Raw genomic sequence first — 976,479 nt, 5'->3', positions numbered from 1 at the left:
GGTGATGATGTAAACAATATTATATTAATTCTAAACGTAACGAAGAGCTTCCGGTTAAACAAATGTTGCTCTGTATCGTGAGTACTGATCAATTATGTGCGAAACATGTCGTGACTTAAAAATGCTTTTTTTAACTTCAGAATCTTTTTTTTTTAATTTGGACCAGTCCTCCACACATGGCAGACACAAGCCAGGATCTACAATGAAACCAACGAAAACCATCGAAACACTCAAGTTCGGTGTGTCTCATCATATAAGTTTTTCTTCTAGGTGGCGTTGTGTGAAAGTCTTCTCTCTCGCTCTTTCAGCCTCCTTTGCCAGTAGGACTGCTTCGCAGAAGAAAGACCGCTACCAACTCCCTCGCGCCCAGGAACATGGATAAACACACATCGAAACTACCGTATGGGCAAACAAAGCAGCGGGTTACAACTAGTTAATATATTACTAAATCCACATATAGTTTTATGTGCTGTTAGTCACGTTTATATTGAAGTATACATAGGTTTTTTTTTCATGACTAATAATTTTACCACCTCATTTTTTTATTGTTACCAAGAATGAGTATAAGATAAGAACGGATTACTAAGAAGTGTTAATTAGAATTAGATTTAGAATTTTTACTAAACTCTTTATCTGTAAGGATCAAAAGGGGTTTGATATTATTGTCCTAAGCGGGGATTGAACCTACGACGTGTGGTGACATATGAAACTTGGTTATCCGTGCATAATGAGTTACTCATGTAGAACAATTTAGTTGTTTTTTTTTTGTGGTGTAGTTTTATCCTTGTGACCACAAGGTGCAGGTTCGATCACAACGCAAGCAAAGTACCAGCTTTTGAAACTTTTGAAATGTATGTGTACTTTGTTCATTAATCAAGATACCACATACTAACGGTAATGAAAAACATCGTGAGGAAACCTAGACTCTAAATATTGCAGTCTGCAATAACTCAAAATCACTACTACTAGCAGTGAAGTAACTCAAAATCTTCTTTATAAGGGAAGAGGCCTGTGCCAAGCGGTGGATCGTATAACGGCTGTAAAAAAAAAATAATATTATCCCAAATTCCACAGACAGACACACATTTTTATACATATATATCTAATAATGTATGCAGGTTGTAAGCTAATACTAATACGACTGATTTATAGTATAATTAAGTGGCGAGGTACATGTTATCTGTTTGGCACGTCTCACCGCCCGCGGTACCTTATTTAGTATGTAGAAAGTGTCGTATTAGTCACTAAATTTGCACTAAAAATTGACTACTTAGGTGACAGAGTTTAACGTTTTTTTTCTGCTTGTGGTGTTATAGATTACGGGAGTCATTGAGTGTCTCATTATTGTAGGTAAGAAATGTCTAATTACTTCTAAATTTTTATTTAAACAATAATTTTTAATAGCCTCCTTAATCGATATTAACAAACATAGCGATTTAAAAACACGTATAATAGAGATATTTTTAAATAATGCAATGGTTTAATCACGCGTATTTATCGGGATTGCCCGACTAGTTTCGGACCCAACCAGGGCCCCGATTCTGCTATTTTACAATGGCAATTGGATTAAAGAAATTATTCCTATTCTCTTAAGCATTTTGCCAATACAATCATGGAAGTTAATTGTATTGACCTTGAGTATACCGTCCCGCACTGAATTTAGAAATTATTGTGTGGAAAAATGGTTTAGAGAATACGAAAATTGTCATTTTAAGGCAAATTTCATTCGTTCATCGACTATTGTAATATATATAGCAGAATTGGGGCTCAAAGTCCTGCCGCGTCAGCTCATGACTTCTGTAGCATCCGTTGCATTATTTAATATCTAATGGATCATTATATCATATAAAAACATAGATATGTTTAATCAATACCGATTCACAATAAAATTAATTGTTGAAAATAAACCGGAAATCTTACGATACCGATTGTTTGAAAAAAAAACTCAGAGCGACTGTTTGCGATACAATATATAGTTTACTATTACCGCATTCAACAATCGTAAAATATAGTACGATCACAGATAATTGTTTACACTATAATCTAAAAATAATTAACAAACATATGTGGTCATTCTTACGACATTTGGTGATGAAGGTCTCACGTTAGTTAACGTTAACTAATTCGCCTTGTAACGTGTGATGAGTTAACAAATAAATAATTAGCTAGCAAGAAGGTGGTTTTCCAAGCATTTTTAAAACGTTATAGTATTGACTCTAGGTGCACGGTTACAAAATGTCATTCCTATAGAGAAGAACCAGCAAGAAAATGTCTGAAGTGTACCATTTTTATCATGAAACGCAGCTAAGAACTTGCAGACATTCGTTTATCGTTCCCCATTTCAACCCCCAAACTTTGAAATGGTTTTTTATCAAACATGTCTATAGATATGGCGCAAATGTGTTGCTGTTATGTGAAGACTGTTTTGGATTGTGTATACCTTCATTTTGTATATTATATCTATTCTCGAAAAATAAATAAACTCTTGCCCGTAACTTTAGCAAAACAACCTAAACTGAAATCTCTCAAGCGATGCGGAGCTATGATGCTCACAGATAGACAGTGACTCATTATGCGTCGGGATATAAAAATACTTATTTATTTTTCTGAGACGATCAAATATAATTTATCTTCTTATAATCTTGCTTGAGCCCAAAATTTTCTTACCCCAGAAATCCTCGAGTATAATCTAGCTACATTTTTTGTTACTTGAAATTGCACTTCCTTAAAAAAAATATGCAAATATATTTTGATATATTATATGAAATCCAAGAAAAGAGCTTTACAATAATTTGCAGTAGCTATAGTTAAATAATACCGTTAGGGGGGCGGTATAAGTATTCGTTCAAATAAACATTACACATGAATAATCATTTCATTCATGGTTTTCCTGTACAGAAGCAAATAAAGCTTTGCTCATATTTATGAACGGTAATTCAATATGTGTCTATGCTACAAAGCTAGTGTTTTGAAAAGGTTTGTTTTAAAAAAAAAATCCCGTACGAAGGAGTTTTGCGACTATGTTGCAAAACTCCTTACGAGTGATGTACGAGTCCTTGCTATTCTGACAATATCTAATACTATAACTAAAAAGGGCGTAATTTTAAGTACACCTTACGTTGCTATCGTGTTGAGAAACTTTAATTATTTTTCAGTAGATGTGTTTTAGCTCTGGAATAGAAAATTATATGGTCAAAGGGAGAGAGGAGAGAGGAAGTTCAACAAAACTTCCTTTGATCTTCTTCCATATCTGACACCGGGCTTAGATTGTTTCACTTTTCACTGGACTATAATATGTTTAGAATTTATTTTGGCCAGGGCCGGATTTAGGGGTGCATCCGGGGCGAAAGCCCGGGGACTCCACAAGCAGGGGCCTCCACAATAAAAATATATATAAATAGCTTTCAACTAGTAAACATCTTTTTCATTGGCATCATGAAAAAAAGCTCGATGAGTTTTTCAGGAATGTAAATAGTTCCCCCAGTTCCAGTGCCCCCAGGCCTCTGGGCCCCTAAATCCGGCCCTGATTGTGGCATCCGAAAAATCAATGGTTCATCAAAACGAGCTAAATAAAAATCGTTCCATCCTTTCGAGAGAAATGACTTCACAGAGGCAGACAGTCACGAAAAACTTTTTACACCGGCCTTTTTGCGTCATTTAAAAACCACATGCATTGTTCTATTTACTGTGTTGTATCAAACTAGATAGGGTAAGGTCGTGATGTCAATGTTAATTTAAGCGCAGTTGCGTCACTCTCCTGCTTGTGATAAGAACTGCATAAATACTGCAAACGGCATTTAACATTTTATCAGAAGCGGTTCCTGTCTGTCTATACAGACAAACGAACGTAAGTCACTTGTTTACAGGGTTGCCAGGTTCGCCGATTCTGCTATTAACAATGGCCGATGAATGACTGGCAATTGGATTAAATTTGAAATTATTCCTTGTCTCTTAAGCATTATGCCAACTCAATAAGAGAATACAAAAATTGTCGTTTTAAGCCAATTTCATTCATGCATCGGCCATTGTAAATATCAGAATTGGGCCCTGGTTATACCAGCCAATAGTGTAAAAGAGAAATGGTATAATCTTTTATTAAGAGAATAGGAATAATTTCAAATTTAATCCAATTGCCAGTAATTCATCTTCCGTTGTAAATAGCAGAATTTGGGCCCTAATCTCTTTAGACTCAAAATGATCAACATTCAACGAATCAGTTAATCTTTATCATTTGAAAATATGTAACTGAGTATGTATGCGGAAGGCGAAGTACTGAGTGTCGACGGTATAACGTTACTTGCTAATTAAAAAGGTCACTTTTATTAATTACCACACCATAAAAATGATGCTCGGATCAATTTCAAAGGTTATTCATGCCGACAGTAATGAGTGTTGGTTACTTATCTGTCTATGTCTGTAGTATGAGCTTCATATGGAATAGTTTCTGTTTGAGAAGAGAGATGGCGTTAGCGTCGTGTAGAACATCGTCGGGCAAGTCTTTCGTTAATGTAGCTGGACAATGTAAAAGTATTAATGATACAAAAATATCAAGAGTTTACAAACTGCTTAAGTTAGAAAAGCGGGTGCTGCAGTGAAAAATTAATTCCTTGTGTCGCAGGGGATTTGATAAACATAGTCTCATGCACAAAGGCACTCAGACTCAGAAGTATTCGCGGATCCCACAAATGCCAGTATTACGCCCGCGACACGTTCCGCTCTGCCATTTTGGTTTGGTGACGAAAGCTTTGAAATGTAGTTTTCTAAAAAAATGTTAGCTCAATTACATTTACTTTATGCAGAATGACATAATTTCCCTTAGACTCACCATCTTTTTAATCGAAATCAAAAACTATTACTTAGGTGTTCAAATCAGTTGTAGATTTGGTATCTTATAAACGAAATAAACCTCCATATATCCTTTAACACGACTCGCTAAATAAATTCCCATTCACATTTAAATGCACACTATGATTCATAAAACTTAAAATAATGAATGACTTTATTACAATACAATAATTATTAGTTATTATAACACAAGTGTTGCATTGATACTTGCTGATAACTCTAAGATGATTCTAGGAATCTTTACTCATTGTTTACTGTTGTCTATGATAATTATGCAAAAACAAATGCATAATCATTATCTTTATTTTAAAGAAAAACGTTATGGCTGTATGATACATGCCTTGACGTAAAAAGAAAAAAAATGTTAGCTGTCAATTCTCCCGCGCGTTTTTCGTTTTACAAATGATTTTTAAAATCTTTATTTACTTGTATCGTTTAATATTTACAGTATGCCGCCTTGTCTTAAATAATTAAAGTTATTTATTCAAATGTCCTACTTATTAGATCGGTTCGTTACGTTTTTATCGGTAAAAGGTTTTAGCAATTTGAACAAAACTTACTATTTACATCATACCAAGTGCGCTGATGCCTAAAACATATTCTAGTCTCGATTTTACCACTTTTAAACTGATGACATCTTTTACTTTTTAGCTGAAATTACACGCGCGAAAAGACTACTTGACAGTATATTTTTAAACAACAATAGAAACAATTACAAAAACATTAAAAATAGGTCAGTAAGTACAAAATGATTCAACCTTGCGTTTCTTAATTCGTAACAAAGGCTTTAAAAACAGTTATGTCATAAGTACTGTGCTAGTATGTCACCCGTTATAATTGTCTATGGTCTAAAGACCACAGGTCTGCGGTTGAAATGGACACGTGAATGGAGTTTGCACGTTTCTCTATGGTATTGGAGGAAATCCACCCTATTTTATTTGCTTATGTAAAATTGGCAGGAAATGATTGTAAATGGTGATATGGAGGACGTAAATTAACGCGGCGCAAATGGCTTGTATTACAAGTATTACAAAGACTTTAAAAGTTTAGAGGTTTCGGAAATATTATTTAAGAGATTTATTTACTCACTAGCTGTTGCCCGCGACTTCGTCCCCGTGGTTAGAAGATATAGGGTTTTTTTTTTAACATTTTCCATTGTATCTTCGCCCCTATTGGTCGCAGCATGACGGTTTATACTGTGCCTAAAGACGTCTATTCAACACAAAAATATTTTTTCAATTTTCATCGTTCAAACAAACTATTCAGCTTTATATTATATTAGTATAGATTATCCAAAAAATAAGTGTGCACAGATAGCCGAGTGGAGGTCTTATGTTAAAACTCACTAAGCGCGACGTATCGCGATTTCGATCCCAGGACAAGCTTTCATGAACACAAACGCTTACCCGTTTGTGTGATCCACGAAAGCTTGTCCTGAGTCAAGGTCTCAGTGGTAACTTCAATCTTTTTGAAACCTCTTACGACATAACGATCCAATTCCTTAACATTATTTTTAAGGTTAGAAAGTTGAAGATCACACAATTCTTATTTTATTCATTTACTTATTAAGACAAACAAATAGTTTTCCGTTGAAAAAGAAACAGTATTACTAAATCATACTCTGCCACACCAGTATAAATAAATATTATCTATTGGTATTCCAGTAGTTACAAGTCAATCGGTGTATTAAGTCATCCTAATTTCAGCACTAAAATAAAACCTGCGGTTGGCTACGTGACCTAGATCTCGTGACTAAGTCTTACTCTTTAATTCAAAAGAAAACCTATTTTTTTTGTCTTCTAAGTATATATAAATAATGTGTCACGTCGTTTGTCTGTCACGGGCTCCTAAATTACTTGAACGATTTCAAGCAATTTGCACACCAAGGACAGTTGGATACAACGTGAAAGATAGGATAGCCTAAACCTAAATTTGTTGTCAATATAGACGATTTTTTATTTAGTACACTTCTACATTTCTTTTCCTATAAATACTAATACTAAACTATAGTCCAATATTATCACTAGCTGTTGATGTCGGCTCCGATAGCTACAAATGATGATCCCACAGGAACATACAATCGGGGTAAAAACTATCCCATATGTTAATCCAGGGCCCCAATTCTGCTATTTACAATGGCTGATGAATGAATGGAAATTGGATTAAATTAGCACTTTTTGTATTATTCTAGGTATTTCTCCAACACATCAATTGGAAATTCAGTACGGGGCGGAACACTCACGATCCATTCAATGTTGGCAAAATGCAGAGAATAGGAAAAGTTTAAAATTTAACGGCCATTCTAAATAACAGAATCGGGGCCCAGATTATAAACTATTTGTGTACCAAATTTCTTTCAAATCCGTAAAGTATTTTTTGCGTGGAAGAGCAACAAGCGTCCATCCATACTTACAAACTTTCGCGTTTAGTTACACTGCAGTTACATTAGAATCGAACAAAAAAATAAGGAAAAAACCGTAAAACAAAAGAAGTGTTAATTCTACTACAAGTAACATTCTCATTGATGAACTAAGAGAATAAACATTATGTCACCCGCGTATTTAATTTGAATACTAATAAGTCAATATTCAAATGTATGGAGACACATTGTCAAGAAATGTGTTGTTTAATATATTCCGGTCATGAGTAAGGAAAGGGAGGGTTAATATCAACACCTGCGGGTGTTGTCTTGAAGCAATATTATTGTAGGTGTGGAAGCGAGACAACGCCAGTAGCGGATTTAAAAGCAGGCTGAGTAGGTTTGAGCCTAGGGCGGCAAATATGAGGACAGATTTTTTTTTATTTTTACCAGTTATCGAAAAGATTTCTGGATGACGGTCTTCTGATGTTTTACAGATAGAAGTCTACAAGAAATTTTGCCAACGACATTTTCTTCTCACTTATCATGTGTCGTTGTACGTTCCGTGAATCCGTTTAGCAATCTTCTACATTGAGTGGGACAAGACAGTTTGACAGTTGTGGAGGCAAGGGCGGCAAACGCTTTACAGCCTACACCAGTACACCTTGAAAATTTGTATGTCCGCCACTGGTGACAGAGCTATACAAGACGTACAGCGCGATCTCTCTTCCGCAGCTAAGGCTGGTTGAAAGTGGTTGATATTTCTAAAAGAGGATGACTACAATTTCTTTTTCAGGGTCCGTCTTGTAGTTTAATGGTAGGCATAGTATAATAATGGATATGTTTTCATTAAATTGATCAAATACAATTTTTTTTTTTTTTTTTTTAATAAACGACTCCCGCACTAAGGAACTTAATCCTTGTATCGGGGGGGGTTTTACAAACATACAAATCACATGCACAAAGACACCCAGACTCAGAACAAGCATTTGTGGATCACACAAATACTTGTCCTACGTGGGGATCGAACCCGCGACACGACGCGTACAGTGGTCTTGGCGTGGTGACCTCAACCACTCGGCTATCCGTGCAGTCGACAATAAATGAAACTTACGCGTGACGTCACAATTGAGTATAAATTTTACCATATCGTTACGCCACAAGCTCCCTCTCCTAAACTAAACTTTAAAGCAATTAATCTTTGAAAATTTTATTTTTCTGTGAAAAGGGAAAAAATACTTTTCAATTATCTAACTGAGGGACTAATTAGATTTTTTTTTATTTTTATCATATTTTTTTTTTGACATCTTCAATATTGTAGTTCTCACTTTAAACATGGCGGTAGGCCTTCTGACCTTTTATCTAGATCTATCCTTATCTAGCTGAGTCTGTTGTTTGGTGTTATTGTGAAACGCTAATGACTTCTTAGTATTAAAGATAAAACATAGTGTTATATGACCCATTAATTGTCTTAAAAGAGGTTGGATTATATTGTGCTACTAGCTGTTGCTCGCGACTTCCTCCGCGTGGTTACAAGATATAAGTTATGATTTATATCTGCCCTGTTTTTTCCACATTTTCCATTGTATCTTCGCTCCTATTAGTCGCAGTTTGATGGTTTACAGCCATAAAACTTCCTCGATGAATGGTCTATTGAATACAAAAATATTTTTTCAATTTGAACCAGTAGTTCCTGAGATTAGCGCGTTCAAACAAACAAACAAACTCTTCAGCTTTATATATTAGTATAGAGTATAGATTAAACATAATGATCATTTATTGTACTATTAAATGATGTAGGTAATAATGAATCAGTCTGACGATAGTTATTATAAAAATTTATTGTACTGTCTACAGGCAGGAAAAAGGCTACAAAATGGACTTTGGCTTTATTCTTCAGACAGTAGAAGTCTGACACTCGCGCTCAACCCAGAGCGGGAGGTATCATTTGATGATTTCTCAACCGGAAAATGGCTACAAAAATATTGGACATGCTTTATTCTGGGTAGATCCAAGACCAAAACAATGTTCTTTTAAATTCATCGTTACAAGTTGATGTTCTATTGTTTTCGAATCGTTTTAACTTTAATGCGGGCCTATAAAACTGCTTACTTGACTTGCAAGTATAACTCTGTTACTAATTATAAGATGACTGGCTGTTCGTCGTGGTTTCGCCCGGCAAAATGTAAATTTTAGCGGCAGGAACCTTTAACGCAGTAGGATAAAAGTAGCTATCTGTTAATCCTAACTGTCAGCTACTTCTATACTAAATTTCATCGAAATGGATCCAGCCGTTAAGGCGTGAGTAGTCACATACTTTCGCAATTGTAATATCAATGTGATGTATTTTCGCCCTTAGATTTTTTTAGTCAAAATACATTTAAAGGTGAGGAAACGGGAATTTTTTTTCATTATTATTTATTTAAAAAGGAGATCTTAATTCCTCTTTTTTTAAATCTTTGTGAGTTATCTCAGAACTTTGGACTGAGAAAACCGATTTCGATGATTTTTCGTATCATATAGTTTTTTTTTCTTGCTTAAATAATGATCAAGAAAAGTTGTTGTGTTATAATATATGTAAGTACATGTGTATTTGCATACTTTACAAACAAACTGACTCATATCTCTCTTACGGCCAGTCAGACAAATCATTTCATAATTTCTTTACAAGATATGAAAATAAAATAACTAAAACAAAACTTTAGTTTTCATTTATTTCGGTCTTTCAAATCTGTTGTGCATCACTAACTGTGGACCTGTTAGTTAAATATCAACTCTTTCCATGTATAAATAAGGTTTATTTTCTAATGTCCAAAAGTTGTTAAAGCTCAAAGCTTGGTTGTCTCTGTGTGGGTAAGTTACAGAGTTTGTTGTTGTGTGAGTGTGTACGTGTATATGGGATACGGTTACGGAGTAGTGAGGGGTGTTGATGTGATATCGACTGTTTGTGTATTTATATAATAAATTTTCAATCCTTTGGAAAATTAAATTGTTTTATTTTAAAAGAAAAATCAAAGTGAATCTTTGCTATTCGATGTAGTTGTTTTTTTTTAAGTTAACCTTTTTTATCGGTGCTGGAGGTTTTTTCTGTAATTAAAAAATATTAGTTTTGACTGGAATTTAAGTGTGAAATCATAGTTTAATTGGCACATTTTTTTTTCACGTGTACAAATTACTACCAATTTTATTTTAGATAGAATAGAACGCTTGTTTGCAAAACTTAAGACCCTAAACTACACGCTAAGAAGTTTTAAGTAACTTCTTAGCGTGTAGTAACTTATTTATTTGGTACAAGTCGCCAGAAATTTTAAAAGAGACGAGTTTAAAATAATGAACGGAAACGGCCTTTGCCCAAATTGGGATGTTATAAAGACTAGCTAAATGATTATAAATGGTATTTTTACACCCGGTTTCTAGAGACAGTAATTACATTTTTATCAGGGAATAAATATAATACATTTTCTTATCGTCGTTTGTTTGAGGTAACCTATTGCGAGAGTTTAATTCTACTCTTCTGCTTCAAACATTATCAGAGAAATTCTCAAGTGTGCTAGATACTTCAGAATATGTTGCTTCAAAGTTATAAGTGGCAGTGAGCACATGGTCATTGTTTTATAATATGGAATTCGATTTGAGAGACATAGGTGCGTATTTCCAATGCAACCAAACATATTTTATTAAAAGAGATATTATATTATACTAGCTGTTGCCCGCGACTTCGTCCCCGTGGGTAGTAGATATAAGTTATGATTTATACCTGCCCTGTTTTTTTTTTTTACATTTTCCATTGTATCTCCGCTCCTATTAGTCGCAGCGTGATGGTTTATAGCCTAAAGCCTTCCCCGATGAATGGTCTATTCAACACAAAAAGATTTCTTCAATTTGGACCAGTAGTTCCTGAGATTAGCGCGTTCAAACAAACAAACAAACTCTTCAGCTTTATATATTAGTATAGAGTATAGATAAGTTAAGAACAGACTTGAGACCAGCTCATCAACAAATATAATAAGCATACTGAACAGTAATTGGAAATTGGACATATTATTAGAACTGAATAAAACTGTCCGCATAAAGAAAGTGAAAATAGTTAGCATAGTGATAAAAGTACACTGTACAGCAAAGGAGGGCATTGACTTTAATGACGTCATTCCATGCATACTGTAATGCAATTATCAGATAACCTAAATATCTTATCTTGTTATAAAAATATCTGTCAAAGATAATTTGGTTTATCAGTGACTACACTTAAGTATTCATTTGATAGTTTTCAAGTCTTCAACTGGCACTTTATTTAGGAGGAAAAATAATGTTAATCTTATGGAACTATCGATAGAAAACTATCGACGCTATTCCATGACTAGTCACGCACACATAGACATCTCTCGCAGAGGATTCAACGCGCGTCCACAGCGCTCGTTCGGAAAGCGACGCGTTGGAAAAATAAAAGTTTGAAAGTCTCCTCAGTCCTAGCAGCGAGCGCAGCTGTGTAGTCGCGTCGAACGATACGCACGGTACGTGGATAAATAACGAATTTAATTCACAACTTTTCTAACTTAAACTCTTTCAAAACCGTAACAAAAAAATCGATATCAAATACGTTCCGAAAACTCCTGTGCTTATTTTTTTTTAATTTAAACTGTGTTCCAGACTTTCAAGTGGGATATTCAAATTTCAAAGTGACGTGACAAGTGAAAAAAAAGAAAATTACGGTGGATTCTTTTTGCGGTGCATTTTGTTTCGGCGCGGATTTATTTATAAAATATAACCTAACCTATGTTGCGTTTTGTGTCTGAGTTATTTATTTAGCGAATGCGAAAATAACTGTGGAGCGGTAAGGGATTATTTTAGACTTAGCTGTTGGCTGCGTACCTAATATTTAAAACTATATCTAGGTACTTTCTCAAGTGATATATTTTTGTCGTTCATTGAGTACGGCCTTGAAATTAGTACTCGTGACGTGAATGTTTATTCTTAAAAATTGTAAAACGATAAGAGGCAATCGACATAATAATTATTTAATCTCTCATACAAGTAGTTTGATGAAAATATTTTTGTACTATCTCAATTAAGTTATCTTGGCAGAATGTGATTATCATTTGCCAGTCAGCCTTGTTTTAAAAAGTAGTAAAAAAAGGACTACATTTTTACTCTATGTTGATCACACGCTTTAATTTAAGAACTCTGAAAATGATATCCCTTGGTTGATTCTGACTTAAAATTGTTGAATATAAACGATTTTTTTAACAATAAAGGAGCAAACAGTAGATGAATATATATCATGTTTAAGTTTTGAGGTAAATGTTACGACGATATTATGTAGAAATAGGTATTTACATGAAGCAACAGTTAGTTTTAGTACTCAGCGTGAAGGTCTTTTAGTGTATGTTCATAAATTTATTTTATGTTGGTATTACAGACAGCCATTATTGTCATTTTCGGATGGAATTTCAAATGAAGTTTTTCTATTATATGCAGATCTTTTTAAAGAATAATGTCACTGTTTTTGCGCTGTGCTATGCCGAAAGATTTTTAACCTAAATCTAGGCTAGACGATAAAGTTATTATATTGCATTGGCTATTGATTGTTATTACAGACCAATTTCCAGACTTTAAAGTATAGGTTTCTAGTTTCTACTCTATGATTTCCAATTTCATTGCTATACCCAATATACGTAATTTCTTTATCAGATAACGCCACTTGGTCAACGCAGTTCCGTAGTTTGTTTAAAGGGTACCTTCGTAGATTTACGCAATCTTTTAGTAAAAGATAAAATTGAAATAGATAAATTCTGGAAAAATCCGCTGTTTATCATGGAGTCATAGAGAGAGCCAATTACTATTTTTTTGCTGAAAAACAAAACAAGTCGTATCATTATTTTAGGTACATTACTAATATAAACTATAATGATTCTTACGAACAAACTGTGTTGGCAATCCAAAAATCATAGACACTCCTCCTCTAAACTTTTATAAATAGGAAAAAGATGTCTTCTTTTTTGTATTCTTATCTCCATAAGTTCAAACCGGCTTCCAGTCTGAACCGATTCAGCTGAAAACCAAATTTCTGACCTTCATAATTTATACTACTTGGTAACACGGTATCCCATAGTAAGAATGGACTGCTATCCAAGTCAAATATTAAAAAAAAAAAAATTGCCGCCACATTAATTTCTTTTTTACGAATTGTCAAAGCGGTTGAGTTTATATTTTCCTCGTGTGACTAAATACATGAAAACATCAAAGCTATTTAACGTAATATATTGTGATACGTGCGCCAAGTCTTAGTTTCAAGATGTCAATGACCCATCTAGAGGCGAGGAACGCGGCTAACAATCTTACTATAATGTTCTGAAAGCGGTTTTATTCACGTAAATTCTTACTTATTGATGTAAAAACTAGCCTATATCGTTCTTAGAAGTCTAAGCTATTTTTTTATGAAGTTTCATCTAAATTGGACGAGTAGTTTAGGAGTAGCGGGACGAATGTTTCAAATTATTTATTGCAAACTCAATTTCAAGGTTAGTGTTGATTAAGACTGTGTCTTATACACAGTCTGAATCACCTGCTAGAGTTATAATTACAAGACATTTGTTTTGGTCTGAAACAGTGAAAAAGTCTTATGACCTATATCTCTAATATAGACATTGAATGTCTTCATTAGCTGTTTCGTTGTCTTTGTCATAATCAAGTAGGATGTAGACAAGAAAGAAAAGTTCTTAATACTGCTGAGTAAAGTCGATTTTCAATTCGAAGTCTTTTAGTGCTAAAAAATTCTTAGTTTGTAAAAAAAAAAAAAAAACAGATAGTCCAGACAAAAAAGGTCTCTTTTCCTACAAAGATCAATCAGTGTCTCAAGTTTATTTCAATTATTGTCTATTTTCTAAGTCTTCTCAAACAGAAGGGCTATAATAATGTTCGTAGGATACAAATTCAAATCGGGTCTTTGCCCTACAGAGTACATTAACACTGTTTTCTACGCTATTTATAGAATTTCGTACGTAACAAGTATTTATGTAGATATCAAAAAGGTAGGCAGCCATGACAGTTTGAGAGTGTAATGTCAAATTTTAGAAATGTCAGATGATGTGCCAAAATTAATGACAGTTGGTATTTTATCGGTCTCAAGCTGTTTTTAGATTGGACTATTTATATAAATGAAAAGAAATACGGATGTAAAATCAGAAAGTCGATGTTTAGACGGCTAAGATAATTAATGAGTATTTTTTTTATTAGTACTTCATTAATAGCTTTTTCTAGTTTAAATACTTGAAACAAATTCCTCTAAGTAAGAAAACCTCCTCTCGTCCTAACTTTTTCGTGCCCGACAGAGTCCATATTGTATCTTTAACTTTTATACCATCCTTGCAACATATGGAATGCAATAAATTATTGAGTATTGAGTAATAAAATTTTGATAATTGCCCTTATTCTGACGCAATTGGCAAAAACTAGCGAAAGCGGGCACATGTTACTATGCGGCACCTGAAATTAATTCTGATAATTATGTTAAACTTTACTTTGTCGAATTTTAATGAGTATTATCGTAGGTACTGGTTTTGCCCTTCAGAGTTCATTTTCGTTACTTTTGCTTCTAGAGGTTTTATCATAATACAAATAATATTCCTTTTCTACAACAGGAAAAGCAAAATAACGAAAATCTTTTAACATCTACAATAATTGCCGAGTGGTTGAGCTCACACGTGCCAAGCTTGCTGTGCGCGATGTGTCGCGGGTACGATTCCCCAGTCGACTTTTTAAAGAAAAAAATTTAAAGTTACAAAAATCACAGGAAATTGCAAAATTCTATCTACAATAATTATAATTTGCAATACTAACTTCTGTAGTACACTTAAGCTAGGAATTATTTGAACTAAGGCATTTGAAGGACAAATACCTTCAAATTCGATTGCGCAAATCTTAAACCGTTAAAGTAAGACATTCGCAGTTATCGAAGAGGGACGCCGCTCTACACCGTATGTATCTGTCTCGCTTAACATCACCAAGTTTACTCTAAGCGACAGTGGTAGGTAGGAAATGAATTGTATTCTATCGGAATTGAATTATACTTGTTGCTATGCTATTATTTAGATTATTGAGTCAGATAATGTCGGATTTGTAGGATATTGTCAGTTATACTTTAAGATTTGGAATTGCGGTTGATGTGTATTAGGTTACAATCTAGTCTTGGTATAAGAACTACTTTCAAACTGACAATTTGAAGTCGCCTTCAAGTGTCATTCTGACTTTGTCACTGTTAAGCGGTATGTAGAGACGTTTTTGTATGTCACTGAGTAAGGTAAAGAATACGGATTTTATTGAACTGGGGAATATTAAACTTCATGATTTGTAATGAAAATTATTCTGAAAACGGCCGTGTTGGTTTCGAGATCATTTTCTATGTTGAACCTTTTTTTTTGTGTGTAGAGCAAGAGAATCTAAAATTGGCATATTTATGATCGATCGTTATGGAGAGGAAACAAAATAAGTATTGACTGTTAAATATAGATTTACAAAATTACATAATTTCTTCATTTTAGATTCAATTGACAAAAAAAAAAACGACCCAAAAAATGACATGTAACAAAAGTAATTTGCATAACCTCAAATCTCGAACCATCTGAAATCGATCGATTTAATATCTCAGTCCCACACTAGCTGTGTGTTAGTGGGTATTGTATCGATATTTATCTGTTGCTTATCAGATAACTTATATCGTAACTGATTATGTTTGAGGTCGTCGCGTGGAGTTTAAGCACCTCTTATATTGTCTATACTATATTTTAGACTATATATACTTAAATATATATAGTCTGTACTTAAAATGCTTTGGGGCTGAGTCAGTGTTTTTTTTTTTTTATTTATATTTATTTATTAAAAAATAGAAAATAGGAAATTACATAAAAAATCGCCAAACTGCAAAGCAGTTTGTTGAGTGTGACTAGAAACGGTTTAATAATAAGTGTAAGAAGGTGTAATAAAATCGGTATAGGTTCTGTTCCGTTACTAAAGGGTAAAAACAGAACCCTATTTCTGTCTGTCACCCGGCTGTGTCTCATGAACCATGAAATTGACAGTTGAAATTAACACAGATGATGTATTTCTGTTCCTGCTATAACAACAATTACTAAAAATAAAGATCGCGTTAAGCAATGGTTGTTCATCCTGAAATTAATTTGTTTCAAACTTTTTAATAGCAAATGTTTTTGCGTAAATCATAGTCACTTAGAAATCTATATATACTAATGTATAAAGCTGAAGAGTTTGTTTGTTTGTTTGTTTGAACGCGCTAATCTCAGGAACTACTGGGTCGAATTGAAAAAATCTTTTTGTGTTGAATAGACCTTTTATCAAGGAAGGCTATAGGCTATATAACATCCCGCTGCGACTTATAGGAGCAAAGATACAATGGAAAATGTGGAAAAAAAACGGGGAAATTTTAACCACGTGGACGAAGTCGCGGGCAACAGCTAGTTATGGATAAATACTAAAACTAATACATAATTTATAAAACCTGTTTCTATCTAGAATATAATAAAAAACAATTCTAGATTTGTTGTGTAATCATAATTATAGTAAAAAGTAGAACAAATAAAATGATGCCATTGTTTTAGAATTATTTTTGTAAACAATTTTATACTTCCCTATGTTTACAAATAAAATTGTTTACGACGACAAATATCAAATAATGATCAAAGTCTAACAATTATGAAGCTATTATTTTGCCTACTTCGTTGGAAAGTACTAGTATTTAATTGGGTTAGCAAATAGTCTATGACAGTCATAAATAATGTTGTTTTGCATTGGTCTTTCCGATTATGAGAAAGATTTTTTTTTAAATCGAATTTAAATTTCTAAACGCGGGAGTCATTAAAAAAAAACAAAGAAATTATAAGTTGTGCCAGTTGCCTGTCAAAAGATTTAAATGAATACCAGCTCTGTCAATTTACTGATCAAATTTGCTTCGAGAATATAATCTTTAAAACGACTAACTTACATGTCTAATTTTAAAACACATATAAAAAAGAAAATCGATTGCTTATCAGTACACGAAAAAATTCAGAATACTCGACAAACACGATCGATTTTTACAAAGTACTAACGAACGTTTATCGTGAAAACAAAATGGCGAAAGTCAAGGCCACAGATAAAACAATAATACTACATTCTAGTGCATACTTTACGTCACATAGTACGCATTAAATTACCATTAAATAATATGTTATGTAAAATAATACCTGTTTTTGTTGTTCAAAGAATGATATTACAAATTCAAGTTTTATGTTACGAATTTTATTTTTAAACGGAGACATTTAATTTTTTTGTGGTCTTTGGCTGGTAGATAACTATTGTATAATATTGGAATTATTTTAAAATTTGGCAATATGTTACCGTTTTACCATGCCCCATAATTGGTCAGACCTTTCGCCAGTAGACGAAAAACGTTGCGGTTTATAAGTAATGCTAAACAATCTGGAATAGTGTGCTCTGGATAAATAAAGACAATGCTTATATAAACATAAAACGGTAATATTTTCCTTTGTCGACTAACTAAATGAGCAAGAAAGTATTCAACTCTACCAGACTTAAATTCCACAATAAAACATTTGAAATAAATGCTGGCCGGTTGTATTAAAGAAAAAAATGCAATTCATGTTTCGAATGCCACATGGCGTTGAGAATATGATTTGTATTTTTTAAATAACAATGTCTTATGTAAAAAGGTTTTAAATTCAACATGGACACCTTTGCACGTTGAAATATAAAAAAGAACCCTCATAATACACCATTATACGCCAAATTACGTGACGTAAATATGATTAATTATTTATTAATCCCCTTATAAACGATTCTTGGCATTGAAATTTAAATTCATGACCCATAGTGACAGTAGAACCGGTTTTTTCAAGGTCTCTGTCACCCCTTTAGAGTAACTTCACACCTTTTAACTTTTTTTATCATCTCAAGTTACTTTATTGTGTCCTCCCCTTATATTTGCTAAATGATTTTTTTTCAAGGTTGTCTATTTTAAATCCCACGGGTAGTCAGCTGGTATTAAATTATAATAATAAATATTTCAGGTTAGTTTAATACCGGTAAGGATAAAAAAAAACTAGTCTGTCAGTGACTTTGTAATGTGTCATCGTTCTTTAAATATCGAATCATTTCGAGAATGTGTGTTAAATGTTTTTTTTTATTACGTGAAGACCGGATACAGTGAACGAATGAAATGCCGAAAATAAAAGTCGCTTGTTATATCTTCACAGAATTTTCTTTACTTCACGTGATTATTTTATGTAATTAATGGATTTTATTTGGTTAATTTACCTCCATTCTTTTATTATTTTTCGATGCCAATTTTCGCGATGTTGGCTGTCAAAGTAGAGGTTAAGTTAGTTATATTCCCATCCAATTTCTTTTTACTAAATTGGGTGAACGTTACTGACAGTTACATAAACAGTTTCTTCCTATATTATAATATCTGAATAAGTTTCATTTTTAACCGATTCTACAAAATTTCTAGTCAGGTATTACTACAAATTGCCGGGTCCATAAATGGCACTCAAGCGAATGCTATAGTTTGTTTACATTACAGATTAAATCCCTTTTAGCACGTAAACACGACTGGTATTATTATCTCTGTAATATAGTATTTACATTAAACATGCGTCCAGTCTGTGTTTATCTGCACCCATTGATATTAAACATGTCTATTTTTTATCATTGTAACTCCATCCCTATGTTGTTTATGATACATTCATGTAGGTACCTAACTAGGAACTCTATTCAACTCTTCACATTAAAGTACTGGCTGCTAACCTAATGCTTTAAAAAAATATATCAGTGATTTTATTTAAAAAAAGAACGTACAATTCACATGAATTTATTTTTAAATAAATCGTTTGCAAAATTCGAATAAAAACAGAGTCATTCTTAACCTGCCAGTGTTTTCACATCCGACAAAAGAGTAATTAAAAACAATTAATTAGTATTTACGACACCAATTTTCATAAAAAGAAGACACACTGACATATTGGCATAATTGCAATGACATTGCAGTGTCCTAGTTTCACCGTTGAAAAAGTTTTAAATTGTGTTCGGAAATGGCGGAGAATTTTCGTTGATGACAAAAAAATTCGAGTGCACGTTACATTTAAATAACAAGATTTGCAAGTTTCATGTTTCTTATAATATAAAAGTCGAGAAATGTATTTGAAGATTTAAAAGGTTCTGTTACTTGCGGCTTTCCACTTTAAAGTGACAGTAAAACTAAGTAATATTTCTTAATCAGCCATTTTAATTACAATTTTATCTAAACTTATTCTTAATTAGTCACGTTTACCCAATTACATGATATTAAAACCTAAAAATGATTATCAAGTAGTTAATTTCACGCTTTTTTTATATGTGAATAAAAACAGGATTTTATCAAAATGTCTTTCCGTGTATCCATTAAGGAGAACCGGCTTTTAAATATGCGAATGTCGGCTCGACTTAACCGAGCGCTGTTTTTTTACTTTTTACTCACAATTTTACACCAAATTACAGTTGTGTTACAAAGGGATACGGTTATAAGGGGTTATTACACTATTTTTTCTCTTCTTACGGTACGTATAATGATACCGACGTATTATATCCCACTGTTGGGCAAAAATTGCCCATAAAGTGGCGGAAGGAGAGTCGAGCTTGATTCCAATATTTAGAATTTAGTTTTTACTCATTAGTATCGCTTTTAGACTGATTATTTCTTGATATAATAGGGTAATACCTTGCTGATTAAGTAACCAATTTAGCAGAGAATTAAAATCGTTAATCTATTATTCAGTGTTTTCTATTGATGGTTCTCCAGTTTACTAACCTTATGTTATTTAACATACACACAACCCTATAAAATGAACTACAAGTCCAAACCGAGTCGAGTCTTAAAGAACGAAACCAGTTATGTTAATCCATTCCGTTCACTCAATATTCAATACCGGTCAATGAATGAGTTGAACCGTCGGAATTTCGGGTTCGACGTTCGAAATTCAAAATACAAATAGCGTTTCCATACGTAACACATGTTTGTTCCAATTTTAAATTAGAATACAGATTATGTAACTGTGTAACTGTCAGATTCGTTTTGATTTAGTGTTTTTTTTTCTGTCGTTCCAACCGGTTTTAGAGTTAACAGTTATGCCAAAGATGAGTTTTAAATAAATTATGACTGCATACGAACTCGTTTGATTCAACATTCCTTCTAAAATAGATAAGTTGCATAAATCGTGTGCATTGAGTCCCTTTATCAAGAAAGTCGCTCTACTGACCTCTGGCACTCACAATATTTCATAATAACGATATAATAACCATTCAGAAATTAATTCGAACAAACAAACGGTGTTTTGTAATGTTTTTATGTCTGGCATGATAAGTAGTTGCCTGTGCCTTTAAGAGCATTGTACTAAAGAAGAAAACAATCAGCTGTCAGACGATTATGGAAAAGCTTCGATACTTGAAAACAGTATTTTTTTTAAAGTTGGTAGGAATGGGAATAATAAGCAAACGGGTTGTGACAAGACTTACTATTTTTGTAAATTAAGTTATGAATTTTAATAATTTATTGAAATGATTCCGACCTTCTCTGAATTTGAATGTCAATTAAAATAATTTGTAATAAATAAACATTACTGAAGGTCATTCTTGATTTAATCGATTTATTTTTGTTGAAAACTAATATTCGTCCATCTTTATTTGACGTCGCGACGAAATAATTTTAAAGTAAAATACTCTTCAGGCGTTCTACCTACTTTCTACAAATGTGTTTTAGATATTAATATTATTGTTAATTACCAATATGTAGTAAACATATTCTAGGCTTTTGCTAAGCTAATAATTTATTTACAAAATGGCACTTCAGTTTAAAGTTTAGTAGACTAACAATGATAGATTACTCAGTTATCTCATAGTAACTCTGTTAACTTGTCTCATATTAATTATACGGAAGATAACAAACGGTAATAAATCGTTAAAATACTTATATATTTGGTCCTAGGTCAGGCAACATTACCTATCTTCACATTCTAGTAAAAACAAGTCGCATAGGAAACATTTATAAAACCTGTCAAGTATCAGAATATAAGCTAAAGACAAAATATTGGTTAGGTGAAAAATCATGACCGTAACAAGCGTTGCTTAACTTCGATCTTTATTTTTAGTATGTGTTGTTATAGCGACAACAAAAATACATCATCAGTGAAAACTTTAAGTGTTTAGCCATCAGGGTTCATGAGAAACAGCCTAGTGTCAGATGGACTGACAGCTGTTTGTCAGAAATTACGATTTTTAAACATTCTTTCTACATTTATCTGACTCCTTTAAATTACGCTATTCACAACTATATCTTTATTAGCTTACGTAAACTCCAACTAAGTTTCAACGACTAATTTAAATTATATAATTCCTGGCATATGATAATAGATTGGTAGCCATTTATTCACAACATTAGCGAAGAATAAAACTAGTATTGATAAGCTATCTGTTTTGCGTTAAACATGTTTGTCTATTCTTTACGTAAATTGATAAGAGACCTTATTAGAAGTTTTAAAATTACAATTGGTATTTTATTTGATAATATTTTACTAAGTTCCGCTTGTGTAGCAATTGCCCGCGGGCCCAGCCACTATTAATCGAAAATGACCTTTGAAAAACCATCCTTTGTGATAAACCTGGTTGTAAACTATCAATCAACCAAGGTATACTAAGTCAAATTTAAAAATCCGTTCATTGGTTTTTGTGTGAAAGAGGAACATACATCCATCTAACTAATAAAATTGTACTCTTAGTAGGGAGTTGAGTATTACGTACATGTGTCAAATGGTATTATCATTCATAGATTATACTGTAACCGGGTATTACGGTTTATCTTTATTTTTTTAAACACAGCTGTAGGCAGTTAAAAGAATGTATGAAGGATTGCAACGCATTGCCATACACCGACACAAAAACGCGGATGACGTAGCACGACGGTTCAGGTTTAGTCAGTAAAAGTCTGACACTACCCATTTCCTCCCCCGAGGGAGTTGGTGTCCATGAGGATTCCCCCGCCTAAACAAAAAAAAAAGAAAAAAAAGGCAGTTAAAAGAACGATACAACGCCCCTGCATTCTTTTCTTCTGAATGGCGAATCATCAAATCATTCCTCCCGCTAAACGTTAAGCAGAAAGGAGTGTCCGACTCCTACTGACAAATAAACACGTATGTCCTTTGCATGTACCGGGGCCACGGTAACCTTTCATGGCGGTAAATTGAAAAAACTCAAGAAAAATTGCGAAAATATAAACCGATGCCTCTGTTACAACTCTAATTAACTATAAGTAGTTTCATTCTAAAAGAATACTGACTAATAAACACAAGAACAGTCTCAGTAAGACTAAAAACCTTTAAAATGACCCGAATAACACAAATCCAGTTTCAAATCTTATCTTATTACTTGAGCACATAGCGTGTGGTCAAGCTAAAGCAAACAGACAGACAAACAGAGAATACGTTCACTTTCAATACATGTACAGTGGGACTGTGAAATCGTGACCGAAGATAGTCACTTTCTTTTATTTGTTTGAATGTTGATCTGTTTTCAATTGTGATGAAAGTTTTGGACGTATTTTAAGAGTTTTCACTGAGGCTCCGCTGTCCGTCAGTCCATTTCCGATATTTAAAAAATGCTCTGGAGAATTCGAATAGTTTCAAACAGAAACCATTTGCCGTTTTTTCAACGGCCATAGTAAATAGCGGAATAGGGATGACGACAATTCTTCTAAACTTTACAGCAGTATATTTTTTTGAATTTAGGTTTTTCAGAAAAGTAAAAAAATATGTTTTGATAGTAACTGTCGTGAGAATGATTCATTATTAAATGATGTAACGGTTTACTCACGCGTATTTATCGGGGTAGCCCGACTAGTTTCGGACCCAACCGGAGTCCTTAATCATGAGCAGACGCGGCGGGAACGGATAAATACGCGTGATTAAACCGTTACATCATTTAATAATGAAAAAATACATGTCTAATACTGCATTATCTATTCTTATCTTGGATCTCAGAAACCGTTGAGGATAGACAGTCTAAGTTTTGACTGATGTCTCTCTGTTGCCACGTTAACAACAGATACTTGAAGTAAAATCAGGGTTAAGCAACATATTTACAGACATCGATTAGTTCCCTGTGATTGGACTTACAAGTTTATTTGTCATCTCACCAAATTACTTTTCTTTAATATCCTTTGCGAAATCCTGAATGTCTTAAATAATATATAATATATCCTATAACATAATATATATCCTAATAATATATCCTGGGACAACTCACACACGGTTATCTGATCCCAAGCTAAGCAGAGCTTGTGTTATGGTAACCAGACAACTGATAAACTTACTTATATATTTCTAAATACATACATATTATAGATAAATTACACCCAGATACCAGAACAAATGATCATGCTCATGACACAATATTTGTCCTGGGCGGGAATCGAACCCACGACCTCCGGTATAGCAGTCAGGGTCACTAACCACTAGACCAACAGGCCTGTCAAATACAAGTACACACTCGTTTCTCTAACTCACAAAAATGAGTTCAAACTGCTAAATCTCACAATAAACGCCATGATAGGTTATAAGTCTTGTAGTCAACCTCAGTCCTTATTTCTCAATATTAATTAAACAATCTTCTAAAATTTTAAGGTCGAACCTATATTTATTATGTTTTCAGTCCAGTTACAAATTTAATGATGCCATTGTCTTGATGCTCTTCATCTTCCAAGGTCACGGCCTAGTTCATTGGAACGTGAAATACTGAAGCTCAAGGCCTGATAATCTATAAACGGCGTATTACGTATCTCAAGCTAGCAAAATTAATAGCGATAATTGTACAATTATTGTAAATCAGTCTTTATAGCTGAACAATTGCTAAACCATAGCTATTGCTAGTTACATAATGACGTCGGTTATATTGTTGAATTAATGAATTCAAATATTTTATTATTATTTATTTTATGGTTGGTTATAACTAAAAATTATAAAAATAAAGATCAAAGTTAAGCAACGTTGCTGTTAGAAATTGTGGTGGGTGGCAAATAAATTTTACACCCAAGCTTTTTCTTCATCTTTAGCCTATTTATACGGAACCCACTGTGTCGAGAGTCCGGCTCGCACTTGGTCTGTTTTTTAATATATACAATATAATGCTTACGATAGTGGGTACGTTAGCTAATATTTTAAGTAACTCTATCTATAACCAAATGACAATCAATATTGTTATCAAGAATCCGTGTTAGCGTCACAAATAGTCACGCCAGAAACAAATGATTTAGATTTGACGAATATCAACTTTATTGTATTAGAATAACTGGGAAAACCTATCGGGAACTGCTAACCATTGTTGTAGTTGTAGATTGCATTGAAGCAGTGAAATTTTCAGCATACTAGTTTATCGGGAAAAGTCTGAAAATTGCAGATGCAAAAAACCAACCGGAACGACAAAGAAACAAGAAAAGTAAGTGTATAAAAGTGGCAATAATGGGTTAAAGCCAGGACAAAGAATCGTGGACGGGTTTGGGGAAGGCCTTTGCCCAGCCGTGAAAAAAAAAGAGGAAAAAAATACAAAATTTGTAAGAAGGTAATTTTAATTCTACCAAAGTACTTACCATGGCTTCGGACCTACATACATACATGGATGAGAAACCATTCATACTTCTTTTTTGTACAAAAATATATTTGTACAATGCTTTTGAAGTTTCTTGGCGGTTCTTCTCAATAAGAATGACAGTTTGGCGACCGCAACTAGAGTCATTATTATAACATTTTGAAAGTGCCTGGAAAACGGCCTACGGAAAATAGAAAAATGATTTTTATTTTGAAATACTTTAATATGCTATATTGCCATACAGATAGTTTCTTTACCATATCTTTGTCTTAATATATCCATCATCACCGCTTATAACGATTGTTCATACCCAAGTAATGTATTTTTTTTTCTGCTGTTATTTACGAAGGTAACCACAATTAGTCATTATTTTTTTTCTATTCAACTAAGGGAATTACGTATTAGTCATTAAGATAAATGATCTCAAGTATATAGAATGTTTATTGACCACAATCTGAGAATAATAAATATTAATTATATGCCTAACTTGATTAGTCATTGAAAACGATGGATGGAAAACACTGTTGAGGTTTCCCAAGAATTCTAGACAAATTGAGGTCTCCTAGGAACGTTGGTAATATATGTAAAAATACCTGAATGTCAACTAACAATATCACAATGTTTTAAGTGGGAACACTAGCACGATCAAAACCATGAAAATTTGTGTTGAAATTTATTAATAATAAATGACAAGTGTTTATTGGCAAATATAATCTAAGTTTTCTCAAAGCTTTCATAATCTAGTGGTGGCTTTTCAAATTACTTTATTTCTTTAGTCCTCAATATTATTTTTTCTACAAATTGTTATCTACTATGTAAGATTATTTTGAAACAAAAATGTTCTAATTGAACATTTGACAATGACTGTATCATTTTTAAGTGAGAACTTTTAATTTTTATTAAAAGTATAAGAATTTTTATTATGTCTAAAAAAAAACTCGCTGGTTTCTTCCACATTAGACCAAATCATCAATATTTATTAGAAGATACGCAATAATCAAGTTATAATTATGGTACCATGGGAACCTGACGCAAAGACCGGTTGATTTGACCTCAAAGTTACAACATCAACTACCACTATAGGTGCAAGCTTTTAGCCCTTCCATACTTAAAGTTTTATAAGACTTTTTGTAAACAACTTACGCCTTCAGCGGTTGAAAGTGTAAAAAATAATAAAAAATTATAAGTACGATGTGAGTCAAAGATTTATCGATTAAAATTGTGTTGCATTTCACCAGCTTACTGCGTACTTTTAAACAGCATGGATAGCCGAGGGAGCCGAGTGTTTCGCAGGTTCATCCCCGCGTAGGACAAGTGTTTGTGACACCACCACACAAACCACGTTGTTTGACACCCAGACTCAGAACAATCTGAATCTGGGTGTGTTTGTGATAGTGAATAAATTCGTAGTGCGCGAAAACGTTAAAAAGAGACTTAAAAAAAGATTTCAAATTTGTTCTAATGCGTGCAACATTAAACTATTATGTTTAGTTTCGTTATATTTTATAGAAGTTTAAGTATAATGAGTCTGAGCAAAGACTTGGCCAGCGTAACTTGAAGTATTGCGTGCATTTCAGACGTTTTCGAGCTATTTCTTTTTGAGAAGTATTAAAATAATATCATACATAATTTCCTTTTTAAAAGTGTCAAACGATGAAGTAAGATGGCGGACCCGTCAAATAAATTAAATGACAGTTGAAGTTGCCACTAAGAAGAAATCAATCATAGAGCTTTCTGGTTTTAATAACATATTATGTTAGACAAAGATTGCTCAGTTTTTACACATTTTTTTTACGTATTTTTACACCGAGATTTAGAAGCTAAGACTTACGGTATAAACCATAATGGGTGGCACCAGTCAAATATTTTGTTATCCCATTAATTAAAACATATTTTAATACTTTGATAAGTCAAGACATCCACTTGAAAACTTCTCAATAACTATTAATAGACGATTAAGCTTCAGGAAGAAAGTACTTATGTCAGTTAAAAATAACTAAAGATTTATTGGTATAGGCTTAAACCTTCCGGTTCGCCCTTTGATCTTAATGTAACTGATCGAGATTCAAAATGTATGTTTGTCTTGTATTAAGGATTGTTTGAAATTTCAAACTATTTGTTTTTAATTTGGGATTTTGTCGTTCGTTCACATTCAAGAAGTTTCGGAAGGCACAGTAAATTGTGGGTCCCAGCTGTTATTTACACATCTTTGACGGTCGTTATCTGTAGTCAGAAGCTAGAAAGTCTGCCAACCAGTTTGCATTAGGGATTGTGTTGCCCAGGGTAACTGGGCTGAGGAGGTCGGCTAAACTGTCTCTTCTTGTATAACACTGGTACTTAGCTGCATCTGTTTAGATTAGAAGCCGTTTTATTGATCGGGATTTAACCCTCGATCTCCGTTATAGCAGTTAGGGCTACAAACAAGACTAAAAATATGACAGAGTCCTTTTATTATAAAAATATATATTTTTTAATGATTTTAAATCATAATTACGTCTCATGTGGTCCCTCACACTTTATAGTGATAAAACTTCTTAAAACGACACTTTATACTACTTTCCAAATCCAGAAAACACAACAAAATATCTTGTACTCTTGCTCCAGAATGCCCAATACAACAACAACAGTTATCAACAACCCTCGGAAACCCGTATAATATCAGTCGGTGGGCATTCAATATTTGTTTTCTACTTGTGTTTAGACAGCACGCTGTTTGCTTGTCTGCTTGTCTGTCAATGTTAACAGAAGAATAACATTGAAAGTACACAATGGATATTCAATAAGAAAGATTATGAAGTGAAAGACTGCGTCAGTTTGAGTATTCTTGGCTTGGAGGTATATGAAAGAGGAAAGAAAGGGTTTTGAACCTATTTAAAGCAGTACATTTTTAAATAGGACTTAATTTTCTTCTATTTTTTTTAATAAAAACAATATAGGGAATTCAAAACGGAATAGCCTTATTCATCGTGATATATTCTTAAATAAATAAGTAAAGATGAATTGCGTTTGTTTTGGATATAAGATAACAGAAAATCTTTCACTATACATAAGTAAATTTCACACAATGCTTTCACAAGTATTCGTATATCGTAAACTGCTTTGGCACGGTGACCTCAAGCACTCGGTCTCGAATAACACATCGGGTACTTTAATTCAACCTAAAATCTAAATTAAGCTTCATGACACCAGGGAAAAGCCACGGGGCAACAGTTAGCTATGCAGTTTACTATTACGCGTCTGTCGTAACGATATATCCCGACGCCGCAATCATAGCGAGCCACGAAACTTAACGACCGATTAAGACATTTTCATGTTTCAACCCAATTCCGCCAAAAATAAACCTTTAAGATCAAATACAGAATACTTAAAGTATATCGCCCGCGAATAATGTATATTATAGAAATAAAACAGCTTTTATAGCTCGTATAACGATGCTGAAATGTGAAAGAGTTTTGAGAGAGGCGTTATTGTTTCAATATTTGCATAATTCGTGTTTTTGGGTGTTCTTTCGACGTTTTGAATGTCTTAATGGGCTTAATATTGACTGACCTGTTGGTCTAGAGCAACTTTTCAACTGCAATTATAAATTTTATGTCAAAGTCGAGAGTGTCAGAGTCTTTTTATGGCAAGCAATGCACAGTTAATTAAAATAAGAAGTACATTGTTTTAAATATGATGGATTTTTTGATACAGTTACAAATTAAACTAATAAATCTTCTATCATGAATGATTATACAAAATTAGCATTGAACTTAGGCAGTCTATTATTGCCGTTTATATTATAATGACGTAAAGTTGTTTTATGTTGGCAATCAAATTTAGATACAGATTATGTATAGTAGGTGTTCGCTAATGGTTAGTTTTATGGATCTGCCTGTTTTAACATATGTTTTAAGAATATTAATGATCTATGTGACCTATTTTGTTAGGCATTTATGACGATTTCATTTTAATTTTTACAACTGGTAATATAAATATTTTTGTTGTCATATAGAAAATAACGGTAAACTACAAAAGAAACAAAATGCACCGCCGCTTGTTCATAAAAAGAACGTCGTATTTGTATTTGGAACGTATTCGATAATCTAAATAAAAACGGTTTCTTGTAAAAGTTTTCTAATTTTGAATATGAATTCTAATTTAAGTAATTTTATTTTTACAGATAATCGAATAAGTGCCTGAAACGAAGAAAGGAGTGCCTTGTGTTGGTGTTACCAGTGTTTTTGGTAGTTTTTGACGCGGTTTTAGTAGTTTATTACTACTGTTAGTGTACTGTATAGTGTTTTATATTTCTAAGTGATTTAGAAGACCGGCACTATGGAAATCAGGAGATCTATGTTTTGTTTGGCGCTGGTGCTGTTAGCTGTCCTCCAATGTTCAGGTGAGGCATTTTATAAATATCTACATAATTATAATGTATTCTCCAAAGACACAGGGATGAATAAGTGACGAACATAAAAAAAAACGGCTCCCGTACTAAGGAATGTAATCTTCATGTCGCGGGGGTTTCACAAACATTAAAGTCACATGCCTAAAGACAACCAGACTCAGGACAAGCATTCTTGGATAACACTAATGCTTGTCCTACGCGGGGATTACAGTACGGTTTGGCGTGGTGACCTCAAACCTGACGACTCGGCTGTCCGTGCACTCATATAAAAATCTCAACTCAAACAAAAGGCTCTTTTTTCTACCATCTCATAAACTTTACAGTAAGTAACAAATTGTATCAGATCGCGTCTAAAACCTTTTTTTTGTGTGTACGAGTCATTCTCATTGTGTATATCTGTTATTTGTTTTATGTACACAGTTGGCTGGTCACGGCGACCTAGAATTTAGTCTAAATTCGTAGGCTAGGCAAGATTTCCTCGTATTGTTTTGTTTTTAGATGATCTAGCTAAAGATTTTAGGTTGACAATGAGCTCATAGTAAATAAATAGCAGGATAGGCGATATGTTTTTAGAACGACTTAATTGTTATTAATTTTATATTTTTTCATTGTTTTTGTGAACTATCATTTTGTAACTTTCATATTTGAGTGATATATCGGCTTACTTACGCGTAATTATCGGGACCGCCCGACTAGTTTCGGACCCAACCGGAGATCTTAATCATGAGCTGATTTGGCGATGTAACGATGGACATAATAAAGGTGACGCGGCTTCGATCCCCGTGTAGGACAAGAGTTCGTGTAACCCACGAATGCTTGTCCTGAGTACTTGTGTATGTGAGTTAAATGTTTGTGAAAACCGCCGCGACACAAGGATTAAACACCTTATCCCAGTCGTTTTCTTTAAAAAAAACTTATTTCTATAGAGTCAAGAAGGTATTTTAATCACGTTGTATGTTTGTATTATGTCCTATTTATCCCAACTCTTATGACATTGATTTCGCAATAACTTTTATTGGTTCTTTAATATTTGCTGAAGGAAATTTTTATAGCTTTATATTCTTGAGTCATATTCCTTCAGTTCGTTGCTCTGTTTGTATAATGCATCATGAGACACTTATGTCGCTGTTAGTAATAAGTTGACCGATTATATACGATTTCTGTGTCATCATAATACGTAACATTTTGCCTCGAAATTAGTTTAAAAGAAATCAGAATGGAAATGTTTGTTCTTCTAGTTGGCCTAAAACAGGCGCTTAAGAAACATTAAATTAATTATAAGGACTAAGTGCGTTTCTAAAATGGCATTCTCATGTAGAAGAACCGGCAAGAAACTTCATTACTTAAAGTTTGACATGACTGAAGAGAGTTCACACCTTGAACAAAAATTGGTTTTTGAATATTAAATTGATTGAAAACTAAGAATGAACCCAACTTGCAAGGCCATCGTAAGAGTCAAACGCGATATCGCTCATCAGAATCGATTCGTCTCTTTAAGCTTATTTCACTTTGACAACAATCCTCAAATTATCGCTAAAACTTGCTATTGTAAAATGGATAATATTACTGCCAACCTTTTCATCCACAAAACAATGCAAATCCCATAGATATGTTACATAACATTACGTAAAAAAAAACTTCATAAACAAGACCACAAGACTAGGCTAAAGTTTGAAAAGGTCAAGATGAAAAGAAGTTTTATTTATCGTCAGAAAAAGTTACGAAACGCCAAAGTCTATTATTAGTTAATGTGAACAACACTTTGAAGGTTAAACGAGAAAATAATTCATTGGCCATTCAGTTTTTGAATGAATAAGAATTATGTATGAAGTTTGTATGGCTGTTACATGTAGGTATGTTTTACGATCAAGCTGATTTTTTTGTCTTTGTTATACTTTTAGATGTGTTATAATGTCTGTTGGATTTGTGTTATTTATTTCAGTGGAGATTTAATTATTATTTAAGTTAAAGAATCCTTTTTATAGCATGTTAATTGTAGCGATCTCTTTAATCTTTGAATACTGCGTGAATACTTGCTTATACACGATTTATCTAAAATGAAAACGACAGATGGTTTAAAATATTACATGGCCTTTGATAATCAATAATTAACTTAAGAACAGATTTGGATGAACAACTGGGAATAAAAATCAACCACTTTGTTCTAAATAACTATAGAGCTATTGTATTAAAAGCTCAGCAATCTCTTTTATATAAACTATATCATTAGCTCTACATTCTAAAACAATTTAAATAAATCTGCTACTCAATTCAACAAATAATTAATATTTACATCGTTCGTTCATTGATCTTGTATTAACACAGATATCTCTAACGGTGCCTAATTACCGGTTTTATTGACAGCAGCTGTCAAAACGAACGTTGACCTGTCAAGTTGACAGCTGTCAAGAGGGTTCTTTATAATGTGCACACTGGGATGTAAGAGAGGTTGCCATGTGACGTATTTTTTTTGTAATATTGAAGTGGATTTTTTGAAGTCGTTTGTTTATGGTTTTTAACCCTAAAAAGGGAAAATGGGAAGGAGAAAGGAAGGCCTGGCTGTCTTACGAAAAAGCTTAACATTTTAGCACGACGAAACCTTAAAATTATTATGTTCTAAAGTTGGGACTTAAATTATCTATTATTTTATACCATTTTCCTTAGACCTAATTACAGTAAAAAATACAATAACTTTTTTATAACTCGGAAGTCGGCACAAGGCGTAACGACTTAAATTATTATTTTGACAATCATAATTCTAATAGACAATTCTAGACGTTTTTTTTGCCTATTGCGGTTTGATCGATGACTAATAATTATATTGATCTAGGGAGGCCAGTCAGTGACTTCAATTGAGATGCTATTTTGACTAGCCTTGATTTTTGACCACTGGTTTTTGAATCAGTAATTTGATATTGATTTTGTGTTTAGTACTGTCATATATTATGTCGTTTCAATGATTTAAAGTCAATTTCAAGATTGTTTAAGTCAAACTAAATTCTAAAATGATAGAGATACTTTTCAGGTACTTCATTAGCGTCAAACGTCCCATAATAGCAAAGATATCCCGTTTATTTCTTCAAAATATTATTAACATGTCGACCCAAGAACCACTTCGTTAGGCATATTTCAGGCTTTATTAAACAACACAGTCAGAAATTACGTTGGTTCCTAAAAAAAAAAAACTAAATCGGTTCAGTACCCCCACAACGTCACAATCTTACAAATTTTACCTCTTCAGAATATTAGTATAAATAAATAGGCCACAACAAAAAAATATCAATCAATAATACTGTACCCAATTATTGGCAAGCACTGTAATTGATGTAACATCATTTTACTTGCTCGCCAGTGTAATGGCAGTAATAAAACCGCGAATGATGATTACGCGCTATTTTTTTGACCAATTACATTTGCTATGTATGTTTTACGAGTACTTATGTTAAGAGGCTAAAGGCCTCTGTTACAAGTTAATTATTTTAATAATACTTGTTTTAATATTGGCGTTTTTAGCCGCTTTTTCATCGGCCAATTGTAAGGAATAAGTTCCTGATAATGTTTCATGGTTGGTTACTTACGTTGTTGAGAAGCTCTTGGCTAAGCTACTACTGCACAAGATAATCGATCCATCAGATGGGTGACCATCTATGCCATAAAGTGCTTTGTAAATAAGGAGTATCGTGTTGCAAAGGTAACTGGGTTGAGGAGATCAGATAGGCAGTCGCTCCTTGTAAAACACTGGTGCTAAGCTGCATCCGGTTAGACTGGTAGCCGACCCAAACATAGTTGGAAAAGTCTAGATTAATGATGATGACGTTTCCCCACGTTTTAACCATATTACCTTCTAACCTTTGCTGAAAGTCTTAAAAAAGAAACATAATTTAAAATATGTCCTTCAATCTCAATGTTCAGGTTTTCAAACTCCATTCGTTTTTTAAATACTTATAAAGAAACGAAACGAAACAAACGATAAAACGAAAAAGAATTTGTAAAGAAGTTTTAACACCAAAACCTATGTAACCTCGTTGGACATTCCTTCACAGATCTTCTCAACAGTATTTATTAATATCTATGTATTTAGACTGTAGAATCTTCAGCCATAATGTCTGTCCATCAAAAGCCCAGGTAGTCACGCCCTGCAGTTCCAAAAGTTCAAGAAACCCATTCAATTAATTAGCGCTGTATTATCGTAGCTACATTTGTAAGTGTCGCTGCGTTAGGCAGGTTTTAAAAATTTTGGATGCGGTATAATAAAAATGAAATAATGTATTTTTTTCTGAGCCTTGCTGTTTAAAATTTGTGAAGATTTTCAGAGCTGTAGAATAGTAGTATTTTAGAATTGTTGACAGAATTGCGATATTTTAAAAAGTATTAGTGGAAAAGATGGCTGTTTTCTTAAAATAAGTGAATGATTATAATAATCACTTTATCAGTTAAAACACTGAGTTAGAGAGAGTAACACTGAGTAAGAGTAATGCCTGATAGGGTGCTTTTACCAAACATTCGTTAATGATTTAGTCTCTAAACACACCAGCACAGCAACACGTCCAAAGTTAATTAAAACTATAACGACAACACATCAATTAAAAAACGGCACAAAAATTAATACCGCATCCAAAACCTACTATTCTATGATCACCAAAACGGGCTTGGCAATGTAAATGCTTATCGGTCACGCATATTTCGTGTTTATTTCAAATCCTTAAGAACCATAATAACTTCAGACTCGTAATGTTCTGCTTCGATTATGAAATTGGTTAAAATATCTGTTTTTTTTAGGAAATATTTTATGTTTTTTAGTATTATACCTAGACCATACAGCCATATTTGGAAATCTTTGCGATTATATTTTTAAATCTAATATTTTTATTTATAAAAGGCATAAATGGTAAGGTATTACTAGGGCGCCGCTATTGGTCCATCCGTCAGTGTCCAGGTGTCATCTGATGAAATAAATAGCTAGAAAATAGTTTTTTTTTTCAGATGATATATTTGTGTTGCTAGATTCTCCGGATTCCAGATTAACCGACGATCAGTGAAGACATAAATTTGATGAATCATTTTCTTTTCAAAATTAGTTTTTCTCGCAACGTACAACTCGCTAAATAAAAATCTCGAAAACAGATGCCGATTTGAAAAAAAAATTGACATAAAATCAACTCAAAATACCCATTCATCTTCGACCACCGATATAGGACTAGCCTGTAAACATGAATAATCTAAATATAACCCAGAGGCCATTACTTGGACAGAGCACACGGAGCAGTAAATCCTCTTGAGAATCGAAGCAAGCGGCTATAACGAAGATACGTGCGTACAGACCAATAATAACTTGAATAGGTAGGATCAGGAATAAGGCTCATGCGTGAATCTATACTGATATTATAATGGGAAAGTATCTCTGCTTGTTTGTCTCGCTTTGACGCCAAAACTACTGAACTGATTATAATGGAATTTGGTACAAAGATAGTCTGAAGCGTGAGAAAGGACATAGGATAGGACATTATATCTGTTCTAAGTTTATTTGAAACTTTTTTTGGAATTGCAGCTTTTGGGTCCTTTGATTTTAAGGGGATTATGAAGAGGGGGGTGAAAGCTACATGCAACTGAAGTCCTCTTGAACTGGTAATTCATCTGTCTTATTTGAAATTCAGCGTTTATATACTACACAGGTACACGAAACACTGCTAAACCATACTGGGAAAATTAATTCTAAAATTCAAAATTTGTATATCAAAATCGATTTGGTCATTTAGGAGGTTTTGAGCGGTTGCACAAAAGATTAAAGCAGACTATTATTCAAAGTGCTTAATCCGTTTCCCTTAATTTCTTTATCAATTCTATCTACATTATTCCATACAAAATCAATCAGAATTACCTCACCATAACGGTAAATACCTCACACAATGATATGACAGTAAACAATACTCCATACAAATTGAATGGGTTCATCAATCAATCATACAATTTACGTTGTTGAATCATTCATAAATGATTGCGATTCCGATATGATTGGTGCATTATCTTAGATTACATTAATGCGGATATGTAATGTCATAATTGTATTTTGAACAATCAATTGATTAGAATTTTTTGTGGGCTATGATTATTGTACGTCGTTTGTAACTTTATTATTTTTAATAGATATATATTTTATGACTGACTTTGACTTTTGCAAAGTCATAGTCAAAAGATTTGTCGTCTTATGTCTTATGGTACTTTGGAATTAATTACCAGAAAATCAAAAATGTATCAAAAGTTAATGATTCGCTAACCTGTTGCAAGTTTCAATTTTAACCGTCCCTAGGTCCCTAGGCCTCTGACATTTTTTAAAAGTTCCTTGAAAGATTTTCAGTTGCCCTGTGTTCTCTTCTACCATTTTTAGCCAGTGATAATTACTTTTACATAGATACATGAATTGGAAAATATATTTTGAACCTACGACCTTTAACTTTTTAGTCCAACCATTCAAACCACTGGTAAGGAACCAACAAACATACCATGAAAATCTAAACAATTTTGAACTAAACTACAAGATACACAAACCAAACATCATAACTTGCTTATACCATGTCAAGGACAAACAGACAAACACAAATACATCATACATATTTATCTCAAACGACCATTAAACTTGAAGCAAACCAACAAACTATCAAATTATAAATCATTCTCTCTCTATCATTTACCTACAAAATGAAAGGGACGGAGATACTTCACAGTAATTATTCTTATCCATCTCTGCATATTCTAAGTTGGGTAACCATTAAAGTGATTTCATAAGTTTTGATAAGTTGGTACTAGGGAATGTCGTTAGTTTGTTGCTAAATATAGTTTATAACTCATATCGAAGGTATAAACATGAATTTTAATTTAATGTCATCATTTTAGATGTATCTAATTCGTAGTTAATATAAGACGTATATTTGCTCGATGTTGGCAGAAATATAAGGAAACTCAAAATGTTGGTAACAGAATTATTATGGTCTCAGAATTTTGAAATTTAAGCTCTCGGAGCTCGTGGCTGTGCTATAACCGCATAAGTGATTCGATCACAGGTTTAGCTATGCTTGACGCGGTTGGTCCGTAGATGGGTGACCATCTTCGTCATAGCGAGTTCCTCCGTGTTTCGGAAGACACGTTAAATTGTGGGTCCCGGCTGTTATTCCTACATCTTTGACAGTTGTTACAGGTAGTCAGAAGCTTGAAAAGTCTGACAACCAGTCTAACCTAGGAGTATCGTGTTGCCCAAGTAACTGGGTTGAGAAGGTTAGATAGGGAGTCGCTCCTTGCAAAACACTGATACTCAGCTGAAACCGGTTGGACTGGTAGCCGACCCCAACATAGTCAGGAAAAGGCTAGGCCAATGATGAAGCTCTCGATTTTTAGATGAAGTATTTGTTTTTACTAATATTTTTTTTATTTATGTTATTTACTGGCAGTAGCTAATGGCTTCTCTTGCGTGTTTGTCGGTAGTCGCTGTAAAGCATATTCCTGTTTATAACTCGAATAAATACTCTTATGTGTATGGTAAACTATAATTTATCTCTATAAAATTCAGAATACGTGATATATCCATACAAACTTTCGCTTTTTGTATATTAGTGGGATTGATTTAACTGATTAATCTATATCTATACTAATATATAAAGCTGAAGAGTTTGTTTGTTTGTTTGAACGCGCTAATCTCAGGAACTACTGGTCCAATTTGAAAAATTATTTTTGTGTTGAATAGACCATTCATCGAGGAAGGCTTTAGGGTATAAACCATCACGCTGCGACTAATAGGAGCGAAGATACAAAGGAAAATGTGAAAAAAATAGGGCAGCTATAAATCATAACTTATATTTTCTACCCACGGGGACGTAGTCGCGGGCAACAGCTAGTAATGAATACGTTTCATTATTAATCAGTTAAAAAAATACTCTTCAGCGTTTTTCAACCAAACTTTCTGTGTTATTTTCTTGCTTACCACGTATGTTTGATGTAACAGTGTATGAGATAAAGATAGTTTATCAGTCACGTCTTATCAAATCACGGTGTTACGTAATCAAAATCCGGTATGACGACATTTAGGGGCCTATATAGCATCACCTTTTTAAGTTAGTTTGCTGCCGTTGTGGAAGCAAGGTAGCAATATAAGGTGTATAAAGGCGTCTCGTTTACACAATAGCAAATGTCTTCAAGAGCTGGTTGTAGACCCATCATCATCATCATCAGCCCATATTGGTCCCTTGCTGGACATAGGCCTCCCCAATGGCACGCCATCGAGATCTATCTTCGGCTGCTCGCATCCAGCACCAGCCATCTTGCGCAGATCAGATCAACTCCACCGTGCCTAAGGACATTGTAGACTCATACTCTATCTATGGTAGATTGATTTATATTTGGTCAATAAAGAAACCAATATTTGAAATCCACGTTTCTTCACGATAATTTCCTTCAGCGTGTGCTAGAGGTGTCTTTGAATTATTAGGACTTTTTTTTTGTATTATGTCAATATATTATTTCAAATTCAGTATAAAATGTGTCGGATAAAACGGAGACCGCCTGTGGACGGGTTGCAACAAGAAAGAAGTAATCAATAAAATACTAAATACTACATAAACATTTATAATTAGAAAAGAGTTTTAATAACTCAACTGGTCACAACTTGATAGTAATTAAGAATAAATTAAACACTATTAAAGATGCACATATTCTGAGAAAACTGTCATTATAAAAGGACCATAAAGTTCAAGTTTATGAGCCATAGACAATGTTTTAATTACTTCTCACTTATTAAACTGTAGTTGTTGTTGGGTGAAAAAAAGAGAAATTTTTGTTCAGCACTGGGGTGTAAAATAATAGAATTGTAGATTAAAAAGGGTATTTTATCGAAATAATTGTGCTTTAGTTTCATAATATAAATCACACCGAGTCTAGACACTATGACTATAAACTAAAAATACGTACACTCACATAAAAAAATCCAAAATAGTACTTCAAAATGTCTAACTAAATAGATTGGGCATAGATTCCCTCTTTTTTCTTCATAGATTATAAGAAAGAGCCAGTGTCCTAATTAATTCTGTGTGGCGTCTATAAACGCGGAAGACGATTACGTTGTTATCAAATATTTTGTAATATTAAAACGATAAGGTGTGAGGGCCCTACTAATAGATGCGTCAAGTGAAGTGATATTGAGTCGAGTATTGGGTGGGCTTTTTCTGTAGCACACGCGATTTTGTTAATAATATCTTATAAAAGGAAGATAATATTTTTAGATTAATTAAAGAGCGATTAATTTTTCTGTTCACATTTTGATGGAATATTTATCGTTTTAGATATTAAAATCATTACAATTCAAAGAGTAACGTGACTATGACTTGTTAGCGTTTTTTAAGATTAAAAACAACAATAAAGAAAACATGATTCCTACTTTTAGACTGATATCTCTAAATCAATATATATATACTCGATAGTCCAAAAACATTGTTAGCGTTTTCGGACTTTCGGACTATCACACATACTTAAATTCCCACAAAAATATCACTCGAAAAGTTTTCACGCAACTTCGAGTTCCAGTAGTAGCTGCCCTTGCGACATTACCCTATCTTGTAGTCATAAATATTGCTCAAACAGGTTGCCATGAAGAAAATGTTTATTTGGGTACCAATTCAATAGCACCATATATTTTTAGGGGCTTCAGATAGTAAAGTATATCTCAACTTTTTCATCTAGAACAAACGCGATTCAAATTTGAAGTTTCATTTCGAGGCAATCTTGACTATTGAAAAGTTTTCATTGGAACATTAAATTTCGGGTCCCTTCTATTTACACATCTTTGACAGCCGTTAGGGATAGTGAGATGCTATAAAGTCTGAAAACGTGGTATCGCGTTGCCCAGTTAACTGGGTTGAGGAGGTCAGATAGGCAGTCGCTCCTTGTAAAACACTGGTACTTAGCTCCATCCGATTAGACTGCACTGAGCCCAACATATGTAGTTGGGAAAAGATGGATAATGATGAAGTCATCTGAAATAAACGCAATTCAATGTTTTCAAAGACAACGGGTGTTACTCTTAACTGTCAATTAACACGTTTCAAGAATACAATAATAATTCACACCACACCCTACCAACATTTCTTAAGGCGTTCTCGCATGTGTTGGAAAGAGACGGTGCTACTCCATGTAGAGCGCTATCTCTCTCCCACATCCACTCCAGACTTACTTTAAGTCGTAATTGTATGTACCTAAGAACTTAATTCTTTAAACCGATAAATAAACCAAATGTTGTTTCTCAAAATCACTTTTACGTGAGCTAAATATAAACTAAAGTTCACATGAAATAAATCTTTATTTCAATAGCGATAAATGTCAGAATCGCTTGCAGATATTGTGTTGGTTGTTTTGCAAAAACAATTTACACCCTTTGTTTTTTCGAGTACCATTCTTAATATAAATGGCTGCGTTTACACCGTTGTTCTTGTTCTTACATCAAGTGTGGTCATTTTGTCAAGAGCTTTATTGAAACTCAAAATTTACGTTAAAACTTTTAAATATACGCATCCTATTAAGCGATGAATTTAGAATTTATTTATCATATCAACAAATGCATGCATGGCTTAAAAAATCTGAAACCCTACGTTTTTAAATATCCATTAAAATGTTCTCGAAATCGGTGCAGCCATTTTATAGTTGTAAATTGCATTGTCATCAGTTTTGAAGTTACCTTAAAATTTCAGCCTGCCAGCTTATCGGGAAAAAAACTTTAACCGGATCGACAAACAAACATGAAAAGTGAGTGTTTTATAAACGTGGGAATAACAAGATTTCTATCTTGTTCTGTAATTTTAACAGAAACACGCGTATTTACATTCTTAACATTCCCAAGACCCAATTAACATCTTAATCATTCAACAGTTAATTTATAAAACTACAAAAATTACATGTCGGTGTAAATGCGCCCTCTCGTCTCACGAATGTGCCGCAGTCAACAAAGGGATAATATTTTTAGTGGTGACTCACTTCAGCTTAACAAGGATAAATCTTGTAAACGCTAATACTTGAAATATTCGATCGAAAGTGAAATATGACGGCCATTTTGTATAGAAAACAATGGTTTTGTTTATAAGTGTTATTGGAGCTTAAGAGGTTAATGATGTTTGGCAAACTGGTATTTTAGGTGGCAGTATTAAATTGGAAATACATTTTTATATGGCATAAGTTTGTATTTTGCACCCAGCGTCTCAAAACATACTTATAAAAGATGGTTTTTATACGAGCAAAATTTGTGCCTAATTGAAATTTTGAAAAGGTAGTTCTAATATTCCAAAATCAATAAAAGTAAAAAATGTATGAATGATCAAAAAGGAGATGTCTTTTTAGCCTTATTTCAATAAACAAACCTAGTGTTGAATGAACAAAAATGTCTCTTTTGTCGAATAAAATGTACAGAAATACTTAGTATGCAAACCGTGTAAATCTGTTCATATTAGAATACAAAACCCCTAAAAACTGTCAAACAAAAAATACAAACGTTAAAAAAACGGGTTTCAAAAAATACCGTTACAATCTGTGAAACTGACTATAATTCATAAAACAGCTGACTAACCATAACTAAAGAATATTTATTTAAATATCCGAAACGTCATTAGAAAATTACGAAAAAACGTTCCCCTAGGGATGCAGTGTAAACAAAAATATCGTTAAAATGAAAAATGTCTGGGAATTCATAAATTATGGTTGTAACGTAAACATTAATAAATAAACCAGTATAAGTTGATCTATAGGTGGTTGATGCTAAAAATATTTTGACGACTAGTTTTAATCTTAGTTTGTCTGCGTCTTTCATCCCTACTAATATCATAAATGCGAAAGTAACTCTGTCTGTCTGTCTGTCTGTTACGCTTTCAAGTCTAAACCACTGAACTGATTTTCATGAAATTTGGTACAGAGATAGAGTTGACCTTGAGAAAGAACATAGGATAGTTTTATCCCGGAGTTTTGAAGAGTTCTCTTGGAAACGCGATGTAACCGACCTCGACGTATTCAAGTAATTTCTTAAAACAACTGTACTTGGTTATATTATAAGTCCCCTTTAAAAACTAACTTAAAATCCACCATTATAATATAAATTAGTTTTTGTTATAATTAACTAAACTGTTAAACCCATGTTTAACGGTTAAGTATTTCGTTGTAACACGCATTTTACACCTTCAAATTATAATATCAGCTGTTAGTTAATTACAAAAAGCTTTTACAAGATTAACTTGTTAGTTAAATGTTTACGGTAACCGTTACTTTAATCGTCGTGTATTTAACCTGGATTTTGTTAATCTGAAATTACTCCCTTTTAGTTGAAACTTTAAAAATGTCGGTGGATATTGCTTGATACCTTTTCTGTATGAGGAAACGCTTTGGATAAGGATTGTACTGAAGGATATTTTAATTAATTTATATGTCATTTACCTATGTTAAAATACAAGTAAAGAAAGAATATTATATCTTCTATCTCATCTTCAATGTGAATGCTACTTTTGTTATAAGCTTTGCCATAACTAGCTGTTGCCCGCGACTTCGTCCCCGTGGGTAGAAGATATAAGTTATGATTTATACCTGCCCTGTTTTTTTTTCACATTTTCCATTGTATCTTCGCTCCTATTAGTTGCAGCGTGATGGTTTATAGCCTAAAGCCTTCCTCGATGACTGGTCTATTCAACACAAAAATATTTTTTTAATTTGAACCAGTAGTTCCTGAGATTAGCGCGTTCAAACAAACAAACTCTTCAGCTTTATATATTAGTATAGATATAGATTATACCAATAGCTAGGATTAGTTTAAAGTCCACAATTTACAATAGCATTGGTGGATAGTCCCAGGTAGATGCCGATGGATGACATTTTAGGTAAGTTCTCAATAAGGCGTCTGCCTGTTGGACCTGTGTCTCCGTGTGTTCAAAAAGACCGGATCTCCTCCTCATGAATTGAAGGAGATTCGTAAATATTACAACGGTGCAGCACAGCGTTTGTTGTGTGACAAATGGCGTCATTTTACTTTTTTATTTTCAAATCGATGGCTTACCCTTAGACCTGACTGTTACAGACAGTATTAGGTATTAAAACCTGTATTAGTAGTCATATGTATGACTATAATAATTGTCAAAAATAAAACGTAACCGTTAATGACATTAGAATTTATTTAATTATCACACTAATCTACCATTACAGGTTACTTAACCTAATGCGGTAGCTAGGACTAAACAAAGGTCTGTATTTATGTGAACTAGGGTTTCAAAGATTGAATTATTATGCACATAGTTGCAGGTCTAAATTGCAGCAACTGTTTTATTATGTAATTTTCTAATAATTCTGATATGCATATTAAAAGAACTTATTGTTCTTTTAATTAAAGTATCTACTCGTGGTAAGTTTTATTTGTACCTATTTTATTTATTTAATACTTCTTATGCAAATATGTACAATGGCAGACTTAATGCCAGAGGCATTCTTTACCAGTCAACCAAGAGGTGGTGCAGAGAAACAAGAAGTAGGTGTACTAGCAAATAGAAAACACAAATAATGAGATAATAATAAAAGCAAACGGTACAATAAATGTAAATATATTTATATATAATGGATAATAGATAGATAATATATAAATACCTACCTAATTTATATAAACGGGAGATACTATTACACAGGAATATGTACATAAACATACACATATAAGCTATTAGGCAAGGTGAGTTCGTTGCGATGACTCTGCCAGTTCCTTAAGAAATAGGTTGCGAACCTTTGCTTTAAAAACGTTGCGATTAGTGGACGTCCTGATTTCGAAAGGAAGAGCATTCGATAGTAGGACGGATTGAATTAAAAAGGAGTTAGTTGTTGTCAATTGTTACAAGAATTTAGTACGTTGCTCTAGTATCTTAATTTCTCATTCTTCATTTTTGAGAAATATCGATCGATTGACGTGAAATGTCACGTGCACTTGATAAAGTTTGTTTTGCATGTTTAATGTGAAACAATGGTGTTTTGGGATAAAACAGTTTGCTTCGTTATAGCTCGCTTATCAGAATCGTAACATCCCGTTAGGTTTCAGTCGTAAAACCGTTTTTCTTTCACTCATTTCCGCTTGAGTTTATTTTTTCAGCAATATTTTCAGCTATTAACTGTGTTAGGAATGTTTTATTTTATACTTTTCAAATATTTATAATAAGTATTCTTAATCACAATAGAATAGAATCACATTAAAAAATGATTGTGTAGTCAAATGAGTAAATCTCTGAAACTACAAGTCTGATTTGAAAAATATTTTCTGTATTGGATACTTTATTTATAATACAATATTATAGGCTTCATATTATAACGCTACAACCAATGGTAGCAAGCAGAAAGCTTCTAAAGCTTCAAAGATCATCTTGTACTTCAATAAAAACAAAAGTTACCCCCTAAAAGTACAGGGGTCATCTTATACTGGTCATTGTACTTTGTCTTTGCGGGGGTGAACCCCACCTTGACATTCGTTTAACCAACACCCCTCATTATGAAAAACAAGCTTTATTCTAATAATTGCCTTCTAACATGCGAAAAGTCAGACTTATCCAAATTGTTCGTTAATTATAAAGTGTTGTTTTATGTTTAGCTAATGTTGTAATTATTTAGTAAGATAGGTATCCAACAAATTTTTGATCATGTATGTTTTTGCGTGGGTAGCAGTTATAATATAGAAATACTAGCTTACTAGAGGTCGGTTATATCGCGTTTCCAAGAGAACTCTTCAAAATTCCAGGATAATAACTATCCTAAGTTCTTTTTCAAGGTCCACTCTATCTCTGTACCAAATTTCATTAAAATCGGTTCAGAGGTTAAGACGTGAAAGCGTATCAGACAGACAAACAGAGTTACTTTCGCATTTATAATATTAGTAGGGATTCATTCATTTTTAGCTGCTTAACTTATTTTGTGTAAAATAACACACAAAGAGTCTTTGTAACAGCATTAAGTACCCTTTATTTTTGCCCAGTGGCATGGCTAAACCATGAATTCTCGTCTTATAATCCACAAAAACAAAATAAAATACACATAAAACTGTGGCATTGAATTCTTAAATTCGTATCTTTTCTTGAATAATCAAAGAGAAATACTACTGAAATATTCAGTAAGAAGGCTTGTAGAGGTCAAAAAGCAAAACGATAGTCACACAATCAATAAAATATTCAATGCAAGTCTTGCTTTTACTGCGGAAATACTTACTGCTCACAGTAGGTCCAGTGTCTCGAAAACTAAACCTACCTACGCGACTTTTAATCCACAAAACCTTGACATCAAATTAGGGTGATCACACCAATTATAGTAAGGTGCAAGGCCCTATTAGACCCTACTGTCTAACAAACGACATGTGACAGAGTTTGATACACCATGTCAATTAAATATGTTGTACAGTCAGAAGCAGAAATCGTTTCACATAATCCCATTTACAGATTACTTGTTTATACTTGTTTTACATAAATTATATACGAATTTTCAACCACATTTTGTTATAATCTACCCTAATATCACAAAAGGAACTAATTTCATTTGATTACGTTCAGTTATTTTGAACATGTGATTGTGTATTAATTAACTTCTGTTGCTAACTGTACGTGTTAGCGTGACCAAAAGGCGCGAAAATTGTCCGCTACTGGTTAAATACTGGGTAATTATGAAAAGTTATTGTCTCGTTGACAATTATATAAATATTTTTAACCGATTCACCGATAAAATGTTTGTTGAAGTTGACAAATGAGCTTTTCTGTATTTTTTATGGCTCATTATTCCACTGCTGGGAAAAATACTCCCCTTTTTACTCCCAACATCTTTATTTCTGGGGATATTGGGCTCTGTGCAATGTAATCTTCAACTCAAGAACAGAGTCCCAAGGTTAGCCAAGGGTCAGGCCCATTTGACTCCTGACCTAATTCTCACCATAATTACTTGAAAGTTTTGAGCATTATTTTTTTGGGTTTAAGAAGAAATATGTAAGTAGGTATACGCTGCTTTTTTCCCATGCAGGGAAGGTTTAGAAATAACTAGCTGTTGCCCGCGACTTCGTCCCCGTGGTTAGAAGATATAAGTTATGATTTATACCTGCCCTGTTTTTTTTCACATTTTCTATTGTATCTTCGCTCCTATTAGTCGCAGCGTGATGGTTTATAGCCTAAAGCCTTCCTCGATGACTGGTCTTTTCAACACAAAAATATTTTTTCAATTTGGAAAAGTAGTTTCTGAGATAAGCGCGTTCAAACAAACAAACAAACAAACTCTTCAGCTTTATATATAAAGTATAGATTAAGAAAGAACATTTTTTTAAGGTTGATTGCTTTTTTAATATAAGTAATATTTTATACTAAATTTATTTTGCACTCAACAAAAGGATGCAACTCTCGGCTGATCAAATCAATTACTTATGACACATATCTTCTAGAGCTTCACATCGCTAAGTAAGTACATTTAAGATCAAACAAACATTTAACATAATAAAACAATACTAAAAATAATCATAAAATAAATTAGTCAATACACAAACCGTCTGATTGTTGCAACTGCATGCAACTAAAGTCATTGCTCGGTATAATTAGAGATGTTATGTTAGCAATTCGGATATTTCAATATTATTAATTCGGTTTCGGGTATGTGAATAAAATGGTTTCGGATTATTTTATTATTATTCGTATGAGTCGTTTAGTTTGTAGTAGTTTTTATATCTACTTTATGGGAATTATACATTATGACGCTAGACACGTCATATCAAAAATGATACCACAGGAACATAAAATCGTGATAAAATCTATCCTATGATCTTGGTTATAAACTATGTGAGTACTAAGTTTCTTTGACAAAACATTCACACATACAAACTTTCGCGTGTATAATATTAGTAGGATTTGTAAACATTTATTTATCTCTTTAACTAGTGGTAAATAAAAAATAAACTCTTCAACATTATCCGAAACTTTTTATCGGTTACGGATTTTTCAGATATCCGAAAGTTACGTTTACGGAGCACTGAACATCACTAGTTATGAATCAGGATAATTAAAGGTGCATCGTTTATCGCGTTTTATTGATACTTATTACTCGAGGGGGTCATTGCCAATTTAGAAGATTGTTTTGGTTCAGTTTAGCATGCTAAAAATAAATCAGAAGTCTAAGTTTACCTATTCATAAATAATTGAAGAATAAATGGAAACTGAAGTGTGTGTCTGTGTGATGACGTTTGAGAAAACTGTATTTTCGTTCTGAATTTCCTTTTTTAGAACGTTCTTTTAATTTTCCGAAAAATATATATTTTATAAAAGATATTTTTTTAATTGAGAGAAAAGGTACCTAATTTAGTACTTGAAAAACTCAAACCAGACCAACACATAATTAATAACAGCTCGCAATTAATAGGAAAGGATTTTTATAATAAACCTTCTGAATTTTGTTTTCCAATTGTTCTCTTAAATCTATTTTAATTAATAAATTCGCACAATTCAAGGTCACTTCCTCATTCGAGGCAAGGTCAAAAAAGACTAGATATTAATTAAGACAAAACAATATGACACCACACCACAAAACTCATTTCAGTCTAGATTTATTGAATGTGTCACTAATGTATTTAAATAGATATCAAAAATAATTGGTATCGCTTCCTAGATCTAAGATTTCATTATGTCAAGTTAGGCAATCGATATCAAGGTTGGTTTTTGGATGGGATGTCAATTGATGCAGATTTTGCTACCGTGTTTTTTTTTTACATTTTCATTTAAAATAATATTATAAGTATGTTTGAAAGCCTTTGTCTATTGACATTTAGTTCAACTGCAAGTAATAAGGGTTCCTAAACGCCACATAATTTAAATATAATTAACAAACCATAAAATAACCGTATCGTTCATCAGTTAACTGGTTAACTAAATTGTCAGCGCGAGGGTTACAACTTATAACCCTTTCGTCACTCGGGGTATAAAATACCGGCGCGTGCGCAACAAGATGAAGATAACACTCGCACGCAAAGTGTTGAATTATAATTTGAACGGTTTGTCAATTTCATTCGTTCCAATCATTCGATTTGTATATCTTACGTTCATTGTTCAATCATTTCGTTCCGTTGTATTTCTCATGGAGAATTTTTTTTTTTATATTTAATTTTAAAGTGAATTTGAAGAACAAGGTTTAAGACCTTAAAATTAATTATAAAATGATTCATGTGATTATTGTTTTTCTTTATAACCACGCGAAAGAAGTCGTGAGCAACAGCTTGTAGTTCAAAGTTATATACGTTCCTTTTAACAATGCTTACTTAAAGTATAATACCCTCGTACAAGTTATTTTTAACTGGACCACACAAAACAATGGCTTCAACACCCCATTTGAACCGACGGTTATTTTTAAACTCGACTTATTTATACTTTTAAGAAGGTAAAGAAATCAATTTGTAAGCTATTTTTTGGGGTTCCACACTTCAAGGTAAGACAGAACCGTAGTACTGAGGCATAGCTGTCTGTTCGTCTATCACCAGGCTGTACCTCATAAACAATGATAGCTAGACAGTTATAATGTTCACGGATGATGTATTTTTATTGCAGTTATAACAATTTATACTAAAAATAAAGATCAAGTTTAAGCAGTGGTTAACTCGGTTTTAAAGTTTTCTCTCAACCGATTGGTTTTTCCGTAGCCTATTTGTACGGAACCCACAGTATCCCGATTCCGACTCGCACTTGACCGGTTTTTTGTTTGTTAGTGTTGTGTCGTATTTACGGTTTAGTGGTTCGTAATTAGATGACAAAGGGTTAAGATTGATGGTTAAAATAATCCGATGGTTAATCTAAGATAACTTTTTAAACATATTTTTTTAACGGCTACACGCAGATAAATGGTTTAGTAAGATACGTTTACTATTTTGTAAAACAGTTTTTTAAAAGAAAAATTAAAACATTTTTACGGAGTTTAATAAGGATAAAATTATATTTATTGCAATAAAAAAAATATTATGGATATTTTGTCAAAATAAATATAGTCATCTAGATATGACACAGACATATTGTTAATAAAAACAACTATTAATAATATGGATATAAATGTATGAAACATAAATCAAATCCAAAAATAAGACATCACTAGATTGGAGTAACATACACTACAGTCAAGCGATATTAAACCTTATTGACGGACGTCAAAGAAATATACACAGACTATTACATTCTTCCCCTAAAATGTACTTTGAAAATGCAACGTGTAAGCGATTTTGAACCTTATCGACGGGAATAGAAATACTTGTATGCTTGAGATAAAAATATACTCTAGTTATTATTCCCCTAGGAGTCTGTAAAAAGTTCTGCGTTATTTTATTGGTATGGTAATAGAAGAAAATAAAATATATTTTGCCACCCCATCAGATGTTTACCCCAAAAATATCTTAGAAAGATATGCTGGGTTAGGTTGTTGGTACAGTACATCGGTAGCTATAGAGGGCTATGGTACGCTATTTTTGTTATAATTCATGTATTTTTACATTGCCTGTGGAAGTTTGTAATTGTCTGTAATTTTTGTCTTATAAAAAAATAGAGATATATTTTTAAAGATTGTGATTTTTAATTATAAGCCAAGATAAGACTTATTACGCGATTCATCCATAGTCAAACCACTAAAGTGGTTTTTACATTAATATAAGATTTTTGTTTTTAATTTTTAAATAAATAAAAAAACATATCAAAGAATACAATGGGTTGATTTGGACCTGAAGGAAAGAGACCCCAAAAAATCAATTTTTAAATTTATAGATTTCAAAATATTAACAATTCGAGTATCCAAAACCTTATCTTCGCTGAATTGAATTCCCATTAAAGACTGAAACAGCATTTTTTCGCTACTCATATACACCTACTTATTCAAATCTATTAGTAAAGCTATAAATATTAATAGCATCGCATTACCTACTCTACCAGTGTAAGTTTCTGAATCAGCAAACAAGAATGCATGTCGGATTGAACCCGTGACTGTGGTGGGGAGCTACCATGCAAACATTGAGCCATGGGCATGACGAATTTCATGAGGTTTTGTAAGACTTTCGCATTGATTGTTCAATTTGAATTGATTTTGGGAGCAAGAGAGAGTTCAGAGACTTGGGTAATGGATGTTTTTTGTTTTTTTTTTTGTTTTGAGTTGGACTCAAAGTAAGTTTTTGTATGCAGTCAAAATAAAAATTGCCAGTATGGATAGCCGAGTGGTTGTGGTCACTACACCAAACCCGATAAACGTGACGTGTTGCGGGTTCGATCATCATTTGGGGCAACCATTTGTGTGATCCACGAATGCTTGTCCTGAGTCTAGATATCTTTGTGGATGTGACTTGAATATTTTTCAAACACCCCGCGACACAAGGATTCAAATCTTTACAGCAAGAAGACATCCTAAAAAAATATATTATTTATAACCCTTAATATGGTAAGTCAAACGATTTATGGTATTCAAGATAAACTAAAGCTTTTAATACGCTGACCCGATCTGACCTGACCTAGCTGTCCCTTAAAAGGCTATAGATCATGACTTTCTCCTTTAAAAGGCACTATAAAGCAAGCTTAACAGTTTCTTGTCTTACTATTTCATTTACTATACCTTATAGCAACAGTTTTACGCAGACTTACAATCATGGAAGAAACACATACTCCCATTCGTGAGCAGTTTTCGTATTTTAAATAGTTTTAACACTTAAACTACAAAATCGAAACTTTGTGTGCATTTTTGGTACCTTTTGACTCTCAAATGACATATTGAGGTTAATTAGATCTCTTTTTTAATAATTTATTTAGAAGATATTTTTTTGATTGGGTACACAATTAGGTTAACATAATTTGCAGTTTGCGGTTCGCAAATTTGGTTTTAACAAAACCAAGAAGATTAGTCAAAGTGCCAGCCTCATTAGTTAAATAAGAATGCAGTACAATCAGTAGAAAATTCTTAATACACATACCATTTCCCATTGATATCTTTTACAAACAACATAGCTAACTACCAATAAAATTTAATTGTTACCCTCTAAACATCCGGTTAAAATCAGTTCGCTGTTTGTCAAGTGCGATTTTTCTCAGAAACTGCTGTGCCAAGATAAGAATGTTTGTAGTTTCACGTAGCTGTGCTAAAAGGATACTGTTACGTTATTAGTTTAGTGAGTCATTGCGATTTGCTTGGATGAAAGTAGTAAGAATAAATTGTAGTGATGAATTCGGGTAATATTTATTTTATTTTCTTTAACCAATATAAATGAATTTGAAATAATTAATAAAGAGTCCCAGTTATAATCTATACGTTATCAAGCTGAAAAGTTTGTTTCTTTGATCATTCACCATCACTCTACGATTATTAGAAGCAGAGTAGTAATTAAATATGTGATAAAAAGGGAAGGACTCGCGTGAACCAACCTTATCATCCGATTTTTAAATTCCTAACTACGCGGGCTAAGCGCTCAACAGCTAGTGAATATAAAAAACTTTAATTCCCAATTATTTCCAAGTCTTCATACAAATATTCGTGACATTTCCTACCAATTTTGTCACCCAAAACATCAACAATTAAACTCACAGCAGGCCTCAAGCTAGCCCCTCTAAAACCATCTTTACACCCGCATAACCGAAAAACGAGTTAAACATGCTTAATTATAACAAATGGTAATACTCATTGGTCTATCTCTTTCTAATGGCTAATGTGTGATAAGGACGATGATATCGTGGGAAAGAATTTTAAACTAATTTATTGCACTTTGTTTATATTACGGAGCTTTGTTAAGTAGGAATTGGATTCAATTGGGCTGTTTGGAATATGTAGTGTTAAGTGTTAAAGAACTACTTAAAGACGTTGGTACTTAGAAGGTACCATAAGGTGACCGTCGACAAAGTCGAACTTTCACACAACGCCATCTAGTCTCAAACTAAGCAAAACTTGTATTATGAGTACTAGACTACTGATGAACATACTTATATATTTCTAAACACATACATTGTAGATAAATTACACTCAGACACAGAACAAATGATCGCACTCATGACATAAAATCAAAGGTTAGTTGATGCAGTTTCGTTAATTTTTTAACAAAAGATAATCAAGAAAGATAATCAAAATTACGGTTATACGTAACTACATACATATATACTTTACGTTTAATAATGTTATTCCAATAATAATAAATTAGGAATTTCATTCAATGTTATTGAAAGTCAACAAAACGCATTTGTTTTTCTTAAATTCCTTGTATGACAACTTCTTAATGAGGTACTTCACAGTTCACACCGATGTCAAATATTTGTGTAACCTCCTTATATTTGTGTTGAGTTTGTGTTGAAGGCCGGAATGTGAGTAATCATGAGTGTACTTACAGTTTCATAGAAATATTTTTGATGGCAGAATACTGCTTTAGCAATAGAATAAAAGGTGGTGTAAAGGAAGAAATCAGGAAATAAATGTTTTTTTTTGGTCGTAATAGAGAAAGCGCCTGCAACTTGTGCGTTTCGTAAAATTTTCTGTACAAGCATACAAACTTTGTTTTTCAGCAGATTTTCTTTCTCTACCCTCTATTATTCCTTTGAGGATGATGCAAGTTAATTGATTAATATGTCATAATTAATTAAATACAAAAACAGAAAAATCTTACCTTATTTATTATTATATTAAGAACATAACTGAAGCAAATGACTTAAAGCATCACAAAACGTCAACTTTTCATCCCGCCATTTTGGTCCGCCATCTTGTGAAAGCTGTCACTTTTCCTATCAATATTCGTATCTAATCAATAGTTTGGAAGTGGCGCTCAATCGATTGCTAATAAAAATAAAGATATCGGTCCCCGCGGAACGCGAATGGCCAATTAGTTTGATCCGAGGGGCCAGTAGGGTACTGAATTAGGGGGCTGAGTTACCAGAAACAATTTTGTATGACTGGTTGTCGTCCGAGAATTTTAGGCTTGGCGTTGTTCGACGAAGTGGTGTTTAATTTCCTGGCCTGATTGTAGTGTAAAGAGTGCAGGAGTTAATATTGAGAGTGTTAATAGAGCTTTATTTTAAAGTTTTGGACGTGTCACGGATTCGATCCTCGCTTAGCTCAAGCATTTGTGTGCGAACCGCGAATGCTTGTTCTTAGTCTGAGTGTCTTTGTGCATGTGACTTGAATTATTGTGAAACCCTTCAGTGCGGGAGCCGTTTTGTAAACAAGGAAAGTCTTATTGAAACTTAGCTACTTCTTTTTTATCATATTTAGTCTAATTTGGGAAATTTTCAACATGACAAAGTGACACTTCGACAATTTTCATAGCAAAAAAAAAATCTTTTCAAATTTTGAAATAAATACTTATCTAGACATATTTGACATCTTGGTAAACTCAACACTTGTATCACAGCTTGTATCTTTCAAAATTGTCTAAGAATCACAAGAGGCTAACTCAAGGTTATGTAGACCCATTTGTGGTTAATAAAAACATGATTTATTATTGTATAAGTCAGTGTCAACGGTTAGTTAAGGTTTAAGATAACTATTGACTGAGTGTCAAGGCCTCGATAATCACAAGTGGTTTATAAGGAGTTGGGGAGCTACTTAAATTATAGATTACAGTTTTGGGCCTTTGTTACTAAAATGTTTAATATTAGAATAACAAACAATATTAAACATAAATGATAATGTTTTAAAGTTAGATTGCTTTTGAGAATTTATTTTTCGAGTATTTCGATTAGGTTTTTTTAATAATTTTAAGTCAGAATGTCCAGAATCCCTTGTATTTGTTAAGCGGATTTTGTCCAGCAGTGGGACATTTATGGGCTGTAAATTGAGTACCTACTATGTTTAATTCCTAACCAAGTTGTTACACTAAGTTCATAATAGCACGTCTAGTATCACATACCCAATAAGCTTTTAATACACCCAGTTAAAGTACCTGCGAAGGTTAAACTTAACCTCCGACCTGCAGTTACCGCTTACTAACGGTTAACTATAGATATTTACACGACAACAAGTATTGTAAGGGTATTTGGGTTAACACGAATCGAACATACTCGTAGCTAAAGCTGTGTCAAAGCAACCTTTAAAGGACGACTTCACGAGTTATTTCAAAACTACGTTTATGAAACTAAGTTCTAAGTGATCGAGATTAAAGTAGCTGTGAAGTATTTTGTGTGTGGATTAGAAATTTAAGAGAGAATCTACATCATCTTCTATCTATTCATCGATGTATGTTAATGTAATTGGTGTCTCTATCGTTTTAACATAAATAAATAAACAAATCTACATAATTTTGGAGGTTCTCGTGCCAAGATAACCTCCTAAATGATGCAACGGTTTACTCACGCGTATTTATCGGGATTGCCTGACTAGTTTCGGATCCAACCGGAGTCCTTAATCATGAGCTGACGGCGCGTTGTGACGAGTTCGACTCCCACGTTTTGATAATTAATCATCTTCACGTTCTACAAAAATCCTTCCTGAAGTAATATTCTTAAGATATTGCTATTGTGGATATCTGATACCCGGCTGATATTCCTACATCTTTGACAGTCGTTACAGGTAGTCAGAAGCTTGAAAAAGTCTGACAACCAGTCTAACCAAGGGGTATCGTGTTGCCCAGGTAACTGGGTTGAGGAGGTCAGATAGGCAGTCGCTCCTTGTAAAACACTGGTACTTAGCTGAAACCGGTTATACTGGTAGCCGACCCCAACATAGTTGGGAAAAAGGCTAGGCCAATGATGATTGCTATTGTCGATGGTACTACTCTTTCGTAGAGTTTCGTCTCTCTTTTACAATGGCAATAATCTTACTTAAAGAGATGTTATAATATATTTTTCTCAGGATGGGAAAATCATCAAATGACTACCGCTTTGGGTTGAGCAGAAGGAAAACTTCTACTGACTAAACCCACGAATGTTCCTTCCTTTGCCGTTTGCGTACCGTTGCCATGGTAACCCTTGGGGACAATCCCGCTGGTATCAGAAAACTTTCGTGAAATCCGTCCAAGTATTAACCATATTGACACTTATTCCTAACATAATTGACAGTAATACAACTATTATTATTGATTAAGCAAATTTAATACCTATTAAACTGTTATAAAGTACATATTTAGTGATTCAGGTAATTAAACACTAACTTGCAATAAAATATACATTTCATGATGATCACTCGTTTTAATTAAGATTTCTTGATTAGATTTTTATCATTAACATTAATTGTTAGTATCAGATAGTAATAACAACTGTTACAGACATGTTTTAATCTATACTAATTTATAAAGCTGAAGAGTTTGTTTGTTTGTTTGTTTGTTTGTTTGAACGCGCTTATCTCAGGAACTACTGGTTCAAATTGAAAAAATCTTTTTGTGTTCAGTAGACCATTCATCGAGGAAGGTTATAGGCTATATAACATCACGCTGCAACTAATAGGAACGAAGATACAATGGAAAAGGTGGCAAAGACGGGGAAAAATATTCATCTTAGAGGGTTTCCGTTCCAAAAATTCTTAACTTATTCTAACCACGCGGACGAAGTCGGGGGCATCAGCTAGTTACTTATACAACTTATTTAGTGAAAACTGACCTATGGATACTTCGCTGGGCGATATTTTTCGATTTAAAATTGTGATATTACAGCAAATAACGGGGTTTTCTATTGATTAAAGTATTTTCAAAATCGGTTCAGTTGATTCAGAGATAACATCGTCATGAACTTACAAACTTTGCCTCTTTATAATATTACTTCAGCTCGCTACACATGCCCATCATTGCAACTCCCGTAAAACAAGATCGACAATGATGGAAGGATAATATTATCAAAGACTAGCTGTTGCCCGCGACTTCGTTCCCGTGGGTAGTAGTTATAGCCATCTTCGCTCCTATTAGTCGCAGCGTGATGGTTTATAGCCTAAAGCCTTCCTCGATAAATGGTCTATTCGACACAAAAAAAAATTTCAATTTGGACCAGTAGTTCTTGAGATTAGCGCGTTCGAACAAACAAACAAATAAACAAACTCTTCAGCTTTATATATTAGTATAGATAACTAGTATTTTCCTCTGTACAGATGTAAGTAGTAGTATGCACTATAAATAAAAGCTAAAGCAAATGGTGTAAACACCCCAACTTCTACCCATTAACTAAATGAATTGCCAAATACGGGTTTACCAATTTAAATCTAAACACGGGGGTTAAACCGATACATCTAAATAAAAGCAATCAAACGATACAATCACTGTACTATGAACTCTTCAAATAAAACTGCTGTCGTTGTGGAAGCGAGATGCCGTTATACAATGCATAGCGCTGTCTTTCTTGCACAACGATACTCGTTTTTCGTAACAGTCTCATAGTACAGGCAAAGACCCCTATTTATCTGACAGTTCAATTTACTCAATATACCCGCCATTTTGGTATTGCGAAAAGCTGCGCGTGCGCTATTAGTGTTCGATATTTGAACAGATGGATATTTAAATGATACTGGCACGTAAATTGCGTGGTATTGAAAATGGAATGGTCTTATTTTGTTGTGGTTTGTGTTGCGAGACAAGTTTTTTTTTATTTTGTTGTTGTTTTTTTAAACTAGTGATGTAAATTTTAGTTAGTTTTAGTGTTGTGTTAATTATAATAAGATATAGAGCTATTCTCTTTTTAAATTTTGTTTGTCTATATCTATCATGTATCTAATCTTCAATTTTTTTTTGTTACAGGTAAATAATACATCTTAACAAAGAAAAGCATATAATCGGCAAATCGGCGCAGATATTCCCACACATTGTAAGCTTTGCCATTGTTTTTATTAAACATCTCTTAAAACCATAAAATTTAATTGCATCTGACACCTAAAAGAACTACCTCCTTTCCAAGTCGGTTAAATGAAACCTTGACAGCGAAGTAAAGCTAAAGTGTAACAAATCAACTGCAATGAAGCTTATTGAATGATTTGTTCCGCGTTCTTCATGCAACAGTCATACACTCATACAAACACATACATACAAACATGTATGTGGTCATACACCCATGTATGGGATGTTAGTTGCATTTGTTTTGTTTCAGTACATGTTTTATTGATTGTGCGTGTCTCTTAGTTCTTGTGACTAAGTCTATTACTACACGTTTTGCTTAAAAAGGGTAGGTAGAGTTAAATGTATTATTGCGTTGCATATTGAATAGGTGATGTTAAATGTAATCTTGAAATTTAGATGTAATTTTTTTATGAATTTGCGATGCCTGAAATTGGTTTTTTCGTACATTAAAAAAGTATACATTTTTTTTAACGACTCCCGCACTAAGGAATTTAGTCCATCGCGGGGGGTTTTACAAACATACAAATCACATGCACAAAGACACCCAGACTCAGAACAAGCATTCGTGGATCACAAAAATACTTGTCCTACGCTTTGATCGAACCCGCGACAACTCGCGCTTTTTGGGTTTGGCGTGGTGACCTCAACTATCGACTATCCATGCCGTCGATTCTAATCTCTCATGCGTAGATATTAACCAGAGAGCTAGCTAGGCCAGAGAGTAGCTTCACTTATTATGCCTCTAAATTCACTAATTACGAATCGTACACGTTTCCACACCTACGTAATCCTAATACTAACTTAATTATCGTTTTCAAACCGTTTTCATATCGTTTACAAATCGTTTTGCTTGCGTAAGTGAAAGTCCTATCTTTTATCTTAGCTAATCGGTATGTTTTCACTTTCGGTATTGTTGCCATGGTGATAAGTGGGATGTGGGTGGTATTAATTGGGATTATTTATGGCTTTATTAATTAAAAGCTTTGATTCTTTTAACTTTTGGCATTCTGTTTGAGATATAAAGATGTTTTTTGGAACATTATTTGGCACTAAGCTTCGACGTCACTTAACCAAAGATTTTGCTTGTGGCTTCTTAAATATCGGCAAAATTAAAAATAGTTAATGAGAATTGATTTAAGAATTTTGGTGGATATCATACTAGGGATTTCCATGTAAAAAAAACTATTTCAATAGTTCTACAAATCTAAATGTATTACAGATTATAAATCAAAGAGTCTTATAAACATATGATAACATTTTTTTTTAAAGAATAGTTGATGTTAACCAAAAACCATTTTAACAAGCCAAAAATCTCTAAATGATTGTCATAATATATGGTTTCTCCATTCTATTGTGGATCTTACGAGTACCTACAAGTACCAACCTACAAAATTTGAATAGGCTTCAAATATATTAAAAGAAAAGAGAGTCGGGGCGTGGTAGAGGCGGGATGTAGGCGGCTTTTATTAAGAGCATTCAATCTTAAATATTATTCTGAATATAGAATTCTTCTAACTAGATACTGATCAATGGGCGAAGTTTCTCGAAGTAGTACAAAACTAGCTTCACTATATATTCGTCGCGTAATTTTGGGTAAAAGGAAGGCTAATTAATATTTAAAGTATTTACAACCTGTGCTGCAAGAATTATGTTTCAGTCACCTAACTATACACTAGTTTATCTTTGTTATTATATATTTCGTTTTGTAAAGGCAAAACTTAAGATAAAGTGAATATTGATCTCAAAAGCCAATCTTTTAGCACTATTCTGCCCATTCCTCCTATTTAAATTCGTCTCGGTAAGAGAACACATGATTGTTTTCAAAAACCATTCACCAAGTCAAGAGTGGGTACTAAAACCACTTACAACTAACAGTTAAGTATTGTAATTTATGAATGAACATTACAACAAAAGTGTAACGAAAACAATGCAGTACTTCACAAAATACTATAACACAGCCTTTTATTTACATTTCGGGAGTAAAAACAATAAATTAACTTCAAAAATACAGGAAAACTACACTAAATTACACAATAAAATAATTAAAAGTGAGCTTTTGTCACGCGGTTTGAATACATTCGGCCGCCATTGTAGCAGCCATCTTTAATTTCGATGCGCGCGCTTATTTTTCAAACGTCAAAGATTTATTACCAACTTCCGATGCGTTTAGTTTTTACTATTTTTTTAATTCATTATGAATTGGATAAGCTTAGTTTTGGTTTGAGTGATTTATTTCTGACATTTTATTTGATTTTATTTGCTTGATGAGTATATATCATTTCTAACTAACTGTGAATGCAATTTAAGTGTAGATTTTCTGATGAAAACATTTGAATTTGAATTTTTGATAGTTTCGTCTATTTATCTGTGATTAATATTTTTATTTGCGTGAGAACTTTTCATGGTTAGTTGAGTTCTTTGATATAATGAGGAGATATTTACCCAAAACATTAAAACAGACTGTGCGCAACGTGTAGCAGGTTTGATGCCCGCATAGGACATGCTTTTGTGTGATCCACGAATGCTTGTACCTAATCTGGGTCTCTGTGCGCATGTGACTTGAATGTTTGTAAAACCCTCGCGACACAAGGATTAATTTCTCTATTGCGGGAGTTATTAAAAAAAAGAAAATACTTTTCTATTACATAAATACATAGGTTTTGAATAACCTATGAGTACCGAGCATCCCGGATAACTGGGTTGAGGAGGTTGGATAAACAGTCATGTCATATAAATCACTGGTACTTAGTTGGATCCGGTTAGAATAGAAGCCGACCCCAAAACAGTTGGAAAAATGCTAAGCATATGATGAAAGATTTAAGAGTTGATACTACTTTCAATAGAAAATTCTGTTTTTTTTTCGCGTTCTTAACAGAAATAGAAAAATCTGAAAAGTGTAAGCCGGTGTAAAATTTTCGTTATTTATTTAGTTTTCTCTGCTAAAACTACTTAAATAAATACTAAAATCAATTTACTTAATATGATAGAAACTTGAATTATATAAATAATACCCCTACTTAGTTGCTTAAGGCGCCATTACGGTAATAACCTTATCTATAACTGCTTTAACTGCTAATTATCATAATTAAACTTTAACTTGTAGTTAAGATAAAGTCTTAATGGCTAACTCCGCCCATTAGTTTAGTTTTCACCTTGTCCTGACCTAGGTTAAACTGACCCCTTTATAACATATCTAGTACTTCTAGATACAATGTTAGTCATTAATCGTACCACGTTCAATATCTTAAAGGTTAAGCAACTTTTGTCAAGGTCAGTTTTTTGATGGGTGACCGAAATAAAAACTCATTTTTGTAAGAATCCATATTGACATTGGTTCGGGTGAAAGGTCGACCCCAAAGAAAGTATGGACTGTCATGGGTTCATCTTTGACAGTTCTTAAGTCATTAGAATTTTGACAACCAGTCTTATTATGGGATACTGTGCTACCCAGTCAAGTTGTGAATGTCAAATAGGTCGTGTTATAATAATACTGGTATCTGCTTATGTATCAAATTCTCGTGGCACAAAGTTTGTGAACAGTTTCCTCCGGAACGGCTGGACCGATTTTTATGTAATTTTGCGTGCGTAACTGGGTCTGAGAATCAGCTACTAGGTATTTACTTTTCATATCCTGAAGTGATAATGATCGTTCATAGGTTGATATTTCTTTAAATAATTTAAATGGCAAAAATACGTTTGCTGTTTCAACAAATAATACACAAAATATTAAAAACAAAAATGACAAATTATTTTCTTTAAAGTTTGGTTTTTTTTAATTTCAACAAAACCCCTCCTCTGCAGTCGGCTAATAAAATAGCCATTAATTTATCCAACACATTTTATTTCAAAGGTTTTTATTTTTCTATTATAATCCTATTTAGTAATAAAACCATTCACATCGTATAGAAGTTAAATAAAACCAGGATGACGCGTCAGTTTCATCGATTTAACAATCGATTCCGTCTCGCATCATAGAATCGATATACAATGATCGATTGATATGCTAAATAGCGTTCAGTGGCCATTAACATAACTAATATGTTTTTATTTGTATTTATAAAAGGCCATTTATATTGTTTTTATATGGTATTATCGATAGATTTTGTTGCATCCAATTTTAATATTTGTAAGGAATTTTTTTCCCTAAAATTATTAAATGATGCAACGGTTTACTCATACGAATTTTCGGGATAAAAGCCGTATCAGCTCATGATTAAAGACTCCGGTTGGGCCCGAAGCTAGTCGGGCGATTCCGATAATACGCGAGAGTGAACCGATGCAGTATTTATTAATTAATCATTTGAACAAAGGATACCTTTTAAAAGTAAAAGTGGGTGCCAAAAATGTTTTATTATATTTTAAGTTTTTTGGTTATGTAAATACCTAAACTTTTTTCATCTCAGAAAATCGTCAGAATATAACAGTATCGCCGAAAAAGTCAACTAGATTAGCACAGGCAACTTTTAATCACGATATAACCGTCATAAATCCAGGCAAAACCGTGGAAAAGAACTAGTTAGTGAATACATTAAAACATTCCCAACTATGTAGTGTCGTCAAAACCGTTTGTCTGTTTGTCATTCAAGTCGGATAACCAATAACGTTATCTATGCTATATAATCACATAAGTCAGTCAAATCACGGTTCCTTTAAGCTAATGCCGGTTACTCAGAAATTTTGAGAACTTTGACTACTTTGAATATGTTGATAGGTTTGGTGTGTAGTGCGAGCTATGCTGAAGATATAATATGCAAGATAGGGACTAGATATTTTTATCTTAAGTTGTAGAATTTTGGTATTTGCGTCGTGGATTAGAATCAACCATTTTTTGTGAACTACGAATGCTTGTGCTGAGTCTGGGTGTCTTGTGCATGTGTTTTGAATGTTAGTAAAACTCCCGCGACACAAGGATCCAATTCCTTGACTTCAATTCCAAAGTCTTAAATATGCTTAACAATAGCAAAATATATAAGTCCTAGACAGGTCTTGTCCCGTACAGGGAAGGTATGAGCATTGATCACCACGCTAGCTCTTTACGGGTTGATGTAATTTCGGAATCACAGATTTGTAAACCCACGTTCCCTTCACGATGTTTTCCTTCACCGTTTGTCAGTTGTGTCTTAGAATATTAAAATTGCTTAAATTAAATCAATTACTTCCTTTTCAATAATTTTCTATTTATCCTTCTTAGTCATGACCTTATCTTTTGTATATATATTATAGCTTCCACTATACTCAATCCTAATCAAACATTGATCATAGTTCGAATCAATGTAAAACGCGACGTGAAACTATTCCGAACTTGGTACTTTAGTGCCGAGAACAATAGTGCCATTTCGTTTTATTTATAGAATTTGGGACTATGAGTTCGTTCCGAAACGTGTTTCGGGTTTTACGTTTATTTTCGGTTTGTTGACCGATTTTTTTTTTAGAAAAAGATCTGCAATAGTTACTATATACTGATTATAATTTAACTAGCTGTTGCCCGCGACTTCGTCCCCGCGGGTAGAAGATATAAGTTATGATTTATACCTGCCCTGTTTATTTCACATTTTCCATTGTATCTTCGCTCCTGTTAGCCACAGCGTGATGGTTTATAGCCTAAAACCTTCTTCCATGAATGATCTATTCAACACAAAAAGATTTTTTCAATTTGGACCAGTAGTTCCTGAGATTAGCGCGTTCAAACAAACAAACAAACTTTTCAGCTTTATATATTAGTAAGTATAGAGTATAGATTTAAATTAAAATGTTAATAGTCAGGCATTTAGATAACGCTTAATATATATCAATACCTTCGTAATATGATTTATAAATTAGTCTGTACATAATATGTACCTACATGTTATATTGATTAAAATCTTTTTTTTCGCACTGTGGTTTGGATGCTTTCCTAAACGTCATGACATCTTTCCGCCTTAGCACAGAAGACCTGAAAGAGTTTAGTAGAGTACTTTCTATATTTAGATTTATTTTTGCAACCTAACAATTTAATACCCTGTGAATGAGACAATAAAGTATTTGAATATAGAGAACCCTATGCCGCTGGTTCCTACCGTCATATATTTCTTAAATTATCCGTGTATACCTACATATTAATTAATTTCGCTCATATTTTATATCAATAAGTGTTACAACTGTTTTCGCTTACTCTCCTTACTTACCCGGCCCGGGTTATATTAACTTTCTACTTACATTTTTGTACAAATCGTCATGTCGTATATTTGTATCGAATCATTTAATTATTTATTGAACAGGAAAACAAAAATGATTATTCTATTATTAATTGTTTGAATAATAATTTAAGAAACAAGTAATTTGAATTTCAAATATTTAAGAACACAAACTCTATTTTTTTTAATAAATCACAGATTCCTTTATTCATACACAAATAATCGCGTATTAGTCATTGTTAATCCGCCGTATCTATACTTCTATATACTAATATATAAAGCTGAAGAGTTTGTTTGTTTGTTGGTTTGAACGCGCTAATCTCGCGCTTTTGTGTTGAATAGGCCATTCATCGAGGAAGGCTTTAGGCTACAAACCATCACGCTGCGACTAATAGGAGCGAAGATACAACGGAAAATGTGGAAAAAACGGGGAAATTCTAACCACGTGGACAAAGTCGCGGGCAAGAGCTAGTTCAAAATAAACACCAAACACACCAAAAATCTTACAAGCTAAATACAAAAATACATTGTATTGTAAGGCACCTAGTATAATTACGTATGCTAAAACGAACCCAAGCTACACAGGGTGATGCAAAACAGTGTAAGAAAGCAATGAACGTTAACATAGTAAGTGACGCATCCTGTACAATTTGCTGAACACACACAACTGCCCTACTTTCACTGGGCAGCCGAAATTTGATCTATGTAGGGTGTCCATGGTTTCTGTATGGGATATTCAACGTATATTCAAAACACATACACATTTTCTATTGATAGGATAGTCCTGTGAGGTGTTAGTCATTTTGCATTCAATACATGTTATATAGTATTTACTAAGCTGTTTTTGATGAAGTTAAGTTACAAATAGGTTTTTTTTTTGGAATAAAGTGTAGAGACTGAAAATACAAGTTTATATAAACACATTATGTTTTGTATTTTAGATTCGATTCTAGCTAGCCCAGTTTTTTGGTTTCACTCGAAACATCGAACTACACATCGAAATCATTGAAATAATCTCTTAATTATCATTGGTGCTCTCTTAATAACAAAATCATTTAATCAAAAAATCAAAGCAAAGAACTCATTAATCAAAATGATGGATGTCCCAAAAAGCTTGTATTTCATAGTCAATACGTAAACACGCGTTACCATGACAACGCGTCGCGTCGCGCTGGCGCCCCTAGTAACCACCCCTGAAAAATGTAGGGGAATGTAATACATGAATGTTCATACAAAACAGTCGAGTGGCGTACGCACCGGTTTCAAGGTGTCGCTAGCTCTGAGGTCCCGGGTTTGATCCCCGGTCGGGTCAATGTAAAAATTCTCATTTCTACATTGTCTCGGGTCTGGGTGTTTGTGGTACCTTCGTTGTGTCTGAATTCCATAACACAAGTGCTTAAGCATTTATTTAAATAGTATTAATGTTTGTTTTAGGATTCTACGTACAGCATTTTATTATATTTTAGATGATTTGAAAAGATTTTATGGGAGAAACTGAGAAGTTAAATAGATTTTTAGCAATTTTGCACGTTTTTATACACTCACTTTCTTGTTTGTTTGTTTGTCGTTCCGGTTGGAGTTTTGCAACTGAATTTTTCGGTACTTCCCGATAAGCTAGCAATCTGAAAACAGCTTAATCAGGGGGGCAAATTAGAACAATTATAAAAACGGCTGGACTGATTTTGATAAAATGTTAATGGACATTTAAAAACGATTATTCTTAGATTTTTTTTTATCTATTAGTTTTGTTTTCAAACCTAAGTTAAATTAAGTAAGTTAAGCTACAACTGCACAAGTTGATTGACTGATGATTTTCTCACTTATATTGATAGAAGTCAATTATACCTGTCTAATGATAAAACCAGGTGATTGAAATTTCGTAAGAAACCTTTGGAACCAGTTTGTATTCGGGAAGTTTAATCTATCTACTACGATTTTAATATGAAGCTTGTATTCCAAAAAACATTTCAATAGGGATGATGACAATTTTTTTTGCAGTGTCCGTCTTGTAGTTTTTTTGTATAATAATGGATACGTATTTTTTAATTTGTCCCGCAAACATAAATTGACCAAATTACAGTGAATGAAACTTACGTGACATAAATAGACTATTGAATATAAATTTTACTCTATCGTTACGTCACAGGCCCCCTCTTCTAAACTTTGTCAATTCTAGTTTTTCTGAAAAAGGAAAAAATACGTGTCTCATACTTTTCAATTATCTAACTGAGGGACTAATGAGATTTTTTCTTTTTATACCCAGTCATCATCCCTATTGATAAATATTCCCTTTATAATCCAAACTTGGATTAAAATATAGAGTTTCATATTGATTTGCTTGTTATAACAGCCCGTTATATGTATGTGTTGCGTTTTAAGTACTGGTCACCCCTATTCAGGGGTCGCTTGTTTTTTCACTGGAATTTGGGAGTGACTTAATGCAATATGCTTTTGGGGGAGTAGCCTTATGTTAATAAAATAAACAGTCGATTATAAAAGTGTAAAAAATCATGGTGACTGTTTGTATGTTGGACATAATATCCCAAACTTTAGTATACAATTTGGTTAGTAGCATCAACCTATATTTTATAGAAATCAGTAGGTACCACTAATTTTAACAAGAAATCCTAAATTGAGGAATTATTATTCATCCGTATTATTAGATTCCTGTATGTTTGATTGTTTTTACTAAACCACTGACTTATTATGGTCAACTCGTATTAATATTGTAAAAAAACAATTCAATCTTTTTATTTTATTATTATTGCAATTCCCAGTGCCGGCGTAAGGGCCACTGACACCCAGGGCGAAAATATTGTGGCGCCCACTTGAGGGAAGCAATATCAAGTGTTCGGTTTATCTATAATTTCATCTTTCCTTTAGCGTTACGTTTGGCGGTGGAAGTATTCCACCTCTAGCGTAGAGCACAGTTCTGAGGTTTTGCGCCAGTAGAGGCAAGAGACTCCAACTTCAGACCTTGGCGCCCCCCAGAATTTGTCGCACTGGGCCATCACCCCATCACGCCCCCCCTAACGCCGGCACTGGGAATTCCAATACTAGACTCCATTTAAAAAAAAATACATTTTTGTGTAATTTTGTCAGAAATGAAAACGTCAGTTTAAAATGAAGTAACTAATAAGGTACTATTTTCTACGTCAAAAAAATTCCTCTAAACCCATTTCTATCTAACCAAACGCGAGCCAAATCCAACATACTTTTTATGTGTACCAAGTAAACTCCACGTATAATCTCATAGTAAATTCACTCCATACGGCATGCGCGTGGGCAGGTCTGACTCATGCGCATTGTAACTTGTATTTATGACGTCATAAACCCATGCTAGGGCCAGCAGTATTGTTGTGGAGATGGATGGGCTAGATTCTATCTAGATAACTTGGGTTAAGTTGTTTAAACGTAATGGGAAATGGAGAAAACATTGAAAATGATTTGTTTAACGCGTAGGTATATTTTTCAGAGAGCAATCTATTTAGATTTGCTGTTGTATTTTTGTGAATTACAAATTCATATTGCTAGGAGATGAAAATAACGAGCTCTTTTTATAATTCCGATCCCAATGGGTGGGACACCGCTCTGTCTGTCCATCTGTCGATAGGTTGTATCTCATGAGCTACATGATAACAAAACTGTAAACAGTAGTTTGTAGTTTTTTTTAATCATCGATCATCAGTCACCATTTTTTTATCGACGTCCAAACGCAAAAAAACACTAACTCACTTACGGTTAAGTGAACATTAATCAACAACCACCTCCGGTTTTCAAAATCGGTTTAACCTCAAAACTTATCAATGAAATAATACAGGATAAACATAAAAAATAACTGTCAAAGTTTCACTGTCATACTTACTACGATTGAAACCATGAACGGAACTCCCAAATTCAATTGACTCATTGTAATTCGTTCCTAAGTTTTGCATACAACATTTTCGTGCCGACCCACTTATGTTTACGACTTATTGTTTTATAAATTATCATTCATAACCGATCGTTGAATTGTAGGAACAGAATTATAGTTGTAATGTTGAAAACACAATATTTCTTGGAGTTAAGGCACAATGTATTAGTTTTAATAATGTTATGGTAAAAAGAAAATGAATTTGGACGAAACCAATATAATTTTATCCGTAGTTCAGTGTGCTATTGCGTCCTATATAACCCTGGTTACAACCCATAGCCAGGGTAGAGAGGGAGTAGAAAGCGGCCGCCTCATTCTGCAAGGAAGTCGTGCTGATAAAGGAAAAGGCTGCAAAGCAAAGCGAGGCAAAGAGTGACGCGTTATATTCGATGAGTTAGTCGCTCCGAGCGTCGGGGCCCACATGATGACTCCCGGTCTGGGAGGCCTTGGCACGTTCCTACCGATGGTGAGTGATGGCTCACAGCCTGATCAGGACCGGGCCCGTGCCGGACGGTGCGTTTGGGTTCCACGCGCGACGAGAAGAGATGGTAGCAAGCTCTGGTGAGCCTAGTAGGTCTCGCGCCTGCTGGGCCAGTTGGACTGTCCAAAAAGGTACATTGGTATAGCCTTGTACCGTTTTCTCTATTCTCAAGTAGGTACTATATTCAGATAGATTGACAGACATTTCAGAATTTCACTTTCCTAAGTATTGTTCTTGCATATCGCAGTTAGTCTTCTCAGCATAAAGATCAATGGTACCATTGACTGGATTCACTCAAGATTTGTCGAGTAGTTTTTGCGTGAAAAGCGAACAAACGGATTTAAAAACTTAAGTAGAATTGGGTCGATGCATTGTTTGTAAACTACCTGACAGAATTAGATAAGGCAATTTAGGGCAGGTTTTGAGACGTTTTTTATATTTGCACCTCTGGAACCCCTCAGGAATACGAACGTAGAGCTTAAAAGTTATTTTTAATTTCTTATCTGTCTCTCTTAAATTGAAATTATTAAAAATTAAGGAGACCATATATTATATTCTACGAAAAAAATGATGTTTTATTTTGTAATTCTTCCTTAATATCAACTTTTGCCTAAATTACAAGTAGTTAAATATTTTAAAATAAAAAACAAGAATAGAAACTAACAAAATCTCAATAATAATTTAATATCATTTCCAGAAACCGTACACAGAATTCCTTTGCCCAATCACAATCCCCAAAAAAAAAGTTACAAACGTCATGACGTCAGCAACATGGCGCCAACATCTGCTTCACGTTAGATTATTATCGTAATCAAAATATCTCCATTAAAGAGGGGACGAATTGTTAATAACAATGTAATTGTTTAATATTTCATCTGTTTTATGTGACGGTTTCATATTAACCTAGTTTAACAAAACGGTTCAATTTAAACTTGTAGTTAGATGTTATTATTTAACTAAAAATCGTTTATCGTTCCGTGGGTTATGAGCTTATATTAAGAAAAAGTGCAATTTGGGAGGCTTATGTCCAGCAGTGGACGAATATGGGCTGATGAAGATGATGACAATGATATGAACACTGCCTGTCTAATGAGGTTTTTCTAGATTGAGTATTAATTCACATAATGAGAAGCCGAACATCGATCTCATTGGAGTGCACTTGGAGAGGCCTATGTCCAGCAGTGGACTGTGATAGGCTGATGATGATGATGATGATGAATGACTCTCTGACAACTTATCCGACTGCACTAGAAAGACGTTAATTGTGTTCGGTATTAGTTGGAATATGCACACTGCAGTTAGCGTCTGAGTACAGAATTTAATTACTTCACTTCATTAGAAAACAACTTAATTTTAAAGCATTCCGTTACAAGTGTTCCTATTAACACCTTTAGGTTAACTGTACGAAAAATACAGGATAAATATTAACGGTTACTTAAAACTGATTCACGGTTTTGTATCTGGCAAAACCCACTTAGTCACATTAAAATTATGCCTATGTTTACTCAAAACCAGCTTACTAAAAAGCACTGGTCAAGTGCGAATCGAACTCGCGACAATGAGGGTTCTGTACACATAGAGTTAAGAAAAACGAATTTGCCAAAGAATTTGGTCAACCATCAAATTTATGACTGTCACAATCGTTTCTAATCATCATTATTATCATTGTTTATTTCAAAATCCATCAATGAAAATTTCAACTGTCCAGGTAGCACAGTTCATAAGATACAGCCTGGTAGCAGAAGACATACAAACAAAAACGAAAACTTGTAACAGTTTTATGAAACCCTAAAAACAAAAAAAGAACTCAAAAGCAAATTAGTCATTTCGTAAATTTCCCGAATCGTGCGCAATAACGGTAGCATTACCGTTATTTGCAGCTGCCATGCGATCGGCAATCAATGCGGATCGATGTTCATTCAATATTGTGTTACATATTCAAAGACTTATTGTAGTTTCAAAGGAATAAGACATTAAAAAAGGTTAAAGATACAGCTTGATTATGAAACCCTATCAAATTACATTGGTAAAGAAAATATCATGATCATTCCGATGCCATTATCTATACTCTATACTTTACTAATATATAAAGCTGAAGAGTTTGTTTGTTTGTTTGTTTGTTTATTTGAAGGCGCTAATCTCAGGAATTACTGGTTCAAATTGAAAAATTATTTTTGTATTCAATAGATCATTCATCGAGGAAGGTTTTAGGCTATAAAACATCACGCTGCGATTAATAGGAGCTAAGATACAAGGGAAAATGTGGAAAAACCAGGGTAGATATAAATCATAACTTATATTTTCTAACAACGCGGACGTAGTCGCGGGCAACAGCTAGTCCCTTATATTTTTGTTTAGGGTGGAGGCAATATGTCATCTTCTTCCATACCTTTCTATCTGACGTCATCTCACAAGATACACTGTTTGCAGCCATATCGTCTTTCACACAGTCCATCCATCGTTTCTTTGGTCGTCTTCTTCCCTATATCCATCCACATCCATGCTCAACGCCTTCCTCATATGATTCTCATTCCCCCGCATGACCATACCATGACAGACGGTTGCCGAGTAGTATCTCTCTAGGTTTTCAGCTAAAAGGAAATTATTTTAAATAAATTGATGAGTAAATAGAATTGAAGTTGGGAAGAATAATTTTGGGAAGCTAAACGTAACATTGGGAGATTTACCTAAAATATCATTCAATGCAAGTTTAATAAAATACTTTAAAAAAGAAAATACGTTTTAAAATGAAGGCATTTGAGGTCAAATGAACGAAATATAGAAACATTCGTGAACCGTGAGTTACCTTCATCATTTTGACGGACTTTTAAAATAGATTGACAGTACAAGCCCCAAGGGAGTCTGGCCTTTACGAAGGGCCACTTTCATTAAATTTTTGATTACCATTGACCCAATTATGAATGCAATTATGATAATTAAAAGGCCTGGGTTATTGAACGTAATTATCTATTCATATATTTTAATTGTGTACGTTTTGGTATTTGTAACTGTTTTTCGAGTTTTAATGTTTCTGTTAAGTTAAATTGGTTGATAAGAGTAGAAAGTATTAAAGTATTTTGTAATTAATTCTTAAAACAAATTTGAGTTTGATGGAGAAATTAATAGTATAATTATTGATACTCTGCGTTTTTCCCAATACGATTTACGAGTATAATAGGGATGATGACAATTTTTCCAGTGTCCGTCTTGTAGTTTTTCGTATAATAATGGATACGTATTTTTTAATTTCTCCCGCAAACATAAATTGACCAAATTACAGTGATTGAAACTTACGCGTGACGTCACGATTGAGTATATTTTTTACTCTATCGTTACTAAACTTTAAAGCAGTTAATCTTTGTCAATTCTAGTTTATCTGACAAAGGAAAAAATACGTGTCTCATACTTTTCAATTATCTAACTGAGGGACTAATGAGATTTTTTCTTTTTATATCCAGTCATCATCCCTGTATTGAAATATCAAATGCAAATAGATAAGTGTCCTTGAAAACGTAAAACCTTTGTCCTCCTACTGCTGGACATAGGCCTCTCCTTTCTCGTGCCAAATTCTCCTGTCCTATGCCAGCCTCATCCAGACTCGACCTGAGACCATAACTATATCGACCCATCTTCCTTCAGGGCGACGACTCTATTTTAGCCTTACTACCTAGATAATATCTAGACATAATAATAAGTAAAAAAAACATTTAAGGATACTTACAAAAAACCAATAACATTGATTGTTTTCAAAAAGGTATAGTTTTTGTGCTTCATGCTCCCTGCAGCGTTTGAATTAGGGGATACCGTAAAATGTCTAGGTTTTTTTTTGTTTGTTGTTGAATATATAAATTCCTTTGTTTTTCTATTAAATTCATTGTATTCCTGTCAACCCCTTATCTTATTTGATTTAGAATTTAAAATTTGATACCTGATATTATTTTTGATGAATAAATAATAAGATGAGATTGTATTTTTATTTATTTAACCGACACCAAAAAGTTTTCTGTTCGTTCAGTATTTATGACAGTGGTGTTTTTTAAAACTGAATCTTGAATTTTAAGACTTACCAGATTAAGTAAAATATCGTATTTTATAGATCGACCTATCCGACCTTTTATACCTATGTTATTATGTAATAACGTATATATTCCAATCTACACTAGGTACACATTAGCACAGTAAGCATCCAGTAAAAAGCTAGCCTATAAATGGCAAACTCCAGAGCTACTAATAAAAACATTTAGATATATATTTTATGAGAATACAATTAATTATTGAAAAATAACAAGTTAGTATCTATCTTTTTTACCTACTTTATAATCCCTACTAATTCACTACTATCCCTACTAATATTATAAATGCGAAAGTAACTCTGTCTGTCTGTCTGTCTGTTACGCTTTCACGTCTAAACCACTGAACTGATTTTAATGAAATTTGGTACAGAGATAGAGTTGACCTTGAGAAAGAAAATTGGATAGTTTTTATCCCGGACTTTTGAAAAGTTCTCTTGGAGACGCGATATATCCGACCTCGACGCGGGCGAAGCCGCGGGCGAAAAGCTATTTTTCATAAATGTTAATTAAATTTTGATGTTTGCGCATATTTCGAACTATTTTTCGTTTCCAACATTTTTCTTTAATTAACATTACATTGTTAATTCCGTGCTTTCTTTAGCAAGGTGACATAAATTGTCGTCAATAGATAACGCAAACTGTGTAAGTGACGTTTTCAGGTCACGTGACATACCGATAGCTTATGTCACTCTGTTAATAGACGTTTTGTACAATCAATTTATCTGGTGAATGACGTAGCAAGTGATTGGCCTTTTGTTGCGCGATGGGAGTTCCCTTCCTGTTTGTGACAAATTTATGTACGTTTGATCCGAGTTTAGAATCGTTGATTTTTTACAGTAAAAATTGCGATTTCTTTCTCAAATTGCGCTATGTGTAGGTATAATTAAGAGTTTTATTGGTATTGATTTATTCATTCACAGCAAGCACGCAGAAGCAAGCCGTATAACGAGACAAGTGAATTAAAAAGCGCTGAACAATTAACCTGATACTGATACCCAACTAAAATGATTTACATTGTATTTCAACTGTCAAAAAATGCAACTTAATAGCCTGTATTTTTTAAATTTGAATGTTTCTAAGAGACATGACGCTATAATTGTAGTAAGTATGAATACACAGATAATAAACTAGAAAAAAAAAACTGCACTTCATATCATTTAATAATTATCATCCACTAACAAGATTTTCCTTACATTCTTAAGTATATAATTACACCTATTGTTGTTTTATTTATTACTTTAGTAAAACAAAGGATCAGTAGCCAAGTAATGGACTAAAAACAGTAAAAAAAACTGTCACCACTAAAGAAATAAAAAGCAGTAAAAACTCGAAAGAGCCATCAAACTTAAACGGGCATTTAGCAAGAGCAATTCACAAACTACTTTCAGATAAAACCGAAGTACTGTAAAATAAATCTTTAACCCATAAAAAAGCGAAAAAGAACTCTATCTCATAAGAAATTCGATTTAAAATCGTGTGTCACAAAAATAGTCGATTTTGTCAAGTCCAATTCATATTTCTTTTTTTAAAACGTCGATAAAATCTGTACGAAACTTCGAAGTTTGGTCATTTCATTATAATCTTTAACTTTTGGGCCACAAAAGAAACCGCGACTTTTTGTTGCATTGTTTTTTTTTTCACGAATTCCAAAGACGCGATACCTGATCGGAAAGCAAATAATCAATTGTTTTTTACAAAAGTGACTTTATTCTTCAAGTGGTTAAGTTTAAAATTGTCTGATTTTTAATTCTGACTGTTGCATAGATTTGCCGCCTTGTAATTCGGTTGGCGCCATTTTGGGTGTTTTTTTTTGCTTTCAAAAGGGTTTTAAAGGTGTATCTTTGTGAATTAGTGAGGTTTTAGGTTATTACAACATTATTACGTCTTTTGGAACGGATAAAGGATATATTTTGTGTGTTAGTAGGTTTGATACATTTGAGGCAAATTATTTATAATTTTTAATACTCAATTGTTTGTTGTTCATGATTTTTCTCCACGATTTGGGATTTCTTAAAATTTCCATGAATACAATGAATATTCTTTTTTTTATTCATTAATTAGAGTCGGCTTAGTATGTAGGGCTAATCTAATTATAAGGTTTAAATAGATTATTGCAGAGCCTTTAACTTATTACTTACTTTTTATCTATCATTGAGTTACGAAAGAAGTCAGACAGAAGGCATCATCAGTCTCTAAGCAATATTATTGCTGTTGCGAAAGCGAGACAGCGCATTACACAACATATAGCTTCATCTCTCTTACGCAGTCTTACTTTAAAATACACCAATAAAGCATTGTAACAAGTGAAATTCTAGAAATACTCAAAAGGAATACGCTAAATGATTTAAGAGGTTCAACATTCGAGTACCGCCTACGGTAACGTGTGCTGCGTGGGCGCATATCAAACAACTAATGATTAGGTGTTTGATGTTTGCGTAACCTCCCGTCAGGTATTCATTGCCTCCTTTGATTCAAAGCGTCTTTTCATCTAGCCCACGGTATCCCACTGCTAAGCAAAGGCCTCCTTCAAATCCTTCCATGATTCTCTGGAACCGTCGACTGGTTAATCGTCTCTTAAACTTTTAGATATTAAAAATATTAATCAAGGTCGCCACTGTGGAGGCCTTTCAGTTCTATGCAGGGATTTGTAAGCAGGAGATGCAGGTTCGATCCCAACTCAGGCAACCAACTTTTTAAACATATGTGTACTTTATTAATTATTCTAAGACACTACTGACAAACGGTAAAGGAAAACATCGTTAGGAAACCTGGATTCCAAATATTGGAATCTAAACCCTATATGGGAAAAGGCCTGTGCCCAACAGTGGGCTTTATTTAATGCCCGCAGCATTGTATTATTCTTTACATTTCTTTAAACACTATCCACTCATATAAAACTTCACAATATTCAAAGTTTATCAACTTCAACACAATATAAAAGAGATTGTTAATACCCGAACACCCGGCTTCAAAGTCGGATCGACTAGAAACTTCCAAAAACACGATGTTTCCGTGAATCGTGAAGAAATACAATACTTTGGCTTATAATAGACTGCAATTGGGCTATTCATGTACATTATAATGACTGTGTAAAGGTGTAGTGTGGATATGCGTTCTGTGATTTGTGAGACATTCCTGTAAATAGCTTTTGTTGATGTTGTAGGATATGGAAATTTTAAAGAGAAAGAAAAATTGAATGTATATGAGATAGTCTAGTAAAAAGATGTAGGGAGAGGCAAGGGTACTGTCTAAGTAGAAAGGCTTTATGTAATTAAGAACAGAAATATAGTAAAATAATATAAAAGTAAAAGTAGAAATATATAATAAAGTTAAATTTAAACTAAAAATCAAGTTTAATTCATTAAGTAAAAAGTCAGCAAAAATTAAAACTAAAAGAAAAGAAAATAAGTTGTAATTAAGATAATCTATTGAAACCCCACGCCATCATAAACATCAACATTTTTGACAATTTTATACTAACAAAAAAAGAAATTCATAAAAAATGTATGCAAATAGCGTGCAATTTCTAGGTGTACCTAATATTAAGCTCCCATGGCATATTATTAAAATAAAAATTAATTCAATGAACCCATTAGTTATCTACTCAGGTTTCAGGTGAAATCAGACACTGTTTTGCATGTGAAAACAAAATAAATAATGCAGTCAGACTAATAAAAGTCAACAGCGTAAATTACAATGAAATCCAATTAATTAAACAATGCTAAACACTAATTACCTTTGTGTTTATTGACATGACCTAACGTGATAAGGTTATTTTTTGCTAGAATTAATTAGTTTATTGGTAGTATTCTAGATTTAATTAGAATTTTAAGGTTATTTGAGCAAATCAAGTAGTTAGTAGAAGTAGTGTTTCAGGTACCTACATAATAAATAAGACAATTAAAAGGAAAAAAAAATGTTCTATAAGATCGGTGAAACATATTTTTTTATAATTTAGTATCGTTTTTTTTATTCATAAATTGCTATAAAAAAGAATATCAAACAAAAGCCCAGGAATTAACTTTTTGGTTACACAGACACTGCAACTGCACAACTAAAACCTACTTAAAACTTAATTTTCCATACAAAATATAACAGGAACATCCTACAACCTCCAAAATCATACTCACATTACTATGGCACGTTCCGGGCATAGATTTATGTGATCTTTTGTCCGAATACCCGACGGCAGGTGATAGACCAAGCACCGTACGGCGCACGATGTACGCTGGGCACGACGCCTTGGTCAGTAAGCCCACCTTTAATAAAAAAAAAAATAATTGTAAGAGCAAGACGGCATTAGACCGTGTAATACTCTATCTCGCTTCCACACCTTAGTTTGAAAGGTGGTAGGCTCCCATGGATATGGACAATGGATATGGGTGGCCCGTGAGTCGAATGTTTCGTTTTAAATTGTGTTTCGGTAACGGCTGATTGTATGTGTTGGTTTGTATTGCGCATTGATTGGTTACATGAGCTGTTTAAGATTATTTATTTAACAACGGTTTACTGGTCATATTTATCGGGATAGCTCCTAATATTAAGGAATCATTAGCTTACGCGGCAACAAGAATAGATTAAGCTGCACTATGAAGTAAGGTTTTGGCCTATGTGAGAAAGAGTCAGGGTTATAATGGATAGTGTGTTGTCTCGCTTTTACCATGGTGTTTTGAATTCATAGTAACTATGATGCGTGTATCCCATAATGAAAATCAGATTGCGTTTAATATATTACAAAGTATTTTCATGCTTCCGTGCATACATTTAAAATAGGGACAAGGTCTCCTTTCTGTAGATATTAAGAGATTAATAGATGTAATCCAAGCGTTTTAACGACCTATTGTGCTCAATCGATGACAAATACATTCGAGGATGATAACAAAATAACGACAATCCCCCTTAATCCGGTTCCATATTCAAAACCGTGATCAATTTTTTCGGATATATTTTTTATTTTATTGAAACAAAAGAAAGCGTTGGTTTATTTTGAATTTCGAACACTATAACCGTTTGTTTTGTTCCGAATTTAAAATATGAATACTGTTATTCATATTTTCATTCTTTTTCGGTTTGAAAGTTTTAAAAGAACGTTGTTTCAACGACCGTTTACAACTGAATCACAATGGCGGGTATTTGTCCGATCTTTTTGTGATTTCGAGAAGTTTCCGTTTTAAATAAATGCCTTTTACTTGGTAAAGTCACGGAGATGTTATCCTTTGTCACGAAGCTGCATGATTAGGAATTTTAAACACGACTGTCTTTTATGAAGTATTTGCCGTCCTAAGTTGCATTCTGGAGGCGAGTATTGTTATTGTGATTTTCTATTTGAATAAATTGTTTAGATTTTGAATTGTGCTAGAAATCTTAATCAAACTACTTTGAATGATTAAAATCGAGCTTTGAAAATGAAAGTCGCCTTGTATACTTAAGTTACGTAAAAAGCCTCATTGGATTCGAACTCATAATGGCATGGATAAAAATTCTTTATATTTTGACGACCCTCGTGGTCGAGTGGCGTACGCACCGGTTTCAAGTTCTGAGGTTCCGGGTTCGAACCCTGGTCGGGTCAATGTAAAAATTCACATTTCTACATTGTCTCGGATCTGGGTGTTTGTGGTACCTTCGCGCTTCGTTGTATCTGAATTCCATAACACAAGTGCTTTAGCAACTTACTTCAGGATTCAGAACAATGTATGTGATGCTGTCCGCATTTATTTATTTTTTATACCTGGGACATTTAGGAAATCTATAGCTGGGACTCATTAGGGAAATTTTATAGCTGGGACACCATCTTTTAGTATCCATTTTTCGATAATCTCTAAGATATTAAACTTTTCTTTCAAAATATACCATAAAGTATTATTGAAAGATCTAAGCAGTTCGTCTTGAACGGAATTTCATTTGACTGATTTCTTCTCCTAAATCCTATATTTAAATGTAAGATGTAAAGTTATAATTTTTGACCGTGACCAATGGTTTTTGAACAATCCTCTATACTCTATACTAATGATTGCATGTTAGAAATTACTGGGACCACCTATGTTGTACAGTTAGCAACAAAAGTGTGAACATTTAAAATTAAAACAATTGTGGTATTAGACTTGTATATTATAATGACGATTAATAGGTATGTTATGTGATACCAATGCTTGTTGTATTTGTTAATAATAATATTTCACAAATTGTACACAACGCCATCTAGTCTTAAACCGAGCTAAACTTTTATTATGATTGCTGAACTGAAAAACATACTTACATATTTTCAAATACATATATAATATAGTCAAATTACTCCAAGACACTGACTAGACATTTTTCACGGGTGGGAATCGAACCCACGACCTCCGGCATACCAGTCAAGGCCACTAACCACTAAACTCTATCTTAAAAGATGGAGTGAAAAGTCTAGCTTTGTTTTTTAAATGCTATTCTTTACTATTTATTAACTTGTGTTTTGCTGACTGTACCGTATACAAATTTGAACTTGAAGGATTATGGTAAAATATAGCAATTAACGTAAGGAATTAGAATTTTAAATTATCCTTCAAAAGTATTGTTGAATAGCGATATAATGACGGTTCGAAGATGTTAATGTTTTGTACAGATAGAAAAACAAATATTCCTTCTTTTTCTCAGACGTGTTGTTTTCATTTTTTTTGTGTTTAATTTACCATTCGTATATTTTTTTATAATATATTGTAAAATCCAGTTTTTTACTGTGTCTTAATTTCAATTTTATTTCGATGTCATAATGTAATTGTAAATTAGTGGATATAAATTATAATCATATTTCTAGTCTTAAAGTGAGCTTAAAACCGAGAACTACTTAGAATACTTTTCAGCGTATTTATTATAAAAAGAGTAGTTTTTTTCGCTTTATCTATATCTATACTAATATATAAAGCTGAAGAGTTTACCAGGAACTACTGGTCCAAATTGAAAAATTCTTTTTGTGTTGAATAGACCATTCATCGAGGAAGGCTTTAGGTTATAAACCATCACGCTGCGACTAATAGGAGCGAAGATACAATGGAAAATGTGAAAAAAAACAGGGCGGGTATAAATCATAACTTATATTTTCTACCCACGGGGACGAAGTCGCGGGCAACAGCTAGTTTAAAATATTCCTGAGCAATATCGATTGTTATAAGAATATTTGTGTAATATTATAATTTGACATTAAACTAAAGCTTTTGTTTCTGACTATACCAAGTATGAGCAAGACTTCCAAAAAGCCGAGGATTGTTTTTTTAATTTTTTAATGACACGTCACACATGAGTTATTTTAAACATAACCCTTTATCTTGAACTTGGTTTTAAAGTTATAGTTTAAATCCTTTATGCCTCCGGGTTTGAGTTAAAAGATAACTTTTTGAGTTCAAATTATTGGTTTGTAGTTTATTTGGTGGGATTATTGTGACTTTACATGTGTAAAGTTAAGATGAGTAATAAAAAGGTTTTCGGGTTTCTAGTTATCTTTAACTGTCGGTTAAACATGAAAATAAACCATTTTTTTGTGTTTACTGACAGACATACAGTACTGTACAGAAGAATGATTTTTTTTATCCTGATTCTTAAATATCGTATTCGTGGATCACAAAAATGCTTTTTCCACGCGCGAATCGACCCCGTGACTCTTAGCAGAATTACTCATTTCAGCATGTCTATTCAAAGTATAACCACTTCCTTTTCGCATCCGAAAAGCTGTCAAAGACAAAATACTTTATCAAAAACCATCATCACTCAATGCCCACTGGGTAACAAGAAACTTGTAAGTAGATACAAAGCGCTAGAACTGATAACAGTCCCTTTCCGAGAATCGAACAGGTAAACAGGCGGTCACGCTGACCGTTTGCAACTTTTTTGCATGTGAGGCATCTATTGTAGTTTAAGTTTTAAAGATTATTTGAGCAAACGGGCCCCTGTTTCCAATCCTTATGGTTACTTATGTTAGTGAGCAGTTCTTGGTGAACCATTATGGGTATAATTATTAAGTTCATACAAATGACTAATGACTAACGACTTTAAGACTTCAATATTGAAGATATTTAACTAATTCATGTTAGTGAACCCTTTATCTGCTAGATTGAATCACTATTCGTTTTTTATATGGTTCGGTACTCCAAGGGTAAAAACGGAACCCTATTCCTGTCACTGTTTAACCGTCCTTTTGTTTGTTTGTCTGTCCGTCAGACACCAAGCCAAGCTGATCTGTGATAGCTAGGTAGTTAAAATTTTAATAGATTAGAGAAAAATTAAGATTGTGATGCAGCAACGTTTGTTACGTTCATATATTGATAGATGACTATGTTTGCAAAATCTTTGTCAAATTTGTTTGAGATCCACAGTCCAATGAGTCTGACTCTCGCTTGACCGTTTTCTTTAACGCTTACTTAGAAGAAGGAATATCATATTTAACTGACTTAAGAGAAACATATCTTTACGGTCTTCCTTTATATGTGAATCTAATGTTTCCTGTTTTTGTTTACAGGTAATACAAACTACATTTTTTTTCTACGGGCAACTTTCGGCAATGTGAGTAATTTATAGAGGCGTTTCTTTTCGTATTAAAAATAATTTGAGACTCGAAACTGTACCAATATTAAGGTGACTGCTCACTACACCGTACGTAAAATAAATATTCTCTGTATTAAAAAGTACGCGACCATGCCCACTAGCCCGTGCCGTTACCGACCAGCATCGCCGCCTTTTAATATAGATAGAGAATATTTTTTTGCCTAACACGTTCATAGCACGGTCATGGTATGGAACGGTGTAGTGGGCAGACTCCTTTAACATCAATAGCGTGTTCACGAAAAGCCGAGTGGTATATTTTAACAGCAACTGGATTTGACTGCACGGATAGCCGAGTGGTACTTTACCAAACCGAACCGTCGCGCGAGCTGTCGCGGGTTCAATCCGCGAATGCTTGTTCTTAGTCTGAGTGTCTTTTTGCCTATTGAGAGAGCCGTGTTTTTTAAATGAAAGGAATATTCGTTTGAACATCTGATTGAAGTTAATATGAATAACATTTTTTTATACTTTCAGACCTATTCTTGCCTTTCTTAGCCTCTCTTTTACCACGTTATCTATTAAAGTTCATTGCCCTCAAAAGATAATAAACAGTGGCCATTTCTCTTTTACGATAGCAGTTATCTTGATCTAAAGAGTCATTCATTCATTAGTTCTTTCGTTCATTCATATTTCATTATGATGTTAAGATAAAATATTAGTATTAAGTTCAGTGGTTATAAGTCAGGCATGATGTGGGTTCAATCTGTGTTACAGTTTGTCTGTTTGTCTGTATGGTATGTTTTAACAGCTATATTGCTGAATATATTTTAATTCACCTTTTAATAAAATAAAATAAAAAAGACGATTATATGGGCTAGTCTTCTAGTCTTGGCACATGACCGACATCTACGTGAGCGTGGTCAGATAGTTTATCTGTGTGTTATTAATATATGACTTTTTGTACCATTTTTTTTTATAATTTTCGGTTTTTGATTAAAGTAATTAAACACTCATACTTAAACGTGAGATAATTATTGATGAAAGCTATGTAGAGCAGTAATTAAGCATGCTACTAAAATGGAAGAAGATTTGTTCACTCTACAATCATATTTAATAAAAAATCCTTACTTATATCTTCATACCATGCGGACGAAGTCGCGCGCAACAGCTAGTCTTAAGCTAAAGACAAAAAGCTTTTCAACTTTTCACTTTCCATAGTACAAATATAACACTTTCTCAGTATAACCGGTTTGTAGTCAGACCAAGCATCAGCATGCGTGGGTTTCATTGCATATGTTTAGATAATATGCTCATGTTCATGGATTAGAGATTAAATATTATGATGTTTATAATGACTTTTAACTTTTTAACCTCCGACGCAAAAAGAAGGGTGTTGTAAGTTTGATTTGTTTGCTTGTCTGCCTGTATTGTAATTTGGGTACCAAATAAAAAAACATATATGGAGTTTCTAATGTCGTTTCATAATGACTTTTTGGAACCGCGTAATTAGAGTTATTCCATAACTGTTCCGTTTTAAAAGTGCCTGGGAAACGGCCTATATAAAATAAAATGTTTTTGATTTTGATAAATCATGTAACGCAATAAGTCCCAAAGTCAAGCTTTAATATTTTTTTTTGAGAATATCATATAGTATTTGCCACTACAGCAAAAAAATAATTCGGAATTACGATAAATAAACTTAAAAGTACTTTTGAATACATACCAAAGTTACCAGTTAATTTTAACGGTAATATGGGCTCAGCAAATTACCGAACAACTAATTACAAATACCACAACAAAATGATTGTTCCAAATTCTTGGCAATTTGAGCGTGCGAGTCACAGAGTATTGAGTAAATGGAATACTCGTGGTTTATTTGTTGTATGCTCTCGTATGAAAGAAGATCTTAATTTAAAAGTGTTTTTTGAAAGTTTTGTTGGGTTATTAAAAAGAAATTCAGTTATAAAAATGTAAATATTAAGTTTGGTTTTGTTGTATTTGTTTAATAAAAATTATAATATACAAAAAAAAATACTCTATGCTTAATACTTGATAATTGTGTTTTTGGTGGGTTTCTGTTTGAATAGTATTGGATCAAAATGGAGGGAGGGTTTTCTTTAATATGGAGAAGTAAGGTTTTAGATAACATTGTATTTATTTATTTGGTAGTTTATATACACAGAAAATAGTAGAAAAAAAGGGGAGGAAAAAATGATTAACATTTTATTTAAAGGATTTACTATCGTGACATTTTTTCTTTGTATTTACGATGCGATCATTGAATTTAAATCCTTAGAATCCTAGAACTAGATTTTCTTTCAAGATACAGCTATAAGCATAATATACTGTTTTATTATTATCTTACAAACAGGATGTTGCCCACACTTTACGCAACAAGTTTAAACCAAAGATTAGCATAAAATAATCTAAAGAAAATCATGTATTAAGTCCTTCCAAATAATTCTTATACTAATCACTCCACGTGCTATCTAATCTGTGGCAGCTAATTAATCCGTTTACACTTACTGCCTCTCAAAACATGTGTGATAGAGACGGCGCTACGTTGCATATAGCGCTGTCCCGCTTCCACACTGCAGTATTACGTTCAGACATGTAACGCCCGCTGTACGCGGTTGTCAAAGATAATCTTTGATTAATGAAGGTATGTAACGAGGCATCAAATTAAAAATGCCGGTAACTTATTCATGTAGCTGTCGAAGTAGATGATGCAAGTTTGATGTTGAATTAAAAATAGATGATGTTGTTACGTTTGTTTGTTGTCGTGTTTTTTTGACCAGCTGTGTCCGCGACTTTGTCTATGAGGAATGAAACAAATGTTATTTTTCCCATCGTAAGTAAGTATCTTAGTTAATGTTGAATCAAGCTCATAAACCTGACACCAGGAAATAAATAACTGCATTAACAGTATTTTTATTACTAACCTAATCCTTCTTAGGCCATTTCAATATCCTATATAATAAATTAAATGACAAATGTAAATGAAGCAGCATCATACAACCTTTAAATGTACCACCATAGCATAGTGCGGATTGCCAGATTTTAAAAATTACAAACCAAGGAACAACTCCTTAAACCTGTCGGAGCAGTTTGATTGTCCGAAAGGGTTACCGTGGCTCTGGTATGAGAATGGCAAAGGAAGGAACTTTCTTCTAAGTCACTGTTTTCATTGCTGAAGGTCTTGACCATTAGAAGTAGTGTCTTTCATCACCCGTTGTATCAGACTTTTCTCTTTATTTCTGTCCTCGGACACAGTAATAATAAAGGAGGTCTTAATAGCTTCAGGTAGGTCTTAATAGGTGCAGACCTGTCAGTGGTGTCATAGAAGTATTAGGAAAGAGCATATAAAATATACTTTTGAAAAATCACATGTATTCTTTTACATTTTAATTAAACCTGAATCTAATGTATATTAATCTATGCGGAGAACTTCTAGGTAAAGATGTATAATACATAATTAATTCTTTAGTCAATCCCTCAATTACTTTAATTTAATAACAAACGCATTTCCTCTTTCATCATACGAAATCTATGATTATCTATTAGGGTTCCGTATATAAAGGGTTAAAATAGACCTTTATTTCTTTTTAAACCAGTCCCAGTTTTCTTTTTTCCAGGTCCCTTGTGTCTTGGGTTTCATAAACATTCGAGTCACATGCACAAAGACACCCAGACTCAGGACAAGCATTATTGATAACACAAATGCTTGTACTACGCAGGGATCGAACCCGCGAGACGTCGCGCATAGTGTGTTTGGCATGGTGAACTCAACCACTCGGCTAATCGTGCTGTATCATTAAGGCCCTGCCATTGGCCCTGGCCCTGGCATGAGCCTTGCAGATGAGATGGTTTTGTTGCTATTAGAACATAATAAAATTAAACAAAAAAAATGCGTTTGAAAACATTTGATCTATTATCTTCAGAATGTCAGTACGGAACCCGCTTTGTCCGATTAGCTCTTGTTGGTTCATATTTACTATTTAAATATTAGTCACGGCATTAAAAAGCAGTATTACAAGACTTATATCAAAACCTCATTGAGACCTTTTTTTTTTAATTAAAAAACTGGGACGGACAATCAAAGTGCAATCAACTGCATACATTCCGTCCTTGTCTACCTAATGTAGTTTATATTGCTATCTCTTTCTCTCGTCGCTTCCTGGTGTCGTATCTTTAATCTTTATTAACTTGTGACAGTCGCATGCGCATTTCGCTTTTGATTTCTTTTAGTTTAAGATTGTTGAGTTATCATTTAATTTTTATTCGTTGTTTTGGATTTTCTTAGTGTTTCAGTAAACTAAACTATACTCAACATTCAGATAGGCAGTCTTTATATGTATAAAATAACGTGCCAAGCTGATTCGAATAAAACTTCTGAGGGTCGTTACATACATATCTGGCGAAAAGGCGTTGTGTATATTTTGTCACGTATTTCATTCATTTATTAATGGTGGCGTTTTTTGTGGTTATTCATTAATGTAATATTGATATGCATTAAGCTTTTACGAGATCAATGTTTTTTACCCAGACTTAGGATAAGAATTTGTAGATTACACACATTTTTATAATTCGCGGGGATCGAACCCATGTCACCTCGCGAACAGGAGGGATCTGTCTTAACAGTGATGTTTTCTTGCTAAACTTTTTGAAATTAACTGTAATAAGTAAATATTATCTTCCTTGTTATTAATTTAGTTAGTAAATGAAAAATGTTTTCATTCCTAACCTAGTTCAGTAAATGATAAAAATACAAGTACTCATCAAATTGCACCAGATAATCATCACTCCGATCAAATCACAAGGAAACCGCCTAAAATTATAGTTCGTGACTCCAATACAAAGTCGAAACCCTTCGTACTTAAAAAACCCATAAAAATTACAGCCCAGTCGCTTCCCTTGAATAAGATAGCATCTTCCATCAAAGAACAGCCGACATGTTTTATCTCTTTCACTCGTATGGAGAATATCTTCTGTCCCTTTCGTTGGTAGACAATGATGTGATGAGACATCATGACGGAGTAATCTTCAAGCTGTTGGTTGTCGGGGATGGACTGAATTCCAAGTGTGTTGTAAGCTTTTGTAATGCAGCTGTCTTTTCCTTAATTTTTAGGTTCCAGTTTAAGTTACAGTCATTTTATATGCCTGGGTTTTGGTTAGTTATTCCATTTTGTGTCGTAATGTTTTATTTATAAGTTTCAAAATTCCAATCAGTAGATAGCTTTGTCTTCTAGGCCTCTACGGAATATAATTATTATAAACTTGTAGCTACCGTACAGACTGGACTGTTAGTCTCGTGATTAGTTGCTCTGACTGCTTTAGCAGAGGTCGTTGGTTCGATATATATATTTTGTTTAAAAAAACGGTTCCCTCATTAAAGAATAGCATAACTTCATTACAGGGTCTCTTAGATGTGTCTCTGTCTCTATTCTGCAAAATAACATACACTTCTGCCTACCCAAAAAAATAATAGAGCCGTAAAGACACAAAAACACTTTCACATTCCTCCAATCTAAAATTAACCTTAACTATGATGTATAAGATACATTTTTATTTGTATTCACAACCTAAATTCCTTTTAAGATTAATAGAACATCGTGAAAAGCTTCCGTATACATTAATATAACCAATAACATGGATGTCTGTCTGTTTATAAATAGATTAGAACTTGCATAACGCTGGAAGAAATCCAGCGACATTGGTATTTGTACTATAGAGTAGTATTCTTGTTGTATGGAGTCTAAAGGCATACCCATTGTTTGTTTGCACTCGTTTACCTCAGAAAGTACTGCTCCGATTTCGATGTTTTTTAATTTATTTTCTCACGTTCTTGTACACTCACTGCAGCTAGCAGGCTGAAATTTTAAGGGTAGCTTCAAACCCGATGACAATGTAATTAACAACTGTAAAAAAACGGCTGGACCGATTTTGGTAAAATCGTAAATAAAGGTATAAACCCTCATTTTTTAATGTCACTACTTCAAGTAGTGACATTAAAAAATGTGGGTTTATAGATTTATTAAATTATTTTTTATATCAAAGTAACTTACCTATCATTCATTTATCACTAATCTTAATTTACTTGAAAAGTAAATGTGAGACAAAAGATAACAATCATTTATTCAAATTAGCCCATTAAAACCTTTTTTCACTTCGACACCGCAAAGGCGAGTCCCAATTACTGACTTAAATGACTTGACTGACTCGATTGACTTGACTCGGAGTCATGTAACAACGCCATCTAGTGGTTAAGTACGCAACACTATAATTTTCCCTTCAAGACGTTTATCACGGCAGTAATTGTAAGTGCTCTTGTTGCTGTTAATATTTTCTAGGATAAATCCTGTTTAGCGGCATAGGATATTTATTAGGGTTCTGTACTTAAAGGGTAAAAATGGAAGCTTATCACCGAGGCTTCGCTGTCTGTCTTTGTGGCACCATGTGTATCTCATGAACTTTGAAAGATAGACAGCTGAAATTTTATCGGTGATGTATTACTATTCCTGCTTTAACAATAAATAGTAAAAAGGAAAATCAAGATGACGCAAAGATGGGTCACCAATTTTTGTTTCTGTTTAGCCTAATTGTACCGATTCATTTGACTCCATTTTTTTGAGCGTTGTACATTTTATTGGACATCCATTTATTGGAGGGTTAAGTAGTAATCAGGTTAAAAAACTATCCTATGTGTTTATCCTGGTTATAAACTATCTGTGTACTAAGCTTCATCTAAATCCGTTCACCGGTTTTGCGTGAAAGAGGAACGAACATCCATACATGCAATTTTAGCGACTATAATATTAGTAGAATCGTTCGCCTATAGGAATTATAATTACACCATCTGATAACCTAATTAATGAGACCGCATAACCCTTTTAAATATAACCTATAATTTACCTCTCCTTAACAAATATATTATGCAAAATAGATGATTTACAAAGGGTGTTAGCCCACGTGTTAGTATCAAGTAATAATATACAGCGTGTTGTTAATTAATGTAATTATAATTCCGTACTTAATGATTATAAAGGACGTTGGGGTAAGGGTTAGCGTTTCCGGTTCGTGGTTCATTTATGAGCGGATAGCGATTTGATAAAAAGGCTCAAAATTGGCGTTTTACAAGCTGAGTTTTGTCTTTAAATGATGATTTATTTAATTTTCAATTACTGATATATTGATAGTAACTGTCGTGAGAATGATTCATTATTAAATGATGTAACGGTTTACTCACGCGTATTTATCGGGGTAGCCCGACTAGTTTCGGAGTGCGAGTTCGACTCGCGATCCCTCCGCGTCTGCTCATGATTAAGGACTCCGGTTGGGTCCGAAACTAGTCGGGCTACCCCGATAAATACGCGTGAGTAAACCGTTACATCATTTAATACTGATATATTTTTGCCGTTAAGGTGATTCCGTATTCAATCATAGCGATTTACTAACACTAGATCCTCTTTTGAGTTTCAAAGTTTTTTTTTTACACCAAGTTTTACGGATAACTAAATAAAATAGTAGAAAACAGACTAACAGAATGACTTAGCTAAAATATTTTTGCACTTATACCAGCATGGATTTAAAGTCCAACGCTTGGTATCAAATGGATTTTCGATAATCATCTGAACGCTATATTCAATGACTCGTACCAATACCCATTTGCTCCCATGTCATACAATTGTAGCTTACATCATAACTGCCAAAGTTTGATATCTTAAAATAACAATAGTAGCACTGATAAACTTTGCGAACTTGAAAAATAACAATGTGTGCCCTTTAGTCATAATAAAAAAATAGATTGCGCAATTATTCTTAGATAAAAATGACGGTTAAGAACTTTGTAATAGAGTTCATAATCAATTAACGGACAATTCTGGAAGCTATTCTGGGCAGAAACATAAAAAATATTCTAGTATCTTCGTATTAATCGGAATTTCTTCGAACTTTACAAAGACATACCGTTTCAAAGCTAAGGATAGCTGACTTGTGACGTAACGACTTCGCAAAAATGTATACACAGAAATGACGTCACGGGTAATTTCATCAATTCATGTTTACCTTTGCTTCCCCTATTATCCTTCTATCCGTCTGAAAGACAGGTACCACATATAATGAAAAAAGAAGATTAAAATTCCTCCAATATCACTAAATACAACTCATCACACTTAACATTAAAATAATGGAATTCTCCGACTCGTGTGATAATGATCGGCATTTAAACAATACATCGCAAGCCTCCCACAACGAACTTTTAAAGTAAAATTATTAAATTTGTAGAAGTGTGACAGAGCTATACTCTTGATAGATCGCCATCTCTCTCTTCTACACATGCAATAATTACTATAAGATCTGTTAGGCCCGCAGGTCACCTCGCATTTATTTTCCGCATATTTTCTTGATTGCATTTTAATGGTTTATAAGTATTTATGATATCCAAGGTTGTCATTTCTGGAGTATCTGTGTATCAGTGTAATCTACATTCCTTGTTACCTCTTGATTTACGACTATGTTATTTAAGTCAAGGGTATTAAGGTTCTTAAAGGAAATAGCAACGTGCTTCCTATAGCTGTGTAAAGACGATAGTCTGTGGCCACCATAAAAAATAAGTCTTGCTCTTGTGGAAGACGAATTCTGCTTCATGATATGCGGTGTGTATTGCTATGTCTAGCTTCTACAACGTTCCTGCAAAAAGGAATTTAGTTCTAGTGTCGTGTAGGATATCACAAACATTAAAGTGCAACTATCTGTGCAGTCGAATAGATTCAGTTGAATATCGTATTTGTGTGTAGCGTAGTACATGTGTTACCTCACATTTCGCTAAATACTGCATCCAATAGAAAGAGTGATACTCAAAATTGTAACCAAATACTAACTGTCAAAGACCAATCAAATTAAAAAAAAAAACAGAATTTATAAACTCCATAATACCCATTACAAAATTTAAACAAACGTCAAAAATAACAAAAGGAACTCATTTAACAATTTACCTAATGCATTTATAACTCTGGCCACAATTTTACGTTATTTAAACAACATTTTATTACAAAGTGCAGGAAATGCCGGGCGATAGTAGCTGTATAGAACATTAGGCACAACTCTGATGTGTTACGTCAATTGTCACAAGTTACGGGAAATGGAGGAGAAGGGGGTAGTGTGGATATCTATTTTAATGAAGGTGAGACTGGAAATGATGATAGAGAAATGAATGAAGTTAAAGTAATAGGTCTAAAGAGTCAGAGTGGAGAGTATTCCCCAGTAGTGGGAAACGAAATAGAAGCTTTTAAAAAGAGAGAAAGCTTTTAGGGAATTTAGAGTTTACATTGCAAAAGGCAAACGCTAGATAGAGTCTAGATAAAGTAAAAATAAGCAAGCATAGAATTTGTAGACGCTAAAAATAAATTTAAGGAGAAAGAGAAATAGAAAATTAAGACAATGGATACAAAAGAAACTTAGATGTATAACAACTAAGCTTGTGCTTATTCATGAAGAGCCGTTTTAAAATGTGATGTTGGCCAATTGACCAACATCATCATCATCATCATTGGCCTAGCCTTTTCCCAACTATGTTGGGGTCGGCTACCAGTCCAACCGGTGTCAGCTAAGTACCAGTGTTTTACAAGGAGCGACTGCCTATCTGACCTCCTTAACCCAGTTACCTGGGCAACACCATACCCCTTGGTTAGACTGGCTTGGCTGTCAGACTTTTTCAAGCTTCTGACTACCTGTAACGACTGTCAAAGATGTAGGAATAACAGCCGGGACCCACAATTCCTCCTAATAAGACCCTCCGGGAAACACGGAGGAACTCATTATGACAAAGATGGTCACCCATCTACGGACCAACCGCGTCAAGCATAGCTTAACCTGTGATCGAATCACTTATGCTATTATAGCTTAGCCACAAGCTCCTCACCTCATGACCAACATCACATTTTAAATTACAGGAAAATATCACATTTTAATTATCCTCTAATAATCATGAAACGGAAATTAAACGAAAGTTATTTATTAATTAGAATTCACCTTTACCAGTTATACGATTAACATTTTGTAATTCATTATGAGATTCATATTTATTAATATTAAAAGTGATAAAGTACTTTTACTATAGGTTTCCTCTTTAGCATAAATTACGCGAGAGAATCGCAATTTCCTTGTTCATTTCTTAGAATTGCTGCATTCAATCTTTGGCTGTTGCCATCATTTAGCAATTGGCATACTTCGCTGATGTAGGTATGACGTTCTATCTTAGCTATATTTGTACCTATATTATCAAGTTTTAGAGGTTTTGTAACCTCTTTTTCAATTTCCTCTTTAGGTACTTGTTTCCAATAAGTTTTATGAAGTTTTTGATTGGATTTGATTTGAATTTCATTGGTGTAATAATAAACGTTCACTCTAATCAAATGGATATTAATTTGTGCTTATTTTCGCTTAGTTTTTTACAAAATAAATATTATCCACGACACATACACAGCAAGATTAAAATAAAATAATAATTAAGGGCCCTTATTAGAACGAAAATAAAAATAAGTACGGAACGCAAATCATACCCATATGATTTACATTTAAAATTAGGATTATTTAAATTCTTTCCACCATATGGTCACCCTAGCAGGCTGCAATAATGTGTCCACATTTGCTGGGCTATTAACTTCGGACAACGGCAAAGGTAATAGAGCGAAAATAGTTTATATAAAAACGAAAAACTTTTATTTGAACACATTGGGCTTGTTAAATATCAATTTGTGGCGATTGTAAGGATATATTTTTTGGTTATTGAATAATTGGTTTAAATAGTTTTGTAATTCTGGCTTCCTTGTTTAATACCTCCCGAAGGTCTAAAAACTTTGTTCTGTTATTTGGTGTTTTAAAATGGGCAGGAAAACTTAAATTACCGTCAGGACAAATTGCAGTTAAAAAGCTCGGTACAGGAAAACCACATATCTGTAATTACCCTTATCTCTTGTGGTCACGTAGTAAATACGATTTCCTCCTATTTTCTTAATGTATTTTAAATAATTGACTTATTTTGTTCAGGATAAATTCGACATTCATTCATTAATACAATGTGAATAGTATCGAAGGCTTTTGTTAAATTTAAATTTTACCCTGGAGGATACCTTATTTATTTATTGTAATTGATTTTGAACATCACTGTTTATGTAGATTCTAGTTTTAGATGTAGACGTAAAGATTAAATTGAGGATCTAAAATTATACATCTTATCACAGAAAATACTTTAAATTAATAATTTTCGTTTAACTAATAGGCTCCTATCACCACAGTCCAGTCTATCTCGAATCTTGCGGTTCTTAATCTCATCTCTACGGATGTAAGCACTCACTCACATGTATTCTACAAAATCGTCCATAAAATGCCATCATAAACATTCCAGACATAAGAATTCAAGAATCCAAAATCGTATCTCAGCTGCGGCAAAATCATCAAACAAAAAAATCGGGTCATTGGTTCAACGAACGAAGTTTTCTGAAAAAAATTCGCTCGCTTATGTAAATATTTATATTAGATAATTTGTATATTGATGTATGGATTAAAGTGGGTTAGTCTGTTCATGCTAAATTTATTCACGACGATACGGTTCAGGGATTCGAGTGAGCGGTTTCGGCTGATTAAGGTTTGTGGTCTAAATTATGAGCTGTAGAGTTGGATTGCGTAACAGTTTATTATGAAATTATCATTTTTCTACCTCTTACAAAACAATAGAAATACTTGAATTCGTTCGAAAAAGAACGAAATAACGTTAATTTTTGACAAGTGACGTTAAAATACGTGTATGTCTTGTTAGATCAATAATAATATTCACGCAATTTAATTACGTTAGCCGTATATCTTCTGTACTATTTTCCCAATTTATAACAACCTAGATCATTCAATATATCAATCAAATCTAACTAGATAAGGTAAATAGGATAAATGTCTAATATAAGCGGAGTATCTATCTGAGAGATTCCAAACGTCGGAACAAAATTTGCAAATCTGATAAAATATCTTTGGACATTGATTTATGGGTTTCGTATTAAATTTACAAGCGATTGCAGGCGTATCAGGCATTGTAATCATAATCCTAGGTACGGTTAACACCGAAATTGAAAAACTAACATTTACATAGGACTAAAATTAAAATATTATAATTTCAACGGTTTACGCGTATCTACCTTAATTGCCTGACTAGTTTCCAATGTCGACAGTTTGAAGGAAGCCGGTTGGGTCTAAAACTAGTCAGGCCACTGCGATAAATGCGAGTGGGTAAAGCGTTGCATTATTAAAAAACGGATCATCCTTTCGAAAGGTACTTTAATAATAACTGTCAAAATGTTTATGATCATCTGCGTATTGATATTCAAAAAGTTTTCAATGATAGTTTGTGATGTAAGTTTAGTTATAATATTCCTTACAATATATTTTTGTTAATATTTGATTTTGTTAATTTAAGTCTGTGGGCTTTTGATGCTGGCTGTACCGTAGGGTTTATTATAGCAGCTGACTCGATTAGCATTTTCAATCTTGTTGAATGGGCTTTCAATCTCTTCATGAATACCTATTATTTTGGAATTAGGTCCGTGTTTCTTAATACTTTTAGACTTAAAAAGATTATTGTTTGGATCTTCTAATCCTTAATTGATTTTTAATCATAATCTAAAAAAGCAACCATCTAGCTTACTTGGCAATTAACACACCTTATCCAGAGGTGATTTTCGAAAATGTAGTTCAGATTAATCAAAATCTCTTTCTTATCTATTTCTTAATTTGTAATTGTAATTGTGTGCCTAAGGCTTGTCAAATAAACTTCTTTCTTCCTTTCATTGAAATTTCGGATTCAAGAATATCAAAACTGAATCTCATAACTTGTACTTCGTAAATCCTGAGTCAATGGCCTCATTTATCGGAGGCCAGGTAAATAGGTCTTGCAGATTTATAGCTAGGTCCGACCTAATTCTGTTGAGTGTCGATACTGATATAATCAATTGGTTTTAACACTCACTACTATTGGAAACAAGCTGATTTATTTGACTAAACTCATTAACTTAATTGTGGTTTATTGTAGCTTCTTTTTGTGATAATTTATGTTCAGTTTTTCTTGTTACTTAATTGTTTCTGCCCAATAGTTTGTTTGGTTTTCTTGGAACTCGGAAAGTAGCCTTCAGAAAATAATGAATTTGAAAATAGCTGCGATGGATGTACGGAGCTTATTGTCAATTGAGGCAGTTTGCTATTCACGTGATGACTCGATACAAATAGGATTAATTCCTTTGCTTTTTGTGTACGTGGGTGCGTTTTAGTGAGTAAAAGTCTGACATTCTCTTTCAGTCCATAAAAGCTTTCCCACCACATTTTTTTTTCCAAAACTTTATTAAAATATGTCATTGAAATTGAACTTGATTATTAATAGTTTTAAACTTGGTATTGAACCTCTTTTGTACCTACTAGGGGTAATGCCCTGCAGTTGAACACAGTCATGAATGTTAAAACGTTTAATTCAGACATAATTACATCTGTAATTAATAAAAACGTAGACAATGCCCAATAAAAATCCATTTCGAACGTCAATAAAAATGTAATTGATTATAGAGGTAGGTAATAATTTCCAATTTGGAGGTCCAATTTCATCAAACTTGACCCCATAAAGAGGTCAAGCTGGGCCCAGTGGTCCGAAACGACATGTGTTTGGACAAAAAAATGTTCCGTTACCCCATGGTGGATGACCATAATTTTGGAGAAAAATTCGTATAATATTGAGTTGATATGTTGGAATTACAGACGACAGTGTTGTGAAGATCTTTAAAGATTTCGCCTTCTTTGGTTTGATGTATGTCATGAATATAAAGTATTTATTAAGTCGATTTATATCATTAGACTAGTGATGTGTTTATTGCTCTTTCTTATTGTTTATTGCCGCTTTATCCGCTACAAACCGAAAATGATCCCCCGGTCACACACAATCGGGATAAAACCTATCCTATGTGTTATTCCAGGTTATAAACTTTGTGTTCCAAATTTCGTCTGAATCCGTTCATTGTATTTTGCGGAAAAGAGTGACAAGCATCCATTGATCCAAACCTTCCCAACTTTCTCATTAGTTGCAAACTCGCAATCCAATTAAACTCAGGCACATAGTTTTAATAAAAAAGAGATCTGAATTCAAACTCAAAAAAAATATTTTGTTTTTACCAAGTATAATACTAATGATAATTGTCTCCATTGTTCCAGGTATGTCCCGTGCCGTTCTAAAACATGCTCACTCCCGTATATCTTCATTTGTCCGTCACGGTACACAAGTAGGTGCGGTCACAATCAAAATCAAAATCAAAATCAAAATTCATTTATTCAAATTAGGCTACTAAGTAGCACTTTTTGAAGGTCATTTACATTGGACAGCACCCAGTTTCGCCCACCCTTCACCGCTTCCTAAGTGCTTTTGCTGTGAGAGAAGAAACGGCGCAACAAACTCCCCAGCAGCACGCTGTCATTCCGTTTACAAAAAATATTATAATTGTACAGAACAATAACAAAAATAAGTGTGCAGGTGCCATGCCAAACAAACAAAAGTTTGAGGTCGCTGTATATAAACCTATACGAAATTAAACTTTAAGTACTAAGGCCAAGGTCAGCAGACCGACCAGCCACCGCAAGCAGCACCCGTTCACGAGTATGACGCAAGGGTCAGCCATCACCTCCCTCGCCATATTAGAGGGAAGGAGGTGACCCGACCCAAGACGCCACCGCAGGCAGTGACGACTTAGGGAGCATGACGTATCTGCTGCCGGCTAATAAAATAAAATAAGACTGAAAGAAATACCCCAAACGTTGATTTACCTGGCATAGCCCTAAACACGGAGGCGGCATAAATTGCTACGTCATTCAATTTTATAATTAATAAATTATACATGTCAAAATTTATAATAAATAATATATACGTGCATGCGTATAATTATACTAAAAATAAAACAAAATAGGTAACACAATGTTACACACATAGAGTATGTCTATCAAATTACACAAATACACGTCAAACATTAATCCACACTAAACCGTCCTGTGCAAATCACGGCGACCAACTATTTTTATCATTTAAATAATCATTGATTGTATAGTAAGCCTTCTTGCACAGTTTATCTTTAACCGTTGTTTTAAATGAGTTAAAAGGCAATTCCAATAAAGTGAGAGGCAGTTTATTGTAGAGGCGAACACCAAGTCCCACAAATGAATTGTGTACTCTGTGTAACCGGTGCGATGTACCAATTAACTTATGTTTATTCCGTGTATTTATACTATGAATATCACTATTTTTGGAGTATAAGTGAAGGTTTTTTCGTATCAGTAGTATATTATCTAAAATAAATTGGGATGCTACCGTTAAAATGCCTATCTCTTTAAACCGCTCCCTAAGAGAAACTCTAGAGCCTAGTTGGTAAATGGATCTGACAGCTCGCTTTTGTAAGACGAATATCGATTCGATATCTGCTGCCCTACCCCACAAAAGTATGCCATAGGACATAACGCTGTGGAAATAGCTAAAATAAACAAGACGAGCTGTGTCCACGTCAGTAATCTGCCTAACTTTTCTAACCGCATAAGCCGCAGAGCTGAGTTTATTTGCTAGGTATGCAATATGCGCCGTCCATTTTAATTTTGCATCAACTGTAACGCCGAGGAAAACCGTTGACTCTACAGTCTCTAGTACTTCATTATTTATAACAATATTTGGCCCAAGATTCTTAACATTAGGCATCGCAAATTTAATACATTTGGTTTTTTTGGCATTCAAAACTAAATTATTAACTGAAAACCAATGTGTGACCCGAGTAAGTGCACTATTTACTTCGTTAAAGTCATTTCTGTTTCTGTTAACTTTAAATATTAAGGAAGTATCGTCTGCAAAGAGCACAACGTCACATATGCCTTTTAAAAAGAATGGTAAGTCATTAATATATACTAAAAATAAAAATGGGCCGAGTATTGAACCCTGGGGTACCCCTAGTTTCACAGGTAGTCCGGTGGACTTACTACCATTTACATCTACACATTGGACCCTATCACTCAAATAGGAATTAATTAAATCCAGTGATCTATTTTTGATACCGTAATATCCGAGTTTGCATAATAATGTGTCATGCCGGACGCAATCAAATGCCTTTGAAAGGTCACAGAAAACGCCAATGGCGTTCTGAGAGTTCTCCCAAGCATCGTAGATGTGTTTCAGTAAAGCTACACCCGCGTCGGTAGTTGAACGTCCCTTTGTAAAACCGTATTGCTCGCTATGCAAGAGGGTCTTGTGATTAAAATAATGTAGTAGTTGTTTTAATATCAATTTTTCAAAAATCTTACTGAATGCAGGTAAAATTGAAATCGGTCTAAAATTACCAACGTCACATTTACTGCCTGCCTTAAATAACGGTATGACTTTACTGTGTTTCATCAAGTCCGGGAAGACACCTACGTCTACGCATTTATTAAAGATAACAGCTAAGGAGGGTGCTACAATGTTTATTATATTACCTAGGAGTTTTACAGAAAAACCCCAAAGATCTTCGGTTTTCTTTTGACTGAGTGATTTAAAAACATTGGTTATATCTAATGGAGTCACATATTCGAAACTAAAAGTAGAATCACAACTGGGCACGCAATTACGTAATAGTTTTTCCGCGTCAAGTGATGATGATTTTAAAGATCTCGTTGTTGTTAATGGTATATCTGCGAAAAAGTTATTGAATATAGAGGCGATTTCTTTAGCTTCAGTAACTAGTTCATTATTGGATAAAATCTCGAAGTTATTATCGCGTTTCGTAGCCTTACCAGTTTCTTGATTGATAATATTCCACGTGGCTTTTACTTTATTTACAGAGTTTTTAATTTTTTCGCTGATATAGTTAGATTTAGCAGAGTTACAAACCTTTTTAAAAATTTTAGAATAATTTCTAACATAACTTATAAAATCTGCGTCAAATTTATATTTTTTCATGCCATATAACTCATACAACCTACTTCGACTTTTGTATATACCAGTAGTGGCCCATTGATTAAACGAGGCAGCAGAACTGCACTTGACTTGCCTAGTTTTACACTTAAAAATTGTTTCAAACTCGCTTTTAACTACATTAAAAACTGATTCATAAGCCTCATTTGGGTTAATCGAGTCCAAAAGTGATGGCCGTAATTTTGACTTGATGTTGTTTTTGAAGCGCGAACAACGATGCGCTGTGTAAGGCCTACTGACCACCTTAACAGTTTTATTATGAAGTAACTGGGAAAAACTAGCAAGTTGGCCGCAATGGTCAGAAGTAATATCAGTTAATAGTAATGTTTTATTTGCTTTACAACTACTAAATATATTATCTATGCAAGTTGCGGAAGAGGCCGTAAACCTGGTTGGTTCGCAAAAAAGGTTATCTAAATTAAACGACTTGAACAAATTCAGAAGTCGGATAGTAAATGGAGCTAATTCTAAAATATTAACATTGAAATCCCCACAAACTATAACTTGTTTATTATTACATTTAACTTTCGATAGTGAATCTTCCATAACAGATTCAAATAAATTAAAATCACTTGAAGGGGGTCTGTACACACAAATAATAATGTATTGCTCTAGTTCTACACAGGACAGTTCAATAGAGCGTTCGACAGAAAGGTTGACAATGTCAGGACGTTCTTTACATTTAATTTCGTTTGAAACAATAATCAGTGACCCTCCGCGAATAGCACTCTTTCTTACAAACGCACTCTGTATGGAATAATGGACGCTATTAAATACCGCCACCTCAAAGTCTCTTAACCAGTGTTCAGTTAAACATAACACCTGAACATCGTGATTTTCAATAAATAAACTTAATTCTAATTCTTTGCCGGAGAGGCCTTGCATGTTTTGATGAATAACATTCAATCCATGCAGCCTCTCCGTTGTCCCGCCTTGCTGTTTAAACAGCTAGATGTATATAAATTGTTAGTACTATTACTAACATTATCAAAAACCTTCGGTACATAAGTACCTGAATCTGGTATATTATATGCTAATAATTTAGCAATTCGTCGCTTACATGCACTTGACAAATACATACTGTACTGGGTCATTTTAAATGACCTACAAAATTTATTCATATCAAAGTACATAATTGAATTTTGGTTATAACAAGTAATATTATAGATTAATAAATTTAAATTGTATATATGCATATTCTGCTCATAAGTTAATGAATTAGAGTAGGGCAGAGCACAGAAAATAAATTTACATTTATTCTTTTCACAAATTTGTAACATTGAATCAATACAATCAATAATATTTGCTCTACTGACAGCCAGGCCATCCCCAAATAATAAAATACCAGTGGAACCTGCATTAAACTTAGACAAAGCAATTTGTCTTGAAATTTTGCAAAAACTGGCACCGGGTAAACAGGTATTCAGTACACTCTGCTGGGAACAGGAACAAATGATACTACCTAATCCTTGACCTAATTTATCTGAAAAGATATGTGTCCTTATAATTTTATCTTTTTTTATTCTTTGCAAGCTAACCTTTTTTAAAGCTGGTTTAGTGAGCACCGGTACAGGTTCTGCACTTTGAGGTTTGACAGAGGCCGTGGGGGGTGAGCAGGAGCAAGCACAACACAGATTATTGGTCAGGGACTCATATCTTTCCGCATTGTACCTGACCAAGTCAACCAACTCACCGGCCTCCACCATGCGTTCACTCAGTTCTTTTTGTGACGCTTCATATTTATGGAATATATCTTGCAGAGTGCATTCCCTAGACTCAAGCTGTTCCTGGAGGATAGCTGTCTCTTGATCATACATAATCCTACTTTGATCTAGTTGCCTATTTAAGGCCTGTATCTGTGAATTTAAAATTACATGCTTTTTCCTAAGATTAATATTATTGTTTTTACTAATACTTAAATGATGCAGTGATTTCCTGTGTTTCTTTATAATTTTATTTAGTTTGATATACTTTTTAATCTTATTATGGCTCTTAAATGTAGGATATTCAATTAAGGACACATCTCCTGTCAAGTCAATAGTTACAGTGTTTACAGGGTTCTCATTACAAATAAGCGTGGAGCCACTATCAACTAACTCATCAAAAAGACTACAGGTGGTAGTGGACTGTTCCTGAAACTTGGCCAGCTCCATTGAGGCGAGGGACTTATGGGCCACACTCAACTCAAGTTCTAGTTCGGCAATACGTTTCAAGGCTTGCTCGTGTGTGTCCATACACCGCTGAAACTCTGCAACCAATTGACGCAGGTTCTGATGTTCTTCAAGGACTTCAGAATGGGATATGTGCAGATCTGATAATTCGTTTTTTAGACTAGTGTTTTTATCTATAATTTTCTTCACTTCTACTTCACTGTCGTCCCGTTCCCTCAGCAGTTCGCTGCATAGGTTTTTGGCTGACTCTAGCTCTTTCAATGTAACCCTCAATTTCTCCTCCATGGATGCAGCTCTGCGGGTCTGCATGTTTATACGCTGGCCTCAAAAATCCCTGAAAGGTGTTTAAAAGGAGTTAAGTGTATTGAAGTAACTAGATTTAACGGTGGGTGACACTTAAGGAAGTAATAGGAAAGTTAGAAGTATTACTGAGATGAAAAAGTTAGTTAGAACAGAAAATTAACTAAAGAGTAACAGTAATTATGATAGTGGGAGTAAAAACAATGCGATTACACTTAACAATATTATTTAGTTACAAGTGGGTAGATATTTTGCAAACAATTTATAAAATATATTGGAGTTTCTCTCTAGACTTTAAAGGAGTATTTATATAAGACTAACGTAAAGTTTAATAATAAAGCGAGGAATATGAGTGGATAATTAGTATATCTAAGTGATTTAAGAATAAATTATTTTCTTCTTGTAATTTTAAAGTTTTGTACTTTGACCTCTTGATCTGTCAAGTGGTATGAAAATTAATAAATAATAATTATTAACGAGTCGTACATGAAATGTTATATCATTAATGTAGTTAAAGCAGCTTAGTTATTTAATTAAAACAGTATACTCATCTGGTTTAAACGACGAATTCAAATCCGATCCGTTGCGATGACAGCCGGTATACTTTCGTCAATTTTTGGCAGTGATTTGTTTACAAATCATTCACTGATACAATCACACATAAGATGGATACACAACACATTAATTTAAATGTTATTTACTCAAGATAAACATTAATTATTAATTTAAATTCACAAAAAAATTATCGGGAGGAACGATTTGTCGCCTAAATACGAAGAGTTTGTAGGGTTGGTATGAGTTTATAACTGGCTTTGTTATAAACGTTAAGATTATATTTATAGTATTTAATGTATCTATTAGAAAAAGTAGTTTTTTGGGGTAACTTAGAAGTTAAAAATATCCTTGCTCTAAGAAATTGAATCCTTGTTTCGCGGGGAGTTTGACAAACATTCAAGTCACATGCTCAAAGATACCCAGACTCAGGACAAGCATTCATGGATCACACAACCGCCTGTCTTGTTATGAGTCTTGTGTGATTACTCTTATTTTTACTTAGATAGGTATTTTAGACTCTATAGGAGACACCCTTTGTTCGTCCGAAAACATGTCCAAAGATGACCATATCATACGGGAAACACGAATGAAGCTTTTACCACATTTCTGCATAAAATACACCGTTTTTTATAAACTTGACATCCCTACACCCCCAAAATGGTTACAGAATATTTTTGGAAGCAACTGTTCAGCTTTTTGTACACTTTTCATTTTATTTTTCGGTCATCAAGGAAACGTGTTGGAACGAATATATCTTACTTTTAAGGCGATAGTAACCTACTACTACATTTCAAAGTAATGTTAATGCGAGAGTGCGAAAGAGATGGCGCTCTACGCCGTGTATAGCTCTGTCTCGCTTCCACAGCTACAACAAACTTTGAAAAGATTGGTTGAAGGCACCCACTAACCATATAAAGTTAAATTATTTTAAACTTAATTGTATTAACGTAGCTTAATTTGGAAAATAATTATCTTGATCGTGTAATAAATGTGGGTAATTTTGGCTTTCGTGTGTGGGTAGGTACTTTATTTCACCAGATAAAGTAAAAATGAAACTTGTGTGTTTTATTTACTTTTTTTGAGATACTTTGCTGTGAGGTTTTGTATACAGAAAAGGACTTTAGTGATTAGGCTACTTTGAGCTCAAATTAACTAGATTTTAGGTCAAACTTATAACTTAGCATTTTGAGTAATATAAGGGTATTTATATCTATATGTATGTATGTATGTATAAGCTTAAACAATTGATAATTATTTAAAAGATAGACAGTAATTTTCCAGCATCGATTAGTATAGTTTCTCTTAAAAATGTTTTCGACATTACAAATAATTGTTCTTTTAATTGAATCTTAGCATCTACTCCAAAACTGCCATCAATGTTTTCTATATCACAAAGTACGCAAACATTCTAAATACTTTAGGACGAAACAACTGACACACAAAGTACCATTTCGTCACTACAGCCCGACACAGGATCACAACACTTAGTGTCCCATAAAAGAGAGAAAAGCAACGGCTACGCAGAAAGCGAGCGACCTAAATACTGTGTGAAGCTTATCTTGTGATGCGCGGTTCCATTGAATGACGTCACGTACGAAAATGATTCGTAAAATGAAATATGGAAGGCTTAAATTTGAAAACCCAAAATTATAGGAGTTTTGATTCAAGTGTAACGTGTTGGTTGAAATCGCTTGATTTCGGATTATAGGTCTTATGAATGGAGTTGCACTATATGCCGACCCTAACATAGTTGGGAAAAGGCTAGGCCAATGATGATGATGAATGGAATTGCACTAAATGAATTCACTAATGAAAAACAAGAACCGTTAACAATTAAAAGATGTAGAAGTATGTTGAGGCAATTTAAGTCTTGTAAAAGATATGAAATGTAAAAGAATTGATAGTTTGAGGACATAAAATGTCAAATGAAAAAAAGACGAGATTTTTTAAATCATACGTTTTTGAAATGACGCTCTGATCACAGTACAAATAACAGAACGAAACAAGAGCAAAACACAACATTTTATTCCAAATTCTGAAATATCAAAGAAAGTTAATATACCATTTACCACATTCACCTATTTTTTTTATAAAATCCCGTATCGCACCCGTTGATGCGCACGCGCAACGTTTACGCAACCCGTCTAACGTTACAGCACATGTGCGCTTGCGACTATAATATAAATTATTTCAGGATCGCCGTCCGTTTCAGATGGTATGAATCGACTATATATTTGTGTAACGTTCAAAATTATTTGAAGATTGGCCATTTGGACATGGTAATTTGGATATTATAGGGACTTTCTAGAATATTCTAGCAGAGAATTCTCCGTTTTTGAGTACATTCCTTTCAGGAGTAGTCTAGGTTCATGGGCAATCATTATACAGTTATTTCGATGGCTTATTTACTTAGATTTTGATTAGTACCTTTTATTGACTAAGTAACAAAAAAACTCGCATATTGTTTCAAAAATATGAAGTGTGTCTGGCAAAATTCCTTATTTAAAAACAACCAAAACTTAAACATAATATTTAACTCCTAACAATAGATTCCTTAAAACTATTATTTGATTATTTTGAACTAGTTGAGTTGAAATATAAACAAAAGGCAAGCATAGTAACGAAAGCATTTTAAATACTAATTAACATGGCAACTGCTATTCCGAGATAGCTTACTCAAGGCATCCTGATTTAAAATAAACCATCACCAATCCAAGGTTACGAAAACAACTGCTTTCATCCTGTTTTGATTACGATTTACTTCCAAATGCCAAAGGAATTAACGTACTGAGACATTATTTGAATGATGCAATTCAAATTTAATCGGATGTATGTAGAAAATGAATAGGGAACTTCAAATGTATAGAAATGATAATTATTTTTGACTAGAGACGTGACTTTGATTTGTCATTTCAATATATTGAAGAAATAGAAACATGTTTGAAGACTCGTAATGATGGCTGGAAAGCGAAATTAGGGAATTTTTAGGCAACAGTGGGAGTTTGAAAATACTAAAGAATAGGTAAAATGCGCTGGCAAGGGAGAGAAATCTTTCTCTATCTATATTTAACAATGGGCTATATGAGGCCTGCAGATAAGTTTCACTGAAGGAATGTATTGAACTGTCAAGTCTAATGACGTCAATTGTCGAAAAGGTATTTAATTGCATTTGAAGTTTTCTATTTGTTTTCCATTCAAATGCGATAAATCATTCACCAAGACTCATTTGCTTAAAAACGATGATGATGTATCTATAATCATCATTCATTTGTTTAATTTCTATGATTTCTTAAAATACATCAATTTCAAAAGCTGTAAGGACCTTTGATACGATATCATTCACTCGTTCAATAATTATCCCATTCGATTGTTCACTAGCTGTCAATAAATGCATTATGACGTTTGAACTGACAGTAATGGCTGAAGCGAACAATGCCTTTGCCAAATATCATCTGGAATACACAGATTCGTTGCCAACGCGCGCTTAAATTCTAAATTGATTTATACGTTGCCAACACATTATTGGTTTTCATTTGAACAATTAAAATGTAGTTTATGGATGTGTATACTTATTTACACGAATTATTAAAACGAATAATTTTATGTAATATTGATGTATTCACGTTGATATTTAATCATAACTTTCATTTCAAGTTGTTCCAGCAAATCCTGTCTTTACAGTTTTTATCTTTCAAAAACATTTTTGTCATACATGACTTGGCGTCATGCAGTTTTTGAAAGAAGACATTCAATAAATAAAATAATATTTACATTATTAGTCGCATTTTTAGAACAACAATACTTTCAGTTGAAGGAGTCCGGTTTATTTTTGGTCAATGAGAGTCCGACATATCTTCTCTGTGTGCCCTGTAGCTCTTCTCTGTAGCTTAACCCCAAAAAAGGGTATTAGACCTTATCTTTGAGTCATTTCGTTTTAAAATGCGCGCATTTTTCTTTAATTTGTGAAACTGTCTTGACTTAAATACGCACCTCAATCCTACGACCCTAAAACTGTTTTTTACCAGCGCAAAATTATTGAAAACTAATTCCTTTCAACAATAAAAACAGCTATGACTGCACACATTCCTATAAAATCTATTTTACGTGTAATAAAAGTCGATAATCATTTGTTATGTTAACGTAATGTTTATTGGTTTGCACGCTGATGTAACCGCTATTTCGTGGTCGGCATCCCGCCAAATTGTCTGGGGAATGATTAATCCAATGTAAATTCCGCGTAGATGAAAATTTTGGTATTTTTTTTAATTTGTGGAAATTTTCGAAAAAAAAAACTGCAATGTATTCCGCAGATGGTAAATGCATTTCTTAGTCGTTTACTCCCGCAGTTATTTTGACTAGTTTCGGTTTCTATCCGGAGACCATAATCATGATACTTAAAATGAAGAGTTCATTATGAATCCGCCTCACGAAAGTTATTATATCTAATAACATTTCAAAAACGTTTTAGGGATGTGATATTTGCCCTTTAAGTACTTATTCTAACAAAATATTTGGAGTTACAGAGAATTTTTATGTAAACCGTCCTAAATTTTGATATTTTTTTAGTCTTTAAGAAAAAAAATGAAATATTCGAAGAGCTAGTTTATGTTTTTTATATTCTAGTAACTCTTTGTATGATAAAAGAGCGCCTTACATTAAATGATTCTTAAAAATTTAAGTCCAAAATAACTAAAACAAATTCCCACATTAAATCCAATACCCGTTACAAAAACGTTAACGTCCGTCCGTCTGTCCAAATTAACCGAAATAACAGTTATACGTAACAAAAGTTAAACTTCAAATCCCTTTCGGTTGTCACACCATGGGAAAACGAACTGTTAATGCAAAATACAAGTAAACAATGGTCACAGCTCAAGTAAATTGTGTTATAAAAATAGTATAAAAATTTAAACGCATCGTGATCTGAGTGTAATGAGACCACAGAGTACTTTACGTACAGAGAGTTGACTTGACAGCTATTTTGATTTTTCTTTTCTTTAGTATTAAGCTTAGTTAACAGTAATATTTAACTTGAACATTTATTCTGATTCGGTTATTTGTTCATCTTTGACAGTCGTAAGGTTTTAGAAGCTAGGAAGTCTGGTACCCAGTCTTACCAAGGGGTATTGTGTTGCCCCCGTAACTGGGTTGAGGAGGTCAGATAGGCAGTCGCTCCTTGTAAACCTCTAATCCCACCAAAAACATTAAATGTAAAAAAATGCCAAGTCTCTCGATGCAGTCTTTCCATCGTAAAAAGTTTTGAGATCTCATAGATGCCAAGTCCTATTCAAAATATTTTGTAGTTATAAATCAACATTTAGTAATTGTATCAATAGTTTTCTTTATATTATAATTATAGTGACTTGGCAATGAGCACAAGAAGAAACAAATAAAACGGCATATTTGTAGGAGTTGAAAGTTACACACACCGCATGCGTAAACATTAATATCACAAAATTAATTTTCTTTTGGTTTATCCGTGTCGTCCCAACCGAATTTCGGCAACGGCAGTCAGTCTTAGTGTACTCTCGATTCATTTACTTTCATAAAGCGATGGCCCGTAAGGTATTCTTAATTATTGTATTGGAGCATGTAGTCGGTAGTGACCATCATGATTCACACATAACAAATAATCTGATCACTGGTCTCGTCAGTAACATTTGCACATAATTCCAGGCATCAAGCAGCTTTTAATTTGTGCTCATTGCCAAGTCACTATAATTATAATATAAAGAAAACTATTGATACAATTACTAAATGTTGATTTATAACTACAAAATATTTTGAATAGGACTTGGCTTCTATGAGATCTCAAAACTTTTTACGATGGAAAGACTGCATCGAGAGACTTGGCATTTTTTTACATTTAATGTTTTTGGTGGGATCTCATTTATTTTTTGTAAGTGTATTTCTTTCTTTTTTTTTAGGTGTCATAATTTCTAGGACTTCAGCTACTGCTTTGCTTAGAACCCATTCTCTATCTCTATCTCTTTTGTTTCTTCTCTGAGACTTCGTTACTTCTAATGTAAACAAGCTTAAACTTATATATATATGCATATATATATCTACTAACTTACAAACTATAGCTAAACTAAATAACACGTAAAGTTCTCCGAATATCAATTATCACTACAATATTTTTTAGTTTCGAAATGGTTTTTCATAGACAGGTGGCGCTATCAAATGAAAATTATCGAATTATTCTGAAGTACTACTTAGGCTGCGCTTTGTAACGAAACCATAGCGCGATTCAGACACGTACAACGCCATCTATCGAGCGCGCATACAATATTTATCGCAATACAATGGAGTTTTAGCTTTATTAATTTAATGAATTATGAATTTTATGTATTAATTTGTATTAATGATAGTCTGTGTATTACATTTATATTATTCTTTTCTATTCTATGTATGTATTCATCCAATTGAATAGGTACTTAAACAACGAACAAAGTTAACAATGCAGTCAAAATCCATACATAATGTTCTTGCCAAACCGCAAATATAAAATTGTTTTCTATGGCATATTATTTTTTAATGTTTTTGTAATTTTTCCTTTATATGTGGCTAAGGACCTATCTTGGTGCAAAATTTGAAGTTTCTAAGTCTGCTAGAAGTACCTTAGATTTTTGATGATCTGTCAGTGAGTCAGTGAGTCAGTGAGTCAGTGAGTGACAAAATGGTGTAACTTTGATCGACCGTAACTCCTAAACCATTAATTCAATTGGCATGTAATTTCGAACTTAAGCTTGTTCTAATGCCTACTATTATTCCCCGAAAAGCTAAACTCCTAGCTTTGTCCACGTCGAAGATACAGGGGGGGCGAAACACCCGCGAATCGCTTCGAGAAAAGATGGTACGGCCGTGCCCGTTTTGCTCGAGACTTGGCAGGGGCACTGCCGTGCCCTCAGATTCTTGTAAAACGCTGCAGATATCGGGATAGCCCGAATAGTTTCTGACCTAACCGGGGTCCATTACCATGAGCATCTTAATCGTGACACTCGACCCAGAATTTAGTCGAGCAATCCTAAAAAACGGCGTGATTAAACCTTTGCAGCTTATCACCCACTAAAAATTTTACTACACTGCAAGAATAAATATAAATACAAATACCAAACACAACCAACATTATAATTTAAAACAGCTCTACGTTAAGCGCATAGAGCCTTACTCCACCTTATCTCAATCAAAATTCACCGCTCATTCAACAAATTCTCTGAATCATAACAACTCTGTACATCGCCATATGCGCGCAGGAATGTATTACTACGCGACCGGCCTAGCACTTGTGTTAACACGAAATAAAGCCATATTTGAATAAGACAAATATGCCTATGCCATGATAATTATGTTCAGACATACTTTACTTGTTATTCTTTCATATTTTCTTTGTGAACTTGCTGCTATTTAAACTTGCCTTGGTTTTCATAAGTTTGTGATAATCTAGATAAACGCAATTTTACAATTGCTAGCGGTGATTGAATAGCGCAAATGCACTGTATTATCAAGTCAAGCACATTTGACAACTAAAAAAAACTAATAGAAAACCAAATAACCGATGAAGCTTTCTGGATTCTAAAGACTAAAGGTTAAAGAAAAAACATTTTAGAGCGGCAACAAAAATAAATAATCCGAAAAAAATCAACTATCTCGCTATCACAATTCATGAGGTTAGGTTAGGTTAGGTTGTCAGGCCAAGGTATATTTTCTAAGGACGCTTTATGTATACCCAAATCCATCTACTTCTGTAGTACCTTTTATAGACTAAATAATGACTAGAAATCCATGTCTAGAAACCTAGATATAACCATAATTGTTTCAAGCATTATTTAATTGATAGACATCAACAACATCCAATACAGTTTAAGAATTAATATTAATCACATTAATATTATGAGAGCAAAAACTTGCGAGTGTGTTTGTATGTTTGTCTCTTCTTAACACTTAAACGACACGTCCAATTTTGATTCAAATTGGTTTGTAGATAGCTTACATCTTGCATAAACAAAACTAAACTAAAAGTGTTCTAAAAAAAAAAAATACGTAAAATATTTTGTGTGTTAAAACTGTATCTATTTTGTTATGACGTAGCTTAAGTCTGGCACTCTTCCTCCTCACATTATCCTCAATACTGAGAGTCTTGACTCTCTGATCGCTACAAGAGTTTCTTGCGTATCACCTGACGACATCTTTTCATGTCCTGTCTTATGCCGAGAGGAGTATTATGGAAGATGGTATCGAGAAAGGTTCGACCTTGCGGTCTTCTTCCCTCGACTTTGCCACTAACCATTACCTTTTCAAATCTTTAATTGTCTTTTCTGGCTATGCGGCCGAAAAAATCCAAAATTTTTGAACGTGAAAAAAGTTAGGTTTAACTGATTAAATAAGTTATTTTTCAGTGTTTTCCATGAACAACGGGTATAACCACAAGGCATAACCAGTCTTCCATAATAGTTCTTGTATTAATATCAATAGTAAATACATCTGACTGACCTACTTGTGCCGCAGTGTAAGTGTGACAATCTCTTTATGGGAACACCTGGTCTTTGATTTCTGTTCTTACCATTTAGGGGTTAATAGTGATGGGACAACGTTTTATCGATAGTCTCTCCTGTATTCAATTTCGGCCGTGATATGTAGTAAATCGGTATTTTATGATAGCAAAGTGTAAAAGTCACGGTCCTGTTAAAATATGACTACAGAATATACTCTTTCTTTCTTTCCTTGATGATGCAGCTTTGAATTTGTGAACGTACTCTCAAAAATAATTTAGTTGATTCAATGTGAAAGCATAGGTTATAAAGTCTTATTGTATTAGAAAAGAGCTAAACAGTATACGCCAATGAGATTAATTATCTCTTAGTACAATAATGAGTCACTGTAAGATAAACGTAAGAGACAAATAGTGACATAAACAGAAAAGATAGAAGATATAATATGTGGTTTCCGAATTTCACTCAAAACAATAGAAGTTTTTATGTAACCAACGCAAATGGAAACAGAACACAAAATTCAAGATACAAACATTCGAAATATCTCAATAAACAATTTGCTAAGACCGATGATGAATTGATTTAAACTGCAGTTACATTAAAACAGTTTTAACCTTGCAACAGCGTCTGTTATGAAACATATTGGAGTTATTTCAGACCGTGTGCAACATTGATGCGAGTTAAATATACTCGCAAACCAAACGTTACAACAACAAAATCATTTATTATGTTTCTTTGAATCATGGTTAGTCTTGTAAGTTTATTTTATACACTTAAAGCGATTATAGCTTCCCATACGACACTTTAAGTAAAGATTCAATATTTAGAATACATGTTTGCCTTCACCTTTTGTCAATGGTATCTGAGAATAAATAAGAAAGTAAATATAATTACATAATTATATAACTTTGAAAAAGACACATTGCATGCCTGCGTTAGGATCGAACCAAGCATCAACATAGCACCGCAAGGCCATCACGAATATATCGCTCCGTGAATACAAAAGGGCCACAATAAAAAAAAAAGTAAAAATCGTTTTATTGCAAAAATGACACCTGAACCGACTATATATTATAGTGAAAAAAAAACTAATACGCATCTAATGATATATTAACATCTTATATTTAATTAAAAAATATATAAAATATTAAAAAAAAACAGTTTCAAAAATTTGTTTTGGCTGTCCTGTAAAATTTATGGATTTCGATTTGTGTCCTATTTGTATTCAAGGAGCGATATGTATATTTATGTAGTTGCCTGAGATACAGAAGCAAAAAGGATGCTGACTCTAGCAAAAGTTTAATCTAGCTAGAATAGACTAATGTCACGTTATATTAGGTAAGTACATGCCCAGTAGTGGGCATGGGCCCTACAAGGGCTATTGAAAATAGCTATGATCTGGCTAAAATAGTATCTAGTATTTTATTATCCTTTTCTATATGATTTTGAAGTTCTGGACGAGTCAGACGGGTAGTTAAAGACTTTGGTTTACCCATAAATATTCGTTGGCAGCAAACCAAGTGAAACTGTAGTAAATCATGAAACTTTAATACATTCTCCAAGAAATAGTAATTTACATGAAATTGAAACCTCATGAAATATATGATTATAGTAAAAAGGGTAATAAAAATAGATTAAGTTCATCGCTAATACGATTAAATTATATACTTTCGCGTTGGTATCGCCATTTTGTGGCGACTTCGTGGTGCTAGAAAACCTCTTTAGTTCTAGGCTTTTCTGATATGCTATTAATATAAATAGGTATTGCAATATTTTTTATCGATGACATAATTATGATTTTATATTTTTATCGAAAGATGCTTTCATAAATTTAGTTATATTGAGTCTTTTTTACATAAGGAGGTTAGAAAAAAAAATGCTTTATCACGACTAAGCTAATTGCTTTAACACGCCATTGTTTTGAAAGAAGATTTAATCAGAAAAATGAAAAAAAGTATTTAGGTAGTCAAAAAAAATCTGCACTACAATAATACATTTTATGACTCCTTGAGATAAGCCAAGAAATAATTAATAACTTTATAAAATAAAATTGAATATAAGTTGAAAATATATCGATATCCAACGCACATCACTAGTAACCTTGTCATTGCGACCCATATAAATAATGCAGTAGTATTTATTGGATACACTCGTATATGGGAAAGTCGGTATTTTTATATCAATTGATCAATGAAAGCTGTATCACCATTTATCGATACTTTTTCTAATTGATGTGACATATTTAAAATTTTATTTTCATGTTCTCTGTATATGGAGTGAGAATGAGTAAACGTTGTATTTAATAAGTGATCAGTATTTGGATGAAAGCGAGACTTGAATGTTTTTGTAATTGTTGGTGTAAATTATCTTGGTTTAAGTTGTTAAGTTTATAATTTAAGCACAGGATAGAGACTTGTTTAAGGATTTGGGGAATAGCCCAGAGGACAGCAGACTAAATAAAAAAGGGTCGTAGTAAAAATACACACCACGAAATTTAGGAACAATCATAAAAATGTTGATTATTTCATTAAAAAATAAGTTTTGTTGTACTGTTTTTAAGATATCGAATGTAAAGGAAAGTGTATTTCTTCTAACGTCCTTACAACTAGTGACGGTTAGCGGTTCAGAAATAGAAAAATACTCAGAATTTAAACCTCCTTGTAGCTCATAACTTTAATGATGATAAAAAGACTCCTGACTTACCTAAATATCAGAAAAAGGAAAACACCAAGTCTGTATACCTCCCTTTAGCCTTAAACCTTAATGAAGACAAAATCAAAAAGATGTCAACATACCTCAATACAATCAGTATTCCACACCCTGTAGAATCAACTCCAGACATTTCAATTCCCTTTTCACACCTTAACAAGACATTAAATTGACACTCAAGCCCATGAGGGGTACATGAAGGGCACATGCATGTATGAGCCATATGTTTGGGCACGTGTCTGTAATGGGAGACGCCCACCATGCGCGCATAGATAACGGCATTGATTAGAGAATCGGTATGTGGTCTGGAGTTGTGTTGAGGTATTTGCTAGAAGGATAACGTGAGATGTGGAGTTTTGGTAGTGATGTTTTACGGGAGTTATTTAGATTAGATTATTTGGAGTGTTCTGTTGACGAAATTGGGAGTTGATGGTAAAATAATAGGTTAGGGTATTAGGGTTTTTAGTTATCACCGACTCTAAGATTTTAAATAGATACAGTATTTTTGAATTTAATTTTATATGGTGCGTGCTTTTGGCGTCTATAGTCCATTTTTTGGGTAAAATAAAACATCAATAATTTCATGCTCAAACTAAGTATTGCAATACAAACATTTATCTTTATTGAAGTATTTAAATGAAGAAAATATAGTGAGTTTTGTTAGTAACAATTGAGTTTTAAGAAGAATTAGTTCTTTATCATTAAATACACGTTACTTGAGAACTAGTTGCTTAAAACGTTGTAACTGACTGTAAAAACCGAAAATCTATTTCTGTAGATTGCATAAAACAATAAAAACCAAACATATTTGTAGCAAAATTGTGTTGTTTTTGTATGCAATTGGCCTAAATAGAGAATCACATTGCACACGTAATCTTATTTGCCTCTGAATCACAAGACCAAGTAAACGTATCATTCACAAACACCAATATATCAGCGCAAACTAAACAAACGGCGACTTTTGGCATACATACATACACACATTTTATTACATACAGTCATGACACACTGACAAATATAATGTATGACTCAACTTTTATAGTAACCAACATTTTATCTCACGTTGAAACTAATTTAGGATTTGCCAAAGGTATGTATAGGTACGTCAGAGGTCTAAGGACGGTTTAGACTCTAACACCATGGCCCCAATTCTGCTATTTACAATGGTCGATGAATGAATGACAATTGGATTCAATTTGAAAGTATTTCTATTCTCTTAAGCATTTTGCCAACACAATAATATGGAAATTCATTGTATTGACCGGGAGTGTTCCACCCCGTACTGAATTTGAAATTACCGTGTTGGAAAAATGCTTTCATTAATTCGAAAAATGCCAATTTCATTGAATTCATCGGCCATGAATAGCAGAATCGCGGTTCTGGAGATGCAATTTTGGATTGATAGCCGTAGCTGGCGATATTAACCTAATTTCAAAAGCTGTGTCTTGTTTTTGGCATTCGTGAGGCAGTCTAAATGAATGATTCAAATATTTCACGCCGTACAATGGATGCATACACTATTTAATTTTACACATACTGTTCACGAACGAAAATACTTGACACAGTTTAAAAAAAACACTGAAACAGACTGCATTCGTTTCGGGGAATATTATATTTATTACAATAAGTATTTCAAGGTTTCGTAAAGTGAGCAAAATAAATATTAGCACTTAGTTGTTTTTAGTCAAGGTTAAGCAACACTTGTTTAGGTCTAGAATTAGATGGGTGACCATTTGGTGAATGGATTGTCTGCGCATTGCATATTTTGGTACACTATATTTAATATCTGTAAGATAATTGTCGAAATATCAGAGTGCTTACTTAAGTTACAATCTGATTGTTAGTTTAAAATATCATAGGAAAGAAATAGCTATACAAAGGACTATTTTATAATGTAGGTAAAAAAAACCATCAATTTACAAAAATCTCGTAACGGGGAATCAAACGGAGACTCGGATTTCCAATCACAGTCAAACGTATCGAAACACATCAAAGTCTATGGTATTTTTAGAATGCATCACTTTCCGGCCATAGACTAGATAGAATGTTGGAGGAGTGCCAACGCGGACATCGCTTGTCTATGGAAATAGATTCGGCTTGTATTACTTGATTGTCAATGGTTTCTGTCAACCTGCAGCTTTGAAGATAGACGTTTCTACCCGTCTGTGACTTTAAAACACTTTTAAACATATAGGTACTGATTAAAAGTTTCTTAAAACCTGTTATTACTTGATTATTAGTTTCCGGTTGTGGATCATTTCTTCACTTAGAGAAGATTTGTTGAACGTCAATTTGAGCTTTTCCCATGGAAAATTTCGATTGGAAAATTTATTTGTGAACTTTCTCTACCATTTAAAGTAATAATATTGATAGTGTGGGAGAGAGAGATCCCTCTACGCCTTGTTGTTCTCTGCCTCGGTTCCACAACTCCTATAATATCACTTTATAACTATACAATAGGTCACCTAGACTATATAACGAATAGCTCTATATGAGTACAATTTTTAGCTAACCCTTTTAAGACTGGAAGCATTTGTTATTTTCGCTTTATCTAACCCACTCTGTATCTCTGCTGAGCAAAGGCCTCCCCCAAATACATTCAAGATTCTCTTTCCTGGGTCACTTGAAACCAGCCCACGCAGTAAGCGTTTAGATTGTCCCGACAGAGCTTTCTAAATCGATAATATAGCTTGAAAGAAAATCTAGAATTAAGAAAAGAGTTTTTACTTCATCATTTAAAACCACTTGCTTTTTTACATTGCATATACTAAGACCATAAGTAAACAATGAAATAAAAAAATGGTAAGGTAATTTAAAAAATCCAATATTTATTCATCTGTCTAAAATTGAATAGATTATAATTGACATTAACAATAAATTTATAAATGGCTACGTGCGAAAATCCTTGAATAGTACAATAAAGTATGGTAACCCTAAATTTGCTGAGTAATTTATGTGTTTTCGCACCTGGATTATAAAAACTGATGGGGTGGAAAGCGGAGGGCTGTGGTTTGATAATAATCTATAATTTGTATGTAAGCGAATTATTAGGTAACGAATTTTGCAATCGTAATTGGAATCGCGATTAGCCAAAATTGTTACCACGCTGTACTACATTGTACTGGTCAAATAAACCATTTGCATACAAGAAGAATTACCAGAACTCTGGCCTTGGAACTCTTTTGTTTGATTTTGAATTTTAGTGTTTAATAGCAAATACTAAAAATAAAGATTGAGGTTATAAATTTGTCACCTAACTGATTTGCTGTTCCTATTTTGCCTATCCTTTGTATGAAATTCTCAATTTTCCTCTCTATTTGTTTGTCTGTATCATTATAGCTCCCAAAATTTAGCGAGTTTCGTTTAATTTGTTTTGTAAAAAAATTTGTTAAAAATCAGTTGAGCCATTTCATGGTTGTGAGTGAAAGATTTAACTGACGAGGGCTTTTTAAATTTTGTCCAGTTAAATTTCATTAAAAAAGTGTTCAATTTATTCAAAACGTTCATGCCTACCTCCTGATCTTAAAGTTGTCAAACCGTTATATCATTTTTATACTTGAATCCTAATCTTTAACTTGTCAAACCATGACGATATTATGACATAATCTACAAATTTATACATCATTATATGTTTTTCTCAATCCATTGCGGCCGCCATGACACAATTTCTTGTTTGTTTTTTCATAATATTTACTCGATTACGTAGTAAGTTGCTATTCGACGTTTAAGGCCTCACTAATGTCCCTAATCATGTAATCGTTTGTGTAACACTAGTGTTATACTTCGGATTTGCTTGTGATAATCTTTTTTGTATTGATGATTTTTTTGGGAAGAACTAGTAGTTGGCATTCTTTGACTGTTGTACTTATATTTTATTCTTATACTTTTTTGCTTGTGATTTAGGGATTTAGTATAATTCTTATCAAATAAATGATATTAATTTAGTTATGAGACGTCAACATTTCATGTTCAAATTAGAAAACAATGATTAAGAATGCGTATTGCTGAACTATTTCTACACTCCAAAAAAATTGACAGTCAACTACATATGAGTTCTGAAAAAATAAATGTAAAAAAACGTACAACGTTCAACTTTTTAGGTATCATGCTTTATAAGGATAAAACACTGGCTACAAACCGACGGATAGACAGATAGACAGCACACTTTTACAAATAGTAATTCCCTGTCATCCATTGAATACTAAACCTTATAGACGGCAAAAAATAATCATCTTTCATGGCAAGAAAGCAAGAAAGATATAATAAATAGAATAAAGAATAAATAAATTATAGGTAGAAATGAATAAATGAAGAAGCACGATAATAATAAATTAGTCCAAGCCACAAACATACTTATAGGTACTTTAATATAAGAGCATTTAACCCTTAAGAGCTTTAGCATAAGTAGAACTGACAGACAGATGACATCACCAAGTGGAAAGGTGACGCAAGTGTGAGAAGTATTGTGAGAATTACGCATATGCGAAAATATACTAGAAGTACTGCCATGCGTGGGTGTCGGGCATGTCCATTGGATTGAGGTATTGGCTTGTTAGTTGTGTATAAGTAAAGTTAGTGTAATGTCTGTTTGTCTGTTACGCTTTTGTGGTTCTATCACATGACAGATTTAAAAAAGTTTACCGTCTAATTTTGGAGTTGCATATGTAATTAGTGTCTGTAAACGAAACTCTTAACGTACCTAGAGTATTGCCAACCCTTACTCATCTTAAAAATAATTATCTGTTTAAAAATTGTCCCTTTAATGTCATGCCGTCCCTATTATTTGAAAGGAAAAGTTGAGACAGAATTCTGTATATCAAATTAGTTCTCAGACTATCGTTTCAGCTAAGACTTCTGAAATTTTTGTTTAATATAAGGATCATGTGTATCATATAAATGTGATTTACGCAGTTGCAAAATAAACGATCTGTTTGAGAAACTTCTTGTAATACACGTTTTATGTGCAAACATGTTTTATTCTTGTTTGATGTTTTGAGATCATCATCATCATTGATATCGTAAACTAACATTGTCACCTATAATTTCAAAGTGATAATTTTCGTAACTTTTGAAAATTCCTAGTTTTTTGAGACTTTTTTTTTTGTGTAAATTGTCTTCCGAAAAAACTGAATTGATAATTGGATTTGTATTTAAAAGAAGTGGCACAAACAATTCTCGGGAGTAATTTAATATGTAATCTTGACCTAATAAATAGTTTCTTTAATAATCTACTTAGAATTTCATATCTTGCAAAGATAGATTGTCATTAACAAAATGCTTAATCAAATTTATCTTCTTCACCGTCAATTGTCAATAATTACACCCAGACACAAAAAAAAATGGCTGTGCTCACACAAACACAAACTGAGTGGGAATCGAACGCACGACCTCAGGTATAACAGTAAGAGCCACTAACCACTAGTCCAATAGGCCAGTTAAATCATTATTACTATTATAAATAAACTATTACAAACCTCACATACGTATGAGAAACATGTATCAAATTCTGCCAAGTCTTGTTAAACAAACATTCCTAACAGATTTCAAGGTGAAGTATAATCTCCCTGGTCGTATTACTGTAGTATCATCATAAATAATAGTGATATATAGACATAAACCGATAGAACTCTTAGCTTTAGTAATGCAGACATTTTGTTTCACGCTGTGTAGATAGCCGATTGTAAGTCAGGAAACAATTGTCTTGAGATATAATGTATATTTTTTGAAATATATAAATATTGTGTAGAATTGCAGTAAATATTGTTATATTTAAATAAAATTTCAATAAAAACAAAAAAGGGTGAAATTTGTTCTTAGTTACCTACATTGTTGAATTGTTTCACCAAAAATTACAATTAAAGTTAAGCTGAGATACAAAAAAAAACAGTATTTATAAAGGTTTAAATTCTAATCTCAATAGTCATCAGTTAAACTGTGTTATGAACAATGTGTTGGCAATTTTCACTTTATCTGCTCTAATTTTTTCCAAAAAAAAATACCAAATTTCTAAACTATCGCATCTCATATTTATCAAATTAATACCGCTCTATTATTTTACTGCTACTTAGTAAAAAACTCTCAACATGTACAGATGGCACAAGTATTAATAACCAGGAGCTCGAGGCTAAGCTATAACCGCATAAGTGAAACGCTCACAGGTTAAGCTATGCTTGACGCGGTTGGTCCGTAGATGGGTGACCATCTGTGTCATAGCGAGTTCCTCCGTGTTTCGGAAGGCACGTTAAATTGTGGGTCCCGGCTGTTATTCCTACATCTTTGATAGTCGTTACAGGTAGTCAGAAGCTTGAAAAGTTTGACAACCAGTCTAACCAAGGGGTACCGTGTTGCCCAGGTAACTGTTGAGGAGGTCAGATAGGCAGTCGCTCCTTGTAAAACACTGGTACTCAGCTGAAACCGGTTAGACTGGTAGCCGACCCCAACATAGTTGGGAAAAGGCTAGGCTGATAATGAATGACAAGTATTAATAACCACGCTTACACACTTTCAAATATCTCCATCCAAGTTATCTCCCAAAATACAACCTACCAATGCACAGCAACATCTCTTGAATGAAAGCCACAGAGTATAATCGAGCACAGACAACGAAACTTGTGTTCATTCATGAAACTGAAATAGGTTAACGGAAGCTGTATGTATAATTACAAGAAGTACTAAACGTCTTTGGTATGTTTTAGAAGAAGTATGTGTTTGTAGGTTGTTTATAGAGATATATATATAGATATAGAAGTTTTTTTTTGTTTGAGGGTCTGTTTTGAATACGAAGAGGTGTAGGGAACTAAATATCAATTCTTCAAAATTATGAGTTTAAAAGTATGAAAGGATGTTTGTTACTGTTTTACGCAATAACTCATGAACGGATTTAGACGAAATTTGGTACATAGACAGTTTATAATCCCGCGGGCGGAGCTGCTAGTTAGCAACAGTTAGTTAAACTTTAAAAGAAAAATAATTAATTAAGCGAGAGTATGAATTTGAAATAGACTTTTCCATAGTACGATGGGCTAAAGAAATTCTTAGTATCTGAGGGCACGGCAGTGCCCCTGCCAAGTCTCGAGCAAAACGGGCACGGCCGTACCATCTTTTCTCGAAGCGATTCGCGGCTGTTTCGCCCCCCCTGTATCTTCGACGTGGACAAAGCTAGGAGTTTAGCTTTTCGGGGAATAATAGTAGGCATTAGAACAAGCTTAAGTTCGAAATTACATGCCAATTGAATTAATGGTTTAGGAGTTACGGTCGATCAAAGTTACACCATTTTGTCACTCACTGACTCACTGACTCACTGACAGATCATCAAAAATCTAAGGTACTTCTAGCAGACTTAGAAACTTCAAATTTTGCACCAAGATAGGTCCTTAGCCACATATAAAGGAAAAATTATAAAAACATTAAAAAATAATATGCCATAGAAAACAATTTTATATTTGCGGTTTGGCAAGAACATTATGTATGGATTTTGACTGCATTGTTAACTTTGTTCGTTGTTTAAGTACCTATTCAATTGGATGAATACATACATAGAATAGAAAAGAATAATATAAATGTAATACACAGACTATCATTAATACAAATTAATACATAAAATTCATAATTCATTAAATTAATAAAGCTAAAACTCCATTGTATTGCGATAAATATTGTATGCGCGCTCGATAGATGGCGTTGTACGTGTCTGAATCGCGCTATGGTTTCGTTACAAAGCGCAGTCTAAGTAGTACTTCAGAATAATTCGATAATTTTCATTTGATAGCGCCACCTGTCTATGAAAAACCATTTCGAAACTAAAAAATATTGTAGTGATAATTGATATTCGGAGAACTTTACGTGTTATTTAGTTTAGTTTAGCTATAGTTTGTAAGTTAGTAGATATATATATGCATATATATATAAGTTTAAGCTTGTTTACATTAGAAGTAACGAAGTCTCAGAGAAGAAACAAAAGAGATAGAGATAGAGAATGGGTTCTAAGCAAAGCAGTAGCTGAAGTCCTAGAAATTATGACACCTAAAAAAAAAGAAAGAAATACACTTACAAAAAATAAATGAGATCCCACCAAAAACATTAAATGTAAAAAAATGCCAAGTCTCTCGATGCAGTATTTCCGTCGTAAAAAGTTTTGAGATCTCATAGAAGCCAAGTCCTATTCAAAATATTTTGTAGTTATAAATCAACATTTAGTAATTGTATCAATAGTTTTCTTTATATTATAAATTATAGTGACTTGGCAATGAGCACAAGAAGAAACAAATAAAACGGCATATTTGGAGGAGTTGAATGTTACACACACCGCATGCGTAAACATTAATATGATAAAATTAATGTTCTTTTGGTTTATCCGTGTCGTCCCAACCGAATTTCGGCAACGGCAGTCAGTCTTAGTGTACTCTCGATTCATTTACTTTCATAAAGCGATGGCCCGTAAGGTATTCTTAATTATTGTATTGGAGCATGTAGTCGGTAGTGACCATCATGATTCACACATAACAAATAATCTGATCACTGGTCTCGTCAGTAACATTTGCACATAATTCCAGGCAGCAAGTAGCTTTTAATTTGTGCTCATTGCCAAGTCACTATAATTTATAATATAAAGAAAACTATTGATACAATTACTAAATGTTGATTTATAACTACAAAATATTTTGAATAGGACTTGGCTTCTATGAGATCTCAAAACTTTTTACGACGGAAAGACTGCATCGAGAGACTTGGCATTTTTTTACATTTAATGTTTTTGGTGGTATCTTAACTTACAAAAAGCACCTAACAGGAAAATAAAGTGACTGAAATTATTGGAAGAATTAAATGAGGGGTTTTACCCAGAGATGGTACAGTTTAAGATAATTATAGGCGACACATCACAATCCGAGCAAAACATCCAATGACTAACAAATAGCGATCCCCAAGCAAACGATCATCACCAAAAATACATCAAAATTCCACGAAATTTATTTCGAACCCTAATTCGCTAGACATTACATGATTACACACACGTTTCAACCCAAAAACCTAATTCGGATACTATGAAAATATGCCAAGTATAAACACCAGAAACTTGGCCAACATCCACATATTAAATGTAGTGATCCACGGTTCAAGTTATATTGGTCCGTCTGGATATAAGAGGCATCTGTGCTTGCGATGTGTCTTAGGTTGTAAGTTTATTTTTTTATAGGTTTGTTTAACTAGGGTATTGGGTTAATGTTTTGCTGATTTTTATTTGCTTACTATATTGTACCTGTTGGCAAATAATTGTGGTGTGTAGATTGATTTGTTAGCATGTTTCTTTCTTGTGATTATTTTGATTTTCTTTCTGTTTGGTATTTTATTTTTCTTGCTGTTCATCCGTTTCCGGTTGTGTTGGCTTGCTATTTTAGTTCGCTATTTATCTGTATGTGCTTGTGTTATAAGTTTTGGCTACTAGGGCAATGACTTGGTAATCACTTTAGTTTTTACCCAAATTTGCTCCACGTGTTTCAGTCAGACTTTATTATATTCTATTGACTTTCTAGAGATCTCCACTATGGCCGTGTTGTAATCATTGGTCCTTGCAAGAACGCTGGTTGAAATTGATTAAGTCGTTTTAATCAACTATCCCAGCTCAGTTCACTAAGCAATTTGCGCTAAGACGTCACAAACTGACTAAGTCTGCCAGTTACCGAGCCCTGCTATATCTCTTTTCGGTCGAACTAAAAGTCTAAAGAAAATTTAAACAAGCATGATACGTCTCTATCCCTAGTTAAGTCCCTATATTATGTCTTCAATTTTGGCTTTTCCATCTGGTCTTCGCAATAGACAGTACAGGATCGAGAAAGACAGAAAAAGCTATATGGACAAGTGTCATGCACTTAAATTTGTTGACAAAAAAGAAGATGATATTCATCATCATCAACCACAGCCTTTGACCACTTACCACTGGGCATAGGCCTCCCCCTTTTTCGTGAAAATTTCTACGGTCCTGTGCCAGCCTTATCCAGATTCAACCCGCGAGAATAACTATGTCGTTGACCCATTTTGCTCCCGAACGACTGACCCTTCTTTTGCCTTACCTTTTCCGTCATACTGATATTCCTATAATTCAAAACAGTACATTTTCTCAGCTTCCGCAGTTTATTTAGCGCATAATTACAAACCGCTACAGTAATTAAATTAGTAACTTGATGCGGTGTTGCGTCACTGAGCAAACGTAATTTGAGAACACAACACCCATCGCAAACGTTCGCCAAATATTGTCTCGTGTGAACTGCAAATAGGCAAATAGGCAAACAGAGGCTAATCCTAAGAAGTAGTTGCGTAATATAATTAAACTCAGAAGTTTCACCTTTTATGATAGACAGTTATCAGCCTCTTCCATGTTAGTGTCAACTTTCAGCTTCAGATTCAGCTGAGTTTTTAATGATGACTTGGCTTAAATCCTTTTTAGATGACAAGTCAAATACAAATTTTGCTTAGGAAACTGGCGTGACTGATGTGTCTATTAAAATTGTTGATATTAGTTACAAAAATAAATAGTTATAAAAAATTCGCATTAGAATTACTTATTTCAATAAAGACAGATTTTCGAAATGAAAAAACATAATAAAAAATAGTCCGGTAAGAATATGTAAACAATTTTTTTTTTGACTAGATTGACATTTTTTATTCGAATACCCTATTGTTTTACTGCAAGTATTTGGCGCTAGTCAAATTACGCTCTTTAGGAAATTAACAATTCAAGGCTGTTTTAATCATTTTTTTTTCATCGATTTTTAATGATTATTCAATTATGTATCTCTTTTGTCTTTTAGTTGTGATGTACTAAATTCTGTTTTTTTTTTATTTGCAGGTAACAACACTTTTTAAAATTGCGTGCTTATTCGTAAGTAAACCTTCATTTAAATGGAGAATACGTAACAAGAATTATTTGGTCTGGAGTTTGATTCCCGAGACCGATAAAAATATTCGTTTGATTCTCATAACATACATTTTCATCATTTCGAAAAAAAAATAGATTATAAAATAATGAAATTCCATACAAGCGAACTCTAATACCAAGATTATATCATCACGCTATCCATTTAAGGGACCAGGAAACATATAGATCCGACATAACTTGGCGTCTACATAACCCATTCATCAAAGCAACCACATTTCCCCACGAACAACCCTTTGAAGAATACCAAACAGCATATCAATGGTAAACCTTTTAATATTCAATGGACAAACAACATCTGCATAACCAATTAATACGACCCTTCTCTTAAAACTATTCGCAAGAAGCTAAAGACCAATTTATAATGGTCGATACGTCTAAGTCACCATTAAATATTGATCTCAAAGTCAAAACTATTTGCTTCTAGACAAAGATCAATTTACACTGGTCCTTTTCGATTCATATTTATTAATTACTGGCCAGACTTATAAGACCTCTATTTATTTGATTTATACTTTACATCACAGCTCAAGAAATAATATACGTCCAGTATAAAGAAGGTCTAGTTTTTAGTACTGATATAACCTAAGCATGGGTCAATGTTTTCTGGTTTTTCATCATAGATGCTAATAATGCTAAATGCTAATCGGGTGTAAATACATAGGTTACTAAATGATACTAGAGGCGTATTATAATGCTTAATTAATATTCTAGAGTAATATCGGAAAAAACTATCGCGTTGTATGACTAAGATATTAATTAAAGGGACTTATAATTGTCCCTTTGTTCTGCGAAAAAGTACCACCACAATAATGTATCGAACGCAAAAGTTTATGAGTTTGTTTTGTTACTTCTTTACTCTTAAATGGCTGGACAAGTTTTGATGAAATTTGGTAAGGAGGTGCAGGAAAGAGAGTGGCCTGATTTGATCGATGCTCTTTCATAAAATGTTAAAGTCACATGCACAAAGACACCAAGACTCTGAACATGCATTCTGGATCAGAGAAATTCTTGTCCTACGCGGTAATCGAACCCACAACACATCGCGTACTGTAGGTTTATACCACTCGGCTGTCCGTGCAGTCTTTACTTTTATTACTTCACAAGACAATTACAACAAAACAAATAAAAGTTTTTTGGTCATTCCATTAACTTGTACCAAAAAGCATCACTTAAGTCCTCCCAACACTAAATTGGATGAAAATCATTAAAATTTCGACCAATTTCGACAAAATATCTGAATGACTCATCAGAATCCCTGAGAAAGTTCAGAAGCATCTGTTGAAACAATTAAAATAATTGTATCGTCTAAAAATAACAGGGCTTCCGTAACTGTCGATTGACAAATTAATTTTGGCGCCTCACTACCTAAAAATACCTCTTGAAGACTTTTGTAGTTGTGCAAACGGGACAGCGCATTACAAAGCGTATATTGCCATCTCTTTCTCATGTCTGCAACGATTTTACTTAAAGAGTTGCTAGTCCCCCCATTTTATACTACATAAACTTTAAGACTGTTTATAGATTTTCGACTCTATGACCCAACCATAGAGTTTTAAAGACTTTTTACCATAGATAATGTACGTTTTTGTAGTGATGTGCCTAAATATAGATGAATGGTATATCGATAGAATCTATCGGTGTTTCGGAGTTTGTTTCTTATTACTTTCTTTTTATAGTTGTATCCGGTTGTTTTCAAAGGGTGATTTTAGTTATAAAAATACGTGTTTCAGTCGAATTTTAACTTGATACGAGGAACCGTTTTGGTGTTAATGGATTTCTTTAAAGGAAAAATAAAAGTAAGTTAAAAGATCAATTGGAACGGAGAAAATAAAAGTTAGTTAAGCTTGGTTAGGCTTAATAGTAATTATATTGACTGATCAAAAAGTATATCAAATAACATTATTTAGTTAAGATTTAGTGCATTATACACCGTGATTTTTTTGTCGTCTTACAAAAGCAGCCCAGTTCATGTATCCAATGACTAGAACACATTCATGATAAAAAAAATGGTATTTATGAGATTTGAATAAATTTAGAATGCAATTTTTATTCAATATTATATTGCAATTCGTAGTTTTTAGAAACGCAGCTCAGTTGCGAGCGCGGTCCGAGCCGTGGTAACAATGGTGAGGGGCGCGGGCGGCGGCGTTTTTATCATTTTTAAGAGTACATTTCAGATTTGTCTTGTTTAATTTTTCATCGTCGTATTTTAGTTGATGATAAAAAAATAATAATTGCGCCTAGGGGTATTTTACGTCGGGTACATGAACTGGGCTCCTTTTGTAAGACGACTAAAAAATCACGGTATATATCAAGAATAGTATTAAAAGGGTTTTATTTTCTTAAAAATAGCTTCAAATAAATCATACAATTATCTGCTACGGATGTTCAGCTAATTATACTTCATCCAAAAATACTCCATCCTGTATATTAATATAGTTTTTCATTGGAATTTTTAATGCCTATGTAGTTTAGGTATTGTGCCAACAAATGAACAAAGTATTTTTATTATGTCATTTTTGTTTGTACGTGTGATTATATCAAACTAATTGTTGCACGCGACTTTGCCCGCGGAATAATGAAGATACGTATAATATTTAAAATCTGATCAATAGTTTTAGATTGCAAACATTTGCTCCCCTTTTTGTAACATATTTAATGACTGATCTGTTCCTATTAGTCATAGCGTGATGGTATTATATTCTAAAAGAAAAGTCAGATCGGATTGTTAAGTCCTGAGATTAGGGCGTTTAAAGAAACAATTAAAAAAGGTGCTTTATTTTTTTCACACATTTTACGTTTACTCATTTACATGGTTATTAAAAAAAAACGAATTAAACCAAAATATAGTCGTTAAAACAAAACAAAATCAAACCGAGGCTCCCACTTTTTAAAATACGAACAAAACGGTGTTACCATAAACAAGTGAAGAAATTAAATAGTATCGATTACGTGTCTATGGCCGGCGCGCCCCGCGTTGGGTTAATAACCCTCTAACTAAAACAATATGGGCTCTGGAATTCGTTACAATGCCACCGTTTACTGACGCAAAGAAAGAAACACCTTTTTTCGATTTTGATTTGAAAATTAAGGATTTTTGATTGTGATGTAGTAGAGTATAACTTTGATTTTATTTTGAGGTTTGTAAGTAAACTTTAGGATATAGTTAAATAAGTACAAGTCGGTTAATTTATATTTATAAGTTAAAGCAAAGTAAGGTTTTTAGAAACTTTATAGTTGACATCCGAATTATTTGACTTAAAAAATATTTAGAATTTCTGTCTCTTCATGTGTTAACAGACAATTTTTATTTTTGTCTTAAATAACAAAACGTAGATATACTAATACAATTGGACAGCATCGGATGTTTTAAATCTCACTCCTTTACAAAACTAATAAATCAATTCCCATTGTATTACTTTTTTCTCTTATTGGTTTCCCACCTAATTCAAAATAGGAACGCGGCCATTACGACTCCAAACTTTTTTTACCGTCATAGACGAATTATGGCTTTTAATAAATTGGATACTTGTTAATTAAGCCTTTTAATTAATGTAATTGAGAATCGTTTTATTTCTTAGATGCAATAGATTAGATGTTAATTGGACATCCTCTATTAAACAGGTATTCATTAATTATTTGATGATTTGATTACACTGTGTCTTGAATTGAATGGAAGGGTTTGATTTGTTCTTGTAGTGTCATTACTTTTTATTTATAAGTAATGAGATATTATTCTGTCAGACATGTCCGTCAAAGAAAAAAATAAGATAAATGAACATATTTCGTTGATTTCATTGAATTCTCAAAGAAAATAGTATTTTTTTTATGTGATTCCATATACTCATTAACGTTATCCATTGAAAATAACAAAATCAATTAATTCATGTTTCTAAATATTTTTCATTTAATCAAATATTTGTCTTACAATTAAATACAGTAATAACAAAGAAGGCATGTCTAAATTGTCCAATATTTGGACAATTTAACTTTTATCAATCTAAGATATTTTTTCAATTTATAAATTCTTTACGAAAAGGTATGGAAAAGAAAGTGTAACCCAAGCTCTATGGTTTATCATTTGATCTCGTGTGGGTGTAGTCATAGAGCATAGAGAAATAGAGGGAAGTGGCATTCAGAGGATATTTGTGTGTCGCTATTAGGAGATACCGATTAAAATGAGCATGTTTTCGTACAAAATATTTTCAGTATCACAGATTTTTTTTGATTTTCAAAATTGATTTTCTTTCTACGTCGTAGAAAGAAAATCAATTTTTAAATAAATTTTTAATTTAATATCTCAGATTGATAAAAGTTAAATTGTTTGACGATTTTTGTATTTTTCTAGTGGTTAATTTGTATTTCAAGATATTGAAAATTTCTTGATTGAACCTAATAATTTTTAATAATTTACGTACTTGACAGTCGGCGAAGAGCGACAAGAATCTGACAGCGAATAAATTAGTGCGCTATCTCGCTTGCATAACTACAAAACTATTATTTAAAGGCGTGGTCCAAGAAACACGCCAGTATTGGGCACTTCCCCCTACTCACCTATGTTCCATGGTTTATTCCTTTTCGTTTTGTGTGCCTAGACCAGTTTTATTAGCGATCTCGAGGTACAATTGTCAGAAGATGGTTCGCCCACCATTTTTGGATGAAATTGAGTTTGTTTTGTGGTTTACTATTTTTGATAGAAAGTAATGGAGTTGAGATTAGAATTAAATTAGATATGGCCTTATGTGGCACAATTTAATAACTACTTGAATTATATCAAAACCGTAAAAGTATAGAAATGATTCTTTTTAATCTCATTTCTTTTCGTTATTAATAGCTTACTATCGTACCTAATAGTAATTCTATTTACGTCATAATAGATTTTAATTTTCTGTCAAATTCCTAACAATCTTTTTGTATACCTATATCTTTCATCTAGCAACTACAAATAGCTCTATAACATTGCCAATCATCAAATTCTCTTTAAAAACATTAAGTAGGTACACCAAAATTCATTTGAACCCAAAATCAAAAATAAAACGCACATCAACATTTAAAAATCTAATTCAATTTGAACGTATCTAATTTCCCGTTCCAGTTCCATTTTCAAATACCCTATTTACCCGCCAAAACGGCCCATGTCTCCATTTCTGGGTCAATTCCACAATTAATATGCCACGTCAGTGCTGTTAATGTGTTAAACAATTCTAATTTTAAACTAAATGAACGAACGAGGCGTGAAAAAACAATTGTTTACTGTTAACCTAAAAACTAATTTGGGGTTACTTGCACCATAGAGCATAGAGTAGTAGAGGTTGGGTAACCTGCCAGTGATAAAAATGTGTGTTCTTTGAATTTCGAAACCGTCTACGTTTTTGTCTGGCGTATTTTTGTGCGGTTGTAATGAATTAGAACTTTTTCCATATTATTAAATACTTAATATTCAATACTTTATTGCATTCCATTGGTAATATAATTTACAAATTACTTTCTTCAAGAAATAAACTTTCTTGTAATTCAAATACTTCAAGCTATTTTTTTGAAATTCAAAACTGCTAGTGATTTTAATTATAAAGAATTTAATTTTAATTATGATTGTCAGATGGATGTATAGTTACAGTAACTAAATAAACACATACCTACTGAAAGTTGTCGAAAAATTAACTTATTCCTAACTCAAAAAAACAGTACCTTCCTTTTGTTATACATAGCAAGCGAAGCTCAGTTAAGTATTTCACCAACAAGACAATTATGCAGGAATGTTTTTGGCATAGCTTAGCACCAGAATCGTTGGAATTGAGTCGTAAAACAGTTGAACACCGTCTCTTATAATGAAACAGTAAAATAAGACATGAATAAAGTCCCTGGCATTTGTGCGAATACAGACTCAACACCTACCACATCTTTATTGCAGTTGTAAAAGAGAGAAAACGCTGTACACAGATGAGACTATCTCTTTTCCACATCAGCTATAATTCAACAATCAGATGACACTGAAAAAAACCTTATTAAAATACTCTTAAGTCGCGCCTGTCAATACATTAGCCATAATTAGTGAAGAAATAAATAAAGTTTCAAACCGACTCTTCAGGTACAATGAGCTACTGAAAGATATATGGTTTACGAAAATAGAAATACGTTACATAATCTATATTAATTGATGACAGACGTTTGTTTACTCTTTATTATTAAATTATTATACACACACAGTTATAAATATGCCCATGTTGAAAGATCTTCAAAGGGAGGAAATTAGTATGATCGTTGACTGTGTATTAATCATTTTCGGTGTTACCTATGCTGTATTTTTGTATTTATGTCATGTTGAAAGAGTACTTTTAACGTTTTAATTTAAAAAAAGGTTTTATAAGGACAATATTAGTATCTGGGTTTAAAAAAATCGTTTTAGTTAAGTAGAGTACTTGAAGTACGGATAGACGAGAAGTTGCGATTGTGTGTATTACGAATGTCTTGAGTCTGGATGTATTGGTGTGGCACAAGGATTAACTAAATACCCTCGTCCGGGAGCAAAACAAGAAATAAGATTCAATCAATCAATCAAAAAGTTTTTATTTCAAATAGGCAGTTTCTCAGGCACTTTTAAAACGTTACATTACTGACTCTAGTTGCACGGTTCCAAAGTGTCATTCTTATGGAGAAGAACCGGCAATAAACTCCATTATTAATACAGAGATAAATAAAAAGATTAAATTTAAATCAATGTTTTTACGTTAACATCTTGTTACCGCACCCTCTTTTCTCAAGATTAAAGAGAAACTTTTTCCTATAACACACCTCTTAAAAAGTAGACTTGCTTAAACTCCCTATAGTAAACTAAATCGTTAGCATTAAAGTACTTTTCTGTACAAAAATGTTGTCAAAATGTACCACAAATCAACACCTACAGGCCTTTACTGTCTATAGTATTTATAACCTCAACAGCGTTATAGAAACTATGGTTCAAGAATGCGTGACATTTCCAAAATAGCCCTTAATACTAACACAGACAGTCAGACTTTGTACACGAGGAAAACAAGAGAAACTCTCGAATTAATTAAAGCTTTGATCCTTATATTAAAGTCAGAAACCATAAACAAAGTAATTTATGTGTTTGCAACTCTTGTTACTTAATTGGTTATAATTAAAACCGTTTTGTTATCATTATTAATGGCAATCCTTGCAAAATGGACTTAATCTTAACGCGAGAAGAAAGTACAAGTTTAAATTATCAAAATTTCCGGAACTTACTTTTTGACAGTTAAGTGACGTAAGACGTCATCGTCTAACTAAATGCTGCTTAAAATTCAAGATGTCCGCACCCTCTCATTGTCTATGACATCTTGTAACACGTAATCTCAAGATTCAAATCAATTTTAGTTCATTAAAATTTGACTTCAACTGAGCAAGCCCGCATGCGACACCAAATACTTTTATTACGCCAATTGAATGAGTTTTTTGACCTCGTTACACAAAAGGGATGAAGTTTTAATCGTGTCAATCGAGATCAAACATCGATTACGATTTATCGATTTTTATTGGACGAATGGAAAGTTGTCATTGCCTGAAAATAAGATGATTGATTTTCAAATTAGGGTCGAAAATATAAATATATTTTAAGTACTGAAGTATATTTTATAATGTGAAAGCAAATATGTGATTTCATTTAAAATCTGAAAAACATTGATTTGGCCATTTTTAAAACATGACTTGCATTCCAGAAACATTTCAACACGTTTCTAAAAAGAACAATAGATGTTCTATTTATTTTTCCACTTCGTAATTCCCACATTCAAAGGCGGCCATGTTTCAATAGGTTGCACTATCTTGAATGATTACAAAATCAAGTGTTGAACGCGAGTAGCTAAAGCATTAAAACTTCTTTCCTTCAAATCGATCAACACTTTAACAAAGTACTCTGTAACAAAATTATGACGTCATAATTCACATTCCCAATTTTTATTTTCGAGGTTAGAAATGCAATGGCGGGCATACTTTGGTTCTATTTTACGCCATGTTGGGGTCATTGAACTGGGTTCGCGCGTTCACGGAGAGCGCTACAAACGAGTTAGTTGCGTTTTGCATTCTATTTAGCGTTTGAAATTGGAACAATTGGAACGAACCCTTAAATCCTCTTTGTTTGTGACTTTTTTGTGGTTTTGTGACCTAATTATTGTTTTTGTCTAGTTTAGACTAGTTTGAGTATATAAGAAAGGCTTCCTAGAAATTTCTTAAAACCATTTTAGAAAAAGAAGGAAGAGCTCTGTTTTTCTACACCATGCGTTTATTTGCTTCCATACAACAACGGTTTAGGTAATCATTTGTTCATTGTTCTTCAAATCTAATTAGAAATCATGCTACGTTTTTCTTTTACCGCCCTTACGTTTCTTATTTTGCAAGATCCAACATTTTGTGACGTCGTGTTTTATTCTAATACTAGCTGTTGCCCGCGACTTCGTCCCCGTGGGTAGAAGATATAAGTTATGATTTATACCTGCCCTGTTTTTTTCACATTTTCCATTGTCGGGCCCAGGACAAATGTTGTGTGATGAGCATGATCATCTGTTCTGGTGTCTGGGTGTAATTTATCTATAATATGTATGCATTTAGAAATATTTAAGTAAGTTTATCAGTAATCTGGTAACCATAACACAAGCTCTGCTTAGCTTGGGATCAGATAACCGTGTGTGAGTTGTCCCAGGATATATTATATTATATTATTATATCAAACTTGTAACACTCCTCTGGTGTGCGTCGGGGTTGCAAGAGGTGAAAAAATTTATGAGTTGACGTGTTTGACGTGTATCTTCGCTCCTATTAGTCGCAGCGTGATGATTTATAGCCTAAAGCCTTCCTCGATGAATGGTTTATTCAACATAAAAATATTTTTTAAATTTGGACCAGTAGTTCCTGAGATTAGCGCGTTCTAACAAACAAACTCTTCAGCTTTATATATTAGTATAGATTAATTACCAACGAATATTCTGCCCTATAACTTATAGTTCTCAAAAATTGTAACCTCTTCCACTCAATTCCCGAGTACATTAATGCAAGAGGCAAAAGAGGTCATGGGTTTAACTCCTTACTTAAGTGTTGCCGGCTACACTATCAGAGTTACTAGGTTTTTATCAGGAAACCAGCGCCAATCCGGTTTGGTATTATACTCGATAATGGGAGTAGTTTCTCTGAGTTCCATAGACTCGTAGACCAGATTAAAAAGTTGATAGAATCATAAACAATAGTGTTGAATGAAACAGACTTGTTGTGATAGTTTTTGTATTACTGTTGTACAGAACAGTTTATTTTTTGGTCTTTTGTCTTCTTTTTTGACACATTCCAGCCATGTTTCTGTCTCAATCTATACTTCCCCATTTTTTCAAAATTAATTTCTTAAAAAAGTTTCTTTTGAAAATTCAGTTCAAATTTTTAATTTAGGTGCCCAATATTTTGGTTTTGATATCAAAATCTTCATACCATTTTAAGGATAAACTTAAATTTATATTTCTTTCAAATCAATAATCGATAAATAATTAGTCTTAGATTTCTATTTTCGTCATTACAATACTAGCATAACATCAAAACCCTTATTCCCACTTGTCCTAACTTCCATCGTATTTCATCCAAAACCTATTTTAAATCTAGACTTAAATTGCTAGCCAACTAAAACAACTTAACTAGCTTTGCCCGAGTTAATTAAAGCGAGAGAAAAAAGCACACATCTACACCAGACAGTCTGGCAGGTTGTGCGTCCCACACGAGTCGTAAAATTAAATCGACTGATGGATGAGGACCGAAAGTATTTGCGTGATACATGTACTGGACTTGCTTAATTTATCTAGTATTTGTTTTTTCCTTTGTTCTAAATCTTCTAATATATAAAATTCTCGTCTCAGTCACGGTGTACGTAGTTAAACTCCGAAATTGCTCGACCGATTGTTATGAAATTTTGTGTACAACATTCGGTAGGTCTGAGAATTGGAAAACATACTTTTTTCATTCCCTAGGAGCATTTTTTTTCATTTGTATATATTATATTATCTGCGCCATGGAAAAACAGCTTTTGCTGGGTCAGCTAGTAACTGATAAAAGATGGCTTTTTACTAACGAAACGCTAATTACTTAAACCCACGTCGAGGGCACGGCGTGAGAATATGTCGGACTTACACCGACTAAAAACATTTCAGGAAGCCTTCTTCTCCTTACTCCAGAGTCACAGGAATGTTGTGAACGCCTAGTGGTAAGATTATTTTGAAGATTGAAGCTAAGTAATAAATAATCTCTTGCTAAAAAACTGCGAATGTAGAGGTTGAAATTTAGCAAGAAATGCTTGCTTCGTTGTGGTAATCGAAAGAGGTTATTAAGAAAAAAAGTTATCCCATGGGATAGAGTTTCCTGGTTTGAAGATGATTGTTTGAAGCTAAGTGTCTTTCAGGTTGGAGACAATAGAACAAAAGATCACCTCATTGGTACAAACGACTATGAATTTAAGGAAAGATTTTATTTTAGTTTTAATCTAAATCCATTTTCTAAGGAACAAGCTTCGCAAATGAGATCTTATTTCATTCTTTTACATCCCTCTTAACAACTCCACAATTATCCTCCTTTGGAACTCCAGTACTTAAATTTACATCCCACTTTCCATTACCATAAAATATCGATATTTCTCGATCATAAAATTATATTCACAGTCTTAGACACAATAAAATTGAAACAACTAACCTTGACTTCACATGAACTTTATAGCGAAATTTTATGGGTGAGGGAGCAAAAAATACACACATACTTACATACAGACCATCAGGAAACTGAATATTAAACATGTGGACAACACTTGTTAAATAGCAAAAGTAGTAATATTAGCAACTATTACTTGATACATGTGGTTTCAGTCGAGTAGGTCTCGTCACGAATATCTAATATATAAAATTCTCGTGTCACGGTGTACGTAATTGAATACCTCTAAAACGACTCGACCGATTCGTATAAACTTTGTTTGTATTTGATAGGTCTGAGAATTGGACAACATCGATGTATCATACCCCCATTTTTTTCTATAACTCATTAGTATGGCAAAAAATGTTTGCTTGGACAGGTAGTAATTGTTCTTAATATATTTATCTGATTATTAAATGATGGAACATTGAATCGCGCGTATTTATTGGAATATCCCGACTAGTTTCGGATCCAAACGGAGTCCTTTATCATGAGGTTGGTAGTCGGAAACTGTTCATAAGCCATAAACATTACAGAAGTTACTACAAAAATATGGAAATCTGAGTAAGATAGAATTAGTCTTTTTTCTTCTTCAAGACGATGACCATCTAAATCCTAAAGGTTAATGTGTGCCTCAACAATCTCGCTTCAGCCCTATATATTCATAGTCTATCTATTATTATAACCATTCCCGTTTATCTAATAAGCAAGATAAAATTAAGTACTCATCCCTGGTATGTATAAATTGACTCCTTCATTTCAAATTTAAATTAAGCTACTTAGTAGCACTTTGTAAACCTCAAGATTATTCCAGACGATATCCTGATTCGCCCACGTTTCATGGCTTCCTGAATACTTTGGTTAATAGAGAGAAAGACCGTTCCTTTAATATTCCCGTCCAAGGAAAGATAACTGGCCTGTTGGTCTAGTGGTAAGTGAGCCTGACTGCTATACCGGAGGTCGTGGGTTCGATCCCCGTCTAGGACAAATGTTTTATGAGCACGATCATTTTTTCTGTGTCTGGGTGTAATTAGTCCAAATATATAAATATATTTATCAGCTGTCTAGTCTACTCATAATATAAGCTTTGTTTCGTTTGAAACTAGATGGCGTTGTCTTTAAGATGCGAAAGTTTAGAATATTATTAAAATATCCTTTCAGTAACCATCTGCCTAAAAAGACAGATTCCGCTTTAACAAGTTTCTGAACTTCAACTTCACCATTCAATTTACTATTTCATCCATGAAAATACAACACGAACGGACAGAACAAGTTTCTGCAATATTACGTATAGTTTATACAATAGAAGTTGCTATGTATAAATTTACCAACATCGCTGTGGTCCCTCGCGAATAGAACCTATTTATAAATCATGTTTACGCATCGACATATGTTGTCGATTGTCGATGTCACATTATTTGTAAGATAATATTGAATGTGGTTATTTTAAGTGCTTCAATATAATGTATCGATATTCAAAATTTGATATAAAATTTTGAGACTTTGGAAAAGTTATGTTTTTCGACGTTAACGCTGACAAATGTATTACATGTACTAGCTGTTGCCCACGACTTCGTCCGCGTGGTTAGAAGATATAAGTTTTAATTTATACCTGCCTTCTATCTGCCAGATCTGCCTACTATCTATCTTGTAGGATTCAGTCAGCGTTTGCAATGTAAGCGCAAAAAATGTGTTTTTTTACGACCCCACATTAGAAACCTCAAAAATTGTAGCCTATGTGTTATTCTGATGTATAAGCTATATTGTGGTAAAGTTTCATTCAAATCCATTCAGTAGTTTTTACGTGAAAGAGTAACAAACATCCATACATCCATACCTGTAATGGTAGATTAGTGTGATAATTAAATAAATAAATAAATAAATACTTACAAACTTTCGCCTTTATAATAGTAGTAGGATTAAACTGATAAGTCGAAGTCATAACACTGGTCGAAAAACATCCCAAAACAGGCAAAGGAGGAAGAGAGAAGAAAGAGGCCTGTGCCCAACAGTAGGACGTATATAGGTTAGTATTTTTATTGTCGATTCTTAATTTAATGCTATTTTAAATCGCAGTCTCTGATAAACTTTCAAAAGCTTTCATAGAGACTTTAATGTTTATTGCTGCAATTGAATCTCTAAAACTACCGGGCTTACTGTGGGAGTCTGTGGTTACCCAGTGAAATGAATTGCGGTCAGGTAGGTTGTCGCTAGTCACTCTGAGTGAAATATTCAAGTAAGCGACGAAACTGGAAACAAACTAAAGGATATTCAGAAGGTTTTCAATAAAGACTACAACTTTTAGCTCTTTATTTCAATTTTAGGAAATGACGCTACCTAATACAAAAATGATTAAAAAGTAGAAACATATTTAACAAGGAAATCCATTAAAAAACCCGTAATACAAAATAATAGTCTCCCAAGATGAGGCTTTACGAAAGTATTGAAAAACAGACGTTAACAACGTGTAAATGAAACAAAGAACTCAGCTAAACTGACAAACAATTTAAACAAAGAGATCCCTACAACATTCACATTTAGTGATTTTCAATAATAACATTATTAAAACCACTACATTGGAGATGACATTTCCAGTCTTATAAAAAAAAAACACTATATTTCCATCAAATGTCACCGTACATCATGTCACAAGATCCCAGAATTAAAACCTCCTTGTAATGTTATATTCAAAAGGTACATTTCCATCTCACCACCAAAATTTTGAAATATAACCCCAGCTACCGTTTCTTACAGATGATTTAAAAACAAGAAGAAAACAAAAACAAAACAAAGAATCATTGTTTTTTGTAATCCGAAAAGCTAGTACCTCGTTCAAACTACAACTTTATAATCCTTACGTGACTATCCTCTCTCTTTCACACTTTAAGGAGGCGTTTAAGATGGAGAGGGATGGAAGATTTGTATTATAAGCCGCAGCAGACTGTAGTGTTCATTCACATAGAGTCACTGCACCGCATTCTGCAATAGTGTTGTGCCTTATCGATAGTCTGTTGTGATTTGTTGTGTCAAACATCGATTGTTTTGGGTTTGGATGTTGAATCGATTCGTTTTGATCTTGGGGTTTAATGTGGTCTTTCATTTTATGGTCAAATTACAAGGTAGATTGAACAGTCTTGACTTAGTAGTCGATTGTGCATTAAAGACATTCAATGGTATAGGTTACATAATAAAATATATTCGTCCGTTGAAAAAATACAATATCCATCAATATTTAACGCCAAGTAAAATCCGACTTCAAATAAAAAACTGCTGAGCAAAACTGAATGAAATTTTGGGATCAAATGACAGGTATTATACGGTGAATGAAAATAAATTTCCGAAGTTTCAACATGTAAAAAGCAGATGAATTGTGAAGCTTATTTTTGTACTTAATACTATTATGTAAAATGGCAATTCTAAACATTTTCCCGGACAAAATTATTAAAACGAAGAAGAAGAGATTCACAATTACACGTATAATGTTAAGAATATATCTTAAAACAAGACAATATTTTTCCATCTCTATATTGAAATGGTCAGGAACAAACCCGTTAGTCACAGATTGAATATTTATACGTTTAATCTGTGTTTGTTGCGTGAGTTGTGACTGTCACGATCTGAAGTATTGCTACTTTCTTTTGGACTAAGACTAAAACAATTGATGGTTGGAATTGATGTGGTTCTATTATTTCATTTTTTTTTTATTCGAATTTTATCGGCGAAAGGGTGGTTTTTAGGGAATTTTAATAAGATGTTATTCCGTACAATATTATAAATGATTGTAAAGATTTTGAATAATGAAATAATTGTAAATATCAATATCAGTTATTTCAGAGATGATATTATTATAATGAAACTGAAACTTCAAATCCTATTTTTAAAACCTTACTTTTTTGTGTTCATTCCACTTAAGTTTCTTGTAGACCGTTATTTATTTGTTTGGAAACAGCAGAATATTATAGAACTTATTTTATATAACGCCTATTATACTCTATTCAATCAAATAAATAAATATTATATTCGATTCTACAACAAACAAACAAAAATATCTCCAGAAAAAGTCCATCTATGTAACACTTTCGAATCCCGGCAGTCTTGTACATCGTTTAACTCTATCGATACACATTAATCTTTCCCAACCCTATTCCCAGGATAGTGAACCGGTTACCCGGATGAATTGGCACACGATCTTCGTTTTTGCCAGTCCTGACACCAACCACCTTTCAAACTAAAACAGCTGTACACGTATGAGCGAGATAAAGATACGAAGTCTAGCGCGCTGTCTTGCTCGCACAATTACATGTTTTATTTTTTATATAGTGATCGTATTGAACGATGTTTGTGTTACATATAAGGCGAATATATTTCATTCATAGCTCGTTAGATGAATGAGTATAGTAACCTTATTTTTAAAATACTTTATTCTAGATGAAACGTCATTGAATGTTTGTGACGTGTTTCAAGCAAAGAGGGTTTGACGTATCATGTTTTGCGATGTTTAGCCTTTATTGTGAAGTGTTTTAAGTATAAAATTCTGTACTCAGACTAAAACGTTTTTGTCTGATATTTCTAGCAACAATTATCCTAAGTCACAGTCTGTCCCGTTTGTATCCAATTTTGTCAAAATTTTCACCGATCATTTGTCACATACGTACATTATGAACTTCTTGTTTTTATACTAGCCTTTCCCAACTATGTTGGAGTCGGCTTCTAGTATTAGAAATCTGTGTGACATTGGAGAAGAAATATGCATCAATAAATTAATTAAATAAATCCATTTTATTAAATACACCTACCTGCATTCAAAACAGAACCAGATAACACACACAACTTCGTATTCAATTGGATTTATCTAAAACAAGTTTAAAAAAAACGACCGTCATCTCGAAATTTAAAGAAAAAGCAAAAAAAATAATGCCTCTAAAATATAACCATACATTGACGGCTGTTAACGAAGTCATCTAAAGCGTCACCTTTACAAAAACGCAATGTATGTAAAACATTAAGAAAGAGTTGTTAAATCTCTTTATCACGAAGCAACAGGTGGTACCATGGTGTGTTTACTATAAGATTATGGTGTTTCATGATCGTGAGGACTTTACGGCCTATTTATCAAGATAAGGCCTCTTAGAAGATAACCAGGTTTTGGGAATTTAACTGCCTTTTATGATGGTACACGGAATTTTATCGTTTTTACATCATTCAAGGTAATTTGTCGAAAGTTTTAATATGAATTGTTATTAAGGGAAAGTGGTTTGTATGCATATGAAATAACTTATTTATATTAAAAATAAATATGTAATATACCATAATTATAAATCCAGACAAACAAACAGTTATTAATACATCTACATGAACTCTACTCCTGTCAAAATGACAAGCTAAGCCACAGTTATCGCTACAAGTTTTTATTTCACATATGTATATTCTAACCTACAGCAGTAGGTTAGAATATATGTGAAATATATGCCCAACAGGGCAAACTTCTATAATCTGTTCTGCATCACTTCAAATGATAGCGTTATTAAAAAAAAACCGCAACAATATTTTGAATCGCTGCATTTCGACTTTTAAAGTACGGAATCCCAAGCTTTCTTTTATACGATAGAAAATCATCAAATTTTTAATGACTCCTATCGCTTTAGGTTGAGCGCAAGAGGGATTCAAACTTTTACTGACTCAAACCCATCCTTAGTAATCCTTTCAGACAAACCCACTGGTTATTCACACTTTAGCTCTGATCAAAACGACTCATTCCCATCTGAAAGAACATTACTTCAAAAGATGGTGATAGTTCTACTTTAAACCCCATTGGAAACCCAACGCAACCTTTGATATTATATCAAGAAAACTGTGAAACAGAAACGGGGACCATTAAAAGGCACCTCTCGTTCGACGGTTAACCTCCTTTCCAGAAATACCTTATTGAATTTTCATTGGCCATTCATTTTTATATCCGTACGCGAATACCGTTCGAATTTAAATTTTTCGTGCGAAAAAATTTGTTGTCTCAAGATGAAAGGCTGATTTATATTCTGAATTTGTTCCGAAGATTACAATTTAAATAAGGAACAGATTATTAAGGGCCGATTTTTCAATCATCAGTTAACTTCTATCTGAGGAATAAATATGGCCGTTTGACATATTTTCTATACAAAAGCTGTCAAAACGTCAAACATATTCGTCAGATAAAAGTTATCCGGCGATTGAAAAATTGGCCCTATAATATACAACGGTTTACTCACGCGTATTTATCGGGAGTGCCCGACTAGTTTCGGACCTAACCGGAGTCCTTAATCATGAGCTGAAGCGGCGGGAACAAATTATTCGGTATCTGATGGCATTTCGTCTCCAAGCGGGTGATGTAAATCTCTTTGAGTTTTTATGACGTTAGTTGAATCGTTTGGTATTAGGGATTTGGGATTCCATGGAATTCGTAATATCCTAATACGAAACCATTTAACCCTCGTAAAAACTCTTTCTACTTCTTTATCTTCCACTAGATGTCATTTTGAGGTATTGTAGGGTCAACCTATGATAATCACAAATAAATTGTCTTGCTATTAGTAAAATCAAAAAACCCAAAAAAAACAAAATTGGTTTAGTAGTTCCGGAGATTATCACCTACATGGACACTTTACAAACCTTTTCTCGTCTCTCTCTTTTTTTTCTATATGTTGTCTGACAACAGTCTGTCTGTCTGTCTGGCATCACAATGAATTGTCAGCGTCGCCTTATGTTTTAGTACCAATAAATGTTTATGATTCCTATTCATAGCTGATGATTAACCTAGATAGTCTTAATAGACGCGGGAAAGCACTAAACTTGATGTTTTAGCCAATAATATAATGGTCTAGTATTCTTTAGTGTTTCTTCGTTTAAAATAATGCTCTGAAATTGGGTGTTTAGCAGAACAGCAATGTGGTAAAGTTTAAAAAAAACAATTGCTTTTTTTGTAAATGGGTAGTATCACATCAGACATCAGTTTGGTAGTTCCTCAATTGAATATAGTTTTTTTGCTATTTTGCTTCCAAAAGTTAAGTTTGGCATACACAAACTACTTTAGTTATTTAAATAGTTTAAGCTCTAAAGAATTTAATGCAAATAGAAGTCCTTAGAATACGTCATGTTTTATTAGAACAGCCAACTCAAATAAAGCATCCTAAGATCCAATATAATTCTAGGAAAAACTCAACCGTCTAAAAAAATTACAAACCTACAAAAATACTCATTTTTCTGTCCCACTACTTTAGACAAAAAAAAACACCACTTTTGATCAAATGATTTATGGACCTCAAATTTTCCCAGTTGTATATATAATATATGCATGGCATCAAATACGTTTGATACAGTTTGATAACCCGTGGGTGTATTAAATGCATGTCAGTTCTCATCTTAACAGATTTGATGGCATGACAATGTATTGTTACGGGATGGTGTGTTCTACTTACAACCCCCTTTTAAAAGATAGGGACAGCGTGTCTTAAGTGATATACACGTTTTTTTCTTCATATATTAGAGATTTTCCGATTAACGTTAAAAAATGACATTTGGTTAGATGCGCTGAACTCTGTAGTTTTAATATGTGCATATTAAAACTACAGAGTTCAATGTCACCACGCTAAACCCACAAGGTGGCGTGTGGCGGGTTCGATCCCAGCGTAGGAAATACATATGACCCCCCAAAGTTGTATGTGAAACCCCCAAAATACAACGCTTACTTAGAGCGGGAGTCGTTTCTTTTTCACTCTAATTTAAAAATTAAGGGATTTAAAAAAATTACTCGTTATTATTGTAAAAAAAAACAGTCGATCACTTACAACATAAATTCTAACCTATTTGACTTTAACTCGTCTAATAAATTAAAATGCCAATCTGATTTGTCATCACCATGATTCAGTATTAATTTAATACTCTCATCTGAGTATACATGACACTCATTTTCCTCATAATAAGACCGTGTACATTCAAAGTCACAAGTGGAACGTACCATCCTGTGACGCATACAGTTGACTCATAAGATGATGGCGCTCAATTGAAAAGCTGAACCTCACTTGATACGAGTCGATGATGACTTTGTGTGGGTCTAAGTTATAAACTTCAAACGGTTGTCATAATTGGATGAAAATGAAAATATTAAAGTAGTGTAAAGTAATAGCTAAGTAGGTTGTTAAATTCACTTATAATTATTACCTAAACGCACTCCCAATGATACTTTTTTAGGAGATATAGCAACGGAACTTGCCTTTCAAATTCTCTAATACGGAATAGGTTGTGGTTAAAAAATATCTCTGAGTTTACTCAATCATTTATTGCGTTCTCTAATGTACATCAAGGTCTCAAAATCTTATTTCGGAATATAGAGATAAAAGCAAACATGGCATGCATACACATGATCTTTATTGTTTACAATCTTTAATTAATGGCTGTTTACGCCTAAAACTTTTTTATTAGCAAAGCGACTATAAACATGTTGATTCTCTTACTTTTTTACTTTTGATAAATGTTTCTATCTGTGTGGGTAGATTTTTTCTTCTAAAAAATATACGATTCCAACTAAGACAGCTCTGCTGCTTGTAATTTGTTAAAGTTTCCTAATTATACAAAATACGAAGATATTCAGAGTTTTACTTAAGAAGCTCCAAGTCTTGTGCCTAAACAAGATTTTGGCGACCGTGACAGGACGATTTCAAGAATCTGCAGAGTTGGAAATATCATCACGGGTGTCGTCATACTCGGTGATACAAAATTCAACAGAAATCGAAGATTTTGGTGTTGGAGGCTATCCTTGCCTTCCTGGTCAACGAATCAGCCAAAGATCGTGCCGGAAAGCCGATATTCTTCAGCTTCAGCGTCAAGTTAAGTGCCATCCTTTGTTCCGTTATTTCATCCAAATTCCACAATTTCCAAATTCCATACCCATAAATCCATTCTTAATTACCTATATTCCAGTGAATAACCTCTATTTGTGCTATTTTCTTTAGTTTATACAAGTTTTGGTGCAAAAGTAAACTTCGGTAAACGTGCTACCGTATACCATGCACAACAAAAATATATTTTATTTTCGTTATTTCCCAAAGTTTCGAGCATTTATATGCTAATCTACGTATTCATAGGTTAACAGCCAACAGTGGACAATAATTTAATTGGTTTTTCCGTCATATTTAGATCGATTTGCCGAAAGTTTCAGAAATCACTCTGTGAGAACAAGTGGGGTCCAAAGTCCATCACTGCCAGTTCGTGTGTTGGGAGAAGTGTTTCCAGCCGAGACCGGCTTCCCAGTGGTTTTCGCCGAGAGGAGGAACGTGAGAATACATAAGCTTTATTCCTTTTCTTAACTAGTTGAACTTTGTCGATACCGAAACATTTCATAAGATTGCAGTGTTCCATATTTTAAAGTTATATACACAGATTTATTGTTCAAAATGGCAAGCGAAGGTAGTGATAAGCCTGCTTCAAAGTCATCCTTAAGAGAATTGCTTGCAAAACGCAGTTCTATCAAAGGACAAATCACCAAATTCAAAAATTACTTGGACAAAGTTTGTAGTTTGAAAGAGATATCCACAATAGAACTTGCGGAATTAGATTTAAAATTAAATAAATTTCAAGGATTATCGGCAAGGTTTGACAATATACAGAGCGAGATTGAGGTTATTAATTCTTCAAGTATTGACTCAGAACTTGATGAGAGGGAACGCATCGAGCATGATTTTGTTCAATACATTGCTATAGCTAAGACTGAGCTACAAAAATACACAATAGATGATGATAGTAAGCGTCGTCAATCTATCATGATCCACGCGGACTCTGATCATCAAAACATTAGTTTCCGTTTACCAAAAATTCAAATTTCGAAATTTGACGGTTCTTATTTCCGTTGGTTGGAGTTTAGAGACACATACGTCAGTCTGGTTCACAAAAATGATCGCATTCAAGACATACACAAGTTTCATTACCTAGTGTCATATCTAGAGGGTGATGCTGCTCGTATTATATGTAACCTTGAGATTTCTTCGGCTAATTATAAAGAGGCTTGGAATCTGGTTTGCGAGCGATATGATAATGAAAGAATTCTTATCGATTATCATCTAGATTCCTTATTTAATGTGCATCAGCTGACGCGTGAGTCAGACAAGTCACTGCGTTACTTAGTAGATAATATCACTAAAAATCTAAGAGCTTTAAATAGTTTAGGCCTAAGCACAGACAATCCTGCCTGTGATTATATGGTCATTTTCCTGTTATCAGCTAAATTGGATAATCGTACCACGCAAAAGTGGCAAGAATTCCGCAATACTTTAGGTAAAATACCAAACTTAGACCAATTCAAAAAATTTCTTATTGACCGAGCTAATGTCCTTGAATCTCTTATCCGTAACAAATCATTAAATAATTATAATAATAGCACTAAACAAACACAATCATCAAAACCATCTACTTCCAACAATAAATCTATTAATAAATCAAATCGTTTTCAAAATACTAATTCATTTGCCTCTCCAAGTACTTCACAAGCAAGTAACAATATTTCTAAAGTTTATCTTTGTGTCGTATGCAATGGAAATCACAGAATTTACAATTGTCCAGATTTTCAATCTAAATCTATTGCAGAAAGAATTTCATGTGTGTCTAAATATAAATTGTGCAAGAACTGTTTGCGACAAGGTCATCCTGCTTCTGAGTGCTCCATGGGATCGTGTAGGCAATGTAACCAAAGGCATAATTCTCTTCTCCATGATCCTAGTGTGTCTGCTCACTGTACAAGTGGCACCACCGATGATAGTAACATTGAGACTGTCGCAGCGTTCTCACGACAAAAGAATCATCATGTACTCTTATCTACTGCAATAGTAGAAGTTTATAATTCAATAAATAACAAATCAGAAAAGGTCCGGGCTTTGCTGGATAGCGGCAGCCAATCTTCTTTCATCACCAAAGCTCTGCAACAAAAATTGGGCTTAAAATGTAATACAATAAATCCATTAAATGTTATTGGAATAGGTAATAATAAGTGTGATAAAATAATAGAAAGTTGTAATACTTACCTTAAATCAATCCAAGGTACTTACCAAATGAATTTGTCTTGCTACATTCTTCATCAACTCACCGGTGACATTCCAAAGGTCCCAGTTGATATTCATGACCTGAAAATTCCAAAAGGTCTCGTATTAGCCGATCCTAAGTTCAATGAACCTGCTCCCGTTGATATGCTCATCGGAGCAGATGTGTTCTGGGATATCTTAGTTGGCGAGCAGCGCTCTTTAGGTCCCAACAATCCAAAATTACAAAATTCAAAATTGGGCTGGATTGTAGCTGGTCCAATTAATTCTGAAAAATTCATACATAATACTCAATGCAATCATGCAACTATTTCAAACAACGAGCTACACGATATGCTCACTAGATTCTGGGAAATCGAGAGTCTTCCCCAAAGAAGAATTCTCAGCCCCAATGAAATTGCTTGTGAAAACCATTTTCTAAAAAACACATTCCGTTTGAGCAATGGCAGGTTTTGCGTCAGGTTACCACTAAAGGAATCACCAAACTGTCTCGGTGACTCATACAATCAGGCAAAAAAACGTCTTCTTAATCTTGAAAAAAGATTTAGGAAAAATCCTACATTAAAGTCACAATACGTAGAATTCATTCGTGAATATTCAGAATTAGGTCATCTTTCAGAATCACCTATTTCAATTCCAAATCCTTCATATTTTCTAGGTCACCATGCTGTCTTCAAGGAAGACAGCGAGTCCACTAAAATCAGAGTGGTCTTCGACGGCTCCGCTCCCACTGCCTCTGGATACTCTCTGAATGATATTCTCATGATAGGACCTAATTTACAAAATTCTCTTTTTTCCATTTTGGTTAGAGCGCGTCAATACAAGTACATTCTTACTGGGGACATAGCCAAAATGTACAGACAAATTGCTGTGGCCCAGGAGGATTGTAACCTTCAATTAATATTATGGAGAGAAGACGAGTCTCATCCTATCCAAACTCTGAGACTAGGTACTGTTACTTACGGTACTGCAAGTGCCAGTTACCTTAGCACAAAATGTCTTTGGCAGGTGGGAGAAGAGTGCGATGATGAATTAATAAAAACAATAATTCAAAATGACTTTCTAGTCGATGACGTGATCACCGGCTCAGATAGCGAAAGTCAACTAAAATATATTCAAAAGGCCTTAACTACTACTCTAAATTCAGCTTGTTTCCCATTGCGAAAATTCAAAACTAACTTACCTGAATTATTTCATAATATCGTCGAAATTAATACAAAAGATAAACTTACCTTAAGTGAGTCTTCCAGTACTCTCGGCCTCGGCTGGGATCCTGAAAATGACACATTCCATATACCTGTAAAAATAAATTCTATAAATTCAAATGATTTAATTACTAAGAGATTCATAACTTCACAATCTTTTAAAATTTTTGATCCACTTGGCTTGATAAGTCCGTGCATAATTCAAGCAAAAATACTCATACAAAGGTTGTGGCGCAAGGACATTGACTGGGATCAGCCTGTGCCTGATGATTTAAAGGAAAATTGGTATGAAATTTCTAAAAACTTACCTTTGCTGGCAGAACTTCATATTTCACGTAAGGTTATCTGTGATTCACCAAAATTCATTGAGCTTCACTCATTCTGTGACGCTTCACAAGTCGCGTACGGGGCTTGTATCTACATGAGATCGCTGAATGAAAATAACGAGGTAACAGTAAGGCTTCTATGCTCAAAATCTAAGGTGGCTCCAGTGAAACCAACCACAATACCTCGCCTCGAGCTGTGTGCAGCGTTATTGGCAGCAAACTTATGTAAATCCGTTACCGATAGCTTAAGACTAACTCCTTCAAAAATTACACATTGGTGCGATTCTAATGTCGTTCTTTGCTGGATCAACAACGATCCAAGCAAACTAAAAACTTTTGTTGCAAATAGAACTTCTGAAATTCTAGATCTTACTGATCGAAAGTCATGGCGTTATGTTCCTACTGACGCAAATCCTGCGGATTTAATTTCACGTGGTGTAAATGCTTGCCAGCTCCACGATAATACCATGTGGTGGCAAGGTCCATCTTATTTGTATAGTGATGAGTCGCAATGGCCTATATTAAACCCAAACAAATCTAGTGATTTACTTGAAATGAAAGCTCATTATATTAATTTACCTGAGTCTTCTTTCGATTTTAAAGACTTTTCAAATTTTACTAAATTACAGCGAGTATTTGCATATGTTTTAAGATTTTTACATAATTCTAAACAATCAAATAAGCACAATAAATTATCTGGATTTTTAACAGCAAATGAATTAAATAATGCCTTTAACTTTATTTGTCGAGTCGTGCAAAAACAATCTTTTTCTTCTGAATATAAAATATTGCTTGCCAATAAAATATTGTCCTCAAAATCTAAATTATTAAGTTTATCTCCATTTTTTGACTCCACTGCTCAATTGATTAGGGTTGGTGGGAGATTAGATAATTCTAATTATTCGTTCAATAAAAAACACCCAGTACTGTTAGATTCTTCTCACTATGTGACAAAACTTTATTTTATACGCGAACATCTTAAACATTTGCATGCTGGTCCACAGCTACTGCTAGCAACTGTTAGAGATTCTGTTTGGCCTATTAATGGCAGGAAACTTGCTAGGCGCGTTGTCAATCAATGCTTTACCTGTGTGCGTGTTCGGGGTCAAACCTTAAATCCTAAAATGGGTAATTTACCTGCTCATCGAATTTCAATTGACTATCCATTTAAATCAGTTGGTGTTGATTATGCCGGTCCATTTTTCATCCTAAATAGAAAAGGACGTGGTGCTAAATTATCAAAATGTTATTTGTGTTTGTTTATTTGTTTGCGGTTTAAATGCGTTCACTTAGAACCAGTCAGTGACTTGACCAAAGAATCTTTTATAATGACACTCCGTCGCTTTGTTGCACGTCGCGGTCTACCAGCGGAGATTTGTTCCGACAATGGACGAAATTTCGTTGCCGCTGCGAAAGAAATTAGTCATTTCCTAAAAAACAACTCTCAATCTCTCTCTGAGTTCGCGACTGGGGAAGGGATAAAGTTTTCGTTTATACCAGCTTACAGTCCTCATTTTGGTGGAATCTGGGAGGCTGGTGTCAAGGCTGCTAAATACCATATTAAAAGAGTAATGGGAAATACTCATCTCACATTCGAGGAACTTTGTACTTTGTTCGCACAAGTAGAGGCAGTGTTAAATAGCCGTCCCTTGTGCCCAATGTCGTCATCCCCTGACGATTTCCTTTCCTTATCCCCAGGGCATTTCTTGATTGGCAGACCACTCAATGCTCTGCCAACTCCAGCACTCGACGACTGCAAGGCTACCCACCTACAACGTTACGCCCGCCTTGAGCAAATAAGACGGGATTTCTGGAACCGATGGAGGCGAGAATATATATCCGAACTTCAACTACGCACTAAATGGAAGTCCAACACCACAAGGCTAAACATTGGGGATCTTGTTCTTCTGCATGAAGAAAACGTGCCACCCCTAAGCTGGCGTCTCGGGCGTGTGGTACAACTGTTCCCTGGACCAGACGGCATTCCGCGTGTGGCAGACGTCCGCACTTCAAGAGGCCAGTTGCGACGCTCTCTCATTCGACTGTGTCCTCTGCCTACTTCAGATTGTCTATCTTCTGATTTCAAGGTTGAAGCCTAGACCTTCAACGGGGGAGGATATGTTTACGCCTAAAACTTTTTTATTAGCAAAGCGACTATAAACATGTTGATTCTCTTACTTTTTTACTTTTGATAAATGTTTCTATCTGTGTGGGTAGATTTTTTCTTCTAAAAAATATACGATTCCAACTAAGACAGCTCTGCTGCTTGTAATTTGTTAAAGTTTCCTAATTATACAAAATACGAAGATATTCAGAGTTTTACTTAAGAAGCTCCAAGTCTTGTGCCTAAACAATGGCTAAATATTGACTGCACATATAGCAGGACAGCAGATTGGTTGGAGTTACCACACCAAACCTACCCTGCCCAAAGTGTCGCGGTTTTTTCTTATTTATACAAATAATAGTAATGTCTATAAACCTAAATACATTAAAAAAACCTAACACAACAAAAATATCCGACTTTTAAAGCCTTGCACTTACACCAAACCCCAACCAAGTCACGCGTCACCATATAACTTAAATTGCTCGAATAAAAATGCATCGACACTTTGAATTACTGTTACTACCGTCCACGAGTTATGCCCACTGCTGGGCAAAGGTCTGCCCACAATAAGATAATTGATTTTAATTACAATGGATGGGTCCAGTGACATGTAAATCGCGTTAACAATTCCTTGTAATTGTTAATTTGCAATTTAAATTACTTTGTATAATGTGTATGAGTATTTTCTTGTTAATTAATTACTAAATGAGTTTGAGTAAAAGTAGGCGGCATATATTTTATTTTGAAATGACCTTTCAAATTTCTTAAATGAGTCAAAAAAAGCCAAAAATAAGACTTATTCATAGAATAAAATATTAAGTTAAACAGTCTTTCTCTTGTCTATGAAACATATCTTTTTAGACTTCAATAAAATTGTGTGATTGTTACAACCCTTTGAATTTGTCCCGAAAATGGAATCAAAAGCTATCCGCAGGAAACTGCATAACCTAACAAAATGCCATTTTATTTACGCTTCTTTGATTTTCTTTTTAATAATAATGTGATTCATTAGAGTCGGTTGTGATCGGTTTCAAGGTGTCGCTTGCTCTGAGGTCCCGGGTTCGATCCCCGGTCGGGTCAATGTAAAAAAAAATCACGTTTCTCCATTGTGTCGGCTCTGGGTGATTGTGGTACCTTCGTTGTATCTGAATTCCATAACACAAGTGATTTAGCAACTTTCTTTGGGTTCAGAACAATGTATGTGATGTTGTCTGCATTTATTTATTATTATTATTAATTTTACATCCTTTTTAAACATCTCAAATCAATAATCACTTTAACTTAATAAAACATTATTACAAACTTATACATACCAACATTCTTGCCTGTCTTCCGGTATACTTGCAAATAAGAATTACGTAAACATGTGTAAATAAATTGTTTGTCTGTCCGTGACTAACATAATTTGTCTTCATTAAGTTATTTATTTACACAAAGGTTGGTATTCAGAATGTATTAAAAAACCTTCTTAACTAGAGGAGTTTGTAGTGTAACTTAAAATGATTAAGGAATCGTGTTTTTTTTAATCAGAGAGTTTGCTATGACGAGCATGTGTGACGGGCTAGTCCCAATTTGATTGGAGGAGCTCGTGGCTAAGCTATAATCTATACCTCTATATACTAATATATAAAGCTGAAGAGTTTGTTTGTTTGTTTGAACGCGCTAATCTCGGAAACTACTGGTCCGAATTGAAAAATTCTTTTTGTGTTGAATAGACCATTCATCGAGGAAGGCTTTAGGCTATAAACCATCACGCTGCGACTAATAGGAGCGAAGATACAATGGAAAATGTGAAAAAAACAGGGCAGGTATAAATCATAACTTATATATTCTACCCACGGGGACGAAGTCGCTGGCAACAGCTAGTATAATATAATAAGCAATAAGAACCGCATAAGTGAAACGATCACAGGTTAATCTTTGCTTGACGCGGTTGGTCCGTAGATGGGTGGCCATCTTTGTCATAACGAGTTCCTCCGTGTTTCGGAAGGCACGTTAAATTGTGGGTCCCGGCTGTTATTCTTACTTCTTAGACAGTCGTTACAGGTAGTCAGAAGCTTGAACAGTCTGACAACCAGTCTAACCAAGGGGTATCGGGTTGCCCAGGTAACTGGGTTGAGGAGGTCAGATAGGCAGTATCTCCTTGTAAACCACTGGTACTTAGCTGAAACCGGGTAGACTGGTAGCCGACCCCAACATAGTTGGGATAAGGCTAGGCCGATGATGAAAAAATGATGTAATACATACAAATTAATAGTTAAACTCATGACAAAATCCAATTCAATACTTGTTATCAATTTGTGACAAACCTTTACTTACCATATTTAGTTAAACAAACCATAAATTTATGTCTATCTCGTCACGATTCGTGACTAAGTCTAAATATCTAGGCTATTAGGGTATGCTTAATATCTAGACACGTTTGAGAATTAGCGAAATATTCAACAGCAAAATATTGTCAGATAGATAAACTAGTTTGGTATAATTTTCCATGAGACCCAGACACCGCCACGGGCTGTGGGCTCGATCCCCGCGCAAGGACAGGGATGTGTGTGATCCAGAAATGCTTGTCTGAGTCAAATCTGAGTGTGTCTTTTGCATGTGACTTGAATGTTTGTGAAACCCCCGCGACCCAAGGATTAATTATTTGTTAAGGAAAAACATTTCCACTAATTCCGTTGTAAGTAAACCTGTTTTTTTTGTTAGAAATAAACTAAATTAAAATCGAATCTAGAACTATTAGAAACTCAGTCTTACTGTGTTATAGTGACCAAATAACATGGGTTGTGGAGATTAGTATAACATAATGACACATTTATTTTCGTTTCAGGACCTTAAAAATAATTTAAACATACATACTTACTTTACATTATTCTCTTTACTTAATGTTTTCTTTTCATTGTTACAGGTATGTAAAACCAACAGCCGTTTTAAAATCAAGATGTCAACAAACAGGTATCATATTACCAAAACCAAAAACTATCAAAATATTCCAACCGAAGTACCATGAATAAAATAACATTTATACAAGGCGAGAATATCGTGCGAGTTGCTATACATTGCCGGCTATAACATATAACTATTGATACCAGAGCGGCGCCGACCCGCAATGTATTGCAAACGGTACAGTATTACCCGGTTCATCTAAATAAGTTTTTATTAATGCAAAACAATCTACAAGTTACAAAATTCGATTATTAGTCTATTAAGATATACGATCTATACAACCCCCTGTGGTCATCGCGTGATAATTTACAACTGCGACAGAAATTATATAAAACCTTTTTGGAACTTGGGGCCTATCACCGTCTTTTAAAGTTACGGTATTATAGCTGTCGAAGAGAGATGGCACTATAAGCCGCGTATAGCGCTGTCACGCTTTCACAATTATATTAGTTTGAGAGGTGATGAAGCGATCACAGGTCCAATACAAGTTTAACACAAATTATTCATAATTTTATTGAACTTTGTCACGTTTTATTGACATTAGTTATATTTTATCATATTTTTATTAATTCTGATATTATTCGCGTAAACAAAATATTTTTAGATTTAAATGTCGCCATGAATAAAAAATATAACAAAATGTCTAAGGTTTTCTGCCAGTGGCTTAGCTTAGTTACTCATAATAACTGCCTATTGAAACCCTTTAATTAATGTAATACTCGGATCTGGATATTATTCCACACTCAAGAAGTTACGTCACTTGTCGCAAAGGGATATCATTTATATACATTTGAAGATCATCTTTTTTTTATCTTAAGTTGTAACATCGTCCTGATTCTCTGGAATCGTTAAACATCCAATCATCATGATCATCGTCATCGTCATCATCATCATTATCATCATCACCATCAGCCCATATGAGTACACGGCTGGATATAGGCCTCCCCAATGGCATGCTATCGAGACCTATCCCTAACATCCAAACCTATCTTTAAATAACATCTAAAACAATATCGACTTCGAAAGAAACTGAACGCCAACAAAATCATAATCGATCTCCTTCATCAATTCGTAACTTGATACAATATTGTCCAAAAGCAACAAGGGTCAGTTAATCATGACTTGTTGGTTCAGCACTAAACAAATTTGTGCATGACCATTAACCCCATTGTATTTTTGGAAACATGTTCGCTTGACCTCATGGTCTACTTCGAGAGCAAATAATTGTCCGTCTTGTAGTTTATTGGGGAGAAACCCATCTGCCTGATACGACCTCTTCAATTTTAAGGGATGGAAGTGGAATGGATGTCTAGTAAACTTGGCTGACGTTCCTTCTCAGGGTAGTCAGGAAATGTTGGCTTTAGCAAGCTTAGAATGTATTTGACATGTTTAGGTGATGATATTTATCCTGTTTGTTCAATAAGACCATCTTATTTCGATGCGTCTCTTCGTTCGCCATTTACGACATATTTTTTAGTCTTGTTTGAAAAGTTGAAGTTAAAACGGTGAAAAGCTAGACTTCTTTGTAAGCCGAAGCTTGATTCAAAGCATCTAATTGACTTCTTCTTTCTAAGGGAATGGTTGCCTTGAGTTTTTTAGCCCAAAAAGACATCAAGTTAACGGTGCCGTCATTAGCTTGCATTAGGTCATCTTGTGTAGGTATAAGAGCAATTATGGTACTTCAGTAAGTGGGTTATAGTTTGGTCTGAAGTACCACACTCATGATGGAAAATTTCACGCACTAAAATTTATTTGATAGGAGATATAAGGGTTTCAGATTCTCCATTTTGCAGCATTATTTCTGCCCATACCGCAATTTACATTTACTGATATTCAACTAGGTTTTTATACTTTCATTCGACGTTATATATATACTTAAGAACGTTAGTGACACAAATATATAAATGTTGACGTGTCTTCCCATATATTATAATAGACAGTCTGCGTGTGGTCTAGCCTAGGACACCCAAGTATGGACCTATATGAAACTCTAACCCCGATGCTTTTTATTACTAAGTCGTAAAATGGCGGTACCATAATATTTTGCTGTGGACTGCATATGAAATGTCCAGTGACATCATGCCCTACAGACCTATCTAGGACATCAATGGATGACCTAAGTCTCAGGATTAATTGATAATGACTAATGGAAATCTATCAAATGTTTAACCATTAAGGGATAACCTGGGATGTATTTGTTCAGGCTAGTCTGATAGGCTTAGTATTTTTCGCTTAGATATAACCTGCATTGATTTAGGGTCCGGTGTCTATTCAATTAATATTTTCACGAGCTGTCTTTGATTTTCTGGATGACTATTTTTTTAATTTTTTGCTGGATTAGTATTCCTTGGAGGGTTATTTACTTCTTCTTCATCTATCTTTTTTTCTTTATGTAGTCCTTTTCTTTATTGACTAAAAATATTATTTCGTCATTCTACCACATGACTATTACTTAAAGGATCAACTTACAACTAAGACACAGCTAGTGTTGAAAGCTTTCTTGTGTATTTTTTCAAGATCCAGTTACTGACTGACTTTTTTGGTAAGCACAGTTTAAGCATTAGTGAACTATAGGCAACTTGTCATGCCCTAAAAACTTAAACACATAATTCATTTAAAAACCAAGCACATGTTACCATTAAGGCATTTGTCTACCTAATATTTACATAAACTTAAGGATATCCATGTGCTAAAAATCCCTGCAAAAATCCTCCCAAGTGCCACCCACATGTGGAAACCAGGTCACGGTTAAATAAATAGGTTTCTCGTGCAAAAGATCTTCAATAACATCATGAGGATGACGTCATGAGTGACGTAATGACCCCTGCAGTTTAATGGGATAGAATTATTGTCGCCATGTTTCCTAGAAAGTAATATGGGTTAATGTTGGGTTATGGGGGGGAATATGGAGATTTTATGGGAAAGTGCCCTTAATTACTGAAGTTGCTTGTTGTATTGCGTATTAGTCTGTAACCAGTTCTCGTTTGGATGCAAATAATATTTTCGCGTTTGGTACTAATGAATACGGATATTTCTTTTTGTCGTTTTCAAGAGTCACATTTTTTTTCACAACGGCTCCTGCAATAAGGGTAAGACAACCTGCAACCCTGGTTGCACATTTTTGTCTTTAAAAACCTACTTCAGGCACCAGTCTTCACAAAGATAGTATTATGTTAACATCCATATTTTTATTACACCAAAGGATTTTTTGTGGATGATCATTTTTGTGGTGTAAGAGAAAATACACGATTTATTTTTAATTCTATAAGCTTTGTGTCATTTAAGTGACACGAGGACACCCAGACTCAGGACAAGCATTCGTGGATAATATTTCAACGTAGTCTTGAAATCAGAAATAACGAGAATTCTGATCTCAGCAATAGATCATACAAAAAACCCAATAACTCAAAGCCAATATCTGTAACATAATATAATATAATGCTATCTATACATTACTGAGCTATAAATATCAGCTGTCAATAAAAAACGTATAAAACAGGCAATGTATCACAAAGCGGCTATAAAATTACACTTCAAACACATCACGATATAAAACGCCATCTGTTCTTTATTTAAGGAGTTGTTTGTTTGACGATGACCCTGAAAATACTATTTTTAATATGGATTAAAATCCGATAAGCAATTTTATAATTTAAGACTTCTGTTCTTTGCAAATACAGTACCTTCAAATGGGAACAAAAACCTTTTGTTTTTGGTGAAGGTGGTCACTGTTAAAAAAAAAGTTATCCTAAAGTTTTTTTTCTATTGATGAATAATTGTATAGGATATCCAGAATTTTATGAGTGACCATTAGTCCTCTCGGCTTAATTTTTGCTGTCAGACAAGTTTAAGTTTTCTTACTATATCTGCAACAACAACAAAAAAAGTTATTTCTGGGAAAATTTAATTCTAATTATGTAATTTAAACCCGATCTAACAATTCGCATATCTTGGCACTCTTCTCAATTCTTAATTAACTCGTATATCATGATGCAAAATCGATAGCAATTGGGAATACCAGTCTAACAGAAGCAGAACAGAGGCCTTACTAAAAGCACTTACAATAGAACTATTTCTTTAGTGGAAGCGAGACAGCACACTACACTGTATAGCTGCATCCTGCTCGCACACGTTCAGAAAACCAGGGATCAGAGCAGTCGTAAGTGATGTACTGAGAAAAGTATTTGTCACTGGGTGTAATGGGTTATCAAGGTTAGCTCAATAGAATCTCATGGCCAGTCATGAATTGTGACGTCATACAGCTGATTCTGTGTGAATATGATAGAAGGAAAATGTGTTAGATGAAATGGGACGAATTAATTGTGAATGTCATGGTCTGGAGAACATTTCTAGAGTAATTGGTTACCGTGACCCCGGTACTCGAAGGACTCTTAGTCAGTAGAAGTCGGACACCCCTCCTCCAAAACAGAAGTCAACAGAACGGAGACATTAGATGATTTCCCACCCGAAAAATCTTTTTTACGTCTTAAAGAAGTTAATACTATTTATGATGAATAGAAGCATCGGTCGTTCGGGAGCAAGATGGGTTGACGATATACTTAAGGTCTTAAGTCGAGTCTGGATGAGGCTAGCACAGGACCGTAGAAATTATACCCTATATAAATTATAGGAATTAGCATGCGAAACTGTCAGTAGGACTATGCCCAACACTGGAATGACAAAGGCTGTGGATAATGATGATGATGAAAATGTAAAGATAGACAAAGATACACAGATTTTTTTGAAGAAAGAGTTTAACATATGACTTTGAAATATATATACAGTTTTTCGAGTATTACCTTGAATTCCTCAACATAATTACGACGCTTTTCCATTCGTTTGATGGGTTTATATATTTAATGATAATTGTCAAGTACACAATGGTTAGCGCTGATAATATTTTCAAGGGCCGAGATTAAGTAGGTACTTTGATGTATAGATATTACGAGGAGGAAAAATGGGAAAAAATGACATCAATGTTATGTTATAATACCAGCTAATATACGACCCACTGCTGGGCACAGGCCTCTTCCCTTAAAGAGGCTTCGATCACCACACTAGCTTACTGCACTCGTTTTCAGATTCTAATTTTGAGTCGAATATCTTTGGTAAAAATGAAGTAACGACTGTTTTTACTGCAAAAAAAGACTTTAAAAGTTTACGTATTTTTATGAACTTTCACTTCATCAACTTTCAAAAAGTAGGTAGGCATCATGAAAAGTTTATTTAACCTTTAAAATTGCATATATCCTTTAATATACTTAATAATTAATGAAAAATTTATATTAATTAACAAATGACCTAATTTCTTATTATCTCACTAATTAACTGAACTACAGTTAATTATGCAAAACTTTCAGCTAAATTAGTTTGGTGCAGCACTAATCCCAGGCGAGTGATTTATTATTGCATATTTGGGTCGAGGACGAAAAATTATGTCAATGGTCACAGCACTAGCAACTTCGCGATAGCATTTATTCCTTAAGCAATAGGATTCATTTTCGCTATGTCTCTTGACTGTTGTTCATGTGACAATGCCATATTGAATATCGACTTTATTGCGTCCAGCATAAGGTATATCTTTTAATGTTTGCTTGTAGTTTCTCCTTTATTTGACTGTACCGAAGTTTATGGGATATTTATTTTATAGAAGCAATTATTATGGATGAAAGTATGATTGGATGTTATTTATGATATTGATGGGAGTGGAATGTTTTCTATTGTTTTGTGTTTTGCAGATAAATTAAGAAGACTGACAGATATTTTTTTGATGAATATTTTGACTGATATTAATTAAAACCTGATCAATCAACAATCGTACAGTCAAGGTGTAGTTTAGATTCAAATCGTTGAGTGACATATTACGTAAACAGGCCCTTATATGAGGCTTTACGAACCAACAACCTTAATATTTCCATTAGCTATTGCAATGAGCTTGATGAAGTAATATTACAGCAATAATTGTGAAAATTTTGCTATCACTATCAATATATGATAGGTACCGGCTTGCACAGTCATTTGTAACTATCTTTCTTTATCCTTTCATTAAGAGCCTATGTCATATATTAAAGAATTACTCATAACCAGAGATGAATCTATACTAATATATAAAATGACGGGCCTGTTGGTCTAGTGGTTAGTGACCCTGACTGCTATACCGGAGGTCGTGGGTTCGATTCCCGCCCAGGACAAATGTTGTGTGATGAGCATGATCATTTGTTCTGGTGTCTGGGTGTAATTTATCTATAATATGTATGTATTTAGAAATATATAAGTAAATTTAACAGTTGTCTGGTTACCATAACACAAGCTCTGCTTAGCTTGGGATCAGATAACCGTGTGTGAGTTGTCCCAGGATATTATTATTATTTTTATAAAGCTGAAGAGTTTGTTTGTTATTTTGAACGCGCTAATCTCAGGAACTACTGGTTCAAATTGAAAAAATATTTTTGTGTCGAATAGACCATTCATCGAGAAAGGTTTTAGGCTACATACCATCACGCTGCGACTTATAGGAGCGAAGATACAATGGAAAATGTGGAAAAAAAACAGGGAAAAATCATTTATCTTCGATAGCTATCTTCTCACCACGCGGACGAAGTCGCGGGCAACAGCTAGTTAAATTAATATTAAAGCAGTACTCATAACCAAAGATAAATTATTTATAGTATAGTCAGTAGTAAAATTCAGTCGAAAGTTCAACTTATCGGAAGTTAAACTCGTAAAAAGCTCGAGTTACCGACTAAATAGTATGACTATTTATAATTAGCGGTGGGCTACGTCATAGGAAGTGACGTCATGATTTTGTTTAGACTGCGCAAGTGTGGGAATGGTATTCTTGTTTGTATTAACTGTGAATATGATGTCATTAAGCTCTTTGCAAGTAATTAGGTAGCTACTGAAAAAGGTATACAATTTTGGGGTATCATTTCGTCTAAAAGCAGAGATTAAAAATAAAATGCGACTTAAAACCAAGTGAAAACAGAAATGGGGATTTTTATTTGCCCACTGTGTCCCAACGCTGGGCAAAAGCTTTTCCCAAATCATTTCATATCTTATCGTATCTTTTTCAATTTCTTTTTTTTTCGAAAAACCTTTTTGTAAAAAATTCTTTATTTTTGTTATATCTAATTGAATTAACAACAAACGTTCAATTATAAGTAGCTCAAGAAATTGACAGCATAATTTTATCTCTCAGAATAATAAAAAGTTTTCTTAAAACAATAGCCTATTTAACCATGAGATAATTACGTCACCATAAGCTTCTAACAAATCCGGCCTAAATCTATACTAGAGTAAGTCACTTCCTTACCGCCGACATATTTCAGTCTAACATAAAACTTTACGATTTAAATGAAGTTTCTTTTCTCAGAAATATAGTTAGGTTATAATTACGGGATGTTGTAACATGCTTAATTTATATTTAGACATGAAATAGGCGGAGTTTCTTTGTCTACAAAATTATAGGACTATATCAAAGGTAAATGAGGCCTATGAATGTATAAGTCAATTGGAGTTGTTCCCGTAGATTTGAGTGGACAGACTTGTAGGTCAAAGATTTACAAATGGTCCATAATTACCTACCTATTTTTAATTTGTCCAGGAAGGGTAAATACGGCACCCTATTACGTACAGCCGTCTGTTCTTCTGTCCGTTTTTCCTTTTGCTTTTCACCAGACTATATCCCAAGAACCTTGATAGCTAGGTAGTTTTCACAGGCAGTAAAAGAAATAGAATTTTGTCATAAATTTGGTATGTGATTAATCTTTAAATTTGTTTCGCTATCAGTTTATTTGTACGAATTCCCACATACAACTGAAGTCGTGAGACCTATTCACACTTAACCGGTTGATTTAGTTTTAAGCTTTAGATAAATCTGTTTTCCTTAGAAAAAGCATTTAAATCACATGCATAAAGACACCCAGACTCAGGACAAGCATTCGTGTAATACAAATGCTTTTAATGATGTACTGATATCAATTATGAGATAAAATTATCTATATTAATCTATATCTATACTAATATATAAAGCTGAATAGTTTGTTTGTTTGTTTGAACGCGCTAATCTCAGAAACTACTGGTCCAAATTGAAAAATTATTTTTGTGAGGAATAGACCATTCATCGAGGAAGGCTTTTAGGCTATAAACCATCACGCTGCGACTAATAGGAGCGAAGATACAATGGAAAATGTGACAATAACAGGGCAGGTATAAATCATAACTTACATCTTCTACCCACGGGGACGAAGTCGCGGGCAACAGCTAGTTGATCGATATAAATAATACACATCTACTTATATTAAGTGGCTACTTGAATTAAGTTGAAGTATTTTATAAATAAACCCATCCGTTCATGGTTCTAGGAACTTTTCAAAGCATTAAAGTAATCATTATAAAATGGAAGCTATCAAAGTTTTAACAAAGTTTGATTCGAAAAAAGAAAAATTGTGTCCATACGAATCTATTCATAATTGTACCTATTTTTGTCTGTCTGTTATTTGATTGTAGCTAAAACACTGAATAAATTCCGTGATATTTCTTGAAGGTATAAGCATATACATAAGTACTGTTACTTATTAAAGTTATTATCAACTCCCTTAACCAAATATGTGAAACGATTATAAATTGACCCCTAAATGAAAAAAATGTATTAAATATTTCTGAAACTGATTTTTTTTCCTTTTCAAATCATTGTGCAAGGATAATTGCTGTGCCCCAGAAGCTTAATATTTAATTAAACAATTCCTCTTAATTTAACTATAAAACTATCGTTACCGTCATAAATAAAACACATTTCTGAACGAACCCATAACTAACGCATCCAAAACCACGGCTTCTTTTAGACCCGATTTATTATTCTGTCAGAGATCCCGCTTCGGAAACGACCAGTATAAGTAGACCTCTGTGCTATACTAGCTGTGTCGCGCGGTTTTATTCGATTATTTTATGTCATTGCAGTTAGATAAGGACTAGTAAGCTGATCGCTAACATTTACAAATTGACAGGTACTGCTTGAAAAAGAAAATATATTACAAAAGAAAGTGTGATGTGAATAATAGCACAACAGTTATTTGATAAGGAATGATCAAATCGAATCACAAGATTATGTTATATTGTAACGATGCATATGACCACATTTTGGCTCAATTTTTGACCACTTAAAATTTTCCTCTATAAAATTTTCCTGCTCCTTTAATTTACGAAATTCAATTGAATGAGCACAGTTTAATAAAAGTTAAAAGTGGTTTAAATTTAGCTTGCACGGTTTGACTAAAACGGGATACACGATACGTAGATTTCAGTAGATTGAATCTGTAGAAATCTTGATTTTTATTTACAGATCTTTAACTAGACAACCTCTTTAAAAGTATCACATTCATGTTTTTTGAGTATTGAGTATTGCGTATAATATTTTTATCCAGGTTATAAACAGTATACGAAAAAGAAATAGCAGTTTTTACATTATTCCAAACCAAAATCCATTCAATTCATAATGAATCAGTAATATTTCAGTTAAGTAACTCCTATGCCTATATATATTCTTTTGTAGCAAGTTCGGGAATGAGAGGTCAAGTTACACTGGTCCCTTTATCCTAAGTTAAAGGAGATTTATATGACTAAGCGTGAACTAATGTGTTGAAACGTGTCTGTATTCGAGAAGTATTTTTATTTGGACATGTTTAGCCGCTCGGATTCGTCTGGGAAGCCTGTTGACTGTTATCAATAATATATGGAGTTTTCGTGATAATATTATTTTTGTAATTTTTTTCGAATAGTTCCCGGACTAAGGAATTACTTGTGTTCTCGCGACACAAGGACTTTCAAGGATAACAGAAATGCTTTTATCACGCAGGGATTGAACCTGCGACACGGATGGCACAGTTTTTGGCGAATTATTCAATAGAACTCGGATATACATAAGTACAGTCAGTTGCAAAAATGTTCATAATTTAAATAGTGTATTTATTCAATGTTGACAATAATTAATGAAAGGTATGTAATTCTGTATTAATTGATTTTGTGGCAAGCAGTCATTTTAAATCCACTTTTCCCACATGAGAATCAATTCAAAAGTAATCTCTCAGGCAGGAGTTGAACTTGCGACCTCCAGTACTAAATACCAGTTTCAACACAATTAATTTCAACTTCAAAATATACCAACCGTAGAGTTACCAAACTTTAAAAAATACCATTGCTACCCCTTACACGCCTATCCATATAACATGATTCATAAATGCAGCTGTTTAAATAATTTCTCTATTATTAGACGTTGGTACAGACGGACAGACATACAGTAACGCCCACTTTCACTGCCCGCTCTGGTTAAGTATATTTAGAATTATTTTGATGTACAGTACAAGGCAGAGATGAATGAATACTGTTAAGGGCTATGCTTAAGTCTAACAATCCCTTACAGGTAAACACATCATGCTCAAATTATTTTTATTTTATACTAATATATAAAGGTGAAGAGTGTGTTTGAACGCGCTTATCTCAGGAACTACTGGTTCAAATAATTTCTGTGTTGAATAGACCATTCATCGAGGAAGGTTTTAGGCTATACACCATCACGCTGCAACTAATAGGAGCGACGATACACTAGAAAATGTGGAAAAAATAGGGAAAATTATTCATCTTCCAGGGATTCCATTCAAAAATTCCTAACTTATATCTTCTAACCACGCGGACGAAGTCGCGGGCAACAGCTAGTTATAAATAATAAGAAACTAGCGTTAGTTTGTACTTGAGCTACATGAATCTATCTTTTTATCAAACAATTTACCTCTGACTGTATTTTGGGGTAAATACGGTTAACTGTTTCTTACCCCAACCTATACCATTTGAACTTAAATTGTCCTTCATTAAACTGCTTTAATGATAAACCATCAAATTTGTCACAAATTAATTTAAGTGCATTCGAACCTATGTCCATTGCTTAACAGATACCAGAATAAAATTTGATGTAGTTTAAAACTTTAAGAATTGGAAAGAATTCAACAAACCATATATATATATACATAAGCCATTTATTAATCTTTACGTTAGTAACTATCAAATAAACCGCTTAATTATTACCAAATAATTACATGTCAACATCAAGCTAACATTTATTTAAACTTACAACCTAGAGTCAAGTCATAACCTACAAACCATCAATATGTTAAAATCTAATAAAAGCCTGCCATCGTCTTTTAACGTAATATTATTTCAAGTGAGGAAGAGAGATGACGCTATCCCGTGTAATTTTCTGTCTCGCTTCTATAACTGCAATTACTGTTTTAAGTAATGGTGGTACTTCCCCTGACCCCAAAAAGACACGTGTCCACGCAAAACAGACTCGCATAATATTCTATACATTCCTAATAATTAAGAATTTATAAGCCATTCGTTTATGATGCAATTTACATTATTGTTTGTAGGTAGGATTTTGAAACAAAAGGCTGAATTTATCGGCAGAAAGCATTGAGTCTTTGATTCCGACCGTTGTGTTTCGATCTTTGGCAGTTGTTGAGATATTTTGACATCTAGGATGGTACTGTGTTTCACAGTGAATGGGTTTGAAGGTCAGTTAGTCGGTGCCTTGTACAAATACGCTATTTAGCTGTTTTTAGTTAGATTGGAAGCCGATGGCAACAAGATGAGCATAACAGATGGAATTTCCTTCCAATTTTTTTGTAATTACAAATCCCACAACATTCACAACTTTCACATAACGCCATCTAGTTGAAAACTAAGAAAAGCTTCTATTCTGAATGATAGACAGGTAAGCTTACCTATGTATTTCTAAACACATACATACCATAGATAAATTACACTCAGACGCATAACAAATGATTATGCTCATCGCAAAAACATTTGCCCTGGTTGGGAATAGAACCCACGACTTCCAGTAGAGTCTGCTGATTTGTTAGATTGGTTTTCGTCCTAAATAGCAGCAACAAAATATAGGTAAATGTCCGACGTATATTCATGAATTTACGAGAGAAACCGAGTGACACAGCTAGTTGTAAGTTGAACATAAAAATCCAGATAATTCCACCATCATGAAACGCACCCAAAGCTCATAAAATACCTAGTCCTTGCAAGCCAATCAGCCATAGAGAAACGCTCTATATTTTTCCGACGTCCCATAAATCAGGTATTGTCCAATAAAATCGAGGTTGCCGTGATAATCTTCCATAAACCATAGACTAGCATATTTATGGACGGCGTTGTTCTAATTTGTCTATGGACCTATGGTTATTGGGTCATGGACGCACAAATTCGTTGAAGCGACCTTTTTAATTGGTGCAATTAATTTGCAACTGCGGCCACGCTTTTTTTATTACTAGAGGCTAATCTTGTCTATGATCCAGTTTGTTCTGTAGGTTTTAAGCCATTTTCTCTTATCCTAATAACATTATGATGAAAGGTAAACGACTCAACAAGTGAACTAATTTGATTTCAATTAATCACCAATGTGACCTTTTGAAAGCTTGTCCTTTCTTAATAAATACAAATAATCCTCCAAGGCAAAAAAGATTTTGATCATTGGTCACCATGCTAGATCGTGAGTTGCTGGAAAGTTACCTCACGATATTTTCCTTCACCATATTTTTACTAGTATGTAATAATAATAAAAAGCCCGCAATTTAACATTAAATCAAATCAAAATTCATTTATTCAAATTAGGCTACTAAGTAGCACTTTTTGAAGGTCATTTACATTGGACAGCACCCAGTTTCGCCCACCCTTCACCGCTTCCTAAGTGCTTTTGCTGTGAGAGAAGAAACGGCGCAACAAACTCCCCAGCAGCACGCTGTCATTCCGTTTACAGGTACATTATTATACCAATAGACCTTATTACTTATACACAATACAATTTGCAATAGTTTTGTAGCTTCCTTGGGCTGTCAATGTTTGTTCTTTTATAGAGCAAGGGGGATGGTCCCTGGTAGATACCCCATCATATTTTAGATTAAAGTTCTCAACAAGGCCTCTGCATGTTGGACCTGTGTCCCCGTGCACGCCTTTAAAAAGGACCGGGTTATGAAGAAGTTATCCCGTGATAGAAAAGCGATCAAAAGTTAGCGTATAGCTTTCAAAGATACATCGATACCTGTATTAACATCAAACCTGCAACCTCGTTCACACAAATCAATACGACAACCGCAAAACCATCACAAGAGTCCCTTACTATACCCAAACATACTCCCTGAAGCTGGTATCTACAGTTCTCAATACAATAACTCCATTCTCAAGCTACTTAACATTCAGCCAACCGACAGAAAAGCCGACCCGTCAAACATTATACAGTGTGTTTACTTTTGTCGTGCCTACAGAACCCGACGTGCATAGCAATGGGGTTCCTTATGGGTATAGCAAGACTGTATGTCGACCACTGCATATTGATAGCGTGAACTTTGAAAATTAATTAAGGTGTTTTTAGTGCGTGCAGTTTTTGCAGTTTTTAATTGAGTGGAGTAGGTATGCAAAGATTATTTATATTCTAAAAAAGTGTTATCGTTTGGGTCCCGATTATAAGGAATAGAGAGGCATTCTGGGGGTTTTTGCCTCTATAAGTCTGACACGCTTTCTCCTTTTCCAGGCGATGTAATTTGGAAGCAAAAATGGCTAACAATCATATTTATGGACGTACCAAACGTTGCTTAGCTTCGATTCTCATCAGCGGAAACAGAACTACATCTTCTGTGAAAATGTCAACTGTCTAGCTATCACGGTTCATGAGATATAGCCCGGTGACAGACGGATGGACAAGGACAGACAGCGCTACCTAGCAATAGGGGTTGTCTTCAAACCTCTTAATATGGAAAATTAAAATAATGTATAATAATAATCCTTAACATTATTTTTATTATTAAATGATGTAACGGTTTACTCTCGCGTATTTATCGGAGTAGCCCGACTAGTTTCGGACCCAACCGGAGTCCTTAATAATGAGCAGACGCGGCGGGATTCGACTCGCGATCCCGCAAATAATGAATCAGTCTCACGATAGTTATTATAAAAAATATTTTTATTTAATTTTTTCCCTTAAAACTATAATATAAGATATCTGCACTTCGATACAGTATTACCATACATCAAAATAATTTACTGTTACACATAAAACACACGAAGAAAACTAATTTGTTTTATTATAATTACCTATTGAATACAATTTCCTTGTTCCGGTCATATGTAAGCGAGTCACGAACGCATTGCCATCTGCACGACGTTACGTTCACGCATCGTAATATATGTATGAAATGTATGCATGATATACATATATGTTCGAAGAAACAATTCTAATTCAATTATATTGAGAACTGAGCGTTTGATCCTGGTTGTTAATACTAGCTGTGAGAAGCGGTTTCCGATAGTTCTTGTTGAAATACAGAATTACAAGTATAAAAAAACGGTATAGTTTAAGACGTTAAAATAGATCAATTAACACATTAAAAACGACTCTCACGCTAAGGAAGGCTCAAAACAAGCATTCGTGGATTGAACCCGCAACATGACGCGCACATCCTACGTAGGAATGGCATTTGTGTGATCTACCAATGCTTGTTTTAAACCTGAGTGTCTTTGTGCGCGTGATTTGTATGTTTCCGATGTGTTTTGCATGGTGAACAATATATTTTTTTCTGAATAAGGGTTGGTACTTTCTAAACATCAGGATAAAATGATAGCTACAAAAGGCAACATTTAATAAACATAACTAGTCACATTATTTACCTAGCTAGCCACATAATGTTAGGAAGCGGGCCTAATATAATTACGGACAAAACCGGGGCATATCAATTAGTCCAATTAACGGACGGACGAACAGTTTGCTAGATTATAGGTCAGTTCAAATTGTCATCTGGTATCATGCTTAGCCTGTTTAACCGACTGTCAAAAAGTTGCTATGTTATTTTGGATAGTTTTCCCCAATGAGTTAATAAAAAATTATTCATCAATATTTTAGGATGGGCTTCTAGGTTTACCGGATCCAACTGAAAAACATATTTTATACCTAGTAACAAGATGTTTGACCATCAGAGTAGGCGAGACAAGCTTGACTTCAATATAGAGACTTACTTACTAACTTATTTTTGAATTCGTATCAAACTTTGTGACGAGAGTTCAACCTAACCTTAACTGATTTTTACTTAGATAAACTTTACGACTGCTAAAAAGTCTGAATACTAAAACTAAACTCAATTTTGAACGACCAAAAGCAGATTACCATTTAAAAACACCTCAATCTTACTCAACGTTCAATAATTTTCATCTCCATAATTAATTCACAGACAAACTAAGAAACATGTTACAAGGAAATCTAAATAAAGCTATTTCATATTCAATACACACAAGTACAGTTTATTCGACGATACTTCTGTAAATCCGAAGATACATTTACCGGAAAATGTCATGTGTAGCCGTCTTGTCTAACGCATTGAAACATGTGCCTAAAAAGGGCAACGAAACATTCAAATGGCGTTTACTATTGCCGGGGATAGAAGGCAAGATGGCGTGTGGTACAAGTGATGAGAGACCACGATAGCTGACAGTTCAAAATTATCCCTTACAGATCTCGAAGCTCTCGATAATATTGAAGACGAAATAGTTTTCTCTCTGTAAAAGTAGACTCTATAATTTTTGTCATACAGATCTCTTTGGTCTCAGAAAGGTGTCTGACATAAAACTGTCTAGTCTCAAATAATCGTTGGCCACTTTTTTCCGGTTATGAAATAATCAAATGAGTCCTCTCGCTTTGGTAGAGTGGAGGAGAGTGTTAGACTTTTACTGACTAAAAATCTATCCAAGTTCTTTACTTCGAACTTTGTGCACCGAAACCGCAGTTTCGATTCGGACAATTCCGCTAAAACTTTCCTCTCTAGGGTGACGTCTTCAGTACGTGGTGATTTGATGGATTTCCGCTAGATGGCACTAATAATCTTTTAACTTGCACCATACCCGCCCTTTCACCATTAGCCTCATATAACTACTGAATGTTAACTTAAATGTGTTTTACTTAACACAACATCTATTTATTGGGATCCCGCATTGTGTTAAATAGTTTATGTATTACACAGAGACAGTTAATTTGTCTAGTTAAATAGTTTAACCGCTGCGTTCAGACGAAACGACAGTTAAACGTTGCTTTGAATTGTCGATCGTATTTTACTTTGGCAATACAACGGTTAGTGATATTTCAGCGAAAATATTCTCACAAAAAATTAAACCACATACATGCTAAACCTACAAAGGGATCGAAACCGCGATACGTCAGGTGCCATGCATAATCTTCACTAGGAACTTTTGTTCTACTACTAAATTCACAATAGGAATATATTTTTTAATTTGTTACAGAATCCCACTCAATGCGCCGTCGGCAAGCGGTGGATGACGTCAACTACGATGACCCACTCCTCGGAGACGAAGCGACGGATGACGAGACCCTGAACGATACTGACAATGCAGGTAAGAATGAAAAACAGGATTCTAGACAAATTATACTTAATTTACTAGAAAAAAACGACTCCGCACTCTGGATTTCATTCTTTTGTAGCGAATGGTTTCACAAACATTCATTTCACATGCACAAAGACACCCAGACTCAGAACATTCGTGGATCACACAAACGCTTGTTCTACGCGGGGTTCGAACCCGCGACACGTCGCCTACTGTGGGTTTGTCGTGGTGACGCATGTTTACGAAAAAAAGAAAGATCTATTAAAGGATATTTGCCAGGACTTTTGAGTCTACTCCTAGTACAAGGTTATGCAACTTTTATTTATTTTTCCGCAGAAGTTCAACCTGAAAAGGCTCCAGCGGTGATAGAGACAAAGCCGACTCACTACGAAGTGGAAGCCGACGGCGAAATACGTTTGGAGTGCAAAGTGTCGCCTGAAAGTAAGTACTCTCCCAATTGTGGGCAAAAATATTCAGAAAGTCCACCTTACTCCTTTTACGATTACACTGGGGAAATTTTATGACAGACAGGACTCGATCCTGTGACTTCTTGTTTAAAGAACCAGTCCTTTTAGCAACTAAGGTATCGTCACTGGTCAAGAGTTCAAATGAGTGAGTTTACTAAATTAAGGGTGTAATCTTTCAAAAAATATCATCAAAATCTGATCAGCAATTTAGCTCTTAACGTACCAAATAGACGAACATACTTTCCCCTTCTACGAAACCAACCTATTTATACATTACACTGACATCATACATTTCCTTTTGGAACAAAAAAACATGATTCATTGATCAATAAAATGTGTTTATAACAAAATGGCCGCGCTTCCGGCGTGGCGCCAAAACGCGTGCTTCTTCCGGCTAACTGTCAGACGGATGGTCAACTATATTTGGTTATCCTATAATTAAGTGCAATCGTATTTAGACACGTCGGTATGTCTAACAGTGTGTTTTTTAAACGTTTGTTTGTTAAACCAGCTTAACATGAGCTCTTCAATGAAGACTCGCTACTGTTGAAGCGAGATAGCAAACTATAAAGCGTATAGCGCTGTCTTACTTCCACAATTGAAAAAACCTTAATTCAAAAGCTCATAATACAGGCATAGGATGTGAAGCTAAATTTTAATTATTCATTGCAAGCATCTCCGATTATTTGGGTTATGAATATGCATTAACTCAACCACAACGGTAAAGCAGTTGCGTATCCTCTTTAGCCTATTTTTGTCTATAAATTTGTATTTTTCTTTCCAGACACGGTGGTCCAATGGTACAAAGGAAACCAGCTGTATTTCATAGGAAACATTAACTTGCATCCCGAGGAAGTCAGATATTCCATGTAAGTTACAACCATTAACACTTTTATATAAGTACTAGCTGTTGCCCGCGACTTCGTCCCCGTGGGTAGAAGATATAAGTTATGATTTATACCTGCCCTGTTTTTTTTCACATTTTCCATTGTATCTTCGCTCCTATTAGTCGCAGCGTGATGGTTTAACGCCCGATGGCCTCAAGCCTTCCTCGATGAATGGTCTATTCAACACAAAAAGAATTTTTCGATTTGGATCTGTGATCATCAGACCTGAGATTAGCGCGTTCAAACAAACAAACTCTTCAGCTTTATATATTAGTATAGATTTCTAGTAATTTATAAAAGGTAAATTAATGACACCAATTAACTAATTAATACTCAATGCATCTACTATTTTGATATAGGATTATTTTTTACTTGTACGTAGTAAAAGTTTTAGATATATTTTCGAGCAAGCTTGTATCACATTTTCATTTTGATTTCGATCAAGATAACCAAACCTTTATTCTCTTCTTTACAATAGAAAGTAATCTCTTCATGCATGCATGTCGAAGCGACGACGTAAGTTTACGCTATCCGATGATTTAGTCTCTAAAAGTGCCTAAAGACGGGCGTTCATATTTCTATAACTTTGATCTGCGGTACACGTTTGGACTGGATAACTGTCGGATATCAGACATCAACCATTAATTCTCCTCAATCGAAAAGCATTGAAGCTTTTAAACATGCCTTTTCCAATATTTGGTTTGAAAACCTTAACTTCCTTTCTTCTAATTATTATTCTCTCCCATTTCCAGTGCTGAAGACTCCAAAGACCTGCTCATCAAGAACGCTAAGCTTTCAGACAGTGATGTCTTCAAGTGCGAGACAGTTCAGAAGTCACTCCTGGCCATCAACCACACGTTGCTGGTCACCCAGAAACCAGAGATCATCAGTAAGTTGATGTTCTTCTACGTAAATATTTATTTTTATATTCTTAATGTCAGTGGGGCCAAAACCAATGGGTGAAAAGTACAACTGAATGGTCCATAACACAAAACCGATGTCAGCGTGGTAGACCCACGTGGAGATGGTGGGTAGACTTGGATTCGACCTTCTCACCAATAAGGTAGTGCAAAAAGCGGGGAACCCTTTGCTCAGTAGTGTGACTTCCCTGGGGTAGTAGTAATAGTTCTTAATGATCCCTTTTCAGTTGCTCTAATGACAGAAAAAGATTGGAAATGAGAATCGAAATTTCGTTTATTATTCAAAACGCAATCATTTGTCCCATGAAAGAAAATGTTTTTATTCTATTCTTTTGTTCCTTTATGACTTAATTAGACGACAAACGTTAGGGCTATTAAAATATATGAAAGGCAATCGTGACTAAAAGTTGCTCTCCACGCGTTTCACTCAAGTAAATATTTAAGTATTGCGGTTAGACCGAAATATTTACAGTACTACTTACTTCTAAGCAGGGTAGCAAATTTTGCTTAAGTGTTAACAAGTCTTAAACAAAGATTGTTATGCCACTGCCATCTATCTGCCACCGGCGGAATCATTTCGTTACCTACTCGTTCTGGTAGTAGTTCCGGTAATCAAATCTAGATGGCGCTGTACTGACTTTTAATTAAACTTTTTCACAGATATGTCGGCGTCCCACGGTGGTAATTTGGCTGTTGGAGCAGACCTTAAGCTGACCTGCCTGGTGACTGCCTCCCCCGTACCCACTGTGATTTGGTCTGTCACCAGGAGGGACAACAACCAGGTAATAAACCTTATTTTGAGATGGATTTGCATGATTGAAAAATGAAGAAAATGTGATCTTGAATATTTTTTATCATATAGTATGTCCTTCTGGTTATTATACTTAATAATATTTAACTTTTTTGGTCTTAAGATATCTATGGTCACTGTAGGTCATTCGAATCTCACTAGAGCCAAATTAGTCCGTAACTCAAAACTTGAAAATGACATCCCAAAAATAAACCCAGAATGCAATTCTTTATACTTAACGTAAACACCCCTCTCTTTCTAACCCACAGAACGACCGCCTGACAGAAAAGGACGGCGAATTCTCAGTCGAAGGCAACGTTTACTCCATGTACATCAAGAACGTCAGGAAGTCTGATGCCGGCCAGTATTACTGCTACGCTCTGAACAAACTCGGAAGCCATCAGGCTGAAATTACAGTTGTCGTTAATGGTAAGTAATATTCTGCACGGTTATAAAATTGTTCGGGAAATAAGGGGTTTTTAATTTTATTGACAAGAAGTATAGAGGCCAAGATAATGTTACTCCTTTTATTTATTTATTTATTTATTTATTTATTAGGTATACCAACAGCATAACATACATATTTAACAAATTAGAAATTAAGTAACATAGTGTCTCGTATGCATGCCTATTATAGGTACACACAGCATTTATATTATAGGTGTACTAAGGCTTTTCTTACATGAATTTATATTAAATTAAAATTTACTTATACAAATAAAAAAATATACTAAAACTAGGGGTAATAATTGAATACATCCAAAGTGGTTAATTTTTAATTCCAAAAAGAATTTCAGAAACATGTCTAATACGTTCAACTAAAACTGTTCTCACGGGTTGTGTTACACTTGTGTACAACTTCTCTTTTATAAAAAAGTTACAAGTTCTGTAAATTATTCTCAGATACTTTTATTTGTTTGTGAGAGTAAAATGACAGTTTCTCAACCACTCTCTTCACAACACCTGATTTCATAAAAACATGACTACTTGGAATAATAATTATTTTTTTCCAGTGTACAGGGAACTGATTTCATGAAGACATGACTACTTTTAATAATAATTCTTTTTTACGTTACTCTCCAGGAAAACCTCAAGTCCACGTACCCAGGACAATCGTGAACTCTGGACTTAATACTGAAGCTATTCTGCAGTGCTCTGCCCACGAGGAAGCCAGGTAAAAAGACAGCTATAAAAATGTAATATCTATAAACTATGGTAGGCAATCATGGTCTTCAGAGTTTCTTACCCCATCATACATCTTACAACAATACTGCAGTGGTTGTAAAAGTGTGAAATAGTATTAAAATTTGTAGAGCACCGTCTCTTTTCCACAAGAGCATTTATATTAATTTAAGACGTGGTAAAAGGCTCTCAGACCATTTAAATTGTGGTAAAGTGGTGAAAACTCAATTCTGACAGAAGTAGGATTTTTGTTTAGATGTCTAATATGCTTTATGTCCAAACCCAGATTAATATTTTTTTTAATTTCATTCGCCACTTTTGCTTCCATTTATAATACTTTTAATAGTCTTATTGGATGTCACATCATTTCAATTATTCTCTTGCATTTCAGGCCACACATCCGCTGGTACAAGGACGGTAGCCTCATTGAGAACTCCTCATCCAAGTTCATGATCAGCACCAGAGGATCCCACTCCAACCTGACTGTGTTCCCCAGCGCTGATGAAGACTTTGGTACTTACACTTGTGAGGTAAGTTACATATGATTAAAATGGACTTCAAGTAGTTTGGACAACTAGTTTTTGATTTGACTCAATATGTTTGTCATGTAGATTCCCTTTAATTCTACTTTTAAATTGTCTAAAACTAATCCCGGACTAAGGAATTTAGTTCTTGTATCTGGGAAATATATGTTTTTTTTTTTCAATTAATCAATTAATCAATCAATTTTTTCAATAAACTAATTAACTACTTGTAAAAGTAGTTAATTAGTTTATAGTATGCTATACACACTGTATAGGACTTCGCAAATCTGTCCATCATTTTTTCAAGTTGTTTTCGTTAAGACAAACATTACACTAATTTAGTCAGTGATTTCAAAGTCGGCAATTTATTTTTCAGGCCGCCAACTCCTTCGGCAGACACAACAAGTCGATCGATTTAGTTCAGAGCCCGGTAGTGGAGGACTTGGAAGTCGATGGGTCTGCCATGACCTGGGTCGTCCACTCGCATCAGCCTCTTGAAGCTATGGAAGTACAACTGAGGCCTTTGAGCGATGTAAGTTTGTAAAAGCTGATATTATCGTGTAAGGTGCGATGCATTGCTGGCGATGATGGATGACTTTTAATACCAGAGCTGTGCTGCTCTGCAATGTAATGCAATTTATTATATATTTCTCTTAACATCTTAATGAGCCAGTTAAGTCAAAAAGAGACAAGTAAAAAGGATGAACAGTCCAACCTCCACTGAGGTACTGCGTGTTGCTGTGTTGGAAGACCTATTTTTTTACAATTGTCAAAATCCATGGTTACGACATTTTCCATCACCATTTGTCAACTGACAAAAAAACCGTTCAGTTCGTTAGACTTAAATATTGGATAAGATTTTTTTTGTTTCGTCTCGTCAACAAAAAAAATGAAGGATATACAGTGAAATAAAATCTAGCGTGACGTCACTTACCAGTAAGATCCTTACAAGCGAGTGATATTACTAGCCCCCATTTCAGCACCTTAAGAGCGTTTAATCTTCCTTACTATTTAAAGAAGAGATAAAATGACTTAAGACTACTTAGATTTTTTAGTCAAATATTTTTTGCCGGAATTTATTTAGATCCTATAGTCTTCCTCATACTTACCTTTTTCTCATACTTTATTTCTATTTCCAGGATGGTGAATGGACGTCCCTGGATGTCCCACTTCCTCCATCCAACGGTCACAAATACGAGGTGTCTTACCATCTTGAAGACAAGCAGTTGGACAGTGGAGAATATCACGCCGTCGTTAAAGTCAAGAACTCAAAGAGTTGGGGAGGTTCCGATGAGCCCGCTGTTGTCAAAATCGGTATGTATGTTTAGAGTTTGGCAAGCGCTTATTGCAGACAAAACGTTTTGTTTGAGACGACTGTTTTGCCTATCTTACTTGGCTTGTCAACCTTTCCTCGTAAGGCCCAACCTAAATTTAGGTCGATATATGTTATGACCCTATCCACTAAAAAAAGTGCAAGTAGTTGCGGCCGAGAACTTTAATTTAGTAAAAAAGTGTTCAAATGTAATGCTTTTGACTAAACTACTGTTTTATATATTTCTATATGTTATACCTAAAATATTTTGAACATAAATCAATTTTCCTAAATAATATTTTTTTTCTATATCCGGGATTATTTAAACAAAGAAATACGTTAAAATATCATGTCATAACTTTAGGTCGTTGGGCTATAGTTTTTCAGTAATTGTTTTTTTTTTCTTCATAAACTTCTTAAAAGCAGATCTCTGAGAAGGAATGGTTTGTTTTAAATGGGCGCTCGCCCTTGTATTTTTGAAACGTAATTAACTAAATTGTTTACATAATAAGATATAAATCAGCTTTTTGTGAATTTAATTAATCTTCAAGTTATTTTTTGTTTGAATTTCTTTGAGTGATTCTAAATTTAATTTTATTAAGAAATAAAGTTAAAATTCTGTGTCTTTTTATTATAAAATGCTTATTTCTTTTACTTTAATTTTATGTTTTTTCTTTTGTTATTAACATTTTTTTTTTGATTTTCTTTTCTTTTATTTAGAAGCACAAGCACAGTACATCCAGCACGCATCAGGTAATTTGTTGCTTACTTTTATTTTATTTTTTGAGTCAATAAAATATTTTGTAGAGTTTATGCAAAACATTATCACAGCTACATTCAATTGAAAGTAAAAATACTTCATACGTTTATCATTTAGCAATTTTTACTCGTTATTTTTATATTAGAATTATCTTAAATGCTATTAATATGTGTTACCCATGTTCATCCATGACACATGAAACTTTTTATTTTTAATTCAAAAGAACTTAGATTTTCCCACGTTTTTATACACTCACTTCCTTTATGTTTGTTTGTTTGTCATTCCGGTTGGATTATTGCAACTCAATTTTGAGGCACTTCCTCATAAGCTAGCCGGTTAAAATTTTCAAGGTAGCTTCAAAACCGATGACAATTCAATTAACAATTATAAAAACGACTGGACCGATTTCGATAGAATTTAAAGTGAGTGTCATTCAAAAACATGGGTATTTATATTTTTTAAAACTATTATTTACAAAGTGTTTTGTTTCTTTTTTTGCAGTGTTCCGTGAGAACAACGCCGCGCATTCCATTCGGCCAGTATACACCGCCATCACCACAGTACTCATGTACCTCCTTGTCCGAATGGTTTAAATTAACTAGAATAACTTATTTATTGTTAATATCACAAGTATTCAATGTTAATCTGAGACAAAACGATATAGCAACAATGTTAAAATTTAAACTCTAAAACAACGCTTCGAAATTTTTGCCTTTGATTAAAAATAATAAAAAAAATCTTTTCCGATTTTTTAATTTTGGAATTGGACTTTTTCTACTTTTTTTTTTGTTAGTTTTGTCTCCGTTCCATGATTTTTCATATATATTATTGTACAGAATAAATCTTAAGAAATTTAATTTTTATGTTAGTATAAGTTAACATTTTTCGAAACTTATGCAAAGCGAAGATACTTAAATTTTTGATAATTATTGGCATCTATTAAGTAGCTTTTTCAGTTGAAAAGACTTGAATATTTTCTTTATAAAAATCTTCGAATATGTAAGTTTTACGTTCCAAATTGCCAAATGCAGCATTTTTACTATTTACCGCTTTTTATAGAAGAATACTATTATTATTATTGACAGCTCCTCAAATCAGTTTTAAATGTAAATATTTTTAAATTAAATTCATTTAATTATAACTTACCGATGAATTTAGTTAAGTTACTTTATTTTAACTTTCTTAACTTTTATTCCCAAAAATGGAAAAGAAATCTGCACTAATCAAGAATGAATTATTTTACCTTTTAATCTGCTATTCTTTTACTTTATTTCGTATTTTTTTCGTCAAATTAATATAGTTTTTTAATAGGTAAATATTACCAAAGTGTAATTAAGATCACATTAGTTATATATTAGCTTACGTTATATATTACAATTAATTAAATGCTTATTAATTATTAAACGAAATATTTAAACTGTAGAATGTAAAAACAAATCGCTTTGAATAATAAAGACGGTCACACTTAGATATTTTCTATTTGGTATAGCTAACGCTTTTTATGTTAATGACTATAAAGTACAAAAATAATAAATTAAATATTTGTTCATATATAAACTGTATTAGATTAAAATATTTACAAAAAAAACTTTTCTTTTGATTGACAACTTTATGTCGAAACCGCATTTGACTACATAAAACTATATAAAAATTGATCTTTTTCAGACTTGACTTTAGTTATAATAACAATAAATAAATAACTAATACATACAAGTCATGTTAGCTGCCATAATGCCTTTGAACGCTAAGAGCAATAAAGTCAAATGAAAATTCGACAAAAATTGCTTAATTTGACTTTTTTAACTTCAAAGACTCTTCCAACTTCAGAGACTTAATTGTAAGCAAATGTATTTTCCATTATATGCCTTAAAATCGCGTTCAAAGTGTACTTGAAAATAATAATAAGACTAATATTACCAGTTATTAATAATAATATAGTTGATATAACAATGTGCCTGTAATTTATTATAAACAATAGTTCCATACGAGGTGCTTAGTTCTTTACAAATAGAATATCGTAAACTTCCATTTTAACTTCTAACAAGCTTAAAATATATAAAATATTACTTACTAGTCCTACCAGGTATTACAGATTTTTAAATATACCAGTAGTAATATTTTTAAAATAATTTACGGAGGTCCAAAAATATCAGCGACATTTTAGCAGTTAAATTTAGTTTGAATTGCAACTAAATTAATCAGAATAATAAGTGTAGTTTGTAAATGAACTATTTTCATTTAAGACAATTGTACCAGTGAATGTTTAAGTTAAAAATCACATAGTAATTGAATGATTAACGAAATATGTTTAAGATTTGGTACTGATGTTCGATAAACATTAAACTGCTTATTCTAATTTTATTATTTTTTATACTTTGAAATATCAAATTACAATTCTTGAATAAATTTTATGTATTTTTTTAAAAAAGGTGGCAGCAATTTCGATTTCTCAAGTTTGACTTTTGACTTTCTTACTTTCAATTGACTTTATTATTTAAAAATCGAGCATCAGTGTCATTATGTTGTAACATATGTGATTGACAAGTACATGTCTTGATAAAATAATCGGTAAAAATACATTATTATCGATATGTTACGATATATTGTAAAATATGTTTACATGTTTGTGCCTTCTATACAATTAAGAGGGTGATATATTTTTTCTTTAACGAATAAACAATTAATGTTTGTAAATATAATTAATATGTTCGTTTTATTTTTTCCCTAATTCATTTTATATCCATCACAACTATTTATTTGAGAGCTAGTACTTAATACTTCAACGCTTATTTTCGCTTCCAGACTGAACAAATGATCGTGCTCTTCACACAAACATAATATGTCCTGGGTGGGAATCGAACTCACGAGTCCAGTACAGAAGTCAGAGCCACAAACCACTTGACCAACAGGACAGTCAAAAGATAGACAGACCATGTAAAATTAAAATTTAGCATGGAATTGATTTCCGTTTAACTGATGCCCAACATTTTTTTTTAATGATTGTATAAAGAATACTTTAAAAGTTCTATTCCTTTTCGCAGAGCTGAAAAATTAGACAGGGAAGGCAGTCCTTTGCCCTGTCATGGGACGCTAATGGTTTAAATTAGGTAATATACACATATTGTCGGACTCTCTTCAAAAATAGGGTACATTAGCCATCTTCGGGCGCATGAACACCATAATATCAAATAAGAGTTGAAGCCGTCGCCATGGCCGAAATCGGTCGGATGACGATGACGATGATTTACATATGGTTAACCGACTCCAGTACAGTCTGGACTCATATCAGACATGTAACACGTTGGACCAACTAAAAAAGTCTATCCGCTACAAAGTATCATAATATGACCCTCATAGGAACGTGTCGGGGTCGGAAATCAATTAACACTCAACACGTTATGTCACTAGACCGTATCAATTACGTATTAAAGTCATATCGGCTCAAATAGCGAAAGCGTCAGCATATTATCCGCGTGTCGTGCTTAACGGTTTATTAACCCGAGAAGATACCACCGCGTATTATCTCTGTATTATCCGAGTGCTAAATAGGAGCGGTCTTCTTGTCGCCTTTGTAGTAATTCTCCTGATTCATTTATAACGGCTATCGTATTTGGTTATAACCCCTTTTTATATATAACGAGTCTAGAAAAAATAAGGTTTTTTTCTAGACTCGTTATAGTGGGTAGACTTCTTTTAAATTTCTGTACGTTTTCGCTCATATTTAATATTTATTTGTAGTTCTACGACAAATAGTTGCTGAACCAAAATTGTAGATTTCATTTGCCACAAAAAATGGCAACAATTCCTTGGATGAGATAAATAGTTTAAGAGATATGTCGTAAAACCATTGGCACTATTTTCAAGATGGCAGCCGTGGGACAAGGGTTGTAACCCCACCAACACTGAACCCACACATCAAAAAACAAAAATTCTGAAAAACGCAACGAAAGACCTAAAAAAATGTACTAACAATTCATTGGACTATTAGCCGTGGCATCGTTAGCCCATGACTTGAGAATCTCCAATGAATCAAAATCAAAATAAAATAAAGCAATTAAATTGGACTTTGAACCTGTTTTCTAAAGTCCAAATATAATTATCTCTTGATACAATGAATACATATAATTTATTACAGTCACAACATATCAACTAATTATAAACAATGATTTGAGTTCAAATAGTTCATCGAATATTGTTAAATTTGAAGGGTTGTCGCGAGTATATAGTATATTGATAGTAAAGACAGAAACTCCTTGTTATTTTAGTTTTGTTTTATTCGTCATAATTAGAATTGGTATCTTAACTTAATAGTAATATAATAAATAAATAAATATAAATGCGGACAACATCACACACATTGTTCTGAACCCAAAGTAAGTTGCTGAAGCACTTGTGTTATGGAATTCAGATACAACCAAGGTACCACAAACACCCAGACCCGAGACAATGTAGAAAATGTGATTTTTTACATTGACCCGACCGGGGATCGAACCCGGGACCTCGGAGCTAGCGACACCTTGAAACCGGTGCGTACGCCACTCGACCACGGAGGTCGTCAAATGATAATAAAATGATGAAGGCCAAAAAATAGCTATAGGTACCCATATTGGTTAAAAAGTAAAGGCAAAATTATTATCTAAGTCAAAAGACATTTATTCAAATTAGGCTAGTAAGTAGCATTTTTTGTAGGTCAAATTACATTTGACAGCACTCAGTTTCGCTCACCCTACACCGCGTCCTAAGTGCTTTTGTTGTGAGAGAAGAAACGACGCAACAAAGTCAAAAGAGCACGCTGTCTTTCCTTTTACAATCTATACTTCTATATACTAATATATAAAGCTGAAGAGTTTGTTTGTTTGAACGCGATAATCTCAGGAACTATTGGTTCAAATTGAAAAATTCTCAGTTTGTTTTCAATAGACCATTCATCGAGGAAGGCTTTAGGCTATATAACATCACGCTGCAACTAATAGGAGCGAAGATACAATGGAAAATGTGGAAAAAACGGGGATAAATATTCATCTTCGAGGGCTTCCGTTCAAAAAAAAAATAACTTATATTTTCTAACCACGCGGACGAAGTCGGGGGCAACAGGTAGTATTAATATAAGTGTGTAGGTGCCGTAGCCATTTGTCAGCATCCATTGAATGGCGTTTTTTAGTGAAAAACTGAAGCATCGGCAAATTACACTAATTATCTACGTTATAGTACACACATGACATGCGGACATTAAAATTTACAATTTAAATAATTAACAACCCTATAATTATTGTAAGAATGCTTGATAAGTGTTTTACAATTACATACAATAATATTAGATAGGTTGTGATAGTAATCACGCTTTGATCTCATGAACTTATGAAGTAAGGGAAAGTCGCCATAAATCAGGATATCTCTATCATTTGTCTTAATTTATATTTTTATTTTATTTCCAATTTTTATATATCCAATATTTTTTGTAAATCCATCGGACGAACTTGTTATTTTTGACTCACTCAATTAACATTCATGAGGACCATGTATTACCTATATGGACGGTATTCAGCTGAATTGGGTGTTTGACTAAACCCCTTTAGCCCGACAGACATGTTTCCAAAAAATATTGATATTTTTATATGTAATATTACAGTAAGGAAGATAAAAAGCACTTAAGTATGGTAGTGGGGCCTAAAAACGTCACTTACTAGTAAAAAGCATGCTGGTAAGTGACGTCACACGAGGTTTCACTGTATCCCCTTTATTTATTGTTTAAGAGATATAAGAAAAAATACGTGTCCAATACTTACTGAAAATCGTTCACGATGAGAAGTATTTTATTACTAGCTGTTGCCCGCGACTTCGTCCGCGTGGTTAGAAGATATAAGTTATAATTTATACCTGCTTTCTATCTATCTATCTGCCTTCTATCTATCTTGTAGGATTCAGTCAGCGTTTGCAATGTAAGCGCAAAAAATGTGTTTTTTTACGACCTCACATTAGAAACCTCAAAAATTGTAGCCTATGTGTTATTCTGATGTATAAGCTATATTGTGGTAAAGTTTCATTCAAATCCATTCAGTAGTTTTTACGTGAAAGAGTAACAAACATCCATACATCCATACTTACAAACTTTCGCCTTTATAATAGTTTTTATGAAAGACCAGGTTTGTTTCAATCTGTACGAAAAAAAATGATTCTGTAAAAAGTAAATAGATCTTTGACACTGACAATATTTTATGGAAGGAACTCAGTATTATAAATAAGATTTTTTATGAAGTTTTATTTATACATTGTTTAAGTAATCATAATATTAATTTAAGTTTTTGCTTTATATGCAGAGTTCAATAGTTTTTATTGAAAACATATTTATTCGAAGAAGAAAAGATGTAAGATATTTTTTAATCGTAGTATTAGATCACGCTATCAACCAATAATAACTTAATATTATAAATGTGAATGTAAGTTTGTTTGTTACGCTTTCACGAGAAATTTATTAACCGACCATCATGAAACTTTGTACATATGGTTCTGTTCCCTACAAGAAGTAAAATAACTCGACTTAAAAATCAAAACAGAATTTTGCTTTAAAGCCATACCCCACACGAGCGGAGCCGAGGGCGAGCACTAGTCAAAAAAGTCTCTCTTAGACAAAATATTTTATCTATAAGCACTTGAGCATTGAAATAAATACGTATAAGTTAATTAAGAACTTTTAACAGAAAGACAAAAACCTTAATTATCTAGTGCAATCAAATTGCGAAATACATTGCCTTCGCTTTGTGCGATGGAAAACTAACTTGTACACGTTCGTTTGATACAGATATAAGACTGGTCACCGTTCTATACGTAGTATAGGAGCCTTGCGACTCGCGTTTTGACACGAAGAGAAAGAAAACCAATCTTTCAAAATGGCTATGGTAAGAATTATAATAATTTTTTATTTTGGCGGACTGTAAAATCAGTAAACAAAAATGCCCTTTTCTGGGTTATTTGTTCCTAACCTGACATTTCCTCTTCCTCTCTCCTTTTAATTTTGGGTATGTGGCATGTTTTCTGAACGGGTTTGACATGGAAAAGATACGTAGTGAGTACACTCAAAATGAAAATTTGTATTGGGTTTGAAATGCAGTACCTCTCTAGGTATTTTAGCCTTCCAGAAGGTTGTATTCAGACAGCAGTATTTTAAGCTGTATAATGGCTCGAAGACTACGCGGCCTAAGAGATGACAGCAAGCTCTGTTGAGTCCATTAGGGTTGATGCCTTTGCCAGCGGGATTGTCCGAAAGGGTTACCGTGACCCCGTTACTTATACAAGCAACATTAATGGGTTTTAGACAGTAGAAGTCTGACACTCCCTTCCGCTGAACCCCAAGCGGAAGAAGCAATTTGATGATGATAATGATGATAAGCAAAAAAAAAAGGCATTACAACATGAAACGTGTTAGTAGTAAGCGAATCCGAATCGTACTTTGCCATGTTTTCATTTATCACTCTTGTCATTTCAGACAGTACCATTTTTCGGTGGTTTCGGACCACCGGCGAGATTTAGGATGAGATCAAGTCCTGTTGATGCTAAAAGCTATGACTATCGAGCTGCTCGCACCCATCTCGTTAATCCAAACAGGTATTTATTAACAATAGGATCCATACTTATTTATTTAGACATGACTGCACGGATAGCCGAGTGTCTGTGGTCACCACGCAAAAACCACTGTGCGTATCGTGTAGCGAGTTTGATCCGCGCGTATGAACAAGCATTTGTGTGATTCACGAATGCTGGTGAGCTGACGCGGATTCAAGTCAAATACGAATTCTTCTACTGACTTAATAAACTGAGCCATTGCATAAATAATTGTAGAACTTAAGACGATGGCATTAAAGTCAGGTTTCCTTTATCCTCTCAGCTTGGGTGAGTCTATAATCCATATGCTAATGTTTGGACTCGGAGCTGCCGTGGTGGCGGCGCATGAAGCATACTACTTCGTCGGTGTCTGGACAGCGATAGGCCTTAATGTGTTCATCGCGACGATAAACGGCTACTGTGTCTGTGTAAGTGGCAAGTTCATTAAAATTGATACGGTAGCCCTGTGCTTTGGAAATGGATTTGAATGTATGAGGTGGAGGTTCGATCAGTGGCTTTATTGAAGTTATGTTATTTTTTTTAAATCTTTTAGAAAAGTATTGTCAACGGTGAAAGAAAACATCGTAAGGAAACTTAGATTCCATATATTGGAATCTGTAATCGGCTAACTACAGTGAGCCAGCGTAAACCTACTCTATATGGGAGATCTGTTACTAGCTGTAGGTTATTAATTGGTTGGTTATCTTTAAACAAAGAAGCTCGTCGCTAAACAACAATAATAATTAATAATTGCACGTGTTGATCCATCACAGGTTAAACTATACTAGTATGACCATCTATGCCATAAAGAGTTCCTCTCTCGGAAGGCAAGTTAAATAGTGGGTCCCGTCTGTTTTTTTGCACATATTTTGACAGCCGTTACGGGTAGTCAGGAGCCTAAAAGTCTGACAACCAGCCCGATTAAAAGGTATCGCTTTGCCCAAGTAACTGGGTTGAGGAGGTCAGATAGGGAGTCGCTATTTGTAAAACACTGGTACTTAGCACTTAACAACATAGTACAAAACAGGCTCGGATGATAATGATCTTTAAGCAAATTTTAGAACAATTAGAACTTAGAAGCTTTATTTTCCCACGTTTTATACACTTATTTTTCTTGTGTGCTGTCGTTCCGGTTGGATTTTTGTAACTCAATTTTGAGGCACTTCCCCGGTGACAATGCAATTAACAACTATAAAAACAGCTGGACCGATTTTGATAAAATTTGAATTTAGTGACGTTGAAAAACGTGAGTTTATTTTATTTTATTAAATCTATTAATTATAAGAAAAACTCACTTCTTTGTTGTTTTCAGACACTGGTATGGTCAGCACAGAAGCTGTACGGCAGGGTGCACATGCCTACATTGACTTACCCTGACATAGCCGAAGCTAGTGTTTACTTATCAAAGTGGCCAAGATGTAAAAAAGCTGCCAGATGTTTCAGGTAACCTTGAATCGGGGTGAATGGGACTTGTGTGGTTAATAGGATAAAGCGATAATCTTTAGAAAGGTTTCGTCTTTAATCGACTTTAAAAAAGAGGAGTATCTCAAGTCGTTGTTTTTTTATGAATCTCAGCGATTTTGTTTTTTTTTTTTTAATTTAATGTGACAGCTGTCCTTTTTGGTCCCTTAAAAAACCTCTATAAAGCTATAAAAGTCAGATGAGCAGGTTTTTTTGCAATCTCATTACAGTGCATAAAAAAATTATGGTGCTCATAACACAAACAATTGTCCTGGGTGGGAATTGAAACCACGACGTCCGTTAAAGCTGTCAGGTCTACTAACCCCTAGATCAACAGGCTGAGGATACATCATCATTTTAATAATTAGTTAAACTTTTCATTCACCAGATACACAATTGAAGGGACTTTAATGTTGCATCTCTATGGGAACTGTAGCGTGATTGTGGTGATGATATCGCGAAATTTAAAGCAACTAGTCGAAGGTGAAGATGAAATAACCGATGACGCAACTGAGGAGAGTCCCCCATTAAGAGTCTACATACTGTCGCTGATGCTACCTTGCGCCATAATTGTCATGATAACAAACCTCAAGAATCTAGCGCCATTTGCTTTGATCGCTGATTTGTATGCTGGTATGTATGAGCCAGATGGACCGACGATCTGGTAAAAGCCGCTGGGTCTCGTTGGATGCAGGTGGCAATGAACCGGTCGCGTCAGAGAACGTATGGAGAGGCCTATGTCCAGAAGTAGACAGCTATTATATAGGCTGAGACGATGATGGTGAGCTTTCGAAACAAGAACTGACACTTCGTTCATTGAGAAGAAGTCAAAATCAAAATAGTTTTTTTCAAGATAGGCTACAAAGTAGCATTTATTGAACGACAAAGATACATAGACACCTCCTCGTATCGCCCACCCTTCACCACTTCCTAAGTGCTCTAGCTGTGAAGAAGAACGGCGCAACAAACGCCGGTAAGCGGTAGCGGTTGACTCTGATGTTTAGTAAAACTCATTTTTTTTTCAGTCGGTTTGTCGCTTTTAACTACATATTATGCATTCGTGACTGAAAGGAAACCACTGGAATCCCTACCAGGCTGGAAATCTATAATGGGTGCCTTCCAGTTTACAGGGGTCTGTGTTTTTACTATGGAAAGTGCATCTATAGCTCTACCTATAGAAAACAACATGATGGTTCCCACAAAGTTTCACTATGTTGTACTTGGATGTAAGTGGCACTTTTTTTACCTTTTGAGTTGATAAGTCGTATTACAAAGTTCGCGAGTAGGTGTTTAATCCCCCCCCCCCCTACGACCTACGGCCACCGTTAAGTCGAGCCAGCGGGTGGCGGGGAGGGCATCCTGTCCCTCGATCAGCTAGCAGGCCAAGAAGGAGACGGGCGCGTCGCCCTGCACACCCGTTCTTATGAGGAGTGAGGTCTGGGCTTTTTACAGCTACCCTTGAGAAGGATTCCAAAGGACTAGAGCCAGCCAGAGTCGCGCAGAGCGATCCCGTGACTCTGGCTAAAGCAGTTTGGGGCCCCGGGTGTTTTTAGTCGGTGGAAGTCCGACATATCCCCACGCCGTGCACTCGACGTGGGTTAGTCCTTAGCATTTCAATGCGGAAAACAAAAAAAAGTTGTTTAATCCCCTACTTGCAGAAAGCCAGCGTCGTGATCAATACTCAATCTTTCTCTATAATGCAAACTTTACCATTATACAGAAAGTCGTGATCTAGGCTGATTTGATATGTGTTTTTAAATAACCTGCTTTTTGTTTCAGCTGCCCCTACGGTGACTATAAGCATGATGATGATCGGTTTCTTCGGGTACTGGTTATGTGGGCATACGGCTATTGCTCCTATCACAGTACATTTCCCTTTTGGCCCGTAAGTTCATAAGCGGGTGGTCCATCCAAGGACAGATTTATACAGTGTCGCTTAACATCACTATATTCGCTACGAATGTCATGTGCAACTTGTAAGACAACAATGTAAGATTAACTTTGTTAGGTAGTCTTATTACTGCGAACGCCAATGAAGAATGAACAGCGTAAAATGTTATTTTCAGCCTTTAGCTATAACTATTCACAGCCCCTTCCCCTTCTAACCCTATATCGCATTTATGGAACAATTAAATTTAAATCGGTTAATTAGTTTTGGCGTGAATGCGGGAAAAACTTACATAAGTTACTTTCGCATTTTGGTTGGTATGTGACTAAGGGCCGATTTTTCAATCATCGATTCATTGGAAACTCGATCCTAAGTCGTCAAAGTGATTTCTGTACGTTTTTTGATTTTATTATATCGAAAATTCCGAAAGTTAGAAAACACTGAAGTATAGTAGCAGGGTCTAAAAATATGCGATTTTTAGGTGACGACATAAAATAAAAAATACATATCCAATATGTTTTAAAAACCTATTTGACGAACTCAACAGATTTATTTGTGTCAAATGAGAGTATTTAAGTAATGAATTTTGGGGTTCATTATAACTACCGTTCCTTACAGATTCCCGACCACCATGAAAGTGTTCCTCTGTTTGGTTCTGTACGTCATTTACGCTGTTTCCTTCTACGTCGCCTTCGACATAGAATGGTTCTATCTCAAGAGGAATCACGTCATGGCCAACTATTGGTTCTGGGAGAGGCTTTATAGATGCATACATGTCATTGTCATCACCTTCATCGCTTATTCTTTCCCATTTGTGACCAGACTCATGGGATTGGTAAGTTACATTTTGACTCCAGCTTTTTTTAGCAAATTTAGTAATATTTATTCTCCTGTTTTGTATTATGAAGATATATTTATAGACCCATATAGAGTTGTCAGCTAACTGATGATCTAATGTTGATATTTGCAGCATTTTATGGTACTTATAGATCAATACATTTATGGATTTAATAGCATCTATCAAAAACATCTATCATAACTTAGTAATGTGTGAAGATTTTTAATGACTAAACCTAAAATGCCGTGCATTTTAAACGTCATCTGCATTTTTCTGTCGGTGTATGGTCTTTATACTCATAAAAAACAGTACCGAATGGAAATTTATGAATTCCGTTCAGTAATGTTGTGTTTCAACGTTGACCTTTGCTAACCGCGTTAAAACCAAGACTCCTTTTTTAACTTGCAAACACTGTCTTTTTTCCAGATCGGTTGCTTAGCAACATCCCCTGCAACCTTCATCTATCCTGCTATAATTGGACTCCTAGTGGACTGGGAATACCCTGGCTTAGGCTTCCTCAAATGGCGACTGATCAAATCCATATTTACTATTTTATTTGGATTGACAGTAACAATTGGTGGTTCTTACTTCAATTTCCTAGAGTTGAAATCATTCATGAGCGGAATGACATTTAGTTTGGACCATACAACAGTCAATCAAACTGAAATAGCAACAAACCAAACGTTGCGTAAATTGTAGATTTATACTTATATCTATATTAAGACAGGCCTGTTGGTCTAGTGGCTAGTAGCCCTGACTGCTATACCGGAGGTCGTGGGTTCGATTCTCACTCATCATTTAGTCTAGAACTCATAATACAAGCTTTGCTTAGTTTGAGACCAGATGGTGTTCAATATTTATGGTGAAATGACTCGATTTTAAATAATGACAATGACTTTTAATAATTAGCTTTATTCCGTGCCTTGTGAAACTAGATGGCTCCAACGTTGATGGCTAGATCTCGTATATTGGCTTTATGAAAGGAATCGTTCTGCCAAGGTAGGTACAATCGTTGGTAGTATTGGCACATGGTGTGGGAGTGCAGTCATCAGTTTATTAAATGATATATTCTAAATGTTTTATATAAGGTTTATTTTTGCTTGATATGATATGGTCGAAGCTTTCAGATGTTCTTGCTTTCTGATTTCAGCATTTTTTTCAAATCTTGGTTGTTTTATAACTGATTTAATAAATAGCGCAATTGCCGTTCAAGCTAAATTTGTAGAAGTAATTTGTCGGTAGATTTATTGCATCTTTTATTATCTTTAACTCTTAATAAAATACTAATTATAAACCATGGCTTTAATTTTAAATTAAATATGCGGTTTTGCTGAATTAGAAATTCCAGTACCTGAATAACTGAGCATTCAACACATAGGACTTTAGAAATACAAGATTAATTAAAAAAGAAAGTAATAAAGTCAAATGATGCAACGGTTTTCTCACGCGTGTTTATCGGGATAGTTCGACTAGTTTCGGACCCAACCGGAGTCCTTAATCATGAGCTGACGCGGGGGGTTGACTCACGAAACGGGCAATCCCGATAAATAAGCGTGAATAAACAGTTGCATCTTTTGATTATTAATCATTCTCAAGATAGTTACTATAGAAATAAGGTCTCCATAAACCTGATCCTAATTGGATCTCAGTATTTATAATGATTTGGGAAAGCGATACATTATCACAATGAAACTCCAATTCAGACGTAAACCATATTATTTTTGCTTATGCCGCAGCTGTTCCAAACATACCCCAGGGCTGAAGCTGCAGAACAATGGCCAGATGGGCTGCACCTGAACTGACTTCATCACCATTCTCCATCTAAAGAAATTTATAGTTTAATTAGTGTTATATATATAATTATGTATTTGCATACTTGATGGCGCTAATATCCTGGACGTTTTCGACCGTGACGCTAGTATCTAGGCACCAGTCAATTGCAGGGCATATGAGTGTCTTTGTGCACATGATTTGTATGTTTGTAATACCACCGCGACACGAAGATTACAATTCTTACTGCGGCAGTCGTTTAAAAACGAAGTATATTATTTTGGTAAACGCAGGCACATCTTTCGTTCCCAGATAGGACGGCAAACTGACACGATCAGAATGAGATAAGGCGCTGAATTTGCATTTTGAAATGCTTAAGGGTCGAACTCGAAACTTATGATTTGACAGTGTAGCGATCTTGCTACCAGGCTATTTCAGCTTGTCTCTGAATAATTTTAAAATATCGAGCATAAAAAATAGATCACTTGATCACTCTCATTATCTTGCTTTCGGCGACACTATCAACGAAATATTCCACCCAAATGAGCTTTTACCTGTAAGTTTTTAGTTTGTCTAAATAATTACCTGTGGCTATCCAGTCTGACGTATACAGCTCCTGTCACAGATCCGTTGAGGGCTACGTCCGACCAGAGACGCTCCGCCACCGCCGCCGCTCTCGGCCACAAATGGTAGTCCAGGTTACCTCAAATATCAGTAACTATATTTTTGTCTCGGTTTAAGAGGATAAGAGAGAAACATACGAAAAACCATGCCCGTTTTCACCAGTAGCCCCTAAACAGTCGCCTAAGTAAGCCTTATCTTGGGGGAACCTTCAAACGGTCCCCCTATCTAAATTCTGTTTCACCATCCTAATGTAATAATAAATTTGATGATTGGATTTCATTTTAATTTTGTGCCATTTTAGTTTTTTTACGCTGTTCTTGCATACATTTTAATAAATATATATAAGAATATGTACTGTATATTTATATTAAAAAGAGTAAGTTATGGAATTTCTTGCCGATTCTCCATAGAAATGCCATTTTGGAACCGTACATCTATGTAGAGTCTAAAGCAAATCAAATTATAGAAACTGTAACGTTTTAAAAGAGACTGGAAACGGCGTTCTTGATATAAAATATTTTCCATTTTGATTTAGATCGTGCTATAGATTCTAGACCGTATCCAGACTGGGATCTATCCGTTGGAATTGTCCAACTATGTAGTACTAACTGTTAACGTATGCATCTAAGTTAAAAAGTAAATAAATCTGTACGTAGCTGAGCTTTCAACGAACCTCTGTCGACCAGATCAGTCCAGAGCAAGGCCTCTCCACCTTCAATGGTGAATACTTCGATGTTCCTCCAGGACTTCCAGGAGTACATGTCTTGCCATGTTCTGGAAACGTTCATATTATGCTTAAGATTATATTATTCAATTTTATTTATTTATTTATTGGGTTGTAGGGCTTAGACGAAATCATTCGTTTATTGTTTGACAAAAACTATTGAAACTTTTAGACTGCACGAATAGCCGAGTGGTTGATGACCTTGCCTAACGCACTGAGCGCGACGTGTCGTGGGTTCGATCCCCGCATAGGAAAAATATTTGTGTGATCTATTAATGCTTTTCCTGAATTAGGGTGTCTTTGCGCATGTGACTTAAATGTTTGTGAAACCCATGCGACACAAGGCTTAAATTGAATAATGCGGGAGTTTTTAAAAAAACGGCTTCTTTTTAAGATCAAACGATGCAAGGGAAGTTCCCATTTTGTGAACATATTTATTTATACCCAGCAATGTCACAAACATAACCACAAGATCAATTTCTAACCCGATCAACTAAGTTTGCTGAGAGGCTTTGGCCATACCAAAGCATGCACCCCGCAATAACAACTTCATTATTTCTGTAAGTCCATTCCATCCCTAACAAGAAGGAAATTCACGAAACAAAAATCAAATAAAAATTTGGTATAGGGTACTTTACAAAAAAAAGGTCTAAATAAATTGGACACGAATTATTTTCTTCTTTTATCACGTAAACAAAAAAAACCGAAGAAGGTACATAGATCGATACGCTTTGTTCTAGCCCCGACTATTATCTTAAGTGCTTTTAATCTTCCAAATGTTTTAATGGCGCGATCAAATGAAAAATACGTATTCATTATTTTCTGGAAATCTTTCTGACGTAATAAACAGATTTATATTATAAGATTCACTCAAATACTGTAATTGGGGATAACGAAACAAAGCTTTAAGCACTCGCTCTAAAAAAACCAGTCGAACAAGCAGTAGGTAATCGGAAGTCGAAAATGTGACGTGACATGACAAGGATTAGTAGACAAGGCCAAGGTCAAATTGTACCACTAATCTAAAAAGGAAATTTAAAAAATATGGGTCAAAATTATAATAATATAAACCTGTTTTCAATGAGACAATTTGTTCTGATAATTTATTATGTAATATTTTTTAAGATATGAAGGGAATAGATAACGTATACGTAAAGGTTAAGTTTCTGTTGCTACGATAGATAAATGGATGGGTGATCAAACCGAAATTTCCACCATTTACAGGGAAGTTAAGATTTTGGATTTTAACGGCAGATATTAGATACACATAGCTAAATAAGCTAAATATAAGGCTATTTAATAACTGCTTCATCTCTCCTAAAGTATTGCTGTGCCCAACAGGGTCTATAACGGTTCTGTATTATTATATTTTGAAGACCTTCACGTACATTATGAAACGCAATAAATTTTTGAGTATTGAGTATTGTTGGCCCAACTAAAAGAAGAAAAAATGAGACTTTGTTAAACCTAGATTAAAAATATCCTGCAAAATATAGTCGATTTATTTACCGAATTATTCAATTTATCTAGTTGCATTTTAAGGCAAAAGCAACAAGTCAAATGGCCGACTAGAAAAAGTAGAGTGAGCCATTTCATTTTTAATGAAAGTACCTTGAGATACATTTGAGTCGGCTCTCGTTCTGTGTCTAGGTGAAGAGCTCCAGAAAGCAGAACATCTCGATATAGTGTTAACCGTGAGGTGTCATCTACCTATAGACCTATGGAACCATCGGCAGATTGGATGCTGTTCCTAATATTGGTAAACGGCATTTTTAGTTTTTTTTTATATAATATGGCATTTTTGGGATAACTTGGTATATTTCGGACTAAATCTGAGTCGTCAATCATGATTTGACGCAGCGACGGGCAAACAAAACAAATATGCGCGAGTTTCAATCATACGTCAACTACGAATTCAACACAACAAAGTTATTATTAGGCTATTTTAAAATTTTAATCATATAATTCAATTCTAGTATTCATTCAAAATAAATATTAATTTTAATGTTAAATAAACCCATCACGAAATCATTACATATTTCATTACCGGTCACAACAAAGATATGAGTGCAAACTGATAAAAGTCTGAAATAAGATACAATGTGTCGAAGTTTATCATTACCAATGAACCGGAATTAGTTAAACAATACAACATCTTAATTATTACCACCTACTGATTTGCGTGATTCAAACTAAATTTAAACTGTTGCTATTGTGAAAGGGACAATTTTATTACAAGGTATAGATAGATCACTTTTCTTTGATTTTGATTTAAAAATAAAAGCGACTCCCACAGTAAAGAATTTAATCCTTTTGTAGCGTTTCACGAACATACAAATCACGTGCACAAAGACACCTAGGCTCGGGACATACATTCGTGGTTCACACAAATGCTTGTACTACGCGGGGATCGAAGCCGCGACACGACGCGCACAGTGGGTTTGGCGTGGTGACCTCAACCACTCGGCTATCCGTGCAGTCAAATAATGAAGTACCTGTATTTCCTACATCTCTGCTTCTTAACTTCGCAGGACAGATCCCATCTGCTAGAATGTATTACTTTGTATCTGCTCAGAAACTGGTCCGAAGGGTTTGGCTGCCATTCTGTGAGCTGAACTCCATACCTAGAAAAAAACATTTATTTCAAATGTGTGGAAACTGCTCTCTTAATAAAGGTAGTGGTAGGAATACGTTGATTTTGACATGAAGGATCAGGACGCATTTTCTTCCAAAAGTGTAATAAAAAAATAAACGATACAATCGAATTTATACTTAATATGAACACAGCAATCACAAAATAAATAACGATGTCACATAAATCACTATGAGGCCGGACAAATCGCCTAACTAAGGGGTATCACTAAGGGGTATCGTGTTGCCCGAATAACTGGGATGAGAAGGTTAGATAAGAGATGCTCCACATAAATTACAGCATTTTATTGCATCCGGTTAGGCTGGACGCCGGCCGCAACATTATTGGGAAATGCTGACCGATTTGATAGTGATGATCATAAGAATGACAAACCTGTCCCAAGTTCTGGCCTCAAAATCCCTTGTCAGATGCGTCGTGTACCAAATGATAGGTAATTTTGGTAAGAACCCTTTGTTAGCCAACTTCAACCTTTCCAAGGCTTTATCGAGAAACCCCTCTCTCTCTTCAATCAAATAATAACAACTGGACAAGGAGAAAACACTATCACTTAAATGGAACACATCTTCAATTTTAGTCATGTCCAAAATTTCGGAGTAGATTATTTGTAGGATGTCAAAAATTGAGTCTTGGATGGCTAATCTGAGGCACAGGACGTTGTTGCAAGTGAAGTTCTTGTTCTTCGTTGGACAAGAGGCTTCTGGTACCCATGACCATGCTCTGCCTACAGGTCCAGGCGCTGCGACCTCTAAAAGAACCCTTATCCCTCGAATACCAGCTCTCTTGACCACAGCCTTGACATCCTCCTTCGTATATATTAGAGATCTATCATAAGCACCATATTCAAAGAGTTGAGGAACAGCTGGAAGGTGCAGAGGAAAGCTGGTCACATCAGAAATTCTCCAATGAAAGGTATTGAGCTTGCACGTCGCCATAGCATCGATCGTCCTCATAATATCTGGGACAGGGATGTAATTTCTCCCAGTATCTATCATTAAACCTCTGTACTTGTAACTAGGAGCATCCTTGATGATAATATTTGATAGCGTTATAAGATATCCAGTGGTTTGATCGAGTAGTATCAACTGGCTTAAAGTTTCTAAAGCATGTCGCATGCCACAGAAGGACGCTGCAAGCAGTTTCATTGTAACTTGATTGTTAATTGTTTCAACTTTGATTGTATAAGACTCTTCAGTGTCTAACCTAATTCTGGGATCTGGGTCTGTCTCGATGTCCATTTCTATATACATCTTTTTAATCAGCATGTCTCGTGTGAGGTTTTCTTTCCTGGGTACTATGTTGTACCGTTCTAATTTTGCTAGATCGCCTAAAAAGAGTTTGAATGCTTCAGCCAGATACAAGTGCACAGCTTCTGAAGGTACCGATTGGAATTTATATTCGAGTCTGTTTGTAGCCAAAGTGACAATCTTTTTGCTAAAGTAGGTGTAACCAATCGGGAATGGCCATAACTGTGGTCCCATACATTGCAGGGTGCATCGACTAAGGGACAAAAATATTGGATCCGATGTTGGTTCAAACACTTTTTGACAAAGACCCTTTAAGCAAATGTAAGAGTTATGCTGGAAAGTCCTGGAAAAATAACAAAAAAATGTAGATATCAATACGTCATTACTAAGTACTACTATATAAAGGACAAATTGCGGGCAGTTAAAAAATAAAGGCATTTAAGAAGTTAAGCAACATTACACATATAAAGTACAACTTTTTATAGGACAGTTTCGTTGGTAAACTGTGTTACAACAAGCGTATTAATCTAAAATATCTATCTTATTTGCACTGTTCTTGTACTCTTTTCTGCAGCTGTGGCTGAATAAAGCCTTGCTGTTGTAATTCAGCCAGATTTGTGCAGAGCAAACATGAGCGATCACGTGGCTCTGGCTCTTAAATTTGAAAGGGCCCGGGACTGTTCCTAATCGGTAAGAGTCCGGCATAACAGCACGCCGTGCCGTGCCCTTAGCGTGAGTTGAAGTCTTTCGCGTATTACCCCGAGAAAATGGGCTGTTCTTATTATGGGAGCGAGACAAACTTTAAATACAATGCGTATAGCAGCATCTTGCTTCCACAACGCTTTACCTGGCTCTTGGTTCATTAACTTCACTCATCCGAAATTCTTCTATATGAGCATAAGTCGTTTTCCTCGGCTTCTTCTTTTCAGGTCTCCATGGAATGAACATGGATAATAACACAGCTGCGATTAGAATCAAGAGCAGTATCACGATGACAAGATAGAATTTTTTAAACCTCAGGATATTTTTAAATTTCCGTCTTCTTTTTCTGAAAGTTTTGATAGTTAAATAGTTTTTAGGAGAGATTGAAATTAAAGGCGATTTATATAATTCAGTATAATATCAGAGGAGCTCGTGGCTAAGCTATAACCACATAAAGTGAAACGATCACAGGTTAAGCTATGCTTGACGCGGTTGGTCCGTAGATGGGTGACCATCTTTGTCATAACGAGTTCCTCCGTGTTTCGGAAGACACGTTAAATTGTGGGGCCCAGCTGTTATTCCTATATCTTTGACAGTCGTTACAGGCAGTCAGAAGCTTGAAAAGTCTGACAACTAGTCTAACCCAGGGGTATCGTGTTGCCCAGGTAACTGTGTTGAAGAAGTCAGATAGGCAGGCCTTGTAAAACACTTAGTTGAGACCGGTTAGACTGGTAGCCGATCCCAACATAGTTGGGAAAAGGCTAGGCCAATGAAATGAAATGAAATATCATATCAATTGTCTTTATTTTTTCTTCTAAATCGATTTTAAATAAGGCATTATTCCTCTTCATGATCCGCAATATACATTTATAGAAAAGCACACTGAGCAAAAAGTCACCAATAAGTATCACGTGTTTTTTATCATTGTCAAGTGAAAACGCAGGAAAAGCAAGATCGTAATGTGACTTTTACCGCACACTATTGTAAGCACCAATAGGCCTTAGTAGGCTAAAGCTGGACTTAATCCACTGTGCAAGACCGCACTTGGACTTGCACTGGGCGTGTATACGTGGGGGCGCGATCACGAGTGCTAGTTCCGAGTCTGGGTGTATTTGTACATTGGACTTGAATTTTTATAACCCCACGCAACGCAAGCACTAAAGACCTTTATTCAGAGGTCCATTTAAAAAAATGCGAACAAAAGGACAAGATTAATTCTACTTACGGCAGAGGTATGTAATCATCATTATCATCGTCATATTTATCGTTGAGGTAATCATCCTGAGCACATTTGGTGTTAGAGGTGCCAGGGTCCCCGCAGCAGGGACCTGTTGGGCTGCATCTGCTGCACGCGCATAGAGGGAGACAGCGGCGATCTGGAGAAAACGATAGTATTAACATTAGAAAGCAAGAAGAAGACATAACAAGTAAATTTTTAAATAAATAAAAGAAGACTAACTTCTTGCAAAAAACTCTACTCTCAGTATGAAAACTGCGTCACATGACGTCACGTCATGTTGGTGTGACATGCCACGTACGATAAAATCTGTTTATAATTTAGATGGCGTTGTGTGGAATTTTACGATAAATGATAAGAGAACAAAATCGGTTCATAAAAAAAAATACAGACGAATTGAGAACCTCTTCATTTTTGAAGTCGGTTGGAAACATCGTTACAATTATTTAATTAAATATTGTTGAATATATGAATCGTCGTTACAAAAGTTGTTATTAAAATACCATCAAACTTACTCTGATCAGAATCATATTCAGCGGCAACAATTTTGATATCCTTTTTATTCTTCTTCTGTTCCTCAACGTTCAGTTGTATTTGAGGTGTAGGTACAATTACTTTTTCGTGAACATTATCATAGTTCACTACAGAGTCAACTTCTGAATACGACGATGCTTCCGTTACGGCTGATGGTAACACAGTTACCGAAGATTTAAACTTCAGTGCGTTGAATTTTTTCAGCATACTTTCTTTTAGAGTCACTCCAGAAACATTGGGCGTTGTAGATGGAACGGTTGCCTCAGATGATTTACTGGTTTCCTGACTTGCTTTCCTTGTTGCTTGGCTGGTTGCTTGGCTTGTTGTTTGGTTGCTGGTTTGGTTGCTCGTCTGGTTGTTGCTTGATTTAACTTTTGTCGTTCTGTGGTCCAGTTCTGGTTTTTTAATTGTTTTCGGTCCGTATTTTACTGCTTCACATGCATCTGTTGGTAAGTATAGTAATTATCATAAACGTAGACATTGTCGTTAGTCGTTAATATGGGGGAATTTCAGTATTGTGTTTTGGAAAAAGCAATATATTTTACAGTCACTGATCGTCTTTCTAAACCCAATTTATAAAACATATTTATCCCCGCAAGAAAACACTAAAGTAATTCGTGTCCAATAAATCGGTTTTTTAAATCCAAGAAAATCCATATAATTTCAAACTAGTGTCCAATTGACGGTAATGTTAAAGATTTAGGCACGCGGACAGAGGTTTTGAAAATTTGGTGGTTAGAACCAGTAGTCCCAGGTTAGGGCCCTGTATGATATCTGGCCCATGCATATTTGATCTATACCGGTAGAATTAGCTAAGCTACAACTGCAAAATTTGGCAAAGGAGGTCCATTGCTTGTAGAACACTGGTACTGCTTCATCCAGTTAGACTGGAAAGCCGACTCTAACATAGTCGGGAAAAGGCCAGGATGATGATGGTCTATAGAATTAGACTTAATTTATGTAAGTAATACATAAAATAACCTCTGATAGCACTCTCTATATTATTAACAGTGACTTCCATATCAGTGAGTCGTTCACAGAATTTTAATATCATCTCTTGCTCGTGTTTCTCCAGATTAATACAGATGTCGCTGTCCACGTGACCGTCGATGGAACTGACGCAGCAATGGAACAGCATGATCGTGTTCAGGATGTAAATCTTCTTTGGCATGTCTTTTATCTCCCAGAAGAATCTGTGTAAGGAGAGTTTCTCTTTTAAATCACGACGCTTGAAGAGATCTGATGTGTCTGTTTGTGGCGTTATAGCTCTGGAGCAGATCAAGTGATTTTAATTTAAGTTTAGTTGGTTTTGTTTAAAAGGTGGATTATGTGCAAGTGTTTTTAGACTTGATTGATAAAAATCGGTTGAGACGATCAAAAGTTGTGGGGGTTGAAAGTGGGGAGGAATGTCTGCAAATATGCTCGAGTGGGGACTCAAATGCAAGTGCACTGAAATAGAATATTGATGACTTAAACTAAAGAGTTCTTAGTTTCGTTTTATTATGAAATTGGTGGTAGGAAAATGGTATATGGAGAGACAAGTGAGAGCAACAATTACTATATCACAATCATCGCAATTCTGCTAAAAAATGACATTTCATGAGGGTACATGGTAGGGGTTTTTCATCATCATTTTTATCTTGTTACAATGGTACGAGTTGGTCAAAGTAAACTTGAAGATGAATTAAGAAGGGCGTTGTAATTCTTATCTTTTTATTTTTTTTAATTTTAATTATCCATAGAGTAGAGAACGAATTTAAGTTTTCATTTAAATGGCGCATGTTACCTTTAATTTATAAACCAATTACCCAATCTTAATACTTTAAGAAAACGACATCCAATCTACTAATTCGTTATTAATAGTGTCGTTTATGCAATCAAAAGTCAAATTTATTGTTACTAATTATTTTGTTAATTACTGTTATTATCAACCCCCCGGGGGTATTCTTTATTAAACTCAAAATTATGAAATAGGTCAAAGATTACACAAGCAAAGAGAACAATATATTTACTTGTTGACAAAATACGAAAAGCGATTGTCTAATCCAATAGAAGAAGTGGTATTGTCACCACACCAAACCCACAGATAAGACCCTCGCGTAGGACAAAAATTTGTGCGATCCACGAAAGCTGAGTCAGCTTTTCTGAGTCTGGGGATCTTCTGCATGTGATATGAATGCTCATGAAACTCAGCGATCCAAAAATAAATATTCATGTGTCATTTAAAATGCCATTCCATCAATTTGATAATAACTTACCAAGAATATATAGTGCAATAACATATTGATTAGACTGGCCTGTAGTTCTAATATGTAGTGGTTTGTCGGCTCCACCAAAAGGCGTGGTGTGTTTAGATTTGTTTCTTCTATAATAACGTAGAGATTACTGTGTACCTATATGTATGTTTATCAGTGTTCTAGCTCTCTCCATACAAGATGGCGTTGTTGACACGAGAATTTCATACAGATAATTGTCATTCTTTTCTCTGTACCTAAAATTCTACTGTTCTCTTAATCTAGACACTGTAGCGTGTCAAGCTAAGTTCAAATATTATACTATTAAATGATGTAACTGTTTACTCACGCGTATTTATCGGGGTAGCTCTCGCACTGCCGCCGCGTCTACTCATGATTAAGGACTCCGGTTGGGTCCGAAACTAGTCGGGCTACCCCGATAAATACGCGTGAGTAAACCGTTACATCATTTAATAATGAATCATTCTCACGATAGTATTATACTGTACCTCAACCTTAATATCGGGTACTTGTACTTGATGAAGGGCTCTATATCGTCAGAGCTGAGGATCGCCTTGTCGATGTCATCGCAGCAGATGTCTTGTTTGTACTTGTTCACCACTTCCACAAGACTCCTCATGTTCAGCCGAGAGACTGGCGACTTTGGGCGGACGCATTTGTTTATCTGTACGAGAAATTAAAACGTGCAACTAGAGACACTACTGTAACGTCTTAAGAGTACCCGGAAAATGGCCTATTTGAAATGGAAACTTTTGATTTTGAAACCTTGTAGGCGTTTGAGAAATGTTCGAAAAGAGAATTAGTCACTCTATTTACGCGTTTTCAAATTGTCATTCAATGGAATCCGAAACAGAAAAAAAAAGAAAGTATACACGTCTTTATAAAATTTATTGTTTAAATCTACGCTGTCGATGCATTCATATAAATATAAAATATAATAATTAATTAAAATGAAGGCAATAAGTGCTTTAATTGTGCCCAGGACTCCGTTTTTACAATGCTAACACAACCTTTTCTAACGATCCTCAAAGGGAGCCAGTTTCAGTTGTGTAAAGCGAGACGCCTCATAGTTTAGGCACAGTTCCCACAACTGCAGACCTCGGAAGCGATGAGAAGATTTTCTAAGCGAAGGTTTTGTACATGCAATGCTCTGTTTGCGGGATTATTTTGCTGTAAGGTTCTAGGCTCTACAATTTTACGGACATTAGGATCTTGACAGGCAGACAAACGGTCAACAAAGTCACCTATCTTATAAGGATTAATATTTTCTTTAAGATATATTTCTACCTCTAAAGGAGGACTTAAAGCAATGCCCTTTGCAAGTAAAAGCCCTTGCACTTAAGGGAAAGAAACCAGATCGTTGCTACCTACCCAATTTAAAAGTAACTGGGTCCATCTCTGTTCAACGATTTCCAATTTGCAATCTGAACACGAGGTCTCATCTGAATTCATTATAATAACAATTGTACAACTTTTGAAGTATAAAATAAATAAATTTACAAATAAATAAATGTAAACAACTTTCACAATCACTCAAAAAATTGACATTGTCATAATGATAATATAGAATCTGTTTTTTATAATAGTAATTACTCTGTGTATTTTCACAAAGAAGAATGTTTGTTGCAGAGGTTTTATTGCATTTTTAACATTCCTACTAGACCAAGCGAAAATTGAACCCAAGGGAACTTAAAATCGAAATAAATACTTTCATATTGGTTATAAACTATAGGTGTACCTGGTTTCGGCTAGAGAAGTTCAGTAGTTTTTTGCCTGAAAGACGGATTCCCAACGTCATCCTAGCCTTTTCCCAACTATGTTGGGGTCGGCTTCCAGTCTAACCGGAAGCAGTTAAGTACCAGTGTTTTACAACGGACTGCCTATCTGACATCTTCATCCCAGGTACCTGAGCAGCACGATACCCCTATTCAGACTTTATACTAACAGCCGGGAAATAAACTGGTTCAGTGTGTTTGGGTAGATACAAATTTATTTATCACCCAACAAATCGATGACCTTGCAACTGTTACTTAATTTCATTTTTTTTTTTGTGATTGGAGCAACCAAAATACGTCATCTGGGAATAATTTAAATGTTCTATCAAAGTGATATATATGAGTGAAGATATGGCCGGGTGGTGACAGACAGATTAACAGTAAAGAAAAGTATTTTTTTGCAAGAGGCAGACAACAGACCGTTAGTAACATTGTTCCGTTTTAAGCTTTTGGTACGTAACTCCATAAATCAAATTCGGTCAAGCCGTTTCGGAGGTATATGATAACAAACACTGCCGGTACAAGTTGCTTAGTAAGTTAACTTCAACTTCTCTATTACAAAAACATTACATAACAATTTATAATTTGTACCAAAAAACACTGCGTTGTTAAAATAAAAACGTATTAAAAACTGGATCACTCCAGACGTAAATATAAACAATATAAAATATCAATTTTTCAAAAAAATTACTTATCTTGTTATCAACGCAGTTCACTCAACTCAATGGATTGTTTCACAATAATTTCAACTAAGAAACATTTGATATAATCACGTTGCGTATTAATGATTGTAAATTATAGTTAAGTAATAAAAGAAATCGGTTAAGTTTGAGTCGTAATTACGACTACGAGGGTTCAGAACACACAGGCAAAAATACAGATTTGCAACAAAATGTTCTCCATCAAATTCATGTTTATACCTCATCATCATCATCGTAGCTTTTTCCCAACTATGTTAAGGTCTGCTTCCAGTCTAACCAGATGCAGCTAAGTAGCAGTGTCTTACAAGGAGCGACTGCCTATCTGTCCTCCTCAACCCAGCTACCTGGGCAACACGATACCCCTTGGTTAGACTGGTTGTCAGACTTTCAAGATTCTGACTAACCGTAACGACTGTCAAAGATGTATGGATAAGAGCCGGGACCCACAATTTAACTTGACTTCCGAAACACGGAGAACCTCGTTATGACAAAAATGGTCACCCATCCACGGAACAACAGTGGCCTGACCTGTGATCGATCAATTTGTGCAGTATTGTTGCTCAAACTCGACTCATCGTTTATTTTTATTATTTGTTGCTATAGCAAGCCACACAATTAAAAGTATATTAAAAAAAAACAACTAGCTATCACGGTTCATGCGACTGGTCATGAGAAACGAGACAGAGTGGTGCCAGATAGACAAACAGATAGCAGAGCTTCAGTAATAGGATGCCGTTTTAAACATAAACATATTTAGCCCTAAATAAAATTAAGGAATTGAATCCTTCTGCCGCGGGACGTTTATAATCATTTTAATCATAGGCACAAAAACACTCAGACTCAGAACAAGTATACTTGGATCGCAAACAATAATTATTGACTTTGCGGCACGCTTGCTCTCTTAAATCGAGTAATAAGCACACGGCTCTTTATAGGTTTTGATTCCCGAAGAACTATTTTTTTTCTATAGATTTTTTGCATTAATTTCAAAGCAGAAATGAAACTAAAAAACCGACAAGAACACGTGCACTTAAACGTCCGTAAAAATATGTACGATATTCATCATCTATACTAATATATAAAGCTGAAGAGTTTGTTTGTTTGTTTTTTTGAACGCGCTAATCTCGCGAATTTTTTTTTTTGTGTTGAAGAGGAATTCATTCTTCGAGGAAGGCTTTAGGCTATAAACCATCACGCTGCGACTAATAGCAGAGAAGATACAATGGAAAATGTGAAAAAAGCAGGGCAGGTGTAAATCATAACTTATATCTTCTACCCACGGGGACGAAATCGCGGGCAACAGCTAGTGTTTTATAAATTTTCCCTAATCTGTTGTATAAGACTTGGTTTCGTATCAAGTTTGAGCGGGCCATATTTGCCGCAGAAACAGAGTAAAGACCGCGTCTCGACAAACGTAGTGTAGGACGTCCTCAGGCACGGTGGAGTGATGATCACATGAGCGTAAGATGGCTGGCAGGAGCTGGATGCGAGCAGCCGAAAATAGATCTCGATGGCGTGCTATTTAGGAGGCGAGATGGTGATGATGATGAAATTTCAAGATGTTGATGTCACGGGAAGTTTGGTACGGAAGGAAGGAAGGTTTTAATTTTTTTGCGAGTGTCAAAAATTTGCAGCTCCAATAGACAGTTGTATCTTTTGATTGTGTTGGCTCAGAAGATTTATTTATCATATGTTGATTGGAGAGGCAGTAGATTCGATTATTGGATGATTTTAGTTAGATAACATCACGCGTTCCAGAGAAAAACGATCTTGACAAATAAACAAATGAACGGATGGACATCAAAGTGATCCTATAAGGGTTAAATTGTTTCAAGAACAAACTAATTAATTAATTTCATAACATTTCAAAATATAACACCAATATTTACTAATCATTATGTTAATTGCTTAGTTCGATGTATCTTTAATTACCAACAATTTACCCCAAGTGGTGATATTTATAATTAAAAAGCTATTAGCGTTTTTTAAATATTTGATCGAATTTAAATATGAATTAAGTTAAAATTAATGAATCCAATTAGTACAGTATTTGTTATGTAATATTTAGATTTTTATAACGTGGTGCAATTTAAGAGAAAATAAAATAAAAATAGGGTTCCGTATGCAAAGAGTAAGAACGGAAACTCATGACGAAGGCACCGCTGTCTGTCCGACTGTCCGTTCATCTGTCACTAGACTGTATCTCATGCTATAGCCATATTGCCACTTGCTTGTTCAAAATTCATTTAATTTTGATTTCTATCATTATTCTATTAGTAACTAACTTAGTATCTTTATGAGTTCTTGAAGTTCTCAACTGGAAACCCTGAGAAGAAATGTAAAAAAAAACTTAGATGAGGAATATGTAAGTTTTTGAAGTCTAGGTAACTTTGTAAAACCAAGCTATTTTTTTTCGAGAATTATTAAAGTATTATTTAAAATCTTGCGCAGAACATTGAGTTTCATCTTTACGAATATCATATAAAGATAAAGTTGCTCAGTTTGTGACGTTATACGATGAAGAGGTACAATTGGATCTACTGAACCGATTCAAAAAAATATATTACCCATAGGAAACCACTTTATTGTTGAGTGTCACAGAGTGTTTATTAATCTAGACCCCCACCCAACAAAGGCTTTACTCAGCTAGTTTCAAATAAAAAGGGTAATTTCACGAATGTATTTTAATACTTATTATCTTAACAACATAAGCAAGGCCGCGGGCATTATCTAGTATGTAATACACATTGATATTTAATTCACGCCGAGGCTGAGTTCGCTAATTTAGTTTTAATTGTGACACCAGCTATGTCAATCGAGTTTGGAGGTTATAATGTGCGTACGCGTCTGTCAAAGCATGTATTTCCTTAGGCAAGTAATTAATTTAGCGCCTAATCAATTCATGATAAAATAACATTAGATCAAAAGTGACGAAAAAATATTAACCAAGAAGGATAAATAAATGCGTCAATGAATATTTGCATTTTTCGCTTTTGTATAATATGATATTTAGGAGTTATTTTGAAAGTAAGGTTAGAAATTTTAAGACAATAAATTTTGAATAAGAAACTCATATTTGACATATTTAAATATCAACAAAATGAAATAAAATATAGGTTATCGCTACTTTTAAACTGAGGCTAACCCTGGCAAGGGAAAATTTAGGACTTAACATTGCTTTATACAAACTCATGTATGTCTTATAACTTCAAAACCGTATTTTTCAATCCATGATTTTGCTGATGGTTTTAAAAAATAAATATTATGTAAGTACATCAGGCTCTAATTATTTCTCTCTATTAATTAACTCTTTCGTGAATTAAAAAATAATAATATTTGGACTTTTTCATGAAGGTTTTGGGAGTAATTCTTCTATTCAATTAAGTATAAATAAAAAACCAGCCTATATACGTCTCACTGCTAGGCACGTTCCTCTAGCCGTATAGCAAAATGTTGGATCATTTAATAACAACACAAACTCACTTCAGATTGAAATATTTGTCTATAATTAATCAAAAAGTACATAAATCTTTCAAAAAGTCTCATTGAAACTTTGCTTGCGTCAGGATCGAACCTGCACCTCGTTTATCCAAATCCATGTATACAACCGCAAGGCCACCACGACTTTATAAAATAAATAAAAAAGAAAATAGTACCGAATGCAGATAGCCTAAACTTATAATTTTTAAAGTTGTTTCTTACAATGTGATTTTAATAGAAGATTAAATGTAGGATGTGCTATCGCGGTCGAGGCTGTTATAACAATTATGTCGCAATCGTTTTAATATTTTCTGAAGTCTTAGCTTTGTTTCTATTGACGAGCAGAAATACTGCACTCTCATTGACAATTTTCTCTAATGATGACTGGCCTGTTGTTGGCCTAGTGGTTAGGGGCCTTGACTGATAGACCACAAGTCACGGCTTCGATTGTTACCCAGGACATTTTTTTGTGTGATGAGCACGATCATTTGTTGTGTGTTTAGGTGTAATTCATCTATATTTAGGTATATTTAGGTAAATATCCCATATTTAGGCTGCTGGTAATTATTATCATCAGCCTATATTCGTGCACTGTGAATAAAATTTAATAAAAAGTATTACACAATGTTAAAGCCCTATTATTAAAAACGGTATTAACGATTTAAGCAATTTGCCAATAAAAAAAACATACAGCGAACGTCCAACAAAAACTAAACTACTTGATGAAATTTTTATGGTTCTAAATAACACCTATTATACGTCAAACAAAAAAGGAAATCAACAAAATCGTTTTATCCAGTCCAAAGTTCTTAAATAATAAACATAAAAATTAGACACCAATAGGGATGATGACATTTTTTTTTGCAGTGTCCGTCTTGTAGTTTTTTGTTAATAATGGATATGTACTTTTGAGTTTGTCCTGCAAACATAAATTGACCAAATTACAGTGAATGAAACTTACGCGTGATGTCACGATTGAGTATATATTTTACTCTATCGTTACGTCACAAGCCCCCTCTCCTAAACTTTAAAGCAGTTAATCTTTGTCAATTCTAGTTTTTCTGTAAAAGGAAAAAATACGTGTCTCATACTTTTCAATTAGCTAACCGAGGAACTAATGAGATTTTTTCTTTTTATACCCAGTCATCATCCCTATTGAAAACCTCCTTTTTCAAGTCGGTTGGAAAAGAGAGAAAATCATTTTTGGAACAATTCCTTACGAAAATACATACCTATTATATTTCGTCAAAGATCATCTCAATCAAAAATCGACTAGAAAACAGTAAAAAGCGAAAAATATCAAAGAAAAATTATTTCAATATTCCAAGAAACAAGAACAATAGTTAAAACGACCTCAAATCGCATGCTTCAATGGTTCAACAGACAGACAATCCTATTATATAATCGGCCGTGAAAAAAACCCGCAAAAAGTGATTGTTAAAAAACGTATTGCAATGAATATCGGTCAAGCTCAATGTTGACTTGTAGAGTTCGTTGGAGCGACGGAAAAACCATTGTACAATGCTTTATTTTATTAGAAAAACAAACAGATATTATACATAAACAATTACAATCACAATAAACAACACATAATCCAAAACAGTTTCCACACTTAAACGATACATTCGCGCCAAGAACAATGTTAAACAGGTATGAAAAAGAAGAGAAAAACAATATTTCAGTATCAAAAAAAAAATTATATAAAACTAAAAAAATCTCAAATGTTCAGAGAACCCAAACAATGGTGAATGAGTTTGTTAAAAACATCTATAAGGGTTTCACTATTACCGTTATTCATAAGATCATTATACAGACGGCATGCTCTTAAAATAATGTTATTTGGTAGATGTAAAGTGACTTGGCTTGTACTTAAAGTACCAGAATTGTTGGATTTGGAACCTTTTGTAAAGTATACCAAGAACGCTATTGGAAATCATGTACAAATGCTTTAATCTACAACCATCTGTGTTGCTAGGTAGACATACTTATTTCTTTTATTCAAATTTTGAATGCAGTTCAGAAATAAATGATTTCAAACTGATCGGATAGGCATGTGGACTAAATAACCAAGCCAATTCTACTGTAGCTTGTAAAACAAGTATAATATATGTACATATGTGTCATCCACGAATGCTTGTCCTGAGTCTGGGTGTCTTTGTGCATGTGACTCGAATGTTTGTGAAACCCCCGTATGATGTAGTATGAGTCGTTTGATTTAAATAAATCACAGCAATTACTGCAACATTGATACAGCTCAATCATTATTAATCAACCATACTTAATTACCGTTTTTAACTAATGAATAGATTGAAAAAGTCTCTCTAATACTTACGTTCCATTGAATACGATATTTGAGCATAAACTGACAGACCGCAGACGTGTCCCAAAGAGGTGTCAAGATATCGATTTTTTGGAATTTAGGAAACTATTAAATGTGAAAAATTGCAGTAAGTCCGTAGGAAGTTTTGCATAAAGAAGGGATATATTAGATTTCACCTTGAAATATGTGAGAAACTGCTGTCTTTTACGGCGTCTTCGTGTTCAACGCGTGCCTCAGCGCGAGCAGACTCTGTGGACCCGATGCCTGCCAGACCAGTGGGACTATCCGAAAGGGTAACTTGGAAGCCAAGCCAAGGAATGCACGTGGGCTTACGGCTGTAAAGGTTTGACCTCTAAAGGTTTGACACTCCCTTCGACTCAACGCTAACTCCTGGAAAATTGCATTGAGAATCAAATTACTTCCAGCATGCATTCTCCTTGATGGTAACGACTTGCTTCGATCGATCTGGCTCTTTCTTCCAAGGCCAGTCCAGGAAAAAAACTCCAAGAATTTACTCTATATGAAAACGCTATTGTCTGGACTTAAAAAGAGGCTATAAGCAGTTAAGTAATCTCACCTGCAAATAGCTAAAAAAAGTGGAGACTTGACATCTAAAAGTGATTACCCTATTAGTGTTACCCTGTTTTATATTAAGAACGTAATCGGGTGAATTTCCCGGTCCCAAAAATTGCGTGGCATCGATGAAATCGGTACTAAAAAGCATTGTTATAATGTTCTAACATTTTTTTTTTAGGTAGATGACATAAAAATCTATCTGTAGCACTAAATATTTTATTAATATAATTAATAGGTTTTCCAAAAAAAAAAGTTAAACCACATAATCTTTCATCGCCGTGTTTGTCCACGACTCACCTTGATGTATTAAAGTCACCATTGATCAAAAATGTATCGTTATCTATATTAAAACTTAGTTTTATTTGGTTCGTGAATAGTTAGAGTATTGACTCGGAATACATTTATTCAAATATTTACACAATACAACGTATGGTTAATAAAAAACCATTTGTCCCAGAACTACCTTTCATCGCCATGTCCTAAACATATTTGAGAATATTGCATATTCTAACGTTTTGCGTCGCTCCCGTTTTGCGTTAAACGTTGCATATAAGTAACGTCGAAAGGCTAGACAAGGAACGACGTGTGTACGTGCCTGCGTTTTCGAGCTATAATTAAAAGTATTCAATTTTTTTGGTACTGGACATTTTTTCTTTCATCGCCGTGGATAGGTCTAACTTCTATTTCAATAAGTTTTTAATCTCGATTGAGCATTCAATACAATGCCATTTATATTTAGCTTATTTGTAAAGTGTTCATTACTGTGAATTATTACCAGTTTTTTAGTAAATTGAATTATACCCCTTGATTTTCATCGCCGTGCTCTCATTTCCGTGGTTTCCGGACAAAATTTGCTATGGCAATGAAAAAAAATACACGGGAATGAAAAAAATATCATCGCCGTGCCTTGTAAAACAGTTTCCTTTCATTGCCGTGGCCACGTGTTTCATTTCCGTGACTTATGTTTGTTTCGCCACTAGACAGGAATGTATCTATTTATAGTTATATTATAAAAATAATATCATGTGTGACTGGATTTTTACACATTATATTCTATTATTATTGCGTATAAATTAATAGTATTTATTTTTGTTTCAATGATTAACTTTATCATTTAAATATTCTTGTACACTATAATAACATTTCATTGCCAAGGACGCCTGTTTCATTGCCGTGCATGCATGTTTCATCGCCGTGGCACGGAATTTTCAATCTTGTATATCTCATTAGTTTTTTAAGCTATCTGCTAGATATTAAGCAAAACTGCATATCTGATCGAAAACTTGAGAAAACACTATTTTTTATTGTTCTAAAGTTGAAGAATAAAAAATCCACGGAAATGAAGATTTTTTTGGACCTGTTGAAATTCACCCAATCGTACTAATATTACAAACGCAACAGAAACTTGTTACAAAGATAGTTTATAACCAGGATTAACACATAAAATAGATTTTTATCCCGATTTTATGTTTCGATCATTTTCGCTTTGTAGCAAGCGAGCTCGCGGGCTACAGCTAGCTATAAACATTTTACCCAATTCCTATCAAATAAATATTGAACTATCCTGTTCGACTACGATCCGTGTCTGAATACATTTTATGTGTGTATGTAACATAATATTTCGCCTGACCAAATCCAGGACAGTATATACTTGGTTGCCAAAGCTGTATCGTATCAGTAACAAAATATCTTGGAATGGTACACCTGCGGCAATGCCCATTTATTCAATCATGCGTGAGTCTGCATGTAATTTTTACCTAAATCCTCATACAACTTTTGCACGGTAAGTTACTGATGTAAGTAATAGAAATTATTTATAATTTGGCTTACGACAACAAAATATTTTTATAATTTTATTTGAAATAAATTTGATTTAGGTTATTATGATTGTGTTATTTCAGGATATCTATCATATAGTTATGTCAAATTTCATCAATCTTAGTTAATTAGTTTTTGAGATGAGAGTAACAGAAATTTGTTAGTTTTTATAATATAGAAGACTTTCTCTCCAGCTTACATTAAAAACATATTTTGTCTACTAATTTTGTGTAATTAAATGTGCTTTTTTGCGTCGGATTTTTCTCTTGATAAAAAGATTCTCTTAAAAAAAAACCCTTTTGAGAAAAGGAGAAAAAACAAATAAATAATTCCCAAGGATCAATTTATTACTTTCTCCTTATCAACTTAACGGAAGATGATTATTATGTTAATAATTTAAGTGAACAATACCATCATTTTCCAGTTATTATGGTAATTAAGAGGAAATTTAAAATTTTATTAGTACCATTGTTTTCCTGGTTATTTACTATGAAAGTGGACTTGGGTTATGGAATATCTTTTTCTTCGTTTAAATGGTAGAAAAGGGAATGTTTGTTTTAAATGAAAAATGTTTGTGGTTCGTCAGTTAATCTTCAGTCCCGAACTACACCGTTTTCGGCAATGTAACCAGTCCCAACCAAATTACATTTCTCATTTTTAGCTCGCTCCATCCTACTACTATTATAAAGGCGAAAGTTTGTAAGTATGGATGTATGGATGTTTTTTACTCTTTCACGTAAAAACTACTGAATGGATTTGAATGAAACTTTACCACAATATAGCTTATACATCAGAATAACACATAGGCTACAATTTTTGAGATTTCTAATGTGAGGTCGTAAAAAAACTCATTTTTTGCGCTTACATTGCAAACGCTGAAAGAATCCTACAAGATAGATAGAAGGCAGATAGATAGATAGAAGGCAGGTATAAATTATAACTTATATCTTCTAACCACGCGGACGAAGACGCGGGCAACAGCTAGTTCATTATATTTTCAACAGTCGTAATCAATAGAAAGGATAAGAGCTGACTCAAAAGCTCAAAACCTTTACAATTTTAAAAAATGTTGTCAATAACATTTTTTGAAGCTGTTTAGGTTTTTCATTTATGCTAGAGCCTTTAAAAATGTACGAGGATCTGTAGGTATGTAGGCAGATTTAGCTGCGAGCGTCAGTTAGAAAGCAAAAAACTGTTACAGAATTTTCCTTCCTTGCTTAGGTCAATTTTCCTTTTTTTCTTATAAAGGAAAACAATATAACACTTCATTTTTCCTTCCCAACAATGGGATAATTTTCCTTTTATTTAAACAATTTGCCTTGTTGACAAATTACAACGTAATTATTACGTGATCTTCTTTTCGGAAGGTCGATGTACACCTGGTTTCATGGCTTACGAAGCACATTCTCTAAAAGCTTTCCCACGATACCGCAACAGATAAAATGATCAACCGCAGGAGAATATTTGACGGAACCCGCTCTAACTATTGTCTCACACCAACCAAAACAAATTATTTTTTTGTCAGCTATTATATCACGAATATCCATGAGTCAGCCTTTTTTTTTGTTCCAAATACGTTGGTCAGTAGCAAGCGTGGTGATCAATGGTAAGTTATGATGACAGTTCCAGACGAATATTGTCAGGTGGGTCACTCATGAGTTTCTTTGAAAATGTTAGAGTTACTGAAATTGAGAACTTGTATGAGTCCGTGTATGTGTGACGCTGAACGAATATTGTGAAGAGGTTTTTTTCGGTGGAGTGGGCTATCTTAAGAAGTAGTGAGATTTTGAAAAATATTTTGTCAACTGAAAAAGTTAATCTATACTAATATATAAAGCTGAAGAGTTTGTTTGTTTGTTTGTTTGTTTGTTTGAACGCGCTAATCTCAGGAACTACTGGTTCGATTTGAAAAATTCTTTTTGTGTTGAATAGACCATTCATCGAGAGAGGTTTTAGGCTATATATCATCACGCTGCGACCAATAGGAGCGAAGAAAAAGTCATAACTTATATCTTCTAACCACGCAGACGAAGTCGCGGGCAACAGCTAGTATGTAATATGACTTTATAGATAAATGATATAAAAAAAATTGATTGCTTTTTTTAAATAAATATTTACCCAAGGAACTCGGGATAAATGTTTCATCGAAAAGCCACAGAAAATAACTGCTGAAATCGATCTATCGATTTAGCCCCTTAGTAATTGCACGAAGCCTAGCAAGCTTTCGATACCTTACGCGAGCGTTATAAAACTCAAGTTGCATAATGGTAATTGCTTGGTGCAGGATAGAGTTGGATATTAAAAACTTCAAGAAGAAAAATCTTAAAGACTGACAAACCCAGAACATTAATCTTTGTGCAATCTATATTATACTAATATATAAAGCTGAAGAGTTTGTTTGTTTGTTTGTTTGAACGCGCTAATCTCAGGAACTATTGGTCCAAATTGAAAAAATCTTTTTGTGTTGAATAGACCATTCATCGAGGAAGGCTTTAGGCTATAAATCATCACGCTGCGACTAATAGGAGCGAAGATACAATGGAAAATGTGAAAAGAAACAGGGCAGGTATAAATCATAACTTATATCTTCTACCCACGGGGACGAAGTCGCGAGCAACAGCTAGTATTTTATAACTACCAATTCAGTTGCCTTACGTCTGATTACAATTAATAGTAATATAATACAGTAGTCAACTGAATTGACATTGAAAGTCAATTATGTAGCAAAAAAGAAGTTAAGGCTACCTTATACGCGTGTATAACAATATTTTATTTACTTTTGAATTGGAAAATTTAGGAAAGGAAATCATGATGAAAACTAAGTTAATAACAATATATCAAATCATGGTGTGGTATTTCTTAATGACAGTCTTGACTACACGGAAGTCGAGTGGTTGAGGTTACCCCGCCAAGCCATACGTGCGCGGCTCGTCGTGGTTTCGATCCCCGCGTAGAACAAGCATTTGAGTGAGTCTAGTTTTATTATATGCTAAATCATGGCAAGGTTTATTAACTTTGGGAAAGCCATGAATACTATACCAACGAGGGAGTTAGTTAGTTACTACTAAACCCTAAACCACACAGATGATGCGCAAGCGGTTCCGAGTGTCCTATAAAATCAAAGGCATATAAAAAAAACATAAAACGGGTCTCCTTTTCCTTTCATTAATCTTTTACATTTCTATCCTTCTTTGATAACAAAGTAGTCAATAAGACTAGACAAACGAATCCATATATTGGGGTTGTTAATTTTTTTACCAAAGCTGCTTTGTGCATTTTGCTACTTCAGCATCAGATCAACTCAATGTCATCATAAAATCATCTAATGTAAACATGTAAATAAAATTTCAGCTCATTGGAAACCAGGTACTTAATGTGTCAAATGTAATTTGCAAGATTTGTTTGATTTGAAAATAAAACCTTATTAGAAGTTGCACAATACAACATAATACGCCCAAAAAAGATTGACGAAAATAACATTATTATCAGAACAAAAAACTCATTATTCAGAACTCACGTTTCTGTCCATATCAAATATTATCGAGAGGTCAATAAAAACAGTAGTTTTGGTGTGTTTTTAATAAAATATTGATAACTCTCTTATAATTCTGTTAGGACAGTGTTTGTTGTTTATGTATGCATTTAATTTATATCAATGAGGAAATTATTTCGATTTGAGACTAAAACGTCGTTATTTGCCGACGTTTTGGGTTATAGGTTGAGGTTGACTGGCCTTGGTTCTGTATTGATGAAGTGTGTCCATTCAACTCCGTATCTAAGTCCGTATAACAATATAAAAGACATAAAATTATACACAACTTTTACACAACGCCATCTAGTCGCAAATCTTGATAAATACATGTATTGCATACTATAGATAGATTACGCCCAAACACAGAACAAATGATCGTGCTCATCACACAAACATTTGTCCTGGGTGGGTATTGAACCTACGGCCTCCAGTATAGCATTCTGGGCCACTAGACACTACACCAAGAGCCAGTTCTTAACAATTCCAGTTCTTGAAAATCTTCTAAAATTAAACCTACCAGGAGTTATAACATCTTCAATTCTGTCTTTTGAGCAACTACGACATCAAGTTATTCACATAAGTCATTGGAATTTTCTATGCTGCTATTATGACTTAATTTCTTCTTTTTCGTACTAAATAAATATCCCGCACTATTTAATCCATATCGACTGTTCGATTTGTTCCGTCGCGAAGGGTTCGAAGAAGAATCAAGTCACATGCACAAAACACCTCAAAACAAACATTCATCGATCACACAAACGCTTGTTCTGCTCTTGAGATTAGCGTGGTGACCTCAACCAAAGTCTTGTGGTGGAGTCAACACCTTTGCATGGAACTTGACAAAAACTGCAAAGTCATCGCACTAGAATATTCGAAGTTCCAATGATATTTGGATGTCACGGTAAGCTACACATAAACTATTTGACAACGAACCGTAGCATAGCAAACGCAAAAAAAACTTTATTCAATATTGAAGTTTTGCTTATAAACGTTATAGATCAAACGTGGATGGAATACACTTATAATATGCGCACAAAAAGATTGAAAGAAACAAAGATATAACAACCAGAAATGAAAAGAGAAACATCGATTACTGAAGAGAGGAAGAGGAGAAAAAGACCAGCCATTGTTTCTTATTACCAATCGCCCGCTAGCATCTAATTACATCTCCATAATTGATCATTGTACCTAAAATTACCACCTGTAACTAACTACATTATGGAAGCAATAAAGTATTGAGTATTGAGTACATCTCTATTTGAGACACAAAATTCTAATGTAACGATGTCTTCAACCTCACAATGAATTCATTAAAAGTGATTTAAGGTGGTGATCAAGATGTGTCCAACATACAACTACTTTTATTCAAAAAGTCTTACAACAAGTGCCGACTTTGATAAACCAACATTAACTTTAAAAAATAAGTTACTTAAGATTATGAATCCTTTTCTTTTGTCCCAAAAAAGAAACCTTTACATGAAATAATACTTCAAAATTCTTCCTTAATTCTCCATGAGATATCCATAATGTTTTCTGAAGACGTCATTGTCAATACCCTGTACTTCTGCGTTCTTTCCCGTTACCATGTCATAACGAACTTAATCATTTTCCTCTTCGCAATGATTAATTAATACAAGTCTATTATGACCAACACCTAGGAACTAACCCAGGACATATCATTCAAGTTTGTCGGATGTATAAATAATAACATGTTTTAATGACAGCTCATAAGTAAATAATAAATTGTTCAATTTTATTCCGATTTCTCGGAAATACTAAATGGGGTTTTACCCTTTATTCATTCATCAAGTTATAGAAATTATTAGTTTAGGTAAACATGTGCTTGTGGCTAAGCTATAACTGCACAAATTAATTGATCACAGTAAAGATACGCTTGATACGATCGGTCCGTAGATGGCTGACCATCTTTGTCATAACGAGTTCCTCTATCTTTCGGAAGGCACCTTAGATTGTGGGTTGTTTTTGAGAGTCGTTACGGGCAGAAAGTCTGGCAAAATAAATCAACATGGTGATTTTTGTCCAGCAGTGAACATCTTCCAGGCCAATGATGACGAGAAACCCGAGACTGCAAATTTAAATTAAAGCATTCAATATCCTCATAGAAATCATCTGCCATAATTTATATTTTATTTATCTTTATTACGACAAGTTATTAATTTAACACAAACAGAGCCACGGGGTTAACATTGTTGCTTTATTATTTACAAACAATATTTTAAAGTGCGATAATATTCGAGGTAAATGATTGATAATGGCAATCTTTTTGTGTCGTGACTTGTTAACATGGGGTATAGTTGCCAGCTGGCAATGGCGTGATCTTATCTCGAATCAGCTAAATTAATTTAAATTTGTAACCATCTCAGTACGGGAGAACTTACCGGTGCCTTGTTGAAGTCGTCCAGGGTATGCTACTCCGGTCAAGAAATGGACTCAGAATTTTCAGTCCATGCTAGCACTAAATCCCTATTCTGTGCCTTTGATTATAGTCCCTTGTCTAATCAGCCCGGTATCCAATAAAAAGGCTTGCCTCAGGCATATGCATGATCTGAATACTCGTAACGTGCAGGCATACAGCTATTACCTAAAAGACTGCATGTATAGCCGAGTGGTTGAGGTCACAACTCCAAACCCACTGTACGCAACGTTTCTAGCGTTTATGGGCTCCATGAATGATTGTTTTAAGTCTGGGTGTCTTTAAGCATGAGAATTGAATTTTTGTGAAACTCCCGAGTTACAAGGATTAAATTCCTTAGTGTGGAAGTCCTTCCAAGAAGCTAGTTTATGAAGTGCTATTATTATTACGCTGAAAAATAGTTCTAATGATTGAAATGTCAAGTTTAAGACACGATACTTATTGTAAAGATCGGTTTCTATGCAATTGTCTACTAGATTGTGTTTGTTGGGATTTAAAATATTGGTATCTGCTGTAATTAAATTCATGTTACAAGGTTTTCCTTCACAGCTAATGATAATTTGATATCTACTAAAAGACGATAGTTTTTGTGAAATTTTTATGAATGAAATTTTTATCGACTTATTTTTTTATGAAATTGATGCAGCATTTATGAATATCTTTTTTCAAGTCGAGTTATAAACCAGTTCTTGAACTCACAAAGTAGTCTGGCTAACGACAGCATAATTAAAATTTGTAATTTTTATTATTTTAATTACCAAACCAACAACTGTTTATGACTACATCGTTGTCAAATAGTAATATTATTGGAAGTAATATGAAAATTAATTATTTTCACACTCAGTTTGGTATACCACAAGGCAGTTACCAGTAAAATAAAGCATTTTTTTTCAGGCGAAAGTCTGTACGAATTTCGATGAGGGTTTTCTTTCATGATAAAGATTATATAAAATAATTAGTTACTCAATAGCAAAGCCCAAGGCTCCAGAAAAGGTAAGAATACGACCAGGATATTACCTAGTCTTTGAAAACTAACATATCCCAATGCTATTGTGGGTTAGTCGTGACCAGAAGTTAAGTTAATTATTTTAAGACACCAAAAATAAAGTGTAGCAACTAATTTGTTATTAGTCAATACAAGCAAAAGGTTTATGGAAATACCCTCGTTACCCAGTAACTGGAATTAATATAGGAAGAAATACCAAAGCAATAAAAACTCCTTGCTTACTTCTTGTTTTATTTAGTGGCCATTTTGTGGTCAACGTGTCATAGCTGTCACTTGGGTCTGTGTGGTGACCTGGTGACGTCACAGGAGATCCCTTAGCGGAATTAAACCAAATTACTTTAAGTTTGAATCATGGTGAGTTTAGAGCTTTGGGGATTTTTCCTAATTGTCTGCAGATTCAAAGGAAAGAGGTTGATTAAAATTAAATGCTTTTTTTTGTAACAACACAATATTTCGAGTGATTTTAAGGACTTTTGCCAAAAATTTAATGAAGTTTTGGCCAATTGCAATGGTGTATGTTAAATTTTCAGATATTAGAGATTTCTCCTTGTTTCTTTGCACCTTCTCTTGGTTGACTGGGAGATAATGCCTCTGGAATGATTTTGCCATTGTATATATTCTTCATTTCAATGTCAATTCAGTCTATCGACTTCCACTCCTGGGCATAGGCTAATCCAAGTCACGCATCAACATTCCTCCACCTTCCTCACCGATATTTTTATACAAAGGATTTATTAAATAACGTGGGGATGATCACTTCTTTATCAGTCATTTTTGTTCCAAGTATCTAGAGTTATGGTAAGCCAACTTAAGTATTTGATATTTTTACACCAAATAAAGAAGTCTCCTTACCATAGATCTTCATTAGATAACTTAAAAATGTATTACTCGTAATAACAACATCTCGAAAGGCATGCACTAATTATTTGAACGTATGATAATGCTAAAAATTATCTGCATATAGCGACGACGCATAGGTATATAAACAATTATAATCTAACCAAAACAAAACAAACATTACTAAAACGAAATGTGAATCAAATTTAGTGTATTCCCATATTCAAGCAAATATGGTGTTTCTCTCGGAATTAATGAAAACAAAAAAAATAGATGATTTTTTTTTCGTCTCTGCCTGTGATCTTTCATTGATAGGACATGGAGTTAGATTGGATGTTTGGGATTTCCAAAGACACTGAGTGAGAGAGGTATGGAATTATGTTTATGTACCTAATTTGTGTTAAACTATGCCAGAAATAATAAAAATAATATGAAAACTTTTCGCTTCAAGTCTATTTTCAAAACTATTTTTTTTAAGTGAAATGCCAGAATTTTTTAATAACTTATTTTTATTTAAGTTAGTGTCAGATTTTACTCCTAAATGTTAATGAAAATATTTCCAATAGTTAATGAAATCACGAGAAAAACATGTCTAAGCAGGTTGATTTTTCTGCGTAATCTGTTCCTTTATATAAACGCATAAAGTGTTTTAAAATAAACCGAACTTTTTCGGAATAATACCGCTTTTGAAGCCACTAAACAAACTAGAGTTTAATTCTCATACCACAGAAAATTGCTAATATAATTCACGTATCTTCTACTAAGGACAAATATGAGGCACTAAAATTCTTAATCTTGATATACTTAGACTGCTTTACATAGCTTCTTCTCGTATAGAGAAGGTTTTGAGCATTGATCACCACGCTAGCTCACCGTGGGTTTCAGATTTCAGATTCCAATATTTGGCATAAACCTGGTTTCATCACGATGCTTTCCTTCAATTCATTAAGAAAGTATATTCACACAAAAATGTCCCATTTCAACTCTGCCTGCGTTAAGATCGAATCTGCACAGGTACATATCTCATGCATAGAATAGCAAACTTTGACTTTATCAAGAACTAGCTGTAGCCTGCGACTTCGTCCCCGTGGGTAGAAGATATAAGTTATGACTTATAATTGCCCTATTTTTTTCACATTTTTAATTGTATCTTCGCTCCTATTGGTCGCAGCGTGATGGTTTATAGCCTAAAGTCTTCCTCGATGAATGGTCTATTCAACACAAAAAGATTTTTTCAATTTGGACCAGTAGTTCCTGAGATTTGCGCGTTCAACCAAACAAACTCTTCAGCTTTATACATTAGTATAGATATATTAAGTCTATAAAATCAACGGGGGTTAGTACGTCAAGAGATATTGATAAAATGATGAAACAAGGAGCCATTGCCTAAAAACGTGTTCACGATTCGACCACGCGTGGTCAATGCTCGCCTCGTAAGATATGCAGGGCTGATACACATTACATTCAGTTATAAAAATAAATATTTCATAATTGATTATCATATCAGAAAATGTTCAGCCTTCAAAATTCAAAATATTTTGAATTGGTCGTTGCTCTTAATGATAAGACAGGAATTTGGAATCGGAAACAAAATATTTAAAATGTAATAGTTTACATATTTATAAGTAAATAAAAACTTTACTGATATAACGGAAAGCAAAATTTGATAATCATTTGATTTTCCTTTTATTTATTTTTTACTTGGGTTTTACATTTGACCTAAAGCATTCTATTCATTCAAAAAGGTTCTAAATAGTACCTGTAACTGTGTACTATCTATTGTTCTTCCTTTTTTTAATACTCAATTTTAGTACGCACATATCCTATAGCATTTTATCCAGCCAATAATATCATAAATCAAAATAAAATCCTTAGCAAAAAGTTTCTATGCGATTATTATCCAGGAAAAACCTTCCCGGAAATCCGTTTACGTAACAATGGCCGTATATTCAGTACAGTATAGTTACTTACCTATATCAATACACATATCCGTCGTATTTCATAATAATAAGGACGTACTTGGGACCCCAACGTGTCAAGTCACGTTTAGGAGTCACACATCGGCACAATTCTGACTTTATCTCGCATCCAGTAACAAAGGCCAAGATAAAAAAATAAATTACTTACAACATTATAACATCTAGCGCTTCTCTATTAATTATCCAAAGATAAACATGTCGCAATAAAAAAAAAATATTGTGTAACAAACAAAAAATGTATCAACAAAACCGCCGAGTTAATAGCAATATTCTTACACAATGTTAACATCAACTGAAGCACAAAACGTTTTTTTTGTATAAATATAAGAAACTTTAGAGTCATACCGATCATTCCTGCATGCGTCGTGCACGAATCCACACCTCTAGTTGTTTTTAAAATCACAACCTAGTCCTTTTAGCTGGCATAAAACAATTATAAACCATTCTCCTTTTTTTGTCGATCGCGATTACCTTGGCTGTATAATCGTTGCCGTTGCACCAGTTGGCGCCAAACCGAAGTGTCAAAGTGACGTTTGAAAACGCGCGAAAGAGTCAATCCTTTTTTTAATTAATTTAAATCTTAATTCGTGAAAATGAGGGAGCTTAATGGTGTTGCATCTACTTTGGAGAAGAACGGAGTTATTGTGGCCAAGAAGAAGACCGAAAACGGCAATGGTGAGTGAAACATTTTTTATATTATCTTACCTATTTACTTTCGTATCCAAGAATTTGTACTTGAATTGTTAGATCTGACATTGCAATGATATAATGACAATGGCGTGTTTATAAAGTTATTATGCGATGGGTTAGACTTAAAAGGTGCCATGAGGTAGCTTATTATAGACATTAATCGATAATTTTTACATGAAAATTTGACGAGGTACAATACTTTACTTTTCTTTATATAATTAAATTACAAGTAACACTGAAAAAATAATTCCGTTGTTGTATTTAATTCTATAAGAATGTATTCCCTTAATATATGCTAAAATACGGGTTTTACAAAGAAGTCAATTCATATTACAATAGTTTTTATATTTATAATTAAGTAGTAGAGCTTTGTTTAGAAACTAATTAATTGCAACTTAATATTACTCAATACATAAAGTTAATTTATTTTACCAATTACTTATTGAATAATAAATTAAAAAAGATATTAAATCAAAACATATAAAAATATTGGAGCGAAAGACAACGAATAAAATAACAATTCAGTAAAATATTTGCTTCAAATATAATTCTAACTATTTTTTAGTATAGCACAGGTTTTACATATACCTACTAGAAATATAAAAAAGCCTTGATTGCGCAATCATATTTTTATGGCTATAAGCAACATAAATGTTAACTCTAAGCAATTTAGAGTTAGTAAATACCGTGTTTCAATTACTTAATATTTTTTAACATTTAAAACAGCTGTATTCTCAAAGTTTTATTTTTTCCATCAAGTATTTTTTTCAAAGAAAATTTACAAAATAATTAAAAAAGTACACCAATAACTCCATAGACAATTCTTCATTTCTTTGTTGTATCTATCAATTATATATTTCCGCATCGAAAATTTTAATTACCCTATTAGTTTTATTATTATTTGATAAGCAATTTCTATCAATGTTGCAATAGGCCCCACAGATCGCGCGCAACTCACTGCGCATGCGTGGACAAAATGTCGTCGATCACACGTGCGTGACTTTACTACGTTACAATATGATGTTGGCGGGAAAACCATACGACACTATGTGATTTTTTTCATTCATAAATTGTATTAAATGCATTCACAGCTATAGGCTGAGATGATGACTTAATGCATGCAGTATCAACATAAAACAGTAACAACAATCGATATTCAGTCATTAAATAACAAAAATGTGTTTTTTGACTATTGACTTCAACAAAATTAAAAAATAATAAATTAATTCTTAGAAAACTAGATCTCATGACAAAGAAGGATAATCTCGCAATTTCTTTCGACATCTACGCATAAAAAAAATATTTATACCTAAATAATCAGATACACATTCCTAACAGATGTTAATATACAAAGTAGCTTTTAATTACATTTAACCATAATAATAATTATCGTGCCTTTGATCGAGAATACCTTAATTTGAATTTTAAATCCAATAGGCTGTATACATAACGCCTTGTCCACTTATTAATTAGAATATATTTATTGACACCTGTCAAAGTCATTCTTGTAGAATTTCGTTTTTTTAATAGAATCATAGTTATTTCGATACCGCCCTAGTTCTCATTTTTTGGAGCTTTTCCATACATTTTAGCTCTGATTTACAACTATACCACAGTAAAACATTCATTAGGTCTTAGGCCTAATGTAAAAAAGAACGATATTATTTATCGTTATCAAATGTGAAAGAAACGTAAAAGTTAACGCGCAAACTATGTTTTTTTTTAATATTAGACAGGGCCCCGATTCTGCTATTTTACAATGGCCGATGAATGAATGGCAATTGGATTAAATTTGTAATTATTCCTATCATCTTAAACATTTCACCAATACCTACAATAAATGGAAGTTAATTGTATTTACCTTGACTGCATCATCCCATACTGAATTTGCAATCATTGTGTAGAAAAATGATTAAAAATGGAAATTGTAATTTTAAGCCAAATTTCATTAATTCATCGGCCGTTGTAAATAGCAGAATTGGGTCCCTGAACGAACTCAAAATGACATAAATACTCCAATCAAAAACCTATAAAGAAATAAAGGGAACTAATTGATTCCCTTAGTCAAAACAAAAAACATTTAATTATTAAGCTTACATATTATCTATTTTAAAATGTTGTGCAATACAATATATTGGGACCAATGTATTTTTTATTGTACTAGGCATATCTCTATAAGTTATCTTATGAAAACAAAAACTATCGAATTATTAGATAAAACTTTAGGCAGTAAGTCGTCGTAAGATGTTTCCGTGAACGCATGGGGTCAAGAAGTTATTATAAATATACTATTATTATATCTAAATAATGGGATTTGAATTTTCAATTAGAAATATTTAATAGTTGATGAGACATAATTTTAAAACTTGATTTTTTTTTCCGTCGGTCAAAACGAACGATTGTGTAAACATTTTAAGGAGATCATCAATTAAATCATTATTATCTTAAATCTTTTATTACTAAATCAATACTAAAATTAACATTTAACTAGAAAAATAACCTAAGGAATCTCTTATAAGCCAACAAAATAGTAAAACTTGATCTCTTACACTATCGCAAACAATTCAAAATGACGTCACATAACCGAAAAATAAACAATTAATTAAAAATCATTACCCTAGGTCGAGAATAGAAAAAAAATTGATATAGATAAAAAAAAAATCACGCAATACGTGTCGTACGACCACAATTCTTATATTTCATAATACATACAAATTATTACTATTTTATACAATTAAGTAGGCATTATTATAATTGATATTTTTTTTATTTTAAAAGTTTATCAACTGTAAGTAGTTAGGGTTATCAATGTTTGGTTGTTTTTTTTTCTATTTTTTTTTATTACTAGCTAGTCTTATTTGTACTATTTTAGTTTGATTTGTCATTTTGTTTATTTTTTCAACTATTACATAAATAAACATTCATATTAGTAAGTTAGTTAAGAAACTGAATTAAACAGGCTAACAGGAAAAGTTATGAAACAAAACTTTTGATAATATACTACTGATAACCTCCTGATAATAATGTAAGAAATGTGTTTCTTTTTTCTTAGAATACTAAAGATTTAAAATTATTTACATTTACTTAACATACTATACCTACTTAACATCCCACTAATATTATAAAAGCGAAAGTTTGTGAGTGTGTATGTGTGTTACTTCTTCACGTCAAAATTGCTGAACCGATTTTAATGAAATTTGGTATGGAATTACCTGACACCCTGGATTAACACATAGGTTACGATTTATTACGTGAAAATGTATTGTTTCTAAACCACGCGGACGAAGTCGCGGGTAACGGCTAGTATAACATAAATTAATTAGTTATATTTCTGTTTCTAAGATTTAAAAAGGAGATCTTGTTCTTCCTCCGTTAAACTTCCGAAAAACCGACAAGAATCTTCATAAGTTAACAAACTTAGTTAAATTTTAACTAAATCTAGATATATCCGTGAACAGACAATGTTCCGGCTAGTTAGTAAGACACGGTCTACTTAGTGAAGGCCGTACGATGATTAATCTGAGCAATTAAATAGTTAACTAAGTACTGTGACCACAAGTTATGTTTAACTAACTTATTTAACAGTTAACAGTTGTTTTTTTTCGCACTAAGTTAAATTGATACTAAGAAATCCATTTAGTAATAGTTCAAAGCATTAATTAAGAAAAAATCGATTTCATAAAGTTTCTTGCTGTGAAAGCCACATCAAAATCGGTCTTTTATTTCGGGAGTAAAGATGCCAAAGATTAAAATTAACCCGTGAAATACAAGGAAATCTAATTATACGTCAAAGGTGACGCTAACGTATTAAATAAAAATACATATTATTAAAAAAAATATCCTATACTATACAATAGTATGGATACCGTGTACATATCTAATAAATGTATGAATAATATTTTATAGTTTTTGTTTTAATAATAAAGTATGCCTGTTATATTAAATTACGAAGGATCAATAAAAACTATAATAAAGTTAAGGTCAAATAGTTAATAAGTAGTTTAATGATATAAAAAAAGAATAAATATATCTCATATACACATGCTTAATACGCGATACACGAAATGTTCCTTAGATGTAATTCTAAATGGTTTAAATGGTTTCAAATTATTATTAGGTTATAAACGAATTAAGGTGACGAATCCCTATCACCACTCACTGCACATACCAACAATAAATAAAGCAACGGAACACTAATATGTTTTATGATTTTCCATTTCTTAAATACATAGAACACATATTAAGTTATATATTCACAAGTTAAAATAGGTCAAGAGAACAATAAACCTGTGGTTTTCGGTTAACCAAACGGTTAAAGTTACTTTTGATAGAAATATAACACCTATTGGTTATTTGTCAGAAGCTTGAATTACGATTACAACTTTATTAAAACTATGAATGAGCAACAATTACCAGAGTCGCTAATTTGCTGAAATTTCGGAAAAGATCTCGTAATAGGGATGATGACTGGGTATAAAAAGAAAAAATCTCATTAGTCCCTCAGTTAGATAATTGAAAAATATGAGACACGTATTTTTTCCTTTTTCAGAAAAACTAGAATTGACAAAGATTAACTGCTTTAAAGTTTAGGACAGGGGGCTTGTGACGTAACGATAGAGTAAAATTTATACTCAATCGTGTCGTCACGCGTAAGTTTCATTCACTGTAATTTGGTCAATTTATGATTGCGGGACAAATTAAAAAATACATATCCATTATTATACAAAAAACTAGAAGACGGACACTGCAAAAAAAATTGTCATCATCCCTATTATTTCACATTACTGATTATGAAAATACATATGCCCAGAAGATTCTTTATATCATCATATTATAGTTTATAGATAGATTTATAACTGCAAATATACATAAAAAGTACTTAAGTCGGCATTTATCTCTTGAAAGCCGTAGCTGTAGGTCCGTCCACAGTAGCCACTTATGCTTGCCTGCACGAGGCAAGGGTGACCATTTAAAACTCTTTCGAGGGATTAAATTTACAAAAAAAAATGTTTCGCTGCGGTAATAGATTTTAGAAGATAAATTTTGTATTATGAGATAACATTTTTTTATTCTAGCCTTTTTTTCTATTTCACTTTTACTTTTACTTTCACTTTTATGTGCTTAAATTAAAAACAAACATAGATACAGCTATTATCACCTAGAATAGAATTAACCAGCAAAAATAGTTTCTCTCGTAAATTTTACAGGAAATAATTCGATAATTGCTTACCATATTAAGCATAATCAAGTTTACAACTCTGCCTATCTTTTCAAGGTTTACAGGTATTATATTAACAGAGAAAGGTCTCTAAGTAACCTATTTTGAGGTCAACACACCGCAAAGCACGTCACGAATTTCAGACCAAAACGAGTTATAAAACTTGATGTTAAGATTTGACTACACTGCAAAAGTATTTATAAATAAAAATACCGTCTTATCAGGAACCTCCGCTGTTCGAAAATAAGATTTATCAATATTTTCAAGTAATTTTATTAAGTACTAAATTTTAATCATCAATATTTTTCATGTACACTAAAACACAAGTATGAAATTAAAAATTACCCGACTCGCCTCATATCTTCTTCAGGTAACCTTTTATAATTACATCTTACTGTGTATTTTCTTATCACAGATATAATATCTTTTATACACAGTTATTCAAAAACATATTTACTTGATAAAAACTACACAGAATAACTGCGTTTTCCTCACTACAAAATCACCCTTAAAAGAAACACTAAAGTTATAAAATTACCAATAAAATGTATTTTCTGCACCTGTACTCAATTATCACGGAGAGAGTTTCTCTTAACTAGAATCTAATGTCTTTCATCGCGTCCTACTTGCAGTACTAATTGATGTCACGAACTTACAACGCCATATTTAATTACTTTGACATTGGAAGGCCTTATTTCAATAGAATAAGATACATTATTCATCTTTTTTCGTGTACCTACTCCTAAAACGATGATTTTACTGACACTAGATTCGACAGTGTTTATAGCGAAAAAGTAATTGTTTCGCTGTAATTTCACTGTTATTGTTTTTAGATTTTATCTGTTCGGTATGTTGGTGGAATAAGCGCATTTCTTATTTGTACAAAATAAAATGTAAACACAAGAAAACATCATATATTGTAATAACCCTCACCCCCTCGTTTGTCATGCTATTTATTGACAATCTATACTATTTTTTGACATTTTTATAATTTGTACTGAAAGCAAAATATTTCATTTCGTTCCATTTTGCCCGCAGCCTAACCGAACAGTCGCTTTTAACACAATGTCTTTGCCAAGGTCCCTCGTATAAAAACTTTAGCAATCCAATGCCTACAATAGCAAGGTGACAAATGATAAATATTACAACACTTTATTACGTGTCTTTGAAGTTCAAATCGTAGGTCAAACCTAACATTAGATTTTTAAATATTAAGGTATTAAAAATACATATCCTAAGAAAAAAATACATAAACGGCTTTTAAAAAATAAAATTTCTACAGGACACACGATTTATCGAAATCAAATGATATCTTTATACATCATAGTATTTCTTTTGTCCTTAATCTTTCCAAATATACTGGTCACCCTACACTAATCCCTTTTCGTATAGAATTACATAGAGGAAAACTTAATTCAAGCCTTTGAGCAAAGCTACGTCAAAGGGTATACGTTACTGACCTATATACATACATTGTACATTTCTATATGTATGTATGTATAAGTATTTGACCTAGTTCTGCTATTAAAGAGGTCAAATAGAACTAGAATCAAAATTCATGGTTCCTGTTTTTTATTTATGTATTTGGTATTGTCCAAAACTTAAACACTAGAGACAAGGACAAGACTTCAGCCCTTGTAGGGAAGCTTTGAGTATTGATCAACTCGCTGGCTCACTGCAGGTTCTCGATTTTAGACTGTCAGAAATCTGAACTCCAAGAGTCCTCCAGCATGTTTTAAGGAAGGCAACAAGAAGAGAAAAATATAGGGACAAACATCATTCTTCCTTAGACATACAAAATTACTCATATACCAGCATTCAAAAAAATTTATGCATAATATATCCATGTATCATACGATTCAAAATAACCTGAGGCAAAATACAACATAACACACACATCACCTATAGGGAAAACTTATGGCAAATATTAGGTAGGAATCCCCGTAGCTTGGAAAGTAAATGAAGTCACCTGTACCATGGGTTTCACGTCAAAACTGCACTTACAAAAGTGAACCTTAAAACTCATGAGTTAGGGTACAAAATCTGTGTCTACTGAAGTGTATTTAAGACTCTTTTTATTTATTAAAGTTTCTCCTCTCTGGGAAGAACGGTGAAGTTTTGGACTCAATGGATAAAACCTTACAAATGCTTCTCCTTTTTCCTTTACTGGACCAAAGAGGAAATTATAGCATTTTGCTCGTGTTCCTCGTGTCACATCTATGGAAAATTTTATAATTCAGGAGTTCAAAGGAAATTATTAAATTATTAAATGAACCAATTTTCACCTCTTTAAGGCTTGAAAATAAAAATAGATTTGCGAAACAAAATGACATTTACACTTACTGTAGAATTAATTACATGGATAATAACAATAAGTACATAATAAATGCCACTAAACGCTTTGCAAACGATCAATAATACCGACAGCTAACTATTTCCATACAAGGAAAAATACACGTTGAACCACATCCTAATTTTGTTTAAATACTTCAAAGAATTTACTAAGGAAGTAACATATATAATTACGTATCTAAGTATATAAACTGTACACAAATAAAAATGGCCGCTGTGTTTACAAAACTAAATTCACAGATGTCCTACCACCATGTCTCAAAAGTAAAATTATTTACGATTGTGGAAGCGTGACGGAGCACTACATCGCATATATTGTCGTCTCTTTTCCACAACGATAAAAGTATATCTTTAAATTGTGGTAGTATTTGTCGTTTTCTCATACTCAGAATTCAAATCTAGAAATATAAAACCGTTACCAAACGCCATGTCACGATGACGTTTAGGTGACGCATTTTGGCAGCTGTCATTATTGACATAAGAATCTAGTTTTTTTTTTCATGTCACTGGTGTTAATGAATGAGTGTTGATTGTTTTTACCCGACTGCGTCAGAGGGCTATGTTTTTCTATGAGTCGATTGAGAATTATATTGGAAAAGGGTATTTGGAAAATCTTGACATCTTAAATATTTACTTACTTCGGTCAAATATTCAGAGATCTGTCTTATGAATCCGATAAGTTTTTTTATTGTCTCAATATTGAAAGTAGCAAGGCTATTTATTACTTAATTATTATTATTATTATTTATTACTTATTACTTTTAAGGATGCTTAATAATAACTTATTAGGTATTTCCTAATAAGTTATTATTAAGGCTCCTTAAAAGTATTTATTAAAAAAAATACATCCATTCTTCTACAAAAAAAATCGGCTCTGTATCATAGCCCAAGATTCGTTAACGATTAATACGAAGTTTAATAAACGATTGCGAAATCACGGAAAGTTTTTCTCGCAGAATCAAGTAATTAGAGGCACAAAGGTCGCATAGATACGGTTCAAACAAAAAAGGCACAATAATCACTATATTTCATAACGATCTATAAAAACTAAATTTGTTTCTAGGATATACATACTTTTTGTACGTACCGGTCTATTAAAATGGTTTAAGAATGATTCTAGACGATGGTTTTCCTCCTTTCGGACTAAAAAAAGATGATAAATAGAGCCGTGATCGATAAAAAAAAGGATTCTTTCTTGTCAAGGCTGTGGAAGAGCTCAATTAAAAAAAAACTTCAATTGTAAGAAGGATCGCAATACTAAGGATACCATGTAAAGAGAGTTAATAAAATACAACTTTGCGAAGAAGTTGACCCATAAAATATATAACTATACAAATAGTTGCTTATTCTTGATTTAGTATTTTTTTGTTATTATAGCGCATATAGAAATACAATCTGTGAAACTTTCAATTGCTTAGCTGTAACGTTCGCCTGGTGACCGACGGACGGACAGACTATAAGCCTTAGTAACAGGGTTTCGATTTTAAGCCTTGGTTACGGTACCCTAAAAACTGCAATAAAACTGTTGTATTTTAAATTTTTGTAAACAAAATAACGACCAGATGCATTATTAATTTGAGGATATATCCCATTCTAAACCTAGAGACCTTTTAAACCATATTATTTGCACTAAAATGATAAAATAACCCTCATTATCCAACAAATAAAAAATCTTTTCGACCAATTAACACAATCTCACATAGCAACCAATTACTAATTGATAATTAAAATATCAATTACGATCGTTAACTAATGCTGCTTGAAAGACAATATTGCATAAGTTTTTTTTTATTTGCTTTATTTAATATTGCGTAATGTTAACGTAATAAATATTAAAAAAATATATAAAAAATCTAAATGTTGGTAAAGTTCGTAAAAAATATTGATTGATTATTATTAAATAATTAACTTGTCTCAATTAACTGACCTATTGTTTATTTGCCGACACTTCTTTGAATCATTTATTTAAAAAATAAATTGACTCTACTATTCGGTTTTACCGACTATCCACAAATCACTTTCAAAGATTAAAAGTCCAATGCAAAACAGTAAGTTAATCTAAATATCTGGCTACCTGTATTGATGAATTTATGCAAATGTGTTCATTAATTTATGCACCAAGATAACTAATCTGAACCAGTTTTGAGATACAACGGAACTTTCGTGTTGTTAAGGAAATTTACTCGCCAATTAAATCAAGAGCATTCTATATGTTTTTGGTATTTTTAACCTGCACCATTTTAAATATGAAAAAGCATAGATTTTCAATTTAAGAAGTAATCATTTGTTGTAAAGTAAGTACCTAGATGGTTTCTGCAACGGCATTTTAAGATGAATTATAAGACATTTTAAATATTGAAGAGGTATTTTTTGCATAAATCAATAATTCCTAATTTAATGGGAATCCTTCTTTTTTTGGCTATTTTTACGGAACTCTCTTAGTCCCGAGTCCAACTCGCACTTGACCCAGTTATTAAAACAATTCTTAAAATACATAAATTAAGGTTCAAGAGACTCTAGTGCTGAAAAAAAAACCATATTTTTACTCAAGGAAAACATCAAGAATTAATGTTTTCAAAAAAGTCATCTATTTCCACATTTTGTAACGTGATCCATCGACCAAAACTTTTAATTTCCTAAAAAGCCAAACAAAACCCAATTGCGAAACAGTTTGAAATCAAACAAGTGCCCAAATTAAAAGACCCATTAGGAACAATAAAGTAATCGATTAAAACCATATGATATCGATACATAGTCATTCACAACAATTTATCGATTCTCAACTTTTGACGCATGCGTAGTTAGCGCAGGTGAGGTACAAATATCATCTGTTGAATGTGCCGCGATACATTCGGTTCAGTCAGCCATTACAGACGGACAAGACACCTCGTCCACATAAATTTTATTTAATTTTCTGTGTTCTGTTTATAAAAAAACCCGCGAACCGTGAGTAAAATGACAGAATTTGATCGATTCCATTTTTGAAATACGTCCGCTGTGTTTATTGTGACAGTTTTGTTTTCTTTTTTTGCTTTCTTGACGCAGTAAGTATTGTTGACATTATGCCGTTTTAATAAAAAGGTGATTGCCTTCGTTAAGCGATTGATCACGAGTTATCAATGTGATTTACTTTTTATGCAGTTCCGTTTCCGGTATTGTGTCTAGGTCAAACGTTGACCTAGGCTTGTATTATGTTAGTTACTTGCGTAAGTACTTCAGTAATCAGATCGTTTTGAGAAAGTCTCAGATTTTTGCTTTCGTATTTTTTTACGAGAATTAAGGTGTTTTCTTAGAATGTACCAACTCAGCTAAGTAAATTATTTAAATGGGTGCGAGAACCAATTACCTCCAAAGTGTTTTTTTTTTGTACAAATCGGCCGGTACATTATTACGAAATATTTGTAGGTTTCCTTTAATAAACAAAACATAATTATTTAAATAATAATTAAAGTTAATCTTCATCAAAATGTATTTACTAAAGCATTGTCCTATCAAAATTTCAAAGTATCTAATAAGACATTTATCTATTAAGGCAAATCATATTGAATAGCTTTAAAACGACATTAAAATTATTTACTTGTATTCGCGTAACCATTTATTTATCAAGTTAATTATATGTGTCCAGTTACTATTAACGAAAATCCCAGTTTAAGTTATTTGGTAGAGTCAGCAAATATACGTAAATTTAATATTGTATTATTTTTAAAGCAATCTTGTTTAATATCTAAACTCAATTTTTGTCCGACCCTATATAGTAAATCATGAATAATCCTTATTTAAATGCTTATAAAAAATAATTTTATTCAAAATACTAGCAACTTGCTACAATGCCTAACAAATCCGAAAAAAATAAACAGTAAACTAATCTTATTTCCATACCTAAATCACATAAAACCTTGATTATAATCACAGTTAATTATACCGTCATTATAACAAACAATTTAATTTCTTATTGTTTGCGATTTCATTCACAAAAACAAATAAATATTTTGTGCTCTTATCGTTTTAAAAATCTTCTGCTGAAATTATATGTTGCTTAAAATCATCCTTGTATTCAACAAAGCATAATATTTAATTTAAAGAAAACCTTTTCGTAAATGCATTTAGAATTCATACATTTTAAACTTAAATCTAATATTACGAATTCGATTATTCTTATAGCAAATCACTAAACGAATAACGTTTAAGTTATGGTCCAGTGAAACAGGAACACAGTTAAAAAAATTGTTTTCATTCCCCTTAAGTTTTCTTTTCAAAACTCTAGGGTTTCCCGGCCACAAGATTTCGAAACTCATAACCAAAGACCCCAACATTTGAACGACGAAACCTCAAAATATTTCAACACAAAATTTTCCTATCGCGGCCCTTTGCTGGCCATTCAAAATTCCCCTTACAACATCCAATAAAGAAAAAAATATTAGGTACAATTAAAACTCTGAAATTACAAAATGAGGTCAAAGTATTTATTCAAAATATTCGATACCTACGCAAATATTCAGTTTCATTAATTAGCGTATTATTTTTCAACTAAAAGGTTATTGAAACAAATGCTAAAGCCTCCAGGGGTTCAGAAACGTGGGCGGATACAAAGAAATCTAAACCCACGTTTTTATACATTCGTTAGAAATATTGAAGTTATAATTGGTACAGGAAAGAATCAACTCTTTTTTTTTCTTTGATCTTATTGCTATATTAAAACCAATTAGATCCTCTAAGATATACTATTTCGGTTAATGTTCTTGGTTATATAATTTGGATCGTATTTTCGGGAATCGCGAATTAATAAAGCTTTTTCATTTAAAAGTCATAAAAAAAATATATTCTGCTTAACGAAAATGATTATTTATTTTCTACACTATTTCGTTTATTATCTTATTACAGAATTAAATAAAGGCCATAATAAAATCAGCTACGGCAATAAAATACGATGACACAATTATTACATTATACCTTCATAACTTAAAATAAAATCCCCAAATTAATCGGTCATAATAATTTCATGTAAAAACCAAATAAGAACTAAGCTAAAATTAATTATTGCCTTTTTTGCTGACTCTACCAAGTGCCCGCAAAGGACACGCGTTCACTTTTGAGACAAGGACATTAGGTACCAGTGTTAGAACTATAACTATTTAATTATTATTATTCTGCTAACCGTACGTACACGTACTTCAGTGAAAGGTGTTTGTCAAAATCGATAAAATTTTAGGTTATGTCTCTTGGCCTATTTTTTTTAACTTATTCAATGTATTTCAAGTCTCCTTGCCTATATGACAAAATGTAATACTTCTTGTAATTTTTATGTCTGAAATTTAATCTAGTCTAGCCATATTTTTAGTTATAAAATGAGGTTAACTTGTAATGCATATACGGCAATATAATAGCTACGAAACTAGATCCCAAAAACTGGTTAGTTAGTCTAGATATCTAGGTATCGTGTGTCCGTAAAGTCTACAGTTCTATTCCTAGGTCAGGTTATTTCTCTACCATGTTTTGACATTTCCACAATTCACCAAGCTGTAGACAATAGAAAAGTTTATATACCACAAATCGATTAAGGTAGATTAAAAATGTTATTATCTAATAAAAAGCTCATTATTTATTATTTATAACCTATAAAAACAACTTATGATTAAAGCTAATTCCGTATGGTTTATCCAAATCCTATTACGATTCGAAAAAAATAATATCTGTCACGTTTGACATAAATTTACGCGGGAATTCACGACATGTCAATGTGTAGGCAAAGGAACTACACCACACATCCTATAACATATCCTGAAATAAATTAATATTAATTAATTTATGTGAGAAAATACCAATGAATATACTTATGCAGGTTTTAAGTTTATAATTAGCATAATTTTATTTTGATTTAAATCTTTGTAATTTTATTGTCTGGTATCATGCTATGAAAAATTACAGGGCTGCCTTAACTACAGACTATTAATAAAATACTTTTTTAGACTCAAAACTCAGTAGCTTTTTATTTATCTAAATTGATTTATCATCTTTAGTAACATTGCGTAATAATGATTAAATACTTTATATGACTCGGCATTGAAACGACTATTAATGTTTTTCTGTAATTTAATAGTTCTTCGTAAATGATTACCCATACAAAAAGCACATTCAAAAACAACCTCCTCCCTACAATGTCGGTTAAAAAATTTCTTAACTTGTTTACAAATTAAACATCTGTTCGTCATTTAAGTTTCTAGATCATATCGCGATCTTTTCAACTCACGCGCAGGTATTTGATACGTGATAAGAATTTTAATTATTTTAATGTCGTTTTACATACATTTTTAGGTTAATCACTTTGACAACCACTTTCGTTCTTTTTTGTTCGAGATTTCTCTTTTTTAATGTTATTTATATATTGGGGTTCGGTTTACAAAGACCCCTTTAAGATCAATTAGTATTAGGTCTATTTCTTTAGCTTTGTAAGGAACTTTGAGATAGTGAGACAGACTCGATTATTTCTCTTTTTCTAACTTCATAGCAAGATTAAATTTCAAAGACTTAAAAAAAATACTTCAATTCCCAGTCAAAAATTGAAAACTCTTGATTTTTTATTAGTTTTACGCAACATTTGTAAGTTATTTAGATCAAAGTAATTTTAATAGATCAATAACAAAGATCAAAAATATAAAAAAAATAAAGGTCACTAATCAAGTTCACAACAAACAAAATAAACTAGATCAATTACCGTAATTACAAAAAACCGGAAACTAAAAACCGTACACCTTACCGCACATCACTAGTTTTAAACCCAACCTTATGATAACGGGATAAGGTTCACTTCGAATATGATTTCGACAAGTAATGTGTGGTTTATTCTACTGAGGCCTCGCAATTGACCTCAACTTTCATTTGTAGGCAAACGAACCGATAATCTGAACAAGGTTAAAATTCAAAATATTAACAGCTACCAGTTTTATTAAACTGTATCAAATTTTATAGTTCCTTTACTAAATACTTGTACAGAAAAGAGAGGAATGTCGTACGGTTTGTTATACATTGCTGGTTATGTTATAACAGTTTTGGTGTCAAAGCTGCGCTGCCCCGCAATGTATTGCAACAGGGCGATATTCTCGCTTTGACCAAATAGGCCTTATTCGATTGCATAAGTTCTTATTAATGTAATAAGTATTATTTCCGCCATAGATTGATATTGAAAGGAGATTAGATTTTTCTTTTAAAGTTACATGAATAATTACTCCGGAATGGAGTAAGACCCCATAACTAGGATAGACTTTAAATATAAAATTCATCAAAATAAGTCGGAACCTAATACTTTTTAACATCGGTTAAACAGCTAGATAATGATAGCACTATCAAACAATACTGGAAACGAACTGCGCAAAAATGTAATCACAAAAAACCAAAAAATGTAACATTAATTATAATTAATTCAAATCCGGAAACTAATTAAGCAATTACTTCAAAAAAGCAATTAAAATCAATAAAGAAAAGATACGATTGTATTTCATAACTCAAGCGTGGGGTTATCAATCAATATTGTGGTATTAAAATTATGTGATAACCTAAGAGGTCTTACAAATCAGTCGCTCTCCACAATCCACGCAACACGGACGTATTTCAAAAACAAAAATTCGACAAATTCGAATTTATTTAAAAACAAACGACATTTGTAGAAAACAAAATGGCCGCCGTTAACGGAAAGGATTCGGACCCTGTCGTACCACCTTCGTCTTTAATCCGTCGCGTCAGCTCCCGTTCAGTTCGCAATTCAATTTCGGAAGAAAAAGAAAATTGTGAAGGGCAGGTCAAGGGATCCTTTGTCAGTAAATACAAAAAGGCACCTGAGAACTTAAAGAGTTTCCATTTGACTGATGCGGAGAGCGAGTTGGAAGTCCCTGGTACTCCAATGACTCCCAGAACTTCGACAACACCTGGTTTGTATATTTTTAAGTCCAGCGATGTATTTTATTCGAAATTTCGTAGCTATATAATTTTTAATATCTTCTTTATTTTTATAACATAACAGTTTATTGTTGTATAAATCGTAATATAAACTACTGTAACATTATCAACAAAAGTATGCTCCGAAAACATTTTATCGTTTTTCAATTCTATGCTTTTTACTCTCAAATACCGTACTTTAAAACCACATACATTGCAATATAAAGCGTATAATTAAATCCTGAAAGAAACTATTTTTTATTGTCTGTTCATCTGTAAGTACATATATCCGCAGTTAACTCAAAAACCACTCGATCGTTTTTCATAAAATTTTACAAGAACGATAACAAGACATCTACTTCAAATATCATGACTTATATGTACATTATGTATGTAAATATTGTTTCTTAAACCTTCAAAGTCTCAAGGATTTCTCGATACTTTCAAAATAATAATTCCTTTGTGATACGGATTCGTACACACGGTCGGATTGTTTATTGTTATAGTTAACGCACATATGTTAGGCCTGAAGGTCTTGGACCAATTAACTGAGATCGCCTGTCTTGATAGCGTGATAAAAAATCTAGATTTTTAGATTTTGCTGAAACAATGAACTAGGAATAGTTTTATTGATAAATGAAAATTGGTATATGTAGATAACTCTTTATTTACAAAGTTTAAATAACTATAATTTAAATAAAAAAAAACACATTTAAATTGGTCACAAATTACTCTTGATAACCATTGCTTTTTGTCTATTCTTCATCGTAATTGTCACATTATTACCTGAGTAATGAAACATGAAACATCTGTTATCTTATTTTTTCGCCTAAACGCTTATTCGTAATACCAAAATGATAAGACAAACGCTATCATTCCATATATCTGCATCTCTGTCTAACACAAAAATCTAAAACGTGATACAGGCTTCAATGCGTAATTACAATAATTATTTGAACTTTATAAACACGCAACTTTACGGATATATTGCAACATCTAATAAATAAATAAAAAACTTGAAATTAGTCGACAAACATTGTTGCAACAAAACTTATGCATTGCGTAAGATTTTAGGCGTTTGGCGCTGCTTAGAAAAAAATAACATAGGAACTTGGACCTTGGTTATTTTTTTTAAGGTATTCTGTTTTAATAATTCTAAGGCACCTCTGACAAGCGGTGACTGTAAACATAGTTACGAAACCTATCTTTCAACAATCGTTAACTTCAATTAAAGAGCCAGGAAAAAAAAAAACTTCAATTACTAACGCAAATATCTATGAAAATGATATTTCAATAAATCACGCTTTTCCTGTCATCTCCAAAAATTTAAGCATTTTAAAGACGTTGCCGATTGTAGATCTGACTAAAGAAAGAGACAAAACCAGCATAGAACTGACAGTTGACTTGACGGATTCCAATCCCAATCCCCGCTTAGGACAACCGTATGTGTGATCCACAAATGCTTGTCCTGACTGTAATGCTTTGTGCATGTGACTTAAATGCTTGCGAAACTCACGTGTCCGGAAGACATATTCCTTCTTCTAGACAGAGTTGTTTGTTGCGTGGAGTTGAATCAGCATTTAAATAGATCAATGAACCAGAAATTTTCCGATATAACTTATATACTTTGCCCTACATGAGCACAATCAATTTTGCAACAAAGTAACGCGATGCTACTATACTTCCAACAATATTATGTAGACAGATATAAAATTACATACCACAATCTCAAATGAGTTATATTTATGGGTCATTGTATTTCAGTGTGTCTCAAATAACTATTGCTTAGCAACCACAATGGTAATTTAATAGTTAATAGAAAATTATTATAAAGACTTAAAGAAATGTATTGATGGATGAGCTTGACTCCTTCAACAGTAATCCTGGATAGAGAAAGAGAGAGGAGCATTTGCCCTCCAGTAGGTTAGAAGAGGATAGAAGAAACGTTCAATCTTACCTTTGATCGCTGGACCCGTGATCCCAGTTTCAGTAAAGATATCTTGATAACTTAAACGAATTTTCCTGGAAGGAACCCTACAGATTTTGGATCTTGATTTTTTCCAAACACCACAAATCTTCAACAACATATTCTTTTGATTCCAGGTCACGAGAACTGCACCTTCCACCATGATCTGGAGCTGGACCACAGGCCACCCACCAGGGAGGCACTCTTACCCGACATGGCCAACTCATACAGACTTCTGTTGACCGGTAAATACCTTTTACCTAATGATGTAGATACAAAAGGAACTGTCTCGCTTTCTGTTTCTGAGATATGCCATCGATGCCACTGAAAAGGCATATCAACCAAACACAAATTAGGAAACCTAACATTAACAAAATTCTGTCTAACAAAAAAAATAAAATATGTATACCATAAAAATGTATACCAATACCGTAACCGTAAATAAAAATGGATACCAATAAAACAAAAGACAGTGTTAAAAATGAAACGTTCTCGTCTTCAGGTCTTGGAGAGGACCCAGAGAGGGAAGGTCTTCTGAAGACTCCCGAGAGAGCTGCCAAAGCCATGCTGTTCTTCACCAAAGGCTACGACCAGAGCCTTGAAGGTATGTCTACGTTTTGCGACATTAAGGAGTATTGAGTATTGAGGTAGAATGTCAAACTTATGAACTCAATAAGGCTGCTTTAAGCAAAACGTCGCTCTCTTACAACCCCCCTTAGATACGGAGAAAAAAATCTTATATCTGATTAGAATAATATGAAACGAAACTATTGATTTCAATGCGTCATAATAGTAATGCCTGTTGTATTGAATTATCGTCAGACCGATATTAACTATGCCTAATTAGTAGCTTATCCAATTTAATTTCTCCATTATTAGCCGGTCATGATCAACATTTTTGTCATGATTCATTTATGACCTATACAATTCGTCGTATCGTATGCTACATCACATAAGAATGGAAAAAATCAAAGTATAAGAATGATAATTCCTTTTCATCTTTTTCAATAAAAACATTGAAGCAATTCGTCAGGGTAAGCGTTCGGAAAAATGTAACTTATCAACAGACTCTGATCCACACAACACTCTAAGATAAGATGATACTGCCATTCTTGAGTAAGATCCTAATGATATTCTTCTTGCAGAGGTCCTAAACAACGCCATATTCGATGAAGACACGGATGAGATGGTCGTCGTCAAGGACATTGAAATGTTCTCGATGTGCGAGCACCACTTGGTGCCTTTCTACGGAAAGGTCTCCATCGGATACCTGCCTCAAGGCAAGATCTTGGGATTGAGCAAGCTGGCTAGGTAAGAAGAATTTCTTACCTCCATCATCATCATTAATATCATTATCAGCCCATATTTTTCCACTGCTGGATATAGGCTTCTCCAATTGCACGCCATCAAGATCTATCTTCGATATATCTTTCGTAGTTTTTTTTTAATTAAAAAAAAAACTGGGAAAAATACTTACAAAAAAAAGGGCTAAATAATGAAACTTTATTATCTTAACCATTTCTTAAATCAGTCAAATTATACCTACCTTAGAACCCATCAAACGATATCGCAAAGATATCTCACCTTATGCCTTAAGCCAGACACAGGCTTTGAAATGGGTAGAAGTAAACTATTACTTGACTCTTCTTCTCCATTCGCATACCATTTTGGAACCATAAACCTAGATACATTAGATCACAAATTTTACGCTTCCAAAGCACCATTTTAAGGTCCTCTTAAATTCAAACTATTTCAACTTTGAAATTGTCGTTCCAATATCTCCAAGCCATCACCTATAATTGAACTGCCTTTTTTCGGGGAAATCAAAATCATTTCAATTCTGAAATCTTCAAGCTCCAAGCCATCAACTCCAATATACTTGTATTCCAGGATCGTGGAGATCTTCTCCCGCCGCCTGCAGGTGCAGGAGCGGCTCACGAAGCAGATCGCCATCGCCGTCACTCAGGCAGTGCGTCCTGCTGGAGTCGCCGTCGTCATCGAAGGAGTGTAAGTGTCTTTATATTGTACAGGATATCTGATCTCAACCCTAGTAGCAAAAGCATCTATTGGAGGACTACAAGTATAAACAGCTTCCCTAGTCCCAAAAAGCATTTATTGTAGAACTACAGGGATTTTAAACAGGTCCAAGGTATTGCCAAATGTTCTTTTGGACATAATAATGACGATTTGCTAACGACGGTAGAGCCCTGCCAATGGGTTGACCTTATTTTATACCACTCTTATCGACGTAGGATTTTAAAAATAGAAAACTTAACTTATTAGCTGTGCCCGTGAGGGTTATGATGGTCAATTTTATGGTCTAATCAGGAGTTCTTCGATTTTCATTCAAGTTTCCCTACGAGGCAATTAAAAATTATTGAATTAAAATCCAAAAATGTCTATGTCCCACGAAATCTATGTTATCCCGATTTAGAATCAGAAATTTGTCCATCTAAATCACAAATGATACAGACACTTAAATAAATAGAGCAAAAACTATCATCACTTTACGAAGGTTAAATTCAAGAACACTGGCCTCACTAAGTAATACTCAGAACAAATTGTTTTTACAATCGCTTACGTAGAAATGTAAGAAATGACGGCATCGCAAAACCGAATTATTTATTTTCCATTGATTTGACGTACAATACAATGCACTGAGCGATTATCTTAACGACTCCGCATTGCATTCGATCAGATGTTTAGCTTAACAGTACTTGTTAGTTCGAGTTGAATGTACTAGATGGCGCTGTCTCGAACTAACCAAGTAGTTTCTCGTCAAGCCAGTAGATGGCGTTATTTTAAGATCAATAAATGATTGCCTACTAAGAGTTTGTTACCTTATGTGATGTAAGTAAAGAATAGAAAAACAGTTAGGTATATGTAATTATGGTATTCCATTAAATTGAGCCTCATCTAATTTGGAAAAAGTTCTATAGTATGTACAACAAAATTTCTACTTTCTAATCTTATGTCCCGTAGGGCTACCTCCAAAGTGTTTAAAGAGACTATCTGTTAATATACTTTGTCTCCTAACTAGCTCAGGGTTCAATTATCAACTTTGACTTTCAAAATCATATAACCCGGACTTAAAATAACTTGTACTGCCTTACTGAAAACACCTTCCTTCTTTCCAGCCACATGTGCATGGTGATGCGTGGGGTCCAGAAGATTAACAGCAAGACGGTGACCTCCACCATGCTGGGAGTCTTCCGCGATGACCCCAAGACGAGAGAGGAGTTCCTAAACCTTGTACACTCCAAGTGAGAAACAAAAACAACTGACTTTCCCTTGAAACGTTCGTAATATTATTTTTTCCCAATTTTCTATCTATTTTTCGGATATTCTACTTTTTCCTTTCTCTATCTATCACTGGGTCTATTTTTCAATTTAGTTTTTCGAAAAAATAATGTTTCGAGCGTTCACGTCGCGTGGATTATTTAATTTTTAAGTTAGCACTAAGTTATTGCTTTTTATTGCTCATATTTGGTGATTTATTATACTTAGAACAATTTCTACTGAACAATAACTAATATGTTGCAATTTGTTCTTTGTTATTCATTCAAAAACTCGAAAAAATAGACACAATTCAGCAAAACAGTATTTATCGATATGGAAATAGGTATTAATTTCTCAAAGAGACAAATAAATACTGCCTTACTTAGTATTCTGTATTTATATTATTTGCTATTGTGCTAAGTTACATTTTTTTTCTTTGTTATAATTTGTATCAAGCACCATTTTCACTGTAAACAAAAAATATCTGCTTTGCATGACAATAAAAAATAATAAATTAATATTTATATTAATTTATATTTCATTCTAATGGGGAATGTGATAAATATATATATTGCCCAACTTATCACATTTTCCAAAAAATAAATTATATTTTATTAAGAGATTTTAGTACAAAAATAATAATTATAAAAAATATTTTATGAAATTGTATCGAGATTTTTTGGACCAATTAGTTTTTATTTTTACAAAAATCTCAAGCACAAAATGGCTGATGTTTGACATTTTTGTATATTTTATTTTATTTTTATTAGAGTTTTAATATAAAAAAGATGCCAACAGCCGAAATCGTTGCCTTAAATGTAAAATGTACGAATTTTTGATATGTTTTAACTATATCATGATTTTATAAATAAATGTTTTTTATTTTAAGTTAATTACGCTTTTTATTGCACACCTACTCTTTACTTACCCACACAGATCAAATCCAAACATTATTTTTTCATTTTGACTGCGAATGTTAAAAGACGCATAGGAAAATCATGAATCTGAACCAAACCCAGAACAAATCTACGCAAAAAGACTACTACGAAAATGAACCATATTTAATTTGACAACGCCTTTGCAAATACAAATTATGCTAGAAAACGAATTTATTCCATTCTTATTAAAAACCAAGTAGTGGTGATATTACTCTGACAAACCAAGAACATTGATGTATACTCTTGAAGTGATTACAATAATTCGAATATGATCCCGCGGTAACAAAAAACCGCGATAAAACCCAATCTAAATCCTGGTTATAAACTATCTGTTCACCAATTTTCGTCTAAATCCGTCTAGTAGTTTTTGCACGAAAAAGGAACAAACATGTCATCCATACATACAGACTTTCGCTTTTATAATATAAGCAGGATTACCTGTCAAATGTTTCGTCTTACAACGGACAGAGTATCGAGTGGATTTAAGTACGTTACATTTTCCAGAAAGCTACTACGATACGCTACGGTAACTCAATCAATACGTAATACATTACTTACTCACATAATTCGTCTAACTGTCAGCTGATTACGAAATTAATTGGAATTACATGCGGGTTCGTGTACGTTTGAATAGAAACGTAGATTTATAACTTTTCAATTAATTACAGCCTATATGTCCCAATATTGGGCGAAATCATCCCTTATAGGGAAGGTTTTCGGATTGGTAACCATATCTGGTTATGCGTGCATTTCGGGAACCTATGTCCAGAAGTGGACGAATATCATGATGACGAATCATGGTCTTGATCACTTCCAACTTTCAGTGAGCAATTAAGGTTCCAACAATTGGAATCCAGAATTCCTCACCTTTTCTGTCAACTTTTATGGATGCCATCTTAAAATAAATGAGAAGGAATATATCAATTTCAAACAGTTTCATGGGTAGTTTCAGCTTTAGGATCGAATCTGCATCTCAAGCAAAAATACCATACATAGAACAAGGCCACCATGACATTAAATTGGACAATTGGATGTTAGATCAATGCAAAATCATTATTGGGACAAATATACGTGACTTATCCAGAATACTCAAAATTTCTTAATTCTCTACTTTTCTATACAGAGCAAAACGTGTATGGAGAAATAATGATGGACCCTTATATGCACAGCATATAACTTAACAATACTTGATACTGATGGCATGCTCCCAGTTCTAGACGTGGATTGAAGTTGAGCTAACATATACGTAGGATGGTTTTGGGAACCGAAGATTCCATAGATTCCAACTGCCTCCAGAAGCGCAGATATCTCTTGGGAGGTTTGCAAGCCTTTGGAAAGAAACTCAGTGTACCGAGAATTTCTGCCCAATATAAAGTAGTATAATAATATACAGTTCATTTAAGTAAAATCAACTGTTAGATTACAGCGCAAATGGAGTCATTTCGCACCTTTTCGAAAGTACCCTAAAAACTTAATTAGAATTCCTAATGTCCTAATTCAAATAAGTGCAAAACCCCAAGAAATTTGCCAGTCCACCCCAAAAGCAGTTTGTTTCTTTTGCTAGTCTGATAATTTTGCTTCAGGGAATATTTTTAGTTTTTTACAAAAGTCAATGTGGTTATTATCTGCTAACCGAAACATACGCTACATAAGATAATTTTATAAATAAGATAATGTTTTGATAAAGTCAAAAACGCGAATTTATCATCAAACTTTTCCCATTTAGGATAGTCAGAATGCCAAGTGGAGACAACGCATCGGTTTCCGAGGGTAAACACGATGAAATAAAACCGGAAAATTTGGAAATATCTGATGTGCAATAAACTATATCAATAATTAAGAAAAGTAGTTTAATTTTGTTAACTAGTCCAGAGAGCTTATTACCTAAATTTAATATTATTGCAAATGAGGAAAAGAGAAATCGCTCTATGCCATGAATGCGCTATCACACTTACACTATCTGGTGATATTCCCCCAGTAGTCTATATTAACCCTTGAACAAATGAAAGAGCTTAGATATTGATTGCTACAATAATATAGTCGACAAAGTTCTAGGCATCTTTTTTTTAATACTGACAGCTGTTAATTCATGCTTCTTTTCGTTAAGTCGCACACTTCGTCCATAATTTAATATATCAAAATCATATGTGTGTGTGACTTATTAATAAGAACATAATTTCGAAAATACTGGTGGCTGAGATTACCAGTCTAACCAAGGGGTATCGTGTTGCCCAGGTATCTGGGTTGAGGAGGACAGATAGGCAGTCGCTCCTTGTAAAACACTGGTATTCAGCTGAAACCGGTTAGACTGGAAGCCGACCCCAACATAGTTGGGAAAAGGCTAGGCCGATGATGACTGCTGGCTGAGATTGATCCGACTGGAAGCCGACCTGACCGTTGATTTGGCATTAGAACGCTCATACCCCTTAAGCCTGTCCCTGCTATATAAATATTACTTCTACTTCTACACGAAGTTGCAGAAGGACTTCCGAGGTGCTTCTGCGTGCCTCTCAATTATCGAAACAATAGGATCTTCATTCATATTGAAGCTACCTAGAAACTTCTCTGACTTGGATTTAGGTAGTTTCCCGTTCCCGTGATCTTAGGTGCAAGGAAAGGGTGAAGCACTCCGGTGGTTTTACTTAGCCTGGCCCATGTTCCCCGAGAAAAAGGACAGTTTTCCGACTTGTGATCTACAATAAAACCTCTGAATTTGATCGTTGTATTAAGCCTAGTGTCGTATCTTAAAAAAATCCTAAAACAGAGTCTAGTTATTACAGATTAGAGATATTAGCAAGCTCAACCCAGCGGGATTGTTCGAAGGGTAACCGTGACCCTGAGGCACAAAGAGCAAAGAAAGGAACTTGGGTGGGTTCTAGACAGTAACAGTCAAAATTCCCCTAAGCGCAATCATAAGATTTGTTTGACCTGGTGGGGCAATTGATGGGCCCGTCGCTTGAAACAGCAGCATTGCAGTTGTGGAAGAGAGAGGTCATTCTATAGTTTTACTCAATTCAGTACGCCATTTTCCTTTTACTACAAACACCAAACCAAATATAAACAGATTGATTCAAAAGTTTATCAAAACGAGGTTGGTGAATACAGAACAAATTAACTGATAAACTGCTAATTAAAGCTAACAGCTATTTATCTGTTATTCCAAGTATTTGTACTAGTTAAATGTGAACACTTACTTGGGAAGCACGTATTGGTATGTCTTTGTATCTTTTAACCAAGTTTTTGATACTTAAGATTCTAACTTAAATATAATTATATCAAGAGTAGAAGATATAGACTAACACTTTGTGCTCTTTTAAAATTATTTTTGTAAACATATCCATAAAATCATTAAAATTAATAAAAGAATCTTAATTTAATAAGTATAGATAGTGAAACTGCTTAATGTATGGGGTACTATTCCCGATAATAAATTCTCTTTAGTATGCTTAATATGCTCCAAATTGATTCAGCATTTGAACAACAACAATTATTAATTAAATACTCCTACGTATACTAGACTAATGTCATTGACTTCGCCCCTATGGTTTTTCGAAAGTTGCTAAAACAATATAATTCAAATTTTTAGAAATACTAAATATCAGACACACCATAGCACTTGGGTGATTCTCCGGAAAAAAGTAACACAAATTAAGAACATCATTATCCTCACCACACTTTTCATACTGCAGATTGCTTGTTTTAATATTATTTTTACCTAAGCTTGTAAAGTACTACGGCTATTAAAAGATGACGTAAGAATTAAAACATTTTAGCATCACAGTGACGTGAACCAGTTGGTGAGGATAATGACGACTTTGAATAGGTGTAATTTTTTCCGAAGAATCACCCACTTACTAGTACAGAATCAAAAGGAACGTAAACGTTGATTTGTTTCCATCAAGAAGTAAATTATTGTACGTATATATCGATAACCTATTAATCTTCAGACTGTTTTTATCTATTAACTTCAACTGATAGCTATATTTCTTGAATTTCCTGAGAATTAAAACAATAACAAACAACTTCACGGATAATCGGGTGGTACTGGTCACACAGTACTACAGTACGCGAGATATCACAGGTTCGATCCCCGCATAGAGAACCATGAATGCCTGACTTGAGTCTGAGTATCTTTGTGCATGTGACTTGAATGTTTGTGAAAGGATTTCTTTATGACGCAGGACACGTTATTTAAAATAAATAATTCTTAACAAAAATGACTTGACTTAAAATACACCTTTTCTGTTTCAATAAAGTTTTCAAACACTTCATATTCAAAAACTTTCACATATCAGTTCAACATAATTAAAAATTTAATTCACCGAAAACACCTTCTGTCAGAACACCTGAAAATTATAAAATATTTTTATCAAGAATGTCAGCATTGGCTGCCACTGATTTTAGATTGTCTTACTCTCCGTAAGGAATTTCCAGACGCAGCGGTTTCCAAAACATGACCATACATTTCCATTATACCTATTATATCACAGTCTTAATTAAACCAATTTTGGATTTACAATACCATGATACGCCTAAAATTTTGTACAAAATATATCTCGAATTTCTACAAAGCGAAAATAATATAAATAATTATGTCTTTTCAGAAACCAGCATGAAGCTTCCAACATTCTTCACGATATGTCTCCTAGCGGGGTTAGCGTCTACCGCTCCAACCTCTAACGACGACCGACTTGTGATTGACAACAACTACTACCCAGAATCACTGATCGTCTACAGAGGTGATCACGACATCGTCAGTATAGTACTCCCTTTAAACGCCCTTAACTTTGGAGAAGACTCGGATGACGAAGAAGATGAGAGCTCGGACACAACAGTATTTTTCGTTCAAGCAGACACAAATGATAAAGGTGAAAGAATCGATCAAGGACTCTACGTTTTAATAAACGGTAATGCAACTAAATTGTTGGACCATGGTAGAGACGCAGCCGCTGCCAACGATGATACAAAAACAGCTTACTTTGCTGCTAAAGATGGAATATATTCCTACAATGCCGCGACTAAGAAAGCTGAGAAATACGGTACTGTGACTGACAGCCTCATCGGTATTGCTAAAGTAAACGGTAGCGATACTTTATACGTGCTTACTGAAGACCGCGTACTATACAAAGTCACTGAAGAAGGAACGAAAAAAGAGAAAATTGACTCGGTTGTTAATGCCAAACAAATTGTTTTAGATTTCGATAGTAATCTGTTTTATTCCACAACAAACAATGAGGTCTACATTCTACTTGCAGATGGTGTAAAGAAAGTTGAAGGTTTGCCGTCAAACCCAGCTTATTTAAGTGTTATTAAACCTCCTTTTATATTTGAGAATGGTGTACCTGTAATTGCTAATGACGAAACGTACACTGTTTACGCGAATGGCACCAGTGAAGTGGTCGATATCGTTGTTCAGGCTAAGCCAACGGCTGCTGCTATTGAAGGCACTCTAATCCATTACCTTGCCTACAAGAAAAACATTTATGAATATAATATACTTGAAATTGTTATGTCGGAAGCTGTCAATGAAGTAAAACAGTTTTTGTCAAAGAACAGCGATGAGATCCAGGCTATTGCTACGCGATCTAGAAACGATTTGCGTGCGTAGACATACTGCAAAGACAGAAATACCTTATAACTACTTAGTTTTACTACTAATAAACCAAAAATAAAACATGAATCAGAAAACAAAATTAAAGATAATATGTATTCCCTTGGCGACAACAAAACGTAAGATACTGTATAACATTTTTGATGTATCATCATAAGAAACATGCAAACATTGTGAATTAAAACTGTACCAATATTAAATTAAATGATTTGTTAAATTAAATTGATAAACTTTTTGTATGCATCCTTCATACCTTGCATAAGTTTTTGTTCGATTCCTTACGTCAACTTTACTTCCGAATTCAATGAAATGATCAAAGCATATTTTAAAACGTTATTCGTTAATAATATTATTACATGAAGTTGCTTAACCTGTCTGGTTTTAGGATTACGAAAAAGTGATAAGTTATGATGAGTGGCATAGGCAAACGCATTAGTGGCGTATCACGCCGAACAAACGTAGTTTGATCCCCGCGTAGAACCATTTGAGTGATCTGTGATTGAGTCTGGCGTCCTTGTGTATGTGATTCGGAAATCTTTGAAATCCCCACGACACAAGGATTTAATTTAATAGAATGCAATGCAGGAGTCATGTTAAAAAATACAATTAAAATAAATTAAGGTACCTCAGATTGAATGCGGAAGGCTTGTTGCGCAACTTGGGGATTCCTATGTTCAACAGTGGACCTCGATAGACTAAATTGATTGATTGAAATTAACTACATTAATTTTCAAAAAATAATACTGTTTATTATGCATTCATATTATTTCACAAAAAACACTTCGTTGATTGAGTATTACATTTTTATTACAATTAACTACGAGTCCAATATGGATGACAAATAATCAATCTTTGGTAAAACCAAATATATTATCCTTCGCAGTCTCAATGATGGACATAATAATTTTCGTGACGTCCTTCGGCCATTCCGTAGCTACTCCAAACATAGACCTTATAAGTACTTCCATAACATTGAATTCATATATCTTCCCATTTAAAGCAGCTACTAGATATAAGGCAGCATCTACACTATACGCTGTTGGTCTTTCCTTGATTATCAAGTCTTTTTTTTCATATGTCCCATTTGAGTACAAAATATACAAAATCCCATCTCCAAAAAACGGTATACAATTCTCCATTATGAATGCTGGTCGTAGCAGTTTTATATCACGGAAATCTTCTATGACACTCGCTGTTAAGCTAAGTACATTCCCGTTAGATTTAACTATATGAGGCATTCGGTCTCCACAAGATACGTAGTATATGTTATTCGAAGTATCAAGAACAAATTCTAGAGCACACCCAACGTTTTGCAGTCTCGTTTTAACCGTCCCATTCTTTTCAACTTTATACAGTTTGTGTTCAGCATTTAGTATATAGATTACATCACTACCATTTGCTTTTTGTAGTTGTATGATATCATCTCTGAAAGGCCCGAATTTCTTAGCTGATAGACTGTCAGGATGGTACTTGTAGAGTCCGTCCCTCGCACCGAAGTATATTGATTTGTCGAAACTGTAGTCTGCTGTTGAGTCCCTTCCTCCTTCTAAGATTTCATAAGCTGCGAATCCTTCTAGAACATAAATACAGCTGCCGCCTTCTGATTTAGGGTCAGCAACGGTGAAGAAGATGGATGGAATGTCAGAAGACTCTGCTTGGAGGTACTTCTGGCCGTCAGCTGGGACCAGCAGCTTGGTGATGTTGAAAGCAGAAGAGAAGATGATTTGCTCGTCTCTGAACATCGTGGCATTCTTCTTACTCCGTGCTTCTCTTAGGAATTGGGTGTGAGTGCAGGTGGCGATGAAGAATGCTGTGATGACTCTTGACCACATCTTTGGATTCTGAAACAAAATTTAAATAACATCAGGTTGGTATTAATTAATTGCCTGTTTGGCGCAGTGCATGCGATTCAGTGACTCTGGCTTAAGTAGTATAAGGGGCTCGTTGATTTATAATTCCTGCATTTCCCAACGCCGTGCCCTCGACATGGGATGAAGTCATTAAGCTTTCTCCAAGTATACTCTGTGAATAGGTATTAATTACTGTCATAATTGGTTAGGTTTAGTCTCGCACAAAGAAGATGGTATTTATTATAATAAGTGTATTGTTTGCACTAAAAGCTTACAAGCGGTGTTATATATCTATTATAAAGATTGGGTTTTTGATAAGATTTAGGAAAGATGTATATTATATCTTCTTAAGGAATTTGTTCAGGAGATACAGCTTGATGACAGACGGAGGGACAGACAACAGAGCCTTCGTAATATAAAATAATAGCTTTCATTTTTAACCCTTTGGTTACCAAACTCTATTTCTTATGATTACATTACCTACAAGACCTAAAACTCATATTTATCGTATAACCATTTCCAAATTTCGGTTATCTTGGCCTATTTACCAGCCATACCTCACATAGTCCAGGCTTCTGGTATTCTGTGGCCGACAATGCCACTTGTTACGTATTCACCTTGCATGAGGCCGGTTATACAACGGACGCACGCGATTGGTCGACGGACCGTGGAAGAAAATCGTGCGCGTACACATTGTATGAGCGCGTCAGAGTTTTTTGACTATTTGAAATGAGAGTGGAGACATTTGTGTGATGTTTAGTTATTGATATAAAGTTGCTAGGATTTGGGACGATAAAATTATTTTCGTCTGTAAAATATTATTTATATTAATTCGAAATCACTGGTTTTGCTCTATATCATAATGATATTCTACAGTCGTTGAGTAATTGTGTGACACAAAACTATTTTTAAGATATTCCTTATTTAAGCAGCAATCTACTAATAAAATTGATCAAAATCAGTTTAGCCTATTCATACTCCGAATATAAAACAGAAATAAGCAGTCTTCCACAACAACTATTTAACAACAATTGTAAGTCTGAAAACCGCCGTTTATTCAGAATTTTTTAGCAAAGAAATTACATCGGATAGGTACTGAAAGCAAAAAAAAACATCCAACCAAATCAATTAAACCGTTTAAGCTGTCAATCAATCAATGAAGCAATTAACACTCAACATCAATTGTCGGGTTACATAAAAAACACATACTGTACAATGCGAACCGCTTGTTAACTTTTTAAGCAATGGAAACGAACATTCTGACTTCCTTCCGACGTACATATATAGCAGTTAACACAAAACTAATCTACATTCACAAATAAAACACAAACACATAAACAAATAAGAAAATAAAACAAAACAAAAAAAGTTAAAACAAATTTCATTTTCATTTTTTTGCTCAAAATTGTTTTTGAGTTGTGTTACAATTAATAAAGTGACAGATTTTTGTTGTGATTTTGAATTTGGAATTTTTGTTTTTTTAGTGAAGCATAGCAGGATAATTTTACGGTAATTTGTTTATTTTGTTAGTCTTACATTATAAAAATACATTAGCACAGTGACAATTCAAAGTACAGGACAGCAATTTCCCTATGTGGTACGGGTTCGACTCCGAAAACTTATGGCCAAATGCGGAAACGTTGGTTACATTATAAGTTCATGTGTAAATTTTAATGGTTTAAAGTTCATGTGTCATTTTGACGAGCAAAGTAGTGACAAAGATAATTAGTCTAAGGGTTATGTATTTTTTTTGTGAAAAAGCTATTCTTCCTCGATCCTTTCTGTTCCATTCATTCTTTCTGTTCATCCAAACCTCTAAATTCATTTTAATTTTTAAACAAATATTATTTCTTTACTGACCCATTTTGATACAAGTGCATTCAACCCCAAGTATACTCTGTGAATAGATAAACACATTGTCATATATTTGTTGTTATACAACGGCCAGTAACTGATTGTGTTTGCGAGAGAACAGTTGTGACGTTATAAATAAATAGGTAAGTGACAATGTGAATTAACGAGCACAATAGAACAACAAAAAATCGTGTCTCGCCATTTTGACTGAGATCAAAGTGTAGAACAATAAAAGTTAAAATTATTAAAAACAATTTTAAAATAAATCGAATAAATAAAAATTCTTTAAATAAATATGAATTTTGTTTTTACAAAATTAATTGAACAATTTTGTTTTTCGGTGTTTTTAATTTGAGTTTTGTTATATTTTATTTCTTAATATGTGTGAGTTAATTTATATCCTGTATAAACATTCGTTTTATTTTATAAATATTAAAATATTAATAAACTATGTTTTAACGAACATCAACAAAATATATTACGGCTTTATATTTTTCAAAAGATAATAGCTTTATCTCATAGGTCATCTCGAAATAGCAGCCTTTTTCATATCTTGACAAAACAACTTTTATTTGTGTATATTATTCAAACAATAGACTCGTTACAATATACCAGACAAAAACAAATGAAATACTCTACAACTAGTTATAATTCTCCAATCCTGACAACCAGTTTTAATTAGGAATACAAAACTACTGTGGGATTTACAACACTGAGAGTTTTGCACCAAAACGATAAAGTTTATTAGATTAACAGATCAGTCAACCACCACCGAACCTCTGACCGTAACAAACGTCGCTTAACCTCGATGTTTATTTTTATTATAAAATTTTGCCTAACTATCATGAGAAACAGCCTGGTGACTTACAAACGGACAGACAGCAGAGCCTTACAAATCCGAATAAACATGATAATTTCAAAATCTTTTAACAAAATAACATTTCATTTTCAGATCACAATGCTGCCCCTACTCATCCTAATGCTGTTAGGATCAGTCTACTCGGAGAACTGTTCATACGTCTTCGATGGAACAGCCTACGAAAGATCAGCTATCCTCACGATCAAGGGTCTGCCAACGAACCTAGAATTCAACCCAATCAACAAAGACCTTCACTTCACATTAATCGATCTAGAAAGTCTACAAAACGACAATGTTCAAACTAAAATGGAACAGTATATTTTAAGAGAAAATATGCCGATTAAAATTGATAACGTGAATGGTCAGGCTGCAGCCGTAGATGTAAAAAACCAAAGAGTTTACATAGCTACTGATGATGGACTTCATTATTTAAATGCCAGTGATAAAGCTCAGTTCATTAGTCTCAAAGACGAGGACATAGTACAGCTTTTCAAGCCACATCACAAAGATGAACTGTATGCAGTTCTATTTCCAGAAAATGAAGTCTACATAATCGATGTTAAGAGAAATGAGAAAAGGAAAGTGGAAAATGTACCCTGTGCCTTCATACTAGCTGTGGATGATAAGGACAATGTATATTACGAATGCGATTCCAAATACGTTAAAGTTATGTTGAAAGGTTTTCAAGAGCCGATCGAATTTGTTGGGATTCAGAAGAATTCTGCTAGAGCGGTGACTATTGATTTCTATAATAGGGTCGTTTTGGCTTCGAATGATGGACTGTACTTGTTGAGACCAGATAATGTGATCCCAATTAAGGTTATGGACCTAGATTACGTGCCTTCCGGTATTTCGTTTGATGAAGATGATTTCTTTGTGGCAACGAACGGTATTATTTATAAATACAGCTCAAGTGATTGTGCGTAATTTTAATAAATGTTTGTGGTTGGTTTCTCTTGTTTTGGTTTTACCCCTATTTGTTTACTCGATATAGAGATATTATTTGGATTCTCGGAGTTCCGCAATTAATTTGGAATTTAGAGAAAGATTCTTATTTGAAAATTTGGAAAACCTTTCTAACCATGACTCGGAACGAAACAAGTTACTTTTTTAATTTTCCTTAGCAAGAAAGATAAAGTTTTAGATATAATGAATAATGTTCTTAATGTTAATGATCATAAAGTTTATAATTCAACTTTTAACGAATAATTAAATCTTATACGATGATTCGAATGAATAGCTACTCATTAACTATCCAGTGATAAACATAACAGTGTCCGTCTGTTTTCAAACGAAGTCTGAATGTTTCATATTGTTTATAATCTATAATAATTGACTTCTATTGTATGGTGTTAGATTAGCGTTATTTAAAACATTAGACCTAACAAAGGGAGCTATGAATTAAATATTTAGGCTATGGAGTGATGCTAATATGCCTATGTCTCTACAGTATTTATTTGACTATAGTTTCAAAACCCTATTGTAAAAACAATTATCTTTCTTTCACAGCTAAACCAATCTTGATCAATTTTAAAAAGGACTATCTAGAACTCCCAAAAATGATGCGCCATTAGCTGTACCTGGATCGTCGCAAGCAAAAGGTACCGAATAATGTAGGTGATATGGCATATAGCAACAATAGCAATAACACGCCGACAAAGAATGGGAAAAACAAAGGAGTATATAATAAAGATAACATGAGTTTAACAATTTACTAAATGGGATTGAACACCAGGGTTTAGGTGGTTCAAGCCTCTGAAGTCCAAGATTTGAATCGTATGATAGCTGTCAAAAGGTATCACTGTGAATCATTAGAAATCTTAGATAATCTGAATTCGAAATATTAGAACTTGAAATTAATGAAGCCATTCCATCAACTTTAACAATGATAGAGATGTTTCTGATGTGTCTAGAATTAAGATAAGATATAATGTTAGGTACACAAATATGCATAAAATTGCAAGTGCGCATCATTCAGAGATTACTTGACTTGATAAGAAAAAGCGAAGGGGTGAGAACGATGATTAGAATTGAGGTAGGTAGGACTTAGCTCAGCTGTGTATGACTAATAAACTGTTAGTTCATAAATTGTTAATTCCGCCAGTTTTTCCTTATTCTAACAAACACAATATAGAAAACACATACCTTGTATCAACAGGTTTTCCTAAAATCACAAGACTTCCACCTTCAAAGGGCCCAAGTATAATGCTATTATTCTAACTGAGTATTAGTTTATTTTTCTCAATCAATGATGAGATCCCAGGCAATGATAACATCAATTACATCACTATTAGACAACTGTTTTTATTCTTTTATACAGCGTGGTTTTATTCTCTTTGGATATCTACTCTGAGTTTTTATCGGTCAAATTTTACATATCTTGTCAAGTTACCAGAATATTTTATACGGTGTATGGTGACTTAATGAAGATACATTAATTACTAGCTGTTGCCCGCGACTTCGTCCCCGTGGGTAGAAGATGTAAGCTATGATTTATACCTGCCCTGTTTTTTCACAATTTCCATTGTATCTTCGCTTCTTTTAGTCGCAGCGTGATGGTTTATAGCCTAAAGCCTTCCTCGATTAATGGTCTATTCAACACAAAAAGAATTTATCAATTTGGACCAGTAGTTCCTGAGATTAGCGCATTCAAACAAACAAACAAACTCTTCAGCTTTATATATTAGTATAGAGTATAGATGAAATAAGGTGACAATTATAGAATGCTAGCCTAGGTAGAGTATATTTGACAGAAGAAAAGGAAAATAATTATATGTGCTTTCTCCAAATTTATTTGTCTCTCAGTATTTAACTTTATCATCTTGCTAAAGTCGTCTAGTACTAACCCAAAGTGATGCCGAAATGATCTTGAATGACAACGCACCAACCTAGTAAAACTTGCGTAAGTACCTTATAAGATATACAACACTAGTTCTTTTACCATAGAAGCTCGTTCTTTTACCATTAAACTTGGAGTATGGAACCTTATAAAATCGATGGCCTTAGCATATGCTGGAATCTAATGTGTTAGACTTCACAAAGAAGGTAACCAACTACCTACATTTGATGGACTCGAGATAGTTCATAGCTTTTAAGATACTTAACGTTTAAACGACAGTGATGATTATAGATCCTAGATCCCAGCTAGACAATCATCTATGCCACAAATCCAACATCCTATACCAACATAACATAATATCAACATGGATTATATTTACAAGCATGCGAGCGACGATGATACAATGGCAGATGTTTTATAAAGAGTTGTGAGTCGGCCGTTGTACCGACATTTCATAACAATCAAGGGAAACAGACGGACAGGTAATTATGATCATTTTTATTATATTAGAATCTAGTTGTGACCTGCGGATTTGCCTGTGTAATTCCCATTCATAAATTTGATTCCTTTTCTATTCGGTCAGAAGAATTAACAAACGTTGACGATAAAATTGCTCGGATTTGATTTGTGAATGGTGTCACTAATCCAATTTTGGTTTTGGAAATATTTAGTGTTGTTCTAAATTGAAAATGTATCGTGCTTGGCTCAGCGAATGATAAATTTATTTTTAAAGAAGTTGTTCAATAGACAATAAGTGATGGCTGATTTAAGTTTTAATTTAATGTGACTTGAAAGAAGACTTAATATATGATTCTAAACGAATGCAAGAAGGTGGAAAACGGCAAATGAAAAGATTAGCTTGGCTTGCAAGTACTTAATGTTCTTACTGATGGTGTATCAGGATCAAAATTTCGTGTATTGAAAAAGTGTTAATGAAATGAGTTCTTGTCATGTAATGAAATCTAAAAATATAAGACAGTAATACGTATTAATGGTGTATCAAGTGAATTGAACAAGTTTGAATTAAATTACGCTACGAAGTGATATCTACCAAATAATAAAGAATTGACAGTGAAAAAAACAGCTTCGATTAAAAAAATATATCTGAAGATATAAGATATGTTTATTACATGTAATACTAAAATAATCAGATTGACAGAAGATGTAATCAATTTAAGAGTAATGTACAGAAATAGACTTAAAATAATCGCTGAACAAACTATGGAGAACTAGCTAGGAAAAGCAGTCGCAAATGTAGAAGATAACAAGCTAAATCAGGATAAAGAACGAAAAGTGATGCTTAAAAGTCTAATTTAGACAATATGACAACTGGTTTATACTTGAACGCGGGCGTGTCATTTTATTTAACTCGTTCAAGGTGGTACCTTTATATCGAGAAGTCCAGTTTTTTTTTATTTTTAAGAAAGCTGTAAGTTAAAGTTAAAACTTGTATGAACTTTTTTTTAAAAGTCTACGACATCACTGACAAAAACGGTGAAGGATAACATCGTGAGGAAAGCTGGGCTCTGCTGGCTCTAAAAGCCAGCCCGCTGCGAGCTAGCGTGTTGATCGATGCTCAAGCAGATTCTTTATTATTTTGTAAAAAAGAAGGAGTGTAAACATTTGCAAGAATTTCCTCTAGTGCAAGCGAGACACAAAAATTAAAACCTAGATGTATCAAAGAAGTTTGGATTGGATTCATGATTGGAGCCTAAATATAGACCTAGCTGTGCGTTACCCTTGATAAACATTACTGATAAGTCAGAACAAGCACTAAATGATAACCTACAGTTCAATAGCAAACTGGGAATTCATGTTTGATGTGTGAATCATAAAGTTATAAGGAAAGACGGCAACGCAAGGTGATTAAAATCAGGCTTATCAAATTTTAAAAATGTTTAAATACATTCTTAATATTGTTGTTTGTCCACTTTTTTTGAAGATTTTTTACGATATATTGGTTGCTAGAGCCAAAAATAAATAATTGTAATTTAATTTGAATTGATAAGCTTAAGTGCCCTTGATGTAAACAGCATTCCTGGCAGATTGTAAAATATCGTAGTAGAAATTAGGTAATTTTAAGAGATACTGCAACCGTTCTCTGACAGACGTTTCACCTTTGTATGGTTCGCGGACAGGATGTTATGTTTATGAGAAATCCTTGGTAATAGTTACATATTTTGTTCGTTTCAACGACAGGACTTTTCAACTATGAAATATACTTAGTCAGGTCATTTTTTCTACGACTGTTTCTACATGGTTTTTTATCTACAAAGTCAACCAAGCCTAGACACAAAGTACGAAACTCGCTATAAACAAGTAAAGAAAGAATAAAATCGAATGAAGAAATGTAATTTATCATTACACCCTCGTAGGCAGTTTGTAGCCTCATAAAATTTCTGTAAAATATGACTGTTGTGGGATGTTTCTAATGGCTAATGATATGACATACCATTCCGTTACGCTGTTTATAAATAATTCTACAAATGTAATGCACCGGTATGTTGTTATAATCTACTTTTCTTCCCCGTCATTGCTTTGAATAGAACAGCAATAATTGAATATTTACAACCTCTATCAGTTTTAATCCAAGCATTGAAAATACATAAATCTAGATATAGAAAATAACTGACTAGTTAGAGTAGACATAAATCGTTTTACAGATGACAGAAGGCATTTTTCAGACTCCTTACCTACCTAAAAGCTGTACGCTATTACCACGGTATAAAAATCATAATTACTGAGGCCCGTTCTCTGTCCCAGCTGCAGTTTCCATTGTTACAGATGATGAATTTCGGTTTTAAAATATTTTTTTCTCTTGTCCACAGATACCACAAACGTTTGTCATGATCCTAAGCTTACAATGAGGAGCCTCACAAAAATCCTACCGATCTTCGCCATACTGTTTCATGGTCACAACGCGGAAAAATGTGAGAGGATTAAAATAGGCAACGATTTCTACAAGCGCCAGCTCATAGCTACCATCGATGGCTATCCTACGGGCATGGTCATAGACCCCAGAACCGACCACATATTCTTCATTCTCCATAAACGAAATTACACTAAAGGCATACACTTGTTGAAGCATGGGTCTCTAGGTATCAAAGAGCTGCCAGTATCTGATGAGCTCATTGGACAATGCGTTGCCATAGATACGGCTAACAACATGATCTACATAGGCACCAACCAAGGACTCGTTACCTACGATTATTCCAGAACAGAAATAACAGCTGAACGTCCCATAGGAGACGATGATGTAAGAAGTATTTTCATTGATAAAGTAGACAATCAGATGTACATAGCCACAGGATCGAATCACGAGATATTTAGATTTATGAACGGTTCAGCTGCTGTCAAAAGATATGAGAAAATCCCGAAAGCTTACAGCTTCATTCTGGACAGTAAAGGCAACGCATTTTACGAGTATATCGATGGAAGATTGTACTTCTTTTCTGTGGACTTGTATGAACCGATTCAATATAAAGGATTCACAAGGGAACTCAAATATATTTTGCAGTTGAATAATAACGATGAGGCGATCGTAGCAGTGAAGGGGTCGTTGTTCAGATTGTTCACAAAGAGTATCTTGCCGGTGAAAATTGGGCAGTTAGGTTTCAAAATCACAGGGTTGGCGTTTGACCAGAAGAATAACATTATTATTGGTACTAAAGGAAAGATTTATAGATACAAACCTATTGATACAAACGATCCTTGCCCTGCTGACGACTATTTCATGTCAAGCATTTAGTAGTTTGTTTTTATTATCAGACATTTTTAGTTGCTCGAAGATAGTTTGTTAAATTGGAGAGATGTCATTTTTATTCAAAATTGGCCTTTTTTTGTTTTAGTTAGTGATTTTTTTTTGTTATTTTTTATATCGTCCTAGAGTTTGAGCAACTAAATTTGTTCGTCGAGAACGTCATGATTTAAAAAGTAGACTGGATCTTTTAGTTTCGGAACTTAAAGCGTCATTAAGTAATAATATTTTTTTATTTATTAAGAATACAATAGAAAAGAAATGCAAAAAGAAGTCCAGTTTACAAAAAACTAATTTATTAGCATATTGGCTGGAGATTGAAACCAAAAAATATTGGCAGAGAATAAATTAAGTCTAAAACCTAAGTTTTTTACTATAGTACCAAAATAAAAACTGGATTACAATTCTGTAAACTTTTTGAATGATGACGTCGCTGCCAATAGTAGTTACCAATCAGAGACCATGCATTTTACCCGACTATAAAGTTTTTATTATTTAATTTTTATCCTCTTTAGATATAAGGTTTTTGTCTCATACTTTTATACATTTGGCTTGTTAGACCATTTTTTATTGTTTTCTACAAAAACCTTGAATTAAAAAGCAAAAATGAAAAAAATATCTTGTAATGTAAAAACGTTAATTTCTTTACTTGAAATGTGATTTTATTTTAATTTCACTTATTCCTGTAAATTAATAAATCTTTTTTATTTAAATTCGATGCGTTTTTCTTACAAATAAAACAAATGTGAAAATCTGCTACACATTGCTATATACCAAGTCAAAGGCAATCCTGAGATTAACCAAAAGTAAAAAATATTACTGATAAGGCCCCCTTAGAATCCATTATTCTATTAAAGCCTACGTATTCTATACGAAAATAGGTAAATGTATTTTAACAAAGTGAGGAATCTATCAATAAATAACTGAGTATCACAAAACCTCTGTGGGTTTTAGGTAGCGACATCTATCGAGTATGTCAAGAACTAATCTGGATAAGTTGCTCATCGGTAAAAAGAGATGGCGCTGTGTGTTCGGCTTTGTTGAATACTTTAAATGTGTAACAGGCGGAAGTAGCACAGATTTTTTATGTTTCACAATGAATTGATTTAATACAAATATTACAAAATATAAAAAAAATATTAAAAGAAAAAGGTAGAATATATTACAAATGAATGCAGAATGACTGTTATTACCAATTAAAAACGTGTCCCTTTAATTGAATGACCTTTATTAACACTACTGAATGCTGATTGCTCTAAGGTCTTTTAAATAATTATTCCAATAATTCAATTGCGATACTAAAAATGTTAAAATGTTAACGAAAAAATTTCAAAGAAAACTATTATAAAAAGATTTGGGCTCGTCCGGGATTTGAACCCGGGACCTCTCGCACCCTAAGCGAAAATCATACCCCTAGACCAACGAGCCGGTGAGAGAGAAGACGAAATCACTATTCTAATTCTAATAAAATACAAATCTACATAAAGATCATTGAACTTTATATTGCTATTTAAAATGACGGAACAATTTGTCTAATTTATGGTTTCGTCTTTAGCCGTAAAATGAATTTGTTTCAACACAAATACATCAATAAAAAGTCTATCACAGTTCATGAGATGGAAACTTTGTAACAGATAGACGATCATACTGATAGGCGGAAAGAGCGCGAGCGGGGAATTAAAAATTAATATTGTACCGCTTTCAACCAAAAACCCGAAAAAACTATTCAAAACAATATATTATTAAATATGTAATTAATAAGTTTTCATCTGTAAATAGACAAATCTTCATAAATATTCGATAGGCGGTGTTGACTCCATAGATTAACTGATAGGAAAAATAATACGTTATCAATATCTACTTTATATAACTTTAATAACATTGATTATCTAATAAAATAAATTGCTATCGTACAAGATAATACAACTAGTTAATATTAAACTAGTTCATCTCATAAATCATTACTGAGAACGAATGTGTACTTATAAGATTAACCAAAGGTCTTTTTGTTGTTTACAAGGAAATCACCGCAAGTGCCGGATCGATTTTAGTAGGACTCTCACTGATAAATAGGGTGCGCAACGTGTGAGAGAATTGATTTATCTGTAAACTCTACTGTTAAGATAATTTATAACAATGTTTTGATGTGACCAAGTTATAAGGTAGGTACATCAGTTATCTTATAAAGTTATTTAACATTTTAATTTTGAATATAACTGGCTTACTTTCAGAATATTTTAATATAGGCATCTAATAAAACAAATTAGGGACCCTGTGTCTTTCCTTCAATCTATACTAATATATAAAGCTGAAGAATTTGTTTGTTTGTTTGAACGCGCTAATCTCAGGAACTACTGGTCCAAATTGAAAAATTATTTTTGTGTTGAATAGACCATTAATCGAGGAAGGCTTTAGGCTATAAATCATCACGCTGCGACTAATAGGAGCGAAGGTACAAAGGAAAATGTGAAAAAAACAGGGCAGGTATAAATCGTAACTTATATCTTCTACCCACGGGGACGAAGTCTCGGGCAACAGCTAGTTCTTCATAAAACAAGAAACAAAAAATGGTTTTGCAAACTTCAGTCGCAATAAAATAATTACAAATCCTTAGCGAAGTAAAAGATGTTATCCTTCAACGGAATTTACTGTTTTAATAACTTAAAAACACGCAAAGTTATAAAGTAAAGGTTACGCCTGATATTTACAGATTACAAATACTTTTTACCCAATAGAAATAATAACAATAAGATTCAAATGTTAAAGGAAATGTTTCGAAAATTTATACAAAAATGTTCAATTGCGTATTGGATTAGCAATAATTTAGTTTAGACTTAACAGGAACAAATTTTGCGCATCAATATGTTCACTGATCAAATTATGACTGTACTTTAAATAATATGTAGTAAAGGTTGCTAAACTTCTAATCCTTATTATTTGTTGTTGTAGCCGCAATAGAGTACATCATCTGTGAATATTTAAATACCCTAGCTGTAAGGTTGGTTTATGAGGTACGTACACGGTACGGTCACGGACAGACCACAGATTCAGCATTCGTTTTACTCTCTGGGAACGCATGCCCAAAAAAATTCAAACGAAATGCCAATCATCTAATTTATTATTACTTATTTAACTACCTTCTGGCTTCATCCCTCGCTTTTGCTCGAACTGTGCAAAACCTCAGCCTCAATCCTCCAGCTTGACTGGGATCGAGTTAACATTTGAGCTATCGAGACAAGGCTTGTAAGATAAACTGATATTCACCATGAGAAACATCGCGTGATACAAAATAACATGATATACACAAAAACATAATCTTAGTTAAATATCAAAACAAAACTAAAAATAATTAAATACTGAACTCACGAACTCGGTTTTTTAATTAATTCACACGGTGCGACTCACACTTGACTGATAAGGCTGTGATCTATCCTCACTTATGAAAGACCTTATAAAGTTTGAAACGTCATAGGTCGCCTACAGCGTGGTGTTGTACTCAACGTCAAAATATCGACTATAAAAATTTAAGCTGAATCACGGTTTAGTTTTAGATAACCAAGTTTCCTGTGAAAAAAAGTCCTAAGTCCTTAAACTAGACGGAAAATCCAGATAAATTACACTTGACTAAATCTTTATAAAAACAATTAACAATTATAGAACTAAAACGTTTACAGTCTTCAAAAAAAATGCTTGCCCGACAGTGTCGATATTAATCTTTAATTTGTTGTTTTTTACCATGTCTGAAACATAATGAAATGCGATAAAAAAATGAGTGTTGAGTTAGCAACGCAAAGTCTATTGGTGACCGCAGAGGTGCCCTAAGTATACACACACAATACAATTATCTAGATTTTAACCAAAAGCTTATTAACTTTGATAGTAACTATCGTGAGAATGATTCATTATTAAATGATGCAGCGGTTAAGCTTATAAATTTTAACCAAGTAGTTTATTGTAGCAGTTATAGAGTGCGCTTAGTGCCTTATTTTATAAAATGTGTTTTTTTTTTATCTAGCCTACTATGTCCCACTGCTGGGAAAAGGCCTCCCCCAAATCCTTCCACGATTCTCTATTCTGGGCCACATGGAACCAGCCCATGCGGTAAGCCTTAAGATCGTCTCGCCACCGCTTCCTAGGCCTCCCACGGCCGAGACGCTGAAATTACATAATTTTATATCAATAAATAGTTACGTAGTAGGCGACCTATGGCGTCTTCAGATGAACACAGCCTAATATAATAAAAACAATAGCTTTACGTCGATCACAATCTAGTTTTTAACCCATGAGAGTTTAATTTCACTTTTAAAAGACAAAGAAACCAAAGTGTAGTTAAAATTGTGCTGGGAACACGATTTGTTGAGGTATTAGGGTTTATAGCCATTGGACCCATCACACTGTATTATAACAAGTAAATTAATAGAATAAAAAAATCTAAAAACACACTTTTTTAAATATTAAAATTTTCAGCCGTTTTTATAGTTGTAAATTGCATTGTCATCGGTTTTAAAGCTACCCTGAAAATTTCGGCCTGTTTGCTTAACGGAAAGTGTCTCAAAATTGAGTTACAAAAATCCAACCGAAACGACAAACAAACAAAAAAGACGTGGGAAAATGAAGACAAACAGAGGACTTCCCTTTTTTAACTTTCTAGGTTAATAACAGTATGTATGGCAGTTAGGTGGCACAAGGTATCGGGTTCGACTCTCAACTATATTACTAATCTGGATTGAAGTTAAAGATTTGTAAGAAAATCGATTATATTGACGAATACAATGTTTAAGTCACAACAAAATCCAATTGGATACCTCAAAAAAGTTTAAAAATGATAAGCCAAACTTTATGGAAGTAAATAACAGCTATTTCACGTTAAATAATATTGCAATCTGAAATTGTCACCCACAGTGGACAACCTCACATACATTGTTCTGAACCCAAAATAAGTTGCTAAAGCACTTGTGTTATGGAATTCAGATACAACGAAGGTACCACAAACACCCAGACCCGAGACGATGTAGAAATGTGAATTTTTACATTGACCCCACCGGGGATCGAACCCGGGCCCTCAGAGCTACCGACACCTTGAAACTGGTGCGTATGCCACTCGACCACGGAGGTCGTCAAAAATGAAAAAAGAATCAACATAACAATTTCATCCAGTCCGAAGTACTGTTTCATAGACGAATAGAGAGCTTCCTTCCTTTGAAGTCGGTTAAAAAGATAATATTCAATTAAAATAACCTTAATCTTCACATTATGTACACTTAAACCACAAATACTCCATTACTTGCCAAAATCACACACTTAAGCAGAGATCACAAACATTCGGCGAATTTCTCTAGAATAAATTATCGCTGTTACGCCATAATGGTTAAGTACCTTCAGTATTGACGTTGCGTAATTATTTACACACGTTGAAAACGACAAAACACCGTTTATGACCGTGGCTTTAATTAACTCTGTCAGAACAATATTTGGGTGATTTTGAATTTGTTTTGTAGTAAAGTATTGTTTTAATGACAGACGTCGTATGTACGTTAGTTTTTGTTCTGTGATATTGTTTTTATTTTCTATAATTAAAATTGATTAATTTTATATATAAATTAAAACAAAATTATATATAAATAAGCCAAAAAATTATATTGTACCCAAAATTTAACGATTTACTAACTTCTTTAACATGTAAGTAAAAAAAATGATCGTAAATGCACATATTTTTAGCCTCTAGTTAATTTATAATCTGTATAATAATTAAGCAAAAGTGTAAAATAACGCTTAATATCCACGTATGCAAACATAGTAATTATCTAATAAAAACTATGTAATTGCTACAATTTTAACAAAAAAATAATACATTGTTGTCCATTCTCCGAGTAAACATTCCCACATAATCCATTACCGCTTTAATAAGAAACTACAAATTTTAATAACGATCTAAAACATCGTTGTATAAGAAACATTAAGGACCGAACATTTAATCTGACTACCAAGCAATACTTAGCTATCGCAAACGATTCGACCGTAACAAATTATTCGAAACCATTGCTGTTTTTATTAAATCCTTACATCACTAACAACATAATAAGCACGCAATGTAACAAAAATGAAATGGAACAAGCGATTCGACGTTTGAATTTTGCCATGTCCACCTCCACACACGAGGTCGACGGTTTAAAACGAAAAACATAGAATCAAGCGGCCAGTACGTATTTTAAACTGCATCGAGGCTGAATACGACTGCACCAGTGCCTTTAAAAAGTTATCGATCGTAAATTAAAAATAGAACGGTTTTGTGTATCTGTGACTTTTTAAATCAAGTTCGTTTTCTCATGCGCTGGATTTTATATTTTATGTAAGTGTTTTAATTAATTATTGATAATGGTATTATGACTCATTTATTTTCATTCATATATTTTATTATTAAGTATATGTTATAATATTGGACTTAATTGATTATTTGCAATACTTTCATTACGTAATAATTTAATTAATTTTTAAAATAAAATATCTTAAACTTTCAACAACGAAAAAGTTTAATTGATATTTTTTTTAAATATCCTTTCTTTATGACTCGAATTGTTTATTTTGGTGTTATTTAATTAAAACAATAAAAATGATATCCGCCATTAAAAGTCTCATTTCATTCATTTTATTTGCATAAAAGTAATTAGGCGGGAAATTACATAACAGCAGTAAAATGAATGGCATGCAATAAAAAAACAAATAAATGTTTATAGTTCTTTAAAATGAAGAATATTTCTTGTTAATTCTGACAATAAGTCTTACTATGTATGACACTGTGATAATTAAAATGAACTATGGGAGTCAGAAAGGCATTCTCTCCTTGCATGTAAGGCTTGGCAGATACGAGTCTTAGGATTCTTTGTTAACCTGGGCTCAATTCCGCTAGTTGCAATTCCTATACAATAATTGAAATCGGCTGTTATTCATACATCTTTGACAGTCGTTACAGGTAGTCAGAAGGTTGAAAAGTCTGACAACCAGTCTAACCAACAGGTATCGTGTTGCCCAGGTAGCTGGGTTGAGGAGGTCAGATAGGCAGTCGCTCCTTGTAAAACACTGGTACTTAGCTGAAACCGGTTGGACTGGTAGCCGACCCCAACATAGTTGGGAAAAGGCTAGGCCAGTGATGATACAATAATTGAAAATTCATTTTATTGAGCGTGAGTGTTCCGCCCCGTACTGAATTTCCAATTACTATGTTGAAAAAATGCTTTGGAGACTTTAAAGAATAGTCTTATTTTAATCCATTTTCTTTAGCGGAAATGGGGCCTCGGCCACTTTTAAGTCTCATCTTAGAAACATTATTGTGCCGTCGACAAAAAAAAAGATAAATTTAAATCGGCTTCAAAAGTCTTTTAAACTTAAGACGTAGTAATGATATCAAAGTGATTTAACATTCATCTTTTTTAATACATATCTGAATTGCACCTTTCTAATCTTTAGATGGATTAGAATATCAATTTGATAGTTTCTTTTAATTAAATACTTTTTGTGACTAAATTGAAAACGATTATCGTTTACAGTATTAATTATTAGTCTTAAGATTTTGTCCGTTTTTATAATCCATTCTAATGTCAAAACTGAGGTAGATATGAAAAGACAAAAATTGTCTATCTGTTACATGATTTAGATAAAATTATGTATGAACATATAGTTCAACTCCGAAAAAGTATATAGGCACAAATCAGGTAAAGCCGCTTGCAAAAAAATAGTTTAAAATAAATCACGTTTATGATGTCTCCCGCACTTAGGAAATTAATCCGGGAAATTAATGGAAATGGTGTGTCGATTGACTTCACAAACATTCCAGTCACATGCACAAAGACTTTTAGAGTCTTTGTGCATGTGACTGCACAAAGACTTTTAGAGTCTTTGTGCATGTGACTGGAATGTTTCATGAAATATAAGAAACTTAAAAACAGTGACCTTGATATTAGATAAAACAGTTATAACATCACGGCGTATAATTTTACGGATACAATATAACATTACATGTCACTGTATATTAAGTTATCAACGAGATTAGGGACCCAATTCTGCTATTTATAACGGCCGATGAATGAATGAAATTCGGCTTAAAATTACAATTTTCGTATTCTCTTAAGCATTTTTCTAAACAATAATTGTAAATTCAGTACGGGACGGTACATTAAAGGTCAATACAATTAATTTCCTATTATTGTGTTGGCAAAATGCTTAAGAGAATAGGAATAATTTCAAATTTAATCCAATTGCCATTCATTCATCGGCCATTGTAAAGTAGAAGAATCGGGGCCCAGATTTTTATCACATTAATCACACTGGCATTATGAATGCGAAAGTATATGAGTGCGTTAGTATGTGTGCATGTTTGTAACCTCTTCGCGCCTAAATGGCTGGACCGATTACGATGAAATTTGGTATAGAGGTAGCTGACAGCTTGGATTATCACTTTGGATACTTTTATCCGACTTCGCTAAAGAAGGGTAATGATTTTGCATCAATAACAGATAGAGGTATATATGTGAATCCGTAGGCAATAGCAATTATTAGTCGTCGTCGGCACCGAAAAAACCTCTTTTATGTCACCGATCACATAAACTATATACACCTAGGAAATAGTTATTATGTTTAACAATTCCATTCATATCACATACTCCTATGTCACGGTAGCGCACACGTCTAGCCTGCCAGTCAACTGTACAGGTTCACTTCCCGGGTCGCGTAAAAGTACAAAAGGCTGATTTCTAAAGGAAAACATTAAGTAACTTAGGCTGACTTTAGAAATACTAGCTAATTTTGCATGATTGTAAATATACAGTACCCATATATATGATGTAGCGTAAATAAGCATATGGGCTTTCTCTATACATAAATGTAATATGCTAAAAAAGGTAATTATTAAGTCGACTAGTTTTTGAGATTAGTGCTTTCAAACAAACATACACTTCACATATACATCATGTCTTTTAACCGACTGTAAAAAGAAAGAGGTTCCCAATTCGTTTATTGGTATTTTTCGTTCATTACCTTACAACTTCGTGTCAAATAAACCGATTTTGTTAATTCCTTTATTTAACCTAAAATAGCTGTCATTTGGTTCCAAAAGAATTATCAAATTTGTCTCAGTACTTTACATTTGAAGTCCGTTATACATTTTTGTTGTTAAACCAAATCTGAATATTATACATATTTATTACAATAAATAAAACTAAACTAATATATACATTTTTAAAACTATATCAATATAAAAAGATAAATATATATTATTTACAAAGCGTCAAAAAAGACATATTATAATCTATTTAATAATTAATTAATCTGTTATTATTTATTGGGACCTATGTACCTATATTCGCAAAATAAATAAATTGAATTGAATCTTTATCACACATGTACAGAATCCAATTCGCACTTGTACCAACTTTAATGACAACTGTCAGGGCTTAAAAAGTGTTGCAAGTATGAAGATATGAAGTAATCGACAGTTTATACGTATGTTGAATATTATATTATATGTGTTTAATACGTAGAGGAGATTTGTCCAAGGCGCGCAACTTTCGCTTGAAATATGTTGAAGTCTCATCCTTGCTTTCGGCGTTGGTGCTAGTGTACGCTTAGCGATTCTTTATTATTATTTAAAGTAAACCCAATTTTTGGCAGAGATGAAGATGTCTTTTTTGACGCTTTGTAAATTATGTGTATTGTTGATTTTGTATTGATATTAAGTTTAATAGGTGATTCTCCAGAAAAAAATAACACAAGTTAACATCGTCATTATCCTCACCAACTGGTCTAAGTAACTGTAGTACTAAACTGTTTAAATTTTTAAGTCATCTTTTAATAGCCTGAGTACTTTACGAACTTGGATAAAAATAATATAGAATACATCAAGCTGCAGTATCAAAAGTGTGGTGAGGATATTTTGATAGTAACTGTCGTGAGAATGATTCATTATTAAATGATGTAACGGTTTACTCACGCGTATTTATCGGGGTAGCCCGACTAGTTTCGGACCCAACCGGAGTCCTTAATCATGAGCAGACTCCAGTTGGGTCCGAAACTAGTCGGGCTACGTGTGGTGAGGATAATGACGTTTTAACTTGTTTTACTTTTTTCCGGAGAATCACCCTAATACAGTTTTAAAAATGTCTCTATTGCATGTTCGGAGTAATAGTGCTTTTTTTTAATTGGTTTTATAACTTGAGTTGACAATTCTATTTGGCTCGTGAAGATACGCAGCTTGTTGCAATTTGTTCTACGTATACGTATTTTTTAATAAAAAATTTTCATGGAATTTTTAAATTGTCATGTAATCAAAATCAACAGTTTTTATTTCGAGTAGGCCGTTTTCCAAGCACTTATAAAACGTAACAATATTGACTCTACGAGCACATCAAAATTTTCGACAACAAAAAAATGACATACTTTAAAACCTAATTCTTTCACATCTTGGTATTTATCCATTCATCAAAACTTCATAAAAATTACAATTAAAGTAGATGTCAAAATCGCTTGCATTGATACCTCGGCTTATTCGTTACAAGGCTTTACGCGAAATGTCAACGGTAATTATAAAAGGGTTTTCATGTATTTTGAAGTATAATTTAAGATGAGAATTTATGACTAGATGCGATAATCGATGCGATCTAGATTGTTGAGAATTTATCTAACTATCAATGTTGTCATCTGGTTAGGTATGATTTAAGTGATATTAACTCATGGTGTATCCGGGTATAAATATATTTAGTTAAATGAATAATATTTAGCAAAACTACTAAATGTTAAAGAGCATTTATTTCGATACACATTTATTTATAATCTATGGACACTTTGTCTGGAAATGAAATAAGAGAACTGCATTGTATTTCAATAATGATCACTAAAAATAATACTTAAGATATAGCTTTTTTTAAAGTATAATAATACACCACGTTTTGATGCCACAACTGACCAGCAGAAATGGTGAATATGCGGGGTAAACACAGTATCACACCAACTTTAAAGAACTCGACCGAAATTTATCAAAAACTGGCACATAATTCTCCTTTAATACAAAACCAAGTAAATTAAAATCGCTCAATCCCTTCAGGAGCTATGATGCCATAGACGGACTGATAGACCCGTCAAACTTATAGCAACCTTCTCTTTGTTTTTCTGTTTAAATCCCTTAATCTAAGGTTATTTATTATAATAGTCTATTATATCTTTACCCAGGTTTAACTTTAACCACAAATCCTATTCAGTTATTTCAACAGTAACTCAACAGGCGTGAAGTAATCAATTAAACCAGTTTTAACTAACGCCTACTCATTCGATTGAACGCCCGTTATGCATAAACAGTTAAATAAGGCTCTTTGTACACGAGGCTGCAATCTCCGATACACGAAGGCTTTAGAGTCGCGTCTAGTCTAAATACTGAATAGTTACGTAACTATAAAATGTGTTTTCATCGCTACTTGTAACGTTACCGTAACATATTTTTTCTTTTTTTCCATGTTTTTATTAACTCACATTCTTGTTTGTTTGTTTACATTTAAAATCCCCATTTTTAAATGTAAACAAACAAACATGTTTTTTTAATACATTCAATACATAAAAAATAATCTTCGGTCGCGGGATTTTTCACAAACATACAAGTCACATGCACAAAGACACCCAGACTCAGGACAAGCATTCGTGGATCACACAAACGCTTGTCCTCCGCGGGGATTACTTTGCATTTGTCGTGGTGACCTTATCCACTCGGCTATCCTTGCTGTCGAAATTCAAATTCTCCAAGTAAGTTAAGGGTGACCTAAATATAATTAAAAATAGGGTTTTGTGGTTACTTTAATTAAAAAGATTTGTATGTTAGAGTTTGTATAGTTGTAGTCATTTGCAGATTAAAGTCGGTTCAATTTGGGTTTGGAGACTTGAGTTACATCGGGTAAAAATAGCCTTAAATTTGATATCACTGTGATTAGACTGTAAGTAGTGGGTAGATTAAAAAGTGATTAGAATCCTAGATTAGTCTATGTTAGATACTATTTATTTTTTAATTCATCTGTAAGTAATGACCTTGGTTTAAAGCGTTCTTATAGACAGTGAAAAGCTAATTAGGAAAATCTAGTTTTAATTGAATATTAATGATTCCAAGTCTTTAATGTGTAAGATGTACTGTAAATATGTTTACTTTTAGAAGAGTACCTTGGAATTATGGTGTTTCTTGCCGGTTCTTCTCAGTTCGGTTCTCGGTAGAAATTTTCGCAAATTATGTATCTACTTATTTCTGTTGCAAATATAACAACAAATAATATAATTTAAAATCAAGGTAATCCATCGATTACCACGGTGGTAAATCACATAGGTAACTTTTCTGTTGTAAACCTTTTCTTAACTAAAATAATAAATAAATAAATGCGGACAACATCACATACATTGTTCTGAACCCAAAGTAAGTTGCTAAAGCACTTGTGTTATGGAATTCAGATACAACGAAGGTACCACTAACACCTAGACCCGAGACAATGTAGAAATTTTAATTTTTACATTATCCCGACCAGGGATCGAACCCGGGACCTCAGAGATAGCGACACCTTGAAACCGGTGCGTACGCCACTCGGCCACGGAGGTCGTCATCTTATTTGTATGTAACCCTCAATTTGACGAGCCTAACTTACATTTCACGATAGTGATGATATTCCAACAGCAATTTACAAAACGAGTATAAACTCTATAGTGCCTAAACCAGTACTTTATGATATAATAAATTCATGTAGAATTGCAAGCCCTAATACTAAGACCTTTAGTCATCTCTGGCTCACGATTTGTTCGACTATTATTCACAATCGTGGGTTTACATTCACTACAAAGGACAAAACACATAAATATACAGCCAAGGAATAGATTAAACTTTGCTATTTCTAAATATGCACTTACATTAAGGTAAATATGGGTATGAAGTTAGTGGTACCATCGTTAGACCAATGTAACCCAGATAATTATTGTACGGCAGTGAAAAAGAGGAACCATGGAATTTCTTACTCGTTCTTCAATAGGAGACTGACACTTTAGATTTTAATATTGTATAAATAAATTGTTTGACGTTCAAAAGTGCCATATACTGGTTTAATTGAAATAAAGAATTTGACTTTGATTTTAAACTAGATTCGACGCTTATTAAAGTGATAGGACGTTTGAATGCAATGTCCTTTTCATCATTATTAGCGCCGATGTTCCTGAAATGAATTCCATTTTGTCTTTTTTATGGGATGGAAAATTCAAATTGAAGCGAGAACAATGAGCTAGAGCTAGCAAGAAGATATGATAAAAAAGGGTTTGCCACATCGATATGACCTGTTCTCTTTATTATTTCTTAATAACAACTAATATACGATTTAATTAAGAGTTTTAAACAATTTTTACTTATGCAATATGTTACAAAAACGGGGAGAAATTGCGTGAACTCCATATTATTTATCCGATTTCGAAAAATCCTAACTATTCGAGATATCAAGGAGCAAAATACTGCAAAAGTATCTCAAAAGTTTAATGGGGAGTCTAATTGTAGAGTTTTAAGATTAGCCGTAAATAAAGGGTTCAACTTTTGTTTTTTTTTGCCCGACTGTGTTTGAAGAAGAGTAATGTTGAACGTGACTTTATTGATACCATAAACTAACAGATAAAACTTAACAATGGTTCAAATTTTAATTAAGGAAATATTTAATCCAACATCAATAATATAATGTTAATAATATATCTCTGCATCACCCTATGTTGACTGGTAGAGAATGCCTCAGCCATGAAGTCCGCCGTTGTACATGTATTGTATAAGAAGAATAAATAAATGCACGAAACTTATAAAGACTTTACTTTCATAACAAAAAAACACAATTAATTACATACCCTGTATTAAATTCCATTCTAAAAGATCTAATCAACTAAAAAGTCCGGCTAGTAGACATGACACTATATTTTTTACATCCTATCAATGATCATGCAAAAACATTGTTGTATTGTGTTAAATGACAATTCCGGATACGTCGCCATTTTGATTCCTTGATATAATCTGTGTAATGTTTAAAACAATGCAGTTTGTGTCTGCGAATGTTATAGGCTGTATAATTTAAAACAATATGTTAGGAAGTTCGTGTCTTGGCGTATTTTGTTGTTATTCACTTGTTAAAATTTATTCTGAAACTACCACAATGTGTTTTAGTAATACATCTTCTATATATGAATGTACCTATATAAAAGAATTCGTTTTAGATACACCATTTATAATGGAACAAAACGGCTGAACTGTTTTGGCTCAATATTGGTTGGGAGGTAGCTTAGAACCAGGAAAAGGTATATTCCGAAATCTAAACTAGTAGTAAGGCTGACTTTTTTAAACTTAAAAAGCATAACTGATAACTAGTGAGAAAAAGCCTGGCTTCCAAATACTAGAATCTGGCCAGCTGTGTAACCGCTTCCCCGGTGCACCAAGGCCTAAGGAATCAACATGGGTCGGTGTTAGTCCTTAAAAGTCTGACATTCCCTTCCGCTCAACCCAAAACGAGAGGAATCATTTGACTTGACGATTTCCCATCATAAATTAAAATGTCCGTCACCTTGAAAAAGTGAGTAATCACAGTTTAGTATTAAATTCTTCTCCACACTAATAGGGGACTTTTAACCAGCAGTGAAGCATAAAGACATCTATTTCTACGTCCTGTAACCGTAAAAATACTATAAAGACAGTCTCGTAACTAATAATAAAAGAATTCAATGTCAAATCAAATTTAAACCTACCTCTTTCCCATGGTTATTACACAATTGTAATTTCAGCATTGTGTTTTGTTACGTTTTACTATTCTGTTATGTTATGCATTCTAACATACTTACTGGGAGAGTTATGGAATCTGTTCAGTTAGATTAGTATTCTCCTTAGAACAATGATGATAGACTTCCTCCTCCCTACCTTTTTCCACAGCGCAGTCAAGCGTATGTAATGAAACAATAGGGTTTTTAATTTAACGGTTTGGTAAAACGTTTCGTTTTTGAGTAAGAACGTCACTTGTCAATAAAAGTTTACAGATAAGTGACGTCACTTGTCATTTTGACTTACTGTATCATTTTATTTTATTATTTACTAGCTGTTGCCTGCGACTTCGTCCGCGTGGATAGAAGATATAAGTTATAATTTATACCTGCCTTCTATCTATCTTGTAGGATTCAGTCAGCGTTTGCAATGTAAGCGCACAAAATGAGTTTTTTTACGACCTCACATTAGAAACCTCAAAAATTGTAGCCTATGTGTTATTCTGATGTATAAACTATATTGTGGTAAAGTTTCATTCAAATCCATTCAGTAGTTTTTACGTGAAAGAGTAACAAACATCCATACATCCATACATCCATACTTACAAACTTTCGCCTTTATAATAGTAGTAGGATTTACGCGATAAAAGTAAATACCGTTTTTTTTAAATACCCTTTAATAATTCAGTATGCCTCCATCTCTTTCTTATAGTAATTTTACTGCCGTTGTTGAAGAGAGATACCGTTCTACGCAGTGTATTGCGTTGTCCCGTTTCCACAAAGTATTATTTCTTCTTACATTTCCATCCTGAAATAAAGATTGGTCATAAAATGATTTTTATGAAGTTGGCACCAACGGTTTTATTCGCTTTCCTAGACATGGCAATGACTTTAACCTTAGGCTATTAAATTTATGTAATACAGAGAGTTGTCAGACTACGCATAACGCAAACAAAACAAGGTATTAACGTGTTAAGCAAATATTTGAACTAAGTATCCAAACTTGAGAAAAACATGTGATTCTGTTTTGTTTTTTTTTTTTTGTAACGGGTCCCGATATAAGGAATTTATGGGTTTCGATGAGTTTCACAAACATTCAAATCACATGCACAAAGACACCCAGACTCAGAATAAACATGCGTAGATCACACAAATGCTTGTCCTACGCGGGGATCGAACCCTCGACACGTCGCGCACAGTAGGCTTAGCGTGAAGAACTTTACCACTCGACTATCTATTAATTTAATTTGTTTAATTAACCTAAATCTTACTTTCCTTTGACCATATAATAGGAATGTATTTTTATGCATAATACTGTTTTTTATGTAACATAACCGATTTCTAGGATATTAATATGTTTTTTTAATGGCCATGTCATGAGCTACATAACCATAGACCCGCTGAGATGGTTTACATATGGTTATTTAATGGCCATTTTTATTCGGATGTATAGGGCTGCTACTGTTTTATTTCTTTTATTTTTTTCACATTCTCTTAAAATGTTGATTGTTGGATGAATTAAAGACAACAGTATGCTGAAGTAAAAATAATTGTTTGGGTGTTGATTCTCTTAAAATTAAATTAAATATTTTTTTATAAATACACTTAAATAAAGCATTTCCATCTTACCCATGTTAGCCGGTAGTTATATAATTAAATTAAATTGTAAACTTTTCATAATAAAATTAACATATTTTATCCAAATTGATCTATTTACAACAATAATAAAATAAGTATTCAGAAGTAGATAAAATAATTACTACCCAAGTTAGTCAAAGTGCCAACCCTAAGAAATTAAAAAGCAAGAGTGCGACGCTAGTGACGCAACACGAGCGGAAGTGACGTAACCAATGGCCGCTCTTCACTTCCGCTGTCGCGACCTCAGATCTCACTTCATTTTGTATTACGACAAGGTCTTTGGACAATAGCTAGAACTTTACGTGGTTTCCATTTACATTGGGGTTATCTCGTAATGGTTACCATGATTATTCTATATTATAAACTTAAAGTTAATCAAATCACAATATAACAGTAATGTTATTAAAACAAAAAGTTTTGCTGTGTGAATGTGTTTGTTAAGTCTTCACTCTGAAATGGCGGTGTCAATTTTGATAAATTTTGTCATCCAGATAGCTGATATCCTTTTTGCAGCTATAACTGACGGACAAGGTGAAGTAAAGTTATATCATCTGAGTATTTGGAAGTGATATTACAATAAAAGGAATCAAGATCAATAAATAACCCGAAATAGAACAGACAGACAGACACTACAAACAGAACAGCTCTCTTTATGCGTCGAGGCTTAAAATTACAGAAAAATGTCTCCGCATACAAACCTCGTAAATCGAATCCAATATGGCGTCACAATTACGTCACATGACATCACAAGACACCGCTTCGTGTCAACAACCCATCGCGTTTCTATACAGTCGCGTAGAAAAGTTCAAAGTTACAAAACATTCGATATTTTATAACGTATCAGAAAAAGTGTAACAATGATGATCTGTATTCGCTTCACAAGACGATACTTTCAATAAAGTTTTTGTTGCGACTGTACTGTGTGACTTTGTATGAGATAACGTTGTGAGGTTTTTAGAAATGGAATTAAGTAATTTTATCTAGATCTGTGAAGTAATTTATTGAATATATTAATTAATATTAAAAAAAGAACATATATAATCACACAAAAATTGTAAATGCAAAGGTGTATAAGTGTGTTTGGGTGTGTACTTAATTACTTCTACAAGCCCTAACGGCTGGACCGATTTCGATGTAGTTTGGTATGGAGGTATCTGACACTTTAAATTAACACATAATTAAATACTTTTAACCAAATTCGTTAAAGGATAACGAAGCCACGAGAATTAGTTAATATCTAAACTATGATTTTACTGTACTATGATTATAATGTAAAATAAAGGGAAAAATAAAAGAAGGTAACCTCAAAAACTACTGAACCGATCTTGTGTTCACAGGAGAGCCCAAACATTTTTAAATTATATTCTATAACAATTTAATTGTCTATTTAAGCCTATTAATTTAATAAGTCGAAAAATATTGCCAGGTAATCACAAACTATAATATTGAAATAGGTGTTTAATAGGCTACTTTACGATTATAACATCTCTACGATACTTTAAAGTCAGTTTTATGTTTTCGAAATCCTACATTTAGACAAGATTACTGTACTAGATGATAACCTAGATTTAACATAAGTCGCTGTTTAGATGAACACCATCTTAGCTAGGCAGTAGTCATTACCTTTCTATTTCAACATTGTAGATTATTCTTGTTTTTAAATGTTTTTTATTTAGTACATTATTGTGGTTGATATCGAAAGACTAAGTTTTTTCAAAATCAAAAAATATATATTTCAGGTAGGATGTTTTCCACTTTCAAAACGTTACAATATTGTAGACTCTAGGTGCACGGTTCCAAAATATAGTTCTTATGGAGAAGAACTGGCAAGAAACCCTTTCAGTTAGTCTTTTAAAAATAAATAGTTATAGTTACAGTTAAGTTCATCTTATACATTATTATTTTGTCTGCAAAAGCGGCACAAAGTAGCAAAAATATTTTTTTTCTTTTAGGAGCTATTGAGTCCTTGTAAATCTAATCTAAAATATAAACAAATTAGAGTTCTTTTTAAGCAGCGTCTTACTGCCTTACACTTTGGCAATAATATCTATCTATACACTGTAGATATTTCTAACCTTATGCCACTGAACAACAAAGTGTCAAAAAGAGTTTTTCCCCCTATTTTTTCGACTCTATTCTTAAATTATACGCAAATTTTTACATTGCATTTGACATGATAATGTCAAAATTATTACTTTAATGCATAATCTAGCATTAAAAACTTTCTCATATAACTATTCCATCTCATAATATAAACCGAAACAAAAATAAATACATACTAATTTAAAACCATTTAGCACATTATCTAAGATCAAAAATAACTATTAGAATTTAATCGTCGTGTTAAATAATGATTGACAAAAGATTAAAGTTTAAAATAAAACATCTTATGCGCGTGCGCACGCCGGACGTGAGGAAACATACGGGAAGTTGAGATGCGCGCGCACGTGTCGCACTTTCATTTACTTTGTAATGTTAGATACAGAATATTTTATATACAACTAGCTGTTGCGCGCGACTCCGTCCGTGTGGTATATTAGTAACTTCGTGTTTTTCAAATGGGATAAATAGTTTTAGATTGCACGTAACTTTTCGTCCTTTATGTAACAAACTTAATAACTGCTCTGCACCTAATCTCAATCTTAGGATGGTTAATATGACCTTCCTGAATAAGTGGACTTCTATTATTGAAATATTTTTCCGTATCTGACCAGTAGTTCCTGAGATTAGCGCTATCTTACAAAGAATGATACAAATAAACGAAATGTTGAGCTTTTTTAAATGTATTTATAGATTTGAAGCTATGATTGTATTTTACATGTGGATATCGATTCAATCTAGCAATTAATCTGGCCCAAGTTTACGTATGTCTTTGTTACAACAATATAGTTTCTGATAGTGTCGTTTTCGGTTTTTGTACCCAAGGGGCAAAAAGAGAATGAGTGTTGTCTGTTCATCCGTCTATCAAGTAACTGAGGGACGGAAGGACGGAAGGACAGACACACTTTGGGTTCGGTTAAGTGCCTCTTTTTACTTAACTGTAGGTACTTAATATGTATAAACTTATTTATAACGAACCGACCTTCACATTTCTTTATCAGTTTATTAAACGCTTGCTAAATACTTGAACTTAAACTTGCTACTTAATAAGCAAGACCACACAAGGCTGAAGGAAATCAAACTAGAAATACTTCCAATATTCGCAGGACGCGGCCGCTCCTAACATTCGTCCGTGTGTAAAACCAGGGCCGCACTTAGGGCCCGGAAAAAATTACAGTTAAAGTTGCTAAGTTACAATTTTACAGAGTTAAATATTTACAGTACAATCATTGGCTAATACAAAATTCAAAATAATACAATAATTCATCGGCATCGCTAGTTACTTAATTATTCATTAAAAAATGAATAGAAAACTTGGCAAGTGACTTGTTTTTTTTTTTTGTTTATTGAACTTTTTGTCAGCATTAGGAGGGATTAGAAGGCTTGCTTAATTGTAATTTGTCTGCAATCCCTGCAGCCCTGGTACGGCGACTGTGAGTTAGTGAAAATTTTCCTGAATAAAATATAGGTACTTAGGTCACAATACTACATACATGACAAGCCTTATAGACTGAGGAAATTTTTACAGAGTTTTTTTCAGTAGCCTCTATCTAAGACTCCCCCTATCTGCCCGTTCGTCACCACGCTGTATTTCATGCGCCGGAGCATTTAGACGGTTAAAGTTTTTCAGATGATGTTTTTCTGCGAATTCTAGTAGGAAATACAAAAACCACCAGATCGCCAAAATGATCTTCAAAATACGATGCAAAAGTCTTGCCTTTTGTTTAGATAATGGTATAAGACCCTTCATGCGCGAGTCACACTCGCCTTTTGCCGGATCTTTGTTTCCTCGACCAGTACGGCCCTGGCCTTACAAACGGACATACAAACCGGTTTGATATATGACTATGGTCAGTGAAAGTCACATGGTCATTGCGCTTAAGTATTGTCGGGAAAAGCTGGACTGAGGGTACTTTTGTTTTCGTTTGAGGAAGCTATGGCTAATATTAGATAGTCTGAGATTGTAAATGTTTGGGTTTTGTTAAAAGAAACAGCTATAACTATGGTTTAAGTACCGCTATTTTGGATTTAATGATAGAGTTTAGGGATACAGAGCTGGAGCATTTAAGGTTTAAAGGAAATTAACCTATTATATAATCTAAGGTCTAGTGGTTAGCGATCCTGACTGCTATACCGGAGGTCGTGGGTTCGATTCCCGCCCAGGACAAATGTTTGTGTGATGAGCATGATCATTTGTTCTGGTGTCTGGGTGTAATTTATATATAATATGTATGTATTTAGAAATATATAAGTAAGTTTATCAGTTGTCTGGTTACCATAACACAAGCTCTGCTTAGCTTGGGATCAGATATCCGTGTGTGAGTTGTCCCAGGATATTTATATATATATTCTATTTCTGTCAGAATTTACACGTCTCTTTTAACAAAACAAAGTTTTTTGTAAGCAATAATTCGAAAATTAAGTACCTCAGTTATTAAACAATAGAAATACTATTTGTAGCGCCTGTGCATCAAACAAATTTATTTAATTCGTTTTATTATAATTCTGTTACTAGTAGCAATTAATTAAAAACATACATAGTTATTCCATTTATTATGGATATGCGGAAATTAAAACTAGAATGTGCACTTGCAGGTATTAGTAAGCAATTAATCATTATTTATATCTAAACATGCATGAAGTAGTTGTGAAAGTAGATCCGTAATCTTATAAATAGTTTGTTTAATAACGTCTAATTACTTGTGAATAGTCATAAATAATATAAGGACATTGAAAATTATGTCTCTTAAAAAGCTAAACCAAATAACGCGAAACTCTTTCGTTTACATAAAAAGTTTCGTGTAAGTTGTCATTGTTGATTCTTATCATTATATGTTAACATAACTGACCAAGCCCCTCCAGCCATATCGGCAATAATTAAAAAAAGAATAAACGTTTTTCTTAAGGAAGCGGGTGGCCAAATAGAAAATACATCAAGAATGATAAGTATATAATAATGATAAGTGATGTAATGATAAGTATTGTAAGAATGATAAATGATAATGATAAGTGTACCATATTGTATTGTTGTTTATACGGCTATGATTTTGGAGACGTAATAAAATATGTATGTCACAAAATCGTGGAAAAAAGCGTGCACTGTAAAACTATAATAAAATTATCTAATTCCTAGCTTATAATGAGGTTAACACGACCGAAGTCGCGCGCAAAAGCTAATACTAATCTAGTGCATTTCTTTGTATACCATAAACTTGCAAATACGCGACGCAAGGTCAATATTTACAACAATTTGAACTGTTACGACACTGATATTGTTTCATTGACCTCCTATTGAAGCCAGTTTATTATATCATTGTAATAATATGCTAATTATGCAAATTACAATCGAAAGTAGTTTTGTATAAATAGCAGACTGAATTTGTTATACACGCACTTGTTAAAGGTCATTTTAACAAATATGTTATATACACAATTTATTCTACTGTAGGTACGTGTGTATGTCACTGACTTCATTTAAAGATATAATTACGACAAAATTTATGGTGAAATCATAATACAGTTTTAATTTAAGGTGATTACGTACTTTTAAAGCTATTCTTGGTAAACCCGGCGCATCTTGTAAGATATAATTGACCAATAATGAGATATAATTTATTTAATATTCGTCTTTCCTTTAGTCAGTTGATGTACAACATAACGTCAGCGTTTTAAACAACTTGCAGACCTCTAAAGTAACGTAACACACCCTTGAAAAATTCTCAGGTGTTCTGTCTACCTCACGATATTTTCCTTCACCGTTTGAGCAAATAATAGTTACTTTTTTATAAGCACATTAATTCGAAAAAATTGGCGTTGCTAGGATTCGAATCTGCGACCTTTGATCTGGCAGTCTAACAGTCCCCACAGTCCTAACAGTCACACATGACTACCTTAAATAAGCTCGGTTCAGCTAGTCTGTGCTAACCTCATTTTACTTGGTAACACAGAATCTTAGGCCAATCTTAACTCATTAAAAGTGTGTTATTCAGAAGCAACCGGATATATAAATATTTATATTTTAATAAATACGAAATATTTCATAAGACCTGAGCTAATCGCAAACGCATGCATAATTAGATAATAAATTACGTTGGGAAACCAGAGCAAAAAGGATATGAATAATGTCATCTAGGCATTTAAATGTAAAGTTAATATCTTTGACCCCATAACACTATTTCAGTATTTACATAAAGAATAATATAGTAACTTATTCAAATGTGAAGTGAATACCTGAATGAAAAGATATGAAACAGCAAGTAGACAGAAGTAAACCATATTATTAGAAGAAAAACTAACTCATTAACTCATTCAAAAATAGCAATTTAACGCAGATCCTAAGATATTTAAAGGACCCTATTCTATTCCAACATCATAGTTTTTTGCTATGCTGCAAAACAAACATCGAATATATTCATATACATAACTAAGACTAATAAACATTTTATGCATCCTGTTCAAATTAATATTTATGCCGATACAGCATAATTATATATAATTCTGCATATTACTTGAATAACATGTTTCATTACGTCATCAAGTAATTAAGAGAATACAAGAATAATATCAATGCTAATTACTATAAACTTTTTTCGAAACATTCGTATTCACTGTACAATTGAACTTAGACTTAAATTACATCTAAAAATTACACAACAGATTTCCAACTATTAAAAATAATAAAACTTTTTGTTGCAGACAAAATGCGGAACGCGGGTCAGTTGAAAGCGGCAGCTGTACTTTTAATACTACACGTAACAGCAACAAGAACTGCCAAAAGTAATGCACCATCAGTACATGAAGTTATAAATGAACAAGCAAGGGTAGATGATAAGAGACCACTGCCTTATGGCAATCCACTCGCTGGGAACTCACTCCAAAATGCGAAGCTTCATGCTCAACACCAACAAGCGATGTTCAACGCCGAAAGAGTGAGACAGCATAGAGCACAACTCCAGAGGTGGAACAAGGCACCTCTACAAGTCGACAGCTACATGAAAGCATACAGAGAATCACAAGAGAGTCACCATCTGGCCTTAGAACAAATGCAAACTAATCAAAATCAGAAGAAACCGAAAAGACCAGAAAGACCGAATTTAAAAAGCAGACCGCAATTAGAACCAGTTAAAATTACAAGAGCAGATGCTGTAGATAAAAGTAGGAATCACAGATCCTATGGATCAGTACATTATGCTGTTCAGAAGAAACGCAAAATTAACACTGCACCAGGACCTACGTATGATCAAGGAGTCACTATTAGACCAAACGGTAACATAGGGTTAAATAATCTAGAAAAAGAACCTCAAGGTTTATACACATCAGTCTTACCAAGCAAAACGCAATATGTATATCCTAAATTATACAGCCAAATGCATTCCTACCAATCAGCTGATGATATTCATGCATTAAATACTCTATTAGCAAAACAACCCCAAGAACAACTATCATCATTAAACTCTCTGCTCCACGATAACAAAGAGAAAGAAAATAATCTAGAAACGCCAATCGATTTATTCTTTTATCTAAACGATCCTAACTCTGGCAACAAATATACGACACAGAACAATTTCAATGGACCGTATGCTACAGAATTCGTGAATTACGAAGATCATAAACCTATTACAGAAGAGGTTGATGATATTGAAGATGATAGAAAAGACGCTTTAAGAGTTTTCCCACCATCAACTCCATCAACCATGGCACCAGTTTACGAAGACCCGACTACGACGAAAAGTAATTATTACAAAATTGAAGTAGAGCAAACTATAAGCGGAAATAAACCTAAGAATGTCGATTTTACATCGCAAGAAAAGCCTCACTATTCAGCTTTGACTTATGAGAAGCCTTTGTCGTATTATTCTCATGAGCCAACTGCAGAAGGAGTCAAATATCTCCATCCTCAGCAATCAGGAGTACAGCATTTATCCCAGGATGGGACTGGAGTATCAGCCTACGGTGATGATGATGTAAGTATGAAACTTAGAAAAAAGCGCCAACTAGATACAGAATTATTCCTTTTAGGTAACGATACTGTACCTTCAAATGAGCGCGCAGTACTCAATAAAAATAAATTAACTGCACTTAATAAGACTGTAGGTAGCCAATTAGATGTAGATTCGTTAGAATATAATGTTACTGGTAATAATCAGACTACAGATAGGAATGAAACTTTGCCAAAACCAGATGAGTGGAAACGTTATAGAACTCTTTATGATGACCACCCAGCTGGTGAAGCGAAAGACTACGATTACTATGAAGATGATAGTAATAATGATTACTCTTACGATAGTGATTATGACCCAGATGACGAATTTAAAGCACCAGATTTTGATTACGAAACTCCAAGTATCAAACGACCAATCCCTTCTACTCCCACATTTACCAGACCCAATAGACAAAGAGTTAAAAATCGTAATCCTAAAGGTAGCTTCTCTAACCGTTACGCAAACTTTAAACATCCATCTGTTAGTGATATACATTCTACAGCTGGCTATGATTATTTACCACCAACCAGTTATGGGTCACAACAGGAATATGGTCCGCCTAGCCCAAGTTATAGTTCACACATTACCAGTTATGATCCGCCCGCTACAAACTACGGGCCGCCCAGCCCTAGTTACGGACCACCCAGCCCGACTTATGGGCCACCCATACCAACTTACGGGCCACCCAGCGCTGATTACGGACCACCCAAAGTCCAGATTCGTGCACAGAAAGAAGTTTCCAATATCCTACATTCTTTGGAACCGGTGTATATGTTAACGGAATCCCAATTGAAAAATATCGTAGGGCATAGTAATGTGAATGTACAACATTTAGATGTTTTCCAGTATCCTACGATTACTAAATCCAGGAAACGGAATCCTAGAAAAGTTAAAAAACATAGGAGAAGGCCTAGGAAGTTTGGCAAGTTGCATAAATTCAACAAAGTCGTTCATTATTAACTTTTGTCTGTGTATTTCTTTCTTATAAGAAAATAAGTATTCTTGCCTCAAAATAGTTTTAATTGTTTTAGTAAGAGCATTTTTTTATTAAAATAGTGAATTTTGTTGGTACCGTGTACTCATTAAACCATTAAGTTTATTTAATAATTTATTTTATAGATTGAAGGATGCTGACTTGTAATTAAATTTATTATCTACAATTACAATAAATTGTATAGTGTGTAAACAGTTATTTATTTTCAATACCTTGGTAACAATTCTTTGCATCTCTAATGCCATAGTTCACATAGTTTCTCTTTTATAAAGTACATTGTCAAAATGCCGAGTCATTCAAGAAATTTCTATTTGTCTTCGTGTACAGAAGGTACGTGTTGATGAAATCATGATAGCTTTAACTTCATACTATTATTGGAATATTACTTGGTATTTTGTAATAGTTAATGCAAAAACACCAAAAGAATACATTTTGCCTCTGCTATGTACCAGAGTGACTAAGTAGTATAAAAAACTCCTAAAGTAACTTATATATGGGGTTTTTATCAAAGGATGGGATCCTTTAACAATTTAAACCAAGAGTAAGGAAATACTTAAATACTACACTATAAATTTATGAGCGGTTGCAACGGTTTACTCTTGTGTATTTATCGAGATTGCCCGACTAGTTTCGAACCAACTCATGTCAAGGACTCCGATTGGGTCCGTAACTAGTCTGTGAATTCTGATAAATACGCGTGAGTAACCGTTGCAACCGTTCATTAATTTTTAGTATAAGAAGTATTTTCCTTACTCTTGGTGTAAATTGTTAAATAAAATGCACATAAGCGAGTTTAATGGTTTCACTCAAAGAAGAAAAATCAATCGATCGAAAATCGAAATCAATCGAATCATATAAAATTTGAAACCCACCACTTTATTCAATAAAGTCGTATTAAAGTGGTATATTTAAAAAAAAATGTACAGGATACTAAGTGTCGAGTCTGACAAGTATTTTAATATACAGATAGAGAGAGTAGGTGAAGAATAAGTTATATTATCACAATGAAAGACAACTTCATAGGGAAGTAATAAAGAATTGCTAAATAACAATAAAGCAACATATTTCCTGCAATTGAGCTTATAACATTAACACTCATTGGTATAACACCGTGTCTTTGTTTTCTTTGTATCCGTGTGTATGAGGAAGTTTTCACGTGTTGCAGACACTTTTATAAATAAACTGCTTTATTTCAATTACAATTACGCAAGGCGTTAATTATTTTATGGTTTGTGTTAATCGCTTACATATCTAATTTATTTAGAAAGAGGGAAATAGTTATAATTGTTACGTAGGTACCCATAACGAACTTTGGTTTAATGGAAGATGGATAAGATCTATTAAAATTTATGGTTATCGTAGATAGAGAATGCCCTTAAAAGATGAATCTATATCTATACTAATATATAAAGCTGAAGAGTTTGTTTGTTTGTTTGTTTGAACGCGCTAACCTCAGGAACTACTGGTCCAAATTGAAAAATTATTTTTGTGTTGAATAGACCATTAATCGAGGAAGGCTTTAGGCTATAAACCATCACGCTGCGACTAATAGGAGCGAAGATACAATGGAAAATGTGAAAAAAACAGGACGGGTATAAATAAATATCTTCTTCTACCCACGGGAACAAAGTCGCGGGCAACAGCTAGTATTGGATATTTTTATGTCGCCTTCAAAATAGGAATAAGTTCGAATAAGCTATTTAAATACTACGTAGTAAAATATGAAGTAAATACCAAGTTTTTCCTTTAAAGTTATCAATACTACATTTTATATTAACATGGCATTAGTATAACTTATCCACATACTAAAACTCAATTTGAATAGGTACTGGAAATAAAGATAATAATCTTGATGTATCTATTTGTAAAAATATAAAGCATATCTATCTACTTATTTCTGTAAAAAGACCCCCAGATTGGTTACCTTTAATTACCTTAATAATAGGTTACTTACGTGATTCCTCGTTTTTCTAACATCATAGACAATCATAGTTTCTACCTCCATAATTCCATACTTTAATACTTACCTACATTTCCCAGATTCACTACGCCGCCAACTACGAATTCGGTTACCGAGTCCGAGACCACGAGACTGGGAACGACTTTGGCCATCAAGAGGCCAAGTCAGGCGACTCAACACGAGGACAATACCACGTGTTATTACCTGACGGGAGACTCCAGCAAGTCAGGTATTCTGCAGGACCTGAAGGCTTCCACGCAGACATCTCCTACGATCATTTGCAGGCCAGCATTTAACAGCACAAATGGCGTAAACTTTTTGGTGATGTAAAAACTTTTTAGAGTATAGGTACTAGGTTTGTAAAATGTTGTTTAACTAACAAGTCAACGAAAATAATATAAACTAAGTGCAATGTTGTAAATATGAATTAATTATTTAATAAGTTATTTTTATCTGTAAATATGTTAAGTCAGTCAATTTAGGTTAGTTTTAGATTAAATTAAACGCAAAACGGTAATAAAATATTTATTTCAATTTACACAATCACAGTAAAATACAAAAATCAACTTAAATTCCTAAATGCTAAATTTACAAAACAAATTTAAATTTTTTTAGATGAAAAGTAAAAAAAAACTTTTTTTACCAAGGCTGTATGTTGGCGCTCCAATGCCGCAGCGTGTATGGCGCTAAGAAAAATATCTCACATCATTTATACAATATGGCGGGTCGAGAAAACGCTCGAACAAATGTTGCAAACGATATAATGATAGTGAAAATAGAAAGTTGTCAAATGTCATTACGCGTGAGTAACATTACTGGTATTATATAACAAACGCTTATCTCTAAGAATATGTGCATTATTTTTGTTTAATTAGAATTATTTCCGAGTTTTTCTAGTTTTAGTACCTACCCATTGTTCGGGTTAAAATTTAAAAACAGAAGTTTTCCTACACGTTTTTGACAAAAGCAAAGAAAAGTTAATCACCTGCGCCCCAATTCCACTTTTTACAATGATCGATAAATTAATGGAAATTGGATCAAAATTACATTACATAATTCGTATTGTAGTAAGCGCTTTATGAACGCAATAATTGGCACATTTTTGTCACCACACTGTCACTCGCAGGCCGTGCAGCTTTGATTAGCTTTTGTCTAATTACATAAATTAAAAGTACATTCACAGAGCCAAAAGTACTCTGCCATTAATTAGGATCCCATTTTTCCTCATCTAGACGAATATTCAAACGACTGTATCCTACTGACCTTAAAAACTAATTTTAAATCACACAATTATGTAAATATGCCTAAGGATCTATCTAACTATAAATATTTAAAGAATATCTTACTTAATGATGCATCGGTTAGAACATCATAGCTGTGAATAATCGTAAATTGCTGTTTGTGCAATCAAAATGGTGATTTTCAAAAAATACTTTTATAAACTATTTGCCAGAATGGGTGATTAGATTTTGTGATACCTATTGCTAATCGTGTAAAACATGTTTTTAGACAGTCATCAATTATAGATCTTGTTTTATAGTATAAAAAAGTATAATTCAAACATAAGCTTGAAATTGAAACTGGCAACACCACATTGCGGCCCGTTCCAATTAAAAAATAGGACGAAAATTGTAAAAAATATTTCTATCTAACTTGTAGAGTATCGAATTCAGAACGAAACCAGAAATTTATAACATCCGATATTATCCGGCAATTAACGTCCATTTAAACGTAGTTAGTGTTATAAAAGATTGAACAAAAAACGCAATAAAGTAATAATAATACCTGTTATGGAGGTACTTGTGACAAATTAAATGACAGACAAATCTAAAGCCTTGTTGACCTAAGGTCTTTCAAGACTAGGTCAAGAGTTTTGTCTAAGTACAGTTATAACCATAGAAATCTACATTTTGTTTGGTTGTCTGAACGCGCTAATTTCAAGAACTGCTGGTCTGATTTGAAATAGTATTTCATTGTAAGATAGACCATATAAACCATAGAAATAAAATATAAAATTTTTTCCAGAACGAATGGAGCGTGCTTTCTGAAACATCTAAACCAATTTAAGAAAATCACAAAAATCCTAACTTAGGTATATCTTTATAACCACGCGTAAGAAGTCGCGCGCAACAACTACTTTATCTAAACGTACAATTATTAGTATCTAAATAATTTTCAAGGTCTAATACCAATTATCAAGTAGTCAATTATTTCAATACGGCCAATAAAGTAGATACAATTGGTTTTACGCATGATTGCTCTGAAACCCTTGTTACACATGCCAAGTTACAATTTACTGAATTTACCAACAAATTGCAATTTCCCTTGATTTTACCGCTGATAGCTAACTTCAACACGATATTGATTCATATCTGGGCCCCGATTCTGCTATTTAAAACGGCCGATGAATGAATGGCAGTTGGATTAAATTTGAAATTATTCCGATTTTCTTAAGCATTTTGTCAATACTATATAATATTATAATTGGAAATTCATTGCATTGACCTTGAGTGTGCCGTCCCGTACTGAATTTCCAATCATTTTGTAGAAAAGATTAAAAAAATGTCATTTTAAGCCGATTTTCATTCATTCATTGGCCATTATAAATAGCAGAATTGGGGCCCTGGTGTTTTTGTGTCAAATTGGATTGAGCAGTTGAAAAGTATAAAATTTAATTACCTCTTTCAAGCTAAAATTATTGTTTACCTACAAAATTGTGTGTTTAATTTTGAAGCAATTTCTAAACAAAGTGTTTTTAACAACTAAAGACATATAATTTAGTATGTATGTACTACGTAATTGCACGGCTTGCCGAACGGTATAGATCCCCATACCAATCATACTGTGCGAAAAGTCTTACGGCTTCGATCCCCGCGTAGGACAAGTTGTGTTGAGTATTCCGCAAATGCTTGTTCTGTGTTTAGGTGTCTCGAATGCATGTGAATTGAATGAAAGTCCTCGCGACACAAGGATTAAATTAATGACAGACATTTTTTATCTATACATTTATACTAATATATAAAGCTGAAGAGTTTGTTTGTTTGAATGCGCTAATCTCAGGAACGACTGGTCCAAATTGAAAAAATATTTTTGTGTTGAATAGACCATTCATCGAGGAAGGCTTTAGGCTATAAACCATCACGCTGCGCTTAATAGGAGCGAAGCTACAAGGGAAAATGTGAAAAAACGGGCAGGTATAAATCATAACTTATATATTCTACCCACGGGGACGAAGTCGCGGGCAACAGCTAGTAATTTTATATAGTGTTGTAATTTGTTATAAATGGTATCACTTTGTAGTGAACAGAAAAGAGGGCGTTGGAGCTGTTACTCATTAAATTAAATAATTAACAACAATAAGGCAAAATGTTCCATCCACTTAACTAACTTTTAAGAAAACTTGTAATATGACATTGTTCAGTTGTGATCGTATTCTAAATTCAGTCAAATATTTTGTGCAATAGAAAAACCTAGTTTGTAAGTTATCTAGTTTTAACTAGAATTGTCTTTTGAGTGCAATATTTTATTTCAAAATTGTGGATCAAAGTGTTACGATCTAATTCGTACGTCAGTTAATTTTTGAAATATATTATGTACGTATTTTTTAATTTATTGAATCAATAAAAAATACAATGATGAAACACATCAAAGGTGCTCAATGAAACGTCACTTGTCAGAAATAAATGTACCTACCGATAAGTGACGTCACTTGATCGACAAACGAGATTTTAACTTACTATGTCATTTTCTTTTTTTATTTATGAGATGAATTAAAAATACATATCCGATTTGTTTTTGAGAGTCGGAATAATTCGATTAAATAGTCAAATGACCTTATTTTAATAACTTTTATTAACAAAGTCAAAGTACTCAGAGTATCCATAAGTGGAACTCATACAAACAAAAATATTTCCTATCTGTAACGTTACAAAACTAATAATAAAATGAAACATAAATACATAATTTATGTCGACTTCTTTGTTTTATTTTATTCCCTAAATTGTCTTATCAAAGCGTGAATGTATGTTCAGTAGGTACCAAGCCCTATTGTATGTTCAATTCAATGCGTAGTAAGGCGTAATAGATTCCATCCCTTCTTGTAACTTTACATTATTGCAGCTAGTTTAAACTTCTTCAAATAGTTGTTTAATTCCTGTGTCATTGAATTCAATTGCATCTGACAGAGTATTAACTTAAAAAATAAACTCTTTCACAACATACCTTTCACGAAGCTTTTATTTGTCCTTACTTCGAGGGCAGAGATTGCAATGTAAGTAATTATTTATTTTAATACATTAAGCCAAATAGCCGACGTAGGACAAACAACAGCCCAACGTAAGTAAAACGTTGGTTGCGTCTGCCGTATGAATAATGCCACAGATAGATACAAATGGTAACCATAATATAAAGGCTGTTCCTAACCAGACTGCCCGATGCACGAGTTCTAATCGCTCCCCCGCCGCGTCAGCTCATGATTCAGGACTCCGGTGGGGTCCAAAACTAGTTGGACGATACCGATAAATACGCGTGAATAAACCGTTGCACCATTAAATAAAGAATCATACTCACGATTGTTACTGTCAAAGGGGTTCGATTCCCGCCCAGGACAAATGTTTGTGTGATGAGCATGATCATTTGTTCTGGTGTCTGGGTTTAATTTATCTATAATATGTAGATACGTATTTAGAAATATATAAGTAAGTTTATAAGTTGTCTGGTTACCATAACACAAGCTCTGCTTAGCTTGGGATCAGATAACCGTGTGTGAGTTGTCCCAGGATATAAAAAAAAGGGATAAAAGTGGTATGGCGTAGGTAAGTAAGCTCTTCAATAATTCCTAATAGGCCACTTAGTCAAACATAATACATATATACATCCACAACTGGGAACGATCAAATAGGTCTTCTGGTGTCTTAGCTTGTAACAGTTCAGCACACCCCTTCGCCTTCCGCAACTTCCACGAAAAAAAAGGTAATAAAACAACAATAAAGACATAACTATATTTATTATAATATTCAAGAGTATTGATATAATACTTTTCGAACAATTTCCATATGTTAAATACAACTTAGAACATACATAGAATTACGATAACCTTGCTAAACGTTAATAACACTTATGTGAACTGCGCAAGGTCTGTTTTCCTGTTAAGAGAATCTTTTTTGGTCTACATAACTATATGTATTTAAGTGTAAGTGACCTTTTGCTATCGTAAATGATGATAAACAAAATGACACTTATTTTCCGATAAGTCCATACATTTTACCGGTTGTAGAAAGCAAGCTTACTCCCAAAACTAGCTTAGGTCTGATTTTATTATCGATTCCATTCGGTCCCTAAAATGGTACTATTGTAACCAATACCGAGTTATCTAGTATTATCTGTCGATCGAAGGTAGTTCCAAGTTCCACCACTGCTCGGTTTGGCGCTAGTGTAGTCCAGAGAATCAACTCTATCTCGATACCATTGAAACAGAACTCTTTATCTCGGAGTAAGAATATCTAAAACTAAGTTTTCACCGAGGACGCGTAAGGAATCAATAGAGTAGGCTTAGTATAAGTTTGTATGAGCCGTACTGATTTTTGGGGACCGTACCCAAAGAGTAAAAATATACCCTCTAACTAATATTCGCTGTCAGCCCGTCTGTCCGTCCTAGGTTTATTCCATAAAATGTGACACCTGGCCTGCTAAAATTTCCACTGCCGATGCTATAAAAAAATCCAGGCTAGCCGACGTTGGAGACGGTCATAAGTTTGATGGGTGACCATATTTATTGAAAAAAAATCCCACCTTTTTTTAGCCTATTTTGCAAAATCCTTGGTGTCGCAATTAACGAGTGTGCGCCTGAAGACATTTTTGTAACGTTTTGAAAGTGCTTGGAAAACGGCCTATTTGAAATAAAAACTTTTGATTTTGATGATAACCGGTTTTTTGGGAATTCATCCCTAGCTACGTATTCCTGGCGAAAACACATCCTGAGGGATGAACAGTATGAGAAATACGCAGAACAAGTAAATATTGATTAATATAATCCCACAACAATATCAAACGTATAATATAAGCCGTATTATTATTTAATAATATTATAAATAGTAGCTACTACAAATTAAATGTAATAAGACCGACAAATGTATTGCTATTTGAACTTTCATAAACACGCAATCATAACACACTGTACAGCTATCTCTTTCTCTCTTATAACTATTATTTAAGGGGGAAAGAGAACACTGCATATCTAAAGTACTTTAGTGTCTCAAAATTAATACGGACAGCAACGAGAGTTCTACATTATTCCATAAATGTTTTAAAGTACTCTACAATATTGGAGTTTAATAAGTTTAGGTTCAGTAAATTGAAAGTATTTTAATTAAGCTGTTAAAGTCATTTTGTTCGATCGTAAGTGTGTTAGAGTTATTGTAAATCTGACAGTGTGCAGACTTTAGTTGCTGACTGCACAAAGCTATTTTAGTAAATTCTAAAAGAAGAAAGGACATTAATCAACCAGGTAAGCTACCCTATTATTATGCCAAAAGCGACAACTATCGAATAACACTTTACTTAATCGATAAAAATCGATTGAAATAAAAAAGAAGTATCAGTGATCTTTTGTCTGACTGTCTGACTCGGTTAGTTAAAGTTACGACAACTTGAGGTCTTAAAAAGACTATCAAATGTTTAATCATTTGCCACTAGTACTGCTAAGTGACTTAATGTAGATACTACCTCTGCCTGTATAATTTTATCATGTAGATATAGAATTTGGCACTATCGGTTTTTCAACAAAATACGTATGGTATGGGTTTTTTTTCGTAATGGCAGCATTTAACCCTTTCAGTCAGACCTATCATAATGTCAAAAACATGTCAAAAAAGCTGCATGTGTTTATTTAACCCAAGGGTAAACTTTTTACTTACTTGTTCGAGTCGTGGGCATAGTGAAAGGACTATCATTTTTTTCTACAAGTTAAGGCAATTGGAATACTGTAGACTATTGAAACATAACTGTGTTAATAACTACAGCATTATTCAGCCTTACCTATAAAGCTTAAGCGTTAATGTTCATTTTAACAAGTTTTAGCAACAGTTTAATATAAGGTCATCTTACAATAGGTCAGCTAAATAAACAAAGATAATGAAGACATGTTTATTAAGACAGAAGCAGTCTTTATAACGAAATATAAATACTACATTTACATACTATATAAGATTACTACAAAGTAATCTTGATTTAAGGCTAAATTGCACAATTATTCAAAGGAACAAAGATTTCGGGATGACTTTCCAGAAAAAAAATGAGCTAGGGAAATATTTCCCTTCAACAAATTATTAATGCACTATTAGCTACTTCTTCTTCTTAAAATAATATGTATATTCAATTAAATTGCTGTTCGTTAGTCTCGCTGAAACTCGAGAACGGCTGAACCGATTTGGCTTATTTTAGTCTTGAAATATTCTTGAGTCTAGAGAAGGTTAAAACAGCGATAAAATATGGAAAAGTTGCAAAAAAAAGTGTTATACGTAGTTCGCCGGGACAGCTAGTATTTATATAATAGGGATCATCATCCCTATTATATAAAGTGGTAACAAAAATATAATCTTTTAGCGTCATTAGCTGTCGAGAGTAGTTCCAAATAGCGCCACTGCACGAATTGGCGCTAGTGTCTGATTCTCGAGTACAAACTCAATACATTGAAATAGAATTGCGATCTCGATTCTGCCTTGAGTAAGCCCACAATCGGCCCTTTAAACATAGCACAACTATTATACACTGTAACTACTGTAGGCTACCAATGTAAAAATCTTACATTAACATAGGAAATGTATGCTTTGGCTGTTTTTCATGAAATATTATGTATCATGATAGAACCAACACATTAATTAGTCAAGTCTTATAATTGTGCAAAAGAGCCTTTCTTTAAACTCAAATAATTTCTTCCAAAGCGACATATCTAAAGGTTCACTACAATTAGCATATATTATAGGCGGAAATTGACATAATTTTTTTATAAGATTTTTCTACAAGTGTTAGTTACACATATCTTTTCTTTGAATTAAGATAGATAGATATTTATAATCGATTAATATTGCTTTTTATTGCGATTACGACACTACAAATAATTATGTTTTAAATATATTTAGTTAACCGAAATTTCAGAATATAACAACTTACAAACATTTTTAAATTAATAAACTTAATTAATATAATGATTAATCTCTTCGTTAGTTGAAAGACAAGCTATATGAGTGTTACATCAAAATCGGTATAATGCAAACATGATATATTTTCATATAATTATGTTTTGTATAATAGATTATTATATCTTAATATTATTATAATAGTACTAAAAATACGATTTTGTATATGACATATAGATGCTATGCAAATAACTTTTAAGACTATATTTTGTCGAAGAAAAAACTGTTAAATGTTAAATATGTTTTTAATGTAGATATAAATAAACTGTGGTACATAAGTTTCTACACTTATTTGTTTTCTTTTGTCACGTGACATTCAAATGTCAACATTTTAATCTGACAGTCTACCGCCACGTTTTGCAGTAATAGTATAGCGAGTGTGTGAGAGAGATGGCGCTCTACGCCTTGTATAGCGCTGTCACGCTTCCACAACTGCTATAATATTACTTTGAGACGAGGTAGTTGACTCTCCATGCGGATGTATCAACAAATCCGTTTTAAAAATCTCATATATGCATTCACTTTCGTAAATTTTAACCACTCAACTTTCACATACTTCTTTAAAAATACTAAAATAATTTTGAGAATAATCTTGAGTAACCTATATAAATTCTAATCGTCATCAAATCAGCGTTCAAAATCTTATAACTAAAAATCTTAAACAATCGAAACCATTCGCTCACTATAAACGTTTTACAACCAAATGCTATACAATTTAAAGCGCAACGAAATACCGTTAACACTAAATAAAAAACTAGTTTAAGTTCAGTTAACAGAACTAGTTAATCAACTAGTTTATCTTCACAAATATCAGAACTAGTTGACAAATTAGTTTACACTTATTCCGGGAACTAGTTAATCAACTAGTTCGCATACACTCATACCAGAACTAGTTGACAAATTAGTTTACAATTATTCCGGGAACTAGCTAATCAACTAGTTCACTTTTCAATTTGAGTCTTAATCTAATTTCTGCTTCTTATCTGGTACGGGGTTATCGTTATTTAAATAGGGGCGTTTTAGTTTGCTCTCGTACGCTTTTGAGAGACTAGTTAATTGTCTTATTTCGTTGGTTATGCCTCGGATTTTGGCTATGGTGTCTATGGATTTTGTCTTCGGGCTCTGTCTGTCTACTGATGTAGACGGTGAGTTCAACCGGTTCTCGTCTAGTTTTTGTATTTTTTGCGGCGGTTCTGTGTCGTCTTCGGATAGACTTGGGAGCTTGATCAACGGTTTTCGTGGTTTCATGTTTGGTAACACTGTAAAATTAAACAAAGGAAGGAATTTATTATTGTTACTAAATCGCCTTACTTTAGCCTTTAGAAAAAGGCCGTTAAAAAGTTACGCTGAACTTCAATTATATGTATTTAACAACTGTACAACCTTGGACTATTTAATATGATTTTGTTAGCTGTAAGTGACCCAGGTACTTATAAATGAATAAACACAATAGCTATGACTCACTCTTGTTGGTCCTCTTGTTGGTCCCGATGGGCAACACGGACAGGTCCAGCTTGATCTGGCTCGAGAAATGCCGCAGCGGCTGCGCGGGAGGACGCGCGTCTGGACCGCCGCTCGCTGCGAGGGAAGAGGACATATCATATAATAAAGTCAAAGTCAAATTATTTATTTTAATTAGACCAGTATACGGCACTTCTGAACGTCAAACAATTCATTTATACCATATTAAAATCGAAAGTGTCAGTCTATCGGTCAGTCTCCTATTGAAGCTACAGGTCGTTGGGAAGGTAGATTCTCATAAAAAAGAACGAGCAAAAAACTCCATGGTTACTCTTTTTCACTTATTTAATTAATATATAATAATATACGATACTACTATATAATGACCACGATATAATGTCTATCTATGTGTTCAGAAACAAATATAAACAGGGGTACAGAAAAAGTAGTGCTAGATCCGTTAAGGGCGTGGAGTACCCATCATTTCTGACCTATTTCACTATGACTGGCCTAAAAATTGGCAATTTTGAATAAAAAAATTCAATGTCAAATATCTCGAAAAGGGTTAAGTTTTCATTCAGATTTTATGTACCTGTGGGATCATTTCTGATTTTTAGCGGGCGGGCCCGCGGGTAACAGCTAGTATAAGACAAAAATCTAACCTCCAATAGCTTTCCCGCCGACTGCCTGGTTCGTGTGTGTGAGCTCGCTGTACTTTATATCACATTCCTCAATACGCTTCTTGAGATCAGCTGAAACATGCATGCAAAAATATCTTTTAAATAAATGGAAATAGTGTTCACATTGCAATGACAAGACAACACTGTCCTTGAAATCAACTTATATCCACTCAAAACTTTGACATAAATGTTATGGAAGTTTCAGTGCATTATTCTAGCTCTTTTGGAAGTACATAGCTGTATATCGAAATTGAACTTTAACAACAAGTAAATGGAGTTCATATCGGAATGTCACTAGAATTACACTCAGTATAATGTTTTGCAAAGCTTACCGATGGATGCGTCTTGATCCTTCTGTCTTTTAGTTAATTCTCTGATAGTCTTTTGCTGTCGCCAGGCTACTTTCTTATAGTCCATCATCTGGAAAAATAATCATCATCATCATCATCACCATCAGCCCATATTCTTCCACTGCCGGATATAGGCCTCTCCAATTGCACGTCAGCGATACATAATTTCTCGTTTGGAATCAGAGTATCCTTTGTCCGTCGTGAAACAAGGAGTTTTACAAGCTATCAATTATTTAACAGTCACACTTATATTAACATAAAAGAATACGGGGAATAAAACAGAGTCACAAGAAAAAGGTTTTTTACGTTTTTTACACAATAAGTGTTTACTAATTGATGATACTACTAGCACCATTTACAATGTTTGACTAATATAATTATTGATACTACTAACGCCATCTACACTTAACATATAGTAGTTACCCGTTTGTAGAAGATCTTGTACTGCGACGCGAGGAACAGTGACAGCTTGGCATTGAGTACTGTTCGCCGGCGCAGCAGTGACAACTCTTGACGCATGGCCAACGGGGCTAGCACGGACGCTGGGAAAAAATATATTGATAATATAAAATAAAACATTTACTTAACATAGGATACTAAAGTGGCACTTTTTAGCCATATTATAAATGCTAAGATAGATTGTTTTACTGGCGAAAAAATAATAATAATACCACTTCATCACTACATATTTCATATTTGCTACCATTCTGAAATCTAGTTTCCATAGAGAACAGTTTTTTATTACGCTTTTTAATTATAAATATTCCACAACTTTCACACAAAGCCATCAAATCTCTCTAATGGAGTAGTGCCAGACTCTTACTGACTAAACCTGAACCGCCGTGCTACGTCATCCGCGTTTTTGTGTCGATGTATAGAAATGCATTGCAATCCTTCATACACACAAAGGTTTGACCTGGCTGGAATGGAACCTACGACCTCCGGTATAGCAGCTTTCTTCCAAAGGCCACCCCAGAAAAGACACTGTATTTATTTACGCATTGTGAAAAACTACTTTTTCTGGACTTTAAAAGAGGCGATGACCCCTGAGTTTGTTTCGACGCTTCTTCTCAGGGTAGCCAGCTAGGAAATGTCGATTCCAGCTAGCTTAAAAAATGACATGTAAAGTGATAACGTCTATCCTATCCATACTTATATATATACTCTATACTAATATATAAAGCTGAAGAGTTCGTTTGTTTGAACGCGCTAATCTCAGGGACTACTGGTTCAAATTGAAAAAATACTTTTGTATTGAATAGACCATTCATCGAGGAAGGTTTTAGGCTATATACCATCACGCTGCGACTAATAGGAGCGAAGATACAGTGGAAAATGTGAAAAACAGGTCAGGTATAAATCATAACTTATATCTTCTAACTAGGCGGACGAAGTTGCGGGTAACAGCTAGTTTAATATATAAATTACTAGCTTTTCGCCCGCGTCGATGTCGGTTATATCGCGATTCTAAGAGTACTCTTGAAAAGTCTGGGATAAAAACTATCCTATGTTCTTTCTGAATGTAAACTCTATCTCTCTACCAAATTTCATTAAAATCGGTTCAGTGGTTTAGACGTGAAAGCGTAACAGACAGACAGAGTTACTTTCGCATTTATAATATTAGTAGGGATTTCATTGTATTTAATTTGAGGGTGAGGGTGGCTCACAATGCGCGGGCCTGGGCGGCGGCGGCTGCGCGGCCTGCTGCAGGCGCTTGCGGAAGGCGGGCGAGATCTTGTCGTCGAAGTGCTCGATGGCCATGCTGGAGATGTCGCGCAGCTCCTGCAGCACCTCGTGCGCGCGCGGCGGACTGCTGCACGACTCCACCACCGACAGCACGCGGCGGATCTCGTCTATCACCTGCCAGGCACCCTCGTACGTCATTATTGTGATAAAGGGAATGGAGGGACAAGTTTCCATGTTTTTATAATGTATGTGGGTTGCTGGATGCCTAAAGTGATCATAATTTTGAAGAATCATTGCTTTTCTTCTTCTTTTTGTGTTGCTGGTAAAGTTAAAGTCTTGAGCACACCTCGGAATCTTCGAAATGATTACATTACTCCGAGTACATAGACTCTATTTGCATTAAACCTTATTCCAAGCAGAAATTTCGATACAATCAATAACTTGCCCCAAAAATATAATTAAAACACAAAAGCATGTTGAAAATGTTGTCAATAACCTACCTTGCCAGGTATAAAGCAGCATAGACCGTTGTCTATGAACTTGGAGTACGTCATGTTGAGCATAGATATGCGCGTCTCTATGGACGTCAGGATGTCGCAGTGGCGGGACAAATGGTGGTATCTGAAAACAAAAAGAACTTTTAAAGTCCTAGCTGTTGTCCTATTATGCGAATTATGGATAAAAATTGTACAGGGTGTCATAAGCAGTACCTTTGTACCAACTATATTTTCATTCTTATATTTGTTTTATGCCTTGTATGTTGTGTGTACATAAATAAATGCAAAGGATAATGAGACAGGTCTTCTTTCTCGATTGGATTTTTGTGACAAAATTTTTGGTACTTCCCGATAAGCTAGCAGGCTGAAATTTTCAGGGTAGAGAGAGATTTTTTCGTCTGTTTCATTTTAGTCTGATTTTACCTCCGTTCTGATTCCCTTCTTGGAAGCTGTGCCTTGACACTCTTGAGGGCCATGGCATGGCGACGCTCGATCATGATAAAGCCTCTGTTTAGCATGCGACGGCAAATCTCGTCGAAGGCTCTCGATACCTGAAAATTTTCGGATGTTTTATTCTTCTTTATAAATGCGAATTACTGTATATTGTGAAGGTGTGAACTGTAGGATGTAATATTCCTGGATTAATAAAGAGGAATATAGTAATAAGGAAGAAAGAGTCAACAGTTTGTAGTTCCATTTTCTGGATAACTATAGATTTGATTAACAGTAACTTTCAATTTTCCACCGAAGTCAGCCTAAACTCCTTGTAGAAATTTTTAGGCATTTTTTTTAAATTTAGGTTTCTTTTTATATTTTCCTCTAAATAAGTTCCACTTGGAAAGATATAACTAAATTCATAATGAATGCTTTATGCTATTACTTTCACTGATTTAATTCTTTGGTGTATGATAAAAAAAAATCTATTCTATTCTACCCCTCTTTTCCTATGTAACTTATATTGGTAATTGCTCCCAGAAAATCTTGCTTCAGATTTTACCAATCAAGGTATCTGGGATTGGTAGAATTCCTCAAAAAACGCCTGCATAAAATTCTTTGTGGTAACAACAACAAAAAAATATTTTAACAGAAAAAAAATATAGTTTCTCATGATAAAACTACTATCTAATAAATGCACTAGTAAGATAAAATATTAAAAGTGTGTTAAGGCCAAGTAAGACACAGAAAAATTTCCTTGTTTAATACTACTAACCTCAGAAACAACTAGATCAATTTGGAAAATTCTTTCAGTGTTAGATATCCTACTTATTAAAGAAGGCTATAAGATATGTACTATGACGCTACGATAAATAGGAGCAGAGTGGCAATGAAAATGTTACAAAATTAGGAAAAATATCCTAAAACAATTAATCCAATGTAATATATCCTAGTTATTGTATAAAAAAACAGGTTATTTTTATACAATATCTTTGTATATTATAAATGTAAGATTTAAGTCATTTGTTTTGATAACAAGTTATATACAGTTATGTATATACTCGTTAATGATTGTAGAATTTATTACTAGATTATTCTAGAACACTCTAGAATAATAAATAATGCAAGATTATCTGTTGTTACTCATATGAAAGTCTTTGTGATATTTATTCAGGCGTACCAAAGTAGTTGAATGAACTTCATCTAATTATAATTATCTAAATAAGTATGAAATATAAGCAATAAATAGATGTAATTGGTTTTCATTTATAAATAAATTATATGACTTGGGTGGGTTGGGCTGTAATGAGTCATTGTTTTGTATTTCAACATTATTTTGTTATGAACTGGAAAGACTGGTTAAGGGTTTGTGTATACAGCCAAAGTTGATTCCATCTTTTTACAAATTATAGTTATGTTCCATGTTGAATAGATGACTCATGTCATGTCATTTCTAGTAATTACTCTGTAGATTATGAGTAAAAATACTAGTAAAATGTGGTATTTTTGCCTCTAGAAAAGTTTATATAACATTGTTTTAATACACTTGTATACAGTGGATCGTACTACCGAGTACCTACTAACACAAACAAATAAAGAGCACAGGTACATAAAAATAAAAACTCAGAACCATTATCAAGGAAGTAGCTATGACGATATTATCTATGAGAATATGTGCCAAACACGAGTATAGAACATTTATATTACTAACCAGTTATAAATAGACGTATATAAATAAGTACATAGGTGATATGTTATAGAACATGACGAACAGAACATTACGTGTTACGTGAGGCTAACGTACCCAAATTCTTAGCTATCACATTCGAAACACTATTTTCTCATCCCACAAACCCATTTCTATAAATAAAATGTATTGAAAAATACTCACCAATCTATTCTTCGCAATTTCATCGAAAGATAAATACGAGAAAATGTTTTCTATCATAACAATTGGAAGACCCAGCAAATCAATCGACGCTTCCCCCATATTTATACAGTTCGATAGGAAAACTACAATTTATCTTAAACACACGTGAAAACGAATTTAATTGCAATGTTTACACATTTAAATTAAAACAAAGTGGTTATAATTCGCGACGTTTCTTTAGATTCCATCATGATGCAGCGCGTCTATCACTATCGCACGTATTCGTAATTAGTATGCGTGAGCGAGATAAAAAATCTGTAAACTAATTTGACGTTTGCCATAAACGCGATCGCGCTTCACGCCGAAACGAAGACAAATGACGCCATCTATTATGTTTTAGGTGGATTAAAAACACAAAGGAGGAAAGGAATGTTGTTGCTGTCCTTTTCAAAATACGTCCTTTACACTTTTCTATGAAACATGAGGGTGGAATAATTTATTCTATCTCTATAAAAAATTAATAGTAATGCAATATAACAGAAACTGTTAAATACGTTCTTCAAAAATCACAATCACTACAAGACTTGTTACAAAGAAAGGTTCAGGTCAAATGAAGTAGATATTTTTCATAATTAGTGTAAACATAATTAAATAACTGGTAATTCTAGCATAATTTAAACGCCATCATTAAGTAAGTACTGATAAAAACTGATATGAGGTGAGTCGTATCAAGACATGTCTGGAAAGTATCGACAATCGGAGTTGTAAAAGATAAAGACGGATGTAGGTCATATTTCAGAGTCGTATTTTAAGATTGTTGCATCATAAGAACATCTTAATAGATTTGGGCATAAATCTTATGGACTAATAGGTATTTTTGGACGTAATAGAGATTAACTGTATAGAGAAATAAATAAAATATAGTCGGGAAATCGAACCCGGGACCAAACAGGAAGTAGAAATAATCTTGTAAAAACATTTAGTGATTTTTATAAGAGTCGGAATTTTATAACATTTTTTATACAGGGAAAATAATACTACACAAATCTCGTAACACCAAATATTTTAATAAAAAACATAAACATTAACTGAATGTGGGGAGATCACAGTGTTTCTTCCTAACATGGAATCGTAGTGAAGTATTATACTTCGTTGCAAATGGGCACACTTCACATTTGAACCGTTTCTCCGTAGAATGCTTATATTTGTGTTGGACTAAGTTCGCTGGCAGTATTGTTGCATAATCACATTGATCACACATGTACCTCTTCTTGCCAGTTTCGTGAGCTTCCTCATGGTACTTTAAAATGTACTTATTCATCGTCTGGAATGGACACTGGCTGCATTGGAGTTTGACTCCCTGGTCTGCATGTTTCCGTCTATGCTTGTCCATTGCACCATCGTAAAATGTTTTGTATTTACATCCAGCATAGTCACAGTGTATCGTCTCAGCATTCTTATGCCTCAACATATGCTGTGTTAAGCTAACCCTAATATTCGTTTTAAACTCACAGTATTTACACTGCATTTCTGTATCTGTGTGCAAAGTTTTTATGTGCTTCTGTAGCTCATTGCCTGGGAGAATTTCCCCGCATATTTGACACTGTGTCTCTTCAACGTTGTGATGATTTTGCTCGTAGTGCAACTTTAAATGCTCCCATGTCAAATATGTTTCCGGACACTTGGTGCATTGGAAACAGTCTTTAATATCTAAATCTTCATTTTTAATCGACACTTCTTTTTCTTCTTTCAGTTCATCTTCTGGCCGACCGTGAACACCATTTATATGCCTACATAATTCAAATTCATCTTTGAATGTCTCGTTACATTGATCACATTTCTGTGTCTGAGTATTAAAATGATTGGCATTGGGATGCTTAAATACTATATGTCGTCGATAACTCTCTTTCGCTTTGAACACTTTTTTACAAAATTGGCAAGTGTAGGAGACTTTTAAATGCACTTTCATGAAATGCGGTTTCAATTGCCGTTTATCATGGAAACCCTCATTGCATATATTGCAGAACACGGTTTTTGCCGCATCTATTTTGTGTGTACATCTTAAATGCTTTGCTAAGCCTCCTTGGGATGCAAAAATGAAGCCGCAGATATGACACTCCTTGATAACTTTTATATGAGAATGGTTTAAGTACATTTCTCGTGTGTCAAACTGTTTATTACACACGACGCAGTGGGATCCCTTATCATGTTTTCTCCTAACATGTCTCTTGAGGCTCTCAATCTTGTCATAAGACAAGTTACAAATTCTACACTTCAACCGAAAGTCTTCTTTCAACGCGTTATGTTTTCTCCTCATATGCAGTTTAAGGAAGTTTACAGAAGAGAAGACTAGAGGGCATTCCTTACACGTGATCTCACCAGTTTGCTCATTCTTACAGCTTTCCAAATAAGCATCAGTTACGTTATCTTGTTTCATGCTCTCATCCGACACATGATGCTTCCTCTGGACGTGTCTCGCATAGGTTTCCCGTTTCGTGAATATTTTTGGACAGAATGGGCAGTTGAACCATTGACTGATTTCTGGCTTCTTATTATTGGAGTGTTTACGTTGTATATGGACTATGAGACTTCTATACTTATCGTAGGTTAGTCCGCAGTCTTCGCAGACGTGTTTGAATGATTCCTGGAAGGAGCCATGTTTCCTTCTCATATGCATTCGTAGCCGAGGCATGCCTTTGAAGACGAGCGCACAAATTTCGCAAGTCCGTTCCTCCCGATCATCGGGCATGGAGTTAGGTCCGTGTTTCCTCTTAATATGAGCAACTAAACTGTTCTTCATTTCGTAGGACATGTTACAGTAATCACAGACATGTTTGAATGACTTCCTGAATGCTTTGTGTTTTCGTTTCTGATGCATGCGTAACGTTTTCTGTGATTGAAAGACTAAGTGGCAAACTTTGCAGACGTGTGTTGGTGCCTTTTGAGGTAGACTCCCAAATTCAGGGTAGCTGACGTCTTGAGTAGCCGAGTTGTTGATGACACTCTCGAATGTTAGAAGGACGGCCTCATGGTTGTGAGGTTCGATTTTTACTGCTGGTTCCTGACTGTCTTCACTGTGAGGACCTTCTACCATCAAGCCGCTGTTGTCTGCAAACTGAAAAGAAATAAATACTTCGGATTAATAAATGAATTGTCAAACATTGCACAACGCACAGCAGTAAATTTATAATAAAAACTGGATGTTGTGTGTCGTATATTTTTTATGACGGCAATATGAACAAATACATAGTAGGAGACCCTGAATTACCGAAGTTCTTGAAATTAGAGGAGGTACTGGTCTTTCGCGGGGCAATTGATGTTTGTGTATGTTTTATAATATGACCTTTACGGTCCAACCCAGGCAGAAATAGCGTAATCTTTCAAACAATCTGTAATAAAATGAGCTCTCGAAGCTACCAGATCATAATTTTCGTAATATTTTCAAAATTTCTTTTGTATAAAAATTTGAAAATGCATAATTTTATTTAAAAAAATAGTTCGGCGCATAAAGAAACTAAATGTTGTCGGTATTATTGTTTTCGCAAATAAAACACCAGTGAGAAACATACAGACACAACATACAATACAAACATTATAAATTGTCTCAACTGCCTGGCTGAGAAAAAAATACAATAATAAGTTGTCCCGCGCGGTGTCGAACGACATTAGTAGCGGTAGATGAATGTTGCCATTGGCTGTTAACTGGGACGGTAATGAAAATTTGAGCAAACTAGTGAAATATAAAAAAACAATAAAATTCTTTGATTGAGCGATACTAAATGCACAGCCAAATTCACAAGAAAACATGCTGTCTTTACATTTAAAATAAATCAAAACAATACTATATTGCTGTACCATGACAATTAATCAAATGTTCGTCCTAAATAGTACATCGTTGTAATATCTCCGAAATAATAGTTGAGTTTTTATAAGGCTGGTTTGTTAGAGATTATGACACGAGGCAACAGAGAACCATATATGCCATCAAGAATAAAAAATAATTATATAAACATTTTTTGTATGCTGCACATATTTCTTTAATTTTTCGTGTAATCACATGTGTTCATAGAAAAGCCAACAAATACTACAAAAATTGACTATTTATGTTAAGCCAGGTAAATCTACCATTGACTCGTGCACAAACTGATTTAGATACTTACATCATTGAAATCTAATTCCACCTCTATATTCTCAACCTTTATGTTAACCTCTGGGTCTATAATGATTGTTGGCTCAAGTTTGACATCCATTGTATTATCAATATCCTTAAACGGGTCTTCCTGAACTTTCTTCTTCTTCTTTTTCTTCTTCTTGATTTCATAGGACATTGGTTCCTCAGGTAAAAATGAGGTAGGATCTTTTCTTGCATCTACATTATCTTCTATCTTAATTTTTATGTCTAAATCTGCCATTTTGTCTAATATTTATTACAACCTGAAATTAGGGAAACGGTTTTGTTATTATATATTTTTTTGGAGTAGGCTGTGTGTGGAAGGATTTGGGGGAGGCCTTTGCCCAGCAGTGGGACACAGTAGGCTAGAGAGAGAAGGAGAAGGCTGTGCCCAGCAATTTACTGTGATAGGTTGAGTGGGTTATACATTGATAATCAACAAACATTGATTCTCGTTTGTGTTTCCAAGTTTGTGTAAAATTGTCATTTATCCTAAATGATACTCCACTTGGCAATGAAATAAATGTGACCAGAGAAGATACTCTTTTAAAGAGACTATGACAAATGGGTTGTATGGTAAAATTTTTGATTTTCATTTCTTTAAGTAGTCATAAGTTGTTTTGTTTTGCAAGACCTCTTCTGGATGGTATGTAGGTGGACCACTACATGTTCCAAATAAATTCAATTAGATTTTCTTTATTTATTCCATAAAATTCTTATTGTATGGTATCATAGGTATTATTTTCAAAACATGATTCCAATAAGAATTTTTTGGAATAAATAAAGAAAATTTACGTTACATTGTGATAAAGTATAAAAAAAAAACAAAATAATAAAACTGTAACTCTTTGGTTTACTTCAATTTTAATAGATAGTCAAAAACATTATTACACATAAATAATTTCACATATTTTATGCGAGCATAAAATTAAAGCCTGCTATTCATTCAAGGCCAATGGCACAAATAATATTACAATTTTAGCTTTAAAGAAAAAAATCTGTTAACTTACTAACAACAGTAGGGTAATATTTACTAGAAGACCCATTTTTGAGACTTCCATTTAATAATTGCAATAAAATGTAAAGGTTACATGTAAAAGACCATGATATAGCATAAAACACGTCATTTACTCATAAAACTCACCTAGTTTATCTTTAACAAAATTCTATCACCTAAAATTCACAACTTAAGTTACTATACCGCAACTTTAAACTAACATTTAAAATAGTAATTATTCATCATATTGTAACCAACCACTATATATACATAGCCGACACCTTTGTGTGAAAAATCAATAATTTTTAATATTATAAATCATTATGAAAAATGGCCAAAATGGCCTTTTTAGCGATTATGACGTTTTCAAGAATATTTGACATCTATCTCGGTGTTGTCATATTTATTTCCAACATGATAGTATTCCGAGCGTTGACCTCAAGACAAGAACTAGTTGAAAAAAAATTAACCATCATTCAATTCGAATAGCTTAATATCCTTATTTTGTCATGTTATCAAAATATTATGAGAAGAAATTTTAACACGGTAATAAATATACAATTTGTTTGGTTACATTGTATGCTAAGCATTCGTGTAGAATACTTTCTTCGCAAATCTCGAATACAGAATCTCATCCACACACCTTATCCGCGCTAAGTAGTGCTTTTCGACAATTAATGTCTTAAAATGTTCTTTTAAATGCGTGATTAAAATACATAAGTGTGAAATCCTTTTTAAATTACGTCTTGCTACCGTCCGGAATAGCCGGTTTCTGAAGTTTGAGTTAATTCTATTCAATAAAGTTAAGCAGCAGATAAACGTTTGCTAACTGTTAATGTGTTTTTGAGTAGCTATACTGTTAAATATGCTGTAGCAACCTATTATGTGAGGCAACACTTATGTTTGATATATAGATGTTTTTTTGTTTTGTTACACTGGCAACTCTCTCTCTGCAATCGGTCATGGTGGACGTCGGGCGTTTGTAAAACTTCATCTAAATAAAAATCCATTGTGTGTTAACTCTGCATCTGCATTTTATTCCAAAAGTCCTAACAGGTTATGGGCCCAGGCCCGTAAACGTATTTAGGTGAAGATTGGCTTTGGATTAATCGTCTGGAAGGAGCTTGGTCGGGTGTCGACAAGCAAGAAGGAACGCGGTGGCGGCCGGCATTTTTGGCGTCACTCGGTTTGCTTTGTTATTGCGAGACGAAATATCAAGATGGAAAAGCTCGGCGTAATACGACTGGATGGAGCAAAGAACTGGAGCGTCTGGAGATTCCAGATGGCGGTGATTTTGAGAGAACAAGGATTATACCAGGTTGTAACGAATCCGAATCTCAAACCCAGTAATGGCAGTGCAGCGGCAGCGACAAAACCAGATGAAGTGTCGGCGAAGCCCGGTCAGGCGTCAGCGGAGCCCGAGCAGGCGTCGGCAGACAAGGATTTGAAGGCGATGAGTGCAATTGTGACAAGATTGGCGGAACCAGTTCTACATCAAGTAATTACTTGTCAAACAGCGCATGAAGTATGGAACCGGCTGCACAGTATATATGAAAAAAGTGGAGAAACGTCACTGATGCTGCAACAGCAGCGATTCTTTGCCCTAAAATTTGAAAATGACATGAGTGTCGCGGACTTTATTTCCAAGGTGCAGGAACAGCAGCAGATCTTGAGGCGACTGGGAGAAGCGGTAACCGACAGGATGGCTATGTCGAAAATCATCATGTCACTTCCATCGAAGTATTCTCACTTTGTTAGTGCGTGGGAATCATGTGCAGAAGAAAAACAGACTGTTGATAATTTAACGGCACGGCTCTTAGTTGAAGAGGAACGGCTAAATAATAAGAGTAGCAGTAAGGTAGACGAAAGTGTAGCATTGTTTTCTAAAGGTCAAAAAGGTAAAAACAAAGGTAATTATAAATGTTTTTTATGTAACAAGTCAGGTCATTTGAAGAAAGATTGTAAGCTTAAAGATGTGTGTTTTAACTGTCAAAAGCCAGGTCATTTTAAGGACAAATGTAAAGCTACTAAAAATAATAAGAAAACTGAAAATGCTTTTGTGTCTAAAGTGCCAGTTAGCACAAGTGATCGTTTAATAGATGAAAAATGGTTGGTAGACAGCGGTGCCAGTCACCATATGACATATCAGAAGGAATTATTTTGTGAATATGAAAGGTTATCCACTCCTAAGGTTGTGATGATAGGTGATGGACGACACCTAAATGCTCTAGGTATAGGCAAAATAAAATTAATGGCATTTGATGGTGAAGAATATGTCAGTTGCTCGATAAACAATGTTTTGCATGTTCCTAAATTAAAGATTAATTTATTTTCTGTAGGTAGTGTGGTATGCAATGGTTTTCAAGTGAGTATGACTAATGATCAGTGTGTATTTTCCAAGGATAATAGAGTGTGTGCTATTGCTAATAAGGAATCATGTTCGAAGCTGTATGTAATGGACTTTAAGTCAGAATCTTTGGCGGCTAATGTAGCTAAACTTGAGTTAAGTGAATGGCATGAGAGGTTAGTACATCAAAATTATAAGGAAGTGAAACAAATTTTAAAGAAAAATAATATTGATTTTAGTGAGTCACCAGTTGACACATGTACAGCTTGTGTACAAGGCAAACAGCATAGATTACCATTTGATAATAGTAGAAGATCTACAAGTAAGACAGGTGAGTTGGTGCATGCTGATTTGTGTGGGCCAATAGAAGAAAAGTCAATAGGAGGGTCAAGGTACTTTCTTTTATTAAAGGATGATTTCTCAAACTATAGGACAATTTATTTCTTAACTTACAAGTCGGAAACTGTTGAAAAGATTAAAGAATTTATTATGAGGGCAAAAACATTAAATAATCCAGTTTGTACACTTCGCAGTGATAATGGGACAGAATTTGTAAATGCAGAAATGAAAACCTTATTGGCAGAGCATGGAGTGACACATGAGACAACAGTACCTTATTGTCCAGAGCAAAATGGGAAAGCTGAAAGAGATATGAGGACTCTAGTTGAAGGAGCAAGAACTCTGTTGCATGCAAAAAGAATGGACAAAGTATTCTGGGCTGAAGCGATTAACACAGTTGTGTACACTCTAAATAGAACTTACCATAGCAAAGAAGAAGGAAAAACACCATACGAGTCATGGTCAGGGAATAAGTTTGATGTAAATGGTTTACATACATTTGGCAGTGAAGTCTTTGTGCACATACCAAAAGAAAAAAGGAGGAAATTTGATGCAAAAGGAGAAAAAGGTATTTTTGTAGGTTACGGAGAGTACACAAAAGGGTTTAGGATCTATTTTCCAAGGAAAAATGCAGTGGAAGTAGTGAGAGATGTTACATTTGTGAAGAAACATGATAAACCTGAAAAAGCAGAGCAGGAAGAAGAGTGTATATATTTAGATATAGAAGAAAACTTGAACAATGAAGAATACCAGTCTGTGTCGAACACTGAAGAAAATGAAGAATTTGAGGATTGTGAGGAAAGTGACAATATCATGCAAGAAGTGGAATTTCTAGAAGAGGAAATTATAGAGGATGAAGAAATTCAAGAAGTAAATGATAGTAGAAGAACACGCTCTAGAAAAGCACCCAATTGGTTTGATGATTATGAGGTTGGTTTTATAAGCATGCATAATGAACCTAGTACCCTTAAAGAAGCCATGGAGTGTGAAGACAAAGAAAATTGGATAGAAGCTATGAACAGAGAAATTACCACATTGAAAGAAAATAATACATGGAGTGAAGTAGCAATGGTGCCAAAGGGAATAAAGGTAATAAACAGTAAATGGGTGTACAGGATAAAAGAAAATCCAAGCCAAGAAATTCAATACAAGGCCCGATTAGTTGCTAGGGGTTTTGAGCAGACTGATATGGATGGTGCAGAAGTTTATGCCCCCGTTGCAAGTTTGACTTCTTTCCGTACTTTGTTAGCTGTAGCAGTAAAAAAGAAACTTCCAGTATACCAGATGGATGTAACAGGAGCCTTTCTTTACGGTGACATTGATGAACCTGTGTACATGAAACTACCTAATGGAGGAATAGGTAAATTAAATAAGTCTATATACGGATTGAAGAAAAGTCCTAAGTACTGGAATAGAAAGTTTAATGATTTTATGTGTAGTGATGGTTTCATAAAATCCAAAAATGATCCATGTTTGTATTTTAAATGTTGTAAGGAGTATTCCATTTATGTGCTAATTTTTGTAGATGATTTGCTATATTTTAGTGATAGTGACATACAGATCAGAAAGTTCAAGGAGAAATTGTGTAAGAACTTTGCTATGAAAGATTTAGGTATGGCTTGTAACTATTTAGGTATTAGCATTGAACAGGATGTAGAAAATGGAAAGACTGTTATAAATCAGAAGGATTATTTGTTAAAAGTATTAAGAAAGTATGGGATGTCTGATTGCAAAGCTTGTAACATACCTATTGATCAGAATTTTAAGTTTGAATTGTTAAGAAGGGAAAAATCTGAAAGTAAAGAAATCGAATTGAAATGTAGGCAGATAATTGGAAATTTGCTGTACGCTTCTAATGCTACAAGGCCTGATTTGTGTGTAGCGATTGGTTTCTTAAGTAGATATCAGCACTGTGCTAGTATGTTGCTATTAAAATGTTTACAGCGTGTATTGAGATATGTGAAAGGTACAGTAGATTTGTCATTGGTGTATGGTTGTAATGGTAATGATAAATTGGAGGGTTATGTTGATGCTGATTGGGCTGGTGACACAAAAGACAGAAAATCTACTTCAGGATATATATTTAAAGTATTTGATTGTGTAATATCTTGGTGTACTAAAAAGCAATTATGTGTATCTTTGTCATCAACTGAGGCAGAATATGTAGCACTGTGTTTAGGTATAGTTGAGTCATGCTTGTTAAAAAACTTATTATTAGATTTTGGATTTAAATTGGAAGTAAAGATTAATGAGGATAACCAGAGTGTAATCAAAATAGCAGAAAACAATTTCAGTAATAAGAGGCTTAAGCATATTGATGTAAAATATCATTTTATCATAGAGAAAATTAATGACGGTTGTGTAAGTCTATCCTATGTTAGTAGTTCTGATAATCTTGGAGATATGTTTACTAAAGCATTAGGTGGACAGTTGTATGTAAAACTTAGAAGTAAGATTTTAAAATAAGTTTTCCATTAAGGGGGTGATATTTTATTAGTGTTGCTTCTGAATTTGTTTTAATTTTTACTGATTTTGTTAAGGGGCTGGATGTGTATTATGTTGTTAAGGCAAGTGTGTCCACTGTGTTATAAAGGGGTAGTTATCTTTGATGTTGTTATGCTAGAGTTGCTAGACATAAAGGTAAAGTTAGATATATTAGTTTAAGCAGGTTAATCAATCAAAAATTAAGTGTTGAGGGGGTGTGTTAAATATGCTGTAGCAACCTATTATGTGAGGCAACACTTATGTTTGATATATAGATGTTTTTTTGTTTTGTTACACTGGCAACTCTCTCTCTGCAATCGGTCATGGTGGACGTCGGGCGTTTGTAAAACTTCATCTAAATAAAAATCCATTGTGTGTTAACTCTGCATCTGCATTTTATTCCAAAAGTCCTAACATATACGTTAAATAACTATCAAACCGATAGCTAGATTAAAGCACTTTTATCATTGGTTTAATGTGTTGATAATGTATGATTTTAGAAAGTGCGTTTATAATTCTAACCATTTATTATTAACTTATCGGCATATCGACTGGAAGTGTGGCAAAGTGAGTACACAAAAGAGTTAGGTCAGGAGTATGTGCGTCCGTCTATCATACATTTCGCCATTTAGACATTTGAGATGGACATGGCCTTCAATGTATCCAATACAGTATAATATTTTATTCTTCACTGTATAGTAGTAGTTTTGTTAGTCAAGTACTGATAACTATCCGAACGTAGATAAACTCAAATAACCGCCAATGTCAATTCCGTAAGTCAATGTCAAATCGATTTCCTATTTGTTCGCTCAAATTTTATAACCAAATAGAATTATTTATTTCACGAATAGTACATGTAATTACATAATGTTTCAATCAGTGTTAAAAAGTTATCGTATTGTGCAAAAACTTAGACCTTTGACTACGACTTTTCCTTCAAAATGTAGAGGAATTCACGTGACTCCAAGTAAATACTTTTTTGATGTTTATCTAAGGAAATTTGTTGTAACTGTTTATTTAAATTAACATATAAATACAGTTTTCAGGCATGGTGAATATGAATGGCAAGATCCGAGGTCGGAAGACGAGGTGTAGGTATTATAAGATAGTTTTTTTATAGTTGTTTTATATTGTTATCAGCTACAGTACAGATAAACTTTCTAGCCTTTTTATTGTGTTTCAAGTGTTTTACAAATTATGCAACTAATTACATGTTTTTGCATGTTACACAAGTCATAAAACAAATCTTAATTTGCTTTTAATAACAGTCTTTATCTACAAATAAGACATTTTTGATTTTGAGCACAATAACTATTTTTTTGCAGTGTGAATATAGTGTATATAGACAAAGATGGAAATAAAACGAAAGTAAGGGGCAAAGTCGGGGACAATGTTCTATATTTGGCACACAGATATGAGATTCCTATGGAAGGTATGTTCCTTAAATAAAGTTTATGAGGTTAACCCAAGATGTTGCAGCTAAATTGCTTGTTTTATGTTTATCATCATCATCATATGGCAATCAAAAAATATGTTCCTATTTGAAGTGAGTCCTTTATCATTACACTAGAATAATACTAGACCTAAAGCCATAGTTATTTGATGGAATTACCAGCTTATAAAATTTCCCACACCTAGAAGTCAACCTTGGCAATTCCCTTATAAAAAACATATGAGCATTGATCACCATCAAAAATTGATGCTCAATTACCACAAGTCTTTCAAGTTAAAATCATTTTCACTATTTAAATTTTGTGAGTAATCCGTAGAAAATAATACCCTAAAAAAACAATTTTATTCACAGGTGCTTGTGAAGCGTCCTTAGCATGTACAACATGTCATGTGTACGTACCACCAGAATATTTTGACAAACTACCCCCGTCTGAAGAAAAAGAAGATGATCTGTTAGATATGGCACCATTTCTCAAAGAAAACTCTAGATTAGGTATGTATTGATTTGTTCTGTCTGATTTTGGCTAGTGTCGGAATATAAGTGTGTCTGTGTGTGTGCTGCTTGTGTCCCTCCTTATGCCTGTGACTCGAATTTAATGTGACAGCAATAGAGACAGATAGAGATCAGGACCAGGACCCACTTTTTTACTTACCTTCTGAAACACAAGCCTGCAATATTTATTCTAGAATGTTCTTAAAGTTGGTTCTATCCTTGGGATCGGACCTTTTATATTTAACATATTAATACTATTTACCGTTTATCTTTGCAGGCTGTCAAATTACTCTCACAAAAGACATGGAAGGTTTAGAAGTTCAGTTACCGCAAGCAACAAGAAACTTTTACGTAGACGGACACAAACCTAAACCGCACTGATGAGGATTACGTAACCCGTAGGCTTTTTACAAGTACTAGACAGAGCTTAGATGAAGTGACAGTGACAGTGTTTGTTTTAGATCTGTTGTTGAGTGCATTGATAAAGTTGCCTTAAATTTGGCAGTTTGATAAGTTACATACTGAAATACTGTTTAGTAATACCATATAAATGAGTACTAATACCGTCACTACCAATGTTAAATCCACAGTTTCTTTGAATTATGTTGCTTCATTCTAAAAGTAAAACTACTCACTACCCAACTTATAATTTTTTTTGTTATTGTTAAAAAAAAAGATATTGATATTGTGACTTCATTTGAGCTCTGCAACATTGACAAGTTTGTACAACACAGATACGTAGGTATCAATATATTTTAGTTATACATTACAATATAAGAAACGAACAATGCAAAATTCGCGAAAGCAAATCACAAGTTCGTGAGTTATCAGTCATCACATAAGTTGTTATCGTCCTGATTTTATTATCTAAAGTATCAATATGTTGAATAAGTTGGAGTTATGTAACCTCGAATATGAACAAGTTTATTTTATTTGTTGATGTTTAAATTATTGTTTTAGATGTACCTTAGGTAATAAATACACGAGGCAACGAAAACTTCTATTACTCGACGACTTTTAGTTGCACCCTGTATAGTGTATATGATGACCTTAGAGTTGGAATTGTGGTCGCATAGACAATTTAATAGTCTGGTACAGTAGATTTTCGTTGCCACGTGTATAATGGCCTAATTTTTGATACCAGTCTGAATTCGAATCCTTTATATTACAGTAAGTAATAATTTGATAACTGGTTTTCAGATTTTTGAGTACAATAAATCGAATGCTTGAAGCATAATGTATATAGTTTAATTAAGAATTTGTTATTAGATACGAAAATGTTGTACAAAAGTTGTAAAAAAATTAAATGATTTTATCAATAAGTTTCGTTTTACTTTATTCACATTGTTAATACAATTTGAAGTTAAAACACCTTTCTACCTTGACCCATAAGGTTTAATGTTACATTATCTTGTTTCGATGGAAATCAGTATCATCCATTGTGTTCATCTAAAAAATCTTATCCATATTTGACAGATTTTCCTCATTGATAAGAAACATTAAAATGTCACTTGTCTTCAACCCTATACTAATTTTTCACGTGTAAGAGGTTTATGCAGTTTACCTAATCGCTGGCTGTGACCACCTCACAGGACTTATTGACAAGACTTTACAAAGAGACCAAAGATAAAAACTAACTATGCTTCAAGATTCACTATAGACTCTTAGAGTGTTGCTAGTCCAGTCTTAGTCCATGTGACTTGAATGTTTGTGAAATCCATGTGACAAGAATAATAATATAATCTATACTAATATATAAAGCTGAAGAGTTTGTTTGAACGCGCTAATCTCAGTAACTACTGGTCCAAATTGAAAAAATATTTTTGTGTTGAATAGACCATCCATCGAGGAAGGCTTTAGGCTATAAACCATCACGCTGCGACTAATAGGAACGAAGATACAATGGAAAATGTGAAAAAAACAGGGCAGGTATAACTTATATCTTCTACCCACGGGGACGAAGTCGCGGGCAACAGCTAGTATAATATATCCTAGGACAACTCACACGGTTATCTGATCCCAAGCTAAGCAGAGCTTGGGATCGGGACTGATAAACCTACTTATATATTCCTAAATACATACATAATATAGATAAATTACACCCAGACACCAGAACAAATGATCATGCTTATCACACAACATTTGTCCTGGGCGGGAATCGAATCCACGACCTCCGGTATAGCAGTCAGGGTCACTAACCACTAGACCAACAGGCCCGTCAAAAGAATAACAATACATAGCGCGGGAATTAAAAAAAAATGATTTCACTCAAATGATTTCGTTTTACTTTCTTCCAAACTTCGTCCTCACATTATTCCTTCTATGACTATCAAAATGTTTTTTCAAACTTTGCTTATACACTGTCTTATAACTACACTGCTCGCAATACAACATATTATTATCTCTGTCATGTTTCAATTCATGACTACGCAAAGCAGACTTAGAGGCACAACGGTAACCGCATCCATTGAAGCTACAGGTATACGGTTTATCATTAGTATGTATGCGTTCATGTATCTTCAAGTTGCGTGGATGACTAGTTTTATAATCACAGTATGAGCACTTCTGCTGGTTTGTGAATGTATGTGTGTACGTATGTTGTTTGTAATGCGAAGTTTTTGATGTGCTATAACCGCATAGTACGCAGAGGTATCTTTTGTCACTTGTTTTATGTTTCTCTGATATATGGGTCTGCATTTCGGTGTCTGTTGTAAAAGTTGCGTGGCATACGAAACAGGAATTTTGTATGTTGGTAACACCATGTGATTGAATGTGTTCTTGCATTGTTATCTTGTTTTTAAACCTCTTTTTACATACATGGCATTTTAATTTCGATCTTCTTAGGGTTTTGATAGTTGTATTTTTTATGTTATTGAAGTGATCTGAATGTTTCATTTTCACATGATGACGGACAGTTTGGACGGTTGAATATGAGAGATCACAGAATTTACATTGATATCTTCCGTCATTATTTATTGAGTCAAACCATGTTTCTTCGTTTTCTTCCTGGAAACAATATAAAACAATTTTTTTATACTATTTTGTCAGAACTCATACCTCAATGCCAACTAGGGTCTGAGGAATTCATATAAAAAAGTTACATTACACAATCTAGTGTCCTTATCTTGAACAGTTTGAACTTGTACAGTAAGTAAATATTAAATGAATCTCGTTACTACTGGACAGTATCTCTTGGAGACAATATCTCAAACAAACTATGAAGTAAAAGAACATAAAAGACTTACAATAGGATCATTATTTTCATCAATGGTCTTATTTGTTGTACCGTGGCTCACTTTCGATGGTGACACCTGAAATTGATTCAATATTATTTCATACTGTTTAGATACCTGTACATTTTAAATCTACTAAGTATCTGGCTAGATGCCAATATAACTACAAACGAGAGTAAAGTTTATTGTATGTTTGGTAATAAGGACGAGTCTAAAAGATTTTAGGCAAGCTAAACTTAAATAAATTTTAATGTTAATCAAATTGATTGATGACGAATATGGCGTTACGTATAAATCTTCGGACAGACTTGTTCCGTATGTATTATTATACATAGAAAGTACATTCGCAAGCTTATAGCACTGAAATACGATAATATATATAAATTTAAAATATTCGTATCGTAACTTACATCCAGGAGTCCATTTTTATTAAGAACATTTGATTCATTACAAATGTTTGAAAGGCAGTCTCCAGACGAAAGTTTTAAACAATTCTCACTCAAAGGATCTTCTTCAACTGACTCAAAATACTCTATTTTTATTTCCTCTTCTTCTAACATGCTATTCATGATTTGTTTTTGTATATTTCAAACAATAAATAATAATAAACGGTTCGTTATGAACTTCACACGATAACATTATTATGACGTTTCCAAAGTTCGTCGACCTTTTGATAGAAGTCAATTCGGCGTTATGTAATTAAAAATTCTACTACAATTAAGCTCTAATCCCTTTGCGTCGCTTAATTTCTTTACTTGTGGTTTTTGAAAAATTAACATATATAATTTAGAAATAAACACATTATGGGATCTTAAAAGTTTCCAGAAATTAGTAAAGAATTTTTCCACAATTGTACCCCTGTAGTAGTAATTTCGAGTTATGGCAATCCGCTATCTGCGCGTCCCGCTTCTCATTCGTTCATGACTCAATAGATTCCATTCGTTCAACCAGTCTGCTCGTGACCGCCGTCGGAGGAGGTATTGTCGTTTTCGTTTTATCAAAACGCGTTTCGGTGTGATTTGTGTTTTGTTTTGTGGTGCACGATGGCTTACAACGGTAGTGGTGGCAAGAGACTGTGTACAGGGACCGACCTGGACGTCGAAAGGGTAAGTCACAATATTTACGTGCCCAATTGTCAAACCAATATCTACGTAGACCCCGACGAAAATGGCCGTGTTTTGTTCATTTTCCATTCTATGTCCGTGTTTCAGTCACGAAACACTGTGGTAATAGTTCCTGTAATCACTCGATTAATGATAATGATCGTTTGTTGACTGATACAACGTTTGGTTTACGCGTCTTGTCATGATCACGTTACGTTGTTGATTTCTCGTTTTGAGGTTACGTTTTGTTGACACATGATTAAATCATAAAAAAGGCACCGTTGTGCATGTATAGGTATTTAAATAATTTCCTGTCTTTTAATATGTCGCTGTATTTTTTTTCACGTTGTGACATTCAAGAATTATACGAAAATAACTTCGTAGCCAGACACTGTCAATTAATGTGATTGACATCGCTCGGTCATTAGGCCTTTTGGTGTTCTTGTACGCGGGAAACGGAGGCATTTCCCGTTTTCTAGGTCGATAACAATACCACAATATCAGGTTTAGAAGTCGAACTCCTGAGGGTCTAAAAATAGTTAACTAATTATCTATGCTATATCTGTCTGGGACAATTCTTTTTCGCCGGTAGTAGCGGTGTCGTTTATTGATTTTCGAATTTTAAACATTCCAATTCGACTTGTTGTTGCTAAGCATTTTTTTTATACATATCCGTAATAATAGTTTAAATCTTATATTCGCATGATCCGTATAGATACTCTTTCTGAAAACACTGAAAGTGCTAAATAAATTCAGCTTCAGCGGGTAGGAAGTAACAACGTGACAGGGAGTCCGAAAAAGTAACTTAAATAAAATTCCCTCCAGGATATAATTAACAAGTTTTATGGCGCCATTGTTATATTTGTTGTTTAATTAAATTATAGCACCTACTCTGTAATCGTATACTTTTGCGGTTCTCTTTTATTCGCGATGAATGTTCATTAATAAGAAATAAAGTTCGAAGTTTTCCGGCATTTTGGGTGAGGAACCGAATGATCCAGCTAGCTTTAATAATAATTTTACTTCGTCAATAAATTACGATTCTTTGATCGCAGTATGTTGGGAGATCAAAGAAAACTCGGTTCCTTAATGAATTTACCATCGTAAATCGTTTATTACCCCATTATTTTAGTAATAGTTCAATATTAAACAAATCGAGAAGAAAACGACTTATTCTCTTTGGCCAAAGACAATAACGACCAAATCTTTTTTAATAAGATCGCTATCACAGATAAATTGATGACATTTTAATGTTAGTCCGACCGGAGTACGTTTCGTTAAAAACTACAATTCATATTTCTTACAAAGTATTCACGATACAATTCATTTTATTGCAAGCAAATAATAATTTCACTTCATCAAAATATATTCATTTAAACATCAAAGGTTCTCTGTTTGGCTTTTCTTTGATGATTTCAGCGAATTTAATTGAAAGGTTAATAATTGAATATTTACGTGACGCCTTTCTACCTATTAGGCACATCGCAATATTCACGTATGTATGTTATAAATCATAACCATAAATATGCCTAATCATAAATGTAACAACGAAGTTTTTATTGATTTATAATACGGTTGAGAAAACACAATTTAATTTACTATGGCACTGATTGAGCGTATGGGTGATTACACTATTATATTCGGTAGTATCCACGGATTATATATTTTTTTTTGTTTCGTAACGCTATGCGAAACGTTTATTCACTTTTATCGCGCAGTATTAAATTTTAAATATACTTTTTTCACGGTTTTATTAATTGGAATCCGACGCTTTTTTTTTTCGATTCCCACGCAAAAATTATATTTGTGCTTAGTATGAATTCCATGTCCTTTTGTGCTCCTCTTATTACTGGTGTGAGAAAAAAAATCGTCTCATATACTTTTTTGTCTAATATTATTTCAATACAACGGCAGAATATGTAATTTGTCATAGCAATAGAAAGCTTCAAAAATTTTCGGCGATAGAAAATTAATCTTTGACCTTTAAATGATTTTTACGACACTTACAGAATCGGAAAAATGTTTACTTCCAATCAAAAGAAATTCTTAAGTGTGTTTAGTCTAGGGAATTGTTGTTTTGACCAAAGCCACTGAAAATTATAAGCTTAATTATGGTTAAAGATGGAAGCCATTTTCCGTCAAGTTAGCGTTTGTGCCTTGTTTATGTACCTACAATTTGATGCGTAATTTTAATTGCAATGGATATTAAAATCCAACCGCATTAATTTAAATCGGTATATAAAAAGTGAATTATTATTGGAGATAGAATTTTGGCATTACAATCATTTCCTCAAAACGCAGAATTTAGCAGGAAGAAAAACTAAGTATCTAATAAAGTCAACAATTTAAAACTCATTTTCCCTTACGGAGAAGTACGCTAAAAGCAATAATCTAATAATGCAATCCTGTGCCCATTACTCAAGTAATGTGAATTTCGCAGATATTTCTATCCTCCCCTCGTTCAAATAAGGTAAAAAGGTTCACAAATACATGTATAAGATACTCAAACGGATATAATTACAAGGGGCGATGTTAGCATCGACCCAATAAAAACAGAACTTAACGCGTGCAAACGAATGCATGCACACAAGCTAAATAAAACAATTAAAAGAGTTTTATTTACGATTTCAATGTCTATGACCGACCGCCGCGGTCAGAAGGTTAAAAAATAAAAGAGTTTAAAAATAAAACGCGCGTAGATTTAAAAAAAGAATGTCATCTTGAATCTATTTGGCAAATGAGGTTATTGGATGAATGAGTTTTTATTTAATATTATGATTAGGTTTTTCGTATTCGCTCGGGATTTCAGAAAATATTCATATTTTCATTTCTTTACGAAATAAAAACAACTGGATAAATCTGTAGTCTGATATTTTTACGCCAAGTTTTTATAAGACGCGAACGCGAAACTTTGAATATTAAACTTAATGTAAGCCCTTAGACCCCACACATATTCCCTTAATTAATGCTAATAGACAATATATATTTCAAATAACTCTCGGCTCGTTTTAAAATATACCCCATTAGCATGTCTCCAATACTTTAATGTTAGTAATAATCCTCACTCAAGACTGCACCTGTTACGTGTTGAACTCCAGACAAATAATAATGTTCTTAATAAATAGCGTTCAAGTAATTACACTATATCTTATGGACATAATTGAAACGGCAGCAGATATTACGTGTGAAACAAAAGCAAAGCAATTGAATAACGTCAACTACTATTACTGACAATATGATAATTCGTGCGATATATTGTAACAACTTCATATTAATTAGAAATTTGACAGTAATCAATATGCGAGTTTCGCTGCCAACTGCTTTTGCCTAATAGCTCTGTAAATTGGCTTTTAATACCCACGAAGAAAGCTAGTTAACTAAAGATAGATAGTTTTCTTACTGCGTTCCTAACCATATTGACAAAAAAGTGCGCAAAAACAAAGTGTTTTCTAAAACCATCCGAAACATAATCATTGTAAGCGTAATCTAACAAAGTATTTTAAATCTAAATTAATTAAGGTTATACCAATGATAATGTTAGTGAAAAAAAAACTCAAATTGATTAAAATAATTGGCACTGTGTACGTTACTCTAGGCAAATATTAAAACTAAAAACATTTAAAACTGGATTGTAGCTTCACTATCCGTTCGGAATTTAAAATTTGAAATCGGTTAGGTGTGATGTTGACATACGCCGACGGGTCTATGATTTTTTGCTTTTCCCAGTTTTATATTTACTTCATAGATTAACAAATAAATTTACAGTTGTATATTTTTTTTATTAGTTTAAGTATAGTATTAGGTATAGTTATTATGAGTAACTAAAAATAAATGTCTATGAGTAATATAAGTGACTTATTTATGTACGAGATTCTAGCGTGTAGTGACAAAGCGCGGCCATATGTGCAATTGATATGCGCACGCGACTGAAGAATGTCGTAGGTTAGTGTCGTATCTAATCTGATATATTTATATAATTATTTTATTAGATGATTATTTTAAATCGACTTGTATTGTTTTATAAATCGACTATAGTCTTAACATGAACGAATTGAAATTTGAGGTTGTATTCTATAATCAAAGATTTTCAAAAATGTGAAATTAATAGGTTAAAATTTACTACTATCGTCCAGTTATTCGATTCGCTTTTTGTAAATTACATATCAAACGCAACCCTTATTACTACCGCTCGCTTCAAATAAACTACAATAATTAAAAACCTATGTAAATGCTACTAATTAAAATAATAACTGCCTTATCAACTTAGTTCAAAGCTTGCGCGATAAGTCAGGGTTCAATTCCAAAGTTATTTGTTCCGTATGTAAGTGTTACCGATAGTGAATTCATTAAATTACTGATAAGAGATATTTCTTGAAAAATATTGCTGTATTTGTGTTAAAAATTCAAGCTAAAAAGTGAGAAATTGTAGTCTCGGACTATGTTACTAACGAAACAAATTAATTATTCAACTAACAATATTTATTGGAGCAAAAAACAATGAACTAGTCAATGAAATATAATTTATTGGTAACACATGTTTATCCTTATAAGGTATGTTCATAAACAATAAAGTATGTCACTATCGCAAATTATTAAATTAAATCTATCGGAAGTTTTAAATTAATTTCAATCGTAATTGCTAAAAACTTGATGCAAATTGATATCTCATCAAAAAACACTTAAAACAATTTAATTTGAGTCGTACCCGCACAGATGTGGTGGCATCGATTAATTGTTACAGCCGTCATCTGTTACATCTCCCATAGTTCTACAACTTGTGCAACAGATTACAGATTCGTGTAATTATACTTAAGATTGTCAATCCTAGATGATATATTTGTTCATTGCATGTTACATTTTTTTTGTCGCGATCTTGACTTCTGTTTATGGTATCGTATTTATTATCTTGCAACACTGCGGATAAAAAATGGCGGGCGAAATGACGTTTAGATCGTTCTATCGTTTGAAATTTTGAATGTAGAAAGTATTTTATAGTTTTAGCGCCTCAGTCTCGTGATGAATACAGCGGTTACTAGTTATGCTAATTTGCCGATTTATTAATAATAAAAAGTGGCGCCAATGCTTTGAATTGATCTTGTTTCGAGTCCATACGGTACTTTCTAGACTCGTTTATTTTTTATGGCGTTTTATTATAAACGCGCTAATTGGGTTATTGTTATAACGACGCTTTTATACGACGCACCCACTTTTATTGGGTTGTTACACTAAAATTGCGTGCAAAATTTACGATTTATTTTGATTCTGTTCTTAGTCGATCTCTTGTACTGAATCAAAATAAAAGAAACACGTGGCTGCAGTATAATAACTCATTGCTGAGCCCCGTCGCGTCGCTACGATGTTTTATTCTTTATTTTGAACGAGAAACATGCGCTCGCGTCTCAAGCACTTACACTCAGAATACGAAAAAATGAAGCACAACTATAAATCGTAAAGATAAATTTAAATCTAATTGTCATTAACCAAGAATAACGTTAAACGAACAAGTTTACATCACAAACATTAAACACACGAGCGCAGACAGATGAAAATTATCACAAATCTTTTTGTGCAATAGAGATTTGTATTTAGAATTTCACCCGCAAAAAATTAAACGGATTAGTCGGGAATAAATCAGCGTGCACGCGTTTGGCGTTCGAGCACGTCTCCAATGAAATGTTACGGTAAAATAGGAACACAATGTCTAGTTCATGCGATATGTTGATAGTTGAGTCAAGATCACGCACACATTGACACAATAACGAAAAAAAAAAACAAAAAGTGTATTGGTGTGATTAGAAGTATAGAACATTATTTTAAACGATTGCACTGTGATATTTTTCATGTGAGAGTAATTCCGTTGTTGTCAGGTGTTGAACTTTGTTAATTTATTTGGTGTTGAAGTTGTGTTTTGTCAAGTCCGCGACCGCCGGCTGTCTGTGACTTTCGTCCGGCTAACGTTTGACATTTCCGAATGAATCACGCGCACGCTATGCCAAGGGGGCGTGTCAAGACGTCTACGAGCCAGATAGTGTCTATGACGTGATTGGCTGTTTAACGTTTTAAATGCGCTACGCCCTTTTTCGATGTGTGCGTTTTTTTTTTTGAGGTTTAAATAGTTTAGTGTGTCACCGAGTGACCCATATTTTTTTGTCACTAAAAACTTGGTTCCTACTTCAAAGATGGGACGCACGAACAATATTACATAAAAAAAAACTACAAAGCACTTAGGTACTAATTTTAAAAAGATGGTAGAAAAGGGGTCGAAATATTAAATACAAATCTGCTACCAACAAAGACTATAAAAAAAATTCTTAAAAAAATTTAATCTATATTCGACAACTAGATAGTTGGCGCCAAAAACTAAATATTTCCCTTTGTCTTGCCGCCGTTGACAATCGTTGGAATCTGTTGCCAATATTTTAAATTCATAACGTTGGAATGCATCCTAAAAACCTAGAAAACAAATTATCGTCTTTACTCGCGAGAGAACGATGACTCGCTTCGGTTTTTCGTAAATCGAAGGTGAGTCGGTTATTTAACGTAATTGGCCAGTATTTTTGTCAATAGATAAAGTCTGATGACGGTTTTAAATTAAGAATCAGACTTCTTTTTTTAATATTTATTTTATTTTATTGCTTACCTTTAGTTACCAACTTTGACTTAGTTTAAGTTAGTAAATTCGTAAGTATAAAATGATTAGGCTGTACCCTCATGTTAATATCAAATTAAATTATTTAATTAATACTAAATACCCGCGCCCCTAGGCGTGGACTGTCTCCCGCAAATATAATACGTTAATAGGTATCGCAAATCACCCATGCCCTACATCGCTCCGAACTAGAACATTTGATCAATACGGCGACCTTGAAACCGAGTTATACTACAAATCAAATTTTCTTTCGTTTATTGATTTTATTTACAAACACTCAGTAGGGTTGTCACTGATGTCATATGTCAGTGTACTATTATTATCTATATTAATATTATAAAGGGGTAAATTTTCGAGGATGCTGTGAAATGAAATTATTTATTCAGCAAATAGGATATTATATCACTTTACATGTCTTCTTGAGAACGATGGAGCCGACATTTCCTAGCTGACTACCCTAAGAAGAAATGTCTGTAGGGGGTAATAAGAGATTCTTCTGAAAAGAAATTATTTTACCAATGAAAATTCACGTTATTTATGGCTTTAAAGCCCAGGACATTTTGAAAAGTAATTGTGTTAATCTGGTACGTACATTGGCTTGTTTCTACACTTATATTGAATATCCAATAATTCCACTTTATCTAAAAATAGTTGATACCACGTTTGTAATAATGTCACATTCATTCACATACTTAATTGCCATTATTCAGACGTATCTGTTCCAAATACGACATATATCTTAATAAATAAATAAATGCGGACCACATCACAGACATTGTTTAACCGATTATAATAAAATTCGCACACCATGTGCAATTCGATCCAACTTGAGAGATAGGATAGTTTAAATCTCAAGTTATAGTCGCAATTTCTTCTAACCACGCGGACGAAGCCGCGGGTAACAGCTAGCATGTATGTATATATGTTTTTGTAATATTAATAAAGACTCTAAAATTAAATAGTGTAGGTGGCTATTTCATTATAACACTTAATCTTTTAGTTATAACGTTTAATTAAATGCCTGAAAAAGATCAAACGTTTTTTAGTATCTATCCGTAAAAAAAGTTTTTTATCCAAGAATAGTATCAGAAAACAAGTAACAATACCGTCTAATTAATTAAACTACAAGAAGAGCCCTCTATAACTGTATTACGTATACCTAATTTAATATTATCAGAAGATTTGTTACTCAATTGTAAGATGAATGTAATAATATATTTCTGAGAAGATATCAAGGCGTGTACCATGATATCTTAAAGTATAACTGTTGTTGTTATCTGAGCGAGATGGCGCGATACACGCCATATAGCGCTCTCTCGCTTCCACACCAACAGCCCTGTATGTATGTTAAGCGGTACTGTTAATCTTATGTGGCAAGTGGGATGATTACAAAAAGGACATGTCTATCCCTTATTTGCCCTTTTGCTCCCATAGAAATCTCAACCATCGGTTATATTAATTTTGTAACATTGAATACTTTTTTTTATCAAATATAACAATATGTAGCTGTATGTTATTATGTTCATGCTTTTTAATTTATTTATTTCATGGAAAATTATTGCTAAGTTGTTCTATTTATTAACAGTGAAGTGAAATAGTTAGTAATTGAGTTCCAGGAAAATGAGTTTTATCTTTAATTGGGTTTTAGCTTGAAATAACCACAGATTCATTTAAAACTGATATTATACTAAGCTTCCTTGATATCAAAACTATTACTGGTCGTCTATGTCCTTAATTTTATTATAGTTTCGACACAAAACAAAGATTTATTGGCGTTAATTTATTGCGTTGACATTTACAGGAAAAGGCGTGAGCTAAAGTTGTGTCTAGCTATTTTTAAAATATTAAATTATCATCCTACTGAGTTACTCCGTAAAATTGGTTGTAGACTTCTGATAGGCAGTTGTGAAGTCAAAAACTGTATTTTCTGAACCTGTTAAGAATGGAAGCCGACCTGTATAGCGTATAAAAAAACCGGACTCGCAGCATTGAAAATTCCTTTTTAGGATAGAGCAAAAACACTTATAGAATACTTTTTGACAAAAGCTACTCTCATACAGTTCTTTTATTCCAAACTCAACAGAAAACTATTTTCCATGTCCCAAAAAACAGAAATAACCAACAGTCAAAACTTCCTACCGTGTATGATAGCAATAACGCAACGAATTGAAATTATTCATACAATGTACTATCTAAGTGAGGCACGGACATTCCGTCCTATAAACGTGGTAGAGGGAGACAGGTAGGAAAATACAAGCTCATTTTGGGTATACATACATATGAAACTTGATAATACAATACCAGTGTCCAGAGAATTTACCAGATACCACGTTCTGATGTTAAACGATTGCAGTTATTTTTTTTTGCTTTTTTATAAAACGACTCCCAATAGAAGCAATTTAATCCTTGTGTCGCGGGGGTTACATAAACATACAAATCACATGCACAAATACTCAGACTCAGAACAAGCATAAGTGCATCACACAAATTCTTGTCCTACGCGAGGATCGAGCCCGCGACACATCGTGCACTGTGGGTTTGGTCTGGTGACCTCAACAACTCGGCTATCCGTGCAGTCAAAGGTTGTGGAAGAGAGATGCAGCTCCACGCCTTGTATTGTACTGTCACGCGTGCACATCTGCTATAATATTATTTCTGTACTTATAGGTAGGTCTCCTTCATCGGTAATAGAAGCACATACAATTGTAACGAAGTCAAAATTTTGTACTTAAAGTCATAAAAAAATCTCCGTCGTGTAGATTAAAAGAAAATATACAAAATATACTGAGTCTCTCCAGTTATATATTAACGTACAGTTATCAAAACAAGTTTGATCACACAATAAAAGTTTCAATAAATTGTTTATAGTCAACCAATATTTCACTGATCACTGAACATCAATTTTCTAAATATCACTGAACTTATTTCACAGTTTCAAAATCTGTTTTGTTCATTGACTTCACTGTCGGTACAATCGTGTGTAGTCAGCATAGAAGTTATTAAAACTAACATTTCCTAAGCTTGTTGTTGGTAACAAAATAGTCTTGACGCGTAGTATAGTTAAAACCTTCTAAACGTTGATACTCAGATTCCTCTGTAAAGTGCTAATAGACTTCTGTTGCTAACTGTACAATGTACATACGATTCTGTTGATATTGGGCTTTTGTGTCGGTCTTGCGTTCACCAGTTCTGCATTTGAAGTTCTCGACGTTAGGTCAGATCCTAGGGAACATGTGTATTATATTGCTTTTAGTATCAAGAATGATTTTGCATTTTGTTTAAATACCACGAAATATGGCAATGTATCTTGTGGGTGGTGATACAAAAACTTTTTGAGGTATATTGCTGTTTACATAAATTGGAACACAGTATATCTTTTATATTAGAACAAAAACCATAAGAGAACTAGCTGTTGCCCGCGACTTCGTCCCCGTGGGTAGAAGATATAAGTTATGATTTATATCTGCCCTGTTTTTTTCACAATTTCCATTGTATCTTCGCTCCTATTAGTCGCAGCGTGATAGTTTATAGCCTAAAGCCTTCCTCGTTGAATGGTCTATTGAACACAAAAAGATTTTTTCAGTTTGGACCAGTAGTTCCTGAGATTAGCGCGTTCAAACAAAGAAACAAACAAACAAACTCTTCAGCTTTATATATTAGTATAGAAGTATAGATATGTCCCAGTGTCCATTTTAAAACTTCTTATGAATTTAAAATAAATGTCGGTCGTAATTGGCGTTGGATTTTGGCAATCTTGGCTTGAATCCATTTTCAGGGTGTAAGAAATATGTAACATTTTTATCGTACCATGCTATGGGTAATTATCATACAGTAATATATTATGCCAGTCCTAAGTGCTAGTTATATTTAATTAAGTTAGACGTCATCAATTAGGTCCTTATATTTTACTTACAAAATTTAATACAGGGCTTCTAGCAATCGTAAAACGGGAATCGTAAAGTATCATACTTCATATTTTTGCGAGAAACGAAATTTGTTCCTACAAAAATTACGTGTAGAGATAAAAGTATGAAACCCTTGCAAAATGATATTAAAGAATTTAATAAACAGTTTTGATTCGCAGAATATTGTGTATATTTTACTGTATTATGTAAAACCGTTCAGTTTCGAAGGCTCATTTGAATGCGAATCTTCCGTTTGAAGGCCTCTCGACATGCCATCGGGTATAAAACAAAAAGGTTTTCCCAAACTACCCTCTGTACCAACAACATAAAGTTGAAATCCCATTGGCACGCTCAATTCGTTCAGGGAAGAAATATTGTGTCTTCGAAAATATATGTTTGAGCAAACGAATATTTTCAAATCCTGACAAAGTAGGAGAAACTGATGGTTTATGTGAATATGTAAAGTTTAAAGTACTAAGTTTTGATGGAAGTAAATTTACAGCGAGGTATGAATCAAAGTTGTTGTTACTCAAATTGTTTTGTTGTTTTAAGGGTTATTGTTCGAAACGTATAGCTCAGTGGAATGTATAAATAGGTGAGACTTTGACTCAGACGATCGATACGCCAGTTTCCTTGATATCAAGAGGGGTCCTTATATTACGGCAACCAGCGCGCGTGCTATCTAACTACAGCAGGAGTGCTCATTCGAGAAATTGAGATGCAGCTGCAAATGTATAGTGCGTTGTTTAGTTAACTAAAATCCTGATGAAAGAAGTTTAAACTACATGAATGGGTCTGGCACCATTTGACGTCATACAATTTTACACTATTAAAAGGTATAAAATCAATAAAAACAGTCTTTCATTGCCTCTTTGAGGCATTACAATTCTTGCCACGAAAAGAATGAACTTTTAAAACGAAGTTCGCTCGTTCCTTTTTTTGACGACCTCCGTGGTCGAGTGGCGTACGCACCGGTTTCAAGGTGTCGCTAGCTCTGAGGTCCCGGGTTCGATCCCCGGTCGGGTCAATGTAAAAATTCTTATTTCTACATTGTCTCGGGTCTGGGTGTTTGTGGTACCTTCGTTGTATCTGAATTCCATAACACAAGTGCTTTAGGAACTTACTTTGGGTTCAGATCAATGTATGTGATGTTGTCCGCATTTATTTATTTATTATTATTTATCCTTTAAAGAATTTAAAATGAATGGCTTCAAAAAGGTTTTAATGAAGTGGAAACAATACAGGCAACAACGAAACTTACTTCAGCTATAATAACAGCCGTGTTCGAAGACGACGCACAGCATACCTATAGCAATCTTTGTCATTGTCGTGAGGTATGTAAAACAAATAGATATTTTTAAGAACTTCACTTACCCATGACTGTTCTTGCAAAAAATCTAATATTAACAAAAATTTACTGTATCTTATTTTGAAATACCCTCACAATTGATAAAAGTTACCTAGGTACTAAACATGTTTTTACAAGTCTCAATCCACGTAAATGATGAACGTAATGAATCATTCCAATCAATCAATCCGTCGATGGAATGATTAATCTTTACTCAACGCGTAGTAGTTACTGAGAGACACGACGGGATTGTAAATAAATCGAAGGTAGTCGGAAATTTTGATTCTCCAAGTTTTCAATTGAAATGTTGTAATGGAAAACTGCGAATTGGAAGAAGGATGCTTGGAATAATACGTTTCGGGCGAAAAATATAATTGATTAGTTAAATTTTTAAAACATTTTAAATAAAGATACTAGAATATAATATACTATTATGAAAATACATTACTGTAATATATATAATCAAGTAAGGACTGTACCACATAGGAACTTGTACAAAAATGCTCAAATATAGCTGTTGAGATCGTTTTAATCGTTTGAGATGCACTTGGGTAACAATTTAATTGACCTAATTTCTTGTCAACTACTGTCTAATCTTACTATGTACCTTGATAGGTACATTATTTGTTATTATAATAAGATAACTAGTTGACCCAGCAAACGTTGTTTTGCCGAATAAATTATATCTAGTTGGATGTATTTTTTAATGCTACATTATAAAAAAGTAAAAACAAAAAATTTCGTCAAAAAATAAAAAAATAAATTTTAGTGTGGGCGACCCTTGTCACTTAGGGGTATGAAAAATAGATGTTGTTCTATTCTCAGCCCTACCCAATATGTATACAAAATTTCACAAAAATCGGCCGAACCGTTTCGGAGGAGTACGGTAACTAACATCGTGACACGGGAATTTTATATATTAGACTAGCTGTTGCCCGCGACTTCGTCCCCGTGGGTAGAAGATATAAGTTTAATTTATACCTGCCCTGTGTTTTTCACATTTTCCATTGTATCTTCGCTCCTATTAGTCGCAGCGTGATGGTTTATAGCCTAAAGCCTTCTTCGATGAATGGTCTATTCAACACAAAAATAATTTTTCAATTTGGACCAGTATTTCCTGAGATTAGCGCGTTCAAACAAACAAACAAACTCTTCAGCTTTATATATTAGTATAGATTTAATACGTATATTCGTATAGGAAAGTAAACTTCCGTTACTGTTTACATGATAATATATTGATGGATAACGATCTCGGAATAATGGGGTATTATCACGCTTCTCAAATGGATTAGGGATGGTAATGTGATGATACCAGTTTATAGTTGTATTATCGACAGATGTTACCACCTGAACCGAATTGGTTACTTTGTTTATATGATAAATTTTGTAGTAAGTCTGTAGTTTTCACTTGTAAGACTGCGTTTCTTAGAAGGACCTGTTTATTTCATGTGTTTAAGGCTAGTTTGATTATCACATGATTGCTGCACATCCCTCGTACAAACTAAAGTTATCATCCGTTGTATTTTGGCCTTTCTTTTATATACATATATATTAGAATTACTCAAGTCTTTCCATACCGGACGATATAAGTCTCCATGTCTGTTTGTTCGAACGAACTGACGAAAGAACGAACTTATATGATTTTATGTGGTGGTAGTAACTAGGATATTTCAATCTTTAGACATCTGAGATTTCTAGTGTTTGGTGTATGCCACGTTTAACTAAGTGAGACATTGTATAGACGTCTCTTGATTAACAATTAAACTGGACTCTTAAGAGAGGATACAATTTGTTCGGCAGCAAAAATTTGGTTAGTCACATTTTGTTTTGACTAAAAGTACTGTCAAAACGAATTACTTCGAAATGACAACCCACTCGCATTTCATCCGCAAGCTCCTAAAAAAGCAATTCAAATGATATACAGACACTCAAACATCAAGAGTGACACATAACCCTTAATATCCCACAATTTAATGCAAATAAACATTATAAAATGGCAAATAAACATAAACATGATGAAGTAATGACTCATAAAAGGTATGCAGGATAATTTTAGTTGGCATGACACGCCGTGCCATAGTATCTGGCACAGATCGGTAGTATTAGACGGGAGCATGTTGAGCTTTGATGTTTCTTAAACAGACGATTGTTTCGGCTTTACGAATTAATATAGTTACGGATTTGTAGGATATTTCTGTTTGTTCAACACGTGAATTTGTGTGTTTGTGTGGTCTTAGCGTCAGAATTACTGTTCTGTTATATTTTGTTCGAGAGATTGAGTTCTTGTAGCCCTTTGAGATAAATTACAACATCATACCGCAGGAAAGTTTATATTAATTAATAAGTTTTAGCTTTAACCGCATTATCAGCATTGCCAGTAACTGATGAAGTAACTTCCCCATTTATATTGTTAGTAACCGCTGTGTAGTTTATTCAATCACCATAATATCGGAAATGTTGTAAATTGATACAAAAGTTAACAATACCTCGTTTATATTATACATATCTACAAATGAAGTTACAAATGGATAGATGGACGAACAGTTTATAATTTAATTTCACGCTTGAAACGGTTCTGTTTTTTCATCAGAAAATATAAAATTGAGACCGAAACGTTTTAAAATACCAATTCATATAGCTCCAATTTATACGTACAACGGAGTTGGTTACTGCATTTGTGTTTAAATAATGTTAAGTAAATATTAACAGCTGGGATATTGAAGTAACAGACAGTTACGCCTTTATAAGTTACAATCGATGTTGATGAGTCAGTTAGTTTGGATTCCAAGAAAGGGTTTAAGATTTTTTCGCCGACATCAAATGATATATGGTTTAAAGACATTTTGCCACCAACATTCCGATTAATAATAAAAGCGCTGTTTCCAACAGATAACGAAAATTAATTCTTCGTATAACGTAAAACATCGAACGTCAAGGATTCAACATTGTTGTGTATTACATATTAAAAGATCATAAAGCTCCCATCATGAGCGAACTAGTAATAAATAATGTTTTGTTTACGACGCATCGGTTTTGCGAGGTTTATTGAATACTAGGAGTAATCCTCTCTGTGCAAGCGAGATGCAGCTATACAACGTGATAACTGTCTCCCTCCCAGAGTATCAGCAGTCTTGTTTAAAAGTTTCATGGTACAGGTTTCGGAGTGCAGTCGAATTGTTTGCATATTTAGGTCAATATCTCCATTATTGGTGTACAATATGGTTTCTGATTGTACGTTACGAATCGTTACGGTACCGTCCTTGCCGTACCAGACATCATGTGGATGAAGGTGAATTGATTCTGCGAAATCGCGCTGTATTGAATTTTGATTATTGTACCGACATTGTATTACTATGTCGTCTATGTGAAATTAAGATGCGTTATGAAATGGAACTCAACATGGAACGGCGTATAAGACTCTCAGTACTGGTCACCAAGGATGCGGTTTAAAAATAAAAATAAATTAAAAAATAAAACTAAATAGTTCATAGTCGATTCAGTAGTGCCCGAGAAAACGCCCTACATCACAACCTTCACTAATATTAGTGTAGATTATTATTTGTAGTACTAGTTGTAGTAGATAAGTCCGCCATGTAAGACAGTCCAGGCGGCATGGCTCCCAGAACGGAGGCATACGTAAGGAGCTCAGTTTGGGTTGACGTTACAAGCGGTATCCATCTAAAATAATCTAAATCATGTAAAATGTAAAACAAAATAACCGTTCATCGTAAATCTTATCATCGCTTCAAAACTGGTGATTGCTGCATATACTATCCCTTTTGCCAAGTGACTTGACAATCTTGTAAATCATCTTGATTCGAATAATGACTTATATCATTATTACGCATCACGTGATTAAACGAAGCGAATTGTTATTTCCTAACCTTTGAGCGTTTTATACTAACGATAGCGAATGGAAAGTTAACATAGATACATGGGATGGTCTCCCGGTCTTTCTTTGTGTATTTATTATCTTAAAATAACTATTTGGATCATAAGATTTGAAGGCGAATGTATTAAGCATTCGGTCCTAAAATCCTAAACGAGCAATTTGCAGTTAAAACACTAAAACTTACGACGAGTCGTAAAATATATTAGAAATCAAATAAATGATGACTAATGAGTCTCATTTCTATGTATACTATTTGCATATATCAATAAATTATTGTATAATTTACAATGGATGTTCGGTCAATTACCTTTGTCGGTACAGGTACGTTCGCTGTGAATTCTCCGCGTGCCATGTCTTGTCTCACCTTTTGGTATTCCGTTCTTTGCCTGTACCACGAGCTCTTCGCGGCGTAGTCAGTCGCAGAGCATCGTATTTCAGACTTTTTTAATTATAATCGACAATACTTTATAAGCTCTTTGCCCTGGACGCCAACGAAAAATACTATCTAGTTTGATTTGAGCTTACAGTGCTTTCATTGGACGGTTGACTAGGTAAGCAGGTATTGGCTGGCGGTAGCCCGCATTTGATGCATGAAATACTGCAACACATTGCCGCGTGACATCAAATGTGGTTTAGGTTTAGTCAGTAACAGTCTGTCACTACCTGCTTCCTCCGTACCAAAAGCCTGAAAGTAGAACCGTTGCTGTTGTAAAAGAGAGAGAGCGCGCTAAACAGTTATAGCGGCGTCTCGTTTCTACAATGGTAATAATACAAAGAGCTCATAGTAACATCACCAGTTATGTGTACAATTTGTGATATGTGTAGTATCGGTGAATAGTCGCGTTAATTACAGGAAGGAAATGATTAAGGAAGACGATTGCTAATTAAGCGTTGGTGGTGCCACGTGTGTGCCACTAAGTAGTAATGCGTTGCATTAAATTGATGATACCAGTAATTGCTTGCTTTCAGGTAGGTAATTACTACACGTTTTAAGTATTTATTGAAACTGCAAACTGCAAAATTTCACTCGTATTAATATTGCCGAGTTAAAGCATAGAATCAAGCGGCAAGCATTTTTTATTGACCTATCATCGCTCTACAAAAAAAAATCAATTTGACAATATCCATTTACAGCAATCTCTTTAAAAACGCTATCATTATACATCAGAACCCTCAGCGTCATCTGTCATGACGTCAGCGCCACGCCGACCTCCCCTCCACCTTTCCCATGATCTTTGATGACGTCACATAAATCATTTGACGGCTCATTATCGAACGAGGCGGATGCCAATTTTGTTGTTATAGATAGGTGTATGATATACAGTGTATATTGATAAATGTTGGGATTTATACGAGTATTGTTTATCAGAATATTTATAGACATACCTATAAGTATTAAATTATTATATTATTGTGCTAGACGAAACGTTGTAAGTATATATAGTTGTTTGCTCGCCCTCTAAATAATTCTACGATTTAGGATGTACATATTTTTTGTTGCAAACTATCTTTCTGCGTATCTTTTACGATTTCGATCAAAATACGTTTTTAATGTTCAGAAGTCGTAATGGATATTGTCATGTTTACAGGTTCTTCGGTAAGGTATTCGTGTAATAAAAAGAATATCGTCACAAAATCTCCAAACCATTTATAAGTAATCTAAAAATACTGATGATATCCTAGTTCCTCAACTCTCCCAGAATTCCCTGGCATCAGCTGATAGATATTCATCATAATCTCATATGTGATGATAAATCCGTTTCACTGTTTACTTTGGACTTGCATCCACTCGCTTCTAGACGTATTCAGGGCTGCCGGAGATTGTCGATTTATTTAAACTGTATACCAACATATAGAATGCAATAATGTACATTATTGCTTTGGAATAAAGGTCATCAAAGTTACGTGTTGCTTCTGATGTAAGGATTATCTTATAAAGAGTCTGATTGCATAGGGTGTTGTTGTTAAGTGTATGTTTTAAGAAGTCTGTCTCAATGAGTCAATACCATTGAAACCCTTTAATACAACTGAAAATTCTCAAATAGCATTTTTTACGTTTTTGTCCTTTAGAATTTACATTGTACGTCTACCTAAATGCGAGTCTTATGATTTGGCTTGCGTGTATGTTCTGTGATCTCTTGGCCTCTCTCAATTACGCTTAATACGAAGTGGGATCGTGTCGGTATATTTGTACTAAATGTATTATAGACATCAAGATTTACTCTCGTTATGAACAAGACTGCTGTGTATTGCTAATGCCAAAACCATCTTGAACAAGTACAAGATTCTAACGAAACATTTGTGAATAATAATTAAAGGACCATCCATTATTTACTCAAGAGTTTCTACTTCGATTGATAAAGAGAAAAAAACCGTGTTTAAACAGAGCTTTTGATGCTCAACATCACGGAGGAAGGAAACATGCCGATTTGGAAGTAAAAGAACAAATTAGGACGTCCTCGATGTGCCTCGGGCTATTCTTTTGTCAATTTCTAAGATTTACGAGACGTATTGTGTATCATAGTCTATATAATAAGTTTCTTTTTACCTTTCCTGTTTCATTTTTTTGGCTGTAACTTTATGTTTCATTTTATATAGATATGACATTATTCTTGTTGCTGAAATTAATTTGAGACAAGATATGCTTATTCAAAATGTTCTCGTTAAAATTAAAAAAAAATACATTATATTAGTTTAGTACGAAAATCTTCTCCTAAGCAATTAATCAAATTTAGTCTCCAACGTTCAAAACTGGTATCAGTCATTTCCAAGGTACAATCCTCAGTGGTTTAAATATTCTCAAATCAAGAGAAAACGAGATAACACAAGCCTTAATAATGTTCGTTTGTTCTCTAGCTTCTGCAAATGAAAATTGCCATTTGCAAACACTGAACATTGTACTCCGCGATTAAGATCGAAACATGCTATATCCTAGCTAGTATAATTTAGTTCCTCAAGTAAATTAAGTATGCTCCAAGCTTCTAGCTCTTGCTTATTTGCCTGTAGAGGTTACCACGATTACAAGGTCAGGTTTCAAGAAGTTGGGCTTCAAATTTAGTGAATAAGTAGGTGGAGGGTATGATTTTCTAAGGAATAGTGTTTCTCTTGGAAGCAGGTTTGTACCTCTATTCATGTGTTTCTATTGATTTTTTGTCGGTGTGTCATATTTCTTGTCTCCTTGGCAAAATAAAGAGATGCAAAAAATTATCCTGAACCACTTAAAATCCAGCAAACTGAAATTTTCATTTGCTGGCGAGGTAACTAAAATTCTCCATTTGTAATTACTAAATACACAACAACACAATAGTATTTAATAACTAAAACATAGTCTAGACTTCGACAACCCTGCATCAGGTTAATAGTTTTACATTATCACATGCTAACAACAGATGTTTTCTTTCTACGATGACACACTAAAATCATCTGACATTAAGAATGCTAAATTTTTAATAGTCTCATACAATTTATGAGCTTATGATTCTCTCAAAATGATTTACGAGCATAAATTTACGATTTTTTTTTTATGCGCCTCTGATGTGACAGATGGTGGATTTGACTCTGCTTTTAGATGTCGTAATTTAGACAAATCGTATCTTGTCCTTTTGTTAGTCATGTCCTAGGAAGTTGTGATACGTGTTTTGAATGTCAGGTTTCGTAAAATACGGACTTGAATAATATTGTCTTTTGTCCTGATTATAAACAGATCTGTCGTCGTGTCGTCATTACTTGTTTAAAAACTTTATGCTGATCGTAAGGGCGATTTTTCTTGTTTAAATTACGTTTACATATTTCAGTATTATCCGCCTTTAAAATTTTAACTTTAATGCCTATTATTGATTTTTAAAATACTACTTCTTTATTTAAAGCGTCATCATGTGTTAAAATAGTTTATTCTGTTCTATCGCTTTTCAATCCGACGTTACAAAATAGCCCGTGCTCACTTTACGGTACCCCAAAAAGGTCCTCTTTGTTTCGTATTTCACGGCTTACTCGTATTATCCGGGATTATGTGTCAAATATACTTTCTTCGTATTGCTTATGATTTATGACAGACATTTCTTTCTTCGTTTCTTGCTAAGAGTTGACTGTAAATGATCATGTAGGTAAAATGACTATTTCTGTTTGTTTTTACTCTCTTTTTGCCAATTTATTTATGTAACTACATCAAGGAAGGCGTGGATCATAATAATTATTAAGAATGTTTGTTTTAGGAGAAAACTAATAATTTATTACTTCAGATTCCAAACGGTCTGTTTTAATTTAAGTTGAAAAACCGTTCTGGACGTTCCAAACATTATGTTTGAAAGACTATAAAATTTTCAATGTTATTGTGATACTTAATGCAGCTCTTATAATTGTTCATATCTTGCTGGACGTAATATCGTTTCATATGATAGTATACAGACCATTATCCTAAATAGCGTTCTTCTTATATACTAAGTTAATAACTTACTCCTATTAATTTGACATGTATGTTATTATGTTTCATAACAATATGAATTTCTCTATTTCTATTTTGCCTAAACCCCTATTAACCATAGACGACATACCTGGCTAATTGCTAGAAGTTAGCACATTCATTGCCTGTGCCAATTTCGTATAGTTTCTTGGTAACAATAACGTCTGCCAGTCTGGCCGGCCGTTTGTCTGTCATCGGTCATTATAGATGATTGAACTTTCACGTTTTGTAACTACAACTAATGACTAAAGACTATTAGTTATTTCTGATACGACTGTAGGTCGGTCGCTGTTGAAATATGAATGAATTAGTTTCGTATGTTAATGTTTCAACGGTAATAAATTGAGTTTAAAAATATTTTACTGAAGGTATTATAAGGGCAACTCTCTTCATCAAATCTGGTCGAACTATCCGTTAAGTCAAATCAGCTGCATCCTGCGAAAGAGGTGTGACTTAAGCTTGTTGAAATGCTTACTTTAGATCATTCATACTGTTAGATAAAGTTTTTCACTTTTAGTAATACCGGGGAAAAAATAAACGACAGTAAAAATATGTGCTCCGATTTGGAAAGGATGGTATGGTAATAATTCAAAGAGCTCTTTACCCCATGACGATTAAGTGTGCGTGAAGCATTTATCCTATTGAAAACATGAGTAGGGTTTTATACTACTGTAAGTGGCACGAAATGAATTGGAACTAGACTAATATATATAAGTTACAAAGTTTGTGTAGACGTGTTGTTTAATTGCTAATACGGATGAAACATTTGATAGTCTCATTATCAAAAAAAAAAACTTCATTTCTTTCCTAGGATATACAAGAGTATACCTAAGGTAGCTAGGCTAGGTAAGTATCGGATCATAATCCGTGCAAAACTGAGACCATTGGATCATGACCCATCACTGTGAACGACAACGTGAAGAAAGGGAGAGGATATAAAAAAATAAGACCTTCCGAGAACTACGGAATTACCAACGAAGACTAAAATAAGCCAGAACCTAGTACATAATTAGCAAAGTAACATTTTCGCGTTGACATTTAATTAACTTTGTACAAACAGATAATATCCAGACAGGACCCAAATTACCTTCGTCACATCGCGTGCGAATAGGACTTGAAAGAAATGAATTATACTATTGGGCGTCTCGTATTGTAAATAACGTTTGTCGCTGGAAGTAAACCATTATTTAACAATGCGCACCCGACATGGTGTTCCGTCACGAAGGGTGTTTGAGGACCCCTTAAATATTGTACAAGTGTTTCTATGGGTTTTCGTTGTGGGGAAGATAAAGTATTAGGGATAAAGGGTTTCTGTTTGAGCCAGTTTGTTGATTTTGTCATTTATTGAATGAGGTATCTCCAAAATATATCTTTTCTACAGTTTTTAAGTTTACAGCTATCGGTATAGTACCGTATTCAGTTAAATCTAGTATCTCTGGTTTTAACCCAAGTCTTTGAAAAACTCGTTAACGTGTAATGAACCAAATATTTTTTGTGTTTTTGACGATATAATCAAAAGATCATGCTTTCAGAAACCGGGGTTTAGCCGCAAATCCCATTCCAGAGTATGAAAAACTAATATTAATTTATAGAAATTCTTCTCACTTCTCACTACCATCCGCAAAGATTTGCAGACAATCAGCTTAGATTTAAGCCGCTCCAGTATTGATAGTAATACGGATTTAAAGATCGAGGTGACGCTGCGACTTATTTGAGGGTTTATCTTCCGATGTTTACATTGTTTTAGTTCGTTCACTTTTATTAGTCGTAACAAAATCTTTTCTTTAGCTATTGGCAACGGAAAAGGTAGTCTTCCGCTTTCATTATTTTTTGCCCTTCTGTTTATGCAAAGGATTTCCTGCGGTTTGGGCAGTTTCTCATTTTAAGATGCAAAATGAAGACCTCATCGCACCGATTTTATGGCACAACATTTCGGAAATCTAGTTAAAATACTAAAGGAATCACAAATTTTCATAAATAAATTGAAGTATTTTCAATTATAAAAGGAAGTGCTTCAGCAATGTTAACGAAAATGTTGCTACTTGCCAAATTGTCAGTAAGAATTGTCTTCGTTAGTACTAATAGCATACTTCATTGGACCTAGATCTGACGTCATATTTCATAGCCGTTTAACCCAAAGTCAGCACACAGAATCTGAATTTATGCTAACTACTTGCGATCCGTTTTGAATCTGAATGCATTCTGCCCTCATTCAACTTGCTATCGTTTCTCGATGCGGGCGGATCGTTGGTTGGTGCATTGTCTCAAGTAACTGATCGTATTGAAGCTTCGTTCATTGAAGGTCTGTATCTATTACTGTTGCTAATATGAAGAATCGGAATATTTTAATTTTGTTAGGTTAGTCATTTTATTAGTGACACAGACGGTCTACCATCTATCTCCTTTAAAAGTAATATTGCAGATGTGGAAGCGAAAAGTCGCTCTAGTGTCGTTTATCGTGTTCTACGCTGTAACGCGTATATATTATTTTAACTCATGGACACCATGGAACCCGGATATATGCCCAAAAAAAAGGCAAAGCTAAATCTTCTTCCCTTAAGAACTTAATAAATTTTCACCTGTCAAGTACGTACCGTAAGAAGTGCTGAATTATGTAGTTAGTGGCTGAAGAGTATCAGCCACAATAGTGAGTTAGAATTAGACAAAATTGATCAGAAATCGGGCAAGTACTTATCCATGAATTTGTTTTTCTTGGATAAACAGTTCGGTTTTAATATTGTCTATGAAGATATCTAATTTTAGACAACGTAAGTTTTGGACTGCGAAGGAAATTGTACAAGTAACAGATGGTAGCTAAGTAGTATCTTTTATTACGCAGTTTGCCCTTAAAAATATTCCCATGAATCGCTTTGGCCAACTTAATTACGTCTTTGCTTTCACAAATACAGCCGAAGAAAACGAAAGCGCCTTTTTCCTTTTACTGTCACATTTAATAACCTTCGTTTCTGTAACAACGGTATTGATTATACAATTTAGGAAACGACTTATTACGTTATTTAGCTGATTATTTGATTAATACAATTTTACCGTTTCCATTAGTTTATTTATGTTGTTCGACTTGCCTCCAGAATTGGTATGTTGCCGGTATAATTTTAGGGGCCTTGTGATTGATTAATGAACTGTTTTCAGTTAGACGTTAAGTATGCTTTTTTCCTGTGTTTATGAATATTTATTTCGTATTCATTTAATGGTTGTTTGTTTTTGCTCTGTAGCCTTATTCAGTGTACTTTGCCCTTGATGCCGTCTTCTTCTAACAGTTTGTTCTAGTAGTATTCTTGTGCTATAGGGGAAGTGTAATGTCAAGAGACATGATGTCTTTCCGCGTTTGAGCATCTTCCTCATGTTCTATTAATATACTGTATGGCACTTCGTCGAAATTCTTCTCTATAATAAGATTTAAGGTCCATATAACTAATTAAATATAAGAAAGTTATTAGATCTATAAATATATATCCATATTTCAGTCTAAAAAGGATCCAACTTCCTTCATCTTTTTGTTAAACCCTTAAAGGTGAACTTGCGTTCGAAATATGTCATTGTCATTTTACACCGACTCTCGATCTTTAAATTCATAAGGTGTCTACAGTTAGTGTTCAGTTCAATGAAGGTATAAACATTTCTTCTTCAAAATTGAGAAACTAATGAGTGACAATATGGTGCGCGTCAGCGCTTGTACTGTGAGTTCTCAAGACAGAACTGTTGCCATTGTAGAAGCAGGACAGCTCAATACACTCCTCGTCGCTCTTTCATAACTACAAGACCTGCCTAAAGAGCTTATAGCAAGTGCGTTTTACGACTAACGCTGACAAAGCCCCTATTACAAGGCAACAAGGTTTATTTTAGCTTTCAATACCAAACTCTAATATCAGGTCTTCGTCCTAATGCTTTCCAAGTGACGTCATTCACAAATGTCCCGAGTTCTCTATTGTGAGGTGTCATTAGGGCTTTCGACATGCCCTAACGACAGAGATAGCATCTGGTACTATCTAGTGGATTAATGCTGTTGTAATGTAAAAGGGTATTGTGTTTATCGTGTTGTTTTGTTAGGAAATATTTTCAAAGTCATAAGTTTATTTATTATAAGTACATTTATAATGAATACTATAATTAGATACGTTGTCACAAATACGGACAATATGGGAAAAAATGTGCCAACCAAAAATGATTTTGATTTTTTCTGCTTTTAAACTCCAGACCGTCTGGTACATGTTTCATCACATTTCCCCGATGGCACAATTTATTTTCCATTACGGAAACACACCTGCATTTTTTCCATCTGATATTTTTTCTTCATCGACTCTTTCCTACCTTGCTTCGATACAAGTGATATATCACCTCATCTGTCCTTCTTGTACTATATCTTTCGCTAATTGAGCTAAGTCACGCGATTTCTACGCCCTAAATATATATTCGTTACATGTCGTAACACGTCTCGTTAATAATTATCAGCTTAGCCATGCTTCGTACATGTGCCAGTAGAACACGATGTATCGGATGAAAATTTCTTGTAACATGCTTAGTCTATACTCAGCTATGTGGTATGAATCAAAATAATTTTCTCATCATAAAATTTTAGATATCCTTTGTGCGATTTTGATTTATCGTTTTGTGGACAGACATTGATGGCTAATGTTTTAGGTAGGATCGTATAAATGTCAGGATCATAAACAATCAAAATCTCGGTTGCTTCATGTAAAATATTGAAAATCATTTCTTTGCAAAACAGACTCGTTTCATTCTGCATCATATACGTCAAAACAGACGTTGATAGTTCACAAATTGTATCATTAATGACAATTTATATTTCATACGGTGCATCAGCTGAATGCATCTTGAGAGATGCAAGTATGCGAGTATATTTATCATTATAAAACGTACAACACAACTTTCTATTTATACGAAGATTCGCGGCCCACTCGGTACACTTATAGAATTGATACGAGACGTCGTAATTGCTGTGTTATGGCCGGTAGATGTCACTGAGCAGCTATTAATGTTTTGTGGGGAAATGTGGAGACGCTAATCTTCAGTGAATGGTTCTGCTACTTGAGGATGTGACAATTTGATGACTCATTTTTAGTATACTATTTCTACTTGTCTTTGCCATTAGATGTATGATCTTTTGGGATATAAAGTCATGCCTGGTTAAGATTGTGGCCTATTAAGGTACTCTTTAGAGCCGGATAATATATAGAAAATCCATTGTTGTGGTTTATTTTGATAGTGTCTGATCTAAAAGCCTTAACAAAACATATTAACTCAATCTGTGTATCAAGCAGATACTGTAGAAGTTTGAAATCATCAATCATGCTTTTGTCGAAAGCATTTTCAACAACACTCTAAACCACATTCTAAACCCATTGTTCATTAATCAGTTCGCTTTAAAACGGGCAACTAGTCTCCATTCCCAAGCAGAAATTAATTAAGAATCCAATTATAGATCAAGTAAAGGTCACAAAGAAATAAACATCCAGAAATAAAGCCGTCTATCCAGATGGAAGTCTCGATGCTAATACTCCATAAATATGTTCCTTAAAAAGACTATCTGTGACTAATACCAGTACAGGACTGGAGATGAAAGGGCGGGCATTTTGTGGCGAACTTACTCACTCTGTGACAGTTAACGGCACTAAAGATGTACGTGTATTTCTTAACTGTTATTTGTACATTTGTGTCTGGATTTAGTGGATGGTGTTTTAGAATTTTATTGGGACTGTTATGTTGATTACTAGGTATATGAAGAGCGTTTAATTATTTTCTTTTGGATCTGAAATTGAGTAGATAATAGATTTTCCGATATTTGTCGTATGTGAGACTTGAAATTGTCGGTTGCAATTGCAGTTTTAATCATTTACGTACTTACTGGTTTTGGATATCGAAGGAGTTTTGTCGATCAATTAAGATATTTTGACAAGCATTTCTTTTATCGGACACTATTGAAATTTTAAAAGTTCAACATCTGCCGTGTTTTTTACTTAAATGTATACTAAGGAATGAAGAGAATGTTTCGGTAACAAAGTGCTTCATAAACAGCGTTAAAATATTGAAACTGAAATTATTCAAGTGGCGCTAATATATGCAAATGGTTAGGTAAGTGGGTGCGAAATGCATTCGCAATCAAAGAGCATTCTCGAATAGATTAAACGATGAATAATGGGCACGAACAACAATGTCGTAACGTGATGTAGTTACTAATAACTTGTTGGTGTAATGTATTACTTTCGTTAGTTTCCTTAGGTATTTTGGTTCAGGATTTGAAAAATTTTGTGCTTTGGGTAAAATGTTGAAGTCACACTTGTTCCAGTCTTCTCAATCGCCTACAGCTGGCCCGGCCAAAGTCTTCAGCAATTTTGGGACCCTATCCATCGTAACTTTTAGAAGCAAAGATTTTTTAATCTGAGCTTCTTCAATTTTGTCCATATTCTGGTTAAATGTCACTATGTATGGGAAGGATTATGTCAATATAAGTTAGTTTCTTGATGATATCCAGTGCGGGAAGTACATGTATTTTCATATTACAATAGGGTACCTTTACTTTAAAGATTACGGTAAACTCAGTTTGTAAAATCATTATTCCTTAAGTCGAGTGAGTTATCTCGCTTGTTTTAGAAAGGCCGATAGACTTTATTACATCTAATGATACAATGTAATATGTCGCTTTGTTTTGTTTTTCTACTAACTATCAACCGACAATAAATTCAACTTAGGCGTTAGTTTTGTTTCTGAACTGATGTCTGGTTCGACCTCTGCTTATGTATGCATGGAAGCCTGATAGTCTAAAAATAAAACACAATACTGATTAAGTTTCCCACGAACTTTAAATACTAATTAAACCAATTAATTTACTCAAATCATGATAAGGGTTTTATTAACGTGAGATTCTGTTGTATAATGCATTCCTTGAATACATAACAACTCATGTTTTGCCAAAGAAAACAAGTTGTGTTTTTAAGGCTTTTTCATTCATTAACTATTTGTATTGTAAATTCTATTTTTGCATTGTTTGTGTTATAAACTTTAACAGTAAAAATGGTTATTTCTATTTTAAGATGATGCAATAAGGTTTTTTGAAATCATTTTTTTTACTTTCCAGTTATTTCATTTAATTAGGTAGGTTTCACTAAAGTCTCATTACATGTAGATATAAACAAATAGGTGTTTTTAGTTTAGATTAAAAAAAAAGCTTCCCTAAAATATTACCAATCAAATTAAGAACCACATCTATTAAGTCGATTTATTAATATTTCTAACCCCAATGCCCGATAGCAACTAAACAGAAACAAATTCATCCACATTAGAACCATAACGACCGCCGTAAACTCCCATGGCATAGCTGACCTGCACCATGACAGAATTAGGATGTCGTATTATTGCCACGCGACCTGTCTCTTCACCTAATGGGTTGTTTTAATTTATATCTTTGTTACAGGTATGTTTCTATTTGCTGTTTTGAGTGAGTTCGTGGTGAGGTGAAGAATTGACTGAAGATGGTTAATTTTTTGTGAGTAAAGTGTTGCATAGACTAGATAAATAAGTGTTTAAAACTGAACCTTGCCATGGCCCTAAAAAAAATAAGTTTTAACTAAAAACAATACTAATTACCTAGAAATTAACTGTATGCAGTTCCTGGTATTTTCGCACTTATGTTTAAAGATCGAGATAAAGATCTTTTTACCAAGCCGTAGAAAATAAAATAGTTCTAAATCAACATAGTAACTGTTAACATCGTGTAACAGATATAATATAGAGCTTAACAATTTAACCACGACGTAATCTAACTTACGACAATTCTAATGGAATAATTAGGCACTTCACGCCTACGACATCATTAACTTTTAGGTTAGAAGAGGAAAAAGGTTTAATGAGAAAAGCCCCCGAAAGGTCTGAAACTCTGAAGGTACAGTCAGATACATAAGTGTTGAATCTTATTTATCCTATCCTAGAAATTTCATTTCTAAAACATTTATGTACTAGCACTACCTATGTTTATAAAACATGGATTGGTAAAGACTTCTAGAACCTGGATATGGGGATTAACAAAGAAAAAAAAGGCGTCGCTGCGAAAAAAAAAATTTAAAGAATTTTTTCTTTATTGCTGTTAAAGTACGAAATCAGTGTTTTAAATATGATCAGAACCTTTCAGACTACGTTACGAGCTATTGATAACATATTTGTGATAAGGATTTATTCCCTAATCTCAGCAACCATTTTCAAAAACAAACCTTTTTGTCATACGATTTTGTTTGACTGTACTCACGAAATTCGACTTTTTGTAAGTTTTGTTAAGTACGGTTCAGTTGCGAAGTAAAATAAAAACTTGTGAACTTTATTTTTTATATGCATATCTCATTATACCACGCTTCGTATAATAAACAAAAAAATCATGTCATCTCTTAATGAGCAAGCTTGTGCTGCATTTGTTGTGTTTGTTTTTATAGAGTGAACTTGCATGAGGTTCAGGTAAAAAGTATGTTACAGTTTGCTCTATGTTTCAATTAAGTTAAGTAGGACTAATGATAATTGTGAGGACTTCCCTATTTGGTATCTGTATTATGGGATCTAAATGGTTTGATTGCATTTAGGACCACCAAAAGTGAAGTAGTGATTTGAGTTCAGTTTTTCGTGTTCAGTTGTTTTTTATTACAATAATTTGACAAAACATAATTGACCAATCCTTAAATTTCTAAAAAAAATATAAAAGTTCAAAAAACCTCAAAAGTAAAATACCGATGTAGTATGACTTTGAAACACGATTAAACCAAGATCAATAAACGGAGCAAATAAAAAACTGTAAATACCAAGAAAATGTTGAAATGAATGAGAGATAAAACTTGATTAAACGGATCCAGTTCAAACGGGACCATCAGTACAGAAAGATTGATTGTGCCCTAAAATAAATAATGGGCTTATTTATTTTGACGTGGTGTCAGCTTGCCCTACCGTCCTCGCACCCCCCCTTAGAGGGAGGGGGTTGTGGTGACGTCCGTTCCATTAACTATAATTGTTAACTTTTCTTACCGTAACTTTATTTTTATTGTATTTTTTTTTATGAAATTTAAAGTGTAAAGCAAGCTATGAGTAATTAATATTTTTTTATTTAAAAACAAAGTTCATTACGACATAGGCATTTAAAAAATATGGAAACAATTAATGTTGTGCTACTCAAAGAGACTTGGTCCTCTGGGTTAAAATATATGTGAGTGGGCAATTAGTTCTTCCCACGTTTTTATACACTCACTTTTCTTGTTTGTTTTTCTGACGTTTGGTTTGGGTTTTAGCAACTCAACTTTGAGACACTTTCCGATAGGCTAGCAGGCTGTAATGTTCAGGGTCGCTTCAAAATTGATGACAATGCAATTTACAACTATAAAACCGCTGAACCGACATAATTTGAATGAAAAAAAAATATCCAAAAAACGTGGGTTTTAAGATTTTTTTAATCTACTAATTTTATTAGATTGTAATCCATTAAACAACAAGTCTGAACAGTTTTAGCTCAAGGATATTTCGTTCAACATAACAACGTTCTACTTAAAACTATATATCAAATACACTTAAATAACTAAGTTATTCTTGCAATATGCATCTTATCGTGAAGTATTGATATCTTAACGTGTTATCAGATACTCGTCGGTATTGTAAACGTCTTTCTAGTGTTGTTTAATCTCCCTGTTTATAATGGAAAGTGGCTGAAAACTCTACAAATGTAGATCAGAATCTGGAATGCAATCATGTATTCGAAAATCTATATTAAAGTGAAACAGGTTGTGACTTTGTAGGTTGTAGGTGTAATATCGGGAACGAGTGAACCGATTATGAAAATTATTTAATCATTGCCAATCGATGGTATATTTTCCCAGGCACAGTGTTTGGAAATATTACTCGAATATGATAATACATATTTATTTAATATATTTACGAAGTTAGTTTTTGTCATCTAGTAGGTAAAAAAGATCTTCGGCACAGTAATAGTATAATTTTAGTGACATCACTTAGGGTGATATAACTTATATTCTGACCAACTCATTTTTTTTCCTTGTCCGCCTGGTAGGTTAAGGAAAAATATTAGGAACCTATTTTTATAGTTTCGTAGAATCAAAAAATCCACTCTAATATTAAGCGAAGTTAGGTTTAAGAGTAAGCATTTGCATAAAACACAGTCTAAAGTCCGAACATGGCTGGCGAAATAGCACTATGTACCCCTTATCGTGTATTCACAAATAAACAAATCTTATCTCGACTTATCGTTGAACTAATAATCAAACAGATCACGCGTTTCATTCACTAAAAAATCTCATTTATTTATTACCTACTTTTCTTGAAAAAAATAGTCATTAAAGATTTTTCACCATCTTTTAAAGCAAGACTGTTTGCCGTTGTGGAAGCGAGACAGCGCACTACACGGGATAGAGTGTCGTCTCTTTCCCACAAGTGTTATAATATTACTTTAAAAGATGTAGGAGATTAGCTCTCTGAACGGAAATTATACGTCTTTGTGTAATGTTTGCTCTCCAAGTGGTGACGATGAAGTGATAATATTGAAGTTAATGCCTCTATGTTATGATTTATAAACACATTATTTGAATAAGAGATATGTCTGTGTGAGATTTCTTTGCTATTCAAGAGTTGTGATTGTGGATAGTCTAGAAATTATGGAGACTCAGTTAATATTTATATTTTGTGATTAGGTTTGCCTTATTTCACTCGCTTAGTTTACGATTATAGTAGGATGATGGTGATACACATTATGAACTGCCTTCTTATTAAAAATTTAACCAATTCATGTGTCCAATAACAACAAACAACTCGTTCAAGTAGCAGGTGTGAATAACCAATATGTGCTAATAGTTGTGTTAGTAATATTAAAATAGCTCATAACAAAAGATGTCAACAAAGAAACTGGTTGTTAAAAAACAAGTTTTAATGACCTACTTGTAGAATGATCTTGTAGAGTCAGCTATAAATTGAAGATATATATTTATTTCTTAAATGAGACAATAGAAATCGTCCATATCATTATAATATATGAATATATTACGTCATTTATTAAAAGGATGGTGTGTGTCGCAATTTTAACTGGTTTAAGGTTAATAAGATTGATCTTATAAAGTTAATAACGGTTTCTAGCCTCGAAAGATGATTGAATATTGGTAATAATTAACTAGGTTTACGTTAGTTGAGTAATATTGCAGTAATCTTATAAGTATAGGACATTGTTTTTTCGATAATTTTTTATCTCTTTTTAGGATTTTTTTCGAGTCATTTGTGAATTTTTATAGTTTCTGTAGGACTACCGCAACGTTTGAAGAAGCGTGACAGCGCTATAGACGGCTTACAATGACGTCTCTCTTTCACAACAGCCATAATATCACTTAAAGCAGGGGCGGAAATGATATAGTAAAACTGAAAGCTGTTGATTAAAAAAAAATAGACAGGTCTGCGGCAGCGTCATTGACCATTGCATAAAAAGGCATTAACCCATTGCGAATTTCAGTATTATGTTTATATATAAATCATATGCTATTTGACAACAAAAACAGGCAAGAATTCTTAGTTAACAATTATCCAATTAACTTTCCACATAACGTGTTCCAGTCATCATTAAATCAAACAAAATAGCAACCACCTCTATGATCTAACTTTTAACTAGTTATTTTCGTAATTATTTTTTTTTCATCTCACATACTGTCAACGGTAAATTTGAACGGTAATAAATCAGTCGACGTCATCGGTTGACAGGTTTGACTGATGCTTGAGCTATTTGCAGCAAAATAAATGCGTGCGTTACATCTGTATTTGTTAATGGAGTGGTTCAGATCGCGAAGATATTGTAGGGGAAACTTGACCGGGTGATAATAATTCTCAAAAAATACGAGGTAGATAAGAGGATAATTAGGTAATAATTTAGGGCCGGTTTGTAAAGTTGCCTTGATAAATAATGTTGGAACTAGCCCTCCGCATATGCCCGTCATTGCAACTCATGTAAGCCAAGATCTACAATGTAACCAGCGAAACCACCCAAGCTCGGTGTGTCCCAGGGGAAACAAAGAAGATGATCGGTGATCAACTGTTTACATACATGTATGTAATAATCTGTAGATTGCGATGCGTTGGCAACTTGAAGTAGTCGATAGCGGGTTGTCTAGCGCCAATTGTTAAATTATTCTAATGTAAAGACAAAACATTTAAAATATAACTATTTTTTGTTGACTAGACTATGTCAAAGTAACATAAAACGCCATCAATCTACTCGCCTATCGAGTCAAACTTTAGGCTAGTCTGTATTTAGATAAGCTATACAAACACAGAAAAATTAAAGCTATCGCAAACCAAGTAAATACCTAATTCCGACTAGAACTTTACTTGTATTTGCTTGACAAATATCTTTAATCTGTTTTCGGGCAAAGCGACCTAATTTGGAAATTCTTGCTCGCTTTTAGATCTAGACATTTTGGACGTCTTATTGCTTTGTTGGTATGTTATTTGCTAATTAAATATCTACAGATTCTGTTTGTATATTTTAAGCTAGAATTGGCTGAATTGGTTCGCAGATATGTTAACTATTTTTGAGTAAAGGTTTGACGCTTTATTGGGTTTTGTAATGTGAAAAGTAGATGATTATCCTTAACCTAAACCTGCTGCTCCTATGATAAGTTATAGTTCTTAATTGTCCTTAAAACTTAAAAAATAAACGTCTATACATGCTTCGACCTCCCAATAGTTACTTGTCACAAGTTTCTTACGTAATTATCTGTCTCGATAACGATGCCTTTAAATGATATGTACATAACAAGAACTAAAACTGATTGACTAAATAAACATTTAAGTATCCCATACATTATTTCACCAAGAAACTCACAACATTTAATCAAGCGTTTACCTTTTACAGACCTCTTGTGTTCATCACAAAATGTTCTTAATCTTAGCTCGGTACCAGGGGTCGTAAATCTTAGAATTAATTCTGCACCTAGTGTGTGAATATGTTCTTAAACTGAAGGTGAGCATATTTAATGTTACACAGACGTAAGTACGTTGTAAATCCTTAGATTTCAGTTAGGATGGCTTAGGAAGATTTTAGATCTTCTTTATATATTGTAATACTATGGCTAATTTTATTTGGGGCAGATCTGGTTTTCAGAACTTTGGTAAGCACGTCCGTTTATAGTATCGATCATCATTTTGTACACATGCTTGCGTCTTGCAAAAAGACTTTGTTTGCGTCATTTTGCTTCCATTTTCAATATCCAGATAGTTTTTTTTTTTGTAATAAATTACGCCTCTAACATTATTTATATTCATTTAAAATACATGATACTTGCATTGTAAATGAATGCAAAAATAGATGCGTTTGTTCTCTGGAGAAGTATTAAGTATTTGAAAAAAGAAATAAATCGATATCAAAACCCTCAATTATTCCTTCCAAACACTAATTCCTATCTCGACAACAATCATCGTTCCTGTCGCTCCGCCATTCCAACATACGTATTACCGGCACATGCCGCTTAGTTGTCCAGTTAACCGGAGCGTGGTGACCGGACGCGTGCGACTCGATCGACCGGAGCGCCTGCGAACGATTGTGAAATTGTTTTACAAGTGTTTCTAATATCTAATAGCTTGTAGTTGGAGTGTGGACTGTGGGCGTTGGATGCTTTTGTCGGGTGATTCAGTTATGCAGGGGTTGCTTGTGAAAAGCTGTGTGTGTTGGCGTGATTGGACTGAGGCGGGAGTATAGGGTTAGTGTTGATGTATTTTAAAGTGTGTGACGATATGAATATCTTTAAAGAACGCTAAATTATTATGTGAGACGTGAGTTGGCTATAGCACTTCAAAGACTCCAAAAAAAAAAAGGTTGCCCCATATTGCAACTTCTGTGTGCCAGGGTCTACAATGAAAGCAACGAAATCCACCGTAGACTTAAGCTCAGTGTGTTCTAGGGAAATCCATTATAAATAACCATAACATTTCTTATTCATAATTAACTTCTTGACATTCCCTTGTCACGAAACGCACCAAGACAAACATCTCACAATCTCCCAATTAACAAGAATGCCTCAAAACTATCATATCGCATTTATCACCAACAAAGAATTGGCACCGCTCAATGTAAGAAATGTCTATTGTTATTTCAGTTAACACTTTGACGTAATCAACTTGACCTAATACTTGTTGTAATTAATCAGTCGGCTTGACAAGCGAGCCGGCAGTTTTCATAATTAGTGACGCGGCTAGGTGTCGGGTTTTTGACAAATGTCCACCCTAAGCCCGGGACTAATTCAGTTTAGTATTTGCTCAGAGAATATCTAGAGTATTGTTCGTTGAATTAAAGATGTAGATAAGGATACTTTTTGATGGTGAATTTCTCTTAATTAATAAGCTAAATATGAGGTACAAGTACAAGACTTAGGTAGCCCAGGATTTTCGGACTTAACTAAACGGATAGCCTAGTGGTTAAGGTTACATTGCCGAACCCAATGTGCGCGACGCGGGTTTGATTCCTGCGTAGGACAAGCTTTTGTTTGTATTGCCACGAATGCCGAGTTTTAGTGTGCTTGGAAAACTCCAGCAACTCTAGGATTTAATTACTTATTGCGGAAGACATTTTTTTTATAAGTAAAATTTCCATAGGTAACATTGGAGTTTTAAGATTCGGAGATTATAATATTCCGTACATGCACTTAGAAAATACAGCTGACGAAAAATCAAAAATATTTACAGTAGAACAATAGTACTATATCACTCGATAAGTGAAATGCATCTCCACTTTTAAACTTATAATCAGCCTTAAGAGACAGCAATAGAGTTTTATACAAACACAAATGATAATATACATCTACTTAGTTTACAGCTGATTAGTGTATAAATAATTCCATTATAACTTTATATATAGACCGCCGTATATTGTTTACCGGATGCCTATCGTATCGAGATCGTTACTCGCTTGTCGGCAATTAATTGATCCAATTCCCCGCCATCCTGTACACTTCATATTTGTTGCACAATATCCTGGAGATATTGTTTTTTTTTGTCTAGACATGTTTGGATTTAGAAATGATTTCTTGCCTTAAATACTACTAAGACTTGATTCGTTCAAAGATATTTTCCTACCTATTCTCTGTCCCGTAATAGATGAACATTGGTATTGTTTATATGTATATAGTGTCCATTGGTGCTATAGAGAAGCTGTTAAAATAAAACAAGTGAGAGGCAGACTCGCACTGAGGATTCCGTACTATTGGTTCAATTTCAATATTTATTCAATTGGTTTCCGTTTTAGCCTAGTGATACGGAACCATAAAAAATCTGCAATACTTTTTTTTGTCAACTCTAAACTGAATTATATTATTAAGTTTTATAACCCACCTGCATCAAACACAAATTGAGTCATTAATGCGGGCAAACGAAACAAAACATGAAAACCATCTTTTGTTTTATTTCCAAAGCCTTTATACCGTCTTTTGACTATAGAACCTCATTTGTATACCAACTCGTTGTTTAAGCTTTTAAAGGCATATACTAAGTTCTTTATACATTTTATGAGCGACAACACACATTATGATCTGTGCAAGTGTAAAAAGTTTTAATATTTTTAATGAATGTGTCAAACTTGTTAAGAGAATTTGATCGTTTCTGGAAGCGATGTTTAATTAAGTCTTCAGTTTAAGCAAATGTAAAAAAATTATGAACAAATCCTTCTTGAAGTCATGAAAAATGAAATGAATAAATTAAGTTATCTTATTTCTCAACTGATTACGATTATCCAGCAAATAATAAGGTTTTACTTTGTCTATTCAGACTTTCGAAATTCACTACACCAAGCTTAAAAATGTTCGTAAATAATAAACAATTTTCGATTGTGTATTTTTCCGGAAAAAATGCTTGTCATGATGAAGGGATGTTTCACGCCCCATCAGACGATATTTTTCATCGGTTTTTTGTGTTTCAAGCTCCAATTGATTTTGGATAAGCAGAATAACAGGCTTCAGATGCTTCAGTTGAAAGTAAAACAAACTGAATTTTTCACAATGAGTCAGTGTTTGGTAACTTAAACCACATTATCTAACTTATTTTGTTTTAAGATCAAAAAACCTTCTTTGTAGTTTACCACTTATCCGTTTGTTCGTCTGGTTACTGACTTATTGTAAATATATGAACTGATATTACTTGAAAAAATATTAAAATACCTTAAGTAAAAAGAAGGCTTTATAAGTTTACATTTAATTTTGAAGTATTGGGTTGTCCTCATAATGGTAACTTTTTTAATGTACGAGTAATATACAACTACAAATGAGATCTAAATAACTTAACAAAACCCCGGTATTTTTAACATGCAACAAATGTATAAAATACCGTAAAATAATACACAGTATGACACAGTTTCTTAGTCACAGCTAAATACTACTCGACATTAATCTTAAGAATATATGTTAGGACGGCAGTAATAAAACATTACGAAGGTAAGTTTGTTATAAATTGTACTGACTTATGTCTTTAAATGCTTCACATTTAATGAAGATGTGACGTTTGACACAGTGTTATTGTTTTACAAGTATCTGGTGTATGTTTTATTTGGAGGAACCCTTTGCCCAGCTCTGGGACAGTGGATAGACTACATAAAAATAGACAGTAGGTCATATGTTTCAGATATTAATTTTACAAACTTATAATTTGTTAAAGTAATTGTGAAAAATTAGACCAGTAAAAATTAAAATATCGCTTCAGTGCTTGCATATGTCAAAAGTCTTGACTATTTCGAAAAGAAATGTTGTTCCGCTCCAAAAAAAAAAATGGAGTCAGCTGAGGCTAATTTTGTATTCAGGCCCATTTTTAAGGAGTCTGCTCTTCTGCCTTTCGCCTTCATCAAACAGTTTTCTAATTTGTATTCATTAATTTTCAATTAATCGTTTGTTCTGACAGCCAAAAAGGTTTCAGTTACTAAAGTAGTACAAACACACACTAGAATATATGACTAGGTATACCAAAAACATGTTAGTTTAAAATCCATTACAGACACAGGCAGTAGCCAGTAAATAAAATAATAATTAATGAGATACACAAAATACCAAAAAAACTTAACCTACTTTTATTAATGAGAGTGCCTAAGACAACATTAGTCGTCTGAAGGTTTTAGCGGAATTAATTTTTGGTCAGTAGGTAAGGTGACTAAATAACTTTGTGTTACTTAAGCTTCTAACTAATTAAGGCTTAGCATTATACCGGGATTATACCCACAATTTTGTAGTCTTAATAGAATATATAGATACTCTTACCGTGACTTTTAATGGTAACCGAAATTGGTCAAAATGTAAGGTAAGAATTTTCTCCTGGAATGTAGGAAATTATTGTATTTTAGTTAAGCCAACTTGAGTAGGTATTATGGAATTTCTTGTCGGACTTTTCAATGATAATAATATCTTGAAACCCCTTAATTAAAGTCATTATTATTGGCGTTGAAGTGTCTGAAAAAGGCCTATTGGATATGAATATCTTTTCATTTTGATTATGTATGCTCATACCTTTCCTTACATGGTAAAATTTCTCTCCATTGGTATATTGATAGTACGGTTTTTAGCGTGTTTTGTTTTGATAATTTTTAAATTAGATCTGAATAGCCCAAAGTATCAAATAGCGGTTGGATTTGAATATTGCAAGAACAACATCAACATTTAAATTACATTTCAGTCATATTAGTCTCATAACGAGATACAGTTTCCATCATAAAATGTATTACAAAATGTCACTGCTATATAAAGCCCAAAACAACCTCATCAACAAAACAAATAACGTTACACCGTATTAACAAGTTTCACATAATCTCAATTTTGCTTAATACTAAAATACCATCGGGATTTCGCTAAGAATTAATAGCTTTACCATGAACGGTATAGGGTGCGTAATACTGGTTCGTTTCAACGTTTGAAGAACAAAAGGTTGCCCTGAGGGTGTGCTGAGATTGACTTGTCAGTGTGAAACGTGCGGTTGTGTGCTTTTGTGCTTGTTTGTGTGTTTTTGTGTACGTCATTGTGATGTGCTCCTGGACTATCGTAAAGCCTTTCGCTGGAAGTGGAAAGAGGGGGCTTGTGTTTTCTTTTGTGATCGTTTCGGAATTTTCTATTCGATTGTAATATTTAATGCGATAAGATAACCCAAAAATTTGCTGGTGTCAGTTGTGCAATCAAATTTTAAATTATTGACTTATGAAAAGTGTTGATAGGAGTAATATGTGGATCATTAGAGGTGAAATTAAAAGGAGAGCTTAATGTCAAATACCGACTTCCCTTTGGTGGTCTCCTCTTGAAAGTATTCGTGTGTTTATTGATGGAAGCTTCATATGTGTATAATCTATTCAATCTACTAGACTTTTATATTCAAGACCACTTAAATCCATTAAAGTTTTGTTCGGGAAATCTCGAATTCTGCCAGTAATTGTTTCGATCCGACCCGCATCTCATAAAACGGGAAGTTTGCCAATCAAGACGTTTAATTTGTAATATTTGTATGTTATCCTGCCGCGTCACTTTAAGATAAGCCGTATCTTTCAGCGTGCAGTTTATTGTCGAAAACATATGTCATAATATTGACTCTTCCCTTACCTCATCATCAGTAACCCACTACTGGGCATAGGTCTCACATAATTTGCGTCGTTCTCCTTAATCTTCTCATCCTCTCTTCTATTTTATTCTTGTTATCTTTTTTATGTCTTCTGCCAATCAAGCACACTTGAAGAAAATTGCAAAAACAGTTGAAATAAGTTACAGGTTCCCCGGACTTAAGAGATTCCCAGTAGTTGAAACTTACATTTTTACCTGACCCTAATCATTTGAGTACCTAACACAGGGAGACCGTATCATTTCTCATACAAAACTTTCGAGGAAATACTTCGCTCCCGTATTTTCTTGCTACACCAAGTTTCTGTCATCGTAATTCAGTCGGGTCACAGATTAAAAGTAATCAGAATGTCCACTTAATATTACGTAAAAAAATAAAAGTAACCTTTGGACTATTACATGTTTACAAATTACGAAAGATAAGCGCCATTAAATATAAATACCTGATATTTGAATATCAGCACTTTATTGATAATAACAATGATTATATATATGAACCCGCATTATTTTAAATCGAACTCCATTGGTTCATTAATCTGTGACCTTTCTACATATTCGTATATTGAGCGGCAGGCAAATGGCTTCCGAAAAAGTCAATACAGCTAAAGTAATTTAAGGATAACACGCTTGAAGAACCCTGAATGTATCACCGGTGGATTACGAGGGTTCCGTAGTGTGAAAGTAAGTTTTAATGAGGTTTTATTTGGGGTCAAGCTAGGGGCCAAGTTGTCTTCGTCGCCCGAATCGTGGGCGTATTGAATAATTATGTTTTTGGTCTGTTATTAATGTACTTTGATGAGATATGCATATGTTTCAAGAAAGGTGAAGGTATAAAGGAAGATTTGTACAGATTGAAAATGTGTGTAGTTGCTTATACCTGAGAAACTTATAGAAATGCTTTCGATACATATCTTTGTTTCTCTTACTTACAAAATCATGTACCACTTTTACTCAGCAAGAGTACTACTATTATTAAACATTAAAAATATTGAAGTCGCTCGCGGTGTGGCCCCCGTGGATGTCTCTTACCGCTGAAAAGCATAAGCCTTTTCTTTAAGTTGATGCGTTATTCCAAACTTTGCAAATAATATATCTCTGTTCCAAATTGTATCAAAACCTCTTCAGTGGTGTTTCGTAAAATAGAAACAAACATCAATACATTCTCATTCATAAAATTTATATGCTAAGTGTGTAATAAAAGAAAATGAAGTCAATTCTGAAAAGTAAAAAGCACTTGCCATAACATCTTATGCATGTATAATATAATTTTCTATTTATTTTAATATAACTTAAAATACGTAGAGACTTAAACGAGTTGACGATATTCAATCTGTATTTCACATTATCCTGGGAATGTATATGACAATTTCTATTCTGTTATATTGAGAGCAAATACAAATTCAAGGATTACTAAATGGACCAGTTCATAAAACGTCTGATGTTCGTGGGTCCGTATACCTATATCGATAGTAAACTTTCATAAAGCCTTTTTCGAGGTCGGCTTTTAGTAAAACAAGATGGGACAACCCTTGGATCCCGACATAATGAACTTAATACACTTGTTATAAGTCACTACGAATTGTCGTCTAAAAGTTGAAAACCTAAATAAAAAAATAGTTAAATGCGAGTCGCACTCGCGTCACTGAGGAAAAGGTGACTTATCGCCGAAGAAAAACAATTTTGCAAAAAATTGTGTATTTGATATATACTATCCATAGATATAAAAATTAATTGCTGTTTGTTAGTGTGTGCAGTCTTGCTAAAACTCGAGTACAGCTGAACCGGTTTGGTTTATTTTGACGGTGATAAGTATGGAACAATTGCAAAAAAAATTGTCTGCATTGTTATCATCGCCTATTAAGCGGGACAGCTATTATAATATAAATATAGAATTATTGTATTAACGGAAACATAAATACAACATCAGTGATAAATTCTACCTATCACAGCTCTTGAGATACAGTCTGTTGATGGATGGACAGACAGATAGCGGAGACTTATATGTAGTGGGATTCCGTTGTTGTCCTTTGGGTACGGGACCCAGAATAATACAGTTAAAAAAGTCGTTACTCGTCTATTTCAACAAAGTTTTGTAACTTTGGAATTGAAAAGTTGATGTAATTTGTTTTGAACTATTCGTAACTTTTGATCCTGGTTGTCTTAGCAATTTGTACGTTGATACTGTTGTTAGATGAAACAAGTAATGGTAGATTTTGTTAAATACTTGAAATGGATCTTGAAGTAAGTTATATTTATTTGTCTACTGAGGTATAACTTTATGAAGGCTCAAGGCTTGCGAAAAACATATTTTTTTCCAAAAGATAACGCTGTTACACCAGTTAAAGTCACAGTCGCCTTTTTAAATACTTGTAATTCCCATACACTTGAAGCCCACTGTAGACTAATACTAGTTAATATTGTTTTTGGAAATATAAAATTACTGATACAAAGTCTAGGTATATATTACTTTTTAACCTTTGGAATCAAGTTTTTTGAAAGATACTCTTATCGCTGTTGTTGATAAGATTTTCATTCCATGTACCTACGTTGTTAATTTTGAATTCTAAGTACCTACTTAATGTTTTATTTACATTGGTGTTTACTCGACATACTTTTAAATTAAACTAAACTAATATTTACATTTTTGAAACTATATGAATATAAAAAGAAAAATATACATTATTTACAAAGCGTCAAAAAATACATCCTCATCCTTGCCAAAGTCGGGAAACGTGCCCAGAAAGCTGGCGGCATTGCCACGTTGTATAGCAATGCTAATTCTTTGGGCAAAATATAGACCAGCCTTCTGATCACGTGTAGAGTCGACCAAACGCTTTGCGAGTTCTTTATAAAGAACTCGTGCACCTGGTCCCCATGTCCCGAACGTTTCGACCCCAAACGGCTCAAAAATATAATTACCAACAAGGTTATTATATTTCCGCCGTTTTAGGGCTTCCGCGGCTCCAGCAGCAGCGCCCGGCGAGACCGCTGAACTTAGAACATGGGATGGCGCGAGGGTGTCGACGCATGTCGCGTCCCACACCAAAGGCCGACCCAATTTCCGAGGCAGCAATGACATTCCGTCAGGTCTCTTACCATCGCGTCGTTGCGTACCAAACCATTGGGTTCTAAAACGGCAGGTACACCAGCAGTGACAAGAGCACGACGAATGATTACATTAATATTTGCATGACGCGGTATACGCCCCGCGCTCCTGCTGCAGGACAGGCCATGATGACCAAGGCAATCGACTTTTTCACCGCATTGGCAAAGATGAGATGCGACACATTGACAAATATACAGCTAGATAGAGGATATTTATTGTTTTTTCGTAATGTTTGTTTACATGAAGTATAATAAATCTGCAAAAAGTCTAGGTATCGTATAAATAAATTCTTACTTATATACGTTACGTTACGTTACTATCTAATATTAATTTGATAACGTTATAAATACACAATACACACATAGTGAAATATACGAAACCATTATTAAAAACTAATAAAATAACCAGTATTTGAAAGGTTTATCACACGGTAGCTGGTTTTAGTAAAAACAAAAGGGGAGTAACATCAGATACTGTTCTGACTCCATCAATCAGATTGAATTTGTTCACACCGGCTCTAGTGTTTTTGTTTCGAAAGAGAGTGTATTTTTTAAAGGATTTGATATACAACGTGTTGTTTTTTAGTATGCTTTAGTCACACGCAACGATATTTGATGTTGTAACGGTAATAGAAATACCTACATCTGTGAAAATTTTAACAAACTGTCAAGGCCTCTTAAAGATAAATAGATAGAATATTCTATATTGCACAACACATAAGTTTTTAGCCTAGCCTTCTTCCGAACTATGTTGGGATCGGCTTCCTGTCTAACCGGATTCAGCTAAGTACCAGTGTTTTACAAGGAGCGACTGTCTATCTGACCGCGGCCAATGCCCCAGGAATTGGCTGTCCAGGTGTCGTTGCAACCCCTTCCTCGCAACCAGTGTGGCTGTTATATGTATACAATAGTTATACATGTGGTTATGTCAGCAAGATAATAAGGCTAGGCGGTCCTAGGGATCCGTCTAATCCGAGTGTAAGCTGGATAATGAGACGCGTCTGGGGATGTTTGATTGAATCAATCCGGTTATGTAATCTGGTTCCGACATGTCTGTGCATGTTGTGTCCTTGTATGTCTTGTTCAAATATGTACGGAACGTAAAACATAGATTTTTGGGTCATGATGTGTGCCAGATCCACGGGGTCTTGATTTTGTATTTTGGCAATATTAGCTTGAAGCTATACCTTTTGAATTCAGATGCATTTGTTACTAAACTTAAGATATTTATGGGAATAAGTAAAATATTACCTGAAGTTTACCATATTTCTCTCAATTTGACACAGTTTTTCCGCATATACGCTACGGTTTGTTTGCTCAGATAAAGCTGTGAGATACAACTAGCGAGTATAAACATTTAGGTTTGTAAAGAAAACTAAGATTTTTTAAACATACTTGTAACAAACCCGCATCCATTTTCTCCAAAAAACACCACCTCATAACTATTCACCAAAGTACAGTGTGCCGCACTTAATCATCCCAATCCGCAGTTACGAGTACATAAAACTGGCGAAACTTGGTATCGCGTTAGTACACTCCCGGTTCAGTAGTTTTTGGTAATTTTTACAGTATTTCTCCTAAGATAGTGCAGACAAGGGTTGGTTAAAAATGGCAGTTAAGAAAGTTTGGGTTGGGTTTTATCTTTATCCCTTTTTGCATAGTTTCGGTTAAAGAAAATCTGTGCTGTTCGTGCAGTTGGTAGATTTCTTTTTTTAAAAGGCTCCGAATCAAAATTTTTATCAAGAAAAGAAAATTGTCTGGGCTTTCAAAATTTTATAGGTAGCAATTATTTTAGACTCTTTAGCTGACGTGTTTTTGGTAGCTAAAAATCTATAAAATTTTTTTAGGTGTCTACATTCTTATGTTTTTTCTTCGAATCTTAATTATTATTGAATACTCATCTGGTAAAGTGAATCGTTTTTATACCGACAACTGTTAACGATTATTTTATTATTCATTTCCGTTGCTTAATTATGTTTCGTCATTAAAAATAATTCATGAATTAAAGGCTTACACGTGTCACGATCTTTCAGTTTTTTTGTCTGTCATTTGTTTTGTACGTGTGCCCATTATCCTGGGGGCATGAGTCAGCAAACATCTGAAAATAGTAGGTACAATGTAAATTACTCTAGTCATAATTTTTTATCAAAAGGTGTCCTGGGGTGAACAAAAAACTATTTCGTTAATAAAAGACCTTTCCAAACTATAAGTCATATTATTTTGTTCGTAACCATGTATTGTAACTATAACGAATGGCTAACTTTATTGAAGTAAATGCGCATCGATGTCAAATATGATAAAGAAGATGTAAAATTTTCAGTAAGTAGTTTTTACTTTTCATTTTGTTGCTCTATGAAACGACCTCGAACTAGTTACACCGATAAACACGCACTCTCACCAAACAAAAACATACCCTCCTTGTCTTACCCGGAGTTGCGGGATCGCCTGCGCATGCGCATGCTCCGCGTGACAGCGACGGGGTCTGTAAACTGTGGATTACCTACAACGAAAATAAGACACCATTATCTCATTAGCCGGCCTATAAAAATCTCATCCATGTGAGAATGTGCACCATAAATCTTCATAACGCTGATTTTTACAACTATTAAACTACGTCAAATTATTGTTTTCTGTCTAAATTAGTAGACAAATTTATTTTGAAATTCCCTGGACATTTGCCTAACGGAATTGTGTCACGCTAATTTCTTTTTTCGATCATCTAATATGTTACATGTGGTCGCCATTGCTTGCTTTATAAACGGCTGTAGTATTGGGTCCAAAATATTTTTCACAACCATAGATAAAAACATAATGATTGTATGTTTGACCTTCGTGTTGCCTTTAACCCCTTCTCTAATGGTCATGAAACTTCAGTAGGGCTCTTTGACGATGCCCAATAAGGTTTCTACCTCAAAAATATACAGTGCAATTAAACACTTGTATGTTCATGTTAAGGCTAAATCGTAAATTATGTGAAAGGTAAAATTAAATTATTTATCTCGCGTAATCCAATATTCTCGCGCCAGAAACTGCGAGCGAAAGCTAGTATATAATAAAATACTAATGAAGCAATAAAAATACCAATAAACAAAATAATATAAAAATAAAAATCTGAAACGACGGGGATAATCTAAAATTAAAGCATTTTATCGAAATATAAACTTTTTGTGGATCGGTTCAAGTTCATACGCCGGACATTTGAGAAACGTTTATTTTTATTGATGGCCAGTTATTACATTTCATCGCTTCTTTTAAATTTCGAATGACCCGGAATGTTTGCCTTATATTTTCTTATGGTGATTATTTTTATTAAAATATATTTCTCTATTTTGATTGTTCCTGTAGTTTTTTTGTTTTATTTTGGCACGCGATAATGATAACATTTATTTTGATAAACTTGGCTTCCAAAATAGTGACTTATTTTTAGCCTTGGTTATTTAGTTATGTTAAAATCAACATGAAGATATAATGAATTTATTTTATATTACATATAAATAAATGGTTTTAGTTACTCTCTATGTTTAGACACATTTTAAATGGTGCGATTACGGCAAAATATTTGTTTTCTCGTCACTTGCCCCTTTTCGGTTAGATCGCTGATCTGATTTGTCTGACTCATATCTGATCGACGCGTATGTGTAAACATTGTATGTAAGTGTCGGATCTGAGATCAGATCCCACTTCTGAGCAAAGACCTCTCTTTCCAGACTTATTGGCGTATTTGACTATAACAATATACTTTTCTAAAATATACATACCGATTACCTAAAAAATCGATAAAACAGACTTATAAAACTCAGAACAGATTTGTGTTCAAAACCAAGCCGCTTACTTCAATCAGGTCATCAAACGAATAAGAATCACTGAAATATTTTCTATTCCGCCTTTCATATTACAACTACACTACCATTCGCGCTCGTTTGTCTTATTAACGATCGTTTATGTGATGACTGTCTGTCCGTCGTGTTATTTTTGGAGCTACGGGCCTTGATAAGGGCCGGTGTCACGAATCGAAATATATTTTTAATTTCTCAAGAATTTTGTTTGAATTGTCGCTTTATTTAATTGTTATTTGACGTTTATTTTTGTGCGTAATTTATGTTGGGTTTTAAAAGTTTGTGCTTGTGTGTGTGTGTGTGTTTGTTGGTTGGTTCTTGACTTTTTGTGAATATGTGTATCTTTAAGTTTTATGAAAAAGGTTTTTCTTCACTCGGGTTGATGTCAGTTATTTTTATTTCTTTATGGGACCTGAAATTCTTATCAAAACTTTTTTGTTCTTGCTATGTTGTTTATGACACTTGCCTATGCTGCCAACAACTGACAACCAACTGACTCTAGAAGCTTGGGTTCGGTAGAAACCAACAAAATATTACAAAAACCACATCAAACATTTATCGTAAAAAAAAAATCAACACAAGTAACACTGAAATACCAACAATCCAACGATACGTATCGAATTAAAACAAAACAAACCAATTTATCAGTTCCCTAATAAATCAGTCGTATGCAACAGCCGCAACAGGTGCAAAAAAACGTACCGCATTACATATTTATACTTGTTTTGACGTCCGCGAGATTCATGGGGATATAGGCCGATAGCTTGATTGTGGTTTGTTGCTGTTATTATGGTTAAGTTTGGTTATATGTGGATTTTTGATTAGCGATTCAAGCTTTAGAAAAATACAGACGACTTCGAATAAAAAACTAAGGAGCTAAACTTGATGAAGTTTTATGGGACCAGCTATTTCACTTTACACTAAAAACAAACCACAAAATCGGTTCATGCAGTCCGAAGACAAGGTAATAAACAAGACAACTATGGACGAACTGAAAACCTCCTTTTTCAAGTTTTTTGAAAACTGGACCTACCGCCTAGTCTTACTAAAACAAATGATGATAAGAACTGACCGTCTACATATACGATTTAAAGTGCTATTATTGTAATTGTGCAAGCGTGACAGCATACTACAAGCAGAGCGTCATCTCTTTTCTACAACAGCAATTATATTTGTCTAAACGGTGGTACGGTAGCTGTATTCCTTGTGTGGTGGTGATTTACACAATAAGATTGGTTGCAAAGGTCAGATTGACAATCTATGTCATCATTGGCCTAGCCTTTTCCCAACTATGTTGGGGTCGGCTACCAGTCCAACCGGTTTCAGCTAAGTACCAGTGTTCTACAAGGAGCGACTGCCTATCTGACCTCCTCAACCCAGTTACCTGGGCAACACGATACCCCTTGGTTAGACTGGCTGTCAGACTTTTTCAAGCTTCTGACTACCTGTAACGACTGTCAAAGATGTAGGAATAACAGCCGGGACCCACAATTTAACGTGCCTTCCGAAACACCGAGGAACTCGTTATGACAAAGATGGTCACCCATCTACGGACCAACCGCATCAAGCATAGCTTAACCTGTGATCGAATCACTTATACGGTTATAGCTTAGCCACGAGCTCCTCATTGTTTTACATAGATTGACAATCTATGTAAAACATGAAATACGTTGAATTTTTCGAGACTGAAAAATGAATGACATAACTTCTGTTTGCAAACAAATAGTCAAGTGCGACGCGGATTCGCAACATTCAAGGTTTCATACACGGAAAGTATGAAACATTTTCGTAATAGAATTAAAAACCGATGGTTACCTTATTTTTTGTTTTAATTTGTTGCATTGACAATAGAGAGCATAATTTGTAAAAAAATCGATCGATATACAGTCTGTCGACAGACTTGCTTTTTGTTTTAAATACTATTCTTTACGTTGAAAAACTCCTCTAGCAGTATATAAATGTCAGTTTCTACATTTCATGTAACGTGTATGACTAATTCGTCGGATATTCTCACCGTTCGTTCGCACAGTGATTACGTACGACCATTGCTTAGGACATGCATTTCCTATTTCCTTCCTTATACCGACTTCACGAAAGTAGTTAGTTGAATTATAATAGTGTTTTTACAGCTAGTTGGAGTAATTGTTTTAGTATTTATTGTGTGATTTGTCTGGAAAGTCAGGTTGTATAATGGTAATAAATAATTTGGTTTTGTTTAGATTCAAATGGGATTGGAAATGATTGGAAACAAGGAATTGGTAATATAATTATAATTAACTACGTTACAAATTAAATAATGTAAGCAGCTAAAGAGACAACATACACTCAAAACTAAAACCTAGTCTGTTATTTAATGTTTACCATGTTTTGACTGCACGAATAGCAGTGTGGTAAACGTCGCCACTGGAAATTCACTGTGTGCGACGTATCACTGGTTCGATCTCCGCGTTGGACAAGCCCTTATAAGATCCACAAACGCTTGTTCTGGTGTCTTCGAGTATTTGCACGACAAAAAAAAATCAACAAAACAGTAAAATGGGTAAATTTTACCATCCGTATAAACTTGAAATAGAGCAATAACAAACACCACTGACCTAAAACACTGGTATTTTTACTTAGATATTTTCTATATATTTATAAACGTAGCCATTTCAGCAATTAGTTTTTCAACATACCTGGTATTAAATCACAGTCTATGTTACAGACAGTGTGTAGAATCGAGTTCTGTACAATATCTAGGCAAAGTATAGTGTGCCAAAAACGTTCAGGGAATGTATGAAATATTGTTCAAAATCAACTTTAAGTGAACCAGTGTTCACTTTATGATATGTTTATGTATAAATTAAGCACGATATATTCGCAATTATCTTGCATTTGGATGATCTGATTTTTATATGGTTTTCAGAAATGTTTCAAACTCAAAAACTTTTTTGTCAAAATTTCGGTATATAATGAAATTATTTAGTTATTTCTCACATTGCACAGACGCTATCGATAACTAGCTATTATATCAAATACCGGGATTATACATATTGCCGGTAACGCACACGTATAGATAGTGTACAGTATAGGCGAATGTTTATGGCTCTATAAAATTTAACAGCCGTGACGAATCGTGCGAGTCTTGTCGCTGTATACCCGAAATAACGGTGACTCTAAGTTTTGCTAATTGAAATTGTTTCGGTAACCTTGTATTGATGAAAGTTCGTGTTTATTTGTGTAAACAATGGTGTAACATGTTTATTGTAGCATAAAGGTTGTATGTTCCTGTATCAATTAATATTGTTACTGTGTCTTGTTGTTTGGATGTAGGCAGTATAGGTGATACTCGTGACTTACTCGTTCTTAATACAGTTGGTTAAAAGTGAAAAAAATCCTAGGTGTCACCTATCTACATACCAAATTTCATCGAAATCAGTTAAGCCGTTTGGGCGTTGAGATGTAACAAACATACACTTCAATTACACTGTATTTTACAGTTTTCTATACATAATTATACTAAATACATTACACATAGAAAAAGTAAAATTTTACAGTGTATAAAATAATACAATACTACTAAATTTGAATTAAACTCACTTTACCTAAATCGCACAAAGTCACACCGACAATCCGTACATCTTTTAAAATTGATGTACACGAAGTTGCATGTCCCGCAACAATAACATATGCCCTCGATTTGAATTTGAAAGGCATCAACCGGGTTTCGAACTGCAATTCACCCGCATTCAAGATGCCCGTCAGTCACTGAACACGCGATAACGGATATGTGTCGTGTTATTGCTTTGAACTTTGGAATATTAAAGCCAGGTTTTACTTCAATTGAGGTGTATGATGACTGTGTATCCATAGTAAACGAGGCATAGCAAGTCTCTGATATGAGTGTTTTGCATGACTTATATCTTTAGTCACCATTGCATGGGGCGTTTGGGTTATATTATCGCTACATTAAAAATCATGCGGCTATAGTCCATCCAGTAGGTAATTGAAGTGACTGTACGGCCTGCCGCGTGACGTGTTGCGGGTTCGGTCCCCGCGTAGGACAAGTGTTTGTGTGATCCACGAACGCTTGTTCTGAGTCTGGTTGTCTTGGTATGTGCCTGTCACTTGAGTTTTAGGGAAACCTCGCGTCACAAGAATTGAACTTCGAAATGTGGAAGACGATTTTGAAAAAAAAAACACTCGATGACGATTTTAACCTTCAAGTAACTAAGGCCACACTAAATTAAAAAGATTTGTATAAAGGCACGCGTCGATGGGATCGGAAATCATCGGAAAGGGACATGCCTTGGCAATAGCGATGAGGGTTGATAAAAAAAATATTTAATATCGAAATATGTCTCCACAATCATTTATACTCTACCAATCGCTTCATTTTTATGTACTTCTGAAGTTTTCCTTACTGTGGAATTTTGGACGAAAACAAGTTAGTAAGCCCGCATATGCCAATATGCCATGCAAGCGATCATGAGTACGACCGATATCAATGTTGCCAAATGTAATAATGGACCAAAATATGCCAGTAAAAGGCAGAATGAGTATACCGACGAAATACCATTCGTATATAGAAAGGGGAAAACGGAATTATATTATATTTTAATATATCCACTGTTGTGATATCAAGGGTGTGCAGAAGTGTGGATATTGGATATGCCATAGACGTAACAAATTCTTGTCAAAGGGTGTGTCGAAAACCCAAGATGGAAATCCAAAAAAACTTTGGCGTAGGTCTAAAGTTATTTTTGTATATTAAACCCATAACTTGTGAGCAAGACTCCTTTTTAGGGTACCGTGTCTCAAAGTGTCAAATCGGAATCTTCAAATAATTAAGGCCCCTCTGTCGCTCACTCCATACTTTCGTCACCGAACCGTGATGGCTAATATGATGGTTTTTGGCTCAAAATATTGTTCTATTGTAGCTTCGGTCATAAATTTGTCGGTGGGTGACAAATCAGTTTGAGAGTGGGTCCCACAAATTTATTCGTACCCTGCCGATTTTTTTTCATTAGCCTTTTTGTTGCGGAACCGTTAGTGTTGCGACCCCGAATCGTGCTTAACTGGTTCTTATTCGAACCCTAATTCTTATTGCCTTCACAGTAGTCAATACCTCACAGATATATTTAGAAACAATCTTATAACAAGTGCTTATACCTACAACATGTAAAATAACATCTCTTTCCATACCCAGGAGTTTTCTCATGCGTGTATTAATACACTTCATACATATTATCATTTGTAAGCTTCACTCTGATCTAATCTCGCTTCAATCTTGAAACCATGTTGTTTTACATATTCAGTAGCTGAAGTACGTTTAGAATGTAATCATAATCTCTGATAGGATAGATTTTTTATCTTACAAATGGATATTGTTAAAGTTTTTTGGTCGAAACGTTTTGATGCTTTTTGAGTTTGTGACGGAATTTTGATGACTTAATTTGTCCTCTTGATGATTTTTTTTGGTTTCACCAGTCTATATAAGGGTAATTAATAATGAGTACTGTACTCGTAAGTTGTTAATTTATTTCTTTTTACTCACGGGATGACTTGGGGAACGACCCGGTCCTTTTTAAAGGCGTGCACGAAGACACTGGTCCTGTACCTGTCAGGTATCTTTTAAAATGTAGAGGACTTAAAAATAAATAATAGAATGTAGATGCAGAACTATTGCAACCTACTAGTTTACTGTAAAATGCTTTGTTGACCACTTCTTATGGTTTTTGAAAAACTATGGCACCTGCCTTTCTGGTCTGGTACGGTCAATCATCAATTTATTATTGTCATAATCATCAGGTCCAGCAAAACGAGAAAGAAGTTAAGAAAAAGTTTTTCAGTTGGCACTTTTTAATGACGCGGAAAATCTCCAATGTTTTATTTGATTGTTGAAATTCTACGTTGAAAAGTCCACGTCACGTTAAGTATCTTTCCGCCCATCTTGCCTGTGCAGCATATACCAACAGATAATAATAAATCTCTGTTGTGTTTTAGGGTTGTCACTCAATTCGCAAATAATTTATTTGCATAAAATCTTTGCCAAAAGTTATTTCCGCTTTGTCAATGATACTTAGGTGTATGGAGATGTTGACAAGGTAAGAAAATCAAATATCTATTTAGTTCACCAGAATTTGAGTTTGAGGAAATTGTTTAAGGTTTTAGAGGAGGTATTATTGCTGCCTAAGATAGCATAACCTATAAAGAAAAACAAAAATGTTTGTACCAATCCTTAGTGTAGCTATTCATAGATAATGGAACCGATGATTATTATAATTTCTTCCATGAAATAAATTCTTTTTTCTTTTTATGTTGAACTATGTTCAAAATGGAATTTACGTTTGTAATATATTTGGCTTCTTTATTGGCTTCATAAAACTGTAAGAAAAATTGTATGTTTGTGAAGTTTTATATATTTTGTGATCCTTTCTGTGTAGGTTATCACTAGACTGAATATCGTATGATGATATCGTAGTGCGCTGTCTCGCTTACATTGCTCGTTGAGAGCAGTTTGGGAGTTCATGGTATATAGGCATTGGTATATTATGTTCATAATACAGGTATTTTGAAACTACGCAAAGTTTTCATAAACCTGCCAAAATCCATATCTTTATTGCCAACATTAGTACTTCTGTTCACCCCTCCAATGCGGCGGATCGGCGCCGGCGCAGATAAATACATCTAAATCGAATCGCGTAGGCGACTTAAAAGCTTTTAACTTTTAATGTGTTTTAGAGAATTTGATATCGAATGAATGGCTTTATTGAAATATTATTGTCTGAATAAAGTATTTGTAGTGTACAAGTTGTGGGTAAAATACATTATTTTGTCTGTCAAGGATGGCATTGGAATACAGTCACGTTTTCGCCTTTTCTGATCTCTCGAATAATGTTATCGTTTTAGTAAAATACGTCTAAGTAAAAATATTTTTTAAGCTCTAACTGACACGCAATATTTGACAAAAATAATAGTATGTAAATATGAAATACAAAAATGTGCCGTTAACGTCTAAAAATGTTTGCTAATCAACTAAATTAGCATGAAAATACCATAAACATACGAAACTAGATCACTAAGGTTAAATTCCCCTTATATGGTAAAAAATACATAAAAAAAAAAGATTTCGACAACCCTATTCTTTAAGAAAGCGAACGACCTTTGCTTTAGCGATTCTCAGGTATTTGATCCGTACAGTATTTTTAGCTCTTAAAAATTACGCCATACGGACAGACATAGCGTTCTTCTATTAGTTATTGACTGAATTATGGGCTAGACTAAACTATAGGTGTGAAGTGATGGTATAATAATATCTAGAGCTTAATATTGGGTTCATGGGAGTTTGGGCTTTAAAGAATTTATGTGTGATAACAGGGTAGGGAAAGTTATAGACGAATAAGTTTTTAGGGAATCGAAATAAATACATAGAAGTTGTGTGACGTATTGATTTGATGAATGATTGTATCTGCTTATGAGTTTTCTGTTTCTATGAGGTTGCTAATAAAATAAATAATACAGTGACAAAAAAATCAAGGACTTGATCCTGTAAATCTTGCCAAATAGGCTACCAAGAGTTGATAGTATCGTGGGACGTCTTATAGCGGATGTAAACGATTATTAATGCTCTTCAAGCCGTACCGGGTTCAAAAGTATTTGTTTGTCTGATGCTTTTTTACTCATACTAAAACTTGATACTATTGTAACAATAGTAATACTAAAGAAAGCTTCTGATTGGTATTTAAAAAGTGGAAAATAAATGCATATAATATTAAAATCCATAAGACGTCATTGCTTACGTAACATCCTTTATATAATATTCAATAGATACGTTCAAAGAGAATTTAGTTGCCTTATAAATTTGGAAGACAGAAACTACCACGTTTAAGTACCAGCATAAATTGGCAATAGTTAATTAAAACGTCCGAAACTTCTTATTGGGTTCTCAATAAGGATAGTTTCTGTAGTACAGAAGTTGTTTGGAGAAGGTATCAACTAGTGAAATCGTCGATTTGATGTTCCTGTAATGTGTAATGTTTGAGGATAATTATTTTAAAAGATTTCTTTGTGTGATTGTAATGTGATTAAGGACGAAGTTTCTTTTTATTATTTATTTTTCATATCATTGCACTGCGCCACACTTAACTTGTATTCGATTATAGGGGTGATGATAACTTTTTAATGTTTGTCAAGTAGTTTAATGAATATTATTGGATACGTTTTTTTTTTGTTTTGATCTGTAAATTAAAATTGATGTTATTAAAGTTATAAAAAAGTCATGGTTGATGCTACTTCTTTTCATAAATTTTTATTTGTCGTTACGCCACAAGTCTCTCACTGAAACTTAAAAAATATCTATATTTATATTTTTATTCATATGCAGGTAAAAATGCGTCTTGACAATTTTTAATCTAACATGTGCAAAAGTAGATAGAGAAGAGCACATATTTATGATTTTAAAGCGTGTACGATTCCTGAAGTAATATAGAAGATTTCATGTAATAGTAATAGTCAACTTTACTCCCATAAAATAAGATACCAAAAATGTATCTAATGGACAAATCAGTCTCCGCCAAATTACATCCCCAACGTAATTCTATTAGATGAAGGGCATAATCATATAATCTAAAAGATCTATGATCTTGAACATGATAACTTAATACCAGGCATTAGGTTGTATCCTCATACACATAAGACTCCATTAGTGGTAGATTGATATGGACGGACTTGTGATCTATTATGTCAGTTCGGATGGTATACCCCTTTTAGTAGGATTATGGTTATATGTTATCAATTGCCCGTATTCGGATGCCTTAGGCTGGTTTCACAGCTGTACGGGAGATCCGAAAGGGTAGTCGGAATAGAAAAAAAGGTTGAATACGAGTCGGACCCGCGACGTTGAGTATTCCGTGGATTCAGGCTAGAGCCAAAATAATAAAAAGAGCCGGCGTGTAACCCTTAAATTTATTTATTCATTGTTGTTATTGCGGCAACAGGAACACGTCATCTGGAAATTAAAACCGTCTATCTTCTACTGTTATATGTGTATAGAAGAATAAAATAAAGAGACGTCGCTCTACGCCTTGTATGCGCTGTCACGGTTCTACAACCGCAGAATACTCCCGTACACTGTCGGCCTGTACATTCCCCCGAACAACTGTGGAACCAGCCTTATAATATCAAAGGCTCATATTTACAGGAAAATTGAGAGCTTTATCGTTTACTTCATATTGCGTATTGGAAGTCAGAAATGAAATGTTTATTTTTCTTTAAACACTGCATCGTTTTGAAATACTTCAAAGAAAAAGGCTACATGCTTCACGACTGTTCATTTTCATATCGTTTCGTTTTTTATTATGCGTAACTGAGTGGAATGTTAATTATTTTTATAATGTTTCTGATGTTAACCTCTCGTGGTTTTTTTGGGATATAAATTCTAATGGTTTATTTTTCTTTTCAGGTATGTAGAGTTTCAAACCTAATTGGGAAGGAAGATGGGTGTCATGGATTGAAAGAATCAGTGGTAAGAATTTAATTTAAAAGGAAGCATCTGCATCGCAGTATCCGTCTCTATAAGGGATTTCGCCTTTAGTCAATTGTATCACATTGCTCTGCTTCTATTAATTATAGCGTGATGGATAACCCATAGCCTTTCTCAACATGGGTTATCATACACTGAAATATATTTTTTTAATCGGACCAGTAGTTTCTAGGCGTTCAAACAACCTCTTCAGTTCTTCATTTTTATGGATAACTTAAAACGTTTAAGTCAAGAGTTTAACAGCTGACTACAAGAACGTCTATTTCTAAATCTTCTTAGCTGTCATGCTGTCTTTCGTGAAGTAAAGTATAGAGACAAGTAAACACTTTAGAACGTGACTTTTGTAAGTATTGAAAACGGCTGTGAACCCAATATAAAGTAATTACATTTATGTCCCACAACGTATCCTGTGATACAAACTGAACTATAAGGACGTACCTACTGTTTATCCAATATTATAGATGCTAGTTGCTATCGGAGCACTAGATAGCCAATGAATCGAATCGTTTGTCGTTCAGCGTTCCGAAGCTCTGACGATGCAACCGTTTTGTTTACATAGTAATGTTGTGTCGAGTCTTGTCCGTTGAGTATTGTAGCATAAGTGTTATTAATACTATGATTAATTTTTAAATGAATCGTCCAATGCTTTTTTTTCGTTTCTTGATATTTTATTGCTTTTTTTATTTAGCAATATCAGTGACGCATTTAACAAAATAGTTAGTAATTTTCCCATTGGTTTAAATAGTAGAAAAAAAGTTTAAGTGAGTGAATTTCCTTAAAACTATTGGAGATGTTGAGCTCGTAAACATTTATTTAGCACATTCGTAATTATCAACTTTGACGGAACTTTAATCTTAAAATGGTATATTTTCGATATGTATGATACATATTCGTGTCTAAGGTCTTCATATAATGCTGATTGCATCAATACTCGCACCACATAATCACAATATTCAGAAATAAATAAATCTGCAAGAATGAAATCTAGTTTAAATTCGATAAACCAGGTGTATCCACAAAAGGCGATACATTATAAATTCTAAACGAATTCGTACCGACCACGGTCGACTTGTTACCTTAAAAGGAAATATAATGGTTTTTGAATACTGATGTCACTGAAGTAAAAATATAAATTGCAACACGAAAGGGACCCCATTTGGTTGAATATTTACTGCGTCATGACAATTTAAATGGTCGTAATTTATTTATTATGCGAGCAGTTTTTCAAAGTTATAGGAAATTATATATGTATGCCTTCGGTTTCTGGAAGGTTGTGAGGTGTCCTCAAATCGACTGATCAAAACTGTGATTGCTTGACCACAAGACAGTGCCTAAAATGTGTTTTGTTGTGACGGTAAAGTGACTGCGAATCAATAAACGCATGTATTTTATATTGGCCACCCGTGGCTTTTGGAAGCTTCAATAAATACTGTTTGTTTTGATTAGTTGATCTTGTAAGTACCTGTTTGACTTTATGAGTGTTGAAACCTAGGTTTTATAAAACTACTTAATAAATATTCTCGTGTATAAAAGTTTGAGCATATTACATTAGGAAAATAACCCGCGACCTCCTGCTATCATTATTCTTATACACTGCAGTTTCTCTCAATGGCAACCAATATAACTCGCCTCATGTATGTCAAGCAACAAGTCCAAATGCGGCCTGTACCATAAATCTTAAAAACAACACTGTTGTCATTGTACAAGCGAGAGGGAGCGCTACTTGTAACTAGCGGCGTCTCGCTTACACGAAGGAAAAAGTTCTGGTTGCAGAGTACGGGTGTACGTGTACGAAATGGCAACTGAATTCTGAATTCAAGATAAATGAATGTTCCAACTGATTGATTTAAACGAAAACGCCCGAGCGCACCCGATGATAAACGAAGTTGAGATATCGTGTTTTTATTTAAATGATTTTTTTTATGAATGGAGAATCAATTTTGCTATGTTGTTCGAAGAGGTTGTAATAGATTCGTCGAAAGATTTGTTCTTAGAGTGAAAGATGAGAAACGTAACCACAAATACGTCTGGAATATTTTGTACACTAGGCAATTACTAGGTTTTGCTGAGCTATGTATCTCGGTTGCCGCGAAAAAACTAGGTTATGATGAGCCGATGTCAAGTTTTGTCAAAGTCTCTTTCGTGACATATGGACAGATTAAGTTCTTTTCACATTTGTCTTTACTACTGAAGATGTATATATTTTTGTTGTTTTCGGTGAATATATTGCCATTGCGAATCCAAGTAACTTCAATATTCCGTTTGAGTCACTCCGAGGGATTATTAACTGGATGTGTAACGAATATTGGCGTAAGAAGTTTTCGTTATAATTCGTGTTGCTTTTCGAATTTACATGGATATTTTTTATATAAAACAGGATAAAAATAAGTGTTTATTATGTCACAACTAAAGATAGCCAAGCTAAAAATAGCTTTCCTCAGCCCTAACTATAGATCAAAACAGCCGGTCATCGATCCGTCTAAACTGTCCGAACACCGGCCCACGCAAGTTCATCCCTCACTCATTTCTTTATAAGACAAAATTCCTGAACATCTGTTACCATGACTGTACATCTTATCTCTTGTTTTCAGTTTTATACGTTTTTTAGCTACGATAAAGTTTATTGTGTGTTGTTCGCACTTACACATTTAAATTGAACTAGAATACTGGTTTATTTTTGAACGAGATCATTGGTTTGTCTGTTCGTTTATAACTCTGTAAGATAGGATTTTTATTTTTATCTCGTATTAAAATAAAATTGGTTTTTTTTTGCATTGTAAACTTGTTTGGTTTTATTGTTTGATTTTGGTTTATGTGTGAGAGACTGTCTTTTACTAATAAAATGTTTGATTAGATAGAGGTATGAGTTAGTAGCTCTAAAATTGAAAACGCAGAAAACTCTTTCTTATATTGTTTGTTTATATGTTAACTATAAAGTTTTAGCGATCAGCTTTAGCATGCTGATCGTCTTTATTTGTAATAATGCGTATGTAATACGCTTTTTTTTTATTATTTTAAATGTTTTCCTACGATAGCCTTAAACTGTTTAGACTTAAAAGGAAAGTGATGTGGAAAAGAAACTTGCCAATGGGTTTTATGTCATATTTGTTCACATTATTATAGAAAAAATATTGAAATACAATTGCCTTAAGTAACACTGAAAAACCATCTTTTTAATTTCAAAATAACCGCCGAGATAACAAAAAAAAAATCGTGACGGATGTTTTATATAACCGCAAACACATAAGGTGTCGACTTTCCATTATATTTCCACAAAGTCTAATTAGGTTTTCCCTTCGTTTGTAAACAAGCAAGTGATTCGGGGAACCGCCTGTGTGCCTAGATCCTGGCTTTTAGGTAACGTCACGCAAACACATTAGCTGAAATCACGCTCTATTTTGTTTCGACGTACAGTCGCTGGCGAAAAGGGTTTAGGTTACAAATTATTATGTCTGTCCATTTTCTGTTTGTTGGAAAGGCAAGGTGATGAAAATGTCTCAAAATTAGTAGAGTAATTTTTGTATTATTGCTTATACTCAGACCTTGTAATATCTATACATATAATAAAATTGTAGAAAAGTGAAAACTGTACATTGAATATTTAAAAAAAAGAATAATTTCAGGGTGGTCTACGAACGAATCCGATGCCGAAAATATAATTTTTAGAATTTTTGTCTGTTTGTCTGTTTGTCTGTATGTATGTCCGGAAAGATCTCGGAAAGTACTGAATAGATTTGATTCATATTTTCAGAGAATATCAACAAGAGGTCCGGTCAACATACTTTTTACTTATTATCTCGCTTTTCGTTACAGGGGGTGAGCAGGAGCCTTTTATATCTATACACAAATATCAAATTATCTTATAAACTACTGAATATATTTCGTTCAAATTTTGCATGAACCTTATCGTAGACGTGATAAAACAAATATACAAAAACCATAACGCTACTATGCAGGGGGCATGAGCAGTAAAGTTTTAAATATTTGGACTCATCCGTAACATCGTTTAATACAATTATGAGGTGTACTTTCACGCCATTCAGTAGTAGGCAGCACGGTCATCAATTTACACAAAAAAAAACATCACGCTATATATCTTAAGACTTTCGGCAGAGCAATAATAGGATTTTTCGAAAATAAATCATATTCACAAAATTAGTGATTTCATTCTCTTTCAAGTCTGATATAGGCCTACCGCGACTATTTCACAAGTAAAATATAAGAAACATAAACTATTACGTTTTTTTTTATGCAATTGTTAACGTAATCGGTACATTCTTGAAAGAAAGGAACTTAAATTATTTATATTTTTATTGATGTACTAAAATGACTCAAGTTCAAATGTGGAATGCCGTGATAGATTTTGTATTTGTTTACGATAGGTGTATATACCTATGTCTTCAAGAACAAAAAATTCGTAGTGACACTCAACCCAAAGTTGCATGTAGTTCACATTGATCTCATCTATAAATATGCAACAATAAATTACTGAACGACACAGTTAATTATTACCTTGGTTTATCTGTAACAACTAGCAACAAAAATATAAACTTTCAAACAAACAAAAAAGCCTTTCAAACAACGAAATAATGTTTTCTTAAATTTGCAACATTACATAGGCCAAAAGTATTTCGGATAAAAAAGCCCAGAAAACTTGCATAAAACTGCATAATAGGTATGCATTGTGAAAGATCTGTACGACCAAAGCTATCAATGAATAAGAGCGTACGCTAGACGGTTTTTGACATTATGTATCTATTGATAGAACAATGTCTACTGATACCTGGGATTTTTCAACATTTTAACGATTTGATCGGTCTACATCCGCCACTACAGAGACCGCACACGTGGTCATCATCATTCCCCTGCCCTTATCCCAATTATTTTATTTGGGGTCGGCGCAACATGTCATCTTCTTCCACACCTTCCTATCGGCCGTCATCTCACAAGAAACACTCTTTACAGCCATATCGTCCTTCACACAATCAATTCATCGTTTCTTTGGTCGTCCTCTTCCCCTATATCTATCCACATCCAAGCTTAACGCCTTCCTTACCACATGATTTTCATTCCTCCGCATAACATGCCCATACCATGACAGCCGGTCACCACGTAGTTTCTCTGTAATCGGTGCCACTTTCAAACTTCCCCTTATATACTCATTTATCCGCTCTCGTAACACCACACGTGGTCCTTCCAAAAAATCTTTTAACAATTTGTTGTAATCTCTACTTATTTAAAATTTTCTTCTTTCGTAGCCTGACAAAAACAGGGGAAGGAACGAGACTGAATGAGTTTCTGAGATCCCAAAGCTAAGCCGACGAGGATTAGGAACATATTTTCGGAAATTTCCCCAATAAGGCTGATAATAGCGTGTAGCTATAACCACTTACATCCGTCATACAATGTCTGGAAAATTCATTTTGGTTGTCGGTATCGACAGCCAACAACCAACCTCATGTAGTCTTTATTTAAGTTCCATTTATGCAGTAGGGATGACGGTATTTTACTTCAGTGATCGTCAGGTAGGTTAACGAATAAAATACGTAATTTTTCTTTGTAAATTGGTACAGCAAATAGAACTCATGCGCATGAAGTCACTTTTATGTTCATATTTTGCTTTGTTGTACATATATCCTATACTTTAGATTTTTGTCATTGTCAATTTAAAAAAAAGGGTTGTCTGATAGTTTTTTTTATTATCACGCTATTTATTTATCAGCAGTTTAAAGGCAAATCATGATCAAAACACCAGGGGATCAAGATAACACGTTTCTCACCTTTTTTATTTTAGAAATAGTCCAAATGTTTGTGAGGAAGATCAGTTTTAATATTAAGAGGGCAATCAAACGTGTTTCAGGAAACCGTTTATCTGGGCGCAATTTTGCAAAATCTTATATCTTATGACACTATGTAAAATCCACAGTTACCGAGCCTGACTCTTACTTCACCAGCTCCGTCCACAAAAATAATTTGACATCTTCTTTATATCATCAGAAAACATCGTGTGTGAAAATAACAACTGTCTGGCTATCACTGTTCCTGAGAAACAGCCAGGTGACAGACAGACGAACGGACACCGGGGCCTCAGTAATATGGTTCTGATTTACCTCTTTGGTTACAGTACAATAATAATTTTATGATAGCTACCTCATAATCACTGTCATAATCCGTCTAGCAATTTCAGGTGTAGGCCGTCCGGTCCCAAGAACAGACGTGCTCGAAAATCATAACCCACCCAATTAGAAAATGGAAAACCCTCGAAAGTAAAACATTTTTTGACTGAAGTGCTAAGACTGAGTTATACCTTCTGTTATTTTTTCTTACTTGCATCCCCCCCATTTTTAAACGGCTCGATTTGTCAAACATGTCTAAACGAACACTTGCACATAATTCACGTTTAAATTAAAATAGTTCAATTTGTTCGGAAGCTATGATGTCACAGACAGAGAGGCAGGCAGATATGTCAAAGTTATAAACCCCTCTTTTTGGGATTAAATAAGAAAAAGTCATTAAAACAGCTGTGTAAATAAATAAAAAATATAAATATATAATTAATAATATTGACACCAGGATTGTATCGTAAACGATGTGTGTTTGATTTAAACATTTGATAGTCTTTGGGCCGCTCAAGATTACTTATAATTTAGAAATAAAAAATGTTTCATTTTCAATATTGCATTACATTTTTGCGATGATCGTTATTATTAAACTTCATAGCTTTTCACATCTTGAAAATCACGCAGACAAAGTCGCGGGCAACAGCTAGTGCTTAATATTTTAGTTGCGTTCCAAAATGTACATTTGGTGGTTTGTAGTACAGACACTGTTTTGGACCTTAATAACATTTTGGGTTTGGAAACAACGCTCGTAACACTTTAAACACACTTGTAACACTTTTCGCTATGGAAAAGTCCGAGATGAAATTTTCTCAGCTAAAAAAGTATTTATCTTTATGTAACAGGACAACTTCTCTCCAACATATAAAAGCTCGTGATATAGTGTCTGATATCAGATTCCATGGAAAAGGATCGACGGACGTTAGGTCTCAGAAAAGGTTGTAGGCTTTTTATCTAGGTGACGACGGCGACTCAAGAAAAAAATGCTAAAAATCATTTTATCTAAGAACGTTCGCCGGACACCTCATATGACATGAATGTTTCCATTTCCAAATATAGTATACAAATAGCTCTGTGCACACAACTGTACTATCAGATGACTGGCGGCGAAGCGACTAATTAAAATGGCATGCTAACGACTAAGACACTAATGCTTTGCTTATGTTGTCTTGGGTTACATTCTCACACTTCTATGAAAGAACAATTTTAAATACTATTTACAACATCCTTAAGTCAATTTAACTTAACTCACAATTCAACCTCCGTGTGTAAAACTATGTAAGAGGCTTTCGTACGGTTTTAACTCTGACACCAGGTTGTACATCAACCATACGATAGAAAAAACACAGACACACGCGTTGTTGAACAGGATTTTGTTATAAACATATTGTGTAGTAAACTAGTACAATAGCACAAGGCTAATTGTTCTAGTCCCCAGTGAATAAAACGTTAATTAGACTATCAGTTTCGTTCGACGGTTTACTAGTTGTGCGGTTTCCTGTCGGTTTTAAACTGTTCTCGATTTATAGCTGAACGTTTGTTGCACATGTAATGTATTGCCAACGACTTTTACTAAATTTTGTTAGTATTAGTAACATTCTTACATCTGCAAATATTCTTTCAATATTAATTTTGAAGGTGAGTGTGTTTTTTAAAGTAATAAGCAAATTTTATTATGATATAGCTATATTTGTGGCGAAATGCATGTGCCTCACTGTTTTCATAGTTATAGGTTGTAAAAATCAATAAACCTCAATAAGTTTTTATCGTAGATGCTTGGAGTATAAAACCATTAGAAAATTAAAACTTGCTTTGTGTAGGCACAAACGATAAGACCGTTAGTAAATGTAGTATTCTTAATAGTTTCTTTTAAAGACGTATTTTAATTCCTCTCTTCCTGTCTTCCTGAAGAATAATTCAACAATAAAACGTTAATCTGATATGATAAAAGTAGCTACAACTCAACACATTCTTCATAATATTATTCAACGCTGCCGCCCTGGAGATCATTTAAAACGCCGGCAGCTACAAATGTTTTCATACAAAACTCGCGATGCATCGAACGAAACATAAGTCATAGTTAAAATACAAGCTGTGATAAAGGAAAGTGAGGAATTGTGAACTTTCTATTGGCATTGTGCCAGTCTTGTAAGTAACGCCGACTATTGTATGACGAATTGTTTCAAAATAATGTGTTGATATGGGCGATTATTTGGTTTGAAAAAGTAATATCGATTATAAAAAAAATCAGGATTCCAGGAATAGTGGAAAGTGATTTTCTTCCGAGCAGTTTCTTTTTATTTAACCACAACACCCGAGATTATTAAAAGTATCGAGCAGAATTCTTGCGTAAATGTTTTTGACACGGTCTAAAGAGATTTTTCAATTTTCCAGAGGGTAGTGTTATTACTATTCTTAAATTTAGCATTATATTTGATTGTTACCCTATTGGATATGATGTTTTGTTTTGATACAGGTTTAAGTAACAAATTTATATAAAAGTATACCCTTAAAAGGGTCAGTAGCATAAATGCATCTTTTGGTAAAGATAATAATAAGATTAATGCCATAGTTCTCCGAATAATTTTAAGGAACTGGTCCACTTAACATGTCTCATTTATATAATAGCCTATTTAGTTTTACATACATATTGCAATAGTTTTGCATCTACTTTGGATTTTTCATCTCTGTTCTCCCATAGAGCGGAGGTGAATTATCCCTAGTAGATGCCCCATCACATTGTATATTAAAGTTCTCAAGAAGGCCTCTGTGCGTTGGACCTGTGTCCCCGTTCACGCCTTTAAAAAGGACCGGGTCTCTTCTCTTGAAGTTAACCCGTGAATGAAAAGAGATTAATAAAAAACTAAGAGAACAAGCCTAAGATTGTTTATCTTTTTAAGAAACAACATTATAATATAATAATTAATATAATATATCCTGGGACAACTCACACACGGTTATCTGATCCCAAGCTAAGCAGAGCTTATGTTATGGTAACCAGACAACTGATAAACTTACTTAAATATTTCGAAATATATACATATTATAGATAAATTACACCCAGACACCAGAACAAATGATCATGCTCATCACACAACATTTGTCCTGGGCGGGAATCGAACCCACGACCTCCGGTATAGCAGTCAGGGTCACTAACCACTAGACCAACAGGCCCGTTAGAGGAGTATAACTCTAATCCCTATATCCTATTCCCTCTTAATTGTAGCACATGACTATTTCTGATTCAATTTCACAAAGCACATTACTTGTTGCAGCGCACGAATTTCACCTACAAATAAAACTTATTCTCGTCTTCTGCGAAACCTTTAAATAAATCACAAATGCAATTTTTCGAAGTGACTTCCCCGTCACAGTTTTAACAACGAGAATAGTTCAGTTTCTGCTGTCTAGACTGGATCTAAACCGAGTGGCGTCTATTTCAGTTTGGGCTAGAATATGTTATCAATCTTTTGTCTGAAATGAAATTTAGGGCAGCTGTTACTGATACGCTGCGCAAGGAAATAGGTTGGATATCTCTCTAGTCTAGCCATTTTGGTTAAGACTGTTTTCGTATCTGAGATATTACAGACTACTTCGTCGTTGGATAGACTTTTTGACAGACAGCGTTGGAATAAGACATAATTTCTAGCTTCCAAAATTGTATATTGTGATGTTCGCAGAGCTTTGCTTACTTTTTCTCGAAGAAATCTGCGTCCACTACAATGGAAATGAGTTACAAAATATTTCATATGAGGGCTACTTATCAGAATTGTAATGACTATAAAAACTCCAATATAAATTATATTACGAGTAGTTATAATTAAATTATGTATCGGTCTATCGCTTTTTCTATTACTCAGATCGTAAAATGACCGTTTCTTTTCTATTTAACTGATAAATTATAATAATAAAAGTAACGCGTAAATCAATTAGATTCACGAACTTAATAAAAACTACATTTCATAAATATTGTATTTTTTTAAGAAAATCTAACTTTGATTGCACGGATAACCGAGTTGTTTTGAGGTCACCACGCCAAACCCACTGAGTGCATCGTAGCGTGGGTTTTGATCCCCGCGTACAAAAAGGGTTTGTGTGACCCACGAATGCTTGTCCTGAGTCTGGATGTGCTTGTACATGTGACTTAAAAGTTTTTAAAACCCCGCGATACAACGGTTAAATTCGTTAGTACAGAAGACGTTTTTAAAGAAAAAATTAAAGTTATCACTACCTAAGTACTTGCAAAGTACCTGCAAGCACTTAATTTTTAATTGCAATCAATTTTAATCTCTCCTATGTATTGTAAAAGTTAACGACAAAACAGCACTTTCAATTTAACAGTAATTTCCTACAATCTCACATTTATCAAGAAACTAAATTCATGTACAATTTCTGCGAATGCGAAAATTTGTCATCGTTTATAAAGAAAACCAAGAAATATATTATCTGACTCGTGACTACATTGTAGTTGGCATCCTATGGCATATATTCAATCTTGCACTAGTATAATTAATACTTATGTGTCACCGGGTTTCACAAACATTCAAATCACACGTAAAGAAAACGCCAAGGTTTGAACAAACATTTGTAGATGGCACAAATGTTTGTCACGCGTTTAAAATACCTGCATCGCATCGTATAGTTGTATTAATTTATTTATTTAATCCTTTCCTTTTTTAAACTATAAGGTAACCGGTTAAATATGTGAGTGGTTGATATCAATCACAGCCATGATTAGTATTTTTGACAGCAGACTAAAATCAGCCCCTCAGAAGCAGGTCAGTGATCTATAACGCTCTAGCCAACATCAATAAATATTTATATAATCTTAATACATGCATTCAATGATGGATATTACACAGTTTTGTGAATGGGAGCGCTATGCGTCCGGCAAGGTCGACTGCTCGAGCAAAAATAAACACTCTCATTGATGAATTAAATTTTTAAAAATTCGATTGCTTACGCGCATTCTTTACATTTCTTTTTTGATTCATTGCGTTCGCATTTTAAATAGTATTCGTGCATTACATCAGTTTGTAAACATAGTTATTTTAGATGTGATTGAGTATGTTTTATTTTGTGTTCTCGTTTATTTGTTTAGTCTACTATTACTATGTAAATTGATATTTGAATAATGGTTTGTTGTGATTGTTTTCCTTCCTAGTCGTAGTAAAATTCATGATCTATTTCTTTATTTAATATAACAGTTATAGTCTTGTAAATTAAATGTGGTTACAAATTTTTGGTACAGTAATTTTAGTTTAGGTATTTCATTGACGATAAAGTTAACAGTTTACTGATACGTTGTTTAAATTGTTAGCCGTAGGTCTGCTTACCTATCGAGACCTAGTGTAAACACAATCAGTTCCTGTCGAAACAAGGTGTGTTGTGTTGCGATAGCGCTCAAATATTCTATTTACGGTGCATACCTGACTATTACTAAGGAAAACTTATATTTATTCTTGACTATAGCTTTAAAATACATAGGTAGAATATTCTTAATTGCACTTCACACTTATAGGGGACTCGACATACATAAACAAGCTACATGGTGATACAATGGGCGGTCTTATCTTTAAAAGCGACCTTTTACAGACAAACTTTGGATCGTCTTCATAATAAAGGAGCAACATTTTTGTAGGTAGTCCGCGGTGCATAACAAAATAGCTTTGGATTGAATCATTGCGCTTGATTATTCAAGCGTAATTCGCGTTTATTTAAACTTGTCATTAGGAATGTAGTATTTATCCATTGTAGAAATGACAAATGCATTTGCATAGTTCAAATTCTAAGTCGATAGGAGCGACAAATTCTCAATGCTAATTTTCATGGGAGTTTTATTAGCCGTGAAAACAACGAGCGGAGTCATGCTACAAGCTCGTGGCTCGACCTGGTCGAAAATAAGCCAATAGAAAATGCACGTGATCTCTATAATTCTCTATTTTAATACCTGTTATAAACGCTAAGAAAAATTTGGCAATGAAATAGTTGTTGTCATACTGTAAAGCATAATCCAAATTCAAAAATACTTAATTCGAATTAGGCTACTAAACAGGACTTCGAACGTCAAATTCGACTTCACTATTTAAAAAGCTTGGAGAAGAATGGCCCTAACAACCTCCGTAATCTATTTCTCTGCTACAATTTTAGTAAAATCTTTTCAGTACCTAGTTTTTGCATAAAATAGTAATAAACATCCATACATCCTTTCAAACTTTTGCGCTCAAAATATTCGTTCGATACCATAAGCCCAGTGTGGAAGGAGAAACCAGACGTTAAAACAATTGAATCTAACGAAGTACCTTTGTCTGTTTCGACGTTTATTTATTTGCGTTTATTCGCAAATCTGCACCATGTTTATCTTGTTTCTATACAGTTTGGTTTAGGAATTCCATCGCTATTCGTGCATGTGTAGAATGTACGGTGCCAGCATGAATTGCGTTTTCTATTAAACTTTCGCGATGTGGAAAACCCTTAATGACGATAAAAATAATTTATAGATCATGAAAAGTATTCGTTACAATTACACTGACGGAGCCATGTTAGTGAATAGGCTAGCTAGACAGTGTACGACCATGTTCGATTTTAGTGTTTCTAAGACCATGCTATACAATGTTTATTTTTCCTAGTAAGGGAGTCGTTGCTTTTGAAATGAAAAATTAATACATTAACACATGCTCATTTTCTAGTAAAAAATTCAAAAGCTATGAAGTTAATGAACGCAATATCAAAGGTGAACGATTTTTACGACATTCCCTAATGAAAAATATATCGATTTTCTAATTAGAGCGCGTCGATGAAATGTGTTCTACCCAGTGACCACAATACGATTTATAATGTATTCATTTGATATGGAATGTTTACTAGTTTATAGAATTTTTACAAGTAATTGTATTGGTTACTTTCTATCAGTGAATAATAACTAGGAGATCTTCAAGCTTGAGCAGAGGTTACGTGAAAAAAGTTTGATTCCGATATGCGCTGATACAAGCAAATTACGTTTGGACAAAGCCATAGCCTAACTTAAGGGATACTAATGTTCAGCGATTCCCGAAATTCTAATAAAAAAACTCATTAAACACGATAAATCCAAAAAGGATTTGCTCCGAAGCTCTCAAAAAACTCCCAGATTTATTTAATTTACTCAAGAAGTCCAGATATATTCCCGTTAGTGTCACTTATACAGGCGCCACCAGGAATCCAGCTAGCCATAAAGATAAGAATAGTCTAACGGCCGACATCAATGGAATGGGCCAAGGTTCCAAGTCAACAGGTGGATGCCTATGTACCGTAGGTATTGTTCTTACGTAAATCTGTTTTTGAACTGATCTTGTTTAGATGGTAGATGGATTAGAATGTAATGGAGAGATAAAAGAGACACTATGGGTCGGAATCGGCAGATTTCAGTTGGATTGCGATGATGTAATAGATTTTTTTATAAGATATTCCTAGTTCTTCTTTTTATGTTATGTTTGATTGAAGCGATTGGCAAAGGAGTGCCGAACATAGACCTCAATGACGTGCCATGGGAGAGGCCTATCAATAAGAGGCCGATATTTTTTAAGTAGTAGTTAATTTAGGTGATTTTAATACAGAGAAAAGAGACTTGGAAACATTTTTTTTTTACTAGCCCGTCTTAATTGTTATATATTTCGATTATATCTTTAGGGACATAAACGTTGACGACACAACAATTAATAGGATTAGATTAGATTGAAAAACACTCAATTACGATGTTCTATGAAAAACAACCTACCAGCAAAAATATCTATTCAGACAAGAGAATATTATAGAAACAATACGACAGTCTTTATCCATAATTTATGACCATAGCAAAACAATTTAAAGATTCAAATATGAATGAGTGATTGTTTAGATGCCAATGTTCATAGGTAGTAACTAACATCTGGTTTAAAAGCAATATCTTTAAAGACGAGTCTAGACCGATTACATCAAATCTATTTTCTCGCAATCGGTCGGCAGAATCTCTATTTAAGCGCTCTAAAGTGATCAGAATTATGCCTAATGGAACAACTAATATTTTCTGATTGAATTTCTCAACTGCTTTCAAAGTTAAACCGTAATCTTGTAACGTCTTTGCCTTGGTCTACAAATTTTTATTTCAGCAATTAGATTTTGAAGTAGATCTGATATTCAACCGACCTGGTCTAAATTCTATATGATCTACATTAAATTATTCCTTATTGATCTACTCTTTACAGATCAAAGCTTTTTTATACATTAAAACCCCAATCGGCCCACCCGTCACAAAACCATTCTTTGAGAACGCCGATCAATCATAATGTTTATTTACAAAATTCTACTAGTAGCAGCTAATCCGAGTGACGTACGTATGGGTAACAACACGAACCAAAAACATCATCTCACGTGGCATACCGTAACATGTTTAAAAACACCAAATAATCCCACCTTATGAATCAACAGTACTTGAGCGTATGCACAATATCAGCCGTTTGGACTCGGGCCAACAACCATTTTTCAGCTTTAGATCTGGGACGGACTGGACGAATTTCCGACAGTTTTCTTTTCCACTGTGCTTGATGGAATTTTGACAGAGTCCCGTGATTCCTGTCAAAATGTCGAGGTTACTGAACTGTTTAATGATGGACCGTTCGGAATAGGCCAGGTATTTTCGTTTGTCCGCGAAATTGGTTTGCGCAAACGATCGTCATTTTTTATTGTTTACGTCTTTACTGGCGTTAGCGATTTCTAAAGTAATTTTTGGTTGCCAATTTGAAATTGTATTGTGCCAGTTTTTTTTGGTGTGCGTTAGATTTTACTTTTTCTAGTCTTTTTGTAAGATATTTAGGCGTTGAGTCATACTTAATGGCTTAGCCTTCACTTGTAATTGAACTGGAAAATCAGCAGGGGTTAAATTCTATTTTATTCTTCTAGCTTCCAAAGCCTATATCTTTTAAGTGAAATCAATAGCTTTTCTTTACAAAACACTTTGCCGTTTTGTTTTATCTTTGCATCACAGCTATCGAAATCGTCTCACCTTGTGCTCTCACCCTTACGTTGCATACGATCAGATGCGTTTAGTAAAACATCTTCATTGGCGCCCACACGCCGCGTATAATCATCATGTTTATTACATTTAAATGTTTATTTTGTCGTTTGTTGGTCATGCCCTCGTGTCCTTCGCTACACAAGATCAACAGATCGACGCACATTACTGTGCAATTCATTTGATGATACAATTTATATGGGGATTCTTCAAACATATGACTTCTAATTTGATATTTTAAATGCGTTTTCGTGTTTTGGTCAGTGAACTTTGTCATTGCGAACGTTTCCTTGAGAACGTCATTTGTTGAATTAACGATTTAATGGGTGCTTATTATGGATGTTTCTTGCACCATTTTTTGTTTATGATATTTTTCTTAGTTATTTCGCGTGGGATCTGTTATTGCTAACAAATAACTAATCTTGGATGTTTAAGTCAGAAATGCAATATAAACATTGGTCTTGTTTGTAATATTTGTGTCTTATGTGACAGTTTTATTTTAGTTGTGAAAATATTTGCAAAAGAGACACCTTAAGCCCACAGTAGTAATTATATAAATATGTGTTTGGAAATGAAAATAAATAAAATGCCATGAATATCTAATTTTTTACCGACTGTTTTATGTTCAGTCCTCAATTGATATCATTGATATCATATGATAGTAGAATTATTTCTAATACGGCCAAAGTACTTAAATTTTGACATGCTCCTCTAGTTATGTAGTAGTAACTATAACTTTACCACACACAACTGTAACTGCAATGGAACTGAAATTTAGCAGCAGCGTAGTTGCGGCGAGCATTCCGTCTGCCGTAGTCCTTTAGCGCGTATTCAGGATACATTCTGCTAGACATACCATTTAATTTAATGTAAATGTAATTTGTAATTATGTTGAGCTGTTTATCGTCAGACATAATGTTACTGCATCATTCCTTTTAAGGATAATGCCAATAGAAGAATCCAAGGCCTTTTTAAAGGAGTACACGAGGATAAAAGCCTATCATGCAGAGGCCTTGTTTGTTAACTTAAATTTTAAATATGAAGGAGCATCTATCAAGGATCGTTCATCTCCGCTCTACGAGAAAACAGACGTAAGGCCAAAAGATGCAGGCTATTGTATAATGAGATGCTATGTGGCCCATTACCTAAGATTTGCCGGAAAACTGTTCGGCTAGCCGAGTGGTAAAGCTTCGATTTCCGCGTTGGAAAAGTATTCGTGTAATGTACAAATGCTTGTTCTCTGTCTGAATGTCTTGGGCGACTTGAATGTTTGTCAAACCCCGGCGACACAAGGATTCGATTTCTTAGAGCGGGAGTTGTTTTTATACAAGAGAAATGCAAGAGGTTTTTATACAATAATTATGATCAGAAATAGAATTCGGAAAAGTTCATTCATTTCCTAAAATAAGGAATTTCTATAGAAAACAGTGAGTGACGTGTCTCACTAATTATTTTTATTCTGACTGCAGCTGTAATGTCTCTTCACCCACGTTCAAAATCTAAAGAATGTCGAGTGTCACTCATTACTTGGTACTATTCGTCAGTGGCAGGTGGCCTAGGTCTTAACGAGAACTATAACGACATATAATATAAGTATAATTAGTTGTATATGATACCTAAATATTTTATGTCCCGCTGACTAACACATTCTGACAATTCATAGCTTAGAATAGAATTGATTCTTGACAGAAACGTTTTGCGAAAATTTAACGATTTCACGACTGTATTATTATAATTTGTTAGCTGTTTATTAGATATTGATATGTGGTGTTTATTGCTTTGAAAATATTCTGAAAGGTAAGAATTCATTTGTACTTAAATAATAAACGGTTTTTTTCTTTGAAAGCAGTGATAGTTCATTTACTTACGCAGGAAGGTGTTTAAAAACACGTAATTGTGTTTAGTAAACATCAAGCCAATCTATGAATTATAGATTGGCATTTATTATTTATATTTATAGGCAATTTAACAATTCCTCATCAACCGGATATTTTTTTGACCCAGTGTAAATCCTCGTGTACGTTTTTCCCCTTTCCACTAAGTCATAATGATAAAATTCACTTTAAGTACTAGCTACGTCTTTATATGTCTGTTTGTCCTGTAAATTCAATTTAAAATTGTCGGAGAAAGCATTACATTCATGGACATTTAGCCGTCTTTTGTGAATCGACTACCCTATAAATCTTCAGAATCTGACTAACAATGCTTATACTGGTTAACAATAATCTCACAATCACGTTATTCCGTTTAATATTCACGTTTTCCTAGCCATATATTATGCTATCTTCATACCACTTAATAGCTTCAATAAACGTCCATAAAATGACATTTACTGCGCGAAACTAACCGTCATGGTACTCCAACCATTTATTATTCTCTGAACATTTAATTAAATAACTTATATGCATGTAAACTTTTCGAATTAAAGGATATTAAACCTTAACTTAAATGTTATATGATCGATATTAGTCTGCGTTTGGTTTGAAGAATTATTTTATCGAATTATGCGTTTCATTGGTTTTCTTGAAATGTTTTTGATGTGTTTCTTGATGCTTTGAGTGCATGCCGAAACGTTTTGAATGTTTATGTGATATTTGTGGTTGAAGTTACAGACTTAAAATCGAATGCAAAAATAATTATAAGGTCTAGAAGTAAGTAAACATTACAAAACTTACATTTCAAAATGTGAAGTTTTCTGTTGAAGATATGAATATTTTTAAAATTTTAAATATGAAACAGTGAATGTATATTTTTTTTAAATTAAATTTAATTATTATTTCCAAAAAAAAAATCAACAACAATCTTTTTTAAGGCTTAACAAAGCCTACAAATTTTTTACGACTATTTAAACAAGCTTTTTAGTCAAAACACGGAACCCTATTTTCAGGGCGATAAAAAGTACTCTATTATTAAAGAATATGTTCTCGATTTTAATGTTACCCAATAACCTGGTTCTTAGAATGGGAGATGAATCTATAATACATAAGAATCGTGTTTCTCTGAGTATTTTATTGAACAATAAAACTTTGGAATTTATATATTGGCATTAAATCGTTTTCTTTCCCCTTACTGTGTATCATATCATGAATATTAAAGGTAATGTTCTTATCTCAAGATTTGTGAACCTGCTTATACGTATTTATTTATACTTGTATAAAATTTATGAGTTTTGTTCGTCTCCTACTTGATTTTTTAAACTTACGACGCAAAAACAACATGGTACCGATGAATTGACGTGTTTGTGTCTGTCAGTGTTAGTCTGTTTGGCATCGTAACCTAAAAGGAAGAACCAATTTTGAACGTGCCTTTCAAATATACTAGAATTTAGTAAATCTGTTATTTTCATCGTCAGAAAAGCTTTACATTTTATGCCCTGTGTTAAAGTATCTTAGTAACATACCTGTATGATAAATTCAATAACTGTCGTTGCTTATGGTACTTTATATTGAAAATCCAATCAACGATACCAAGAACCAATTCGAATTCATCCTAAATATAAACCTAGAAACCGACAATCCCAAGAACATTGCCCACATACAAGTTAGAACTAGACGAAAATGACATACGAATATTAACATTAGTGAGTCAAAGGTTTAAAAATAAAACAAACTCGGTTAAAACATGAACCGTGAGCACTGAGCTTATCCACTCCTGTTAGTCTTTATTCAGGGATTAAACTAATTATGTAGAGTTTTAATATGTATTTAAAAGTGAGGTATGAATGTGAATGTGAATTTAAAGTCAGGTAACGAAGTGAATGACAAATGGGATTACGGATGAATTGAACTTTGTTGGATATTTTTAGTTAGTTATAGGCTGAACATATTTTGAAACAACTATCACCAAAAACTAAAGATGTTCGCTGTGTTTCTGTTGCTTCTGTTGGTGAATTATTTTTTTAAAGAGTAACATCGTCAACTTGGCCAATTTTAACTTTATAATTTGCTGGTGGACATGATTCGTGTTTAATTTTATGTATGTACCCAAAAAGAGGTTAAGTCAAACCAAAACCTAGTAAAATAATATAAATACAATGGTACTCATTGTTTCAAACGAATCTCTTAAGTCTAAATGAAAGATATTCCAATATCTCCACATCATCCCACTTTAACTAAAAGCTATTCGTGTATCAAAATCTAAAATAAAAACATTCATCGTTACAATAACCCATATCTGTCAATAATTATGCAACGTTCTGAATGAAAAATATTATAATTGTTCAGATAATGCGGCGTGCACGGCCCAGTTTCGTTTATAAACCCTTTAATCTGCCTCTGGTATACGTCTGTGCTTATCCCGTAATATATGTGAGCGATTAACATTATTATAATATTAAGTCTTGTGTTACATGGATGGAGTACGGTATAGTTGTATGGACTTGAAAAGAGACGATGCCCCTTGAGTTTATTTCGAAGTTTCTTCTCAGAGAAGCTAGTTGGGTTATAGAGATTGCTTGATCGGTTAACTGCAAATACATAAGTTTAAGATAATATTTTTTATTACACGACTTTCACACAACACCATCTAGACTCAAACAAAACAAAACTTGTGACGTAACGATATCGTAAAGTTTATACCATATTGTGACTTCACACGTCATTTCCATTCACCAGAACTTGATCAGTTTATGTTTGCGGGTCAAAATAAAGAATACATATCCATTATTATGCATTAAACTACAAGACGGAAACCGAAAAAGAAAATTCGATGGACATCGTCGTCCCTACAATGAAACTCAAATCAATATTTAGATGACTGGCTTTTAAGAGTATTTAAGGGTTAACCATATTAATATCGAATTTGTTTGTAATTACGTAATAGTGTTCTCTAAAATGTATTTAGTTCAAAAACACATACCATGACAGTGAACGGTTAGCGTGAATCAGGGAATTTAATTATAATTATTAATTAACGAGTGCGGGTGGGTTACAGAGTGCGGTGCAATTAAAATGTAATACGAACGCATTGTGTAGAATGGCGGTTTGTTTGACAACTATAGTGGCGGAAAAAGCTAAATTATTATGGTTGAAATAGAAAACTGGGGATAATTATAGATGCATCGGTATATCAATAGATTACATTTGTTTGAGTTTTTTAGGAACAAATTTACTGCTTTAAAAAGGATAATATTTCTTTTGAAATCAAAATTTCGCTAGTATAATTGCACGGTCCCAATGTTGTTCCTATAACCGGCTAGAAACTCGAGTTTCTTTTTGCCTAGACCAAGTAAGTAAAAAAAAGTATCGGTAACCAATTCAATTCAGTTTATAAAAGCACTTTTTCATTCATTCCGTTAACAATATTAAACGGTAAATTGTAGCTTCAAATTGTATTTAAGTCCAGCGATGCTAACGAATTCATTCACAATACAATTCGCCGTACAAAATGGTTGAATCAATCATATTTATTCCATTGCTTTTATCGTTTGAAACCGTCTTATCGTTTCTGTTCACTGGAATTAATTAAACGTAGTTCGTTTATAGTAAAGTACGCTTTGTTTCGTTTCCAACTTGGTCATTTACGATATTCTTCATAAATTGTGACGTAATTTTGAGGAGGAAGCGATTTAAAACTGTTTTGTCGGCTACGTTTGGTTGAGTGTGTTACTTATCCACTAATACTTTAAGTGCGTATCTATAAGTTGTGAGTGAGTACATAATTAGTAAATAAACAAAAAAAGCCTAACTTCTAACTTCAGCTATTTCTGGAATTTAAATTAGATATTAGATTTTGAGACTTTTGATATCCATAATTAATTATATTTATCAACAGCTTTTGGATACCACCAATTTACTTTTAAACTAAATAATTTCAAACTTAATTAAGGCCCTAAAACTTTGATGAAGTAGTTTTCCAGGCACTACATCGTTTTGAATTAACGTTCAACTGCTACAGTTTCTATATATAGCAACATTTTCAAGTTTAGACGATTATATTTTGAACATAATAGTCACGAATTCACTAATAAAGCCCAACTCAACTCAACCCTTAAACCGCCCACCACACTATTAAAACCGCTTTAAGTCTAACCACAAACAACCCTTGAACACTGAACACTAGTTTTAATTAAATCAGCGTCTTTTCCTCATAAATCTAAGCTGAAAGCCGAGACTCCCAATCAGGTCCATTCCAAGATCTCCGACATTTCCCCCCCAACAATACAAATTCCTACCGTAATTGTCAAAACTCCTAACGCTTGCGCCCAGATGAAAACTTTCGAATCTTATTGTTCGAGAAACTTCCAGCTTATTGGTATTCGTTTCTTCGTCCGAGTTTCTTAGATATTACTCGTACTATTTAATTATAGGACCTATATTAAAGAGGGCCTTTCTTCGCCAAAGGGCTGATGAAGGATATTTATTGAAAGTTTTCTCGATGGAGTTTTATTTGAGGAGTTTGATTCGCTTTTGTAGATGCGGCTCGTGTGTCGTGTGGATACCAGAAATGCTTGTGTCTCTTATGGAGTTTAAGATAACTACATTCTAGATTTGTTCCAAATATGTTTGGTTGTTTATTTGTAACAGTTTTAAGAGAAATAATTACTTTTTATGCGTTTTTGATTACCGAACCTATCCTGTCTTTACTTAAGTTACAATTTATTATACCGCTACACATATAAAAAGAAAGAAAATATAATGTTTATATGCGTTTTACGTCCTAACCTTGTAAACAATTGATGCTTGAAATATCTATATTGTATTTGGTTTTTTTTACAAGTAATGAACATTTTGTTCTGCATACTGCTCTGTAATACTATGTCTTAAAGAATGGATGGAATGTAAATAGCAGTTGTATTATCCTGGCGGAAAATCCTTTACAATATTGTATGTTCTAAGTTTTGTGGATAGTCTATTTCCAATTTTACGAGACTCAAGTTTCCTTGCGTGACAAAGCAAGCCATACGAGAATAAATTTTCGATATTTGATAGTTTTATATTCTTCGAACTTCGTCTATAATATACAAGGAACACATAAACGCCTATTTCTCCGATATAACCCTGTCTTATAGTTCCCAAGTGGCACTTGTAAAATTTTGTCGGAACTCGTAACTTGTAACATCGACTCCACATCATTGCCAACATAAGGACAATATTTTCACCCCTAATGTTGTAGCACCAAGGTCGATTTTTGTGGATTTATTTTCGCTTGTGTTATTTGGTTTACTGTACATTGTAAATCAGCGCCCCCTGGCGGCGTAACTGTCGTTATTTAAGAGTGTTTTGTGTGTCAGGAGCCTTAAATGTATTCGATTACTGTTTTGGAAAATTATTGCTTTTGAGTTTTCCGTCCTATGCGACTGTCTTAAGCATGGAGTAGGCATACTAGGCATGTCGACTATTTATTGTAGTTTTTATGACCTTATCTATGAACCTGTAGGCAATAAATTTGTATGTGAAAGTAGATAAGGGCTGAAAAGAGTTGAAACATGTTGAAAGATATTTCTGACGTTTAATTTGTTACCGCCGATTTTTGGATTAGCGCAGTCAATTCGTTTGCTTTCATTCAATTTATAATGATGCGCTATCCTCGATACAACAATAATAATGTATAACAAATATTGTTGACATATTTATTTTGTAAAGAATAACTGCGTTTTCACCCTTCTGAATGACATTGGCTACTTGTAATTTGATTTTGAAGTACTTTCCCATGTAGTAAAGGAACAAGCATTGATCTCCACGCATGCCAATATATTACTTCTTTCACATAAATACTTTATTTTTAGCTAATTCTTAAATAGGTCTTAAAAATCCTAGTTGCTTGCTTTCAATTCAAAATGTACGTATCTACATCGAATGCTGACTAAGCTTCGCATGGAATACAAAAGAAGGGCTGTTAAAACTAGATAAAATCGACTTTTCTGTCGTAAAATCGTAACTTTTGTCGCAAAAGGGTACTCTTTTACTTTCTTACGTCAGTAAAAAGGTTGTTATTAGTAGCCATCCTTTCTGGCCAATCGGGTTCCAAATATCGAAGGTTTTCGTAATTTCCAAAGAAGCTTTTTCCTGTGTTTGTATAGGTTTTTAATAGATTGGAAAGATATAATAATGTGTTCAGATACTCTCTTAAAGGTTTCGATTTTCCTTTGTTCGATTCTGGATGTTTAGCTTTCATGTTCTTGAGTACCTAATGTAATTTTGATTTACAAAGAATGAAGTAGTTTTTATAGTGGTAAAATACCATTATGTGTACCAAGTAATCAGTGAAATGGTGAAGATTATTTTCGGACATATCACTTTGTCAACTAAGGAAAAGAAGGTCGTTTTGGTCTTGCGGTTTTGAATGTGTTTGTTATTTGTTTGTATTTTGTCAATGCTCGAACCTTCTCTATACGGGAAGAGGCCTGTGCCCAACAGTGGGACTTATATAGGCTGTTATTAATGAAAATGAGTAATAAAATTTTATCTCGACCTTAGAACACCCTTACCTTCCAAAGGTCATAGAAACATTCGTTCCTTTCAAATCGCTCTCTCAGCTACATCATTCCACAAATCGGGTTGACTAATAGCATTACTTACTTTACACACAGAACGAACTCTTCTCTCTTTATAGCACTACAGTGCTTTACAAAACTTTGACACTAAAACGTCTGCACGAAACACGGCTATTTTGATTGTGTTTAGTTTTTATTAACGTTTGGAAGTTGATCTTTATTTTTTGTTTGTTGCACGCGATATTTTAGCTGTACTCCTAATATAAAGCTCTTAAAGATAAACTGTTTTCGTGAAAGCGAGACACAACATGTGTTATCTAGAGCGATGTCCCGCTTCCACAATTGAGAAATGCCTTCTTTAATTTATTATGGTTAGCTTTGATTTTATGTGTCATGATAAGGTAAGCTTGATTTGTAAAGCATATTAAAATTGGATTGTAAATCTTTACTGAGTCACACGGACCGTGACTTTATTTACTAGTACTTATCAGGATTTTACTACTGCTAACCGTTGTAGTCCAAAGACTATGTTTTTGTGTTTCATTAAATTTTGACTTTCCTCACAATTTTGAAGATAAATTATTGATTTTTTAGAAATTCTTATATATTTTTCCTTCTTTTTAAAAAGACTCATCAATGAAGACAGTAGGTTGTCTCATAGAAAGTCCAAACAGACAGTACTTACTCATTTATCTGTATTTAATCACGGCGCTCTGGTTTTGTCGTCTCATAAAAACTCGAGACTCTATAAAATCCTTTTTACACTGACAAACGAGCCGGCCATTTTATTTTGATGGCGCTTTGCATTTTTATGAAGAGTTGACTAAGTATTTGAGTTAGTTGTTAAATAGATGTAAATGTGTGTGAGGTCATTGGCTTTGTTTTGCTCTATGCTAATATTCAAATATTATCTTCTTTGGTTTTTTTCGTATGGGTGATATGTACGCGTTCGGGGTAGTGCCGCCCGTAGGTATATGGCGTGACTTGACACAACCTTAAAAAGGAATATCAGCTGTGCTGTTGGTTTCCTCATGACGTTTTTCTTTAATCAAAAAAATTTGTTACGCCTATTAGATTTGCGGTTATTTCGCCTACGATTGTCCCAAGTCTGGGTTTCTTTGGGCATGTGAATTGAATGTTTGAGAAACCCCGCAAAAAGCAATTATATTCCTGAGTGTTAAAATTATATAAAAAATAAATTGCTCACTCAGACCACATGGACTTAAAACACTAAAAGCTATCATTAAACTATATTTTACAAACTTTCCATTCAATATTTTGTTTACAATTATAGCGGCATGAAATGTAATATGATATAATGCAGTTACTAAACCTGCGTAGGTAGCTCATTACTGTATCCTAGGAACGTGTGTATACCCTGAGTGCCCTTTACAGGGCCGCATCGAGAGCTGTGTAGGATGTAGGTAATTATTAACAGATGAGTGACGTCAGTTTCATGTGTAAGGGTATTTATGGATCAATGCATCTATTGTTAGTTTAGAAATTATTTGATAAATCCGTATTGCAGATTTTTTATGAATTAGGATTTGATTAGTTTTACTATTTCTAGTACTATTGTAATATAATTTGATCGGTTTTGAACATACTAGTGGTAACTCTTGTCTCAAATATTTCACGTCTAAACAACTGAACCGATTTTAATGAAATTTGGTACAGAGATGGAGTTGACCTTGAGAAAGAACATAGGATAGTTTTTATCCCGGACTTTTGAAGAGTTCTCTTGGAAACGCGATATAACCGACCTCGACGCGGGCGAAGCCGCGGGCGAAAAGCTAGCTACAGAAAAAAATATATTTTATCGTCTGTTTAGTCATATTTATTTGCTCCGAATCCAGAAACAAAATCATCCATATGCCTTTTTGACATAAGTAAACTGTTAACAAAACAATCTGCACTCGTGTAAAAGACTCATCACAAACTCAAGACTCAAATAATAATCTCTTCACAGAAAATTGTGTGCCACAAAAATAACTAAAAATAACCTTTTTGTTTCAGGTAAGAATACAATCTAAAAAAAAGCTGATTAATCTTCAAAAACAGTAGAACAATACCTTAACGACCAATGTAAGTAATCAAACATAAATTGTACGAGAGAAATCCTTCAACACGACAACGTATCGTGTGTACTTCGCATTATTTTATATAAAATGGCTATACGTAAAGGGATTCCCTTTATGCGACAGATAAGATGGTCCTAGCCCAAATAAAATGTATTTTTATTTATGTCTACAGCGTGTTGTTTTTACAACAAATAGAAGAAACAAAAAATTGACTGTGATACTGGATATTGTCTATCTTCTTGAATATTTCGGAAGAAAAACACTATATTTCAAATGGTTTAGTTAAATATGGTCGTATATTTTTCCTGCATTGTTGGTCGATTTATACTGTATTTCTTGCTTCTTTTTTAATATTAGACAAACGTACATAAACAATTGTAGTTTCAGAATCAAACATAACCATAAAAGGTTTTATTATTCTCTAAAAGTTATGTAAATCAAAACTTATAATGGACTTAAAAATAATTTACTTAAATTATTAAATGATGTAACGGTTACATGACTTAATAATGAATCAGTCCCACGATAGTTATTATAAAAATTTACTTAAATGTTTCTACGGTTTTCTTGCGCTTGTTTGTTGGGATCGTCCGACTAGTTTCGCGTGAGTGAACGGTTCTTAAATTATTACATAGCAAGTTACTTAAACATATCTTGACCTTTGTACTTCCGGGCAGGTAGACATAAAAAAGATATAAAATATATCAAGTTTAGAAAACTAAATAAATAAATAGAACACGCTATATATTGGTGTCACAAAACTCTGGTTTACGAGTTATAAAACTTTTAGTTTAGTTCCTTATTTCCTTTGTGACTTCTATCCACCTTCTGTTTCCGATTTCTATAATAAAAGTCAACATGTGGTAAGGTCAAATACCGGCTTTTATTAGTTACAGATAAATAAGGTATGTTTTAAAGTAATTAAACTTGGAAGAATATTATATATTGTTGAAATGGTCCATAGGTATAGCCCATAGGTATAGGCCATAGTATAGCCTAAAGAATAAAAACCCTTTTATTTACATCTATACTTATAATAAATCTGTAGAGAGGTCAATTCTGTACATAAAATATATTTAAAAAATAACTATCAAGGGGTGGTTAGGGATCGCTACTGATGCCAAAAATGCAATCAGTAAAATTTTTGTCTGTCTGTCTGTCTGTCTGTCTGTCTGTCTGTCTGTCTGTATATTCGTTATAGAAACAAAAACTACTCGACGGATTTTAACGAAATTTGGCACAATTATTCTTCATACTCTTGGGCAGGTTATAGTATACTTTTCATTACGCTACGACCAATAGGAGCAGAGCAGTGAAGGGAAATATTGGGAAAACGGGGTAAGTTACTCCATTTTTTAAGCTTCCGTCACGTGTGCAGGCTTATAGGTTAAAGCTACATAGAAATCATGTATTACGGAAATATTCTCCCTAAAATTATATAAAAAATATTCCTCGACAGCATATGTCTAACTTTTATGGTTGACTCACAATAACACGTGAAACTCCCGATAGCTTAGCAATTCGGAGATTTCTGATTGTATTCGTCTACTCTAACGTTTACAACACTATCACTCATCCCCAATTAAAAAAGTTAACATTATTACCTATTCAATAAAAAAAGAATCATGTAAATCGGTGTAGAAACACCAAAGTTATACATGAAATAATAAGAAATCGCGCGTGAATACAGAGTCATGCTATAAGGATTATTTTTGTGTATCGGTTGCCGCGCTCGACGCGCGTCGTGGCGGGAGGTATAAAAAGGCGGGGGGTCCGCGCTCGAGCGTCATACAATATTTGGCTGTTGATGCGAATAGACGTTCAGACTGTTCGACCTTATTGACAATCAATAATTGTTATTTGCAAACCGTGCTTATCAGCACGACTTTTAGTCTTTGAATAGTTTATTTTTAGAATTGTTTTGTTGTTAGTTTATATAATAGGTATTAGATTAATAGTATTAGTAGTAGGTACACCTATTAGTTATTTTGGTAGTGTTTAATTGTATTAATAGTTTATTTTCGTAATTGGTAGTGTTTAATTATATTAATAGTTTATTTTCGTAATTTTTATATTATTTATTTTGGTAGTGTTTAATTGTATTAATAGTTTATTTTCGTAATTTGGTAGTGTTTAATTAAATTATTAGTTTATTTTCGTAATTGGTAGTGTTTAATTAAATTAATAGTTTATTTTCGTAATTGGTAGTGTTTAATTATATTAATAGTTTATTTTCGTTATTATTATATTAGTTATTTTGGTAGTGTTTAATTGTATTAATAGTTTATTTTCGTAATTGGTAGTGTTTTATTATATTAATAGTTTATTTTCGTAATTATTACATAATAACTATATATAATTGTAAGTGTAAGGTAGCTTCAGTTACCGTCGATTAAAAATACACAATGCCACCTAAAAAACGACCATCTTTATCTCGAAATTCGAGAGATGCTAAAAGGATGAGAAATGCGCGTTCTCAAGAATCGGCAGAGGAAAGAGCACATCGGTTAAACTCTATGAGAGTTAGTGCCTCAACCTCTCGAGCCAATGAAAGCTCTCCAGAGAGAGAGATGCGATTAGCAGCTGACAGAGCGAGACGAGCTACATCACGGGCGTCTCAAAGCTCTTCTCAACGAGAGCTGAGGCTTACCATTGACCGAGAACAACATGTGTTATCCCGAGATGCTGAAACTGCGTCACAACGAGAATTGCGTCTCACTGCTGACCGCGAACGGCATACATTGTCTCGCGAGTCAGAAACCTACACTGAGAGGGAATTGCGTCTCACAGCTGACCGCGAACGTCATATATTGTCTCGCGAGTCAGAAACCTTCACTGACAGAGAATTGCGTCTCACAGCTGACCGCGAACGTCATATATTGTCTCGCGAGTCAGAAACCTACACTGAGAGGGAATTGCGTCTCACAGCTGACCGCGAACGTCATATATTGTCTCGCGAGTCAGAAACCTACACTGAGAGGGAATTGCGTCTCACAGCTGACCGCGAACGTCATATATTGTCTCGCGAGTCAGAAACCTACACTGAGAGGGAATTGCGTCTCACAGCTGACCGCGAACGTCATATATTGTCTCGCGAGTCAGAAAACTACACTGAGAGGGAATTGCGTCTCACAGCTGACAGCGAACGTCATATTTTATCTCGAGAATCTGAAACTTTAACTCAATATGAAGACCGTTTGACAAATGATAGGGTGCACCATAATGTTATTCGATCTCTCGAAGACGCACATGAGCATGAACAACGACTAGAGTCGGTACGCGAATATTATAATTCTTTGAGACAAGAACGATCAGTAAGTTTGTCTAATGAAAGATTAAGAATCGAAAATATTCGGTCTCTTGAAACGGACGAACAGCGAGAGGCCCGTCTTACTGCAGACAGATTTCGACATAGCCTTAATAACTTAGATGTACACATAGAAGATCAATCTAGAAATTCGGTGGCTTGGTCCGACAAATATAAAAGTGGGTTTGCTTATAACCTCACAATTGATTATGGATCATCTTCTGTAATAGGCGATATGAACGTGGTATGTCGTTTTTGTAATGCTTCAAAGTGGAGTAAGGAGTCAGCTGGTTTCTGTTGTTCTACAGGTAAAATAAATTTGCCTTCATTCGAAGACCCACCGGAACCTTTGAAATCACTACTTTTAGGGGAACATATACAATCTAAACAGTTTTTAGATAATATTCGCACTTATAATAGTGCATTTCAAATGACATCCTTTGGCGCTCAACAAATCTCAGAAGGTCATTTCATGCCTACTTTTAAGATACAAGGTCAGGTTTACCATTTGATAGGATCCCTTTTGCCTGAAAACCAACCTAAGTTTCTTCAAATATATTTTGTATCCGACTACAACGAACAGTCGAATATAAGAAATCAATATTTCCCGAATTTAAATACTGAACTCATATCACAACTTCAGAACATGTTGCATCAGGTTAATTCGTATGTATGCAGTTTTAAATCGGCATTAGAAGCTCTTCCTCGAGATGATGATAACAATTATAAAATTGTTATAAATGCCGATAGGCGTCCAACTCAGGAACACCCTGGGCGTTATAATGCTCCATCCACGAATGAAGTTGCTGTGGTATTGGTCGACCAGGAATGTGATAGGCGTGATATCGTTATCCGTTCCAGAGATAATCGTTTGCAACGTATTTATGAAACCCACAGGGCTTACGACAGTTTGCAATATCCTTTGATATACTGTCGAGGGGAAGATGGTTATAATTTTGCTTTATACCAAACTGATCCGCGTACAGGCGCACCTAATTATAATAAAAAGATTTCATGCCTTCAATTTTACTGTTACCACTTGCAAGTAAGACGGAATAGGTTTGTATACTTTCAACGTTTTCGTGGCTTATTCAATCAGTTTATTGTAGACATGTACGCAAAAATTGAAACCGAAAGATTAGTTTATATACGATCTAATCAAAGGCAGCTGCGCGCTGAAGAATACGTGCACCTTCGCGACGCCATGCAGCAAGATAACGATACGGTGAATATGGGTCGTTTAGTTATTTTGCCCTCTTCTTTTACTGGTGGTCCACGATACATGCACGAACGTACTCAAGATGCTTTTTGTTACGTAAGAAAATATGGACGTCCCGACTTATTTATTACTGTAACTACCAATCCTAAGTGGGATGAAATTACTCGGGAGCTTCTTGAGGGTCAAGCACCGCATGACCGCCATGATATCATAGCAAGAGTTTTTCATTTAAAATTAAAATCAATGATAGATCTACTTACCAAAGATAAAATTTTTGGAGAAGTATTGTGTTATATGTATAGTATTGAATGGCAAAAACGCGGCTTACCTCACGCACATATCCTGCTTTGGTTAAAAGATAAGGTTCGACCTAATGATGTAGACAGTTTAATCAGTGCTGAAATTCCAAGTCCGATTGCAGATCCCGTGTTATACGACATTGTTAAAACTCATATGATACATGGTCCATGTGGTTCGTTTAACGGGAATTCTCCTTGCATGCAAGACGGTCGTTGCACTAAAAGATATCCAAAAGCCTTAGTGGATGGCACTGTAACAGGACATGATGGATACCCATTATATCGTCGCCGTTCAAGAGATAATGATGGTTTTACTGTTGAAAAGCGAGTGTCTGGACAACAAGTTACTTTAGATAATAGGTGGGTCGTTCCGTATTCTCCTGTGTTGTCCAGAGCATTTCAAGCTCACATAAATGTTGAAATGTGTAATAGTGTAGAGTCAATAAAATATATTTGTAAGTATATTAATAAGGGCAGTGACCAAGCTACATTTGCTTTGAGAAATGAACATGATGAAGTTACAAGATTTCAGTCAGGCAGATATATAAGTTCTTCAGAAGCTGTGTGGCGGATCTTAAGTTTCAACATTCACGAAAGATATCCACCTGTGACTCATCTGGATGTTCATCTTGAAGGCGGCCAACGTATATATTTCAACGCCGAAAATGTCACAGAACGGTTAGAGAACCCTAGACAAACAAGTTTATTAGCATTCTTTCGACTTTGCCAAACTGATGATTTTGCAAAATCTCTTTTGTATGAGGAAGTTCCATCGTATTATACCTACGATAAGCAACGGGGTGTCTTTAATCGAAGACGCCGTGGCAGGCCTGTAGATGGCGAGTCAGGTATTTTTAAAGAACATGTTCTTGGTAGAGTGTACACCGTTCATCCTAACAACGCTGAGTGTTTCTATTTGCGATTATTATTACATACCGTGCGAGGACCAACCTCATTTATAGATTTGAGAAAAGTAGACGATGTTGTTTATCCCACTTATCAAGCAGCTTGCCAAGCGCGTCATTTGCTTGAAAATGATCAGCATTGGGATGACGCTTTAGCAGAATCCTGTGTTAGTGATAATCCACGACGGTTACGCCATTTATTTGTAACATTACTCACATTTTGTAATTTGTCAGATGCTGTAACATTATGGGAAAAATATAAAGAAAAATTTTCAGAAGACTTTCTTAGAAATATACCTAACAATGATAAAGGCACAACTAATGATAATTTCCGTGATCTTGCCATAAATCAGTGCTTATTAGCTCTTCAGGATGACTTAACAGCAGTAGGCGGTAAATCACTCTGTGAATATGGTTTGCCAACACCAACCTCAGTCGGAGAGGTAACTAATAGGGAATATTCCGCAGAGATTGGTTACAATTTAACGGAACTGCTGACAACATTAGAAAACGGTGTCCCAATGATGACTGCAGAACAACGTTCAGTTTATGACCGCGTGTGCAATAGTGTTCAAAATAATTTGGGAACAATATGGTTTTTAGATGCACCTGGAGGAACTGGAAAAACCTTTTTGACTAAATTAATATTGGCTTATGTTCGAAATCAGCGTAAAATTGCTCTTGCCGTAGCTTCATCAGAGATAGCTGCAACATTGCTACCAGGAGGTAAAACTGCTCACAGTATGTTTAAAATACCAATTGATTTAGATCGCACGGAAAATCCAACCTGTAGTATTTCAAGAAATAGCGACAAAGCTAAGGTATTACGCGAGTGTAGTTTAATCATATGGGATGAATGTACGATGGCCCATCGAAAAGGAGTAGAAGCGGTAGACAGAACTTTAAGGGATATAAGACAAAATGATCGACCAATGGGCGGTATCACGGTTTTATTTTGTGGTGATTTCCGACAAACCTTACCGGTAATACCACGGGGAACCCGAGCTGATGAGGTTAGGGCTTGCCTGAAAAGCTCTTATTTATGGCGAGATATACAATCGGTGCATTTGACTATAAATATGCGAGTGAGAACTGGAGATAACCCGGATGATAGTCAATTTTCTGACACATTATTAAAGATTGGTGAAGGTACCTATCCACAACTACACCAAGGAAAACTTATACTGACGCCTGAATTATGTTGTATGGTGCAATCTCAACCACATCTTATATCGTCGGTTTACGGTGACGTAACAAATATATTAAATAGGGACAATTCTTGGCTATGCGAAAGATCTATTTTAACTCCTCGCAATGACCAGGCATCTGAGATCAATAACAAAATACTGTCGAATATACAGGGGGAAAGCAAAGTTTATAGATCAATAAATAGAATGGTCGATGAACAAGAAGCCACTAATTACCCGATAGAATTTTTAAATTATTTAAATATGCCCGGACTTCCCTCTCATGAAATTTGTTTAAAAATTGGGATACCGATTATTATGCTCCGAAATTTAAAACCACCACAACTTTGCAATGGAACTCGACTAAAAGTAACCCAGTTGCAACAAAATATAATCGAGGCTCAAATTTTAACAGGGTGCGGTGCAGGAGAAACCGTCTTTATTCCCAGAATACCCTTAATACCAAATAATTTTCCATTCCAATTTAAAAGGACGCAATTCCCAGTATCAGTGTGTTATGCAATGACAATTAACAAGGCTCAAGGGCAGACTTTTCGTGTTGCTGGAGTAGATCTCAGTGTCAGTTGTTTCTCACATGGTCAGTTGTATGTTGCTCTTTCCCGTGTTAGCAGTTCTAAAAGTCTTTATGTTCACGTGCCGGACGGGTCAACTTTCAATATAGTTTACCCGGAAGCTTTGCACTAAAGTATTTTCGTTTTATAGGTACCTTTACCTTACCTTTATAAGGCAGTGGTACTTATATTGCCACCAGAATTTGAACCTTAACACATTATTATAAAGTTTAAAAGCTATAAATATTTTTAAGTTCTGTGTCTTATAAAGGGTTAAGCCTTATGTGAACGTGATCTAAACAATATTACCAATATAAATAATAATAATAAATATTACCAATACATTAACTTAATACACAAGGAGTTACACGCTGACGGAGTCGCGGACACAGCTATCTATACTTTTCTGCCGGAAGTCACTATTCCACGCGGACGAAGTCGCGGGCACAAGCTAGTACTACATAAGTTTCATCAACGTGATTATCTGTGATCATGAGATAGCTGAGTGGCTGTGACTTCAAGTCACCACAACAAAGCACTGTGCGGGACGTGTCGCGGGTTCGATCCCCGTGTAGTATCCTGAGTCTGGTTGTCTTAGTGCATGAGACTTGAATGTTTGAAAGAACCTCTCGCGACACACGGATTATATTTTTTTAATGTGGGAGTCGTTTTTCAAAAGAAAAAGAAAAATATGGTATTCATAAATTTGCAATTCGACGTGGTGCATCGAATCGTGGTGGTCGAATTGCGCATATGATTATTTTGCTATTGTTCTTATAGACACCTAATTACACCTACTTTCTCTTTTAAAAACAGATGCAGTTTCAGTCTGAATAGCTGTATCATTGTGTTTGTATTGTTAGACGAGCTCACACGCTTTTTATTATTATTACAATAATGTAACAATATTGTTTGTGCGATGCGTGGGAAAAGTTGTATCAATACAATGTTTTTGTGACAGGCAATTGTATTTGTAATGCTTAGCTAGTTAGGAATCTCACTCTTGTCTCTCGGATGGCACTTAACTCATTGATCGACCTGTGAGTTTTTTTTCAGTTGAAATCATTAAAAATATTCACCATACTATAGTATTTTCTTTTTGCAAAAATAAAACTAAAATGATTTTCCAATAGAAAAAATCATAGCGAAATCTACCTTAAGCGATGGATTACATTTATAAACATTTAAACACTGCTTTAATTAACTAGAAAAGTAACTAGAAAGAAAAGTATTAACCGCCGACAGAAAAAACTTAAATGGCACCAATTTTTATCAAACATGTCTATGTCAAACACAAAATAAAAACGCTCAATCCGCCGCGGAGCTATGATGTCACAGACAAACAGAAACTTCAAACTAATACCACCTCTCTTTTGCGTCGTAGTTTTAAAACCTTAAAAACATATGTATTTGACGCTCAAACGAAATCTGTAACTACAAATATGATATCGCCACAGATACACGAGTATGTTTAGCGACACGTGTAAAATGTTGAGACACGTGCCACACCAGTGCAGAGAGCGTCTCTTATTGTAACTCTACAGATACGGATACAATTCTAGACGGGATGGACGTGCTTTATTAACCTTAGCGACAGTATTAGATACCTTAATATTGTGAGTTTAACTAGAACTAAGATACTGTCATATGGTCGACTAAACTCACGTGTACAATGGACAGGTATTCGCAAAATGGTTATTAGTCATTGAAAAAGACGATTAACACTTTTGATTTTATCCAAATGGGTTAGGGTGATTAACAGTCGATATCCTTAAAAAGTCTTCGTCTTTAGTCTCCTTGCCCTAAGTCTGTTGATTATATCTAAGAAAATTACATATTTTGACAGTTATTAAGCAAATGCTCTATGAGGAGCTCGTGGATGAGATATAACTGCACAAGTTGATCGACCACAGGTTAAGCACCGCTGACCAGCCGGTCTGTAGATGGGTGACCATCTTTGTCGTAACGAGTTCCTCCGTGTTTCCAAAGGCATGTTACATTGTGGGTCCGGGCATATTCATACATCCTTGACAGTTGTTAGGCATTGTCAGAAGCTAGAAAGTCTGACAACCACTCTTACTATTATAGGGGGTATCGTATTGCTGAGGTAACTGGGTTGAGGAAGTCAGCTAGCTTAAGGAAGTCAGTTGTTGTCGTTCCTCGTAAAATACTGGTAGACAACTAGAAGCCAACATAGTTGGGAAAAGGCTAGGGCGGTGATGATGATGTTATAATGCCAATGTCAGTTTAGTGTGATTTTTTTTCTTAACGCGCAACCATTTAACTTCAATTATTCAATAAATAATAAACTCCTTTTTAATATTGTTAACGTGTCCTTGATTGGATGGCATTGAAGAGTTCATTGAATATTCTCTGCGTCATTCATTCGTGCACGTGAAAATTACTTAAACATTCCTTTTTATTTTATTTGTGTTCTACGTGCAACATATTATTCAATAATTTCAGTTAATATTTTCAAACATTTATAGGGCAAAATGGTAAGTTATTTTATTTCGCAATTGCGTGATATAGTTAGACTGCAAATATATTAAATATATTAAATAAATTTCTAACGAATTCTTTTAGAATAAGAATGTTAATTTAGAGTCTAACGAGGTTTGATCATCTAGCAAGTTTAGGCTGCTTAATGTTGATTTTTATTGTTGTTTTGCCTGCACTTCCTCTGTCTACCTATCATGGTTTATAAGATACAGCCGTGACAGACGGACAGCTGAGCCTAGGTTTCCTCTATTACCCTTTGTATACGAAACCGTATTAAAAAATGACTTTATTTGAAACCTTTACTTGTTGTATATAGGACATATTATCACTATCTTTTTAATACATTAACGTACATGTATTAAAACGTAACTCATACCCTACACTTGTTTCGTGAACGTCAGAAATAGATCACGCTGTACCCACAATCTCAGTTTAACGACACATAAAACTCGTTTTAATCATTCTTTACAGTTTTTTTAAACATCGTAACTATGATGGGTGATGTGGTTACTAAAAGTTTATGACTTATTTATTTTATTAATTTAATTAGTTTGGTTATTAATTAGTGCAAGGTCGTTTGGGAGTTTATTGATCGATTATATTGACTTTGTGTGTATTTTTATTTGTCTTAGATTGTGGATTTTCAATCGACATTTTGTGTTTTACATTAATGTAGACATAATGTTCGTGTCACATATCCGTGTACCTTGCTATAGGTTTTGAATTAACAGCAACTAAAACAGTGTTATATTAATCTGATTTATGACCACTTACGCTTACTTAGGGCTAATTATATACTACGGGGAGAGAAAGCGACTACGCGTAGTAATTACGGCGTACCTAGTAATCTGGGGTAAGCATAGTCTTAAAGTGGTATCAATACCAGTGTGTAAGAGAGATACCGCTCTACCCCGTGCATTGATCTGTCACGTTTCTACAACCATAATAATATAACTTCTGAGAGTAGAGAAACCTTTCTCTACCTGTGCGAATCCGGCCCGGAAAACTACCGCGATCCTATGCAGAGACGCTTCTTTCTAGGAGCCGCAACCTTAAATGGGAGTTGGTTTTCCCTCTGCTAATAGAGAGGCACACAGAAGTACTGCGCATGCCGCCTTTGATCTTCAAGTTAAGGCAGCAGACTTCCCCGCTTCTACCGCCGAAGGCTATTTATAGTGGCTGATGGAGGGCATTCTCAGTCAATCTTCCAGCTCTGATACATAGAGCATAGATTAGGAGAGTGGTCGTAAGGTCCCGCTTCGTTACCGCATCTTCTTTGAGTGTCATCACGTCTTCGCTGAATTCAGCTACAGCGCTCGATGATCCCTCACTTCCAACCAATGAGGCTTCTATAGGATTAATAGATCCCCGCAACGAGAGTCTGGCGTTATCCTGCCCAAGCTGAACGAAGTTCCACAGTATGCTGCGCATTAAGAGTAAAGTCTAAAGAAACCTAGGAATTATTAAAACCAAACTAAACCATCCTCAACAAAACGCAACATAAAATGAGATTAAAACCTAAACTCTCCACTTATATTTACAGTGAACATAAAGTGAACTCGTAAACAGTTGAGTGCAACGATAATTTTCACTTATGGCCGCTAGTCGTTTATGATATAGCTTACTACATGTTGTATGTTTATTTATTCCTATTTTACTGGTGCACAGTATTGATGAAGACGGATTGACCGACTTGTTTTTTTTATGTTATTGTTTTTCAAGCTGTTTACTATGTACGAGTTTATTGAATCTTTGTCGTATTGTATTATTTATTACATATAGAAATTTACAAAAAAAAAAGAATATAGGTCTCAATTAACGATTACTTTTCACTGTTCCAGTTCTATACTTGATTTTGATTTGGTACTCGATTGTAACCTGAAAAGTCGCTATCTAATTTAACCAAGATCGACTGTTATCAGCGTCCTTAGCTATCGGTCGAGCGTAGATTCAATGTGATTAAAAAAATATTCACTCCTGACGGGATTAAGTCTTCAGTATATCATGAAAATTTACAGTTCTAGGAAAAAAAGCCATTACGAATCAAGATACCTAATAGTTAGCTAGCAGGCCTAAAGAACCTTATTAGTATTTAGAAAATAATAGATAACATGATGGGAACTAAAAAGATCAATGCAGTCAACATACTCATATTTTCCTATACGTCTGCTACAAACAATTAATATGAAGCCATATATTTTCACAGCCACCTCTTATAAATCTTCAAAAGCAACTTCGAATCCCGAATCTCATCTCTATCAATATAGGAGGTGAGATCTGTTGAACTGCTTTATTTGTATTTTATTTTCACGGGGCTTTATCAATGCCCTATACAGGAGGGTGCGATAAAACCAGTATTTTTAACAGTTATTTTCGTTTGCGACAGTGAATTATGTTTACTGGAAGTGGTATTTAATACAAGTCCCTTTTTCTGGCAATCTGCAAGCGTATTTTTTTGTATTTGATAGGTAATATAACAATAATTTCTAGAAGGTTTAAAATTAAAAACTGCTGAATTTTTGAAGTTAGTTCTGCATTTCTATCTACCCAATCAACTTTATCTTCGTATTTTTTTGTGTCACGGGGTTGTCCAACAACATTGAAATAACACAAAGACATACTCAGTGATTAATTTGTTTCTGGTGGTTCATTAATCCATTCGCACATACGTTCGTAGGTTAATCGCAAACAAAATCACAATTAATTTATGGCTTTAAAACACTACAATGGTCCATGATTTTTCATTTCAAAACCCATTTCTAGCACATTGAATTCTGTGATTTCAACTGTATAATGTTTGCGCAGTGTGCGTGGCACTGATAAGGGAAACTGGCGTAGAGGGATTCTGTTTATTTTTTTTTATTGACAGTAGTGCGATGAGATTGAAAGCGAGCGAGAATGTTATTCGATTCCGTGTCGAGCTAATATTGTTTTATCACTTAAAATAGTCTGTAGTGGTTTATGAAAAGAAAAAATAGTCAAGGAGATTATAGGTTAAGAAAACAATAAGAACCATATATATTTATCTATTGTTATATTTGTGTCTTTTTAAGTTATAGATCTGGGTAATATGTCGAATTAGGTGTAATTTTTATTTTCTTTCAGAACGTCTGTCTCTGTTATCTTAAGTATGAGTATTGACCATGTTTAATGACAACGTTGTGTTCGTTTAAAACAATTTGGATTGTATTTTTACTCATCTCCAAAACATATTTTCTTTAACAAAGCTCCAACGTATCTAAACGCTTTATTCGGTTGTATTTCTAACCAATCGCTTGACAATACGAATCCATACAATCCTCCATGTTCACCAAATAAATAACGTTACAAAAGACAACAGTACAACAATAATATTGGTCTGAATTGCACTGAACACGTAGTTCTCTCGATGTGTCATCTGATACGCGACAAAACGTTCTAAATCAACGCGGTGAACACGAAAAACATGTACTGATATTAAATTCCTAGCTGTGAAATATTGCCCGCTGCAGCGGTTTTAAAATTGCCCACAACGGCGCTGGTGACAACCCTAAGCTATTCCTGTTATGCCTGTGCAAATACCCAAAAAGTTCCCATGTGGAGGTTTGAAGGTTGTTAGTATTTTGGCAATAAAAAAAGGGAAGAGGTTATTGGTAAATCTATTACATACTAACATTATAGGTAAAAGTGTAGAGGTAATCTCTACAGTCAGCTGATCTTTGTAATACAAGAGGCCGCACACAAATTTGTTTTTTGACTATACGGATAGCCGAGTGGTTGAGGTCACCTCGCCAAAACCACTGCACAAGTATTTGTGTGATCCACGAATGCTTGTCCTGAGTCTGGGTGTCTTTGTGCATGTGATTTGTAAGTTTGTAAAATCCCCTGCGACACAAGGATTAAATTCCTTAGTGCGGGAGTCGTTTAAAAAAAAGTCAAAGAAAATATCTCACGATTTATGTTTTCAACAATAATGTCTATCAGTCATTGTATTATGATCTAGATGTCTGTTATGAATATAATGCTTGTATTTATCAAAACAATAGCCGGATCTAGGAAACTTGTGCATTCATATTGTATTATGTGTGTATGTAGACCAAGCTGAGCGTGAACTTTATTTCAATTATTTGTTCTCTTACCATATAGGGAATTTTCGTTCGAGAAGAAGACAGAATGATGAAATCATGATTTTAATTTCTGAAAGAATCAAGGTTTCTTAAAAAAAAATGAAAAATCTCTTTTAACGAAAAATCATATGCAGTCCTTAGAAAATATCCGACCATCTATGATGTCCTACGGAGTACGCAAGCGTTTACAAAATTGAGTTGTTTACAAATAATTCGTTCATTCAGTTACAAGGCTTCCCCCTTCGCTAACACAACAAAAAACCCAATAACTCCAACAAATACACGAAAGAACATTTTCTTTAAAATTCAATTTAGTTTCCTCAAAGTTGTCGATAATGGCAAGAAGTCGGATATCCGGTCACGTTTATCGGTCGGACATCATTTATTACCGGTCCGGTTTAAAAGTCGAACATTTCCATCTAACGGTTACACCCGGGTGGGACGTGCAGATGTTTGGAAGTAAAGCATAGATATGTCCGGATATATCCGGATTTGTTGTTGTAAAGTTACTGTTTGCTGTGCTGTTGTTTTCTATATGTTTTCGAAGGAGTTTGTTGTTTTAACTTACTGTTTTTTTGTAGCAATGTTTTAATGTCGTGTTTTATAATTGTATTTATGATACATATTTAGTAGGTACATTTTTTTTAAATCGTGGATTGACATCAATATTAACATCGATCGGAATTAGGAGTAAAGTTTAAGCTATTTTAATTCCGTTAGTATATTTTTTTATATATGTTTGTATTTAGGTTTTTATATACTAAACGTTTCAATTTCACAAAAATCTCGAATGTTCCGATCATTTTCATAGTCTTTACAAGTAGGCAAACAAATCATTAGTTTCCTATATTCGTTCATCCTTCGTTATGATATACATTTTTGATTATTTCTTCACGGATATCCGTATACGTGTCCCGACTCTACATGTAAGCATTCCTTTAATAATACCCTCATTTTCCTTCTCGGTAAAGTTTTTAGTAGAGAATATTCTTTGGCTTATGTATAATGTGTACAGACAAAGTAAGGCAAAGGATATTCGTTTACGTGCGAATCGCCGGCGTTTTCCTGATATTTTTGACCTGGTTTCTTTTATTGTCATTTTTCGTAAACATTAACGTTTTGTTTGTTTTTTGAAGGCTGATAAAGCACGTTTAATCAGTAGTGTTTTGTTAAAATATATTTTTAATCGATAATTGTTTACAGAATCTTTACTTGGATGCATATCGAAAGGCAATTAATTATTTTCTTGTAGTTTTAAAAGGTCACGTGCTCCGAAACTAAACGTCTTTCCAATAATTGTACTACCTCTTTTCTTTTTGCCTTCACATAATATTTGATTAAATGTATTATATTAGAGATGTATTCACTTTGTAATGCCCAAATCCTTAAAAAATCAGAAGAAGGGTGGCGTGACATAGAGCCTTGACAAAAATTTATGGAGTGAGGAGGCATCTTGAAAATTTCTTGCCAACAAAAGAAGTTAATGCCATATTCAATTATTTTTCTACCTACCTACCTCATTGCTCATCCAAAATCATAAATTACTTATGGCTTAACAAATAAAACATCACATCCTACCATAGTCCACGTCCATCGTCTATACCCAACACACACTATTAGATTAGTACAAGCCTCGTAAATTACGTTACCTGTGTTAGCATGCAGCATTTAGCCATTATATCCTGATTGAAGCCTTTGACACATCAATATAACCACCTAATTGGTCTTCAGAGGTCGGTCAACTGTTAATTACCGTTTAATGTTGATTTCAACCGTGCATACGTATTTAAATATTCAATAGCATGTATTCGTGGTGAAGCTATTTAAATTTTGACGTGATTTTGTTGTTTGTAAATGTTTCTGTATATTATAGAAGTGATTTTTATGTGAAAAGTCGATTTTAAATGATAGTCTCTGTAATGTTGACTTGACAAAGCAGGATTAGGTTTTGCATGTGACATTTAAAATTTCAGTGAAAAAGTCCCTTAACTAAATAATACTTTACTTTGAAAATAGCTGTTACGTTATTGTATATCGAAATATCCTTAAAATCAGTTTTAAATTTACTACTTACAAATACTAATGATAACCTTTATTTGAAGAAGCAATAAGTTGATATTTTGATCTTTTCATTTTAACTTATTCTTCAATCATGTTTTTCACGCTATTGCAATTTATATAAAGCTAACTTAACATTGTCCACTCTTGGTGTCAATTCTATATCCACCTTCTCCTCAAATATCTGTATTCCACAGAACACTCCCGTGGAAAGGAAGCTGTTTATCAATTGGTTATCTTTAGAGTTGATTCGTGCGGAAGAATTCACTTTGTTCATAAGCGGTGAGATGAGAATGCTCGTTTTTCTTGTATATTGCAGTTTTATTTGTATCTTTGTAGTCCTTCTAAAGACTTGAACTTTTTCATAGTTCTTCTAATTTATGTATCAGTAAAAACTACATTCTTTCTTGGTGTTTAGAAATGTTTATAACACCGGCTATATCATTTGTGTAAGTGGCAGGAGAGAATATGGCTTGCAAAATTTTAGGAAAAAAAAAAACAATACAATTTTCTATCACACCAGTGTCCAGTACCTCTACCATGAGTTGCCATCGAAAACGTCAATGACGTTACTACAGTCGATAGCGTATAAACGCGGTTCGAATAGTTTACAATCGGACTCATACCATGAGTTTAAAAAACCTTGACGCGCTCGCTATCGAGAGCTCGATTGTTATTGTAGTATTCGTGTTGTCATACTTGTCATGTTGTCGAACGTGCCTAACTTCACGCCTAATGTAGTTGTTTCTTTCTAACGTTGCTTAAAAGACAGAGTAAGATATATATTCCCGAAAAAGCTTCAAATCTACATTATTAATTTCATGCAGGACTACGGTAAACTCGATCGAAACCTTATATGAATAACAAAACATAAAAAAATATTGATTTTGAGTCGACAACATATATCCGCAGATTTCGGATTATGGAGAATTTCGTTAAATTTCGATGGCAAAAAACAAACCGCTCAAGTCGCCATCTTTGCCGTTGAAGTTTCGCAAAGTGTTTTTTTTTTAATTATGCGGTTGATGTAGATATACGAACTCTTTTGATATCACAAATAGATAGACACTTTTCTTCTTGCTCTTTTGGGTTTTAGTAATTTTTCATTATTAAATTGAAAGCGGTGTCGTGGGTACCTAGGAATGGTTATGTGGCGCAACTTTGGGGTGTACCTATGTCTTGCGATGGATAGCGATAGTTTTGTTGAATTGTTTCATATACCGATAAACTGTGCATCTATTGAAATTAATATTATAAATGCGAAAATTTCTCTGTCTGTCTGTCTCGCTTTCACGCCAATCCTACTGAACCGATTGTATTGAATTTGACAGATAGCCTGATGGAAACGGGAACCACCGAACGCTATAAACTGAAGTCCACGTGGACGGAGTCCTGGGCTACAGCTAGTGTTTGAATAATCCTAATAATTTTAAACTTCTTAGAGCATAAAATATTCAGTATATTTTAATATAATGTAATATTATGAACTATTGGTTGGGGTGGGGCCCACTGTGAAGGCTACTTATTTCCAGCGTTTCCTTAATAAAGAATTTATGTATGTTTCATTGTAAAAAAGTGACAGCGTGTATTCAATGTAAATTGACTTTTAACTAGTGCTACTTGATTTTAAATACTTTCTTGCCGACATGATTCTCACAAGAAATACTCAAAACTAAACAATTACTATAAACCGAATACCGTTTCACACCTTGTTTAGCAAGTGAGTTACTTAACTACAATCGTAATGGTATTTGTCGATACCATCTGTCGTATTTGTGACTCATGGTACCGTTTTCTTAGAGAAACCACCGCAAAACGTTACGCGCTCGCTACTCGCTGTCGAAGACGTTTTGAATGTTTCGATAGGTTTTATTTGTCAACTCATACTACCGATTTTAGTTTGTCAAGTGACCACTAGGGGCGCTGCACATTTTGTCATAGATATTTTTTACGCAGACGCTAGCGAGCCCGGTCGCTCAAAACTCATGGTAGAGGTACAGATGAACCTTGCCTCCGCAACCGTAAATATTTTCGTCAGAACAATTTAAACGTAGCGTTTCACGTCGCTGTTTTCCACACATCCTTTTTCGAACAACGTTTTTGTCACAATAGCCTGTTGTCCAACAAAAATGTATTGTAAATATTTGTTCCAATCCCCTGTACGGCACTCTTACTATCGACGCTTCAACCAGAACTGCTGCTGTTGTAGAAAAGAGGCGTCGCTATACTCAGTATTATGTGCTGTCTCGCTCCCACACTCGATAGTTCTTGTTTAGATCTCATAGTACAAGTATGAAACGTGATGTGGTCGCTATATCCACCACAAGCCGCGACGCGTTCGACCGTCCGTCAAAACAAATTCAGTGATCGCTATATAAAATTTTAACGAATTTTGTTGGCACTGGAAGTTGGTCGTAGTTTGATATGAAAATATTTGCCTTTCCATGTTGAGAGCTTAGATTTTGTAGTGCAAAAGAAAATGTAACTTACCAACCTTATGAACAATGCACAGAAAACTCGCCAGTAGCTTCAAATGTCAAGTGACTTGAGAGGCGAAAAACACATTTACGTATGTCGCTTTTTTGTATCCTTCTTGCATGAGTGTTTGATTCCCAAAGACATACGAGTTGTAACTCAGTTCCACTGTCGGGAAATGGAATAGATAGTTAACAATCGCTGCCAATCAACCGCTATTCCAAGTCAGGAGAAACCGTCCAAAATATTTCGAAAGCTAATCCTATAATTGTCACACTGCTTGGCAAGCCTCTTTTTATATTGGGTTTAAGAATTTATCTCTACGTAGCTCATTGCGGGTTACTGATTCGTCACAATGTTTTCTTTTACTTTTGCCAATAACATGTATTATTACTAGCCTGTAATGTCCCATTGCTGGGCAAAGGCCTTCCCACTCTTCCTCTACTTGTCTCTCTCATGAGCCGCGAGTGACCAGTTCGGTAAGAAATATTATAATATTTAAGAAAGTCATATATCTTAAAATTGCATTGGTACTTGCCTCCGTTCGGATCTGATACAAATCCGAACATCTTTTGATAGTAACTGTCGTGAGAATGATTCATTATTAAATGATGTAACGGTTTACTCACGCGTATTTATCGGGGTAGCCCGACTAGTTTCGGACCCAACCGGAGTCCTCAATCATGAGCAGACGCGGCGGGATCGCGAGTCGAACAGTTCGACTACCCTAGTCGAGCTACCCCGATAAATACGCGTGAGTAAACCGTTACATCATTTAATAATCCGAACATCGTCCCACAAAGCTATCACAACGTTCGACAGTGAAAAACTGTTTCAGTTTTAGCAGTAATTTACACCTAACTATTAAAGACTTATATATAATCCACAAATCTACATAAACTCAGACAGAATAATCCGATCAAAAATACAACGGTACCATTGTTTGTTTTGTTAAAAGTTTAACTAATTTAATTAGTGACGGCAGGCGTCTCCCGGGGGCAGACTTTACTTAATTTATGGCCCAAGTAATTACGAGTTTATCCTTTATTTAAACTCTAGTCTTCATGTTTCGTGTCTACGGCTTTGGCATGAAATTGTTTTGATGTTTCCCCTGAATTGAGAATGACTGAATTCCTATGTATTTATTTTGTTTGAATGTTTTATGACGTAATTTGTTTCTTTTTTGTAGTATATTTGATATTACTATTGGTCACAACCAAACGTTAGCATATGTTAGCGGTTACAGTGGCAAATGTGTATGGGTGTTGTGGGGCAACTTTGGAAAGGCCTTTGTCAGACAAATAACCGCAATAGGCTACGTTGATTTATTGGTTGATGTTAGTCTGGCAGTCCTGTTTGTACATGTTTACGACTTAAAATATCTTTAAGCAAGTTCAGCTAAAATATATAATTTAATTTATTTCGATCAGTGTTTAGGTACCTATGTATCATTAGATCACACTCGTGTTTTACAAGTTTGCGTCCCTAAAGCAATACTTACAACGCATTTCGAATCTCAACGAAATATATTGAATCCACAAACGATTGCTTGAAAATACTCTTAATTGGAGCTGAACGAATGAACTGTATGAATGAATGAATGCCAAGTGAACTGCTTTGGATTAAAGTTTTGAAAGTGGCGCCTTAATTGGTGTCAGTCAATCAGTCTTTACTGACGGGTTTTGCGTACACGAGGCAACGCTAGTCTACAATGTCTGATGGTTTTAATTTACTTTGAATATTAGGTAAATAGGTACCTTAATATTTTTAAAGGTAATTTTTCGACATTTTTGTAGACGTCAGAGATGACTTTATGGACTTCTTGTCTATGTTCTAAGTCTAGATTGAATGAGAAATGAGATTCCTCTTCGTTTTTATAGAAACTTTTTACCACAACTGTTGAGAAATTCGTTCCTAGGAATATCAACAAAATGTTCACAGTACATTATTGCATTAACTAAATTATCCGACGAAATGCAAAAAAGAAAAATCTCTTGGAGTCCTCTCAGTTGAAACTAGAACAGCAATAAACATAGTTTCATTGTACGACCGGATAAAAGTATTTCAAAACAAATAAAATAAATAATTAGAAAGATTTGTCATTTCATTTTTATTGATGTACTAGATACTTAATGTATATATATCATGTTTTACAAATTGCATTTAATAAAAAAGACGTTCCGCGACCTTGTCTTGTAAAAACGTTTTATTGCATTCGGAGATACACCCACGAGTGAGTAAGAGGGAAGATGACTCATAAGCTCCGTCATACTATCTATAAAACACAAACACTTGGACAACAATGTTTTTATTATTAGATTGGCGAATGACGAGCTTACTACGAGCTCTTAAAGTTTTATATTCGTTGTGGAAACGAGATGACGCTACGCTTGTTGTATTGCCGTCTCGCTTTTGCGATAACAAGTGGCTTGCTTCTCGGAAGCATGGTACAGGCACTGCAAAGATTTATCATTATATAAATGCGGACGATTTACTCACGCGCATTTTTCGGGGACGCCCGAATAGTTCAGTATTCGAATTGGGTTTTTAATCATGAGCTTACTCTGCGGTTTACACAGATATTTGTCTCGACTTATTTGTATTTAATTTGTGTTAGGTGAAGTATATTCCTTTGTGTGGCCTTTCCTTTGTCTAACAAGCCTCTTGTCGAGCGCTTATTAGTGAGTTTTATACGTATAATGTGGGATACCTATTTCACATTATTGAAAATATATTTCATCATTCTCGTGTTTTATTTCAAGGTTATTTCGTCGCGCTTTATTAAACATAACTGTTTAAAGATAATTATATAATTTCGCACTTTGATATCATGATTTTATTGTCAAGCGGAATTCAAAGAAATATAGAAACTTTAACAAGTCACTTAGCCTAACTCCAATCCTGGCTGACTGTCACTTGTTAAAACTAACCTAGCTAAGCCCCTTGATTTGCCATTAGGCCCATTTGTTTCTATTTATATAACAACCTCTTTCGAAGAATTGTCTTAGTAAGCTCCTGAATTTAGTTTAAAAATAAACAGATATCTGTTTTAGACTGACTACTGTGGCTTATTAATATTATTGCTGTTTTACTGGTTCTTAATCTTGAACTTTTTGATATTTTTTTTGAATGGATAATAAATTATTGGCCTAAGATTTTTGTGGATAGAGTATTGTTTTGTTTTTATTTGGATAAAAATCTTTAATTCGTGGTTTGACATTGCGCGTATAACTGTTGAATGATGATAACAGAACATGCGTGACTATTAAAATAAGTACTCATGAGAATATTTTCCTCCGTTCTAAGTATTATAACATAAATCCTTCCAGAAATACTCAAATCTAAATACCCGAGTTCAAAAGACAAACTGTTTAGTTAACATACACTCAGTCTTAATTACCTACTTAACTCCTCAACCCCTATTTAAAACCTCCGCAGACCGAAATAAAATCCCAGAGGCCTGTTTTGAGCACCGCTTAACTTTCACAGCCGTCGAAACGGTCCACGGGCGGAATACTAAGTTCGATTTGTAACGAGATTTTATAGTTTTATCGATGGGAATAAATAAATCTGTAGTCGATGATTAATGCATATTTTTTTATAGTTTTATTGTATAGTTTTATTGTGAAATTGTTTTGAACTGATTTAATTTTCAAAATTAGACTTCTGCTTAGATATCGGTTACTGAAGACAGACACTTTCCTCTAAAGTGACAAAATCAGGGTATCGGCTAAGTCTATACTAATAGTCGTCAATTTTGGTCTAACCATTTGAGAATGAAGAAGTAACAAACGATGTTAGTTACCGTACTCCTCCAAAACGGCTTGACCGATTTTTACCAAATTTGATATGCGTATTCGTATGAGAATCAACTAACATCTATTTTTCAAACCCAAGTGTTAAGGGTTGCTCACACTAACAAAACATATTTTATGTTTTGGACGAAATTTTTTGTTTTTATTTTTTTATAATTTGGCGTTAAAGATACAGACAACTAGAAATAATTTATTTGGGCAAAACAACGTTTGCTGGGTCAGCTAGTTTATTTTCTAAAGTAATTTTAGTGATAATGATTAACACCTACTTGCGTCAGATAAATAAAAATTATCAAGAGTTAGCCAAACAAAAATGTATATTGCGTCAAAGTAATGAAATAAAAATGAGTGATCGATTAATAGTTTGTCGTAGTAAACAATGACACAAAAATTAAATGTCATGTTTGATGCAGTATCATGAAATTTCTTAATAAATAAATGACGTGCTCTTGTCTCGTCATTGAGTGTCATTTGTTTTAATACTACCATAATATTGGTACAAAAGTTGAAATTGTTTAAAATGAATAAGAAAAACAGCTTGTTATAATATTTATCTTATTGCTAAACCTAGGCTTGAATCACGCAATTATAAAAGAAATATACTCTACATTTTTATTTATAAAGCTTATAATAATAATTTGACCGCGTATATAAAATTCGCATTCGCAATCTTTCGCATTTTCCCTTGATTTTGTTACTAATCACGTCATATGAAACCATACGTGTCAACTAGTGTAGAATAATTTGGCAAAACTACGCAATAAACTTTGAGAAAATTACGAGAATATTTTTTTATGTCTTACTCTTCGTGCCAAGGCAGTTTGCATTCATCAGTTTTGAGGGTTCCGTACGAAAACAGTAAAACGGGACGCGACTACCAAATCTCCGTGATCTCTATTTGTTCATCAGTATTTGATCAGGCTGTTTCTCATTAACTGTGGGAGCTTGATATGGAATTTGCAATGGTGATTTATTTTTGTTGCTGCTATAAAAAAACGCGGTAATACAAACATTCGTTGTCATCAAGTGTTTATTTCTAACTTCATTTTTCTTTAGTCTATTTCTACGGAACCCTCAGAGACGCGAGTCGAACTCGCACTTGACCAGTCTTTTATGACTCTCTCTTTATTTGTATTCTTTTTAATTTATTACAGAGAGTGTCTGTTGTTTCGTATTGACGTGAAGGGATTATGTTGAATTGTTTATGTATGAAAGAATTTATTTATAAACGCTTTATTGTAATTTTACGTACTTTAATGTTTCTGTAGTTCACCTATCTGATATTCATAGAGAATCTTAATTAAATATGCCAGAGAGGCAAAATAGGGTTTGGCAAGAACTGTATCCATTTTAATTAAACATATGTAGTATATTTAATATAACATATGTACCTGAAGAACAATTATATTTTGAATAAAAATAAATCTTCTATCCTTATACATAACTAGCCGTTGTTAGAAGCCGCTCTAACGTGGTTAGAAGGTCTTACCGTTTTCGGAGCGCTCGCAACGGCAGCCCTCAAAGATGAATAATTTTCCACGTTTTTGCCACATTTTCCCTTGTATATTCGCTCCTATTAGTCGCAGCGTGATGGTTTATAGCCTAAAGCCTTCCTCAATAAATGGTCTATTCAACACAAAAATAATTTTTCAATTTGGACCAGTAGTTCCTGAGATTAGCGCGTTCAAACAAACAAACAAACTCTCCAGCTTTTTATATTAGTATAGAGTATAGATTATATCCAAACTAATTTGTATCAATTGACAACTTTTCAGTAACAAATAGAGTTACTAAGTAGGAAACACATTGTATCTCGTGTCATGAAAGTAATTAGAAATAAAAATAAAAGTTATGTTCCATTTTACAATATTTCCCCTCAGTCGTAAACCGTCCAATATGGCTGCCTTAAAAAACACAATTTACATTTTAAAGCAAATGACATTTCATCGTAAAACCTTGTAGAAAATTAAAACTTGACTACGGAGATGTTAGTTAAATGTGGATTCGCAATAAATATGGTAAAATGTTATTATCATTGTAGTTTTATACTGAAGAAGTTTTATTTTAGTTGCTTGGTTGTAACTTTATAAATTATTTATTTCGTACAGAATTCTTTAAAATTTTTTGTTTGTATTTTATACAAATACTTAATGTGAGTTTGGTCTTTCATTACCTGGTGTTACCTCGGTCTTCGTATGAACCTTTGAAGACCCGTGTCCATTCTCTAACGACGCTTGCCTGTAAACGAGCCTTTATGAATCTGACAGCTGTAGTTACTTTGCTATTAAAGTCGAAACGTATAGGTAACTTGTGTCCTCGTGTATAAAGAACCTAAGAAATAAACTGTGATCGGCGTTTCGGCTATCGCTGAAAATCAGCGCGGTGACTTTTTCTCGCATTAGGTCGCAGCATTATGCCGGGCAAGGGCCGTATTGCGAGATTGTTACGCATACTACCCCCTCATGTTTGATTTTTATATACATAAATATATTTTTCTTTTTTGTTATATCTTTTTCTTTATGTTATATTAGTGTGTTGTGTTGTATGTTTGCGTTCAAGTTCGCAATAAACCACTTTTTCTTTTTTATTTCTTTCTGATCGTTATCCCAGTGAAACTCGAACATAAACATTAATTCCTAATTTCCTATTTTAGGAATTACATACGAAAATATAAGCAATCATTTTGTACTGAATATAATACACGAATAACTAATATTATGATATATTCCTTTACTTTCGTATTTTTTGCTAATTGGCCTTTACATCATACATTCGATCCAAGTAACACAGATTCTATTATATAGTAGTACTAGAAATACACTTAATATAAAACCTCAGTATATTCAGGTCTTTATTAATATTTCTCCAAATCTAAATATATTATTTATGTGAGACCCTTTTGCAGCCACATTATAATAAATACTTTTTAATAAGGCTGTGTGTTTGTCTATATTTGAATTACTAGTTTTAATGTAATTTACATCACCATGCGCTCAATTCGTCTATCAGTCTTTCTGAATGGGGAAAAGATGTTATAAACTGTAGTTTCTGAATAACAATAATTAGATAGGTATGATAACCTTAATTAACAGTTGTACTAGCTGTTGCCCGCGACTCTGTCCAACAAAAAAGACAGATACAGATACTTTCGCAATTATAATATTACTAGCTGACCCAGCAAACGTTGTTTTGCCGAATTCTTTTTTCTAGTTGTTTGTATTTTTAATGCCACATTATAAAAAAATAAGAACAAACAATTTCGTCCAAAAAATAAAATATTTTTATTTAGTGTGAGCAACCCTTATCACTTAGGGGTATGAAAAATAGATGTTGTTCTATTCTCAGTCCTACCCAATATGTATACAAAATTTCATAAGAATCGGTCGAACCGCTTCGGAGGAGTACGGTAACTAACATCGTGACACGGGAATTTAATATATTAGAAGAAGAAGAAGATTATGGAAGAATGGATACGAAATCTGATTCTGTTTGACTTATGAAAGAAATGTGTTATCAAACGGGCACCACTCTTGAAAAACGAATGTGTTTTTTCTTAATATACCCGTCTCTCTCTGTCTTTACCCATAGCGTGGCTAAGTAATAATTATTCTCTCTCAGATAACATCTTATCTTGCTAAATATTTCAGTGGTTTCAGAACCCCAGTCACGCCTTGATTTTATTCGGCAACGTATCATTGAATCTCTGTGACATGCATGGTACTAATATCAGAGGACTAATAAATCGAGGCGTTTTAGCTAGGGTTGTCGCTCGTTGCTTTTATTTACTTTACTATTAGTTTCCATATAGATCATGCTTTTAATTCTCTAGAATTCCTTTAGTATAAAAGGGGAGTATGTGTTTTTTGGGTAATTTGAAATCGCCAACCCGAAGTGGCAAGCGTGGTGATCAATGTTCGAATTTTCCGTGTGTTGGAAGAGACCTGCCCAGCTGTGGGACGTATTTATAGGCTGGTCATGTTCTTGTTATTTTTTTTTTATTATTCAAAACAATGTAACAAGACTTTTATATCGTCTGCCACTGCAAATAGTGATCCTCCCCTTTGGTTATAATATATAGAATGCTTTTATAAATATTAACTCATTCCGTAATATTGTAAATGTAATAAAAAAAACCACTAAAAACAAACATTTTACACAAGAAGCAACATCAGTGTTTATTTATACTATGTCGACAACCCTACATCGACAACCCTACAGTCTTGCATAAATAAAGGAACCTTTCCACTCCCGCGGGATTGATTGTAATTCTTCTGGACGGATGTGTATGGGATGATTATGTGTTTGTTTATGTTACGACTCAGTTTACTGACTGCATACAAACATACATAAGTATGTGAGCAGTAAAAAATAATAATTAAAGAAATACTTCATCCCTAACTTCCTCTTTTAAATATAAAACAAAAAATCGAAGGCAAGGTAGGCTATTAAACTTGTTTTTATTTAGACTATTATGTTCAATAAGATAAAATTCAAGTATTTTTCGCATGTTCGCAACAAACAAACTTATATTCACACGTATAATATTAGTAGAGATGGAAAAAAAAAACAAATTAGAATCGCACAAATTAAACTCATAACAAACCTTTCTGCGTACTTGGTTAAGAAGAAAATGTGATTTTAGACTTAACATAATACTAGATAGTGGTTTCATAGGTTTACGCGAATGTTAGACATTGAAATGAAACTACTTTTACGGATTTTATCGCGGTTTAATTTTAGATTTATATAATACTAGATAGTCTGGATACGATGTAATAATTGATTTTCGAAATGTCTTTTTGTTGTAAAATTTATTTCCTGACCATTGTACAGTTTTATGATAATCACCCAAATATTTAAATGTAAGTCGTATCCACTTCATAAATATTTATTAACATTACAATTAAAAGTCTACTCTGAAAAACCACTTCGTCCATTTTCGGGTCTTTGTCCAGGTTTTATTGTCTAGATAATTCGGTCCCAAAATAGCTTTTCAGAAATTCAAGTATTGCTAATGAGCTGGAGAAGCGCTTTTTATAAATGCTTTGATTATGTTATGTAGAGTCTTATTTCTAGGTATTTTTGGAATATATCTGCGTCTAGTTGTTTCATTGATAAAAAGATACGAAATATATAATTAATGTTTAAACAAATGTTTACCCAATGAAGATCTTATTGGTGTAAAAGGTCACCATGAAAACTGCAACGCTACAACGTAGTCTGGATTTGAATCCAGTATGTAAGAAAAACATAGTTTGTTTGGTACCTACATAAAATCTTTCTCTAGTAGGTTTTACGTTACGTTACGCTGTTCAATGTTGTCTTTTATTTTCGAGAAGAGCTACTTTGTAAATTTGGTTAAAATGATCGTAAGCCAATCAAGTAATAATTTTGTCATACTTACTCTATACTCAAAGAACAAGGTACTTTCACTTCTCTTTTAACTTGTGTATCTCTAGAGGTCTACATCCACCCAGACCGAACGACCAAGTTAATAATACCACCAACTACAAATGTTATGAAGCGTCTCTTTATATTTTCCAATAGGTTTATTGCGATACAACGTCGATCCGAGCCGCGGCAAACCGTGTTTGAACTGTGTCAATCATGTGTTTGTCAATATTGTGTAACTGTGATATTGTAATATTTAGAGTTTGTTCGTGAAATGCATGAATTGATTGCGGTTTGAATAAATGTTCATGAGTATCATATTTTTTTATGTTACAGCGTTCGTTTGTATTTCTGAAACTGAAGGTTTAAGTTGAGCAACGCCCTTACAAAATCAAAGTTATTTTGAATAATCAAGGAAATTATTGTAATTTGTCTGGTTCTCCTATGTCGCTATGGTCCTAGTTTTACATTTAATTTTTTCAGTAAGCAGCAATTTTATTATAAATTGGTATTGTGAATTATAATGTTATGGCGTGCCAATCGCTAAACAGCAATTCACCATCTTCACAACATTGATCCATATCATCCGCCAATCGTACCTCATAAAGATCACAAAAATTTGAATAAAAATAGCACCGAGTTTTCCATTCGTGAAATCAAGAACGCTTACTGCCGCAGGGGGACTATCAAACAATCTCGCCCTTTCGAACCAAAGCTGCAAACGGGCTACAGGTCGCTTTATAAGAATGTTTCAGCTATTGTGTCTATATTGACTCAGGATACAGGAAAATGAGACACGACCTTGTTGTCACGAGCTCACGACACAACATCAAAGAGTGCTAAATTCTCATTTTTCTGACCACCCGCGGTCAACTTTCGGGCAAAACGGTTTCGTTATCCCCAAGCAACATATTAGTCGAAATTTTCCTTGTTTTCAATTTGGGACCATATTGGTATGTAGTTGACGTTATAAGGCCCGCGAAAGCTTTGTTGGAACGCTTCCAAAGCACGTTTAACAATTATTATTTTCGCTCTTATATTTTTGTTGTTTTTTTGGACAAGATTGTTGGAGGAATACTAACGGGTGGATTATCGTGGAATACCAACAATGCTTGTAAATAATGGACCTTTAAAAATCAATTATCATCTCTTCTTGTATGCGATCTTATACTCAGGGTTGCTGAAACACTGGAAATTAACTAATCACCAGTTACGTAATGTTCATCGTTGTGTAGTGTTAGTCGTTTAGTGATCCAATCAAGACACTTGATAAGTAAATGAAAGTGCAAGGATGATGACTTTGGTTTTTGCGTGTTTTAATTTGAACGTCTCAAAAACTTCAGATTCAATCTGCTTTCATATAGTAAACCTATGTTCAAACAGTTGAATGCGCCATTTGCCCGACATACAGATTCTATTCTATAACTGTTTGACGGGTTTCCGATTAGTAAAAAGAAAGGAAATACATGCCATCTAAATTCCGGGCTGTGTTATTCTTGGATGGTATTCTTCCTTTATGTTAGTCTAGTGTTCATCTCGCTGTTTCTAATTGTTTGGGATATGTCAATCGTTTGCTAGCTCGCTTTTTTTTTTTTGAAAGACGAAAGTAAAAGTCTCTTTTTTAATTTTGATTTGTGATTTAACGATACAACTTAGTGCCGTTTTTAATAGGAAGGTTCTTCATCTCGTAAAGCTTTTTTTTATATCCACGTCGTTATTATCCCTACTAATATTATAAATGCGAAATTAACTCTGTCTGTCTGTCTCGCTTTCACCTCTAAATCACTGAACTGATTTTAATGAAATTTGGTACAGAGATAGAGTTGTCCTTGAGAAAGAACATAGGATAGTTTTTATCCCGGACTTTTGAAAAGTTCTCTTGGAAACGCGATATAACCGACATCGACGCGGGCGAAAAGCTAGTTATTCATATTTATTAATTTAAGGTTTGCCATTAAGCTTTCCTACGCAAAGATCAAATAAATCTAAGGAATAAAATAAAAATTATATGTTATCAACTGGCATATAAATAGTTAGCTGTAGAACTAAAGCTACGGCATCATGGGCTAGGATAACATCTTAACTAAACCAAGGCATTTTGATTTTCAATATGCTTCCCACAGAAATTGAGTTAGTGCTTCCATAAATCCTCAAACTGTCTTGTAAGCAAAATGTCAGATTCTTACAGAATTCTATTCTTCGATAAATGTTGCCATGTTACTTGCTTCACCGTTGAGTTATTAGAATAATGAAGGAATCAATATTTGCTTAAGTGATTGAAGTTAAATTATAAAAAAAACTTTGATGCTATCTTATGATAGATTTAGTCATTCGTCTCTATTAAAATAATTATATAATCTTGATAGAATAGAATAGAATAGAATAAATTTATTTGTTTAAACATAGGTAACACATATAAAAGACATATAATTGATCTGATTATAAGCTAAGTCTGCTATAAAATAAAACTTGTTACCGAATTAGTCTTATGTTATCCTACTTCATAAGCATTCCAAAAAAACATTTCTCATATTTAACCTCATTACATGTGCCTACTAAGTTATGCAATAGACAAAATTACACAACATACCCAACACTCCTACCTACCCCCATATTAAATACAAGCGTAATTATCCTCTAACAAATCCCTACCCACCTAATTCCCTACAAACATGGTAATACCGACACGTGTTGCAATTTCTCTGATGACGTCATCCAGTGACGTCACCCGCGTCGCCGAGAAAAGCGTTTACGACCTTGCGAGGGAAACGCTTGAAACTGAATCTGTTCTTATAATGTTCAGTTTATAATGTGATCAGGCAGGTTCTGTATTGTCTGATATTGAGGGTCTGATACAAAGATTGAGTTTTGGGTAAAGCTAAATAAATTGGTAGATATGTGGATATGGTCATTGGAAACCATATTTAAGAGACCGAGAATGGAAAAAGAAAGAGATTTTCAATGTCTCAATTTCTTGAAAAAAATCATATTTGGTAGAAAATGGAAAATGTGATTTCGGGTTTCCCTTGCTGTACCAGTACCAGTTTATTAATATGAGGCTCCTCCTATAGAGAAAAGCTTTATCTTAATCTCCACACCTCACTACGGGTTGGCGATTTCATATTTCAATATTTGGAATCTAGTCATCCTTCTGATTTTCTTCTTCACCGTTTAACATTGGTATCGTAGAATAATAAAGAAAGTGCATTCGTTGGAATTAAACCTGCAGCTGTATATATGAGTAAATATGCAATTTAGGCAGTTAATCTTACGTATATCAAGTTACACAAGCACTTAACGAAGATTATCTTTAATATTAAAACATAATTTTGCTTATAATTAGGCCACCGGGTCGTAATAACTTATTATTTATTTCACGTATCACTCTAATGCTCTTCCTGGAACATTATACATTCCCCTCACGCACTTTCATAAAAATACCTCAATATATATGCTGACGTCATTTTGTAAACAGACAGTTATTGAATGAACGAAAAAACAGTATAAGGGGCCCTAAAATTGCGCTTTTGCTGAATAATATAATTACTTATAAAGAAATGTATTATATTTATTTTTAATTTAAGATTTGATTGCAATATTTACTTATCGCTAATATGGCATAGTTTCGTTTTAATGAAAACGTTACACTAAAATTATTATCTATAGTTGGCCTCGTCTCGACGCGGATCAATAACTCAAATATACTGAAGTGATGAGTCAAATTTACGTCAAAAAGAAACGTCATTCCTATAATTAAAATGAGTTTTATTCGTGACTACGCTAATGTAAAGAACATTATCTAATCCTTCTAAATATGCTTAAAATTCAAGCAATGATTTCACAATATGATTCAGCGATACCTCCAGTTTAGGCCCGCGTTATAACAAAAGGGGTGATTTGTCGACATCAGCCCATCGTTCATGAAACCATTACATTGTATTGATTCAACAAACCGATTCAAATCGAGGTGAGGCCAGCTGTGTTTAGTCTGTTTTATGTCGTGTGTATTGAGTATCATCACGCCTGAAGTTAAGGGTAAGCAGAGTGATAGTTTCTATCATAGAAATATACTGTCATATTATTATTATTTATATGAATAAATATAGCAGTGGGTGTGATAGTAAAATGGTAGGATTTAATTTACAAACATGCTCTCGTTTGATTGAGATTTGAATTCTTCATAGGATAATTTTGTACATTCAGAGTCAACAAAAAAAGAAACAAACGACGCTGTAATGCTGGTCGAGAAATCGTTAAGTAATCAGAAGTCCAATATCCTTGTATAAAAGCTTCAATAGGAAACCTAAATCAATCTCTCAGGTCTATCTGCACATAATACCCGCTATGATTAATCCCTCGATCACCGATACAGAATAGTAATTCTACCTACCCCAAATTATTTCCCAACGATAGTCATTATGATGTTATCAATTCCACCTCCCGCCTACCAACACCACCAAAGGCAATAATCATACTAATATTATAATGCGAAAGTTTGTATTTCCGGATGTTTGTTCCTCTTTCACGCAAAAACCACTGAACGGATTTAGACGAAATTTGTGTCACTCATAGTTTATATAACCAGGATAGTTTTTATCGCGATTTTAAGTTTCCGTGGATTCAAATTCGATTTGGAGCAGGCGGGCCCACGGGTAATAGCTAGTTATACCTACATTTATTAAAGTGTGATAGCACACTACACTCCGTAAGGCGTTGTCTCTTTTACACAAAAGCAATAATATTACCTTAAAAGGTATTATTAGTCTCAGGTATTGTAAGCAATCGACCTCAATTCAGGCTTATTGGAAAAATGATTTATTGTGACCTTGAGTTTCTTATACTTATTGATTTGAAACGATTGTAGTTGTTAGCGTCTGTTTTATTGATGGTATCGGTAAGATTTATAAGGGATCGCTTGTGATTGAACGTTATTAATTATTTGTAGTTTTGTGTTTGTTGAGGAACCGCGTTATCATCTTGGTATGTAACATATTATGAGGCGAAAGAGGCGAAAATCAAAGAAACAATCTTAGTAATATTATAAACGCGAAAATTTATATGTATGGATGTTTGTTCCTCTTTCACGCAAAAACCACTAAACGGATTTCGATGAAACGTAGTACACACGGATAGAGTATGACCAGGATTAGCACGTAGGATAGTTTTTATCCTGGCTTTTTCCCATTCCATTTTATACTAGCTTTCGCCTGCTCAGTGGTTTTAATAACTTGATTCACTACTTCAAAAATCGATAAGAATTAAAAGTAGATCTCAAAAGAAATACCCCAAAACTCGTGTTTTGATTGCTCACGCGGAACTAATTGGCGTTTCACTAATTTCGGGTATTTTAAACACAACCAAACATCAAAAGAAAATGTGTAGGCTCTCAGTAATCTTATTAACCCAGGTACAATGCGGACAAAAGGTTTGTTACTGTAATCAAATTGTAACGCTAGTATTCCGAGTAATTTAATAATTATATCGCGAAATGTCCCCGTTGAATCTGTTAGTTAGAACTGTCTTTGTGTGTTACTACTGTATGTTTTGAGACTGTTAATTTAAGGTAATTAATGTGACATAATGTTTTGTGGAAAGTTGTGGGTTAGTTTTTTGGTGTTTTGACCTTGCAGGAGATTTCAAATGAGATTGAGTTATTAAATAAAATGAGTTGTATAAGTAATATATGCAGTTTGTTTCTTGAAAAACAAAAGATAGTAAATATCTGACATTGGTTGGACTGAAAACTTAGCTTGTTAAGTTAACGCAATCGGTATTAGTTTCTTATTGGAGCAGAGCAATAATAATAAGATCATTTACGAATACATCAATGTCTTCTTTTTAACGAATCAGCAATAACTACCTGTCAAATTTATATTTAAAAGTCAAACCTCAAACATTGAATATTTATAATACTTTTACGAAATCGTGAAATACCAACTCCCTCATCACTTATTCTGTAACTCACATCTGTAACGTAACTTTAAGTATTATTTATATCCCTACCTTTACACAAACATTGCAATACAAATGTTTATCTTGAACTAATATCAATCTGATGAGATACGCTCACAGCTTCAAAGGTATCTTGAATGATGTGTAACACGTTATAAATCGAATGGTGAGAGATATTGTGTTTAAGGATCGATTGCATCTTAATTTATTATTAAAGGGAATTGAATTATCAATGTACAGTTTTATTTAAAAGTTAGGTGGCGTTTGATATGGATGGAAAGTGTATAGGTGACCATTTATTTCATAACGAGTTCCTCCGCGTTTTGAATATTTTTGGGTCTGGGCTGTTTTTAGACATCTTTTGACTATTATTAGTAAGGGGTGTTGTGTTATCTAGTTAAAAACGAAAGGAGGATAGATAAGCAGTCGCTCCTTTTAAAAACACTTGAGACCATAGCACTGTAGCTGATGATCTATCTGAGATAACTCTCTAAATCTCAAAATTATTTCAAGTTGCTGAAATAAACGATTCACTACCAATCAAGTCAAATACCAACACATAAATAAAAGTGATTAAAACAACAATAACAACATTTAACTGTGAAACAAGTTAACAAGTTATCGTAATTGCAGTTAAACGTGTTATCACACGAATTACTGCGAGTTAATAAGCCAGATAAGCTTTTGTTTTCGATTAATGAGTTGTGATGTCGATCTGTAACGAGGAAGTTTTATTATATATTAATTACATGAATATATTATTAGCATATAAGACGGGAAAGTATAATGTCTGGGGAACAGTTTTTCCAACCTAAATGAATAGGAATGTAGGAATCCTAGGACTGATTTCCTTTAGGATCATATACTCCACTTACTTACTAGTAGGCCTATAGAATAAACAATTGGTGATCTTTTAGAACCTGCAAGAGATTTATTTTTCATTCGTTTGCATTCTCAAACTTAAATAAATCTCCACATACACACACACGTATTTCCCTTGAGTGTACTTAAACAACCTTTTTAATACAAGGTCGCGAGCCAACGATACACCAACCCTCGACAATGTCAATAAATTCATTACCTATTTAAGCTTCACTAGGTCTCTTAGGTCTCTATTGTCAAGTCACAAATTGCAAAGGCTCACCAGTCACCACTCATAAACCTCTGGTTTAGATCAACACCAATATACTAAAAAACTACTATACTACTGTAATATGTTTTGTTTACGCATGATTAAACAAAACCAGACCTAATTAACCAGCTTCAAGCGAAGAAGATTTATTTTTAGAAATCTACTTTTCATCCAACCCTTCTAATTCTCAACGAAATCGTGTTGCCATTCACCAGCCTCATGCAATTTGTATGGAAATATCAATTGTTTACGGAACAAGAACTTAGTTATGGGGACCTCTTAAAGTAATATAATTCGACATTTAGGAACGTGACAGAGACTACGTACTACGAGTATGGTGTATATCAGCGCCTCCTTTTCACAACTCTAATAAGATTAATTCAAGGATTGTTTCCTATCAAAGAATTCCACGTAATAAACCCTACAGCTAACTCAACAATACCTTTCACCATGAAGTACCCTCGAATGCCGAGTCCTAAACAAGTGGACTTCCCCCCACAAGTGCCACCAATTGATTCCGTAACGACTGAAAGATGTAAACAAATATTGAGTTATTGAAATTCAGCGTTTCAAGTGTTTCGGGAATATGATTAGTTAATTTTTGAGATTTCTATATTTTCAATGGTTTCTTTGACTAATGCGTTGATGAGACTGTTAAAAACATACAAATGAATATTACAAAAGGCGTTTTTACTTGGTTGATCGAATCGGTTACTTTAGCAGGCGGTAGGTCACAGTGCGGCTACGGACGGAAAAGTTAATCACATCGATTTCAAGTTTTAAAAACGTATAATATAAACTTAAGTTTCTTACTGAAGTAATTTCGAGTTTAGGATTACTTCGGGTTTGCCAATGACGAAAGTCTCCTGAAAATAAAACATCGATTGTAAGCCGAAAAAATGTAGCCAGTTTCAATCGACCTGAATATATTTAAGCATAATAATAGACGAGAACTTACGAGTCCGGGATTCTACAGTTATATAAATTCAGTATAGAAGCATGACGGTGCACTACAGGGCGTAGAGCACTGTCCCTTCCACTCAGTCCAGTTTCAGAAGATACCTCATTAACTACAAAAAAAAGTAGAGTAGAAACTAAAAGCAGAGCCTGTATAATAAATTTACGTTCACGAACACTAACTTCACGTAGATTTAAAGTTAAAAGCTAAGAGCTGGTAGCCTTCAAACTTCTATACGGAGGTTTGTAAGTTAGGCGAGTAACGGCCAAGTTATAATTGAAGTTTTTAGACGATGTGTGAAGTGTTAAATATGTTACGGGTGCTTAGAATTTAGTGGAACCATATGATTATTTAAATGTTCCTTCTGTTAGTTCATTATTTTAAGTATTACTTATAGCTAAAGGAAAATAGAATTCAAATATGGGAATAGTGAAATTCTGTTCGAGAAGAGGCTTTTACAAAATGTATGGGATGTTATTATTATATACATATTACAATGTCCGAGCCCAAACAGCGGTATATTTATATGGCTTTTTTTTATTCTAACATAGCTTTTTAATGCTTGCACAAATTTTGATGTATGTATGTGCTTATGATGGATTTTGATGTATGGCTATGATTTATTTGCAAAAAAAATATGACTAGACTTTTCATTTTGTAAATAGCTACATAGTTCTTTTTTAAATTTCACTGGATAATCAGTATCATCTCCATGAAGCCTACAGCGACAGTTAAAAGCATCTTATATTTGTCTTCAAAACTGGGTCAGAGTGTTCAGCGTCCGTCGTATTCTTAAAGGCATACAAGTCCTCATATCTCCAATCCTTTTGTAATATGCCGTCATATGCACTCATAACGGGGGATAATGCCGAGGAATTTAATATAACATGCGTCGAATATTCACGACTTGTCCGGAATGGGGTAGAGGCTTTTAGTGTTGGCGATTTGTTGTTCATATGGTTTGTTGTTTTTCTGTTTGCCTATTATTATTGTGTGTAGAAATTGACTGACCCGATTTCTAGGACGCATTCTTGATTGACCCTTGTTTTTAATAATATCGTAACGGTTTGCTTACGAGTTTTTGTCGGGATCCTCCGCCTAGTTTCGGACCTAACCGGTGTTGTTAATCATGAGTTGACCCGAAGATTGCAAGTATTAATGCATGCGACTTGAATTTTTGTGAGATCTCCCACGACACATGATTTTAATTGCTGCGGCAGAGTTTTAAGAAAAAAAAAGGTTAATCTTATCCGGTTTTTACTATGTTTACTAAGTTTGTCCCTCTGTAGCATTTTTCATACTCTTAAAAACTTTTTTCCAAGGCATAACAAAACGTAAAGTACGTACGCATCTCGACTTGCCCTCAATCGAGCGTGGTGATGAAAGCCCGTTCTAATTAGTGACCCGCTCACTGCCGTAGCAATTAGTGACGGCCGAACTGAAAATATAAGCCTCCGCTATCAATGGGATCGGATCTTAGATAAAAAATATGGAAAATAATACGTGGATTGTTGTAGGAAACGGTGTGCAGGGATGTGGATCATGGTTGTCAGAACCACACTCCATTTATATGTACCTAAAGTACTTAAAATTAGTATATGTATTTGAAAAATCCAAAAAGGCGTAGGGTCTTAAAATTGTATGAATATCGGTCCAGCCGTTTTTATAGTTGTCAATTGCATTGTCATCTGGTTTGAAGCTACACTGAAAATTTTCTGCCTGCTAGCTTATCGGGAAGTGCCTCAAAATTGAGTTGCAAAAATTCAACCGGAACGACAAACATTAAAAGTGAGTGTATAAAGCCATGGGAAAACAATCAGAGTAAACAATCTTGGTGAGCCCTTTTAGTTAAAAAAAACTACAATAAAAGCAATAAAGTTTTCCTAATAAGTTATACAACTAAAATATATCAATCGTTCATTTATAATATCAACTAGGCTAAAAATAAAAGGCTTCGATACAAAAATGTTTTGTTAATAAACAATATGTAATAGAATGCTCTTGGAATAGCTCTAGGCATTTTATTTATATTTTTATTGTAATTGTTATTTTAATGCCACATACCATAATATCTATTCAATAGAAATGTTTATTTTAATTATCATTCAAACATGCCGAAGAAATAATAGGATTCTTTTTTATTCTGTGGATTTGTAAGGCAAACTCTTTTTAGTGAAAAAATATTTCACTACAATTTACTGTATCTACCGGTTTACCTATAATTGATAACTATATCATCCTATAGTTATCGGTTACGTTTAGCTGGTGGAGCACTTTTATTAAAAAATAAAATCGTTTAAGTGCGACACTGAGGGTTGCGATCAAATAGACTAAAGAGAAATAAAAAATAAATCGGTTGAGAGACAGAACATAATTGTGACCCAATAAATATGACCACAGCAACCGTTGTTTAACCTCGATCTTTGATATTCATTGCTATAGTGGCATCACCTGTCCAGTTGTTATGGTTCTTGACATACCGCCAGGTAACGGGCAGACGGATAGCGGGCTTCAGTACTAGGGTTCCAATTTTACCCCTTGCCTACGGCACTCATAAAAAAGTATTCCTCACAAAAACAAAATCACTTAACCAGCCATTACTGACGCACATAATTACAATATATGATTATAGCACAAACATTTTTAAAACGATAACAGCACCTCACCTAGAGCGTCCAAATACTCAACTAAAGAAATAAATACAAAGGTCTAACAGCTTTAGTATAGAAAAACACATTAGAGACCACTAGACCCTGATCGTTCAGCTTTAATAAATGGAAAATTGCTTCGATATTTATTTTTCTGACCGCGTTCGAACCAAACGCACGGTCAGCTGTAGTGTGTGAGCATGCGTAATACAGTTTATTGTATTTCCATATATGTATGTATATTCATTTTTTGGGGTTTCGTATCTAAAATGTAAAAACGGAATCCTTTTACTGAGCTTTCGCCATCTGCCTGCCCGTCCCCACCAGGCTGTCATGAACCTGGATAAATTTGTTATTAGGTCACAAAGAAATTGAAGGGAAGCTCATTTTTATAAGTCTTTTGGTACTAAGCCTGTCACGTGTCCTATAGACCGGTTTTTTGATAGCTAGGTATTTTTTTATACATCTAGCTATCAAGAAGCTTCTCATAGTCATTATGAATGTAATAACAGTCTATTGTCGTAAACAGTGACCGCGTAATTGTTAGCGAAAATTACGGTGAAGATCCACCACACTGGGGTTTGAAAGGAGCGTGTTCGGATTCTCAGGCTGTACGTTTGGTCTGGACAGGACCTTAGATCATGAATACTCGTGGTTGAATAGTTTTGGTTTTCGCAAATATTGGTTCTGAATTTCGTTTTACACGTATTGGATAAAATTATTGTCTATAGTTTTAAAGTAGTCTTGATGGTTTTGTGCGCTTAATTTGAATGTTTGTAAAACCCCCCGAGATTCCAGAATTACCCAGAAATTCTACCCATGCTACCCCTCAATTGATCGGTTAGTTTTTAATATATACTGTATAATCACTTATTCCAATATTAATAAAGCTTCTTTAGCTTAATTGATATCTTCAAAAGCAACAACCTATTCAAGTTTACTAATAGCGATTCTAAATGTATCCAAAGTGTTTGATTGATATAATTTCTCGTGTATTAAGAACGAGCGTTACACGATCAAGTTTAACAAATGGGAGCTATTTTTGACTCGTTTGTAAGTGAATTAAGATTAATGAATGTTTTTTGTGCGTTTCTATTAGTAATTGAGTTAGTTGGTTGTATTAATAGTTTAAATGGTGGAAGCGTTTGTGTATTTTTAAGTTGTGTTGGGGTGTGTGTAAAGTTTGTTTTATTGTTGTTCGATTCGGAATTGATTATCGTCGATGGTAACGAGTTGATTTATGGCTGCTTACGGTTACTTAATATACTTAAATATTGATGTGTTTGTTTTAAGGGATGAATCTTTCTTGTTCCGATTAATATGACATAAAATTTGGCTTTTTGATTACATTTATGATTTTAGAAATTTCATTATCATCCATTTTGAACCAAACCATGATTGAGACCATAATTAGTTTTGAAAAATGTGCAATAATATAATCCTTGATAATAATTTCAAGTCTTTATTTATTTAGAATAAATGGATTCTATTCATAAGCCTGCCCACACCAACCTAACTCTTGTCTTCAGAACTCCTCCATCCACAAACATTCAATCTTATCTAATACTTGTCGGGAAGTGAACCGTGAACATAACTTACGAAGTCCATAATTACAGGAACCCTTGAGCTACCAAATTGACTCAGTCCCGCGTCACACGAGACCCTTTTGTTCCGACGATGCAAATTGCAATCGTAGATGATGCGTAGGTACTGGATGTGGCTATGGAGAAAATACTTTATATACCTAAGTACTATGTGTTGTTTTTTTATGAGTAACAATTTAAATATAAGTTAGGTTTAACATTCAACGTGGCAATGCTGCCAGCCTTTTGGGCACACTCCCAGCCGGCAGCGACGCCGATGAATTTTTTGATGCTTTAATTTAATATTTTTTTGTTTTTTAACTTCTAAATATTTAACTCTGTAAAATTGTAAATAATAATTCATTTAGATGTCATTCAGTTTGAATAATTTATTACTTATAGGTATGTTTAAAAACTAAAATTGATAAGGGCTTATAAGACAACGAGATTTTCAATTAAAAATTAGACTATAACTGATAAAGTATGTACAATATGTAAAATGTCACTTCTAGTAAACCCTATGCGTGTAGGAGGTCCGTTTAATTAAGCGTGGGCCCCAAACCTCGGTGTCGCTGTTTGAACAATGTAACAGTTTTGTTGGTTATTAACTTCGGGGGATATGTGCCCGTGCCCACATGTGGCTGCTTTCTATATTTGTACTCGTATCTACATATGATTGATTGACTTGAATTATATGTATGTAATTGTTGTAATGGCTTCTGTAATTAATATTCAGTAATTTGTTAAGTATGAAAATGAATCTATACTTCTATACTAATATCTATAATCTATAATAATATATAAAGCTGAAGAGTTTGTTTGTTTGTTTGTTTGAACGCGCTAATCTCAGGAACTACTGGTCCAAATTGAAAAATTCTTTTTGTGTTGAATAGACCATTCATCGAGGAAGGCTTTATGCTATAGACCATCACGCTGCGACTAATAGGAGCGAAGATACATTGGAAAATGTGAAAAAAACAGGGCAGGTATAAATCATAACTTATATCTTCTACCCACGGGGACGAAGTCGCGGGCAACAGCTAGTATGAAATAAAGATATACTCGTACGTACTAGTTTTATTTTTTGGTTAAATGCGCTTTCTTTAGTTTACCTTTGAATAGGCCAACGTCCATCTGTGTGCCACGGATTGATGATGATAAAGATCATCATCGAAATCAAAAAGTTTCATTTCATTTTGGCCAATTTCTGGCTTGGAATGAGACCACCCTCCCAAGTTATTATTTCGTGTGTAAAGTTTATTTATTTCACAAAGAAAACGAGTATATGCTTGGATTCTTCAGTGAACTTTAAATCTAAAACGTCTCTCACTTAATGAATTAACCTATAGAACTAGAAAATAACGAAAATATGAGTTTTTAAGAAAAACTCTAATAATTATTTTTCTTTTTTTTCAGGTAAGCTCTCTTATAAATATTCTACGGTTGTTTCGAGCCAAGTAAGTGGGGTCAAAAGAAAATACTTAATAAAAGGTTACATTGTTTTTTGTTATAACTAAAAGCTTTTTAGTTCAATGCCCACGTTGTTCTATTAATGTTTTCAACGAAATACTCTTTTTTTCTTTCACAATTCTGGTTTTTTTTTTTGCCGAGTTCTCAAGTGGGTTATCTTTAACCTTGATTTATGTTAAAACCGTTTTGCTCTTATTTTGTAGTTTAATTTTGTCAAGCGACCTCATTATTTGCAAGTAGATATAACCTATATCTGAGCAAAAAAATACCTACATTTTGGTCGAAGCACAGCCTCTTTTTGATTCTTCTTTTATACTCTATTCAAGGCCCGTAAAGAAAAATAAACTCTTACATAAGCACTCGTGATAATGAGCTCACGTTTCTTTAAGTAAAACAACCTTCCTGAAACGTTTACTGAAAGGAGGCCTAAACACACAAACTTCCACCGAATATTACCACTATCTACCAAATAGTAAATAAAACTTATACGTATTTAGTAGAATGTTTAGGCCAAACCTCACGTGCACCGAATCAATATAAATTAATAATATGTAAATAACAGTTTCTTTAATAATCTATATCTATCTATACTTCTATACTAATATATAAAGCTGAAGAGTTTGTTTGTTTAAACGCGCTAATCTCAGGGACTACGGATCCAAATTAAAAAAAATATTTTAGTGTTGAATAGACCATTCATCGAGGAAGGCTTTAGGCTATAAACCATCACGCTGCGACTAATAGGAGCGAAGATACAAAGGAAAATGTGAAAAAAAATAGGGCAGGTATAAATCATAACTTATATCTTCTACCCACGGGGACGAAGTCGCGGGCAACAGCTAGTGTTTCATAATCGTTGACGTTTGGCAGTGTAACCATCAAGAACCTCTATACCGATTTAGATTTTTTTTATCAGCTGATAGATCGCTGTATTTCAAAGGCTATGGAGGTATATGTCTTCTGTAGGACACTGCGCTCTTTTCGTCGTTGTCACTGTACCCAGGCCTCCACCAATGAGAAAAGTTATAAAAGAATAGTTGTTGATTAAATAGAAAACACGTAAGACGAGGACGCGAATAATGAAATAATACTAGGCATAGTATGCGTCTCGTATTTCGGTTAATTTTGTGTCGCGATGCGTCTACGTAGTGTTCGAAACTTTCTCAAGAAGGTTCCGCGTCTTCGTCTCGTCCTCGTCTTACGTCTTTTCTGTCTATCTCCCTAATTAATCACCACAATTGTTTGAAATTAAGCTTCAGATAATCTGTAACTGTAGTTTGGCCATTGTCGTATTATTTACAGCGTCGTAACATCAGTTATTTTGATAATTTAACTGTCAAGTTAATTGCTTTACTGAGATATTTGTTAACTGTTCTGGTTACCTTTAAGATAGTTTTGTGGCGGGATTATTTATGATTAGCCTGTTTGTGTAGGCTGTTGAAGGTGTTACGAAATTTCGTATTGTTATAATATAATTCGAAATATTTTACTGTAATGTTGAAAGTTTGGAAGTGATTTAGTTGTTATTGTTGTGTTTAACAGTAGTACCTAGTACCTAATATTTACTCGAATATACCTTCTGAACATTATCATATACCTATGTACTTATCTTGAGTAGATATAATAAGGATAACTAAGTTTGCTTAGTTCAATAAAATCTTTTGGATAGAACTAACCTCGGAATTGTAATTTCAAATAGCTTTTTACGGAAAATTTATTACTATTCTTACTAATAATGATGTTAAAGTTTCAAAACTGAAACTGTTTAAGCCTAACAAATAGATTTATTACTAGTTACTCCATTGTAAAACGGATTAAAATATCAACCTCGAATTAAAATAAAAAATCCCACCGCAAAACAGAAGGTCTGATTACTTTTGATCGCTAACATAAAAACCGTTGTACACAAAGAACGAAAACCGGACTATTGGATAATCTTATTTTTTTTTTGTTAGCAGAATGAAATCCGTTCAGGCTGCATCAGCATCGTGTCAATGTTAAACTGTGGCTCAGAAGGCTCACGAATTAATATTTTCACTGAGATTGAAAGTACTACAAAAGGGTTTTAAATTTGATTTGGGTGATACCTTTGTAATTTCAATGCTTAGTGTAACCATGGTATGGAGTGGAAAAGATCGCATATGGTGGTAGGATAACCGAAAAAACTTTACAACCTAAAATAAAAGTACTTTGTCTATATTCATTTAGTTGCTTACTTGCTTAGTTTCCCGTTTTGGATCTAAAAGATTTTTCGTTAAGCTATACCCTTATTGGATAAATGAGCAATACAAAGCAAAAAACAAATTTGTAATTGAACCAACCATTTCTGTCAGTAAACAAATTATTAAGCGTGATAATATTAGATGCGACACTATCTTTTGAAATTGAGCAGAATCCAAAATTGTTTAAGTGAACCTTTTGATCTGCCTCTTCAACGTCGGGATTATGTTACGCCTCCCGTGGACCAAATAGATCCGTTTTGTGCAACTCTACTTGTTACACGCCGGACGAATTCTTTGGACATCGATAAAAAACATAAATTACCTATCGAGTGTGTAGGCTACTAGTAAGAAGGGTTTTCACGAGTGAGTGAGATTGTGTTGGAGGTATTTTGAAGGGTAGTGAAATAAGTTTTGTAACAGTCAATGTTTGTTACTACATATAAGATGCTTATTTCCACTTTTTAAATTGTTTATTCAGTTTTTTTTTATTTCTATTAATAGATTTTCAAATATTCTCGGTGCATTCGTTTTGAAAAATATTTTTCGTGAGTCCGATACCTTGGTAATTTTTGTCACGATTCCACCGATGCTGAGCTGAATGATTAGTCTTATCGGGTAAGAAAACGTTTTGGGAAATCACAAGAAAAGCGTAGCAGTAAGCCGGCGAAAAAATTATACCTAGGTTAAGTTAATTTGTGAATAGAATATTATACCAGTTAATTACATCTTTTGCTGACTGTGTCAAAATAATAATCATTCTACTACCACTTAATTTCTTCAACAACACTTGCCAGCTACTGTTAATATTTATAGTGTTTATAGTGCAATTATATCATCAAAATCGACTACTAACGACGTTGTTTTAAGATAATCTTATATAACAAGACAAAATTCATTAAATTAGCTCTTACTGAATAAACTCATACAGCAAAATTAATTTTACAATGTCTAAACATAATTATAATAAAGGACGTTACATCTTATCCCATACAAACAATATTTCTAATAACAATATTCTAAGATGGTACCTCTAAAAGCAATAATACTGCTGTTGTTGTATAGAGAGAGAGAGAGCTCTACGCCATGTATAGCGCTGTCACGCTCACACAACTGCAATAATATTACTTTAAGACGTGTCGGTAGGTATTATCTGAGTATTGCAAGGATCTTAAGAACCATTATAATTACTATAAACGTTTCAGTATATTGCTCGTTTAAGATATTATAATGTTAGTGATAATGACTGTTAAGTGTTTGCATTAGAACAAAATTCATTGATACGGTTTGTTTTGAGAATATGCAACGTTTTGATTGTTACTTTAATGGGTGAATGTTGTCATGACAGTCGGTTTAAGATAGCCCTTAGGAAATAAGTAATAACAGATACTTCTAAGATTTTATCCTCCAGTATTCGGAGTTAGACTGCGTTTCCGCACTTGGAACACAGGGATCCTTACCTTATTAATAGGATAAAGAAATACAAAATTTAAAAAAACACTACCGTGTCTTAATGTTTGTTGTTATAACATCAAAAGATATGCATCTTCTGTGAACATGCTTCGTTTGAGTTTTTTGCAGAACTCGCAATTTTATGATTAAATATTATTTTTCTAAGGTTTCAAGTTACGAATTTCAAGAAATAAGTTTATTCTGGTGTAATATAAAATATCAGGCAAATAAAGAAACAAATAAACGTTGTTATAATTTCAAGAATAAACGTATTTCGTATCTATATGGGTATGCAAATAAATAATCTGAAATAGCGCCACAATATAAACACTTTAAGTACCACACATTTTATCACAGCAACTAATATGATTCTCTTAACATAAAGCTTGAAGATATAGTTACCATAAAAATTGACAGTAAACTTTGAGATGAAAATCTTCAGTAAACGGTTTAGTGGTGATCATCAACCCTTGCGTTTGAACGATAACACTGTATTTACTTTACATGTCACGTTACGACTGCGATACGACATTTAGCATACTAATATTATAAAGAGAAAAGATTTTTTTGTTTGACACGAATAGGCTTCGAAACTACTGGTCCGATTAGAAAATTTATTTCACTCTTCAGAAGCTACATTATCCCCGCTGAACATAGGCTATAACTTATTTCAAAAATATTAGGGTTCCGTAAGAAAATGCGATATTGTACCCTAAGGTGTCATACTTCTAACCACTCGGACGAAGTCGCGGGCAACTGCTAGTCTTATATATTTGTCATTACAATGACTAATAAAAAGGTCTTGTTCGCAAGGTGACTGTAATGCTTAGCTTTTATGCACACATTTTTAGCCATAGAATATTCAGAAATATGTGAGTGCCGAGATATATTCATCAATGTTGAATTACTAATGGATATGAAATAAATCATCCTCTAAGTAAAATATTTTATGTAATCTTTCATGTCTTTTATTTAGCCTAAAACGTATGTTACTCGTTTCAAATGAAAATTAATAAATTCAAATCTTCAAGTTAGTGGTATAAATTTGCACAATATACACGAATAATGGTGTCTCTGGTTTTATAATAAAGAATTTATATTTTATTTATTGCACTATAAATAGATTTTTCCAGTAAACCACTTGCATGCTCGTTACAATTTACGATTCTGTTTTAAGTACTATCAATGATGATGTGATTTTTACAGCTTACGTAACGACGGCGATACGATTAGATGGCTTGTTATAATTGAATTGCTTTTTATGTGTTATATTACACTGTATGTTATTTCTTAGAGAATCGGTGGTTTCTTCCTTCACCGTTTTTAGGAAGTGATAAATTCTTTGTATTATGCATATTAATTCTTTAAGATATGAGTGCGTGCTGGGATTTGAATCTACAATCTGGCAGTCGACTACGGTCCGGAGGTGATTTCGAAAAATAGTCACACGCGTTGGTCCAAAAATACGACTTTTATTATGTTGTTTTGTGTTTTTTTTTCGTTCTAAATGTACACATTATTAAACAATACTATATTTAACACACTAACTTCAACAAGGCTTCCCGACAGGGTTTCAGTGCTCTTAAACAATCTTCCTGATATCGTAATTTCGAGTCAGCTCAATTAAAATAAATATAGTACCTGAGTCGTCGTACTGTATAAGAGACACGATATAACCCCTCTATTGTCTTATCTATAAGCATGAGTCTAAACCTACACGCGATCCATTCTGCTAGGGTCGTAGGGTCCATAGGGTTGCCACCCTGTGAATACATTAAATTCTAACTTTTCCTTATATTGCATGTACTTGCTTTATCTTCCTGTCCCTTGAGCCTACAAAAAGGTTGGTTTATTTAACTGAAGTATGCCTCCACTTGTTTTTGAAAATAGTTCGTATAAAGCTGAAATAGTTAAGCTGTTGACGGTAAGTTTGAATGATTTTTTTATTTATATTTTTTTGTTGTTGAAGTGGTTCTTTGTTTTGTTCATGTTTACAATTCGTCATATGAATATTTAAAAGTGTATCCTTGTGGAAAAGGCCTTTTGTTCTTGCAAAAAGATCAATTATTGATTGAAATATTCTTGAAAAATGTCAGTAAGGTGTCGAAGAACATTGGCAATTGAAAAAGATGAAATTATTACTTTCAATTAGATATAGATACGCATGAGTAATTTATATTACCCATTTTATTTCTAACAAATTAAACGCATATAAATTAGGAACACGTAACCAATTAATTCAATTACTTCCACGAAGCATTCACTTTCAATCGGCCAATTAACATAAAACAATAGCCACCTGATACCAATAACATTCGCACAAAATAACTACACAATTAAAACAAATAGCGACACAAATTCACAATCACATTCAAATAACTGAGAAAAGCTGGCATAATTAAGCTTAATAAAGTCATAACACACGGCCACCGCGTATAAAACCGCCACAGTTAATGGAACAATCTAGCTTTTGGTCGTACGCAAATTTTAAATCAAATTATAGCGAACGGCGAACGATGCCGCGGTATGTGTGTAGTACGCCACAATACGGACATAATGTCATTTTGTTCGCGGAAAAAGTGGTCCGCGGCGGACTTAATCGGTTTAAACCGGTTTTATTTTGGTTTTAGAACAATATATGCTGGTGTAGGGCTGTCGCTCGACTGTCATTTGTCATTTTTTGAAATAACAAACGATTTTGATTGATGGTAGTGTATTATTAAATTGTACACACGCCTGCGTTTTGGTTAGACTTATGCACTTGTGGCTGTACTCACTCGTTTCGTACTCGTCACATTTTATCGTGCTAAAAAAAAAAACGTCTTTAGGTGTCATATTCGGCCCTGCTATATAGCAGTGATAGCCTATTGGTATGATAGTAAGGCTGTTACATCAAATCCCGGCACACATCAATGTCTTTTCGAGTTAATGTTCTACTAAGTAATTATAATTTGCCAAAACGGCGGAGTTGAACACCGTGAGGAGAGAAGAAAATGTTAATTGTACAAACTGGTGTTTCCTTTACAAATAGGGAACAGACATACCATGTTGACTGGTCAAACAACAAAACTGCACTTGTTTATCTTCCAAAAGTATAAAACCTTACAGCAAACACGAAATACTCGAGACTCAGTACACGTCACAAATATCAACAAAGAACAAAAATAGACCTTAGACCGTTGCAATACGGACGTTATTAATTTTTAAGTGTATGGCAAGCACCCACTCCCATACATTTCAGTTGTATTCAACCAAACAATAGAGCCTCCGGTAACCGAACACATAAGGTCACGTTAATATATCCTCCTGTAGATATGAATGAAGGAATTAACAAAAGATTTGTGAAGCGTTAAATGGCCGAGAGATGGCGCTGTCTAAATATGGCCGTGACCTTGAGTATGTCCTTTAGGAACTTACTTGTAACTCGTAACATGGGTTTTTGTCTGCCTACCAAGAAATGCGGAAGTTATTTATTATGTGTCTGGATTATGAGATATGGTTTACTAGAGTAGGTAGGTAAGTATATGAGAGATGATTAATAAGGATCGGAGGAAATAAAACTTATTTTGTAGGTTTCCGTTTATTGTGATGATTGTGACGTTGAGTATCTTTATGCGCTTGTCTTAAAACCATTCAAGTATGTTATTAATTTGCCTTCCATTTTGTATACCCTAAAAGTACTGCAGTAACTTAGATTATCTTTGTGACTACTTCAGAGTGTTCCCTGTTCATTTTATGAATATTTCATGTCCCAACATTCCTTATTCTCAGTAAGTACTATTCCCGTAACCAAAACTTTCCTATTTCATTCACTTTCACAACGTATAACAAAACGCTGAAAAATAAATGTGTACAGTTGTATTATCAACCGGATTACGTCACACCATATTTCCACACACGTACTCACTGTATTAATTAAAACGATATAATAAAATTGCGTCGCCATTTTGACGATGGCAATAATCGTTGTCAGGGTTAACACACCTGTGACATATTGGGTACAATATAATTTAATTCAACCAAAGGTGTTTAATATGGCTATGAAAAGAAAAACACACAAAAGAGAAAATGTGACACATTTCTTTTGTCGTCAAAAAGGTTATGAATATAAAGTTTACGGGCAAAGTGCACTTACGTAGGCAGATATAAGTAATACGACACTTTTTTCGTCACTCAAAACATTTGTTTTCATTTCACAGAGAACTCCAATATTTTAACCCATACAAATTACAGATATTAATCCACACCTCTCTCACAAATGTACAACGCATTCCGTGCCGTACCTAAAGTAAAAAGAATACGTAAACAAAATAAATAAATAAACGTTACAAAAGCGCGTGACAGCCCTAATGGCCTCACTTTTTACAAAGCGACGCGCAGGTGTGTGCCGCACTCTGATTGGTCCATTTTTATTCGTACAATTGTTTTTAAATACGCGTATGTGCATTTCGTTGATATATTTGTTCAAATGATATTTCACCTGTGCCTATAAAGTAGGTATTCAGCTTACACTTTTATCTTTCGACTATTGTGACTACTATTGGTTCTGAAATAACGCAACGTTATAGTACATTCTATGTAACATATTTCTATTCTTTGAATACTGAAGCGGTTATTATGGTAATATTGTTACTAGCCTGAAATGTTCCACTTCATTGCAAAGGGCTTCATACACTTCTTCTTCTCTACTCATCTATCTCATGAGTCATGAGAAGCTGTTTGGTAAGAACGAATCCATCATGGGCATAACGCCATCTCTAAGCCTGCCCCGATATTCTCTTCCATTAAAACATAGAACAGTGATATACCGTAGCTCTCATTTGATACTTATTTTCGCCCATTGATTACTTGACAATCTACAAACGAGCCAAGTCCCAACTGCAATTCAAAGTGCCAGCTGTTTGAGTAACATTTGAGAGTATAAACATAACATAAGAAGTCGACCCTAACAAAGCTCGGAAAGACTCTTCGCAAGTCTTAAATATCGATGTTTTCTTGTAATTGAGTTGGTTGTTGTAGGTCCCGAGGTCCGAGGGTATCCTATTATCGTGAAATACAATTAACTGAACTCAATTAGGCTTGATACCAAACTCTTTTTAACGAAAAGTTATCTTCGATAATTCGATGTTAAGTATGTATCACGACTTATTTTTTGTAAAAAGGTGACTTCCACTGTAAGGAATTTAATCCTTGTGGCTCGGGGCTTTTGCGAATATTCACATGCAGAAAGACAGCCATATTTTCGCGGTATCGAACTCGCTACACGTTGCGACACAACCACTCGGCTATCCGTGCAATCGAGTTGTACTTGTAGTCTGATTTATATTACCGAAATGTCTTAAAACACAAATTGCTTCATAATTTGGATTGCTATCATTACTACCATATTATCAAGCCATGAACTATCCCGCAATGGCCTATGTGGAAAACCTTGCTCGCTGACTTCCAGGTTGCTGATTCAATACAAATATCAAATTCCTTGCAATACCACCGACTTTGACACCAAATATTTACCAACTTGAGTTTCTATATACCTACCAAATGAAAAGCACATTGTTCATATTTCTCGTACATAAAATCCGCTGCTATTCACATCCTTAACTACTACTACTAGCTCCAGGCAAATAACAAAAAAATATAAAACGTCAATAATGTTCAGTATTATCGATATTGATAAATCGCCCGAGGACCGAAAACGAGAATCTGTAACACCCTGTATACCCCTTGCGGTATACAGGGTGTATTATATTTATGTACACGCATAACCCTCTTTTGCCTTGGTCCTTTTATCCCGTGCAATCAGAGGGGGACATTGTCAATACAGGGTTAATACGGATTGCAACAAAATGTATGCCGTTTATATCTTTACGCTCGCTTGCGTTTTATGGGTAGTCTGAAAGTAATAATGTTTTATCAGTAAGAAACGTGTGCGATTTCTCGATGAAGTATGGTTTTCTGAATTTTTAGTTTTAATCGTTTTTGTTTTCCTGTTTTAAGATGGAAGACTAGAAATAAAATGAAGTGAAATTGTTTATTCTGCAAATAGAATAAAAAAAATTATTTTTACATGTCAAATGATTTATCGAATAAATGTACAGTTACGCAGTGAAACCGATAAATTCACTCATATTGACAATAATTGGTATAACATCAATCAACAAAATGGTCCATTCAGGTACCTACAGTTGAAGTACCCCAAAAAAGCACCTTCCATTTCTTAAATACAATCCCCCAAACAAGGCTTCACGATGACCTAAATAACATCATTCCCACTATACAAACCCGACTCCAAAGCTAGGAAAAGAGAATGATTCTTGATTTTCTTCCATTTTCCCGCCCTTCGCAATTCTTGTGACGTCACTACAGTGTAGCCTCGTTACCTCTTATTATGAGGGCCATTAAATTCTCGGTCAAATTATTTGGGATCGTGAAACGTGCGGGTTGTTTTGTAAAGTCTTGATGAGATGGTTAAAAAGATTTTTGTTTTGGTCGTTTCTGTTTACGTTTTTGTGAAGGTGAGTTACGCTGAAGACAGTGTTACATACATACAGTGTTAACCGGCCGGTAGTTGAGTCTTTTCTAGTTATTTACCGCGCTTAAACCTCAACGTAACCATTAATTTATCCGTAGAAGAAAAAATTGTCGTTTTCTTCTTAAAATATAAAATTTTCCTTTGTAAAATGGTTTTTCATTTTTGCCTTTATAAATAGTAACGTCTCTTACAAAATAACCCGTATCTTTCTAATAACAACCTAAAAGTTTTTTAGCTCTGTGACTGTTGCAATAAAAAAGATGTACTTGCAACGAGCAATTGAGGTCGATTTATTGAGCCATACATTATTACGTGTATTACATTCATGAATGTATAGAGAAAGGACTTCATCTGCGTGTATAGCAAAAAGTTTTCCCATCAAAAAGGAAAGTTTCTAGAGCCTTGCTGTTGCCAATTAGTAGTTTACAGCTTGTGTATGCTCGACTTGTTAAGTATTTATGAGTGCATACTTCAAGTTTCTGTACATCGATGTATGATAATAGCAATAGAACTAAATTAAGATGAGTTTGCTTAAAACAATTCTATGAATAACTGTTGCTGCTGCAAAGTATGTGTCGCCTTTGCACTGTATTTCTTTGTGTATTGGTATCCTTGGCCAAGGTTTGCTATCGCTGGATTTCAAGCTCACACTATACCTTATGTTACTTAAATCGGTTTAGTAATTTACTGCTATGGAGAAACGTACATAAGCTGACACAAGAGTTACAATTAGAAACTGTTTGAGCCTAATGAATCATATTTTACTACACACCGAATATTGTTTCACAAGTGTTTAGGTGGCATATAAATCTTCATTGCACCGACACTCATTGTCTTCAACAGACTTAAGAATATAATGTTTTGAAAACCGAAAACTAACCAGCCACAAACATTTATACACGTAGTAAATGATTAACTGGACATGTTCACAAATAAGTTGTGAGGCACAAATAAGTATGAATGTTTCATAAGTATTGCATTAACAGATGTTGTCTTAACCAGGGAAGGTATGAAGCTCCTTTATCGTAACCGAAATAGAGCATTGTAAAAGGTTCGAATCAATTTGTAAGGGTTGTTAATTAATTAGAACACGTACGTATGACTCACTCACAAAACTTTGGAAAATAATGAAAGTGAGCCAATACTCCGAAATTATTTCATATCCGTCACCAAACTGTTACCAAATCCGATGAAGTAAAATTGAGTGCGCCGATAGGCAAGTGGTGTATCAACCCCACCGAAACCCCTCTACGCGACGAGCTATGAGGCGGGTTCGATCCCCGTGTAATGTAGCACAGGCACTTGAGTGATCTACGAATATTTGTCCTGATTCTAAGTAAGTTACTGATTGTGGTATTCCCTGCGATACAAGGCTTAAATTCCTCAGTGGAGGATCCATTTTAAACAAAACATATTCCTATATCCGGATTGCATGTTCATATTGTCCATAACATTCCTGCTCAAGATGTCTTCTAAACTACATTCTATACGACGTTATCCGTTCAAGTATCAAGTATATCTCTCAAAGCAAACATTACTGTATGTTTTATTCGGACAGATATCGGCGGCGGCGACAATTTCCCGCCTTTTGACATCGATATAAACTGTAATGAACGTATTGAATGTGTACAGTGTACAGACCGCCTAAGAAGCAGGGTTGGCAAAGAGTGTGTCGTTTTTTGACTTATTTATTGATGACGATGATTACCTATAATTGTCAGAAGTTGGACACAAAATAGTGCTGGCTGTTTGTTAAGTTTGTTTGATTGTATTGTTAATTCGTTTATTAGTTCATATTACACCCGAGCAAAAGAATGATGTGCTTAAATTGTAAGACAATTATAAGTAAATGTTGACTCGCCTATTACCGTTTTTATAACTGGGTTTTAGGTATGTCTTGACAACATGAAATTATGATAAACGTTTAACTTTTATTCTAATTTCTTCTAAGTACAGTGTAGTATTCGGTCTTGCTACCACAATATCAGTAGAGTTTAAAAATCTTGACAATACAGGCTGCCTTTGAAAACGTAATCTCCTTTTAGCACACCTAGTGTTTCGTACTTAAAGAAAAAATACAAAACAAGTAACCCTTTGCTGAAAAGACGAGTGATGTAGTTCAATTATTACCAAGAAAAGAGCTGTATAAGAGGTCTTCTCCATTATATTGCTAAAGTGCCTCGGAGGGAACCTCGTGCCAATTTATTGTGGATTTACAATTATAAAGAAATGCGTTGCACTTGGTTAAAATTGATTGTCTTAATACTGTTCCTGGCTTGTGACCCCCCAACTACAAGCCTGTTCTATTCTGCTGGAAAATATTAAGAATACAGCAATAATAATATACTTTAAGTTAAAATATCTCCAAAGAATCCGTTCTGGCAACAAATGGATAGTTACGGACCGACAAGGCATCAACAGGCAGAAGAGAATGGGTCTACCAATAGATGCATACTTGTGGTCGTGCTAAAAATAACTCAAGAAGTTTATGCTATCAATCCTTCCTGATAATTGTGGTAAAGCTGTAGATGAAACAACAACACTTCATTATAACACGCCATTACAGATTTATCAAATATTCAAATATAAACAAAATTTTATATTCATCTCTAATATCTAGTCGTCGACCTCACATTGTAAGGCTGTCGATACATCTGAACTGACAGGCATTGTTTCGTTCACGCCGAAATGTGAATCTAACTCTGCAATATTACCAGTTTTACTCTGGCTGGGCTGCTAGGCTAGATACGAGAGGTTAGCCTGAATGACGTTGTAATGCATGCTGCTGATATTTAGGTTGTCATTCACTTGTGTGTGTTTGTTTGTTTTAAGGTGAAGTTGCTGGAAAATAGCGAGTATTAATTTTTATTTTAAAGTATTAGATGTAAAATAACTTACGGGTTATTAAGTTGCAAAACATCGATGCAATTAAAACAATTATTATTTTCTTAGTAGTTTTTCTTCGAAAATCCTTAAAAGTATAATTTTTTTAATTAGAGCGGCGCTACCTGCGTACAAATGCGTTTATAGTCTTTAAACTGAAAACCCGTCTCTTTTTATCAAAATGCTACTTGAGATTACAAGTTGCTTGTTAACATATTAAAAAACTCACAAAAAATCACTGCTACCGCGAATCTTAAGAATTTAATAAAAACTAACCCTCAGAAAGTCTAAACCAAATTGAACCAATGAAAGGGTCAAAAATACAATAAGGATACGAAATAGGAGGGCAAGGGTCATGTCGACGCGAGTTTCCAAGTGACCATTCCTTGGGGGATACATACGAAATACTAAATGAACTGAAGTAGTTTCACCATTCGTTTTGTTAGTAGTGGGATAATTTTATGTAATTTTTTTTAACATTTATATTTCGCCGAATTGATAGGTCGTGAAGTGGGTAAATTTATATAGTACCTGTTTGCATAGTAATATAATGGAACTATCAAGGTATATTTAACACTTTTGGTTAAACTTAGGTCTTCCACCAAACCTAATTCGCTCGCTAAGGGTTTGGTAAATAACCAAAAAGCGTGAAACTTATTGGTTATTTAATCATTATATTGTGTGTGTTCAGAAAGTGGATTAATTTAGTAATTTATGAATGGATTTATGTGTCGAAAATTATATTTATTGTCTGTCCTTGCTAATAAACCCTATTTACCCTATTCAGAAGTATTTTGAGAAATTTCTGTTTACATTTTTCAAACGTGTCTAGACCAGAATTCTAGGTTAGCTATCCGGGCGTGTGTACCACAAATTCGTGTTATCGTGCTAATCCGACCGCTAAGATTAGAACTAACCGCAATGCCATGTGACAACTATGTTAGTAACAAGTAAAATCTTTTAGAGGTTAATTATCTGGTTTAAATTTTCTTCTCTTTTGTCCCTATAGGATATATTACAATATTTTTTAACGTTTCATTTACATTCTTGTTTAGATGGCTAAATATGTAGATATAATACTCTTGAATTGAACACACCTAAAGCTAATCAGCAATTTTTTTGAAATATTTTTAACCGAAAAAGTTTAGTTCATCAAAAAACTCAAAAATGACTTCCTGTTATTCTGAACTTAATAATTCCAAACCCAATAATAACCCATTTTAAAAACGAAAACAACAGAAGAGAGGCACGTAAAACCTCAGGGATTTACCTTCATCGCAGGTGCGATTCGACCGGACGTAATGCCCGGTACAAAAGTATATCCGGTGAAATCCCCGGAAAATGTTAAGATGCCTTTAAAAATAACGGTGTCCGTTCCTACCCGGTCCTGTTGTCGTACGTACTGCATGGTGACCCTACTCGAGACGTCGTAATCCGTCTTGACTCTAACATTTTTATGTTATTATGGACACACTAACTCAATTTCTCATTCACCGTCGAACGTGCTTTTTTTTGTACAACTTTCGACGTTTTTAGTTTGTGTTTAGTTTTAGTAAAAATTGCTTTTCTATATACTAGTTTGCAGTTATGTCTATTTAACTGGAAATGTGGTTTAAATGCATGAAATTTATTCATCTGAGAATTATTTAAGGTGATATAGTGGAATTTATTACAGCGATAAATAAAATTAATTTGTCTTGCCTAATGATTACAATGTTGCAAACTATTTACATAGAACTATATATTTAGAATCATATATTAGTAGTCCTTGCTCATAAATATCTTTATTAATACTGGAATGTACGATTTAATCAAGGTTTCACGTCATATACGAATCTATTAAATAGAAATAATGATTTATCAGACAAGTAAAACTGTCTGCTAATACCAGGGACCGGACAACCCCACTTTAGAGTTAAGCCGTTTGACAGGGTAACCCGTACACGGGGTAACTCATATCGCAGTGTTACCTTTTGTTCGAGTTACATCCTCGAAACCCAGCGAAATGGTTAACACTTTCATTATGGTAACCACGTGAAGGGGTTAACCCCTTCAATAACTTAACCCTTTGAAGTGGTTACCTTCACGAAAGGCTTTTATTCGTGTTACCCTGAATTACCCACTAAACTTGAGCTGCATTCTTGCACCCTAGCGGCCCCTCATTGCTTTACTAAGACTACAACTGATTTTCTTCTATCGCCGAGGCAGGCGTCGCGCCGCGACTCGTGCCTCTCGGACAAACTACCTACGCGCGAAACGTCACGTCATGTCAGCATGATAAGAAAACCAGCCATATAGGTAACTAGCTGTTGCCCGCGACTTCGTTCGCGAGGTTAGAAGATATAAGTTAGGAATATTTGAACGAATGCCCTCGAAGATTAATATTTTTCCCCGTATTTGCCACATTTTCCATTAAATCTCCGCTTCTATTAGTTGCAGCGTAATTTTATATACCTAGCCTTAAACCTTCCTCGATTATTGGTCTATTGAACACAAAATGAGATCAAATTTTTAGATGAAATTATTTATAATAATATAAAAAAAAATCGAAAACAAGTTTTTTTTCATTTTCTGAGAAGATTTGACGGGTGAATTTTCGATTGAAAATTAGAGTGTTTTTTTATATTAATTCAAAATAAAGTGAAAAAAAAATATTTTTAATCAAAATTACAGCGTATTTGGGACACAAAAAAGTAAGTTTTCACCAAATATCGTTACAAAAATAAATTTTTGTAAAAGATAAAAAAAAACCACAATCTTGTTTTTTTGGATTTTTCACAAAAAAAATGAGGTTATGTGAAAAAAATGTAAACACAAAAGTTTTAGATCTTTTTATTTCCTACAACTTTGCCATTTGACTTTTTTCGATACGAATTTTAGTTTTGCCGGAAATCGAGAAAATCCGTTTTTTACTCTTCAAACGTCACTCCCACCCCCTTCCCGACCTCAGATCGCCCGTAAATTATTTTTCCTTTCATTTTTATAATATTCCCCTCCTTTTCTAATAGGTTTCATCCTACTATTATTTTTTTGGTTTTAAAAATTATCGACCCTGGTCTACAAGTATAGACACGAAAAATATATATCACAACGTTTGAAATGTGCGACAAGCAAAATTAAACTGTAAGATCATATCCACAATGATTTTTATTCCATGTTTACAAGTTGTTCGGTAAATGCAACAATGGCGCCGCTGGGCGGTAAGATGTCACGTGCGCTCGTGGTTATACTATTTTCAAACTAATGTCTATGATAAAGAGTGCATAATACATTGTCTTAGGTTGGAGTGGGTTACCCTGTTACAGTGTTACAGGGTAGTGAAAGGGTAACCTGTTCGGAACAGGGTTCCAGTAATCCGTTCGAAGGTGTAACATATTGCATAGGGTTTTTTCTTGAAGCGCTTAAAAAAACCCCTTCAAAAACCCTTTCAATGAGTATCCGGCCGGTCCCTGGCTAATACATGCTAATAAAAGAGCACGCCCACTTCACACAGTAATTCACAAAATGTCTACATCAGGAAATCTCAAAATTATTTCATCATTTACAAGTATAATAGCTGAATATTAATGGATTAAAAAATGTAACTATCCACGTATTTAAATGACATTAAAATTTTATCAAAATCGGTTCAGTTACTTATATAGTTGCAAATTGCATTGTCATCGGATTTGAAGCTGTCCTGAAAATATCACCCTGCTAGCTCATCGGGAAGAGTCTCTAAACTGAATAACAAAAATCCAACCGCAGCGACGAACAAACAAGCAAGAAAGTGAAACTTTATAAAAACGTGGGAAACTTACAGAATATCATAGTTCTCGGAACGGATCAAACAATTTTAAAACGTATTCGCGATTGTCGGCGTAGTAGCGTTGGCATCGTGAATGCGTATTTACAATAACTAACCGATCGTTTCGCCGGCGATGTTGTACGTTTTGCCGTTAATTTGTCGACGCTTATATTGTCGTTTGTCGACGGCGATATAATGGCACGTGTTCTGAAGATGCTGAAATAAATATGCAAATAACAGGCGAATTGTTCATCGTTTATAACAACGGTACAACTTTATAAGTGGACTATTTGTGTCTTTGACGGGTTAATTTATAAGTTCGTTGTAATTTTTCATGGTAATAGTTTTGTTGTAGTAGTTGTATCTGAATTTCAGTCTGTATTTGTATTGACATATATTGACGAATAGATATACCATGCACCCGATTTCGATGGAATATTCTTGATTTTTTTTAAGACTAATTAGAATTTAAATTGTCGTACATTCACATTATTCACGTTATTCTTTAATCCAATGCAGCTACGTCATCTCGTACATCTAAATGAAAATATTATTATGTATTGACAATACCTCGGAGCTTTACAATATTATGGAGCGGACACTTAAGTTTATTGCTATTATTATTAGCAGTACTCTCATTTATTAAAGCGAGAAACGTTCGACACGTGTCACTGAATTAGTTCGAGCACGTGTAAACAAATTCACACATACATACTTTCGTATTTTAATATTTTATCTTCGTTTATTTGTGTTTAAAAGTGAAATAATGCGATATTAGAACCATTTGTGGTTAGCCTTACAGATTATCTACCTTTATTTAAAATACTATTTTTCGCTTATAGCTAACGCATTATCCTTCTTCTGCAGCTATACGTTATTTACTTCAAGATTTCAGCTAAATTCAGACAAAATTTCATCAAAGTTGTTCAAGCTGTTTGAGGGTGAAGCCGTAACAAACACATACTTTTCGCATATAAAGTATTTATTTTCCAATATTATTTTCTGATCAAAATAATATCTATATTATTAAAACGTCAACATAGACTTATATTTTAAAATAATAAACCGTACATACGTATGTGCATGTAAACTCGTGAAGTAATTTGTCGTTTATGAGACAAGTGTTAACATTCCATGTACCATTAAATATATTTGCCCTGAATAAGTATTTTAGTTACGTAAGTTCAAAGTTGTTGCAATTGCTATTAATTTGGTTATCGTTAACGAATAACGATATAGATTGCAATTTTTACAAACAGTTGTTGGGGTTATCACAGAAACCATGTTACCTGATGATAGGTTCTAGTTATTTGTGAACTGCAGAGAGTCAAAAGCTATATGTAAGCCAAAGCAGAGAGTCTAAGCCAAAGTGTTTTCCGTTCAGATAGTTTTTTGATACAACGGTTTTGTAAAGACGGCAACGAAACTAGTCGTGTGATCACGTGTGTCATGTCAGTAGGTATAAATACGAAGTGTATTTATCAGAGTCCCATCAATAGCGCACGGCTTCTTAAGCTCATGTTTTAAGACCCCGGTTATGAAACGGCTAAACATAGTAGACGCGATACGGCTGTTCAGATCTTGTCTGTAAAATTCTGACGTTACCCGCTTCCTTACTCGAAGAGATGTATATCCAAATGATTTTCCCACTGTTCCAAATAAAGCCATATATCCTAATGGATTATTTTTGCCGCACATCTTAAATAAACTCGTTAAATTCAAACTTAATATAATAATATTAAATTTGCAATCCACAATATCTGCTTTAATAAACCATCGCTTATATCGCACAAATTAATGTGTAATGATGAATATGAATGGTCAGCGTAATGATTTATTTATGCCGTCCACAGTCCACATGTTTAATAAAATAAATACATACCGTAATTAATTCTTAATTGCCTCGATTGGTAATCATTCGGAATTTTATAAAGAGTAAATTGATTTAATTTTAATTGTACATTTTGATCACTTTTGTGGGACAAAACATAGGGACATTAATGTTTCAGTGACTGTCATTTTGTCAACTAATTATAATTGTTTTTGCTTACTTTTATATTTTAGCCTTTGTGCTGTTTTATGTGTAATCAAATGAATTGAACTACAATAACTGTATTGCGTTAATAGCTTTATTACTAGATTAAATAGTGATTATTTGTTATGATAATTTATATTTTTTAGTTTTAGTTCTGGAGGTGGTTACCTAGTATTATAATAGGTTACAGAGTAAGGTTACCTACTTGCCTTTCCCATAACAGCAGACTTTTGATGTCTCTCTCTTGGGTACAGACGTCTTTCCAAGGAGAGAATGCTAAAGCCATCCATTTGTAGTCTGATGAAAATCCATGAACATTTTTGGAGTTGGAAGAAATATCAATAACTGAAATTGATTTTCCTAACGATGTTTTTTGATGGTTTTTATATTTTTAGAGGAACCTAAGAATGCGTTTTAAGTTAGCTTTATTGTATTTTAAACGAAAGAAACAGTTTAACATAACACCGTTTACAATTTCATTCGCCTTGAGAGTATTTGTTAAAAATAATCTGACATCGTTTGTATCCTAAATAAATTTATTTTTGTCCCGAATGTCGGCCGAGCTTCTAAAAGGATTATAGGATCATAATTACGCCGACATTTTTAGAAAATTCGCTTTTTTAATCTCCGAGATTATATTATGATGAAATTTTTGTCAAAAACACAAAAATTTGCTATTTATCGGGTTGGGGTTTCTTGTCCCGTAATGTTTCATTTTGTATTATATTGTACGATAGTGGTAAGACGGCACAAAATTGTAGCTAAGGTATGAATTTTAGCTGGTATTCTTCTAGAAAAAAAATATGATGCCTGATTTGCTCATGCCTGATTTGATCCTTCAAAGCGCTACCTGAAAGCGTTGCTCAACAGTTTCCTTATCCAAGGACATTTTGAGATTACATTTTTAATTATAATATACTAGCTTTTCGCCCGCGGCTTCGCCCGCGTCGAGGTCGGTTATATCGCGTTTCCAAGAAAACTCTTCCAAAGTCCGAGATAAAAACTATCTAATGTTCTTTCTCAATGTCAACTCTACCTCTGTACCAAATTTCATTTAAATCAGTTCAGTAGTTTAGACGTGAAAGCGTAACAGACAGACAGACAGACAGAGTTACTTTCGCATTTATAATATTAGTAGGGATCTACATAAACGTATTTTTTTTCTACATAATCCATGTTATTTCACTTCTTAACCCCAAAATTCCCTACTCTTCCATTTTCTTTTTAATTTAGTCACTTTAAAGTACGTCCTAAACCAAGGTCCATAACTCTCAACCATTAAGAAGCCCCTTTAATTTAAAACCCGGTGTATTATACAACCTCCATCAAAACCTCTTTCCTATGCCATTCTTAACTAATGACTTTTTGCGGGGTAGGTCTAAAGTAATTTCTTGTGTACTTAGGTCGCGTTCAAATCAAACGTATTCAAAGCTGACTGTATTAACATAATATTTAAAATACGCCGAGAGCAATACTTGAAAAAAATAACCATTTAGTATTGTTTTTTTTTTGCCTGGCCTGTTGGTGTAGTGGTTCGTAGCCCTGACTGCTACACTAGATTTCGTGGGCACGGTTCCCGCCCAAAACGAATGTCTGTGTGATGGACACAATTATTAGTTTTCTATTAGTGTTATTCAATTCATAAATAAAGTAATGATCCCGCGAACATTGTACAACCAAGCTTACTTGTGATCTTAAACCATCGTCACCCACAAAATATGCAAAAATTAGGAACATTCCAATTGGTCCATCTGTTTAGGAGGAATTTAGAGACATACACACGTACGGGAAAATTATACAAGCTTCATGTTAACCGCTTGTCTAGTACTTAGAATACCTAGTGGCTTTGCCTAGTGTGATATAAGACGGCGTTGGTAAAGGTAGTGCAATATTAATATCCAGTTATTTTTTGTAAAATTTGTGTTTTTGGGTAATTTTGGGTAAAATATACACCAAGGGTACAGACAACCCTAATATGTATGTAGTTACTTTCAGAGGCTCACAGTCGGCAGTTGTCTGTACGTTTGGTATGAACAAAGCAACGCTCTCGGTTAATTCATATTTGTCAAATGTAGGCTTCTGTATATTGTTAAGAGTAATTTAAAATGTTTCGGGAGACTGCGTAGGTGGTAGACAGTGTTCGCGTGTTGTTCAAGATTTTGATTGGATTTTGGTAGAGATGAATTTCTTGTGAAGCAGTGTTTTAATCATATGTTACATCGGCCTGTAATTTTATGAGTGAGTGATTTCAGAATACAATTGAATATTATGTGGTCCTTTTTAAAAAAAAAGCGGCTCTTGTAACTTGCTTGCACAATGACCCAAAAAACTCAGATCAAGCATTCGTGGATCACTCAACATTAGTCCTACGTGGGGATCGAACCCGCGACTCGTCGCGTTTAGCTGGTTTGCCGTGGTGACCTCAATCATTAGTAAAGTATTTGTTTCAAAATATGGTCCCCACGCATGATTTATCACAAAGATTTGTTAAAGGCCAATTGCGTGTTTTGTGGTAAGACGGAGCATAAAATGAAATACTGGTCATCAGTCCCTCATTTTTAAAAATTGACGAATTGCGTAACACACCCACGAGCAACGTGTTCTGTTACTTCATTAAAATATATTCAACGAATTTTACATTTTCACCTTTCACAAATATCTCAATTAAACAGCTAACCACGAAACATTCCACTACCCACAATTCATCACTCGCTGTGTGCCTGTCATATGATTTCAACCCCACCGCGCTGAATTAACGCTACGTTTGTAATCATTTCAACGAGTGTATGAAATGAAAGCCTTTTTTACGAAGCCATTTTGTTTTTTCCGTTTATTAGAGTTCCGTACTTATAGAGTAAAAACAGAACCCAGTCAATGCACTCACAGCAAACAACAAAAAAATATGTTTTAGGTTACTTAAAATTTATTTGTCACTCGACTTATTTGTTTTACTATAGCGTGATTAACGTGTCTATTGTAACCGGTTATTTGGAGTTTCTTACTTAAAAGGCTAGAATTTTGATTTTGATTTTTGATTTTGTCAGTATTACTGAAACACCGCTTACTACTCGTCTGTGATTAGACAGACTATATCTCAACCGTGACAGCTGACAATTTAAATTTTAACAGATGATGTATTGCTGAAAATATAATAAAATAAATGTAAAACCTCTCGGCTTTCCATACAACAAACCGATTTTTTTGTTCCTTTTTTACAAAGGTACGGGGTTCTCCATACAAGTCCGATTCGCACTTGACCGTTTATTTTAACCTGTCACAATTGTAATTAATGTGGGTTGCTTTTTTTTTTCATGTTGGGTTAATGGGCCGATCGAATTTAAGATTACTATTGTCTGTTTTATTAATGGTTAGCAAAGTGTTTGTATTTGTTTACGAGCGTTACTGATTCGAGTCGGGTGGGGATTGTGTAGCATTTTTAATATACAATTTGATACCTTAACAGTATTAGGTAAACAAATATGTGCTTTTTATGAACAACGCTTGTATTAAGGAAATTAATTATTGTGTCGCGGAGAATTTTACAAACATTTAAGACAAATGCTCAAGGCAGCCTTATAGTCATGGATGCTTGTCCTACGCGGGGTTGGAACCCGCGACACGTCACGTTTTAGTGTGGTGACCACAACCACTCGGTTACCCGCGCAGTCAGTCTTTAATATCAGGATATAGGCTGACCACTCCTCATCTCGTTTAGGGCCAATTTACAGCAATCGCTGCATTGGATCATGCGATTCAATGTCACAAACTCACAACCTCTATATTCATATTGTATTAGATAGATTGTATCAATTTATGACATAATTTGTATAGTAAGTACATTCGTCAATGAAAAATACGATATTCCAATGAGATTATGAGATGTCATAAATTAATATGTAGTGGTCTACACAATATTAAAGCATTATCCCAGCCATATTTCTGTCGTGTTTATATATTCTGACTCATTCGCGAATCCTTGCAATAAAGTCTTCTCACTGCATTTTGCTTAAACCGGCGATAAATTTACGGCTACACAAGATTAAATCTAAATTTTAATTCAAATAAAACTCAAAACACCCATCCTGTGGTCTAAATATCACGTTTTATTGGAATTTAGACTTTATTTGGCTATTCATGAGGTGTGAATTAGAATATCCTTAAAATTTTGCATGCTAATACGTTTATGCATTGGCATTCATACTATATTTCAATTGGAATTAAGTAGATTATTGATTGCTTAAATATAAAGAGTATTGACTTAAACAAACATGTGCCATTTAACAAAAAGTAATCTTAGTTTGCAAAGCATAAGATCGAAATTATCTTGTCACGATTAACGTAGACAAGCACAACTGAACCAGGAAATTCAAATAAGGAACTAGAGTGGCTCTCGTTAAGGTAAAGTTTCGTATAACTTGGATAGTTTCAAACCAATTTTATGTTATATCGCGTGGGCGCTTTAAACGTCTGTGCAGCTTTCTGTCCGCGATTTGTTGACTCTGATAACGATCCAACCGTCTATTGGTATTGGTTTTCGTTTATTTGCAATCCATTTTGATTTTCCTATTTATTGAGGCTTAATGTTTTCTTTATTTTAACGAATGTTTTAATGTATAAATAGAAAGCTTACATCAAACGATCTCGTGTGTTTACTTTGCTTATGTAAATATTGGGCCAATAACGTAACGTGGGTTTTAATTATGGTTTTAGCTTAGCTTGAAAAGTCTGACAACCAGTCTAACCAAGGAGTGTCTTGTTGCCCAGGTAACTGGGTTGAGGAGGACAGATAGGCAGTCGCTCCTTGTTAAACACTGGTACTTAACTGAAACCGGTTGGACTGGTAGCCGACCCCAACATAGTTGGGAAAAGACTAGGCCAATGATGATGGTTTTATATTTTTTTGCGGCCTTTTATTGGGTTTTATTTTTTCTATTTTTAAGAACAGTAATTATTCCAGTAAGCAACCAAAAACCGTTTGTTTCAATATCTTTAATATCTTAATTCTTCGACGACTGATGGGTATTCAATTAAAGATGATATAAATCCAAAAATAAATGTATTAATCAGAGGCAAAGCGGCTTCCATCGTTTATCATAACGTTTTAATTCCATTTATACGGGAACTGTTCACTCATAACATTGTTTTAAGTAAGAACATGGAGTACAGAGTCAAAGGAAGTGGCACAGAGACTGCGCGTGTTCCACTATTAGGAGATGATCTTAGCATAAAACAGATATAACTGATTTGATACAAGTTATATTTTGAACCGAATTTCATGATACACTATTCTGCTAGTAGTCGTTTTGGCATGTCAAATACAGAGTTACTTTTTATTTGTTAAAGTATTGAGCGGACGAAAAAGAGCCATAAAAATTGAACAGCGAATAACAAATAAATTAGGTTCCCGCCAGGGCAAATCTTAGTAAAAAGAAACTGAGAGTAAATGACTGTTTACCCATGTTTTAAAACTGAGCTCAGGTTTTGATTACTTCTCTGCCTTAAAGGCGTTACCGGGTCCAGTCATATTGTAGAATACAGGCACTTCCCCTTACTTGCCTATGTTCTGTGCGTAGAATAATCGCTTGCATTATTCATAGAGCCAAAATTGTACTACTTTGTTACTTTTCGTTAAACACCGTTTAACTGGTCGGCCCTTTATACCTTTATAGAGCTCATGTTGTGAACTTTCTGGTGTTTTGTTAGTTTAGATTAAATATTTTGTTTAGACGCTATTGATATGGAGTTTTGGATTTTAAGAAAGCCGGGAACAAATAAAGTATTGATTGGTATTTATTCAATCACTTGTAAAAATAGTGTTTATTTGGAAATTATTATTGGTATTACTGCTATTAAAAACTTATGAAAGGAAATGCAGTTAAATAAAGTAGGTAATTGTGTCTCTTTTAATGTCTGTAAAAAAAGCAACGTTGATTATCTAATATATAAAACCTTATTATACTTTTGAAAAGGGTACTTCACATAAAGGACTTAATAACGTTTAATTAAAAATAAATACCAGTAGGAATAGACATATTTTCCAACTCTCTGACAATGTTATAACATTTACTAATTTCAACCAAAAACTACGTCCTGCGTCGTTTCTATTCCGCTCCTACAATTAACATTTATAGTTTACAGGGTGGATGTAAAATCAGGGCTAAATGAGATTATAGTCTTTACCGGGATAGTATGATAGTGAGTCTGCGGTGCCCTAAGATAAGATAATGGCGGGATTGTGTACGTGCCGTCGTGGTTATGGTGTAGCAGGAAATAGGTTGGTGTCCTTGTTGTTTTTTTTATTATAGGCTGGGGTAGTAGATGTTTGAGTGGCCTGTTGGTCGAGTGGTTATGGCCCTGACTGCTATACCGGGGGTCATGGGATTGATTCCCAACCAAGACAAATGCTTGTGTTATAAGCGTGGTTGTAATTTTATTTTTCTGGTTGTATTTTATCTATGTCATGTAGCAATATTTTTCGTAAATATGTTTATATTTATGTTTCAGTTGTCTAGTATACATAGTACGAGCTTTGTTTAGTTTGAGACTAGGTGGCGTTGTTGAATATTGATATTTATGCCGATTGTTCTTGTAAGACTGTGAAAACGTTTTGATGTCATTAGTTCTTTGAAAGTTCAGTTTTTTTTTATAACTCACCACTATCTTCTGCCTTCACAAATTGCCAATTACCTCCTTACCTTAAACACCCTAAGGTGTATAGAAGCTTAGTTGAAAGTCAACTACTGTTGAAACTGTGGTGTAGGTTAGCATAATAAGATTACTCCTAACTGCTCCACTCTTAGCTGCTAAACGTAACGGCTATGAGGTCAGTAGGATCCGTCTGTCTGAGATAAAAACATTTCTAGTGTGTTTAGTAATACTGTGAGCTACTCGCAGTTGATACCGTAATGATAAAATCATTTTATCTTCTAAAGGAGTATATGAATGACTAGGTACCTAGACTAAACAGAGAAAGAAGTAATCGTTATGTAAATTGCAAGAAATGAAACTTACAATAATAGTATTGATGGAAATGGAAATAAAAATGGGTAAAACTATGTATTTCGAATTGTCTCAAGGAACCCCTTCAAACTGCTCTCAGGATATAAACGATTCTGAAGTTTAAAATAGTTTCATGTTTACCTCACAAAAATAAAAACCATCTCTTATTAGTATCCGCTTAATTTTACAACTTAAACCACTCTTAACCCTCAACGGATTCGCGATGATGAATATTCATATACCGCGTTATTACGTTTGTTTAGCGTAACTGTAAGTTGTTTGAGGCATTAATAACGTCAACGACAACAGTCGCCATTTTGAATTAACGAGAAAGAAGGGTTGGGATTTTGATTTTTGACGTTTTGGTTTTAAAAGTGAATGTGCTATGATTTCGATTTCGATTGTATGTTTGTGGTAAAAGATGACACACTGTGTTTCATTTAATGAATGGTGTTAGTCGCTCAACTATTATATCTCAACAATGTTTAAATCTTCATTAATCAACTAAATGTATAAAATACCTGTATGATGATACCTATGACACTGAATAAATAAAATAATCAGTCTTCAATGATATATCTTATATCTTTGAATTCAACACTTATCATAAGTTCGAATTTTTAGTATGTGGTAAAACCAGTTGAAAATTGGATTCTTAATGTATGCAAAGAAAGGTTCACGTTACCGTTAAAACGTTATCAACTACACCAAAAAGACCTAAATTTTAAACTAACAAAAGCCGTTGACACTGCCACTCAAACCTCACAACTTGACAAGCGATCTTAGAATTTGACAGTAATGCAAATCGCGACTTACAACCATCTCGTATCTATTTCTGCCCTGTAATGAGTACACAAGCGCGTCAGACATCAACTATCGTCGGGCGATACATCACGGGGCGGACGTTGGACGCAATTAAACGGACGACTTGTGATTATAAATCATTAGGCGGGCTGAGCAAGCAGATCGGTGACGCTGAGGTGACGGCCTGTCTCTGTGACGGTTTGGCAAATTACTGTCGTTGGACTTGCATTTGTGTAATTATGTGCTCTTGACTGGAGCGGTCATGAATGCTACTTTGAACTCAAGTTCGTTGCAAGACGTATTATAGATGATATCACGCAGTTGCGCTTTTGGTATGCTTTATAACGTAGGTAGAGGGTCTGCCACCACATTTTGAAGTAAAATTTAGGAAACTTTTCAGCGCAATACTTAGCTTTCAGTGGTCTCTCTCTTCAACCCTCTCCTACTTTAAGACGTTACGGTAGCCCCCCCCCCCAGGTTTATCTTTTAAGCAGAAGAGGCTTCACATAATTTAAAGGCACCGATGGGATTATTTAACTTTGATACACAATAAATCATAAACAGATATATTTTTTTCCTTATATTGATTGTAATTATAGAAGGTTAAGGTTTACTTATATTTTTCGTTTAACCTTATCTATTGCCTCAGCAAGTATCCTAATATTCAAAAGATAAGCTTGCTATACAATGCTTTAGTAACTTTCGTTCTCAACTATAAGCAAGAAAATACTTAATAGAGTGTCTACTTCAATAAGTTCTGCTAGTCATATGAAATTCGCGATGTGTGTCAATATTGTCGGCGTGCGCTCGGGCACAGGTGTGATCGCTGCGCCGACAAATATTTATGAGTTTCAGATTTCCTATGGGGAATGATTTTATGCGCAACATGAGTATTATAAATATAGCTGTGTGGGAACTTGTTTTAGTTAACAAAGAGGTTCTTGTATAAGTTCACTGTTTAAAATACCTATATCCAACTACGTTTGGTTCGGTACCTACTTTTAGAAATAACAAAGTTGTTTATCGCTATTTAAGTAGCCGACCAAATGGGGATAGGTTTTTTTGAGTTATTTTGTGAGTTACTTCAAAATAGGTATGTGTTGTGATAGAAAAAAACTTAAAGGTTTTGCATTAAATATTGACAATTAAAAATTTAAACTAGAATATGTCAAAAGCGACACCATATTCTTGCTACCGGTGAAAAACAATTACTTACCTACAGCTAAATATTGAAAAACAATGCCTCTTCTGAAATTTTGACCATAAAATAGCCGAAAATCTCAGCCTAGGTTAACTTTTCCTTCACACAAGTTCCTAACATAAGTTATTTCATATGTACGAGTATTCCTCAACATTTATTACCCACCTGACATCGCGTCCTATTTGATCTGTACCACCGGCACTTTGACAGTCGGACGTACAAGTTACAAAGTCAACAGAGAGTAACGGGAACCCGTATACACCTTAGATTTATGGCAACAGGTATTATGATTTATGATCTAATGGCCGTACTAGGTAGCTAGCTTACCGTTTGTTTTAAACGATGAATGACGATCTTGTAAAACGAAATGTCCAAATATTGATAGTAGTATTTTTTTCTGTAACCTTTGTGATAATGATTCATACTTATAAGGTACAATGTTTTACTCACGTTTATTTATTGCGATTGCCCGACTAGTATCGGATCCAAACGCGAGTCCTTAATCATGGGGCGACATACCTATAGGAAAATAGGCAATTTTACCTTTTAAAATTGTTGTAATAATCCCATGTCATATTACAACATGTTGATCGTCTAATAGAATATGAGACTATTGCACACTATAAAGGATTATAAATTCACGTGGAGAGCATGCATGTCTTTATGAGTTGACTTTTGTACAAATTTAAAAAAGAATGTTTATTTGTCTAGAAGTTGTATTTTAAATAAAACTGGAGTCAGTTTAGACACGTTGCATAATTTGATGTTCTAGTAATGAAGTTTTATCTTTCATACTCCATCTTTATTTCTAAAACTTAATTTGAATTTTGTGGTATTCAAAGTTAAAAGAAACTTTTGAATTAAATTCATTTTCTACATTTCTACTTGAGGGATTTCTTCTAGAGAGAAAATTTTCTTTGTATAAAGTAAAGCGTTAATTAGAAGATAATGTTACGATGAACGGTTTACTCAAGCTTAGTAATTTTATAGTAACTTTTGTGATAACGATTCATACTTAAATTGGGGATCGTCCGACTAGTTTCGGACAACCGGGCAACTAAACGGCGGGGTTGCGTGTTGATGTTGAACTCTTGATGCAATGAAATGATTATTCTACCTACTCGTATTATACACACTGTCCGAAATTTAAATTATTTTTATAATGTTTCCATGGGCTTAAAATATAAATAGAGGGTTAAGGCAACGATTGGAACAGTCATGAATTTATTGTCACCCAATCGATTAAGGTTTCGAGTCCGATTGACATTTAACCAGTTTTATTTCTTACTTCACTTTAAGAATTATTATACTAATTTGTATCTCATTTATTTACAGAGTAATGGCAACAACTACATGGCGGGCGAGCCGCGGCGAAAGCGCGAGCCGCCGGCGCGGCCCAACCATATACTGCTGTACACCATCATCAATCCGGCCTATCCTATCACTGTGGTGAGTAGACAACATTATAAACACTATTGTTATATGGCTTAGAATACTTAATCTGCTTAAAGAAAGTAACAAGTCACGATACATGTTCAAAGAAGAAAAGAAAAGTTAATTTTAGTTGACACTCTTTTGTATGTCTCGCTACTATAGTTGCTGTCATACTGTTTTATAAGCACGTAGTATGTACATAGAAGAACGTTAAAGAAATATGTATAAGTTATTAGTTTGCAGTCACAAAACAGTTATCTGTTGCTGGAAATCGTCCCTCAGGTTCATTGTTAATTAAATAATGAACAATATAAAAATATTAAATAACATTAACGAAACGCAGGACGTAGATAGGTACTTCAAGTACCTACACATTCATCGAAAATAAATTTAGGTAAATAACTTGTCGTTTCTCCAATAAAAGTAATCGTTTACCTCAAAGATCGATATTCAATTTCACATCAATCTGAAAGCAATTAAAACATCTCGTGATATTTTATAAGAAGAAAAACATTAGGTAAGATATAACTTGGAAGCAAGAAACGAAAATTAATCGTCTTCGAATCGGCCGTTATCGAGAAAACTTCTTATCGTAAACTTGCATTATGTTTCTCATTGAAAAATAAAGAATGATGTGATTTCAAGGTATGTGATTCTTACCATAATTATTAAAGTAACTTATGTTAGGCGAACTTATAATTATTTATTTAATAACTGTTACACGTATTCTTCGGAACATCCTCTTCGATTAGCGGCCATCGCGTCAGTTCACGATTAAGTTCAAATTGGTCCGAAACTGGTCGGGCTATCCCATAAATACTCGTGACAAAATCGTTGTTCAATAATTAATTAATTATTAATGAGACAAATATCTGTTGAGGAAGGTCTATTTGGTTTAAATAAAATGATACCCTTTTCATCTCTTAACCTTACATCATTCCTTTGTTTGAAGGTTGGTTTTCTTTGAAATCAATTAATTCATTATAATACACATCATAAATATCATTAGTTACTTTTTTTCTTGTTACTTTTCCTTTATAATACTCTACTCAATATTGTTAACAACATATATTCCAATAATGTAATTTTCTGTTAGAAACACCAAGTGATGGCCTCATATGGTAACTCAAGGTCGAATGCATAGAAACGCATTTACTTGAAGGCAGCCCTGTGATTGAATCTAGGTCTAGTATAAATACATTTACTTGTATCCTTGTTAGTGCTCTGATCAGTGAAGTGGAAGTTTTATATGAGTTCATGTCTGTTTTCCTTCTACCTTGATGTTATAAATCAATTGGGATAAAAAGTGACAATAAAAACTCTAGATTCATTGAATCGTAATAATTCTGGTTACGGAAATATGGTTTAAACTAGCTGTTGCCCGCGACTTCGTCCACGTGGTTAGAATTTTCCCCATTTTCCATTGTATCTTCGCTCCTATTAGTCGCAGCGTGATGTTATATAGCCTATAGCCTTCCTCGATAAATGGTCTATTCAACACAAAAATATTTTTTCAAATCGAACCAGTGGTTCCCGAGATTAGCGCGTTCAAACAAACAAACAAACAAACTCTTCAGCTTTATATATTAGTATAGATTACTTTTTGGGCTGGTTTCCCGCTTTATTGAATTCGTAAAAACCCTAAATTAAACAAACTAAAGGTTCTATACGTGCTATTCTTAAAACTGTGGTGGAAATGCATACATATTATGACGCGATAATAAGGAAAATTCCTCACAAAGTTGCAACATCATAAAAAATACAACAAACATAATAATTTCCTGAATTCTAAACTCGTAAACGTACACAATGAACTAACATCTTCTAATTCCCGCACATGAGGCCAAGCCGCAAAGTTTTATCGCAACTTAAGTTTCCTAGACCATGAAATTGTGAAATACGGAGCCAAGTTCAAATTGTTTTACACATCTCTGCGACCCTTTGTGTGGCCATAGCGTGAAGATGGAGTTTTGACTTATAGATAGGGGCATCTTTTGTTTGTGATTTGAGAGTTTTGAGAAGGCTGTTTTATGAGGTCTTGTGTACAGGCAAGTCGAATCTGTTCTGTAAATAGATCCTTTACATAATTTGTGTTCTTCTTGCGTATTTATCAAATCAGTTTTATTTCATTGATGGCGTTTCTAATTGCCTCAACGATTTGTTGATTATTCATGACACAGTATAAATTAATGGTCAGTATATTTAAAAACCTATCCGATAATACGGACCAGCAAAACGGAGAGTCAACGATGCATACTTATGTTGGGAACATATGGACAACTTATGGAGTTAAATAGTAGTTTGAAAACTAAAATCGTTGGTTATCACCGTTTTGCTAGACTAAAAGTGATCCTGCTTTAAATTTTCATAATACAAGCAAAGGTGTAAACATATCCAAGATATACAACTCATTTTCCATAACTTTACCTAACAATGAGTCAGCATGAACCTTCAAACTGATATGAAGCGAGTGTTCTTCACAAAGCACCTTATCTGAACACTCCGTTTTGAGTGGAGCCATAAAACTGAGAGTACAGCTATACATCAACGGCCCTTCGTACACTGGTCCATTCAACCAGGATTCGCAAGTTCGAGTCTTGTCTGAGGTTAACTTTTACATAAGACTTGTGTTTAGTAAGCCTTTACTGTGTAGTAAATTTTTATTGTTTAAATGTTCTCGTTTTTTTTTTGTAGTTAAACTACTCCCAAACGGCTTGACCGATTCTCATTATACTTTGTGTGTCTATTGGATAGGTCTGAGAAAAGGACACCATCTATTCTCATCCCCCTAAGTCGTCACAATATTTGTGCCTCAGTTTTATTTTGAAAAGTTTATAAATGTAATTGTTACGGACACCATAGCATTAGCCATTCCAGTTTTATCGACCATGATAAGCTCTTAGATGTGAAGAGCAAACTTCAAGCAGTAAAAGTTCTATAGTATGTTAGTGGATCTGTTGGTTTTAGACGTAGGAGGAAACGATTCGGAAAATTCACTCGAGTCTTTTGCAGAAACTGGTTTAATGTTACAATATAAATTCATTGCGACACTGACGAAAATTATCATAGAAATGGAAATAAAGATGTTAAATAATCACTTTCAATTATGATTTTTGTTTCGCGCACATTTTCTACATTATTGTTTCGCGTTATAATGCTTTTACTCTATTTTAAAACAGTTAAGTAGTAGTTATTGCGTATATAGTTTTGTTTCGGCTTGTTGTTAAATTTTAGGACCCATAACAACCAAAAATATACTGTCATTTTTAAAACATTGAACTACCAACAAACAACTTATTTATCTACAATCTCAACAACAACAAACCCATTCAAAAAACAACCCTTAACAAACAAATACTTTCGCAATATCCCATACAGAACCATAACCCTTACAGCGTCCACGAACACAGCACACTAATTTGTACCAGCTCAATTGTACGGAACGAACCTGTTGCGTCCAGTGCGCGCCATTACATCGTACAACCGTATACCGTATAGTTTTTGAAGTTCGGTACTTTAGGCCCCGGTGCCGGTGGGCGCGGGGTTACGTAGAGATTTTGTTGCGTGTTACGTTTTAAATATGGACGTTATTGTGATTAGAGTTGTGTGTATGAATGTTGTTCTGTTAGGAACTTTTTCGTAAAATATGCATTTAGTTGGATTTTTTTTAACCATATTTATTTTAACATCAAAAACTATATATGTTGCTCCCTTGGAGTCCCTTGCTAAGATCACTTTCCCAGCTGTGGAATAATTACAGGCTGATATTTAAATATATTTTTAATATATGATTATAAGTCATATGTTGTCACAACTTTTAATTCTGAAAACTGGAACCGTAAACATTACTTTAAGAACTTCTTGGAAACTTAAAATAAATCATTAACTACACCCGCATTCGCATACACTAAGACATACATTTTAATTACAAGTCCTAGGAAACTTCGCTGTATTATTATTAAAGTTCTGAACGTTCTCTGTCAAGGACTGCCTGTAATCTCGAAAGTGTGACCTACTTTCAGTAAGTATACACCATACACTTAATGTTGAGTGTATGTTTGTGTCTAAGAACGGACATATTAGTTGTTGTGACTAAGATATTACCCAAATGTAAAAGATATCATAGTCTTTCTCAGTTCGACTCCGGTTGGGTCTGAAACTAGTCGGGCACTCCCGATAAATACACGGGAGTAAGCCGTTACATCATTTAATAATGAATCAGGGTCACTAGTTACTATAAAAAAAAATCTGTTCATATCATTGACGCTTAAGGGGTTAGGCGGGTGGCGTAGCTTTTACCAGGTGTGCCTTACGTTGTTTTCCTTCAACGTTTTTACTGATGACTGCCTTGTTATTTGTGCATGAAGTCTAAAAGGCATTTTTGTGTGCCAGGATGTGAATCTGCAACATTTGACCTGGTAGTGGGTTATATCTTACTAATAGGTTATATCTGCTTGAAGTTTTAGGTATCGTGTTGGATTTTTGATCTATCTTGGAGTGTCATTTTTAATAATTGAAAAATTGAATGAAAAGATATTTAAACTATAAAATATTAATTTCTCGACAAGATATTTTTACCCTAAAATCAAAAGAGGTTTTATGATAAGTAGATGAATATGAAATGGATGGAAATACATAAGAGGTTTGAATTGTTTATATTAAAACAAAATATATCTCTTGGTATTTAGTTTTGATATGCATTTTGCAACCATGTCGTTGTTTTGATAAGATTCTTACTACAACAACTCTCAAAATATGTACCAACCTCATACCCATAATTCACCATATACCAAAAACACCCAACATCCCCCGATCCTTAAGTCTATCAATCTCCCATCTTTACCCCATAATCGTAATATTATGGGAGACATAACCCCTCGTATATAACGTTTGAGGACAATTTGTCACTTCAAGATACGGAACAACCAAGTTATGATGACGTGGGACTTTGATGTCTTTGATGTAATCGATCACGTACTAAGCTTCGATGTGCATTTGTTGTGTTGATTCATAATTATGGTTTATAGCATGAAATATACGGATAGCCGAGTGGTTGAGGTCACCTTGCCAAACCCACTGAGCGGTGTGTCGCGGGTTTCATCCCCACGTAGGAAGCATTTGTGTGATCCACGAATGCTTCTTCTGAGTTTCAGTGTCTTTGTGCATGTGACTTGAATGTTTATAAAATCCCCCGCAATACAAGGATTAAATACCTTATTAGGCTGGTTTTGAATGAATTAAGCTTTTTCAAACCTTCGGTCAACGATTACCTACGTTTTATACTTAAATGTATGTATCGAGACATCACACATCAGAAAACTAAGCGTCGCTAAAATCATTTTAGCTTTTATGACAGTTTAACATTTATTCCGTATCAATAACATTCAAATCCTTAACGACCAAAAAATCTTAAATCTTGATTTATGTACCATAACATCCAGCAATTGAATATCTTTCAACAACAAAAGATTTTCAGAGAGACTTTTGGTCAAAAGAAAAGTGAATGAAATGAAAAGAACAATATTATTTCCACGAACACAATTATTTAATTTCATCCTAATTACTGCAGTCTTGGTAACAATGAAGTATTTTAAGGACTCAAACATAAGTACTTTTAGAAAAGAGAATTTCCTTTTAATTATTTTTAAAATAAAACTTCTTGCTACAAAAGAAAACTTAACATTTCTACACAAAATGTACAAGGATGTTCTTGTTATCTACAATTGTGGTATTCCTAGAAATATTCACTGAATGATTTCAAAAATGGAAATATGATTTTATTCACGAATGCATTGCGAGAACTTTCCTTGTAATATTTGATGGTGAGGAATTGTATGCGTTTTAAATGCATTGTGAAATCTTTTGAGGTTTCCACTTGTTCAGGATTCCAGGAATCCTTTGAGATATAACAAAATGACGATAAAAATAAACCATGTTGTACGATCTGCTTTTTATATTATTGTGAACGTAGTTTGTATTGACTCCTTTAGTAAGCGGTGCCTATGAATACATCTTAAGGAAATACTGTTGATTGTATGCATGAATCGGTGCATCATATTGTGTGTAGAGAAGTGTTGCGGTTTTTCTTTCATGGGCATATAAATTGTTCCAAGGTATTCCCAAGCTAATGTTATTGTGACCTTTTCGAGGTTACTATTGTTTAATTTCTAAGTTGTTCAGGTATTTATAAGTTACTTCTAGGACAATATATTGCTAGAAACCTTACTTATAAAGAAGCTTTTTTATGGTAAACTTTGTGAAGATAATAAATAATAATATATAATAAATGCGGACAACATCACATACATTGTTCTGAACCCAAAGTAAGTTGCAAAAGCACTTGTGTTATGGAATTCAGATACAACGAAGGTACCACAAACACCCAGACCCGAGACATTGACCCGACCGGGGATCGAACCCGGGACCTCGGAGCTAGCGACACCTTGAAACCGGTGCGTACGCCACTCGACCACGGAGGTCGAGATGATTTACCGTCGCTTTTTGTCGGGAATGCCCGGCTAGTTTAGGACTCAACCGAAGTTCTCATCGTGAGTTGACGCATGTGCAGGGTAGTGAATCTGCCATTCCGTCAGTATACCGATGCATCTTTTACAAACTCCTAAAACATCCACTAAAAAAGAAAACCACCCAAAATTTAAATACGAAACACAATAACCCCACATCAAACTGGAAATACCAAAGGGAGGTCCTACAAACAACAATAAGGTTGGTCGTCAAATACTAACAATTGTCGCCGTAGCAATCGATGTCGGACACATTAGTCCATTAGTAGTTATTATTTGTGCCACGCGACGCGGCGACAACTGCTCCTATTATGACTTTACTACCAATATACTCCTGTGTGTATGTTTGTTGGACCTGATTAGGGATGTAATTTGTAGATATGAGTTTGTGTGTGCTATTAGTGATAAATTATTTTGTTATTGTGCCAGTAGATGGAAAGTATAGTTGAAAGTAACTGTGTAGTTTTATTCATGACTTGTATTTCTAGTAGGCCTTGAAAAAGGCTTATGACTATAGTTACGAGGGTCTTTAAATATGCGTAGGTATATATATTAATTAGGTTCTGTTTGAATCACTTCATCTGTTAAATTGATTTTGGGATATGTGTATGATATATTTGTGTTTTAAAAATGTTACACATGAAGAAAATGTTTGCTACGTTTTTGTGATACTTAATTTAAATATAAAGATATGTCACAAAATACTCGGATGCAACAATTCGCCAAAAACCGAAAAACATGCTTACAGAAACAAACTTCACAAACAGATCATTTATTTTATAGAGAAAATCGAGTTTCACTGTTCTGTAATATTACTAGTCGTATAAATCTGCGAAACTTTTGCACCGCAACATAATACAATCTGCGAAGCGATTCATTTCACAAAGTAAATAATACGTTACGTCCATTCGCAGATTCTTTGGTCGGCGTCCATCAAAGTTTCCAAGAGCCATCAAACTATCACGAGCCCACAATACTATCCCTGTACCCTGAAATCTAAAAACGAACCTATCGTCGTTGTGCATGCCAGATGCTGCTACGTGTATGTACATCGCTGTCAAGCTTTCACAAAGTCTCCGTCCTTGTTTAAAGTGTTCGTGGTACGAGGGCTGAAGTCCAATAAAACTTGGCGACAGTCGGTGAAGGGGAAACTTGTATGAAATGTTGCTGAACATTTTATTAGCTTGTGCAATCTGTTGCTAGTTTGTTTTTACTGCTGATGTTTCAATTATTGTGTTGCGAAGTCAACATACGGATGTGAATCGATTCATTGATAGGATTTCAGTTTTGTGAGGGCTAATCAGCTATGAAAATAATCAAAAAGTTTAACACTGGGTAGACAACAATTCATAACTCTTGAGTGGGTATTAATCGATTTCTTGAATAATTTATAACGTACTCAATAATATATTGACTATGTTCAAGTACAGAACTTTCAACGTTGATCTATCCTTCTTATTCATTATCAAAACGATATGCTTGTGAAACGTCTAATTCGTTCCTTTGTGAAACCCAAAAAAATCATAATAGGTATTTAACTCTCGAAACACAACATTGTTAAAACCAGTTTTATCAAAAGCTTCCTACGTCACGTCGCGAGTGACACAAAGTATATTTAATATATTTTACGTTCTTAGCAAAGCGTAGCAAGTGTTATTAATTAACAAGCGGTGCCACGGAAGTTGCTATACGCAATCCTTTGAAAGATTATACGATTCTGCTTCGCTCATTTTCATAAATAATATTAAAGCTGGATGCTTATGTGTGTATTCATTATTCAAGGCATTCTATAAAGGTATGAAAGTATGGTAAAAGAGCCACACTTTGTGATGAAAACAAAAGCGGAATCGTTGAACATTATTTTGTCTTTGAACTTTTGTATACTGCAAACGAATTGACTACAAATTTCATCAAGATTATATTTTATATCGATTTAATTATTCAATTTATTATTTTACAAGACCATATTTTACGTTAATGTCACAATTATTCTTGAACAAGTACAACAGTATTGCAACAACTGTTAATTTCTCCGTTTTAATAAACTACTTGTCGTACGTGGCCCTGCCCGTGTTACATAGGTTAAAATCTCTAAAAAAAATAATGTATGAAGTTTCAAGATGATCGGCTAAGTAGATTTAGCGAGAAAGCGTAAACAAACTTATGCTTGTACATTCAATTTATAATTATTAGTAAAATTGCCCAGCCCAAACGTATTCTTCTGCTATTGTGCTGCATAAGGGGGGGATTTGCCGTAGTCACCACGCTTGGCATGCGGGTTGGTGACCGCAGTTCTGTGGTATAGTTATTCTCCGTGGGGCGCTGCTGCCCGCCCCCGGTGTTGTTTTGTCCCTTAGTCGCCTCCTACGACACCCACGAGAAGAAATGGGGTGGTGCAATTCTAGCCCGGCACCACACGTTTGGGCTGGGCAGCATTCGGGAAGCTACGTCATATCTTTGAATCGTCGATACCACAATCCCTTAAGACCAGGGTCTTTAACCAGTGCGTCCTACCCGTAATGACGTATGGAGCTGAAACGTGGACACTCACCGTGGGCCTGGTCCATAAATTCAAGGTTGCTCAGCGTGCGATGGAGAGAGCGATGCTCGGGGTATCTCTGGTGGATAAAATTCGTAACGAAGTCATCCGCCAGAGAACCAAAGTTACCGATATTGCTCGCAGAATCAGCACGCTGAAGTGGAAATGGGCCGGCCATGTCTGCAGACGGACAGACGGTCGATGGAGCAGACACGTGTTAGAGTGGAGACCACGTTTAGGCAAACGTAGTGTAGGACGTCCTGCGGCACGATGGACCGATGATTTGAAGAAGGTGGCTGGCAGCGGATGGATGCGGGCTGCCCAGGACCGGGATGGTTGGCGCTCTTTGGGGGAGGCCTACGTTCAGCAGTGGACGGCGATAGGCTGAGATGAGATGATGAGTAAAATTGGCTGTAGTAAAAAGTAAACAAGCCAGGATACTTAAATACATGTTTGTCAAAGTTAGATTGTAGACTCTAGTTTCTGACATAATTACCTAACAACAGATTAAAAATTCAGTCAAAAACAAACGAATAGACTTAAAAACAACATCATAAATTCTTGAGAACTGTATCGAAGCACTCACAAACTTGGAGTGTTAACTTGAGACTTTAAAAACTTAAGATCACAGCGGTATCAAGTCGAAAGGTGCGTCTGTATGTGAAGTTTGTTTTATGTAGGTCAGGCAGAGACGCGGGATGTACCTAGTTATGTTGTGCGGATGAGATCTGAAACTTGGGATTAACTTGTCATTTATACGAGGTGTTTATTCATGATATATTTAAATTTGCAGTGGTATATTGTTAAATTTTATTCTTATATTGATAAGGGGGAGGCCTTTGCCCAGCAGCGGGATCTCAAACAAGTTATTTAGAAAAGGAAGTATTTGAGTGTAATAAAATGTATTTGGTCGATAGAATGAAACAAGTTTATCAAATTTGTCTTATTGTAAAGTTGTGCATACAAGGTATTAAATGTAAAAGGAATAACTTCAATTAACCACTCAATGATTACTCAGAATAATTACTACATATACTGTATAGAACCTGAACATACCTAAGAACAAGATGATCGCGATAATAGTTCATATTATAAAAAGATAAAACAGTATATTACTTCTATATTCAGTTGAGCCTTAGAAATATAAGCGAAGATATAATCATAAAATGACATCAAGTTATAACCCCACATATTGTACTTTCACGAGACTATGTACGGAATTCAAATTATGTCTTGAATTGAACGAAAGACTAACGAATAGCTGGATTCGTCAGACATTATCGTTTCAACGAAATAAAAAATAAAAATAATAATGTAAGTTTGACGACAAAATTTATACGAGTAGGTTGCTGAAAGTTTAGAAAGAATGAATTATAAAGAATCCGGAGGAAATGGGGTACACATAAATGGGTCACATAGATTTTTATTGTTATTTTGGGTACATAATAAAATATTGTGCTGTATTTCCATAGTAAGACAATTTTTTGCCATTTCTAGAAAAAACTCATTTCAAGTCAGTAAAAGTAAGGCCTAATTTGTAAGTGAGACATTTTATTTTTATCTTATTGTCCCATTTATTCAATTAACAAAAACGACATTATTTTTAAACGTAAATTTGTACAAAATCTAAAAAGTACGGGGAGATCAAAATACCCGCTTTTTTATTGCTCTTTTAGACTTTAAAAATCGTAACAATTACTATAGAACTTTAAAATCAAGAGACCGAAAAAAAAATTTATTTAGAATAGTCTTTAACTGTCAGGATTATTCTTTACAATGTTAGGTCCTTGTGAAAAGTCCATGGAATGTTCATTAATTACAAAACAAGTCGAGAGACTTTTCTAAATGTCAAACACACAACAATTTTTACATAAAAACTTATTTTGTCCTGAAAACATTTCAATAGAACAATTAAAAATAGCTCAGACCCCTAACATTTGTTTTCGTATTTGATTCTTTACACAATAGGTTTTCAAGTCGCATATTCGATTCGACAATGGGTCATAATTATTTTTGTTATTTGATGTTTTCCTTATTTGATTATACTTAAAAGGGACTTGAGTTATATTGCGTTAAGTATGTTTTTCCTTAAAACGTTTTTCATAATTTTCCTAAACAAATTGTTAATTAAAAAAGCCCGTTGAAAACACTTCCACCATTACTAGGTGCAAGTGCGCCTCTCATACATTGTTTTAAAGAGCTGATCATAATATTAAGAATACGGTTTTTTTTGTAAACCTTAGATTTTGATAAGTGTTGCTTAGTTTTAGATTTTTAGCAAACTTCATACTCTTATAAAAATGTAGGTATTAAAAAATATTGCCTCTTTCTCAAAGTACCAAAGCTATTGTTGCAGCGATATTGTGATTTTTCACAAGAAATTTGCATTGTCAGTTTATCAGGATTTGCGACGGGCAGTCCTGTTTTCTATCAATTTGCTTCGTACGAATTTAAAAACGGACGCCTCTCAATAGATTGTTTTCAGACGAAACGAGGGTTGATGGGATTTCAAAAGTGTTTTTATCAGAGATGCCGTAGAAACATTTTGTTAAAGAAGTAGGTATAGCTAAACGGCGCTTTGTTCTTTTATATTTTTTGTTTGCAAATGTTTTCTCGCCTTATTAATGATATCCGTTTAAAAGAGAAACTTTTGTTTTAAATATTGATCATGCAAGAGCAACTACTCATAATTGTTGAAGTCCAAAAATTGTTATAGTCTTTAAAATGTATAACGTTTTTTACAAATATTAGTTATATTTTTTATAACAAAACAACTAAAAATTTCTTAAAACGAATGTCTCTGAAACTCACAAAACTTACTTACAAAATACATTCAAACGTCTACAAAGTGTACATTTGCGGGGAGCTACAACACTATCGATTTCCATTCGAGTGCCCGCACTAGTGTTAAGTAATCAAACGTCTCGGTGTTTATCGCTTTCTGTACCGATCTGTTCATTGTTTCCGAGCGGACCACTCGAAACGCTCGGCCGAGTCGCCGGCGAGTTCCGATCGAGAACCTTTAGTTGGAACATGCATTTGAATAATGAGGTCTCCCCCGATAGTGGAGATTATTCAGTTGGGTTTTTATTGTGATTAAAATGTAATTTAAGACTTAATTTGTGTGTTAAAATGTTAATTGGTTACGTATAATTAAGATATGGGCAACGGAACGCATTAATATAATTTCGTATTAATGAGGAAATGAGTTTGGTTACGACAACAATAAGAACGTCATAGCCTGTACTTTATCTTTACATCTCTGTCAATGGTAGGCCATTGAGAGAGATGGAAAAATGATAGAAAAACCTTAGCGTTGGAATGTAACTTAAATAAAAATGAAACTCCATTTATGTCTTGAACTTTAAGAACTCAATGGTTTTCTTTTCATTAATATAAACATATTTAGGGCTTCAAAGGTCAATAGCCATCAGCTGTGGCCCTAATACTTACTTCGTCCAGTCATTGAATTTTCTATATCGCTTCTATTCACCAAAACACTAATGTAAGACCCGAACTCTAAGCTTACATGCTAACCGAATATCAGCAGAGAAAATATCCCATTTTGTCCCAAAACCAGTTTCCGATAACAGCTATAAAGATAAACGAACGTCTTAAATATTAAGTACGCTTGTACTTAACTGAGCTGAGATTCGATACTCGTAGTGATGGGTATACCCGGGATTTTATACGGGATTATGTTGCGGCGCATCCGTTTTGCATACACCAGGCTGTCATGAACGCGGGATCGTAAGCGGTAATGACGTAAGTTATTGAGCCTCGGATAATCTTATAGTGCGTTGGGCTTGTGTGGCCGGTCATTTGAGAGTTTTAGATCGTTTTCCCGGTGTGTTGTGTGCGTTGGTGTAACGCTAAATTATGTCGGGTTATAAAAAAGATGAGGATATTTAAATCTGAAAGATACTTTGTGCTTTAGCGCTGTATTTTCTTCACCTTTCAAGCGTCTTTGTGACTGTATTCAAAATTATTTTTACATTGTAAGGCTGATTTGTGCGCTTTTTATTTGTGTTATTTTAAAAAATGCTAAATACTTTTCTAGAAACAAAGTAGCTTTAAATTCATTGTGACGATAAATGTCAATGTCATATTTTTTCTGTCTTGGTACACAACAGTAGGCATGTTTTTTAAAACGGTTTTAATTGTTTACATATTCTTCGCTTGTTGTTGCGTAGTGTAATTGGTTCGACCTATACTACATAATATATTCAAACACATAAAAGTAATAAACATCTCAAAGGAAACAACATGAAAACTATTCTTATTCGAGCGCAACAAAAAGAAATCCAAACGGAATAAGGAATAACAGCGAAACTTCCTCTTAATCGCATCACTTTAAAACGCCAACAAAGAAACAGACATCGTCGCGTTTCCGAGTCAACTTGTGCAACTTAATAATAAAAGTTCCCGGAGTGTCGCAACACTAGCTGCGTGTTATCCCGGACTCCGGACATCCGGCTCGCTCCTATCTAGTTCTCGTTCTTGTTGTAATGGCGTGTTAATATAATATTCATATTTTGATGTGCGACTTATCTGTAATGAGATTGTGATGGGTGTGTCGAAGATTTATCAAAAAAATTTCGTTTGAAGCGTAGACCTAGGATAGATTTGCCAAGTTTTGTTTCATCTCGTTTGTCAGTTTACTTTTATATTTACGATTTGATAATTCTATATACATTCTGTTGATGAATTTGGATACTAGAGACAGAATTATTACCTAATCCCCAATGACTTCTGTCATAATTCTATATTGAGTGTCATTGATTGTAAGTAGAACATTGAAATAGGACTTTAGTCTTGAAAACCAAGTCCAACCAAAGTCTTTGCCACTTTGAAGTGACATTTGAAAATCATATTTAATGAAGAAAGTCGCATAGCTTAATTTTGTTTGGACTATAGGGTATCGCGTTGCCCAGGTAACTGGGTTGAGGAGGTCAGATAAGGCAGTCGCTCTTTGTAAAACACTGGTACTTAGCTGCATCCGGTTAGACTGGAAGCCGACCCAAACATAGTTGCGAAAAGGCTAGGATGATGATGAACTTAAACTATGATTAACATCTTACCTTGCTTTATGTAGTATGCATAGGTTTTCACGTGTTTCATTTATTCATTATTTTGTTACGTTTTTTCCTGTCCATCGCATCGGATTTCACAAAAATACAACATAATCGTTTATCGGGTTTCTTTCAAAAAACAAACTGATCTTCGCAGTCACTTTGCACAACATTACGGTGTAGGATAATCGCGATGGGGTCCACAGATAGTAGACCTCCATCGCTCTCGCAAAGATACAGGGCTCGGGACTTCCTGGAGACATGTTTAAGATATCGATTTGATCGACAATAGTTTACTGGAGATTGGCAGATTGATTTATGTCTGAAATAATTGGATTTTAACGTTTCTAGAGCATAAATGGCGGCTTAAGGATGAGGTTATATTTTGGAGTTTACAATGATAAAAGGTTTTATAAGTTGTTATAACACAGTTCTAATTCAATACCTCTTGAATATTTGCACAATTTTTAAAAGTCGTTAGTTTTTTGTTTTATATGAGATGTCGTTGAATTTGACTAAATTCTTATGGTAGTGAAGTCCCATGAACAACAAACTATTCTTAGCACTTGTTTTGTTAAGATAGTTAAATAAAAGAACCTTAAATAAAACGCAATGACACGAGCTTTCTGCCATACAAGTTCAACCCTTCGAAAGAGCTCGTTTCAGACGTAAAATAAACCCTCTTTTGTATTTTAATATTTATATCATGTTCTAGGTTAGTTCGTCACGAAGTAAGTTTCATAAAAAAAATTGACCTCAATATTTCACTCAATACAAACATAGTGTCTTATTGTCAAAGACAAATGTCCTAACCTCTTTCAAACAAGGTAACACATTCGCAGGTAAGTGCGAAGAAAGTCAACGCCCGCACGCGGCTGACTCGACAATATTTATTCTTTACGAAGACCGAGTGATGAGAATGTTTTATTTAAAAAGATAGGCACGAAGAATACAGAAGATAGGTTCTTTAGTCGTGCTTGTAGTGGGTGTTTGCGTAGGCAATATTGTGTAGACAGTAACTTTAATACTTTCGAAAAGTTTTATAAAACTAAATTTACAATATCAATATACAATTATGAGAGTTGCGAAAAGTGAGGTTTCATTCTTGTAAAATTTTTCCTCGCGTGGTAATTTATCTGGCTCTGCCCATAAATAATGAAAACACGTATTAAACTTTTCACGTTTGTCAATCGTTACTTTTCGAGGCTGAAAGGACTGGCAAATATTTTAGTTTAAGTTGGTTACATAATTGGTAAACTTAGTCAATAGTGATTTTGCTTGAGCAACATGTTCAATATAGAAAACATATTCCACAGAAGGTTTTACTTTTCCATCATTTTTTTTCTGTATCATTGGTATCAGGGTTGACTATATTGACTATATGTATCACGTATATATTATCTCGGGTATCGTGTATCGTGGACTAAAGGTCTCTATGAATAGCGCCTTAGGCATACAGTTCCTCTATAATAATTTCTCCCGTTTTGAATATAAACGACCCTCGTTTTTTGTATGGCCCATTGTGTATGTACGTGATTTAGGATGACATCAACGCCATATTGGAGATAAATCGTCGCTTTAGGTATCGATATTTTAGCCTTAGAAAGGTACGCAGGGAGGCAGGTAGAGAGCTAAATAGCTTGCCGATATTTGACATGTTCTAGGCCTGGATGAAATTTTCTTTTAATTTCTAAATAAAAATGTACAGATGTGACTTTTAGACCTAGGCAAATATTTAAACGGGAATTTCATTACATGCACCCTTGTGTACATCATATTTTGTAATGTTGTGTTTGTTACTTTTTTATGTGTACATACATAGATTATTAATAAATTATCGAATGTGTGAAAGGACTTAATATACGTGAAGAAGTAGCTGAAGATATATTTTTAAACTTAAAATTAATGGTGACATTTGCTGATAAATGAAACATAGTAGGCTAAACAAATTTTCATTATTACTCCTAAAGTCAACTCCCACCAAATTATTCTAAAGCAAAATAAATCCCAAGTCAAAATCACTCAGAGCATAAAACTAAACTAAATATGTACCACATTAATACAGAAACTATGATAATCTGTTCTCTATTACCGCGATACGTTGATAGCTAAACTTTATGTCGCCTACCCGTTAAACTTTACCCATCCCGCTCCAGTTAATTCACTCGGTTATAGTTGTGGAAGTTAATTAGTTTAGCACAGATTGTGGGTTTCGTTTTTTGGTTAAAACCATTTTGGGAATTGACCTTGAAAGATGAGGACTTGTATGATAAAAATGTCGGGAAAATTTAAGATAAAAAAAAAAATAACTGCTTTCTTCCTAAGTCATTACAAAATTAGTTCTTATTGTCACACTAATAATTAATAAGACAAAGTTTTGTCTACCTGTGACTTCTTAACACTGAACCAAACTTAGTACATTTTCATTTTGAAACTGCACAATCAAGAGGAGGACATGTTTGTGAAAAAATGAGAGCGAATATAAGTCAGTAAAATACTAGGTACTGTCTTTTTGTTGAGCCGTTGGAATCTCGTTCATATTATAACACAAATATTCTAAAGTTGAAAGTTTGTCCATCTCTCCATATTAACACTCAACCAAACTTAAATCAAATTTAGTAATCATGTACACCTTGGATCACTTCTTCTTTAAATTCAAAAAGTTTTATTATAAAAAAGTGAAGCTTCTCGCAACTCCTAGAACTTGCAATTTCTAGTGTTTTAATTAAAGTCACCCTAGACTAACACTTTCATCACAAAATCTCTAGCTTCACGATTCCTATGATTTTTACTCACACAACGTCGGACATAAATAGAGCCAGCTCGAATACGAAGTCTTACAGGTTGAAAGAAGCCTTATATAAGACGCGCAGAGCTAATTCTTTCAATCTTAGTAAAGATTAACCCCGGGTGCCACTAACCTAACTGGCTGTGTTCATGTTGCTATGTCGCTACTGTGTTAAAAGTCAGGAAAATGTGTGTCGGAGCACGATTTTAACATGATTTCGGCCTATAAGGAGAGCAATATTTTTATTAATTTGTTGGGTTTAAAATTATGTCTCATTTAATTCTTTTTTTGAATATAAATTCTCATGTGATGAATGATGAATATCAAATTAATAATACCTAGTTCCTGCTGAAAAGTAATCAATTACCAATAGTTTAATAACACGTTTTTAGATTGTCAGAAATGTAAACGGATTCGCAGTTTTGATAAAAAATCCGCCAAAACTAATACATATACCTACCCAATACGGAACATAATTGAACACATTAATATAACCACGTAACCGTTTAACACACGATCAACAGGTAATACACTATTACACAGTCAGTCACCTATACAGATGATAATGTGTTCCCAGTTATAATTAGCTGGCGATGTGTCCGTATCTACGCGAGACAGACAGCCATTACGATCTCACGAGGCTCTAATACAGATATATAGATCTTCATAGCTAGATATATAGTTGAATGGTCGTGAGTAATGATGATTTCGTGTTAATGGAATCTTAACGCGGGCAACTCGTTATGCGAAACTGATCCGTCTGTAGAAATCATAGTTTAGTGTAGAGCTACGAGGCTACGTCGTAGTAGTGCTACGATGTCTACGGTTTTTTGCTACGTGTTGATTTTGTGTACGTTGATTTGTTTTTGTGCTTTCTTTAGATCTTTTTCTGCAAGTTTAGGTTATGAGCGTGTCTATTTGTTTTAAATAATAGTTGTTTTTTAATATCTACATAATTATACCTACCTAAAAAAGTAAACAGTAAGCAAGGAAGACATTGCCAATGTTGACTAAAAGCAACTTTTTAAAATGTTATACCTCTTTTCTGAAACAATTTCTGTCCAGCCATACAATATGCACAAAGATCATCCCGTTATGTCCGAATATCAAATTCCCATTTCCGGATTAAACTTGGATGGATCATTGAAACCATGAACATCGTTATAATGTCGAGCCATTGTAACTTAGTACATACCGTCTATCTGGATAGGACAGTTCCCTATAATGTATATTGGGATCGAATAATACTGGATTATACGACGAGATAGCAGAGAAAAGCGGTTCTCAAACTTTATTAGATTTCTCAAATGTTTATTTTGTACCTGAAGTTCAAGCACCAGCACTTAATACACTTATTAGAATTCTTGTGGCACTTGGGATGATGACTAATGATGTGCACTATATTTATTTACAAAAAAAAAAATGCCTCTCACCGTTCGCCTGAAAGTACTTCTTAATTTTTGGAATAGCTCATTATTTCGATGCTATCAATGCTTTTGAGAAAAAAAGCGAATGAAATATAAGAAAAAAAAAACTGTTCTTACAAATAAGTTATTTTCAAACGGTATCCTCTTAACCGTTCACATACAACTTGAGTTGACTTAGTTATCACAAACAAAGTTTGAACAGTTCAGTTAGTTAAGTACCAGTATGTTTAGGATGGAGTTACTTGAAGTTAACTAGCTATTGTAAACCACAGTTTAACTTATTACCTTCGTGTAACGTGTGGTTTGTAAGATAAGTTTGTATTTGTTTATCGAATATAATTGTGCTTTAATTATTAATTGATTTAATTATAACTTCTGTTTCGGTATGGGTTTAATGAACATTGTCGTTAAAAACAATGATTTTTGTTTTTAAGGATATTTTAAAATATTACTAAAACTATTTTTATTGTATATTTAGCTGTTCCTGTCTAGTACGCATCATATTAGTATACTTTACCTCAAGCCGATGTAAGTTGTTATAAAAAAACTAAATTTAAGACTTAAGAAAACCACAGTTGAGTACCAGTGTACGATATTGACCCAGTTTGTTAAGCTTCTGTCCTATATTACTAAACTAACTCAGGCATTGTGGATCACCAAACCCTTTGGGACTGTAATAATACTACGAAACTCTTAAATATATCGCAAAATAAAATAGCTTTAAGAAACATTTAGGACTTAAAGTGCGACTGACTAACTTGCAATTTTTGCTTAAACCTTTTGTATATGTCTATATCTCTTTTATATTATGTCTACCAAAATTCATATTGTTTTCCACAAGACAATATATTACATAAAATAAAATATCAACTCTACAAGACTATTAACATTATTTTATTTATCAGGTCTATTAATACTTTAGCATAATTCACCACAAAGTTTGAGAACCCCAGACGTCACGTACAATGGATGCGGCGAGCGTCAAAGCGTACGACAGTTAGCTCATCGATCCGACGCAGGTGCACCTTTATGGTGCCTTGATCTCGTGTGCTTTACTGATTATCAGTAATATGTTATATGGGAATATTAGTATGTAACTGTAATTCCGTTAACGAGACGGAGAATTAAGTAATTACGTTTAGATTTGCCGTATTTTTCAACAACGGCATTCTTCTCGGAATGTTTCAAAAACGGCATTCAGCTATGTGACGTTCATTATTTTACGATTGGTTTCAACCCTAATCCTCTTATCCTAGTCATCGACTCTTTAAATTGACATTCTCTTACTAGGTTTAATTGTTTTTTGTAAAAGCAAATGTTCTACCATCAAATTTATGACCGTACCAGTAGTAATTGACCATTGACCTTGAATTTTATTTCTATCATCATTCATGGGAAACTTTCTGATGACTGGCAGACGAGCAGAACACGGGATTCGATTTTACCTTCTGAATACGGTAAAAAACTGATATAATATTATCTGACTTTTTATTTATAGTGATTTAGGGTTTATGATATCCATTTAAATCACTTACAACCAAGGGATGGACGCCATTTATATCAATCGACCTTTATAACCCCGCTATGAACTTTCAAATGTATATTTTCCATAACTTTTCCTTTGCACTCATTTTTTTCCGGATAATAGATTTTAATGGCGTCCTCAGTCACAGTAGATAAACGGGGAATATTTAATGCCAGGATTTTGTCTGTATGTTTATTTGTATTTAGATCTGGTTGGACTGGTAGCCGACCCCAACATAGTTGGGAAAAGGCTAGGCCAATGATGTTTATTTGTATTTGAGTTTATTTATATTTTGAAAATATAAACTTACTTATAAGTATGGACTTGTGATTGTGTTTTATATGCATTACTTTATTATGCTTAGTGATTTTGTTTTTAAAGAATGTAGTTGAGTTTTACTAATCAGTCCTTTTTAAGACAAAACCGAGTCCATATAAATAACACGTGCATTCGAAATCGTACCTACTTAAATTAAGCTTTCTGAAACATCTAATGCTATTACAAAACGCTTTAAACTATCAGACTTCATGAATGCATACTAACCTACACAATTAACTATATTATTAACCCTACCGCTAAGTGTTACTGTATAATTATCTAAGCATATATGTAGAGAACTATAAATGCATGGAGTCGACGCCGAGAGCATTAACTTTTATAGCGTTTTACTACTCCATAGCTCTCGTTAGTACTCTCGGTATATAGAGGAATACATTAATAGCACTAATGTTGAATAAGTAATAATTTATTTGAGTCAAATATATTTTTGTATTATTTTATTCTCATTCTTTGAGAGTGTGATTGAATATTTTTGAAGCCCTTTCGACACAAAGATAATATTCCATAGTGTTATTGCAATTCAAATGTGAAGAAAAAGAACAATTACCTTCTTATAATCGTGATTTCTACTATATTACTACTGCCGGTCAGTGCATATTTTATCTTTATATTATATTATGTAACTTAAATAAATTTTACGCTTACGATATCCATCACCGAAACTCTAAGAAAAAACTTTCAATAAAACGTCACTTGCATGTTTTATTCATCAAAATCAATATAAAATATTAACGCCATCGTAAAAATATCCTCAACTTCACAGCTCGACTCATAAAACGTCATTTTTTATTTAGTTTTAAAGACAATATAATAGGGTGTCATAAAAAATAGAACGCCTCTATTTAACGACTCGGCGTTAAAAAAATGTTCATGCATTTTTAAATTCTTCTCTATTCTGGGGTTCCGCAACCATAGGGTAAAAACTAATTACTATTAGTGAAGCAGCGCTGACCGTTCATCCGTTCAAATGTCTATCCATTAGTCACGAGGTTGACTCTCAAGAGCAGTGATAACTAGACATTATCACTGATGGTGTTTTTCTGTTGCCGCTATACCAACAAATACTATAAACAAAGATAGACGTTCTGATTGTAACTGTCATTAATTTTAAAGTGGTTGACAATTTTGAAGGTTTCCCACAAATTTATTTTTCAACCAACTTTTTAGTTTGTTTTTAATCTATTTGTATCGATCCCTAAATGTCGCGGTTCCGACTCGGACTTGACCGGTTTTTCGAGCCCTCATCAGGATTTATGAGTTGTAATATTTTATTATTTATTCCAAATCGTCACTCTTTAAAATTATTTTTTACACCTTTTTGTCGGTTAAAAGTAGGTCAGTGGGCTCAGTGGATTTACGTCTTTTTTAAGATAGTCAAATACTGAGATTTCCATAGGTACTTACAACAGGGTTTCATTAAATAAAACCAAAATATTGAATATATAAATATTAAAAATCATAGTCATATATTACAATAAGTACTTTCAGTATTTAATAAAATATCAACTGAACCCATAATTTAATTAAAACGAAATAACCGAAAATTACAAACCCCTACAACTACAATTAACACTATCCTCTCATTAGCAATTAATCCGAGCTTATTAATCCTATCGCAACCGATCGGTACATAAACTGCATTGCCGTTTGTTTCTTTTTCCCATATATTTCAAAGTTAAAACCTCGCGCGAACAATTATTGTTCCTAAATACTCTCCCGCTTATTAAAACCGATGTGTGTTTATAGATAACGGGAAAATTTACGTTTGTTTGAAAATTTAACGCGTCGATGTTAAATGTTTGTGATTGTATCTTTGTAGGCTCGTTGTACACGATTTAATGTTGTCTGTTATTTTTTAAACTTCTCCCGCTGTAATTAAATTAATCTTTTTGTCGCAAAGAGATTCACAAACATTCAAGTCTTATGCACAAGTACACCCAAACTCAGATCTAGAATTTGTAGATTACTCAACAACTTTTCCTATGCGAGGATCGTACCCGCGACACCAATCGACTATCCGTGCAGTCACTTAACACCTGCTGTACACGTTGCGATCCTTCTCCGATATTTGTTTTTTCGACTCAGATCTTAAAGCGTACAAAGCCACGAGCATCAGCTAGTTGATAATAAAAAATTAAAACTATAAACCGTCTTCACCTTATTTTGTAAACCTACCCAGTATTAAGTTATCCACTCATCGCTCACGCCGCCTTGAACCATCAATTGTTTGACCCAATTTGTTTGTAAACTGTAAATTGTGTTACAAGAAAAATATCGTTGTCGGTGACAACAAAGAAATGTGTTTAATTAAACCTGCTGGTATTAACAGTGGAAGGATAGCTGCGGCGGGAAGTCTTCTCCTAATGAGGACGGTTGAGTTAGGAGCGGTGGCGGGACTGAGGAAGTTATCATCGCGATCCCGTGGTCTGAGGTACAAGGCAAGGGTGAAACACTCCGGTGGTTATAGCCGGTAAGAGTCCATTATACATCTCTGGTTTCCCCGCGGCGCGGAGTAGAAAGACCGTAAGGGTTTCCTCGTATTTGCTCGTGACTCTACATGTGAGGATGCTAGAAAGTGTAAAAAGAATTGCATTTTTTTAGATTTAAGCAATATTGTTTCCGATTTTGTAATTTTCCAAAAATGGAATGAAGAAATATGTCTGAAAAATCCTGGATCCTGTTAGTTGCAATATCTGTTTTTTCTCCAATTAAGTCTAGTCTAAACATTTTGTTTTGAACTAAGCAAAGTTGGTTTTATAATTACTAGACTACTGATAAACATGCTTACAGATATATATAAATGATGATTTCATAGTAAAAATATTGTACTTTACAGACGTCGAAGCTTATCAAGATATATTAACAAAACAAATCTCAATCGAATCCATATATCCCGTATCCCATGATCCCTATTCCTACCAAATGTTCCTGTGGTTTGTACACCGCTTTTACAATACCTAAACTGGTATACAACATGTGGTCAAATAACGGCTGTAAGCGAACATATACCACTTAATGGTCAGCTGTGGTTTGTCCGTTACTAGTAAACAATCACCACTTGAACTATATCGGACCACAATAGTTAGGCAGATTGCAAAGTTTTACTTTTTATTTTACCACGCACAATTTTCTCGCCACACTTTTTTCAATTCTTAGGGCCTGTTTCACCACCGCCAAATAAGTTCCCGTTAAATTACTTGACGGATTTTTCGTGCAAATATTGTCAAATCAGTGACTTAGTAAAGAAAAGTTCTTAGTTAAAGTAAAGAAAAGTTTTCGTTTTACCGCAAAATTAAAAACATATTTGTTGTGATATTAATACAATTTGTGAGATATAATTCCAACCATTTTGGCATGTTTGCATTCTTTTGTATAATCTTTCAAAAATACAAGCACCTTTGACATCTAATAACAAATATTGTGTCTCACCATTTTCCGGCTACGAATAAAGTATAACGTAAATTATTTACTTTTCCTTTATTGAAAACCCCTCACAAACGTATGAAAGTGCTAAAAAGAAAGCATTATTTTTTGGGAATACCGAAACAGCGGTAAGTACATCGCTTACACCACTCTTGGCCATTATCAAGCAAATAGTAAGAAAGCAATTAGTTAGCGACAGGGTGGCAAATAACTAAGACTTTTCGACAAATTACATTGTAGCTACATTCTTTGCGATACTATCGAAATAAGTAACAAAATGTTTGTTTTGGTGCGACTTCGACGAATAGGTTTGGTTTTAGAGAGTTTCCATTGTATTTTTAATTTTAATTCAATTCCTTGGTTTTAATAACGTCACGCTAGGTTGCTTCTGTATCTATCTACCTATATTTGTTATCTTGACAGTCAATTTTGAATTACGTACAGTTGTATTTCTTAAATTCTAATTAGAGTTATGCGCTATTTAGTTATTATTTAACAATACAACGGTTGACTTACACGCATTTATCGGGAGTGCCCAACTAGTTTTGGACCAAGCCGGATTCCTCAATCATCTGCTGACGCGGCGGCGATCGCGAGTCGAACTGGTCATCACTGGTTCATCATACTTACGATCTTTAATTTAAAATAGTGGCCATTTTACATGAGGCATCACAAGTTTCTTGTTACAGGCGAATTTAGTCTTAAAAACGTGTGCCTAATTGCAAACCTTTGACAGTTTGTAGCACTTGTTAAATAGAGTTCAAAATCTAAAATGTCAAAGATATACCATGCATCGTTTACAAAAAAGCAAGTACTAAAATACAAAACATATCTTTCCTTTAACATATTAAAAGCAGAAGGTAAAAATAACTCCTCAATATTTTATGATTGTATTCCTGCCTCACCCTTACGAAAAAGCGTGATGTTATTATGTAACATCGGTGTAACAGCTCTTGTTAACTCTCACGTAGAGTGTCATTACCATTAGCGCCTCCTTACCTTTACTCAAGATTTTTATTTGAAGCCCATAAAAAAGCGATAATGATTTGGTAGCATAAGGATAGTTAAAGAAAGAGTTTCATTTAACTAGTTAAAAATAGACTAACAGATACAGACTAGGGGTTCTCTGTAAACACTATTTATCCGACGATGTTACCAGCGCAAGTAAATAAATATTTTCCCAAATTGCCTCTATTTTCCCAAATTTTTAAGCAACCCTTTTTGTTCCAACGATGCCTGCGAAAAATACGAAGATCTCCAAATTTTTATAGCTGTAGTCGCTTGGAAATCAAACTTGTACTCGTATTTACTTCGCCTCTTGTCCTACCGCCCTATTTATTAATGTGCTAAACTTAGCTTATTACATACATACATATATACTCATACGTGTGACTACATAATTCATTTAAAACACAATTATTACAACATCCAATTACGCTGACTCCGCGGCCCCAATGCTAGCAAGTATAAATTCCTAACAACGTTCGTTATCACATGCTTGTAGGCCGAAAGGGAGACCCCCACCCCTCCCCCCATCGTATACCGTCTACTTAATGATCAAGTGCTGAGCCTCCGACGGATTTTATTTAATAGCTTTAAGAATAGTATGTTTTCCTATCTGCCTTATCTTCTTACTTCAAACGTGCAAACTGTACGGATAGCAGAGTGGTACAGGCAACCACGCCAATACCACTCCACGAGAAGTTTGAGCCCCGCGGAGGACAAGCTCTTGTGTGAACCAGGAATTTTCCTTCTGATTCAGGGTGTCTGGTACATGTGACATAAATATTTGCGAATCCCCCCGCGATGAAATTCATAAGTGAGATATTCATTTTACAAATTGCTTTGTTTGAAAATGCAGTACTTGGGGTATAATGTAAATGTTGAATTTAATTGGTTAAGAGGTACCAAGATAGATCTAAAAAGTACTCCCCCAAGACACTTTTCCACGCGAATGTAGACACTGTTTTTGCTAGTTTTCCAATATTTTTTGTCTAATCACAAATGCGGTCTATAGTTTATAGTAAATTCTCTATTAAATCATCATTTATTAAGCTTTGCGCTTTTAAAGTCGTTTCGGAAGCCGTATTAGATCGTAACAGCCGATATTTGGTGTAAATACTGGTATAATTATGATTTATCGCTTACCACCTATTAGTGAGGCCATTACGCCTCTACGCTGCACACGTAAGTTTGATATATGCTGCCGTCGATAAAGATGCGATTGGAACCTAGGTACTGTGAACTAGGACATTTCTGCCATGGTTACTATTTAAGTTATGTGGAAAACTGTTTCTACTGCTTTATCTTTAGGTATACATTTACAACGAGGTACTTAAAATATGAAATATGATTTCTATAGATGTAAATAAAATCTATTTAATTGAAATAATTTTTTATGATATTTTTTTTTCTATTTCAGGTAAGTTCTACTGCTTCTAATATACCGTTCGTGACCTCGTTTGTTTTAAAATATAGTAAGTTTTGTATTTTTTTAGTAATTAAGTTATCGTAAGAAAAAAATTGGAGAAAAAAATAACCTCGCCGACTAACTTTGAAGCCAATATTTAGGTAAAAATAATTGGTGTGTGACTTAACATTTTTACAGCACATTTATAACCTAATGATAGCCCAAAACATTCTTAAAATATAAACATGCATCAACAAATTACTGTATACTTTAATAAAAACGTCAGACCCTGCAACTTACTTCGAGTTTTAATATGAAATATGTTTAGCTTATAAATCAAAGAAGCCTGAAGTATGTTAAGGGTGAACTAATAAAATGTCGAAGTTTTCGCATCCGAGCGAGTTGCGTGCGAGTAACTGTAGTTGCTACGTGCGGGCGGTGTGTGTGGGCAACTTATGTTTGACTTGGGCTTTGCTCGAGGCTGTTCTTATTCTTATCCGTTACGGTCTTGACAGAGTTGTCGTGGTCGTTATGTAGTAGCGATTAAGGCAGAATTGTTTTGCATGGGAAGTCATGAAATGACTCCATCCGCATTGGCTTGAGCTGAAGGGAGTGTCAAACTTCTACTGATTCAAAACCCATCCATGTTCCTTATTTTGCCCTTTTTGTACTGGAGGCCGCGGTGATCCTTTTAGACGATCCCGCTGGTCCGGCATTCATCGGCCGTAATGAGCCCGATTGTCCTTGCTGTCATCTTTTTGAGGTGCATGTGGAACATGAACGACCTACCTATCTACTACGTGCCTTCGTTGGCCGAGAGTCATCACATGGTTCCCGACGCCCCAATGTTTTATTAAAAATAGTTTTGTTGCTTACCTGGAAAGCGCAATGAACAGAATGATAAACATCTAAACTCTCCTTTTCCGCTAGAAAGTTTTTTTTTGTTGCTGACTTTGACCTTCACATTAATTGTGTATGTTCCCGTAGGTGTCCAAAAAACGCTTTAATTATCAATTGACAACAGTGTTGACGAATTGCTGTAACTGATTGAATTTAATCGTTTTAATACTTCCAATGTCTTGTCATTACCGTTATAAATTTGAACTTTGATTACATTCGAAACAATACTTTCGTGTATCAGTCGACGTCTGTCCAATTGATATTTTAATACAGTACAGAACCTGTCACTTAGCGTGTCAGTAAAAGCTTTTAGAACCACGTCTTTCCGAGATGCATCATCTATGCTTACAGCTTAATTCATGTATATAAACATGGTCACACACTCAAAATCAAAACTTCATCAGAATTAACCCTTATTACCCGGATTCGCCATCCTCTCCATCAATGTGTATCCATCTTACTTACAGGGTGTTTAATTTTAAATACACGAGGCAAGTCGACGCCTCGCGATAATTTTAATTACGAGTCTTCGATAAATTACACGGGCGTGCCTGCGTCCGCGCTCAGTGTAAACAGTTAAGAACATTAATTTTGTGAGGGTAGCTCTTAGTTTTTATACTGCTTTTATAGAGCGAAGTCTAGTATACTTTTAAGAGTGGAAAAAGAGTTGATTTTGTTAAACTACGGTAAACGAGTTGAGTACATTAATGAATCAAGAAAAGATGTATTAATTTTGGGTGATTTCAATTTCATGGTAATTTAAGCTGAAATCTGTTTAGCCTAAGATGCTCACGCTAATTTTGGTATGACCCGGCGAGACGGTGATTAAGTTGTTTTTTATGTTGTAGTGATTGAGTACACGAGAATATTACCAAAATCATCTTTCTTGAAATCTTTTACTCTTTTTCTTATTTGCCTTCATAATAAATGATAACCCTATAAAAGCAATATTTCCTATCAGATGATCGTCGAACACCTTTATGAGGATACCTTTGCGTCGCGATAACGGTAGCTTGTTAAAACTTGCTTGTTCAATAACTTTTACATCTGATTGCAGATACCAACTTACAAGAATTTCACCTTTTCAACGAGCTATTGGGTTCTCGAAGCGGACTGTTTGATTTTGATGCACATTTTAACTTGCACTTGTTAATTTAAACTTAGTTCATGCACATCTTATTCACGTCGAAGTAACAGTGATGTACGATGGGCTTAGATAGAGGAGTCGTATGACGCCAAACTGTGTGTAAAGTGTCGCAGGTTTGATCCTCGCGTATCAGGATTTGTTTAGTACATTAATGCTTGTTTTGAATCTAGGTGTCTGCTACATGTGACTTGAACATTTGTGGAACTCTCTACAATACTAAGACCAAATTCATCAGAATGGGAGTCGTTTATGAGAACGTTATCCAATTGCTATTATTAGCTCCTGATATTCTGAGGAGTAAGCCTCTCAAATTATCTGCACTATTAACTAAGTAATGGTTTGTAGTGCATTTATATTTTTGTTAGTCGAAACCAAAATTGTATGAACGCCAACAAATTTCATTAGTTATGTAAACCTGCAAATCACAATTAGGCTATGTTACAAATAAAATAAAACAATTCTTATCTAAAAATCTCTCACATGAAATCCTCCAGATGTTCTTAACAATGTTACGTAACTTCTCGCATTCCTGAAAACGTAACAATTATTCAAAAACTTTCCCTGAAACATGTTTCATGTAGCTATTTCCGACGTCTTGAATTTCTGAACGCATTTTTAAAACAATTGCCTCCCAAAATACCCTCAGAATCCGGTGCGGTATGTCAATTTTGACAGCTGTCAGGTGTCAGATTTGACGCCTGTCATTCTAGTGCGTCGGTTATGCGAAACTGTTTAATTATAGCACGGTTTGGTTCCCTGTGCCGTAAAATTTGTTATTTTTGGTGAATAATGATGATCTTTGATGTGTGTTGAGATTTTTCAGCCATTATTTTCGTTTTGACATCAGTTTCCGTTTGTATTGTTAATTGATTTTGACCTAAAAATGAGTGTTTGTTGTTGCAGTAGTCGTTCTGTCAACAGAACATTTTTATTCTTGAACGTCGCTCTTCAATATTTCCCTGGCCTTGCTGCCACATCAATAGAGTTACTAAAGAACAAGATAATACCGTCTTATTAAATTATCTACTCTCCATTGACTCTATAAGGAAGAAAACCGACTAAAAAGTCTTTAATTTGTACGGCTTTAATATAGCTGTATCCTCCTTCAAGAAATTTGATATCAAAATATCACAACCAAATTTTCTTCGTAATTTGCAAAAGGAAAACATTATATGCCATTGTGGAGCCCTTAATATAAACAACGTCTTATTTTCCGGCTCATAAATCGTGTAAGCTGTAGTAAATAGGTTGTTATACTCGAGAATGTGTTGTTCAAGTTGTAAATAACATTTATAATCCAAATAGTTGTATACAGAGAGATAAAACCACTAGATAAATCGTCTTTATTATAATTTTGGACATTATTAGACCACCCACCCACTAAGCCAATGTATAGAATTGCCAATGACCGAAATACCAAAAAAGAAAAAGAATAATCTTTAAATGTTTGGGAATGACATTCATTTTTGATAAGTGACGTAATTGTGATTTGTCAGATCAATGCACATATTTCATTAGTTATTAGTGCCCATAAAACATTAAACTCGAGTCCAGATCATCGAAAGAATAACCAGCTAACCTCCAATGATAAAAAGATAGCTCTTTTAAATTCAAATTCAAATTGTCCATTGCTTTTACATGAAGAATTAACAAACTCAGTTTGGTTCCCATCCGCAGTTGATCGTATAACACAAGAACCAAACGTTAACGATCGCTCACACACAACCGCGTCAATCAAAGTTTAGTCACACGTAAACCGTCTCAATTTTCCATAAAGCCGAACTATTTATACATTACTCCGATACGGACGAGTGTCGTACGATGCGTACGACGCTAATGTCTGTGAAATTGATAGTCTTTGATCTAATTTTTGTGAAACTATTATATTTAAAGCCAACGCAGCCACTACACCTATCACACGGCACTCGCTTCCATTCTCTACCCAAGCAACAGAAATGTTGTCTAGTTTACTTAATTATGAAACTATAGTCTTCGTTACACCATCTGAATATGGATTGAAAGATACTGAATCCCAGTGTGGGGTTCAGGGTCTCATCTACTACCTACTGTAAAATTTAATGAGGCTTTTCATGAGATGAGAATTTTCATTTTTTGTTTAATTGTCACTGACACAGTATAGAGGCATAGTAGAAAGCCAGTCTTGTCTGGTAACTGTCTACCAACTATAACGCAACTGCCCTTCTGGCCAAGTGTCATGACTAAAGTCATTTACCTTAAATAAAGACACTTAAATGTTTGAAAACCACGAAATTGTAGATAAATGTGCTTTGGCTAGAGTGGCTAATTTTGCTGCTTCGTCGTAGGAATGATCTGCAATGGATCTCTAATTAAACAGTTTTGTTTTAGCAGAATGACTGTTGAAAGATGGCTCTTATATTTATATAGCAAATAACTAAACTAAAGGGTCTGGAATTGGTGTCTGCTTTGATACCGAACCTATTTTTAGCATATGGGTTATGAATGAACATAGAAATGCTAGTGAATCCATCGGAGTGGAAACTGAGTTATTCGAGAGGAAAAATAACCGTGTCATCGTTGGGTCTCTTTTTAATCCCTCGTTTTCGTCTCTTTCTTTTTAAGCTAATGTGCTTATGAAGAAAGGCAGGTAGGTAGATAGGAAACAAGTGAAAATTTTGTGTGACGAAATAACTGATCTGACACTAGCTTTTGATATCTTTGATGAAAACGGTCGAAGTTTTTATGAATGACTGAATTGTTGCGTAAAATGTACTTTTTAGTTGTAACTTGTTTAGATTATTTCATCTAAAAGTTTTTACTGATTTTACTGCATTTAATTTGAAGTAGGTGTAAAAAAATAGGGTTGCTCAAGGTGCATACTTTGGGCCCATACAAATCTTTTTAATCAAAGCATGTGATTAAAGAGATCCCTCATAGTATTCGACTATAATTAATTTTCATTTTAATTGAACTCCGCCTTGATGTCGATCATTCTGATAACACCATATCCCGTAACCCCATAAGCTCTGCCAATACAATGATCCCACAAAACGCTTATCATAGCTAGCACTTTCAATGTCATCATAATGGTCATTGATGAATGTGCGAGCATACAATGCGGCATGATAGTAGTCTCTATTGAATAGCACACAATGGGATCGGCCGTTACGTTACTAATCCCGTCGCGTCCGGTGCTCGGTGATCTGTGATTACGTGCTATGACGATACCGAGACTGCGATGTGACTGCGTTTGGAATTTAGATGGGTCTTTTTGGTTTTTTTTTGGTGTACATAGTTTTTTTTGTAACCCCAATGCATAAGACGGGTTCTGTAAGTTTGATCTGTCTTTCCCAAGCAAATGACCATTTCCAATTTAGCTTATTTTGTATTAAAGGTGAATTATAATGTTTGATAGAAACGGTCGTGCCATTAAAAAGTTGTGGGGTTCGAAACTTTATCTCTCCTGCTTTTTTAAATGTTTTAGTTTATCTTGGTAAGTACGCATAATTGTACAATTACGTCGTTTCACTAAAATTGTATATGTAAATAACCCGTCTGTAATTTATCACCTTACTCTTAAATAAACAACTATTTTATGAAACCTTTCCCTGGAAACAAGACTTCAACTACACTCGCCACAAGAAAAGTAAATTCGTTCTCACCGTGTGAACATCGCACTTGATCAATGTCTACGTTTAATGTATTCAAGTGGTCTCCTGGACCCTTTTACCAGACATCCACTATCGTACAGAGAACCAACAAAACTTGGTACGACAAATACTTCTAGGTTTTACATATTATTTAAATTCTGTAGTGTTTACCAGTACGTTTCACTGACACTTGTTATCATTTGTCCCACCAACTGACATTAGGTACCGATTGGTTGTTAATCTTGTTACGTTAGATGACATGCCTCATATGAAGAGGTATGTTAACGGTTTGACTGCACGGATAGCCGAATGATTGTGGTTATAATGCCAAATTCACTGAGTGAGGCGTGTCACGGCTTCGATCCCTGCGTATAACAATCATATTTGTGATCCACGAATGCTTGTCCTGAGTTTGGGTGTATTTGTGCTGGTGACTTCAATGTTTGTGTTACTACACAAGGATTCAACTCCTCAATGCGGGAATTGTTTTTTTTGTAGTATGATCTTCATCAGACAAAATATCATTTGATAAAATATATCACTCATTTTTGCGTGACTAAATTCCCGAAGGTTTATTTGATATATTCAGCAATGGTACTTTAGTCCACACGTATATAATATAGCTATATATTTCTCTATTACCATGGCAACATGTGCAATGCTACTTCGAACAGCATAGTGAATCGTAAAGCAAGTTATGAAAGGAAATATCGAAATTAATACGTCAAATAAAATAGGAATCTGTTTCTGACCGTGGATACCTTGAAGTGATTGACGTAACTGTCAAGCACACTGCATTTAAAAGTAAATTTCTATTACTAGAAGTATTTTAAATCCGTATGAATGTATTCAATAAATCCATATGCTAAATATAGAGTCGGTTCTAGCGTCCGAAATTATGTTTTATTCGTGTTCACGAATTAAAAATCATTTTTAGTAAATAATAATCATTATTAAGTGACGTTACATAACATTTTTTGAAAAAAATCGTAAAGTTAATAGTATATTAAGAATGAGAAAACTACAACTGAACATTTTCGTATTCTTGAACATCACCCCAAAAATACATCCTATAATACAATAACATCTAATTCTACATCAGAAAGGAATGCCAGTAAGTGGGTCTACTCGAAATACCTAACCATGTTTATGTCATTCAACCCGTCCTAAATCAAATCATAACAACATTATTCACGCTGTTCCCACTTACTATTGGTTCGTTCATAAATTCCTATCTGAATTAAACAAACAAGCCGTTTAGCATATGAAAACGGACTTATTGCTTCCTTCCTTCTTGGAGAATAACTCGTTTTACATCAAAACGTGCGTTGGGACTGTAAACAGTTTTGAAATGTTTCGAAACTGTTTTGTAGGTGGGTTTGGTTCATGTATGGAACGAAAATTTAAGGCTTGTTTTGTTGGGGATGCTCTAACACAAGATCAGTTATTGGGAGTTTAAAGGTATTGGGAAAATTATAACGAATATAAAATGTAAATTATTGTTAAGAGCCGTCATAGTCCATTAGTATGACCGTTGGGCTGTCAAGACAGTCGTAGGCGTCAAGAACATACAATCAATTCAGAAATGGCTGTTCATGTACCTATTACGTAGGAAATATCAATTGTTTACAACATTTTGAGGTAGGTAACTGGCAGATTTTTTTCAAAGGTGTGCTAATTCTCGTTTAAGACGACATAAACTCTGACAACAAGTTTTATATCAATTTTATGAATTGAAGAAGAATAAGAACTACTCTGAAAGTTTCAGCTAGTATTCTCGAGAAGTAATAAGTTATCAGTGTGGAGAAACATTCTAAAGTTAAAGAAATAAAACAATGTAAGTATAATTATGAAGTCGAGTAATTTAGTCAAAAGTAACTTCATTTCAAGTCGTTAAAATCTTATCCGTTGCTTTATTACGTCTCAAGTGACAGAGAAAGCTTTGTTTTATTTTAATGTGACTTTAATAATTTTGGCGAAACGTACTCTTGGGTGTATAATGGAATAATATAATTATTTTATTAAAAAAAATTCATATAACGTATAGTGTTGTAAATTTGGTGTGTTTATGTTTCATTAAATTGTTAAATTTTATTGATTATTTATTTTGTGACTAGCTTTGCCCGCGGGTTCGCGATTGCGATTTGCGAAAATGATCCCAAAGGCACATAAAATCGGGATAAATTCTATGTGTTAACTCTAGTTATAAGCTATCTGTATACCAAGTTCCTTCTAAATCGGTTCAGTAGTTTTTGCGTGAAAGAAGAACAAACATCCATACATTCAAACTTTCGCGTGTATAATAATATATAGTAGAATTATAATGTAAGTTGGATACTATTTTCATAATATAAAACAATATAGATACCTTAGCACAAACTAACAAGATGACTTAGCTTACTTCTTGAAGTCGACAAAGTTAGATTTCAGTCAATTATTAACAATAGATGCCTTTCAAGCCTTGTGTTTCTTAGAACTAGGTCGATACACGAATAGAACTTGTAATTCCCATTGGAATGTGTTTGGAATTCCTCCCGCTCTCTGTATGTTTAGCGAGCATTTAATAATACATGCAGTCACGCCTTCAACTTTGATATAACTACGAACGAGATGTTATGTAGTAAGTAAAGAATATCTGAAGTATTAGAACCTGATGTAATGTGTAGTAAATAATTAATAGAGTATTCGTTGCTAAGTATTTGATAGATTGTTTCAATAGTCATTGTTATGTGGTAAACATAAAATAGAGATGAATTTAGTTTCGTTGAAATTATTTGATTGATTTTCATTTTTCATATATTATTAACCTAATTATAGAGCATGTCCGTTTTACTTATTTGTAGAATTGAAAGATTTCGACCTAATTTTTAATTTTGAAATGCTATTAATGATACTCAGTAGTCTAAATGGTCTAGTGGTTTTTTGGATTTCTTCTCACGAGGGGCCTAAGTATTTTAAGTTTGCACTGTAATGAGTATGGCAATGAACTTCTAGTTTAGATTTGAATGTTCTTTTTTATGCGTTTTGGTGGCGCCCTGTATGGTATTATTATACTAAATCAGTTCGGCAAAATGAAGACCGTCGTATCAGCTAGTGTTAATGTAAAATTCCTGCCACTAATTATGAAGAAATGAATTCACCATTAAGTTTCTAATTACATCAATAAAGCTATAACATCTAAAAATATCTGTAAACGAACCTTTACTAAACACAGGATGTTTACAAACCCTAATAATACACATTTCCCTAACCAAATGAAATATAATATCGCATTACGGAATAAAATGGCGCTGCTCGAGTCGACGCGCGTCTTGGGAGCGCTAAAATCACGCTTAATCATGCCACCGTGTACAATAAGGCTATGACGGATTACAGATTTATATTAAAACCTTTATTTTATCTGTCGCTAAGGTCCTATTGTTTTGATTAATTACCGTGAACTGGTTTATTAGATTTCTTGATGGTCGCTTTTGAGATGGTTCGTCTTTTTCTTGGAAGATCTCGTATTTCTTTAGCTTAGTATGTTAAAGTATAATAAGTAAGTTATATTTATTATTGTGTATTTTATCGTTCAAATTTAAATACAAGTTAGTTATTTTTATTCAATGACATACGTTTCAAACATAGAACTTATAAAGGTCACCTCTTTTTTTAATAAAAATTATAACAGAAAGAAGATTAGATCTTGTGCGTAGTTTCGTTGAGTGATTCAATTATAAAACCAAGCTGTGGCTTAATTTATTTTATTAAAAAATCTGGCTGATTTTATAAATATTTATTTTATGAATAGTTTTATGTTGAGCTTTTATAAAAACTTCTGCGATTCCTATTTTTTTTAATAACGTTTTATTCATGCATATTTAACGGGAAAATCCGAATAGTTCAGAACCCTGCTTCCGTGTCAGCTCATGATTAAGGTCTCCGGTTACGTCCGAAACCGAACGGGTGATTTATTATATAATATTTTTATAATACTATACATATTTATTATACAACCTTATAAAATATTACCACAGCGATTGTGAAATTGAGACACCTACTCCATGTCACACATCCATATCTTTAAGATGTGGTGTAAAGTCCTCTATAAGAAATAAACACGTTTGATCTTCTCTTGTTCATAAAGTCACTTTACATCAATAATAATAAACTATCATATTCTTTAACTGGGTACGAACAATAGCAGTTTATTTTAACAGCACTCAACATTACCATAGCGTGCGAGTACATTACTCGGTTATTTTTAACTGGGTCGACGCTGATACGAGCTGTGAATACCCTTTATTGTATGCTAACTTATGTGCTTGTCTGGATGTGTGAATGTTATTAAAAATGTAGAAAACTGACGCTGTTAGTATTTTTTCAAAATGTATTACAGATTGTTTTAACATCTTTTATTTAACCGTCACTATTAACACTAATAGAAATAGATGGAGAGACAATATACATTCCACAAATATCATACAACGCCATCTAGTCTCAAGAAATAATTTAATATGAGTACTATTAGTAGAAATCTGATTAACATTACTTGTATTATAATTCTAAGTACATAAAATAGATATATTAAGTACACCCAGACTAGATCGTGATCATAACACAAACTTTGGTCCTTTGATCGAATCTTTTTTTTATGGGAGTACGAGTAAGCCTCTGTAAGACTTACATAAATAGAAGAAGATTAAGAATTTGTTAATAAAATTAAAAAAAATAAGATACATAAATCATTTTAAAGAAAAGATATCTGTCTTTTAAAGTTATTCTAAAATTCATTTTCTAACCATGAACACAATTTAAAAATAGTTACTTTAATTAAAACTAAGTCTCTCGATTCCAGCTTTTTTGCGGTTAGTCCAATCAAATTAGCGGTTAACAATTATCGTGTTTGGCTTAAATGAAAATTAATATTTTGATTAATCAAGTTACTGTGTAATATTAATTATGCGGTTAAGCTATTTACATTTATTTGTTTAATATATACCGTTATTTAAATCTATCAATAACTCGTAATACACATAATTATAATTTGTATTATTTTAAGGTTGTTTCATTAAATTTGTGATATGTATGTATTTATTTTTGTTGCAACACGTGCGATATCAATGTTTAAAATTAAAGACCTTTAAACAGCCGCCACTTTTCGATGGCTTTTGGCTGTATTTTAGAATGTGATGTATATTAATATTAAACTTGCATTTTTGTCTTATCTCAAAAAAAATGTATTGTTCGTTTTCTAAATTATTCAATTGATGGATTTTCTCTCTATTCATTCAACTGGACAGACTGGACTGGCCTCCTAAGTTGTACCACAACATTCGGACATCCACTTTACGTACTGTGTCCAATAGAACTACCCTTTTTAGGATCTAAAACACTACCTTTAACTGAATAAAAAATATTTTCAAAACTTTCAGTTCCATTGTATTATCTAACAAAAATATATAAACAACTTAGACTCCCAGACAAATGCCTTTAGTGTAGGTCTATTCAACTCACGCAAATCTGTTTCATAACGTAGTGACGCTTTTCATAACGTTTCTCCCACTATTTGTTATCTTTTGTTACTAAGTGATATAAACAAAAAGTTCTCGCTGTGAATATCTAGTTATTTTCCTTACATCTTTCACATGGTACATATAGTTCTTATTGTATGATCTTTTATTAAGTTTTCTCGATGTTTGAGTCTTAAAGATGCACAAAGCCAAGACAGTTGTTAAGCGATCATCATAATAGTGGTTTCTTAGGTTTATGCGAATGTTAATGAAACTACTTTTATGGATTTAAGGAAACGTCGGGAACTAAAATCAAAAATTAAACCGCGATAAAATCCGTAAAAGTAGTTTCAACGATCATCATAATGTTCTCTTTTAATAATATCGTTCTCATATAATGCAACCATAATAATGTAACCCAACATATTATTGTATGGCAGTGAAAAAGGGCAACCATGGAGTTTCTTGCTCGTTTTTCTCCATGAGAATCTACCTTCCGAACGAGCGGTAGCTTCAATAGGAGACTGACCGACAGGCTGACTCTAGTTTTTAATATTGTTCATGTATAAATTGTTTGACATTCAAATATACTGGTTTAATTGAAATAAAGAATTTGACTTTTACTTTGACTTTGAATACTAATCCACAATCTTTTGTGAAAGTTAAATAGACTTTTTTTTTTTTGGTCTGTGGCAACACTGTTGACTAGACGTCAACAAAACTTCTCCCGATTAATTTATTTAATTTTAATTGTAATTTTGTATTTTGTATAGTTTAAATACTACTTTCATGCTCAAAATATATTACGAATAGGTCGGGCAGTGTTATTTTGTCGTGATTTGATCCGCTTTAGTTAATAAAGTGTTTTAAAGTTGTGACGAGTTTCGCTGTCAAACCAAGTTAAACTGTAACGAACATTTTAAAGTGCATTGTCATCATAAAGTTGTGTGTAAGTGTTTAATATTATTTTTATCATCACAGTTCGAGCATTATTTGTGTCAAGGTACGTTTTGCCAGCTCAATTGCTAGTACACTTGCACTCCCTCGTTGCATATCCTCATAGAATCTTACTATAACCTCTTTCTTGGTTGCCACTTGTCCCTTTTATTATTTGAAATGGACAGGGTGATGACCAGGAGAGGCGCAGCTCGCATGGAGGAATCAAAACTCCAACTTACTTTGCAAGAATTAAATAAGTATAAGAATTTGTGTGAGGAGTTGCAAAGAGAACAAGATGACAATGAGAAGGAAGTACTACAAATTTTGAATAATAATAGCAAACTCAAAGGTGAGATGGCAGAGCTTCATTGTCAGTTAGTAAATGTCACCGAAGAAAGGGACAAACTTAAGCTGTTAGTTGATCGGTTTGACCAGTGCAGCGATGAATTTGATTTAACCCTCAGGCACAACGCTGAACTGAAGAGTAGACTGAGTGTCGCTCAGGACACCATCCTCGCGTTGGACACAGCCGGCCAGAGGACTCAGACAGAGCACACACATGCTTTGTTTGATAAACTGGTTGGTTCGGCTCCGTCTGCCAACTCACTTTTGGGTAGCAATGACAGAAATAGTTGTAAACAAAATGAAATTATTGATTTGACTTGTGATAACAGTTTGACATCAATGTCACACATAACACAAATAAAATGTAGCAAAAACAAGTTAAAGAAATATATAAAAATTAAAAAACTAATAAAGAAAACACAAAAACTTATTAACAAAAATAAAAACCATTTCAATAATAATTTGAGAAAAATAAACAAATGTAATCTTATTAAAACAAATTATGAGAACACCAAAATAAAATATGAGGCTGATATACAACACCTTCAGTCAGAGATTCTCCGCTTACAGGATTCCTTAAGTACTATTTCAGAAAAATATACCACATCACAAAAGGAAATAGGGGAATACATACTGGCAATGAATGGCCTGGTGGACCTGTGTAGTGAAAATGAGAGGATGTATAACTCCCTTGTATACAGTCAAACACCGGACTGTAAATCTGGTCAGCCAGACCGTTCACAGCCAGCTATATCTCTGGAGTGTTTAACACCCAACACTCACCCTGTGGAGTTGTGTAACAGTCTCCCCAGTACTTCCTTCATCACACAAATTAATTGTAATAATAATATATGTACAAATAGCGACAACAAAATTATGATGTTCTGCGATGAAATTGGACAAAACATGTCGCATAAGCTGTATGAACATGTAGGTGCTCAGGTGATCAATTGTTGCATGCCTGCAGCAGACTATAAACAAATAATGAATAAAATATTAACGGGCAACTATAGTCCATCAACTACTATAATTGTACTAATTGGGAGAAGAGGTAACACTAGTGTAAATATGTTAATGAAATATTTTGATAATTTAATTAAATTAAATGTTAAAAAAATTGTTTTATATGCTTTTCCATATGGTCAGGGATTGTCACAGACTGAGAAAAATATTAGGAACAAATGCAATATGAAGTTGCATACACTATCTTTATATAATAAACAATTTGAATTTATTGACACTAATGTAATCATTAGTAATAATTATTTTAGGACTAAAGATAATTATTATCTTTCTAATTATTATAAGGGACAGGTAGCAATTTCGCTATCTTATTGTATTTTGAATAAAGCCAATTGCTTGGCTAAACACACTGCTCCTATTGAGCATATAGATTGTAGTTTAGTGGATACAACCTTGGAATTTGTTCCAAGTAATTTAAATTAGATATTAAGACAATAGAGTCAACCTCTTGCAATGATAGCCGAATTTCTATCTGTGATCCGTCAAGCTCGTTTAATGTTAGTAGTAAAATCAATAAGCATATGTTAAGTATTGTTCATCAGAATATTCAGGGCTTGACGGGTAAGGAATTGGAGTTGGAGTTGTTCATGAACTGTCATGAGATTGATATTATATGTATCACAGAGCATTGGTTAAGAGACTATCAGTTCATGTTCAGCTTTAATAACCATCAAGTGGCCAGCTCGTTCAGCAGAAATAATTTGATACATGGTGGCTCATTAATTATTGTTCGAAACAATCTTAAATTTAAAGAACGCAGTGATATTGTGAGTCTGTCTGTTGAGCGAGTTGCTGAGATAGCATGTATTGAGCTTGAGCGGTTTGTTGTATTGAGCGTGTACAGGCCCCCATGTGCATCATATGATATATTTGAGAAAATACTGGAAGATGTATTATTTAAAATTTCTAATACTAACAAGACGATTGCTGTCTGTGGAGACTTTAATATAAACTTATTAGAAAAGGCTCATGTTGTAAATAGATTCATAACATTATTTAAGTCATATAATTTGTACAACACATTTCTTGAGCCAACTCGAATAACTGCCACTAGTGCCACTTGTATAGATAATATTTTTACTAACATTAAGCCGTTTTCTTATTCAGTTATTAATGTACTAGACTCTGATCACTGTGGCCAGCTAGTCACTTTGCCTAAAGAGAGTGTTAAAAGTCAAAGGAAAACTGTAAATTTTGTTCCTGTTAATAAATATCGTTTAGAAGTTTTTAATAATAACTTAGATCAAAGATTATCTGGTTTGTCCTATCACAGTGACCCAGATCAAGCTTACACTTTATTATTTAATCTTATTAACTCAGAGTTTAAGAAGGTTTTTACTTCTAAATCAGCTTCTGTAAGTGATCGTTTAGTGTTTAGTGATTGGGCAACACCGGGTATTTTTAAGAGTAGACTAAAATTGTTTGAACTATATAATGAAAAGAAAATTAATCACAGCGATTATTTTAAAGAATATGTAAAGCGTTACTCAAAGCTGTTCAAGAGAGTCTGTGCCTCAGCAAAATCAATACACATTAGAAATAAGATAAAAACATCTGGAAACAAAATTAAAACTACGTGGAATATAATTAATGCGGAAATAGGAAAAAGTACAGTTAAGAATACAGATTTCCACTTAAAAATTAATGATGTAGATGTAAGAGCGGATATGGAGGTAGCAACGGAGTTTGAAAAGTTTTTCACAAATATCCCGATCTTAACAACCAGAACTCTGTTGTCGTCTTCCAGCTCCGCATACTCGATACTCCAAGACTGTGTACAGGAGTGCGGCATAGATTTTGAATTCACGTTTGTTAGCGCCAAAGAAATATTAGAATCATTCAAGGATATTGAAGTTAAGAAAACTGCTGACCTGTGGGGACTCTCTGTATATATTATATCCTCAATAATTAAATCGATTGCCCCATTCCTAGCAATAGTGTTCAATTCTTGTGTCGCCTCCGGTGTGTTTCCAGATCTAATGAAGTTAAGTAAAGTGATTCCATTATTCAAATCAGGAAGTACCACCGATCCAACTAATTTTAGACCAATCTCAATTTTGCCCACTATGAGCAAAATTTTTGAGAAACTAATTTTGAACCAAATGTTAAGACATTTCAATAGACACAATCTTTTTCATTCCAAACAATTTGGATTTACCAAGGGTCGGTCTACTACTGATGCGGGTGTGGAGTTACTCAAAAGTGTGTATGAGGCTTGGGAGAATTCACAGGATGCGTTAGGTATATTCTGTGACTTGTCCAAAGCCTTTGATTGTGTTTGTCACGATACATTAATCAGAAAACTGCATCACTATGGCATTAGAAATAAGTCTCTTAGCCTACTAAGCTCTTATTTAGAAAATCGAGTTCAAAGAGTAGATGTAAATGGCAAAAAATCTGAAGGAGCTCTTGTAACTATGGGCGTTCCGCAGGGTTCAATACTAGGCCCTTTTCTTTTTCTAATCTATATTAACGATTTACCCTTTCATGTAAGGGATAATCACAAGATTTTACTATTTGCTGACGACACATCTCTTGTTTTCAAAATTAAGCGTCAGCTTCAAAACTTTCAGGAAATTAATGTTGCCCTTGCAAAGGTTGTCCATTGGTTCAATATAAATAATCTTCTTTTAAATCCCAGTAAAACTAAATTAATTAAATTTTCAATGCCAAATGTAAGGCAATTAAGAACCAACGTACAACTGAATGGGATAGAGTTGGACCCTGTTGAGTCCACTGTCTTTCTTGGCATAACTGTTGATGCCAAACTACAGTGGGGCCCTCACATAAACAAGTTATCCGGCAGGCTCAGTTCAGCCGCCTATGCTGTAAAAAAAATTAGACTGATAACTGATGTGGATACAGCCAGAATAGTTTATTTCAGTTATTTTCATAGCCTTATGTCGTACGGGATCCTCCTCTGGGGAGGCTGTGCAGATATTCATTCCATCTTTGTGCTTCAGAAAAGGGCCGTCCGCGCTATTTATAATTTGGGCCCAAGAGTTTCTCTCCGAGAGAAATTCAAAGAGATAAACATTCTGACTGTAACTTCACAGTACATATTTGAGAATTTAATGTTTGTTCATAAAAACGAATCAAACTTTGTAAAATTGTCCGATGTCCACTCAATGAATACAAGGAACAAACATAATTTAGCCGTACATGCTACTCGTCTCCATAGAGTAAGCAACTCGTTCATGGGTCAATGTATACGTTTCTACAACAAGCTTCCCATTCATGTTCGTAAGCTACCGACTAAGAAATTTAAAACTTTTATTAAATTAAAACTATCCGGAAAAGGATATTACAAAATATCAGATTATTTAAATGATAAAAATGCTTGGGATTGAACTGCTCGCTTATACAGCTATCATTATTTATGTACATAAATATTGACATGTTTTGTGCTTTTGCATATAATCTTATACATATGTGACATTTTTTGTGCTTTTGCATGAATTTATTTTTGTTAATATTAATTATTATTTGATTTAATAACATGCAACTCATTTGCGTTATTATTTTTTAAATCTTTTTTACACATTTTTTTTTGTAAGTATAAACCTTATGCAGGTATATTATCAATTTATTGAAATACTCTGCATTAGTTTATACACTCGAATTTGAAAATTGTCTGGACTTTAAAAGAGACTGCGACCCCTGAGTTTGTTTCGACATTTCTTCTTAGGGTAGTCAGCTAGGAAATGTCGGCTCCATCGTTCTCAAAAAAGACATGTAAAAGTGATAAAAAATATCCTATTTGCAGAATAAATAATTTCATTTCATTTCATTTCATTTCATTTCATTTCATTTCATTTCATTAGAAACACAATTATTATCGTGTAATAAAAGACCAAGTTTAAAAATAAAACGAACTTTTTAATCTGTTAAAACATGCACAAAGCAATTTTATGGTTTTATAGAAGTTACAAATATAATGCAGAAATGTATTTATAAACGCAAATGACAGGGTTATTTATATCACACTGTATTTAAATGTCAAGCGAAATTCAAATTCGAATTACAGTTGTTTATTAATCGAATAATTTTGAATCCTTATTGGCTGGCAGTTTCATGACAAGTCTAAAAATAGGATATTCTAGTATAATGGATAATATAGAGCTGTAAATATCATAGACATGGCGTTTTGTTTTCCGTTCGAGAACAAAACAAAGAACTGTCTGTTTGTTTATACTTACTCGGTCCGTATTGCCGTTTATGTATTGTATAGTAAAAGAAATAAAAACTTGGATATGCCTTGATAGTATAATTTTATTTTGAAAAACATAATGCAATAATAAAACATTTCTTGGTCATTTATTTTTTCCCACATTTCTATACCATTCTTCTCTCTACCTTTGAAACCATTTTCCAAGCTATGTTGTTTTAATGAATAGGTACCTACCATATATGCCTTGAAGCAAAAGCCTCTCTGACTTCCATAATCCACTTCACTGTGTTACACGGTATCCCACAACTAGACTTGTCAGAATCGCATCAAGCTATGTATTTCTAAATACTAGAAACAATTGCAATGTTAGTCATACTGTTTAAAACATACACTGTCGTAACTTAAGCCAATAAATGTCTTCGCTTTTCAACTAGAAAAACATTCATTAAAACGCAACGTTCACTACGCATCGTTACTGATAAATGCGGTATGCGAATATACAAATATTTACATCACTATCATAGTATTATATCATGAGGAAAAATATGCATCGAGCGTAAACAAAGTAGACAGCGAATGCTTTCAACTTTCAAAGATTTTCTCCAATTTGAATCGGTAGTCTTCAAGCAATTTATGAATAGACCATCATTATTTTGAAGAATTGTTTGCCTCATGATCATCATTTCGCGATTTTGTTTTAAAGGTATTCTTGATTCGGTGTTCCCAATTGGCTTGTCATAAAACTTTCATCTGTCTGTGACATCGCTTAATCTAGGTTTTTTAATGCTTAATGGCTCTTGCATCGTAAGTCTGTAATAAAACCGTTAATTGGAGTTTTTGGGGATGTGGAATGGATATTTTATTAATTTTTAATTAAAAGCTTGACTTAATGAGCATAGGTTTCAATTTCACAAACATTTTTCTGTTGTATTTCGATATCGGTACTTCATTTATTTTTAATTTAATTTTTCGATGGTCCTTTTTCCTGTATCTTTTTGATGACAATTTTTCAAGTTTATGAAAGTCCTCAGAGTACTTATCGCAGGCTGGTTAAAAGGCGGCAGAGAATTAACACCATTCGTTAGTTTGAGTTTCCGTATAATCTAATCTAATTCAAATTCTAAAAGAATCATGGTATGTCATGCCGTCATAACCAAACAGATATATCTATCATTAACGCACCCTCTCCAATCATCAACAAACAAAACGATCTAGATTCAAATCAGCAATATTAACACCGCTATGTCCGTCATTCTCATTAAGTCTTCCGATTCGTATCAGAACAACCTGTTATGTGTGATTGTTTTTTAATCAGGAAATCGCGTGCGCCGGTGATGCAACGATCGATGCGTCTGCACGCTTCGGCGGTCGCGGCGAAAGTGAGCCGGTGTTATAACAAACGTATGTGTCATGACTTTATGAACATCGGAGGGTACTTCCGGAGTTTGAGGATTGTTATGTTAATTCGATTGATTGTTAATTCATAAGCTGTTGTTGTTAATTTAGGATTATAATTACGCTTTGTGGTTTATGATTTAGTCACGTTTAGTAATAAAATTGAGTCATGTCACGTTGCATGCCTGAATTAAGACTCACAATTTTTGCGTGATTTACTGATATGCGTTGAGTGTAGTTAATTAAAAAAAATATATAATTATTATAGTTATTAAAAATAACTTAAATAAAACTTGTAGTGAATGTCGAATAACATTAGCTTGTCATGATGTCAAATGTCATCGAAATCAGTCTAGCCGTTTAGGCGTGAAGAGGTAACAAACATACACATGTACACTCACATTTCTATTACTATTCGTGTTAAGCATCAGATACAAAACTTTACCTCGTTCGTTTTTAATTTCCTCACCGTTTGTAAACATTAACTATGAAGGTACGGTGATTGTTATTTTTAGATCCATGGATAACCTAGTTTTATGATCGTGTTTCCCCACCCCTGGTATAATGTGACCTTTGACCTTACGTGATAACACGTGCCTGTTAACGCGAAAGGTCGCCTTGATGGAAAACTGAAGAGTATTTCCTGTTTATCATCGTTATTAATAATATTCACAGGGTGTTGATAATTTGATATATATTACTTATAAATATTTAAGGTTCATCCAGGCAGTTTTTTAAAGCTGATATTAATGATTACGGTTGCATGTTTAGATTTCATTAATCATAAAATTGTTTTACTTAAAACGCCTAAAGATAGTTTTAGAATATAATAACAGCAGTGTAATCATCTATCTGTACGCATTCTTAATGAAAATACATTCAGGATTTTTACAATAAAAGTTATTCATATATAATCTTTAAAATATTCACTTTTTCTACTAGACATCTTACAACCCCATGTTTTGAACCCCTGTCTCTGAACTGGACATTCTTAAAACGGACTATTAACGTAAACCCATAGCATAGAAAATAAAACTGACAACTGTCAGCGCAATCGATCGTAGCAAGTCAGTTTGAGTTATGTAAGTATCTCTGAGTAATACGTAAGCGTATCAGAGCGAATGCCAATGTAAAGTGATGCGATTAGTATTTTAACAAATGAAAATTTAATAATCGTATAATGCCAATCGATTTTTCTTCGAGCCATATGACTTTGACTTATTATTTTAATACCTACATGTTAGCAATTCGAACAGCATTAGCGTTTGTACATCACTGGTCTAGATTGACCGTTTTCTGTGCGTGCGAAATCAGCCAGCCGCTACCAGGCGTATTAATTGGAAGAATCACGTCAGTTTGGCGTAGCGTCAGTCAAAAAGCTTCCTATTTCCCATTCCAGGTTCTTGGCTCGACTTATACCAGGAGGGAATTTAATCATTCAGTCAGGACTAAAATGATCCTCTGACTAAAACAAGTCATATAACTAAGGATAAAAGGCTTTCAAAGTTAACTTGTTCCATTCATGGACGTCGTCTTATCATAACAAACCTTCGGTAACCGAATTGATACCTCCAATCAAAATCCTCCTAAAACAAAATATATCTCGATCAAACTCACATACGTGAAGTGGAGTCATCTCTGATTGATGTGAGACATACACTCGCACTTACATACCATTAAATACACACATATAAGTTCCTACATCCACATCTTATAGTAATAATATTATTGCAGTTTGAAAACGTGACAGCGTAATACGCAGTATAGTCTCATCTCTGTTCCGCAATTACAATAATATTGCGTTAAGACGTGGTAGCATGCCCTCTTGTCGAACACCGAATATCTTTTCATTTGTCTCTCAATTCCCTTCGGTATATTTTTATCTGTAATATTTTTATGGAATCCGTTGAACCGGTATTACGTATTCGGGGCTTCGTTTGTGCTATCGCGTGATTGTGTATGAATTTTCTAGTGGGTTACGATAGTTCATATTCAGATGTGCTAGTTTATTCGTCACGTGGCAGTATTTGAATTTTCTTTCACGCTTTTAGGGTTTTTGGTTTGCGTGCCGAAAGGTTGTAAACGGTATCCTATTATATAGGTCTGGTATGCTGTGTTTTCGATTGTCACCAAGGTGCTGTATCTCATAAACAAATAATAAATTTTCATTACTCTCGTTTTGCTTTTAAATATTTACCAGTCCACCATTGACTAAGTTACAAACACACCTAACTACAGATTCAAAAAAAATCTTCATCCGAATAAAAAGTCTATAAAAATCCAATTTTCCATCTTCTTAAGAAGATTCCCGTTACAGTTTATTAACCCCATAGCTCACTGTTGCACAAGATAACAAACGATCAGCATGTTATTAAAGGGGATAATGGATAGATATTGTGCTTAGCGCTAACACAGCTTTACGTAAAATTATTGTAGAGGAAGTGAGAGGCCGCTCTTCAACGTGTAGAGTGCTGTCTCGTTTCCACAAGTGTTATTCTATTACTTTATCTGTTGGTCCGTCCCTGGTTTTGTGCTTTTTTATTCTGATCGAGGTAATAGATTTATTGAAGATATGATTTGAAGATCATCTAATTGATTGTGTTGAGTGTCTTGTTAAGTTGTATTTGAGTGATATTGGGTGTGCCTGTTTTCAATATCATCGTAGCCTTTTCCCTAGTCTAATATAGTTGAGTACTAATTTTTAAAGATGCGAATGCCTATCTTACCTCCCCAATCCTGTTATCTGGGCAACAAGATGCCCCATATTAAGACTGATGGTTTGCCTATATTATGAGCTTTTAATACATGTATTTCTTGTAGCAGTTGTTAAAGAAAATAAAAACAATTGTTGCAAATTTTATCTAACAAAATGTACACTGAATACTGCAGATAATTTATTCCATAATAGTCGAAAACTGGCAACGGCTAAGCTAAACGAATCAACAACTTAAATACTAAGTTAATAAAATACCAACCGACATCCCATTGCCACGCGCTTGCTATAAAATATTTTAGTACCGTGTGTGAATGCCACTTCGTCATATTGTTTTATCGTTAGGGGTCCGCATATAATGTTCCTTCGCCGTGTAAGGGCTGTTTGCGGTGTCGGGTTCCGTATGCCTGCTTTTTATTGCGAAAAGGGAAAAGTTTTTGTGTTTTTATACGCCTGTTTGTGTATGATAATTTAGTAGGTGATTTCTTTTTTCTTAACTTTTAGTCGATTTGAAATATATTTCAATGTTTTTATATTGGTAGTGTTTATTTGCACCGTTGTTTTATACGTTAATGTATAAACAAATAGTTTTTTTTTAACTACTGGATAATGTAGTGTTGAAGTCAGAGCTATGATAGCATTTTAAAATTGTTTGGACTTGAGACAGCGACCCCTAAGTTTGTTTCGAAATATCTACTCAGGCTAGTTAGATAGGAAAGTAAACTCTAGCTTTCTCAAAAAAAGACGTAAAAGTGATGATTCAACCTTACGCAATAAACGTTTTATTTCATTTTATATACACAATAGAAATTTATACAACCACTAACACAAGTAACACTACCAAAATAAAAAAAATATATGCTCAAATTCATCAAGTCCGAGTCATGTAACCTTCAGAAAACAAATTTTGTTTCCAGAGCAATGTTTGAGCAATTTCAGACATTGTTAATTGTATTACTTGTCACATGTTTTATGGACCTTTTAACAACCACCCATGCTTTGTGATTTACGACATAATTTCAAAAAAGTTATCAGGCCTCTAAGTTCATGCTTTTAAAAGCTCAATCCGTCAAGCATTAAGCTCACTCGCAGCCTCCCCTAAGTAATTTTAACCAGAAAAAAATACAAAAAAGATAATGTATTCTAATTCACTTTTAAAAATATGACGATAGCGTCCCGCCCCCGTATACAGCGTGGTCTTTTGTTGATTATTTTTTATTCCCAGCTTGTCCTTTTATGAATGTGGTTTTGCCACTTTTTGCTCCCGAAAACGGTTGAAAATAAACATGGAAGTTAGTCTGTTTGTTTTCCTACGTTTGATGTCGGTAGGTGTACGTTTTTTATGAATACGTTACCGCCACACCTTGTACAGGCTGTTTTAGAAGACACGCTAGGGTTTTGTAAATATTTTTAGAGTAACGTTTTATTTTAGTTTTTTAAATATTTTTATTCTATACATTATGAATACGACGCTTCTTTTTACAATTATAAAACTACTCATCAATTTATTCGATACATGTCAGTTTACACTGCTCACCGGATCCGCTCGCATTTAAATGACGCAAAAGGTAATGAACGAATTTTAATCATGCATTGACACTTCAATTTCCTTTAAAAGAAATATGTGATAAAAGTTAATAAAACTCTTTTACTGTTAACCTTGCGCAACATTGTTTATTTCACTCCAACTTGCATTTTTTTCCAAACTGATTTGTGCCGACAGTCTAACCAGAGAAACAGTTTACACGACTGCAATTTACCGTAATATAGAAAAAAAATGTGTTAGCTACACGCGAACGCGATCGCATAAAATATATTTGTAATAAAGATTTTCCAATAAAGTGTGGAGCACACTCGGTTAGAAAGTCACGCGCGATCGTTTGAACAGCGCATGATTGAAATCTCCTTTAATAACGACGGTTTAAGCCGTGTATACGTATCAAGTATCAAGTATGTTTGTTTGCTAACTTGCTCTTGGAGATAACTTGGATTTACCATCTTTTATGTAGTTTTTTTATGTAGATATATTATTGGTTTTTACATTACATCTTAGATACGATTTGTATAGTGGGTAAGGACAGTTCAGTCTGGTTTTTTGGCTGCGTAAATTATTACTGTTACCAACATAAATTGTGCCACTGCTGGGCAATGCCAGAAAAGTGGGAACTCTTCTTTCAATTGTATATTTCATGAGCCGCGAGTGACCAGTTCGGTTAGAATGAATCTAGTATGCAACATGGTTTGAAAAAAAAAATGTCGAAAGCTCAAAATAATCTGAAATCACACATTACACTCCTTCCCTGGACAGTCGTGCAAAAAAGCATTAGATATTGTCTACAAAACTTCAAAGCCACCTGCGTTTTACACAGTTCGCACAGGAAAAAAAAATGTTAGCACTGTTTTCTTATATCTCCAAGGAAAGCTAGTTTTTATAAACAAACTGTATAAAAAATATTTTCTTATCTTTTTCCATGATACCTTTTATATCTCGGAGACACAATAGAAGTGGGACTTGCACCTGGACTGCGACACAGCTAAAGAGATTCAGAAGTTCCAGTTGTAAAAGCCCTGCAAAATAGATTGTGTAACTGTAGCATGATTGTAGTTTGAAAAGCTTTTTGTAAAGGATTTTTGGGGTCTATTTGAAACCATAAATAAATAAAGAATTTTAATTTCATAAAACTAGCTTGAGAATGACATATTGACATAGCTCCCCACTCCCTCACTTTACGTGGTGTAGTTTGATTTTCGAATAAGCTACTGAAGAAGGATGTATCTAAAAAAAATAATTCAAAACAAATTTTATTAAATATAGCTGCTACATTAATATAAAAACAGATACAAGCTGATAACAATCATAACTTGAAAATATTATTTACATCAGGCAACTTATCTAATGCGAATAATTAGAAATAACAGTACCTATCTGATAATCCCAAAATCCCCTACCCATAGTTTCACATTATCTATGCAATAGAAACCTCTAATTACCACGGCACGTGACCAATTAAACGAAGTTTTCGTAACTATGGACCTTCTGAAGTTATTTGTACAATGACCTCATTAAAATAGCCACGGTGTAACTTTGGCAGTGAACGGTGAACCTTTTTGTGTACTTACCTTATATCTAGTGTACGTTAAGCTTTATGTTTGTGGGACAAGCGAAAGTTGTGATTTTGTCAAGCTCTGTTTTTGCTCCGTACGTCTATTTTGTGTGACTTTGAATATTGAAACATATCCTAACTATTGAAGTTTATCGGGAATGCTATCAAATTCATATTACTTTTCACAAGCGACTTCTTAGGTCGGGCCTGAGAATTTTTTTGATGTCCGCTTGCAGGGGTTTCACAAACATTAGAATGACGCTTACAAATATACCCTGGCATTTGTAGATCATACTTATTGTCTGTTAAGTATCCAACCCACGCCAACAAATGACTAAAAAATCATCTCACCCTTCCAGTGTTCATTGGCATGGGGACCTTATCGTCTTTTCTATCCGTGCAGTCAAGCTGAAGTCGGTCCGAAATCAGTCGGACAATCCCGATAATTACTTGTGAGTAAACCATTGCATCATTTCATAATGAATCATTGTCACGAAAGTTATTATAAAAATATAGTGACTCTACTTTAAGTTGTCAGAAGAAGGATAAGCGGACCGCGTAACTGCATTTAAACGCGCCTCTTTGTCAATTCTGCTTAAAGTATTCGTTGCTTTTTCATAAAAGGTTTTGCATTTGTAAAATATGTAAAGTTCGTAGCGTCTAAAGCAAGATGTTTTATCAGTACTTCTTGAGGCTGAATGGAATTTACGTTTTCTTGTCTTCTTGATTTCAGAACATCTGGTGTTTGTTTTAAGTTGTGCATTTATAATATACTCTTAAATATGGAAAAAATAAGCAGTTTTGGTGAAGTAAAATGTTTTATGATTTTTAGTTTTGGTATTGGGAGATTTCACTTAATTTTATGCAGATATTCTGATTATTTAAATTCAAATGTAATATTGTAATGATACCAAAAATAGTTGGTCACACATGCTTTCTATGCATTCAATATAGTTTATCAAAAACTAGCTGTTGCCCGCGACTTCGTTCCCGTGGGTAGAAGAAGATGTAAGTTATGATTTATACCCGTCCTGTTTTTCTTTCACATTTTCCATTGTATCTTCGCTCCTATTAGTCGCAACGTGATGGTTTATAGCCTAAAGCCTTCCTCGATTAATTGTCTACTCAACACAAAAAGAATTTTTCAATTTGGACCAGTAGTTCCTGAGATTAGCGCGTTCAAACAAACAAACAAACTCTTCAGGTTTATATATTAGTATAGATAGATAATCAAAATTTTTGATTAAATAGCAACTCAGCTACATCAACAAGCATCGCTCTTATTATTATAAACACAATAAATTCTCCCCATGTTACGAACTGTTAAAAAGTATTATACCTCTGTTATAATCCAAAAACAACATCATGCTTTCCACTTCGTCACTAGTCGTCACCGCGTCGCGACGTGACCCTTGTCAGGGATCGCGTGACGCCGGCGTGACGTTCGCGTGACGCCCGCGCGTCGGCCGCGTCACGTTCCCGTCTACTCTATGAGCGTAGTTGATACGTGTTAAACGTATTTCTATGTACTTTACAAGGAAACTGGATAAAACTCACAAATGTGCGGAGTAGGAATGGGAATTCATGTGTGGGGGAAAATAATGGCTGAAATATAGAGTTTATGGAGAATCTTTCGTTTAGAATTTTGGCAAATATTGTTTTTTTTGGTTAACTGTTACCACGGATTTCTATTTTTTGTTCTGGTAGATAGTTTTAGACCTTATGATTCCAGGTTGAGTTATTTTTTGTCCTCAATGATTAGAAATAAAATTATTAGAACGAATGAAGACTTAGTTTTGTATCATCAAATTGCTGTCAGAGTATTTTACATAATCACCTGTTATATATCGGCTTATCCCTTTTCAGTTATGAATGTCAGAAAGCTCTACCTTCCCCTAAGCGCACCTTTATCTCGGTGAAAATCTAATTAACCGCATAATAAGCGGAACACACGAAACTACATTTCCCCTCGACTATCACGTTCAAGTTTACAATATATTAAGGCTGGTTTCACAGCTCTCCAAGAGGCCCGTGCGGGTCTGAAGTTCTCTGAAAAGATCTTTTCGTATAGTTGATGTTCGACCCGACGAGTTTCAGATATCTTTAGGTCTCAGATCTCTGACGTAGCTTAACACCTGACCTCCTAAGAATATATTAAGGAGTTTTTTGCACGTGTTCTGGTTTTCTCTCCCAATGTTGCACGCAAGTGATTATTACTTCGGTGCACTAGTTCAAAAAGACGTCGATGCGTGTCGGGATTAGATCATCGATCTTTGATTTGCCGCCGAACGGCCTATAGGATATAATAGAACTTTGAAAGATGATGCGGGGTACAGACTCGATCTGGGACGGCACACGTGCGGACCAATTTGCATCACTCTCAAACGGTTTTAAAACCTCGATTGGGAAGCAGTGCTTCCGCAAAGTATCCCGGCTGCTTCAATTCCTTATTCATATGCGTATTACAAATTCATTATAAATGGCTTAAAACAGTAAATGAAAACTTCGCGAGTAAAAAAATACACCTGGGTTCTTTTTCAAGGGTGACATCAATCATACGAAAAGAAGAATCTAGCGCTCAGCAGCTCACATCTGCCTCCGTTCCTGGAATCCATACGCGGCTCCAGTCAGCTGTGAAACCAGCCTTAGTAACAACTAGATCGTAGTTGACACACATTTGCAGCGAAACTTTAATTGGTTCGAGATTTATCTTGTGAAGTTGCGGCTTTAGGCTTGATAAACTTGCTGGTGCTGTGGTTACATGTTATATAATTATTGAAAATTATGTGCTCCGGTAACATTTAGACCTTTTTATGTATATAAAGTACTCTTCTATTACCAAGGCGTTTTGTTTAATACTCTACTGTAAAGATTGAATTCTAGAATTAATTATTTTTCGGTTGGTAAATTCTCAATTTGTAGTATTTAATTTAGCATTGTGTTTAGTTTATCTTATATGCAAGTAATTAACAATGTCTTTATTTTGTTGCAGGTATGTATCACTTTCTTTTCAATTGATGAAGATGGTTTTTTTTTCAAATTGGTATGTTTATTGGTTTCTAGTTATTCTAAGGATAATTCTTATTTTTCTTATATTTCAACTTGGTTTGTTTGATTTGTTCAGTTTCATTAATTCCCGATCTAAAATCGTCGAAGTTAACAGCTAACACGAAACTTGCAAACCAGATATTACGAACTCCTTACTTACAAGTCTAGAACCAGTCATATCTATATTAATAACAGTATGTACGTAAGTCTGTATTCTGCAGTCAAGTGCAGACCGGTCTCAGTTCTAAATCTTTAAAGTTGGACAAGTTTGAGATGCCTCTAACAAGTTGGGAACTGCAAGCGGTGCCCGCCTACTTTTATATAACCGTTTCAGGGCACTCGTATTTGTTCTCCTTACTAAAGAAATATTGAACAGTCTGTTATTATTTATAGGTTTGGTTTTTATAAGTTTAAAACGTTATTTTTGTATCTGCTTGATAAGGTTATTTTTTAGCGAAGTACAAGTTTAATCGTAAGAAAACGATTTTAGAATTCTGTAACTATAGTGTAAAAAGGGAGCCTATTTATATGTACTTTATGAGACACTGATGTCTATCAATCTGATACGACAAGGCTGTAGGCTACCTCCATGAGTCGTGAAAGTTAGCCAGCTGAAATTTTCACTAAGATGTATGTCTGAATCGTTTAAACGTGACTGGTAGACAGTCTAAACAATTATTATATATATATACAATCTGCCAACTTTTTTGATTTATGAAATAGTCGATAAGGAAACATCGATGTAATATTTTTTATTATACACCTTTTATTACTTGCGTATTGTAACAGGCTATTAGAAAGAAACATAAAACATATCTACTTGACAATTCGTCCAATCCCATACACATAAATCTCCATACATAATTCGTATTCGCATTTGTGATGCTCAAGTCAACATCGGCAGTAAATCCGACATGCCTGATGTATTCAGTCGCCTTCTTGTAAAACTATGATAATACCACGAACATTGTGTTTTAGTGCGACATTTAAATGTACTAGGGATGGGACACGGTGCTTTCAAGACGAATCGATGCTGTGTAAATGTGTCTGTGGACGAAATCGATTTTAAAGTTATGTTTATTTTTGGGGGTTGTAGAATTGTGGTTATCAAGATGATTGCATTGCAGACGAGAAAATACTTATTATTTGCATTGAAATTGGATTTATTACTTACACTGTAGTAGGTAACTTTTAACTTTATAATATTTAAAAGACTGAAATAACTCAAAGCAGTTCGTACTATTGTTTATTTCACAGCAATTTTGTCTTAAATAACTTCAATTTTTTACAAAACAGAATGCGGATACGTTAATTATCTATAGTACCAAGAAAGAAAGCTATCTAAGGTGTATTATTTAACGGTACCAAGAAACAATACCGCGGTGGTCGATAGATATGCCGTAGCCTTTGTTTCTGCAGTCATTAGTAGGTAATTTTACCCAACTTGGAAAAGTAAAGGGAGTTTTATCTGTTCCAATGTTTTCAAAATCAATGCAGACAATGCTGTTGTTATATAACTAACTAGCTGTTGCCCGCGACTTCGTCCACGTGGGTAGAAGATAGAAGTTATGATTTATACCTGTCCTGTTATTTTCACAATTTCCATTGTATCTTAGCTCCCATTAGTCGCAGCGTGATGGTTTATAGCCTAAAGCCTTCCTCGATGAATGGTCTATTCAACACAAAAAGAATTTTTCAATTTGGACCAGTAGTTCCTGAGATTAGCGCGTTCAAACAAACAAACAAACAAACAAACTCTTCAGCTTTATATATTAGTATAGATATAGACATGACACATATGTACATCGTGAAATAGGCCTGGTTTTTCTTTTAAGGCAAGAATTACGAAAAAGTACTAATAAACTTCATCGTGAATCGAAGTAATTGATTCTAGGAGGACGTCACTTCAGAAGTTCAGAACGCTTTTGAATCCATTACAGCCTATTAGTATTCCATTCTCGTCAGATTAGACAGTCGAAAAGCAAAGTAAATATAAACATGAATAAAATTATAATGATTTACGATCAGAGCCCGATTAACCTAATCGATCTAATCAGAATTCAGGACGATACTGCCTAAATTCTGAATGATAATAAACTGATTTTAAATGTATCCTGGCCTTAACTATAACCTTTGAATTGCTGACTGTTTTTGGTGTGAGAGTGAGAAGGCTATATACTGCTTATTGCCATCTCATTTCCACAACGATAACAGCTGGGCTTCAAGAGCATAGAGGAAATCGTCCATTTTAACTATTTAAATGTTTAAATTGATTGTATAATTTGATTTGCGATTGTTAATAGACTTTGCGTAACGGCGTTTGAGCGTATCGAATTTTAATTAAATATTCGAAATTCGTTGTTAGGTAATTGCTTAATAGAATTTTATTATTAAACAATGTGTGCACATGTTCATTATATTGCGGTGGAAATTAGCTTGTGGTAGAACGATTGTAGATACCGGAAATTAATAGGTATAGGTATGTACTTGCTTAAGAAATTCTGGTTATATACTGTTAGTTCAAAGAGCTGCGAGTGTCCAGTGGAGGCGGTTCAATTTTGCACGGTTAAAAGTTATGAGTAGAAATGACAGCGAAATCTGAAAGTTTAAAAATATGCTGTCACATGGTTTAGCCGAGCGGTTGAGGTAACCATGCCAAAGCCGCTGGTCGACGTGTCGCGGGTTCGATCCTCGCCTTAGACAAGCGCTTGTGTTATCCATAAATGCTTGTCTTGAGTCTGTCTGTCTTCCAGATTAAATTTCTTACGGAGGGAATTGTAAAATAAGTAAAATTACCCACCACAAAATATAAAGCTTACCTTCTACCACAAATTTAGATCCAAAGTTTGCTCTTAACTTACTAGCGTCACTACTATACTACGTTTTAAGTAGTATCGACAGACAGTTCTTCGAAAATCTGCTGATTTAAGACGTCTCAGCTTTAAGCATTAGTAACGGTTCGCCAAAGGGATAGTGTATCCCTTACAGGGGCCGTAATTTATCTTTGTTTATTCTGATTTGAGTTGAGTCTGAAACTAATCTAGGGAAAGATCCTATCTAATTGACGCATAGGTCTCATTCTTGAAGACTGTAACAGATGTCCTTATTACATTATACTAGATTAATGATGATGCTATAATTTCAGGTTTCTTAGAGATGATCTTTCCATTTATGTTCAAATTTGTATTGAAGTCGTTTGGATACATTGTTACCACCTATGGGATTTAATTATGAATTTATATTATTTAAAACTATTCGTTTTAATTGCCGAGACACAATAATAAACAAACTTGCGCTGCTATATTTCCAGTCAAAACTGTCGATTTTAGAAATAGGTCACTGCAAGACTTCTTACCTTTTTGGGTTCAGTAATACGTAATTTAGGTCTACTATCAACCAAAAGAAATATAAAACAAAATCGATATCTATAATAAACCGTATCGTAAACACACCCCAACACTGGCAAGACTTGTTGAATTCCATCTGAATTATTCAGCTGTTTGACCTCCAGGGCTGAAGGGATAAAATCTTTTACCAAATGACGTTTGTCTTTGGAGAATTGTCCTTGTTTTTATTGCGGCGCGCCTTCTTTATGATTGATGGTCTTATCTTATACGAGGACGTTTAAGATCTGTTCAGCCGTGCTATCGCAGAGTTAATCTATACTCGTGTTAATTAGTTGAGGAGTTGAGAGTTTGTTAATTTTTGAGCTGGTTATGTTTTAAAATTTATTTTCTTGTTAGTTAGTAAAAAGTAAAATCATAGTTTTTAACATTTTGGTACTGTAAAGTAGAAATTAGTTTAGGTTTCAATTATAAATTTCGGAATAACAAAAGTTACAAAATTTTAACTTATTGCCAATAAATAAACAAACTAACAAAAATAAAACGCCGAACTGAAACTTTAGAAACAACACAAAAAAGTAATCCGAATATTACATTCACGGTATTACCCATTTGTAACAACCAAAACTGAAACAACTTACATCTGCTCAGGGAATCGACAATTCCCATCGAATCTACAAAAGATTTACAGATTTGTTTATCTTAACTACGCCCTGTCTGTGGGGTTTCACAATTTTTGTACTTTTCCAAATTGAATGGAAAATGTTTTATAGGGTCTGCAGATGTTTTTTTATATAATTTTTGAAGATGTCTGATAGTTTTAATGTTTTGTCTTTTAGAAATTTTAATATCTTTGTGGAGAGAATAACAGAACTAGCCTAAAAATGTATCTTTGTTGGGAACAGACCTCCTTGTAAACTTACTTATAACGAAGGTCTGAGCATTGATCAATATTGATAATAGACTACGATTTTTGGAATAAACGATAATTTCCTTCACCATTAAAAAAGTTCTGATAACTTTAAAGAGGTCACAATTTAACTTGTGTGCGAAAATAAATCCATGCAAATGCTTTTTTGGAAATAAAATTTCATAATATAGCGCGGGCCCGCCCGCTACAAAACGAGAATGATCCCACGGGAACATAGGATAGTTTCTTGTGTTAATCCTGGTTATAAAGTATATGTGACACAAAGTTCGTCTAAACCCGTTCAGTGGTTTTTGCGCAAACATACATACTTTATCGTTTATAATATTAGTACGATTGTAAGATTTTACTGCACCCCGTTAAAAATAGAAAACATTTCTATTCATTTCTATTGTCAATTTATAAACATGGAATACATTCTAAACTTCAAATATTCACTAATGGCGCAATGAATATCAAAACTCGATAAAACTGTTTATTCGAAGTACCATTCTAGTACCAATCGACGTTGCTTGAATGCCCCATTTCTCCGCTTATGGGGCGCTACGTATGTGCATATGAAATAGTCATAAATGCATATTAATACCTGGTGCTGCACCCAAATATGTAAAAGGTAAAATAATCTTTTGTTTTTTAGCCGACTTGAAAAAGAAGAAGGTTCTGAATTCTCAATATTTCCTTAAGATACCTAGACGTCGTATTCGATTTTTTTCTATTATTCTTAATTTTTTATTCTTCGCTGCTCTGTATTCTGTTGTTGCGTACTATTGTCCTAATTTATTTGTTTTTGAGAATATTTCTAGTCTTTTGTTACCGGATTTTCTTAAACATTTTTAGTGAAGTCTTGCAGAAAGCTATTCCTCTCGTATCTAAACAGGTGTAAAAGAAACAGTATCTTTGACATCAACAACTCGAGATTCGTAGTAAGTGCCAGATCACGTAGAAAATGAGAAAAAAATACACCCACAATATCTCCAGGGAGCGAAGTCGTTATCGTGAGTAAATTTATGTTTGGTGATGAAAAATTTAAGATTACACCCTGTGTTTAACAATCTTGTTAGTGTGGTTGGATGAATGAGGTAGGCTTCACTTCCTAACTCGCTAAGTAGTTTGTTGAAGATAGATTTAGGTGTCGTTCGGCTCGGATCTAGAGTTTTTAAAGAGATAGATCAAGAGTGAGCAATTGTTTTTTCATAAAATCGGGTTGATAATTAATGAAAATTTAAGATATCATGTTTTTTGTCTCTTTTTTCTTTCAGTGACGATAAAATAAAAAGAGAAATAGCTCTTTTTTTACTTTATAATAGAAAGGTTGGATAAACGTAACATATATATCTTTTTTCGTTACAATTCAATAGAGTATGCGTTCGGAGATCAAATAACTACATTTCCAAGTAATTACAAGTGAACGTACACAACATGTCTTGAACTAAGACAGTAGTGTAACTTTAAGTAATACGAACTTAAGAGTTTGCGCGACTTCAACCTTACAGTTTGCAAGTTGGACTCTCCGCCTATGATAGGCTTCGCTTTGGAGGTTGCACTTTGTATAGCATGTAGCAGGTTATGTCCCAAAAATATCCTTTACACACCAAATAGTTGTGGCGATCAACTATTTGACCAATGATCTGATATTTATAATCCTGGATTGCAATTTCGTCATCAAGTTGCCTTTCATAAGACATTAGGACTTATTTTACTATGTGAAGGATATGGACTGCCCATGGCGTAACCAATAAACTAGAAAAAGTTCACAAACTAAGGTAATTTTTCTTATTCTTTACCAGCGTACTATTATGAATTATTTATTCAAGTTGCCGAACGAATCAAACTCGACTCAGTTGCCAAGTTTTCCTCTTCAACAACTTAAAAAAGCGAGAAATCTCTACAGACTCGAATACAATGATTGGGAACATAACAATCGAATTCATTCGCGTTTTATACGTTTTTAACAGACAATAGCGTTTGAGAAGATTTGTGACTTCCCATCTTGAACCCCATTGGCTTATTTGATCGTGATCTATAGCAGACGTTTTATTACTCCAACTTGTTGATAGGAAGCCCAAAACATTAAGATGTTGTTAAATTAAAAAATAACACTAAGACACCGAAGATGTTAAACTTCTTTTTATATGAATGGGCCACAAATCTTCAATTTTATTCATTTTGTCCCTTCCTTATAAACAGCTAATTAATTTCCGAAACACAAACAGCACGCTCACCACTCGTCCCATAAAATCCCATCCAACTTGCTCTTCTGTATCTAATTAATTTTCCAACATTAAAAACTTTCATATTTGTTGAAGAGACGTGTTTACACTGTCAAAGTTAAGCGTCGAATGAAAATTCCCGCGCGTTTCGCGTTTAAATTTGAATTTAGAACGTTCCACGGTTACCGACGACGTTTATGAATGCGTTCCGAAATTAGCCTTTTAATAGTCCTCCTTTGTGTTGGGATCAGGGTAGCTATCTACTAATAAATTATGTTTATATTATGTGGTTTTGTATTAAAGCTGCAAACATTCAGCTGAACAATATAACAGATAGAGAAGGCAATGAGTTCTTTGCCCAGCGTTGGGTTCTTACAAAGAAATGTGTTATTGCGACCAATTTATATATACTTTTTTGTATCGTTTCAAATAAATTTTTGATTAAAAAAAACGTTCATATTTTATCTGTAGGTACATGTAAAAATTGCGTAGTTACGTTATCCAGCGGTTGTTAGATTTATTATGACAACAGTAATATGAAACAGCACTTTGTAATGAAAATGGAATAATAAATGTTGCAATGAACTGAATTTTCAGGATTTTACGTTGTTACAGCGGTTTAGTATTCGGATTTAAAATTTTATTTGACGTTTTATGTTTTGTTGTACATTAAATGTAAAGTTATTACACAAATAAATTACATCGGATATGTTGCACTAAAAATATTTATGTTCCGATAAATATGCGAATTTAATGCCAACCCCATTTTAGTATTAACGAAAAATGTGTTTTTGTTTTGTAATTAAACAAAGCAAATTGCAATTTCGGGAATCGGAAATTTAGTAATTAGGTATTGTCTAGACACCTACAGTAAAAGTTTTTTTTCTTTTAAAGGCAACTAGAATTACCAAAACCTCAATTACTATCCATTCATACCAATATAACAGTATTGCCTATTTGCAAACATTATTTTGACAGCAAAATCGCAATATTTCGCTCTCTAACAATCCGTGCATTACAGGTTATTCTTTTAAAATGATCACCGTCTCAACACATATTCTAAACAAACATACAGGGTGTAAGGAACACCGTACCACCAAAGTCGCATAATGACTTTAAAATAACGTGTTAATTAATATTAAAGAAGTCGCTACCGTCGGAGATTAATATTTATAGATTTAGTCATTTTTGAGCACGCAATGAATTGGTTACCGCGCGATCCTTACGCTCAGCGTACGTACTTACACGACCTGTAATGTGGTAGGAGGGCGACACTCGGCGACACGATCGAAACATTCGAAACGCGCGCGCATTTTATAAAAATGTTGTGATGTAACGAAAAACAATCACAAAAAAATACCAATCAATTTACACTATTCTGACTTCAATCTGTGTCTTGTGTATTATTAAATCAAACCTACTCTTACCTTAATCTCGCTCACTTCTAACCAGATAAGGTTCGAAAATTTCGAAATGTCCGCCATCTACGTGCACACAAATTTTGGCGCGGCGAAAAATCTGCTGCTGAACCCGGGGCAAAAAGTACCGCGTCCAGTAAATGTTCATCGCGAGACTTGCATTGCCACGTGCTTCGCCATAACACATTAGCATGTTGCCATTCTCCCGGGCGGTAAAATAACCTATCGAGCTACTAGGATCGTAAGTTAAATAATACACACACAACACACGCACTTATATCACTTAACACAATAAAATTGTCTGCCTACACGATAATTAGTCCGCGAATTACCCGATTGCACATGCACATTCGATTAGCGTAAGGAACAAACTGAGTAAAAATAGGTACTATTTTGAAAAAAGCCGAACTTTCGGTTTTACCTTTGAGTAGTGTTGGACCTAGGTACCTATGATTCTTTATCGATAAATTACATGAGGTCGAAGTGAATATCGTAAAATTATTCTTGACAATAAAGTACTTAACTTAAACCTTTAAAATTGATTAATCACAAAATGTACTTTTGTGTAAGAACATAATTGTTTTATGTGACTGGAATAATTATTCAGCAGTTCGTAGGAAAAAAAATGATAAAAATTTTTAGGCAGGAATTTCATTAGTAGATGATGGATATTAGTAACAAAACAGAGTTTAATTTTAGAAAAAATAAATTATTGTTTATAACAACATGTTTTAGAACTACAGAATTCTAAACAATAACAAACAGTTAATAATAAAAGGTTTTAATAAATTTCGTAGTACGATAAGTTGATAAACGCTGAGAAGGTGATTTTCTATTTTATAACATGGAACCCGTGTAACAAAAATCGATGTACTATTTTATCCAGTGTCACAGGTACGTCACTCGCCGATACCGCTGTAGGTGTCGGCGACGCGCTGGCGGTGTCGACAAAGGCGGCTAGCGGTGCCTACAAAGCGCGCGGCTTTTTTTAAAGGAATAGTAGGCAGGATTACGAATAATGCGTGCGAGTGCGCGCGCAATAGTTGCGCTATCTCTTACGCTTGTCGCTCATGAGTATTGGTTCGGTTTTGACGTCACTTTCGGTTAGATTTGCGAGAGAGCGATGACCGACGAGTACCTTTACGAATCAGCTGATCGGGAGCAGTTTTTAGTGTTTCATTTACATTGCCTTTTTTTGTGAAAACGGCTTAATAATGATTTTGTTTATGAAAATATTATTGAAATACGTAGGAAAAATGATTTTATGACACATAACATTAAAAAAACGCGAAAAAAAACTGCAATTTTCATGAAAAGACCGATGAAAAATTCCAACGCAGTGGGGTCTGGAATCATGTCTAGAACTCAGGTCCCACGGAAAAGTCACGGTGTTCCTTACACCCTGTATACCACAGTTTGTACGTAATATATATTTAAATAACCCGCCATAACCCTCTATATTAGTCAACGAGAAGAAATAGGTTAATGTTCTCGTAAAATAGTTATCGCGGTTCGCCCTTGAACTTGCGAATGGCTACGGAAATAGACCGCGCGTGCCGCTGATTAGATGCATTGGGTTTAAATGCAGGCTGCTTATTTTTTTGTATTGGGAAGATTTTGTACGGGAGAAGTTTTTTTTCAGTACATAGTAGGGGAGTTTTGTGGTGGTATTGAGTGTTAATAGTTTACAATACATTTTAATGGCGCTATTGCCAGTTTTATTGAATGATAATTTGTTGAATGGTGTTGTATCGAATTGTCTGGAAAATATAAAGTTACACAGGATATATAAGAATTGGTTAAATGGCTAACAGCAAATCCTTGTTCTTGAAATTAACTCATTCTGTAAGATCCATATTCGTGTACGTTTGTCAACTGTATGACTAAAAAACAAAGAAACACTGGTGCTTGAAGTTTTCGTGTCCAATACAGTTCGTTACCAGCTATTATAATGCAGACCACATATTAAATTATTTATCCATTCAAGTATTATAGAAAACCAATTGAAAGTCGTTTAAAAGTCGATCAATTAAATTGGAATCAATTACGTGACGTCCAAGTTGAATGTCCAATACGATATCAGGGTTTAAACGCTACTAAACTGTTTGAAACTCCAACGGTCGCACAAAAGTTTGACCAAACGTTGGCGGTTGGGGCAACGTTTGGTGAAACGTTCATTTGAATTCATAGCCGTTGGCGGTGTCTTGGAGGCTCAATCTTAGAAGAGCCGTGGCCCGCTTTTGAGACCGCGTAAATGCTTGGGGTGGGGTCACAGTTTTAGCCCGATGTAAGAATGTGCCTTGTGATAACTCAAGCCTACAGCAAATTATTCGCCATCTTTATCGTAAAATATTTTGAATGATTCCGGTTTTATTTACCAGTCCTGAAACTATGAACGTTGTCTTCTTTTTTCTGCTCTACAATCTTCGTCCTTTGATGTATGCTATGTGAGTTAAGTCAGTGCATCTTAATAAGATATTTAATTTCTACGACATATCTATCATCGAGATGATAGCACTAGGCTAGAAAAGTAAAACAAACCACAAGAAACAAGAAACTTTTCAAAACTAGATACCTCCATATATTTTTAAAAGTAATTACTGCAATTATCCTGAAGAATCTACCGACTTTAGTAGAACAAGAATTTTTACTTTTACCTGTAAAAATAGTCAACTCTCTACCGCTACCACCGGCACCCCACACACACTCACTCGCTCGCGGTCATGTGTACACGCTAAAGCTCCTCTTTGAGTTGACTCCGTGTTTGTGCTGCCCGCGCTTTATTATCATGGCCTCTGTATAAAATATTATGTCGCCAAATGGACTACTTTCAAGAAGGAGTTCCCTTTCAAATGCTCTCGGTTCAACATCTTGAAAGCCAGTGAATGTTACTCAGATAGGATCGTTTTAACTCGTATTAAATGTGGGATATACATATATTGGTGTGTAGTAAAAACCTTTCTATAGAATTTCCGAAGTTTTTTTTGTTAGTAGGTACTTGAAATTTTAAGGTTGTTCTGTAAATTCATTTGTGACGATTACTAATGAAAGCATGTTTTGTTTGTTTTAATTTGTTTAAATGTTTAAACAAGCTAATTTTATACTTGCTTCAGTAGACACGCGATTTTTATTTATTTTAACAAAGTATAAATATTGCAGTTTATTAGTTTTTTCTGTAAATATATGTAACTTACAGGTTGCGTAAATAACGCTTCAATACGCAATGCTAATAGATGCACCAATATTTATCTTGTGTAATCATTGTTTTAACAACATAAAATATCACGACCAAAAATAACCCATGTCTTTGTTAAACTGCGCCTTAGCCGGTAACTGAAACCTACTCAAGAGATTCCATACGGTTGACCCAGTGATACTATCAAAATATTATTAAATCGTTTATCTTTACCCGAATACAGTAACTCTATTAATTTTAATCGACATTCAACCTTGACCTCTGCTTAAATGAAAATCCTGAAAGCCAACATAATAATAGAGCCGCAAATATAAACGAGAACAGATTATCTGACGCTCGTGTTTACATAGGTCTAGTATCAATAACTTTACGATTTAACGCAACAGAGTAAATAGCTTTGACCTCAGAGGTGAGATCTAACGTATAATAGGAAATTAGGTAACTTTTTTTTCGGGTTCCCTATCCAAACGGAACCATATTACTGAGGCAGCACTGTCTGAGCGTCTCTTCGTCCTTCTGTTGCCAGGCTGTATCTACAGAAACGTGATAGCTTTTTAAAATCTGTTGGTAAAAGTTAGGATTTAAACAGTTAAACAAATATCTTGTGGAAGGTCTATTTATAGCAGTAGCCCTTGGCTTAATTGATTGAAACAAAATATCAGTCATTGATAAAAAATGTTTTTGTTTCAGGTATGTACCAGACTATTTAAACTACTAAAGTATACCGTCCGGCATGTAATAATATGCGTCAGCATTTTCTTTAAAATTAACGTGACGTAAGGTTAGTAACAAATTTTGTTTAAACTACGAATAAGTTTTCAGGAGTATCTATTGATGGAATGGAAATCAGTATACTAGCCCATTCATAAAAAAACTATTCATAGATTCATTCATAGACTTTCCTGTTTTTCTAGTTCTTAGAAAGAGGTCCTGACTGGTCTACCATGTATGTAAATAAGGGTGTAATTTATCTACAAATTAGGCATGTTAAACATATTCGTAAGCTTATTTATTTTCCTGTAATATGTGTGTATAATCTTATTGTCCTACAATAACCATTTGTATTACACTCTGATAACAAACAAACAATTAAATATATTACCGTAAGCAACAACCCAAAAAAACGCAGCTAAACGTTAGCATTATACTTATCTACATCAACAATTATAGCAAGGAATTAGGTGACAAACGAAAGAACAACGCACAGCCGGACGGCAGGAAGGTGTTTTGATAACCATCTTGTACTTAATAGGGGGGACCTTGTTTTGTTTCAATTAAGAATAATGTCAGCGTATTGTAATAGAGGTCTGATATTGTAGAGAGAAGACTTTTTGGTGCTTTTTTTGTATAAAATTAGTAATTTAATTAAAAAATTATTTAAAGTTGCATAATTGGTCATCAAAGTATAATGAATATCACCCATATTCGTCGACTCTTTAACGCTGTATAATAGTTTTGATGATTTATCGGATATCTCCTATATTTTTTACATAGCGCGTTAAATAGAGTGACTATTTAATATGAATTTATTGACTGATTAATACACTCACTTATTGACAAGTAATGGGCCCCGTAACGCATATGCAATGGCATAAGCTCAAAATTTATTATCTAAAAGTTTTAACGGTAAAGTTAAAATATGGTTTCCGTACAAAACCTTCGAGTCGTTTCATAAAGAATCGTACGCATTTTAACAAACTCGTGTATCAACAGCCTAGTCCCAAACTATTAATTAAATAACAAAACAGATCTCGGCACAATCTCTTCAAGTTATCAGAGAGGCGTAAGGGTTTCATTAACTCGTGTTGGATTTAATTTGCATGTAAATCCGTGACGTCATCTCAGATGCCATAGTTCCAGTACAAGTTTTGTTATTAGTGGGTTATACACCTAAGCGAAGCACGTGACTCGGGACCTACATCAAGTCTGGGTGGGATAAGCATCGAGAAAGCTCCTTGGAAGAGCGGGCTTGCTTAATCAAACTAGCAAGATTATTATCCATATTTCTTTGCTATAAGCAGAGAAAACACGAGACATGTTAATGAAAGTTGACTCAATTTGTCTCGTAAATAAAAAAAAGAGTATTTTATCAATCCAGGGGTATTAAACCCACGGGGCAGCGGCAATTTCCGAAAGAATAGAAGGCATCGCATCCGCTCAACCCAAAGCCGAAGAAGTCATTTGATGTATTCCCATCCAAAATGTCACGATTTACGCGACATAAAGCGTTTCCTTTTACAACTGCAACAGTATATTATCATCTCACAAATAGAATACAAATGCTGTAAAACATACATTTATATGCAAGTGCTGATATTTTATAGCTTACAATAAAACAAAATACAACAACCGGATTAAAAATTTGACCTTAAATATAGGTAACCTTAAAAAAAAAATCGAACGCTTGATCCCATTGTTATTCAGCTCTCGTCAATCTACCACTAAGCTCACCACCACTTCTCAAAGTAACATTATAGCAGTTGTGAAAAAGAGACGCCACTCTATGCCATGTAGTGCTGTCTCTCTTTAACAACTGCTAAAATACTATAAGAGTCGGATGGTAGGTTAGCCATAATATTCACTACGTTACACTTTACGCCGGCTTTATAAGGCGGCCATTTTAACGAACAAGATAACAACATTGTGACGTAATTATTTTAGTAGATTATTCTACTCTCGGGAATTGTTGATTGTGTTAGTTTGTGGATGTTGAAGAAATTTTAGGGTTAATTTTGGCGGGTTTAAATTATAAATGGGACGGTGTTTTTTACCTGATGAAACAGATAGGGTGCCGACTAGGGATGACGACTGAGTGTAAAAAGTAAAAATGTATTTAGACCTTCAGTCAGATAATTAGCAAGTTTTTTTCTTTTTTCTGACAAAATAAAATTGACAAAGATAAAGTGCTTTAAAGTTTAGGTAAGGTAACTAGGCTTGTAATGTCAACGTCTCGCGTATGTTTCATTCGCTATAAATTGACCGATTTGTAGATATTTGCAGGACAAATTGAAAATTCGTATCCATTATTATTCATTAAACTAGAAGAAAAAATTAACTCATTTTAGGGACATATATTTTTAATTTTTGTCCTTGTCATAAGCCTGCTCTGTACTGAAAATTAAATACTTCACCAGAGTTTGATTAATTTCACTTTAATATCTTAAACAAAATAAAAACATTGGCATGTTAAAATTCAACACAATACGTATACCTCAAACACAAATACAGTTAAAATTAAATTCGTCCGGTCTAATTTAACTGCCATATTAAAACAGGTCCCGCGGGATATAAAACTTTCGTAGTATCATTTAACAAGGCTGTGTAGCTAACTGGACATGACAAGTGACGTCATTTTTACGAGTATAACCTCCCCTTGTGAGATGAGTAGTATGGTGTTAAGTAATTAAATTATTTTACTGAATTATTTATTTTGTGATAAAGGGTTTTGATGGTTGAAACTGACTTTAACAGTGTATTATAAATGTCCTGTAGATATTCCACTTGGCTTGGAATGTACTTATCCCACTGTTGGGCAAAGGTATTCCCATGTTAAGACATATTTTACTTAAAGATTTACCTTTATGTGTCTACTTAAAGTAAGAGTATCGTGACGATAATTTAAAACTGATTTAAGTGTTATACCTATAAAATGAATGTTTTATTTATTTACATTTTTACAGAGTTAAATATTTACAAGTTAAAATACAAAAAAATATTAAAAAATCAGCGTTATAATTCGAAAGAAATTATAAGAGAAGAGTTACCATTTAACAAGAACTTAAAAAAAATATGTTGGCCTTATAATTTAACTACTATTTTCCCAAGACCGTAAAACAAGCCTTTTAATGCTTAATCTTATTTATTTATAATGGCCATTCTCAACGGGTTAGGGTTCTTTGTTTACAACGTAAACAATCCCTTAAACACCTTTTATTAATAAAAGCAATATTTCAAATAATAAACCTTCACCTCCTTTGTTCTAAAATACGATAATAATATTAATTATTACTGTCATGATCTAACGCTGTGGTTCTCAAACTTATTTTGTCTACTGGCTACGTATTTTTTTACCCAGTTAAAAACCCACTACAACTTTAAATGACATTCATCCTAAATGTGGCTTTTACAAAAGTTAGTTTGACCTGTGTCTTGATCTAAGAGCTGAGCCCTAGCCCTAATAGTGGCGGTAGTACATGACAGCGCCTATTTGTTGGGCCTCATACCTCTCTGAGGCCTGCAGTGTCCACAGGGCGGTATTGTAGCCCACTTTATAATAACAGTCTAAAAATGTCGTACTGATGGACTATTTTATCACCAAATCTAGCTCACAGAGGTGGCTGTGTGCGATTTCTGGTATTTTTACAAAGTTTTCCTTCACCAATTCAGCGCTGTCTTATAGTAATAAAAAAATTATGAATAACTCTGAAAAGCTCGATCGGGATCGAACTTGCTTCTCGTGCATACTAATTTACACAACCACACACCTAATTTACGCAAGGCCATTACAAACTTATTATTGTACACTTTGGGAACCAATGATTTAGCGGTTACCCTAACAATACAATGTTTATGTACCTCATTAGTTATCGAAGCTCGCGTGAAATTGTCAGTTTTCGTATATCTACACTAATTAATAACGAACACTAATTTATCTACACCGTAGGGTGACCATCCTACCGTATTTCATAGGATTTTCTCTCCCGGAATTTTACGATGTACTAAAATATTTAATTTATTTACACTTTCATTGAGTCTTGCCTTTATTTAGCTTGTTTAAAAGCTTTACGGTGATGTGTTTACGTACTCTTAGTAATACGGTGTGGCGATATAAACATTAATTAAGCTCGTAAGAATAATAAGTACTTATCAGATGGAGTGTATAACCCTCTTAAACGTATGGTGAGGTAATATGGCGCACATAAGAGTATACCGCTTAATTTACAGCTTATGTTAGACAGTTTTATATCTTGTGTGAAAATATATGTATGTTTTTTTTTACTTAAATGAATACATAATAAGCAAGGAAAAGTACGTTTTTCGTTTATGTACCTACTTTAGTTAAGTTTATTCTACTCTGCGCAAGAATAAGCTTTTGGCCTAAAGCATATCAGTTATAAGAAATGAAAGTGGTGTATTACGTTATTTTTTTGCAACCATTTTACTTGTTTATTTGAATAAGAAAGTACTTACTGCCTAACAGCTGCATATTTTTCGTTTCAACTTCGTTGGCAGACTCGCTGAGCGACCATAGGTATCGATAATGAAAGACCCGGCGGGACTAATAATTGATATATCCCGTGCGATGGTCGGACCAACCTGCTCTCACTACCTAACCGGGTAAGCTACCCGGGTACAGTCAACAATAGAAGCCGGCTAACAAACCCCGACTCTCAAAGCGCCAGTATTTTTAGGTGACTTGTAGAGATATGTGTTTGCAAAGTTCAAAATATAGGAGAATCTGGAAAATATTTTTACCTTACAACAAACAACCCTTTGAATTTGATTGTGTACAGTTGTTTTCAAAATTTGATAATGTTAAACGACTTCTGCAGCTGACCGTACTGTCCCGGGGCACCGGCCCCGGACGCAAGCGTATTTATCATTTAATAAATACTTGCAACGAAGTTTTAATTAGTGGCTAACTAAATTGTTTAGGCGAGTTAACGTGCGGCCAGATAATGTACAATATGGAGTTGCCGAGTTTGCATTCATGAAGTATTTTAGTTTGTGACATTGTTTAAAGGATTTTGATCGGGAAAACAGACATTCGAAGAGAATTATGTTAACTAAGATATCGTAAATATGTGCTTCTGTATAGGAGAAGTGACATGTGCTACTTGTTACTTATTTTTCTTTGCCACAAATGGAGAAAACTTCTTCGTTAATAAAGTTACAAAGGACAAAAAATATACCTACACATAGATGAGACAGATCCCTAAAACATTTATAAAACATGCGTCAAATCAATGTTTCAAACTTCCGTATCAAGATTCCATCAAAACATTGTGACGACGCAATGGGAGTGTGTATGAATAGTTGATATTTATTGTCGAGTGCCCCGACGTAGTCACATGCGTGCGTCTTGTATATTATTCAGTTTAAACGTGTATGCTGTGCGATAAAATGTTTAGTTTTCTGTCGTACGGAGGGTAGATATCGATTTTTCTTAAAATGTAGATTCTATCGTCGGATAGACATGTGGTGATGGTTTTCGGTGTTGATATTTCGTGAATGGATGTGGGTTTATCGACTTTATGTTATAGTATTTGTCCAGACGAGGAATAGGCTATTAGTTTAAGTCAAAGAAAACTAACAGTACTTTTACAATCCCAAGGTTCTATTTTAACAAGGCCTATTTCGGAATTTTTACCTAATGCTACCTAATTTTCCTACAGTAGAAGTATGTAGATTGCTACAAAACAAACATCATACTATATTAACGTCAACGATGAAATTCCTGTCTTTCAGATGGACGTGCGTCCCAAACTTTCCATAACAAAGTCATGCATATTAACTGCAAGATACATACGAATTTGACCATTTCGCCCCAAGCATTCTTGCATATCTCCCGAATAGATAACGAACCGGGCTACCGAACAACAAATTCAACTGTTCAACAATGGCCGGCCGCTGAGACAATCAGTTGGCTGTATGCAGGTCTAGTTGTTTTCATCTGAATATCGGTCCGTTTTGATTTTATAAATGCAAGTTTAGGTTTAACCTCAAAATCATTGTTATTTTGATGTTATCTTGTTAGATCTGACTGGTCTAGAAACCACCCAAATAGATGATTAGACTCTGATTTTAGCCTAACTTGCCAGACTATACGTATGTTTAGTGTCACTCTAAACTCTTTTTAGTTGACGACTGTTAAATTTATTTTACTATGTCAAGAGAAAATTATATAGAACCACAGAAATACTTTGCGAGTTTTTTTTTTTGCACCGAAAACCTTAATTATAATTAAGTTAGTTACGCCAGTCCGTTAGCTACGTTAGTTTTTCATAAAAGTATCGTAGAAAGAAACTAATAAAATAATATTAGATACTTAAGTGCGCTAATATCATACACAGAGATTACCAATTTGCGGTAATTAGACCAATTATCCCTCAAAATTGCTTATTACTTTATATGAGAAGGCTTATCGCTATTAGTACTAATATTGCATAAACAAATTACTTGTTGTGAAGTAGGTTTATTTTTTGAATACTTAGTAATTCGACTGCACAGATAGCCTAGTAGTACAGGTCACCACACTAAACTCACTGTGCATGACGGGTTGATGCTTCGAACCCCGCTTAGGTGTGACTTGACCGAAAAGTTTGTGAAATTCCTGTCATACAAGGATTAAATTCCTTACTTCGGGAGTCGTTTTGTTAAACAAACAATATTTTAGAACACTTTTATCCGGTTTAATCTTTTTGTCAAACCTACGATGCTCTTGTTACTAATTTCTTGTTACGTCAAACATGTGATAGGCTTTCGACCCGTCATTTTAAATATACTCTTTCTTAATAGTTTTTAAACTTTAAATGATAACCCCAAGATTATCCTAAATAGGTGAAAATCATGTTCACCCTACCTTTTACCTTGATTTATACTTTGTATATGTAGGAGTTATTCAATATAATGGCAAATTAACGTGGATTTTATAGAGAAAATGTATGCCAAAGTATAATGTGTCGACTGACAGTATTTAATATTTATAATGAAGTAATGAATACGTTTCATTGTTAAGAGAAATTTAACTAAAATTTCGTTGTTTTGTTTGTTTTTTTGGGTACCGTAAACAAAGAGTTAAACAAGTGCCTTTTGCAATGGATCCGCTGTCTTCAAAGATTTTTTGCCTTTAATGTAAGAATTTCAACATTTACTGAATAAAAATCGAATATAACATGACAGTAGTACCACAAATGTTTTAATAATTAGTTTATTCTATTCTTGAGAGCGGTTTATCACGTAGACTATTTAGTAAATAAAGTTTAAAAATAAAAAGAGTATTAAACGGATTAGTTAACTTTAGTCTGAGACGTCTCTGTCTTATTACATTTTTTACGTTTTAACTTAAAGAATTTATTATGAGGCGCTGAAATTTCGTCAACAGAATAAATTGTCTTCATTTAAGTCTAGTTTAATATTAAAGTCAGGAGACCTCGGGCGGACATGTGACGAGATGGCATTTATATTTTTCAGTACAATTGAAGTTTTTTATACCTTTCATGAAATGAGACGAGTTAAGTTAGTTTTACGGTTGGTAAGTTTTTTTTAGGTGAAGTTGATTTACGTGACGATTGTACCTGTAAATTCGCTAAATATCCGTTTTCAGGTAATCTTGCTGCGCGGTAAATTACATCCTATATGATACAAAAAAAATATGCTTAGGTACAACGACTTTAAAAGAAGTCAAATTGGACATGCGGTTGGATTCGAAAGCAGGTGAAAAGGCACCTTATGACTTTTTCAAAGTTATTTGTACTTGTTGTAATGCACCACTGACAAACGGTGGATGAAAACTTGGGAAACTTGGAATGCAAATATTAGAATCTGTAATCGTAGTAAGAAGTGAGCCAGCGTAGTGATCAATGCTCGAATCTTATCTAGATGGAAGGAGGCCGATAGAGTGCCCAGCCAGGTAGTTAATAGCTAAGAAATATATATTGAGGCTTTTCAGGCATCATAAAACTTAATCTCTAACTGGTTAACTCAACGTAGGTGTCAAAATTGATTGTTATTTGAATTCCGATAAAGTTTATCGCATTTGTAATATAATAAAACATAATATTGACCTTATTACCACTGGTAATCTTAACCTCGTCACAAAAAATGTGACAGACGATCCGAGATATAATAAGGAACCGCAATAAAAATATATTTCTGACTCCATCCCTACGCAATCAAGCCATCAAAATCTCCGGAGGGGTACTTTCGACCCCATGTCTTTTGTGCCAAGATATTGTTATTAAAAATATGGTTTTCGGATGTAAGTACATCAAAATATATGTTACACAGTTGGTTTAATATGTAAATGAGAATTTTAGTTATTTATTGCTGAAAGAATAGCTTTAGGAATTCTGCGTGAATAAAACATTTTGGTAAAACAAATTATGTACAAGTTACAAAATCAATGCTACTGTGAACGAATTGTAATAAGTATCAACAGTGAAAATGGGGCCTCATCTTTTATTTTTCCGAATTTAGTTGAGTGGCTAAAACAATAATACATTTTACTACCAAAAGTAGTATTAGAATAATGAGAGTGTTGCAAAAATCCAAATTATAAATAGAGATACGCCGATTACGAAGTTTAGTTTTTTTTTTAAGTTTCATGTCTCAAGAATAGAGCAGTAATAATTTTGTTGCTGGTTCTTACTAAATGTTTAAAGGTGCTCTCATTCTAACTCTTATCTTCTTGACCTTAACATTTGAACTATGGAATAAAATTCAATAAAATACGTAAATTTTCTTTATTTAAACACACACTAAATTAGAAATATAAACGTATGCATTGAAATAATCCTCCAAGCAAACAATTGAGTCTGAGCTATTCCGAAATGAAAATATGAACGCCAAAGTAAATAATAAATAAACAGATTAAAATAATGTCCCGCCATCTTCGTACACATCACAATTAACCCAGTTCCCTCGCATGCACTTGAGACGCATTCCGGTGAGTGACGTCATCGCCGGGACGAAATTACTTCGTTACTAACGTTAATTATGATTTTACGTTGACAGGAATACTGAAATTTGTACAACAAGCGCTGTTTGTTCAAAAATTTTCTCTATCCCTCTGAAAACTGAAGTAGTACTTGTACTTGTACTGTGAGTTCTGTATAGGCGACAATTGACAGTGTTGAAGAGAGATGGCACCCTATACACTGCAGAGTTTGGTCTCTCTATCTTTTAGAGCAAGAAGAACCTACTAAAATGCAATTTTCATTGAGGAATTGACAACGATCTACATTGGAGAACGGAGTCTCACTTAAACCAAATAGTTCCTATGTGGAAGTCAGGTGCCGCTCTGTGGCAAGCACGTTTACTGCCCTGTGCCACCACAACTATAATACACTTAATTTCAGCATCGACAGTAGTATCCAGGACTTAGACACTCCTTCGTTGAAGTGAAATACAACTCTTCCAATAGTCGCAATTTGATGCGATCTCATCTTTCCACTTCGGCCACAGTCGTACTTTAAAGAGTCACAAGTCTTGTATCTTTGTATTCTGGTTTGAGTACAATTACGGTAGCGAAACTAGAACAAGCTTACGCCTGAAACGTTTTCTACTTTATATGATTTTGAACAACAGCAAACTAGCCTAGATAGCTAACGATAAAGTGGTTTAAGATTGTGCTCTCCCGCTTCAAACTTCGTTTATATGGCCTTCAAGGCATTAGAAACTTTCGAACTGCATCCTTATATACGTTAATGGGACAAAATGAGTAGTTTAACATAAAAACATGTTGCACTTGCAAAATAAATAATATCTGACTATTCACTATTATTTTGAGTACAACACGTCCAAAAACGAACTATATTTTGACGCGAAAATCAAAATGACCGCGGAACCATTCGAAACTGAATATCGTAAAGCTGTAAATAACAGAACGTCGATAAACGACGTCAAAGGATGACATGAACGGCGATAAACAATTATGTTAACGAGACGTCCGCACTCTGCGAATGCCGTGACGCGACTGATCATATCGCGTCACGCGACCGTGCTGCCGCGTGCCATGTCACCTGTTTGTGGGTATTGAGAAATTTTTAGAACGTTTTGTAGATATATTTTTTCTAATTTGAATTTAAAATTGATTCTTTAGATTTTTTTTAATTTTTGTTCTGTTGTATTGTATTTTTAATTACGTTTCTTTCTTTTAAGCTCATTTAGACGGAACGCTAGATATGTCATATATTTTATACCAGAGATGACATAGAATTGTATATGTATTTTATGAATTTTTATCTTAATTCTTCTGGGTTAGTCTGACTTCCCTTCTGTGTTAAAACATTCATTTCACAGCATTACACTCTAAGAGTCTATTTCGCATTTATCTATCCTTTTAAATCTAGCTAATTACCTAGATAAATGCGGGTGATACGGTATACGTGAGGATTGTGGATAACAAATCTAATAAATGTTCAGACCAGACCAGTTAATTCTATTACGCATTGGAGAATAACATGAAGAATTTTGTGAGTGAAAATAATGGTCAAAAAATTATAAAATTGATAATACATTCTTATGCTTACTGGATGAGTATACCCATGCATTTCCAAGTGTATAAAGAAAAATGATGTTTTTCATTGATGAATGATTCATTTGTAATTTAAAAAAAACGTGAAAAATATCTTGGCTTTCTTAACTGACAAAAAAAAATATCTAACGTAATATGCAACACAAGACTTTCTGCTTACCCCAATAGAACAAGAAAATTTATGTTTATATTGGAAATGTTAGAATTTCCCACTTCACCGATTTTGTCGGTACAATACTGAATACGATTACCAGGACCATACGAATGATTCCTAATGTATTGATATAAATTTGATTTGACACTACGTCTAACGTATCTGCGTTGGAATTAACAAAAGTCTGCAAGCACAGGCTGGTGATATTTATTTATAGTCCAAACACCAAACAATAGTTTATGTTATAAATATACGAATGCAACTAGGACGATAGGTTTTGTTACAAAATTATGCCGTACAAAACGAAATTTTTGAAAAAGATTTCATGTGTTCTCGTCTAAATTGTCGGGATATACATAAAAAACATTATATTTCACGCTAACTGCTAATAAGAACATCAAAAAACAATTCACAAAGGAAGCAAAAATTATTTACAAAGTGTGGTAATAATATTATACCATATGAGACCGACTATGGGGTATCTCACTAACAAAGGGTTTTTTCTAAGACTTTTCTTTGTGATTCCGTAAACACGAAATTACCCATAGAATATTATTACCCATAAAAGCCAAGAGCCCGTCAAAATGTAAAACGATAAACATACGCAAGTGGCAGTCAGTAAACCAATATTGGACATTTTGTGAAATGCCTACATCCGTCGTTACGTTTATTTTGAATGGTAACGTTTATGGCTTTGTTAGCTTTTTAGTATGTTTGATTTTATTGTACATTATAAAATTAAGCTAGTACACATTATTTTTGACAAAGGAATATACACCTTATGTGTTATTACATAATTCTCATTTCGTATCTCATCGTTATTGAGTGAAATATTTGATTACTCAGACCACGTATTTTACTTTAAAAACAATAAGTGAGTTCATTATGATAATATGGAATTCGATTATCCATCGATAAAAGTAATTTCCATTAAAATTTGCATTTTAATAAGAAATGACGGTAAAGTCAATTATGAGCACAATATTTTTCGTATTCACATTTAAATGAGGTAATTATAAATTTAAAATGGGTCGACAACGATTATCGTCATTAATGAACCTTTTGCTCGAGCTTAACTCAAATTTAAGACACATTTAAGAGTTACATTGTTTTTTGATTGCATTAAAAAGTTGCAGACGTACCTTCAACTTAAAACGGCCTCTCGGTATCTAATATGCCGCAATCATCGCAAAAAATCATTTAATTACAGGTTGAATCTAGTGTCTGTCTGTCTGTCATTAATTGTATCTGACAAAACATGTCATAAATCACAACATTTTTTTCCAGCATATTTGTATTTTACCCTCAACTTCGCGATTCTGACTTACAATTAAAGCTATCCTACTATCCTGAAGAATGATTTACTTTCCAATCCATGCTGATAAATTTTATTAAAAATGTATCAAAACTAGTTAATACAATAATGTATCGATATATTGAATAAAAGTTCTGCTAACAATACCTACTGAAATTCAATAATTCAGGAGCAGAGGTGACGAACTCTAAATTAACATTTAATATAATGTAACATGCATTCCAGTTAACGGTTAACTGATCCTGTTACCAAGTTGAACCTTCCGTCTCCCGAGGGCTTTCAGAAACAACTTTGTTTGCTGTAACTATAATAGTGGCTTATTCCCGCTCAACTGATTCCAATCTATTAATTTGTAGCCTAGTTGATGATGTGGTTGCAATTTATTGCAAATATTATATTTAGATTATATATAGAGAGGTTGAAAGTAAAGCAGGTTTTGCCCAGCAGTGGGATCTGAAAATAACATGTTTCTTTATTTTAGCTGACTGCTATTAAAGGGTATGTTTCTGTGACATATTTAGGTTTGTAAGTCTTAGACAATAAAAAACTCGGTAATAGACCAATCATTAGTTTAATCAGATTTTAAGGGTTGTGTATTAAAAAGAAAATAATTAGAAAATCTGTCATCCGTCTGTTACCACCCTGAACTCCTCGTTTATGTAACCTCGTTAACGGAGGAGACCGAATAAAATAAACTATAAACGTTTCTATACAAGGATTAGAAACATTGTTGTTTATAACTCTTAAATTGTTTCGTTGGAATGACGGTAGTTTTGTTAGTTAGGTTTTCTTATCTTAATGTTTGCTATTATTTTGTGTTACAAATTATAGAATATAATAAAAACGGACAGAACAATCTAGAGTCACAAAGAGGGGAAACTGAAAAAAAAATACCTAAAAATGCTAAGGTTCAATGAGACTGTTGATATCGATGATCTGGCAGCCACAATTTTATTTAAAGTCTATCATCACCTCTTGTGATATCCATAGACTTTTAATGCCCCTGAAAAAGGCCAATCGGTATGGCCTTGCCATGGATATGGATTTGTTCTTAATAACATTTTATTGATATAGCTACACATTGCACTCTGTCTGTTTACCCAATCCCTCTAATCAAATTCAAAGACTGTTACATGATTTCAGTTACATTTAAATAATTTAAGCATTTATTTTCCAGACACGTATATTTAATCCGTAAATCAATACGCCTGAGCTCAATAAATCTTGTCTAATTAGTAAGCCATGGTTACCGCTACATTCGTCTGTCAACAGATAAATACATTACTTGTACGTGTTTCAGATGGCTAATTATAATTAAACTGGCTATGCTAATTTGTACTAGTTTTAAGGTGCTAATTAGGTAAAATTATTTTGCAGGATTACCTACTTTTCTGTGATTTTAAAATCTATCTCTTAACTATAAAATCAGTCCGTGTGTTTGCTAATCATGCGAAATAAATATGAGAAAAAAAATATTCAAAGTAACTTTGAATTTTCATGATATTTTTAAAATAATGCCCTGTATATGTCAATACTTCATTAAATTTTAAAAGTTAAACCAAGTTTAACAGTAAAACTCCACCCAACCAACTCGGAAATGTAGACCTTGTACATATGGCTTAATTGCTACGATTACTAGTACTAATAGGTAAAAATATAAACAATAAAACGCTGAACTCGACAAAAATTACAAAAACTTCAGTCGATTTGCATATAGTACAGACATAAAAAAGAATACGGTTTAAAATCGCCTCTATTCCAAATAACGAAGGTTTATATTTGTGAAACGTCGAACACAATATACGCAAGTAGCAGGCAATAAATCAATATCGGACATTTCGTTTAACGTCTAGTTCCGTTTACGCGTACCCGGGGGAAACGAACCATTGTTGTTGCGATGTCAGCGAATTTGTGTAACCGAGTTTTATAAACTTGGTATATATTGTAGGGGGATGTTTTCCTTTGGAGATCATCATTTGGTTATTATAGTGATGGATTTTTCACATTAGTTGATTAACTATGTTTATATATGTATGTATGTTTATTCAATTTTGTTTTAATAATGGAGATATAGATTATATTTCAACAAAAAAAATGTAACGAAAGTAGAAAAAAATATTAAACCTTCAAAACTTGCATTTTTAAAACGAATGCATAATCTAGAAAAACCTTTACATAAACAACAGCCCAAAAAAATGCACGTTGTGTAAACAAACCAGGCGAGTGGCAGACAGTAAATCAATATCGGACATTTTGCTTAACGTCTGGCTCCATTGACGACGCATGTTTCTCCAGGGAAATGGACCCGCGATACGTACTCTGGAATATTTATTTTCTATACAAACGTGCACACTGTACATAATTTTCAAAATTGTGTATCTTTAGTTCTGTATGTAAACCATCTGTTGTTGTGTGACTTGTAGGGTGAGGAAGCATTGAGTGACCAAAAGTCCTTTTCGAATGCACAAACATTCACATTTTGCAATTGCTTTGCTGATGCTACATATATAATATCAACATTGCTTATGCCATCAAAACCATCAATTGACACAAGCTTTAACAATTTCATCATTTGAAGCTTCCCTGAAATCAAATATTCCATACTTTTTTCTTGTATTTCATGGGGTAACGGGGATGTTGGGGTAACTGAGTGAGATAATGAAGGGTCGTTTTCCCCTTTGACACGGGGTAATAGATTTTTTTGCTGCTAACTTGGTGAGGCTTATTAATTCTATATGTCTTGTGCAGTATATTTTAAAATTACATAATATGCATTGGTAGGCTACCGAGTAAGTACAGGCCAAGAATCTCGAGTTTTATGGAAAGTTTCTAGATCGTTCATTTAAGACGTAACAGAAACCTTCTTTTTGTACGAAGATGTCCATTTTTATGGAGGTAAGAATACCACACTCTCCAGTCTTATTAATTTCCATAGGCTGGAAGACTTGGTGGTTTCCTTTCTCAAACAACTAGGTAAAGTCAGTTTAGTAAGAGTTGTATTAAGACAATTGTAGCCTTATTATTTTACTAACATGAGTAGTCTCCTAAAAGTTGTGAAGTAATTGAATCAAGTCATTTTGGTAAATTTGAGATGTTTTGTGATTGATAAATAATTGTAGTAATGTTACTTGCCTATGGGGTTTAATTTATGATTAACTTATGCTAATATGTACCTACGATACATTATGTTTAGTAAGCATATTCATATTACATATTTGTTAATCATAAATATAGAAAAGAACCAACTTACATGAGCTCAGATGTAATTTATATCAAGAAATGATTGAGTACTGGCCTAATAAATCATGTCCCAAAAGACAAGTACCCGAACTTGTCTTACAGAATTTTTCCTTTGCCTTAGTTTGGGATACGAGTATTTTAGGAAAATTATTTTCTTATTTATTGCCAGAGTAATTTATCTGGAAATGAAACCTGTCGCATGCGGGTTTCAAATGTATGATGAGGTTTTTGAATTTGAATACCTTTCTAATATTTTATCAATTTTCTTTATTTAATCTGTGGGTACTGATGTTACGAAGAGAGAGGTTAATAAAAGTCGTTTAGAATTTTGTGGAAAATGATGTATTTTTAAACCCCATTTCAAACGGACCATCAGCCATCAACAGACCATGGCTTTGAATCCTGTTCCTGTCATGAGTTAGAAACCTTTTTTCAACTTAAAGTAAACGCCTGAAGCCTTGCCCATCATTCAAAGAGTTAAGCCCTTTTTTATAATTACTCCGAACAATTGTTTGTGAAGTCGCGCGGAGGGGAGGTAAACAGTAGCTCATTTCCTCTCGTGGAGAGGAAACGAGGTGAGGTCCCTCCCTGGTATTAATGAGGCATTATGTAATAGGTAGGTGGGAGGGGTATAGCGAGAATGACTCGATCGCATGATTTTTTAGCCTAGGAATAAGTTTGACGAATTGAATAATGAAAAAGACAAAAATCGAGAGAGAGAGACATCATTTTTTTTATGTTTTCTTGTTTTATTAGGTGTTAGCTGTAGGGGCCTAAAATAAAACATATAATAAAGAAAAATAACTTAAGATTATTTTGCATTTGTTTACTATAAACTTCCCCCTTATCTTTAAAGCAATCGCCGAAATCACTCATTGCGGTGTATAGGCCATCGGCCGCAGTAAACCGTTGTATCATTTAATTGTGAATCCTCACGAAACCTGCTACAATCAATCAATTCAACCTATGGAGGTGGACAATCGTCCCTCCCAGACAAGTTGCACATAATTATGTCTTTGTACACTACAATATAAAAAACTACGACTTCATACATAGAACCTCACCAAGTACTCATTATAGTTTCATTGAACTTCCTTTGTTTCATACAAAACCCACCTGTTTTCTCCTCGTTACTATAATAGGTCATAATAGTGGCAGACATCTTACTTCCATCGTTTTCGCTACATTGAGATCGCGTAATATTTTACAAAAAAAAATAAACTCGATTCACACGCGTTCGATAGTTAAGTAAAAGTGGCCGGTTCGAGTTATAAGTGATAGCGATTTAAAAGTGTGTTTGTTGCTAAACCTTACTGATTTAAAGGAAAACTATCAATTATAATAGTTGTTAGTTCTTACGGAGTCGAAGGAATTGCAATGTAATTGTTGTTTTTGCCAAAGTAATTTATCTTTAAATGAAACCTTTCAAACGCAGCTCTGAATAGGGATGACGACTGGGTATAAAAAAATCTAATTAGTACCTCAGTTAGATAATTGAAAAGTATGAGACACATATTTTTTCCTTTTTCAGAAAAACTAGAATTGACAAAGATTAACTGCTTTAAAGTTTAGGAGAGGGGGCTTGTGACGTAACGATATGGTAAAGTTTATACTCAATCGTGACGTCACGCGTAAGTTTCATTCACTGCGATTTGGTCAATTTATGTTTGCGGGAAAAAATAAAAAATATGTGTCCATTATTATTCAAAAAACTACAAGACGGACACTGCAAAAAAAAATTGTCATCATCCCTATTGTATCAGGTATTTTAATATTGTTTGTTATCTGTATTTCTGTAGGTACTAATCATCATGGAGTAAAGAAATTGACAAAAAAACTTTAAGCAATTTAGCAAAATAATTTAAATAATTAATATATCTACATTATAATCCTACTACCTATTACACTACAGTATCCGAGTAATTTATTATTAATTGCAATTTTAATCAAAGCTATACCGATACGTCCGCTCGTAACTTGCACCACGCGTCAAACACACGGTTTTTCCGACAGTCAGCGTGAAAACTTTCACCGCACGTCTTCCCGAGTTTCATTGCTACTTGCAAACATTCTACAATCGCCACAAGCCAAAATCACTCTTAAAACCAACGTCATAAAGTCTTACTACACTTATAACATGTTACTTGAGCAAATCTCTATGTAATAATTTCATACAAGGGAAAATGGATCTTATTGCAATAACTTTAAGGTCGTGAAGTAAAGTTGAGGGTGTCAGATTACACGGAAGCGAAATTCGCATGATTATTTTGATTAGATATTCATTTCTTTTCTATTAACTTTGGTTTGGAGTTTTCTTGTTGTGACGTAATTTGTTTTATTTTATGCAATTTGTGGTTGTATCGCGTTAGGGTAATGTAATAAATAAAGTGTGGAGTTGGCGCTGATTATATCTTTCATCTTTTGATGTTGTATATCTTCATGTCTTTGAGTCGATATTTTTATGCAGTTTACGGCTGGGCTTACTCCTCCAGTAATGACGTAATAGCCTAGTAAAATCTAAAACTTTTTCTCTTCTATAGTTTTTTTCAAATAATCAGGTAAATGATTTCACTAGACATTATAAGGTTATATAAATAGTTCAATTTTTTGTGTCACGCTATACGTGAATGTATATCACGGTCAGGCTATATTGACGGACCGAGGAGTCCAAATGAATGTTTAAATTGAACATATCGATACATCCAAATTTCTAATCACGATAATACACCGTCCAAAACCGAACCTCAATACTGGCAGTTGGTCGGCCGGTTGTCTGGCAACCGAATCATCAATATTCGTCCTGCTTACCCCCCTATCTGGAAGGGTGCAGTTAATCAGGCGAGCCGAACTAGTGTCGGTAAATTAAGCCATCCAATTCCGGCTAGAAGCGGTCAGGAGCGGTTCGAAGCGGTACGAGCCGGCTCGAAGCGGTTACAACCGGATGTATAGGGTGGAGACACACCGCTCGCTTAGATAATGGAGGGTTGAGATATGTCAGGTTAATACGGATGGGTGGGTTTTGGTATGTCTAATATTGTGGGATTTATTGTGGTGTGTTTACCTTAAGCACGGTTTAAGTTTTGGGTTGTAATTTGGATATGGACCAAAGTAAGGAATTAAAGAAGGATTGTAGCAAGACAAAATGGAGTGTGCATAAATATGATTGGTAAGTATTTTTAATCGATAGTTTTATTTTGTGTCTAGACACAACAGTTGCCAAATAAATTAATAGACGATCACCAACTTACGTGTCGTACTTCTTTGTATTTTAAGTGATCTATTTTTTTTTTCGAAGATAACAAAAACTATAAAAAAGTTAAAATTAGTTAAATGACATGCCCGCACATCCCTTTCGACTAGTAATCGACTTGTTAAATATTTCGACGGTGGAAGCGTTCGGGGATATATAATTTGTCTATAGACTTTGAATTAAGATGTTTAACAACAGCAACAACAAACATTTATATATAACTTGTTAATGTTCATGTTCATCTAAATATATAACTATATTGTACTGGCGTATGACCTCCTAAACGGCTGGACCAAATAGAATGTTTTTTTTTATACGTTTGATGTTTTAGATTAATTTTAGAATCTGCCCGTCAAACAAACATAACTGCGTCTGCTAGTAAATGTGTGTGTTAAAACATATTAATTTTTAAGATATAGTTTTTTTAGAGACCATTCAAAACACAAACCTTGTCGTAAGTCTGTTTATAGAAATACCTATATAAGCAACTCATATGTATATATATATTTTTTCCTAATTATATTTCCATGCGGTATGCCCCTTGCCTTACGGGTGAGCGGGACAGTCCTTTCACTGCAATCGGTATTGCGGCCCAATTGATCGGAGTGCTATCGCTCCGACCGTTTATGTTTATCGACCGTTTACTTACCGACTTTAATGTTCTCATCATTTACAGGACGGGGTTTTTTTCAGGGAATTTTTAAAAACTTAAGGGATACATCAATGTCGGATATACGTTAGGTCGTTAAACTGATTTTTAATTATTTGAATACAATACAAATGTCTAAGCTATAGGCACTTAATTTTTATGTTTTTAACCATTCTTATTGGAAGTCTATGTTTGCCCTATTTATAACATTTAAACGAATATAACAGCCTCACTTCAAATGAAATGGCATCGTAGAAGAAAACAATTAGTTGTATGTTTTACATCAATTCGCATGTGTCCACACTTGCGGCTATAAACATTTACGAACATCTTAAATTTATCTTTCCAATATTCAGAATCGAAACTTTAATGGTCAATAAAACTAAAACTTCCACTTCATACAAAACCTAGAACAACTAAAACTCTTTCTAGAAATACCCTAAAAAATACAAAGTAACTGCTAAGAGCAGTACGTTCCCCCATGGGGCTATTAAACGCACAATTTAACTCCACTCAAGCGCAAATTGTTTCCGAACAGGAATCGCTAATTTTATTACTAAACGTCCAAAGTTAACAATTCGTGGCGCTCCTGAGAATTATACTGTGTTTTAAAAGCTTCGGCTCTTCAGGAACAAACTAATAGGCCTTGAAACCAGAATTCAATTAGTATTTGAAAAAAACACGCGATTTTTTCGAAAATTAGTTTGTAATAAGTATTTTCTTTGTATATTCGAAAATGGTTCGATATCTCATGAGAACAAGGATTGAGGATTTAATAATAATTTTAATCCTTGCAAGAGACGTTCAAGGTAAGTCTCCAATAATCGATGAGTTTAATATGTGAAATGTAGTAAAATCATTTACTCTCAAAAGAAGATAATATCATCACTATTACACGTCTTTCTTCGACAACCCTTTCGTAGACATTGTATCGCTTGAAGAATATTTGCCTGGTGACGATCAGGTTCTTGGCTTCTGTTCCTGATTCTTTCAACTACTAAATGACTGCTAAGATATAATTCATGAGATAAATACGCAAGCAGAAGCCTACCCATTCACAAAACATCAACTATTTTACAATCAGTTTTCGTCTAGTTTATCTTTGGTAAAGATAAATAAACACACGGGACATTTGCAGTGTGTGCCTCTGCGAAAACATCCGTACGTAGGAATGTTATCAATCTGTCTATGCAAATGTTTGTTCAGTGCGGGGGCTGAATTCGTTTCGATGTACCCCTTAGGCCCTAATGGGTATGGCATATTCATTTTAATCAAAAGTTTTGCTGACGAATTACATGATTCTGTACCTTGTATCTAAAGCAGTCGTTTAAAGGAAGTGTTATTTAAAATTGATCGAATGTGTCTCAAATTGTATTAATATTTTTCTCAAGTATTTTTTTACCTCATGACCTTCAAAACCATTTTTTTTGCTAGTATTCCATGATGAGATGAGAGAGGACACAACTATTATTAATAGCCTGTAAAGCCCCACTACTGGGCAAAAACGTCTTCTTCAACTTTTTTCTCTCATGAAAGAGACAATAACAAAATTTGTGACTATCTTGACCAACGACTCAACGTGCTTCTTTAAATTATGAGGTAATGTTAACACGATTTTCGTCTCGACACAGCTCGAGGTTGGTTTAGACTGTACTACGTCAAACGACTTACATTCATCCTCAAGCATCCCACACCAGCAGAATTCGTTCCAATCTTTAATAAAATAAAAACAGACAATTATCAAGCTAGGAATAATATTAAAAATTGTTGTCTATGCAAAAGCGACAATATCCTGTTAATTATGAAAGGAAGTACAAAGAAAATTTATCTAGCTAACAAACAGTTTTTATAGTAAACCTTCTACAGCAACGAGAATAATTACTCATGCCTTGACTAAAGATAAAGGAAGATAATTAATTATACAGGATTTGAAGAGTGCAAATCATTCTTATTGACTCAGGTTAGGTAAACTTTTTTTCAGTATTATAATAATTACCGTGTTGTTTTTAATGTGTTTTATCTTTTGTTACAGGTAAGTTCTGGTTTTGCTGACGGACTGGTATTATAGAATAAATCTACAGATAGGCTACGATGACAGTAAGTAATGGATTAGATTTATTATCAAGAATTCGCAAAAAATGACTTGCCATCGCACTAAATAATTGAATTTACATGTGTTTTCAGGCGATTGAATTTACACGTGTTTTCAGGCGATGGCCAAGTCTCGATATATTTATATAAAACATTCAAGATTTTTAATATTGATATACGTCACTATAAGAAGCTGTTAATTATTACGTAACAACTTAATGCTTCGAGTACGGAGATTCCAGACACAATAAAATTGATTTTCAATTGTTATGGACCACGATCGTGGTCTTAGAGACTGGACGTATTAAGACAGAAAGTCACTTAAGTAGAGACTGAATAAATTAATAACCGACTTGGTATTACATGGATCTCACAACTTTTTACCGCAGAACAACTGAGTTGCGAGGCTTGGTTTTTTTGACAAGTATTGTTTTTGATGGGATAATAAGTATTTAGAACAATGCAAATAAGGCTGCATTAAAATAATACTTTTTTTGATCCACTAAACAAGATTCGCCAAGGTCATAATTCTATTTTCTACCTCTACACATAACTTGGTAGGCCCTTCTCTTAACTAAACAACTCGTTCAATTTCACCGCGTCTAGAATTCGTTTTCTTAATTTATATAGGATATTCCCCAAACAAAATCCAACCTCTCCAGATTTAGCACCGCTCTTAATTAAGTCTCATCTTATAAACTAGATGCAGGGAGAAATTCTTGTGCGAAGGTTCAAAAAGGTTGTATAGGTTAAATAACATTGTTTGTCTTAGTAACACAGTAGAGCCAACAAAAAAATAAAATGTCAAGAAATTAATTTCTGAATAACTAAAATCCGTACTAATCCCACTAATATTATAAATGCGAAAGTAACTCTGTCTGTCTGTCTGTTACGCTTTCACGTCTCTGAACCGATTTTAATGAAATTTGGTACAGAGATAGAGTGGACCTTGAGAAAGAACATAGGATAGTTTTTATCCCGGACTTTTGAAGAGTTCTCTTGAAAACTTGATATAACCGACCTCGATGCGAGCGAAGCCGCGGGCGAAGAAGCTAGTTAAAAATAAAGTTTAAAATTATCAGTTCCATAAACTGCTTCCCAGTACTGGGATTGATTTCTTATGACACTGGATACAGAAAATACTCGTTTCCATGTATTTATTTGACTTTTTATGGCTAGTAAAAATGCACTAAATATAAATCATTTCTCAAACTCATTAGCGCGTGATTGTTAATCAGATTGCATTGCTTTGTTTTTCTATTTCCAGCACTGATGCCAATCGTATTCGAGTTATGAGCGGTAGCGATTGATGTTATCAACGCTATGTATGTGTGTGAAACAATCATATACTATATGTAATTTTACTGCCTTTGTAGAATTCCACTGTTAAGGTTATATGAACGTAAACTGAAATCTAAAAGTCATCTGAAACTTAACAAATAAAAGTGGCCGTGTGGCTATTGCCCATAAAGCATATATATGACGTGTAACTCAGGTTTGTCAAAGTCGAAACAATTTTTCCCATAAAAAAAATCAATTAAGCTCTTAAACACGCCATCTCTCCACCTTCCACCACACCACACGTGTATCGCAACAATCCGCCCGCTAGACCGTCACTACACTGCGTTGCAAACAAAAGTGCCCAGTTCAATTCGACTAATGGAGGGAGATAAGCTCGCATTATACCTCATATACCCCATGTACACAACCTACACGACGTACTACACGAAGAGGTGTGCTTGTGTTATGATAATGCACTTTGTGTACGGCGGATGCTCGCAATGATTGATGCGTGTTCCGAATCCGATGGTTAACCTGTTTCCGTTGGGGTTTCGTGCTGTAATTGGAATGTGAGTGACTGAGCTGCAATTGTGTCTAAACTTTTGACTTTCCCTTTTGTATGGAAGATTTGGAAGAATCGGCAAAGTCATTTTTTTTTTGTTTTTCATCGGTAATAGATGCAATAATTCGTTATATTAAATTGAACTCATGTTTCAATTAATATTTTTTTCTACCATTAGCGGCTATACAGCAAAACAATCTTTTGTTCTTCCTTTTCCGTGGCTAATTAAGGGCATTTTCTCGAAGAGGAATCTAGTCTTCCAATAACTTCTACTCTTGGAAAAAAATAATCAATGGTAATGATCAAATGTTGTGATTAAAAATAAATAATTTTTATTTAAAATAACGACATATCATCATCATCATTGGTTTATCCAAAACCTGCCTTGTCAACACGCTCAACATAAATTATCGAAACGCATTTTGGTTGAAAACACACAGGACTCACCAGTGTGGGTTCCCACGCATTTGCGATAATTGCATCAGTCGCCATCTACCGTAATGTGCGCGAGTTATTTGCCAATCAACGATTATCAGGTAATAGGTGCGTGTCTCTCGACACTTCCATTTATATAATAGATACGCTATACAATTTCGTTTCAACAAATTATGAAATTGTTGTGTATGTTGTGTCACTATCGTACATTTGAAGAAAAATATCACAGCTGAAAAACCATAAATTCAATATTGATAACATAGATAAGATGACTAAAAGTTGTCAATAATGTTTAAACAAACATACGTAAACTGATTTGCGTCTCAAGATAAAAACCTAATTATCTTTAATGTGTCGTTATTTAGGTATACATTAGATAAACATTTATAATAATTCATGTTTAACTATTACAGACTATGAAAAATATAGAAACACAGTAAGTTCTAGAATAATCAGACATTTTTATCGGTGATAATATTACATTATTATTTGTTTTTACGTAAACACAGTTGAAAAATTATTCGTAATTGTCACAATGAGATAACATTATCAATCCGTATCGTACAATAATGATAAAACCGTTCAGAACTTTTTAGTATCGACATGAATATGGTGTGAGCCAGACGAAAGATAAAGAAATAAAATATGTAGGAGATTAATCAGCTAAAGAACTGTATACACTCACAAAATTTCGCTTAACTTTATTAAGACGATAGTTTTCTGCTTCAACAAAATGAATTTCGCAAATAAAGTCGTGCTCGTGACTGGTGGAAGCTCAGGCATAGGAGCGGCATCAGCCATCCACTTCGCGCGATACGGAGCCTCTCTGTCCCTGGTCGGCAGAGACGAAGAGAGACTCAAAGACGTGGCAAGACAGTGTCAAGAACCTTATGGGATACCAGCTTTGTGCATCAAACAAGATCTGACAGCGGAAGGTGCTTGTGAAAAAGTGATTGCGATGACTGTTGCTAACTTTGGAAGGATTGACGTTCTCGTAAACAGTGCAGCAAAGGCGCTTATGGCTTCCTTATTTGACGATACATTTGAAATTTTCGATGAATTGATAAATATGAATCTTCGTGTTCCATACAAACTGACTCGTTTAGCTGTGCCATACTTAATTCTTTCTAAAGGTAATGTTATTAATTTAATAGCAACGAGCAGTTGTAGAGTGAGACATGGATTCTTACCGTTTGCCATATCCAAGACTTGTTTAGAAAGATTCACGGAATTAGCTGCTGTAGAATTGGCTCCTGCAGGAATTCGAGTCAATAGTATCCAGCCGGGAATAACGAAAACAAATTTACTGAAAAACGTAGGAATGAACGATGAAGAGTCGGAAGTAGTTTATGACGAGTTGGGCACTGAAATACAAATTATGGATCCTAATGAAATTGCTGAAATGATAGTGTTTATGGCTAGTGACATTTGTCCAAGTATGAATGGTGTTCTCATAAAACTTGATGCCGCACAATCCCTCAGTTTCTGTTAAAAATATGTTTAACGTATTCTATTCCGGCTGTATTATTCAATCTGAACATGTTTATTCAGTACTTTAAAAACATTCATAATTTGCTGAAAGCCAGATAACATTCGATTATATATTATCGTCTTTTAATGTTATGTGACGATAAGAGTATGATGAGATCCATTATCGTTATATAAATGGCGATGCGCTATACTCAGTGTCGGCATGGCTATAGCGTGAACCAGTCGACTGATAAAAACAAAGATACTGAGTTAGTGAACATATAAAACGTTGTGAAATACCACTGTATATTAAGTATTCAAGTAACCGCAAAAGTATAAGCAGTGGTAAAAAATGGATTTCACAAACAAAGTGGTGATTGTGACTGGAGCAAGCTCCGGTATCGGAGCAGCATCAGCCATGCTCTTCGCAAAACTTGGAGCCAAACTAACACTAGTTGGCAGAGACGAAAATAGACTCGGAATCGTTGCAAAACAATGTGAAGTAGCTAACAGACTACAACCTTTGTGCATCATTATTGACCTGACTACCAAAGGAGCCTGTGAAACAGTAGTTAAAATGACTGTTGCTACCTACAACAAGATCGATGTTCTAGTCAACAGCGCCGGTAAATGTCTTTTGGGATCCTTATTCGATGACGCACCAGAAATATTCGATGAACTAATAGACATAAATCTTCGTGTTCCGTACAAATTATCGCACCTAGCACTACCTCACTTGGTCAAAACAAAAGGTAATATAGTAAATTTGAATACAACAGACAACTCTAGAGTAAGGCATGGTTTCCTACCATTTTCTATATCTAAAGCTGCCTTGGACAGATTCACAAAATCAGCTGCAGTAGAATTAGCAACTGAAGGAGTCAGAATCAATTCAGTCCAGCCAGGATTTACAAGGACAAACATATTGAAAAACCTGCAGTTTGACGAAGCTGAAGTGGAGCACGTTTATCAATGTTTATCTACAAAAATAAACATTATGCACGCCGATGAAATTGCAAATATGATTGTTTTTATCGCTAGTGATCTCTGCCCAAGTATGAATGGTGTTCTCATAAAACACGATGCAGGCCAGACCCTTTATTTCTACTAACATTGTTTAAAACAAGTGTTTCTGTGTTGATAACAAATATTCATGCTCACGTCTTTTATGTTAGTGATTAAATTTGTTTGTTGATTGTTAATGAATAAAGGAACAATTGGAGATTTTGTAACTTGGATGGGCAGTCAAGATCGACATTTCAATTACTCCTCAGTTTTTCTTTTTTTCGGCATTAATAGCTGGTATACATAATCTTGTTATTAGTTCTGCCAATAAACGCGTTTTACAAATTCTTCGTAATTTGCTCGAAGCGATAACGTTATCTACCCTTATCATTACATAAAATGACGATGCGATTTACTTAGTATCTGTGTGACCATGGCTTGAGTCAGACGGCTGATAAATAAAATACGTAAATATATTATATCTGATGCTATATTCACAAAAACGTTGTGAGATTTGAAAGTATCGATTAAAAACGATTTGTTGAAATATGGATTTCACGAACAAAGTAGTGATCGTGACCGGAGCAAGCTCGGGAATCGGAGCATCTTCAGCTATACTCTTCGCGAAATACGGAGCCCAACTAACTCTAGTTGGAAGAGATGAAAACAGACTTGGAATCGTTGCAAAACAGTGTCTACAAGCAAATGGGTTACAACCGTTGTGTATTCTTATCGACCTTACCGGAAAAGGAGCCTGTGAGACAGTGATTACAAAGACTATTGATACCTACAAACAAATTGATGTCCTCGTCAACTGTGCCGGCAAAATGCTCATCGCATCTTTATTTGATGACACAACAGACGTGTTTGACGAACTCATAGACATCAATCTTCGTGTACCATACAAGCTAACGCACCTAGCTGTGCCACACCTTGTCAAAACTAAAGGTAATATAGTCAATGTGAATACAACTAGAAACTCAAGAGTAAGACACGGATTCTTAGCGTTTGCTATAACCAAAGCCGGATTGGAAAGATTCACGAAATCAGCTGCTGTTGAATTATCAACTGAAGGAGTCAGGATCAATTCTGTGCAGCCAGGTTTGACAAGGACGAACATATTAAAGAACTTGGCGATGACAGAAGAGGAAGTGAAGAAAACTTATGATGCCTTGTCTAGTAAAATGAACATTTTGGAAGCTGATGAGGTCGCTAATATGGTCGTTTTTATGGCCAGTGAGGCTTGCCCTAACCTGAACGGCGCTCACTTTGGAATCGATGGCGGACAGACGCTTATATAACCTTGATGGAATTGTATTTAAAGATTAGAATTATTGTGACTTTCTTTTTTTAAGTTTTAAGTCTTTATCGAGTGCTCTAAAATTAAGATTCGATTGATTAGGACGATTTATAATCGGTATATTTTGTTTAGAGATAAATTGGTATGAATTGTTTATGCATTGTTTTATTTAAACCATTACTCCTGCTCTTCATTCATACACAGCCTTGCTATATTTTTATTAAATAGCTTTAAAATCAGATCAATCAGTTGGACAGTACTAAAAAAAATCGATAACATTATCTTCCTTATTTTTTTGAAATACTAAAATGTATATCAGTTAATAAAGATACAGTTATCTTTCACGCACACGCACAAACAGGTGTTGAAGCATGAATTATACAATTTTAGCAAACAATTCTGTCACATTTATATATAAAGTTTATCAATTTATTGCATTACTTCACGTAAATTGCTTGGGTTAGATAACTGTATCTCTGTTTTGAGATATCAGATATTATGTTACAGTACGTTTATATAATGTGTTTTGTTTCATAAGATCAAAATGGGTTATTTTTATCTCTCTTCAGTTGTCGAGGGTGAATTAAACGCATTTGTTTTTGTCGCTCTGGGAATTATAACTACTACCTACTACTTTATTCAGGGACATTTTTTTGTTCGTCCCCTGCTTTCCATTCATATTTGATTATGCCATTTGCATATTTTTCATTCATATCAACTTGTACCTATACTCCATTAAAACAAACTAGGTGTTAAAAAAAGAGTTGAGAACTAAAATACGACCAAAAACCAATTTTAGACACTAATTAAGATTACCAAATGCTTTCTGTCACTGAAACATATCAGTCGTTATTGTTTGTATAAAAAGATAAGCAAGATTGTTAGCTCTTTTGAGTACTTAAACCAATCTAGTATAAATGCAACAATCTTAATTTTTTGTCTTTGGACAGAAATAGAGGAAAAAATTAAGTATTGTCGAGAATTTTATCAGACAGTACATATTTTATGAGGATGAAGATGAGTTGCCTTTCTTTATTCTGGTAGATACCCTTAAATATTTGCCGTTGAAGGCTAAAAAGGTTACAACGTTACTTAAAACATTACACTACTCAACTATAACTAATACAATTTAACCCAAATAATATCGGGTTATAAGCCTAAAAACCCCATATTTCGATATCCGTACAGTACAGTGTCCAGTATTTCGATATCCATGATGCACCTCGTCTCATTGGTATGCGGCGTCCGTAACATTGATGGACAGATTGACGCCACTGTGATTATAGTTCGGGATTACATTACCTTATCGAGAGCCGCCCGAACGGATTACGCGGAACAATCTGGTTTGTTTCCGTTTAACAGATTATTATTTAATTCGGTTTTGCTATTTTATTATGGAATTACAGTATATTGTACTGCTGATTGATTTATTTCATTGATGAGTTAGAAATTGTTGCTCTATTTGATGACATATCGTAAGACTACTTGTCTGATTTTTAGCGATCTTCTAAATGGGATTTTCGATGCTAGGCAAAAAATGTTTATAACATATTAAGACCATATCCCCAAGACCAAAGTATGGGTCTTGGTACTCCCAGATTGATGTCAAAAAACACAAATGTAAGTCATTCATGAAAAAAGCTCTGTGAAAACAGCTTGAACATAATTATGTATCAACAGACAGTGGGGGTTTTTGGCTAGCCATAAGTTGGCTCCAGAAACAAAATGTTTGTCTTCAATAATATAATCCTCATGAACTAGTAAAATATATAATCTAGCTTCATCAATCTTACCCCTCAGTCACTTCTTATTAACTAAATAGCTTTTCGCAATAAGTAGGGCTTGAATTAAAACTTATCTAAAGTTAAACCGAGTTAAGGAACCACATGTTACTTTGTTTTAAAACAAGATCCATCAAGATGTTACTTCCAAGGCTTTCTTCTCTCGCCTTTCTTTAGTAATACTATCGTTATTAAAAATTATAAAGAATGGGTCTCTGTTTATTCTGGCTTACTATTGATTAAATTTAAGTTATCGGTGTCGGATGAAATTGAATAGTGTTTTTATGTATTGGATTTTAAAAGGATACTTAATTATGAGATGATTGTCGCTTTTTTGGGGTGATATGCTTTTGATGGTGACACTATACGCTGCCACCTAATTATTGGCAACATGGAGTGAGTGGAAATGATATAAAATGATGGATAAAATGGAACATAGTGAACTGTAAAAAACTCGATCCTAAAACCGTTTTAATCCAATTGTGCAACCTATAGTATTTCCAAACCCAATCTTTCTTTTGTAAGCAATAGATAAAGAAAGAAACAATGCTCTTCATGTAGCGTCAAAATAATTTAAATAAAACATAAGGTAATATTACTTAAGTAAGTTATATAAAGAAGATGTTTTCTACGTCTTCTATTTTATAAAGGGCATTTCACAATAGAACTAGAACTAACGAGTGCAAAGCTATTTCCATCCATGCGAAGGAATCCTTCGAGGGAAACATGAGAATAAAGTCAAGAATAGAAAGGAGTAAGTTTTCTTAGAAATATGCATTAATGTAATGATAACAGTATGAAATAGATATGTCTTGAATGTTGTTGTTCAGCAATCTATGTCGTATGTACCTTTATTTATATTGATTGACTTTGGTTAAGCAGTTTTAAGTCTTACTAATGTGTCTAATTTATTTTTCGATTCTCAAATCTTCGATTAAAAATTTGATTGATTTGATTGTCTGCTGCAACTTTATTTTAAAGAACTGCAGTTGAGTTCAAAATTAGTACCAAAATCCCAATTCATATGTTTCGGGTGTAAACCCGCTGGGCACCCTTTTTTGACGTTAGGCTATGCAAGAAATGAACTTGCATAGCGAATTTCCAAATTAGTAGGTAGAGGATAAGGTATTACAGGTTTCAAACTTAGTATTCAGAACACGCCTTCATGGATCACACAACCGCTTGTTCAACGCTTGAAGCGAAGACGCGACACGTCGCGCACAGTGGATTTGGCGTGGTGACCTCGCAACACGGCTATCCGTGCAGTCGAATAATATAATTAGCACAGAATCATAAAACACAAATCATACATCATGCAAATAGCATTCTTTGAAATGATTTTACAACTGGCTCTCAATAACAAAGTAGTTTAATGCTTTAACCGATAAACGTTAAAGTTTCAGTAATCGTTAATGTTAGTTAAGGAGCCCTAAATATGTGGCAGTTATAAAATTAGTTATTGATCCTTTGTTTAATGTGTGCTGGTTTGAAGATACAAGACGTGAATATTTTTATTTGACTATTATTGCTTAGGGTTCTATACTCAAAGGGAAAAGCCTATTATTGAGGTTCCGCTGTTTGACCATCATTCCGACAGTTACCTAGCTGCACAGGGGTTAAGCAACGGGTGTCGGTGGTCACAAATTTGTCACCCAAATAATAAGTTTTTCTTGACTTGTCTATTGCGCGAGTCCGACTCCCACACTTGTCCGTTTTTTTATCTATGTTGTGTATGGTTTAGGCACGGGATTTTTTTAAATACACATCAATTGAAATAAGAATATGGAGACATCGGAGACAAAAAAAGATTTTTAGTAAATAACTAAATATAAGACACCATTCAAGAATGTAAAACGAATCGTAAGAAAGGACACCGATATTAAAATCATATTAGCTACTTATCCGAAATGTGAAATATCTACATTCTAGTAAACATAATACTTAAAATGCAATCATAGCACTAAACTGGGTATTAAAGTAATTCCTCGTAGCTCAACCATAACTCATCTTTATACCGTTTTAATATCGTCCCGAATCGTTTACTAACATACTTACCCTGAACCTATCAAGACCCAATAACTTCTCTACTACAGACGCCAACTAATTTACAACCATATTACATTCATCACACGACACAATATTGGATGACACTTATCTACAATAGCTGAAAGCTACCCGCGAACTTGGATGCCCGCCAAAAGTCGTCAACCAATTTACTTTGACCCACAGACCGTTGTACTTTTCGTTGAGAATGGTGCTTCAGTGTATCAGCGGAAAAAACTACAGGGGTCATTTGTGAGTGGTCAGTCAACTGGTTAAAAATATTCTGATACTAATAGCCCGTGTAATTTATTACTGATGATAGGATCGCTTTGTAAAAACTAAACATTCCTTCATGTCTAATTTGTTTGCTTGATTTTGTTCGGATTTTCTTTTTGGTCTGATTAATTGTTGTGTAATGGCCGGGTTTTCAGATTAACGATGGTGACATGTGTCCCGAGGTTTGTTGATGTTGATCTCTGAGGTCAAGTGGTTGTAAGTTGTTGTAATTAGATGGTAAGCCATTTGTTAGTCTTGTCATTTTTGTTTGACAATGTGTCTTCCGGTGTCGTTTTGTGCTAATACATAAAGCTAATCTTGAATAATAAACATCATTCACTTAAAACATGGAAAAGTCGGTATTTTATTAAAACAAAAAATCGCCATTCGTGTTACACATTAAATGCTATAAAACAAAAGCTCAAAAGCCATAAGCCACTATAGATTTTAATCGACACTAATATTGAAACTCGAATCGAGGGTAGTCGGCGAAAAGTTTAAATTTCCGGGCGTGGGACTCGCGCCTCGGGCGTCAGTCCGTGAGCGACGTGCGGCCCGGCAGGACGTATCACGGAAATTAACTTTAACGTTCACTCGTATCAGATCCGTGATAGTGGAGCGAAAAAATATTTCGTGCCGATCTGATTGTAGCTGCGACTATTGCTTGTTTAATTTTTTTCATATTTCAAATTCTGAAAATATTTTGTAGCATGCTCTGTGGTTGATTTCAATTTAGTTAGTAGGTATAACCAAGTTTGGGATTTTTTCATTGGCACCTGCATTTAGAAGTAGAAAATTCAATTTTATGAAATTATTCCATGCCGTGATGTATTTTATATCTTTTGAATCGATTTCCTATAAGTTCTGTTATCAATCCGAATATACAAAATAATGCAATTATGTCTGTTGTAACTTTCGACTATTCAGTTTGATAGATACAATCGTGTTTTAAAAGTCAACCGATACCAAAACTAGATAGTATAAATACATCATTACAAATACAAAGCGAGTCAGTAAATAGGCTAGCCAATAAATTCTCAAGGTAATATAAAATAGAAATTCAAGTGTTTGAGCAGTAATCCTCTCTCCGATCAGGTCTATAACCCTAGTACCATGACTGTGACCTTTGCTTGCATTAGAAAGCTAGATTTCTCCCAGCTGCTAACGTAATAAGTGATACTATGTAGGTACGCGTGCCTTCAACTTTCTAATTAGGTATGCTTAGGTACTAATTCTTACGCGAGTAGAGATGGCGTCCCACGATTTGAGTGTTGGACCAAACATGGCCGCTGTATTCTTGTAAACTAATTTTCATATTAGTAATTGTAGTTAGTAAGGGCGCTTTTAATCGACTTCAAAAAGAAGGAGGTTCTCAATTCGTCTGCTTTTTATGTTTCTTACCTACCAGAATGTCAGACTAGATGAACTGATTTCGCTGATTCTTTTTCATTTATCGTGATGTAGCTGTTATTTGGTTCCTTTTTTTTTTAATTAAAGTCCGTTGTACTTGTTCTTGTTCTAAAAAACAAATGATATTCATAAGCGGAACCCAAAAAATCATACAAGTCATCTCAAATTGCCAATTCTTACGATAAGCGGCTATTGCCCTACCGTGGGCCTGCACAAATCTGAAAAATAAGTACACAGTAAATATATGTACTACCTAACAATGAAAAATCCCCATTATCTTAATATATCACTTGAATAACATAAAATATATTTTGATAATTATGCAATAACGTGGAAATTTCCATTACATTATCTCTTAATTATTAGCGCACGCCAGAATTTACCACTCCTTAGTTATCAAGAGTGCTTGTTCAAGATTTTTATGTAATGGGTGTTGTATTAATAGTAATTTATTATGTATTCTTATCGCGTTTCTGATTTGGTTAGCTTTGGTTTATTTTCTTGGCTGGACGAGAAGGAGAGGGTTGTGCCAAAGCAGACGAATCTTAAATATTTTGGCTTACTTAAACAGGTTTTTGGTTGCTACTGTTAAATTAATTTACGGTACTTTTAAAACGTATGATGTACTTGTGACTTTATTAAGACGAACACATATCTTTTGTAATAAGTATATAAGAAAATTCATATTGAAAAGTGCAAGAAGTGTATGTTTAATTTTCTTACTTTATCATAGATAAAAAATAAAGTTATGCTCATATTTGAGGAAGAAATAAGTAATTTTTCAAACAACAAACTGGTCACCTTGACATCACGAACGAATCACCTTTTTAAAAGCGAAATTCCCGTTTTGCGCCGGACACGAAATAAAAGAGAAACCCATTAAACTTCTCAAAAGGCTCGGTTCTGTCTTTTTATGAAAAAAAAACGAGTTTTTCGTGCCATCTCTTGTAGTGTTTACTTTACTGTATTTTTAAGTTTGTACGAATGTTTAAACGGTTCCACCGTTTAAGTTTCGAGTATTTTCACTGTATACTTGTTTCTGGTTTCTCAATAGGCACTTTGATTAAGTCTTTTGTTTAATATAAAAGCAACTAAGTAATGATGATTTATTATAAAGTTTTACATGTAATTATCGGGATAGCCCGGTTTCGAACCTAACCGGAGTCCTTGATTGTCAGCTGACGCGGGCGAGCGGGTCTAACTACAGACCGAAAGAATAGAAGTAACAAATCTCAAACAATAGTTTAACTTAGATTTGAAATTGATTTATACTGATGTACGTGGTTGTCGTAAATTGAAGGCTTAAAAAGTAAGCCTGTCATCATTGCAGAAGCGAAATGACTATACTATAGGTGTATTCCTTTTCGCTCTTTCACGTTGTTATACCGCCAAATCAGAGACAGTAGAGTACTGTTTTATATTCTGCATCGCAGGTTCCCAGCCAGCACCAATGTCTTTTCAAATCCATGTGACAAAAATAATTAACAAGTGCCAAAACGATTAAGAAAAAATATCTTGACAAAACCGGTACATTTGAGTATCTATTAAAGGTGTGTTTAGTTGGGTCAGAAACCTAAATACTCGACCTTAAACTCGGACATCTGATTGTACACCAACCAAACGAAAAATAAAGCATGAATAACACTCATAGTACAGAAACTATTCTTAATTGATTGCGATTCATTTCTATATCACTTAGTGCATCAAATATTCATTTCGAGATGTAATTGTTTGTAACTCAAATAACTTAGCAAAGTGCAAATACAGAATTAATCAAAGGAGTCGATTGCATTGCCGTACAAACCGTTTGCTTATCTTAATCGCAAAACCCTGTTTGATCCATATTTAATACGATCCATTAGTTCACTAAATCACTATAAATTAATCACAGTCATGTAATTTATATTGAATCGGGGTTTTAATGTGTTTATTCTGATTTTTAATAAAGGTAATTTTGAAATTAAATTATTTTTTTGCAAATGTAGATATGATTGATTTATTTCCAGTTCATTTCCATTAGGAAAATAAAAAATACAAGAGACATTGGCTAAACTTTTCTAAGACACACGGACTAATTTGTCAATTGCTCAATCCGATCGGGAGCTACAATGCCATAAACAGAAAGAGACCTCCAAATAATAATACCCTTTTTTTTGCATGAGATATGAGAAAGACATATATTTAAACTCAAAGGTCTCAAAGTTCCACTTAATGGCCTAGATAAAGTCACGCTACGATCTTAAGAAGCCAAAATCGCAGGTTCAACAGTCATTTGCACAAAACATATTATTAGTCTTCATAATAAGGGTACAATAAAATAGGATTATATTGATCTAGTATAATATTATAATTGTTTGTCATTAGCCAGGAACCTATTAGATTTAATGGCTAATGAATTATAATTAATGCAAAGTTTAATTAACTTTCAGATGACATGTAAATAGCGCAATTAATTTTGTCTCTGTGCTATTTGGATTAAAGGAAATGGGGATTGAATATGCTATCAGATATGTATATAGCTATGTGACCTTTCGTAACGAATTTTGATTGTTATGTTATTGAAAAAAAAAGGAATAATAAACGCTTGGACTAAAAAAGGAATAAGGAACAATAAACTGGCATACGGATAGGTAATAAGGTATAAGGTTTCATATTTACCATTTATATTCAAAACCATAAACAAAGCTGATAGCTTTTTGGGTTGTGTTATATTGTAATATCATTGATAAACTTTTGTTTCTTTTCAACAACGTACAACAGAACGTACGAAAACAGTAAAATGAAAACTTAATATGCTCTTTTTCACGAGACAATAATCAAAATACATATATAAAATTATCATGCCATCCGTATTTGAGTACAGGAAGGGTTCCGAAGCGAATAAATCAAGCAACAGGCCTACAATCACCTCTATAATATTATTGTAGCTGTAAAAGAGAGACGCCACTCTACGCCGCGTATAGCGCTGTCACATTCCACAATTACAATAATATTAGTTCAAGACGTGCCGGTACGGGAAGATTAAAGAGTAACGATCTCGTCAGTTGGCATGTGAGTGAGACAATGGCGCTGGTTTTATTTAGTGACGATATTTCGCGTGTGCCAAACTAAGTAGAGCAGAATGTTAGTCTTTGTGATGTGCGAGGGTCCGTGTTATAGGCGGTAGCGTGTTAAGTTTCGAACTTTATTATAATAATCATTTGTCTAAGGAATAGATGAAAAGGAACTCGGATAGTTAAACACGTTGGTAGTCTTGTAGTGTGACTTTAAATAGGTACGGAAAAAGATAAAATACCAAAAGTTTATCTCTCTTTATTTGTTTAAAAACAAGTTAAGTTAGTTCCTTTCTATGTAAAAAATGTGACAGAAATAGTGAATCGTCTGTTTTGGTATGGTCATGGAAAGAGTATGAATCAATCGTATGTTGCTGTAAGAAATATGAGTTTACATGGGAAGGGATGGAGAGGAAGAGGCCAAAAAAAGGATGGATGGATTGTTGAAAAGTTAAATAAAATAAAAGGGAGTTAGTAATACCGAGACGAGCGATAGGACAAGGTGAAAAAAAAACGACGCTTTTAAGCAAGTCCAAAACAAAGTTATAAATTACAAATTGAAAATTCTCGTGGACCCAACAAATCGCTTCACTCTGCACCACAACAGTACAAGGCACACCGAAGCACGTGCTATGTCTAATTACATTGTCTCTGTCACATTATTCTGATGATAATGTTCCGTCACTGATATAGTGGAGACAGCGAATCTGTTCCTGTCAGACAGGTGTTTGCTGTGATGATTGCTGAAAGGTTGCCATGATTAATGGCTAGGAAGATGTTTTCATTATTGATTGTGCGATTTAAGCTGTAGGGTTTTGATGGAATACATACGTGAAGGTATTTCGAAGAGTAGGTTGATTAAGGGTTCAGTTTTGTAAATCTAAACCATCTAGGTCGATATCCATACGAATACAAAAAAAAAAAACATTAAATCGGTCCCTGCTTTTAGAAGGAGCACAGTAACGATAGTAATGAAGCACATAGGTGTTGACTGACGTTTCTTTTTGTTAAATTGTAACCTTTTAAGGATCAGATATGTACCTACAATATGAGTGTGTAAAATATGGAATACTTAGTACGAAGCGAGCAAATAAATTATTGAATAAAATATAGTCTGGCTATACCCACTACCGCTCATGCCGAACACCAATCAATATCGAACAGTTTATTTAATCCTATTGTCTCCGCGCTCGTGATGAGTTGACGTGCATTATTTCAATTGTAATGCAATGTTCCGTTTCAATATGAATCGTTGGTGCCGCGTCTGTTCTGTGCCAGATACTGATTAACACCAAATGTTGTCAAGTCATTGTTTTTTTGCTCCAAATGATAATTTATTACTTCAAAATCTTTATATAAGTCCATAAATTGTAAGGTTTTTATTTATATTTGTCCGTTTTTGAAACAGATTTACAAAACTTTCGTCATGCATGATTATTTGATAATGCCCAATTAGTTTTGTATCAAACTGGGCTCCTTGTCTATGTCCATCCCCAAAGCTAAACTTTTACGGTATCAATAATGTTGATTTAGACGTATAGGTACCTACTTTCCCTACGCACAAAATAATAATGACGGTATAGGTCGAGTCGTGAAAACTGTCAGCCGATTTCAAAATTTAGGACTCAAAGACTCGAGTTCTTTACAACCTTATTAATAATTCAATCTTTGAAACCATAGTTCACATAAATACTTAGACCTTTGTTTAGTCCTAGCTACCGCATTAGGTAAAGTAACCTGTAATGGTAGATTAGTGTGATAATTAAATAATTAAAATAAAAAAAGGTAAATTAGTTTATCAGACTAATAGTATGTGAGTATGTAATAACTTATACAAAAAAACGCTTTCAGGGGGTGGAGTTGCTGTGCATACTTGAAATTTAGGTTGTCAGTGTATCTGACTCACCGTGAGTAACACCAATATAAACTGACTAGCTTTTCGCCCGCGGCTTCGCCCGCGTTGAGGTCGGTTATATTGCGTTTCCAAGAAAACTCTTCGAAAGTCCGGGATAAAAACTATCCTATGTTCTTTCTCAAGGTCAACTCTATCTCCGTACCAAATTTCATTAAAATCAGGTTTGTGGTTTAGACGTGAAAGCGTAACAGACAGACAGACAGAGTTACTTTCGCATTTATAATATTAGTTGGGATAAGTATAGATAAAGAAATAAAAACATATATCATTTTAATACAATTATTGTCTCTCAAAAATAGTATGTTGTTGAATGACGCAATCCGTAATGAAAGATATTATTGTTGTATTTTCAATTAAACGGATCTAAATTATTTATCACAGTATTAATCACTCTATATCATGCCTACGCTGCAATATTTTGCACCGGTCGGTTCGACGATATAATACCTTATCTATAATACTCCTAATTATAGATTTCTATACGGTCGCTCACTGATAGTAAGTTTGAGAGGTGCGTTCATTTTATGACTTGTAATAACTTGACACTTTTTTGATAATTGAATCGTTGTTTTAAGATTGTGTGGAATAAATATCTAGCTCATACTTATCAAGAGTAGTGTTGGAGAGAGAGAATGTTCCTGTGTGTGCAAGCGAGACACTATTATAAGCCATTGCTTCCACAATGACAGAAAACTTGCTTCATATTTATTGCTGTGCATATAGTACCGGCACGATTCATTCTAATTCAAGTTATAAGAACCATTTGTTTTATCTAGCCCCTGTGTCCCACTGCTGGGCAAAGGCCTTCCCCAAATCCTTCCACGATTTTCATTTCTGGGCCACATGGGACCAAAGCAAAAATTCATTAGATAAAGAAAAATGCCATTAAATATTCTGAATATGTATTTAAGAAATTATTATGTTATACATACTAAATTGACTGACTTCCTGACTGTGTTATCTATCATAGATATTATTTGTATTAGATTATTTCGATTAGGTTCACTTGATATATTTCTTTCGGACACGTTTTTCTCATTGTTCATAAAAAAATAATTGAGAAACTATCTGGCGGGATTTTTACTTGTGTTACAGTATTAGTATATCTGAAAATACTTACAAGTACGCTTAATTATATTTATACATCTATCTTTCCTTGCCATCCAAAGGTTTTCTGGAGGATATTGCTATTGACGATCAAGACCGCCATTGTACCGTTGCACTGTATGTACTGAACATCACTGCTTATTTGTTTTATAAGTAAATAAGAAAATAATTAAGAATGTCTTTGGCCATATCTAAGACCGAATATACCAAAACATACGATAAAATATTTACTATTTACAAAACTTCCAAATTGGAAGCCATTTCAAATCGTTTTATATTCTGCTGACGAATTACTTTCACCCAAAATTTCCCCTCATTTCTGTCCCAGTAGATTTTTACCTTTTAATTAATTTAAATTCCTTTTGATGAATGAAGGCTTTATGTTAATAACTTTGTATCTCATTGTTTCAGGTAAGTTTCGAAATGTGCAAGTTGTGACGTTTTTAATCTGTCAGCGTGTGTGGATGGAAGCTGGGTTGGTATAAAGGGAGTTATTTAGTAGTTTTAATAAGAGATGGTTTACTGTGTGAATATACTTGTCAACAGTATGTATTTAAAAACCTGTCCGAACAATTAAGGGGTTGCAATGTAGCGTAAAATGATTAAGTTTGTGATTATTAATAGAAATAAAATAAAAACTAAATAATTTTATCTTCCCGTGATCAATTTAATTTATTAAAATAATATCGTAAAGAATATCTGTTGTAGCTCAGAAACTAATAAATTAAAAAAGACTTACTAAAAAAAAAACTAAATTCTTGAGAACTAGTTCGCAATGGATTTAAGTCGTCGTTTACCAATGCAATTGATCAGCCCAACCAAACATAATATAAAAATGGTAATTAATTCTATAATTATACTAATCAGAACGTGTGCATCTAATCGGTTCTTCATAAATAAACTGCTCTTATGGATGAAATGCTAGACCATTTTATATTACCTTGGACTACTTATATACTATTACTGACCACTTACTATACTTACTGTATATATTATATAACTATCAAGGAAAAAACAACATGCAACAAAATAAAACAAGGCAGATGTATTGTGAAAATATATTTCTAAATACATAAGATAAGCAATCGACAACCATATGACATTACTTTTATCGTAAATTATTATTCAGAAGTCAAAACAATGTTATCATTATGCGACAGACTCGAGAGGCATTCAGATATCTTTATTTCATAATATATTTATAGATCGAATCTTATTCAACACGTAAACATATAGAAAATTGTTCAAAATATATTTTTTTTATAAAAAAAATCCTTATATATAAACATAAGTACCTGAAATGCATTGTCTCTTGACATTGATATACATTCTTTTTTCGCCAGAACATAAAACAATAGTTCAGTATTTGTGTTTCATACACTTAATTCTATTTAAAATCTTTGAGCAAAGAAAAACAAAATAATAAACGGTTCACATCATTTTCATCAGCAATTAACGCGCTCTTTTCTTCGATTTCTTTTCTTTTATTAATTCAAACAAAACATTTTTACTACAGAAAAATTACCCTAATTTGACAGTACAAACGATAAAAAAATATTACGCAATCGCACCTTAAAACTATGATAACTAAAATAAACTTAAAACTAAAATTTCTTACAAATCACGCCCAACTGGAGGCCCCGTCTAGTGGTAGTTCTGCTCCCGTCAAATTAGGAAAAACGTAACTGGCAGTCATACATATCAATATCGCTACTTCTTTAGGGTCCATAGTTTTCCCATTAGGCATTACCTGACCCAACTTAGATCTAATATTCTCGTCTAGTTCCACATCCCTGAAGGCATCGTTCGTTGTTCTCCCAGGACAAACACAATTCACTCTGACACCTTTTGCCGCCGCCGCTAAAGCCACATGTGTACTGAACACTTGTAACGCGGCTTTAGATGCGGTGTATGACATCAGACCGGGTATCGGCCGCTTCGGCATCGACGATACAACATTTATTATACTACCTTTAGTCTTCTCTAAATACGGCATCGACAACTGTGACAGATAATGCGGCACTCGCACATTTATATTCAACAATTCGTCAAAAACTTCCATTGAGTTACCGAACGGTGAAGATAACATCACTTTGCCGGCACAGTTCACTAAAATGTCAATTCTTTCATACAACTCCACTGTCTTATTCACCACAGTTTCACAACTGCCCGGGTGCGTCAAGTCCAGTTTCAGCCATAGAGGCACCAAACAGTTGCTAGCCACGCATTTGTTAACAGTCTTCAACAGTCTTGCTTCGTCACGACCCACTAGTGTCAAACTGGCACCGAAACTGGCGAAAAGCTCCGCGGTCTCAGCACCAATACCAGAACTTGCACCAGTTATAATCGCCACTTTGCCGGTTAAGTCCATTTTATGCATTTCTGCTTCGATTTTAATTATTTTATGTCTTTTAACATTTATTTTGAGTTCGGTGACACGTCCGTTCGCAACGATGATTAGATTAGCACTGATAGTGTTATCACTGGTTGTTGTATCAAGCCGAATGTGGCCTTGATGTGTTTACGAGTGCGTTTGATAATATCTGTTTATCTTTGCTATTCATTACTCGTTTCTGTAATTATAATTTTAATTATAACATGTTAATTTAACTCTGTATAATATTGTATTCGTTATGTTAGGTTAGTTTCTTTCATGATCAAGTTATAAAACCCATCGATTATTCGACCCTAATATCTCCAAATTTCTAACAAAAAGTTAAATTTCTATCATAAGGAAACCTCCTTCTATTCGTAATACATTATTTAAGCATCATAAAAACTAACTTTAAAGATAATTTCACCCAACAAAATTGAAAGCCGCATAACCCAGAATTCGGGCCGTCATTTCTCATTGCGAAGGCCAAGATTTTTTGTGATGCAACGTGAAACAAACCGGCCGCGAACACGGGATGCCACACAATGCACAGATTCTCATCAGCGGCACACATATGAAGATTTTTGTATTTGTTTTTTTAAGAAGAAAATATTTTGCTTTTTGTTTTTTGGAGTAATGTTGGTTCGTATTTAATTTGTTGGGCAAAAATGTATGTGTGAAAAGCGTATGTGTTATTTCTTTATTTCTAGGATAAATTGAGAGTCGTACATTGATTTGGTTCTTCATAAGTATCACCCACGTTATCGTCGTAGTCGTAGGCTAAGCAGGTTTGATATAGCAACTTAGAGAAAACTGTTTTGATGCTTAGAAAAGCAGAAAATAATGTTTGTAATTTATAGTTAATTCATTGAAATAAGCAGATACATTAAAAAGTAAAACCATTTAACTCTTATACGGTTCTCTTAGGTATACATACAACGTAATTGGACAAACATACAAATCTTATCTCTAATTACATACAAAAACATGCACTAAAAGTACTAACAATAATTACAAGTCATACCCATAACGTTAAAAACAAAGTTATCATCACAACCGAAGGTTTACAATCACTGCCCAGTTTACAAACAAACGATCCAAGACCAAGTCACTTACATACGCTGTCAACGTAGTTACGTCATAATTACTAGTAGCTGCTGTAATATTATTGTATGGATTATCCTCATACGGTCAAGTTCAATTCTCATGGCTTAAATATATCTTTAGATATTACGTAAATGTATGAAATATTCGTTGAACTATGTATTTTTGAATCAATGTTTTTTTGGACAGGAAGTGATTTGTGTTAGCTGATTTATGTTTGTGTGTGTCGATAGTTTTCGAGAATTCCGCATAATGATTATTTATATGTTGTAAGTAGGGTAAAATATACCTATATTATTACATTATTTTTTTGTGAGAATGCTGGTGTCGACATTTCTTATCTGACTACCCTGAGAAGATAACATGTCTTTATTATTGACAAGCGGAAAGTAGAGACAAATATAATGTTTCAGAACGTCACTTAGTTCCACATAAGTATGTTTATCATGTTAGCATAATTTTAGTGTCTTTATTTGGCTTCATCCAGTTTTACAAAAGACAGCATGATAATTATTTTTTGACGAGCTTATCTCGTTAAAATAATATCAGATTTATATAAACTCATACTTACAGCTTTTACAAATTCTTATCAGTTCCCAAACCACACAAGGCACTATTTTAATACAGCATGATTGTGAAAAAACATTTATTAGATACGTTTATCAACAGAAATGTTCAAATTCACGATCACTTCTCCAAAGTTGGTATAGAGATTGCATCAAAACGTTAAAACTTGTTTCAAAATCGAGTATATTGTGTCAATGTCACATTCTCACAAAGCAATACCTTAAATTAATTATAAGTCAATTAAAACAGCATTAACATACCAGTTATTGTTTATTTTGACGCACACTTCGTCACACATTTGTAGACATTGTTTTTAAACGCTGTCACAAACAGAATTAGTCAAAACTTTGAAACACTAGTTTGGGTTTTAGTATGCAGATGCGGCACCATCTATAATCAAACTAGAACCAATTAGATTAGGGAACATGTCGCTAGCAGCATAAACAACCATACGAGCGATCTCATCTGGTTCAATAATCTTTTTATTAGGTACTGTTTTAGAAATATTATCGTACGTATGATCCATATATTCGTCTGCCACATTCAAATTCGACAGAAGTTTGGTTCTTGTAATGCCAGGTCGAACTGCATTCATCCTTATACCTTCGTCTAGTAACTCCAATGCTCCCGCTTTCGTGAATCTTTCTAAGGCATCTCGGATCATGGCAAAGGGCAAAAATCCTGGTCTTACTTTCGTTGGAGTCCCGAAAACATTGACAATGCTCCCCTTCGTCTTCTTGAGATGTGGGATACTCGCCTGAGTCATCTTGTAAGGCACACGGAGGTTCAACGCTATCAGCTCATCAAAAATTTCCATAGTAGTATCATATAACGAAGTCACACTTGCCTTTCCCGCACAGTTTATTAACACGTCTATCCGTTTAAACGTCTGCACTGTCTTTTTTACGACCTCGTCGCAGTTCACATCTATAGTCAAGTCTAAGAGCAGGCACAGCGGCTGTATTCCTTTCGCCGCCGCGCATTGCTTCGCGACGTCGAGCAATCTCTCCTCGTTTCGTCCCACCAGTGCTAAGGTGGCTCCATGTTGTGATAACAGCTTGGCAGTGGCGGCTCCGATGCCGGAACTGGCGCCGGTTACGATAGCAATTTTACCGGTGAAATCCATACTACGGTACCGTTTCTGTTGAGGCTTGCCGTACGACTGTCGACGTTAGGCGTCCGTGATTTGTATATTAGTAAACCGGTTCCCTCTGTTGATATGGTTTGGTGTTCTCAACATTTTATAGTTTGTGTTATGAGATTTTTTGCGGCCAACCATTATAATTTATGTAAAAATGTTGGCTGGGTTTTCTTAGTTTTTTTGCGATGTTGTTTTCGTATATTCAGAGCACCGATAATTATTGGACTGACTCTGTTCTACAAAATTGCACCTTAAGGATCCCACGGCATCTTTGCAACAAAATTCTGTGTTTCTGGGTAACTTTACTATCAATAATGTTACAACTCTTGAATTACTGACATCTCAATCAGACGGCAAGACTTTCAGTAGATCTAACGACCAATGAGTATTCATTAGAACTCCTACAAGACGTAATACTATTGACACTTTCGAGTATACAAACTGGACGTGTTTGTTTATTTATTTACTGTTGCCGTGCATTTAGAAATATGATCTATCAATTTCAAGGTCACCACTATTATTATCTGATGTAATAACCACTAAGTATGTATTTAAGGTAATTATTACTCAGAGCCAGCCAAGCGGAGCGAAAAAAAGAGTTGTTGCCTTTGTAAAATAAACTCTATTTAAAGTGTGTTAAGTGCAAAGTTGTTTAAAGTGGCAGGGCCGGACAGGTGGCACTGTTTTGAAAAAGAAGTATGGATAATTTTTCTGCTTTATAGTAACCAACAATAAAGTTCAATTTAGATTGCTATGGAAATCGCCTGATCTTTGGACCCACGGTTTTTGCGATAGTACAATGATCTCTGACTAATAAGGAAAATAGAGATAGACTTTGGACAGACAAGTAACATTTTAATTTCTTTGCTCAATCTGGCTCAAAGTTCGATTTTTTTTTGCTATTAGATGTCAGAAGTATGGTATCATGACGAAACAGATTTTTAACTGCAAATCATTGTGATTGGTATAATCTCGTTAAAAATAGGGGCAATGTGAGATGCTTGACGTCAGAGCTGTTTTTGTAAACATAGCCGTTAAGCCTTTACTCACGCACCTATTTTTGGATTAAAATTCCATGATTTTTAGAGTGATCAAATTTGTAGTTTTGTTTGAGGAAAATTATAAGGAAGTTCAGTCAGTTGACTTAGCGACTCTTCACCGTCACGTCGCGTTTTCGTTGTAGACTCCGTAGAAGGCTGAATTGTGAACAGCAGTTGCGACAAAATTTTACAGTATTGCATTTTTAATAATGGTTTAGCATTTTCTTTAAGGTTCTTTCGAAAACAGGTAAGTTTTTCTCGAAAATTCATATTCTGTTTGAAATTTAAATTGCACTGTTCGTTAAGCTGTGTCTAGCTTAAATCAAGACAGTTCTGCTTTAATATCTCGTAGTGAATCCCAATATCTGATCTCTACTACGACCTGTTAAATGACCATAGTTATTAAGGACTGCTGCAAGCAGTGGCGGTGCCTCGCTTTCACAGTGATATACAAGGACTCTCGAACTTATGTTACCAGCTTATTGTAATACCTACATTTTATACAAATAAATTTCTGATTTCTGATTTTGACCTGGGGGCCTACCACGATGTCTGAAACTTATATTTTTGCACGTGTGCAAGGGAGAAGGCGCTCTACGCCGTATGAAGCGCTGTCACGCTTCCTCTACCATGATAATTTTGAGACGTGCTGGTAGACCGCCCGGACCTGATAGCAAATGTGCAGTATTATGACAGAACTTTCAGAGTAAGCGAGACGGTATCATGGTAGGAGGGATAGAATGTAAGTTTAAAGTACTACCGTCATTGTGATGTGGCGAGCCCAGTGATAAAAGTATGCTAAGCTTTCCACATTGTTAGTGATTACTAACTTTTGCATCCATTCGAACGAAAGTTTTCCTACCGTTTCGGAACGTAAAATAAACTGTGTTTAGAACTGAATTGATACCAGCTGGTAACTGTTTGAACATCATTTTGGAATGCTACTTGTTTCCCGTTGATCTGGAAGAGAAGTTTCGATTTTAGTTAGGTTGCAGTTTTATTTTTTTTTTACTAGAAAATTTGTTTTTTTTTTAGGAATTACTAAAGCTTAGTTGTCTGTCCTTTCGTGTGGCATAAGGCTGTATCTTTAACCCCAATGTAGCAACAAATAACTAATATAAACCTAATTTGGTTTTTGATAAATTTGTGCCCAGACGTTTTCGCGAGTCGCAAGTCTTGACTTGCAAATAAATGGATTAATAATATTATTTAGTAAAGCCGTTTCTTCGTTTGTGAATGGAATAGTTCTATTTTTAGCGAGTTACTAAGCAATATAAAAATAGACGAAGATATATTTATGGGAAATCAAAGTAATGGGTTTTAACCAACATAATAGCATAATTGTGTTACAAAAATAGGAATGGTTTATCCCTGAGATTTAATTTACATAAAATAATAAATAAATATCTTTAAAATAACAGTTCCAATAGGTAAGGCTTTCAAATGCTCGTGTTTCTTTAAAAACTCGCAAGTGATCCCAGTCATGATGACTTGCATTTTTTTTAATTAAACTTTATTTTTCAACAATCAAAATATTTATCACCTCATTTAAGTTAAAAAATAATTATGTAACTGTAAACAACTTATCAATATAAATATTAATAAGCCAATTAAACAAAATACTTTTTGTTGACAAAGGTAGGTAGCTCTAGACTACAGGCTGTAGCCTGGTAAAATACGTGTGGAGAGGTGGAAAGATAGCAGAGCTTTAGTAATAGGAGCTATTTTTAACATACAGGTAACTCTTAAATACTTAACTCGCGAATTAAAGAAAACCCAGTCGGAACAACGCCTCTAAGAAGACATTGAACACACAAAAGCCTCATGAAAATAAAAATCAACAACGGTTACAGTTCATCCAAGTTATCAAGCTGTAGCATTCGATGGTCATAAACCAGTCAGTATTGCTTAGCGGGCGAATATCTACGTAATACACCGGTCACTGCGGCCGCTTGGATTTATTGCCACGCCTGCAGACCGATCGTATTCATCAGAACCAGAATTAATCGGAAGAATGATTTATTTTTTTAACTGTGGTTTTAAAAAGGTGTGTTGTTAAAGATACGCTGTCTTTTGTTTTCGAAATTGCCTGTTTGCGGTTATTTTTGTGAAATGTTTTTCGATTTTATTATTTTTAAATTTGATTTTCTTACGGTCGATTTTTCAATCGCCAGATAACTTTTATTAGACGAATATGTTTGATGTTTTGACAGTTTTTGTATAGAAATATGTCAAACGGCCATATTTATTCATCCGATAAAAGTTATCTGACAATTGAAAAATCGGGCCTTAGTAGATTAAGAATGATTTGCTCTCGCGTGTTGACTGACTAGGTTCGAAGCCAATCGGAGTTTGGCGCCGGCGGGGTCGCGAGATGAACGTTCGTTGCCTATTTATTACCGCCTTCTTCTTCTTATATTTTAATTAGTAATCTTAGCCTCAAAATGTGTAGTGCAGCGTTATAGTGATATCTACATATCAGACTAAAACCCTAATTGACTACCTAAATCCTACTATTACCAAAACAGTGTGTGTGAAACTACTAATAATAGCATTGGATCCAAACACACAGCAAACACAACATTTAACACAAAACTGTAAGCGACATTGCACATCCGTTTCCACTTGCGGCCGGTAACCGCGACGTTTGTCGGCCTCGGCCGTAGCAAGGCCCGGCTGGCCCGAATTCGGCCTCTAATGAAACTTGTTACTGATGATGGTATTTTTGTGTTCGTATTGTAGTATCGGGGTATTCTTTGTTGTTGTTGTAGCTGTATATGTAGGTATACTAGTTAAAATTAAAAGGATTTTTGAAATTGATTTGATCGTTATATAAACGTCTTTTTATTTAATTCTTACGTTATAACTCGTAACAAATGTAATGAGAATACAATTTTTCATGTTAATTGTCTCAAATATTTTCTTAATATTAAAAATAAAAGATAATTATAAAATGTTGTCGAAAAAAATACCTAAGAAATATTAAGCTATGCGTCCCCAACAAGCAGCAAATTACAACATATTTACGTGATAATGGACAATCTTGGCTTCTACTAAAAAGCATGCAAATCCACAAGTTTTAGCATTTTACCCACGAACGAGAAACGTGCTCATAATCAAAATTCATCAAGTGGCCAACAGTGCCTGTACTACAGAACACAAAACGTGACAACTGCCAATGAGGAAGCGAGATGACGCTACATTTTATATAGCGGTGTCTTGCTTCCACAACAGCCACAGTTTAACTTTGAAAGCTCATAGTAAGGGTCAGCAATGGGAGTTACTTTGCGCCATTTTATAATTCCCGTTTTGTACGGACACTACTTAAAAACTAAGTGTTGACGCCAAAGTTTAAATGTTGAGTTGGTTACTCTTTTTTCCTTGAGGTTTAATGAAGGCCCTTTTTTGAACGAGTTTTATTTTGGTTCAATATGTTGTTACAAATTTACCGTCTTTTTTGCATTTGATGTTAATTGATGACGGATTGAATTATTGTTTATTAAAAATCGATTAGATAGTAGTTATTATTGTATTATGATAATATATTTGACAGGAAGAATGAAATCTTTTCTTGTTGAAACGCTTTTAGAACGTGCGCCTGAATTATGTATATCACATCATGATTATTTTTAATCGGTTATTTGTTTAGGTATATCTGCTGGGAAATATAACCCAAAAAAATGTATGTATCATACCAAATATTCAAGAACTATTGTGAATTTGTAACAACATATTCATTGAAGTTCTGGCAATGTTAATTTCAGTACCTAGGTTATATTTAATAATGGATAATTTCATAGACTTTGAAATCACCGTTTGAGAAATGGGACCGACGCGATGGAGACATTTCGGTTTTTTTAATCGTTTTCTCAAATATTGTTTTTCACTTCAACAATTCCAACTTACCTCATATTATAAGTAGGTATGGCTAGATGTTTCAACACATTCATCTAAAGTCTATTCACCTTAAAAAGTTGCAAAGCATGTAATGAAAAATTTAACTAAATTACTTGGAATACTGTTCAAGTGACCCACTATCGACACTACCCTATATTGCAACAAAACACCCGATTCTTCGTATTCCGCATACAATTCCAGCGAATTTTATCAAACTCTAAAACAAAATATTATATAACTGCAGAATGATATACATACTTCACTTTAAAATTCTTAACTAAAAATATCTCTTTCCCATTTGTTGTAGTAAACAAACGAGCCGATTATTTAATATTACCGCCATTACATTATAATTGTTTTGAGTTCTTGCCCTCCGGCCACTTAATTTTGTCCCCGCTAGGGATGCGATGCTAAATACTCGATAAAACTTTTTTTATTAGTTTTTAATAAAAGTTTTTTTTCGTGTTTTAAGATTGGATTTATTCGTACCTTTCAAATTTGGGCTTTAACAAAAGTGAAGAAAATTGAAAAGTCGGTAACTGCGACTGCTGGTAAGATTTTTTGTTTTAAGTACGCGTTTTTAACTCAAACATATGAAAAAGTGGCTTTTCTGTATTTTGTTTTTGATTTGAGCTTTCCGTTCCAATACGTTAAAGAAAAAGAAATCGGTTGGAAGACAAATAAACTTGAGGGACCCTGAAATAAATTTTCAACAATTATTTTGTTAACTTAAAAGAAAAAAAAATCCATTGTCACGATTTTACATAGCATAATACTTTGTATTAATTGTGCAATATATGTAGCTTTAAGTTGCTTTCAGTAAGTTATTTTGACTATAGTCACTATGATAGTGAGCATCTGTTACAGGTTCTCATTAGATCATCAGTTTCAATAATCTAATAACCCACCCCCCTTTTCTTGTCCCTTCCTCAGTCTTCACCTCGTTAATCCGTTTTAAATCTAATTATAACAAACTTCATAGATACATTTTAACTTTGAGTTTGTTTGTCCGAAATTTGGTGAGTCTTGGTTATTACTTAATGTTAATTACTTTGTACTAAATGGTCTATAATCCGTGTTAATTACACTAGTCCTCGAAAACGAAGTATTATGTCAATTGCCAGGGTTTGTTTTGTAAGTGATGCCTTGTTTTGTTCACAATTGTGTATGAATTCTCAAACTGATAATGATGTATGGGATAATTAATATAATATCTTAACTTACTTATTCATGCATAAAAAGAATGTGTAAAGTCTGCTTTTCAAAACCATTTTTCAATATCAGGTTCACATTTTTGATACTGTAGTTTTTAGCAAGGTTCTACGAAACTCATTTGCTTAGAACCTCTAGTAACCAGCTAACTTGGCCTATCCAACAAAAATGTATGATAATATGTAACGCCACAGGAACCGTTTTTCAGTAAAGCCTCTATATTAAAATAGGCCATTGCAGTTCACAGGAAAAAGTTTACCGTTCTCTCCCTTTGAGGGTACAAAAATTACCTCCTGCCTGCCATTATGCTGCGGCCGGTGTAACCTGGTCGTTCGGAAAAGAGATAAAAGATTGTTAGAGCGCGATAAAAATATTCGTATTCTTTGTGTGGGGTAGAGAGAGCGATAGTTTTTCGCGATGGTACTCGTAGTAATTACCTCTTGCTGGTTTTGCAGTGACTTGCCTCTGGATTAAAGCAAATCGTGCGGGATGAGACCGTTACAAAGTGGCGTATAAATAGGCCTGTTTTAGTAGTCTAGTCGGAAAGAGAAAATATGGAAATGGTTTTATTTCCAATAAGCCGTCACTTTTTTTATTTCTATTTTATGGCCAATCAGATTGGTAAAATAGTTAGCTGGGTCATAGAGGCACTTCTGAATCGTGAAATTGCAATGTAAAATAAACTTGTTGGGCGATTGATTAGATTCCTAAAATAGTTTTCTTTTATTACGCACATTTTCTGCGATGATATAGAAATAATTTGGTGCTAGAGTGTAATTACAAGTGTTTTATTACACTTGTAATTACACTCATACTTGTTACAATGAAATCAACCTCCATCAATTTCCAAAACGCACTAGTGATTAAATTACAACACAAAACATAATAACTCTAATGTTAAACTATCCGACTTAAATACAAGAGTTCTGTTAGTTCTTGGTAAAATATTTACTGAACAGTCGTGACTGGTACCATCCTCGATAACCCCGTACCAAGTTACCCTTTATTACAGCCAACGTTACCAGGTATCGCAACCAAGACTCCCAAGTTATTACCGTAACGGGTTTCCCAGAATTTCGATGTCAACTCTGTGTAACTTTCATTGTTATTCCGCGTAGATATGAATGAGTTGCGCTCTTATCTCCTCGCCTGTAATCATCTGGTAGTGAGCGGAATTGTAAGTGGTGTTAGTGTTATGTTGGAGGTAAGAATTTTTGTATATGAGGCAAGATAAGTTTCTACTAAAGGCGACGATTTGAGTTTGAGATGTGTTTATTAAGGCAAGGATATCAAATGACGGATTTTCTGAAACTTCTTCGAGTAAATATCACCTTTTTCCCATAAAATTGAATTAAAAAAGCTGAAACAGAAAAATCACAATAAAATATAGTTTTATCGCACAGTAACTTCATTAAGTAACCGCGTCCCATCCCTAGCGCCCCGTGATTTATAAGCAGGCCCAACAATAGGAAGGAATTTGACTACGTTTTACAACTAATTACTGTCGACTCCCTGATTTATATTTGTTAAATATTTATTGGGGGTAACGGGTGCTACCCGGTGCTCCATAGTGGTAAGGTCTGCATCTAATAGGTCTACATAAAATTATTGGATGTGGTAGAGAGTCGTAGCTCTACGACGTACAGTGCACTGTCACTCTTCCACAATTACAATAATTTTGCTTTAAAATATCAATGCATGGCCGGAGAATCAGTTAACACAAACAAGACTTAGTATCAAAACAATTAGAAGTTAAAATTAATGAGTTGCTGTAATGCTAATTTTATTGAATTTTTCTAATATTTCCTGAACGCTGTTTCCCAAAAATATAGACGTTATATTCTAGTTTGGGGATGTCAATACTTTAAATAAGAATAATTGTTTAAAAATTAAACTGAAAATGTCCTGAACTTTTATTGACTTAGGAAACTTGTTGCTGTTAGACACCAGCCAGTGCAACCGCGGTATAAATTATAGTGCACAAGCGTGTGCGCCAACAGAGGCGCACACTCCGTTTTCTTATCCTTGTAGCCTAAGATTAGGTTTATGTTCTCACAGACATCACCTGTTTAAATTGTTACTGTAAAACTAAAATTATTATTCCTATAGATCAATAAAAAACACGTTGTCAATTGTATTGTGTTGACCGAATTCGAAGTTCTGTTGCTGGCTGTACCGGGGGGAGCGGTAAAGGTTGCAATATACTAGTTTCCGACGCTCAGAATGTTAATGGGAAGATTATTGTGGTGTTTTGAAATTATGACAGTCGGCCTATTAATTTAAATTTTGTTCTCTCGGAATTATTTTAGAAATTATTTGTCTGGTGTTTCGAGAATTGTAATACTGTGGTTTTCTATAGAAGGAGGATTCTCAATTCAGCTGACAGTTTTTGAATTTAAAAAATATTCAATAATTGTATTTTTTTATGTTAGCCATAAAGAAATGAATGTGTATATGAAAGGCGTGTGTGTGTTATCCCAGGATACTCAACTTTAAGGAGCATATGTATCAAACAATACATTATGACATCGCTTATAATAAAAAAAGAATACTTCACAGTTCAACACGGTTATTTTTAAATTTTATTTATTATGGTTTCTTTAAGACCGCCACATATCTCCTGCATAAAAGATCACGTAAGACATTATAAGTCTCTTTACCTAAATTCCATAAAACGTTTCGCTACCTTAAATTCCCCAGCTTTATTCACGTGCGGGCTAAACAAACTAAAAATCTGCCACATTCAAAGTTTAGAGCGGTTCGCTTCAACAAACAAGCAAAGCGGCCGCGATTTAACGCTCGTGAGATCAAAAGCTGCCGGGATGGCGTGGATCTTGAGTTTTTGAGGACAGTGTATTAGGGTTGCGTGTGAAATGGTGCTAATTAGAACTGGGACAGTTTTTATGGCAGAAAAATGTTACCTTAACCATATACATATTCCCATTGGTTGTTCGGTGAAGTCGAAGTTTATTAATTACATGCAACGGTTTATACATGCGTATTTATGTGGATTGCTTGACTAGTTTCGGACCCAACTGGAGTCCTTAGTCCTGAGCTGAAAAGTATATTAGTTTTATTCGAACCTTGGTTATAACTAATTAATTTGCATGACTTTCGTGTCTATAGCAACTATGAATTAAAAGATGATGAATGCTGATGTGTTTGGATTGTTTTTTTTTAATCGTACGGAACCGAGTCACGTACTTGAATGGTGTTTTAAGTTTATTTTGAAGTTCTAAAGTGTCGTGTATACGCTAGATAAGGCTACTTTTAGGGAGCTTTGAGCTAAATTAATCCGTTTAGTGGAAGCAGTTAGTTCGTCAGCTTTTTAGAGATTTTTCTAATAAGGTGATTCTTAGGATCCGTAAAAAAAATTCGCCTTTATAAAGAGAATCCATGCAGTTCTTAAAACAAGGTACTCTATGAACACCAAAACTATTTGCTTTTCCTTAATAAAATGTCCCCAGAGAAGGTGGTCAAATATAAGGGCGCACCTACGGAGCCAGAAATTGCTAAAGGCAGAGATTTGGTAGGAGCAGAGGGCGACTTTTGCTTAGCAGTAAAATCTTACACAGGCTAAAAATAAATAAAATGTTACCGTATATGTAGATATAGCGTTTTACTGAACCATTTGAAGCTAATCCCATTTGCCCCACATCTTTCTCTTTGATATTCACGCAACATCCCCACAGCTTCAAGCACACTCGGGTTAGTTGGTATAATCACTCGGGATAAGTAGGGTTAGACTTACGACGATGGAAAAACTGGTAAAAGGATAAAAACTAGGGTCTTTCGGAAGGTCAAGTTTTGCCTTTTGAATTACATCAAAGCTAGTTCAAATTGCTTGCTGTAAGATCTTATTTCATTATGTTTGTATGTGATGTAACGCAGTTTCTGATGTTTCAAGTCTTGTCTTTGTACAATTCTCTTTGGGGTTTTTTTTCACGACTCACGCTGTAAGGGATTTAGTCTTTATGCCCTATAAAAAAGACCTATGTAAGACTCAGACTCAGGATAAGCATTCTTGGATCACACAAATGCTTGTCTGAGTCAGGGTGTCTATGTGCAAGTGACTTGAATGTTTGTGAATCACCTTTCGATGCATGGACTGCCGACCTGAATGCGGAAGTCGTTTTTTTTAAACGAAAGTATTAATATTTAGCTTTCTAATATATTTAGATTTTATAGTTAGATATAATTATTACTCAGTACTACAACTGTCTACATTATTATTAAAATTGATTCTGAAGCAGATCTGAACAAAGACAGTTAATTACTTGCTCTGTTCACGTCGATTACATTAATTGTGTATTGTTCAATTAATAGCTTAGTCAATAATTAGTCTATTTTCTACTAACAATATCCACGATTGCGAATTAGGTTTTCATTTACCTGTAAGTAGATAATACTATAGTATATATTAGTACACTAGCTGTTGCCCGCGACTTCGTCCGCGTGGTTAGAAGATATAAGTTATAATTTATACCTGCCTTCTATCTATCTATCTGCCTTCTATCTATCTTGTAGGATTCAGTCAGCGTTTGCAATGTAAGCGCAAAAAATGTGATAATTCAAAGAAGGGTCATGTTTTTGCAGCTTTAACGACAATAGCCGAGCAATAGCTAGTAGTATTCCTATAAAGTATAAAAAATACTACAAAAAAGCCTTACTCCTGCAATATCACAAAATAACTAAGAAAAAATAAACTAAGATCAATTCCAAACAAACCGCATACAATTAACAAACACGTATACGTGTGCAAATACTAATTTTCCATACATTACACAGATTAGTGGGTCCATAAATCTCGGGTAAGGATGTACCCGACGTGTATAAGGGCACTCGCTCGCTAATTTATGAGATAAACCGGAGAAAATAAAAAATAAAATGTTTTTCAACATTTTCAAGCTTTAAAAGTCTGCTCCGTACTACTAAGTCTGTGAGTCTGGTCTGTGTCATTGTGAGTTGTTCTAAGTTAATTTCAAATTAGAAAATATTGTTAAGGAAATTATAGTAACATTTTCACAATTTTAAAGTTCATTTTTTTTAATTGTGTCTTCTGTTTTCGCTTACATTTCTTTTCTACACAATGATGAATAACTTACCCCAATACGATAAATGCACTTTAAACTTTATATACCTACTTTTATTGAATTTGTTTTAGTAAAAACTTTTGTTTGTTAGCAGACAAAAACATTATTGTAAATTAAAACGTGGTTTAAGGGCACGTATATAAAAACTGAATGATCAATAAAAAAAAACAGGGTATATCTTCATTCCAACAATTATTATCACGTCACCAAAATTTAACCACACGATAACCGCACCTTAACCCGTGTTCAGAGCGTGCGATATATATGCGTTTGTCGCGCGTCAAGACGCTTCCTGCGTTCCGACGGCGCACCGCTAATGTACGTACCGGAGATAATTCATGCGATTCACACGCAATTGCGACGCTTAATAACGCGCTATTGACTTAATTAATTTGCTTGAATATTTACCGTTGGATTTAAGAGTTCCGTAATTGAAGGGTAAAAATTACACCCTATTACTAAGGCGCCACTGTATCTGTTTGTACTTCCATCTGTCACAAGGCCGTATCTCATAAACCCTGATAGTTCGGCAACTCAGTAGGAATTTTCACAGGTGATGTTTTTCTAGTATAACACGAAATAATATAGCAAAACGTCTAAAATCCAAAAACGAGTTTAATCAGAGGTTTTTACGATCTTAATATGATTCGTCATCAATGTTAGTTCTTCTCGAATTTGATTTTCTTTTATATCCACGGAACCTCGACTCAGTTTCGCGAGCTTCATCAAAATCAAATGTCATTTATACAAATAAGACTACTAAGCAGCACTTTTTGATTACTGACAGCACCCAGTTTCGCTTACCCTTCACCGCAGTCCAACTAAAACTAGAACGGTTTTATTATAATAGATTCCTTGTTCACTCTAAATCATTGAAAGTTCTCAGATAGTTATTTACGTATCTATTCTTTGAAGATGTGGGCAGATAAATTGTCACTACACTTAGTATTTCTGACAACCACGCAAATTAGTGCAACTCCATCCATCAGTAATAGATTTCAGAGAAATGTGACATGAGTGCGATGATTTATTTGAAGAAAGCTTATTTGTTAAGTATGAATAAAAAAAGTCTTCTAGCCTTGTAAATATACTTGCTGAAACGGCATTGAGTTCTAAGTTCCAGAAGTCTTTTCCATTCGCAAAGGTATAAATACAGTCCATCTAGAAAAACCGATTTAGAAAATCTTTCATCCATCCTCGCTGGCACCGCATACATATGTTATTTCTCTGCAACATCCATTGCCCTCACCACAAACTGTTAAATTATAACTTATTCCACCGTGAAAGCGAAACAACGCTATACGCATTGTAGAGCGCTGTCTCGTTCCTACAATGATAAAAGTTTAGCTTTGATGTTTCATAGTACAGGCACTGCAGTTTACGAATAACTCATAGCAACCAAGATACTTGAATAAACAAACTGAAAATCCTATAAAATGTTGTTTTAATCCTTTTAATGCTAGAAAAGAATACTTTGTGGAATAGCAAATGTGATTGTATGGTTTTGAGAGCTGTTTCTGCGTATAACGTGCTTCTCAAATAGAATATCGGGTTCAAGTAATCTTGTAATGTACTTGTTATTGGTTTGCATTTGTTTTGTTGTGTTGTCGATTTGTTTTTGAATTCGATTTGTGTGTTACATTTTGTTTCGGGCGCTGATTAGAATGAGGGTGGTTGTAAATTCTATTCTATTTTTTTTATTTTTTTTTAATTCTTTTAGGTTTTTTGGTTCTACTGTAGTTCGACGTCGATTTGCGCCCAGCATTCAGCATTCGACATTTTACTAGAGCTAATATAATAAAGCGTGGCGATTATGGCAATTCCTCCCAAATGTTTGGGAGAGGCCCTTGCCCAGCAGTGGGATCCCCTAAAAAAAAAACTAAAAACAAAGGGGCACCTAAAAAAAAAATATACAATAGTGTTGTGAATTTTTGAATGGGATGCATTTATTTTTCTTCCTACTGTTTCTATTTCAATCTTTATAGCTTTAAGTTTTAGACATAAATGAAACCACTGTATATTCTTTTAAAGTGAGGGATAAAGTCAAGCATTATTTACTAGCTTTTCGCCCGCGGCTTCGCCCTCGTCGATGTCGGTTATATCGCGTTTCCAAGCGAACTCTTCAAAAGTCCGGGATAAAAACTATCCTATGTTCTTTCTCAAGGTCAACCCTATCTCTGTACCAAATTTCGTTTAAAATCAGTTTAGTGGTTTAGACGTGAAAGCGTAACAGACAGACAGAGTTTCTTTCGCATTTATAATATTAGTAGGGATTCCCCATTCTTCTTATCTCTCTTATGAATCGCCACTGATTACAACTTAACATGTATTTAATAAACCATGCTTAAAAGCAACACATCCGTCAAATGTGTATCTAGAATTCCCATACTCGAAACCCACAGCTCTACCTCCAGCCACATCCCTAATCGCCATACAAAGCACATACATTTCCGTTGCTAACACAAGGCGACGGTGCCCAATACATCACTCGGCCATTCAGGTCTCGCTGACGGATCGATGTTGCAATTTCCGCGCGCTAGGTGGCGCTGCGGCACGATGGCGGTGCGACCGTTTCCCGACACCTTTTTGTTTAGAAGTCCATTGATTGATTGCGATTGATTGTCATATTTTGTTGCGTCAGGACAGAGCAGTGGATTTCGTTTTTGTTGAAAAGTGGAAAATGACGAATGGGGAGTCGATTTGTGAAAAATCTGTTCTTAATAACCTATTCTGTTGTATTTGAACCTATTCAGAATATTTTGTCTTCGTCTACTTCCCATTTTTCACTAATAATATATTTTTTTTTATTTATAATTAGTCCTAATGATCTTTTTTTCTTGTTTCAGGTAAGTGCTGATTTTTCTTTTATACTCACTGAAAACAATGATTGATTCAGTAAGATGGTAATGAATATTGAATTCTATGAAATTAATAAGTAGCTTATTAGCGAATTCAATAGGACCCTTTTGGGTTGCATTTCGAATTCCTAACATCTTTTACGGTGTTCTTAACGCCTACGCGTCTAATCCAGAACTTATACAGAATAATAATCAAATCTTAAATCTGCGGTCTAAATGTTTTCATTGATCTTGATCCTACCTATATTATAAATGCGAGACTTTATAATAATGGATGGATGACTCTTTCACGCAAAAACTGTTGGGTGGATTTGGAAGTAATATGGTACGGAGATAGTTTATTACCTGGCTTAACGTATAGGATTCTGTTTATCCCAATTTTATGTCTCCGTAGGATCATTTTCGATTATTAGGCGGAATCGCTGACAACAGCTAATTATTAACTAAAATATGATCTCGTAAAAAAACCCAGTTTACAACTTTTCTGTGTAATATAAGGTAACCATCTCGTGTATATTTTGTAACTATGCATAAGCTTCTTAGATATTTAATTAAAACAACAATGTTGTGTGGTACTTAAAGTAACACTTTAATGAACTCGCTGTAAATTTATAACATACTTTAGACACTTAATAATGTTTTACAATGTACTTAAAATAACTAGAGAACGGTGACAGTTCAAATTGGAGTAGAATTCTGTACTTGTGTTGTGTTTTTGTAAACATATTGTATGGATAAAATGATATTAATAATAAGCAAAGAGTTCTAGTTTTTTTTGACAGCTTTTTTGGGTCTGTCTTTGATACCGTGTAACTTGAACAGGTGAATGATTTCGGACTGTTTTAAGACGTTTTTCGTCAGAATCGTCAATCTGTCATTTTTTTCATAATATCGTTAGTACTTTATATCGGTATTTTTTGAACTTTGATTGCCCTTCCAATAATGAAGGTTGGCTGTCTGGATAACATCATATTTCAATTTTGGTACAAAATAATACTGTATTTAAAACGAGAACGGCAACTTCAAATAGAAAAACTACCGAGAGAAACTTTAACAAAATCAATAAAAAACAAGACCTTTCATTTGATATGCCACACGATGCAGTTTTCAGTTTTTTTTTGTAATTTTCCCCTTCTTCCCCAAAATTGACCCCCCATATACAGATTTCATCTGCTCACGTCACACCTCTGTGTTTGGGTCACAGGAATTGATATGTGTACCAAATTTCAAATTAATCGGTCTAATAGATTCGGAGATAATTGTCGGTAAGCGACGGACGGACAGACACACGAGTGATCCTATAAGGGTTCCGTTTTTGTATTCAGACGTACGGAACCCTTAAAATAACAAAATCAGTTCATGAATACTCAAGTAACTATAATATAGAGACGAATTACGATCTTTCTCCTTTTTGAAGTCGTATGAAAATGATTTAACACAATACGTACACTTAAACACGTATTAAAATAACAAAGCTGCCATAATCCCCGAATCAAACTAAATCCGAACTAGGAAAAGTTTTGTAGTGTAACCCAAAGTTGTAGTCGATCCGGAATGAATGGCATTGTGAGTGAGGGTCTCTACGAAAGTTGCTGGCGAGGTCTGTGGAGTTCGTACTTGTGTTGGAGTTCAAATAGTAGTGGGTTCGAAGCGAGTGCCATGTAGCTGCTGGTCTGCAGGAATCGATTAAGAGAATCTTGAGGTTTGATATACATAGGTTTACTCAATTTTTTACTCAGATTTTTGGTAAGAGATAAGAGCGATTTTGTCAAAACAAAATGTATGGGGCCACATGATAACAAGTGAGATTTTTATAAAGTAGATTTTGTGATTAAATGATGCAGTGTTTAACTAACGTGTATTTATCGGGATAGCTCGAATTAGTTTTGGAGTCAAACGGACTCCTTAAAATTATGAAAATGTATATTTTTAATGATAATGGTTGTTATAGTGATTAAATAAATATCGTTTCAAACCACATCCAAATCTGCTAAAAACCTGTATTATTATGGTGATTTAAAATACAAATAAATATTTTATTACTAACGAGGTTCCACAAGCAGACCGAATAAAATATTTCTAATTACGTTAGGTTTATATACGATCGCTTAGTTTCGAAGTCTCAAACATAATTATCTCGAATCAAATAGGAAATATATCTAGCAATCAAACCAACGGCACTAAACTAAAATCCAGAGCTAGTAAAACCCGGAGTTAACCCTCACGATCCGACGCGGGACGAAGAGGCACGGACTTGAAAACCCGTGGTGGCAGAGGGTTAAACTTTTACTGTCCCGAGTTATTTGAGGGGTCGTGAATGTTACGAGAGAAATGTATTGGGAAGCACGTAGAGACTACAATACTTATTATATTAGTTGTTGTTGATAAGTTTGACGGCCACAATATAGCATTTTGAGACTAAGTAATTAATCATAGTTAAATGTTAAACATATAATACGAAACTGTCTAGTATCTTGATTCCCAAATACAGTATTGAAAGCAAATAAATAGTTTTAGATAGGAAAAGACTTCAATTTAATAGTCGGAATGCCAAAATCTTCAAATGAAAAAACCTCAAAGGTTATAGAATATTCTCTATTGTACGCCATAGAATTACATTAGTGATGTAATATCATTTTAACAGTTAATAGTATTAATCCTTGTTATGTTTCGATATTTAAAAGTTTATATATAATTAGAAATTTACTTTGAAAATAATAAAAATATGTACCAATAACAATGCGGTGTTATTTATATTCATCAAATATTTCTGATCGAAAAGTTTCCAATCTACCGGAATTTATAAATACCAAAACTTTGTTCTTCGCCGAAAGTTATTTAATTATTAGCATTCTTAATTACATTTAGAATAACGAGCTTCAAAAATAGATTGAGTTTTATTTAGATGACATTTCAACAAGTTTTGGTTGTAATTTTGGGTTGGTAACAAAACATCTTTGTGCCATTAAGGTCACAAATAGTTATTTTAAATGTTTTGTATCTTTTGTAATATGCAACCTACTGTAAAAAGGATTATGGTAAAGGTCTTCTTATTTGAGTCCAAAGTATTCTCCTATGGTTCTACTACCACGTCTTAAGGTAATATCATCCTGTTTGTGGAAGCATAACAGCGCCATACACGGCGTAGAGAGGCATCTCTCTTACACGGCCGTAGGCCCCCAGAACCATTTCCACCATATTATCATTCCTTATAAAGATGTCGATGTAATTCTGCCACCATCCATTATATCTTAGTACGGTGACCTATTGATTGGTCTTTTCTTGTCAATGATACGGTCAGCAACAAATTAAGCGAAAACCTATTCGATACTAAATCATCATAGGGATCCAATTAACTGACGTGCTGTGGATTCAATCTTCCTTTCTCAGATTCTATCAAAATGGATGCGTCTTAAGATTTATCTACGGTACCTTTTATTGAGTTAAATAAGTAGTCTAAAGCCATCTAAGTGCCAGTAAGTATGATCTAGCCTACCTAAGCCGGCAAAAATAATTTCATCAGTACCACCAAGAAACTCTTCCCTTTGAAACTTTTCTCCCAGGTATATTATTAATATTTCTCGAGGTGTAGGCAGGTCCTTTGTGATTCTTTGTGGGGGACTTGCGCTGTCACAGTAGCCTTGAAGTTTGTAGGTCTTTGATTATCAGGTTACGGAAGCTTTCTTATTTTCGGACAAACCATTTTGTAGCTCTATTTTTGGGAAACGAATTGAGCTGTTAGTTTTTTTTTTCAAATATTATTGCTATGTGATTTTCTTACGTACTGCCGTATACTAAAATGCCGATAAGTTCTAAGGTTTCGCATTTTTAGTCTGCGAAGAAACGCTACTCGGATATTAAAGGATCTCAAATTTCATTGTGCAAAAGTGCTTTATACAGATAGAAGTTATTTTCTATTTTTATCCATCTTTTCCAAGGCTTTCCACTTTAAAGCTTTAACACAAATAATTCAGCGATAACACAATTAGGACAAATCCAGCCATTTGGCAGTGGCTTCTCCCGCAGTATCCAAGTCTCACCAGATCGGTAGCAATTGTTTTGGCACGAGCCTGCACCTGTTGGACAACGGTTATAGAATTCGGTAAGTCGCTCCAAGTTACCGATACTAGGAGATTTATCGGAAGTTCAGAATTCTGATGCACATGTTTGGGAGTTTGATCGAATTCTCGTCGATGTTTCCAAATTCGAGTGTTGAGTGAGATAGAGGTGTTTGGAGTTATTCGATACATTTGTCAGCTTTAGAGTGGTGGCTGTCTAGTTTGTACCTATCTTTATAAAGTGACAGAAAGTTTGTTACCTCATTAAACAGATATGGTTGAGTCAGTTATAATGGAATTTGGTAGGGATTGCTGATGCTCTAGACGAGAGAAATGTTTTCGCTATAACTGACACGGGCAAAGCTGCAGAAAAAGTTTGAACTTTTAACAATAAATGTTAATTTATGTGACGTTGAAACTAATAATAATTTTGATAGCAATTATTGTGGCTAGTTTTTTGTAATTTTATAAATAGTGTATAGGATTACGTTTGCACACCCCGTTTATTTTTTTTTAGTATTGTGGTCCAACTGCCTGGCAAAGGCTTGAATCACCACTCAGGATATACGATAAACTCATTCGTGAACCTCTCTGTAGCCTGCGCTATTTCATGCTGAAGAAACTAAGCTATGAAGCACATTACACACTATTATGTAACCAAACCAAACACCAGAATAAAAACCCAAATTCTCTCTCACATTTCGGCATCGTACTCGTTATCTCAATTCCGAAAGTTTATTTAAAACACTCTAAAAGTTTTTAAATGGTATTATACGTCGAAAGTTGGGTGGACGCGCGGTCGACGGCAACTTTTAAGTCGGCAGGCTAAGTTGCTATAAGCTGGGCTATGCACTCGGTTTTGCTCGGTTAAATGTGTCCGTTTGTATTTTTAGGTAATGAACGAGTGAGTAGTTTAGGTGGATTGGGGGAGGTTGAATTTTAGACCAGAAATTGTTGTTATTCTTTGGGTTAGTGCTTGCGTGTTGTTTGTTGCTTTTGCTATTTAAAAGAATGCATATGCACCTCCAATTCGAACTTAATGTTTCTCGTTTTCAAACAATTGTAAACATTTAAGTTTTAGGTACATTGTGAATAAATGTTCCTTAATACGTTTCAAGTTATTTATCCCATTTTTTGAACGTCAGAGTAGTTTAACTTATAGCATATTAATAACGAATTATGTGAATTTAATCATGTAACACAAAAATATTGATATATGAGTTGACCGGTGATTTATTTTAGGGTTCAGGAGAAAACTGTTGAAGTTAAATAGATGTTACAGCTATTGAATTGGGAACGAAATAGGCAAAAAATCTACACCTACCCACATACAAAACCAAAAACCCCAGTAAACAAACAAGTGCCCTCAAAGTTACAAATACTGGTCGGTTGCATCCTCACGTCCACATCACGTGATCCGAACCAGATTTAAATTTAGAACACGAATCCGATCGAAATTCAAATCGAGCCACGCGATTGGATTATAGACAACCAATCGTGTTGCAACGTTACATGTGTGCGTTAAGTTAAACCTTTGGTTGTGTGTTTTAATTATTAATTTTTGCTTTGTAAGGTTTATTTTTAATTTTGCTTTATGCACGAGATTTGTACTCGTTCTAATTAGATGCCGACGGTATTCTAATGCAGAGATAAAACATGGTTTAATATAGATGTAAATATTTTATTTAAAATTAATATCTTACAACAAGATGTATCAACATTAATTATAGATAATAAAATTAGCATTGATTTGGCTAGATGATATTCTCAATAGCTATACCGTCGCAACACGACATCGTGTATGAGTGACATGTAATATGACTCTAATGCACGACACACAGATGTTGCTTCACTTTAGGGGTTGGCAACATTTTGTTAAATAAATAAAAATATTGGTTCAAATAAATTACATTGATTTTTGTAACCTTTTGTGATATTTAATTTTAATTAATTTGGAAGTAAATGAAATAAATAAATAAGAATAAATAAATTCTTAAAATGATTATAATCTTGTAACTTTGGAGGTTTTATGAATATAGTTTGACGCGGTCCTAAATAATAGTTCTCCTACATATATTAAAGGTTGGGTACAATTTAAGGTTTACGATTCTCATTACATAAACAGGTAACAAATATTTCCAACTACTTTACCAATAAACTAATAATTATAAACAACTTGCTAGCAACTGCCAAAGGTTTACCAACCCTGTTTGTGAACTAAACCATTGTGTTGCACGGTTAACGGTTTACCTAACGTTTGATGTTTGCGTCAGTTTTAACTGACAGTTACTAGCGGCTGGATTGTATAACAGAATCTTTGATATTTTATACTTTATTGGCGGTACGTATCATTTTAGAATTAGTTTTGTTACAGACAGAATAATGCATTTGGTAATTGGTTTAATAAATGGGAAGGTCCTCTGAATTAGATGAATTCCTGATCTTTTTTCTATTTAACTGTTTTATGGGTCAGTTAACTGAATGATCCGATTAAGTGATAAGCTATTCATTTTCAGTAATCGTGTTCATCCGAAGACTTTGCAGATATTTTCTTGTGATTTATGTTTTGATGTAGATAATGCGTAATATAAATAGATATAAATATGATATTGTATTAAGCAAACATTAATTTTATTATCAGTACCACAAATATTGTAATTTCTCTTTGTAGTTTGCACCCCGAAAACTTGTTCTAAAATTACGTAAAGGCTCAACAATTAAAACCTAACAGTTAATCCACAACTTCCCGAATGCTCTAAACATATTGACAGTTAACTGTCGAAACGTCAGTTATATTAAACAATAGTTCACGTTGTGAGGTTATTTAGAATGCATTAGGGTTAATGCATGTGATATCGGATGCCGATGCATTTTAACCGGGAAACATTTTATGTTCCTGTCGTATTAGGTTTAAGGATAACTGGGTTATACTTAATCTATATGTGAGTTTTGTTCATATTAGTTGAGAAAAACTGTATTTGTATGACGGTAGAGTATTGTTGTAATAAAAATGTTGCACCATGTTTTTCTTTGGACTTACGTAAAATCATTTTCATTGTTAATGAAATAAGTATTTTTAGAATAAAAATAAGGATTGATTATGCGTAGAAATTACCGGTCAGCTGGTATTAAAAGTGTATTTCTTAGTTACTCTCTAAGAGTAACTAAAATCGAAATCGCTATTGGAAAAAAAATACTGCCAAATATAGTAGTAAAAAACCTGCCTGTATAAAAGTCAAAAACAATATGTTAGTAAATAAAAATACTTGAACCTCAAACTAATAAAACCCTGGCTTTAAAACATACACGTGGATATTCGTGTGCGAGTACAAACCTAATGTAGATGTATCATTTTTTTGCTATTCCATTCTCATACTATCCTCATTTTATTTTCTATAATAGTATTTGAAGCCTGCCGAGTGTTATTTCTAACAGTCACGTCACGTAGACGTACGTGTCACGTCAGGTCAAACCACGTATTTACGGCTGCTCTGTTAGCTAAAGGATACAGGTAAAAAGATTTTGTCTGGAAATAAAGTCTAGGTTGAGCTTTTCAGGGATAAAAGTTTCGGAATTTGAATTGAATAAGTTTTCGTTTCTTTTAAGAAAGTCTGTTTATTTTAAAGTTGAAATATTTTATTTATTCGTACATTATTAGTAAAAGAAAACGCCGGTATGTAAAGTTTTATTTTAATTTAAGAAATGTATAAACGTGGTAACTTAATTACATAACAGCATTCCCTCGGACGCCGAGTTTAAGCTCTCTCGGTGGTATTTACCCTGGCTTAAGGGACCTGCAAAACCTATGCGGCTTATCCCATTAAATAAGCATTGTTAAATAAAATAACATTTTGCTGTTATATAATCTTAACTAAAATATAATGTCAATCAATAAATGTTCCAAGCACAGATCTCTTCCTTTAAGCAGAAGTAAGGGGAAATATATTTAGATACTTATTTGCTTACCCTTATTTATTATAGAATAGAAAATATGTAAAACAAAACTTATCACATAAACTGAATTCTCGAACCATGTTTCCACAATCAATCGAATCTCAAATATACAGACTAAGAATACATCGTACCTATAACCTACCCTCAAATGTTACGATCTACATCTAAGTAGATCCGATAACGCGTGTCCGTGTGTCGGCAGGAAATGGACACGCTTTACCACTTGCCGCTTACTGTCCATTTGTTTAGGCATTTAACTAAATGTTAACAGCCCAAATGGACTTTTACCTGCTAATTGGCGCCCGACGTGGGGCCCCTTTTGGGTTCTATTAGTGAATGTTTGTTAGTTACTTGGGGTCAAAAATGTATGTTGTATTAAATTATAATAAAAAATATTTGTATTTCATTGGTTTCCTTGGTTGTAATATATTTCATTATTGAGTTTGCTTGCTATGTTCAGATAAAAATATAGCAAATACAAATGAAAACTAGTCAGGCATCGCCAATATAGCCAAAAATACGACGTATAACAAACTGAAAACTTCATATTAAAAAAATTACTTACCATGTCAGTAAATTTAACTGAAAGTACATATAAATGGTGCTTTTATACTCAATAAACGTTATCCACGCTTTAACGTAGTGGATCTGTGTCGACACAACCAATAAATTCAAATTTAATTAACCCAAAATCTCATAAAAGGGCATAGTTTTCGTTTTCACACGCAATAATAACGTGTGGCAGGTAATTAATTAAGGAAAAACGATGTCAAAAGCCGACTCGCAGTTGTGAAGGCGAAACAATTTGCTCGTCGATGCGTGCACGTTTGACGTTTAATTATTGCAACGGGTAAGATGAATTGGCGCCCAACGCGGGACCGGCAAAATGAATGCACTGTATTTTTGTTTGCTTGATTTCATACAATTCTTTTCTGTTTTCGTTTTTATAACGAACTATGAACTATGATATATGAACAAAGACTTGTTTTATTCGTTGCGAAGTAAAGCGAAATTGATATCTGTAGTAAAATTCTATTGTTTTGTCAGTACAGTGGTTCATCTAATAGTTTAAATTAACTAAGATCCAATTATTATTGTTTTTGATTCACATTAAGCTGCAAAGCCCGATCAAGCCTGACGCTCGCCTCGAGTGCTGTTTAATCAAGCGTTCATAATAGAATTTTCGACTAACATCAATAGAATCTATTTTGCTTCGATTCGTAACCGTTTGACGTTTAATTATTGCAACACGCAAGATAAATTGCCGCCCAACATGGGGCTGACGCAATGTTTTGCTGGAAACTCAATTGTATATTTGAAGTTGTTATTCTTTCAGTTATAATATAATCACTATTTGAATATAACAATCAGTAAGCGTTATAAAAGACTTGCAGTGCATAATTGCTGAAATCAAATGTTGCATAATAGTTCGAAATATGATTTTCTTCTCTAAAATCGTACAGTCGTATTTTAGCATATTTTTTTATTGAACTGAGGATTTCCTTCAAACAATCCAAGTACCTTTATCGAAATCTCAAAATCCGATTAGAACTAAGCGCCTATGCAAACGGTATCGATTGTCTTCGGATTGTTACAATCGCATCTGATTTACTCGGTGTATGTTCTATAATACGAAAAGTTTACAACAAACTGTATCCCATAAGTAGTGTTAACTGTGGTATGGTTTCCTCTCACGTATGCGTCACCCGAACAATTTATTTTTATCTAGCCTTTTTATACGAAACCCTTACTGCCACGAGTCCGACTCGCTCTTGACCGGTATTTATTTACTACTTTTTTTTTAACAGTTAACTCTTTTCCGTTTATTTTTCCTTCAAATCCTTTACCTACATTTTACATAGGGCGATTCTCACTTTTGTCCAACAAAAATTTAAGTAGGGGTTTATTTAAATTAAAGCAGGACTTCCGAGTTAAAACAACGCTAGTGGATATACATAAAACATACGAGATAGCTGGAGGATTTAAATTCAATTTACTGGAATGTTCGACTACCCTCTCTCCGAGCCACTTGTATTTAAGTTGCGAGTGCATTCCGTGTTGATCCCGCGGAATATATCTTTCTTAGTTTGTGTAGTTTCGCTTTTTATTCCAACAACTAGGTGTTATTTTTTGGTATTTTGAAATTTGGTTATTAAAAAAGTTTTAAACTCAATGCTGACAATAAAATAATTAAAGAATAGGAGGGTTTATTGTAATTCCGTAAAAGGGCAGTACGGTTAGTACAAAACACGGTATAAAGCTGACACGGGTACGCCAAAAGCTGATTTCAAAATAGATTTAAAGTTTAAAATGATTACTTAAAAGTAATTCACTGTAATAATACCACAAAAGTACTAAAATCTAGACTTGTTTCCCAGCCCCGGTTTACGTTCCATGAGCCGAGCTTAAACAAATGACAACTCGAAAAACTGCCACGCGAAATAAACTTTGAATATAAAACTGGAATTTAGCCTAAACCAGGCTGTATGGTAAACTTAAAATAAGAGTAAGTAGCTCTACTTAAATAAAACGAGCATGTTACTCGTAGGTATGAGGACGGACTGCTCGGCCCAAAGCGGATTAGCGACTACCCACAGTCTGTGGATCGTCTGCATGGATCTAGGTTACGAGAGGAGCATCGATTGTTTATTTCGGAATTTGGTTTAATGCATTTTGAAGTTTATTTTAAGGAGTTTTGTTAGTTAAATTTTTGTGAGTTAGCTGTAGAAATATTTGTCGTAAAAATTCTGATTGTGTAATTCTTTTTTTACTTGCCTTTAAATTTAATGTAAATTATCATAAAAAAGACGTTTTTGGACAAGACCCTTATTTTTTAAGATTTTGATATATAGCCTTGGCTCCCTACTAGTATCATCAAAATAAATACAGTCATTGCCGATATTAATTATCTCGAAAGTAATAAAGAATTTCTACGAAATTATTATGATATTAATAAGTGTAAATAACTTGTAGAAATGTTCTCAGTAATAGTTCTATTTATTGTAAGCGGATCTACCGAAGGATTTGTAACGTGTTTCAAATTGGATTAGCGACTACCCACTTTCTCTTAAGCTTTTCCATTTGTGTTATGCAAATGTTACTGATTGTACGTTTCCTGATTTCTCTATTCCTTTTGTTGGCAATCGCTCTGTTTTTGTTAGCAGTTTGCTTTGAGGATTCCGAAAAGGCTTAATTGAGATTTAAGGGGAAGTTGTTTCGTTGGATATAGTGCTACGCTACCACACATTTATGGGTAATTGTGTTTTCGTTAGGATTGCGGTAATTTATTAATTGCGACGATTTTTTTGTTAGGTTGATTCTTTCTTTGACTAAGCGCTAACAAACTTAAGATTTCTGAATGCAGAATTCATTAAAATGTTATTTATTAATTTATGGATGTTTGACTCTACATTGTTGTAATTGAGATACAATTGTGATACTTTACAAGCAAATACAAGCTAATATAATGAATATCCTTGTTAAAAACATAAAAGCGATGCAAAATAACCTTTTTAACATGTATACACACGTGTTATGTGATACGTCCTTTCCCTCAGTTTAAATCATATTACAGTGACGCGAGGCACCCGCCGTCGCGTGCATATTCTATCAACAATCTTATGTAGGTTAGTACGAAATTACCATCGATATTGCTTTTATTTACTTTTTCAAGGGTAAATACTTGATTCCTCGGTAAATACTTTATATATTCCTGGAGTATTTAGCATTTATCGTAAAATAGGAAAGAGAAACATTACACAACATAGACGAAATGGATGTAATTCTTAGTTTTACGTATCTTAGGACGTTACATGCATCAAATCTTAACCTATATTTTTAATTTTCAGGTAAGTAATCCAGATCAAATATTGTCATCATCCCAAGTAAGTAGATTGTAACCAGCAAGAATATTTAGAAAATAGTAACTACTTTGTCGCAAGGAATGACTCAATATTCAGCCTGAATTTTGTTTCTTCTCCAAACAAAAGCAATACAAAGTATTTCGTAGATCTCAGGTACAATTTAACGACATTAAGAAAAGCTCAACAGCATCCCATTTCTTCTCATCCAAGCACCGACACTTCAGAACTACACGAGAAGTGTTTATGAAATTTTCATGAAAGCAATTTCCCCGTAACGTACCACCCGTTCGAGAAAACTGAAACAGATAAGACGCTCTATCTGCAGTCTCTTAAGTTTCTAATTAAATTTGCATCAGCTTGTTATCTCAATGCATATCTTATGCGGACGCATCAAGTCTTATTCCGATAGCAATAAAGTCTTCTTTCCTTTATTTTACTCTGTTTGTACGTTTCGAGTGGTAGTGTAAGGGTGGGGTCTTAATGACGCGCATTAGCGGAATTAATTTATTAATATTTGATTACACTATGATTGTAAAATAAGATTGTTATGTTAGTTTTCCGGGTTCGTTAGTGTAGGCGTGTGTTGCTGTACATATTGCAGGCTGTTTTCGTTTCTATGGTTTTCTATTAGTATCTGAGAAGGGGTGAGTGTATTACACATGTATGTTTCATGAATATGTTACAATTGTAGTATGTCTTTGGGAATTACTTGCGGGGCCTAAACATTGTTATGTGTATTTATAACACGTCTTAAAGTATGAATTTTACTCTGTACGTGTGAATAATAAATTGGAATTAAATATTTATTTATTCGTGTTGTGTTGCTAAATCGTAAATTAAAGTAACGGAGTGGTTGTAGTGAAATTGTCAAACCAGAGCTCTGAAACATAAATGTTTGCTAAACACAGGTTTGCATTCATTAACTGCAACTGACCTCCAGGGGTTTGTTTTAACAATCTATGTTGAAGTTGAAACTGAAACCTTTTGCTTTCAGCATATTATGTTTGTGATGCAATATTTATAATTAATTTAAATATCAAAAGTTTGCAGTAAAACCTTTGCTCCTCAGGTTCACTAAATAGGAAAAGAAGAAATACGTTTGTCTGTTACCTAACAACTTATTTTTCGCTTTAATGTTTAACGCATTCTTTAATTTTTCTTCTGGACTTCCAAATCTCATTCTACAATTTAAAAAAAAATACCCTAAAAGTAGCGGATAGATGTGTAAAGGAAATATTTTCACTCTTGGTTAGTGAACTCAATTGTCGCATGTTGAATTTTTAAGTTTAAAGAAATTCTAAACACTATAGTTATCAATTATTATAGTCTCAATGTTTGTTGGTTTCAATTTGAAAACGATATCTAACTGACAAACTATGTCTAGGTAGACTTGTTGGATATATATTGGAATATATATGGTACCATGTGCCTATTTAAAAGTATAAACTTATCATTTTAATCCCCGCTTACACTGATACCTCGTCTTGATAATACAGCGGATGTATCCAACTAAAATCTCAACTTTAAATTACTTATTTCATTTGATTCAAAGTTTTCTCGACTGCCTGTTATTGTGGCAAATGCCTTTCATATTTTTTCTATTGCAATGTTTTCATATTGTGGGGATTTTTATTGTTGTTTTATTACAGTTAAAGAGGTTTTAGTTTTAACCTACATTTTGCTAGGGCTTGCCTTTGATTTTACTTTTATAAATGCTTTATTGTAAAAGTACTTCTAAAATTTGATTTCACGGCTAGCCGAGTGTTTGAGGTCACCACTCCAAGCTCTATAGCACGACGTTTCGGGGGTTCGATCCCCGCGCACTAGAAGCGTTTGTGAGACTCACGAATGCTTGTCCTGAGTCGAAGCGTCTATGTGCATGTGACTTGGATACTTGTAAACCTCGGTCATGTTATAAGGATTAAATTCCTTTCTGCGGGATTGATGTAAACTGAATAATAATATATCGGTCATGTTTTAACAAATGGCCTTGCTTTAACGTAAAATATTTAAATTAATTATATAAATTATTTCATGTCCCACGGCGGGACACATTTGTCCTACGCAATATATTCATCAACACAAATTGTTCCCCTCCTGTGTGAGCGTAGACTTGATTAGATCTTCTATTTCTACATATTAGTTGCAAAATTCAGTATTAATAGGGTACCTAAATAATATAACCTCGTTGCACATTCAAATACAATATGACGTTAGTTGTGAAATTCACCTTCATTTTGGTACAAAAGCTTCCATAATTTATGAACAAAGGTTTCCTTTGAACAAGAAGTACATTATCGTTGCGAGAGTGGTATCACATCACGCTTGTATTCCCTAGGAAGGGTTGGTAGAGATGTTTAATTAGTAAACACAAGTATACTGTATTTAATTATGTTATGTAACAGTGCCTGTTGGTCTTGTTGTCATAGTGTAGTTAAATGCAAGTGCAGTTAGTGAATAAGAGCATTAATAAGAGCTTATTTGTAATGGTTTTTCCTACCTTTGAGAAAGGTAGATAAGGTAATATATACTCCCTTACTCACCAAATTGAAAACACAAACATTCAAAAGAAAAAAAGAATTGCTGAATGATCATTATTTATAATTATAAAGGAACATTGTCTAACATAATTCAAGACATCACTATAATAAAGACCTTTGGTCACAAAGAAACTGTATCAAAGGATTATTGAATTTAAAATACCCAAAACATTATATCTGGCATTGGCGAACAAGCAGCCAGCATTTATATAAATACATAAATAGGTACCCAATTTCTAGATTCAGTCTAGCATCTAAGAAAGCAGGATACGTCTTACGTAACGGTTGTGGGAACTGCAGCAGACAATAGCAGCGAAACGCAAGTCCGTTGTATATCATTGTTAATGCTCTACCGACCAGCGCTAAGGGAACTTGGCTTTATTTGTACACTAAATATAGCTGGTCCCTACTTTGTATTGGAGAGAATTAATTTTGTAATTTAAGAAGAATTTGAGGAAGGACGTTTTTAAGAAGGGTGATGAAAAAGATTTGTTATTGATGACAATGACGGATAGAAATCTCGATGCTTGGTATATTTTTAATAAAGTCGTTTGGTCCACCCAGACCTGATGGCGGAGGATGGAGTAAATTTTACCAACTGAATGGTGGCCAAGATTTGGGTGGCAAAATCGCAGTAGGAGGCAAAGAGACATAGGTGCATGGTATAAACAAAAAGAGGCTTATGTCCAGCTGTGGGTTATTCAAAACTCATGATGATTATGAAGTTCCATTGAATTTACATGTAATGGTATAAACAAAAAAAAACAGCACCAATTTTATTAATTAAAATTACTGGGGAACGTACAAAAACACCTAGGAAAATAAAAATCATCGTTAAGTTCCATTTGCTGAAAAAATGCATTCAAACTGCAATAACTTTTATTAATACGTCCAGATCAAAGTTATGCGATTCAATTGGTCGTAAGTTTCTGTGAATTGATTCCACCTCAACATCTATTAGAGTGGAATATCTTACGATAACTTCTTCAGTCTACAGGTAGATCACTAGTTTTAAATGAACATCTTTATCTTAATTCTGTAAGGACCATTTTTGTACTTTTTTTGTTAAATTTACGATCATCGCAACCCTTATTGTTATTGTTTCACATCTCACATCTACGCAACAACGTCTCGCTTCAAAAAACCTCAAACATGAGGTCAGCTCAGAGCTTGAAATGAACCCAAAATTATTGTTCAAAACGATGTATCGAAGTCTTAAATATCAGACAAACAAACAAACAGATTCCGGAAAACATACACAACTAAATGCTGGCAACCATATTACATCTAAGTGCGCACAACTACAGCCCGAACATATACAACTCGACCAAATTGAAACGTACAGTATATTTGTATAGTATCTTATTGGTAGCGGTCTCCTTAATTCTGCCGGATAGCGGTCACCCTACTCTGATCTTTATTAGTTGCTATCGAGTGCACAGTAAACAGTACTAATAAGTTGTTTTTAGTAAGTGTAGTGGGATCGTAGATTATTACTTTTATTTGGATCAGAGGGAGGCAACGTATGTTTTGGATGCCTGATAACTTTATGTTCGTGAAAAAGTGTTACTTGTGGTGACTGATCTTGGTCTATAGTTAATTAAGTACATTGTAATTTACCCTCTTGCCACCATCCTTAAACACTGTCTTCTATTGCTGCTGTTCTTTGATATTTAATAAATTCATTTACATATGTATGTAATCGTTTTGTATTTGTTGACAGTGTTAGTGTTAGACAGACGTTGTTAGTGACAGCGTGCAATGCCGTAGAGTTTGTTGCGCGGGCTTTTCTCTACAGCTAGACTACAGCTACACTTGAATAGTGGGCGGGATGCTGTTATACATAGTTTTAACGCTCAAAAAGTGCTACTTTGTGAAGGAACTTAAATTTTATTTTATTGATTTGTTTAACGGTGCGTGCCTATGTACAAAGCTCTGTGTTAGAAACAGTAGTTTACAGCTACTCTCAAGCTGCTTTGACATTAAAATTGTCCACGATCCGAGACTTGCGTTGCCTTTTATCTCATCAATCATTCAATCGACTCAACCTATCGCAGTTAACTCTTAGACATCGGGTTCTCAAAGTTGCCTTCCACACGCTACCTTTTTTAGGTCATCGGTCCATCACTCCACTTCTTTTACAGATAATCTCATTTGTGATTTTATCCTTAAAAGAAACTCGGATCCTTTCTCCCTCCATAACTCGTTACTGACGTAACACGAAGAACACGTTACTGGAGTAGCCACAGTTTCTATTTTACTAACTCCTCGTTTTGGTGCCGTTGGTCATAATCAGCAGGTGGCACTGATTGAAGAATATCGTCTTCTTTGGTTTCTGTCTAACCTAAAATTATTAGGACTTGTGACTTCTCTGGTGTTGCGGATGTCAACGGACGACCGGAATCGTTTAACATCAGGCGATCTCATTTGAACCCTGTCTCATAAAAAAAATTACATCAAATTTTCTTCCACTTTATTTTGCTTTACTATCAACGACGCCCACTGGAAAAATGTTGATAAATTCGAAATTAAAATCACATTCAGGTGATGAATCGTCTAGAAATTTAATCTCTTCAATTAAATAAACAAAGTATCTTGCTAGACTAATTTCAAACTAAACAAAGCAGACCTTGTCTAAATTCAGACTAGGTTTTGTATTACGCTATCAGTAAAATAAATAGTCTTGAAAACATAGTAATTAAGTAACTCACACCAAAACTTGTTCTTTGTCTGATTTTAATGATACAATTTAACTATATTATATCTACTAGGTAAGTTTGTTAATGAATTACAGTTTTAGATTTATTTTGCAATTATAGGTCTGTTAGTTCAGAGAATTTTAAAATGAGATGTATTATCTTCTTTGTGAACGGTGTTCAAACTTCTTCGCTCTTTTGAATGAATTGCAAATGTTTTTTTTTCGTAATAACAAATCATACTTAGACAAAGGTGCGAGACAAACTCGTAACTTAGATTTTGATTTGATTTCGTCGACGATTCTATCTGCAAACAAATTAATTATATATCTGTCTGTCTATAAATTATCTGTAATCCTCTTAATCGGCGTTCCATATTAGCGACTTTTTGTGTTGCTAAAAGTTAAAAATGTCTGAATCTTCAGAATACTTTAAATTTCCTATAATTCCAGGTTCCAACTTTCATAATGATTTATTTTATATCAGTCTCCGACCAGCAACACAATTAAGAACAAATAAATTAGTACTTTTCCAACTGGCATTTCCCTCAATAGAGTCGTATTTTTCTTTCCTCTATTCCTATTGTCTTAAAAGCCTGTAAGTTTCGAAGTAATGTGGTCTATTAGAGTGAGTCTTCGCAAACAGTGGTCCGAGACAGGGCTGCAACAATTTATTGGATAGCTTTACAACGAGCGATGCTAAATGTGTACTGTTTCTGCAAGTTTTGTACTCATTTGTAAAGATTTTTAAATAACTTCCTATTTTTATTTTGCAGTTGAATTTGTTGCTTTTTTAATTAAGACTGTTGATGATGAAGGTTGGGTGCACTAGCTTAATATTGCACTTAAAATGTTGTTTTTACGTAATAGGTCTGTAATACTGGTATTCCCAAATGAATTGTTTGTTGAAAACTTTGTTCAAGTTTTTTTTTTCTCTTTATTTAAAGTTTTATAAATGTTCAACTAAGTTACTAATGGATAAGAGACTTGTAATGGAAAAAATACAAAAAATTGGAGAAAATTTCCAAACTAAATTTATCGCTAACTTAGAAATAGTTCGACAACATTAAAGAAAAGAAAAACGTTTTCAACGCGTTCATTTAAAAACATCTTATTCTTAATTTCATACCATCTGCCGTTAAATAGATAAATAATGTGCTATAAAAACACTTGAAACTTGAATATTTTCATGAAACCGTAAAATTTTGCTCTTTTGTAAGATCCTTAATATGTTGGGGTGATGATCCTCTTCAAAAAACAGATAATTAATCACATCCGCCTTCAACATTTACGAAATCCACGGCTTTTATTAAAAACTTTTTTTCAAGTTTTTAGGGTACCGTTTTACCTTAACACTTGAGGGACTTGAGTACTTTGGTTAGGGCTATAATTGTTTTAGTTTTGGATGTTGGCCAGAGATTTATCGTCGGGATATAGGTTTTTAAAGTGTCGAAAATAAGTAATTCTATAAAATGAAACATATCGTACCTTTTTTATTTCTGAAAGTATCAAAAACCGTAAAATTAAACAATATCGGGGAGTGTTTAATTTTACGTGAACGTCTTAACCATTATTAGTATGTAATTTTTAATTTTCTTATTATTTAAAAATATATATTTTGTACTTCAAATAGGCAAAACCATGGCGTTAACACTTGGTCTCAATTCATATTTCTATCTTCATGCGTTTCATACATTATAGGTAGTCGTATTCATAATAATTAGAATTCACAGAAAAATACCAGACAACCCTAACCTGACGATTATCAAATCTAGGGTTGTCACCGCCACTCTCCGGAACATAATTAATATTTATCTGGAACGAACGGTATCCGAAAATATCCGCTCGAGAGTTTAATATCCGCCACCGATCACGCCAGACGGATTGTTTTTCAATCGCCAATTTTTTATTTTTGACAGCCCATAATTAAAAAATCCGTTGCCGTAGAGAATTTATTTTTGTAGAAATTTGTTTTTTTTTTATGTTTTGAAAATGAAATTTAAGAGTGCAGCTGGTATTGTTTAGTTATTGATGTCAAAATTTAATTATTTTTTTTAAGTTTTTTTTTGTGATATTTTTAGTAATCAGTTTATTTCGTTGAAGGGATTTTTGATGACTCTATATGATTAATATGGAGTTATTGACAAGTATTTAGCATAATCAATGTTAAAAGCCAATATATCCTATATTATACTATTTCTCCATATCTTGTCTAAGATTTCTCGTAAGATGACATTTTTATGTCCCATTCATAATAAAATTAACTTTACGACTTATAATAATAAAGTTAACTTTACCGTGTATTATGGATACATAAAGAAGATTATTTAGATCGAATATCGATTAACTTTATCATCAGATATATAGTTATTGGAAAGTTTATGATGAAGAAAGTCTGGATATAAAATATATAAAATGCCTGCTAGCATCTGTTTGAGTAACTTAAAAATCGGCTTCCAAAAAAAGAGGTTCTCAGTTTGACCTGTTTGTATTTATGTATGTATGTATGTGTGTCCGCGATTATCTCGCTTTTGACTGAAACAATTTAGGTACGGTTTTCAGAAAAGTATTTGTTACATCCAAGAGAAGTTTTAGTGATTTCACTGACTCTATAAAATGAGGTTCTGAGTTTGACCTGTAAGTATGTATGAAGGTTTTTAGTTGTTATAAAACAAAGAGTTATCAATATAATGTTAATTTATTTTGTAACAGTTTTAAAAGAGAGAGACGCCTTTCTCACGTTCCACAACAGCAATATTATAACTTCAACAGGTTACGGTATACCGCGTGCACTGTGCGTGTATCGTAAATTGTCGTTGGCGGGCCTGTTGGTCTAGTGGTTAGTGACCCTGACTGCTATACCGAAGGTCGTGGCTTCGATTCCCGCCCAGGACGAATGTTTTGTGATGGGCATCATCATTTGTTCTGGTGTCTGGGTGTAATACATCTATAATATGTATGTATTTAGAAATATATAAGTAAGTTTATCAGTTGTCTGGTTACCATAACACAAGCTCTGCTTAGCTTGGGATCAGATAACCGTGTGTGAGTTGTCCCATGATGATATTATATTATATATTATATATGTCACTACGTAAGTGCGCAATCAAATATTATTTTAAGTAAGAATTTCACAGCGTATTATATAGATTTAATATTATTGAAATGTTTGGTGAAAAGTTTAGGCGAAAAGATTGAAAGGAAATTAGTTATTTATCCTGTTTGAAACATTGTATTACATCGCATAAATCACTTGCGTAAAAATAATCTGGATACCACTACTTTTAAAGTACAAAACTTTTTATCTAACCTCCAATTTTCACCATTTGTACCAAGATGTATCCCCAAATGGCCGCAGCTGGCTCCTTTTAATAAAAATACTTCGATATTTTACATAAACCCGACATGCTAACGTTATTTAATATTTTGTACGGATCACGGGCCAACCCTTCTTAGAGTAAAACGTTGAGGTCAAACGATTTCCTAACGTGACTAGCGGGTTCGAATCCGTGACGGTGCTATTTTATAAAAGGAAATTTTGTATTATATTTGTTAGTAGCCCACGTGTATCAGAGATTAGTTGGAATCACTAGAAATTTATGTGTTGTTTGTAAGTATTTGAAGCTAACTGCCATGGTCCGGGTTGGAAGTTGTAATATGTACTTCTTTTCCTTTTTGAGGTTACACTGACAAACAGTTAAGCAAAACCTATGTCTTTAATAATATAAAGAACTAAAAACGAGAAAATTTCTGTGCAATATGATTTTTAAATATTGTTACATGATATAAATGATAAATTTCGGTCGGGCACTCGCGATAAATAAATAAATAAGATTATGAATCTGCCTCACGAGAGTTATTATAATAATTTCGTGATTAATACTCATCGTGTGACTTTATAGGAAGAGATCTTTGCCCAACAGTATGACATTTAAAGGCCGGTATCATAATAACTTTAAACAAATCATAACAATCATATCTCCTCCTATCATCAAATATATTATGTCAGGAAACAATAATTTAATTATGTACGATTAAATAATGTTTCTGATCGATAATCACAATTAATATCTACAAATACATCGGCCCACATCCGCGATCAAATCAAAAACCTATTTATTGTTTCAGACGTTCAAACGGACAGATTGTTTATTAATGAACCTCACTATTAGCAGAGCTAAATATACTAAATGTCAGTCTGTCCGTGTATGATTGAGTGTCGATTATAACTGTTAAGGGGATGCTGTCTGTCGACAATTAAAGTAAGTTAATAGACGTTTAAAAGACTGTCAAGTTTGGCGGTTTTGACTGCAGGGATAGCCGAGTGATTGAGGTTACCACGTCAAACATATTGTACGCGACGTGTCAGCTTCGATCTCCACGTAGGACAAACGGTTTGGATATTTGTAAACACCTGAACACAAGGTCCGTATAGAAAAGTCATGTGATGTATACATATTGTTATTGGTTTTTATCAAATAATTGGATTAAGTGTATAACGTAAAAGTTTTATTTTTATTATTTGCTCGTTTAATTCTCAGTCATGACTGTTCTACAGTTAAGCTTATTATTTCCCCGACACCTTTCATATCATCATCATCATCATCTAAATGATAGCAGTATACTTATTATACTTATAAAAAATACTAACTTAAAGACATTTATGAACATAACTAAGGAAAAGGTGTTTGTAGATAAGCTATTGATAAACTTGAAAATTTTCTCAATTATGTGTTAAAACATTCAACACTACCAAAAACACAAACTGAAAATGTATCATGTCACACATATTCTATTACAAACAATGTATTAATAATATCAACAAACTACGGAAACATCATAATATATTATTGTACGTAGGAATCGTGCGAATTGCATGTATTCAACTGTCTGTTAATAGTCCAAATGTCAGTTGGTGTGTGTTAAACGCGACAATGTTGCACGGTACTAAATGTACACTTAATGTCGCATAACGACAGAACTGGTTTATGATATGTTCTCTATGAAATATTGTATTAATGTAGAGAGTTATGGCTTTTCTTTATGGGACGTTCGTTTTAAATAGCTGCGGAAACAATGTTTGGTAATCGGACTCAAGATTTTTAGGTCTTATGTAATTGATTTGCTGGCTATCACTAAACATTAAAACGTGTGAGAACGTCTAAGAATGAAAAGTGTATCTCCGACAGAGGGTCATCATAATCTCAACCATAAGAAGTCCACTGCTTGAAATAAACTCTATTTGTGATCGACATAAGGATTTTCAAGGGTTAATAAAGAAAAATCTGATTGCCTCATTTTAACCTGTATTACTAAACAGTAAGTCATTTCTTTTCAAGTACAATTTTGTTGAAAAACAAAACTACCGAATCGATTTTAATTAAATGTTTTCAATAGTTTTTCTTACACCATTTATTTTATAACTGCCTGTCTATGGCGTGACATACGATGTTATTAATGTTCAAAAATTATCACACTTACAATTTAGCACTCGGTCAAAATTATTTAAGTTATTCTTTGTCTACTATCTTTCGAACCATTCCATTAATTACTTAAGGTAAGTAAACTTTGTCGCGGCCATCTTTAAGTTTTAAAATAAAGTAAGGAAACTAGTGGGAACTTGTACAAACTTGTGACCGAACTTAACAAATTTAAAAGGGATTTGATTTTAATTTTTCATGAAATTACTATCTCGAGTGTCTTGAGTAAAGTTGTAGAGTTATTCAATTAACTGTTTGTTCAACGTGCAGCGTTCGTTAAGTGTTTTAACGGTAATTTACAAAGTACTTACTTTGAAAGTTTGTTTCTCTTATGGAACATTTTGTACATCGGTTAAGTCTTTGAACTAACCATCTTTAGCACCTACTAACATGCTACGATTAACGTATTGGTCGTCCTAAGCAGAAGTGATTGTGATCCAAACTTTGAATAATATTTTGTTATGATTAGAGGAATAATATTTTGTTTTGTTTTCCTTTACATAGTAATGAGAATACAACTTAGATTTTAAATATTTATTTAATAGGTAATGATTGTCGACCCCTTGCCTTTTTTCCTTATGTTACGTTTGTTCTGCATCAGAATAGTATAGAATATTTTATATGGCAAAACCACGTTTACCACATCAGCTAGTAATTTATGAGGTATTTTATCACATTTAATCAATGAGACATTTTGAAGCTGTGCAGGTAGACTGAAAGCGCCGAAATTTTCACAAAACGCTGAGTTATTCCGAGGACATTGTCTTATCTAACATTGGCCTAAAATAAACCAACCCTGTAATAATAACCTCTATAGCTTTTTAATTATTTCTTTCTCACCGCTAATATTCCTCCATAAAATATTCAAATCGAATTTCCTTTCTGATAGCACTAATTTATTCTGAATATTAAAATGTATTTATCAAATAGAAACCAAATGCTAAGGTTCTTATAATTTAACGGTCTTATTAGATTTCTTATTGGAATATTTTTATGTTAAATAATCTTATTATGGAAATGGCCATGATAGATTATTTTTGGTGAAATATGAGATATCTTTGTCATATTAAATTAAGATTCTGGAATACAATTGTATTGTAATTTTAGACACCTGCTTTGGGCATTTTTCATACATTGATTAATAAAAGATATCTCGAATTTGTTGCATATTAATGAAAGCTGAACTCAAAGAAAAACTCCCAGGAGAATTTCTCGAATGTGTTAATTACACTTTATTGTCAATTATTCACGTCTCTACACGAATATCAATCAATCAATCACGAAATACGTAACTGAAATGGAATTCTGAAACGTCGTGACCGATTCTCATCAAATTTTGTGTGCATATTGAATAGGCCTGAGAATCAAATATCTGTTGGTTTTTTTTATATGGCAAGAGAACGTTTGTTGGTTCAGCTAGTTTATCGCACAACCCGCAGCAAACTGAAAACCGACTTCTTTAAGAGTCTTCAAACATAGAAGAACTGATCTAGTCTACACCGCTGTCAATCATTTCGTCTATCTTAAACCCTCAGACAGGCTGTCGACTCAGTACCTTCACTCAAAGCGAATGAATGAAATCACACGCTCAGCAGTATTGTGATTGATAGTTCATTCTCTGGATTGATTGGTGTTAATGTTGAGATCGATTACGCTCAATCATTCGTTCGTTCGCTGAAGAGATTTTGAAGCAACCTTTTTGTAACAGTTTTAGATTTATAAGGATATTTTTGTTTTTAAAATGGATACTGCCGTGCTTTCTTTTGGCTTAATCGACTTAAAGAAATTGTTCTTCATTTACAAGACCTATTTCGTTAGATGGTTTCAGAAATTCGACTCTACACTCATACTCAAAACTCACGTGAAACTGCACTTATGAATATATATTTTTCATTTTAGGTTTTCAAAATACCAAACTGAAAAAAAGAGAAAAGCATGACCAGTATCAATATACTTTGATATTTGATGTGATCATTATTCCTAAAGTATAATGTTAATTTCGTCTTTATTGAAGTCTGACCCAATCTCCATCAGTGCAGTTCAAATAAAAACATTCACGAAACGCAATTTATATAATACGTACGACAAATTATCACTTTAGCGTATTCGGAGAGTTGCCAATACGACTCAATTGTTTTAATGATGCGCGTATAAACGCTCGGATTCGTCGGGTGTAATGAGACGCCGTTTTTTAAATTAATGATACGTAACCATAATTTTATTTTGTGTTTTATTTTTATTTTCTTCTGTTAATGTTTTGGTTTTTCTTTTTGCTTTTATAACAAAACGACTTATTATGTGCCCAAATTAAATTTTAAATTTTTCTTACCCCTTTTTGTCGTAAACTTTTATTTAAGTACTAGCTTTTCGCCCGCGGCTTCGCCCGCGTCGAGGTCGGTTGTATCGCGTTTCCAAGAGAATTCTTCAAAAGTCATCTACCATCTACCAAATTTTATTAAAATCAGTTCAGTGGTTTAGACATGAAAGCGTAACAGATAGACAGAAAGATAGACAGAGTTACTTACGCATTTATAGTATTAGTAGGGATTTAAAATTTTGTCGACCCAAAATTACAACTGTTTCTATTAAACTATACCAGTAGCATTTTTATAAGCTACTTTTATAAGTAAATACCTAGAAATACAAAAGTTAAAGTAACAGAAATATAAAGAATCTGGTAGTTCTCTCGAAGCAGTATTGTATTTTTCATCGTCGGCGCATAGTATATGTGTTGTGTGCGATGCCGCGTGAATCTTGAAATCCCGTCCGTGCACCCGTCTTGAAGCACAATAAACGTGCAGCTTATGTTTAGAGTGTGGTACAAGTTGGAGCAAGTGGCGATTTGATTTTATGGCTTTTAGATTTAAGTAATCTTGATTTTTTTTGGTTCTTGTGCAAATAACAGGTTCATTTTACTTGTGTTAATTAATGACATATAACGAATGAAGGTTAATTGGTCTTATAAATTGGAAAGGAAACTTACATGTTTGGTTACACTGGTCAGAAATAAAGACACAGGTATACTGAATGACCCGCCTCGTAAAAACGTTCTTAAAGGACATTCCCAGCTGGGGGCAATTTTACTCTAAGAAGTGACAGACAGAATGGAAGAAAATAACGAATGGCCCTGACCCCAAATAAAACTATAACTAACAGTATTTGTGTTTGTAAATGCTTTGTTCCGAAATTGCCTGACACTAAATACTTACATACAATCTGTATACTAGAATATTATTCCAGTATTAAATCGCTTCCGCCTATAACTTGCGGCGTATGGTTTCTTCACAAGAATGCCCTCTAATGTCACGGAGGATAGCGCGCCGGCTTCTGACTAACACTGCGATTGTGATATATGCACGAACTTCTGTTTGAATACAACTGACTTGGATGGACAGGGAAATAGACTGAACTGACCTCGGTTTACTAAATTATAGTTTTTTGAATTTTGCTGTCCAAAACTCAATTGTATGGCAAAACAACGTTTGTTGCAACGCCTATTTTTAACATAAAGAAACTCCGCTTTTATGTCTATTTCTGATCACACGTTCATAATTCGTATTTGTTTTGGTTTTCCATTTTACTATTCAGATGTGTAGGTAGAAGGATATCTTGAAAAGTCTTTATTTCAGTGATGTTAAAAACTCTGAAACTCTGTAAATTCATTTATCGTGTCTCACTTATGATATAGATTTAGACACTTATTCGTAATGTTGCAATTTTTTTCTCCGAAACTGTTAACCACGTAATCGTTTAAAAGTAATGCAAACCTAAACATCATCATTAGATCATTGACCCTCCATTGTAAACGAACAAAAAAACAAAATTAAAAGCATCCAATAAATCTCGCATCGATAAAATTAAAAGTGTTCGATATTAGAGTATCGAGTACCTTTGTATCTAGCTCGACGAGAATAGTTCACAATTAAACCGCAGTCTATTTTTGTTAACGACGAGAAACAGCCTATAGGAATGTATGGTCCAAGCTATAGGAGATTGGGATTCATTAATTATTTAATTGTTATTGTTTCAGCCGGTAAGGGCTATTTGTATGATATATTTTTTATTAGTTTGACTTTTTTTGTAATATTTGGACTGAATTTTTTCGAAGTTTAATCAAAATATGCTTCGAAGGTGCAGTTGACTTATCTATTTTGCCTGTGGTATTGACCACTCTATATTTTTTTTATGTTGACTCTTCTAGCAGAGAGGAGTACGCTAAACTACCAAAATTCTTCTCCGAGCATCCTTGGATATCAGGAATAAAACCTTTTTGTTACTGCTGCGCTGTCGTACTAGAAATGTTCTTTCTCAAGTCCCATTAATATAATATCGATAGGTTGTGTATGGTGGAGTAGTCCCGGTCTACCACAGCCGAGCAAAGGTTTTCCTTCAATTCTACTCTGTTCGGTCTGTTGGTTGTTTTTCTTTCCATTTGTTCTTGTATGAATCTATTTGATAATAGTCTTTTGAAACCCGCTGTCGACTTAGCACCTAGACCATATACAAAACGATTGCGCTGATCGGATTCCCGAGACATTCACCGACCATCGTCGATGCCAACAATCAATCAGAATAAACCAAAACGTTTCCTGTTGGCGAGCCTGTGTGGTTGTTAACCCTATGTTCTGTTCATAAGGAGTCTTATATCACATCTGTAGGCAAAACTGGTTAAAGAGTTGGATTCTTGTCATAATTTTAGTTAAATAGCTGTTAAGTATTTTTTTTGACGCAGATAAAAATATCACGTCTTACACAATGCCTATTTTAGTAAGAGATGCCTGTTGGAGACCTCTCTTTTTATGGTAACAGAGAACTGCTGAAAGTATTAAGCGTAATCGAAACTGTTATTTCCATTTATTATTTTCGCTATAAATGTATTCTTGGTTATACAAAGTCAGCGCGAGGATCGAGTTTAAAATATCGATATTTTACAATATTGCAAAGCTTTCGTTGTTGTGTTATTTTTGCGAAATCAACACACACGCGGTGACACCGCTGCCGCTATTGAAGCAAAACTAAGTTTATATTTATAGTAAATCTCATAAGCACGTTTTTATTTATCCCACTGTAACCCACTGCTCAGGCGCGGCAAAGGTCTCCCAAATTTTCACGAATCTATCCTGCAGTGGCGAAGGGTGAATTTTCTTAGAAGGGAAGCCGGACCAAAAAAAAACCTTACCTTGCTTGTGATGCGTGAATTCTAGTTATTATGGCTTGTATCTTATATCTTGTACGATGAATTTTCTTTAGCATTCTTATTATGAACTACATGCGTATTAGCAAAAAATGTTTTTATCCTATGATTTCCGAAATCATGCAATGATAAACAACTACGGATATGTTTTTCGGTCTGAACATGTTTTTAGATGAATTTGTAAGATTATTAATATCATTAAATCCCGTGTGGCTCCATAAGCTGTTAGAATCTGAGCATAACAAGCAAGGAAAACAAAACATTATATTTAATTTACAATTTCCCGTGAGCCAAGGATACTTGTTGTAAAAAGAACTATTAAAATGTTTGAAAAACCCATCGCGTCGTTTATAATAAAATAATCATGTCAGGGCGAGCACGGCCTAAATGAATTACGTGCTTTTTATTTTCAAAACTCAACTTTGAAAAGGATGTTTCCTCAGTCAACAAATAATCTGTCAGGCAGCATTCTACGTTCACTAATGCCGCCATGCTATCGAAGTTACTCTATTATAACATATTACTACTTAAATAACAACTGCTTCTATTAAAACTACAAACTAAAACAACTTACCTAAATACCTGCGTGAAATAGACGACTACCAAACAATATAACTAAACTGCACCACACTGCAATAACACGACACAAAACTATCACTAATTCACTCTAGTTTACACTAATTTACTCAAATAAATAAATTTCAACAATAGTACATGACCAATTCTAAATTATTATACTAATATCGAATGAAATGCAAATGGTCTGGTGAAAAAAATATAAAGTTTGACAGATAAATGACCGCGAACCAAAAGTGAAAAGAAACTATCATTCTATCCCGTTCCGGCGGACAACGAAGTTCGGTATCATTCTATCTCGTTCTGGCGTATCTCTCCGTCCCTATAACTCGAAAAATTGCGGCTTCCCTAGCTCCTAAGATTGGCACGCTTTGTGACGTCAAGGTCACGATCGGTGCAATAGAAACTTTGTACTGGATTCCTGTTTCGCCTTACGAGTTACCTTAGTCCTTACTAACGACGACCAAATGTGCGTGAGCGGGATTTATTGCGCGGTGTATAATGGTAGGCGATTTTTTTTTATAGTTATTTTTAAAAGCAATTTTATTGTTATATCAGTACTATAACTTCGTAAATTATTAATTTGTTTCAATGATAATGAAAAATAATAGACACTAGTATTTTCTATATTTCGAAAGGGAAGCCGGTAGGAATCGAGTTGTATGGAGCCTTCGCCACTGCTATCCTGGGTCACTTTTAAACAGAACACTGAATTAAGATAATTTTAAAAGCTGCTATCCGAACTGCGGTCGTGTGTAAGGTTTAACCGGCACCAATTAAGTGTGGCCAGTTTCAGTTGGTTTAACTCCCCAGTTTACTATTTATTCACAGCTTAAGCCGAGAAACATTAACGGCAAACGTTTTCAATATAGACCCTAGTGTTTCGGAGCTTAAAGGTAAAACATTTATGAATGTACTAGGCAGGATTACTTGTGTTGTGTCTGAGGTAGGCGTATGGAACTATCTAGTAGTAGTTCTTTGTGTTTTTTGAACATTTCTTTAACTTATGTAAGTGTATACGTCGTTTAAGTTTTACATGCTAAATTAAAATCACTTCTTGGCATTTATTTAGATGATTCTAAATAAATCTACATACATCTAAATACATCGATTTGTTCTATAGAAACAAATAGATGTGGTATGTAATAATTAAACGTAGCAAGCCTATTGTGATAAGGCTATTAAATTGTTAAATTCTGGACTAGTGTAATCAGTAGCCGCGAAGTAGCGTTATCTCGTGTGCAAGTTGCCTAACTTAGTTTGGTGCGTCGACTAACATCTAAAAGACTATTTATTATAATATGATATCGATTAATAAAAGACAGTGAAATATAACGCACCTACTCCGCCAGAATGTATCATAATAACACATTTGCAACACATAAACCTACCAAATGAACCGTAACCATTAATGGATATTAAGGTTGCGTTGCGTCCAAAGATGAACGACGTTCTTGAGCGGTGCGAGGATGACGAGCGGGCTCTTTTGGAATGTGAGATTTCCTTGTACCAAATATCGTTTAGTGACATTTTAGTAGTTTCCTGCTAGCTTTCATCCTTAAGAGGATCCTCTTTGGCTTTGTTTAATAAAAATAACTTGCTTTTGGGCTAGTCCGAACCATCTCTTCATCAAAGTGATAAATTCGTCGCACCCGTACCTACAAAAACCTCGCTCCACGTATCTGTATCAGCAGAGGGCGAGCTAAATAAAGCTAGGTATGAAGGAATTAATTCGATTCGCAAGAAAACATCCCTCGCTACGCCTCCTCGTATAATTCCGATGGAATCGCAGCCTTACCCACGATATATTAACGCTACGACGTAAAGGGACAGGGCGACAATAGATGGAACTTCCTCAAACAATTGACTGATGGTCAGGATAGTAATTAATGTGCGTGAGGTCGATGTACTGGGAAATATACATACATGTGAGGCAAGGAAACCAGGAATAATGATTTACCTAATGAAGAAAGAATCGAAGCTGCATCAATTGACCATGATGGTTAAAGTCTTTACTTTGTAGTCCACAATGTACATGTATATTCTTGTGTGGTTTACGGCTCTCGCGAGCAGTCCTCGGTAAAGGACAGTCAGAAAGCCACAAAGGCTTGCATACTTGTGACGTTTCAAAGATCCGTGTAGGCTTGATCGCAAAATAATTGTCTATTTGGAACCTAGAAACACAATCACAGGAATTGCTACTTAACTGCATCGCGTGTGATCTATACGCTAAGTTTAAAGACGAATTAAACAATTTTAATTGTTTATTATATGCTTTTAGGTTGAAAGTTTTCTTCTCACATTTATACATTTAGTCAAAAATCTAGAGTAAGGAGAATTATTACAGCAAAAGCCAGGGAGTTAATTTCATTTGTAAGTGAATTTAAAGAAAACTATATTTTTTATACATGTACTAATTTAGTTGTTCTTTTTATGGTAAGATAACAAGTAGGGTTTCAGTTTTAATTTTTCCCGTCCTTCAATATTTAGTAAATTTCTTCTCCAAAAACATCTTTTGTCTTAAAAATTCAGCTGAACCCTCTGTGGAACCTCTGGGAAAGGTTCACTTAATTTATTTAACGAGCTACCCCGAGAAAAGTGTAGCTATTGTATGTTTCATAACATTTTGTTGTGCTGTGTGGTTGAGACAGGTGGTTTTATACTTCACGATTTTGGACATGAAATTTTTGGCTAAGAAACCTCTAAAGTCGATGTATATGGTGATAATTGAATAAAACAATTTTTTTTTTCTTAGAAACCAATATTCGGTTTTTATAGTTATTGGGTAAAAATATATTTGTTCGTAATGTTCTGTTCCTGTTCCAGAAAATAATAAGTAGTCGAAACTTTTTTAATTGTTTTGTTTTGTTTATCACACAAATTACAGTCTTATGCCTTTATGCCGACGTCACATGCAATAATAATTGGCTTAGTGCCCTTATACCTTGGCTATTTATGTGTTATTATTTAAACCAAATGCTTGTCCCAAATTAGTATCGACATATAAAAAATCAGAACACTCATCTGTCTGTACAATAACCGAACAACATCTGCGTAAAAAAGATCGTATCGTATCCGTATCGTAAATATTAAACTCGCCCAGTCCAGCAGACCGCGGATTAGCTCTAAATAATAAAACGGGATGCTTTATTCCGATTCGTTAGCTGGCCGCAACAATGGTTCCGTACGAATAATACATCATAGGCTATTCGTAGTTAGGGGAACGATATTTATGAACCTCTCAATATTTACTCACTTAGGCCCTTGCGGTGTAGGAATCTATCAAGAACGTTAAGGCCTAGTTTTTCGGGAGATTGATTGGTCTGTGTTTTCGTGTGGGTGTATTGTGCTTGGATTGAGAAATGACGCTATTTTTCATTGAATTGCTAATGGACTTATAGTAATGCTGTAATTATAGTAAACCTAAATATTTTTGCAGGTATAGATGTAAAAAATGATCTCCACTTGTGACCAATTTTGTACAAAAATATTTTTACGTTTTTTAGTGTTTTACGACTAAGTCACATGAGCTGGCTTACTTAATATTTAATTCAATCATACCTTGACCATTTTAATAAAACTAGCAGTCAAAACCGCATTTGAGCTATTTATAACCATGACAATATCATGGATCACCTTAGAATCTTATTAATGAAATTCATCTCCCCTTATTCCACTTTTAATTTCCCGCACTTATCAAACAGTCTTTCCACAAAGGTGTCATAATGAAATTTCGTCGGCAATATTAAATAGAATAAGCTCAAAAATCCCTCAGCCACACGTTGAATCAATATTGAGTGTCGTGACGTAACGTTTGCAGTTTAATTACATGTCATGAAGATCGGGGGACCTACCACTGGCTCTTGGAGTAAGGCTGTGTCGTGTGTGGAAGCGAGACGCCGTTCTTGAACGGATAGTGTGTTGTCTTGCTTACACAATTTAAATGGTGTTACTTTAAGAGGCGGTGGTTGGCCGTCACGGGGTCGCGGTGTGTCTCGTCAAACATTAAAACCCTGTGTCCTAGGGGATTATTTCGGCAGCGGTTAGGATATGGTCACTGTGGTAGCGGGTTGGTGCAGAGTTCTCAATCTACGTAATCAATCTTTTTTATTTTGGTCATTAAATTCTCTATTTCTACTCTTTTCGGTTGACAGCTATTTTTCACTACCTTATGTAAGTGTTAATTAAAAAAAAAAATCTGTATCAATCATCGGGGTGACATTTTCTACTCAGAAAAAACCCCGTAAATTAAAAAGGTTAAAAAAGAAAACTCTCCGTATTAATCGTGTTTCCATTTTCGGATAGGTCTTTCAGGATTGAATTGTGTCGTAAAATGCGTCCTATGTGGAGAAACACTATATGGAAAATTTTGTCTAGTTTAAATCGCTACCACATGTTGGCGTATGCGGAAACGGTCCTCTGTACCTACAAAAAAAAAAAACAAACATGGGCCAAAAAAAAACATTTGCTTTCTGCATCAATCATGTCCAAATGAATAAGCAAATAAATTCTTCAGTCTACACCAAACGCATCTATAATTAAACCCATAAAATATTCAAATGAATCGAAACAACAGAATCCCGTTACACTGAACACTTTCGACCCCCCGATACCTAATATTTTATGTAAAACAAATAAACCTAGGGGTTCAAATAAATCAGATCGATGTTGTTTCAACCCCTTCGCGTGGATGTCAAGTTGACAGCTCGGTTTTATAACAAAACATCGGTTTATTAGGCTCTGATTTAATTATGTAGTGTGTAATTTGGTTTATTTGTTTTTGGAATCGGGCAACAGTTTCTTATTCAAATTGTAAACATAAATATGTTGAAGAGGGTTAGCTATTCCATTATAAATGTATGGGAAATAAAAAAGTTTGTATTAAAATGAAGTGATTGAAACTAATCTTTTTGTTTTTTGACTACTATATTTTTTGCGTACATATAACATCTTGTACTAAATATAATATAAAATTTCATAACCTATGCTCTGTAATGAAATATTATCAATTAAATGTTGATCGCTCACACTGGAACCACACCTTTATTCTCTACGGACGTCCCTTACCCCGGCGCATGGTTTCGTTCGAGATTGTGTGTGCGTTTTATTATGTTGCTCCAAAGTCTTTAAGTTAACTACGTAAGCACTGTGCCTGTAAGTTACGTCTAACTACGCAGTTGTATTGTCTTAAGTCGGCACGAGGAATATTGCCTGTTGGTCACAAATGTTTGGTTAAATTGCAAACATTTGGGACCAACTTTCCCTTTTGATTTTTTTAAAGATTTTATGTTTTTTTTTACAAAGCCGATGGTTGCAATATAGAAACGTAGGTACTACAATTAGGTATCATATTTCGGGCTGTGCAACATATAGCATTTGTTAGATTGATATCTTAGTTTTCAGAAGTTCCAAAGTTTATTCAATGTTCTTTCCGGTTACAAGAAAAAAGGTTTTCACGAAACGTCGGGAACTAAAATCTAAAATTAAACCGCGATAAAATCCGTAAAAGTAGTTTCATTTCAATGTTCATTTCAAGGTTTTCAGGTTAATTTATTTTTTTTTCCAAAATTAGGTTACTTTAACATTCTTCTTATTTCACATTTCTAATCAACGAAAGGTTTCATATTTTGTATCAAAATGTGTCCTTGTAAGGCCAAATGTAATTCTGGTGAAATGTTTCAGGAGCGAGTTGTAAGAGAATTTTAATTAATTAGTACCTACGTCAAATTGGTGGGGTGATAAAACCGCCCTGTGGTTTGATGGTCTCAAACACTTGAGTTTCTGATTTAAAGCTCAAGTTTCGTTTTGAATTATGAAAGTTTTATGTTAAATAGAATATATTTAATACAAATTCTTATGAACTCTCGACGCGAAAACAAAGGTGTTATAAGTTTGACGTGTCTGTCTGTAGTATCCTAGCTCCTAAATGGATTTAGTGATTTAAAGTTAGTTTGCTTTGTGTTAAAGGTGAATTACGAGTGTGTCTTAGATGAGTTTGATAAAAATTGGGCCAAACATTTAAAAGTTGTGCCCATTTGAAATTTGCTATTAATGTCAACACACCCGAGATATTCTCAATTTTAAGATACTTTTGTGTACATAATGTTTTTGTTTTTTTTCTATGTTTACAATTGGATCAGTTTTATATTATGAATTAAGTTATCGTTTTTTATTAAAATACAACTTTAACTAAAATTTACTTCGGAAATAAGCTTAACCTACAAAATCTTTATAAAAGTGCGTCTGTAGATATCCGTGTGAAGTGCGTACTTGTAGCCCTCGAGCGAGAGGGTGGCATCAAAAATTCAACCCCCGAATGTAAGGGATGTTCAAGGTTGAGAGGGGTTTGAAAATTTAAACCCCACTTCCTAGGAACGCAGGTTATTCACGTACAATAATGTAGCTTGACTTTTATTGAAGCTAAAATACGATTCGGCTGAGTTTGATTACTTTTATTTTAGACTAACTTTTGCCCGCGGGCCCGCCCGCTACAAATCGATATAAATAATACCACGAGAACACTAATCCAGGTTATAAACTATCAGTATACCAAGTTTTATCTAAATTCGTTAAGTAGTTTTGCGTGAGGAACAAAGCTTCCACGTTTATAATATTAGTAGGATTCGCTTCATGTGAGAGTAAAACTTTTTTTTTCCTAGCCTACTGTGTCCCACTGCTGGGCAAAGGCCTCGCCCAAATCCTTCCACGACTCTCTATTCTGGACCGCATGGAACCAGCCTGTGTGGTAAGCGTTAATGTCGTCTCGCCACCGCTTCCTAGGTCGCCCACGACGACGCTGTCCATCCGTTGGCTCCCATAGTGTGGTGACTTTGGCCCAACGATCGCTGTCCATGCGGCTAACGTGACGATAACGATAGTAAAACTACGATTTCAAAAACATTTCTGTAAGACTGACTGCAAAATGATACTAATTGTGAGATATCTTTTGCCTCTCTCTAGAACCCAACTCTAACATAAACAGGGTAGACAGGGGAAGATATTCACAAAACAGTACCTACAAGACCACTCGCGTCACTGTACGGAACCATAAAAATCACACCCATTCTCATCTAAATCGTCTTAACACTACAAACAAAGCTAAGCAAAGCACAACACCAGGCGCTAACAGGTGACGCTAAATATTTTCACATCGTAAATCTTCACCGCGCACACGTCAGCGCAGATGGAGCTTTATCCTATAAATAAAATAAAATGACACGGTTTACCCCCACCACTCCTCGCCTAGCTTGATAGCTGTAGTTTAATATTTACTTGATTAGGATAACATTGTTACGGTAATAGGGTCCATGATTTCTACGAATTATTTTGGTTATTAGTTAGTGGCGTCAGTAGGCAAAGGCTCTAATAAATTTAGAAGACCTTGTATATTTTGCGATAAAAATAAAGTATTATTTTGTAATTATAACCACTAAATCTAATTTTTGTTTCACTTTGTAGTTACATCTCATTTTTATCCAAAAAAGTAGTGTCTTCTGTTTGGTATAAGCGTTTGTCATCGGTCGTACTCTCGAATTAGTTGCTCGACTTTTTGAAGAGCTTCATGCTTGCCTTGATTTTTTCCATTTCAAAACTAAATTCTACAGCTTATCATCAATACATGAAATGAATAATGTTATGTTGTTTAATGATAATAAAGAATGAATCAAGTGTAAGAAAAAATATTTAATCGAGCACTTTTAAATACATAGTATATCTTCACACTAATTGTTTAATAAATTAAATACATTTAATAGATTAAACGGAGTAGTAGAGTAGCTTATAAATAAAATCACGCCAATCTCGAACCTGCAACCTTATTTTCTAATCCACTCATTAAACAACTACACCGACACGGCATTTATATTTTATCGTAGCTTAGCACAGGTTAATCCCCAGTAAGACTAGAATAAATCTCTGCTATCCTTAGCCCAGATGCCTTTCAGTCTGTCTAGTTTTTGCCTAGGAATATACGATGTATGTAAATGTGATTAACTTTTAGATAGAAGATGGTTGAGCGGGTTTAAGTGAAGTAAATTTAACCGGTTTTACTTCACCGTTGGTATTACTTTGATTGATATAGTTAATAGTGCTTTCAAGCTAAAAGTTTATTGACGTCTGACCGAATACCAAACGCTAAGATTGTTTAATAGAAATAATGGTTTGGAAAGGCGCAGTGCCGAAAAATTATATTTCTACAATCGTTAAATCCAAATGAATAGCTGAAATGTATGGAAGTTTCATGTCTATGCCTAACTTATTTTTCTACAAACTTGGGCCCTTGTGGTAAAGTCTTGTAGGTTTTGGTTTAGGATTGTTTTTTTTTGTCGATAATATTAATAATGATAATCAACGATTAATAATCCCCTTTATTTGTTTCAGGTATGTATCCTGTTTAAAGGCCAGATAATTATTGCAGACTAGCTGTTGCCCGCGACTTCGTCCCTGTGGATTGAAAATATAAGTTAAGATTTATACCTGCCCTGTTTTTTTCACAATTTCCATTGTATCTTCGCTCCTATTAGTCGCAGCGTGATGGTTTATAGCCTAAAGCCTTCCTCGATGAATGGTCTATTCAACACAAAAATAATTTTTCAATTTGGACCAGTAGTTCCTGAGATTAGCGCGTTCAAACAAACAAACAAACTCTTCAGCTTTATATATTAGTATATAGATTATATATTAGTATAGATTGTAAAAAAATGCTGACGATGCGTGAGTATGTTAAAACTATCAAAAGATCAAGACAAATAAAATAAATAAACTGATAAAAGCTTTATCTGATGCCTGGCTACATTTCTATTGAGTATTATCATTGAAAAATTACCAACGAAGTATTAATTGCAATCGAAAAGCCGAAAATAGTTGCGTGTACGCATCGCCGTCCGTCATCGCACGAGGAATGACGGAGAGTGCCGAAAATAGGCGAACGTTGACGCGCCAGGAATAGTCTACACGTGTCATTTGTCGCGCTGTGTCGGGACATGTCGCGCGATAGGCTGACTCATCGGGGTGTGTTGCTAGGGTGGAAAAATCTGCCTGGTATGCGGGATTTTTTTGATGTGTAAAATTTATTCATATGAATAAAATGAATAAAGTTATTGCAACTTGGTAATACGTTTTTTTGACGAGCGACACATAGCTAAATTATGTTCTAAAATTTATTTATTTTGAATGCACGCATTTTTTACATATTTAATCACTGCTCTCGCTTTTTAATCGTGGTGTGTGTTTTATCTTACCATTACGGTCAGTAGTTTCTGAGATTAGTACGTACAAACATACAAACAAAAAGCAATATGTTAAATATATTATCATATTAAAATAGATTACAGTGACATTACCAAACCTGCCTTATCAACCATGCTATAAATTGCTAACATACAAAAGAGAACAAAATAATTAAAACAGAATCGAAATACAGATTTACTTTACAATGTCTATTATATTTCATTTTACAATGACCATAACTGTGTGTCGTTCTTGAATACTCCTGTGAAAAACTGTTTTTTAATCCACCACCCTTGATAAAATTCACTTATTCTAAAATCTAAATTTTGTTGTTGCCATGGCAACCCAAAAACATCAACTTCAAACGCCGGCCACGCAGTCTCGTTCGGAACTCTACTCCTCTCACCAATCCACACTATTTTTACTCAAAAAACTATAAAACTGTACACTGGACCACAAAAATAAACACTCGTATTTACAACGCCCTTATAACAAAAACATAAGGTTTATTTTCGTAATTCATTGCTACAAACTTCCGATGTCCAGAGTTCGTTAATTGTGACATTTCGAATACATTTTACGATGTCTTGGCATTGTGTGAGACAGATTTTTTTTTAATTTACATTTGGAAGCCGCTGCTCATATTTACAATTCATTAAATTAGAGTTTTTATTTGATGTATATTGAATAAAATTATCTTTTGTGGGGGCATTATAATTATTTTTTTGACATGAATTAGAGACTTGTCTGCAACGATTCATGATGAGTGGAAATAGGGTTGTAAATAAATTAAAAATCTTCATCATCAATTGCCTCCAGAAGTTACGCAAAAGATCATTTCAAATTGCAATACCGCACAGCGAATTGTGGTGCGGTATGGCAATGGTGGCAGTGGTGTGTAGCTTTTACATTAACATGACCTAAAGAAAGCTTTATTTTATCATGTAAGTGTAAAATGAACTACGTGCAGTGTAATGCTCTATTTTGCTTCCAGAATAACAATAGTTCTTTTTAAACATTCATACATCTTCTGAAGGATACAAATGCAGCTTTATTTTCATGACCTTAACATTGTTTGTTCTACATATTAGGTCCAATAAAGATCTATAATCAAGTCAATCTTTATTCTTGATCACTTTTTAATGTTCCATTGTATTTTTTTCTATTATTATTTTCACAGTTATTTTCTGTTTCGATAGAATCACTTGAAATATGCTATTGCTATAGATATTTATAAAATTGATACCAAAAAAAAAATTGTTCCTTACCTAAGCCTCCGCTGTCCGTCCTTCAGTCTGTCAAGAAGGGTGAGACTTATAACTGTATATAGATAGACTGTTAAGATTTCTATTGCTAATTCAACAACAATGATTAAGTAATGAGTTAAATATATGCCTTTATTTATAGCCAGTGGCTTGATATAAACCAATTCACAAAATCTCATGACGATCAAATTTCGTGACGAGTTTGCTGGTCTCAAAATGTCCTTCTTAAGTCCTAATAACGTTTCTTTTGGATCCAAAAAATATTTCTTATAGTACCCATTATTTAAGGAAATTATACCTTATATTTGCACTATATTTTGGTATGATGTCCATTAGAAATTTCATTCTAATATGAACTGTATTCCTGACCTAAAGCCGGAATGGGCCGAGCTGTCTAGACGAGTTATTTCTGATGCTATCGATAAATGAAAGCTGTTTATATATTGTCCTCAAATGGTACTATGACCCTTTGACATTTGAAGATGAGGTTTTTTCTTAAATCTAGTGTTGGAATTAAAAATTAAGAAGTAGACAGAAAATGAAAGAATGCGCACCTAATGCAGTTAAAACATTGTTGCTCTACTTTAAGATACCCCGTCAATAAATGTCAAGCAGATATTTAAATTTTTAAAGGTTAAAGGAAACATTCATATTACCTAGTACAAAAAAAAATAGGAGATAGCTATGGGTGACTCGTCGCCACGTATATTTATCAGCACACACTTTACAGTAGTACTTAAAATCTTCCAAAAGAACAATTTTAACTTTATCAAAAGCTCTACTTTAAAGCACACCTAATAGTCTCAGGTGGCGCCCCCTACAGCAATTCCCAGACAATTACTATGGAAACAGTGAGGTGCTTGCAAAAGTAGGTCGATAATAAATTTTCAACGAAGCTCAAATTTAAATGGTCACCTGCGCAAACTTTCGACTCACCAACCCAACTTGAGATGTTAGCAAACATCTTGAAATTCTAAAGGTGTTGAGCAACAAATAAATTAGTACAGAAGTATGAATATGATTTTTTTCTTTACCTCGCTTTTAACAAAGCCCCTGCAATTTAGTGAAACTTTTACAAACGATTTTTTTGGCTAATGAGACTTATGTCCCAACAAAACTTGTCAAATCCTAAAAGGTCAATAAACCTGCCACTATAAATAAAAAATAATAATAATAAATACTAGATTCAATTTAATGAAACGTAATAGATGTAGTAACATTATCAAGTGAAGGAATCCCCATCGAGTGTGTCCACTCCACTCCAATCCACTATTGAGGAATATAGGAAAAATAGAGGTAAAATAGACCATTAAATAAAAAGTAGAATCAGTGTTTTCTTTTTAAAAAAATAATAGATTTTTGCTTTTCATTACGTTCAGTCCTTCGTTTTCACCTGTCTTATGACAATACAATAGCAAAGCAGGGCTTAGACAAAGTGGTTTTCCTAACTTTTGTTACGAAAGGCAAAGAATAAAACAACTTAAGTGTTTGTGTATCTAGTATTCTAGTTTTATTTGCATTTTTATTACGCGAAACGAAGACTCTTTAAGTTGAGACAAAAGTTTTCGGATATTTTTTGAATTTGAGTGTAAGTCGTTTTAGAAGTTTTTGCTTCACTGAAAGTTATTATGATAAAATTAAACTACCGTGATACTTAATTTATTACTTAATTACTGTACACGTCAAATAGGATATACTAATAGTGTTATATCACAATCATAGAGCGAAAATTAAAGAAGTAATTTTCCTACAATATTTGCAGCTTAAACTAGTCGGGCAATCCACTAAGCGTTACTTAAAAGATTGATAAAAATCACATCCTTTAACCAAGTTAGTTTTAAATCGAATCTAGTTACTTTCCCAGCGGTAAACTTAACCAACAGATTAATATTAAGCTTGCAACGATACATCACTCTAGTCACCTTACTTAGACAACTTTGAACCGTAAGTAATTTACCGGGAAGATTGAGAACCTCTCTTTATTTGGAAAGTTTACGTACATCGCTATTCATAATCATAATATATCCTCATCAATACTTGGGTTGTGTAGAAACTGTTTTGCTTCCCGGGTACGAAAAAACATTTCGTTAATTGTAGAATTGTTACATCTGCAAGAAAATTTAGTTGAATGATATGGTTAAGGAGAATTTTAGCATTAGAGAAAATGGAACAAACAATAAGAAGTATTAAATGATGTAACGGTTTACTCACGCGTATTTATCGGGGTAGCCCGACTAGTTTCGGACCCAACCGGAGTCCTTAATCATGAGCAGACGCGGCGTGAGTAAACCGTTACATCATTTAATAATGAATCAGTCTCACGATAGTTATTATAAAAATAAGAAGTATGTTTTATTTTCTATTTTCTATTGAGTATATCTTTTTATTTTCTATTGAGTATGCATCAAGCTAGCCTGATTTTAAAAACGTCCCATTCTTATTAATATTCAGGATACAGAACATAGCAACTTCTAAAGCTGACAAAATATATTTTTTTCATAGAAAAACAATTCTGCACCTACGACCATAAAACAAATTGATCACACACACTTATTCACTAGTTGAACTATCGATAAACAATCAACTCTCCGTTAGCAACATTCTAACCACTCGCCACATACAAACTGTAATTTTCCAGCAAGTTAGAGCGAGCAGGATGTCGCTACCCCTTCCGTTCTGTCAACACCGCAGTTTGTGTAGTGTCGTACAGTTGTACTTTATACACAACATTGTATAGATATATGGGGAATTAGAATATAGAGGGATATAGAAATTTGGAAATGATGAAAAAAATGAAATTTGGATGTTAAAGAGAAAACGGTAGAGAGTAACATTGAAAAAGACAAGGTCGCTTCTTAAACTAAGGCTTGTAAAATAGGTATCAATATAGCTTTTAATTTACTTGAATACTTACTGAAATCAGTGACAAATGACGTCACTTAAACAGTAGCAAATTAATTTCGTACCACTATTTCCTATGGTTCATACAAATCAAGCATTCAAAAATGACCAGTTATTTGGCAACTATGTAGTTTTAGCGGTGTAAAACTTTTTTTGTAATACACAGGTCACCAGGATATGAAACGAATATGTTAGATGTTCCTTTTTCTCTAATATTATAACCTCCTGAATGTACCATTCGTTCTCTTTATTCCAAAGCTTTATAAAACGGGCTAACTTACATTTTTCCTGTACCGTCCTCCACTGCACTCATATCATTTTCCGCGGCACCAGTTACCGGGAAGCGGCACCGGACGCGCCACCACGCTGACCCCAGTTTTACTCAACTACTTTGTCCCATAAACAAAGGCTTCATGTCTGCCTTTATTTTGCTCTCTGGTTTTACATGAATACGTCTCTTTTTAGAGTTAATCTGTCGTGCTGTAGGAGTATTTTTTATGTAGAGGTTTTGTTGAATAGTTTTAGGAGTTTTAGTTTATATCTTCTCTTGATCGGTACAGAATTGTTCTTCATTTTGATTTGATTTGGTTACAGGAAAATCTGACATAGCAAGAAAATTCAACTTTTAAATTCTTAAGAAAAATATCAGTCATTTTGATGTCAAGAATGCTTTTTTTCTTAATTTGTTCCGTAGGTAATGTAATATCGGAGACTTATCACCAAGGTCCACTGTGAATTGATAATCACAAAACCTGCAGCAGTGAAAAATTTAATGGCCATTTTATTTCCTGTGCTTTCAATTTCAATACCTCTCCAAAACTAGTAAACTTTCAAAAGGTAATCCTACATTGTTCTAGTGCGTTAAAACTATAAAAGCTTTAAAATAAAACGCCAGTATATAACAATAAAGGAAAATAACAATTTTGTTTTAAACAATATTCATGGCTGTTTCAAAACTCACGTAGGCCCATACGTATCGTTAAAAATGGAAATGGCACAATAGCGAGGCTTTTATATAAATTTGAAATATAGAAGCATTTCTCTACGGATATGTGAGTTGTTTTCCATTGCTTCTGGTACGTCATTTTTTAGTTTACTATCGATAATACTAAATATAAAATAGTTATTACTTTTTGAGTTTGTACCCAAAGGATAAAATCGAAATCATATTACTGAAGCACTTCTTTCTGTTCGACCGTCTGTCCGTCACGAGGCTGGATCACTTGAACCATGATAGCTAAATAAAAAACGAAGTTAAGCGACGCTTGTTAACGTTATGAATTTATTTGTCACCGATTTGTTTATCTTTAGCCAATTTTCGTGAATCCGACCCGCAATCGATCGTTTTTTTTTTGTAATTAACTATCTATCGGGATCACAATTTACAAGTTATGCATCTATTCAATTAATTAGTTTCGGAGTAGGTATATGAAAAATACTTTGTTCCTCATAAAAATATTCAAGATATTAGTATATCTAGACTTTTTAATATTTAAAATCCTAAACTTTTGTCGGATTTTTTCTGACATTTGGCAACATGAGACAAAAAGTTTATATTTTTGGATCAAATAAATTTATCCTTTTGGAATCGGGATCGTTTTGACGGACTTGGCCATCCCGTCACCGATCGGATCATGGACAAACATCAACCATTCCAATGGCATCCAAAATTCGGACCTCGGGGAATTTTAAATTTCATATACATTTTTATATTCATCCGACCATCAAATACTAAATGGCTGGACGATTTCAGTATCGGCGGGATTTTTATTGAAGTAGGTATCTTTTATGGGCGGGCAAGCTCGACGATCTGGTATTCAATATGTTTGAATCCACATGGGAATTTCAAAGGACTCCAGGTTTATGATCCATCTGGAAGATGAAGATTTTATCTTAGCTCGATGCACTTGCGATTGAAACTACTTTCCTGTCATTGTACTGAGTTTTCAAAACGATTTTTGTGCTTTTAGCATTTGATAGATTATTGTCACCTAATAGAGAGAATTTTAGACACTTCATTGTGGATTTTGATACGGATCCTCTTTCGAATTTATAATTAATACTCGGCTGTTTCCTTTCTCACAGTATTGGCTTTTTGAAAAGTCCATAAATATTTTCCCCGAGTATTAAACATCTAATCCCCATTGGACCCCCTCCTAGCATAATGAGGGATCAACGGTGTAAACTTATCTGATACTTCGGAAGTTTCCTCTAAATGCCCTTTGACGATTTAAGTGCTGTCGTTAAAAGCACTTGGCATCGAGACAAAACTCCAAGGGTCCGGATTACGATTTGATATTGTTTGAAAAACCATGTCCGAGTCTTGATAAACCGATTTTGGAATTTATGTGAAGCCGTTTAAGTTGGTTTTCGATTGTGCGTTTGCGATAGGCTTGGCTGGTCGCGAGGAGTGCCTAAAAGTCTATTCTGTTAAAAGTCAATTTTGAAAGCCATTTGAAGTTAAGCTTGGGGGTTTTTTATTTGAATGTTTGATTTGAATACCTTCTGTGGATAACAAATTAATATGATCAATCAAGGTCGAGGGTATTTTGTCGAAACTTTTTCAAAGTTCTTTTTGAAATTCCTTACAATTCCCTTCTTTAAATCGTTATTGGTAATGACCGAAATTAGAGTTTAGAGTTTCAAGTATACTCATTTGAACAATCTTGGTGATTGACTCATACCCTATTTCATTTTTTAAGTACTGATATAAAAAAAGCTTTTTAAGAGTGAAAGCAGTAAGCTATAAATAAAAAGATGTATTTTCAATTTGTAAACCCATTCATACACGAGGCTACACAAGCCTTTAACACCCGAAAATTACAGCATCCAAGCTCCTACTGCCCTACATACTCAACAGAGGTCTGTACGAGTATTCAATGTCAAAAGTGTTAGACTATCTGAGATTCGCGTCGCCTCGCGTACATTGTGACTGTCTGACTCTCAAGATTTATTATTATTATCATAACCGTAATCTTCTCCGCTATGCAGATTTAAATTATTCATTACTCTTAAAGAGGACAAACGACGGAGCTCTAATTAAACTCTTTACTTGGAATATTGTGGACGTTTGTGGATGACATTTATAAGCCCCGGTTTTGCTAAATTTGTCATACTCAGATTTGTATTTCGTTCCAAGAATAAAATAAACGATAATTTTGTTTGTATTCGTGAATATTATTCGGTTGTTTAAACAGCGGTGAACAATCACATAATACACAAAATATCACATCATTCAACTCTAAATAAGCGTTTTAAAATCATTGTTTGTCTTCATAAAATTAATTGCTAGATGTCATATTAAGAACGACTGACATAAAGTCTATTAGAACTACATGTTTTCTTTCACAACCTTTAGCTCATCGTAAAAAAAAATGTACCCTTTAATGCGTTACAAGTCCAGTAAAAAACATTTACAAAAATAGCTTGTACCCAATTGACACGTGCTCAAATCATTACAAACGCACCGACAGACACAGCACGCGACAAAAACACGTGTAAAATTATGTCACAACAAATCCACGCAACACTTACTTCGTAAACGCATTTAATCATTATCCCGCCAACAGATGTTGCAATAACAAATTTAGGAATACACTCGAAAACTAGAATATCACTGTAAAATATACCGTAACTTCATTGAAATAAGGAAGACAGTAACTTTAATGAGCGTTTATTCAAAATTGTTACATTTCGAGGAATCTTTGATTTACACATCTGTGACCTATGTTTTGACGTTTGCAGAGCTAGCTATGCGTCACCCGATTGTGATTTACGATGACATTTCCATTTACCTGTGAGTTAAACAATTTAAGACTCTAAAGCTATTAGCATAAGAACTTAAGAATAAAATTTACATTTTTTGGGGATGTTTAAGCGTTTTTTCTAATAAGAAAGATGAATTGGTCCTTTTCAAAATGTTAAGTCGTCATAAGCTTTTCTAGACAAGATTATCCTGAATTTGTTAATCTGTCTTTTTGAAATATGGTTTGACAAGATTTTTTCTGGTGAAACATTTCTCGGTTGCAAAATAAAATGTTTTTTTGTTTTAACTCTACTTCGAAACATGTTGTTTTTTTCCAATGAAGCAATAGCGGTGTTCACTTGTTTTTTCTTGTATGTTTTTTTTCGGACATGTTACTGTCGTGTTTTCATTGTTAAATTATAAGTCTATGAGAATATCGCAGTTTTAATTTCCTAATAAGAAAAATACATTTGGGATTTTAATACAATGCATGTAAAAAGGTTACCTAAATAGTTTTATATGGATATTTCAATACCGATATCCATTGAAGTGGGTTTAGCGTGGTGATAGGTGATATATAATTATATACCACTTGGCTATCCGCAGTAAACTTACAGTCGCATTGTTTTTGGTGTTAATTTTTCACTAATTCTAAATACGCTATATCTATTTTATTATATTCGTAACCTCAACGCTGACCAACTTAATGAAATCTTATTCTACCAACTTCTTTTGACTCAAATATTTGAACCAACAAAAGCAATTAAATTAAGAACTCAACAAGCTTTATAAATCCACTATCCGTCTCAATATTTCCTCAATTTCATCCAGTTCAAAGTGACATAAAAGTGAAGTAACTCCAAGTTCATATAAATACAATTTTCCGCTACATTAAACACCGTTCAGACGTATGCATAAATCTTTTGCCGTTTACCGAAGAGGTTTTATGTTCTAGGTGATAGGTAATTTATTTTTTATAGGTAAAGTAACTCATGATATTATTATGAGTAATATTAGGTAAGCGATTATGCTCTGATCTTTCTTCATTTTGGATTATGTGGTGTTTTTTTTTTTAGTTGTGTGAGATCTCACCTCAAAGCTTTTAGATTCGTTGACCCTGTGTGGATTTTATAAATTTGTTACGATAAGAATCTCCATTTTTGTTTTTCTGCCTGATCGAAGTATTAACTCTGAAACTAATTTGTGGATAAACCATACAAATGTAAGGCAAAATAATTACAATCAAACTCGAATGAAAAGAAAAGCAATCGGCAGTCAACAGTCTAAAATTGTCTTAAAACGAATCACAAATAAAATAACGAAATCATTCAAGTCAATTTAAAAACGCGTCAAAAGATTAAGACTTTTAATTCCAGTTCAACAAATAAAAAATTCACGACAGGCCTAAACAGCCAATCGCCAAATTTTCACGAAAAGTACTATCGCGCACAAAATATTTAAAGGCAATATTTATTTATTTATCAAGCCTTATCGGAGCGCCGGGCTCGCTCGCCTCTCGCGTGAATTTTTTAATGGCGACGAAATGAGACAATGGTTCGGTCGAGTAAAACTGGCCTGTAACTGAAATATTCATGCCTAACGACCGATTGCGAAATTGTTCTCTGATTGTGAAGGTATTGGATTATCGTGTAATGCAATGTGCGTTTGTATTTTTGTTGGCGATTGTACTTTTTTCTTTAACTTTTTAAGGAAATAATGCTGCATTTTTTGGTAAATTGGGTCAAATGTACACAAAACGTTACTTACTTTTTAATTATGAACCAGAAGCTCAACTGCCTTCACCAAAAAATTGTAACAAAGCATGTTAATAATTAAAACATAAATTAGAACCGGCGCTTAAATACCCAGTGGTGACCCTAGCGTGAGGGGTGGTTCACAGGAAACAATTATTTTATTTAACAACCGTTACGACGAAGTGTTAGAAAGATATAGGGTTGGTTATATTTATAGTAAATTTTTTTCTTAAGAAAGAATGTAGTATTACGAGGTTTTATACCAAGGGAAATGGAATTTTGTCTTATGAACATATTTTTTAAAGTCGGCTAATTATCATTTCTAATTTAAGGTAATTAAATTATATATTTGTGCCATAATTTATATGAATTTTGACATAATTATTATATTATATGTTATACAAGTAATTAGCAACCCTTTAAATTTCATTCACACGAAGCCTGGAGACCATATAACTTATTTACCGTTTTAATTTAGTTGCAAAGCCCCTCGTGACAGCCCTACAAACAGGGGTGTTACGTGCGTAATGGAGTTTTTAAATTTTAATTAATTGATGAGGTGTGTTTCGTGTTTAATTGGAATGTTTACTCTTGTGTTGTAACTGGATAATGTAAATATGTTTCCGCTTTTATTTTTGTTTCGTTCCGAGAAAAGTTCGGGAATAAATAACTGAGTGCGGTGCGGATGTTTGATCCGCTATTATTTGTTGTACAATGTTTCTGTTAAAGGTATTTTTTTATTATTTTTGTAGTCGTGAATACGATTTTACGTTTTGTGATTATGGTTGGGAAATAATTCAACTCTTAGTTTTTTTATTAGAATGTTCTCTGAATTCATTGGCATACTATTTGTCTTTCCTTGTGTACCGGAGTATTGTTGTATCCGTGTATTCCTACTGTCGAAAACATGGAGAATAGGGACATATTCGGGGTGGGTCGAAACCCAGTTTTTCTTAAAACTTGCGACTTTTACGATACAAAATAAAATAATTACATGAAGATTCTGAAGCCTTTGACGAAGCAAATTTCAATTAATTTGGTTTCTTAGGCTTTTACGGTTAAATTGCTTGGTTAGGATTTTGATGTTATGTAGTAAAGGGAAAGCTAGTACTCAAAAAAGGCTCCTAGCTGCAGTAACCAACCGAATCCAAAACATGCTTAAATACTCCATGCATAAACCAGAATTTCATATTTATTGCGAGAATTCATCCATCGCAAATAAACAAACAGTATCTACTAAAATCCCTAGAATATTGTGAGATCCAAAAAACATAGTTGACAAGCGAATCAATTTGGCACGGTCACAGCTAACCTGTAGCTTGTACTGACAGCAAATTAACTTAAGCGCTGCATCAATTGATTTTATTTGTTGATTGTACTTCAATATTGTCTGAACATCAATCTACAAAAGAATATTGATTCGTATCGCAAAGCAATAAGGTTCAGTTTTGATCGTGAAAATGTATCTCAATGTTGACCGTATCTCAGTGTTGTCAGACTAAAAAATAGTGAAACAAAACTGGATAAAGTTGGTGTTAGTTCGTTTGAATAGCGCTCGGATTACAGGCAGTTTTTGTGGAATATTTTAGTGTTTAGCTGAATGGGATTTTACAATCGACTGTATATAAAGCTGAAGAGTTTGTTCGTTTGATTGTTTGTTTGTTTATTTGAACGCGCTAATCTCAGGAACTACTGGTTCAAATTGAAAAATTCTTTCTGTGTTTAATAGATCATTCATCGAGGAAGGTTTTAGGCTATAAACCATCACGCTGCGACTAATAGGAGCGATGAAACAATGGAAAATGTGGAAAAACAGGGTAGATATAAATCATAACTTATATCTTCTAACCACGCGGACGAAGTCGCGGGCAACAGCTAGTAAAGTTATAAAAGCGTGTATAGATAATCCATTAAATCCTCGTTAGAGAAGTAACATAATTTCTATAATCATTAACTCTGATTGAATCGCTTAAACGTGAACTAGAGACGAACGAAAGTCATGTGACATGAAAATGTCACCTTTTATTTGTAAGATCGTCTTTATGTCTTGAAGTAATATAATTTGTATTCAAAGGCAATGGTACCTTGAGAATGAAAATAAAAAGGCTATGGAAGATAATGATCCTGTAAAAGATAGCTTCAAGGACTTTCATAAATAACGAATAATAAGTTAATAATATTGTTTCCTTAATATATCACTTTATTTCCTGTCTGTACAATAGAGCACGGCGCTGTTTCAATTTCATCTTTTTTTTCCTAACTTTAAGAGGTTTTTTTCCGACAGTACTTTTTATGTACTTTTAAATTGATGAAATAACTTTATATTGTTTAATCTCGGCTTAACAGAGCCCAAGTTAAGTGGGAGAAACTTTTTTCGTTGTAGTCGAATGTTTTTATACTTTTTTAACAACAATTAGAAAGTACAAGGACCATGTTAACTTCAAGGATTCGTGGCTAAGTCAAACCTAGACTAGGAAGTAGATTAATTCGAGATGAAAACTATCCTATGTGTGAATCCTGGTTATAAACTATCTCGGTACCAAGTTTCGTCTGCGTTCCGTAGTTTTCGCGTGAAAAAGGATCAAACATTCATATAAACAAACCTTCGCGTTTATAATATTACATAGTAGGACAATCCAAAGTTATTTCACAAGTAACTTATTATGTTAAGTTTATACCGGATACCCGAGTGGTAAAGGTCACCACACCAAACCCACTGAGCGCAACGTGTTGCGGGATGGATCCTTTCATAGAATAAGTATTTGTGTGATCCATGACTGCTTGTTTGTGGGTATGGGTAGCTTACGTATGTGAACCCCACGTGACCCAAGAATTTAAGAATTCATTTGTATTGTTTTTTTAAAGATATAATATGTATTTAAAAAGGTGATTTAAATGACACCACATGACACGAAAAACCTTAATTTCATAACGAAGATGTGACTCCTAGTACTTCATTTCCTCTCACTTTTTCGAATAATAAAAACCTTTTTACTTGTCGACATGTAACGTCTTCTACGTCTAAGCAAACTCAGCAGTTTCATCCTCCGATGTTAAACGTACTCCCCTAAGTCAAATCGCATCATCCCTCCGCTTACACATCGGGTAGGGTGACCATGTAGGTCGGTATTCTCAGGATCATTATTTTATTAAAGAAATTGTTTTTACATATTTGATAAGCACATGAGGACGCACAGATCGTCAACTTAAAAGCGATAACAACATAAGATAAGTGAAGTGTAACATAAGTTTTAATTAGTTAATAAACAACATTTAATATGCAACAATGGAATAAGCGTAACCCATGTAGTTATGAATAAGGTTAGGTTAAGGTTAAAACTTATCCACAAAAATCCCACATCATGCTTACCCTACATAAACTAGCACGCGACTCCAGAAAAAGCGGTAAGACTTGAAAGACGTCTTGTTTGTCATACAACCGAGCACCGGGGCGCGCACGATGGAGCAGGCATACGTGCGAAATACTATTGATTTAACGATATAGAAAGTTTATAGCAAGCTACGAGTACACTAAGATGGGTAAAATAGGTGCAAGCTACAAAATCTGTCAAGGTTATGTATTGAAATTGACATCCATTGCTTTTGTTATGTTTTACCACAGCTTGTGAATCCGTATTTGATCGAGTTTGTAAGTTAAATAAGTAGATAATGACTGATAGCAATGCTTTTAATTTGGTACCTACTTCAAATCTGTTGAACTTAGGTTGAAACTTCAAAGGAAACTTTTTTGGAGATTAATGACCATGTCAAGACGTATTTCAACAATGAATAATATGATTACCGAAATACATATCTCAAACATTTCTAGAAATGATCATTACGAGACAGTTCTAAATTAACATCAAACCTATAGTTACGAAGCCATTGGAATACAATTAGTCTAGTCTATACTTTAGCTAACTATTCAACAACCCTCTACCGTGAAGTCCCCAGTTCGAGTCCCGGGCGTGTGTCTGTTAGCGAAACAATTAGCTAACAGTCGATTAATTTAACTATGTATTTAGTACCTATATGACGATCTGAGTATTGTTCTGTGTATACCTAGAGAGAGATTGAGTTGTGGACATTAAAAGTACTGTCAAATTTATGAATACTTTAATAATTGCAGAACTTTTACACAGTGCTATCTAGTTTATAACTAAGCAAAACTTGTATTTTACTTAAAATACAAGTGATAACTATTTCCAAATACATACTATTATGGATAAATTACAGTGAGACAGAATAAACGAGCGTGCGTGGGAATCGAACCCACGAACTTTGGTAAACAAGACCACTAACCACTAGGCTATTGATTTTCGCAAAAGCTATTAGACGGTCCAACATAAACAATGAATACTTATGACCTCTTAAGGCAGAGCAATAGCGATTATTAAAGCGAGAGAGCGCAGTAAAATTCAAATAGTGTCATTTCGCTCCGACAACGGTACTAGTTTCGTATTACAGTAATGACTAACTCTTAGCATTTATATTAGATCCAACCATATAAATAATACTAGTTTGCAATGATTACCATTCACAATTTGTATGGAATGCAATGAAAGTAAATGAAGTGAAAGCGGTATGTTTAGAGGAAGTCTGAGGTATTTAGTTGGTATTTAGTTGAGTAATCTTTTAAGAAAAATGCCTAAGGTAAATAATCCTTGTGTCGCAGTGTTGTAAACATTCAAATCACATGCACTAAGACTCCCAGACTCAGGATTCGTGGATCATAGGGTAAAGCTTTTGCTACGCGGGTATCAAACTTGGGACACGTCGCGCCATATATGCGCCAATTGGCGTGAGGACCTTATCCTACTTAGCTATCCGTGAAGTTATTTGTAAGGCAAATATTTACTTATAAAAAAAAGGAAATTTTCTTATAATTTACTCTTTCAGCATGTTGACCTATGCATTATGCAATGATTTTAGAGTCTGATCAATAAATCCAGTAAAGCAACCAAAGCCTACGACACACAATGGCAGTCATTCCAATAAGCATTTGCAAATTAATTGCGTCTTTTTCTATACCGAAATTAAATTAAATCTCATTCCATAATTAAAACTTTTAAAGGCTCTTCCCAACATATTAGCCACCACAAATCACATTAAAATTCACGCCGCATTCAGAAAAAAACCAATCGCGAACAAACGATTCACCCAAAATTCCCTAATTTAAATAAAACCATCTATTCCCCTCACCTACGTTTGTACGAAAAAAACGTGTTTTATTCAAACACCGTTTAATTCGTCGGTATTCCCATAAATATTGCTGTAAGATTGCAAATTAAACTTTTATACCAGTTAGGCGAAAATTCGGGCCTTCCGCCTTTTCAGGGTTCGGTATTAACGGTATCAGGTACTCTTAAAAGAAAAACTGTTTCCGTTGATCCTAGTACGTCGCCGCGTCGCGGTCGGTAGCTTGTAGGTGTCATGCTGCCTTTCTAAGGGGTGCCGAGTTAAAGAGGTCAGATAGGCAGTATCGCTCCTTGTAGAACACTGGTACTTGAATGCAGATATCCGATTACACTGGTCACTGACTACATAGTTCGAAAGAGGCTGGAATGAGAGATGTTATTGTAGTTTGAGTCATTCGATAAATGAAATAAATGTTTTGCAAATTCATTGTTTTGTAATTCGGCTATAAAAGCGTCTAATAACTGTTCAACTATCTGCCTAGGCAGATATACATTTATTAAACTACAAAGTTAAAATGTCTGCTCATGATTAAAGACCAAGGTTGGCTCCGAAACTAATGAAGCTTGTATCTTTTGAGTACAAACAGAAAACTTAAGATGTATGAAATCGAAGTATCCATCGTTAATTCTTATTTCAGCAAGAAATGCCTAATTAAATATTTAATACAATTGTACGGAACCCTATGCGTACGAGTGCGATTCGGACTTGATCAGTACTTTTTAATTATTCCAACGCACAGTCGGCGGTACATCAATGGTTACGCTTTCAGATTTACAGCGCTTTTATTAAAAAGCATTAAGGTTGATTTTTGCTTTATGTTTTACGACAAATGTGCGTTTTATTGTTTGTTGACAATTAACCAAAGTTGCAACTACGCGCCCCTCACATACTTACTCAATAGTGAAGGTTTGCATGAATGTATGGGTTTCAAATAAAAAATGACACCCGTTCACAAAACCCCACAAACCGCTCAGTTAGATAAACAGTGCTACATTTATACAGCAGCAAAACTCTCCAACAAGCAAGTAACATGAATATTCTGAAGATGCAAGTAATACTACAGACAGACAGACAATTGTTAGGAACTACCAATCTTCTGTGACTTGATGAAATTGTGTTGAACACGACTCTATGTCCAAATGGTATTCTACAAAGTTGGAATTTAAACTGGAAAGTGTAAGAATATATTGTTTGAGGATATCAACAGTAAGCAGATGTCTTTTTGTTTTGTTTTTGTTTATGTTAATCCGGGAGTTTTAGTTTCAAGTTTCTAAAGCGGATGGGTAATGTCAAGATTTTTGTTTGCGACGACAATATTTGCTCGCGGATTGAAAAGGAATGCGGGAATGGGAAGGAGATCCGTAGTGCTTTGATATGATGATACCTTAAACGGTATACGGTGTTTGTGATGCTGTACGGGTTCAAGCTATATTGGGTCGTTCATGGACTAATCCGCTTCGCTAAAATGTTTTATATTTTAGCACCTTGCGTATTCCGGAATACGCACACTTATTCATCAATGAATGTTGAATGGAGACATGTGCGTAAAGCTGTACACATGCACGTTTTGTTTCAAAATTCTTGACATATTGACTGATTTTAGGTGAGTAAATGTGAGGAGATGGATGTCCGAATGATTGGTCCCTGTGGGTCTATATAGCTACAGCCAAAGAATCGTGTAACTGAAACACGATAGAACCAACTAAGATTAAGATCAATATTTGCTAGGTATTTTCTTTCGAATCTTCTAGCTATTAGTCCTCATTAGAAATGTCTGGTGACTACACAGTAAGCGGTAGCAGTGGAACCTTTGGGGTAACTAAAGACGACTTCCTTGATTAAAAAGTAGCTTTGAATGGTTGAATGACTCACGGTTAATAAAGCTCTAAATTAAGAGACCAAACCTTTTACTTTTCGTGTCAATAGTTTTCTTATTAGATCTAGAAACCTGAAAACTTATAACTCAGTATTTAAATACATGCGTGACTTTACAATGCTGATATCATTAATTGTCACCATTGTAGCTCCACGCTGTATATTTCATCGGATAAAAGCTGTTACAAGCCAGAACATAAATACATACTTCTATGAACAAATCCACATTATAATCAACGTTACAACTCCCTGTATCCACGTAACATTTCAGATATTACTCCCAACCCTTCTCCCGAGCAAAATAAAAAAAAACCTCCCCACCAACAGCCGCGTATATTTTTTATTAAAACTACCACCGTCTAATGTCAAATGCAAAATGTTATTACGGTACGCAGTGTACGAAGATTTCAATTCCAACAAGTGGGCTGCGATATTGCCGAGCGTACACTGCCGTGCACTGTTAAGTGGTGATAGATTTTATGTTGCTTCTACTCGATAGTTTTTTTCCTTTTTATGCTCGGATAGAGAATAAATTGATTTGATTTCTTTAAGATGTTTGTTTGTTTTTCTTTGACTGTTTTTGTTACTAAGCGTAAAAGATATGTGGAAGTTGACGAATCACGCGAAATCTTGCAGTTAATAGATTTTCTACTTAATTTTTTATTTTAAATTGGTCTACTGCTAAATATTTGTGTTTGCACTGCTGTTACTTACTTTTTTTTGCGACTCAAAAGGCACACATTTTAATCGTGTTTTTGTCTTACGTTTCCATATAAGCATGTAAACAATACGAATATCCTTAAAACCACAGATAATGGCATATTAATAATATAACTATACCTACTTAGTTCTCTCAAACCATACACGAATACAAATTTCTAGTACATCTGATAACAAAGGCAATAAAATATCAAACCTAGTGCTGAAAAGCGTGGATATGAAAGGAACGTCATCTCAATTACATAAACAACACGCTTTACGTCGCTCGCAGCGCCATCTATAAAAGGTTAAACCCATCGTTAAATTGGAAGAACAATTCGCCGCAAATAACTCAGTTACGAAACGATTACAGAAATAGATTAGAATAGATTTGTACAATCAACTTTACTGCTTTTTATAAGGCGTTAAATCAAAGTTATTATAGCGCCACTTAAAATAATAAATCAATATTACATATTAGGTCGTAGTCGTCTGAGACTCTGCTTTGAATGTCGGTTATTGCTGTAATCATGTTTTTTAGATGATTTCAAAGTACTTTCCAGGATATAATCTACCTCTGTTCTAGATTTTATCAAAATCCGGTCAGTAGTTGTGGAGTGAAAAAGTAATAATATCTGTACATTCTCACATATTTTCGGGTTTATAATATAAATAGGATTTATTACTGATGGTAATTTACGACTAATGTGTTACTATTTACGATTAACCGATTAACCTACATTATTATGGTTAAATAGGATATTATGGTCGATAAATGGTAATAAAAGTAATGATTTACTCTCATTGGCTTTATATAGGCTATAAGCTTTTATTGGCTTTTATTTCTAACAAGCAAATAACGTGCCAAATAATTATACGTGTTTTAATTATAGAGAAAAAAAACTTAAAAAGGATGTTATCAAAATGTTTGCACTTGTTTTCAATGTTTTTGAATAATATTGTCCTGCATCTTCGGTATGGGCAAGTAGAAAACTTTGAACTATTCCTCTCCTTTCAGGAGATTCAGTTTTTTTTTGTTCAAAGCGATTTAAACCATTTTTGACTTCATCGTGAAGAAGACTTAATGAAACGCTTAAAATTAGTGTTGATAAGTTGCTTATTTATAGAAATTAACTATTAATTAACTAAAACAGGCCATAAGTAAACTTTATTTCAATAAAACAAAAAAAAATGAAACAAAAATATTTATTTGCCAAACGAATGAAGCCAACAGTTTTACGTGGATAAACTTTTCTTTTTTAGTTGACTAGTGTTTTTATAAATAACATTTAGCCTGTAATTTTCCCATTGCTTGTCAGAGTTTGAGCATTTATACAAGTGTTTGTACAAAATTGTCCATTTATATGCATAATAGCGTTATTAAAGAGTTCTTGACAAATGATTTCATTGAATTAGCATAAACATTATTAATTAAACATCAATAACAATTTTACTAAGAAGTGATCTACTAATTCTGTCCCACACAACACACTCATCGCTCGGGCTAAGCTAAATGCATGTCATTTGAATACCAGAGAGGTTCTCGACGCATGCGTGCGATACGAATAAATAAATTTACATGTCTTTAGCACTCCGCCTAGAGAGCCACTCAGTGTATTACACTCAATATCAGGCCGTTAATATTTTAATACTACGATAAATGTTTTCTACTTTTGCGTTTTTAAGTGAAGCTTAAATTAGTATTAAGTGTATGATTTTACCATTGAGTGTTAAATCGAAGTTTATTAAAATAACTTGATAAATAAAAATTGATGTTTTGTTTTCGTAAGATTGTTTTTTTATCTCGGTTGAGTTTGAAAATATAAAATGAAAATCAAACATTTTTATTTCAAGTAGGCCGTTTTCCAGACACTTTTAAAACTTTAGAGTATTGACTTCAAGTGCACGGTTCCAAAATGTCATTTCTATTGAGAAAAACCGGCATGAAACTCCATACATCCATTTCAGATTTCTTAAGAGTTGGTGCTAACTTTGTGAAAGCGAAACACCACTATACGTGTCCCGTTTGCCTTTATTTTACTTTAGGATCTCATAGTAAAAATACAGTGAGCTAACACTGTGAGCTAAAAACTGTGTGAAAACAGCATTCTATGTCAGATGCTAAGTGTAGGTACCTTAGTTAAGAATTGATTTACCGCGATTGGTTTCGATATTGTTTCATTTTTTCTTAAAACTGTGTATGAGTTGCACACTTTTCTTTATAATTAACATGTTTGTTTGTTTGTTACAGGACGTCATACACACAATCAGCACACCACACGGCCAAGTCCAAAGGATCGTGGTGTTCAAGAAAAACGGAGTGCAGGCCATGGTTGAATATCCTTTTCAATAGTCATAAATGCATCTTTTGCTAATTGGTTTTAAATCCTTTTTTAAAAGTTACAAGCTGGACTTTAAGCTGTCATTTCAATACTTTTTTAAGTTTTGAAATGCAACTTGTCTATTATATATCCTGTGTAGCGTCGAACCGACGACCTTAGATTCAAAAGGCCAAACTAATAATTGATTAATTTAATTCGCACGGAACTTGTAAATCAGCATTCATCAATTTAACAATTGAATTTGATGTCCTGTTACGCTTGGAGTCGGTGTTAACGAGTATGTATTGTATAGGTTGGTATCCCACACCAAGAGCGGTGTTTCAATATGGGTTTCAATATGTTTGTATTGTTGTCCTTGCGAATTAATATCTTATGTAAAAAATCTCCTACGAAACGGCTTGATCGATTTCCATGAATTGGGTAGGTCTGAGAATCGGACAACACCTTCTTGGAGATATTCTCTAGACTCTAGAATATAGATGGTAGCTGGTAAAACCGTTTTCTGGGTCAAGCTAGTTGCGAGTTTAGTAAGTTTAAAAGTAATTCTATATTATACCTGTACCTTAGTTTATTGTAACTAAACAGAATTTAGGATACTCCTAAACCACAATATCTTTGTAAAACGGTGTCATATTTCGTGATTATGATGCAGATATCTTCCACTTTTCGTATGACACCCGTGGGAGGGTATTATTCTTAAAGTACCTCTACAAAAGTACCGCTAGTACCAAATCGGTACACAGGTGCAAAGTTGCAATGTGTTAGAAAGTTTATATTATGTAAACTGCGCTATTTTATTTAATAGTCGTTGTTTCAGGTGAGATTGTGATGTTTGCTAGAAAATTTAAACCGTTGTTGGTGCGTTGGCATTTGTTTTTTTTATATGTTAGATTCTCCTTGCAAATTTTGACGCTACTGCCAGACCGAGAGGTCTCTGGTTTGATGCTAGCCTAATTACAAAATGTGATGTTTATTGATCAGATCAGTTTTATTAATACGAGTAGTTCATCAATAGCTCATAACGTGAGCATACAAACAACTTCAGCATAAATATTACTATTGATGGATTATGGATGGAAACTCAAACACCAGTATGATTGTAAAAGATTATAATTAGGAAAACGTCCGAGCACGATGTACATGAATCTCAGCGGTAAGACAAAAGGAAAGTGACAGCTAGGTCATTATTAGCTATGAACTGTTTACAAGGTTAGTTACAAAGCGTATTATGCGTGACCCATTTCACCTAATAATACCATTACTTTATTTCTATGACGTTGTGTTTACAAAGACAGTTCTAATAACTATTTATATAATTTGTTTCTTTTATCAATAAACAACCAAAACAGAAAACAAGTCAATCACAATAAATTAAAAATATCTGCGGTTTGTAAATAGAATGTGTTACAATTATAGGCAATAAAACGTATTTATTTTGAAGCACTCACTGCCGTGAAACGGAACGAACGTATTAAAATAAGAAGTCTGTATATTTTTCTGTAAAGTGCGTAAGGTCTCACTGTCAGCAGGATCTTGAGCGGGGCGATAAGCGGTTTTAAAGAACCTGAAATGTGGTTTTTGTAGTGAATACTATTTAATAAAAGTATGGTTGAGTTACGTAGACTATTCATGAAATAAATCGTATCCACTTCTGTTCCAATTAAAATATTTCTCTATTCATTTATCTCACCCTATCAAGGGGTTAAATTTACCAATATAAGACAAGAATGACCAGATGTCATTTGGTAAATTAGTTTCATGAATCTCGGGAACAAACGATTCATTGTATTTTGTTTTGGTGTAATATTAACGAAAATTAAGACTTGTGTATGTAAAGTCTTTATTTTTTAATTTAAATAAAAATCGCTATCGCTCGCAATGGGACCCCACACCAATCTCGAGCTACGCCATGGCGCCCTCATTCTACGAATCGTAAAGTTTTATATAAATAAACACATAGTTGGGATTTATACCTACTAAGCACTTGTTTAGTTGCAGACAACGATATTTTATAGTTTTACTAACTTCAGTAGCAACTACTGTAGACCGTTAGTCGGTTTCTGATAAATGACGGAGTGGTTAAGTGGATTGGATCGGTTGTATTTGGTAGTTAAGTTTGCGGGTTCGATCCTGCGTATTTTTTTAAGCCTATATATTGTGCAGTTGTACAATCATGGGTCATCCCAACCCACTATTATGGTTTGATTTAAACCTGCATGGTATAGGTAATAGGAGCTTCGCTTAAAACATTATCGAGTTAAAATTCATTTGTAATTTTTTTTAAGTACTTTCGATTTCAAAACTAAAAAGCAATCTAGAAGCTTGTTCTTTTCATCGTTGTTAAAGTTAACAATGTAATTCACAAGTACAAACATAGCATTTTTGATGTGTATGTGTGTGTGCGTATCTATGTGTGCGTGCTAGCACCGCCATGTTCTGACCTTGGTCAGTAATAAATTAGTATCCATGGACAAGGGTGGTTTTATTTGGTAGCTGACTGGCGACGAGGATGGGATATAACGCGAGTATTAACTCGGTTTAAAAAGTGACACATGTGTGGGATGACGTGGTTGTCCTTATAATTACGTTTTTTTAATTACTACTAAATAATATATTATGTATTGAGGTTCAAAGTGACGTAGTAATTAGGGAATCTATGAGGGGTTATTATTTATATCGAAAAGTAAAAAATGTGTTACAAGAAATTATTGTTTAAGGAAAGTTGTCATTTTACTTATTTTTCTTTTTTCTTTATTTAGCCCACTGTGTGCCACTATTGGGAAAAGCCTGCCCCGAAATCCTACCACGATTCTCTATTCTGGGCCACATGGAACCAGCCCACACGTGTAAACGTTTAGATCGTCCTGCCACTACTTCCTAAGCCTTACTTACTTAACTTACCTATGTATTTTACTTAGTTTGAGGAATTTTTGTGTTAATTAGTTTTGGTAACTGAATCTCTAATTTTCGAAAAAGAGTACGGAAAATGAACATCTAAAACAAAATTTAGAAGAAAATCTTTCAAATTCAGATACCTGTCCGTAAAGAAATCAATTTCAATAAACCTCTTAAAATAATGAAGTGAAATAATTATTCCTTATTACAAATGGTTCCAGTCGATTACCCTCACAATTATTCACGAACGAAATCAAAGATTCCGAATAAAACTTCACGATCGCAATGAAATATAAAAATATCATCGTTTCGAAGTATTAGCGATGACTAATCGTTCATAATGTGTGAAATATTAGTCGGCTGCGCATGACTTGTTTTGTTCCCGGGATTTTGACAGCGGGTTGAGTTTCAAAGGATTGGCAAATTGACGAGTATATTAGTAGATCTCCTCTGTAATAGAATATTTTAAATTCTGTGTAACATGCGTCATTTGACATAGTACGATTTTGAAATGTTCTAATTTTTTTGAAGACGCACAAAAATTACTTTCATATCTTACTATATCATCAAATAACTCCTCCCAATTTGAGTCGAACTAAATCCAATGGCTGAATAAAATCTACCCTCATCTTTCGTTTATGCTGTTTGGAGCTGCGGTATAAATTTCGGAGATTCGAAAGGTGGGTGGGTTTAGTCGCTAAAAGTCTGAAACTCCCTGCCTACCTACCATTAAAATCAAAGTGGAAAGATTTACTTCATGATTTCCCTTCCGGTACTAAAAAAAATGTGTAAAGACACCGTTCTACGCCGTGTTGCTCTTCTCCCTTCCGCAACAGTAATATTTTTGCTTTAAAAGCTGGTAGTAGACCCCGACTTTTGTGTTTGGTATGCCTGCGGACAATGTTTACCAAAGCCATTTAAAAATGCCGAGAAATCTTAATGGAAAGTAGTAGTTTAATTCGATTTCTGTCTTTAAGATATTTTTTGTTGTATATTTATAGTAGGTAGGTAATGATAGAGATATCTCCGCATCACCCTATAGTTGACTGGTAGAGAATGCCTCAGGCATTAAGTCCGCCAGTGTAAATAAATAAATGTGTGTAAATCTCTAGAACTTCTCTTAAATAGAGTATATTCACTGCAATCGTATAACGTTTCACTCAAATCAATTTTCAATATTCAAACATTACTACAAACTATTTTAAAATGGCGCTCGTATATTTTTGAACAATGAATAATAAGAACGTATGACTGAAATCAAAATGATTTATAATAGAAATTGTTTCGTTGCGGAAAAAAAATATTTGTAAGAGTTATTGAAAGCACGTGGGCTTTTGACGTAGCCGTCTGTTACACCGTAACGTAAGTAATGTGTGATTTTATGGTGAAAAATAATTTACATTCTAAAATGGTATAGTATTTACTATACCATTTTAGAGTTAGAGTTACATTGCGAATAATATTAAATAGTTTAATAACAAACTATTATTAGATTATGCGGAAATCTATGCCGTAGCTCTAATGTATAAAATAATAATGTTTACACTTAAAATCAAAATAATCTTTAGAGTACATAATAGCTAATAACAAAGCGAGACAAACTAATCACACTTAATGTATTAGCATTTGCAAACAATAATCTAATAAGTATTAACCAGTCAAAACACTTAGATCTTGGTAACCGAAGCTCATCAATCACCATTATAAGTAAACACACAACTATAATCCGTTTAATCAAACTAACAATTGTTTACATTCTGATTGTTTACACAGAATGTTGTAACACCAGATTATAACGACACTACTCAGAACGCGTAACATTTGTAAACAGATTGTAACAGATGTTACGAGTCGGTGTGACTGAGGAATCCCATAGGTCTACAAGGCCGCCCGTGCATCGACCCACGCACGAATGAATACCATTTTAAAGACTGCGATTAATAAAATCTGTTGGTTTTTTTTCTTCACATTGTTTAGTTATTGAAATAATACATTATGGCTGGCTGTGATAGAATTTGTTGTGTTTTTTTCTGTGGTTAGATAATTCCGCAGTGAACGTAAGAGATTTATTCTTGTAACTTTAATCCCTAAGGGTTTAAGGTATCACGAACTTATAGAAGTTTGTGACTAACGCAAGCGTTGTCGAGGACCAAAGTTATTAGATTCCTGATACTACACAACTTCATGAATCAAAGGGCCTCAAAACTATATCTAATACTAAATACAGCTTTTTCCCATTTTCCCGTCATGATTTCGAAAAGATGTTGTTGCATGACTGAATTTGAACTTACTACTTTTGACTTGACAATCTTGCGATCATACCAATAATCTATCACTGCTATAGTACTAGTGATAATTGAACTACATGAAGCGTTGTTTGGGTGTCGCCTTACTCGATAAAGGTCAATTGCAAAAGCGTTGGCGGATCCATTTAGATCACTTGCGTAGGCTGACTGTTGACGTAGTATCGAAGTACAAAGGGTGTATTGAAAGGCATTTCACCAGTACTGATTTAAAACGGTCTATATATCGAAGGATTAGCTATATTCGCGGCTTCGTCTGACTATATTATATTGGTATGCTATCCCTGTCACGGTCAAGGGGAATAAAAAAGACAAAAAAGTAAATCCTTTCTTTGGTTCAGGTTTATTCTAAAACTATATGTTGCTGGAGATTTCGTTCGCCTGGTTATAAAGGTATCAAGTAAATTGAATTAATAGTTTATAGTGCATGATTTTTTTTACCGTTTCATTACTAGCCTGCTACTATTTAGTATGTAAAACTGAAAGAATTTTGTAAGATGCAGTAGTTCCCAAGTTTAAATAAACTAACTCTCTTAAGCTTTACAATAGTAGTATGAATATGTCTTTAAAATTTGATATCTTATATATCAAATTTTGGCAGTATTTAAAAGTAATTTTTTTTTTCAAAGAAATTTAAGTTTATGATTGTAGATTCTCTAAAATCGCGATTAAATCGAACCGCGGTGAAACTTTCAAAACGGCAAACATAAAATCGTTAATAAAAATTAACTGTAAGCTATAAAAACTTCTCGAAAGCATCAGAATTATAAAGTAATCGGAACAGTTGTCATAAAATCTTTGTTTAATTACACTTTCGTCATTTTTTTTCAAAGAGACTTTTATTCAAATTAGTTCAGAGTTTTGTCCAAATCGGAATATAAGTAGGGACGTCTGTGAATCCGAGTGGCGGGCCTAAGTGACACGAGAACAGCGGGAATGGTGAAATACTAAAATTTGTGACGATGCTGAAATATCATAATTTTTTTTTTTTTTTCTGAACTAAAGCAGTAGGTACATAAGTATTGTTATTTAGCTGTCCCGGTAAACGTTATTATTCTATACAAGTGGGTAACTAGAGAATGAACAGAAAGCGAGCCGTCTCGGATAAGTTCAATTACGTACACCGTGACACGAAAATTTTATACATGACATATTTTTATACACAATGATAATATTTTGAATCGACCTAACACTTACGTGCATGAAAAAAAAGTTTATTTTGCTTCACTCTATTTCAATTGTAAGTTTTCATGTCAAAATGAACCCAATTTACGCTTTCTGTTATAACCAATTGTGCTATGTATAGGAAGATAAGATAAGATACGACCATAATTATCAGAACCAAGGTTTAAACTAAGTTCATCTTCATGAAACTGGATCATTAATGGAGTTCTCCGTGCCAATCGGGTTAATCGGCTGAAGCTATACCAACGGTTAAGTTATTTACTCAGGTCATTACTTAACGGCTATGATCGACGAACTATAGCACTTGTCTCGTTAAAGGGTCAGACATGTTTGAACTATGGAATTGCAATATGGGTTACAATTTGACAGTAATGAGAGTTTTACTCATAGGCAGTAGGTATAGGATAAGTTTACGTATTCAGAATGTCTTTTTTTATTTTATACTGTAAATTATTTATAGGTTTTTAATTGGTTAATTAATGAAATGAATGTGTTGTCAAATCAATTGTGATAGCCGAGTGCTAAAGGTCACCATTTCGATCCCCTCGTGTGGGATTTGTGTGATCCACGAATGCTTGTCCCAAGTCTGGGTGTCTGTTTGCATAATATATGACTTTATTTGGGAAACCCCTGCGACACAAGGATTAAATTACAAATATAACGCGGGAGTCGTCCATCAAAAATGAAAAAAAAAACATTATTAATCTAATAGGCATCAAGATTTCCAATGAATCATGAGATTTGCTTGCTTTAAAGATTCAATTCTTAGTGCGGGAGTCGTTTAAAAATGTTTGACAACTGTATAAAATACTACGAAGTCATAAAATTATTGAAGATATCACAATTTCCGCGACATCCTATCACTATGTCACCTCCTTATCTATATTACATGGAATGGCATCCGCTCCACTGGAGACATTTGAATAATACCGATGTCTACAGACTTAATCGGTCAATAACATTATGACGAACCTAATCCGATCTCGTTTTATCGTCAAACTTTCTTACTTTGTTTGATGGACAGAAAGACTGTTTTTAAAGTTCCTTTAATTCAGATGTGTTTGAAGAAAGCTTGTTTAAATAAGTTTATATGTGCTGTTTCTATGCTTGTAATAGTAAGTCGACATGGGACCCCGGTTTTTCGTAATTTGTTTTAATTTTTTTGCTTATAATATTAATAATTTTGAGTAAGAATCGAAGTGTTTTGCTGGCAATCAAATATTATCCAGTTAGGTATAGCCTTTTTGAAGAATATTTAAGATATTTACCTCGAAAAATACTTCAAAATAATCACTGTATTTGTAGTTATGATAGTAAATAAAAAGCAGTGACCATCAAGTTAAAATATTCATTTATGGTAATCTGAAACCGTATGTACATTCGTTGTAATGATAAATGCTGATTTGCAAGTCCGTAACTAATTTTGAATTATTTGTTTGTTTTAATACTTACAAGATTTATCTCTGCACGTGCGAAGATATGGTTAATATAGTTTTTTTATGTATTTAAGTTATGTTTGATTATTAATTGTTTGTCTATTCTCAAGTTATTCTATTTTAAAATAATTGACAATTTCATATCAATTTCGCATACTAGTGTAGACGAAATATGTATGTTAAGTGTTTTTGGCGAACTGGTCATTCGGGGCTTTAAATAAAAATAAGACTGTCAAAGAACCAAGCAGTGAGACATTTTAGGCTAGTTATACATTAAAAGTTTAAATTAATTTTCATTCATGAAAGCATTTTTCACAAAAGGCGTACCTACTATGTTTTTTCTAATATCACTATGTATATGTACAAATGTTTCCTTAACTCCTGGCCACAAGTTTGAAAGCGTGGAGTCTGCGACGCGAGCGAAGGAGGCGCTACACGGCTGCGACATATACTCCGGGTGCTGCACACTCAAAATCGAGTTCGCAAAGGTATGTACACAATACTTACTTTCTTTTAAAATATTATTTATGTATATGTGAGCCTACCACTACGTCTTGAAATAATATTATTTCAGTTGTGAGAGCCTGGTTGTGCGAGAGTAGCGTCTCTTTTCAATAGCAGGTTTGAAACGTGGTGTTTGGGTTTCTGGTTGTGTTTAATAGAACAAAAATCTAGTATGTACCAGTTTTATGTTTATTAGGCCAGTTGCCATTTTTCACATTTTATTTTTAATTTCACGATTGGTAAATTCGGGATAGTGAAGATCTTTCAAGCTTTAATTAAACCGATTTAAATAACAATGGAATCGAGTAGTTAATATTGCTTTGAAAATCTCAAATAAATAAACTGATAGTAATATACACGTAACTAGAATAAAAATATATGCAATACTTCATTGCTTCCATAATATTTATTTTAATTGAGCAGTTTATTACACATAGACCCTGTTGGACACAGCAAGGTTTAGGAAAGAGGATCGCTGAAACAAAAGACGAATCTAAATTCTTCACAACATTGAAAAATAAGGCAGCTTACACACGACACGGCTCTCGATCGGTCAGTAACTCTACACGGCGACGCTAAGTGACCTCTCAGGAGCTCGGCGTTTGCTTAAGCGTTGTGTTACCGTCACTCATAGCGGGGGCTGGCGTGCCACGGTATCCTCCGTCGTCATCCTGTAGAGACAATTCTTTGATGGTATGATTTATGTAGGTGGGTGATTCTGTGGAAGAAATATCAAGGCATGTTAAGGGAAAATCATTGTTAATAAAATTAGAAAAATAACCCCGACAAAAAGAAATTGATCCCCCTTACTTTTAGATGGCTTGAACGGTTTTTGACAAACATGTCTAAGAACACTTGCATATTATCAATTCATCTTTAAAACGAAACAAAATAAATTTAAATATTTCATTCCATTCGGGATCTACGATGCTACATGCAGATAGACAGATACGTCAAACTTATAACAGCCCTCTTTTTGCGTCGGAGGTCCATAACTTTAATTTAGTACTAAAGCTGACACAAAAATTAAAATATTAATTTTCGATGAGAGGGACCAATGGCAAAATAGACGATATTATTAAACTTGTTGAAAATACATAAATAAAAATAGCTCAGAACAGGCTATGGGTTGGTCAATAAAATTAGATTATCGTCATAAAAAAAGATGGGTATTTAAGTTATTTTCATATCATAATGTGATTTTTACCTCTTCAATAAACAAACAATAAAATATGGATTTTCTTGCTGGCTCTTCTCCATACTAATGAAATTTTGATAACGGCCTACTTGGAATACCAACTTCTAACTTTGATTTTGAACTTATTTGAACATTAAAATCCGTCAATACGTTAATTGCACTAAATATATAAAATATCAATACAAAATTAACACCGCACATTCAAATAATGCTTGGTAACAATTAAAAACAATCAGCCACTATGCAGCTCGTTGAGCTGAAGCAAGCGACATAAAAGCACAAAAGTAACGGTGCTCCGGCAAATTTTGCTTGCCCGCCACTTCCTTTGTGAGGGAAAATTGAGCTAGAATAAAAAATGGCTGCTGCACCGCTCGGACCGCCGCGCCGGCTGCTTGCTTCGACTAACCACGAATTACATAGGATAGGTATGCTTTGTGAAACTGAGAATTGTCTACACTATCTCCCGAAGGTATGACAATTGATTAAGACGTAATGCAACGGTTTTCTGACGCGTATTTACCGGAATCGCCTGACCAGTTTTTGACCCAACCGGATTTCGTTATGATAATGCTACTTCGATAGATACGCGTGATTAAATACTTGCACCTTCCTTGAATCCTTTAATAATAATTCATCCTCTTGATAGTTACTTTAAAAAACTATTTTTCTCTTCGAACTAATGATAGACATAATATATATATGCTCCTGGAGCTCAAAAAGTCAGGTTATCTCCATCTTCAGTGTATAACAGGAAGAGTTAATTACATCCTCAGTGTTCTGCTGTGCTCTTCTGCAAAAATAATCTAGCTTTATACATCTTTATTGTTGAAGCTTTTACAAATCAACTTGTATATAAAACTTTAATAATTTCGCCTTCAAAATTAACACAGGCAGGCAATTGCTTCCTGCTTTCATAATATCATCTATAATGGAAGTCTTGTATGGATTGTCCAAATTGATTAAACTTGATGGTCAACCTATCGCAACGTTACGTAGACGCTTCATTTGAGGACATTGTTCGAAACTTTTTATACGAATTCGTTTCTACCCTCGAATGAAAAGGATAAATTATCTTCTATGTTACCGTGTCCCTTTTTAACTTTTAGGTTTGAAATAATACCTAGTTGATTAATTTTGGCTGTGTTGTATTGTTGTAGTACAGTCGACACATTTTATTTAAAAATGTAGGCTTATCAGGCCTATCAGACATTCCGAATATTTGTTTTACCCGAGTTCAAAAGTAACTAGGGCATTTTAGCGATGAGCATTTCGTTTCTGATAATCGCAATATCTAAGCACAATACTAGCTCCCCTTCCGGGCAAAAAATCTGAAACAATTTTTCTCTGCATCCATGTTTTTTAATCAACACGAGAGTCTCAGTCAGGTATAACCTTTAAAAACAAAACTGAATCTCTATACGAAACAATGTCCAAACGAAACACAATACAATCCTATTTAGCAATTCGCAAAAATGAAGATCTCGACAGTTCCCGACACGCAGTGTCCGGCGATCCAATAAAAAAGTCGTTCCATTTCGAATTTCGAACGCGAGCGAGCTATTTGCTTGACAACCGTCGCACTGTTTGGACGTGTGTCGCGATCGTCTACATTTTAAAGAATCGGAATTTTCCGTTAAATTTTGTATATTTTAAATTGGAATCTCTTTGCGTAACACTTTACGGTAGACAGTTTTATTTCGTTCGGTTTATTTGTGTGACATTTGTTTTTAAATGCATTCCCTTTTGACTACTTTGTTTTTTATGTTAAGTTTATACCTTTAAAAGAAACATTATCAACTTTTACTATTACACCAGTGCAGTCTTATTGCTGTTAAGTTTTAACTATATTTTAATTTTTAACACGAAATTAAGTAAATAATTAAGAAATTAGAAATGAAACCAGTCAAGTTTGTCACGGCTTATGACATTCAGCCTAGTTATGTATGGAAAGACAGACAGCGGCCCCTCAGTAATAGGGTTCCGATTTTACCCTTCGCGTACGGAACCCTAAAAATTCCGTCCCTACATAAACCTTCAACAAAGGAACTCAAAACATCCTTAAATCATTATTTTCAAACGACAATAAAATTTTAATCTTTTATTCAGTCTTGAAAACATTAATTTATCACAATTCACACTTTTTTTAAATAAGGTTATAATCCATGTCATTCTTTTCAGTAATATTTGGATATTGTACCTTTTGTATTTACATGGGTCTATAGTCTAACGATGAGATGACGTAATTTTTTGTTACGTCACGCAATACATTAATCATTTTGTGATGTACACCTGAATGAATGTAGGTGACAATAGAGTGACTATGGGTAGTTGGGACTTGGCCTTTTTATGTTAGATATTGTTAAGTTGGTATTTAGGTAAGGTAAGGGGGTGTTTTCCAAAGGGTTTCTCACAAAAACTATTGTAAATATTCGATTCTCGGCTGGTGTTCTATTCTTTAAATTTGACAGCAAAAAATATAGGAAAGCTAAGGCTAAAGGATTAAGTTGATGAGGTATAATAACGTTACTTCTTACTTTTGTTATTTGCTTTTAGCAATAAATATTTTTCTTTGAACTAATTTATCGTTTGCCTTTTAAGTTATAAATAACATTATTTCCTAAGTGTATCGCACAAGTTTTCCAATCACTTTCAAACAGTACCATTAAAGTCAGAATGTTCCGAAGTCCAAAGTTTTCGCGTTGCCTAACCTGTTGTAACAAGTCGCTAAAAGCTCTCGCGTCAAGGGCTTGTAAGGAGTCTCGTTCCTGGAAAATAGGGTTGCCACTTGCGGGAAACCGTTACGAATAAAGTTTGCTTGGATTTTTCGCTTTTGGCGGCGGTAGTTTTAAGTGTTTCTGGCTAGTTTGTGAAAATATTCGAGATTTTCAGAAATGTTTCAAATAGCAAAAATACTTTGTTTCCATTGAAAAGTGTGTAAAATCCACTTGCAGAAATTGTGTGCACCCAATTTCTGTTTTTCGTTTTTGTAAAAATGTATAGATGTTTGACACACAAAAGAGGTGCCCTTTATTTACAGCGATTTCTAATAATTTCTATAATTCATAAGCTAAACTTTTTACATGAAGTTATAGCGTATACAATTGTAACTAACATTTCCTCTTTTAAAAGCAATTTAATTTATTCTCATGCAAATTCACAACAAGCTGAGTCACTTACACAAAACGCTCACGTGCCACCCCTAACAATTTGACCCTTACAAATGATCGATCTTTGGTTCCGTACACAACATAATAGGGCACAAAGCATCACTAAACGTTCTATTATAACGACAACCCTCTATTAGGGGCGGCATGAGGCTTTTTAGGTATTCCGTATAACAAGATGATATTGTTGTTCAGTTATAGATGGCTGCACAGCAATAAGATACAGTATAAGTGACTTTATAACTGAAGCAGTAGAGTTCTTTTTTGTTTGTGTTGTTTTATCGTGTGAAATGATTGAAGCAAAGACACTTAAATAAAATCTAAATAAAAACAAGTGCCTTTAGTTACGAATCCGACGCGTTGACTTCCCGTGACAAAAGAACAATCGAATATCTAGAAATATATCAACTTCGTCAACTCCATCATAAAAAAACATTTTTTGTCAAATATAACTTAACGAAACATTATTAACTAACGTAAAGTTAGGTTAGTATAAAAAATAGTTGCCATTATTTTTCACAAAGTCTTTTTCGTACAAGCAATTCTTGATATCAGCGTGTTCAACCGTACAAGCAAACTCTTCATGTTGTCATTAATGATATAGATATTACCTAATCAAACATATAACTGAAACACCTACTAATTTGAACAACGTAAAAAAGAGTGAAAAGCCAGTAGAGATAAATGGATAACATTTTAAAACGTGGAAAAGAGGGTAGAACGAAAAACTCGAGTATTTAACATCCGATTAGGTCGAAATAAAAAAACAGCTGACCGGGACATGTGAGCGGGCGATTTATTTAGGGTCCCGCTAACGTGAGGACCCTTTAATTACAATAGAATTTGTCGACAGTTTTATTTGAAAGGTCGTAGAAATGCGAGCGTTAAAGAATTTTAATTATGAATTATAAATGGGTTGAAATGAAATAACGTGGAAATGACTTTAATGAAATGTTGATTTTCGTGAAGCGAATTCATAATTATTTTATTATTCTTTTTATTTAATATTTTAACGGTTTGTTAGCGTTTCTTTCGAATCACTACACGATTGCAAGGGACCTCTTCTGTTGTGTTTAAAACTATTCTGACATGAAGAAAGCTATTTTTTTTTGTTTAGTAATCAAATCTTATTGATTTTTTAGACTCGAAAACATTGGTTTTGAATGTTTACTATATACTCGTATATGTTATGTATTTTCTCGGAGAGTATAGTTTCCTGTTAGTAATTGGCACCGCATGTCACAGACACTCTTCCTTATCGTATTTTGTTACCGGCAGATGTTGAATGCATGCTATTATATTATAGGTTAACATGATGTACCTTTATCTATTAACTCATAAAAAAATCAGACAAGAAATATAATAAAAACAAAGAAATAACCTTCAAGTTTGTCGGACATTACAAAAACTTTGTCGTTATTGAAGATTTAAGGTCATTCTATAAAATATAATAAATATCTCTGTCGAATAAAATACAATTTCCATATCAAAATACAATTACTTAAACCAAAACACGTTTAAATTCAATTTAAAGTGTACGGAACCGCAGCTTACCGAAGTATATTTGCACATTTCTCATTCCCTACAAATGGGGTATGCAAGTTACATGTTAAAATTCTAAATGAACTCCAAAATGTTGCCGACCTCTGCATACGAATAAGTTGTTTCTGTGTTTGCTCGCATTTTTAAAGGAAAATATGTTTGTTGGTTACCTACATTTTAAGTTTTATTTCACTTTTTAATTCATGAACAGGTGACGTAGCTTAAATATTTTTGTGAATGTTTGGTTTTTTGGTTGATGTATTAAAGTTTTAATAATTGGTTAGCTATTTTGTAATTTTCTTTTAAAGTTAATTAATGAAAATCCCTCATATATGAAGCTTGTGTTACTTTACGTTTAATGAGCTACAATCTTAGTCATTTACGTATACATTTTTTGTTCAGTACACGTCTGTCCTTTTAGAGAATAGGGGTGGATGGCTCCTGGTATCACATCTTAGATAATAGTTTCCAATAAGACCTGTGCATGTTGGACCTGTGTTCCCCTGTAAGTCTTTCAAAAGAACCGGGTTTCTACCTTGAAGTAATCCTGTGAATTGAAAGAAAATACACCATTAATTACCTTAGTTGAATTATTTAACGTAGCCAAAACTTATTAACCAAAATAATTACTGGCTAAAAGAATCTACCCAATTATAATACGAAGTATTCTAGGTATTTGCTAATGAAATAAGTTTATCGTAGGCCTACCTCACAATACATAATCAAATTGGGATTTATAAACATCGCACTTGGAATTTGAAATGTTTGTATAAATTTAAATATATTAGAAGAATGTGGGAAAGTAATTGGGGTTCACGGGTCATTATTTTATTTATTATTACCCCAAATATTCGGGGTTGCTTTAAAAATAATTTTACTTTTCACACTTCTGCTTGGTACAAGACGATTAAAAGAAATATTAAACGGTTTATATGAATTATCGGATTTCTGTTGAGTTAAACGAAATTACTTATTTAGTACTAGCAACAGAAAGTTTAATTGGAGAGTTGTAAAAAACAATAATAATCGAATTTAAGGACAATTAACTTGATGAATAACCAATTTTTTAAGAAAAACTTCATTCGGCGCGACCAGGGGTAACTGGACGACAATGCCACGGAAGTCCGTTAATATGGCGTCACATTTCTGTACCATCCGGTTTTCCTTTGCAAATTTGTTTTACTTTAACCTAATCACCCTACGGAACTCTTGGTAACGCAACTTTGAGTCGTTACTATTACCAGTTTTTATTTTACATGATATTTCAGTATTTATATTATCAAATAATAATCAATGCTAATAATTTCCGCTACTACCCTTGCGTACATTATACAAAAAGCCACCATTATAAAATTTCCTCAACCAGCTTTCGCGACACTTTTTCAAAACGCGTAATTCTCCCCTTTACCCCAAACAGAAACACAAAGACCTCGGTATCACAGACCGCGCACGTCTAAGTGAGACAATCTCTCCTCTTCCTCGAGAGCTATTTAACACTCAAGCGATGGTAGCACGGGAAATGGCGGTGTCTACATGTACACGTTATTACACGCTCTCAGACTTGGTTCGCAAAGACTGTGATTAAAAATTCGAAGACGGCATTTAAGAAGGTAGTTTTTTTATACATGTAGCTACAGGGTTTTTTGGTAGAGGATCACTATTGGGTATTAAATATTTAAATGTTAATAGATTGTCGAATAACGTAACTAATAGGCTCGAAAATTGAGATAGATCTAAAAGAAAGAACAAGTAACAGCAGATGGAAAAGTCGAAAGTGACAACATACAACAACATATAAGGTAAAACAGATAGCGCAGGGTGATGAACATCGAAAACGCTACACCGTTAAGTGCACGCACTTATATATGATACTGGCTGTAAGTGGAAAATTGATGAAACAAAATTAGAACGAATACTATCAAACATGCATACATACATATTGATGACTTCTCCTTTCGCGGGTCTGCTGGCAGAAATTTCTTAAGAAATAAGCAGTACCCTTGTACATCATTTATATTTATGTTATATTACTTTTAAGACCTCTTGTGAGTGTACATAAATTATTAAATAAAATAAAATACATTTGCGAGAGAAGTCAAGCTTAAAAAAACTGTGAAAAATAACTTGACCAACTTAAACTTTAAAGTTGACAACTTGAATATTGATTTTCGTTATACAATTATCACAAGGCAAAACTTTAACATAAAAATATCAGTTGCCACAGCACATCAAATAATTGATGTCATCAACAAATTAGCTTCGTATCGTAAATAACAATGTCGCATTGCGTCTCGCGGTTGTCACGCTATGTGAAACATGAAACAATAAAAGCCGGTTCGATTCCCGTGCGTAACCAGCGAACCAAGGTTTCTATAGTCTGCCAAGTTATCATTGTTAGGCCATTAAAGTAGCGGTGAATTATCGCTTGAATGATTTTTGTTTTCTAAGTCTTGTTTCGTAATTGTTTTAAATACATAGTTTATTTAGCCGTGGTATAAGGTCATCATGGAAACCACTGCGCGCGTGTGACCAACAAGCATATACATATTTTTTTATCTTAAGGCCTCCTAAAATTAAATGACTTGTGACAGCTTTTTTCCTAAAAAGTAACGACTCACAAACGAAATTAATTATTTTGTGTTGCGGTAGTTTTACAAACATTCACATCACAAGCAAAAATGTTATGTGAATGAAAAGGCTTGTTCAAGACGACAATAACGCGGTTGCAAGAACTCTTTGTCAGACCATCTGACATGATAAGCGGTTTAACATTATTGGACCGCGGTTTTAGTGGCCCAAAGTAAAAAGGGTTGGTGGCGGAGTACGCCAAAAGACGCAATATATTGGAATAGCTTGCATCGCGATATAAAACGACCCTGTAACGTTGGGTACGAGTGTTGCGGCCTTTAGGGTTCAACGAAACATCCTACCAATATTATACACGCGAAAGTTTGTAAGTAAGGATGTAGAGATGTTTGCTATTCTTTGACGCACAAAAACCGCTGACCGGATTTAGACGCAACTTGTTATGCGGATAGTTTATAACCTGGATAGACACTGAATATTCTGATTTTATGTTCCCGTGCAGTCATTTTCAATTTGTAGCAGGCAGGCTTCCAGGCAACAACTTTTAACTTTTTTTGCTTCAAACAAATGTGTATAAAGAATACAGGTTTAGAGTCAGAAGAAATAAGTAGCTTATAAATATAAAAGAAATCTATACATTTTTTTTTCGATGCAATGTATCTTCATCTTAAGCATTAACTTATTGTTTCAACCGTGAATGTCCACAGTACACTTTAAAAATAATGGGAATTTTTACAATTGTATTAATTGTAAAAATTTAATATCTTGCATATAAGCGAAATACAGAGATCAATCCACAAAAATATCCCCATACAACAAATGTATAGACAGTTTCAAAAGCAGAACCATCCATGCGACCGCAGGCTAACAAAACTTTCAACTTTTTCTACAATTCAATGGGTCCATTGATTTGTTAATTCTATATCCTCACGGAAATAACTGATTGGAAAATTGTCGGTATTGTTTCGTTTGTATATTGAATGGCAATGGATTCAATTTATAGTAAACTTGTGTTCTGGATTTATTTTCTACTAGCGTTTGCCCGTTGCTTCGCCCGCCTTGAAAACCGCTGTAAAACATAAGCCTATTTTTTTTTTAATTGATAAAAAAACCCTATGTTACTTCTTATCTCTCCAAGGATATGTGTGCAAAGTTTCGTGACGATCGGTTAAAGATTTTTCTCGGGAAACAAACCATCAAAAAAGTCACATTTATATTATTAGGGATTTAAAATAGAGAACTATAAATTTTCCAGTGGTGATAGGTTTTATTTATATACTAACTCTGAGTTTGTAATTTTGATTCTAAAAAACAAATCTCTTCCTCGTTAATTTTAAGTATTTTGTTGGATTTTTTTTTCCATTTTATATTTAATAGGTAGTGTTAATGTATGTATTAGAAATATAAGAAATTGAACTTAACAAACAATTAATGAACCATATTCATTTTTGTTGCAGCCTGAAAGATTGAACGTGTTCAAAAATGACCAGGATAGCTGGGACTACACATGTAAGTGTTTTTTTATTATATTTAACTATAATGCCGATAGTGCTTTAAAACTTTATTCGGGGCCACACATTTTTTTTAATATAAAATATTTTTGTTAGAAAAAATTAGCATATGATTAGGCCGACTATTTTAAATAGTCGAAGCACTCGACAAAGAATAAAGAAGCACTTGTTTTTTTGCTGCGAATATTAAAAAATAATTTTATACGCTAAATAAAATAATTGTGGACTATATGAAAAGAAATATCCACCTAAACCAACATTTTATATATTGGCAACGAAGTTATGTTTTATTTCAATACTTAGCACTATTGGCATTAAAGTTTCATAAATGTCTCAAATAGTGAATTTAATACATCATTACACATTATAACTAACTATTACTATAAAACTAGACTACTAACCCAAATATTGAAACGCAATCATAAGCTTTAAAATGGCTGTTTCCTTCTCAATTTATGCGATAGCATAAGAATCGACTGCTTAAAATGAATTGACGTTTTCATGTTTGGGGCTTACTTTATTTTAATTAGAATATAATATGCGATGCTGCCAAGACAAGAACACGAAACAAGATTATTCACATCTTACAATTAAGATATTGAGTTCAGATTATGATACAAACTCACATACATCGAAACTAAGGTAAGTTATGAATACTCTACTTTATATACCAATATTAAAATTGCTGAAAACTTTACAAATATATTTTCTAGTAAAAATATCATTACGCTGTAGGTCATACAAGATTAGGTTACTTATGGACCAAATATTTCACCGTAGGATGAAATTGCAGACGCTATACATCAAATATGTCCGTATGTACCGTTTTTGTAATACTTCACCGAACACTGAAATACTTAAGATTGAAATTATAGAGAGAAAGAAAGCATTTATTGGCGGTTATGAAGCATATAGGACACAAACCAGACAAGCAAAAATACGTACTTTCAAAATTTATTGGTACATACAAAACAAATTATCATCATAAGCAAGACATCGACCCTGTAATAATAGGAAAACATTTTTACGAAAAATTATTCAATTCAGTGACTTTTACTATATATAATTCTCGTAATTGTACTACAACTAAGTTACTACAAGCTTGGCTCAAATTTTCAGGAGAAACACATTTTAAACATTGAGATGACAGCAGAATAAATTTCCCCAAGCCTCATTAACTATACGTAAAAGTGATTTGCACTAGATCCAAGTTAAGGCTTGCCAAAAGCTCGAGGCGTTAGTTCTAAATGGAGCTATTATGGATAGTGTAAGCTATTATGTGATTGACCTGATCTATGATCTTAAAAACAGACTCGAAGAAAGTCCAACAAACTCTACTCGGTAGTGGAACAAAAATCATGTAACATAGATCAAAAACAATATAATAAAAATGGAAACAAATGAAAAGTGAAGGAATATAATATTAAGTTTAAAATACAAAGCCTCTCGGGACCAGGCCAGTAAAGGAGTAATAATTTGAATATTGTGTTTGTTATAAATATCACACTGCCGATCTCAATCGACTCCAAATCATCCCAGGCTTTTACTCGTAATTTTCTAATTGAAAACCACAATATCAATTTGTCTACCCTTATAATTGACTCCTACTACACTGGCCCCGATCTTGGCAATCATCTTCCAACCACTAAATCATTAAGCCATTTCCAAGGGCCATTACTTTTAAATTTACGATTGCAATAATTACCCCACCATAAAATATATTCCCCCATCAAAGTGGATGCCTGTTTCATTTTAATATTAAAGGAACCAACTTTAAGTCTCACAAAGGCGTTTGCCACGTCTTAAAGTCGCCTTTCATATGCTAAAGAACCGGATTTATCCGGTTAACGCCAGTTCTCAGTAACAACAAGTAACGGACTCGAATGGAACGCCGCCATTTTGGAATTGTAAAGTTTGAATTTTTTTCTGTTACCACAACTTGGCAGAAATTTTCTTTGTTGCGATTGTAATTTGATTTTTATGTTTGAGGAAGAAGATAGTGGCTATATTTTCTAAAATATAAAACCACTAGCCAAATTAAAAGTGTTGTTAGAGAAACGTAGTTTGCATATCAATGTGTATGTGAAAAGACCATTTCTCTATAATGATTTTACCAACATCTTACAGAAGACATAACGACATCTCATCTATTAAACAGAAACGTTCAAATGTGTCGTTACCGTCCATAAGTTATGTTCCATTCACATCATTTAGCGAAACTATCATTAACGTTTCGATATTGGAAATCGAGTAATATGAGTTCTCGGTTATGAAAGTAGCAATCGATTTTACTATTTATAAATTGAACGTTCCTCAGCTAAGTCTTTAGCCGTTAGGTTCTATTGCATTGTGAATGCTTTTAAGCTACTAATATAATATCTGATACGGATAAAATAGAGATGTCGATAATGGAATTAAAATCTAAGAATATCTTAAAATTATCCTTCTTTTTCCTAAGCTTACAAAATTTCAGCTTTTGGACCACCATTGTATATGATTGGGAAAGAAGTCTTTGTTCATAAATAAAAGAATATTACTTCTTTTCCCGTGTCTTGTGATATTTTTTCTAAACGACGCCTTTAGTTCGGATTCTATTGCTTTCCTTGCGGGGGGTCTCAGAAACATTTAAGTCACATGCACAAAGGCAGCCAGATTGGAATAGGCATTCTTGGATAATAGGGATGATGACAGATTTTTTGCAGTGTCCGTCTTGTAGTTTTTTTGTATAATAATGGATACGTATTTTTTAATTTGTCCCGCAAACATAAATGACCAAATTACAACTTACACGTGACGTCACGATGGAGTATAAATTTTACCATATCGTTACGTCACAAGCCCCCTCTCCTAAACTTTAAAGCAGTTAATCTTTGTCAATTCTAGTTTTTCTGAAAAAGGAAAAAATACGTGTCTTGTACTTTTCAATTATCTAACTGAGGGACTAATGAGATGACTTTTTATACCAAGTTATCATCCCGATACAAATACCCGGCTAACCTTGCAGTCCAAGTCTTTGGTGATGGCTAAATCAGCTAAATCAAAATGACGTTTGTTGTATTCTGTTAATAGCATCCAGCTTAATATTACTATAAATATACACATCCGGTAATACTGAGAAAGTAAAACGGCCAAGAATTAACTTTATCTTTTCTCCTTGTTAGTCACAACAATTACCCCTCAGAAGTCGCCTTACTTTAACCACGTTGAGCCATATCTAGTCATATATCGTTAGAATGTAAATGAACCATCACACATACCCTACTTCCCCTTCTTAACGACAAGAGCGGTGTGCTAAGGAAATTGCGATCGCCACCTTGCTTAGTAAGAGTCCGCCCGCGGCGACCCGTGCTGCACGACGTACGACCAACATAAAGATTTATATAAAAGGTACTACTGGGATAGATTCTTGGAACTTAAGTAATATCGTAGAAAGAAAGCTTGCCCTGCAGTGGACCCTCATAATGGTACCAAAAAAAACACAAGTACTGATGATTTAAAATTGTTCTTCGGACAAACATGGCCATTTAAGTAGCCATTTCACGCGTTGACTTTTTAATAATATAGTGACAATAATTTGCGAGCCAAACTCATCGGTTATCGAAAACTTGTGTTGCCTTAAGGTATCAAAACTCTTTAGATAATAATCAGCAGCTTCTATCTGTAACCACTATTGCTAGACAATTTTTTAACTTGAACCTTTTGGCTTGTCTGGTTCATAGAAACTTATCTCGACAAACGTGGAGATTGGATGGCAAATGCGTTGCTTAAGCAAGAAAGGCTAAATGTGGTGTAGAGATTATGAAGATTATACCCACCTAATTATTCCTCTTGTTTTTTACTTAAATTAATTACGCCAACGTACTGCTAAAGGTCAATACTTTCTACTCTGTTTCATTGTATCTTTTATAAGATAGTAATGTGTGCTTTTTTAAGTAAGTGGTTTTGTAGTTGTGTGTTTCTAATTTGAATTGTCTGGTTGGAGGTCATTAAGTGTTTTTTCTTCTAAGAGATTGTTGTAGCATTACATTCTTTTTAGTTTTACATTGGAATAGTAATTTATTCCTTAGACTTGAATTTTCTCTTTGGTCTGAGAATCGCAGATATTGTCTATACCGTATATGCTTTAGTTTTAATTCAACGTCATTCACTTAGGTATACAAAACTTCCGAATATTTCTAATCCACTTAATTATTGAGTTGCAAGTATATTTTTAAACATCATCATTATATTTATCTCTAGAACATATCAACCCACACAACTGTCTCCTCTTTCTTGGCACCTTGTTGGCTTTTAGCTTGTTTATGATTTTCTTCTCACAGTGAACAAAAAGCAGAGTTCTCAAAAAAAGACATCTAGAAATAATGATAGACCACTACAGAATTAATTACTATATATATAGATTTTAGCATAGATTTCTTTTTTTGCGCTATCATTCTTATCCTGGTTCGAACAAAATGTTAACTTATACCGTCCACACATCTTGCTTTCAAATGAAAGACTGACAAATGTGACAAAATACAATAAACAGATTATCTCACCCTATCCTTGTACCCCACTGCTCAACACAGTACTCTCCCAAACATACCTAAGTACACATTACCTCATCAGCTCTCCAAAGTAAAACCAATCAATGGAACCTCTTTGAGCAGGTGGGTACTTGAAAATAAACAAATTAATCATACCCTCTCTGGAAAATCGTTCGCAAATACTTGTCCTAGTAACTTCCCCATTAATCATTGGATAGTTCAAAAGTTAACGGTTTCACTCAGTTTTGTCTGAATTGCTTTGAGTGCAAAAAAGATTCAATTAAGATTTGATGAAGTAATTAGGATCTGTGTACTCAACCAATATTATACGTCCAGATAATTGACTCGGTTTTGAAGCTGTGGAGGCAGATTTTTTAGTTTTCTAAGGAAGTATTTTTTTTTGTAAAATTCAACTGTTATATTTTGAATAGTTCCACCTCTGTATTCCTGCTTATATGCATGTCACAAGTAAATTGAAAAATGTTCAATATAGATCTAAAACAAGATCTAAGCCTTAAGACACAAGGTTTACCATCATAAATCTTAGAAGAACTTAGAAATCGTCCAACTCGATGAACGACTTGTTATAAAGACTAAATTAATCATTTATATGAAGTACTATCGGCCAATTCCAAATAACAAACCCCCATCTCATTATCAATGAAATTGATTCACTCAATCTTAGAAGCTTTTTAAACCCATCACCAAAAGCTTTCATAATCATTCTCGACTTATCTATGCACTTAAATCTTCTATCAAAGCTAAGGTTTTCAGTCCCATTGGCATACGTAAGTCTAAAAAAAGTCGAATGCCAAATGGAGATGCATTTACCATAAATTTTCGCTCCCGTGATTCTAAAGCACTTATCGAGCGGTCGGCCCTCCATCGGACTGTGGTATGCTAATCCTATTCTTATCTGGTTATACGAATTTAGATCTGGCTTCAGGTAGACTGATTTAGATTAAAACGATTTGATTTTAGTAACCCTTTCTTTTTAGAAAAGAGAATATTTGTGTTGAAAGAATAGATGTAGGTGATGAGTTCTTATTAGCGCTGAATTAGAGATTTAGTAATGGCCTTTCGAAAAGAAGGAGAATGAGTGTATAAAAACGGGGAAAAATATCGTAATCATTTGTCGCATTTGATTATTATTTAATCTGCAACTCAAAGTTAACAGAATTGTTAAGCTAATTAATTAATTGAATTGATTTTAAATGCATTTTCTAAATATAAAACATAAAGCATCTATACACAAAGAAATTCTAATAAGCTTCTGATTTACACAAGCCACAGCAGTTCTATTTCCGCATTTTCCACTCTACAAATTAAGAGCCAATCTCACGAGCTCCAATCTACCCTATTTTCGTCCTGTTTTCTTTTCAACTTTATTTGCTAGGTAGAAATAGATGTGTACAAACGTGGCTAGTTCTATATCCAGTTCGTTTGCTCGTGCAAAAGGAATCCTGTTAGTTCCTGAGAATTGCATTAGGTTCTCAGCGTGAACTGATTGCATTATGCTGCCATGTGTATGGTGATTTCTTAATTAGTTTCTATTCAAGGAGGTTTTTTATGTTGCGCTCCACTTGTGTTTTTGTTTTCATGTAATCTTTTTTGGTTCTTTGCGATTTTTGAGGTGAAGAAATTTTCTGTACCAAAATGTTATTTTTATCTTTATTTCAAATTGATAATCTGTATTTTGAGATATTCTATGAGATGATGAACAGTTCGTTATATAATAGTTTATGCATAGTTTATAATAGTTAGACGTAAAACTTAGTTCAAAACTGAAACTTGAACATTATCGGAGATTTTTAATATTATGACGTCGAGAAGCTATTTTCCAAGTAATAAAAATCTAGCCGAGTTGGTGATATACCTGCTCTCATTTTATGAGACAAAGAACTTTGCTGAATACGGCTGAGACACACTGACGATAAGATTTAAAGTTTGCTGCTAGATTTTCTCGAAGAGCGTTGAGATAAATAAGAATTTCTAAAATATAAAATACTGAACTAAATTTCATATTAGTCTTACTATTTTTCCTGAATAAGCTGATCCGACTATGATCTTTAGTGAAATGTTGAATTCAGCTTACAGAAATAATGTTGATTACATATTCACTTTAATTACAGTTGAGTTTAATTATTGTTATACCTTTTGCTCAATTTCGTTTGGTATAATTTTCTTTCAGTTTCCCTTTTGCAATAAATTAACTTCTGCTACTAATGTTACCCTAGTCACGTCACGGACCATTGAAAGATATACAATTTATTTGTAAGATATCCAGAGTAATATAACTTTCGCTTTTCATCTTAGCGTGCAGTGTGGACGTCTCTTAAGTCGGGCTTGGCTCGACGCACGGGAAGAAGCCCCTCTCGGGTCGTTAGACCAGTCATTCCAGTAATACATTGTCTTATGTATAGCTGGTTTGCTGGAACTACCCTCACTCGAACGAATCTAATGCACCGGTTTATTGCCGTGCTGAAATTGGAGCCCAACGTGGGTCTTGATCAATGGGTCGTTATTCATCTGTTACTCTAGTATTTATTAGTGTCTTTAAACTAGCATTATTGTTTATGACATCATTTACTGCTAATGAGTGTCAACCACTTTTTCAAGCCTGATAATTGTGGTATAAAATAAATTTGTGCCACAGTTTGTCAACTGAAATTTTTGAAAAGTCTTATGTTGTCTGTAGCTCCAAGCAAGTGTTCAAATAAAATGTGCGGAAAAGTGTCGGTATATTCCTAACATAACTACCCTCATAAATTACCCTTGCATCCCAACACTCGTAATAGCTCAAGATACGAGAATAGTGGAGAATCTTCATCACCAGTCGTTATTGCTGTCATTTCAGTAATACAATGTTGCATGTACAGCTATTTTGCTGAAACTAGCTCCGCTCCAATAAACGCAAAGCACTGCTTGAGTGATAAACCCCAACAATGTTGATTGTAGATTTTGTTCTCGGAATTTTGGCGCCCAAGGAGGGACTTCAAAACTATTCTTTTTTTATTAAAATTCGTAATGGAGAAAGTAGAAGGACTGCAATGATGTACATTTATAAGTCTGAAATATACTTCAAAATGAAAAGACAGTAATAAAATGTTCTTTCGTTCCAGAAACAACCGTCTCAAGTCAGTGCATAAAAGAATCGCAATATTAAGTTTAATTTCAACTTAAATAATTATCCCGTCTTTCTTCCATTTCTTTCTTAAGATATAAATTATGAACTGCACAACTTGAACTCTTTTCTTCGGATAATATTAAAATGAACTTTTGAAATTATATATTGTGAGACGCGGGAAAATGTCTGCGAGACTGTTAAGGTAGCATTTTGCTCTTATGAATGAACTTAGCGCAAGAATAAAGAGAATTATATGGAAAATTACGCAACGTAAGAAGTGAGCGCGTTGTGGGTGGGTAGATAGTTATTTTGTATATCATGTATGAGGATGAGGGTAGTATGATATTTCACTTGTAAAAGATTTTCTATGTTTTCCCCTAATGCTTACTGCGTTCTTCCTTATATTATATCCCGTACATCTGGTGTTACAAAATATGGCTTTGAAGGAACACAACTTGTGACCATTTTGATTGTCGCCTATATTCATTCAAGAAAGTCATTTCAAACAGTTTCAATCAGTCACTCGTTCAGATCAAGCAGACCTGATAGTTTCGATGTCTGACATCAGTCCAACATTTCAACCAAAACTAAATCTTTATTAATACTAGGCATTCCATCTAAATAGTACACGAATATTTACGAATAAACGTATAACACAATAAATCCAGGCATAGCCGAGTGCTGCACAAATATTTTGATCGCTCATCCCGTACTCCGGAGGGTAAACACGACTGCTTGCCAAGACCTGTTATGATTGTACCTATGTATGTACCTAGGAAATTAGATATCCCAGCTGAGATAATAATTGTTTAAGAACTTACGAAAATTGTAAACTTGATTAAGGCCTTTTCATAGTCACAGTCATGAGGAAGATAATACCTAAATGATACAACGGCTTACTCACGCGTCTTTATTGGCATTTTCTGACTCCGAATCTAAAAACGATGTATTTTTGAAATATTTTTTAAGCCTGAGACCGATGGAAGGTAATAGCTCAAAATCGATTGATTCCTTGCAAGACTTTTCTATCTTATGATACCTATCTTTCTTAAAATTTGTCTGTTTTTGCTTGAAAATAATTAAAATACTGAAGTTTTGAAGAAAAATTACATCCTTTTAATCAAACTACCCCACAAATCCAGCTTTCTTCCTTTATCTCTTCAATATATTTTAACAGTGACACAACAACATAAGCTCTATTTATAACTTTTTGACCATCGGGAACAAATGCAATATGGTCGATAGTCACGCGAAGCTCATCTATTGTTAGTGTCGATTGAAAGTACAAAGTTGCAACTGTACGCGATTCTGTTAGTACTAGACGATAATCGCTCTCGTGGGGAATTGCTTTTTAGTTTTAACAATTTCGTTATCTAGAATTCAGTCATTTCTATTGAGCAATGCCGTTATAGAATTGATACGTGAAAGAAAATCACGTAACTGTCGATTGTTAAAGGAATAGTACCTTCGTCCAAATTTAATCAAATCCAGTTATCTCCAGCCGTGGTTTGTATCAGACAAGCATTTAACTTTGTATATTTTTTATGCTTTAACTGTGTTTCTATTTGTATTCTTTACAAATGCGTCTTAAACTTTATCATAATTTATTTCACGATGGCAACATCAATAACTAAGCTCTACAACACCTGGTAGTCTCTCACAGAGTATATGTATGTTCGGAGCCTAAATTCTATCGAACTGCAACATGTTCTCAATTTACAAGCCTATCTAAATTTAGACTAAACATCCTACCTCCTCGGGGAATTCGCTATCTTATATTCACATGATCAGCCCCCGTACCACGAACTTGAAACGAAGACCGTGAGAGAAACCACAGAGAAAGCGGTGTTCCATTATATTCAGTGTGGACCTTTATCTTGATTCCACAAAAGCGATAGTCATTCAAGATCTCATGGTACAAGGCCTTAGAGGCATGGAGTGACTCAAGAAAGGAGGAGTCAAGTAACATATTCCTGAGATCAGATAGATTGGTATTAGTATTCAATAGCTACGCGATATATATGCAGATGTTATCTAACTAAGTTTGGTAACACATATATTTGGGAATTACAAGTCTTTCCTCCGAATTTTCGTTTAGTGAAAGCCTCTTTTACGCAGATATTTTTGTTGTTTACCGAATATGCCCGAATACTAGTAAATAGTGAAAATCCTTTGAGCTAATGGAAATTCGGTTCCCTATGTCTGACTTTTCGAGCAACTAGCAAAATAAATTAAGTCATCAGTTTTCCAAAACAAAATCCACGCTACATTTTATTTCATTTTTGGCTTACTTTGCCCAGAAATATAAGGTTCAAAAATATAATTAATTAATTTCTTGAGAAACTGATCGAAATATGTTTCAAATCAAGAAGTTCTCGTAATTTATCAGCTGCATTGCTTGAGCTCCTTAAAACTACCAAGAAACTGCTGTGTTACCAAATGATTAATTACCAGTAAGTAGTTAGCGAAATTTATGCACGATGTTGGAAATTTAAATTGTTCCTGAAACACTGCACAGTTTGAAGCAGAGAAAAGCAACTACATTATTGTTAATAAATCGATCTAGAGGTTTTTAGAACAAGTTATATCTAAATTTAAATAATCATAAAATATTCCATTCAGGCCGATTTTTCTATTTCAATTTGCTAACTTCTTGATGTTATTTCAATGTTTCAAAAAACAATTAAGCATCCATCCAAATCAGTTCAGTTTTTGAAGAAATACGATACTAGTGCAACTGACAGACACGCACATTTATATGTATAGCGATCAGACACTAACATTATTGCGTCGACTTTTAAGAAAATGACTTAAAATCTCTCTTTAAAGCTCTTAAAAGTATTTTTCCCGATCACATACCAAAATACTTGGGCAGTATTTCACGTTATCTGGACAAGATGATCCTGTAAACATAACTGTATATTTGCCGGTCATTTTGGATATATTCCAACATGACCTAAACCCCTTCGTACATAAAGCAACGCTACTTGCTAATATCCGACGATTGAACTTTTGATTCGTGCCTCTGTGAAAACCTCTAAGAGTCGTTTAAAGACATAAAGTTGTCGTATATTGGATACTTGCATTGCATCGTGTACAAAGGTTTAATTCCACAATTGGTGTGCATACTTTGGTCACAATTCTTGGCAGATTCACTTTACCTGTTTGGTGATTTTATATGTATGGTAATGTGTAAACTTTAATGTTTTATGGGGCTTCTGACCTATATGTATAGGTAAGTAATGAATTAGTTGACGATACTTTTTTCTGTATTATTGATGTTTGGATACAAATAAATCTTGATGCAAGCTGAAAAGATTCAGAAAACAAAAATCAAACACAGTATTTTCAAAGGTTGAAACTTTGAAATAATTATCTAAAATCTGTTTTATATGCCTGGAATACATCACAGTTATCATAAACACGCCCATTACTCTGCAGCTGGCAGCAACCCATTGAATGCAGGCCCAATGAATAGTCTCCATTTCAAAGAGATCTTAACAGGAGACCACACAACTAAGGCCGGGTTGACGAGGAAATTGCACGACCAATATCTGGCCTTATTGTGACGAATCGTCAACGGCGTAACGGTCATTACGTCACTGTAATGACGTCACTAGGACCCTAGTGAGTGGGGATTCTCGTTTGTCGGCTTTTTATGAATGTGAGGGTACAATTGTTTTGTTAGCTGTATCAATGTTGCCTCTATTTGGCTTGTGATTTGCTCAACTAATGTTACTTACTTGGATAAATTAAGGAATTAGTTGGGATTTATTTAATGCTAGATTTTCTTCGGTCCCATTTCAGCGTAAAGGGCTTCCTATTCTCTATTCGGTATAACTGTATATAATAACTGAACTAGGACTATAGGTCCTTTTTTAGTTTATGTGAAAAGGTTATCTAAAAACTAAATTTGTGCATTTCCTACACCTATTAATTTCCTTGTCATCGGTTAGACGATTCCCTTCGTAATAGGAGATGTGTAATAAGATACAATAATTTGTCCTAACATTTTCTATGACGCACAAAACAGATACAAGTTCTATAATAGAAAAATTTTCTCCCCTAAATATAATATTCCTTCCTCATTCTGATTCTCTCTAAAAAATACTTAACAAAACGAAATAATCAAATTTCGGTCCAAACCCAAAACTGTCTTTTACTATTCACATATATATCTTACACAAAACATGTAATTCGTAAGCAAGACAACCTACATAGTATGTAAAATATGTTCTCCGCATTTGTTTAATCAAGATATGCGTTATTCTTTCGGGATAATGGGTTTCAAGAGCAATGCCAAGTGGGAGATATCGACGTCATTTCGTAGATGGATTTGGAACTTTTTCTTAAGCTGTACTGCAACTGTTCTCTTAAACAGCATGTTGAGGCATCTGCTTCGTTAAGACTTGGACCACGAATCCACAGTTCGGGGTCCAGATTTAACGAATTCAGCTGACGACTATATATAACTTGAAGCAAAATAGCTCGTGTTCTTAAGTGAAACTTGTCATTAAAATTACCATTTTCATATGTTTTTTAAATAATGTTACGAACCAAACCTCGTCCGAAAATAGGTACATAATTACGAATCAAGTTTAAATGGATGGTAATTTGATAGAAATTTAACGGTGTACGTTTTGCCCAAATGTAATAAAGCCTAAATTGGGGCACACTAAACATGTATTCCTATATACGTAACACTTGAGAATTTTACTGAACACACAGCTGCGTAAATTTGAATACTAATCGGTGCAATCGCTGAAAATGTCTGTCCCATATTGGGCGCCAGTAGTAGTTAAACGAAAACCTCAATATTGTGATGTGACTAAGCATTTAGGAATTTTATCATTGCGTCGCGAAGGGCTTCATAAACATTCAAGTGACATGCACTAAGACACCCAGTACACATTACATTCAAGATTTAAAGTTAAGTACTTGTATATTTCTTTGTCTACGATCCATTTTTTCCATTTTAACACAGCGAAGAAAACATAACTTACAATATTTTAAGGAATTCTCAATAAATCATCTCTCGTGCCAATTTTATGTTTTATGCCTTTTCTTAAATTAGTGGCGTGGAACATGAATTTTCTTATAGATACCGTGTGCCAAAGATACCGATAAATATCCATACGCCAAGTTCGAAAGTTCAGTAAGATAAATGTTTATTAGTCGGATTAAAATTAACGACGAAACTTGTGTTCTTAAGATATTGGCTCCTGTAAAACTGCACTTAAGTTATAGTGAATTTGAAATTTCATGTATACTTAAGCTACTTTAATTTATAGTATGTAGTTGACATTGCTTAACGAGTGTCAAATAAATAAATGAATACTTTTTGACATTTGGCAATCATACTTTCAAATCGTATCGCTCTAAAGCAAGCAGATTACAAGTTTGAGTCACATGACAGAGCAAACAGAAAGATTTTTATTTTCATAGTTTAGCGCTTCCTATAATCATAAGTAATTGAATTATCTATTAACTAGAATACCGAGACGCAACTCATCATCATTGGCCTAGCCTATTCCCAACTATGTTGGGGTCGGCTACCAGTCCAACCGGTTTCAGCTAAGTACCAGTGTTTTACAAGGAGCGACTGCCTATCTGACCTCCTTAACCCAGTTACCGGGGCAACACGATACCCCTTGGTTAGACTGGCTGTCAGACTTTTTCAAGCTTCTGACTACCTGTAACGACTGTCAAAGATGTAGGAATAACAGCCGGGACCCACAATTTAACGTGCCTTCCGAAACACGGAGGAACTCGTTATGACAAAGATGGTCACCCATCTACGGACCAACCGCGTCAAGCATATCTTAACCTGTGATCGAATCACTTATGCGGTTATAGCTTAGCCACGCGCTCCTCACTGCGGTTATAGCTTAGCCACGAGCTCCTCCGAGACGCAACTATTGCCTTTTAATAACATGAAAATCCGGTGCAGCAAGAAACCAGTTACCTCGAACTAAAAATCAAAATCGGTTGCCGTCTTTACCTACTGATCGTATGAGGACATTTTTTTTATGTTGTGCATCTTGCTATCTATCCTGTACGTCAGTGTGTCACCTCCGTTAGTATTCATGACGCGACCGCCTGAGGTCGGTATTGACTCCGACTACCCTCCATATTTTATTCAATTATATATAGAACACCCTTTGTTGTTTTAGAGTACACCGCTGCCGATTTGTTCCGTAAATTGATTGTAATTAATTTATAGTGCTGTGTGGAGTTGGGTATCGCAACCTTTTGCGCTCATTGCGTTATTTTAAGCTTAGAAACTTAAATTTAGTTGTTCCTGAATTTATTAAAATCAAATGCTTTGTTGACCTTATGGCTTCCTATTCGTGAAATTAAATTACAAAGAAATTTAAAAAAGGCATTACCTCCTTTGTCAGCGTGGAGGAAGCCATAACCGAAAAAAATGCTTTGTAGTAAGTCTTTCATTATAAATTGAACACTTTTCTAAAAAAAAAAACTAACAAATATGTTCGACTTCAAATAAATATAGTTTGCATAGTAATGGTTATTGTATTAAGCTACCCTCGTAAAACAAAAGAGATTACTTAAATTCTACTTGCCTTATTCGTCGACCAAAATATCCACGTCATACCATGAAAAGTTTAGAAGTTTAACAGAATTCCCTTATTAATATTTAATGAATGACTCCTGTAAAACAGCAAATAGGAACAAACCGAAATTACATAACAATACAGTCAATGTTTATTTCACAACAAGGTAATTAACTCATATTTTATACATATACAAACAAAGGCAGGAAAGGTACCCCTTTTAGTTAAATATTTCTGCGAACCAAGCTAAAGTATCAAAGCGTATTGGCGCCCAACTTGGGGCTTTTGTATTTTATATCTCTGGTAATTATGTAACGTTTTTTAGTCATAGGTGATTATATTATGACTGTATTTTATATTATTCTATTGGTGGTAACTCACTTTGTTTGATTATTATGTTTTTAATTTCGTTTGATGATATGAACATCTAAGAGAGATGATTTTCATTTCAAAAGTTTATTCTGTAACAATTTAACCTCATAGGGGTTTGTATTTCGCCATCACATAATTCTGTCTACCCGACTTACTTATAGCTTTTTTCTTACGTTGTTACAAGTCGGTAAAGGCGACCAGCTGTATCCAAGTACCCACATTTGGTAAAGAGAAACAGCCTATTTGACCTCCACAACCAATTTATCCAAACAAGGAAGCCAAACGTAAAACAACTAAAACTTTCACCTTAAAATAAAATAAAAAATGCTTTCAATAATGAACCGGGGCAGTCTTATTAAAAGTTATAATGAAACAACGCCTGGTCATAACGAATTTACGTTTTTTTTTTACAAAACTTTGAATGAAAAGTTCAAGATAAATCCACTTGTTTTGTTTACTGGGTCAACATCTTCTTTTAAGTTTCTTTAGTGGGTTTAACTTGAATTTTTGTGGTTGTTTGATCTGCTTTTTCAAAAATGTTTTTGTTTCTGTTTTAAGGGATACCTAGTAGGTTACATACATCGTGATGCTACAATTAATCAACCATTAACCATTGCATATTTTTAATCATTAACCATTGTAGCGCCACACGAAACTTACGATGTTTTAATTAACTGATAGTTTTTTATATTTTGGATACCATTAAAAACCATTTAACTTTTTGAATCTATACATCTTTTTGAATTGCCCAAATGTCTTACAACACATTTTGTTATTAGACTTGTCAATGTCATACATACCATATTCATGTGAGAAACTCAAATTATTATTCTCATCCTCGTCAATTCCATATAATCTAGCAAATTGATACTTATAAAAAGTCATTGGTCCAAAAGAACAGACTTAAATTCAATTGAAAATAAAAACCGAACGTACATATGACAAAAGGGTACATTTTAACACAAAAATTAAGGAGACAGAAGCTATACGTTACTAGATAAGACGGACAATTTATATTCATTACAGTTCTACCCCGCGGGTACGTTTCCTCATTTCCTAATGGTTTTATTTATCTGAGGTCGCCCTCGACGAGAACCTAATATATACCCCTTCGTCACATTTTAACGGTTAAATATAGACAATTATTATCTTTTTAGGGACCCTTGATCTTTTTACGTATGGCCTCAGGTGATGTGTTAGCTTTGTGGGTAAAGTATCGTAAGCAGATGTTTTATGGAGGTAGGTAATGCTTTGCCCCTGTTTGGAATACGTGGATGGTGAATATTGGGGCAAAAAGTAGCTTCTTCTTTATTTAGAAAGAGCGACTCCCTATATTTGTACTGGATTTCGTATGGGAAGGAGGGTTTCACAAAAATTCAAATCACTCGTAGCACACACTAATACTCGGTCTATGCGGGGATCGAACTCGCGACACGCGCCGTGAGTTTGGCATGTCTAGTACAATCAGTTCAGTTAGCCCAATACCAATTTTACCAAAATCTATTTTGTGGTTTGGTTGTGGAAGCTTACTGGATAGTTAGAAAGCAGGAGAAGTACGTTTGTTACTTCACATTGTTATAATACAAACGCAATGACAGATAATATTAATGTGCCATTGTTTATTACTTATAAATATTCGCGAACCATTATTCTATCTGGAGACAAAACAAATCCTTTCAGTTTTTATATCCGGTATGGGCGGATACGGTACGTTTCATGCTCGGTCAACCGTTAGCCCGCCGCTAGTCGCCGAGACAAGTAACTATTTTCTTCGCTTCTTGTAAAAAATCCTATATCACAAGTTGATTCTAGACATAAGCTCTAACTGTTGCCAACTGTTCCGCCCGCTACAAAATGATCCCACGGAAACAAAAAATCTGAATGTTCTGTGTTAATCCAGCGTATAAACTATCAGTGTACCAAATTTTGTCCAACTTCATTCAGTGGTTTTGGCGTGAAAGAGTAGAAAACATCCATCCATACTTACAATCTTTCGTGTTTACAATATGAATGGGATACGGTCAAGCCTTGATATCGATATAGTTCTATAATATTATTGTTTTATTAATTGCAACTAGGTACTAGACTATATTTCTTGAGCAACGTGTGGATCAAAAACGTTGTAAAATATTTATTTTGTAAAATACCATTTGAACAAATATAATGATCATACTTTAGTGTGGTGGATTTATAAATATTTATGTAATAACAACGGTTTACTCGCGCATATTAATCGAGATAGCCCGTCTAGTGTCGGTCCTGACGCGGGTTCGACACACGACTCAGACTAAGAACTCCAGATAAATCCCCTGTGAAATGATGAACAAAATCATCCATATTTTTATTCGATACCTTTCTCTAATACCGTTCTTATGATCACGTTACACACATCGCACCGGACGTTTGACAACCCTATTCTATTATATCTGAGATGATCCCATCTCGAGAATCCTTAAGATGACACGTGATATTTCAATTTACGTCAATCGGACACCTACGTCGTATTGACACCCAATTGTACGGTCAGCAAAAATGTCTATACACATCCTCTAAACGGTCAAATACAATAAGTTTGGGATTTGGAAACACGGTAGCATTCACACCAGAATTATATTGAACACTTTCTGAACTATGGATTTCATATTCATTATTTGAAACAGCAAGTAATTGTATTGGCAGTAAATAATTGTTTTTTGACATTTTTAATTTTTTGCTTATTGTATCTTTGTCCCCTCGGCTGCCGATTTCATTTTTCTGGATGCGATTGTACGAAAAAGGTTTAGGAAAGTGATAATATAAGTGTTCCGTACATATGTATGTAAAGCGAGGATTTTCAATTTGCTTATATTAGGGTTCTGTGCGCCAATCGTTTAAATGGATTTGGTTTTGGTTCTGAATCCAGTTCTAATTTGTTTTCGTTTCGTTGTTGATTCTGTTTTCTATTTCGTTTGTTTCTTTGTAGAGTTTAGAAAAATATATTTTTTGGAATGTGAATAAACGATTTCGTAAAATAGTCGTAAAGGTTAAGAGGAGATATTAAACAAAACGCAATTGAATTAAATAAAACCTTATATTAGATTATATAGAAGCCTGTAAAAAAGCTCCGATTGGCAGGCAAAGCCTTCTTCAGATCCTCTTTGTCTTTAAATATGTGAATATAAATACCGTTTCATAATAAAATCGATAACCGACCAACACAAAAGTTACATCCAACCCCTCAAGCAAAACGTACATCAACCCAAATACGCACTTATCTCATCGCTAATACAATTGTGCCTTCTGCTATACGCTATCATTCAACCCCTCACTATACCGCTCATCCCGAAATAATCCCCTCCCGACTTTTTGCAGCCTTTGTAGGATTACTGGGCACTCTGCAGGTCTGCCCACTGGCCACACTATGTACGACTTCTTGTGCTCAAATGGAGCTGAAGTGCGTCCAATATCGCCTTTGTGAATGGCTTTTATGTCAAATGTTTAGGTGCTTTAAGTCTAAAAGGAATTGATGTTTGAAATATCTTGCTTTACACTTTTTTCGTTGGCCAATTTCTCACAAACTTTACATGATCATATATGAACTATGTCTGTTCCAGTGTTATTGGATGCAGTTTTGCCAGGAGCGACTGCTCAGGGTCCACCCAGTTACTTGGGCAACACAATACCCCTTAGTACTAAAATAAATGGGAAGCATGAAAGGTTTTCTTGACAAAAAGAGAACAATCGTAATAACCCCAACCACTTTTTAAACTATTTTCCCAAACCAACTCAATTATCTATCTCCCGCTACGAGTATTTCATCATATTAAAAGCACTTTTGTTTTATATAATAATATCAAGTTTCAATACAAATATCGACTATAAGGCCTCAGTAACATATTATATGACACCCTGTATTATCGGTGAAACTGGGTCAGTACTGACAGCAATGTATAGGGTGTTGTATTCTCGTTCATTTTTTTTGCTAACCGCGTGTTTTTGTGTGATGATATTTTTAGGATTCCGCATCCAAAGGGTAAAAGAGGGACCCTGTTACTGAGGCTCCGGTATCTGTCCGTACGTTCGAACAGTTGAAAGTTTCACTGATGATATATTTCTGTTGTCGCTATAAGAACAAATTTTAATACTTCAAATTAAGATCGAGGTTAGGTAAAGGTTGTTACGGTCGTACATTTTGTAGGTCACAAATAAATTTCAGAGTGGAATAAACCGGTTTGTTTGTCTTTGTACGGAACCCTTAGTGACGCGAGTCCGACTCTTATTTCACCGGTTTTGTTTGATAACTTTATCAGAGTGCAGTATATTTTTAGTTTACTGTTTTAAATGATTCTAGTAAATGAGTATATCATGTAATAGTTTCATATACTTATTAAAACTGAGCAGAAAATTATTTAATGTTATTTAAAGGACTTAATATATTTATAGAAATTTGTACTTACAAAGTAACATGATATAAAACCCTAGTTGTCATGGAAATCTTACGTAGATTCATAGTCACTTATTACATAGTTGCGACTTACTTTCAACATGAAATTTTAACAGGTTTTTTAAATTTCTTTTTACTATCACAATCACAAATACATAAATAAACATTACCAATCATACCAGTCGAATAGACCCCACTGACATCTCACTCAAATCGATTGATAGACGTAAAGGGTTGACCACAAATGGTTAGTAAGTGGGGATAGGTAATACCGATACCCAAATGTTGAGGGGTTGAGCCCAGAGGGTCAAAACGACCTGCTTTTTCGTGATATCGGATAGTGTTTGCTAGTAACGAAAATAAAAATGGTAGTAGATGGTTTTAAGGATATTGGATAGCTGTTTACTTCTCAAACGAAATATAGTCCAAGTTATTTAATCGGGCTTTTTTGACTATTTGCTACATTTAGAGAATGCTTATATCCACAGCTTTAGTTCAAAACGAAATCTTCCAGAATATTTAATCAGACCCTTTTTGAGTATTTCCTACATTCATATAATTATGCTTACAAATGGTTTAATTTATCTAAACGCACGGCGCTATGTGTGTTTGCAATTGATAGTCCTTTTTTATTATTGAAGCTTTTCTTTGTTTAACAGGTAGATACAAATGAAATCTGTGTTAGTACACAACGTCACACATAGCACCGTGCTTAGAGATATGTTATATATACTATACATACAGAACACCACTGTCGTCACAAATTCAATTTTAAACACTCGAAAAATGTATGAATATGTTTTATTTTAGGTTATATTTTCAGTCAATTAGGACTGTCAACACATACCTATTGCTTATAATTTACAGGTTGTCAACAGACGCGGTAAGTACTGCTTACGTATTTATTAAGCGGGAACCAGACATCGCCAATAACTTAAAAATAAACCGGGACTTTCGACATTTAGATTATTTTTGACAGTTCTTTTACTATAAATATTTTTTACGTTTCAATATCTGTAGCGTGTAATAAGCAAAACTATTGCTTATTAGTATTTGTATTTGCCATGTCTGGTTGTCAGTTTTGGCCCCGCTCGACAATGAATCAATATATGTTTAAAACTATTATTAAACATTAAAACGGCTTCATCCACGCAACGGTAAGACCCGCCTGAACAAGAGACGACGAGACTCCCAACATATTTCACAAAATAAGATGATGAGGATCTTAGTCAGTCCAGTCCACTTATTTCACCGTTTCTATTGTGGAAGAGAGAAAGCCGCTCGTGTATAGTGCTGTCTCGCTTGAAGGGCGTATCTTCAAGTTATCTTATCTGACTGCACGTCAGCCGAAGCACGGTTGAAGTCACCACGCCAAACCCAATGAAGACGACGTGTCGCGGTTTCGATCCCCGCGTAGGACCATCTTTTGTGTGATCCATGAATGCTTGTCTGGGTCTGGTATGTTTGTGAAAACCCCCGCGACACAAGGATCGAAGGAAGGAAACAATCTACTCTGGCTATCGCAGGCCACTGCTGGACTTAGGCTGCTTCCAACTAACGCCATACGCCTAGTCCAGTTCGAGACACTAGCCCTTTTAGATCATATTTATACTATTCGCATCTTCCATATTATTGCGTGAATGAAGCCGTTTAAAGACCCAATTGCATGTGCGCTTTTTCAGTGCCTGTTCACAATAAAAGAGCTGTCAATTTCCAAATGTTTTCAGAAATTGTTTTGAGAAAGCTCCCGTGCAAATTGGGCCCTAATGTTTAATACTGGTATCCTAATTAAATTATCCATAAATGTTTAAACAATCATCAAATTGCTTGCTTTGTGTTTTACTTTCACATCTAGGATCAGAGTTCATTTACTGAAAAAATAATAATTACAGCCGAAATCAATAAACGTTTCATGTTTTAAAACTTACACTAAAACATTTTTGTACTAATTCTTGCATTTGCTATGAGATAAATGGCTTACATCATTTTAATCCTTGCTTAAAGCGTTTCATATTTTCTTCTACTAAGATAAGCTTTTTGTCTCATAATAAGTACAGCGTTTTGTTATCATTATATCTATTATACAAATAGTTCTTATGCATTCACTATACCGTTTAAATACTATTAACATACATAAGTACACATTTGAAATATCCAAGTTGACCGCTAAATTAAGACGAAAAAATCGCATGCGACAAAAAAACGCATGCTATTTATATGTTAAGTCGCGGTTAATCATTGTTTAATTGCAGATTATAATCATCACACTTTAATTATTTTCAGCTAATTTCTGCTTTCAGACATTTAGATACATTTTGTTACAAATCTGCTCTTGAACTTTGGTCTAGATTTTATTCGAACGTCTGTATGACCGGTTCGACAGCGTCGCAGTCGCAGTTGCGACCGCGACTGCGTCGGACGCAAAAAAGTCGCGCGACAAAAAGTCGTCGGCGTTTAGCGGTCAGCTTCAGACTTCGACTGTACTACCTATTATAATAGTGTTATTAATAATAATCTTTCATGCACATATAAAACTAATGACAAACACACTCTGAGAAATATATAATTTATTAAATTTTACATTTTGTATATCGTTTTAAAAATAGTTCACCGAACAGACAGACAAGAAATCAAAGACACAGACACATTTGTCTCAACCACGATATACAAATCAAAATGTCAAAACTTTCGAAAAAAGAATCTTTTATTTTTTATGTTTATTTTTTTGTAGCTTTTTTTTCTGTAATCAAATTGGCATGCACCGTTAACGCTACGCGTGGTGACCATAGACTGTTGAGTTTTTTTTTTTTGAGAAAAGAAATAAAGAGTGTGTTCGTTGTTATATGTGCAGGGAAGTGACGTGTGGGATGTCGCGATGCGCTACTACGGTGCCGTCCCATAGACACGGTGAGTGCTAGATTTCTAGACTTATTTATGTGTAAGCTAGTTTTAAGTCTGTATCGCAGGATTAGTGGAAAATTGTAGGACGACTGTCATACCCTCGAATAGAGTTAAGCATGTGCTTTTTTTAAACATTTGGGTGCCTACCTAAATATTTTTCCGAAAATCGCTTTTCAGATTTTTTAATCACCCGAAATGTCAATATTATGCTGTCCTATAACTTTCCCATTTTTTTTTAATCAACGCTTTTTATGTTTAACTAAAACGCAAACCTGAAAATTTTAGTTTTTCACATTTATATTTAATACTACAAACAACAGTACCTATATTTATAAAAACAGGCAAAGTCGCGTCAAGTTACCAGTGTAACTTTTCCACGTGGCTATTTTTACCGGTAATTTGACATCGAGTCGTTTGCGGCCAGCTGATATATTATGTACGTGATCGATGCATCAAACTAGTATTTCAATGCATTGTATAGTCACTACAAAAAGTTCAACTTCGTTCAGTTACGTTTATAATGCTGAATTGTAGAGATTTTGAGATTTAAACTTTTATTGCAAATTTTTATATAATGTTGCATTTTTCTAATGTAATTTAATATATTATGCTTCAATCCTAAGCATGAAAAGTAAAGAAACCTATCTAATAGACATATCAATTCACTATCTTGGTTAATTCAGAACTTTATTCCTTATTTGACGATTAATAACTACAGTCGCCTTTAACCGCATAGTTATAGGCTTAACTCCCCAAATGTCCAAAGACAGTTAAATCCAAAGCTAAATCCAAAATCCAGTGAGTTCAAGCCAAGAAACCTTCAAAAAATGCATTATAGTGAACCTACTACAACCGCTCCTCAACACGACGGAGGCTAATTCCAAACATAGATATCGATTGAGTATTAGTTACAACCGTACTTTCCCTAATGGCCGGCCTGGCGGACGGCGGCCGATATTTCGTGCCTTCGTTCCGCGTCTATTACAAGCACAGTGTCAATAGGATCCACTGGACTGTCCCTGGATACGTATCGTTCAGTCTGCATTCTGACTTCAGAGTTCTGACAAGTAAGTCTTTTAGAATCTCTTTTGAATAGTGGAACATTAGACAGTGTCATCGTTGAGCACCAGTTTACACGTTAGTGATAAAACCTTGCCTGCTGCAAAAGAGGTTCTGTACCCAGCATGCATAGACTGGTACTATAAGCAGGTTTTGTACACTTCCTATTTGGTTTCTAAACGCTGAGAAAAGGCCTCCCCAAAATCTTGCACTAATAGTGCTAGTTTCGCGTATAGGCAATAGTTTTAGGACATACCGAGCTTAATTGTTCAATGGTGTTCCAAGGCTATCATTGTATATTTCAAATCAGGGACCAGGCTGGTCCCATCAGAAAAGAACGATAAAAATTAAGTTGCGTTTTGATACTACCTACTCGGAGTTCCATCCGTTTATATATTAATATAATAAGGCTACGTCAGAGGTGTTTTATAAGCGGTTTAAAAACTGACATCAACCGTGCGTAATTAAACAATCACTGCTTGAGGATGTGTCGATGGCTATCTTGTCTAATATTGGGGGCGCACGTAGTCAAAATCGCGAGAGACGGACAGATTTAAAAGAGCTAAATGTCACACGTTTTATTACTATGAATGAATTTAGTAGGATTAAAATAGGTTTTTATCACACAAATATTTCTGAACTTTCTAGTGCTTTGTTATTTCTTTTTAGATTTTATTCAATGTACGATAGATTTATGAAAACTCATCATAACGAAAAAACGGCAACACACTGTGGATAAATTTAATATTATCGCGTTAATTTTAGTTACAACCCTTATAGATAATAATATCCCTACTTGTATATAAAAATAATTTGAAAATAAAATTCCGAATTTTAATAGAATGTATTTGTCCATTGTCCACAGTATCTGAGGACGTACCGCCTGTACAGAGGAGTGCGCCCCTCCTACAGTCGCCACAATACACGGGGGGGAGGCCACAGCCATACAGTGAGTATTATAGACGAAACAGGCCCTTATGACGTCACAAACACGATTTTTAACAACAAATCAACATAATTATGCATTTCACTGGCCCTATCATATTGACAAAGTGTTCGGAATTCGTTTGATCGCGACAACCAATAAGTACAACTGTTGGTTGGCGCGATCTATGTTATGCGGATAAATTTCACAAAAGATTTGTTTTTTGAAGGGCTGAATGCTCTCACCATTGAGAGTTGAGCGCAGCAACCTGTCAACCTTGGTGTCAGCTAAATTTTATGAATTTATAAGCAAACAGGATAATATTCGAATAAACCGGCTTATCTTTTTCTCGTTAGGTTGCTATCCGCGCCGATTTCGTTAGTTCACATTACAATTAGAAATAACCACGTTTGTGAGATCACATTTTGTGCCGCGATGCTTTATGAATAGACTGTCGTATGCGTGCAAACAGTCAGTGAATTGTAAAACAGTGAAACACTCACTTTCATAACCTTATGTGTACTTATGTTTGAAAATAATTTAACAACATTTTATAGTTGAATGAACCCAAAAAGAGTTAAGGCATATACAAACAGCATATTCAATCATATACTATTTAATATATCCTATCATTCGCTATTTGTGTAAATATCGATCATTTCATTAGTATATTAACTAACCATAATTATTACAAATATCTTTTCCTATTTTAGATCATTTTTTTTCATTGTACGATCGTAGTTAATACAATATAGAAAAGGAATAGCGCTGTTTTCTGAAATGGCTCTATACCTCTTTCTTTATTAGCTATAATTCCGAATGTAACACATCATTGGATCCTTTGAACAACTTTCACATGAAGGGTAATACTTTCGCGAGTACTACTCCTACAAACCTAGCTATTGACAACGCAATCACGGGCTGGCTTGACAGCGGCAACCAGGAATTCAAAGCTTTTCTGATTGACGCGCTAAATAGTTAACGCCAATCGCTAACGACTGAATCGTTTATTTAAACCTAGTTCGTCTCAGACACTGTTTCAAAAACAATGGTCAGTCCCAAAAATCCTAGAAGCGGACAACCTAACTAAAAATCGTAATTTTTCTATTTCAGCATTTCTAATGAACTCCAAAACTCAAGCTTCCAGATTCCCAGATAGTTTGAAACTCGATAGTAATCCTTAACCACCTGCTGTGCAAGGGGCGAGTTTCGGAATTAATCCCCGATAATTTGGGTTGAATTCAGTTTAAAACGCCGTGATAATATGAGCCTTAAGCCGTAGACTCCGAATAGTTTTGAAGTTTAAATCGCCCATTGTCTGATATTTACATTTGGTTTAGGACTGGGGTAAATTGCTTTTCGAATGGGTGATTTGAAACGTGACTTTTATAACATACTAGCTGTGCCCCGTGGTGTATGTGTTGATCCAGGGTCCCCTTTGCCTAGTGTTATCAAGAATAATATTGTTTAGAAACCAAAACAGAAGGATATCTTGTGGTGGGGGGAGGTTCTGAGAAAATAAAAACACATACGAATTGAGAATCTGATTAGCGGATATGAATGGATGATTATTTTTTAGGACTAAACTATTATGCATTTTGTGTACTATGAGATATTCTATACCTAGATGTTCATATTTTCGTCATCACTAAATGTTCTTTTCATATTTTATAACGGCTTTGAAAATACCTTCCTGTAAACATTATTGATTTTTTATAGTCTTTGCTGTATTTACGATGAAAAATTAAATAACAAAATGTCAGGTAGTTTTTAATTCCAATTCAAGGACTTTTTAACTCACTTTAATATCGTGAAGAGAAAGTTTTATTAAACATATTTTATGTAGAATCCTGCCCCAGTTCGTCGGGTGAGCATATTCCCGAAACTATATGAAAGGCACAAGTTTTATAACTATATTTACAAGTATTTTCGGTTGAGTTGTGACAAGTTTCGCAAATCGACCAACTTTTGACTAGATTCTCACACTTCTGGAACGTTCTGTTAAAGTGACTGTTTTCAACGCTCTACAAAGTTCAAAACGTGCATACGTAATATAATTGAAATTTTTCGGAAAAGTGATATGAGAAGTTTTAAGTTAAATTGTTCGTAGTAACTTATGAACGCTTTTTTGTGTTTGAATTAGCTGAATCCGTCCTAAAAATAAGTATTTTTAAGACTATATCTTTAAATATTAAAACTTGGTACTTTTAATTTGGGGTACGGTTGTCTGACAGCATACTAACAAGCCACATACAATATCTTTACAAAAATATTTAAGTAAAGATCAAGCGTATATTTATATATTATGTGTTGCTTTAGCTATAAGTCTTCCGTATAATAATTCAAATTATAAAGTAAATCGTGTCAAGTCAGAGCAAGCTAGATACCTCATTAAGATTCAAAACACTATTTCCTAGACATTCTACTATCGAAAACATTCTTAAAGAACTACCTACATACATGAAATGCTCGCTTTGTCTGAGCTTAAATCAAACATCGGTTCGTAACGTGTCCCAAATATCTCGATGACTAATCCGGAAGGTTTTAGTGAGATGTCCGAACTATTCTGGCGCCTCTAATTCAGCTTTGAAACTGAAACTTTCAGGCTGCTCGTACATTTGGATCTGGATTTTAGAGAGTTCGTCTTAGGACGGAGTATTACGTATTTAATCATCATGTTTGTGTGATTGTTCGTAGCTCCGTATGTGTTGTAAGGCGGTGCTTTGTTATATCTGGGTTTTTTCAAATAAACCATCTATGTTTTTATAGAAGATGTGGTTCGAAAATTGTCTATTGATATTTTTCATATTCGAAAAACAGAATATCAGTGCCAAATTCTCGAATAAGGAATTATCTGTTTTTTCGAACACAAAAATTAAAAAGCATTCGCTTCTATGAAGCTATGAAGTCTATTATGTTATTTAATGACCAAAAATCTTTGACGTATTTCTAAATTGTTAAATCCCTATCTGATTGTAGTATTTCCAAAAATAAAACATCTGTTTACAGAGCAACAATCACGAACAATGTGTTACAAAAAAATGTATGAAAATATACGAAATATCAGCCGCGGCCGGCATGCAACGAAAGTGCTAAACTGTGAAATTCGCGGGTTTTGCATACATATCTTAATGTATTCATCTTTTTGGTTCGCAGAATTCGCGAATAAAGAAATAAAAGAATGGAGGATTCCTTGCTGTGTATAGCAGTTTAATATTTAACTTGCAGACTGCGTAATGTCTGTGCGTCTTTTTGGAATGAATTTTGCGCTCTGTTTTACCGATTGTAATTTTGGGCAATGTTTTTCGGTTTGGGAACGAGGCGGGCGGAAAAATCTTGCAATTTTAGGCATTTTTTGTAGTATTAAAAAAAATACGAAACTCTTTTAAAAAACATGGTAGCTCTACATTTAATATTTTTTTAATGAATTTAAAAGTACAAAGTTATTGAGTCTCAAGAAAAAGGAAGGCCTGAGTCCAGCAGATGCTTCTAAAGTGATAACACGATGAAAGGAATTGGTGGAAAAAAAAGTAACAAAGGGATTTTGAGCAAGATTTAAAAATTTCAAAAGGCAAAAGTGAGAGGGTACAAAAACACCGAGACATAAACTGAAATGACAGCCAAATAAAGAACGTGTCCCAAAATTATATCAAACGTATTACCAACGAAGTCATTCTTGTCCAACTATAAAAAAATCGTAAACCCCTACTTTGATCCATAAAATTGTGCAGAGAATTGAAAAATTTCATGCATAAAAGATGTTGGATCACACGTTACCGAATGAGGCATTCGGTTTGAATAAAAGTGAAAATTTTATTTTAAGCGATTCGCAAATGGCGCTCGATCCGGTTTCACTGAGGAAATTGGATTCAAAACCGTACTTTTTTGAAGATTGAAAGGGTATTGAGTTGATCCCATCTGTTGAAGATTTTTATGAATTAGAATGTTTTATTAATTTTGGTTTTTAGTGATTCTGTGCGTTTTTTGGTGAGATAGAATTCGGGATTAGTAGATATTTTTACTGTGTAACATTCTTAAGCACTAGATATTTTATCATATACATATTTGTGGTGTATTTATGGCAAATTAGGATATATTGTAATAATCTTTCTTACATTTTGTTTGCATAGAATTTTTACGTATTACTTTGAGAATTATTAGAAGTATTTTAAAATCAAAACTTCCTCTTTACATAGCTACTTAAATGATACAATAGTTGAATTACTATTAAGTTGAAAATAGTTATCTAGACACTCCTTAAGACACGAATAGCTCTGGAAACTGAAATAAAAGGCCGCTATAAGTGTGAATATGAAAACTAGGTCGTTATAAAAGACTAAAAGACGTCCGCCTCCGTTGAAATCCAGCGCTGCAATGAGATACCTTACGGACCACAGGGAATCGCAATAACGCCAGGGTTGCAAGCCGATAAAATTCAAATGCAAGTGTTGCTAACTTTTGTATTTTTTTCTGTTCATTTGCTGGTTTGGTCGTGCGATGGTAAGCTTTAAATTTCTCTTGGAAGCAAATACCCAATTTCGAAAACAAGGAATATGAATGTTCGGACGTCGCAACCAAAAGAAAACTGAAAATTCTGACCACTTTTGGCTACACGATAACGTTTTTATGTTTTGACAGTGGTGTAAGTTATAAACTTACTCACTCATCCTAAAAAGCTAGCTTTTTGAACACTTTCGTTTATAATAACAAAGGCTATAATAACAAGACTAAACTAACAATTTTTTGAGATTAACATGGATAAAAGTCTCAAAAAAATTTATTGCTTTTCGTGAGCTGACAGTAATTTGAATAATAAATGGGATTAATTAGGTTCAAATACAATTGATGAAAACCCGAACCATCATTCAAACGGCACTCCTTACTTCCTTTTTTATTCACAAAAACAATAAAAGAAAAGCACTCCTAACATTCACTTTCATAAATTCACCTTGTATCTATCGATCTATAAGACTCAGTAACAAGAAACCGGCCTAAATCATGAGCTTGCAACCCTGGCTGGGAGTGACGTACCAGTGTTGCTAGTTCTAAATAATTCATAGAGCCGCGGCCTCGTAGCGTGCCCCCAATGATTTTCTTGCGTACTACTACGTAGCCATACCAAGCTGAAATTATAATAAAATGGACTGCTCTGTTGCAAGACGCTTTTGAAATTATATTATTGGTGAAGTTTTGAAAAAGTGACTAATACTGATAGATAAAGATCAATTAATATGGGTTCATTTTTTCTATGGTAAACAAAAACTAGGTCCTTCAATTAAATTCGCATTTTTTGAAAGTTTAACATTGTCCAAAATTTTGCGTCATGTGTAATTAAACGTTATTCTTGCATTACAGCAGAGCCACGTGCTCTAACTAGTTGTGTTATACTCCTTAGGACACCATTTGTGGAGAAAAATATATATCTATCAAAATACAGTTTTAAATAGCAACTAATAAGCTTCATTATGCTTTAATTTCACCAGGTAACTGGGTTGAGGAGGTCAGATAGGCAGTCGCTCCTTGTAAAACAGTGGTACTTAGCTGAGTCCGTTTAGACTGGGAGCCGACCCCAACGTAGTTGGGAAAAACAAAGCCGATGCTGATCAGTTGTGCTGTTTGTAAAGCGAATAGGACACCTGAGAAATTTGGACTCCAATACCACTGTAAATCATTATGCATCAACCGTGCGATAAGAAGAATATCGAGTAACGAGAGTTCATTAAAAGTGTGTGCCGCAAACCAACTCGGTTTTACGGTTTTTCCCAATACAACAAACACTAAAATAACATTCTGAAAGCCATACGTTTCAGCTCTACACTAGGGAAATTAAACACCTGAACAACACATACCACCAAAACAAAAATCGTATCCAAATAAATAGGAATCTCGATACTAATCAAATATTAAATTCTTTGTTCTACAGACTGATAGAGTTACCTTCCGTACTCAACCCCGATAAAGTAGGGGATGAATTTCTCTGTACAGGTTTTCGCTCACACCTGCTTGTGTCTTTAAAAATGGATGAGTGTATCGTTTTCAACCCCTCTTTATACACCTGTGATGGAAACATTCATGTGATTCATGTGTACGAAAGGGTTGAATGAGGATGTTCTTTTTTGTCCTAGATAAGATGTTTGTCGGGTTATCGTTGATTTATTAATGTTTTGCTAGGGCGTAAAATAAATAACATTTCTGCTTATAATAATAAACGACTTACAAGCTTAGGTAAACTTAAATAAAGAATTTATTTATCTCAAGTATTGGCTTATTGTAAAAAATTGCGATTGTCTGATTAAAATTGTGCATAGGCTTTTTTAGCAGAATTGTCTCTACTGTTGTCGGAAGTTTTTATCTTATACACGATCAAATTCATTTTAAATTTTGTTTAAGGTCTTCAGTTGGATCCGAACCCAGACTCGAGTTTCCGTAAATTAAGCTTGAGTACCGTTCTTTTTACTTCTCGTTCCCGCTATTACATAAAAATGTATTACGTCAATTTACCTTTAACCACAAAAACAATAAAACAATCACATTAACCATTAAAACAGGTGACCCAGCAATCTACGATAATGTCATTTTACAAACCTCAAAATTAACAAAAGCCACATGAATAATAAACACACATTTGACATTAGTGTCAACCTTAAAACATATGTTGCGTATGTTTATATATTTTCAGTTAAATGCGTCAACCGCGCGTAAAATGAAAGCTTTTAAACAATTACGCTAGTAATGGCTTCATATAAAATTGTTATTGATATTCAGTAATGGTCGTCGCACTGAAATATTCAATACATTTAGGTTGAATTTCAATGTTATGGGTTGAATATTGTTATGTTAGGCTTTTGGGTTTAATTTGTGATTTTAGTTAAGGGTTTGTTTGGGGTTTAATTTGAATGGAATTGATGAGTTAGGGTGGGGATTGCAGTTGTAATTAAGACAGGAAGTCTATGATGTATTTCGGTAAATTGTCACTTATATGTGCCATTATTTCTTTAACTTATGGATGTAAATATCTTCGAGACATTTTAAATCTATCTTTCTTACTAAATTAAATTAACTAATTTAGCGCCATACTTTTAACTACATCAACACTTTAAAACTATATATAGTTTCTCCTAAAACCAAAGCGATAACGAAATTGTTTAATTATATTGTTGATGTCAAAATACTCGTGAGTCCCCGCAGACTGCTAACTTTTAGTCAGCAGATAGTTTGATCGGGTACATTACAATTATCAGGTATTAGCCGACAATTAAGTTTAATGATCCTCATGATCACTTTGGAACTAAACTACCTATCGGTAACCTATCGACTGATGGCTAAATCAGTATAACGTATCGAATTCTTATTAGTATCGCATTAATAACGTCATACAAATTCGTCATAATAATTGTTGCTCCTAAGTTACTGTTGGTTTCCTAGTCAAAAAGTGTATAGGTACGTAAAAGTGACCTAATATTTAAAACTGCGTAAATTCTGAATACAATACCAAAGTGTGATCCGGCTGATCGACAGATGCGACGTCGACCCCTCAGCCCACCAGACCGTGCAGCGAAGACTCGTGCAGCCAACACAGCCAACATTCATGCGATCAGTCGCAAAACGGTCTGTATACGAATATTGGATGGCAACCCATTTGGATGTATATCTAACTTTCCTGTCAGACTTACACATATGTACGATTTAGATTCATCAGCTCCTGTTGGTCAAGTGACATTTCTATAATCGTTAACGTTAATAAATGACTCTCGAGTTTATGGAAATGACATTTCATTTCGATAAGTCACGTGATTTTGATCGGTCATCTCCATACAATCCAGGGTTTGCGATTGATGTCACCAGTTGTAGAAATGTCACTTGGTTACAGGGGATAAGTGCATAGCATCACTTCTTAAAGAAAGTTGTGGATGGAGAGAGATGCCATATAGTGTGTTGTCAGGCTTCCACAACTCAAATAATATTACTTTAAGATGTGGTGGTAGGCTCCAAAACTGTTTGCCATCACCTCTTGAAGGAAGACTGTTGGTTTTGTGAAATAGAGACGGAGATCTACAAGGCGTAGAGTATCTCTTTCCCACAATGAAACGGTCCTACTTTGAGAGTTGATGGTAGACCCCCTGTCGTCGTGAATGAACGCATGATAATAGTACTCCTGAATTTAATGGCAATTAAATCAATTATAGGCTCAATTAAATTTTGCTGAAGACAAAGATTTGTTCATTTCTTGAGAATATGCCATTATATTCAGAAATAATTAAGATATTGAGCATCCTTATTCAAGTATTAAAATGTGATTTAATATGGCTAGCTGACTAACTAATATTTTAGTAATATTCGGTAAATAAAGTCAAAATGTATTCAATTGAATATGTCGAACATAAATATGAAAATATGTTTATTTTCGATGCTTTGAATAAGGATGTTCCGCTAGTTACTAATATGTCGTGTTAGTACTAATGTTGTTATCCCAATAACTTGTATCTGAATTAAACAATGGTAAAAGGAGTATAAAAAAAGCAATTTTGTCAGACTAAAAAATCGGAAAGTAACAGAAAATACTCCTGGTACCATAATAATTCAATATAGAACAACATATACCCAACATATCAAATTATAATTGTTGAAAATATACCCATAGTTTACAACCAATATATAATTTACACAGCATTAAATATATAAGACATTAGAAATACAATATATTTATACTTTACTGTAATTTATCATATCATACCTTTTGTTAACGTAGCTAAGATGACTCCAAAGAAATACTTTACTTAAATAACTACAAAATTGACAAAGAGGAAAGAAGGCTTTATAGTAAAAATAATTTAAAATACTGTAAGCTTCCTGCTTTTTAACTGAAACTCTAATACCCATAAAACGCCAAAATGAGCATCTTGTTCTTTAGAGATCTCAAATTCGTATTGTTCATTTCGAAGAGGGTTTCCATAATAAGTGGTCTGGGTTAGAATCTGTACGTGCACACGAATCCAGTCACCTAAACTGCTCGACTACCACAACACATCTAGTCTTCTCCGTGTCAAATTCTTCTACCAAATTGTTTTTAAAGAAATAATTAACTACTTTCAAGATTCGATACAGTAAACAGACACCTCACGATTTCACAAAACACAGTTATATTTATTTCCAATCTCTACACCTTCAACATTTTTTTCTTCAGAATTTACACTCTTATACTTCTCTCCTTACTCTTCCTCCACCGTTACAACATTTTTCTTCTTTTCTCTTTCTTTCACTTCACATACCACCTCACTGTTATCTACCTGCCATTTAAATACTTCACGCAGTAAAATATATAAACTACATTATTGAACCATATTGTTACTATTCACCGTTGTCTTAGCTACGTCATTCACATAGACATAGTACATACATTATTATTACATAACATAGTAATTACATAGACCAGAAGTCCTATCGCTTGTCTAAATGTAATATCATTTTAGGTGTGGAAGCGAGACAATGCACTACATGGCGTAGAGATCTCTCTTTCACACCTGCAATAATATTACAATAAGATGTGGTAGGACTTCAGAAAAATATAGACGGAGTTTATACAAATAACATCTTTCTATGATACGGTCAATACCATAATACGTCTTATAATAAAATTTAAATGGATAATCACAACGTCATCACCCAGTTTCTGAAAGCTGTAAGAGACTTGTAAAATATCTGATCAAATTTAATGTCAACGAATGTGATTTGATCCATGAGAGAGATGATCCACTCTTGATACGTAATCAGACTTGGAAACTGGATGATATTCACTTCACATTCAACCTCCTTCTATACATTTTCCGGTCATAAAGGAAATTGTGAAATTCAACATACTTGACAATAAAGTACTAAGTCCAACACACGACTTTCATTTGGATCCTACCTTGCATGTTAGCACCTGTGTGTCTCATAGCAATACCACAGCATCTTGAAGCACTCCAGGAGATTTGTGTTCCTTCCTAGTTCTTAAGATTTCTTCCAGGTTGTGGTTCAAAATATATGTGCATTTTTATACGTGTCTAAATATGTAGTGTGTGATACTATGTTCTTTGCTTAGGATACCTCTTTGGCTTTTTGGTCACTAAAATTATTATAATCTTCAGGAATATAAACTTGACATAATTAATCAAATAGATTTTCGTGATATTCGACCCTCGTATGACAATAGGCTAAAAAGGTTTTTACAAATTCTTCTGGCTATCTATAGCTTCCTTAAAATGTATCTCTTAAAACAACAACTAATTGATGAAAATCTAATCCAGTTACGATTGCAAAACAACATTAAAAAAAAATCTCCAAGGGAGTTTCCATTAAAACAAGTCAACACGAAATATTCATCATTATTCATCACTTAAAATAACACCTCTTATTACTCCACAGATATGGACTACGGCAGCGGTGGGCCTCCACCTCCAGGCATGATGAAAGATAGGCATGGGCCGCCACCGCCACATCATCCGGTAATAACCTGATCATTATCTTCAAAACTAGAAACTAGACTACCTTAACTATGTATATAAGAGAGGGCCTAATAGTGCACCTTGTGGGACTCCTAAACGAAAACTTGAAATCTTTAAGATATCCCTTTACCCGAGTAATGATTAAATTATGGAATGGAGGGCCTAATAGTGCGCCTTGAGGTACTCCTTATCGAAAACGTACAATTATTAGGAATTAAATATCTTAAACCTTATCAATTGCTTCATAAATGCAAAAAAATAACAGCCTGATTCATTTGCATTGGATGAATCTAGTAGAGTTACGATTAGCGTATATTATAGTAGTTTAGTGTGCCGATTGAATGTCAAAGGCCTTTGTTAACTTGTAGAATTATCATATAACACGATATGACACTAACTGCGATAGAACCAGCCTAGCTAATTGGCTTGAATCTTGAATGTGGGAATAGGATTATAATAGGACTTTGTCTTAGAGAAAGCTGTGAGCTGTGTAGCTGATCCTATATTTCTTGGGACCAGCCACAAGCGTTATCTAGTCTTCAACTAAATAAATGGTAACTTGTAGCGCGACGGCCGCGGCTACGGTCCGGAGGGCTACGGCGGCGAGGGCTTCGTCCCTCCCCCTCCGATGCACCACCCCTCCATGCCCCCACAGAACCAGGTAATTACCATCTATCGTACTAGACTAGACAATACGTATGAGACTGATGTTAATACCATTGAAAGGGTCGGTTGATTGGTTTGGCTTTGTAGCGACTCACGGGGGAAAGTTGCCCTTTTGTGTCATGATGTATTTGTTTGTGATGCGAATGGACTTTTCAGAATTTTCTAATACGAGACTTAGAGTAAAGCTTGTAAGATATAGAATGGAAGGTGACGACTAAAATTGAAATTAGATTATTCTAATGTAACATTTATATGGTATGTTATCTTTTGCATGAGTGTCGTAGTATAGTAACTAGTTATTTTATTCTATATTACTTGAGCGGATATTATTAGTTTTCGATAAGTAGAAGTAAGCTGCCCTGCAACTGCATGTTAGCCTCCAAACCTGATAACCCTTTAAAATTAGATCCAACGTGGCCTGAAACCCCGCTTAAATGTGCTTTAGATGTTTCAAATGAGGACCAAGTTCGTCGATTCCTTCAAGAGGAAAATTTTTCTTCCAACACTAGAAAGATGAGAGATGTTATTTGACTGCAATTTTACTCTATTAAATTTTTAATATTTATTTCATTATAAAAACTTACATGATTAAACAATATACGGACGCGTATTTATCGGATTCGTCCGACGGACCGAACCGGATCTTTATTAAGAGTTGTAAGAAAATACTTTATTTTAGTTCAATTACAGATATTTTAAATATATTTGCTTAGGTTTTTGCTCTCATTTGTCTTTTCCTTCCTTCTAGTGTAGTTGAAAAAAATCGGTTCTTCTTTAAACATATTCCTCATTAATAAGCATAAATCTCCGTGATCAAGGAGATGGTTTGGGGGCTAACGGTTGTTATTATGATTATTGAAGTGTCCCCTGCTGGCGCAGGGCGGTCCCCCTCAGCAAGGCGCCGTCATGATGGTGTACGGGCTCGACCCCCAGACGGTGAACGCTGACCGACTGTTTAACCTGTGCTGTCTCTACGGAAACGTTGTTAGAGTGAGTATAAACATTATTTACAGAAAATTTATTAAAGGTTCTTCAAATTTTGCAGCTTGAAAGATGTGGCTTTAATTGACAAGTAATTTTGAAACAGGAAGGAGAAAAATGGTGTGTTTTCTGAAATCCGAGAATCAGAGGCTTATAATTTTACTGCTTTTTGGAGCTTGCACATTTTAAAATGCATTTTGATAAAGTTGCCTTCAAATTAAAGGAATAGGATCCTGATACCTATGTGCATTACGATACTATTATATACGAAACCTTCATAAGCCCGATAAAGCATTCAAATCCTGCTAACTCCAGTTTAGTTTGACACAAAACCATAGCATACCTAGTTTCCATATTTTTCTTTTGGTGTGTTACCAATTATTTCGAGCCAAAATTTTATCATGACCTCAATGATTTCCAGATAAAATTCCTGAAGACAAAAGAAGGCACGGCGATGGTCCAGATGGGTGACGGTGTGTCCGTCGAGAGATGTGTACAGAACCTTAACAATGTCACTGTTGGCGACTACACGTTGACGCTGGCGTGAGTATACCTACCTACCTACTGTACTATACCTGTTTATGTTGGGAACATCTTCATTTTAAACAGTTCATGTACTTGTTGTGACGGAGTAGATTCCTATTTAGCTAGTTGAGAAACAAAATTAGTTTTTTTTGGTTGAAATTGGTTTATAGAAGTAAGTATAATATACATAGTTAGTAGTTAATACCACGTTTATCTTTTTGTCAAAATAAGTAAGAATTACAGTTAAATATCTTACTTGTACCAGCTTTTTGCAGTAGCCTTTGTTTAAACAGTTGTTAAAACCTAGTCTATAATATAATTTTTATTGTACGATAACGCCATATGGATAATGGATGATTAATTAGACAAAAAAAAGAATATCATCTACCCATTGCAGGCATTGCATGCGAAAAGATTTAAACAATTTTCATACAAAACCATATTGTTTGTTCCAGTTTCTCAAAACAGGCGTACCTATCGGAGGTGATGAACCCGTACCCGCTGCCCGACAAGAGCCCCTCGTTTAAGGACTACGTCGGCAACAAGAACAACCGCTTCCTAACGCCCGCCTCCATACACAAGAACAGAATACAGCCGCCTTCCAAGGTATGGGAAATGAAGATTCATAGTTTTAGAACACTTTATCTTTAGCTTTATAAGGCTGTTGTATTATAACTAGTGATTTTTGCCATTTCAATGAACTGAATGAATTTCAGAAGAACTGACTTAATGAATTGACTGAGTGAAATATCGACATACAGCCCAAACTAATAACATTAAAATCGTAATACTTTGCAGCATACTTTTTGTAGTGTTTTTGTGAGCACTTACAAAGGTTTCTTTGAAATTTGCCCATCTCAGGCCTCAAAGGTCATATTTTGGAATTGTTCAATTGTTTTATATAACTTACTACATATCCGAGCGACCGAAGCCGCTGGCAACAGCTATTGTAGCTATATGAAGGGATCAATCAATTTTAAGTTTAAAATGTCCTAAGTACTCGAGGTTTTGCCACCTCATCCTCATCAGTTTTACATCCTCTAAGTGCATATTGTACTGCAGGTGCTGCACTTCTTCAACACACCCCCCGACGTGTCGGACGAGCAGCTGCTGCAGGTGTTCAAGGACTACGGCGTCACGCCCCCGCACACCATCTCCAAGTTCCCGCTCAAGAGCGAGAGGTCAGTCATACCCTTACACTTACACAGTTACACCTTCAGTAAAAGTATTTCACTTATAAACGTGATCAAGATCAATAGCCTAGCCATTAGCATTGGTGAATTGATTGGATGGTTGGCCATTAATGGCGATCTTAGGATAATGGATAATGGATAATGCATTAATATGATTTTGGTCTTCACTTGGTAAGGACGATAACGCCGGTGCAGTTTTGATTTACAATCAATAAATGCCTCACTCTAGGGAACACCTTTTTTCTCTTTTATTTATTGTATCGTTGAACTTTGACCTCATTAAAATGTGATGGTGTGACTATTCCAGATCATCGTCTGGCCTGATGGAGTTCCAGAACATCTCGCAGTCGGTGATGGCGATAATGGCGTGCAACCACGCGACCATACAGCATCCAGGTAACATTCACACCATACTTTATTATCTCTGCAAAAATATGTAACTAGCAATAGCAACGCGACCGAGGTATCTGTGTTTGATCAAAGAAAGTATTCGCCCTCTTTACCCAGTTTTAACTAAATAGTTGGCTTCAAATCATAAATTTCCTCATCCAATCCTGTTAGGGACTAATTCCTAATACGATTTTCTCTGTTTTGTTCTATTATACGTTACGGAGTGCATAATTAAAATGTTCATATTAAGGCAGTTACTAATATGTCCAACCGACTATTCCAGGTGCAAAATTCCCGTTTGTAATGAAGCTATGCTTCTCGTCGTCACGGCAAATCGGCCAAGGGAAGGGCCAGAACCAGAATAAGAGCCAAAACCAGAACCAGGATCAGAACAACCAGAGACAAGGCCAAAACAACGGGATGGCCGAACACGAATACTAGTAAGATTAACAAATTCATAAATGTATAAAAGAAAAAAGTTATATCGAGTGATTTAAAAGACATGTACATTTTTTTTAAAGGTGACGGACCAATGTTATGTCGGATTGATATTTTAAAATGGCAACCCTGAGGATTGTCGGATCTGTGCATTATAGTTTTTTTTGTTGTTGGCAAGCCAAAGATTAAGTGTTACCAGTTACAATGGATTTACGTTAAGTTTCTCGGTTGTTTGTAGTTTACACCGATTTCTGCACAATATCTAGTTAGGCAAATTAAATAGTCGATGTTTATAACTTTATGTCGTTATTTCCCTAGATTTACATAAAAATATGTCTATTTTTAAAGTTTATTTAAATCTGTTGCTTCAAACTTTTCATTTTAAGGGAGAATAACAGATTTAAATATCAATATAAAATTTCAGACATATTTTTTTCTAAGACTTCATTTCTTTGGCGACGTTGTTCATTATGTCCTATATCAGCCTACTGACAATACTTCGAAATTTCTTTTTTTTTTCGTTCTAGTCAAAATTTTCTCTCATCACCTTTCAGACTGAAACTTGAGGGTTTTTTTAATAATTTCCTATCGATTCTTGTTTCGACTTTCGATAGTAGGGACCATAGATTTTAATATTGATCATCTCTATATGTGCTTATATTCATTGCGTTCAGACAGGTTATTTGACAACTCTATTTGAGCGCGCAGATGATGTTGATACAATAAACAACTACTTAGATAGAACTTTTTACAATAGTCAAATGCAGATTGCCTTTTAATAAACAACAGTATTACACATTATCAATATGTTGTCTTGCATTTTTTGTTAAAAAAAAATAATAGTTGCGAAATAATTATCGATAAAATCTCGGTTACTTTTAAAAAGAAATTGGGATTTATCGATACTTAGTTAAAAGGTCGATTGTTTGAAAAATACCGATACGTACTTACATAATTTTAGAAATGATGTTTTCATAATTTGCAAATAAATCGATATTTCTAGAATATCCAATGAGAACTTATAGAATCGATTCTAAATTATTTTTTCGATTACAACGGTTTATCACAACACACTCAAAATATTACTATGGGGTACGAAAATACCCAAGTCTTGTGCGCAGAGGTTCACAGGGTTATATTTTTCATCGATTACAACCTGTCTGAACTCATAATACATTTTAATATGAACGCTTTACTCGATTTGATGTAAAATATAATTTTTTAAAGCATAAATATAGAGATATCAGCTTTTATACAGTCTTCGCGGTTGAAACATAGCAACATGGCAACACCGTACAATATTATAGTTATTTTTAATGTATATGTAACTTTTCCTTCATGAAAACCTCTTTTTTTATATATTCATCATAAAAATATTTAAATTTTCAAATCATTTACGTTAATTCATTATTTTAATTAAAAAATGGTGAATAGTTTCTCGGATTTCTTTATTCCAAAACGGTATCTTTGTGATCCATTTATTATTGTCTTTCAATAGCCAAAGAAAGGGTAAATTATATTTATATTATATATTCTGGCTACACCGAACATAACATTAATGTTGCTATGTTTTAACTTATAAATTATTTTGATGAAAATATTCTCTCTATTCTTATAGTAAAATGTGTACACATAATTTCCTAAAAGATAATTTTAACGATTTTCTAATGAAAAAACTTTCTACCTATAAAAATCTTTGACAAAACTTTGACATTTTTCATAAAAAAAATCTTTCCATTTTTTTCTCTCAAAATAACCCGCTTTTCGTTCCTTGACTTGAATAAGCCAAAAATTAAGCCAAAGTCTATTGAAAAAGTTAGAATATTAATATATATACATATGTATAGAAAACACTGTTGTATGTACATATTTGAGTGCTGTTGAAAATATTTTGCATCGGTCCACTGTTGGGTAAAATGTTTAGGAAAGTTTCTTATATGGCACTAAACCATTATTTTTAGTTAAACTTTTCAAATAATTAGTAGTTAAGTTTTCTCAGACATTTGTCCAACAGTTATAATTATTGTTAAAAAAAGTACAATCGAGTACTTAAGTGTCATGTTCAATAATAAAAAAAAACGTAATAATAATAAATGGATATAAAAAGGCAGCGTTAAATGTTTAAGAAATTTTAATAAGTTTATTTCTATATGACCTGTGTTCGCGCGATATTTAATTTTTCATTATTTTATGTCAAAAAATTGTATTGCTTTTGGGCATTTTACTGTGCTTTGCTTATCCTGACATAACGATTTAGAAATACTGCCGCAAACAAAAACATGACAATGTGGTTTTCATTTATTTTATGTACTACTTAATTTCTGTTTAACGAGAAGCAAAAAAAAGATAAAGTGATCAAAATAATTCGACAAAATAAAATGAAAAAATGTCTTACCATTGTAAAAACTAAACTTACATAGAATTTGATCAAAGATTAAAATAAAATACGGTATCAAATACACAAAATAGCTTTCATTCAGGATAAGCAAAAACGCATCGATTTCGCTAGTTCTCTAATTTCAAGACTTACAAAAAAACAATTAAATCTCGCGCAAACAGTATATATTATATATATAACTATATATCTATGGAGGAATGACATATCTTATGTGGATAATAATGGCATAAATATATGCTATGTCAATTTAAAAGCTATATAAAAAAAATGTAGATATGTATAAGTGTATCTAAATGTACATTCGTGCACAACATGACATTTTGTGTGTGAACACAATGCTTGTAAGCTTATTATAGATTTGTACTTAAAATACGCTGATTTAGATATGTAGAATAATATAAATATTGTTAAGGAAGCGTGTTGTGCCCGACTGTACCGTCGCTTGTCCGATCGGTCAATGTCAATTTGTTTAAATAATGTAGAGACGTCCGTTTGTGTAAAATTGCTTCGAAACATATCACAGTGACAAATAAATAATTTAAAAACTTTAGGAGGTGTATAAAGAAAAAACACTAAATACTAGATACATGTCTTTTTCACTAGTCACGAGTTTCTGCTGTATTTTCAAATTTTCCGTTTTTGTTTCCTTTCCTTTTTTATCTTTTTCTACTCATTTTGGTGACAGTACAGACGATTAGGTACTAGACATGTCGCGGTTTGACCTTAAAATGGGATTGTTTTTGAAAACACTAACTTGAGTTGCTTTTCATCATTTTTCCGTATTGAATTTTCGTGTTTGAAATATAAAATAGTCCTTTAATTTTTCGGTCAAAACTGTAAGTTCGTTACATTCAATACTCACATGGAAATATTTGCTTCTAGCTAACGGCGTTGACGTGGAGCACACACACACACATATCAAGACGGACGGCAACACACACACACACAGGCACACGACGAGTGCTGGGAGACGCTAAAGCGAAATTTTCACCTTCAAATAATCAAAATATTATTATTACATGATAATAGTTACCATAAAAAATTCAAATACCCGATTGTGGGAGGTGATTTTTTCGCTCTAGCAACATTTTTGAATAATTCCTTATTTTTACAATTTGTGATCTAGATCACTCTTATAAAGACATTAACAGTTAGTTTTTTTAATATAATTTTAGACACAGTAACATGATTTTTTTTCATATTATTACACATTATTACATTTCCATGTTTTTTTCTTTGTTTTCTTTTTTATTTAGAGTGGAGCGATGCTCCGTGAATGCATCTTGCATTTTGTTTATGGACTTAGCGGTTTAGGTATCGATTAAGTAATATTCCCATTTAATTTGATTAATTAGTTTTTAGTTACTTATTATTTTTCGTGCCTTTTTCAAACTCAAATAATCGACATTGACATAATTGTGATGAGTTTTGAAGGCGGCACTGTTTCCCGTTTTAAGTGAGGATTTTTTAGTAAAAAAAATGATATTAGTTTGTGAGTAATGTTGAAAGTACTTAGTTTTTTCTTTCTTGTTCCCTTAGTAGCGCGCAAAAACGGACTGAGAAAGTAAAGTCCGCGCGTATTTGTAATTTATCTAAAACTTGGTTAATTTGTAAACGTGACAGTTGTGAAATGTACAAGAAATAAAGAAACTGAGGTATATTATAGAAACAAATTGTTTTATTTTTGGTTTTTAATAGACCACGCTTGTGTGCTTGTTCTTAAGTTCGCAACATTTGTTGAGTAGCGGCGATCTATCGACCATTTTTAAAATGTTTTAAGAACCAAAAGTATCTAAATGTAAGAAATAGTTTAGCACTCTTTAGATTAGTAGTAAGTGTCATTGCAATGTCAATTATATTCGATTAGTGAAAAAAAAACAGTAAAGATTTTCTAAAAAATTTCTTAAAAAATAGCGATGATTCGACTTAACTTTTGAGTAATAAGCCTTGCACAAGGAATAGGATAAGGTCAGATTCAGACACCATAGTCGCGCTGTTCTAAAAAAAACTTTTTGTTTTGTGTCTAGACATAGATGTTTGTATGGTGTGACCTTTGTGGTAGCGTGTCTATATTACTGTTTATGGATAGAACACTAAGATTCCTTTACCTTTGTCTATGCCTTTCCTAGAACAATTAATAATGTCAAATTACATAAACAGTGTTATAGTCAGCATTCGACTAGTCCTAAATATAGCTGAAGTTAATGTTATCAGGTAAATAGATGCATATCTTTTTCTCTAGAAATATTTTCGAATGGAAAACCTAAATATTCTAGTATTAGGACCTTGATGTCGTGGTAGCTTACATATTTTGTGTTGGATGTACAGAGAAATATATAAATATTGTTTCACATGTCAATTGATTGGTATAAATATTGTGTAATACTGGCTTGATGACACTATTCTACTCAAACGTACGAAAACACTCGTCTAGATGTTAAAATTGATTGATAATATATATTTAGAAACTCTTGGACTTGAAAATCAGTTTTAATGTCTACGCGTATGCTGCAAGATGCTTACAACACTGAGACGGCACGGTGGCACATGATTATTGTATTTTCTTTTCATTTTAGCCTACATTTTATAGGTCTACTACTAGGTCTTGTAGAAACATGATAAACATTAAAATACATGTCAACACAAACAAATTCTTTCATTTCTTACACAACCAATGACATTGATACAAGTTTTACGAAGACAAGATTTTAAGGTAACCAAGTATAGAAAATACTATGAAAATGTAAGTAATATTATTACTAAAATATCTGATGTAGAATTTGAGATCTGAATTACCTCTGTGCGAATGCTACGCGCATCTGAAGATTTTTTTTTAACAAAAAATCAGCTTTTTTAACCACGGTTTATTATCAATTTTAAAATTAAAGAAAAATTAAATGACATCTCCGAATTCAAATTTGATTCGTAAAACTTGTGTTGGCGACTGTACAACCTACTTATCCACATGCCTTTCATAACAATGCTTACCTATTTTCTTTAAAAACCTTGCATTTTAATTCTGTACTATAATACTGAGCAAATTGATAGTACATTTTGTTAACACGCCTTGTCAATTAAACTACTAAAATAAAAAGCTATTAAATTTCCTTGGTACTCGATCTCTTTGGTACTACATTATTTCCCAAAAATCAGGGAGATTTTCTAACCTTGCAACCCTTTACAAACCTAGTCAATTCTACCCAAGATTTACAAATTAATTTAAATTTCTGTATAAAGTATGAAATTGCTCAATTTCACTTACAAAATGGTAAAAAATCTTTATATTAAGCTAAATACACAGTGGTTAATATACTTAGCTTACGGCGACACATAGGGTTATACAAGTACTGCAACAGTTTGACGATTTTACAATACCCTTGCAATGACTTTTTATGTTTCACTAACTTTGTAGTCAAAAAAGTTAATTTTTCTGCATTTAACTTGCTCTTAACGATTAAGGGGATGTCATTTTATATTATAATTACCATTTAATGTAATGTAATGAATATTATACAAATTATAAAAGTAGGTACAATTCCTCAGGTTTAAGAAAAAGTAACTGTAAATAAAATTATTACAGTTTATTTGAAGATGCTTTATGAATAATTATAAAAGAAGCTAAACATTTGGGGACACTGATAAAGTGATAAACATGAAAATATCTTGAAGCGAAAACTGATGCAGTAACACACTTGTAACTTAACCTATACATGTCACAAAAATGCATTTTAAAATTTTGCACTACACAAAATACAATTAAAATTAAATGTATAAATATTTTAAATATGGCAAGACATTTGTTGATATGTAAATAAATAGTAAGTTTATTGTTTTAATAAAATCTCAAATCTTTAGGTTTTATTGTACATTATTTAGATTATCAAAAAAAAAAATATTATAGAAAAGCTGCACTTGAGACGCAAAAATGTAAAATTGTATAGAAAAAAATAAATAATGTTTTTGATTAAAGGTGTTATTTATTTTAAAACTATATTTTATCATTTACGAAAATAGCTCAAGATTACAAGATCATAAGACTTTTTAGAATCCTGGTTTAAACACCGAGCAATATCTCATCCAAAAATATGGAGTTTTGAGTGGAATGAAGTATTGAGTTTGTAAGTATCAGATACGTTAGAACCGTAAGTATAAAATACACAAGAAAAGTAAGAGCATAATAATTATAGGTACTCAGACAACTTTGCAATCCCTAAACGGAGTGCCGAATGGAACAGTTGATTGGCCGGGTTCGAGCCCCGCATGTTACAAGTATTTTTGTAACACATATCCATTGCTGTTAAATCCCCAAGAGACAAATATTTTGCTGTAATCAGTTAGATTATTGACGATTTTTGACCTGTTGCTTGTTTCCGACCAGCCTACTCGTTCGTAAAAGTTCAAAACATAATGATTTCCCGCCATTTTCGATCAAAGAGGAATAACTTTTTCCCAAAGACCTTGATAAATTATGCATTTTTTTTCATTCTATACAAAAAAATTGCAATAATTGATTGCTTGTACGATAAAAATATATAACTATATACAAATAACTTGTATTATAAAATTAATATACACCTTTAAAATACTGAATGGTGAATTGAGTGAAAGAATTTCGGATAAAGGCCTTTTGAGCTTAACATGATCTTTAGGACCAGCTTTAACCCAGATTTTGACATTTTTTTAATAATTTATCGATTTAGGACGTTTGAACTATATATAATTAACATTAAGCGTGCATTTTATTTTCTGTTTTATGGAAATTAATTGAAATCCATCATAATGAAATAAAAAAACTGTCAACTTTTGTATGACTAATTCTCGTCCACAAACGACTAAACGGTACTACTTCGTGTATAATTCATTTGCTTCAAGAATACAGCTAAATTACTTTGATACGATCAAATCAAAGATAAACGAACTCGATCAAATCGAATTCATTACATTCTCTTTGAATACAAGGAGTAAAATATTTCGTAGCGTAGAACAGGCTGGCCGGAAACATCAGAAAAGCGCCTCTAGCGGTGACAACCTAAAACACAAATTATTAAAAACGTAATGGTGGCTGCCTGTGGACTATTCCATTGCTGACAACATATTTATAAAACCGAATGAAAACCTTCAAAAACTAATAAATACCCGAAGATTGAAAAAATCGGCCAGGTATGTCGGATTTAGTATGTTTTTTGCTGTTTTTCGATGTAACATTAAGATTTAGATTACTAGGACATCAAAATGGCTGCCTTATGAAGAGAAATAGCTTAGCAGGATAATTTGCTGGCGTATTGATAATGTTTTTTCGTGTATGGTGGCAGTATTTTTGAAATTATTGTCAACTGATAACGATGTAAACATTGATAAACTTCTGTGATAAGAAGAAATATCACGATTTTCATCTTATTTTCTTTTCAATTACATAAGAGAAATGTTTTAGTATTTGTTCTGAATGAACTTACCGTACTAATTGTATAAAATACAACTCCGATAAATCACAAGTAAAACTACTAATTGAAACTAGCGTAAAAGTTGTTAAACTTTCATTTCTCAGTTAGAACAATTAATATTTATGACTGCAAGCTATGTTAAATGGTTTATTAAGTGACCGACACTAACTTTCTTACGTTTTGATAACAAAACACAATGAAATGTTTTATCGAAGCAAAAAATGTGGGAATTAAAAATAACATTCTTTTATAATCTTGATTGTGGCTATAAGTATTTGTTTACTGTTGAGTTACTTGACATAATCCAAGGTTGGGCGCGAATGTTAAATTACTATTGACAAGAAAAGACTTGATAGACAATTTTAAATAAAACATTGGATGGTAATTGCTAAGATTGTAACTTATCATAGAGGCAAGTGTATGCATCACTTGGCCCCTTACAAACCAAATGCTGAATGCAACTTATAATATATGAAACTATTAATTTAGTGTACATATTTATGTTGTGTTATCCTCACCTAGATGTTGGTTACTGAGGCGAAAATTAGCCTATTCTTTTGCCTTTTTGGAGGTTTAAGTCATGTTACAACTGTGACTTTAACTGCTACATAGTTTAGCAGTTAAAGTATTATTTCAGAGATTTGTTTTTTACTTTAGTTTTTTTTATCTTAAGCCAAGGCTCTGTTGTCAGTCTGTATCTTATGAACTGTATAGCTAGCATTTCAAATTGTCACAGATTATGTATGTCTGTTGCCAACTAGAACAAAAAATTATAATGGAAAATTTAAGGAACCAATAAGTGAAGGTTTTTTCCTGTATCCATTTGTAGGGCAAAAATCTATACTTTTTTTTATTATTGTAATAACATTAAAAACCATATATTACCATTAGGTAGTATTACATCAATCATTGAATAAGGGATTTAAACCTGAATACCAATTAAGGATGAGGTGTTGAACATTCTTGCAGTGTCAGAATATATTAATATATTCTTGTACATGTTTCCAGCATGAATCAATGCTGCTTTATATGCAACAACCGCACGGGCCTCTCACTTAGAAATGCGACTAGCCTGTTTGGTGAACATGTAAGTATTAAAATAGACAATGTAATTTTGAATCATAATTAGTTATTCAAAAGAAAAAAATATTTATTCTTTTATGAATAAAGTGAGCGAACAGTTATTCCTGTTGAGGTACTTAAGATAAGGACTCTGATCCACTTAAATGTGTTTGATATACTTTTGGGATATTTTAGTTTTTGATGTTTACCTGGTTACCATGAAAAGAAACGTCAGAAAACCTCAGGGGTTTGCCTTTATACGTAAGATACAGTAGTTTTCATCATTTATGACTGTCATAATATATTTGTATGGATATAAAATTTGATTTAATAATTACAGAACATATTGACATCTGGAAAGCGGATCAGTGAGGTTCTGGGTGAGATAGTGGGCAAAGCGGTCGAGGATAACAAGGTCCACTCCAACATCTTGTGTAAGAAGTGCCACAAGAGCTGCTCCGATTATGACTCCATGCAAGTTAAGTGAGTATATTGTTTGTTTATGTATTTAGGGTTCTGTCATAAAAGGTGAAAATGAAACCCTGTTACTAATGTTCTGCTGTCTGTTAGTCTGTTTGGCACCAGGCTGTATCTCATGAATCATGACAGCTAGACGCTTAAAATTTTCACAGATGATGTATTAGTGTTGTCACTATACTAAAAACTAATAAATATTAAAATTGAAGTTTAGCAACGGTTGTTACGATCATTAATGTGATGTATGACCTTTTTTCTTAAACCGTCGGTACCACAAAATAGATTTGTATTTAATGTTTTTTAATACTCTTGGGTATATAAATGTTTTAATCTAATTCTCTTATTTTCAGATTACAAGCTATAAAAACAGAATTACTAACCCAGTTCAAACTGTCTCTACAAAGTCATAACCTAACTTATGAAGATTATGAGAAGAATGTACAGAATTCTCCACCAAAACCCAAGCCCGCTGTGGGGAAGAAGTTTGTGTTGCCAGCATCAAAATTACAACCTATACCACCGGATTTACTGCTCAAAGTGGGGAAGTTGGCAACACTGTCGAAAAATAATTTGCTTGTGCCTCAGATAAAGGTATTATGGTAACTTATTCAGTTAATAAGTTTCTTTGTGTAGTATTTCTATGAATAATAGAAAAGTTTAGATACCTAATGTCTATTTTTCAGTTGGATGTAATGATTTTGTTATAGACATAATGTTTAAGATAAAAAATTTACTTAACCATTCAGAATGACGCTCTGAAAACAGTTTTTTTTTAGTTTGATATTTTTTTTTCTCTCTTCGCCAAATCTACTGAATTGATCCATGTGTGTGGTGTGGCCCACAAATGCCTGTCCTGAGTCTGGGTCTCTTTCTGCGTGCTTGATTGTTTGTGAACCTCCCACATAAGGATTTAATTCCCTAGTAGAGTTTTTAATAGAATATTTAAAAATAAATAACTCGAATATTTAACATTTCAGCCAATATCAGCATCAACGCTAAACCTCAAAGTAACCGTAGGCTCTTCAGTATTGACTCAAACTATAAAAACATCCACCGCTAAACCAGCAGACAAACAAACAAACGCAGACACAAACATACTGACAACTTTAACTAACTCCTTGAAAGAAGACATGGGAATAACAACTTCTCAAAATAATATGACTCAGAAAAGTTCTATATTAAGTTTCAATGTGGACTCTTTGCCTAAGGATTTTTTGTCTGGATCCCTGACTAAGATAGACTTTAAGAATGAAGAAGAAAAAGTCGAAAACAATGATGAACATAATATGGAGATTGATGAGGGTGAGTCTTTTTATAATTATTTATGAACTAGCTGTTGCCAGTGACTCCGCCCGTTACAAATCAAAAATGATCCCACGGGAACATAAAATCGGGATAAATACTATCCTAACCCTAAGTGGTTATGATTATGACTGCACGGATAGCTGAGTGGTTGAGGTCACCACGCCAAACCCACTTTGCGCGACTTGTCGCTGGTTTCATACCCGCGTTGGACAAGCATTCTTGTAATCTACGAATGCTTGTAATGAATCTGGGTGTTTTTGTGCATGTGAATTCAATGTTAGTAGCCTAGCGACGCAAGTATTAAATTTATTACTTCAGGAATCGCTATAAATGATGAAAGAAAACCCGTTTTTACATTGGCGAGATCCCTTGATAAACAAATTGACATTATAATTTGTTTTGTCGCGAGTCTGTTTCTCATTTAACCGGTTATTTTATTAAATAAATGTTATATTTTATTTTGCAGACTGTTTATCCGTGATGCCTGTAAGTAAAACTGAAAACGGGAACATTGTACTGCAAGTTGAAGATATGCAGGTAAACTTTGTTGTAAGTTTACCAAGATTTAAATAGATCAAGTAGAAATCATTTTAGGTCTGGAAGAATAAGGGGGAGGCCTTTTCCCAGCTGTGGGATCTGATGCAGACGATATAAGAGAAAAGAATATCCAAATAACTACCTAGCTCTTGCTATATCTCCGCCAAAAACTTTCTGATCCAAAAGATATATTTTGGATGAATGGCCACCTCTTTGTGCGAGGTAATAGGCATCCATTAGGTCCTCCAGATCCAGCTAGCAGGCCAAGAAGGAGACGGACGCGTCGTCCTGCGCACCCGTTCTTATGAGGAGTGAGGGGTGGGCTTTTTACACCCATCCCTTGAGAAGGAGTCCAAAGGACTAGAGCCAGTCAGAGTCGCGCAGAGTATGCGCGAGCGATCCCGTGGCTCTGGCTAAAGCAGTAGAAGGGGCCCGGGGTGCGCAGCTCCATAAACTTTGAAGATGAAGAGTAGAGTATCAATACCATCTCCATTTAAATAAAAATAACGGTTTCTCACATTCCAGTCCCAACCGGAGTCATCAACTGAAGTGTCGGAGTACCTCAACGTGGGTCTCCCGTCGTTATCAACAGCTGATGATGAAGACGTGACCGACACACAGAACTACATCCTCGGCAAGCTGCAGATCATGAACGGTGATGATGATGATGATGATGGCCGTGAGTGTACATTATGATGCCATTCAATTTTTCAATTCGAAAGCCTTAATTATTCTCTGATTACAAAAAACTGTTTAAATCGTTTGACTGCATTTGACTAAATGTGACTTTAGTCTTGTACAACAGTTTAACGCTTTATACCAGCCTTCTATCCATCATAACTAATTTAAGCCAGATACGGGAAAATATAAAATTAGTTTGTAAGTTAGAGCAGAACCTTTACCTTTGTCACATTTTAGTCACGTTTCGCTTCGTAATATGGAGTGCTTGGAATATTTATGGAGTTTCTAAATGGTTCCTAACTACGGGAAACTATTTTGTCATAAAACTAGCTGTTGCCCGCGACTTCGTCCCCGTGGGTAGAAGATATAAGCTATGATTCGTACCTGCCCTGTTTTTTTCACATTTTCCATTGTATCTTTGCTATTATAAGTCGCAGCGTAATGGTTTATAACCTAAAGCCTTCCTCGATGAATGGTCTATTCAACACAAAAAGATTTTTTTATTTGGACCAGTAGTTCCTGAGATTAGCGCGTTCAAACAAACAAACTCTTCAGCTTTATATATTAGTATGGATAAATAAAAAAAAACATAATATGATAATGTCTATTATGGAGTAAACCGCGGGGAACAACTAGTATTTTACATTCACATCACCCCATTTAATTGACTTAACTAACTCGACTACACTAATTTACTATCCCCCCACAGACACAATAGTAGTGGACAGTGAAAACGGTTCCATACTCCGCATGATGTCCGGACAGAAATTCATATACGAAGGAGGAGAGATCTCACTGGTCATGCCCGATGAGGACTCGCAGCAGGATGGAGACCAGCTCGAGAATGGGGACAGCCAAGGTAATAGGATAATAATATGCTGTAGGGCAATTGACGGGCCTGTTGGTCTAGTGGTTAGTGACCCTGACTGCTATACCGGAGGTCGTGGGTTCGATTCCCACCCAGGACAAATGTTTATGTGATGAGCATGATCATTTGTTCTGGGTGTAATTTATCTATATTGATGTATTTAGAAATATATAAGTATCAGTTGTCTAGTACTCATAATACAAGCTCTGGCTAGCTTGGGATCAGATAACTGTGTGTGAGTTGTCGCAGGATATATTATTATATAATACCTATACCGTACCGTACCGTAACGACTGTCAAAGGTGTATGAACAACAGCCGGGACCAACAGTTTGTCGTGCCTTCCTAAACACGGATAAGTAATTAATATGGTATGATATTATTTAAATTGAATCGAAATTTTATCGAACTATTTTACCTAAAATAAAAAAAAATCAAACTAAAAGGTCCATCCAATCCGAAATTCTGAGGAAACAAACAAAAACAGACGAATTGTTAACCACCTAATTTTCAATTCGGTTGAATAACACGTTTGCTGGGTCACCGAGTCATCTATAACCTTGTCTACAGATTCGAACGATGAGTCTCAGATCGAGTTGCAAGTGTCCGGCGATGAGGAAACTGCGAATGCTATCATTGCGGCGGCTCAGGAACAAGGTATGTCAACAAAAATCATGACGATAACAATATACACAAAGAGGTTTTGAATCTCAATATCGTAGTTGTACAACGCCATCTACCGTGATTTTAAGAAAAACAATTTTTTAACTTACTATGAATTCAACTAATTGTTTGGGTAAACAGCATACGTTATAATGTTTTGTTTATGTGTCAAAATACACTTTTTATTAAATCGTCAAGATGGTTCTATTTGAACATCCGTTTATGAAATTATTAGAATGCTCAAGGCTCAATTTATACCGCCGCGGAATAGAACGGAATGGAAGTTTTTGTACATCGCGTAATGAACTTTATGTCAAGTGTATAACAAACAAATTAACTAACTCGACTACACTAACTAGTCCTCGCGCATTCTCGAGAATTCTTAGGTTCATTATGCGATGTAAAAAGACTTCCACTTCCTTGTGTCGGTTACAAATACATATTTACTGTGATAATTATTTTTGCACAGTATGCTTTTCCAACCAGCAAGTTATCCTATACCGTAGTAGTTCCGTACACGTGTTCACGTCGCCCAGGCGGCGCCTTCATCAAGGTGGAGTCTGGCGAGATGTTCCGCGTGAAGTCGGTGTCGTCGGCGCCGCGGCCGCCGCTGCGCGTGGTGGCGCGCGAGGCCGGCCGCTACCGCTGTCTGCTGTGCGACAGGAACGGTGGGGGAACACTCAGCAACTTATTAATTCATTCACACTAACTATAATAGCGTAGTAACTTCATTTTTAGAAAAATAGGCCGTTGATTTTTTTTTGTGTTTTATGAATGAATTTCTTTAATTTTACGAAAAAGGCCAAGATAGAGTGTGCAGGATCAGTGGTTCTCGTCCTTGTCGTCCAGATTCAAAAAACACGTTTACTGTGCTTTATAACAAATATATTAAATAACAAAATCGATACGTTATTACATAATGTGTAACTGCTTGCAAGAAGATACGAAGAAGAAAGAGACGAGAGTGTTGCGCAGCACGCCAATAAAAGCGCTGCCGATCATCGACAATCGGATGCATTTTGTCGCAAGATGGCGACACATTACCATTGACACTATCACCGTTACACAAAATGTGTTAGTCCACATTCAGCGTCAATAGATGGCGCGAACATAAAGTATTTGACTAATTCTCAAAATATTAAACTATATAATCCTTTAGCTTCAGACAGATTTCTAAAAAATATTGAATTCGAATATTTAATTTTATACAACGAGGTCCTTCCACTGGCGTCTAGTGGGTAACGATTTATGCCCATCGGTCAGGCTGTGATCTGAACAAAATTATAATTGATCTTATATTATTTATTTACTACATATATAATAATTAATTAACTATATTGTATACCCCACACAGATGCAAGTTCCCCAACACTGGGCGACGCAGAGACCATGATGCGTCATCTGAAGAGCGTCCACGACGCGCGTATCTACATTTGCCAGTTCTGTGGAGAGATCATGAGAAGACGGACAGACTATACCACTCATATAGGTAAGTGGCAAGTTATACTGACCTCCGTGGTCGAGTGGCGTACGCACCGGTCTCAAGGTGTCGCTAGCTCTGAGGTCCCGGGTTAGAGTAAAAATTCACATTTCTACATTGTCTCGGGTCTGGGTGTTTGTGGTACCTTCGTTGTATCTGAATTCCATAACACAAGTGCTTTAGCAACTTACTTTGGGTTCAGAACTGTGAGATTGCCGCATTAAAAAAATAATAATAAAAAATGCAGTTGCTGCAATTGTACATGCAGATGCCGTCTAGACGGAGAGACGGCATAAAGAAGAGCGTCCATGATCACCTTGTTGGAGGTGGCCAACCCGGATGATGTGCCAACTTTCGTGGCTAAAGACCTGCAAAAGCTGTTCAGCTGCAGCAAGCTGTGTCACGTTCGACCACGTCGACGTCACCAAGATCCTTTTTTAGTAAGGCGAGGGAATCCCCATGGACGCCCACTCCCTCGGGGGAGGAAATGGGTAGTGTCAGACCCTTAATGACTGAACCTGAACCACCGTGCTACATCATCCGCGTTTTTGTGTCGGTGTATGGCAATGCATTGCAATTCTTCATTAACCGACCGCAGGCTTCCACCGGCCAGTAGTGTGAGCCCATAGGTCACTTTCTCGTGTTGTGTGGGGGCCGACTTGTAAAGAGCGTCGGCCTCCTCGCTTCATATTGGGACCACAGCCATAGCACTGAATGTGGCCTCCCGCCATTTTCTTCCTGAAGACGAGCCTGTCAGAAGTGCAGTCCACGTTAGAAGTCTCCGAAACAAGCAATGTGCTACAGCAGCCGCGCGCTGCTGTAGTACCAGCTAGTATGTTATATAGTACCCAACCCCTCTCCCCAGCCTCGCACGCGGCTGGGCGGGCGGCGGGCGGGGCAGGCGCGCGGGCCGCCCCGCACCGCTGCGCGACGTGCGGCAAGTGCTACAGCAGCCGCGCGCTGCTGTAGCACCAGCTAGTATGTTATATAGTACCCAACCCCTCTCCCCAGCCTCGCACGCGGCTGGGCGGGCGGCGGGCGGGGCAGGCGCGCGGGCCGCCCCGCACCGCTGCGCGACGTGCGGCAAGTGCTACAGCAGCCGCGCGCTGCTGTAGCACCAGCTAGTATGTTATATAGTACCCAACCCCTCTCCCCAGCCTCGCACGCGGCTGGGCGGGCGGCGGGCGGGGCAGGCGCGCGGGCCGCCCCGCACCGCTGCGCGACGTGCGGCAAGTGCTACAGCAGCCGCGCGCTGCTGTAGCACCAGCTAGTATGTTATATAGTACCCAACCCCTCTCCCCAGCCTCGCACGCGGCTGGGCGGGCGGCGGGCGGGGCAGGCGCGCGGGCCGCCCCGCACCGCTGCGCGACGTGCGGCAAGTGCTACAGCAGCCGCGCGCTGCTGGCGGAGCACGCTAACGTGCACTCGGGCGCGCGCCCGCACGTGTGTCACGTCTGCAGGAAGGCCTTCGCCTCCAAGTACACGCATCAGGCGCATCTCAAGACGCACGCCGTGAGTAACACAATATTATATTCTTCTGCCTATTTTTTTCACACAAAACATTAATTGCTATGCGATCTCCTATCAGCGAAGGCTTGTAATTGGCTCACTGTTGCACAAACTGTTTTTGGGATGTGAGAGGGGGTGAGACTCATGTGTGAGGGGTGTGTGACATGTGTGAGGTGAGTGTGACTCATTTGTGAGGGGTGTAACTCATGTGTGAGGGGTGTGTGACACATGTGTGAGGGGTGTGTGCCTCTCATGTGTGCCATGTGTGAGGAGGGTGTAACTCTCATGTGTGACACGTGTACGGGGGTGAGACTCATGTGTGACATGTGTGCTGGGGGTGAGACTCATGTGTGACATGTGTGAGGTGGTAGTAACTCTCTTGTTTGACATGTGTGAGGGGGTGTGACATGTGTAATGGGTTGAGACTCATGTGTGAGGGGGGGGATGTGAGACTCATGTGTGAGGGGGGTGAGACACATGTGTGAGGGGGGTGAGACACATGTGTGACATGTGTGAGGGGGTGAGAATCATGTGTGTGGAGGGGGGGGATGTGAGACTCATGTGTGACATGTGTGAGGTGGTAGTAACTCTCATGTGTGACGGGGGTGAGATTCATGTGTGTGAGAGGGGTGTGACTCATGTGTGACGGAAATGAGACTCATGTGTGACATGTGTTGCGGGGGTGAGACTCGTGTGACATGTGTGAGGTGGTCGCTACTCTCATGTGGGGGGGGGGGTGTAAGACATGTGTGAGGGGGGTGAGACTCATGTGTGTGGAGGGGCCATGTGAGACTAATGTGCGCCATGTGGGGGGGGGGTAGGACATGTGTGAGGTGGTAGGAACTCTCATGTGTGTGGGGGGGGATGTGTGACTCATGTGTGACATGTGTGGGGTGTGTGACTCTCTTGTTTGACATGTGTAAAGGGTTGAGACTCATGTGTGAAGGGGAGTGACATGTGTAAAGGGGTGAGACTCATGTGTGACATGTGTGGGGGGGAGTGAGACTCATGTGTGACATGTGTGGGGTGTGTGACTCTTTTGTTTGACATGTGTAAAGGGTTGAGACTCATGTGTGAGGGGGTGTGACATGTGTAAAGGGGTGAGACTCATGTGTGACATGTGTAAAGGAGTAGACTCATGTGTGACATGTGTAAAGGAGTAGACTCATGTGTGACATGTGTGGGGGGGGGGCTGAGGCTCATGTGTGACATGTGTGGGGGGGGGGGCTGAGGCTCATGTGTGTGTGGGGGGCGGCTAAGGCTCATGTGTGCGGGGGGGGGCTGAGACTCATGTGTGTGGGGGGGGGGGTGTGAGACTCATGTGTGACATGTGTAAAGGGGTGAGACTCATGTGTGTGAGAGGGGTGTGACTCATGTGTGACATGTGTGAGGGGGTGTGACGTGTGTAAAGGGCTGAGACTCATGTGTGTGGGGTGTGTGACACATGTGTGAGGGGTGTGTGCCTCTCATGTGTGCCATGTGTGAGGGGGGTGTAACTCTCATGTGTGACATGTGTTCGGGGTGAGACTCATGTGTGACATGTGTGCTGGGGGTGTGACGTGTGTAAAGGGGTGAGACTCATGTGTGACATGTGTGAGATAGGTGTTACTTATGTGTGAGAGGGGTGTCACTCATGTGTGACGGGGGTTTTACTGTGACATGTTTGAGGGGTGTGTGACTCTCATGTGTGCCATGTTTGAGGGGTGTGTGACTCTCTTGTTTGACATGTGTGAGGGGGTGTGACATGTGTAAAGGGTTGAGACTCATGTGTGAGGGGGGTGAGACTCATGTGTGCCATGTGTGTGTGGGGGGGGGGGGTACGACATGTGTGACGGGGGTGAGACTCCTGTGTGACATGTTTGAGGTGGGTGTGACTAATGTGTGAGGGGTGTGGTGAGGGCGATTACATATCATGCATTTTCCACTTAAAAAGTAGCCTATGTCGTTTATCAGGCTCTAGAACATCTGCTTAACAAATTTGATTGCTTTCGGTCCAGTAGTTTTGGCGTGAAAGCTGGACAGACAGACAGACAGAGATACTTTCACATTTATAATATTAGTAGGGAAGTATGGGTTGATATTAAAAAAAACAACATAAACAATTTACCTACAGAGCTTCAAAAAATACATTTTCATCCCTGCCAAACTGTCGGGAAACCTGCCCAGAGGATGCTTATTCTTTGAGATTACAGACCAGTCTTCTGATCATTGGTCGACCAAACGCTTTGCGTGCGCCTGGTCCCCATGTCTCGAACGTTTCAACCCCAAACGGCTCAAAAATATAATTACCAACAAGGTTATTATACTTTTGCCCTGGAAATTTTATTATAAACCTACGTTACTTTCACAGTTACGCCCGCGCCCCTACAAGTGCAGTCAGTGCGGCAAGTCGTTCCTGACGCAACAGAATTTGAACCAACACGAGAAAACTCACTCCGGGATCAAAGACTTTGTCTGCAATATATGTAGTGAGTATTTTTTTATCCTTTTTCTTCGTAAACCTCCCTCTCTTAGGGTTTTTAAGTTCGTTTCCTTTATAGAAAAAGTATTTGTGTGATCCGTCAGTTCTTGGCTTGGTTCTTGGTCAGTCTGGGTAAAATCAACATTAAGTAAGTTTGTGCGGTCATAAATTTGATGGGTGATTAATTTTGTTTTTTCTTTGCCTTTATGTACAAGTTTCGCGTGTCCGAGTCGCACTTCATCATAGTTGATCAATTTTAATTATATTTTCTTTTTATAAAATGACTTCCGCATTAAGGAATTTAATACGCGGGGTTTTCACGAATGTTCAAGACAAGCATTCGTGAATCACACAAACGCTTGTCCGACGCGGGGATCGAACTCGCGATACGTCGCGCGTGGTATGTTTGGCTTAGTGACCTCAGCCACTCGACTATCCGTACAATGCAAAATGGCTAGTATTAAGCATATAACGTATTTCTAGATAAAGCCTTCAGTACCCAGCATAACTTGGAGGTCCACGGTGTGGTCCACTCCGGGAACAAGGCCTTTGCGTGCACGGCCTGCGGGAAAGCCTTCGCCAGGCGGGCAGAGCTCAGGGACCATATGCGGATACATACTGGTAAGTGACGTTAATAACGTGGTTTCTGTATATACGATAAAAAACTAGCCTTTGCCAGTGGTCCCGCCCGTCAGAGATTGATCCCACGGAAAAATAAAATTGAGATAAAAATATCTATCCTATGTGTTAGTCCTAGTTATAAACCATCTGTATACCAGATCAGTCCGTTCAGTGGTTGTTGCGTGAAAGAGGAATAAATATCCAAATATGTGGCATATAAAAGTTGATCCTCAACAAACAATCTACAAAAATGGTCTAAGATCATTTTTAATGTTTTATTGGAAAATATATTTGTTTTCTCGATTTTCTGAACATTTTCGCTTATAACTTTTTTTATAGTTTACGTGAAAAAGTTGCTGGACTAAAGTTGTAGTGAATTTAATTTGCAACAAAAATTGGAAATATTTTTTTATCAGAATGGTAGTTTCAGAGACATTCCTTAAAAACCATTTCAATTTCATTCCATTGGACATTTCAACAAATTTCCATTAAAAAAAATTTGACACTTTAATAATAAAATTGCCTCTGCTAGTAAACGCAAACCCAAACGTTTACTAAAAGACGCAATTTTAATGGAATAACAGGTTTTTCAAATTGTTCCCTCCCTCTCACAGGCGAGCGTCCGTTCTCGTGTGAGACCTGCGGCGCCCGCTTCACGCAGCGCTCGAACCTGCACTCGCACCGCCGCGCCACGCACATGGACGACAAGCGCTACGCCTGCACGCAGTGCCCCAAGCGGTTCAAGCGGAGGAGGTCTGTCACCGGGCTTATGTGTTTATTTATTCTATTTTATCTTATAAGCTAATAGGATACACACAAAACGCTTGTAGGATAACAATTTTGGCGTTTTATTTAATAATATTTAGTTTCATATACGGTGTAAGTAGCAAAATCAATGTAATAATATTTTTCACAAGTACAGCAATCATGTCAATAACATTAGAAAAAAAATCGCAATATGACACAAGGATTAAATTCCTTACTGCAGGAATATTTTATAGAAAAAGAGCCATTGGTCGTTCTAGCTACTCGCATGAATATTAACTATCGATACGCAAAGTTTTCCTAAATCTTCAATGACCTCAAGCCAGTCTAGAATTCAAATCTGATTTCTTAGCATTGGCAAGTTTATAATTTTTTTTGCAACACAGATAAAGCTTTAAAATTAATTTATCTATTATGTGTATGTAATGTATGTATGCTATATAATTGGGTGTCTGTCTTTTGTATGTTTGTAAAAACTCCGCGTCATTTATAAGAATACTAGCTGACCCAGCAAACGTTGCTTTGCGGATTTTTTTTTCTAGTTGTATGTATTTTTAATGCCACATTATAAAAAAAATAAAAACAAACAATTTCGTCCAAAAAATAAAATATATTTTTTTAGTGTGGGCAAACCTTAACTCTTAGGGGTATGAAAAATAGATGTTGTTCTATTCTCAGACCTACTGTATACGCATATAAAATTTGGTATAAATCGGTTTAGTGGTTTCGGAGGAGTACGGTAACTAACATCGTGACACGGGAATTTTATATATTAGATAAACTCTAACTCGAAGACATACAATTGAAATTTAATGACGACCTCCGTGGTCGAGTGGCGTACGCACCGGTTTCAAGGTGTCGCTAGCTCTGAGGTCCCGGGTTCGATCCCCGGTCGGGTCAATGTAAAAATTCACATTTGTACATTGTCTCCGGTCTGGGTGTTTGTGGTACCTTCGTTGTATCTGAATTCCATAACACAAGTGCTTTAGCAACTTACTTTGGGTTCAGAACAATGTATGTGATGTTGTCCGCATTTATTTATTTATTTATTATTAATGATTAATATTTGCCCACAGACTACTAGAATACCATATCAAGGCATCGCACACCGGCGAGAGGCCTCTGAAGTGCGAGTTCTGTCACTCGTCGTTCGTGTACCCCGAGCATTACAAGAAACACATCCGGATACACAGCGGGGAGAGACCTTATGTCTGTGAGGTAAGGTCGCTTTTACTACTTACTTTTTTTGGTTGGTTACTGGTTGCTTCACAAACGGTAACTGCTTGCCGTGACGTTATTGCTCACCGTCATGTAAATAAAAGGGAGTTTTTCGCGTAGATCGATCTTATTATCGATTCGGCATTACATAAAAGAAAAATGGCTGGACGTTAGAAATAACTCAGTATAAAATGACGTAATTTTTAAAAAAGTGTGTACTAATGTACACGCGTATTCGTAAGATACTGGATTATGTCATTATTTTTCGAAAACTGACACGGCACTGCTGCTCTACAGAAATTGGTTAAATAAAGTTAACTTAAATAAAGTTTAACAAAAAAAAACATGATTATAAATAATACAAATAATTTTATTTCATTTCATCTATTACTACTGAGATTGGTTGATTTTAAATATTTTAGAAAAATAAATACCAAAATCACACCCAAGTATTAGAAGTACGTTATTGCCATATAAATGATATAAAGCATACCTCAATCTAAAAAAAGGCTATTTTCTCTATAACGAACACCTGTCCATCTTCAATGAATCATTTTATTTACATTACCAACCTCTTCGTACCCAGATCTGCGGCAAGTCGTTCAACTCCCGCGACAACCGCAACACGCACCGCTTCGTGCACTCCGACAAGAAGCCCTACGAGTGCGTCGCGTGCGGCGCCGGATACATGCGGAAACAGCTGCTCTACGCGCATATGAACAGCAGCGTGAGTGTACAACAACAACTGTCTTTTACACGGATAGCCGAGTGGTTGAGGTCACCACGCCGAACCCACTGAGCAAGACGTGTTAAGGGTTCGATCCCCGCAGGACAAGCAATTGTGTGTCCACGAATGCTTGTTCTGAGTCTGGGTGTCTTTGTGACATGATTTGTATGTTCGTGAAACCCCCCGCGATGGAAGGATTAGATTCCTTACTGCGGGAGTCGTTTTTTTTTAAAGAAAGTTGTTATTGATAACTGTGATCGTCATTATCGTGCTAGCCTTTTCCCAACAATGATGTGGTCGGCTTTCAGTCTAACCGGATGCAGCTAGGTACCAGTGTTTTACAAGGAGCGACTTCCTATCTGACCTCCTCAACCTACCTGGGTAAAACGATACCCCTTATTTAGACTGGTTGTCAGACTTTCAAGCTTCTGACTACCTGTAATGACTGTCAAAAATGTATGAATAACAGCCGGGACCCACAATTTAAGTAATTTAACGTACCTTCCGAAACACTGAGGAACTCGTTATGACGATGACGCAAAAGCGAAATAAGATTATTTTTTGTGACCTTTTTATGTAAATTTTTCATTTTCACAGGGTCACTTGGCTGAATCGATAGTTGTCAATCAACCTCGAGTTATAAAAGTATCGGAAAATGTAAGTACTGTTACAATACTTGTAAAATATATTCAAACTAATAATAAAGAGTTTAATAACGGTACCATTTAAGATAATTATACCAATAACCCAATAGTTTTATGTCCATAACATAATAAGTTTTGTAGATGAAGAATGGATGGCCCCTGGTAGATACCCCATCACATTTTAGATTAAAGTTCTCAACAAGGCCTCTGCATGTTGGACCTGTGTCCCCGTGCAAGCCTTTAAAAAGGACCGGTTCTCTTCCCATGAAGTTATCCCGTGCATAAAAAGTGTTTTATTTTGACGAACTTTGGAGATTGATTTCTATGTGAGATTGCACGGATAGCCGAGTGGCTGAGGCTAACGCTATGCGCGATGTGTCGCGAGTTCGATCTTCGCGTAAGACAAATGTTTGTGTTATTCATGAAACCTTGTTCTTAGTGCCTTTGTGCATGTGACTTGAATACTTAAGAAAACCCCCGCGACACAAGGATGAATTTCAAATGTTGTCAATGTTTTTATTTTCTCTTTTCAGAGTGTAGCACAGCCAGAGATTCAGTATGTCGAAGCTAAACCTAGCAATTTTGACTCGGTGAGTGAATTTACTTAAACTAATTAACACGTATTGTATATTCTCAGTCCGTTATACGATAAGGGCCCATTTAGAGATACCATACAAGTTGTAATACATTGTGCAGCCACGCAGCTCGTATGTCTAACGTGATATGTAATCAGCCAGCAATGTATTACACCGTGCACAATATTTCTCGCATAGTTTAAATGGGCCCTAATAGTAAATGTTGCAATAATTTTAATAATAAAATCTGCTTACAGATATTTGAGGCGAGTGAATTGGAAAACAGTGTCAAGTCTGTTGGTAAGTTGATTTTTAATTTTAGTGCTGTAGTCCAAAACACTGTTTAGACGAAAACAGGGTTTTTGACTAAATCGTAAAATTACCTGATAAGTTTTTTAAACTAGAATCTAATAATGTTGCAGTGAAATCAGAAACTGAAACAGCTATAGAAGGAACAAAACTATATATCACAGAAGATAAGAAGATTATTCTACAAGATGGTAAGTTATAAATAAAACATTCTATTTTAAATCATTGGATTATTTTAAGTAATTATCCTATATAAATTAGTATAGAGCTGTCAGTTTAATACAATCCTATTCTCCATGAAGCTGTTAAAAAAAGCTATTTCTTCTTGTAAAGAAATATATATTATGATTAGCAAACCCTGCTAACTTCGCTTTGCAAGGCTCGTTTTTGAATGTAAACCATTAAGAGCGCTAATTAAAAGCAAACAATAATTAGAATATTACCATTAAAATTTGCTTGTTTTGTGTTACAGAGAAAACAACATTGAATTTAATACAAGACAGTGAAGATCCGACCTTATTGACGATACGTAAGTATTAATTTTATTTAAATATAAATGTTTTTATTCCTAGTTGGACTAAAACATACTAGAAACTTTATATTACAGAATAATTGATTAGTTGCATCAAAAATGTCATTATAAAGTCACCGGTACGAAATTCCATTAAAGATGCATGGACCAAAACATTTCCCAATGTTGGGCAAAGTGGCCTTTCTTAAAGAAACAGTTTTTACATTTTAATTTTTCATTACTATTTTTTATTTTTTTCAGACAACATTGATCGGACTGACGGAACGATTTTAGAAGCAGTTGATGCTGATCAACTTGGAGACCAGGCAGAGGTAGTTATTATACTAGTTAAACTAATTTTTGACTGCACGGATCGTTGAGTGGTTGAGGTCACCACGCCAAAGCCACTTAGCGCGACGTATTGCGGGTTCGACCAAATGTTTGTGAAATCCAAGACACAAGGATTAAATTCCGTAATGAGGGATTCGTAGAAAAATAACAATATATTTTGCATAATAAGGCAACAAATAATTATGAAGAAGGTTTCTAAGTTTCACCCAACACGATAATTTTATATATTAGGTTTCAATATCAAATACAAAAAGTTCTGTTTTACCATGGTTTTAGTCAACTTTAGAAAAGATTTTTTTAGGACCAAATATTGTTGCGATTACATCTTCTTATTAAAATCAAGATAACAGTGATGCTGCTATCAAAAATAATATATTCACGAAGAACATACGTTATTTTACAACGATACCGGAGATAAGCGTTATTATTGCATTAAAAAATTGATAATAACCCTTGTTGATTTTGCAAAATAGATAATATCTCCACCAGTTCATTATTAACAACATCATTAAGGAACAGTATGTCTAATAAACTGTTATTTTATCCTTATAGATCGTAGCTAACGACGAGAATGGTGGTATGGTGCGGCTCATACAGATCAAGCTGCCAGATGGGAACAACGGCTGGGTCGCGCTCAACCGATGACAGACAGACATACACGCAGACACTGAAGATCAACATTAATATATCTATATAACATTATTAGTCTTTATACCCTGTCCGTGCTAAGATGACCTTTTTGACAGGTTGTCAAATTCCCCATGAAATGATGCAGTATTTATTCTATTCTGCTATTGATTCAATTTTTTTCTTATTCTACAACTCCACACAACGCCATCTAGTCTCAAACTGAGCGAGGCTTGTATAATGAATACTAGACAACTGATGAAAATACATGTAAATATGTACATACATAATATAGATAAATTACACCAGGATAAAGAACAATTATCGTCATCACACAAACATTTGTTAAGTGTGGGAATCGAACCCAGGACCTCTAGTAAAGCAGTCAGGGCAACTATCCACCAGACCAACAGGCGATTAAATTCAAAATAAAGAAGTCTCTTCTTGGGTAGGGATAGATTGAACATTAATTATAACACATGCTTACTCTGAGTTGGCGATTTTGGATTTCAATTCAAATTCCTCGTGATTTCATGACACAAATGAAATTATGTGTGTGAGTGGTTTAAAAAACTACGAATCATTTTCATAAGATACAGACTTCAAATTTTTAACTCCCTTCGTGTATTTGACACATAAGCAAGTTACATACTCATGCATTTACTTGCAATGACTGCACGGACAACCGAGTGGTTGAGGTCACCACGCCAAACCCACTGTGGGAAGTGTCGCGGATTCGATCTCCGCGTAGGACAAACATTTGTGTGATTCACAAATGCTTGTCCTGAGTCTGGGTGTCTTTAAATTGTGCATTTGAACGTCTGTGAAACCCTCCGCGACACAAAGCTTGAATTCCTTAGTGCGGGAGTCGATTTAAAAAAGAAACGAAAATAATTCTTAATTGTTTCCAGCCACCATTTATATTTATACAATAATTTACTATATTCGAAATGTATGAGATTGAAATTGTTGAATGGAAATGAAAATTCCGTTGGATGCAGGTGGCAACGAACCGGTCGCGCTGGAGAAATTATGGAGAGGCCTACGTCCAGCAGTGGACTGCTATAGGCTGAGATGATGATGATGATGATGAAATGAAAATTTCATACATTTTAGGTTTTGTATAAATTACTCGCCTAAGAATACTTGTGGCAACTTCCATAGTCTAAAATTGCCAATATAGGTACATGAAGTATTTAACTTAATATAAAAATACAGGAGTACTCTGTTCTTTAAAATAATTAATTAAAAACTAGTTAATATAGACTGAGTAACGAGTATTTCATTATGTTGCTGTTTAGGCATTTTGTATAAATAAATAAATATAGTTAATTTCACATATAATAGTTCAAATTATACCAATTTCAATAAGCATTTAAAATTCGAATTAAGTAGTTTATTTCCAACTAGCTTTTAGCCCGCGGCTTCGCCCGCGTCGAGGTCGGTTATATCGCGTTTCCAAGAGTCCGGGATAAAAACTACCCTATGTCCTTTTTCAAGGTCTACTCTGTCTCTGTACCAAATTTCATTAAAATCAGTTCAGGGGTTTACACGTGAAAGTGTAACAGACAGACAGAGTTACTTTCGCATTTATAATATTAGTAGGGATGTTAAATATTTAATAACATTATTAATGATATAGTTATCAAGAAATAGTACTTACTATGGTCTAGTCTGTTTATTTTGACTTTAGTACTAATTTAATTTCCATAGTTATTTTAATATGGATGGATGTTAATTTGTGTATTGATCGATGTTACTAGCTCCTATGGGTTTATTGAAGCTTATATTTCGCTTGTAACTTAACATTCTATTAAATAAAATAATATAATATTCAACTTTCACACATGGCCATCTATTCTCAAACTAAGCAATGATTGTAAAATGGGATTCTCGACAAATGATTAGACTGCCTTCCTCTGGGGTTTAGGCAGCCGTGATGAGTCCGTTTTACAATGATCCTTTTGACAGATCGTAAAATTGGCCAAAATGTGTAGGACCAATATATAACTGATTCGTTTTCAAATGAAATACGATTAACAGTATTTTCTAATGTTGTCAGAATAGTAACATCGGTCAGTTCTCAAATCTGTATAGCGGTGCTTATGAGGCTCATTCGCAAAATTACTACAGGTAGCAAAATGTCCCTTTCGCGAAATGTTTCTTTCGATTTTGACAAAATCACTTTGCGAATGAGCTTATAAATTGTAGTTACTAAGTAGTTAGTAAAATATTGTTTTTGTAAATATAATGTATTGTGATGTTGAGTAAAACGGAACGTTTTATTTGAGAAATAAAGACTTTATTAGTACTAAAGTGTATTATTTTCTTATACACCGTGATTTTTTAGTCATCTTACAAAAGCAGCCCAGTTTATGTATCCAACGACTAGAACACGTTCATGATAAAAAAATAGGTATTTATGAGATTTGAAATATGATGCAATTCGTAGTTTTTTAGAAACACAGCTCTGTTGCGAGCGCGGTCCGAGCCTTGTTACAATGGTGAGGGGCGCGTGCGGCGGCGTTTTTATCATTTTTAAGAGTATATTTCAGATTTCTCTTGTTTAATTTTCTTCATACTTATTATCTTAGTTGATGATAAAAAAATTATAATCGCGCCTAGGGGTATTTTACGTCGGATACATGAACTGGGCTGCTTTTGTAAGACGACTAAAATATCACCGTGTATTGTTCTGTTTACAAAATTATTTATTTAAGTTTTTAATGCAAACAAAAGGATTATGTAGAGAAAAAGAACTGGCGAAAAAATAATAATGTTAAAGCAGTAAGCTTTCTCTGAGTAAACTCTGCATTTATAAAGTATGCAAATCCAATGCACCAAATGCAAGCATCCAAATTGAAGTATTCTTGATGATGAGAGTTAGAGCCCATGATGTGGGGGGGGGGGGGGAGACACTCCTGTGTGACATGTGTGGGGGTGGTGCGACTCATGTGTGGGGGGGGGGGGTGAGACACTCCTGTGTGACATGTGTGTGGGGGTGGGTGAGACTCATGTGTGACATGTCTGTGGGGGGGTGAGACACTCATGTGTGACATGTCTGTGGGGGGGTGAGACACTCATGTGTGACATTTATTTATTGAATAGAATAGAACGGTAAAAACTAGAGATGCGCCGAATAACTATTCGGTATTCGGCGTATTCGGCAATTTTTTCACTATTCGTATTCGGCCGAATTATTCGGTTTCGTGCCGAATATATTCGGTTCTTTTTTTCTCCGCCACATTACCCGATGTAGAACTAATAGATATAACTTATTCTGTTATAAGTCTACGAAATACTATGAGCAAATAAACTTTAACTCACTGTTTATTTTTAACCAAAAATTAACATATTTATTTCTTAAACAACCACATTTTTCTTACAACTTTATAGTCAATATTTATTTTAATTTCAAAAACGCTTTAATCAGTTTTTAATCATAAATTATACTTTTAGACCTCCAAGCAAAATATTTCAACCATAGAATAGAATAGAATATTCTTTATTGTACACCATGGAATTACAGCAGTGATTCTTAATACATACAATGTTAGGGTACAATGGCGATCTTATCGCTAAAAGCCAGACAACCTTTGGATAGAACAAGATAATAATCCCTACAATTCCCTACTAATTTTATAAATGCGAAAGTAACTCTGTCTGTCTGCCTGTTATGCTTTCACGTCTAAACCACTGAACTGATTTTAACGAAATTTGGTACAGAGATAGAGTTGACCTTGAGAAAGAACATAGGATAGTTTTTATCCCGGACTTTTGAAGAGTTCTCTTGGAAACGCGATATAACCGACCTTGACGCGGGTGAAAAGCTAGTAATATTTATTTCTGAAACTAACAGTTAAAACTTAAAAAATATCATTTTTTTAAATGTTTAATCTTGCGGGCGGCAAGTAAGGACATGTTGAAACCTGTATACGCGAGGTTTAGGCGTTTAGGCGAGGCAATTTTGAACCGAATAGTTCGGCCGAATATTCGGTTCGGTAAACTTTAAACCGAATAGTATTCGGCATTCGGTTATTCGGTGAAACCACTATTCGGCGCATCTCTAGTAAAAACCAATTACACTACTCATATACACATAAAACATAACTTATCAACATCAGTAACTTATATCTAATCGGTACAACATACGAAATTTAAATATAAATTGAAGATACAAGGAAATACAAGAAAAAAATAAAATAATATCAGATAACACAAATTTACAATAAAAAACAATAATAATGAGAATTATAGTACACAGCACTCATACATCTCGCGCACAGAACCTCAAGCATTCCGACAAAAACAATCCTCGGCCACTCGCAAACACGTCACACTCTGGTTTGAAATCCAGGAATTGGTTTAGTAGTTTAAGGGTACGAGGTATAGGGGAGCTAGCTCTGCTGACGGTCCTGCATTGTGGTACTGCAAACAGATGATGTTTGCGATTGCGGCAGTAATTATCGGGAGCAAAAATACAAAGGAGTTGATTGTGTATGTCTGGCGCGACAATTTCTCCATGAATGATTTTGTATGCAATCAACAGTTGTTGCATTAATCGCCGTACTTCAAGAGAGTTGTAACCTAATGTGCCCAGTAAAAAGAGAGTTGGATATAGATATGGGTAATAACCGTGAACACGCTTGTACAGGTATCTTAGGAAAGCCTTCTGCACCTTTTCTATAAGTAGCACGTACTTGCTCTCATATGGGTTCCAAATGGCAGCACTTGACTCCAATTTACTCCGTACAAGCGTATTGTACAGTAATTTAATAACATGTTGACTACGAAAATCACGAGTATTTCGAAGTATGAATCCAAGGCGACGAAAAGATTCTTTAGCCACTAATGCCATGTGATCATGGAAGGTAAGCTTTTGATCGAATGCGACGCCCAAATCTTTTATTTCCATAACTCTTTCAATTGTGCTTTTGCCTAATTTATAATCAACATAAATTGGGCATCGCATGCGACCAAAAGTCATTACACGACATTTACTGAAATTAAACTCCATTTTGTTTAATAGACCCCAGTTATATATAGCATTTATGTCATCTTGGAGAGCTAAACAATCAGCATTTGATTTTATTTCCATAAATATTTTTAAATCATCGGCATACAGGAGGCACCTAGCGTGCTTGAGAACTGTGGGAAGGTCGTTTATCATTAATAGGAAAAGCAAAGGTCCCAGAACTGATCCCTGACTTACCCCAGAGCGAGTGTGGTATGGGTTTGATTCGTAGACCCCCAACTTCACGAATTGCTGACGATCACGAAGGTAATTGGCGAAGAATCTTAAAAGTTTCGGCGAAAATCCAGCACAACCCAGTTTGGAAAGCAAAATATCATTATCTACTCTGTCGAACGCCTTTTTATAATCAAAGTATAAAACGTCGACTTGACAGCGACGGTCGAGGCTGGACGAGATATAGTCGACAAGAGTAAGCAGATTAGTGTCTACTGATCTTTTGGGTCTGAACCCGTGTTGTTCGTTTGATAGAGCGATTTCTACTTGATCCAAAATTATTTTATGCAAGGTGTTCTCAAAAACCTTGGACAAAGTGGGAAGAATTGCTATAGGGCGGTATTCTTCGACATTACTTTTATTACCACTTTTAGGGATCGGGGAAACTCGGGGAAGACATGTGTGGGGGTGGGTGAGACAGCCATGTGTGACATGTCTGTGGGGGGGTGAGACACTCATGTGTGATATGACATGTGTGGGGATGTGAATTTCTCCGTGTTGGTTGTGGCAGGGTGGGTGTGTGGCACTTTTAAGTGAGGGCCCCAGCCTTTATTGTTAGAAAATAGAAAGTCTGACAACCAGTCTTAGGTTCAGGTCTGGGTTAAATCTTGGTGGGAATTTTTATTTTTGGGACTTTTCAATAAAACAACCTGTATTAGACATCATTTTTATAATACATCGGATAAAATAAAAACTATTAAAAAACAGATCACAATGAATTAATGACATGAATGAAAAAAGCGAATACTTAATTAAAAAATTTTTATTTGCAGACATAAAGTACATAATATATGTCAGTACATTTCACAGTAAAACTATACAATTTTTGTATTTTTTGATTGAGTATCCTATTGTTTCAGAATGAAATTAATCTCACACATTTAATTAGGCGACACGAAATTAATAGTACGAGTTGCAAGCATTGATTTACATATAATAAAACCGATCAAGTATATCGTAAAAAATGTCTGATAAACAAATTGCAAAGGTCCCAAATAATTTGAATACAAGCAACGCCTATAAAATGTTAATTTTTCGAAGATTCAACTTTACCCCCTTGTCACAAAGTTGTTTTTACAACGGACGACTGCTAAGTGCCACGCAAATGCCGTATGTACGGCCATCTTGGATTTTTAGTTTAAATGTAGGTGTCAATGCTGTCTATAAAAAGATTATGTGCACCATTTTCTTATAGAGTATTTTTAACAAATATTGTTTTTACAAAAAAAAACAATTATTCAAGCAATAATGAGGTAATAAAAAAAAATACAATGATTTTAGGTATAATTTTGATTAAAATTTACAAATAATTTATTACAAATTATTATATGTGTAGACAACGTCCTGGAAATTAAACTTATACTAAAAAAGTATAACTAAAAAAATACGTGATTTTGATTTCATTTGATACATTATATGTACAGAGATTATATTAAAAAAATCGATGACAATAATATTTGATTACTGGTTTCTTTATATATTTAGGTCATCGTTTGATTTTAGTATGACCGCTTTCTGCATCATGGTTTCACAGCAAACTCACAATAAAGTGCAACTTAAGCTAAATAAAGACCACGAAATTACTTAACCTAAAAAGATAAAAATAAGAAAATATTTGGAAAACTGTGGAAAATATTTGGAATTATAATAGTTATCAGCAATAATATTAAAATTGGATTGAAAGCAGTTTAATGGCCGCTGCACTACCTAAATTAAAAAACAATACGCCAGCGATAACTTGATCAATGCAAAAATGTCATTTCCTCAAAAAAGAAAATATGATTTTGACAGCTGCATTACAAAAATCTCGCTACCGTTTCTTTTTCAAGTTATGTATTACCTCTACGGCACATTACTTTTAAATTTCACATTAAAGCAATAAAATAATAATAAATACAAAAATAATAAATTTATAAAGCCATTTAACTTATTCGTCGTTAGCACTGATAAAATCTCACAAATGTATGGAATTGACAGGTCTAGGTCACGTGACTTACGAAAATAAATATCATGCTCATACAATTCCAACTATTTCTGCCAACTTTACGGTTATAGCCAGTCCATCCAAGTGACAGTTTTACAATCATTAACAGAAGCATAAGTGAATCAAGCACAGGTTAAGCTACGCTTGACGCGGTTGGTCCTTAGATGGGTGACCGTCTTTGTCATCACGAGTTCCTCAGTGTTTCGGAAGGCACGTTAAATTGTGGGTCCCGGCTGTTATTCATACATCTTTGACAGTCGTTACAGGTAGTCAGAAGCTTGAAAGTCTGACAACCAGTCTAACCAAGGGGTATCGTGATGCCCAAGTAACTGCGTTGAGGAGGTCAGACAGGCAGTCGCTCCTTGTGAAACACTGGTACTTAGCTGAATCCGGTTAGACTGGAAGCCGACCCCAACATAGTTGGGAAGAGGCTAGGCCGACTGTATAAATAATATAGCAACATTTAAATGACATGTCATACGACTGACCAGTCATCTCTGTTTCCTATTGACATTACCGATTATAGCAACTGGTTATAGGGGCTGATGTGTTAATTATTTACTGTATAATTAAATAATAAAAATTAAAGTTAAGAGCAACTTAACTAATAATACTAAATTATCAATAACAATATGCATTGACTAAGTTTCTTTGATAAAAGAACCTTATTTACATCTTATTGACTAGATTTTAATCTAAGCTAACGAATACTCAACCGTCACTTAGCCAAGTCGTTTGACGGCGTCTTACAGTGAAGTTCATATCAGGAAAGGTTGGTATTCTTGTATACAAAATGTTATACTTTCAAGTTCTAAGTTAATCGCTAAATACTAATTAGTTAAATCTAACTCTAATATAAATATTAGTTAAAAATAATCAATGAAGTGACCAAAGTAATTGCTCTTTTTTATGGATTTGAGTAAGTTAATCTACTAAAAAGAAATGTCACTGCCATACATAATATTTCAGCAAATTTCATAATTGTCAAACTTGACAGATATGTCATCTGTCTTTGTCACATTTGTATTAATTAATCCATTTGACACTCCATTTGCTTAGACCCTTAAAAAGGTAAACACATTTTGATGAAACTTTTTATACAAACACATGTTAAATAAATAAACGACTGATATATTTCAGAGTAAGAAGCACACCAAGTATACCAAATATAGTGATTCAATAATATTTATTTTTAAATGGAAATTCAGTTGCATTTAATTTGCAAACTGAGTTTTTATACTAAAAGACAAGCAAAGATTGTTTACCTGTATTTAAGTATCTAAACGAACGGAGTAAAGGTTACCTATGATTATTTTTAATTAACATTTTGAACGGAATTAATTACATATACTGAATATTGTCTCTTACTTATTATTCGGTTATTTATTTTAATATTCCTTCGCAAGGACTTATCGAGATCAATTTGTGCGAAAAGTTGAAAGATTATGATCAGGTGTTATAATTTCACTTTTGTTAAATAATGTGTTAGTGATGCATATTCAATTGAGCAGAAAAACGAAGTATTATTTCCAATAGATTTTTATGCAATAATAATATAATGATACCAGCCTTAAACATCCCACTGCTGGGCACAGGCCTCTTCCCGTATAGGGCCGGTTTGATATTGGTCACGACATGACATTTCATATTTGTGATCCACTTTTGTAGAAAACTTTCATCTTTGTCACTTAGAATAATTAAAGAAAGACCATATTATAACTTTTGAAAAAGTTTGCGTGAGAAACTCAAATCCCTACATAATAACACTATTACGCAAAGACAGATGAACGCAAATCTTTTTTTATAAATATTTCTCCGTTTTTCCACTCAATATACAGATAGACAGACTTAATTTTTCAACCCTTTCAAGTTTATTTTTCACTGGAACAATTGTTGATGATATATGACTCTGCAATAGGGATGTTCAAAATTGACCGTCTTGTAGTTTATTGTGGATACGTATTTTTTTTAATTTGTCCCGCAAACATAAATTGACCAAATTACAGTGAATGAAACTTACGCGTGACGTCACGGTTGAATATAAATTTTACTATATCGTTACGTCACAAGCGTGTCCTAAACTTTAAAGCAGTTAATCTTTGTCAATATTAGTCTAATTCTCATCTAGTTTGTAATATTCTGAAAAAGAAAATATGTTTTTAATACTTTTTAATTATCTAAGTGAGGGACTAATCAGATTTTTTCTTTTTATACTCAGTCATCATCCTTATGAACGGGTATTTTTAAGCTTTGTGTACAAAGAGCCTTTGATGAAGGAACGAACGATAAATTCTTAAATCTAACTTAAATAGAGGTCAAATCACACTCAGTATTAGCGTGTGCGTGTTAAGTACTCATTTAAAGGCACAACCACATTTAATTATTGATATTCTTTTTAAGATCTTTTGATTTTTCTTGTTTATTTTAAAACTTAAATTAACGAGTGTATAATTTTATGTTGTTTATAAGGAATGGATTTTAAATAATTTTATGAGTCAATTCATAATGATTAAAAAATTATATTATCACAATTGATTAGTTACAACAAAATAATAATTTAAAGATTCAAAAATATGTAGGCTTACTTTTCTATTAAGGATGTGTAGCGAGAGATGAATATCAGAACCAATAAATATATAAACATGTATAATCATTTTAGTTACCGCTTCAATTATTCTAGCGTTATTTTTTTCGGTTAATTTTATGGCTAGTCAAATGTTTCTTCTTAAAACGGACAGAGTTTAATCACTAGTCCAGGCATAATATTATATGCTTCTTAAACATTCATCACTCGCTCTTTCTCGAGAAACTCCGGAATAAGCAATTTTGGTTTTCTCATTGCATCCAATGAGCATCTGTATTATCTAACTTGCCCTCCAAGTAACTATAACACACGTTTCTATTTTCAGTCGTATTACAATAATTATAAAGTCCAATTTTGAAATGGTAAAGTTACTAAAAACTCAAAAGGAATATTAACAAGAACTACGAATAGTTCAATCGATTTGTGACCTTGAACCGTCGCCATAAGATCGCTATTTCATTGGCTTAGTATAAAGTTATTTCTTTGGCTTTCTATACATATTAGTTTAGGTATTCTTTGCAATAGCAGAATTTGTTTAAGTGTGGATGACTCGCGCTGACACAGCTTGGTTCCTGCCCATACCTGTAGTAGAAAAATATATAAATTAATAAATAATATAAGAAGAGAAACCCTTATTATAAAATAACTCATTTAACTATAAATAACGTATCATGGTCACGGGCATGATCATGACCATGATACCTGCAAAGGTGTCGAAACTTCGGGAACTAAAATCTAAAATTAAACCGCGATAAAATCCGTAAAAGTAGTTTCATTGCAATGTCTTACATTCGCGTAAACCTAAGAAACCACTATGGAACCCTTAGTGTTTCTATAAAATTCCCGTGTCACGATGTTAGTTACAGTTACCGTACTCCTCCGAAACGGCTTAACGATTTTTACCAAATTTTATATGCGTATTCAGTAGATCTGAGAATCGAATAGCATCTATTTTTCATACCCCTAAGCGATAAGGGTTGCTCACACTAAAAAAAATATTTTAGTGACGTAATTGTTTGTTTTTATTGTTTATGTAATGTGGCATTAAAAAAACATACAACTAGAAAAAAAAAATTCGGCAAAACAACGTTTGCTGGGTCAGCTAGTATAATATAAGAAGATAAGCTCGTGTCTACGTTATAACTGCAAAATTTGATCGATCACAGGTTAAGCTACGCTTGACGCGGTTGGTCCGTATATGGGTGACCATCTCTGTCATAACGAGTTCTTCCGTGTCTCGGCTGTTATTCCTACATCTTTGACAGTCGTTACAGGTGGTCAGAAGCTTGAAAAGTCTGACAACCAGTCTAACTAAGGGGTATCGTATTGCCCAGGTAACTGGGTTGAGGAGGTCAGATAGGCAGTCGCTCCTTGTAAAACACTGGTACTTAGCTGAATCCAGTTAGACTAGGCCGATGATGACTTTGAATGCTTACCTGTTTATCCTTGATATATCCCGGTTGTCAATCACAAATTTGTCTTCTTTTACATAATGAGTGACAACCGCCTCGAAACAGCCGTCTCCGGGGCTAACAACAACCTGCAAGAGAGAACATAATCGTCAATAAAACAGAGCTTTAAAAATCCTACTAATATTAAAAACGCAACAGTTTGTATGTATGGAGGTTTGTTCCTCTTTCACTCAAAAAATACTGAACGGATTTAGACGAAACTTGGTAGACAGATAGTTTATAACCAGGATTAATACAGGATAGTTTTTATCCGGATTCCATGGTCCCGTGGGATCATTTTCGATTTGCATGCCCGCGGGCAACAGTTATTTTGCTTGTTTGTCGTTCCGGTTGGATTTTTGCAACAATATGAGGCACTCCCCGATAGGTTAGCAGGCTGAAATTTTCAGGGTAGCTTCAAGCCCGACGAAAATTCAAATTACAACTATAAAAACGGCTGGACCAATTTTGATAAAGTTTTGATAGTTTCTGTACCTTTACTTGGTAGTTCGTTTTAGCTATTTCGACGTGTGCTTTAAAGTTTCCGGTGTATCCATCAGCATCTTTTGCCGCTGAGAAGGTCAGCAACCGTTTGTTGGCCATCTGACGCATCACCCACTTGATCGAAAGCAATGTACGCGGGACACAGCGAGACCTGAAATGGAAAAATGTTAGTTTCGTGGTGACTACGGTTCTATGTGAGCATATGAAATCGAAATCGAAAGTTTTTATTTCAAATAGGCCGTTCTTCAGGTACTTTTTAAAACGTGACAGTAGTGACTCTAGTTGTACGGTTCCAAAATGTCATTCTTATGGAGAAGAACCGGCAAGAAACTCCATAAGTGTTTGTTGGTTCAGGTTTGATCCTGAAGGAGGAAAAGCACTAAGGCTTTTAGAGAATAAGAGACAATAAGACACATTTAAAAAGTTTAAATTCGACATCTGACATAAATCATATTTTTATTATCTCTTTTCATTTATGGGCTAACTTGATGAGAAGAGACCCGGTCCTTTTTAAAGGCGTGAACGGGGACACAGGTAAAACGCGCAGAGGCCTACTTGAGAAATTTAATATACAATGTGATGGGGCATCTACTAGGGAAAATTCACCTCCGCTCTATGGGAGAACAGACATGAAGAATCTAAAGTAGATGCAAAACTATTGTACGTGTGTAAAACTAAATAGGCTATTACATAAATGAGACATGTTAAGTGGACCAGTTCCTTAAAATTATTCGGAGAACTATGGCACCTGCCTTTTTGTATTATTATTACCTCATTGGCTCTGTCAATTTGTTGATGTGGTCGACAAAGGCTTGTGCCGTCCGCCAGTAGATATTTTCGTCTTGCGACACGTTCTTCCAAGCGAGGCAAGCACACCAGTGGGGTTCGATTCCCGCCTCGCTACATGAGCGGTTGAGAGGGATCTAAGAATGAAGTTATACAATTTAAAAACCAGCAATAAGAAAAATTGCCGTCATGTTGTAGTTTAAGGTAAAATAATGGATATGTATTTTTTTTCTACACTTTTTCAAATTACAGTGAATGAACAATGTAATTTGATTAATTCATGTTTGAATTGACTTCTTGACTTACGCGTTACGTCACGATTGTGTATAAATTGTACGAGAACGTTACGTCACAATCCCCTCTCCTAAATTTAAAGCATTTTCTATTTGTCAATATTAGTTTTTCAGAAAAAGGAAAAAATACGTGTCTTATATTTTTCAATTATCTAACTACAAGGAATATAGTCCAAATAGAGTTTCTTTGGAATTGTTTTCGTAATCGGCATGAGTATGTCCTGACCGGCTGCAGCAGGCTGAGCGCGCGCGGCAGGTCGGCCCCGCGCACGGCGGGCGCGCGCGCGGGCGGCAGGCGCAGCGCGTGCAGCAGGCTGGCGTGCACGTCGTGCGGCGTGCTCAGCGCGCGCGCGTTGCCCGCCAGCACGCGGCGCGCCCGCCCCGCCCCCGCCCCCGCCCCCCCGCCCGTAGGCAGCTGCACGTACATCAGCGGCAGGCGCTCCTCCAGCTTGCCTTGTAACGTGTCCCGTATGTACGCGTACCTGCAGTACAACTAATTCAATTAAGGGCCGATCTGACGAATATATTTGACGTTTTGACAGCTTTCGTATAGAAAATCTGTCAAACGGCCATATTTATTCCTCAGATAGAAGTTCTGATGATTGAAAAATCTCTTTCAAGGCTCTAAATCATTTATTCTGTAAGTAGGATATATCATCACGACGTCAGATAGGTAGGATAGGATAGTGGATATACAATTATTTATAATAAAACCTCCAAATTCTTATTTTGTTATGGCCACAGGGCCCACGATGCTCGAAAACGAATGTATATCCTTATATAACTACCACCTGACTTCACATTATATTTATATACATCTTTTTAAACTGCGACAGCGTCTGCTGCGACACGTCGCGGTGAGTTTGGCGTGGTCACCGCAACCACTGGGCTATGCATGCAGTGAATACCTTGCTTTGTGATGGTGATGTACCGGAATGGGAGGAAGGCACTGATGCAAAAATTTAATATAAATAAATATGATCAAGGCGCATTTTTAAGCATATTAGCAGAACCAACATCTGATGCAGCAAAATCAATTGTTCAAAATATAATATTGCACCAGTGACCCTTTCCCCTACCTTTAGTTATTATAAACAAGTTTTTCGCCCGCGGCTTCGCCCGCGTCGAGGTCGGTTATATCGCGTTTCCAAGAGAACTCTTGAAAAGTCCTGGATAAAAAAACTATCCTATGTTCTTTCTCAAGGTCAACTCTATCTCTGTACCAAATTTCATTAAAATCGGTTCAGTGGTTGAGACGTGAAAGCGTAACAGACAGACGGACAGGCAGAGTTACTTTCGCGTTTATAATAGTAAGTAAGAATTGTTAAGGATTTAATTTAGTATTAACTGTATTAAGTTACGTTGGGGCTGTCGTCCATGAAGATAGAAGCCCCTGAATAAATAAAGATAAAAAAGTACCTTGCTCCATGGTCCCCCATGATGAACAGCATGGTGTCTTCAAACACGCCTCTCTCGCGCAAGCCCTTCAGGAACTCTACGAAAGCTTCGTCAGCGGACGATATCATGTTGAAATTATCATGAGTTATGTCGGCTATGAATGTGAAACAAAACTTCTTGCCGTCTAGTTTGAAAAACTGTAAAAGATAAGAAGCATTTTATTTATCTTTGTACAGTAGGGGTGGGAGAAAAAGATAGGGAAGAGACGAGGATGCGTCGCAGACTCAGTGCCGGCGTAAGGGCCACTGACACCCCGGGCGAAAATATTGTGGCGCCCACTTGAGGGAAGCAATATCAAGTGTTAGTTTTTTGCTGATCCCAAGTAAAATTATATTAAGAATTTCATCTTTCCTTTAGCGTTACGTTTGGCGGTGGAAGTATTCCACCTCTAACGTAGAGCACAGTTCTGAGGGATTGCGCCAGGAGAGGCAAGAGAGTCCAACTTCAGACCTTGGCGCCCCCCAGAATTTGATTTTTATAATCATTTTTAAGACACTATAAGGATGCGGATAAGACGGGGATTATATTTGCATACTTGTCTTTTTAGTTTTAGTACATTGACATGTTACATTTTTAAGCCTTGCGTTCTTTAGACGATGCAATTTTATTTTTCTATTGTGTAGGGGGTGAGTAGAAAGCTAAAACCAAGTTTATGGGGTTGCCAACCTTGGCCCTCGGCCGCCATCTTGAAAATAGTGCCATTTTTAATGGTTTTTACGATATATCACTTAAACTATTATCAATAAAAAAAATGTGCCCATTTTTAATTGCAAATAAATTCCCTACAACTTTGTTTCAGCAACCTTTTGTCGTAGATATAAAGTTATAAGCGAAAATGTTCAGATATTCGAGAAGAAATATTGTGACAAAATCACCATTTGACAAAACTTTATTATTGCTATAATATTTTCAACAAATTTGTATTTTCTCATTTAAACTTTCGCGTTGATAAAATTAGTAGGGTATAAGGATCACAGTGACAAACCTGCTCAGTAATATTCATCATAAGTTGATACTGTGGTGTGTCGCCCACGCAGTATTTGTTGCGACCCCAAAATTTCTTCCCATTGTTTGACTCTTCGAGATAGAAAGCCCTCAGGTAGTGGTCCGCCGGCTGCTTCAGAAAACCTTTGAACCGGTATTGAAAGGTCCCTATCCAAGGCATATCTTCGAAATACGCTGTACGATACCTGAGAGAAAACAGGATTCAGGATGTATAAAAACCTTATTGTAATAAAACCGGTCAAGCGTGAGTTGGACTAGGCGGTTTTGAAAAATACTTTTTTTATATGATAATCTAACATATTGATGGACCTGCCAAGCGTTGCTTAACTTCAATTACCGCTACTTTTTCGTTTTAAGTTATTATTTGTGGTTATAGAGGAAAATGCAAAAAATAACAATTATTATTTTCAAGATTTAATAGATAGTGACAGAGACAGCATGATTTTCATTCACGAGACGTTTATAAATGACGTTAGTAAAAATGTATCTTCAAATTGTAAAAATTGCTAAATTTAAAATGTGAAAATAATAAAAAATTTCAAAATTTTGTAGTCCTTTTTTATTTATAATTGTTGAGCAGTTTATTTATGTAACTAAGCAGGTTGCTTTGCAATGAAAGAACAAAATTTGACTACCGCTTTTTTTTCAATTCTTTCGCCATTTTTTTTCTTACTCCACCTTTTTACTGTTTCTGATTAATTTCGTTGCGGGTTCCAAGGCAGTTAATTGTTTTCCCCTGAGAACCCGAACCCGGGGACAGAACTTAAGAGTCTCGGTCGATTTCGTTGGCGTCGATCCTGGCTTACAGGAGTTGCAATGACGGGCATGTGAGGCGGGCTAGTCCCGATTAAAAAAAAACGAATTACGACGAATTACATACCCAATCTCCTTCAACTTGTAGAACAAGAAAGGCATGGAGTCGAGAGTCTCATTGCTTTTTGTCGCCTTTCTCACATCAGGCAGCTCCAGTTCGGTTTTCCCCGTGAGGATAGGAAACAAGGCCGCTGGCGTACCATCCCCTACTATGTTGTAACTGAAATTACATAATTATATTATGACTAGCCCGCGACTTCGTCTGTGCGAGTAGCTCATATAAACGTTAATAACGTGTTATTCAGAAGTAAAGTTGTTGGTCTAGTGGTTGGTGACCCTGACTGCTATACCGGAGGTCGTGGGTTCGATTCCCACCCAAGGCAAATGATTGTGTGATGAGCACGATCATTTGATCTGTGTCTGGGTGTAATTTATCTATGTTTATTATGTATGTATTTAGAAATATATAAGTCTGTTTATCAGTTGTCTAGTACTCATAATACAAGTTCTGCTTAGTTTGAGACTAGATGGCGTTGTGTGGAAGTTGTTGAATATTATTATTATTGATGTATGAGTGATTAATGTAAAGTTTCATTAAGTTCCATTCATACTTACAAACTTTCGCGTTTATGATATGACTGGCATTGCACGCGTTTGATCCTAAGGATCGAACCACACACATGTGCGTAAATTATATGTGTATAGCTATATTCATGTATAGCTATGAGAGGAAGAGAGAAAGAAAATGTGCATACAGACTCAAGTCTCGTTCGCCTCGTCCGATCACACTTTTGTGTGGCTAGGCTATAACCGCATAAGTGAATCGGTTTGAGGTGGGCAGATAGGCAGTCGCTCCTTGTAAAACACTGGTACTTAGCTGAATCTGGTTAGACTGGAAGCCGACCCCACACAGTTGGGAAAAGGCTATGACGATGATGATTAAGTATACATACCCTTCTAGGAGAGTCCCCTCCAAGTGCCTCATTATATACTGGTAACTCTTGGGCATCCTCCGAATGAAACCGTTTTTGGAGGTGGAATCGAAGCCAAAAATTAAGACGTTTGGCGTGTCGTTCCTGTCGGGCGGCGATGGTCGCCGTTCTACAGACTTCCGGAAGCCTACAGCGTAGCCGGTCCATTTTGAATGTAAAAGACTGAAAATGGATAAAGATTTGCTTAATTTTACTTTTTGGGCTAACAAAATCAAAAGGTTTTATTTCAAATAGGCCGTTTTTCAGGCCCAATACAGCAACAAAAACTTACGCACGGTTACAAAATGTAATTCCTATGGAGAAAAACTGGCAAAAAACTCCTTATCCTTATCATCTATGCATTACTCGGAGCATACGATTCCTTACAAATAACCTCCTCCTTACAAATAATAAATTAGATCCTGGAGTTATTCCCTATTATGTAACAAACTTTTTTGTTCACCTAGCCCCTTGTAGTCCACTGCTGGGCAAAAGGCTCCCCTAAATCCATCAAACTTTACCTCTTCCATATATTTAAGCCTATAGCGAGGATCTCTAATCTGTTACAATGTTTACCAGCCAGCTTCAATAATGATGAGCTCAGATTGTTTTTTTACGCATTTACCACATCATGAAAAAAATAAAGGTAAGCCCCTTTTTTAAAGGAAGTCTAAATTTGTTAGAGGCTGGTAATAAGCTGATGTCGATCATGAAGCAACAAAATCTCACCTATTAACGGTTTACTCACGCGTATTTATCAGACTCGCGACCCCGCCGCGGCAGCTTATGATTAAGGACTCCGGTTGGGTCCGAAACTAGCCGGGCAATCCCGATACATACGCGTGAGTAAACCGTTGCATCATTTAATAATGCATTCTCAACGATAGTTACTATAAAGAAATCTTACCTGTTATGATGTGTTCCTACACATTTTATCTTGACATGGTCACTCCTGTCTAGAGTATAAATGTCGTCCCCACTCACTTCGGTTGGCGGCCCCAACTTATATTTAAAATCGTTATGATATATTATATCTTGGTAAGTACATAGTATGTCGCTGGTTGTCGAGAGTATTTCTTCGACTACTTTGCATTCTGAAAGCTGGATAATTCAAATGTTACTTTTAGAACTTATATTATTTATAATATGTCGTGTTGGCCTTGTTAAGTCTTGGCAAAGTCTCATTTTTTTTTTAGTTTTTGTTCTTTTTTTGACTACTACAAACAGAGGGAAAATATTTTGAGGAAATCTGGATTATAATATTGGAATCTGAAATCAGTGATCAATTATCAAACCTTTCCTACATGGAACGAGGTCTGATACCAGCAAACGGATGCCTACAGGCTGGTATGATATCATGACTGGCCTGTTAGTCTAGATGTTAGTGACACTGACCGCTATACCGGAGGTCGTGGTTTCGATTCCCACCCAGAACTCATACTTGCGTGATAAGCACGATCATTTGTTATGTGGGTGTGATTATCTATATCATGTATGTATTTAGAAATATATGTTTAAGTATGTTTATCTCAATTTTATGTTCTCGTGCGATCATTTCAACAGCCTGAAGATAAATGAACGTTGAATTCGAAAGAGGTTGTATACTTACATAGCACCTGACCCAATCTTTCCCCGGACATTTTATTTTCGGAAATGTTTTATCAAATTGTGTGACCTCCTTCGCGAATGGGTCTAATTGTGGTATCTCACAGCCGGTACCCTTGTCCTCTCTCAATGCTTCTTCCAGTTTTTTCTCTATATACCTAGACACATCGGTTATTTTCAATGTTTGGTTATTTATGGATGGCGGTGATTGATGAGAGGGACAAAACTTTTGGGACTGTGTGGCTTTGTTCCTTTATTATTTGAAAAGACCGATTGGAAATTGCTTATAGCTGTTTTTATTCTAAAATTATGAAATAGTGTCTAAGCTTTTTGAAAGTATTATACTAAATGCAAAATGTCTAATTTTAAATAAAAACTTTCGTAAATACATCAGATGTCTTCGGCCTTGTTTTTTTTAATGCGAGCGGTATTTGTTTTAAGAAATTTGATTTAAGTTCATCCTATTTTCTTCTCACTGAAATGTTATAATAACATATGAAAATGAACCCATTGACTGACGAATATATATAATGTGTGGAATATAAAAAAAAGAAAATTGGAAGAAAAACAATAATTTAAAATTTCCCCCACACAGACCCTTGGGTTTTATCCCTTATTAAACGTGAATACACAAATACAGTCAGCAATAAAATATTTATTTTTAGTTTGTAAGTATATACCATATTTTAAGAGATTATATATTTTAAATAATTATCAAATTAAGATTTAATAAATGAAATTCATATAATAAAGTCGATATCGTTAAGTAAGTCTTCTCGGAATAGGCTAAAAAAATCTAGTCTTTTTTTATAAATTGCTCTTGTTGACTGTACTTTTCCAGACTTAGACACAGGGAAATATAAATAAATTACATAAACATATAAGTATATAATAATATTTACATTATAAACCTATTTGTGGGGGTATTGCGAAAAAAATGTGACTAACATTGATCTATTTTTGTTAACAAAACAGCATAATTATTTCTCTGTTTATATATCCCTTATTTAATATTCATAGCCATAATTAACAGCCCAGGCCCAGCCTGTCTAGTGGTTAAAGATCTTGACTGTTAGCCCGGAGGTTGTCGGTTCGATTCCCACAAAAGAAAAATAAAATATTCGTGTGATGTGCACGGTCATTAGTTCTGTTCTGAGTTAGTTATTTTTCTAGTAATAATAATACAAGCCTTGCTTAGTTTGATACTAGATGGCATTGTGTGGAATGTTATTATTATATAATTAATCTATATTTTAAAAGTTGACTAATAAGTGCATTTCCCCTTAATCTATAAATGAATTATTTAGTTTGTGCAGTCGTAAATTATTTCAAGGGTTTTTAAAAGTGTCATTGAACAAATTGTACAAGTATTCATAAGTTTAGTTGTTACTTTACGTTGAGCGCCTGTTTTACAATTACTGCAAGCATTAGCCGCTATCTGGCCGATGAATTATCTTTGTATGAAAAATCTGTTAAATAATTTAACGGGAACTTATGTGGCGGTGTCGAAACAGGCCCTTATTTACTGTAAATCATTTAACTCAGTCAGTAAGTACTTAACCCTTCTTCAGCAAGTCTATGCAGTTAGCCTAGGCACAGAGTTTTCTGCTTTAAAGAACTAGTTAAGTAAGTTAACCATTAAACTAAATATTTAAATATGTTAAGTACCTATTTCCTTTGGTTTAAAGTTCCCTTAAGTTTTTAATTAACAACACGTTTATGCCTAAATATTTGGTGCAGTGTTATGTAATCAATTAAATTTTAATGCAATTGTGAATATAAATTGAACAATCATGAACAGTTGTGAAATATTGTATGTCTATAGCAGCCAATACAAAACACATTTAAGATAATGTTAAATCATGTATTACATTGTATATTAGTAGGCATAAATAAGTGTTTATGTTAAGATGTTAATACTAAAACTAAAAAAACTACCAAACACCACACCCATTTAAACAACTAATTAAAATAAGAAAAAGCTAGCAAAAACTCACGCAAAACAAAAGCGTAGAATAGAAGATGAAAGGTGATGCAAAACGGTTACTTACTAATTATCTACTTACATAATCACAGAACTTCTGGAAAGATAAAAAAATAAATAAGAAATAAAACACACTTTAGATGTCACAGAACATACAAAAAGTAGACAGAGAAAAAGAAAAAAGAACATCCTCTTTGTATATACGCCATTGGTTAAGATACGAAAAAAATGGTAAACTATTTTTGCATGGCTATACAACACACATAAAATAAACGACTGTTATATTTCAGTGATTTATTTGTTTTAGTATTTTTTAATGCTTTTTGTTGTTTTAACATTTTAAAGCAAAAGACACACCAATGATTGCATGGATAGCCGAGTGGTTGAGGTCACCACGCCAAACCCACTGTGCGCGTCGTGTCGCGGTTTCGATCCCCGCGTATGACAAGCATTTGTGTGATCCACGAATGCTTGTTCTGAGTCTGGGTGTCTTTGTGCATGTGAGTTGTATGTTTGTAAAACCCCGCGACACATCGATTAAATTCCTTAGAGCGGGAGTCGTTTAAAATAAATAAAAAATAGCTTTTTTAAGTATGGACCAATGAAGTATAAATATGTTTACCAGGTATAAAAAGTATAACAATAGAACGTAAGACCAATATTAACTTTTGTAAGACGGATTCATATAGTTTAATAACATTTTACTCGCGCGTATGTACCGCGATCCCCGACTAGTTCAGAACTACACGGAATCCTTAATCATGATCTGCCGACTAAGCAAGATAATAATTAAATACGCGTGAGTAAACCGCCATCAAATATCAGGGCCCCAATTCTGCTATTTACAAAGGCCGATGAATTAATGAAATTTGGCTTAAAATGTAAATTTTCGTAAGCATTTTTCTACACAATAATTGTAAATTCAGTACGGGACGATACAACCAAGGTCAATACAATTAGCTAGCAATTATTGTGTTGGTAAAATGCTTAAGAGATTAGGACTAATTTCAAATTTAATCCAATTGCCATTCATTCATCAGCCATCGTGAAATAGCGGAATCGGGGCCCAGGGTATTTGCCTAATCTAATAATACAAATCAGCCAGACAGATTTCAAAATATACAACACGTATTTTTTATTTTATTACATCATTATGAAACAATTAAGATGAAAATAATTATTTTACTCCAGATGATAAAATTTATGGTAGTGGGGACGGATAACATCACTTGCTAGTAAAAAAGCGTACTGGTAAGTGACGTCACACGTGATTTTAAATCCCCTTCGTTTTTTGGTTACGAGATAAAAGAAAAAATACGTGTCCAACACAAAAAAACTTGTGATTTGACAATTTCACTGTAATTTGACCAATTTGTGATGGCAATACAGAGGAGAAAATAAGTATCCATTATTATATATACCTATAACTACAAAAAGGACACTGAAAAATGTCATCGCTACTGCTATAATTGACGAAAGAAAAATACGTATAAAATATTATTGAATTCTAGCCCTTTGACTCGCACCCCAAACTTAACATACTGACCTTTCAAACCAATGGTGTGAATGATCAAATTGAATCAGAACTACGAGTTTTAGTATTTCATAACTTCCCATTAACATTTGCAAATGTCATCCAATATGTATACGGTCAGCAACGTAAGAGTTTGTTTGTTTGAACGCGCTAATCTCAGGAACTACTGCTTCAAAAAAATATTTTTGTGTTGAATAGACCATTCGTCGAGGAAGGTTTTAGGCTATAAACCATCACGCTGCGACTAATAGGAGCGAAGATACAATGGAAAATGTGGAAAAAGCAGGGTAGATATAAATCATAACTTATCTTCTAACCACGCGGACGAAGTCGCGGGCAACAGCTAGTTTCAAATAATTATTTTGATCAAGATTGGCGTTCAACTTATTTATGGTACAATTACTTTGTTTTTTATTCTCATTACAAACTTATTACATTATATTAATTTTTTCACGATTCTAATAAATCTGAAAAATATTATGTTCATAAGATTGAATGCACACTGTACATTAATGGATGGCAGTGTGACAAGGATGCAAACATATGTCATTATTAAAGAATGTATGTTTATCTCTGTCTACCTTTCTCTGATCTGTAGTTAACTTAAGAATACCATGCTCGATCAATATGCATAGAAAAAACATTTGGGGGTCGATTCTGGTATCCACGAACTAAACTTTATAAAAAACGTTGAAGTTCTTTTAAAATCATTTATTTTAATAAATTTTTGTTTTGAACGTGGAAAACAGAATCTTCTTTTTTTAATATAAGTCCATACGTGTTGCAATCTAGGGGCGTACCACTTTAAGTCTTATGAGTAAGCGAGACGGCGTACTACATAGCATAGACGTCTCGTTTCCACATCAGAGTTTAAGTTGGTAGTAGACCCCCAGCGTACGAACTTAAATCTTTAAACAGAATACTGTTGCCGTTGTAGAAGTGAAACGGCGCTATGTACAAAGTAGCGCGCTCTCTCACCTCTACAAAGGCAAAAGATTTCCCCAAAGAGCTTAGAGTAATCGCACTATTCACATTAAAATCCATGCTATTAATAATAAAATCGAATCCGTGTAATGCTATTAAAAACTAATTATTTGCATCATGAAATACATAAAAAACAGTCGTTATATGCAAAAAAAAACAATTTAGTAATATTGTATTACGGGAGATGGAAATTTGACATAAGAACCCGATTTTTATTAACGTTATCACAAAAATTAAGGGCGCACACATTTTAAGTAAAAGCATCAAAATCTTCTACAGATAAACATAGAATTAACTAGAACCATTTCTTCCGTGTTCGGAGGCACATTAAAGTGTGTCTACCAGCTGTTATTTACACATAGTCGTAACGAGTAGTCAGAATCTAGAAAGACTGAAAACCAGTCTGTTTAAGGGGCATTGTGTTGCCTAGGTAACTGGGTTGAGGAGGTCAGATAGGCAGTCGCTCCTTGCAAAACACTGGTATTTAGCCGCAACCGGTAAGACTAGAAGCTAACCCCAACATGATTGGGAAAAAAATCAAGGATCAGCTAGGTCATCTAGGGCATTAAGCATCAGGCATTTTCGCGTCTTAATGCCCTCAATGACCAAACACCTAAATCCCAAAAATAAAACAGAAATAGAAAATGTTTTGAAACACACTGATCCGTTAGTACCTAAATACAACTACCACAAAACATAATCACAGTCTTTCATAAAACCAGAAAAGGAATCTACATTATTATAAGACGTTTTTGTTTACGAAAGTTAGTTATTAATATTGAATACGCAAAAAAACTAAAAATTTATTTATTAAAATGGAGACTATTAACTGTTCTAATGTTATCTTGTTAGTTACAGTTACACTAAACTGTAATCAAGAAAGAAATACTTTACCTAATTATTGTCGAAATAACGAACAATTTATTTCGTTTTGAACTTACTCTTGCATTTACAACGTACACTGTGGTATTCTCACTGCAATATAAAACTATATTTTTAATAATTTTTATGTTATATCTAAACTAATATATAAAGCTGAAGAATTTGTTTGTTTGAACCCGCTAATCTCAAAAACTACTGGTTCAAATTGAAAAAATCTTTTTTGTATTGAATGGACCATTCATCGAGGAAGGTTTTAGGCTATATATCGCTGCGACTAATAGGAGCGAAGATACAATGGAAAATGTGGAAAAAACAGGGCAGATATAAACCGTAACTTATATCTTCTAACCACGCGGACGAAGTCGCGGAGATTAGCTAGTACAGTATATGAATATTTATAATATCGTTTCGAACATACTTTTAAAACATCAAAAAAGATGAATTTCTTAATTCGTCTGTTTTTTTTATGCTTATTACCTTAGAACTTCGGACTGTATGTTCCAAGGATTAATATTCCACTGGCATGGAATATCTCAGTGGTGGAAGCGTGACTAAGCGCTACTCTATTGCGAGGTATAGCGGGTTCCAACTCGGGATCGGACAAAAAAGCTCTCGTTGTATGAATGAATGGTTCATTGCTTTAGTTTTGACAAAAATAACAGGTTTACAAAAAATAAAAACATGAAATAGTACATCGAAAGCAAAAGGTTCCAGCTTCAGCTTGTGCTTTGAGCTTCGAGAGACTGCTAAGCGCTGGTTTTCGCTTCCCCTTCTTTCCCTTGACTCCCTTTTACAAGATTAAAATCCTAGTAAGGCTGGCTATCAAACTTTCTAGCTTCTGACTACCCGCAACAACTGTCCAAAATGTACAAATAACAGCCGGGACCCAACTATGTTGGGGTCGGCTACCAGTCCCACCGGTTTCAGCTAAGTACCAGTGTTTTACAAGGAGCGACTGCCTATCTGACCTCCTCAACCCAGTTACCTGGGCAATACGATACTCCTTGGTTAGACTCGGTGTCAGACTTTTCAAACTTCTGACTACCTTGTAACGACTGTCAAAGATGTAGGAATAACAGCCGGGACCCACAATTTAAAGTGCCTTCCGAAACACGGAGGAGCTGCTTATGATAAAGAGCGTCATCCATCCACGGTCCGACCGTATTAAATGACTAAACTAAATAACATTAATTATTACTTTTACTATCACCAAGTAACAGCGATTTCTTTGTTCCTAAGCATTACGTAATTCTTATCAGGCGATGCAAATTAATGAAAAGTAATCAAATCAAAATTTAAATGTAAATTAATCATTTCGCTGGCAGTAAACCCTGAGGGAATGGATTATGCTCGAGTAATTAAAAAATAAGCAGTAAATGCATTCGTTCTTAGATTGTGTAATTAGTTTTTGATCGTAAACGATGTTAGGTCGTGTAAAGACCAAACCGAGCCTAACCAAACCTAGCCCGCCCGCCATACGTCGAGTGGTACGGGGGTGTATGTCTGAGTATGCATAAACGGCTGGGCCGATTATGATAAAATTTAAATGGAGTGACATTTATGCACGTGGGTTTTTTCAAATCTATTAATTATTCATCACCTCCTCCTATTATTAATCTTAATTGTTTGTCAATATTAACCAATGGTGGACCTTTCCATGTTGCCAATCTTTAAAAATGTACAGTTTAAAATTAACACTAATAACAAAATTAATGATTACCTATCAATTATTCTCTGCGAACGGCGACGGTGACGTCTAATAAAATATTTAATTAAGTAAAGAACATCTTTGAATTTGAATATAATTAGTTATGAATCATTTATTTCGATAAGGATCAATGCCAAGTTAACAAAAGCAACTTTGCAAATAAGCCTTGATTTAGAACCAAGTTTATTACCAAAAAATGAAAATTATGATATTGCTTGTCAGATATTAATCAGCTATGGTTGTCCATAGACAGTTAATTAGTCACATACATTTAGATAGTAAAATGACATGTAAATGAAAATTAATTAATTAGATAACTGTCTGTTAATTCACAAAAAAATGACCCGAACGGTTTACAACTAAAAAAATGTTAATATATATTTTCGCTAAAAGTTGTCAATTTTAAGCATATTTTGAAAAAAAACAACAAATTTGTTATTTCCTTTATTAGAAAATAATGTTTAAATATTAGATGGTATAAGGAAAACAAGTTAGGATACTGAAAGAATTGATACAAATGAAAAGTGAAGCCAAACTGCGAAAAATACTTATTTTTAATAAAAGTTGATGCGCCGGATAACAATTTGCGTGACAATTCTCATATTTTTTGTTAAACGAATTACTTACAAATAAACAAACGAATAAATTTATTATAAAAAAATGAATTTTCCGAAATTATAAATGAAACTGTCATTCATTTTCGTTATGCATCTTCACTACGGTTTTCTAACATATCATACGGCACATCAATTATAGTTTTAACTAAAATTAAAATTAAAATAACTTATTTAAATAGAAGAAAAAAGAAAACCGGCCCATACCTGTTATTTAAATTAAGCTCATTCACATTTACTGAACCATTACTTGCGACCACAACCAAAGGTTTAGTACCGCTGGCATTAACTACGCTACGGGGTGCAGTGCTAGAGGGAGACAGAAAACAAAACACTACAAAAGGAAAGAGACAGCATGCTTACCATGAAGTATGAATTCGACCGAGTCCATGAAATTTTCAGAAGCAATTGTGTTATGGCATTAGCAAGTGATAGATTTTGTCACATCAAGGTGTAAGCGAACTCCTAAAAGAAAATTGCACTTGTACAAGCGAGACACCGCTATCATATTATGCACTGTCTCCCTTCCACAATGGCAAAAATCTTGTGTTTTGAGTTGGTTCGTACTTAGGGATTTTTCATTTTCTGTAGTTAAGTATATGTTTTGTAATCCCACTGTATACCATTCTGATTTAAGTCTGATTTTCTTTTCTTGCGTCATCTACAATTTATTAACGAGTCGTTATAAAAAACCAATAAGTCGACAGTAGCTTTGTCTGCTTCACTAGTACCTACTTAAATCTCGGCTACGATTTGTATAAATCGTATACTCTAGCCGTTTTAAGAATAAATTATTGATAGGTCGTAAAATTGACTCAAAACTGACAACGCAAACGTTGGTTAGGTTAGGTTAGGTATAAAAAAACGACTTTCAGATTTGGCTTCGCGTTTCAATCATTTGAAATCGGAACACCAACTATTTACTATTATCACCTGTCAAAAATTTCTTCTTAGAACGGACATCTAGATCTTTCTAGAACGGATATCTCTATCTATGGTATTAGTTACTATAGTGACGTTCACAAGAAAGGACATCTAGAGGAAAGGAGAGTAGAAACACATCGGGGAGACGCGCCCCTCTGATGGTACCAAAAGTTAAGGCTTATTTACACGATACGAGAAATGTCATACAATTTGCAATACATTGCAGTGCATTTTGACTGGCCTGTTGGTCTAGTGGTTAGTGACCCTGACTGCTATACCGGAGGTCGTGGGTTCGATTCCCACCCAGGACAAATGTTTGTGTGATGAGCACGATCATTTGCTCTGTGTCTGGGTGTAATTTATCTATATTATGTATGTATTTAGAAATATATAAGTATGTTTATCAGTTGTCTAGTACTCATAATACAAGCTCTGCTTAGTTTGAGACTAGATGGCGTTGTGTGAAAGTTGTGGAATATTTATTTATTTATTTATTGCTGGGTCATACGGCAACAGCATCAGAAGTGACTAACCATTGACGTCAATGTACCGCAACTTGCATGCTATTTCTCGCACCGTCTAAAACGGCTTTAATATTATAATATTACCTGTAATGTATTGGACCTTCAAAACTGGCACTATCAGAAAACTAAGTTATTTATTCAAATAGGCTACTTGACAAAAACAAACTGTTAAAATTAGTCTGTCAGACAGATTTCTAAAAAATATTGTACGCGATTTTTTTCTTTTATTTCATAAACAAAAAATTAAGGAAGTACAATGAAATAAAATCTCATGTGACGTCACTCGCCAGTACGATTTTTGCTAGCAAGTGATGTTACTATCTCCCACTACCATAATTCAATATCTTAAGTGCTTATAGTCTTTCTCTCTTCAACGATGTTATAAAATGAAAAATACGTATTCAATTTCTTCGGAAAAGCAGTCTGACGGTTTTATTAGATTGTTCGTGTGAAATAACCTATTAGGCTAACTAGCAATGTTTGGAGGCCAAATTACATTGGACCGTACCCAATTTCGCCCACCCTCACGCATCACTACTCTCATTATCTAAATGAGCCTTCAAGTCTACTTTGTCAAATTCATACTTGAATGACATGCGATCAATAGAATCAATAAGTATATAAAAGTGCAATGTTAATATTTCATTAAGGGAAAGCACAGGTGTATCAGAAACTGCAACATAAAAAATATTGATAATAAAAATTCAAACGTTTGCTTAACTTAACTTTATTTGTTTGCTACCGATTCAAACAGGGCTTCAAGAGGCAAATTATTGTGTTGGCAAAATGCTAAATGATTAGGAATAATTTAAAATTTTATCCAATTGTCATTCATTCATTGGGCATTGTAAATAGCACTAGCACTTCCCTATAAGTTAGCAGGCTGAAATTTTCAGCGTAGCTTCAAACCCGATGACAATGCAATTTGCATCTATGTATAAAAACAGATTTTGATAGAAATTTAATGGAGTGACATTTAAAAACGTGGGTCTTTGAGTTTTTTTAAATCTATTAATTATGTTCATCATAATTACTTTGTTAACGATATTCTCTTGCTTCGTTTCCAATCATAAATTAACTTAACGGGCGCAATATATAATTAATAATTAAAATGTAAAATTATCATATTATCCCTTAGTAAAATATTAACAAGAAAGTGAAGCGTCAAATATAAATATAGTCTAAGTGAGGTTCAGAAAAATAAACTATACGAAGAAGAATCATAAATTCAAACATTATACAAGTTGCATCTCTTTCTTGCGCCAGTACTTTAATATTTGAGTAACAGAGACAGAAACAAGCGATTGCAAAAAATAGAGCACGCGATTGAAGTAAAACTTCTTTGCTACTACTACGAGCTGGCAATTAAGTTAAAATTCAAAACATGAATATATCATACAAGATGTGTTTTATAAATTATCTACTGCCAAAGAAAGCCTGTAACCGACTTCCATTGCACTGTCGTCCAGGGCTCCAATTCTGGTATTTACAACGGCCGATGAATGAATGAAATTTGGCTCAAAATGTCAATTTTCGTATTCTCTTGAGAATTTTTCTAATTGGAAATTCAGTGCAGGACGGTACACTCAAGGTCAATACAATTATCTTCTAATTATTGTATTGGCAAAATGCTTAAGATAATAGGACTAATTTTGAATTTAATCCAATTGCCATTCATTCATCGGCCATTGTAAAATAGCAGAATCAGGGCCCAGTTCCCTCCTAGACGCGCCTAAAGAAGTATTTCTACAGTATCCTGTATTTCAGTGTATTTAGTATAGTTTATTCATCTGAGCGTTAAGATTGCATGCAATTACAATTATATAATCCCCCTAAGCTGCCAACTGCCAGGGGCTACTGCAAAGTCTTAAAGTAATATTATCGCGCTGTGTAAGAGAGATAGCGCTCCACGCCGTGTTTAACGCTGTCACTCTTCCACAACTATAACATCACCTTAAAACGTAGTGGTACACCCTCTGGCCGACATTTTGATGACGTAACTTGTCGGTATTTTTTTTAAAGTCTATTTAACATAATTTGCTTTAAATGCGGCAAGGTACCTATTTATTAGCAGTTAGCGGGGATTATAACTCATGCCTTCATTTAATCATACAACTACATATAAAACGATATAATTAAACGAAAAAATTAACGTTCATATCTACTATCTAATAGAAAATATTCAAACATTCGTTCTTTATACTACAACTACACAAAAAACTAAATTAACAACGTTTAAACAGATCAATGTCAAAGAAGCTATACTTTCAGAAAAAAATTGTCAAAGTCGGTTGTGCAAGCGGGACAACGCACTACAATATGTAGTACGGCATCTCTCTTCCACCGCCGCAATAATATTACACCGTTATATTTTAAACGTTGTATATTTAAAACTATACTACATTTGTTCAGGTACTTAAAAGAAGATTGAACTCTTCGCATATCTTTTATACAAACCCATATTTAATAAATAAACTGCTGATATATTTTATTCAATAACCTTTATTATTGTTTTACATTTATTTTTAATCGCGTCACATATTCAAACTGAGTTTTAAGAGTTTGTTCTTTTTTTTAAGTAACTGAACAAGGAGGATGCGTTCGATATTAAAACTCTTTGGTTAGCGAAAAGAGGGTGACAAAATTAAAAAGAAAAACAATTTACCTTCGAGTCAAATCCAGATCAGGCTCCCTTTGCAAGCTGTCATGTAAGCTTATATAATAAATAATACACAGTATTAGTATTATAAATATAATAAACTGATTGCGCCTGGAGCGATACCATCGCTTTACCTTAACCGACATCTGGAACAATACAGAACATATGTTTAAAAACATACAATATTGCACTCCTGTATTTTCTTGTCAGCTAGTTTATAGCCAAGAGGTTTTACCGTTGGACTGCTAAAGGACAGTATTATCCCAATTCGCACTAATGATAGATTCACTTACTGCGACCAACCTCAATTTTTTGGAACGCTGATTAATTTCATTTGCTGATACAAATATTGCAATGAAAAAGTTCAAACTTCAGTCAGGACTCGGCCCTGCGACTCCGGACTCCGGACTCGGCGATGCGAATGACGTCATCAACTAAGAATTCGAATTTGTTGAATGTTAAAGTTTGACAGATAAATTAAGGTTCCGTAGGTACAACATAAGGCATTATAACCGGCCAAGTGGGAGTCGGAATCGTGAACTGAAACAAATCGCTTGAGTGACAAGTACATTTTTGACATTGAGGTACCCGCGTTACACATTACAGATTACCGTGGCCCAATACAAGAAGGGCAAAGTAAGGAACATGGGTGGGATTTAGTCAGTAGAAGTCTGACGCTCCCTTGAGCTCAACACAAAGCACAAGGAGTCATTAAAATTTGATGAATTCACCAAAAAAAAAACTGCCGTTCATCATAACATTATCACGAAATATACTTACACTAGCTGACCCAGCAAACGTTGTTTTGCCCAATAAATTATTTCTAGTTGTATGTATTTTTAATGCCACATTATAAAAAATAAAAACAAAAAAAATCGTCCAAAAATATTTTTTTTTTTGTGTGGGCAGCCCTTAACACTGAGGGGTATGAAGAATAGATGTTAGTCGATTCTCAGACCTACAGAATACGCATATAAAATTTGGTAAAAGTCGGTTGAACCGTTTCGGAGGAGTACGGTAACTAACATCGTGGCACGGGAATTTTATATATTAGAGATATTATGTAAACTGGAAAATGAGTACAGTCAACAGCGGTAGAGGATAAAAATCAGAAATCCAATACTAAAGACTTGTTTACACGAAGCGAGAAATGTCATAAAATTTGTAATGCATTGCTGGGTGATACGGCAACAGCAACAGAAGTGACTAACCATTGACGTCAATGTACCGCAACTTGCATGCTATTTCTCGCATCGTCTAAAACGGCTTTAATAAACGAAGATTGTGTGTGGCGTCGAGGTGATTCAAAACTATGTCAAAGTACTGAGTATGCGTGATCATAAACATTAACTCTTTGTTAACTTTACTATTGAACTCGCAAGATTTGATAGCAGACAAAGGGAAGAGCGAAACTAAATACATATTTGTAAGAGTACCTGCATTTTATCCATTATTGAAAAGTATCCACACATTGACCGAGTTGAATACTGTCAAAAATATTATTTTATAAAGTCTTTTTATACAGGACGTTGTTGAAACGACACCTATTCAGCACTGCTGTATTACGATAGTAATGTGTAACTATCTCATACCACCATCTAAAGACCGTTGTGTAAGAGAGACGGCGATCTACAACGCGTCATGGCATCTCGCTTTAACAACAGTTTCAGGAGGTACCTACAATACTGACGTATTGGATATTTTTAGGCTTCCGTAACAAATGGGTAGAAAAGAAACATTATTACCTACTTAGGCTCCGCAATCCGTCTGTCCGTCACCAGATTGTATCTCATGAACCATGACAGCTAGAGCTTCAATAACGGTTGTTACGATCATACTATCGTTGATGAACCTATACTCTATACTAATATATAAAGCTGAAGAGTTTTTTGTTTGATTGTTTGTTTGTTTGAACGCGCCAATCTCAGGAAATACTGGTTCAAATTGATTTTTTTTTGTGTTGAATAGACCATTCATCGAGGAAGGTTTTAGGCTATAAAATAAATCATCACGCTGCGACTAATAGGAGCGAAGATACAATGGAAAATGTGGAAAAAACAGGGTAGATATAAATCATAACTTATATCTTCTAACCACGCGGACGAAGTCGCGGGCAACAGCTAGTAGCAAATAACGAGGGTAGGAAACTTACTTTGTTTTCTTTAGCCAATTTACAAGGAGCCCTCACCATTCAGACACTCACGTGACAAATTAACCGGAATTTAAGAATTTCAACATTTCTCAGTTATGAAAATCAGCACACAATTTAATCAGTTCCATATTTATTGGAAAACACACTGTGTAGAACAATAAATATGAAATAAATTATTTTTATCAACAAGTTACGTTCAAATAGGATCGTTAAACCGTTTGACTTTATGTAGTAAAATACTATTTACTATGTAGTAACCGTTACAGCCTAGGCAATAAATCAAATGGGCAAACATTAACTTATCGGCTTATTCAGTACTTACTATTTAAACGGCATTAAATTTCAAATGGTTTGGGAATTTGAAACCATTTTTATCAAGCATATTAAGTATCAATAAAATACATTCTAAACCACTCGTTTGTTACCCAGGCTTCGTCTGTCCCTGTCAGCAACCTCCATACAAAAATTTATCAAAATTTGTTCAATCGTTTAAGCGTAAATGGTATTCTGAAACATATATCTGACATTCGTTTCCCCGTTGAACGGTTCTCCTACAGAACGATTCACTTTTCATTATTGTGCCGACAGAACGTTTGAACGGCGAACGATTCGCCGACCCAACCGTTCATCTGCCCCTGCGGAAACAGGTCGAATGTCTATAAAACATAGGTTTTTGACCTGTTGCCGTTCATTGTTTTAAAAAACACAAAATAATAATCAATAATAATCGGCCTAGCCTTTTCCCAACTATGCTGGGATCGGCTTCCAGTCTAACCGCATTCAGCTAAGTACCAGTGTTTTACAAGGAGCGACTGCCTATCTGACCTCCTCAACCCAGTTATCTAGGTAATGATACCCATTTGTTAGTCTGGTTTTCAGACTTTCTAGCTTCATACGACTCGTAACGAGTGTTAAAGATGTATGAATAACAATTTAACGTGCCTTTCGAAAGACGGAGGGACTCGTTATGACAAAGATGGTCACAGATCTACGGACCAACCGCGTCAAGCGTAGCTTAACCAGTGATCGATTCACTTATGCAGTTTTAGCTTAGCCATGAGCTCCTCTTTAAAACCAATAATACTAATATGTAAGACTAGCTGTTGCCCGCAACTTCGTCCGCGTGGTTAAAAGATATAAGTTATGATTTTTTACTTTCCCTGTTTTTCCACATTTTCCATTGTATCTTCGCTCCTATTAATCGCAGAGTGATGGTTTATAGCCTTAAGCCTTCCTCGATAATTGGTCTATTCAAAACAAAAAGAATTTTTCAATTTGAACCAGTAGTTCCTGAGATTAGCGCGTTCACACGAACAAACTCTTCAGCTTTATATATTAGTATAGAAGTATAGATTAAACTTTGCAAGCATAGCCATTCCGAAGGATTTTATTATTTCCGGTTAGCTTATCATTTAACTGCATATAATTTTAAATTAAATGCACGATACATGCTAGTATTATTGTGCTAATGATAGGCATACATACTTGATATTAAAGCACGCAATGTAATGGTAAAGTTAAAACGCGGTTAATATACCTATTGATTCGCGAATTCCCATCTCAATAGAATACGAAGTTTTACTGGCGGTGTACGAAAAAATCTATACTCTATATACTAATATATAAAGCTGAAGAGTTTGTTTATTTAAACGCGCTAATCTCAGGAACTACTGGTTCAAATGTTTTTTTTTGGTATTGCATAGACCATTCGTCGAGGATGGTTTTAGGCTATATACCATCACGCTGCGACTAATAGGAGCGAAGATAGAATGTAAAATTTGGAAAATACAGGGAAATCTATCTTCTAACCACGCGGACGAAGTCGCGGGCAACAGCTAGTATTAAATATTCTAGAATATTTTTTATCATATACGATCAATTGATTGTATTTTGTAAGTTATAGACACGTCAAACTTATTACTTACCTACACTTAGCGTGGGGGTTCAAAAATATTACAGTCAAGAAATAATCTTGCCTGCACTGCGACATGTACGAGCCAGTATTATTAGTATACTAGCTGTTTCCCGCGAGTCCGTCCGCGTGGACTTCAGTTTACAGCGTGGGGTGGTTCCCGTTACCGTATAAATGCCGGGATAAAATGTAGCTATCATAAATTTATGTTAAACTAGCTGTTGCCCGCGACTACGTCCCCGTGGGTAGAAGATATAATTTATGATTTAGGTATACCTGCCCGGTTTTTTTCACATTTTCCATTGTATCTTAGCTTGTATTAGTCGCTGCATGATGGTTTATAGCCTAAAGCCTTCCTCGATGAATGGTCTATTCAACAAAAAAAGAATTTTTCAATTTGGACCAGTAGTTCCTGAGATTAGCGCGTTCAAACAAACAAACTCTTCAGCTTTATATATTAGTATAGAAGTATAGATGAACAATTTTTAAGCCAAACTTCAAACTCGTAGTCCATTCGAAAAAAATGCTTCATACAAAGTTTTACCTCTCCCCCCATTACAACCCTTTTTCCAGTTAAAAAGTTACGTTGTATCTGAATTCGATAACACACGTGCTTTAGCAACTTACTTTGGGTTCAGAACAATGTATACGTGATGTTGTCCGCATATTATTATATTATATTATAATCAGTTCAATAGTTCTCGACTGAAACCGAGACAGACAGACACTTTCGCATTTATAATATTGGTATAGATTGCGTGCATCCGTCATATGAAATGGGCCATTGTTAGTAGGCCAGTGGGCGTCAACCGGCATGGCTGCATAACGTTTTGAACGCGATATCACATGTCAATGATACTGTCAAAACAATTAACTAAAGAGCCATGCTTTTTATTACAATTGGCATTATCAAAGGTGTTAAAGGTTCAGTAGAATGTTTTTATAGGTACTTCAAATCTACGCAGGACGCATACGGCCATATCTTTTAAAAGTATTATTGCTGGCATGAAGAAGAGATACCGCACTACACCGTGTATTGCGCTGTCTCGATTTCACAACCACAATTTCTACCTTCTTCTTCCATAATAGACGAAATTTTCTGATCCTCTGATCTGAACTTTAAAAAAATCGTCTCCCGCAGTAAGGAATTTAATCCTAATGTCGCGGGGGTTTTACAAACATACAAATCCCATGCACAAAGACACTCAGACTCAGAACAAGCATTCCTGGACCGCAAAATTGCTCGTCCTACGCGGGGATCAAACCCGCGTCACGCCTCGCACAGTGGCTTTGGTGTGGTGACCTTAACCTCAACTTCAACTCTATCCGTGCAGTCCAAACTTGAAGGTTAATAATAAAAACATTCATACCAAACGAAATGATTAAGAAAAAAACTAGTTTTCACAAATAACAAAAAAGGCGCCATTAATAGAAAACAATTTAATAAAAATGAATGTTTTGCGTTCTCAATTTGTCTTCACTTCAAAGGTCGAGCTGATAATATTCTCGTCTTTAAAAGAAGTGATAAATCGTGGTCCAGACAAACAATTGCAGGTCATTATACTTAACGAAGGAATTGTCTCGAAGCTGACGCCTACACCGGCACGATGTCATACAGTGTTCAAGGATAAAGCTACATTCAACTAGCCAAACAAAACTAGAAGGAAAACGTCGTTAAACGTTCCACATGTAAAGTGATCTAGAGTTATGCAGCTAACTGTATTTGAATATTAATTGCACAGATGGCGAAGTGGTGAAAGTTACGCGAATTTCAATTAAAAATGTCATTTCTTTTCACGGCCCAGTATATTTGTGCCCGAGAAACACGGAGATCTTTGGTACAGGGTTGAGTAAGCGAATATATTTGCTACTGGTTTTTTTGTATACGTTTTGTTTAGATAGCCTTGCCCGAACGTCCCACTGCTGGGTAAAGGCATTTGTCTTTCTCATGAGCCGCAAGCAAATAATTCGTTAGGAACAAATGCAAAACATCCCGTTTTATCCACCTGGGTCTGTCTCACTCACGTCGATTTTGAGTTAAGGAGATTTGAAAGCAATTTTTGACCATGAGCAACGGTCATTTTTTTCCTTGCATATTTGGATATCTAGTCTTATTGTGGGATACGGTATTTGGACACAGGCAAAGTCACAGAAAGTTAGTCCTCCAAAACAAATATTAGCACGTCCTACATACAATCTTATCAGTACTTCCATATCTACCGTCCTTTTTATGATTCATTGATATATTAATGTAGAAGACTGTTATAATTAGCAATGCTGACATATTCCATGTAGGAATATGACATAGTTATTTGACGATTGTATTTTACAGTAGTTGTAACATCGCAAGAAAAAAGAAAACTATTAGCACACTATTAGAATGCGTCAAATGTGTTGGACTGACAATTATTCGACAAGTGACGTGACATTGACCTGCCACTTGTTTTAAGACCCAGATTTAAATTTAGCGGAATCCGACGTGTTTTGAAATACACCAACTAAACATCGGTTTACAAAAAAAAACTTAAAAGAAAACTTTTTGTTCTGTAAGTATATCACTTTTTCATGTCTTTATTTGAAAACTCTGGAGTCGAAATTTCCTTTCTGACTGGAAATATTTTTTTCCCCTGAGGGGTCACGTCAGTTCGACTTGCGACCCCGCCGCGTCAGCTCATAATTCAGGACTCCGGTTGGGTCAGAAACTAGTGGGGCACTCTCGACAAGTACACGTGAGTAAACCGTTGCATCATTTAATATTAATAAGTCACATAAAGATTAAAAAACAACATCAATGTAAACTTTTTTAAAAGAAATAGAAATAGAAAGAGAATCAATTAGGCCGGTGCTCACCACCTCTTCATATCACTGCACTTTTAGAAACGAGACAGCGCTTTTGTGACATGTTTCGTCTCTTTTGCAACCTCAGTAACATTAAGTGTTTTGATCCGCAAATCTATACTAATATAATATGTATAAAGCTGAAGAGTTTGTTTGTTTGTTTGAACGCGCTAATCTTCAAAACTATAGGAGCGAAAATACAATGGAAAATGTGGCAAAAACGGGGAAAAATATTCATCTTCAAGGGCTTCTGTTCAAAAATTTTTAACTTACATCTTCTAACCACGCGGACGAAGTCGCGGGCAACAGCTAGTGTGTAAATATAATTGAATTCTAGTATTTTAGAATCTTTCAAATGGACTTTTGTGGCTGACTGATCTATTGCAAGCTAATGGTGCAATGGCTTAACTAACGATCTTCTTTCGTAAATATGAGATAAGAATCTGATATATTTGACACCTACAATTTAACCCCGACACAAAAAGGGGTGTTATAAGTTTGACTTTCCTATCTGGTTGTCCGTCTGTGATATCATAGAGTTCAATTTCGTTTGTTTTTTTAAAAGGTAAAAAATGAGCGAGTGGTCTGGGACATGTTTGATAAAAATTGGTTAAGCCGTTTAAAAGTTGCGTGTGTGAATCAATGTATGTTTCTTTGGGATCATTTTCGATTTTTAGCGGGCGGCAGCTACTATAATAAATCCATAATGACGACCTCCGTGGTCGAGTTCGATCCCGGTCGGGTCAATGTAAAAATTCACATTTCTACATTGTCTCGGGTCTGGGTGTGTGTGGTACCTTCGTTATCTGAATTCCATAACACAAGTGCTTTAGCAACTTACTTTGGGTTCAGAACAATGTATGTGATGTTGTCCGCAATAGTGGGAATTCTGGGGATTATACTGTGAGCTGTTGTTTCGTTGAAGCGGAACTAAGCTGAGTGAAGGGGAAAAACCTGCCATCTATTGTCTCTGCAACGGAACAAACTGTGTTAAATTTAATTCTTGGACTGTGATTGGCAAACCCGCTTCATATACAAAACGGGTGCTTATCTATATCTATACTCTATACTAATATATAAAGCTGAAGAGTTTGTTTGTATGAACGCGCTAATCTCAGGAACTACTGGTTCGAACTGAAAAAATCTTTTTATGTTGAATAGACCATTTATCAAGGAAGGCTAAAGGCTATAAAACATCACGCTGCGCCTAATAGGAGCGAAGATACAATGGAAAATGTGGAAAACGGGGAAAATTATTCTTTTAGGGCTTCCGTTGCGTGCGCTGCGAAAACAGTTCAAGATCTTTTAACCACGTGGACGAAGTCGCGGGCAACAGCTAGTTGAAAATATTTCTTCAATATAGCTCAATAAGCTATGGATAAATAGTACGCAAATCCATTACAATAAATAAAAGTGAATGGGACTTCGCAAACTTACCCACCATGCACGTAGGTTGTGATGGAGTGTTATCATGAGGCAACCAACGCATTTGTACATTAAAACATTTCTTTAATAAAATTTATCACTGTTATCCATAATTTGAAAATTATTTTTTTAATTTTAGTAAGAATTATTTTTAAAAGGGTGGTTTCTTAGTTGTTTAATCTATTATTATTTAATTTATTATCCTTACCTTTTTTAATTATTTCCTGTAAATTAATATGTAGGAGAATAAAATACAAAACAAATTATTATGTAGCAGTTAGGTACTTATTAGAATAAGTTGCCTCAATAAATTGGGCATCGTCGATTGACAAAATCGGCCGGTCAACCACAATAGGTCAACAGTTTTAAAGTAATATTATGCAGATGTGGAAGCGAGACAACGCACTACACGTAGAGCGGCGTCTCTCTTTCACACGAGTGAGAAATCACAGAGGTGATTATCGGCAGATGGCTCATGTCATTCCTTGGGACAGACATTTTTTTAATACCGTATTCAATACTTGTCGTTTGGGCTTAAGTATTTCAAGGACTTACAGACTTAGTTAAATTTCTGTAATAGGCAGAAAAGATATAATTATTCAAAATAAAAAGTTTTTTTTATTACAAATAGGCCGTGTTCCAGGCACTTTTTAAACGTATTAGTAATGATTCTAGTTGAACGGTTTTAAAACGTTATTCCTAGGCCAGTGGCGTGGACCAGTGGCGGAAGTTGGTGGTGGCACCCCATCGAATGTAAAAATCATTATTTTTTCAGTGATAAAAGACATGTATCATTTATTATTTATAAATGGTGAAAGAACAAAATCAAATAATTAAATATTCACTAAGACTCCACGAAATTCTACAAAAAAAAACGCCCCTTCCGCCCCCTTAGCTACGCCACTGTCTAAGCATGGCGAAAAACCGGTAAGAAACTTTAAAGTCCGAAATATATAGAAGCGATTTAAAACTTGGATACGATGGAGATGGGACTTATAGGAGAGTACTAATTTGTATGGATGAGTTTTATAATGAAAACATAGCATTTCTGAAACACAGTGGAATTGTTTAACAAATGCCTTTTTTTCAGTTGAACTGGCTTTGTAACGACTGTGCGACTGACTTGAATGTTTGTGAAACCCTCGCAGCACATGGATCTAATTCCTAACTGCGGGAGTCGCAGTCTTGCAGTCGCAGAGTCGCAGTCTTTAATTAGAAAAAATATAAGTACCTAGCGACAAACTACCAAAAACAAAAAAAAGTCCATAAATAAAGGTAGAAAAGATAAGTGCAAGGTCAATTAAATATACCTATGATATGCTTGCTTCAAAGTTGAGCCAAGACGAAAAAATACTAAATTTGCAACAGATCAAGGATCAAATCACTACTCGCACGAATCCATATTCCAAGGTTTTGAGACTTTGACAGAAACTCTGAGTTAAGTGTCGGGTTGGTCGTCAAGTACACGAAAAGACGACTAAATGCATGAGAAAAGTAAAAAAGTAAAAAAAAAAACAACTTTTAATAATTTCGCCAAGGAAAAAAACCGACTTTAAATAAAAAACTATTGACGCAAACTTTATGAAGTTTTTGAGTATCAACAAAATAGGTTCATCCAGTCTGAAGTTGTGTAGTAACCAAGAAAAAAAAAAATAACACAAAGCACATCCTACATGTACACCTAATGATTACATTCCATACAAATATTGATAATGTTTAAAGGCGAAAGCAGAAACACGAATTGTTTAACTGTTGTCATTTTAAAACAATGAATGATGAGCACTTGTTTAAATATTGACAAGGACTTCCTGACGAATTGTTAGTCACCATAGGGTGACTAACAATACGTCAGGAAGTATATTTATGTATCTGAAAGTGTACTTCTATCTGGGCTATATGTGACCAGGGCATCCAAAAGATAAAGTGGGTTGGAAGAAAAGGGGAAATTGTCCAACGGTCGGCTCTTACTAAGGTAGTATTATAACCTTCTTCCAAAACAGTATTAAAGGTGTGCAATATGAGTGTCAAAGACCTACTACAATTTCCTTTGGCCGTGACAATGAATAAATGAGTTATTAATTTTATTTATTATAGGTCCTGCAAAAACCAATTATACTAATAAAGACCATAACATTAAACGAAGTAGCAAAAACATATAAAACCTCACTCAATCGTGCACTTGGCCCGCAGTACACTAGACTTTCAGAAAAGATCGCTTTTCAATGATCTGAAGACACATCATAATAACAGTTTGGAATCCAGAAAGCATTGACTGCGGAAAGGCATTTAGTTGTAGGTGATATAGGGCAAAGTTAAAAATCGATGAAGCCTGGAATAATTAATTCATAAAGACTTTTATTTCATTAAATATGTGAACAAAGTCATTTGGCAACAGGGAAAAGAAGAATAAATCAAAACAATTGTGGTCATAATTCATAATGTTTCTTAAAAATATTGAATTAATAATTTAAGCAGGAAAGCAGGTTTAAGCATTCAATTTGTTAATTAACAACTTATGTGTAGAAGGAAAAAAATACTTTGAATGTTCTGTTTAAAAAGGGTATAAACCATAGTAGGAAAATTGTTACATGAACAATTTTTAATTAGCACTTTGTATTACACTACAAGTACTTGATGAAGTCTAGTAATAGTTTTTAAGATTTTAATTTTTTTATGAAGACATTTTACGGTTTTTTTTTTGTTTTAAATAGAGGTGTAGCAAGATAAAGCTTATGAAGCTTTTATTATTTAATTTTAGAATAAACTTGAACATTTGTGTGTCCCATGAGTCTTGTGTTATTTTCTATTTTTAAACTATTGATAGGGCAGTAAAGTAAATAATAAATTTTTTGTGGTAAAATTTGTAATTTTTCTAAATCCAAGTTATGTTATAGAAATATTTAGAGACTGATAATATTCTCAGACACATGAAAAGCATTTTAAGTAGATAGATTTTATTACAGACAGAACGGGGAATCAAAGTCCAGCTTTGCCCAATAGTGGAGCAAACAGCACTAACTACATAGTCATTATTAAAGTACGAACAACTTTTAATCAATCGTCTAAAATAAAATAATAAAAGCAAATATTTAAATCTTTCCATGCAATACTCCAACCAAAGATGTTCTTTAGAAAAAAAAAAATTGTGACAGATACAGTAGAAGGAAAACTTTTGTGTTTATCATAATATTATGCATACACTCAAGGTTTTTTAACAGTTGAATAACAAGATCTTAGATAATTTTCTAAAAGATCGATATTAACATTCTTACGTGTTTCTACAATTAGCAAGAATCGAGGCCGGTATGCGTTCTACATAGTGAAGAAATGATAAAAAGTGCAATGTACATTTAAAGCGTAAATAATTATTGTCGTTTAATTAAATATTAATACTGCGATTTTTATCTAGAGCATTATAATCATTAGGTAAACATATTCACTATAAAATATGGGCACTTCGTAATTTTGTTAGGAATCTTTCATTTGAGTAAAGCATAGTTTTTTAACAGATTATCATGACATAAAAATTAAAAAAGAAATATAAAAAAAGTATTTACTTACTTGTGAATTTGACCTAAAATTCTATAAAAAAAAGAAAACACTGTGCCGGGTTACACAATAATCGTTCACATGTATTATTTTCAAATTATGAGTTTGTATTTACAGCGGATGTATACACAAATAAAAATAAACAAATATTATCGAACCGCTCTCAAGTACGACTAATAATGACTGTTAATGACCAAATTGCTGATAACAAACGTGTAATAGAAAACAATTAACAAATCAATCCCCGCTTTGACAATTGCATTATGACGTACAATATGGACGGTTTACGAAGCGCGCTATTGTGATGGCGCTGCAGCATGTCTTGCGCTTGCAATCTTTAGGGTAATCATACATTGAATTAATTATTTAAAACACCTTAAATTATAAAACGCAACACAAATACTATGTAGATATTAAAACTTTTTTAGTTTAATTCAGAGCTTGTTTCACAGCTCGTCGGAAATCTTAAATCAACGCCATCTTGTCATTATAGCTAAAACCAATGACAGGCTTGTAAGTATTAGAGTTCAACTGTTTTCTTTAAATTTAACATGGTACCATAATGTTAGTAATTATTAAGAGGGCTTTAAAATCTTAATTAGTTTTTTGTCTCCTCCTAATTACTCCACTTGCAGGTTTACTAAATAAGACACCTGTGAGTAGTTGTGAGCTTGGCACTGCTTACGTAATTTAAGTTGGCGCCTACCGCAGTGTATGATAAGTCATGACCTGCCCAATAAAACAGGTTTGTCAGTACTATAAGTATGACATAAAACTTTCTCCTCGACATCGTCAGCATAACACTCTACGCTGCAGATAGGAGAGGGGTCTAACAATGAATTGTAGCGTCTCCAGAGTTGATTTGAAAATAACATTACGTTCCAGCATTGCTTCTGTTTAGTTAATTTTTAAGATTTTTCAGGTTAATTTTACAGGCAAAATGCACATTAACCTTCTAACTTTAGGCTTACGTTAACTTATTACAGTTTAAAATGTGATTTAAAGTAATCGATAACAAAATGGAAAAAAAATTAGGTACTTACGTCAGTTACAATTAATCTGTCCTAAAATTTTTAAAAAGTAACTTCGAAACAGTTTTCCGCCAAACTGTGCTTCGAAAATATCAACAATAACAGACTTCCGTATCCGATAGTAATTATGTTTATATAATTTTCCACATACGTGAATGGTTCAAAATCAAGTTCGTCCAACCTTGTATCAAATCGATCACCAGCCAGTGTATTTGAGACCTTAGTCATGTGAATACGTGTTTTCGCGGTTGATTACACAATGATTTACGTAAGTACAATTTATTTATTTACTATTAAAATGGGCTTGTTTACATTAGGGTGAAAATAAAGTAATCCATATAAACTTTATATTGATGTTAAAATGTTGGTACCTATTGAACGTTATGTAAGTTATTAGTAGATGCTACTTGCTAGTTACAGCTATAAAGCTTTAAACCCAGTAGGTAGGTACTTAGGTACGCTATAATCCGGTACTAAGTATTTACTATATTTTTAGACCATGATTAGATTTTCAAATTAGCAACCCTGACAATTGTAATCCTCATTTTTTATTTCCCGCCGTTTTTGATACACTGTAAGTGTTGATTGCTATATAAAAAAAATCAAAACAATTACAACATTTATAAGTCACAAGTGCTTTATAAATTAAAAATTAAAATTTGTTTTGTTTGGCTGTCGGCAAAAATTCCTGTGCCTTAGCCATTGAACTGCATGATTGAATGAATACCTTTGTCATTTGTCATGTGTGTGAAACGTATTCATTGTGACTATGTTACGGCGGCTTATGTAATGTTGGATAAAGAACAAATGCGCTTTTAGAATACTTATTAAGGTACACGAATTGCAAGGTATCTATTAATGTAATGTAACGTCTAATGTATTTTAGAAACATACAGCTGTAAACAAAGCTAGGACAAGGAAATACAATTTTTCACCTCAATTATCATGTCTTCATTAGTTTCATGTTAAACAGTGCTTTAACTCTCAAGCCACGTTTTGCTTGTTTCACCTTGACCCCCAAAGTAATAAACATCATCATTCTATAACTTTTGTTTGTTTTTTACAGATTTTTACAGATTTTTTGAAGATTTTTCTCTATTTTTCAGTCTTAAGAAATAATTCGATGAAGGTCGGAATATAAAAGCATTTATCTTAACCCGTCAACTCTTTATCTTACTACGGAATAAATACAAGAAATTTTCCAACTTTCGTCCAGCCTTCTCGAGTCCTGGATTTAAATCTATACTAATCTATATCTATATCTATACTTCTATACTAATATATAAAGCTGAAGAGTTTGTTTGTTTGTTTGTTTGAACGCGCTAATCTCAGGAACTACTGGTTCGATTTGAAAAATTCTTTTTGTGTTAAATAGACCATATATCAAGGAAGGCTATAGGCTATATAACATCACGTTGCGACTAATAGGAGCGAAGATACAATGGAAAATGTGGAAAATACGGGGAAAATTCTAACCACGTGGACGAAGTCGCGGGCAACAGCTAGTATTACAATATTACTTATTTATCTGTTATTCTGAAGTAAAACTGAATTTTTTAGATGTCGAAGCAGCTTGCAATTATAATTTAGAAATGTATTTTCAATATACGTCACCAAAATGGCCGCCAAGGTGTTTGCATTTTTGGGGGATTAACTAGATGCATTGAAAAACTGAAACTAGTTGGTAGGTAACTATAAGCTTGTGATTACGAGACAAGATCCCAAAAGCCGTTCATATTTTTCCATTCACGCCTTTATTAGTAAACTTATAATAATTATGATTACGTTAATATTGGGGTCCCAGCCTTCGATATAAATCAATCTGGAGGTCAAGTGTACTCTATTAACGCAGATAAGACCTCAACCTATTTATCTGTCTCTTGGATAGTCTTGACAGTCAGATAAGATCATTAGGACCTAAAGTAGGGACAATTAATATACATATATTATATATATTTTTGACTGTTCCCTTGATTTTAGAACGAAATCGTGTCAAATACTTTTATTTACAGTATTACTTAAGACTTCTAAAAGATAAAAATTTGTGACCCATTACACAATTTGATTTATCGATAAGGCATAGTAAGATGATTAACTTGAAATAGATAAGAATATTTTAGGAAACCCGACATTTACGATTGAACCATTATTTCTTTAGAAATATTTATAGAGTCTACCTAATGAGAGACAGCATTGTTTAGGAACAAACAAATCTATATACTAATATATAAAGCTGAAGAGTTTGTTTGTTTGAACGCGCTAATCTCAGGAACTACTGGTCTAAATCGAAAAATTATTTTTGTGTTGAATAGACCATTCATCGAGGAAGGCTTTAGGCTATAAACCATCACGCTGCGACTAATAGGAGCGAAGATACATTGGAAAATGTGAAAAAAACAGGGCAGGTATAAATCATAACTTATTATCTTCTACCCACGGGGACGAAGTCGCGGGCAACAGCTAGTCAAAAATATATTAACTACAACAAATTACTTTGTATACAGCGTGAAAGTAATCTGACGGAATGTTCTGGAATTGAACGAGAATATTGCAGCTTCCCCTTTCTTGGGAATACCGGCCTGATAACATCGTCTAGCCAGACTTCTAAAGTACCTAATGAACTCACATTTATGATGTTTTGCTTTCTTAACGCCTACCTTTTTAAACTAAGAGACTGAGTGTTTGCCCCTTTAAATCTTCAATTGTTTACTTAATACTGCAGATTTCTTACTCGGGACGTTACGTTTGTATTTTGCCTTACGTATATTTGTATGAGTTTCATAGTATTAGATTATAGGTGGATTCGGTAAAAATAAAAGAAAGAACTAGTACGAGCGGAGGTCTTAAAAAAAACGATGTGTAAGTTGACCATAATAACTCAGACGAGTGAAAAATAGATTTTGTCCGATGCTCAGAAGTCAATATGCACATAAAATTTCATGAGAATCGGTCTTACCGTTTCGGAGGACTTCAATTTCGTACCATCACAGGATTTTCTTATATATTAGATGATGACAATGAATTACTGTTTTAAATACGATAATTATTTACTGTCCCTATACGTTTTAGATTTAAGGTTAGTATTTCGATCAAAATAATGTAAATTACAAAAATCGTTGCAAGTTGATGGGCGATGACCTCTCTGACAACAGTAAACGGTTTGCCATTGAACATTGTCGTACTGTGCCTACGTATCATCAGTTTTGCATCACTGATTCTGTTACAAAGGTTGTATGTAAATCATACCTACATTTAAATGAACGGCTTTTCCCATATGGATTTAGGCCTTTTTGTAGACCAAGCTAGGAGGCTTCCTTGTAGTATCAGCCTTGATTATTTGATTGTTACGATCATTGAAGGTTTGAGCATTGATCACCACGCTAGCACATCGGATTCCAAATTTTTTGGGTTCCATGTTTCTTTACAATGTTCTCTTTCACTTTTTTTGATAGCGAAGTCTTAGAATAATAAAAAAAGTACCAGATTGTTTCTTTCCCCGTATTGAGATTGAACCTGCACCTAGTACATGCATATCCATACACTAGCTGTTGCCCGCGACTTCGTCCGCGTAGTTAGAAGTTATAATTGTTAGGAATTTTTGAACGAAAGCCCTCGAAGATTAATATTTTTTCCCGTTTTTGCCACATTTTAAATTGTATCTTCGCTCCTATTAGTTGCAGCGTGATATTATATAGCCTAAAACCTTCCTCGATGAATGATCTATTGAACACAAAAATAATTTTTCAATTTGAAACAGTAGTTCCTGAGATTAGCGCGTTCAAACAAACAAACTCTTCAGCTTTATATATTAGTATAGATAGAACTGCAAGGCAGTCACAAAAACAACAAAATCGCTTCCTTAACTTTGAAAGATTATTTTTAAGTGTAAAGTAAAGACTATGGAATATTGTGTAACAGGATAACATGCTTTTGTTTCTACATTCTCTCCAAAAAAAAATTAAAACAACCCTATTTTTAAATATACTCTTTTCAATTCCAGATAACGCGACTACTGTTCCTAACATTGGCCTTACAAACGGCATACAGCGAAAAATGCATCGGAATAGTCTTCACCAACCGATGTTACGAAGTCGAAATTCTAAAAGAAGGACTCAATAACATCCATCAAATGGCCTTCAACAATAATGATAACACTCTATACTTCACATTCGATCAAATCGCAAGGATCCCAATGAGAGCCCTTGGCTTTTTCAACTTGGAAACTAAAGCCACAGGCATCGTCGAAGGCATTAGAAACGCGACGGGAATAGCTATCGATCAGAGAAGAAATAGAATCTATGTAGGCGGTGCTGATGGACTATTCTTCATTAACGAAAAGAAGGTTCCAGAACAATTGCCAGTACAAGACAGCATTCATTACTTATTCTTCAAAGACATCATATTCTTTATCAACAGGAGGAGAGAAGCTTACAGATTTGAGTATGGTGTTGTGAGTCCCTTGCAAGAGTTAGCAGGAATAGCAGTCGACAAATTAATAGTTGACGATGAATACAATATGTTTTTTTTGCAAAATAGGAAATTGTCTAGAGTTAAATTAGGCACCAGAGCGATTAATACCCATGAACGGTACACAGTAGATGCTATAACGACTGATTTTAATTACAGGCCGTATGTAAGTGCGACAAGTGGTCTGTATGTTTATAATAAATATAAATACGCCTTAGATAAAGTTTCTAATATAGTTGATTTAAAGGAAATTACGTTTAATAGGCAGGGCGACCCTATTTATGTGGTTGTCGATAATATTGTCAAGTTGAACAACCCTGTACCTTATATCAGAGATTAAGATGTTTATTTTGTTTGTGATAAATTTATTTATTGTAGCATAGTTGTTTTATTTTATCTTATACTTGAAGGTCATTTTGAAATGGATATTTTACAGTACTTTGACACACTTTTTAAACTTCACTGCAGCAGTAATTCAATAAAAAAAAACGAAAAAGAAATATGTAGAAAGATTTTATTATAAAAACACACAACATTTACAACTTAAAAACCGGTTAAGTATGAGTCGAATTCGACTCTTAGGGTTCCGCTCAAAAAGGCCCAATATGTCGCTAAGAAACTTGTGACTTTAACAACCTTCGCTTAGCTTAGCTTCAACAGAAATATATATGATAATAATATCTATGATAATTTTAACTGTCGTGCTATCACGATTTTATATTACCCTTAGGTTACGGAACCCTAAAAAGGCTATCATACAATCACAAACTATACAAAGATATCGATAAGTCAGTCTTTAAAATAGATAAACCTAACGCGCATCACTAATGAACATCGGTGGGTTGGGAGATCTGGTCACAAATATTTCTGAACAATAACAATACTTATTTAAATGCGGATGTGTTTCAGTTACACAGCTCGATTCGTCGCCATACCTGTAATAATGATGAATTATTTGAATAATAAATCTAATTATTTGGACTCTGTACATTAACTCAGCACGAAAACGGGGCCTTTTGCAGTGCTATCAACTTATGTATAGTGCAAAAATCAAATTGCGCAAAACTGTCTTGTGTCTAGCTAAAACGATTCCTGAAATACAACTTGGTTACAGAGGACCGACGGATGGACAGACAAACAGGTAAAAACGTGTAATACCGAGGGTCCGTTTTCTATCCGCCCATCCGTCACAGGTTATCTCTAACAAACCAAGATTTGAGATGATGTATTCTTCTGCCGCTATGCTAGCAAGGATTTATTGTACCGATTAACTCACGCGTTAACTCTTGAAATATCCTTCTCACTGATCAAGATAGAGTCTGCTTGTGGGTAGTAGGTCACGGTGCCTTCAAACACACCTCTACCGGGACTCAGAACAATCTGAAATTTGGTAAATGTATCGAATTTCTAATACTACTTCTTTGAATGACAATTTCATAACAATTATGATATTTTTTTTCATTTAATAATACCAGGTTTTTTACGTTCCACTGCTAGGCTTAGGCCTCTTTCCGTATAGCCGAGTGGTTGAGGTCACCACGCCAAACCCACTGTGAGCGATGTGTCGCGGGTTCGATCCCCGCGTAGGACAAGCGTTTGTGTGATCCACGAATGCTTGTACTGAGTCTGGGTGCATGTGACTTGAATGTTAGCGAAACCTTCGTGACAAAAGGAAAAGGATTAAATTCCTTAATGCGAAAGTCGTATACCTTAGCCTGATAATATTCCTTTTCAGGTCTTGGCGCCACTTTCCTGGGGTTCCCAAGAAACGTGTCCATTTCGTTCTTGTACCCATACTTGAGGAGTTGAGAGTTGACACTTCTGTGCAACACCCAGTCTACTTGTACCAGCTGTCTGGTGACACATTTGGCTCTGGAAAATAGGTTTATTGGTTGACATGTGCTTGGGTTTGGTTCGAGGTTGTAATGCTATGGTTGGAGGATTTTATTTAGCTGTGTAATATAAATCAAATGTTTTAATATTTTCAAACAAGAAAAGCAGTTTTGGGCAGTGCAACTGAATGATTCTAGTTGCTTAAAATATACACTTACATACATCTATACTGAAAATCGTTTTCGAAAGCTTTTGCCATTGCCATACAGTATACGTTTAAATACTTAAAATCTAAACGACACTCACACTACTGGATCTCGCAGGACTGCATCAATTCTCTTCTCCTCACCAGCGAGAAGATACGGAGATTTTTTGCCAAAAGATTCATAGAACTGGGATGCATAGCAATTGACAAAAGAATCTCCGTTTCTCCCTTCTGTCTTGGAATACAACATTCACCATATAATGTAAGTATAACTACCGACACTTACCTCTGTTCCTTGCTGATCCCGTCAATAAACTCGGCTAACAGAGTAGCTATATGATTGTACATGGGGTCCGAGATGGACACGTTAAACCATTTAGTGCAAGCGCACCAGTGAGGCATTATACCGGCTTCGGCGCATGACCGGGACTCTGGGATCTGGAGATAGATGGCGTTGATCAATAACGGCCGCTTTATATATCTAACGATAGATTTGACAATTGGAGATAGAATTATGACGTACTAGCTTTTATCCGCATTCCCGAATCGAAAATGATCAGACTAAACTATCTGTGTACCATGTTTCGTTTAAATCCATTCAGCGGTTTTTACGTGAAAGAGGAACAAACATCCATACACCAATACATCCCTTCAAAGACATCAACAAGCTTTCGCGTTTATAATATTACATAGTAGGATTTTAAACTAAGATAGTGTCATAATTCTATCTCTAGTAGCAAAACTGGTACAAAGATAGCATATTGAAATCGATCGTAAATCTATAGAATTATAGAAGGAGGCTATTTCTAGAGGTATTCTGGTTAAATTTTGGCAAATACCCAACGCCGAAACGTACAGTGAATCTATCCTATAAAATCCTTTATTAAATTATCTTTTTTGATGCTGTCTCACCCATTACTAGCCCATCGTAACCAGATCGCACAACAGTCTTACCGGTTCCAACAAACTCAAGGCTCTTCGCAGATCAGAACCTGGTATCTTATGCTTGCTGCTCCTCTTCTTGAGCCCTAACACATCCAACAGTGTGGTATGTATGTCGAAGGGCGTCGTCAACACATCTCTGTTGCGAGCTAGAGCCTCTTCTACACCTGGCCTTAGAGCTTTCAGTCTGTCCGGCAACATTATTGCCATCAACGGAAGTCGCTCTTCCAACTTGCCTTGGTAAGTTTCTCGGATACCCTCGAATCTGAAAATGGCAGTTCTTGAATTGTTTAAAAGAAAATTATTTCAAACTTAGGCTCTAGAGCAGCAGTTTAGCAGTTCAATTGCAGTCGGCGGACTGCACGTTTGGATGCAGTTGGATTGCAGTTGAAACGCTGTCCGACTGTCTAGACCCTTAGTCGTGTGATCCTAAAAAGAAAAGCAAGAATTTTGGGAAGTGACAAAATTACATTGTAAATATAAGTCTGGCCTGTAGCTATCGAAAATGTCCTTTTCAGCATTTTCCTTGGTGTAGCGCCTTATTCGATTATCACTCAGTTGGTATCACATACTCAAAAATACATCTTCCCATTGGGTACAAGTTACCTCCATACCAAAAACCTACTTCAATCACCTACCTAGACCCATGATCCCCCATGATGATGACCAGCGTATCTTCAAACGCTTTCCTCTGGTCCAGGGTTTCCAGGAAGGCAACTAGATCCTCGTCAGCGTTCGATATCAGATTAAAGTTGTCATGCCCAACGTCTACAATGAATGTGAAGCAGAACTTTTTTCCGTCTAGCTGGAGAAACTGAAAAGTAATTAAGAGAGGTATTTAAATCTATCAGTCACTACTGAGCTCATGGCTAATTTACAAATGCACGAGTTGATCTGTTACAGGTTAAGCTAAGCTTGAAATAGTGAGTCCATGGCTGGGTGACCATCTATATTAAAACGAGTTCCTCCGTATATTGGAAGGCACGTTAAATTGTGGTTCCCGGCTGTTATTTATACATCTTTGACAGTCGTTACGGTTGGTCAGAAACTAGAAAGTCTGACAACCAGTCTAATTAATGGGTATCGTGTTGCACAGTAAACTTGGTTGAGGAAGTCTGATTGGCAGTCCCTCCTTGCAAAACCCTGGTACTTAGTTGCATCCGGGAAGCCTGGAAGCCAACTCCAACTAATTCTTAGTAATTCTAAACCTCACTGTTACGAGTCACACTAAAACCGGTTTTTGTATCCTTAAAATTGTTTCTTTTTGATCTCTTGGTTATACACACTTCTTTTCCTTATTAGTGTCGCGAGTCCAACCCGCACTTGACTTTTGATTTGCCTCTTTATGGTAGCTTGATGGCTCTATGCACATTATTTTGAAATAATTAATTAATTTACCTGATCAGTAAGATCCAACATAAACTTATACTGGGGTATGGCCCCAACACAATGTTGGTTCTGCTTGTTAAGGCCGTCCATCCAGTACTTCTTCTCCTCCAAGAAGAAAGCCCTGAGGTAGTGGTCTGCCGGCTGCTTGCGGAAGCCATTGAACCTGTATTGGAATGTGCCTATCCAGGGCATGTCCTCGAAGAATGCTGTTCGGTAGCTGTTATAGGAATTATTTTGGGGTTAAAAATCTTAATTTTCAGAAGTGAAATTTTAGAGCAATGTTACGCTTAAATTAAAACAGTATATTCTTCTTTTTCCCACGTTTTTATACACTCGCTTTCTGTATGTTTGTTTATTGATCCGGTTGGATTTCCAACTCAATTTGGAGGCCCTTCCCGAAAAGCTAGCAGACTGAAATTTTCAGGGTAATTTCAATCCTGATGAAAACTGTAACAACTGCTGGACCGATTTTGATAAAAATTTAATGGAGTTTTAAAATCGTGGGTATTTAGATTTGTTTAATCTATAAATTTTATTTTAAAAGATAAATCCTAAGAAAAGATTCTATATTATATATTTACCACACTAAGGGCCGATTTAACTGATTTATGAAAAATCGGCCCTAAAACAACTAGCTATCTGAAATCTTACCCATATCCCTTCAGCTGGTGGAATATAAACAGCCTGTCTTCCACATATCGTTGTTCCGTTGCTTTCTTCCTGGCATCAGGATGCTCCTCCTCAGCCCGCCCCGTCAAGATGGGGTACAAAGCTGCTGGGGTACCATCACCCACTATGTTGTATCTGAGAACAGGGAGATGCTAAGGTAATTTGAAAGGAGTTTGATTTTAGGCAAGGAGTAATAAAATCCTTCAGGAGTCTGAACGCCTAGAGCCACCCAGACTCGCACAGAGCATACGCTAGCCATCCCGGGATTCTGGCAAAAGCAGTAGTAGGGGCCCGGGGTATTTTTAGTCGGTGGAAGTTCGACAAGTAGCTATTCACACCGAAAAAAAGAATAATAAAATCCAAGTCAAGATGTTATTATGTTATTTCTAGTAGGTAGGACCAAAATAGGCAGAACAAGTGATTCTAAGTCCGTGATTAGAAAAAGTCATTCCGATGAAGAAGAACCGGTGAGAAACTTCATAGGTTTAATCATTTTTAATAAAAAAAGTTCATAGCTATGCGTCAGAATCCGCAGGATAGCTGCTGTATTGATGTGAATTTGAAATTTTATACAATTTGAATTTGTAACAATATATTATTGACAAAACAAAAAAAAACAGCTTATTACACGTTACAAAAAAATAAACATTTCCTTAAAATACCTCAAACACATACCTGTTCAAAATAACAGCTTTCTCAGACAAATATTTAAAGCTATTTGGCATTTTCCTCATGAAACCGTTATGCGAGGCGGAATCGAACCCGAGTACCAATACGTTGTAGTTGTCCAAGCCCATCGGCCTCTTTTTCCTCACAGCCACCGGTCTGAAGCCAGCCTTGTAGCCGTACCAACGAGTTGATACAATGCTAGGTCTGAAAATGTAACACTACTTAGATATTATTAAAAGTCAAAGCCGCTGGGTCACGTTGGACACAGGCGGCTATGAACCGGTCGCACTGGAGATCCGGAGGCCTATTCCAGCAGTGGACAGCTATTGGCTGAGATGATGATGATGATGATCCAAAAGTCAAGAGTAATATACTGAAAGCTTCGCTGTCTGTCCACCTGTCACCAGGCTGTATCTCACGTGAGATAGTTATGACTATAAGTTTCCTAGACAATGTATTTTTATCTTTCACAAGTTTTACCATACTTTGCCAAGTGACGTTTAACATGTCTATTTTGTGAAGACTTTTTGATGGCTTGGTAAATCTGTTACACCATTAACAATGGTTTTTCTTATCAAATAAATCGAATAACAATTTAACTATAAGATAGACTTTAATCTACTATTCCAAAAGATCCCCACCTTGTTTTATCCATACCGGAACACGAGACTTTGACATGGTCACTCCTGTTCAGATTATAAGCGTTTCCGCCGCGCACTTTAACCGGATTATCTATAAGGTATAGTTTATCATTCACGTATATTATCTCTCTGTATGTGCAAGATATGTCCTTCATTGTCTCTAATATTTCAGTTACAACGAAGCATTGTGATTTCTGAAATAAATAAAAATATGCTTTAACTAATGTGTAGAGAATTAAGAAGGTGAAATTTAAAAACCTTCGACAAAAAAATATGTATTGGGATCAGCCTAGCAATGGGATAGAATGGGCTTATAGTAACAATATTATAAGGTGCCAAATTTTCTTTGCCAATAGTTTACTTAACTTGAACTTGATAGTCGACATCTTTCGAAGAGTATTTTCAAATAAATACTTAAATAAATATTTTTCCAGCACCCCTGATGTTATTCTTAACCAACGAGAAATGCACACATAGATTTATTTTTTGCTCAAAATACTTTTGATTAATATGCTTAAAAGATTAAGGCTCAAACTGGAGGCCGAAGGCTGAAGACCGGGTGTTGTTGCCCAACTGGGAGGAGGCCTATGTCCAGCAGTGGGCGAAAAGCTGAATTTTTTCATTGACTGAACATGCTTCTTTACTATACAATACTCAACCAAACTTACAACACATTTAACCCAATCGAAGCCTTCACATTTAATTTTCGGTAGATCTACAATGAACCTCATTGCTTCGGCGGAGAATGGGTCCAGTTCTGGCATCTCACATCCCGTGCCTTTCTCTAATAATATTATCTCCTTCAAACGACTCTGGACTAGCCTGAAAGTGGTAGATGTTCTTTTAGTAGAATTTAAGATTGTATCAACTTTTCAGAATTGTCTACCCAAAGGGTAAAATCCTATTACTGAGGTTCCTACTGTCAGTCTGCGTCCGTAGCTAGGCTGGATCCCATGAACCTTTAATAGCTACATAGTTTATTGTTTCACGACTTGTATCGAACGCCAACCAGAGTCCTTAAAAATGAGCTGACGTGACGGCGGGATCGCGATTCAATAAATAGACGTAAGTAAATCGTTGTTAAATAAATCATTATGAATCGGCCCCTCGCGAATTACTATCTCTATTATATAAAATTCTCGTGTTACGGTGTACGTTATTGAAATCCTCCGAAACGGCTCGAGCGATTCTCATGATTTTTTTGTACATATACGGAAGATCCGAGAATGCAATATGCATGCAAGCATTTTTTTTCCTTCGTTTATTTTTCCTGCTCTTTGGCAAAACAACGTTTGCTGGGACAGCTAATAATTATATAGAAAGAAGAATACTCACACTTTAGTATCATTCAAACCAATTGGCCGAGGTCGATCTTGATTGAAAAGAAATAGTATCGTTGTAGCACACATAGAGAATCCCACCAGCAATCCAAACGCCAGCCGCTGAGTGCCATACAGTCTTTTTGAACATACTAATACCTGAAAACGCTGTAAGGTTATCATCATGACCATCATCATCAGCCCATATTCATCCACTGTTAGACACAGGCCTCCCCAATTGCACGCCATCGAAATAATCCAGCTACTGCCAGCCATCTTGCGCAGATTATCACTCCACTGCACCGGTAAGGTTTTAAACTTATTCTATTAACTTAGGCTATCGTGATTTACAGCTGAACTTAAGCCCTTAAGCTGGTCTTCCAATTTTCGCTTTCCATCAGGGCCCCATTTCTACTATTAACAATGGCCGATGAATGAATTGGCTTAAAATGACACTTCCTATCTCAGCATTTTTTCTACACAATAATTGGAAATTTTTTATGGGTCGGTACACTCAAGGTCAATATAATGAATTTTCAATTACTGTGTAGGAAAAACAGCAGTATTGGGGCCCAGGTCTTCCAGCTCTTGCGTTTCCTTACGAGGTATTCGTCGTTATATAGTAGTACTAAATTGTCACCTAATACAGTCACTCAGTCTATCTGAAAACGTCCAGGAATTATATCTCTTTGCTGAGTAGGCCATAGCCAAGAAACAAAAAAAAATATGTGGCGGCAAAATTTGGTACATAGTCTTTTACTTTAGTAGCAGTGATTTATCTAATGATCAACATGTATTTGTATAGAATTCCGTAAAATGATTTGTAAGAGTACATTTTTCCCGTTACGTTAGTTCATATTTTTCATTGCGTTACAGCGAAAGGGGGGTGGATCATATCTTTTGGATTGCCTTATTTTAGGAAATCTAATGCTAAAGGAAAACCGCGTGAGGAAACCTGGATTCCAAATATTAGAAGCTGAAATCACCAACCCGCAGCCTACACTTATTTTTAAAAGAGTAACTTATGGAGTTTGTGCCAGTTCTTCTCCATAAAAAGGACACTCATCATTTTAAGGTTTAAAATAAAAACTTGTTGAATTTCAGCTAACGTGGCAATCATTGCTCAAAGCCTTCCGTTTCTATAAAGAAGCCTGTGCCTAGCCGTGGGACGTATATAAACTGTATGAATCTCAAATACCTACGGTAGATATAAAATAAGCACAAAAGCGAAATTACCAAATTCATTACCTTCCAGAACTTATTAAATATTATCCTGAGTACATCTAACACCATTATAAAAATTATTTATAACTTTTCACAATAGAATGCACGTTTTTTGTGGCAATCAATAATTGACATTATTTTTAGCGTCCAATGACAATAAGCTTCTACTCTATAAATATTGAAGAAGGTTTTATTGTAACTAAAAAGGTATTACATAATTATTTATTTTGAAAGAAGGTTTATTTTGAAATCAGATCTCTACTAATATTATGAATGTGAATGTTAGTTTGATCTCGCGCTTTTATGTAATGTCTGTCTGTTTGTCATCAGGCTGTTCCTCACAAACTGTGAGATGGGTGGATGTTGGCAATTGGAATTACCATTTTTGGTCGGGAAAAGATTTATAGATAATTATTATGTACTAGCCTTATCAGCAGTGACGTTTAAACCAAAGACATTATACTCTACTGTTTAATATAAAGTCTTTGGTTTAAACATATTACAACTCTATTTTTGGCTATGATAAAAAGGAAATATGTTTAGTACTGAAAACAAATAAAAACTTTCGATGATTTATTAAAAATATTCATTACAAAATAAGTAAAAAATACTGATACAAAATGCTTAAAACTAATTTATTGTTAAAAAACAATTATTCTTACTTACATCTAAATTATTTTTGTATTAATACAAACAAGGCAAAATTGTTATACAAAAAAAAACAATATGATTTAAAAAATAAGTTCGAAAAAAAAACAAATCCTTTTTTCTCACATTTTGTTTTACCGTATATAATAATATAAATGGATAATAATTATATAATATCCATCTCATAATTTTAGAAATCGTTGATAAAATAATAAAAAAACAACATGAAAATAGTTTTTAACAATTTCGTTTGCATCAATACAAGGCTTACAAAGTTACTGTACAATGGTAACTTAAGTTTCGTGGTAAAAATTGTTGGTCACAGACCTAATCAAACATAGACAGGGACACTCATATTTGAGTGTTTATGTTTAAACAAAACGTACTAACACTCAGTAACAAGAACATAGTTAATAATTATCGTAAATGTAATTTTAAGAGAACTGAAGTATTTTAAAAATCATAATTTAACTGTAACTGTCAAAATGTTATTGAAATTCAAAATACCATTATGATAAAAAGTTTTCGGTTTCATTTAATTTTATTTTATTTTTGTTTCGTATGTATCCTCATACTTATTGTTAAATACATCTTTTTCAACGTTCCCTTAATGTAGCCCTGTCTATATTTAACCAAGTCTATGGTAAACGATGACGGTTAATTCATCAATGGTACCCAGGTACGCCATACGCGGTAGACGGTTGCTTGTAACCCTGGTTGCTATTGAAACCAGTTAAGGAACCACTGTAGTCGTGTGGTGCGTTGTAGTTGTAACCTCCTGGAATAGTATTATTGTCACACTTTGAGTATATGTTAAGGTGAGGTGTGTGTATGTTTGTTTTTAACTCTATAGCGTCAAACGGTCGGCATAATATACAGAATTTGGTATGGATATAGTTAAAACACTTCGATTAATATAAAATAGGTCTGCTTTGCATCTACATAATAGCGGAAATTACGAAGGCGAGATTGCGATTAAAGGATAGGTAAGTATGTTTTTTAAATTGTTTAAATTGAATAAAAAAATATAAATTATTTTTTAGATTAGCAAATAAAACCCATATTTTTACAGCTGGGAAAAGTTCATTTGTGGAGCAGGATCGTACTCGAAATAAGTGAAATCAAAATCCAATCCAGACTCAGAACAATCATTATGGGATCACATAAGTGCTTGACATACGCGGGGATCGAACCAGCGACACATCATTGGTTGGCGTGGTGACCTCAACCACTTAGCTATCCGTGCAGAATAAAACAAACTGTATCCACAGTTAATTCAAAAACAGCTGAACCACATTTGATGAAACTTCACCCGAGTTTTTCTAGACTGTGTATTAGTGTTACCTTGTCTGTTATTGTGTGTGGGTTCCGGGTATTTGGCCTGACCCTCGTACCGGACGTCAGCGTGGAAACCAGTCTGCCAATCAGCGTGGTATGTCACTGAAGAATGAGTACAAAGAATTAGTTATTATAATAAGGGAAATAATTCTGTGCTACTTTTGTAAAACCCTACACTGTACAGTATTAATGAACTTTAGTTTATTATTTATTTATATAGTAAACCATATTATTCCTTTTCCAGCATACGGGATGACGGCTTTTTCAACTCCCAGAAGAGGTTTTTTGGAGTTATTTTGTAACGAAGAACGCCAATTTTAATATTCAATTCATTTTGCTGTGTTTTCTTAATTCATATTTGTTAACTCTGACTCAAGCACTAAGGAATTCAATCCTAGCGGCGCGCAGGATTTCTCAAACATTCAAGATACCCAGAGACAAACATTTGCGGATCACATAAATGCTTGTCGTAAGCGGGGACCCTCCGCGTGGGCTTCGGTTTCCTGCGCACTTTTTATTATATTGAAGCCAAATTTTAAAGTCGACAGACAGAGATACTTACTTTCAAATTTTTATTATATTAGTATGGATGCATAAATGACATACCAATCTGAGTACGTCCGTCGGGCAGCTGAACTCTATATTCCCCCCGTACCACGTTACCGTCAGAACTCTCCTTGCGATCGTAGTCGTTACCTGATTGTGCGTCCTTCACCGAGTAACCGAATTCGTAGGATTTTGGCTGGAAGTAAAATTATAAAAGTCTTAAATGGTAATTTGACAGTCGTTACAGGTAGACAGAAGCTTGAAAGTCTGACAACCAGTCTAAGTAGGGGGTATCGTGTTGCCCAGGTAACTGGGTTGAGGAGGTCAGATATGCAGTCGCCTCGTCCTTGTAAAACACTGGTACTTGGCCGAATCCGGTTAGACTGGAAGCCGACCCCAACATATTTGGGATAAGGTTAGGCCGATGGTGATGTCTTAAATGTGTTACTAAGTATAACTGATAGCCTAATATTACTATTGGTTGGTAAAAAGAGAAGTAATGTGTTATAGATTTTGTTGTACAGTTTTTTCTTGATTACTAGAGGGTTTTTCAAGCGGCGAAGGGTAGTTGTACGGGGTGCTAACAAAATATACCAATAGCCAATAGGTCATACGTAACCTATAAGTGTATCGTTTGAAAAGTGCCATCTTAAAAAAAGAAACAATTTGATTTTGATTAGCAGGATAAAGGGTATTACCCTAATGCTAATGCTAATCATTTGAAGGTAGCAGCCTAAATCACTTACCTTTATTTTCTAATGAAGAGTGTAGTCTTTTCTGTCTTGAAACTTAAACTATTTATCCCCATTTTAGAAATATTAATAAAGTTCAAGCCTCTAGCCCTATTAAACCCTATCATACAATTTTCCAAAGTAAATCATAACACATAAAAAAAGAAAGAGCAACACAAAACCAAGTTCACAAGCAGGAAAACGACTTAAAAAACTTGAGTAATCTTGGCGCCAATTGAGTAGGCGTTAAATAATAAGCAGACGAGACAATAAAAGAAACTGTTATCATGAACCGGATCGCTCGCCTCATTTAACCAACAAATTCCATTCATTCATACCGCACTGGTTAACAAGCTCAATTAGTTTCGACTCATGTAAATCCCGGCACTCATGTGACTCGACCTCTAAACTGTTTACAATAATTTGCTCATTTACGCGAATCCAGCTGACCGTGCTAAAACACCAAATTAAAATAACCTGCCCAACGGTATTGAAGAGCTTAAGTTGATAGTATAAGGTCTAAATTCGCTTGTACCTAAAGAAGAGAACCGCATAAACAAAGTTGGTAAAACTAAGATAACTAATCAAAACATTAACAATAGCAGTGTTGAAGTTGATTCAGTTTGCGACGCACGTTCAAAAATGTTGAACAAAGTTTTACTTGTTGCTTTGATAGTATTTGTGGACGCAAAATTGACGATTTACCTCACGGACACTCCAATACAGAGAATAGGAACAAGAATTTACAGAAAGGAACTACTGACAAACGCGTTTCAGAGCCCAAAGGAGCTTGCATACGATTCGTCGAGCAGAAACTTATTTTTCATGTACATGGACGATTTAACGCAGAATTCGAGACGTGCATTCATAAATGTAGTAACAAAACAAGCAATGAAAATCGAAGGAATCGAAAGGAACAAAGCTACTGCAGTTGACCCTGATACAAGCGACGTGTATTTCGGTTCAGACGATGGACTTTACAAATATGATCCAATATCGAATACTGCGACAAACATTGGTCTTTACAACATGAATGTATTTAAAATAGTCATAAGAAACAACGCAATGTACTTAATTGACGCTAACGATCATAGAATCTACAAGATATTTAATGAAGGGAAAACCGCAGTGAGGATCGGGAATATGAAGACAGTGATGGAATTTGAAGTGGACAATCAAAATAACGTGCATCTAGTGACTATGTGTGGTGTCTTTTGCGCTTATAACAGTCAAGAAATTGTCAAAAACACAGATTTGAGAGTTGTGTATCACTTTTTCGTTGAAGAGGATAACACGTTTGGATTGACGGATGATGGTATTTATCAAATTGATTGCTTTAATGGTACGGCTAGGAAAGTGGCTAATATAGATTTTTATCCATCGAGTCTGATATTTGGTGACTATGGTGACATATTTTACAGTATTGAGAACGATATCTATAGGTTAAGGCCGATCAATTCTTATCAAATTTTAAATATACGTAAGCATAATCATTAATTAGTGTGTTGTGAATTAAATTTTGTACGCGAGAACGTTTTAATTTTATCTTACCCATCTCTTTGAACTTTTCAAATTATTCAAATATAATATATGTTGTCACAATTCTGCTTCAATTTCAACTTGAATGCTAACTAAAACTTTCTAATTAGATGAATTAACAATGCCCTGTCAAACATTCTGATGGCATCCATGTGTTTGTAATGATATGTGTTACAATTTTTGCGCATTCAGTTTTGTGGTTTTCGGCACAATTTTGACATCATTTTAAATAAGTAATAACTAGGAGGCTAGTTCTTCTATTTCACAAACAATTATTGTATAGTTTTTCGGTCTGGTGATATCAGAGATTAGCCGGTACAAACAGACAAAAAAAATGATTTTGCTGTATGTTCATAAGCATGCAGTGAAAAACGGTTAATTCAATATTACAAACAGACACTCCAATTCTATCTATGTACGTATCTTATCTTAAAAAGGTAGCATTATGTATCCTTTCTTAACAAGATAGATACATACATTGAATGCTACTAAGTTCCCAACTGTAACATTCATATTTTAAGGGATTATACTGAGTTGTGTAAATAATTATTTTTAACAACTTACCACTTCATGATCATGTCCGTGACCGTGGTTGTGTCCATGGTCATGATGACCTTGGTCATAGTCTTGAGAGCCTGATCCGTAGGCAGGAGGTAGGTAATTGTTGGTGGGGGAGGAGAATCCTGAAATAGGTTTCATTGGTATAAGATATAGTAAGATTTAGGTACAGATGTAGGTACCACCGTAAAGAGTCGTGAATTTTGATATTTTTAGGAGTCATTAATAGTTTGGCAAAAGGTGTTTATAATATTAGTCAACCGTTTGAAAAAATATTACATAAGAAGGTAACAAGTTTCCCAAAAGCACCTCTTTTGGGGTTTCATTTTTTGTTTTTGTTCACGCCCGAAAGTCCCGAAACTCTCAATTCTACTTTGACCGGTTACTTAGTTCCTTAGCAACCAACCCTTCTATTATTATCCTTATTCTAAAAGGAAACCTTTGAATGTACAAATTTTGATGAAAGATCAAAGACACGTGACTTACCGCAAGGAAATTTAATTTCTATAATTTTACCATTTTAAAATCACGTCACTTAAAGGAGTGTATCACAAGAACAATTACAGGCCCTGACGTTAAACATTACAGTTCAAAAGTTATTATTTTTACGCAATAATAAACCCAGCTAGCAAAAAACATGTTAGGCAAATTATTCGGTCATTCTTCATCTCGCCACTAGAATAGGTAAGTACTAGAACATAATGAGTCTAGATCTGGATTATTTGTAAAACCTAAAGCTTGATTACTGAAAGATTTTGCAAATTATATTCAGAAAGTCACTCAGTAACATCCTGAGTTACATTTTAAAAGATTGTGTATTTAAATAGAACGGAAGTGGGTATTTCAATTTTAACTTAAATATCTAAGATGTTATAAACATAGTGCAATTTGAAGTTAAATTATAGGGTTTATGAAAGGTCAAATATTTAATTGCGCTGTTGGAGATTAGCTTTTCCATTTGGCTTTACATTTATTCGCACTCATTTGCTCCTGTTTGTACTGAGATAATTTTCAATCTAAATTATTACAATATTTTTTGTTCACTTGTATATAGTTATTACAGCTGGAAGTTTATTGTTTTAAATTACAATAATTATAACATTGCCAACATTGTTTGTGGGTGTTTTGGGAAACGAAATAATTGTGTGTAGTATTTGTATTAGAGAAAAAAGTCTGCTAGCAGTGAAAGACAAAGTAAATTTTCGTGACCTTGCACTAGTCACTGGGTCACGAAAATTAAGTGACACACTAAGAATATATGTATGTCTGTAATTAAGGCTTTTTGGGAGGGGGGAAGATATAACAAACATAAACAGAAATTACGTACCAGTGCTAGGAGGTAAATAGCTGTTGGTTGGCGAGTTGTAATGGTTGCTGGGTTGCTGGTAGTTGTATCCTTGGACCGGTGGCTCGCAGGTTGCTGCCGCCGCAAGAAGGGTGACGAGGAAGACCTGGTGATGATGAGAAACTGGTGATTATACCTATACTAATGCTAGGTGGTGAAATGAAGAAGAGAGAGAAAAGGCTGGTTTGTTTGATTTTGCAGATGAGGTTACAGGTTCGAAGTGAGTACAGGTAAGTAAGAATGAGGATTTTCTAAAGCTAATGTGTAAGTACTTCTTTTATTATTGTAATGGATTTTGAAGCATGGGCGCCAACAGTATGCAGTCTCTGTTCTTGAACTCTCATAGCCGAATCTTATTGCAGACCCAATAAGACTCTACTTTTCAGGGGAAAGCAGGCGTAGGACGTATTAATGTCTAAAACGCACAAATCATTAAAAAAGTCCATGCGTGCCTGGGGTATTTGACTTGGCAGTACCGCTATTAGAATTTGGAATCGTTCTCGATTCCAAATTCTTAGTAGTAATCCCTCCTCTTAGTAGAGCAATGCTCAACCCATCTCCATACTTTTGCCCAATAGTTAATCAGTTACAAGCTGATATTAATATTGAAATCGTAGAGATACTTATTAATACAGTTTCATCATATTCTGGTGCATGACTGCTATTCTTATTGCGCAGATTGTAATTATATGAAACAAAAGAACTATATATTAATTAGTTCTCAAGACAGTTGGTTACGTTACGGTTAAAACATTTTTTTAATATTCGACGGCTAGACCGATGACCACCAGTATTATTCCTGATATATTAGGCACAATAATATATTACACCCTACTAATATGATAAACGCGAGTTTGTACCACTTTCACGCAAAAACCACCGAACGGATTTAAACCAAATGTGGTACACAGATAGTTTATAACCAGGTTTAACAAACAGGATATTTTTTATTATACCGCCAGTGCCTTTATATTTGGTGCTCCCCAAGTTACTAAGTAGTTACGAGTCATTTTACCCCGTAACATGGTAAGTGCCTGTTACGGATAGTTAAGTTTAAGTTACGGATTAATGCAGGCAGTAATCCGTAACTATTTTACTTTGTAAGATAAAAAACCTACTGTTATATAAATATCAACATGTCCGACCGGCCCTTTCACTAGCCGACATGCATAATTAGTTAGATATGTATTTAGCGAAGCTAATTCTCACGTAGAGAATGGGTTCAGTCCTAGGGTTTCATCACTTGTCCATTGCGTAATCTCGTAAAGGAGGTTTATTATTTAAGTTCTAGATTAGGTTATAGATAAAAGCTAGCAAGGAGTGTTGGATGTAGTCTTGGATCTATTTTAGAGCAGCATCAGCCTAGCCTTCCAGGGGTCGGCTTCCAGTCCAACCGAATGCGACTAAGTATCAGTTTTTTACAAGGAGCGACAGCCTATCTGACCTCCTCAACCCAGTAACCTGGGCAACGCGATAACCCTTATAAAACTGTCTGTCAGACTTTCTAGGTGCTAGCCGCGACGACTCTCAAAAATGTTTGAATAACAACCGGGACCCGCAATTTAACATGCCTTCCAAAACACAGAGGAACTAGACATGACATGATGTTGTCACCCACGTGATCCATCACAGACGTAATGCCTGACGGGTCAGCGGGATTTTCTGAAAGGTTTATTGCGGACCCGGCATGTACGCAAAAGGCAAACAAAGGAAAATAGTTAAAAGAGGGAAGTCGTGGAAACCAAGTGAATAATGATCAATTGACATTTTCATAATTAAAAGCTACAAGGACAGAGTTTGAAAGAATTTTCATTTTTCACATGGGTAAAACTGAATAAAAAATTAAGTAAAGTTATTATTTTTTCCCACGCGGATCCATATGCAGTCAAAAATTTAAATATATAGTCTCTAAATAACACACAAAAGCTATAATTTTTTAAATAATTCCTTTGCTACAAACCGGATATTAAGCGAAAGTGAACTGCCTGTAATTACTGGTAGCCGAAACAAAGGCTCAAAATATATTGTAATTGTTGCCATTGTTAATAAATATTTGCTCTACGTAATGAAATAATAGATAGGTAACATTTCGAAAATTTTAGGGAAACAATGGTGAGTATGGTCTTTTGTTTTTTGAATTGGTGTGATGAATTTGTTTTTTATTTCATAGAATTAATTTGTCAAACTCCGAGAACTTTTACAATTTATTTACCACGTTTTGGAAACTCATTTAAAAAGGGTCTGCTTTTCTTGGAATTTTCTTTTTTGAAAATTAGTATACTGCATGTTGTGTTAAATTAGTGGAATATCTAATGAGTGAACAAAACCACAATTGCAGTTACAATTTTGTGTTTATCGTACCTCAACCCTTATCGTACCTCTTCAACCATTTAAAAAACCTTTCGACAATTTCAGTTTGAACAATGTCAGAAACACAAACATAAAAACTAAAAAAAAACAAAGTAACTGAAAATAAACGTTGGTACATCTATCTATTACCTCCCTCTAAATTGTCCCTCATTCGACAACTCAAAGAAACTATGATTGAAACAAGAACAAAGGACGTTAAACACAACAAAGCAAGAATCGCCACTAGTTGCACTAGTTTCATTAAAACAATCGTTCCCATGCAACACTGGTCACAGAACATTTTCTTTGTCCTAACTTAAGTATGGTTTACATGGAGCGCTATGTAATTTGTACTGCTTGACCCTTGTGTCCAGTTAAGCTGGTTTTAACTGATTTTTTAATACAGGGTTGTGTTCCTAAAGACCTCCATATGATCTGTCGAAGTCATCTAATTGATATGAAAACATCTGATCCAAAAATGGTTACGTGTTTATTAAACTATATTGTGTCACAGTCAAAGCTGTTAATCGTCTCAGAGACTTTTCATTTCCGAAAAGGGTTCTTTTTAGAACATAGTGACACAGGATGCAGTGATAAACTAGTATTAAAACTGTAAGTTAGGTGACATTTATTTTCACTGTTCTCTCCTACACTGGCACCTTTGCCTATTACTAAACTTTCCATGTCCAAAGGATAAACTTATAACTAAGGACTGTCAACAAACAAACTGTCTGTTTGTATGTCTATCCGTCTGTGTATAGGTATCTCAAGAACGGTAAGAGCGGTATAGTTGAAATCCCAACCAGGTTTTTTAGCCTATTTGGACGAGTACATCTTACACACGACTGGCATTTTAACCTCCACAATGTGTTGATCTATTAGATATTCGACTCATATAAACCCACCACAACAATGATGGGCGTCTCAAAGCGATTACAACAAGAATTATATCACCATTTAAGTATGGTTAGTGAGGCGTGGGCTAAACCTTAAGCCATAACAGGGTAGCGTCGAGACATGGACATCATAAAAATTTGTACCTTGGATTACCATGTTTTATATTGTTTTGGAAAGAAAAAGTGTTGTAGGTTTACTTGCGAAAGTACCAAAACTGTATCTACTTCATCATCATACTACTACTACTAATACATACTACTATCATACTATTGGTAGCTACAAGAAAGGAAGGGATTAATTCACATAACTTTCCTTCTGCGTCTTCCAGACTTCCAGATTTTACCAACCAAACCAGCTTATAAATATCCCAAATCTACGCTTAATCCTTAAACCAAATAGGGAGATATGAGTATTGATTATCAATTTAGCACTGCGGGGAATCCAGGGGCCCGATTCTGCTATTTACAATGGCCGATGAATGAATGAAAAATGGCTTAAAATTACACTTTTCGTTTTCTCTTTAGCATTTTTCCTACACAATAATTGGAAATTTAGTAGGGGACGGTACACTCAAGGTCAATGCATAAAATCTTCAACGATTGTGTTGAGATAATACTTAAGAGAATAGGAATAATTTCAAATTTAATCCAATTGCCGTTTATACATCGGCCGTTGTAAATAGCAGAATCGGGGCCCAGGTCTCTTAGATATTCTAGATATTATCTTAAGATATTTTTCGCCACCGTCCTTCAGTGAAGTCTTAATAATTAAGTACATAAAACTTTGAGAAAGTCATATTGATACTTTGCTTGCGTGCGTATCGAATCTGTTCCTCGTGATGATAATCGACCCCTATTTTTATCTGACTTTATAAACAGTCGGAACAAATTGACAAGCAGCTTAGCGATCACGTAAGAAAAAGGAGATTACACAAAAATACAACGTTCGCTCCGCTATAAAATTACTACGAACCCGCAATAGCAACAATAATGCTATTATTTAAACAATTTCACAATATATTACTGCACGCTCAATTACTACGCTGGACGATGACAGACGTAATTGGCCACAAACTGGCCACTCCGTTATGAAATACTATATTTATTCAATGTCGGATCGCTTGATTATATGTTACATTCTGATCTAGTTATAATCATCAAGCGGGCAAAAAGGTTCTATAATATTTGGTCGAAATGAGGTTCACTATGTCAAAGTAACAGTTAGTTTCAAAAAAGACATTTTACTTAGCTTTTTAACCGTAATTTAGTGTCTACTTATCATTGTACGTCTTTCATGTAAATGAACATTCGAAAGAAATGAAAATAGTTTATTATTGGGACTAGCCCACCAGACATGCGTATCATTACAAGTCTTGTATGCCAGTATCTACAATGAAACTAACTAGAACCATTGAAATAATAAAGCTTGATGTGGTAAGATAACTAGTTGAAGCAAACCAAAGATCGGGGCAATGGAGATTATCTCAGTTGGAATCAGTCCTGATTGCCAGGCAATCGTGCAAAATGGGTCAAAACATCTCTCGCTTCAGAGGTATCACAATGACATCTTTAAAGTCTTGGTCAGTTCGAGTCCTATCTGAGCTTTAAAAAAAATTCAAACTGTGATTTATATAAGTTAATGAGCTATTATTTAAGACCTGCTTGTTTGATTCTAATAATGGGTATGGGGTACCTTAATATAAAATCTCTTGGAACCGCTATTGCGGTTGTGGAAGCAATCTAAGAGCCCTTTTGAAAGGGTTCATGGTAAGGTCTACTAACAAAAAAATATGAATATTTAGGACCTGATAACTTGGGACATAAATCGCGTTAAATTTGACACGTGAAACAATCAGCCTCAAATGTAATTAAATGGACTTACCTTGAAATGCACCATTTTTGTGATTATTATATCTGAAAAGAAACAGTTCTATTAATAAAGCTCAAAATTATGTATTCTTATCTAAGATGAAATCACATAACTCTTAATTTGAATAGTTTTGGTATTTACATTTCATTAAAGTGCATAGTAAAAATAAATTTGATGGCATCTTCAACACAAAAAGATCTTTTGTAAACTTTTCAATCGAGTGATCAATATCGGTTCGATTCGATATCGAGACAACATGTACGCCATTAAGTTACATCACTAAAATTGTTATAGTTATTTCTATGCATATTGTTATGATCGGTTATGGCACACAATGAAATTATATTATTGTGTTAAGTGGACACATCTTAAGAGGCGGAAGGCAGAAGGAGGTTCAATGAAAACGAAAATAAGAAAAATTGATACAATTTCTAAAACAAGAATAATCAATTATTTAAATTCAGTCAACGTTATCAGCCAATACCCGAGTCCTACATACAGATGCTTTATAAAATGAAGATCCAACTGTGTTTATTTCATAAAAGGCCTAAAAAGGCGCTTTGACTATAAATTTTAATCGATTGGCTCGAATAGAGCGATTCCAAAATTTTATTCGTAAAGAAAAACGTTCTTGTATTTCATTGAATTTCAGTTACAGAATTATTATAACAGGCTATATACGTCCCACTTTTGGGCACAGAAGCGGATTGGTGATTTTAGATTCCATCATTTCTAATCCAGGTTTCCTCAAGATTTTTACCTTCACAGTTTGCCATTAGTATCTTAAAATAATTAAAAAAGTAGGTATTTATATCTTTGAAAAAGTCACATTGGTTCTTTGAATACGTCGTATTCGAACCTGCTTACAAATCCATGCATAGAACCTTAAAGGCTACGACGACATTGCATTAGCTTCTTCATTACAGCATAACCCAAGTCCAATAGTACGAAACCTATGAGAAGAAACTGCTCTACAACTGTCGGAAACTTATCAGGCAACCCTTATCAAAATCTAATCGACCATACATCTCCACAATGGACCCCTCTCATGCGAAAATCCGATCTAATCTCTTATGTAACTGAGAAAACAGCTTCACAATTAAAACAATTACATAAAAGTTTAGGGAAAGATTTACTTCAGATCTGATTGTGTTGTTCTCATGTTTGTGTTTACGATCATTGAAATAGTTAATTATGTGGCAACTGCTTTAAATTTATAGGGGTGAATAGATAATGACGAAATGTAATAGTGTTTCCGTAACTTATGGTGATTGAGCGCCATCTGTCGACTAATTAGGGATATTACCTAAGTGATACTGAAAAGTATATCAGTTTTTAATCAGTACACCCGTCATCACCCGTGACCGTGGCTGGTCTGTTTTTTGCTCAAAAAAAATTAGCTAAACCACACAAAGTGGCAAAGCTACCAGCCTTCCGAACACGTTTCCCGAATTTGGCAAGGATAAGATGTATATTTTGACGCTTTTAGTCTAGACTTATATAGTTTTAAATGTTAATAAGTAATATTAGATATGCCTTTTTTAATCTGTACAGACCCAGTATTTTTACGCAACGCTATAAAGACCTAGAAGCCATTATGTTATGAACATTGCCCGCGAATTAAAGAAATAGACGACCAGTGGCTATTGTGGTATTATATTAAAACCTATTTATTTAAATATTTACTAAATCCAATTTTATACGTGTTCCGAGTGTTCTGGTAACAATATACTTTCATATTCTATGCAAGTACGTGATGTTACAAAACTTCATATTTTTCCATATTTTATAACCCTTTAAATCTTTCTCTCCTTTCTTTCTCTACCTATCTATAAACTCGGAAACATTCATACGTATAAAACTACATCTTAAAGATATTCTTAAGTTCATATTGCGTTTTAATCTTCACAGATTGAATATTCACACGCGACGGTCTAAGTTGATTAATTGATTGATAAATCTAGTTACACCACTGTTGGGTGCAAGTCTAATTTACCTGAGTCTTTCTACATTAATTAAATAAAATCTTGATAAACTAAATAAAAGACAGTTAAATTACTCTTTAATTATGTATTCTTAATTTTTTTAATCTATTTAGCTTACGATGACAGATACGATCGTGTTGTTTAAGTTCTATTTTGGGGTTTGGACAGTCCTAATCATATTTCATCGTTCGCAATAATTATCAAAATTAATGAATTACATTTGAAATTACAATTTTATCTACATTATATAACTACCGCAAATACAAACTTAAAGTTACAGGACAAAAAAACAAAATAATATCCCTCTTTTGATAATGCGCATGAAACAAAACATATTCACTGCATTCTGTTTTTTAACATATGTCAGCATTAAGAAATTAAAATATTAAGTAACTTATTATGTTAAGGAAATTCTTAATTCTTATTATTACATAGGTGCTGACCTATGAGGGCCTAATATTAATATTTTTAGTGATATTACTAGCTGTTGCCCGCGACTTCGTCCGCGTGGTTAGAAGAAATTGCGACTATAACTTGAGATTTAAACTATCCTATCTCTCAAGTTGGATCGAACTCTGCACGTGGTGTGCGAATTTTATTATAATCGGTTAAGTGGTTTAGGAGTCCATTGAGGACAAACATTGTGACACGAGATTTATATATATTAAGATTGTAGTTGTGAAAGCGTGACAACGCTCTACAGGGCGTAAAGGTATCTCTCTTCCACCACTTCAATAATTTTACTTTAAGAGGTGCTAATAGACCCCCACAAGTCAATAATTATGCAAAAATTAAGACGTTTTAAATTCATGAATATGCAATGTCACTCTAAAAAGCAATGTGTTAGCGGATATAAGAATAAAATTAAATTACAGTTAAAAATATGTCTTCATTTGTTGCGATCAATGCAACAATGGTAATTTTAGCAAGATTGTAATGTATTTAGTATAGTTCTAATTTACCGAAGAAACTGTCATTTTGAAAAATGCTCTACATTTTATAGTGCGCCATTTTTGTTTTATATATCTGTTAGTCGCATTTTAAAAGCTGGTAAAGCAGTCCATGGTTGAAATATTACACAGAAAAATATTCTTGGCGTATTTCTTCTTACTGCCATTTTCCTACTCACTTTAGATTTTTGATGAATAAATTTAAAAACCATAGCTTCCAAACAGGCCGTCTTAGACTATATTTTATGTCTGTGGTTACAAAGAAAATTGCAGCCTACAAGTTTTCAGATGATATATCGAAACAGTAGAGTCGATTTAGAATGTGAGCCAAGCAATATTTAAAGTGTACCACGTAACAAGGAGGTTAGTCATTACCTTAAGGAAAAGAAAGCATTATTTCTATGTTAATGGTCCTTATATTTTATCATTAAATGTGTTTTTCGGATTAAAGATTTAGGTTTCAAAATTGTAGGCAGGACTCTACATTTTAATTTGCGCATTATCGTGTTGTATCGATCATATTAAATTCAAACTAACTAACAACATATTATTTTCAACTAAAATATATATCTTTACCTCACTAAAAAGTAATAACCTCGAAATAATAGATCGTCATGCCAAGATTTTTCCTGGTATTTATATTCAGAATTATATACAAACAAACCTAACATTTTCAATATTTCTATCACGGAAAGTTCGAAATATCTATTTAAACCTTCTAAATAAATTAAATAAACACATAGCAACATATATCACTAAAACAAACACAAATAATTACCTTTTTTTCAAACGAAACACACAACACTTATTTCGATAAAATAGAAATGGCGCGCAAATTTGAAAATAGAATGTAACGCACTGCCCCAGTTCTGGAAACGCACTGATACAGTTTATGCGCAATGTTGTTTTTATACGCTGTATGTCGAAGGCACACCTTCATACAGCCTATCCCATTGTGAAGTTTTTAATCGACCTTGTTTGACCATAAATATATTTCATATCAATTCTGGTCTATGCAAAAATTATTACCATAAAACAGTAATGTTAATTACTGAGCTACTGTAAATTATGAAGTGATTTCAAGGTTAAGACTAGATTATTTTGTTTTTTTTAAAGACTTGTTTGAGTTTAAAGGAAATTTTTGAAAACTTATTTTTTTAATATTATTAACTCCTCTTTAGTTTTGTGGTCAGTAATCTCTTTGGTTAATGGCAACGGATGAGTTCGAAAATTCTATTTTTAATTATAATACCGTATGCAATCTTTTTTCGTTTTAAGATTTTTCGACATCACTATAGACGCGCATTTTAGTGCGCCGCCAACTCTCCTGCTTAATAGCTCTTAGACACTATATTTTTGAATGGAAAATCCACAAATGCTTTCTTTGGGGAAAGCGAACATTACATTCATAATGACTAAACCCCACCCATGTTTTTCATTTGTTTTTGCGTACCGAAGCCGCATCAACCAATTTGTTCAATCAGGCATAATCCCTAATCACCGCTTATAGACCCGGAGCATGCGAGACACCCAATTCTGCTCTCCACCCGAACCACATGTTATACCTACCCTCAGGATACACCAACCAGGTCAAACAATAGAAACACAATTATACCAAAGAGGTTACAATAATAAAATAACTAACTGACATAGCATCACTTGACATTGTTAACGACTCTACAATTTAATTCGATAGACATGTGAAGTATTATTTAAGAGTTCTTATTCCTTTTACGTGTTAAACAAATAAATACTGTTTATAATTGAAGGGCAAATGAATCATGATTGTCGGGATACGGGGGTGTATCTAATAGTAAAGATATAGTAGAGTTTTTATAACTTAATTATGCTCTAAGTAATGTAGAGCAAATCTTTTTCTCAGTAATTGGTTTATTTAGGGCACATACGGTAGTATAATTTAAAGAAAAAGCGATAATTACTCCATTCGGTAACTGGTAAAACTCCGGACATATCGTCGTTCTCTACATAAAGGGTAAAAACGGAACTTTATTACTGATGCTCCGTTGTTTGTCTGTCCGTCGACCACCATGCTGCATCTCAGAACCGTGATAGTTAGATAATTATAATTTTTTTTTTTAGCTACATTTACTTATATCAGGAACAGCTTTGTTTTAATTATACATATACAAAAACCTCTTGATTTTAAAATAAATGCTCTACAATACCAAAATGGCTTGTCTATCAAACAATCTGACAAATCCATGAAGAATCCCACACACTTGCTGGTACTGTACGTGATTCCTACATCTTGTAACCAAACATTGAAGTCAACACGTACCATAAGATTATGTCACAAGGTCAAGTCAACGTTCAGGAAGGTTAGATTATCATCAGATTTTTTAGGGTTTATAACATCATTTGTTTCCTCCGATAGCCGAGTGGTTGAGGTCACCACGCTAAACCCACTGTGTTCGACGTATCGCGGGTTCGATCCCCGCGATTGACAAGTATTTGTGTGATCTACGAATGCTTGTTCTGTGTCTGGGTGTCTTGTGCATGTGATTTGTATGCTAACAGATCCCCCTGCGAGACAAGGATTAAATTACTTACCGCGGGGAGTAAAATAGCAAACAAAAATGAAAAGATTCGTTTTTATTAAATACTTTTTTGATATTGTAGAATTAGAATTGACTACACTTTGAATTGAATTGAAACAATTTTGCAAGAATCAAGAAAGTACCTACAACCTTAAAAAAGTCACATTTCTAGGTGCCTTGGGATTGAACCTGCACCATCACGTTAACAAACCCGTACATACAACCACCAGGCTACTAAATAACGCCCAAATGTATGGAAATAAAATATCGTTTAATTGGTCACGTAACTTTGACCCGTCATCTCAGTCATGTGGAGAATTTTTAATTGACGTTAACGATTATAGAAATATCTCTTGGCTATCATAGAAGTGTGGAGCTTTTTATATATTGATAGATTTGTACTCGACTAGATGCGATATCAAACGACCAAAACATCTGTCCCTTTTATAATGATTATCGACAGCCAGACAACTGGAGGACCAAATATCGATCGAGTTGACAGTTACGGACATAGACATTTACGGTTTTCATCTATTATCTATACTTATACTTACTAATATATAAAGCTGAAGAGTTTGTTTGATTGATTGTTTGTTTGTTTGTTTGAACGCGCTAATCTCAGGAACTACTGGTCCAAATTGAAAAATTATTTTTGTGTTAAATAGACCATTCATCGAGGAAGGCTTTAGGCTATAAACCATCATGCTGTGACTAATAGGAGCGAAGTTGCTATGGAAAATGTGAAAAAAACAGGGCAGGTATAAATCATATCTTCTACCCACGGGGACGAAGTCGCGGGCAACAGCTAGTATCTAATAAAACAATATGAATCTTAGACTTGAAGGAAATGTTTATGGATTGCAGTTTGTCCCGCATCCAATGGTAGATTAAGTGATGGTCTACATATACATACAGATTTCTTAATGCTGCTTTAAGGCTTCCCTTTACCAAGTGTCATCCACACAAAACACGTTTCTGCCAAGTGGGATTCAGACCTGCACTCCCCATGGCGCTAATTGGTGACGGTGTTACTTACACCACTTGACCATTCATGCCTTCTCGTGACTTACACCATTCACATCAATCCCATCCCTCAGGGGGCATCGTAATGATATAGTACAGACAGCGTGACTCCTAATTAAGATGAACATGATCTGAAAGCAACTACAAAAAGAATACCGACGTTAAATTACTATTACACAACTGAAATGGTTGGAACCCATCAAACTTTGATTTATTGCTGGAACTGGCAGGGGTGTTCAACAGTTTGTTAATGTCAAGAAATAATTTGTCATTCATTGTGCGTTTAGGAAATTTAACAGCTTAAGTTTAAATTATTTAACATATCTATAAATACTTAACTTTTTATAACAAGGCCGTAGAGTAGGAATCACTGAAAAAAACTAAAAATCACTCAGGAATGGTGGTGTAAAAATGTATTAAGCATTTTTGTTTGTAAACAATGTTTGACAAGGAATTAAAAGTAGCTCATTAAATGAAAGAGGTGTACAGAGTTACTGCTTATTACTTTTAAGAAATCTTTGCCAGCAGACCTGCAAAAGGACAAATAAATTATTTTGTAAAATGGCAATGTAGTCATTTAAGTTTTTGAAATACTTACTTGTAACTTGACGGTGTAGAAAATACCAAACAAATATAAAAAAGTTCTTTCACAAAATCAAACATCAACCTTCAATAGAAACAAAACGATACAAAATGTTCAGCACCACTGCATCGTGACCGTATGATCCAAGGCCGGTCGTAATTACTACGAAGGCCCGATGGCCGATAGCGAGAGTATCTCGCAAATTGGTACATTTGGTGCACAATGTGTAACGTAGTGGTACCAATACTACCAATCAAAATAGGTACCGAATGACCAAACCGACTTTGTTTTTTTTTAGATATTCTCCAAAGTATCCTTGTCTCTTTCGTAGGACATATTACCATACTAAATAAGCGGTTTAACCATCTTTATTTTTTTTGTTTTCGAGGTCAGACGCTAGTGACTTGAAAACATGTCCAAGCCACGGGATATGTCTCCTACCGATTGAAAATACCCCAGGCTCTTGCTTACTCACTGCTTCGGATCGCTCACATATGCTTTGCCCGACTCTATGTTAACCTCAACCCACGTCTCCTACTGACTAAAATCACCCCGGGCCCCTTCTGCTTAAGCCAGAGCCGCGAAATCGCTTGCACATGCTTTGTCCAACTGTCTTAACTGCATAGCCCTACAAAAGCTTGTCGCAATTTGCCTTCTATAATTAGTCCAACACAACTTATCAACAATCCTAAAAGCTTACGCGAACCTACTTTTTATCATTTCATTTTATACGTTTTGACAACTCAATTCTAAAATTAACTTACTTTTAACCGAATCATAAATCGTTTATTGATAATTGCTTATAACCGGAAATTATGTGAAAATCCTTCATCATAATTAGAGTATTCTCCTTCTAGTTTATTTTTTACTAATTGTTACAAGTTAACAAGTATTGCGAACTCCTTGTATCAAGTTTAACATTCCATTGTACTGATGTGAAAATACAATTCTTTCCGTTTGATGGGAATTTATAACGATATCTTTTGTAATCATTAGTAAGTAGGTAATAATATAGAAGGGAAAAGTTAGTGAGTTTAATTATGCATTTTCTAAGCTTCTCTTTCCCCTGTGCTACTGTAGCTGTAGACCCACAATTTCAAGTGTCTTCCGAAACACGGAGAATCTCGTTATATGCCATAGATGGTCACCAATCCGTTGACTGACCGTTTCAAACGTAATAGCTTAACCTGTCATCGATTAAAGTGTAGAGTTTTGTAACTCCGCTCTTACTGCAAACGACTTGCAATACGCAAAAATCCTGGCTTGGTAGCGGTTGCGTTCTTATTTGGTTCGCTCAAATCGTACAAACTACTTTCCATTTTGAATATTTTCTAGGGGCAGACTCGCCCAAATTCAATAGCTGGCGAATCCGGTAGGTGCACCAAAATTTTGTAACATACTTTTTACTTAGACCATTACTTTACAGTAGGGCGAAACTGCTATCCTGTGTAACGTACCCTGAAAACGAGATCACGCAATAATCAAGACAAAATAGCAATGAAATAACTAAAGGCAAACAACGCAGCAATATTGCCTGTTTACCTAATAGCCCACATCACGAATTTAACCCCTTAAAGACTTATCACTCTAGTTGTATAAGCAAGACAGCGCTATACATTAGTTGTAGCGCCGTCTCTCTTGCACACTTACAATATTACTTTACAAGTCATAGACCCATTGAGGTTCATGGCCGCAGTCTGCAATACCATTGGGAAACAGTCAGAAGTATCTGCACATAGCTATTAGTGATCATTAATCCTATCAATTTCGTGAAATACTTATCATTATGTTATAATTATTAAGTGCAGAGAATGGTAAATGTGAACGTGTATGGAAGCGTGCAATGAAATCGAAACGAAAATTAAAGTTGTTGTTTTAATTAGATGAAATATTATCAGATGTGTACATAGTCTATGGCTATGGGTTCTGGGCCCCAATGCTGCTATTAGCAATAGCCTAGTTTTTTTTTTTGGTAAGGCGGAGGAATCCTCATGGACACATCTCCCGACGGAACGGGTAGTGCCAGACTCTTACTGACTAAACCTGGGCCCCGATTCTGCTATTTACAATAGTCAATAAGTGAATGGAAATTGGTTTACAGCTTTCGTATTTTTCTTAAGCATTTTTCTTACACAATAATTGGAAAGTCAGTACGGGACGATACACTCAAGTTACACTCATTACAATGAATTTTCAGTTATTGGGTTGGCAAAACGCTTAAGAAAATAGGAATAATTTCAAATTTAATCCAATTGCGACAGTCTTCAGCTGACTTCTTAGAGACTAGACCAAAAAGTTATCAATAGCTTTTAACTTTTTGTTAGAGGTTGTGTCTAAGTTTAAACGAGTCTATGGTCATAATTATACGAATGAACAACCTGACATCCTAATGGTGGTGATTTCGATATTGTAATAAATCCACTGGCTTGTTGGTCTAATAATTAACTATGGACAAACTAAATTGATGGAAATTGGAGGAGCTCGTGGCTAAGCTATAACCGCATAAGTGATTCGATCACAGGTTAAGCTATGCTTGACGCGGTTGGTCCGTGGATGGGCGACCATCTTTGTCATAACGAGTTCCTCCGTGTTTCGGAAGGCATGTTAAATTGTGGGTCCCGGCTGTTATTCCTACATCTTTGACAGTCGTTACAGATAGTCAGAAGCTGAAAAAAGTCTAATCAAGGGGTATCGTGTTGCCCAGGTAACTGGGTTGAGGAGGTCAGATAGGCAGTCGCTCCTTGTAAAACACTGGTACTTAGCTGAAACCGGTTGGACTGGTAGCCGACCCCAACATAGTTGGGAAAAGGCTAGGCCGATGATGGACAAACTAAATTGATCTCAGAAAATAAATACCTGTTTTCACTTGGAGTTAGAAGTAATAATTACCTATGTCACAGCCCACAAACTCATGTGTTGCTATGTAGGTTCATCTTAATTTGTTGTTTATTTATATCCAAAGTATAATTAGTAAGTAACATCATGACAAGTAATTCAGTCCTAATATGGATATTAGACAATAAATATATTTTGAAAAGAACATACTTAGTACCGTTTATGAAAGGCTTACACGAGCAGAGCCGTAGACTAAAACTGGTATAACCGCAGTTAATAGTAAATACATCTCTCCCAAGGACGAACAAATCACGTTCGAATTCCGAACACAATGCGCGCCAAATTTCGACATTATTATGAGTAATGTTTTTTTAAATACAAATCTTGATAACCCTGCATGGAGCCAATGACCATTAAGTTCTTTATATCTTTAAAAATAATTAGGATTAAATTGAATTAAATCGTCTAGAAATAAAACGTGTCTAATTAGGTACATGATTTGTAGCTAGATTGAAGGATAGATGACCCTTTCAACATTTCTCGTTGTTCAGACGTAATTTTGTTGGGAAATTATTTATACAGTTTCAACAGAGTAATAATGTATTTAAATAATATGGTATAATCTGTGGCGGGTTAAGTAGAGCCTGAACAAAACTGTTACAGTATTTATTTTGCATATTAAATAACAAAATTTAACGGATTAAGGCATTGAATTAGTTTGATGATCTTCACTCATAATTGTTGCTTGCGCTTAAAATGGACTCGATTTAAAATGGCCGCATTTCCCTTTCCTGTTTGATTAGTTATTATTCAATTAATGCAAGGACAAGTCGATTATATGAATTATAATTTTAGCCAATTCAATCGACATTCGTTTCTCTTATCTTCAACAATTATAAGATAAAAAGAATATAACAGCATTATTTGTATAATTTAACATGAACTACAGAGCGTAAAAATAGCGCTTTTTAAGTGAGATGTTCTTTACCGATATCTTCTGTTACACTAATTTTCATTTGACATTCAAATAGTCACTGTAATAAAAAAAAAATATCAAATACTGTAGAATATTTAAACTCCTTTTATTTAGGTAGGTACTGAATAAATGTTAATCTTTTTCGTTGATACTTAAAAATCGTTTTATATTTATAAAGCCTTTTAACTTAAAGGTTTAATTACCGTCAACTATAGAAATGTTAAAAATAAAAACTTGTGTGTGATCTGACAAAGCTTCATGAAATAACTTCTGTACTTAGATATCATAAGGAATAAGTGTCTACCATATAAAGTCTGAATATCTATACAAGGCATATAATTTAAGATTACCTAGAAACATCTTTTGTCAGTACCGACAAATCGTAACGTTTGCCTAAAAGAGAATTTATTACTTCCACTACTACACAGAGATGAAAACAACCTCACAGCTTTTGTATAGAAACAGTGAGTAAGTTAGTAAAAATACAAGTAAGTGCGATATGACAACCACAAAGGATTTAGGCCACCCAAGGAACCACATCCCTACTTATATAATATTATTAATGAACTGATATTAATGAAATTTGGTACAGAGATAGACCTTGAGAAAGAACATAGGATATTATCCCGGACTTTTGAAGAGTTCTCTTGGAAACGCGATTTAACCGAGCTCGACGCGGGCGAAGCCGCGGGCGAAAAGCTAGTAAATAAATAAATGTGTGGCCTTGGAGTTCAAACCAGGGTTTTGCTAAGTAAAAACCAAAGTCACGGTCATTAACCATACTTTAGTCTAAACAAGAGCCAAAACAGGGAATGGAGTTCAGTTTTAACTGCATTCAGGTCGAGTTTATATTCTGAAAACCGACACTAAAGCTAATTGGTGCATTGGCATTTGTAAGCATGCTCAAACTATAGCTAACGATGCTAGTAGCTTCAGATCCCCACTCCATCTTAGTTATCTTTGACAGTTCCATTTTTTAATCAATTAGAGGACCGAATAAAAGAAAACCAGCCAGCCTGCAACTAAACCAGTTTTGGGCATTAACCTGCCAGTTCTGAAGGATGCTAAAATGTACAATAGCGGTGTCAGGTTGAAAGGCGACGCAACACCCCCAGAATTGTAATCTATTTGTTTAAACACCAATTTACAGAAAACCAATATAAAACATAAAATAAAGAATTCCAAATCAAATAAATCACTACAATATAATAGTCGTTTTTCATCATTTTTCGTCATTTATTTAATTGTGTTTATATACAAATTTACACCGAGATTGTTTACCATTTTTTAAGTAGGTACACTAGGTTCCTACCTAAACAAATGGAGTATAGTCTTGTTTTCAGAGCTTTTAGTACTGGGCCCCGATTCTGCTATTTACAACGGCCGCGGGCCGATGAATGATTGGCAGTTGGATTAAAATTGAAATTATTCCAATTCTCTTAATTATTTTGCTAAAAAGTAAATTGCATTAACCTTGATTGTACTGTCCCGTACTGAATTTCCAATTATTGTGTAGGAAAAATGCTTAAGAATATACGAAAAGTGTAATTTTCATTCATTCATCGGCCATTGCAAATAGCAGAATTGGGGCCCAGGTACTATTACCACCATTCCATGCAGACCAGACATAATATATTATTATCTCTTTACATCACATTTTCCATAGTCATATAAGCTATCAATGAGCTATAGATCCAACATGACCTTGCTTTCTTTTTAATATTATGCAGAGCAGATACATCTCATTACAACAATCTCGTCAAACTCTATAAAAACAATAAACAAAACGTTTATTGTATGTCTTTTTGTTTGGCGCAAGTTACGAGCGTTTACGTTTACGTTACGTACTAACGTGTAGGTATTGGATTAAGGTATTTAAGGTTATTTTTAGGTACCTATGTGTACGGAGAGAATGCCTACCGTCATCTTTAGAAGCATGACATGTACCTAGTAGTGGGAGCGAAACAGCACGCTATAAGCCGCGTCTCTTTTCCACAGTAGAACCGCCAGAGATTAAGAAGATAGTAAAGTTTTACAATTAAGCAATACATTAGATATTAGCCTGAGTATTTCAGCAACAGTCTGTAAAATAAAAATTAACTTTTAATTGAAATTACTACCACCTATTTTTCTGATCAAAAATCTCAAATCAAACATTAGAAAATAGCGGCTGTTTTTTTTTAAGTCGCTCTAAAACACCTTTGTTTTGTTTCACAAACATTCAAGTTACATGCACAAAGACACCCAGACTTATACAAACATACGTGGATCTTACTAAGGATTAGTGGGGATCGCACCTGTGACACGCCCCCTCACTGCGCATATGGCGTGACCACAACCACTACTAGCCTATACGTGCAGTCATCATTTTCACCATCACCCAAGATATCCCTCGTCACCATCCGCTGTCGCCTCTGCCTATAACTCCATCTGTTCATGGAAGACACCGGACACAATCGCACCATAATTGCGATCCAATAACCTTGCTCCAAATCCCGTGCCGTATTTGTTATTTACATAGATTAGGCAGCCAGTAGAGAGGTAGGAATAGGCAGAAATCATTCATTATGCGCAGTCTTACCGTTCCCTTTGTTGCCCAATATTTGAGGCTACAAAATTAGATAATTTTTCCTGAACCTTCAAATATAACTCTAGCTGAATTCATTTCAAGCGTTTTGAAGTTAAGCAGAATCAAATTATAACAAACCTTAAGGCATTAAGTCCGATTTATGTACCACAATTGTACATGAAAATTTCAGTAAATAAATCAACAAAGACAATGACACAAAAAGAAAATAAAAACAGCTTGAAGCTTAGAAATTAAATTAATGTTACTTTTGTTTAAACATACATTGTAATTCATTTCCCTTTCTACCAATTCTCATAAAACTTACACCATTCTACAAATTATTACCTAATAATCTTATTTCAGTCAATTTCTATGATAGGCAGTAAACATAAACATCACATTTCTGTAAGTTACTTAATCTATGCCGAAAAACACACAATAATAAAACGCATGGTGTTTTTTTGATCCGGATCACTTCGTTTGTAGGCGGTCGAGCTTTTAGTAATTACACAATGTGTTGCAATAAGATGTAGCCATATTGTACCTACTTACTTGCTTGCTTTTGTTTCATACGCCATCTTGGATTTTGTTTGTTTAGTTGCAACCTTGGTTGTTCGTTTGGAAGGTTGGAGGGCGGATGTCAAAAGGGATTTTATATTTTTTAATAGTTTGTTTTTTTTTTATATATTATCCAGTGTTGCCATGGTTAGTTATCCAGAGTAAGAAATATGTTGTATTTGAATATCTATGTCAATATGGTGGTTAAAACTTCTAGCAAGCACAGAATATACAATAGTACTCCGAGATGCCCAAGTGCTAAAATCCCTACTAATATTATAAATGCGAAAGTAACTCTGTCTATCTGTCTGTTACGCTTTCACGTCTAAACCACTGAACTGATTTTAATAGAATTTGGTACAGAGATAGAGTTGACCTTGAGAAAGAACATAGGATAGTTTTTATCCCGGAATTTTGAAGAGTTCTCTTGGAAACGCGATGTAACCGACTTCGACGCGGGCGAAAACGCGGCGAAAAGCTAGTATTTTATAAAGCTGCAGACAGACTAAAAGCTTTAACACCTAATGCCTAAAACTTATGTGTACGCTACATAAGTTACCTAATCAAAACACAAACTTATTTACTGATAGGTATTTATTTCTAATCGATACCTATCCTAAAAACTAAGATGTTTAGGTACTTAAAAAGGTGATACCACTGATTGAAGATTAAAATCCTTTGCGAGACCTCGAATGACCTTTACCATGATTAATATACAAATATATCAAAGAGTATTTATGTTTTGTAATGTTACGTATATAAAAAATCGTATGCTGAATAGATCTGAATTAGATAACTTAGGATATTGTGATATTCACGAGACATTAGGAATCTATTATGTGTTAATCGGTACAAAAGGCACATACATGTTTGTAGTGAATGATTTATTGTACCTAATAAAGTACCTACTTGATGAAATCTTAAAAGTAATGTTATTGTACCTAATGCACGGATAGCCGAGTGGTTGAGGTCACCACGCCAAACCCACTGAGCGCGATGTGTCGCGGGTTTTATCCCCGCATAGGACAAGCATATTCTGTGTGATCCACGAATGCTTGTCTGGAGTCTGGGTGTCTTTGTGCATGTGAGTTGAATGTTTGTGGAAACCCCGCGACAAAAGGATTGGGGGTTGACTTTAGAAATGGGCTGCACGAATTACTGGGTGTTTTAATAGATCGGCAATGATGCCCCGAGTTATAATGTAAAATGTTTTTGTGCGGAAATGTGTAGTTTTTGAGAAATCTTAAATTAAAGTTTTGAGGTTAATTCTCAAAAATGAAACAGAAAATTTTATAATGTATGGCAAAATGGCTTTAACTCTGCCTCCGCAGCCCCTTTGTGCTTGCGCACTGGGGACTGTCTCCACAGCTCGCCTCTGTGTTTGCGCATAGGGGGCTGGGGTGCCGGTCCCAAGCCCGGATAAAAGAGGAGGGCCCGCGTCCCTTTGGGGCACTCGGTCATCACTTACGATGGCTGACTGACACAATGGGACGCACCATATATAGGTTTATGTAATTTATACCTTATGAAGCAGATATATATTACCCACTATGTATATATGTACGCAGTCTATGTAAGTTCATCTCACACTCACACACAAATACCTCCACCTGCACCGCGTCTCATAAGAGGATATGTTGGCGCGGGCCCGTTCATCACAACAGTCCGTGATGTAGGGTAAGGTAAACATCCTCCCGCGTGTTTGTGCCGTACGTGGAGACCCGTAAGGCAGGACGAAGGAAACCTGGAGGTTGAGCTGAAAGATGGCCGGGTCAGATGTCGTCTGGAAGCAACACACCTCTTTGGTCTGGACTTCTGCCAAAACGGGAGGCCTGGGTCCAGCCACCCCAGGCCAATCGGCTGCGGCAACCCGTCAGAGGGCTGCCAGGCGAGGTTCCTGAACATGTGGAGGCGAGCGGTTCCGTCGCGGTTGTAGGTCGGCGACATCGGGTGGTTCTTACCCTCCACCTGAAGGTAATCGCGGCCACGATCTCGGCGGGGGACTGCGCCGTCTGCTGCATGGGAGGGGACCTATATCCTCGTAGTAATCCTGGCGTCTGGGTACGCTCGGTGCTCAGCGCCCCCTTTTGCGGGCTCCAAGGAGGGTGGGAAGCTACGAGGACGAAACCAACTAAAAGATCCCATGGATACCAAACGGGACACTAAAACAACAAAAGCCAGGCCGGCAGCGACACACGCGCCGGTGAGGGATGTGACGCCAACCAGTGAGCATCCCTCCAACAACCACAACCGACAACCTGCTGCGCTCCCTTGCGCGCAGGTAAACAACAGTGACCCGTTGGACCTGTCCAACCTCAAAGCTGCCATGCCGCCCTGCACCCGCCCTGCGGAAGCACTGTGGCAGGTGGTGGAGAGGAAGGGTAAACCCAAAAAGGATACGCTGGCCAGGCAGACCACACAGGCGCCGAGCACCCCAGGAAGGGAAGGCCTCGAGAAACTCTCGAGAGGCCAGCGTAGACGACGAGCGCGCGCTGAGCGGCTGCGCCGGCTTGAAGAGGCGGTCGCGAGAAGGGCACAGCCAGAGGTCCCACGACCAACGGCCCCGGCGAGGTCAGCAATGGCCAAAGCCGCCCCGACGTCTGAGCCGAACCAAGGCGCGGGACCCAGTTCCGCTGCCAGCGCGGGAATCAATTCCGCTGCAGGTGACGCGGAAGGCGGGGGGGCTTCTCGCGGTCGCCCCGGAGAGTCTGGCGGCGCCGCCAGCAATGAAGCAGCTGCAATGAGAGCAGTCCCGCGTGGAAAACGCGGGGGCAGACCGAGATGGGTGAGGCGGGAAGAGGCCGCGCTGGAATCTCGACCGGCGAAGGGGGGTAAGAGGGCTAGACCCGACGACTCTCTGACGCCGCGAGAGAAAGACAAGCGCGCCAAACTAAGCCGGTCATCCCTAGGACCAGGAGCGGTCAACTACGCCGACGCGCTGAGGTCTAACGACCTTTGCGTGGCCGTGCGGTATGACCCTCACCGCGCCATCACAGAAGAGCAGTATCAGCTCATTCAGGAGAGAATAATGGAGGAGTACGATACAACTATCTTCTCCACCGACCCCACAGTGCGGACGCCAGCGTTCAGAGGAAGAACCTTCCTCAGCGAAGGCGTCATCAAGATGTGGTGCGAGGACGAGTTCGCCCTGAACTGGCTGCGCCGCACGACTAATAAGATACCCTCGCCGATACCCGGCACCAAGCTGGTCGTATGTCGGCAAAGGGATATCCCACAACGTGTCAAGGGGGCGGTCTACGTCCCCGACTTCACCGACGGCGACGTAGACCGCCTCCGCATCCGTCTACACAAAGCCAACGCCGACACCTACGACATCAACAGCTGGTGTCTATATAACGCACAGCGTACGCCCGAATGCGACGGGATCAGGCTACTGCTGGGGATACCCATGCAGGAGGCCGAAGTCCTGAAGCAAAAGGAACGGCGCTTGCGTTATAAGCTAGGGTCGGTCTACGTTAAATTCGTAGACGAAAAAGAAGAGGACGACAACAAGGGGGAAAAGGCGCCCATCACCAACGCACCGAACGACGAGCCTCTTAACCTCGCCCCTGGCGAGGCAACAGAGGCTCCAGTAGAGGCGGTTACCAGCGTCCTGCGACACCCGGGTCCATCCATGGACCAGGAGATGTCTGCAGACACGCCGGCCCGGCCCCGGGAATCTACCCCGGAGGCTGTCGACTGGTGGAGGCGCGTCGAGAACGAGGCGAGGGAGGAGATGCTGCTGGGTAGTGATGGACCCGACAGCTCCCCGACCAAACCCCATTAAAGCCATTCAGGCCAACCTCCAGCACAGCCGGACTGCATCGGCCATGTTGTGCAGGCAGCTGGAGGACTCTACGGAGACCATAGCCCTAATCCAAGAGCCGTGGATTAGGAAGGGCAGGATTTGTGGTCTCACCAACACAGGACACAAACTGATTGTCAACAGCACCGTAAGTAACCCACGTACTTGCCTACTAATACCAAAACATTACAATGCAATAATCATGACTGAGTTCTGTTCCAGGGATCTCACGGCTGTGAGGCTCCTGGTAGACCCATCCAATAGCCTATCGAGTGTCGTAATAGCATCTGCCTACCTGCCGGGCGACGAGGTCACACCGACGGCTTCGCTGGTCGCACTAATCACCCGGTGCGAAGAAGAAGGTCTGGAACTCATCATCTCAGCGGACTGCAACGCGCACCACGTCATTTGGGGCATGGATAAGTCCAACGCGAGAGGTGAGGAACTCATGAATTACCTTTTTTCCACTAACCTTAATATCCTCAACAGGGGCTCAAAGAAGACCTTTGTAACCTCAAGAGCGCAAACAATAATCGACATCACCCTAGCCACCGAACGGATATCTCAGCACGTTTCAAACTGGCATGTGTCTGACGAGCTAACCTGTTCGGACCACAGGTGGATTCGGTACCAACTAAAAATGGCCATCGCTCCTGCAACACCAAGACGAAACCCCCGGAAGATAGACCGCAACAAGTTCAGAAGCTTAACCGCGGAAGGTCTGAGGGAGGCAGACGCCGAAATCCACCACGGCACCACTGCAGACATCGAGAAGCATGTGGAACAAGTAACGCATCTCTTGAATGACTGCTTTGAGAAAGCCTGTCCTTCAACACTACCCCAGGTCAAACCGAGGGGTGCGAACCAATGGTGGGGACCTGAGCTAGACAAACTCCGCCACAGGACAAGACAACTGTTCAACAGAGCAATGAACACCAAATACCAAGAAGACTGGGAGCTCTATAAGGAAGCCCAGCGACGTCTAAAGAAGCGTATCCGACTCAGGAAGACGGAAGCCTGGAGACGTTTCTGCGAAGATATTTCAAGCAACAACCAAGCAGTCAAGGTAAAAAAGATCCTATCATGCGAACCTGAGCGCAATATAGGATCCCTTAAAAAACCTGACGGTGAATACACCAGAACCGACGATGAAACATGCGAACTTCTACTCCAAACCCACTTCCCGGGCTGTAGGATTACCACGGAGAAAGGATGGCTGGGAACGGAGATACACGTGCCGCAGGCGTCGGACTGGAGCACCGCCCGAAGAATTGTCGACGAGGACAAAGTCAGATGGGCCATAAACACCTTCCTCCCCTTTAAAACAGCGGGCCTAGATGGGATATTCCCGGGTCTGCTGAAATGGAGCGCCGAGGGGCTGATAAAGCATCTGGTAGGTATCTACAGAGCCTGTCTGGCCTTCCGGTACACCCCGCAAAAGTGGAGAGAAGTGAAAGTAGTATTCATACCAAAACCCGGCAAGAGTGACTACACACAACCAAAGTCCTACAGACCTATCAGCCTGACATCCTTCCTTCTGAAGACGATGGAAAGGCTCTGCGACAGGGACATTAGGTCAAACGCGCTACTACAACATCCGCTTCACCCAAACCAGCACGCCTACAGCGCGGGCAAATCAACAGAATCGGCACTACACAGTGTGGTCAGCACGATCGAAAGAGACTTATCGGCAAAGCAGTCGACCCTAGGAGTCTTCATAGACATTGAGGGAGCCTTTGACAAAACCAACTTTACTAGCATTGCAAAGGCTCTAGTACGACATGGCGTTGATCCAACGGTAGCCGGATGGATAGATGACATGCTCAGGAACAGGGCCATACAACTCACCGTAAATGACACAACCAGGGCCATGGTGGCGAGAGGCTGTCCTCAAGGTGGAGTCCTTTCGCCGCTTCTGTGGAACCTGGTGGTCGACGAGCTCATCACAAGACTCAACGCACAACGCCATTTCACGGTGGGCTACGCGGACGACATCACCGTCCTAATCAGCGGACCATGTGAGAGTACTTTGTGCAATCTTATGAGCTCTGCTCTAAGGACAGTCGAAAAATGGTGCATAGACCACGAGCTTTCCGTAAATCCAACGAAGACGGAACTCATACTATTCACCAACAAACGCAAACTGCCAAGCCTAAAACTACCAAAACTATTCAACACCGAACTCTGTTTGACCAGTGACGTCAAATATCTGGGAGTGACCCTGGATAACAAACTGCTATGGAATAAACATGTAGAACAAAAACTCAACAAAGCCTGCATCACCTTCTGGCAATGTAAAAGACTAATGGGGAAAAGATGGGGCCTTTCACCCAAGATTACCCTGTGGTTGTACACAGCCGTAATAAGGCCAATCATCACATATGGAGCGGTAGTATGGTGGCCCAGGACCAAACTAACTACCGCCATGGATAAACTACAAAGCTTCCAAAGGCTAGCATGCTGTGCTGTCACAGGATGCATGAGAACAACACCAACAGCGGCTCTGGAAGTGCTGCTTGGACTGCCACCGCTGGATCTCTTCATACAACAAGAGGCAGCGGTGGCTGCTACAAGACTACAACACTCGGGACTGTGGCGCGCACAATCTAGAGGTCATGGTGACATATGGCACAAAAGCCTTGAGTCCATACCAATGCTGAATGCACCATGTGACCGAATACCTAGGATGTATGTCTTCAACAAAGCATACACGATACAAACTACAGAAAACAAACAAGATTCCTCGGGAATACACGAGGTACGCGTCTACACAGATGGCTCAAAGACGGACTCAAGCACGGGCGCAGGAGTATTCTCAATGGACCTGAACATCAACATATCAATACCTCTGGGTGCAGATAACTCGATCTTCCAGTGCGAGTGTGTAGCCATCACCCAGGCGGCCAGAGCTATAGAAAGAAGAGGGATCCAGGACCAAGCCATCAGGATTCTCTCCGATAGCATGGCGGTTCTGAAGGCACTGGACAACTACATCATCACATCGTCGCTGATACAAGAGTGTCACCAAGCACTTGAGCGCATTGCTGCAAGCAACATGGTGACCCTGCAATGGATAAAAGGCCACAGCGGATCCCTAGGAAACGACGCTGCTGATCAGCTGGCAAGGAGGGGATCGGACACGCGGATCTTTGGCCCCCGGCCATACCTGCCTGTGCCCTTTGGCCAGTGCAGGTCATGGCTAAGGCGACAGACTACTAACAATCACAACGATCGCTGGGCTACAGTTAACGGCTGCAGACAGTCAAGGGAGGCGGTCCCTATCCGTTCACCGAAACTGTCTCGCGGCCTGATTGGGCTAAAGCGGGTCGACTTACGAATAGTGGTGGGCTCGCTGACCGGGCACATTCCACTCAATAAACACCTTTTCACCATCAATGTTACAGATAGTCCACTATGTAGAGGCTGTCTTCAACATGAAGAATCAGCGGCACACGTGCTCCTGGAGTGCACGGGGGTCGCGGAATGCCGGGCAGGGATCCTCGGTTCACCGAGCTCCGTCACAGAAGCCTGCGAACGTCCCAGGAGACTTCTGCGCTTCTGGAGGGAGTTGGGATGGCTGGACTGACAGCCTCCCAAAGCCACCTGACGCACAATGGGCCGACTTAGAGCCTACGTGCGGAAAAAGGAGCCCATCACCAAGTACCAAGTACCAAGTATGGCAAAAACTAGTGTTTTCTCACTCTAACCGTCATATTGAAGTGTCACTCAACTGTCAAAGAGTGTAATTACATTCCAATAGTTCATTTAGTTCATTCGCTTTTCGTTCGCGATTGTTTATGTTCCGTGTTTTCGTATTGTGATTTTTCTAAATTGTTATGATGATTATCATATAAATCGAAATTTATGTAAAATGTTGAAATGTATAAAACTAAATCTAGAACCATCATCATAGTTAACACCCCGACTCGGAGCACCCCGACATGGACAGGTTAGGTTAGAAGTGGTTATTTTTTTTTAAACCACCCAGAAGTAGGAGCCCCGCGAAGCGGGGCTCCGTCGACCAAGCCAATAACACCGTTTTGACACTCCTAACCTCAAAATTAAATTTCAAAAAATCTCAAAAAAATACGTTTCCGCATCTTTTCGCTTTAGGGGGTGTATCCTGGGCACCACCCCTCCCCCCTCCCCCCATCCACACACTCCTATGAATGCAGCCGATTACTAAAGAATACCCAGGATTGGACTTCCTAATGCGAGAGCATTGATATATGAAAATGCGAAAGTCGTTTTTTATAAAAAAAAGTTTTGGTCTGTTTCAATTCTTTTCTATTTTTTTAAAGGTCTCCCGCAATACGGACTTTAATCCAGAGGAAATTAGCGTAAGTAAGCACCCAAATGGGGTTATAATGCATAACATCAATGCGAGTAACACTGGCTGTTTAATTTGTATGTTTTTTGTTATTAAGACATCATGGGTTCGTTCCCCGAGAAAGTATTTAAGAGAAATTATTTTAGTTTTTTACTACGCTTTTTGTAAATATTTAATACAAAAAAAAAACATATTTCCAATCAAAGTTTATGAGTAGAATTTACTATTCAGTGATAAGAGACGACTTCACGTGTTTAATTTATGTTTTACATCAGTTATTTAGTTTAATATGGGATTTTAATTTTGCGAGAATTTTGAATGATCGGATACGTCAAAATATCACGTAAATTAGAAGTAAAAGTAATCAGGGAAAGAACCCATCAAAACGAAATTAATTAAATCAAAGAAAACCTTTAATCACGCCATCTAACGTGGAGTAGAAGAAGTGTAGAAATATTTGTCGGCTTCCTTTTGATGTCGCCGCAAACAAGGCGGCTCACCTTTGACCAAAAATGTAGCTTTACTATTGCAAACATGACTCATTTTACAATTTGTTTTTATTCCAATCGTTTGGTAGTTTACATCTTATTGAAAACTAAAATGTATGTACATATCGAAATCATTAAATACGATAAACGAAAAATCAATAAAATTTGCACGTAAACTACAGACAAAGAGACAATATCAGATATCAGCAAAATGTATTTATTTAAATGTGTAATATTCATAATAACAGTAAATAAGTGATATCAAAAATATATACAAATTTCGATCGGAAATCGAACATCGTACTTACGTGTCTACTAACCACAGCACTTGTACGTTTGGCGGCATCCTTTGAGAATAGCCGAAAGGGAAAAATATTATTTATTTCTTATTTAAAATCCTGCATTTCGAGAGCGAGCTTTGAGGCGTAAAGACGTGCTGAATTTCAATGTGTTCTACCATAGGTAAGTTTTTATAACTATTTGGTTTTAGCATTTGTTTTAGTTGTGGTAATTTGATCACTTTCGTAAATACTATACCTACCTAATTCATTGTGATTATTCTGTGTGGTGTTATTTAGGTATGATTGCTTATTTTTCGCTCGCGTGCATCGTGTTAGTTATTTTTGTGCGTAAACTAATTAGAATCATGTTAGAATATCTATTTATTTACCTATTTAATTAACTTGTAGTGACCTAAAGTGCGTAATAGAAATTCGTAGGTATGAAACGTAGGTTGCTGAAGTAATAGTGCTTGTGAGAAGTAAATTTACATTTAAAATTGTAATTTATTAGTATTTTATTACTCCTAATCTGTTGTAGTTATTTTAAGTATTCTATTATTTAATTGACCAAAATCACATTAAAATGGCTGGCAAATCAAATACCAATGAGCATTGCGTGACCAGCTTTTATTCCAGTTCAATTGCCAATAATATCTGCCTATTAAACTTTTGTTTTATATAGTTAATTAATTAATTAAGATTAAAACCAGTGAAACCTTTTTTAGTTTTCCACTTACATAAACTTAATGAGTTTTATAACTATTCGACCATTTTATTTTTTTACGTCATTTCCGTGTTGTCGCATCTATTCAAAATGGATGACTTTTTTGGTTTATTTACGTGATATGTAAATATTGTTATATTATTATTTTTTTGAATGTTTTTGTGTTATTTCAGGTGCCAAAATGTATCCGACGAAAAGTGCGTTCGATTATATGAATGAAATGAACCGCCTGTTTCCTAGAACTATGGAAAATGGTAAGTTTTCTTTTGAAAGTTTATTGTTGTCATGAAGTTTTAAAACTTTTACTAAACCAGAATGGGTAGCACTTCAGCAGTAATTTTTGAGTCTAAAAAGAATCCAGCAGGTTTATTTTAATGTTCAATAATGATCTGAATTTTACTAATTAATAGTCACTATAATACTCTACCGAACTTATAACCGTGCTATCAGGTTTCTTCGTAGCATTCAATTAAACCATTTTTCGTGCTGTAAGCAAAGCTGGTGTACTTCGTTACATTTATTTATTCATGCACTTGTAAGTTACTGAGTACAAACAAATAACAAACTATTAAATTACATGATAACATTTTCAGAGGCATACCACACTAGAACTGCATCAACAGATTCTGGCTTCAGATCCCCATTCCAACAAACTACATCATTCAACCGGTCATCTAGCTCTGCAGATTCACTATCACCAGAGTCATTCCCTGATTTACATGAGAGGCAAGGATACGAGACTCCAATGACAGTCAGACGCCAACGCCCTATCGTCGGCCGCAAGATATTTGACAACACTGAACGTTTGCCACCAACATTGGAACCAACAAGACTGACACAAGATATGATTCCTCAAACATGGCAACCTGATGATCTACTCTATCCGCCCACACCACCAAGTTTGGAACAAACAAAATGCAATCAGAATATATTCTATGAGTTATTCCCGACTGAAAACAAAGGATTCGAATTCAAAGCGCCAATAACCCCAGTTTCACCAGGACCAAAATATAATTCTTACTCTCCAAATTACTCGCCAACATTGGCAAATTCATCACCAATATCTGTGAACACTCCGTATTTGCCAACTTCACCTTTCAAAATTCCAATTCAAGCGCAGAATTATGGTCCTGGATCGTCAAAGTTCCAGGACTCAAGATCTACGAAGATGTGCACATTCTGCCGTAAGAATGGAGAGACTCCGTTGGTGTACATGACACACACAGTCAAGGAGAAAGTTGGTCATCAGAATATTGTGACCTGTCCAATATTGAGGTCTCATGTCTGTTCTACATGTGGAGCTTCAGGGGACAATGCTCATACCATGTAAGTATATTTTATAATTTTTTATGACTCAATAACACAAGAGACATTAGTAGTAATAGGTATGTTTTATCAATCTATACTAATATATAAACCTGAAGAGTTTGTTTGTTTGTTTGAACGCGCTAATCTCAGAAACTGCTGGTCCAAATTGAAAAATTATTTTTGTGTTGAATAGACCATTCATCGAGGAAGGCTTTAGGCTATAAACCATTACGCTGCGACTAATAGGAGCAAAGATACAATGGAAAATGTTAAAAAAAACAGGGCAGGTATAAATCATAACTTATACCTTCTACCCACGGGGACGAAGTCGCGGGCAACAGCTAGTAGTCTATATGTACAATTAAAATTATATTGTCTTTTCAAAAAATACAGAGGATTTCTAATACTACATAATCATCCCTTGCATTATTCTTATTGAGTCAAGATTTATCACCAGAATTCTGTAACAGAATTAAACTGCCTTTGCCTTGCCTACCTACCTTTCGTACCTAGACTTACCTTTCCATATTTTTCGAGTTACTAATATGTATTTATCTATCATTACAGCACCTACTGTCCAATTCTACGAAGCAACAACAATGGCCAGCCTCTGCAATCTACAACTATCACACTGAAGAACACTAGAATAAAGAGCAATGGTAGGAGACGTTATTAGTATTATTATAATATTATTTCGGTTTTCATTATTATTATTGCTGGTAATTGTCTATAACCTGGTATTTCATTGACTTGTTTATAATTAAAAAAGTATACATTTTTAACGGATTTGAATAAGGAAACATTTTTCTTCCACTGTTTTTTTAGTGGGATATTGAAACTTTTCTTTTTAGCTCATATTGTTTCATAAAAACTGAATGGGGCTAGAATTGCACTTTCGCACAAAGAGTTTATTCATATTATTTATTAGGCCTATACATAAATACATATATTTTTGACATTTTTCCAGTAGATAATTTTATTGATACCAGTTTCTCATGTAGTGAATAAGACTTAATTATGATCTCATGAAGACAAAGATTTGATAGTAATTTTGACTAGAATTATAATTGTATTAGAATTATGATTGCTTGTGTGATACCTAGCACTAGATATTATATAGATATAAGATTGTCTGATTTCTTAGCTGTTCTAACACACAAGTATATACTTAATAAGTGTGTAATTAAAAAATACTATAGTTAGGGAACCTTGGGAACAACAATTAAGATAAAAATATTCAAGGACTTATGTCAGTGTGTCTTCAATATTTTACTATTTTATAAGATTTTATGCTGGCATTGGAATTTAAACTTTAAACCCTGGTTTTAGATGACACTTTTGAGCAGTATGATAACACTTATAGATAAGTGATTTAAAACTATCTACTACTAACTATGTATCTTGTAATCATGTCACAAGATTTTCTATTCTTTTAAACATTTATCTTTTGTATGTGTATTTTTGACAATTTTGAATCTGGGCTAATATTATGACGATTGACTGTTTTCCATAATCAATATCTTTTTTACTCTAAATCATGTGTAACTTTTAATTGACTTAAAAATGTTATGTATTGATCACTTGTGCTAAAAATTAATGTTTCTGTAATTCACAGTCTCTTGTAATTAAAACAGAAAACATTTTTATCTGTAGGGAGAAAGAAGTGCTTAAATGAAAATTTTAATTCCGAAAATCCATTTGCATTTCTAATGACACAATTTTAAAACTTTGGAAGTTTATTTTAATTATTCGTAACTATAAACCTAATTAATGTTTTAAATGCCATAATAATCATTAATATGTACAACTTTCAATATTACATTTCGACAATTAAAACTTCAATTTATATTATAATTATCATCATGTTCTTATTTTGTGACTAATATCTGACTGATTTATATTATGTTTAATAATCCAAAGTATTATATGACTGACTTAAACTATCATAATCATTGATATCATAGTTTTTAAGGACTTGTTCGTTTTGGCGCGAGTGTTTTTTTATGTAACATTCAATAATTTAGCTCATAGTCCTTTGACTTTAAATAATTGCACTATTATTATTTAGGACATTAATAGTATTAATACTATTAATTAAAACGTACTTTTATATTAATGATTGTTATTAATAGCTTCTGATTCCTGTATCTATCAAGTGTATGGGATATAACAGACACATAAAAATACGATTGTTGAAGAGACTGTTACGCGTTTTTTTAAATAGTTTTAATAGTTCACCACCAACACCTGCTAAATTATGAAAATAATAACAATGCTTATATTTGTGACTTAAGTAATTTTATTTTTGATCTCATTATGTGTATCTTTGACTAAGTTTCATCATAAGTATTATTTAAGTTTTAACTGATATAATCTTAATTATGAATAATAATTTTGATCTCATCTCTATTTCAAAGTTTAAATATTTAATGTTCTCTTGATCTGTAATTTGGTACAAAGAAAAAACAATATTGGTGTCTTTTATGTGTAAAAGGAAATATGAGAACAAGATTGTTTACCTTTTTGTAAGGACCTAATATGGAGAATAGGCATTTCTATTCTTCAGATGTAAAGATTTTAAATAGTAATTTTATTTGTTGTAAGACAATTTTTCGTATGTTTGTATAATTATATTTTTAAAGTTGTTAGTACCTCACTGCAAGGCAGGCAAAGCAATGGGTTAATACTTTTTAAAGTATTTTATGCATAAGACATTATTTTGTTACTTTCCTTGCATTTTAAGATAAGAATAAGTTTGTTGTGATTACAAATTTTGTACAAAAAAATTGTTGAAATTCTTCTGAAGAAAGTAATATTTTCTCTTTTCGCCGCTTTAATGTCTTCGTAGGCCAGTTATCGCATACTAGTGTACTGGTTCTAATTATTTGCTTGTGTTATTATTATCAATACTTAGTATTTAACTTTCGGCTCGAATCTGTTCTCGAAAGGATCTATGAAAACGAATTACCTACATTTCTCACAAGAGAGTCTGTATGTGACTTAATAAATGTTAGGTCCAAGCAGATAACTATTCAAAGCCAGCTCAGTAGAGTCCAAAATATTTTGAAAAGTGTCTGTATTTAATTTTGATTTTCTATAAAAATGAAATGTGACTCATGATTTTTTGTATGAATTATGAAATGTTGTGTTTATCTTCCAAGATATCCATTTCGTGTTAGGTTAGAGATGATTTTAGTACAAATGAGGTTTTTAAGAAAGTTTTTGTTTTTTTATTTCGGGTCTGTTTATGTAATATTACATTGTTTCAAAGTGTAAAGAGAGATGGCGCTATTTAGCTATACAGCTTCTTTCTTTTTCTCTAAACATACAATTATATTTCATATATACAGGCTCCAGGGGGTTTATTATCGACTCATGTAAGTTTCTAGTTAACATGAAAAATTAAGACTACATAATAAGCCCCCTACTTATTTCAAATGTAGATGTAAGATTTTTTACTGGTTTTATCTATTTTTAGACAGGTATGTAAGATGCGCCATTATTTTTCAATATGTTGGTTTTCAGATGATTTTAATTCGGTTTGTTGATGTGTTTTATGTAAACGTTACCCTTACGTTATAATTCATTAGAGTACTAAAAAGGGTTTAAAAACTGTCAAGACAGTTATGTTTTGTGTCGTACTTTAAGTACAAAATGTTTTATGTATTATTAAGTTTGTTGCTACTGACTTTGCATGATTTTTAATATATTATTTTTAACTTTATCTTCTGTTTTATTTTCCTACTAGTTGTTGCCCGCGACTTCGTCCCCGTGGGTAGAAGATATAAGTTATGATTTATACCTCCCCTGTTTTTTTCACATTTTCCATTTTATCTTCGCTCCTATTAGTCTCAGCGTGATGGTTTATACTTTATAGCCTAAAGCCTTCCTCGATGACTGGTCTATTCAACACAAAAAGAATTTTTCAATTTGGACCAGTAGTTCCTGAGATTAGCGCGTTCAAACAAACAAACAAACCCTTCAGCTTTATATATTAGTATAGAGTATAGATTACCAGATTCCTTGACTAGTAAAATGTCAAAATAACAAATTTTAGTTTCATACTCTATTATTAGAAATATAATCTCGGGTGAACGAAAGATCCCGTTTTTGATGATAATTTTACTCGACGAGGCGAGGGTCCGACACATCCCCACGCTGAAGTCATTAGTTCTTCACCCCGAAAAAAAGTAGTCATTCTTGTGATAACCAATCTCGAACAAAGCGTTTTTTTTCTCTCGCACTAGGTCCGAGCAATCTTGGCCTGTAGAGAATCAGTAATTAATTCAGCAAGACCATCCGTTTCATAAATCTACTTGTACCATGGCAGGGTATTAATACCTAGTTGTACAACGCCATCTAGTATGCGTCACGCTCATAAGTACTCGTTCATCTCAAGGTCACACAAGGTCAAGTTTTGTTATCATTAATTTATTATTGTTTAAACAGAAAGTTAAATTGACAGATAACTTGCAAGGATTGAAATTAGTATCGATCGGACCAGCTGATGTGCCAGAGCTATTTTTAGCGAAGTTTCACGGTCAATAATTACGACAAAATTGTGTAGACGCGTAGCGTACACGTAACTTGGAAGAAATCTGTCAAAAATGGACGATCCGGAGAATTACAACAATGGAGTTTTTATTGACACTCAGAATTTGCCGGTAATGAGATTAATGACACCATTTGAAGTGGATTTATGCGGTATATATGGAAGGTTAGTGTTTATTTGGATTTATAAATAAAAGGCTATAAAAAAAGTACTTAACATGTTTTGTACTCAACTTACTTTCAAACTTCAAAGAGTCAGAAAAGTCATACAAATACATGCATTCAATAATGTAGGTATGTAAATGTAGAGATTTACATACCTAAATAAACAAAATAATGGTTATAATAGCCACAGTTCTTAAAATAAATTGACGCAAGTCGTATAACACAGTGTACCTAATTTAAGTGCGTATACACGTACACGTACGTATCAAAATAACCCGTTGACGGAGCTCGTAACAATTTTTAAAAGAAAATGATTTTTTTCTTGCGTTAACTAATAATAGCATTGTGGAAAATTTACATTCTGTTTTTCGCTGAAAAGGCACTCCTTGAAGTAAATTCTAATGAATGAGTGTCACACAAAACTCTAATTTTGATCCAAATTTTAATATTTTGTTTTGTTAATATACGACAACGTAAGTGATAAACTGAATTAAACGGTGAATAATATAAAATAACATGAATCTTAAAATATATTTTAATGCGTTACGGAGTAATTCATTTCGGTGATAGTGTTTTACTTACCTCACAAACACCCTACCCTGAACTTCAAAAGCACTGTCAAAACTGTCAATGTCAGCTGGAATGTCAACAACAAAAAAATCGTATGTTTTCGCAACAAACTAGGTAACATCTATTCGGTTATGGCATAAAATAAAAACAAAACCAACAAAAAATGAGTTCACCAAAATCGTCGCCGCCGCCGGGCAGTCCAACAAAGACTAACGGATCGGGGAGTCCTGTGAAAAGTGGAACAGGGAGTCCAGTAAAGGACGGCAGCCCGTCAAAGGGCTCTCGTAAAGGTTCAGCGTCTGGTACCCCACAGAAATCAGGGAAAAGCAGTGAACAGGCCATTGAAAACGAAATACAACTACCTCTAAGAAAAGAATTGAGCGAAGAGTTTTACACTAGACCTGATTTTATCTATGGAGGTCCTTTTATACCTGTTAAATTACCTTCGCCGTTCTTGGAGACCGCTACGCCAATGAATATGCCTCTGCAAGGAACTTTTAAAAAGTATGTATTTAAAAAAAAAAATTTTTGGCTGTATGATTATGTATACACAGATACTGTGAGTAAAATGAGATGTTATAGATTTTTTTAGTTTGTCTTGTGTTACTTTTCTCAGTGCCATAGTGTGCAAAGTATTTTTGGGCACCTTTATAAATGTTTAAAAGCATACTTAGAATAACAATTAGTGATTGTGGTCGGATAGGAAGATGCTTAAAAAAGTTAAGGTAATTGGATCAATCTCAGTGTAACTGCTAACCGAACCCAACATATCTTGGGATATGTTGGGCGCAGCTGAACTTTGATTCTAGAGACTCTTGATATTGGTAGTTGTATGCACCAAACATTACATTAAATACAATATAAAAATTTCATACTATAATAAACACCAATAGTGCTATTTAAATAAATAAGCTTAAAGTTGTGAAAAAAAAAACAGAATTACTTAAAATAAATGTCAATAATATATAAAAAAATGTGTAATAATCAAATATTTCATACAATTTTGTGCCTTTTTCATGTTGATAACATAAATTGAATCATAGTAATAAAGTTTTTAAATAGCTTTGAACATCAGTTTATATTTAATACACAAACTGAAAGAATAGCTGGTTGAACATTCATGCTCGCAGAACTAAATCGATAATTTCACCATATCATTCATGGCCCGGATAGCTCAGTCGGTAGAGCATTGGACTTTTAATCCAAGGGTCCAGGGTTCAAGTCCCTGTTCGGGCGGCTTTCTTTTTGCATCTTTTTATGTTTGTACAATATTTTAGTAAAGTCAATTATAATATTATGTTGTATTATATCTTATATTATTTATAACTTTACTCTTATTAATTGTTTTGTTTCATTTTGTTCTTCATTTTAAGTTTAATCATTCGCGAGTATAATTTGCGGTTTGTAATAAAGGTTTAGTGAATTTCCTGACTACCTTTAGTGCCTACTGACCTTTTTTGGGTCTTTTTTTAACTGATTTTATTGGCATCTTTTTTATCTTATAATTTTTCTTCGACCCGTCTGCTTTACCCGCGCTCGCGGCTTATAATAAAAAAAACTCATCGTAATAAAATATGAGTGTTGTTCGAAACCTAAAATTAATATTTTTTTGTTTCAGGAGCTTCGCATACTTTTCTCTGAAAGATAGGCTGCCTGTGATATTAACGAAAATCATAGATCAATTATCGAGGGATGGAGACAAAATCAAAAGTGCTAATTCGGCGGTACGTATAAAAAAATATCTTTAAATTATTTAAGTCTATTTTACTGTACTGTACCACAACACGTACCAAAATTACTAATATAATATGTTTTTCTAATTTCAAGTTTATTGAGAAGTCGTAAAAAGTATTCCTCCCGCCTTTTAGTTCATATTTTAATTAATTATATAATTTTGAATTTCAGTCAAACGAAGACGTCACTAGTTTCATGCAAGCCGTAGCGAAGCTGAAGAATGATCTGGTCACGAACAAACGCTACGAGCCCCTCACCGTTGACACTCCCGACGCGAAGAAATGGAACGAATGGATCGCTAATCAAGAGCACGATAAATATTTTAATAATGTTTGGCTATTTTCTGAATGTTACGTGTACAGGCGGCTGAAGGAGGCGTGTGAATTGACGTAAGTTGTACTAAATTACTATTATTTTAAAGCTTTAACAGCGCCATCTATTGCCACTTTTAGGAACGACTACCTTCGTTCTGTCATTAAGCACTGTGACCCCTCTTATGCGATAGATGGCGTCTACATTACTTTACAGTAATATGAAATTATTACAAATTACAGATACAATTTTTCATTATTTGTCAGAAATTTTAATTCCAGAAATGTTTAGTTCGTAGTACATTTTTTATTTTTAGCCGTCTAAATTGGAACTTTAAGGATTTTGAAACGAAACTATTCTATTAAAATTGCATGAAAACAGTGTGCTATCATAATAAGACATCAGTTTTCCTAATACAACCACAAGATGGCGTTACTCATTCTTTATTTTACAGGAAAGGGCTAGCTGATTTCGATTATTTCGAAGATCAAAAAACCAAAGCTTTCAACGAGAACGTAGAATTAATGTGTATAGTAGCAGATAGACTAGTCACTATGGTGCAGAAAAGCGATAAAGAGAAAAGAAAAAACGATTTTATTACACTCTTGAAGGTAAATTGTATGAAGGTTTTTTTTTTACAATATTTTTTTCACTTGCGTTCATTCACCTGGTTTGACGTAATAAAGAATTTAAAGTTATGAAGTCTTGAAGCTAAGATTGAAGATCTTTGAAGTCAAATTAGCTTAACTATTTAAACGAAAAACAAAGGCTACAATTTAGCTTGAAAAATACTTTATTTTTTTTTAACTTATAATAATTTAAAGCTGTTATAAATGGATTTGTATGTTTTATTTAAAATATAAATCATTTACTGTGTACACAAAGTGTCACACAAAAAACTTGTCCAATTGTTTTCAATTAAAAAAACTAACAACATTTATTTACACCCGTAACACTTACTAATTACTTTAACACATTCATTTGAACAACCAGATTGCCTTATGGGCGAACAAAGCGGACCTGTCCTTATCTCTTGGGGACGTCGTGAGCATGGCTACTCAAGACAAGGAGAAGCCGAGGTTCGAGGTCCCCCCTCCCGCGCCCACCGGCAAGAAGTCCAAGGTCAAGGCCGAGCCCCCGCCCCCCGCACCACTCTACGCGTACGACCTCGACCCCTTCCAAATGATCTTGGAGAATAAGGATAGGGTAAGTTCAATATGTGTATCTTCTTTTTTTATGCGGCTACAACCTGGTGTCAGAATTTTGACCGCACGGATGGCTGAGTAGTTGAGGTCACCACGCCAAACGCAATGAGCGCGACGTGTCGCGGGTTCGATCCCCACGTATTACAAGCATTTGTGTGATTCACGAACGCTTGTTCTGAGTCTGGATATCTTTATTTTTGTGCTTGAATTATAATAAAACTCGCTAAAGTCGTTTGAAAAAATAAAATTACATTCGAACCGAGGACACTTTGAATTAATAGTCCAAATGTCACACCGCTTTCCTATTGCTGCTGATTTACTTGATGTTATTAGAGGTATAATTTATTGTTGAAATTACTGAAAGTCTGATGTTTTCAGATACTGGTTGATGACACACCTAAAATGGTCGACCAAATCATTTCTAAGGCAGAAGCTATGAACAAGGCTGTGGATGGAGTAAGTATTCGTTATTAATACTATAATACCAGCCTATATACGTCCCACTGCTGGGCACAGGCATCTTACCATATGGGGAAGGTTTGCGCATTGATCACCACGCTAGCTCATTGCGGGTTGGAGATTTCAGATTCCAATAGTTGAAATTCAGGTTTCTTCAATACTGTTTGTCAGTGGTATCCAGAAATAAGTGCAATAGGATAAGACTAAAAGAAAAAAAACCTGCTCATCTCATAAAATTGAGATAATGGGAGTAATTGTACTCACTAGATAAGTTTTAATAGCCTCTAAAATAGAACTAGCGAATATTTTTTCCAAGTAGTTTTAAGAAACAAGTATTATTGACGTCAATTGACAACATTTTTTTTTAAGTTTTTTAATTTTATTAACCCGATACAAATACACATTGTATATGATTATTGAATTTGTGCCAAAAAATAGTTTTTTTTGCCCTTAAATAAAAAATACGCCACACTTACCTTACATATATACACCGTTGGACAGGTCTCGCCGAGGCGCTACAGAAACCTTCTACAGAAACTTCAGATTTAGGCTTTTCCCCTTCTTTAGGTTCCAATTTAATCTGTCAACTTATCTTATTTATTTATTAATGTACACACAACGTACAAAGAGAAATATAAAAGTTAGAATACATTAGGTACAAAGGTACTGCTTATTTCTTTAGAAATTTCTGCCAGCAGACCTGCGACAGGAGATAAGAAATACTTTATAATAGATACTTATTAATAAAGCAAATATGTCTTATAGAATACAACATTTAAGTACAAGTGCAGCTGTCATAGATTGGCGACGCTTGCCGGCATGGCCATTTGTAAAGAGGAGGTTGATATAATTCTCTATTCAGTAGAAGCTTTCGTAGTGGTTTCTTAGGTTTACGCATTGAACGACATTGAAATTAAACCGCGATAAAATCCGTAAAAGTAGTTTTATTTGAATAGAAGCTTTCTTATATTGAGCCTGTTTCACAATCACTGATTATCTGTTATCTGTCATTCTTTGTATGATAACATCTGTCAAGTAATTTAACTTGAACTTATTTGCCGTAGCCGTAGTGAAATTTATTTAATTTTGAAATTTAGAATTTTTCGTATTTGTCTTTCTGATTTTTTAATTAAATGCAATAATAAGTTCAAACGCCAGGCACTCGAATTTACGACGCCTAGCTATACATGCCAGTGGCTTTATCAATTAAGCTACTGAGGTCACTGACAAAGAATTTGAATTTGTTCATTGCATCGTGATAAGACTTATTTTTAATTTATTTAGTTATTCGAAAAAGATCTAGATTTATAGATGTTTATCTATAGGTATTGTAGATTGCTTCACCGTACCTATATTTTAGAAGTCTCATACCTTATAAAGTTGGTAGTTATATTAAATATAAAATCAAACACAATATCATAGGTATTTTACCACAGTTGTAAAAAATGAAGTAGCTAAGTTATTGTCTAAAATCATCGTTATAGTATATCTGTTCTGTAGTTTCATTCATTTTAACTTAAGTTAATAGTATTTTCATCGCTATAAGCTAATTTTACCTAAAGAAGGTATGTTAATGTAAATTATACCTCCAGGTCCCCCCTCCTCCCGCTGAGCCTCCAGCAGAAGCGGTCGCGGCTGCCTCAGAGGCTGAGAAACCTAAAGAAGAAGGCGAAAAGCCTAAAGAAGGGGAAAAGCCTAAGGAAGAGGCCCCCAAGCAGATCCCCTGCCCCGCCAAGATGACCATACCGCAGGCTGTTATGTTTGGTGAGACTGGTTTTATATCATCATCATAGTCCTATTAATTGAATATTAAGTCTGTATGTATTCAATTGAACTGTAATCATTGCAAAAGAAAAGGAGTGCTTGCTTCCTAAAAATACCATTGTCTTTTGTCATCATCATAACTATAACCTTCATCACTTTTAACATCGTCTTTACCATCATTGTTATCTTTTTCATCTTAACGTCAGTCACTTTTTAAATCTTCATCACCCTTATTATCGCTAACATCATCCCTGTCACCAATACCAATATTGTCAAATTGATCAACGTTAGGACCGTTATCCCTACTATAACTATAATCGCCTTTATCATCACTGTCTTAAAGACGAGATTAACATCACCTTAACAATAATAATGCACGGACAGCCGAATGGTTGAGGTCATCACGCCTAACACACTGAACGCGACGTTTCGCGGTTTCGATCCCCGCATAAGACAGGCATTTATATGATCCACACACAGTCTGGGTGTCTTTGTGCATGTGCTATGCATGTTTTTTTTGGGACTTAGCCCGCCACACATGCCCGTCATTGCAACTCCTGTAAGCCAGGATCTACAATGAAACCAACGAAAAACTTAAGTTTGGTATTTCCCAGGGGGAAACATTTAACTGCCTTGGAACCCGCAACAAAATTAATCCGAAATAGTAAAAAGGAGGAATTAGGAAAAATACTTTGCATGTTTGTAATCCTCCCGTTACATAAGGAATAAATTGGTTACTATGGAGGTCGATTCTAAAAAAAACAAACCGAAACACAATAATTACTTCCACCATCCCTTTCAAAAAGCATCATCACCATTATTAAGACTTAATATAGATTTATTTGTCATCAGACATAGTTTGCGACAACGCTGGTTACGAGCTGTTTGCTGACTTATGCCTCGCTCACTTCTTGATAGCACAGAAGATTGTTAAGAAGGTAATGATATTCTTCTTTTGTAGAGAAGATTAATAAAACGAAATACAACTTGTTTAGAATCGCGATTGACTTGGAAACTCGGTTTTGTGCCTGAATTTAAACATAAACAAAAATTTTAGTTTTAATATTATGCTATGAAAAAGAAATAAAGTATATCAAGAGTATAATATATTTTTTTAAACCATATGGCAGCAATAATTTGGATTAGTCTATACTTCATTTATTATAACATTAGAAAAAAGAGGCTCGTAGAAGCAGGAGTGCGAAACATTTTATTTCTATGTTAAATTATAAAACAAAACAACAACCCAATAACAACACTAGTAACGATAAGAAAACAATAACTTAACAGTAAAAAATAACAACAAAATCACGAAACTTGGCAATAACAACGAACAGGATGCAGTATTCACAAGTGAATGACACAGATAGATACTTTTGTGACTTAAAACTTCAAATGACATAAACCGACAAAATGAGAAAATCCCTTCTGTCACAACTTATGAAAGGATTAGGTAACCTCTTAGATCTGGTAGGATTATACTGAAGGGAAAAACGTTCCGGGTATTGTGCATCGCTGCTTCTTTTAAGTTTTTAGCATGGACACTGGAATTTTAATATGGCTGAATTAATATATTTAAATGAAAGTCACTTAATTTCATAAGGTTAAGTATTGAAATAATTACAGTGATTTGCACGAACGGATATATATATAGATGCGTAATAAATTCGGCGTAAATATGTTTGTTGTATTTTTGTTGCAAAGTGTGCCTTAAAAAAGAACCCTTTTTAACTTCTGTCTAATGCTATAATAAATGAAGTATAAGTCATTTCAGTTTTTCTTGGTTTTTATTTTATTTATTTATAAATCAAAGCCAGGGTTCGACCCTGCGATCACTGGCTCTAAAAAACTCTCTCAATTTTTCATTTGTTTGCAGGTTCGATTTCATGTCAAGAATATGCCGTGGTTTGTCTCCGATGTTACCATCAAGGATTTCAGGTAAATATTAAATTAAACTCTTTTTCTTATAGTTTATCAAATTAAGATTTTTTCAGCAAATAATACTTACTTTGGAATTCTCAGACGAATACTTAAAAGCCATATGTTTGTTCTGGAAGTTGATCCTGCGAACCTGTCCGAAAGATTGATAGCGTTCAACGGTATATTATTTGTTACAAAGCTACCAGCTAATCATTCAGCAAGGCACCCGATCCGATCAGACTGACGACTCTTACTTAATGTCATGGGCTTCGTACCTAAAACCGGTTCGGACTACATTCGGACGCCAGAAGGACCAATATTGTGGCCCAACTTGTGACATCCCTATGTCCAGCATTGAACCTCGATATACAGAATTGATTGTTCGAATACCTCCAAATAACTTAATTTGTTCCAGTTCCGTGATAGCCGCGTGTATGAACTCGACCTTTGAGAAGGAGATCCCGCTGACGGCAGCGGGCGCGGCCGCCGCCGCCGCCAGCGCGCCCCCGCCGCCCGCCGGCGGTAATATAACTACTAGAGTTAACTTAACAAAGTTAACTGGTTCATGTACAAATATCTATAATTATATGTTATGTAATTTATTTATTAGTAAGGCTAAACCACATACACTTAGTGGTTTCTTAGGTTTACGCGAATGTTAGACATTGAAATGAAACTACTTTTACGGATTTTATCGCGGTTTAATTTTAGATTTTAGTTCCCGACGTTTCGAAACCTTTGCAGGTATCATGGTCACGGGCAGTCTGCCCCATCTAAAATTAAACCGCGATAAAATCCGTAAAAGTAGTTTCATTCCACATACACTTATAAAGATCTTAATATAAAATTAATAGATTTAAAAAAATCTAAATACCCACGTTTTTAAATGTCACTACATTCAAATTTTATCAAAATCGATCCAGCCGTTTTTATAGTTGTAAATTGCATTGTCATCGGGTTTGAAGTTAATCTAAACATTTCAGCCTTCTAGCTTAACGGGAAGTCCTAGTTACAAAAATCCAACCTGAACGACAAACAAACAAACAAGAAACCAAGTGTATAAAAATGTGGGAAAATGTTTTTAATACACTTCAGACTTCTTGGTATGAATAAATGATTGATTGATTGAAGAGTTCACTGGTATCAACTATCAACATTTAATTTTAATGGAGTGACGAGTGACAGTTAAAACCTTGTGTATTTAGATTTTTAGTGATTAATATTACATGTGTATACGTTTTGTCAATAGAAGAGGCATCAGCGCCAGGACCTAAGATATTGACGGCGGAGAATCTCCGCGCCGTGGCGACGCAGTGGGATCAGTACTTCAAGGATGGTGTGTTTGCTGTCATGGTTAGTATAAAGATACAGACAAATAGATAAGTCCTCTCCACCCACATTTATATTATCTTTTGCTGTGCCCGACAGGGTCCACGATTGTTACAGATCAAAAAATGTTTACCACCTAAGCCTACATTGTGGAATGCAATAAAGATTTCAGTATTTGATAAGTGTCTCTATTGAGGTCATTTGGGCCAGTGTTGTTAAATAGTTGCAGTTTGACTCTTGCCCTGAAACTATAAAAAATATGCCTGTAGTTCTAACTATGCAGGAAATTTAACTAGTACATAATAAAACTTAATTTGACCCTTGTTGGAAAGAAGTTCATATAATTTTAAATTATTATTTTTTCTTAAGAACTGACGTTGAGGCAATGATGTCTGTCTGTCTGTCCCCAGAATGTATATCGTAAACCGTTTCAGCTAGAAGTTTGTTTTTAACAGTTTTCTTTGACAAAATATATAAAAAAGGCATCTATTAGTAAACTCAAAAATTCTATTGAATTACCATTTTTAAGCCTATTTCTACAGCACCCTTGGTATCTGGAGTCCGTCTCACACTCAACCATTCTTCATAATATTCTAGGCGGAAGACTACTGGACCTACCCTCACCCATTTAAAGACATGAAGAAATACGATTACAATATGTATAGGAAGTTACAATACGCCGTGGCGGTGCTCTTTAAAGGAGATCTCAACTACCGGAAACTTCTTGGTGAAAGGAATTGTAATCCTACTACAACCTTCGAACACGCTTTACAAGGTATATACATCATCATCCTAGCCTTTTCCCAACTATGTTGGGGTCGACTTCCAGTCTAACCGGATTCAGCTGGTACTTACAGTGTTTTACAAGGAGCGACTGCCTATCTGGCCTCCTCAACCCAGTTACCTGGGTAACACGATGCCCCTTGGTTAGACTGGTTGTCACACAAAGCTTCTGACTACCTGTAACGACTGTCAAAGATGTAGGAATAACAGCCGGGACCCATAATTTAACGTGCCTTCCGAAACATGGAGGAACTCGTTATAATTTTTGTACCCAGTCATTATCCTTATTATGCATTTTTGCCCAGGTTTCACTCCGGCGCCTCTAATAGCAGTACGGACAGTCAAATCTGAGCTTATCTGTGGTCTGCCCAAGGGCAAGTGGGATCAGCTGACCAGTCTAGATGAGAAGTGGATGCAGAGAGGTGATTACGGGTGAGTGATCCCTACTAATATTATAAATGTGAAAGTAACCCTGTCTGTCTGTTAAGCTTTCACGTCTAAACCACTGAACCGATTTTAATGTAATTTGGGACAGAGATAGAGTTGACCTTGAGAAAGAACATAGAATAGTTTTTATCCCGGAATTTTGAAGAGTTTTCTTGGAAACACGATATAACCGTCATCGACGCGGGCGAAGCCGCGGGCGAAAAGCTAGTAAATAATATAAATAAGTTGCTAAAGCACTTGTGTTATGGAATTCTTTTAATTTTTTCTCCACTTCAATTCAACAATTCTTCAATTTTATTTTTATTCGGCTAACGGATAATTCCTTATTCAATGATGAAACGCTTTACTCGCACGTATTTATCGGTATCGCCCGACTAGTTTCGGACCCAACCGGAGTCCTTAATCATGAGCTGACGCGGATAATTCCTCCTTCCAGATATTCGAAGTGTCAGTTGCAGAAAAGTCTAGAACATATCTAGTTAATATACATGTTTGTTCTTAGCGTGATACAGTACTACCCTAAGGGCGAGGCGCTGAAGGTAGCCGACAGACCTTGCATGGACTACTGCCGTACCTGCTTCGGCGTTATTTGTCCAGAACACACTGATATTTGATGATAATTGTCATGTAAGTATTGAAACTACACTGAATGTTATAACATCAGTTGATCAGTTGTCTAGTATTCATAATGCTAGTTTTGCTTATTTTGAAACTAGATGGCGCTGTGTGAAACCATTTGCTAGGCAACCAAAACTGTATAGAAACCTTTAAAAATATTGTCATAAAGTGAATAATTGTTTATCAAGAAATTGGCATTGAGAACGCGTTAAATTTGTTTTAATTTTGATGTCAAACATTTGTGGACCTTATGTGGTTTACTTTAAAGTATGTTTTCAAGTGAAAAAGAAAATAAGAATAAGATTTTCCTTCTCTTTTTCTTAGTTAGTCGCAATGTCAAGATGACATTTTATCAAAATCGGTTTGGTCGCTTTTGAGATAAGTTGCAAATAGTCAAAACAATTGTGTATGTAGAGATTATTGCCTTCTAGTAGTAAAGTTCAACAGATTTTTGAAATTAAAATTACTGACATTAATAAAATGTTCTTTTTCTTTACAGATGTTGCTTGAACTCATTTTTTGTTGTTATACACATAGTCATATTTTGGCACAACCCTATCTACGTCATTATTTATAAGTGTTTTTATTCAAAGTCTTCTATTTACAAATTAAAACCGTTTTGAATCATTATTTGTGTTTTATTATTGCCCGACTTTATAGAAATGATGTTTGATCCTTTTATTATTTTGAGAATTAAAAGTCAAAAAAGAAGATTTTTTAAGCTTGTTGCAGAAAAAAGCGTTACTCATATTTTGATCTAATACTGAAAAATTTTGAAATAATTCATATGATCATATAAATATACTTTCTTTAATTTGATATAAGAACAGGAATTTATAAATCAAAGAAGTTGTATTTTTAATCATTTATTTACAAAATATGCGATACTAGTGCACTATTATTTATATTAAATATCAGTTTATAGAAAGATATAAGTAATCGTTTTATTTTCGTCCATCATTCAATAGTTTGAAGTTAATAATAATACATTTTCTTTGAAACTGGCCGTATTTGAAATAAAATAATATATAGTTTGCCCAAAAAATAATTATTTGAAATAGTAAAATGAAATGAATAATTATTTTTTGGGCTTTATAGAATATATAACAGAAAAACAAAGACGAAATGTCTTTTTCATCAAAAAGAAAGAGCAAGTGAAGAAATAATTGAAATAAAATATTCCGCCATTTTGTTTTTCTAATAACTACAACTAAATAAGCGTTTTGTACATTAGTCTCGTAAATATGGCTCAAAATCCTATGAACAGCGTAAGTCGTCGACAATCTAAAATTAATGAACACATCATATTAACCTTTCCATAAAAATAATAATATTTCCACACAGTTTTGGACAATACACTCATTTTCTTTAATACCAACAGCTTTTCTCGATAATTAAACATTTGTATTTTGAGTATTTGCACATAACCTCCAAGTATTATCCCGCCTAAATGAACCACAGATAAAAAATATCAATCATTGTAAGCAACCTCATTCAAATTAATGACAAACATGAAAATGAATCTATCAATAAAGAAACTAGCTAATTGATAGAGATCAATGGATTTAAATGAATAGTTGTAAAATGCCCTGAATTTTAGTATTTCGTAATTCTAGATCTTACTTCGCTGGTATAAAGTTTAATTTAGTATGGCCCCTGTCCCTGATAGCCGTTGCCGTTGTAGCCGTCCTGGCTATTTCTGTCATAGCCTCCCTGGCCGAGGCCGGTGTCTTCGTAGGAGATCTTGGGTTTGTAGCCGTCTTGGTCAGCTTCGTACTGAACAGTCTGGAAAATAAGAAAATTTCTGATGAAAACCTAGGAAAATGTAGGTAATGTTTGTAATGTATTACTTTTGTGCTTCCAAGCGTAATAACTAAAATAAAGAGTGAGTAACAAAATGCATTTTCGACCAACATCCCACAGCAATTATAATTACGATTATGCTAGGATATGCTACGATTAGGCTATGTTTACCCGTGATCTGATTGCAACGACACCAAGTTGCCTAAAACTATAACAAGCTTGAAAATAGGCAACATATAGGTAGCATAAACGACTGAGTTTATCGTACAATAACATAAGTCAGCCACTTCCAATATTTTCGCGCCAGTACAGCCAGTTTCCTTAGCTTCCACCTCAAAAAATATGGTACAAAAGCAGTAATGAACTGGTCGGTTTTTACCTGTTTCCTGCCGTCAGGTAACAATACGTAGTACTGGCCCTCAGCCCTGTCGCCCTGCCTCGACTCGCGGTGACCGAAGTCGTTGCCAGACTGGTCGTCCTTCACCATGTACTCGAAATTGTAGTTGGCTGGTTCCTGAAAAACATAATAAATGAAAATGAAACTAAATTAAAAATAAAGAAGACCCCAGATACTAAAAACTTTCACACTTCCCCACAACTTTGAACTAATCGCACAAAATTCACCTTTAATACACAACAAACTAAATAGAAGTAACTCAATCTTTTTGGGCGCTATGCTGTTGCAGACACGGCAAATTTATAATACCCCTTTTTTCGCGTTTAGGGTTAAAAATACTGGAATGTAATGGGATGTGGAGGTGTTTTTGCAGTGAATTTGGGAGCGACCTTTACCCAGCAGTACGTAATAGATTGAATATAATTCGGGAAAATACAGCAAAAAAAGATGGTGCTTTTTTCTTGCGGCTTGTTTACTTATAAAACTACACAAGCATTGCTGTACAAAGATTTTTGTTTATAATGCCTGCAACCTACGCATTTCATTGTTATAGTAAACCTATTTGACAGTACTTTATTATTTCGATACTACTTTGAAGCTACGTTCAATACTTCTTCAGTACATAATAAATGTATTCTACTTACGCCGTTGCTACCGTCATCACTGCCGTACCCTCCGCGGCCGCCGGGGGGCAGGTACTGCCGGCTCTGCTGACCGCCCTGCGAGTAACCTCCTGTAATGGAATAGACACCTGTTTAGAAGGTTTCACTTCGTATTATTAAACAACAAAATTCGTCTACAAATAAGTTCACTATGAATGACATCTATGAAAAACATGTTCATTTGTAGAATTTGACTGCAAGGATAGCTAAGTAGCCGGGACAGCGGGATTGTCCGAAAGGATTACAATGGCCCCACTACACGAAGGGCAAAGGAAGGAGTAAAACTTGCCTTGACAATAACCCTTTTGTTTTCTTAGTTTGTTTGCAAATACCTGGCTAATTTAAAAAAAATATGAGTTAATAACATCAGTATAACTCACCAGCGCCACCACCGAATCCAGGAGCGCCATATTGCTGAGAAGGAGCTCCGTACTGTTGAGAGGGAGCGTTAGCTGCTGGTGCTCCGTACTGAGAAGACGGGGCCCCGAACTGAGGGGAGCCCCCGAACTGAGAGGGCGCGCCGTACTGCGAGGAGGGCGCGCCGTACTGTGTTGAGGGCGCACCGTACTGCGAGGAGGGAGCTTGGCTCTGACCGGGGGCACCGTAAGTGGACGAAGGAGCGTTATATTGACCGAAGTTGGATTGAGGGGGCCCGTATCTGTTTGAGGGTTGGGGAGCGCCGTATTGGGAGGAAGGGCGACGGGATCCAGCGCGGGAGGGTTGGCGGCTTCTGAAAGTTTAAACATGGGAATAAGTTATTTTGATTATTGTTAGAGAAGTTGGGACTTTTGATGAGGAGCTGCTCTAAATCAACTGTTTAGAGTAGTCGTGACGCATGTCACTGCTCATACTGAAGAGTATTTATATTCAATTGTATAAGTCGTATACACTACATAATATCTATTAAGTTCTTTATTTTGATAAGGATTCATCCCATCGTAATAAATCCACTTCGAAATAAGCGTTGTTGCGGAAAAAATATAACTTAAAAATGATTATAGTGAGTCCACCTTAAAAGATGCCGTTGCAAACGTTTTTGTAGACCATTTAATTCTATATATATTGTAGAACATTACATTTGAACTATCCCGTAGGCTTCAACCAGCTTTTGCAAAGTAAGCTGAAGAAATTCATTTGTTAAAATTAAAAATGTATTTCCATCACATTAGAAGCCAAAAATGTTAAAGAAAAGTCCCATTCAAAGTTCTTGTCACCTGAACACAGCATCAGTCTGCCTCAGTCCAGGTGCCCCTGGGGTTCCGTACACCGCCGAGGGGGAGCCAGCTGAGGGAGGCAAGTATCGGTTGTCCACCGGAGGCTCGGCCAGGCACACCACGGCCAGCGCACATAGAATGAGGATCTGAAAGTAAATGTGGTCATTATTGTTAATTAGCTGTTGCCCGCGACTTCGTCCGCGTGGTTAGAAGATATAAGTTATGTTAGTTATTTATATCTGAACTGTTTTTTCCACATTTTCCATTGTATCTTCGCTCCTATTAGTCGCAGCGTGATGATATATAGCCTAAAACTTTCCTCAATGAATGGTCCATTCAACACAAAAATAAATTTTCAATTTGAACCAGTGGTTCCTGAGATTAGCGCGGTCAAACAAACAAACTCTTCTGCTTTATATATTAGTATAGAGTATAGATTAGCATAGATAAGCTTTTGTTCGCAAGTCGGCCTGTGACTTGTGAGGCATAGTTTAAATTTTACGCTATTTCTGACGCAATTGGGTAAGAGGGATGTCAGTTAACAATTGACATATTTTCATTAAGGGATTATAAATATATTTAAACATTCATAGATGATAAATTTCCTTACGACTGAAATAATGCTAGTGCGTGTTTCTTAACAGTAAGTAAAGTATTTTATAACTCTTTTAGCCAAAAGGCAGAATGAAGTTAAGTTTCTGAATACTGCTAATATTACAATTATTTTCTATCCCCTCCTACTTATTATAAACGCGAAAGTTTTTATGTACGGATGTTTAATTTGTTCCTCTTTCAGGCAGAAACCACTGAACGGATTTAGACGAAACTAGATAGTTTATAATCATGACTAGCACATAAAATGGTTTTATCCCGATTTTATGTTCCTGTGGGATCATTTTCGATTAGTAGATAACGGGCCCGCGAGCGTCAGCTAGTAAAAACGTTGACAATTAGGGCGATGCTTGCGACATGGTTTCCCCAATTATTATACCCTTCAACGTACCTTATGGTGGCTTTTTTTAAGAAATTATTTTTGGTTGCCGTATATTGTTTATAGGACATAGCCCTCGAAATAAATTATGAGGTACAAATAAGTTTTAATTATATTTTTAAGGGAAGTTATTGAAAGTTTAGATTTTTCGTACTAAATTTAAAAATAATATGATATTTTTATTTACTTACCTTCATGGTTGAGGTTGTATTTGTATTTGTTTCTTAACCGAAAACTTTTACCTGCATGTGGAAAAGTCGAAAAATATCAATATTATATATGGGGCAAAGAAGAAATAAAATTAAAATGTGGTAAGTAGTCTAAGAGAGCACCATCAAGTTATTAGAAAATGGAATAAACAAACTACACTGAGAAAGTCACTTTTATTGGTCTGGATTCGAACCTGCGACTATACACGATTATAGGGTCAAAGATTACTTAGATAGTAAAATAACATCTAGATAATCTAAATATCAAAACTGCATTTACACAAAAATAAAATCTCCGAAAAAAACAATTTGAACTCCGAACCTTCCAAAACACTTCACTCAACGGTTATATTTTTTAAAAAATCCGAATCTGGAACACCGAACGAAGACGGCCGATGTTGCCCGAATGATGTCCGTATTGATTCCGAACGGCTTATATACGATACCAATGATTACTGATTACTTTAAATGTATGTACATCTTCACGTATGTATGTATCAAGTGTTTGGATGTGTGCGTGAGAGATTGGCGCATCTGCTCGACGAGACGGTTCGAATGTTGCTCTACTTTTGCACTTTGTAGGGTCATTGCCAAGATTTGTTAGATGTATAGGGCTATTGTAGTTTTGCTATTGACATTGTGTGACGGCTATTGTCTCGTTTGCTAAGGACAAGGATTGTTTATTTTGTACCTTGCGACCTTTGCTTTACAAATAAAATTTAAAAAGTATAAACTTTTTTGAATTAGAGGTTATGTTAATTGTAATGGGTTGTGATAGAGGCATCTACTATAAAAGGTTTTTTTTTATATTGATAAAATCATCCAAAAGTTATGCATATAAAAGTAATCGTATAGCAAAACTTTACAAACAATATTTTATAATACATTTTTTAATTAAAGAAAATTATTAAAATAAAGCATATTACAAACCATATCAGCTGCATTCGCCTAAAAGCATAAACGAAGGTATGCTCTACTTGAAACCGTGCTAAAATATGAGTGTTATAATGTAAAACCATCGTGTAAACAACTCCCTAGCTTCTAGAAGCAGACATAACTGTAATAGGCACAACAGTACAACACTAATTGCTCAAGTTACAGAAATTGCTCTATTCGATGTAAAATAGGCCAAATAATTACGTGAATATTAGATAAATGGAGAAATATGTTTCGGATTGAGAATGAACTGTCAAAAGGTTTTCGAAATCCTACTTACTATTATAAAGGCGAAAGTTTGTAAGTATGGATGTATGGATGTTTGTTACTCTTTCACGTAAAAACTACTGAATGGATTTGAATGAAACTTTACCACAATATAGCTTATAAGTACATCAGAATAACACATAGGCTACAATTTTTGAGGTTTCTAAAGTGAGGTCGTAAAAAAACAATTTTTTTGCGCTTACATTGCAAACGCTGACTGAATCCTACAAGATAGAAGGCAGATAGATAGATAGAAAGCAGGTATAAATTATAACTTATACCTTCTAACCACGCGGACAAAGTCGCGGGCAACAGCTAGTTTTATATAATTTTAATCCTTTTTATCGCTGGTCTGTAACAATTTTTTTTTAAATTTTCCCCTGTTTACGAAACCCTTTGATGCGAGTCTGATTTACACTTGACTGGTAACTAGTAACCGGTGATATTGCTGCAGGAGAAACTTAACTATTTTCGCAGACTTCTTAAAAATTTAATTTCGTGTCTTACTAGCAGAGAGTTCTGCTTATTAGGTATGTTTTATCCACAGACCTTGTAGATGCTACGCTAATCTATATCTATATCTATACTAATATATAAACCTGAAGAGTTTGTTTGTTTGTTTGAACGCGCTAATCTCAGAAACTACTGGTCCAAATTGAAAAATTATTTTTGTGTCGAATAGACCATTCATCGAGGAAGGCTTTAGGCTATAAACCATCACGCTGCGACTAATAGGAGCTAAGATATAATGGAAAATGTGAAAAAAACAGGGCAGGTATAAATCATAACTTATATCTTCTACCCACGGGGACGAAGTCGCGGGCAACAGCTAGTATTAATTATATTTATCGTATTCTACAAGGTGGACATGTTAACTTTGTTATATGTTGTCGCGAGTTCGATTCCCGCTGGGGGAAAGCATGTGTTTCAAGATACTTGTTTCGATATTGGCTGTCTTGTGTGTCGCAAGTTAAACTCGTAAAACTTTAAATTCTTAAGTTCGTTAGTCATTTTCTATTGAATAAAAAATAGATTAAAAAAATACGAATTATTAAGAACTGATTTGCAATGCCCTTGAATACTTGCACTTGTTTATATTGGTTACAGTTCCCTTATTTTCATGTTTAAGAACTGAAACAAAAAAAAACCATCGCGGACCATCCAATTAATAACGATGAAATTATTTAATTAAAGGATATAAGTGTTAAGATAAGGACAAGTGTTAATGTGTGATGGACACTTAAAGTGACAAATAAGGTATAATATTTAATAGCTTCTAACTATTATGTTCCGTATATATTTTATTCGGTCTTCGGTAGTAATTACTATAGTAAAAAAACTTCCCACCGTGCTTGTTTATGTCTTTTATAGTTTTTATTGCAAGTTGTTAAGCTTTATTGAATGTAGGTAAGAATAGCCGAATGGTATAATGGCATTTATGATTACTGTAAGCGGTGTGTCGCAGGTTCGATCCCCGCGGGGGAATTGCCAATGTGGGGGTTGTCCTAACAAAAGATTAAAGAGTGAAAGAATAAAAGCGAGAGATTTGCCAAGCAGTAGGACATCCATAGCCAAATCTATACTTACTAATATATAAAGCTGAAGAGTTTGTTTGTTTGTTTGAACGCGCCAATCTCAGGAACTACTGGTCCAAATTGAAAAAAATATTTTTGTGTTGAATAGACCATTCATCGAGGAAGGCTTTAGGCTATAAACCATCACGCTGCGACTAATAGGAGCGAAGATACAATGGAAAATGTAAAAAAAACAGGGCAGGTAAAAATCATAACTTATATCTTCTACCCACGGGGACGAAGTCGCGGGCAACAGCTAGTAAATAATAAAAATTAATTACTAGCCATGAGTGTTACTGCAGGCCTCCCATCCTCTCCTTCCATGTATCCAAGTTTGTGAAATTTCAAAAGGAATCGACCTCGTCCTGTCCTCTCCTGTTTCCCCTTGACCTAGAGCTGATTCGGCATCCATCCATCAGCAGTTAAATTTTACTTTGGAAGTCGTAATCCTCACAACACCAATTGGATTTTAGATCACGACAAACAAATGGAGTGATTAAAATTCAGGGCTTCTCAATTGTCACGAAAACTGTTTTACTTAAGTCTAAGTATTGTAAGAGTTTGTATTCAAATAACTATTAAATTAATCTATCTGTTATTTTAGCATTGAGGCTAATGATTTCCCTGTATTTTTCGTAGAATTACGCGTGCCTACTGCTACGTCTTAAAAGTAATGTCACTGTAGGTGTGGAGGAGTTTTAAATACACTAATTTCCAATAATACTAAATAATTTATAATGTTATATTAATAAATATATCAGGCGCCTTCGTTGTTATTTTCATTCAAACAAGATCATGAAATATGTAGTTTAATAGTTTATAGACGAGGGTTACAAATTATGCAAGTTTATTGCTTGATGGTGATAGATTTCACTCTCGATAATCAAAAGTCATGTTAGAAACAATTTGCAAAACTCATGGAAATATCAATTACTGATCTTATAAATTTACTATTTCTGGGCTAGCTGCTCAAGAGCAATGGAGTGGGAAGAATTCCTCTTCCCATTTTTTGGCATCCAACACAGACATCATTTGCATGAAGGATAAATTATTTCTAAGGTTGAGTGTAATTTGTATACCGCATTTGAAATGGAAATGACCTGTTTTGGCATGGCTTGGGAATCCTCATGGACACCCACTCCCCCTCGGGTGAGGAAATGGGTAGTGTTAAACTCTTACTGACTAAACCTGAACCGCCGTGCTACGTCATCCGCGCTTTTCTGTCGTTGTATGGCAATGCGTTGTAATCCTTCATACTGCAATCAAACTAGCCACTAAACCCGGATCTCAAGAACTTCCACAAATTCAAATACCCTAAGGTCGGTCACATAAACGAAATTTCAACCTACTTCACAACGAAAGAGGTCAAAAATAGAGTAAAAAAAATCAATTAAAGGCGCGATAGTTTGGTAGCAGTCACGAATGAGTTCGTCACGATATATTGCGCAGGTACAGTACTGGTTAAATCATAGAACGGTGCTTCGGATATTATAGTTAAGTAACTTTAACCGAGATTTAGATCGGTCACTTTTGAACTCATAAATTATGGTAGAACTCGTAATTAGCTGGTTAAGGACTTTGGTAATGAAGGAATTTCTAGATTGTAAAAGTCAAGTGTGTTTTAGACCCACGATATGGGGTTCCATATAAGTAGGTAATATAAAATAAAAAGCAAAAAAATCCTACTACTATTATAAAGGCGAAAGTTTGTAAGTATGGATGTATGGATGTTTGTTACTCTTTCACGTAAAAACTACTGAATGGATTTGAATGAAACTTTACCACAATATAGCTTATACATCAGAATAATACATAGGCTACAATTATTGATGTTTCTAAAGTGAGGTCGTAAAAAAACAATTTTTTTGCGCTTACATTGCAAACGCTGACTGAATCCTACAAGATAGATAGAAGGCAGATAGATAGATAGAAGGCAGGTATAAATTATAACTTATATCTTCTAACCACGCGGACGAAGTCGCGGGCAACAGCTAGTATATAATAAGAAAGGAAGAAAGCATTAGGTATAATTACCGCAGTATTATTTTTCATACGACGACCGAATCAACTTTGATTTTTACATCATCTTTGATAATTTCTACTGTAGATATCATGGTTCGTGGCAGAAGGACAGACAGCGGGTCCTTTGAAACAGAAAAAAAAGTAAAAAACGTCCTAATTTGTTTGGAAGACCATTTACGTGTGTTTTTACGTTTTAACCCAGAAGTAATAAGTATTTTGGTCATTAGGAAAATGACAACTTCATTAAGTGACATTTTCCAAGTTATGGACGTACTTGCCGGTTGTTCTTCACAGGAATGTCAGTTTTGGTACCGTGCACCTAAAGTCAATACTGTAACGTTTTAAAAGTGCCTAGAAAATGGCTTTAAAACTAGAATTTTGATTTCAATAACTGGCTGGTGAAAATATAAAACCTTCATAGATATCGTCTTATATACACAAGAATTTGATTGTTACATGTTTCGTGATCTTGCCGACAGGTGTCACCGTTGTTGCAGTTTTAAAGCGAAGCACGATTCTGATAAATTTATGACGGTCTACATCTAACGTTTTTGGAATTTATAGATGAAAGATGTCTTCATAAATAAAGGATGTTTTGTGGGGAGTTTATTTATTTTTGTGGTTAAATTGAAATGAATGAACACTTAACGTATTTGGAGTTTTGGTAGTTACACATGTTTTTTTTTGTAATTAACATATTTTATTGAGAAACACGGGGTTTGGAAATCTCCCACATGATTTTCACGATATTTAATTATCAGGTTTACCTATCTACATCCATAAAATAAGTTAAGCAAAAAATCATAAACCTCCCATTTTTTCACTTAAAGATCTTGGGAGAACATTATTTTTTAGCATAGTTTCTTAATAATAATAAATTCTCTACCTGCTATTTACTCACTTCTTAAAAAAAAACGATTCTCGCATTATGTAGCTTAATCAAGCCATCATGTCAAATTGTCAAGTCACAAGCTCAAAGACACAGAACAAGTATTCGTGGGTCACAAAAATGCTTGATCAAATCAGCGACGCGTCTCGCATATTGGGTTTTGCACGGTGGCAGTAATCACTAAATTTTCATTAAACATAAAATAAATTTCGAAACATCTGCCGATACTTGAGAAGTAGGCACTAAAAAAGTCAAACGCAATTAAACCAGGTCAGAGATGGTACCTAGGCACTATATTTTATTGGCCATCACTAGATACACATAAATCTCAGACTCCAATCCCATTATACATTAAAGTCAAATAATAAATATAGATGTTGCAACTGAAATAATTAAAAACCGGTCAATTGCGAGTGGGATGGACGGGGAGGGTTCAGTACCTTATTTAAATAGTAATATATCGTTAACAGTAGCAGAGTTACTATGTTACTATGATACTTTATGATAATTACCATTGCGAGCCGGTCTTGTTGCAGGTTAGATTAGTAGACCAGAAATTTGTATTATCTAATGCTTGTTGTTTTTCAAGCTACAATGTTTCTGTCTTTCTTTCCTATCCTTAGGATGTTGGCAGGATATCTAGTATTTAAAGCTGATGTACCCTTCCACGTTTTTTTTTAAATAAAGGTTTCTTCAGTTTACATTTTTCACTGAGCGCCATTTAGTTTCAAACTAAGCAGAGCCTGTATTAGCAGCACTAGAAAACTGATAAACATATTGAAATTTTTATATCCATACATATTACAAATAATTTACACCTCAATACACAACAAATGATACATGCCCATCAGACAAACATAATCCTGGGTGGGAGTCGAACTCACGACCTCCGATACCGCAGTCAAGTCCACTAACCACTGACCAATAGTGTTTAAGATACTCTTATTCACAAGTCATTTTGTCAATTTCATCATACCGAATATGTTCCATGAAAGTGCCTATTTTCCGCCTATTACTATATCTATATGATATACCCAACTGACACATCAAATCCAGACGAAATTAGGTCTCATCGTTGCCTTGCTTCTCATACAGAATTCTAAAATTGATTTTAAATTCACATTGGATCGCGTAAAGCGAATGAATCGATAAAACAAGTATGGATCCCAATCGATTGCAGTAATCGAATAATTTCAGATAATGTTCTGATTTGGATCGTGATTTGTCCATTAAATGCATGCATATTATCACGCTTTGGCTATTACAGGCTGGGCAGAATCGTCTTTAGAAAATAACGATTAATCATGATTTCGTCCATGATGGATTATTCGAATGTTTGAGTATTTGACGGCTCTATTAGAATGAGGCCTGTCTTTTAAAGAATTATGCAAAGTAAATGTCTTATTTTGAAAGCCTCTATTTCTATTCCTACAAGTGAAAAGATATTCGAATTAAATCGACTTTAACTTTTTTTAAACGACTTCTGCTGTGATGAATTTAGTCTTTGTAGTTTGGGATTCATACACATTCAAGTCACACTTGCACAAAGACACCCAGACTCAGGACAAGCAGTCGTGGATCACACAAATATTTGTTCTACTCGGGGATCGAAGCAGCGACCATTGTGCACGTCGCACACAGTGGCTTTTCTTATTACAAGCCTAATTAAACTGACGATCCAAAGTAAGAGGCCTAGCTTACGAAAGTAATCAGCGTTTCAGATCTATATCATAGTTTTCGTGTTGCTGGGGACGTAACGTGGGATTTAAAAATATGGGTTCTGCTTGGTATTTCTCAGCCGCGTTCGTTTGCCGTCTCATCGGGCTAAGAGAACACCTGTGTTTGCGTAGGTATATGCTTATGCACTATAATGTGTCTTACAGAGCTGGCAAAGGACATATTAAATTGTTGTTGTTCGATGTTAATTAATAACGACACCCTTTGTAAATAATTAAATCCTTAGGTCACAAGTTACAAGCACAGTTGTACCTAAGCAGACTTACTTTTAACTTGAAAGAATACATCATTTCTATAAATCAACTCACTGAATTCAAGACCTTGCTCCAAATATGTGGGATACCGATATATCGATTACATTTTGCTATCGAATCGATTGTCATAATAGCGACTCGTGCGCTCGTTGTGAAATCGATGATAGATAGTGATGTGCAATTGTGGATTTAGATTATAACTTAGCAATGCGAATATGCAGATATGCTAATGTTTTCGTTGTATGAATTCGCAGCATGTATTGTGATCAAAGGATTCCTCTGAAAGATATAAATAATCTGTTGTAATGAAAAATCGTTAAGTAATCATTGTGTTGTGGGTGTTGTTGAGTCTGCGAACTACGGTACTGTTAATATGAAGCGAGAGAAGAAATGACGGTATGTGGGGTGAAGTGATTACTGAATGATGGTCAATATTCGGATGGAATTTGTGACATATAAAATATTTATTTTAATTACGATACAAGTATAATATACTAATAGATAAATAAATACTATTTGCAAAGCATCAAAAAAGACACCTAACAAAGGTGTGATCCTTTGTCATCGATGTAGATGTAATTTAACGTGCCCAGAAGTCTGGTAGCATTGCTACGTTGAATTGCGATTGCAAGTCTTCGTGCAAAAAGAACAGCTTGAGTCTAAGTGGCTCTTGCTTTCGTACTCATGTCAGAAAAAACCATGTAAAAAAGGTTACATAGAAGGTTGCTAAATACATAAATTTTCGTCTTCTCAATTCAGTACGGGGCGGAACACTCGATGTCAATAAAATTAATTTCCAATTACTGTGCTGGCAAGATGCTTAAGAGAATACGAATAGTGTCAATTTAAATCCAATTTTCATTCTTTCAGCAATTGTAAATATCCGAGTTTCAGGCTTTGTCAGAAAAACAGCAGAGCCTTAATGAAGTACCGTTTTTACTATTTGACTAAAATGTATCCATCGATTTCAAAATATCGACATCGATATCTTGAAGAACATCACTAAACAGTACAAAATAACCTTGATATAATTAGGCGTTATTATTTCTATATGCTGAACATACATAACCATCATAAATGCATAACATATAGTCCGAGTAATTGATACAATCTTTTGATGGTATCAGATGAAGTTTTGTATGCGATATGGGTATTGCAAAACTAATTATTGAAGATGTATTATTTTATATTGTAATTATTGGCCTTCTTGTTGAACAGGTATGTGTTGGTTAATAATATATGAAGACTTTAATATAAAAATGAGAGTTTCTGTGTCTGTATGTTGTTTTTTGGGTTTTGGATCCCAAGAGTAAAACGGAAAACTAAGGCTCCGCTGTTTCTTCGTCTGGCCAAGCATATCTATAATCAGGCTGTATCTCATTGATACAGCCTGCCAGTTGAATGATCATAGATGTACATATATCTGTGGAAATTCGACGAAACTAAAAAACAGGGTTCAATAATGTTGGTGCGGTGATAAATTTTATGACTGGTAAATTAATTTGCTTATTTATTTTTCAACGAAACTGTTAATTTAAGACTCGCTACATTTTGGGTTCCGTCCTCGTTCGTTGGCACAAGAAAGGGAATGCCTAATATGCCTATGCCCAGCAGTGGGAGGATAAAGGCTGTGGAGTGTGGATGATGATGACTCATTCGTTTAGCTAGTTTGCGTCATAAAAACAGTTTCCGTGTAATTAACACAATCAAATCCTTAACTGCAAAAGATCAAAACCATAACATTCACCCTATGCTAAGCTAAATCTTATAGACTTACCAATAACCTGTAAAATATTGCTTTCGCACATCAATGTATCAAGCATAGTAAATAAGGAACCTCATTGAGGGTCAAAAAGTGACCTTTTACTCTGATTACTTGAGGTCAAGTGTAAACCTACGTGTGACTGGGTTATCAATACAATATTAACACATGGTAGTATGGATATTGCTTTGCAAAATCGTACTTTATGTCGAAGGTGTAAGGGTGTTTTTCATATTGGAGTTTTGGTTATGTAGGGTGATTGTATTACCTATGTTGGTGTTTCTATATCTAGGCTATCAAAACTAAGTCTTAGCACCTATATCTGTCTTCTCTCATTAAAAGTTACTAGTTGCCACTGAAACTTCACACTTGGGAAAGAGGCTAGGCCGATGATGAGTTGATACGGAAACTTCGTTCTGCTGCGGTGGTTTCTGAATATCAACAAAACGCATAAAAATATCTTAATCGAGCCAGCCGTTTAGGATGATTTCAGAGACATACGCGTGCTGTAAAACTATACAATACTAAAAAAACTATGCCTATAGGCCAATGAAAAAAAACATCTTATGAGGTTTTACTTAAATTTCATTCGTCTACCCTTACCCAAAAACATAACTATATGATAACCAAGTCTTAGTTATTCGAAGATCAGCTGCAACATATATCTCACTATTATAATCTATAATATTGGACTACATTTACACAACGCCATCTAGTCTCAAATTAAGCAGAGCTTGAGTTATGAGTACTAGACAACTGATAAACATACTTATATAGTTCTAAATACATACATATTATAGATAAATTACACCCAGACACAGAACAAATGATCGTGCTCATCGCACAAACATTTGTCCTGGGTGGGAATCGAACCCACGACCTCCGGTATAGCAGTCAGGATCACTAACCACCAGACCAACAGGCCAATCAAACTATTGACCTGACCTAATCCAGTCTCCGATCACTCAAAGGATCCCCGCAATACACACATATTTAAATAAATGCAAGTCAGCACATCTTCCTGTACACGATAATCGCTGTGTTCTGTATATTTAGACTTTGTAACATTGGTTGGGTAATGCTGCGCCGGCGCATGCGTCGTGAGCAAACGGTTGTATATCGATCACTTTTGTTAGTTTGGACTAGGTTTTAGGCTCAAGCGTGCGTCTAGTAGTTAGCGGATTTGATTGCTATACCGGAAGTCGTAGGTTTGATCTTCAACCAGGATAAATGTTTGTGTAATGTGAATGTGTTCTGTGTTTTAGAAATATACGAGAATATAAATAAGTAGTCATAATACATTAAGTTTTGCCTAGTTTGAGATTAGGTGGTGTTGTGTTAAATTGTGAAATATTAAGCATATATTATTAATCAAATAATATTTTTTTAGCTAGAAGGCTCAACCGCGTTTGATGAATTTATGCGACCAAAGCATTTCGTTAAAAAAAGGTAGTAATATTATGTTAATCGAATGTCTTCTACCTGTACACCAAATTTCATCGACATCGTTCCATCCATTCAGTATACCGTAGCATCATTGGTATGTTTTTGTCTTTCCGTACTTCGCTTATAACATAAAGAGCTCTTAACAAATATTGTAATTTCCTTCTGTCACGATAGTCCTATCATCTTTTCAAATAATAACTAGCTCATATATTACATTTTTGCTTTAATTTCTAACTATTTACAAACCTTACTAATTGTAATAAGTGAAAGTTTATACATTTAGGATGTTCCTGGTGGCTCAGAGAATTAGAGGTGAGTTGTTTGTGCTAGGTTGCGCGTTCGAATCTCCCGTAACTTTGACGATTTTTCAAAGTTGTTACTATGCAAAAATAAAATGATCAAAACCTGTGATATGTCAATACATGTAAAAAGATATTGGTTACTATTTTATATTTATATTTTATTAATCAACAATTACGAAGACAAAAGGTATCAAACATCGTGAAAGGAAAAGGAGGCTTATGACGTCACTCGTCGGGAAAAAATGACGTCATACGAACTTTTAGCTTACTGTATCAACTTCATATTTTGTTAACGCTATGAAAAAAAAATAGGTATCCGATATTTTTTTATAATCGATTACATGAACTATAAGTTAATAATATATAACAATTTTAAACTGTTAACTCACGACTCGTTAGCACTAGTTATAAAGTTTGTAATTTAAGCACTAAATACGGCTAATCGTCTTTTGGCAATAAAATACTTGATACTCTCACGAAAGAAACATTCGTTAAGCTTTTACGTTTAAAAACGATCGAAAGACATTGGATAAAATTTAAAATAATTGGGGAATTGATTCCCCAATTCTCTGCTTTTTATAACGGTCGATGAATGAATGGAAATTGGATTTACAGAAGATTAGACATTACAAAAAAAATACTCTTGTGTCTAAAAAGTCTCTAACAAAGCAAAGCTTGTATTTTGAGTACTAAACAACATGAAAAACATACTTATACATTTCCAAATATATAAATTAATTATAAAATATAGCTAAATTACACCTATGCACAGAACAAATGATCGTGCTCATCACACAAACATTTGTCCTGGGCGGGAATCGAACGTACGACCTTGGGTATAGCAGTCAGGGTCACTAACCACTAGACCAACATTCCAGTCCGACACTTATCCCAGACTAAACTCATTAAGGTGTATCAAGTGACCCAGGAAGTGGTATTTAATATTAATCATTAGCATTATAATGATGAAAGCTAGACTTAATGATGCACGTTTCAAACTGAGTCTGGTCTCTTGGGAAACCGGTACTGATAAGCAATATAGTTTAATCTTTTCATCAACTTATGGTATGGTAAATAATTGGTGGTATTGCGTCAGATAGTGCAAGGTTCAATTTTTGTGCTGGGTATGTGAGTAAATGTTGATTCTGATAAGAATTTTCTCATAGAATATCATCAAAATGAAATGTGTGAAATAGTTTGGTCCTTGTGAATAATTAGGATTAGGTATGTTTGAGTTTTCTCACAGAAGTCCAAGTGGTATTAAGTAGATACCGATAAAAGAGCTCCAGCAATATAATTCTAAAAGTCTAGGTAAATTAAAATAAAATAAAAGGATAAAAGTCTAGATTCATATTTTTTGCATAAAATAAAGAATACTTTATAATTGCATCCTATTGTAATACAAGTAAATAAAAACAGCTGACTAATGAAAAGCGATTGCTTCCACAAACATTCTTAATAGATCAAAACTAGCTGATACAACATTCCTGCTAAATAGTAGTTTTATTACAAAATTTACTATAATCTACCTTCTAAAACTATGTATAATTTTTATTACATTATAAATTCTAGTGCAAAGTGACAATAACTTTAAAGTACTGGCTTGAGGCAACTCGCAGTCGTGATGTTACCGGTATAAGCAGAGATGTAGGCGACAGGGTCGTGCAATCATAATTTGTGAAGGCACGAGCCACATTCTCTTAGCTAATGTATTGTTGTGACTTTGCTTGCGATTGTTGAGATTTATATCTGAAAATAAATCTTTATCAATATGTACGATGATAATTTGAAAGCTGCGTGTAGAAAATGGGATTGGACCTTCAACTTTTGCCCGATAACTCTTGGTATGAAGTATTTACCCAGGGTTTATATACGCGGGCAGCAGGATTTTTCGAAAGAGTTACCGTGCCCTGGTACACGAAGGGCAAAGGAGCCAACATGGGTGGGTTTTAGTCAGTAGAAGACAGTCAAATCATTGCGGAAGGAGTCAATTGATGACTTTCCATCCGAAAGAAAAAGGGTTGTACCCCGAATGAGATGGTGATACGGTCACGGACAAAAGCCATATACCATAGACGGTGCAAAAATGGAAGGGATGAATATGTCTTGCAGTGGTCAGGAATAGCTTAATGGAAAAGAAAAATAAAAAGACATCTGTATAAGATCACAACTATGGTTGACTTTAAAAGGATAGGCGTGTTTTTTCTATAAAGCTAGAACACTATGTAAACAGTGTAGGGTGGACAAATTAGGGTGCTATCCGGTATAATCTTCTTTCCAATAGATGAAAAAGGGTTTACCAAGACTTCGTTGTCTGTCCGTGTGCCACCAGGCTGCATCTCACGAACCGTGAGACTGATTGTTAGACTGTTGAAATTTACAGTTTTCTATTTCAACAAAAAAATCTATTAATAGAAATCAAGGTAAAGCAACGATTGCTACAGTCATTCATTTGAAGACCAATTTTTATTAAATTTAGTACTAACTTACAATTCATTGTCGAGAATCGAACTCGCACTTGACGTAAGAATTCAAGTTAATTATAACAAACAGACAGATGCAATATCAGTATGAAATAACATAGTTATACAATTTATTGCGACAAATGTACGAGCGAAACACTATAATAGTAACAGATTTAGCGCAAATTGAAGCATGAGAATTACTGCCACGGTAAGTGAATGCCGGGACCGGTGACACTGTAGTTTCAAACTTAGTTTAAACCGTTGAACTGAGATCAAATGCTCCGGAATCGTTTTAAATGTTTAGTAGATAGTGGTTTAATATAGAAATATGTAATACCAGCCTGTATACGTCCCACTGCTGGGCACAGGCCTCTTCTTGTATGGGGAAGGTTTGAGCATTGATCACCATGCTTTCCTATGTATGGAAGGTGTGACTATTGATCACAACGCTAGCTCACTGCGGGTTGGCTATTACGGATACCAATACAAAGAATCTAGATTTTGTCACGATGCACGATGTTATCAAAACAAAATCTTTTATTGCAATCCCTAATGTAAAATTACATGTGGTAAAGATAAAATAAAATTTAGAAACAATTATGATCTTGTCGAGCACAGCAAAGTTTAAGTAATGGAACAGAGGAAGCTTTATTAATTTGTCTTGTAAATATTTCAGTTTATTTAATGTTGTTATCCTTTACCGTTTGTCAGTAGAGTTCGAGTATAATTAAGAAAGCCAATAAAACTTTTAAACATTGTTGCTTGCTTGCCTTGTAATCAAATCTGCATCTCGTGTAGGTAATTAATACATCAATTAATTACATTTGATTCAATCATTGTGTCGCGAGGGGGTTTTACAAACATTCGTCACATGCAGAATTCAAGGATGATATGTGAAAAGAGTATTATTTCTTTGACAAATATAGCTATAAAATTTACAAATGAACGTTATTAGTTAGGCATCTTGCATGTTTAAAACCTAAATTCCAGTCCGCAAAGATTACACAAAATGCAAGTAATTAAGTATACAAATTAATGATAAAATTTAATGAAATGAACTATTCGAACCATTTACTTACGCGATGTATTAATTACTTGTACTAATAAACTTAAATGCATTCGTAATTATGATCTCAATTAAGTTTAAATGGTCGGTTTAACTCGGCCGGTTATAACGTGTTAATAAATTTCAGATTCGTAGAGCTCTGGTTATGGATGATGCCTTCTTGTGTAACTGATACACAGAGTGGATAAGTATAGAGGGTTTGTGAACATATATTCTAGTAATATTAAAATACTCATCATCATCTCAGCCTATAGCAGTCCACTACTGGACATAGGCCTCTCCATAATTTCTCCAGCGCGACCGGTTCATTGCCACCTGCATCCAACGGGACCCAGCGGTTTTCACCAGGTCGTCGGTCTATCTGGCAGATGGCCTTCCCACGCTGCACTTGGTGGTACGTGGTCTCCACTCCAGAACTTTTCTGCCCCATCGGCCGTCCGATCTTCGCGCTATGTGGCCCGCCCATTGCCACTTCAGCTTGCTAATCCTGTCTGCTACGAATCGAAAATGATCCCACGGGAACATAGAATCAGGATAAAAATGATCCTATGTGTTAATCGTGGTTGTAAACTATCTATGTACCTACCAAGTTTCGTTTAAATCCGTTCAGTGCTTTTTTCGTGAAAGAGGAACTAATACATTTATAATACTAGTAGGACAGCTGAGTGGTACAGGTCACCATGCAAAACCCACTGTGCGCGACGTGTCGTGAGTTCGATTCCCGCATATCACAAACATTTGTGTGATCTACGAATACTTGTTCTGAGTCTGGGTGACGTTGTGCATTGTGACTTGCTTCACTCACGAAATAAGGATATCCTTAGCGCTTGATTCGTTTTTTTAAGCAAAAATAAGTGCCACCAAGTTAATAGGGATGATGACAATTTTTTTTGTGTCCGTCTCGTAGTTTTTTGTATAATAATGGATACGTATTTTTTAATTTGTCCCGCAAACTTAAATTGACCAAATTACAGTGAATTTAACTTACGCGTGACGTCACAATAGAGTATAAATTTTACCATATCGTTACGTCACAACTCTCCTAAACTTTAAAGCAGTTAATCTTTGTCAATTCTAGTTTTTCTGAAAAAGGAAAAAATATGTGTCTCATACTTTTCAATTATCTAATTGAGGGACTAATGAGATTTATTCTTTTTATACCCAGTCATCATCCCTATTTAAAAAAATAATTGAGATCAATGATCAGGTTGATTTTCTATAGATACTAGCGCCAATTTGTGTAACGGCACGAATTGGAACTACGTTTGCTGTCGCTGGATCGCTTCTCGATAATGTTAAGGTTCCTTTTCAGGGCCAAATCGAGGACCAAGAAAAAAGCGAATCTAAACAATTTAATGACTCTGATTGCCAATCAGATAGTGTGGGTTTGATTCCAAGCTTTAGCATTTTTGTGAAGAGTGTGATTGTGTCGATTAACTTTCCGAGGTGTAAGTATTAATCTTACATCACACTCACAATATGCACATGTATGTTTGTTACCTCGTAACTGTAAACGGCTGGCCCAATTTTGATAAAATTTTGTTTGTTGGTAAAATATTCAGAGTATGAGGTATATTATAATTCCAGCCTATATACGTCCCACTGCTGGCCAAAGGCCCCTTCAAGGGAAGGAGCATTTACCATCGCACTCACTGCGCGTTGGCGATTTCAGATTCCAATATTTGGAATAGGTTGTTACAATGTTTTCCTTCACTGTTTTTCAATTGTCTCTTAGATTCAATAAGAAAGTAAAACCTAACTTAAGTTAACTTTGAAATACTCGCCTTGCGACTTTGCCCGAGTTGGGATTGAATCTGCACCAAATTCATACAAGGCTGTATAAAAGAAAGGAATAATAAAAAACCATTTAAATCCTCACTTCGTTTATTGTAGGTATCTATGTTGCATCACAGTCTACGATATAATAAGTATACATTATTTATTAGACAGTAACAAGGTACTTCACAATTATTAATAAAATTAGTTATTATGACAATTTTTATTGGAGAAACAAAAATTAGTACCCAGTACTAAAAAATAAACCGAGTACTAAAATGTAGGTTACAAAACAAGGTTATACAGATTTAAAAAAAACATGTATTTTGTTTCACTTTTCTAATTTATTATGACGTCATATTGTTTAAAAAGTGAAGTACCATAATTACATCATATTTTAAACAAGCACAACACACAAGTGTTAATACTTTAAAATAACAACATTCGTTAAACAAAAAATATAAAAAAAAATAGGCAGACTCGATTTTAAGGTGGTATACACATTAGCGGGAGAAACGCTGCGTTTTAACCGCTCGGCGGTCCAGCCGCCAGCTTGTATCACGACCCCTTTAATACTTATTATATTAATATTATACCTAAACTATTATATTAATACAAAAAAGAGAAAAATGGTAAAAATATTGCATCAAATTTCTCATTTTTTAATAATGAAAATTGATGTAATTTACGCAAAATTCTTTTGATTAATTAATACGATTTAAGTATCTATAATTCACAATGTTATTTTACAAAATCATAGTAATAGGCGTTATTAACGAATATATATTAATTAAGAAAAATACTTTTAAGATAATTGAATAAAATTTTGCTTACTACAAAATCCATCAAAATTTTTAAGTTACAAAACAATTTTTGTTTGACAATATTTTCTTCAAATAACTATGTATGAAAATTACAATAATAAGATTCGTATATACTTAGTTTCAAAAATATATATTGTAAAGGAGCGTTACTTGTAAATAACCGCAGCGTTTGCCGGCGCAGTGTGGAACGGCCCTAATTTAACTTAAAAGTACCAGGAACATCCAGTTTAAGTATTCTCGACGCTTGCGTGTGTGTTTGTGTGTTTATCCGGCCTGTAACAAAGAAAATTTGAAATTAGATTCGTAATTCAAAATTAGTGTTCTTTGTTTAAATGCAAATAGTGTCGGTACAATTAGTGTTGCATTAAACTAAATTCATGTTTTTGGTTGTCTACAACTTAATTTTTGTAAGGATAGGTATCTTTTTCTAATATATAAAATTCCCGTGTCACGATGTTAGTTACCGTACTCCTCCGAAACCGTTCAAGCGATTTTTATGAAATTTTGTATACATTTTGGGTAGGTCTGAGAATAGAACAACATCTATTTTCATACCCCTAAGCGTTAAGGGTTGCTCACACAAAAAAAAATTGTTAGTACGTAATTAAAACTCACTTTAGCAGGATACACGAATGTTTTAGCCATCTGTGAGCCGAAGATGTTGGTGGCCTCGCACGAGAACTCTCCCATGTCGGTCCAGCGCAGGGATGAGATCACCAGCTCACCTGACTTGAGGACCTGGGGAACAAGGAGGTTATTAGAGGTTAAGAGATTTGATAAACATTAGTTAAGCTGTGAAATAGTTATGCGGCGCCATCTGTTGTTGAGTTGATGGAACTATGGAAGCTCATTTGCTTGAGGTATTCAAAGTAAAATGATTATTAGTCTTGAGTGTAGGTGTTTTAGAGTGAATGTTTTATGTTGATTTGAACGCTTTTGAAATCCACCGCGACAGAAGGTTACTCCTTAGCGCAAAGGTCGTTTTATTGACGAAAAATTTGACGGAACATTTTTTGAAACATGAAAATGAAATGAAAATTTTCGAAAGTTCTGTGAAATCAAATGTAAGTCCTCATTAAGACTTAAATATACCCTTGCTTTATCTTGTAAATGTAATACCTACATTTTAATATTAACAGTAAAAGTTAGTTTCGATACACTTTTTGAAACGACTACCGCATTAAGGAATTTAATCCTTGTGTCGCGGGGGGCTTCACAAACATTCAATTCACATTCAAAAATGAACCCGGGAACAGAACAAGCATTTGTGGGTCACACAAACGCTTGTTTACGTGGTGATCGGCAAACAATAACATTTAATTCAACCAACCTTCATCCTAGGGTCCCGTTTAACAACAGCCCCCTTGTTATCCCTCCACGTGACATGAGGTCGGGGGTGGCCCTTGACCCTGCAGGGCAGCACTATGTTGTTGCCGATGACATCCAGATACATCTCGTAAGTCACTACGATGCGCGGCTCCAGAGGAAAGAGCTTTACTCGCTCTGATAGCGGAGTCCCGTCATCTGTTGGCGAGTGGAGAGAAACTTTGTTAATATCTTAATTTAGTAGGCAATAATAAAAAAATACATAAGATATTGATAAATTAGAAAAATTAGTGTATGTTTAGTAGAGTACCTTAACAAGTTCATCAATAGTCATGGCTGTGTGTCATAGGTTATATATAACGTTAATACGTATAACAGTTGTTTTATATTGTACTGTCATAACTACTTCACCAGATTAGCTCTCTCAATTATTTATGTAGAGAACCATATCGTTGACTATTTATAATTAATTCACAAAAGTGCTCACAAAAGACGCTAGACTTTACAAAACTGTAGAATACAAAATTCTCATTGAAATTCAGGTAACAGCAGACTTGTGCAAATACATAAAATAAAGAAACATACAGAAGTATCTTACACAAAAATATTGCCCCACTATAATTCTAAATCAAAATCAAAAGTTTATTTTTACTTTCAAAACGTTACAATAATGACTCTAGGCGCATTGACAATATATCGTGTCTCTTCAAAATCTTACAAGTATAACTTATCATAAAACTACTGCTTAATGAACGTACCTTTGCCATACACGACAGTGGTAGCCCTCGCTGTCTTCTCTCCCGCGTTAATCACACAAGTATACACATCATGTCCTGAAGTCTTCGTCACGAGGAGGGTGGATATGGTCCTCGCGAGGGAGGTAGGATTGCTGTCTATCAACTCATTCGATTCGACGTCATACTAAAACGGAAGTTTTGTAGATTAGTGTTGTGCTGCCATCTGTTGTCAAGTAGAACAACTAAAATACAACAAGATCTAGCTGTGTACTGAACTAATGAACTGAATTGAGATACTTGTCATGAAATGAGTTCAGATAGAATTTAAAGTTGTAAAGATATTGTTGATTTTTATAACTTGAGGTTTCACAACTGAACATAAAGGATTTCTACAATTGGATGCTTGGAAATTACCATAAAAAAGCAACGTGCCCATTACAACTATGTATAATCAAAATAAGATTTACACATAAAAACTTGAAAGCAAATTACCTCATAAACCGGCGCATCGTTTCGGAACCAATGTATAGAGGGCGCGGGCGCACCGACCGCGTCGCACGTTAGTTCTAGCACTTCGCCGCTAGAGTGCGCGTACGTCGCGTTGGGGCGCTGCGTTATCGTAAGAAACCGACGAGCTAATGATTGACGTTTTGTTGGTGCCACTGTAATTCAACAAGAAAATATTGAAAAGATTTTATATTGGAAACAAAAAATCGTATTTAAATATACTTTGATGATTTTCAATATTCTGTAGCACTTTAAAGTTGAAGACGTAACACGTTCAATTTTAAGGAACAAGTTTTCAAGTTGCGAAATTATTTAATTAATATACATTTTTGTTAACTTCTGGAAAAATAGGTGTTAAAACATGAAGCATGAAGAAAAAAAAAAAAGAATTACGTTATTACGATATACAGTTACTTATTCTTTCTACTCGACACGAGATGGCGCTGCCAACATCAAACATCAGAAAAATCACTTACCATTATTATCAATACTGTTATCTAGTTCTGTCAATAGCTTCATGTGTTTGTTGACATTCGCTGACCGGCTGGAGCCCAGCAGAGCAGTCGCCGCAAACAGTATTACCAGATACATTTTGTTAAAATAAATTACTATAATACTGTAGAGATTCTTAGTATGGAGTTATCTGTAACAAAGGAAAATACACGTTATTCTTGAGAACATAGAAGTTATTTTAGCTTAACACTAAAATGAAGAAATTTATCATCTGAAGATTTTTCCACCTTAATTGAGTAAAATACCTTATTTTTAATTTCTCAACTACCACTTACATTTATTAATATATTGTTAATAATATTTCGTATTTCATCTTTTCCTAAACAAATATTTATTCTATATCAATAATGTTATGATTTTCTAATACAAAATTTCCTCCATTTAGCAATACAATAATAACAGCTGTATTTCAGCCACAACCTACGTAGCTATATAAATAAGAATTATGAATCATTTGCTTAATAAACACGGAAGATGCGAATTAATTAGGGGGAGTCAAACCTTGAACTATAAATATTTATATATCTTAGATGGCTATGTTTAGAAATATGAGTATCAGAACGGTTTACAATGGGAATAGTATCATTTTTCAAAAGAACTGCAGGCTGCAGCTGAAGAAGTGAGAGGGCGAAACAGTTTGTCCGCTAAGGAATCTTTTGCCGTTTATGTTTCATAAAAAATATGTCGGAAAATGTTTTAATAAGTTTTGAAAAATAAAAAATCTAAAATTTTTATTTCATATCGGTCGCCTTTTAAAACGTTACAATAATGACTCTTGGTGCACGGTTACTTAACCTATAATTATAAAGTATTATCACGTCTAAGAAGCAACTGTTCCGAGGCGTTTATAATATCGTTTTTTTATATCTTATTATACCCGGTTTGATATCCATTTGTTCTAGTTTAGAAAGCATCTAGATACCGTCCAGGGAGGGCTTGTAATCCGGGTCCAAAAAATATGTCTTTGGCCGCCCGCGATATAGATGACGAAAAGACTATGTTAAAAAAAATAGCTGTCTCGTCTTGGATTCAAAATTTTAGAAATGGTAAACCCAAAACGGGACTTTCTCAAGAATTTCGAACAAAAAATCCCGACCAATGTCATTAACTCCAGAATCGATATACGTTTAGGGCCCTTGTTATACAAAAAAATCGTTTATCTATAATTCTAAACAATACCACGAAAGGTTCAGCACTTTCTTGGTAAATTCGAACAAATATTACATCATCCAGTGTGAAAAGGGCTCACAGATGCATCATGATTCACACTAAAACCCTTCAAGAGGGTTATAAAGATTGTCCTTTTAAAAGATTTTACGATCTTCCGGTTGGCAACCGCTTTTAAGCCCTAAATTAGGGTGAAGCGAACCGTTGATGCCAGTTCAAGATAATGTTTTATTGCCGTTTAAAAAGTGTTGAATTTTTGGAATTTAATTTGTTGCCGAAGTTTTTTAGACGCTTCTTGTACTAATAAGGTGTGTTGGCAAAAGGATAATTTAAGATATATTCTTTCTTTTAATATAATAAAAAAAAACTTTTATTTTTAAATAATATATTATTATCTAATAATCATAATATATAGTTCCGATTTAGTTTATTGCTCATTTTACAATTTTTTAATAAAATTTCCTGTACTTAACTAAAATCTATAGCTGTTCCTAGTTTTTATAGACAAATACACGTGTAACCTATAAAGAATTGGAAAATAACGATGAGAATTGAACGTGGGCGTGCACATGCATATCCCCTACGTATGTTATTAAATGCACCTAAAACATATCAGATATATTGATATTTGATTTAAACAAGATGTATGTGTTCTGTAAATCATTAGTAATTTAATCCACATCTGATAATTAATTTCTTTTTAACTCTGTAAATTCAAAATATTATTATTTGTACGAATTTGTACGTTCATATAAAATTTACATTTAAGATGATTGATTGGAGATAAAATAAAAAATAAACCCCGACGGTAACAACTTTCACCCCCACAACTTTTAACGGGCTCAACCTATTTCTATCAAATGTGCCTTAGGACATTCGCACATAATTCACCTTTAATAAGAAACAAACTAAATTGAAATCGCTCAATCCGTTCGGGAGCTATAATGACAAACATGTCAAACGTATAACACCCTTATTTTGTGTGGGACGTTAAAAGTCCATGTTATTGGAACTATAACATACTAGCTTTTCGCCCGCGGCTTCGCCCGCGTTGATGTCGGTTATATCGCGATTCCAAAAGAACCCTTCAAAAGTCCGGGATAAAAACTATCCTATGTTCTTTCTCAAGGTCAACTCTATATCTGTACCAAATTTCATTAAAATCGGTTCAGTGGTTTAGCCGTGAAAGCTTAACAGACAGGCAGACAGAGTTACTTTCGCGTTTATAATATTAGTAGGGATTAGTAGGGATCTAGCAGTATCTTTTGCCCCATATTCAACCATCGTCAACGTCGATGACCCATCTTGAATTATTTAAAGTTTAAAGCTCAGATACAGTTATAGTTTGCTAAACCTAGTTTTCAAAATCTGCAGGTGAACAAGATTTGTAGGTTTTTGACACGAGGGGGAAGCCAAACATGAGGTAAATGATTAGACGAATCTCTAATCTTAGCTAAGACAACACGCAAAAAGCTCAATATTTTAATTTTGTTCATCAATTGTCAAGTTTTATCCCTCAAAATATATGTAGGTCCTTTTATTTATATATACTTTTGGTGTTTCTTTTCTCCTATTACTTTCAAAGCATATATCATGAGTATAAATGCTCATACCCGGAACAAGAGCACATAAATAATCCAAATATTTTTCGCGCGGAAATTGAACGATTGGCCAAATAATATATGGTGTTGAAACTACAATTTCTCTTGGAATGTTTACTTAGGGAGATCCCTGGGTATAAGTTTTGTCCGGTTATCAATTTCCCGGACCCGTTCTGCTTCTTTAACCTTTAAAAACTTTGTAGAGTAAGTTGTGAAGGTCGGATATCCAGTTGCTATGTGAAATATGGGTGTTAAATTGAATCTGGTGAGACTGAAATATGACCATAATGGGAAAATTGCGGTCGGCAGAATTGAAACACAATTTGTTAAGCCGAAAAATGTTTAAATGACGTTTTAGGAATGTTTTTGAAGTCGATCACATAGTTATTTATTGATTTTGACAAATCAGCCGTACTTTAAGACTCCTATAGATAGTTATAAAATTTTAAATATGTGTTCTATTAAATATAAATCTATTATTGCTTCCTCTCTCCCAAAATATTGCTGAGCCCGACAGGGTCTATAATGCTTCTGTATTAGTATATTTTTAAGACCCACATGTACATTATGGAACGCATTCAATTATTGAGTATTGAAAAAATAGACTTATAACTGTCAAAATTAATAATATCGCTTTCATAAATTCGGTTTTAATATTCAACCTTTCTACCAATTAAGATGATTGTAACTACACAACAAATATAAAACGAAATACAAGGAAAACGCAGTGTGTGGCAAAGAATCACTTAACAGCTATTGCATGACAGTTAACATTTGAACCGAGCGGGAATAAAATCCGCTACCCTTGCGAATGCCAACCATTTGACCGCGGAGCCGCCGGGTCAATTGATGATATATAATTTATGAGACTGCTTGTTGCTAAGCAGTTGAAGTGCCGTTGGTTCTATATCTTTTTATTTTTGATTGCGTGTGTATGTGTAGGAACATTATTAAAGTTTTTTGCCCATGTGTGGGCTTTACTGGATCTAAAAAGACTTTCTGAGGGTATTTGTAAATGCAGTAATTATGATGTGAGTATAAATTAGATAACTATAATTTATTTTACCGAGTGACAGAAGATTTTTTAACCAAATCTGCTTTAAATGATCACAAATATTTGAAATTATGTACAAAAATGTTTTTTTATATGTACCATATTAAAACATTAATTATGGGCGTTCGTTCGCGCCGGAAAAAAAATATATTTTCTGTAACATAAACAAATATTATCTTTTTAAATAAAATGCGAACACCGGATGACAATTGCCATATTTACCTTACGGCGCGTTGACCGCATCTTTATCGCAATCTGCGCGCGCGCAACAGGAAGTAAAGATTGGAATAGTTCAAGATAACTGCCGATCTTTAACTGTGATAACTTTTTGGTTAACTGATCGGGTAATTTTAACTGTAATACGTTATTACGTAGTTAGATTTAAAACCAGTCTATACGTGTACGTCCCACTGCTGGGCATAGGCCTCTTGACATGTAGGAAAGGTTTGAGCATTGATCACCACGTTAGCTAATTGCGTAAACTATTCTAGATTTCAATATTTTCAATCTAGTTTACCTCACGATATTTTCCGATTTTCAGTGGTGGCTTGGAATACCAATTGGTACTTGCCTGCATTGGAATCAAACCTTAAACTACGATTACGATTCCCTCTACTGATTAATCTTTCAACATTGATTAGTTACTCCTTACTGCGTCAAATAAATGTGTGCAAAATTAAAAAAATTACAAGTCGTACCTAAACGTGCTTTCCGACGATCACAAATTATAAATTAAACTAGCTGTTGCCCGCAGGCCCACCCGCTTCATATCAAAATTTATCCCATGTGAACATAAAATTAGGATAAAAACTATTCTATGTGTCAATCCAGGTTATAGACTATTCGTGTACCTAGTTTCTTCTAAATCCGTTCAGTGGTTTTTGTGTGAAAGAGTAACAAACATTAATCGAAAAAACTTTTTAGTATTATCATCCTAACTGACGTATTTAGTTATTTATTCATCAATTAGGTTATGTCATAAATTAGTTTAAAATATATATTAAATGAATAGATATATAAGAATGGGCGCCCAGACACGTATAAGTGATAAATTTAATCTGTATTGTGCGTAGAATTTTAATTGTTTGACAATTATACAATACTCGTAGATATAAGATGAATCATTGGTGTGTCATCTATCTTGTCACGGAGTAGAAGAGGAAAAGAAGGAGGTAATTAGACTAGACGTGTCACTATTAAGCGATGACGATCAACATTTTCGATAGATCGGCTTCAAATAGAACGAAAGTCTAAATTTGGTCGTCACCTTTTAAACGACTCCTGGGTGCATTTTTCTTTTATTCCCAAAATCAGATTGGAAATAAGTTCCAAAGCCTGGAGACAAATCTCATTTTGACCCCTAAAGCTGACACGAAACGTCAAATATATTAAAAAATTACAAGTCAAAGTCACTTAACTTGACAGCCTAAAATGCCATTCCAGTAAATTTAAATTATTAATTCTCTATTTGTCTGTTCTACTACGATGTAGTATCTATTCCCTCAGTACTATGGCAGTGTGTGGCACTTCCGTCTATTTTCCTATGTTCCATGGATCTTCCTTCCAGAATTACTGATATTATCTGTGGCTATTTTAAAGGCACAGTTATGTGATATCGGGTTTTTTGGACAATTCGTGGTATCAATTTTGATTATTGTGTAACAATAGTGTGCTACATTTTAGTGATCTTCTTATTTCGCATTTTAATTATTGTTTGACTTAATATTATGAACTGAGTTATTAATTTTATAGCACTTTTAAATTAAATAGAAAAAAAAACAAGTTTCAAAATTATAACTAAAATAATGAAAACAAGAAATGGGAAAGTGAAATATCCCATTTAACACTTTCATTAAATTATTAACCAGGGCTTAAAAACGGTACTCTGCTAATTAGCCTTCGCTGTCTATCAGATTTTTTACAATACTTATAAATAGAAAACAGGGCTTTATCAGAAAGATAAAGTATATGACCAATCCAAATTGTAAATTAAATACCTTAGCAAAAAAACGATCTTATTATTTTAAACTACATTTAAAATGCGTTTTTAATTCATTAGGATAAAATTATAATAATAACTTCAAACTATTTTAAACAGATTTTAAAAACGTTGCCGTCTTAAAAAAATGGACAAAATGAGATCATTATATCATTTTTTTTTGATTCGGCAACTTATGTCGAAAATTATTATTATATATTTTAGGAAGATACTTAAAAAATATATAATTTCACACTGATCACGTTTCTTAAAATACCGAACACTGATTTCCTTTTTAAATATTCTTCTTTTATAGTTTAAATTATAATCATTGATTGAATTTACCGATACGCATATAAAAATAATTATTGTGGGTTTTTCAAATAATTCGTAAATCGTTGGCATAATATCCCAATAATATTGCCTAAGTATAAAAAAACCTGGTGATTAATATTTCTTATCTATAGAATTTGCAGTGTCAATTTATTAGGCATAATATAGATTATATTTCTACACTTTTTAATCGCTTTATCAATAAGAATATCTTATCGATGGTTTAAATATTTTAAAAAAATGTCTTGTCGTTATAGGCTCAAAGAAAAAAAAGAACGATGTAAAATGCAATTTACATTTAAATTATTGCACATTAAAAACTCGTCTGTATGAACGAATACTGAAGCTTATCAAAGGAAATAAAAAAAAAACTTGATTTTAAATTTAGATAATGTCAAAATCCGGATTTTTGTCGTGATTAATTATTTTTTATTACTATTTGTTAATGAGTAATTCCCATTCTGATGTTTCTTATCTTATGAACGAGTAAATTCTTTTTTATCAATGGATAAAACGTGAATCGTATTTACGCGATTCAATTGACCTTTGACCACCGTAAATGTTACAACTTAAATCTGTTGAAGTTTTTAGGTTATATTCGATGTAGTAAGTATATTTTTTTTAGATGTTTTTCATGCTTGAAAATAATATTAAGATCTTTATCCCTGTTCTTTTAGTTTTATTACGTAATGTTTTGATATAGTTAGTAAGTCAGGGTAAATAGTAACCAGAAAAGTATGTAAATTTGAATCCAACTAAAATCCTTATCTCTGCGGCATTAGAAAATACTCATGCGTATTTAACACGGACTCACGATAAATCTTTCACAATAATTACGACAAAAACCGCAACAAAATAACACACAAAAAGAAGCAGAAGATAAAAAATAAATACCTGTCAAAACTCCCGCCGAAATCCGTAAAAAACACTTTTTTATAAATAAAAAAAAATTAAGTAAAGCCACGATCACAGAATATAAATTTTAAAAATAATCAGTTCTAATTTTGAATCACTAGGCGAAGCGTCTAAGAGTCCCTTGGGCCGGGCTAAACGCCTTTTGATACGACACCGCTGGTTGAATGAAAACAGATATTAGTGGGCAGAAACTTATATAGCCCGCTTGCTCCCGCGCAATTGATCGCGGGCGCATGAAAAGTTTACATTTGCATCGACTTTGTAATGAACAAAGAAAGTTTTGTGCGACTGTAACTTTGTGTGATGTGGACGAATGGCAAATATGTGTGCGTCTGCTATGAAAATAAGTTTTTTAAATCTTTTATATTAGATTATTCATTTAAGTTACAAGTTTAAAAAATGATTGATTTGGGTATATTTATTCACAAAAAAAAACTTCAGCTACTTCTAGATAGGACATCAACGTAATTGAAAAAAAAATACATTATTATTATCTCCGTAAACAAATTTAGTTTTAAAAACTCCAAATGAGTTTGACTTAAAAAAAAACCCAAATTAAAACGAGTTACTTGAAGTAGGTAGTAATTTTATTTTACTTTTTAATCATATTGGGAGCATTTAAATAATTGATTCATTTTAATGTTTTAAAAACGCCACTAAAAAAGAGAAGAACCGGCAAGAAACGTTTAATATTATGTACAAAAATAATGTTACAATTGTTGTTTAAACCTCGATCATTATTATTACTATTTGTTACTATAGAGGCAACCGATACATCATTTTTGCAGTTTCTACTGTCCAACTTTCAGTCTTCCATCACGGTTTATGAGATACAGCCTGTGCCCGGACGGACAGACAGTGGAGTAACCTTATTAGTTTGATACGAAACAATAAAAAAAAATTAACATATATATTAGAGATTGTAACGCCCTGCCCAACCGTCGTTTCTATGTTAACATAGCGCGTACGCGGGAATTCTTTCCTTCCTCCCGCTCCCGTCCCGCTCCCGCCCCGCGCAGGACGACGCGCGATGTCGCTCGCCGCTCGCGTGATCGACAGTTCGCTCCCGCCAACCGCCGCAGCGCGCACGAAATCGTTGCGCTCGCGACCGTTACTAGTTATTAAGAATATTTACTGTGTATGAACATTGTGTGCCTGAATAGACTATTTTTAACTCTAATCTTGGTTTTACTTCAATTTGCGGAACCCAGAACTCAAACGAATGTTATAAGTGGCGCTCCAACTCGTGGCCGCGAACCAGTTTAAACCAGTTTGTGCTTGTCGACCGGTAACGATTTTTCGGTGTTAAGTTCCTGTGTTCCTGTTCTCTGGTACCTACGTTAAGAGTGAAGATGCCTCCACGTAAAGTACGAACTGACCCAGGTGACCTTGACGCGCAGGCCAGCTCGGATGAAGAACCTGGAAGATCTTCGTCAGTGCTCATGTCTGGGGACCAGCTGACTTCATTTCTGACCGCCTTCGCGAACACTCAGGCGGAAGCAAATCGGCAGCTCGTCGAATCCCTCATGGCATCGCACGCGGCGCGTGGTTATACCGCGACGCCCTCACCGACACCGTCGTCGTCAACTAGTAAATCAGGCAACATGTCCAAGTGTACGGCACGTTTTGATGGTCAAAACCGAGACCCTGAAATGGTAGAAGCCTTCATTGACTCCGTCGAAATGTATAAGGAGTGTGCATTGGTTACCGATGACCTTGCGCTTCGTGGTCTCCCGATGCTGCTACACGGCGAGGCTGCAGTATGGTGGAGAGGGATCCGGACGGAGGTGTCCTCGTGGTCCGAAGCCGTCAAACGACTACGTAGTATGTACGGTACTCCGTGTCCTGCTCATAAGCTGTATCGAAAGATATTCGCAAACGAACAAAATGAAGAACTCGCGGACTCCTTCATTGTACGTTTACGAGGTATGATCACTAAGTTACCTTACGTATTACCCGAAGAAGCTAAGTTAGATATTATATACGGATTATTACATAAACGTATTCGAAAGCGATTACCCCGGGACACGGTTAACACTATTGAGTCGCTAATCGACAAAGCCCGAGATATAGAAGAATCTATCACGGAACATTCCAACGCAAGTACTTCCTCGCAGTCGGCGCCAACGGAGACGACGCAGCCGCCCGCGCGCTGCGCGCAGGCCGGCCCGCGGCCGCCGCGCGCTGCTGCTCCGTGCATCAATTCGGCGGGAAACGGTGCAATGACCCCGACGCTCAGTGGTGCGTTAGCGCAGCAGTCGATCTCGCGTTCGCAGGTTCGATCCGTACGTAATATGTGCAACGAATTGCAAAGTGCCGATAATAATAATACCGCGAGTGTATCAAAGTTGTTTTGTGTGTATTGTAAAGGTCGAGGTCATACGCGTGAATCGTGTCCAAAGAAAGACTCTAAAGTATCGTCTAGTAATAATAAATCTAGCCTTATTTGTTATGGTTGTGGTGAAAAAGGGTTTGTTCGAGCAAACTGTCCTACTTGTAAAAGTAATGTATCGAGTTTGAGTTGTAATGTTATTAATTCAAATGAACCACAACTTCAACATAATGTATTTTATTCACTTACCACGGCAGAAGACTGTATTAATGTAAATACAAGCACGAATAGTATCATTATGCAAGACCGACCTATATTAAATATTGAGATATTAGGTTATAGTGGTTCAGCGCTTATAGATACTGCCGCCCGGCGTAGTATCGCGGGTTCAACCCTATATAGACTACTTCTACGTTTAGGTGTCAAATTTAAGTCTCAGATGATGTCGATTAGACTTGCGGATGGTAGTATTCGTACGAATATCGTATTGTTAGCATGTGTTAATGTAAGTTGTATGTCTCTGTGTATTCCCATTGAGTTTGTGGTTTTTCCCGATGCCTCAAATAACGAAACGCTATTAGGGATAGATTACATTACAAAGTCTAAGTTGGTGTTGAATTTTTCCTCTATGACATGGTATACAGCTGATCGGCCTCAGGTCATTCACCCCCTACTGACGGAGAGTTCTCGCGAGGCGGTGGTGGAGTGTGCTTCTCTCAGCCTACTGAGGGGAGATGAGGGCACTCTGTTGACTGAGGAGGAGCGTGGTGGCTTGGAGAATTTACTTGGTGAGTATTCCGATATTTTTGATAAAAACGGGGAACCGACGCCATTTGCCGAACATCATATTGATACGGGCGATCATCCTCCTATTGCCGTGCCACCGTACCGTGTTACGCCAGCGAAGAAGGAGTTAATTCGCATGGAACTAGATAAAATGTTAGAAGATGGAATTATTGAAGAGTGCGAGTCTGCATGGTCTGCACCGATTGTTTTGGTGCCTAAGTCCAATGGTGGGTACAGGTTTTGTGTTGATTATAGACGCCTCAACGCTGTTACGAAAACAGATGCGTATCCTATGCCGCGTATTGAAGAGTTGCTCCAGTCTACTAAGAAAGGTTGCGTGATGAGTTCCTGTGACCTTCGGAGTGGCTATTGGCAATGCAGAGTAAAGGATCAGGATAAAACCGCGTTTGTCACGCCGTTTGGTACGTATCGGTTCTTACGAATGCCTTTTGGTCTGAAGAACGCGCCGGCTACGTTCCAGAGGCTTATAGATCGCTTCCGTTCAGGATCATCACTCAAAGATGTCATCGTACTGACGTACCTTGATGATATATTGGTGATATCTGACTCATATGCTCGTCATTTGCTAGATCTCCGTGCGGTATTTGACCGTCTCCGCTTATTTAAGCTCCGTGCGAATCGGGACAAGTGTGTCTTCGCCAGAGAGAAGGTTAAGTACCTCGGTCACGTGATCTCACCTGAAGGTATATCCCCGGATGAGGAGAAGGTGCTTGCTGTGGTAGGTATGAAAGAGCCTATTTGCCTTCAACAGCTGCGCACCTTCCTCCAGACGTGTTCGTGGTTTCGTAAGTTCATACCAGACTTCGCGAAAGTGGCCGAACCACTTACTCGATTAACTAAGAAGTCTCAGGCGTGGGTATGGAGTACGGAGCAAGGTAAAGCTTTTGAAACTCTTAAGAAACTTCTGACCACAGCACCCATTCTTGTACAAGCGGACTATACGAAACCATTCGTATTGCGGACTGACGCTAGTAATTACGCACTAGGCGCAGCCTTACTCCAGGGGGAGTCACCAAATCAAGAACATCCAATTGAATATGCCAGCCGTCTGCTCACTCCAGCCGAGCAGAATTATTCCACCACGGAGAGGGAGGCTCTCGCAGTGGTGTGGGCAGTGGAACGTTTCCGAGGTTACATCGATGGTCACCAGATCAACGTGATGACAGATCACCAGCCCCTAAAATGGCTTTTTACCCTCAAGTCTCCAAGTGGCAGATTAGTACGTTGGGCCCTGAAGTTGCAATCGTTCGACCTGCGTATCGAGTATACCCCAGGTAAGGTTAACGTTCTTGCCGATACGCTCAGCCGCCCCGTGACAGACGATGGTCCTGCAACCGAATCGGCTGTCTGTCCTGTTGTTGTTGACGTACCGCGCTGGAATGCATCTTCCACCCGTGATGCGCAGTTAGCTGATCCGGAAGTTGCGAAGATCATCCATGACCTCGAAGGTAATGATGAACTTAACATAAATCGTTGGTCTGAGAGAGGCTATCTCCTGAATCAAGGTGTCCTGTATCGGTATGTCCCTGATACTGATTCCGAGGAGCCTCAACTCGTCGTACCGGAGAGCCTGCGGAATCAAGTCATGTTCGAATGCCATGACTCGCCTACCGCCGCTCATGGTGGGATTGATAGAACAATACATCGTATCTCGCAAAGATTCTATTTTCCTGGTATGAGATGTTTTGTAACCAAGTACTTGAAGACTTGCATCGAGTGTCAACGCTACAAGCCATCAACTCTCAAACCAGCCGGCTTGCTTCAAACTCCTGTCCCGTCTCAAAGGTTTGAAACTATCGCAGTTGATCTTTTTGGTCCGTTGCCTAAAGGACTCCAAGGTGAGAGATGGATCCTCATCGTGGAGGACACCACTAGCAAGTGGGTGGAAGTCTTCGCTCTCATCGAAGCTACAGCAGAGACGTGTGCTAAAACTTTGGTCAATGAGGTATTTATGAGATTCGGTCTTCCTAGGCGGATGATTTCTGATAACGGAGTGCAATTCGTTGCAGACGTTATGCAAAAAGCGATGTATGTTCTAGGTGTGAAACAAAGCCTGGTGCCCTTATATCACCCACAGGCGAATCCAGTCGAGCGAAAGAACAGGGACCTAAAGGCTCAGCTCGCCATCTTAGTGGAAGGTCGCCATCAGACTTGGCCAGAGGTATTACCGTTTGTACGGTTTGCTTTTAATAGTTCAGTGACTACATCCACGGATCGTACCCCAGCTTACTTGACGTTCGGTCGTGAGCTGCGGTCACCCTTAACTGCTCAGGCAGATCTCCGAGTAGTGGTGGAATCGGAGAATTTTGTTCCCCAAATTACGCCTTATCTGCTGAAACTCGCAGACACCGTCTCGACGGCCAAAGAGACTCTGGAACGGCAGCAAGATGTCCGTAAGTCATATGCCGATAAGTGTCGGTCGTCAGCTCATGATTACCAGGAAGGAGACTTAGTCCTAATGCGAACCCATACTCTCAGTAACGCATCAAAAGGTGTCACCTCGAAATTTAATCCGAAACGGGATGGACCGTACGTCGTCTCTAAAAAGGTGAGTCCTACTACATTCCTCCTAGCTCATGATAAGACAGGAGAAATCATCGGCAAGTATCACGTATCAGATTTGCGTCCTTACCATGCTAGGGAGGGTGAATGTCCTGAGCCGATTATCCCTAAACGTAATAGAGGTCGCCCTCGAAAGGTGACCTAACCGCAGCGCTTTTCTTGTATTTGACCACTCGGAGTACCTTCCGCTGGTCAAAAGGGGGAGAGTGTAACGCCCTGCCCAACCGTCGTTTCTATGTTAACATAGCGCGTACGCGGGAATTCTTTCCTTCCTCCCGCTCCCGTCCCGCTCCCGCCCCGCGCAGGACGACGCGCGATGTCGCTCGCCGCTCGCGTGATCGACAGTTCGCTCCCGCCAACCGCCGCAGCGCGCACGAAATCGTTGCGCTCGCGACCGTTACTAGTTATTAAGAATATTTACTGTGTATGAACATTGTGTGCCTGAATAGACTATTTTTAACTCTAATCTTGGTTTTACTTCAATTTGCGGAACCCAGAACTCAAACGAATGTTATAAGATATATATTTAACACTACACACATCAAAAGCATTGTAGAAGATCCACAAATGGTTCTATGAATAGTATTGAGGCGGTAATTAATATCAATGAGTGTTACGTAAGGGCTTGCAGAATAAAGTTTTACAAGCGACGTCCATCTTAATTTGTATATATTTAAAATGCGCTTGTTTCAGTAAAACTTATACAATTTTGTCCAATTTGTATATGCTATATGTCCAACAGTGGACTTCTATAAGCTGTATTGATTGATTGATGTGGAGTTTATAGTTTGTCCCTGTAAAAAATACATATACGAATAAATTATACGTGCGTTGGTATTTTAATTTGCATCGGTTCTCGGTTTAAGAGATTCAGGTGACGGACAAACGGACAGACAATCGGAGCATTAGTCAAAGGGTTCCGTTTTTACCTTTCTGTGTACGGAACCCAAAAAAAGCGTTTTAAACTTAAATGTATTTCTATTTATGGCTACAAATATGAAAAAATATAATGTCACGTTAATTACATAAGTTTTAAGCAAAACCTACTTGATAAGTTCAGCTAAAAGTTCTCAATGCTGGCCAAACGGTCTAAAAATATATACCAAGACAAATCAAAACAAGCAAGGGCAAAGGAAAACAAATGAAAATAAGTTAAGGGATATCTAAGGAATAAACAAATTGAGTAAAGGTCAGTCGAGGGATGTTATTTTGCGGAAATGTGTAGGTTTATGGATATAAATGGAAGAACCAATGCATGGGTAGCAACAGTGACCTCTTATCTATACTCTATACTAATATATAAAGCTGAAGCTTTTTGTGTTGAATAGACCATTCATCGAGGAAGGTTTTAGGCTATATACCATCACGCTGCGACGAATAAGAGCGAAGATACAATGGAAAATGTGGAAAAAACAGGGCATGTATAAATCATAACTTATATCTTCTTCGTCGCGGGCAGCAGCAAGTATTTAATAAGAAGTCGGTACGCAGTGTAAAATACTAAGTGCTGTTGGGTCGATCATCGATCAAAGCAATTGCTTTTTTTTTTAATGTTGCTCGATTTTATTCTGGAACGCTTGTTACGCTGTTAGTGAGAGATGGCAAGAGAGATGTCACTACTAAAATGACCACTAAAAGTAGAATGGAAGTTGAAAGGTTATGGTACTGGACAGGGAGTAAAAGACCGTCTGTACTTTGGGACCTTTTTTGCTCTTAAGAGATTTTCTAAGCCCTGAATTGTGACATTTCAGTGTGTCCCAAAAATACACATCTCGGTTTTTGGAAAAGTGCATCCTGATAATAATGACTTAATTACAGCCCAATAGCAAACAATGCCATAGGTTAGGCTTTTCAGCAGACTCTAGCCAAAATGCTAAAGCGGGAAAATGAAAATTGATCCCGGAGAGCATACGTTGACCTTTTAAGCATGGAAACAGTCTGACGTCAATCTAACCATGAACGGAATGCAAATTTTGATCGTTTTAGAACTGATTTAGTGATTCATGTAGCCAATGTGGTATGCAGCGATAATGCGGGAAATTTCATTGTTATCCAAATAGATTTCTAATGAAATTCTTTATTCGTTCATGTGGTTGCGGGGTAAGTAGTAAGGATGGTGAGAGCGCTAGACTGATTCAAGGTCTCGAGAACTCCCTTGGGATCATGCAACGGCTTTTCCAATATTGTGTCCGTTTTAGAAATGAACAGCTTCCTTCCTTCCTTCACCGATTGTCAGTGCTGCCTTATTAAGAAAGTTTCTAAAATATAACTTTCAGAAAGCCAGCACGTTTGCCGGCATTGGGTTCGAACTTGCTCCTTGTGCTTACAAATTTTTGCATAAGGCCACCACGACAACGAAAACGCTATACAAGTTTCCAAATTAAGAAATGGAAAGAAATACTCTCAACATTTCTCTCAAGACTTCTTTTAGTTTTATTTTATCTAAATTACTACTGTATATTATTCTAGACTGTTTTCAATTTTGAGATAGATCTTGACGGTTTATAATAATTCTAGCTATGTGCCAATTCTGAGTCCAGAGGCCTGCCTGGGATGACAAATGCTTAATGTCCTTGAAGTCTCCACATCTGCCGTTTTTTGAACGTAAGGATTACCATATTTTTTCATGATAATGAGGAATATCGAGGTTAAAACCCTGTAATGCCGATATGGTACATTGGACCCAGTTATTTTTAGTAGGTGAGCACTTTTGGTTAAACAATAAAAACTAGTCCAGTGCGAGTCGGAGTCGCAGTTTTCCGTAAAGATGTGCTGAAGAAAATTAATTTGCGAAAGAATTAGCCACCCATTAAGTATAATGAAGGTACCAATCGTTGCTTAATCTCTATTTGTATGATTTGTTGTCATATCGGCTTATAAACATCTTATACTAACGATTTCATGAGATACAGCTTCGTGACGGACTCAATTAGGCAGACATCGGAGCCTTTGCAATAAGGTTTCGTTTTTACTTACAGGGACTTGCTGTATTGTATTGCAATTTTGAGTATTTTACCCAACAAATTAATATTAAACATATTAAAAATGCCCATTTACCTGAATATACCTAGGTGTTAATTATAACTTAATAGGAAAAAGAGGTTGAATTACGTTTTACGTCGATTCGTTCAAATACGTCAATGAATTTCAGTATTAATTATTAATTTAGATTAGAATGCTCGGACCGATGTGGTTTTTTTTATTTCCTTAGATACAGTTGAGGAAAATAGGCTTGTTAGATAGGTATACGGATTTACCTAGATATGTATTACTTATGTTAGAAAACCTAAAGGAAGGTGGTACCTACCTAAGTATTGTGTTATTTTTTTTGTTAATAAAAAAAAATGCGGACAACATCACATTTATTGTTCTGAACCCAAAGTAAGTTGCTAAAGCACTTGTGTTATGGAATTCAGATACAACGAAGGTACCACAAACACCCAGACCCGAGACAACGTAGAAAGGTGAATTTTTACATTGACCCGACCGGGTATCGAACCCGGGACCTCAGAGCTAGCGACACCTTGAAACCGGTGCGTACGCCACTCGACCACGGAGGTCGTCAATAATATTGATTATCTGCATTTTTTGGTTGCCGTTTGTCTCCGCTGTCTATCAGTCTGTTGATCTGTCTATCACTAAGTTCATGAATCGTTTTAGCTGGACAATTTTCGCAGTTGATGTTTTTCTGTTTTCGCTTTAACAAGAAATAATGTTAAAAAGTCGAGGTTCAGCAACGTACGTTGCAATACAATATAAAATTTAATGAGTGGCATTCCTCTTTTGGAAGAAAGTTTCCTTTAGAACCCTATGCTTTGCGAGATTATAGGCGACCGTAGTCTTTTGAAAAATTGACTTTTTCCGAAACCCTTATTGTCGCAAGTCCAACTGGCAATAGATCGATGACAGGTTATATGAATAAAAATGTAAAGTCTTTCCATATTAAAACTACGGAAGTCTCTATTTTTAGCTAAACCCCAGGGCCTTAAGACCTTATCTTTGACAACGTTAAAATTACTTAAGTCGAAATTTTAATTAACACCCAAAATAGATGGCAGCTTAGTATGGAAGTTAGTTTAGTTAATTATCAGTTAAATTGGAAATAAGAGAAGAAAGGTTGTTTTGGGAAGGTAACTGTTGGTTACTGGAGCTCAGTTAAATATTACGGTTAGTAATAACATTTAAGTTTATTAGGATATTTTCTTGGAAACTTTATCCTTTAGCACATAATTGCGTATTGTTTAGAGGTAAACCAAATAGTGGAAAATTATCATCGTTAGTAGCCTAACTATGACGTGGTTGATGTGCAACCTAGGGTCAGAGTTTAAACAACCCATAAGCTTCTGAAGTGCCTTAACCGTACCCATAGTTCGTGACCTTGGGAAACTTTACAGTGGTTGGAATGAAACCCCTTTTTCCCTGGATGGGAAATCAACAAATGACTCTTCCCGCTTTGGGCTGAACGGAAGGGAGTGTCAGACTTTTACTGACTGAAACCCCCCCATGTTCCTTCCTTTGCCCTTCGTGTGCCGGCGCCACGGTATCACTTTTGGCGCTGGCCCATCGTAAGTAAACCTAGATTCCAAATATAGTAATCTGGAATCGCCAACTCGCAGTGACCATAGCATGGTGATTAATGCTCAAAACTTCCTTTCATGAGAAGAGTCCTGTGCAGTGTGACATCAAAAGGCTATTATTAAATGAGTCTACACAGACGAATTGATTAAATTGTTATATTTACTCTTAACAAGGATATTGTAAAAAAATATTTTTTTTAAATGTCTATTTTACCTAAAATGGAACTAACTATAAACATGAAAGGGTTACGATCGACCCATACTATAGTGATGTCCAATTCTCATCGAGGGGCCCGTCGATTTCCAAATATCGATTGAATTTCAAATCGAGCGCAGATGTTAATCGATTAGATATTAATATAATACCGGCTGTACAGGACGTTATTTATGAATATTTTTAGGTAGACTACAGTTTTGTTTAACGTTTATGTTACTGTTTACGGATTTTCCTGTATGTAAAGTTAGCTCGGGCCTACGGCTACAAAAGAGCCGGTTCTTAGTTCTGGAGTTGTCGCGTCTTCTGTAACCCCTACTTTTTTATAAAACTATACGTAAAAAATCACCAAAAAAAAACAAACATTTTTGCAATTTCGCATGCAATAGGAATCCCTTTAATTAAAGTTTGCTATCTTGTAATAGCTTGTAGATGGATTTGTGGATAAATATTTGTTCCTCTTCCTCTTCCACAGAATGGATTGCGATGAAACTTCGTATACAAATAGTTTATAACTAGGATTAAAACATAGGATAGTTTTTAACCCGATTTTATGTTCCCGTGGGATCATTTTTGATTTGTAACAGGCGGGCCCATGGACTCCAGCTAGTTTTAAATATTTTTGGACTACCAGAATATATTGAAACTTCGAAAACAAAAGCGGCTTGTTTTCGTATTGAAATCCAAACTTTAAAAGTTGCGCAGTTGATGCTAATCTATTTTTCATTCAATTTAATTCCCAAATGAGTTTATTTCGCATCTTTCCAGAAAGTTCATTGTGTCCATTAATTATTCAATGGTCGTTGTATTTTTTAATGGAGAGGTCAAATTAGTATAAATAGTTTGCCCCAAAGATTTGTTTTTAAGAAGCACGGGTGTAAACATGGCGTTAAAAGTTAATGATTTCAATTATAATAAGGATAAGGTTAAGTTTATACCTACTGAGTTACGTAACAAAGGACGTGTTAAATGAGCAAATATAATTTATCAAATGTGGCTCTGTCCGTCTGTAGATCTGTCTCTACATCACCATGGCTGTATCATGGCTGTATCTCATGAACCGTGATATTTTAAATTATTAGCCAGGTTTTTATTGATTAGTCAACAAGTTTAGGAACTAATCTTCTAAGTCCTTAACTTTTTTGTACGGAACCCTCACTGTTGTGACCCTCACTCGCAAATGACAGATTTCTTTCATATAGGAGCTAGATTTGATGACATACCCGAAATGGGGCAAGACTTAAAATGCAGGCAAAACTCTTTTCCACATTTCTCGCGACTTTCCTCCCTTTAAAAAAACATTTTCCATAAACTACCATTACGAAGTAGAACTCTGAAAATACCCATTTAAAAATACGCTTTTAAATGAGAGACTCCTCGAGAAATGATTCTGTATCATCACATATTCGTTTATGTTAAACATTTCGCATCGGTTGTGAATTTAAAATAATTTTTACATGGAAAAGCGCGTCCACCGGAAATGGTATGGCATCGATTTTAATAATTATGAATGTTACTATTTTTTTTCGTTCGTCAGACGCCTCGCGTGGAATATAAATGAGGATATTGTAAAATAGGTTTGACTATAGTATTTTTGAACATTTATTATGTAGCAGCTAGTACAGCTGTTGTGGTTAGAAGATATAAGTTAGGAATTTTTGAACAAAAGCGCTCGAAGATGAATATTTTCCCCCGTTTTTATCACATTTTCCATTGTATCTTCGCTCCTATTAGTTGCAGCGTGATGTTATATAGCCTAAAACCTTCCTCGATTAATGGTCTATTCAATACAAAAATATATTTTTTAATTTGAACTCGTAGCTCCTGAGATTAGCTTCAAACAAACAAACAAACAAACTCTTCAGCTTTATATATTAGTATAGAGTATAGATTGACTGGGCTCATCCATATAACTTATAGTGAGTAACACATATGTATAAAAACTTAGGTATTTCTATATATGCCTTGTCTATAATAAAGTGATCATTCATTTTGGAGTCGTTTTAGTTTTTATCTCATTATTAGTAAATGTTTTGGTATACAAAACATTTTCTTTGTTGTTTTAAAAAAGTTACTTCAGATATGACTTGAACCTGTGGCTTTGGCTTTGGCTTTGACCAGATGCTTTTTTAATTAAGGTACCGGAGCCACTAACTAAGGCCTCGATTTTTTTTCAATTTTGAGTATAACACCCCAGAAATATTATATTGTAAATGTAGATTATTGTTCATTCTTTGAAACCCTGCAAAATATATGCCTTGGCTTTGCCCAGTTCATATCCAAATTGCTTTTTCCATAGCTAGGAAAAAGTATCTTCCATATAAAAAAACCGTCTTCATTTTACCCAACCTAAATCACACCAATTATTTAAAAGAAAAGTCAAAAAACTATCATGAATTTCATTATAATTTCCAAAGTTTTTCAATCAAGTACACGTTACTATATTTTCTCCATAACGTGACGATTTTAAAACGTGATCGTAACAGCTCTTTGAAAACGTGATTTTTGACTTTTTTTTTTACCAATTACCATGTTTTTTACTTTCAATGAAATGTAATAGGATAATGGCGGGATTTTTTCTTCATGTTTTATGTATGGTATTAAAATGATTTTTACTTGAAGGTTTTGGAGACATTTCTGCACGTTTTTCGACATGTGATCGGGATTTTAGGTTAAATAAGTAGGTGAAAGGAGAGAGAAACTGATTGAATTAAATAAAAATGTCGGTCGTGTGACATCATGATGATACATCAAAATATCCGTACTAACAGTTGCTTAAATGCGATACTGGTTTTACTATTGTACAGTCTACAGTTGTATTTCAACAAATAAATAAAATTCAAATAATAAAGTCATGAGAAATATACAATCCGTGAAAATTTAAACAGCTATTACAGTTGATGAGATACAGCCTACTGATAGAAGGACGAGAATGAAGAGCAGCGCTCTAGTAAATAATTATCAAAATTTAATAGTTGTACTTGAATTTCTTCAATACACATGTACGATTTTTTATATGAATTCTCATGAATTTTTCAGCGTCTGAACTCCATTTGATATTTTTCTTCGTTTAAGGTCATATGTGTTACATAACTTATTTCACGCTCCGCTGGTTACATTACAATAAATTCTGAAAATTCTATTGCGCAATAAGTAACAACGATTTTGTATTAAAATTGAGGAGACGAATTTTTTTATTGTTTACCCGAAAATTGGAGTAACGAGGGGGAAAATTCGGGAATCTAAATTACAGATGTTTTTTTTTTTGTATTTGTTTTGGAAGTTCAAAGAAAACATGTACATGAGTGTAACATAATTTGTCAATTTCAAGTCGGATTTGCGGCATAGCGGGTTCCATTCAACTTTAAAAAAAATTCTTTGTCGCTCACCGTCAAGTGTAGGACCCGTTGCTGAGCCTCGTCCTGTCTTTATTTGTTGTTATAACGGCAATAGTAATACGGCCTCTGTGATTCAGCAACAATCGGATTCCGTTTGAAAGAGCGAGTTCTATCAGAAATCAATCCAAATATCAAAAAACGTTTACGAATATTTGAAGAAATTACTGATTTTAATTTAATAATATTAATTTAATATTATTTTAATTTAATTTATTACTTTATTTTAATATAAGAATTCAAAATATGATTCAATAATATTAAAAAAGAAAACAAAGCACTTTTTCCTCTAAACGCTATTTTCCAAACAGTACTCTAAAAGAAATAACAAAAAAAAAATAGAAAACACGTGAGATTCATCCTCAAAAAATGTGAAATGCAAGTACTCCTGTTTTCATAAATAATCAAAAAGAGATGTTTCAATGTTTAACAGTCTATCAACCTTGACCGTTTCCCAACAATTTGAATATGATATTGGACATGAGTAAAAACCTTATTTTAAATTATAAGTAAATGGCGTACTTATTTCCACTCATACATGATATATTTTTCACCAGAAACTAGACACTTTTATAAAGTTAAGCTTTCGATTTAAGAAGTGTACCATGGGTACCATTTCAAGCTGTTTGACACGAAAAAGTATATTACAATATTTAGAGTTCGGTATCCGTAAGGTAAATGCACAACCGTATTACCGAGGCCCTACAGTCTATCCGTTTACCAGGCTATATCTCACAGCTAGACAATTTTTCAAGCTTCTGACTACCTGTAACGACTGTCAAAGATGTAGGAATAACAGCCGGGACCCACAATTTAACGTGCCTTCCGAAACACGGAGAACTCGTTATGACAAAGATGGTCACCCATCTACGGACCAACCGCGTCAAGCATAGCTTAACCTGTGATCGAATCACTTATGCGGTTATAGCTTAGCCACGAGCTCCTCGACGCCGCTATCACAACAGAAAAGTAAGATCAGTTAAGTGCGAAGGCTTAAGAAAAACAGGGTTTCGTACAAATAGGTTTAGATAAACAAATCGCTTGGAATAGTTTTTTTATTGGTACCTAGCAAATGCAATAACTTTGTCAAAGTAGCTACAGAAATACATCAACTGAGAACTTTAATTGTCTACCTATCACAGTTCATGAGGAACAGCCTGGTGACGGATGAAAAGACGGACAGCGGAGTGGATTTTACTCTCTGGGCGAGAAAAGGGGAGTAAAAATCGGATAAATAGTTTAGGTTTTTAAAAGAATACTCTATCATATTGGTTAGCAAAGTAAATCTTTATATCTAGACTAGATTAAATATTGGGGTCGATGATCTTCGGTTAGAATTAGAATTCAGTTCAATTGAGATACAGAACAGATGCAAGGAGCATAGTGAAAAAAACCTTGTCAGTTATGATATATTTTATATTTTTAGGGTTCCGTATCCATAGGGTAAAAAACTTACTCTAACACCAAGGTTCCGCTGTTTGTCCGGACTCTCATCAGAATCTTATGAACCGTGATAGCTAACCGGTAGATATTTTTAAATATTATGTAATTATTTAGTGGCTATAAAAAAAAATAGGAAAAAATAGAAATTGAGGTTAAGCCACAGTCGGGTTGAGGTCGGCCTCCAGGCTAACCTTATCCAGCCAATTATTTATTTATTTAATTATCACACTAATCTACCATTACAGGTTACTTAACCTAATGCGGTAGCTAGGACTAAACAAAGGTCTAAGTATTTATGTGAACTAGGGTTTCAAAGATTGAATTATTATGCACATAGTTGCAGGTCTAAATTGCAGCAACTGTTTTAATATGTAATTTTCTGTTCTGATATATATTATCACTATTTTACAAGGAGTAACTGCCTCCCTGGCCTCTCCCTGGGTCACAAGATACCCCTTAGACAGACTGATCGTCTGCTAGCATCTTACCTCTCAAAACCTTTTAGTCTTACCTTCTAGTCTAACCTTTTAGTTTACCTTAAAGTCTTAACAACTCTCAAAGATGTGGGAATAACAGCCGGGACCCACAATTTAACGTGCCATCCGAAACGCGGAGGAAGTCGTTATGACAAAGATGGTCCGAAACACGGGGGAATTTGTTATAACTTAGATGGTCACAAGTCCACGGTACGGTCACGGTCCACGGTTTGATATCGTAGTAGAATATTGATTAATGTAGTTTTAACTACCACCACCCAAAATCCACTGTAGGCGAAGGTCTGCTCTTGAGTCTGAGTGTTTTGAGAATGTGAAACCACAGATCAAATTCTTAAGTGCAGAAATCTGTCTATCGCAGTTTAAGAGGTTATAGTCGATTGATTCGAATACTTCCAAAATACCAGTAACCGAAACCGGACCAGACATGCAAAACGACGTTTCTAGCTATTTTCAACATGACATATTTCGTCAAAAAAATAGGCCTTTGTCCTCCGCGAAGCATTAGAAAGTAAAATAAAGCAGGTTCAAAGCACTTATCACGAGCAAACTGTTACTAATAGATGTGTAAGCAAACACGTCTCGTTGAGATACACTGCAGATATTCTTTCAACGCGTTTGGCCGATCTAGAGTTGAGAAAACAAACCAGCTTTTTAATATAAACCGTTGTTAATTAATTGTTTTATTTCTGGTAAATGCGCAAGCGGCGTTGAAAGATTTTCGTAAACATTCTTGGTGGGTAGTGATTGATTTTGTAATTTATGGCGGGGAAACTGTCTGAGTATGAATTTGGTGAAGTGAAATTAATAAAGAGATGTTTAGACTCCGATATATATTATTATAATGAGAAGGATTCATTGTTTAACAACGGTTTATTTACACCGATTTACCAGAATCGCCCAACTAGCTTCGGCTATATCTGGAGTCCTTAACGATTACTGGACACGGCTCCGGGCGAGCGAGTCAAACTGTTCTTGCGGATCAATTGTAAGACCTACATGCTTATAAGCAGGATTGTACTATTTCCGTATAACTTGCTTAGAACAATGCAACATCCTGACAAATGAAACAAACCTCATAAGTGTAAATCAGACGCCTTGTGCTTTGTGACCAGGGGTTTGATGATCGTTTGACGTAGGCACACTCACTGCTTTTGACTTAAAAAAGGGCTCAAAAGTTAACTATTTTTCAACTATGGTGCACGTACCTACACATAAATAACTTAAGTTTTTATTTGTGAGAAGTGCGCTCTATAACTGTTCCATACTGTGAGCTCCAGACTGTGGGTAGACGGGATATTTAGTGAATGCTCTGGAGAATTTCCTGACACTATTTTGTGTATTTTATTATCATTCCTTCTTGCCTTATCTAGTCATTTCCAAGGTGGGATTGGAAAAATATGAAGACGAAAATTACGATTTAAAAACTTGGTATTATTTGCTATTAGATTCGAGTTTCGGGATAGTTAGATTAGAGGTTAAAGGAGCTTAAAATCTAAATCTGAAAAGCATAACTGATCTTGTTCATGTGATTTTTCTTTATTTATTGGGTAATTTTTACTAGGTTACTTATTACGGGAAAAAATAATAAAAACAATATGAAAAATTAATTGTGTGTTTAAGTATCTACATTAATGAAATTAATTTTGCAGGCGAATTTGTTATGCACATAGTAGGTAGCGTCAAAAAAGATACCTACTTAACGTTCAAAAGTATCTTTCACCTTTCGGGTGAAAAATTAGAAAGTGGTAAAAATAATATTTAAAAGAGATTATTACTACAAATATTATGTCAGGATCTAAAATCAGAAAAACTCCATCAACACTTGAAATCTCGCTCAGACTTTCTTTACGATAAGTTTTGATCGTTTGAAAACGCGTGTCCGCCGACCACAAATTAACTTGTCTCTATAAATTGTCTATGGCCAAGCTCTATGGTATCGCGTGCATGTCGTCACGTACGCATTTCCGGTCGTTTTCCTTATACCTAAATTGATATTTTGTTACATGGATTTTTTGGAAGTGCGTAACTGAGTTGTTTCATTTAGTATGCATAAGGTGATTTACGGCCATTTAAATATTGTATGTATCAAATGGATTTCCATACATAATATTTCATCATTAATTTATTGTATTGAATACTGAAAATCGCCGTTTTTGGTGTTATCTTTCTATTTCGGTATGTCAAAAATGTCTTATTTTTATTTATATTTTGGATTTGCATGTATTATAAAAGAATGCGAGCTTTTTCGACAAATTGGTGGACAACCTAGTTTGTATTTTTAGTTGTTGGTACTCATTTTATAATGCCTATATTATGTAGGTATGTTTGTGCAGACAGCTCACTTGAGTGTAAGTTTTAATATCAAAGTTTAAGAAAATTTCGTCAAAAACATTTACTCAAATTAGCATCAATCTTTGAAAGTCAACATACATAGGATAGCACAGTGATTTGCTTCCCCTTCACCTCTTCCTTAGATTTTTAATTGTAGAAAAAACGGCGCTTTAAACTCTAGAGCCGACTTTCCTGACACCTAAGAAGCATTTGTGGATATCAAGATTTTGGGGTTGTTTAGCGTAAACTTTAATCAAATCTCTCTGACCTATCATTTAAAACACGCTTCATACATCTAAAAATGCAAAAGCTTTGATTATCGTACAGTTATGTGCGTATTTTCAAAACATCCACTAATTTTACTTCAGGAATGTAACACTCCTACTAAAAACACATTTGCACACTTCATTCGTCATTTGTTTCTTATCCATTGCTGTTTTTCATCCTTATTAGGAACTAAGTACGCTGTTATACTGTGCAATGGTTGATGAATATTGAATTTTATTTATTGATTTGATATCTAAGTACAGGTCCAGGTATTTTGCTATTTCTGAATTATTCTGGGAATGGCTTAATTAGACGTGGATTGCGATTGTTTCGCAAAGGGATAAGTAGATATTGTACTTAAGTTCCTGTGGTATTAGGTCCTGATTAGGCAATTTAAGCCTATATTGAACGCGTTTTGTACCGTAGTAGCCGAACCAATTATAATTGGGAAAAGTAATTGATGATGATGATAACTGTGCTTTTTTTTCTCGAATCGTTTTTGAAGCTTTTGTATTGCGATTTTAATATTCTTCACTTCAATAGAAAGGAGATAATTATTCACATGATAACCCACTTTAAGAGGAAAACTTCTGACAATTATTGAAGGTTAAAACCAAAAATACTGTCAAAAAACCTTTTGATTCTATTATTCATGATTCTCGAAGTATCATTGAATAAAACGAATCTAAATTTGGGGGAAATCAAACAGGTCTAAATATAGATACTTGGAGTTCATTGAATAACTGTCATAAATATGTATATTCAAAGACAAAAATAGAATAATATAACTAGTTTTCGACCCTGGCTCCGTCTCAGAAACGTCGATGACGGTTATTGAAGAAAACTGTTCAAATGCGAGTTAGACTCGCGACAATCAGGGTTTCACCCAACAAAAATAGCAAAAAAATGTCATTAATTAAATTTATGGTCATTTACAACAACCGGCGCTTGACCTCGATTTAGTTATCAATTATTCGTTATAGTGGCAACAGAAAACATTATCTGAGAAAAATACTATGTAGCTATCGGTGTTCATGAGATAAAGCCTAGTGACAAACGTACGCATAGACGGACAGACAGCGTAGCCTTAGTAACAGATAACAGAATAGCCCAATAAGCGTGACTATAAATACTTATTAGTAGATATGTTTGTGGAAACGTGACCTTGTGTAATTAAAGATTTAATACTTAATAAGACTGTGTAACGATAAACACATTTGTAGGAATTTAAGGCTATTGCAAATGAGGATCTTAATCTTGAGTCTTTTTAAAGTATTTTTAATACATAATTCTAATGCACGGGAGTATGTGACCACATTCCTCCTAAACGGCTGGACTGATTCGAATGTTTCTTTATGTGATTTTATTTTTAGTATGCTTTAGGCCCTAAAAGCATACAAAAAATAAAAATACAAGGTGAAGATGGTTTAGATATGCACAAAACAGCCAGTAAAGTCACAATAAAGAGGCTTTCTAATAATAAAATAAATTTTCAAAATCGTTTCAGCAATTCCTGAGATACTCCCGGCAATGCCACAAATTCTTTAACCATACATAATATTAGTATAGATTCAACAGTGATAGTACTACAGTGAATATGAATGGTCTGATATGACGTCATGGCTGACGCACCTTGCTTCCTGCCGAGCCCTATCACGAGCTGTCTGCGCGGGAGTCGATCTATGCCGTAGATTATGTAATACAGATAGGGCACTTCGTATCGGTGCGGGTAGGCAGAAATAAACGGAAGGATGATGTAATGTTGGCAGTTACAAAAAAAATGTTATGTTACGCAGAAAATTTATGTACAGAAAGGTACGTTACGTAGCAAAAGGTTGGTCTCGCGAAACCACCATGTCAGCTCATGATTAAGGACTTGGGCCCGAAACTAGTAGAGCAATCTAAGTAAATACGCGTGAGTTCCATCGTTCCATTATTTAATGAGGTTCAAATCTCATCTTTCTTCTTCTAATATATAAAATTCCCGTGTCACGATGTTAGTTACCGTACTCCTTTGAAACGGTTCGACGGATTCTTATGAAATTTTGTATACATATTGGGTAGGTCTGAGAATAGAACAACATCTATTTTTCATACCCCTAAGTATTAAGGGTTGCTAACACTAAAAAAATATTTTATTTTTTGGACGAAATTGTTTGTTTTTAATTCTTTATAATGTGGCATTAAAAATACATACAACTAGAAAAAAAATATTAGGCAAAACAACGTTTGCTGGGTCAGCTAGTGTTTTATAATTTACTTTGTGGACCGCCGATTCTATACATTATGGATTACATTTATGCCCTCATGCAGACCGAGTGAGCGATATAATTTGAATTCGATTATTTCCGTTAATTCCCAAAATATTCAGTAGATGATTGGAACTAAATTCTTTAGATAGCGTCAGAGTACCTAACTGATATATGTTTCATCTTCTATAAATAAAGTCACACGTGATGAATCGATGATGATGACACGTGATGATGGGTAGCTCACTGCTTGATCAGGACCAAGCTCGCGTTGTGAAGACACGCCAGCAAGCAACCAAAAGGTCTATCTATCCCGATCTTGGTATACAAAAGTCAATAGAATTAACATTAGTGGGTTGTCAACTCCCAAAACGGGAGAAGACACTTGATCGTCCCATCCGGAAAAAGAATTTTCGCGTCTTTGAGTAATTGCCTCATATTGCCTATAGATGTTATCTTCTGGTTGGTTATGAAGCTGCTTATCACCTTTGTTTTTTTATTAAAGTTCAAACTGATAACAATGAATCTTTATCAAAGTATTGTGGTTTATCCGAGAAGTAGATAGATGCAAAGAATAAGCATAAATTGCATAGAATAGTATATTAATTAGAAACAATGTGATCCTTACAGCCGTTTCTGTTTATGTTAATTATCGTTGTCGCCTTGTTCCCACAAATGTGATGATCTTTGGAATGGATCTTTGGATCTACAGTTAAACCACAGGGACAGGGTGTCGAATTAAGGAGGTCCAATTGTTATTTTTTAAATAAAATTTGAGGTTAAACTTTCTAGTGTGAAGGATGCGATTAGGCCAAACCAAATAGTGCTGATCTAAGAACGACCGGAGAAGTCAATGGCGAAGCGAAATTCGGTGAAATACTCGGGATGGTTTATTCTTAAGAAAGTTGTGATCGATAATTAATTAATTAATTAATTGTAAACCCTATACAATAAAGATGTTTATTATTAAATGATGCAACGGTCTACTCACGTGTATTTATCGGGATTGCCCGACTAGTATCCGACCCAACCCAAATAAAACCTTAATCATGAGCTGACGCGGCGGGAACGCGAGTGTACCGTTACATCATTTAATAATGAATAATTCTCACGATAGTTTATATAAAAATAGTATAAAAAAGGAAATATAATTTACCAAATAATCTAATCCAGCCTTAAAAATTTAATATAAAATTTCATTCACATTTTGAGGTAAACCTGGTGAACCTGTGGGCGTCTCCCCGACCCTTTCTCAGCTCACTTCCTGATAACTACACTAACATTAATTTAAATCGATATCTTTACGTTGTGAATCGATAAGCTTATCGATATGTGTCAGAATTAACACTTTATTGCTTTATCGTACGTTTTTATAGCGATTGACCGGGAATCTTGAACTGGGGAGATACAGTCGAAAACAAAATGTTTATGAAATAAAAGTGATGAAATAATTTGATAGCTGTTTGCAAGAATATTCTGATAAGTGATGTTCTTAAAATATCTATTTGTCTCAACATTCCATTTGAAAATGATAAAAACAACTAGCTAGTAGCGACATTTTTTTATTAATCGACAAAGCGTGAGCAAACCATTGCATTATTTATATTTTTGTCGCCCTCCGTGTCCCACTGCTGGGTAAGGGCCTCACCCAAATCTTTCCCCGATTAGAGAATCGAACCACTTTTAACCAGCCAAAGAGGTATACGGTTAGATCATCCCAAAATAGAAATAATTTTTGGAAAAAATAGTCTTATATTGTGTATCCTGTAACACATTTGCCTCAGACTGTACTCAAAAAGACGTTAGTTGAGACAGTAAAGTGCGATATTTGTCGCCAGATAAGACGGCACGCGATGACTTGTGGCTTATCAGAGGCCTACAACAAACCAACACCTCTTAAAGTCATATGATTGCAGATGAGGAAGAGAGACGACACTATACGACGTGTATAGCTCTGTCTCGCTTCCACAACAGCAGAAATATAGTGGTGTTAGTCCTCCAGGTCGGTTCAGGGACATCCAGACCCAAATTTTAGAATGAGTCGGTTTGAAAAAAGGGTTACACAGAATTTTCGTACTATTAAATAATGCTCAAAATAAACAACTTTTATCCAAGAAGCCTACTACTCAAAATATCTTAAAATGATTTTCTTACTAATGATATTTTGTCTCCGAATGTTAATTTTAATTCTCATTTTTTACTGACGGATTCTATTAAAGTACCTTAGTAGTTTATTTGAATTAGTACATAGAACGCAGATCTGCTGCTGAAAACACAACTTGCAGTATGTACTTCAAGAATGTACTTGTTGATTCTGAATTCAATTGATTTTTTTTTTAATCTTTTCGTTTACGGGGTTTTTTGAAGAGCTCGTGGCTAAGCTATAACCGCGTAAGTGATTCGATCATAGGTTAAGCTATGCTTGACGCGGTTGGTCCGTAGATGGGTGACCGTCTTTGTCATAACGAGTTCCTCCGTGTTTCGGAAGGCACGTTAAATTGTGGGTCCCGGTTGTTATTCCTTCATCTTTGACAGTCGTTACAGGTAGTCAGAAGCTTGAAAGAATCTGACAACCAGTCTAACCAAGGGGTATCGTGTTGCCCAGGGAACTGGGTTGAGGAGGTCAGATAGGCAGTCGCTCCTTGTAAAACACTGGTACTTAGCTGAAACCGGTTGGACTGGTAGCCGACCGCAACATTGTTGGGAAAAGGCTAGGCCAATGATGATTTATGGGGTTTTTTTCTGTGGAGAAAATGACACCCCGATGATTGATACAAATATTTTAAAAAATTAACACTTACATAATATAATATATAATTAGTGGCCTGCCCACAATTTTATGGCCATAAAAATTGAAAAATTACATATATATGTTACATAATATATTCTATTAATTAGAAGCTTAACTTGAGTTAACAGTATGGTGAAGTTCACATATCTTTACTCAAAAAATATATAATGCCTTACGAAACATTATATTATCAGGATATAATTTACCGATATATTTTTGACACACACCCACATAAGTTATTCTCACAATGTACGTTATAATTACCCTTTACACGTCAAGAGACCTAAAATAGCTGTTCCATTGTTTTATACCAGGAATATTTGTTATAATATATCCATTATTTTAACACAATAGTAAGCTCTTAAGATATTATATTTCTCTATTCTTAGATTTGAGTGGCGTATGACATCTTGAATATACTTGTATTTAGTCAGTGTTTTATTTATGTAACTAAAGGTTAGATGAGGTGAGAATTATCGTAAGACTAGCTGTTGCCCGCGACTTCGTCCCCGTGGGTAGAAGATATAAGTTACGATTTATACCTGCCCTGTTTTTTCACATTTTCCATTGTATCTTCGCTCTTATTAGTCGTAGCGTGATGGTATATAGCCTAAAAACTTCCTCGATGAATGGTCTATTTAAAATTCTTTTTGTATTGAATAGACTCTATTCAATACAAAAAGAATTTAATTTACCAGTAGTTCCTGAGATTAGCGCGTTCAAACAAACAAACAAACTCTTCAGCTTTATATATTAGTCAGTATAGATTTTACGAAGGTTTTAATTCAAAAAACTTTTTGTTTTTAATTAACTCTTGCTATTTTTTACTTTTTAAGCTTTGAATAAAATATGAATGGTCTTTTATGGTGTTTAAGTTCTTTTTACTTGTTTCTATTAATATATTGTTGCTGTTGTGAAAAAGAAGACAGATTTCTATACTCTGTGTTTATTTATTTATTTTTTATTCGTTAAATATACAATTACAATAATATGTAGTGCTCCACAAAACCGGTTTATCGGTTTGTCTGTGGACGAGTCGCAATTTAGTTAAGTTTACACATATATTATACATATAAAAGTTATACACATAGGTATGTATTTACATATTATTTAACAAGAACTTTTTAAGTCTCCGTTTGAAGTTTTGTTTATTTGTTTCTTGTCTGATATCTGCTGGCAAACTGTTCAACAAATATGGTAAGTGTTTCTTTAATGTTCTGTCGCCGTAATAGTTAGTTACTCTAGGAACGTCAAATTTACCAGCAGACATCAGGCGCGTGTTGTGGCCAGTGTTAACCATTGATAGGTTGTGCTCTTCTTTGCCATGCTGATTTACTAATAGTAGATATTTATGTTTGATACTAATTGGTAATATTTTACATACTTTAAATAATTGTCGATAGTCGTCTTTATATCTGTTTTTTGTCTTTTTTGATACTAATAGTTTAATAAATCTTAATTGTAATGATTCTAATTTGTCTATGTAGGTTTTGAATGTTAAGCCATAGCTGTCGAGAGCATAATCCATCACTGATTCCACCAGAGAAAAATAAAGACACCTCAATGTATTAACACGTTGACGACATTGACGACCTCCGTGGTCGAGTGGCGTACGCACCGGTTTCAAGGTGTCGCTAGCTCTGAGGTCCCGGGTTCGATCCCCGGTCGAGTCAATGTAAAAATTCACATTTCTACATTGTCTCGGGTCTGGGTGTTTGTGGTACCTTCGTTGTATCTGAATTCCATAACACAAGTGCTTTAGCAACTTACTTTGGGTTCAGAACAATGTATGTGATGCTGTCCACATTTATTATTTATTTATTATTTTATTTATAACAGGAACCTTATAGCTTAGATGATAGAACTTACTTATCGTGCTATCTCGCTTTTACTAATGAAATAATCAACAAAGTTTGTTAATGAACCAAGTATAAAGATCAAAAATTTATTTAACCTAATTGAAATTTCGATTGAAGCCATTTAGGATTGATTATAATTATTTTTACCCTTCATTAGAATATGCAAGATGATTAAACTTAAAAATTCACTTAGATGTCCACTGAAGGTTAAGTTTGAATCCGGTTCATAAACCTCAAATCATTTGCAGGCTTGTACTAACAAATGACAAAGACACCCACTTTAGGTACGTTGGTATACAAGTTCGTTGCCCTTTTTAGGATTCCGTACTCAAAGGGTAAAAATGGAACCCTAAAACAACGGCACTACAGCATATCCAATAAATAAAAAAAAATATTCCATCTGTCCGTCCGTTACCAGGCTGTATCTTATAAACATGTAGCCGCTATTGTTTAAAAATAATAAAAATCAATTTGAGGTTAGACAACGCTTGGTACAACAATAAATTTGTTTCTTTTTAGCATGTTTATAGTTTTGTACGGAACCCTCAGTATCGCAATTTCAACTCGCACTTGACTATTTTTATTCATTCATGAACTAAAATGGAACTTAAAAAACTTAAAGTAATTAATTAATACTTTAGATGACGTTGCATGAAACGTCTTTTGAGTCATTGATACTATTGGACCTTTTTTACTAGATTGAGTCAGATGGGAAATGTTTTTTGAGATACGATTTCTTATGGCTATGTAGCATACGGCACAGAATATAGAATAGAACTACGTACATAGGGAGTGAATAAGTAACGTCATAATGAGTGACCTTGTAATTAGTGAACTTTAATAGACTCCCTTATATCATTGCTACGAAACGTAGATTTCTAACTTTATATAATTTTGATATTTAAATAAAAAAATATTATGCCATTTTTTTTTTATATCCTGCTCTAAGGCTTTTGATACTTGAATCGCGGAGGTTTAAATGATTAATAAATAGCTTTCTTGATCTTTTTGTTTGTCGGTTAATTATTAAATAAAAATTATACTTAAGAGCTCAAGTAAATTTAGAATGAGCAAGTTAAAGCAAGTACTAATGATTGTCCTACGCGGGTATCGAAAAGTTCAAGAAATCACTAATGCACTAAGCTGGGATCGAACCCACGACACGTGCATACAATGGTCGTTAGAATGTTGACCCAAGCCATTCCTGCACTACTGTTTACACACAACAAATATTTAAAGAATTTCACAGTTTTGTATTTTCCTTGTTCCGGACATCGAACCGACGTCCCCTGCGATAGAAAGCAAACATTGCCTAGACCTTATCATGTCCTTGAACTTCTCGGAAGTAACGAAAGTGTGAATGAGACACCTATGTTGTAGACATAATTGGAAATCAGACTTTGTGTGAAACGTCTAGTGTAATGTGAATAGTGCAATATGTTTGAGTGACTAGTAACAGACAACAGAAGTTAAAATGGATGTAATAATTGTAAACCGTTGATATAATTTTGTGAATAAAAAAGAACCGTATTTTAAGGTTTCATCTACTAACTAGGTAAGTGCTTCAGTAAGTTGTAAGATATCAATACCCAAATTCATAAAACTTCTAATAATTATATGAGTTCCATGTAAATATTTTTGTTTAATTTATATTCCTTAAGAACCTTCTAAGAAAAATGACACAAAAAGACAGTTATTAAGTAAATTCTCACTTAATTTTAAACACATAACACTACGATATGATTCCTAAGCAGAAAGCCATTGCAGAGTGATTAGTAATATAATCTAGGCAAGCATCTAAATGTCTGTTTAAATAATTAACCGTAACATGAAACTGCTGATCGTTGCACCTTAGTTATTGCATCAGCAGTGAATGGAGGTTACAACAAACGGTCAACTAATGGTTTATATCCAGTAGGTATACTTAAATACATATAATAAAATTGTAAACGACGTGTGTGTACATTAAATCGTACAAATCTTTCTTCTCTTCTAATATATAAAATTCCCGTGTCACGATGTTAGTTACCGTACTCCTCCGAAACGGTTCGAGCGATTTTTACGAAATTTTGTATACATATTGGGTAGGTCTGAGAATAGAACAACATCTATTTTTCATACCCCTAAGTGCTAAGGGTTGCTCACACTAAATAAAAAAAATTATTTTTTTGGACGAAATTGTTTGTTTTTATTTTGCTGGGTCAGCTAGTATTATACGTTTATAAGTATACTTTACTATACGTTTGTAAGTATGGATAGATGTTTGCTACTCTTTCACGCAAAAACCACTGTATTGCTTTGGAAGAAATTTGGTACAGAGATAGTTTATAACCAGGATTAAAATATAGGTTAGTTTTTGTTAACGTTGGATCATTTTCAATTTGCAGCAGGTAGAGCCGCTGGAAACAGTTAGTATTAAATATACAAGGTTCCTGACAGAAGCATGGAAATCAGAGAAAAGAAGAAAAAAAAGAACTTCAGACCAGATGAACTGAGTTTGTCGATTGTCCATTTGGTTCCACAATTTCATCGAATTTGACTCAGTAGTTTCTAATTTAAAGTTTTTTATGTTTTTTTATTGTTGTTAAAAAAATTAAATTACTATTATTATTAAAATCACAAATTCAACTCACCTCACACTCACAAAACAAAATTCACTCTTTAAAAATTACAAATCTTATTTCACTCACATATATTTAATAAATACGTAACATAAAGTCACGTTCACACTGCACAAGCAACATACACTCGAATCAATGCTAAACCGTACTGGATTCGTGATAAGCGCAAATCATTTCTTTTATATGTCTGTACGTGTGACTCATTGGTCAGTGGTTGTCTAAGATTTAAAGGTTTGTTTAAGCAATGTCGTGGTGTCCGCGCGGTTCTGTGTATGGATTTGTATGCAAGGGGGTGTAGGTTCAATTCTGACGCGGGCAAACTTTTAATGTGATTTTTTTAATGAACAGCGGTTTCTTAATATGCAAAGACTCTGACAAACGTTAAAGGAAAACATCATCGAAAACCTGGATTGAGAATATTGGTATCTGAAATCGCCCATAGGTCAAGGCTCAAACCTTTATTATAGCGACAGAGGCCTATCTATGTACACTTATGGTTGGTTTGTGTATCTAAACCATAAGGAACGCCACTCAAACGCATACAAAAAATATTTAAATCGGTCCAGCCGTTTAGGAGGATTGCAGTGACATTCACACGTACAGCAAAATTGTGTGTATATGTATAAAGAGAACAGGAACTACATAGCACGGTTTACATAATTGTTTAATAGAGCTGCAAAAGTATTTAATAAAAACCTGGGTCTGTTGGCACCCATAATCACTCTAATCAGCTAAAAGTCCGCCAAGACACTGACTCATAAGGAATCTCGTTGAATTAACAAGGAAAAGGATTTTTCCACAAAACAACTGAATGCTGAAACTCCCACAACTGGGAAATACGGTACTTAGTTAATTAAACAAATAAAGGAAATGAAAATTTGCATAACACTAGGATTATAATGCAAATACCTATTTATGTATTGATAAGATACATTTTATCTATGAATGTTTCAATGTTATTATCGTTATAGAATGTAGGGAGGTACTCATAAAGTATTTCAAGTGTCTTGGTGTTAAATTTGAAACCCACTGCTTAAGGTGTCGCGGCTTCGATCCCCGTGTAGGACAAGCATGTGTGATTCACGTATTTGTGCATTTGATTTGAATGTTTGTGACATACAGTTTAGTCAATTAAAGTTCAGTAGACTTCTTGTTTAAAGAAGGGTTCCATATCCCAAGAGTAAATCGGGACCCCTATTAATAAGGCTAAGCTGTCTGTCCGTTTATCTATCACCTGATTGTATCTCATGAACAGTGGCAGATGGCTAGATAGCAGACATTTTATCACAGATGATGTGATGAACTGTGGCCATTATAACAACATATACTAAAATTCAAAATCGGGGTTAAGCAACGATTAGTAAGGTCATGACTGAGAGTGTCATTTCTATGCCCTTTGTCTTTTAGCCTATTTGTATGGAAACCTCGATTCACACATGACCGGCCTTTTTCATTGTACAAACAGCACGATTAAATAATTAAAACAATTGACAATTATTATTTTTTTCAATCATTTCTTACAATAGGACGATTTGGAAAATCCAAATTCTGTTAAAATTGAATGACAAAAAATCTTTGTGATATTACACATGCATTTACCTATGATCTCATAGCAGAATTATTAAAAGGTTAGAATGAAAAAACTAATCTTTTATAAATGTACCACTATACATGTTAAAAGTCCTTGGTAGCTCGCCACACATGCCCGTTATTGCAACTCCTGTAAGCCAGGATCTACAATGAAACCAACGAAAACCACCGAAATATTTAAGTTCGGTTTGTCCCACGGGAAAACATTTAACTGCCTTGGAACCCGCCACGAAATTAATCGAAAATAGTAAAAACGAGGAGGAAGAAAAAATTATTCACTTCCTTTCATGGCAAGCGGGAGACAAGAGAAGAAATGGCTAGTTTTAGCAAAGAAAAGAGATTGACAACTGAGTTTGGCTCAGTTATCAGGCACCACGGATATAAATTTACAGTTTAATGGGTCCTATAATTTAGGAGCTGTTATGTCCATAGCAAGTTTAGATACATGGTCTTTGGTACTTTACTTCCTAGATTCATAGTTAATCCACAATCTAGAGACATAGACAAAGCGTATATTTATACTAACAGGATAGATCAGAGCTCTCCCGCACCACTCCTTACTGTAATATTATTGCCGTTGTGGAAGAGAGATGCCATTCTAGACAAGTGCGCTGTCACCCTCTCATAACTACAAGAATAATACTTTGGGATATGGCAGTAGATGTTCAAAAACAAAAAAGAGGTTTTATCGTGAGGACCCCAAAAACATAGGTCAAGAAAAATCTGGTCTCACCTACCTCAAGGTTAAACAGTTAATATGAGCTCTACAATATGGTCCTTTGACTCAAAAGGACCAGAGCATCACACTAACCGATACATCCCATTCCTGCCTCAAATCATAAAGCCATTAAAATTAGTAGCATGTTACGTAAGTCACAGGAAATTGCCCATATCCCTTCGTTCTCGACCTAATGAGTGACAAGAGCTGTCAGCTGAAACCTTGACCGTGGCGCAAGGGGTCAAGTTCAAGGGTAATTGGCTGGATGATGGAATGCGATCGTCATCGAATGTGGGCTAATAGAATCTGGTTTCCTAGGTAAGTAGTGTGTGACTGAACGTTTTTTGGGATAGTACAAATGTTTTTTTTATTTTTGTTGATTTTGGGATGCGGTAAATCGAATCTCGAAATTGAGATATGAGTTTAAGCTAATTCTCGATTTGAATGGGAAATTGGCTCAAAACAGAACTGTTTTTATGAAAATCAGAGAGAAATATACACAATTGTGTAAAACAAAAATTACAAAAAAAATCTATACTTATGAAAAACAAAACACGATTTTAATATATTTTACTGAATATAATCAGAAATGCTTGTAATTTAGATTTATATGCAAATAGTTTTCAACCAATTGATACAACATAATTTGAATGAATTCTTAATTTACTAACTTTGGATAGAATTTACAAAAAAACTATATAGGTACTATTTCCTTAAAACGAAAGGGCCGAAACCAACAACTTGATAATTTCGGTACTTTTCCACATAATACGGTCGCACACGTATCAGACTTACTGCATATTGTCGAATCAAGTATCTGGTTACAGTAAGTACTGACCGCAACAGGTGGCAATGAGTTACTTGTATATGAAATAACTAGCTGTTGCCCGCGACTTCGTCCCCGTGGGTAGAAGATATAAGTTATGATTTATACCTGCCCGGTTTTTTTTTTTCACATTTTCCATTGTATCTTCGCGCCTTTTAGTCGCAGCGTGATGTTTTATAGCTTAAAGCCTTCCTCGATGAATGGTCTATTCAACAAAAAAAGAATTTTTCAATTTGGACTAGTAGTTCCTGAGATTAGCGCGTTCAAACAAACAAACAAACTCTTCAGCTTTATATAATAGTATAGAAGTATTATTACTACCTTTTAAAGGGTTTAGTTTTTATTGAAATATAGTTTGTCGTTCGAGAGATTTTTTAAAAAACATTGTGTTTTTGGGATTAGCGTGGTCCTTAGAGTCGTAATATTAATAGTCCTTTTACGAAGCTGGTTTACTTTCAGATTATTGACTGGTTTAATAATTTAAGAATTAGCTTTTCTAAGGTCCACCTACAAAGCTCCTTATTATTGGAACACGAAAAAAATTCAAGTCCAGTCCTATTTTGTACCAAGCTTTTCCCAAAGGAAGTTTCACCAAAACTTGTTCAGTGTTTAAAAAAAGCGTAACAGATGGACAAACTACTTTTGCATTTATTTTTTATTCTTTATTATTAGGTGCTTGTCGACTAATCAACGACCAAGTCAGCCTAGTCGTACCCTAAAAATAGATAGACCTTATCATAAAACCATTTAACTAACTTACACACTAAAATGGCCGCTCCTAAGCTGATTTATTTTATAAACTTTGATACACACAGTACGAGAATCAAACCGCACGTGTAGCAATCACCTTCGGACACTTTTGAACAAAAAACCCTTGTCTTAAATCACTCGAGAATTTGACGACCTGTCATTAAAGTAATAAAATTATCTTTTATACAAAGAGAATATAATTTACGAGCTTTATCCTCAATCAAATTTGGATCTTGTGTAGTTGGTTCAAGGTTGATTTTCGAGTTAAAGGAATTGAGTCAATAACTCATATCTCAATTTTAGTTATGGCAATTAGAATTATGTATTAAAATTGTAGAATAATGTGCTTGTAAATTCATTTTAAATTTAGGGTTAGTGTTGTGCTTTTGATCGATATTTTTATCGATACTTTATTTTGTTACATAGTCATAAGGTTTAAATATATAAAAAAAAATAACCATGAATTGTAAATATTATATTCAATTCTCCTGTTAAGTAAAGTCACTTAAAAATTGCCTTCATGAGCTTAATTTAAAGGAGTCACTATCTTTTTATAAACTGTATGTAAATTGACCACCTATTTAGCTAGGTATTACTTTACACCGACTTATGTTGCTAAGACAAGACCTTTTAAAGAAGTCATAAAATAGCTTAAAATTAGTATGAAATAACAATTAATAAAACTGAAAACATTAACAAAAGACAATTAATGTAACTAACTATATTTATTTTTCGATATAGTTTCTAACCTAAAAATAAAAATAATCGTTAAACCATATTTCATTATCACAGCATTACATCCCTAGCGATTTCATTCGGTTCGTTACTTAGTGATTACGAAAATCGTTATTTTAATGCTTCATTTATAACCCAAGTTTGTGTTATTTAGAAAATATTATCTTCTTCATTGCTTAGCCAGTTAATATTAAACTTTTATAAACGTATATGAATGAAATTTTTATCATTTAGTAAAAAATATTTAATATTCTTTCGTTTAAGCTTTTTATTGAAATCCAAAATTTAGTTTAAAATTACGACAAATGTTTTCTACGCATTCATTTAGAAGTTAATGGAATACGTGATTCTAAATGTTCCATAGGTTAACAAAGGCCCTTTTCCATATATAGAATGATTGAGCAGATATAATGATTAAAGTATGTATTCAAGTGGAAAAAAATGTCAGATACATATGTATTATTTGCATATTACAAGAAGCTTGACGAAAAATAAAAACCTAATGCAAACACTTCAAACGAATAAAACAAGCACTTTAATATAACATTATTAAAAAAACTATGACTCACCTGACAAATAAAAAGAACTGAAACAAAAAAACCAAGTTGTCAATAGTAATTACGGAATAAAACTTTTTGATTGCGTAACATCACTGTCAAGAAAGCTTGGCTTTATACGAATGAGTCAGTGCGGGAGCGTTTAAAAAAAAGACGAAAAAAACATGGCGGATAAAAAGACCGCGAAAAAACTTGTAACTGGCAGGTGTGAAAGATGCGAAGGACGTGAAAGTTCGTATTTAAAATATTAGAGATCATTTTGTTATGTTTTATGAAATATTTTTAAGGTAAATGTTCAATTTAATATTTTCTTCGAGTTTTAGCTTGGGATGTTGACTTGGCAACAAGATTGAATGAAAGCAATGTAGGTTAAGTGACTATATGTAAGAATATTGGAAAAGTCGCAAGTTGCTTACCATGCAATGTACTTGATTGAAAACGAAATGATTTGTGCTTTTTGACATTTCGGAAAAGGGACCGAAATTTTACCATGTAAGTTAGAACCGGACTTATCTTTAAGTACCAACATTACTGATTTCATTTTTAATTTAATTATTTAAATTAGCTTAAAATCAAAAGGCAAAGGCATCTTTCTAATCATCCTATCGCTTAGTAAAAATCTTAATCAAATCATCTTATACTATTACCCTTTAATTACCTAAAAATAACCTAAAATTACCACTTGACAACAAGAGAGTCGTGTGAAAAGAATTTTCACACAAGTGTGGCTCTTGAGGAAAACATAAACTGAGAAATCAAACAAAGAAGTGGCTTATTGTTGGAAAACAGATTGCCATGAAGCAGAAATCATCAAAAAAATAAATTAACCTTTAATACTAAACATTAAAATGTACAGAACCATTTTCAATCAAACTATAAATGTTATACAAGCATTTCTTTGACGCGCAGTAAACTTTTTTCCAAAAAGAGGGTACAAAAAAAAGCAACGGAGGTGTGATATGACGTAAGCGAACAGAAACTTGTTTTAGATTGACCTTACTATATAAAAGACAGGCAAATTGTCCGTTTGTATGTCAAATTTCCAATAGGCCGTTTTCCAGGCACTTTTAAAACGTTACAGTAATGACTCTAGTTGCGCGGTTCCACAGCGTCATTCTTATGGAGAAGAACCGGCAAGAAACTCCATAAGTTACTCTTTTAAAAAATACTTAGAAATTATTATTTATATTTTCCAAAAAATTAAAGATTTTCAAAAAGTTTTCAGTTTCAAACTCCTTTAAGGCTTTTAGTTAATTAATTTAGTTTTATATTCTTTCTAACACTTATCACTTATTTTGTGAATGCTGTTTAACCAGTAATTGATGACTGTGTAAGTCTAAGATATAGTTATTAATATACATAAGTATTACTGTACACAGAAGCTGTTGGTAAACCTTGATAAATAAATAAATTTTGGCAGAGACACGAAGTTCTATGTTGTATAGTACGCACAACTGTAAGAATCTCACTTTAACAGAAAGGGTGCCTGCTATAATGTGTATCAGAGAGTGCAAACCGAGGTTAATAGTTTACTTACATCTGTTTTTTTCGAACATAGATTTTCGTTAACTAAAAGGCCTGTAATTATGCAAAGATATCGGATTTGCGCAAAGGTAAAGGTTAGCTATTTTTGGGCAAAATGGAGCTTAGAAAGAGTCGATGGGTTCGGGAAAAAAAGCATCGAATGTGAACTGTCGATGAAGGTAATATTTCTAATTTAGATTATTTGTCTTACATGTTACTAAGGATAATTTTATTATGTTTAAATGATCGCTGGAATGAATTTTTCTATACTGGATACCCCTAAAAATAAATCAAAACAATCTCAGAGGTTCTTTTGCAGTCCAGAAAATTATGATATTTATTACTTGTCATTAGCACTCTTCTACAGGGGAAAAGTCTTTTCACCTTCCATTTATCCCGGTCTATCTCTAACAGCGGGTAACTTTGCGAAGAGGAATCGGACTCGTCACTAATTACATCAAAATTGTAGATACATTTTTCTTTCTTCGAAGTCAGAATAAAAATATATTTAGTACAAATCCCAAGCAAACCCGGGCTTCCCAAGTTATACAGATTACCTTGATCTTGACCGCTTTTATTTTTTGTCAGAAACTTGAAACGTGAATAAGAAGAAATAAAGTTATGGAAAGCCAGACGGGCCAACGTATTATGCAAAAAACTTTCTTATAGTTTTTTTTGTGTGAATGTATGTAACGTTTTATTGAATAACCTTGGATGAGGCTTCTTAGAAGATGAGTGATTTTGTTTTATTATGAAGTTAGTAGGAGAAAGATGGTGTAAATTGATTTTTATATTTTTTTGCGTGGAATTCTATTTTCTTATTTAATCTATTATATTATGTTAGGTATAATTATTATATTATGTTAAGTATATTATCTATTATATTATGTAAGGACAGAGAGACAGTAGGGAATATTGCAGATTTGATTTATTACCAATCGATGTTTCCAACCACAACAATTTGTAGTAATGCATATTTCATTAACTTAGTATATAAAGATACTTAGATTAGTTAAAACTTACAATTTTTTTGCACCTTTTTGGAGGCACTGTTACGAAATGCCTTAATTATTAGTTTATAAGGTTTTGGAGACCTAAACTTGGTAATAATTAAGGTTTGGACTAAGAATAAAACTAATCCGCATCATCATCAACCTAGCCCTAGGTCGACTTCCTAACCGAGTCCCAGTGTTTTACAAGGAGCGACTGCCTGTTCACCTCCTCAACCCAGTTACCTGGGCAACACGACACCCCTTGGTTAGACTGGTTGTCAGACTTTCTAGCTTCTAATTACCCGTCAAATCGACCATCAAAGTTGTATAATGTCAGCCGGTACCCACAACTCGTTACGAGATTGATGGTCACCCATCTTCGGGCCGACTGTATCAAGTGTAGCTCGTGATCTGTGGTCGATCAACTTGTATATCTTATCCAAATTCTATTTGGCAAACAAATCGTGAACTATAATTATTTATTTAATCATTTACCGTAAAGTTAATGCTGATGTAATCCACATATGTTTCAGTTCAAATAACTGTAATGGAATAAGACTGTTTCCTAAATTCCCTTAAGCAGGGGTTGTCAATCTGCTTCGGTCAACGGTTCGCTTACGGGTTGCATGATGGCTTACCCTAGCCGTTCTATAAAAGCACTTAACAAAAAGGTATTAACGATAATGGTAGTAACATGAATAATAATTAAGCGCAAAAATTAAATCAACGATCGATCGATTATTATAATTTCTGTTTGGTTAATAAGCTATTTAAGTATAGTTTAAAAAGATAGCAGGACTTAGATGGTTGCGAAGGTCAAGATATAGACGATGGTATTAAAAACGTGTGACGACGAACAAAACGAAAGAAAAAATGATAAATTACCGTGTAAATTTTGGATTTCTTAAAATGACTAAAAATTTTTTTTATATACTTTCTACAGGCACACCAGGATGTAGCGACACACCGGACACACCATTTGGGAGCCCCTGCCCCAAAGGAGAGCTATGTATCATGTAGATTAGAAACGGACGCATTCGACCGATGTAGGTCAGTTTTTTGCATCACATGTACTTTACTTTACATTTACGTCAACGATAGAGTACGATTGTTTAGTTTTTGTACGAAAACTTTGGACTTGGGTAAATTATGTAGGCGTTTTGTAAGGGGAAGGGAGAAGGGATATAGGCTAGGTTACTAAGTGAAAAATGTGCTGTTTTAGTTGTGGTGGTAGGAGCTGACGAAGGATAGAATTAACTTCCCCTTAGATAAGTATTTAACAAACAGAGTGAAAATGAACTACTCTAAAAATATATATAGGGTGCTTTCATATCGTTATTATTGTCATTTAAATAGAAATCTCTTTTATCAACAGAATTGAAGCCATAAAAATTGAATAAGAGAAAATTGAAAGTAACAATTAGTAAGAAATATAATATTTTTAGGTATTCTAACGAAAGATCAAGTCTAAACTATAGGTAGGCAAATAATTAAACTAGTATATTGAATGCCATCAATATAAATAATCCCTCATCGGTAATACAAATAGCATTCATGAAACCGTTAGCAAGTGCTCGACTAATGTGATATACATACATACATATATTGTAGGAAAGGTTATACATTATTGGGAAAGTCTACTTAGACTCGGACAGTTGGACATCAAATGTAAAAATATTTTTGGGAACGTACAGTTAAACGGGGTAGATAGAAACACAGTTTGGACGTTCTCCTGAAAAAATGAAAAAAAAAATTGTTTTTAAAGCATTTTTATGTAATCGCATGCGAGCTCCCCAAAAAATACTTTTTCTATTCACCCCTTTGGGGTAGTAAAATCCTCCAAATTCATGAAGAATTGTTATCATGTAGCTTTTAAGAAAAGTCTTGGCTAAGCTATAACTGCATAAGTTGATCGACCACAGGTTAAGTGACGCTTGACGCGGGTGACCATCTTTGTCATAAGAAGTTCCTCCGTGTCCTGGCAGTTCTTTATACATCTTTGATAGTCGTTACGGATAGTCAGACGCTAGAAAGTCTGACAACCAGTCTAAACAAGGGGTATCGTGTTGCCCAGGTAGCTGGGTTGAGGAGGTCAGATAGGCAGTCGCTCCTTGTGAAACACTGGTACTTAGCTGAATCCAGTTAACTAGTAGCGGACCGAAACAAAGTTGTTAAAACGCTATAGCGACGATGCCATACAGCGTGTTAGCAGTAGATCAAACGTGGGAGTCAATAAAAGGTGACAAAAAACTTTTTGAATGGACATTCATAGTTATCACAATTTGCATATTTGTATGGCGGTCATACACACATACGCAAAAGATTATCAGACGTCATAATTCGGTTAAACAATGCTTGTATTTACGCACGTGTTTTACCATCGTCATTTGAATTTGCAATTATATTTTTTACTACGTAAATATGATTTTTTTTGGCTACAAAAATGTGTCTACGTCGATATTTAAACACATTTTTATATGAAACATTTTTTCTTCAAATCTAACTTAAAAGCCTCCCCAAAATTCTTCCACGCTTATATGAGCCTGGGTTTTCACGACTTACTACTTTACCATATAAAGAAAACTGCTCTAGTAATCATGTCTTCTAAAGATTCATTTCCAAAAGCAAGACATCCTAAATCTGTTACAAAGATTCCTTTTTCATCCAAATCGGTTCAGCTGTTTGGGCAAAGGAGGTAACATACCCACACACAACTATCACATAACTTGAATATTCAAAGAAATATGATACTCCAATTTAAAATACCTAAAGGCAACGAACGACATCGAAGTACTGATCAGTTACCATCCGTTATGACGTCACTCCTCACATTAATTGTCAGATCATTATACGTAGTTCGTGCATCAATTGTGTGGAATTGGTCGCCACGTGTATGTGCCTGGCCTTAGAACATGCTGTTACTCATATATCATCGTATGATGATTATTTTGTACATATTCATCAAGTTTAAGTGGTGATCTGCTAGGAGAATAGGTCGTGGGTATACATCTTGTTGCCGAAATTTGCGATGTAGTTCCAGCTAGTTCTATGTTCAGGTGTCAGAAATGCCTGAAAATTTCAAAAACATCTTCTGGTTTAGAAGATTTCGTTTGTGACCGATGATGATGACGTAGAAGTTGCAATTATTTTGAAAATGATGAATTATTCTTCAGTCCGTATCTTTGGTTAAAAACCATGTATTCTGTATTTTTAGCTAATAACTAAGACAGGACTTGCACACTGGCGCGTGTAGCTTTAAGTCGCGGGTTCGAATCCTGTCTGAGGTTGAAATTTTTTCATTGCATTATTTCTTCGTCTTCTATATTTTTAAAATGAGCTAAGCTCAAATAGTCTCTCATCTCTAAAATGGTTACTTGAATAAAACGTACATTTTTTACGACTGAAAAAATTTGCTCATAGCATTCAATTTATTCAGGAATAAATTGATGTGGATTACTGTTACGTACCCATGTGGCAAGCAGCGTGATGCATGGACCTCCACGTGATGTATTTCGTAACTTACTTCAGGGTTTTACAAAAATGGAATAGATTCATGTACCTATATTGAAATATGTGATGTATCCATGAACTTTGCTGAAATGAATCCGGACACGTGCAACTTGAACTCGCGATTCTGTGGAGTTCCGTACAAATAGGCTAAAGATAAATTAAAAGTAAGGAGACCAATTTTGTGTCCTATACCTGTCCTCAAAATAATTTTCACGCCCCAAAAAAATTGTCGTGAATAAAAATTGTATTTTAGACAGAAAAAGAACATTTCGTGAGAAAAATTGGTGATTAATGAGATAGAGCCTAGTGATGGCAGGACAAACAGAATGATAACCAGACGTAAAAAGAACAAACGGGGGAGCGTCAGTATAGTGCTCCGTTTTTGCCCTTTGGGAAAGGAAGCTTGAAAACTGCAGTAGAATTATAAGCACGAAGGAAATTAGAGAGCGATGCATTTAGAGCAAAAAATATAGGTCATATACTTTAAAATTAGAACATTAATTGCTAGCTTAGACTTTTAAAAAGTTACAATACTACTTTTAAACATATCCACGCGGGCCATAGGTGAAAGCTTCCATCAAAAATTTATTGTAAAAAAGCAAAACTGCAATCACCAAAAATCTGGTTTAAGTGTAGAAGGAACTATAACATCGAAAACTGTAGCAATAATTCTGTTCCCATTGAAATAATCAAAAAAATCAAGCTAAAAATAAGCTATTTTTCCTATTTATTTCTTTAAACGAATTCTTCAAGTGGCTTCCCTATCCCTCTTTCACATGGGAACTAGCCAACATAAATCATACAATCATACATGTTGTATGGTACCCATTCACATACGTATGACAATGTATGGAATATGTCACGCGTTGCACGCAAGGTTGTGAGTTCAAAACCGATGAGGCGTCACGTGTTTTAAATTCAACCGTTTCTCGGTAGCGGCTAGAAATTGGCACAGATGAATGAACGGAGATTCGTTTCATCAACTAACTATTAGGGACCCGTTTATTGAGAAGTTTCAATATTTTTAGCTGTTTCAAATAGGATTATTATTTGTGGAGAACGACAAAAATAATACTCAAGTTCTAGCTAAAAAACAAATTTAAGATGCAAGAATAATTTATCTGGATCTGGAAATCATCACATTTTGAACTACATTTTTTTTTCAGTAAATATTTAGTTCAGAACTTGTTCAAATACTGTTTTCGTTATGAGACCGTTGAAGTACAAAGTCCATTCACTATCTAATGTCATGCTTACTCCTTTTCATCTGTTTTCGCTTTGTCATACTACCAGTAAAATAAGGATACGATGGGCACACGATATAAAATATAATAATATTTGTTTAGTCCTAGCTACCGCATTAGGTTAAGTAACCTGTAATGGTAGATTAGTGTGATTATTAAATAAATAAATAAATAAATAAATAAATAAATAAATAAATAAAAATATACCGGAAATGGCATAAGCAAAGGGAAGAGTATTGATAGCAGTGGGTCATTTAAGATTTTGGTCACCCATCAAATTTATGGCCATAACAGCCGTTGTTTAACCTCACTCTTTATTTTCATTGGTTTTAACAGCAGCAACAAGAATACACCATCTGTGAAAGTTTCACGAATTAGAAAAAGTTTGTGATAGTCTTAGTAATGGGATCCTGCTTTTACCATAAGGGATTGTAAACCCTAACAAAATCAAAACCTCAAATACTTCTGTCTACCCAAATCACATGCAATATCATTGAAAGTTTCGTCAGACGGTCGTCACACAGACCGCAGGCAAGCAATGAAGGCCCTTGTAATGTCATGAGTCAATTGTACTCGCATTTTAGACGGCTTGGCGACTGCGATCGATCTGAGTGGCGAGTGCAATCAACATGCGGACTTTGGAGCTCGTTTAGGCTGGCTGCAACACTGCGATTTGATTAAACTCTTTGGAGAAAAACTTCTTGCGCGACCTCAGAAAAGGTTAAGCGATTAAATGGAGTAAGAAAGCACAGTTTCGTTAAACTTTACTAATAAAAAAAAACGGCATCTCAGTTTCTTTTTCTTATAAAAATAAAGTAGCAGCAGTAATAGTGTAATTTGGAACGAGGAATCCTAAAATATTAGACAAAAAATGGAAAAATGTTAGTGAGCAAGTGAGTAGACCCAGTTCTCTTTTCTGGCCCCAAATATACATGTGACCATGGACCAGGCCATGGGGAAGAGTAAAAAAAAAATCTTCCTGAACATCAAAGGCCAAAAGGGGCGGTGCTTGTGGACACAACCATGCACTGAGTTGTAATTTTATTTTCTATATTAATAAAAATATCGATACCTCTTCATCACGATTAAAACAAATTTACCTAGTGAATTACGTAACAGTAAAATCAGTCTGGCCTTCAAAACTACGGCGCAGAAGATTAAAGCCTTTTAAGATTTACATATCGGCACAGTCATTGTTACAACTGAACATATATTTATCCACAAATTGAGATAACCATTGATAACATTCCTGATAAGGAAATGCTAATATTAATGTGAGTAAATTGCTTCAGTACATGCCAGCGGTTTAAAAGAACGAAAACTAAGATATGTTGAAGATATCTTTGGCATTTTAGTGGTTAGTGGTCCTGACTGCTATACCACAGGTCGCGGGTTTGATTCCTGTCTAGGTCAAACCAATGACACCCAGCCATAGAACAAATGGTAATGGAACCCAAGATGTCTGGTGAAGCAGTAAAGGCTACTAACCACTATACCAACAGGTCAACAGGAAAGTAGATAATTCTTTTTGCTGATAATTCTAAAATTATTATCGACACATTATATTAATCTTAGTGAATATAAGCAGATGAGCTATTATGAGCTTTATTTTATTTCATGCTAATTATAACATTTGTTTTGGGCCAAATAATGTATGTACAATTGTACATAATATGACAACACTTTATATTTTTCTAAAACTTGTTTATTGTGTCTGTATGTCAAAGTCTTTCGCGTGCCCAAAGATTAGATGAAACATTAGAGGAAGGAGCATATAAATAGTTAGTACATTTTATTTTTAATAGGAAAAACGATTACCAACAATGATTTACGTTTGGCCCATTTAGAATAATTTGAAAGAGCATTTTTTTTATGCTTAAAAAAAATAGAATATTTCATTCATAGACAGCGAATAGTATAAAAATCATAGCGCATCCTACAGCGATCCACTCTTATATGCTAAAATGCATATTAAAAATAGATCAATAGGTAGTTTTATAAGCTTCAGACGATTCACAATCAAAAACAGAAGATGTAAAATCCACACAAAAAATATACTGAAACCAAATTTAAGCAAGCCAAGATTATTTGTTTGGCTTTTCCGATAAACTGTTATTCATTCGTAAATAATTATGAATACACCTCACAAAAGTGCAAAAGTGATCATATCAATACAAACCAAGAAAGAAAAATACAAGAAATTACCATTTTATAACAGCCGATCATTTGTAACCGGCCTGTGCAGCCTGCCTAGCAACTGGGTGGACGCTATGCAATCTGCACGCGAATCAGCTGAGAGGACTCATATACTGAGTACCATAATATATGTAGGTAGAACAAAATCTATTTGTAGCTATAGTAGGCATAAGAAACCTTAATGAAGATGTGATATACTTGTGTTAGGTTTGATTGTTTGAAAGTGGGATAAATATTAAATGTGTCAGTGTAAGTTGACAGTCGGATGGGTCAATAATCATCATCGGCAGCCTTTTCCCACTTATTTTGCGACGGCTTCCAGTCTAAACGGATTCAGCTAACTACCAGTGTTTTACAAGGAGCGTCTGCCTATCTGACCTCCTTAAACCAGTTACCTGGGCAACTCGTTATGAAAAACATGGTCACCCATCTTCGGGCCATTTTTTTTTTTCAGCCGTTACTTTCCCACTGCAGGGCAAAGGCCTCCCTTAGATTCTTCCACTCTGTCCGGTCTATTGCTTTTGCCATCCACTGTTTGTGGTACGCATCCAGTTCGTCGCGCCATCTCATTCGAGGCCGTCCACGTACTATGGTGGTCTTAAATAGGGATGTAGAACTTATATCTTATCAAGTTTTAGAAGTATTTGCAATGTAAGTACCATATATCGAGTAGAGTTAAATGCTTATCTATACTAATATATAAAGCTGAAGAGTTTGTTTGTTTGTTTGTTTGTTTGAACGCGCTAATCTCGGGAACCACTGGTTCGATTTGAAAAATTCTTTTTGTGTTGAATAGACCATTTATCGAGGAAGGCTATAGGCTATATAACATCACGCTGCGACTAATAGGAGCGAAGATACAATGGAAAATGGGGAAAATTCTAACCACGTGGACGAAGTCGCGGGCAACAGCTAGTTGTTTATATGATGTTTCTGTTCTATACTTAAGTAGAAACACATTTGAATTCATGGCCAATATAATAATTAACCCAATAGCTTAGTTTTTAAATCAACTTTTGTGCTGACTTATGTCGTAGGTTCAAGTATTGCCTGAGGTTTATTTTTTCCATTATTTTATGTGTTTCTAATTGCAAAACGCAATCCCTCACAACCAAATAGCTGTTAACCATTTCCTGGGCCTTTCGTTAAGTGGTAAACGTCGATAAACTTTAGCTATTGATATTCTATCGTCAATTTATACATGTTCTCATTCAATTATCAACAATTCAATTTATATACGTCACCGGTGACGTTTGTTGCGGCCTCGACATACATACTGACAGACGTGCGTCAAAATTGACTGTAGCTCATGTTTTGTGATGCCGTTGTGATGTTTAAGTGGGTAGGCAGAAGCTTATTTATTTATTTATTTATTTAATAGTTCATGTACACAGATACACACACAGAGTACACAAAAGAAGAAAGATAGAACACATAGTACATAGGCATAGCTTATGTTAGTGGTATCGAATTAAATAAAGTCAAAATTAAATTAAGTTATAATGGTATGTACATTATGAATGTATTTTGAACATCACAAAATTAAAAGCGTTCAGTATCGGCCACTCTTCAACAACGTAGTAGGTATACGTAGCATGATGGCAGCAGGGGGCACATAATTCGGTAGGCAGGCATAATAAAAAAAATATCAATCTTTTTTTTCACGATGGTCTCACAAACATTCAAGTCACATGTACAAAGGTAGACTTATGACAAGCATTCATGGATCACAGAAATGAACCAGAATACAGAAGTTGACCTTTCTAGGGTTACGTATCAAAATGAAAAAGAAACCCTGTTAGTGTGGTTCCGCTATCTATCCGTCTGTCCGTCTTCACCAGGCTCATGAACCGAAATGGCTGGTCAATAGAAATTTTCAAAGACGATAAATGCACATAGATGCTTTACAAAACGAAGGTGAAGCTTGCGTTGGTGCAGTCAATAATTTCCTTGTACCCTTAGTGTCCAAGACTGGTACGGGATTGACTGGTTTTCATTAATTAATATGAAAATTACGTCGTGGCAACCGGCTGTCATTGTATGAACTTGTTATGCGGAAAAATGAGAATCATTTGCTAAGGAAGGTGTTGAGTATGGGTGTGTATGGATACAGGGGAAGAGAACGACCAATCAAACGATGGATGAATTGTGTAAAAGACGATATAGCTGCAAATAATGTTTCTTGTGCGATGACGTCAGGGAAAAATAGGGATAAGAGCAGGGGAATGATGATGACGTATGAAGGATTGCAACGCATTGCCATACACCGACACAAAAACGCGGATGACGTAGCACGGCGGTACAGGTTTAGTCAGTAAAAGTCTGACACTACCCATTTCCTCCCCCGAGGGGGTGGGTGTCCATGAGGATTCCCCCGCCTTACAAAAAAAAAAGAAAAAAAAAGGGAATGATGATGAAACGTGACCGTACATGTTCTTAATATCTGTCATAATCGCGACACCAATGTTTAATTCTTTTTGTGTGATAAACGGCAATCGAATGACTGTCACATGGCGATAAGATCCATAGTAATGTACGTATGAATACTATCTTACCAAATGTGGGTGTGTTACAGATAGCATGCTGAATTTCTTTCCTGTACCACGTTCTTTAAGGAATATTCATCGTTGTTGAGAAGCGTTAGACTGATAGAACTGCAGCCTTGTACCAAGATCTCTTGGTACAGAGGTAAATAAAGACTTAACAATTGGGTTTTATTGATATAAAACTTTCATGTGCAATTGTAATACATTAGGCCGACTTAATGACGCAAGGAATTATCTAACAGTCAACCTTTGGGTCAAATTATCCTAGTAGAGACTTTTCCAAACAGATCAACAAATTTCGTCTACGCTGTTTTAGGGTTTCGCGTGGATACCTCAACTTCTCGATCCACCCAAATTAAAACCGTTCTTGTTTTAATTATCTACATTTTCTACCACAGATATTTAATTAATTGATAATAATTTTCTAAGGATATACGCAGCGAATGTTTATACCTTTACAATGCTAATAAACTGATAGCGTAAAGATTAAATATGATAATTATAAAACATTAATAATCTATTGTGACGATCACGATTAGTACACGCTACAGGTGCCAGATGTAGTATGATTCAATAGACACTAAGTAATTATTAATTAGGTAAATGTTTGCATGTCTCTAATCTTTTAATTGGAAGATCAGATGAAGATAAATACAACAAAACATATAAACGAATACAAATAAAAACTACTCAGACAAACTTGATGAAAGTTTTATGGGAGCAAATTTTAATGACAGCTGTTTCATGTTGTATGATTGGGATGAGTTTGAAAAAGTCTGACAACCAGTCTAACCAAGGGGTATCGTGTTGCCCAGGTAACTGGGTTGAGGAGGTCAGATAGGCAGTCGCTCCTTGTAAAACATTGGTGCTTGGTTGAAACCGGTTAGACTGGAAGCCGACCCTAACATAGTTGGGAAAAGGCTAGGCCAATGATGATGTTTCATGTTGTATGGAAAAAGCATTAATATAATCGGTTTATCCAGTCCAAAGTTCAGAGGTAATGTAAGACATAAAAGGAAAAAATACTTACAGATGAATTGATAGTCTCCACTTTTTTGAAGACGTTTAAAACACATTATTGTCGTCTGATTGAGAATGAGATTGTAGAGAAAAAGTGAATGAATACCATTTTATTCAATACTTTTACGAGATGGATTCATAGTTATTTGATAACGGTTTATTTTGGCGGCAGCGAGGGGTCGTGATTAAGGACTTCGGTTGGGATTGAACTAGACCCTGAATTTTGGGAAATACCTATAGTTATAGATATAGGTGTGCCCAAGAGCTTCACAGTAGAAAACTTTATATATTACTTTACAAAACCAGTAAAAGGGATGATGACAATGTTTTTTTCAGCGTGAATTTGCCCAAATTACAGTGTACAGAATATACACAAACAAAAATTTGCAGTCACTACGTCACAAGCCCCTCTCCTAAACCTCAAAGGAGTTTATCTTTTTAATTTTTATAGTTCAGATAAAGGCAAAATGTGTCAGTATTTTTAAGTATGTATCGTCATATAGATGACTAGCTGTTGCCCGCGACTTCGTCCCCGTGGGTAGAAGATATAAGTTATGATTTATACCTGCCCTGTTTTTTTTCACATTTTCCATTGTATCTTCGCTAGTTTATAGCCTTCCTCGATGAATGGTCTATTCAAAACAAAAATATTTTTTCAATTTGGATCAGTAGTTCTTGAGATTAGCGCGTTCAAACAAACTCTTCAGCTTTATATATTAGTATAGATTCAACCACATTTTTAATGTCGATCTTACGTAGACTTTATTTGCAGAAAAACCCAAAACTCCTATCAAGGCGATATAAATATGGGTATTTAATAGTGGATTAACTAATAATTCATGTCCATCATGTAAACAAGCTAAGCGACCAATATCTAATGCTGTGCAAAGGTTAAGCTTTGTTAAGTTTGAATCGTGATAGATAGACAAAGATATGACTTGAAATAGAACATTTATTTTCATTTCCACTTCAGGGTTTTACCACTTCATAAAATAACATCAGCAATTACCAACAAAAAAGTAATATAGAAATATAATATAGTGTTAAACAACACAAATCTGCTGTGACTTGTTTTATTCTTGTCTCGATTATAAGTTTATGTCTAGAATTTAAGTAATAAACAGTCATTTTATAGTAAGTAGAATATGAGCTCCCACATTTTTGCAACGCCTGAAAAAGGCCGTTAAGCTGAACTTCAATTACATATTATATTTAACAACTGCTGTGAACCTTAACATGCAAATAAACATTTTGAATTTTGATTTTTTGAATTTTCCTATCCAAAAAGTATAGAGAAAGAGAGTAAATATAAAGAAGGAAAACTCCTTCCATACTTTTTGGATTCCCACCGGTTAAGGGTTCTTTAGGTATGGCAGGACCCGAATCCACGGTGTATGAAGGATTGCAACGCATTGCCATACACCGACACAAAAGCGCGGATGACGTAGCACAGCGGTTCAGGTTTAGTCAGGAAGAGTCTGACACTACCTATCTCCGCACCAGAGGGAGTGGGTATCCATGAGGATTCCCCCGCCTTAACAAATAAAAAGGGATCCGAATCCTCATGGACTTCCACTTCCTGGGGAAACTAGCTGGTAGTGTCAGACTCTTACTGAATGAACCTAAACCGCTATGAAACGTATTTAGCGTTTGTCCGATACGTGGCCATGGCACATTGGAGCTTGTAGATAAGTAACAGTTGCCCTAATAAGAACGTCTAGCTGCTTTCTATTGCCTTCAGACTTGTCTTCAATCAATAGGGGTCAAAATGAAGCAAAATATTGATACAAAATTGAAGTTGTTGGCGACAAAACTAGATACTAACATTTTAGAACCTATTGTCGAATGCATAAACTTGGACTTTTTTCTCAAAATTCCAGACAAAAGACTTGAGATTGAACTTGGCTTGAAACCTACACTTGTAATACACCCGCCTACCGAGATATCGTCGTAAGATAACAAAGTGATAACGGGGAGATATTAATCCTTCCGTGTCTGGGTCTGAGTACAAAACTAGATAAACTGTGTCATCATGATTCTCCTCAGGGATTATGGATGTCTAGAAAACGTAAAAAAACATATATATAGAGATAAGTAAGACGATTTTTAACTTATTACTTATGATGACATTTCTAAATTAAGTGGCGTCTAGATTTGGAAGTCAATGATTGTAAACGTAAAGATAGTGTGCTTCTAGGGAGTTTGTTGCGCCGGTTCTACTCTCTCAGTAAAAGCACTTAGCAAGCCGTGAAGGGTGGGCAAAACTGGGTGCTGTCCAATATAATTTGACCTTCAAAGTGGTACTTGGTAACCTAATTTGAATGAATTTCTTTTGATTGGATTTGTTAACGGCGTTCTTTACAAATATAGAACTTTGAAAAATACCAGCCTATAAGCCAGCTCTACAAAAAACACCATGTTTCATTGATTTGAAAGAGAAAAGAACATCACATAAGCACACTTTTAGATTTTGTGTTTCAAATCTTGGTTTTCTAACATATTTCCTTCTACGTTCAAAATTCTATTCCGGAAAATACGTTTCGTATTTCTTATGAGTATCCTACATTGTATATTTCTTTACACGTGTATGTCCTAGAATGATCCGACCCCTACTTCCTAGGAATCTAGGCAAAATCTAGGTCACACGATAAAGGATTTGGATTGGTTGATTCCGCATAGAGACAGACCGTGAATGATCGAATTATATCGCAATGCCGTATGCCGTGGTTAACGCAACCATTAGTGTCGGTGATAACCGATGGCAACCGGTTGCTATCACGACAGGTCATGTCACCGGGTTGCTGGTGATTCGTGTGGGGTAGGTTGGCGAACCAGTGTGATGCGATAATATAAATTATGTCAAAGATTAGTAAGTAGTATGAATGTAAAGTGGCAAATTGCGTAGAGATTTTCAAAATTGAAAACTTAGTTTTTTTGTTTAGCATTTAGAGGCGAGGAGATAATACATTTAAAATCTGTCAATAGTTTGAGAACTATGATGCCACAGACAAACACACAGACAGGATGATTCTGGCTAAAGTTGCAACGACCTCTTTTTTTATAATAGGTATGTATTGCGATTTTGAAAACTGTTACTTTACAGTAAGTTGTATTTTACTTTTACAGATGATAACGGGTACGGGAACATAATATAAGGATAAAAACTATGCTATGTGTTGATTCTGGTTATAAACTATTTGTACACCAAGTTTCGTCTAAATCTGTTCAATAGTTTTTGCGTGAAAAAGGAACAAACATCCATACATACAAACTTTTGCGTTTATGATATTGGTAGTATAAATATTGTCACAAGCTGTATAGTGGAGACCTAACAGGCATAGCACAGTGACACAGTATAGTCATCTGTCTCTTTACTACAACGCTTCCTACATACACGTCATTAGCAGAAGTACGATGACAGCGTGGCGAGTTAACAAATATAAATTGACTTTGGATTGATTTTAGAACGACCGCAAAATGAATCAACTTAATAATAAAAAAAACATCTTTGGTGATCAAACACACCCTGGTGGCGTGGTCCATAATTGTGGAAGCATGACAGCACACTACATAGTGTAGAGTGGCATCTCTCTTTCACAAAAGAAATATTAAGTCTTACTAACCCCTTCGGACTATAACGCTGGCCGATCGGCAGTCTCTTTGAGATTTTCCTACATTCTAACCAAGAAGTGACATTCCAAGCATTTTTTCCGTGGCATATACAATGTAGTTAAATAAGGAAATAGCTCAAGACAGGTATAACAGTACAATACAACTCACAATTATTATAATAGCGACTGTTTACCGGTGTGCAGACATTGATATTTCTTCCCCATCCGGTGACCAACTGTGGGGCCATAAAGTCTACGATTATGACGGGAAATAATGTTGCAATATAGACTGTGATATTAAAATGGTAAGAATGATATAGTAGTTTAGTAAAACTACTATATAATGGCCGAGTGGTTGAGGTCACCATGCCTAAAGCACAGAGCGCGACGAGTCGCGAGTTCGATCCCGTGTTGTCTTTAAGCATGTGACTTAAATGTCCCTGCGACACAAGGTTTAAAATAATTCACGCTGAAGTCGGTTAAAAAAGTCACAATTAAAGTTTTTCTTACCAAGTCATATAGGTGGTCTTTGCAAAGTAGTGGTTAATTTTAAGTTAGAAACCATCACCTTCCTCATTATCTGCCTTAAATATAACCCACTGCTGAATGGAAAGAAGCCTATCTGCCTCTTTTTGCTAAACCATTTTCGTCTATCATGTGCAATTTGTATTCATCCTATCCCTGCTATTTTTTTTTAATTAAGTCTTTCCCTTTCATTCTCAGTATACCGGACATTCACCGTTCAAGCCTAGGCTAGAAATTAATAAATTCTAATTTTAAAACTAATTTTTAATAAATACTTTTCTGTTGCCAATGAATAGGTTAAATAAAAGCAATGATATGACCCGCGTATTTAGTGGCCCGACACAAAGGTATCCGTATGACATTACCGCGAATTAAATTGTGTAATAAAATGAATATGTGTCAAGCGTGGTGTGATGTTATCACGTGATTGTGTTTTTGTATTGGTATGCAATTTACAGTTTTATATAAATGAAATTGAAGTAAATACAATTTGAAGTAGTATTTTAAACATTATTTCTTGTTAAGACAAGCAAAAATAAGTCTCTCTTGTATAACTTTCTTCTTTAATATAGAGCATATACGCTGCTGGGCAGCAAGCCGACCCCAACATAGTTGGGAAATGGCTAGGCTGATGATGAGGCTGCTGGGGAGTTTTTTTGCGCCGTTTCTTCTCTCACAGCAAAAGCATTTACTAAGCGGTGAAGGGTGGGCGAAACTGACTGAACTGACCTACAAAAAGTGCTTCTTAGTATATTTTAACTTTTGATTTTGAATAATAGTTTACTCACGCGTATTTATAGCCCGACTAATTTTCAACCTAATCAAAGTCCTTAAACATGAGCTGACGCGGCGACATGGTCGAGAGTCGAACGAGCCTCATGAGCAGACATAAAAAAAAGTTACATGTTTTAAAATAAGATGAACCATTATTAAAAAAGAAATAACATTCTAGATGGCCTTTGTAGCAGTAATATTTGTCAAAGTCTACGTGTGTCCTATCACAATATTTTCTATGTTCTCCAAAAAAATGCTCAATAAATCTATACATATAAGTATTAGCAGTGTAATAACCACACTATTCCCACGGCCATCCCGGTCTACAAAACGTACCATTGTACCATTTCCGTGTGACGCATCAATCCGTGATCGGAATTTATAAAACGTAGTGACACCAACTATTTGGTTAACTGTTACACTGCGTCATAGATATACATTATGGGGAGTTCAGACTGTGATATATTTATAAGATTATGGCAAAAATGATACAGCTATTACGTATATACGGTGATTTATTAGTCGTCTTACAAAAGTAGCCCAGTTCATGTACGTATCCGACGTAAAATACCCCTAGGCGCGATTATTATTTTTTTATCATCAACTGAGATAATAAGAACGAAGAAAAATTAACCATTGTTACAAGGCTCGGACCGCGCTCGCAACAGAGCTGTGTTTCTAAAAAACTACGAATTGCATCATAATATTGATTAAAAATTGCATTTTAAATTTATTCAAATCTCATAAATACCTATTTTTTTATCATGAACGAGTTCCAGTCATTGGATGCATGAACCGGGCTGCTTTTGTAAGACGACTAAAAAATGACGGTGTATACTAGACCATATTAATACATATGACATTATGCTATCATTAGGAGTGAAGCATTAATATTTTGCTTCAATAGGTGGTTGTAGGCTTCCAAAGAGCCCAGTTCTACTGCATCAGACTTTCAAAACACCCCTTGCTCAACTCAACCTTCTCCGAGACTGTTTACTCTGAGAGGTTCCTGTTGGACTATTGCTTTGTTATAGTCACCATAACGTTATTTATCGTCGTGTCGTCTGAACCCAGCCTTATTCATTTCTGATGCGTACATCTACTAATTTGTTTATATGGAAAACTAGATTTGAAAATAGGTGCGTGTGTCATAAACTATCTTTTTCTTAAGTGGGTGTTTTTATGAAGTCATTTCATGCAAAAGCAATTTCGTTCGTATTACAGATGGGTCCGGGATACAGGGCTTAAAATGATTGATGTTTTTCTATCGGTTTTAAAAAGGAGGTTTTCAATTCGTCTGTATTTGTAGGGCAGTAAAATACCAATATGGTTAAGTTTCGTGCGCCGTGGCAAGGGTTCGATAAACGCGTAGGACAAGTTTTTATGTGATCCATAAATGTTTGTCCTGAGTCTGGGTGATTCGTGCAAGTCTGTATTTCAACACCTTTAATCCTTGATTCAAGTCGTCTTTTTAGAAACAAAACCAAGAATTATTCTAAGACGCTCATGACAAACGGTAACAGGATACCTGGATTTAAACCTCTTCGGCTCAATCAAAATTCATAGGCTGGAAATATAGTTATATTGATACAACTAAAAGAAAATTAAATAGTTAATCATCTATAACACACCATTCGAAAACGATATTCTTTTATTAAAAAAAACATCGGAATTTTTTAAACGTTCAAAAAAAGAACCACCGTTAGCGTAGCTTAGAACGATTACTCTTAATCGTGAACAACAATTATATCGATATAATATCGATATACCGAGAATCGTAATCGGTGTTAAATCGATTTATGTAAAACTGGAATGCGGCTAAAGGCCTGATTTGGTGTGAAAGTTGAAATTATTTGGTTTGTTTTATCTCGATACGGTTATTTATCGAGTTTTGTTCTGCTCATGTAATCGGTGCTTAGCAACAGAAGTTTTGTGTAAATCTTGTTTTTTTACTGAATTATGGTGTCTTTAAAAAGTCCTCCAATAAAATTTATTATGAAGCTAGTTAAAACATTCATGGTATGTATGTATGTATGGATGTTTGTTCCTCTTGCATTGTTAAATGCATTGAAGATAGATAGTGCTACAGGATGGGATACTATTTCAGGAAAACTTATTAAAATGAGCAAACAGACTCTAATTCCCCACATCACAAAACTTTACGAGAAGTGCTTCGAGCAGGGTATCTTCCCCGACGTTTTTAAAAAATCACTTATAACACCGGTTCATAAGGGTGGAAATCAAGAAGACATGAAAAACTATAGACCTATATCGATTTTACCAACACTCTCAAAAATGCTAGAAAAAATACTAAATAGGCGGTTAGTACAATTCTTAGAACGTAATCAAACTCTATCCGAATCACAATTTGGCTTTAGAACAGGGAAAAGCACTGAAGACGCAGTGAATCATCTGGTTGACTACATAACAGAGAAAGTTGATGCAAAAGAAAAATGCTTAGGTGTTTTTCTTGATCTAGCAAAAGCCTTCGATACAGTCTGTGTTGCTACACTTATAGAAAAATTAGAACACGTGGGGATACGGGATAAGGCTCTCAGCATATTTACAAACTTTTTATCTAACAGAAGGCAACGGGTAAGGATTGACGGTATAATTAGTCAAGAAAGTGGAGTATCTTTCGGTGTACCACAAGGGAGCGCATTATCACCGACTCTCTTCTTGATTTATGTTAATGATCTGTGCAGTAAAAAGCTTTACAAAGGTAGAATTTTCAGTTATGCAGACGACACTGCACTCGTATTTCACGGAAAGACATGGGACGAAGTAAAACATACGACTGAAATGGAACTAAATAAAATAGCGCACTGGCTTGAAAATAACCTGCTCACTCTTAACATTGAAAAAACTTCTTATATACAATTTACCTTCTCTAAAACTAAACCTCCAGATATAAACCTCAAAATTCATCCATGTAGCACCGCCTCTCAATGCACATGCCCCTCACTTACTAACAAACCATATTTAAGATACTTAGGTGTGATTGTGGACGAACGATTGACCTGGCGACCACAGATAGATCTTACCACGTCGCGTGTTAGAAAACTTATATGGGCATTTAAGAAACTTCGACATGTAGCTGAGTTTAAGCTTCTTCGCACGATTTATATTTCTCTAGCCCAATCAATTTTAAGTTATTGTATTACGGTGTGGGGAGGCGCTTGTAAATCTATTTTGATACAACTTGAAAGAGCTCAGAGATCACTTCTTAAAGTCATGACATTTAAAAACTACAGATATCCGACAGTCACGCTTTATGAAAACTGTGAAATCCTTACTGTTAGGCAACTATTTCTGCTAAATATCTCACTAAGACAACATAAAATAACACCAGTAAACCAAATACAACAACGGACAATACCAAACGCATGCAAACCTATTAAATGTAACACTGCTTCCGCTAGTAGACAACACTATTGCTTATCAAAATACATATATAATAAAATAAACAAAACCCTGGTAATAAATTCTCTGAAAATGTCAGAAACAAAAAAGAAATTAATGGAATGGCTACAATCACTTGATTACCTGCAAACTGAAAATGTACTACAAAGACTAATTTGATATCACCAAGCACACGCACACGCACACACACACGCGCGCACACACACACACACACACACACACACACACACACACACACACACACATACACGCGCAAAACATGATCTCATTAATATAGTTTAAACAATAATAAGTTTTATATAAATTCAGTTTTAACATTAAGTTAGTATTAAGATATAAATATAATAACCTAAGCGGGCGAAGACACTGGCTCCTGTAACACAGGCTTTAAGCCTAGCACAGGCGTCAGGGTTACATTTATGCTGAACTGTATTTTTATGTCAATAAAAACTTTTAAACTTTTTTTAAACTTTTTTAAACTCTTTCACGCAAATACCACTGAACGGATTTAGACGAAACTTGGTTCAGAGATATTTTATAACCAATAATTACTTATAGGATAGTTGATATCCCGATTTTATATAAGCAATGGATCATTTTCGATTCGTAGCGGGCGGGCCTGCGGGAAACAGCTAGTTCAAAATCAAAATCAAAATCAAAATTCATTTATTCAAATTAGGCTACTAAGTAGCACTTTTTGAAGGTCATTTACATTGGACAGCACCCAGTTTCGCCCACCCATCACCGCTTCCTAAGTGCTTTTGCTGTGAGAGAAGAAACGGCGCAACAAACTCCCCAGCAGCACGCTGTCATTCCGTTTACAAAAAATATTATAATTGTACAGAACAATAACAAAAATAAGTGTGCAGGTGCCATGCCAAACAAACAAAAGTTTGAGGTCGCTGTATATAAACCTATACGAAATTAAACTTTAAGTACTAAGGCCAAGGTCAGCAGACCGACCAGCCACCGCAAGCAGCACCCGTTCACGAGTATGACGCAAGGGTCAGCCATCACCTCCCTCGCCATATTAGAGGGAAGGAGGTGACCCGACCCAAGACGCCACCGCAGGCAGTGACGACTTAGGGAGCATGACGTATCTGCTGCCGGCTAATAAAATAAAATAAGACTGAAAGAAATACCCCAAACGTTGATTTACCTGGCATAGCCCTAAACACGGAGGCGGCATAAATTGCTACGTCATTCAATTTTATAATTAATAAATTATACATGTCAAAATTTATAATAAATAATATATACGTGCATGCGTATAATTATACTAAAAATAAAACAAAATAGGCAACACAATGTTACACACATAGAGTATGTCTATCAAATTACACAAATACACGTCAAACATTAATCCACACTAAACCGTCCTGTGCAAATCACGGCGACCAACTATTTTTATCATTTAAATAATCATTGATTGTATAGTAAGCCTTCTTGCACAGTTTATCTTTAACCGTTGTTTTAAATGAGTTAAAAGGCAATTCCAATAAAGTGAGAGGCAGTTTATTGTAGAGGCGAACACCAAGTCCCACAAATGAATTGTGTACCCTGTGTAAACGGTGCGATGTACCAATTAACTTATGTTTATTCCGTGTATTTATACTATGAATATCACTATTTTTGGAGTATAAGTGAAGGTTCTTTCGTATCAGTAGTATATTATCTAAAATAAATTGGGATGCTACCGTTAAAATGCCTATCTCTTTAAACCGCTCCCTAAGAGAAACTCTAGAGCCTAGTTGGTAAATGGATCTGACAGCTCGCTTTTGTAAGACGAATATCGATTCGATATCTGCTGCCCTACCCCACAAAAGTATGCCATAGGACATAACGCTGTGGAAATAGCTAAAATAAACAAGACGAGCTGTGTCCACGTCAGTAATCTGCCTAACTTTTCTAACCGCATAAGCCGCAGAGCTGAGTTTATTTGCTAGGTATGCAATATGCGCCGTCCATTTTAATTTTGCATCAACTGTAACGCCGAGAAAAACCGTTGACTCTACAGTCTCTAGTACTTCATTATTTATAACAATATTTGGGCATTTATAACAATATTTGGGCATTTTTATTTTTATTTTTTTCATTTATATATACTACTAACAGCTTACACAGAAACTATACTTAATATTAAACATTAATTGGATACATTTAACTCCTCATCGAAACCCTGACCACCATTAAATTAATAAGAAATACATATCTATATCTATACTAATATATAAAGCTGAAGAGTTTGTTTGTTTGAACGCACTAATCTCAGGAACTACTGGTCCAAATTGAAAAAATATTTTTGTCTTGAATAGACCATTCATCGAGGAAGGCTTTAGGATAAAAACCATCACGCTGCGACTAATAGGAGCGAAGATACAATGGAAAATGTGAAAAAACAGGGCAGGTATATATCATATCTTATATCTTCTACCCACGGGGACGAAGTCGCGGGCAACAGCTAGTTTCCTATAAAGCTGATACTCGGTTTTTTCTAGATCAAATTAATACCTACATTTAATTAGAACATATCTTATTCAGCGACTCATTACTAAGTATTCAATGAATGAAGAATCGATTGTGAAAGTCAGCACATAGTTTCAATTTCGTAACACAATATTTAACGTACTACAACTTCGAGTAATAATTTCACGTAGTAAGTTGTATTTTTATGTTTAATCAACAGTTTTATAAATTGAATATAGTAGAGTAATGTAATATTCAAACCTAATAATATTATAAACGCGAAAGTTTGTAAGTATGGATGAAACTGCTGAACGGATTTCTACGAACATTGTTACACAGATAGTTTAGAAACTGGATTAACACAAGATAGTTTTAGTTGTTCAATTATATCTTCCGAAAGACAGAAAGATAAAGATTGATATTTTTAATGTCTAAAAACTTTTTAATTTGTTTTTTAATAGGATCTATATATGAATCAAAGCTAATTTACATCACCAAATCGAAGTGATTTCTTTCAGATACAAAGCCAAGACTTAGAATAACCATAGAGTAACACTGAAGTTCTAGGATCGTACCCGTGACCTTGTACCAACAAAACTGGTCACTGAACCCCTGGGTCTCCCGACTAAAACTAAGTGAAATCAATTTATATCCCACCTTGGAATCACACACAATACAATTTTATGTAACCTAATTTCTCAGTGCTGGGCTCAGGCCTGCCCCAAATCCCCCAAATCCTTCTGTTCTGGGCCGCATGGAACCAGCCTGCTTGGTAAGTGTTAATAGTAACCAGCCTGTTTTGTCCAGTTCTAAGATTTTGTACATCAATGATTGGACGATCACTATTATCAATTGTACTGTTAGATGTAGATTGAGCTGTTAAAATGCTTAGGAGAATACCCGTACTTATTTATATTAATCTTTGTGAGGAAGGTTTAGACTTAAAAGATGCGTGCACGCGTATTTATCAGAACTGCAATAAAAAACGAACTGCGAACTACAACTACAATATCTGGAGTTAAATAAAACCTGGCAGTAAACGAACCGCTGTTGGTCATACGTCTATTTCAATGTAAAGAAGGTTTGAGTATTAATCACCAGGCAAGCTCACTGCAAATTGCCGACTCCAGGTTTCCGCACGAAGTTTCATTGACTGTGTGACAATAGTATCTTTTTCTTCCCTAGCCTACTGTGTTCTTCTGCTGGGCAAAGGCCTGCCCCATATCCTTCCACGAATTTATATTCTGGGCCGCATGGAACCAGCCTGCGTGGTAAGCGTTAATAGTATCTTAGAATAATAAAAAAAAACCTGCAACTTTTTAAACGTCATTTTGGAATTGCATTGGGTTCGGACCTACAAAATCGAGTATGTTAATATGTTCGTAGATTCAAAAATCACCAATAACAGTATGCAATACCTATAATCTTCTATACTAATATATAAAGCTGAAGAGTTTGTTTGTTTGTTTGAACGCGCTAATTTCAGGAACTACTACTGGTCAAAATTAAAAAAATCTTTTTGTATTGAATAGACCATTTATCTATTTATTTATTTAAGGCTTTAGGCTATAAACCAGCACGCTGCGACTAATAGGAGCGAAGATACAATGGAAAATGTGAAAAAATAGGGCAGGTATAAATCATAACTTATATCTTCTACCCATGCCACGGTGACGAAGTCGCGGGCAACAGCTAGTTACTTAAAAAAGGACCGCATAAACCAGGCAAAGCCAGGCCACATCGCTAGTCTAAATTATTATAGCATAAGGTTGACGGGCAACCTTGACGAGATTTAGCAGCGCGGCCGTCGACCCCGGCAACCGAATGCAACTGGCCTTGTTTGGGAATGAATGGTAAATTGCGATTATGAATGGTTGAAAACAACCTGACTATATCTTGTGGCCTATTATGCAATTTTATAGACCATTAGAGGTGTTTTTGAAGAGGTCTATCTAGGAGTAATAAACAAAAGACCAGTTATTTGTTTTTAAAATTCATATGAGCTAATCTCCGAAACTGCTAAACAGATTTCGATAAAACTTTAAAGGTTAAATCAAGTGTAGAAAATGCAGGTCAATTTATTTAGCTGAGCTTTTGTGGTTTTATTGTTGACTTTATTTTTAGTGTATGCAACATTATTTGTAGAATGGAAGTGATAATTGAGTCAGTGTTGCCATTAACGGTATTGAAATGAGATCATGCCAAAGCATGTGCAATAGGATATTTTGTCTTATTTGATCTAGAAGTATCTAAGTATAAAATTTTTCCTCGCGATTTAATAAGTTTAGTGGTGCTCCAAACAGCTGTACCAATTTGAAGCTCTGTGAGAATTACTGTAAACTTAAAAATCTAGACTAAAACCAGGCTATCAAAATCTAAAAACAGTACTAGAATATTTTATTAAGATGTCTTTGTAAAGGCTATATGAAAGCTTTTTCGTAAAAAGAAAGCATTTGTTTAACTGCACTTTTTTATTAAATATGCGCACAGGTCACAATAGTTATAGACGTTCGATTTCAAAATGAGTTTTCAATAAGATTATTCGATTTTCCTACATTTGTAGTAATAAATATTCTAAATGCATTATATTTCGTATTTCCACCATTATAAAGGTCATAAATTAAAATATTACTTACACCATAAAACTATAGCCAAAACTTCAAAGTGACTGTAAAATTATCAATGTGCAAATATTCAACTATTACCATTTACTGTAAGGACCTTTACCATGATATCTTCAACGAAGATGTACGTTAATGTGGAAGTGAGACGCCACTTCACAAATGATATAGCCGTCTCTCTTCCACAATGGGAACAACCCTTGTCAAAGATTCTCATAGTACAGGCTTATGGTGAAATAAGTTAATTCATTTGCCGTTTTTCACACAAAAGCCTTTTCTTGTGTAAATGTTTAAACACGAGGAAAGTCAGGTCAAGCAACTATGTTAGAGGTTCAAATCCTGCGCTGAAATTAGCATCATAATGTAAGTTGAGGTGATGACGTCAATTCGCGATTGTTTCTCTGCTTGAAGAAAAAGACGAGGCTATAATGCAGGGGTCACCTTCCAGAAATAGCACGGTTTTAAGTTAGCATTTTTTGCCTTCAACGACCTCAGAAAAAATATTTAATGGAATTCAAAAATATTTAATGCAAAGAGTTTATATCCGGGAATCATCATCATCATCTACATCGTCTCTTCCACAATAGCAATTTAAATAGTAGAATATACATACATATATACACATAATATAGTAGAAATAACAATGCGCACAAAGATGGACTAACCATCATTCAAATATTGACTTGTTTGTTGAGGACAAAACGTTGTGTGACGTGTTTTTGACGTTTCGATAACAGGGTTGTACGAAAAATTAACTTGGTAGAAACTGTCTTCTTGGATTAGTTCTGATGCCTGGGGGACAAGCGAGATCGTCTTAAACGGTTGCCGCGGTCCCCGTAACGAGAGGAAGAGAAAAAAACATAGATGGGTTTTAGTCAATAAAAGTCTGACATTCCCTTCCGATCAACCCAAAGTTGAAGGAGTCTCTTGATGTTTTCCCATCCGACATAAAAAAGCTAGAAACTGACCAAAGCAGATCTCAAAACTAAGTGGTCGGCTGACACACGTCTTCACTTATTTTATGATTATAGAAATCATTTTATTATTTCTGGTATAAATGCACTTTATTGCTTATTATATTGACCGGATTCTTTTACTGTGCTAAGTGAAAGTCTCTCAAAGTGGAACGAAGAGTTAAGTATTCGCTGAGTCATTTGAGCAACGGATTAAGGCAATCCCATGGTCACATTTCCAAAGTACGCGTCCATCGCTCGCTTTCAATGTAAAAGAAAGGGCACATATTGTTGTACCACGTAATGGTTAATGCGCGAGACCCAAAATTGGTAGGCCGTGTGGAAAATTTTGAGCTGATGGTGAATGGATGTCGGGTTTCGTATTAATTGGAAAGAAAAGTTTTCTGGTAATTTTCCATCTTACTGAAGGTGGAGGTAGGTTATTAAAATTTCTAATAATAATAACTGTGTAGAGGTGTAAGTAATGAATGGAAATTTTCGGATAAATTGGTGTTATTATCAGTAACTTTGCTCCACGACCGAGGTCATCCCGACTTTCGATTAGAGTCAAGCTCTGACCGGTATTTTTCCCGGGGAAAAGCTTATGGAATGAGGGATATGTAAATATGGACTGTAGCCGGTTAAAACCATAAGTACCTAAGATTAATTTATGTCATGTTCCAGCCGAAATACTGACTTTTCTTTTCGTTTCGATAAAGACGAAATTTAGTGGGCAATACAGCTTTCATATAATGCAGAACATTGAAAAGCACAGGATTTATAACCGTGCTGCACGCGGTACTATCAGCTTGAAGATCAAGGTTTCGGTTGATCAAATTTGACGCAAAAGATTTTGGAAATAAAACTTGTCTCGCTAGGATCTTAGGAATATGATGCTCAATTATCGACTTGTCTAGTGATGTCTTTTTGACGTCTTTCTGCGTCGATTTGTAAGAGTCTGAAGTTTCTGGATGGTTAGCGGTGTTTGGGGGAGTATCTCCTCGTTGGTAGTTGATGGCGAAAGGCAGTTGTATATATTAGGGAACATCAGTCCAACCTATGTATATCTCTTTATTTTAACTATTTATTCCAGTACTTTTATATAAATGTAATATGAAGAAATTTATGAATATAAACATCAAACACACAACAAGATTGTATGTAGAATAGAGGTGGACCAGTCTAAGGATACTACGTACAATCACTTTATGTCCTTTCGTCGTGAGTTCTGAACACTAACATTTTGAACTATAATTGCATTGTATAGACGCATGATAATCTACTGTATATCATCGGAAGCTAGCAACTAGCAAAGTTGGGGCTTCTTTCCATGAAGGACTTAAAGGAGGAAATAAAGAAGACTCAATATTAAGTGACGTTTAAGTCACGCTCTTGGAAGATGTTGTGAAAAACTTAGTTCTAAAGAAATCTTTGCACTAAACTATTAAATTAAACGTTACAATAATATTAATATCTACGAATACATAAGTATTACACTTAAGTTAAACTTTACGAACGCTCGGTTCTCCAAATCAGTTTCAAGGCTGAAGTCACAAACGGAATTTAAAAGCAATAAAACATTTAAATAGGTAGTAAAAAACCTCATTAAATAGAGTAAATCTACGGTGGTTGGCTTAAAGTAATTACGATTCGTTACACCTCACTCACACACACAAAAACCTTGACGAAAAACCGTAAAAAATACTCACCAAGCCACGTGAATGATGAAACACTTTATGATATGAAACACAGTACAAATATATATCTAATTATTGATATATCAATACACAAACTACTTTATAGCAAAATATAGGAAATATTGTATTCTGTAACCATTTATCATCTTCAAGAAATAAATTTAAATAAACACAAAACGCCGAATGGTCAAGGCACCGAACGCGACGAATAAAAAAATACAATTAACAAAATCAGCACAGATTAAAAATCGAACGTTCACGCGAAATAGTGATGGCGGAATTTCGTACACTTTTTTATCGATAAATCGAAATACGTCTTTTTTGTGCGCGAGCGAAATACTAAATGGGAAGCTAGTGTTGCGCCGGCGACTTATCAGCGGCTTAGTCTGTAATATCAACATTGTCAGTAAAAGATTGCGCAGTTGTAAAGTTATATCGATTTTCGATGAACACGCATTGCAGGAAATGAGGTGGCAACGTGGGAATCGGCGTACAACAAACTAATCCGAAACGAGAATTTATTGTTATTGTTTTACATTTTTTTTATAGTTCGTTCACCTCTGGGTAAGAGGTTCGTATTTTTAAACAAAATAGCTTTTAAAAACCTTTACCTAAAGAATAAAAAATAAACTAATGAGGATTGACCTCTTTGCTTACATATTTCGGACATTTCTTGTGGTATTTATTATAAAACAACAATAACAGTATATTATTAAACATATTTATTGTATTACATTATGGTAGAGTTGAACTGTGGTAAATACATGAAACAAAAATTAAATTCACAAAAAAGGGCGGTATTATTTTTATCGATATCTTCCAGACAACCCTTAAATTGACAGGAGATATACTATCATAGAAGAGCGTGAATACTCCTGAAAACATTTACGGAAGCTTGTAATGTAGGTGATTAATGCTCAAACCTTCCCTACGCGGGAAGAGGTCTGTGCCCAGCTGTGGGACGTATGTGTAATTTCAAGTATTTCCATATTTAATTCGGACCGCACGGTATATTTAATGTGTAAAAAGATCTTTAAATTTTCTACCTATTATTTATCGTGAGGAGGTTCACTGATTTTAGTTGCAAATACTGACAATCTACCATATTTAATTAAGAAAGCTACAAAGTGTACACTTTTAGGGTGTGAAGGAAAAGATCTATAGTTCTGTAGTAACGTCATCAGTGACGTTTGCTAATATGGCGGTAAATTTCTTATCAAAAGGGTTGCTAACTCTAAAATTTGACATAATCCGAACATGTCAACATTGAAAATGCACACGGACCAATATTTTTAAACATGGAATAAAAATTAAGTTACCCGGAGACGTCCACCGGATATCAACCAATTTAAGACAAATCTTAAAAACCCGGTCAACAATGCCAACCTTTAAGAAGAGTAGTTTAGTTTTCTCTCTACAAGAGTATTATAGCAACAGAAGTAAAGCGATATAACTGAGAAACAATAAATTGAATATTCAAGTTAATTACTAGATGAAACCTAATAAACTATCGAGTTACAATTAGGTCATTCGTTAACTAACTTCTAGTTTAACCTGATTCCCATTTCACAATTATATAAATTAGTTTAGTTTTTGTTTTCAAAACTAGTAAAGGGTTTCTTTGACTACCTAACTGCAAAACACGATCCGAATGGTATAACTCTTTTTATGGTTCCGTAGTCGAAGAGTAAAAACGGAACCTTATTACTCGAACACTGCTGTCTATCTGTCCGTCTTTCACCAAGCATATCTCATGAACAGTGATATTTTTCTTGCCTCTTTAACAGGAAGAATCAAAGATTGAGGTTAAGCAACGGTTATTACGATCATTAATTTATTGGGTGATAAATATCAACCAGCCTATTTGAATAGAAAACGCTCCAACCACCGCCTATTTCTTTTAGTCAGATGGGGGAATCCTCATGGACACCCACCTCTTCGGATGAGAAAGCGGATAGTGTCCGAATCTTACTGACTTAACGCGACACTCCTAGACTGTACGCGGATGTTATAAAAATGTATCACGAATTTTATGCACCTACTACTTAATACCCGTGGTTGTATTGGTAAAAGGTGGTGACAGTGGACCTACTATCAAATTCAAAATTCAAAATGTTTATTTGCATATTAAGGTTGTACAGTTGTTAAATACATATAATTGAAGTTCAGCATAACGGCCTTTTTCAGGCGTTGCAAAAAAGTGAGAGCTCATATTCTACTTACTATAAAATGACTGTTTATTACTTAAATTCTAGACATAAACTCATAATCGAGACACGAATAAAACAACTTACTATCACCGCCTTTAGTAAGATTGTAGCAACAAATTAAATAATGCTCATCGCAAACATAATAATCAAGTTAAAACCAGATAAATCAAGATTATTTCACTGTAGGTACCGTTTTACGACAAAATGACTCATTTATTAGCTAAGATTAAATGTAGGATACATGTGGTAAGATTGTTGTTAAACTTAGACATATATGCAGTGCACGGATACCCGAGTGGTTGAGGTCACCACTCCAAACCTATTGTGCGCGACAGGTCGCGGGTTCGATCCCTGCGTAGGACAAGCATTTGTGTGATCCACGATACTTTTTCTGAGTGGGTGTCTTTGGGCACGTGATTTGTATGTTTGTGATTAAATTCGTTCATGAAGGAGGGTTTTTTAAAATAACAAACATATTATCGTAAAAGCAAATAAGCTCCGTGTTACGTAACAAGCATAACTTTATAATTTAATTCTGCTTATTTGTACGGAGCTCCAGTGTCCAGACACAGTTTTTTTTCAATATCGATTCAGTAGTTTATGAGATATACTCCCTGAAAAGTCACAACCATGTTATAATAATAATACACATACTTTAGCAGTGTAACACCATTTTAGATAAACCAATTATTTTGAACCACGATTCTTTTAGAACATGTTGCATAAAACAGTTATATAAAATGCCAGTTAATTAGATATTTAACTAACTACAGTTAGTCTAAAGAATCTAGACTAGGTAACTGTCTGTCTAGGTATTGCAAACCAATCTAGACTTTTTACTCTGATACCAAACGTATAGAGTTACTAGATTTTTTTTTACAAAGCTGTCTTGCGAGTGAAGAAATTCTTATATAACCCTCTCCCTGCCACTGTTGGATAAAATCGATATTATGCTATCTATTAATGTCTAATTCTTATGATATGAAGTCTGAACGTTAGTCAAACTCCCTGTTACCCCCCACCCCTCCGTGGTGCAACAATGATGCAAGCCCCGCGTAGGGCAAGCGGTGATCCAGGTTTCGCCTATGTCTGAGTGCTTGTGACTCCCCGTGACACAAGAATTAAAATCCTTGGTAAGTACTGTTTAAAAAAAAACATATTCAAACATCATTTTGCTTTTTGCAATATATATTTTAAATATTATCTGGGGGCACGGTAGCGCCCCCGCCAAGACCTTTTCTCGAAGCGCTTCGTTGTGTTTTTGACCCTCATAACCTTTGTTTAGATTATGTCAATTTGACAGCGCTTCATAATAATATGTAAGTAAAAAAAACCTTTGCAAAAAAAATACTAAGACAATTATAATTCAAAAGACTACGGATATAAACGTGCGAGAAGCGACAGACGTTTGTGTAGCTAAATTATATGGAAATGCCGATGACGTAGACATTTTAATCGTCTCACACAGATCATTAGGGAAGTGACTGGAAATGACAAAAAATAACATGAATTATTGTTAAAAAATGTGTGTCGGAACGAGTTGCACTGGCTTGAGAGGGTTCAGTATATGACTATTTGATAAAGAGATAAAGATAAAGATTTGTTTATAATTATCGGCATAATTGTTTGTGGAAATTGATATCGGTTTTTTTATTTATATTCTTTTATTGAAGTACTTTAACATTAGATATTAAAAAAGAAAAGTGTTTAAAGTTGTATTTTTTTTAATCTCAAGAGGCTGCAAAGGTCCACTACTTATTTATTACTATTATCAGCCATGCGTGTCCCACGGCAAGTCAAAGGCATCTCTCCTTCCATTTCGGTCAGTCTATGGATAACAGATTCCATTCTTTCACATAAAACTGGTCATACAAATTAAAAAGAATAACTCGCACTTATGGGTAGGTATGTAATATACTATGTGTACCGTTTGAAACAACCTCAACCTTTTTAGACGTCACCATGTTTACCTATCCTTTATTTCAAGCATATTTTATGCATCATCATCATCATCATCAGCCTATCGCAGTCCACTGCTGGACATAGGCCTCTCCAAGTGCACGCCACTGAGATCGATTTTCGGCTTCTCGCATCCAGCTCCTGCCAGCCGTCTTACGCAAATTTTATGCATATAATTTACATATTTTAACTATATTTTTCTTGACTAGAGTAATTGGTTTTACCGTGCTTATAAATATGTTATAACATATAAAAAACCCACTCCGGGTCTGTGACCGGGAATGACGAAATTGGTGTCACACCTCTCTACACCCCTAGTCTATCTCACTGGTGTTGAATCTTACTGCCTATCTTGGCTTCATAATAGAGATCACTTTTTTCACCGCCTGCCAATTTCATGTGCTGAAAGACAGGTGCCTTAGTATTCAATTTAACATACAATAGTCCAAACTCGTTATTGCCTAGGTAACTGGGTTGAGGAGGACAGATAGACAGTCAAGACTGGAAGCCGTCCCCAACATAGTTGGAAAAAGGCTAGGCCGATGATGACTCTAAATTGGTTATATCTCCGCAATATCCAATAGTTTTGCATATAATAATACCTTGGTTTGTCCATGTTTGCTTTTTTAAAAGGCAAGGTCCCATACCTTTACTGGTACTATACCATTTTAGATTAAAGTTCTCAACAAGGCTTCTGCCTGCTGGACCTGTGTCCCCGTGCACGCCTTTAAAAAGGACCGGCTCTTTCTCCATGAAGTTATTCCGTGAATGAACAGAAATATATAAATATTTCCATCTCCATACATATGGTTGATATGTAAGATCAAATATGATGTGTCATTTATTTTATAACGAAAATCTTCACAAAAAGATATAACGTTGGAATAGGATTTCTGAGAACTAGTTTTTCACTGACAGTTAATTATGTTTTCTTGTATGTTTGTGAATTAAACTTCTGAGTCATTCTAACACAAAAATAATATTATGTCTTAGAATTTTGGTGTTTAGAATTTCTGAGAGTTGACATATTTTGATATACAGGAATGGAAATTAATATTTATTTTCTTTGGAAGATTATTGTTAATATTCAAAGGGAGAAATAATGTTATTTTTTTTCAATTTCGATACGTAACCCTAAAATATAATACGTTCGTACAAATTACTATTTAATTTGTTAGTGTCAGCTTATTATAAGTACCTACACTGTGTATTGCAGAGTTAAACTTCAAGAGAATGACGCATAACAAACGATTCTTATAATATGTCTGACGTAGAAACATACAGAAATACTGGTAAAAATGGTATCCCACTGTTGGGCAAAATCCTCTTACATAGAAAAGAAATAAGAGGTTTCCTTTTTTAGTAATATTTCACCGACTATCAATTGTGGTTTAGATTAACTAAGAAAATCTATAACTTTGAATAACTTACTTTTGTGCTTGGAACGGGTTTGAATCTGCAACACACTAATCCGATCAATAAACACCGTGATCACTACGACAGTCAGAGTTAAATAATCACTCGCTGCTGGGGCGTTTGTTGCACCGTTTCTTCTCTCACAGCAAAAGCACTTAGGAAGCGGTGAAGGGTGGGCGAAACTGGGTGCTGTCCAATGTAACCTGACCTTCAAAAAGTGCTACTTAGTAGCCTAATTTGAATAAATGAATTTTGATTTTTTTTTCGACTATTACTATAATCAAATTACTCATGAAAAACTATATTGTATGGACTTTAAAAGAGGCGATAACCCCTGAGTTTGTTTCGACGTTTTCTCTCAGGGTAGCTAGGAAATGTCGACACCAGCTAGCTTAAAAAATTACATGTAAAAGTGATGACGTCTATCCTATTTGCAGAATATTTGACGGGCCTGTTGGTCTAGTGGTTAGTGACCCTGACTGCTATATCGGAGGTCGTGGGTTCGATTCCCACCCAGTACAAATGTTTATGTGATGAGCACGATCATTTGTTCTGTGTCTGGGTGTAAGTATAAGTATGTTTATCAGTTGTCTAGTACTCATAATACAAGTTCTGCTTAGTTTGAGACTAGATGGCGATGTGTGAAAGTTAAAAAAAAAATGATTAAAATGAAACCCTACAAACTTAAATTAATAAATGATTATCATGTAATGATAATCAGTCTGCCCGTGACCATGATACCTGCAAAGGTTTCGAAACGTCGGGAACTAAAATCTAAAATTAAACCGCGATAAAATCCGTAAAAGTAGTTTCATTTCAATGATTACCTTTCTCTTTGTTCTGCCAGTACAAAATGTATTCCTGAGTTTTCCAGAAAATATTTGACATAGTAACAGTTTAATACAAAATCGTGTATTCACATAATAAACGGTTAAATCTAATATCATTGAACACACATGAGCGCGTTATATAGTCTAGTGCCTCTGAACTTCTGTTTTATTAAAAATATCGCTAATATTTACGCACGTTTTAACTTAGGGCAGAAGCAAACAGCACTTGTTTCTAAGCCGATTTTTGGCTGTTACGGGCCTACAAAATGTAGTAATTTTTTTTTTTTTAAATAAATGCGGACAACATCACGTACATTGTTCTGAACCCAAAGTAAGTTGCTAAAGCACTTGTGTTATGGAATTCAGATACAACGAAGGTACCACAAACACCCAGACCCGAGACAATGTACAAATGTGAAATTTTTACATTCACCCGACCGGGGATCGAATCCGGGACCTCAGAGCTAACGACACCTTGAAACCGGTGCGTACGCCACTCGACCACGGAGGTCGTAAATACGATTTCTATTGTTTGAAAATTTGGTTAGAAGCTGGATGCGGGCAGTCGAAGATAGATCTCGATGGCATGCATTTGGGGAGGCCCATGTCCAGCAGTTCACGTATATGGGCTGATGATGACGATGATGATGAGATGAGGCAAGTGGCAAGTGGCAAGTGTGAAAACAACATTCACTACATCCCGCGTAACAAGGTCTTGCTTGCACATTCATTGGCAACAGTTTTATTTTAAGAGTTGAGAGTTCTTTCATTGTTTTCGAAGAAATACTGTGGACTCTAGTTGTTGCCAGCGGCTCCCGTTACAAATCGAAAATCAACGAAAACACAAAATATAATTAAAAATAAACCAGTACTTGTATTGTATTTGTAATCAATTTTTTTTCTCCTATTTTTTTTGTAGTCTTTTCCTTGTTGTTTCCTGTAAATTTGTGCACCTATGTCTGTATTTCTAATTGATTTCTCCTTTCGCAGGTCTGCTGGAAGAGATTTCTTTAAGAAATAAGCAGTACCTTTGTACATGTTCTTTCAAATCTTGTTTCTCTATATTATTTGTCTGTGTACATAAATTGTTAAATAAATAAATAAACTGTATCCTATGTGTTAATTTCATCCGAATCCATCCAGTGGTTTATGCTTGAAAGAGTATCAAGCATGCATCAAGACAAACAAACTTTCACGTTTATAATATTAGTATTATTTGTTGCAAAAGTCTCAACATGTGTCACCATCCTTATTAACTGGATCGTTCACCACTATCTAACAAAGTCGACCTAAAACTGATTCCAAGTGTAAGTTTAACTTCACATCCATACGATTCCATGATTTAAGAGGTCGTAAAATATAGGCTCTTATGTTTAACCGAAGCTAGGCCTTTGTAGATAATAAAGTCTATTTTTCAATGAAATATTGTAAGACTAGATTTTGTCCCCGTAAGCTCGTGGTTTGATGAAGAGGGAGAAAGGCAGGCCTAAGAAAAATTGGATGGATTGTGTGAAAAGGACAAAAGGTAGTTAGTTACATGTAGAATGGATACTTTTTGTAATTGTGGTTTGTGTTATAACATTTGTGTTTATCTGGTTCAAACCCAAGTTTCATAGTTATAAATGTACTAGCTGTTGCCCGCGACTTCGTTCGCGTGGGTAGAAGTTATAAGTTATGATTTATACCTGCCCTGTTTTTCCACATTTTCCATTGTACCTATCCTCGCTCCTATTAGTTGCAGCGTGATGGTTTATAGCCTAAAGCCTTCCTCGATAAATGGTCTATTCAACACAAAAATAATTTTTCAATTTGGACCAGTAGTTCCTGAGATAAGCGCGTTCAAACAAACAAACAAACTCTTCAGCTTTATATATTAGTATATATAGTATATATTAGTATTAGTATTAGTATAGATTATCCTTTTTTATGTCCAGTAGTTTGAGTATCGTACAAAAAAGATTAAGAAAAATAATGATCAACCATCTCGATTATCATGCTTAGTTTTAAATTTCTAAGCCTTATTTTTACTCTTATTTCTAAGGTAACACAGAAAATATCTAAAAAGAACATTATGAGAAAACCTGGACTCTACATATCGAAATTTGGAATCTTGCGTTTTGAGGTGTCAATTCATTTAAAGGTTGCGAAACAATTGCCGACCAATATTTTACAAATATTAAAAAAAACATTTTTGACTAAATGAAATAGAAAGCAAACCGCATTATACATGATAAAACACTAACATTACAAATAATGAGGCGTCATCATTTCCGTTGTTCTTCATTGTAATCACCGGAACTGAACAATTTTAGATGATAACCGTTTTCGTATTAGTGACCCCGACTGTCATCACTAAACAGTGAATTATGTATGAGCTTTCACGAGAAATGTTTCTTTTATTCTTATATTTGTTAAATGACTCCAGTTTTAAGGAATTTTATCATTGTGTCGCGGAGGTTTCACAAACATCCAAGTCACATGCACGAAGACACTCAGACTAGGGACAAGATTCCTTGGATCACACAATTGTTTGTACTACGGGGATCGAACTCGCGACACTATATTTATTGTTAAGTGAACAATTGGGGAAGGGGAACTGACTATCACCACGTCTTGAAGTACGTAAGTAAGTTTTGGTGATAACACACTCCCGTAGCTCTTATAATATAGAATCTTTTGTGATTGTGAAAGTGGGATATCCCTCTTTGACAATAACAATACTTTAGAAATTATTGTCAGATAAGTTACTGCTAAAGACGAACTGTCTTTTTTCCTTACAAGCGTAAGGAAGAATGATGAGCATCCCTCAAATATATCAAAGAGAATTATTTGAATGACTTGATCCAAAAAACAAGTCACATACACTCGAAAATGATTTGAAACAACAATTAAATTATCACATACAAATTGACGTACAAATATCCGGATATAAATCTTAAGATTGATCGCTAAATAATAATCACGTTTGGATGGTGCGTACTGTATCACACGTGAGTGGTAACGACCTTGTCTTGTTGTTAACATAATTAGCTAGTTGTAGACTGGTACAGATATTATATTTAGTGAAGAACAGATAGCAATAAAAGTCCATAAAGTATATCAAAATTTGTAACAGTCAATTACAATATTTTAAATTAATAGCAATTAATAACATCAATATGATAAATCTTATTTATTTATTTTAAAAGGTTTTTTTTCTTGCAAATAAATTAATTAGAAGAAGTTTCTCAAGTGTTTCATTTTCGCAATATCTGCTTCTTTTTTTCCTCCTTTTTAATATTGTTGCGGGTTAAACGACAGTTAATTCTTTCTGCTAGGATACACCGAGGTTTAAGTGTATAGGTAATATTTCTTTGGTTTGCAACGAATGGAAGAAATGCCATGATTGAGATCCAATTAAAAACAAAAAATAACATCGTAAAGGAACTTCAATTCAAACATAATTATTCATCATTGTTCGTACTTCGTAGTACCTACTAATTTCAATAAATTTTAATCCTATATCAAATGAACAAATATTCTGTACCAAAAATTCACAAATTCACAATCTCACACACAACTAACCTAACAGAGACATTAAAACTTTTTCCTCTATGGGAATAGCAGTAAGGTAACATGCAAATATTTTCCCAGAAACCTTGTCCTATATCCCTTGGGACTTCCCTTAGTAACCCACAAATAGATTGGATTTCATTACGGAGATTACAAACTAAGTTGAGTTAGACTAACCGCAGTTAAGATCTCTAGAGATCAGTGTATAATGGTGATAGTTTCCTACTAATTGATGAGAGTTAAATATAGATTTGTGCTGACAATATATTTGGACGTTAGACAGGTAATTCAGTAGAGCAACTTGTTTCATTGGTAAGTAATCTACACTAATCTACTCTAATATATAAAGCTGAAGAGTTTGTTTGTTTAAATAAATAAATGCGGACAACATCACATACATTGTTCTGAACCCAAAGTAAGTTGCTGAAGCACTTGTGTTATGGAATTCAGATACAACGAAGGTACCACAAACACCCAGACCCGAGACAATGTAGAAATGTGAATTTTTACATTGACCCGACCGGGGATCGAACCCGGGACCTCAGAGCTAGCGACACCTTGAAACCGGTGCGTACGCCACTCGACCACGGAGGTCGTCCATCGTTTGTTTGTTTGAACGCGCTAATCTCAGGAACTACTGGTCCAAATTGAAAAATTCTCTAATAGGAGCGAAGATACAATGGAAAATGTGAATAAAACAGGGCAGGTATAAACCATAACTTATATCTTCTACCCACGGGGACGAAGTCCCGGGCAACAGCTAGTATATACTAAAGATAGATAAAACGCCTCAAAGATGGTGAAAAGTATCGAAGAGTTGTGAACTAACTTAAATAATTACCACTTACATAATTTGGTTTGGAGGAGCTCGTAGCTAAGCTATAACCGCACACGTGAAACGATCACAGGCTAAGCTATGCTTGACGCGGTTGGTCCGTAGATGGGTAATTAAATCTTGTTGAAAGTGGACTTTCTGTATCTATCTTGCTTGTTGGTTTGCTAATCCTGTTCCATATCAGACTGACAACGCCTTTCCGAAAATAGCTCACAATATTTGGGAACTTTATATATTAAACATATTTAGTGTTTGTTGCCACTAATATTACTTACAGTATTACCTAGAATTCAAAACATTGAACTAACGATGGGCTAATAAGTACTCATCACTTTTTGTACGTCAAATTCGACGACGACGACGAGTATTCCAATCTCGACTTTGACGTCAAATTTGAATAAATCATTTTGACCAACCCGACTTCAGCGAAAATATGGCCTGACTTCTAAGAAGGATTATCCCGCTGTCCTTTCTGATTATTTTCCATATATTCCCCCCCCCCTCAAACCTGGGGATAATAGTAGGTAATGTACTCTTGTCGGCTTTTAGCAGCCCGATTCCGTCCTTGCCTTTGCCCATACTATAGTCATGCTGCAGAGCATGCTGTGGAGTTTGTTGCGCTGTTTCTTCTTCACCTCCAGAGCAGTTAGGAAGCGGTGAAGGGTGGGCGATACGGGGACCTGTTTATACTTATACGGTTCTTTGACGTTCAAAAAGTGCTAGTTTGTAGAATAACTTGAATTAATGTATTTTTTTTTATATTCATATTCTTTATTGCAAATCCACAATGTAAGATTAGATGGTAATACAATTAAGATGGCATCAATTGTGGATCCTGATGGGCACAGCAAATGGTAAGTTAGGAGAGAGGAAGGCGTTGCATATAATTATATAATCATTTGTTAATGCTCAAGTATTATTTTTATTTTTTATATTTAAGCTGACATTTATATTATGTATTTACATATTATTATATTTATATTATAGATACCTAAGTATGGGGTTTTTAAAAAATGTAGACTGAAATCACCAGGTGATCCCTGTCTCCGATATGGGCTTGCCATAGATAATTCCAGTTGAGAAGCATGTATGAATTCCAAAAAGAAGAAATGGTAACAATTCAGGAAGCCTATTGTGGACAATGTTTAATTCATGTAGAAGAAGCACGTGTTGGAGCCACGTGACCGCATATCATGTTTATATTTACATTCTTCAACTTTCTTCCTGTTGCATACAGCATTTGTGGACTATTAAAATCATTTATTTGGGCAAAACCAGTCGGTAACTCAGTGATATGACCCTTAGACGGCCTTAACCGAAAAAAAAATAGATTAAAAAACCTAAAAACCCACGTTTTTAAATATCGAATTTTAACAAATTTTGACAGTTTATATACTTAGTTTTGGTTGTAAATTGCATTGAAGCTAACCTGAAAAAGTCCAGCCTGCTACCTTATCGGGAAGCGCCTCAAAATTGAGTTGCTAAAATCCAACCGGAACGACAAACAAACAAGAAAATGAGTTTATAAAAACGTGGGAAAATAGGTAAAGATTATCGAGAACTAGACACTGGAAGACGATCATCTTTGTCCCTGAAGGAAGTGTGACGATCTTGATATATAAGTGGGGCACACGTGACTAGACGATGCAAAAGATAGAGGTTTGAATTAGGAGAGGCCTGTGCCCAGCAGTGGGAGCTTCACGAAACCTGATTAATAAATAATAAATAAATGCGGACAACATCACATACATTGTTCTGAACCCAAAGTAAGTTGCTAAAGCACTTGTGTTATGGAATTCACAACGAAGGTACCACAAACACCCAGACCCGAGACAATGTAGAAATGACAATTTTTACATTGACCCGACCGGGGATCGAACCCGGGACCTCAGAGCTAGCGACACCTTGAAACTGGTGCGTACGCCACTCGACCTCGGAGGTCGTCAAAAAACGTGTATGACGTTGTGGTATGGTAGGAACTTGAGTAACGAAGTGTGAATGATTCATGTGTGTATTTACGTTAAGTGTTAAAGGTCGTTTCAATTTAAAGCGATACGGCGAATAACTTTCCAAATCAGACTTGCGCTAAAATATCAGATATTTCCTAGAAACTTTTTTCCCGACTATTTTGGGAAAAGTAAACTATCTAGATTACCTTTTCCATAAATTAGATTAAGGAAAAGAATGTAACACGAAATCTTTTTAGGTTTACCTTCTAAGGTTTGCTAATACAATGATATTGTTGTGAGTAAACTTCATTGGTAAAAGGGCCTTTCAACAGAAAAGGATTTTAGAACCATAAAAAAAATGTTTTTTATTAACTTCAATTATCTTATTACTTAACCTAAGCCATGCTCCGACATCCGCGTTTTTGTGTCGGCGTAAAGCAATGCATTGTAATTCTTTATACAGACTTATTTTATCCGAATAAAAGGTGTACGTGATTAAGGACGCCTGTTGGGTCCGAAACTAGTCGGACAGTCCCGATACACAAGCTTGTGTAAATTGTTACATAATTTGAATTATGAAAATTCACTTCAAAAGCCTTGAAATGGTTTAAAGTCTCAACTCCGACATCACTTTTTTCAAAAACCATACTAACAAGAAAAAAATTACAGGTTATCTACCTACCCTTAAATTAACCCAAGTTATTAAGTCAACAAAATTAATCTAAGCTATAATTATTTCCTTCTAGAAACAAATATATTTTGGACAGTCTCAAGACACTGATTAGCCATCTCACTTTTAATTACTGTTAATTAGTTGCCCTTCTAATTACAAAGGGTATAACTAAATTAAACCCATTGTTTATTGTTCGTTAGATCGGCTGATGACAGGAATATTGGATCTTGACGGGTGTAATCTACCTCTCTTAAGTCCTTTTTAGGGTTCCTTAACCATGGGGTAAAAATGGAACTCTTCTACTGAGGTGCCCCTGTCCGTTCGGCACCAGGCAGTTATTCTGAAACTGACTTTAAATATCCCATCACTTTATTACATCGTTTGCAAAGGATATTTTTGGTCAATGGTCATGGAATAATTATGCTGTTTAATAAAACTTGCATAAAAATTTTTTACTCATGACTTCGTCCTCAATAACCTTCAATAAAGAAATGTTGTGCAGAAGAAAAGGAAATGATCAGAAAATGTTTTCTATTTATCACCTACAGGGGGTAATTAAGTATTAATAACTGGCAAATAGTTCTAATTACTCGGTAAACACAATATTTGTGATACAGCTATCGGTAATCTGTCTCCCGCGAGGATTAATTATGAATGGTTGTGTCCAATTGGCGCCCAGCGTGGGGCAATGGAACTAATACCAATATTTAGACTCAATATCTCGACGTCTTTGTTTACTTTTGTTTGATCTGGTTCTGTTTGTGTTACTAACCTAATCTATACGTATTGAAAGATATTTATGGATTTAAAAGTTTGCCAATTTTTTTTCATCGTATGTCTAACACAATTTGCTTAGGGTAAAAATTCGGTATATATACCTAATAACTAAAAACGAATAAGATACTAAAAGTTTCCATATAGGTACAGACAAAGGGAAGCATCGTTGCAAAATAAAGTCATCAGGTACCAGAGACTTGTAAAATTACCTAAAATACATTGCCTTTAGGCAAAAAGGACTGCCTACAAACTATTCTTCAATGGGGAACATGGCAAATTCGTCCATTTTCACTGATAGCAACTAATACTGCTTTAAGTCTACAAAAGTTAGATAAGTTAATATTGAAAACACAAAAGAACACATTTGAACAAAAAATCCTAATAAATAAGCTAAAACATCCATCCACAGGACAATTTAAAATTTAAAGCAGTTCTGAAAAATACAACTGAAACAGCGCGATTGATCTAACATTATAATATTATTGTCGAACTGAATTTTATTATTATAATTTTAAATGAGATCATCTTTTAGGGATCCTTAAATCCACTAGCGATTCTCAGTCTTCAGAAGATGTCTTCACCTTTTACTGCAAAATTAGTGCATTTGACCTCAAGAACCCAACGAAAATCAATGACTTTGATTTTTTATCGGACTAAATAACAGCTTTCTCACGTTAGATGAAACAATAATCAATGAAATTGATTCAGCCACAAAAAACAAAGTTCAGACTCATTGAAAACCTCCTCTTTATTTTAAGTTGGTTAAAAAGAAACGCCACTGTGAGTCTTAAAGCGCGCGCTGACTTGCTAAAGGCATAATACTATCACTTGAACAATTTTAGTCATTATACTAAAATAGGTGATGGCATTTATTCCATTATTTTCTTCCACTCATGTCTATCAATTTTCTTTCAGTCAGCTTCTAATCTAACTAGATTTAGAACTCCACTATCTTATAGACATTTAAAAATCTAGCGATCTGGCACCAAAACCTTTTTACTAAACTGGGTCGTTTTATTGTGAAGCCTAACATCAAAATTTTGAATACATACATTTTTCAAATCAGTGCCAAAGAGGTCTAGAATTTAGGTTGCTGTACATAAATATATTATAACATTATTACAAGTTACAAATTCTATAAAGAAAATTACCCAGTAATTACTAAAATTCAGACTGTAGTTAATTAAAAGACAGTACGTAAATTCTAGAACTTAATACCTAGAAATTTCATTTTCGAGAAATGTCTTATAAAGAGAGTACTTTGAACTCTAAGCAGGTTGAGAGCTGCCAGAGCTTTGACCTAGGGTTTAAGTAGAACTTATAAGAACCAGGTCAGGCAAAATACTTAGTTATTTCTGTGGTTTCAATATGAACTGATTTCAATGAACTAAGTTGAAGTAGAACAGTAGTTATGAGAATAGGGCTTTGCCCTGACTGAGACCTTCGTTCTTGGAATAGAGAAAACTAAGATTTTCTTTACTCCAAGCCGTTTCTAAGCAAAGTTTTCGATGTGGAAATTACTTAAGGGGTTGTCATACGACAGTTAAGTTACGTTAGCATCTGGAATGAGTAGGCAAGGATGGATTTTTAGAACTTCTTTATATTTTTTTAAATTACAACGTACAACCTACTAAATAAAAAAAACTGAATCCAATTTGATAACTTTTTATGGAATCAATTGATAGCTTTTGTACGTTAAATGAAAAAGCGGCTCAGAAATGAATCAACAACATTGGGTTTTGAAGTTCTGAGGTAACAAGAAACAACAAAATGCAGACGAATTAAGAACCTACTCCTTTTGTAAGTCGGTTTAAAATAATTTCATCTATCCTAGAGATCTGACGTCTGACAACCAGTGTTACTAAGAGGTATCGTGTTGTCTAGGTAACCGAGTTGAGGAGGTCAGATAGGCAGTCGCTCCTTGTAAAACAGTGATACCTAGCTGCATCTGTTGAAACTAGAAGCCGACCTTAATATAGTTGGGAAAAAGCTAGACTGACGTGATATTTCATCAAAATGTACTATTATAAAGAAACAATACGGAACCAATATCAAATTTAAATCAGAATCTTCACAATTACAGTAGATAATTCTTCAGACAGACAAATGGTGCTATTCGAAACAAACGTCCATGAAGAATGTTTCTCATAGAAAGACGATCACATTTGACGTCTCCATATATTTCTTTAGTCGAATACTAAATGAAAAATAGCGGGCGAACATCTGCTGATATATATACGATAATAGTTGGAAAACAAAACTGTTATGGAGATTTACTTACGTAAAACAATACTTATAAAAAATGCTTCCGTTTGAGAAACGTGGGTATGGGATGGTCTTTCTAGGGTTCCGTCCTTTCTAGGGTAAAAACTGAGGCTCTACTGCTCGTCCGTCTATTAGGTAGTAGGTCCGTCAGTTCGTCTATCATCTAGGTGTATCTCGTTAACTGTGATCGTAAAAGTTACGATAAATCAACAGTCGTTATCTACACACATTTTTGAAAAAGATATTTGTAGCTTCGTCTAAAAATAAATTTGAGAGTCTTGAGTATCTTGAGCCTATTTTAAAAGACCCAGTGTCGTAAGCTCGACTTACGCTTTGATTTTTTTTAAAGGTGAAAATATATTTAAATTTAAATTGAAAAATATAAATCCAAAAGTTTTTAAATGTAAATTCATTCAAATTTTATCAAAATGGGCCTGTCCATTTTATAGTTGTAAATTGCATTGTCAGCCTGCTAGCTTATCGGGGAATGCCCCAAAATTGAGTACCACAGGCAGAAACGTTTTAGACAGATAACTTTATTAGGTACACGAGTTTGTAAGTGGAAAACCTAAGTTACGAGACATTTGGATATCTGCCAGCATCTTTTAAAGAAAAAGGTTAAATACAGACTAATAGGTATTTATGAAAGCTAAAGTGGCATAGGTATATGTTTGTGCTTATTAACGACCAAGAAGTATTTATTATAAATTGTTTATATCGAAAATAAATCATGAATTACGAATTAATAATTAATTAAAGAAAATAAAAATAAACTTACAGAATAACAATACGTACAATTTGTTTTTAAATAGGTTTTCAGATTTACATATCATTACCAAGTTAGTAAATAAACCCATAAAACGAAAACAAAAAAAAAACAAGATTTTTTAATTCACAATGACATGTCCCTTTCAGCCAACACATCATTAAAAAGCTCTTTTGTAAACCTAGTTTACCTAACCCTGTAACACTGAGTCACTCAAGCCGAGGTTTACGTTTAACTAGTCACGTACACAACTTGTTAACTTTTATCTTAACTTTTTGTCAACATTACATAATCTTAACTTTTTTTTGTAACCGTTCACCAGAAAAAGTTTGAACACCCGTAGTTTGGCTGTTTGTGAAGACGTTTGCCGGTGGTCGTCGTTTAAAAAAGTTGTAGTGTGAGTTTTATTAACGACATTGAGGGTTCCATACAAAATTAAGTCCACGACTTTTTTTTTAAGGAAATGGTCAACCACGGATATAAATATAACCAAATATGGCTAAATTCGACATTTTTTTATTTTTAGCAAACTTAAAGGTTTAGAGGCAATAGAAATACAATGTAATCTGTTAAAAATTCATGTATCTAGCTTAAACAGGCAGCGGTGCCTTAGTAAAAGGATACCGTTTTTACTCCTTGGCTACGGTACCCTAAAACAAGCTGTCATAAAAAGTGACGTTTGGAATTGGCGGGATCTGTCAAATAGGTGTTTGAACTTTTTAGTTAATGATTTGTCACGGTGTTTCTTAGAAGTTCATGATCATTCTTAGATAATTACGTCATAGCAATTAATTAGTCCGGAGAATACAGGGCGTATCATAAATTATTAGATTTTAATTCTATTCGATTTTTGTTTAGCGGTTTCCGAGAAAACCGTTATATTAATTAACTGTCATGATTGAGGATTTTAAAGGTTTTAATTTGAATAAATATTAAATTTATTATTTTGGAAATACCTTTCATCAATTAATTAGTTCAGTACAGGTTCTTTCTAGTTATAAATTAACGGGAAATTTATCTAAATCTGTAAGGAATTAAAACAATTTATAAGGTTGAAAAAGTCTAGAAAATGTACAATGATAATACCAGCCCACTATAATAATTTACCACGTAGGGAGGATACTAGGGATACAGAGATATTATCGCGCAAATATCTCTTCAAAGTAGGAGCTTCTAAACGCTTACGCATAAACGATGACGTCAGGCTCATGTAAAGGTTTCTCATAAATTTTTTGCGACTTTGAACCTTTTCTCCCTTGCTACTGACATTATGGCTGTATATAATAAAAGAATTTATGCAGGCAATGTTTATCATTCCGTACAATAATGCCATAGGCCACCTATTCGTCTTCCTACTGCAGGTCATCACAGAACACATTTGGTCTAGCGTGTCCACTCCGCCTTTAGTTTGATTATAATACATAACCATTTGCGGTTTACCGGTACTTTCGTTGATAGAAGCATCCTCATCACAAGATGATAATAAGTATACCATCTTAGCTGGCTTCGGTTTATATGAGACGAGAGTAAGGGGTCCGTCAAAACAAAACATCGATGTTCCCACTGGCCTGGAGCGACTGTTTTTCAGTACTTCCGGTATCTCGCGTTTGTTTGATCGCACGGTTCCCACAATGGTTAACTTATACGGTTCTTGTAGTAAGTTTTTTGCCAAAGGGATTGAGGTGAACCAATTGTCACACGTAATATTACGACAACTACCGTGCACAGGCTTTGATAACTCCTTCACGTAGTATTCACCGAGTGGTACTCCGTTGGTCTGTGTTCCTCTTCCCAAATAAGGCATTCCATTTATCATATACTTTGTACCACTGTCACACATCATGAGGATTTTTATTCCATACTTACTTGGCTTGTTTGGGATATACATCCTAAACGGACACCGTCCTCTAAAACCAAGTAACTGTTCATCTATGGTCAAATGAGCCCCTGGAGTGTAATTTTGTATGCACTGATGGATAAAGAGATCCCATATTTTTCTAACAGGAGTAAATACATCGTTTTCTCGAAGTGTGGGCCGTATACTTTTGTCATCCATTCTAAGACATCGTATCAAAAAATCAAAACGATCACGACTCATTACAGAGACGTACACCATTGACAAAGATCGATCAAAGAGGTCATCTGTGGACATGTGGTTATCTTTTCTCACTGCTGTCATTACCAGAATACCAAAGAAAGCATAGATTTCATCTTCATTCGTGTCACGAAATGTAGCACCTGTCATAGATTCCCGACGTTTCAATGATATCTCAGCATTTGTCCATTTTACAATTTCCGAAATTATCTCATCAGTAAAAAATAGTTTGAAGCATAAAAGTGGGTCATATATATTGCGGCACATACGCGTCGGACCTCTTTGAGATCTGACAATGTTCAGTGCAGAGACTCGGCTACGCCTCGTGGACTTTGAAGTTGACCAACAATGTTTATTCTTACCTCTAATAGTCCTCTGTGGCAAGGTCAAGATTTTGTTAGAAGCCAATGAAGAACCTGGTTGTTCAATAACATTTTGTTCGTCTAATATTTCACTACCGCTTGACGTTGGCTGCACTTCATGTACCTCATCTATAAACGCTTCTTCTGTATCGCTCTGGACGTCATCTTCACTTACGTGATCTGATATTTCACTGTCAGAATCCTCACCAACAAGCTCGTCATCGCTTTGCAGAAGAGCAGAGAGGATATGCTCATCGTCTAAAGAACTACCCATTTTATTATATATTAGTCACGATATCTATAACAAGAAAATATATATATAATAAGTTATCACGTAAGTAGAACATGAAATAACAATATAATTATCGTATGAGTTAAATCTTAAAAGTCACGTAAAGATAATCATGCGTCATTTTGACTCACGCGGTCGTTATAGTTCAAAATCAGTGACACTTACCGCATTGACAAGCACGCCTCACGGGAGCTCCAAGCGGCGACTGAGATGTCCTAAACGCACAGCGACGGATTCGCGCTATTTAGAAAGAGAGAGCAATATTTCAAGAATGCATGCGTCAATTTTACGCAGACTATCTTTCTAGGGTTAAACAGGCAGCGGTGCCTTAGTAAAAGGATACCGTTTTTACTCCTTGGCTACGGTACCCTAAAACAAGCTGTCATAAAAAGTGACGTTTGGAATTGGCGGGATCTGTCAAATAGGTGTTTGAACTTTTTAGTTAATGATTTGTCACGGTGTTTCTTAGAAGTTCATGATCATTCTTAGATAATTACGTCATAGCAATTAATTAGTCCGGAGAATACAGGGCGTATCATAAATTATTAGATTTTAATTCTATTCGATTTTTGTTTAGCGGTTTCCGAGAAAACCGTTATATTAATTAACTGTCATGATTGAGGATTTTAAAGGTTTTAATTTGAATAAATATTAAATTTATTATTTTGGAAATACCTTTCATCAATTAATTAGTTCAGTACAGGTTCTTTCTAGTTATAAATTAACGGGAAATTTATCTAAATCTGTAAGGAATTAAAACAATTTATAAGGTTGAAAAAGTCTAGAAAATGTACAATGATAATACCAGCCCACTATAATAATTTACCACGTAGGGAGGATACTAGGGATACATTTGTACTAGGGTACATATTTTTGAAAAATTGACATTCATATTTATATAACTGTACCTATTGGGTTCGAACTTGCAACCTCTTGCATTCAAATCCGTCCGTCGAGCTTACTTAGCTTAGTTACTTGCACTTTGAGATAATATTGTAACATTTTTTAAGTGCCTAAAAACGGAATACTTGAAATAAAAAGATTTGATTTTGATTTTGAACAGCAAGATAAGATAACTTTTTTCAATTATTATTAAACCTGCTGTCACAACTGGCATAAAAAGCAGTACCACTAAAAAACTTTGTCTCTAAGAAAAACGCATGTGTCATCAAAAATTCACGCAGTTTAGAAGAAAAAGTTTGTGCGCAGTAGCCAAATGTCATTTTGACATATGTCATACAATCAGACAAGTACGCAGTTGCCGAAGAATTTCCGTTAGAACAAATATATGACATACTAGCAACGCCCCGCGGCATTGCCTACGCACTTCCTGTTTTTTGAATTAATTGGATTAAGTGCTACATTGTGTTGTCTAAGTAAAATATATTTAATTTATCTACAAGTTTAGCTAATTATAAATATCGTTTAAGTTCCCTGTGAATCTATTGACTAATTTTTTCACAAAGATTTTTTCACATTCACAAAAGATTAAATAAAAACGAAATTCCATAGTCTACTTTAAAATTTGTATCCGCTTAAAATACACAATTCTATTCTTAGCATTTTTTATATTTTCCTTAACTAAATATAATAAAGGAAGCATTCTAAAATTAAATTTGCATTATCGACAAAAAAAAATATTACGCAATATTAAATCATATTAGCTAATTCAATGAGTTCAAAGATATGCAGATATTAAAATCTACGTTAAGACAAATCTAGCCAAAACGTTTATAAAAAAAAAACGTGTCAAAATACTAAGAATTATGAATGAACGTTTTCTGAATGAGACATCAATTTAAAGCAAGTCATGAGATTCCGTGCTGTCCGATGACGCAATATTTTAAGAATAAAAAAATGGCCGCGTTGTGACGTGTTAACACACACGTACACATTTACATAGTATATTATCTGTGTGGGTATACCATTGACCTCTATTAAATTACGCTTGCTGTTATAATAGTAATCCTTCGTAACCAGTTGAGCGATTTGATTTGACATTTTTAGGTGTTTAGATGTCATTGGTAATTAAACTGAAAGTCCCCGTTTAGTGTGAACTATTTTAAGAGTAGCCTATGGAAGTTCATGACATTTTGCGACGGTTCAAAGAGCCATCAAATCTGTAACTTCAGCAAAAGCAATTTTGTGATACACAAATGCTAGTTCTGAGTCTGGGTGTCTTTGTGCATGTGACTTGAATGTTTCTGAAACCCTCTGCGACACAAAGATTTAATTCCTTAATGCGGACGTATATTTTTTAGAAAAAAAATAGCATTACTATATGTAGGACAAAAAATCAATATGATTTTAATTACTTTTAGAATATTTTTTATTCTTTAACAAAAAAATTAATGAGAAAATATTGCGATTTTCAAATAAGGTTACGATGTAGCGACTTATTTCAGCGTATTCTAATACAGGCTGTGGTATATTATTATTAAGAATTGCATTTGTTTATGTAAGCATTTTAAATCCACGTGCGACCTTATAGTAATTGCGACTTATTTTTATTCAACACAGAGTTAATATTTAAGATATATCAGCTATATTATTTCCTATCTATTTAATAGAGGTATTTAGAATCTTTCATCGAATGTTCATTGGGTGTTGCATAACATTTTTATACCTGTTGCAAAAAAATAGAGTATATAGGTATTTTAAGGGAAAAAAGAGTTTGAGAAGGAATCGAACAACGTTCGTTTAAATCAAATTAATTCCTAAAAGGAAAATTATATCATCAGCTCCGAATCAGCTCAAAATCAGAGTCAGAAGCTAAGTTGAGGGGTTCACAAACTTATTACAAATTTTATGATCCTTTATCATCATTTTACACAGAATCCTAACTGTCTAGAAACGACTCGTACTTGACCTACTTTTAAAAAAATTGAACATAAAATTACTCTTCTGGAGTACCTAAGTTTTTTCGAAATAGACCTTTCCTTTTCCGTAATAATTTCTTTACATCAATTTACTGACTAAATACATGAAATATAATCTATAACTTTGATTATCAATCATAGAGGATCACCCGATATTCGATAAGAAGACAACATTACAATCGTCACAAAGTCCAATATCATATGGCGCAACAAATTCCTATCGACCCTACTATCAACTCCAAAAATAATAAAACTTCACTTGTAAAAGAGAGATAGCGCTCTACAAAGTCATAGCGCTGTCTTTGTCCCACATTTTGAAGACGTTGCGATAGGCAGCCAGACCGATGACACAACGATGCTTATCTATATCTATTGCGCATGCGTCAGACACTATACTACGCTGTGGCGAGCCTCCAATATGACGACAATAGCACATTAACTGCTCGCCTAGTTAACTATGACTGTGTTGTCAGGATAGTAGGATGTTACATCATTTTCTGCGTGTAATGGAACGGCCGCCATGTTTTATTGGTTGAGAATGTCAGTTTTTGATTATTTCTAAAATGGTCGGTTGGATATTTTTTTAATAGTTTATTTTATAAAAGTTGATAAGGTAGCTACTTTATAATAATGTCTTTTTTTCCGCAGGTTATTTATTTATTTTTCCGAGCTGAGTTAAATTCTTGATACTAGTTACAACTAGAGCCATTAACGATGACTTGTCACGAGTGCCTGAAGAGCGCGCGTACCAAACACTTTGTATATTAAGTATCTACTACTGGATATACGATCTTTTTGGTGTTAATTTAAACGATTAACGAAAGTTAAAAAAATAATCTGTTCATTACGTAAATTAAATTATCGTTTTTTCGTGTCAGAATAGTGAGATATTACATCAGATTCTAAGGAAAATGAAACGCGCATGAAACACACGTAGGTACCGACCTACGTAGTTATATATAGGGAAAAGTTTTGTTAAATATCAAAGATTTTATCAAAAAAAAATTGAACAACTGCGTCAAACAAAAATAGGTGCGTCACAAGAATCGAATGCAGACCTCGTGTAACAGAACCCACGTGTTAAAATCTAGGTCATACAAATATTGTACCGCGCTGGAATCGAACGCGGAACCTTCCTACACTTATCGCCACTTAGGCACTGAGCCAATAGTACTTTTAATTTGTAGGCCGTTTAAATATTTAATATAGACTTAGACATAACAAATATTTGAAAATCATTTACTCTTTAAATATCGAACTCGCTACCCGCGTTCAATGTCCAAAGTCCTAACCGCTGAGCCAATAAGGAAAACAGAATTTATCATTTGATTGTACAGACTAAAGTTAATAATGTGAGTTTGTATGGATATTTGCTTCTCGTAAACTGCTTTACTCATTTTGATAAAACTTTCCTTGGTTGATAGTTTACTGTGGGATTTTGTTTCAATTATTAGAATGTTGTAGGTTTGTGATGATTTTGTTTGTATCACCAAAGCAAATTTAGAAAAAAAAGACACGTAAAATTTTTATCCTAAATAGTTTAAAAAAAAGTCTACTGTCTAGATTTCACGGTTTTTAGATACTACTACTTATAAGTTTAAGTTTTAAAAAACATATTAGTTCAGTCAATAAAGGGCCAAAGAATATACTGGTTAGCGGCAATTGTTATAAAGCACTGCCCATTACTAGATTAAATTACTGTCAAGTCAGGCACTAACCAAACCACAGCTGGTTATCACACAAAGAAGTATATATTACAGATATATACTTCTTTGTGCGTTGATTTGGTGTGAAAAATAACATTATCATCGGTCAGAAAGATAATTAAAAATATATTTTAATAAAGATAATATTTAATAAAGATCAACAACTTTGAAGTTTAGGAGAGGTGGCTTGTGACGTAACGACTTCGCAAAATGTATACAAAGAACAAATTATTCGGGTTTTTATCTCAATAGATACGTCGACACTCTCATGTTCTCTAAATCTTTTTGCTAAATCTGACTTCGGTTGTGATCAAATTAGCTTAATTTTTATCCTATTAAATTAATATCTCTATATTTTCCTTAAGATATAACAGACTCCTGGACTACACTACGAGAGTCACGTCAAATAGATCGTTAAAAAACGTTTCTGACGAAAGTCACGTACACATCTTAAGATTTCATTAAATAAAATGTAAATCTGACTACCTGCGGTCAACCTCGAAACCATTTTAATGGCTGACCAAATTTCATATAAGTAGAGAATATAAACTTTCACATTTAATTTTATAATTATTGCTATTTAACTAAATATACAGAAAAAAAATATCTGCGAGTCTACTAAATTTCGGAAAAATTGTCGTTAATCAAATTTATGACCGTGCCAAACGCTGCTTTACTTCTAATTTTAAGTGAGAAGAATATATACTATCATCCGTATAAATTTTAGCTGTCTAGCTATCACGGATCGTGAGACACAGCCTGGTAACAGGCGAACAGACAGCGGAATCTCAGTAAAAAGTTTCAGTTTTTAAGCTTAGGAAATCCGACCCTGAAAATGTCACGCGTTGTTTAGTCACAAGACCCTCAAAAATAAAACACTTATATTACACCTATAATTAATTCACTCTGAACATTGAATAAATATTAAATAGGTCACTGAAATCTGTGAATTTTTATTAATATCACTTCAACACTATTGAAGAAAATTATTAATTGTTATTTCCATACATTCATATTGTAACTTATCTGCGGTTTAGAATAGTTCATAAATCTTCATTTGGTAAACCAAGTATATTGTAACGTGTATTTATTTAGGTGACAAATCACGAACATATTTTTGTGAAAAAAGATTATTTATAATCGAATCCGGTACTTTTTCTTAGAAATTCTAACATTTTATCTAACGTGCCAAACTGGTGTCAACATCTAAGATAGTATTACTTTGTTGACTAAGCCTAATCTGTATAAAGAAAACTGAAAATTACTTACAGGATTGATTTTGGGTTCCTAAAAACGATTCTATTATTCCTCTGTATATCCTCCTGTCTCAAAAGCCGTGAAAGCTAGACTAAATAATAAAAACCAAGGTCTTTATTATTTCGTCCATTTTTTTAACCCTTAATGGGTTAAAAAAAAATTGGAAAGATAAAAAAAATCGGTCTAGCTAACACGGTCCATAAGACACTAAAAACCTATTACAATATACATAAGTATATAAAAATATAAGGAAAAATAATATATATAGTAACATTCTCATAGATAAAAATTATAATATTACAAAATAAATAGAATAAAACAACCACTTAATAAATAAAAAAAAATCTAAATAAAGTTAGCATCCTCCTCCATTCCACATTGCCGTGCCCTACAGGGTCCATAGTGTACTATACTTATATTATGTAACACCTGTTCAACATATTGAGTGCAATAAAAATATTGAGTATTGAGTAAAAATACTGTCCCTCGACGGACAGACACTACGATAACGGACCCTACGTTACAAGGTTCCTTTTTTATCTTCTAAAAAAAAAAAAATATGAAAGTAAGAAAAAGTGAGAAAGGAAAATTAAATTCCGTTTTTTCTTAATCTGCAAAAATTTCAACCAATCAAAAACGATTCATGTTTTACACACCCTAATGATAGACGGACGGACAAAATTCTTAACGACATTATTAATCCCATTTTACCCTTTAGCTACGGAATGACAAAAATGTATTTTTATATACCCGACTGTTGCTATCTGAAAAGGTATTAGCCATAAAGATGTTAGATACAGGTCATACAGTTGGAGATGTGTGGGAATCCCGGCACACATATTTCCCCGTACTCTAATTAAATCAATTCGTAGATCTCTTATCTTTCACGGGAAACTGTTGCTAACGTGGAAAACTTTGGAAATTTATTTTATATTTTAATAAATGGATTTTTTTTTACTTTTATAAGTTTTAAAAGGTTGGTACCGCGTCAGCTCATGATTAAGGACTGTGACAATTTACACGTGCGTAAAATGTGATTAAATAAATAGAAATAAAAGTGAAAAACAATTCTAGTTTTGCTGAATTATAATTTGTAATTTGCTGTGATTTTACGATATAAATAAAAGTAAAAAGATGAAAGTACTGATTTAGAACCGGTAGTTCTAGCAATACATACGTTTGGAGAGTAAATTGGTCACTACAAATAACTAAAATTACAGAAACTGTTAAACAACTTAGCGAAATACTGCAAAAAGTAATTAAATAAAGTATGTATTAAATAAAATTAAGATTACTAATTTCACTATTATTTAATTATTTATATATTTTTTTAGTATTTCGTAACGTCAAAACTACAACCGTTTTTAAGACATCAAAGAATGAAATAAAATATAAATTTTATAAAGAACAACTAAAAATAACACATCAATTAAATAAATAAGAAACAACTAAAATATACCAAAAAAATACACAATACAATAACACAAAATACGACAACAAAATAAAAAGCACGAAAATTAAAATATCAATTCAATAAAAATTAAATACCTAATTCTTTTTTCAAAGAAAATTCGCGGCTGTAGAGTGTTACAGCTACGTACCTAGTCGTCAGCTCCGGCCTGTATAAAAGGGAGGACAGCGGGAGCCAAACCATATTCCTGTCGACACCACCAAACTGTACACAGTTCATTTTTCTATTTTTATAATAATATTATAAAAAAATAATATATTAATATTATAGTTTATTTTATCGTGCCCGTGCGATCGAGATTATAAAGGTTAGTTTTTTTGTATAATTAAATATAATGTTGTTTTTTTTTGTAATTTGATAAGTGATTTTTATTTGTTAAGGTTTGTTGATTTATTATCTCGCTTACACTTTTTTTACGATTGAAAAAGAAAGTGTTTTTAATAATGTATATTTTTGGTGTAGTGCTTTATTTTACAAAATCTTAATTATAGAAACTGCAAATTATTCGATTAATTTTTTCTTACAATTTTTTTTTATATGTATTATCTTATCACTTTCACTTTTATAGTAATTTTACTTATCTTTTAATAAGTAAGCCTTATTTTAGTTTTAAAATTGTACGCATTTTTTTTTAATGAATTTTTTTCTAAACGAAATTTTTTTAAAAAAATCACCAGTTATTAAATTCCCAATTAATTTTCACATTGAACTTCATTAACTCTTAGTACAAACTTAACTGAGCGTTATAAATTAAACCATTAACCGGACAGTTAGCGCTTACAACTGGCGGGTACCTGAATCTATTCAATCACGTTTAGTAGGTACATTCAGAATTACCTTGTTAGCTAGCTCAGTAGAACTCGTACTTTCTTAATAAATAGTACTGCTGAAGTTTCCAAGCGAATATAAAAAATAAAAACGCGTTTAAGAAAATAATATTCAATATTACAAGTGAAAATTATAGAAATGTGGTGAAAGAAAGTTAAAAAGTAGTTTTGAGAAACGTTTTTGTGTTTAAAGTGAAATTGTTTTTTTAAAAACAGATTTGAATTTGAGAAGTGCGTATTGAATAAATACTTTTTTATGTATACCTTTTTTGAGTGATATGACTATTAAATTTTAAGTTAACGTTAATAATCTATTTACTGGTTTGTAAAATAGTTTGGTTAATCAGTGATACGGTTTTAACCAAAAAATATTTAATTCTTGACTCACGGGATAGGGAATTGGAGTAGCAATTAAATCTAAGTGGACAGTAGCGGCAGACATTTAACAACGACTCAAATTTAAGTGGCGTTTTCATTCCAAGGATAGATGTCTAAATGTAAGTTCCGACTAATTTTTCCGCGTTGATATTTTGACAGTCAGTTAAAGTCATTAAAAATGTGTCAAATAAAGTTATTAAGGGATATTGTGTTACCTTGGGAAATAGGTTGTGGAGGTCTGATAGGTAGTCGTTGTTCAGTATAATTCTGTAAAACTAGAATAAAAATTGATCCTAACATAGTTGAAAGGGCTAAGAAATGTAATTCTTGATACGATCATTAATACTTTTTTAAGCATATTTATTTTTCTACAAAAAGCCAAGTTGCATAACTTATTATATTATGATAAAAACTTAAAATTATGTTTTCATTGGTAAATAAATTCAAATGTTTGAAAATCATACTCATTCAATGAACCACTTTACTGATTTAAAAATATTTGTTCTATGAATCATGCGGTCCGCAATGCAAAAGCCGACCTTGTAACCACTGCGCTTTAGCAACACTGGATACATTTTCAATTTTGTAAATTTACTTATTGCTTAGTTAATTCAAATGTCTATTAAAATGATTACACTTATGATATAATTATAAAAATATTTTATAATAGTTCATTTCCAAAACATTTTTTTGCATTTAGCACCTAAATGTAAATAAAAATCCATTTCTCAGAAATATATTATAATAATAAAAAAAAACATTTTATTTAATATATCAACAAAATGTATTAACTAGATTTTTTCTGTTTACAAGAAGCCATGTTTCATCACCATTTTTTTTAATTTGGGATTTACTTTAATATACGCGATTACAACATAACTCATGACTTCCGCAAATTATTTATATCTACGATAATTCTAAGAAAATTACCGGAAGACACTTCACTATGTAACAATCAGTCTTCTATTAAATCTTATCACGTATTGATAAGAGTTATTCATCTCAGATTCTTGTGAAATTTACAGGAAATCGATGAATTTCCAAATCAACTATGTTTAAGATAATTCTTACTCATGACAAACATTTTGTATTTAAGCAGTAAATAAAAAAGATTTCATGGTTAATGCTTATAAAGATTAACACTAGTTAAGTGCGAGTCGGAATTGCGACAAAAAAGATTTCGTGCAAGCAGGCATCAGAAAATCAAATTTGCCAAAACTAATGCTGACCCGTCAAATTAATGACCGTGACAATCGTTGCTTAGCCTCAATTTTAATTATTTGTTGTTATAGCAGCGACAAAATATTACATAGGCACAGTTCATGGTATACAACCTAATGGAAGACAGACAGACAACGGAGCCTCAGGTTTTTATTGCTGCCCTTCGCCTACGAAACCGTAGGAATGGTATATAATAAGACCTCAGTGTTATAAAGTAGAAGAATTTCACGTGAAAACGTAGAAGTTCGCGTGACCTACTTTTCGGTTTTTGAGAAGAACCATTAAAAAACTCAACCTGTGTCTCCCATATATTTATCTCTCTTCTGAAGTCCTAGGTAAACGCTTGAATAACTTTTCATGAGTGACACCATGGTAGCCCATAGGTTGACTCCCATCACAGGCTTGAGCCAGACAGTAGCGCCAATTCATGCAGTGACGAGAGTTGGAACTACTCTCAATCGACAGCTAAAGACGATCCATATTCACTACAACACTGGATCTATATTAGATTTTGATTTAATTTGATAGTACCATTTCAGGACAGAATCAAGAATATAGTTAAAATCGGAATAAAGGATGTAAGCTTCGTTGGTTTCCGTTCCTCTTTCTCTCTCCTAACTTTTGCGTGTACGACAGTTTAAATTATTTTTTTACTATCCTTGTAACATATGAAATGCAATAAATAATCGAGTATTGAGTACTCAAAATGTAACAACGGAATCCTATTACTGATATGTCTGTCCGTCTGTACGTCAATCAGTCACTAGGCTGTGTCTCATAAATAAATTGATAAGTAGGTAATTGATAATAAGTTTCAGATTAAGCTCTCTGAAAGACTCTTCTTTTGAGCTTGTTAACTGTTCCATGAAACCGTCAGTTAACTAATTTATAACGGTTATCATCTCTGACGTAAATTAATATAAAATTGGTATATATTTATGTGATAATAAGTACTTATAGTTGGTAATTACGTGTAGGTAGCGGATCAATTTTATCGACGTGAGAAATCTAAGGCACATGGTTCTTATTAGATAATGTAATCCAGATTTGTATTGCTTTTGATGTATAGATAAGGTGTTCTTGTTAGGAACGAATGATTGAACTTCCATATGATAGGTCTTGAAGTAATATATAAATACTGCAAAATGTTGTTCTACGTGAAAAACGTAATTTTTCAGTATTTTTTTTTTGCCTATCCTTTGGTGTCACAGCGCTGAAAAACACTAAAAGCTGAGCAAATTTATCCTAAAATAATAATTCAACAGAAAATATTTCTAAATTCTAACTTTCTTAATTTTCTATTTCAGGCTGCAACTCAATACTCTAGCGACATCTATTATCGGATAGCAACAATGATGACTTCAGTTTCGCTACTCGTCGCTTTGCTCGTGTCGCTGCAGTGCGTCTTCCAAACGAGTGCGCACGTTGATAATAGAAAACGATTAGACAACAATATACAGCCTAATGGTATGTTTATTATTTATTTAAATCTACTTTAGACATATTCTTTTATTGCAAAATTTTATACAGTTTTTATACTATAATTGAACGATTTAAGATGTCGCAATTTTCTCAATTTAAAATCAACATTTTTTTATTAAAACTAAAATATATTGGACATCACCAAGACCCTTTAAATTCGTAGCCTTTCGTGATACTAACTTATCAGATTTAAAACTTTGCTATCAGAAACAGTGAAGTCCTCAAATCACATGTAAATTTAAAATGTATCCAATCCGTAAAAAATATAATTAACGACGGTTCAGCTTATACAGAAGACACTTAAAACTCCTGTATCTTGATTAAAAACTGCATATTCCTAAAATAGCCTCAAAAATCTAATATCAATGAATACAGGTCAAAAATAACTTTAATTCAAAAGGCGCCTTCGTGAAATCATCGCAGTTTCCAGAAATATTACGAAGTCATTTATTCTGAATAGTTTAGTATTCATGATTTCCCTGTCGCCTCGGTTCACATAGGCTCTTTTTGATATAAGACACCGCAACTGAAATTGTAGATATTTGATCTTGTATTAACTAAACCTTTGACAGATTATAGCAAAGTTAAAGGCAAAATATAATTATTTGCAACTGAATACGTATAATACTAGAAAAGAATTAAAACCACAGCCAGGACTCGAACTTACAACTCTGCTGCTGCTGCTTCACGATTTTTTGCTCGTAAATAATTAATATTTATTTTTGAAAGAACCAATAATCGGTTTAATAAAAATAGGTTAAACCCTAGATCTCTGAATGCAAAACAAAGCTATTCTTAAAATCCCTTTTTCGCACATGTTTATGAGAATGCCCGACTAGTTTCGGACCTTCCAAAAGTTGTTCTTTCCTACGTCAAAATATTGCTTTACTTGCTCTAATACACTAGGTATACTCAATAGTTGTTCCTCTTTTGTTAAACTAGTTTTTGAGATCCACGGATGCTTGTCGTGAGCCTGGGTGACTTTGAGCATGTGACTTGAATGCTTGTGAAACCCCCCGCTACACGGGGACTAAATTCCCTAGTAGTTTTTTTTTAATATAAATTCATAGTGTTCTAAATTCACAAATTACAATCTCCAACTATATTCAAATTGAAACACATAAAACCCCCAATTCTTAACAAATACATGCTTAATCAGATCTTAAAAAGTTAAGGAAAAAACTGTTTTATTCAAAACCGTTCGATTTAAATCCATAAAGATCAGGCATTCGTTCGAAAATGATTAATTTTACTTTATAATAAAGAAACTCAGACTTCTGGTGTTTGCAATTCAATAGATCGGTTCCGTAGGCCAAACTTAGGTATGTTTAAAACATTCGTCACGCCTAAGTCAGTCTGCTCCAAAAAGATTTGAATAATTTTCGTTTAGTTTTTGAAGTTTTATATTTTATTTTAAAGTTTTTTGTTACTTCAGAGAGTATATGATATTTCTATTGTAACTGGTTATATTATTATACAAGTAAAACTTTTGCTTATTTTTGGCAAGGATGGACCAGATTACAGCTTATAAACAAAATTTGCTCTTCATTTGCCTAACATATTTGTCTGATGAAAGATGTACCTCTCATGAAAACCATGGTATGTAAATAAATAAGAAACACAGACTATCACTCGAAGATTACATAAATGCTTGGGATCCAAACCTCGACACGTTGCACTCAGTGGGTTTATCGTGGTGATCTCAACCGCTCGGCTATCCGTGCAGTCTTTGTAAAACATACTTAGGTACTGCATGATACTTAGCTGCATCTGGTTCTAGTTAGACTGGAAGCCGTCACCAATATAGTTGGGAAAAGGCTACGATGATGATGTATTCTTAAGCGCTCGTTTCTTTTTTCCAGCTCCATCGGGCAAGCGGCGCCTGGGTGACAACCTGCGGTTCCGCAGCACGCCGCCGGAGACGGTGCAGCTGGCGCCGGACAGCCGGCTCGTGCTCAAGTGTGTCGTCATCGGCCGGCCCGCGCCCAACATGCAGTGGCTGAAGAACGGAGAGCCTGTCGATGTGAGTAGATATTTCGTTTTCGAAGAAAAACTATTTAAAGGGTTTGCAAAGACAAGTCGCTATGCAACTGGCAAAATTCTTAAATGATTATTTTTGAGTAGATATGAAATTTTGATTATATACCTCGTTAGTTTTATAGTTCAAAAATATGCTTAATTTATACACGTCATTTGCAGTTTTTCTTTTGTTTCCAAGTACCTGAAAGTTGTGTGTTTACGCCTCTTTGACTTCTATTTGTTCACACTGATGTCGAATTGCGATGAAATGTAAAATGCTTTGAAATTTCTGCAAAGCTTGTCGTGAAACCTAATTCTGGTTGTTTTGAGTTACTGACTTGTATAAAGTGTACATATCTTATGATTAAAATGAACCTAATATCTTTTTAAATTATTTTCCAGTATGAAATCGAAAGCAACGACATTCTGCCGGCTGAACCCTCAAGCATCGTCGAGATGGTCAGCAAGATAGTTGTGTCCTCAGCGATCTCCGGCGACATTTACACGTGTGTGGCGACCTCTGGCATCAAGCAGAAATCTGCATCCACTACCGTTTATACCCTTGAAGGTAAGCCACATAAAAAACATTTAGTTAAGGCAACGCCACTTAGTAATGAATAGTTGTACTATAATTTTTCCTACTTGACACTAGGTGGCGCTGCCAATCATTTGACTGTAACACTGCTTTGAATTTACTTCTTTGATATTATGTCAACATCTGTTTCTTTGAGAATAATGAGCAATCAATTTGATAATTATTCCAGGTAACGATGAAGAGAACCTCGTGACTCTTCAGAAGCTGTTCCGTATGCCCGTCAAGCCAGTGATCACGACTTATTACTCGAACATCTTCCAAAACATCGGCACTGACGTCGTGTTGCCGTGCCGGCTGGACAGCAACAGCGAGACCCAGCTGTACTGGCACGACAACAACGACAAACTTGTCTTCGGAAACTCTAGGATGCGGGTAAGAACGAAAATCTTAAATAACTCTAATACGTATTTATTGTTAGCTCTTATTACAAAATATCTCAATTGAACAATATGGAATACTTAACTATTTTAAAACTAAGATCCAAAGAAATACTCGTAATGACAAAATCATATTTATTTTATGTCATTAATTTCATCCAACGACTACTAGATGACGCTGACGACGCCATTTTGTTAACTGTTATTAATAAATTCAGATGTAAATTTTATAAATCTAAAAACAAGAACGCGAGTTTTAGTTTAAAAAAATATGTTTTAAATTTTCGAAATCACCATTCATCCAGATACAAAAAGATAGTATTTTTTACATAATCCATTTTTTTGCTGCAGTCCGTTAATAACTTTTTAAATTCACAGGTGCTGCCCTCTGGCGGGCTTTTAATCACGAACCTAAGGTGGTCGGACATGGGTAACTACACTTGTTTCGCGAAAAACGCCTACGGAAGTGACGTCATCGAAACGTTTATTTACCCTTTGAAGCCGTCAAAAGCATAAAGGTCGGTATTAATTTCATTATTTAAATGTAACTCGCTTCCCGTGTGAATGCAGTCTCATGATTGTATGAAATGATTAGGAGTTAAAGTTGTACTTAGCTATAGTTCATTTGAAAGCATGGTATTAATATTGGCTTGTCAAGGGTGACGGAGTTAAGTAATAAATCAATTGGCTTTTGGAATCTATTTATAATTAAAACCAGATTAAGCGGGACTGAAACCCGCAGACAACACCCTTTAATCAGCCTCTGAACACTCCTCAACAACATTCTTTTTTTCACTCAACGCATTCAAATAAAAATAAAAAGAAATTAAGTGGTACCTTTCCCACAGCTGGGCAAAGGCAACCCATCTCTTTCAAAATTTTCTTTGCGATTTGCGAACTCGAGAGGTATCATACAGTAATATTTAACATACATATTAAACATAGTTATTATTTTGTCCACAGCGCTAACCACAACCCCGATCAGAAACTCAGCCCGCCGATACAATCTCCATGTTCCTATTTAAGTGACGATTATTCTTAACTTATTGTTAGCTTTAAGTTACAATGTATACAACCATTACTTATAAGTACTTAATATATTTAAATCGATGTTATTTTATACCATGACAAGTACATACATAAAAACACTTAACTTGTAAAAAAATCGTCGAAATTGAGAACCACCTTCTCTTTGAAGGCGGTTTAAATATTAATAAAACTTACTATTTGAAAATGTATGTTATCATACATAGCCTATAACAATATTATAGTGACATTTCAATAAGCGTTAACAATGATAGCAATCATTGAAATGTATGAAAATGACAGTTACGTGACAGACTTTGACATGTCACGATCATACATTTCAGTGATTTAGCTTAATCGCTTGTCTCTTTCTTTTTATAGCGAAATAAGCGAGATAAAAAATATATGTAGCACTTGTCATGGTGTATATTTATAGATTATATTATTTAATTTGTTATTTTATTTAATAATAATGACTGGACGCATCGTTTACGTTAATTTTGTGATTTTATTTTATAAGTTTTTTTTGTACATACATAGATATTTTATTGTATAGTCAGCTACTTACATTTTAACTTTTTAAGAATTGTTTTTAACTAGAGATTATTTTTTAATTTAGTTTTAATCATGATATAAATATTATTTTTTTAACTGAAAACTATGTACCATCTCTTAAACTTTTAATTATTCTGAAAAAAGGAAAAAATCTTTTTAACCATAATTTAACGAACATAGTAATATTAATAACTAATCAGATTAAATGTCACCAATAGCACAGCGATTAACAATGTATTTATAATACAAATAAATTTGAATTCTATCTTCGAGAATTAAAGTCCATAGTCATTTGCAGCTGGTGCTGTTCTTGATCTGCAAACCGCTGGTCTTTTCATGGGGATTGAACCTTAGACTTCAAGCAACCATCATACAAACCCAAGTCTTTGAAGAGACTAAGAAACTACAGCATAGATTACTTTCACCGAAAAAAAATTTTGACAGTTATATGACATTTAAACGTCAAATAACTGTCACTTAATTAAATTGCAGATCATTCGTTTTTTTTTGGGAACTGTGTTTACTATAACATGTTAAAGGTGTGTTGTATTGTGAGAGCGGGACAGAATACTCTGTTACCTAGAGCGCTATCTCGCTCGCACTCATGCAACAACTTTTAAAACCTTCTCTTTCTTCTAACATTTTTTTATTTTTTTGTTGTTTAAATATTGTTCTGCTGACTGTACTTAGTCTATAACGTTGATGTTAATACATACGATCTCTGTGATTTTTGAAATAAATGTTTTATTACACATGACATAAGGTTTATTTTACTTTCATTTCGAATTTGAAAATTCTATATCAATCACATTAATCTTAACTTAAAGCCTATGAAGCAAAGTTTTTATTTATTACTCTTATACAGCTAAAATGATAAACTAATTTTGATAAAATTTGGTGTTGAGAAAGCTTTCCCATACTTTCACACCTACTTTTTTTATAAAATGTTTAAATTGATTATTTTTAATTGCCTTCTCTCAGAGCATTTTAATTAAAACTAATAATTACGAAAGCTATTAACAATGTCACCACAACCAAAGGTTGAGTGCACCAGTTTATCCTTTCTAATAGTGCCTCGTGATCGTCTGGTTTCGTCACTAATAGTGCCGTCAGTAATAAGGGACTTGGGTCAAAGCCGTGCTAAATGGGTAATGATGGTTGAATGTAGAATTATGGCTATGTGTGATTGGATTTGAGGTTGTAGGTGAACTACTTGAGTGTTAAAAGTTAGTTTCGTGGAGTGTGGTAGCACACTTTTATTTTCAAATATATTAATAAGAATGGAATGGACCTTATAAACTGACGACCTCCGTGGTCGAGTGGCGTACGCACCGGTTTCAAAGTGTCGCTAGCTCTAAGGTCCCAGGTTCGATCCCCGGTCGGGTCAATGTAATTATTCACATTTCTACATTGTCTCGGGTCTGGGTGTTTGTGGTACCTTCGTTGTATCTGAATTCCATAACACAAGTGCCTCAGCAACTTACTTTGGGTTCAGAACAATGTATGTGATGTTGAAATGAAACTACTTTACTACACTACAGTCTAACAGACTGGACAGTCTGCCCGTGACCATGATACCTGCAAAGGTTTCGAAACGTCGGGAACTAAAATCTAAAATTAAACCGCGATAAAATCCGTAAAAGTAGTTTCATTTCAATGTCTAACATTCGCGTAAACCTAAGAAACTAGTATGTGATGTTGTCCGCATTTATTTATTATTATTATTATTTGTTATAAGCGCTTGAGTAATATCTATTATTTTGGCCATCGACTAAGATCGACAAAATATGGTCCATAAAGTTACTAAAAATAGCTTTGGGCAGCTGTAGTAGAATAATGTGACACAAGAGTTAAAAAGCCAGTCAAAAGCGAGGGAACTGAGACACAGCTTTCAATGTAAATAAGCTAAAGTGTTTTCCAAAGCTGTGACAACAACTGTTAAGGACGTTGCCAGACGACCTTGATACCTCGAAGCATTGAAAGATCAAGTCATCTGTAACAGTCCAATCCTGAGATGAAGGGGTGTTGTATTTTTTTTTCATTCTTATAACACTGAACACGGTGCGACAAAGTATTTCTGAACACCAAAGTTCTAGTCAATGACAAAAGATAATATCATCTACTAGCTGTTGCCCGCGACTCCGTCTGCATAGACTTTAGTTTACAGCGCGATGTGGTTCCCGTTTCCGTAGGAATGCCGGGACAAAATGTAGCCTTGACCACCCCACCCAACCTCCATTACCCTGTCTCTGACCTTAATACAAAAAAAATATTTAGCCGAATTGCTCCATCCATTCTTGATTTATGCTTACCAACATTCATCATCATCATCATCAGCCCATATTCGTCCACTGCTGGACATAGGCCTCTCCTCTTGCACGCCATCGAGATCTATCTTCGGCTGCTCGCATCCAGCTTCTGCCATCTTGCGCCGATCATCACTCCACCGTGCCTGAGGACTTTCCAGGCTACGCTAACCAACATTTATTTTTATTTAAATACATAAGTAGGTATATGCAAAATAGTACGTCATCTGGCTCATCCCGAGTGTGAAGTATTTAGTGTGAATAGAGTCGTGCGTCGGAAGAAAGCCGCGCCCACTCCGTACCAAGGTAACGTGGCGCTGCCGGCGTGTAGGATACCAGGACAAGGGGATGTATGGAGATGGGCACAATTATAAACTTGATTATAATGAAATAGTCATCTTGGTACCTGGTCATTTTTATTTGGTACTAGCTGGTTGCTAGTGGCTTACCCTTTATAAATCAATAATGGCCGCACCAGGACTTAAATCGAGATTAGAACTATCTTATGATAGAGGTTAAAAACGATATGAATAAAAAACTTCGTTAAATAATTTCGGGAAAATAATTAGGAAGGTGCGGGAATCCTCAAAGGCACCCATCCTTTCGGGGTGGTTTCAGATTCTTACCAACTAAACGAATAAATAGCTTGAGAGCAAGTACTGGTTATATAACTTGACTACTAACACATTTGTCATTGTTTCCAATTGAGGCGCCATTTTGCCAAAATTACAGCCTTCCTATTATCTAACCTCCGTAATAAATAGAAGCCTACAGAACATAATACGCAGGCTCCTAATTATAATTATCTTGACCTTTAAACAACAATGTAACGATTAAATAATTACTTCATTCTTTCTTATTTTAAAACAAAATGTCAAACTTATTATGTTACATAAACATCCTAGTAATATTAAATGATGCAACGGTTTAGGTTTAGTTTCGGACGAAACCGGAGTCCTTAATCATATGCTGGCGCGGTAGGTTCGCGATTCGAAATACATTTCGCTATATACCGCATCATTTTATAATAATCCTCGTGATTCTAACTATAAAAATCTTAGTTATGTATATATGTGTTCCGATCAGTATGTCGCCTATGCCACTACCGCCGAATCTGCCTTATCATTTAAACTGGGCCCCTGAGTCAAACCATTCTCAACCCATTCGAAAACTCAATTTATCATAACACAGCAAGTTTTTTCAACACCTAAAATCGTGTATATTTCTTTGTAAAAATATTATGTATCTGTAAAATGTCAATTTTTTATTTTATTTTATGCAAATATTTTTTTTATTAAATGATGCAAGATTCTCTCGCTTATCGGGATTGTCCGACTAGTTTCGTACCTAACCGGAGACTTGCAACCCCGCTGCGTCAGCTCTACCGATAAATACGCGTGAGTACCTAAACCATTTTATCATCAAAATAATGAATAAGCCACAAGCTTTTTTTAACCCTTCATAAATAAACTAGGTAAATATTTAAACAGCAGCTCCATAAGTTTCCTTAATCCCCAAGCACGCAGTACCTGACCGGATAACATTTGACAAAGGCTAACTTTAACTGAACGATCACATAACTACGAGTAACTGTCTACTTATTACTGTTCAATTTACTGACGAATTGCTTTACCAAGTTAAATGTAACTGACGATGTTAATGCTGAGTGGAGTTTGGTTAAAATGTCGAAGTGTATAATGGGGTGAATAGTTTTAGAGGTGGAAAGAAATAAGTGTATTTTTAGGAGGTCGCATGCATTTGCTTCCACGTTTAAACACAATTATTTTACTACTAGCTGTTGCCCGCGACTTCGTCCCCGTGGGTAGAAGATATAAGTTATGATTTATACTTGCCCTGTTTTTTTCACATTTTCCATTGTATCTTCGCTCCTATTAGTCGCAGCGTGATGTTTTATAGCCTAAAGCCTCCCTCGATGAATGGTCTATTCAACACAGAATTTTTCAATTTGGACCAGTAGTTCCTGAGATTTGTGCGTTCAAACAAACAAACAAACTCTTCAGCTTTATATGTAAGTATAGGTATAATTTTTTTTTTCAAAATCTTTATATATACACTTCATTTTACAGTGGAAGAAGATACAAGAGGCAGATATTCTTTTTTTTTTGTCAAGGCGGTGGACACCCACTCCCTCGGTGTATGGCAATGTGTTGCAATCCTTCATACAAAGAGGCATATATCCTGCAGTGGATGCTAAAATACTGAGAAAAATGAGAGGATTTTAAAAACTTGTTTATCTGTATATTTCATCCTAAATATTCCATCCTATCTGGCAGTTCTCCTAGAATGAGATGGCACGAAGATCTGGATGCAGACCACAACAATGGCAGGAAGAAACAATACACAGCAGAAGCAATAAACAGACAGGACAGAGTGGAAAATTTGAAGGGAGCAGGGGAGAGAGTCAGTAGGGGTAAAATAGCCCATTGTCCTATTCTAAATTGCCAACTGTAACAATATCCCCTCTCATTATAAAAAATCAATAAACTTATACCTATTTTCTTTTGTAAAATGATTAAGTTCATTATAAGAGGGTCAAGGCCTAAGTTATTTAGTTATAACCCGGTCACAGTGACCTGCAATAAATCCTACACCGGGGAAACTCCTTTAGAAAAACCCACTATTATAACTATTACGTGATAATGATCGATGGCATTGGAAATCATATTTTATTAAACCATCACCTCATAAAGTTATATTACGGCTGGTGCTGAAGCGAGACATTTTCCCACGTTTTCACACACTCACTTTTCTTGTTTGTTTGTCGTTCCGGTTGGATTTTCGCAACTCAATTTTGAGGCACTTAGCACCCGATAAGCTAGCTGGCTGAAAGGGTGACATCTCTCTTCCTCACCTGCAACGTTACTATAAGTCGTGGCGGTAGACCCCCAGAAAAGCTGTTATAGAAATTAATAAAACTAGAAGGTCAGATTATTTGTGGATCACACTTATGTTTACCGCGTACCTCCTCGTAGTTTGATCAATTTATGTTTGCGCGACAAAAAACAGTATAAACCCAGGATTATCTGATATTCAGTAAGTATGTTATTTGGTTAGTAAACTTACTTATGTTATACATATTTTTACATACAATGTATACAAAGTACCTAATATACATATATATAATGCTTAGCCTAAATGTTCAAGCTAATCCTAAACTTCATGTACCAGTTAAAACGATTGGTCATCGCACTCGACTATCACATTGGTAAATGTCACACAAACTGTACAC

General features: G+C 34.5%; 30 protein-coding genes, 1 long non-coding RNA gene and 2 other non-coding genes across 47 annotated transcripts; 21 read left to right on the top strand and 12 right to left on the bottom strand.

Annotated features, from left to right (window-relative positions):
• The first annotated feature begins 11,517 nt into the window (after nucleotides 1-11,517).
• Nucleotides 11,518-175,728, top strand: LOC113505655 (opioid-binding protein/cell adhesion molecule-like). The gene is made up of 14 exons (XM_026888458.1): nucleotides 11,518-11,715; nucleotides 29,046-29,264; nucleotides 166,082-166,192; nucleotides 166,520-166,624; nucleotides 167,435-167,519; nucleotides 168,290-168,426; nucleotides 169,118-169,239; nucleotides 169,517-169,676; nucleotides 170,331-170,421; nucleotides 170,821-170,959; nucleotides 171,330-171,485; nucleotides 172,093-172,267; nucleotides 172,986-173,018; nucleotides 173,527-175,728. The coding sequence occupies exons 2-14, from the start codon at nucleotides 29,201-29,203 to the stop codon at nucleotides 173,616-173,618; spliced, it is 1,470 nt and encodes a 489-aa protein (XP_026744259.1). The 5' UTR covers nucleotides 11,518-11,715; nucleotides 29,046-29,200; the 3' UTR covers nucleotides 173,619-175,728.
• Nucleotides 138,361-146,998, top strand: LOC113505654. Its single transcript, XM_026888457.1, has one exon. The coding sequence runs from the start codon at nucleotides 141,525-141,527 to the stop codon at nucleotides 146,787-146,789; it is 5,265 nt and encodes a 1,754-aa protein (XP_026744258.1). The 5' UTR covers nucleotides 138,361-141,524; the 3' UTR covers nucleotides 146,790-146,998.
• Nucleotides 175,729-179,652: 3,924 nt separating the features above from the next.
• LOC113505685 (proton-coupled amino acid transporter-like protein pathetic) lies at nucleotides 179,653-186,246 on the top strand. Its single transcript, XM_026888485.1, has 9 exons — nucleotides 179,653-179,921; nucleotides 180,509-180,627; nucleotides 180,908-181,052; nucleotides 181,937-182,067; nucleotides 182,474-182,718; nucleotides 183,111-183,311; nucleotides 183,865-183,970; nucleotides 184,592-184,808; nucleotides 185,238-186,246. Exons 1-9 carry the CDS (start codon nucleotides 179,913-179,915, stop codon nucleotides 185,508-185,510), a joined length of 1,446 nt encoding a protein of 481 aa, XP_026744286.1. The 5' UTR covers nucleotides 179,653-179,912; the 3' UTR covers nucleotides 185,511-186,246.
• An 85-nt stretch (nucleotides 186,247-186,331) lies between these two features.
• On the bottom strand, nucleotides 186,332-198,045 carry LOC113505662 (probable beta-hexosaminidase fdl). Its single transcript, XM_026888464.1, has 11 exons — nucleotides 197,926-198,045; nucleotides 197,043-197,218; nucleotides 195,281-195,492; nucleotides 194,281-194,742; nucleotides 193,754-193,904; nucleotides 192,674-192,874; nucleotides 190,955-192,169; nucleotides 190,425-190,553; nucleotides 187,879-187,979; nucleotides 187,167-187,284; nucleotides 186,332-186,632 (listed from the first exon to the last, which is right to left on the bottom strand). Exons 1-11 carry the CDS (start codon nucleotides 198,004-198,006, stop codon nucleotides 186,527-186,529), a joined length of 2,952 nt encoding a protein of 983 aa, XP_026744265.1. The 5' UTR covers nucleotides 198,007-198,045; the 3' UTR covers nucleotides 186,332-186,526.
• A 19,225-nt stretch (nucleotides 198,046-217,270) lies between these two features.
• LOC113505607 (GTP cyclohydrolase 1) lies at nucleotides 217,271-238,765 on the top strand. 3 transcript variants are annotated; one of them, XM_026888393.1, is made up of 6 exons: nucleotides 217,274-217,687; nucleotides 235,305-235,412; nucleotides 235,670-235,771; nucleotides 236,313-236,478; nucleotides 237,058-237,174; nucleotides 238,305-238,765. In XM_026888393.1, the coding sequence occupies exons 1-6, from the start codon at nucleotides 217,606-217,608 to the stop codon at nucleotides 238,432-238,434; spliced, it is 705 nt and encodes a 234-aa protein (XP_026744194.1). In that variant the 5' UTR covers nucleotides 217,274-217,605; the 3' UTR covers nucleotides 238,435-238,765. The 3 variants fall into 3 exon arrangements, with proteins under 3 accessions (XP_026744195.1, XP_026744194.1, XP_026744193.1); XM_026888392.1 differs by lacking the exon at nucleotides 217,274-217,687 and adding an exon at nucleotides 232,749-233,194; XM_026888394.1 differs by lacking the exon at nucleotides 238,305-238,765 and having other exon boundaries at nucleotides 217,271-217,687; nucleotides 237,058-237,178.
• A 3,752-nt stretch (nucleotides 238,766-242,517) lies between these two features.
• LOC113505653 lies at nucleotides 242,518-245,252 on the top strand. Its single transcript, XM_026888456.1, has 2 exons — nucleotides 242,518-242,595; nucleotides 243,989-245,252. The coding sequence occupies exon 2, from the start codon at nucleotides 243,997-243,999 to the stop codon at nucleotides 244,990-244,992; it is 996 nt and encodes a 331-aa protein (XP_026744257.1). The 5' UTR covers nucleotides 242,518-242,595; nucleotides 243,989-243,996; the 3' UTR covers nucleotides 244,993-245,252.
• A 515-nt stretch (nucleotides 245,253-245,767) lies between these two features.
• On the bottom strand, nucleotides 245,768-251,898 carry LOC113505665. Its single transcript, XM_026888467.1, has 2 exons — nucleotides 251,704-251,898; nucleotides 245,768-246,836 (listed from the first exon to the last, which is right to left on the bottom strand). Exon 2 carries the CDS (start codon nucleotides 246,825-246,827, stop codon nucleotides 245,841-245,843), a length of 987 nt encoding a protein of 328 aa, XP_026744268.1. The 5' UTR covers nucleotides 246,828-246,836; nucleotides 251,704-251,898; the 3' UTR covers nucleotides 245,768-245,840.
• LOC113505666 lies at nucleotides 248,717-250,510 on the top strand. Its single transcript, XM_026888468.1, has 2 exons — nucleotides 248,717-248,842; nucleotides 249,652-250,510. The coding sequence occupies exon 2, from the start codon at nucleotides 249,658-249,660 to the stop codon at nucleotides 250,483-250,485; it is 828 nt and encodes a 275-aa protein (XP_026744269.1). The 5' UTR covers nucleotides 248,717-248,842; nucleotides 249,652-249,657; the 3' UTR covers nucleotides 250,486-250,510.
• A 900-nt stretch (nucleotides 251,899-252,798) lies between the features above and the next one.
• Nucleotides 252,799-256,850, top strand: LOC113505686. The gene is made up of 2 exons (XM_026888486.1): nucleotides 252,799-252,879; nucleotides 255,226-256,850. Exon 2 carries the CDS (start codon nucleotides 255,261-255,263, stop codon nucleotides 256,143-256,145), a length of 885 nt encoding a protein of 294 aa, XP_026744287.1. The 5' UTR covers nucleotides 252,799-252,879; nucleotides 255,226-255,260; the 3' UTR covers nucleotides 256,146-256,850.
• A 660-nt stretch (nucleotides 256,851-257,510) lies between these two features.
• Nucleotides 257,511-257,582, bottom strand: Trnap-agg. The gene has a single exon. It is a non-coding gene; the product is annotated as a tRNA-Pro (tRNA).
• A 4,212-nt stretch (nucleotides 257,583-261,794) lies between these two features.
• Nucleotides 261,795-283,975, top strand: LOC113505632. Of its 2 annotated transcripts, none has more exons than XM_026888435.1 (3): nucleotides 261,795-262,503; nucleotides 279,372-280,639; nucleotides 283,692-283,975. In XM_026888435.1, exons 2-3 carry the CDS (start codon nucleotides 279,377-279,379, stop codon nucleotides 283,905-283,907), a joined length of 1,479 nt encoding a protein of 492 aa, XP_026744236.1. In that variant the 5' UTR covers nucleotides 261,795-262,503; nucleotides 279,372-279,376; the 3' UTR covers nucleotides 283,908-283,975. The 2 variants fall into 2 exon arrangements, with proteins under 2 accessions (XP_026744236.1, XP_026744235.1); XM_026888434.1 differs by lacking the exon at nucleotides 261,795-262,503 and adding an exon at nucleotides 272,853-273,107.
• Nucleotides 283,976-290,420: 6,445 nt separating this feature from the next.
• On the bottom strand, nucleotides 290,421-299,156 carry LOC113505571 (F-box only protein 28-like). 2 transcript variants are annotated; one of them, XM_026888357.1, is made up of 10 exons: nucleotides 298,807-299,156; nucleotides 296,904-297,031; nucleotides 296,484-296,604; nucleotides 295,965-296,157; nucleotides 294,721-294,839; nucleotides 294,280-294,367; nucleotides 293,930-294,019; nucleotides 293,271-293,384; nucleotides 292,731-293,065; nucleotides 290,421-292,657 (listed from the first exon to the last, which is right to left on the bottom strand). In XM_026888357.1, exons 1-9 carry the CDS (start codon nucleotides 298,903-298,905, stop codon nucleotides 292,767-292,769), a joined length of 1,251 nt encoding a protein of 416 aa, XP_026744158.1. In that variant the 5' UTR covers nucleotides 298,906-299,156; the 3' UTR covers nucleotides 290,421-292,657; nucleotides 292,731-292,766. The 2 variants fall into 2 exon arrangements, with proteins under 2 accessions (XP_026744158.1, XP_026744157.1); XM_026888356.1 differs by having other exon boundaries at nucleotides 290,421-293,065.
• Nucleotides 299,157-299,831: 675 nt separating this feature from the next.
• On the bottom strand, nucleotides 299,832-315,145 carry LOC113505708 (zinc finger protein 62-like). Its single transcript, XM_026888515.1, has 5 exons — nucleotides 314,712-315,145; nucleotides 314,314-314,379; nucleotides 313,356-314,074; nucleotides 302,946-303,207; nucleotides 299,832-301,900 (listed from the first exon to the last, which is right to left on the bottom strand). Exons 1-5 carry the CDS (start codon nucleotides 314,868-314,870, stop codon nucleotides 299,870-299,872), a joined length of 3,237 nt encoding a protein of 1,078 aa, XP_026744316.1. The 5' UTR covers nucleotides 314,871-315,145; the 3' UTR covers nucleotides 299,832-299,869.
• LOC113505577 (adrenodoxin-like protein, mitochondrial) lies at nucleotides 309,904-312,390 on the top strand. The gene is made up of 5 exons (XM_026888363.1): nucleotides 309,904-310,090; nucleotides 310,163-310,214; nucleotides 310,449-310,555; nucleotides 310,928-311,068; nucleotides 311,346-312,390. The coding sequence occupies exons 1-5, from the start codon at nucleotides 309,991-309,993 to the stop codon at nucleotides 311,447-311,449; spliced, it is 504 nt and encodes a 167-aa protein (XP_026744164.1). The 5' UTR covers nucleotides 309,904-309,990; the 3' UTR covers nucleotides 311,450-312,390.
• A 110-nt stretch (nucleotides 315,146-315,255) lies between the features above and the next one.
• On the top strand, nucleotides 315,256-711,689 carry LOC113505570 (heterogeneous nuclear ribonucleoprotein L). 5 transcript variants are annotated; one of them, XM_026888353.1, is made up of 16 exons: nucleotides 315,256-315,407; nucleotides 467,236-467,349; nucleotides 648,541-648,626; nucleotides 656,842-656,938; nucleotides 666,902-666,953; nucleotides 690,804-690,887; nucleotides 698,382-698,471; nucleotides 701,268-701,347; nucleotides 701,913-702,008; nucleotides 702,908-703,003; nucleotides 703,416-703,537; nucleotides 703,975-704,125; nucleotides 704,582-704,700; nucleotides 705,020-705,108; nucleotides 705,386-705,542; nucleotides 708,821-711,689. In XM_026888353.1, exons 1-16 carry the CDS (start codon nucleotides 315,345-315,347, stop codon nucleotides 708,822-708,824), a joined length of 1,500 nt encoding a protein of 499 aa, XP_026744154.1. In that variant the 5' UTR covers nucleotides 315,256-315,344; the 3' UTR covers nucleotides 708,825-711,689. The 5 variants fall into 5 exon arrangements, with proteins under 5 accessions (XP_026744154.1, XP_026744153.1, XP_026744152.1 ...); XM_026888352.1 differs by having other exon boundaries at nucleotides 702,893-703,003; XM_026888351.1 differs by having other exon boundaries at nucleotides 702,875-703,003.
• On the top strand, nucleotides 379,990-383,810 carry LOC113505578. Its single transcript, XR_003401632.1, has 2 exons — nucleotides 379,990-382,353; nucleotides 382,388-383,810. It is a non-coding gene; the product is annotated as an uncharacterized LOC113505578 (long non-coding RNA).
• LOC113505573 (uncharacterized oxidoreductase SERP2049-like) lies at nucleotides 558,420-559,434 on the top strand. The gene has a single exon (XM_026888358.1). The coding sequence runs from the start codon at nucleotides 558,440-558,442 to the stop codon at nucleotides 559,196-559,198; it is 759 nt and encodes a 252-aa protein (XP_026744159.1). The 5' UTR covers nucleotides 558,420-558,439; the 3' UTR covers nucleotides 559,199-559,434.
• On the top strand, nucleotides 559,343-560,546 carry LOC113505576 (uncharacterized oxidoreductase SSP0419-like). Its single transcript, XM_026888362.1, has one exon. It carries the CDS (start codon nucleotides 559,641-559,643, stop codon nucleotides 560,391-560,393), a length of 753 nt encoding a protein of 250 aa, XP_026744163.1. The 5' UTR covers nucleotides 559,343-559,640; the 3' UTR covers nucleotides 560,394-560,546.
• Nucleotides 573,022-574,719, bottom strand: LOC113505574 (uncharacterized oxidoreductase SSP0419-like). Its single transcript, XM_026888359.1, has one exon. It carries the CDS (start codon nucleotides 574,355-574,357, stop codon nucleotides 573,599-573,601), a length of 759 nt encoding a protein of 252 aa, XP_026744160.1. The 5' UTR covers nucleotides 574,358-574,719; the 3' UTR covers nucleotides 573,022-573,598.
• LOC113505575 (uncharacterized oxidoreductase SERP2049-like) lies at nucleotides 576,189-579,731 on the bottom strand. The gene has a single exon (XM_026888360.1). It carries the CDS (start codon nucleotides 577,146-577,148, stop codon nucleotides 576,390-576,392), a length of 759 nt encoding a protein of 252 aa, XP_026744161.1. The 5' UTR covers nucleotides 577,149-579,731; the 3' UTR covers nucleotides 576,189-576,389.
• Nucleotides 711,690-712,945: 1,256 nt separating the features above from the next.
• Nucleotides 712,946-730,844, top strand: LOC113505707. Its single transcript, XM_026888514.1, has 26 exons — nucleotides 712,946-713,098; nucleotides 714,388-714,466; nucleotides 714,782-714,924; nucleotides 715,269-715,509; nucleotides 715,896-716,220; nucleotides 716,690-716,772; nucleotides 717,286-717,439; nucleotides 718,151-718,300; nucleotides 718,879-718,965; nucleotides 719,508-719,639; nucleotides 720,326-720,460; nucleotides 721,317-721,419; nucleotides 721,463-721,538; nucleotides 721,589-721,963; nucleotides 724,311-724,428; nucleotides 724,905-725,042; nucleotides 725,657-725,795; nucleotides 726,884-727,025; nucleotides 727,612-727,752; nucleotides 728,350-728,409; nucleotides 728,930-728,986; nucleotides 729,229-729,271; nucleotides 729,394-729,471; nucleotides 729,753-729,809; nucleotides 730,053-730,123; nucleotides 730,695-730,844. The coding sequence occupies exons 2-26, from the start codon at nucleotides 714,389-714,391 to the stop codon at nucleotides 730,785-730,787; spliced, it is 3,219 nt and encodes a 1,072-aa protein (XP_026744315.1). The 5' UTR covers nucleotides 712,946-713,098; nucleotide 714,388; the 3' UTR covers nucleotides 730,788-730,844.
• Nucleotides 730,845-740,686: 9,842 nt separating this feature from the next.
• On the bottom strand, nucleotides 740,687-773,425 carry LOC113505498. Its single transcript, XM_026888238.1, has 14 exons — nucleotides 773,173-773,425; nucleotides 761,291-761,430; nucleotides 751,538-751,552; nucleotides 749,476-749,629; nucleotides 748,774-748,967; nucleotides 747,849-748,049; nucleotides 746,963-747,115; nucleotides 746,063-746,267; nucleotides 745,039-745,214; nucleotides 743,846-744,101; nucleotides 743,312-743,463; nucleotides 742,532-742,691; nucleotides 742,022-742,125; nucleotides 740,687-741,167 (listed from the first exon to the last, which is right to left on the bottom strand). The coding sequence occupies exons 2-14, from the start codon at nucleotides 761,428-761,430 to the stop codon at nucleotides 741,086-741,088; spliced, it is 1,992 nt and encodes a 663-aa protein (XP_026744039.1). The 5' UTR covers nucleotides 773,173-773,425; the 3' UTR covers nucleotides 740,687-741,085.
• Nucleotides 773,426-773,760: 335 nt separating this feature from the next.
• LOC113505645 (ommochrome-binding protein-like) lies at nucleotides 773,761-779,035 on the top strand. The gene is made up of 2 exons (XM_026888449.1): nucleotides 773,761-774,459; nucleotides 778,192-779,035. The coding sequence occupies exons 1-2, from the start codon at nucleotides 774,451-774,453 to the stop codon at nucleotides 778,996-778,998; spliced, it is 816 nt and encodes a 271-aa protein (XP_026744250.1). The 5' UTR covers nucleotides 773,761-774,450; the 3' UTR covers nucleotides 778,999-779,035.
• A 70-nt stretch (nucleotides 779,036-779,105) lies between these two features.
• On the bottom strand, nucleotides 779,106-787,775 carry LOC113505644. Of its 2 annotated transcripts, none has more exons than XM_026888447.1 (13): nucleotides 787,562-787,775; nucleotides 786,342-786,484; nucleotides 785,675-785,828; nucleotides 785,007-785,200; nucleotides 784,372-784,569; nucleotides 783,679-783,831; nucleotides 783,037-783,244; nucleotides 782,277-782,452; nucleotides 781,651-781,903; nucleotides 780,983-781,134; nucleotides 780,368-780,530; nucleotides 779,935-780,038; nucleotides 779,106-779,593 (listed from the first exon to the last, which is right to left on the bottom strand). In XM_026888447.1, the coding sequence occupies exons 1-13, from the start codon at nucleotides 787,616-787,618 to the stop codon at nucleotides 779,470-779,472; spliced, it is 2,079 nt and encodes a 692-aa protein (XP_026744248.1). In that variant the 5' UTR covers nucleotides 787,619-787,775; the 3' UTR covers nucleotides 779,106-779,469. The 2 variants fall into 2 exon arrangements, with proteins under 2 accessions (XP_026744248.1, XP_026744249.1); XM_026888448.1 differs by having other exon boundaries at nucleotides 787,574-787,775.
• Nucleotides 787,776-788,408: 633 nt separating this feature from the next.
• Nucleotides 788,409-803,158, bottom strand: LOC113505652 (pro-resilin-like). The gene is made up of 7 exons (XM_026888454.1): nucleotides 803,083-803,158; nucleotides 799,382-799,413; nucleotides 794,237-794,360; nucleotides 792,916-793,034; nucleotides 790,142-790,277; nucleotides 789,542-789,637; nucleotides 788,409-788,975 (listed from the first exon to the last, which is right to left on the bottom strand). The coding sequence occupies exons 2-7, from the start codon at nucleotides 799,394-799,396 to the stop codon at nucleotides 788,863-788,865; spliced, it is 603 nt and encodes a 200-aa protein (XP_026744255.1). The 5' UTR covers nucleotides 799,397-799,413; nucleotides 803,083-803,158; the 3' UTR covers nucleotides 788,409-788,862.
• On the top strand, nucleotides 790,473-792,341 carry LOC113505651 (ommochrome-binding protein-like). The gene has a single exon (XM_026888453.1). The coding sequence runs from the start codon at nucleotides 791,455-791,457 to the stop codon at nucleotides 792,307-792,309; it is 855 nt and encodes a 284-aa protein (XP_026744254.1). The 5' UTR covers nucleotides 790,473-791,454; the 3' UTR covers nucleotides 792,310-792,341.
• Nucleotides 803,159-815,549: 12,391 nt separating the features above from the next.
• LOC113505706 lies at nucleotides 815,550-817,526 on the top strand. The gene is made up of 2 exons (XM_026888513.1): nucleotides 815,550-817,359; nucleotides 817,434-817,526. The coding sequence occupies exon 1, from the start codon at nucleotides 815,550-815,552 to the stop codon at nucleotides 817,191-817,193; it is 1,644 nt and encodes a 547-aa protein (XP_026744314.1). The 3' UTR covers nucleotides 817,194-817,359; nucleotides 817,434-817,526.
• A 4,007-nt stretch (nucleotides 817,527-821,533) lies between these two features.
• Nucleotides 821,534-825,940, top strand: LOC113505557. 2 transcript variants are annotated; one of them, XM_026888333.1, is made up of 4 exons: nucleotides 821,534-821,551; nucleotides 823,208-823,288; nucleotides 823,628-824,360; nucleotides 824,910-825,940. In XM_026888333.1, the coding sequence occupies exons 2-4, from the start codon at nucleotides 823,216-823,218 to the stop codon at nucleotides 825,016-825,018; spliced, it is 915 nt and encodes a 304-aa protein (XP_026744134.1). In that variant the 5' UTR covers nucleotides 821,534-821,551; nucleotides 823,208-823,215; the 3' UTR covers nucleotides 825,019-825,940. The 2 variants fall into 2 exon arrangements, with proteins under 2 accessions (XP_026744134.1, XP_026744133.1); XM_026888332.1 differs by lacking the exon at nucleotides 821,534-821,551 and adding an exon at nucleotides 821,772-822,491.
• Nucleotides 825,941-828,768: 2,828 nt separating this feature from the next.
• Nucleotides 828,769-840,829, top strand: LOC113505543 (protein-glutamate O-methyltransferase-like). 3 transcript variants are annotated; one of them, XM_026888314.1, is made up of 16 exons: nucleotides 828,769-829,059; nucleotides 831,247-831,352; nucleotides 831,534-831,751; nucleotides 832,129-832,285; nucleotides 832,668-832,880; nucleotides 833,258-833,335; nucleotides 834,104-834,178; nucleotides 834,931-835,102; nucleotides 835,955-836,040; nucleotides 836,979-837,040; nucleotides 837,438-837,544; nucleotides 838,272-838,375; nucleotides 838,949-839,126; nucleotides 839,440-839,566; nucleotides 840,084-840,208; nucleotides 840,699-840,829. In XM_026888314.1, the coding sequence occupies exons 1-15, from the start codon at nucleotides 828,950-828,952 to the stop codon at nucleotides 840,193-840,195; spliced, it is 1,905 nt and encodes a 634-aa protein (XP_026744115.1). In that variant the 5' UTR covers nucleotides 828,769-828,949; the 3' UTR covers nucleotides 840,196-840,208; nucleotides 840,699-840,829. The 3 variants fall into 3 exon arrangements, with proteins under 3 accessions (XP_026744115.1, XP_026744113.1, XP_026744114.1); XM_026888312.1 differs by lacking the exon at nucleotides 828,769-829,059 and adding an exon at nucleotides 829,647-830,132; XM_026888313.1 differs by lacking the exons at nucleotides 828,769-829,059; nucleotides 834,104-834,178 and adding an exon at nucleotides 829,650-830,132.
• Nucleotides 830,792-830,864, top strand: Trnak-uuu. Its single transcript has one exon. It is a non-coding gene; the product is annotated as a tRNA-Lys (tRNA).
• A 415-nt stretch (nucleotides 840,830-841,244) lies between the features above and the next one.
• On the bottom strand, nucleotides 841,245-846,338 carry LOC113505682 (pro-resilin-like). Its single transcript, XM_026888482.1, has 7 exons — nucleotides 845,798-846,338; nucleotides 845,458-845,508; nucleotides 844,276-844,421; nucleotides 843,442-843,791; nucleotides 843,044-843,132; nucleotides 842,382-842,516; nucleotides 841,245-841,984 (listed from the first exon to the last, which is right to left on the bottom strand). Exons 2-7 carry the CDS (start codon nucleotides 845,461-845,463, stop codon nucleotides 841,844-841,846), a joined length of 867 nt encoding a protein of 288 aa, XP_026744283.1. The 5' UTR covers nucleotides 845,464-845,508; nucleotides 845,798-846,338; the 3' UTR covers nucleotides 841,245-841,843.
• A 16,390-nt stretch (nucleotides 846,339-862,728) lies between these two features.
• Nucleotides 862,729-935,405, bottom strand: LOC113505698 (neural/ectodermal development factor IMP-L2-like). 2 transcript variants are annotated; one of them, XM_026888506.1, is made up of 7 exons: nucleotides 935,162-935,405; nucleotides 865,842-866,008; nucleotides 865,351-865,520; nucleotides 864,880-865,042; nucleotides 864,126-864,319; nucleotides 863,411-863,533; nucleotides 862,729-863,068 (listed from the first exon to the last, which is right to left on the bottom strand). In XM_026888506.1, exons 2-7 carry the CDS (start codon nucleotides 865,954-865,956, stop codon nucleotides 863,060-863,062), a joined length of 774 nt encoding a protein of 257 aa, XP_026744307.1. In that variant the 5' UTR covers nucleotides 865,957-866,008; nucleotides 935,162-935,405; the 3' UTR covers nucleotides 862,729-863,059. The 2 variants fall into 2 exon arrangements, with proteins under 2 accessions (XP_026744307.1, XP_026744306.1); XM_026888505.1 differs by lacking the exon at nucleotides 935,162-935,405 and adding an exon at nucleotides 872,906-873,089.
• Nucleotides 935,406-962,643: 27,238 nt separating this feature from the next.
• On the top strand, nucleotides 962,644-970,665 carry LOC113505608 (neural/ectodermal development factor IMP-L2-like). Of its 2 annotated transcripts, none has more exons than XM_026888395.1 (7): nucleotides 962,644-962,750; nucleotides 966,177-966,336; nucleotides 968,214-968,374; nucleotides 968,773-968,938; nucleotides 969,135-969,337; nucleotides 969,721-969,860; nucleotides 970,306-970,665. In XM_026888395.1, the coding sequence occupies exons 2-6, from the start codon at nucleotides 966,222-966,224 to the stop codon at nucleotides 969,856-969,858; spliced, it is 783 nt and encodes a 260-aa protein (XP_026744196.1). In that variant the 5' UTR covers nucleotides 962,644-962,750; nucleotides 966,177-966,221; the 3' UTR covers nucleotides 969,859-969,860; nucleotides 970,306-970,665. The 2 variants fall into 2 exon arrangements, with proteins under 2 accessions (XP_026744196.1, XP_026744197.1); XM_026888396.1 differs by lacking the exon at nucleotides 962,644-962,750 and adding an exon at nucleotides 963,602-963,767.
• The last annotated feature ends 5,814 nt before the right edge of the window (nucleotides 970,666-976,479 follow it).

The sequence above is a fragment of the Trichoplusia ni genome, chromosome 26 (genome assembly GCF_003590095.1).
Source record: "Trichoplusia ni isolate ovarian cell line Hi5 chromosome 26, tn1, whole genome shotgun sequence".
NCBI lineage: Eukaryota > Metazoa > Arthropoda > Insecta > Lepidoptera > Noctuidae > Trichoplusia > Trichoplusia ni.
This window is presented reverse-complemented; position numbering and strand designations above follow the sequence as displayed.

Bases quoted from the DNA above. Each gene is read 5' to 3' on its own strand.
- LOC113505557 (XM_026888332.1), top strand. The intron at 823,289-823,627 runs GTAAGTTTTCTT...TAACATTTTCAG, and splicing joins TCCTAGAACTATGGAAAATG to AGGCATACCACACTAGAACT. The intron at 824,361-824,909 runs GTAAGTATATTT...CTATCATTACAG, and splicing joins GGGGACAATGCTCATACCAT to CACCTACTGTCCAATTCTAC.
- LOC113505574 (XM_026888359.1), bottom strand. From the start codon at position 574,357: ATGCATAAAATGGACTTAACCGGCAAAGTGGCGATTATAACTGGTGCA.
- LOC113505698 (XM_026888506.1), bottom strand. From the start codon at position 865,956: ATGTATCTGGTAATACTGTTTGCGGCGACTGCTCTGCTGGGCTCCAGC. The intron at 865,043-865,350 runs GTAATTTGCTTT...CTTCCGTTTTAG, and splicing joins ACGATGCGCCGGTTTATGAG to TATGACGTCGAATCGAATGA. The intron at 863,534-864,125 runs GTTGGTTGAATT...CTTGTTCCCCAG, and splicing joins AACGGGACCCTAGGATGAAG to GTCCTCAAGTCAGGTGAGCT.
- LOC113505576 (XM_026888362.1), top strand. From the start codon at position 559,641: ATGGATTTCACGAACAAAGTAGTGATCGTGACCGGAGCAAGCTCGGGA.
- LOC113505571 (XM_026888356.1), bottom strand. From the start codon at position 298,905: ATGGGGGAAGCGTCGATTGATTTGCTGGGTCTTCCAATTGTTATGATA. The intron at 297,032-298,806 runs GTGAGTATTTTT...GAAAATTTTCAG, and splicing joins AAATTGCGAAGAATAGATTG to GTATCGAGAGCCTTCGACGA. The intron at 294,840-295,964 runs GTGAGCCACCCT...ATTTTTTCCCAG, and splicing joins GCCGCCCAGGCCCGCGCATT to CGTCCGTGCTAGCCCCGTTG.
- LOC113505686 (XM_026888486.1), top strand. From the start codon at position 255,261: ATGAGGAGCCTCACAAAAATCCTACCGATCTTCGCCATACTGTTTCAT.
- LOC113505655 (XM_026888458.1), top strand. From the start codon at position 29,201: ATGGAAATCAGGAGATCTATGTTTTGTTTGGCGCTGGTGCTGTTAGCT. The intron at 29,265-166,081 runs GTGAGGCATTTT...AATTTGTTACAG, and splicing joins AGCTGTCCTCCAATGTTCAG to AATCCCACTCAATGCGCCGT. The intron at 170,960-171,329 runs GTAAGTTACATA...TTTATTTTTCAG, and splicing joins TTGGTACTTACACTTGTGAG to GCCGCCAACTCCTTCGGCAG.
- LOC113505498 (XM_026888238.1), bottom strand. From the start codon at position 761,430: ATGTCGGTTAAGGTAAAGCGATGGTATCGCTCCAGGCGCAATCAGTTT. The intron at 744,102-745,038 runs GTACTTTTTTAT...GTTGTACTGCAG, and splicing joins ATGGGGGACCATGGAGCAAG to GTACGCGTACATACGGGACA. The intron at 742,126-742,531 runs GTACAGAAACTA...TCTCTCTTGCAG, and splicing joins AAACGAACTACCAAGTAAAG to GTTGTTGTTAGCCCCGGAGA.
- LOC113505666 (XM_026888468.1), top strand. From the start codon at position 249,658: ATGCTGCCCCTACTCATCCTAATGCTGTTAGGATCAGTCTACTCGGAG.
- LOC113505708 (XM_026888515.1), bottom strand. From the start codon at position 314,870: ATGAATAGCATGTTAGAAGAAGAGGAAATAAAAATAGAGTATTTTGAG. The intron at 303,208-313,355 runs GTAAAACGAAAT...GTTGTAATAAAT, and splicing joins AGGACGAAGTTTGGAAGAAA to ATTAGACAAAATGGCAGATT. The intron at 301,901-302,945 runs GTAAGTATCTAA...ATTTCTTTTCAG, and splicing joins TGGAATTAGATTTCAATGAT to TTTGCAGACAACAGCGGCTT.
- LOC113505651 (XM_026888453.1), top strand. From the start codon at position 791,455: ATGTTGAACAAAGTTTTACTTGTTGCTTTGATAGTATTTGTGGACGCA.
- LOC113505653 (XM_026888456.1), top strand. From the start codon at position 243,997: ATGAAGCTTCCAACATTCTTCACGATATGTCTCCTAGCGGGGTTAGCG.
- LOC113505573 (XM_026888358.1), top strand. From the start codon at position 558,440: ATGGATTTCACAAACAAAGTGGTGATTGTGACTGGAGCAAGCTCCGGT.
- LOC113505706 (XM_026888513.1), top strand. From the start codon at position 815,550: ATGGATACCAAACGGGACACTAAAACAACAAAAGCCAGGCCGGCAGCG.
- LOC113505707 (XM_026888514.1), top strand. From the start codon at position 714,389: ATGAATCAATGCTGCTTTATATGCAACAACCGCACGGGCCTCTCACTT. The intron at 714,467-714,781 runs GTAAGTATTAAA...TAATAATTACAG, and splicing joins CTAGCCTGTTTGGTGAACAT to AACATATTGACATCTGGAAA. The intron at 721,539-721,588 runs GTGCTACAGCAG...TATGTTATATAG, and splicing joins CGCTGCGCGACGTGCGGCAA to TACCCAACCCCTCTCCCCAG.
- LOC113505608 (XM_026888395.1), top strand. From the start codon at position 966,222: ATGATGACTTCAGTTTCGCTACTCGTCGCTTTGCTCGTGTCGCTGCAG. The intron at 968,375-968,772 runs GTGAGTAGATAT...ATTATTTTCCAG, and splicing joins AGAACGGAGAGCCTGTCGAT to TATGAAATCGAAAGCAACGA. The intron at 969,338-969,720 runs GTAAGAACGAAA...TTAAATTCACAG, and splicing joins TCGGAAACTCTAGGATGCGG to GTGCTGCCCTCTGGCGGGCT.
- LOC113505607 (XM_026888392.1), top strand. From the start codon at position 232,942: ATGGCCGCCGTTAACGGAAAGGATTCGGACCCTGTCGTACCACCTTCG. The intron at 235,772-236,312 runs GTATGTCTACGT...TTCTTCTTGCAG, and splicing joins CTACGACCAGAGCCTTGAAG to AGGTCCTAAACAACGCCATA. The intron at 237,175-238,304 runs GTAAGTGTCTTT...CCTTCTTTCCAG, and splicing joins GCCGTCGTCATCGAAGGAGT to CCACATGTGCATGGTGATGC.
- LOC113505575 (XM_026888360.1), bottom strand. From the start codon at position 577,148: ATGGATTTCACCGGTAAAATTGCTATCGTAACCGGCGCCAGTTCCGGC.
- LOC113505662 (XM_026888464.1), bottom strand. From the start codon at position 198,006: ATGAATTCAGATGAGACCTCGTGTTCAGATTGCAAATTGGAAATCGTT. The intron at 197,219-197,925 runs GTAGGTAGCAAC...TTTCTCGTACAG, and splicing joins CCCAGTTACTTTTAAATTGG to ATAAACAAATGCGTCCGCCC. The intron at 192,875-193,753 runs GTAAGTAGAATT...CAAAACTTTCAG, and splicing joins GATGATTACATACCTCTGCC to AAAAAGAAGACGGAAATTTA.
- LOC113505685 (XM_026888485.1), top strand. The intron at 182,068-182,473 runs GTAACCTTGAAT...TTCATTCACCAG, and splicing joins AAAGCTGCCAGATGTTTCAG to ATACACAATTGAAGGGACTT. The intron at 184,809-185,237 runs GTAAGTTACATT...TCTTTTTTCCAG, and splicing joins TGACCAGACTCATGGGATTG to ATCGGTTGCTTAGCAACATC.
- LOC113505652 (XM_026888454.1), bottom strand. The intron at 790,278-792,915 runs GTAAGTTGTTAA...TTTTACTTCCAG, and splicing joins ACGGACATGATCATGAAGTG to CCAAAATCCTACGAATTCGG. The intron at 789,638-790,141 runs GTATGTCATTTA...CTCATTCTTCAG, and splicing joins CGACGGACGTACTCAGATTG to TGACATACCACGCTGATTGG.
- LOC113505543 (XM_026888312.1), top strand. From the start codon at position 829,792: ATGAGTTCACCAAAATCGTCGCCGCCGCCGGGCAGTCCAACAAAGACT. The intron at 830,133-831,246 runs GTATGTATTTAA...TTTTTGTTTCAG, and splicing joins CTGCAAGGAACTTTTAAAAA to GAGCTTCGCATACTTTTCTC. The intron at 836,041-836,978 runs GTAATGATATTC...ATTTGTTTGCAG, and splicing joins CACAGAAGATTGTTAAGAAG to GTTCGATTTCATGTCAAGAA.
- LOC113505682 (XM_026888482.1), bottom strand. The intron at 843,792-844,275 runs GTGACAAGAACT...TTAAACTTTCAG, and splicing joins CAGACTGATGCTGTGTTCAG to AAGCCGCCAACCCTCCCGCG. The intron at 841,985-842,381 runs GTAAAAACCGAC...CTTATTTTCCAG, and splicing joins TACCTGACGGCAGGAAACAG to ACTGTTCAGTACGAAGCTGA.
- LOC113505644 (XM_026888447.1), bottom strand. From the start codon at position 787,618: ATGGTGTTAGATGTACTCAGGATAATATTTAATAAGTTCTGGAAGGTA. The intron at 786,485-787,561 runs GTAATTTCGCTT...CAGCGTTTTCAG, and splicing joins TCTGGAAGGTAATGAATTTG to GTATTAGTATGTTCAAAAAG. The intron at 781,135-781,650 runs GTAAGACTGTTG...ATCTATCTCCAG, and splicing joins CCTTGAGTTTGTTGGAACCG to ATCCCAGAGTCCCGGTCATG.
- LOC113505654 (XM_026888457.1), top strand. From the start codon at position 141,525: ATGGCAAGCGAAGGTAGTGATAAGCCTGCTTCAAAGTCATCCTTAAGA.
- LOC113505577 (XM_026888363.1), top strand. From the start codon at position 309,991: ATGTTTCAATCAGTGTTAAAAAGTTATCGTATTGTGCAAAAACTTAGA. The intron at 310,215-310,448 runs GTAGGTATTATA...ATTTTTTTGCAG, and splicing joins CCGAGGTCGGAAGACGAGGT to TGTGAATATAGTGTATATAG. The intron at 311,069-311,345 runs GTATGTATTGAT...TTATCTTTGCAG, and splicing joins CAAAGAAAACTCTAGATTAG to GCTGTCAAATTACTCTCACA.
- LOC113505665 (XM_026888467.1), bottom strand. From the start codon at position 246,827: ATGTGGTCAAGAGTCATCACAGCATTCTTCATCGCCACCTGCACTCAC.
- LOC113505570 (XM_026888351.1), top strand. From the start codon at position 315,345: ATGGCTTACAACGGTAGTGGTGGCAAGAGACTGTGTACAGGGACCGAC. The intron at 467,350-648,540 runs GTGAGTAGACAA...TGTTTGTTACAG, and splicing joins CGGCCTATCCTATCACTGTG to GACGTCATACACACAATCAG. The intron at 698,472-701,267 runs GTCTGTATACGA...ATTACTCCACAG, and splicing joins ATGCGATCAGTCGCAAAACG to ATATGGACTACGGCAGCGGT.
- LOC113505632 (XM_026888434.1), top strand. From the start codon at position 273,005: ATGTGTTTGTTAAGTCTTCACTCTGAAATGGCGGTGTCAATTTTGATA. The intron at 273,108-279,371 runs GTGAAGTAAAGT...TTTTTGTTGCAG, and splicing joins AGCTATAACTGACGGACAAG to ACAAAATGCGGAACGCGGGT. The intron at 280,640-283,691 runs GTAAGTATGAAA...TACATTTCCCAG, and splicing joins CAGCCTACGGTGATGATGAT to ATTCACTACGCCGCCAACTA.